Below are 1,072,454 nucleotides of genomic sequence, written 5' to 3' on the forward strand. Positions count from 1 at the left end.
ATCTAACCTTCATTAAAATGAACCATGCATGGGTTTCAAAGGATTTTGTCCCACCCTCCCCTGCTGACACATAGGTTGCCAGAAAAATTGCTCGCTTTTGTCCTCCTCTTCCGCGGACTTCTCCAATTACTCCATTTGCAGCTGCTGAATGTCCAACATCAACATATGCCATTTTTTCCACCTCCCTAACTGTGCTGCCTCCCCCGACAAGGCCGGGGTCACCGCTTGGGGCATGCACCCGTGCGAGTGCCGTTGCCCTGGACAGGTGGGTGGGCCCATGTGCCGCCCCTGAGGCTCAGTCGCCACAGAGGTACTGCACCTTCTCCTAAGGTGTAGTGCCCCACCACCTAGGTAAGTTGAGAACTCCTTTCCACACTCCAACACTCGCATCCCACACAACAGGGTAGTTCTGCACAACCACATTGCGGCTCAGTGCTTAGAGAGTAGCAGAACACCTCTGGTGGTTCCCTGCTTGGAACACTGAATGTGCTGGGAGGTGGGTGGAGTTGAGATCCATATAAAAGGTTAGGAAGGTTTACAATTACAGGTCAGTCTGACTGGAGGTCAGGCGAGAGTCTGGACAGTCAGTCAGGAGAGTCTAGGGATGGGTCCGAGAGGAAGGAGATCCCTAGAAGAGGGAGAGAAGAAGGAGTGCTGCAGCTGCCTCAGTGATCTCAGCCAGCTGGCACGGGAGAGGAACAGAAGGAGAAAGACGTAGAACTGCAACCTAAGCTTCCATAGGAAAGAGGAGTAGAGAGAACAGAGAGGAGTTGTGGGTTGGAACAGGAACCCTGCCTATAGGTTCTCAGCGCAAGGCCGGGGTCCGGTCCCCGAGGTTGTATGGACGCTTATGGTTCTGCAGCAGACACCAGTGGAGTAGTTGGCTGTAAATGCACTACTCCCATCTAAGACTTGGGGCACAACAGCAACTGAATAGAGAGCCAGGACTCCGGAGAAGGGAGTCCCCGAGAGAGGCTACAGCTGTCTGCCATACAAGTAGAGTTGTTAGGAACATCTGACAGGAGGAACTCCAGAGTACTATGGTACTGGAACTCTTCACACCTTAAAGCGCAATAGAGGAGTCGTTCAACAGAGGTACATGTTGGCGGAGTGTTGGATAGGAGAATCCTGACTTGCCCGGGAGGTTGATTGAGTCTCTGCCCCGGAGGACACGGCACGGAGGCAGGCACCAGTGTGTACCACGGACTGTGAGTAAAGCTTTGGAACTGCAAGCCCTGGTGTCTTCCATTCATTTGTGCACTCACACCGTCAGCACCGTTACATCTGGGTACCAGCATTCCTCACACCGCCTGCGCCTATTCTCATCTATTGCTATTACACTGCCCTGGGGTTACAGCTTCACCTGTGGGGAGCTACACCATCTATGCTGCAACGCACCATCAGCCCCAGAGGATCTGCACGCAGCGTTGGCTTAACATTTTGCTTGCCAAACACCACAGGTGGCGTCACGAACTATCACATAAACTATATCACGGACCACCATTGATTTGGGTGCCCAGGGCCACGGACCGGGTCACCGCCGCTGTGACACCTTTCCCCCTGTCACCGGCCCGGTACCGAGTACCCCACAGCCCTGGGAGGGCGACCCAACTTGGCGTCATGAACAGGATGACGAGACCTGATACCACCTGGTTCGGTGCGCCTGAAATTTGTGAGACTTTATACTTTTGTGCAGAAGACCTGATTTAATAGACTGTAAAATGGACATTAGAAATGGGCGCTGGCGCGGAGAAGAAGGGCGTGAAGAGATGGGAGGTCCTAGGAAAAGACCGCAAAGATTATTGGGCCTTCCCTGCCTGAATTACTATGTGACAGATACATGGCCCACCCCCCGAGGGGTTTGTATACTGGCTTGGTATGGAGGCGCTGGAAGAAGACGCCGCCCCCGGAAGGAGGGGCAGAAGAAGCCAGTGGCGGGAAAGGGGCCGAGGCAGGAAAAAGAACGCCAGAACGCCATGATAGAAGGAGCACGGAGGCCAGAAGGAAATGACGGGGGGAAGCCACCTTCCCCCAGGCAGCGCTCGTGGAGCATACCACCGCTTCGACACCCTTTACAGCGCCCGCCGCTGCCGCCAGGCCGGTACTGTCATTGGATGCGGCCTGCCAGGAGAAGATACATGAGAGTCCCAGAGATTGTGGGATGGAAGCGGAGTCCCAGCCCGAAGCCGGCGCGGCTGCGTAGGCTCCTGCCGGCCTGTCCTGGTCCTGAACCGAAATGGATACAGCTGCCGGCCGTACAACAGACGACCCGGGGGGTTGCGGCTGCCGTCATTCGCCATCCAGTACCCCCGCAGGAGCTGGAACAGCACTGGGAGGTAGCAGGTAGGATGACTGCACGTCTTGCCGCATGTATGAAATCCTTGAACAGCCGGTCGAGGGTGCATACTGCTGTGCAAGATGTGAGCACGTTGTGCATTTGGAAGCCCAGATACTGGATCTAAATGTGCAGCTGGCAACACTGAGATCCATAGACAATATGGAAAGGAGTCTTCTGCTCACTGAGCAGACGCTCAATGGGATAGATGGGGGGGATGCTAGGTTGGAGCTGCAGGACAATGAAGCAGCTAGCTGGGTGACAGTTAGAAGGCGGGGTAGAGGGAAGAGCACCAGGGAGGCTAGTCCTGATCTGGCACACCCCAATAAGTTTGCTAAGTTGGCAGATGAGGGGAGTGTCGGTGCAGGAGTAGCACTGCTGCAGCAAGGCATGTCCTCTGAAAGCCGGAGGAGTGTCTGCTCCAGTAAGGGGGGAAATAGGAGAGCAGGGCAGGCCAGACAGGTTCTGGTAGTGGGAGACTCAATTATTAGGGGAACAGATAGGGCAATCTGTCACAAAGACAGGGATCGTCGAACGGTGTGCTGCCTACCTGGCGCTCGAGTCCGACACATCGCTGATCGGGTTGACAGATTACTGGGAGGGGCTGGAGAGGATCCAGCGGTCATGGTGCACATTGGCACAAGTGATAAAGTTAGAGGTAGGTGGAAGGTCCTTAAAGATGATTTCAGGGAATTAGGCTGTAAGCTTAAAGCAAGGACCTCCAAGGTGGTATTTTCGGAAATACTTCCTGTACCACGTGCCACGCCAGAGAGGCAACGGGAGATTAGGGAGGTTAATAAGTGGCTCAGGAATTGGTGTAGGAAGGAGGGGTTTGGGTTCCTGCAGAACTGGGCCGACTTCTCAGTTGGCTACAGGTTCTACGCTAGGGACGGGCTGCACCTCAATGGGGAGGGTGCAGCTGTGCTGGGGGAGAAAATGGCTAGAAGGTTGGAGGAGTGTTTAAACTAGGGACGGGGGGAGGGTATTCCTTTTATAGGAGGGGAAGACAGTGCAGATAGAGACCTGGGCACAAATAATGACATTGGGGGTGGGGGTGGCATGGGGGTGGGGTTAGAACAGTTAATAATTTAAGAAAGAATAGAGGTACAGAGAGATACATAAAGTGCATGTATACTAATGCCAGAAGTCTCGCCAACAAAATGGAGGAATTGGAGTTAATGTTGTTGGAACATAATTATGACATGGTGGGGATATCTGAGACATGGCTGGATGAGAGCCATGACTGGGCTGTTAATTTACAGGGCTATAGTCTGTTCAGAAATGACCGTACAAATAAGCGAGGGGGAGGCGTGTGTTTATATGTAAAATCATCCTTAAAACCCATCCTTCGTGATAATATATATGAATCTAATGAAAATGTAGAGTCCCTGTGGGTAGAGATAAGGGGAGGGGGGAAAAATAATAAATTACTGATAGGGGTTTGTTATAAATCTCCAAAAATAATGGAAGCTACAGAGAATATCCTCATAAAACAAATAGATGAAGCAGCGACTCAAGGAGAAGTCATTATTATGGGGGACTTCAACTACCCCGAAATACATTGGGGAACCGAAACATGCAGTTCCAGCAAAGGTAATAGGTTTTTGACTACTATGAGAGACCATTACCTTTCACAACTGGTTCAGGACCCAACAAGAGGGGGGGCACTGCTAGACCTAATATTAACCAACAGGCCAGACCGCATATCAAATGTAAGGGTTGAGGGTCACTTGGGTAATAGTGATCACAAATTAATAAGTTTTCATGTATCCTTTAATAAGATGTGTAGTAGAGGGGTTACAAGGACACTAAACTTCAGGAAGGCAAATTTCCAATGGATGAGAGATGATCTTGGTGCAATTAACTGGGACGATATCCTGAGACATAAAAATACACAAAGAAAATGGGAGACGTTTATTAGCATCCTGAATAGGACCTGTGCACAATATATACCGTATGGGAATAAACATGCGAGAAATAGGAGGAAACCACTATGGCTAAATAGAGCTGTAAGGGGCGCAATAAGAGATAAAAATAAAGCATTTAGAGAATTAAAGCAAGTAGGTAGTGATGAGGCATTAACTAAATACAGAAGATTAAATAAATTCTGTAAAAAGCAAATCAAGACAGCAAAGATTGAGACAGAGAGACTCATTGCCAGAGAAAGTAAAAATAATCCCAAAATATTCTTTAACTACATAAATAGTAAGAAGCTAAAAAATGATAGTGTTGGTCCCCTTAAAAATAGTCTGGGTGAAATGGTGGATGAGGATGAGGAAAAAGCCAATATGCTAAATGACTTTTTTTCAACAGTATTTACACAAGAAAATCCCATGACGGATAACATGATCAGGGATAAAAATTCTCCATTAAATGTCACCTGCTTAACCCAGCAGGAAGTACGGCGGCGTCTACAAATCACTAAAATTGACAAATCCCCGGGCCCGGATGGGATACACCCCCGAGTACTGCAGGAATTAAGCACAGTCATAGATAGACCACTATTTTTAATCTTTAAAGATTCCCTAATAACAGGGTCTGTACCACAGGACTGGCTTATAGCAAATGTGGTGCCAATATTCAAAAAGGGGACAAAAACTGAACTTGGAAATTATAGGCCTGTAAGTTTAACCTCAACTGTGGGTAAAATCCTGGAGGGTTTTCTAAGAGATACTATACTGGAGTATCTGGAGAAGAATAACCTTATGACCCAATATCAACATGGGTTTACAAGAGACCGTTCCTGTCAGACTAATCTGATAAGCTTTTATGAAGAGGTAAGTTCCGGACTGGACCAAGGGAATGCAGTGGACGTGGTGTACATGGACTTTTCAAAAGCTTTTGATACGGTGCCACACAAAAGGTTGATACATAAAATGAGAACAATGGGGATAGGGGAAAATATGTGTAGGTGGGTTAAGAGCTGGCTCAGGGATAGGAAAAAAAGGGTGGTTATTAATGGAGCACAGTCGGACTGGGTCACGGTTAGCAGTGGTGTACCACAGGGGTCAGTTTTGGGCCCGCTTCTTTTTAACATATTTATTAATGACCTTGTAGGGGGCATAGAGAGTAGAATTTCAATATTTGCAGATGACACTAAACTCTGCAGGGTAATTAATACAGAGGAGGACAATTTTATATTACAGGAGGATTTATGTAAACTAGAAGCTTGGGCTGATAAATGGCAAATGAGCTTTAATGGGGATAAATGTAAGGTCATGCACTTGGGTAGAACAAACAAGTTGTATAATTATGTGCTTAATTGTAAAACACTGGGCAAAACAGTCACTGAAAAAGACCTGGGTGTATGGGTGGACGACAAACTCACATTTAGTGGCCAGAGTCAAGCAGCTGCTGCAAAGGCAAATAAAATAATGGGATGCATTAAAAGAGGCATAGATGCTCATGAGGAGAACATAATTTTACCTCTATATAAGCCACTAGTGCGACCACACTTAGAATACTGTGTACAGTTCTGGTCTCCGGTGTATAAGAAAGACATAGCTGAACTGGAGCGGGTGCAGAGAAGAGTGACCAAGGTTATTAGGGAACTAGGGGGTCTGCAATACCAAGACAGGTTATTACACTTGGGGTTATTTAGTTTGGAGAATCGAAGGCTTAGGGGTGATCTTATTACAATGTATAAATATATGTGGGGACAATACAAAGACCTTTCTAATGATATTTTTACTCTTAGACCTGTGATGGGGACAAGGGGGCATCCTCTACGTCTGGAGGAAAGAAGGTTTAAGCATACTCACAGACGTGGATTCTTTACTGTAAGAGCAGTGAGACTATGGAACTCTCTTCCATATGATGTTGTAATGAGTGATTCACTACTAAAATTTAAGAAGGGACTGGATGCCTTTCTTGAAAAGTATAATATTACAGGGTATATACACTAGTCTCCTTAATATTGCGTTGATCCAGGGAGCTAGTCTGATTGCCGTATGTGGAGTCGGGAAGGAATTTTTTTCCCCAATGTGAAGCTTACTGTTGCCACATGGGTTTTTTTTGCCTTCCTCTGGATCAACATGTTAGGGCAAGTTAGGATAGGATAGGGGTTGAACTAGATGGACTTAAAGTCTCCCTTCAACCTTAATTACTATGTTACTATGTTACTATGTATGTTACTGCCCCTACCATGACCCTAGTATTAGGAGCCGCACCCGCAGACAGAAATGGTCCAGTGATCGCGCCGACATCAGGGGGTAGCGACCAAATTGCCTTATACCTGCAGCAGCCGGCCGTAGTATCATTTGCTGTGATACCCCCTGCAGTCGCGGAACAACACCTATCGGTACCCGCTGCCGCTCTGGCCGAATCGCTAACAGCAGAAATACCAGCTGCAACCCCTGCAGAATCCCAGGAGGGGATCAGCAATAAGGATTTTCAAAATCTCGTTACCCAGGAGGGTTTGTTTGCACCAGTTGTGCCCTTTTGTTCATCATGTTTTTGTTTTTTCTGGTAGCACTTTTGTTGCCTAATTTTTGCAGTGGCAGCATTCTTTAATTTTGAACTACAGTGATCATGAACTTGGAGTGTATCACAAACTCTCTTGTAAATAGTTTGCACCTCTTTAGGTGCTCTCTCTTGGTTTTACATAAAAGACACTTTGCGAAGATGATGTTTTGCATGGACACTTTTCGAAGATGATGTCTACCTCAAAGGACATACATACAGGTGCTTCTCACAAAATTAGAATATCATCAAAAAGTTAACTTATTTCAGTTCTTAAATACAAAAAGTGAAACTCACTCATACAGTGTCTTATATAGAGTCATTACAAACAGAGTGATCTATTTCAAGTGTTTATTTCTGTTAATGTTGATTATTATGGCTTAGAGCCAATGAAAACCCAAAAGTCATTATCTCAGTCAGAGGCGTAGCTAGGGGTTCAGCTTAGGGGGGGCGAAAAATCTGAGTGAGCCCCTAACTGGTAACCCTGATTACAACTCAGGCGGCGCACTCTAGTCGTGAGTATAGGGGAATCTCAGCAGATGACTGCGCTGTAACTGAAACAAATCTCTATACAAAAAAAAATACTGATATTACCGCCATATGGTGACCTCATAGTGGTAGATGCCAGTCCTGCAGAATATACAAGAGTTTACTATACAGTTACAGATGATAACTTACAGGTGATGTTCTTTCTGATAATTGTTCACTTTTGCATCTTACTCATACTGACATGACGACTTCTCCAGCAGGACTCATCTGCAGAGAATACAACAAAGACACATCTGACTTCTCACATTTCCAGATTAGTACCCATCAATCTTCAACGTGCACAAACTACTCAACCCAATACTGAGCCCCTGCTGCCGTATGTGTCCCTACTATTGTACCTGCTGTGTGGTACTAAAGCAGAGCTCCTCTAACTGCCTCACATAATAATGCCACCATTGTGCCCTATACATAGCAGAATGTCTCTTTTGTGCCCTCACAATAGCTCCCATACTGTATATAGGCCCCCATACTGTATGATGGCCCCCACAGTAGCCTTGAAACTGTACTGTATAATGAACCCTACATTTGCTCCCATGCTGTACAATGACCCCTGCATACACTGGCCCCACATTAGCTCCTATACTCTATAATGACCCCCGCATTAGCTCATCGGCTGTGTAATGGCCCCCAAATTAGCTCTAACACTGTATAATGACCCCTGCATTAGCTCCCATACTGTATAATGACCCCTGCATTAGCTCTCATGCTGTGTATTGGCTCTCACATTCGCTCATCCATTATACAATGACCCCCGAATTAGCTCTACACTGTATAATGGCCCCCGTTGTAGCTCCCATTCCTTTGATTCTGGTCTCTGTCCGTCCCTGTCTGTGGGCTCCAACCTGCACAGCTCAGATATATAAGACAAAGAACTAAATAGAAGAAACTAGAAACAGCCAGTGGGTGCGTATAGAGGCCAGCATATTGGTATTGCTCCCTGAATGTGTCCAGATGACCCTAAAAGAAATACTCTTGTCTGGACAAGACCCCAAAGAGAGAACCGGAAAGAAATATATATGAAGTGTGCTGTCCTGCAGCCGAGGTGACTTCTATTAGGGCAGAGCATGATACTGACCTCTCATGTCAGTCGCTCTGAGCCACAGTGAGATTTATGGCAGCTGATTTGCACTGACAGAGACATCTTCTGAGCTGTATAAAAGTTCAAGCAGCCGCCACAAATCTACTGTGCCTCAGATACAAGACCACAAACACAAACAATAAACCATCCAGGACTTGTAAGGAGGGGAGCAGTGTCCTGCCCCTCATCACTGCACAGACACCTCAGGGTCCCCGAGTTCTTACTCACAGCTCTATCTAAGGCTATGTGCACACGCTGCGGTTTTTGCTGCAGATCCGCTGCGGTTTTGGCCGCTGCGGATCTGCAGCAGTTCTGCAGACAGTGTACAGTAGCATGTTATCCTATGTGATTTACATTCTGCTGTGCACACGCTGAGGATTTTTAACTGCGGAAAAGCTGCGGTTTTGAATCCGCAGAAAGAATTGACATGTCATTCTTTTCTGCGGATTCTGCAGCGGTTTACCATCTCCTCCATTGTAGAGGTGATAAACCGCAGGGGAAAACTGCAGGTCATGTTACCTGCGGTTTTACCTGCGGTTCCGCAGATACAAATCCGCAGACCAATCCGCAGCGTGTGCACATAGCCTAGTGTCTTGCTCTGTCTGTGGTGACCTCTCTCCTGCAGTCACACAGGGAGCAGTATGGGCGTGTCTGCAGTTTGTTGGAGAAAGCTTAAAGGTATAGTGTCCCTTCACTATACAGAGAAGCTTAATTACATCGGTGAGCTGAACACGCTGACATGGTTAACAGTGGCAGAAGCTCTGGGTATGGGTGGGCCCTGTCAGAGCAAGGGGCCCGGGGCGACTGCCCCCTCTGCCCCCATGCTAGCTATGCTACTGATCTCAGTAAATTAAAATACTTTATAACACCAGCTTGAAAAAAGATTGTAAAATCCAAAATATTGGCCTACTGAAATGTATGATAAGTAAATGTACTCAATATTTGGTCGGGGCTCCTTTTGCATCAATTACTGCATCAATGCGGCATGGCGTGGAGGTGATCAGCCTGTGGCACTGCTGAGGGGTTATGGAAGCCCAGGTTGCTTTGATAGCAGCCTTCAGCTCATGTGCATTGTAGGGTTTGGCAGTGTGGACAGGTGCCAAGTCCTGCTGGAGAATGAAATTTCCATCTCCAAAAAGCTTGTCGGCAGAGTGAAGCATGAAGTGTTTTAAAATCTCCTGGTAGATGGCTGCGCTGAATTTGGTCTTGATAAAACACAGTGGACCTACACCAGCAGATGACATGGTTCCGCAAACCATCAGTGATTGTGGAAATTTCACACTAGACCTCAAGCAGTTTGGACTGTGGCCTCTCCACTCTTCCTCCAGACTCTGGGACCTTGATTTCCAAATGAAATGCAAAATTTACTTTCATCTGAAAAGTAAATACTTATGACCATGTGATATTTCAGTTTTTCTTTTTTAATAAATTTGAAAAAATTTCTACATTTCTGTTTATTTTAGTCAAGATGAGGTGCAGAGTGTACATTGATGAGAACAAAAATGAACTTTTTTGAATTTACCAAATGGCTGCAATGAAACAGAGTGAAAAATTGAAAGAGGTCTGAGTACGTACCCACTGTGTGTGTGTTTGTGTGTGTGTGTGTGTATACAGTATATATATATATATATATATATATACACTGTATTTATATACGGTATATACAGTCATGGCCAAAAGTTTTGAGAATGACACAAATATTATATTTTCACATGATCTGCTGGCCTCTGGTTTTTATGTGTGTTTGTCAGATGTTTTTATCACATACAGAAATATAATTGCAATCATATTATGAGTAGCAAAAGGTTATATTGACAGTTAGAATGAGTTAATGCAGCAAGTCAATATTTGCAGTGTTGACCCTTCTTCTTCAGGACCTCAGCAATTCTCCCTGGCATGCTCTCAATCAACTTCTGGATCAAATCCTGACTGATAGCAGTCCATTCTTGCAAAATCAATGTTTTTATTTTGTCTGAATTTGAAGGTTTTTGTTTGTCCACCCGTCTCTTGATGATTGACCACAAGTTCTCAATGGGATTAAGATCTGGGGAGTTTCCAGGCCATGGTCCCAAAATCTCTATGTTTTGTTCCCTGAGTCATTTAGTTATCACCTTTGCTTTATGGCAAGGTGCTCCATCATGTTGAAAAAGGCATTGTTGATCGCCAAACTGCTCTTGGACGGTTGGGAGAAGTTGCTCTCGGAGGACATTCTGGTACCATTCTTTATTCATGGCTGTGTTTTTAGGCAAGACTGAGAGAGAGCCCATTCCCTTGGCTGAGAAGCCACCCCACACATGAATGGTTTCAGGATGCTTGACAGTTGGCATGAGACAAGACTGGTGGTAGCGCTCACCTGGTCTTCTCCGAATAAGCCGTTTTCCAGATGTCCCAAACAATCGAAAAGGGGATTCATCAGAGAAAATGACTTTACCCCAGTCCTCAGCAGTCCACTCCCTGTACCTCTTGCAGAATAGCAGTCTGTCCATGATGTTTTTCCTGGAGAGAAGTGGCTTCTTTGCTGCCCTCCTTGAGACCAGGCCTTGCTCCAAGAGTCTCCGCCTCACAGTGCGTGCAGATGCACTCACCTGCCTGCTGCCATTCCTGAGCAAGCTCTGCACTGCTGGTAGCCCGATCCCGCAGCTGAAACACTTCTAAGAGACGGTCCTGGTGCTTGCTGGTCTTTCTTGGGTGCCCTGGAGCCTTTTTGGCAACAAGGGAACCTCTCTCCTTGAAGTTCTTGATGATGCGATAGATTGTTAACTGAGGTGCAATCTTTCTAGCTGCAATACTCTTCCCTGTTAGGCCATTTTTGTGCAGTGCAATGATGACTGCACGTGTTTCTTTAGAAATAACCATGGTTAACAGAAGAGAAACAATGATGCCAAGCACCAGCCTCCTTTTAAAGTGTCCAGTGGTGTCATTCTTACTTAATCATGACAGATTGATCTCCAGCCCTGTCCTCATCAACACCCACACCTGTGTTAATGGAGCAATCACTGAAACGATGTTAGCTGGTCCTTTTAGGGCAGGGCTGCAATGATGTTGAAATGTGTTTTGGGGGATAAAGTTCATTTTCTAGGCAAATATTGACTTTGCAAGTAATTGCTGTTAAGCTGATCACTCTTTATAACATTCTGGAGTATATGCAAATTGCCATTAGAAAAAATGAAGCAGTAGACTTTGTAAAAATTAATATTTGTGTCATTCTCAAAACTTTTGGCCATGACTGTACTTTATATATTTATTTATATATATATGTATGTTTATTTATATATATATACACACAAATTTGATACACTGCTGATTTTTCAAATTTCCCACCTACAAAGAATGGAGTGATCAGGTCTGTAATTTTGTAATATTTATCATAGGTACACTTCAACTGTGAGAGACAGAATCTAAAAATAAAAAAACAGAAAATCACACCATATGATTTTTAGATAGTTAATTTGAATCTTATTGCATGAAATAAGTATTTGATACAAAAGATAAACAGAACTTAATATTTGATACAGAAACCTTTATTTTGAATTACAGACGTCAGATGTTTCATGTAGTTCTTCACCACATTTGCACCGCAGCAGGGATTTTGGCCCACTCCTACATATAGATCGTCTCCAGATCTTTCAGGTTTTGGGGCTGTCGCTGGGCAACATTGCAACATTGAGTTTTAGCTCCCTTCAAAGATTTTTCTATTGTTTTCAGGTCTGGAGATTGGCTGGGCTACTGCAGGACCTTGAAATGTTTCTTACGGAGCCACTCTTTAGTTGCTCTCACTTTGTGTTTCAAGTCATTGTCATGCTGGAAGACCCAACCACAACCAAACTACTATACTGTTACTGAAAGAAGGAGGTTGTTGGCCAAAATCTCACTATACATGACCACATTCATCCTCCCTTCAATACGGTACAGTCGTACTGTTCTCTTTGCCGAAAAGCACACCAAAATATACTGTTTCCCCCATGCATCATGGTTGGGATGGTGTTCTTGGGTTTGTACTCATCCTTCTTCTTCCTCCAAACATAGCGAGTGGAGTTGGTACCAAAAAGTTATATTTTGTCTCATCTGACCACATGACTTTCTCCCATGCCTAATCTGGATCATTCAGATGGTCATTGATGAACTTAAAATGGGCTTGGACATATGCTTGTGTGTCCTACAGAAATGTAATCCATCACAGCATAGTGTGTTACTAACGGTGATGTTTGAGAATCTGATCCCGGCTTGCTTCAGGTCATTGACCATGTCCTCCCATGTAATTCTGGGCTGATCCCTGACCTCTTAGAATCATCCTTACGCCATGAGGCGAGATCTTGCATGGAGCCCCAGACCGAGGAAGATTGTCAGTCCTCTTATGTTTCTTCCATCTTCGAATAATTGTGCCAACAGTTGTTGCCTTCTCACCAAGCTGCTTGACTATTGTCCTGTAGCATATACCAGCCTTGTGGAGGTCTACAATTTTGCCCCTGATGTCCTTAGACAGCTCTTTGGTCTTGGCCATGGTAAAGAGGTAGGTGTGTTATTGACTGTGTGGACAGGTGTCTTTAATACAGGTAATGAGTTGAAACAGATGCAATTAATACAGGCAATGAGTGCAGAGTAGGAGGGCTTCTTAAATAAAAACTAACAGGTCCGTGAGAGTCAGAATTCTTGCTGGTTGGTAGGTGATCAAATACTTATTTCATGCAATTTAATTATTTAAAAATACAATGTGATTTTCATTTTTTTATTTTTAGATCCTGTCTCTCACAGTTAAAGTGTAGCTACGATAAAAATTACAGACCTCTCCATTCTTTGTAGGTGGGAAAACTTGTAAAATAGGCAGTGTATCAAATACTTATTTTTCCCACTGTGTGTATATGTGTGCTTATGTGTGTGTGCGTATATATTAATCATTTTAATATTATAAGTATTAAATATAATTTTAATTTGTAATTTTTAAAAAAACATACTGTATTTTTACAATCTTCTTTTTTTACTTGTCTTATTTAGTCCCTCTATGGGACTTTTACGCACCAGCATTGCAGTGTTTTAGAAACTGTTAGTGCTGCACTGACGCAAGCTTGTTAAACCATGCACTGCACATAATCTAGCAAGCTTGCTATCCCTGGTGACCCGGATGTTGCCATGATGACATCTGGTCACCATGGCAATGATCGGACCCTCGCATTGACATCATGGGGGCTGCCATCTAATTTGTGCGACTGATATCCTGGCAGTGTGAGCAGGGAGTCAGCTGTCAGATTCGCTGAACACCAGAGGCGATCGCTCATGCACAGCTTCTGTGAGCGTAAAATCGCCAGGACATATCCATATGTCTAAGGTCTTGAAGCGGCTAAAGAATACATTGGATAGGTTGTAAAATCTGGATAGAGGGTAAAAATGAAATATAATAAAGCATGAGGGGTAAGTAATGTAACCACCCATTCACCAAACCGCTGCACGACCAGCTCTACCATCGCCTACTGTATCCTCACCCATCCCTTGTAGATGGCAGGGTCGTGACTTGTATTGTTTAAGATTACTGTACTTGTATGTATTATGTATATCCCTCCTCACATGTAAAGCGCCATGGAATAAATGGTGCTATAATAATAAATAATAATAATAATAATATGAGAAGCTTGGCAAGGAAAGATCCATAGGGGATCTACATACCAAATACGCCCCTCATAAACAGTGCCCATGGCCAAAAGCTACAAAACTATGAAGCTGTTTCAGAACTCTACCAAAAGCTAAAATATAATAATAGCATAACCAAATAGTGTTGGATTACCAATAATTGTCAAGTAGGAAAATATTACATGTAAGAAAGGATTCCAGGGACTCATCACACCTATGTGCATTTCGCAAAGAAATGCTTCATCCAGGGGTAATGTGATAGGCCTCACTAAAGAGGTGTGTTTTTAAAGCACACTTTAAAATGTGGATACTGGAAATTATCAGGATTGTCTGGGGTAGAGCAATCCAGAGAACTAGTGCAGCACGAGAAAAGTATTAGAGATGGGAGTGGGAGGTCTAATTATAGAGCATGCTAGTCTTAGATCATTAGCAGAATAGAGAGCACAGAAAGGGTGGTAGCCTATGAGGATTCATGTTTTATGAAAACATTCATAATTCCTATTTTGGTTTCTTTAAAGGTTGTCCAATTAACATTATTTATATTTTAGTCAAACTGGCATTCAGTTTTGAGCATATACACAACATGGATATTCTGTTACTATATCATTATCTAATAAAAACATTGACAACATTTAAAAAAAAATACATGTAACATAAAAACTTGATTTAAACAATAAGTCATTTTTGGATGATGTGTTCCCTTCAACCAAAGCAGAAAATAAACATTGTGGATTCCATATAGCTAAACACAATCTCACTACTATACATTGGAGATTTGAGAGAAAATAAAGATTAAATCCAGCTGATGAGCTCTAATATAAAAGGATCAGCTTTGTATGATTGATACAAGAAGCTACAGCATAAATCTCAATAAAATTGCCTATGGGAAGGTGCTGGGCCTATAAGCTCACTGTATAATTTAAGAGGGAAATTTACCTATTAACATTCACAGATAGGTGATTATTTAGAAATACATAACATTTTGTTGAGAATACAAAGCTTAAAACTAACGGAATACCCAAATGGCTTCTATAATGTACCCAATCAGAAAGACATTATCATTATGGACATGAAATGAGATGTACTACGTAACATTTATAGTGTAAAAACAATTATCAGAATATTAAAATTATTGCCCCTTTTGTAGCTAGAAAACAATAAACTCAGCACATTATTACAGATGCTCGATGCTGCAGGCTTGGTCTGCATGGTGTATATGATGTAATATCTGAACAACTGTTTTCATCATTCTTAACTATGGAAGATTTTGCCATAAACATTACTAAAAATCTGTCAGCCCTAAAGAGAATAGAATCAATGGCAGAAATCTTGTGGTTGACATTAAGTGACATCCACTTCCATTAATCCAGCAGCAGGTCAGCCTCCATCCCTTTTTATAATAAAATTGCATATACTTGACTACAATTCGCACACTACAGGTAGCAATAGTAATATTAAAGAGCATCACAAATGTATACTTAAATGTAGTCCGCAGTCATGTATTGCATGAGTAACTCTAACTATAAAAATATTACAGGAAAATAGTATGTAAAGTATGCTTTTATTTCTGTAATTTATTTTCACTCTGTATGAGCTATGGACTCCATTTAGGATGTGACCATTTTGGGCCTTCAGAGCAAAGCTTTTTTTCCAAATGCTGGCCCTAACCCTGATACCTCACGCATGGCCCATGGCTGACTGCTACTGTGCTATTATGAAATTTCTACTGTGGATCAATTGATGCCACTTTTCCTGGTGTCTGCCCGTCATTTTTGGAAATGTTTACACTCCAAGTTGGGTCTCCTTTATGTGTTTTGCCTGAATTTGGCAAGCCTCTTAAAGCACCAGGCCTACACCAGTCACTCATGCACCTGTTACCGATCAATGTTTAAGCTAGAAAAGCTGGCCGAAGCCATGTCCCAGGCACTGTCCCAGGCTCTGTCTCATGCATCCATGCTGCGAAATTATACTATTGGCACTCTGGGTCAATTGATGTCACATTTCCTGGTGTCTGCCCCTAATATGAACGGTTTTGGCAGCTTTTTGGCCTCCCTGAAGGTGTTGTCTATGCATTAAATTTTGCTTCCCATTGAATTCAATGTGGTTCGAGTATGTTTGACAAACTTTTCTGTGAACATATTCGGCAAACAATGGGACATTTGCCTAAGCGAAATTTGAAAGGTTCACTCATCTCTAGTCTCTAGCTGAAGTCCTTTATCTTCACTTTTCTTCTTCATCCAGCCATCCAGTGCAGACTGCCATCATTTCTTCCAGCTAGGATTCGCCTCTGCAGAAAATAACACACAGTTATCTAGAGCACTGCTTCCAAAACACATTCCCCAACTTCTACACTACGCAGCTGAATACAGACGTGCACCCACCATTAGTATATAATTAGTAATTAAGCAACCCACCATTCCAAATATAAATTCCAAATATAAATTGTAATCCACCACTGTGGCCCTGCTAACTATACATAGCCACTTTCTCCACCCAATAAATATATAAATTAATTACCACATGTACTCTTTCCCCCAATTCAATACCACTCACATTCCTGCATCCTCATCACCCCCCCACTCAGTACCTCCTGCTCCTTGATTCATTGTATTTATATGCCCACCTCCACCCCAATTCATTTTGTCTTGTCCTCTTTCTTTCAACCCCAAACTTTCTCAATTATCAACTGCTCTCACCCACACTCAATACATCATTAAAGGCCCCGTCACAAATACCGACTCACCAGCGATCCTGACAACGATATCAATGTGTCAGGATCGCTGGTGAGTCGCTACATGATTGCTGGTGAGCTGTCAAACAGACAGCTTCACCAGCGATCAGCACAGCGACGCCAAGCGCACGGCGTCGCTGTGTTCGTTAGTTACCAGCACGCTGATGCAGGGAGCTGATAACTAAGGTACACATCAGGTATCCAAGAGACATGCGTCCCTTAGATACCCAATGTGTTCGTTAGTTACCAGCTCCCTGCATCAGCGTGCTGGTAACTAACGTACACATCGGGTTTCTAAGGGACGCACGTCTCTTGGATACCTGATGTGTACTTTAGTTACCAGCTGATCGCTGGTCTCCTGCCTGTCACACACAGCGATGCGTGCTGGCCAGCGGGAGACCAGCGACCAAAGAAAAGTCCAGGGCTTTCCTACAGCGATCAGCGATACCGACAGGGGGGCCGCTCGCTGATCGCTGTCACACACAGCGTTCTCGCTGGTGAGATCGCTGTTGTGTCACATAACTTGTGACTCAGCAGCGATCTGGCTAGCGAGATCGCTATGTGTGACGGGGCCCTTACTCTCCTTCACCCTCAATTTATCATAATTTGCTGCCCTCCACCACCAATTCATCATTTACTGTCCTCCATCCCCCATTCTCAATACATCATCATTTACTCCCCCACCCTCAATTCATCATTATTTGCTCTACCTACCCCCCACTTTCAATTCATCATCTGCTGTCCTCCACCCCAATTCATCATTATTTACACTCCCCCATCGAAATGCATCATCATTCACTGTCCTCCACCCCACACCCGCAATTCATCATCATATGCTCTCCCATCACCAAGCATCACAGAAAAGGCGGAGGGAGCTGGGGATGTTTAACTGTTCAGTTTTGACGGCAATGGCGCTCAGGGGAAGCACCCTGAACAGAGATGTGCTGTGCCGCACAGTGCTTTATTATATCCTGGGGCCCGGTGACCAGGAGCCTCCTCTGTATTTCTGCTCATGGCGCCACATATAGCAGTGCACTATACAGAGTAATGAGGCCCATATATTTATCTGTTGTGAGTTCATTCTCCCCTTCACCTTTGATGTCTGATGAACTCCCTCTGCTGGTGAAGAGAGGTAGTGAAATTGATTGGGATGGGAAGAACCTGTCATCTGAACAGGCAGAGTGTGATTGGACATCTGGAATTTCTGAGTGGCTATAAGGCAGCCGACGCCCTGTAGGGCTGCTGGTGATCCTTTCTGCTCTAAGCTCTTGCATCCAGCTTAGTTCCTGTCTCCTAAAAGCTAAGTTTTTGCCCTGCAATTATTCCATGAGATTTTGTCTGGTTTCCTTAGTGTTTGTATTCAGCCAGTCCTGGTTGGGACTGGCTGAATTCCATTTTTGTCTCTGATCAGTTGATCTCTTTGCTCTGTTTTCAGAATATACCTGAGTGCTGATATAGTGATTTTGAAGTCTAGCGACTTCAGGGCCTTTTTCCCTATCAGACGGTTGGGACATTTTTGGTAGGGTTTTTTGCGGATTGCAGCCAGCATCTTTTCTGTCCTGTCCTACCTAGTTAGTTGGGCCCCATCGTTTGCTCAGCCTGTCTGTGTTTTCATCTGTTTTTCACCGACAATACATGTTGGGGGCTGTCTATTGCTTTGGGGTCTGTTCTGGGGCAGTTTAGATTTCCCCTTTCCTTCTTTAGGCTTATGTAGTTCTCCGGCTGTGACGAGGGGTCTAGGGCACCGTAGGAACCCCCCACGGCTACTGTTAGTTGTGGTGTATAGGATCAGGGGACTGCGATCCGATAGCTACCAACCTCTCCGGTTTTCTGGACTTAGCTTGTATTTTTGTATTCTCCTCCTCCGGTGACTCATTCATAACATTTATCCATACAGAATCATTGGTCCCATATAATGTTTGAAACAGTATATGATGAGCTCCATGTAATGCTACAGTATATGTTGGTCCCCATGGATGAAGCTACACTGTCTTATGGGCCCAAAAAATGCTCTATATATAATGGGCCCCATTTCTAATGCTCTAGTGTATAATGGGCCCTGTAAATGCTGCTCCAGTGTCTGATGTCCACCTTTGGAATGCTCCAGTGTATGGTGGGCCCCATATATCATTCTCCAGAGTATAGTGCTCCCCAAAAATTGCTGTCCCAACATTGAAAACAATTAAATAAGTCTCTTCAAATAAGTCTCCTCGCTAGGGAATCCCTGTACTAGTCTGGGCGTACAGACGTGATGTCATTGCGCTCTCTGATCAGAATATCACTGTCAGGAAACGCGGAAGACGTCATGGCGGTGGAGCAGGGAGAGGTAAGTATTTCAACTTTGCAAGTGCTGTGATCCTGAGCAAGCAGGGGGGCCCATTCATTGGCAACGGCACTGGCACAGGGCCCCTCATAGTACGGCGGTGTGTCTGACGGCGGGTGGGCCGAACCTGCACTTTCATCTGCACCTTCCTTTTTGTCATCATGTAAGGTGATACAGTATATGGGAAGAGTAACCTGAGTTTCATCAGGGTCAGATTCTGGCTGTGTAGAGTGCGAGGGGATTGTAGTGGTCTGGGTCAATTTACCAGCAGAATCATCTAGCAGTGGCTGGGCATCAGTGCACTTGTGGCACCCCCAGGAGTACGGTTGCCACAGTGGCGTAACCTTCCTCCTAGTGAGTGTGATGTCATGCTTGGGAGCAAGGAAGGATCTCTCTAGCAGTTAAATCAACACAACACATTTCCCACTCCAGGCCAGCAGGGAGACCTCTGAACCTGACTGCTGTGGAGCTGCTCTCTGTGGTCGGGAGGAGATAAGTTAGGGCAGTCTGTGAAGGGAAGGGGAAGTGTGTGGACGTGAGAAGGGGAGCTGGAGGATGAGCAGAGTTAAGGCTCACTCCTAGCTGGAGCGCATGGTCCAGATTCCGGTCTCCGAGTTAGTAGGGACACTGACGTTCCAGCAGCAGAAACCGGAGGAAGTAGCAGCTGTAAATGCTCTGTACCCAACTAAGGCTCGGAGGCCCCAGCAGCGACGTGTGGGAGCCAGAAGGAAAAGGCTACGGCTACCTGCCATACGAGAAAGTTCCAAGAGAGAGTCAACAGGGGGAACTTCATTGAACTCAGCACTGCGAGTACCTCAGATAAGCGCTAGAACGGAGGCCACACTACCTATCTGCAGAGAGAGAATTCCAAATTGGCTTCCAGGCTGACCAACTCCTTCTCCATCTGTACTCTGGGTCCTGGACGGCATTTACCAAGTCAAGGTAAAGGAACTGCACTACTGTGTCTGTCCTCTTTCTCCTGCGCCTGGCGCACGGCTCTGCTACATCCTGCACTGCACACCATCTACCAACTCTTTCATCTGCCCTGCGACAAAAGCCCTACCTGTGCAGGGCTTCTACATCTTACCTGCACCACAACATCCGTCCCAGAGAAGCGCCACTGCAGCGCTGGTCAATCTAATCAGAAACAGGTGGCATCACGTATCATTCACCTATAAACGTAATTCACCCCTTTGCATGGACGCCCAGGGCCACGGAATGGGTCACCACCACCGTGACACATCCCTGTGAGACATCGGCCCGGTACCGATTAACCCCACTGCCCTGGCTGGCCACCCACACTCCATGTCAGATTCATCTTGGACTGGGGAATTCACGATTTGACTTGATAACCCAGGCATGGTATGATAGAAAGAGCTACATGGACTAATGTGAAGTGTGGCCTGCTGCATCATTCACTTTGGGTGGGGGTGCAGGACACAAGGAAAGGGGTTCTTCCTGACCAGGAGCCAGCACTTGACGACTCAGTGCTTGCATTTTTTGAAACTTCAGAAGAGGAGGGCATATTTGCTGGAGTCTGTTTCGGCAATGTAAGCCAAAACCAGTTCCTCAAGCTCTGGCTTTAAAAGCGGTTAACCTACCCCCAGAAAAGGTAGCCTTCCAGGCGTTCCGGAGCCAGACCATGACGCAGGCTCAACACCTCCTGCCTTAGCTGCTATTGTGCTTTTGCCACTACCAGCAGATGCACCACCACCATCAGAACCAGCTGGCCCCCCCTCGCCCACGTCCGCAGCCACTTCCACCAAACTTCCAAATTTAACAGAAAATAGACACAAAATAACATCAGATATATGGCAATGGCACTGTATCAGAAGCGTACAGCTCTATTCAGTCAAAGGATAATTGTCAATCTCCATATATATTCCATCAGTCACACAGAGACGCTCACAGGCTCAGTATGGATTACACAAGAATATAAAAAGTAGACAAAGTGTACAGCATCAGCAGATAGCAGGTATATATAGCATAGTTTAAACATTAACAATGTACGTCTATATATCAGGAGTAGTGTTGAGCCACCCCGCTAGTGTTTTGGTTCGTCGCACAGGAGGCAAGTTTGTCGAATGTTCATCAAACCACATTGAAAACAATGGCAGGCAAACACATATAAACACATAGAAAACAATTACAAAACACCTTAAACGGTATCCCAAAGCCGACAAAATGCTCAGAAGACAAAAATAACATATGGAAAAGGGCAACTACATGTAGAAAAGAGGTGGAGGAGTAAAAGGAGGAGGTGGAGGAGACACAGATATAGGCTTGTCATGCCCTTATGAAGTCAAGAAAGGCTGGACTAAAAATGTAAAAAACAAACCAAAAAAAAAAAATGAAATCGAACACGATCATATACAGTCGGACTTCCCACCAATAAATTATGCCAACTGAGGATCGGGCGGCGTTATTCCCACGAACATCCAAACAGCGTCGATGAAGGCAAAGTTTTTGCTTTCCGGGGGCAGTATGTTTGCAAAGCTGAACCTTAAAGGAATGTCCAAAAGGGCACCACCAGGAGAGGAGCCTGCGGCTTCATTAGACTCCACCCGGGAAACCACTACCATGCCACCTCAAGAAAAGATGCACACATTGAAAGCTTTGTCGATTCTGTGTGTGGTGTGGTATGTCCGTTTGTAGTGGTGCTAGCGATTTGTCAGCTTTATTCCGTTAACGAACGAGACTCCGGTATGCCCCCGTGGTACGCATCAAGCTTACTAGAGGGATGCGCGAGGCTCTGGCACGCGAGATCGAGCAATATCAGGTCTATCATGGCCTTACATGTCCGGGGCTGCATGCGCGCTACACTGAAAGGACCAGCTTTTGTCGCTTACAAGTGCTGATAACCCGCTGAACACCGTTAGTGATGGGGATCTGTGATTCCAATTATTCCCCGCGAACGATGATTTCCCAGTAAGTGCAGGTCAACCGCAATTACGGAATTAGGCCTAACCGGCATTCCTGACAAAATGAAAAAATTACGTGTCCAAAACAAAGGTGCTGTAGCTTGCTTAACAGCTCGGCAGCCGTTCTCAGGTCCAGTATGGATACAACAAGATTCTAGAAAGTTGATAACGGGTACAGTTTCACCAGATAACACGTATATATGTAGCATTGTTTACACATTAAAAACCTATGTCTATAGATCAGGAGGCAGGCTCAGACATTCTCAGGCTCAGTATGGATTTGACCAGATTGTGCAAAGTTGAGAAAGGGTACATTATCACTGGATAGCAGGTATATATAGCATAGTTTAAACATTTAAAATCTCTGTGTTCTCAGTATGGATTAGACAACAATCTAAAAAGTCAAAAAAAGGAAATGTATTTGAAGCATAGACCAGTATACAGTTTTGGTGGTATTTTTTAATCTTGATTTATATTTCTGTCTCAGTAAGACAGTCCAGACTCTCCGCAATAGGAAATGAGATGCATACAATTACTGACATAAAGTCTAGTGATTGCAGAAATCTAGGAATTACTATTCACGGGAAAAACTTCCGTCACAATTCTCAGAGGCGATGCTGACCCTCAATTAATTAGTGTGTGGAGACAACAAAAACCTTTGTTTGTGAAGAAAGTCTTGCTGTATCGCAGTACCGTTAAACCCATCGCTGTTACTCATATCCATCCAATTTTGATCACAGGGAGAGATGTAAACATGGTGCTCACTGCCTATCATGATCTGTCACGTAACTTTGGAGTGCAAAACACAGAAGCCACAGGCCGTAGGTGATTCAATTGGATTGGCATGAGAGGGCACATTTAAAAATGTGCGCTGGAATGTCACACGTCTGTGGGTAGGAAAACTGTGAAAGCTGAGGACAAACCACCACTGCATCTCATTGCGAGTCGACGTCCAAAAGAAATGGAAGCCGTTCATCATCTGAAGCTAGATCCCGGCCAGCGGGACAGGGCATAGCTACGTCTTAACCATCATCTTCTATCAGTTCACCAAATTTGTAGTGGCAGTCCCAGTGAAGGATTTGACAGCCCAGACTACACAGCTGAGGAGCAGGGAGAGGTAAACATTGCAAACGCTGGGGCCCTGCCCAAGCAAGGGGGACACACTCGTGGGCGTCGGTACTGGCACTGGGCCCCTCATAGTACGGCGGTGTGTCTGACGGTGGGTGTGCACCCCCACCATCAGAGACACTTGATTGCACTATGAGGGACCCTGTGCCAGTGCCCGCGCCCAAGAGTCGGCCCACCCACCTGTCCAGGGCAACGGCACTCACACGGTTGCATGCACTAGGTGGTGACCCCGGCCATGAGGGGGAGGAGGCAGCCCAGTTAGGGAGGTTTACAAAATGGCATATGTTGATGTGGGACATTCACCAGCTGCTAAAGGCGAAATTGGTCAAGTCCCAGGAAGAGGAGTACCAAAGAAAGCCATTTTTCTGGCAACCTATGTGTCATCAGGGTAAGGTATGACAAAATCCTTGGAAACCCATGCATGGTTCATTTTAATGAAGGTTAGATCATCCACATTTTGGGTCGAGAGACGGGTCCTTTTTTCTGTGAGGATTGATCCAGCAGTACTGAAGACTCTTTCCGATAGCACACTTGCAGCTGGGCAAGCGAGCTCCTGTAAGGCATATTGGGCCAATTCAGGCCAGGCATCCAGTTTAGCGGCCCAATAGTCAAATGGGAATGACCTGTGAGGGAGAACATCGATATGGGACGAGAAGTAGTGTGTAACCATAGTTGACAAGTGCTGTCTCCTGTCACTTTCAATCGATGCAGTATTACCAGTCGTGTGAGCGGGACTTGAAAAATCAGTCCACAACATGGTCATGAAACCCCTGTCTCCAACGCCACTTCTGATGTGTGCACCACCAACACCTCTTCCAACTTGCCCCTGGCCCCTACGGCTCGTGTGAGAACCATCACCGCTGCTGTGTGCTGGGAATGCCTCAACCAACCGGTTTACCAGAGTTGCTTGTTTGTTAGCCAATATTAGGTCAAGGTTCTCCTGTGGCATGATGTTTTGGAATTTGCCTTTATAGTGTGGACCCAGGATGCTGGCCAACCAGTAGTCGTCATCGTTCATCATTTTGGCAATTCGGGGTCCCTTTTTAGGATCTGCAAGGCATAATCTGACATGTGGGCCAATGTTCCCGGTGTCAATGATGCACTGCGAGTGCTGGGTGGAGGAGCACTTTCTGGCAAATCCACATCTCTCCAGTCACACACAAAACCTGTACCAGACCTTGCCACGCCAACATTTTCTCTTGCCCCACGAGAAGCATCCTCCTCCCCTAAATAATCATCACCATCATCATCCTCCTCCTCCTCTTCCTCTTCTTCCTCCACCTCGTCCAGTAGAGGTCCCTGAGCAGACAATGGCTGACTGTCTTCAAGGCTTCCCTCCTCCTCTTCCTCATCATCCTCGGCTGCAGACGCCTGCTCCTTAATGTGCGTCAAGGTTTGCATGAGCAGACACATAAGTGGGATGCTCATGCTTATGATGGCGTCGTCTGCGCTTACCAGCCGTGTGCATTCCTCAAAACACTGAAGGACTTTACAGAGGTCTTTCAGCTTCGACCACTGCACACCTGACAGCTCCATGTCTGCCCTCAAAGTGCCTGCCCGTGTATCCTCCCACAAATGTATTACAGCCTGCCACTGTTTGCACAGCCGCTCCACCATGTGCAGGGTGGAGTTCCACCTTGTTGTAACGTTGAAAATTAGGGGGTGCTTGGGAAGGTGGAGCAAACGCTGCAGCTTCTGCATACGATTGGAGTCTACGGGCGACCGGCGGATGTGCGAGCACAGTCTTCGAACCTTATGGAGCAGGCCTGTTAACTCCGGATAATTATTGAGGAAGCACTGCACCACAAGGTTCAAGGTGTGAGCCAAGCAAGGTATGTGTCTGAGTTTTGAAAGGGCTATGGCTGCCACAAAATTCCGGCCGTTATCACTAACTACCTTGCATGCCTCAAGATGTAGACTGCCCAGCGATGACTCAGTTTGTCGCTGAAAGTAGTCGGCCAGTACCTCCACGGTGTGTCTGTCGCCCAAACTCATCATCTTCAACACAGCCTGCTGACGCTTTCCACTAGCTGATCGATAGGGGAACACCTTGTGTGCAACACTGGCAGCTGCGGATGGAGTGCTCGTGCGACTGCGTTCTGTGGACGAGCTTTCGCTTCTGGAGGAGGGTCGAACGCCTACAGCCAACTGTTTCCTATACCATGGGCTAGGCAGCACTGTCCCACCACCGCTGTCCCCTATGGACCCTGCATCCACCACATTAACCCAGTGCGCAGTGATGGACACGTAACGGCCCTGACCATGCCTACTGGACCATGCATCAGTTGTGAGGTGCACCTTTCCACTCACTGATTGCTTGAGTGCATGTACAATGCGGTCTTTCACATGAAGGTGGAGGGCTGGGATGGCTTTGCGAGAAAAGAAGTGGCAACTGGGTAGTTCATAGCATGGAACTGCGTAGGCCATTAGTTCGCAGAAAGCTGCGCTTTCAACTAACCAATAGGGCATCATCTCTAACGAGATTAGTTTGGCAATGTGGGCATTCAAACCCAGTGTACGCGGATGAGAGGGTGAGTACTTTCTTGTCCTACTCATAGTCTCTGGTAGGGTGAGCTGGACTTGAGAGCTGCATATGGTGGAACTAGCGGTGGACATGGCGGACTGAGAGAGGGTTGATGATGTGATGGAGTTGGTGTTCTTTCTGATGGCCTAGATTCAGTCTTTCGTTGCAATAACAGTGTGATTCCCTGACTGAATTGCCCTTGCGACGACAACTCAACATTTGCTGCTGGTGGTGTCCTAATCGGTGGGCTTACAGTGGGGGAAACAATGTAGTGTTGCTGACTACCTTCTTTGGGAGCAGTTGCACATGTGGTACGTGAGGTTTGGTAGTCCGTGCATGCTTGCAAGTGCATGGTGGTTAAATGTCTTAGCATGCAACTGGTATTCAAATTTCTCAGATTTTTCCCTTGGCTAAAGGTCTTTGCGCACTTCTTACAGATAACCTTTGCCTGATCATTAGGATATTGTTCAAAAAAGTGCCACACTGCACTCTTCCTACTATGGAAGACATTTTGAGGCCTTGCACGCTGTGCTATTTTGACCGTCTTGCCAAGCTGTCCTGCAACTCTTTTGTTTTTTGTAACCTGTTTTTGGACTGCTCCGGGCCTGCCAGATAGCTGTTGTGATGTCGATGCCCGCTGCAGATGCTCCTCCTCCTCTTCTGAGCTATTGGCAGTGGCACCCTCTTCCCCCAATGGATGCCAATCTGGCTCAACAACTGGGTCATCCATCACCTCGTCTTCAATGTCATGTGCACTTTCCTCTGTGTCACCGTGTATGGTGGCATAGTATGCGGGAAGGGGCACCTGAGTTTCATCAGGGTCAGATTCTGCCTCAGTACACTGCAAGGACAATGTAGTGCTCTGAGTGAATGTACCAGCAGAATCATCTATCAGTGGCTATGCATCAGTACACTCCATGTCAGATTCATCTTGGCCTGGGTAATTCACGATTTGACTTGATAACCCAGGCATGGTATGTGAAATCAGCTCCATGGAGTAATCTGTAGTGTGGCCTGCCACATCCTTCAATTTTGGTTGGGGTGAAGGACACAAGGAAAAGTGTGGTTCATGACCATGAGCCTCCAATGACGACTCAGTGCGTTTATTTTTTAAAACTTCAGAAGAGGAGGCGATAGAGCTGGAGGCTGAGTCAGCAATGTAAGCCAAAACTTGTTCTTGAAGCTCCGGCTTTAAAAGCGGTTTACCTACTCCCAGAGAAGGGAGCCTTTGAGGCCTTGTGGAGCCTGACCATGACGCAGGGTCGACACCTCCTGCATTAGGTGCTATTTTGCTTTTGCCACTACCAGCAGATCCACCACCAACACCAACGCCATCATTACCAGCTGCCAACCCCCGCCCACTTCCACGGACTCTTCCACCACACTTCCTCATTTTTGGGGAAAATGTACCCAAAAAACCACCAACTATATGGTACTGTAAAACAAGGTACAAGGTGTATATAGTAGTGGGGAGAATTGGAATCTCTGTAGACTTCAGGAAACAGATGGATTCTGTCAGGCCCTGTTTATATTACACCGCAATGTGACAGGCAGATTCTGGATGGTGTAAGAAAGGTGTATAGAGGACTGTGGAGAATTTGAATCTCTCTAAACTTCAGGACACAGTTGGATTCTGTCAGGCCCTGTTTATATTACACCACAATGTGACAGGCAGATTCTGGATGGTGTAAGAAAGGTGTATAGAGGACTGTGGAGAATTTGAATCTCTCTAGACTTCAGGACACAGTTGGATTCTGTCAGGCCCTGTTTATATTACACCGGTATGTGACAGGCAGATTCTGGGTGATGTAAGAAAGGTGTATAGAGGACTGTGGAGAATTTGAATCTCTCGACTTCAGGACACAGTTGGATTCTGTCAGGCCCTGTTTATATTACACCGCAATGTGACAGGCAGATTCTGGATGGTGTAAGAAAGGTGTATAGAGGACTGTGGAGAATTTGAATCTCTCTAGACTTCAGGACACAGTTGGATTCTGTCAGGCCCTGTTTATATTACACCGCAATGTGACAGGCAGATTCTGGATGGTGTAAGAAAGATGTATAGAGAACTGTGGAGAATTGGAATCTCTCTAGACTTCAGGACACAGTTGGATTCTGTCAGGCCCTGTTTATATTACACCGCAATGTAAGTCAGATTCTAGATGGTCTTAGAAAGGTTTATAGAGGACAGGTGAGAATTGGAATCTCTCTAGACTTCAGGACACTGTTGGATACTGTCAGGCCCTGTTTATATTACACCGCTATGTGACATTCAGATTCTGGATGGTCTTAGAAAGGTGTATAGAGGACAGGTGAGAATTGGAATCTCTCTAGACTTCAGGACACAGTTAGATACTGTCAGGCCCTGTTTATATTACACCGCAATGTGACAGTCAGATTCTGGATGGTCTTAGAAAGGTGTATAGAGGACTGTTGAGAATTGGAATCTCTCTAGACTTCAGGACACAGTTGGATACTGTCAAGCCCTGTTTATATTACACCGCAATGTGACAGTCAAATTCTGGATGGTCTTAGAAAGGTGTATTGTTGTGAGTTCATTTTTCCCTTCACCATTGAGGTCTGATGAACTCCCTCCTCTAGTGAAGGAAGGTAGTGAGACTGATTACCAAACACCTGGGCAGCTAGATGATGACTGGGTGGCTGGAATTGAGGACTGGATATAAGGCTGCCAACGCCCTTCTTCCTAGCTGGTGATTTTCCTGCTGGATTCTTGGAGGCCAGTCTGATTCCTGCATCTCAAAGCTAAGTTTTTCTGCTCTACTTTGTACTCTTCAGTTTTGTTTTTGTTTTGCCTTGTTTTTTGGGAGTTCTGCCATCCCCAGCCGGGGGTGAGCTGAATTCCATTTTTGTCTCTGATCTGTTGATATTTTGCTCTGTCTTCAGAATATACCTGAGTGCTGATATAGTCTTTTGAAGCCTAGCGACTTCAGGGCCTGTTTTTCCTATCAGTCGGTTGGCTCATTTTGATAGGGTTTTTGCGGATGGCAGACAGCAGCTTTCCTATCCTGTCCTATGTAGTTAGCTTGGGCCCCATCATTTGCTCAGCCTATCTTTCTATCTGTGTTAGTGTTTTCATCTTGCTTCACCGTCATTATATGTTGGGGGCTGCCTATTGCTTTGGGGTCTGCTCTGGGGCAGTTTAGTTTTTCCCCTTTCTGTCTTTAGGCTATATAGTTCTCCGGCTGTGATCGAGGGGTCTAGGGCACCATAGGAACCCCCCACGGCTACTGCTAGTTGTTGTGGATAGGTTCAGGGGTCTGCAATCCGATAGCTGCCAACCTCTCTGGTTTTTCTGGACTTAGCTGGTATTTTGTTTTTTCCTCCTTCGGTGACTCATCATAACAGAATCACCAGCCATACCGCAGATCCTAGGGTACTCAATAGCAGGAGAGAATTGTAAAAGAAAAAAAAAAAGTGTCAGAATTTTTTTTTTTTTTGTGTGCATATTTTTTCCTCTATATCTCTGAGGCCGTAGGGGGAATTTTTCTCTCAATGGAGATGAAGCAATTGTCTGATCGTGTGGAGCAGCTCGCTGCTGAAGTGCGGGGAATTTCTGCCTATCTTGCTCATTCACATGCTGCTGAACCAAAGATTCCTTCTCCTGATGTATTTTTGGGGGATCGATCTAAATTCTTGAATTTCAAGAATAATTGTAAATTATTTTTTGCCTTGAAGCCTAACTTGTCGGGGAACTCCGCGCAGCAGGTTGAAATTGTCATCTCTTTGCTGCGCGGCGATCCCCAGGATTGGGCGTTTTCTTTGAAACCTGATGATCCTATTCTGAATAATGTGAACGCATTTTTTCAAGCCTTGGGGTTGTTGTATGATGAACCTAATGCTATTGATCAGGCTGAAAAGACCCTGTTGGCATTAAGCCAGGGTCGGGATTCGGCAGAGTTGTACTGTCAAAAATTCCGAAAGTGGGCGGTCCTTACTACCTGGAATGATGGTGCCTTGGCAGCCCTCTTTTGGAAGGGTTTGTCAGAAACTGTAAAAGATACTATGGTGGGATTTCCTGTTCCCTCTGGTCTTGACGATTCTATGTCATTAGCCATTCAGGTGGATCGGCGTTTACGTGAACGCAAAACTACACGAGAGATGTTACCACTGGTTGAACAAATGTCTGAACCTATGCAATGTAATAGAGTTTTGTCTAGGGCGCAACGTCAGGAGTTCAGAAGGCGTAATAAGCTGTGTTTTTTTTGTGGAGATGCCTCGCATATTATTTCTGTCTGCCCTAAACGAGAGAAACGTTGTGCACACACGTTTTCTGTGGGTGGTGTTCAACCTAAGTTTCTTCTGGCAATTACTCTGATCTGCTCCTTGTCCACATTTTCCGCCAAGGCTTTTGTGGATTCAGGAGCAGCTCTGAACCTGATGGACTTGGATTTTGCTAAACGTTGTGGATTTCCTATGACACCTCTGCGGACGCCTATCCCTTTGAGGGGTATTGATGCTACTCCTTTGGCGAAGAATAAACCTCAGTTTTGGACCCAGGTGGTAATGCGGGTCGCCCCAGACCATCAGGAAAATTGCAGATTTTTGGTGTTGCATAATTTGCATGATACCATTGTTCTGGGGCTTCCCTGGTTGCAAATCCATAATCCAGTTCTGGATTGGAAATCTTTGTCTGTGGTGAGTTGGGGTTGTCGGTGTGCCCTTAGTGATGCTCCTGTTTTCTCCACCTCTCCCCAGTCACATGATGTTCATGACTATTTGGCTGATTTTTATGATGTATTTAGTGAGAATGAGTCTGCGTCTTTGCCTCCTCATAGGAGTTATGACTGTGCTATTGAGCTGAACCCGGGGTGTAAATTCCCCAAGGGTCGGCTTTTCAATTTATCTGTACCCGAGCACGAGGCTATGCGATCCTATATTAAGGAGGCATTGCAGAAGGGTTATATTAGACCATCCTCTTCACCCTTAGGTGCTGGGTTTTTTTTGTAGCTAAAAAGGATGGTTCATTAAGGCCTTCTATTGACTATCGTGCCCTCAACAAAATTACTGTTAAATATCAGTATCCGTTACCCCTGATTTCTGATCTATTCTCCAGAGTTAAAGGTGCTTGCTGGTTTACCAAGCTTGACCTCAGGGGGGTGTATAATCTTATTCGCATTAAGCATGGGGATGAATGGAAGACGGCGTTTAATACTACGGAGGGACATTTTGAGTACCTGGTGATGCCTTTTGGGCTCACTAATGCCCCTTCTGTCTTCCAGTGCTTCATGAATGATATATTCCGAGACTTTGTGGATAAATTTTTGATTATCTATCTGGATGATATTTTGATCTTCTCCAAGAATTGGGACTCTCATGTGGAACATGTTCGGACTGTGTTCCGGATTTTGAGGGAGAATTCCCTGTATGTCAAGGGATCGAAATGCCTTTTTGGGGTACAGAGGATTTCATTTTTGGGATTTATTTTGTCTCCGTCAACTATTGAAATGGACCCGGCCAAGGTACAGGCCATTTATGATTGGGTTCAGCCCACTTCTTTGAAGGCCCTCCAGAAGTTTTTGGGTTTTGCTAATTTTTATCGGAAATTTATAGCTAATTTTTCTGGTATTGCCAAGCCATTGACGGATTTGACTAGGAAGGGTGCTGATGTGCTGAGTTGGTCTCCGGAGGCTGTTTCTTCCTTTCAGGAGCTGAAGCGAAGATTCACTTCTGCTCCGGTTTTGCGGCAACCTGATGTCTCACTCCCGTTTCTGGTGGAGGTGGACGCTTCTGAGATTGGTGCAGGAGCGGTGTTGTCCCAAAAAGATCCTGTGACATCTAAAATGAATCCTTGTCCTTTCTTTTCCCGAAAGTTCTCCCAATCCGAACGTAACTATGATGTGGGGAATCGGGAACTGTTGGCCATGAAATGGGCATTTGAGGAGTGGAGACATTGGTTGGAGGGAGCCAAACACCAAGTCATGGTCCTTACTGACCACAAGAATTTGATTTACCTGGAGTCGGCCAAGCGCTTGAATCCGAGACAGGCTAGGTGGGCCTTGTTTTTCACACGTTTTGATTTTGTGGTCTCTTTTCTTCCGGGCACTAAGAATGTCAAGGCAGACGCCCTCTCTAGGAGTTTCCTTGCTGATTCTCCTGTTGTGACTAAGCCTGCTACCATCTTAGGCGAGGGGGTAGTTCTTTCTGCCATCTCGCCCGATTTGAGACGTGCTCTGGAAGAGTTTCAGGAGGACAAACCTGAGCGTTGTCCCAGTGGAAAGTTGTATGTTCCTGACCAGTGGAGGAAGAGAGTGATGTCTGAAGTTCATTGCTCTGCATTGGCTGGTCATCCAGGTATTTTTGGTACTAGAGATCTGGTGAGTCGATCTTTTTGGTGGCCCGCCTTGTCTCGTGATGTCAGGAATTTTGTGCAGTCCTGTGGGACTTGCTCCCGGTCTAAACCTTGTTCTCGCTCTAGTGGCTTGTTGATGCCTTTGCCGGTGCCCAGGAGACCATGGACCCATATTTCAATGGATTTTATCTCTGATATGCCTGTTTCTCAGAGAATGACTGTTATTTGGGTGATTTGTGATAGATTCTCTAAGATGGTCCATCTTGTACCACTCCTTAAGTTGCCATCTTCCTCTGAGTTGGTGCCCTTGTTTTTGCAACAGGTGGTTCGCTTGCACGGGATTCCTGAGAACATTGTATCTGACAGAGGAGTTCAGTTTGTGTCTAGATTTTGGAGGACTTTCTGTTCCAAGCTGGGAATTCAGTTGTCCTTCTCCTCTGCGTTTCACCCTCAGACCAATGGGCAGACGGAGAGAACAAACCAGACTTTGGAGTCGTATTTGAGATGTTTTATTTCTGCCGATCAGGATGATTGGGTTTCATTTTGCCTTTGGCCGAATTTGCTTTAAATAATAGAGCTAGTTCTGCCACTTTGATATCACCTTTTTTTTGTAACTTTGGTTTTCACCCTCGATTTTCTTCAGGGCAGGTGGAGCCTTCTGCCTGCCAGGTGTTGACACTGTGGTGGAGAGAATGCACCAGATCTGGGACCAAGTAGTGGATAAGTTGTCTCTCTCCCAGGAAAAGGCCCAGCGGTTTTCCAACCGGCGTAGGACCGTTGGTCCCCAGTTTAAGGTGGGTGATATGGTTTGGTTGTCATCAAAATATATCGCTATGAAGGTGGCTTCTCCTAAGTTTAAGCCTAGATTTATTGGACCTTACAAGATTTTGGAGATTATTAATCCGGTCTCTTTTCGGTTGGCTCTTCCTGTCACATTTAAAATTCATAATGTGTTTCATAAGTCCTTGTTGAAGAGGTTTGTTGAACCAGTAGTTCCTGTGGTGGCACCTCCTGACCCTATATTGGTTGAAGGTAACATGGAATATGAGGTAGAGAAAATACTGGATTCCCGTCTGGCTAGATGGAGACTCCAGTATTTGGTTAAGTGGAAGGGTTATGGTCAGGAGGATAATTCCTGGGTCTCTGCCTCTGATATTCATGCCGAAAGATTGGTGCGTGCCTTTCATCGGGCTCACCCGGATCGCCCTGGTGGCATGGATGAGGGTTCAGTGACCCCTCCTCAAGGGGGGAGGTACTGTTGTGAGTTCATTTTTCCCTTCACCATTGAGGTCTGATGAACTCCCTCCTCTAGTGAAGGAAGGTAGTGAGACTGATTACCAAACACCTGGGCAGCTAGATGATGACTGGGTGGCTGGAATTGAGGACTGGATATAAGGCTTCCAACGCCCTTCTTCCTGGCTGGTGATTTTCCTGCTGGATTCTTGGAGACCAGTCTGATTCCTGCATCTCAAAGCTAAGTTTTTCTGCTCTGCTTTGTGCTCTTCAGTTTTGTTTTTGTTTTGCCTTGTTTTTTGGTAGTTCTTCCATCCCCGGCCGGGGGTGAGCTGAATTCCATTTTTGTCTCTGATCTGTTGATATTTTGCTCTGTCTTCAGAATATACCTGAGTGCTGATATAGTCTTTTGAAGCCTAGCGACTTCAGGGCCTGTTTTTCCTATCAGTCGGTTGGCTCATTTTGATAGGGTTTTTGCGGATGGCAGACAGCAGCTTTCCTATCCTGTCCTATGTAGTTAGCTTGGGCCCCATCATTTGCTCAGCCTATCTTTCTATCTGTGTTAGTGTTTTCATCTTGCTTCACCGTCATTATATGTTGGGGGCTGCCTATTGCTTTGGGGTCTGCTCTGGGGCAGTTTAGTTTTTCCCCTTTCTGTCTTTAGGCTATATAGTTCTCCGGCTGTGATCGAGGGGTCTAGGGCTCCATAGGAACCCCCCACGGCTACTGCTAGTTGTTGTGGATAGGTTCAGGGGTCTGCAATCCGATAGCTGCCAACCTCTCTGGTTTTTCTGGACTTAGCTGGTATTTTGTTTTTTCCGCCTTCGGTGACTCATCATAACAGTGTATAGAGGACAGGTGAGAATTGGAATCTCTGTAGACTTCAGGACACAGTTGGATACTGTCAGGCCCTGTTTATATTACACCGCAATGTGACAGGCAGATTCTGGATGGTGTAAGAAAGGTGTATAGAGGACTGGTGAGAATTGGAATCTCTCTAGACTTCAGGACACAGTTGGATTCTGTCAGGCCCTGTGTATATTACACAGCAATGTGACAGGCAGAAATTGCCTAGTGTATGACAAACTACAAGGTGTATATAGAATTGGGCAGAATTGGAATCTCCCTAGAGTGTAGGTCTGTAAGAACGGACAAACTCCTCGGCTTTTTCTTACAGAGTCACACACGTATATAGCTTCAATTTGGCCATGATAACAGCCGTTACACGGTACTGAGAGAGGACCGTACACGTACACCACTGTACAGTGTATGTAAAATTGTCAAGCTCCGTATTTTTGTATACGGACTGACGCACGCTGTCTCTCTCTAGTTTTGAATGTAATCAAACAGCAAATATACTAAACTGTTTGAAAAATGGACAAAACTATAAGGTGTAGGTCTGTAAGAATGGACAAACTCCTCGACTTTTCCTTACAGAGTCACACACGTATATAGCTTCAATTTGGCCATGATAACAGCCATTACACGGTACTGTGTGAGGATCGTACACCGGTGTACGGTGTGTGAAAAAATGAACGCTCACTACCTCACCAGGACAAAACAATACAATTTGGATTGCTTTTAAAAAAGCAGTTTGAACACCAGTGTGCACACAGCATTGCAGCTAGCCATAAAAGGCAGGCTAATCACCACCAGCGCTGCTGCACAAAAGCAAAAATCTTCACCTTTCACTGCACAGTAACTACAGTGAAAAGCGCTATCAGCAGAAGCAGTTTGTTTTTTCGTTTTGCCTCCCTAACGCTCTCCCTACAGAATCAGCAGCAGCAGCAGCTCTCCCTATTCTGAGATCGGCATGAGTAACATGGCGGTCGGCGTGCATGCCCCTTTATACCCCCTGTGACGCCCCACAAAGCAAGCCAATCACTTGCATGCCCTTCTCCAAGATGGTGGTGACCGCTGCCTATGTCATCACGTTGCCCACAGTGTCCGTTCTTCCTGATTGGCTGCAAAAGGGCGCTAAAGCATCTTTTGAAACGCGACTTTGGCACTAAAGTCGCCGACCTCGTGGCCGACCTCACGCTAAGGTCGGGTTTCATTTCATGAAACCCGACTTTGGCGAAAGTCGGCGACTTTTGAATTTGTTCGACCCGTTTCGCTCAACTCTACCCATCAGCTGTGGCCACCGGCACCAGAGGGTTATCTACAGCATTCTGTAATGCTGTAGATAAGCCCCCTACGTACCCTGAAAGAGAAGAAAGGAGTTAGATTATACTCACCCAGGGGCGTTCCGGGTCTGGTTCGGGTCCGGAAGGAGTCGCAGTCCGGTCCAGCCCCTCCCATCTTGTAGCGGTGACATCCTCTTCATTCCTGGCCGACACGGCTCCGGCGCAGGTGCACTGCTCTGCTCTGCTGAGGGCAAAGCAGATTACTTCAGTGCGCAGGCGCCGGAAGAGGTGTGCAAAAACAGGTGTGCCCATTACTTAAAAAAATAAAAAAGAATAGAGAATGGGAGTGCCACCCAAAAAGAGTATTTCACAAGTAAAAAAATACGTTTTGTCGATGAAAATTTCTTTAGAGTTTGAGGAATTTTTGATTTGATAAAATATAAGAATTTTGAGCCTTGTCAGATTTTCAATAATTCTGGTTTGATAAGTAATGAGCGAAACCATGGATGTTCAGGTTTGGCCAGACTTTTTAAAACATCTGATTCGGGACCCAAACTTCAGTGCTGTAAAATGGCTGTAAAATTGTCTGAGTAAGGTCTAGGGGGCTGCAAAAGGAAGAAAAATTTGGTAAGGGTAGAACAATTGCCTTGCAAACAAATGTGGATAGGAAAATGGTTCTGTCACCATGGCAATCATGGTAAACCAGGAAGTAAATGAATAACATAAAAATTTTAACAGTACCCTCACACAGACTGAGGCTTACTTCCACCAGTACAGTTAAAAGAAGCAGCTTACAAATTTCACCCACAGAGCATTAGTCAGAGTACCCCTAGATTAGAAGCTTACAAATTTCACTCACAGAGCATGGTCCAGAGTACCCTTACATTAGTGACTTATAAGTTTCACCCACAGAGCATGGTCCAGAGTACCTCCACAGAATCTTATTACAAATTTCATCCACAGAGCATGTTTTCACATTTCCCCCAATGCGCCAAAATTTCACCTCCAGTAGCGTACAAGCAGCCACTAAGAAGAAGCTGGTAGTATGATGGTAGTATGATCCTGGATAGAGCTGGCGGTCCACTGCTAGGATTGCTACCAGCAGTCCAGTTAAAAATTTCACCCAAAGAGCCTGGGGCAGAGTCCCCCTCCAGAAGCAGCTTACAAATTTCACCCACAGAGCTAAACTTTTATCTTCAATAGTGTACAGTAGAGCAACTGCAGATAGAAAGCTCATAGTTTGATTCTGGATACAGCCAGCGGTCCATTGTGAGGTTTGCTACTGCAAATTCCAACCTCTGCCTTGGGACGCCTTCCCAATGCTGTTACTTTAGGGTCCCGGGGGCCTGAAGTGTTTCCCCTGAAAAAATGAGTGTTAAAAGCAAGGAACAACACCTGAATACTTCAGCTAGGGATAATGGAAACATCCTGAATTTCTATTTTCTTGTTTGTTTGAACAGGGGCCATGATTAAGAGGGAACCTGTTGGAACACAAAGTGAAGGAACAAGAGGCACTCTCAGCCATCCAATCGCAAACTGCCCACAGTAGGGGTTGCAGAGTACACAAGGCTAACGGAGCATCAGTGTTCTATTTCGGAATGGCAACCTGAAAAATGGGTGTCACATCCAAATAAGGCAGCAGTCAAGCAAATTAACCACTACTGGTACAGATACGGATGCAATGTACACAGAGGCTTTTGGGCACAGTACCCCCACAGAAGCTGATAAAAAAATTTCACTCACACAGCATGTTTTCACATTACCCTGAGAAAGCTGATTAAAATTTTCACACCTAGGCAATGGAGCACAGTACCCCCACAAGCAAGGTTGCAGAGTACACACAATGGCTTAAAGGCACAGTACTCTCACAGATATTTGTTAAAAAATACACACAGCTGCTTTTGTCACAGTACCCCCACAGAAGCTGATAACAAATTTCACCCACAGATCTTGGGCGGGCACAGTACCATCACATAGGCTGATAACAAATTTTATCCACAGAGCATGTTTTCATATTTCCACCACAGAAGCTGATAACAAATATTACCCACAGAGAATGTTTTTCCAACAGAAACTTATTAAAAGTTTCACGCCCAGACCATAGGGCACAGTACCCGTGCAGGCAGAGTTACAGAGTACACACCGAGGCTTAAAGGCACCATACTCCCACAGATATGGATTAAAGAATACACACACCAGCTTTTGGAAGAGTAATCCCACAAATATAGGTTAAAGAATACACACAGCAGCTATTGGCACAGTACTATTAGAGACATGGTTGCAGAAGAGTGGAAAAATATGCTTAGATGCACATCGCTTACACTAACAGTTTAGAAATTATAAAAACTTTTGGTTACACACAGTACTATCACAGACACTGGTACAGAGTAGAGATAGAGTGTTTTTTGTAAAACTGCACACATGTAAAACCTAATAATGTGCCTCACTACAGCTGCATCCTGTCCCTACATCAAGCTGAACAGAAATAAAAAATAAGAATCTTGAACCAGGAGGAACCCTGGGTTTTTCTTTTCTTCTTTTCATCTTTTTTAATTTGTTTTTTTACCCCCTTTCTGACATCTGACGTACTATCCAGTCCAGGTGACCCAGGCCCGAATGACCGTGGACAGGATAATACGTTATCGTGATCAGCTGTGCTCACGAGGGGAGCGCAGCTGATCGCAGCCGGGTGTCAGCTAATTATCACACTTTAACCCCCGGCACACTGCGATCAAACATGATCGCAGTGTTCCGGGGGCATAGAGAAGCATGGGGCAGGGAGGGGGCTCCCTGCGTGCTTCCCTGAGACCCTCAGAACAACGCGATGTGATCACGTTGTTCCAAGGGTCTTCTCCATGCAGGTCCCCGGATCCAAGATGGCCGCGGTGTCCTTCCTGATGAAATCAGGTGCTGAGAAGCCTTCTGCACTGCCTGTCAGATCACTGATCTGACACAGTGTTCTGCAAAGTGTCAGATCAGCGATCTGACACTTTATAGTGATGTTCCACCCTGGGACAAAGCAAAAAAGTATAAAAAAAATTAGCATGTGTAAAAATGATTTTTTAAAAATTCCTAAATAAAGAAAAAAAATATTCCCCAAAAAGTTCATTTCTTTATGTAAATTAAAAAAAAAAACAATAAAAGTACACATATTTAGTGTCACTGCGTCCATAACGACCCACCCTATAAAACTGTCCCACTAGTTAACCCCTTTAGTGATCTCCTTAAGAAAAAGAACAAGGCAAAAAAACAATGCTTTATCATCATACTGCCGAACAAAAAGTGGAATCACGCGATCAAAAAGATGGATATAAATAAACATGGAACCGCTGAAAACGTCATTGTGTCCAGCAAAAAACGAGCTGTCATACAGCGTCATAGCCGAAAAAATTAAAAAGTTATAGCTCGCAGAATAAAGCGATGCAAAAATAATTATTTTTTTATATAAAATTGTTTTTATTGCATAAAAGCACCAAAACATAAAAAAAAGATTTAAATGGGGTATCACTGTCATTGTACTGACCAAAAGAATAAAACCGCTTTATCAATTTTACCACATGTGGAACGGTATAAAGGCCCCCAAAAGAAATTCATGAATTGCTGGTTTTTGTTCATTATGCCTCCCAAAAATCATAATAAAAAGCGATCAAAAAATGTCATGTGCCCGAAAATGGTACCAATAGAAACGTCAACTCCTCTCCAAAAAATAAGACCTCACATGACTCTGTGGGCCAAAATATGGAAAAATTATAGGTCTCAAAATATGATGATGCAAAAACAATTTTTTGCAATAAAATGATTCTTTTAGCATGTGACATCTGCCAAACATAAAAACCCGCTATAAATAGTAAATCAAACTGCCCTTTATCACTCCCTTAGTTAGGGAAAAATAATAAAATTAAAAAAATGTATTTATTTCCCTTTTCCCATTAGGGTTAGGGTTAGGGCTAGGAGTAAGGTTGGATAAGGGTTAGGACTGGAGTTGGGGCTAGGGTTAGGGTTGGGATTAGGGTTAGGGGTGTGTTGGGGTTAGGGTTGGAGTTAGAATTGGGGGGTTTCCACTGTTTAGGCACATCAGGGGCTCTCCAAATGCGATATGCCATTTGATCTCAATTCCAGCCAATTCTGTGTTGAAAGTCAAACGGTGCTCCTTCTCTTCTAAGCTCTGCTATGCGCCATAACAGTGGTTCACCCCCATATATGGGGTATCAGCGTACTAAGGACAAATTGCACAATAACTCTTGAGATCCAATTTCTTCTGTTACCCTTTGGAAAATAAAAAATTGGGGGCGAAAATATCATTTTTGTGGAAAAAAATGATTTTTTATTTTTATGGCTCTACATTATAAACTTCTGTGAAGCACTTGGGGTTCAAAGTTCTCACCACACATCTAGATAAGTTCCTTGGGGGGGACTAGATTCCAAAATGGGGTCACTTGTGTGGGGTTTCCACTGTTTAGGCACATCAGGGGCTCTCTAAAAGCAACATGGCGTCCGATCTCAATCCAGCCAATTTTACATTGAAAAAGTCAAACAGCGCTCCTTCCCTTTCGTGCTCTGCCATGCGCCGAAACAGTGGTTCCTCCCAACATATGGGATATCAGCGTACTCAGGACAAATTGCACAATAACTTTTGAAGACCAATTTCTCCTGTTACCCATGGGAAAATAAAAAAATGGACCTGAAATAATTTTTTTTTGAAAAAAGTTAAATGCTCATTTTTTTAAACATTCAAAAAATTCCAGTTTAGCATCTGAAGGGTTAATAAACTTCTTGAATGTGGTTTTGAGCACCTTGAGGGGTGAAGTTTTTAGAATGGCATCACTTTTGGGTATTTTCTATCATATAGACCCCTCAAAGTGACTTCATATGTGATGTGGCCCCCCCAAAAAATGAGAAATCTCTGGTAAACTTTTAACCCTTATAACACTTCCTAACAAAAAAAAATTTTGGCTCCAAAATTGTGCTGATGTAAAGCAGACATGTGGGAAATGTTACTTATTAAGTATTTTGTGTGCCATATCTCTGAGATTTAAGGGCATGAAAATTCAAATTTGAAAAATTGCAACATTTTCACAATTTTCCACAAAATTTGCATTTTTTCATAAATAAACGCAAGTTATATCAAATAAATTTTACCACTATCATAAAGTACAATATATCACGAGAAAACATTGTCAGAATCACCAGGATCCATGGAAGCGTTCCAGAGTTACTACCTCATAAAGGCATAGTGGTCAGAATTGTAAAAATTGGCCCAGTCATTACCGTGCAAACCACCCTTGGGGGTAAAGGGGTTAATTTTGTTATGCAACTGACTTAACCCCTTAGTGGCCAAGCCAATTTTGACCTTAATGTAATTTTGTTAGGAAGTTATAAGGGTTAAAAGTTGATCAGCAATTTCTAATCTTTCCAACAAAATTTACAAAGCCATTTTTTAGGAACCACATCATATGACCTCAGGATACCATGGTAACCATCGAGATCCACGATTCTCATCTTGGGAGTCCATTGGTTACTAAGGGGGTCTTGTGACCCCCCATTGTAACAACTTACATACCACTGTTGTGATTGATAGCGGTATGAAAGGTGTTAATCGGTCCCGATTGGTCGCAAAACCAGTTGGGGCAGACACTGTGGGATATCAGCTGTTATGTGCCACCCGTGGGAATCACCACTGCAGGGGCAGCACTATTCCCTTATTCCCCATAGCCATTTTAAAAAGGCAACAAGAAAATAGGTACTCTTAATGACCGCCGTTTTAACGCATATCGACGGTCGCTAAGGGGTTAGAACAATCATGTCGGTTTTTTTGCAGCCCATTTTTACGGGCCCTTTTTGCGGGCCATATTGTTGTGATTTTTGTGGTTTCCCACAAAAATGGACAGCAAAAAGCCTTCTCGGATTGCCGTTTTTCACTGTTGTAATGAATTGCAGGGAAAAAACGGCGATCAGCAAATGCGGTGTACCGCAAAAAAAGCTAACGTTGTTCAAGCGGTACCATTGATTTAAATGGAGGGCGTGTCGGTGAGCCGTGAAAAATATCGAGCAAGCTCGATACTTTTTCACGACCTTATATACGGCCCTCATGGCCATACGGGACACGGCACTCCGATGTATTTTTGCTGGCCATTTTTGCCCCATAGAAATATATTGGGGCCACAAAAACAGCCCGCAAAAACAAGGCAAGTGTAAAAGCAGCCTGTCCTGTGAGATCCACACCGGGTTCATTTTAAGGAATTTTAGGTTCCCCAAGTTGGCTGTGGACAGGCTAATGTGCTTGTCGATGATCACACCCACTGCTATGTTAAACACATGTTCCAAGCTTGATACTTTTTCACGGCCGTATATAATGGCCCTCACGGCCAAACGGGACCAGGCGCTCCGATGTATTTTTGCGGGCCGTTTTTGCCCCATAGAATTATATTGGGGCCGCATAAACAGCCTGCAAAAACAAGGCAAGTGTACGTAAAAGCAGCCTGTCCTGTGAGATCCACACCTGGTTCATTTTTAGGAATTTTAGGTTCTCCAAGTTGACTGTGGACAGGCTAATATGCCTGTTGATGATCACACCCCCTGCTATGTTAAACACATGTTCCAACATGACACTTCCTGCAGGGCAGGCCAGCACCTCCAAGGCATAAAGGGCAAGCTCAGACCATGTGTCCAATTTGGAGATTTAGAAGTTAAATGGGGTAGATCCATCTGCTCGTACTTGGAGACATGTGGACATGTACTCTTTTGACCATGTTATTGTAATGCTGGCTCTTGTTAATATGGGCCCTATTACATGATGGTTCTGTATGTTGTGACATGCTCATAAAGTTTTGTCACATTTTGGCCATGCTAGTGTTACCTTCCGAGGTGCTGGCTGTACCCCAGCTGCGTTGGCGACTTCCACCTCTGTCTCTGCTTTGCTCTTCCACTGAGCCCACGCTGTCAAATGGGAAAGCCTTCAATAGCATCTTTACCAGAATGTGCGAGTATTCACGCATTTAGCGCTCCGGCACTAGTGACGGAAGTAATGATTGTAAGTTGTCCTTGATCCAGCAGGGTGGCCACCCAGTAATCTACATTGGTAACAATACTGACATCTCGGCGGTCGTTGCGCAGGCACTGCAGCATGTATTGGCTCATATGTGCAAGGCTGCGCAGAAGGAACAACAAGCTGTCCTTGCTGGGAGGTATCGCCTGGGTACTCTGTATCCCCCCAGCCTCACTCTAGTCATGCTCGTGAGCTGATCTGAGTGCCACCCTGCTCTGAACACAGCTGATCATCATCAATTATCAATCATCATTCCCAAACTGCCCATTGGCAGCTGTTGGGACAGTTATCCACCCTCCAAGCCATGTGGGGGCGACAGGCCTGATAACGGTGTCAATTAGCCCTGTTCCCCTTTCCACCAAGGTCTGAATTGCTTTTTTCCAGCAGGCATATAACTGGTATAGTAGTGCAACACGGCACACATGTCCAGCATGGAGGCCCTCTCATTGGTGGTGAAGTGGTGTTGCTCTGCACAGCGACTCATGCGTGCTGCAGCTGAAACTCCACTACTGCCTGCTGCTGCTCGCACAGTCTCTCCAGCATATGCAAGGTGCATCTCAACATGTTCTAAAATGTGTGGCAAGATTAACAACTTTTAAAGATAAAACATGATTTTGATACTGTGCCACGAGATGTATATGCGATATCTAGGTGAGGTCTCCCCCCGGTGGTTGTGATCTGAACTACATACTCTGAAGAGATTTGCTAGCATGTCACCATGTTTCATTGACTTTATTTTATGAGAAATTAGGAGTTCTTACTTCTTACCCAAATTTTATAGCAAGGTATGGATGGCTAAGGAGAGTGAACATGAAAGGGAGATTGAAAGAAAGATTAAAACGGGGGAAGATGTAAAAGGAAACAGAGATAGCGACGAAGAAAAAGAGATAAAGGGATTGAAGAGGGAGGGAAATGAATAGACAGGATGGAGAAAGATTAAAAAGAGAGATGTGACATTGATTAATTTGTCACTTAACTCTTTCTGTACAGTAATAACTCACATAAAGACAATACAGCAGGTTTACATGCTGTCATGTGGAAAACCACAGATAATCTATCATGATATAATAATGTGCTGAGCCACATGACAAATTCACCTCTGCCACTTGTATAAGTGCTTGAGCGCAACAATTGACACTTGTTTTAGCAGTTCTCTTAATAGAGTTGGTTACTAATAAAAATAATAATTCATAGAACATATATCTGTCACTTCAAGTTCTGAGGTTTTTACCTTTCTCACAGCAATAGTCATTAATCAATATAATTAAGATCTCAACATGACATGGCTTCCTCTTTCCCAGGTTAAGAATGTGTGTGTGTGTGTATATATATATATATATATATATTAGATAAACATAATATACACAATATACATACAAGCAGGATATATACAGAAGGAACAGAATAAACAATATATAAATAATAAATAAAATAAATAATATCTAAAAATAAATGAAATATATACAGAAGAAATAGAATAAACAGCAGCTAGAGAGTTTTGCTTTTGCTATAAATGTCTAAAAAAAAACAAATTTTATTAAGTAACACCCAGTTTCAATTATTTAAATGGCCATTTATTGCTTCCCTGTAAGAACCGACATGATCAGATCACACAAATCTAAAAATGTTATGCCTCACAAATCTCCGCCATGGTAATAACACATAGGCAGAATGCTTCTATTTTATTCACGGAGGGTTGATGAGTGAGAGATTATTCGTTTAAATACCATCAGCTTTTAACTATAATATAATGATAATTAAGCTTTTTTTTCTGAGCACAGTTTGGTGCTGATGCAGCTGCCTGGAGCCTTGGCATTTATTGAGTGCAAAGTAGTCATTTATTGTCCTTTGTACACTCAAAAGCCATCTTCATTATCCAGTGAATCTGAAATACCGAACAAATATATCAACCACTGAGTTGTTGTACACTCCAACAGCCTTGGAAGTCAGAGCGCCTAGGGCCTGGTATGAAAATAGACACACAAAGCTATTTTTCCCCTCTAGTAGTCTTACTACCCTATTACTATTCTATTGACTAGGTAGCTTTCATATTAATTTGCTCTTTGTCATTTCATTGACTTACAACTGGTGTACTAAAATTCTATCTGTCTTTATTGGATATTTCTGTTGATGTTCCTTGTCATATCAATTAACACGATGCAGTTATTTTAATTAAACTGAGTAGCCTTCGAAAATCCCCTGAGCATTAAGTAGAGGAGGGGGAGAGGGAAGGAAGCCCATACCGGGAAACCTTGAATCTCATAAAAGGTTTGTAAGAAGTTTGATGAGTGTGTCAATGGAAAAGAATTAACTTGGCTCAGTGCAACATAAATACGCATAAACACACATCTGATATCGTTTTAGATCTGGCATTCCGAGTGGGAACCCAACGTTCTGGTTTCCCCCAAATAATTGGCTATACGCTTTAGTCATAAACCACATTTCTACAACATTCTTATTCTATCGGGATTAGAATAACAATGGAAGGCACATTGTATCCTCGCTCTTAAGACTTCAAGGACCACTAGCATTCTAAGAAGGTGCACGTTGTGATTTATACAAGCCATGCTTCTCAGTCTTTTATCTGGATATGACTCATGTGTCTATGACAAAAAAGTGGCATGAAAATGTCATAAAATATGACACAGGAGGCAAGCCGCAGATTTATCAAACTATTGTTCCATATTTCCCTAAAATACCATCCTCCCTGGCAATCGTTCCACTTAATACGTCACGCTGCAAAGTGGCATTAAGACAAATGGAACGGACCCTCTAAGTGCAAGAAAAAGATAATTGCCTACGAAGCACTTGAGGCTTTTTGGCCTATGGCCTTAAATAAGACTTGCAAATATGACAATGTGGTTGTTTAAGTGAAAGCCGACATTTTCATGCACTTATCAGTCAACCGTGTTCAATAGCATCACAGTCAGCTTCTACCGACAGGCTGATAACTGGGAGCAATAATTTGCCCTAAATTCAACAGCACAGCCAATGTATAAAAGATCAACTTTTAGATTTAGCTTTTTTTTATCATGGAAAGTCAAATATGTTAATTTCATAAAGCATCCAAAATATGTCTAATTTTGCCACTAATCAATATTATATTGAATATTATTTCTGTTTCGGACAGGACAAACAATGATGCTGCTCATTGGACTTATAAAGCCGGTTGTATTTTCGGGCAATGTTATTTTTTAGGGCAGTCTAGATGACCTAGACTCTTTTCACACAGATCGAAAGTCGGCATGAAAAAAATTGCAGAATGTTCTCACGTCTTCTGTTTTACGGACAAGAGTCACCCATTCAAGTTTATGGGTGCACAAAAAAACACAAAAAAATCAGATCCCAAATAAATCAACCCTATTGCATCTGCCATTTTTTACGGCTACATTGCCATTCTAAGGCTACTTTCACACTTGCGTTTTTTTGCTGCACGTTTTGTTGCGCACACAAACGCATGAAAAAAATGCATCATGCGTTTGTGTGCGTTTTTTTGTGGGTTTTGGTGCATTTTTTTTAAAAAATGCATGCTTTTTTTGCACATACGTGCGCATTACAATGTGCACGTATGCGCTCCCATAGACTATAATGGGTGTTTTGCTGTAAAAAAAACGCATTGCGTGCGCATGCGGTTTTTTGGGGCAAGTCGGACGCACAAAAAATGCAACAGGAGCGCACACTACAAAAAAATGCATGCGCATACAAATGTGTACAAACGCATGTGTATGCGCACCCATGTTAAAGTATAGGAAAAAAAACGCATGCTTTTTTTGCGTTAAAAAACAGGGCAAAAAAACGCAAATGTGAAACCAGCCTAAAGCACAATAAACAAATTTTTTTCACTGCCGATGTATTAAAAGGATGGCATCCTGTATGAAAAATAGTCTTAGAGCTTGCGCATACGGCCGTATTTTCAGTCCAGGTGCGATCTGAAGAAACATCGGATCACACTTGGACCAATGTTATGAGGCTGTGCACATGTCAGATTTTTTTCCGAGTCTGTCCGAAGAAAAAAATCACAACATGCCTAAGTTTGATCCAATATTCGGACCGTACTCGGCCACGCAAATCAATGAGTCCATGAAAATCGGAGTGCAATCCAATTTCCACGGACTGACAGAATGGAGAAGTTGGAGAATTTTTTTTTCTGCCTCTCCCTAATCCGAGACACTCTGATCAAAGTGTGATTAGCACAATTGACCAGATGAGAGAATATACGCCCATGTGACCCTAGCTCTAATAGTGATGATGGTCTAGTGATATTACTAACAGGAATAGGAAAGAATAAATAGGAATCACAAGGGTTGACACTGAATATGATGATGCACATGCAATATGCAGGGATCAGTGAGCTCTAATGAATGGATCGGTTATTAACAGTGTGCGTGCTGCTCTCTCGGAATGATCGGTGATTGGTAGCACGAGTCTGGCATTGATGTTCATGTAGGAGCTGTCCATTCCAGGCGCTTGCTAGTTAAAGCTATTCCTAGTGCTGACGCTAGGCGCTGTCCGTGGTGCTGAAGGCTTCTGGAGGCGCTGAGAAATCTAGAGGCAGGCAAGCTATCGTCTCCCATCCAGCAGTGAAATGTAAGCTTCTCCTCACTACAGCTGATTGCAATTACACCAACAAACAACTGCCAGCCTCTGCCACCAGAGCCACAACAAGCTATTTCTTCCTGTTCTCTTTTATTTGGGTAATTGCTTTATTTCCCTCCCCTCTTCAACCAGCACTTCCAGCACAGGGTGCTTCTTCTTTCAATGCAGCTCGTTTCCACAGCTTGAACAGTATATGTGTCTGCTTCCAAAGTATTAGGGAAATCACACGCACACACACAGAAGGTAGAAGAGAAGAGGCTGTTTATAGAGACTGAGTAATAAGGAGATAAACCCCAAGACCATGTATGCTTTGTGCTTTATGTTAGCAGCTATGGTGCATATCCAATCTCAAGGTAAGAAGAACTCACTCATTTCATTTTCTGCTGTTGAATTATGCCTGTCAAGTAGCCATTCAATTTGTCATTGTTTGAAGACCATGCCGGTGTAGCGGTCAGTCCATTCCAGATATGTAGACCTTTTTTAGGCTTTAGAAAGTCACCGATTGTCTTCCAGTTGTCTTCGGGTTTGATTGGAAGTCAACTGAAGTTTGTTTATTCCCAGTGCCTTTAATTATTGCCATACTTCTCTAAACATGCTTGACTAATGCCTTTCTGTAGCTCTCCCTTAGATTATAAAATGAAAAATTGGATTTCAGCGGATGCCTATGTCCTTGACAGATATGTCTATTCTAAAAGTAAAGTGCCTGGGGTATCTCATAATTACTTCTTTTCGATAATCTCATTTTGTTGGAAGTGAAATGCCATTTAATCATTTGCCTTGAAATAATAGAATTTTTATGCTGCAATTCGTTTCAACAATGAACTCTGCTCCCACTCTGGTGCACAATTAATTAAGTTATTGGCAAATGATTTACCTCATTTGTGAAATATTACATCCTATTTTTTTTTAATTCTATTTTTTTGATGGGATTTCCCAAGAGATCATATGGTTCTTAAAGAAAATGAGTCGGGATGGAAGCAATTTAAAGAATCTTGTAGAAGTCAACTTGATGTCAAAGTTTTCAAAGAGTTTCAAATAAGACTAAGTTTGTGTATATATCATGAGTGTACGGGAGGGGTGCCAATACTTGTTGGCTGACTTAACCTGGACTTAAGACATTTTGTTGTTGTCCTCTTATAAGTCTATATCGATCTTGGATAAGCATGTACTTTTCTCTCAGAAGGCTTGGTACCATGACTGCTCTGCAACTTTTGTATTATGTCAACTTTCCTTTGTCTACAAATTGGGTTGTTTCATGCTTAACCACATTCCCTTCTGTTTCTCAATGTGCTTTGTTATGTATTTGGTTCTCTTATACTCTCTTGACAAAGTTTTACCTCTCACCCTTCTTGGCATATGTTTTCACATTCGCTAGAACTTACTGATGGATTTTTCAGCAGGTGAACTCAACTGAACCTTAGTAGCACCTAAAATGGGTCCAATTCATACATACAATATTTAGGAAGATTGGGTATATCTAAGCGTCCTTTACTCCTCAAGTTCTGATTTATTTCAAATTACTTATTTTTGTTACTTTATTAATAAATCATGATAACAAACCTTGGTCTCTATCCTGAGACCCTTCCAGATGTTGCATTCCTCGTAGAGTTACGTGATGTTGAACACCACTGCTATAATATATTACAATTGCGTCAGGTAATTTTGGATCATTTTAGTAACCCAGCATTTTTAATAGCAAATTAAAAAGTATCTGCACATTCAATGTTGACGTAACCTCTTAAGAAGAAGTTTTTAGCATATTCATTTTCTATAGAAGCAGGAAGCCCGATCCTATCTTCATTTAATGTGTCATTTTTTTCTAAACAAAAAGTATAAATCATCATTTGTGACCACTGCTATATTCTGCCCCGTGTGGTTAGTCTCACTTTACTGTGGATGCTTCTTCTCGCTTGTAAAAATAAGAGTTGACAGAAGACCGGCAACTTTAGCTGTTACTGGGAAAACTGTGTAATGGGATGTATTCCAGCTGCACCTTTCTGTACCAGGCCAAGTTTGGAAATACAGTTTGCTTTGAAAATATTTTGGATTTGATCCTGCCTGTTAATATTCTAGTGTGTTCTTTTTTTTCTTTCTTGAAAGTTAAATGCTTTTGCTTTTTCATGTACTGGAACACATTTAAAATCCATCCTTGTGAAATTAGTATCCTTCTAAAAATGTAATAACCCAAGAAAACAGTTGTCAGTCAGAGTATCAGTTGTACATAATTTATTAGTCTCTCTGCCAGCTCGGCTTGGAAAGCTGATTATGAACACACACTAAAACAATTTTCGGAAAGAATGCTGGGCATATTAGTTAGACCAATAAACAGGAAGCTGTTGTAATAGAATTCCCCAAAACATGATTACATTTCAGAGTCACTTTGGAAGGAATACATCTAAAATTGGGTCTGCAGCGCTCTCCCTATTGCTCAATGTACTTGGCAGAAGCGTCAGTGCAATAGATGCTCTGTTTATTGTATATTAAAATGTCCAGTGATTATATATACTGTATATATATATATATATACTGTATATACGCAAGACATTGATCAGACCTTTGCTCCTCGTATAGATTTATTGTATGCAAATGTTTCTAAAATCATCAGTACTTTGGTGACAGACCATTACTACGGCTCGTTGATTGTATTTACTTCCAATTTGACTTCCTCCAACGTAATTATCATTGTTTTGCCTCTTTATAGACGTAATGCAAGCACTCATGCTTATTAAATAGGCAACGCATTTCCCGAGCTTTATATTGCAAGCTTGAATTGGAAACTTTGATTGAAATAAAAAATGTTCTGTGACTCCATGAATGATCATGTACCTTCCTTCTTAATGACTTGTGGACCCGCTAGAAGTAGAAGTCCTCTAGAAGTAGAAGTTGATATCCAGACCTTAAAGGGGTTGTCAAAAGAATATAAATTTGAGTTGCCTAAGAAAAGTTAAGAATTAATATACACTGAATTCCACAGTTATATATCAGTCATTATGGACTTTCTGCTCCCGTTTTCTACACACTGAAAATGGCTGCTCAATCACTGGGTGCTGCGGTGACCTGCCTCTGCTGGTAATTAACTGAAGAAGTGTTTATGCCCATTTCTTAAAGGTATTCCAAAATGGTGTAATTGGGAATAACATTTCTACTGCAGCTAAATAGGTATTCATTAAAAATACCTAAATCTAAAATTGTGTAAATACAAAAGTTATTTTGTAGATCTGAAGCCTCTGTCACTTCAGTTCTATTTTTTTACCCAGAGTCGCCACCTCCTGTTGGACTGACAGCTTACATGCCATGACTTCAGTAAAGCTGAGCCATCAGTCAAGCAGGAGGAGATGTCACTGGGTGGGGAATAGAGCTGGAGTGACAGAGGCTTCAGATGTACCACAGCCATGTGCCTATCAATTCAAGTGATGATTTCTCAGTAATGGAGGGATGGACGGACCATGTAGAGATATTGCTGGACTTATCTTTGAAAGAGATACATGTGCATGTAAATAGTTGGGGGGGAGTGAACTTCTGCTGACAGATTCCATTCAAATGGTTTACACATCTGTGACAACTTTAACTGGCAAGTTAGTCATTATGTAGGTGGCCCATAACCAAGTATTTACCCAATAATTTGAACCTGTTACTGTACTATTACCATTTCTAAGTTCATGATGTGGCCCTGGGTTATACTCTGTAATATTTCACCCTCTACAACATATTAGGTGGCCCTGTTACCGCTGTTTTGTCTCTTTTAATGCCATTTGTCTCCTTCACATACTCCCCCTTTCATGCTAACCCTTTTTCTTCTATAGAATCCCAGTCTATATATCTTAGCCTTTTTTCAGCCATAGTTACATATTACATGAAATTTCCACTCATTAAAATATTTAAGAGGTGATAGCATCTTATAAATGGTTTGACCCTCTGATGGAAAATAACACAGTAAGTCTTATTTGAGGAGATGGAATAGAAAAGCTGTACAGAAACATTAATAGTTTCGTCTTTTTCGAAGAATAGAGTGAATTATTAAGTTCTCTAACAATAAAAGTTCAGCTCTGGTCCATTTATCAGAATAAGAAGAATGCTAAGAAGCTCACAGTTCATAAATGAAAGAGTTATAGAATTCTCTGCTCATTAGGAAGTAATAATAAACATGTCCTTATTCTCAATTTGTTGTACAGAAGGTCTTGCACATCCATAGTATCCATCCAAGAAGTAGGCTCTGTACACATCAAGTCTTTCCTGCTCTATTATGCTCCAGACAAGTAGCTGTAAACTCATATAATTGCATACAGTGTGTCGCACTATGCTGATGGTGTACGGCACTCATGCTATTTACCTAACGAGCAACTCACCGAAATTGAACACGTAGATTGTTCTGGGTGCTCCACTGTTGCTGTAGTTGGCTGGCTCTCATGGTGGCCCTGCTAAAACTACATTCTGCATGTTACATAGAAGTTTCAAGAGCCAAGCAAAAGTAACATTAACATGGTGAATGTTTGTCACGCCATGCTATTTGTGTAGTGCATGTTAAAGGACTTTTAACCAAGTTATTAAGTTGCCCTCTATCTATTCAATAGGGAATAAGTTATTGATCACTGAGGGTCCGAGTGCTCAGATCCACAGAGATCCCAAGTACAAAGTTCTGAAGAGCTCGGAAGTCAAGCATACGCAGCTTCACTCCACTCATTCGTTCTGTATAGGATTACTGGAGAAAGCCAAGCACATACCACCTTGGGCAATCCCATAGAGAATGAATGAAGCTAAGAGTTCGACCTTCAACGAATGTGTCAGTAGAATCAGCCCTCCTAAACCATCTATATAGGCATGCAAGTCATATGAAGTTGAATAAAATGATAGATTGATATCCGCCATCTAATGCTTTATTCCAGAGCAATCTATGTAATTATTAATATGTAATTGAGCTGTTAAGATCTATGGGCTGGATATAGATCTCCCAGAGATTATTTTATATATGAAAGGGAGTCTCACCAGTGTGAGATATGTAGAACAGGAGAACAGACTGTCAGTCATTACATGGCTCACACTGGTATACTGATGCATAAGAAAATGTAAACCGAAAGGACATTATTTTGGCATAATACAAGCCATTAGATCTTTACTGTCATTGCATGGAAGGATGATCCGCTACCATAAAAAACTTTTGAGACAATACTTAAAGAATGCACCGTCTGATTATTGGGATAGTATGGTGCTCAACTGAGGAATAAAGTTAAACAATGTCTATGAGAATTGAAAAAGTGACACTCGCCATCCCTTTAGAAAAATATTAGGCCCCTTCACATGTCCTGATATTTCCGGTACTGGAAAAACCAGTAACGGTGAGGTCCATTGTCTGTGTCCATGTGCCATCCATGCAACAGTCCGTGTGTACCATCAGTGTGACAAGTATTGTCATAGAATGAAGAATACAAATGACAGATATTTAGGTGTTAGATGTGCAAAAGATAGAGAAAGATGATAGATAGCTAGATACAGTGGCTTGCGAAAATATTCACCCCTATTGTCATTTTTCGTGTTTTTCTACCTCACAACCTGGAATTTCACAGGTTTTTTTTTGAGGGTTTGCATCAGTTCATGTAAAGATCATGCCTACAACTGTGAATAATGTGGCTTTCTTTTTATTGTGAAGCAAACAACAAATAGGACAAAATAACTGAAAAATTCAGTGTGTATAATTACTCACCCCCTAAAGTCAGTACTTTGTAGAGCCTCCTTTTCCTTCAAATACAGCTGCATAGGATATTGCTTAGGATAAATTTCTATGAGCTTTCCACATCATGCCATTGGGATTTTTGCCCATTCCTCAAAGCAAAACTGCTCCAGCTCCTTCAAGTTAGATGGTTTCCACTGGTGAACAGTAACCTTTAAGTCTGGCCACAGATTCTCAATTGGATTAAGGTCTGGGTTTTGACTAGGCCACTCCAAAACATTTAAACATTTTTCCTTAAACCACTTGAGTGCTGCTTTAGCAGTATGACTTGGGTCATTGTCTTTTTGGAAAGTGAACCTCCATCCCAATCTCAAATCTTTGACAAACTGAAACAGGTTGAAACAGGTTTTGCTCAAGAATATCCCTGCATTTCGCACCATCAATCTTCCCCTTGACTCAGACCATTTTCCCTGTTCCTCCTGCTGAAAAACATCTCCACAGCATGATGCAGCCACCACCATATTTCCCTGTGGGGATGGTGTTCTTGGGATTAATTAGCTGCTTTGGTTTGGTGCCAGACATAACACTTACATTAGTGTCCAAAAAGGTTCAATTTTTGTCTCTTCTGACTACATCACCTTCCTCCATACATTTAGGGAGTCTCCCACATGTCTTCTGTCAAACTCAAAATGAGCCTTACAATTTTTGTGAGGAAGTAAAGCTTTCTTTCTGCCCACTCTTTCATAAAGACCACCTCTATGGAGTGTATGGCTTATTGTGGTCGTATGGACAGATACTCCAGTCTTTGCTTGGGAGCTCTGCAGCTTCTTCAAGGTTACCTTTGGTCTCTGTGCTGACTCTCTGATTAATGCCCTCCTTGCCTGGACTGAGAGTGTTTGGTGGGTGGCTCTCTTGGCAATTATGTTCTTTTACCATGCTCTTTGCATTTGTTGATAATGGATTTGATGGTGCTCCGGGGATCATCAGATATTGTGATTTTTTATAACACAACCTTGACTTGTACTTCTCAACAACTTTGTCCCTGACTTCTTTGGAGATCTACTTGGTCTTCATGGTGTTGCTTGGTTTGTGGTGATTCTTGTTAATGGTGTTGCAGCTTCTACTGCCTTTTAGAAAAGGTATCTATATGCTGACAAACCATGTAACATTTAGATTGCACACAGGTTTATAATCAGTGCTTTGCCTGTGTACGTTTCTGTACTTGTATTTATCTACTAATTAAATAAATTAAAAAATGCTGTTGGGTCACCCTTATTTTTATTAACCAGCTGATGGAAAGCAGACAGCTGGGGACAGGTTTTATTCTTCTGGGAAAGAACCAATATCCGTAAAGGTTCCCAGTCTATTAATATGAGCTTGCTGTCTGTATAACCTTTACTTGTCATTAAAATGTTGGGACCAACATATGTTACAAACATAACATATCTTATGCATAACCTGTACAACCCAAATCTATAGAGTAAAGACTAAAATAAAATATGAAGTAATAAAGAAATTGACTGTGGTTAGAATAAGGTTTATTAACCCCTTTGCGACCTATGACATATAGGTACTTCATATATCACTTCCCCCTTTTTGGTGTAGGCTGATTTCATCAGCTGACATGTGCCCCTAGCAGCCGCAGGTGGAATTGTGATGTTAAATGACACCGGCATTTAACTCTCGCAAACCGTATGCGCATCATTAGCTCCGCCCTTTGGAGCCCCTTTCACTTGATCGCGGGGAGCCAATGGATAGGCATTACAATCCGTCGTCTGCAGGAGACCCCTGTGGTTGTCATTGCTGAATTACTATGAGTGCTGCTCCTTGGCCGGCGATCATAGCAGATGGCCATTTCTGCTACACATAGCAGGGCTAAAGCCCTGCTATGTGCAGCACAAACGATTGGAAAATCCCAGCTTCAAGTCTCCTAAGGAGACTATTAAAGCATGTAAAAAATCTAAAGCAAATTTAAAATTATAAATGTTCAAATCACCCTCTTTTGCCCTATTCAAAATAAAACAATAAAAAATACACATATTTGGTATCTCCGTGTTCAGAAACACATAATCTAACAAAATATAAAAAAATTAATCCTATTGATAAATGGCATAACGAGAAAAAAAAATCAAAAGACCAGAATTACGTTTTTTGGTCGCCACAACATTACAATAGCATGAAATGACGGGCGATCAAAATAATCTATCTATCTATCTATCCCAAAATAGTATCAATAAAACCACCAGCTTGATGCACAAAAGATAAGCACTCAACTGGCTCGAGATCCTGAAAAATGCAGACACTAGGGGTCTCGGGAAATGGCGCCTTTATTTTTTTTTTCACAAACTTTGGATTTTTTTTCACCACTTAAATAAAAAAGAACTTAGACACGTTTGATGTCTACAAACTTGTAATGAGCTGTAGAGTCATAACGTCAGCTCAGATTTAGTATTTATTGAACATGGTAAAAAAAAACAATTGTGGAATTGCACTTTTTTGCAATTTCACCGCATTTGGAATTTTTTTTTTTCCATTTTCCAGTCGACTATGTGGTAAAATCAATGGTGTCGCTCAAAAGTACAACTCATCCCGCAAAAAACAAGCCCTCACATGGCCAAATAAAAAAGTTATGGCTCTGGGAAGAAGGTGAGCAAAAAACGAAAATGCAAAAAAAAGGAAAAACCCAAGGTGGTGAAGGGGTTAAAACATTGTATGTTCTACTACAGAAGCCATTTTCAAACCGTAGATATGTGTTTTGTTTTTTCCCGAAAGCCCACACATGAGCTCGCATGAACTACAATATCCTGGCAGAGAAAAAAAAGAATGTGCTGTGATTGAACTGGATTCCAAGAAACAAGTGTAGGCGTTGTTTTTAAAGACTACAATTTGGCACAGCTCACACCCTTTGGACACGTGTTGTAGTTTAGTTACGGCAATTCTGATACAAAAGCATTTCTGTGGTGTCGCCGCCTCTTTTCCACAGTTATTTATTCAAGTCAAATGGGGAAAGGTAAAATTGATTTTGCTCCTAGAAAGATGCGTCTTAGATTGGACAAATCTGATTGACGTATGATTGGGTTTGTGTGGAGATTGGTGGATTATCTTGTAGTGTTACACTAATTGTATTTGATAAATGCAACATTTACCTTGTGGTCATCAATTATACTTATGTTCCTCCGAGCAGGTTTAAGACTCGGAGCGTGGATTACAAGACTGAGGACATTAATGTCTGCAAAATAATAGTGGTATTTAACTGATACATTACAATAATGGATTATATCAATTTATATCAGGAAAAACTTTTGATTGTTATCCAAGCTGATTGGCATTAAAGAGGACCTATAGTTATGTTTTAGTAAATACTTCTACTCTGGAAGGAGTTGTCCTGTTGGGAAAAAAATATCACTTTTCTTTTACATCAGTGTCTAGGTCACTTATATCCCCATTATGAGACCATTTTTTCCAGGAGTGGACACAAACAAAAGAGCCCCTGTGCAATGATGTCCTTTTGGACCCCTGTACAGCTGCACACGTAGAATGGAGCATGCTGAACAACTCGCTGCTCCAACATTCCCTATGGGGATGCTGGAGCGTTATGTCCAGCATTCTCTGTCAGCCTCATAGGGAATAAATGGAGTGGCGGTCAAGCATGTGCACTAACACTCCATAATAATGGGGATACAAGTGTCCCATTTTGGTGATTGGAGGAGTTTCTAGCATTCGGTCTACCACTGATCTAAAAGTTAAGTGGATAGGTGACATCTTGTTCCAACCGGACCTTTAATGAATAATAAACCTTAGAGCTCTGCGTTGTTCAGTCCCTCTTTTATTCCTCTTGGAAATATGTGAAGAGAGTATTAGCACAATGCAGAATTGCTTATGTAAAAAGGAATTATTTTATATGAAATGCAAGAACCGTTATGTGCTAACAGAAACTTCAGAAATAGAGATGGTCCCTCTTCAAAAAAAATTTCTGCAACATACTGTATTTCAGGCTTTAGATATGGGTTAACGCGAGAGTTGTGAAAGTACATAAAATTTGTAACTGTGAGTCAATCAACTAAATCTTTTTATCTTTAATTTTATCTCTCACATGGGTGACTAAATCACTAATCCAGATTATGAAATGAGGCTGAAAGCCATTGCTCCAAAAACAATGAAAGAGATGTGACCATGCAAACTGCAGCACTATCTGGATGTGAACAGTGCTGCACTTTTATAGGTTGTATCTAGCTCTGTTAGGTTTAACCTATGGTCGTTTTTATTATATTTAATAGTTCTACATTATTGTAGCATGTACTACCCCTGAAGCTGTGCTCAATTTTAACCCGAGGCACCGAAATCTAAAATGACTGACATATCTGAGCAGATTTAGTATAACAGCAAATACATACAGAATAAATATCAATTCTCCAAGATGTATTGGTCTTGGTTCTAATAGAAATCACGATGAATTGAAAAACAAGCGTCATGGTTACTACTACGATGAAACATTCTAAAATACTATTTAATAGATGTACATCTTCTAAAATCCTAATAAAGCGACTAGCAGCCAAGTGTGTGGAAATACTTTGTAAAAAATGGTTGAACATTTGAGGAGTCCAAAAAAAGGCTCTGATGTCTTCTATCAAAAGAGGATATTTAGGTTCTGGTATGTAGTCTAAGAAGACTGCAATAATAAAATCTTATGATTAATTAGAGCTGAAAAATACTAAATTCATGCCATGGTTTAATATCCATGGGAAGTCTAGCTTCTTCGTGTACAGAAAGGATAGATATATGATTGCTTTGCTTTTATATCTTGTGCAGCTGTGTTGGTTTAAAGGGTTGTGAATAGAGTTGAGCGAAACAGGTCGGTCAGATTCAAAAGTCACCGACTTTCGCCAAAGTCGGGTTTCATGAAATGAAACCCCACCACAGTGTGAAGTCGGCCATGCGGTCGGCGACCCAAGCGCCAAAGTCGCATTTCTCCGAATGCTTGTACGTGACTTTTTTCAGCCAATGAGAGAAGAGGAGCGGAGCGTAGAGGGAGAGAGAGAGAGAGAGAAGAGAGAGAGAGATTTTGCCGCCTCTAGGGTTTAAATTCATGCCAGGTGTGTTTACAGTCCTCCACTCATTGCCGACTTTTCTCACCATTGACTTGCATTGGGTTTCATGTTTCACGACTTTTCACAACTTTTCCCTATAGTTGGCCGATTTCGTTCGACTCGACTTTTGAGAAAGTCCGACTCGACCCTAAAAAAGGCAAAGTCGCTCATCTCTAGTTGTGAATCCTCACACCGCACATAGTGTGCTGTCAGGATTCTTCATCGCTTGTGCAGGAAGTGGACGGCCTTGTGACCACAAGAATGTGATATTATTACAACCGGCCACAATCCGACTAGACATGCGCTGCCTCGCTTGATACATGTGAATAGAACAAGGCCACGCATGTCTAGTCAGAATGTGGCTGAAAGTATGCACATTACATATCTGAGGTCACATGACCACCTGCTGCCGGCCCCAAAGAATCTTGTGCAGGATGTGAGGATTCACACTTTTGTGCCAAACCTGGACAATAGCTTCAAGTGTTTGTTGCTTTCAATCATGTTTTCCCAAGGGTAATATTTTGTGCAATGATCTCACCTTCCAACACAGGACTATTGCACCATTGAACATGTGGACTATTAACAAGGAATCTGCGATAACAAAATGACAGCTGAAACCATGCACAGACGATCGTTGCGCCCTTGTCATGGCCAAATAGTTCATTGCACCTTCCAAACCTACAGCAATTGTTGTTAGAGTCGAGCAGATCTTTTGAAATTTCAATTCCCCAAAAATTGGAGAAAAGAAATGTTTGTGAATCTCAATACTGGAAATCTTGTAATTGTTCAGAAATACATGTGTTGAGAAGTGAAAGAGAGAAGGAGAGAGGACCCGCTGACCATAGGAGTTTACACTCTACAGCAGAGAAAGACTTACTCAGTGACTCTGGAGATGGAATATTACTCTAACAAGCATATTGAGCTCCAAGGGAGGCATATGGAGCCACATGAAATATTGTTAGCTCAGTAGTGTGGGAAATAGTGCTGGGAAATTTATTTTTGCTAATCAAATCTCGAAATATTCAAAAGTCGGATCCACTCGTCTCTTCTTATTTTCCATCTATTTCCATCTTCCTGTGTCTCCTATCAGATCTGTAAATAAATAACTGTAGGGTGGAATTAGATGCAAAACAATGGTGCATCAAATGCCTGTGCTTGAGTTGAACAATCATTTTGTGGTGACCGTTAAAGGGATGTTCCAGTCCAAATCGATAAGCTTGCAGGCACTGTGTGCATCTGCAGGCTAATGAATCCTCTCAGTGCTCACACTGTGCACTACAGGAAATCGCCGGTTTCTGAGCCAGACCGGAGAGTATGTATGAGTTATACATACTCCTGCACAGTTGTATGGAGCGAGGCTGTGGCCTCTAGTTTGCCACGCTCACTGCAAGGCCACATCACTAGTCGGGGCGCAGATTTTCTCCATACAAGTGTATGGGGGCTAGACCACGCCCACTGCCCGGGAGTATGAATAACTCATACATACCTCCCGGTCCCTGCTCATAAACCGGCAAATCCCCACAGCGCACAATGCGTGCGCTGGAAAGATTTTGTTCCGGACAACCCCTTTAAACTATATTTTCACATATAATCAGTTATCTAGGAGTATAAATAATGGTGTCTACATTTTAGTGGCTAGTACAGAATAACATATTACATTTCCCTTTTACATCTGGAGAACTCTTTTAATACCAATCATTATTCACATCATAAACTATTATATGTTAATCATTAAACAGAACCTGTCTGCTCTCCTGATTAATCTGGTTCAATAAATATTTGTATTCCCCATAATATAACCATTCGGAAGCCTCTTTTCTAATTACTCGGCGTTGTACAATTCCTTTTATAATTCTTCAGAATTCTTCCTGGAAATATATAATTATAGTCTCACCCTAGTTGTCTCTGACAGTATCGGCTCGACACTGATTGGGCAGTGTCAGATGGAGACACATCCAAGTGGTAACACCCAGGTAGGAAATTTTAGGAGGAATAACTTAGGAGTGTCCCAACCAAGAAATCTAAAAAATAGCTCCTGTTTAGTTATAAACATACATCCTAAATTATTTTGGGGCAGATTTGCAAAAATTGTCCAACAGATTTGATTCTGTCAAAATTAATTCAGTCCAAATTAAACATGTCAGAAGGGGGTTAAAAAAACAACAAAATAATTTAGCAGCCTGTCGTAGGCCTGACTGTCACCCGTCCACCTGATGCAGCTCCTTGACCAACCCTCCTCTCGCTCCTCCTGGGCTCGTCTTAGTGATGGGAAGGTCTTAAATCACTTAGTAAGCTTCACATGGGCGCGTGGGATGCTACCCATATCAACACCATTTTGATGAATTTCTGCAAATCAAGCCCTAAAATTTAGCATTCTATAGTATCTGAAATTTTCATGACCGCATATAGCGAGTCCAGTTTTCTCCCTTTTCCATTATCCAATCCTACCCGACTCCCTCCGATATCCCCACTCCTAAAATAACACACGCTACAACTTGAATTCTTTGGATAATTTTTTGGCCACTGCTGCAAGTTTATTAACAAACAATAACATTTAACAATAAGCATTAATATATAATCATAATTCAAAATATGAGGGGAGGGTTCTTGGAGCTAAAAGATCTGGCTAAAACCTTTTGGCCAAAAAAACCAATGGCAAAAACTCGACCACCATGTTACCCTCAGCCGTCCATCCCCAGCTCGAGGGCACCGTAACTCCCATTCCGGGAGACTGACCACCAGAGCTCCCGAGGTAAAACCCCGTCCAGAGCCCATAACCAAAAAGCCAGATCCCCCATACCATTTGAAAACTGCCGGGAATTTCACTTTCAAATCCTTCCCCGACCAATCATCGTCAACTCCAAGAACCCCCCCCCAGCCACTGTGACGACAGAAAACAACAAACGATCCGTATAAATCCCGTCACCACATATTTTTTTGTTGTTATTTATCCCCTATCACCACCTGCCCCGTATTACAGCATAACTGGGAGGGTGGGTCTTCAGTCTTCTGTTCCCTGATGTCCCTGATGACGAATGCGGTTTTCCCTCACTTTCTCCCCCCTACCCCCTGGCCGTCCCCACCGAGAACTCCTCCCATAACCCCGTCCCAGCCATTCAGGTCACCGAGGCCCAAACAAGTTGGAAAAACGTGTCCGCCCATTGCAGTCATGGGGGGCTTCCTCTCAGGCTGTGCCCTCCCCAGCCCCCATCTGGAAATGTGCAAAAATTTACATTGACAATTTTGTTACACATTCTCTACTATCATGGAGGAATATTACAGTATTAGTGGTTTTTAAAATAGACTTTTCTGCAGAGCTGACAGCCAAATCCTCTTTTTATATGTAATTTCTATTAATTTTTACTGATTTAACTGTTTGTTGTTATATAGTTATTTTAATTGTGTTTCAACTGACTGCTTCACTCTTTTTAATGTGGAATGTCTTTATTACCCCATCCATGCTCTGCATGGTTATTTATCTTTTTAACGAGCAATGTATTGTCACAATTTATTTACCGTAACCATTTTTTAATTTTACATTTAATCAAGGAGACACATAAAATTTATCACAGAGTTTCTTATTTTTATCAGAGAAATTTCTTTCTGAATTGATCTTTCATTCTCAATTCATGGGTAAAATCTGAATTCAGTGAAGACAGATGTTCCTTTTACTGAGTTAGGAGATGACAGTTGGTGCTTTTAAAATTCTATGAACAGGGGAGGAGCTAGAGGCTGACTTTCCTGAAATGAAATTAACAGTTGTCCATTGAAGTTTATGAGCACTAACTGTTATCTCCTATCTTAGTAATACTTCACTGAATGCAGATTTTTACCCCATAAATTGAGAATCTTGTTAATTAATTGTTATTATTTTTTTCTCCACCAGGACTGATCAGTCATTTTCAAAATTGTCAATTCAGGGGTAAAATCTGTATATGATGAACACAGACTTTCTTGTTACTTAGGGTGCTTTCATATTGCATTGTGTGTCCCCGTCGAGAGATGCATCCGAAATCCCCAGCAAAATGGGGAGTCAGGGCCAATCAATGGCAACGGTGACGGCAGAGTGAACATGCGCTCTGCCATTCACTTTTTTTGGGAGTGTGTGCCTACAAAAGGCCAACACTCAGACATGGTCTACTACGTCTGATAGTTACTCCTCAATGTCTAAAATTAAACTGATCACAACAAGACAACTCATCATCAAAGTATTTAAGACTTTTCCTATTGATATTCACGTGTGCAGAGGCGTTCACGCACATCATGTCGGAGTGTGACTGAGGTGTTGAGGAATAGAGACCTCGGCATTTCAGCTTGAAGTGAAAATGTTGTGGTTTGAGAAACAGGAAATTCTCCCGGTATCAACCTGATTTTCCTAAATTCCCTGTCTGTTGTGTTACATATTGTCCATAGCAGCGTGCCTTGATGGATAGACCCATTCTTCCTAATGAGCACGGTGACAGCGTGAACTAATACAGATAGAGAAGATCAGCCACGTTATGTAGCTCAAAAAAGGAATCTAGTGTCGCGCTGACTACAAGAGCCGTTCAGCTCCCATGAGCAAAACCTCCTAATCACTCACTTAGGACGGCTGCTTTTAAAGCTTTATGCCATGGTGACTTCTTGACAGTGAGAAGAATAGAGTTGGCAAAATTTGGTTATTGATGAGATTACCGCTCCAGAAGGGATGGGGCTCTGAGAACGCTCGCGCACAGCCACCAGAGGGGAGTAGAATGGGAAAGTAAATACATTTGGCTAAAAACACTGATGGCTCGTCGTGAGCACAAAGCCTTTACATGGAGTGAATAGAATTATGGATCACCGTAAACGTAGAACGACCGTATTATTGAATATCTTCTACCTGCATTTCTCAAATACTAAAAATATACTACGGTGGAGCATTTTGCTGTCCCCATATGTCTTATATCGTGTAAATCTATATTGCTCATATCCACTGGAGTCCCTGCCATCAATGTGCTGTAGTAGGATGAATATACAGCAACAATACTACACTATTTTGTGAATTATAAACATAATATACATAAAATAGGATCCTGTACAAGAAAAACAATTAAGGCTGTGTGCCCACGATGCGATTTTTAAGCGTTTTTGCAACGATTTTCGGCGCAAAAACGCTGCAAAAACGTTTAAAAATCATGTACAGAACACCCCCCATGGATTCCTATGGCATTCCGCACATGCTGTGCTAATGCTGCGCTTTTTTCCGCGGCGGAATCGCATCGCGGAAAAAATCGCAGCATGATCATTCTTTTGTGCGGAATCGCAAAGAATTGCCGCGATTCCGCACCTATAGGAATGCATGAGAATCGCTTACTTCCCGCATGTGGCTATGCCCACCATGCGGGAAGTTAAGCGTCTCATGTGCGGTTGGTACCCATGGTGCGGAGGAGAGGAGACTGTCCTCCAGGCCCTGGGTACCATACCCCTGTAAAAAAAAGAATACAAAATCGGGGTATATTTACCTTCCGACGTCCCGCGCTGCATTCCCGGGCCACAGCGTTCCCAGTAATGCCTTGCGGCAAGGTCCTGTGATGACGTAGTCTCGCATGACTCTAGCGGTCTCACGAGATCGCTATAGTAACGCGAGACTACGTCATCACAGGTCTCGCAAGGCATTACTGGGAACGCTGAGGCCCGGGATGGCAGCGAGGGACGTCGGAAGGTAAATATACCCCGATTTTTTATTTTTTATTATTTTTAACATTCTATCTTTTACTATTGATGCCGCATAGGCGGCCTCAATAGTAAAAAGCTGCTCACACTTGTCAAACACTATGTTTGACGAGTGTGACCAACCTGTCAATCACTTTCCAAGCGATGCTTCAAATCGCTTGGAAAGTGCTTGAGAAAATCGCGGCAAAATCGCAAACAGAATCGCGGTAAAATCGCGGTGAAATCACGTGGAAAAAAACGCGCGATTTCTGGGAAGGAGTCCGGTTTTCACTGTGCATTTTAAAACGCTATGTGGGCACATAGCCTAAAGGGGTTTTCCACTTATAGAAAATTGTACTCCAAATTATTTCTGTAAAGTGAAATAACAAAGACAGATAGTACTCGCCCTTCCTGGGTCCAGTGTCAACACTGCCATCAAAGTTTTTATCCTCTTAATATATTCCAGTCATCATATTATATACTGTAGCATTTACAGTTGATCATTTTGCCTTTCTACTGAGTTAATTATTTTCTTTTCCAGTAGGTCTATGACATCACGTGATTAAAAAGTGACTAGATGAACTTTCTAAGCTCTATGTAGATACTGGAGGTCAATTTTTACTCCATGAGTCATAAGTCTCTGCAAAAGGAGGGAGCAGCTGGGTCAAGAGTTGAAGAGGGGAATGATTTATGCAGGGAAAAGAGACTTCCTGTTCTACATAGAGCAGAGAAAATAGAAGAATTAACAGGGTAGAAAGGGAAAATGAGCAATTATAAGTACTCAGTGCTATATAATATGATGACTGCAATATATTAAAAGGATGAAAACTTTGATGGGAGGAGGAGGAGGGCTTCCCTAAGTCTTGGACAATTTCTCTGTTTTGCTGAAGTGATATAGTCGCATTGACAGCTCACATCACCACTGCAGCCAGTCACTGCGCTCACTGGCTCTGCTGATGTAGATTGCACTTCTAAGCTCAATGATTGGCTGCAGCACTGCAGCCAAAACAGAGACCGACAGGAAACCGGGGCTGAATTTGGGGAGGATGAGCCCCCTATGTATTTGTTATTTTAAATTGCAAGAAATTTTAGAGATCCTGTTTCTTAAAGTAGAAACCTCCCTAAAGGCCTCATGCACATTGCTATATTTAAGCTCAGTGCGTTCTCAAAATAGTACAAATCCTTACTATAGCACTTATAGGGGTAGAAATTGTGCCCAAATTCTGAAGAGAGAATAACTGCAAATCCACGTCTATCAACTGAATGCTAGCCATGCAGATTGTGCTACGTATTGCACCTCCTTACATAAAATTAGGTGAAATCTGCTATACAAAGGCACTGATAGAACTGACATGTTGCAGATTTTAAAATCTGCACGGCATGGCAATTTCCGGAAAATGTACATCTTTTGTGTAAATGAGATTCTTAAAGCAAACTTGTTAGCAGAATTTTGCTAAGCAAACTACAGGCATTGTCGGGTTGGCAGTGTTAAACTGATTAAAATGGTACCTGGGGTGAATTAATCCATCTTGTGGTTCTTGTGTAATCAGTGTTAGAAGTTTTCAGCTAATGAGATGCACGTGCTCCGGGGTTGGACTGTAGGCAGAGTCTTATCTTCCTACTCTAAGCCAGAGAAACCAAGGAAAGACCTGCCCACAGGCCGCCCTGAAGCACAGACATGTTCTTTATCAGAGAGAAAGAAAGACTGTTTGTGCTTCGGGGCAGCCTTTGGGCAGGTCTCTCCTTGATTACTCTGGCTTAGACCAGGAAGATAAGACTCTGCCTACAGTCCAACCCTGGAGCACGTGCATCTAATTAACTGAAAACTTCTAACACTGATTACACAAGAACCACAAGATGGATTTTTTCACCCCGGTATCATTTTAATCAGTGTAACTGTGCCAACCTAACAATGTCTGTAGTTTACTTAGCAAAATCCCACTGACAGGTTCGCTTTAAAGTCTCATCTTCTCAACTGGTGCTGTATGTAATTTTACTATTCACAAGTCAATGCTGAAAATCTGGAAAAAATACCGGACGTGTCCATTAAAGATTTCTATATGGTCCTATTCTACCTCCATGTGCCTTTTATTTCAAATAGAGGCTGTTTATTAGTATTAATATAACAGAAAAAAATTATTCTAAGTTCCATTGGACGCCAAATGACAGACGTGTTCTCCATAACATGGCTCTTTGGAGCACCATATGGCAGCACACATTGTGCCTGCGGCTCTGTAGCATGACACTGCAGGGGACTCTTATAGAGACTCTGGGCACATGGCTCTGATCACGATGATTCTTCAGTTGGTTGATTGGTCATTTGGAATTCTGTAAGAACATCTTTGTTTTTCATGTTTCAGGACAAAGATTTCCTACATTCCTAGGAGTAACTTTTTTTTATCTTTCATTTTTGCATAAGACAAAAGAAGACTGTTTTTCATCAGTGCATCCAACTTTTATCAGCGCATGGCCTGTGTAAAATTTTACCATCAATGCTGCATCCATTTCTCTTTTATATACATATAATACAAAGCTACTTCTACCCATTTAACATTGAAAAAAAAAATGAATGATAAACCACATTGATGACAAAGAGACAGAATTTTTTTCATTGATTAGAATGTGCAAGTTTGATCTGTGACTTTGCTCAGAAGTGGGCTTTTATCCTTTTTCTTGAGGGGCTGGGGGGGCACTGGGTCAGAGAAAATGCCACAGACATGTGAACAGCCTCAAATACTAAAAACGAACACGTATGTTAAAAACATACAGCCGGGATTTTTCTGGTGCTCGACAAACGGTAATATTTTCATCAGTGTTTGCAATTTATTTTATTCATTGTAAAATTACTGGAAAATTGACCAAAATTTCTTCCTTTGCAGTGTTAAAACCGGAGCGCACAGGGAATGTTCAATGTGTCCTGTCTCATAGATTTGCATTGGTGAATATGATCCATGACTAGGATCAAAACTGGTCATGTGAACGTCCACCTAGACTATAATGGCTACATAAATGTCGGACATCTGAATGAGGCCTTAGGGTAAAGAAAAAAATTTTAGCGATTGTAGAAAAATAATTTATAATACAGCTCTGATAACTGCACCATATGGGCCTTTTTATACCCCTTGTGACACCTGCGCTGCATCTGTTTTTTTAACATCCATTTTTTAATCTGTTTTTAACAGATCTAACAGATTTAACATAGACCGACAAAAACAGATCAGAATAAGAGATGCAATGAGTCAAATGGAACAAGAAAAGGATCCATACAATACAGATATGTGACTAGGTCTAGTAAACTGTTATATGGGTCCATGTTTTCAAAATGAACAGCACATAAAGAAAAACTGATTTTTGAATGAGCCCTTTGTGCATGGCCATTAGGGAGCTAGAAGAGATTTTTGTACCTTGGAGGTAACCAATGAAGTTGGGGATTAAATTCTATCCAAAATGATGGAACTTTCACATTAATATATATATACCTTATTTGTTGAACTTGTAATACCCCTTTAAGGTGTCAAGGACATTGGATAATCTGTGCTTAAATGAGATGTAAATCCAGCACTTGGACTTCACCTTCATTACTCCTTTCTGGAAATATGGATCGCCCGCCAGGACAGTGGGGATACTCGGTACCAGGCTGCTTCTTAAAGGGGCAGTGTCACGGCAGCGGTGACCCAGTCCGTGGCCCTGAGCGTCCAATAAAAGGGGAATAGTGAAAAAGGGAAAAATAAAGTGTTTGTAATAGTGGTTGTGATGCCACCTGTGGAACTCGGCAATAAAGATGTTATCCGACGCTGCAGATTCAGTCCACTGGGACAGTTTTTGATGCAACAGAGTTAGTTCAGCTCTCCACAGGCAGAGCTATGTCCCAGGGCAGTTAGGATATTAAAGATAATGTTGGAGGTGAATGTGGTGCAGGGCAGGTGACGCAGGAAAGATTCAGAAGACAGAACAGAGTGCAGTTTCCTTTACCTTTTACTGAGCAGTGCAGGTACAGTCTGGGGCTCAGGTTACAGATGGTTCTGGAGTCGATCAGCCTGTAAGCAATTTGGGAATCTCCTTATTCAGGTGGGTTGTGAGGCCTCCTTTCTAGCGCTATTCTCTGAGGTACTTGTTGCTGTAAACTCTATTCAAGTTCCTCTTTCTGTCTGCTACTTAGGTAGAACTCTACGCGCATGACAGGCAACTGTAGCCTGCTTCAGGGATCGCTCCTATCTGGTGTCTCGGGCGCACACGTGCTGCTGTGTCATCGAGTGTCAGTTGGGGACAGAGGATCTGCGGTCTTCTGCCCTCTGGATTTTGCTGCTTGGGTGTAGTACTCACACAGCCTCGGGCTCCGGGGCCCGGTCTCTGGCGCTCAAGACAGGGGGTGAGCTCAGCTATAGCTCCTGTCCCCCAGCTCCTCTCCACACATCCTGTCTCAACCCTGTTCAGGCACTAACTAACTAACTTCCTCCTCCTGACCAAAGAGAGCAGCTCCCCTGAATTCGGGTTTAGAGCTCCCTCTGCTGGCCTGGAGCAGGAACTGCATTGTATTCTGGAACTACCTGGTAAGGAGATACCTTCTTTGCTTCCAGGCATGACATCACTCTCCCCTGGAGGGAGACAAGGCCACTGTGGCAACCGAACTCCTGGGGTGCCACAAATAAATGTTCTGGTATTTGATATCATAATTAGTGTGTAATAAAAGTTTTAACTAGTTTTCACCATAAATGAAGCTAAAATGAAGATTTTTGCCTTCTCAAGATTCTCCAGCATTTTAAATTGTTATATTATCAATGTAAAACATTTTTTGATGAGCATTAAAAGGTTTCTACCAAATTCTGAAGTGATCCTAAATCCAACCTTCACCCCATTCACATGAGTCTCTCTCTAGGGATTGATGGAAGTCCCAGTTCTTGACCCCCCCAGCGATCAGGAGGATATCCCCTATCCACTGTATGTAGGTATGTCCCATGGGTGGGGTGTAGCCTCAATAACACTGATTAGAAGACAACCCTCTTTGGTAAGGCTTCACTTGAATAGGACAGATAGATATTTGATAAAGCAACTATTCAGTCTCCTAAAATTACAAACATCTCCACTTCATTAATTTTTTTAATTTGGTTAACAACTCCAATTTCTTCTAAAAAAAAAGTTAGAAAGTAAGTTAAAACTTTGAAAAGTTTTAATTCTTTTCACACCCACTAGGTAACACATATTAACCCAATCGGCATAGAGTATTGAAAAATCATGTTCTTAAAGTTGTTAATCTCATGCCTTGCATCTGCGGATAGGTTGATAAAAGAACATGAACTTCTGTATAATCGTTCTTCGAGAGGTTTAGAAAATGAATACTCACCTAGCTTCTATATCGGAGATATCATAGCAGAACCATTCACCATCCAGCTCCATTCACTTAGATATCAGAAACACTTCCATCCTGTTGCTACAAGTGAGAATCTTAAAACCATATCACAGTCCTAAGAGAAGGGTATTAGGGTGGCGTATAGCTATTTAGCCTTGACATTGTATCTGTGGCACTGATATCCATGCATCGGCATATGGGACAATGTCTTTAAAGGAAAAAATATTAGTATGCATCTTGAAAGGCACATGAGAAATGGCTTCTACATTCCTTTCATCTGTTCCTAATAATTTGTTGCATATATTGTATAATCTCATTAATCTCATTCAATAAAGTCTGGTTTCTCTTTTTATTATACATTGACTATAATGTATGAGGATTATTATTATTATTTATTATTATAGCGTCATTTATTCCATGGTGCTTTCCATGTGTGGAGGGGTATACATAATAAAAAACAAGCACACTAATCCTAGTCAATACAAGTCATGACTGGTAAAGGAGGAGAGGGACCCTGCCCACGAGGGCTCACAATCTACAAGAGATGGGGGAGTATACAATAGATGAGGGCAGAGCTGGTCATGCAGCAGTTTGGTGGATCGGTGGTTACTGCAGGTTGTAGGATCTGCTCATTATCTGCTTATTGCCATAAAACTCTGCAAAACCCCAATTATTTATCACAACAATGATTGAAATGGCAATTGGCTAATCTATTATTTTTGGATATCTTTGGGTGTGTATTGATACTTGCTAGTCTTTGCATCTTGATACAGACCCCTATCTAATATTCCTAATAACATTCCATTAGGCTAGTGTGATCACAGTGTGATCTGATTTTCTTGGATAAGGAGAAGATGGAGAAATTTTAATTCTATTAGTCTGTGGAAATTGGACCGTCCTCAAATGTCATCACAATGCAGTCCAATCTTTTCCATGGACTCATTGAGTGCAATCCAAATATCAGATCAAACTATTAAATTCGGGAATACAGCGATTCCCCCCCGACCTCAGACAGACTGTGTAGACAACATTGGTCCGAGTGTGAGTCGATGATTTGTCAGATCACATTCAAACCGAAAATACACTTGTCTGCCCCTGCCCTTTAGAAAACGTCAAACCATTTTTTTTGGCAAAGCTAAAATTCATCTCAGCAATGGCATTTTTGATTGGAATTGGGTCAAACCCGCCGCCTAACCGTTACACGAAAGAAACACGTCAGCAGATGTGTGAGTACCATTATTGGTTTTCTTGGCCATATCATGATTTCAGCCATATATTTAGTGCTAGAGACGGGATCCAGTCAAGCCCTGAACTCGATATCCAATACTGTATATACGGCTCCGGCTCGGCGCTGTGATACCGTCTAAATGAAATATTTGGCTCTGCAGCATTTGCAGCACTAAAATAAAAATGTTTTGAGACTGGTAGTAGCTGCAGTGAGATTATTCATTCCCGCTAAATGTGTCTGTGTAGTTTCTGTAAAAGCACAAGATCATTTTAAAGTGGCCACGTTTAGCGCGGATCATCCCAGAGATGACATTATGCTCAGAGTGATATTAATAGAGTAACACCAACCTCTTTTTGTTTGTGGTCTTCTCATTTAGCTAATTAGTCCCCTAGTAGACATAATTCTAATCTCCTATCAGCTCAGACAGGAAAGCTTTTTCTTCGTCTCGTGTAAATGCAGAATCCTGATGGTTAAAGATTTTTTTTTACTTGTGTATGCAATAAAGAAAAGAAAACCTTCTAATGTTTCTACTATTTCCACACCATTTTTGTCATCTGAGCATAATATTAGTTTATTCTAGCATCTTTATCATTTTACATGCATTTTGCCTAAGTGACATAAAAGGGATCCTTGAGGCATCTCGCTGTTACCCTATTCGTGCCAAGCAAAGACACTTTTGTGCCTTTTTGTTCCGTACACAGATGCATTTTAATGCATTTTTTTATTTCTAGAGAAGCCTATGGGAAAGTAAATCAAAACGTCTACTGAATGGTTTATTTAGAAAAAAATAGTGACCCCTAAAAAATGCAACAAAAAGGATTTTAAAAAATGCAATGTTGAGATATATTTTATATTTTCATATTACTTAAAGCCAATAGCGATGAGCAGATCGATTACTATGTAACTAACTGAATTTGTTACAAATTTCCCCAAAAATTCAGATTTGACTTGCATAAATGCAGCAACAAAATGGCCATTTTGCTGGATTCTTTTGACTGCTGGAGAGAGATAAAAAAATAAAGAATTATATTTGCTTATACTTAGGCCCACCTCTCACGAGGCTTGCCACTGCAGTTCCCCACCCTGTCCTCTGCTCCCTCCTTCCAGACTTCTGATCAGTCATTGAATATTCCATCTAAGATTAGGCTACACAGTGTCAGATGGGGGCGCCATGCACATCATTGATGTAACCTATGCATATCATGCCCGCTAGGGGTCCTGAAGGTCTGAAGAATAGAGGGAGAGAGTAGAGGACCAGCTGTGTGAGCACAGATGAGTGGTGATACTATGACAGGTGAAAATAATCTTTTTTTTTTTTTTTTAAACCCGTTCCTGCCCTTTATTTACTATACTTTGGTGTCTGGAAAGATCTCAAATTATAAGGATGGAAGAGGATTGGAGCACAGAGCACTAACACTCGACTCACGCTCACAGCAGAGCAGGAGTCGAGTGTCATTAGCATATCACATCCAATGTCATACGCTGGTGTGACTGCGACCTTACAGTCAACGTTCTGGCCACAAAGTCTATGGCAAAAAAAAATGTGGCCAGATGTTGGCTGTTATAAATGTGAGATCTGGTGACTTCGCTCCATTACAGATAGAATACCAGCTGCCTGCTTCTTCTGTAAATAGTTCTTGCATAATTTGGAGGTGTGCTTTGGGTCATTGTCCTGTTGTAGGATGAAATTGGCTCCAATCAAGCGTTGCTCACAGGGTATCGCATGGGGTTGCAAAATGAAGTGATAGCCTTCCTTATTCAAAATCCCCTTTCCCTTGTATAAATCTCCCACTTTACCAGCACCAAAGCAACCCCAGACCATCATATTACCTCCACCATGCTTGACAGATGGCATCAGGAACTCTTCCAGCATCTTTTCCGTTGTTCTGTGTCTCACAAATGTTCTTCTGTGTGATCCAAACACCTCAAACTTTGATTCATCTGTCCATAACACTATTTTCCAATCTTCCTCTGTCCAATGTCTGTGTTCTTTTGCCCATATTAATCTTTTACTTTTATTAGTCAGTCTCAGATATGGCTTTTTTCTTTGCCACTCTGCTCTGAAGGCCAGCATCCCAGAGTCGGCTCTTCACTGTAGACGTTGACACTGGCGTTTTGCGTGTACTATTTAATGAAGATACCAGTTTGCCAGTTGAGGACCTGTGAGGCGTCAATTTCTCAAACTACAGACTCTAATGTACTTGTCTTGTTGCTCTGTTGTGCAGCGGGGCCTCCCACTTCTCTTTCTACTCTGGTTATAGCCAGTTTGTGCTCTCCTCTGAAGGGAGTAGTACACACCGTTGTAGGAAATCTTCAGTTTCTTGGCAATTTCTCGCATGGAATAGCCTTCATTTCTAAGAACAAGAATAGACTGTCGAGTTTTACATGAAAGTTCTTTTTTTCTGGACATTTTGAGAGTTTAATGGAACCAACAAATGAAATGTTCCAGATTCTCAACTAGCTCAAAGGAAGGTCAGGTTTATAGCTTCTCTAATCAGCCAAACTGTTTTCAGCTGTGCTAACATACTTGCAATAGGGTTTTCAAAGGTATTCTAAATCCATTAGCCTTCTTACACAGTTAGCAAACACAAAGTACCATAAGAACACTGGAATGATGATTGTTGGAAATGGGCCTCTATACAACTATGAAGATATTGCATTACAAAACAGACGTTTGCAGCTAGAATAGTCATTTACCACATTAACAATGTCTTGAGTGCATTTCTGAATCATTTAATGTTAGCTTCATTGGAAAAAAACTGTGCTTTTCTTTAAAAAATAAGGAAATTTCTAAGTGACCCTAAACTTTTGAGCAGTAGTATATATATATATATATATATATATATATATATATGTGTGCGTATATATGTATACAGTCTGTGTGGAAAGTATTCAGACCCCTCTAAATTTTTCACTATTTCATTGCAACCATTTGGTAAATTCAAAAAAGTTCATTTTTGTTCTCATTAATGTACACTCTGCACCCCATCTTGACAGAAAAAAACAGAAATGTAGAAATTTTTGCCAATTTATTAAAAAAAGCAAAATATCACATGGTCATAAGTATTCAGACCCTTTGCTCAGACACTCATATATAAGGTCACATGCTGTCCTTTTCCTTGTGATCCTCCTTGAGATGGCTCAACTCCTTCATTGGAGTCCAGCTGTGTTTAATTATACTGATAGGACTAAAGGCACACCCCTGTCTATATAAGCCCTCCCAGCTCACAGTGCATGTCAGACCTAATGAGAATCATGAGGTCAAAGGAACTGGCCAAGGAGCTCAGAGACAGAATTGTGGCATGGCACAGATCTGGCCAAGGTTACAAAAGAATTTCTGCAGTACTCAAGGTTCCTAAGAGCACAATGGGGTCCATAATCCTTAAATGGAAGAAATTTGGGACCACCAGAAATCTTCCTATACCTGGACGTCCAGCCAAACTGAGCAATCGTGGGTGAAGAGCGTTGGTGAGAGAGGTAAAGAAGATGGGGGTGGTGAGTCAGCTAGAGGTGAGCTGAGGGGGTTGTCATGGAAACGAGAGCAGCTGTGAGCTGTGAGAGGAAATGACAAGACAGTTAAACGTGAGGTAAAGAGATCTTTCTGGAAGATCCTGTCAGTTCAGGAAAAGTGGCTGATTTGTGAGGAGTTTGAGACAGGGAGCTGATCTATGAAGAGGGAAAGGACACGAGCAGAGACGGAGAGGCTCTGAGGAAGCTAAAAAACTGCATATAGCAGACCTAAACCCAATTGAGCATCTGTGGAGAGACCTGAAAATGGCTGTCCATCAACATTCACCATCCAATCTGATGGAACTGGAGAGGATCTGCAAGGAAGAATGGCAGAGGATCCCCAAATCCAGGTGTGAAAAACTGGACTCATGGCTGTACTAGCTCAAAAGGGCGCTTCTACTCAATACTGAGCAAAGGGTCTGAATACTTATGACCATGTGATATTTCAGTTTTTATTTTTTAATAAATTTGCAAAAATTTCTACATTTCTGTTTTTTTTGCAGTCAAGATGGGGTGCAGCGTGTACATTAATGAGAAAAAAATGAACCTTTTTGAATTTAACAAATGGCTGCAATGAAACAAAGAGTGAAACATTTAAAGGGGTCTGAATACTTTCCGTACCCACTGTATATGTAATGGAATCAGAGAAATCACTTTTACGTCTATTTTACATAGTTGAATGTGTCCAGAATATGGATCTGAGATGTTGTTGTTTTTACAAACCATAAAGCATCCATAAATTATTGGTTTTACATCTGTATTCTATCTGTAACATACAGTACGTAATACTGTTGGGGCATCATCTGTGGAAGAATAGACCCACATCAAATACCATCTTTGAAATACAGACACATGGATAGATCACTGATGACATACTGGTACAATATGGATGACATATGGATGGATCTGTATTTTGAGCTCTATCTATAGATTTTAATGGGCTACTTATAACCAGCAACTAGATAAAACAAGCACATGCTACATACACATATGTTATGGGACCATGTAAGAACCTCTCCACGGATTAACCTTGGCTCTACTATACATATATCATTATTTTATATATGTATATAGCCACATAGATACTGTTTGTTAAAGTGTGGACTGAGATATTTATTGTATTTGATTAATAACCCCTAAATTATTCTTAAACAGGGCTTTAACACAATTATTTACGTGGAATTCAATCACTTAAGAACAAATTATTGATGTATTATTTCATATATACCCCTGAGACAAGCTGTAGCATAATTGTTCTCATATTCAATACCATGTGATGTTTTATATTACATTGGGATCGCTGTACGATGAGGAGAGGCAGCAATGTGCCTGATGAATTAGACACTCAATCTTTTAGTCACATTTTAAGAGAATTTACCCTGCAGATAGATTTCCTGAAATTATGGCATCGATCATACAGAACATCCTAACGGTGCTAAGCTATTGGGAAAGATAGCCCTGTTCTTACTTTTACTTTTTTTACTTTTACTTTTTCTCTACTTACTATTCTTACTGGAGGCCCATTGAACTCCCAAAGAGGCCATGAAGGAACATCTCATCTCCGTGTGCCTTCTTTAGTTTTAAGTGACTTCTGCGCTTTTGGATATTGTGAACCATTTCCATTCTAACAATTGTAGATGTGATGATGTCAGATTAATGAAATTTCACAATGAAACTATTAATAACTATCAAAATGAGGCATATAGACAGCGTAAACTTAGTATAGGCAATCTGGGGATGTCTCTGTCTGGAAACTTTGGGGAATCTTGCTAGACAAGTTTAAAGGTTTTGCCTAACTGTATCCCACCTATCAGTTAGCTAACTTCCAGTGAACATTCACTGCAAAAATTTTGACACGATTTTTTTGGGACGAAATGTCCACTTTAAGTCAAGCCCCTCCCCTATGAGAAACAGCCACTTTCCCTTTAACACACACCTCCTTGTCATCTGATGTGAATTTATACAACGAATGTAGCACAAATCATGAAGGCCAATTTCCATATCTTAAGCGAGTGTTCTAGTAAATCTTGTTAGTTTCCCCACTGAGATGCTCACATTTTTCTTTACTGTAATGGTATAGTTCCTTTACTTTTGGGAGAAAAATCTAAATTTCCTAGCTCTACTATACCATTTGTCCCATCATAGCAAAAAGTGCTGCGGAATATGTCGGCGCTATAAAAATAAAATTTATTATTATAATCCCTGTAATATGCCATACATAGGCCGGTTTCACATTAGCGCTTTTACAGCGCGCGCACGGCCGGGGGTAGCTCCGCCCCCGATCCGGCTCTCTGCCCGGCGTGCCCGCCCCTTCCTTGTAGCGCCGCCTCCTAGCGGACAGCGGCGCCTGCGATCGGCGCACCCTATCTTTAGCATAGGGTGCGCCGATCGTGCGCAGGCCGTGCGCTAGTTGCGCTTTGACCTGCGCTGCGCACTTTTGACGGTGCGCCGTGCGCGCCAAAATCGAACTTTTCGGATTTTGGCGCGCACGGCGCACCGTCATAAGTGCACAGCGCAGGTCAAAACGCAACTAGCGCACGACCTGCGCACGATCGGCGCACCCTATGCTAAAGATAGGGTGCGCCGATCGCAGGCGCCGCTGTCCGCTAGGAGGCGGCGCTACAAGGAAGGGGCGGGCACGCCGGGCAGAGAGCCGGCTCGGGGGCGGAGCTACCCCCGGCCGTGCGCGCGTTGAAAATGCGCTAATGTGAAACCGGCCATACTTCTTCGTAATTGCCGTTTAGGCATATAGACACCATAACGGGGGTATAGTCAGAAGGCGATATAAAAAGCTTCTCTCATTGGGAGACTCCAATATTTCTACTACATCATCATTCATTGATTTTAATAGGTGGAATGTCATAGTACATCAGCTGTACAGTGTCGCTTCTGGCTGCCGGATTCCCCAGAGATCAGCTCATCGGCAGAGCAACGTTAGTAAGAAATGAGATTGTCTTGATTTACAACCCTTTTAATTTCAAAAGATAAATCAGAATTAGGTCATAAGAGAGATCAAAAATAAAGAGTAAAGTACATTAAAGTCATTTTGATGCTTCCTTAAGCAATTACTATACTGTCCTTACTGATATGATGAAACACAAGTTAACAACGCCTTATGAATTAGATGGATATGTGCCGTATGGTAAATGCAGACCTTTCCATACGCTGATTAGGAGCAAAGCAAGTTATCATGAAGTGAATGCCAAGGAGAAGCAATGCTAAAGAGGAGGAGCCCAATGTAATTTCTTACAGAATTGAAGAAATTGTAAGTCACATGGAAAGTTATTAATTGGCAGACCAGGTGACACCCCCCCTTAACAAAAGGACACCACCTAGGCTCTAACCATAAATTATGGGAATTAATTTCCCTGCTTATTTAAGTCATTACTTTGCAGCTACCGGTAGAAGCTCATGGCGCCTCATCAATAGACATTATTCAGGAAGGAGCAGGATCATTTTTTTAAGTTTGCAGAGAACGTCCCTGCCTTTCGAGATCTGAGAAAATTAATAATTATCCATTTCTGTTGACTATGAGAAATGGGACAAAAGGTTTGTGTGTGTACGTGTCAAAATGTGAAATGTAATTATTTTGCGCGGTTCAGCCAGTAGCCACTATACTGCAAGTGGTAAATGGCTGAAGTCCTTAGCACATCTTCAGGTGCCCTAACGAATGTGACATATGAGTTAAAGGTTATTGTATAATTGGTTATTATACTGCAACTATTGTTCATTAAATGTATAGTAAGAAGAGGTTTCAGGGCGGTCGGCTGACCTCGTGGTCGTCGGTTAAGTGTGCTGAGACAACCCAAAGAGAGGTTAATTTGTCCTGAATGTTGAAACACTTTTCTGCCCATAATTCCTATGACAGAATAACAAGATAACGCGTATAAAATCTAGCAATAAAAAAGAATTGTGCCATATTGTTTCCATAAAGCCTTCACCTGAACAGCTATTAAAATGACTTGTGAAGCATCCCTTTTTCTACATATGCCCTTCATTCCTGCTGTGGGTAACCTCTGCATTTAGATTCCTCTTGTGCTGCCTCATTTAGAAAGTGGTATCTAGGTGCTCACAAAATGGGCAGCATTGCTCCTTCATCTACCCATACATGGTGCTGCCCACCTGAATTATTTAAAGTGCATTCTCCATTTTCCGCAAGTCCAATGGTTCAATTGACATCTAACATCGTTGAGACATAAGAGACAAAGCATTGGCCAATTTTATGGAATACCATATTACAAAATACTTCCACAAATGTGGGCCATTGATTGCAAGCAAAATTTGATTTTGTTTGTTGTTTTTTATGTTAGTAATATCTCTAACAAATTCATTCACAACCATGTCACAAAAATGAGTGCATCCCAATGAAAGTCTTAGGAGCAAAGCTAAAGTTTAGAGACACAATGCTAATTAATAAGAAATCAACCACAGGTAAGGCTAATTTTAGTCATAAAACAGGTGTCCAGCAGACAGTTGCATTACATAACAAAGAAAACCCCTCCCCATTTCATGCAATCAGCAATGGCACCACATGGAAGAGAAATGTCACAAGATCGGAAAAGGAAAATAATTTCCATAAACAAGAAAGGAGAAGGCTATAAGAAGATCAGCAAAGCTTTACTTATCAGTCCGAATACTGCAGCAAAAGTGATGCAAAGTGTATCTCAAGTTAGTTTATTGTTTACCAAAAAAATTGCTCTACTTTTTTTGAGAAAACATTTTCCCAGTGATATATAAGGCTCATATGGGCTCGCTTGCCCTCCTGCCTGTTACCCATTATGACATATTAGAATAAAAAGCTGGATGGTCCTTATATGTGAAATCATTGCTGCTGTCATCACAGCCATATGCTAAATGGCCGCACAGCTATAAGAATGTTATGTAATTATGGTAAAAGCAGTTAGCACATTACGACAGTTTTCGTTTTCTTAATAGGTTTCTTCCGTCTCTAAGGATAATGTGTGCCCTCAATAACATTATGGGATATTAGCCAAAATCATAGATATAATTCTATTTGATTCTACAGGTAAAATATATATTGTAACATTCACAAAGAACATTACTAATTGGCCAAAATTGCTCTTTGCTCATACACTGTTAGCGCTTTAAATTCCATTTTATAATTGTGTGTTCTTCTAGATCTCAGAATCTACAATTCTTGTCACAGCTGTCTCGTAGTGTTCTGTGTTTGATTTTTATCAAGTACTTATGCTTTTATATAAAAAGTTAATTTCAGAATTTCTAATTGGCAGGAAGTTTTGAACAGACATATTAATAAAATATTTGTGGTTTTTAATGTATACAGCTCTGGCAAAAATTAAGAGACCACCACATCAAAACCCAGTCATGGGCAGCCCATTCTCCAGACCTGAACCCCGTTGAAAACCTCTTGAATGTAATCAAGAGGATGATGGATAGTCACAAGCCATCAAACAAAGAAGAACTGCTTACATTTTTGCGTCAGGACATGTGTGAAAGACTGGTGGAAAGCATGCCAAGATGCATGAAAGCTGTGATTAAAAATCATGGTTATTCCACAAAATATTGATTTCTGAACTCTTCCTGAGTTAAAACATTAGTATTGTTGTTTCTAAATAATTATGAACTTGTTTTATTTGCATTATTTGAGGTCTGATAGCACTGCTTTTTTTTTATTTTGACCATTTCTCATTAAGAAAAAAATACAAAATGTATTGCTTGGAAATTAGGAGACGTTGTCAGCAGTTTATACTGTAGACTACTAGAGGGTGGGTCTGATGCTATCGCATCGAGAGGGAAGTGTGTGTGTGTGGGGTGTGTGTCCCGTCGCTGCCTGCCCACCCACCTCTGTGTACTCACAGCCGGCAGGAAAGATGGTGGTTTGTGGCCTGTGCTGGAGATGGGGTGCGGCAGCGCCACCAGAGGGTGCCCACACCCCATCTCCAGCACAGGCCACCAGCCGCGGTCTTTCCTGCTGGCTGTGACTGAGCGGAGGTGGGTAGTCAGGTGGCGGGTCCTGGCGGTGGGGCAGGCAGCGGGTCCTGGTGATGGGTCTAGCGGCAGGTTCACGGCGGCGGGTCCAGTGGCGGCGGGGGGTCCAGCGTGGTGTCCCGGCGGTGTCTCACAGGTGGTACTGCGAAAGGGCCCGGTACCACCACCAGGTGCCATATTGGAATACCCATCATTTGGGTATTCCAATATGGCAGTCAGCGCACTTCCGGTCGGCGGGGTGAATTATGAGATTCGAGGACATCCAGATGGTAGTGGATGATGGACAATTTTAGGTAAATATATAAATAGAAAAGAACAATTTATATTTAACTCAAAAATATACCTATAAAGAGAAAAATCAAACAAACTGAACATTTGAAAGTGGTCTCAGAGCTGTATTTCTTGTCTATAATATAATCTACAATATTTGGAGAATAACAACAATTTATGTATTTCACTGGAAACTCCATGCTTTAAGTCTATTAGTGATGAGTGAACGTGCTCAGATGGCGTGTTATCTGAGTATGCTCGGGTGTTATCCGAGTAGCTTGGGTGTGCTCGAATAATATGTTCGATTACCTGTGACTGCATGTTTTCCAGCTGTTTGACGGCAGCAACACATGCAGTAATTGCCTAACAAATGGGATCCCGATGAAGCTATTTGGTAAGCGCTATAGCTATTTGGATAAGCAATTATCCGTAGCTATTCGATCAACCCTAAATGTAATGTATTATGGTGATGTACAGAATACAAGGTGATAATGCATAATGTGAGTATAGCATAATGATAAGCTTAGGACAGCATACAATAAGGAGTAGGTTTAGCATAAAACATAAGCAATGGTTAAGAACAGAATTATCCCAGTGGGTGGGCACGAGTGCAGATAAGAAGAGAGCACTTCCTGGTTAGAGAGAGCTCAGTGTCAGCTAGAGAAGTATATTGTGGAGTTCAAGTTCAGGTGGGGTGGTGGGCTGCTAGGGGGAGCATGGGCCAAACGTTCAAGGCAGTGGTAGGCCAAATGGAGATCCCTGACGGACATTCCAACAGAGTCCGGTGCCTAGGGCTCAAGCCAGGTATTAAGGAGCAGGCCTGCTCTTCTGACATTACAAGGTCAGTGGATGTGGAATTATGTGGGAGGCAGGGGGTTGGTCCCGGGTGCACTGCCGAATTGAACAACGAATCTCTGAGGCTGATAGAGACAGCGGGCTTGGGGATAATACAGGTCAAATGGGTGGCAGGACAGAAACGGAGTTTACTAAGAAAGAAGGAAGTCTGCATTGCAGTGACCTTTCCCACTTGTACCCACCTGACGAACTTAGACTGGTAAGTAAAAGTTTAACTGTTACAAGATCTTGGTGTTACATGTATTTTGCGCAGCGGCTCCTGAGGACGGAAGACTAGAGACAGAGGAGGCTTGTGGCCTACGAGTGAGTGTGATGCACCCCACACCCTGCAGCACGCTGGGACTAGGACACCCCTTATCTATAAAGTGCCATAGCACAGCTTGACAACAGCTCGGTCGCGCTCTTGGACAATTAAGGCTAATTTCACATTAGCGTTTTATTGTGCAGCGCATTGAGCGCAATAGAAACGCATGCAAAAATGCATCATGCGTTTTTGCATGTGTTTGTGTTTTTAATGCGCATTAGTTCTCTAGGGGTTAAAACCAGTGTTTACACATTTTTACGCCAAAAAATGCATAAGCATGAAAATGCAGAAGAACGCATGGCCATGCGCACGCCTGCATTCCCATAGACTGTAATGCGTTATTTTGTCGCATTCCGTGTGCAAGCGTATGCAAGCGTTTTTTTTACGCCTTTCGGCAGACCCAAAAATGCAACAGGTTGTGTCTGGCGCGCCTAGGCGCACACCTTGAAAAAATGCATGCGCACGAAAACGCATATGAATGCGTGCAAAAGCAAGACCATGCGCACGCCATATTAAACATAGGTACGCATGCGCATGGATGCGCACGATGCGCTGCGCTAAATTACGCTAATGTGAAACCAGTCTAACAGTGACACCCGACACCCCCACTGATCAGTTGTTCTTGGTGATGGCGCTGGCCAGAACTGCTCAATTAGAGATGCACCGAACAGCTTAGTCGATGGAAGAGTGGCCACAGCTGTGTATTGCACATTCATCCCGTATTGATTTGAATAAGTGTATATAGAGTACCCAGATGTGGCCACTATACAGTCAACAGCTGTCCTGTGCAGTTCCATGACCAAGGAATTCTGATCGCTGCCGACACCCGTAACAGCTGATTGGCGGAGTGCCAAGTGTCACACCCCAACTGATCAGACATTGATAGCCTTTTCTAAGGATATGCCATCAATCTTAAAGTCCCGGACGACCCCTTTAAGTTCTGTATAATACAGCAGCATAAAACCTGCAAGTCTAAAATCGGATAATGTATAGTTTATCATGTGGTTGTACTTGGTGACTGGAGATTGTATAGCAGGGAGTTCAAATTATGCCTTATGTTTCTCCAGTAAAAAAAAGTTTTGTAACTTTGTCGATTCTTTAATTAATACTTTTATATTGTGGTGCTTTATGCTTGCAGAACATGTATTTACATTTCTGACATTTGCTTTACAAATTTGTCAGTAGTTTGTCAAGAGACCATCCCTAGCAGCTCCTAGGACCATACTCCGCATTCTCAGGCTGCTTGGACTTTTAGGTGGCAGAAATCTGCGGAATTGTGAATGTTCATGTGGAAGGCGATCATTGTGTGACTGTTGCTCAGTGACATTGGAACTTATAGAAAGCAAATTATTTGTAAGTTGTTTTGAATAAGTATGTATATACATATTGTATAAAAAGTAGAATTAAAGAAAAAGATTTACATAAGATGTTGTTGCACCAGGCTTATTAATCAGAAGAGGGCATCCTAGCTATCAGTGGGTAAGAGGAGGTTCACAAAGATCTGATAAGGGTCCTGAAAATCTTTTTGCACAAATCGAATGAAAAGATTTTACCAGTTTCAAGAACAAACGCCTTATCATTGGCTTTATTAAAAGTATTATGCCTTGAACTGTTTAACCCTTGCAGGACAGGTAGGAGCCATTCTGCAGACCTTTGCTGTTAATGTCTGACGAGCAGCATGCGATTAATGGTGGCACGTTGTACGCTCTCTGAAGAGTTACGGATTTGTCATGAATTAGATGTGTATGATCCAGTGCAGACGTCAGTTCTGTTATCAGCAGGTAGTTGACTGGAGACAGTGAATCTTCTTCTGCTGTTTATTTGGGTTCTGTGTTGCCATTATTCAAACACCATATGGCAATCAGGACGGCTCAGCACAGGAGGAGAGAGCCTTAAGCCAACCATATGTCACGAGCCCTATTTTTGCTCCAAAGGTTTATTTCAGATTTCAGTTGTCATAGTCCTTCCTCTATTCCACAGACTTTGCCTGACAGAGCTCATATCCGGGAGAGCAGGAAAACTCATTTTTTGATACTCATTGAAGAAGAAATCTATAATTCACAACTTCCTCTGAATCATCTTTGCTTTCCTTTGTATTCAAGCTTCCAACATATTATTCTTCCTCTTACATTTCATGAAACCCATCCTTATTGCTGCAAGATAAAGAAATGTTTATTCTTACTACGTGGTATACAACTATATTTGTTCATAATTTTTTGAGCAGCAAAAGCAAAGCACTAGGTTAGTTACACAATGTTATATACTGTACACAACTGTATGTATATACTGTATGTGTTTAATGAAAATATACATAGAGACATATCTATATGCACATACAGATATACTCGCAGAGCACAGACATACAAAGTTATTGTTAATCTATAGGCACCCATCCCATATATACACATACATAGGCACACAGATTTACATTACAGTAGAGTTGAGCGACTTTTGGTTTTTTAGGGTCGCGTTTCGTTTCGTGAAACCCGACTTTTCCAAAAGTCGGGTCGAGCAAGATCGTCCGATTATAGGGAAAAGTCGGGGTCGTCCCGAAACACGAAACCCAATGTAAGTCAATGGGGAATAAAAGTCGGCAGTGAGAGGAGGACAGGAAACACACCTACAGTGCCCATTTGAATGCCAAAAGCATCAATTCTTCTTACTTAAGCTTGTCAACCTTAATTAACTTCATAATACAAGTTACGCACTGAAAAATGGGGGTTATTTGGCTACAGACTGCGGGGGGGGGGCTGGCTCCAGGTTTTCATGTGCCCTGGGCGAAAGAGCGCCCCTTTAACACATACCACAACTCATCATGCTCCGATACGGCAGAGAAATAGCGGTATAGTACAATGAAAAATACCTCACTTTTTACATCTCATGTCGAGGCCCATCTATTTCTCCATACAGAATCATTGGTCCCATATAATGTTTGAAACAGTATATGATGAGCTCCACATAATGCTACAGTATATGTTGGTCCCCATGGATGAAGCTCTACTGTCTTATGGGCCCAAATAATGCTCCAAACATAATGGGCCCCATTTCTAATGCTCTAGTGTATAATGGGCCCTGTAAATGCTGCTCCAGTGTCTGATGTCCACCTTTGGAATGTTCCAGTGTATGGTGGGCCCCATCTATCATTCTCAGACGGTGTTAGGCCCAGTATGGATTGCACGTGATTGCACAAAGGTTAGAAAGGGTACCGTATCCCCAGATAACATGTATGGATAGCGTACACATTCAAAATATATGTCTCAGGAGGCAGGCTCAGACGGTGTTAGGCCCAGTATGGATTGCACGTGATTGCACAAAGGTTAGAAAGGGTACCGTATCCCCGGATAACATGTATGGATAGCATACACATTCAAAATATATGTCTCAGGAGGCAGGCTCAGACGGTGTTAGGCCCAGTATGGATTGCACGTGATTGCACAAAGGTTAGAAAGGGTACCGTATCCCCAGATAACATGTATGGATAGCGTACACATTCAAAATATATGTCTCAGGAGGCAGGCTCAGACGGTGTTAGGCCCAGTATGGATTGCACGTGATTGCACAAAGGTTAGAAAGGGTACCGTATCCCCAGATAACATGTATGGATAGCGTACACATTCAAAATATATGTCTCAGGAGGCAGGCTCAGACGGTGTTAGGCCCAGTATGGATTGCACGTGATTGCACAAAGGTTAGAAAGGGTACCGTATCCCCGGATAACATGTATGGATAGCGTACACATTCAAAATATATGTCTCAGGAGGCAGGCTCAGACGGTGTTAGGCCCAGTATGGATTGCACGTGATTGCACAAAGGTTAGAAAGGGTACCATATCCCCAGATAACATGTATGGATAGCGTACACATTCAAAATATATGTCTCAGGAGGCAGGCTCAGACGGTGTTAGGCCCAGTATGGATTGCACGTGATTGCACAAAGGTTAGAAAGGGTACCGTTTCCCCGGATAACATGTATGGATAGCGTACACATTCAAAATATATGTCTCAGGAGGCAGGCTCAGACGGTGTTAGGCCCAGTATGGATTGCACGTGATTGCACAAAGGTTAGAAAGGGTACCGTATCCCCAGATAACATGTATGGATAGCGTACACATTCAAAATATATGTCTCAGGAGGCAGGCTCAGATGGTGTTAGGCCCAGTATGGATTGCACGTGATTGCACAAAGGTTAGAAAGGGTACCGTATCCCCGGATAACATGTATGGATAGCGTACACATTCAAAATATATGTCTCAGGAGGCAGGCTCAGACGGTGTTAGGCCCAGTATGGATTGCACGTGATTGCACAAAGGTTAGAAAGGGTACCATATCCCCAGATAACATGTATGGATAGCGTACACATTCAAAATATATGTCTCAGGAGGCAGGCTCAGACGGTGTTAGGCCCAGTATGGATTGCACGTGATTGCACAAAGGTTAGAAAGGGTACCGTTTCCCCGGATAACATGTATGGATAACGTACACATTCAAAATATATGTCTCAGGAGGCAGGCTCAGACGGTGTTAGGCCCAGTATGGATTGCACGTGATTGCACAAAGGTTAGAAAGGGTACCGTATCCCCAGATAACATGTATGGATAGCGTACACATTCAAAATATATGTCTCAGGAGGCAGGCTCAGACGGTGTTAGGCCCAGTATGGATTGCACGTGATTGCACAAAGGTTAGAAAGGGTACCGTATCCCCAGATAACATGTATGGATAGCGTACACATTCAAAATATATGTCTCAGGAGGCAGGCTCAGACGGTGTTAGGCCCAGTATGGATTGCACGTGATTGCACAAAGGTTAGAAAGGGTACCGTATCCCCGGATAACATGTATGGATAGCGTACACATTCAAAATATATGTCTATACATCAGGAGGCAGGCTCAGACGGTGTCAGGCACAGTATGGATTTGACGGCCCAGATTACACAGCGGAGGAGCAGGGAGAGGTAAAGATTGCAAATGCTGGGGCCCTGCCCAAGCAAGGGGGGCCCACTCGTGGGCGTCGGTACTGGCACTGGGCCCCTCATAGTACAGCGGTGTGTCTGACGACGGGTGTGCACCACCACCGTCAGAGACACTTGATTGCACTATGAGGGACCCTGTGCCAGTGCCCGCGCCCAAGAGTCGGCCTACCCACCTGTCCAGGGCAACGGCACTCGCACGGTGTCGTGATCTAGGTGGTGACCCTGGCCATGGGGGGGAGGCAGCACAGTTAGGGAGTTTTAGAAAGTGGCATATGTTGATGTTGGACATTCAGCTGATGCAAAAGGCGAAATAGGTGAAGTACCAGGAAGAGGTGGACCAAAGCAAGCCATTTTTCTGTCACCCTATGTGTCATCAGGGGAAGGTGGGACAAAATCCTTGGAAACCCATGCGTGGTTCATTTTAATGAAGGTTAGATCATCCACATTTTGGGTTGACAGACGGGTCCTTTTTTCTGTCAGGATTGATCCAGCTGCACTGAAGACTCTTTCCGATAGCACACTTGCAGCTGGGCAAGCGAGCTCCTGTAAGGCATATTGGGCCAATTCAGGCCAGGTGTCCAGTTTAGCGGCCCAATAGTCAAAGGGGAATGACCTGTGTGGGAGAACATCGATATGGGAGGAAAAGTAGTTTGTAACCATAGTTGACAACTGCTGTCTCCTGTCACTTTCCATCGATGCAGTATTACCAGTTGTGTGAGCGGTATTTGAAAAATCAGTCCACAACATTGTCATGAAACCCCTGTCTCCAACGCCACTTCTGCTGTGTGCACCACGAACACCTCTGCCAAGCTGCCCCCGGCCCGTACGGCTCGTGTGAGAACCATCACCGCTGCTGTGTGCTGGGAATGCCTCAAGCAACCGATTTACCAGAGTTGCTTGTTTATTAGCCAATATTAGGTCAAGGTTCTCCTGTGGCATGATGTTTTGTAATTTGCCTTTATAGTGTGGATCCAGGATGCTGGCCAACCAGTAGTCGTCATCGTTCATCATTTTGGCAATGCGGGGGTCCCTTTTTATTATCCGCAAGGCATAATCTGACATGTGGGCCAATGTTCCCGGTGTCAATGATGCACTGCGAGTGCTGGGTGGAGGAGCACTTTCTGGCAAATCCACATCCCTCCAGTCACGCACAAACCCTGTACCAGACCTTGCCACGCCAACATTTTCACTTGCCCCACGAGATGCATCCTCCTCCCCTAAGTAATCATCCCCATCATCATCCTCCTCCTCCTCTTCTTCCTCCACCTCGTCCAGGAGAGGTCCCTGAGCAGACAATGGCTGAATGTCATCAAGGATTCCCTCCTCCTCTTCCTCCTCATCAACATTGGCTGCAGACGCCTGCTCCTTAAGGTGCGTCAAAGTTTGCATGAGCAGACGCATAAGTGGGATGCTCATGCTTAGGATGGCGTCGTCTGCGCTTACCAGCTGTGTGCATTCCTCAAAACACTGAAGGACTTTACAAAGGTATTTCAGCTTCGACCACTGCACACCTGTCAACTCCATGTCTGCTCTCAAAGTGCCTGGCCGTGTATCCTCCCACAAATGCATTATGTCCTGCCTCTGCTCGCACAGCCGCTCCACCATGTGCAGGGTGGAGTTCCACCTTGTTGCAATGTCGATAATGAGGCGGTGGTTGGAAGGTGGAGCAATCGCTGCAGCTTCTGCATACGAACGGAGTGTACAGGCGACCGGCGGATGTGCGCGCACAGTCTTCGCACCTTCTGGAGCAGGGCTGCTAACTCCGGATAATTTTTGAGGAAGCACTGCACCACCAGGTTCAAGGTGTGAGCCAAGCAAGGTATGTGGCTGAGTTTTGAAAGGGCTATGGCTGCCACAAAATTACGGCCGTTATCACTAACTACCTTGCCTGCCTCAAGATGTACACTGCCCAGCCATGACTCAGTTTGTCGCTTCAAGTACTCGGCCAGCACCTCGGCGGTGTGTCTGTCGCCCAAACACATCATCTGCAACACAGCCTGCTGACGCTTTCCACTAGCTGCTCGATAGGGGGACACATCGTGTGCAACAGTGGCAGCTGCAGATGGAGTGCTCGTACGACTGCGCTCTGTGGACGAGCTTTCGCTTCTGGACGAGGAGGAGGAGGGTCGAACGCCTACAGCCAACTGTTTCCTATACCGTGGGCTAGGCAGCACTGTCCCACCACCGCTGTCCCCTGTGGACCCTGCATCCACCACATTAACCCAGTGCGCAGTGATGGACACGTAACGGCCCTGGCCATGCCGACTGGACCATGCATCAGTTGTGAGGTGCACCTTTCCGCTCACTGACTGCTTGAGTGCATGGACAATGCGGTCTTTCACATGATGGTGGAGGGCTGGGATGGCTTTTCGAGAGAAGTGGCGACTGGGTAGGTCATAGCGTGGTACTGCATAGGCCATGAGTTCGCGGAAAGCTGTGCTTTCCACCAACCGAAAGGGCATCATCTCAAACGAGATTAGTTTGGCAATGTGGGCGTTCAAACCCAGTGTACGCGGATGAGAGACTGAGTACTTTCTTGACCTACTCATAGTGTCTGGGAGGGTGAGCTGGACTTGAGAGCTGCATATGGTGGAAGCAGCGGTGGACAGGGCGGACTGAGAGAGGGTTGATGATGGTGATGGAGTTGGTGTTCTTTCTGATGGCCTAGAATCAGTCTTTCGTTGATATAACAGTGGGATTCCCTGACTGCTGTGGTCTTGCAACGACACCTCAACATTTGCTGCTGTGCTAACCGGTGGGCTTACAGTGGGGGAAACAATGTAGCGTTGCTGACTACCTTCGTTGTGATCAGTTGCACATGTGGCACTTGAGGTTTGGTGTTGTGTCCACGCTTGCAAGTGCATGCTGGTTAAATGTCTAAGCATGCAACTGGTATTCAAATTTTTCAGATTTTTCCCTCGGCTAAAGGTCTTTGCGCACTTCTTACAGATAACCTTGGCCTGATCATGAGGATTTTGGTCAAAAAAGTGCCACACTGCACTCTTCCTACTTTGGCAGACATTTTGCGGCCTAGCACGCTGTGATCTTTTGACCCTCTGGACAAGCTGTCCAGCAACTCTATTGATGTTTGGAACCTGTCTTTGGAGTGCTCCGGGCCTGCCAGATAACAGCTGTTGCGATGTCGATGTCTGCTGTGAATGCTCCTCATCTGAGCTATTGGAAGCAGCACCCTCTTCCCCCAATGGATGCCAATCTGGGTCAACAACTGGGTCATCCATCACGTCCTCTTCTATGTCATGTGCACCTTCCTCTGTGTCACCGTGTATGGTGGTATAGTGTGCGGGAAGGGGCACCTGAGTCTCATCAGGGTCAGAATCTGGCTCTGTACACTGCGAGGAAAATGTAGTGCTCTGAGTGAATGTACCAGCAGAATCATCCATCAGCGGCTGTGCATCAGTGCACTCCATGTCAGATTCATCTTGGCCTGGGTAATTCACCATTTCACTTGATAATCCAGGCATGGTATGTGAAAACAGCTCCATGGAGTAATCAGTAGTATGGCCTGCGTCATCCTTCAATCTTGGTTGGGGTGAAGGACACAAGGAAAGGTGTGGTTCATGAACATGAGCCTCCAATGACGACTCAGTGCTTTTACTTTTTACAACTGAAGAAGAGGAGGCGATAGAGCTGGAGGCTGAGTCAGCAATGTAAGACAAAACTTTTTCCTGATGCTCTGGCTTTAAAAGCGGTTTGCCAACTCCTAGAAAACTAAGCGTTCGAGGCCTTATGTAGCCAGACGATGACGCAGCGTCAGCACCTCCTGCATTCGGTCCTATTTTGCTCTTGCCACTACCATCAGATCCACCACCAACACCATCATTACCAGCTGCCAACCCCCGCCCAATTCCACGGCCTCTTCCACCAGCCTTCCTCATTTTTGGTAGAAATGTAGACAAAATCCAACAAAATATATAGTAATGTAAAACAAGGTACAAGGTGTCTATAGGACAGGGGAGATTTTGAATTTCTGCAGACACTTGTGGACACTGGACACTTTTGGATTGTGTGAGGCCCACTGATATCTGAGCGCTATGTGACAGGCTCGATGGCAAAGCTGTGACCAAAGTGACTAGAGGATAAGGGAGATTTTGAATCTCTGCACACACTTTTGGACACTGGACACTTTTGGATTGTGTGAGGCCCAATGAATATCTGAGCGCTATGTGACAGGCTCGATGGCACAGCTGTGACAAAAGTGACTAGAGGATAAGGGAGATTTTGAATCTCTGCACACACTTTTGGACACTGGATGGACACTTTTGGATTGTGTGAGGCCCACTGATATCTGAGCGCTATGTGACAGGCTCGATGGCACAGCTGTGACAAAAGTGACTAGAGGATAAGGGAGATTTTGAATCTCTGCAAACACCTTTGGACACTGGACACTTTTGGATTGTGTGAGGCCCAATGAATATCTGAGCGCTATGTGACAGGCTCGATGGCACAGCTGTGACAAAAGTGACTAGAGGATAAGGGAGATTTTGAATCTCTGCACACACTTTTGGACACTGGACACTTTTGGATTGTGTGAGGCCCAATGAATATCTGAGCGCTATGTGACAGGCTCGATGGCACAGCTGTGACAAAAGTGACTAGAGGATAAGGGAGATTTTGAATCTCTGCACACACTTTTGGACACTGGACACTTTTGGATTGTGTGAGGCCCAATGAATATCTGAGCGCTATGTGACAGGCTCGATGGCACAGCTGTGACAAAAGTGACTAGAGGATAAGGGAGATTTTGAATCTCTGCACACACTTTTGGACACTGGACACTTTTGGATTGTGTGAGGCCCAATGAATATCTGAGCGCTATGTGACAGGCTCGATGGCACAGCTGTGACAAAAATGACTAGAGGATAAGGGAGATTTTGAATCTCTGCACACACTTTTGGACACTGGATGGACACTTTTGGATTGTGTGAGGCCCATTGATATCTGAGCGCTATGTGACAGGCTCGATGGCACAGCTGTGACCAAAGTGACTAGAGGATAAGGGAGATTTTGAATCTCTGCACACACTTTTGGACACTGGACACTTTTGGATTGTGTGAGGCCCAATGAATATCTGAGCGCTATGTGACAGGCTCGATGGCACAGCTGTGACAAAAGTGACTAGAGGATAAGGGAGATTTTGAATCTCTGCACACACTTTTGGACACTGGACACTTTTGGATTGTGTGAGGCCCAATGAATATCTGAGCGCTATGTGACAGGCTCGATGGCACAGCTGTGACAAAAGTGACTAGAGGATAAGGGAGATTTTGAATCTCTGCACACACTTTTGGACACTGGACACTTTTGGATTGTGTGAGGCCCAATGAATATCTGAGCGCTATGTGACAGGCTCGATGGCACAGCTGTGACAAAAGTGACTAGAGGATAAGAGAGATTTTGAATCTCTGCACACACTTTTGGACACTGGATGGACACTTTTGGATTGTGTGAGGCCCACTGATATCTGAGCGCTATGTGACAGGCTCGATGGCACAGCTGTGACCAAAGTGACTAGAGGATAAGGGAGATTTTGAATCTCTGCACACACTTTTGGACACTGGACACTTTTGGATTGTGTGAGGCCCAATGAATATCTGAGCGCTATGTGACAGGCTCGATGGCACAGCTGTGACCAAAGTGACTAGAGGATAAGGGAGATTTTGAATCTCTGCACACACTTTTGGACACTGGACACTTTTGGATTGTGTGAGGCCCAATGAATATCTGAGCGCTATGTGACAGGCTCGATGGCACAGCTGTGACAAAAGTGACTAGAGGATAAGGGAGATTTTGAATCTCTGCACACACTTTTGGACACTGGACACTTTTGGATTGTGTGAGGCCCAATGAATATCTGAGCGCTATGTGACAGGCTCGATGGCACAGCTGTGACAAAAGTGACTAGAGGATAAGGGAGATTTTGAATCTCTGCACACACTTTTGGACACTGGACACTTTTGGATTGTGTGAGGCCCAATGAATATCTGAGCGCTATGTGACAGGCTCGATGGCACAGCTGTGACAAAAGTGACTAGAGGATAAGGGAGATTTTGAATCTCTGCACACACTTTTGGACACTGGATGGACACTTTTGGATTGTGTGAGGCCCACTGATATCTGAGCGCTATGTGACAGGCTCGATGGCACAGCTGTGACCAAAGTGACTAGAGGATAAGGGAGATTTTGAATCTCTGCACACACTTTTGGACACTGGACACTTTTGGATTGTGTGAGGCCCAATGAATATCTGAGCGCTATGTGACAGGCTCGATGGCACAGCTGTGACCAAAGTGACTAGAGGATAAGGGAGATTTTGAATCTCTGCACACACTTTTGGACACTGGATGGACACTTTTGGATTGTGTGAGGCCCACTGATATCTGAGCGCTATGTGACAGGCTCGATGGCACAGCTGTGACCAAAGTGACTAGAGGATAAGGGAGATCTTGAATCTCTGCACACACTTTTGGACACTGGATGGACACTTTTGGATTGTGTGAGGCCCACTGATATCTGAGCGCTATGTGACAGGCTCGATGGCACAGCTGTGACCAAAGTGACTAGAGGATAAGGGAGATTTTGAATCTCTGCACACACTTTTGGACACTGGACACTTTTGGATTGTGTGAGGCCCAATGAATATCTGAGCGCTATGTGACAGGCTCGATGGCACAGCTGTGACAAAAGTGACTAGAGGATAAGGGAGATTGGATTGCTTTTAAAAAAGCAGTTTGCGGAGCAGTGGGTAAACAGCAATGCAGGAATGTCAGGAAGCCTTAGAAGGCAGCCCAACAACCAACACCACTGATACACCACTATATAGCCTCCCCTTGCACTGCACACACAGTGACTGGTGTGTTGTGCAGGCCAAATTGCTAGCAGCAGAAGCAGTTTTTTTGTCTTCTCAGCAGAACAAAAAAAAAAAATTGGGATTGCTTTTAAAAAAGCAGTTTGCGGAGCAGTGGGTAAACAGCAATGCAGGAATGTCAGGAAGCCTTAGAAGGCAGCCCAACAACCAACACCACTGATACACCACTATATAGCCTCCCCTTGCACTGCACACACAGTGACTGGTGTGTTGTGCAGGCCAAATCGCTAGCAGCAGAAGCAGTTTTTTTGTCTTCTTCCCTGCCTAACGCTCTCCCTACAGAATCAGCAGCAACCTCTCCCTATACTAAGATCGGCAGAAGTAAGATGGCGGTCGGCGTGCACGCCCTTTTATACCCCCTGTGACGCCCACCAAAGCAAGCCAATCACTTGCATGCCCTTCTGAAAGATGGTGGTGACCCGTGCCTATGTCATCACGTTGCCCACAGTGTCCGTGGATCCTGATTGGCTGAAAAAGAGCGCAAAACAAACTTTTGAAACGCGACTTTGGCGCGTAAGTCGCCGACCTCGTGGCCGACCTCATCCTAGGGTCGGGTTTCGTTTCATGAAACCCGACTTTGCCAAAAGTCAGCGACTTTTGAATTTTTTCGACTCGTTTCGCTCAACTCTACATTACAGATATACAAACACATGTACATGCACAGATACTGTATATACGCATAGACACAGACACAAGCACATATAGAGTACATGTACATACACATGCACACACAGATATATATACATAGACACAGACATAAACATATATACAGTACACGTACATACACACGCATACACATACTTTTTTATAATTACAAGGAAAGGAAGTTTTAGCTAAAACATTTTTTATTAGGTATACATGTGCCAAAATATATTTAAGAAATAAAAACACATAAAAGACAAAAATCAGAATATTGGCAACATAACAGCATATGTATCAGTATAATACAGATGTAAATATATTGGATGGCAAATAATGGACACAGTGGTCAAAGTCTACATTGTATGTTTACAGTCATATATGTGTATATGGCAAAAATGCTCTTACCCATACACAATGCAAGGTTACCACCGAGATTTATTTCCCAACGTGCGTTTTGAGTGTTTTGATCTCGCTTCCTCAGGGGGTGTAATCATACCTATATACACAAGCACACATTTAAGAAATCTGTCACCCTCTGGGATCAGCATGATGTGGGACAGTACAACCCCATTCACACCACTGATTGCAGATTTTTATGTATACTATGAAAAAAGCGGCCTGTGGTGGGGGTAGAGTTATGCAGATATGGAGGACTACATGGCAGCAGGTTTACCAGTCCTCTAGTGGTGATAAAACAATCGTTTTATCAAAAGTAGATCAATCAGCCTAGTAAGTGATACATTGGTGGAATCGGGGTCCCTGTCTCTATATTATTCTGCTCTCAGATTACGTGGCAAAAACCAGGTGACAGATTTGGTTTAAAGAATAAATCTTTCCAGACACCAAGGGGGATTTCTAAAACATTCTGCGGCATATGCCTTATGTGCATAGTTGCCATTATGTCTTGCTACTTTATAAAAGTGGACGGAGTTAACCAGCGCTGTTGAATAAGATAGTGCCATATAAGCAATGCATAATAAATAAATGCATAAATAATAAACCAGTTCCTTTGAACTGACAGAGTAAATATTACTTATTATTACTTATAACAGAAATTGCCACATATTACAGTTCAAATCTACATTGTTAATAACAGGTGTGAATCTAAATTTCTGATGTATGGACAGACAAAAATGTGCTAAATGTAAGATGTTTGCCTCTTATTAAATGGCAAGTAGCCCCCTACCACATGGTTGTATTGTTTTATTTCTATCTAATCCTACTTTCATTGTTGGCTTGCAGTACAGTATCTTGGGGTGACCAGATGAAAAGATTCTGATGGCTCAATATTGTGGTTCTTCGAAATGCATTGAAAATAAAAAAGCAAAGACATTCTGATATCACAAAACCAGCAGCGCTGATCTCCCGCTTTCCTCCATTATTCGTATTTCACGTTGGACCTTCCAACCCATTGGTGGTGCAGCAGCTGGAACATCTCCTTTTCAAAGCTTAAACTTCCAATCAATCAATCAATCAAATTTATTATCGCCAAGTACATATTACATATATACAAGGAATTCTTTGTGGCAAAGAGGCAACATAATATATAACAACAGATACAACAAGTAACATCTAACAAGACAGATACAGTATATAGTCTACACATGACGATTTAATTGTTGAACAGAGAGTGGATAGAAGCTGTTCATATGGCAGTTGGTGCTGCATTTGGGGACTCTGAAGCGACGTCCTGAAGGGAGTAGTTGGAATGAGGAGTGTCCCGGGTGAGAGGGATCGGATGAAATTTTCAATGCGTGGGATCGAATACTCTTATCATAAAGATCCTGGATTTTAGGCAGGGGGGAACCTATAATTCTCTCTGCTGTTCTGAAAGTCCTTTGTAAGCGGAGTTTGTCATGCGCAGTGGCTCCCCCATACCAGACTATCAGAGAGGAACAAATCACAGATCTGATGACAGCATTAAAGAATAAGATCAGCAGATTCTTAGACAAACCATATCTTTTCAGCTGACGCAGGAAGAACATCCTCTGTTGTGCTTTTCTTATAACAGCATCCACGTTTTTCCCCCATTTAAGATCATGAGAGATGATAACAACAAGGAATTTGGTCTCTGTGACCCTAAGAACCACTTCGTCATGGATGTAGATTGGAAGTATCTCATGTTGATCTTTCCTAAAATCCAAACTTGTGCTGTGGGTTGAGAGTAATTATCATTTTTTTCATTATATACTGGTTTATTAGATAAGGCTAGTTTCACACTTGCTTTTTTTTGCAGCGCGTTTTTCCCGCAAAAAAACGCATTGAAAAAACGCATACAAAAGCATACAACTGCTGCGTTTTTTTCAAGCATTTTTATGAGCATGCATGAAAAAAACGCAGCGTTTTTATGCGTTTGTATGCGTTTTTAGTGCGTTTTTACCGCGTTTGCGTTTTTTTCCAACATTTTTAGGTGGCCCCTCACACTACCCAAACCATGACTTTACTAACCCTAACCCTGACCCTAACCCTAACCCTAACCCTGACCCTAACCCTAACCCTAACCCTAACCCTAACCCTTAACCAAATCATACTTAACCCTAACCCAAACCCTAAACCCTAACTAACCCTAACCCTAACCCTAACCCTGACCCTAACCCTAACCCTGACCCTAACCCTAACCCTAACCCTAACCCTGACCCTAACCCTAACCCTAACCCTGACCCTAACCCTTAACAAAACCATACTTAACCCTAACCCTGACCCTAACCCTGACCCTAACCCTTAACCAAACCATACTTAACCCTAATCCTGACCCTAACCCTGACCCTAACCCTAACCCTGACCCTAACCCTTAACAAAACCATACTTAACCCTTATCCTGACCCTAACCCTGACCCTAACCCTTAACAAAACCATACTTAACCCTAACCCTGACCCTAACCCTGACCCTAACCCTAACCCTAACCCTGACCCTAACCCTAACCCTAACCCTGACCCTAACCCTTAACCAAACCATACTTAACCCTAATCCTGACCCTAACCCTGACCCTAATCCTTAACAAAACCATACTTAACCCTAACCCTGACCCTAACCCTGACCCTAACCCTAACCCTAACCCTGACCCTAACCCTAACCCTAACCCTGACCCTAACCCTTAACAAAACCATACTTAACCCTAATCCTGACCCTAACCCTGACCCTAACCCTTAACCAAACCATACTTAACCCTAACCCTGACCCAAACCCCAACCCTAACCCTGACCCTGACCCTAACCCTAACCCTAAACCCCCTTAACTAACCCTAACTCTAACCCAAACCCCTAAATTCCATGTTTAAAAAAAAAAACGCATATGCAAAAAAACGCATACATGAGCATGCCAGTGCGCACATATGCGCATCCATAGGCTATAATGGCCATTTTTAGCGCAAAACGTGCGCATATGTGCGCATGCGCTTTTTTGCAGGGCCAAAAAATGCAACATGCTGCGTCTGGAAAATACAAACGCACACCCCAAAAAAACGCAGCGCATGAAAATCGCATACATGCGCTTACAAGCGCGCAGGTATGCGCACCCATGTTAAATATAGGGGAAAAAACGCATGCGCACATATGCGTTTTTTTCCAGCGCTAAAAAACGCAAATGTGAAACCAGCCTAAGATTAGAGATGACCGAATCTCAGCACAAAAATTTGGGGTTAGTACGAGAGACAGAGAATATATTCCAGATCAAACGTTTGGGTCCTCATTGTTTTCAATGGGGTTTGGGTTCAGGTTCTTTGGAATAAAGTTTGAGTCGGATACCAGAACCCAAACTTCCATGGGTTCGTTCATACCTAGGTAAGACCCTATTGCAGTTGAGCTGTCTTTCCAGTTTCTATCACTAATACATGAAGAGATTGACATCGGTAGAAGACATCAGGACATAGTAGATAGCATAGGACACAAATAAAAATGCAAAGTGACCTGCTTCAAGGTATTGTTATGAATATGATTGCTCCAGTACCTGTAGGAGTAATTTACACCTTCGCCGAAGGCCTTATGCTACTATTTTTTGAGTATCTTACACTATACTTTTGCAAACTCAAGTAAAATAGGTGATCACATATGAGAGAAGCTCCCCAAAGTGCGACTGGACTCACTCAGTTCTAGGGAATACATGTCCTGCTGTGAGACTTCAGAACCTCACTGTTCTGTATGTATTTTTCACCCTGCAGTTCATAGAGAAAGCATTTTCACACTAGGCCTTATCTCCTCTGGGGCAACATTGTATTCGAGTATTGATTTTTGTATCATAGTGATGTAGAAATACCTTTCTTTATGTTCCAATTGATTGCAATGGCTGAAAATTGCCCCAAGTCTGACCCTTTACTTGCCCTATTAATAAAATAAGAGACAGAGGGAATCCCAACACAATTGGGTTCCTATTCATCTTTTTTCTTATGTATTAGAGATGAGCAAATCGATTCACATGACCCTGGTCCAGTGAGTGCTGCGGACCACCTTCTACTTGTCAGCATCCGCAGCTCTTCTTTTGATTAGCCGGCCTGGTGCAACATTGTGTGTGTAACATACCACAACGATAAGACCAGGACAGGTAGGAGGTGGTCCGCAGGGCTCCTGTCTGCCAACCACGGAATGCTGATACGGCCACTGGACCAGGATACTGCCGATTTATTCATTCATCTCTATTTTGCATTTATTAGGTATATCCTTAAAATTATTCTGGGATATTTACAACATTGAATACAGCTTTTTTAACAGCATCCAGAGAATACAACAGGCAATTATATAATGTAATGTGCTATCATTTACATCATATATATATTTATATTTTAACAAGATAATGTTTTGCAAGAAGTAGCAACTCTTGTAAATGCCAATATTTTGACAATGGGGGTTGATAAAATGTAGTGCCCTCAAATCAATTGCCCCCTTTGCCCTTTCCCCTATACCAATCCATTGATTCTAACTGATTCTACTTCCTGCTTGCAGTAACCAATGGCCACATGATTCTCTAGGTACACTGTGGTATATCCTTTAAGGCTGCATTCCCACGGTGAGATTTTGGTGACTTTTTGATATTGCTGATTTTCTACACCATTTCTGCACCCATTAGGTAAGTTAGTTTATTTAAGCTTTTTCATTGCACTTTTTTTAATGCGCTTTTTTTTACATGCATTTTTGTCTCATTTTTTGATGCTGCAGTTTTTTGTCTCATGTTGTCATGTGCAGTCATGTCAGTCATGTGCAGATTACATACAATTTTAGTGTGTTGCGTTTCAGCAGTGGAAATGCACTAATAAGGCTAGTTTCACACTAGCGCTTTTGAGCGCAGCGACGGCCTGCGCATGGCCGCCGCTAAGCCCCGCCCCCTGCCGCGCCTCGCGGTAGCTCCACCTACCAGCGCATGACGCTGCTTGCATCCTGCGTCCCCTATCTTTATCACTGGGGGCGCAGGCCGTGCGCAGTATGCGTTTGGCGGCGCATGGGTCCTTTTGACGGTGCGCCGACCTGCGCCAAACGCAACCTGCTGCAGTTTGGTTGCGCTTGGCGCACCGTCAAAAAGCCGCATGCGCCACCAAACGCATACTGCGCACGGCCTGCGCCCCCAGTGACAAAGATAGGGGATGCAGGATGCATGCAGCGTCATGCGCCGGTAGGCAGAGCTACCGACGGAGGCGCGGCAGGGGGCGGGGCTTAGCGGCGGCCGTGCACAGGCCGTCGCTGCGCTCAAAAGCGCTAGTGTGAAACTAGCCTAATGCATGTGTTTTTTTACCTGCTGATTTTTTGCATCTATTGCAATTCAATGGGAAAAATCTACACAAAAAACATAGCGTACCTGCAAGAGAAATTGGCATGTTTCGGATTTCAAACGTCAAATGTAGGTCAATTTACCAAAATACTTTGCGGGCATGACATTTCTATAAGTCCCATTCACTTTTGTGAAACTGTAAGAAGCAGCATTTTTCAGGTAGTGAAAATACACAGCGTCAAACTAAGAAAAAAAAGAAAAAAACTCATTGTGTGAATACAGCCTAAAACCGTGCGGCTACTGAAAACAGCATGTGGCAGCCATAGCTTGAAAGCCAAACAATTACTAGGTTTTTAAGTCCTGCTCTAACTTTAACCTTATTATGTCTACTATCATGAGAAAATCCCAAAAGAATTGACACGGAGTTCATCATGGCTGGATTTAAACACTAACTTGCACAAAAAAAAAATCAATCATGGACTGAATGAAATGCTCAGGTATTTGCTGCACAAATGTCAATTATGAAACAGTAGCCGGGACTTGTAAGAACGATTATAAGAAATCTATAGAAGAATGTTAAAAAAATCATTTAGAGGAAGGTTCTTTACTAACAGTTGTAACCTGAGCGCATCATCTCCACATGTTCCAGGTTTCCATCTTCTCACTTTGGATGAACCTTCATAAGCTATCATGTGTTTCATGCTCATGAGTCATCATCACCCTGTCTTTTATTTCTCAAGTGTAGTTTTAAATTTACCCCAAAATGTTAAGTGAAGATTTGTTGTTGGCTTCATTTTAGATTTAATTTTCACTCCATAAAGTAATAATAGGTAGAAGGTCAGTAATGTTACAGTGCCCAAAAATATGTATGGAGAGGAGACTATAGGAATATCTTGTATAAAGAAATGTTTCTAAGGATGTTAAGGTACTAGAACAAAGATCAGAACCTTCTTACCTATAAATCATGTGTATATATTGTAGGGATTCGCTCTGGTAGGTAACGGCAGGGCTGCAGTAACGAGGCAACACACAGGCTTAAAGTCCAATTTCAGTGGTTTAATGTCACTTTGCAAACAGCAGGTTAACAGAAAATAAGGGAAAAACATAAATGTACTCCAGCTTGGAGAACCACTGGTCCCAGACTCACCTCTTGCACGGGACGGGCTTAACTAAGCGGCTGCTAGGTCCTGCGGCATCCGCCAGGTGCCATTCCCAGGGTTGTTTGGAGTCTTGATGCTATAGCTCTGCAGCACATGCAGTCCAGCAAACAGATTCAGGCTAACTCCAGCCAAGTTCCTGTATCTTCCACACACACTCACCCTGTGCCAAATACCAACCTCCAGTACATAGCCCATAACCCCTCCCACCGGTAAGGTAGACATCACATGGGCTGATCACGTGACCATGACATCATCGCAGGTCCTGTCTTTAGGGAAAAACCCGACCAAGCATTAATCTGCTGGGAGAAATGTATCTCCCATCCAGTAAAACACCTTTTACTGTACCACAATATATATATTGTATATGTATTGTATATATATATGTATATATATGTGTGTTTGATTTTTCTTCAACATTCTCTTTACTTTGTTGTCATTATTCCAATATGATATCTGAATAACTGAATGCCCTTTCTACATGTCAATGCTCAAAGCAGGCAAAGATGGATGATATATCTATAGATCCAGTGTTCTGTTTAAAGTCCACAGAGAGGAAAATAATCAATTCTTAGGAAATGTAAGTACAGTTACTGTATAGCAGAGTGAAAGCCCTGCTCCATGTCAATCAAACGGACGTGATAAGCAGTCTAAAAGCGCTTTTTCTGCACGTAAACAGCTACATGATTGGGTATAATTTATATATTTCATATGTTCTGATTGTCGCCTTTAAAGAAGGTTCGTGCTACACGAGCATGATGAATCAAGGTCTAGCTGTGGTATTGCAGCCATGTAAGTTTTACTCTAAAACGCCTTTGTATTTCAGAGAAAACATACTTTGAGAAGCCGACCAAGGACTAAGCATGTAGGATGACTAGTCCAAGGCAGGTCCCCGGTGGCTTCTCCGCACCCCCTGACTAGGAGATCTCTCCGTATATACACACACAGGGAGAAACCTGTTACTCTAGGGGAGTGGGATTGGGAGATGCCACTGTGTACCAGTCTCTTGGTCCAGTCATCTGAGATGCAAAATTTCTGGCTGACTTTTCAAACTGTTTTCTCTGAAATGTGACCACGTTTTGGAGTAAAACTTACACGAGAGCACCAGACTCCAATTAATGGTGAACATGTCTAGATACAATGTCTTTAAATCGTGTTGTGGCTTTTGCTCTTTTATGCTACGTTCCCACTATGAGCTTTTGGTGAGTTTTTGATGTTGCAGATCTTCTGCTTCATTTCTCCATCCATTAGGTAAGATCGATTACGGTTATTTTTTCAAAAATACACATAGTCAAAAACTCACCAAAAAGGAATCGTGGGAACTTAACCTTAGAAGCTAAGAAAGAACAGGTTTACATAGGTTGCTTTGCAGCTTGACATTATAGACCATTTATTGTCTGCAATACAAGTCATGTGCGACTGTGACTTGTTTGCGACATCTCTGCATTTTGGTTGTGTTGACAAATTGCACAATTTTTGGGCGATCACCCAAGTTATTTGAGACTTAGGGGTACTTCACACAAAGTGAGATTGTTAGCGAGATCGCTGAAACGTCACAGATTTTGTGACACAACAGCGACCTCGCCAGCGATCTCGCTACGTGTGACACATAGCAGCGACCAGCCCCCTGCTGCGATTTCGCTGATCGTGCTTGAATGTCCCAGGCCATTTTTTGATCATTGGTGTCTTGCTGGCCAGCATGCATTGCTGTGTTTGACACCATCACAACGACGAGCGACCTCGTTGGCAAACTCACGTTTATGGAGGTCTGAATCGTCAGAATGTGAAAAATGAGGATGAATGAACTCATGGAGATCAACATCCAACACTGCGGAGACACCATCACATGTTTCTCAACGCAGTGATTCTAGAGCAAAGCCCCCATCCCTTATGGGAAATATGTAAAAATATGCAAAACACAAGCCACGGAGACACCATTACATGTTTCTCAATCAAGCAATGACTATCCAGGTCTTTCCCCGGGAAGGAACAACCACGGGAAGGGCAGTCTCCAATGAAGGAAACCACCTTTGCCAAAACATGGTATCCATCCACAGACAGCTGTTTCGGGGTATTGCCCCTCATCAGTGTGGAGTAGGAAACTGGCAAGTAGGAGCAATGCCTAGTAGAAGACTGTGAAAAATGAGGATGAATGAACTCATGGAGATCAACATCCAACACTGCGGAGACACCATCACATGTTTATCAACGCAGTGATTCTAGAGCAAAGCCCCCATCTCTTATGGGAAATATGTAAAAATATGCAAAACACAAGCCACGGAGACACCATCAAAGGTTTCTCAATGCAAGCAATGACTCCATAGCCTAAAATTAGGACAGTATATTGTTGTGATACTATTTGAGTAATGTTAGTTGTGCAATTCTGTGTCTTGAAACGTAGGGAATCAATCTGTAAAATGATGTCCAATGGAACATGGAATTGTATTTGCCTACTAGGATTTTATAAGAAAGTTACAAGATTCCCTTTCACTCTATAAGTCTACATATAATTTCGATATTAAGGCTACATCATAATCAAGATGAGCTTTTGGGGCGTTTTTTACTCAAAAACACAGCATTTTTCAGTTCCAGCAAAGTGGATGGGATTTAAAGAAATCTGGTGCCCACTGATTTCTTTAAACTCTGCGTAAACGAACCTGCAGTTCACGTTTCAAACACACAACATGTCACTTTCTCCTGCAGAGAGAGTTTTCTGTGCAGATTTTCCCCATAAGCTTACATTAGATGCAGAAAAGCATCAAAAACGCATGTAATCCGCTCCTAAATACGTCAATAAACTTTGGTCAAAGCCAAATACCAGGAAGTAATAAAACAAAGCAGCTTAATTAATGTACGACATACCAACAAGAGACAAAAAATGTGATAAAAACTCATATTAAAAAATGCACACAAAAAAGCAATGAAAAACCAAAAGTAACCTTACTGGAATAGGTGCAGAAATTCTGCAGCGTCAAATACTCACCAAAAGTCCATCGTGGGGAACGTAGCGTAACAATAGCTCTTAATGCAATTTTCTAATATCTCGAAGTAATTTTGTTTTGAAATTTGACTTTGAGGAAAAAAAAATTGGCAAAAAAGATTAAAGCCAAAAAATATGCAAAAAAAAAAGTTTTGTTACGCCTGTAGAACAGGTAGATTTGCATATATAAAATATGCCAGGTTGCACTGCTCGGAAGGGCTTAATATATTATAAAATGTATATTTAAGTTATGATGTTATACATATTAATATGCACCAAAAGTATCAAAAGAGAAGCATATGGGATTGCGGGAGCAGAATTATATGTATGCAAATCACACACATATATAGGAGGCTTTTATGACTGACTTGTTCTTCTCTTAATCAAAGCATGGGAACCGTTCGTGATGGTATTGTACAGATGATTTGCATTAGAACTTCCTTGCAGTGGCTGTTATTTAGCATTGTAAAGCTGTCAGAGCCACCGTTGCCTGTGTGTGCACATATATCTGTCTATCAGTATATTTAGATACAGTTGAAAGGGGGTATTTATGTTTAAGATCTGCAGTAATTGGCCTGAGTCATTTGGTACTTTGGTGCTATAAAATCACTAAGGATTAATTAGGCCTTATGGTTTCCTGGAACAGAAAAAAAAAGTGAGATACAGAAACCTGACAATGATAGAGAAATTCTCCGCACTTTCATTTATCTTCAAAAAAATACAATAAAAATATGTGTTCGAGCCTCTCCCACAGGAGCGAGGAGGGGCGGCGGATGCGAGCGCAGAACATTAAACGTACCTCACATGGTACCATTATACCTTTAATTAATCATTTCTGCATTCTGTGTGTTCAGCTTAAACTTGGAGCAATGAGAAAATATGGAATTTAACTGTATGGGGATTTCTGAAATACAACAAGCAAACAAGAGTTTCCCCCATCATTAATAAAGTATCCACTCTTCATAAGCAGCCATATATAGCGTCATACCCACAACTGATAAAACTAGATTTTGAGTCAATAGATCTAATTGCATAATAATTAATTTCATTGACTCAAAATCTCTCTGTATAGCATAACTTACAGATGCAATTTTCTTAAACTGGATATCACAATGCAGCGAGTTAACTCTTAACATTTAACACAACAAAAGCAATTGAATTTGTATAGTTAGCTGTCGATTTATACTTTTCTGCATTGGGTTATCTTTCTACATGGTGATATTTTTGTCATATCCTGAATATGTACATCATGCCTTAGTTGTAATATAGAGCTCCATGATCCACATTTTAATTGCAGGACTAATTGCCGTTTTCAATGCTAATTTCAAAGAGCATCTCCAACCAAGAAATTACTCAAAAATACACTTCAATGGGACAACACTGCCATACTCAGCACAGCTGCTTTAGGTCAATGACATGAGCATCATAACTGTTTTAAATGGCCAATAGTCAGGGGTGAAAGAAGTCAGATCCCCACAGACCAAATATTGATAGGCTATCCTAAAGCCCCGTTACACACTGCGATATCGCTAGCAATATCGCTGTAAAGTCACCGATTTTGTGACGTTGCAGCGATATTGCTAGCGATATCGCTGCATGTGATACTTACCTCCGACCGGCTCCCCCGCTGGTTATCGCTGATCGCACGAGAACTCCCTGGACCATTTCTCGTCGGGCACTTCCTGCTGGGCTTCCTGTGGCGCCGACGAGCGACGCTTGGATGCAGGCGGGAGGACGTCAGGATCGCCACGTCTGACAGGTAAGTAGCGACCCCCGACCCCCGCTATGTCGCTGGTGAGATCTGCCTGTGTATCAGCTCGCTAGCGACCACTTAGCGATGTACCAGCGATCCATATCGTTGTCAGGATCGCTGGTGCATCGCTAATTGTAACGGTACCCTAAGGATAGACCATTACTATTGCGTTCACAGAAAATCCCTGGATATACAGTAGCTGAGCTAAATGTTTCATATAACTCCTTATCCACATTCTATCTTTCTATATATCTATTTAGCTATCCCATGCCTATTTATCCATTTATCTGTCTATGTATCTGTCTGTCAAAAAATTCCAAAACCTGGAGGCAGTGTAAGGGTCGGCCAGGACTATAGTCGTGGCCAGAGACACTAAAGCATCAGTGTCAGGGCCTTCCTTCACAGCAAATTGCAATCCACTGTTCGGCATACCTATGTCTCCAGGTTTGGGTGCCCCTGGGCACTTTCCAAGTGGCGATGGCCCCTCTCCGAGGCGACTCCCAGTAATTGAGACACAGTCCATGGTAACTTGAACGGTTTCTTTACTGGTAACTTAACGCAATATATTCACAGTTGGCACATCATTGGTTACACATACATCTTTATTTGCTTCCTCAGCTCTCCCTAACTTGCTGACGCTTCTTCACAGCACGTGCCCGGACCGGACCGTGCTAGACTGCTTCCTAGCTTCTTCCTGACCTAACCTGGACATGATGATAATTCCTTCTGCCTGTTTCGCCCCAGACTTGAAATCATCCACCACCCGCTTTGGTTGCCTCTGGAAAAACATCCCACCCATCTGTACTGCTCCCTGCGAAGCTTCAGCATCCTTCTGTTCCTCACTCCATCCGACTCCCGCCCTAAAATCGTCCGCCCAGGCTATGAGTCGCCACATCTTCTCTCTACTGTTCTGACCCACTGTATTGGTGTCCAATGGCCGTGGATAACTTGGACTATCTCTGCTTAACATTGCATGGCTGCTGAGCCGCCCTGGGCCTATAGCCCATGTGGACACTTCGGGCACCCTGGCGCCATCTCAACTAACTTCCACTCTCATCTAACCTTAACTCCCGGCAGCCCCTCCTACACTTAACCCTATATTACTAAGAGTCCTATATACTAGAGTGCCCCCCTCTAGTGTCCAAAGGGAGCACTACGCTTTCCCTATTCTGTACATAGCAAACCTTGAAATGCAGTAAACATGTAAACAACTATGTGCAAATAAAAGCAACAATACAATAAAACATCAAGACAAAACAATGGTAATACCCAGAAAGGAGTAGCAGCACCATTTCATATGTGTGGTAATACATGTAAACATGGAGCAGTACCATTTAGCCATAGATAATAAATACAACATTAAACATCTTACTTAACCCCTTTACAGCAGAACTACAAAGTTAGATGATGAAAAAATGGATTTTAATCAGCTCATGTGACATTTCGGTTCAAAATGGCAGAACCTTTGGACTATATGTGTGCTGAGCTTTTTTAATGAGTTTTTGGAACAAAAACGGAGCTGAAACTTAAAGGAAACATTCCAAATCCTCCTCAAAAACTCAAAACTCTGCTTTTTGCTCAGTTTCCTGTCCAAATACGCAGCAAAATTTTTCAGTGTGCACATGACCTTTGAATGGTTGAAAATAGTTTTTGTATACAATAGGCTTGCTACTTATGACTTGTGTTTTGAAACTGTTAAACTGTAAAGCGCTGCGGAATATGTCGGCGCTATATAAATAAAGATTATTATTATTATAATAGGCTTGGGATGGAAAAGAGCTGTTTTTTATCTATCTATCTAGCTATCTATCTATTGTTGGCATTTCAGTATGTCTATCTATATACTCCATGCATTTAGTACATTTTTGGATGTTTTTTGAGTGTATGATTTTTCTATCTGTACAAAGGCGAAGCAATGAGTTATGTTCAGCACACAAAGAAACACTGGTCGTTTGCCAAAATATACGATAATTCAGACAACTTCCAACATATTCTGCCTTTATTTTCTTCTTACACATGCAAAAACAAAAATCTAGCATCTGGAGATCTAGGTGTCAAAGTAATTTAGTGGAAAAGCTGAGGCATTTCTGCTATACACCTATGCATTAGCGTAATTTGCTCCAATTTTCTAGCATTAGTCCAGGCTGTAGCATGTGGTGTCAGCAGGAGCAGATAGGGAGGGATTGCATGTAGCACGCATTATAGAGAGGCAGTGCGCTGACCCGTTCTGAATGCTGCCATTTGCTGTATCTTTGCTTTAAATAATCATCTATTTTCGAAAATTGATTTTAGAGTGAGGCTGTCATAAATTCACAAGCTATTATAGCAGAGCGTTTAATTTTAGCCATATTGCATTGGACTAGATATATTCACATTTTAGTTGCGATTTCGTGACATCACTGACATTTCTCCATATTGTCTGCTGACCCAATCATTTTCTGTAAATACTCTTGTCCATTGGAAAAGTAAATGGTTTTATATTATTGAATGTATTAGTTCTAGCAGGATCTCGTGCCTTTCTATCGTTGTGTGCTATTCATTGCCAAAGCCAAAAATTAGCATTTTTTGTAAAGATGGCTAAGTGGCTGTGCTGAAGCCTCCAAGATCCTGCAGCTGCTCCCCCCAAACACAGGCATGTGCAGCTTAGCCTCGAGCACTTTCCAAAGTCAGGAGATGAGAATAAGTTTCTGCCAAACTCTTCTGGCGGTGACTTATCTCGGCTCAATTTGAGGTTGCCCAACTATTTTTACTCCAACATCAGCCATCCCTGTTGTCTCAGGACCCCACTATACACAACAGATAGCTGGCTGGGCCCACCATAATATGCAGCTTAGTTATGTATAAGTTGTGTATGGCCACCTATATCACTATCTACTACTTCATTGATTAGTCGCTATTTTTAATTACCTGGTGATGCAGCCACATTAGGAATGTCCTTGATATCTCTATTATTCAATTAATAACTGTAAAATGAAGCAGTAATTAGTAACTTAGAAAATTATTTTCTATGTGATTTTGGCCAGATTTATGTAATGATTTCAACAAACTTTTCAGAAGTCAAGCAAATATAAGAAACTTTCTAAAATATCTGATCAGACAAATGTTTTTTTTCACTTATTTTCCTCCCCTATGCTTCTTGAACTCATTTGCCTGTAAATAAAGCTAAGAAAGCTATTGCTCAAAACACACTGCCAGCTCACTGAGGGATCAGATTACAGCTGTCTCTTTAGCTCTGCAAGGAGTGGAGGGAGCGTAGGGAGGAGAAGAGTGAGCGAGAGAGAAAAAGAAAGAGAGAGATACACACAAACACACACGCTGAAGTTTTCTAGTTCTAGTAAGTGTTTTAGCTCATCGTAGTGCTGGATTCACAGCTACATTGCTCAATATTGCAGTATAATGTGTAAACCCTTCAATGTGCTGCTTCTGAACAGAAACTAAATAGAGATGGGAAAGCAGGAATCCATCATGCCTGTGAGAACTGTGGGAGCAACATATCAGCTTTTCTCCACCTACTAGATCAGAAAGAACTGAATACTCAGTGGGAAGATCGGAGGAAAAAACTGGTGAAAAATGTAGGATATAAGTCATAAATAAATAGCTTTATTTCTCATGTACACGCACATTACAGCTCATTCTAAAAAGATACCTGAAATGTCAGACATGCTTCATTGCTCATTTACATTTGCCAGAGGGAACGTTATTTATTTTTTCTTTTCAGTTGTTAGAGTCAGATACTATTAGTTTTATAAATAAAAACTAGACCCATCCACGGTAAATACTGATTCTTTACTAAGGTGAGATCATTTCTGATTTAATTATTTCTTTTTGAGCCAATATTTCAAACTAGCACAAATACTTACTAAAATTTTCAGCGAGGATTATACAAAACTGAAACATGAATAAAACGCTGCTTTATAATCATATGTAAAAAGCAGTATAAAAGGAATACAGGATATTTAATTTGTTTCTTTTATCCTTTTTAAAATTCACTTTTACTTGACTTTTAACAGTAATGACTAAAGAATTTTGTTTTTCACTGTGGTTACGAACACAAATCAAGGTTAACGGAAGCGACACGACGACGTAAAGAGAGTGCAAACACAAGTTTGTTTTGATCAGCTGTTCCATTATCTAGTTATGTCTCTGTCAAGTGTTCCCTGTATGTTATGCAAACAGTGACAAAACTCATTCCCAGGAAAGCCCCATGTTATCTTCTACTATTTATTTGTACAAACATTTGACATTAGTTGCTTCTTATCACATTTTGGTCGAATTTACCTAAAGTGTAATGGTACCGTTACACTTAGTGATGCACCAGCGATCCCGACAGCGATATGGATCGCTGGTGCATCGCTAAGTGGTCGCTAGTGAGCTGCCACACAGGCAGATCTCACCAGCGACATAGCAGTGGTCGGGGGGGTCGTTACTTACCTGTCAGACGAGGCGATCCTGACATCCTCCCGCCCGCGTCCACGCGTCGCTCATCAGCACCACAGGAAGCCCAGCAGGAAGCTGACGACGAGAAATGGTCCAGGATGTTCTCGTGCAATCAGCGATAATCAGCGGGGGAGCCGGTCGGAGGTAAGTATCACAAGTAGCGATATCGCTAGCAATATCGCTGCAACGTCACAAAATCAGTGATGTTATAGTGATATTGCTAGTGATATCGCTATGTGTAAGGGGCCCTTAAAGCAGTTTACTGGTTTTATGGAAATAAGAGTTAATAATTGTAAATTATTCTGCATCTTTCTAATGCCATAGACAGACCTGCAATTGCATCTTAGTTCTGAGTCTCTGCTGGTAATTCAGTCATTTTTACAGAAAGAATTGAGCGTCCTCGACTGAACGCTGACAACTGTTTATAACAAATAGGGTCTATCAGATTAGATTTCTCCTACAGCATATTTGGCGTAGCTTTGTGGCTTCTGCTATGTAAAGTATTACAATACAGTGCTACTCGCATAGTTTGCTATAATTATGGACAGGTAATCCTCTGTGAGCTGAACAATTGTATTTTACCTATATTATTATACATTGCAACAAAGTGTCTGAAGAGGATAAATAGTAACAAAATCTCATTGTGAATAATACAAGCTCAGTACACCTGATGAAGCTCCAAGCGAAACGTGCGTCGGGGTATGGAGAAGTATGTTTTTTTATTTTCTACTCATTATGGCCTGTATTGAAAATGGGTGCCTTTGCTTTTCTATACTTTTTTTACTAATTCTGTCATGTAGGCAGCTTCTTCTATGAATTGAGCTTTTACAATATTTGTTATGGTACTTATCTTTATAATCATGTGGTTAATATGGAAGGATGATTTTGCACTGCTTCACTTGTTGGTTGTTTCTTAAAATTGTTTTCATTTTAGTTTTTCTTGAGGATCGGTGTTATCCGGTTTTGGACACTAATACTAGCTATGCACAGATTTTCCTTTTGACTAGCAGCAAATGGGTATCTTGAAAATAAAGAGAAATTGAAACACTGAAGGCTTGAATTATGACCTGTTTCGTACGTATCAGTCTTGATGAAGATGTGTGCTGGGGTAAGATGCTCCTAATTCATTAAGAAGCACACCCTTCGTGAAAACGCAAAAGATTGAAAAAGTCAAATTGTTCTACTAAATTTTGGTGAAAAAAACTTTGATGAAACTGGAGTTTTGATTTTTTTATAAATGTACCATCATAATAATGATACATTTTATTTTAACAAAAGCTAAAAAATCCTGTTAAATTTTACATTTTAAGGTGGTCTGTGCTCGTTCATTCTGCTAAGGCCACTAGAAAATTAAAGGGGCGCTCAATATTTTTAATTCCTAAACAAATGCCTTATACTGTCCTATCAATATGTGATGATACCAGTTAATTATCCTTCGTGGAAGAAGATGTGGTGAGCAAAGGGCTGTGGCTTTCACAGTTAACAAACCTAACACTGTGTGACTTTTATCTATGGCTTACCTGAAGGGTAGAGTTTATAAAATGAATCCCCAAACATGGAACTGAAACAATAAATTGTAATTCATGTCCAAAAGATGAAATATGTAGTGCTGCAGAAGTGTTGGTCCTGAACATAAGTCGGGGGCACAACTTGTATAACCACTTCCGGTATCTCTTGTAATGTCCAGGTACTTCAATCTTCGATCATCCATTAACATGTATAAACTACACAAAGGAAACAGGGTTCTGTCTATCTTGACCCTTCCTTTAGTACAGCAGTAATTAGAACCTTCAGAGACATATTTATAGTCCTGTTCCCTTCAGTATGATATTTTGTGGCAGTTTAAGGCATGAATGTAGTGACAAGATCCATTTAGGTCATATTTGATAAATTACTTTTATAAATTCCTTCTGTGCTGATTGATAATTTATTGATGGGAACTTTGGAGAAGTCCTAGTGTCATGCCAATGCTCAGCAGCGGCACTACTAGTCAATGTGAGAATCTGTTAAGAGCGCCAAGATCAGGAAACGTGATCTGTTTGAGATGTTGGTCCTCCTAAATCAAAAAATATTTCTAAACTTGGTAAATGTTAATGATGACTGTCAAACATGTTAATTTTTGTTTTGTCTGTTTCTTTTTTGTTAGTAGTATCTTCTATACATCATCATAGATTTACAATAATCCCTCATTTCCCTCCGAGTGTCTCTTTTTTTTGGTGTAGCTGTTGCCACTAGTCTGTAGGACTAGGAGCTGAGTAAATTTTATCCTATTTATATACAGAATATATTTTTTTATTCCATACTTACTGGTTACATGTAATATGGCACTTGGCTTTAGAGATAATATGAACCCTCCACTCTCCAGCAGAGTGCCATCATATTCTGTAGCGCTTTACAGATGTTGTCATCGCTATCTCCATTGGGGTTCACATCTACATTCCCTAGCAGCATGTTTTTGGAGTGTGGGAGGAGACCAGAAAACCCAGAGGAAACCCATGCAAATGCGGGGAGAAAATACAAACTCCTTGCAGATGTTTTCCTTGGTGGGATTTGAACTCAGGACCCCACTGCTGGACGGCTGCAGTGCTAACCACTGAGCCAGCCGTTTGTCTGACTGACTATAGTTGTGGAGCCAGTCCTCATGGATTGACAGTCAACAGTGTGATGCAGCAGCAAAAAGACAAACACAGTTCTAGGATGTATTAAGAGAAGCATGAAGTCTAGATCACGTGAAGTAATTATCCCCCTCCACTCCTCTTTGGTCAGACCTCATCTGGAATACTGTGTCCAGTTCTGGGGACCACATGTTAAAAAAGACATTGAAAAACTGGAGCAAGTTCAGAGTAGAGCTACCAGGATGGTGAGCGGACTGCAAAGTATGTCCTACGAGGGATAGTTAAAAGATCTGGGAACGTTTAGCTTGCAAAAAAGAAGGCTAAGAGGAGACTTAATAGCTGTCCACAAATATCTGAAGGGCTGTCACATTGTAGAAGGATCATCCTTATTCTCATTTACACATGGAAACACAAGAAGCAATGGGATGAAACTGAAAGGGAGAAGATACAGAATAGATATTAGAAAAATTAGAAAAAACTTTTGACAGTGAGGGAGATCAATGAGTGGAACAGGCTGCCACAAAAGGTGGTGAGTTCTCCTTCAATGGAAGTCTTCAAACATGGTTTAGTGAATCCTGCATTGAGCAGGGGCTGGACACGATGACCCTGGAGGTCCCTTCCAATTCTAACATTCTATGATTCTTCTGTATCAGCCGCCTTGGAGCTCTTCCCACCGATTTGCAACTATTTTTTCACTTTCAGCTGATGCTTTCAATTCTGGCTTTTCCCCTGACTGCTCAGTATCTGTATTCAGTAGGCACACTTCTTGCTTGACATAGGGTGCCTTCTGTTAGACTAGGAAACAAGTGACTTGCTAATGTTGTTTAACAAGGATTAAAAAGTCTAATATCGCATGCCCTCTACTAAACATAGAGGGTCAGGGCCAAAGATTGGACATTTTTTGCATATGTCCTTGACATTATCTTATCACTTCTTCCTAAATATTGTTGGACCAGTAATGGCAGGGGTAGTGACATGGGATTTGTAGTACATGATAAACCTCAAGTGGTTATTTAAATAATCATATCTCAAGATGACGTCCCCAATATTCTATATTATCTGTATAGCAGAGGCATTAACAAATTCATACTTGGTCGTGAGGATGGAAACTATGTCTCGTCTGGGTTTATCAAATTTAGCTGCATGCGTGTATCTCATCTTATTAAGTTGAGGGCTGAGCTGAATGTTAACTGGTCTCGTTCCAGTATTTCTGAATTCTACATTTTACTCAAAGGGACGTTTTCGTGCCTGCGCCGCAGCATATGGGTTAAGGGTGTTTACGGATGGTTTGTTATCCCTCCTGCTGCGTAAGTTAATGATTTCTCCATCTCCCTACCCTCCTAATTTCTAAATATCAATAAAGTTAATTAAATGCCACACAGGGGGTCTTTTGAAGAGACATGCTAAAGGGATTGGCAAAGACTATTACAAAGGTGCGGCGTTACATTGCTGATAACGCACGGCACAGGCTAAGAAGAAATTAGAAAAAAACAGAAGCAATTTTCTTTTTAACCAAAAATGGCTAAATATTTTAGGCAATAAATTCTCATTTTTAAAACATTTAAATCTAACCTAATCTATTTTACAAGGTACATACAGTAACTTTCAATTGCATTCATCAAGAGTGTTCCCATTACATACACCTTACGTAAAGGAAAGCTGTCATCAGAAAATGACCTATTGCTTAAATCAGGTTTCTGTGCATGTATATACATATACATATTTATTTAACACTGAAACCTGAGATATATAGATACAAAATTATGTAGATATAGCTATATATTTGTATAATTATACAAGTGCACACACGCACACATATATTTAGAATGTAAGCCCGCAAGGGCAGGGTCCTCTCTCCCCTCTGTATCAGTCTGTCATTGTGAATTTGTTTTTACTGTAAGTGATATCTGTAATTTGTATGTAACCCCTTCTTATGTACAGCACCATGGAACCAATGGTGCTATATAAATAATAATAATAATTATATTATAAATATATATAAATTTTTCACATTGACCACTAAGACTTTTATAGACGCTAACTTCCTGTTTCAGGAAACAACGCATGTACATAGCCGCAATAGTCAAATCTCAAGCCTAACTTTTGTATTGAAGCCTCTAATGAGCGTGTGCAAAGATCATTGTGAAAGTAGGGTCATCTGTGACATTCTGTGTCATAAGCTCTGTGTAGGGGTAGGTAAAGGTGTTACCATTCATTTTAATGCTGACTCTGATAAAAAGCCTTGCTGAAAACTCTTCCTGAAAGGACAAGAAGTATGAATCTCAGTGACCAATGCTAAATTTTGCTTGTTATATAGAAATAAATACATTGGCAACATTTTTTTTTTAAAAATCACTCACATCTGCTAGCCATTAGGATTTTCCTTAATTACCTGTTTCCAAAGGAGGGGGTCAGTTGCTTAAAGGGGCCATGTAAAGGTAACTTGTTAGATTGCAAGCTCTTTTTCCTTTGTCTGGAGATGTCTGTATGGATTTTAATTTTTTCTCTATGACAGTAGGTATAAGACCTGGGTCAGGTATATTATGTTAGTAGCACCACTAAAGCACTGAAATTAAAAGCAAACAAAAAACGCTGGAGTGGTGCTTTAAGATTAACATGTAGATTTACATGTGATACAACAGAACAGCACTCACCAAAAGAAAGCTGGCTAAACATTTGGAATGGCTAGAAAGTCAGATTTAGACTGTTTTTTTGCCATTGAATTGGCATGTATGTGACCCAACAGGAGATGTGGTCACTAAGGGAATTAAGTTCTTAACGCTAAACACCACAAAAGGGTATAGACATTTCCTTTAAGAATCCAAGGTCACCTTAGAAATGGCTAGTGTGGGCTGGATTCATAGACAGTGTATGGGGTAGGTCAAGCAGTTTAAGTGGTAGATAGCAGAGGTCAGGACAGGAAACATTGCCAAAGACACAGATCATGCCTAAATAGAACAGTGACAAGCATTCCTTTGCAGACACAGGTACCAAATGGCATAGGCAATAGGGCAAAAGGGGAAGGCTCCTTAGACGGATGAGGAGATGCAGTGAACGAGTAGGATGTCAATCATGTCCAAGGGGGCTTGATTGCAGGGTATAAGGTCAGACCGCTCTCCTCCAGACCAGTCTGGTATGTTGGCATATGTAGCGAGAGGCATTAAATGGGAATCTGTCAGCAGGCTTTTGGTCACACATTAGCTGCCAATGGCCTGGAGGGGTCAATGCTGGAGAAAGCAGCTAACGAGGAAGACTGCATTGGACATCGGGAGCAGCAAGGCTGTAGAATACAATGTTTTTTATGAGCTTATTTGTCAATCAGAAAATCCCAAACTTTACCTGACTCATTTACCAGTGGATGATTTGTACTTGTACATGTCTACAGAAATACCTGTTTTACATTGCAGATCTAGATTGGATTTGGCAGAATATGCTGCTGTTGGGAATGAAACACTGAGAAATAGATTAAATTTGCAAGGTGGATTAACTCTTGAACATCTGGAAAAACTTGGGCAGTTTTATCAACTCAGCTGCTTTCCTACATGTGTTTTCCTATAACCACTTGCGTTAGACCAATAGCTGATCTTATTAAATATGTTCTATAGATGATCCTTATTTGCATTCAGGTTTAAAGTAAATCTCCTCTATATTATGCTTATTATCAGCGATGTTTTAAAAAAAATAGGTAGAGTGCTGGGATTTTGTATGTAGGAATGAGATTTGGTTCCCACTGCATTCTTTTATAGGGTCCTTTATGTTACGTCCTTAAAGGCATCCTGTCCTGTCACATTGAACTTTGTGAATGATCCACAATATGCTATAGAGGAGGAGATGAACAGACTGGAACATATATATTTGTTTAGAAAAATTCAGTAAAACTTTATGTTTTAATTTATTATTAGTATTTTGTTTACTGACTCTCATTCTAGAACTAGCAGTCAAAGGGGTGGTCCTAGTTACTGACTGACAGCTACCTATGTATGCACAAGCACACTTATAAAGGAAAGTCGGTCAATGGATCACTTTTCTCAGTTCCTCCCGCTTTATAACATGTTGCCCATAGATTGCACAGAATTTCCAGGCTGACGAGTTCCCTTTAATACTGAACACAAAGTGCAATGAAATCCACCATTTACTTGGTCCACTAAAAGCTGATATGTCCTGTGTAAATTGAAATGACATAGAAATAATGACTCCTGCTCAAAATTTCATATATATGTAGATTTATTCAGCACACCATAGGAAAAGTTAGATTTGACATGATCAGCATTTGCTAAGAGCAACCTAAAATGAAAATATTGTTAGGCTGGAGTCATACACAAGGTAGAAAAATACGGACCGTATTTTACATACATAATACGCATTGTCAGCGTCGGGATTTCTTTTCTAGTCACCAACCTCGGGTAAAGCTCACTTAGAGCTTCTCTTACCTAGGATCCTAGGAGTGGAGGAATAAAAAGAGAGACACAGGTTGCTTGTCTTTCAAGTTAATCTCCTTTATTGGGAGGGTCAGGGTAGATGTTTTATAGTAAACCAGAAAGAGGAAATGAACAAATATGGATACTTCCGTAATGTTGTGTAACAATTCAAAAATGGTGGATAGCTTGGCAAGAACAATAGTTATATAACAGAAATGTCAAAGCATATCATGTGTTATAAGATATATTTAATTGAGGGTGAAAGGAGTACGTGGGTTTTATGGCATTTCCCTTATGTCAATTTAACAATTCGTGGAACCATATCCGTCAATACTTTTTGGCCAGATAAATATTTGGCCTTGACATTCTGAGAATAAGAGGGGAATTTGTAACTGACCATTTGGCAGAATTATCTAACCACGTAGACAGATGATAACAATTAAAATAGTGTCATGTCATCCGATGTCAGGGTGTGGCCGCATATTTTTCTCATGTAAGCATCCATATGTAATCCATATGGCATCCGTATACCGTTTTTTTCTCGCAGGCTTGCAAAACGGACATATAATGGAGCCCAATGACAGGTTTTCAAATCCAAACGAAAGAATAGATATATACACATAGAATACATATATATACATATATATATACATATACATGTCATTGAGACACACATATATATATATGTATATATTTACTGTATATTCCACAGAGTTCTTCATAGCAGAATAGCTGCTAATTCAATTGCCGGCTTCTGTCAAATCATTCCCCAACCCGACATGAACTAACACATGGTTTACATACAGTAAACCATTTCATTTCATGTTTTTTTTATATGTCCCTGACTAATAATTAGATGAGGGTTTGTGTGCAAAATTTGGGGGGTGTAGGTGTTAATTTAAGGGGTTATTTCATTGTAAAAAAAATGCGTGGGCTCCCGCTGTAATTTGTCAACCAGAGAGCTAAAGCAGGTGAGGGCAGATTTTAATAGCCATGAGAGAGACCATTGTTTTTGGCCCCCCCTGGCTACAAAAATCTGCCCCCAAACACCCCAAAAATAGCGCATCTATAAGATGTGCCAATTCTGGCACTTATCCTCTCTATTCCCATTGCCCTGTAGTGGTGGCAAATGGGTTAATATAACAAAGGGTTAATGTCACCATTCGATTGTAAGGTGACATTAAGCAGATTAATAATGGAGAGGTGTCAATAAGACACCGATCCATTTTTAACCCTAAACTAAGAAAGGGTTAAAAACCACACACAGACATTAATTAAAAAGTCTTTTAATGAAATAAATACACCAAGTTTTTGACAAATTTTTATTAGGCTAATTTCACACTTGCTTTTTTTTGCAGCGCGTTTTTCCTGCAAAAAAACGCATTGAAAAAACGCATACAAACGCATATAAATGCTGCGTTTTTTTCAAGCATTTTTATGAGCATGCATGAAAAAAACGCAGCGTTTTTATGCGTTTGTATGCGTTTTTAGTGCGTTTTTACTGCGTTTGCGTTTTTTTCCAACATTAGGTGGCCCCTCACACTAACCCAAACCATGACTTTACTAACCCTAACCCTAACCCTGACCCTAACCCTAACCCTGACCCTAACCCTAACCCTGACCCTAACCCTGACCCTAACCCTAACCCTAACCCTGACCCTAACCCTGACCCTAACCCTAACCCTGACCCTAACCCTGACCCTAACCCTAACCCTGACCCTAACACTAACCCTAACCCTGACCCTAACCCTAACCCTAACCCTGACCCTAACCCTGACCCTAACCCTAACCCTAACCCTAACCCTGACCCTAACCCTAACCCTAACCCTGACCCTAACCCTAACCCTAACCCTGACCCTAACCCTAACCCTTAACCAAACCATACTAACCCTAACCCTGACCCTAACCCTAACCCTGACCCTAACCCTAACCCTTAACCAAACCATACTAACCCTAACCCTAACCCTGACCCTAACCCTAACCCTGACCCTAACCCTAACCCTTAACCAAACCATACTAACCCTAACCCTAACCCTGACCCTAACCCTTAACCAAACCATACTAACCCTAACCCTAACCCTGACTCTAAACCCTAGCTAACCCTAACCCTGACCCTAAACCCCCTTAACTAACCCTAACTCTAACCCAAACCCCTAAATTCCATTGTCCAACTAATGGTAAAAAAAAAACGCATGCGCAAAAAAACGCATACATAAGCATGCCAATGCGCACATATGCGCACCCATAGACTTATAATGGGTGTCTTGCTGTAAAAAAAACGCATTGCGCGCGCATGCGTTTTTTTGAGGCAAGTCGGACGCCCAAAAAATGCAACAGGATGCATTTTGTGCGCCCGAGCGCATACCGCAAAAAAACGCATGCGCGGAAAAACGCATACAAACGCATGTGTATGCGCACATAAGCGCATCCCATGCAAAGTATAGGGAAAAAAAATGCATGCGTTTTTTAGCGCTAAAATCCCGCGAAAAAAAACGCAAGTGTGAAACCAGCCTTAGTCTGGTAATCCAAAATAAAACCATGACCTGCAACAAAAATAACAAAAAATCATCAATATCCTTACCTCTCCGCCGTTCAGTCATGTCCACGGAGTTGGACCATACATGACAAGCACTTTCTACCTATTGTGTCCCCCCCCGGAGGCCAGAGTCACACAGTATATGGCATCTGATGCTATTGACACCTAGCTCCTGCTCTGCTCGGAGCATGATCCGAGTGTCATTGCTACTCACATGTAAGAATCACAGCACAGGTGTGGAGGAGACAGAGAAAGCAATTTCTCCATTTCCTCCATTAACGGCGTCTGCGGGAATCACATTGCACTCGGGTGATATCCAAGTGCAATGTGATATTTCACATGCACCCATTCTGCAATTGATTTCACATCGGGATGAGAAACTAATCATAGATGTGAGCCTCCCCATAGTATATATATAGTATAACACTGGGCCGAGGACAATCCGATTTTTTACCGGATTGCACTTGTCCAATTTATTTGCTCGTGTGAGCCCTAGCTGTTGGATTAAGTGTTACTCTGTAATGTCTAGGATCTGGGAGTTTATTTATTTTACTCATTTATATAGCGCCATTAATTCCACAAACATTAATGGCTCTGTCCCCGATGGGGCTCACAATCTAGATTAGATTCCCTATCAGTATGTCTTTGGAGTGTGGGAGGAAACTGGAGGAAACCCACACAAACATGGGGAGAACATACATACTCCTTGCAGATGTTGTCCTTGGTGGGATTTGAACCCAGGACCCCAGCGCTGCAAGACTGATCTATTATTTAAATCAGATTTTTGCGTTAAATTTAATTTATTTTTATTTTTACTTTTTCACATATGACAATATTTATTAACATAAAAATTACCATAATCTTGCAATTTTCACACTGGTTATTTGAGCATTTTTAGACACTAATTTTCTTTGGTCCAATAAATTCACACATACACTAGCAACAATGACCAGTCTGTAGCCAAATCTTGTTATTGAAGCATCTAATGAGCGTGTGCAAAGATCATTGTGATGGGTGATGGGAGCAGGGTCTGCTGTGATATCGCCTCTAGTAATGGGTGGTTCCTGTGTAATCAGCTGTGCATCTTACCTGTCAATGCAATCTTCCGCTGATGATATGGAAACTGGCGTAAACTCTTCCTGAAAGAACAGGACGTATGAGTCTAAAATAGCCCCAGTGGCCAATGTGAAAATTGCAAGAATGCTAAATTTTCTTTTTTTAACTAAAGATTGAAATATGAAAAAAAAAACTTGCCATAATGAAAAAAATTATTTAAATAGTAGGTAATTTTCTGATGACATGCTCCCTTTAAGTTCACAACTTTGATAAGAAATCATTATCACAGCAGAACGCATGTCATTGTGGAGCTTGATATTACCAATGGTGTCATCCATTTGGACATCTTCTTAATAATCAAAACAATAGATGAATAATTTAGGAAGCCATGGCCTTTAAATTCTCATATATGTCACAAACTGGAGAAGATCATGTAAAAATGTCAATGACATGCTATTCCCACTGGTCTCAGTTGTATTGTTAATTAAATGCAGGGATAGGAAAAAAAAACTATTATTAATACGATCAATAGTCTTCAAATAAGCATGAAGTGGTCTGGCAAGCAAATGAGATACATACGCCGAAACGCCGGTATAATGAATCACTGACACCTGTAATAGGGGCTGTAAGGTTAATGTGGTCGCCTACTGTATGTTAGCGACTGGTATGCCTCATCTGCATACTGTGACTTCTTATGAAGTTTGCTAATTGTCTAAGTAAAGTTTCTAAGTGATATATCGCAGACACATTGTAACCAGTGGCAGTACATGGCTCACCGGCTTCCTATGTTATAACTGATTTCCCACTGACAGGTTGTGTTCTGCTGAAATACAGCTGCCCGGTAGCCTCACTGCCCTATGGCAGTATTTTAATGAGATTCCCCGGAGGGACCTATGGATTTTATATGCGGTGAGTATCTGAAACCATTCTGATGGAAAAGTGCAGTGAATATCGGAGAGGCAGAATATCAGCTTGGGCTTCCTGACCAGAGATGTATGATGCTTCGGTCATCTTCGAAATGCAACTGAAACTACTTAAAGATTTATATATGAGACTTAACCCCTATAAAAATCATACCAGCAGAATATATGATATTTTATTGTTTTAGGGACAGAAAAATATACTTTTATGTTGTATTCAAATAAAGACCCTTTGGTGCCACCTCGTCGTGTCCAGTGGCTGAGTGCACTGTTGCACCCACCAATTTGCATATTGGACACTTTTCCTTGACTTTGATTGACAGGTCTTGTTTGCGAGGAGCAATCACTGCCTAAACTCAATCCACATTCTTCTGCATGCGCACTAACATGGGGAGGAGCCTTGCAGCGCTCACACGGCGTGATCTGATCCCTGAGCCCAGGATCAAAGCTCTTCTGAGCCCATACTGAGTGTGTTCCGCTGGGTTCCTCCAATATTAGTGAGCCCGAAGAAGAGTGTGGATTGAGCAACTTAGTGCTGTCAATCCATATCACAGAAAAGTGCTTGATATGCAAATTGTAGGCACAATGGGCACTAAGCACTTGGCCAAGGGTGAACAGTAGTGCCTTCATATTCATATGAAATACTAAAATGCTAAAATATATATAGCTGGTGTGATTTTTAGAGGGGCTAAGCCCCCTATATAAATGTGTATGTGGTTTAATTTGTATTTTTGGGTGATAGACTCCTTTTAAAGGGAATCTGTCACCTATTTTTTGGCCTATAAGATGCGGCCACCGCCATCAGTGGCTTATCTAAAGCATTCTGCAATGCTGTAGATAAGCCCCCGATGTAACCTGAAAGATAAGAAAAACAAGATAGATTATACTCACCGGGGAGCGCGGTCGGGGGCGGTGGGTGTCGCGGTCCGGTCCGGCGCGTCCCATCTTCATACAATGCTGTCCTCCTTCTTACTTCTCCCTCGGCTCCTGCGCAGACGTACTTTATCTGCCCTGTTGAGGGCAGTGTAAAGTACTGCAGTGCGCAGGTGGCGGGAGAGGTCAGAGTGGGCCAGCGCCTGCGCACTGCAGTACTTTACTCTGCCCTCAACAGGACAGATAAAGTACGCCTGCGCAGGAGCCGAGGGAGAAGTAAGAAGGAGGACGTCATCGCTACAAGAGGGGAGGAGTTTGACCTGACCGCGACACCCATCGGACCGGACGCCCGAGTGAGTACAATCCAACTCCTTCTTCTCTTTCAGGTTACATCGGGGGCTTATCTACAGCATTACAGAATGCTGTAGATAAGTCCCTGATGGCGGGGGCTGCATCTTAAAGGCCAACAAATAGATGACAGACTCCCTTTAATCTTTTCAATTCTTTCCTTTGAAGATTTAGTGAATGACACATATATTACTTATATCGCTTTTATTGACACCCTGCTTTATATCTGATGATTAAGGCAGGACAATTTTTTAAGCATATTCTTAATTATTTCCAAAATGTCACCAGTGTGAAGCAGTAATATCTTCAAAAGCAGTGATCACATAATAGAAATGATGTATCTATAACACCAGAACAATAAAGTTCTTAGTAATAGCACCATACAATTCCCATATAGTATCAGGACTGGTCCCATAATGTCTAAAAGAAGTTTATATGAATGAAATTAAAGAAGCCTTAAACCTGCATTGACACTCAAAACCAATAAGAAATGCCCAGTTTTGCTGCCCTTATGTCCCACCACAATAAGCTAAAACTGCTTTTGTTGCACAAACTAGTCTAATTTGTCCCAAAAGTGTCCAGTTCTTATCTTCTGTAACTTGCTCTTTATTATTTTTAAATGTCAGGTTGGTTCCTCTCCATCAGCATCTTTTGAGCACTATAGGTGCTAGAGCATACGTTCCGTTACTTCCCAACATGCATTGCACCTGCTAATGTCCAGTGGCTTGCTTGCCCTGAAATGAAAGCTTTATACCTGTATATAGACAGACATGAGAGCAAAAACAAAGAAGAAAAGATGCATCCCCACTTTCTGTAGTTTGTCTCTGTGTCTAGAGAAGGATTACACTTGGTGACAGGCCGTGGACAGCAAGTTATATGGAAAAGCATATCTGTGGAGTGGACAGAATTTGGAGTTTTTTAATATTTGTTTAATAAAGTGATTTACAGATTGTCTATAAATCACATTAGCTATCAAATGAGATGAAGTGCTCAGAAAATGTAGTGATCATTTACATTTAATTACGGGATCATTATAGTGGAATTACGCATGCTATGAAGGTCTATTGGTGTGTCACCCGTATCTCTGTGAAAAAGATCGCGTTTGGCATTTGTTAACCTGTATTAAAAATTTACATTACATTGCACCTCTATAATATCACTTGCCATCATGTCAAGTTCATATCAAATGACCCTTCTTGGTCTTTGATTATGTTAGAACTGCGCAATTTAATCTTTTTTCTCCAGTAAGAGCGAATAGCTGCCCCCCACACATTCGGTTGCAAGTGCTTACCGTTATGCAGTAATTGATATATAGGCACCCAGCAGAAATCTATGAAACTTCATTAAAGGGCCATGGAAACAGAAGAGGTGAAGTGCATGTGCTAGGCAAATATGTAACAACAAATAGCATGATCCCAATTTATCTTCTTAATAAATGCTCTGGCGACTTATTGCACCCATCACATGTATGGTGGATAGCCCATTGATACTTGTACTTCTCATTCCTGAATATATACCCAGTTTACACAATCCTCTAAGAGCTAATGACATACTTTGGAGCGACACACACCGGAAGGTAACACCCTAATTCTAAAAATTGTAATGAATGAAAAAAAATCCTAGGGTTTTCTGAGTTTTAAAAATTAATTAGGGATAAATGAGTATACTTGTTAGGATTCGGTACTCGGCGAGTAATGCGGTACTTGAATCCTAGCGACTAAATTTCACTACTCGCCTCGCAATATTCAGATCTCCCGCCCGGCATGTGTCAGCCAATCACAGTAAAGCCACCGCCTTCTTTGTTGTAGCAATGCTGTGATTGGCTGGCCGTGCAGTGTCATATGTGTGTGCGGGGGTCTGTGCAGGCTCTGCCGGGCTGATCGGGGGTCTGTGTGGGCTCTGCGGGCTGATCGGGTGTTTGTGCTGTACAGACCCCCGATCAGCCAGGCAGAGCCCACACACACAGCCCCACAGACCCCCACACATTCTCCACCAGCACACACAGTCTCCGCCCATTACTTGCATTTCCCAAAGACATACATTGGACTCGCTACTCGTTACGAGTACCCGAGTATTAGGAGCTACTCGTAACGAGTACAGCGAGTCCGAGTATTTCACTATTCAGTCATCCCTAAAATGAATCCATTAATTTGTAGCAGTACAAACAAGAGCAATATAAAAGATCCAATACAACTAATGTAACAAATGGTTTATCCAAATTCAGCACAAAATACAATATTTAATAAGTATTTCACTTTCAGAATTATTTAGCCCCTTCACAACAAGTGTCTTTAGTACTTCGTACAGCACCCTTTGGCTGTTATGACCTGCTGAAAACAAGATGCATAACGAGATGCCAGCTTCTGGCAATGCTCCTAAGGCATCTTAGCCCATACCTCATGGGCAATGGCCTTCAGTTAACTAATATTTTTGGGTTGTAAAGACAGCGGTCCAAAACATTAACAGAATTAATTTGACTTGTACAAACAAGAAAAAGGCTACAATGAGATAGCAAAGACATTGAATGTTCCCGGAAATAAAGCTTGAAGTGGAGATCCCAAGTCCTAATTTAAAGGAACCTTGGCTACATAACAGAAAGCAGAAAGAGGTTGACATCACCAGATGCCACCAGGTACCTGAAGAGGTAGGTGGTCAAAAACCCTCACGTGATGGCAAAAGGTCTGGAGTAAGATTTGGTAGCAGTAGGCACTGAGGTTTCATCCTAAATACTGAAAGTTGCCATGCCTGAAATCCAAGACCTACACATCTACTTATCCTAATGCTCAAGAAAAAATCAGCTTCATTATGACCAAGACCATATAAATAAGCCATAGAAGATTTGCGATTCTGTTCTGTGGAGCAATAAAACAATATTGGAACTTTTGGGGACTATAGATCAGCAGTATGTCTGGAGAAGAAATAAAGAAGTATATGCTGGAAAGAACACCAAACCTATAGAGAAGCATGATGGTGGATTAGTAATAATCTAGGGCTTCTTTGCTTTCTCTAGCATTGAAAACCTGCAGTGAATGGAGGGCAAGATGAGTCAGGAAATCATAGGAGAAACCACCATGTTTTCTGTGAAAGAGGTGAACCTTGGGCATCATTAGACCTTTCAACCGTACAGTGATCCCATACCATAAAGTTCACCAAGGCTTGTTTTCGTAAGAAGTTCTTTAGCATTGGAAGCCTGCAGTGAATGGAGAGTAAGATGAAGTGAGGAAATCTTAGGAGAAATCACCATGTCTTCTGTGATGGAGTTGAACCTTGGTCGTCATTGGACCTCTAGATTGTACAGTGATCCCAATTATGACTGAAGTTCACAAAGGCTTGGTTTCATAAGTAGTTGAAGAAAGCAAACTCAAAAATAAGAGTGAACTGGAGGCCATTGCCTATGAATTATCGCCCAAGATTTCTCATGATTGAGGTCAGACGTTTGTGTCTGGCTATGAATCACATTTACCAGATACCAGCCTGAAATTTCTCTACAAAGTATTGAATAGTTGGATAATTCTGCACTAGTCATTAATATTTTCATTTTTTGCTGAATTTGGATAACAAACAGTTGTTTTATTTGTTGCGTTCAGCTTTTTAAAATGTTCTTCTTGAAAGTGTGAACATTCTGAACATTGCAAACCCAATTTGCAATTAAGGTTGAATAATTTTGATTGCAATTGTCTTATATAATGGCCCATGGTTCCTGAATGCACTGTATAAAATACATTCTACATAACTACTACATGAGCCCTGGCCATTTTGGTGGCTTTGCTGTGAATCTACATGTAGCATGATACAATAAATTGAGAAAGTTAATAGTAACAATTGCACCTTAATGCATGAACAGGGAAGTTGTATTTTTTCCTTCTTCTGGGAATTGTGGTTTTACAGCCTGTAGAAATTGCACTGAAGTCTGAGATACAGTTAAAGCCAGTTTTCTGAGTGAGTCACTTCACTTCTTTTAACTAATAAAGTTATTAGATTTGGAACGTAATAGCAGATGAAATCACGGACCCAAAGCCAAAGCTGTTCGTTTTTCTTGTGGCATAGTAACGCAAAATATTTTTTTTTCCGAACCATATATAAAAAAATTAATTTCATCTGTCAAAGCAGACATTAATTTGAATTTTTTTTTTTTTATGACATGTCATTTAATTTACTTCATATTTTGCACTGGGGCCTTTAACATCGGGAAGCCCGAGGCGATTGTCTCAAGTTGCATTGTCCTTGAGCCAGTTTTTTTATAGCTTATCCTGAGGGGCAACTAATTATTTTCTTCGTTTTATTAGACTGGCTTTAGATGAATGTAGCGAGTTGGGACAAAACTGTGCATTATTAATTAGCGCTGAGATGACTGATGAGCGGGTCACACTGTTTTAATTTTTATATCAAAATGTGCTGCTCGGTCTGGCTCAAACCTAGTTACATTTAATTTCTTCAGATGGTCAGTAAAACATGGGCATACATATTCTGCAGTCCTCAAAGTAACTTCATGCAGCAATCCAGCATTTTTTTTTTTTATTTCAGTGCTGGAGTGGTGTACTAATCTAAGCACCCTGCCCCCAGTAATATACTCACCAGCCGCCATCTTCAGCTATTCCTGGCGCCACTCCAGTCCTGTGCCACCAGTCCTGTGCCGCCATCTTCTTGGACTTGCATTGAGTTTTAACATCCGGCTCACACAGAAAACACTGGAGCGATCCACCAGGTCACAACCTACTGTGACCGACCTGAGTGGTGCCGATAACAGAAGATTGCAGGTGAGTATACGACCGGGACCAAGTAACTGATTAGTAGCATCACTCAAGCCCTGCAGTAAAAAAATACTGGAGCGATTCTTTAATGCCATGACTTGGACAAATAAGGTCCCAGTTCATCAAGACCACCATTTTTTACATCGGGCTTGATGAGGGCACCTGATTCATTTGGAGACGCACGCCTCTTAATGATGCAACTGAGGGTCGAAATGACATGCACCTGGGTTTGCGCCTCGCCACAACTTTTACTCCATTCAGTGTCAAATTTGTGGCATAAGGTACGGCAGTGCTTGCCATGACTTTGAGTTGGAAGTCACCATGTCCTGTCACACCCCTCTCCCACTCTAACAATGCCTTCTTTATAGGAACTCAAAAATGGCATGGAAATGTAACATTGCATTGCTCCAAAAATTTCTCGACTTTTCAAAGCTTTTTCCACCTGCTTTCTGCAAAAGCTTTGATGAAACGGGACCTAGATATACACAAAATTACAAACAATTTCTCCCTTAAAGTGATTTTTTTTACCACTAATTAGCCATTTGCCCTTTTCTTCTAAAGGTGTATTCACATTTTGTTTATTTCGGGAGTTGTTAAAGAAGAAACTCTCCAACTCTCCAAAATAAACATGAGGAGTTCAAAAACCATGAGTTTTGATTGGAGAATTTCTGCTCCAAAAACTTTTGAAAAAAAAAAAAAACTCAGTGTGAACACTCTAACAAAGATCAGATCAGACCAGTCTTTATCTGTTAGGCTATGTACTCTATGGCTGTAGCAGGATTTCTTCCCGGCTGCCTTGTCTGCAATAGGGGGCTCACAGTTATCTCTTGTAACTCTGTTAAAATAGCAAACTTTATTACAAAATTTGCAAACAATTTAATAAATTAAAAAATATATACACCGCATCATACCTTAAAGAGATGATCACCATAGGGAAGTGCTTATCCCTAAACTGGCCTATATCTCCCTACCTAACAGCGGAGGTTGGAGCCCTAGGACTTGCGTAATTGGCCCCCCCGCTCCATGGCGGCTCTCCCTGCTCACCCTATAGGGCCCTATAGTGGCAGGGGCATGATAAGGAGTTAAGCAGGTAGGTGAGAAAGAAGAGAGGTGTATGGTTGTGTCTTCTTGGCTTGATGGCACTAAATGATTGTTTCTTTGAAATAGACAATTGTTCTTCTTATAATAACCTACAATGGGCTAGATTCACTTATCTTTCTATATGACAGACTATTATACTAGATGATCTTCTTTCTTCAAACTATCTAGTCCAAGTTCTATTTTGTGATAGATATATATGTGAAAAAGCCTCCCTGGGACCAACAAAAGTTGGGGAAGCCCTTATGATGTTCCTGCCACTATAGGTCCCTATAGGGTGATCAGGGAGAGCCGCCGTGGAGCGGGGGGGCCAATTGCGCAGGTCCTAGGGCTCCAACCTCCGCTGTTAGGTAGGGAGATATAGGCCAGTTTAGGGATAAGCACTTCCCTATGGTGATCATCTCTTTAAGGTATGATGTAGTGTATATATTTTTAGTTTATTAACCCTGCTGTTATGTTCGGTCAAAAATGACCGTTTTTGAACTTTGATATTTTTTAAAAAATTCATTATGCGGTTCTGAAACTTGTGGTTACTTCTATTTTCCTAATTTGAGGGGTTCTTTCTAAGGGTACTTGTTTGTAAATTTTGTAATAAAGTTTGATATTTTAATAGAGTTACAAGAGATAACTGTGAGCCCCCTTTGGTGAGGGTCTCTTGCCAAATATTTTTCAAGACCGTGGTACAATTTGTCTGCAATAGGTAAGGCCTGTTTCACACTTCAGTTTTTTTGTGTCAGTTAAAATCCGCCAAAATGGCGGAAAGCGGATCCGTTGCTAACTGATGTGAACGGATGCCACCGGACTGTTTATTTGACTGATCCGATGAATGAAGAATTTTAAAGGAACCGCAGAGGAGAGAGAGAGAATTTTTTTTTTCCAGTCGCCAGAACAGACTTTAGGGTTAAATTTCCGGCTGAGTGAAGTCTTTCGGGCATGCGCAGTGTGAAGTGCGGATCCTGCCGGCCGAAAAAACGTTACATGCTCCGTTCGGGCATGTCGGCGGACGGCAAAACTTTGGCGTATCCACAAAAAAAACCGGATCCAACGGATGCAACTCAATGGGAAAAAAAACGGATCCGCCAAACAAAATGGCGGATCCGTTTTTTTTGCAAAACGGCGGATCTTGACTGATGGACAAAAACTGAAGTGTGAAACAGGCCTAACTGGGCATGCTAAGCTATGCCTCTCTCCAAATATCTAATCTCGGCTGTTTCACAAAAAAAAGGTGATGAGAAGTATACTAACTAGTGATGCGTGAACGTGCTGGGATAAGGTGTTATCTGAGCATGCTCAGGTGCTAACAGAGTGTCTTGGGCATGGTCGAATATTATGTTTGAGTCCCCGCATCAGCATGTTTTGTGCCTGTTTGTTAGACAATCCCTGCATATGTTGCAGCTGTCGAACAGCCGTGAGACATGCAGCCGTGGGGGCTCAAACATATTTTTCGAGTATGCCGAAAACACTCTGTTAGCACCTGAGCATGCTCAGATAACACCTTATCCAAGCACATTTGCTCATCACTAATACTACCCCTATGTTTTGTGCAGGACTTTCACACAGCTCTTTTAGGAACATACAAAAAACCTACAAATTTCAAAACATCTGTGACTCTCCTCTTATAATTAAAGGGAGAATTGAGCCTCAGAGAAGATTCCTGCTGCCTGAACCCCGGTCAGCGTGAACCAGACACTGCCATTATTGCGGCCATTTATCTTTTACTCTGAAACACTGCGGCATTTCAGAGAAAACATACTTTTAAGTGCTGGCTGGTCACTAAACATCTCAGGTGACTAGTCCCAGGGGCTGGACCCCAGTAACTTCTCCCCATCCTGCTCCGTAGACTGACAGGTCTCCTACTGTACACACATCTATGGATCAGGCAGCATGAATCTCCCATCAGGTTCCCTTTAGTTTCAATTTATTGTTAAATTGGTCAGTATTTACAATCTCAAATTTTAAGATCTTTTCTTGCCGTCTATCAATAGAGTTTACTCCCACAGAATAAAAACGTGCCCTCGTTATGTGATGGGCACATAAGTGCTCGGATCATTTCTAGACAGAAGTCATAAAAGTTTATTAATGCAAAGAATAACTTTGAGGTTGGAGTCATCTTTTAATGCTACTTTTTATAATGTAGGTGTTCATCGAAAGGTTGTAATTAAAGCTTCAATTTAAATAATAATGAGTTCATGGAAATAAATTAATATTTTAATGATGGTCTCTGGGGCGTAGTTGATCGACCCTGCTTGCTGATTGTTTCTTCCTGTTGGGCAGTTAAAGGGAACCCAAAAAGCTATTAACTTGCGGACATGGGATCCCATATACAGTTTTAAAATAAAAATGATTTGGTTCTTGCCTAGTATTCCCTTTTTCATCTCAAAATTAAGTACAGCTTTGCATATCATTAAACATGGCTTTCATATTTTGCTTATGAAAGGGCGGCAGTCTTGTAGATGAACCCTCTTCTCCTAGCAAGAGACGTCCTTGCCCCCTATTTCTGTACAGCAGTGATTCTGGTGAGGAACTCATCCGAGACGGAACATCAAGTTGGTCAGTAGCGCGATAGCAGAATGTGTCTGAGCCTCGGTAGTTTATCATAGCAGACATCCGGTAATCACCTCTTGTCACTCACCACATGTTCCTCTACCTCTTGTTGTTCCATTATGAAAGGTATAGCGAGAAGAAGACATGGACAGCTCTAAGTGTCCTCCTCCGCGTAGAATGTTTGTCGTATGGAACAGAGTATTTTCTACAAAGGTGATCATTTCTGATGATCTGCATCATAATAAGATCAAGGTCATATATTCGGAGGAAAAATAACCAGAAGGCTCCTTGATAAGAACGCAAATATAAACCCTAAATGAAAGCGGTTCATGTATGAAATTGCGCCCTAATGAAGTCATTTATGGTGACCTTGCTCATTACGTGTCATCTCTCGAGAAGCAATGATGAATGGCACAGCTGCGTCACTAATAGGAAAGATTCATCGACCAAAGTCACAAGCCACTTCCAACAAGGATCTCTCCCAGTCACAAGAAGGTTCACATACTTATTTAACTCTTTAGGCATCGAGAGAAGCCGCTCTGTACTGCAGCAGCAATTACGCGTCTCTCTAGCAAAGGGTTGTTATTGTGTTCTTCTTAGGGGACAGTCAGCTCTGGAAATGATTGTTGCATTTGTAGGCATTGATTTAATGACACATGGCAGAGTCTCTCCATTACCGGAGACTCCGGTGCTAGAGATAGAGATGTGAAATGACCCGGCTCACATTGTCAATAGGATAAATGAAGAAGAGCTGATGTCTCTGCCTGTTCATAGGGAGAAAGGAAGCATTTTACCCACCTGTATGCACCAAAATAGCATTTGACTTGAACTTCATGAAAATGTATGCAGCGAGCAGGAGCAAAAAGGAAAAAAGAAAAATATGTAAATGGAAGTTTTATATTGTTATAGTGTCGGCAAAAGTGCAATAATGTGTATTTTTATTAATTACTTTATTTATATGGTTTAAATAACATTACAGTTATTGAATCTTTATATGGAATGATAGTGTCATTGTATGTGCAAATATGTGTATTTATACTAATTAATTTATTCATATAGATTCCAATAGTATCACAATTATGGGTGTAAATATAACCATAGATGCTATATCAGTTGATATTGGACCCTGAGGTTGAGAGGGTCCACTTACCCGAGAAGCAAACACATTGTACTCATTTTTTTAAAGGAATAACACAAAGATGAGAATGACCAATACAAGTCTATGGGACAGTGAAAAAACACATATGTATGGCATGTGCCAACTGTGAGCTGTCAGTGTTAAAAGAAGCACTACTCCCAGCAAAGTTTTTAGACTCTTAATCTATTGTAATCATCATGTTGCATAGCATTGTGTACTTCCAATTGCTCATTTTGCCTTTCTACCCAGTTAATTCTTCTCTTTTCCCTGAGGTCTATGAAATCACGTGATTAAAAACTGACTAGTTAAATCCTTCTAAGCTCTGTGTAGACACAGGAAGTCATTTTTCCCTGCATGAGTCATCATTAGAACTACAATCCTACATCAATGAAAAGTCACTGTTTAGCTCAACTCCACCTCCTCTATAACTCCTGACCAAGCTGCTCCAGCACCCTCCCCTCTTTTTTATGTCTATTCCTTGTTTCCTTTTGTCAGTGACTTAGAACTGTAGTTCTAATGATGACTCACACAGGGAAAATAGATTTTTCTGCTTCTTTATAGAGCTTAGAAGGATTCAGCTTGTCTGTTATAAGTCACGTAATGTCATAGACCTAATGGAAAACAAAAGAATTAAGTGGGTAGAAAGGTAAAATGAGCAATTGGAAGTACACAGTGGTATATAATGTGATGACTGAAATATACTGAGGATAAAAATTTGGGTTGGAATATATAAGTATTATCATTTATTTATCCATCCCTGAAAAACACTGATGGCACTGATGGTAAAAATGGACACACAAACCAAACACTGATGGCAATGATACAAAACACTGACACCGGTACCATTTTTTCACATACGGGTTTAAACATGGATGTGTGAATGAGGCCTCAATGGTTTTGGGTTCTCTGATATATGATGTTACATAGTAACATAAATTTGAAGGCTGAAGGAAGACCTTATGTCCATCTAGTTCAGCTTATTTTTAGTGCAGCTGTTCTGCATTGTTGATCCTGGGGAAGGCAAAAAACCCACAGAGTAGACGCCAATTTTCTCCATAGGGAAAAAAATTCCTTCCCCTAAGCTGGGTCAACCATGTACCTATAATATACTGTTATTCATAACCTTCTATACTGTTACTCACAAGAAAAGCATCCATTCCTTTCTTAAATTCATTCAGTGAGTTGGCCATCACCACTTCCTCAGGAAGAGAATTCCAGAGCCTCACTGCTCTTACTGTGAAGAACCCTCTTCTATGCTGGTGCAGAAATTGTCTTTCCTCCAAATGAAGAGAATGCCCCCTTGTTCTTGTCACAGTCCTTGGTACAAACAGTTCATTGGAGAGATCTCTGTATTGCCCTCTGATATACTTGTACATATATATTAAGTCTCCTCTAAGTCTTCTCTTTTCTAGAGTAAATAGACCTAATTTTGATAACCTTTCTGGGTATTGTAGTGAACCAACTCCATTTATCATTTTAGTAGCCCGCCTTTGAACCCTTTCAAGTTCAGTAATATCTTTCTTGAGCACCGGCGTCCAAAATTGCACACAATACTCCAAGTGTGGTCTGACAAGTGATTTGTACAGAGGGAGAATTATGTTTCTTCTCGTGTCCCCAGACCTCTTCTAATGCATCCCATGACCCTATTTGCTTTGGTGGCAGCTGCCTGACACTGGGCACTCCAATTTAGCTTCTTATTGACTAAAGGGCCTGTCACACTAAGCGATATCGCTAGCAATATCGCTATAACGTCACTGAGTTTTGTGACATTATAGCGATATTGCTAGCGATATCGCTATGTCTGATGCTTACCTCCGACCGCTCCCCCGCTGGTTATCGCTGATCGCGCAAGAACGTCCTGGACTGTTTCTCGTCGACAGCTTCCTGCTGGGGCTTCCTGCTGTGACGACGAGCGACGCGTGGAGACGGGCGGGAGGACGTCAGGATCGTCTCGTCTGACAGGTAAGTAGCGACCCCCGACCCCTGCGATGTCACTGGTGAGATCTGCCTGTGTGGCAGCTCACTAGCGACCACTTAGCGATGCACCAGCGATCCTGACCGCATCATATTGATGGTCGGGATCGCTGGTGCATCGCTAAGTGTGACAGTACCTTAAGATGCCTAAGTCTTTTTCCATGTCTGATTTCCCAGCAGTTTCCCATTTAGTAAGTAACTGTAGCATCTGTTTCTCCTTCCCATGTGCATAACCTTACACTTATCTGTGTTAAACCTCATTTGCCATTTTTCAGCCCAATTCTCCAATTTACTCAAATCTGTCTGTAGTTGCAAACTGTCCTCCTTTGTGTTAACTACCTTACATAGTTTTGTATCATCTGCAAATACTGATATTTTACTGTGTAAGCCATCCACTAGATCATTAATAAATATATTAAATAGTAGGGGGCCCAATACAGAACCCTGTGGTACCCCACTAGTAACCCTGGCCCAATCTGAGTATGCCCCATTAATAACCACTCTTTGTTTTCTATCACTAATGCTAGTTTCACACTTGCTTTTTTTTGCAGCGCGTTTTTCCCGCAAAAAAACGCATTGAAAAAACGCATACATAAGCATACAACTGCTGCGTTTTTTTCAAGCATTTTTATGAGCATGCATGAAAAAAACGCAGCGTTTTTAGTGCGTTTTTACCGCGTTTGCGTTTTTTTCCAACATTTTTAGGTGGCCTCTCACACTACCCAAACCATGACTTTACTAACCCTAACCCTGACCCTAACCCTAACCCTAACCCTGACCCTAACCCTTAACCAAATCATACTTAACCCTAACCCAAACCCTAAACCCTAACTAACCCTAACCCTAACCCTAACCCTGAACCTAACCCTAACCCTAACCCTGACCCTAACCCTAACCCTAACCCTGACCCTAACCCTAACCCTAACCCTGACCCTAACCCTTAACAAAACCATACTTAACCCTAACCCTGACCCTAACCCTAACCCTAACCCTAACCCTGACCCTAACCCTTAACCAAACCATACTTAACCCTAATCCTGACCCTAACCCTGACCCTAACCCTAACCCTAACCCTAACCCTGACCCTAACCCTTAACAAAACCATACTTAACCCTAATCCTGACCCTAACCCTGACCCTAATCCTTAACAAAACCATACTTAACCCTAACCCTGACCCTAACCCTAACCCTGACCCTAACCCTAACCCTAACCCTGACCCTAACCCTAACCCTAACCCTGACCCTAACCCTTAACAAAACCATACTTAACCCTAATCCTGACCCTAACCCTGACCCTAACCCTTAACAAAACCATACTTAACCCTAACCCTGACCCTAACCCTAACCCTGACCCCAACCCTAACCCTAACCCTGACCCTAACCCTAACCCTAACCCTGACCCTAACCCTTAACAAAACCATACTTAACCCTAATCCTGACCCTAACCCTGACCCTAAACCTTAACCAAACCATACTTAACCCTAACCCTGACCCAAACCCTAACCCTGACCCTGACCATAACCCTAACCCTAAACACCCTTAACTAACCCTAACTCTAACCCAAACCCCTAAATTCCATGGTTAAAAAAAAAAAATGCATATGCAAAAAAACGCATACATGAGCATGCCAGTGCGCACATATGCGCATCCATAGGCTATAATGGCCATTTTTAGTGCAAAACGTGCGCATATGTGCGCATGCGCTTTTTTGCAGGGCCAAAAAATGCAACATGCTGCGTCTGGAAAATACCAACGCACACCCCAAAAAAACGCAGCGCATGAAAATCGCATACATGCGCTTACCAGCGCGCAGGTATGCGCACCCATGTTAAATATAGGGGAAAAAACGCATGCGCGGGTATGCGTTTTTTTCCAGCGCTAAAAAACGCAAATGTGAAACCAGCCTAAGCCAGCTACCTACCCATCTACACACATTTTCCCCTAGCCCAAGCTTTCTCATCTTACTTACCAATCTTTTATGTGGGACAGTGTCAAATGCTTTAGAGAAGTCGAGATAAATGACATCCATTGATTCTCCTTGGTCCATTTGAGAGCTTACATCCTCACGGAAGCTGATCAGGTTAGTTTGACAGGAGCAATCCTTCATAAATCCATGTTGATATGGAGTTAAACATTTATTAACATTGAGATATTCCATAATGGTATCCCTTAGAAACCCTTCAAAAATTTTACCCACAACAGATGTTAAGCTTACCGGCCTATAGTTTCCAGGTTCCCTTTTACACCCCTTTTTGAATATTGGTACCACATTTGCTTGCCGCCAATCAAAAGGAACAGACCCTGCTTCTATAGAGTCTTTAAATATAAGGAATAGAGGCCTGTCTATCACATTAAGATAAGATAAGATAAGATAATCCTTTAATCGTCCCACCATGGGGAAATTCAGAGCATTACAGCAGCAAGGCAGGAACAAGTACAGATACAGATGCATAAAGGCATTACATTGACGGTAGGTACATATACGAGAAAAAAAAAAATTACTTAACTCCCTTAATACCTGAGGGTGAATGCAATCAGGGCCTGGTGATTTGTCAATTTTAATCTTACTAAGGCAGTTCTGCACTTCATCCTGGGTTAGGCAGGTAATACTTAATGGAGACTTTACATTATCACTCTGCATTTCCCCTGGCAAATGTGATTACTCATATCTTTAATTATTGCTCTTCACTTTACCATTTCAGATTTCTGTGTGTAGAGAGGTCAATATCAATTTCTTATGGATCCCTATGAAGTCTTGTTGCACTATTGATCACAATGCTCACAAAACCATGTAAATACCCAACATGCCAACAAAGCACAACAATTTAACACTTTCTAAACCAAAGTCAAAGCCATGGACACTGGGACAAGCCTCTATACAGTTTATTACATCTGTAAGATGGTCAAAAACATTGAACTATTTGGGATGTATGCAGCAGCACCATTTTATCATTTCTCCTAGCAATCAACAGCACCCCAAAAATATTTTTCCTTATGTGAACCTCTCCACTCTTCACTTTCTGAGCCACTGAGTGAAAACAAAAAAAACCCGTTTCTATTGATTTGTAGGATTGAAGATTCCTCATTGTCAGTTTAGAGGATCCTATGTTGTATTCAGGCAGTTTAGTTCCAATTAGCCTGCAAGATTATCATAAACTAGATGGAGGCCCGATGCTATCACATCGTGAGGGCGGTAATGTCCTGATGGGGGCAGGCTTTGCAGCGTTGAGAATCTCTCCCCCCCATGTGCTCACCCACCTATCCACTTTCTCTTTCCCCGTGTGCTGACTTCTCCCGTCTGTGCTCTCTTCTTTGACGTGTGTGTGGTGTGTATGGCGTATACAGTGTGTAAGTGTGTGTGTGTGTGGTGCGTACGGTGTATACTGTGTGTATGCGTGGTGAGCACAGCGTATACAGTGTGTGTGTGTGTGTGGTGCGTACGGTGTATACTGTGTGTATGCGTGGTGAGCACAAAGTATACAGTGTGTGTGTGGTGAGTACAGCATATACAGTGTGTGTGTGTGGTGCGTACGGCGTATACAGTGTGTGTGTGGTGCGTACGGCTTATACAGCGTGTGTTTGTGTATGGTGTGTACGGTGTTTACAGTGTATGTGTGTGTGTGTGTGTGTGTGGTGCATGGTGTTCCACTGGTGGTACTGCGCAAGAGGCTGGTACCACCAGCAGTTTTCGTATTGAGACACCCATCATTTGGGTGTTCCAATATGGTGGTCGGTGAACTTCCACCGCTTGGAATTCTGGGATTCGGACACAACTGGAAGGAACTGGATGTGACGACATTACAAGGTAAGTATATATTAGATGAGCTTTTTAAGGAACGCTTGGTTCTCGATATTCTTGCAGTGTAAACTGGCTGCTGATCACCCAATGAATGAGCAAAATGTTTGGCTGTAAGCTGGAACGATCTTTTGTGCTGTACAAAAGATCACTTTCGGCAGCACATCAGCTTGTGGAACCAGTACTTGTGCTGCCGAGAACAATGGCAAACTATACAAACTGAATGATTTATTAAGACTATTCAGTGTGCATTGTTGGAGCGGTCTGCCTGTGTAAGCAGTCTATTAGACCACAAATCAGTAAACAAGTGATAATTTGGTGCCGCCGGTCGGTTCGTGTGAGCCTAAGACTTAGAGGTCATGTACACTGCAAGATAATTGTGAGCGAGAGTGGTTAAAACAGTTCATTTCACAATTATCTTTCCATGTAAAGAGACTGAGGATCACCCGAGCAGTAAGCAGAATGCTCGTTCATTGGGAGAAATGATCTTTTGTGCAGCAAAGATCATTGTTCTTAGCGGTGCATCGTTATGTGTAAACAGGACTCCCGCTGCTGAGAACTAATGCAACCTACAGTCATGGCCAAAAGTTTTGAGAATGACACAAATATTAATTTTTACAAAGTCATTTTTTCTAATGGCAATTTGCATATACTCCAGAATGTTATAAAGAGTGATCAGCTTAACAGCAATTACTTGCAAAGTCAATATTTGCCTAGAAAATTAACTTTATCCCCTAAAACACATTTCAACATCATTGCAGCCCTGCCTTAAAAGGACCAGCTAACATCGTTTCAGTGATTGCTCCATTAACACAGGTGTGGGTGTTGATGAGGACAGGGCTGGAGATCAATCTGTCATGATTAAGTAAGAATGACACCACTGGACACTTTAAAAGGAGGCTGGTGCTTGGCATCATTGTTTCTCTTCTGTTAACCATGGTTATCTCTAAAGAAACACGTGCAGTCATCATTGCACTGCACAAAAATGGCCTAACAGGGAAGAGTATCGCAGCTAGAGAGATTGCACCTCAGTCAACAATCTATCGCATCATCAAGAACTTCAAGGAGAGAGGTTCCCTTGTTGCCAAAAAGGCTCCAGGGCGCCCAAGAAAGACCAGCAAGCACCAGGACCGTCTCTTAAAAGTGTTTCAGCTGCGGGATCGGGCTACCAGCAGTGCAGAGCTTGCTCAGGAATGGCAGCAGGCAGGTGTGAGTGCATCTGCACGCGCTGTGAGGCGGAGACTCTTGGAGCAAGGCCTGGTCTCAAGGAGGGCAGCAAAGAAGCCACTTCTCTCCAGGAAAAACATCATGGACAGACTGATATTCTGCAAGAGGTACAGGGTCTGGACTGCTGAGGACTGGGGTAAAGTCATTTTCTCTGATGAATCCCCTTTTCGATTGATTGGGACATCTGGAAAACGGCTTATTCGGAGAAGACCAGGTGAGCGCTACCACCAGTCTTGTCTCATGCCAACTGTCAAGCATCCTGAAACCATTCATGTGTGGGGTTGCTTCTCAGCCAAGGGAATGGGCTCTCTCTCAGTCTTGCCTAAAAACACAGCCATGAATAAAGAATGGTACCAGAATGTCCTCCAAGAGCAACTTCTCCCAACCGTCCAAGAGCAGTTTGGCGATCAACAATGCCTTTTTCAACATGATGGAGCACCTTGCCATAAAGCAAAGGTGATAACTAAATGGCTCAGGGAACAAAACATAGAGATTTTGGTACCATGGCCTGGAAACTCCCCAGATCTTAATCCCAATGAGAACTTGTGGTCAATCATCAAGAGACGGGTGGACAAACAAAAACCTTCAAATTCAGACAAAATAAAAGCATTGATTTTGCAAGAATGGACTGCTATCAGTCAGGATTTGATCCAGAAGTTGATTGAGAGCATGCCAGGGAGAATTGCTGAGGTCCTGAAGAAGAAGGGTCAACACTGCAAATATTGACTTGCTGCATTAACTCATTCTAACTGTCAATATAACCTTTTGCTACTCATAATATGATTGCAATTATATTTCTGTATGTGATAAAAACATCTGACAAACACACATAAAAACCAGAGGCCAGCAGATCATGTGAAAATATAATATTTGTGTCATTCTCAAAACTTTTGGCCATGACTGTATGCGCATAGTGCACATTGTAATTAGGTAGTAAAATGACCACTGATAGCTAAGTTTGCCAATCGGTGGTCACATCATGCATCTGGTTACTCAGTTTGCATCACTATAATGTTAACTTTTGTAAAGAATGGTCACAATTAGGGATGAGCGAGCACTAAAATGCTCGTATGCTCATTACTCAAACCAAGCAACTCCTCAAGTTTGGATGCTCTTTCGAATAAATAATGGGAGTCAATGGGAAATCCGAGCATTTATCTGGCAGATCCTACAGGGAGGTCTGGAGAGCAGTGAAAATGTTGAAAAGGATAGTAGAAGTGCAGAATGGAAGAAAAAGAGTATAGGGAAGACTCCTGGAAGCATCTCTGACTCCCAGATCACTGCTGAGAACAATAGTATCACACTTTTATTCCACTTTAAGGACTGACAATAAAACTTGCAAAAAAAGACAATATGGAGTTTACAGTAAAAAAAATGTTAAGCGACATTTTTAATGATTTTAATGTATAATGACTTGTATATAAGGCAGAATTTAAAAAGGATTTTAGAAAAAAATATTAATTTAAGTAAACCAGATGTGATTTTATTAAAAATTGGAAATTTCCATGTAATTTATGTAGGAAGCAAGAAGTGTCAAAAATTAGAGTAACTCAGATACACCATGTATTAGACATAAAGGAGGGCCTCATACATATTATGTTCACATTATCATGTAGTGGTACTCCTAGACTCATAAAGTGCAAAGCTTGCCAAAAATTACAAGCAGGGTCATCCATATATCCTTGAATGCACTAACTGTCGTGCCTCAATCAAATATTGTGAACAAAGTGTAATTGTGGTACTCCTACACTCATAAAGTGCAAAGCCTGCCAAAAATTACAAGCAGGGTCATCCATATACCCTTTAATGCACTAACTGTCACGCCTCAATCAAATATTGTAAACAAAGTGTAATTGTGGTACTCCTACACTCATAAAAGCTCTGCACACAGTGCGAAGCCTGACAAAAATTACAAGTAGTTGTACCTAGGTTAATGCAGAATGTATATAAAGCAAAAAAAAAAAACAAGATTAGCCCTTAGAAGGATGGTTAGAGTGATGGTTCAGCATCAGAAATAATATCACCACTAGAGGACTCTGATTAATAAAACTGTGCACATACAGGCCTGGACTACTACTCTCTCTCTACAATTACACCTGTCCATGATCTGTGCAGTGGTGTCAGTGTGCCGAACGTGGCGGTTCTAGTCCTTTAAAAACCTCTGATGAGGTAATGAGGACATCCAATCACAGTAATGCAACTACCAAGATGGCTATAGCCTTACGATGATTGGCAGGTAATCCCTGCATGCTTATTGGCTGTGTAACAGGCTCCAAACATGTAGGGTGTGAATTTGAGCATTCAGTCCGAGCACCAGTCAATGCTCGTCGAGTGCCGAGCATATCCAAGCACCCAGATACTTGAGTGATATCCTAGTATCACCGAGCATGTTCACTCATTCCTAGCCACAATATCTTGACCATTCTATATGACCAGAGGTTTATTAATTGATTGCAATTAGTTATATTATGTTGTTGCCTTGTATTTCATCCTCATGAGCCATTAGCTTCTCTTCTGAGGTTTAATACATTTCCTCTTGGAATAGACACGATTGTGTCAACTGTGTTTTCCTGAGGTTCTCCATGGTTTCCAAGGACACATCTTAACATTCCCATTATCTGTGTTGTTTCCCATAGACACTGCAAATGTTCTTTTTATAGGCCTCTTGAAAACTATTCAGTTTATATTTCTTGACTAAGCCCTCGTTGTGGCCATTGTGTCTTTTAGCGGTTTCCATGCATTTTTTTCAGTTGAGCTGCCCGGGGCTTAAGGCAAATTTGAAAAAAAAAAATCTAAAACGATGAAAGGAAACAGTAACACCAAAATGTATCATATCAAATACATATCTCCAGCCTTTCCTCGAACCTTTCATTACTAAATAAATTTCTGGCTGTTTGACCCCAAAATATCCTGCAGGATCACACCATGTCTTGAATCAGAGTAAACTTTATAGGGATGTAAAAGATAAAACATTCTTATGGTAGAATGGCCCTAAGAGTAAAATGTAATTTTTTTTTTTTATTTTCAAATTGGTGCTCTTTTCGAAAAAAAATAATTGCTAGGAATCCTGTCATCAGAAAGGAAAAGAAAACTGTCCAACTGTTTTTAATCAAAGAAGCTCTTTCAAGCTCTATACTTAATATAGGCATTTGGTGGCTGTAACCCCCGATTCCCTCTATATATGGACACATTACAGAGCAAGGAAAAGTGTCCACCAGACACCTGTGGCAATACTAACATCCCAGGGCTACTGATCCATAAGATTAGTTGAAGGGGTTATATTACACAATAAAACCAATTCTGCTTCTAGGCTGTAGATATGTCCAGTTTTACTAGGGAATCACAAATGGCATTTTATAGCAAGTTGCATGAAGGTAAATCACAATGAAGTTAGAGAAATACCTGTTGATTCACGGGAGAAAATGCTGCATTGTGTGTTCATGAGGAATAACCAGTTTCCCCCTCTGTAGGCTTCATTATTAATTTTCAGTTGTCTCTGAGCTACTGGGAGGAGACTAACTGATCCGATATCTTCCATACACATCCCACAGAGTCAGGTTTTCCAGCTCTCCCATACCTCTAGAGGTCCCAAACCTGCAGCTCTGGAGTCACATGTGGCTCGTGGTCCCGTGAATTGTGGCTTGTGTCTGTCTTCCAGCTTGGTGCATTAACTCCCAGTCTAGCAGACAAGTATGCACATTTCAAAATGGTGAATTTTGTGAGTAACCTTGCACAGAAGAGCAGATCTGGATGCACATATACTGGTCTTAGTGGTTTAGAGATAATTTTAGTATGCTGGAGAACGGATGATACTACCTGTCAGAGGCGGTACTTGAAGATGGATGCGGCAGTGTGTAGAGAGTACTTGATGGCAGAATACTGAATAGATGTATTGTGGGAACCCAGGGATCTCCTTATACTGCTTTGGGGTGATTTCTATGGAAAAATCTTGGGTTATCATTATACCAGTAATAGGGGCTTTGGTTGCCAATTCTGTAAGGGGGCAGGAGCTGGATGTGGCTTGAAACCCTCTCCCAGAGCTGAAAGTGGCTCTCAAAGTCAGAAAGGTTGCGGACAGCATAGGAGGCATCATAAAGCAGTACTGAGCAGTGTAGCTGTGAATCATGCTTTTGGGTGTGATATAACACTTACTAGAATTATTCTGCATTTGTGTTCGTCCATAACACACTACATAAGTCTGGAATGAAGAGAAAGGTCATTCTTCTCAACTAATGACTAATAGAGGAACATTCAGAATTGTAAAAAAAAAAGCAACTAAGTTAATATATGAATATGTGTGCACTGTACAAAAAGGTATCTCTCTGCTTTGTCTTCCATGGAGGAACATGTTAAAATAGTGCTAAATAAAGCATTACAAATTTCCCATTGAAACCGATGTAATACATTGACATGCCATGTCCTCCTACATGAAATATTTTCTTTTTAACCGCTCTGTGTTGTAGTTAAAAGATGAAATTCCTGAATTAGGCCGGGGTCTCATTTGCGAGAAACTTGCACGAGTCAAGCGCCTCAATACCCGGCACTTCCGCCGCCACTCGGGAGTGGAGTGTGTGGCTGCATGTATTACTATGCAGCTGAGCGCTCCGGTCCGATTGCCGGTGGCAGTGCCGGGTATCGAAGTGAGAGACTCACGCGAGTTTCTCGCAAGTGTGACCCTGGCCTTAGAGATCTAGTCTCTATTAATAATATTATTTATTTACATAGTGTCAACATATTTTTTTTCCAATCAGAAGTTACATGTAAAAGCAACAGAAGGACAACATCTTCAAGGATTTGTATTTTCTTCCTGTGTATGAGTTGGTTTTCCTCTGGGTTCTCCGGTTTCCTCCCACACGCCTAATGTAGACAGTGCTGATGATGTCTGTAAAGCTCTGTGGAATATGATGGTGCTATATAAGTAAAAATATCAGACATTACAGAATGACTTTATTATAACATTAATGTGGAATGATAACTCCATAAAAATCTCTAACAATACACTAATAATAATGTTCTAATTACAATGCTCTAAACTCTGAATTTCCTAAAAATATATTTGAAATTAAAAAAAAATAGAATTTTCTTACATCAGACAGTCATATTAAATATTTTTTTTTCACCAACTTCCAATTAGACTTGGAGCCAAGTCCAACTAATGTTGTGTAGTAGGTGACAATTTTACCCAAATATTTACTCTTTTATCAAACTTAGATCTTATTATTGTTATTAATATTTTTATTATTATTATTATTATTATTATTATTATTATTATTATTATTACAATTACCATCTATGACATTATGTGGGAAGTCGTGCAGGTACGGAGCCAGCCATTGTTTCTAGCACTGAAAAAAAAAATCGACAGAGGGGAATTTTTATTCTTATTTCATTATATGCTAACTTGACACTGGTGATTTACACAGGGTGAAGTATAATGGAAATGTGCAAGGGCGTAACATGGCGGTGGTAGGAAGAGGGGAAATGTGTAAGAAATGATTTCCTCCCTCCTCTTTCTTTCTCAGCTTGCTTCTCTTGTCATTTCCAGAATAATGCTAGTTGTTTACCACATACTGCTCGAAATTTTGACCGCGGGGGAAAATGATATGGCTGAGCAGAGAAACATACAGAGGGAACTGAGTCTGACAGAAGAGCCGGGGTACAGTTATTAGGTATGTCAGGATGGTGGAGAGGCATGGCAGGGGGGACGGGGGGACGTTATGGAGGAGGCGGAGTCTGTTTTTCTGTATTAGGCGATTTTTAGAAAGCAGACGCATCCCTGATGACAGCCTGAGTATCTGGCACAGCTCCGCACAGTGATGTCTGTGTAAGTATATAATGCGAGTATATGTACAGGTTATCTGTTGGCCGGCCGTAAAAATAAAGCACGAGGTACGGAGAGCGGAGTGCCCTATAGTAACGCCGGCGTCGTCTGGGCATGGTACGATGATTGAATATGAGACCTGTTATATCGGATGGAAGATAATGCTCATCAGTCTGTAACAATCTGTTATTGTTTCCCGGAGAGTCGACATTCCGCGACTGTAAAGGAGCAAGATTTCAAAAGTTGAGTTAAAGAAAGAGAGTTAAAATCAGAAGTAAAATAAACCGCCAGCTATATTTAATAAATGTTACTAATTACTAATATAATTACCACTAGGTCAATACCATTCGGAATTAAAGGGAGAAGTATTTAAGATACAGCATGTCACTTCAGCAGATGTGCCATCATGTCGTTAACTCAATGTCCGTAGGTTTCCCTTACAACCTGCAGTGTTTTCCTGTCACTGTTATGATAGCCATGCGCTGATGACAAGGAGAGGGGCTAAGAAACCTGTTCCAGTCAATTGCCGCCGGAAAAGAGGACAGCTGGCCATACGGCCCCAAGCGAGAAGGAGCCCAAGCCAATCTCAGACAATTCACATTAGCAAAGTGATCAAGGCAAAACATCAATTCCTGGTTCTAATCCCTCATTAAATACAAAGTTTATGTATTTATTATGCATTGCTTATATAGCACCATCATATTCCACAGCACTTTACAGACATTGCGTTATTAATATAGAGTGAATAGAATACTGGCTTGATATATGGCCAATGCCACCTTGATTTTATTAATATTTTTTAAAGGAATTTCTCAATTCAGGTGATGCAAAAGAAAACTATAAAAACCCTTTCCACCATCATAAAAAACATTCTCCTTAAAACCTCTCTTTTTAACTCGCTTGTTATTTTACATCTATTTTTCCAATAATTCCTAAAGCTTTGCATGAAACACGTGTTGCACTACTCACCGCGATCCAGGACGAAATAGATGAAACATCGACTCTAACATTAGCAAAACATATGGCTTTTCCTAAGCCTGTACATGCTCCACTAGGCTGTTCCATTGGATAAGCATCGCAGGTAGCATGCACAGTTTATACATGATAAGCCTGGTCTATATTTCCCTGTACATCACCATCATTAGTAAATATGGTATTACACAGAATAGTATTGCCTAAGGGATTAGCTTTGTTGCTGCAAAAACATTTTTGGGGGGTTTAAAAAGAAAATACCGTACACTGTAGAAAATAATATCCTATATAAACACCTCATTTATGTCATATATATCTTATATATCAATACAAATGTCCTAATCCAATAATGACCTTTTGATAACTGGTGTCACGGTCACGTGTGTCTGGACGCAGCGAGTACCGCAAGGCGAACCCATGTGACGCACGTGACCCTGGATACACCGCCTCCAGTGGGGCGAATTTAAATAATAAACACGTGCAGCTGGATACACCGCCTCCAACTGGCGAATTTAGACATTACACGTATATACAAGTCTGGAAACCCCACCTCCAGTAAGGCGAATTTAAACAATAAGGGAAACCTGGGAAACATTAACAATGGTGGGCCCTGCAATAGGGAATAGGGAAGGGAGACCTCCTGAGCTCCCCTGAGCCAATGTCCCTGCACTCCTAACATTCCCTATGCCGGTTCCGCACCAGGCGCGCAACAGGAACCTAAAAACCCTGACTCGCCCTGCACCTAAACCCTCACTAGGGAATTGGTTGGTGCGGAAACTAATCCCACCACTGCCCTAAACACACATGAGGAAAGATGACAAAACAGGGGAAACACCACTTAGCTTTGCTCTGTTGCGTACGCTCCTAGCAACAGAGCCCACCATCTGTGTGCATCTTCTCCTCCACCCGGATCCATCACCATAACTGGATCCTTTACCATAGTGCAGCCTTGGAGCAGAGTCCACCACCAATTGCAGAAGTCCAGTAACAGAGTCCCAAAGATGAGTTCAGCTCCTGCCCAAAAAGTCAAGCATGCTTGAGTCCAGCTCTCAGCAACCAAGTCCTGCATGCTGAGTGCAACTCTCTCCATAGTCGTCACTCCACCAAGCCATGCAAGCACTTCCTGCCAACACCATAAACTGTGACTCCACCACGCCATGCCAGCACTTCTTGCAGACCACCTAGCTGCCACTTGTCCCCTCTGGCTGGGCTGTGCAGGACTCATGTTCAGCTCCTTCTTTCACCCAGGCTTCCTTGTGAATGACTAACACACAATATCACCAACCGTGATTGAACACACCTGGCTCCCTTTTATAGAGCCTAACACCTGATTTGTAATTAAGTGCACATTAAACCAAAGAAACTAAAGTGCACAACCGCTCACCACCATCGGGGTAACTTAGAATGAACGACACCACGTGTAATAATTCTAATGGCCACCGGGGGCAATCAACCCACTTTGGCACCAAGCCAAAGGAAAAAAGTTCACTTTGTGCATTTAATCTGTCAGATCCACGCTGGATCATGACAACTGTCTAACCTTCATATATACCATATGTCCCAAGCATTGAAAACCTTGTGCCCGACTCATAATTGCATTTGCCTCTATGTTTTGTCTCGTTTTGTATGTGTTTGTTTTGAACATATCATTGTTTTAAATTACACCAATTTTGAAGTCTACCTTGGAAAAATGTTCTTGTTTTGTTTGGTTTTTTAGTTCTACTCCTTTTCAACTTTTTAAAACGATGCAAATCTTTGCGCAAATGTACTCCAGTAACGCTCCTCCACCAGAGTGATGTTTTTTATGTTCATCAGAAAGTTTTGTGTAAATCTTATCAATACATTCATTTTAAAAGATGATGTGAATTATTTATCTAAAAATAGATAAAGACAAATAAAAGAGCATCGTTCATTTTGTGCAAAATTCATCAACCCGCATGTGCCATTTTGAAGAATTTGAGTAAAAGAAATCAAAAAATATCGCAAGACAAAAATTAAAAGTCGAATCCGTAGCCTTGAGTGTATTAGCTGGTATACCATAAAAGAACATAGAAATCATGTACCGTAGTCGATCACCAATGTCTCGAAGATGCTCATGCTTGAGTTTGAGGTTGACAACTGCTGACTGGCTTAATTAGCATACGGTGTGCTGTTCATTGGATAAAATATTGTAAATGCTTATTATGAAACCATTTCAGATACTCTTTCATTATTTAAAGGGGTTTTCCCGGATCTTGGTGATAACTACCTGCTGGAACTGCCTTACGACCATCTCAGTTGGCTCAAGCAGTGATTCTCCTTCTTCCTTTGACCTCACATCAACTGAGCAGCTTCCTTCTTTCTCTCTCTGCTCTGTTGATGTGGCATTACTGCTGACAAGAAGCTGATTGACAGCCAGCTACCGTTAAATAGGCAGCGTTACCTCGGAAATGATGACCCACTGACAGAGCAGAGCGGGAGAGAAAGAGCTGCTCTGTTGATGTGAGGTCAAAGGAAGCAGGAGAATCACTGGCAAGAATTGTCTGTGATTGGTCTGAGCCAGAAGAGATCATCGCCGAACAGAAAAGGCAGATAGCTAGCAACTACCTGGCAGTAGGTTCTTAGCCCCGTAGGAATAAAACCCAAAAGTCCACCTGGATAATGCAACTTATGAAAAGGGAGATTGAAGGAATATTTCAGCTGTATTTAAAATGACAATAGTAAAATTACTACTACTACTATTAACAATAATTATATTTAAATTATTGTTAGCTTTAGGCCTCTTTCACACTTCAGTTTTTTGCATCAGTTCAAATCCGCCAAAAAGGCAGACAAGCGGATCCGTTCTCAACTGATGTGAACGGATGTCACAGGATCCATTTTCAGACAGATCCTGAAAATGAGGAAATTTAAAGGAAACGCTGGCCGGGAAGGAGAGAGAGAGAGAGAGAGAGAGAGAGAGAGAGAGAGAGAGTTATATTAGTGTCTGGAGGATCCGCCAGAAAAAAAAACCTTGCAAGCTCCGTTTTCAAATCTTTGAGTATGGTGACGGAGAGCAACTTTTGGCGGATCCGCAAAAAAAAACCGGATGCAACGGACGGCAATCCGTCACAATCTGCCATTAATGGAAGTCAATGGGGAAAAAAAACGGATCCTCAAAAGAAAATTGAGGATCCGTTTTTTCCAAAACCTGGCGAATTGTGACTGATTGTAAAAAACTGAAGTGTGAAAGAGGCCTTATTAAAAAGAATAATATTAACATTACCACTGCTACTATTAATAATACATATGAATAATAATTGCTAGCATTATTCTAATACATATATAATATATAATTATTACTATCATCAGCTGTAATAAAATAACACTAAATATTATTCATATTTATTATTAATAGTAGTATTAGTATTAATATCATTGTCATCTTTAATAGATACTAATGATTCATTTATTATTATTAGTAGTAGTAATATCATTGTCCTTTTTAATAAAGCTATTTAGTATTAATAATACCAGTGGTAGTAGCAGTAGTCATAGTAGTAGTTGTGGTAATAGTAGGAGTAGTTTCAGTAGTAGTGGTAGTACTAATAGTGGTGGTAGTGGTAGTAGTGATAGTAGTAGTAGTGTAGTAGTTGTGGTTGTAGTAGTAGTAGTAATAGTAATACTGGTAGTAGTGGTAATAGTAGTAATAGTGGAAGTAGTGGTGGTAGTAGTAGTGGTAGTAATAGTAGTAGTGGTAGTAATAGTGGTGGTGGTAGTAGTAGTAGTGGTAGAAATAGTAGTATACTTGTCATTAGTAGTACAGCTGAAAGACTCCTTCAAGTTCCCTTTAGATAAGTGGGTAATTTCCCACTATGTCTCCATTAATTAAAAAACATTTCCAGGATTTTGGGGTTTTATTCCTGTGGGGCTAAGAATTTTCTGGCAGATAGTTGCTGGCTCAGTGGGATCCGAGACAACTCTTACCGGAGATTCTCCTGCTTCCTTTGGCTTTACTTCAACAGAGCAGCTCTGTTGATATAACCTCAAGAGAAATGTGCTGTCTTCCAGGTGCAAAAATTAAAGATGTGTCTGACGTCTGACAGGATATCAGGACTCTTCAGACCTACAGATGACTACCCATTCCTGTTAATACATGTGGGGACAAATGACACAGCAAGAAACGACCTGGAAACCATCTGCAGAGACTTTGAAAACTTAGGTAAGAAAGTGAAAGAACTGGGAGCGCAGGTGGTCTTCTCTTCCATCCTCCCAGTGGATGGCCATGGAACAAGGAGATGGAATAAGATTCTGCAGGTAAACAACTGGCTATGTCGGTGGTGCCGTCAGCAAGGATTTGCATTTCTGGATCACAGAGTGAATTACCTATATGATGGACTACTTGCTAGAAATGGGGTGCACCTTATGAAGACTGGAAAACATGTATTTGGAAGTCGCCTTGCTACACTCATCAGGAGAGCTTTAAACTAGAACAACATGGGAAGGGAAGCAAAAGACCAGAAAAAGCCATACACCTGACAAATGCTATTGAGAACTCTGCTATTAGAAGTGGAAAGGAAGAACAAAGACAAAAGAATCTAATTAATAAAAATATTGGAGAAAGAGAAACCAATCACAAACTAAAATGTTTCTATACTAATGCACAAAGCATGGGCAACAAACAAGGAGAATTGGAACTACTAACGCAGGAAAAGAAATATGATGTCATTGGAATCACTGAAACTTGGTGGGACAATACACATGATTGGAATACAAGACTAGAAGGATACAACTTATTTGCTAGAAACAGACTTGATAAACGAGGAAGAGGTGTCGCATTGTATGTGAGAAACACGTATATCTGCACAGAGATTGAAGCTCCAGAGACTGTGAGTTCTGTGGAAACTGTTTGGGTAAGAATACAAGGACAGAACAATGGAAAGGACACCATTGTAGGCATTTACTACAGGCCGCCTGTGCAAGCTGAAGATATGGATGAACTCTTTATGCATCAAATGGCCAAGTTCTCCAAAAAATATGACATAGTTGTCATGGGAGATTTCATCTATCCTGATATTTGTTGGGAATCTCTCTCAGGCAAAACTAACAGGTCAAGGAAATTCTTATCCTCCTTTGCTGACAACTTTATCTTCCAAAAGGTAGGGGAGAAAACAAGGGGAACTGCTACCTTGGATCTAATTCTTATAAACAGGGAGGAAATGGTTGAGGAGGTAAAAGTGGCTGGGACCCTAGGAGGTAGCGACCATGCTATTTTAGAATTTTGGATAACTAGAGGAGGAAGACCTGTGAAGACTCAGACGTCAAGGTTAGATTTCAGAAGGGCAGATTTTAACCCCTTCCTGACATCCGACGTACTATCCCGTCCATGGGACCCGGGCCCTATGCCCATACATGGGATAGTACGTCTACCGCGATCAGCGGTGCCCACTTGGTGAGCGCCGCTGATTGCGGCCAGGTGTCAGCTGATTATCACAGCTGACACCCGGCACAATGTGTCAGGGGCGGTCACGGACCGCCCCCGACACGTTAACCCCTTGCACACCGCAATCAAACATGATCGCGGTGTACCGGGGATGAGAGGGAAGCATCGGCAGGGAGGGGGCTCACTCCGTGCTTCCCTGAGCCCCCCACGGCAGCGCAATGTGCAGCGCTGCTGCGGGGGGGCTCCTTTCCTGCAGGCCCCCGAATCCAAGATGGCGACGGGGGCCTTCAGGGCTTGCAGGAAGCTGGCATCCTCAGTGCCTGCAAAGCGCAGGCATGAGGAAGCCTTCTGCACTGCCAGTGACAGATCGCTGATCTGTCACATTGATCTGTGATGTGACAGATCAGCGATCTGTCACAGGACAGTGATGTCCCACCTGGGACTATTTAATAAAGTAAAAAAAAAAAATTAAAAAAGTGTTAAAATAATTTTAAAAAAATCGCCAAATAAACTAGAAAAAAAAAATATTCCCCCAAATAAATCCATTTTTTGGAAATAAAAAAAAACAAAAACAATAAAAGTACACATATTAGTTATCGCCGCGTCCGTAACGACCCGCCCTATAAAACTGTCCCATTAGTTAACCCTTTTAGAGAACCCCTTAAAAAATAAAAATAAAAAATGAAGCAAAAAATAATGATTTATTATCATACCGCCAAACAAAAAGTGCAATAACGCGCGATCAAAAAGACGCATATAAATATCCATGGTACCGCTGAAAACGTCATCTTGTCCCGCAAAAAACGAGCCGCCACACAGCATCATCAGCGAAAAATAAAAAAGTTATAGCTCGCAGAATAAAGCGATGCAAAAATAATTATTTTTTATATAAAATAGTTTTCATTGCATAAAACCGACAAAACATAAAAAAAGACCTAAATGAGGTATCGCTGTAACCGTACTGACCAAAAGAATAAAACCGCGTTATCAATTTTACCGCACGCGGAACGGTGTAAACGCACCCCCCCAAAAGAAATTCATGAAATGCTGGTTTTTGTTCATTCTGCGTCCCAAAAATTAGAATAAAAAGCGATCAAAAAATGTCACGTGCCCGAAAATGGTACCAATAAAAACGTCAACCCGTCCCGCAAAAAATAAGACCTCACATGACTCGGTGGGTCAAAATACGGAAAAATGATAGCTCTCAATATGTGGTGATGCAAAAACTATTTTTACAATAAAAAGCGTCTTTTAGCGTGCGACAGCTGCCAAATATAAAAACCGCCATAAATAGTAAATCAAACCCCCCGTTATCACCCCCTTAGTTAGGGAAAAATAATAAAATAAAAAAAATGTATTTACTTCCATTTTTCCATTAGGGTTAGGGCTAGGGTTAGGGTTAGGGTAGGGTTAGGGCTAGGGTTAGGGCTAGGACTAGGGTTAGGGTTAGGGCTAGGGTTAGGGTTAGGGCTGAGATTAGGGTTAGGGGTGTGTTGGGGTTCGGGTTGGAGTTAGAATTGGGGGTTTCCACTGTTTGGGCACATCAGGGGCTCTCCAAATGCAACATGGCGTCTGATCTCAATTCCAGCCAATTCTGAGTTGAAAAAGTCAAATGGTGCTCCTTCCCTTCCAAGCTCTGCCATGCGCCCAAACAGTGTTTTACCCCCACATGTAGGGTATCAGCCTACTCAGGACAAATTGCAGAACAATTTTTGGAGTCCTATGTTTCCTGTTACCCTTAGGAAAATAAAAAATTGGGGGCAAAAATATCATTTTTGTGGAAAAAAATGAATTTTTTATTTTCACGTCCGAGCGTTATAAACTTCTGTGAAGCACTTGGGGGTTCAAAGTGCTCACCACACATCTAGATAAGTTCCGAGGGGGGTCTAGTGTCCAAAATGGGGTCACTTGTGGGGAGTTTCAATAGTTTAGGTACATCAGGGGCTCTCCAAACGCACATGACACCCGCAGACCATTCCATCAAAGTCTTTATTCCAAAACGTCACTGCTTCCCTTCCGAGCTCCAACGTGTGTCCATACAGTAGTTTTCTACCACATATGGGGTGTCAGCGTACTCATGACAAATTGAACAACTTTTGGGGTCCAATTTCTCCTGTTACCCTTGGGAAAATGAAAAAATTGGGGACTAATTGATCATGTTTGTGGAAAAAATACGATATTTTTATTTTCATGCCCGGGCATTATAAACTTCTGTGAAGCCCTTGGGGGTTCAAAGTGCTCACCACACATCTAGATAAGTTCCTTAGGGGGTCTCGTTTCCAAAATGGGGTCACTTGTGGGGGGTTTCCACTGTTTAGGTACATTAGGGGCTCTCCAAAGGCAACATGACACCCGCAGAACATTCCCTCAAAGTCTGCATTCCAAAACGTCACTACTTCCCTTCCGAGCCCCGACGTGTGTCCATACAGTAGTTTTCTCCCACATATAGGGTGTCAGCGTACTCAGGACAAATTGGACAACAACTTTTGGGGTTCAATTTCTCCTGTTACCCTTGGGAAAATAAAAAAAATTGGGGACTAATTGATCATGTTTCTGGAAAAAATACGATTTTTTTATTTTCATGCCCTGGCATTATAAACTTCTGTGAAGCCCTTGGGGGTTCAAAGTGCTCACCTCACATCTAGATAAGTTCCTTAGGGGGTCTAGTTTTCAAAATGGGGTCATTTGTGGGGGGTTTCCACTGTTTAGGTACATTAGGGGCTCTCCAAAGGCAACATGACACCTGCAGACCATTCCATCAAAGTCTGCATTCCAAAACGTCACTACTTCCCTTCCGAGCCCCGACGTGTGGCCATACAGTAGTTTTCTCCCACATATTGGGTATCAGCATACTCAGGACAAATTGGACAACAACTTTTGGGGTCCAATTTCTCCTGGTACCCTTGGGAAAATAAAAAAATGGTGACTAAAAGATCATGTTTGTGGAAAAAATACGATTTTTTTATTTTCACGCCCGGGCGTTATAAACTTCTGTGAAGCACTGGGGGGGTTCAAAGTGCTCACCACACATCTAGATAAGTTCCTCGGGGGGTCTAGTTTACAAAATGGTGTCATTTGTGGGGGGTTTCTACTGTTTAGGTACATCAGGGGTTTTCCAATCGCGACATGGTGTCCGATCTCAATTCCAGCCAAAAACGTCAAATGGCGCTGCTTCCCTTCCGAGCTCTGCCATGCGCCCAAATAGTGGTTTACCCCCACATGTGGGGTATCAGCGTACTCAGGACAAATTGCACAATAACTTTTAGGGTCCTGTTACCCTTGGGAAAATAAAAATTGGGGTGAAAAGATCATTTTTGTGGAAAAAATATGATTTTTTAATTGTACGGCTGTATGTTATAAACTTCTGTGAAGCCTTTGGGGGTTCAAAGTTCTCACCACACATCTAGATAAGTTACTTAGGGGGTCTAGTTTCCAAAATGGAGTCATTTGTGGGGGGTTTCCACTGTTTTGGTACATCAGGGGTTTTCCAATCGCGACATGATGTCCGATCTCAATTCCAGCCAAAAACGTCAAATGGCGCTGCTTCCCTTCCGAGCTCTGCCATGCGCCCAAATAGTGGTTTACCCCCACATGTGGGGTATCAGCGCATTCAGGACAAATTGTACAATAACTTTTAGGGTCCTGTTACCCTTGGGAAAATAAAAATTGTGGGTGAAAAGATCATTTTTGTGGAAAAAATATGATTTTTTAATTGTACCGCTGTACGTTATAAACTTCTGTAAAGCCCTTGTGGGTTCAAAGTTCTCACCACATATCTAGATAAGTTCCTTGTGGGGTCTAGTTTCCAAAATGGGGTCACTTGTAGGGGGCTTCCACTGTTTAGGTACATCAGGGACTCTCCAAACGTGACATGGCATCCGATCTGAATTCCAGCCAATTTTGCATTGAAAAAGTCAAACGGCGCGCCTTCCATTCTGAGCTCTGCCATGCGCCGAAACAGTCGTTTCCTCCCACATATCAGGTATCAGCGTACTTAGGACAAATTACACAATAACTTTTGCAGTCCAATTTCTCCTGTTACCCTTGGTAAAATAAAAAAATTGAACCTGAAGTATTTTTTTTGTGAAAAAAAGTTAGATGTTCATTTTTTTTTAAATATTCAAAAAAATTCCTGTGACGCACCTAAAGGGTTAATAAACTTCTTGAATGTGGTTTTGAGCACCTTAAGGGGTGCAATTTTTAGAATGGTGTCACTTTTGAGTATTTTCTATCATATAGACCCCTCAAAGTGGCTTCAAATGTGATGTGGTCCTAAAAATAAAATGGTGCTGTAAAAATGAGAAATCGCTGGTCAACTTTTAACCCTTATAACTTCCTAACAAAAAAAAATTTTGGTTCCAAAATTGTGCTGATGTAAAGTAAACATGTGGGAAATGTTAGTTATCAAGCTTTTTGTGTGCTGCATCTCTGTGATTTAAGGGCATAAAAATTCAAAGTTGGAAAATTGTGAAATTTTCAAAATTTTTGCCAAATTTCCGTTTTTCTCACAAATAAATGCAAGTTATTTGAATGAAATTTGACCACTAACATGAAGTGCAATATGTCACGAGAAAACATTGTCAGAATCACCGGGATCCATAGAAGCGTTCCAGAGTTATGACCTCATAAAGGCACAGTGGTCAGAATTGTAAAAATTGGCCCGGTCATGAACGTGCAAACCACCCTTGGGGGTGAAGGGGTTAAGGGACTCAGAAAGAAAATTGGAGGGATCCAATGGCTGGATATCCTTAAGGACAAAAATGTCCAGGAAGGATGGGAAATCTTGAAAAATGAAATTCTCAAAGCACAAATGTTAACAATTCCAAAAAGAGGCAAGAATAGGAAGCATTTAAGGAAACCAGGATGGATGAACATAGATCTTAAGCACATGCTAAAAAGGAAGAAAGAAATGTTTATAAAATGGAAAGAGAGAGGCATATCTAAAGAAGAATATAATGCTGTCTGCAGAACCTGCAGGGCACGAATCAGATTATCTAAAGCTGACGATGAATTGAGGCTTGCAAGAGACGTCAAAAGCAATAATGAAGGATTTTGGGGATATGTCAAAAGCAAAAGAAAAGTCAAAGATCAATAGTATTTTTACAGGACGAAAATGATGAAATGGTAAGACAGGATGTTGAGAAGGCAGAACTTTTAAATTCCTATTTTGCATCTGTTTTCTCTCAGAAAGGAAATGTAACATCAACTGTTCTTCACTGTCCTATTAAGGGAATAGAAGAATCCAGGATATCTATAAACAGAAAGATAGTGAGGAAACACTTAGCTAAACTAAATGAATTCAAGTCTCCAGGTCCAGATGAATTACACCCCAGAGTACTGAAGGAGATAGCAGAAGAATTTTTTGAACCCCTCTCCATAATCTTTGAAAATTCTTGGAGAACAGGAGAATTCCCAGAAGACTGGAGAAGAGCAAATGCTGTTCCTAGCTTCAAAAAGGGGAAGAAGGTGGAACCAGGCCGGTGAGTCTGACTTCTATACCAGGAAAGATCTTTGAACAACATGTATGTAAGTACCTGGATACGAATGAAATGATTAAACAGAGTCAGCAGGGGTTTGTAACTAACAAGTCATGTCAGACTAACTTAATTTCCTTCTATGACAGAATCACTGATTGGGTGGATCAGGGAAATGCTGTAGATATAGTATATCTTGACTTCAGCAAAGCATTTGACAAAGTATCTCACACAATCCTTATTGAAAAAATGAGTGCTACATCTGGTCAATAAAAATGAAAAAAGCATATACAGAATGGGAGGAATAGGGCTAAGCAACAGTACATGTGAAAAAGACTTGGGTATACTAATAGATCACAGACTGAATATGAGTCAACAGTGTGATGCAGCAGCAAAAAAGGCAAATGCAATTCTAGGACGTATTAACAGAAGCATACAGTCTAGATCACATGAAGTCATTAATGCTCTATACTCCTCTTTGGTCAGACCTCATCTGGAATACTGTGTCCAGTTTTGGGTGCCACATTTTAAAAAAGACATCAACAAACTGGAGCAAGTTCAGAAAAGAGCGACCAGAATGGTGACCGGTCTGCAAACCCTGTCTTATGAGGAAAGGTTGCAGGATTTGGGAATGTTTAGCTTGCAGAAGAGAAGACAGAGAGGTGACTTAATAGCTGTCTACAAATATCTAATGGGCTGTCACATTGTAGAAGGATCATCTTTATTCTCATTTGCACAAGGAAAGACTAGAAGCAATGGGATGAAACTGAATGGGAGGAGACACAGATTAGATATTAGAAAAAACTTTTTGACAGTTAGAGTGATCAATGAGTGGAACAGGCTGCCACGAGAGGTAGTGAGTTCTCCTTCAATAGAAATCTTCAAACATAGGCTGGCCAGACATCTGTCTGGGATGATTTAGCGAATCCTGCTTTGAGCAGGGGGTTGGACCAGATGACCCAGGAGGTCCCTTCCAACTCTACCATTCTATGATTCTATGATTTTCTTCTGCTCTGTTGAGCATTAATAATAATAATAATAATATTAATAATAAACGTATTAGTAGTAGTATTATTATTATGTAAATGCTGAAATAGATCTTATGGACCTGGGAGCTAATGTAGTTTTCCTAATTTAATCACGGTGATAGGAGACTATTTTATATAGATCTTTGAACTAATAACACTATCATTTTATTTTTTTAATAATTTTACTTAATCCATAAAATGTTCACAACCAAACCCATCACAGAAGAACACATTTCTAGCCTCCATAGATCCTAGGCGTGTTTTATTGAAGTTACATTATCATGTATGGAAGAGCAGGGATTTATCCTGTGATTGAGGCGATGTGAGATGTAATGGTAATTAGCTGGGACTAGCAGCAGCAAGAGTATAATGAAACCCCTCATGATTGTATCTTTAATTAATTATGATGAGGTTCTGTGTGTTTTCAACTATGTTTTAACATAGAAGAAGGTCAGAGGAGCCCCAGGGGTTCTTTAGCCCTGAAACTCATATAAATCATTTCTCATCATTGTCTGATTCTTAATAAGATTTTGTATAATTCCTGGTGAGACTGGTATTGTATACACAGTGCTATCATTGCCTCTAATGCTCACTTTCCATATAATACCTCTTATATAGTATATCTTGCCTTGGTAATTTAGTTATTAGTTTAGCAAGAAAAGTGCATACCAAAGTTACATTCTTAAACCAAAAACTTAGCTGGGAAGAATATAACCCCGACGCGCGTCTCCTGGGATGCCGCTGTTTCCCAGCTTGGCTCTTCGCTCTGTGTTACACCAGTCCCTCTGCTAATTTAAAATGATCCTCCTTTCATAAAAATAACAATTCCTGTCTTGACATGCTTTTGCAGAAAGAACCGTCTAACTCTTCCTATTTCCTTCAATTTCTTTCCTGTCTAAGAAGTATTAGTTGTTCCCCATTGAGACAAACAGAGGTAACTTATTTATATAAATGTATATTACACCAAACACTAAGTCATTTGCACTTAAGTTTTTATATTTCCCATCTGTTCAGGTTCGCTTTTAACTATAGAAGAGCCGCCATTTCTCGTAGATATGATTTCTATAAATTCCGGATGATATTCAGATACCATTTTCTTGTCTTTTTCATTTTTTTTATTCTACTCCATGACAGCGCTACATATCTGCAAAGCCTCATATCACGTATGTAACAACTAATGAGGTGTAGTAAGAAGCAAAGCTCGCCTATAAAGCACAGACGTCTCAAAAGCAGCTTACATTATTGGTGGTTAAGTGCAACACACAAAAGGAAAAAAAGGAATATATCATCATAAACTTGGAGAGTGCCAGCTCTATGACCAACTACAGTAGGGTAATTAGTCTTTTTTGAAGGAGAATCTGTCAGCAGGTATGTAATATTAGAGCAGCATGATGTAGGGGCAGAGAGCATGATTCTAGCGATGTGTCACTGACTGGGCTGCTTGGTGCAGTTTTGGTAGAATCCTTGTTTTCTCTGCTGTAGATGTAGCAGTGGTCGGAAAGCTGATCTCTGTATAACCCCACCCATACACCTGATTGGCAGCTTGCTGACAATGTACTGTTTACAGACAGAGAGCTGCCAATCAGTGGTGGGGGCAGGGTTATACAGATTAGCTGGACGTTGATTGTATTGAAACAACAGCACACAATATAATAAGTGACAGATGCCTGGAATTAGGGTCGGTGCCACTATATTATGCTGCTGTCAGATAAAATGACAAATATAAACCATAAATGGAACCATCAATGACCAAAAGCCAAACAGACCAACAACCCTGATTGACATGTGGCTATATGACACTGACAAACACAGACAGAAGAGGCCCCTGTGCAAGAACAGTATATGAGCCCTTTGTAGTCCAATAGCTCATAATAATGCGCCATTCCAACTGCTTTAAAGATGGAAAAGGGCCCCTTTACCTCTTGGGTCCCTCTCCGGCTGCACAGGTTGCACTAATGATATGTCGGCTCCTGATGAATGGTATGCAATCACTGCAGGACAAGTTTGCAAAGACTGGACCGCCAGAACCAGAATTTGCCAAGAGAGTAATACCGTAGTTATTTGACTATTTTATCACTTTTTTTTTTTTAAATTCAGTATATCCCCTTAAAAAAGTCTCCGATTTGAGATCTCCATCAGTTAGAAGGGCAGACCGTGGTTATTCTTGATGGCGCATCTGATTTATTGATTTGAAGTGGCAAAACATCCTGCCTAAGTTTACCTGTAGTGGCGCTATATGTTACCTGTACACTTACTATCTGATCACGCAGCGATTATACCTGATTGCTCAGGGTCTTTGTAGCAGGACTTTATGTGATCAGATGTTTTTCTAACATACTGTAAGGGATTGTCAAACTTAAGTAAAAATTTTGTTTCTTTCAATAAGAAGCTTAAGTAAACTTTCACCAATCAAAGGAGAATGTTTCCTCCCATTCATTTCGCTCTTGAATGCATGCTGCTCTCAGTTAACAGTTCAATATGCAGATAAATGTCCCATTACTTGATGAAAGCGAATTGCCTGAAAAGTCTATTACAGACGATCTATGACACTCAGCGGCTTGTATTTGTTGTTGGAACTTCATCTTTATCATCTTAGCTCAGATTCGTCCTATCTTCTGCTCACTGGGGTGTAGCTAAAGCGATGGCGGAGGTACCTGTCGCGTACTGGCCCTTAGTGCCTGATGGGGGCCACGGGTCTTCAAGCCATAGTGGAAGACACCAGTACAATGTCAAACACAAGACAGATGGGAGAGCCCTGTTACAGATTTTGCCTCTGGTTTAGGGATAAAACTCATTAAAGAGAATCAGTCAACAGGTTTTTGCTACCCCTGCATGATGTAGAGGCAGTGACCCTGATTCCAGCAATGTGTCACTTACTGGGCTGCCTGCTGGCGCTTTGATAAAATTGCTCCTTTATCTGCTGCAGATCTACCAGTTTTCTGAATCCTAACCTCTGTAAAACCCCGCCCACATTACTCATTGGAAACTTTCTGCCTATGCATAGAGTAGACAGTGCTACAAATCTTTGTTTGAGGTGGATTTATACAGAGCTCGTGAATATGAAGGATTACATGACAGCAGGTTTATTATTTCTCTAGTGATAATCTCCTGCAGATACAACACTGATCAAAACTAAAGCAAGCAGCCCAGTAAGTGACACATTGCTGCAATCAGGGTCTCTGCCCCTACGTTATACAGCACTCAGATTACATATATATATATATATACACATGTGGTTTTTAATGTAATCAGAAAGTTTACATAGGGAAATAAGAAAATATTTGTCTGTTATGAGTTTTCTGAAAATTCTAATTTTCACATTTGTGAAGAAAAAAAAATACCAGTCATGCTTCCATAGATTCTTGAGACTTATTTTGACCAAAACTATTTATTGAAAATCTTTTGTTTCATCATCCAATATAATAATCCACTACTGATCCCAATGTAGCATAGTTGTACATCCATGCTTGCCCTTTTTTGCGCATAACGAAACTCTATAGACTACTAGTCATTTCTCGTCTTCGGCAGACAACATTGAACTTATTATCATGCTCAGGCGCCAAATGCATGAAGACCACCATGGGATCAGTGGGGTCCACATACGTTATAACATGAAGTGGGCAAACAATATTGGAAAAAAACACCCAGAATTTATTATTTTTCTTATAAGACAATTTTTAAAAATATTGTATGTGCATTACATATACAATATTTTTTAAAGCTCTTCAATAAATCATTGAGCTTTTTGTTCAGGCCTCTTAAACATTAGTGGTTGTATCATCTTGAACACTGAATTGTTTTAAGGTGTCAATATCAAGGTATTAAAGAAGATTCTTTTGAAAACCACATGCTGCAGGTCCATTGCACAGAAATGCATTTACGAACCGTATTTCTTCCCCTGTTTTTCAGTTCTTTGAAAATCGTTAGTGACTACATTGGCTAAATTATTTATTCTAACAGTGATCCGACCTTATTAAATATATATGTATGTATATAGTATGGTTTGCTTTAGACTGGAAGATAAATCCTCATCACCAATAATCTGAGGACCCCCTTGGGCTACTGGTGAGATTTCATAGCTCTATCTGAAGGTATTTGTGTAGAGCTGGTTAGTTGTGTTGGACTTATTTTTATACATAAATTTTTCAAAATGTAAGGAAAATCTTTAGTAGTCATGCACACAACAGAACCACATGCCATAGACATGTATGAAGACACAGGGAGTGTTCATGGCTCTGTACCGGAAAGCTATAGATACAACATATGGCATTGTATTGTAATGTGCCTCTATTTGACATAGCGTTATGGAGAGTGATAAAGAAGTACAATCATTTGGGTGCGTCATCACAACTCCATAGACTTTTGAGATTCCATTCAAGTTCCTATAGTTGGAGCAGCGCAGTGTCTCAGTATGCAGACATCATTAAAAGGATTGACAACTCCATTTAAAATGCAAACACCCTCAGCAAACAGCTGTTTTTCCCTTCAGTATTACATAAAAGAAAGAGGCCATACATGTAAAACAATAACTACTCAACTCAAGTCTCATAGATTGAGAGCCATTTTCATAAGAACCTCTTCATTCTGGTAAATAGAAGAGAGTCCACAGTGACGGACCCCCAATGACTGATAATAAAATGGTATGTACACATGGGATACCTTTAAAAGACCTCTACTTTGAATGTATAATTTTCACCGGAATGCTACTTTACATTTTGACTTCTTTGTAATCTGCATGGTGTACAAAGCATTGGTGTTAATGAACATACTAATAAACACATTGTGACTGGGGAGGGCAGACTTGTGGATGTTCAGGTCCGTGGGGTTCGACTGAAGTTTAAAAATTTTTTGGCTCTGGTACCAGAATGGTACCCCAACTTGACCTCGAACCCAGACCCCAATCAAATGAATGGGTGGCCTGAACATCATCATGCCATCATCTGTGTGAGCATCCGTATGCATGGCTCCTTTCCAGTCTGAGAATACCAGTTCCCTGCTGTCTGCTTTAGCTTGTCTGGTTATCAAAAATAGAGGGAAGCCCATGCTGCTTTTTTTAATTATTTATTTATATAATTTAAAAAAACAGCATGGGGATACCTCTATTTCAATAACCAGCCAAGATAAAGCTGACAGCTGAGGGCTGCAGCCCAGAGCTCTCACTTTCAACAGCTCTTGTTGTCAAAAATAGAGTAGTCCCCACTTTTTTTATTTATTTAAATGTTTTTAAGCCTACGGAACACTGCTATAAAATGAAGTAACAGGCAAAACATCCTATCTACCCCAAAATTAAATCACTAAAAACTTTACCTCATGGCACAAAAAATAAGTCCTCACACAGCCCCATATGCCAAAAAATGAAAACGTTACTGGGCTAGGAAAAAGGCGACAAAAGCTTAAAAAAAATGTTTTTACCACATGCATATTATTATTATTATTTATTATAGTGTCATTCATTTCATGGTGCTTTACATGTGACAAGGGGTGTACATAATAAAAAACAAGTACAATAATTATGAACAATACAAGTCACCAGCTGATATAGCAGGAGAAAGGGCCCTGCCCACAATTTTTGAGCCAGAAGCAGTGTGAAAGACTAGCGGAAAGCATGCCAAGACGCATGAGAGCTGTTATTAAAAGTCACGGTTATTCCACAAAATATTGATTTGAGAACTCTTCCTGAGTGAAAACATTAGTATTGTTGTTTCTATATGATTATGAACTTGTTTTCTTTGCATTATTTGAGGTCTGAAAGCACTGTTTCTTTTTTTTTTTAATTTTGATCATTTTTCTTTGTCAGAAACTAAAAGAGCAATTTACATTTTACTCAAAAATACCTAGAAAGAGAAAAATCAAACAAACAGGACATTTGGAAGTGGTCTCTTAATTTTTGCCAGAGCTGTATATATATATATATATATATAAATCAAAAAAAGGGCAGCACTACCAAAATTAAATAGTAGGTGCAAAACCTATTCAGCAGTGTCCAAACAGCCAAATTAACAAAGGTAAAAAAAATAGGCAGCACTCAAATTAAATGTGAAATAAAATGGATACTTTACTGATCCTCCAGTGGCAATGGAGGATCAGTAAAGTATCCACTTTTTTTCACATTTAATTTGAGTGCTGCCTATTTTTTTTACCTTTTTTTACCTTTATATATATATATATTTATATATATATACAGTATATATAACCATATATGTTTGGTATCTATGTGCTCAGACTGACCTGGGTAATCGTATTGCCTGGTCCTTTGTACCATATAGTGAACATGGTAAATAAATAAAACCAAAAGCAATTGTATAATTGCACTTTTCTTTTCAATTTCACTGCACCTGGATTTTTTTCCCACTTTCCAGTACATCACATGATAAAAAAATGATGTCAAGCAAAAGTACAACTCATCTCACAATAAACAAGCCCTAATGCGGCTATATTGATGGAAAAATAAAAAGTTATGGCTCTTGGACAAAGGGGAGTTAAAAACAAAAATGAAAAAATGGAAAATCGCCCCGGGGTGAAGCAGTTAATATGTACGGCATGCTTAAGCCTATCACACTCACATCCAGACTATCATAGGGATGCATTGAAAAAGTGACCTCCTGTCTATACGGAATTCACTGTGGGATCTGGGTAGTCACAGAACAGCTTCCGTGGTGCCATTGAGGACTAGAGTGACACTGATAGGCAACTACTCTTCAGTGAAGTGCAATTTTATAGAAAGAGTCCGAGAACGAAGGAACTTTCCAAAATGATTTAAATATAAACAGAAATGAATTAATCAAAAACCAATCACAATCTGGCACTTCCACAAACTTTCTGTAAATGCAAACACATGCAGAATATATTTGGTTGACTACAAGATAATTTAATCTCACAAATGAATAATGAAAAGGATGTGCAGCTTCTAAAATTTTAGATAGATGAATGTTTTTTTTAAAGCGGATCCAGCATTCTAGATTTTTAAGTGATAGATTCCCTTTAAGATCACTTGAAAGTAGTCACCTAATTTACTTGTAGTAAATTATTCACACATTTCTAATTATGCGCCTGCGGCAGTAACTTAGCTGCGGCTTTGTGATTGATCACCATCAGCAAGTCTAAAAGTATTGGCATAGTGAACAGACGGGCGTACAACTCAGGGATCCGAAATCCAAGCTTCTCCCTAAGCCGCATTCATACCTGTGATCAGATTACTGAGTGCAATTCAGCACCCATCGCCTGGCATGGCTGTGAATCAAAATGGCTAGGCATCACACAGCAGAAGATTCCGATCATTTATTAAAGCGGTTCTCTACTGCAACTCTTCACATGTCATTGGTGTGCTTGTGTTAAAAAAAAAAGATCAGATGGTTCTCGCCCTGTGCAGGTCAATCACTTTTCTTAACAGTTCTTCCGATGCAGAAGATAACAGAGGGAAATAAGATAAATTACTAGTGCTAAACTGAAATGTAGGAGTGCATTCAGTGTGTACTAAAGTTATCTATGCAGAGGCAACAATCACACCGGAACACTGGAGCCCGAGAGGGCCTAAATGCCCCTCTGCCATAGTAGATATGCGTCCATTATGAATTTTGCAGTTGAACCAACATCATAAATTTAAACGGGTAATACCATCTTCAAGATCCTATCACAATTTGTAGTAAGTGTAATAATAATAATAATATTAGCAAATACCTCCAATTATAAATGTAGTATAGTTCTTCTGAGTAGCTATGTTGCTTACCCCATGTACAGGACATTACAGTAGCTTAGATATCCATGTTTACGGCCGCTCACATAATATTAGTTAGTTTGTTAATGGCCATAACCATGGCTATCTAAGCTACTGTAATGCCCTATACATGGTGTAAGCAACATACCTAATCAAAATAAATATATAATACATTTCTAATTCTAGGTATTTGCTAATATTATTATTACATCTATTACATATTGGGATAGGATCTTGGAGATGGGAATACACCATGAAACTCTTTGTGTTCTAGGCTCTATAACTTCTACTAAGTCCAGTGATGCAGAGTCTGTCTTCACAGACAGTGCTAGGAGCGGAATATCCAGCCAGTCCACAGATATTGGAAACTATTATTATTTATTATTATAACGACATTTGTTCCAAGGCGCTTTACATTTGCAAAGGGGAATACATAACAGAAAACAATTACAGTAACAAACTGACTGGTACAGAAGGAGAGAGGTCCCTGCCCATGAGGGCTCACCATCTTCAAGTAATAAGCCTAAAGGGCCTGTCACACTAAGCGATATCGCTAGCAATATCGCTATAACGTCACTGGTTTGTGTGACGTTATAGTGATATCGCTATGCCTGACACTTACCTCCGACCGGCTCCCCCGCTGGTTATTGCTGATCGCGCGAGAACGTCCTGGGCCGTTTCTCATCGTCAGCTTCCTGCTGGGCTTCCTGCTGTGGAGACGAGCGTGGACGCGGGTGGGAGGACGTCAGGATCGCCTCGTCTGACAGGTAAGTAGCGACCCCCGTCCCCAGCGATGTCGCTGGTGAGATCTGCCTGTGTGGCAGCTCACTAGCGACCACTTAGCGATGTACCAGCGATCCTGACCACATCATATCGCTGGTCGGGATCGCTGGTGCATCGCTAAGTGTGACAGTACCTTAACCCTGCTCAGCTTGGCTTTAGCTTTGACTGATAAGAGTGTTACTTGACCATATGATCAGCTACTAGTTCTGGTCACTAAAGGTGTACATTACGCCCTGCGCTTAGATGTGCCAATATTGTATTGCCATACCTTCTACAAACAGCTACTTTACATGTAAGACTTGAGGCCAGACCAGCTGTGAAATATAACCCTGGGTTGACATAATGCTCACACGTAAAGTCATAATTATACACATTACTGTCTCTTTTATCCCACATTGTGCAGCGCGGCATAATAGGCTGACAACATCTAAATAAATGATGCCAGGAGAAACCATTAACATGTCTATTTACGGGTTGTGGATTGAGCTTCTTTTGATCTTATAAAATAGTCACAACCAGCTCTTAATATCGGGGTTTAGACACTGCCGTTACAGACCGCCATACTCTGCCCCCTCGTCGCATGCCTCAGATATATGACGTGTAACAGACAGACTACAGAGCACTAGGATTTATCACAGAATATAAAAATACAGGGACGGAAGAAAAAAAGGTTGAATTAATTAGGGTTTGCTAAGTATTACCTTTATGACCAAAGAAAATAGATGAAATATATGGTAAGGTCGAATTTTCTGCATTCTTTCATATTTCTCTTTAGCTGGTGAACTACAGATATCAATACGCAATTGCCACACATCCCATGAATGTTTTTAGGGAAAACCTCTGCAGATCGAGACAGTAGGGTGGCAGATGTTCAGTAATAATGATTCCTATACCTTCTTGTGGTGTGAGAATATTGAGCCTTGGACCTAACGGCAGTGATCGGGGCCTCGGTAGTGGCACATTGAGTCCCGATGGCTCCATACTAAAGATGAATGAGTAAATTCAATGAAAATTATATTAGTTTCCTACTTCTTTTTGGGCACATGGACATTCACAGCAATAGACTGGCTCAGAACCTAATGAATTGTATTGAAGTATTTATTGAGCATGCAAAGGTCATCATGAAGGCAGAGGAGATGGTGAGCTGTGACATTACCTGATGTGAATGGTGGATGCTGGGTTATTTTTTGTTTATTCATTATGCTTCGCTTATATAGCACGATCATATTCTGCAGCACTTTACATACATTATTATTGCTGTCCTCAATAGGGCTCGCAATCTAAATTCCCTATCAGTATGCCTTTGGAATGTGGGAGGAAAGCGGAGAACCCAGAGGAAACCCACGCAAACACGGGGAGAACATTATTGTCTCCAATTGTAATTCTGTCTTTGCAGATAATGAAACTGCTGAAAAGTCTTCTGTACAGAATAGGAGGTCTGACAGTAGTATAAGGCTTAGTGCGAAAATTGTTAGATTTGAATTTTTTCTTTTACTACAGCGATATGGAATGTTGGGGAAATAAATCCTACATTTATTTAATACAATTAAATCTAATTTAAGCATCAGGTGATTTTCTTATAAAACATTCCGTGTAAGTTCTACTGTGGAAAAATCCACAGTCGTATGGGCAGCAATTCGAATTTCTCTTTTAAAACAATGGCAGGTGGTTTGAAGGTGTTTTTCGTGTGGATTTTGGTGCAAATTCGGAGAACAAATAAAGCAGAAAACACAATACATACAATGCACTATGGATGTAACAAAACTAAAGGGAAAATGGTATAAGAAACTTTCTCAGCTAACAATATTGGAATTCTGAAGCTGTACAGTATCTCCAGTGTTGGCAAATGAGGAGAGCAGCTTCTGATTACAGTTCTTTGTGTTGCCCACAGACACTGCTCTGAGCACTCCACTTCACAATGTTAGCTAAACAAAAGAGACTTCAAGTTTAAAAGGTAGCTTCAACATACACAAGGATTTGGATCATCCATCTGGAAAGCGCACAATAATTACAGCACTGAGAGGGTGAAAGATAAGGATGTGTAAAAGAATGCTTTCAAAGTGTAACAAAGGTGAGAGAAACTGGAAAATCTACCTGCTCATGCTGTTTCCGTAGTTGGTACACTACGTCTTTTTCCAAGAATCAGGTTGAGGATTAGGGCTTCATGGCATCATCAGTGATGACCCCACTTATTAGTAAATTGGTAAATTGTGACAACTAGCAAATTATTAACTAAGTCTACATAAAAGGTCTCAAAACTTAGTAAATATATTGCATTAGTAATCCTAATCCTTATTTAGCTTCTCATTTCTGTATCAGAATATGTAAAAAAAAGTTGCAGACAAAAACATCTCTACTAGAGATGAGCAAATTTGCCGAAATTTGATTTGCCAAATTCACTGAACTTTTGAAATTCAAGACATCAGAGTATAATAAACGGAAGGGTTAGAAATGAAAAAATAATTATACTCACCATTTCCCCTCATCTGTCATGGAACCGTCAGGTCCTCCTCTGGCTTGCTTCCTTCCTCTTTCCAGTTCCAGTCTTCTTTACTGTCTTCAGTCTTCTTCACCCTAAGGTCACGTTCACATGTTGAGTATTTGGTCAGTATTTTACATCAGTATTTCTAAGCCAAGGCCAGGAGTGGGTGAAAAACACAGAAGTGGTGACGTGTTTCTAGTATACTTTTCCTTTCAATGTTCAGCTCCTGGTTTTACTGATGTAAAATACTTTACAAATACTGACCAGTTGAACATGGTCTTAGGCACATCTGCTTTCTAGGCCTCACCCAATGAGGCCATGATGGTAGTGGAAGTCCTGTCAGTGCTGGCGTCAATTATCAATGAAGACGGAAGAGAAGATTGCAGGGGGAAGGACAATGCGAGCCATCATAGGACTAGGTGGGAAGGTTCAGTGCTAGGAGAAGAGTAAGTTGAGATGATTATGTTTTTTGGGGGGAAGGTGGGGTTTAAACCGTTATCACACCTTTTCTAAAAAGAATCAAACTAAGTACTGGCCAGTAGAACACGGTTTTGCTTTATTCAGGCAAAGTGAATCAAAAAAATAGGTTTCAGTGAATCCAATTTTTTTTGTGAATTTGACTTGCCTTGAATTGATTCATTCAACTCTAACCAGTAGCAACATAGCCGATCTATTATATGGTGCTTTATCAGACATCTGCACACTGTTTGGTATAAAGATGACACTTCCCAGAATGCAAGCTTTATTTTGAAATTTAGCTAGCAGGGGTTGTTGGGTCATTTCAGCTCTGAAGCGTGTAGGACTGTGAATGCTGTCCTAGGCTATGATACAGACTGTAATTCAAGATCAGAAAGAGCAGAATAAGAGAAGATAAAACATTGTGTCCATGAAATGAAGGGTTTTCTTGATTAGAAGACTTGACAAATATGTCAGTTTTATTATGTAAGCTTGCAATCAGCGTTACGAGGAATGTCTTTGGATAATGGGGGTGAATCAAAATTGGAATGAATTTAATAGAAAAAAAATGTTTACATGCTAACTTCTGTAAGGATTGGCAAAAGGAAGACATTTCTGTGAGCAACTGAAACTCTAGTTCTACAATGTAGTGATGTGTGAAGAATACATCTGTGTTAGAGACCCACAGAAGAGCTTATTTTAAAAGTGTCAACCAACAGCACAATATCACCATGTCTCCAGAAGCAGCAGATTGTGACTTTTTATCAAGAAGTTCAAGTTGCTGTTTGGCCTATAGCTTCATTGTCTTGAGAGTATTTAAATTGAGTAAGTGAAGAATAGGAACTGTCATCGAAGTCATGAAAGAGCAGTTTCTTCTACTTTAGGGTAAATATGTAACTACATCTAATTACATTTTATTTTATTACCTAAATAAATGCTCATTTTATATATCATATAATATATTATCAAAAGGCAGATGTCATACAAAACATACAGTAGTTTTTAACAACCTTTGTGAAAGAGAGTTAGATTTTTTCGATCCCCAAACTGCCAGCTCTGTTTCTGCAGTCTTCAACGGTGTCCTTTGTAGCCCAATTTAATGTGTAATTTTCCTGAAAATTAAGTTTATTTCCCTCTTGCATCATATGCTAATTGGATCTATCCAGTCAAGAAGGTGGAGACTCTGCGGAATAAAGTCAAACTGTCTATGCCTTATGCATGTGGTGAAGATATGCCCTCTGCGGCTTGGCTCCCAAGACCATAAGTCATAAGCGAAAGAACAATACCACTGGTACAGATTCAACTAAGCAACATGTAGGACACATAGATGAGCTGCTGCAGGATATGGGTCCAAAGACCAAATACAAAAGTGAATCCAGATATCGTGTGTCACTTTCTGTGCTGCTGATGAAGACTGCCGACAAGATGATATTCTTGGAAATTTTATTTGAAATAGGTTTTCAAGTCAATGCATTTCGAGTTCACGCAGGACCTCTATCCTTATCGATAAGGTTTTGTCCTGAGGAAGAGGTCCTGCGTGACCTCGAAATGCGTTGACTTTCCCTTTTCTCAAATATGTCAATCATGCCATGTATAAGAAAGCTTTTTCTCTATCAGCAGTGTCATCATCTCCTTAATGATTAAATTGAACTATTTAGGACACTTTTGGAGACCTTGGGGTACTGATGATAGCTTGAATGGCAAAAAACCCTTGACTTTTGGTCCTTTTCGGAACAACCCAAATCAAAGCTGATGACCTGTTGAAGCGCAATGTAAGCGCGAAACGATCGTCGTCTGTACTTGCTCCATGGTTTTATCTGCCTGCTGTTGGTAACTTGATGCCACAATAAAGGATTATTTTGCATGGGACGGAATGTGCCTATCCACTTTCTTCTCTATGGATATACAGACTATTTTCCTTGGAAGTGGCACCCGTGTTCCCCGATGTGTGTGCAGCTTCATTAACCCGAGGTCATACAGCTGTGCCTTTGTCCTGCTTTTTCTCTTCTATGGTATGCAAATCAAAGCTACAAATCACAAAATTACTTAGTCCAATCTAAGTTGTAGAGATTCAAATAGGTATGTAGGTTCTCTGGAGGATTGATTTATGCGGCCCCATGCTTGCAAAATTGTCTTAGGATGGAAAAAAACACTCTTTCAGGCAGTGTTCCTCAACTCCAGTCCTCAAAAGCCACCAACAGATCATGTTTTTAGGATTCCTTTATATTGCACAGGTGATAGAATTATCACCTCAGCAATACTAAGGAAATCCTTAGAATATGAATGATCTCTTGCTGGCTCTTGACAACTGGAGTTGGGGGACACTGCTTTCAGGGGGAAATTTGTATCAAAGGACTAGTATAAAAATATAATGGTCATCTTTTCCCCAGGGTGCACACAATGGAACAAGAATACCACAGTTGCTCTCCAGAACCAGCTCATATTTTTGACATTTTTCAGTAAGTGGCAGGATTGCTACAGATAGATTTCAGCTGGTGTCATGACTAGAGTTGAGCGACTTTTGGTTTTTTAGGGTCGAGTTTCGTTTCGTGAAACCCGACTTTTCCAAAAGTCGGGTCGAGCAAGATCGGCCGATTACAGGGAAAAGTCGGGGTCGTCCCGAAACACGAAACCCAATGTAAGTCAATGGGGAATAAAAGTCGGCAGTGAGAGGAGGACAGGAAACACACCTACAGTGCCCATTTGAATGCCAAAAGCATCAATTCTTCTTACTTAAGCTGGTCAACCTTAATTAACTTCATAATACAAGTTACGCACTGAAAAATGGGGGTTATTTGGCTAAAGTTGTGGGGGGTAGGGATGGCTCCAGGTTTTCATGTGCCCTGGGCGAAAGAGCGCCCCTTTAACACATACCACAACTCAACATGCGATACGGCAGAGAAATAGCGGTATAGTACAATGAAAAATACTTCACTGACTTCATGACGAGGCCCATCTATTTCTCCATACAGAATCATTGGTCCCATATAATGTTTGAAACAGTATATGATGAGCTCCACATAATGCTACAGTATATGTTGGTCCCCATGGATGAAGCTCCACTGTCTTATGGGCCCAAATAATGCTCCAAACATAATGGGCCCCATTTCTAATGCTCTAGTGTATAATGGGCCCTGTAAATGCTGCTCCAGTGTCTGATGTCCACCTTTGGAATGTTCCAGTGTATGGTGGGCCCCATCTATCATTCTCCAGAGTATAGTGCTCCCCAAAAATTGCTGTCCCAACATTGAAAACAATCAAATAAGTCTCCTTGCTAGGGAATCCCTGAACTAGTCTGGACTCCTCGTCGTCCCCATCTTCCATCTCACTGCACAGTATTTCAACCTTGCAAGTGCTGTGATCCTGAGCAAGCAGGGGGGGCCCACTCGTTGGCGACGGCACTGGCACAGGGCCCCTGATAGTACAGTGGTGTGTCTGATGGCGGGTGGGCCGAACCTGCACTTTCATCTGCAGCTTCTTCTTTGTCACCGTGTAAGATGGAACTGTATATGGGAAGGGTAACCTGAGTTTCATCAGGGTCAGATTCAGGCCGTGTAGCATGCGAGGGGAATGTAGTGGTCTGGGTCAATGTACCAGCAGATTCATCGAGCAGTGGCTGGGAATAAGTGCACTTGTGTCGCCCCCAGGAGTACGGTCGCCACAGTGGCATTACCTTCCTCCTAGGGAGTGTGATGTCATGCTTGGGAGCAACGAAGGATCTCTCTAGCAGGTTAACTGATTGGGCGGCGTTATTCCCACGAGTCATGACCCTCCAAACAGCGTTCATGAAGGCAAAGTGTTTGTTTTACGTGGGCAGTATGGTTGCAAAGCTGAACCTTAAAGGAATGTCCAGAAGGGCACCACCAGGAGTGGAGCCTACGGTTAAATTCGACTCCACCTGGGAAACCTCAACCATGCCAGCTACAGAAAAGATGCACACATTGCAAGCTTAATTCCGTTAGCGAACGAGACTCCGTCATGCCCCGCGGTCCGAGTCCGGCTTACTAGAGGGACACGTGAGGCTCTGGCACATGAGATTGGCCAATAACTGGTGTGTCATGCCCTTACATGTCCGTGGCTGCATGTGCGCTACACTGAAAAGGCCAGCGTTTGTCGCTTACAGGTGCAGATAACCCGCTGAACAACGTTAGTGATGGGGATCACTGATTACAATTATTACCCGCGAACAATGATTTCCCAGTAAGTGCAGGTCAACCGCAGTTCCGGAATTAGGCCTAACCGTCATTCCTGAAAAAATGAAAAACTTACGTGTGCAAACCACAGGTGTTGTAGCTTGCTTAACAGCTCGCCAGCCGTTCTCACGCCCAGTATGGATTACACGTGATTGCACAAAGGTGAGAAAGGGTACCGTATCCCCGGATAACATGTATGGATAGCGTACACATTCAAAATATATGTCAATACATCAGGAGGCAGGCTCAGACGGTGTTAGGCCCAGTATGGCTTGCACGTGATTGCACAAAGGTGAGAAAGGGTACCGTATCCCTGGATAACATGTATGGATAGCGTACACATTCAAAATATATGTCTATACATCAGGAGGCAGGCTCAGATGGTGTTAGGCCCAGTATGGCTTGCACGTGATTGCACAAAGGTGAGAAAGGGTACCGTATCCCAGGATAACATGTATGGATAGCGTACACATTCAAAATATATGTCTATACATCAGGAGGCAGGCTCAGATGGTGTTAGGCCCAGTATGGATTGCACGTGATTGCACAAAGGTGAGAAAGGGTACCGTATCCCCGGATAACATGTATGGATAGCGTACACATTCAAAATATATGTCTATACATCAGGAGGCAGGCTCAGACAGTGTTAGGCCCAGTATGGATTGCACGTGATTGCACAAAGGTGAGAAAGGGTACCGTATCCCAGGATAACATGTATGGATAGCGTACACATTCAAAATATATGTCTATACATCAGGAGGCAGGCTCAGACGGTGTCAGGCACAGTATGGATTTGACGGCCCAGACTACACAGCGGAGGAGCAGGGAGAGGTAAAGATTGCAAATGCTGGGGCCCTGCCCAAGCAAGGAGGGTCCACTCGTGGGCGTCGGTACTGGCACTGGGCCCCTCATAGTACGGCGGTGTGTGTGACGGCGGGTGTGCACCACCACCATCAGAGACACTTGATTGCACTATGAGGGACCCTGTGCCAGTGCCCGCGCCCAAGAGTCGGCCTACCCACCTGTCCAGGGCAACGGCACTCGCACGGTGTCGTGCGCTAGGTGGTGACCCCGGCCATGGGGGGGGAGGCAGCACAGTTAGGGAGTTTTAGAAAGTGGCATATGTTGATGTTGGACATTCAGCTGATGCAAAAGGCGAAATAGGTCAAGTCCCAGGAAGAGGTGGACCAAAGCAAAGACTCTTTCTGATAGCACACTTGCAGCTGGGCAAGCGAACTCCTGTAAGGCATATTGTGCCAATTCAGGCCAGGTGTCCAGTTTAGCGGCCCAATAGTCAAAGGGGAATGACCTGTGTGGGAGAACATCGATATGGGAGGAAAAGTAGTTTGTAACCATAGTTGACAACTGCTGTCTCCTGTCACTTTCCATCGATGCAGTATTACCAGTTGTGTGAGCGGTACTTGAAAAATCAGTCCACAACATTGTCATGAAACCCCTGTCTCCAACGCCACTTCTGCTGTGTGCACCATGAACACCTCTGCCAAGCTGCCCCCGGCCCGTACGGCTCGTGTGAGAACCATCACCGCTGCTGTGTGCTGGGAATGCCTCAAGCAACCGATTTACCAGAGTTGCTTGTTTATTAGCCAATATTAGGTCAAGGTTCTCCTGTGGCATGATGTTTTGTAATTTGCCTTTATAGCGTGGATCCAGGATGCTGGCCAACCAGTAGTCGTCATCGTTCATCATTTTGGCAATGTGGGGGTCCCTTTTTAGGATCTGCAAGGCATAATCTGACATGTGGGCCAATGTTCCCGGTGTCAATGATGCACTGCGAGTGCTGGTTGGAGGAGCACTTTCTGGCAAATCCACATCCCTCCAGTCACGCACAAACCCTGTACCAGACCTTGCCACACCAACATTTTCACTTGCCCCACGAGATGCCTCCTCCTCCCCTAAGTAATCATCCCTATCATCATCCTCCTCCTCCTCTTCTTCCTCCACCTCGTCCAGGAGAGGTCCCTGAGCAGACAATGGCTGAATGTCATCAAGGATTCCCTCCTCCTCTTCCTCCTCATCAACATTGGCTGCAGACGCCTGCTCCTTAAGGTGCGTCAAAGTTTGCATGAGCAGACGCATAAGTGGGATGCTCATGCTTAGGATGGCGTCGTCTGTGCTTACCAGCCGTGTGCATTCCTCAAAACACTGAAGGACTTTACAGAGGTCTTTCAGCTTCGACCACTGCACACCTGTCAACTCCATGTCTGCTCTCAAAGTGCCTGGCCATGTATCCTCCCACAAATGCATTATGGCCTGCCTCTGCTCGCACAGCCGCTCCACCATGTGCAGGGTGGAGTTCCACCTTGTTGCAATGTCGATAATGAGGCGGTGGTTGGGAAGGTGGAGCAATCGCTGCAGCTTCTGCATACGAACGGAGTGTACAGGCGACCGGCGGATGTGCGCGCACAGTCTTCGCACCTTCTGGAGCAGGGCTGTTAACTCCGGATAATTTTTGAGGAAGCACTGCACCACCAGGTTCAAGGTGTGAGCCAAGCAAGGTATGTGGCTGAGTTTTGAAAGGGCTATGGCTGCCACAAAATTATGGCCGTTATCACTAACTACCTTGCCTGCCTCAAGATGTACACTGCCCAGCCATGACTCAGTTTGTCGCTTCAAGTACTCGGCCAGCACCTCGGCGGTGTGTCTGTCGCCCAAACACATCATCTGCAACACAGCCTGCTGACGCTTTCCACTAGCTGCTCGATAGGGGGACACCTCGTGTGCAACAGTGGCAGCTGCAGATGGAGTGCTCGTACGACTGCGCTCTGTGGATGAGCTTTCGCTTCTGGAGGAGGAGGAGGAGGAGGGTCGAACGCCTACAGCCAACTGTTTCCTATACCGTGGGCTAGGCAGCACTGTCCCACCACCGCTGTCCCCTGTGGACCCTGCATCCACCACATTAACCCAGTGCGCAGTGATGGAAACGTAACGGCCCTGGCCATGCCGACTGGACCATGCATCAGTTGTGAGGTGCACCTTTCCACTCACTGACTGCTTGAGTGCATGGACAATGCGGTCTTTTACATGATGGTGGAGGGCTGGGATGGCTTTGCGAGAGAAGACGTGACGACTGGGTAGGTCATAGTGTTGTACTGCATAGGCCATGAGTTCGCGGAAAGCTGCGCTCTCCACCAACCGATAGGGCATCATCTCAAACGAGATTAGTTTGGCAATGTGGGCGTTCAAACCCAGTGTACGCGGATGAGAGACTGAGTACTTTCTTGACCTACTCATAGTGTCTGGGAGGGTGAGCGGGACTTGAGAGCTGCATATGGTGGAAGTAGCGGTGGACAGGGCGGACTGAGAGAGGGTTGATGATGGTGATGGAGTTGGTGTTCTTTCTGATGGCCTAGATTCCGTATTTTGTTGATATAACAGTGGGATTCCCTGACTGCTGTGGCCTTGCAACGACACCTCAACATTTGCTGCTGTGCTAACCGGTGGGCTTACAGTGGGGGAAACAATGTAGCGTTGCTGACTACCTTCTTTGTGATCAGTTGCACATGTGGCACTTGAGATTTGGTGTTGTGTCCACGCTTGCAAGTGCATGGTGGTTAAATGTCTAAGCATGCAACTGGTATTCAAATTTTTCAGATTTTTCCCTCGGCTAAAGGTCTTTGCGCACTTCTTACAGATAACCTTGGCCTGATCATGAGGATTTTGTTCAAAAAAGTGCCACACTGCACTCTTCCTACTTTGGCAGACATTTTGCGGCCTAGCACGCTGTGATGTTTTGACCCTCTGGACAAGCTGTCCAGCAATTCTTTTGATTTTTGGAACCTGTCTTTGGAGTGCTCCGGGCCTGCCAGATAACAGCTGTTGCGATGTCGATGTCTGCTGTGGATGCTCCTCCTCATCTGAGCTATTGGAAGCAGCACCCTCTTCCCCCAATGGATGCCAATCTGGGTCAACAACTGGGTCATCCATCACCTCCTCTTCAATGTCATGTGCACCTTCCTCTGTGTCACCGTGTATGGTGGTATAGTGTGCGGGAAGGGGCACCTGAGTCTCATCAGGGTCAGAATCTGGCTCTGTACACTGCGAGGACAATGTAGTGCTCTGAGTGAATGTACCAGCAGAATCATCTATCAGCGGCTGTGCATCAGTGCACTCCATGTCAGATTCATCTTGGCCTGGGTAATTCACCATTTCACTTGATAATCCAGGCATGGTATGTGAAAACAGCTCCATGGAGTAATCAGTAGTATGGCCTGCGTCATCCTTCAATCTTGGTTGGGGTGAAGGACACAAGGAAAGGTGTGGTTCATGAACATGAGCCTCCAATGACGACTCAGTGCTTTTACTTTTTACAACTTCAGAAGAGGAGGCGATAGAGCTGGAGGCTGAGTCAGCAATGTAAGACAAAACTTTTACCTGATGCTCTGGCTTTAAAAGCGGTTTGCCAACTCCTAGAAAACTAAGCCTTCGAAGCCTTATGGAGCCAGACGATGACGCAGGCTCAACACCTCCTGCATTCGGTCCTATTTTGCTCTTGCCACTACCATCAGATCCACCACCAACACCATCATTACCAGCTGCCAACCCCCGCCCAATTCCACGGCCTCTTCCACCAGCCTTCCTCATTTTTTGTAGAAATGTAGACAAAATCCAACAAACTATAGAGTAATGTAAAACAAGGTACAAGGTGTCTATAGGACAGGGGAGATTTTGAATTTCTGCACACACTTGTGGACACTGGACACTTATGGATTGTGTGAGGCCCACTGAATATCACAGCGCTATGTCACAGGCTCGATGGCACAGGTGTGAAAAAAGTGACTACAGGATAAGGGAGATTTTGAATTTCTGCACACACTAGTGGACACTGGACACTTTTGGATTGTGTGAGGCCCACTGAATATCAGAGCGCTATGTCACAGGCTCGATGGCACAAATGTGAAAAAAGTGACTACAGGATCACAGAGATTTTGAATTTCTGCACACACTTGTGGACACTGGACACTTATGGATTGTGTGAGGCCCACTGAATATCACAGCGCTATGTCACAGGCTCGATGGCACAGGTGTGAAAAAAGTGACTACAGGATAAGGGAGATTTTGAATTTCTGCACACACTAGTGGACACTGGACACTTTTGGATTGTGTGAGGCCCACTGAATATCAGAGCGCTATGTCACAGGCTCGATGGCACAGGTGTGAAAAAAGTGACTACAGGATCACAGAGATTTTGAATTTCTGCACACACTAGTGGACACTGGACACTTTTGGATTGTGTGAGGCCCACTGAATATCACAGCGCTATGTCACAGGCTCGATGGCACAGGTGTGAAAAAAGTGACTACAGGATAAGGGAGATTTTGAATTTCTGCACACACTAGTGGACACTGGACACTTTTGGATTGTGTGAGGCCCACTGAATATCAGAGCGCTATGTCACAGGCAGAAATTGGCTAGTGTATCACAAACTACAAGGTGTATGTAGAATTGGGCAGAATAGGAATCTTCCTAGAGTGTAGGTCTGTAAGAACGGAACAAGTCCTCCACTTATCCTTCCACAGTGACACACAGATAGCTTCACTGTGGCCGTGATAACAGCCGTTACACGGTACTGAGAGGAGCGTGCACATACACGGCTGTCCGGTGTACGTAAAATTGTCAAGCTCCGTGTTTTTTAAGTATACGGACTGACACACGCTGTCTCTCTATAGTTTTGAATGTGATCAAACAGCAAATATATTTAACTGTTTGAAAGCTAGACAAAACTAGTAGGTGCAGGTCTGTAAGAACGGAACATGTCCTCGACTTATTCTCACAGAGTGACACACAGATAGCTTCACTGTGGCTGTGATAACAGCCGTTACACGGTACTGTGTGAGGAGCGTACACCGCTGTATGGTGTGAAAAAATGCACGCTCAGTACCTCAGCAGGACAAAAAAAAAAATTGGGATTGCTTTTAAAAATGCAGTTTGCAGAGCAGTGGGTAAACAGCAATGCAGCTGTCAGGAAGCCTTAGAAGGCAGCCTAACAACCAACACCGCTGATCCACCACAATATAGCCTCCCCTTGCACTGCACACACAGTGACTGGTGTGTTGTACGGGCAAAATCGCTAGCAGCAGAAGCAGTTTTTTTTTCTTCTTCCCTGCCTAATGCTCTCCCTACAGAATCAGCAGCAGCAACCTCTCCCTATGCTAAGATCGGCAGAAGTAAGATGGCGGTCGGCGTGCACGCCCTTTTATAACCCCTGTGACGCCCATCAAAGCAAGCCAATCACTTGCATGCCCTTCTGAAAGATGGTGGTGACCCCTGCCTATGTCATCACGTTGCCCACAGTGTCCGTGGATCCTGATTGGCTGAAAAAGAGCGCAAAACAAACTTTTGAAACGCGACTTTGGCACTTTAGTCGCCGACTTCGTGGCCGACCTCATCCTAGGGTCGGGTTTCGTTTCATGAAACCCGACTTTGCCAAAAGTCGGCGACTTTTGAAATTTTTCGACCCGTTTCGCTCAACTCTAGTCATGACTTTCCATGGCTTTTTGCATCTCTTTTGTTTCATGTGTTCAATACGTTTTGCCTGTCATTATTACATGTAACTAGAGATGAACTTTACAGTTCGGGGATCATACCGGACACCTAATGTCCAGTGCTGAACTTTGAACATTGACTTCTCCTGAAAGTCCGTTTTAGGCTATGTGCCCACGTAACGTTTTATTCCTGACACTAAAAACCGGACTCCTTCCCAGAAATCGCGCGTTTTTTTCAGCGCGATTTCACCGCGATTTTACCGCAATTATGATTGTGATTTTGCCGAGATTTTCACGTGCGATATTCAAGCACTTTCCAAGCGATTTGAAGCATCGCTTGGAAAGTGATTGACAGGTTGGTCACACTCGTCAAACATAGTGTTTGACAAGTGTGAGCAGCTTTTTACTATAGAGGCTGCCTATGCGGCATCAATAGTAAAACATAGAATGTTAAAATGCTAAAAAAATTAAAAAATCGAGGTATATTTACCTTCCGGCGTCACGCGCTGCATTCCCGGCCTCAGCATTCCCAGTAATGCCTTGCGAGACCTGTGATAACGTTGGTCTCACGTTGCTATAGCGATCTCGTGAGACAGCTAGAGTCATGCGAGACTACGTCATCACAGGACCTTGCCGCAAGGCATTACTGGGAACGCTGAGGCCCGGGAATGCAGCGCGGGACGTCGGAAGGTAAATATACCCCGATTTTTTATTTTTTATACTTTTTTTTACAGGGGTATGGTACTCAGGGCCTGGAGGACAGTCTCCTCACCTCCACACCGTGGGTACCAACCACACATGAGACGCTTAACTTTGCGCATGGAGGGCATAGCCACATGCGGGAAGTAAGCGGTTCTCAAGCATTCGTATCGGTGCGGAATCGCGGCAATTCTTTGCGATTCCACACAAAAGAATGACCATGCTGCGATTTTTTCCGCGATACGATTCCGCCGCGGAAAAAAGCGCAGCATTAGCACAGCATGTGCGGAATGCCATAGGAATGCATGGGGGGTGTTCTGTACACGATTTTTAAACGTTTTCGCAGCATTTTTGCACCAAAAATCGCAGCCAAAACGCTTAAAAATCGCTACGTGGGCACACAGCCTTACAGTACAGGGATGAGAGAGAGAATCCACTGGTTCACTCATCCCTACACATAAATTAACTTATGGACATCGATGGGTTGATTTCTTTGCCTGTATGGTTTGGATGGGTTGTTACCGACATCTGGTGAGAATTTCATATCAAGGGCACCTTTACCAATATATTTATTTAGAAAATTGGTGATGTGTAATAATTTAATCTGCTGTAGATGGAAGTTGAGAAGTTGTGCCCAAAGAGGCCAAGTCCAGTGTTATGCAGAGGCAATTGCTGAAGGTCTACCTGATGTAATAGGATGCTCTTCCTGAGCAACACTGTAATTTCATGTTACCCATTAAAACCTACACGGCAGACCTAACTTTCAGTTTGCCAACCTTTTAATAAACAGTTTCATTCTTTTGATATTGCAGGTGTTCTTAGTGGTAAAGGACTTGAACAATGGTTTTAAAACCACAGGTATAAGAAGGTATATTGACCAGCATGACTGGGAGCCGTTTAAAAAGCAAAATTCTTTTCAGGTCCGCATGCAGCTGGTGCCGAAGCTTTCGTTGCAGGATAATAGCAAGATAAGAAACATAATGAACATATTCTCAAGGATCTGAGGATTCCATTCACACAGTTGGAAATATATCCTTAACTTGAAAGTGAAAACAATGTCTAATGTTATAAGCTAGAAAACCCTTAGTTCGGAGAATTTGTTTCACGCTCACATTGTGAACTAAGAAGAGAGATTTCTCTTGGGAGAGAGTCCCCCCTCTTTAAAAAACTTTCAACTAAATTCTCAATGAGCCTTTTACATGTTCCTATTATGTAGCCATAACCTCATAGTCATGCAAGTGCCCAGAATGTGTCCTACTGATTGCATGTGCCTGGAGAAGTACATTAAAGGTTACTGCAGCGAGTATTCATGGAGGGGAGAAAGTTCAGTCTCTTTTCAAAATGCAGCAAATGATGAATTAAACAGGTCTTCCTCAGTAAAATTGGAACATTTTATTAATATTCTGTTTTTACGCTTCTAGTACTTTCCTAGTGGGTAATGCGCCGCTTTTAATTGCTGGAAATTATTTAGGTTTTTGAGATAATTTGGAGTGTTTATATTATTTTGAGAGGAGACCTATATTTTAATTTATATGTAATATTATATAATTTAATGAGCATAGGAATATTGAAGCTGGCCAGATCTAGCATCCAGACAGTTTCTGAAAAGATCTTGGAATCTCCTTGTCTAGGAAATCTACCACTATGAATAAACTGCTGGAGTGGTCGGTAACCTAGACGAAGATCAATAAATTATAGAATAAAAAATTGAAGAGAATTTTTAATAGGAGGTAATTTGCACTTTTCAGTTTTACCCATTTAACAGGAAATAACCATTTTAAAGAAGACTGTAGAAACACTATACGTCCCTTCCTGACTGTCTTTCAGAATCAGGATTTATATTATGTATAATGTATTTTCTTCCATGCAGTGCAGAAATGATAAGTAAAAAGTCGCCTAAAGTCAGTACTCGAAAGCCCTCGTTACACACTGCGATATCGCTAGCAATATCGCTGTAAAGTCACCGATTTTGTGACGTTACAGCGATATTGATAGCGATATCGCTATGTGATACTTACCTCTGACCGGCTCCCCCGCTGGTTATCGCTGATCGCGCGAGAAGCTCCTGGACCATTCCTCGTCGGTTACTTCCTGCGGCGCTTCCTGTGGCGCCGACGAGCGACGCGTGGAGCCGGGCGGGAGGACGCAGGATCGCCTTGTCTGACAGGTAAGTAGCGATCCCCGTCCCCAGCGATGTCGCTGGTGAGATCTGCCTGAGTGGCAGCTCACTAGCGACCACCTAGCGATTCACCAGCGATCCTGACTGTGTCATATCGATGGTCGGGATCGCTGGTAAGTCGCTAGGTGTAATGGTACCCGAAGACAAGCTGAAAGGCTGGCTAATCAAAAGATCCAAGGTCAGAAGCCAAGAGGATATGTCAAAGACAGAGGGCTGATACAAAAGAATAGGCAGATCACAGTCCAAGGGTCAAAAGCCAGGAGGGTAAGTCATAGACAGAGGGATGAGACAAAACAATACTTAGGTCACAATCCAGAGGTCTAATTACCAGGAAGACAGTGATGGTGAAAGCAAATGGATGGTCAGAATGAGGTCCTAGGTCAGGCAGCAGTAGATCAGAGCACAGAGCAACAAGGCAAATATACACAAGCTAGCAAGAAGCTACAACTGGCACTAGTCTGAGGCAGAGAGCTGGCGAAATAGACAGGTAATTACCTGAACAGGAGACAGGAAGCTCAAGCAGCAACCAAACTCCAATTGGAGAGCTAAACTGTCAATCAAGACACCGACAACTCAGTAAGCCCCAGCATGTGATTGGGCAACTGTGCAGTCCATCAGATTCTGACAGCTCAGCATGCCAGAGCTCTAAATTGGATGACAAATAGTAATTCACTGCATCCAGACACAGAAAGGTGGAATCATTACACTTTGGTTTCAATTGAAGTTCATTTATAGTATTGAGGCTGTAACTTATTAGTGTACACTATGTACAAATTAATTTAACATACACAAATTACAATTGCATGTAAAAGTTTGGGCACTCATGGTCTTAATTACTGTTGTGAACATTTAAGGAAGTTGAAAATAAAATAATGTCTAAAAGGGCTAAATTACATTTCCTTTGTATTTTAGGCAACAACAAAAAAATCTATTTTCATATTTTACATTTTAAAAATTGCAAAAAGGAAAATGGGCTGATGCAAAAGTTTGGGTACCCTGCATGGATAGTACCTAGTAGCACCCCCTTTTGAAGTATCACATCCTGTAAATGCTTTTGGTAGCCAGCCAAGAGTCTTTCAATTCTTGTTTGAGGGATTTTATTCAATTCTTCCTGGGAAAATGCTTCCAGCTCTGTGAGATTCCTATGTCATCTTGCATGCACTGCTCTTTTGAGGTCTAGTCACAGCTTTTCAGATCAGAGGATCAGCTTGCACTTTTTGAGGTAGTCTATTGTGGATTTTTATGTGTATTTATAGTCATTATCCATTTGTAGAAGCCATCCTCTTTTCAGTTTCAACTTTTTTTACAGATGGTGTTATGTTTGCATCAAGAATTAGTTGAACTTTCATTGAATCCATTCTTCCCTCTACCTGTGAAATGTTCTCTGCGTCATTGGCTTCAATATAACCAAAAGCATAATTGATCCACCCCATTCTTAATGGTTAGCAATGGCGAGATATACTATTCCAGAAATTCTGTGCCCTTTTTTCTCTACGCATATCTATGATCATTGTGGCCAAAGAGTTCTATTTTAATCTCATCGGTCTACAGGATGTGTTTTCAAAATGCATCAGGCTTGTTTAGATGATCCTTTGCATACTTCTGATGCTGACTTTTATGGTGAGGATGCAGGAGAGGTTTTTTTTCTATTGACTCTTACATGGAGGCCATATTTCTGCTGGTGTCTCTGAACAGTAGAACAATGTACAACAACTTTAGAGTCTGCTAAATCTTTCTGAGGGTCTTTCGCAGTCAAGTGGGGGTTTAGATTTGCCTCTCTAGCAATCCTACAAGCAGCTCTCACAGAAATTTTGCTTGGTCTCCCAGATTTTATCTTGACCACCACTGTTCCTGTAATCTAGCATTTCTTAATTACATTTCGAACTGTGAAAAGGGTAAAATGCTTTGCTCTCTTCTTATAGCCTTCTCCTTCTTTGTGGACCTCTACTATTTTCATTGCTAGTCAGCTGTTTAGAAGTATCCATGGCTGCTATTTTTTGGAAAAAGGTTAGAGGAGGCTAAGTTTTATAAAGCTGGGAAATTTGCATCACCATGGCCTTTCCTAACAATGATAGTGAATAATCCATAACCCTAACATGCTAATTAACATCTGAAACTTTGGTCAATGTTATCTCAGCACACAAATCTTCAAGTGTGCCCAAATTTTTGCATCAGCCCATTTTCCTTTTTGTATTTTTTAAAATGGAAAAAAAAACTATATATATTTTTTTGCCTAAAATACAAAGGAAATGTGTCATCTTTAACTTTAGCACTTTTAGAGATCATTTCATCTTCAACGTGCTTAACTGCTCACAATAACAGTAATTTTGACTAGAGGTGCTCATACTTTTACATGCCACTGTATATGTATTGGATACATACAAAAGACATAACTGTGATTGTATAAAACCAATACGTACATTTGGAGTATAGAATAGAGACTATAATTTGCCTTTAATGTTTATTTATTATCATACTTTATTGATGATACATTATGTTGATAGAAAAATATAATAAGTTTATGATGCAGTTAAAAGAAGATGTACTATGTGTCATTCCAATCCAGGTCTTTACAAGCCAAAGGGAAGAAGTAGTAATCTTGCAGAAGTCATACCCTCTGTATCCATTAGTCTATCACCAGACTACAAGCTTCCCATACTCTTGTTATGAAGTGTAGTGAACTGCATTTTTAAAGGCATGGTTCACTACTCGGACAACACCTTCTCAATTGCAAGATTCTCTAATGTAAAATAAAACATCCGGTGCCGGTGTCTTCCAGTGATGTCGGACGAAACTGACACATGGAAAAAATGAGAGGAAAGCCACCGATTGACTGCAGGGCTCACGCGGCATAATGTCACGCAAGCCTCAGGAGACTAGGCGCTGATATTGTTGGAATGGCACTGGCAACAGAAGTGAGTGGTGGCTTTTTTCATTTTATACAAGGGGAATATAGCAGTTAAGAAGGAGATGTCAGAGGAGTGGACAACCTATTTAATGGAAAAATCTAATTTATATATTGAGTGAAAAATAGTAGTCGCTTGGACATGCACAGGGTTTTAATATCAAAAACAAAATAAAATTTATTGTCCTTCATAAACTTTCCAACCGAAAAAGGAAACTGATTTCTTCAGCACATATGAATAACAAAAGTGTCCCTTCTTTTGGGTGAAGCAAAAATGAATCAGTCTCACCAACTTGGTGTCACAAGACCCTCTCAGAATTTAACACCAGTTATGTATTTCTCCAACCTCAGCACAACTACTCCACCCTCCTGAGCTAGTCCAGGTGCCTTTTATTAGGCCTGTAAGACCCAGAATGGAGTTTGGGAGCTATGTTTTCCACCCAGGCTCTTTTGGTGGCTTCCAAATCCTAGACCCATAACCCAGTCAAACTAAAACCATCTCAGTAACTCTCATGGGACTCACATCACCGAGGCCAGCCACCTCGGTGACATATACCTGCCATCCAGGACCATACTTCCTGCTTTTTTACACTGTATATTAGAAAATGGCTAATTTTGTCTTTCTGGATGTTTCACCCCTTTTTTTATGACATTTATTCTATTGCAATCTTCTGTTCTTGTTGTGATTATTACAAGTAGTACAGAAGTGCCTATATCATATTCCAGTCATATATTTTTCCAGTTGGGAGTGCCTATTAGCATCCACTCTGCATAAACACAAGAGGATTGAGATGGTGTGAGGGTCATTAATTGTGCATGTTTAATAAATCATAAATTATTTTTACACAATTGCAATTAAAAATGCTTTTTTCATTTTGACTTGAGTTTCTCAGGGGTTTCTATTTCCAGACTCTCTCCGATTCCCTTAACTATGTATCTTGTTCATTGCCCCAGTTACAGCTGTCAACATATTCCACCTACTGTAGGATAGCTATGAATATAAATAAGGTATACATTTTAGGGTCACTGCCTACTAATGGAGGCTCCCAAGAAATGCACACCTTTGTACTAAAGGGATTTTCTTCATTCCCTTCATGAAGCTAAAAATCTCTTAGGTGATTTTAAATAACTTCTGTAATGTATTTTGCAACTCAAATATCTCCTGAATGTTCAGTGCTCTTATTTTAAAAATTCTTAGAAATGGTGTAACTTTTATTTTAAAAATCAATAGCACCAGAAAAAAAATTAATTTTGTATTTTCAAATTATCTATGTTTACACTGTTTAAATATTATGCAGGATTAGTAAATCTACCCCAATATCTCTAGATGATACTAATAATAATATTTGTTCAAGGTATTGAACCTTGACCAAGGTAACAAATATTTTCCGTCGGCTTCGTCCCTGAGGAAGCCGACGCAAAACGCGCGTAGGGGCATGTGTTACACTCACAGCCATGAGTATGGGTAAGAACCAGCAATGACATGACTTGCTCCACCACCATTAGGATTAAATATTTGGATGGTCACTGACCTTATAAAATTGAGGGTAATACATATTTCCCCCTATGTGGTGATAGTGAGCCTGTCATTTTCTAATTACTTTTTCTATAGTTGCACTGTCACTTTATATATACATTTGATTGAACATGATGATTCTGTGTTTATTTCTCCCCGTATTAATGCCTGTGGGGTGACATCACATTTTTTGGTGCACCTTTTGACCAGATTTGAACAGCTCTGTTATTGATAAAACTATTTTTAGATGTTTTGTACTGTTTATTATGAACTATTTTGCCATTAAAAATATATCATTTTAATTATTACTTATATTTTGGTGGTTTATACGCTCCGTGTTTCTATGTTTCAATGCTAATTGGGAGCTCCATAGGGCTATAGCCTATATTAGTCCTGGTAGACAACTTAAGGACTATACCTTTATAATATGGTTTCAGTATCTGAGATTTTGTATCTTATTTGTTCAGGGTAGTTCATCAAAAGTTTGCAGTGAATCTTAAGCTTGGTCTGCCATTTCTGGAAAAAAAATGAGTGTATTTATTTCAATGCTAATCGTTTTCTTATCTCTTAGTATTGAATTTATATTTACAGGGTAGATAAGTACACCCCAACAGATTTGTCATAACAAACTTTTGTTTCCTTTCAGAATCAACATTTTGTATGGGATAAAATTTGTAATGCTCTCACAAATGTGGGGCATTGATTGCAAACAAAATTTGCTATTTTGGACACCCAAATAGTATTTTTCCTAACAAATTAATTCAAGGTGATGTTACAAAAATGAGAGAACACCACAATGAAAGTGTTAAGAGCAAAGCTAAAGTTTAGATTACAAAATTCTAATTAGCAAGAATTCAACCATAGATAAGCCTAACTGATAATTAAACAGGTGTCCAACAGAGAATTATAAAAGGGCATAACTTAACAAAGACAAATACTTCCTATTCTTATATTATGTTCTCAGCAATGGCACCACATGGAAGAGAAATGTCAGAAGACCTGAGAAACAAAATAATTTCCTTACACCAGAAAGGTGAAGGCTACAAGAAGATTAGCAAAGCTTTTCTTATCAATAAGAATACTGTAGCGAAAGGGATACAAAAATGTGACAAAGATGGAATTGCAACTGTCTCACAGAGATGTCCAGGCCATCCACAGAAGTCAAACAAATAAGGCAGCACTCTGTAGTGCTATAGCATGCAAACATGAAATATGAAAATTGAATTGCATTACTGCACTGAAAATATGAAAAATTGAGAATGCTTAGCCCATAAATTGGCCAATTCATGTGTACCTAGCAGCCACTTTAAGGTGATTCTCGTTTACCAGGACCTATTGCCAATCCTCTCTTAGATAGTCTACATTTCTTCTAGGAACCTAATGTGACTTCTTTCCTAGACTGAGATCTATATCTCAATGGAGGGGTATGATCCTGTTGCAATTAAAAATGCCTGAGGCTAAGGGCCGGAGTGCTCAGTCTGAAAGCTAATACAAATATTAAAAAACTGACCGTCACATGCAAACATAAATCAGGTGTGAAAAGGTGCTTACCTAGAGTCGCCAACTCAAATACAATCAGACAAATAATGAAGCACTCTGTAGCGCTATAGCATGCAAACATGAAATATGAAAATTGAATTGCATTACTGCACTGAAAATAAGAAAAATTGAGGACGCTTAGTGCATAAATTCTCCAATTCATGTGTGCCTGGCAGCCACTTTAAGGCGATAAGTTTTACAAAAGTCGACACCTAAAAATGATTGTCTTCTGATGATGAGAAGGATTAAAGAAAATCAGCATGCAAGTTCACCGCAGTTAGCTAAAGAAGTAGAAAGCCAAACCGGGGTGAGTGTTTCTGTGGCACAATACAGTGTACACTGCAGATGAAAGGCATGTATTGGTGTAGTCCATGAAAGAAGCCTCTCCTAAAGCCCATACAAAAAAAACCTGACAACAATTTGCAAAGGAAGATGCTGAAAAATTTAAAGATTACTAGGACTCTAGTCTGAAAAGGACACTGCCTACAGTGAAACGTGGTGGCAGTGTTCTGTATGTGAGGCTGCATAATCGCTGCTGGTATCGGGGAGCTACATTTCATTGATGGTGTCATGAATTCACAGATGTACTACTCTATATTGAAAGAGAATATGCTGCCATCAGGTTTTGGTCTTGGTACAAGTTATGTACTTTTCCAACATGACAGTGATCCAAAACACAACACACAAGCCATCCTGAAGAGGAACAGGGTGAAATTGATTCAGTCGCCAAGTATGTCTCCGGATCTGAACCCAAACCAACACCTATGATGAATTCTGAAAATACAAGTTGAGCATTACTTTCGATCCAGCATCCAGGCTCTAAAAGATATTCTTGTTCTTGAAGAATGGAAAAGGACAGATGTTGCAACATGTTGCTATTCTTAAAAATCTTGGATGTCATACAAAATACTAGATGTTTATTTTGATGTGGGGTGTACTCATTTTTTCATCAACTAATTTGAGCAAAACTGAACATTTTGTAATCAAAATTATATTAACCTAATTTAATTTATTGGGTTAAAAAATGTTCTATGAAACTCAGCCTTGTCAAAATTTTGGAAATTATTCTTGTGTTCATTGAGAGATTGATTGAGTCTAATTTTTCAAAAGGGGCATACTCATTTATGCTGAGCACTATATCAATCTGTACATGTTATATGTAAATGTATGAATGTATCATAGTAAGAACTAGTGAACAAGTAGAAGTCATTATGCTGTAGACACAAAATCATGAGAAATTTTAATTAAGACAATATATATATAGTTACTGTATATACTCGTGTGTAAGCCGAGATTTTCAGCACTTTTTTTGTGCTGAAAACGCCAATCTTGGGTTATACACGAGTTATTGCCGGTGGTGAGGTGCATTGGGGAGCAGAAGACATCATACTCACCCTCCTGGTGTCATCGCTGCATATCAGTCCCTGCATCTTTGGCGCCGCCATCTCTCTTCCTGTCTTCCTTCCTGTGCTGAGCAGTCACATGGTACCACTCATTAAGGTAATTAATATGTAAGTGTCTCCACTCCCATAGGTGTGGAGCGCATATTCATTACTTTAATGAGCGGTATCACTGACCGCTCAGCACGAGAAAGAAGACAGGAAGAGAGATGCCAGCGCCCAAGATGCAGGGACTGAGATGCAGTGCCAGGAGGGTGAGTAGCACTGGGGGAGGGAGAGCCATGTGATATTCACTTGTCCCTGTTCCACCGCCAAGCTGTGCTGTCTTCCATGCACTCTGGCTGTGACATTCAGGTCAGAGGACGTGATGACATGGTCAGTGCGCACCCTCTGCCTGAACAGTCACTGCCGAGAGACGGAAGACAAAGTGGCGTGTGGCAGTGGAACGAGGACAGGTGAATATGGCAAGTGCCAGGGGCCTGGGCGGGCTAGTGGTGACACCAGCACCTGGCCCCCATAGCGCGCCAGTGTCCCTGCCTGCTCAGGACACCGGCACCTGGCCCCCAGTGATGAAAGGTGAGTTTGTAACTTTTTTTAATCACAGCAGCAGCATTATATGGGGCATATTTTACTTTGGAACATCTTATGGGGCCATCATTAAACTTTATGCAGCATTATATGGGGCATATTTTTGTATGGAGCATCTTATAGGGCCATCAGTAACCTTTATACAGCATTATATGGGGCATATTTTAATATGAAGCATCTTATGGGGCCATCATTATCCTTTGTGCAGCATTATATGGGGCATATTATTCTATGGAGCATCTTATGGGGCCCATCATAAACTTTATGGAGCATTATATGGGGCATATTTTGTAGGGAGCATCTTATGGGGCCCATCATGAACTGTATAGAACATTATATGGGGCTCCTGAATCAAAATGGATATTCAAAAACATTTAACCTACTGATGTCTCAATTAATTTTACTTTTATTGGTATTTTTATTTTTTAAATTTACCAGTAGGCAGTAGCTGCTGCATTTCCCACCCTCGGCTTATACTTGAGTCAATAACTTTTCCTAGTTTTTTTGTGGCAAAATTAGGTGCCTCGACTTATACTCGAGTATATACGGTATTTATTTTTTCAATTTAGAAGTAGCTTATATTATAATAATAATTATAAAAATAATTTTTTTTTAGATAAATGGGAAAAATAGATATATATACAAAAAACCTGACCAGCACCTCCTGTGTGAAGCTTTTTCATAGATAGATAGATAGATAGATAGATAGATAAATAAATAGATAGATAGATAAAAAATAACTACAATAGAGCAGCATCAAAATACTAAATAGTGTAAAACTTCTTGGACATAGACCCAAATTGGACATAGTTCAGCCCAAAATACTAAGAAAAAAGAGGCATTGTGCAAAAAGTCAGACATTTTTATCAGTCCACATGGCGACATTTTGGCTCCTCCTCACATTTTGGTTTTTCCTGTTCAATAGTCTGACTGACCCATCTCCTACAGGTATACATTATCATCCATAGTGAGGGCAAGCACAAAAAAAATCTAACATCTTATTTTATTTCTAACATTGTAATTTCTATTTTACATGACATAAATTAAATATCACTTTTGCATCTTTCACTGTTCACAAAAACTAACATTAAGTAATTTTAAAGTATTAGCTTATAAAGATGGTAGAATGATTTTAATATAACAATATTATAGTTCATTGATCTGTACAGTATCTGACTTATTGTAGGTGCATCGCTCTTTGTATGGAGCACAATCCCAAAGAATCTATTCACTCAGGGTATTAACTGAGATAATTCTATATCTCTGATTGCTACTGTCTTTTCAATGACCCTATTTCCTGGGGCAAACTGACCTGACTGATCTCATTTGGTGAAGCTCTTCAAGAAAAGATGAGCCAGCGTGCTGCCACCAAAACGTAGGCACAATCCTCCTTTTGTTCTTTACTATAGACTTCTATTTTTCTAGCCAGTAGTTGGTTTTCAGTTAGCTAAGAAATATAATTCCTTTATAGTTATAGTATAATGGGTTTGTTGTTGTTTCATGTGTTTAAAGTGCAATTTTATCACAGAATTTTTTTTGTATAGAAATATTTACACGTTTGATGACTCAGTCGTTTGTCCGTATAGAGTAGATGCTGCTGACAGCTCCTTTGTAATGCTGACTAATTATGTTCCGGATGTGCCCAATGTGAGACAAGTCCGGAGATGCTCCAGCCATGGTAGCACGTTTAGGCCATGCAGGCTGCTCGCAGTAGTATGAGCAACATGCAATCTGGTGTTTTTGTGCTGAAAAATAGCTACTGGGACACTTTCTCCTTTCCTCATGAAGGTTGCTTCATGGTATTGGCCATGTTGTCTCCAGACCAATCTATCATTGCATCCAAGATGAAAGCAAAACTCACTGATAAAGAAGATAGACCTGTATGCCACCTCCATTGCCATCTTTCCCTGTGTCATAATAGCCTTTGAGAGCGGTGTTGTGAGGTTATTGTAGCCAGATGTCCATCCATTGCATCTTCTAAACTTTGAAAGAAAATGTCATCAGGGGGCAGAGATAGAAGCTGTACGTGACACCAGCACTACCTCACAGCTTTTAGCACCATCCTCAAACAAATTGTCATTAGGGGCGCCGATATAAACAGTGAGGGACGCCAATGTCTTTTTTCATAGGGAGGCGAGTGCAGTCACAGCTTCTTTTGACACTCAATTTGAAACTCCTCTCAAACGAAACGTCACAGGAAGTGCAGTAAAAAAAGCACATTTAGGAATTAGGTAGATGGTGACTTTTATTATCAAATCTAATTACAAAAAGGATTAGAGTGTAAAGATAGAAAGTTTGTTCTTAAAGGGTTGGTCCGGCACCTAAAACATCCTTTCTAAATATGTGTCTAGGAAATGAAAGACTAAAGAAGAGTAGAGAAGGGATTCGCAATAACTCAGCATGAGGAGTACCGGCGCTTCTGCAGTATAGACAAGGGCACACACACTCTTTCTGCCACTCTACAGAGTTCTCTACAAACAGAAAAACTGACCAGCACATCCAAGCTAGTGTGTATATGTGCCAGCTAAGACAATAATTCTAAGAAAAAACATAGCTGCACTCTGAAATAATAAGAATAATATATTTAGAAAATTGGACCTACATTACCGCCATAGAAAATAGGCGAGCGCTACATTATGTAAGTATTGAATATTGGAAAAATGGAACTGCAAAATTGCTGTAGAAAAATTACCGTAAAAGAAGGTACTTAGCGCATAGATTGGCCAATATATGTGAGCCCAACAGCTCTGCTAAGTACCTTCAGGCCAGGAGAGGTGACTTATCAGTTTAGGTACACCTTGACGATGGCTGTTGGGCTCACATTTATTGGCCAATCTATGCGCTAAGTAGCTTCTTTTACGGTAATTTTTCTGTAGCAATTTTGTAGTTCCATTTTTCCAATATTCAATAAATACATAATGTAGCGTTTATCTATTTTCTACGGCAGTAATGCAGTTCCAATTTTATAAATTTATTATTCCTAGTATTTCAGATTGCAGCTATATTTTTTCTTACTCCATAGACTTCTTACACGCATTATCATCATGTTCCATACATGAGACGAAGTTTTTCTGATCAATTCAAACTGCATCAAAAAAGGGATTTCCATATGAAATGATATTTTATCTAATATTTTGCTTGTATATATTATTATATAGTTTTTACCTGGATTCTAATACACACATAGTGTACATCTATTTTATTTGAATGCATCCGTGTACCATCTGACTTAGTAGAAAGGCATAAAATATGTAGCTAGCTGCAGCTTTTACATGATTACTGCTCTGTTATTGCTCACAAGTGCACTTTCGGTGATAATTGATATAAACACCATCATTAATTTATGAAAGCGTATTTATTACGTTTTATGTTGTGAAGGATTCAGATTATCGATGAAGCACTTTACTTCTCTCCGCACTAACCGCACAGTACCGGAAGGTCTATCGCCCATCTAAGCAGTTGCCGACTCAGCATTTCCTAAATAAACAACACAATGGCTTTTTTTGGTCATCCGTGCTTTCCACATCCCTGACAATTGATAGAGTTTACACTCCAGTCTCATAAAGCCAAGTGCAGATGCCGTTGCATGAATGCGCTCACCCGATTGAAACCTTTTGTGTCAGTGCCAACAGTTTTTTCATATCTCTCCTCTAGTGTGAATGACTCTTAAAGGCCATTAGAAGAGAATAGAAATTGAACATATTGTTTAACTAAAAATAAAAATAAATCCAATCTGGCATAACACAGCAAATAACCATGCTGAAAACAGTTACACTGCCAAAAAAAATTATAGGATTTGTCAACTTTTTTTTTGCTCAATAATATACTGATCGCAGATTTTCTTTCTGTTGGATCCCACAGTAATCAGTTGTAATCTGTTGGTGGGGGGCTGACAGCAAGGATTCAGTTCCCCTATAGTGCTACAGGATTGGAAATTAATAAGCAGGTCAATAGAGTTAAAGGGAACCTGTTAAAGTGATTTTATACCCCATACTCATGATATATGTGTATTATAAACCAAGGTCAACATCTGCAAAGAGAATGTATGTTCTCCCTTTGTTTGCGTGAGTTACCTCCATGTTCCCCGGTTTCCTCTCACACTATGAAGGCATACTGATAGAGAATCTAGGTTGTGAGCCTCAATAGGGACAGTGCTGCTAATGTCTGGAAAGTGCTGTGGAATATGATAGGGCTATTTAAATTAGTAAAATAAATATATATATGCAGTTGTGTGAAAAACTGTTGGCTCCTTCCAGATTTCCTATTCTTTTGCATGTTTGTCACACTTAAATGTTTCAGATCACCAAGGAAATTTAAATATTAGTCAAAGATAACACAAGTAAACACAAAATGCAGTTTTTAACTGAAGGTCTTTATTATTAAGAGAAAAAAAAATCCAAAGCTACAGGGCCCTGTGTGAAAAAGTGAGTGCCCCCTAAACCTAATAACTGTTTGGTCCACCCTCAGCAGCAACAACTGCACTCAAGCGTTTGCGATAACTGGCAATGAGTCTTTTATGACGCCCTGGAGGAATTTTGGCCCACTCATCTTTGCAGAATTGTTGTAATTCAGCCACATTGGAGGGTTTCCGAGCATGAACCTCATTTTTAAGTTTATGCCACAGCATATTAACAGGAATAAGGTCAGGACTTTGGCTACACTCCAAAGCATTAATTTTGTTTTCTTAAGCCATTCAGAGGTGGACTTGCTGGTGTGTTTTGGGTCATTGTCCTGCTGCATAACCCAAGTGCGCTTCAGCTTGAGGTCATGAACAGATGGTTGTACATTTGGAAGACAGCAGAATTCATGGTTCCATACTGTTAGTTAATACCGATATTGTCAGTATTGTTGTTGTTCATCAGCTCTGAGCTAAAACTAACTTCTTCTCTTCAAAAATGAATTGCTTGGTGACAAAAAAAATGCACACAAGTATTTATATTGCCAAGAGCTGATGTCACCTGTGGTCCTCTGTATTCCAAAACACGTTTCACCCAAGCTTTGTCGGGCCAAAGCTTGGGTGAAAAGTGTGTTGGGGTGCACAGAACCACAGGTCACATCAGCTGTTGGCAATGTAAGTGCTTGTGTGCACTTTCTCCTTTGCCACTATTGGCCAAACAATTCATTTTTGAAGCGAAGAGGTTAGTTTTAGCCCAGAGCTGACAAACAACAATGATACTGACAATATCGGTATTAACCAAAAGTAATATTATAACACTTATGTGGTCCTTTAGAGGATTACTCTATTTATGTATGTATTTATCTATTTTCTAGTAAAACATACATTTTATAAGATGATAAGCACTTGTTTGTTATTTTGTTGGTAAAGTCTAGTAGAGGTTTGCTGGAGTATATAAATGATTTGTACTATTATACTTTCTAGTGTTTAATGACTCTATAACATGTCAAGTGCAATAAGGCTATGTTCACCTAGTGTTTTACCCTACCTTATGCCCCAAAATGGGATTTGGGTGTATGAGCTGATGGGTCCATTGACAGTAATGATGCAAATGGAGTCACCTTGTGCTCTGTTGTACATCATTTTCGGCCATATGCTCCTATTGGAGGCGGACACCAAGACCTAATAAACTATGCCCTAAACTTGGAGCATATGTCTGAAAATGTTGTAGAACAGAGCACACGATGACTCCGTCTGCAACATTACTATCAATGAACCCGTCGGCGCATACACCCAACTCACGGTTTGCAGGGGTTCATACGTAAGACCCAACAAAGCCACTGATTGTAGGGTAAAACGTGATGTGAACCCTTACTCACTCCTAAGTATCCATGAGGTTACAACTTGGTAAATCAGCAGAAATCCAATTCACTACTCAGAAAGGAACACTTTATTTTATCTGTCTATATATATTTTTGCTGTGTATTTGGTCGTGTATCCCACACATGACGATTATAAAAAGATCTAAGGCATTATATGATGTGAATTATGAAGGAATATATTTAGTCGATATCTTGAATCTTGAATTTTTTTCAATCGAAACACATTCTTTTCAGAATTCTCCAAATACAGATGGAGTTGAGCATAGTAAATATATAATGGCCCGACATGTCTGAGAAGATGAGGATCAGGTGGCTTCCTGACTGTGAACTGAGGACAGGGAAATGCAACATAACCCCGGGGGAATATGGCTGACACAGCTCTGGTACACCTATGTGTGTGTCAAATCATTGCAGGCCAATATGCATGTGTGTGAGAGAGTGCAGACGAGAGAAAGAGATTGCGCTTGTCACTTCTGTTCAGCCATCACCTGGGAAATAACTATAGACATGTAATTTATCTTGGAGCGCTTGGTTTAAATGGCTGCAGGAATACATTATCTTTCTGACATCAAGAGAATTCTTGAGTATGAACACAGGAAACTTATACAAAAAATTCGAAAGCCTATGCGAAAAGATTACAAATGATATTTATAAACTAGGATTACTTCTTACGGATTAACAAAGAATAATGTAGAATTCTTGACTCAAGAATATATAAGAAAGAAAATTGAGACTAAGGCTGGTTTCACATTAGCGCATTTTCAGCGCGCGCACGGCCGGGGGTAGCTCCGCCCCCGATCCGGCTCTCTGCCCGGCATGCCCGCCCCTTCCTTGTAGCGCCGCCTCCTAGCGGACAGCGGCGCCTGCGATCGGCGCACCCTATCTTTAGCATAGGGTGCGCCGATCGTGCGCAGGCCGTGCGCTAGTTGCGCTTTGACCTGCGCTGCGCACTTTTGACGGTGCGCCGTGCGCGCCAAAATCAAACTTTTCGGATTTTGGCGCGCACGGCGCACCGTCAAAAGTGCGCAGCGCAGGTCAAAGCGCAACTAGCGCACGGCCTGCGCACGATCGGCGCACCCTATGCTAAAGATAGGGTGCGCCGATCGCAGGCGCCGCTGTCCGCTAGTAGGCGGCGCTACAAGCAAGGGGCGGGCACGCCGGGCAGAGAGCCGGCTCGGGGGCGGAGCTACCCCCGGCCGTGCGCGCGCTGAAAATGCGCTAATGTGAAACCGGCCTAAACCTTATACAACAATGTTTTAGTACATAAGGTCTTTGTGTTATATAACAGAAAGTATAACAAGAAATGAGTCTCCTATTTCCAGAAGACCATCCTAATTTTTAGCTTATGACATGCAGAGCTTTACAAACATGTAGTGGTTGACGTAACAGATATGGCCATTGTTACTAGAAATCGCGGAATCTGTAAAAAAAAAAAAATCTATTAAATAAAATTACTCTATATAAAAAGGTTTTCTTATAAAGATAATCTCTTTTTATATGCCCTAGTAAGATATAGGGACATTATATAGGTGGAGGACCCAATACAGTGACAGGGCTTGAAATATGCAAATTTTCCATATTTTTGCATAAATTTGACCTAAAATAACAGTCATGGCCAAAAGTTTTGCAACTGAAACAAATTTTAAACATTTCATCTTTTTTTAAAGTTTTATTAACAAATTTATCAAGCTTTTAAAAAGACTCAATATTTACAGTGTTGCCTCTTATTTTCCAAGACTTCTTGAATTCTCCCTGGCATGCTGGATATCAGCTTCTGGGCCAAATCCTGACTGATGACAGCCCATTCTTGTCTATTTAGTGCTGGTAGTTTATCACAATTTCTGTGTTTGTTTGTCCACCCGCTTTTTGAAGATTGACTACCGGTTCTCAATGGAATTTTCTGGCCATGGATCCAACATTTCAATTTTTGTTTCCTGAGCCACTTATTTGTCACTTTTGCCTTGTGACATGGTCTTCATCAGGCTGGAAAAAAACATTGTCCAGCAGAGTCTTTCTTTCTTTCTCATTTACAACAAGATGCTTTACATTGATCTCATCCATCTACAAAACATTGTTCCAATGGACTTTTTTAGGTGACCTTTAACAAATTGCAGATGGGAAACAATCTCTTTTTTTGGAGAGCAGTTACTTTCTCCTTGCAAGAGTAGACGGACAGTCCTAGGATAGCGATGTAATCATCGCCTGAGTAATACAGCGGTCCAATGGCCAGAGACACATGATGAAAACCTCAAAAAGAGGAAAAAAAAAAATCCTCCAAAAAATTCAGTTACAAACCAGACAGGCCCAAATGCATTTGCACTAATCCAGGGTGCAGCGGACCCAAGTAAAATGGCAGCTGCACAGGTGCATAAACACCAAATGAAACAGCCAGCCTACAATCAGGGATTGGCCGTGTGGTGCACCAGTGCAGAAAATATAATCCACATGTGGCAGTGTTCACACAGGGAATGCAGGGCCTCTGGTTCACAGCCTCTCAGTAACACCATATAGGGGGGCTGCCCAATGCCAACTAGAATGCATCCCGTGTGAACAGAGGCCACAAGTTTGCAGAACCATTTGCACCCTGAAAGAAATATAAAAAGTGCACAAAAAACATATCAATATATGTAAGGTATTGGTTGATATTAAGGCCTTAATACGGAAGCTGACAAACTGCGTCAAAGTTCCTTACACTCGTCAGTCCCTACTCTAACATGAAAACCTCAAAAAGAGGAAAAAATAGTAAGAGAGTTTGGTTTCCGCAAGGGAAATCGTAGGAACAATCCGGAGAGGAGTGGGAACAATCTGGGTAAGACAGTTCTAGGAGCTGGAAACTAGAACTAGACTGAAGGCTAGACACAATACTCAAGCAATTAGAGAATGTTCCATGAGGCTTTAAAGGAGATATCTGAGACATTGTAAAAAAAAAAAAGAATCCGACTATCAATCAGAATGACGTCGACAGTCCCGCCCTGTCAACAGAGCAGAGTGAAAAAGAAGCCACCACTCTGCCAACGTGACATCAGCAGAGGTAGCTTGAATTGCCGACAGGAGTGACCAGTGGGCACAACAGGCAGGTAGGCAGCAACTACTGAGGGAATCCCTTTTAAATACGCCCAAACAGGAAGCAAGATGGCTTCCACTTGGTCAACATCGACCATCTTACTAAAAAGCTGTTTCAGTACATAAGAGCCTCCAGTGGTAAGCAGTGGAATTGCAGAAAAATTTTGCAAAGTGAATAACAGCAACAATTAGTGAACAAAACAAAGAAGGACAATAGAAACGTGACAACTGAACCTTTTGGCCACACTAAGGGTACATCCAAACATCCAATGCCTGTGCCTGGCTTGAACAGTCATATTCCGCTGACGGAATCCTTTTAACCCCATATCCTCAAAATCAAGCACAATCATTATGCCATCTTTTCCGCCAAAAAGTGAGAAAATGTTTTAAAAGTTTATATATATTTTTTTTCTGAAATATAACTCCTTGAAGTTACAGGCTCAAAGCCTAAACCTTCACTGATGCAATATTCTGATATCAAAAACATCGTGTTCTGATTTTGTTCAAGTGATATTGTCATAGAGACTTTATGTGGATACAAATCATCAAACACAGTAATAAAAAGGCCAACAGCAGACTCGAAGCATGAAAGTGTAGGAAATCCATTATATATTTGGATCCCGGTGAAATGATGATGGCTTTTATGACATGTGGTTTTCTTGCGGGGAATTTCTACTTCTTACCTAGCTTGAATACTACTGGCAGCTTTGTATACATATGTGCGTAACATCAAGGTATGTGGGATATTTTTTTAGATTGCATCTTCAGGCTTTAAAGGTACCTCCGATTAAGAAACAGCTTTACATAAATCCATAGCACAAGCAAAGCTAAGAAACTTTGTAATATATCTTACTACAGAATGATGTGTCTTACTCCACATATCAGGCTTTAAATCTGTCTATCACTTTCTTCCTAAGCTGTGTGTTCACTTTCAGTTCACTGGTAAGAGCCATCTCCCGAGAGGAGATCAAGTAACATGCTACCCATTGAAGCCTATAGAGAGAGGACTGGGAGAAGGAAGCGGAAGGAGGGTGGGAGAGAGGCAGAGAGAAATACGTAAAAGTGGTGATACTGGCACTCCAATGCTGGACTCACAGATACACTTCTCAGTAATGCTATATAATGACATCCCTGCTCCCTTATGGTTTTTGTCCTGAAGAAGGGGTCCTGTGTGATCTTGAAACAAGTTGACTGTTAAACCTGTTCAGAATAAACGCTTTAAAGAATTACGCCGACATCCTGGATCTTTCAGCAGTGCAGGTTTGACACTCATTTTCCTTTCACTGGTTGAATCTCTTCCTCAGTCTCGGGACCCATGTTCTTCTGCAGCTGATTTTATGTTGTTACCTATGTTCCTATTTTACAACCCATCAGGTGACTTAGCACTCCATTGTTTCTCACCGTTTTTACCAGTTAAGACCCTATTGCATTTGTGTTTGCTCCCCAGTTTTCTACGCTACTACTCAGACAGGAGTGATTGACTCTGAAACGCTGTGGTATTTAGCTTCTGGGGACTGAGCTGCACAGACTAGTCAGACAAACAGGTTCTTAGCAGCTTCTCTCCCTCTGCAGCACTGGATTGTTAGTTCTCTCCCTATATATATAAGCAGGGAGAGACACATCTCTCAAGAGGAGAGGGTGGGGAAAAGTCGCAGAGGAAACACTTGTTTGAAGAATCTCCCATACAGATTGGTCTTTTAAAGTATGTTCTTCTCCGAAATGCTGCAGCATACATAGCTAAGATAATACAGCCAGTGCCTGAAACATGCTGCCTGTGATTCAGACAGCATGTTTCAACTGTGAGGGTTTCCTTAAAGGAGGTTTTTTGCCCCTCCTTTAGGTGGTAAAAATAAACTACCATGTGACCACTGCATCCAATCAGTGGTTGCAGTTATTGGCTGCAGCTGTCTACCACCGAACCACACCTGAAGAGGAGAGGACATGGCCATCGGTACAGTGGAGCGGTACAGGATTTAAAGATGAGAATTTGCTATCTTCCCTTGTACTACTGATTTACACTTTTATGTGATATCACAGCATAGTAATATTTTTTAAAACAATTTTCACATTTCTTGTTACTGTCACGCTGGGGGTGAGAGGATGCCAAGCACGCAGCGCAACATGAGGGGAACACCAGGGAAGATGTTCAAGGAAACCCTGGTGATAGGGAGAAGGGAGAGGGGTCACCTCCTAACATAACCCTGAGTCTAATTAATGCAGTCCCTATCGTTGTAGACGAGTCCTTCACCCAGGGAGTGATCATGTGCCTAAAGGGGCCTTTACACATAGCGATATCGCTAGCGATATCGCTAAAGCGTCACCGATTTTGTGACGCAGCAGCGATATCGCTAGCGATATCGCTATATGTGATACCTCCGACCGGCTCCCCCGCTGTCTGTCACTGATCGCGCGAGATCGTGCAGCTCCATTTCTCGTCGGGCGCTTCCTGCTGGCGCCCACGAGCGGCGCGTGGGCGCGGGCGGGAGGACGTCAGGATCGCCGCGTCTGAAAGGTAAGTAACGATCGCTGCTGCGTCGCTACATCGCTGTGAGATCTGCCTGTGTGGCAGCTCACTAGAGACCATTTAGCGATGTACCAGCGATCCTGACTGGGTCGTATCGTTGTCGGGATCGCTGGTGCATCGCTAAATGTAAAGGGGCCTTAAGACCTCGCTGGCCCTGAACTTACCCTGTCTAGTGCATTGGCGAAGAGAAAGGGTCAGCAACGAATTAAAGTAAATCCACTCAAATTCAAGGTAAATGACAAACGGATCCTAAAGAGGCCCTGCAATCTATTAAATGTTGAGACCTTCTGATCCCAGATCCTCCAGGAGTCACATCAGGACGTGACACACTCGTGATAATTACTCCCTTTGTATCTAGCTAGATCCTTTGTACACCATATTACAGTGGTGTTTTCATCTAAAAGGATGGATTCCAAAGGAGAATACAATGTGATGCAGAAGCCCTGCATGGCAGCACGTGGAGAGCCTACAAAAGGTGGTCGATGAGCTGCCATAAAATCTTTGTGCATAAGGCTTTGGTGTTTTCACAAGACCTAAGGCTTAAAAAGAAAAAAAAGTGAAATGTCTGTCTTTTCTTCTTTACCTTCTACCAAACTTACTGTGATCTATAAAAAAAAGTGATCAATAGAAATACAAAAATAATAATTTTTAAGAAAATGGAACAAACTGTATATACAGCGTCATGTGATAACTGAAAGGGGTTTTCAGTTATTTAAAGGGGTTGTCCAGGCTTGAGACAAAAGCCTGCATTCACCCTATACATGGTGCACCCGCTGTTATGATTCCCCAATATTCCCAGAGCAAGTCAGAAATTACATTACCAAAATAAGCTGTGGCTCTAACGAAGGTCATGTCCCTTTCATTGCTCACCAGGTACACCTTTGTACTTTTAATAGTGACTGTGCCTGGTGCTATAACTTCTTACCATTCAAAAATTGGGTCTGCAGGATCTTTTATTGATGGCCCATCCTAAGGACTCTAATTTTTTATTAGTTTTCTGCTATTGGTGTTTGTTGGCATACGTATAACAGCTGCAGACTTATGCTCAGGGGGGACAGAATTGAACAGTCAGCTTTCTGGCAAATGGTTAAAAAACAAAACTCACCTCTCCACTAACCTATCCTTCCAGCCCCGCATCCTGCTATCTGGTACTTCTATCCTCTACTTTCCCCCATTGCACACTTTATTTGACCTGATTCATTCTGGGCTGCGACTTCCAGTGCAATTGTAGCATAAAAACGAACATTCAATTTTCAGCAGAAAATTTTGATGCATGTAGAATTTCTCTGACAACTGCAAGAGATTTGCCAAATTCAATTATCTGCACATGCTTTCATCTCCATTATCCAGTGGCATAAGTAGTCCAACAGGCCGTGGTGCAAAATTTGGACCTGGGCCCCAATCTGCATGTTCAGATATTTAGGTTCTGCGTTCTAGATCCAGTGAAGACAGACATGTTAGCCCCCCATATAACAATGTCCCCCAACTTGTAATAATGTACCCGATCTTGGCCCCTTCCTGTAATAATGTCTCCCATACTTGGCCCCTAACTGGTTAAATGTCCTCCATCCTGGTATGGCTCCCTTTTCTGGTATAATGTCCTACATCCTGGACCCCTGCCTGGTATAATATCTTCCTTTAGTAGTATAATGTCTCCCATCCTGGGCCCCTTCCAGTAATATATGTCCCCCATCCTGGTATAATGTCCCCCACCCTGGGCCTCTTTCTGGTATAATGTCTCCCATCCTGGGACCCTTCCACTAATACATATCCCCCATCCTGGTATAATGACCCCCCATCCTGGGCTTCTTCCAGTATAATATGTTCCCTATCCTGGCAGAATGTCCCTCATCCTGAGTCCTGAGCTTCTTCCAGTAATAATGTCCTTTTTCTGTGACTCTTCTCTAACTCACCTTCTCCCGCCTCCATAAAGTGTGGCGTCCTCTTCGATAGCTGATGCAAAAACCAGCAGCTGACTTCAGAGTGCAAGCGCCACCAGTGGCTTGCACACCAACGTCAGCTGCCAGCATCTGATTGGCCGGCAATGAATATTGTAGTGCAGGCACCTGGTGAGTCTGTGCACATCCAGCTGAAATAGCTGCTGGCATCAGTGGGCCTCCTTCCAGCACGGGCCCGGTGTTGGTTAAACAGTATTCTCTGCTACCGCGCTCATTACACCACTGCCAGTATCTATATCTTTACATTATCCATGGAAGGGCTTCTGAATTGTAATGAAGCATTTTGTTTAGGTACGTTCTATCCAAGCTGCATAATGCTCTCTTCTTAGGGATATGGCAGAGTAACCGCTTGTTACTTACTATGCATAAGTGGTGATGATTGGAAGTATACAAATCTCATCGGTGTCATCTGTCTACCTGCTGATCAGCAGCGCTTGTGATCACTGTGGAACAGCAGACGGAGAAAGACTAGAAGTCTCGTAGATCACAAGAAAGGCCGGTTTTCAGTATTAGGGAAGCAGATTTCGGAAGGTTGCTCTCATGGCTCAGTGCATGAATGGAGATACACCATGCACCGTCTGCTTCAAACAGCACAAACATTTAATTCAATATAGTCTTTATTAAATACGGAAAACGCTTTCTGATTTTTACCATTTTGTCCGTTTAATCCTAGCAATGGTAAGCATTTTAGAAACAATCCCAGCAGTGCAAATTGGAAGGAGGAATTAGAGACAGCTTTGTCCTCTGTGTGCCGGAGATAAGTGTATGAGTGACACGGAGGTTGGGAAAAAAGCTTTGACTTTTAATGGCACCCTGCAGAACTGCAGTGTGGGATTTGCTGTAACGCTCGTATTTCAATGATTTGGGTACAGAATACCATTTATCATGAAGAAACCAAAAGGCAGAACTGTGATATGAGCAAACAGATAGGGGTGTGTACTGAATGGTCAGTTTTTTCAGCATGAAAGCAGCAATATGTAAGCGACTGTCTCATTGAATTATTTTTAGGGCAAAATCTTAAAATACTAGATTCCTAAATTTCAGAAAATTTAGATGAGTAGGATCGACTTTATGACATAAAGGCTATGCTCATTTTCCATGATCATTTTTAATTGATCCAAATAGAGTTGAGCGACTTTAGTCGGATCGGGATTCATGAAACAAAATTTGTTTCAGATGAAACTGGTCCGACTAGGGCAAAAAAAGTTGGAGTTTTGTCCGAAACCCGACCCCAATGCAAGTCAATGGGAAATAAAAATTGGCATTGAGTGGATGAATGTCATCCGCTCAATGCCGACTTTTATTTCCCATTGACTTGTATTTGGGTTGGGTTTCGGACGAAACTCCAACTTTTTTGCCCTAGTCGGACCAGTTTCATCTGAAACAAATTTTGTTTCAAGAAACCCGATCCGACTAAAGTCGCTCAACTCTAGGTCCAGTGCATCAAAAATGAACAAATCAACTAAATTAAATATTTTAGTGTGTTGTGTTTACAGCTTATATCCAGATCTATATGTTTCCATGGTAACATTCATTGGGATGAGTGAAAAGCTTTGGATAAGTGCTTATCCGAATAGCTATAGCGCTTAAAGAATAGCTGCATCGGGAACCCGAATACCTGGAGCGCTCCTGATAATCAGATGTTCGGCTCCGTAGCTGCACATGTAGCAACTGTTTCACTGTCACAACACATGTATGGAGAGCCCAACAAACAGGCTCTCCATGCATATGTTGTGACTGTCACACAGCTGCAGACTGAACAGCTGATTATCAGGAGCGCTCCAGGTATTCGGGTTCCCGATATAGCTATTCGGATAAGCACTTATCCAAAGCTATTCGCTCATTGCTAGAAACAGATTTTTCATAGCTTGCTCGTTCCATACTTTTTACTCCACTCATTGCTAACATCTGTTCACCAAAAAGGAATTGTGTTTTATCAAGACCAAAGTCAGCACAGCCGTCTACTAGGAGATTTTAGAGCACTTCATGCTTTATCCTGCATTCTCCAGCAGGACTTGGCACCTGTCCACACTGCCAAAAGTACCAATACCTGGTTTACAAACAACAGCATCACTGTGCTTGATTGGCCAGCAAACTCGCCTGACCTTATCCCCATAGAGAATCTATGGTGTATTGTCAAGATGAAGATGAGAGACACCAGACCCAACAATGCAGATGAGCTGAAGACTGCCATCAAAGCAACCTGGGCTTCCATTACACCTCAGCAGTGCTACAGGCTGATCGCCTCCATGCCACGCCACATTGATGCAAAAGGAGCCCCGACCAAGTACTGAGTGCATTTACTGAAAATACATTTCAGTAGGCCAACATTTCAGATTTTAAAATAATTTTTCACGCTGGTGTTATAAAGTATTCTAATTTACTGAGATAATGACTTTTGGGTTTTCATTGGCTGTAAGCCATAATCATCAACATTAACAGAAATAAACACTTGAAATAGATCACTCTGTTTGTAATGACTCTATAAAATATATGATTTTCACTTTTTGTATTGAAGAAGTGAAATAAATTAACTTTTTGATGACATTCTAATTTTGGGAGATGCACCTGTAGGTATGTTCAAAAATTTATTTATTTGATGAAGAAATTCCAGAAAAATGAGATGTTTTGCGCTGTGTGAGGGTCTGCAGTGTCCACTGCTAAGACAGGAAGTGCTGGATACTGCAGACCCTCACACAGCGCGCTTCCACACAGATCTCCTCTATCCAGATGACTGATGAAGGTCAGGTATTCACTGAAACGTCTCATTTTTCTGGAATTTCTTCATCCGATAAATAAGTTCTTGAACGCACCTATATGAGTGTCAAGTATTTCTATTTCACAAGATTTGTAGACTGTAATTATTTACGTTGATCCTAAAAATTGGAGATCCCCTCAAAGTAATAGAAAGGAAGTTAAAGGCAATCTGTTAGTAGGATAAACCCCCTAAGCCATCTATATAAACATATAAACAAGCAGGTCATAGAAAGTTGAATATAATAATACCTTGATATCAACAATCTGATGTCTAATTCTGGCAAAATCCAAATTTTTCTTAGTATATAAATGAGTTGCTAAGATCTATGGGCCGTATATAGATCTCCCTGAAAATCTGCCTCCAGAGATTATTTTAAATTAAAGGGGGCATTACCAGTGTGAACCATTTTTTTAGGAATTAAACTCTTCAGAGACTCTGTAGAGATACTAATAAAGGGCTTTTTCTGTGTGGTGACAGTGCTGGTACCCCATTGCCTTTGTGGTGCAGGTTGTACTCCTTTGCTCTCATTGTAGTATATGCTGGAGAAGGATGATTAGAACACTTTGTAGCTGATATAACAGAGATTTTCAGCTTAAATGTTCTTGGTAGCGTTGTGCTCTCTTTGTTCTCATTGGCGTCACAGTGGTCTTCCTGGGATTGGGATTGAGCGGTCTCCTGGTCCTCACCCTCATGTATTCATGACAGTGTCCTCTCTGGGGCACAGTCTTTGTTTTCTGATAACTTTTCCCTTGAAGCAGGCTGGAAATGAAAGGGGGAGAGGAGAGATGGGTGGAAAGGATCCTCTGGAGGTGGAATAGAATGGGTGTGAGGGAAGGAAAAGACAGGGATTGAGGGAAGATGACAGAGTGAGACATGTAGATCAGGAGAGTAGATTGTCAGTCATTACATGTCTCACACGTGTAACACCCCACTCATGTAAAATAAGCCCTGGAGGCAGATTCTCAGGGAGAACTATGTCTGTCCCAGAGATCTTTTCAGCTCATTTACATATTAAGAAAAATGTGGATTTCTCTGGAATTAGACATCAGATCACAAATATCAGGGTATCATTTTATTCAGCTTCCTAAGACCTGCATGCCCATATTGAAGGCTTAGGAGGGTTGATCCTACCGACAATTTCTCTTTAATACCCTATATCAGTGTGATATATACGAACATGTGAACTACCCACACATTCATTTATTTCCTGAAGCAATATTTCGTTAGAAATAAATCCTCAGGATTACCAGTTTTCTCTAGCAGCATTGCTCAGTGCTAAATACAATCGCCAGCCAAGGAAGTCAAGATGTCATCAATTTTTTTTCTATAGATTGATGTTTCCCATCATCAAGTCCATTAATATTGCTGATATATGTTCTTTATAGTAATAACTACGCGGATAGGCCTGCTTTAAATAAAACATCAAAATCACAAAGACAAGGTTGAAATGACCTTTCATCTGTAAGTAAACCTATGCCATACTCCCGGTCTATTAAATATACCTGGTAATGGAAATGGAAATAAGAAGAGGATACGCTAAAAACATCTTGATGTGTTTCCCACTGGGTTATAAAAAGTATAAAAAGCTCTGTTGTATTTCCTAACTAAATTACCACTAAATGTTGTGCTTAGATAATTGGTTTTATGTCTAGGATGTAATAGAGAATTTATTGTGAGTGCTGATTTATTGAAATGATTTGTGCAAATATAAAAATATTATATTCTAGAATTTATTTTTTTTTTTTTTGCTTGAAAAGCAGAAAAGGTCTGTATTTTATGCAAAATTTGTGATATTTCTCCATTTAAATGTAATTTTCTTGCCAATGCTCAGCGGTATATACAGAAGAAAGTGGCTACAGTATAGCGCCATAGGACAAAAGGGCCTGGTGGTAACTTCCCCCACCACATTCTCACCATGAACCTTGGGCAATGAAGAATCTTACGTATGTTATAAAACATTAGCCACACACAGTACAAAGAACCAACAACTACCTCAACTATCTATCAAAGGGGTCCATAGAAACATCATGGTCTGCGCATATAATTCGTCCACACTTGCCAAGTCTTAAATGAACACTACATAAAAAATAAATGTGCTGTAACAGATTTACTAATTCTGTCCAATATTGAAAAACAGACTAGACAGTGTGAAAATGTGCTAGATTTATCTGAGTAGTTCACATTGGATGAAGAGTTAAGGGCATAAACTCGTATAACTTTACACCACCTATTGGTTGATTAGTTGATTAGTTTAAGATAATATTTAAAGGTGTTTTCCCATGAACAAAATTTCATTTTAATCAATGGAACTCGAAATAATAAGAATCTCCACAATTGGATGTGTTTAAATAAAATGTTCCTGTGCTGAGATAATCTTATAAATGTGCCCCTGATGTGTGCTGTGTAATGGCTGTTTCTAACCGTACAGGGACATGGTCTGATCACACTACAGCTCCTGGGCAGGGGAGGAAGAAAAAGAGTATACGGACAGAACAGCATGGGATCATAAATAATTATTTTTTGAAGTAAAACATTGTTTAAAAACAGGCAGTGAAATGTTTAATCCCAGCTGTAATATCTGTATACTCTTTTGCTTCCTCCCCTACCTAGGAGCTGCAGTATGATCAGACCATGTTCCTGCACGGTCAGACACAGACATTACACAGTACACAGCAGGGGCACATTTATAAGATTATCTCAGCACAGGAACATTTTATTTAAACATCCAATTCAGGAATTTATTATTATACCAAGATTTTTTTTATTAAAATGAACTTTTTTTCATGGGGAAAACCCCTGTAAGTCAAAATTTTCTGTTGCAGATTTGCTTGCATAAAATCTGCTCTGTTTTGCAGCAGCACAACTGTGAAATCTTATGCTCAAGCTGTGGAGAAAATCTGCAGAGTAAATTGATCAGCAGTGGAGTTTTCAAATCCGTAAATGGTTATATTATGCTGTGGACATCACAGGGTGAAATATGCCGAAATACTGTTGAATTCTTCCAGTGGATTTTACTGGAGATTTTTGCATCTGGAGACCTGTACCAGAAAGGTCCTGTACGTACCCTAAATGTTCCTCCTCTACGTAAGGCAAAATATAAGGGAAAAACACAAGCAAAATTTCATGACGTTGGTATTGTCAAGTTGTTTACCTCAGGGGAGACTAGCATCTTGGCTTTCCCCCGTTACCCCCCCGTGACCATGAAAAACCACCACCACCTCACTGGCGCTAACTAAGACACGGACACGAGTATTTTCTTTGGAATTTTATTGGCCACAGCAGCCTTTTTTATTAAACCAACAAAAACAACAATAAACACTGTATCATAAATAACAAAAGTACAATGACTTAAACACTGAAAGGAGGAGTCCTTGAAGCCACAAGATCATGGTGAAGTAGTCCAAAATACTGTGAACAAACCCCGTCCATTTGCTCCCAGCCGTTACCCCACAGGCTCGGGAGCACCAGCACACCAATAGATATTGTCCACGAACTATTTGGAGATCCGCCTACTTCCAACGGAAACTCCCCATCCACCTTTCACCAGATCACGACCAGCATACCTTTCAATGGAGGAGACCCTACACACCGAGTCTCCAAAACCAATTTCCACCGACTTCAAGGACTCCCCCCTCCTCCAAAACGCCACAACGAGGGGGCCTTGAACACCTCAATGGCCCGAGACCCCCCAACCCGCCATGTGATGGCTTTTTCTATACCATCCTGAAGGGCAAGGGCCCAAATATTTAAATGGATCCCGTCCGCCAAACAAAAATCACCCTCGCCCATTTCCAAATCGAAATGCCGCACGGCAACTCCCCCATTTCGAACAATAAAAGCAGACACCGCTCTGTTAACTTTTATCCTGGCCCGATTAACCTTCTCCAACGATCTCATAGACCGCCAACGCCTGCGTGGCACAATCTCAGACCACACAATAGTGACCCCCCCCGGTACATCGACCACAACCTTAAGCAATCCTGCTTAATGTCCTTGACCAACTCCCAAAAAGGCCGAACTGCCAGATCGTTACCCCCAGCGTGAATAACGAGAATATCCGGTGCCCGGTCCAACCGGGTGCATTCATGGATCTCCGGCAACACCCTTCGCCACACCAGGCCCCTGAAACCGAGCCATTGCACCACCGCCACCGCCCTGGGAATCCCCAGCTGTCTGCCTTCGTTCCTGACATTGGCTCTCAATGCTCCCCAATAAACGAAGGAGTGCCCAAAAATCCAGACCAGCAGCGGCTCAGCACCTGAAACACAAAACGACACTAACAGAAAAGCATACTTGCAGCATAAATTTAATGCCAACCCACTCAAACTCCTGTTCATACCCATGTTGACGACCAACCAAACCCCCCCTACTTTTTCAAATTAAGGCCGAACATAACTGCGGTACCGATTAGACCTTCACGCACCAATGCGCTGTATTAAAGAAGGACCCAAACCGCGCACTGCCGCCTCGGTTGCCGCGCCTATCCTGAATGAGTGAGAGGTAAAGCGGGAATCATCTATCCCCAAACACCGAACAGATTTTTTAAAAACCGCGCCAAACTGATACTGGGACAAACTACCCCCGTCTGCGTGGCACAACAAGGATCCGCTCAAACTGGGACAAAGCTCCCAAAAACTCAGCAAACATTGAACAGGGCACATTAAAGAACCAGACACGCCACCCAACACCACTCGACGGACTTTTCCAGACTGGTCCGTTTTGGACCATCGCAGCCAGAATTCAACCCCTCTGTGAGATTAATACCACATCCCTGGCTAACAAGCCACCCATCGACCCTTTATTGGGAGACACAAGCTCCCCCACCCGCAAAGCCCCAAAAAATGCAAATGAGAAGGCCAGGCGAAACAACAAAACCTCATATCGATCCGAACAAACCGACTCCAGAACCCGACCCAATTCCTCCAATAGATTAAAAGATACTGGCCGTATTAAATCACCCTCGCCTCTGAAACGGCGGAAACCTTTTGCTGCCTGCTTGACCAAAAATGTTTTCGCCCAATCCCTGCTCCTGCGCAATCGAAAACCAAAAGACAGACCTGCTAATAAGCGCGTTACCTTTGCACGGGACCAACCCTGCCTCGCACCTCGCCTCAACCAGGACAACAACATACCCTCCTGATCAAGCCCGGCCCAACTGGTTTGGCTGGCCGTAAGGACCTCTTCCCACAGCCGCCACACTGCCCGGTAAGCCTCCCAAGTTTTTGGTGCCAATGACGATTCAATCAACGACTCTGCGGCCCGTAAGCCACCCTCCACAGCTCCTCCGGACAAGTTAGACCCTCGATCTCTGCTTCCGGAGCCAAAGAACGAAAGCGATCCCACTGCGAACGAGAGAGTCAGCTATCTCGTTCCTTACGCCGGGCACGTGTGCCGCGGTCACATGAGCATTCAAAGGCAAACACAATAGCACCAATTGCTGTAAAACTCGAACGACTGGAGGGGACGTCGCAGTAAGACCATTAATCACACCCACAATGCCCATGTTGTCGCAATTAAAACGAACACGCTGGTTCCTGAAATCCCGCCCCCACAAATGCACCGCCACCAGTATCTGAAAAATCTCCAACAACATGATGTTGCACACCAGACCGGCCGAAACCCATGTGTCAGGCCATTGAGCCACACACCATTGCCCTCTGAAATAAGCACCAAAACCGATCTCGCCAGCCGCATCCGTAAACAGATCCAATGCATCGGTACTTACCACCTCCGCCATTACAAAGATCGACCGTTGTACTCTTCCAGAAAGGACTCCCAGACCGCCAAATCAGCCCTAAGCTCCAACGACAACCTAACAAAATGGTGGGGAGCCCGCATCCCCTCCCCGCAGTAGCGCTAGCCAGCCTATGCGAAAAAACTCGACCCATCGGCATAACCCGACAAGCAAAGTTAAGCTTCCCCAACAATGACTGAAGATCGCGCAACGATATTCTCCTCAAACGACACGCTCGGACCACTTCCGACCTCAAATCCACCAGTTTGTCCTCAGGCAACCTGAACTCCCATTCAACTGTATCGATGACGATCCCCAGAAAACACAAACATGTGCTAGGGCCCTCTGTTTTTTCGGCTCCCAACGGGACACCGAAACGATCAGCCACCCACTCAATGGCTTTCAAAATCCTGAAACAACGCGATGAATCAGCCGGACCAACGCACAAAAAGTCATCCAAATAATGAACAACCGAGTCGAAACCGGAAACGTCGCACACTACCCACTCGAGAAAGGAACTAAACGCCTCGTAATACGCACAGGACAACGAACAACCCATAGGTAAACACCTATCCACAAAAAACCTGCCTTCCCAAAAACAGCCAGCAGCTTCATGCTTTCAGGATGAACCGGTAATAGACGAAAAGCGGATTCGACATCAGTCTTTGCCATAAGGGCACCACGACCACATTTTCGCACCCACCGAGCCGCCTCATCAAACGAAGAGTATACCACCGAATAAATCTCTGGATCAATACCATCGTTAACCGACCTCCCACGAGGGTAAGACAAATGTTGAATGAGCCGAAACTTATTCGGTTCCTTCTTCGGAACCACCCCCAATGGAGAAACCACCAAATCTGGAAAATGAGGGGAAAAGAAAGGGCCAGCCATACGGCCCAGTGCAACTTCTTTGCTAAGTTTCTCAGAAACAACTCCGGAATGCTCCAAGGCTGAGCGCAAATTTTTCAAAATTAACGGGATTTCAAACGGAGGACTCGGAATGCGAAAACCCTCCTGAAAACCTGTTTACAACAACCCCGCTCTTTCCCTGTCCGGGTTTCTATTTAGATAGGGAACCATCCTTTCCAGATTCACTGGAGTCTCCCCCTTGCGAATTTCCACCCCTGGCTCTGGACTTCCCTTTCTTGAAACACTTTGACGCTGCATGTGAGGCGCCGTTACAATTAGAGCAGAGGTGTTTAAATTTACAGTTCACCCTGAACTTACACTGGCCGTCATTAAACTGCCAGCAAACCCCTGCCTTGTGCGTCCCTGTCTGCCCCTGACCTCCGCCACCCGTAGAGCTGGAGCTGCCGCTACTCTGGCTGGTGCTTCCAGCCCCCCCATGAAAGGCGCTCCCAAACTTATTTTGCGCTATCACGCGCAATCCACAATCCAATATATTTCTGGTCCCAGCAAATAGCCAGACGCACAGCCTTCCTCTGACGGAATTGCTCATCATACCTCAGCCACGCCTGACCGCCATACACTCTGTAAGCCTCCCCTATAGCGTATAAATAACAAAACAACGCTGAACAATTTTCAGGGGCCTTTTCCCCAATAACGCTTGCCAAAATGGCAAAAGCTTGCTGCCAATTCACAAACGTCTGAGGAATCAAACGCCACCTGCGCTTTTCCTCATCCTCCTTTTTGTTATCCTCTTTCTTGCTTTTATCTAAATTAAACTTCTCAAGAGGCAGAAACGAAAATATTTCAACATACTCATCCTTCCAAATTCGGTCTTTCACCTCTTTTTTTAAGTGAGCCCCCAACGAACCTTCGAAGCATACGTACACCTCGCCATGCGCCCGATCATCTAAATGCACACGACACTCCTTCTCTTTTTCAGTTTGTACCGACACAGACGCTGGCTCGCCAGAGCAGGGACCCGACTCCAAACCACTCTGGCCAGACGACCCCCAACCTGTGACCCGACCCGCGCTGTTACCGGCGACGACCCGATAAAGCCCTGCTCCAGCCGTGACAGCAAACTACGTACATCCGCAAGCATATCACACACTCCCCCAGCCGAACCAAGACCGCTCAACCCAGCCCCCACCTCGACACCACTACCCTCCGCCAAGGGCCCCCTTTCCACCACTGATAAGACAAAAGCGGATGACAAACAGGGGACATTGACACATACTCACCGGGCTGCGAGGGGCTGTGTGCCCTCCAGCCGGAAAGCCTGGATCCCCCAAAGCCTCGAGGACATTGCGACTCCCGGTGGCGGACTCATCGCCGCGTTGCTGGCCCCCGAAGATCCCCGCAGGGAAGACCGGAGAGGGAGGCCTGAACCCCTGGAGTGATCGAGGCTGTGGTACCCCGAAAGCTGATGCCTCCTGTCGCCCCCCGCCGCGAGCTTCTGGCTGTGTGCCGTCCTGTTGCACCTGGGCGTCCTGGGCCCCCCACGACATCTGGGAGCCCGAAATCGTCCTCCTGCCTCCGAGCCTTCTTGCAGCAGGTGCCAACCCCGCCATGCTGCCTACCACTCCCGTTGCAGCCCCAGAGCTGAGGTTACTGGTGACAATGTCATTGGCAGGCGCAGCTGCGGGACCCACGCAGCGGCGCCCCCCCGCAGAAGCCGATGCCCCCACACTGCTGGGGGATGATGAAGCAGGCCCTGCCGCCCGGCAAGCCACCACTCTGCCGGCGGCCGACGTCTTCTGAGGTGGAGAGGCAGGTCGCGCGGCATGTCCGTCACCGCCGAAGGAGCAGGTGAAGTGTGATGCCCGGCGCGTGCCAGCTCCGCCCCCTTCCTGGACCGAGGCGGAGGCCGTGACGCGCTGGAAGGGGGATTAAGCGTTGCGTGACCTGGAGGGTCCCGGGAGGAGCTCCTGCGGCAACACGAGGCCCGGGGAGCAGTGTCAGGTGAGAGCCGTTCCGGAGGCCTCACCTGCCTTGATCTGTGCTCCCTCCCGTCGGCCTGCCCAGAGGTACCTGGGAGCACGCCGGCGACGTGTGCCTCCAGCCATCCTGGAGGCTGCCCCAGCGCTGCAGCCCACAGCCGATCCAGGGCTTCTTCTACTCCTGCCATCCCGGTAAGTGGATGCTACTGCTTTGGTGCTAGGAGTGGGAACAGAGGGCGGGCACACCCCCGACCCTCACCTAAATACCCCCTGGCTCCCTCTCCCTGTTAACCCCTCCTCCCCACTAAACCCTCCAACCCCCCCGTCATGATAGCCTCCGCCCACGCCTCCTATGGGGGGGCTGGGAGGCTTACTCTGGCCACTTCTATGGGTGGGGATAAAGTTATCATTTTAAAGTCAGTTTAGCTTGTGGCTGCATTGTAGGGATTGGTGCCAAATTTATCAAAGTATCACAAGATGTTTGATAAATTTGGGACGGTATCAGTATAACACTTCTGCCTACAGCTGTCCTTACACGTTTTACCCCACCACTCTACTGGAGTGAGAATGATAACGTAAATGTAAAAAGGCCACGATTCAAATATCTGGCTTGAACCTTACTTGCATCACCAACCACGACCACTTTGCATCCTTTTTTAAAAATAGGTGAGTGTGGTGAAATAGCAAAATGTTCTGTTCCTTACACAACTCTAGCAAGGGACAATTTTTGCTACTTGCTGAAAACAAAAAAAATGCCTTGATGCAATATCTCCATGAATTTTTTGCAAATTTATCATGAATATTTCAGCTTAAAAGTAGTCGGTCAACAGGTTTTTGCTATGTAATCTGAAAGCAGCATGATGTAGGGGTTGAGAACCTGATTCCAGCGATGTGTCACTTGCTGTATTGCTTAATTCAGTTTTGATACAATCCCTATTTTTTCTGCCATAGGTATAGCAGTGCTCAGAATGCTGAGCTGTGCATAAACCCGCCACACCCCTGATTGGCAACTTCCTGCTGTGTATACTGTACATTGTCAGCAAGCTGCCAATCGGTGGTGGGGGTGTGGTTTCAGAGATTGTATGGACTGGCTTTCATGTGAGACCTAGTCCTGTAGTGATAATTTCCTGTTCATAAAACAATGATTGTATTGAAACTACAGCAAACAGCCTAGTAAGTGACACATCACTGAAATCAGGCTCTCACCCCCTATATTTTGCTGTCCTCAGATTATTTAACAAAATCCTCCTTTAAATTAGATGCTTAGGTCCACACAAGAGCTATCCGGCATCAATTGAGCAGCACTGCGGTTGCGACATATGTAGGTTGTCAATTTATACTGCGTATTTTCACACTGGATTTGACCCTTTGCAATGAAGTGTGAAATGGTAAAATCGGCAGTTTTTCCATAGTGTGGTCACCACCATGTAGTGCAGGTTTTGGCACTGCGGAAATGTGTGGATGTTCCGTAAAGAAAAGTTAAAATGAAAAGATAGAAGTCGCTTTCATCATGTCCTGATTAAAAAGCGCACAAGCTTTTAATTCATCATTGCAAGAAGGAGCGGGTCTGACAACATGGAGTGAAGGTGTTGCGTGAGCAGAATTACGGGCGCTCTTTGTCAATGATGACAGCAGTAATTCCTCTTGACGAAGCTGTAAGAAGCAAGCACTTTGTGATCTGGACTCTATCAATTTGTGATTTGCAAGAAAGGTTCCAGGAAGAGGCTTCTGGCAAGTGAGAGGCCGGAGTACGAGACAAGGAGGCAGGGAGAGCATGCACAAAGAACAGTCTGAAGGGCAAAACCTTCTTTCTATTTGATAGCGTTCAAAATGTCACTTTTGCATTAATCTCTTTCCTTTCCTTTTATCAGCTCAGGTTAATTATGTGAGTAATTCTTTCCATTATATGACATGGCAATCTGTAAAATGGTAGCATGGTATCAACGTGTTCTAACCACTAAAGTGGTAACAAAATTCACACCGCCCGATTTCAGCCGCACTTTGAATGTGACGAGTGACAAGCGCTGCCCTTAGGATGAAATGTTCTTCTTCCACGTGTTACAGTCATGACAAGCAGTATTCACAAAGCCTGGCCATGAAAAATGATCGTGGTCAGATATCAGGACAAGAGCATGGAAGGTGTAAGAGAAGATTGTCAAATATAATTTTTGGGTGATTTCCAATGATCTTCAGTCCTGATGATTACTCAGGAATTACCTTATGTAAGCATCATTCTTTATTTAAAGGGGTATTTCAGTTATAACACATTTTCTCTTATCCAGAGGATAGGTACAATATCAGTGGAGATCTGACTACTTAAAGTCCTGTCACACTAAGCGATATATTGCTAGCAATATCGCTATAACGTCACTGGTTTTTGTGATGTTATAGCGATATTGCTAGCGATATCGCTATGTCTGATACCACCGACGGCTCCCCCCGCTGGTTATCGCTGATCGCGCGAGAACGTCCTGGGCCGTTTTTCGTTGTCAGCTTCCTACTGGGCTTCCTGTGGCGCCGACGAGCGGCGCGTGGACGCGGGCGGGAGGACGTCTTCATCGCCGCGTCTGACAGGTAAGTAGCGACCCCCACCCCTGCGATGTCGCTGGTGAGATCTGCCTGTGTGGCAGCTCACTAGCGACCACTTAGCGATGTACCAGCGATCCTGACCGCGTCATATCGCTGGTCGGGATCGCTGGTACATTGCTAAGTGTGACAGTACCTTTATACCCTCATTGATACCAAGAATGAGAAACGTTTGGCCATTGTTTGAAGGAAACATCAATCACACAAACACATTTTCACATCATTCATTGCAGGGGATAATTGAAGCGCCTTACGTGACTATCTCCATCAGTCCCATTAGCTATAAGTAGAGTGCCTGGTGCTTTGTTCGAATGGGGACACATGTATTCTGATCTGACAATAGGTGAGATTCTCAGCAGTTGAACTACCATCAATCTAAGGCCGGGGTCACACTGGCGAGGAATACGGACGAGTGAGAGGCGTTAAAAGCACGCATTAGACACGGACAAATGATTCTCTATGGGTTTGCTCCCAACAGCCGTATATTTCTCAGGCGTATTCTACGGTCCGTGCCAATCGCAGCATGCTGCGATTGTCAGCGTACTACACCTGTAATACGCCAATGCTAGTCTATGGGTGCGCTAAAACTACGCATTACACACGGACCAGATGTGTGACTTGCGAGAAATACGCACCCGGTGTCCTTTAGAAAAGCCGGCAATTCAGTGCGCTATACAGTAAAATCACACTGACAGGTTTTATAACACAAACGAAAGAATAGATATAAACACATAGAATACATATATATATATATATACATACATGTCATTGTGACAAACATATATATATATTTATATTTCACAGAGTTCTTCATAGCAGAATAGCCGCTAATTAAATTGCCGGCTTCTATCATATCATTCCCCAATCCGACATGAAATGACACATGGTTTACATTCAGTAAAGCATTTCATTTCATGTTTTTTTATATGTCCCTGACTAATAATTAGATGAGGGATTGTGTGCAAAATTTGGGAGTTGTAGTTGTTATTTTACGGGGTTAATTCGTTGTTAAAAAATGCATGGGCTTCCCATTGCCCTGTAGCAGTGGCGAATGGGTTAATCTAACAAAGGGTTAATGTCACCTTACAATCGAATGGTGACATTAACCCATTGTTAGATTAACCCACTCGCCACCACTATAGGGCAATGGGAAGCCCATGCATTTTTAAACAACGAATTAACCCATTAAAATAACAACTACAACTTCCAAATTTTGCACATAAACCCTCATCTAATTATTAGTCAGGGACATATAAAAAAACATGAAATGAAATGCTTTACTGAATGTAAACCATGTGTCATTTCATGTCGGGTAGGGGAATGATTTGATAGAAGCCGGCAATTTAATTAGCGGCTATTCTGCTATAAAGAGCTCTGTGAAATATAAATATATATATATATGTTTATCTCAATGACTTGTGTGTATATATTTATATATATATGCATTCTATGTGTTTATATCTATTATTTCGTTTCTGTTATAAAGCCTGTCATAGGGCTCCATTATATGTCCATTTTGCAAGGCGGCGAGAAAATCTCGCCATACGGATTGCATACGGATTACATACGGATGCAGACGTGCAAAATACGCAACCACACCTTGCTTTCGGATTACATACGGAGCACTATTTAGGGGTCATTCATCCGTATTACGCCTGTAAACTACGGACCGTATTTTGCGTCGGTTAGTGTGACCCCGGCCTAATTATTATTTCCTATTTTGTGAACAGGTAATATCTTATTATTATTATTATTATTATTATTATTATTATTATTATTATTATACATTTTTATAGCACCATTTATTCCATAGCACTTTACATCATGTGAAAGGGGCAAATATAGACAAGTACAGTAAACATGAGCAATACAAGATACACACAAGTACAGAAGGAGAGAGGACCCTGTCCGCGAGGGCTCACAGTCTACAGGGGATAACGTAACTCGCTATTGAACCTGTTCTACGCCCGGGGGCCAGCATTTTTACGGGTACATTTATACTGTGTCTTTAACCCCTTTCTGACATCAGACGTACTATCCCGTCCATGGGACCCGGCCCCTATGCCCATGGACGGGATAGTACGTCTAGCGCGATCAGCGGTGCCCACTTGGTGAGCGCCGCTAATCACGGCCGCGTGTCAGCTGATTATCACAGCTGACACCCGGCACAATGTGTCAGGGGCCTTCGGGGGCCTGTAGGGAGCTGACTTGCTCAGTGCCTGCAAAGCACAGGCATGAGGAAGTCTGCAGCAGTGCCTGTGACAGATCGCTGAGCGATCTGTCACAGGACAGTGGTGTCCCACCTGGGACTATGTAATAAAGTTAAAAAAAAGTGTTAAAATAATTTTAAAAAAATCGCCAAATAAATTAGAAAAAAAATATATTCCCCCAGTAAATCCATTTTTTGGAAATAAAAAAACAAAAAAATAATAAAAGTACACATATTAGGTATCGCCGCATCCGTAACAACCTGCCCTATAAAACTGTCCCATTAGTTAACCCCTTTAGCGAACCCTTAAAAAATAAAAATAAAAAACGAAGCAAAAAATAATGATTTATTATCATACTGCCAAACAAAAAGTGCAATAATGCGCAATCAAAAAGACGCATATAAATATCCATGCTACCGCTGAAAACGTCATCTTGTCCCGCAAAAAACGAGCCACCATACAGCATCATCAGCGAAAAAATAAAAAAGTTATAGCTCGCAGAATAAAGCGATGCAAAAATAATTATTTTTTATATAAAATTGTTTTCATTGCATAAAACCTGGAAAACAAAAAAAACGACCTAAATGAGGTATCGCTGTAACCGTACTGACCCGAAGAATAAAACCGCTTTATCAATTTTACTGCATGCGGAACGGTGTAAACGCACCCCCCCCAAAAGAAATTCATGAAACGCTGGTTTTTGTTCACTCTGTGTCCCAAAAATCGGAATAAAAAGCGATCAAAAAATGTCACATGCCCAAAAAGGGTACCAATAAAAACGTCAACTCGTTCTGCAAAAAATAAGACCTCATATGACTCGGTGGGTCAAAATAAGGAAAAATTATAGCTCTCAATATGTGGTGATGCAAAAACTATTTTTACAATAAAAAGCGTCTTTTAGCGTATGACAGCTGCCAAATATAAAAACCGCCATAAATAGTAAATCATACCCCCGTTATCACCCCCTTAGTAAGGGAAGAATAATAAAATTAAAAGAAAATGTATTTATTTCCATTTTCCCATTAGAGTTAGGGTTAGGGCTAGGGTTAGGGCCAGGGCTAGGGTTAGGGTTAGGGCTAGGGTTAGGGCTAGGGTTAGGGCTGAGATTAGGGTTAGGGGTGTGTTGGCATTAGGGTTGGAGTTAGAATTGTGGGTTTCCACTGTTTGGGCACATCAGGTGCTCTCCAAATGTAACATGGCGTCTGATCTCAATTCCAGCCAATTCTGAGTTGAAAAAGTCAAATGGTGCTCCTTCCCTTCCAAGCTCTGCCATGCGCCCAAACAGTGTTTTACCCCCACATGTAGGGTATCAGCCTACTCAGGACAAATTGCAAAACAACTTTTGGGGTCCAATTTCTCCTGTTACCCTTAGGAAAATAAAAAATTGAGGGCAAAAATATCATTTTTGTGGAAAAAAATGATTTTTTTATTTTCACGTCCGAGCGTTATAAACTTCTGTGAAGCACTTGGGGGTTCAAAGTGCTCACCACACATCTAGATAAGTTCCGTAGGGGGTCTAGTTTCCAAAATGGGGTCATTTGTGGGGGTTTCCACTGTTTAGGTACATTAGGGGCTCTCCAAAGGCAACATGACACCCGCAGACCATTCCGTCAAAGTCTGCGTTCCAAAACGTCACTACTTCCCTTCCGAGCCCCGACGTGTGTCCATACAGTAGTTTTCTCCCACATATGGGGTGTCAGCGTACTCAGGACAAATTGGACAACAACTTTTTTGGTTCCTTTTCTCCTGTTACCCTTGGGAAAATAAAAAAATTGGGGACTAATTGATCATGTTTGTGGAAAAAATAAGATTTTTTTATTTTCATGCCCGGGCATTATAAACTTCTGTGAAGCCCTTGGGGGTTCAAAGTGCTCACCACACATCTAGATAAGTTCCTTAGGGGGTCTAGTTTCCAAAATGGGGTCATTTGTGGGGGGTTTCCATTGTTTAGGTACATTAGGAGCTCTCCAAAGGCAACATGACACCAGCAGACCATTCCATCAAAGTCTGCATTCCAAAACGTCACTACTTCCCTTCCGAGCCCCGACGTGTGTCCATACAGTAGTTTTCTCCTACATATGGGGTATCAGCGTACTCAGGACAAATTGGACAACAACTTTAGGGGTCCAATTTCTCCTGGTACCCTTGGGAAAATAAAAAAAAATGGTGACTAAAAGATCACGTTTGTGTAAAAAATACGAATATTTTATTTTCATGCCCGGGCGTTATAAACTTCTGTGAAGCACTGGGGAGTTTCAAAGTTCTCACCACATATCTAGATAAGTTCCTTAGGGGGTCTAGTTTCCAAAATGGTGTCATTTGTTGGGGGTTTCCACTGTTTTGTTATATCAGGGGTTTTCCAATCGTGACATGGTGTCCGATCTCAATTCCAGCCAAAAACGTCAAATGGCGCTGCTTCCCTTCCGAGCTCTGCCATGCACCCAAATAGTGGTTTACCCCCACATCTGGGGTATCAGCATACTCAGGACAATTTGCACAATAACTTTTAGGGTCCTGTTACCCTTGGGAGAATAAAAATTGGGGTGAAAAATCATTTTTGTGGAAAAAGTATGATTTTTTAATTGTACCGCTGTACGTTATAAACTTCTGTGACGCCCTTGTGGGTTCAAAGTTCTCACCACATATCTAGATAAGTTCCTTGGGGGGTCTAGTTTCCAAAATGGGGTCACTTGGGGGGGGTTTCCACTGTTTAGGTACATCAGGGGCTCTCCAAACGTGACATGGCGTCCGATCTGAATTCCAGCCAATTTTGCATTGAAAAAGTCAAACGGCGCTCCTTCCCTTCTGAGCTCTGCCATGTGCCGAAACAGTGGTTCCCCCCCACATATCAGGTATCAGCGTACTCAGGACAAATTGCACAATAACTTTTGCAGTCCAATTTCTCCTGTTACCCTTGGTAAAATAAAAAAAATTGAACCTGAAGTATTTTTTTTGTGAAAAAAGTTAGATGTTCATTTTTTTTTTTAAATATTCAAAAAATTCCTGTGATGCACCTAAAGGGTTAATAAACTTCTTGAATGTGGTTTTGAGCACCTTAAGGGGTGCAGTTTTTAGAATGGTGTCACTTTTGGGTATTTTCTATCATATAGACCACTCAAAGTGGCTTCAAATGTGATGTGGTCCATAAAAATAAAATGGTGCTGCAAAAATGAGAAATCACTGGTCAATTTTTAACCCTTATAACTTCCTAACAAAAAAAATTTTGGTTCCAAAATTGTGCTGATGTAAAGTAAACATGTGGGAAATGTTACTTGTCAAGTTTTTGGCATGCTGTATCTCTGTGATTTAAGGGCATAAAAATTCAAATTTGGAAAATTGCGAAATTTTCAAAATTTTCGCCAAATTTCTGTTTTTTTTCACAAATAACGCAAGTTATTTGAATGAAATTTTACCACTATCATGAAGTACAATATGTCACGAGAAAACTATGCCAGAATCACGGGGATTCATGGAAGCGTTCCAGAGTTATGACCTCATAAAGGGACAGTGGTCAGAAATGTAAAAATTGGCCCGGTCATGAACGCGCAAACCACCCTTGGGGGTGAAGGGGTTAATAAGATCACGGTATGTGCTTTCGCTGACTCCAGCTCCATTTTATTCAAGTAATGTACTACAACATCAACATAGCAGTGCACACACACCGACCAAAGAGATAAGGGCGACGGTCAATGCGTGCGCACTCCTATGTTGATGTTGTAGTACAATTCTTCAATAAAATGGCACCAGAGTGCATGTGCATCCCAAGATATCCGGCGCCATCTTGTTGAAGACATTGTGACTGCGAATTCGCACACAGTGTTTTCAATAAAATGGCAACATAGTGTGATATACGCACGTGCTGACTCTGCCACCACGCTGCAAAGGCGCTGCCCTTCCCGACTTCGGGCAGAAGGACGCATCCACTATTATATATAAGATACTCCTTTAAAGTGTCACTCTCATTACAAAAAACTATAATTAGTAAATGTTTTGGATCCTCCAATGATTACTGAGCATTATAGGCTGATCCTGGGAGCTAAGTTGAGCATTGTTTGATCTCGCAGATAATCTGCGACCTGTATACCACTGACCCAACCTCTTTCATGATCAAACTCAATAAAAGTTAAAATGATAAAGCACTCAGCTTTTGTCCCTACATTTCATTGATTATGAGGGATTCAGTACTTGAACTCCCAACAAGAAAAACTTTTGATGTATTACATTCACATGTTCAAAGTCTTTGGTCAAGGAAGTGACACTTTAATTCTTTGGACTGTTCCCAAATCTATAGCATTTTGATTAGAGATAATATGCATGGATCATGCATTCTAGTAATGTCATAATGTTTCAAGCATTTATTGCATCCATTTCTTTGTTCATTCTGCTGCACTGACCCTTCTTCTCGGGTACCATTGGGCGACAGAGCAGTGGTTTTGGTTGTTATCCAGGGACTAGTGGTATCATCCAAGCAGGGAACTTGGGATTTAATTCCTAACTTGGCTCCATTCTATAAGCTCCAAACAGGGCTCCCACTATTTTATTTCCTGACTTCCCCTAGTTGCCAGTTATAGACTCAGCATATCCTACTTCACACCCTTGATATTAGCTCTTGTTTTTCTAGTGTTTTTTCTATTATTGACACCGAGCTGTATTCTAACTATACTTTCAACTGACATTTCTGCTCCTGTTCTGGAGCTCCTGGTATTACATGGCTTCCTGACAATTTCCTTTCATTTCCCTCTTCCGGCCATTAACATGTCAGTGGAAGCCCCTTAAACAACTGTGAGTCTATCACACAAAGAGCCATCGTTAAGACATTTGGTTGGTTCCCAACTTTCATTATCTGCATTTTTGATCATATCGCAAACCTGATTTTGGAATTGTAATACTTTTATAGGGCCTTAAATACTTTATCCAAGCCATGGGTAGACCCTGACAGTCAAAATAGTAAACCTAACATTATGGAAACTACTGTTCTAAACTACAAAATTATGGTTTCCCTCTGCTTTTACCTATGCTCTATTCTTTTATGTTATATTTTAGTTCATTTGCTCTCTATCACTTCTATACCTACTTGAATTCATTATAATGTCCTTTTATTTCGGTGTTGTCCTTCAACTTTTATCACACCCTCGTTCAACCCTCTCTCTGCCTATTCAGCTTCACTATCCCATCATCTCTCTAGTGATTGGACTTTTGATGTAGAAAGTTTGGGACCTGTGAGTGTTTTTTTATTCTTTTGAAAGGTGAAAATGACATTTCCCTCAGGGGAATTACAGAGAATTTCCAATCGAGTATCTGAAAATGAAAGGGAGAAAGAGGAGTGATTAAATCCAGCAATATAACTTGGCCCAAGGTGACCCCTGACTCTAGATCAAAGGCATCTATGGAGCTTGTTCTAGTTTTCAATCTCCATTGGAAATATCTGAGCGAGAACTTGTGCATCTGAGTTAGATGTAGGGACCAAATTATTCAGGAGGGGAATGTGTTGGCCTATGTTGCTTACAGCAATGTATTTTAACTATTGTATGGAGACTTTTCTTTATCTTAAATTTGTATTCCATTCGACAGCACTCATTCTGCGGATTGTAAATGCCAAACATAACAGATATCCAGATTTCCCAGCAATGAGCAATTTGTCAATCACATGTACAAGAAGAGTGAATACTTTATAGCAATTTTAATAGGTCACATGTCCTGAACAATTTTCTCAGAATAGAAATTGGTTTGTACCAGTTTCAGGAAATGAGGACTATAGCCGTCTTCTCCTGCTTCCTATTCATGGTAGATTGTTAATTAAAATGATTAGTTATTTAATTTAGATTTTTTTTTTCTAAGAGAGAAAGAAGACCTGGTGAAAAAAAAAACATTATTTTGCAGGTAGACAACATAATCTATTAGGAGACAGCTTTAATTTAACAGAAATTCTCTAATATATGCCTTTTAGCTGAATTGCTACTGCCGCAAGAAAACGGCATCTGAAGCCGGAAAAGAACAAAGTCAAATGAAAGTTATGATTGTTTCTGGAACTCATAAGCAAGTGATAAGTCAACATTTGTAGTGCAAGATATTGAGATAGTTGACACATGTCTGTTGTTCTGTCAGGCTTTCGTCTGAAGCCCTGAAAAATATAATTCAGTATCTGACGATAGAGTCATTGACTTTGACTTTAATGGAGCCAGAAGGACTCTCTGCTGTCTTTGACTTGGAACCTACCTGTAGTAATGCCGTCTAATTTTCATATAGTCAATGTTTGTACATATCTTGTTGTTTTTTTGTACATTATTAGATAGACAGAGAGACAGATACATATTGTTGATTGATAGCTAAACATTGTAGATAAATCATATATAAAAATAAAGAAATCAGGCGGCACTCAAAAAATGGAAAATTCAAAAGTCCAGTGGAATTTTTAATAAGGCATACAGTGGGAAAAAAGTATTTAGTCAGCCACCAATTGGGCAAGTTCTCCCACTTAAAAAAAGATGAGAGGGGCCAGTAATTGACATCATAGGTAGACCACAACTATGAAAGTCAAAATGAGAAAACAAATCCAGAAAATCACCTTATCTGACTTGGCAAGATTTATTTTGCAAATTATGGTGGAAAATAAGTAATTGGTCACCTAAAAACATGCAAGATTTCTGGCTCTCACAGACCTGTATCTTCTTCTTTAAGAGGCTCCTCTTTCCTCCACTCATTACCTGTAGTAATGGCACCTGTTTGAACTTGTTAACAGTATAAAAGACACCTGCCCACAACCTCAAACAGTCACACTCCAAACTCCACTATAGTGAAGACCAAAGAGCTGTCTAAGGACACCAGAAACAAAATTGAAGCCCTGCACCAGGCTGGGAATACTGAATCTGCGATAGGCAAGCAGCTTGGTGTGATGAAATCAACCATGGGAGCAACAATAATAAAAGTGAAGACATTCAAGACCGCTGATAATCTCCCTCTATCTGGGGCCCCATGCAAGATCTCACCCCATGGGGTCAAAATTATCACAAGAATGGTGAGAAAAAATCCCAGAACCACACAGGGAAACCTAGTGAATGGCCTGCATAGAGCTGGGACCACCATAACAAAGGCTACCATCAGTAACACACTACGCCGCCAGGGACTCGGATCCTGCAGTGCCAGACATGGTCCCCTGCTTAAGCAAGCTCATGTCCGGGCCCACCTGAAGTTTGCTAGAGAGAATTTGGATTATCCAGAAGAGTATTGGGAGAATGCCGTATGGTCTGATGAAACCAAAGTCGAACTGTTTAGCAGAAACAAAACTCATCATGTTTGAAGGAGACAGAATGCTGAATTGTATACAAAGAACACCATACTTACTGTGAAGCATGGGGGTGGCAACATCATTATTTGGGGCTGTTTCTCTGTAAAGGGACTAGGACGACTGATCCGTGTACATAAAAGAATGAACGGGGCCATGTATCATGAGATTTTGAGTGCAAACCTCCTTCCATCAGCAAGGGCATTGACAATGAAACATGGATTTGATTTCAGCATGATAATGATCCCAAGAACACCGCCAGGGCAATGAAGGAGTGGCTTCATAAGAAGCATATGAAGGTCCTGGAGTGGCGTAGTAAGCCTCCAGATCTCAACCCCATAGAAAACCTTTGGAGGGATTTGAAAGTCCGTGTTGCCCAGCGACAGGCCCAAAACATCACTGCTCTAGAGGAGATCTGCATGGAGGAATGGGCCAACATACCACTAACAGTGTGTGCCAACCTTGTGAAGACTTACAGAAAATGTTTGACCACTGTCATTGCCAACAAAGGATATATAACAAAATATTGATATGAACTTTTGTTAATGACCAAATACGTATTTTCCACCATAATTTGAAAAATAAATCTTGCCAAATCAGACAAAGGGATTTTCTGGATTTGTTTTCTCATTGTGACTCTCATAATTGTGGTCTACCTATGATGTCAATTACAGGCCTCTCTCATCTTTTTAAGTGGGAGAACTTGCACAATTGGTGGCTGACTAAATACTTTTTCCCGCACTGTATGTGTAACAGGCAAAGTCTTGGCTCCACAGAGCCTTTATCGAGCAATTCACTTTTTTTTTTGCTTAGATAGAAAGATAGATATTATAGATAGTAGAAAGATAACAATAGATACATAGATATTGTTGATAAATGGAGATAGATAGGTAGATCGAAAGATAGGTAGAGATATAGATAATTATAGAAAATTTGGCAGCACTACCAAAAGAAGCCAGGTGCAATAAAACCTGTTAAGTTGATGTCCAAACTTCCAAAATAGAAAATCAGAAAAAAAACAGGCAGCACTCCAAAAATAAAAGTGAAAAACTGTAGCTTTACTGGTCCATTAGGAGCAAATTAGATAGATAGATAGATAGATAGATAGATAGATAATAGAGAGATAGTGATAGATAGGTAGATAGATAGATCATTCAAATAAACAGATAATCATTAAAATGTAAACTTTCAATAAAAAAATTTATTGTTCAAAAAAAAAATTAAACAGATAATCATGAACACTTAAAGCGACCCTCCACATTGATACTGATAAATGGCTATGCGTATAATAGTCATGCATAGTCACCCTACATCTTTGTCTACTCCTCCTCTGCTGAGACCATAGTGTCCATCCAAGACGACTGCCACAGTACCATAGAAAGCAGTGGTAAGTCGGAAACATGCCTACACAGCACAGGAAAGAGATAGTTTTGACTTACCACTGCACCCCCCATACCACTGCGGAGGTAATTTTGGATGGAGAAAAACTGGAATGACTTTCTTAGTGGAATAGACTCAAGGAAGCCAATGGTAAGATGACTTATACATACAGTAACAAGTGCACTTTAACAGAGTCAGACTGGGATGTCAAGGGCCCACCAGTAACCAACTCCAGGGTCACACTTTTCAGCTACATGCAAATGTGACATTATCCTCAATCACAAATTTATGTAACAATGAGCTGGGTAGATTGTTAAATGAATAGGATGTTGCCTTTGTCTGCATAGTGATTCCATTATAATGTGCCAAGTACTGTTCATATAAGAGGGTGGTGGTTCACTTGTGCACAGCGGCCCACCGCAGGATTCTCCTGTTCTCCTGTGGGCCAGTCTAAGCCTGAGAGCATGGGTGGAGGGTCTTTTTAAGTCTTTGACAGCTTGATTTGCTTCTTTGTCTTGTCTGACTTCAATAGAGTTCTTCTTTGAAACATAAAAACAAAGAAAAGGATTGTAACAGACCGAATTGTCGGTGCCTCTGCGTATTCCGCCTTTCATAACTAATGTCTATGTTATACTGAGACAGACATCCCAACTCAGCGGCTGAATTTTCTTGCTCTACATCATCTTATGAATGAAAGACTTCTTATTCACACCTCTCGCCTCTATTTGTGATTTGACTTTTAATATAGTTTTTTCTGGATTTTCTTTTTTGTTGGCATCTGCCTACTTAGATTCATTGAGGTGAGTCCGGAGTGGTACTTTCCCCTCTGTGATGTACATATCGCCTAACAAAACAGGGGATGACTTTCATTTGTGACTGTAATTTGCATATATTATGTATATATACTGTTCTCTCCTGGTTTTCCTCCTCTCTCTCTCTCTGACGGCTCCTTTACTGTATATTTTGCTGGCTCCTCCTCCTCTCATCTTCCACTTACTGTTGGGGTTCCTCAAGGATCGGTTCTAGGCCCCCTCCTCTTCTCCTTGTACACTGCCCCATTGGTCAAACAATCAGTAGATTTGGTTTCCAGTACCATCTCTATGCTGATGACACCCAATTATACGCTTCTTCTCCCTACATCACGCCTGCCTTTTTAGAAAACACCAGCGATTGTCTAAGCACTGTGTCTAACATCATGTCCTCACTATATCTGAAACTGAACCTGTCAAAGACTGAACTCCTTGTGTTTCCTCCCTCTACTAATGTACCTATACCCGACACTGCCATTTTTGTGTGTGGTTCCACTATTACTCCCCAGCAACATGCCTGCTGTCTTGGGGTCATACTTGACTCCGAGCTTTCCTTTGCCCCCCACATCCGATCACTGGCTCACTCTTGTTATCTGCATCTCAAAAACATTTCTAGAAATTGACCTTTTCTTACTTTTTACTCCGCAAAAACTCTTACTGTTTCTCTTATTCATTCTCGTCTCGACTATTGTAACTCTCTTCTAATCGGTCTCCCTCTTACCAAACTTTCCCCCCTCCAATCTGTCTTGAATGCTGCAGCCAGGATCATATTCTTCGCCAATCGTTACACTGATGCCTCTACCTTGTGCCAGTCCTTACATTGGCTACCCATCCAGTCCAGAATCCAGTACAAACTTATTACCCTCACCCACAAAGCCCTCCATGGCTCAGCACCACCTTACATTTCCTCCCTCGTTTCAGTCTACCACCCTACCCGTGCCCTCCGTTCTGCTGATGACCTGAGGTTAGCATCCTCAATAGTCAGAACCTCCCACTCCCATCTCCAAGACTTTACACGTGCCGCGCCAATTCTTTGGAATGCACTTCCCAGGTCAATACGATTAGTCCCCAATCCCCACAATTTTGAGCGTGTCCTGAAAACACATTTATTCAGATTGGCCTACCGCCTCAACACATTAACCTAACTATCCCTGTGTGGCACAGCCAAAAGTTTTACCATAACCAGGTTCCCAGTATCATGTTCCCACATGCTTTATGCATCCATTAGCCCTCTGTGTCTGTACTGTTACACACTTAACATTATGGCTGATCCAAACAATTAGGGCAACTGTTACCACCCACCTTTCGTGTCTACCTCTTTCCTCATAGACTGTAAGCTTGCGAGCAGGGCCCTCATTTCTTTTGGTATTTGTTATGATCTATGTGATTATTGTTATGCTGTAATGTCTATTGTCTGTACAAGTCCCCTCTGAAATGTAAAGTGCTGTGGAATATGTCGGCGCTATAGAAATAAAATTTATTATTATTATATACAGATTCCTGTAGTTATTTACCTTTACATCAAGATATAAATATAATTCTGTGAATTTCTTACTGCGTGAAAAGCATAAATAAATTGTACAGTACTCCTATATTTATGGACTAAAATCTGCAGCTGCACTGGCTATTTGTTTGGCAGGTCTATTGCTAATTTGTGGCGTTTCAGAGAATAATAGTATGCTATAAAATGCAGAATGTCCCAAACATGCTATATCCTTGCATATTTGTATTCTTTAGCTAAAGACTCGGCATATTATTTCAGTATTAAAAATATACCGAATATAAGCATTGTATTTGAGAAGGCTAATGCTTTGCAAAAAAAATATTGAGTTTTGATTTTAAATATGAAGCTATATATATTCTATAAATAGTGTGTGCATCACATGTGTATTTAAAGCGGTTGTCCTGGACTTTACCATTGATGGTCTATTCTTAGGATAGGTCATCAATGTATGATTGGTGGCAGTGTGACACCCGGTACCCCTGCCATTCAGCGGCAGCAGCCGGAGCTGCTTGGTTATGGAGCAGCACAGCTCTGTTGACTGTATAGCGGGTGCAGCCCGATACCGCATATCCACCACCTATTCAAATCAAGAGGTAGCGGATATGCAGCACTTAGCTGTGGTCACTATTCTGTCAGCAGAGCTGTGCCGGACAGCTCCATAACTGAGCAGTTCTGGCCACTTACTCCTGGGAACGGATAATTTACTGCATTCAACTGAGATTTTTATTATTAGTAGTACAATTAGACTAGAGCATTGTAAGTTCATTTCACCTCTCATGATTAGTAAGCCCTGTGACATCACGTGAACATTGCACCACAATGTAATTATGTAATTGGGATTGCTAATAATAATAATAATAATTTTTATTTCTATAGCACCAACATTAACCGCAGTACTTTACATTACAGAGGGGACATGTACAGACAATAAATACATTACAGAATTGCCCATTGTCCAGCAGATAGAGAAGTGAGGGTCCTGGTCACAAGCTACAATCTGAGGAAATAAGGGGGAGACACGAAAGATTAAAGGTAAAAAGTGATTGTATTGTACGGTCAGGCCATCAGCATAAGTAGGGTCTGCACACAATGCTGCATGCACCGGTCACCAGCCGGGGTCTCTACAGTACAGACACAGAGGGCTATTAAGGCATGGAGGATGTGAACAGATATTATGAAGAAAATTTTGTATGGGCAAAATGGAGATAATTAGATTACTGAGGTGAAACAAAAGCCCAGTCTAAAGTAATGTGGTTTTAGGCCACACTTAAAACTGTGGATATTATGAATTAATTAAATGGTGCTGGGAAGTGCATTCCAGATAATTGGCGCAGTACGTGAGAAGTATTGGAGATGGGAGTTGGAGGTTTGGATTTTTCAGAATGTTAGTCTTAGGTCATCAGCAGAACGGAGGGCACGGGTAGGGTGGTAGACTGAGACGAGGGAGGAGATGTAGGGTGGTGCTGAACCATGGAGCGCTTTGTGGGTGAGAGTGATAAGTTTATATTGGACTCTGAAACAAATGGGCAACCAGTGTAACGACTGGCACAGGGTAAAGGCATCAATGTAGAGGTTGGAAAGAAATAGGATGCTAATAGGAAGTGGTACCAGGGATGCCACTGACTGTTTTGGTTTGAAGCTCACGGACTGCCGACTCAGCTGCTGAATCAGGGTATTGCAAATCTTTTTGCTCAACTCTTAGTACACGTAGTCGGCTGTGGTTCTTGGCAGCATGAATCCTGTTTCCATAGGATGGTACTCCACCAAGAATGATGATCTTTTGGGCAGCACAATAGATTGTTTCAGCTGAAGAACGAGCATTTTGCTTCCTCATTGAATGATTGGGAGCCTGCAAGATTATCGTGAAATGAGCATTTTTAAGAACATTAGTCTACAATTATCTTGCATTTAAGAGCAGCTTAAGACAATGAGAGTATTTCTGCTGGTGGAAAATCTAAGTTTTAAAGTAACTTTTTCTAGGACTTTTGAGCTTTTAAAACACAAGAGTTGACACAGGGAAATGTCTATGCCAACTTTACGTGACTTTGGTAGAGGGCATACACAGAACTAGGGTAGAGTGACTATTGGTATATACTATAACAAAGTGTCAGAATACAAAACCATACACAGACATAGATTGTACACTTATATTAAGAACCAATTCACATCTTCACATGATGTCTCTTATGAAGTACAGGGTTTAAGCTAAGTCCTATATAATCCAGGAAAAAAATATCGTTTTTTCCCCTCACTGACAAGCAATGAGCAAGAGTAGAGAAGTAACAGACAGCTCTGCTCCTTATCTGTGAGAAGAGCTGCAGGAAATTTTATCATTAGAAATGTATTTATGAGGTTTTGGCACTGTCTGTAGAACATCCGGAGGTGAGAGATGGCAAAGAATAATCTTGGGAGTTATTTGTCACTTTCCAAAGTTTAAAGAGAGCTGAAAGTGCAAGACATTACTTTATATATTCAAGTGACAGAGTAATAAGGACTGATAAGAGGAAGATGGAGACAGAGATTTTACAGCAAAATCATTTGTGTAATTGTAAGTGTCCAGCCGTTTTAAGTTCTAGCGCACATTTTAATCTTCTTGACACTATTTTGTCCAAAAACTTTATGAAAAACGTTGTACTTGTCTAGAAGCCTCTTTTTAAGCAGGGCCTATACATTTATAAGGTACATTTTGGAGTCTTAGGTTTGTTTTGCTTCTTGAGGAGAAGAAAACTACAAATGAGAAAAAGTTTGAACAAAACAGTTTAAACAACTTTTTTTGGCTTATTGAAACCTCCACTTAATGTTTAGTGCTCCGTGTACTAATAGTGTGATGTGGTTTGGCAATTTTGAACACATAACAATTGTGGAAGTGCTATTTCGTAGGTTCGGAGCCTTAGAATGATTGCTTAAAGGGGTTTAACATCTCTGGATTACAAAAAAAAATAAAAACAGCAAGCTCTAAAATAATACAAACAATAAAATAAATCTTTACTTCCTTACCAATCCCTCACCTCTCCACTGCCAGTGCTGCACAACTTCCCATACAGATAGGTTCATATACTAACCAAAGTGGTGAGGACAGAGAAAATGGCACAGTAAGGCTCTGTTCACACATTGCTTTTTTTGCTGCATTTTTTTCTGCTGCATTTTTTTCTGCAGCTAAAAATGTCAGGTTTGCGGCATTTTTGCTGCTTTTTTTACCTGCTTTTTTCTATGTTTTTGGTGCTGATTATATGTTATTTGTCTACAGTACATTTAATACAGTCAGTTTCATTCACCAAAAAAAAAAAAACAGAAAAAATGCATGGTTGCCGTTTTTGCAGAATTTTGCACTTTCTTATTGCTTTCTATAGTCAAAAAATGCTGCATAAACACTGAAACTACATGTTGTAGTTTTTTTTTAAAAAAGCAGCAGTTTTCCAATTCAGTCAGGGAAAACAACGTGTGTGCATGAGATTTCTGAAATCTCATAGCTTTTGCTGGTACTGTAAAAGCAGCTTTTAATTTGCATAAAAAATGCATAAAAAAGCGCTGAAAAAATCCAACGTGTGAACATACCTTATTGTTTTTATTGTCCCACTAGATTGTTTTTCAAACTCAGATTATATCTCGAGGAACACGGTGGCTGGAAATATCTGGGGACTTACTGCTGCTATGATTCTGAACAAGTATTATTTCCCCCTCTCCTCCGACATTGGGGAAACCAACCATGACAAAAGTAAGCAGAAAAACAAGCAAAGTGGAAAGTTTGACTGACTTAAGAGGTAGATGAGCATCAAGAAACCAAATTAGTTCTCAAACAGCTAAACACTTGTGCATAGTTTGGATTTGGCCTTTAGTTTCAGACTTGTTCACTTCAATAGTATTTAGCTGCAATACTAGTCACAAACTATGAATAAGTATGGCAATGTTAGTAGTAGTAGAGCAGTGCATGGAAAAACGGTCTTATGTCTGTAATCGCATCAGAAAAATAACACTGAAACAGAAATGGGTTCCAATCCCATTGTGGACCTTCAACTTGTAGCATCAGCAAAATAGAGGAGTATTGGCACATCTACAATATATTTATTAAAAGTAATCTTCATTAAATATTCATGATAGACTATACTGTGTAGCACTGTTACAGCACATGATGAACTCACGCGTTTCTGGCAACACTAAACCTCTAGACGTACAATTAGGGGAAAACAAACACATCCATATTCCTTCAAATATATCTTCTTTATTACATATTCAAGATAAAATGCATATTGTTAACCCACCATATGATGAACTCCCTATAGCGATACTGGCATTACTGGACCCTTAATTGGATGATAAAAGGCGTAATAACCCCAGAAATGCGTTAGTGAGTTCATCATGTGGACGACAAATATTTAAAGAGAATCTGTCAGCAGGTTTTTGCTATGTAATCTGAAGACAGGTGCTGAAACACTGAATTCATCAATGTGTTATTAATTAAGCTGTGTGCTCTTGTCTACTTACTATGAAGGTTTTATCACCTGAGATTATCACTGCTCATGCAACTACTAGTCTGACCATGCCCCCTCCAATGATAAGCAGCTCACTGTCAATTGACTATGTAAACAGACAGCAGTCGTGTGGGCAGGGTTAGCAGTGGTGTGGGTGGGGTCAGCTTTCTCAGCTCTGCTGCATTGTAAATCTAATCTTGGAATCAGGATTTCTCCTTCAATATTATGAGTTAGCAAAAACCTGGTGACAGTTTCCCTTTAATAAAGAACATTCATTATACAAAAGATGGATGTGCTATTACTTCTCTATTTTTCTGATAGTGCTAGTAGTTTTTGTAACTTTTTTTACCCATTTAAGGCTACTTTCAGCCTTACGTTATGAGACGCAGCGCAGGGCCGCCGCTAAGCTCTGCCCTCCTCCGGTCAGCTCCTCCTCTAGGCGCATGACGCTGCATGTGACCGGCGTACCCTATATTTAGCGTTGGGTACGCTGGCCTTGCGCATGCACCGAGCGCACAAAAATGCAACATGGTGCGTTTGGCGCACGTCAGCGCAGCGCCAAAAGGGCGCATGCACCGGCAAAAAACATACAAGCGCACGGCCAGCGCACCCAATGCTAAATATAGGGTACGCCGGTCACATGCAACGTCATGCACCCAGACGAGGAACTGACCGGAGGAGGAGGGGCCGGGGGCAGAGCTTAGCGATGGCCCTGCGCTGCGCCTCATAATGCAAGTCTGAAAGTAGCCTAATACTTTAATTTCACCAATACATGGTATTCTCCATCATTTTTTGCCTCTTCTGTTTCGTCACCAACTCAGCAAAAATAGATATCACTAGCCCAAACATGTGGATTCCACGTTTTAGTAATTTTCAGAAATGATGTAAAAATCTTCAAAAGTTACAGATCAGTTTGTCTAAATTCCAAAATTTGGGTACTAAAAAGCACAAATTTGAACATTTGAACAGGATCAAGTATTTTTCTTACAGCCCTTCACCTACGGGGTCTCCTTTTATCACCCCAGTAGATTGTCATTACCTTGCTAGTATAAGTGTCAGCGTGTGAGCTCCAAACAGGTAAAGTATCTTCTACGCTAATAAGTATTCACGCCATAAAGTAAACAAAACTATACGTCACGTTTGAAGCACAACTACTTGTTTCTCTCTTGTATTTCTCAATTATTGCCTTTAAATATTTTATGCTCCGAACATAAAATAAATACAATATAATTAAAAAGTAGATAAAGGAAATCACAGCTAGTAATGTTCCTAATAACTCTTAACAGGCATGGAAGGAACCTAAATTTTTTCCGGCTATCTATGCATAGCTGCTCAACCTATCATGGAGCCATGTGTTTCTTTTCTGACACATCATCTGGCTTTTTAATTCCCGTTGTATTTATAAGATATAAAAAATCTATTTTTGTTAGTGCCGTGTGTGTTGTGCTGTGCTTTGGGTGATATTCTCATTATAAAACACTATGGATGTTCGGGGGTTTTTTTGGCAAGGAAGCTGACATACTTCCTTTTCTTGGCATATGCTGCACTCATTTGAGATTGTGATATATTTTAATAGGCCAACAAGAGACTTCTTGAAGTAACTGTTTGGAAGTAGAAGGGTAGCACCAGTCTCTTCTTCATACTTAATGTATCAGCACAGATGGATAGTAGCATATGTTAGGTGGACAAAATTGTACTTAATAATTCTGTAGGCTGTGCTGTCAAACGTAAGCGCTGGGGTGGCCTATGACTATTAGATAGCTCAAGACATAAAATGCCCATTTAATATGTACATCAAGACTATAAACTGGTATAAATATTCATTATAATAATTATTATAACTTAGCAAAGTCTGGTCGGAATCATACTGATCCTGTAATCTTTTATCCCTTTCTTGGACAGAAGGAAGAAACAGCAGACAGTGATTCCAGTCTGTAGATTGTAGGCTCTTTCTTCAGGTAGAGATTAGCTCTACTTAGATGCAAGATCCTGGGCATAACTCTAGGGGTGCTGAGGATCCTGGTGCCCAACAGGGCCAAATATGGCTCACATAAATAGAACACTAATTCTTCAAGTGTAACTGTCATTTTATAAAACTTTTGACATGTAATAGTGATATGTGAAAAGTTTTGATCAGTGAGACCATGATTTTTGAGATCCCCGACCAATCGCTAAAAACAAGGATTGGAAGTGTTTAGTTAACCTTTGCACCTCTTTATTTCTTATCTAACTCAAACACAAAGCGGCAAAGCACTCGGAGAGTTGAAAGAAAGCAGAGAATAAAAAAGGGGCATTGGCGCTCATAGAACAGGAAAGAGCTGAGCAGAAAAAAAGGGAATAGAACTCAGAGAGCTGGAAAGGGTATAACAGAGCTGATCAGAAAGAAAGGGGCTCAGAGAGCCAGAAAGAGCCAAGCAGGGCTGAGCAAGATAAAGGGGCACAGGGGTCAGGGAAACAGAAAGAGCCAAGCAGAGTTCAGCAAGATAAAGAGGCACAGGGGTCAGGGAACCAGAAAGAGCCAAGCAGAGCTCAGCAAGATAAAGAGGCACAGTGGTCAGAGAGCCAGAAAGAGCCAAGCAGAGCTCTGCAAGATAAAGAGGCACAGAGGTCAGAGAGCCAGAAAGAGCCAAGCAGACCTGAGAAAAATAAAGGGGCACAAAGCTCACAGAGATAGAAAGTGCAGGCAAAAAGGAGCACAGCTCTCAGAAAGCTAGGAAGAGCTGAACAGAAAAAAAGGAGCACGGCTCTCAGAGAGCCGTAAAATGCTGAACAGAGCTGATCAGACACAAAGATGCAGAATGCTTGGACAGCTGAGGGTGTACGGACTCATAGACTTTCTAAGCTCTCATACATTGTTCACTCTACCATTCGAGTAGAGCTGAGCCATACACATATAAAGGGATAGGTCACTCAGTGGGGTGCTTCTCCTCCTTCATTCTGCAATCAGTGGGTGATTCAGCACCAAGACACCCCACCAATCAAATCTTCTGACATGTCAACAATTTTTAAACTGACAGGTCCACTTTAAGTGTGAGTTAATGGGCACATTGACAGATTTTGCATTTGGGTCCAAAAGCTTCACATCCGTTTTATAGTAGTGTAGACAGATTTCAGGCTGACTTTTATTTAGGTCAGGTATTACCGGCACTAAAGCTAAGTATATAACTGTATACTGTACCTGTTGGGAAACAGGGTATAATGTTTAGCAAAAATACACATCTAAAAAGGTTATAACATGGCACTGGGATACCATGGCACAATAAAGGTGTAAAGCAAAACCAACTTGAGTTTGGTCAATGGTTTGGGAAATGTTAAGTTATTTTAATCCCCTTAAATGAGATATCCTTCTCTGACGACTCGCTATTGATATCATACATTGTGAGTAATGATAACCTCTGCTACATCTATATGTAAAGCTTTTATAGAGAACGCAGTGAAACATAATAGTTTTCACGTTTAGAACAGGTCTTCAATAAACTATCAAAATTTAATGTTTGGCTACTTAACAGATTTTTTTCCTAAATCTTGAAAATTGAAGCTAGAAGGGAATGATTTTCATTGGCTTTTAACATTGTGTAACTAGAATTTATTTACTGAATAAAGTTACATATATAAAAAGCAACGTGGTTTATACACTCTTAGTAAACGATCTGCTTGCCCTTATGTCACACTTTGTAAAATTCTATTAAATGACATTTTATCCACCATTTTTAATTTTCTTTTCACCTTTCTTCCTTCTTTTTGTACTTTGAACTAAACTTTTTTAATTTCAGTAACTTGAAAGGGTGTATCTCTAATGTTCTAATCGTCCATTTTAATGGGGAACCTGTCAAGTTGAAGATAATATCTGATCTGCAGACAGGATGTTATAGAACAGGAGGAGCCGATCAGATTGACGTACTGGCAATGTTTCTGTAAACTTTGCATTCTCATCATTGAATTCCCTTGTGTCTGTATGCATGCGAGTCCAGTGGGCGGTCCGACCAGTGATTGACAGTCTTCCCTGTATGTACTTGCAGACACAAGTGATTTCAGTGAATAAAATACAAGTTATACTGATTTGATTTTTTTCCAACAAACAGATATATGTTACTCTGCTCAGCTTCTCCTCCTCTATACAAGTGCTGACCACAGATCGGACTGCAAGAACAAAGTGACATGCTCTCTTTAATGCTTGGAAATCTTTTAAAATCCTCCACAACCAAAGATCTGTTAGGTTCCAAATTTGGAAACAATGAAAAACAGATTTTTCTATTTTTTCTGAACTCATTTGCATAGTCTAATGGGAACCATGCATAATTAGTGTGTGTGACATTGCTTGTCCTTCTACATCAATAAATCCGTATTGATTACTATTTTGTCGGTGACCTTTCTCTCCGTCTGACTCTTCTTCTCGCAGAGCGTCTTAAGTATAGGCTGTCATTTGTCACCAATATATTTCTCTGATGCTTTGGGGAACAGATATAGATGACGTGTGACATGTGTCAGTGACTAAATGGCTGTTCTGCTGAAGGACAATCACAAGACATGCAAGGTCAAACACTTTGCTACGTCTCCTACATGAATTTTAACAGTGAATTCCACACCATGGCAGCACGAGGCCTTCAAGAGACTCCTTCTGTTCTGCTCATTCTTTTCATTTATTTGCCTTTTGTCCTTTGGGTATCCTGGGCTCCTTTCTTGACTCATTTTTAGCTTATGCTACATACTTCAATGCTTCACTACCTCTTCAAGTTAATCCACAAAGCGCAGGGTAATATTTTTAGATAGAATCATGAAAGTCTGCAGAGATTGATGTGAATAAACTTTGCATGTGGAATTTAACTGGCAAAATAATCGAAATCTTCTATATGTTTTTAAAGATACCATTAATTAATTGGGCACTTTTGGGAATGATATTAAAGGGGACACGCATAAACATAATGGAAGCTATCTCAGGACATGTCTATGACTCACGTTCATTTGTGGGGGTAATGTCTTGCTTCACAATTTTAGAAAGGTTTTTAAACATTTCTCTAAGATTGGTTGTCGGATCCTTTCTATACGCTGTATTAGGCTTTATGGAAATCTTAAAAGCACCCCCAACTGTGGCTAACCCAGTCAGTCCTTGAATTAAATTGGCAGTCATAGATTTGAGTGATGGCAACGTAATAATATTTTTTTTCCTGGACATAGCTTTCAGAAGCAGGAAATAAAGTAAGTCCCCTTTACATGTTAAACATGTTTATAACTACGGCTTAGATGAAAATGTCTGCCAGTATTTTTTTCTTAAAGGTCAAATTGGCCTAAAGTAATAACCAAGCCATAGTCATCTTAATGATCCCTACTTTTCTCCTGTTCTCGGTATTTGGCTCCACACATTTACCAGTTATTGTCTCTAGCAGTTACATGTCCAAGTCAAGACACCATCACTGGAACGGAAAGTAAAAATACTAAAAGGGGTCTGGAAAGCAACAGAACTTGAGCGACAGGGGATTAATAAGTTGAGTATGACTTTCTCTGATTTTTTTTTTTAATTCCCAAACCAGAAAACTATTTTAAAGGAACTCTCCAATTAAAACTGATACTGTGTGTTAAGCCTCCAGCATGTACAGGGACTAGAGGGAAGGTCCATGACCCAAAGACCCAAAAAACAGCAAAAATAGAAGTTGTCTACGACACCTTAGGCTTTCAACTAATCAAAGCAGCATATTAGTATTGCCTAAAGTGTCTATTTTGGAAACCATATGGCAAAGATAAAATACTATCTCTGCAATTCCTTCAATCCCAGTGAAATTGCGAAATAGGAAATGAAAAAAATTTTTCTAAAAAACAAACTGAAACATTGCCCAGACATTGCCTGAAATCGGAAGTGAGTCGCTGCTCTGGAGTGAGTGACATCACTGGATTTCCACAGAGTTGTAAGATCCAGAAAGTGTCAATCTTGATGGAAATAGTGTTTGTGGCAAAGGCAGACAGACAACGCTTGATGACACGAGTCATTAGGAGATCAGAAGAACTAGCTGTAGCTCACTTTTTACTTTTGACTCTTTAGAATACACTATGTGCTCTACTACTAGGCAATTTTTATTTTTAATAATTCATTTTATTAATGAACATCTACAGACCTGTCGGTCAATCCAAAAGGTTAATAATCTTGGAAGCTGAATAAGTTAGAAAGTAAACGTGAGGTTTTGCATTTCTTAAGAGAATATCTATGTGTGCAGAATTATTGGGCAACAATTAGTGTGCAAAATTATTATCTAACTAAATGAAAAATGAAAATGTGTCCTTCTCAGTTGTGATAATAATAACAAAACAGCGCAAAATGTGCAAAAATACATTTCCCAAAATTAAAAAATTATACATCAGTGACCAATATAGCCACCCTTCTTTTCAATAACAGCCATAAGCTCCATCCATCTAGGCCAGGGGTCCCCAACCGCCGGTCCGCGGCCCAGCACCGGGCCGCTGCAGTGCCCTTGCCGGTCCGCGGACACAAGGGGAGCCAGGGGCGGTCAGTGGCGTAGCGGGGGCTGGGGCGGCGCGCAGCAGCTCTTAGCGGCGGCCAGGGAGCGATCAAGCAGCTCCGCTGCCTGCAAGAGGGAATAGCAGGAGCGGAGCTGCAAGGACCCGTCCAGCTTCCTGTCCGCCGCCCGCGCTTCCTGTCTCTGACTGACACAGAGAGGAGAGCGCGGCCGCTGCTGTGTCAGTGCGAGGAAGCGCGGGCGGCGGACAGGTGAGAGGAGAGAGGTGGTGTCTGTGTGTATATGTATGTCTGTCTGTGTGTGTGTGTGTGTGTGTATAATGTGTGTACATGTATGTGTGTGTGTGTTGGTCTGTGTTTGTGTAGCCTGGCCCTGGAGGAGATGGGGACATGAGGAGAAGGCCATGAGGGGAGTGATGGGGTGAAGGCAATGATGGGGAGACGGCAGTGATTGGGTGAAGGCAATGATGGAGAGACGGCAGTGATGGGGTGAAGGCAATGATGGGGAGACAGCAGTGATGGGGTGAAGGCAATGATGGAGAGATGGCTGTGATGGGGTGAAGGCAATGATGGAGAGATGGCAGTGATGGGGTGAAGGCAATGATGGGGAGACAGCAGTGATGGGGTGAAGGCAATGATGGGGAGACAGCAGTGATGGGGTGAAGGCAATGATGGGGAGATGGCAGTGATTGGGTGAAGGCAATGATGGAGAGACGGCAGTGATGGGGTGAAGGCAATGATGGGGAGACAGCAGTGATGGGGTAAAGGCAATGATGGGGAGACAGCAGTGATGGGGTGAAGGCAATGATGGGGAGATGGCAGTGATGGGGTGAAGGCAATGATGGGGAGACAGCAGTGATGGGGTAAAGGCAATGATGAAGAGATGGCAGTGATGGGGTGAAGGCAATGATGGAGAGATGGCAGTGATGGGGTGAAGGCAATGATGGGGAGAGGGGAATGATGGGGTGAAGGCAATGATGGGGAGACAGCAGTGATGGGGAGAAGGCAATGATGGGGAGAAGGGAGTGATGGGGTGAAGGCAATGATGGGGAGAAGGGGGTGATGGAGCACTTATTCAAAACCTATGGTGAGTTGAGTCACATTATAAATGTTATTTAATTATAAGTATGCACTGCTACACTACAACCGTGTCCATAGCCCCGCCCCCTTATGACCAAAGCCCCGCCCCTGCCACACCTCCATCCCCGCCCTGCCGGGCCATGGAAGAATGGTTTTGCTTGAAACCGGTCCCCGGTGCAAAAAAGGTTGGGGACCACTGATCTAGGCTGTCAGTTTCTTCATCTGCTGATGATTAAACTTTTTGGGCTACACCAACCAAGGCCTCCCAGACACTGATCAGAGAGGTGACAGTTTTGCTTCACTGTAAATCTTCTATTTAAGAGGGGCTCAAAAGTTCCACGTATGCTTTAGGAAGAGCGAGGAAGGGACCGCCTCATTATTCTTTATTGTTTAAGCATTTTACTGTCAGCCAAGCAATGGAAACCTTGATACTGCGATGGAGCATTGTTCTACATAAAAATCATGGTTTTCTTGATGATGCAGACTTTTTCTTATACCACTGCTTGAAGTAAGTTTTTTCTGAAAATTGGCAGCAGATTTGGGAGTTTATTTTAAATCTATCTTCAACCCGAAAAGATCCAAGTAGCTCATCTTTAATAATACCGGCCATAGCAATGCCCACCTCCACCTTGCTGGTGTCTGAATAGAAGTAGAGGTCTGTGCCCATTTACTGATCCAACCACGAGCCCATCCATCTGGTCTATCAAGCGTCACTCTCATCTCAGTCTATAAAATCTATGTAAATTTTGTCTTCAGATATTTCAGTCTTCAGTCTTGATGTTTTCTGACGTCTCTGAGCACTGAACACATTATATTTTTGGGAACTCTAGGGAGGTTGGAGATGGAGGTGAAGCACTCCTGGGGCATATGCCATGGATGCAAGGGGTTGCTAACAAGCTATTCCATATTGCCCAGGTGATGAAAATCCTGCGTATGAGTTCATCTTTCTGTTGTGCACTCAATCCTTTGTTGTCATATTTAGAGATTTTTCTCTACTACTTCAAGGGAGTAGATGTTGTTTTGCAAAATTTTCGATATTTTTTCAAACCACCGTCAATGCTCAGCTGGTCATGCATTGCAGCTCAGGATATTTGATATACCGGCTATAATAATTTCTCAAACAGTAATCTCTCATACGGTATGACCAATAAAAAATTGTAATATATAAACCCAGGCAATGGAAAGAGTGCTGTGTATGCAACTGTTGTATAATGGATGTGAACAATGCCCACCTGCAATCTTTTATTTTTTTGCATTTTGTTAAGCACATTCTGGCTGAACTGTTCTGTTCTCCCTTTATAATGTACATTCCCTCAAAAATGCCCTGACGTGGCACAACTAATGCTTCTCAATTTTTCCAGCTCTTTCTTTTACAAGTCACTAGAACAATAAACTGTGTTCTACATCTCCTGGAGGTCTATACAATGGCAATAAAACAGCACAGAACAAGGGAGTAACACTAGGACACAACAGGTCCAATAAAGGAGCTAAGTAAAATCATAAAACACAAAATAACCAGTGGAATTTAAACAAAACATAAAATGGGATGAAAGGGAGCAAGCTGCCAAGGCATGCTGTCCAGCAGATCGGAGAATATAAAGCATAGCCAGGAGCACCATGTGCCACGCACCATTTTAAAAGTCACAGGCGCTCACTGTTTGTGTCTTGCAAATGTTTTCAGCAATTTATAAAACTATTAGCAGGGCTGCCTGAATCTACATGCTATAACAAAGGGCAGCATATGGTAGTAAAATAGTTTCTCTGAACACAAATGTAATATTAAATATTATATAAAAGTAGTGCGCCAGGTGGATTTGCATTGGTTTGCAGATCAAAATTTTCAATATCTAAAGTGGGGCAATGACAATAGTTTGAATATAAAAAAAATTATTTCTGCATATTTCTTTTATGGTTTGCCTGCAATAATTTTCAGGTTACATTGCTGGTTGACTTTTCTAAGTTTGCAGTACTACAATACACAATTGACCCATGCCTTGTCTGAAAGCACTCATAGGCATCAGATTAAAATTGACCAAACCCTAAGATTTCAATGAGACCAGCCAACTATCTAAGTACATGTGTAACATCCTTGTATGAACACGCTCTTGCCTCGCTAGTCACTTTTACTAGGCGGTACAACATTAAATCTGTGGTTGCCGCTGGGCAGTGCAAGCGTCGCTCAGCTAAAACCCAGGCTTACTAAAGGGTACTTCACACATAGCGAGATCGTTAGCGAGATCGCTGAAACATCACAGCTTTTGTGACGCAACAGCGACCTCGCCAGCGATCTCGCTACGTATGACACATAGCGGCGACCGGCCCTCTGCTGCTATACCGCTGATCATGCTTGAATGTCCTAGGCCATTTTTTGATCATTGGTGTCCCGCTGGCCAGCATGCATCGCTGTGTTTGACGCCATAACGACGAGCGACCTCGTTGGCGACTCAGAAATCAGGGACGCAGGCGTGATTTTGCTTTGTCTTTTCAACACCCCCTCAGCTCCGATTGGTGGTCTCAAATTAAGATCTTTGTAGCGTTTCCTTTTATAGGTCAGCTATCAATTATATGCAATCATAACATTTAACATGTACAGTTATAATAATCGCGTGTTCCCGTGTCGTGTCAGTGACTGTGGATCCACGAATAAATAGCGCACTAGCGACTCAGACAGGGACGCTGAAGCAAACCGCGTAGTGATAGCGCAGTAGTGGCCACCAATTGGAGCAGAGGGGCGTGGAAAAGGCAACGCTGAAGCACGCCTATCGAGGTCTGAGTCATCAGAATAGCTGCTGTGTGACAAGGTCCCAACGACTGCCGAGGTCGTTATATGGATCACCGTATCATTGCTGCGTTGTTGAGTAGATCTGCCTGTTTGACAGCTAACTAGCTACCATGTAGCGACATACCAGCGATCCTTACCAGGTTGTATCGTTGTCGGGATCGCTGGAGTGTCGCTATGTGTAACGGGACCCTAAGACTTGTGTTCTTTCTATTTTCTGTTTCATTCTTGCACTTCAGTGCTTATCTTCAATTAGTTCTCTGCTGGAGCCTTATTATTTATACCCGCAGCAGTTAGTCCACGGCTTCCAGTTATAGACTCACTTCAGGTTTTATTGTTTCTTCTGTTGTATCAGTGGATTTCCTTGTTCTCTAACCACCCTCTTGCCTGAAGATATTGCCTACATCTCTGGATTTCCTGGTCTTTGTCGCAGCTTCCTGACCTCCCCTTGCCTATCGTCCTGCTGGTCGGCAATCTGGCACAACTGCTCTTGACAATATGGCTGCCTACTGACTCTCCTCTGAGCAAGGGAGAGAAAAAGACGAAAACAAAGAGTGGTGTGCACACCTCATGTAATACAATACAAAAAAATACAGCTTTATTAGAGATCAAGGACATACAAAAGTGAAACGTTAAGCATCTAAAAACATGAATATAACATGGTAATCATCCAACACCCCTGAATAATAAAATATGTGGAGCTTCAATAATATCAAGGTAGAAAGAGAGTATTACTTATGAAAATCTAGGTTATAAGACCATACATATGTCATAAGATGACCAAACATAAATGTCGAATTATAGGAGCATCCAATGGTTAAGGGAATCTTAGTACACCAGAAACACGTCAGGTTTTGAGGTTTCTGTTTTTAAGCATTTTTTAACCTACTCAAAAAATTTTACATTATATACCTGAATGGTCTTGCTGGAAATTACCCTCTCGTCTTCCTCACAGCTAAATTGTACCCAGACTTTTTAAAAGGAAAGGGCTGGGACATTATACCTTATAGCTAATAATGTTATCTATAAATAATTTGGGTTTTTCTGTGGTAAAATACAGATGCAAAACTTGGACGATAAAGAATTAACACAAAAGAAGAATCGATGCCTTTAAAATGTAGTGCTGGAAAAGAGCAAACAAAGCAATGTTGGAATAAATCAAGCCAGGCTTGTCACTCAAAGAAAGGATCACCAAGCTACGACTTGCCTACTTTGAACACATCATACAAAGAGCGCAATAACTAGAGAAGGACATCGTGGTTGGAACAATTGAAGGAACATGGTGAAGAGGAAGACCAGCAACTCAATGGCTTGATACTATCAAGTAAGGGTGGAGAAGACCTTGGTGGACTTATCTAGGCTTGCACAAGATCAATCTTCCTATAGATTGATCAAGTCAGCATGGCTCGAAATCAAGTCGAAGGCCCATAAAAAGAAAAAAGCTAATAATGAGTGGATTTTCAACTATTATCTAAAATAGTGGCTAGGCTCTAGGCTGTAGTTCACAAGTGATCAAACTGGATTATCCAGCTAGAAAAATCGGAAAATCGGAAAACCAGGGGAAGAGTCTTGAGGAGATCATTTGCATATTCCCAGTGCCTTCTGGGATAAGTGAAGAGTCTCCGCGAGCTCAACGATCACTGGGTTTTGGCCGTTGCAGCTGAAAAGAGGAAATCGGAAAACCAGGGGAAGAGTCTTGAGGAGATCATTTGCATATTCCCAGTGCCTTCTGGGATAAGTGAAGAGTCTCCGCGAGCTCAACGATCACTGGGTTTTGGCCGTTGCAGCTGAAAAGAGGAAATCGGAAAACCAGGGGAAGAGTCTTGAGGAGATCATTTGCATATTCCCAGTGCCTTCTGGGATAAGTGAAGAGTCTCCGCGAGCTCAACGATCACTGGGTTTTGGCCGTTGCAGCTGAAAAGAGGAAATCGGAAAACCAGGGGAAGAGTCTTGAGGAGATCATTTGCATATTCCCAGTGCCTTCTGGGATAAGTGAAGAGTCTCCGCGAGCTCAACGATTACTGGGTTTTGGCCGTTGCAGCTGAAAAGAGGAAATCGGAAAAACCGCGCGCCGAATTTTGGCTCATCTTTCATCGTTTTTAAGAAATCTCAAGATGGAAGAGGCCAGGAGCCATTTGGTGAGCTGCATTTCTTGCTACATGTTCACAGATTTACCAGTGGAAAAGCCAAACTTCACATGCCACAAATGCAAGCTTGTGTCACTGTTGGAGGAAAAGTTGCAAAATCTCGAAGAAAGGTTAGCTACGTTGAAGATCATTAAGGAAGGTGAAGAGTTCTTGGACAGAGCAGAATTATCTCTTCATGTTACAGAAAGAGAAGAAATTCGAAGTGCACCTGAAGAAACAGAGGAATGGAGACATGTGACCCAGAGAAGCAGGAGGATCAGGAGGCAGTCAGCACCCATACTGCTCAGGAACCAGTACCAGGCTCTCACGCAGGAAAACGATGAAGAAATACATCAGGATAAGACTTTGCCCACAAACAGCAACCTTGTACGCCTTCAGAGTCCTTCTGGATGGAGAAAGAAAAATGTTGTGAAGAAGAAACGGAGAGTGGTGGTCATGGGGGATTCCCTGTTGAGAGGAACAGAGGCCGCTATCTGCAGACCGGATATAACTTCAAGAGAAATGTGCTGTCTTCCAGGTGCAAAAATTAAAGATGTGTCTGACAGGATACCAGGACTCTTCAGACCTACAGATGACTACCCATTCCTGCTACTACATGTGGGGACAAATGACACCGCAAGGAACGACCTGGAAACCATCTGCAGAGACTTTGAAGACTTAGGCAAGAAAGTGAAAGAACTGGGAGCGCAGGTGGTCTTCTCTTCCATCCTCTCAGTGGATGGCCATGGAACAAGGAGGTGGAATAAGATTCTGCAGGTGAACAACTGGCTACATCGATGGTGCCGTCAGCAACGATTTGGATTTCTGGATCACGGAGTGAACTACTTATACGATGGACTACTTGCTAGAGATGGGGTGCACCTTACGAAGACTGGAAAGCATGTATTTGGAAGTCGCCTTGCTACACTTGTAAGGAGAGCTTTAAACTAGAACAACATGGGAAGGGAAGCAAAAGACCAGAAAAAGCCATACACCTGACAAATGCTATTGAGAACTCTGCTATTAGAAGTGGAAAGGAAGAACAAAGACGAAAGAATCTAATTAATAAAAATATTGGAGAAAGAGAAACCAATCACAAACTAAAATGTTTCTATACTAATGCACAAAGCATGGGCAACAAACAAGGAGAATTGGAACTACTAACACAGGAAAAGAAATATGATGTCATTGGAATCACTGAAACTTGGTGGGATGATACACATGATTGGAATACAAGACTAGAAGGATACAACTTATTTGCAAGAAACAGACTTGATAAACGAGGAGGGGGTGTTGCATTGTATGTTAGAAACGCATATATCTGCACAGAGATTGAAGCTTCAGAGACTGGGAGTTCTGTGGAAACTGTTTGGGTAAGAATACAAGGACAGAACAATGGAAAGGACACCATTGTAGGCATTTACTACAGGCCGCCTGTGCAAGCTGAAGATATGGATGAACTCTTTATGCATCAAATGGCCAAGTTCTCCAAAAAATATGACATAGTTGTCATGGGAGATTTCAACTATCCAGACATTTGTTGGGAATCTCTCTCAGGCAAAACTAACAGGTCAAGTAAATTCTTATCCTCTCTTGCTGACAACTTTATCTTCCAAAAGGTAAGGGAGAAAACAAGGGGAACTGCTACCTTGGATCTAATCCTTATAAACAGGGAGGAAATGGTTGAGGAGGTAAAAGTGGCTGGGACTCTAGGAGGTAGCGACCATGCTATTTTAGAATTTTGGATAACTAGAGGCGGAAGACCTGTGAAGACTCAGACGTCAAGGTTAGATTTCAGAAAGGCAGATTTTAAGGGATTCAGAAAGAGAATTGGAGGGATCCAATGGCTTGATATCCTTAAAGACAAAAATGTCCAGGAAGGATGGGAAATCTTGAAAAATGAAATTCTCAAAGCACAGTTGTTAACAATTCCGAAAAGAGGGAAGAATAGGAAGCATTTAAGGAAACCAGGATGGATGAACACAGAACTTAAGCACATGCTAAAAAGGAAGAAAAAAATGTTTATAAAATGGAAAGAGGGAGGCATATCTAAAGAAGAATATAATGCTGTCTGCAGAACCTGCAGGGCACAAATCAGATTAGCTAAAGCTGAAAATGAATTGAGGCTTGCAAGAGATGTCAAAAGCAATAATAAAGGATTTTGGGGATATGTCAAAAGTAAAAGAAAAGTCAAAGATGCTATAGGATTTTTACAGGATGAAAATGATGAAATGGTAAGACAGGATGTTGAGAAGACTGAACTTTTAAATTCCTATTTTGCATCTGTTTTCTCTCAGAAAGGAAATGTAACATCAACTGTTATTCACTGTCCTATTAAGGGAATAGAAGAATCCAGGATATCTATAAACAGAAAGATAGTGAGGAAACACTTAGCTAACCTAAATGAATTCAAGTCTCCAGGTCCAGATGAATTACACCCCAGAGTACTGAAGGAGATAGCAGAAGAAATTTTTGAACCCCTCTCCATAATCTTTGAAAATTCTTGGAGAACAGGAGAAGTGCCAGAAGACTGGAGAAGAGCAAATGTTGTTCCTATCTTCAAAAAGGGGAAGAAGGTGGACCCAGGCAGCTATAGGCCGGTGAGTCTGACTTCTATACCAGGAAAGATCTTTGAACAAATTATTAAACAACATGTATGTCAATACCTGGATAAGAATGAAGTGATTAAACAGAGTCAGCATGGGTTTGTAACTAATAAGTCATGTCAGACTAACTTAATTTCCTTCTATGACGGTATCACTGATTGGGTGGATCAAGGAAATGCTGTAGATATAGTATATCTTGACTTCAGCAAAGCATTTGACAAAGTCTCTCATACAATCCTTATTGAAAAAATGACTAAGTATGGAATGGACAAGGCAACTGTTAGGTGGATTCATAACTGGCTTAGTGATCGGACCCAAAGAGTGGTCGTAAATGGCTGCACATCCAGTTGGAAGAATGTCTCAAGTGGGGTACCACAGGGCTCTGTCCTGGGCCCTGTATTGTTCAACATCTTTATCAACGATTTAGATGAAGGAATTGAGGGTAAACTGATTAAATTTGCTGATGACACAAAGCTAGGAGGGATAGCTAATACTAGAGAAGAGAGAGAGAGGATTCAAAAAGATTTAAATAAACTGGAGAAGTGGGCAGCAACTAACAGAATGGTTTTTAACAGGGAGAAATGCAAAGTACTACATCTGGGCAATAAAAATGAAAAAAGCATATATAGAATGGGAGGAATAGGGCTAAGTGACAGCACATGTGAAAAAAACTTGGGTATACTAATAGATCACAGACTGAATATGAGTCAACAGTGTGATACAGCAGCAAAAAAGGCAAATGCAATTCTAGGATGTATTAACAGAAGCATACAGTCTAGATCACGTGAAGTCATTATTGCCCTCTACTCCTCTTTGGTCAGACCTCATCTGGAATATTGTGTCCAGTTTTGGGCACCACATTTTAAAAAAGACATCAACAAACTGGAGCAAGTTCAGAGAAGAGCGACCAGAATGGTGACCGGTCTGCAAACCCTGTCTTATGAGGAAAGGTTGCAGGATTTGGGAATGTTTAGTTTGCAAAAGAGAAGACTGAGAGGAGACTTAATAGCTGTCTACAAATATCTAAAGGGCTGTCACATTGTAGAAGGATCAACTTTATTCTCATTTGCACAAGGAAAGACTAGAAGCAATGGGATGAAACTGAATGGGAGGAGACACAGATTAGATATTAGAAAAAACTTTTTGACAGTTAGAGTGATCAATGAGTGGAACAGGCTGCCACGAGAAGTGGTGAGTTCTCCTTCAATGGAAGTCTTCAAACAGAGGCTGGACAGACATCTGACTGGGATGATTTAGCGAATCCTGCTTTGAGCAGGGGGTTGGACCAGATGGCCCAGGAGGTCCCTTCCAACTCTACGATTCTATGATTCTATGATTCTAGAAAGGCATGTAATTGAAAGTTTGTACATGTTTTGGAATAAGAGAACAATTTCAGCTTTGTCCACTTCAGCCCAAAAGCATCAAAGACTTGTCCTGCAAGTCAATGCAGATATACTAGAAAAAGACATACCTGGCTGCAATCGATCTGTCCATGCTGCCGGGGTCTATTGATTCATAGAGCAGCGCTACTACACTTACTACATTTCTAGAAAGTTATGACTAATGCCCGACAGATCAGAACATATGGTTATTAACTGTAAACCAAGCATCAATATACAAATCGCATTGTATTCCTTTCCAGAATCATAATTTCCTCCTGTCTCGATATGCATTGCAGCTCAGCAAGAGCGGCACATGGAAACTGTGTAGATCCATTAGGATGGCAACTTGGCAGCTCAGCAATAAATTGGTAACCACTGTACTGGGAACACAGCAATAAGTGTCAGGCAGCTGTCACACTCGCTTCACCAGATCTGGAAGATACTGCAATACTTTCTGACATTAAGGTACTTTATCACCAACTTGCTTATCAATTTATCCGGTGATGCTTGAAAAATACCAAAAATGGTTTACAAATACCAACAATGAACTCATTAACCTTCCAACAGATAAGGCTGTATTTTTTTCTTTTTAATTGAAGGTTTAGACCCTAAGTGTAAAAAAATACGTCTGAGACATTCTATTTTTACTATCAGTGTGGTTTTCTTATTGGACAGTTTTCAAATAACCTAACAAATAAATAAAAAAAAGACGTTGGTCCCCCCATATTTTTTAATCAGCAAAGGTAAAGCAGAAAGCTGTGAGCTGATATTATCAGGCTGGAGAGGTCCGTGGTGATTGGACCCTTCCCAACCTAAAAATACCAGCCTGGAGTCACCCCAAAAGTGGAGCATCCCATGAGATGCTCCACTTCTGGTGCTTTACCTAGCTTTTCGCGATACCCTGGTGCTTTGACAATCGGGGTAATAGTGCTTGGGGGTGATGCCTGCTGTGAAGTGACCAAAATCACACCTGACATCAAGCCCTGGTGCTAGTAATCCAGAGGTGTCTATCAGACACTTCTAACCTAGTAATAAAAAGGAAAAATATACAAAACAATATTTTATTGAAATAAACAGTTCCCAAACACTTTCCCTGGTTCACCACTTTATTAAAAAATAAAAAAAAGTGCCAAAAAACTGCAGCATGTCACTTCTTTCAGCGGTTTTTCATCGTTTTTTTCACCCATAGAAAGCAATAAGTAAGTGCAAAATCGCAATTATTTTTGAAGCAAAGACACAGGTATCAGGTTTGGTTGCATTTTTGGTGCTGAAAACTCAGGAACAACAGTCACTAACTGTATCAGCACGAAAAATGCAGCGAAGAAGCGCAGCAAAAAATGCAGAAAAACCTGTTTTTTAAAGGAGCTTCTTTACTACCAAGAGAGCAAATTTTGCCTGCAGAAAAAAATGCAGAAAAAATGCAAAGTGTGAACATAGCCTAAGACTGTATTCACCCATCTGTTCCACTGTGTTTCTCTGATCTTAAATGCACACAGAAAACCACAGTATGACATACAATGCATGGTGAGTTCATAAAGTATTTCTCTACCAGATGTCATACTCCTAATCTAAGTTATAAGCAATAACATCCATAAAATGGAAGTAGCCTGTGTGACTTCTCCCTGGTTTTTATACATAAAGGGAATCTTTCACCAGGTTTTTGCTAACTCATCTAAGGGCAGCATAATGTAGGAAAAGCGACCCTAATTCCAATGATGTATCACTTAGTATACTGGGTTCAGCAGTTATGACACAATTAGAGGTTTTATATGTAGAATGCAGCAGAGCTGAGAAAGCTAACCCCGCCCACACCAGGCTCTCTATATACAATGGTTATTAACAGTGAGCTGCCTATCACAGAGGGAGGGGGCGGAGTCAGACTAGTGTACTCTGACAATGCTAATCACAACTGATAAAACATTCACTATAAGTAAACCACACCACACAGGAGAAATAAATGACACATAGTTCAGCTCTGTGTCTCAGCCTCTATCTCCTGCTGTCTTCAGAATACATAGCAAAAACATGCTGACAGATTCCCTTTAAGGGGATACTTTCCTATTTGGTCCTATTTACTTTGCTTTTAAGTTTTGGGAATATGAGTAAAAGATGCTACCATATTTGAAAACAGATGGGTTAAAAGTAGAAAAAAGTGCATGGAGAGGGAAACACCAAGAACATACTCGATAGCAAATGTTTAGAAACTTTGAGGGATCTAGTATATTGTATATCCAAAACATCCAGTTAGGAGATAATTAGATCTAGATTGTGTTTAGGGCATCTAAAACTGAAAATAATATATAGATATAAAGAGATGGACGGACACTTGGATATTCGGGTCTGGCCGGTTGGGCCAAACAGTTACAAAAGCTTCTGGTTCAGGGTACCAGAACAGTACCCTGCATGAAGCTGAAAGACAGGGTGAGCACAGCTGTGATCGGATGTATAAAGTTTACCTCCGGTCAGTGGTGTCAGCTGATTGGACTACTGCTCCCATCAGCCTATGCCTGTTGCCGCTAATAACAGTGAGAGCGGGCAGTGGCTGATGTAGCATGTAGTATTCATCAGTCGGCACTCACGCTGTAAATAAATAATTAAAAAATGAAACCGACGTGGGTTCCCCTATATTTTTGATAACCAGAAAGGCAAAACTCACAGCTGGTTATCAAGAATATAGGGGGGTCCCCACACTGATTTTTTAAATTATCTAAATAAATTATTTTAAAAAATGGCGTGGTATTCCCTCTATTTTTAACAACCAGCCTTGCTAAAGCAGACATCTGGGGACTGGTATTCTCAGGCTGGTATATTGCCCCCCAGCCTAAAAATAGCAGCCAGAGTTGCCAACAAAAGACACATCTATTAGATGCACCAATTCTGGCACTTTGCCAGGCTCTTCCCACTTGCCCTGTAGTGGTGGCAAGTGGGATTCATATTTGTCGGGTTGATGTCACCTTTGCATTGTCTGGTGACATCAAGCCCATGGATTACTAATGGAGAGGCGTCTATATGACATCTATCCATTACTAATCCTATAGTTATATGGTAAATAAAGACACAGCCAGAATAAAGTTCTTTATTTTAAATAAAACAAAACACACTCTTCCATTTTGGTTTAGAAATAACAAACACAAATATACTCACCTAACGCTGTTTCCACTGAATCCCTTGTCTCCTGTAATAAAACAAAAACAACAATATTTCTCACCTGTCCGTCGTTCTGTGCCACGCTGTAATCCATGTCTGGGGGATAAACAATTTTAACTATTCAAATAATTTAAAAAATAGGAGTGGAGACACCTTTATTCTTAATAAGCCAAAGCTGACAGCAGAAACACATTCAGGGATTACCTGTTTGTTATACAATCCCTGCATGTGTAGTGTCTGTCGAGCAGCCACGAGGCATGCAACTTCGGCGACTCTAGCATAATTTTTGAGCACGCCGAAAATACTTGATTAAGCATGAGCATACTGGGATAACACCTTATCCGAGCACATTTGCTCATCATTGTTGCGCAGTTGAAGTACAGATCTGCGTATAACCAATTTTTAGCAGTGCAAAGTCCCGTATTGCGCATGCGCCGGTGGAAGTGTTTCCCTCATACAGTCAAGTTCACTTTGCAAGACATTTTCAATGTTCAAGCAATTACCAATGGCTGAGTTCACACTTTACCATCAGTCCACAATGTCTCAAAATATAGAAGTGGTTTTGAATGCTTTCTGTACTGGTGCTCCAGCACTTGTAGGATAACCTGGCCATAAAATGCTACGTTTAGGCTAGATTCATACATAGCGGTAATGGTGTTGCAAAAAGTCCCACTGCTATCACACCGAAATGGGAACTGTTGCTATCTAAAATCACAGATTCAATTATGTCAGAAAGAGGAGAAATAATGCAAATAAGTTTAGTCTTTGCATAGTTTTGTGTCGGGAATTAAAAGGAGGGTTCTACAGCACCACAGTCACTTTATGCATATCCTCACGGAATATTAATGTGATTGGCATTGGATTAATTTACTCATACATCTGGACTGAATTGCAATATATTATGATGCCGCTATAGTAATTACCTGTAAGTCAGTCATTACCAGCAGCCATGGCACATGCTGTACCGTCGTGGTTTGTACTATTTCAATAAATACCCACATGATGACTACCGCTATGTACACTTTAAAGTCAAAAACTAAATCCGAGTCCACTTTCCTCTCAGATAAATAAACCTTAGTTTTTTTTGCAGAAAGGTGAAAAAAGGAACTTTGGGTTACAATTATTCTGTGTGCCTGCGCTGATAATAATAGAGGTTAGGAAACTTGTGCTGAGTAGCGCTGCCCCTTTTCAGATGAGACTATGTATTATCTTTTCATCAGGCCGTACCTACGAGCATTAAAAGTCCTGAATTATAATCTGGGAACAGCAGAGGCAATATACCGCAGCGAGCTATATTATTTAAGTAAACATCCAAACCTGGGGGAGTAAAAAAAAAAAAAAATGCAAATTTGCACTTTGCCAAAAAAATGATTTTAATAAAGTCAAAATATAACCATTACCTCCGTCTGGATCTTTTCTTAGCACATGTGCTTTCTTAATTGTGAGCCTTCACTTGCACTACATTTTTTAGCATTTTTTTTTTGTTATTTAACAATGGAAACCCCTTACCTTTAATTAACACCTTTTAAATAGAAACCATCAGCAAGCTGCTGTTGATGGAATTTTGACACTAATGTGCATCTCAATTGCATTCTTGCTCATGGTTTCCAATTATAGACAGACTGATTTCTTTATTTCTCAAACAATCTAACAAATGTAAGCAGCTAAAAGAGGTAATCTGTATTAGAAGCTAATGTGCTAGCGGTGTAACAAAGGCTCCTACACATTTCATCACATCATGTCTAAGAATAGGTTTTCTGTGAATGTAGAAGTACGCTTGTTGCTAAATATGAGCTTCTGCCTTTTCATTACAAGCACTGTTAAAGGGGATCCGTCAGCAGGTTTTTTGCTATATAATGTGAGGACAGCATGAAATAGGGGGTTAAAACACAGAATTCAACCATGTGTCACATGTCAGGCTGTGTGCTGTGGTTTACTTAGACTGAAGGTTTTATCACCTTATGATTATCATTGTCTGGACTACAGAAGCGTGTGCCTCCTTGTCTGACTCCACCCCCTCCTGTGATAAGCAGCTCACTGTCTATACACAATGTACATACAGAGCCTGGTGTGGCCGAGGTAAGCTGTAATATGGGTAAGGTTAGCTGTTATGTGGGCAGAGCTAACTGTAATGTGGGTGGAGTTAGCTATCTCAGCTTTGCTGCATTGCTAAATCTAAAAACTGAGTGTGTCAAAACGGCTGCACCCAGTAACCTAAGTGATACATCTCTAGAATCAGGGTCTTTTTCTTACATTATGCTGCTCTCAGATTATGCAGCAATAACCTGGTGACAGATTCCCTTTAAAGGGCATAACTATAGTAGGTGCAGACATCATAAAAGAAGACACGAGTATTATCAATGGTACATTGAAAATGAGGAGAGACTCAGTTACTGAAGCTCCATGTTTTGACAATAAACTCATGCTTTCTGCACTGAAGCAGAAATGTGATGGGTGTATGTTATTAATGGTTCCTTGACCTGATTCTAACCCATGTAGTACTATCTCCATTTTGTATAAAAGGTGAATTTATCTCCTCTACCTTTGTATTTTAGAGAAATGTGAAGGTTTTGCAACAATTTGGTTGAAGTATAACTGACCTTTCAAGAGAACTTTCAGCATAATGTCTAAGTCTGCCTCTAGCTCCACCAGTCTATATAGAATTGTATCCGTAGCAGCTGCCATCTCCTATCTCAGTGATGGGAAAGTCTGTCTTCACTGAATAAAGATTTTACCCCAGAATTGAGAATTTTTATAATGAATGATTAGTTCTAGCAAAGAAAGAAGCAGATATTACAAAGTTGATTATTTTCATATGTACTATTGATTTATGAAATAAAAATGAAAACAACGGTTTTCTCTTTAAGATTAAGGTCATGTTCACACTATCAATATTTGGTCAGTATTTCACATCAATACTTGTAAGTAGTGTTGAGCGATACCGTCCGATACTTAAAAGTATCGGATCGGAATGGATCGGCCGATCTAAAAAAAATATCGTGTATCGCCGATTCCGATACCGGAAGTCCCATTCAAGTCTATGGGACTTCCGGTATCGGAATAAGAAAAACCCTATTTTTGCCTTGTACAGCCTCTCTGGGGTCTGTACGGGCCTTTCGGGGGGCTGTGCCAGCCTGCCGGGGGTCTGTGCTGACTGCCCGGGGGTCTGTGCAGGCTCCGGGGGTCTGTGCCGACTGCCCGGGGGTCTGTGCGGCCTGTCGGGGGGCTGTGCCAGCCTGCCGGTGGTCTGTGCAGGCTCCGGGGGTCTGTGCCGACTGCCCGGGGGTCTGTGCCGACTGCCTGGGGGTCTGTGCCGGCCTGCCAGTGGTCTGTGCAGGCTCCGGGGGTCTGTGCAGGCATCGTCCGATGGGACTACAAGTCCCATCGGGCGATGCCTGCTACCATGACAGTGATTGACACATTAGCCAATGATGGGACAGTAGTAGTCCCATCATCCGGCTAATGTGTTGAATGTAAAAGTTGAATGTAAAAAAAAAAAAAAAAAATACATGCTACATACTACATACATGCTACATACATACTACATACATAATACATATATACTACATGCATGCAACATACATACAACATATATACTACATGCATGCAACATGCATACTACATATATACTACATGTAATATACATACTACATATATACTACATGCAACATACATGCTACATACTCCATACATGCTACATACATACTACATGCTACATACATGCAACATACATACTACATACATAATACATATACTACATGCATGCAACATACATACAACATATATACTACATGCATGCAACATACATACTACATATATACTACATATATACTACATGTAACATACATACTACATATATACTACATGCTACATACATGCAACATACATACTACATACTTGATACATACATACTACATACATGCTACATACATACTACATACAACATATATACTACATGCATGTAACATACATACTACATATATACTACATATATACTACGTGTAACATACATACTACATATATACTACATGCTACATACATGCAACATACATACTACATACTTGCTACATACATACTACATACATGCTACATACATACTACATGCATGCAACATACATACAACATATATACTACATGCATGCAACATACATATATACTACATACAATACATACATATAGACATACAGTACATATAACATAGAGTACATACTCACCGTCACTTGTCACTTTGATCCCCGAAGCCATTGTCGCCTGAGGAAAAAATATCAAAATAAAAAAACACCAATATACTTACCCCAATCCACAGAAGTCCACGAGGGTCCCACGTCGATCTTGCGTGTAGATCAGCAGCATCAGCTGATGCTACCGTTCTCTACCAGCTCCAGGAATACAATGACAGAAGGTAGGTATCCTTCCGCACTGTATTCCTCCACCACTGAAAAAAAAAGTCCCTAGTCTCACTTTATGCCATTGCTGCGTGAGAAAGTTCCCACGCAGCTTTTGCCATAAAGTGAGACTAGGGACTTTTTTTTTCAGTGGTGGAGGAATACAGTGCGGAAGGATACCTATCTTCCGTCATTGTATTCCTGGAGCTGGTAGAGAACGGTAGCATCAGCTGATGCTGCTGTTCTCCACGCAAGATCGACGTGGGACCCTCGTGGACTTCTGCGGATCGGGGTAAGTATATTGGTGTTTTTTTATTTTGATATTTATTCCTCAGGCGACAATGGCTTCGGGGATCAAAGTGACAAGTGACGGTGAGTATGTACTCTATGTTATATGTACTGTATGTCTATATGTATGTATTGTATGTAGTATATATGTATGTTGCATGCATGTAGTATATATGCAGTATATATGTAGTATGCATGTTGCATGCATGTGGTATATATGTAGTATGTATGTTGCATGCATGTAGTGTATGTATGTAGTATGTATGTAGTATGTATGTAGTATGCATGTAGTATGTAGCATGTATGTAGTATGTATGTTGCATGTATGTAGCATGTAGTGTGTATGTTGCATGCATGTAGCATGTAGTATATATGTAGTATGTATGTTACATGTAGTATATATAGTATATATGTAGTATGCATGTTGCATGCATGTAGTATATATGTTGTATGTATGTAGTATGTATGTAGCATGTATGTAGTATGTATGTAGCAAGTATGTAGTATGTATGTTGCATTTATGTAGCATGTAGTATGTATGTTACATGTAGTATATATAGTATATATGTAGTATGCATGTTGCATGCATGTAGTATATATGTTGTATGTATGTTGCATGCATGTAGTATATATGTAGTATGTATGTAGTATGTATGTAGCATGTAGTATGTATGTAGCATGTATGTAGTATGTAGCATGTATGTAGTATGCATGTAGTATGTAGCATGTATGTAGTATGTATGTTGCATGTAGTATATATATGTAGTATGTATGTTACAAGTAGTATATATGTAGTATGCATGTTGTATGTATGTAGCATGTATGTAGCATGTAAATTTTTTTTTTTTTTTACATTCAGCACATTAGCCGGATGATGGGACTACTACTGTCCCATCATTGGCTAATGTATCAATCACTGTCATGGTAGCAGGCATCGCCCGATGGGACTTGTAGTCCCATCGGACGATGCCTGCACAGACCCCCGGAGCCTGCACAGACCACCGGCAGGCCGGCACAGCCCCCCGGCAGGCCGGTACAGACCCCCGGGCAGTCGGCACAGACCCCCGGAGCCTGCACAGACCACCGGCAGGCAGGCACAGCCCCCCGGCAGGCCGGTACAGACCCACGGAGCCTGCACAGACCACCGGCAGGCCGGCGCAGCCCCCCGGCAGGCCGGTAGACCCCCGGGCCGTCGGCACAGACCCCCGGAGCCTGCACAGACCACCGGCAGGCCAGTACAGACCCCCGGACAGTCGGCACAGCCCCCCGGCAGGCCGGTACAGACCCCCGGACAGTCGGCACAGACCCCCCGAAGGCCCGAACTGACGGCACATCATGATGCGCACAGACAGCGCATCATGATGATGTCATTTCGGCAGCCAATCAGAGCCACAAAAGTGGCTCATTGCATTTTGGACTTCCGATTCCGGTATCCGATACGAAAAAAGTATCGGTACTCGGTATCGGAATTCCGATACGGCAAATATCGGCCGATACCCGATACTTGCGGTATCGGAAAGCTCAACACTACTTGTAAGCCAAAACCAGGAGTGGGTAAAAAATATAGAGAAGTAGTGACGTGTTTCTGTCAAATTTTTCCTCTGATTGTTCCACTCCTGATTTTGGCTTATAAATACTGATGTAAAACACTGACCAAATACTTAACTCATGAACGTGGCCTAAAACACATTATTCAGTATTTACATTGGAGTTCTAAGTTCTTTTTCCCGTATTGAATCATGGGATGGAGCCATACTTGGGCAGCTTTTAATTTGTGAGTGCCATGTATCCAACTATTTAGCACATAGTATTGAAAAAAGTATAGTTGACTTTGCTGGAGACACATGTGGCTTATCCATTGCTGGCACCACCCAAAATAAGCCCACCTCCCTGCCTCAAAAGCTTGGTATCCAGGTCAAATGTATGTCAAAAGGACTTTTTTTGGGGGGATTATATTTGGTTATAGGAGTTAACCAAATACAAGACAGTGAGAGGCGCTACAAACAGGACATCCATAAGTCGTTGGCCGGTTATCAGCAGGTCTTGTGTTCACCTGGTAGATATTGGACACGCGTCTTGTTCTGATTAATACGACAGATGTGCATATCTTTCATCTGTGAACAAGACCTGGCAAGCAGTCAGTGGACACCTCAGTTGCTCTTCCCCCCTTCCAATGTAGAAATGAAATGCATCGGATAACTCTTTTACTACACCGTAGGCATGTGAGCAATGTGTGTCAAGACAATTACCCGTCATTAACCCCAAATGTTAAGGTGCATAATACAGCATAATTTCTGCACAAAAACTTCCTTACAATACCTTTTTTTGGTTTCATCAAGTGAAGGATTCCTTTTTTCTTCTGCCCTGTCATTGAGAAAATTCAGATGATTCTTTGTGTCACCCAATGAAAGGTTTAGAGCAGCATTCCAGCAATTTATTTTATTGCAAAGCTGGAATAGTGCTTCTAATATAAGATCCCAGCCTCCAGTTTTATAGTTACCTGCCGCCGTCTTAACCATCTATTGACGCCACTCCTGTCAGTCTCTGGCAGATTGGGACCTGCCGAATCACTTCAGTGTTGGCTGGAGTGGGCCAGAGGTCACATTTCAATGCAAGGCTCTGAAAGCCTTGTTCTGGCGCTCATAGACTTGCATTGAGACCTTGTGGACCTTATCTCTGACTTTCGACTGGTCAGAAGGTGTTGTCATAAGATGGCACCATGGGACTGGAACGGTGCTGAAAATAGGTGAAGACAACTGCAAGTACATATATGACTAGGGTCAGGGACCTTACATTAGAAGCACCACTACAGCGCTGAAAAAAATAGCTGTAGTGGTGCTTTAAGAAAAGTTGGTCACTCCAACCACTTATATAATTATGTAGTGGGCTTAGCCTTTTTAAAAATTATTCATGTAGCATAGTTTTTAATGGTTTAGTAGGCATAAAAACACATATATATATAGTATGCAAATGAGGGGGCTTTAGTGCACACTTAGCTCAGTGCACCGCTAAATCCCCTCAATTCGTATAAGTCATATCATGAACTCTGCAGCCTCCCTCATATAGTGTTATTTCCAGCTCTCATCCCTGGCTCCTGTCTGCAGCACAATACTGAGCGGTGGCAGCAGACAGGAGCCAGAGGTGAGAGCTGGAAATGACACTATGCCTGTGTGGCTGCACTGTCTGTGCTGAGGTACACTGATTGGGTTCAGCGCTGTCAATCAAGATAAGACAGTCAGCAGATAAGACCCTGTAGCCTCATATAGTGTAATTTCCGCTCTAATCCCTGGCTCCTGTCTGCAGCCACCACGTTTGCATACAACAAACTCAATAGTTGTTATGGCACCTGAGCTCCTAAAAGCTATGCTACAGGTAAGGTTTTTATGCATATCTGTATATGTGGTGTAGCTAGCGTTTTGGGGGTGACAGACTCCCTTTAACCCCTACCCTTCTATACTATATATAAAGGTCTGTCGCTTGTTCCTATCGCATAATGTATATAGAGCCACATTACTTTTAAATTGTTCAGTATTTTTTCTGGCACATTTTATTCTTTCCGTACCAATTTTTTTGCAAGGATGGCTAAACTTTAAATATTCGAGACACCGTGCCTCATCATAGACCTGAACTACTCTCCGGATGCATGCATTTATCTAATTGCAGTGGCCGGTGACTTCAGCACTGCAGAGATGGCACGATGAGACGCTACTATACGATGCGCACCAGATAAATAGTACAGTGGTTACCATGGCAGTGCCAACTTTCTAACTTGTAACAATTGGTTTCCATGGTAGCACTGCGATTACTACGAGAGACCAGTGAAAGAATTCCTTCCAACCAGTCTGGTACTTCCATTGTGAAAAATACATAATCAATAGCATTTCAGAAAGGTGTGTCTAGGGGACAGGTATTTTCATTGCAAGGCTCTGACCTCTCCCAGCATGCACTGCTTCCCCGGGTTTCTTTCTGGGGGATTCCTTGTGTTTTATCTTTTGGTAACTTTGGGAAATTCCTGCTGGGAAAAATGCAGGCGGGTGGCTTCATTTTGGCAATGAGGAGGTTAAACCTTTCCGGCACAATTTCTTGCTTAATTAGCTCCAAGACCTTGGCAGGGCCTAACAGACAAGTGCTTCTGCCAATCAGCGCTCGTTAACCTCTGCGCTAACACTAGAGGCACACGGAAAATGAGGCAATCAGGAAAGCATCTGTTCAGGGTAGAGAGGATTGGAAGGTGAAAGAAGAGGGTGTTGGTACAGTAAAATGTCTGCACCATCATCCGATACAAGGGTCTTCCTTGCCCTTTGCTAGACCTAAAAAATTAACATATGGTAATATCTAATTAACCAAATAAAAGAATTTACAAGAAACAAATATATGAATTATGTAACAGCAAATAAAACTTAACAAATGAGTGATCAGTCCTGCAGGCTCATTTTACAGAATGCAGCAATTAGCATAAAATAAGACTAAACTATGCCAAATACCTAATGCTACTCATCATATTAATAGCAATATTCAATATGTGCAAGAATAGGCATGCACATCATATAGGCAGTTCATGCCTTTTCTATGGGATCCACGGAGTTAAAAGGAATCTGTCACCAGGTTTTTGTGATCTCATCTGAAAACAGCATGATATAGGGGCAGAGTCCCTGTTTCCAGCAATGTATCAATTACTGGGCTGCAGTTTTGATAAAATCACAGTTTTATCTGCTGAAGATCTATCAGTTCTCTGACTGCTGAGCTGTGTATAACCCCGCCCACTACACTGATTGGCAGATTTTTATGTATAAACTGTGCAATGGCAGAAAGCTGCCAATCAGCAATGTCAGTGGGATCATACAGAGCTCATCAATAGAGTTGAGCGAAACAGGTCGGTCAGATTCAAAAATTGCCGACTTTTGCCAAAATCGGGTTTCGCTGAGCGAAACCCGACCATAGCGTGAGGTCGGCCATGCGGTCGTTGACCCAAGCGCCAAAGTCGCGTTTCCTATAATGCTTGCAGGCGCCTTTCCTCAGCCAATGAGCAAGGACGCACACTGTGGGCAACGAGATGACATGGGCAGCGGCCACCACCATCTTAAAGAAGGGATGACATTCATCCACTCAATGCCGAGTTTTATTCCTCATTGACTTGCATTGGGGTCGGGTTTCGGACGAAACTCCGACTTTTTTTGCCCTAGTCGGACCAGTTTCATCAGACTCAAATTTTGTTTCATGAAACCCGATCCAACCAAAGTCGCTCAACCCTAGCACTAATACTTTTATTCTTTTTTCTGCACAGTTACCGACCGTTCATTTTTTCCCACACCCTATAGAGCTGTATGCTCCTCACATACTATCGTGTACCGGCTGGTATCACGGACAAATACATGCTGACTATCTGTGTGTGACTCCGGAAATAAATATTGAGATTTAAATTTTCCCCTACACCGTATAGAGCTGTGCGTTTCTGATACTGTCCCGTATATCTGCTGTTTGGATTACGGTTAAATCCATAGTGAGAGAGCGTCTGTGTGTGACTAAGGAAATGTATACAGAGATTTAAATTTTCCCATACACCGTATACAGCTGTACGTTTCTGATACAGTACCATATATCTGCTGTTTGGATTATGGTCAAATCTATAAAGGTAGAGCATCTGTGTGTAACTAAGGAAATATATACGGAGATTTAAATTTTCCCCTACACTGCATACAGCTGTACATTTCTGATACAGTACCGTATATCTGCTGTTTGGATTATGGTCAAATCATACTGGGAGAGCATCTGTGTGTGACTAAGGAAATATATACGGAGATTTAAATTTTCCCCTACACCATATACAGCTGTACGTTGCTGATACAGTACCGCATATCTGCTGTTTGAGTTACAGTCAAATCCATAGTGGGAGAGCGTCTGTGTGTGATTAAGGAAATATATACGGAGATTTAAATTTTCCCCTACACCGTATACAGCTGTACGTTTCTGATACAGAACTGCATATCTGCTGTTTGGAATACGGTCAAATCCATAGTGGGAGAGCGTCTGTGTGTAACTAAGGAAATATATACGGAGATTTAAGTTTTCCCCTACACTGCATACAGCTGTACATTTCTGATACAGTACCGTATATCTGCTGTTTGGATTATGGTCAAATCATACTGGGAGAGCATCTGTGTGTGACTAAGGCTGGTTTCACATTAGCGCTTTTTAAGCGCACGCACGGCCGGGGGTAGCTCCGCCCCCGAGCCGGCTCTCTGCCCGGCGTGCCTGCCCCTTGCTTGTAGCGCCGCCTCCTAGCGGACAGCGGCGCCTGCGATCGGCGCACCCTATCTTTAGCATAGGGTGCGCAGATCGTGCGCAGGCCGTGCTCTAGTTGCGCTTTGACCTGCGCTGCGCACTTCTGACGGTGCGCCGTGCGCGCCAAAATCCGAAAAGTTCGATTTTGGCGCGCACGGCGCACTGTCAAAAGTGCGCAGCGCAGGTCAAAGCGCAACTAGCGCAAGGCCTGCGCACGATCTGCGCACCCTATGCTAAAGATAGGGTGCGCCGATCGCAGGCGCCGCTGTGCGCTAGGAGGCGGCGCTACAAGCAAGGGGCGGGCACGCCGGGCAGAGAGCCGGCTCAGGGGGGAACTACCCCCGGCCGTGCGTGCGCTTAAAAAGCGCTAATGTGAAACCAGCCTAAGGAAATATATACGGAGATTTAAATTTTCCCCAACACCATATACAGCTGTACGTTGCTGATACAGTACCGCATATCTGCTGTTTGAGTTACGGTCAAATCCATAGTGGGAGAGCATCTGTGTGTGATTAAGGAAATATATACGGAGATTTAAATTTTCCCCTACACCGTATACAGCTGTACATTTCTGATACAGAACTGCATATCTGCTGTTTGGAATACGGTCAAATCCATAGTGGGAGAGCGTCTGTGTGTGACTAAGGAAATATATACGGAGATTTAAATTTTCCCCTACACCGTATACAGCTGTACATTTCTGATACAGTACCGTATATCTGCTGTTCGGATTTCGGTCAAATCCATAGTGGTAGAGCGTCTGTGTGTGACTAAGGAAATATATATGGAGATTAAATTTTTTCCCTACACGGTATACAGCTGTACGTTTCTGATACAGTACCATATATCTGCTGTTTGGATTATGGTCAAATCCATACTGGGAGAGCATCTGTGTGTGACTAAGGAAATATATACGGAGATTTAAATTTTCCCTACACCGTATACAGCTGTACATTTCTGATACAGTACCACATATATGCTGTTTGGATTATGGTCAAATCCATAGTGGGAGAGCATCTGTGTGTGACTAAGGAAATAAATGCAGAGATTTAAATTTTTCCCTACACCGTATACAGCTGTGTTATGAATGAGTCACCGAAGGAGGAAAAACAAAAATACAAGCTAAGTCCAGAAAACCGGAGAGGTTGGTAGCTATCGGATTACAGACCCCTGATCCTATCCACAACAGCTAACAGTAGCCGTGGGGGGTTCCTACGATGCCCTAGACCCCTCGATCACAGCCGGAGAACTAAATAGGCCTAAAGAAAGAAAGGGGAAATCTAAACTGCCCCAGAGCAGAACCCAAAGGAATAGGCAGCCCCCAACATATAATGACGGTGAAGCAAGATGAAAACACTCACACAGATAGAAAGATAGGTTAAGCAAACGATGGGGCCCAAGCTAACTAAAAAGGACAGGATAGAAAAGCTGCTGTCTGCAATCCGTAAAAAACCCTACCAAAAAATGACCCACCCGTCTGATAGGAAAAACAGGCCCTGAAGTCGCTAGGACTTCAAAATGACTATATCAGCACTCAGGTAAATTCTGAAGACAGAGCAAAGAGACAAACTGATCAGAGACAAAAATGGAACTCAGCACACACCCCGACCGGGGATGGCTGAACTCCAAAAAACAAGGTAAGCAAAACAAAACTAATAAGTTCAATAGCAGAGCAAAAACTTATCTTTGGGAAGCAGGAATCAGACTGGTCTCCAAGAATCCAGCAGAGAAATCACCAGCGACTCTGAAGGGCGTCGGCTGCCTTATATCCAGTCAGAAGTTCCCGTTACCCAGTCATCAGTTCCCGTTACCCAGTCATCATCTACCAGATCAGGTGTTTGGTAATCAGCCTCACTACCTTCCTTCACCAGAAGAGGGAGTTCATCAGACATCGACGGTGAAGGGGAAAATGAACTCACAACAGTACCTCCCCCTTGAGGAGGGGTCACCGAACCCTCATCCACGCCACCAGGGCGATCAGGATGGGCCCGATGAAAGGCACGAACCAATCTTTCGGCATGAATATCGGATGCAGGGACTCAAGAATTATCCTCCTGGCCATAACCCTTCCATTTAACCAAATACTGGAGTCTCCGTCTAGCCAGGCGAGAATACAGTATCTTCTCAACCTCATATTCCACATTACCTTCAACCAATACTGGGTCAGGAGGTGCCACCACAGGAACTACTGGCTCAACAAACCTCTTTAACAGAGACTTATGAAACACATTATGGATCTTAAATGTAACAGGAAGAGCCAATCGAAAAGAGACTGGATTAACAATCTCCAAAATCTTGTAAGGTCCAATAAATCTAGGTTTAAATTTTGGAGAAGCCACCTTCATAGTGATATTCTTTGATGACAACCAAACCATATCACCCACCTTAAACTGGGGACCAATGGTCCTATGCCGGTTGGAAAACCGCTGGGCCTTTTCCTGGGAGAGAGACAACTTATCCACCACTTGGTCCCAGATCTGGTGCATTCTCTCCACCACAGTGTCAACACCTGGGCAGGCAGAAGGCTCCACCTGCCCTGAAGAGGATCGAGGATGAAACCCAAAGTTACAAAAAAAAGTGACATCAAAGTGGCAGAACTAGCTCTATTATTTAAAGCAAATTCGGCCAAGGGCAAAAATGAAACCCAATCATCCTGATCAGCAGAAATAAAACATCTCAAATACGACTCCAATGTCTGGTTTGTTCTCTCCGTCTGCCCATTGGTCTGAGGGTGAAACGCAGAGGAGAAGGACAACTGAATTCCCAGCTTGGAACAGAAAGTCCTCCAAAATCTAGACACAAACTGAACTCCTCTGTCAGATACAATGTTCTCAGGAATCCCGTGCAAGCGAACCACCTGTTGCAAAAACAAGGGCACCAACTCTGAGGAAGATGGCAACTTAGGGAGTGGTACAAGATGGACCATCTTAGAGAACCTATCACAAATCACCCAAATAACAGTCATTCTCTGAGAGACAGGCATATCAGAGATAAAATCCATTGAAATATGGGTCCATGGCCTCCTGGGCATCAGCAAAGGCATCAACAACCCACTAAAGCGAGAACAAGGTTTAGACCGAGAGCAAGTCCCACAGGACTGCACAAAATTCCTGACATCACGAGACAAGGCGGGCCACCAAAAAGACCGACTCACCTAATCTCTAGTACCAAAAATACCTGGATGACCAGCCAATGCAGAGCAATGAACTTCAGACATCACTCTCTTCCTCCACTGGTCAGGAACATACAATTTTCCAATGAGACAACGCTCAGGTTTGTCCTCCTGAAACTCTTACAGAGCACGTCTCAAATTGGGCGAGATGGCAGAAAGAACTACCCCCTCACCTAAGATGGTAGCAGGCTTGGTCACAACAGGAGAATCAGCAAAGAAACTAAACTCCTAGAGAGGGCGTCTGCCTTGACATTCTTAGTGCCCGGAAGAAAAGAGACCACAAAATCAAAACGTGTGAAAAACAAGGCCCACCTAGCCTGTCTAGGATTCAAGCGTTTGGCCGACTCCAGGTAAATCAAATTCTTGTGGTCAGTAAGGACCACGACTTGATGTTTAGCTCCCTCCAACCAATGTCTCCACTCCTCAAATGCCCATTTAATGGCTAACAGTTCCCGATTCCCCACATCATAGTTACGTTCGGATGGGGAGAACTTTCGGGAAAAGAAAGCACAGGGATTCATTTTAGATGTTACAGGATCTTTTTGGGACAAAAGAGCTCCTGCACCAATCTCAGAAGCGTCCACCTCTACCTGAAACGGGAGTGAGACATCAGGTTGCCGTAAAACCGGAGCAGAAGTGAACCTTCGCTTCAGCTCCTGAAAGGAAGAAACAGCCTCCGGAGACCAATTCAGCACATCAGCACCCTTCTTAGTCAAATCAGTCAATGGTTTGGCAATACCAGAAAAATTAGCTATAAATTTACGATAAAAATTAGCAAAACCCAAAAACTTCTGGAGGGCCTTCAAAGAAGTGGGCTGAACCCAATCATAAATGGCCTGTACCTTGACCGGGTCCATTTCAATAGTTGACGGAGACAAAATAAATCCCAAAAATCAAATCCTCTGTAAACCAAAAAAGCATTTCGATCCCTTGACATACAGGGAATTCTCCCTCAAAATCCGGAACACAGTCCGAACATGTTCCACATGAGAGTCCCAATCCTTGGAAAAGATCAAAATATCATCCAGATAGATGATCAAAAATTTATCCACCAAGTCTCGGAAAATATCATTCATGAAGCACTGGAAGACAGAAGGGGCATTAGTGAGCCCAAAAGGCATCACCAGGTACTCAAAATGTCCCTCCGGAGTATTAAACGCCATCTTCCATTCATCCCCATGCTTAATGCGAATAAGATTATATGCCCCCCTGAGGTCAAGCTTTGTAAACCAGCAAGCACCTTTAACTCTGGAGAATAGATCAGAAATCAGGGGTAATGGATACTGATATTTAACAGTAATTTTGTTGAGGGAACGATAGTCAATACAAGGCCTTAATGACCCATCTTTCTTAGCCACGAAAAAAAAACTTAGCACCTAAGGGTGAAGAGGATGGTCTAATATGACCCTTCTCCAACGACTCCTTAATATAGGATCGCATAGCTTCGTGCTCGGGTACAGATAAATTGAAAAGTCGACCCTTGGGAAATTTACACCCAGGGCTCAGCTCAATTGCACAGTCATAACTCCTATGAGGAGGCAAAGACACAGACTCATTCTCACTAAATACATCATAAAAATCAGCCAAATAGTCAGGAACATCCTACGACTGGGGAGAGGTGGAGAAAACAGGAGCATCACTAAGGGCACATCGACAACCCCAACTCACCACAGACACAGATTTCCAATCCAAAACTGGATTATGGATTTGCAACCAGGGAAACCCCAGAACAATGGTATCATGCAAATTATGCAACACCAAAAATCTGCAATTCTCTTGATGGTCTGGGGCGACCCGCATTACCACCTGGGTCCAAAACTGAGGTTAATTCTCCGCCAAAGGAGTAGCATCAATATCCCTCAAAGGGATAGGTGTCCGCAGAGGTGTCATAGGAAATCCACAACGTTTAGCAAAATCCAAGTCCATCAGGTTCAGAGCTGCTCCCGAATCCACAAAAGCCTTAGCGGAAAATGTGGACAGGTAGCAGATCAGAGTAATTGCCAGAAGAAACTTAGGTTGAACACCACCCACAGCAAATGTGTGTGCAAAACGTTTCTCTCGTTTAGGGCAGACAGAAATGATATGCGATGCATCACCACAGAAGAAACACAGCTTATTACGCCTTCTGAACTCCTGACGCTGCGCCCCAGACAAAACTCTATCACATTGCATAGGTTCAGACATTTGTTCAACAGGTGGCAACACCTCTCGTGCGGTTTTGCGTTCACGCAAACGCCGATCAACCTGAATGGCTAATGACATAGAATCGTCAAGACCAGAGGGAACAGGAAATCCCACCATAGTATCTTTTATGGTTTCTGACAAACCCTTCCGAAAGAGAGCTGCCAAGGCACCATCATTCCAGGTAGTAAGGACCGCCCACTTTCGGAATTTTTGACAATACAACTCTGCAGAATCCCGACCCTGGCTCAATGCCAACAGGGCCTTTTCAGCCTGATCAATAGCATTAGGTTCATCATACAACAACCCCAAGGCTTGAAAAAATGCATTCACATTAGTAAGAATAGGATCATCAGGTTTCAAAGAAAACGCCCAATCCTGGGGATCGCCGTGCAGCAAAGAGATGACAATTTTAACCTGCTGCGCGGAGCTCCCCGACGAGTTAGGCTTCAAGGCAAAAAATAATTTACAATTATTCTTAAAATTCAAAAATTTAGACCGATCCCCAAAAAACACATCAGGAGTAGGGATCTTTGGTTCAGCAGCATGTGAATGAGCAAGATAGGTGGAAATTCCCCACACTTCAGCAGTGAGCTGCTCCACACGATCAGACAATTGCTTCATCTCCATTGAGAAAGAAAAAAAAAATTCCCCCTACGGCCTCAGAGACATAGAGGAAAAAATATACACAAAAAAAAAATATTCTGACAAACTCTTTTTGACCCTGATCCTATCCACAACAACTAACAGTAGCCGTGGGGGTTTCCTACGATGCCCTAGACCCCTCAATCACAGCCGGAGAACTAAATAGGCCTAAAGAAAGAAAGGGGAAATCTAAACTGCCCCAGAGCAGACCCCAAAGGAATAGGCAGCCCCCAACATATAATGACGGTGAAGCAAGATGAAAACACTAACACAGATAGAAAGATAGGTTGAGCAAACGATGGGGCCCAAGCTAACTAAAAAGGACAGGATAGAAAAGCTGCTGTCTGCAATCCGTAAAAAACCCTACCAAAAAATGACCCAACCGTCTGATAGGAAAAACAGGCCCTGAAGTCGCTAGGACTTCAAAATGACTATATCAGCACTCAGGTAAATTCTGAAGACAGAGCAAAGAGACAAACTGATCAGAGACAAAAATGGAACTCAGCACACCCCCCGACCGGGGATGGCTGAACTCCAAAAAACAAGGTAAGCAAAACAAAACTAATTAATTCAATAGCAGATCAAAAACTTATCTTTGGGAAGCAGGAATCAGACTGGTCTCCAAGAATCCAGCAGAGAAATCACCAGCGACTCTGAAGGGTGTCGGCTGCCTTATATCCAGTCAGAAGTTCCCATTACCCAGTCATCATCTACCAGATCAGGTGTTTGGTAATCAGCCTCACTACCTTCCTTCACCAGAAGAGGGAGTTCATCAGATATCGACGGTGAAGGGGAAAATGAACTCACAACACAGCTGTACGTTTCTGATACAGTCCGCATATATGCTGTTTGGATTACAGTCAAATCCATACTGGGAGAGCGTCTATGTCTGACTACAGAAATATAAACAGAGGTTTAAATTCTCCCCTACACCGTATACAGCTGTACGTTTCTGATACAGTACCGCATATATGCTGTTTGGATTACAGTCAAATCTATACTGGGAGAGCGTCTGTGTGTGACTACAGAAATATATACAGAGATTTAAATTTTGCCCTATACCTTATACAGCTGTATGCTCCTCATACAGTACCATATATCTTCTGGTATTTTTGGTACATTTTCCCAAACATGAGGAAGTATGGTGGAAGAGGCCGTGGACGTGGGCGGGGGGGGCAGCTGGTACTGTTGGTGGTGGTGGTGCATCTGCTGGTAGTGCCAAAAGCACAATAGCACCTAAGGCAGGAGGTGTTGAGCCTGCATCATCGTCTGGCTCAAGAAGGCCTGGAAGGCTCCCTTTTCTGGGAGTAGGTAAACCGCTTTTAATGCCGGAGCAGCAGGAACAGGTTTTTGCTTACATTGCCGAAACAGCCTCCAGCTCTATCGCCTCCTCTTCTGAAGTTTCAAAAACTGCAAGCACTGAGTGGTCAGTGCAGGCTTCTGGTCAGGAACAACACCTTTCCTTGTGTCCTTCACCCCAACCAAAAGTGAAGGATGCGGCAAGCCACACTTCAGATTACTCCTTGGAGCTCTTTTCACATACCAAGCCTGGGTTATCAAGTCAAATCGTGAATTCCCCAGTCCAAGATGAATCTGAGTGCACTGATGCACAGCCACTGCTAGATGGCACATTGACCCAGAGCACTACATTGCCCTCACAGTCTACTGAGCCAGAATGTGACCCTGATGAAACTCAGGTGCCCCTTCCAGCATACTATACCACCTAACACGGTGACACAGAGGAAGGTGCAGATGAAATTGAAGAGGTGATGGATGACCCAGTTGTTGACCTGGATTGGCATCTATTGGGGGAAGAGGGTGCTGCTGGCAATAGGTCAGAAGAGGAGAAGGATCCGCAGCAGGCATCGTCATTGCAGCAGCGGTTATCCGGCAGGCCCGTAGCTGTCCAAAAACGTGTTAATAAAAACAAAAGAGTTGCAGGACAGCTTGGCCAGATGGTCAAATTAGCACAGCGTGCAAGCACTGAAAATTTATACCATAGTAGGAAGAGTGTAGTGTGGCACTTTTTTGACCAAAATTCAATTGCTGAGGCAAAGGTTATCTGTAAGAAGTGCAGAAGGACCTTTAGCGGAGGGAAAAATCTCTGAACTTTGAATACCAGTTGCATGCTTAGACATTTAAACACCATGCACTTGCAAGCGTGGACGGACTACAAAACCTCAGGTAGCACATGTGCACCTGCTCCGACTGAAGGTAGCTAGCAACGCTCCATCGCTTCCCCCACTGTAAGCCCACCGGTAAGCACACCACCAGCAAGAAATGTTGAGGTGTCGTCGCAAGGCCAAAGCAGTCAGGGAATCACAATGTTTTTGCAACGAAAGACTGAATATAGGCCATCACCACCACCACCACCATCACCATCACCAACCCCCTTTCAGTCCATCAGGTCCACCGCTAGTTCCCCCATATGCAGCTCTCAAGTCAAGCTCACCCTACCAGACACTCTGAGTAGGACAAGAAAGTACTCATCCTCTCATCCACGTGCACTGGCTTTGAACGCCTACATTGCCAAACTGATCTCATTAGAGATGATGCCCTTCCGTTTGGTTGAAAGCGAAGCATTCCGAGAGCTCATGGCATATGCTGTCCCACGCTATGATCTACCCAGTCGGCACTTCTTTTCTAGAAAAGCCATCCCTGCCCACCACCTTCATGTGAAAGACCGCATTGTCCATGCACTCAAACAATCAGTGAGTGGAAAGGTGCACCTCACAGCAGATGCATGGGCCAGTAGGCATGGCCAGGGCCGTTATGTGTCCATCACTGCGCAATGGGTTAATGTGGATGCAGGCACCACAGGGGACGGCGGCGGTGGAACAGTGCTGCCTAGCCCATGGTATAGGAAACAGTTGGCTGTAGGCGTTCGACCCTCCTCCTCCAGAAGCGAAAGCTCGTCGACAGAGCGCAGTCGCACGAGCTCTCCATCCGCAGCTGCCAGTGTTGCACACGAGGTGTCCCACTATCGAACAGCTAGTGGTAAGCGTCAGCCAGCTATTTTAAAGAAGATGTCTTTGGGCGACAACAGACACACCGCGGAGGTACTGGCCGACTACATGCAGTGAGAAACTGAGTCATGGCTGGGCAGTCTACATCTTGAGCCAGGCAAGGTAGTCAGTGATAATGGCTGTAATTTTGTGGCGGTCATAGCCCTTGCAAAACTCACACATATACCTTGCCTGGCTCACACCTTGAACCTGGTGGTGCAGTGCTTCCTAAGTAATTATCCGGAGTTAACAGCCCTGCTCCATAAGGTGCAAAGACTGTGCTCGCACATCCGTTGCTCGCCCGTAGACTCCAGTCGTATGCAGAGGTTGCAGCGATCGCTCCACCTCCCAAAGCACCGCCTAATCATAGACGTTGTAACAAGGTGGAACTACACCATGCACATGGTTGAGAGGCTGTGCGAATAGAGGCAGGCTGTAATGCATTTGTGGGAGGATACACGGGCAGGCAGTTTGAGGGCCAACATGGAGTTGTCGGGTGTGCAGTGGTCAAAGCTGTACAACCTCTGTAAAGTCCTTCAGTGTTTTGAGGAATGCACACGGCTGGTAAGCGCAGACGACGCCATCTTAAGCATGAGCATACCACTTATGCCTCTGCTCATGCAAACTTTGACGCACATTAAGGATCAGGCATCTGCAGCGGAGGAGGAAGAGCAGGAGGAGGGAAGCCTTGATGACAGTCATCCATTGTCTGCCCAGGGAACTGTCCTGGACGAGGTGGAGGAAGAAGAGGAAGAGGAGGAGGAGGATGAGGGGGATGATTATTTTTGGGAGGAGGATGCTTCTCGGGGGCAAGAGAGAATGTTGACTTGCCAAGGTCAGGTACAGTTTTTGTGCGTGACTGGAGGGATGTGGATTTGGCAGAAAGTGCTCCTCCACCCACCACTGTCAGTGCATCATTGACACCTGGAACATTGGCCCATAGGTGTGATTATTTCTTGCGGATCCTAAAAAGGGACCCCCGCATTGTCAAAATTATGAAGGATGATGACTACTGGTTGGCCAGCATCCTCAATCCACGCTATATAGACAAATTACAGAACATCATGCCACAGGAGAACCTAGAGCTAATATTGGTGAACAATCAAGCAACTCTGGTAAACCATTTGTTAGAGGCATTCCCAGCACACAGCAATGGTGCAGGTTCTACCATGAGCCGTACTGGGCCAAATGGAAGAGGTGTTCATGGTGCACACAGCCAAACTGGCGTTGGAGACAGGGGTTTCATGACCATGTTGTGGACTGATTTCTCGAGGACCGCTCACACGACTGTTAATACTGAATCGATTTCAACAGACTGGAGACAGCAGTTGTCAACTATGGTTCAAAATTACCTCTCCTCCCCTATTGATGTTCTCCCTCACAGTTCATTCCCCTTTGACTACTGGGCCTCTAAACTGGACACCTGGCCTGAATTGGCAAAATATGCCTTACAGGAGCTTGCTTGCCCTGCTAGTATTGTGCTTTCAGAAAGAGTCTTCAGTGCTGCTGGATCAATCCTGACAGAAAGAAGGACCCGGCTGTCGATCCAAAATGTTGGTGATCTCACCTTCATTAAAATGAACCATGCCAGGGTTTCAAAGGATTTTGTACTACCTTCCCCTGATGACACATAGGCTGCCAGCAAAATGGCTCGCTTTGTCCTCCTCTTCCTCAGACTTCTGCAATTCCTCCATTTACAGCTGCTGGATGTCCAGCCTACACCTCAACATATGCCAGTTTTTCCACCTCCCTAACTGGGCTGTACCCCCCAGGGCCGGCGTCAGCACCTGGGCAAGTGCCGGGGCCCTGAGCAGGTGGGGGGACAGCACTGGCACAGGGCCCCTCACAGTACGCTGGTGTTTCTGACAGTGGGGGGCCCACTCGCCATCACAGACACCATCGTACTATGAGGGGCCCTGTGCCACTGCTGTCGCCCATGAGTGGGCCCCCCCTGCTTGCTCAGGGCACCAGCACTTGCAATACTTACCTCTCCCTGCTCCACCACTGTGACCTCTTCCGCGTTTCCTGACAGTGACATTCAGGTCAGAGAGCGCGATGACGTCACATCTGTACGCCCTCTGCCTGAACAGTCCAAGTGCAGAGAGCTTGAATATGGCGACGCTGAGGAGTCTAGAGTGGAGCAGTGCCCAGCAAGGAGACGTATTTTATTTTTTTAATGTTTGGAGCAATATATGGGGAGCATTATACACTTTAGTATTATATATGGGGCCCATCATACACTTTAGCATTATAGATAGGGCCCATTATACATTGGAGCATCATATGGGGCCCATTATATATGGAGCATTATATGGGCCCATCATACACCTGCGCATTATAAATGGGGCCCGTCATACACTGGAGCATCATCCATGGGGCCCATATCATACACCTGTGCATTATAAATGGGGCCCATCATACACTCGAGCATTATAAATGGGGGCCATCATACACTGGAGCATCATATATGGGGCCCATTATACACTGGAGCATCATCCATGGGGCCCATCATACACCTGCGCATTATAAATGGGGCCCATCATACACCTGCGCATTATAAATGGGGCCCATCATAAACTCGAGCATCATAAATGGGGCCCATCATAAACTCGAGCCTTATAAATGGGGGCCATCATACACTGGAGCATCATATACAGGGCCCATTATACACTGGAGCATTATAAATGGGGCCCATTATATATGGAGCATTACACACTGTTTGCATAATTATTATTAGGCAAGTTGTATTTGAGAGGATTCTTCTTATTATTTTACAACAAATATTTTCTCAATCAACCGAAAAGACTCATAAATATCAAAGCTTACTATTTCTGGAAGTTGGAGTGGGTTTTTTTTCGATTTGGCTATCTTAGGAGGATATCTGTTTGTGCAGGTCACTATTACTGTGCAGAATTATTAGGCAACTTAATAAAAAACAAATATATACCCATCTCATTTGTTTATTTTCACCTGGTTAACCAATATAACAACACAAAATGTAGAAATAAACATTTCTGACATTCAAAACCCAAAAAAGGGACCAACATAGCCACCTTTCTTTACAATGACACTCAAAAGCCTTCCATCCATACATTCTGTCAGTTGCTTGATCTGTTTACGATCAACATTGCGTGCAGCAGCCACCACAGCCTCCCTGACACTGTTCAGAGAAGTGTAATGTTTTCACTCCCTGTAGATCTCACATTTTATGAGGGACCACAGGTTCTCTATGGCAGGGGTCCCCAACCACCGGTCCGCGGCCCAGCACGGGGCCGTTGCAGTGCCTTGCCGGTCCGCGGACACAAGGGGAGCCGGCAGCGGAGAAGCAGCTGATACTCACCTAGCGGTCCCTGTCAGCGCGGCGGCTTCATCCAGCGCTGAGCGGTCAAGTGTACCGCTCATTTAAGATCATGAATATGGATGCCACTCATCTCCCATAGGCATGGCGTCCATATTCATAGACCTTAATGAGCGGTAGCATGTGACCGCTCCGCACAGGAGCTGAAGCGCCGCGAGATGCAGGGAGGGAAGTTAAGCGACGGGAAGGAAGTTCAGCAATGTGAGGGTAAGTATGATGGGGGAGGATGAGGGAGCCGAGTGGAGCCATATATACAAGGGAGGGAGAGTGGGAGCGGAGCCATATATACAAGGGAGGGAGAGTGGGAGCGGAGCCATAAATACATGGGAGGGAGAGTGGGAGCGGAGCCATAAATACAAGGGAGGGAGAGTGGGAGCGGAGCCATAAATACAAGGGAGGGAGAGTGGGAGCGGAGCCACATATACAAGGGAGGGAGAGTGGAAGCAGAGTCATATATATAAGGGAGGGAGGGTGGGAGTGGAGCCATGCATACAGGATGGGAGGGTGCAAGCAGAACCATGTATACAGGATGGGAGAGTGGAAGCAGAGCCATGTATACAGGATGGGAGAGTGGGAGCAGAGCCATGTATACAGGATGGGAGAGTGGAAGCAGAGCCATGTATACAGGATGGGAGAGTGGGAGCAGAGCCATGTATACAGGGTGGGAGGGTGGGAGCGGAGCCAAGTATACAAGGATGGGAGGATGGGAGCAGAGCCATGTATACATGGATGGGACAGGGGAGCCATGCATACAACAGGGGGAGCCATACAGAGCTGGACAGGACGGGGGGAACCACACATACATTTTCTGATGATTAGAAAATAATCAGCATGTACAGAACTCCAGTACAATTTTTCTTACGTGCTCAATACTCCATTTCCTTGTAGGCTCCAATCATCATTAGCAGTGACGGTCATCAGTAGAAGTAGCCCAGTGCTCCCACTGAAACAGAGAAACAAGCCAGGTGCTCCCACTCATTCAAAACCTATGGTGAGTTGAGTCACATTATAAATGTTATAATTAAATGATAAGTATGCACTGCTAAACTACAACCATGTCCATAGCACCGCCCCTTATGACCAAATCCCCACCCCTGTCATACCTCCATCCCCGCCCTGCCGGGCCATGGAAGAATGGTCTTGCTTGAAGCCGGTCCCTGGTGCAAAAAAGGTTGGGGACCACTGCTCTATGGGGTACAGATCAGGTGAACATGGGGGCCATGTCATTATTTTTTCTTCTTTTAGACCTTGACTGGGCAGACACGCTGTGGAGTATTTGGATGCATGTGATGGAGCATTGTCCTGCATGAAAATCATGTTTTTCTTGAACGATACCGACTTCTTCCTGTACCAATGCTTGAAGAAAGGCAAGCCCGGACGCCTGCCCCAAAGGGGCTACAGGGAGGGCGCACATGACTAAGGAGGGATGCTAGGCCTGAGGGTTAGTGAAGGGTAAGGTGTAGTGCTTTTGTGTTTGTGGGGAAGGTGTGGGTTGGAGCTATGGGGCTTATGGTGCAATGTGAGTTGGCAGGGAGTGGTCAGTAGTGCTTTGTGCTTGTGGGGAAGGTGTGGGTTGGAGCTATGGGGCTTATTGTGCAATGTGAGTTGGCAGGGAGTGGTCAGTAGTGGGATGGATATATAGGGCAGAACTGTGGGGGGATGGTCATTCCTTACCTTGCAGATGTCCGGAATCGTCAGCTCCTCACAACTGGGACTTCAGCTTGAATCTTTGGATCCAGAAGATGGAATACCTCGTGGCACAGATGAAGAGGATGATGGAGCAGCGCGGCCAGCAGTGGATGAAGGAACAGCTGCAGCGATGGTCTGGTGATGGCGACGGCGGAGAAGATGGGACCCCTCTGCCTCCGAAGCGGCAGCGACGATCACGGCCTCCTGAGCACCTCAGCCCGGAGTTAAGTTTGCAGCGGAGGATGAGCCCCATTAGCAGACCTGTTGCAGAAGACATTGCGGGGCTGGAGCCAGAAGTCGAGAAGCATGCAGCAAGGTAACGGGGCGGTGAGTGATGTGGCCGGCCTCCCCTCCATTTCGGATCGCGTCACACAGTGGTGACGCGCACGTCGTGGCCACGTTACCCGGCGTGGTCACCTGACCCGGCGCGGTCATCGGCATCGGTGGACGGCGGTGACGTGACGCGGCAAGGAGCCCGGTGGCGAGGTGGTGTGTGACTTCACCAGCCTCATTTCCTTTCTCGCGGCGCTGGGGGGAAGCGGGCGGTGGCTCGGTCATGTGGCCACCCTTCAGCTGCAAGGGGCCACAGGTCATGTGGTCCGGCGTCGCGTTCCCCCGGCGTTGGGTGCCAGATTCAGGAGGTGTTGCCTGCGGCTGGAGCGCCAACCTCCCCCCCCTGTTTGAGGCTCCGAGCCAGTGACTTTTTGCCATGCGTTCCCGGACGGACAGTCGGTCTGGGCGCTGGCGCTGCGGCCCAGGAGGGCTGCAGTCGGCGTAGATCCATGGAGAAGATCGCAGTTGCGGTGCTCGACGCGGAGGACACGTGACGGCTGTTCCGTGGGGTTCCGCGGAGTCAGCCTAGTAAGTAAGGCTCACTTAAACCTTTATTAATGTCTAGATTATATTGGTTGGGAAGGGTGTTGCTACGTATGGTTTCGGGTGTTTGTCTGGGGGTTCGGAAAGATGCGCGGCTGGTCCATGTGGACAGCGTTCGAATCTGTGAGGGAATGGTTGCTTTGTGGTCCAGGAGGCTGTTTTGTGCACTTCATGAGTGTTGGGAGGTATTTTTTAATTTCATGCTAGTTTGCTTTTATGATAGTGGGTATATCTATAGGTGACGACATCATTTTATTTTGGTTAGTATAATTGTGCTTGCATTCTCTGGGTGTTTGTGTATGACTGGTGGTGATTCCATGGCGGTTTGTGAGTAATTCAGGTGGTGATACGGATATTGGCAGAGCGGTGGTGGATAGCCATATCCATGCCAGTTTTATGGTTTATTGTTATAGGCATGGGGTCTTTGGGCTGGAGGATTATCGCCGCGCCAAGTATTTGATATTGGTTGGATGGCAGTTCACTGACGTGGTGATCTGTTTGGGTAGTGCATCGGGCGGCTTAATCTTTCACGTTACAGTGGGGTGTGTTCTATTGCTGGTCAGAGGTGAGGGGGTAGGTGGTCGAGTTTTCATTAGGGTGTGTTTTATTTATATGCCGGGTTCGGTTCTCCAATAGGGGCTTTGAGTGTACTAAGGGTTTTCATGTTCACTAGGGGCATTTTGGTTTGTTGCGGCAGACGTTCTGGTGAGGTCGAGATGCTTGGGACGGCAGATCTTTCGGGAACCTGCCTTTCTGGCAGCAATGGATGACATTTCCCCCGGGGGGCTTGGAGTTGACCTTTTACCGGATTTGTTTTCCTGGTTAATTTCTGGGGATACGTAGATATGGCGTGGAGCTGGGGTTATGGTTGGTCAATGTCCGGTTGTTGAGGTCCGTGGTTTGGTTTTTGTGTGGTAGTCGGGGATTATCTGGTATTAGGGATGGTGCAGTGCTTATTTTCTGTTCATGGTCCAACCTGGAGCTACTATCTGGTATTAGGGAAGGTGGTGTGCTTATTTCTGTTCATGGTCCAACCCTTGACTACTTTGGGTTTCTTCATGCTCAGGGCGTTGTTGCGGTTATCATGTGTTTGGATAAGTCAAAGTGTTTGATTCACCTGGGGCCCTATGTCTAAGTCAGGTTAGGTTAACGAGTACATCGTGTCAGGTCGGGGGTCGTTATTAGGTTCCCGTGTATATCGCGCTGCTGTTTTGGGGGGTTGATTTTGGTTATTGAATACGTGGGGCTATGATCCACTGGGGGTTTTTGCATGATCTGCAGTCATATGGCGTTCTTACGGTAATTTGCTGGTCGTGGCTGCCCTGGGGCAGTTTTAACAACTTTTGTACGTAAGGACTGGTGGGTTCTCACTGCGGTTCTTTAGGGTTGCCGATTGAGCTTTTGGCAGACTGTATCGGGTGGTATTTGTTACAGCCGTTGATTGTAACTACGTAGGAGTTTATTATACAGAGTGGATAGTTTTTCGTTACAATGGGCTAGGAGGTTTATTGTGGGTGCAGCTGGTCCTGCTTTGCCTTCTGGGTATACAGCTCTCCTTAGAGTCTTTTCTTTTTGGGTGCCCCCGGATGGGGGGGCCAGGGTGAAGTGTTGCGCAAGGAAGATGCAACATTTGAGTTGGGTAACCCAGCGTGTGCTTTACTGGTCTCGGGGGTCCTGGTTGGTGAACGGTTTGTTTATCCAGCGGGTGTTGTTCCATTTGTCAGGAATTCTGTATAGAGCATGAGGCAGGACATGTTGTTTCGATGGCCGTGTGAATGGTCTCCCGCGTGGGTGTAGCCCGTCCGGCAATACATGGCTATGTCATTTATTCCGTTATGCGCACTTGTCAGGACCGGCTGGTATTATGGGGACACGGTTGTGGTGCAGCGCTGCTGCGGGGGAGGTGTACTTTAGGTAGTGGGTTAGCAGGTTGCAGCTATAACATTACTTTCATTAATGTTGGGCTGGTGGTACGCTGTGGCAGGGGAAGCTAGTGCGATGTGCATTGACTTTTAATGATTCTAAGGACCTGGTAATCATCTGGGGCTGTGCTCCGTTTGGGGGTGCTTTTTGCGGTGCTTTAAGGCTGAGTGGTGGACAAGCATCGGGCACCGGTGAATGCAATGTTTTGACGGATGGCCCGGGTTTATGGTGTCTGGGGTTTTCGGGAGACGTGATGTGTGTCTGAGTTTTCCTGGACTTCAGGTGGTGTGGAGTCGCTTTTCTTTCTTTTGTGAGTAGTGTCGAATCCGCAGTTCAGCGGGGAATGGGTGCGGAGTACATCTCACTTTTGGTAAGAGGGTGGCAACAATAGTGTTGTGATTCTGGGTTCGAAGTGCACGGGTGATGCACACAATTAATTCGTTCCGGGTCGTGGTGATTACGGGGTGGATTGGTTTATGTTTTCTAGTTGGGTGGATATTTTAAGATAGATGCTATCACGCAGGGTTGACGGGACCAACAGCGTTTTAGTACTGCACAGCGTTTTGGTACTGCACGTGTGTGGTGGAGACTTGGTCGCTGGGGCGTCAAGGAGTTTGATCTGAGACATCGGGCCTGAATGCTCCTGCCTGGGAGCCATGCTCGTGTTGTTGTTCATGACTATATAGTGGGGCACGTTTTTCAAGAATCTGTCGGAGGTTGGGGAACCAGTGTAGGTTCTGTTGTTACGTCTATAATGGTTGGCTTTGATTATTATCAGGTGGAGTGCAATTTTCTGCCTGGGAGCCGCGCTCATGTTGGTGTCCATAGGGGCTCCTGTTTGGAATGACTACATAGTGGGTTTTTACTGGGCACATTTTCAAGAATCTATCGGAGGTTTGGGGAACCAATGTAGGTTCTTTTGTTCACGGCAATAATGGTTGGCTTTGATTAATTATTAGGTGAAGTATAATTTTCGGAGGCGCCTGCAATGTTGTGTTCTCAACGAGGCAGAGGCGGCGGCTCAGGTTGGGGACTGGTCGCACAGGCGGTGCATAGGATTGGACGATGCGGTTGGCTAGTTGCAGGTCTTGGGTGTGGCTGACCTTGTTGTACTGGTATTTTGGTGTAGGTTGGCATTGTGAGGTCTAATGGGGATCAGTTTTGATTGATTGGTCTTGGTACAGAAACATTGGTTACTCGAGCCGCAGAGTCGGCTCGGGTTGGGTTTTTGGTGGTGGTACTCGCACGTACAAGGTGTCATACGTGCTCGCGGTGGCGGAAAGGAGGGGGGTATTTGAAGTCGGTGGATTGCACAAAGAGCGGGGGGGTGAACCCAGTGCAGGAGCGGGTTACCCCTGGTGGTGCAGTGGTATACTTGGTTAAGGTGGGTCCCAGCTGTGCTGGGTCACAGCGGGACATGTTAACGTGGGACCCTGCTGTGCTCGGTCACAGCGGGGCATGTTAACGTGGGTCCCTGCTGGGCTGGGTCCCAGCAGGACATTGGTTGGGCAACACTCGGCTGGGTGTCCTCGAGCCGGTGTGGTGCGGCTGAGGGCACGTGGTGGAGCTGGTGTTGCAATCATGTACAATGGGTTTTGCAACACTCGGCTGGGTGTCCTCGAGCCGGTGTGGTGCGGCTGAGGGCACGTGGTGGAGCTGGTGTTGCAATCATGTACAATGGACTCTTCATTTACCCCCCCTCCTTTTGCTGGTGGTTATGTTTATGGAATATTTCTACGTTTATGGATAAAATGTTATTGCTTGTTTGGTGTTAATAAACGGGGCTGCTGTGGCCTTTTACATCCAATGTCACGCAGTCGTGTCTTATTTAAGTTAAGAAGGGGTAAGTGTGGGTTTTGGGAGGGGTCATTACAGTGAAGCCGTCAGTCAGACTTTCCTAAGTCAAGGCAAGCCCGGACGCCTGCCCCAAAGGGGCTACAGGGAGGGCGCACATGACTAAGGAGGGATGCTGGGCCTGAGGGTTAGTGAAGGGTAAGGTGTAGTGCTTTTGTGTTTGTGGGGAAGGTGTGGGTTGGAGCTATGGGGCTTATGGTGCAATGTGAGTTGGCAGGGAGTGGTCAGTAGTGCTTTGTGCTTGTGGGGAAGGTGTGGGTTGGAGCTATGGGGCTTATTGTGCAATGTGAGTTGGCAGGGAGTGGTCAGTAGTGGGATGGATATATAGGGCAGAACTGTGGGGGGATGGTCATTCCTTACCTTGCAGACGTCCGGAATCGTCCCGCCCTCCCGCCCTAATTTTAGGATCTTCTGGAGATCGACATGGTGAAGAGAAGAAGAGGTTTGACGTTGTCGCAGCAGTCGGCGGAAAGGAGGGGGGTATTTGAAGTCGGTGGATTGCACAAAGAGCGGGGGGGTGAACCCAGTGCAGGAGCGGGTTACCCCTGGTGGTGCAATGGTATACTTGGTTAAGGTGGGTCCCAGCTGTGCTGGGTCACAGCGGGACATGTTAACGTGGGACCCTGCTGTGCTCGGTCACAGCAGGGCATGTTAACGTGGGTCCCTGCTGGGCTGGGTCCCAGCAGGACATTGGTTGGGCAACACTTGGCTGGGTGTCCTCGAGCCGGTGTGGTGCGGCTGAGGGCACGTGGTGGAGCTGGTGTTGCAATCATGTACAATGGGTTTTGCAACACTCGGCTGGGTGTCCTCGAGCCGGTGTGGTGCGGCTGAGGGCACTTGGTGGAGCTGGTGTTGCAATCATGTACAATGGACTCTTCATTTACCCCCCCTCCTTTTGCTGGTGGTTATGTTTATGGAATATTTCTACGTTTATGGATAAAATGTTATTGCTTGTTTGGTGTTAATAAACGGGGCTGCTGTGGCCTTTTACATCCAATGTCACGCAGTCGTGTCTTATTTAAGTTAAGAAGGGGTAAGTGTGGGTTTTGGGAGGGGTCATTACAGTGAAGCCGTCAGTCAGACTTTCCTAAGTCAGGTGTCTTCCAGAAACTGGCACTAGGTCTGGGAGTTGAGCTTCACTCCATCCTCAACCCGAAAAGGTCCCACAAGTTCATCTTTGATTATACCAGCCCATACCAGTACCCCATCTCCACCTTGCTGGCATGTGAGTCAGAGTGGAGCTCTCTGGCTTTTACTGATCCAGCCTCGGGCCCATCCATCTGGCCCATCAAGAGTCACTCTCATTTCATCAGTCCATAAAACCTTACTAAAATCTGACTTAACATATCTCTTGGCCCAGTCTTGACGTTTTATCTTATGTTTCTTGTTCAAAGGTGGTTGTTTCCCAACCTTCCTTACCTTGGCCATGTTCCCGAGTATGGCACACCTTGTGCTTTTTGATACTCCAGTAATGTTGCAGCTCTGAAACATGGCAAAACTGGTGGCAAATGGCATCTTGGCAGCTTCACACTTGATTTTCCTCAATTCATGGGCAGTTATTTTGAGCCTTTTTTTATCAACACTAGAGTTGAGCGAAACGGGTCGAAAAATTTCAAAAGTCGCCGACTTTTGGCAAAGTCGGGTTTCATGAAACGAAACCCGACCCTAGGATGAGGTCGGCCACGAGGTCGGCGACTTACGCGCCAAAGTCGCGTTTCAAAAGTTTGTTTTGCGCTCTTTTTCAGCCAATCAGGATCCACGGACACTGTGGGCAACGTGATGACATAGGCAGGGGTCACCACCATCTTTCAGAAAGGCATGCAAGTGATTGGCTTGCTTTCGTGGGCGTCACAGGGGGTATAAAAGGGCGTGCACGCCGACCGCCATCTTACTTCTGCCGATCTCAGTATAGGGAGAGGTTGCTGCTGATTCTGTAGGGAGAGCGTTAGGCAGGGAAGAAGACAAAAAAACTGCTTCTGCTGCTAGCGATTTGGCCTGCACAACACACCAGTCACTGTGTGTGCAGTGCAAGGGGAGGCTATATAGTGGTGTATCAGTGGTGTTGGTTGTTGGGCTGCCTTCTAAGGCTTCCTGACATTCCTGCATTGCTGTTTACCCACTGCTCCGCAAACTGCTTTTTTAAAAGCAATCCCAATTTTTTTTTTTGTCCTGCTGAGAAGAAAAAAAAACTGCTTCTGCTGCTAGCAATTTGGCCTGCACAACACACCAGTCACTGTGTGTGCAGTGCAAGGGGAGGCTATATTGTGGTGTATCAGTGGTGTTGGTTGTTGGGCTGCCTTTTAAGGCTTCCTGACAGGCTGGCATTGCTGTTTACCCACTGCTCTGCAAACTGCTTTTTTAAAAGCAATCCAATCTCCCTTATCCTCTAGTCACTTTTGTCACAGCTGTGCCATCGAGCCTGTGACATAGCGCTCAGATATCAGTGGGCCTCACACAATCCAAAAGTGTCCAGTGTCCAAAAGTGTGTGCAGAGATTCAAAATCTCCCTTATCCTCTAGTCACTTTGGTCACAGCTGTGCCATCGAGCCTGTCACATAGCGCTCAGATATTCATTGGGCCTCACACAATCCAAAAGTGTCCAGTGTCCAAAAGTGTGTGCAGAGATTCAAAATCTCCCTTATCCTCTAGTCACTTTGGTCACAGCTGTGCCATCGAGCCTGTCACATAGCGCTCAGATATTCATTGGGCCTCACACAATCCAAAAGTGTCCAGTGTCCAAAAGTGTGTGCAGAGATTCAAAATCTCCCTTATCCTCTAGTCACTTTGGTCACAGCTGTGCCATCGAGCCTGTCACATAGCGCTCAGATATTCATTGGGCCTCACACAATCCAAAAGTGTCCAGTGTCCAAAAGTGTGTGCAGAGATTCAAAATCTCCCTTATCCTCTAGTCACTTTGGTCACAGCTGTGCCATCGAGCCTGTCACATAGCGCTCAGATATTCATTGGGCCTCACACAATCCAAAAGTGTCCAGTGTCCAAAAGTGTGTGCAGAGATTCAAAATCTCCCTTATCCTCTAGTCACTTTGGTCACAGCTGTGCCATCGAGCCTGTCACATAGCGCTCAGATATTCATTGGGCCTCACACAATCCAAAAGTGTCCAGTGTCCAAAAGTGTGTGCAGAGATTCAAAATCTCCCTTATCCTCTAGTCACTTTGGTCACAGCTGTGCCATCGAGCCTGTCACATAGCGCTCAGATATTCATTGGGCCTCACACAATCCAAAAGTGTCCAGTGTCCAAAAGTGTGTGCAGAGATTCAAAATCTCCCTTATCCTCTAGTCACTTTGGTCACAGCTGTGCCATCGAGCCTGTCACATAGCGCTCAGATATTCATTGGGCCTCACACAATCCAAAAGTGTCCAGTGTCCAAAAGTGTGTGCAGAGATTCAAAATCTCCCTTATCCTCTAGTCACTTTGGTCACAGCTGTGCCATCGAGCCTGTCACATAGCGCTCAGATATTCATTGGGCCTCACACAATCCAAAAGTGTCCAGTGTCCAAAAGTGTGTGCAGAGATTCAAAATCTCCCTTATCCTCTAGTCACTTTGGTCACAGCTGTGCCATCGAGCCTGTCACATAGCGCTCAGATATTCATTGGGCCTCACACAATCCAAAAGTGTCCAGTGTCCAAAAGTGTGTGCAGAGATTCAAAATCTCCCTTATCCTCTAGTCACTTTGGTCACAGCTGTGCCATCGAGCCTGTCACATAGCGCTCAGATATTCATTAGGCCTCACACAATCCAAAAGTGTCCAGTGTCCAAAAGTGTGTGCAGAGATTCAAAATCTCCCTTATCCTCTAGTCACTTTGGTCACAGCTGTGCCATCGAGCCTGTCACATAGCTCTCAGATATTCATTGGGCCTCACACAATCCAAAAGTGTCCAGTGTCCAAAAGTGTGTGCAGAGATTCAAAATCTCCCTTATCCTCTAGTCACTTTGGTCACAGCTGTGCCATCGAGCCTGTCACATAGCGCTCAGATATTCATTGGGCCTCACACAATCCAAAAGTGTCCAGTGTCCAAAAGTGTGTGCAGAGATTCAAAATCTCCCTTATCCTCTAGTCACTTTGGTCACAGCTGTGCCATCGAGCCTGTCACATAGCGCTCAGATATTCATTGGGCCTCACACAATCCAAAAGTGTCCAGTGTCCAAAAGTGTGTGCAGAGATTCAAAATCTCCCTTATCCTCTAGTCACTTTGGTCACAGCTGTGCCATCGAGCCTGTCACATAGCGCTCAGATATTCATTGGGCCTCACACAATCCAAAAGTGTCCAGTGTCCAAAAGTGTGTGCAGAGATTCAAAATCTCCCTTATCCTCTAGTCACTTTGGTCACAGCTGTGCCATCGAGCCTGTCACATAGCGCTCAGATATTCATTGGGCCTCACACAATCCAAAAGTGTCCAGTGTCCAAAAGTGTGTGCAGAGATTCAAAATCTCCCTTATCCTCTAGTCACTTTGGTCACAGCTGTGCCATCGAGCCTGTCACATAGCGCTCAGATATTCATTGGGCCTCACACAATCCAAAAGTGTCCAGTGTCCAAAAGTGTGTGCAGAGATTCAAAATCTCCCTTATCCTCTAGTCACTTTGGTCACAGCTGTGCCATCGAGCCTGTCACATAGCGCTCAGATATTCATTGGGCCTCACACAATCCAAAAGTGTCTAGTGTCCAAAAGTGTGTGCAGAGATTCAAAATCTCCCTTATCCTCTAGTCACTTTGGTCACAGCTGTGCCATCGAGCCTGTCACATAGCGCTCAGATATTCATTGGGCCTCACACAATCCAAAAGTGTCCAGTGTCCAAAAGTGTGTGCAGAGATTCAAAATCTCCCTTATCCTCTAGTCACTTTGGTCACAGCTGTGCCATCGAGCCTGTCACATAGCGCTCAGATATTCATTGGGCCTCACACAATCCAAAAGTGTCCAGTGTCCAAAAGTGTGTGCAGAGATTCAAAATCTCCCTTATCCTCTAGTCACTTTGGTCACAGCTGTGCCATCGAGCCTGTCACATAGCGCTCAGATATTCATTGGGCCTCACACAATCCAAAAGTGTCCAGTGTCCAAAAGTGTGTGCAGAGATTCAAAATCTCCCTTATCCTCTAGTCACTTTGGTCACAGCTGTGCCATCGAGCCTGTCACATAGCGCTCAGATATTCATTGGGCCTCACACAATCCAAAAGTGTCCAGTGTCCAAAAGTGTGTGCAGAGATTCAAAATCTCCCTTATCCTCTAGTCACTTTGGTCACAGCTGTGCCATCGAGCCTGTCACATAGCGCTCAGATATTCATTGGGCCTCACACAATCCAAAAGTGTCCAGTGTCCAAAAGTGTGTGCAGAGATTCAAAATCTCCCTTATCCTCTAGTCACTTTGGTCACAGCTGTGCCATCGAGCCTGTCACATAGCGCTCAGATATTCATTGGGCCTCACACAATCCAAAAGTGTCCAGTGTCCAAAAGTGTGTGCAGAGATTCAAAATCTCCCTTATCCTCTAGTCACTTTGGTCACAGCTGTGCCATCGAGCCTGTCACATAGCGCTCAGATATTCATTGGGCCTCACACAATCCAAAAGTGTCCAGTGTCCAAAAGTGTGTGCAGAGATTCAAAATCTCCCTTATCCTCTAGTCACTTTGGTCACAGCTGTGCCATCGAGCCTGTCACATAGCTCTCAGATATTCATTGGGCCTCACACAATCCAAAAGTGTCCAGTGTCCAAAAGTGTGTGCAGAGATTCAAAATCTCCCTTATCCTCTAGTCACTTTGGTCACAGCTGTGCCATCGAGCCTGTCACATAGCGCTCAGATATTCATTGGGCCTCACACAATCCAAAAGTGTCCAGTGTCCAAAAGTGTGTGCAGAGATTCAAAATCTCCCTTATCCTCTAGTCACTTTGGTCACAGCTGTGCCATCGAGCCTGTCACATAGCGCTCAGATATTCATTGGGCCTCACACAATCCAAAAGTGTCCAGTGTCCAAAAGTGTGTGCAGAGATTCAAAATCTCCCTTATCCTCTAGTCACTTTGGTCACAGCTGTGCCATCGAGCCTGTCACATAGCGCTCAGATATTCATTGGGCCTCACACAATCCAAAAGTGTCCAGTGTCCAAAAGTGTGTGCAGAGATTCAAAATCTCCCTTATCCTCTAGTCACTTTGGTCACAGCTGTGCCATCGAGCCTGTCACATAGCGCTCAGATATTCATTGGGCCTCACACAATCCAAAAGTGTCCAGTGTCCAAAAGTGTGTGCAGAGATTCAAAATCTCCCTTATCCTCTAGTCACTTTGGTCACAGCTGTGCCATCGAGCCTGTCACATAGCGCTCAGATATTCATTGGGCCTCACACAATCCAAAAGTGTCCAGTGTCCAAAAGTGTGTGCAGAGATTCAAATTCTCCCTTATCCTCTAGTCACTTTGGTCACAGCTGTGCCATCGAGCCTGTCACATAGCGCTCAGATATTCATTGGGCCTCACACAATCCAAAAGTGTCTAGTGTCCAAAAGTGTGTGCAGAGATTCAAAATCTCCCTTATCCTCTAGTCACTTTGGTCACAGCTGTGCCATCGAGCCTGTCACATAGCGCTCAGATATTCATTGGGCCTCACACAATCCAAAAGTGTCCAGTGTCCAAAAGTGTGTGCAGAGATTCAAAATCTCCCTTATCCTCTAGTCACTTTGGTCACAGCTGTGCCATCGAGCCTGTCACATAGCGCTCAGATATTCATTGGGCCTCACACAATCCAAAAGTGTCCAGTGTCCAAAAGTGTGTGCAGAGATTCAAAATCTCCCTTATCCTCTAGTCACTTTGGTCACAGCTGTGCCATCGAGCCTGTCACATAGCGCTCAGATATTCATTGGGCCTCACACAATCCAAAAGTGTCCAGTGTCCAAAAGTGTGTGCAGAGATTCAAAATCTCCCTTATCCTCTAGTCACTTTGGTCACAGCTGTGCCATCGAGCCTGTCACATAGCGCTCAGATATTCATTGGGCCTCACACAATCCAAAAGTGTCCAGTGTCCAAAAGTGTGTGCAGAGATTCAAAATCTCCCTTATCCTCTAGTCACTTTGGTCACAGCTGTGCCATCGAGCCTGTCACATAGCGCTCAGATATTCATTGGGCCTCACACAATCCAAAAGTGTCCAGTGTCCAAAAGTGTGTGCAGAGATTCAAAATCTCCCTTATCCTCTAGTCACTTTGGTCACAGCTGTGCCATCGAGCCTGTCACATAGCGCTCAGATATTCATTGGGCCTCACACAATCCAAAAGTGTCCAGTGTCCAAAAGTGTGTGCAGAGATTCAAAATCTCCCTTATCCTCTAGTCACTTTGGTCACAGCTGTGCCATCGAGCCTGTCACATAGCGCTCAGATATCAGTGGGCCTCACACAATCCAAAAGTGTCCAGTGTCCACAAGTGTCTGCAGAAATTCAAAATCTCCCCTGTCCTATAGACACCTTGTACCTTGTTTTACATTACTATATAGTTTGTTGGATTTTGTCTACATTTCTACCAAAAATGAGGAAGGCTGGTGGAAGAGGCCGTGGAATTGGGTGGGGGTTGGCAGCTGGTAATGATGGTGTTGGTGGTGGATCTGATGGTAGTGGCAAGAGCAAAATAGGACCGAATGCCGGAGGTGTTGAGCCTGCGTCATCGTCTGGCTACATAAGGCCTCGAACGCTTAGTTTTCTAGGAGTTGGCAAACCGCTTTTAAAGCCAGAGCATCAGGAAAAAGTTTTGTCTTACATTGCTGACTCAGCCTCCAGCTCTATCGCCTCCTCTTCTTCAGTTGTAAAAAGTAAAAGCACTGAGTCGTCATTGGAGGCTCATGTTCATGAACCACACCTTTCCTTGTGTCCTTCACCCCAACCAAGATTGAAGGATGACGCAGGCCATACTACTGATTACTCCATGGAGCTGTTTTCACATACCATGCCTGGATTATCAAGTGAAATGGTGAATTACCCAGGCCAAGATGAATCTGACATGGAGTGCACTGATGCACAGCCGCTGATGGATGATTCTGCTGGTACATTCACTCAGAGCACTACATTGTCCTCGCAGTGTACAGAGCCAGATTCTGACCCTGATGAGACTCAGGTGCCCCTTCCCGCACACTATACCACCATACACGGTGACACAGAGGAAGGTGCACATGACATAGAAGAGGAGGTGATGGATGACCCAGTTGTTGACCCAGATTGGCATCCATTGGGGGAAGAGGGTGCTGCTTCCAATAGCTCAGATGAGGAGCATCCACAGCAGACATCGACATCGCAACAGCTGTTATCTGGCAGGCCCGGAGCACTCCAAAGACAGGTTCCAAACATCAAAAGAGTTGCTGGACAGCTTGTCCAGAGGGTCAAAAGATCACAGCGTGCTAGGCCGCAAAATGTCTGCCAAAGTAGGAAGAGTGCAGTGTGGCACTTTTTTGAACAAAATCCTCATGATCAGGCCAAGGTTATCTGTAAGAAGTGCGCAAAGACCTTTAGCCGAGGGAAAAATCTGAAAAATTTGAATACCAGTTGCATGCTTAGACATTTAACCAGCATGCACTTGCAAGCGTGGACACAACACCAAACCTCAAGTGCCACATGTGCAACTGATCACAACGAAGGTAGTCAGCAACGCTACATTGTTTCCCCCACTGTAAGCCCACCGGTTAGCACAGCAGCAAATGTTGAGGTGTCGTTGCAAGGCCACAGCAGTCAGGGAATCCCACTGTTATATCAACGAAAGACTGATTCTAGGCCATCAGAAAGAACACCAACTCCATCACCATCATCAACCCTCTCTCAGTCCGCCCTTTTCACCGCTACTTCCACCATATGCAGCTCTCAAGTCCAGCTCACCCTCCCAGACACTATGAGTAGGTCAAGAAAGTACTCAGTCTCTCATCCGCGTACACTGGGTTTGAACGCCCACATTGCCAAACTAATCTCGTTTGAGATGACGCCCTTTCGGTTGGTGGAAAGCACAGCTTTCCGCGAACTCATGGCCTATGCATTACCACACTATGACCTACCCAGTCGCCACTTCTTCTCTCGCAAAGCCATCCCAGCCCTCCACCATCATGTGAAAGACCACATTGTCCATGTACTCAAGCAGTCAGTGAGCGGAAAGGTGCACCTCACAACTGATGCATGGTCCAGTCGGCATGGCCAGGGCCGTTACGTGTCCATCACTGCACACTGGGTTAATGTGGTGGATGCAGGGTCCACAGGGGACAGCGGTGGTGGGACAGTGCTGCCTAGCCCACGGTATAGGAAACAGTTGGCTGTAGGCGTTCGACCCTCCTCCTCTTCCTCCAGAAGCGAAAGCTCGTCCACAGAGCGCAGTTGTACGAGCACTCCATCTGCAGCTGCCACTGTTGCACACGATGTGTCCACCTATCGAGCAGCTAGTGGAAAGCGTCAGCAGGCTGTGTTGCAGAGGATGTGTTTGGGCAACAGACACACCGCCGAGGTGCTGGCCGAGTACTTGAAGCAACAAACTGAGTCATGGCTGGGCAGTGTACATCTTGAGGCAGGCAAGGTAGTTAGTGATAACGGCCGTAATTTTGTGGCAGCCATAGCCCTTTCAAAACTCAGCCATATACCTTGCTTGGCTCACACCTTGAACCTGGTGGTGCAGTGCTTCCTCAAAAATTATCCGGAGTTAACAGCCCTGCTCCAGAAGGTGCGAAGACTGTGCGCGCACATCCGCCGGTCGCCTGTACACTCCGTTCGTATGCAGAAGCTGCAGCGATTGCTCCACCTTCCCAACCACCGCCTCATTATCGACATTGCAACAAGGTGGAACTCCACCCTGCACATGGTGGAGCGGCTGTGCGAGCAGAGGCAGGCCATAATGCATTTGTGGGAGGATGCACGGCCAGGCACTTTGAGAGCAGACATGGAGTTGACAGGTGTGCAGTGGTCGAAGCTGAAAGACCTCTGTAAAGTCCTTCAGTGTTTTGAGGAATGCACACGGCTGGTAAGCGCAGACGACGCCATCCTAAGCATGAGCATCCCACTTATGCGTCTGCTCATGCAAACTTTGACGCACCTTAAGGAGCAGGCGTCTGCAGCCAATGTTGAAGAGGAGGAGGGAATCATTGATGACATTCAGCCATTGTCTGCTCAGGGACCTCTCCTGGACGAAGAGGAGGAGGAGGATGATGGGGATGATTACTTAGGGGAGGAGGATGCATCTCGTGGGGCAAGTGAAAATGTTGGCGTGGCAAGGTCTGGTACAGGGTTTGTGCATGACAATGTTGTGGACTGATTTTTCAAGTACCGCTCACACAACTGGTAATACTGCATCGATGGAAAGTGACAGGAGACAGCAGTTGTCAACTATGGTTACAAACTACTTTTCCTCCCATATCGATGTTCTCCCACACAGGTCATTCCCCTTTGACTATTGGGCCGCTAAACTGGACACCTGGCCTGAATTGGCCCAATATGCCTTACAGGAGCTCGCTTGCCCAGCTGCAAGTGTGCTATCGGAAAGAGTCTTCAGTGCAGCTGGATCAATCCTGACAGAAAAAAGGACCCGTCTGTCAACCCAAAATGTGGATGATCTAACCTTCATTAAAATGAACCACGCATGGGTTTCCAAGGATTTTGTCCCACCTTCCTCTGATGACACATAGGGTGACAGAAAAATGGCTTGCTTTGGTCCACCTCTTCCTGGGACTTGACCTATTTCACCTTTTGCATCAGCTGAATGTCCAACATCAACATATGCCACTTTCTAAAACTCCCTAACTGTGCTGCCTCCCCCCCCCATGGCCGGGGTCACCACCTAGCGCACGACACTGTGCGAGTGCCGTTGCCCTGGACAGGTGGGTAGGCCGACTCTTGGGCGTGGGCACTGGTACAGGGTCCTTCATAGTGCAATCAAGTGTCTCTGATGGTGGTGGTGCACACCCGCCGTCAGACACACCGCCGTACTATGAGGGGCCCAGTGCCAGTACCGACGCCCACGAGTGGGCCCCCCTTGCTTGGGCAGGGCCCCAGCATTTGCAATCTTTACCTCTCCCTGCTCCTCCGCTGTGTAGTCTGGGCCGTCAAATCCATACTGTGCCTGACACCGTCTGAGCCTGCCTCCTGATGTATAGACATATATTTTGAATGTGTACGCTATCCATACATGTTATCCGGGGAAACGGTACCCTTTCTAACCTTTGTGCAATCACGTGCAATCCATACTGGGCCTAACACCGTCTGAGCCTGCCTCCTGAGACATATATTTTGAATGTGTACGCTATCCATACATGTTATCCGGGGAAACGGTACCCTTTCTAACCTTTGTGCAATCACGTGCAATCCATACTGGGCCTAACACCGTCTGAGCCTGCCTCCTGAGACATATATTTTGAATGTGTACACTATCCATACATGTTATCCGGGGATACGGTACCCTTTCTAACCTTTGTGCAATCACGTGCAATCCATACTGGGCCTAACACCGTCTGAGCCTGCCTCCTGAGACATATATTTTGAATATGTACGCTATCCATACATGTTATCCGGGGAAACGGTACCCTTTCTAACCTTTGTGCAATCACGTGCAATCCATACTGGGCCTAACACCGTCTGAGCCTGCCTCCTGAGACATATATTTTGAATGTGTACGCTATCCATACATGTTATCCGGGGATACGGTACCCTTTCTAACCTTTGTGCAATCACGTGCAATTCATACTGGGCCTAACACCGTCTGAGCCTGCCTCCTGAGACATATATTTTGAATGTGTACGCTATCCATACATGTTATCCGGGGAAACGGTACCCTTTCTAACCTTTGTGCAATCACGTGCAATCCATACTGGGCCTAACACCGTCTGAGCCTGCCTCCTGAGACATATATTTTGAATGTGTACGCTATCCATACATGTTATCCGGGGATACGGTACCCTTTCTAACCTTTGTGCAATTATGTGCAATCCATACTGGGCCTAACACCGTCTGAGCCTGCCTCCTGAGACATATATTTTGAATGTGTACGCTATCCATACATGTTATCCGGGGATACGGTACCCTTTCTAACCTTTGTGCAATCACGTGCAATCCATACTGGGCCTAACACCGTCTGAGCCTGCCTCCTGAGACATATATTTTGAATGTGTATGCTATCCATACATGTTATCCGGGGAAACGGTACCCTTTCTAACCTTTGTGCAATCACGTGCAATCCATACTGGGCCTAACACCGTCTGAGCCTGCCTCCTGATGTATAGACATATATTTTGAATGTGTACGCTATCCATACATGTTATCTGGGGATACGGTACCCTTTCTCACCTTTGTGCAATCACGTGTAATCCATACTGGGCGTGAGAACGGCTGGTGAGCTGTTAAGCAAGCTACAGCACCTGTGGTTTGCACACGTAAGTTTTTCATTTTTTCAGGAATGACGGTTAGGCCTAATTCCGGAACTGCGGTTGACCTGCACTTACTGGGAAATCATTGTTTGCGGGTAATAATTGTAATCAGTGATCCCCATCACTAACGTTGTTCAGCGGGTTATCTGCACCTGTAAGCGACAAACGCTGGCCTTTTCAGTGTAGCGCACATGCAGCCACGGACATGTAAGGGCATGACACACCAGTTATTGGCCAATCTCATGTGCCAGAGCCTCACGTGTCCCTCTAGTAAGCCGGACTCGGACCGCGGGGCATGACGGAGTCTCGTTCGTTAACGGAATTAAGCTTGCAATGTGTGCATCTGTTCTGTAGCTGGCATGGTTGAGGTTTCCCAGGTGGAGTCGAATTTAACCGTAGGCTCCACTCCTGGTGGTGCCCTTCTGGACATTCCTTTAAGGTTCAGCTTTGCAACCATACTGCCCACGTAAAACAAACACTTTGCCTTCATGAACGCTGTTTGGAGGGTCATGACTCGTGGGAATAACGCCGCCCAATCAGTTAACCTGCTAGAGAGATCCTTCGTTGCTCCCAAGCATGACATCACACTCCCTAGGAAGAAGGTAATGCCACTGTGGCGACCGTACTCCTGGGGGCGACACAAGTGCACTGATGCCCAGCCACTGCTCGATGAATCTGCTGGTACATTGACCCAGACCACTACATTCCCCTCGCACGCTACACGACCTGAATCTGACCCTGATGAAACAGGTTACCCTTCCCATATACAGTTCCATCTTACACGGTGACAAAGAGGAAGCTGCAGATGAAAGTGCAGGTTCGGCCCACCCGCCATCAGACACACCACCGTACTATCAGGGGCCTTGTGCCAGTGCCGTCGCCAATGAGTGGGCCCCCCCTGCTTGCCCAGGATCACAGCACTTGCAAAGTTGAAATACTGTGCAGTGAGATGGAAGATGGGGACGACGAGGAATCCAGACAAGTACAGGGATTCCCTAGCGAGGAGACTTATTTGATTGTTTTCAATGTTGGGACAGCAATTTTTGGGGAGCACTATACTCTGGAGAATGATAGATGGGGCCCACCATACACTGGAACATTCCAAAGGTGGACATCAGACACTGGAGCAGCATTTACAGGGCCCATTATACACTAGAGCATTAGAAATGGGGCCCATTATGTTTGGAGCATTATTTGGGCCCATAAGACAGTGGAGCTTCATCCATGGGGACCAACATATACTGTAGCATTATGTGGAGCTCATCATATACTGTTTCATACATTATATGGAACCAATGATTCTGTATGGAGAAATAGATGGGCCTCGTCATGAGATGTAAAAAGTGAGGTATTTTTCATTGTACTATACCGCTATTTCTCTGCCGTATCGGAGCATGATGAGTTGTGGTATGTGTTAAAGGGGCGCTCTTTCGCCCAGGGCACATGAAAACCTGCAGCCTGCCCTCCCCCCCCACAACTTTAGCCAAATAACCCCCATTTTTCAGTGCGTAACTTGTATTATGAAGTTAATTAAGGTTGACAAGCTTAAGTAAGAAGAATTGATGCTTTTGGCATTCAAATGGGCACTGTAGGTGTGTTTCCTGTCCTTCTCTCACTGCCGACTTTTATTCCCCATTGACTTACATTGGGTTTCGTGTTTCGGGACAACCCTGACTGTTCCCTATAATCGGACGATCTTGCTTGACCCGACTTTTGGAAAAGTCGGGTTTCACGAAACGAAACGCGACCCTAAAAAACCAAAAGTCGCTCAACTCTAATCAACACACTTCTTGCGACCCTGTTGGCTATTTGCCATGAAACGCTTGATTGTTCAGTGATCACGCTTCAAAAGTTTGGCAATTTCAAGACTGATGCATCCCTGTGCAAGACATCTCATAATTTTTGACTTTTCAGAGTATGTCAAATCTCTCTTCTGACCCATTTTGCCAAAGGAAAGGAAGTTACCTAATAATTAGGCACACCTTATATAGGGTGTTGATGTCATTATACCACACCCCTCCTCATTACAGATATGCAAATCACCTGATTTACATAATTGGCAGTTGGCTTTCAAGCCTATACAGCTTGGAGTAGGACAACATGTATGAAAAGGATGATATGATCAAAATACTCATTTGCCTTATAGTTCTCCACACAGTATATAGGCCCATCATACACTGGAGCATCATCCATGGGGCCCATCATATACTGGAGCATCATATGGGGCCCATTATATATGGAGTATTATATAGGTCCATCATACATTGGAGCATCATCCATGGGGCCCATCATATACTGGAGCATCATATAGGGCCCATCATATACTAGAGCATCATATGGGGCCCATTATATATGGAGCATTATATAGGTCCATCATACATTGGAGCATCATCCATGGGGCCTATCATATACTGGAGCATCATCCATGGGGCCCATCATATACTGCAGCATCATATGGGGCTCATTATATATGGATCATAATATAGGCCCATCATACAATGGAGCATCATCCATGGGGCTCATCATATACTAGAGCATCATATGGGGTTCATTATTTATGGGGCATCATACAGGGTATGGAGCATTATATGGAGCACATATGGGGCCTATTCTGTATGGAGCATTATATGGAGCCCATTCTGTATGGAGCAATATATGGGGCCCATCATATACTGTATGGAGCTTTATATGCAACTCAATATACTGTATGGAGCAATATGTGGGGCTCATTCTACTCTATGGGGACCGTCCTATACTGTATGGCACATTATATGGGGACCATCATATACTGTAGCATTATGTGGAGCTCATCATATACTGTATGGAACATTATATGGGACCAATTATTCTGTATGGAGCAATATATGGGGCTCATTATTCTGTATGGCGCACTATGTGGTTGCCATAATACTGTATGGAGGAATATACTTTCCGGTTTTTGAGCTATTGTAGAACTTAAAATAGATATCAGTCATGTAATGTAAGAAGTGAAGTATTTGTCATTGCACTATACCAATATTTCTCTGCTGTATTGGAGCATCATGAATTGTGGTATGTGTTAAAGGGGCCCACTGACACTCTTTCGCCCAGGGCACACGAAAACCTGGAGCCAGCCCTACCCCCCCAACTTTAGCCAAATAACCCCCAGTTTTCAATGCGTAACTATTATTATAAAGTAAATTAAGGTTGACAAGCTTAAGTAATAAGAATTGATGTCTTTGGCATTGAAATGGGCAATGTAGGTGTGTTTACTGTCCTCCACTCCCTGCCGACTTTTCTTCCCCATTGACTTGCATTGGTTTTCGTGTTTCAGTCGGACATCCGACTTTTCACAATAGTCAGCCGATTTCGTTCGACTCGACTTTTGAGAAAGTCGGGTTTCATGAAACCCGACTCGACCCTAAAAAAGGCAAAGTCGCTCATCTCTACTCATCAATATAGAGGACTACCTGGCAACAGGTTTGCTAGGAGGAAGAAACCTTGCTCTCTGCTGCCACTTATTGGAGGTAGCTACAGTACAAGTCAATGTTTCACTCTTTAATGGTACAGTGTCATCAGGAAATTACCTATTGTTTAAAGAGCGCAATTTATGAATTTTTTCATATTGAACTGGACACCCGATGTAATACTGGTTGCAGAGCTGAATAAAATGTGTTTTTTTAATTTTCCCTCTTTCTTGCATAAGTATTACCAATCAAAGTATTGGCACCTAATGATTTAAATTTTAATGGGTGTTATCAGTTAGTTTTCTCAGGGGGTGTGCACTTCTTCTCCCTGTATGAGTTGTCCAATCATAATTAGGCAGCAACATACTAGAGCGAGAACACGCCCCCACCATAACTCAGGCTTCTCAGTGTGTGAGCTATAGGGATACAGAGCTGATCTCCTCGTCTCACCTCCTGCATGATTGATTATAAAGTGCTGGATACAGAACACTGATGACTCAAACCTTTCAAATATTGTCGAAGAGTAGCTGTATCACATTGCAAATCCTTCTATCAGCTGCATCCTGAGTTTCTTGGTTCATGTACAGAATTCCAGATATGAAATAGACTAAGACACATACACTCACTGGCCACTTTATTAGGTACACCATGCTAGTAAGGGGTTGGACCCCCTTTTGCCTTCAGAACTGCCTCAATTCTTCGTGGCAGAGATTCAACAAGGTGCTGGAAGCATTCCTCAGAGATTTTGGACCATATTGACATGATGGCATCACACAGTTGGCGCAGATTTGTCGGCTGCACATCCCTGATGCGAATCTCCCGTTCCACCACATCCCAAAGATGCTCTATTGGATTGAGATCTGGTGACTGAGGAGGCCATTTGAGTACAGTAAACTCATTGTCATGTTCAAGAAACCAATCTGAGATGATTCGAGCTTTATGACATGGCGCATTATCCTGCTGAAAGTAGCCATCAGATGTTGGGTACATTGTGGTCATAAAGGGATGGACATGGTCAGCAACAATACTCAGGTAGGCTGTGGCGTTGCAACGATGCTCAATTGGTACCAAGGGGCCCAAAGAGTGCCCAGAAAAAATTCCCCACACCATGACACCACCACCACCAGCCTGAACCGTTGATACAAGGCAGGATGGATCCATGCTTTCATGTTGTTTACGCCAAATTCTGACCCTACCATCCGAATGTCGCAGCAGAAATCGAGACTCATCAGACCAGGCAACGTTTTTCCAATCTTCTACTGTCCAATTTCGATGAGCTTGTGCAAATTGTAGCCTCAATTTCCTGTTCTTAGCTGAGAGGAGTGGTACCCAGTGTGGTCTTCTGCTGCTGTAGCCCATCTGCCTCAAAGTTCGACGCACTGTGCGTTCAGAGATGCTCTTCTGCCTACCTTGGTTGTAACGGGTGGCAATTTGAGTCACTGTTGCCTTTCTATCAGCTCGAACCAGTCTGCCCATTCTCCTCTGACCTCTGGCATCAACATGGCATTTCCGGCCACAGAACTGCCGCTCACTGGATTTTTTTTCTTTTTCGGACCATTCTCTGTAAACCCTAGAGGTGGTTGTGCGTGAAAATCCTAGTAGATCAGCAGTTTCTGAAATTCTCAGACCAGCCCTTCTGGCACCAACAATCATGCCACGTTCAAAGGCACTCAAATCACCTTTCTTCCCCATACTGATGCTCGGTTTGAACTGCAGGAGATTGTCTTGACCATGTCTACATGCCTAAATGCACTGAGTTGCCGCCATGTGATTGGCTGATTAGAAATTAAGTCTTAACACACAGTTGGACAGGTGTACCTAATAAAGTGGCCAGTGAGTGTATATTGCTATGTAAATAACAACATTTATATTTTGTTCATGGTCTATGAGTACAATTATTAATTTTATTGTGTATTATTTCATTCATAAGATTATCTGGTTGGGATCTATGGCATTGTTCATCCTGAGCTTACAAGTTGAGCATTCACCTCTGGACAGTCAGTGAGGTGGAGAGAGTCAGTCTATCAGGGCTGACAATGTTGTGAAAGGAAGAGAGCATTTTTTTTTAACAAACATGACATATTCCAGACTAATACAAGGTATATATACTCTTACACAATTGCTTTAAAAGTAAGTCAATGCCTATTATATATGTCAATATTTAGTAAGGAGTTGTTAGAATGACATATTGACAGCGTCAGTGTTTGTGACGTTGGCTATATACTTAACGATCCAATATTTCATGTCCTGCTCACAATCCATTCCAAGTAACTGAGTTTTTATTTAAAAAAAAACAGTTACTGGCATATAATGATTTCTCACGTTCGATTATTTACTGGATATCCACAAACAGCATGATCAATGTTTCTCTTAGTAAATTATCTTTCATCACTTGTCAGATTGCCAAAGACATGAATCAATTCGTAAATCCAGTCAATACAACATTAAAGAAGTCCAATAAATTCACTAATGATTCAAATTATCTAAAAACCCCAAAGGTCATTATTACAATTGATTGGAGCCAATTTCGTTGTCATTAGCTTTTCCACAATTCACATAATGAAAGTTGTCTGTAAAGTTTATTTATTGCGAACAACAACCATATATTATAATAAATGTAGGATGCAAAAAGAAATAGAAATAAAAAAACTCACCTTACTACTCACTTTACCAACGGGACCTGTGTGCCTCTCATTTTCCCATTTGGCCATCACATACTGTTCATTCTCTCCACTGTCAGCAAACCGGTTGCTGAATTGTTGCCCCGTGAGGTTGGAATTTTAATATTATTTTTAACCATTTGTTTAGCCTTCTACTGTTCAGAAAAATGGTGGCCACAGCAGTGACAAAGATATTCTATCACTACAGACAACTTGAGCGGCAGTCATACATGAGTACTACCAAACCCATAGATGCACAGAAGGGAATGATCATATTTGTGAGGTACCTCTCTCTTCTCCTGGAATTGCTCCTGTGATGTCTGCTCTTGTCACTGGGTGCCGCTGTATTATTTTTGCTAGCAATGCCGGTAACGGGGGAGAAGTTGGGACCAGATGCTCTTGGTGCACAGGCTCCCTACAGCTACTAAGACTAGGGTGCCTGGAACGTGCTGGAGTAATCATCTATCTATTTTGGCCAATACTACAGCACCACATCTCACTGCTGGAAGCTGCCAGATATAGTGTCTCTTGCCTGGTCCTGTTGTTCTTGTGCTTGTTCCTGTTAAAGACCTAGGTCCGTTCCCTGTTTACTCTTCCAGCTTCTCATTTTGTGCCTTAAATACCCTACTGGTTCTGCCAGACAGCTCCATCAGACAGTATCTAACTCTATTACCCCAACCCAGTGCCACCTTTGTATGTTCAGTCCCTGTACTGGTGTTAAAGAGTGAAGGCCAGGGAAACCTTTTTCGATCTGGTAGATGGAGGGGCTTGCACTAAGCCTGTCTTTGGTAACCATTTTTAGAAGTGGCAGGCGGCCACTAACTGACCCTCCTTGTAGTCTCCATACTCAGAGGACATGGACCCTCAGTCAATGGTCAAGTTGGGATGTCAAAAATGGCTAACATAGAAAAATTCCACATACCATAAAGATACAGCCTTCCCAAAACCTGTCTGATGACATATGCACTTTTAGCAGGATGCAGCAGGCCTCCACTAATAAAGGCAGGGGCAGCACAGGTGCAAACTACTGATAAAAACCACCTCACACCTACCAGACTATGAAGGGGTTGGCTGCCTAGTAGAAAAAAATTGCACACTAACAGGGCTTGCGTAGGACGCTAGTCACACAGGTAAGTGTGATGCAATGTGTCCAGCTTACAGCCTATTGATGACGCCCATAGTCTTATCAGCCGGGCTGCCCAGCAATATAACATATGCACCACACAGGGTTGGCTTGGTGTAGTAGGGCATCTGTCCCTGTGCCATCAGGCAGGTTTTGGGAAGGCTGTATCTCTATGGTATGTGTTTTGTTGTCAAGTTGGGATGTCACCAGATGAGACTGCTGTTCTTCATACTGGAGTCTATAACAGTTGTAGGCTTATTTTGAGAGACTGTGATGAACAGACAGCAGATAATTCTGTGATAATTGGTAAAGGGAATCTGTCAGCATTAGGCTGTGTGCTGTAGTTTCCATACAGTCAGTGTTTTATCTGCATGATATTATCACTAGAAGACAATGTCTCATGTGCAGGTTAGTCAGATTATTCTGTGTAACCCCACCCCTACCACTGATTGGCAGCTTGCTAACAATGTACAGTGTATACAAGAAGCTATCAACCAGTGGTGTGGGTGGGGTTATACACAGTCTTAGCTTTGCTACATCTGCATCAGACAAAACAGAGATTCTTTCAAAAGTACACCAAGCAGTCCAGTAAGTCAGGGTTCCCCAAATCCAGTCCTCAAGGCCCACTAACAGGTCATGTTTTCAGGATTTCCTTAGTATTGCTCAGGTGATAATTGCATCACCTGTGCAATACAAAGGAAATCTTGAAAACATGATCTGTTGGTGGGCCTTGAGGACTGGAGTTGGGGAACCCTGCAGTAAGTGATACATCACTGGAATCAGGCTCTCTGTCTTTACATTATTCGGCTATCAAAATTCATATCAAAAACCTGCTGAGAGATTCCCTTTAATTCTTAGAATTGTTTAGGCCTGTACTCTGTGATACATCTGTTCTATTTTTAGTATCTTCTATAATACTGTATTTTGTGATGATGCAATTAAAAGGAACCTGTCACCAGGTTCTTCCCATATAAACTACACCCAGCACCTATAAACCTTCTCTGCAGCATTCTAGTATGCTGTATGTATGTCCCCAGTTCACTATACAGGGGCTTTCATTATACTCACAGACGGCGGTGGCGGTCTCTGGTATTGATCTGGTATCTCCTCTCTTCTTAGGATCATCACACTCCTTTCCTGTTTCGTGTGGATTACGCATCCTACGTCATCCATACAGTGTTCCCCAGCACGCTCTTGTAGAAGTGCACTTCTGTCTGTCCTGAGCAGGGCAAACAAAATCACTGTAGTGCGCAGGCTTAACCAATTGGTCATCGGCGCTCTTTGGCCTTTTCCGGCGCATGCGCACTACAGTACTTTGCCCTGCTCTCGGCATGGCTGAGAGAAGTGCGCTTGCACAGTAGGGTGATGGTTACACTGTATAGATGACATAGGATGGGTCATCCACAAGAAGCAGGAAAGAAGGACAGCGATCATAGGAATAAAGTAGGTGCCAGATCAAGACCAGAGACGTCCACTGGACTGGACAGCTCCATCTGTGAGTATAATAAAAGCTTTTTTGTAACTTCTGTAGGTGATTGGGGACATACATACAGCTTACTGAAAAGCAGTATATGAGGGTCTACAGGTGTTGGCTGTACTTTATATGGGGGAAATCTGATGACAGGTTCCCTTTAATGGTTTCTCTATGTCCAAAGTAAAACCATTATTTCTCCCTCAATGTCTGACTGCTGAATGATTCTGCTGAAAGCTGAAATCTGCAACAATTCTTGGCTTAGTCGCTTTGACATATAGGATTGAATTTCAATTTCTACTTTTCCTCGATGGTTTTTTTTATTACCAAATATTATTTACTATAGCAGTCTATTACAGTGTTTAATTCCAGAAAATGTGACGTCTACAAGAGAAATCTTTTATGGAAATGTCAGACTGTGACTCGGCGGGTGAATCTATGCCGAAATGTTTAGAGAAAACATTAGTGCAATGCTCATCGGGCTGACACAGGAAAAGATTTCTGTCCTAGGAATTTGCTAGCAGTGTATGCATATTATCTATTAATCTCCTCCGAACTGAGCAAGAAGATTATTTGGCAGGCGGTTCTCTTTAAGCTTTTAGTTGCGCTGCACGGAGAACAATCACATTGAAATCACTAAGCTCAGTAAATGACTAGGTAGGTCTCGTCGGGTAGTGTTTTTCAGCAGACAGCTGTAGACAAAGTGTGTAACCGCTTCTATTTGTAGTGAAATCCCCGAGCTCCTTGAAGGCGGTCACATGATAGGCGGCGTTGGGTACTTGAGTCAAAGGGTCCTTGGAGGAAAAGCTAAAGACGGCTCTGCCAGGCCTGCAACGAAGCTGCATGAGGCAGATAAGCAGCCACAATCCGCAGAGAGAAGCCGGACACCAGCAGATATAAATTGCCTTAACACTTACACCCCTGAGAGAGGCTTTGGTGGCTGAATCTGCAAGTGATTTCTTCCTGAGACTTTTCTTGAAGCCTTTTCGCATGCGAGATGCGATTGTGGTGGTCGCAGCCAGTTGACCATCAAATAATCCTTTGGTGAATCGTGACTTTGACTTCCTCAGTCCTTTTCTTTCTGTATTGCTATTTCCTTCAGAAAGGCTGAAATGGCATCTCATCCCTTTCTTCTGCTGAAGTACACAATGCACAATGTGTCGTTTCATGTCTTACGTCTGCCGCGATTTGTTTTAACAATCAGACTGCGCGGATTCAAAGGCTTTCGGCTCTATTTTTTTGTTGTCAATTGTTCTTGATTACCGCAGGATGCAGGAGGACATCATAGAAAGAGATGAATCATGGAGAGCACAGCTCCCGATATATATTCTTAGGCTTTTGTTGTGCACATTTGATATAAAGAATTACATTTTCCTATTACCCAAAAATGAATTATGCATTTATTTTGTGCCCGTTGTTGCTCTGTCAGCAGCCTGTTGGCCGCCTGATAATCTGAGTAGGTGGGAGACGTCTATAAGAAGTGTCTTTGAATGGCCGAGTATGTGGTTCCCATAAAGAACCTTTACAATATATGGCAACTAATGTTTGTATTCTATTGCAAATGTCCAATATATGTTACACTTAGACTTGACAAATATTTCAGCTTTATGCAGTTTACAGCCCGAATTATTCACAAAAACTTCATGAATTCTCTATTATAAATGTTTTTTATGCATACAGATGTAGGAAAACTAATAGTGCATCAAAGAATTTCCAGGCTCTCTTCACATTGCTATTTTTTTTCTTTTTTTTAGGAATTTTTGATCCACCCCAAAATCCTCCTAAAAACTGCTTCACAAATGCTTAAAAAACTCTTCTATTCAATTCTATGGGAAATCCCCTTTAGTTTTTATATGAGGTTTTTCAGCACTTTTTGTTTTATGGATGTTTTTTGAAAATTTGCCTGTTGGAAAAAAAAGTGCTTACCTGGTGATGGAATCTGCTCCAAACTAGGCATTGTCCAATCAAAACACCAACCAAAAGAAAAATGGTGCTATTTGTATTTGTATTTGTGTGTATCTCTCACAAATACAACAACTTTATTAAATATAAAATAAAAAAAGATTTTGTTAAAAAAAAAAGAGTAGCTCAATGGATATGCTCCCGTATATATTGCAGTATATTCCCTAATTTGACATCACCCCTGACTATGCTGGGTGAAACGCGAATTGGGGCGCATTAGAGCGCAGGGCTACACACCTAATAGGACTCCACATTATTACTATGTAAGTTTACCTCCTATACTATTCTATCTGATGTATATGTTAATCATTAGGGAATGTACTGCAATTGATATCTGGGAATACTAACTATATTCTGTATATAGCCTCGGAAGATTTATTGTTGTTAGCCCTCCATTAAGCTACTATGTTTTTTTGGCAAAATCTGTTAGGCCTCTTTCACACATCAGGTTTTCGGCGTCAGGCGCGATCCGGCGCTTTTGACTAAAACCGGATCCGGCGAAATGCAATGCCGGATCCGGTTTCCCCCCCATTGACTTGCATTAGAGCCGGATCGAGCCGGATGGCCATGCGTTTCATCCGATTTTCGCCGGATCCGGCAATGTGACGCGATCCAGCGTCTGGAAAAAACGGCTACTGTAACGTTTTTTGTCTCCGGCGAAAAAGCCGGACACGCCGGATCCGGCGTGTCCGGCTTTTTCATACAATGAAAGCCTATGAGCGCCGCAATGCGCCGGATCCGGTTTCTTTGGTCTGAGCATGCTCAGTAGCTCTGCCCACAGGACATATATAAAAGCAAGACAGTGGGACCCTCAGCCACACCCAACATGCCACCCAAGCCAAGAACCAGGAGCAGGAGAAGGCAGCAGACATCTGCAGCAGCAGCACCATCAGCACCACCCCAAATGGAGCAGCATGCTGAACAACGGGAGGGGAGTCCAGCAGCAGATGAGAGACGGTAATTATCAAATCCCCCATTCCTCCAAACTAGGGCTATGGAATATCAAGATATTCATTGGCCCTTTGTTTCTCTTTATTCAACAGCCGCCCAATAGATGCAGCAGCAGCAGCAGCAATGGCAGCAGCAGAAACACCACCCACAGCCATGGAGTCTGGCCATGAGGAAGACAGCACATCTTCTGGGAGCCCTCCCTCGCATCGTCAGCGTTTGATGGTAAGTTTTTATTTCCAAAATCCATCATCTCTGTAATATATGTGTATTCATTGCCTTTTATTTCAAAACAGGAATCACAAGATGAAGAGGAGCTCCCAGAAGAAGAAGGAAGGGGTGGACAGACACCTGGAGTGGGCTCACAATTGGTAAGTTTTTTGCATCAAACGCAGAAACACAACATCACACTACACACAACACATAGAAAACAATGTTCTGCAGACCACACACAGCAAACAAATGCCTACATCCAAAGACATAACATTTTTTGTTTTCTTCTCTAGTCTTCCCAATCTGGTGCTCGGCCAAGAGGTCCTCGCAGTGCCTCCCAGGGTCGTCGGCGACAGCAACGCGGCGGTCACCAGCGTGTAAGTATAAATATTTTTGCTTTGTTTTTTTTGCACTTTTTATTTCATTTCTTTTGTGGAGGCTAATTATGTTATTTTTGTCTTTTTCTTTAACAGCCTTCACAGCGTGCTCCCGACTCTGACGGTGAGGATGGAGGGATTGATGTGGACCGCCTCATCGATCTCGTCAGAGAAAGGGAGCCGCTCTGGAATATGGCTGACCGCCGCCACGCTGACCTGATCGTTACCCGACGACTCTGGGAGGAAATCTGTTCGCTCCTTGTGGACCGCTGGGAGGACCTCGAAGCTCGGGCCCAGATTAAAGAGCGTAAGTATATACAGTACCGGTTGCTTGATTTAAACCAGTGTTTCCCGAACTCCAGTCCTCGTGGTCCCCACGGATCATGTGTTCAGGATTTCTATTTACTTTGGAAATCCTGAAAACATGACCCCTGGGGACCATGAGGACTGGAGTTTGGGAAACACTGATGTTGTATACTAACCACTTTGTCCTTTCTCGTTTCAGGGAAGAGAATTGTGAAGCGGTGGCGGTCTGTGAGGGATCGTTTCAAGAAGGAGTTCAATAAAGAGATGCGGGCCCCGAGTGGATCTGGAGGACGCAGGAGCAAGTACAAGTACGCACGAGCCCTGTCGTTCCTCCGGGAGACAATGCTCACCAGAAGGTAAATATTACACACCACATGTGACAAAAAAATGTTTAGATGTAACTTTTTTTTTTCAGCCAGGGCCATACCATGTCACTATTTTAATTGTTTTTTTTTCTCTTTATTCCACAGCACGGTGAGCAGCACTCGGGAGCCTGCACGATTGGACCCTTCTGAGGCGATCCCTGAGGAGACCGGCACCGAGGGACACTTCGACCGCCCCGGTACATCTGCACCTTCCCAGCCTTCCCACACATTCGACCCATCTGTCCCATCCACGTGGCCGCCTACATTACATGAAGCTGCTGGTGAGGAGATCGATTTCCCTTTACCCCACCCTTCTGCCACTGCCACCTCTAGTACACCTGCGGGTACTGGGCAGCAGCGGCAGAGGGGTCAGGAAAAGAGTTATGCGCCAGAGTTCTTGCATCTGGATGCATCTTTCCAGAACTGTCTAAAAGTCTTGTCAGAGCAAATCTCCGCAGGCTTTCAGCAGATCAACTCCAGCATTCTGGAGGTGAAGACACTTCTGCAAACCATGCATTCAGAAGCAAGATCTTCGCCAAACCACACCTTTTTCAGGTCTGTTGTGGAGCGCATGGCAACACTATCTCCTACCCAGCAGATGCATGTAATGCATTCGTGCCACGGTGCTCTACAGCAGGTTACCTCCCAACCTCCACCTCCCACCACTGTAGTTCCTCCACCTGCACCCCCTCCAGCCACTTTCCATCCTCCCCCTCCTATTACATCTGCACCCCCTCCAGCCACTTTCCATCCTCCCCCTCCTATTACATCTGCACCCCCTCCAGCCACTTTCCATCCTCCCCCTCCTATTACATACCAGCAACCTCACCAGTACCAGCAACCTCCCCAGTACCAGCAACCTCCCCAGTACCAGACATCTCCCCACTTCCAGCAACCTGCCCCGTACCAAACTCCTTCCCCGTACCAAACTCCTTCCCCGTACCAAACTCCTTCCCCATACAACTTTCCATCAACATCATCTGCTCCTACAGTCCCTGCCCAACCCTCCACTCCACCGCCCACCACCTCTTCTGCCTCCCACATGTCCACCCATTCTGTAGCTTTTTCCACACCATCACCTCTAACTGTTCCTTCCCCACCACGATCCCAGTCCTCTCTCCACACTCCCATTGTTGAAGTGTCCCGCAGCCCCTCCAGCAGTATTTCCACCCCACACTACACAGATTTATGATGTGTTTTGTAATAAAAATGCCCAGTTGGTTTCAAACCTTTATTAAAAAAGTTTTTTTAACTTTAAAAAACAGTTTACAAAAAAAAAATATTTTAAATAAAAGTTAAATTATTGTTTACACTGGTTGTCTGTCATTTCTTTCTGCGGCGAAATATGTTTAAAAAAAAGGTTAAATACAGGGTATTTAAAAGGTAAAAAGGTATTCAAAACCAGGTATATAACTGTGGGTAAATTTTAGCTTTTTGCCACAGTTGTGTTCCTGGTTGTGTTTGAAGCAAAGTATTTCACCTAAAAAGTTGTGTTTATTGTTGGTGATTTCCTAACAATGTACACAACTTTTGTTAAAAGGTGAAATACTTTGCATAAAACACAACCAGGTACACACCTGTGGCCTAAAGCTAAAAATAGAGACCATGACAAGATAGCCAACTTTGGTTGGCAAAGGTATATACTGTTGGTACAGAAGGTACACAAGTTTGGTTAGGGCACAAATCTTTCACACTCTGTCATCCTGCCAGTGTACTCTGCCTTGAGGTGACATAAAGTATAGTGCAAAATTGTCCCTCATTACTGAAACCGTCACAGAACTTCTAGTGGTAATGTCATGGTAATCTTGCAAGGTGGTTTCTTCAGAGGTGTCCTCAATGGAAATGGGTTCCTTGCAGATAACAAAATTGTGGAGTACCACGCAAGCTTTGATCACCTCGTCCACAGTTTCTGTCTTGAGGTTGATCACAGTCAATAGGACCCGCCATTTGGCTGTCAGAATACCAAAGGTACATTCAACCATTCTTCTTGCTCTTGTGAGGCGGTAATTAAAAATGCGTTTTGGTCTTGTCAATCCTCTGCTAGAGTACGGTTTCAAAAGGTGTTCTGAAAGCTGGAAGGCTTCATCCCCTACACAGACAAATGGCATAGGTGGACCAGATGTTTGCGGCAGCAGTCTAGGTGGTGGGAACTGGAAGGTGTTTCCATACAGTTTACGCCCCATGGCAGACAGTTTGAAAACTTGAGAGTCATTGGAGCGGCCATAGGCCCCAATATCAACCGCAATAAATTTGTATTCCGCGTCAGCGATGGCCATGAGGACAATTGAAAAATATTTCTTGTAATTGAAATATTCCGATCCCAATCCAGCTGGCTTTACAATGCGGATATGTTTCCCGTCCACAGCGCCCAAGCAGTTGGGAAACTGACATATCTGTTGAAACTTGTCAGCAATTTCAATCCACCTCTCTGTTGTGGGCTCTGGTAAAAACTCTTCAGCTAAGGAGTCCCACAGTGCACGGCATGTGTACTTCACAATTCCAGATATGGTGGAAATCCCGAGTCTGTACTGGAAATGCAGTGACGAAAGGGATTCTCCAGTTGCAAGAAATCTGTGGGGAATTAAAAAACAATAAATTAGTTTTAAATCACAGCATTACATACCAAAATTGAGCTATAACACTTGGAGATACAAACTACCACCAACAAGATTGCAGTGAAAGTGTGCTCTGATGCGATCACATCCAATAAATGTGGCTTACCTTAAAGTCACCATCAGACGCTCTGCGGGTGAAACAGAGAAGCGGCAATAGGTGTCCGCTTTTCTTATGAGGTGTGCAATGCGCTCCACCAAGTAATCAAAATTCTCCATTTTCATCCTAACATATCCAAAAAATGTATCCGGGTTTCGTCGAAGGTCCATGCAGAGTGTAGAATAGACCCCACGCGTCATTCTCTTGGCTGTGATGGGGTGGATCCACAAACGTCGTCTACGATGCCTGATGCGCTGCTGTCTCGCTCTCTCCTTCTCCAGAACAATCACCCTCAAACGATTCGCCTCCGCTATAAAATCCGCCAAATTCTTCAAAATATTTCCAATGACAACATCCATCTTCGCCAGTAACTTGCTCTTCTCTCCAACCTGCACTTTCTCCTCTACAACCTGTCAAAGAAGGGCTGTAGGAACATGCTATATATAGTTTTCCAGTAGCCAATCCCGTTCGGAAGGCCACAAGGGTCAATTTTAAAAACCGGATCCGGCGTAATCCGTCGAAAAACGGATAGAAAAATGGATGAACCGGATGAGACGGATCCGGTTTTGTCTGTCAAGAAAAAGACGGATCTGGCAGAAAACCGGATCCGTCACATCCGGTTTTACTAAACATTTGCCGGATCCGGCGTTCCGGCACGACGCCGGATCGCGCCTGACGCCGAAAACCTGATGTGTGAAAGTAGCCTTATTGAAATAATTGTGAGATATTTTGTAGCACCATTTTCTTTTGGTTTATGTTGTGGTCCTTAGGTGCATCTCTCTTATTCAGCCAGATACTTTTTGGTTATAGGAATATTGGTTGATCGTAATACTGTCCAATCGAAACGCTACAAAAAAATCATTTGAAAACTCTCCTCAGTTGCCTTAAAATTGCTCCAGGAAACAACTGAGAAGGAGAAAAACTCCTCCAAATATTCACCAAAGAATGGAGCATTTCCTTAAGGCCTGGATCACACTTCCATTTTTTAAAATCCGTCCAAATCCGTCGTTTTCCGTTAAAAAACGGATCCGCCATTTTTTTGGCGGATCCGTTTTTTTTGTCCCATAAACTTCCATTAGCAGCTACCGTGGATCCGTCAAAAAAACTGATCCATTTGCATCCGTTTGCGGCAAAACGGAAACGGATCCGTTTTTTCACACTTTGGCGGATCCAAGCGGATGCCAAAAAACAGATGTGTGAAACAGGGCTTAGACAGCTTCCATTTGAAATACTTGTCCTTTTTGAACACCTCTGAAAAGCACAGTGTAAAGATGGCCTTAGTACGCTTGTTTTACGCGTATTCCGCAATGGTAAAAAATAGTGCAGTTTACGGTACCGGCATATTAGCCTAACATTGTGAATTAATTTCTAAAAAATCTCATCCACACAAAAAAATCTGATGTGTTAATTGACCTACGCTTCGGATCCCAAATGAAATCATCATCAAGAAATGATTTGGTGCAGGTTTTGCCAGTGTGGACTTGGCTGTCCCATGTTGTACATGGAATCTGTCACTAGGTTTATGATGTTCTATCTGAGAGGAGCATAAAGTAAAGAAAAAAAATCACAATTTCAGGGCTGTGTTACTTCTTTCCCTGCTGTAATTTTCATAAAATCACTTTTTTTTAGTTTCAGAGCCTTAGAATTTATGAGCGACTGACTCCCTCTGCCCTCCTCCACCTATCGGTATATACGGGTGAAGTGAAGCTGTCAATCAACAGCGGGAATATTGAGAACTCCAGAGTGCGTGCATGTAATGGGGAGGTCGTGTGCTCTTGGCTTGTGCGTGATTTTGCAATAGAGAACTTAATTTCTGAAGTGTAGAAGACACTTAAAGAACATGTCAGCAAAGTACAATACTTTTATTTCCCCTCTGCAGATTGCAATGTAAAAAAAAAAGCCTGATATTAATAAATGCAAATCAACTTAATTACTGAACTGCATAACTTGACTACAAACATACATTTGGGAATATGGTCATGATGATTGTGAACTCCCTTTTGAGCAACTTCTCTCGCTCTCGTATTAATTACATCCAACTTATCTATTAGCATCCTTAATAAAATCTGATGTCTTGATGTTTCGAGATGTGCCCCAACCCCACTGATAGGAAGGGCACGTGTGCAATTAAGATGATGTTTCAGGCGTTTCAGCTGAACAAACCCAAGGTACGTCTGAGTCCCAACTGAAAGGGGAAAGCAGATTACATTTCCTTAGATTAAAAGTGAAGTGGTGTGAGTCCTCCCTTCCCTTGATGATGTATGAGGCTTCACATGAAAAACTTTATAGGAAAACTGTTTACAATGAGGAGTCTAGTAAAACTGAAAAAAAGGCATACTTATGCATCATTTGCTTTTAAGGACTAGACCTGGAAGGAAGTGATAGGTCAGCCTAGCGTGGGAGATGTAGGGTGCACAATACACGGTATTACGCTGAAATTGAAATAAATGCTCCAATAGAAATGAAATAGAAAACATGCATCACAGTCCATCCAACAATTCATTTTATAAATCACCTTAGCTTTAGCACATCGTCATGTCTGGACACTTCAGAGTCGACTGTACAGGAGTTTTCTAATCCACAGGTGTATTTTTCATCTTCAAAGCAAGATACATTTCGAATCCTAGTTGTAAATTTCTACTCATGGAACCAATTGGTTTCTACACATACTTATTACGGATCAGTTCCATAATTATAGGAGTTGTCCTGGATGGATTTTAAAAAGAATTGGACAAACAACATGATCAAATTAAAATAATCTATGCCCACAAGTTCATTTACCTGCTGCTCCAGGATTGTTGCTCTGAAAGTCTTGTCGGTGCCTTCAGGACTTTTCGGCATGTCATTGAAATTCACATCCCAACTGCAGCCAATGGCTAGCCATAGGGGAAGCTGCACACAACCGTCGATTCCTTCATCCAAGAGAATCAGGTCGATTAAGATAATATCACTCTGATCAAACTCTGATCAGAGTGTGAACATACCATGACCCAATTCTCATGGATAAGGAGAAGATGGAAAAAAAATCTCCATCTTCTCCATTGTGTCAGTCCGTGCAAAATGGACTTCACTCAGAAGTTATCCGAGTGAAGTCCAATGCTTTCCATGGACTCATAGACTTGCATCATATCAAACTCGGCATGCAGTGATTTTTTTCCTCTGACAGTGTCTGTTCGAGGATAAAATCAGAAGTGTGCACGACCCATAGAGTAACACTGGTCTGAGTGTGATTCGATGTTTTGTCGGCTTGCAATTAGATCAAAAATACTCTTGTGTGCACCTGCCCTAAAGGGGAACTATACTTTCACTTAACTTTCCAGAATAGGTTGTCATGTGTGTGCGTGAGCAATAACACAATTTCTGGCCATTATATGACTTCTATAATGCATTTTTAATCAATTTCCCCTTTTGCAGGCTTCATTCTAATTTGCAGTTGACTCAGAGCTGGTGGAAAGAGGCTACCCACTTTGATGTTTTCATACACTAAACACACAAAAAAAGGATCTCTACTCTTTTTCCTTTAGTAGCACACAGACAGAAGCAGCAGGTGATGGAGGAAATTGCACAGCAGTACCAGGCAGTGTAGCTGTGAAGTCAGCTCTGAGATAAGGTAGTTACTGTACAATCAGCACCATCTATTTGTCTGCCTCTCACTGTGCTCCACATTCTTTCTCACCCCTCTTCCCGCTCCATAGAGTATAACAGGAATTGCAATCTGACACATCACTCTGCTTGCACCCTGTCTTGACATGAGCAAGTTCTAAATTAATTATTTTACAGAGAGAATGGTGAGTTCAGTTGGGTAAGGAAAGTAATGGCTGAATAGTGGAGAAAGAAGCTGATTTCTCTGTTTAACATATTTTGCAAAGTTTGTTATATTCGTCTGTATTATTGATTTATGCAAAGTTTATTGGAAGTACAGTTCTCATTTAAGGCCACTAAGGCCAGTGATTGGCTGCAGGGAAATAACAAAGAGCAGTGGTGACCACAGAAGCTTCGGAGTTGGAGCTGCAGGGAATTGAAAAGGATAGTATTGGATTTTTTTTTAGCCCATTTGCCGCTGTTGCCCTTTTTTTTTAAATCCTGACCAAACCCTTTAATCTATACAAATCTATAAGTATCCAAAATCCAGCACTAACATTGTCCTATGGAGGTTTTCAGATATGTGTCTTATGCTGCCTCCTTGAGCTCTTACTTTTTATTTGCAATCCATGTGCTGGAATATTAAAAAAGTAAAGTAAGATCATTAAGTAAATGTTTCTAACAGAAGTCAATTCCCAATGTATATCTAATATATAAAGCAGAATGTGTGTGTGTGTGTATGTTTGTATGTATGTATGTGTGTATGTCCTGGATTGGCATCTGCACCGTCGCAGCTACAGCCACAAAATTTTTCAGAGTCACACGTCTTGACCCCGAGAGCGTCATAGGCTATGTTGTGAGGTGAAATTTTAACCCCGCGTGTTCCAATTCACCAAACAATTTTGCCCCTATGTACATAATGGGGAAAAAGTGTATGTATGTATGTATGTGTGTATGTCCGGGATTTGCATCTGCACCGTCGCAGCTACAGCCACAAAATTTTGCACAGTCACACGTATGGACCCCAAGAGCGTCATAGGTTATGTTGTGAGGTGAAATTTTAACCCTGCGTGTTCCAATTCACCAAACAATTTTGCCCCTATCTACATAATGGGGAAAAAGTGAAAGGAAAAGTGTTGGAGGCAAATTGACTACTGCCAGATGTGAACAAGGGGGACTTAAAGAATGAGAGCAATGGCGCCAAAGAGTATATACCGTACAGTTGCTAAGGTGGGGCCCTGACATGGGATACTCACCACACACGGGGATATGAATACACACACAAAATACGCCACACACTACCACGTGCTTCAACACATATACCACCCTCAGCACACATTTCACCACACATACACCAACCTCACCACATAAAAGTTGAAACACAAAAGTCGCCACTCAAAACTCGCCACGTGCAAAATTCGCCACATGCAAAACTAGGCTCACGCAAAACTCGCCACACGTGCAAAGCTCACCTCATGGAAAACTCGCCACACACAAAACTTGCACATGCAGAAAAATTGCCACATGCACAAAAGTTGCAACACATGCAAAAGTTGCCTCACACAAAACTTGCACATACTCAAAACGCACCACACATAAAACTCATCACGCGCAAAACTCGCCATGCGCAAAACTTTCTGCACACAACTTGCTACACTAACCTGTCACATGCAACTCGACACACAAAAAGTTGCTACACGCATGTCGCCACACAAAACTCATCTCACAAAAGTCGCTACATGCATGTTGCCACACGCAACTCAACACACACAACTTGACACATGAAACTCGCCCTAAAACACACACAAGTCTGGTATTATCCTTCAAAAATAAAAATCTGATTAATAAGCAGACAAACTACAAGAGCAACAAATGTACCATATAGGAAATACGGCAGCTGTCAGTCATATGACTTGTCTATTATGTGTATGTGTGAGCTAATATATACTGCCAGGAGGGAGGGCTTCCTGTTGGCTGGGTATTTATCAGGCTGCCAATAGCAACCAATCACAGCTCAGCTTTTATTTCTATCTATTTGTTTTGTGGTTTTTGTGTGCAGAAAAAAATTTTGTTAACACATTCTATTTTGCTAACAGCAGTTATTAACCCGGGCGAAGCCCAGGTAATACAGCTAGTCTATACAGTTGCGGCCAAAAGTATTGACACCCCTGCAATTCTGTCAGATAATACTCAGTTTCTTCCTGAAAATGATTTCAAACACAAATTCTTTGGTATTATTATCTTCATTTAATTTGTTTTAAATGAAAAAACACAAAAGAGAATGAAGCAAAAAGCAAAACATTGATCATTTCGCACAAAACTCCAAAAATGGGCCAGACAAAAGTATTAGCACCCTCAGCCTAATACTTGGTTGCACAACTTTTAGCCAAAATAACTGTGACCAACCGCTTCCGGTAACCATCAATGAGTTTCTTACAATGCTCTGCTGGAATTTTAGACCTTTCTTCTTTGGCAAACTGCTCCAGGTCCCTGATATTTGAAGGGTGCCATCTCCAAATTGCCATTTTTAGATCTTTCCACAGGTGTTCTATGGGATTCAGGTCTGGACTCATTGCTGGCCACCTTAGAAGTCTCCAGTGCTTTCTCTCAAACAATTTTCTAGTGCTTTTTGAAGTGTGTTTTGGGTCATTGTCCTGCTGGAAGACCCATGACCTCTGAGGGAGACCCAGCTTTCTCACACTGGGCCCTACATTATGCTGTAAAATTTGTTGGTAGTCTTCAGACTTCATAATGCCATGCACACGGTCAAGCAGTCCAGTGCCAGAGGCAGCAAAGCAACCCAAAAAAAGTCAGGGAACCTTCGCCATGTTTGACTGTAGGGACCGTGTTCTTTTTTTGAATGACTCTTTTTTTCTCCTGTAAACTCTATGTTGATGCCTTTACCCAAAAAGCTCTACTTTTGTTTCATTTGACCAGAGAACATTCTTCCAAAACGTTTTAGGCTTTTTCAGGTAAGTTTTGGCAAACTCCAGCCTGACTTCTTTATGTATCGGGGTAAGAAGTGGGGTCTTCCTGGGTCTCCTACCATACAGTCCCTATTCATTCAGACACCGACGGATAGTACGGGTTGACACTGTTGTACCCTCGGACTGCAGGGCAGCTTGAACTTGTTTGGATGTTAGTCGAGGTTCTTTATCCAACATCCGCACAATCTTGCATTGAAATCTCTTGTCAATTTTTCTTTTCCGTCCACATCTAGGGAGGTTAGCCACAGTGCCATGGGCTTTAAACTTCTTGATAACACTGCGCACGGTAGACACAGGAACATTCAGGTCTTTGGAGATGGACTTGTAGCCTTGAGATTGCTCATGCTTCCTCACAAGTTTGTTTCTCAAGTCCTCAGACAGTTCTTTGGTCTTCTTTCTCCATGCTCAATGTGGTACACACAAGGACACAGGACAGAGGTTGAGTCAACTTTAATCCATGTCAACTGGCTGAAAGTGTGATTTAGTTATTGCCAACACCTGTTAGGTGCCACAGGTAAGTTACAGGTGCTGTTAATTACACAAATTAGAGAAGCATCACATGATTTTTTGAACAGTGCCAATACTTTTGTCCACCCTCTTTTTTAGGTTTGGTGTGGAATTATATCCAATTTGGCTTTAGGACAATTCTTTTTGGGTTTTTTCATTTAAGACAAATTAAATAAAGATAATAATACCAAAGAATTTGTGTTTGCAATCATTTTCAGGAAGAAACTGAGTATTATCTGACAGAATTGCAGGGGTGTCAATACTTTTGGCCACAACTGTATATATAATTGCCTTAAATTGTCTGTCATCCACTTCCGTCTGGATGTCCCCGAATCCCACAATCCACTGCGCTGCACCGGAAGTATGCCGACCGCCATTTTGAAACACCTAAGTGATGCCGCTCAGATCCAGGACACAGCTGCGATCCCGAACGCTGCTGCGATTCCGAACGCCACTCTGATCCAGGATGCCGCTGCGATCCCGACCGCCGCTGGGATCCCAGCTGCCACTCGGATCCAGGTCGCCGCTGTGATCTCGAACGCCCCTGCGATCCAGGATGCTGCTGCGATCCCGACCACCGCTGGGATCCCAGCTGCCGCTCGGATCCAGGTCGCCGCTGCGATCCTGAACGCCCCTGTGATCCTGAACGCCGCTGTGATCCCGACCACCGTTGGGATTCCGGCCGCTGCTAGGATCCAGGCCGCCGCTGCGATCACGAGGTTGTGAAAGGGGTGTAACAAGGGGATATAATGAGAATGGTGTATTGAAGGGGGTATAATGAGAGGGTGTAATGAGGGGGGTGTAATGAGAGGTTGTAATGAAGGGGGAGTAATGAGAGGGATGCCGCCGCTGGACCCCCCGCCAGGACCCACCGCCTGACTACACATGCCGGATCCCGCCGCTACCTGCCCACCCACCTCCATGCAGTCACAACCGGCAGGAAAGACCGCGGCTTGAGGCCTGTACTGGAGATTGGGTGCGGCCAAGGCACAGGCCGCAAAACACCATCTTTCCTGCCGGTTGTGACTGCATGGAAGTGGGTGGGCCGCCACCCCCAGCACCACAAAGCTGCGCCCATCGTGACATTACTGCCCTCCCGATGCGATAGCATTGGGCACACATCTAGTAGATCTACATGTTACCATGGTAACTTGTGGTCATCATGATGACCTCCAAGTCAGCCAGGTACAGCAAACCTGGTAGACCATGCCAGGATCATGGTCTAAGAGGCTTCTGTTGCTGCAGCACTGACAGGTAAAATGCGTTGCAATGCTGGTGCATAGCAATGCATTATACCAGTAGTCAAAGTAATAAAAGTTAAAGTCTCATGGAAGGAATAAGTAAAATGAAAAGTAAAAAAAAAATGTAAAAATGGTATAAAATTCTGTGAGGCACATGGGGTGTGAACATGCTCACTGTACTCGTAGATGAATTCATTGGGGGTGTAGTTTGTAAAATGGGGTGACTTATGGAGAGTTTAAGCTTTTCTGGCACTTCAGAGGCTCTGCCAATGTGACAAGGCATCCTCAAACTATTCCAGCAAAATTTGAACTCCAATATGGCACTCCTTCCTTCCTGAGCTTTGCACTGTAGCTCGAAAGCAGTATTCCCCCACATGTGGGGTATCGGAGAACTCAGGAGAAATTGTGTAACAAACTGTACTGTTTATTTTCTCCTATTAACCCTTTTGAAAATTAAAAACTTGGGGCCAAAGCAACATTTTAGTGCAAAAAATTTAACATTTCCATATTTTCAAACTAATGTTTTACAATTCTGTGAATGATCTGAAAGTTTTAAATGCTCACTACTCCCCTAGATGAATTCCACGAGGGGTGTAGTTTCCAAAATGGGGTCACTTGTGGGGGTTCTGCTGTTTTGACACGTCAGGTGCTCTTGAAATGGCATCTGCAATCTATTCCAAACAAAATTGAGCTCCAGAATTCAGTTGGTGCTCCTTCCCTTCTGAGCCTTGCACCCAAACAGTTCATTTTCACCACATATGGTGTATCAATGTACTCAGGGGAAATTGTACAAGTCTATTTTCTCCTGTTACCCTTATGAAAACGCAAAATGTGTGGCTAAATCAACATTTTTGTGGAAAAAAAAGTAAAATTTTCATTTTTTCCTTCCACGTTACTTTAATTCCTGTAAAGCACCTGAAGGGCTAATAATCTTATTTCATGTGGTTTTGAGCACTTTGAGTGATACAATCTTTAGAATGGTGTCACATGTGGGTATTTTCTATCAATATAGGGCCCTCAAAGTAACTTCAACTGTCATCTGGTCCTTAAAAAAATGTAGAAATTGCAGGTCAACTTTTAACCCTTCTAACGTCCCAACAAAAAAAATATTTTTCAAAAATGGTGCTGATTTAAAGTAGACATGTGCAAAATGTTATTTAATTACTGTTTTGTGTGACATTACTCTGGTTTAAGGGCATAAGTATTAAAAGTTGAAAAACTGTGGAAATCTCCAAAAAAAATTTGGCCAAAATTCTGATATTTTCACAAATAAATGCAAAAAATATCGGCTTAAATCTATAACTAACACAAAGTGCGGTGTGTCATGAAAAAAACGGTTTCAGAATCAATGAAGCGTACCAGAGTTATGGCCACATAAAGTGACACCGGTCAGAATTGTAAGGGTGAAGGGGTAGAGAAAAGAACGATGCTATATAAGTTCCAACATATTCAGATATATCAGCCATAAACATATTCAGAACATTTATTGAATATAATTTAGGATATACAATATTTATACATTTACCGCTCATTTTAATTATTTGTGTTTTTTTTCTTCTGAGATCTTCTGATTTCTGCTGTTTCATTTATTCTGGTTCCGTTACTTAACATTTATTTCTGTATTTCTGTATGTAATGACATTTCTATAAATGACATCTTGTGAGTTGGGCTTCTTCTATTACCCTACTGTGTCTGACTGGACTTGTTCCATTGTACTGGCACAATAATTTTCGAGGAGGATAGCCGCATTCTCAGACGCCATGACATTTAAAATTTGAAAAGTCTGACATTTCTAGTACACGCACAACTGTTCTGATTATTTGATAAAGTTTCCATCTCACTTTGATTGTGACTTTGCAATCCATAAAACAATACAAAGCAAAATCCTTCCTGGGTCTAACGTTAAAATGAAAGAATGCATTAAAGAGCCTCGTAAACTTACTATAAGGCCTCATTCACACATCAGTGTTTACCACATACGTGAAAAAAATAGCACCGGTGTCATCAGGGTTTTGGATCAATGTGTCCGTTTCAGCCATCAGTGTTCGTTTTTCCCTTCAATGCATCATCAGTGTTTTTCACGGTTGGTTGGATAAATAAGTTAGAAAGCTTCTCCTATACTTTGCAATGTTAAATACATACAACACATGGATTATACACAGATACCATCTGTGTGCTGTACATGTTTTTCATGGAGCCATAGACTTGTATTGATCCTTGTCATCTGTGCTGCTGGAGAACAACAAACATTTCTCTGTGTATTTTCAACAGATACATGGTCCATGTAAAAACACGGACATGTGAACAGCACCATAGATTATAATGGTGACCCATAAAAAAAACGGATACAACATGGATGTGTGATTGAGGCCTATCCATGTGCTGTTTACATTTAAATGCAAAACCAGGAAAAATACCGGCACCAAAACCCTTGTTTGTTGTACTATCATACACCTCATCAGCCCGCATATCAACACAGGTCAACTGGAGGAGTTCAGGTGCACACCAAAAAAACAGTTGTTAAATACAAAGTCCAGAAGGAGAAAAAAAGGTGGCCCTCACCCTTCCGATAAAATATTCCGTTATTTCTTGTTGTAAAACAATTTCAGCAGGAGAATGGTGGAGAACTTCTATGGACCATGGCCGTTTCACGTTGGCTGCGCTTCAACAGGTCCTTTACTAAAGGAATATTTTATCCGGAGGGTGAATGTCACTTTTTTTCTCCTTCTTGACTCTGTATATATTTAACATTGCAAAACATAGGAGAAGCTTTTAACTCACAGTGACATCATATGCGTTTCATGCCGCAATGATGAGGTCGCGCTAGTCAGCTAGTCAAAAGAAGAGCTGCAGATGCCATCTGGTAAGAGACGGTTCTCAGGGCTTCCATCTGCAGATTACTGATGGTGGTGCTACCAGGTGGTTGTAATGGTTACATGACCGCAGACATGGTTGCAGGACAGATCACAAGGACCAGTGGGACTACTTGAGGTGTAGCACTGGACAGTGGAGGATATTCTAGTTAATATTTAGCTATTTTATTATTTTACTCACTTACAGTGCCTACAAGTAGTATTCAACCCCCTGCAGATTTAGCAGGTTTGATAAGATGCAAATAAGTTAGAGCCTTCAAACTTCACACAAGAGCAGGATTTATTAACAGATGCATAAATCTTACAAACCAAAAAGTTATGTTGCACAGTTAAATTTTAATAAATTTTAAACATAAAAGTGTGGGTCAATTATTATTCAACCCCTAGGTTTAATATTTTGTGGAATAACCCTTGTTTGCAATTACAGCTAATAATCTTCTTTTATAAGACCTGATCAGGCCGGCACAGGTCTCTGGAGTTATCTTGGCCCACTCCTCCATGCAGATCTTCTCCAAGTTATCTAGGTTCTTTGGGTGTCTCATGTGGACTTTAATCTTGAGCTCCTTCCACAAGTTTTCAATTGGGTTAAGGTCAGGAGACTGACTAGGCCACTGCAACACCTTGATTTTTTCCCTCTTGAACCAAGCCTTGGTTTTCTTGGCTGTGTGCTTTGGGTCGTTGTCTTGTTGGAAGATGAAATGACGACCCATCTTAAGATCCTTGATGGAGGAGCGGAGGTTCTTGGCCAAAATCTCCAGGTAGGCCGTGCTATCCATCTTCCCATGGATGTGGACCAGATGGCCAGGCCCCTTGGCTGAGAAACAGCCCCACAGCATGATGCTGCCACCACCATGCTTGACTGTAAGGATGGTATTCTTGGGGTCGTATGCAGTGCCATCCAGTCTCCAAACGTCACGTGTGTGGTTGGCACCAAAGATCTCGATCTTGGTCTCATTAGACCAGAGAACCTTGAACCAGTCTGTCTCAGAGTCCTCCAAGTGATCATGAGCAAACTGTAGACGAGCCTTGACATGACGCTTTGAAAGTAAAGGTACATTACGGGCTCGTCTGAAACGGAGACCATTGCGGTGGAGTACGTTACTTATGGTATTGACTGAAACCAATGTCCCCACTGCCATGAGATCTTCCCGGAGCTCCTTCCTTGTTGTCCTTGGGTTAGCCTTGACTCTTCGGACAAGCCTGGCCTCGGCACGGGAGGAAACTTTCAAAGGCTGTCCAGGCCGTGGAAGGCTAACAGTAGTTCCATAAGCCTTCCACTTCTGGATGATGCTCCCAACAGTGGAGACAGGTAGGCCCAACTCCTTGGAAAGGGTTTTGTACCCCTTGACAGCCTTGTGACCCTCCACGATCTTGTCTCTGATGGCCTTGGAATGCTCCTTTGTCTTTCCCATGTTGACCATGTATGAGTGCTGTTCACAAGTTTGGGGAGGGTCTTAAATAGTCAGAAAAGGCTGGAAAAAGAGATAATTAATCCAAACATGTGAAGCTCATTGTTCTTTGTGCCTGAAATACTTCTTAATACTTTAGGGGAACCAAACAGAATTCTGGTGGTTTGAGGGGTTGAATAATAAATGACCCTCTGAATAAACTTTTCACAATTTAAAAAAAAATTAAACAAAGAAATAACATTCTTTTTTGCTGCAGTGCATTTCACACTTCCAGGCTGATCTACAGTCCAAATGTCACAATGCCAAGTTAATTCCGAATGTGTAAACCTGCTAAATCTGCAGGGGGTTGAATACTACTTGTAGGCACTGTATATAGCACCATTAATTCCACTACACTTCATAGACATCATCATCACTGTCCCCATGGGGGCTCACAATCTGAATTCCCTCTCAGTATGTCTTTGGAGTGTGGAAGGAAGCCGGAGCAAACACAGGAAGAACATTCAGACTCCTTGCAGATGTTGTCCTTGGTGGGATTTGAACTCAGGACCCCAGCACTGAAAGGCTGCAGTGCTACTGAGTTTAGAGTCCTTCACTGTTTTGCACATTTTTAAAAAAAAGCTTGAAGAACTCCTTCAACCTGGCAAAACAGCTTCCACTTGGATTACTCTTTATTAACCTCTCATTCTCACTGTATATCATTGTACAGGGCTGGAACAGGAGCAGCTAGAGTAGACCCAAACATGACAGTGGTTTGCTAAGGGCTAACTGCTAGTTTAGCATGTATACTAGGAGGGCAGTTACAGAGAGTGGGTCAGAGGTTTTGTTACTTGGGATGGGATTGGGTCAGGATTAATAAATTTGGTTATGTGGGGGTGGAGTACTCAGGGTACACTTCCATTCAGGATCCAGGACCGGTGAGCTGGTCAGGGATGACATTAGATAATTGGGTAAGGCCGCGGTCACATTTGCAAGTGTAATGTGAGAAACTCGCACGAGTCATGTATTTCTATGCAGCTGCACACTCCGGTCCTGAGTGCCGGCAGCAGTGCCGGGTATTGATGTGAGAGACTCGTGCGAGTTTCTCGCATTGCACTCACAAGTGTGACCACGGCCTAAGAGTTACATCGAAGGTATGTTGACCCTTCATTCCTTAGTGTGGCTAGTTTTCTCTGGGATGGTTCCCGAGGAACAAGAAATTGTTGCGTGGGCAGTTTGTCAACACCAAATTGGAGTGGTGTGACAGGGGACTGTTGTGTGATCTCTTCAGGAAATTAATGGGGTTTCATTTTTGCCCATATACATGTTGTAGTTAATAATGGCTGTTGTGGTTATCGTCACTCCGTGTTACATTTTTATTCATTAATGTTGTAGACACTTTTCATTACCCTGATCATGGCAGATGCTTTATGGATACGAGCTAGCTAATTGCGCTACCATTGCAGTTAATGTTTTGCCCACTCGGAGCAGTGTGCATTACGTCTGTGGGATATTGGATCTTACTCTGGCTTTACATCCATTATACTAAAGAGAGAAATCATAGGACGTATAACAGAATTTTTGATAAAAGTGCTTAATATGACATCTGCTTGCTTCTTGGGGTCTACTATGTATTCTCAATGCCTCTGTCTATAAAACAGTAGGATTTGTTTGTTTTGTCCCAGGTAATCTTCAATACATATTAACTAGGTCACCTACTGCCCGTTTCCAGCGCCGTTGTCATCCCTGGTTATACATGCCTCATCCTGGGTAAAATTGTGTCTGTGTGACCAGGATGACAAGGATTGGGCTGTACTAGGGTTCCTTTCATTCAGTGACCAAGTTAGCCCATCCCCTCCAGGGCACGGCTACATTACATCTCTGTCTGCCAGGCTTATTGTGCACCATGTTATTCCTTTATACACAGCTCTGTATTGATTTAGGAGTTATACGTTGATTTTTTTTTTCTACTTCTTCTTATTCCTAATTTTTTTTCTCTTCCTAAGAGACTAAATTGATTTCTGAGAGTGGGCTCCCCTCCTTGCTCGCTCCCACCCCTTCCTCCACTTTCTTCATTGGAAACAGCGGTATGATGAGGATTATTTCCTAGCTTCTCTAACTTTGTAGATTTTAAGTCCTCTCCATCAGGCGGGTTTATGCAGTGGATTAGTACCTTATGCTGGTAGCTTTGTTTGTGGGAAGAAAGCTATAAAGCAAGATTGTTGAAATAAAGCCTGCTCTCATTTCAGTCTATAGGTGCCATGTTGCCCTTAATTAGTCCAAAAGACCCTGTCGTTTGGATGCTGGGAAAGCTGTTATACTTTAATCTGAGAAAAATATTACAGTGCATATGTATTTTTAAGAGGTTGAATTAGATTAAGCTTTTATAGCCTGTGTCTCTCTGTATGAACTCCAAATGCGGCTTTATTACTAAATGCATTTATCATTTTTCTTTTATTTAACCATATCATTTTTCTGGTTAACATAAGTTGTTAAAGGGAATCTGTCACCGGAAGTTGGTGGCCTATGTAAATGGCCTGTGTCCGGTCCGATGGGCGGTGTTTCTTCTTTTTTACTCTACCCCTTCCGTGGACCCCATCCACGATCTTTTCCGGAATTCCAGAACTCTAGTAGTTCTAATCCATAGTTCGTGCGTGCGCAAAGCAATCTTGCTTCGCGCACGGGCAGTATGTTTTGTCCAACTGAGGGCAAAGCAGAAAATCATTACTGCGCATGCACCGGTACACTATGTCCCGGAACACAGCGAAATATTTCCGGGACATAGTGTACCGGCGCATGCGCAGTAATGATTTTCAGCTTTGCCCGCAGGTGGGCAAAGCATACTGCGCGTGCGCGAAGCAAGATTGCTTTGCGCACGCTCGAACTATTGAGTAGAACTACTAGAATTCTGGAAAAGATCACGGACGGGGGCCACGGAAGGGGTAGAGAAAAAAAGAAGAAACACCGCCCATCAGACCGGACACAGGCCATTTACATAGGCCGCCAACTTCCGGTGACAGATTCCCTTTAAAAAAAGAATGAAATAACCCTTTAAGTAAGGCATCATTCACACATCCCTGACCTTTTTTATTTCTTTGCAAACTGTCATTTTTTTATTCCATGTGTCATTCACATTGCACCATTTTTTTCTCATCCGTTTTTTTTTCACTGAAGCAGGTAGACTGTGTGAACTTATATTTATTCATCGACTCTTAGCAATAGCTCAGTTAAAACGGATGAAATGCAGGAAGAAAATTGAAGTAAATAGTTTGCCTTCAATTTTATATTTATTTTTTTTAATGGTCCACCCATAAACTTAATGGTCGAGTCTGATCTGCAAAACTGATCAGAGTTGGACCTGCTCTGAGTCACATGGACTTGAGACACAGATCTAGTTTTAAAACTGATATATGTATAGAAGTCTATCAAGAAGGTTGAAATTGCACCTTTTTTTGGAAAGAAGAAATAAAGGGGGAAAAAAAGAATAGGGAAATGTCAGCTCACCATATGTTGAAGCACCTTGTGGGATGAAGTTTGAATTGTATAGAGCCTTCTCAGTCTTGAACGTCAGCGATGGAATAGAAAAAAGGGGGGAAACCTCCAGCGATGACTTTCAGTAGAAAATTCAAATATTTAAAAAAGTATTTTTATTAGATGCATTACAAAGACATGAACACTGGTCACCACAAAAATCCTGGGAATGCCAACCGAAGCGTTTCAATTAGGAGGAGCCTTAATCATGGTGTGTATAGTTATTAAGGCTCCTAGCTGAAACGCATTGTTTGGCATCTCCAGGATTTTTCTGGTGACAAGTGTTCATGTCTTTGTAATGCATCTAATAAAAATACTTTTTTCAATATTTGATTTTACCACTGAATTGTATCACTGGAGGTTCCCCCCATTTTTTCTATTTTTCTGGAAAACTGTCATTATTAGGATTCGCTCAGACGACCGTATTATTGGTCCGCGTGTGATCCTGCAAAAAACATCGAATTGCACAAGGACTGATGTTACTTTATGGTGCCGTTGACATGTCCAATATTTTCATTGGACTTAGCGGGACGGGGAAAAATTGCAGCACTCACGAGTTTGATCTGATATTTGGGTCGCATTCAGACATGCAAGTCAATGAGTGCGTGGGAAACATCGGACTGCACTCGGATAAAATCTGGGAGCAGTCCTATTTCCACAGACTGAGTGGAGAAGATGCAGAAATGTTTTTCTCCATCTTCTTCTCATCCGAGATTATCTTAGCACACTCTGATTAAACGCTGATCAGAGTGTGGTTAGTAGAATCGGCCCAGTTCTCTCAGATGAGAGAAAATAGGGTCAACTGCACCTGCCCTTAAAAGTATCAATTAGGAAGTTATTCGACAAACCATCTGTGAACGGTTGAACTTCTTAGACAGCAACAGAATTTGGACATTGGGACAGTTTGAGCATCTACTGAACAACTGGATTAATGACTGACAACGCTGGATCTTCATGATCAAGCAAAGACTTTACATAGAGACTGACGATGCTGGCCCTCTATGACCTCGTGAAGGCCATCAAGTACAGTACAACTTCTTTCTGGTAGACGTCTTGATGGAGACTCCTGCTGATGCACAGATAGTTCTTCTCTCTTGTATATTACAACATTACACATTCTGTGCAAAAATAACTTGTTTCTTTTGTTAAATAGGATGTATTTTTGTGAATTCACATTTTAGATCAGACAGATGTAAGACGAAGAACAAATGTTCTGCATCTGAACAATAAATAATCCGAGGCTTTGATGCAGGGAAGTAGGGTAAATTTTACATTTTGATGATTATTTTAAGCCCCAGGTGAATGTTCAGTATGTATCAGCTGGCGAAATATAAGGGCTTTTAGCATCTGTTCTTTTTTTTTTTAAACAACATTTATAGCATTCATCACGGATCAAAGCAGCAAATGGCACCGGAGAAGAGGGAGTTTGATAACTGGCACCAAGAAAATTATTGAGGTAGTTGACACATGAAAACAGTAATGGAGGCTGTCGGAAGTGTGAAAGTAGAAAATGTTATAGTTGGCCAAAATCTACAATTGCATTGACAATAATATCTATCCATGTACTGTATATATATATATATACAATGGGGGAAAAAAAGTATTTAGTCAGCCACCAATTGTGCAAGTTCTCCCACTTAAAAAGATGAGAGAGGCCTGTAATTGACATCATAGGTAGACCACAACTATGAGAGACAAAATGAGAAAACAAATCCAGAAAATCACCCTGTCTGATTTGGCAAGATTTATTTTGCAAATTATGGTGGAAAATAAGTATTTAATTTTAAACAGTGGTAGATTTTTTTACTCAAGATATTTTACGTATTGCTGTATTATTTTTTATTTAATGATTGCAGCATTAAAAATTTGTCAGCGAGGGTGTATGAAAACTAGGAAAAATCTGCTATATCAATAAATCTCTGAAACAGCTGGTCAGGATAAGAAAATATATAAATGTCTATATACAGGAAGTATATATATTTGATATTGGTATTTTGTTATGTTATCAATCATTAAATGGTTAAGATTCTGACACTCGATGAGTAGGGACTTGGCGCATGGCCAATTATTACTCGATTGTGTGGTAGTAGCATTCGCCGCTTATTGCTGTGACAGCTCCTGAAAGCACTTAACGTGAGTATAACACTATGTTCAGCGATGCTGCACTTCATGTATTGATCAGCGCTTACACAAACACAAACAACTTCACCTTATTATGATTAAACGACATGAACTCTACACCTTCCACTAATGTATTTCATAGGAGACAAAGCCTGTCCTCAGGAGAGAGAGATGAATTGTCTAATCTTGTCTTTGCTATTTTATGTCAGTGCATAACATTCTGTCTAGTGCAGATTGTATACATTGTGTAAATGTTCTCAGACAGATCCAGTGGGTATGGAAAGCATTCAGACCCCTTTAAATTTTTCACTCCTTGTCATTTGGCAAATTCAAAAAAGTTCACTTTTTTTCTCATTATGTACACTCTGCACCTCATCTTGACTGAAAAAAACAGAAATGTAGAAATTTTTGTAAATTTGTTAAAAAAGAAAAACTGAAATATCACATAGTCATAATTATTCAGACCGTTTGCTCATTATTGAGTAACAGCACCCTTTTGATGCAACAAGTTTTTCACACCTGGATTTGGGGATCCTCTGTTATTCTTCCTTGCAGATCCTCTCCAGTTCTGTCAGGTTGGATGGTGAATATTGGTGGACAGCCATTTTCAGGTCTCTCCATACATGCTCAATTGGGTTTAGGTCAGGGCTCTGGCTGGGCCAGTCATGAACGGTCACAGAGTTGTTCTGAAGCCATTCCTTTGTTATTTTAGATGTGTGCTTAGGGTAATGACATTGTCTTGTTGGAAGGTGAATCTTTGGCCAAGTCTGAGGTCCAGAGCACTCTAGAAGAGGTTTTCATCCAGGATATCTCTGTACTTGGCCACAATCATGTTTCCTTCAATGGCAACCAGTTGTCCTGTCCCTGCAGCTGAAAAACACCCCCATAGCATGATGCTACCACCACCATGTTTCACTGTTGGGAATGTATTGGGCAGGTGATGAACAGTGCCTGGTTTTCTCTACACATACTGATTAAAATTATCACCAAAAAGGTCTATCTTCATCTCATCAGACCAAAGAATCTTATTTCTCATAGTCTGGGAGTTATTCATGTGTTTTTTAGCAAACTCTATGCGAACTTTCATATGTCTAGCACTGAGGAGAAGCTTCCATCGGGCCACTCTGCAATAAAGGCCCAACTGGTGGAGGGCTGCAGTGATAGTTGACTTTGTGTAACTTTCTCCCATCTCCCTACTGCATCTGTTGAGCTCAGCCACAGTGATCTTGGGGTTCTTATTTACCTCTCTCACCAAGGCTCTTCTCCCACGATTGTTCAGTTTGGCTGGACGGCCAGATCAAGGAAGACTTCTGGTGGTCCCAAACTTCTTCCATTTAAGGATTATGGAGACCACTGTGCTCTTAGGAACCTTGAGTACTGCAAAATTTCTTTTATAACCTTGACCAGATCTGTGCCTTGCCACAGTTCTGTCTCTTATCTCCTTGGCCAGTTCCTTTGACCTCATGATTCTCATTTGGTCTGACATGCACTGTGAGCTGTGTGAGGTCTTATATAGATAAGTGTGTGCCTTTACAAATCAAGTCCTATCAGTTTAATTAAACACAGCTGGACTCCAATGAAGGAGTAGAACCATCTCAAGGAAGATCACAAGGAAATGGACAGCATGTGACTTAAATATGAGTGTCTGCGCAAAGGGTCTGAATACTTATGACTATATGATATTTCAGTTTTTCTTTTTTTAACAAATTTCTGTTTTTCTTTCAGTCAAGATTGGGTACAGAGTGTACATTAATGAGAAAAAAATGAACTTTTTTGAATTTACCAAATGGCTGCAATAAAACAAAGAGTGAAAAGTTTAAAGGGGTCTGAATAATTTCTATACCCACTGTAAGTCATAGTTGGGCAACATCATTTTTCAACATGGAAGGTACTTTAAGTTAGGTGATCTAATGGAAGACCAGGGACATATAATATGGACAATGCTGATGTCAAAAAATGTCATGCCCTTTTTGAAGTGCCCTAGCACTGCCATAATACTGATATCTGACACAGTCAAGATTGCACTTATTCCACAACCATCCTGCTTCCTACATGACCATGCTGCTTATCCAGTGTACAGATATCTGCAGATGTGTTCCTGCTTAACTTCTTGCTAGAACTGATGCATTTCCTGCATGGCATCAGGTACTTAAAGCAAAAAGTGAAAAAAAAGAGACCTTATACATCCATAAGATGCCTTGATGGTTTTATGGGTACCGCTGTCAGCCACCTGTCACCCATAAAAGTGCAGGTAATGGAGAAACAAATGGGTTAATTCTGCGCTGCCATCTAGGAGGGATGATGGATCCCAATCCGAGTATAAATGGTTTATTTGTCAACGCGTTTCGAAGAATATAAACTTCCTCCTCGGGAGTCAGACAACCAGAATAGATAGTTCTATCATTGTTGTCCTGAGGAAGACATTTATATACTGTGAAACGCATTGACAAATTAACCACTTATACTCGGATTGGGATCCTTCATCCCTCCTAGACGGCAGCGCAGAATTAACCCATTTGTTTCTCCGTTACCAGCACTTATCCTGTTGTGGGTCTGCAGCAGCCTTAAACATTACCAGTGGTTGTGTGCACACAACCCAACCAGGTGAGCACCATTATGCTAGTCTTTTAACATTGTTACCCAGATAAGACCCTATTGAGAGCTTTATGTCTTTCCAGTCTTTCTTTTCTTTGGATTATGTCACCCATAGGCTATTAAGGATTTATAAAAAAAAAAGAATAAGTTAAAATATGTTTTTCACATAATTGTTTGTGACGCACATCTTTCACCTAAAGTCTCCCATGCCAAATTATACATATATATTGTAAGAGGGCTTCAGGAAAAGTGGTTGACAGCATGTATGTGTCTCCGAGGTGGCTAGCCTCATTGATGTAAATCCTGGGATGTCTGTACCAGTAACTCTAGCTTACTGGCTAGTTTAATTTACAAATATAGTATTTAGGCCAATGTTTATATATATTTCTGAAAGAAAGTTTGTTGTTGCAAATTGCATCAGAATTCTGGGCCGTTCAGCTTGGTGGGGGTCCGGATGATTGGCAGACCAGTTACTTTTATCCCTGTTAGATTGGAGCAGCAGTGCGCATGCTTCACCTACAATAATTTTCACCTTCTGGAAAGAGCTGGCTTCATTTTTCTTCTGGCAACCCCCTAAGGAATGAATAGAGTGATGGTCAGACATCTGCTCAGCCACTCCATTTTGTAACCGGGATAAAACTGCCCTGTTGAGGATAACAATTCTCTGTTCTTCTGATTGGTGCAGGTCCTAGTGGTCGGACACCCACTCATCAATAAGTTAGCAGCACCTACTGTTTTCACTGCTAGTTATTACATAATATTTGTCATGATATCAATTCAATCCAAATACACACCAACTTGTAAAGAAAGTCCGATCTTTTCCATGGACTGATTGCATGGCCGAGTTAAATCCAATAATTGGATCAAACTAGGGCATGCTGCGATTTCTTCCTTGGACAGATTGTGTCCAAGGTAAAAATCGGATGTGTGAGCAGCCCCATATAAAAACATGGGTCCGAGTACGAACCGATGCTTTGTCGGATTGGACTCAGACAGACAATACATTGGTGTGACCGATCCCTTAGAGTATGGACACATCTGTACCTTGCTTTCTGCTAAAGGGAATATTAGCTGTGAGACCTACATCTCTGGTTCAGGCTTGTGGGTCCCTACATGATGGATTCCAGGGTCAGATCCATAGTTTTCAAGTCACATCAGAGTATTAGTGATTAAAGATTTTAGGGTCAACAACAGTATTTATTACTTCTACGCTCTGTACACACAAGAGAACAGAATTTGATAATTCTTGTTTTTCAATTACTCATTTGTAGCAACAAATATTTCTATATAGTGAAACACAACTGGCAGAGCAAAATGAGCACAATTTCCTTGTGATATGGCACAGACATAAAGCCACCTACTCCCTTTATTACATTGCTGCCCATCTTTGTAGTCACAGATCCAATTATAAACCCTTAAACTTGCTGCTGCTTGCTACATTTGAGCAAGGTTACTGTAGTTAGAAGCAATTGCTTCTATCCAATTTGCCTCTGTGCTTGTTTCTTCCTTTCCTTTCTTTAGGCTACAAAGGCACAATGTCAAAAGTGAGATCCTGAAATTAACTCTTTTGTATCCTGGCAATTCCAGATAGAACATTTTGCCCTAGTTTCCAGAAAACTTTAAAAACATTTCTGATTCATAGAATGGAAGTGTATATAATACTATTTGATACAATATTATAGAATAAATGTTCATAAATCCACAAAATAGCAAGATCAGCATGCTCAGATGATGCATCGATGAATGCCAGACATGTTTTGATTAGTGAAGGACAAACCCGTGGATGTTCAGTTTCAGCGGGTTCGGACGATCAGTTAAAAAAAGTTTGGTTCAGGTACCGGACCAGTACCCAAACTCGGATACGAACCAGGACCCCATTCATCTGAATGGGGGGTCCGAAAATCCGTTGTTTGTCACGCTTTTATCTGCATGAAAGCGTGTCAAACACAGGCTCTAATCAGCAGTAAGATCATTACCACTGGCCAGAGCCCTGCGGTTCTCACACTGTCAGATGACAGCATGTGAGCCAGCAGCTGTGACTGGTGCTAAAAAAGGTTACCGCCGATTACAGGCATCAGCTGATGAGACAGTATTGTTCTCATCAGTGTACGCTTACTGTCACTGATAGCAGTGAGAGCAGGCGAGGCTGATGAGCATGTTCATCAACTGGCACCTGTGCAATAAATAAATTTAAAAAATTATGTGGTGTCTCTTCAATTTTTGATAACCAGTGCAGGCAAAACTGACAGCTTCGGGCTGTAACAACCAGCTGTCAGCTTTATCATGGCTAGTTATCAAAAAATAGAGGGGTCCTACATCTTTTCTTTTATTATTTAAATAAATTATTTAAAAAAACAGACAACCATCCAAGCAGAAGCATATAGCGGGGGGTTGGTATTCTCAAACCGGGATGGGTACATGGATATTGGACCTCCCCAGCCTAAAAATAGCAGCCCGCAGCTGCCCCAGAAAAGGTGCTGTTAGGAATGGTGGAATGCACTAAATAAAAATAATAATAAAGTGTGTTCGCCGCTCGGGGTCCACCGTGCAGTAGGTGATATAACCACTGCTAAGTGTTGGCAGGAGCAATATGGCGGTAATGCGCACATGGTTAAACATCACCCAGGGGCGCAGAGCAATCTCTGTTAAGTCACAGAGATGCCAAATAAACACAAATACACAGACTGAGCCTGTTGAGGTCACAGTATTCAGTATAAATACACACATGGTATCAGGTCACAGGAGTAGCCCAAGACGGCGGCACTACGTCTATCTAGACCTACCAAGCTACGTCCTCATACACACAGCAGCATGTAAGTCTATATTAGCGCATGGCGGAACAGCCATGCGCGCCTTTTATAGCAGCCGGGACCTTCCGCATGATTCCAGATCTCTGAGATGGACCAATGAGATCTGGAGCGGGACCTGAGCACATGATTCACGATCTCCAATGGGAGATCGTCCCATGAGCATGCTCAGTAGGAGGACAAAAGGACTTAGCCTCAGGAGAGATTTGCTGCAAGGCAATCTCCTCTCCAGTAGATAAACAGCAGGAGACTGCAGAATGTGAGGGTCTGCATCCCTGCAGAGTAAACGCAGAAATCCGATGCCTAACATTACCTCCCATCCTAGGGCCCCCTCCTCCCTGACCCTTCTGATTCACCAACTTGTGCCCATCAGAGATATAGGCCTCAGACTCGAAGGCAAGTCTGATGTCCCGGTAGGTGACAGTGAGACCTGGGACAAGTGGAAGGCATCAGGGGTGGCAAGATCGCCAGGTTTGAGAAGGGACCCGTGGGAGACCATGGGAGCAGAAATTAAAGTGGAATGCCACCGTGTGTCGGCAGGCATCTCCACCCTTCATTTAAGGAGGCTATTCCGAGCACAAAAGGCGCAGGCTCGAATATATTTTTTAACATCCCGAGCCCTGTGCGGCCACCAGTAAGACCCTGCCAGGAGTTTTGTGGTCTGCATATAGCCACAGTGACCACCCTTCCTGGACACGTGTGCCCACGTGAGCACCTTCGGCCGAAGGCGGGGAGGAACAAGAGTCTTGCCCAGCAGCACAGAATTTGGCTGTTGCGGGGCACTGTTGTTCTGAGGCACAGCGTGTTGACAAGTATAACCGTAACTGGAGTCTTGTGCCGGACATGCCTGGAGAACAGCGCGAGACACCTCCATGGGATCTGGGGGTGGTACCTCTGGCTTGGGTAGTTCCAGAGGCTTAAAAAATTGGGAGCCGAGGTAACCTTCCATTTGGATTGAGCACGCTCCATACCGTGCTCCAAAAAATGGAGGTCAATGAGGGTGGAAATGGCAATCAGCTCTTCCAAACTTGCAGGAACCTCTCTGGAAGAGAGAGCATCTTTAACATGCTCCGGCAAACTTCTCCAAAACACAGGGATGAGGGCTTTATCGGACCACTCCAGCTCGGAAGCCAGTGTCCGAAAACAGACAGCATACTGACTAACCGAGAGAGAACCCTGAGTCAAAGCAAGAAGCTGAAGAGAGGTGTCGTACGTGACCCATGGACCCGAGGAAGACCTGCTTAATAGCTGTTAGAAAGTGAGCAGCAGTCCGAACCTCTGGGTCACCACGCTCCCATAATGGCGTAGCCCACTCCAACGCCTTGCCCGACAGAAGGGAAACAATAAACCCCACCTTGGCCTGTTCTGTAGGGAATCGCGCAACCAGTAGCTCCAGCTGAATAGAGCACTGACTGATGAAACCCCTACAGGAGGCGCCATCGCCAGAAAATTTATTGGGCAACGGGAGGCGGGTAACTGTCGGCGCGCGGGAGGACGTGGACATACGGGAAACCATGCCTGTTATTGCCTTTACAGCATCTTCAGTGGATTGTGCAGCTGAGAGAGCCCTCTCAAGAGTGGCCAACCGGCCCTCAAGCTGCAACAGTTGCTGCTGTTCTGCCATCACTAGCCAGACCCTGGCGCTAGTATAATGTTAGGATCGGCGGAACGCACTAAATAAAAATAATAATAAAGTGCGTTCGCCGCTCGGGGTCCACCGTGTAGTAGGTGATATAACCGCTGCTAAGTGGTGGCAGGAGCAATATGGCGGTAATGCGCACAGGTTTAAACGTCACCCAGGGGCGCAGAGCAATCTCTGTTAAGTCACAGAGATGCCAAATAAACACAAATAGACAAACTGAGCCTGTTGAGGTCACAGTACTCAGTATAAATACACACACGGTATCAGGTCACAGGAGTAGCCCAAGACGGCGGCACTACGTCCGTCTAGACCTACCGTGTGTGCGGCATCGCAGCTGCGGACGCTATGGAGAGCTTCTACTGCAGCGCGGCGTGGACACTGCCGCTAAACGACAAAGCTATGACTCAAGCGCAATTTCGGACGCTAGCAGCAGTGGATGTTGAAGCAGAGGAGCGCTGGCGCTGATTCTAACTCAGTCTCTAACCAAATACGTAATATCAGAGGGAAGGGGTTTTATAATGAGTCATTCACCAGAATCATACATCCGTCTTCATACACACAGCAGCAAGTAAGTCTATACTAGCGCATGGCGGAACAGCCATGCGCGCCTTTTATAGCAGCCGGGACCTTCCGCATGCTTCCAGATCTCTGAGATGGACCAATGAGATCTGGAGCGGGACCTGAGCACATGACTCCCGATCTCCAATGGGAGATCGTCCCATGAGCATGCTCAGTAGGAGGACAGAAGGACTTAGCCTCAGGAGAGATTTGCTGCAAGGCAATCTCCTCTGCCATCGCCTATGCAGTAAACAGAAGGAGACTGCAGAATGTGAGGGACTGGATCCCTGCGGAGTAAACACAGAAATCCGATGCCTAACAGGCGCATGTATTAGATGCGCCCATTCTGGCACTTTGCCCAGCTCTTCCCACTTGCACTGTTGCAGTGGCAATTGGGGTAATAGGTTTGGGGTTGATGTCATGTGTTTTATGGCCTCTGACATCAAGCCCAGGGGTCAGTAATGGAGAGGCATCTACAAGACACCCCCAATGCTAACCCCAGATTTAGATTGTAGAAAAAAACCCAGCCAGAATAAAGTCCTTTAATTGAAATAAAGGCACTGACACCTTTATTTGAAATAAACATAAAAAAGCAAAGTTATACCTTTATGCCCAATCCACTGAAGCCCATGTTCCCTGCACAAGAGAAAAAATAATAAACAACCATATTACTCACCTGTCTGACAAGAAAATCCACTAAAGCCCATGTCACCTGTAAAATACAAAAAATAACCACATTCCTCACCTGTTTGATGAGAAGATAATCCACTGATGCCCATATCACCTGAAAAAGATAAAAAGTAATAAACCATATTCCTCACCTGTCCAATGAGAAGATAATCCAGTTATCGCATGAGTCTAGCTCTGCTACATCTAGATGCCATGCTGAACGTTGGCATGATGCAAGCATTCAGCCTGGCCGCCAGCAGAGACACTAAGCTGTGCGTTATACCGCAGCATCAGTGTCTCACGGTGACATGAATAAGGTGAGCGTTCACCTTACTGACAGGCAATCCCGGCATGTGTTGTTGCTGTTTAACAGCCTCAGTGAATCGAACATATTGTTTGATCATGCCCAAGATACACGATATGCTCGCTCATCACCCTCATGAGTAGGATCACCCCCCCAAGCTGTCTATATCGATATGCAGGTCATAGGAAGTTGCGTAAAATTATACCTTGATATCTGTGATTCAATGTCTTAGTTCAGAGAAATCCTTGATTTTCTTAATATGTAGTGAGCTGTTAAGATCTCTGAGCCAGACACAGATCTCGCTGTAGGGGTGTTACCAGTGTGAGACATGTAATAACTGACAGTTTGTTCTCCTGATCTCACTACAGGGCTGAGTGTGAATATAATTAACACAGTACAGAAGAGCTGAGCTTTGTCTTATTGCAAGCACATGTGCAGTTGTGCATCTTCTCTGCTATAGAGCTGAGCCTGACTACAACTAAGACTTCTTCAGTTTCTGTCTCACAGGCTGCCGTGGGGGGGTGTAGCAGTACAGCAGAACTTTTTCTCATTAGTAGTCATTACAAATACATCTGCAGTTGTAGTTCTCCTCTCAAAGTGCTGTCAACAATGCTGTACTGCCTCTTCCTTCCAACACACACTGACTGCCTGTGAGTTGGAAGCTGAAGTGTTAGTTGTAATCATGCACTGCAAGATCACGTGTGAGTTAAATAATGACTGACAGTCTTCTCTACTCCCTGAGCTTTATTTTATTACAAACATCTCTAGCAACTCTCTTAGCTCTGTTGTACTGCCCTCACCCCACAGTGGCTGTGTGAAATGAAAACTAAAGACGTATATGTAATCACACATAGCTCTGAAATGAGATCAGGAGAGCAGATTGTAAGTTATAACATATCTCACAAGGTAACACACCCTTTCCTTTCAAACAAGGTCAGGAGGCAGATTCTTAGGGAGATCTATGTCCCGCCCATAGATTTTAACAGCTTATTTACATTTGGATTTCTCCAAAACATCAGACAGCTTTTAAATTTCTATGAGTAGGAAAGAAGAAGAGGCGGGAGAAGGAGGCAGACAAACATTCTACTGCAAGCACCATAGAACTTTATGAGCACCAACTGCCATCTCCTATCCCCGTAATGGTGATAGGAGATGGCATATGAAGATTTTACCTGTGAATTGAGAATTTTGAGAATAAAAAGATCTGTCCAGCAGGAGAATGAAGCAGATTTATGTAGTAAGATATATATTCAAAGTTTTTTTTATTTTCATGTGTACTATTGATTAATGAAAAAAATAAAAGGATGGTTACTCTTTAAGGTTAAACTATGTATACGTGCTATAGTTTATTTCTCAGAAGTTACCAAACTATCATCAATCAAGTTTGAAATAAACCAAGTATGTGACAGACATTACTGAAAGTATCTCAAACCTGACATGCTGGAAGTTATAGTTTGCACCATCTTTTCTGCGATATTTTTGGGGGGGCTCCCCACCGGCTGTATATTCTTGTGAGTCAAAAGAAGCAAACAGATAGATACTCTATTGGCGCAATGTGTTCACCTATGACTGTAGCATGGTCAGATGAATACAATAATGCTCCATTGTGCAGGACAGCATTCGTTAGCTGGTGTGTATATATATATATATATATATATATATATATATATATATATATATACATATATATACACTCCAAAGAAAGAGCTAGGGTTAAAGATTTCATTCTTCATCCGTTCCCTGGGAATTGAAGTATACAATGTTCTCAGAGCACCACAGTTACTGTAGAAAACATCTCCACCACGCACCGCAACAATGTAGCAGCCAGAACAGCGAGTAATTGATTCTATGATATCTTCTCCGCACACATGTTGCTGCTGTTCCATATACTTCAGAGAAGTAATTCACCAAGTCAGAATGTATTCAGCTCATCATTTAGAGTAATACGGCTTTGTAAGAATTAGCAGAAACTTTAGCACTGTTAGATTTCATTAATTCATCCTGGCTGCAAAATTCATTCTTTTACTGCTGGCTGCAAATGAAAATTGTTACTGCAAGAATAGTTTGGAAATATGGAATTGAAATGCAGAATGCAAAATCTAAGCTCTCGGGGAATAAACTTACGTACTATACATATGACAGATTTGGTAGCCGCCAACTTGATGGCTGACAGGTTACATTAAATGAGGCATGCTATGTTATTTGTGCAGCATAGTCATTTTCATTTGCTTTAAATGGCTTTTGCTCCTCCATTTGAGAGTTGCATGATGATCAGGGCAGAGACCCTGATTCCAGTGATGTGTCATTTAGTGAGCTGCTTGCTATAGTTTTGATATAATCACAGTTATATCTGCTTCAGATTTACCAGTTCTCTGAATGCTGAGCTGTGTATAACCCCACCCACACCACTGATTGGAAGTTTTTTATGTACACTATGCATAAGCAAAAGCTACCAATCAGTAGTGGGTGACAGCAGACAAAATAATCCTCTAGTGATAACCTCCTACTGATATAACAGTGATTTCATAAAAACTATCCTAAACAGCCCAGTAAGTGTCACATCGCCAGAATCTGGGACTCTGTCTCTACATTATGCTGTTCCTATTATACAGTGCCTTGTGAAAATATTCAGCCACCTGGAACTTTTCAACCTTTTCCCACATATCATGCCTCAAACATAAAGATACCTAATGTAAATTTTTGGTGAAGAATCAACAATAAGTGGGACACAATTGTCAAGTTGAACAAAATTTATTGGTTATTTTAAATTTTTGTGGAAAGTCAAAAACTGAAAAGTGGGGCGTGCAATATTATTCAGCCCTTTTACTTTCAGTGCAGCAAACTCACTCCAGAAGTTCATTGTGGATCTCTGAATGATCCAATGGTGTCCTAAATGACTAATGATGATAAATATAATCCTCCTGTGTGTAATCAAGTCTCCGTATAAATGCACCTGCTCTGTGATAGTCTCAGGGTTCTGTTTGAAGCACAGAGAGCAACATGAAGACCAAGGAACACAACAGGCAGGTCCGTGATACTGTTGCGTTGCCGAGAAGTTTAAAGTTGGATGTGGATACAAAATGATTTCCAAAACTTTAAACATCCGAAGGATCGCTGTGCAAGTGATCATATTGAAATGGAAGGAGTATCATACCACTGCAAATCTACCAAGACCCGGCCGTCCCTCTAAACTTTCATCTCAAACAAGGAGAAGAATGATCAGAGATGCAGCCAAGAGGCCCATGATCACTCTGGATGAACTGCAGAGATCTACAGCTGAGGTGGGACAGTCTGTCCATAGGACAACAATCAGTCGTACACTGCACAAATCTGGCCTTTATGGAAGAGTGGCAAGAAGAAAGCCATTTCTCAAAGAGATCCATAAAAAGTGTTGTTTAAAATTTGCAACAAGCCACCTGGGAGACACACCAAACATGCGGAAGAAGGTGCTCTGGTCAGATGAAACCAAAATCGAACTTAATGGCAACAATGCCAAATGATATGTTTGGCGTAAAGGCAACAACACAGCTCATCACCCTGAACACACCATCCCCACTGTCAAACATGGTGGTGGCAGCATCATGGTTTGGGCCTGCTTTTTTTTCAGCAGGGACAGGGAAGATGGTTAAAATTGATGGGAAGATGGATGGAGCCAAATACAGGACCATTCTTGTAGAAAACCTGTTGGAGTCTGCAAAAGACCTGAGACTGGGACGGAGATTTGTCTTCCAACAAGACAATGATCCCAAACATACAGCAAAATCTACAATGAAATGTTTCACAAATAAATGTATCCAGGTGTTAGAATGGCAAAGTCAAAGTCCAGACCTGAATCCAATCGAGAATCTGTGGAAAGAGCTGAAAACTGCTGTTCACAAACGATCTCCATCCAACCTCACTGAGCTCGAGCTGTTTGCCAAGGAAGAATGGGCAAGAATTTCAGTCTCTCAATGTACAAAACTGATAAGAGACATATCCCAAGCGACTTACAGCTGTAGTCGCAGCCAAAGGTGGCGCAACAAAGTATTAAGTTACAGGGGCCGAATAATATTGCACGCTCCACTTTTCAGTTTTTGAATTTCCACAAAAATTTAAAATAACCAATAAATTTCGTTCAACTTCACAATTGTGTCCCACTTGTTGTTGATTCTTCACCAAAAAATTACATTTGGTATATTTATGCTTGAAGCATTATACTGTATGTGGGAAAAGGTTGAAAAGTTCCAGTGGGCCAAATACTTTCGCAAGGCACTGTATACCAAAGAAAGCTACTATTGTAGAAGCCACAAACTACCAAGAAAGTTTAAAATACATGAACTTTATTAAAAAAAAATATTTCAAAGAATAAATGTATGTACATATAGTAATAGTCTAATAAGGAGGAAAAAGTACAGGAGGAGATTCAAAATCCCATGGTACTTAAGGGTAAGAGCGAATTACATCCAATTCATATGAGTAAAATTATGGCCATAGACCAGGAAATCCTATTATAACAATTCGGGTGCACCCATGCCCAGTGTACAGCTTAGCCATGGTGACTAGTAATGAGCGAGTATACTTGTTGCTCGGGTGCCCTCAGAGTATTTTGGCGTGCTCGGAGATTTAGTTTCTGTCGTCTCAGCAGCACAATTTGTGGCTGCTAGACAGCCTGAATACATGTGGAGATTGCCTGTTTGTTAGGGAATCCCCACGTGTATTCAGGCTGTCTAGCAGCCGCAAAACATGCATCTGTACAGAAAAAAGCAGCATCTCATCATTCACTAACCAAACTACCCAATTTATCATTAGAAAGAGGGTAATGTATTTTATATGCAATTGAAAAGTTGACCCCCAAATTTCAATGTTACTGGTGGGCCTTTGGCACCCCAGTCCGACACTGGGTTCTCTAATCTTGTGAGCAAATGCCATCACGTCTTGATTGGTGAGGCTCTGATCAGCTTAGTGTCAGACCCTTGTAGGACGTTATTCCTGCCCACCATTGTGCAGGCAACTGCCAAACTCTATTCACGTGATGTGGAAGAAGTGGAAGTTAACACTGGGCTAAGACTTCACTGCAGCTCCTACATTCTCAGAAATGGTGGAAGATCTGTAAATTGTTCTCCCACTGATCAGCAATTGACGGCGTTTCCTAGCGATGCTCCGTTACTTTATGGCTGCCACTCCAGTACATAGATTGTATGTGGCGTTGTAGCTTTGCCCCATTCACTTTACCGGAGCAGAGCAGCAATTCAGAAACCATCAGACCATTGCATCTAGTTGTGGCAATGTTTTTTTGGAAGAAATCAGACTTACTTTTCTAATCCTTTACCAACCTTTTTGTTTATATCGACTATGTGACTGTTTGACTATATTCTAGATTTTGTGTCTGTTGCGGTCTGATCGCTAGGAATACCAGCATTCGAAACCCTGTGATCAACCTTTCTAACATCTATCGAAATAGAAAAGGATTCATCCGCTCATATTTCATAAGGAACTAATTTTCTTCTCAAAAGTTCTGCTTGGATTCCACACCCTATTCAGTTTTAAAAATTTGCTGTCCACATTGATGCTTCAGAAATCCATGATTTTCTTGCTATTTTGGATTATAATAGATGTTTAGGAAATCCCTTTGGGCAGAGACACACGGGCATATTTTTTTCGTCCGAGAATCGGATCATAAAACTTGCCCTGGCCGGCACCTCTCCTGACCTGAGCTTGACAGCTGCATAGTAATCCATCACGCTGTCATACTCAGGTCAGGAGAGGTGCCGGCCAGTCTGTGCTAGGCGATGCGAATATCGCAAGAGAAATTCGGCAGTGTGACTCCAGCCTTTAAAGGGAATTTGTCAGCAGGTTTTTGCTTTGTTATCTGAAAGCACCATGATGTAGTGAAAGAGAACCTGATTACAGGGATGTGTCACTTACTGGCCTGTGTTTTTCTGTTTGAATACAATCAAGTGTTTTATCACCATGAGATTATCACATACAGGACAACTGTCCTGGTGCCTCCTAGTCCAACCACTCCCCCAGTATAGATTAGCAGCTCACTGTCACTACACAATGTACACAGAAAGCTGTGGTGTAGGCGTGTTATACACAGCTCAACAGCTGAGCTCTGCAAGATCTGAGACTCTATCACATCTAAACTAAAGGCCTAGTTACACGCTTCAATGTCCCAGCGATCCCACCAACGATCCGACATGGATGGGATCGCTGGGACATAGTTAGCTGATTGCTGGTGAGCGGTCACATAGGCAGACTCACCAGCAATCAGGACCAGCGAGCATGCTGGTATCCAGGGTAAACAGCGGGTAACTAAGCGCCGTGCGGCGTTTAGTTGCCCGCTGTTTATCCTGGATACCTGATTACCACCAGAGAGCACGATGGTAACAAAGGGAAAACAGCAGGTAACTAAGCGCCGTGCGTCGCTTAGTTACCAGCTATTTACCCTGGATACCAGCTCCCAGCGTCTGCTGTACGGCGCTGGGTGCTCGCTGATCGCTGGTCTCTCGCTGTCACACGCAGCGATGTGTGCTGCCCAGCGGGAGACCAACGATAGATTTATGGCCCAGACCATTAGGCATTGATTAATGATCAGCCAACTGATCGTTGATCGTTGCTACGTGTCACACGCAACGATGTCGTTTCGACAGCGCTGCAACGTCACCAAACTGGTGACGTTGCAACGATATTGTTCACAATATCGTTGCGTGTAACGGGGCCTTGAGTGATACATCGCTGGAATCAGGGTCTCTGCCCCCACATAATGCTGCTGTCATATTACATGGGATAATTCTGCTGATAGATTCACCCTAAATATGGCAGATGTTAAGGATTTCCAACACTAAGAATAACGGGGTTTCAAATTTGCTTATAATATATGATACTGCCTAAGCATACACGAGGGCACGGACATTAGCCGTACTACTGATATATATCATATTTGACTGTTTTATTGTCATAGATTTGGCAATGTGTGCATCAGCTTTTTTTTTCTCCGACATTCTTCTACAAAACCAGAAATTCAATAAGTAATAAGTGAAAATACAACAGAGAGACATTTTCCAGTACACTTATCTTCAGCTATTAAATTGTCAGTCTACTCAATTCCGAAATGTTATATATCATTATCATAATCACTCGGGCCCCTGTTCAATAAATCTTCCCATCGAGGAAAATACTGTTTAAGAGCCATTTATTTTAATAGGATTTCTATGTTGCAAAATGGGGAACACCACTCCAAGGCGCAATAATTAGCAGCCTGAGAAACTGAAGACATATAAAAGACGATTTCATCCATTGTATATCGCCACCTTGCCAAACATTAATATTATATTGTCCTTTGCTGCAATATTCCTATTTTGTATTTTCCCTTTAAGACTTGATTATGGATGTGACTCGGTATAGCAGTCAGATTGGATGTTTTAGTATAAAATCCTGAAATCTGCAGAACGACTGTTCTCTTCTTTTACCTGCAGTCCGTGCCGTAGTCATGTGACAGGAGCCTGTAGGCACCGATCGCTGCTCACCCTAAACTTCACGCAGGTAGACCCAATCTAAAGTCACATCTGGCTGTAAAATATTTGCTTCAGTAACATTTCTATCTTATATCTAACTTTTTCATGAGATGACAATTTTCCAAGATCACTGAGCCTACAGGCATATCTGTCCGCGCCTACAGTCCTATGAGGAAGCTTTCAATTCTTCTTCTTCTTACCAAATGTGAAGAATAACAAACGAAACTTGGACCCATTTAGTTAATATCAAGGACTGTAAGGACAGAAAACAAAATCATATTTCACTACTAATAATCATAGAACAGAGGTAATGAATAAGTTTATATACCGCTTATTGTGAATTAAATTATTAACTGTGATGCTGAAACTTAAAGTAATAACCTTGACGATCCATTATGAGTACAAAGCATTCCGCCTGAAGTGTTGTTTCATTATGGTCCCTGAACTCTCTACTATTGTATGTACTAGAGTAAAAGCTTGACTATTTTGTCATGCAACAGTAGATTATAAAGGACCCCAATAATAATAAAGTATCAAGGACCATTATCCTATCAAATAGTCAAAGTTTCAGTTTAGTAGAAATGCACGATCGTGAAACATTGGAAGACTCGTGATGTCAAGGAGAGCTACCATTATGTAAGTAAATAATTATGACACAGATTGAAATATACAGCCATAACAGATTGTGAGAACCCAAAGACACATTAAGAGGTGACTTTATGGCCCTTTAAGATGTTTCCACCCCTCACCGACAAAATACACTTGTTCCACGCGGATACTAATTCTGAACATGTATGTGTATGCTGTTTATGGGAGACAACATGGCAGCTAGTCTCTACCCACTAGCTCAGAGAAAACAGAAAATTAGGCCTTATTCACACGTCTGTGTTGCATTTCTTTTTTTTTCACAGATACAAGATGTACCCGTTATAATCTATGGTGCTGTTTACATGTCCGCATTTTTCACCGACCATGTGCCTGCGAAAATTACACAGAGACATGTCCTATTTTTTCTATCATGGATGGAAGGGCCAATACAAGTCTATGGTTCCTTGAAAAACACATACTGCACATGGATAGCATCAAGGTGACATCCGTGTGCTGTCCATGTTTAACGCTGCAAAATATAGGAGATGCTTTGTATTTTATTTATTTGTCCATCTGTGTAAGACTCTGATGACACTGTAAAACGGGAACACGGATGACACACTGATGGAAAACAATGATGATATACTGATGGAAAACACCTATGGCAGAAACGGAAGCACGGATGACACACTGGAAAAGACTGATGATACACTGATGGAAAACACTGATGACACATTGATGGTAAAAACGGACACACAGATGACACACTGATGAAAAACATTGATCATAAAAATGGAGACATGGTTGACACACTGATGGAAAACACTGATAACACACAGATGGTAAAAACGTAGACATGGTTGACACACTGATTGTAATACCAGTCACACTGACGCGCACAACACTAATGACACTGGTACAATTTTTTCACGTAAAGGTTTAAATACGAACCTGTGAATGAGGCCTTATAGCAGGGGTACCCAACCTGTAGCTCGGGAGCCACATGTGGCTCGCAGGTCCGTGATGTGTGGCTCGTGGCTGTCTGCACTATCACCAGGTGTAGCAAACAGCTGTTAAGAGCAGATCTCCAGAGGGTGACTTTTGTGTGTAGCACTGCACAGAAGAGCAGATATGAATGGGCATAATATCGGAAACCCTGAAGCTTGGCATACTGCCTTGGTGTGATTTCAGTGGAAAAGCTTTGACTGTAATTATACCGGTAATAGAGGCTCCGGTTGTCACTACTGTGAGTGGGGCGGGAGCTGGATGTGGCTCAATAGCCTCTCTCAGAGCTGAATGTGGCTTGTGACCCTCTTTCATAGATGAATGTGACTATCAAGGTCAGAATGGTTGGGGACCTTTGCCTTAAGGGCCTGTCACACTAAGCGATATCGCTAGCAATATCGCTATAACGTCACAGGTTTTGTGACGTGATAGCGATATTGCTAGCGACATCGCTATGTCTGATACTTACATCTGACCCACTGCCCCGCTGATTATTGCTGATAGCGCGAGAACGGCCTGGACCGTTTCTCGTCGTCTGCTTCCTGCTGGGCTTCCTGTGCAGAGACGAGCGACGAGCGTGGACGCGGGCGGGAGGACGTCAGGATCAACTAGTGTGACAGGTAAGTAGCGATCCCCGTCCCCAGCGATGTCGCTGGTGAGATCTGCCTGTGTGGCAGCTCACTAGCGACCACTTAGCGATGCACCAGCGATCCTGACCGCGTCATATCGCTGGTCGGGATCGCTGATACATCGCTAAGTGTGACAGTACCTTAAGAGAAAGAGATTGCAGATGTAATGGCTAGATATAGTGTTATTCCACCTGTGCAAACACATGACAGCTCATTCTGAAAGGTCACCTGAAACATCAATTTTCAAGGGGCACTGGGTAATACTATATTATTCCTGTAAAATAATGGCAGGCTCTTAATGACGCAACTCCATTAAGGGCTCCATGATAGAAAGGTCAACTTGGTGCCTATTGACTCCCCAAGTAGAGAAATTACAGGCTATTCCTTCATGCCCAAATGATGCCCAATTTCTAGGACCTGGTCTAATTTATTGGCATTTGTTGAAATAGATTTATCATGGCACTTGCCTTTTTTAATAAATCTGTTGTAATTTGCAGTACATTGCTACTAGAGATAATTGGACTGACCCTCGGAGGATCGAGTTTGAGCCAAAGTTCCTGAAATTCTCAGTTTCAAGCAAATTCAAACACTTTGAGATTCGATTTGGAGTTCACAATAAAAAAGACTTACTTGCCACCATTTGCTGAAGCATCAGAGATTGAGCTAATGTCTTTTTTGCGTTGCCACATGAACCTCCCCATAATGTCCTGCAGCCATGACATCTAGCGGATTATCATACCTTGAACAGTGGTGGTCAGTACCTGGGCCATCACAGATCAGTTGTTTCCAGCGGAGTACAGCTTGTACAGCAGAGTTGTTCTTCATCTCCAAAGTCACTGGATAAATCTTTCTCCTATAGAGTGTATGTTCATATGGTCAGTGGGGTCCTCTCTCTTTCTCCTATAGTGTGTAAGCTCTTATGGTCAGTGGGGTCCTCTCTCTTTCTCCTATAGAGTATATGTTCTTATGGTCAGTGGGGTCCTCTCTCTTTTTCCTATAGAATGTATGTTCCTATGGTCAGCAGGGTCCTCTCTCTCTCTCCTATAGAGTGTATGTTCTTATGGTCAGCAGGGTCCTCTCTCTTTCTCCTATAGAGTGTATGTTCTTATGGTCAGCAGGGTCCTCTCTCTTTCTCCTATAGAGTGTTAGAGTGTATGTTCTTATAAACAGTGTGGTCCTCTCTCTCAGTAGAGTGTAGGATCTTATGGTGGTTAGAGTTTTCTCTCTGTTTCTCCTGAAGAGTGTTAGATCTTACAGTCAGCAGGGTCCTCTCTATCCTGCAGACTGAAATCTCTTATGATCAGCAGGTTACTCTTTCTCTCTTTTCTATACAGTGTAAGCGCTTATTTTCAGCAGGTTCCTCTCTCTCCTGTAGAGTGTAAGCTCTTATGTTCAGAAGGCTCCTCTCTCTCCTGTAGAGTGTAAGCTCTTTTGACCAGCAGATTTCTCATCTCTATCTCTCCTATACAGTGCAAGCTCTTATAGTGAGTGGTGTCCTCTCTCTCTCTCTCTCTCTCTCTCTCTCTCTCATAGAGTGTAAGCTCTTATGATCAGCAGGGTCCTCTCTCTTTCTCCTATAGAGTGTTAGAGTGTATGTTCTTATAATCAGTGTGGTCCTCTCTCTCCAGTAGAGTGTAGGATCTTATGGTGGTTAGGGTTTTCTCTCTGTTTCTCCTGAAGAGTGTTAGATCTTACAGTCAGCAGGGTCCTCTCTATCCTGCAGACTGAAATCTCTTATGATCAGCAGGTTACTCTTTCTCTCTTTTCTATACACTGTAAGCTCTTATGTTCAGCAGGTTCCTTGCTCTCCTGTAGAATGTAAGCTCTTATGTTCAGCAGGTTCCTCTCTCTCCTGTAGAGTGTAAGCTCTTATGGTCAGAAGGCTCCTCTCTCTCCTGTAGAATGTAAGCTCTTATGGTCAGCGGGATCCCTCTCTCTTTCTGTCCTGTAGAGTGTAAGCTCTTATGGTCAGAAGGCTCCTCTCTCTCCTGTAGAGTGTAAGCTCTTATGGTCAGAAGGATCCTCTCTCTCCTGTAGAGTGTAAGCTCTTTTGACCAGCAGATTTCTCATCTCTATCTCTCCTATACAGTGCAAGCTCTTATAGTCAGTGGTGTCCTCTCTCTCTCTCTCTCTCTCTCATAGAGTGTAAGCTCTTATGATCAGCAGGGTCCTCTCACTTTCTCTCCTATACAGTGTATGCTTATATGGTTAGTATATAAAGAAAGGGAAGAGGGAATTGGAAAGTCAGCTCAGCGGTATATTGTGCACCTTGTAAGTGGAAATCCTCCGCACGGATCCGCCCCAGTCTCGGGCGTAGTCAAATAGCAAAGAAAGGAAAATAGTCTCCAGCGGTGAAATGGTCCACTTACGAAGTAGAATTAAAAAACTGATTTTTATTAGAACCACATAAAAGCATGCAACCAGCGTGGGTGACAGAAAATCAAAAAGGTCCAAATGTGTGAAACCATTGCGTTTCAGCAACAAGCCATAATCATGGTGCCGGAAATAAAAAAATTTGGAAGAAAATTCGGTGAAGCCGGTGAGTTTTAATTTTAATTTCGACTCATCTCTAATTAAAGCTATTAAATGGGTCTTGTGACAAGCAACATGTTTCTTTATAACACAGGGAAAGTTATAAAATAAAAAAAGGAATATTCAGCATCCGTAACATCCAGCGCTGCAGCTCAGGCCACTCTGTTGGTCTTTGCAAATACATTGAGTGATGACATCCAGTTCTTTGCTCACCTGACTAATGAGACTAGTGATTGGATGCAGTGGTCATGTGTTTGGAAAGGAAAGTAATTTGATAATATCCTGTTTCTGTCACCTGACTACTCCAGAAAATCACATACCTCTGTGGTCAGTACACTGAAAATCGGGATGTAATTCATTGCTGTGTGTGCAGTGACCACTGGACTGAACTTTGCTGGAGCTACAAAGGTTAAAGGGAATCTGTCACCTCATTTTTGGCCTATGAGATGCGGCCACCGCCATCAGGGGCTTATCTACAGCATTCTATAATGCTGTAGATAAGCCCCCGATGTAACCTGAAAGATAAGAAAAGTGAGTTAGATTATACTCACCCAGGGCTCCGGTCTGGTGCGGTGGGTGTCGCGGTCTGGCGCCTCCCATCTTCTAGCAATGACGTCCTCCTTCTTACTTCTGCCACGGCTCCTGCGCAAGTGTACTTTATCTGCCCTATTGAGGGCAGAGTAGAGTACTGCAGTGCGCAAGGCCGTGAAAGGTCAGAGAGGTCCGGCGCCTGCGCACTGCAGTACTTTACTCTGCCCTCAATAGGGCAGATAAAGTACGCCTGCGCAGGAGCGCAACAGAAGCAAGAAGGAGGATGTCATCGCTAGAAGATGGTAGGCGCCGGACCAGACCGCAACACCCACCGCACCGGATAGGCCAAAAATGAGGTGACAGATTCCCTTTAAAGTCAGTAAAAAAATCAAATTTGATCATTTTATACCATTCTCCGTATTTTGGGGATAGAAAAGATTAATTTGGACAGCCCCTTTAAATTTCACAATACATGCCAGGAATATGTGTAGGATGCATATTTTTTAAGATAACTTAAAAACAAACACAATGAGGGGTCTATTTATTTGATGTATACAGACTTGCGCTATTCCATAACTAATTTTCTTTTCAGTAATTCCACATGTACAATTTTGTAGAATTGTAATTTCACTATGTTAATTACACTTTTAATAGCCACAAGGACTAAGCTTGTACTTATGGGAAAATTTGTTGGCTTCTTTTTTTTCCTTAAATCCTCTCTATCATATATGAATTAATTAATGGAAACTTCCTAGCAACATAAAATCCTTCTGGCCAGTACAAGTTAATTGAAGCTGGAAAGCTCGGTTTCATTTTCTCTGCTCACCGGAGGTATCACTTTATTGAGAAATAGACGGCTGGTATTGTCTACCTGATGCTGAAATTCATGAAGAAGTCCCTGGAGTGGACAGGCAGCGCTTTAAATGGATTCTTACATCTTTCTTATATTTTTTAGCCTGAGTTTATATAATGGTTTTCATTTTATAAAAAATGATAACCCTTCCAACAATAATAAAAACGTTGGAAGAATGAAAACACTATAGATATAACCCATGTAATGTGTGCTCGCCATCGTCATACTTTCTAATATACTTGTACTGAAATTTGGTCCTTGACATCTGATCTTAGAGGGTTTTTTCGTAATGTATAAATTGCTTGTCTATACAGACTGCTCTGGGGATGAAAATACCCATAACCCTCAATCTGGCTATAGAAATATATCATGTATAGAGTTGAGCGAAACGGGTCGAACAATTTCAAAAGTCGCCGACTTTTGGCAAAGTCGGGTTTCATGAAACGAAACCCGACCCTAGGATGAGGTCGGCCACGAGGTCGGCGACTTACGCGCCAAAGTCGCGTTTCAAAAGTTTGTTTTCCGCTCTTTTTCAGCCAATCAGGATCCACGGACACTGTGGGCAACGTGATGACATAGGCAGGGGTCACCACCATCTTTCAGAAGGGCATGCAAGTGATTGGCTTGCTTTGGTGGGCGTCACAGGGGGTATAAAAGGGCGTGCACGCCGACCGCCATCTTACTTCTGCCGATCTCAGTATAGGGAGAGGTTGCTGATTCTGTAGGGAGAGCGTTAGGCAGGGAAGAAGACAAAAAAACTGCTTCTGCTGCTAGCGATTTGGCCTGCACAACACACCAGTCACTGTGTGTGCAGTGCAAGGGGAGGCTATATAGTGGTGTATCAGTGGTGTTGGTTGTTGGGCTGCCTTCTAAGGCTTCCTGACATTCCTGCATTGCTGTTTACCCACTGCTTCGCAAACTGCTTTTTTAAAAGCAATCCAATCTCCCTTATCCTCTAGTCACTTTTGTCACAGCTGTGCCATCGAGCCTGTGACATAGCGCTCAGATATCAGTGGGCCTCACACAATCCAAAAGTGTCCAGTGTCCAAAAGTGTGTGCAGAGATTCAAAATCTCCCTTATCCTCTAGTCACTTTGGTCACAGCTGTGCCATCGAGCCTGTCACATAGCGCTCAGATATTCATTGGGCCTCACACAATCCAAAAGTGTGTGCAGAGATTCAAAATCTCCCTTATCCTCTAGTCACTTTGGTCACAGCTGTGCCATCGAGCCTGTCACATAGCGCTCAGATATTCATTGGGCCTCACACAATCCAAAAGTGTCCAGTGTCCAAAAGTGTGTGCAGAGATTCAAAATCTCCCTTATCCTCTAGTCACTTTGGTCACAGCTGTGCCATCGAGCCTGTCACATAGCGCTCAGATATTCATTGGGCCTCACACAATCCAAAAGTGTCCAGTGTCCAAAAGTGTGTGCAGAGATTCAAAATCTCCCTTATCCTCTAGTCACTTTGGTCACAGCTGTGCCATCGAGCCTGTCACATAGCGCTCAGATATTCATTGGGCCTCACACAATCCAAAAGTGTCCAGTGTCCAAAAGTGTGTGCAGAGATTCAAAATCTCCCTTATCCTCTAGTCACTTTGGTCACAGCTGTGCCATTGAGCCTGTCACATAGCGCTCAGATATTCATTGGGCCTCACACAATCCAAAAGTGTGTGCAGAGATTCAAAATCTCCCTTATCCTTTAGTCACTTTGGTCACAGCTGTGCCATCGAGCCTGTCACATAGCGCTCAGATATTCATTGGGCCTCACACAATCCAAAAGTGTCCAGTGTCCAAAAGTGTGTGCAGAGATTCAAAATCTCCCTTATCCTCTAGTCACTTTGGTCACAGCTGTGCCATCGAGCCTGTCACATAGCGCTCAGATATTCATTGGGCCTCACACAATCCAAAAGTGTCCAGTGTCCAAAAGTGTGTGCAGAGATTCAAAATCTCCCTTATCCTCTAGTCACTTTGGTCACAGCTGTGCCATCGAGCCTGTGACATAGCGCTCAGATATTCATTGGGCCTCACACAATCCAAAAGTGTCCAGTGTCCAAAAGTGTGTGCAGAGATTCAAAATCTCCCTTATCCTCTAGTCACTTTGGTCACAGCTGTGCCATCGAGCCTGTGACATAGCGCTCAGATATCAGTGGGCCTCACACAATCCAAAAGTGTCCAGTGTCCAAAAGTGTGTGCAGAGATTCAAAATCTCCCTTATCCTCTAGTCACATTGGTCACAGCTGTGCCATCAAGCCTGTCACATAGCGCTCAGATATCAGTGGGCCTCACACAATCCAAAAGTGTCCAGTGTCCAAAAGTGTGTGCAGAGATTCAAAATCTCCCTTATCCTCTAGTCACTTTGGTCACAGCTGTGCCATCGAGCCTGTCACATAGCGCTCAGATATTCATTGGGCCTCACACAATCCAAAAGTGTGTGCAGAGATTCAAAATCTCCCTTATCCTCTAGTCACTTTGGTCACAGCTGTGCCATCGAGCCTGTCACATAGCGCTCAGATATTCATTGGGCCTCACACAATCCAAAAGTGTCCAGTGTCCAAAAGTGTGTGCAGAGATTCAAAATCTCCCTTATCCTCTAGTCACTTTGGTCACAGCTGTGCCATCGAGCCTGTGACATAGCGCTCAGATATTCATTGGGCCTCACACAATCCAAAAGTGTCCAGTATCCAAAAGTGTGTGCAGAGATTCAAAATCTCCCTTATCCTCTAGTCACTTTGGTCACAGCTGTGCCATCGAGCCTGTGACATAGCGCTCAGATATCAGTGGGCCTCACACAATCCAAAAGTTTCCAGTGTCCAAAAGTGTGTGCAGAGATTCAAAATCTCCCTTATCCTCTAGTCACTTTGGTCACAGCTGTGCCATCGAGCCTGTCACATAGCGCTCAGATATCAGTGGGCCTCACACAATCCAAAAGTTTCCAGTGTCCAAAAGTGTGTGCAGAGATTCAAAATCTCCCTTATCCTCTAGTCACTTTGGTCACAGCTGTGCCATCGAGCCTGTCACATAGCGCTCAGATATCAGTGGGCCTCACACAATCCAAAAGTGTCCAGTGTCCACAAGTGTCTGCAGAAATTCAAAATCTCCCCTGTCCTATAGACACCTTGTACCTTGTTTTACATTACTATATAGTTTGTTGGATTTTGTCTACATTTCTACCAAAAATGAGGAAGGCTGGTGGAAGAGGCCGTGGAATTGGGCGGGGGTTGGCAGCTGGTAATGATGGTGTTGGTGGTGGATCTGATGGTAGTGGCAAGAGCAAAATAGGACCGAATGCAGGAGGTGTTGAGCCTGCGTCATCGTCTGGCTACATAAGGCCTCGAACGCTTAGTTTTCTAGGAGTTGGCAAACCGCTTTTACAGCCAGAGCATCAGGAAAAAGTTTTGTCTTACATTGCTGACTCAGCCTCCAGCTCTATCGCCTCCTCTTCTTCAGTTGTAAAAAGTAAAAGCACTGAGTCGTCATTGGAGGCTCATGTTCATGAACCACACCTTTCCTTGTGTCCTTCACCCCAACCAAGATTGAAGGATGACGCAGGCCATACTACTGATTACTCCATGGAGCTGTTTTCACATACCATGCCTGGATTATCAAGTCAAATGGTGAATTACCCAGGCCAAGATGAATCTGACATGGAGTGCACTGATGCACAGCCGCTGATGGATGATTCTGCTGGTACATTCACTCAGAGCACTACATTGTCCTCGCAGTGTACAGAGCCAGATTCTGACCCTGATGAGACTCAGGTGCCCCTTCCCGCACACTATACCACCATACACGGTGACACAGAGGAAGGTGCACATGACATAGAAGAGGAGGTGATGGATGACCCAGTTGTTGACCCAGATTGGCATCCATTGGGGGAAGAGGGTGCTGCTTCCAATAGCTCAGATGAGGAGCATCCACAGCAGACATCGACATCGCAACAGCTGTTATCTGGCAGGCCCGTAGCACTCCAAAGACAGGTTCCAAACATCAAAAGAGTTGCTGGACAGCTTGTCCAGAGGGTCAAAAGATCACAGCGTGCTAGGCCGCAAAATGTCTGCCAAAGTAGGAAGAGTGCAGTGTGGCACTTTTTTGAACAAAATCCTCATGATCAGGCCTAGGTTATCTGTAAGAAGTGCGCAAAGACCTTTAGCCGAGGGAAAAATCTGAAAAATTTGAATACCAGTTGCATGCTTAGACATTTAACCAGCATGCACTTGCAAGCGTGGACACAACACCAAACCTCAAGTGCCACATGTGCAACTGATCACAACGAAGGTAGTCAGCAACGCTACATTGTTTCCCCCACTGTAAGCCCACCGGTTAGCACAGCAGCAAATGTTGAGGTGTCGTTGCAAGGCCACAGCAGTCAGGGAATCCCACTGTTATATCAACGAAAGACTGATTCTAGGCCATCAGAAAGAACACCAACTCCATCACCATCATCAACCCTCTCTCAGTCCGCCCTGTCCACCGCTACTTCCACCATATGCAGCTCTCAAGTCCAGCTCACCCTCCCAGACACTATGAGTAGGTCAAGAAAGTACTCAGTCTCTCATCCGCGTACACTGGGTTTGAACGCCCACATTGCCAAACTAATCTCGTTTGAGATGATGCCCTTTCGGTTGGTGGAAAGCACAGCTTTCCGCGAACTCATGGCCTATGCAGTACCACGCTATGACCTACCCAGTCGCCACTTCTTCTCTCGCAAAGCCATCCCAGCCCTCCACCATCATGTGAAAGACTTGTCCATGCACTCAAGCAGTCAGTGAGCGGAAAGGTGCACCTCACAACTGATGCATGGTCCAGTCGGCATGGCCAGGGCCGTTACGTGTCCATCACTGCGCACTGGGTTAATGTGGTGGATGCAGGGTCCACAGGGGACAGCGGTGGTGGGACAGTGCTGCCTAGCCCATGGTATAGGAAACAGTTGGCTGTAGGCGTTCGACCCTCCTCCTCCTCCTCCTCCTCCAGAAGCGAAAGCTCGTCCACAGAGCACAGTCGTACGAGCACTCCATCTGCAGCTGCCACTGTTGCACACGATGTGTCCCCCTATCGAGCAGCTAGTGGAAAGCGTCAGCAGGCTGTGTTGCAGATGATGTGTTTGGGCAACAGACACACCGCCGAGGTGCTGGCCGAGTACTTGAAGCGACAAACTGAGTCATGGCTGGGCAGTGTACATCTTGAGGCAGGCAAGGTAGTTAGTGATAACGGCCATAATTTTGTGGCAGCCATAGCCCTTTCAAAACTCAGCCACATACCTTGCTTGGCTCACACCTTGAACCTGGTGGTGCAGTGCTTCCTCAAAAATTATCCGGAGTTAACAGCCCTGCTCCAGAAGGTGCGAAGACTGTGCGCGCACATCCGCCGGTCGCCTGTACACTCCGTTCGTATGCAGAAGCTGCAGCGATTGCTCCACCTTCCCAACCACCGCCTCATTATCGACATTGCAACAAGGTGGAACTCCACCCTGCACATGGTGGAGCGGCTGTGCGAGCAGAGGCAGGCCATAATGCATTTGTGGGAGGATACACGGCCAGGCACTTTGAGAGCAGACATGGAGTTGACAGGTGTGCAGTGGTCGAAGCTGAAAGACCTCTGTAAAGTCCTTCAGTGTTTTGAGGAATGCACACGGCTGGTAAGCGCAGACGACGCCATCCTAAGCATGAGCATCCCACTTATGCGTCTGCTCATGCAAACTTTGACGCACCTTAAGGAGCAGGCGTCTGCAGCCAATGTTGATGAGGAGTAAGAGGAGGAGGGAATCCTTGATGACATTCAGCCATTGTCTGCTCAGGGACCTCTCCTGGAAGAGGTGGAGGAAGAAGAGGAGGAGGAGGATGATGATGGGGGCGGCACGGTGGCTCAGTGGTTAGCACTGCAGCCTTGCAGCGCTGGGGTCCTGGGTTCGGAGCCCACCAAGGACAACATCTGCAAGGAGTTTGTATGTTCTCCCCGTGTTTGCGTGGGTTTCCTCCGGGCACTCCGGTTTCCTCCCACATTCCAAAGACATACTGATAGGGAATTTAGATTGTGAGCCCCATCAGGGACAGTGATGATAATGTGTGCAAACTGTAAAGCGCTGCGGAATATGTTAGCGCTATATAAAAATAAAGATTATTATTATTATTATTATTATTATTATTATGATTACTTAGGGGAGGAGGATGCATCTCGTGGGGCAAGTGAAAATGTTGGCGTGGCAAGGTCTGGTACAGGGTTTGTGCGCGACTGGAGGGATGTGGATTTGCCAGAAAGTGCTCCTCCACCCAGCACTCGCAGTGCATCATTGACACCGGGAACATTGGCCCACATGTCAGATTATGCCTTGCAGATCCTAAAAAGGGACCCCCGCATTGCCAAAATGATGAACGATGACGACTACTGGTTGGCCAGCATCCTGGATCCACGCTATAAAGGCAAATTACAAAACATCATGCCACAGGAGAACCTTGACCTAATATTGGCTAATAAACAAGCAACTCTGGTAAATTGGTTGCTTGAGGCATTCCCAGCACACAGCAGCGGTGATGGTTCTCACACGAGCCGTACGGGCCGGGGGCAGCTTGGCAGAGGTGTTCGTGGTGCACACAGCAGAAGTGGCGTTGGAGACAGGGGTTTCATGACAATGTTGTGGACTGATTTTTCAAATACCGCTCACACAACTGGTAATACTGCATCGATGGAAAGTGACAACTATGGTTACAAACTACTTTTCCTCCCATATCGATGTTCTCCCACACAGGTCATTCCCCTTTGACTATTGGGCGGCTAAACTGGACACCTGGCCTGAATTGGCCCAATATGCCTTACAGGAGCTCGCTTGCCCAGCTGCAAGTGTGCTATCGGAAAGAGTCTTCAGTGCAGCTGGATCAATCCTGACAGAAAAAAGGACCCGTCTGTCAACCCAAAATGTGGATGATCTAACCTTCATTAAAATGAACCATGCATGGGTTTCCAAGGATTTTGTCCCACCTTCCCCTGATGACACATAGGGTGACAGAAAAATGGCTTGCTTTGGTCCACATCTTCCTGGGACTTCACCTATTTCGCCTTTTGCATCAGCGGAATGTCCAACATCAACATATGCCACTTTCTAAAACTCCCTAACTGTGCTGCCCCCCCCCATGGCCGGGGTCACCACCTAGCACACGACACCGTGCGAGTGCCGTTGCCCTGGACAGGTGGGTAGGCCGACTCTTGGGCACGGGCACTGGCACAGGGTCCCTCATAGTGCAATCAAGTGTCTCTGACGGTGGTGGTGCACACCCGCCGTCAGACACACCGCTGTACTATGAGGGGCCCAGTGCCAATACCGACGCCCACGAGTGGGCCCCCCTTGCTTGGGCAGGGCCCCAGCATTTGCAATCTTTACCTCTCCCTGCTCCTCCGCTGTGTAATCTGGGCCGTCAAATCCATACTGTGCCTGACACCGTCTGAGCCTGCCTCCTGATGTATAGACATATATTTTGAATGTGTACGCTATCCATACATGTTATCTGGGGATACGGTACCCTTTCTAACCTTTGTGCAATCACGTGCAATCCATACTGGGCCTAACACCGTCTGAGCCTGCCTCCTGAGACATATATTTTGAATGTGTACGCTATCCATACATGTTATCCGGGGATACGGTAACCTTTCTAACCTTTGTGCAATCACGTGCAATCCATACTGGGCCTAACACCGTCTGAGCCTGCCTCCTGAGACATATATTTTGAATGTGTACGCTATCCATACATGTTATCCGGGGATACGGTACCCTTTCTAACCTTTGTGCAATCACGTGCAATCCATACTGGGCCTAACACCGTCTGAGCCTGCCTCCTGATGTATAGACATATATTTTGAATGTGTACGCTATCCATGCATGTTATCCGGGGATACGGTACCCTTTCTAACCTTTGTGCAATCACGTGCAATCCATACTGGGCCTAACACCGTCTGAGCCTGCCTCCTGAGACATATATTTTGAATGTGTACGCTATCCATACATGTTATCCGGGGAAACGGTACCCTTTCTAACCTTTGTGCAATCACGTGCAATCCATACTGGGCCTAACACCGTCTTAGCCTGCCTCCTGATGTATAGACATATATTTTGAATGTGTACGCTATCCATACATGTTATCTGGGGATACGGTACCCTTTCTAACCTTTGTGCAATCACGTGCAATCCATATTGGGCCTAACACCGTCTGAGCCTGCCTCCTGAGACATATATTTTGAATGTGTACGCTATCCATACATGTTATCCGGGGATACGGTACCCTTTCTAACCTTTGTGCAATCACGTGCAATCCATACTGGGCCTAACACCGTCTGAGCCTGCCTCCTGAGACATATATTTTGAATGTGTACGCTATCCATACATGTTATCCGGGGATACGGTACCCTTTCTCACCTTTGTGCAATCACGTGTAATCCATACTGGGCGTGAGAACGGCTGGCGAGCTGTTAAGCAAGCTACAGCACCTGTGGTTTGCACACGTAAGTTTTTCATTTTTTCAGGAATGACGGTTAGGCCTAATTCCGGAACTGCGGTTGACCTGCACTTACTGGGAAATCATTGTTCGCGGGTAATAATTGTAATCAGTGATCCCCATCACTAACGTTGTTCAGCGGGTTATCTGCACCTGTAAGCGACAAACGCTGGCCTTTTCAGTGTAGCGCACATGCAGCCACGGACATGTAAGGGCATGACACACCAGTTATTGGCCAATCTCATGTGCCAGAGCCTCACTTGTCCCTCTAGTAAGTCGGACTCGGACCGCGGGGCATGACGGAGTCTCGTTCGTTAACGGAATTAAGCTTGCAATGTGTGCATCTGTTCTGTAGCTGGCATGGTTGATGTTTCCCAGGTGGAGTCGAATTTAACCGTAGGCTCCACTCCTGGTGGTGCCCTTCTGGACATTCCTTTAAGGTTCAGCTTTGCAACCATACTGCCCACGTAAAACAAACACTTTGCCTTCATGAACGCTGTTTGGAGGGTCATGACTCGTGGGAATAACGCCGCCCAATCAGTTAACCTGCTAGAGAGATCCTTCGTTGCTCCCAAGCATGACATCACACTCCCTAGGAAGAAGGTAATGCCACTGTGGCGACCGTACTCCTGGGGGCGACACAAGTGCACTGATGCCCAGCCACTGCTCGATGAATCTGCTGGTACATTGACCCAGACCACTACATTCCCCTCGCACGCTACCCGGCCTGAATCTGACCCTGATGAAACTCAGGTTACCCTTCCCATATACAGTTCCATCTTACACGGTGACAAAGAGGAAGCTGCAGATGAAAGTGCAGGTTCGGCCCACCCGCCATCAGACACACCACCGTACTATCAGGGGCCCTGTGCCAGTGCCGTCGCCAACGAGTGGGCCCCCCCTGCTTGCCCAGGATCACAGCACTTGCAAAGTTGAAATACTGTGCAGTGAGATGGAAGATGGGGACGACGAGGAGTCTAGACTAGTACAGGGATTCCCTAGCGAGGAGACTTATTTGATTGTTTTCAATGTTGGGACAGCAATTTTTGGGGAGCACTATACTCTGGAGAATGATAGATGGGGCCCACCATACACTGGAACATTCCAAAGGTGGACATCAGACACTGGAGCAGCATTTACAGGGCCCATTATACACTAGAGCATTAGAAATGGGGCCCATTATGTTTGGAGCATTATTTGGGCCCATAAGACAGTGGAGCTTCATCCATGGGGACCAACATATACTGTAGCATTATGTGGAGCTCATCATATACTGTTTCAAACATTATATGGGACCAATGATTCTGTATGGAGAAATAGATGGGCCTCGTCATGAGATGTAAAAAGTGAGGTATTTTTCATTGTACTATACCGCTATTTCTCTGCCGTATCGGAGCATGATGAGTTGTGGTATGTGTTAAAGGGGCGCTCTTTCGCCCAGGGCACATGAAAACCTGCAGCCAGCCCTCCCCCCCCACAACTTTAGCCAAATAACCCCCATTTTTCAGTGCGTAACTTGTATTATGAAGTTAATTAAGGTTGACAAGCTTAAGTAAGAAGAATTGATGCTTTTGGCATTCAAATGGGCACTGTAGGTGTGTTTCCTGTCCTCCTCTCACTGCCGACTTTTATTCCCCATTGACTTACATTGGGTTTCGTGCTTCGGGACGACCCCGACTTTTCCCTATAATCGGACGATCTTGCTCGACCCGACTTTTGGAAAAGTCGGGTTTCACGAAACGAAACGCGAGCCTAAAAAACCAAAAGTCGCTCAACTCTAATCATGCATGATGGCCAGCATAAATGAGCACATCCAGATTTGTCAGAATTTTAGAATTTTGGATAACTAGAGGAGGAAGACCTGTGAAGACTCAGACGTCAAGCTTAGATTTCAGAAAGGCAGATTTTAAGGGACTCAAAGAGAATTGGAGGGATCCAATGTCTGGATATCCTTAAAGACAAAAATGTACAGGAAGGATGGGAAATCTTGAAAAATGAAATTCTCAAAGCACAATTGTTAACAATTCCGAAAAGAGAGAAGAATAGGAAGCATTTAAGGAAACCAGGATGGATGAACACAGAACTTAAGCACATGCTAAAAAGGAAGAAAGAAATGTTTATAAAATGGAAAGAGGGAGGCATATCTAATGAAGAATATAATGCTGTCTGTAGAGCCTGCAGGGCACAAATCAGATTATCTAAAGTTGACAATGAATTGAGGCTTGCAAGAGACGTCAAAAGCAATAATAAAGGATTTTGGGGATATGTCAAAAGTAAAAGAAAAGTCAAAGATACTATAGGATTTTTACAGGATGAAAATGATGAAATGGTAAGCCAGGATGTTGAGAAGGCTGAACTTTTAAATTCCTATTTTGCATCTGTTTTCTCTCAGAAAGGAAATGTAACATCAACTGTTCTTCACTGTCCTATTAAGGGAATAGAAGAATCCAGGATATCTATAAACAGAAAGATAGTGAGGAAACACTTAGCTAACCTAAATGAATTCAAGTCTCCAGGTCCAGATGAATTACACCCCAGAGTGCTGAAGGCGATAGCAGAAGAAATTTTTGAACCCCTCTCCATAATCTTTGAAAATTCTTGGAGAACAGGAGAAGTCCCAGAAGACTGGAGAAGAGCAAATGTTGTTCCTATCTTCAAAAAGGGGAAGAAGGTGGACCCAGGCAACTATAGGCCGGTGAGTCTGACTTCTATACCAGGAAAGATCTTTGAACAAGTTATTAAACAACATGTATGTAAGTACCTAAATGAGAATGAAGTGATTAAACAGAGTCAGCATGGGTTTGTAACTAATAAGTCATGTCAGACTAACTTAATTTCCTTCTATGACGGAATCACTGATTGGGTGGATCAAGGAAATGCTGTAGATATAGTATATCTTGACTTCAGCAAAGCATTTGACAAAGTATCTCACACAATCCTTATTGAAAAAATGACTAAGTATGGAATGGACAAGGCAACTGTTAGGTGGATTCATAACTGGCTTAGTGATCGGATCCAAAGAGTGGTCGTAAATGGCTGCATATCCAGTTGGAAGAATGTCTCAAGTGGGGTACAACAGGGCTCTGTCCTGGGCCCTGTATTGTTCAACATCTTTATCAACGATTTAGATGAAGGAATTGAGAGTAAACTGATTAAATTTGCTGATGACACAAAGCTAGGAGGGATAGCTAATACTAGAGAAGAGAGAGAGGATTCAAAAAGATATAAATAAACTGGAGCAGTGGGCAGCAACTAACAGAATGGTTGGTTTTTAACAGGGAAAAATGCAAAGTACTACATCTGGGCAATAAAAATGAAAAAAGCATATACAGAAGGGGAGGAATAAGGCTAAGCAACAGCACATGTGAAAAAGACTTGGGTATACGAATAGATCACAGACTGAATATGAGTCAGCAGTGTGATGCAGCAGCAAAAAAGGCAAATGCAATTCTAGGATGTATTAACAAAAGCATACAGTCTAGATCACGTGAAGTCATTATTGCCCTCTACTCCTCTTTGGTCAGACCTCATCTGGAATACTGTTAACAGTTTTGGGTGCCACATTTTAAAAAAGACATCAACAAACTGGAGCAAGTTCAGAAAAGAGCGACCAGAATGGTGACCGGTCTGCAAACCCTGTCTTATGAGGAAAGGTTGCAGGATTTGGGAATGTTTAGCTCGCAAAAGAGAAGACTGAGAGGAGACTTAATAGCTGTCTACAAATATCTCAAGGTCTGTCACATTGTAGAAGGATCAACTTTATTCTCATTTTCACAAGGAAAGACTAGAAGCAATGGGATGAAACTGAATGGGAGGAGACAGATTAGATATTAGAAAAAACTTTTTGACAGTTAGAGTGATCAATGAGTGGAACAGACTGCCACGAGAGGTGGTGAGTTCTCCTTCAATAGAAGTCTTCAAACAGAGGCTGGACAGACATCTGTCTGGGATGATTTAGCGAATCCTGCTTTGAGCAGGGGTTGGACCAGATGGCCCAGGAGGTTCCTTCCAACTCTATGATTCTATGATTCTATGCCTCTATGAATACCTTTAGTTGAGTTTCAGTATGGGATACCATACTATAAAATACTTCCACAAAAGTGAGCCATTGATTGCCATCAGTATTCCTTATTTTGTACACCCAAAAAACTAATTTTCATAACAAATTCATTCATGACTATGTTTCAAAAATGAGTACACCTCAATAAAAGCTTAGGAGCAAAGCTAAAGTTTAGAATACAAATTTCTTATTAACAAGAATTCAACCACAGCTAAATCTAATAATTCATTACATTATTAGCAGCAGACAATTCTCTTTAAAATGACGTTACTTAACAAAGAAACACCCGTTCACATGTCATGCAGTCAGCAATGGCACCGCATGGAAGAGAAATGACACAAGGCCTGAGAAAGAAAATAACTTATTTACACAAGAAAGGTAATGTCTACATGGAGATTAGCAATGCTTTATTTATCAGTCAGAATACTGTAGCAAAAGTGATACAAAGATGTCACAAAGATGGAGCTGCAGCCATCTCACAGAGCTGTCCAGGCCGACCACAGAAGTCAACACCTAAATAGTGGAGTCTCTTGATGATACGAAGGGTTAAATAAGATTGGCATGCACGATCACTGCAGTTTATTAAAAAATATGAATCCGGGGTAAGTTTTTTCCATGACACAATATGGCTTACACTTCAGAGGAATGGCATGCATGGGTGCAATCCACAAAGGAAGATTCTCCTAAAGTCCATGCACAAAAAAAATCTGTCTACAATTTTTCAGAACCCAAGTTGAAAAATATGAAGGCTACTGGGACTCTATATTCTGGAATCATGAGACAAAGATTAATATATGTTGGAACAACTGGATGGTGCTGCACAGGTGAGGAGTACATAGGAAAATGGATGGTGCCTAGAGTGAGAAATGGTGGTGGCCTTATGTGGGGCTGCATGAGTTCTCCTGGTGTCGGGGAGCTACATTTCGTTGATGATACCATATCATGAATCCACAGATGGACTGCTCTATATTGAAAGAGAAGTTGCTACCATCATTCTGTGCAGTTTTTCAACTTGACAATGATCCAAAACACATATCCAAGGCCACTGTTGCATTTCTGAAGAAGAACTCAGATGTCATTCAGTTGGGTTCTAGTGTTTATTTTTCATGGACTCATGGACTTTGATCCAACCCCTTATATCAAAATTGGACATATATTCGATTTTTTCCATGGACCACTCAGTCCGAGGGAAAAATCAGACATGTGCACAGCCTCATAGAATATGAGTATGAGTGATCTCTGTGAAAACACAGATAGCACCTTTTCATGAAAATTGGCCTTGTGCATAAACCCTAAAGGGTGGCTCGCATAGCAGCTGCTGGGACTATGGAATATATATATATATATATATATATATATATTTCGTTTTAGTTAGCTGTTTCTTTGCTTTTGCAAATTATTATCAGTCACCAAGGAGTGTGCCATAAAAGCATCCTGGGTTCTGCTTGCGTTAGATCAGCCATACATGCATTCTAGCCATACACGTTCTCTAGCCGACAGCTATCTCTCCCCAACTTCCCCATACACATGAACATTCGACTTGGCAGTGTATTAATGTGTTTTCCTCAAAGAAAGAAGCCTTATTTCCCCTGAAAACAAAAGGATTGGATTTTGAAACTCCAAGAGTTGGGATGCACAAATACACATCAGGTGGTCGTCCCGTCCCGTCAAAAATCGCCGCGTCCATCCCACGTTCATCTATTATGTATGGGAGCCTTTATACTGGAGATCTGATAGTAATTAAATTCCTCGTCCTAGAAACAATTAGATTATTTATGAATTTGCTTGCTTTTGCTTGTATTAATTTTGACTTAATCGCAATTAATTGTTGAAGAAAAGCCATAACTAATTGTGCCCTCATCTCCTATTAATTACTTTCTCATTCATTGTCGTCTACTTCTTCTTCTCAAGTACCCCCTTTAATCTAGGGTGATTTCGGGAATAAAAACGTTTGAGATTTTCAGCTCCTCAGCTTTCGTTAATCATACCGTGCCTAACGTTCTTATTATTAGATAATTGTAAAAAAATCTCAACTTTTTTCTGCCTATTTCATCCTTAACACTAGTGGGGTTTTGATACAAGCTAGTATACAGAACTTTACTAGTGATGAGCGAGTATACTCGAGTATACTCGTTGCTCAAGATTTCCCGAGCATGCTCGGGTGGTCTCCGAGTATGTTGGCGTGCTCGGAGATTTAGTTTTCGTCGTCTCAGCTGCATGATTTGCGGCTGCTAAACAGCTTGATTACATGTGTTGAATGCCTGTTTGTTAGGGAATTCCCACATGTATTCAGCCTGTCTACAAGTCGCAAATCATGCAGCTGTGACGACGAAAACTAAATCTCCGAGCACGCCAAAATACTCGGAGATCACCTGAGCATGCTCGGGAAAACCTGAGCAATGAGTATACTCGCTCATCACTAAACTTTACTTGTTGGTCCACTCCTGCAGACATACAAAATATTGTGTATTACTCCCTGGATACAGATGAAAAATACAAAATCTGTTTTTATAGAAAATGCAACTTTATAATAATAAATTAAAATAATAAATTATAAAACTAACTAATATGTTTTTGTCATCACAAATCCCCCGATATTTAGCTATCTCCCCTAGTCCCAGGTTTGGCAACTTCACTTTTGGTCCTATTCTGAAGTTTCTAAGCCAGCCCCCTTCATGCATCCAACCCCCACTATACACAGGTTGGATACATGTTACTATTAGGATCCTATATAATCACCAGGTGCAGCCAACACCAGCAGCCAGATAGTAAAATCCAGAAATAAACATTTTATTAATCCAAAAATTATATTTTTAAAAAAACAAAAAAAATACAAATACCAAAAGAAAATTAAAATCATAAACCATTAAAAAGTAAACGGTCTGTGTGAACAGAGGTTTGCAGCATTACATGTTAAATCCAATTTCATGAATGGATAGAAGCATCCCAAAAAACTCAACCTTCCAAAATCAAAACACCTATGGACCATTAGCTATGTCTGCCAAACACTACACTGTGCAGTGTTCCAATGGGTGTTTCGCGTGCTGCTTTGTCTCCTGATGAAGCAGCTCGCGAAACATCAATGTTTATAAAGTTGCCTGTACCCATTTATGAAATTTGATTTATTATGTAATTTATATATTTATAAATGTACTGTACATTATATTTATTTGTTCAGCATTAATTAATCCTGTTTCCTTTTCCTAGATTTGTTACCTTCCATGTAGCATATTATCTCATATTGAATTGTTACACTAGTGCTAGTGTTCTGTAAATAATTGTCCCCTGTCCATTTAGTTTTTAATGGTTTATGATTTTAATTTCCTTATGGCACTTGTATTTTTTGTAATGAATTTTTTTTTTATAAAATACACTGGATGTTCATCGTTGCATTATTACTCTCTGTAGTGAACTGGAGTTTATACAGGACCCTATATTTTTATTTGTATAGGATCCTACTAGTGTTGGTTGGTACTCTTAGTTGCTTACTATAATAATGGGGCTTCTGATTTACTTTTTGGTATAATCTGATACATGTCCCCTCTGGAAACTTTTTGGTGTTAAGTTCAGGGTGAGAAGTGATAATCCTTTTAGCAGCAGCAAGTTGGTTTATGTATGGTAGGTTTGTTGTCCATAGACAACCTGTCGGAATCAATAGCAAGTACATGGGAAAAAATTCTGTAACCCCCTCAACATGTATCTACAGTCACAAAATGTAGGAAAATAAGCTATGCCAAAGTTTACAGGGATGTTTCTACATTCGTCGCAGTGGTTGAAGTTGCCTCTGGCACTAGAGTCGAGGTGGGCCCATATACAAAGACAATTCATATTAAAGACCCTCGACAGTTGGGGGACCTCTTAGAGATTTTGCATTGGGGCACACAGTCTTCAAGTTACACCTCTGGAGGTTTAAAGGTAGGTTGGGACTAACATGAGGTTTCCTCTTCTATGGTCCCGATAGCGTCTCCACCCATAGGAGTACAGTCGCCGTTGCTTGCCATACACCTGCTTAGGGTGTTGTCAAGTCTCAAATAAAGTCACTTGGGGGTTGATGGAAAAACAGTTTAGTTTTAGTCAACCCTTCTGCACCTCTTAAGTTATTAAACCTAACAGTGTTTATCCTTCCAGAAAAGACCTGGGAGGAAATAGTAAGTGGTGGTCGAACACCATGTAAGAGGACAGTAGTGTTATTCGGGCATGGGATGGATGGGAGGCCCTAAGAATATTAGGTATTGGGCCAAGGAGCTTCGAGCTACCTGTGATCAAGTATGAGAGCTGTATGCAGCACACCATGCATGCCTTTCTTCTCGTAAGTCTCCAACGTTGGAGATGGCGGTGCTATTAATAGCGAAGTGATGCCGCAGAATCTGTCTGGGCAATGGTTAATATGAGGTCACCTATCTATAGCTCATCCCTTTCCGCGCGCACAGCTGGGTGCCTGTCTGTAACCTCTTTCCCTCTCTTCTGCCTCCCCCCATCCGCCTCAGCCTCGACGGGACACAATGGGATGCGCTCATGCTGATGAGGTCGCCCGGGTCATGAAGCGAATTTATCCTGCTGTTGTATTATTAGCATTTCAATTTATTTACACATTCTGCCGCAGATTCAAACTACCCATCCGGCAGCTCCATCTCGTTACAGGAGCCCATCCTGTTAGCAGCAGGGGGAGCATTGCAGCGGGAGGGTAAAAATTCGTAGAGGAAGCAAACCACCCAAGTGAGACCAACAATCAGGCGGAGGATTTTATGTTATATTTCTGAACCAAGAGCAATGACTGGGCAGGAAGAACGAGATGCTTCCTGCAGGCACAGGATTACCTCTGTTTATTCCATAGGCAATGTGCCAACATACAAGCACAGGCTTCTATCCGCTGAGCAGACTGTATACTGAGAATTCCTAGACAGTTTCCATCATGCGTCCTCTTGTTTGTAATTATTTTTATATCCTAGTGGAGAGTTAAAATCATTTCCAATTACTCTGATTAGATTTTTACATTTTTTTTTTTTTTTTTAAATAAACCAGTTTTGAATGAAAACATTTAATGGATCCCATCCCTGTATTTTGGTCGTTTGTGTTTATTTTTCTATATGTGATTGACTAATAGATTTACTTTAATACAAATGAAATGTATCAGCAGGTTTTTGCTATGTCATATGAAAGCAGCAGGGTGTAGGGACAGAGACCCTGATTCCAGTAATGTGTCACTTACTGGTACAGTTTTGATAGAATCCCTATTTTCCATGCTGTAGATGTAGTAGTGGTCAGAATGCTGAGCTGTGTATAACCCCACCCACACCCCTGATTGGCAACTTCCTGCATACACTGTGCATTGTCAACAGGCTGCCAATCAGTGGTGGGGGCGGGGATACAAATATTAGCTGGACTGGTTTACATGTGACATCTAGTCCTGCAGTGATAATCTCCTGCTGATAAAACACTGATTGCCTTAAAACTACAGCACATAGCTAATAAGTGACAGATCCCTGGAGTCAGGCTTTCAACTGTTACACTATGCTGCTCTCAGATTAAATAGCAAACATCTGCTGACAGATTACCTTTAAAATGGTTGTCCATTACTATATTTTATTTTATGAATGGAGCAGTTGTGATCCTCAAATTAAAAAGCAAAAAACAGATACTACAGATACTTACTCCAATCATTCCTTTGAACTGCTACACATGCTGCCAACCTTATTCCTCGCTTCTTTTTTCGGCAGATGATGTCTTGCAAAATTGCTTTACAAACTGCTATTCTTCCTTTAGTATCCTATAAATAAAGCGTACTATTGGTGATATGAAGTCTCAATAACATATTGTGGCATTACTTCTCCATATATCTCTATAATCCACCTTTCAACTTATTTAGTGATTATAGCACTATTAGTGGCAATTATTGTAACTTAAAGGTAATCTGTTATTAGGATCAACCCCCCCCAAACCTCATATATGGGTATGCATTTCTTTGAACTTTAAATCTATCAACTCCTTTATATCTTCTATCTGTTGCTGCTTTTATGAGCAATTAGGATTTTAACTACTATGGAATGGAGGATTTAAATGTTTTGGGTATAACTGAACACAGAGCCTCCCTAGGTTGTTTTACTGCCAAGCACCATTCTCTGTAGGCTTGATTGATAGCCCATTGTCTGGATTTCCTTGCTAGTTGCCCAACTTCACACAGTGCGCTAGCAACAAGCTAAAGGGGCATTTGTTGGGCTGGGACACAAGCTTGAGAGGCAGAGGCTTGGTAAGTGCACTTATTGGGAACCCATCATCAGGATTTTCCCATATAAAGCATGGCCACTACTATTATGGCGTCTTTTACAGCACACTAGGATGCTGTTAAAAAGTCCTCAGACAATGCTATCCAGTCCAATGGATGTCTCCGGTGTCATTCTCCTTCCCTGCTTCAAATGGATGTCACATCCTATGTCATACACACAATGTATCTCAGTCACACTCCTGCACAGGCGCACTTCTCTGTAGTGCACTTCTCTGTAGTGCACCTACACTGGGAAAGGCCAAACAGCACCAAAGACGCAGAAGTGAAGCCGGCACATGCGTTGTACAGTGCTTTACTCTGTACTCGGCAGGGCAGAGAGAAGTGCACTTGCACAGCAGTACAATTGAGGGACACTGTATCGATGATGTAGGATGAGTCATCCACACAAAGCAGGGAGGAAGGACAGCGACTGAAGGAAGGAATCAGGCGCCGTAGCAAGACCAGAGATGCCCATCAGATCAAACTGCACAGTCTGAGAATATAAAAAAGATTTTTGGGGGATCTGAAGAGGGGATTGGGGATTTTTTTTATTACATTCTAGTATGTTATAAGAGAGGTCCTAATGGTGGAGGCCATACATTATATTGGAAAAACCCGATGAAAGGTCCTCTTTAACAACTCATTTGTATATGAATTGAAATGCAAATTACTTGCTTATGCAGCAACAGATAAAATATATAAAAGATATAGGGGTGATGGTGAATTTATTTTTCAAAGATGGGAGAGTTACTATTACTGACTGATTTCCTTTAATGGCCTTTAATAGCAATGATTCTCATCACTTTTGAGGAATTTTAGCTCTCTGCTCTTTAACTCCAAAACAGTGTTAGATTTATGTGCATAAACTGCGTATTTAATAATAATAATAATAATAAATTTTATTTCTATCGCGCCGACATATTCCGCAGCACTTTACATTTCAGAGGGGACTTGTACAGACAATAGACATTACAGCATAACAATAATCACATAGATCATAACAGATACCAAGAGGAATGAGGGCCCTGCTCGCAAGCTTACAATCAATGAGGAAAAAGGGAGACCCGAAAGGTGGGTGGTAACAGTTGCCCTGATTGTTTGGACCAGCCATAATGTTAAGTGTGTAACAGTACAGACACAGAGGGCTAATGAATGCATAAAGCATGTGGGAACATGATGCGGGGAACCTGGTTATGGTTAAACTTTTGGCTGTGCCACACAGGGATAGATTAGGTTAATGTGTTGAGGCGATAGGCCAGTTTGAATAAATGCATTTTCAGGGCACGCTTAAAATTGTGGGGATTGGGGACTAATCGTATTGACCTGGGAAGTGCATTCCAAAGAATTGCCGCAGCACGTGTATAGTCTTGGAGATGGGAGTGGGAGGTTCTGATTATTGAGGATGCTAACCTCAGGTCATCAGCAGAACGGTGGGCACGGGTAGGATGGTATACTGAAACAAGGGAGGAGATGTAGGGTGGTGCTGAGCCATGAAGAGCTTTGTGGGTGAGGGTAATAAGTTTGTACTGGATTCTGGAGTGGATGGGTAGCCAGTGTAATGACTGGCACAAGGTAGAGGCATCAGTGTAACGATTGGCGAGGAATATGATCCTGGCAGCAGCTTTCAAGACAGATTGGAGGGGGGAGAGTTTGGTAAGAGGGAGACCAATTAGAAGGGAGTTACAATAGTCGAGACGAGAATGAATAAGAGAAACAGTCAGAGTTTTTGCGGAGTCAAAAGCAAGAAAAGGTCGAATTCTAGAAATGTTTTTGATGTGCAGATAGCAAGAGCGAGCCAGTGATCGTATGTGAGGGACAAAGGAAAACTCGGAGTCAAGTATGACTCCAAGACAGCGGGCATGTTGCTGGGGAGTAATAGTGGAACCACACACTGAAATGGCAGTGTCGGGTATAGGTACATTAGTAGAGGGAGGAAACACCAGGAGTTCAGTCTTTGACAGGTTCAGTTTCAGATATAGTGAGGACATGATGTTAGACACAGCGTTTAGACAATCGCCGCTGTTTTCTAGAAAGGCTGGCGTGAGGTCAGGAGAAGAAGCGTATACTGTAATTGGGTGTCGTCAGCATAGAGATGGTACTGGAAACCAAATCTACTGATTGTTTGACCAATATTTCAGCCCTTGCCACAGTATTTCCATGTCAAACAAGAACATGGACTACCAGAATGTATATTCTATCTCCTTGTTGTATAACCTAGCGCACGTTCAGAAATAATGTTTTTATCAAGTATTTATTATAACCTTTAAAGTGGCTACAAGTTAGAGTGTCTCCTTAAGAGGTTAAAGATAAAATACAAGAAAAACTCTTAATATTTTAATATTCTAATGAAGGAAGGAAAGGAAAAGAAAATGGCTTAAACTCAGTAGAGAATTTAATAGGAACTAATTGAGCATTTAATGATCTCACAGTGAATAATGTATCTATACGTTTCTTCAAAGTAATGTTCTGCTCAAATGGGGCTTTTTAGAAATTCAAATCTAAAATCAATGAATGATTTTATATGAAATAACCAAAAACTCTGATTCATAGTTTTTGTATGTGTTCTAAAATGACAGCAACAACCACATCACTATATTACTATATTTTCTCATTTATGATGCTGCTGCTGCCAGTAAACTATAATGATTGAGCCTTCATGGTTGCATAAAGTATATATGAAATTGTATTTTACAGTCAAGGAGGCTGTGTAGACTAAGTGTCATGAAAGTACCGCATTCTACTGGGACCTGTGGTACATCTGAGAGTAGAAGATCGTGGCGTTTAGCTGAGCACAGGTCCTCTTTAAATCTACACAACCATACATGAGTTAACAGGTTTCTTGTGGCAAGGAAAGGGTTTAAAGCGCCTTGTGGTCTATTGGCTGTGCTGCTTATTGGAACCACACCCTTCTATTATACTGTGTAAACCTGTGTCTTTCTTCCCTCCATGCGAGCAATAGAATTTTCATTCTGTTCCTGACTTCATTAGAGAAGGTGTTCTGGGGTGTCGCTCTAGTCGTCTTGTGATTGTTGCTATCAGGAACACTGTGACTGATAAAGCACACTCAGTACACTTGTCCCGCTATGTCCCAGAGGAGCAGGGCTGGGCAGCATACAGAAAGCTTACCGGGACAGGGCATGACCGCTGACGTACAGGACCTGCGGCACGTGACCGCAGGGGGTGGAACCAGGGCGGAGCCAGCCGCAACGCTCCCGGGGAAGATAGCAGATAGCGGCTGAAGCCGACAGGACAGGAGTAGGTCAGGAGAGCCGAGGTCAATAGCGAGAGGACAGCGAGGTACAAGAGCGAGGTACAAAAGAGGAGTCAAATACAAGCCAAGTGTCAGAAACCGTAGAGGGCAGCAGAAGTACCAGGGGGGACAGACAAAATGGGCAGTCAGGCTGGAGCAGAAGTCAGAAACCAGGCAAACGAACGAGCAGTACCGAATCAATAGACAAAAGCCAAACGGGGAAACGAACCGGGTCAGTAACAGGATAATATACAAAGAATAGGCACAAGGCACAAACACACAAGGGTCAAACTACTCAGCCAAGGGCAGAAGTATAACTGACAAAGACTGGAGCCCAACTGAGGATATTTAAAGCCCTCTCATAGCCAATGAGAGGCCAAAAAGCCTTAACCCCTGAGGTACCAGCCAAAACTTCCAAACAAACCATGACAGTAACACCCTCTCAATGGGGGCCACTGGACCTCCAGGTTTCTCAGGGTCTCTGGCATGAAAGGCCTTAACCAGATGGTCAGCGTGTACAGAGTGGGCAGGAACCCACGACCGATCCTCTGGACCATACCCCTTCCAATGAACCAGATATTGCAAGGAGCGATGTACCAATGAGAATCCACAATGTATCCAACCTCATACTCTATATGACCCTCAACCAACACTGGAGGGAGAGCTGACCCGGGGTCCTCCTCAAACACCCCCAAGGGTTTCTGAAGAGATTTATGAAATACATTAGCAATCTTAAAAGAGGCTGGGAGACGTAACCTATATGCTACAGGATTGACCTCCTCCACAATTTCATATGGCCCAACTTGGACGACGGAAGATTAAGATTGATATTCCGTGAGGAAAGCCAAACCTTCTCCCCAACCCGAAACGCATGACCCGAAACTCTTTTTTTTTTGTCAGCAAAGAACTTATACCTCCCCTGAGCTTTGGAGATAGTACAATGGACCTCACCAACCAAAATCCAGGTGGGAAAAAATGTGGGCTAAACCCATAGTTGACCAGAAATGGGGACATACCGGTGGACCTTTTCACACGATTGTAAAAGGCGAACTCCGCCAAAGGCAATGCATCAGAACAGTCATCCTAACTGAGGCCATACACCTAAGAATCTGTTCTAGGGACTGATTGGTGCATTCCGTCTGACCATTACTCTCAGGATGGTACGCAGAAGAGAAAGACAAAGAAAAACCCAGTTTCTTACAGAATGCCCTCAAAAACTTGGCCACGAACTGCACACCTCTGTCAGACACCATATTCAAGGGTACCCATGCAAGTGAACCACATGTAACACAAGCAACTTAGACAAGGTTTCAGCTGAGGGTAGTGCAGGTAAGGGTACAAAATGGGCTTGTTTAGAAAACCTGTCAACCATCACCCATATCACAGTATTGCCCCTGTAAGGATGGAGATTGGTGATAAAGTCCATGGACAGGTGAGTCCATGGTCTGTCAGGAACTGTCAAAGGCACCATTTTTGATATCCGTACCCAGTGAGGGCCACCAAAAACTCTTGCCACTGCCTCCCGTGTGGCCGAAATGCCAGGATGAGCACTCAGCCTAGACTCGTGGAACTCCTGAAGGAGCTTAAGCCGAAATATCTCTGGAACAAACAATTTACCCCTCGGTTTGGAGGCAGGGGAAAGAGACTGAGCCCCCACAATCTACTGCTCCAACTCCGACAAGAACCCAGCCACCACCACCCCAGGCTGAAGAATGGAGGACGGCGGCTTAGGTGGGGATACAGAATCAAAATGTCGAGACAAAGCATCAGCTTTAACATTCTTGGACCCAGAACGGGAAGTAATAGAAAACTGAAACCGAGAAAAAAAAAGCGACCAGTGGGCCTGTCTGGGAGTCAATCTTTTGGCAGACTCAGTATAGGCTAAATTTTTATGATCAGTAATAACACTGATTGGATGAGCAGCCCCTTCCAAAAAGTGCCTCCATTCTTCAAATGCCAATTTGACCGCAAGAAGTTCTCTATTGCTCACATTGAAATTTCTTTTGGCTGAAGAGAACTTCCTGAAAAAGAAGGCACATGGCCTTAAGATTGGTCAAAGTGGCTGTTCCCTGGGACAACACTGCTCCCACTCAGAGGCATCCACCTCTACAATAAAAGGTTTAGACGGGTCTGGCTGCACCAAAATTGGAACTGACATGAAACATATTTTCAGAGTCAAAAAGGAATTTTTGGCAGATACAGACCAATTTTTTGACATATGCACCCTTACGTGTAAGATCAGTAAGCGGTTTGACCACTTGTAAAAACTCCTTAATAAATTCACGATAATAATTGGCGAACCCTAAGAAGCGCTGGAGTCTCTTATGATCCCAGGGTTGGACCCAGTCAGCAACAGCCTGTACCTTCTTATGATCCATACGAAACCCATCACATAGCACAATCAGGCTGTACAAAAAACAAACATTTCTCCAATTTAGCGAACAACTGATTTTCCCTGAGTCTTTGGAGAACAGTTCGTAAATGTTGCAAATGAGTATGACTGTCTGGGGAATACACCAAAGTGTCATTAAGATAGATAACAACAAAATGCCCTATAAGATCAGCAAACACAACATTAATGGAAGTCTGAAATATGGCAGGAGCATTAGTAAGACCAGACGGCATAACCAGGTTTTCAAAGAGTCCCTCAGATGTGAAGAACGCCGTTTTCCACTCGTCCCCTCCCGAACCCTTATCAGATTATAGACTCCCCGGAGATCAAGTGGAAAAGTGTACCTGAGGGTCTGGATAGTCTCCTTGACAACTACCCAGATCTAGTCGTTTCCCGACATCTTGGTCGACAAAGGACAGAAGGGACAGTCCTTCCAGTGTCCAGATTCCCCACAATACAAGCACAGCTGCGGATTATATGTATGTTCAGCATCTCGAAGATGTATCCATTCCTATGCTTTCTTTTATGGTGATCCCTTATCCTACATGTATGTTCAGCACCTTAGAGATGTCTCCATTCCTACGCTTTCTGTTAGGATGATCCCTTATCCTATATGTACTGTATGTGCAGCACCTCATAGATGTCTCCATTCCTCCGCTTTCTGTTATGATGATCCCTTACCCTACATGTATGTGCAGCACCTCGGAGATGTCTCCATTCCTAAGCTTTCTGCTATGTTGTTCCCTTACCCTACATGTATGTGCAGCACCTCGGAGATGTCTCCATTCCTACGCTTTCTGTTATGATGATCCCTTACCCTACATGTATGTGCAGCACCTCAGAGATGTCTCCATTCCTAAGCTTTCTGCTATGTTGTTCCCTTACCCTACATGTATGTGCAGCACCTCGGAGATGTCTCCATTCCTACGCATTCTGTTAGGATGATCCCTTATCCTATATGTACTGTATGTGCAGCACCTCATAGATGTCTCCATTCCTCCGCTTTCTGTTATGATGATCCCTTACCCTACATGTATGTGCAGCACCTCGGAGATGTCTCCATTCCTAAGCTTTCTGCTATGTTGTTCCCTTACCCTACATGTATGTGCAGCACCTCATAGATGTCTCCATTCCTCCGCTTTCTGTTATGATGATCCCTTACCCTACATGTATGTGCAGCACCTCGGAGATGTCTCCATTCCTACGCTTTCTGTTATGATGATCCCTTACCCTACATGTATGTGCAGCACCTCAGAGATGTCTCCATTCCTAAGCTTTCTGCTATGTTGTTCCCTTACCCTACATGTATGTGCAGCACCTCGGAGATGTCTCCATTCCTACGCATTCTGTTAGGGTGATCCCTTATCCTACATGTATTTCTGGCACCTTGGAGATATCTCCATTCCTACACATTCTGTTAGGGTGATCCCTTATCCTACATGTATGTGCAGCACCTCGGAGATGTCTCCATTCCTACGCACTAATTTCAGTCATTGAAAGCATTTGCTCTACAGTCTTATTCACATGTCAATATTTATCATGAGTGTTTGTATGCCAGAACCAGGAGTGAAACTTGGAGAATTGTTTAGCTCAAATTTCTGTGGTTTTAATTTTATATGTGATGTTGATCTGTGACTCTATGCATTTATTGTACTCTGCTACGTTTTGCTCTCAATAAAAGAATTTGGATTAAAAGAAACTTACAGAAAAATAACTATGATTGAGAGTTTGACATCGGTCCTGTGTTTTGGAGACACTCCCGGTTTTGCCATAAAATCACTGTTGAAATACTGATGTGTAAATAAAGAATAAGGCCTGGGTCACACAAATGTAGATTCTCTAATCAAAGAGAATCGGGTCGATTATGCCAATGACACACCTATCAAACTCTGATCAGAGGATAACATTGGTCCGAGTGCTATCCTATATAATCCAATAGCACCTGTCCAACTTGTATGCTGGTGTGGCCCTGGCCTAAGACTGTACAGCTATAGCTGTCAATCACAAAGTGGCACTACCTCTGAACTCATAGCTCACAATGAACAGGGCCATACTATAAATTAACAAAATACAAGGATACTGCATCTTTAAGCCACAAAACTATATATTAATCTGCCTCAATTCCTCTGCTCTATACCATATTCCCTAAACACATGTGTATAAATTTAATGTGAATGGTTCCCTTTAAAGGGAATCTATCAGAAGAAAAAGACTGTTCATACCAAGCATAGGCACTCAATATATACTTGGCTTCCACCTTCCCACTAGTATGTTTTCCATATCCGCCCTCCTCTTACATCTCTAAAGCCAAAGAAGAGGGGGACAGAGATAGATGAAAAACAAGTAGGGGGGAAGGCGCACTGTACTCTTTGCCAATGACAAGGATGCACTGAACACCTGTGTTAAGTTTGAACAGTCATTTTCTGCTGACAGATTCCTTTTAACTGCACTTTTCAATGTTCTTATATATCGCTCTATGGAAAAAAATGTTAAATATATAACTGTATCTACTATTGGTGTACAGCTGATACTTTAGATTAGACGGCGTTAATTGGTTGCACTGGATGTAAGCACTCAGCAAGAGTGAGGAATTAGAGAGAGACTTATTTTCCCCAGCTCAAAAGTTTGGGTCCCCATTATTATCGATGAGGTTCGGGTTTTGTTTTAAGTTGTGGTACAGTTCTGATACCTTGGAACCTTGGGATAAAGTTCAAATCATGTACCTGAACCCGAAATTCCACGGTTTCGTTCATCCCTAGTCCTTAGCACTATGGTGGACGACCATTTAAATGTTCAATAGCAGAAACAGTAATAATAACTTTTAACTTATTCTGTAACTTTAGTTATATTAGCTCAGTTTCACCCATGAGTTTTACTAATCCATATCCACTAAGGGGTTTTCTTGCATATGAGCATTTCCATTTTATTAGCACCAGGTTTCCTGAGTTACTGAATGGAGTAGCAAACTGTAAGGAGATCAGAGCATTTCCGTGACTCATCTTTCATCCCCTTGTACTGTGCTCATAATATAATTAACAAAATGACAAAAATGTCTGGATGCCTTCATAATGCAACTTGATTGCCTTTCAAGAATGCCATAAAGCTGCAAGCATATCTAATCAGGTGTTTGGAGATTGATTAGATCATCTACACTGATTTACGCGGGGAAGAAAATGACAATGACTTTCTGTAACTGTTCCCGCATTAGAACATTTCATGTGATCCATAATGAAACAGGGAAGGATACGTATGGCTTGTGACTGGTACCACATTATGGTTGGCACAAAGAGGTATGTGTAATGCTGTGGGTGTCACATTATGTAATATTTGCATGATTTCAGAACAGGTCATAGAATATTTGCACTACGCTATTACAGTGTTATGTGTACACTATGTTAGGACTGGCGGAACGCACCAAATTATAAAATAGTAGTAGGTGCGTTCGCAGCCCGGGGTCCACCGTGCAGAGGTGGTACACTGCTGCTAGATAATGGCAGAAGAATTAAGCGGTGTGAAAACAGTCACACGTGGGTTACGTCACCCAATGTGAACAAGAGCGAACTCTGTTTATTCACAGAGCCGCACGACCGCTGAACGTAGATGCCGGAGTCTGTTTAGCTCACAGAGCCCAGCCAAAAGAGCGCACAGTGTATGGCCACAGGACTCTACCCCAAGGACACGGGGTTAGAGTCCCTCTAGGCCCACTGAGCACGCGGCGTCACTGCTATAGACGCTGGCTAAGCAGTGTGGAGCACGTGCACTGAGGCGTGCCGAGTCACTGGTGAGGACTAATGCCTGACTCCAACTCTGACCCGACGCCTAACACACTATATGTACTGTGCTGATACTAATTTAATTAGTACTGCCACAATTGAAGTCTCGATCTTAAAGAGGAGCAATCACTAATATCTAACTTTTCTACGTTGTGCAAATGTCGCCGTTCTTCTGAACATCACATAGTTTTTCTTTTGTTCCTGCGCCTTTTCCTTCCTGAGATATGTCCCCTTCTTCTCTGTATATAAATCTAGTAATTTTAGTAAACTGTGCATAGTAGTGTAATGTTGGTGGGATGTGATGGAATGATCCCTGACACTCAAGGGTTAAATGCATTTAATGTTCCTGTATATGATAAAGGTATGAAACCCACTGGGACTGCAGTTAGCTGGGACAGGGTTAACTGTAGTGGCCAGCCCAGTTTGGGAGGGGGAAATGAGAATTGGTAGAGGTCCAGAAAGTGACAGTCAGTGTGTGGACAGCAGTGACTGAAGTAGAAGGCCTAGGAGGCTGCTACAGACAGCGTGAGCCTAATATTCGGGCAGTGGATTACATGTATGTCCAGCATCTCAGAGATGTCTCCATTCCTATATTTTCTGTTATGGTGCTCCCTTATCCTACATGTATGTGCAGCACCTCAGAGATGTCTCCATTCCTATGCTTTCTGTTAGGGTGTTCGCTTATCCTACATGTATGTCCAGTACCATGGAGATGTCTCCATTCCTACACATTCTGTTACGGTGATCCCTTATCCTACATGTATGTCCAGCACCTCGGAGATGTCTCAATTTCTACGCATTCTGTTAGGGTGATCTCTTATCCTACATGTATTTCCAGCACCTTGGAGATGTCTCCATTCTTACGCATTCTGTTAGGGTGATCCCTTATCCTACATGTATTTCCAGCACCTCGGAGATGTCTCCATTTCTACGCATTCTGTTAGGGTGATCTCTTATCCTACATGCATTTCCAGCACCTTGGAGATGTCTCCATTCTTACGCATTCTGTTAGGGTGATCTCTTATCCTACATGTATGTCCAGCACCTCGGAGATGTCTCCATTTCTACACATTCTGTTAGGGTGATCTCTTATCCTACATGTATTTCCAGCACCTTGGAGATGTCTCCATTCTTACGCATTCTGTTAGGGTGATCTCTTATCCTACATGTATTTCCAGCACCTTGGAGATGTCTCCATTCTTACGCATTCTGTTAGGGTGATCCCTTATCCTACATGTATGTCCAGCACCTCAGAGATGTCTCCATTTCTACACATTCTGTTAGGGTGATCTCTTATCCTACATGTATTTCCAGCACCTTGGAGATGTCTCCATTCTTACGCATTCTGTTAGGGTGATCCCTTATCCTACATGTATGTCCAGCACCTCGGAGATGTCTCCATTTCTACACATTCTGTTAGGGTGATCTCTTATCCTACATGTATTTCCAGCACCTTGGAGATGTCTCCATTCTTACGCATTCTGTTAGGGTGATCCCTTATCCTACATGTATGTCCAGCACCTCGGAGATGTCTCCATTTCTACACATTCTGTTAGGGTGATCTCTTATCCTACATGTATTTCCAGCACCTTGGAGATGTCTCCATTCTTACGCATTCTGTTAGGGTGATCCCTTATCCTACATGTATGTCCAGCACCTCAGAGATGTCTCCATTTCTACACATTCTGTTAGGGTGATCTCTTATCCTACATGTATTTCCAGCACCTTGGAGATGTCTCCATTCTTACGCATTCTGTTAGGGTGATCTCTTATCCTACATGTATGTCCAGCACCTCGGAGATGTCTCCATTTCTACACATTCTGTTAGGGTGATCTCTTATCCTACATGTATGTCCAGCACCTCGGAGATGTCTCCATTTCTACACATTCTGTTAGGGTGATCTCTTATCCTACATGTATTTCCAGCACCTTGGAGATGTCTCCATTCTTACGCATTCTGTTAGGGTGATCCCTTATCCTACATGTATGTCCAGCACCTCAGAGATGTCTCCATTTCTACACATTCTGTTAGGGTGATCTCTTATCCTACATGTATTTCCAGCACCTTGGAGATGTCTCCATTCTTACGCATTCTGTTAGGGTGATCCCTTATCCTACATGTATGTCCAGCACCTCGGAGATGTCTCCATTTCTACACATTCTGTTAGGGTGATCTCTTATCCTACATGTATGTCCAGCACCTCGGAGATGTCTCCATTCCTACGCATTTTGTTAGGGTGATCTCTTATCCTACATGCATTTCCAGCACCTCGGAGATGTCTCCATTCCTACGCTTTCTGTTATGGTGATCCCTTACCCTACATGTATGTGCAGCACCTCGGAGATGTCTCCATTCCTACGCTTTCTTGAATTTGGTAGAAACGCCTTCTTCTCAGAATATACCTAGACTGTAGTCATGGGTAACACCACATAGACACATATTGCATAGACATCTCCCAACATAATATCATTAAATCATGCTTTTTTTCTCAAAGCTGATCATCTCGCTCCTCACATTCTTAGAGGATGGACACATCAGTACTTAGTTCAGATTTCCATTGTTTTTCGGTTTCAGCAGTGTGCAAGATAGATGCACTTTACTCCAAACTCTCTGCATTTGTAAGCCTGATTTATACATGTAAATGGCAGATACATTGGTATTCTGCAGCATCTAAAGTGATTTTTGTGTTTCAACTCATTTTATTTTAAGATTATTGGGCTGCAAACCCCACATTGCTTTAGGGTAGGGAGATGAGAAAGTGTATCCATCTTTCATTGTGGTTGCAGACAGGGTCCCCTCCCTTCCTTCCAAGTTGTGACACAGGGGGAGGTTAATGAGGCATTGTGGAGCTCCTGAACAAGTACTAAACCCCTATTATAACATAAAAGGAGGTTTGGCATCTTTCAGTATAAACTCATTAACTTTTATGGCATAATAAATTGATCACATTAAAAAATAATTCTGCTCCTGCTGGGACCAAGTTAACCTTTCGTAACTTTCGCAACATGGCATCTTCCTCCAAACAGTTCAGTGAGTCGGGTCTGTTAGTATGGCTCTTGGCAAAATATATATTAGGATAGGTTGTTTTTGTAAGGCAATAAGCAATTAGTGACCAGAGACAAATACTGAGCGCTCCATACCTGATCGAAATTCAGACTACTGAAAAACACAGTGCCCCATAGTGATCTGATTGATGACTATCTTGTAAGACATGTAAGGATAATTCTTCATATCATACTATAATCATCACTATTGATTTTAACATATCAATTTAACATATTGATCCTATAATTGAAGTGCATTTCCACCAATTTTTAAAATGCACCCTTCTCAATCCAACCATCAAGTGTCTGTTCTGAATGCCAAAGCATATTCACACCGGTAACATACAAATCAAGGAGACAAATACCTGAATCTGACAGGTCCCTGTTCAGACTAGGAAAGGAAAAGCCCTTCACTGACCCTGGTCTATCCTTGCCTGACTGCGGAGGTTGTCACCCTAATATTACACTATGGGGTTCCCACGCGGCAGTGGTTTACCCTGAATGTCCTTAAAAGCTCCTAGAATCGCTAGAGTAGCAATATCCTAAGGAGAAAAGGAATCACATGCAAAACAACTGCAACCAACACAAACTACAGCAAAGTGAAAGAATCCAACAAAGTCTATCACCAGCAGGAAACACCAGTAGGGGAAGGTTTTCAAAGATGCACTCGAAAGGTGATAGGACAGACAAACAGAGTAAATGAAGAACGCCTGTTAACCAAAATCGACAGGAACAAAGATAACTAAAGCAACCAAAGAAAAAGTGTATCTGTTGTGGCTCAACGGAAACTGATGCCGAACACAGAATCAAAGGATAGAATCCAGAAACATGACAGTTGCACCTGATAAATGATAGCCCTAAGGGCAGAAGCTACACCATAGTGGGTGCAGAAGTAGCTGTTGTACTCAGACCCTAATCTTTAAGGGTCTGTTCACATGTCTGTTTGGACATTCCATAGTATAAGCTATGAGGATTCTCAGCTTCCAGAGGGGAATTCAGTGGTCATGTGACCGCAAGTAATTTTATATGCATACTCCCAGCCACATTTCAACTAGACATGGGGGGTGGGTGGAGGTTGGTGGGCACTTCTACCAATTCACAATTTGCATTAGTGGGATTGTCACTTCATTGCTCCGACTTGTATGCTCATTCTGCAGCATTGGAGGAGGTTAGCCAGGATCGATCGCTAAGAGTGTGCTCCAGTAATGCCGCCTAGCTTTAGTGCAGTGCTTTCAACATCTATTAGAAAGAGCTTGCAAGCACTGTACATATTTAATCACCGCTGCTATACTGCATGTGTGGTCGGTTGAAATGTTATCTTGAGAATGAAGAGAAATGTTAATAACAGGTGAATTATGATGTTGCTTCTATTATAATCACTTTTCTATATTATCCATCTAAGATGAGAATAGCACCTTTAATGGATTAATATACATAATCCAAGTCATTGTATCATTAAAAGTCCAGCGTCACCTAATATAACTTTTTGCTCAAAATTTTAATACACCTCTGTTTGTTGACAATAGATGAAGCATGATTACTGTGTATATAGCTAGAAGTTGAAAAAGTACTGATTAAAAAAAACTGTGGCAGTTATGTAAGGAAGTTTCGTATGTTTTTGTTACATTAAAATTAAGATTTATGAACAGAACACTAGGAAACTCTTTCAAATTGATTAAAGTGCTAAAAACGTATCACAAGCAAAAGTAGGAGTGTCATTGTGTCTGATGATCTCCAGGACTTCTGGAAAGATATACATACTAGTGATGAGCGAGTATATTCGTTGCTCAGGTGGCCTCCGAGTATTTTGGCATGCTCGGAGATTTAGTTTTCGGCGCCTCAGCTGCATGATTTGCAACTGCTGGACAGCCTGAATACATGTGGGGAATGCCTGTTTGTTAGGAAATTCCCACATGTATTCAGCCTGTCTACAAGTCGCAAATCATGCAGATAAGACGAGGAAAACTAAATCTCCGAGCACACCAAAATACTCGGAGGTCACCCGAGCATGCTCGGAAAAACCCGAGAAACGAGTATACTCGCTCATCACTAATACATACCCAACCCCACCTGGCACTGCGCATTCCTGACATAATCCCTTCTGATACATAGGGGAAGTTGGAGCGCAATCAGAGTCATCGCTGGGTGGTGATTAAAGCTGATTGGATCTCACATTAGTGACTGAAACTCTAATTTTCTGCTTGAAGCATGGCAAGTATTTGGACAAATGGCTGGAGCAGGCAGATCTGACCAACGCCTTACACAGGTTACCACATTTTCAGCCTGGCCTGTGCATTGCAGCTTACTGATATAAGGATATATCACAGCACTGCTGTGCTCAAGAATACGAACCATAGGAAACTTAGTCAATTACCTCTGCAAATATATAGATTTATGGATCATTTCTGGTTTGCATTAATGTATATTGCAATATGTGGCTGAAGAGGGAACATATCCAAGGCCAGAAAATATAAAGCTTCACTCCATTATTGCTGTTTTTACAGAAATGCACCTTATTTCTGTATATATTTTGTTTATTAATGTGTCACTGGGTTTTTGCTACCCTATCTCAGAGCAGCATGATATTGGTACTGAGACCCTGATTCCAGAGATGTGTCACTTACTGGGCTGCTTGCTGCAGTTTTGACAAAATCTCTGTTTTCTCTGCTGAAGATGTACCAGTACTCTGAAGCCTGTGCTCTGCATAACCCCGCCCCACCACTAATTGCCAACTTTCTGTGTACACTGTGCATAGGCAGAAAGCTGCCAATCAGTGGTGGGAGCATGTTTATGCAAAGCTCTTGGAAGACTTCCTGGCAGCAGGTTTACTAATCTTTTAGTAATAATCTCCTTCTGATAAAGCTGTGATTTTTATCAAAACTACAGCAAGCAGCCCAGTAAGTGACACATCACTGGAATAAGGATCTCTATTATGCTGCTCTCAGATTAGGTGGCATAAATCAGGTGACAGAATCACTATATATACACGCAAATTTACTAAAAAGCTAAAGTATATATCAGATTATTCCCAATGTCCATGTAGAGCTTATAATTGTAAATTACAATCAGTACTTACTTCCCAAAAGTAACTTTTGAGTTAGAAATGTTGGTGCATATTTATTATGCAAACTTGGAACTTGTAAGCCCTAAGGAATGTCTCCAAAACACCCTTGAACTCTTTCCAAATGACCAATCTTGGACATCGCTTTTCCAAGCTTTGCCCCTGGGTCACAACACTTTGTAGCACTGTCATAGCAAAATTGGGACTGTTAGCAAGTATGCAGTGCCCAGGGGCGAATGATCTCTCTCCCTCTCCTACAGCTGCCTCACCTGAAGGGTCATACAATGTAGGATATGTTTCAATGTCATTTAAAGGGAATCTGTCACCCTATTTTTCACCTATCAGCTGCGGCTACTGCCATCAGGAGCTTATCTACAGCATTCTGTAATGCTGTAGATAAGCCCCCGATGTACCCTGAAAGAGAAGAAAATATTATACTCACCTGGGGGGCGGTCCGGTCTTGGTCCGATGGGTGTTGCGGTCCGGCGCCTCCCATCTTCTAACGGTGACGTCTTCTTTGCTGCCTGTCGTGGCTCCTGCGCAGGCGCACTGCTCCGCCCTGTTGAGTACTGCAGTGCGCTGGACCTCTTCCGGCGCCTGCGCACTGCAGTAATCTGCTCTGCCCTCAACAAGCCAGAGCAGTGCGCCTGCGCCGGAGCTGCGATGAGCAGGAATGAAGAGGTCGTCATTGCTGAAGATGGGAGGCGCCGGACCGGACGGCGACTCCCTCCAGACCCGAACCGGACCCGGACCTCCCCTGGGTGAGTATAATCTAACTCATTTTTCTTCTCTTTCAAGGTACATCGGGGGCTTATCTACAGCATTACAGAATGCTGTAGATAAGCCCCTGATGGCGGTGGCACAGCTGATTGGTGAAAAATAGGTGACAGATTCCCTTTAATGGGCTTCATTAAGAAAGCATTTTTAGTATTTGTAAGTAATAAAGTTTTCATAAGTAATATTAATATTCTTGGCAATTATGGAAACTCAGTTAATCCCTATAGTCATTATTGGAAATGAGTCTCAAGTGATTGCGCAATATTATTTTTTGTGCTGGAGACATTTAACAATTCACTTCTGTATTGACATCACATCAAAATGAAACACTGACATGACACATGAATCACACCGAAGGACGGCAAGCCCCAATATTTGTCACCCTTGGATCTCCCTCCACTGATTCTACATATCCATGGCGGATGAGTTCCACAGATTGCTCTCTTTCAGGGTAGTCCATCACATTTAGGATATAAAGAGAAATTCATTATAAAGCAATATGTGCTATTCATGATTGATGCCTTTCTAAATCTATATATAGAATTTGCTTGAAGCTTCCTGGCTGGAAGAATATGACCATATGGCAGAACATCTCATCTGCTCAATCCCCTCGAAATCAATTAATATCAGGAAGAGAGAGAAAGAGAAGGAGAGTAAAAAAAGAGCGTAAGGAAAGAACTCTCCGATATATCTGTTACAGTAAATAAACGCATTGCTGATAATTTTCTTAGATGTCTGTATTGTGCATTTCCTCTGTTATTCCTCCTGTAAATTTATGAATAAATGGATTTATAGTTGTTACTTTTTGGGGATGTGTCCATGTGCACTCACACTGTCCAATCAGTGCTGTCAATGTCAAAAAGCAGAAGGACACGCCCATTTGACTATGGAAAAAGATACGCCCATACTTTATAGCGTTAAGCGGCATCAATACAAATGGATAGTTATGACCACTTGTACTCCACCTATGGATTGCAAACACAGGGGAATTTATAATGGCCTGTGTCTGCTGACAGGTCTACAGGATGCTGTAAAGGGGTTGTCTGGTCTAAAATGAAAAGTCTGCAGTTACTCTGTGTGACGTTGGCATTGGTCTGCTCCTATCATCAACATGTACCTTTCAGGTTATCTCTCAAGTACCCTCACTTGTCTTCCCTTCTTTTGAGGTCCATGCCATCAGACTCTACACCCCCTTCTCCATGCGAGTGGCGGTGTTGTATCGTCCTCCCGGCCCCTCCCATCAGTTCCTGGATCATTTTGCCACTTGGCTTCCACATTTTCTCTCCTGTGACATCCCTACCCTCATCATGGGCGATTTCAACATCCCCATTGCTCTTCCACTCTCCCCATCTGCTACTCACCTTTTATCTCTAACCTCCTCATTTGGCCTTTTGCAGCTTACTAATTCTCCAATGCATGAAGACGGAAACTCTCTCGACTTGGTCTTCTCTCGGTTTTGTGCAGTGGATGATTTGGCAAACTCCCCTCTCCCGCTCTCTGACCACAGCCTTCTTTCATTCTCTATCAAGAACTGCCAGGCTGCTCAGGTCACCCCCATTGTCCATACTTATAGAAACATACAGGCCATTAACACCAAGAAACTGACGAAGAACTTGCAGTCTTCATTGGCCCCTATCTCCTCCCTCTCATGTCCTGATTCTGCATTGAAGCATTACAATGAAACACTTCAAAGTGCCCTGGATGAATTTGCACCTCCTATACATAGAACACCACAACACAGACGGCGACAACCCTGACACACCCTGCAAACACGTTTCCTGCATCAGTGCTCCAGGTGCGCCGAACGTCTGTGGAGAAAATCCAACCTACCCGAAGATTTCATCCATTATAAGTTTATGCTTCGAACATACAACACTGCCCTTCACCTCTCCAAACAAACCTATTTCAACACCCTCATCACTTCACTGTCCAATAACCCTAAACGTCTCTGACACTTTTCATTCTCTATTCAACTCACGAGTACAGGCCCCAACCACGGAGCTTTGAGCTGACGATCTGGCCAATTACTTCAAAGAAAAAATTGACCAGATCCGACAGGAAATTATCTCCCAATCACCTCATACCATGCACTGTCCTCCCTCCCCTACTGCATCTAGCTCACTCTCTGATTTTGAACCAGTCACAGAAGAAGTAAGCAGGCTCCTTGCATCTTCTCGCCCAACCACTTGCACCAGTGACCCATTTCCATCACATCTACTCCAGCCCCTTTCCCTTGCTGTCACCCCTCACCTAACTAAAATATTTAGCCTCTCACTCTCTTCTGGTATCTTTCCCTCCTCATTTAAGCATGCCGTCATACATCCACTACTTAAAAAACCATCCCTCGACCAAAACTGTGCCGCTGACTATAGACCTCTCTCTAATCTTCCCTTCATCTCTAAACCCCTGGAACGCCTGGTCCACTCCTGTCTTATCCGCTATCTCTTTGATAACTCTCTTCTCGACCCTCTCCAATCCGGTATCCGCTCTTTACACTCTACTGAAACTGCCCTCACTAAAGTCTCTAATGATCTACTAACAGCTAAATCAAATGGTCATTAATCCATGCTAATTCTCTTGGATCTCTCTGCAGCATTCGACACTGTGGATCATCAGCTCCTCCTCACTATGCTCCGTTCCATTGGCCTCAAGGACACCGTTCTCTCCTGGTTCTCCTCCTATCTCTCTGACCGCTCCTTTACTGTATCTTTTGCTGGTTCCTCCTCCTCTCACCTTCCCCTTACTGTTGGGGTTCCTCAAGGATCAGTCCTAGGCCCCCTCCTCTTCTCTTTGTATACTGCCCCTATTGGTCAAACAATCTGTAGATTTGGTTTCTAGTACCATCTCTATGCTGACGACACCCAATTATACGCTTCTCCTGACATCACGCCAGCCTTTCTAGAAAACACCAGTGATTGTCTAAACGCTGTGTCTAACATCATGTCCTCACTATATCTGAAACTGAACCTGTCAAAGACTGAACTCCTTGTGTTTCCTCCCGCTACTAATGTACCTATACCCGACATTGCCATTTCCGTGTGTGGTTCCACTTTTACTCCCCAGCAACATGCCCGCTGTCTTGGGGTCATACTTGACTCCGAGCTTTCCTTTGCCCCCCACATTTGATCACTGGCTCGCTCTTGTTATCTGCACCTCAAAAACATTTCTAGAATTTGACCTTTTCTTCCTTTTGACTCCGCAAAAACTCTCATTGTTTCTCTTATTCATTCTCGTCTCGACTATTGTAACTCCCTTCTAATCGGTCTCCCTCTTACCAAACTCTCCCCCCTCCAATCTGTCTTAAATGCTGCTACCAGGATCATATTCCTCGCCAATCGTTACACCGATGCCTCTACCTTGTGCCAGTCATTACACTGGCTACCCATCCACTCCAGAATCCAGTACAAACTTATTACCCTCACCCACAAAGCTCTTCATGGCTCAGCACCACCCCCTACATCTCCGCCCTTGTTTCAGTATACCATCCTACCAGCGCTCTCCATTCTGCTGATGACCTGAGGTTAGCATCCTCAATAATCAGAACCTCCCACTCCCGTCTCCAAGACTATACACGTGCTGCGGCAATTCTTTGGAATGCACTTCCCAGGTCAATACGAGTTGTCCCCAATCCCCACAATTTTAAGCGTGCCCTGAAAATGCATTTATTCAGACTGGCCTATTACCTCAACACATTAACCTAATCTATCCCTGTGTGGCACAGCCAAAAGTTTTACCATAACTAGGTTCCCCGCATCATGTTCCCACATGCTTTATGCATCCATTAGCCCTCTGTGTCTGTACTGATACACACTTAACATTATGGCTGGTCCATACAATCAGAGCAACTGTTACCACCCAACTTTCGTGTCTCCCTTTTTTTCCTCATAGATTGTAAGCTTGCGAGCAGGGCCCTCATTCCTCTTGGTATTTGTTATAATCTATGTGATTATTGTTATGCTGTAATGTCTATTGTCTGTACAAGTCCCCTCTGAAATGTAAAGTGCTGCGGAATATGTCGGCGCTATAGAAATAAAATGTATTATTATTTATTATTATTGTATCCCCCCAAAGCAAGCACTGTGTGCTGCGAGGATTCATCTTTTTCTGAGTCAGGAACAGCAGTCAGGTATGCGATATGCATATTCTCAGGTGAAAGTTCTCTAGTGGGCACACCATACAAGATAGCCGCACTCACTAGATGAGTTCTGGCCAGAAGTATGCATGTCGCATACATTATTATTATTATTATTATTATTATTATTATTATTTATTGTTATAGCGCCATTTATTCCATGGCGCTTTACATGTAGGGAGGGGTATACATAAAAACAAGTACAATAATGTTGAACAATACAAGTCATAACTGGTACAGGAGGAGAGAGGACCCTGCCCGCGAAGGCTCACAATCTACAAGGCATCACCACCATTCCTGAATCAGAAACCAGTGAATCCTCACAGCACACAGTGCATGCATTGGACAGATTCAAAAGTCTGCAGTCAAAAAGAGTGAGTGCAGACTTTTCATGTTAGGCTGGACAACCCCTTTAAGGCTATGTACACCTTAGCAGAAATGTTCATTTTTTGTTCATTTTCTTTATAAATACAAAGAAAAGCAACTCTCTAATTAGTCTACTCTGCATTAAAAATTCTCTATTATTTTGCTGCCACAGATTGTAAGACATTTAAGTTTCTGAGTGCTCTACTCGCTCCGCCCTTCTCACAGTGTTAGGGATAGCAGGAGGGAGTGACACAGATCTTCAGTAGACAGGAGAGAAAGGATCTATAGCCACAGAAGGGGAAAAAAACAAGCTGTAGATAAGGAGGAAAACATATAAAGAGAAAACAAATGTAGGATAGGAGCTGTGCTCTGATACATTCGATAATAAGACCTGCAGTATACATACAAATACATAGCTAACATCCAGCCTATAATATTCTGAAGGACATAAAGTTCAAATACATTACTTAAAGGAACACTCCCACAGGAGGAAAATGTAAAACATGGAACAGAGACCTGGCTGCATATCATGGAGTATGAAAATAAATGAAAGAACAAAGGCGACCACTAACATACAATGCCTCGAAAAAGTACTCATACCCTGTGACCTTTTCTACATTTTTTCACATTACACCCACAAACTTAAATGCATTTTATTGGGGATTTTATGTGATATGCCAGCACAAAGTAACAAGTATTTAAGAAGTGTAAAGGAAATGACACATAGTTTTCAAAATATTTAAAAAATATAAATCTGAAAATGATAATCTGCATTTGTATTTAATACTTTTTTAAAACCACCTTTCTCTGCAATTGCTAATATATGTCTTTTGGGGCCTTGTATCCACCAGCTTTGCGCATCTAGAGGCTGAAATGTTTGCCCATTCTCCTTTTCAAACTAGCTCTAGCTCCGTGAGATTGGATGGAAAACGTCTGTGAACAACAATTTTTAAGTTTTGCCACAGATTCTCAATGGGATTTAGGTTTGGACTGTAACTGGGCAATTCACACACATGAATATACAGTACTTTGATTTATACCTTCCATTGTAGTTCTGACCGTAGGTTTAGTGTCGCTGTCTTGCTGGAAGATGAACCTACACCCCAGTCTCAAGTCATTTGCAGTTTTTAAGAGGTTTTCCTCCAGGATTTCCTTGTACTTCCCATCAACTCTGACCAGCTTTCTTGTCCCGCTGATGAACAGCATCCTCACAGCATGAAGCTGCCGCCATCATGTTTGATGGCGGGAATGGTATTTTCAGGGTGATGTGCCATTTTAGTTTTCCCCCACACACAGCGTTCTGCATCTAGCCCAAAAAGTCCTACTTTGTTCTGGTCAAAGAACAATTTTCCAAATACTAGCTTTGTTCCCTAGATGGCATGTGGTGACACACATGTCAAAGTTGTCCAGACAATTTAAGGAGATCACCAGAAATTCGGCCAGAAAACTCAAATGACTTTTTTTTCTCATTTGTCATCCATTTGTAATCTGTGTGTAATCCATATAAGACTAAATACTGTAAGGATTCAGATACTTTTTGCACCCATAAACTTGAATGGGTGAGTGCATGTTAAGATTATTTTCACAAACAGAATTGATGAGTGAAAAAACTTTAATCTGCACTTCCCCATTGAATAGTATTGGTCTTAGTGTTGTTTTTTGAGCTATCCATTTTTTTATAGATCGCGCTTGGACCGAAAAATATAGTGGTGTGAATTTGGCCTATAGTGAATGATTGCTATAGCAGCAGTAAGGAATTGCTATTTTTGCAATAGTAATGTTTTCAGAATGGCGCTCAAAGTATAATTTTACTATAAGACCCTGTATTCATTGACTGCATTCTCGTGACTTTAGCCCGCAGATGGTCGCTTCCTAAATGCCTTAGAGGGGGCTCCTCTGTAAATAGAGGCTTTATTCCCATTCTGTTCATGCAGCATGGCATGAAGATTGAATAGGATTTTTGTTTCGTTGTGGGCCCTTTTCTTCTGACAGCGTTAACGGGGCATTGTTTATGGGATATTTCGCTGTTTTATTGCAAGCATTTTAAAGACTTTCCATTTGCAGCCATTTAGACATCCAGCACCGGCAGCAAAGAGGCAGGAACAGATAGGGTGATAGAATTGGCTCTGGCAAATGTTTACATACTCTATGGCATTTTACTATTAAAAATGACTGCACCACTCTTCATAGTAGTTTTATGGGGCCGGTTATTAACCTAATCCATTAAATAGCATATGAAGTACAACAAGAATCCGGAGCAGTGCTCGAGATGATGGATTGTCTGTCTCTGCCACCTTAAAGTGGAGTTAATACAAACACCACTTGTCAGAAATACATTTCAATATTCAGTACGCAGCGGAGCCGGAGCCGAGAATACAATTCATCGGGACAAAAAAAATATATTTTTCAGCTGAAGGTTGATTTTTATTTTTCCTTGGCAAAGAACAATGCTATAAATTAGAGCTTTTATAAAACATCCGCTGAACCCTCAGCCGCCCGGCCTGCAAAATCCATCAGATGTGTCAGAATAAAGGGCTCAATTGCTAATGAGAAGGAAATGGGATTCATTTGCATTAGTCTTCATTAGATTAATTTGCATATTTGCATTGTGGGATATTTGTATATTTTATGCAGGGGGACACTTGTATAAAAGTTTTAACCAAGTGAATTGCTATTCATGCCAACTATCGATGATTTGTTCTATTACGGGCATGGTAACTATCTTTAGCAGTATTGAAAGGAAAGCCTGTATACATGTATACAGTTCTTAATATTTTAAAGGGGCTGTCCTTTTAACTCTTATTACTCCATAGGCTTAGAGACCGATAAAATAACTTTTACTTACCCCCTCACTGCTTCTCTTTGTTGATCAGTTGCAGCAGTGATGTCACATTGACAGCGCTGCAGCCATTCACTGGGCTCAGCAGCATTTGTCATCTACATCAGCAGAGCCACTGAGGCCAGTGATTGCCTGCAGCAAGTACGAGAATTGTAGACATGGAATCAGAGACCCATCGCTGATCCTGGGGAGGGTAAGTTCAGGGGGCTGTCCTGGACTTTAATATTGGTGGCCTAGCCTTAGAATAGGTCTTCAATGTCTGTTTGGTGGGGGTACAACATCCGGCACCCCCGACAATCAGATGTGGAGCTACACAACAAAGCTTTGTCAACTATATAGTGGCTGCAGACAGGTTCTGCACATCCGACCCCTATTAAAATCAATAGGGGGCAGATGTGTAGTACGGGGCCGTGGCCACAATACAGTGTACAGTTCTGTGCTGTTCAGCTCCACAATTGAGCAGTTCCTACCGCTGCCGACACCAATAACATCTGATTGGCGGAGTACCGTGTGTCTCACACCCAACGATCAGACATTGATGACCTATCCTAAGGATAGGACATCAATGTTAGAGTCCCGGACAATGATGATGCTCAGTTTGTTATTGTATTAGTCTCTGAGCCCATGGAATAATAAAGTCAGGTGACCCCTTTAAAAGTTGGACATTGACTTATAGGATAGCTACTGTATAGGTTGCACTGAAGAGGTACATTTTTTTTCCTCTTGGATTAGCAGATCTTTTACTGAGGGAGTCTTGATGGGTTTATAAGTCACTAGGGATGAGCAAGTAGTGAAATACTCGGACTCGCTGTACTTGTTATGAAAAAACAAAAAGCAAAAAACACAAATATCCTGAACTAAAAAGTAAAAAATATACTGCAAATAATGCATAAAGGTAATAATAATAAGGGTATTTAGTAAACATAATTTTGATCAAAATAATGTACAAGCCATCCCGCCACGTCAGGGCAACCCTTGTGGGACAGTCCCTACTCTAGTATTTAAAACCTTTTCACTTGCCAAGTGGCGTGAATGTGAATAAGGGTCGAGCGGCTGAACCACTAGTAACAGTGTAGGCCAGACTGGATGGCTTTCCCAGCTCAGAAAGAGGGCGGTCACACCCCTATATGCACTGAATGCACAATGAAATGAATAAAAAACAAATCTGAACTGAGAAAAGTAAGTTAATGTGTATGCACAATGTAAGTGCATATTAACACATGACCATTAACCAGAGAAAACAAAAAGCAAAAAACACAAATATCCTGAACTTGTTATGAGTAGCTCCTAATACTCGATACTCGTAATGAGTAGCGAGTCCAATGTAAGTCTATGGGAAATGCGAGTAATGGGCAGAAAATATGTGTGGGCGGAGACTATGTGTGTGTGGAAAATGTGTGCGGGGGTCTGTGGAGCTGTGTGTGTGTGCGGGGCTGTGTCGGGCTCTGCCGGTGCTGTGCGGGCTTTGCTGACTCTGTGCAGGGCATGTGTGGGCATCGTCCGATGGGACTACTTTTCCCATCCGGCTATGCCCTCTACAGTGACAGCATTAGCAGATGATGGGAAAGTAGTATTCCCATCATCCGGCTAATGTGGTAAATGTAAAAAAAAGAGACATACAGAACATACAACATATAACATATAGTACATACACATAACATACAACACATAAATTAGAGTACATACTCACCGCACACACCTAATTTGAAATTTACTCGCTTGGATTCAAGTACCGCAAGTACCGCATTACTCGCTGAGTACCGAATCCTAACAAGTATACTCGCTCATCCCTATAAGTCACCCTTTGCCAGATGGTCAGACTCTGTAAAGGAAAATGTTGCCCCTAGACAAAAACCTTATAAATATATTTATGTTCATGAATTAAATCAGGGATTCCTGCTATATTAGCAGATTCAAATTGATTTGAATGTGACTTTACTCAAAAACACTCCTGTATAAAATGTGGAAACTTATTTCCAAAAAGAATGTGATAAGAACACATTTAGTTATATTCGGACCCCACACTGTGGATGTTTTGTTGTAGCGTTTGTTAATCAAAAGACTAAAAAAAAAACTATGGGATAGGTGACAATGTATTTATAAATCTAGAAATGTATGGTAATGGTAATTGCAATTATTTTCTAAACTGTATCACATAGCAATATCACTCTGATAATTGGAAAATCTCACCTAACCGGGGGCATTATAAACCTACAAACTGGTCTAGTAATGCACTGTATGAGTGTTTAATAAGTTATTCACGCCAGCATGTTCTGTCAGTGTTGGAAAGATAAGCATTTCTGAACATGTTAAGACATGTTTGGACATGCAAAAAATAGCACAATAGAAGTTCAGTCTGGTGAAAGCAGTTGATGTGACAGGATGGCAAGTGCAGTACAGTGTGGCTCTACAAAGAAAGTGAGGGCTTTGGTGTTTTGTTTCATGGTTAAATTCCTTACAAAGGAAGAAAAGAAGCCTAAAGATATCCATGAAAGGATTATTGCTGTGATGATGCACCTTCCTACAACCAAGAAAAGTTTTGGGCCAAGCAATTTAAATGGGATAGGGAATCAACTGAAAATGGCTTCTGTTCAGGCGTCCTGTTGAAGCTTCTTCAAAGGAAATTTGCTGTAAAGTGGAGGCTATGATTTTAGAAGATCATTCGGTCAAAGTCAGTGTTACAGCTCCTGAATTATGAATTTCAGTTGGCAAGGTTTCCGGTATCATTTATGATGTTTTGATTATGTCAAAGGTCAATTCCAGGTGGGTGCCACGAAATTACATGTTGCTTGAGTAAATCACATGCCGCCTGAGTATATCACATGCTGTTATCGGGGAATGTGGCTTTATGGAGCTTAGCCATCCACCCTACAGTCCAGCCCTGGTTCTCAATAATTTTTTAAGATTTTAGAATCTGAAGAAGTTTCTGCATGCGCACTAATTTCCAGATGATGGAGTCAAAGAGACAGTAACAGGTTTTTATTTTCATATTCAAATAGATAAATTATTGAACACCGCTCATAGATTATAGTTTGGTTTATTAAATCTGTTGTCTAATCATAACCCAAAAAAGTCCACCAGACCTTAATATTTAACCTTTTTCTGCCATCTGACGTACTATACCATCCTTGTGACACAGCATAATCTGACCATGGACAGTATATTATGTGTCTAAGCGATCGGCCGCGCACATGGGTGGTGTGCGGCCGATCGCGGCAAGGTGTCAGCTGATTCTCACAGCTGACACCCTGCACTAAGTGCCAGGAGTGGTCACAGACCGTTCCCGGCACTTTAACCCCAGAAATGCTGTCATCAAACACAATTGCAGCATTCTGGGAGCAGGCAGAATGCTGACAGCCCCTCTGCCTTTGGATCGGAGACCCCGCGGCATGACGCGGGGTCCCCATCGCTGCCATGGTAACTCGATGTCGTCATGATGACATTGGGGTTACCACAGCTAAGAAATTTCCTGTCATACACAATGCATGATCAGGAAGTCTCTCAGGTTAGTGTGCAGTAAGTGCAGCGCTGACAGCTTCTATAGCATGCAGATGCTGCTTCATCTCCATGCTATAGAAGTGAACAGCCTGCAAAAAATGATTGTCCCATAGTGGGACACAGTGTAAAAGTTATAATAAAGTAAAAAAATATTTTACAATAATTGTAAAAATATTAAAAATAATAATAGAATAAATATTGTTTATTATTATCACTAAATAAATATTTGAATGAAAAAAATCTAAACAATAAAAGTACACATATTTGGTATAGCCGCATCTGTAAAGACCTGACGTATATAACTATCCCACTAGTTAACCCTTTAGTAAACACCATAAAAAAAACAAGGCAAAAAATAATGCGATCAAAAAGACGGATATAAATAAACATGGTACCGCTGAGAATGTCATCTTGTCCCATAAAAAACGAGCCCCGATAAAGCATCATCAATGGAAAAAAAAGTTATAGCTGTCAGAATAAAGTGATTCAAAAACAATTATTTTCTTTCTATAAAATAGTTTTTATTATATAAAAGCGCCAAAACATAAAAAAAAATATAAATGAGGTATCACTATAATCATACTGACCCGAAGAATAAAACTGCCTTATCAATTTTACCACACTGGGAATGGTCTAAACGCCCCCAGAAGAAATTCATGAATTGCTGGTTTTTGCTCATTCTGTCTCCCAAAAATTGGAATAGAAAGTGATCAAAAAATGTCTCGTGCCCGAAAATTATACCAATAAAAACATCAGCTCGACCAGCAAAAAAACAAGACCTCACATGACTCTGTGGGCCAAAATATGGAAAATTATAGCTCTCAAAATGTGATGATGCAAAAACTATTTTTTGCAATAAAAAGCATCTTTCAGTGTGTGACAGCTGCCAAACATAAAAACTCACTATAAGGCCTCTGTCACACGTCCTGATATTTCCGGTACCGGAGATGTCAGTGTCTGTGTGGGTAATACTTGCGGCACACGTCTGGCATGTGTGTGCCGCATCAGTACCACACAGACGGGGGCGAGGGCGTTACGGGCGTGATGTTGAAATAAGCGCCGGGTGTTGAACACGGCTCTCATCATTCTCCCCTGCTCTGCCGGCGATTGGCACAAGCAGGGGAGAATGATGAGAGTTACATTTAGCCCCTTAAAGACTGCCGGTACTCCTTTTAACAGTAGCAGTTAAGGGTTCTTAAACCACAGCCCCGCTTTTTAATGGTGCTGAGGTTTAAGGTTATAGTGCCCTCTAGTGTCAGAATTTCTCCGGGGTCTTGGTTGCCGGGGGTAGCCGAGACCCCAGAGAACATGATTCGGGTCATTTTTTACCGACCCCGGTGTTGCGATCGCCGTTACTAACGTTATAACGGCGACGGCAAAAAAAAGACAGATTTTCCGTTTAATTTCTCTCTCTTCTGATGTGATTGCACATCAAAGGAGAAAAGAGAGAAATAGGGTCCCCGATCACCCCCCCGGTACCTCCATTGTCCCTGCAGGCCCCCCTGAAATTCCCCGGGCCGCTGGCTTCTTCTTCCGAGAGAAAATGGCAGGTGGATGTGCAGTGCTCCCGCCGAGATCTGCCGTCCGGCTCCCGGCAACAATAGGAGATTTTCTCCTATTGGCTCATTTTGATCACTGCAATAGACCCTATGACAGTGATCAAAATAAAAAAATAGTAAATTAAACCCCCATTAATCATCCCCTTAGTTAGCAAAAAATAATAAAATTAGAAACGTGTTTATGTCTATTTTCCAATTAGGGTTAGTGTTGGGCTAAAGTGAGTTGTGTTAAAATTAGGGTTAGGGTTGGGGCTAAAGTTAGGGTTAGGGTTAGGGCTAAAGTTAGGGTTGGGGCTAAAGTTAGGGTTAGGGTTGGGGCTAGAGTTGGGGTTAGGGTTTGGATTACGGTTACAGTTGGGATTAGGGTTATGTTTTGGATTAGGGTTAGGGTCGGGATTAGGGTTAGGTGTGTGTTAGGGTTATGCTTGTGATTAGGGTTATGGTTAGGGTCGGGATTAGGATTAAGGGTGTGTTGGGGTTGGTTTGGAGTTAGAATTGGGGGGTTTCCACTGTTTAGGCACATCAGGAGCTCTCCAAACGCAGCATTGCATCCGATCTAAATTCCAGCCAATTCTGCACTGAAAAATTCAAACGGTGCTCCTTCTCTTCTGAGCTCTGCTGTGTGGTCAAACATTGATTTACCCCCACATTTGGGGTATCGGCGTACTCAGGACAAATTGGACAACTTTTGGGGTTCAATTTCTCCTGTTACCCTTGTGAAAATGAAAAATTAGGGCAAAAAGATAATTTTTGTAAAAAAAAACTATGATTTTTTATTTTTACAGCTTTACGTTATAAACTTCTGTGAAGCACTTGGGGGTTCAAAGTGCTCACCACACATCTAGATAAGTTCCTTAGGGGGTCTAGTTTCCAAAGTGGTGTCACTTGTGGGGAGTTTCCACTGTTTTGGCACATCAGGGGCTCTCCAAATGCAACATGGCGTCCAATCTCAATTCCAGCCAATTTTGCATTGAAAAGTCAGACGGCGATCCTTCCCTTCCGAGCTCTGCCATGCGCCCAAACACTGGTTTACCTGCATCTATGGGGTATCGGCGTGCTTAGGACAAATTGTAAAACTTTTGGGGTCCAATTTTTCTTGTTACCCTTGGTAAAATAAAAAAATTGGATCTGAAGTAATTTTTTTGTGAAAAAAGGTTAAATGTTCATTTTTTTTTAAAACATTCCAAAAATTCCTGTGAAGCACCTGAAGGGTTAATAAACTTCTTGAATGTGGTTTTGAGCACCGTGAGGGGTGCAGTTTTTAGAATGGTGTCACTTTTGAGTATTTTCTATCATATAGACCCCTCAAAGTGACTTCAAATGTGATGTGGTCCCTTAAAAATAATGGTGTTCTAAAAATGAGAAATCGCTGGTCAACTTTTAACCCTTATAACTTCCTAACAAAAAAAATATTGGTTCCAAAATTGTGCTGATGTAAAGTAAACATGTGGGAAATGTTACTTATTAAGTATTTTATGTGACATGTCTCTGTGATTTAAGGGCATGAAAATTCAAAGTTGGAAAATTGCGAAATTTTTAAAATTTTCACCAATGTCAGAATCACCTGGATCCACTGAAGCTTTCCAGAGTTATTACCTCATAAAGGGACAGTCATCAGAATTGTAAAAATTGGCCTTGTCATTAACATGCAAACCACACTTGGGGGTAAAAGGGTTAATTTTCCCCATGCCATACACATGTCCTGGTAACTGGATTGTTTGGAGTTTGAACTTCTTTGAACTCAATTGCATTGATCTGCTGATCAGTGCAGGTTCTGCTTCAGTCCAGAAGCTGCAGCTCGCTATATATTTCTGCTGCTAATTAATGGTTCCCAGCACTCCATGGATGAGTCAGGCAGCCAGAGATGCTCTTTGTTAGTGATTCCCTGGCTGAGGCTGAATTCAGAAATCCTTAAAAAAAAATAGACTGATTATGGACCTTGACTTCATGACCGACCGCTAGTGTTGAGCATTCCGATACCGCAAGTATCGGGTATCGGCCGATACTTGCTGTATCGGAATTCCAATACCGACATCCGATATTTTTTCAATATCGGATGTCGGTATCGGAATCGGAAGTTCAAAGTTGATTGACAGCCTGACGTCATCATGATGCGCGGTGTGTGCGCATCATGATGCGCCGTCATTTCGGGCCTTCCGGGGGTCTCTGCCGGCCTGCCGGGGGGCTGTGCAGGCTCTGGTGGTCTGTGCCGGCCTGCCGGGGGGCTGTGCCGGCCTGCCGGTGGTCTGTGCAGGCTCCGGGGGGGCTGTGCCGGCCTGCCGGGGGGCTGTGCCGGCCTGCCGGTGGTCTGTGCAGGCTTCGGGGGTCTGTGCAGGCATCGTCCGATGGGACTACAAGTCCCATCGGGCGATGCCTGCTACCATGACAGTGATTGACACATTAGCCAATGATGGGACAGTAGTAGTCCTATCATCCGGCTAATGTGTTGAATGTAAAAAAAAAAAAAAATTACATGCTACATACATACAACATGCATACTACATATATACTACATGTAACATACATACTACATATATACTACATGCAACATGCATACTACATGCATGCTACATACATGCTACATGCTACATACATGCTACATTCATACTACATATATACTACATGCATGCAACATACTACATATATACTACATGCATGCAACATGCATACTACATATATACTACATGTAACATACATACTACATATATACTACATGCATACTACATACATGCTACATACTACATGCATGCTACATGCATGCTACATGCATGCTACATACATACTACATGCATGCTACATACATACATGCATGCTACATACATACTACATGCATGCTACATACATACTACATGCATGCTACATACATACTACATGCTACATACATACTACATGCTACATACATACTACATACATACTACATATATACTACATGCATGCTACATACATACTACATACATACTACATGCATGCTACATACATACTACATGCATGCTACATACATACTGCATGCTACATACATACTACATACATACTACATATATACTACATGCATGCTACATACATACTACATGCATGCTACATACATACTACATACATACTACATGCATGCTACATACATACTACATATATACTACATACATACTACATGTATGCTACATACATACTACATGCATGCTACATACATACTACATGCTACATACATACTACATGCTACATACATACTACATATATACTACATGCATGCTACATACATACTACATATATACTACATACATACTACATGCATGCTACATACATACTACATGCATGCTACATACATACTACATGCTACATACATACTACATACATACTACATATATATTACATGCATGCTACATACATACTACATGCTACATACATACTACATATATACTACATGCATGCTACATACATACTACATGCTACATACATACTACATATATACTACATGCATGCTACATACAATACATTCATACAATACATACATAGACATACAGTACATATAACATAGAGTAACATACTTACCAATACTTGTCACATTGTTCCCCAAAGCCATTGTCATCTACGGAATAAATATTAACATAACAAACCACAAAAATACTCACCCATGATCCGAAGCAGTTCACGAGTGTGTCCCACGACGATCTTGGGTAGAGAACTGCAGCATCAGCTGATGCTGCCGCTCTCTACGGGCTGCAGGAATCCAATGACGGAAGGTAGGTAAATTCCCACGCAGCAATGGCATAAAGTGAGACTAGGGACTTTTTTTTTTAAGTGGCGGAGGAATACAGTGCGGAAGGATACCTACCTTCCGTCATTGGATTCCTGCAGCCCGTAGAGAGCGGCAGCATCAGCTGATGCTGCAGTTCTCTACCCAAGATCGTCGTGGGACACACTCGTGGACTGCTTCGGATCATGGGTGAGTATTTTTGTGGTTTGTTATGTTAATATTTATTCCGTACACGACAATGGCTTCGGGGAACAATGTGACAAGTATTGGTAAGTATGTTACTCTATGTTATATGTACTGTATGTCTATGTATGTATTGTATGAATGTATTGTATGTAGCACGCATGTAGTATATATGTAGTATGTATGTAGCATGTAGTATGTATGTAGCATGCATGTAGTATATATGTAGTATGTATGTAGCATGTAGTATGTATGTAGCATGCATGTAGTATATATGTAGTATGTATGTAGTATGTATGTAGCATGTAGTATGTATGTAGCATGCATGTAGTATGTATGTAGCATGCATGTAGTATGTATGTAGTATATATGTAGTATGTATGTAGCAAGCATGTAGTATATATGTAGTATGTATGTAGCATGTAGTATGTATGTAGCATGCATGTAGTATGTATGTAGCATACATGTAGTATGTATGTAGTATATATGTAGTATGTATGTAGCATGCATGTAGTATATATGTAGTATGTATGTAGTATGTATGTAGCATGCATGTAGTATGTATGTAGCATGCATGTAGTATATATGTAGTATGTATGTAGTATGTATGTAGCATGCAGTATGTATGTAGCATGCATGTAGTATGTATGTAGCATGCATGTAGTATGTATGTAGTATGTATGTAGCATGCATGTAGTATATATGTAGTATGTATGTAGTATGTATGTAGCATGTAGTATGTATGTAGTATGCATGTAGTATATATGTAGTATGTATGTAGCATGTAGTATGTATGTAGCATGCATGTAGTATATATGTAGTATGTATGTAGTATGTATGTAGCATGTAGTATGTATGTAGCATGCATGTAGTATGTATGTAGTATATATGTAGTATGTATGTAGCATATATGTAGCATGTAGTATGTATGTAGTATGCGTGTAGTATATATGTAGTATGTATGTAGCATGTAGTATGTATGTAGCATGCATGTAGTATATATGTAGTATGTATGTAGTATATATGTAGCATGTAGTATGTATGTAGTATGCGTGTAGTATATATGTAGTATGTATGTAGCATGTAGTATGTATGTAGCATGCATGTAGTATATATGTAGTATGTATGTAGTATGTATGTAGCATGTAGTATGTATGTAGCATGCATGTAGTATGTATGTAGCATGCATGTAGTATGTATGTAGTATATATGTAGTATGTATGTAGCATGCATGTAGTATATATGTAGTATGTATGTAGTATGTATGTAGCATGTAGTATGTATGTAGCATGCATGTAGCATGCATGTAGTATGTATGTAGCATGCATGTAGTATGTATGTAGCATGTATGTAGCATGCATGTAGTATGTAGCATGTATGTAGTATGCATGTAGTATATATGTAATATGTATGTTACATGTAGTATATATGTAGTATGTATGTTACATATAGTATATATGTAGTATGCATGTTGCATGCATGTAGTATATATGTAGTATGTATGTTGCATGCATGTAGTATATATGTAGTATGTATGTTGCATGCATGTAGTATATATGTAGTATGAATGTAGCATGTATGTAGTATGTAGCATGTATGTAGCATGCATGTAGTATGCATGTTGCATGTAGTATATACACTCACTGGCCACTTTATTAGGTACACCATGCTAGTAACGGGTTGGACCCCCTTTTGCCTTCAGAACTGCCTCAATTCTTCGTGGCAGAGATTCAACAAGGTGCTGGAAGCATTCCTCAGAGATTTTGGACCATATTGACATGATGGCATCACACAGTTGGCGCAGATTTGTCGGCTGCACATCCCTGATGCGAATCTCCCGTTCCACCACATCCCAAAGATGCTCTATTGGATTGAGATCTGGTGACTGAGGAGGCCATTTGAGTACAGTGAACTCATTGTCATGTTCAAGAAACCAATCTGAGATGATTCGAGCTTTATGACATGGCGCATTATCCTGCTGAAAGTAGCCATCAGATGTTGGGTACATTGTGGTCATAAAGGGATGGACATGGTCAGCAACAATACTCAGGTAGGCTGTGGCGTTGCAACGATGCTCAATTGGTACCAAGGGGCCCAAAGAGTGCCAAGAAAAAATTCCCCACACCATGACACCACCACCACCAGCCTGAACCGTTGATACAAGGCAGGATGGATCCATGCTTTCATGTTGTTTACGCCAAATTCTGACCCTACCATCCGAATGTCGCAGCAGAAATTGAGACTCATCAGACCAGGCAACGTTTTTCCAATCTTCTACTGTCCAATTTCGATGAGCTTGTGCAAATTGTAGCCTCAGTTTCCTGTTCTTAGCTGAGAGGAGTGGTACCCAGTGTGGTCTTCTGCTGCTGTAGCCCATCTGCCTCAAAGTTCGACGCACTGTGCGTTCAGAGATGCTCTTCTGCCTACCTTGGTTGTAACGGGTGGCAATTTGAGTCACTGTTGCCTTTCTATCAGCTCGAACCAGTCTGCCCATTCTCCTCTGACCTCTGGCATCAACAAGGCATTTCCGGCCACAGAACTGCCGCTCACTGGATTTTTTTCAGTTTTCGGACCATTCTCTGTAAACCCTAGAGATGGTTGTGCGTGAAAATCCCAGTAGATCAGCAGTTTCTGAAATACTCAGACCAGCCCTTCTGGCACCAACAATCATGCCACGTTCAAAGGCACTCAAATCACCTTTCTTCCCCATACTGATGCTCGGTTTGAACTGCAGGAGATTGTCTTGACAATGTCTACATGCCTAAATGCACTGAGTTGCCGCCATGTGATTGGCTGATTAGAAATTAAGTCTTAACACACAGTTGGACAGGTGTACCTAATAAAGTGGCCAGTGAGTGTATGTAGTATGTATGTTACATGTAGTATATATGTAGTATGCATGTTGTATGTATGTAGCATGTAATTTTTTTTTATTTTTTTTTTTTTTACATTCAACACATTAGCCGGATGATGGGACTACTACTGTCCCATCATTGGCTAATGTGTCAATCACTGTCATGGTAGCAGGCATCGCCCGATGGGACTTGTAGTCCCATCGGACGATGCCTGCACAGCCCCTCGGAGCCTGCACAGACCACCGGCAGGCCGGCACAACCCCCCGGCAGGCCGGCACAGACCACCGGAGCCTGCACAGCCCCCCCGGCAGGCCGGCACAGACCACCGGAGCCTGCACAGACCCCCTGGCAGGCCGGCACAGCCCCCCGGCAGGCCGGCACAGACCACCGGAGCCTGCACAGACCCCCTGGCAGGCCGGCACAGCCCCCCGAAAGGCCCGTACAGACCCCAGAGAGGCTGTACAAGGCAAAAATAGGGTTTTTCTTATTCCGATACCGGAAGTCCCATAGACTTGAATGGGACTTCCGGTATCGGAATCGGCGATACCGATACTTTTTTTTAAGATCGGCCGATCCATTCCGATCCGATACTTTGAAGTATCGGATGGTATCGCTCAACTCTACCGACCACAGATCTCCTTACCCAACCTCAATAGCCTCATAAATGTAAATAAGGCTGTTGAGTTCAGGTCAGGAGATTCATGATCTGTTGTGAAGTCATAGTCTGTACTCCAATGGATGTCTGAAGTCAGCTTCATAGATAGGAGTCTGGGTAGAAGGCACTGTCTAATAGACAAACCCTTTAAGATCAAAGACTGATTTTTTATTTTACCCAACAGAGCCAAGACAGAGATGGCAGGATCTCCAACTTAAGGACCATAATGAAAATCTTACCAATTCATTGTTCCCTCTCAGCTTAGTGATATGAAAATGAAAGGGTTAAAGCAGCCCAATAATGAGGTTAATGAACCGAATTACAGATATTTCTCAGAGTCTGATAATCTTTTACTCTATCACTTCTATAGCGCACAGTTTAGAGAGCACAGTTCTCACCATATGTCAGCTGTAGGGGTTAAATGCAGAGTTTTTAGATTTCTAGTAGAGTTTGGCAAAATATTGAGTGAGACTAGAAACAGCACAACTTAAAATGGTCTTCCACCCCTTTGTTAAGAGTAGTTAGAAGGGGTTATTCGATATATGTTATTCTATGCCTACTTGTGGGTTCTCTAGTTTTTAAATTTTTTTTCCGTACCTGTACAAGGTTGTTTATTCCCCACTCCCTTCCCTATCTTCCTTTCCCTACCCTGTTTATTTTTAAAAAAACAATAAAATTATTTGAAAATTAGAAGGAGGGATGGTGGGAAAAAAATGAAAAATATACTTCACTGAAACCTCGCTACTGCAGCACCACAACCTCGGTCGTCTCTCCTGAGACAGGAAGTGATGACATCTTATTAATCAGTCAGATGACCCTGCAGCCAATTATTGACCTCAGCAGGCAGGTGACCCTATAAACAGGGTGTTGACACTTTTGGACACAGAAGAGCCCACCAGAGCGATGGCATTGGAGCAAAAGAGGTTCGGAAGGGTTTCCTTCTCTCCAGCCTTTTTTAAAATACGGGATGGCATACAAGAGCATAGCCATATAAACTGACCGTGATTTCCAAATGGACCATAATGGGATAATAAAAATGTTTGTTGTCTTTTTTATTTCACTTATCTTCAAGCATTTGTCATTTCTCTTCGAGCTCATGGTGAAGTATATAGTAAACAGCAATTTTTTGCCTTTATTTTTAATTCACTGTAAATACCAGTTATTTTGTATGCTCATGTATATTAAACTACCAATCTGAGGATGAAAAGGCTTTGTAGGGATACATTAAATATTAACAAATTGGGGAGAACCCCAAATAAACCATCACTAGAAAGCCGAAAATAAAACTTTTATTATTAACCGTCTTAAAAAATAATTACTTTATTAGTGGATTTCTCCTGAATATATATTGAGTCTCGTCGGTATACTACAGTAATTAAAATTGGGTCAGATGGATTAAATACCATGCACGGCTTTTATTATAATTTGCAGCATCTGGTAGGAGGTGGTATTATAGCAATGAAGTGACAGATTGGGGCACATATTTCGCTAAGTGGTGCGCTTCCATAAGACAATTTTCATGGCAATAACATATATTATGGCTTAGCAACAACATGTAAAGTGGGTCTGATGCTTCCCAGTGCATAATCGTTCATTGTGTTCGACATCGTAAAGGCACGACACATTGGGGGACGGGTAATATGCACCACTCCAGATGTTGTAGATCCCATGCTGCTCTCATGATGGCCAGTAGCTGAAGAAGCAAAATCTGTGCATCCCATAACTTTTTATCCATAATGTTCTTTTTCTTTATATATTACACATTTTTTGCTTTATTTTTAATGTTGCTGTAAATAAATGGTGGCACTGATTAAATTCATTCAGCATAACTAGTAATGAATATTCTTGCTAAACTCTGTTTGCAACAATGGAGTGATTGCCGCAGGCTTCCCGTGTCGTCACAATGTTACGTGAGAGACCGCGCCGACACGGCTGGAACGGCGCAAAACCAGAAATAATTAGACTTGTTTTTTTGTTTTTTTTTAAAGGGAACATATGGATTGAGAAAGGGTTGTCCAAGTAGTGAACAATTCCTTTAAGTGTTAAATAAAATGAATGGTGCTGGCACCGGAGGTGAGTATAAATGTTATTTTAAAAGGGGGAAACATACAGATTGGGAAGAGGTTGTCCTAGTACTGGACAACCCCTTTAGGTTATTCTAACCACAAAATGTTTCTGCAGTATCTAGCACTAGGCCGGCACCATGAAATGATTACAGGAAGTGAAGGTGGGTCTTTGTCTATCTGTTCCTGATCTCTTATATGTCAAACTGCATATAGGCAAATCAGCGAGGCAAGCTACAGGTTGAGGGCAGGCAAGTTATTGTACAATAGCAAAAGCAATGAATTTGAATAAAAGAAGGTTCCTGCACCTGTAGTGCCGTCAGAATTCTAATGAAGAGGAGTTATCCACTCAATATGAGTGAATAACATGAGCATGAGGATTTGGATGCAAAAGGAACACCGAGTCTCATCTGCAATAAGCCCAAGTGTACCAATATTTTATATATTCATATAATCTGTGTTGTATCATAGTATAAAATCTATACCTCCTGATCTCACGGTTACGTTCTTTACATATGACCTTTATTTTCACTGTGTTGTCTTTGTACCGACTTCTCATTCCTTTGCCACATCTCACTTCACAAGCTTCTTTTTCCTCTTCACCTTCTTCATTCCTATTCTTCTCCACCACATCTTTAAAGACAGTTTAATTACACATTTTCCCCAGCCGGTAATTTTATTTTTTTGCTCTGTATCTTCTGTCATCTCTCTATACTTTTTTTCCTTGAATTCTACCATCAGCCTCCATCAAAGTACTTGCAGAATAAAAATGATTGACAGGAGATGAAGGGAGGCATCGGAGAGCTAAGGTATGCCAAGAGAGAGGAAGCAAGAATGGCATCAGGCGATATCGCACAGCTTCAAGCCAAAACCATAGATAAAGTAACAATCCTATATAATATACAAAGGGCAGTGTTAGAGATTTTCTTCCGGTTAGGCCAACCCTTTTCAAGTGCCATACTTATACTGGGGGACTCCTGTTTGAATTTTACTTTTTACCACCCTGAGTGTATTATAATTACTAATAGATACAGTATATAATTGGAAGTCAACACCAGCACTGTTTATGGCAATGCTGTATATACATAATGATCCAGAGAACATTAATCCATGAGAGCAGAGGTCAGTTTCGCTCTAATCTCGGCTCTGCTTAGTCAATGGCAAATTGATTCCTGTCTGTATATAAATGATAATTTCCCCAAATAACAATATTATGTGTATTTCTCTAGTATTTCATCACCCCCACTGAGAAAACCTAATGAGAGAGCTCTCCAACTGCAAACATGTTAGTGCTGCTAGGTCTACGGAAAACAGTAAAGGCACAAGAGGGGATAGAAGAGTGGGGAAGGTCACATGAGAGGTGCGGAACGACACACAGAGGAGACGTTACCACGGCTCATTGGGAACAGCACCAAGCCTTTTTTAATTTTGTCTAAATACTATAAATGGTTCCAAACTTGGGTTATTTGCATAGCTTAAGAGATAATAGTGTCTGAGTAATGAAGGATTGCAAATTGTGGTGAGGAGAAAGAAGCAGCAACGCAAAAGCATTAACATTTTCCATTAGAATTCCACCTCATTAGGTTGTAGGCAGATGTTAAGTACATTAACCCTCTTCTGGTCTATACTGGGAATTGCTATGCTGAAATCCATTATTGATAAAACAAGGGTGAGAGAACGGGCTACTAAACTTTTTCAGATATGCGTTGTTAGTAATTTCTGCAGGCAAATACAAGTTTACCCTGTAACCGGCCATATATGTGGTTGTCTTACAAGATGCATTTGGATTCTTCTTCTTTATTGATGTTGCACTTGAATACATCTTTGCTGCAGTTCCTTATAGTAACTACTAAACCTTAATATAAGAAATGTCCAAATTCTGTCACTATTCTTGATTTAAAAAATAAAACTAAAAGAAATTTTACTTTAAAGGGGTTGTCCAGGCTTGTGTAAAGGTCGGCCAGGGCCGTAGTCGTGGCCGAGGACACCTGGGCACCTGAGCCCTGGCCTCCCTTCACAACCATACTACATTTCTTGTGTAGTACACTTGGCTCCACATTCCTGGCACCATTGAGGTCCACCCTCCTTTTCGTGGGGTCACCTTTGGCCTTAGATGAATGATCAGAGACACAGTCAAAGTATAATTCAAAATACCAAACTTTACTCTTGAAACTTCGCAGTACATCCAGATCCAGTACTTCAGTTATAGCAGTATTCACAGTGCACATCACTTCTTCCTTTCCTTCCTCACTTACTCTGTTACATGGCTCAAGAACGGGTTGTTCCGCACTGTACGTTTCCTCGGAATTCTGCCTGTGCAGCCTGGCTTCCTTTGAGAGTTCCCAGGCTGTTTCGCCCCGGCTCTGAGGATGTTTGCCCATGCTAGGACCTGCTACATGATGAGTTAACACCATCTGTCCTGTCGTGTACTCCACTGTAGTTTCTTCACTAGAAACGTTTGTAGCTATAGCTAAGCTACTTGCACTTCAGCTGTAACTTTACTTATTCTTGCTCTGGCTGTGGTGATACTGCTCCCCACGTTCTGGATGACTGGGCTCTCACTTGTGTATAACATTGCGGGGTATCTAACTTGCCTGGGCCAGAGCCCACCTGAGCTCTATGGGCGTCCTCTCCCCCAATGATCCTAACCAGGAACCTCCCCTCCTATGTTAACTATCTACATTCCTACTATACTCTATTGTCATTTATACATCTCAGTGCCCCACCTAGTGGCCCATTAACAACATTGCATTAAATAACCTGATATACATTTACTAGACACAGCATAATAACGAAATCACGTATGTTGTGAGTTCATTTTCCCCTTCATTACTGAGGCCCGAGGAACTCCCTCTTCTGGTAAAGAAAGGTAGTGAGCCTGATTGTCAAAAACCTGAGGCTGATGATTGTGACTGGCTGAGTGGAGTTACGGACTGGATATAATGCTGCTGACGCCCTTCTGCCCTGTGGGTGATTTCTCTGTGGGATCCTTGGAGACCAGTCTGAATTCCTGCTCCTCCAAAGCTAAGTTTGCTGCTCGGCCTTTTGCTTTTGTGCTTTGACTTTGTTTTTGCTTTGTTTTTCTGGATTTCTGCCATTCCCTGCTGGGGTGTGCTGAATTCATTTAGCTCTGTCTTCTGAAAATACCTGAGTGCTGATTCAGTTTTTGAAGCCTAGCTGCTTCAGGGCCTTTTTCATATCAGCTGGTTGGCTTATGTCTTTGATAGGGTTTTGGCAGATTGCAGACAGCAGCCTTCCTTTCCTTTGCTATCTAGGTAGTTTTGGGGCCCCGTCTTTGCTCAGTCTATCTTTCTGTCTGTGTTAGTATTTTCATCTTGCTTCACCGTCATTATATGTTGGGGGCTGCCTATTGCTTTGGGGTCTGCTCTGGGGCAGTTTAGATTTCCCCTTTCTTTCTTTAGGCCTATGTATTTCTCCGGCTGTGATCGAGGGGTCTAGGGCATTGTAGGAACCCCCACGGCTACTGCTAGTTGTGTTGATAGGTTCAGGGGTCTGCAATCTGATAGTTGCCAACTTTTCTGGTTTTCTGGACTTAGCTTGTATTTCTGCTTTTGCCTCCTACGGTGACTCATTCATAACACACGTAACAACGAAATACACATGTATATATACATACATTACCAGCATAGGGAGCTTTAAGGGGTAAATCCTTCAACCCCATACACTTGGGTCACAAGTCTGCAGTCATTCTATGCGAATGCAGACTTGTGGATCCTCACAGCACACAGTGTGCGCCCTCTGGGAATCCTCTATTCTGTATGTGATTTGCATACCTACAGTCACATGCCGAATAGATGTGCACAGCTTCGTCAGTGCAATTGAATTGAGTGAGGCTGGATACGGCTAGTTGAAATGAGGCCGGAAGTATGCAAATTACATACTTGACTGCCCAATCCTGCAGCCAGCACCAGAGAATCCTCGCAGCACACATTGCATGTGCTGTGAGGATTGAGAATTCAAAAGTTGCAGTGACCTACAGTGAAAGTAAACTTGTACCATGAGCCTGGACAATCCCTTTAAAGTCATATTTCTACGCTAAGGCCGAACATTCCCTAAAAATTTCAGTAAGGGTTCATGTGGCAAATCAGATTTATTTTTAAGTGTAACTCCATTTTCACTTGATGATTAAAGCATAACAGTCTTTCATCCAAGACAAGTAAAAGCATAGTCTTGCTGCCGTAATCCTATTAATTAAAATTTGATTTTGCTGCACATACTAAACTAATGTGCAGGAACTGTGCTGTTTCCTTATCATTGCCATTCCTCCAGCACTATAAGAGCTAGAACTTCCTTTCTCTCATTTCCCCAAATGTGATATTTGTTTTCCAGCATGAATGTGCATATGACAGCTGGGGCAAGTTATAGTCTTTACTGTCAAATGTCCATAACAATCATAACAGGAAGCACATAGACTGGCTGCATACACCTTATTTTTTTGTACTGCCATGTGACTGCCACAGCCAATCATTAGCCACAGAGATAATATTTGTTTAACACTGTGGCCAATAATTTGTTGTCACATACATACATACATACATTACCCTGATAGAATACAAAACTTGGAAACAGGCGGGGAACCTGCACATCATCTGGAAAGGAGATGCAAGGCATTGTTTAAGACATCAAAAGTTGTGACTAGCCCCTTTAATCTACCAAAGTATCTTATTTTGTGAGTTATTGCACTATAAATAAATAATCTTTTAATATTAGTGTCCATATTGCCTTAATTTTCTTCTTATTTTGCTTTGATTATGGGCACTATTGTACTCAGTGGTTCATATGTGTTTGCATAGAGTTTATTTATGTGGATACATAGATTCAATGCAGAATGAAAGAAACTGTTTTGGAAGTACCAGCTAGGAGAGATAGCTCTCTTATATGTTAATGTCCAACTCTTTAACAAGCCTTTCAGCATGGCCGGAGAAAAATAACAAGCCAGAAACTTAACTTCAGAAAGCCTGTTTCAGTGTGTTTGCCCATCATCAGTGCAGTGTCTGGCTGACTGGATGATTGTGCTTCCCTTGAGTCAACATTGGGGAGGTACTGCTGCTCCTTAAATGGACTAGCTGATAATGGAGTCTTACAGACAATGGTCCATGGGATAAAAGTATACAAATCATTTCTCTCACAACTGATGAGGGGCAAACATCGTGAAACAGGCTGTCTGTAGATAGGTGTTTTGCTTGGCATTAATCCCTTGCTAGGTTGTACTGTGTTACATAGCTAAAATATCTATTCAGAAAGATTAATATCTGCCATTCTTTTATCATTTTTAAGACTTACAAAAACAATAATAAAACTCACAGTAGATGAAAGAAGATCAGCCAAAAAGTTGGATAAAGAACGGGCCTGATTGCATCTGACAGGTCAATGGCTAGAATGGCGTTGGGTTCTTTGCTTTCGGAGAGAACACTTGATGAAATTACTGTATGTTTGATAGTGACAGTGCTTTTTGATTCTATTATCTGTCTCTGGGAGTCTGCTCTTCATCTGGTCGAGGGGATGCGCTTTGAGATTTTTCTGTGGATGATGTGACAGACAAATTTTTGCCTTGCTTCCTTGCATCTGACCTTAAAGTTTTGAGGATAAAGGTAAAGTTTTTTTAACTCTCGATTGTCATTCTTGTAAATCTCCCCAGTAGGTAACATTAAAGCATCTTTTTTCCATCTTGTGTTTTGCCTCTGATTCCTTCCTAGGATCATGATTTCCATTAATGCAAATACAGGAGAGATTGAAGTAATATTTGCTCAGTGAAAGGACGTGAAGAAAAAAAAAACTCAACATTTCTTTTTCACTTTTCTAATCTTATTTCAAAGTGGCTGAATCCTGACAGTGAAATGTGACTGGAAAGAAATTCTCCATTATTAATGCTGAGAGCTCAAAGGTCGCACCTGGAGGGGAAAGATAATAGATTTAGAGATTTAATAACTGCTACAGTCAGTTGTCTTAGTGAGACCAGATATTAAAAGATGTGTACTTACAAAAATGTGTCAAACGAGCTCGGTGATTAATCCAAAAGTGACCAAGAATGCAGAACGTGCTCGGATCAGCCTCTCACCGGAGCCATTTGATCAGTGAACAATATGCCATGTTATGAGTCGGAACGAGGAAAGCGATATTTATTATTGGCAGCGCGGCTTCATACTGAATACAAGGTTTTTCTTCTCACTTTACTGTACACGCTGAGCTGGAACAAGACCTGTACATTACAGGAACCAGTTTTAATATAGGTCCTGGAAACTCATATTTGTAGAATGGTTTCTTGACCTTGGTTTCACACAGTCGTTCATTACAGACTGTAAATAATAATGTTTTTAATGTATTGGAAAAGTAACCAGGTTTCAGTTGGGCTGTTTTTCCATCATGTGACAATCATTGATGACTACTTTGGAGATACTGGATCAAGTCAACAATGTAATTGGAGCCAGGGCCAGACTGGCCATCTGGCAATTCTGGCAAATGCCAGAAGGGCCTGTCTGGTTATGGGCTGCCTTGTCTGCTATGTTGTTAACAGAATCGGTGTTCTCAAGATACCCATACTGTTAAAGAGTTATGATGGACCACAAAGTCACTGACTCCGTCACTTACCCCAGCAGGCCACAGGTATCATTAGAAATATTTGTCTTGTAGAAAATCTTTCTTTCCTCCATCCAGGGTAATATTAGTAATATATCCCATCTCGTTCATGGGGATGGGGACAACATGGGCCTGTGTGATTTCAAATGCCAGGGCTGAATTTCAGCCCCAGTCCGTACCTGATTGGAGCCACTGTCTACACCGGCTAGACATTGGTAAAAAATTGTTTGTTCTTTTTTTACTTAGAATATAGGACGGTTTCTTAAAAAAGTTGTCTAGAATTAGACAAACATGGCTACATTCTTACAGAAACAAGGCAACATCAGATTATATGCAGTTGTTAGGCATACTAAGTGAGGTTAATCCTCAAAGCCCAGGGTCCGGGTGGGCACAAGGTCAATGGACATCAGTGCAGCAGGCAGTTGAGAAACACGGAAAACAGGTAGCAGAGGTATGGGAGATTGTAGACAGGCAGGAGTCCGGGAACAGGTATGAGAGGTCCTGAAGACCGTAGACAGGTTTCAGAAATCCTAGAGTCCGCACACAGGTAGGAGAGGTCCTGGAGACTACAGACAGGTAGACAAGGTCCTGGAGACTGCAGACAGGTAGCAGAGGTCCTGGAGACCACTGACCGGTACTGAGCAAGTCATGGTGCACAGGCAAAGAGTCTTAATACCAAGACACAGGTGTGAGTCTTGACTTATATAAGCCTAGGTAGATGATCACATGTGAGCATGCCAGGCTACTTGCAAAGCCTGATGTGGACCACAAGAGATTTTAGAAAACCATGGTGAGTGGAACAATCATAGGAAAAGTATAATAGAAACACTTCACCACTTCTGCATTTCCCACCCACTACTGGTTTTGGTTTACAAATACTGATGTAAAAACTCACCAAATACTCAATGTGTGAACGTGCCCTTATACATTCTGTGCAGTTTTAGACTGAGTTGTTTAGGGTGTCTTAAACTGAAGAAAGATTAGAATATCTGCCTCATCATCTACTGCACATACCATAATTACAGCACCGTATAACCTCTTAGGCTACTTTCACACATCAGGTTTTTTCCGACAGGCAGGATCTGGCTATTTTTAGAAAAACTGGATCTGGGGTAAATTTTGGAGAACTGAAGAAATGGATCCGTTTTTCCGCCGGATCCGTCTAGCAGGTTTATATCTGTTTCCTGGGGGCTGGCCAATTGGATCTGAGCATGTGCAGACTTAAAAAACCGGATCCAGTGATCGGATCTGTCTTTTTCCGGATCCGGCGCATTCCGGCACCCATAGGCTTTCATTATAGGAAAAAATTGGCCGGATCCGGCGCTGTCTGGTCTTTTGTCGCAGACAAAAAAACATTTTTTCCAGACGCTGCAATGAAACATTTAGCCAGATCCAGCGAAAACCGGAAGAACCAGAAGGCCATGCGACACGATCCGGCGCTAATACAATTCAATGAGAGAAAACCGGATCCGGCGGTAGCTTTCGCCGGATCCGGTTTTTAACAAATAGCCGGATGTGTGAAAGTAGCCTTAGTTGTACAGAGCGGTAATAGGACCACCCATATAAGTTTTCTGGGACCTATTGTACCACCATATTTCATTTTAAAGCGTATAAAGGTATTTCTCTTTTTTAGAATCACATAAAGCACCTTACAGAAGTACATGGGGTTCCTGCAGCTCTTTTGTACATGGCCGTGGAGACTCAGTGTACCAGTGTTCTACCTTCTGTATATTGCATTGTCATGTGCATGAGACCTAAAACATTAACATTTTACACCTCTGTGTTAGCCTGTAGTTTATTTGTGCATGCAGTATACTTATGCATTATATTGTATCTATTACATTGTATATTATGTGTTGATAACTTTTTGTGGCTTTGGGTTAATAACGTTTAATCATTCTATAATTACAAAGCGATGCATCGTTCTAGCATACTTTATTTTACAATTCTTCACCATTTTCATAGTTTGCTGTGCGTGAATGAGAATCTATGTACCTGCCCTGAGATGTGAAGATGTAATTATTCCCAAACTAGGCAATGCTCTGTGAGCGAAATACATCCATAGCAACTTCCCTCATTCTGTAATGTTAGTTTGTCACAATGTCTGGGTTGGTCAGCTCACAAAGTACTGCCTAGACTGGCACAATTATATTGACTTCTTAGCTGAGTGCAGGACTTGATATGTACACGACTCTTAAGGACTTGAGCAAACAATCGTATTTTCTGTCCAAGTGCCATCTGACAAAACTTCGGATGGCATTGGGACCAATGTTCTTCTATGGGGCCGTGCACATGTCCGATGTTTTAAGTCTGAGGAAAACGATTGCTGTGTTCATTATTTGCATGTGTAAATTGGAACCCACTTGTTCTGGCAAGTCAATGGGTCCAGCAAAAAACTTGAACTGCACTCGCAAGTGTGGTCTAATTTTCACGGACTGACAGATTGGAGAAGATGGAGAATTTTTTTTTACCACCTTCTCATCCGATAAAATCTGATGGTACTATGATCACACTTTGATCAAACTCTGATCCTCGTGTGGTTAGCATGATTGGACCAGCTTCCTCGGATAATTGAAAAAACGGCTGTGTGACTCTAACCTAAAGAGGATCTGTCAGCAGGATTTCACCCCCAAATAATTTATAAACACATGTAGCTCTTGCAAAGACAAGTCCAGCCATACCTTTGCCTTGACAATCCATTCCTCCATTACCAAGAAAACTGAATTGGAATCAATATGTACATGAAGTTGAAGGGCTTTTGGCACTTGAAAAATCTTCCCAAGCCCTTGTCACTCTGACTCTATTCCCTGCCCAGCGCAGCTTTTACTTGCTTGACTGACAGCTCCTCAGCTTGAAGTCACACATCAAAGGAGCTGTAGAGTAAGCAGGAGAAAGTGGCGCTAAGCAGGGGCTACAGCTCTAGAACAAAGAGAATGGGAATATTTTCCCAGTACTGAAAGCACTCCATCCTCACTTGTATATTGAAACAAACGCTGATTTCTTGGTAATGGAGGAACGAACTGTCAAGGTAATGGTATGGCTGGACTTGGCTTTGCAAGAGCTACATGTGCATATAAATAGTTTGGGAGGTGAAAAAACACTGTCAGATTTCCTTTTATGTAACCAACAATGATCTTATTCACTGACGGCACGGTGCGGAATTGAACCAAAAAGTATATTGAGAAGTTGCAAAACTTTCATTTGTAGGTTATGTTGTGTGTCATCTCAATTCATGGGCAAGTTTGGTCTGCACTTTGCGGATGTGTCTACATACATGTGCAGCTCCATGCACCCATCCAAATCATAGACAAGCGCATTGGCCATATGTGACCTGTCCGTCATCCATGGGCACCCATGTTAAAAGGAAAAAAGTATACGTTAAAATACTGTACGTACGTTACTTCTGTCCCTGGAATGGTCTCTGTCTTTTTAGGCACTGGATTGTTTGACATTAAAGTATAATTCAGAAATTGTACAATGCAATGCTTCTGGTAATGGATAGAGTAGACATTGGACGGGTTTTGAGAACTGTTTCTCAGTATACCGCAGCATGAATAGTATGACCACAATTGGACAGCTATCCACAGTTCTTCCATTGCTTTATGAAACATCCGTAATTCCCAGCCTAAAAGCAGAAAAGTAAATCAATTCCGAGCAACTGTGAAAATTCAGATTGCTTAACAACGAAAAATATTAGACAACTAGTATTAAGATAGTGGAACAAATCCGGCTGTCAGTTGTTCTATGGTTATTGAATGTAATGAGGCAAATCTAGCTTACAGCAAAGGATACTGAACTAATTCCTTTCTTCAGCATTGCTCTAGTTTACAATTGCTTCCAAAACTTAATTTCCATACCAGCTCTGCATTTTTGTCACATTTTTCCATGCAGTTTTGTCACAAAACCTGAAAGATTTCCTATTACCAGCAAAATAAATAAGAATTCTGAAGTGTCATGCACATTTTGTTTATTTTTTCCTTGCAGATTTAGTGCAGATTTCATCTGAAGAACGTCAAATCTTGCAATGTTTTTGCTGCAGATTTCACACATGCTAATGAACATGAAAAAATCTGCACCAAAAACCCACGTTAAAAAAAGGCAACAAAAATGCACGTATTTTACGCTGCTTTTTTCCTGCCAACATATCAGGATTTTCAGCAGGATTTCCTGCTCATGTGCACATACCCTTATTAATAATAATAATTTAGAATTCTATTGATTTGTTTTTGTCTCTCTGTCAAACTGCATATATGGCGTGCCACAAAAATAGGCTTTCAGTTCAGGGCAGTTAAGGAATTCAGGGCAGTTGCATGCTGAGCAGTGAGAGAAAGGAAGTTCCAGCACCTAAAATGCTGACAAAATGCTGAAGAGGAACAGCTCACTCATCAGTAATGAATGGTAAGTAATGAGGCATAAGAATATGAACATTTCATAGATATAGTATGTTGTTAGGTGTACCAAAATAATTTTAACTGGCGGGCAGAAAAACATGCTTTTCTACAATTTTTCTGTGAATAGTTAGATGTATTTGATTAGCAAATGATAAAAAATATAAAACTCTTGACTCTGCATCAACAAGCATGAAATTATCTGGTGACCACATATCCTCTATGACACACGTTATCGCAAGGACAGATAAAGCAGCTTTATGAAATGTTCCTTGATTTGAAAACCTTGTCCAGTGATTTCATTGTTGATTTGACCATAGCTATTCTCCTATTGACTTCTGATGTCGTCATCTTGAGTGATCATTGATCCGACTAGGCTGAAGTCCTTTACCATTTCCAGTTTGTCGGCATCCATCTCAAATGTGTCCCGTTCGTACCTGGCAATAGTTACTATCTTTGTCGTCTTTGTTTTGAGTAGGAGTTCCACGTTCGAGCTTTCCATCTTGAAAATCTGTAATAAGTCCTTCATTCCATCTACGCTTGTTGCCATCAATGTTGTATCATCTACATATTTATGACTGTTGATCATTTTGATCATTCGTCCAGCAATTTTGATTCCTTCTTCTTGGCAAGTCCAGCCTTCCTGAAAATAGCTTCTGCATATAAATTGAAGTGAAATGATGACAGGATGCAGCCTTGCCTGACTCCTCGATCTACTTTGAACCATGCCGCATGATTAGAACAACATGGCTGCTTTCTTAGATGCCATTCTTGCCTATGTTTTGTGGTTGTACAGCCCAGCCCTATTCACTTGAAAGGAGCAAAGCTGCTTACCCAACCCTTGTAAAAGAGTGGTGCTATGTTTCCCGGGGGGGGGAGGTGTTGTGAATTCTCTTGATCTGACTTCTGAGTCAGGGCTCCCTCTGGTGGTTACTGCGGGTAGTGGAGCTGGCCGGGTTGACAGAAGTCTGCCACCTGACGACGATGATTGGAAATCAGGGGTTACTGGCTGGAAGGATATAAGTGAGCAGGCTTCCCTCAGTTGCTACTGGTGATTAGTTTCTTCTTGTGCATTTTGAGGTCTGCTGTCTCCTGCCTGATCCTGCATTTTTCAGTTAAGTTGTTCATTTGCTAATCCTTTGCATCTGATCTGGTTTTGCCTCTTTCTGCTTTGCTGTGAGGGTTCAGCGTGCTCACTGCTGGGGCAGTGCTGGACCCCGCTCCATATGTTACAGCTTGTGTCAGTTTGTTTAGTCCCCTGTTATATTAGTCTCTTTTGCTTTGCTGCCAGTTCACACCAGAATGTTAATATAGTGGGGGAGAGGTCGTGAGACCTCAGTGTTTTTTGTACATCAGTTGTGTTGTATTTTTTAGGGTTTTTGCGTGATTGCAGACAGTGTCTTTCCTTTCCTATCTAGACAGTTTGGGCCCCATCATTAGCTCAGTCTGTTTTCTGCCTGTGCTTGTGCCTCATCTTGTCTCACCGACAATATATGTTTGGGGGCTATCTATTTCTTTGGGGTTCTACTCCGGGGTAGTTTAGATTTCACCTTTCCTGCTTTAAGCTTAGTTAGTTCTCCGGCTGTGCCGAGGCATCTAGGGCATCGTAGGTACACCCCACGGCCAGGGGTGAACCTAGCCTCTCTGCTGCCTGAGGCGAACAGCAAAATGATGCCCCCTGCACACAAAGTATATTTTTATATGTATATGTAAAACTCTGTACAATTGTGGACATTTTGATTTAGATAAATAGAAAAAAAAGGTGTCCAAACACAAGGATGTCAGCGCCATGACATGCACAGACAAGAACAACACAGAAGTATCCAGAACAAGGGTCATTAATGGCAATGGTAGGCCTGGCACAGGGCCGGACTGCCGGATTGGGACAAAAATGCAGCTCTGCCATACAAATCCCACCAGCCTACAAACTATAACACTCATCAGCCCCAATCAGTGAATTTTTGCTATACTTTGTCGTTCCCTCATCACTCTCTTAAAGGAGTTACTTGAAGAGCCACATGTGAATGCGTATGATTGACCACAGCTCCATTTACATTGTGCTCTTCAAAGCTACGTTTCCCAGGATCATGGAGGTCCCAGCAGTCAGATCCACAGCAAACAGAAAGTCATCCCCTATCCTCACATAATGCTTCATACAGTATTATGGGCCCTATATATTACTGCTTTCAGTGTTATGGGCCCCATATAATGCTCCATACATTATATTGGGTCCTATATATTACTTCATACAGCATAATGGGCCCCATATATTACTTCAGACAGCATAGTGGGCACCATATATTACTTCATACAGCATAATGGGCCCCATATAATTCTTCTCACCATACCCCGCTGCTCTGGTCTGCTCAGTGTATTCTGATCCTCCGCACTGCTTGGCACAGGGACATCATTAACTTTACTTATATAATTGTCCACTTGGACTGATAGTAATAGTGATTTGTTTGTACCCTATTGTCTGGGGCTGGCCCACTTTATGGGGGTGCTCAGAGCATATGATTATACACCAGTAAAAAGTATGAAAGGCTCAATGTGACCAGTGCCACCTAGTTTCCTACCCCTCTTATTCTACTGGTACTGTGGGCACACTGATTGGTACTGAGGAAAAGAAAGAAAGAACAGAGAGAGAGAAAAAAGAAAACAGAGAGAAAGAAAGAAAGAATGAAAAGAAAGAAAGAAAGAAAGAGAGGGGAAAGAAAGAAAACAGAAAGAAAGAAGAAAGAAAGAAGCAGAGAGAGAAAAAAGAACAGAGAGAAAGAAAGAGAGGAATGAAAAAAAGAACAGAGAAAGAACGAAAGAGTGGACAGAAAAAAGAACAGAGAGAGAAAAAAAGAAAGAGGAGAACGAAAGGACCGAGAGGGAGAGAGAAAGAGAGGGGAAATAAATGAAAAACAGAGAAAGAAAGAAAGAAAGAAAGAAAGAAAGAAAGAGGGGAAAGAAAGAACAGAGAGAGAAAGAAATAGGGGAAAGAAAGAAAGAACAGAGAAAGAGAAAGAAAGATGGAAAAGAAAGAGAACAGAGAGAGAAAGAACAGAGAGAAAAAGAACTGAGAGAGAAAGAGAGGAAAGAAAGAAAATACAGAAAGCGAGAAAGAAAGAATGAGGGGAAAGAAAGAGAACAGAGAGAGAGAAAGGAAGAACAGAGAGAGAGAAAGAAAGAACAGAGATAGAAAAAAAAGCAGAGAGAAAAAGAAAGATTAAAGAGAGAAAGAAAGAGGGGAAAGAAAGAACAGAGAGAAAGAAAGAAGAGAGAGAAAGAAAGGGGAAAGAAAGAACAAAGAGCGAGAGAAAGAAAAAAAGAAAGATTAGAGAGAGAAAGAATGGAGAGAGAAAGAAATATTCTATAAAGATACTATAGCAGCCCAGCTCCCATTGTAGTGCCCACCTGAGCCTCCCGATGCAGGACATATCACGATCCGCTCACATGGCCAGCATCCCTGAGTCCAAGGCGATCCCGCTGTCCGCACTGTCGGAGGACACGGTGATGGATCTGAAGCATTCCCCAAAGTGCCTCCATAGTTCCATCATAATCTCCTCCCGAAATTACCTCATTTCCGGTCAGCTTCTAGCACGTCACTTCCGGTGGAGCGTCATGTGCGAATTTTAAAGTACTCCTCGGGCCTTCGCCGTGTACTCCTGTGTCCGCGGGAAAAGTAAGCACCTGGCAGGGGCAGACTCTCTCTCAAAATCGGGACTGTCCCGCTGGGAGGTATGGATGCTCCCCACCATACATCTTGTACACGTATGGCTCCGCACACCTCATACACACGGTTCCGCTTTTTATGCCTCATACACACACGGATCCGCTCTGGACACCTCGCACACACATGGCTCCACTCAGTACACACATGGCTCCACTCCGTAAACCTCGTACACATGCGGCTCTGCTCCGTACACCTTTTACACATGTGGCCACACTCTGTACACCTTGTACACACATGGCTCCACTCCGTAAACCTTGTACACATGCGGATTTGTTCCATACACCTCGTACACACGTGGCTCCACTCCATACACACATGGTTCTGCCCATACACACACGGCTCTGCTCCGCACACACACGGCTCAGCTCCGTACACTTCATACACACAGGGCTCCGCTTTTGTACGCCCCATACACACACAGCTCCACTCCGTGCAACCCCTACACACGCGGCTCTGCTCCGTACACCCGGTACACACACGGCTCCGCTCCGTACACCCCATACACACGCGGCTCCGCTCCGTACACCCCGTACACACGCGGCTCCGCTCCGTACACCCCGTACACACGCGTCTCCGCTCCGTACACCCTGTACACATGCGGCTCCGCTCCGTACACCCCGTACACACGCGGCTCCGCTCCGTACACCCCATACACACGCGGCTCCGCTCCGTACACCTAGTACACACATGGCTCCGCTCTGTACACCCCGTACACACGCGACTCTGCTCCGTACACCCAGTACACACGTGACTCCGCTCCGTACACCCAGTACACACGCGGCTCCACTCCGTACACCCAGTACACACGTGGCTCCGCTCCATAAACCCTGTACTCACACGGCTCCAGTCTGTACACCCTGTACACACGCTGCTCCACTCCGTACATCTCGTACACACGCGGCTCCACTCTGTACACCTCGCACACACACGGTTCCACTCAGTACACACATGGCTCCACTCCGTAAACCTCATACACATGTAGCTCTGCTCCGTACACCTTTTACACACGTGGCCACGCTCTGTACACCTGGTACACACACGGCTCCACTAAGTAAACCTTGTACACATGCGACTTTGCTTCATACACCTTGTACACGAGGCTCCACTCCATACACACATGGCTCCTCTCCATACAGCTCGCACAGGTGTGGCTCCTCTCCGTACACCTCGCACAGGCGTGGCTCCTCTCCGTACACCTCGCACACGCACGGCTCCGCTCCACGAAATTTGTACACACATGGGTCTGCTCCGTACACCTCGCACACACAAGGCACTGCTCCATACACCTTGCACACGTGCAGCTCCGCTCCATACACCTCGCAAACGTGCGGCTCTGCTCCACACACCTCATACACGTGGCTCCGCTCCGTACACCTCACACACACATGGCTCTGCTCCGTGCACCTCGCACACACACAGCTCTGCTCCTTACACCTTGCACACGTGCAGCTCTGCTACATCCACCCTGTAAACCCCCCCTGACCCCACACATAAAACTTCCCTTGTTCAGCACACAGCATGAGACCCCTGATCATGTGACCTCGACTCCTCCCCTCCTGTGACCTCATCACAGGTCCTTTGGCAGAGAAGAGAAGATAGCCGAGCAGTGATGGAGATGATCGATAGACCAACGGCTGATAAGCACAGGACCTGTGATGAGGTCACAGGAGGGGAGGAGTCTGGGGTCACATGATCAGGGAGCCCTGACTCCTTCCCTCCTGTGACCTCATCAATTACAAGGCTCTGCACGCTACCGCAGCACCAGCGTGAAGAGGGCAAGGCTAAATTGTAGGTGCTGGCTGCATGGCACATTATCCGACTGACTGCAGGGGGCGGCGCCGCGCTGCCGCCCCCTCTGTTCAGGGACTTGATGCCACTTGAGCCAATGGCTCAAATTGCCCCATTATAGATGCGGCCCTGCCCACGGCTACTGCTAGTTGTGTTGTTAGGATTAGGGGTCTGCAATCCGCTAAATTACCAACCTTTCTGGTTTCCTGGTGGCCTAGCCTATTCCTGCCATCCTCCTCGGTGACCTATTCATAACAGGAAGGGAAACAGTCGTGTACATATTTCTAAACTTATACACTCCTTACACACCTATCCCTGCCATTGTTTGCACATGTAGTCTACTGCACCACTAAGGCTATGTGCACATGTGGCGCCCCTGAGGCTTCAGTCGCCACAGAGGAACTGCACCTCCTCCTGAGGTGTGGTACCCCACCATCCAGGTAAGGTAGAGACTCCTGACCACACTCCAACACCTGCACCCCACACCACAAAGTAGTGTAGCAAAGCACCTTCAGCGGCTTCCTGCTTGGAGTATAGCAAAGCACCCATTGGTGGCTCCCTGCTTGGAACACGAAACGTGCTGGGAGGCGGGTGGAGTTAGTATATATTGAAAGAGCGGAAAGTTTTAGGAGCTTTTGAGTAGTCGGAGTTTGAGAGTGAGGAGTCAGCCAGCGAGCGCGGCTGAGTGGATCCCTAGAGAGAGGGATGGATGGATGGAAGTGCTGCCGCAGATCCCAGTGACCTGGGTCTGCTGGCACAGGAAAGGAAGAGTGAGAGAGCGACAAAGACTGAAAGCCTAATTCTCCATAAGAAGGAAAGATTAGTTCGGAACGTGAGGAGAAAAGAGAACAGAGGACCTGGGTTAGAGGAGAACCCTTCCTTGAAGTTCTGAGCGCAAGGCCGGGGCCCGGTCCCCGAGGTTGTATGGATACTAAGGGTCCTGCAGCAGACACCGGAGGAATAGAAGTAGTGACCGCTTTATTCCCACACAAGACTTGGGGGCACAACAGTAACTTAATAGTGAGCCAGGACATAGTAGCAAGGAGTCCCCGAAGCAGACTACAGCTGTCTGCCGTACAAGTAGAGTTCGTAGGAACATCTGACAGGAGGCACTCCAGTGTAACTCAGTACTGAGAGTACTTCATTCTTAGGCGCTATAAGAGGAGACGTTCAGAGAAGGCACATGTTGGCGGAGTGTTGGAAAGGAGCGCTTCATCGGGCCTGGAGGTTGACTGAGTCCCTAACCTGGAGGACACGGCATGGAAGCGGGCACCTGTTGCACAACAGACTGTGAGTAAAGCTTTGGAACTACAAGCCCTGGTGTCCTCCACTTATTCCTGCACCAGCACATTCAGCACGGCTACATCTCGGTGCCATCCACTACACCGTCTGCGCCTATCCCCTGTCTTTTCCATTACCACACTGCCCTGGGACTACAGCCCTGCCTGTGGAGGGCTACAACATCTTTGCTGCACCACACCATCAGTCCCAGAGGATCTGTATGCAGTGTCGTCTTAACACCTCCCTTGCCGAATACCACAGGTGGCGTCACGAATCATCAATAGACTTTATTTCCCTTTTACAATGGAGACCAGGGCAACGGGCTGGGTCACAGCTGCCGTGACATTCCCCTTTGAGATCAACGGGCCCGGTACCGAGTACCCCATTGCCCTGGTGACCGAGGGCGCTCCACACACGCTGCGGATTCACCCGCGGATTTGTATCTGCGGATCCGCAGGTAAAAACAGAGCTAAAATGACCTGCGGTTTTACCTGCGGATTGGCCAGTGGTTTTCCCCTGCGGTTTGACACCTGGACAATAGAATAGGTGGCAACCCGCAGTAGAATCCGCAGAAATAATTGACATGTCAATTCTTTCTGCGGATTCAAAACCGCAGCTTTTCCGCAGTTGAAAATCCGCAGCATGTGCACAGCGGATTGTAAATCACATAGACTTACATTGTATTGTACACTGTCTGCAGAACTGCTGTGGATCCGCAGAGGCCAAATCCGCAGCGGATCCACAGCAGAATCCGCAGCATGTGCACATAGCCTAATACTTGCAAACTGAGAGAAGAAAAGTATTTTCTGCCTATGTTAAAAACCACGTAAACAAGTATAAAACACCAAAAAAAAGCACAACCAACAGTAGAGGATACAAATATCCACAATATAAGTGCCTTGGCTCTCATCTACAAATGTTCCTGAGAATAAACACGTCTACGAGCTCAAGGTGACTAGTTACGTTTTACAGAACGTGGAGCGATGTTTTATTGTGTACGCGGTGTAACACTTTCTTGCACCTCCATCCTGAACATTTTCTCACCCGATCCTCATGACAACAGTCTTAAAAAATAAGGAAATAAAAAGATGTTGTTACCCTAAGAAACACAACTTTGTATAATCTTTTTTTTATTTTTCATCACCATAGAAAATTCCAGGCAGAGAACAGAGAGGAGTTCAAAATGCCAAAAACACAGAAGACAAAGCTGTTCACAACCGGCGAGTGTATGTCACCCGTTACCTATAGGGATTTATTCTTAGCGACATGTTTATGTTCCATATTTATAAGCACATCAGATAAATCATCATTTGGAGCAAACGCTGCCTGTACCCTGGATATGTTGTGTTACATTTCTCCAAATGAGAACATTTCACAATAGCTCCCCTCCGTTTTTCCAATTCAAGAAATAACATGTGGAAATAGTAAAAATATCAATAATGGTGCCAGAAATGGTCACAGAATATACAATGAGGAGAAAATGCATCTCACAGCATTTACAATCCCATCATCCCACTCACTGAATCACGAAATCCCCATGTGACCGAAAGATATGCAGGTATAGGATCTTTTGTGTAAAACCTGTTATTCATAATGATCTGAAAACCACAGTAACCATCCTGGGTGCTTTACTATTCAACCAACATTAGAAGCTCTGCAAAAGAAGAGGTAAAGCCAAGGTCAGTGTGGCCATGAAGCTACTTCATTTTTTTGTATGGCGTACCAAATTAAAATAACATCATGCCATGCTATGATATGGGGGGGCAGCTGTCTACTTGGGTGGTGGTCTCGCAGGAAGTCGTGGTTCCTGTTTCCTTCATTTTATTTGATCACTTGATTATCTAATGTTATGTTTTATATTTGTGTGTGTCAGTGGCAGGGAAGGTCAATATCACCTATCCTCTAATTATAGTTACTAAGTGGCAGCCGTAGTATAGCGTAGTGTACAACTGGGCATTATACATTTTGCTAGCAAGGTTATTTACCCACTCGCCACATCTTTGGGTGAGAAGTAGTGATGAGCGAGTATACTCGTTGCTCGGGTGGTCTCCGAGTATTTTGGCGTGCTCGGAGATTTAGTTTTCGGCATCTCAGCTGCATGATTTGCGACTGCTAGACAACCTGAATACATGTGTGGAATGCCTGTTTGTTAGGGAATTCCCACATATATTCAGCCTGTCTACAAGTTGCAAATCATGCAGCTGAGACGACGAAAACTAAATATTTGAGCACGCCAAAATACTCAGAGGACACCCGAGCATGCTCGGAAAAACCCGAACAACGAGTATACTCGCTCATCACTAGTGACAAGGTTTTAGGTCATACCAACACGTTGATAATGTAACATGGCCCATTCTCGAGATAAGTGCTGGTCCTAGAAGAAGGACTCTCAAATGCAATACATTTATTGCTTATCTTTTGAATATCCTATTGTTTAAGAGTATGAGATGGAAATACCACTATATGGCAGGCTAAAGCTTCTTTAAAGGGAATCTGTCAGTAGGATCAAGCCTCCTAAGATGTTTACATGGGAATGTAGGAAATAGGAAAATTAATAAAATTATACATTGGTGTCTGTAATATGATGTCTTATTCCAGAGAAATCCACGTTTTCCTTATATGTAAATGATCTATTAGGATCTACGGGCCAGACATAAATCTCTCTGAGAATCTGCCTTCAGAGCTTGTTTTAACTCAAAGGAGGCATTACCAGTGTGAGACATATAATGACTAACAGTCTGCTCCCCCGATCTACATGTCTCACATGGCTAATGCCCCTTCTCATATAAAATATGTTCTAGAAGCAGATTCTCAGGGAGATCTATGACCGGTCCATAGATCTTAACAGCTCATTTACATTTACATATTAAGAAAGGCGTGGGTTTCTCTGAAATAAGACTTCAGATCGCAGATATCTAGGTATCATTTCATTCAGCTTCCTATGACTTGCATGTTCTTATAGATGGTTTGTAGTCGATCAAGAAATCCCATACCCACTATGCATCCACAGATGCCCACGGCTCGCCCACGAACACAGACATGTGGGTGTTTCTCCAGACAACAGCACGTCTATTTCACCCATAGAATGTATTGGATGTGGTGAATCCGCAGGGCTCAGTGAACACATGCAGATTTACATGCGTTCAATAGACGGCAGCGCTTTGAATGCAGCGAACATGTGCTGCGCCCAAAGCGCTGCCACTGCCGGACCGTGTGCACCCGGCATTACTGTTCCTGGCCATTAAATGACTTTTGCATTGCATTTTTCATAGTTGATGCCATATATGAGCACTTATTCTGTTCATTAATTTGTTATAGTTATTTTTCACCTTATTTCCCTTTCTGCTCATGCCCAATGGCTGCAGACGTGAGTCAATCTGAAATGAATCGTATGCCAATGGTATTGATGTTGTGTCCTAGTTTGCAGATTTTTTTTCTGTCCATTTATTGGTTGAAGTCTGGATAATAGGCAATTCCTGGGGATGGATTGATTGCCCTCAAGACTAGTAAAGAGAAACAATTTATAACAGGAGAAATGTAATTACCCGGCACTAAGTCCTTGTGGGCTAAGCATCATTCAGTTTATATAGATAACAATAGTTTTTTGCTGAAATATATACATCCGAGGAAACGAAATAAATGTTCAAGATTGGCGAGGATAAGAAGTGTTTACTATTAAATATTCATCCCTCATTCACTACTCTCCCAGTCAAATAAAACAGAGTAAATCTGGCAGGCCTCGGGAAATGAAAGCAAACTCGCCTGCAAGTAAAAGGGAGCGCGAAGATAAGTCATAAGAAAACATTGCAATAAAACTGCAGTAAGTGCCGACTTTCTTTTAGACTTGTTCAAAAGGTAAAGTTAAACTTACCGATATATCAGCGCTATCATTGGCTCAGACATTTATATACTGGGCAATAATAAGGTATTTGGATCTTTTCCTTTTTGAGAGGATAATTGACAAAGACCTAAATCTATATTATACCCTGTTCACACTGAATTTTTGGCAGTCTGTATGGTTTCGGGTAATGTTTGCTATCAAAAATATTGCAACACTATTCCAATTATTGAAAATGCCAGAAAGCTGACGGATCCCATTACAAGTGAATAGGGTCAGTCAGGATCTGTTAATATCTGTTCAAAAATAGATCATGATATTCGGTAGCTGTCATGAAAACTATTAGACTAATGTGAACAGGGTCTAAGTTATTGAATCCAGTGTGTAGGGTTCTTGTTTTCTTCAGTTGGCAATATCAAGTGTTTCTACCCTTAAGATATACTGTGGCTTGAATGTCTATGGTCTTGGTTAAAAAAAAATAGCTGTACCTGTGCAAATCCCTGATTTATCACCCCATTTTAAAATTTAAGGGGCATTCTGAAGTTATTAAATTGCTTTAATTATTTGGCATAAAAATAAGCAAGTTTGCAATCCCCTTGTTTTTTTTTATCTACTTTCATGCTCCAGCAATTAGAGCTGTTATCTTTCATAGTGTAAAGCTGGTTTCAGTGGAGCTCAGCCACTAGTACAGCCACAGTAGCTACATTCCAGGATAGAAGTTAACTCTTAACAATCAGCTCTCTCCAGCCCATTGATTTCTATAAAACAGTTAGCTGTTCACCAGTCTCCAACTCCTTCCCAGCTCCTGACAAGCTGCTGTTATAAATCTTGCTTTTATCAAACATGTAGAATCTCAATCCTTGTCATCCATCATCATGGCTCTCATTGTCCCTCCCAGCTCCCAATAAGCCTCCCAAACCATGTGCTTGTTCAAATGCCATGTCATCTCTGTGTGTAAATACAAAGATAACAATGTAGACTCAGAGCAAAGCACTGATAGCAGAATGTATTACAGCAGAATTTGTGCTTAGCTTTATAATTCTACTAATACTAAAGCACTGCTCATCAGAACAGTCACTCAAGAAGGAGTGCACTGGCGACGCTGCCGGAAACCTAGAAGCAAGAGGACTGCATATCTCTGAGCTGCTCTAGAGACAACTTGAGAATACCCCTTTAAGTATCCATTAGTTTTAAAGGAAGATACAGTGGGGAAAAAAAGTATTTAGTCAGTCAGCAATAGTGCAAGTTCCACCACTTAAAAAGATGAGAGACGTCTGTAATTTACATCATAGGTAGACCTCAACTATGGGAGACAAACTGAGAAAAAAAAATCCAGAAAATCACATTGTCTGTTTTTTTTTTCATTTTATTTGCATATTATGGTGGAAAATAAGTATTTGGTCAGAAACAAGCAATCAAGATTTCTGGCTCTCACAGACCTGTAACTTCTTCTTTAAGAGTCTCCTCTTTCCTCCACTCATTACCTGTAGTAATGGCACCTGTTTAAACTTGTTATCAGTATAAAAAGACACCTGTGCACACCCTCAAACAGTCTGACTCCAAACTCCACTATGGTGAAGACCAAAGAGCTGTCAAAGGACACCAGAAACAAAATTGTAGCCCTGCACCAGGCTGGGAAGACTGAATCTGCAATAGCCAACCAGCTTGGAGTGAAGAAATCAACTGTGGGAGCAATAATTAGAAAATGGAAGACATACAAGACCACTGATAATCTCCCTCGATCTGGTGCTCCACGCAAAATCCCACCCCGTGGGGTCAGAATGATCACAAGAACGGTGAGCAAAAATCCCAGAACCACGCTGGGGGACCTAGTGAATGAACTGCAGAGAGCTGGGACAATGTAACAAGGCCTACCATAAGTAACACACTACGCCACCATGGACTCAGATCCTGCAGTGCCAGACGTGTCCCACTGCTTAAGCCTGTACATGTCCGGGCCCGTCTGAAGTTTGCTAGAGAGCATTTGGATGATCCAGAGGAGTTTTGGGAGAATGTCCTATGGTCTGATGAAACCAAACTGGAACTGTTTGGTAGAAACACAACTTGTCGTGTTTGGAGGAAAAAGAATACTGAGTTGCATCCATCAAACACCATACCTACTGTAAAGCATGGAAACATCATGTTTTGGGGCTGTTTCTCTGCAAAGGGGCCAGGATGACTGATCCGGGTACATGAAAGAATGAATGGGGCCATGTATCGTGAGATTTTGAGTGCAAACCTCCTTCCATCAGCAAGGGCATTGAAGATGAAACGTGGCTGGGTCTTTCAACATGACAATGATCCAAAGCACACCGCCAGGGCAACGAAGGAGTGGCTTCGTAAGAAGCATTTTAAGGTCCTGGAGTGGCCTAGCCAGTCTCCAGATCTCAACCCTATAGAAAACCTTTGGAGGGAGTTGAAAGTCCTTGTTGCCAAGCGAAAAGCCAAAAACATCACTGCTCTAGAGGAGATCTGCATGGAGGAATGGGCCAACATACCAACAACAGTGTGTGGCAACCTTGTGAAGACTTACAGAAAACGTTTGACCTCTGTCATTGCCAACAAAGGATATATCACAAAGTATTGAGATGAAATTTTGTTTCTGACCAAATACTTATTTTCCACCATAATATGCAAATAAAATGAAAAAAAAACAGACAATGTGATTTTCTGGATTTTTTTTTCTCAGTTTGTCTCCCATAGTTGAGGTCTACCTATGATGTAAATTACAGACGCCTCTCATCTTTTTAATTGGTGGAACTTGCACTATTGCTGACTGACTAAATACTTTTTTTCCCCACTGTAGGTCCTAGCATTGCATTAACATAATTGAGAAGGAAAAGCATCCAGATTACGGAGCGTAGGTATAGTTCTTTATCTATAGTTGTCAAATAAGGGGTGATCCAAACACAGTTAGTATAGTTGTCAGTGACAGGTCTTATTAACCCTTCATGCCAACAAAGTCAATTGTTAATTCAGAGGAATCATCTCGCATCTATTTATATTTAATTCTAAATTCTTAAAAAGGGAAATTTCCATATTTCCCGAAGTGTTAAAACGAAACAGATGTTTATATATGCAGAGCAAGCTGTCAGTATTATTTACCCCATAGACTTATATCCTGAACAGCTGCAGTCCTTTAATGAACCTTTTTCTTACAAATTATCTGTAAGAGGTGTCTTGCCTGAGGCAGCAACTAAAATGGTACCTTACTCATTCTTTACACATCCTGGCATTGAGTTTAGTGCTATGTGATACGCTACGGTAGACGCCTGTTATCACGATAATTACATTCTCGTAAGGTCAAGTTAGTGATAGGATGTGGAAGGAATATCATTCCATACAGATGGCTATGAAATGCGCAGAATCCGCTCTTCTCATTGTTAGAAGAGCAGTATATAGAGGAGGCACACCGGCAGCATCACTACATCATAAGGTAGAGAATGGATCAGAGAATAAAACGACAGGGTGGCTCAGTGGATAGCATTGCTACCACCAAGGGTAATGTCTGCGTGGAGTTTGTATGTTATCCTCTTCTGAGTTCTCTGTTCCACGCTCCAAAAATGTACTAATAAAGTCTATGAAGTTCCTTTGAAATTTATCCTAGTATGTGAGTCTAGAAAAGAAAGTGAAAATAGATTTTGACCCCCATTCCGGGCTGTGACTAATGTGAATGGCGACAGTGTCTGTACAGCATTATGGTTTGGGAAATTTCAGTAGTGTCATTTAGTAGCCCAAGTAGTATACTATTAAATAGGTAGTGCTGCCCTGGTAGAAATTCATTTACAATTCTTGTATACAGAGAACTTGCTAGCATGATTTGCATGTAAAGGCATGACCATAATGGCGCTGTTATACAGATTAAATTGGCATCTTTAGTGAATAAATCTGCATGGTGGTTGTTCTTCAAATCCAGATTTGAAGTTTAGGTAATAACCTGTAGGTGCGCAGGGGCAGGACTGCGAGCAGGGTCTCCAGCTCATGTCACGGCCTCTTCTCCTGCCTCTGATTTCTACATGACAAGTTGCTGCTTTGTCAGGGACCTGCATCCTGTTTGAAAGTTTGTGCTGGCGCCATCATTGCCGTAGTCAGCGCGTCCACAAGTTGATCTCTCTTCAATAAAATGGCACTGGTGGCAGCGTATTTGTTTCCAGGTCAAAAGTGTCCAGTTTATGCTAATATTTTATTCCTGCTGCTCCTCTCTGTATTTTGCTGTTTCATTTATTTGTTCTGTTTAGTTTTATTTTAGTTTGTTTAGCTTTTTTTAATCCATCATGTAGTTCCAGAGATATTGACTTTTTTATTTGGGGAACCCTATATGCAAATTGTTATAGCCCTTACCAAGGGTGTAATTATGCAAATCAGTCTACAGACATGCCCCCAGGGAGCACTGTCAGCAATGACTTCTTAGCCAAGTTCAAGAAACAATAGATAAACATAATGATAGATAGATAGATAGATAGATAGATAGATAGATAGATAGATAGATAGATCTGCTTGAGAAAGGTCCACACTTATGGACTGAAACATCGCCACATGGACTAATAACTAGCACCTGATAATTGATCTATGGCGTGCTGCTTCAACTTTTTTTGATTTAGATAGATAGATATATAGATAGATGCAAAAATATAGGTGCAGCACCAGCTGAGGCAAAAATATATAGGTGGGTTCAAAGCCAAAGGGCTTGAAAAAGTTCCACACTTGGAACGAAAGAGCAGGTCAAGCAAAAGTGCAGGTATAGGTTCCAGCCCACAGGTTCCAACTCACCAACCTATGGTATATCAAAAAGCAAACTAAAAGTGGAAAGAATGCAATAGAAAATCCCATGCAAAATACTAGTGTTTTTTTGGCCCAGGTGAACAGGTGACTATGTTTCGACTCAAGAGTAAGCTTGACGAAGGCTCACTTGCTCTTGAGCCAACTAAAACACCAGTTTTTTTGCTTTTTTTTTTTAAAAAAAATAAGATACATTTAGTTTACCTGCTATGTGCATGCTGTAATCAACATTTTATGATCTGTATCTTGTTGCCATACTTTCTACTTCCATTTTTCCTTACCGCCACTGAGTTTTATTACCACACTCCTCCTCCATTACCGGACGGGACTTCTTTCCTTCGATAGCCTTAAAGCTAACTTTCTGTACAATTATATCTGCAGACACATACTGTATATATAAATCAACGCATTTACTATGAAGCTTTCAGAAAGAGTCTCTGCGCCTAGAAACTGCCGCACGTTGGTGGGTAAATTGAGCTTATTATGATACTTTAATTTCAATTTCTCATCTAAAACGGTCTTTTAATTCCTGGTGATTTGTTTGTGACATGATTAAATGGTCAGACTTGGCAGGAGGCCGCTCTCAGCTCCGGGCAGAGGGAATCTTTACATCATTAAAGATTAAGATGTTTTGCTCACCTAAAACATATTAAATTGGCAGGCAATTACCAAAAAAGAACGGGGACTTGGAGGCTGTAAACAGCCGAGGCCTCGGCTAGGTCAGCTTAGAGTGTTCCTGTCAGCTCCTTAATTCCTCGGATCATTTCCTCCCCTCCTCCTCTTAATTATTCATTAAAATGTATGACAAGTAAGTACAGCGGGCGACAGGTGTCACTTCAGAAATATTCTGACGCGCAACCTCCAGCACTTAGCTGCGGCCAGAGGAGGGCAGAGAAGAGGACCCTGTGACATGGGACTGGCGCTACAGCATTTGTTCTTCTCTGTGAGCTCGCTGACAATGATTGTTACTGCGTTCTTACCTCGCTCCGTAAGAATCTTCTCTTTTTAGAGACAATACTTACATTTGCATAAATGCAAAATAGGCAACCTGTTCGAAATTTGTTTTTAATTGTAGAGGATTGTAAATTGCAGCAAACACTTCATGATTTAGTAATATTTTCTGTTTTCTAATTTCTAATTTTTCTTTTCCTTTCTTTTAATCTAAAAGTTGCTTTTTAGCAACAATTATATTTTTCACGCGTTCTACAAAATATTATCTAAAGTCATTGTACTGGCCGGAGCACTTAAAGGGTTTGTGCCAAGTATACGGCAGGATTGCAGCCTCACATGTGGATCACACAAACGCCGATGGACACCATTACATATACCCCTGAACGCCGAAACATTGGAATTAGATCTGTGGTTCACTTGTTGGTCATCTAAATTATTTCTTGGATTCCCCTTACAAAAGTATCTCATCTTCGGTGCCGAAAGTTATTTTTTCATTTAGGGTTGCCAACCGTCCAAAAATTCCAAGACAGGTCATAAAAATATGACACTTTTAAAAATTTAAGGCGTCCATGATTTTTTTGAGGCTGAATAAACTTATACAGATTATTTTCACTGTAATTCTCATCATTATACAGTTTACAGTGAATGTAGCTGATGTCTTCATATCTGAATTTTGGGCAGCAGATATACGTCACTTATAATCACAGTGATTTATTACTGTTTTCCAATGTGTCTGTCTGTGATTTGTTTTATATGTTGTCCAGAAAAAAGAAAAAGTCAAGTTGGTGACCCTGATCCATAGCACAGGGAATAACATTAATTGCTAGGGGCCCGATTGCTGGGATTCACATTAAACCTGAGAAAAAGGTTCCACAGAGCCCCATCAGAAAGGAGCTGCAGTTGAGTGCACAGCCCCTCATAGATTCATTTTGTAGAATTGGCAGAGACTTATTCTTGAGATTGTGGGTCTCCCAATAGTCAGGCCCAATAAGTTATCCCCCATCTTATGGAAAAGGTACCAACCCTTCGATACAAAACCTGTAGAACGTCATGGTCTTGCTGTCCACACCCCTCTTAACAAGTTAATTTTTGGGGGGTACATAAACTCAACTAATTTGCAGAAAAAAAATGTATCCTGATTTTTATGCTCTATAAGTTACCATCCAATCTTTTTCATTAGTGGTTCCCCTTCATCCACATTCTGCCAGCACTCTAGGAGCTGGAACTTCCTTATCCTCACTTCCAAGCATGCATTTTTCAATGGCTTGGCGGCACTGAACTGAAAGCCTGCCTCTCTGTTATGCCCCAATACAGTTTAACAGCCAATAGAGCTGGAGCAGAGAGCCAAAGACCCTTCACTACTTCAACTAATCTGCTTCTGTGTCTCTACTGCTGGAGACCATTCACATTTGACAATAGGCAGTGGACAGCAAGTTACTCAAAAGAGAGAGGTTTAGTTGTCAGAACTATGGAGTGATTTATTTTGTTGGAATGTAACATAATTTTTAGACAAAGCGATTTACCGATTATCTATGCATCATATTATCTTTCACATGAGATCAAGTGGTCTGAAAGTACAGTGACCATTTAAAGTGGATATTCTAAATGTTCTGTTGATAGTCCATCCTTGGGTTGTCGTCAATGTATAATGATAGGGGCTTCAACCTTGGAGGCCTCATTGATTCATAGAATGATGGGGTCTTGCATCATCCGTTATTCCAAACCTTGGTCCTACGCTGCAATTTGTTCAAAAGCAAACCGTACTATATTCACCCTCCACCCCGGATCCAGCTCTGAATTCCTGCCATGGCAGGGTTTTTTTGAAAATTGAAAAACCCATGACTGCAGTATTGTAGAGGCTTCCCTTTCTTAGAAGTTCCCCTCCATTACAAGACCCAATATTCCCAAATTCTCCCACATAAACAGATGAAACACCAATTTAGATTAAATTGGCCAAATCGGATGGTATTACAACAAACATAGCAGTAATAAATAACTTGGGATGAGGAGGTTCTTGGAGCTCAAAAAAATTATGTAGAAGCCGAAATATATATACAGTATATAACCATCCAGCCTTACCCACAGCCTCATCCACTGGCTCGGGGGCCCTGTTGAGGGCAGAGCAGAACACTGCAGTGCGCAGGTGCCCGACCTCTCTGACCTTTCCCGGCATCTGCGCACTGCAGTACTTTGCTCTGCCCTCAATAGGGCAGAGCAGTGCGCCTGCGCCGGAGCCACGACGGGAAGCAAATAAGAGGACTTCATCGCTAGAAGATGGGAGGCGCCGGACCGCGACACCCATTGGACCCAGGCCGGACCCGGACCGCCCTTGGGTGATTATAATATAACTCGTTTTTCTTCTCTTTCAGGTTACATCGGGGACTTATCTTCAGCATTACAGAATGCTGTAGATAAGCCCCTGAAGGCGGTGGCCGCATCTTATATACGAAAAAATAGGTGACAGATTCCCTTTAACTTTTCTTTTTAGCCTTGTGTGAACAAACTTGTATCTGTTTCAGTAACCAGTCATGCGATGTGTAAAATAACATTGGGTGTTTAATTTGTCTTTCCGTCTATTTTGTACCAGGACTGACACCTGAAAATGTATCTATAGCAACTAATGTGCCTATTTCTCCTTGGAAACAATGAAAGCTGCAAAGCAACTTATTTAGTAGATTTCAGTCATTATCAAATCATTGACATGAGTAGGAGAAGGAGCTGCATGTCTATTAATGATTCTTCTGTTGTGGTGTACTGCTCCAGCAAATGGCGGTCAGCGAAGCCTAGTGACCCCACTTGTTTGCTGTCCATGGTGCTGAAGCAATAATAACATTGATGTAGTATGGCTGTTGTAAATTTTCCTTTTTGTAAGATACATTTGATTTTAGACATGACTTGAAGGAGAAAATGTGATTGTGGAATCGCTCAAACTTCTGAACCAACAGATCCATCATTTTCCCAGTTCTTTTAAAAAGGCAAACAAATTTTCATAGTTTTTTCAGGTTGAATGTAGACTTACGAGTTGAACTCAATAGACTCGTAAGTCTGTTGAGTTCAACCCATAACCTAAAATGTTGATCCTGAGGAAGGCAAAAAACCTCATGGTGTAGACACTAATAGATCCATATTAGGGTGAAAATTGCTTCCCAACTCCACATACAGCAATCAGACTAGTTCCCTGGATCAACGTCCCATCACAGAAACTGGTGCCCATAACCTGTAATATTTTATCAAGAAAGGTGTCCAGACCCTCCTTGAGTTTTATCAATTGCTAAATCATATGAGCTAGACAGTTAAAGAAAAAAATCGGCCTATCATATGGGACAAGAAAAATATATCTTTGTACCAGGAGGGGACACAAACAGAAGAGGTCCCTTGTGCAAGACTAGTAATATGGGCCTTTTGCAACACCTCACCATCGTGCACAGTTCCACCTGCTTTGGAGATGGTAGTGGCCCCCTTACCTACTGGTTCCCTGTCCAAATGTCCAGGTTTTACCAAAGACATGTCCACCCTTGCATTGTACCATGTTAGCCAATAGAGAGAGAGAGAGATACCAGAACCTGAAGTTTCATGGGTCCGCTCATCCCTAGTAATGACACCTACACATTAGATGTGGCATAAGGCTGAAGCTGTAGAAATAATTTTCCCATTAATGTATTAGAATGAACTGGCCATTAAAGGTGAAAGAAAGTTATCACCTATCCACTGGATATATCCAAACTATAAGATTGCTCTTGATTAGTGTTGAGCATTCCGATACCGCAAGTATCGGGTATCGGCCGATACTTGCTGTATCGGAATTCCGATACCGACTTCCGATATTTTTTCAATATCGGAATTCGGCATCGGAATCGGAAGTTCAAAGTTGATTGACAGCCTGACGTCATCATGATGCGCGGTGTGTGCGCATCATGATGCGCCGTCATTTCGGGCCTTCCGGGGGTCTCTGCCGGCCTGCCGGGGGGCTGTGTGGACTGCCCGGGGTCTGTACCGGCCTGCCGGGGGGCTGTGCCGGCCTGCCGGTGGTCTGTGCACCCTGTGGGGGTCTGTACCGGCCTGCCGGGGGGCTGTGCCGGCCTGCCGGTGGTCTGTGCACCCTGTGGGGGTCTGTACCGGCCTGCCGGGGGGCTGTGCCGGCCTGCCGGGGGGCTGTGCTGATGTCCGGGGGTCTGTGCAAGCATCGTCCGATGGGACTACAAGTCCCATCTGGCGATGCCTGCTACCATGACAGTGATTGACACATTAGCCAATGATGGGACAGTAGTAGTCCCATCATCCGGCTAATGTGTTAAATGTTAAAAAAAAAAAAATACTACATACATACTACATGCATGCTACATACATACTACATGCTACATACATACTACATGCTACATACATACTACATATATACTACATGCATGCTACATACATACTACATGCTACATACATACTACATATATACTACATGCATGCTACATACATACTACATGCTACATACATACTACATGCTACATACATACTACATATATACTACATACATACTACATATATACTACATACATGCTACATACATACTGCATGCTACATACATACCACATACATACTACATACATACTACATACATACTACATGCTACATACATACTACATATATACTACATGCATGCTACATACATACTACATGCTACATACATACCACATACATACTACATACATGCTACATGCTACATACATACTACATATATACTACATACATACTACATACATACTACATACATACTACATGCATGCTACATACATACTACATGCATGCTACATACATACTACATACATACTACATACATACTACATGCATGCTACATGCATGCTACATACATACTACATGCTACATACATACCACATACATACTACATACATACTACATACATACTACATGCTACATACATACTACATATATACTACATGCATGCTACATACATACTACATGCTACATACATACCACATACATACTACATACATGCTACATGCTACATACATACTACATATATACTACATGCATGCTACATACATACTACATATATACTACATGCATGCTACATACATACTGCATGCTACATGCATGCTACATACATACTACATACATACTACATGCTACATACATACCACATATATACTACATACATACAATACATTCATACAATACATACATAGACATACAGTACATATAACATAGAGTAACATACTTACCAATACTTGTCACATTGTTCCCCGAAGCCATTGTCTTTTCCGGAATAAATATTAACATAACAAACCACAAAAATACTCACCCACGATCCGAAGCAGTCCACGAGTGTGTCCCACGACGATCTTGGGTAGAGAACTGCAGCATCAGATGATGCTGCCGTTCTCTACGGGCTGCAGGAATCCAATGACGGAAGGTAGGTATCCTTCCGCACTGTATTCCTCCGCCACTTAAAAAAAAAAGTCCCTAGTCTCACTTTATGCCATTGCTGCGTGGGAATTTTTCACTCATCAAAAAACACTGCAAAAAAATGCTGCATGTAAATCTAGCCAAAGAAAACAGAGAGCAAGTGCAAAAACACTGCTAAAATGTGCTGCGCTACGTTCTTGGTGAATAAAACTAACTTTATTAGACATGTAATGTTGAGAAATCACCACCAAAAACTGCAGCTAAAAAATGCATCAAACTTGGCTGCAGTCTCAGGCCGGGGTCACACTTGTGAGTGCAACATGAGAAACTCGCGAGAGACTCTCGCATCAATACCCAGCACTGCCGCCGGTGGTTCGGACCGGAGCGTTCAGCTGCATAGAAAGACATGCAGCCGCACACTCCGGTCCCGAGTGTCGGTGGCAGTGCTGGGTATTGAGGCGAGAGACTCGGGCAAGTTTCTCGCATTGCACTTGCAAGTGTGACCCCGGCCTAACACTTATCACTTATCCAGTGAGTATGTGATTACTTGTTTAGATTGCTATAACCCTTTAAGAGGCTTCATTTTCACGTAATTGTAGAAAATCAAAAACTTTTTGTGAAAAGTAGTTAAAAACACCATATACATTCAGCTCACATAATAAATCCCTGGAAAATTCAACATAACCAATTCATTTTTTCTCATTGCAAATATTTATACAGCAAATGGCCATAATAGTGGATTAGGAAGGTTAGAATCAGTGGAGAATTAGTGTACATATGTATATGCATATGTTTTTTCTATAATAAATATCCTCTTCAGAAAGAAAGAGGACTTGAATTCTAGAGTCACCTATTGCCAGTAGCAATCCTTAATGTCTATTTCGACCCTTTATGGAGCCTTGCCACATGATTTAGGATAAGGAGCCAAATCATAAGCTCCATTTGAAGACATGCGTTTGGGATGTTTACCCCTCATCAGTACAAAACAGGAGATCTTATTTGGCTGGGTGACGGGCCTCTGACAGAGGGCCTGGGGGCAACATTTCTATTTGTGGAGAGTGGCAAGCCAACATTAAGAGCCTATAGGCATTGCAATTCTCCTCTGGGAATGTAAATATGCAGATAGTTTTGTTTAGTTTTTTTAAAGTACCATTACCACATTCATCTAGCATCTGAGCCAAAGTTACAACTTTATGTATCAAGATGTTATTATACTTCCCATTAACCATGGTTTTATGGCAAAGAAACTGCTGTGTTTGAAATCATACTTTATTATTTTTTTTAATCTTAAACAAGCACTCCTCCCATCAAAGTTTTTATCCTCTGAATATATTGAAGACATCATGTTATACAGCACTGTGTACTTACAATTGCTCCTTTGGCCTTTCTACCCAGCTAATTCTTCTCTTTTCTCTGATCTAAGTAGAAACAAGATGTATCTTTTCCCTGCATGAGTCATCCCCCTGCTCAACTCTTGACCCAGCTGCTCCCTCCTCCCCATGCCAGGGACTTTTACAGTCATGACTCATGCAGGGAAAAGAGACTTCCTATTTCTACATAGAGCAGAGAAAAGAGAAAAATTTACCGGGTTGAAAAGCAAAATGAGCAATTGTAAATCCACAGTGCTATAAAGGATAAACATTTTGATGGGAGTCTTCTAAAGCTTCGGTGTTCAGACGTATGGCTGTTCAAGTGATGTTGGCACTACATAGAGAAATTAAAAATAAAAATCTAGCAAAAACTTTCCAACTGTTCATCACTCCATTTGCTTTACCGATCATGCGCTACTAAGGTGAATGTCACTGCACACCCCGCACGTTACTCTTACAGTTCTGCTGACATATCGAAAATCCATCCCGTGAATAATTTCCACTTAATGAGAAACTGATTTTAGAAAAATATCAACACCGCTCTTCATAAAAATTCAAGATCTCTTAATTCAGTCTGAAGTTTTTCAACATGTCAGTTTAGAAATTTTCCAAGAGTAACAACTCTCAGTAGCTCATATAAATATAATTGGAGGAGGATACAATAGGAGATGGATCCGATTATACAGCTGCCATATCCCTCATAAACATGTAGAATAAAAGTGAAAGATATATCAATATCACTGTACAGTAATGGCCGAACTTCTGCAACAAGATACTTCAGCTTCAGCTAAAGTGATGATAAAAGTCTCAGTGTTTGGATTCCAGAATATTCTGTTTCCGCTTTGGTAGAAGCTGCTGAAGTTAATGTATGTCAGTGGCCAAGATTTATCGAAGGGGCAGAGGATTTACAGTAACACTCAGTATCATGTACTTATGCTAGTGGCAGGTGAGTGCATCTGTAAATCTCCCCTCTGCTCCATAAATCCTCGCCAATTTGTCTTAAAGTGAGGTTGCCGGATCTCTTGGGATTGCGATGGGAAGAGGCACCGCTATTTATTCTTTAAAATGTATCAGCAGTACTTCATTCACTACATCACCCGCACTGGTGTAAATTGACCTCTCTCTTATACAGAGTAATTCTAGTAAGTTTTAGAAGTCTGTCCCTATATAACCTCACAGCATTTACCTGATATGTGAGCGGATCATGGACCTAAACCGTTGGGTCAGTTAAAAGAGTTATCAATGAGTAATCATGGGAATCCCGTAGAATTTTCCATTTTGACCATTAAAGGAAGATAAGCCATTGTAAGAGATATGCATGCTCGTTTCTGTGGCTTGGATCATTTCATCTGTCTTCTGCAATTTCATATTTTTATTTTGTGTGACTTTTTGCGTATTAGTACCGTCTATTATTTCATCTTGATAAATATGTACTTCTTATATGTACAGTGTCATCAACCAAAATAAGAATACAATTTTTTATAGTCAAATATGATCTTATTTTTAAGTAGACAAATCTTGGAATTTATCAATTGTGGCCCATTAATAAATTGCTATCTATTTACTGCCATAATCCAATCTATTTTCTAATATACTTTGAATAAAATTCCCTATCCTTCCCTACCTACACTGTCTAACTGCTTTTCTTTTTGTTTTTACATCTTGATTTTTGATGACACTTTGCAAACCCTGCACCCTCCCTTAAATGCAGCATCATACAGTTACCTAAATTTTAGGGGCAGGGCTTGTCCCTGCTCTGTCACTGCTCAATGTGCACAATGACAGCACTGTACACTGTCAGTGTGCATTGTAAGACAAAATACCCAGCTTGCAGAGACCAGAACCGCCACCACAAGTGAGGCCACTTGCGGGGGTGGCATTGGTCTCTGTAAGCCACGTATTCTTACGATGCACAATAGCAGTGCACTATGTTGTCGACTCATTAATACTGATATGAGCTGGCAGAAGAGCGCACTGTCATTGTGCACAACACACAGTGAGAGAGCAGGGCTAATCTCCTGGGACACATAAAAAATATTTCTTCATAGTAGCAGACAAAATAGAATCACAGAGGAACAGGAAAAATGAGATACTGCCTGAATTGTTTTTTACTATTTTGCAGCTTACTATTCCAAGTGTTCCTTTAATTTTGCAATGCTACATTGAGGGATTTACAGCAATGCATCATTGGGTGCTAATATATTTCCAAGAGTAATCTTACTATCCCTAAAATTCAGTCTACTGCAGGACCTTAGCATATTAAACAATATAGTTTTGTGGTAGACAGGGTGTACATAAAATCATGGGACCCCATATCAAAAGGTTTCAACAAATGGATAACAATCCTAAACACATGTACAAATCCACAAAAGACTTCCTCAAAAGCCTCAAGCTGACGGTTTTGCAGTGGCCCTCACAGTCCACTGACATCATTGAAAATCTGTGGCTAAACATCAAAATAGCAGAGAATGAAAGACGACCCAGTAATCTCACAGAACTGGAAGAATTATCCAAGGAAGAATGGATGAAAAGCCCTCAAACAAGAACTGAAAGACTCTTGTCAGGCTACAAAAAGCGTTTACAAGCTGTGATACTTTCAAAATGGGGTGCTACTAGGTACTAACTATGCAGGGTGCCCAAACTTTTGCAAAGACAAATTTTCTTTTTTCTAATTTTTAAAATGTAAATTATAGAGAAAAAAAAAATATATATATACTGTATGTACATATATATATATATATATATATATATACTTTTCCTAAAATGTAAGTGAAATGTGTCAACTTTAGGCCTTTAAGACATCATTTCATCTTCTACTTGCCTAACTGTTCACAATAACAGTAATTTTGACCACGGGTGCCCAAACTTTTACATGCCACTGTATCTATGTCAATAATGGATACATGTTATTGCTTGTTAAAAAGCATGTCAGCACTTTGTTAAATAAAATCCAGAATATCTCAGGTTTGGTCTCTCTCCAGTAATAGGGAAATAAAGGAAAAATAGAAGATTTTTTTTCCCTGTTTTGTGTACAAGGTTTAATGATGTATAAGCAGCATATAGTTATTTTTGGCAATATACAGATTGCAATGTGTATATTAATTCAGAGTATTGTAGTAGGAGTGTATATACACTATTTCCAGAGGAATGACTGTAACAGCAGTGTGTCCACGGGGTGTGTAGCATGGAGCGGGGAGTTTGATAGATGGCTGCAGAGCAGCATGGTGCCCAGGAGGAGAGGGGGAGCAACATTTTGGGCTCACAGAACCATGAAATGCTTCTAATGATTTCATTTTAGCAAAGAAAATGTAGTGTCATGTACTGCATCATACATTATGTGAACTGGATCTGGATATTACTTCTTCCAGAATATCCCCAAGCCATGAACTGTACCTCGGAAATGAGAAATTCCCATGATTCTTCTTTGCATTTAAATAGTAACATCAGAATGAACCATCGAGTGTTTGCTAAGCAGAAAAAGAACGTAGATCTTCCAGGACAGTAGACATTCTGAGAGATTGTACCCCGCAGGCTCCGCGCCTTTCGCCATAATCATACATCATTATCGTATTTTATTTTCAAAGTTTTTGCTGCTGGAAAAAAAATCAAACAAATTAAATCTTTGTAAAATGTGTTTCATACAGTAGATAGACTCTAATAACTCTACCTGGACATTGCAGTGATATGCACTTAAAGGGTTATTCCCATTTTAAAAGTAGGCAACAATTGAAAATTGCTTATCAAACAAGGAACTTTCCAATTTACCTTTCATTAATAGTGTGCAGTTTTCTAGGTAATAGCATTTTTTCTCTATTGTTTACTGCTCATTGCCTAGGTTACTGACCACTGCTGCAGTCTAGCAGTGGTGGCCGTTTATGTGCAGTGCTTACAAATTCTTTTTTGTTGAGCATGTAAGCACTGTTCTGTTAGCTCCAGATCCTGGCCAGCTTTAGTGATGCATCTCTACGCCGATGGTGCAGGGGCAAACCTGCTTCACATAACAACATTGAAGAATGTACAGTTCAGGACAAAAGTGCAATGATACCGCTCATAGAAAATCTGTAAGTAAAGCAGGAGCGCACCTTCCCCCAGCAAGCAGGAAGCCAGGGGGCTGGGGAGCGGTGTTCTCTTGCCAAACATTATGGAGTGACCCTTGTAATACTATACAAACACTACTGTGGTTAGCATTTTGTATCATGTAGGTCTTACTGCTGCCATCACTGTGGTTCAAACACTTAAAGGTATGTCTGTCATTTCATGTGATTTTTCATAATAAGCTGTCATGTGTGAACACATCAAGGCTAATGGAGTGGTCCAGACTTAAGGGCCTGTCACACTAAGCGATATCGCTAGCAATATCGTTATAACGTCACTGGTTTTTGTGACGTTATAGAGATATTGCTAGCGATATCACTATGTCTGATACTTACCTCCGACCGCTCCTCCGCTGGTTATCGCTGATCGCGCAAGAACGTCCTGGACCGTTTCTCGTTGTCAGCTTCTTGCTGGGCTTCCTGCTGTGGAGACAAGTGACGCGTGGACGCGGGCGGGAGGACGTCAGGATCACCTCGTCTGACAAGTAAGTAGCGACCCCCGACCGCTGCGATGTCGCTGGTGAGATCTGCCTGTGTGGCAGCTCACTTGCGACCACTTACCGATGCACCAGCGATCCTGACCGCGTCATATCGCTGGTCGGGATCGCTGGTGCATCGCTAAGTGTGACAGTACCTTTAGGGTAGAAGTCTGCTGTCCCTCTGTGAGACTGCAGACTTGTGAATCTTCTCATTGCACCCATAGGATTCTCTGCACCAGGAGTAGGTGGGCATGTGACCGTAAGTATGTGATTTGCATACATGTAGTCACATGCCGACTAGACATGCGTGGCCTCGCTCAATGCAAGTGTATTAAGTGAGTCTAGACACATCTAGTCAGAATGTGGCCAGAAGTATGCTCGGTTCCGCTGCCAGCACAGGAGAATCTTCCCAGTGCTCAGTGTGTGTGCTGTGAGAATTCACAAGTCTGCAGTCATGTAAAGTGACTGCAGACTTGTAGCCTAAAGGTACTGTCACACTAAGCAATATCGCTAGCAATATCGCTATAACTTGTGACGTTATAGCGATATTGCTAGCGATATCGCTGTGTCTGATACTGACCTATAACCCGCTCCCCCCGCTGGTTATCGCTGATCGCGCGAGAACGTTCAGGACCACTTCTCGTCGTCAGCTTCCTGCGGCGCTTCCTGTGGAGAGACGAGTGACGAGCGTGGACGCGGGCGGGAGGACGCAGGATCGCCTAGTGTGACAGGTAAGTAGCGACCCCCGTCCCCAGCGATGTCGCTGGTGAGATCTGCCTGTGTGGCAGCTCACTAGCGACCACTTAGTGATGTACCAGCGATCCTGACCGCGTCGTATCGCTGGTCGGGATCATTGGTACATCGCTAAGTGTGACAGTACCTTAAGACCGGACAGATAATTAAATGACCGGACAGATAATTAAATAACATGTTTCTTCCATATGTCCCTGGCTTTCCTCTCTGCAGGATCTATCTCTAATCTGAAACTAGCAACTATGATGTCTCTACACAAAGATATGATGGCTTCTTTATCTCTCTCCTTTACCCCTCCAATCTCCATACTCTTTAATCTGTAGCTGTAATCTGATCTGTCAGTGAGATGGCAGTGAGATTGGGCGGCCTGTGGGCAGGTCTTTCCCTGGTTTCTCTTGGTTTAGAGGAGGAAGATAAGACTTTGCCTACAGTCCAACCCTGGAGCACGGGCATATCATTAACTGAAAACTTCTAACACTGATTACACAAGAACCACAAGATGAATTTCTTCATCCCAGGTATTCTTTTAATCAGTATACCGGTGCCAACCTGACAATGTCTGTAGGTTACTTAGCAAAATCCTGCTGATAAGTATGCTTTAAGTACTGGATCTGGGATCATTTGGAGAACTGTGCTAGCTGTACCAATATGGAGATATATGAGGAGAAGGTTTCTTAATGGCGGTTAGCACTGTATAGACGTTCTGTGGCATTCACCTAGTCATATGTTCCGCAGAACTTTCTCAAATGGACACGTTACACATAAATACAGAACAGTGTGCTTTTAGCCCAAGGGACTAAAAGGGAAGTTGTATAATTCTTCTTTACATTAAGTTTTAAAACTGTTCAAGTATTCAAGTCTGGATTACAAGTCCCAGTTCACAAGTTTGCTTGATATAAGTGATTTTCCTAGATTCCAAGCACTCCTCATAGACCAGTATAATACAGATGGTCTAGGATTTAGCTTCTGTGCATTATTTTAACAGAGTCTTTCCTGAAAGGAAATTATTTCCAACCCTATGTTTCATCAGTGACACCAATTTATATATAGTATCAACCCTTATATTCTAACCTATAACATAGATCTACCTGCATTTCTACCCTGTCTAATCCACATGTGTTAAATGTTGTTTTTTACAATATATAGAATGCAGTCTCAAAGCCTTCTCTATTACTGTTGGAAAATCCAATATTCAAACACAAAAATAGTTAATATTAGCAAGAAAAAAGTGTAACCTTTAAATTTAAGAAATTAAAGGGCAGGAGTGTAGCGTTTCCAGCCACAGAGGGTGCAACTGCGGCTGGGCCCGAAAAGCCAGGGGGCCCACTGATGCCAGCAACGCTTTCTGCCAAATGTGTATCTAGTTTTGCTAAAATGTATTGCGGTGAAGAGAACCACTGGTACTCCGCAATCGATATGCACACCGCTGGTGAATCAGAGGCCGGCAGCTGACGTCGGCATGCATGTTGCGGGCGTTACGTGACGACAGTACCTTGTACTGCCCACCCCATGCATCGGCTATAGAGTGTGAAGGAGTTTTGGAGAAGAGCTAGACAGATATAATTCTGGGATGGGAACATTATTACAGGATGACAATATTATTAAAGAATAAGGGACATAAATACAAGATGAGACCATTATTATAGAATACAGGCAAGGATGAAGGACATTCCTATAGAATGAGGATATTATAATAGGATGGAGGCCAGGACATGGCAAATTATTACTGGATGAAGTACATTATTGTAGAACGCGTCCCAGGATGGAGGACATTATTACAGGAAGGGGCCAGGATTTGGGACATTATTACAGGATAGGTATCAGAGCAGATGATATAATTACAGGGGAACCGTAATAACCATAGACCGTTAGATATGAAACTATTAATGGGGCATTCTCATCTTGAACACTTGTTATATTAACAGGCCCATCTTCAAAATGGGCCCCATCTTGTGCCGCCCGAAATGAATGTTCAGAAAATTTACAAGCATGTGGTGAGATCTACTGTATGTATATTAGACACTTATGCCATATCCTGAAGATATGCTATAAAAGTCAGAGATGAAAATACCCTTTCAACAAACTCACTGCGTAGATTTGTAAAAAGGATGGTCATATTTTGTAGGTAGCAACTAAATGGGTTACAAAAAATAAACGTGGTTCTAGAATATCTATTGGAGATTTCAGAGCCTTATTCCCATCATTAAAGTTGTCTCCTATCTATCAGTATACAGTAGAAATACATGATGTAAAGCTCAAGTCAGGAGAGCACACGGCCAGATCGAGGATTGGAATGCGATCCTCAGGTGAGTAACTCAGCAGTTTGACTGTATCCAATCAGTGACACCGGCTGGAAGGCATGGGCAGGATTATGGCTGTGAATATTCATGTGGCATTTACATATGCTTGTCTTGCCAGCTCACATATAGAGGAGAAGTGACTATTCATCTTTTCCCCTTCCCATAATCCCGCCCACCCCTCTGTGTCGGCATCACTGATTCAGTCTGACAGCTGAGTTACTCGCTCGAGGATCGCATCACAATCCTCAGACTAGCCATCAGCTCTCCTGAAATGAACATGACAGCATATATTTCAACACAGCATTCACTCTCAGGTCAGGAGAGCAGACAGCCAGTGTGAAGATTGCAATGCGATCCTCGGGCATATGGCAGTCAGACTGAATCATGATGCCAGAACAGAGGGGTGGGCGGGATTATGGGTGGGGAAAGGGGTGAATATTCATTTGTCATTTACATATGCTTGACTTTCTGGTGTGAGACACTAATTTTGTCCAGGGCTTACAGCAACACCAGGGGACCAAGTGGAGAAATAAAAATTACATATCCTGAAAGGCTTCCCAAGCCCTATTCCAGGATACTATTAGGATAGTACACATAAATGACCTGACAGATTCCCTTTAACCTCTTTAGGACCTTGGACGTATAGGTACGTCCAAGGCCGACTCCCCCTGTTTGATGTGCTCTCCGGCGATGAGCTCACAACTTTTCCAGCATATGTCACTTGATTTCATCATGTTAAATGCCGCTGTCAATCGGCACCGACCCCTGTGGTTGTCATCACTGAACTGCTATGAGCACCGCCCAGTGACAAGCGCTCATAGGAGATGAGCATTTTAGCTACTAACAGCAGGGCTGAAGTCCCACTCTGTGTAGCACAAGCGATCAGAAGATCGCAGCTTCTAGTCTCCCATGGAGACTATTGAAGCTAGTAAAATTTTTAAAAAAATGTTTTTAAAAATATTTTAAAAAATGTAAAAGTTTAAATTACCCCCCATTCAAAATAAAACAATTAACAAAAAATAAAAAATACACATATTTGGTATTGACGAGTTCAGAATTGCCCAGTCTATCAATATATAAAATGAATGAATCCGATCAGTAAATGGCATAATGAGAAAAAAAGTTAAAATGCCAGAATGTTTTTTTGGTCGCCTCAACATTGCATTAAAATGCAATAATGGGCGATCAAAATATCTATCGTATCTACACTAAAATGGTATCAATGAAAACATCAGCTCGGCACACCAAAAATAAGCCCTCACCCGGTCTCAGAACCCGAAAAATGGAGATTCTGCGGTTCTTGGAAAATGGCCAAATTTTTTTTTACAAACTTTAGAACTTTTTTTCACCACTTACGGTAAATAAAAAGACCCTATACATGTTCAGAATCTACAAACTCGTAATGACCTGCAGAATCATAACAGCAGGTTATTTTTAGCATTTAGTAAACATGGTAAAAAAGAAAACCATTGTGAAGGTGATTTCTTTTTGCACTTTCACCGCACTTTGAATTTTTATCCCATTTTCCAGTACACGACATGGTAAAACCAATAGTGTTGTTCAAAAATAAAACTTGTCCCGAAAAAAACAAGCCCTCACATGGGAATATTGACAAAAAAAAAAGTTATAGCTCTGGGAAGAAGGAAAGCAAAAAAACACAAACCTCAAAAACGGAAAAACCCATGGTGGTGAAGGGGTTAAAAGTCTATACTTACTGTATAATTAATACAGATACAGTAACAGACGAGTTACCGGTCCTCAATATTGTAGTACAGATCTGAAGTCACAAGTCTACTGGTTCTGAGTTGAAATGTCTCACTACTAACCATCAGAGGCACCTAGCCGGCAGCGAGGACTTGTTTTATGAATAGTATGATCTTACGGCAGTCACTCACTATAAAGTGATCTTTGATGTCTGTAATGACAAGTACGCTGATTGCTTCCAATAATGAACAGTTGACAGAAGGCGGACAGGCTTTGAAAGCAGTGTTAGGTTGGCGACATTGAGCACACATCACATACATTGGAAACTCACAGCTTTCGCACGTCCTATTATCAAAAAGAACTAATAGCGCATTTATTTCACAATGAGTGATACATTCTAGAAGCACCTACAATTGAGTTTTAATCTGAAAGTTATGTTGTCTATGTTGAGATTTCTAAGTCATGTTAGGGTTGTGCCCTGTTATTCGCTCAGGACCTGGACTACCCAATGGTTCCTCTGCCCTTCTGAGGGCCAGTCTGCTTGATAAATTATAGACTTAAAGGGAATTTAAAGTATCACTTGTAATGTATAACAGTTTCTTATCTGTTCTCATTGTTATGTATTGTAGGGATTCACATTCTTAGGTCGGTATTAGGTAATATTGAGACAGGTAATGTGGTTTGGTCCAAACATATTGCTTTGATAAAACTCCAAGGGATTCAAAAGCAAAAACAGCCTCTTCTGGGCACAAAGGTATCACAGTAAATAATCAGTTAATTTAGCAGACACATACATGTCAGTTCGGGATGATTCTCCTTGAGAAAATTTCATACACAGAAGAGGCACAATCCCACCATTCTCAGTATCCCCTTCACCCCCAGCTACATCAGCTTCCAGCGCAAAACAGAAGTGTTCAACTCTGCGCACAGTTCATACTGAACAGGCTGTAGCTTCCACCTTGGCCCTCTGCAGCTCCAATGCACAGACTGCTCAGCTTTCCCAGCTGACCTGCTCAGTCTCCATTCAGAGAGAACCTCAGCATGTCTCTCTCAGCTACAGTTCACATTTTGGCTGGTCACTCACCAACAGCACACTTTACTCAACATCCAGCAGACTGATGAACCTAGTGAACACACAAGCCCTGGTTCTTAGTCATAGCTAGTCAGGTGCATCAAATCAAGACCTGCATTGCTAGGATTTAACCCAGTCCTGGCTGGTTTTGCTACAGACGATTCAATTTTTTGTACATGATTATGAAGATATCCTTCCTCAGGTTTGAGGCATTTTCTAAAAAAAAAAACAGAAATAAACTGGCACTTATTGTTGATGGATTGTGGTAATGTTAATGCTCTTCACCACTAAGCTTTCAGGGAGGGGCAGTGGTGAGCCTGTAAAAGAAATGAGTTTGATGCCAATGTGGAGAGTGTGAAAAATTTGCATGTGGAGGTAGACTTAAGTGCTATGGCTCTGTGCAAATAATAGTCTGCACCTTGTCACCAGTAGAGTAGGTTTTAATCCTCCATTGAAGTAGGAGAGACTGGTGGATGAAAATACATATAGGGTGAACTGGTGCCTGTGCATGGACGTCGATTGCCTGTAAAGTGGGTGTAAGCTTTTGAGAGGGAAGTGGTTTGACCAATTTGGTAAGTAAAGCGATAAAAGGCATAACTCACATCATCACTACAAGACAGCATAGGAAAGTGATAGTAGTACTGTGAATAGTTCATTCTTCTGAGATATACTGTAGGTGGAAGACGTTACTTTACAAAAGATTGGTGAAAAATAAAAAATAAAAATTTTAATGGAGTATTTCCTTTAAAACAAAGATTCATTTTGGAGCCTATGTATGTTATTACACTCCGACTATGGAAAGAATACAATCAGAAGAAATGCAATTTGCTGCCTGAGACTTTGCTTTCTCCGCTTTCTCTTCATCCCCTCTTTCCCCCTCCTTTTGGTTCCCGTTGACGCGGTTAATTTATTAGCTTTACAGAAACTGTCTCGCTGGTATTACTTAACATAATTCTTTCTTATTAAGCGAGGAGAGTACATTTGTTAGCTCGGCCCAGACGATGGTGTTTTGCCTTTTACATCATCAGCCGTGAAATTCACTTCTTGATCCTTTCCCCGCTGCTGGACCTCATATCTCTGACCCTTGGGGCAAGAAGCTGAGAAACGGAGCTTGCAATGAGCGATACCCTGCTAGAGAGATAGGGAAAGGAGAGAGAGACAAGGAAAAAGAATAAGACATACAATATACGACATATACGGAGCTGTAAGCACAACGGTAGGCAGGCTCATCTGCATCAATGTGTGCTATACACTTTATTACTGCATGACTCCATCCTGCTAATAACAGGGCAATAAAACGCTTTAAAGGAGAATTACGTATTTTCTTTGCCATTATTTTTACGCACATACAGTTCGAAGCATAAGCTCACAGTCCATATATTTAAAGCCCTAGGCAGGCTTTACACGTAATAATATTGCACCAGATAAGATAACCCTTGCTGCAATTCCTTATTAGAAGAATAAAACATCTCTATTGCAGATTTGTCGAAAAGTATTTTGCTATATTGGGAACGAGTGTTATGAAAAAGCACTCCATCATTTGAAAAATGGAAATCATAGACTAAAAATGGAAATCATAGACTAAAAAAGGAAATCATAGACTAAATGAGGCCTTGTTCACATCTTCACTATAGCTTATATTCATAATGGAAGCCCATAGCTGCCTGTCACATCAAAAAAACACACGAAATGAACACCGATGACTTATGATGGAGTACAATGGGCTCCATCACTTTTGTTGCTGTCAAAAGTGACCAAAAATCCCAAAACGAAGCATTACTCTGCTACACTGGTGTGAAAAGTGCCATTGTAGAGGATACCGATGATACAAGAACACTGGGTAGAGAGCATTTCCTGGGAAATTAAATGACTTCAAATATACTTGCAGATATTTTAAGAGTGTAAAGCCTCATTAGAGACCCAGACTTTATCAAAGCCAATACTCAAGATGGAGACCAGGATTCGGCTCTGTCTTTGGTGCCACATTGTATCAGGTAAAAGAATCCTTCAGATTGCTTCAATATATATTTATTTTTTCTCAATAAAACCTTTAAAATAGATTGCTCACACAACGTGTTTCAGATGGCATCAGCCTTTGGCAGTAACCAGCCGAAACGCGTAGTGTAAACAAACTATTTTAAAGGATTTATTGGTATAAATAAATATATATTGAAGCAATCTGAAGGATTCTTTTACCTGATACAATGTGGCACCAAAGACAGAGCCGAATCCTGGTCTCCATCTTAGCTTCTACACTGTGGGAAACTCCCGGAAGCATTTTCCCCTATTTCCCCAGGAACGGCTGCAGTCTATTGCATCCAAATTCAAGCTAAAACGGGAGTTGTGCTTCAAATTGCACAACCGCATCAGGTGAGCAAGTTTCCTATACTACTCACCACTCACGATTTGATTCAAACTTACTACGCTTAGATAATGCCATGTCTTTTCTCTTTTAGGATCTTCCATTATTTTGGCTCATAACCAATACTGTTATTAGTCCATATTAAATGTACAGTAAGTGTGTCATTTAAGTACTAAGGGCCCAATTTTGCAAGAAGACTTGTGTTACAAAAGTTTTGGGCCTTATGTGATTGCATAAAAATGTAGCACCTTTTAGCATTTTTAGAACATCTCTGCCAACTTTTTGAAAAGTGGATAAAAGTAAGCTGGGTGGGGCATAGTTTACCACAGCCAGATAAACTCATGATAATTTACACCACATGGTGTAATTTATATTCAAAATGTATTGCTGTGCAAGATAGGAGTACATTTCTGATTAATTTGGTTTTTCTCATGGAATTTGCTGCATCTTTCTCCAGTGGACTCTGCATCAAAATTGGCTATTTTTTATTCAGATGATTTTACTTTTGTACTGGACAGACTCCAACTTCCACACAGTTCACTGCAGCTCCAGCTTACAGACTGCTCATCTTTCCTAGCTGATCTTTGCAAGTCTCCATTCAGAGAGAAACCCCAACACGTCTCTCTCTCACCTATAACTCACATTTTGGCTGGTCACCCACCAGCAGCACACTCAACTCTGCTCAACAGCCAGCAAACTAACACACCAAGTGAACACATGCCTGGTTCTTAGTCAAGATTAGTCAGGGTAATGTAATCAAGACCTGCAGTGCTAGGATTTAACCCAGTCCTACCTGGTATTGCTACAGTTTGTAGACTTTTTTATTCAAATTTTTTTACATAATTATCTGGATTCTTACATCTATAACAAATATATATATATATATATATATATATATATATATATATATGTTTACATACCCCGGCAGAATTTTTTGCTCTCTTGGCCTTTTGTCAGAGAGTATGAACAATAACACCAAAACTTTTTCTCCACTTATGGTTAGTGGTTATGTGAAGCCATTTATTGTCAATCTACTGTGTTTTCTGTGTTTTCTCTTTTTACATCATAAAGACAACCCAAAACATCTAAATGACCCTGATCAAAAGTTTACATACCCTGGTGATTTTGGCCTGATAACATGCACAGAAGTTGACACAAATGGGTTGGAATGGCTACTAAAGGTAACATCCTCACCTGTGACCTGTTTGCTTGTAATCAGTGTGTGTGCATAAAAGGTGAGAGAGTTTCTGGGATCCAGACAGACTTGTCAACGGATCTACGTGAAAAGGTGGTTGAACCATATAAATCAGGTAAGGGATACAAAAAGATGCAAGGAATTGATAATGCCAGTCAGCAGCGTTCAAACTGTGATTAACAAATGGAAAATCAGGTAGGCCAACAACTGCCAGGAAAATTGTTCGGGATGCAAAGAAAAACCCACAAACAACATCAACTGAAATACAGGACTCTCTGAAAATGAGCAGTGTGGCTGTTTCAAGATGCACAATAAGGAGGCACTTGAAGAAAAATCGGTTGCATGGTCGAGTTGCCTGAAGAAAACCATTACTGCGCAAATGCCACAAAGTATCTCACCTACAATATACACAAAACAGCACAGAGACAAGCCTGAAAACTTCCGGAACAAGGTAATTTGGAGTGATGAGGCCAAAATTGAACTTTTTGGCCACAACCATAAACGTTACATTTGGAGAGAGGTCAACAATGCCTGTGATGAAAGGAACACCATTCCTACTGTAAAGCATGGAGGTGGATTGCTGATGTTTTGGGGATGTGTTAGCTACAAAGGCACAGGAAACTTGGTCAAAGTTGAAGGAAAGATGAATGCAGCACGTTATCAGCAAATACTGGAGGCAAATTTGCACTCATCAGCCCGGAAGCTGGGCATGGGACGTACTTGGACGTTCCAACATGACAACGATCCAAAACACAAGGCCAAGTCGACCTGTCATTGTCTACAGCAGAACAAAGTGAAGGTTCTGGAGTGGCCATCTCAGTCTCCTGACCTAAATATCATTGAGTCACTCTGGTAAGATCTTAAGCGCACAGTTCATGCTAGACAGCCCAGGAATTTTCAGGAACTGGAAATGTTTTGCCAATAAGAGTGAGCAGAACCTCATTCACAAGTACCACAAAAGACTTCAAGCTGTCATTGATGTTAGAGGGGGCAATACACGGTATTAAGAAATGGGGTATGTAAACTTTTGATCAGGGTCAGTTGGATGTTTTGGGCTGTTATTATGATTTAAAAAGTGAAAACACAGTAATGACAATAAATGGCTTCTCCCAACCAATAACCATGAGTGGAGAAAAGTTTTCATGTTATCATTCATATTCTCTGAAAATAGACCAAGAAAGCAAATATTCTGCTGGGGTATGTAAACTTTTGAGCACAACTGTATATACCCATAAGTATCAACAGTATATTAGAGTCAAGTGTGTTGCAAAACAAATGGTGCTAACATTGTGCGTTTGCATATTATGCTAGAAAAGGTATAATGGATGTGAATAATGAGATGCAGCTTTCACCTTGAAGAGTTGTGCATGTCGTTGTTACAATTCCACTTTGAACCTAGTGAATATTCGAGTCTCAAGCCACTGTTGTCAGCCAAAGGATGGAAACGCCCAATGGGGTCTTAAGTTTATTCATTCAAATAGTATGGACAACTCCTCGATGGCGACGCTCCGTAGGTTATAGTGATAAAATCTGGAACTACATATATTCCAAAGTTGTAATCCACAACACAATCATATATATACAGTATATATAATAAATGTCATTATGGGTTTCAACATTGAAAAATTTGCTGTTCCAGATTCTATTACAATATCCTATGGAGCGATGCGAACGAGAAGTGGTCCGTGCTATGTATGTTGCCTCTGACTTCAGACTCATATATACTGTATATGGAGCCTCTGACTTCAGACTCATTCAGACATCAATGATTTTTCACATGCAGATTTTCTTCAGTGTTTTGGATCACATTTTCGTCAGTGTGAAAATTTTTACCATCCGAAATTCATCTTTTTTTACATAAGATATTTCTCAATCTTTTCCTTCAGTGTGGTGTCCAATGTTTCCACAGACACGCAGGCTTCCATTCAAAAGCTTTATTCGCAACTAGGATCGAAAACAGACAAGTCTTCTAGTGGACTGCATGTTCTGCAAAAAAAAATCTCAGCCATGTGAATAACCACATAGACTATAATGGGTACAAGAAATATCAGTGAAAATCACCGATAGAACTCGTATGTGAAAAACGGATGTGTGAATGAGCCCTTAGATTAGAGTCTATCAGATAGTCCAGTAGGAGTTTCATCAATTTTGGCCAAAAATGTTAACAAAAATTACTTAAATCTCAGCAAAATCAATGACTTAGGCTAGTTTCACACTAGCGTTTTTTGCCAGCAGCGCACGTCGCCGCTAAGCCCCGCCCCCTGCCCACCCCTCCGGTCATCTCCGCCTAGTATCGCACACGGCTGCATGCGATCTGCACACCCTATCTTTAGCATAGGGTGCGCGACCTTGCGCTAGTAGAATTTAGCGTGCGCTGCGCCCTTTTGACAGTGCTCCGAGCGCGCCAAAATGCAACATGGTGCAGGGGCAGGCAGGGGGGGAGGGGGCGGGGCTTAGCGGTGGTGTGCGCTGCTGGCAAAAAATGCTAGTGTGAAACTAGCCTTAGGCAGTCTATATTTGCATTGGATGCTCAATGCATCGTGCACAGAATCATATCTTACTTTGCAAAAAAAAGCCATGTCCCCATTGGGAGCATAGCCTGACTTTACATGTAGAAACAGTTATAGGAATCACTAAGCATCACTGATATACTGTGTATGATATATGCACACTATGCCTACAGTGACATTTGCAATGGGTTGGGTTTTTTTTTCTCTAATGGCGCCACTCTTGTCTCCTGTTTATAAGTTATGTTTGGTGTGGAACTGCCCCATAACTGAGTTATGCTGCAATACCAGATTCAACCAATAAACAAAAGAGGCGATGTATTTAAAAAAAAGGTTTTCATACGTTCCCTATATACTGTTTTCACATTTTTTGAGATCATGTGCAACTAAAATTATGAGTTCATGCAATCCAAAAGTATCTAAGCACCCCATTTCAAAGATATACTCTATTATGTTTCTAACATATCTAGATAAAGGATAACAAAATTGGAAGATTCTCTTAAAGGGAATCTGTAAGTAGGTTTTTGCTACCTCACCTGAGCGTAGCATGGTGTAGGAAAAGAGACCCTGAATTCAGCGATGTATCACTTAGTTTACTGGGTGCAGTAGTTGTGACATAATCAGAGTTCTTAGATTTAGCAATGCAGCAGAGCTGAGACAGCTAATCCTGCCCTATCACAATTAACCCTGCCCCCACCAGGCACAGTATGTACATAATCTATTGAAAGTGAGTTTCTTAACACAGGAGTTGGGGGAGTCGAGCCATGACTCATGTGGTAGCTAGTCACAGCAATTATAATGTCTTAGTGATAAAACCTTCATTGTAAGTAAAGAACAGCACACAGCCTGATAAGTAGCACATCATTGAAATCTGTGATTTAACCCCTACCTCATGCTGTCCTCTGATTACATAGCAAAAGCCTGCTGACAGATTCCCTTTAAGACGTTTTCACCTTCCATAGAAGGAATAGAGGGCAAATAAGAGAAGCTGTGAGCTGGGAAAACACACCTAAAGAAAGCCTTATAGATCAAGTGTTAGCCAAGAGAAGGGAGGCCTATCCTGTGATTGGGATGAGATATATCACAAGGCAAAGTGATACTGACATTATAACAGAAGGAGTCTCTTAGGAGAGATAGGTGAGAAAAAAAAATACAGACAAAGCGCATTAATCTGAGAAAAGGAGTCGATCAGACTTTTCTTCAAGGACTGATAATCAGGCTAATAGCCCAGGAAAGACACTCATGGAAAAGCCAAATGTAAAAAACGCACAGAAAACAAACAGGATGTAAGCCAGGGAGCCGTGCTACAGGCAGGGGAGGAATCAGCCATGACCATGAAACCTTATTGAGGATTAATCCGCTGTGTCCAGGCATTAGTCTCCTTCTTTCTATGTGCTTAGTGAATGTGTTAATGTGTCAGAGGAAAAGAGCTTGATTTAGGAAGGAAGAAGGATTTAAGAAGGAACGGCCAGGCAATATAAATTTCACGCTAATCAAGAATTTTATAGTAGACGTGAAAAGTCCTAACAAGCGCATAATACATTGTCCTCTCCCAACTGTATAAATCTATTAGATTTTATCCATGTTGGACTGGCCAAGAAAATCACCAGGGGTTGCACTTGTGACCCCTTAAGTCTGACACAATAATGAGCACCTATAATAACAATGCCCCAAAGGTCACACAATAGATTATAAGGCTTGAAGAACCTCACTAGATGTCATGGAACATTTTTAATGGATTTAATGACAAAGGTATTAAACTTTATATTTGCAGGTGTATTTCTCCTTATCTTTGCTCCTGGCTCAACAAGATAAGTGATGCAAGATGACCTGCTTTGAAAAACAGAGAACATGATTTTGGGATACCCTATCACAAGAGGTGTATACCACGTGTGTTGTGGTAGATCAGCTCAGCCACATGTACGCGGAGGTAGACACTGGAACACTGTCTCTTTAAAATTTCCACTGGTTTATTACAAATGCAGCTGGAGCGGAAAAAAGGTGGACAACCTCTCAACACCTCTATGGTTGTCCACAAAAAGCCAACCCTTAAAATGGCTTATTAATCCCTTTCAACACATGGTGTGCTGGAGCAAACTTCTGGGTTTCAAATCACTGAAGCTAATAGCCTCAGTGAAACGAAACTCCCCTCCAGCACATTGCCAGTGACTTTGTCACAGTGTCTATATCTGGCCACCCAGTGGTTGTGATGTGAATTGGAGTACTTAGCCAAATTTCAGTAAAGGTGGATGCATCTGTATATGACCAGTGTACAGACAATGTATAAAACGCAATTAAAGATGGATATGCATGCTGAAGCTTATACTACAAAGGAAAATTGACCAGAAAAAACATACTTGCTTTACTATATCTGAAATACCTAGATGGCACAGAGGGTGCTTGGTTATTCTCCAGAATCAAGCAGTCCATTACCATTGCACTTTAGCAAGTGTACGATTCCATAGGCATCCACTGTGCACTTCTACACAGAGTAATTTCCGATCTGCAATAGCATGATCATGAGCTTTAAAGAGGCTGACCCGTTTCTAGGCCCACTGCTAATTCTCTTCCAGTGCTTCCAGTGTCAGTTATTGTCTGCAGTACTGATGAGTGAACGCGCTCGGATAAGGTGTTATGTGAGCATGTCTTCTGAGTGCTCGAAAAATATGTTCAAGTTCCCGTGGCTTCATGTCTCGCGGCTGTTAGACAGCTGCAACACATTCAGGGTTGCTGTTTGTTAGCAGCAACACATGCAAGGATTGCCTAACAGCCGCGAGACATGCAGCTTCGGGGACTTGAACATATTTTTCAAGCACGCTGAAGATACTTGGTTAGCACATGAGCACCTGTTCGCTCATCACTAGTCTGCAGCTCTGACTTCACGTTGACAATGCAGCAGCCAACACTGAGTTTAGCTGCTCTGCCCAAGTAGACGGAACACCTCACTCAGAGCCGATGAGCTCATTGATTGGCTACAGAGCTGTTGAGAAAAGTCTACCTTAATTACCTACATGAACACCATCAGCACTTACCTCCTAAAGAACATTTACATCAATTCTTAGCCTTATGTAGTCTGATTTGCAGCTAAAGAAGGGGATGTCCTACAAAGTACATTTTAATCAATAGATCTTATAATAATAATAATACTTCACACAATTGGATGTGTTAAAAAAAAAATGTTCCTGTGCTGAGATAATCTTATAAATGAGCCCCTGCTGTGTACTGAGTAATGGCCGTGTCTGACCGTGCAGGGACAAAGTCTGATCATACAATTCCTGGCCATGGGAGCGAAAGAGAGTATACAGACAGGACAAAACAGGATCACAGCGGATTCTCTCTGAGAGACAAAACATTTCACTGGCTGTTTTTAAACAATGTTTTAGCTCACAGTACACTGCATCAGAGCCCTAGGTTAGGAATATAAACCAAAAAAAGCTCTAAGTTTATATGATAAACTTATTTTTAGGGCTCTGACATATATATATATATATATATATATACTGTATATATATGAAAAGAATTTTCCTACACAACCAACAAAAACAATGTGCCAGAAAATGTATTACTGGCAGAACACTAGAACAACAATGTACGACAAGCTAGAGCAACTATTTGGCAATGTTTTTCTTTTTTCGTATCACGATCTTTACTAAGAACGAAAAAAATGATTTTTTAAAATTTTCACACTGGGGATTTTTTTAGTCTCTAACTTCCTGTTATTTCAGGAAATCTACATGGACTTTAGCAACAACGAAGAGACCTAATGAGCCTGATGTGAAGCGATGGGGCACAGGAGGAGCTGTAACATCACCTATTGTGATTGGTGGATACTGTGTTATCAGCTGTGCATAGAGATGTTTCATGTCATTGTAAGTCTGCCTCTGATGATAAGGAGTCTGCTGAAAATTTTTCCTAGAAGGACAGAAATATGAGTCTAAAATATCCAAAGTGGCCAGTGTAAAAATTTCGAGATGATTCATTTACCGTAGTTTTTTAATGAAGACCATGGTACGAAAAAAAACATAAAAAAAAATACAAATATACACATAAACCTCATTGAAACAATTGGTCATTTTTTAATTACACTTTCTCATTAAAGAAAATAATAAATTAGAGATATTTTATGTGCTTGGTTCTGTAAAATGGCATATACTTTATTGCTTTGACCTCAAACACACTTGTAATCCTAGAAACGCAGATAGGTGATGTGAAAAATGTGTTATTCATGCTGCAAGATGTATATTATTACAGGATGATGGCTGATACTGAACGTATTATGGGAGTGACTCTTACTATTGTCCAAGCAGAAATGTAAAGATTGCGCTTTTAGACAAATAAAGTAGAGAGGTATAGTCAGGAGGAGGTGACCAGTGCATGTCCCCCGAGGTACTTGGACTCAGGGGTGGGACCAACAATTTTTGACCAGGTTATGTGGAATCAGAGAGAGGGGAGAAATATAAATCTTTGCTGAGTAAGTAACCACAGATCACATCTGGTTTCTTTAACTCTTGACCATCAGCTGGTATCAGGGCCGGACTAGCCAACTGGCAATTCTGGCACATGTCAGAAGGGCCTGTGTGGTCATGTGCTGCTTTGTCTGCTATGTTGTTAGCAGAAAAGGTGTTCTCAAGACACCCATACTGATAAGAGTTGTGAAGGAGCACAAAGTCGCTGACTCCGTTACTTACCCCAGCAGGCCACAGGTATCATTAGAAACATTGGTCTTGTAGCAAATATTCCTTTCCTCCATCCAGGTTAATCTAATATATAAAGCTCAAGTGTGTGCATGTATGTATGCATGTGTGTGTATGTCCGGGATTGGCATCCGCACTGTCGCAGCTACAGCCACAAAATTTGGCACAGTCACACGTCTGGATCCCGAGAGCGTCATAGGCTATGTTGTGAGGCGAAATTTTATCCCCGCATGTTCCAATTCACCAGACAATTTTGCCCCTATCTACATAATGGGGAAAAAGTGTGTGTGTGTCAAGCCCCGCCCCTCATTATGATGTCATATTGGTTGCCATGGCGACGCTGTTGTCATCATAGGTTGCAAGCCCCGCCGCTCATTATGATGTCATAATGGTTGACTATGGGAAGGAGGATGTGTGATGGGTATATGGGCACTGGACTATGGGATGGAGGATATGCATGATGGGTATATGGGCACGGGACTATGGGATGGCGGATATGTATGATGGGTATATGGGCACTGGACTATGGGATGGAGGATATGTATGATGGGTATATGGGCACTGGACTATGGGATGGAGGATATGTATGATGGGTATATGGGCATGGGACTATGGGATGAAGGATGTGTGATGGGTATATAGGCATGGGACTATGAGATGTAGTATGTGTGATGGGTATATGGGCACTCGACTATGGGATGGCGAATATGTATGATGGGTATATGGGCATGGGACTATGGGATGGAGGATGTGTGATGGGTATATGGGCATGGGACTATGGGATGGAGGATGTGTGATGGGTATATTGGCACTCGACTATGGGATGGAGGATATGTATGATGGATGGGTATATGGGCATGGGCCTATGGGATCGTGGACATGTATGATGGGTATATGGGCACGGGACTATGGGATGGAGGATAATTATAATTTGCTATAACTAACCACAGTTAGTTACTATGCCCGGCCAGCGCCGGGCTCTTCAGCTAGTATTAGTAATATATCCCATCTGGTGCTTGGGGATGGGGACTGGGCCTGTGTGATTTCAAATGCCAGGGCTGAATTTCAGCCCCAGTCCGTACCTGGTTGGTAAAATTCAGGGAAGCTGCGTTTGGCTACAGATTTTATGCCAACCATTAAAATGAATGGCTCACCATGAAATCCCTATTCTGTGACATCCCTATGGTTGAATAAGGCATATGGAAAGTGCTCTTGTTGTGAGATGACTACTTTGAGATAAACCAGATTGTGGTTTGAATACAGAGAGGTGCAATGTGACAGGATTACATTTCGGCACTTCTTCCCCATCGAGTGCATCTCTTCTGAAATGGCATTGCTTTTAAGTCAGCATCCACACATTTGGCAAATAATACAATAACACAGGAAACCAATGTCTGCTCACAGAGTTCCTTAACAGGAGGCTGTGATTGTTTAGACAGCGAGTGTTGAATTTTCTAAGAGAACCTCTATTATTGATACGGTTCTGAGCTGGGAAATGATAAGTGCAGGATAGATCTTCAAGCTTTCTACCTTATTTGCCATTCTGTGAAAAATAGGTAGTTTGAAAGGAAAAGGAAATATCAAACACAGAGTTAAGAAAAAACACTCAATAATAAATGAGTGGCAAAGGGTTTAAAATGCACCTGTAGGTGGTGGCAGGGCCAATATTAATACAAATGACAAAGCAAAGGAAACCATAGTAAGAAGTAAGGTATTTGTCAGGTGATGTGGTGTACCACATTAAATATTATGGATACACTGGTCCTCATTGGACAGGAAGAGTTTGCCATTTAGAGATGGCAAATGTAATGCAAATGGACATTTGTAACAGTTCAAACGGACTTTACTCACCCTGTGGGCAACAAGCTTGATAGTTACAAGATCTTTCTAGAGGTAGATGGTTGGTATAGAGCAATGTGCTGACATACTGGCAACACTTTGCTCACTCTTGTGACATTCTGCTGACAAACACCTCAGCAGCACTTTCTTTACAAAGACACAATCTTCCTTTAGAATGGAGGGCAACATACATGTAAAGTGCTGATCGAGGTCACTTCTTTTGGAAGCAGTACCCTGCATTAGTCTTTACAGCCTACTCTCTTAGTTACCACATCTCAGTTCCTCACATACAGTCACTTATCTCTGGCTGTATTAGATGTGGTACTTCTTTTCACACCCAGGTCTCATCACACAATCCTTACAATCAGAAATAAGCCTCTATGCTCCTCTCTGATGTACATTATCTAATCTTATGATGGCCAAACCTCATCATGTTGGAGGATATCTTTACTTGCAGAAATAAGACTTTATGGTGGCATTCCTTGTCTTCTTTCTGTAATGGTGGCAGTCTCATCCAGGAGAGCTATTATCCTCCTCCTGGAGTGGACTATTTTAACTGCAATGTACCCTGAAGATTCTTACAAGCTCCTTTTTGGCCTTAAATAAGCAATCACATTTACTGTACATATATATATATATTTATAAAATGTGTGAATATTTGCATGTGATAATAGTGTGATAATATACTCACCTACTGCTGCTCTTTGCTGCCCAGTGCCGTTCTGCTTCGCTTCTGAGTGACGTCACCACAATTGTGACTAGACTGCTCACTCTATGCTCTATGCATGAGCTAAAGGTCTCTTTTACAATGAAAGCCTATGGTGCCTCGTTTTGATGCTCCATAGGCTTACATTGTAAAAGCCACTTCTGGGTCAGCAGGGCGCAACATCGTTCCGCCAGTCTGCAGAACAGTGTTGTCACTGAAAAAAGTAGCAAAACTGTGCTGCACAACAGACAGAGGAGCGGTAGGTATATTAATACTCTCACATTACAATACATGCACATACATTCATATAGACATGTTCAATAAAAATATATATGCATGGGATGTTGCTTTAAATAGCTTATGGGTGGCATAGCAATTGAAAAGTGTTATTCACCTTCTTAACTGGTATCTCTCTATCTCGGCTGTCTTGCATCTGACTTCAGTTTGTCTGAAAATCCTTAGTAGTGCTAACAATACAGGAGAATTCACTTTCTGCCATGCTAATGGTAACTCCATACTCCCCAAGTCAGCATTTTACAAATACAAAGCAGCATGGTGTGTTAACTTTTTATGCTCTGCATCCATCACTTCAAACATCAATTCTGCCATTCAGTGGCCTGCTGTCTGGACATGTTAGACCAGGACACATCTGCTACAAAAAATATGATACACAAAATTACTTACAGTACACGTGTGGCACTTCACTGGATTTGTTGCATTGTTGTCTCAGGCAACATATAAACAGATGGCCTAGGATATAACATTGCTTTACATATAACCACATATCATAACATTAACATGGCATTCGCACAGTCAAAGACAATTCAATATATAGCAACAGGGATTCTCACAGCCAAATTCTGTTATTTGTAATATACAAGTAGGCTGAAAAACCCATTTTCAGCCCACTTGCAAACATGTTCATATTCATTTTGCCCCACTCCTCCATACAGATCTCCAGATCTTTTAGGTTCCAGGACATCATTGGGCCACATTGAGTTTCAGCTCCCTCCAAAGATCCAAAGATTTTCTATTGAGTTCAGAACTGGAGAATGGCTAGGCCACTCCAAGACCTTGAAATGCTTCTTAAGGGTGTGTGCACATGTTACAGATTCTGCTGTGGATCCGCAGCAGAATTGGCCCCGCGGATCCGCAGCAGTTTCTGCTGTGCTGTACAGTACCCTTCTAGTCTATAGGAAATGAAATCCGCAGTGCACATGGTGCAGAATTTTCCGCACGGATTTGCTGCGGTTTCAAATCCGCAGCATGTCAGTTCTTTGTGCAGATTCCACTGCGGTTTGGCACCTGCTCCATGGCAGGTGTCAAACTGCAGGGGAAACCCGCAGACTAAACCGCAGAAAATCTGAAGATAAACCCATCCATCCTCCGTTCAATATGGTCCAGTCATATTGTCCCCTTTGCAGAAAAGCATCCCAAAAGTGTGATATTTTCCCCACCATGCTTCAAAGTTGAGACGGTGTTCTTGGGGTTGTACCCATCCTTTTTCTTCATTCAAACATTGTAAGTGGAGTTGATACCAAAAAGATCTATTTCGGCCTCACCTGACCACAAGATCTTCTCCCATGCCTCCTCTTTATCATCCAGATGGTCATTGGTGAACTTCAAACAAGCCTGGTTCTGTGGTGGCGTGAGTAGGGGGACCTTGCGTGCGCTGCAGAATTTTAGTCCATGGGGGTGTAGTGTGTTACTAATGGTAATGTATGAGACTGTGGTCCCAGCTCTCTTCAGGTCATTAACCATGTCCTCCCATGTAGCTCTGGGCTGATTCCTGACCTTTCTCAGAATCATCCTTACTTTACAAGAAGATCTTGTATGGAGCCCCAGATGGAAAAATATTGACAGATATTTTGTGTTTGTTCCATTTTCTAATAGTTGGGCCAACAATTGTTGCCTTCTCACCAATCTGTTTGCCTATTGTCCTTTAGCCTATCCCAGACTTGTGCAGGTCTACATTTTTGTCCCTGTTGTCCTTAGACAGTTCTTTCAGTCTTGCACATGGTTGAAGGGTCGAAGTGTGATTGAGTGTGAGGACAGGTGTCCTTTATACAGATAATGAGTTCAAACAGGTGAAATTAATACAGATAAGGGGTGAAGAGTAGAAGGTCTTGTTAAAGAACTAGCAGGTCTGTGAAAGCCAGAATTCTTGCTGGTTGGTAGGTGATCAAATACTTATTTCATGCAATAAAATGCAATTTAATTATTTAAAAATCATACAATGTGATTTTCTGTTTTTTTTTAATTCTATCACAGTTTACTTACAATAAAAATTACAGACCTCTCCATTCTTTGTAGGTAGGAAAACTGGCAAAATCGGCAGTTTATCAAATACTTATTTCCCCCACTGTATATTTGGCTACTTAAATTCAAGTGACTCACAAAACACTGTATCCAGAATAAGCCCCAGTCCCCACTCGTAAATACAGTGAATATATAATCTATGCATTACATATTCAGGGTGGGGAATACAATATCAAAAAGCTGTGCATCTGTACACTGGCAATGAAGCAAATGGACACGACACTAATTTAAAAATTAATAGTGCTCCATCCTGTCTATTAGATAACATGTAGCTATGACTCAAATGCATTTCTTGGGGTGATAAGCGGGGTGCAAAGACCACAGCCATTTCACGCTGTGTCTAGTGCTTCAAGGGGTTTCACCTTTATTGATCCGTTGAAGCACAAGATGCAACTCGTAACGGCCATCGTCATTGCGCCAGGCTCATCCCCCCAAGCATTGCACTTTTACCGATGTTGTGCAATAAAGTTTTTTTGATGGTTAAGTGCCACTGAATCTATATTTTTTGGGCCTCTATTTTTTCTGCACTCCTTGAGCAGTGGGGATACTTTGCCATACGAGATGGTCTTATATTAGTCCCATGTACTGTTCCTGCAGATGGGCTTTCTCGTGATGGTCTTACCTTGACATATTGCTTGTACTTTTTCAAGGCTTGAACATTAAAACATCAAAATATGCAGTGGTCATAAAATGAGTAACTCCATTTAAGGGTTATTCCCATCTATCTCCAGAATATTCGCAGTTGGAAATGGAGAGATGGTTGGGCACCTATGTACCTCTGCATTTACTTTTATAGGAGGCCAAATATCATTGGAAATAGCTATTCTAATATTTTCAGAACTCTCATAGAACTTAATATAAAAGGGAGTCACTCTGAACAACGACAGTTGTGTGAAATAGCGCACTATTAATGAGATAGTTGGAGATGCAAGGGGTGGATATGCCATAATTGTCTGAGATGGAAATACCACTTTAAATATTAATGTCATTATGATAGAGGAGCCCACATGTGATTCATCATTTGTTTTACACTGCTATGGCAATTCCGATGATGGTGGTTGTTCTTTAGATGCAGAGAGTCACAGGTTGGCTTATCTTATCCTTGAAGGCTTTCGTCTACTGCTAGAAACACTTTTACATTCCGACTCATTTAGCAAGAACTTATAATGAGAAAAATAATAAGGCACACTTTTTTTATCCGACACTCCCTTGTAGTGAAGCAGATGAGCAGGTTTGTGGGAGGAAGAGATAATAAGGGAGAAATAGGATGAAATGTTGATAAACACCGGCGAACAAGTGAAAATGATTAGGGAAGATTCAGTGGATTTGGAAGAAAGGTCAGAGCGGATGATGAATACATTTATTAATTACTGTGCTAGTACAGGAGAACAGTGTTCGTCAGGAGAATGCGTTTCTGAATTTGCAGAGGTGAATCATTCATTAAAGCAATGCTTGTAGAGCAATTTTCTTATGTACTGCAAGTTCTGTACATCATCTATAATAGATAATAGAAAGTATTTCTTGGCACAAGTGTTAATTTGAGTTCTATCTATGACCAGGCAGTAGTAGACTAAATGGATATTAGATAAAAGTTGGCTGAATCCACCAATTTCAGAAGTTCCTCTGACCTTCTGCTATGTATGGGGGCCTCCAACTCTTCCCTGACAGATTATGTCAGGGGGTGAGAAGGATCTGGTCTGTTGAATTTCAAGGGCTTTTTTCAATTTGGAGAGAGAAGTCTATGTCTGGCAGTGGATTTCTCATAGAGAGCATAGGAACCAACCCAAGCGTTCCAGTGTATGGGGTTAGGGAGAGATAACTTTCGACCAAGCTATATAAAATAAAATAAACTGACCAACACCTCTGAACAGAATAAAGCAAATGTGAACAGGTGAAAGCTGCTAAGACTACATAATAAACAAATATAAGAGTACAGCAGCCTATGTAAGCACTAAGACATATGCAAATATTTAATATGTGAAATTTGGACTGCAATACTGCTATAAACAATATACTTGAAGGTACCTAGAGAATAAACTGGTGATTTCATGAGAGCACATCAGCCACGACAAGGCGTACCAGTCTTTGATGGGACCCTAGCCTAATATATAAAACATAAAAAACCTAAAGAGATGAATTGGGATATAAATTGGTGTACATGCAGCGTGTAAGCGCATGTTTCCACTGGCCACTAAACAGACAAAACCTAAGTTAAAAACATCATAAGCAAATTAAGCAAATACCCTCGAGTAAATAAATAAACATCAATAGTGCATGAAAGTAATATAGGGCGCATAGTTAACATAATTTTTTATAAAAATGTAAAAGCCATCCCACCACATCATGGTGACCTGATTCGGGACGGTCCTAACCTCTAATATTAAAACCTTACCATTTGTCAAGTGACGTGCATTTGGATAAGGGCTGAGAAGGACAGAGCTGGCTAGTGGACACACAGCTATGGGGAACTACATAAATGTAATGTCCAGCTCAAAGAAAAAGGAGGCCAATTCTTTATATACACAGGGTGCAAACAAACTGAAACAAAAGAGAGACGAACTGGAATATGAGTTGGTGTGCATGCCTTCCCTGGGCTAAAAACCTACAAATTTTGGCCAAGCCATCAATTGTACTTGGTCAGTTTAAAGGGGGGGGGGCATTACTGGACAACTCAAGCTTAAATCAAGACCCTAATTAAAATATAAGCAGTGTATACTCCTCTCCTGCAGCGGCATCAGTCCAGCAATGTCAACGCCGCTGTTTCATGTGACTTGTTGCATCATGTGCAGGCTGCAGCCATTGACCTGTTGCTCTTTGGATGCAGCTCATCAACATTTCTTCAGGGCTTCATTAGGACAGCCTAATATGATTTTAACCCTATCTACCTGCAGATTAACCGACAGCTTCCCTTTAAGAAATTATAAGATTTTACTAAACTATGTAAAACTTATCCACAGAATATTATAGAATATTAAACTTAAGACATTATGCTATTTTGGTAATAACAATAATACAATGTCTCATCATGGCAGTATTCTGTCTCGCCACTAAGCCATGCATTGCTTTTGGACATGTCTATGACATTGGAGGTCAATGTCAGATGGATATTACGTGAGAGGTCTCATATATACCCATAGACTGGGAGATGAGAGAAGTCTGATCCATTTTCCACTGACATTTTACCTACCAGCTACATTGATCCCTTCAGTTTTTGTCTAAGTTGCAGCCACTGGAAATAGATTTTTCTCTTTTGCCTTGATTGGGGTCAAGTCTAAATGAACTTTCTTTTCATCCTTCAGGCGCAGCAGGCGAAAGTAAAAGAATAGTCATTTTATTTTTAAGAAATCTGCCCTGGAACAAGTTGAATATAGTTTTTCTGTTCAGTGTTGGATTCCATCTTGTGTCTAAGGTCATTGATTACTACGGCTTATTTTAGGTCAAAGAAAGAAGTATAGCAGCTTTAGCCTAAACTCGGAAATGTTGCTTCTGTAAAGTTTCTCTTTTTTTTTCATAATCCATTCGTCATGATACTGTGCTTGGAAGGTATACACAAACTCTTAGAGCTCTTTCACATATTTATCATATGAATGTGTCCTTTTTTCTTTTTTTACAGATTGATTCACTAAAAACTAAAAGCCCCTAGCAATATGTCCTAATTTGATCTCTATTGTGGATACAAAAAAATCGATAGCAATTGGGTGTCGTCTGTTTATGGAGTAGCAAAAGCTAAGAATTGTATTTTTCTCTTTTTTCAAAGGTGAAAAAGTTTTGCAATAAGGATCATAAAAATGACACTTAGACCAACAATGGGTACAGAAAGAAACACAGATTGGTTTTCACGTAGTAGAAAAAAAAGTTCATGTGTGAAACCGCTCTAACATGTATTTTGAACTTGACCCATCGAGAATAAACCAAGCCTCCATATGGTTATTTAGTTTGTGTAGCAGATCCAATTTTTCATTTGAATTCTGAGTTCTCTTAAATACTTTCGTCACTAATTCCTCTTGTCTTTTTTTAACTAGGTTTGATTTCTGCAACAAGAAATGAAATCAGCAATAAGCCAACTGGAAGATCGGATCCAAAGCAAGATGCAACTTCCACCACGCTGGTAGAGGATCTAGAAGGAGAGGTGCCTTTCTTCACAACAGCACCTAGTATGACATTGTTGAACCACCACCCATTTTTAGAGGGGATTCTTCACGAGAGTATTATGAAAAAAGACTTCCGCCATCTACCATCTTACTTTTCAAGAACCAAACAGGAAGATAGTGATGTGAAAGACAGATTGACTGCGCTAAAAACGAAAGTTAATCTGGCACATTCAGACCATTTACCAACATCTCTTGATGATTCTTCTACACCTACGATTCCTCTAATCCCATCTACAATGATAATGGATACCACTTCTATTGTCACTGAAAATGGAAGAGAAATTCAGGGAACTGTATCATCAGCCCCAGTGCTGGATTCACTTCCAACTTTGGATTCTCATATCACAGTCCAAACAGAGAAGGGTAATGTCTATCATGCACCCCAGCAAGGCTCAAGTCACACTAAAACTTTATCAATTTCTCGTTCTTCCTTTACTGATACCACACAAGATAGTTCTGGCACATATGGGGCACAAGAAAGAACGAACACCAGAACTACAGCAGAGATAAAGAATACAAGAAAGATTATATTCAACATATCCACGCCTTCAGTTAGACTGACCGAAGAAGAAGAAGAGACCACCACCAGCACCATTATTACCACAACTATCACCGTTACTGTGCCAGTGCCAGGTAATTATGGAAATGTAACTACAATTAGGTACCGTATTCTTTTCCCCAGTCTATAAAATGTTTGGTATGTATTAGGTAAAATAAACATACAAAATCTACATGCACACAAAAATAGTTTGGGGGAGGGTGAAATTCTGCTGACATATTCCATTTAATCAGTCTGGCGCATTTTATCAGTAAATATGGAAGGTGAAAATCTTCTTACGTGAAATCATATTTGCTACTTAAGTAAGACCCTACGTCTCTTCATTGCCCTATACCCATCTTCTATCCTTTTAAGCAAGCAGACATTTTTTATTTTTGCTATTTTCTTTTTTCCTTTATTTTTTCTAAGAGCCATAACTTTTACAATTGTTTTGTTGTCCTAGATGGAGGAGGACTTATTATTTGCAAATTGAATTTTAGTTTTGCATTAAAACAATCACCATTCACACATTAAACCATTCAAGAAATATTGGGAAAAAATGCAAATTCACCATTTTTTTATATTGTTTTTACGGCTTTCATTATGCACTGAAAATTAACTTGTGTATAATTTTGTTTTTTTTTTCTAGAATTTTAGCGATTTTATAACAATTTTTTTTTGCATCGACATTTTCCAAACGCCTTAACTTTTTTTTAACAGATGTGGCAGTACTAAATATGCAATTTTTGTCACTTTTTTTAAAAAAAAATGTTGAAAATGGGTTATCAGTATTCAAATTTTATATTTTTATATTTTTTTAATTTTTTAATAACTTTTCTTTTACAGTTCACTGAATTTTTTAGTCCCCATACAGACTTGAACCTGTGATTGCTTAATCATTTGTATGATATGCTGCAATACGTCTGCTTCTCTTATGGAACTCAGGCTATGGCTGTCAGAAAGTGGTTAAACAGCAGCGGTTGAAGCTAGCCTCTGATCAGTGCTGCTATGCCATAACACAGCCAGGACCTGATTCATCTTTTAAGTCCATTCCATATTTCCACACCAGTTTCATGATGTAATGGTATGTCATAGTGCGGAAAGTGGTTAAAAAGATTGTATAGTTTAGAATAAAACATTTTCAAATACCATCTTATGCTTTTGAGTTGGGGTGGGTTTTCTGTTTAAGACCATCATTAGAGATGAGCGGATCAATTCTGAGGGATTGAGTTCTAGATGAATTTCCTGAAACTCACGGTCTCACACAAATTTGAACATTTTGAACAAATTTGAGCATTTTGAGATTTGATTTGCTGTTCACAAAAGAAAACTTGCTCTGCACCATTTCCCACACTGCTGAAACAACAAAGAGCAGGCCAATGTCTTTTTGCATTTGCATGCAAGCCTCCCCTTAATTCCCTGCAGCTATGACAACTAGTGGATTATCATACCATGTACAGTGGTGGTCAGTACTTGGACCATCACAGATCAGCGGTTTCCACCAACGCACAGTTTGTACAGTAGTCGTTTTCCATCTCCAGATGCACTAGGTAAGTCTCTCTCTTCTGTAGAGTGTGATCTTATATGGTCAGCGGGGGTCTTTTCTCTCCTGTAGAGTGTAAACTTTTATGGTCAGCAGGGTCCTCTTCCAACTGTAAATTTTAAGCTGTTAAAGGGGTTTTCCACAGCAAGTAGAATCCATTATTGATCAAAATATTTGGACCCGATAAAATAATAAAGCCTATGCTCACCTCTCGTGCTGGCACCATTCCACTCTTGTCGGCACTCGCAGTCCCGGAGCTTCGTGTGGTGTTGTGACACGTGACGCCGGGGCCCAATCAGCACTGGCATCACTGTCTCAGCCTTAGGACAAATCAAACATGAAGAGGAAGTCTGGGCTACAGATGTTCCCTAACTTCCTCCTCATGCACAACTTGTACGAAGGCGGGGACAGTGACACCAGTGCTGATTGGTCGCCGGCGTCATATGTCACAACACTGCACGAAAGCCAAAGGGAGAGCAATTGCCAACACCGCAAGAATGGCAAAGGCACTGGATGTGAGTATAAGCTTTATTATTTTGTGGGGGCCAAGCGAGGTTTATGAAAAGAAGTTGTCCAAGTAGTGGACAACTTTTTTAAGGTCAGCAAGATTGTCTCTCCTCTTTTACAAGCAATTACAAGGTTTCCCGTATTGAAATCCATACAAATTTATTCAACAAGGATTGAGTTTTTGGGGAAAAATCGCAAAGTCAGCAGATTCAAATTGTAAGGGTGTGTGCACACGCTGCGGATTCTGCGGCATTATAACCTATAGAAAACGAAAACCGCAGTGCAGACGGTGCGGATTTTTCCGCCCGGTTTTGCTGCGGTTTTCAATCCGCAGAAAGAAACGACATGTCAATTCTTTCTGCGGATTCCGCTGCGGTTTGCTATCTGCTCCATTGTAGAGATGATAAACCGCAGGGCAAAACCGCAGGGTAATCTGCAGATAAACTGCAGGTCTTCTGACCTGCGGATTTACCTGCGGATTTTACTAAATCCGCACCGACAAATCCGCAGAGCATTCCGCAGCGTGTGCACACACCCTAAAAGATCCACTCGTCTCTAGTCATCATCTATTGGGGAGATGCTCATCTCTTACATAATGCTTGATTTGCACCAAGTTTTCTCTCATATCACAGATGATCACTAGGGCTTGTAACATGGGTGATTGTTCAAAATGGACAACCTCTCTATTGAAAAGTGGGCTTTAATGTCCTTAATTTCCCTCATATGGTATACTATCAAAACTGGACAACCACCAAGATCTATATCTGAGTGACTTTTGTTTAAACAAAACAGAAAAAACAAAAATAATTGCTAGGTTTTTCCACACAGAAATTCTAAAATTACCTTGCAAACTAGACACTTGTCAATTGCCACAACATAGCTTAACTGCTTGCAAACTTAAAATGTTTGGCTGCTCCACATATTAATCTGGAATTACATTTTATAACATCACTGCAGAGTCAAAAACTGCAGAGATCATGCACATACAGAAGTGGGCACCAGCTGTCAGAGATGGATGTACTAGCCATAAAGAACTTTACAGTCATTGTTGCCTTGATGATCTGTGTATATAGTACAGGAAATGCTATGATCGCTTCCTCCTCCTCTTCCAGAAGTCATAGGATTGTCATGTGCCAGGAAGGTACAGGAGCAACTGTATCTTAGCACACCTAGATAAACTCTGCAGTGGACTCAGGAGGCTGAATTTACCCTGTAACTTGGGCTAAAATACCAGCCCTACTTACAGGGAAAAACAGCAATAAAAAACGCATTTAAATGTCTACATTCTTTTTTGAAATGGATGAGAAACATAAAATAAATTAAAAGTCTGCCAATCTAAGCCTCACCCCATCTAAGAAAAAAAACATGTGCTCAACACACACAAATAATTAGTGTGGAAAGGGAACACAATGTAAAATGTATTTTAGTCCTTAGTGGTTGCAAAAAAATGTTTTTTTCTTTATATTTTGCCCCAATATCAACAAGAGAAGAAAATAAAGATTATATAAAAATTAGGCCCTATGTACATAGAGAGAAAGAGGCAAAAAATTATTTTATGATGTGTTCAATTCAAATTTTTAGAGCTCTTAAAACTGAATATATAAAAAGTACAAAATGTGCCTGGTCATCAAGGAGTTAAGTGCTTAGGCTTAGAACTGATAAATTAGCACTAATGCTTCTGGGACGACGTTGTTTTTTGGTTACATGACATGATCACGAATGCTCCTTTTTTAGTGATAGTATTACTAGGTCATCAATAGAAATGTTTTATTTTTAATAGTTTAAGATTATGTTTCAGGTTTTACAGTAGTCTAAGGAAAATCACATGTGAGTTATGACAAATTACATATTCTATGTTGCTAATTCTATATGTGACTATATCTAACTACCGTAAAAAAGATATCACAAACGATGAGACACGAGACTGTATGCTACTCTCTTTATTTCCTTACAGAAACCTGCAGTAAAAATTTTACATCTCCTGAGGGCGTTCTCCTATCTCCGGTTTATAGAAGCGCTCCATATAACACCGGCGTTGACTGCAGTTATACAATCTATGTGTATTCCGGTTATGGAGTTGAAATTAAGGTAAGTACTATGTAAGATAATGACAGGGAGTGAAAAATCTGACAAGTAAATGAAATAACTTACGAACACCATAGAACCGTTCTTTCTATGGAAATTCCTCTGCCTGAGTCTCAATAAAATATATGTGTATTAAACTTATCACATAAATGATAACATTTATAAAAAGGGAAGTGACCAAATTGCTGCAATTCCAGCTGCTCCGAGCTGACCTTTCAATGTGCAATATGGAAAAAAAAGTTTATGCCCCATACACAAAGCCATATAAGCAGGCGCAAGTGACAAAAACGGAATTACCAGTTGTTATTTCTTGGTAAAGACTGTACATTTTTAATATGATGCTCCCGGATTACTTCCACGTAACAGTCTATCGTAAATGTCCACCTTTTCAACCAATTTTAACCGGTATCTCAAAAAATTTGGTGTAAAATGTCTGTGACATCATGGTCACACACTATACAACTCATATACTCTGATTATATATCGTTTCATCTGTCCTTTACTTTTAGCTGATAAATATTCATTAGTTTGTAGAAGGGAAGGGGAAGATAGGAGTGAAATAAATTTAAATTCTGGAGGTTTGTTTTTTTTTATATTTTCCAGCCATACAGATAAATTTGTCAGCACATGAGCTGTGTACTACAAAAAAAAATTCTATATTTTTAGTAAAAAAAACTAATTGGAAAAAGTTGCTTTATTGTAATTATATTTTTCATTTTGCTGCGAAAGTGATTAAAAAATAGATGTAGTGTTGAAAATTTGAAGTTGCATTTCTACCGTAGCAAAAAGAGCAATAAGACCGCTATGTACAAAATGCTAATTGCTTAAACCACAATTTAGTGAAACTTATAACTTATTAGGCTTTGTGCTGTTGTTTCTATACAATGGAGGCTTTATCACCAGGAGATTATCACCTCCTGGACCACAGTGCACATGAGCCCTGTACTGAACATGCTCTCTCCTCTGATAAGCAGCTCACTGTCAATAGACAATGTACACAGAAAGCTGTGATGTGAGCTTTCTGAGCTTTGCTGCATCTAAGAATTCTGATTGTATCACAACTGCTGCACCCAATATATCAAGTGATGCATTGCTGGAATCAGGGTCTGCACCTACATTATGCTGCTCTCAGAGAAGGTAGCAAAAATCTGGATACAGATTTCCATTAAAATACAATGGGGAAAATAAGTATTGGATCCCTTGCTGGTTTTGTAAGTTTGCCCACTGACAAAGACATGAACAGTCTATAATTTTAAGGGTAGGTTAATTTTAACATTGAGAGGGAGAATATTAAAAATAAAATTCCGAAAATCACATTGTGTAAATTAGATAAATTTATTTGCATTTTGCAGTGAGAAATAAGTATTTGATCCACTACCAACCATAAAGTGTTCTGGCTCCTACAGACCAGTTAGATGCTCCTAATCAACTTGTTACCCGAATTAAAGACAGCTGTCTTACATAGTCAACTTTATAAAAGACTATTGTCCACACACTCAATTAATCAGTCAGACTCTAACCCCTACAACATGGGCAAGACCAAAGAGCTTTATAAGGATGTCAGGGACAAGATCATAGACCTGCACAAAGCAGGAATGGGCTACAAAACCATAAGGAAGACGCTGGGTGAGAAAGAGACAACTGTTGGTGCAATAATAAGAAAATGGAAGAAATACAAAATGACTGTCAATCGACATCGATCTGGGGCACCATCCAGAATTTTATCTCGTGGGTTATCCTTGATCATAAGGAAGGTGAGAGATCAGCCTAAAATTACATGTGGGGAACTTGTTAATGATATCAAAGCAGCTCGGATTACAGTCATCAGTAAAACCATTGGTAACACATAGCGCCATAAAGCTTTAAATTCCTGCAGTGCCAGCAAGGTTCCCCCTGCTCAAGAAGGTATACGTGCAGGCCCATCTGAAGTTTGCCAATGAACACCTGGATGATTCTGTGAGTGATTGGAAAAAGGTGATGTGGTCAGATGAGACAAAGATTGAGCTCTTTGGCATTAACTCAACGTGCCGTGCTTGGAGGAAGAGAAATGCTGCCTATGACCAAAAGAACACCGTCCCCACTGTCAAGCATGAAGGTGGAAACATTATGTTTGGGGGGTGTTTCTCTGCTAAGGGCACAGGACTACTTCACCACATCAATAAGAGAATGGATGGAGCCATGTACCGTAAAATCCTGAGTGACAGCCTCCTTCCCTCCGCCAGGACATTAACAATGGGTTGTGGCTGGGTCTTCCAGCAAGACAATGACCCAAAACATACAGCCAAGGTAACAAAGGAGTGGCTCAAAAAGAAGCACATTAAGGTCATTGAGTGGCCTAGCCAGTCTCCAGACCTTAATCCCATAGAAAACATATGGAGGGAGTTGAAGCTCCGAGTTGCCAAGCGACAGCCTCAAAATCTTAATGATTTAGAGATGATCTGCAAAGAGGATTGGACCAAAATTCCTCCTGACATCTGCGCAAACCTCATCATCAGCTACAAAACATGTCTGACTGCTGTGCTTGCCAACAAGGGTGTTGCCACCAAGTATTAAGTCTTGTTTGCCAGAGGGATCAAATAATTATTTCACTGCAGAATGCAAGTAAATTTATATAATTTGTACAATGTGGTTTTTTGGATTTTATTTATTTTTCTATCTCTCAATGTTAAAACTAACCAACTCTTAAAATTGTAGACTGTTCGTGTCTTTGTCAGTGGGCAAACTTACAAAATCAGCAAGGGATCAAATATTTATTTCTCCTACTGTATATACACTTTTTAATTTTTTTTATTGGACATCCCCTTTAAGTTATCTTCTCGTAGCTAAAAATATAGGTTTATAAGCTATATAACAATTTTCAGGGCAAAAAAAATCTGATTTACAGGGAAGCATTAGCCAAAGAAGAGTCAAGTCTAAGCGATAACATACAGTACCTTTGTGGTAAATCTCAGCCAACTTTAATCTGATACAATCTATGGAATGATAATGGGGTTAGCATCGTCGATTGTAATATTTTCCAGTAGAGATGAGTGACTTTCCCTTTTTTAGGGTCGAGTCGGGTGTCATGAAACCCGACTTTCTCAAAAGTCGAGTCGAACGAAATCGGCCGACTATCGGGAAAAGTCGGAGGTCCGACTGAAACACGAAACCCAATGCAAGTCAATGGGGAAGCAAAGTCGGCAGGGAGTGGAGGACACCTACATGCCAGACCGCGTTTTTAAAGTACGCGAAATCAATTTCCCTCTCTCCGGAAGCTGCACATGTCATCTCATTGCCCACAGTGTAGGTCCTAGCTCATTGGCTGAAAAAAAAAGTCACATGCTGAATAAAAAAGTAAGGTGCAAGCATTCTATGAAATCCGACTATCCGACTTTGGCGCTTAGGTCGACGACCGCATGGCCGACCTCACGCTATGGTCAGGTTTCACTCGGCGAAACCCGACTTTGGCGAAAGTCGGCGACTTTTGAATCTGACCCACCTGTTTCGCTGAACTCTATTTTCCAGTTCTCGTTATCCCTATATTCTGATTTAGAGGTGAACATATTATATGTGCAACCTCTGCCGACACACAGGGAACTAGTTGCCAAGAGGGCAATCCCACCATAAAAAAGGAGAAAGAAAGCAACTGTCTACCGTCTATTAGATTGAATCTACTGAAGTGTTACAGAAATTTAAGTCAATGCTGAGCTATTCTAGCACACAAGGCCCATTTACTATTCTAGTACAGGGTCGTCGACTGTCTGTCTGATTGGGGTAGGTTCACAAGACCATATAAAAAAATTGTCAGACTTTCATCCATAACTTCAGTGGGTAAGTCTCATCTGATTTACAGAGGAAGGTCGTGCAGGCTGCAAATTTTTTCACACGCCGATTCAGCCAGTGGAAAAAAATCTTTCATCTACACTGCCCCATAGAATAACATTGGTCCCAGTGAGATACGTATTATTAACAGACGTCACTCTGACCGAAAATAGGATCCTGTGAACAAGCCCTTATTTTGAGATCAATTGGGTTCTGCTCTAGATTTCTTATTTCCATGTAACGTATGTGGCTACTATAAAAAAAAAACACTGAACTATATTTTGAAATGCATGTACGTAAAAGGTTATCATTAATTAATGTTTCCACATATTACTGAATATATGGGATTTGGGAGCAGTTTCAATGGGAAGATTATAATTAAGGGCTTATGTTCGCATGTCGACATTCTGTCAGTTCAGTAATAAAAAAACCGCTCTGGATCACCAAGTGAAAAAATTCGGTAGGCATTTCTAACACGCCGTCCCACTTCCATACAACTGGTGTTCGCAGCCTGCCGATTAATTAGAGCTTGGCAATTGCAAAACAGACAGCCTGGCATTTTGCAAACAGATTGGCACATATTGTATTATAGCAATTAGAACTTGTTACTTCAAGGTCAAAATTACCCTACATGCTATTACAGTCACTTCAATCTATTTCCATTAACATATGGAAAACTAAGGATGTATTGTATTTACAGTGTAAAAAAATAATATTGTCTAAGTGATGTAATAGTAGGAAAGCACCAATAACCGTATACCATTGTTAGGTTCTCTATATTCAGAAGTGGTAAATAACGAACACCTACTTGTATATTCACTGCAAAGCAAAACTGCGAGATGACAAAAAAACAAATCTAAATGTTTCCTCTGTGGTCTCAAAGTGGAAAATGAAATGTTCTGCGCTATGAAAATACTAAAGATTTGTATAGCGAAGAAATATTAGTTAGTAGTACAAGCCAAAAAGAAAAAATGCTGTGAAAACCATCAAAGTGCCGTAACGGAGTTTTCAGGTCTCAAACTATACGTATGAGCGTGGAACCATGCCATACTGTGGCCACAGTGCAGGAATTGTGCGGAGATCCATCCCTCACGAATGGGATACTAGAAGATCCAATTCCATAGATCATTGGCACTTTTTATGAACACACTATTTATGCTGCATGTATTCTAATTGGGCACATGTTGTAATCTTTACTTAAAGATGGGTATATTTAATATATAATTACCATTATTTCTCTGTTTTATAATTTTTTCTATATCCACTGCCCTCCATTCCTCGCCCAGTGTTGCCGACCACATCATATCTGGGTTAACTGTCACTGTTCTGCTTTTATCTCCACTTTTTACCCATTATCTATGTACTTAGTTTTTGTGTATTTTTTTCTAATAAAATGTCTGGCTTTTACTCTATAGCATTGACTCAGCGTTCTCTCTTAAATCCCAATTTGTATTGATACAGTCTAGTTGGAATGTGGCCAGAAGTATGCAAATAACTTTTTTATCCCTACTAATTCTGTGCTTAGGAGTCCAGTGGGTAGTCCAACTCAGTGATTAACAGCTTTTGCACATTGGTGTGTATATAGAAATAGCTGTCACTAAGACCGCCCACTGGACTCTTAAGTATGAAAGAGCAGAGATTCAATTGAATAAAATATAAGTTACTCTCAACCATTTCATCAAAGACAATGTATTAATTTGCTTAACTCTATAAAATTCTGCTGGCAATTCAGACACTACGTCTCACAGGACAGACAAAAAATGTAATTAAATTATATCTATTATAATTTCTGATGATATATCTTAACTATACTCCACACAGCATCAGACTGGAGCACCTTGGGCCCACCAGAGAAAATCATTCTTGTAGCCCACTATGTAGCTACATAGAAAAAAATACAAGACCACCAATTGTGTGGTAAAACATGCTAATATCAGGGTATAATATTAGGTAGTACACGCCTTAATTATGTAGCAGGGGTTGGGGTAGCCCCCTCATAGAATATAAAGTAGCTCCCTCATAGAATATAATGCAGTCTCCCTCATAGATAATAATGTAGCCCCCTCTTAGAATATAATGTAGCCCCCCTCATAGAATATAATGCAGCCCCCTCATAGGGTATGATGCAGCCCCCTCCAAGTATAATGCAACCCCCCATAAGGTATAATGCAGCCCCCTCATAGTGCATAAGGCAGCCCCCTCATAGTGCATAAGGCAGCCTCCTCAGAATATAATGTAGCCCCCTGAGAGAATAAAGCAGCCCCAACACAGGATATAATGCAACCCCTCACAGAATATAATGTAGCTCCCTCATAAAGTTTAATGCAGCCCACTCATATAAGGTAATTCAGCCCACCTCATAGGCTGTAATGCTGCTCCCTCATAGGGTATAATGCTGCCCCGCTGATAGGGTATAATGCAGCCCCCCTCATAGGGTATAATGCAGCCCCCTTATATAGTATAATGCAGCCCCCATCATAGGGTATAATGCAGCCCCCCTCCACCTCCATCACTGTTCTCCCCTTCCACCCCATCATTGTCCTCATCACCTCCTCCATCACTGCCTTCTCACCCACCACCCCATCATTGCCCATTCCACCACCTCCATCATTGTCTCCTCCCCCAAAACCACCATCATTGTCCTTTCCACCACTACCATCATTGCCTTCTCCCCAACCACTCCCTTCATTGCCCTCTCCATCTCCTCCATCATTGCCTTCTCCCCCACCACCCCCATCATTGCCCATTCCAACAACTCCATCATTTCCTCCCCTCACCACACCCATCATTGCTCATACCACCACTTCCATCATTGCCTCCTCCCCACCACTCCATCATCTTTTCCACCACCACTAACATTGCCTTCTCCCCCACCATCCCATCACTACTCTCTCCATCACCCACATTATTACTCTCTCCAATACACACACACGCAGCACCACTTTCAAATACACAGCACCACACACACAGCACTGCACCACCCTCACACACTCTCACACACACAGCACTGCACCACATACATATGCACACATGCAGACTGAGAGACACACAGCACCAATCACCTGTCCGCACGATCCCCCCAGCCACAGCACATCTTGGCAGCATCTTCATCACCGGCAGCTTTCTCTCTGAAACAGCTGTATGCTGAATGATGATGTCATCCAACTGTGTCAGACAGGAAGCGCCGGGTAGGAAGCAGAAAGGCATTGGAACCCTGCATCTCTGCTGCACTGCCATTTTCTCCTGTAGGCAGCGTAGCTGCAGGGATCACTCCCTGCCCACCAATTGCCCTCAGTGTTAGCAGCCCTGCAGGGGCCCACCTCCGGAGCCCTGATGCAGCAGCATCAGCTTTACATGCGGTATGTCCACCCCTGCAAGCCGTATTAGCCTCAGCAGCTAACACTGTTCGCTATTAAAGTGAAATGAATATTCACTTCTCTCCTTGCCCATGGGGGAGTGGTGAAGCATGAATATTCATTTCTTTTTAGCAGCGGGGACAGGCTCCTGTCTCCAGCTGCTGCTCCGCAAGCACCGGGCAGGCCCTCCTGACTCACAGGCCCCACAGCAGCTCGATATGCCGCTATTAGCGACTTGCCACTTCCTGGTGGCTCCGGGAGCAGCAGGGGCTCTAGGCCGCTGCTGGCCCTGTATGCCGGCCCTGTATGCCACCGGTTCCCCGGTGGGTCAGTCTGACCATGACTCCACATAATGCCTACTACAGCACACATCTCCTAGGGAGTTTGAATACTTTATCTTTAATTTTTCAAAAAGTGATGGAAATATTACATAAACTCACTACTGATATTACATGATATTACACAATTTGTACCAATCACTTGACTTGTATGATGCCTCCTCTTTGTTTAGTGCAATCTTTCTCAATGATTGTGTGACTTTCTAGTCCCAAGATGGCTACTTATAGAGGGGAATGTGAACAGCCCCGACCATTAGTGGCCTCTATTGAATGACACTGGGCATGGCACTGTGGTGTGGTATAGTGTATATATATGCACACTATGATTTGGTATATGGCAATACAGTATGTGTTATTCACAGTGCAATTCAATGGAGGCCACGGCGAGATATACTTAATTAGCAGCTTCACAATTTAAAGTTACCCGGATAATTCATTACAAGATTCACACTGCCTAAAGATGGAGACACATTTTTGACAGGACCAGTCACCACTCTTGTTTTAGTAAAACCTTGCAATTTTCATAAAATAGCAGTACTGAAGCATTGCCTCTCATAACTCTGCATTGTGCCGTTCTTCCGTTAATTTGACAATGGGGTGTTACCATGCCCTATCATAAAGAGGGCATGTCGTTACAGTGTCTGAAACTGGCAAAACTGACTGGACAATGTTAGACTGTGCAGGGACACGCCCCCAACTGGTAACAGTCATTCATGAATTTAGTCAAAAATTTCTGGAAGGAATGTCAGAGGAATGTGAAATGTAAGGTTATATTAAAATGGCCATGTCAGGAGAACAGACAGGTCCTCTTTAAGTGTCAAATGTCTCAGACTGCTATGCAACTTCTTTTAAAGGGAACCTGTCAGGTCTGCTATTAACCTCCAAATATAGAGTTAATCTGACGGTTATAGCATTAGGAAGGTACGCAGCCACTGTGCTAAAAGTGTAGGAATGAACATTATTTCTCCTGGGAGTCACTGGCTTTCAGTCATTCAGTCACCACTCAAAGCACTAAGAGCGGCGGCTGTAATCATGCCTTGGCACTGGCTCACAGTTGGCTCTCCAGTGCATCAGTTATTCAACCTGACACGTTCCCTTTAAGTTTTAAAGGGAACCTGTAATGTGAAAAAATGCTATTAACCTGGGGAATATGGGCTTAATCTGAACCAGCTCAGCGCCCGCACTTAAACCCTTTTGTTGGGAGGAAATAAACTTTATTTCTCCTGGCAGCTTTTGGCTCCCAGTCATAGGAGCGCTGCTGGTGCAGTTTCAGTCATCGCCTTGTGTATAGGCAGCCGTGGCTGTAACCTCACTCCCAGAACTCACTGACAGCCGGCCCCAATGATGAGTGAGAAGTCAGTCAGTGCCGGGGATGCGGTTACAGCCATCGCTCTCTATATACAGAGCGGTGACTGAAACAGCACCGGTGCCACCCCTGGGAGCAGATCGTTGCCTGGAGGAATATAGTTAATTTCTTCCCAGCAGCTGGGTCTAAGTGCAGACGCCAGGCAGGGTCAGATCACTAGTATCCTGCAGATTGACCCCATATCTGCAGGCTAATAGTGTTTTTTCATGTTACAGGTTCCCTTTAAATTAGCGGTACATTCGCTTGCTTTATTACAGCATTTATTTGTCACATGTTTGTATCACTGAGCTTATAGCTCACAGCAGATGTTTTTATTTTTGCATATTTTTATGAATAACAAGGCAACCTGCCTGGTATATTGTAGACTGCCTCTCGGTTTTCTGCTTGGCTCACACGTGTGGGAAATGATGATATTTAGGAGTACACCTTCACTGCTCTTTCTGCATATTGCTGTATTTAAAATGCTGCTATGGAGACCACTCATCCCTTTTAGCAGAGAGGATAGAAATTGGTAGAGACGTGAGGAGGTTATTAAGAAGCATGCAGTGTTCTTTTGTATTGTCCTATTACAGAGTATGGCAGTGGGCAAAATGTACTTTCTGAGTAAATGTTACCTTATCACACTGAACTGTAGTGCACAATAGAATGAAAAAAAAATCCATTTTAAATTTCCGCATCTTTGTTCATAGAAATCGAAAATATACCAATGATTTGCAAAAATAAACATACATTTACATAATACTTCTCGCTATTTTTTTTTTGCTGCGACTGCTGAACTTTGAGCCAGAAGAATTTAGATGTACTGACTGTTCATTAAATTGCTAGACATACACTATTATTCATAGGACGGTCGGAGAATAATTTACCCTGACTGACCCGACCTTGCCAAACATGACTCCTGACTAATTGTGTCCGCCGCTGTCTTCCCTCGACATCCACATAATACATGGTCTTTAACATATTTGAAGAATTCTGATTTACAAGGAAATTTGAAAACTTGAGGCTGACAAAGAAATGTCAAATCTATTGTATATAAAAATTAGTTTCCTACGGGTCAGCGAGCTCGAAGACGTAAGAAAAGTCCTTATTTATACATCACCAGACTAGCTTGAAGTAAAACACGGGGGAAAATATCAGGGTCTTGTCAAATTATTCAGGAGGTAAATATGAACTTGTATTACATACAATGAATGGGGTTGACCAAACTGACAATACAACGAACCAGCAGAAATGGGGTCTTGGGATCATTTCATCTTGATTAAATTAAACAAAATAGAAAATCTTTGGTTTTTGAAATTCTAGCTTGTTCGAGAGTAACTTTTTATTTTCTATCCTATTATGTAAAATATTTATGTAATATGCTTTATTATCCACATCAACACAAATCCAATCTTCTTATTGGGGTGTGGCCAAAGTTGAATTCAAACTTTTAGTGCATCCTAATGGGGTATTCTCAAGTTGTCTCTTGAGCAACTCATAGCCCTGCAGTTTCCTTACTTCCTGGTTTCTGGCAGAGTGTGTTCTCCTTGTTGAGTGACAGTTTTATAAGTAGCAGAACTACAGGCTGGGGCATTGTGATTTCATAGAACCGATAAGAGCAGCTAGTCGGGAGCTGAGAGGGAAGAGATGTGTGCTGATAATTGCTGTATTGAAATCAATGAGCTGGAGAGAGGTGACTTGGATGTTAGGAGTTAATACTTCTCCTGGACGGGCAGTGGTGGCTAAGGTCCAAGGAAACCAGCTGTGCACTATGAAAGATAAAAGATCTCATTGCAGGAGAATAACAGCAGATAGAAAAAGCAAGTCGATTGTAAACTTGCTTATGTTCATGTTGTATAACTAATTAGAACAATTTAATAACTTGGGAATATCCCTTTAAGCTAGAAGAGTTTCCTCCCTAAATGCTTTTTAAAGTAAATGAACAGTTTTCTTTTTGAGAATGATTTCTTTAAAAGTTGGTAAACTACTTTCATATTTCTTCAATACCAGATCAGTGGGGGGCCAACACTTGACACCCCTACCAATGGGCTGTACTATGTGCCAGTGGCAGCCGGATGTTATCAGTTGTGAAACTGAACAGCACAGCTCCATCCACTGTGTAGTGGCGGCGCCAGGGAACTGCACATCCACCCTATTCAAATGAATAGGCATGGATCTGCAGCACCCAGCTGCCACAGCTGCTCAGAGAACAGCTGATCAGTGTGGGTGCCGAGTGTTGGCCCCCTATGATCTGTAATCAATGACCAATCCTCATGATAGGTCATTAATATAAACGGTGTGGAGTAACTCTCTAATTATTGAAAGCGTAATAAAATGTAGTGCAAATTAAATTTAACTACATTATTTGGAAAATGTATATTATGACTAAGAACTCAGGAACAAGAATTTGAAATGCATATCAATTCCAAACGTTTCTTTTTTGCATTGTTAGATGGAATAAACGAATAAACAATACTGTTTTTAATATTTTTTGGGATGAGTGTCAGACTGAACCTATTTCTTACCAACATGGACAATCTAGTATAAGAGTAAATAGAATTTCATTCAATTTTACTACAATTTACTATAAATGTTACTGTTACTTATTATTGAACTTTATCATTAAGTTGTTTGATCAATATCATTATACAGTGCCGGTGATTTAAAAGATGTCTGGCAGAACTCACATTATAATGGTACTCGGTCGCAGGTACAGCACATGTCATTACAATCGGACAAAGCAAGGTACATGAACCATGGTTGTATGGGACAAAATAGATATAAGGAGGAAGGAAGGCTGGCAACATTGTGGTTTACTGATTGGGAACTTTCAATTAACACATTTATATTGTTCTCAGGTTAGTAACACAGAGCATTAACTTTTATTAAGTTGCTTTGTCTCAATTTCTCCCTTCAAAGGAGAAGCAATTACTGCCCCCACCCCTATGTCTAACCATGTAGACAGCAATTGTCTTCTTGGGCATTAGACGTGACAAAAACAGTTTTATGAATTAACGGAAATATGTCCTTAAATGGGTTGAGAGAGAATAGATCATCAATTTTAGATCGGTGGGGGTCTAGCACCTGGAAGCCCCACTGATCCGCTGACCCCACCAATCCACCGTTATCTGCTGCAGCTCAAATGAATGGGAGATGAACTTTTTTATTTTACAAATACATTTAATATCAAATGAGTTATATATATTTTTAGATATTAATATATAAATATATATACATATATATATATATATATATATATATATATACACACACACAGTATATCCATGTTCATCTCTATGGTAACAGACTACACTTCTGTAGTCTGATCTTGCAGTCATTCTCTCTTTCATCTGTCTCTTATTTGTAGCTAATACCAAATGTTAGGAAGAAGTAGAGGGTAGAAGGAAGGCAGTATGGCTCTACAAAAGGTCTATTTGTAGTTAGTAGCCATGAAGACATATAGGTCTGCACAGGAGCGGTAAGAACAAAATGTTAGGACATTTTTAAAAAACGGTATTTACAAAATTTTCATTTTTCAAACTAAAGATATTAAAATAATTTAACAAATTGTAAATGTGTACGTAGCCTTTGAAGTCATTTTTGAGCATATTACCATTTCTGTAAAACCACAATATTTATGTATTATTATTTTTAGTTTTTCAACTAGAAAACTGCGGAAACTCTCAAATATTATAGCAATTAGGTTGCATCAACATGAGCACTTTGCAGAATTGTAATTGCAGTTGTTTAGTGAAGGCTTTCTCGGTTCTGCCGGTGCTACTCCTTTTTTTTCATACTGCTCACAGCGTACAGGTGCACAATTTTTAAGGATTTACAACATTCTCTAAGCTATTGCTTGGTCAGCTTTAGCAACAGATTTTACTTTAGCATTTGCTGATTTTGTGGTATAAATCTGAATAATCCTTCACTGGTGCCAGGTTTTCGAAAAGTCTAACACTAGCAAAAGCAGAGACAGAATTGATTTTCTAGTATCGCATCAACTGGAATTACAATTGTGTTTTATTAACACATATTTTTAGATGGATTCTAAAAAGAATAGTATTGTTTTTATGCATTCTGAAGTTTTTATAAAAGGGTTGGTCAAGTCTTGCCAATCTCGCCAAGATTTTGCGGTCTTTCTCCTGAAATGGCTTTGCTGGTGGTTTGGCGGTGACTCCATCTCCGATGTTTTTTCTCTAAACTTTCAATTGTAGAGAGCGAACACAAATTCCGATCCCTCATCGCACCACCATAGGTGAAACATAACAATACACAGTACCCATTCTCATCAATAGCCTGTGTAATGGAGGTCACTCACGACGCCCCCGATACAATGAGGGAACCTCGGTAGCTGCTCTTCTATTTTGACAGCATGGTAAAGAGAAGGAGAAGCTGAGCAGAATGATGTATCTATCGACTTGTTGGAAAAGATTCAGTATAAATTGTAATTTATTCATTGAAATACCTGGCGTCTGTATCAGGGCTGTGGAGTCGGAGTCGTGGAGTCGGAGTCAGAGTTAGTTTTGGTTGGAGTCGGAGTCGGAGTCGGTAGAAATGTACCGACTCCGACTCCAGCTTTAAAAAAAATGTATTAATATTTCATAATTGAACTTTCATATGAATTTTATAAATGTTACTCAAATATATATGTTCTATCAAACTATGAACAACAGTGATAAGCAGTTCTGCTGGAGATAGAGACATTTCTTACTTCTTGTGTGTCACTGTTCTCCACTGCCCTTATCTAATCTTATACTTGGTTAACCTCATGCTGCCCCAACCCCCCTACTTACAATGTATGAAACTGAAAGTGAAAATGTGTTGCAAATTCTTAGTAGTAAAGCTCCTCCTCTAGACTAGATCATACTAGGTGTGCGTCTTCCAAGCATCTCACAGCTGCCTGCTACTCAAAAGAGGAAGACTGTAAGAAGTATTATCCTTTCAACAAACTTTGCATCAGTTAACTGTGAGTACATGAGGAATAATAACAGTATTACTGACCACTATATCAGTTGTACGACCTGGCAATAATTTTGTACAATTGTTTTTAGGAAAAACAATTGTCATTTGGATTGTGAATGCAGAATTAAAAACCTGAGAATGTCAAAGAAGCATCACATTAAATCAGCTGTACTTGAACATTTCACCATCACTCAAGATAGAAAACATTATGTCTGTCAGTGTATGACAAATGATCCAGACGAAAACAAATGCTGTGAAGCCAAGATGAGTGCATATTCAGGCAAAGATAAAAATGCTCCTACCAGAGCTTCTAATCTAAAGAGACATTTACAGCGCTTTCATCCAGAAGTACTGAAAGCAGTGAATGAGAAAGACTGCATCCAAACCAATGAACCAGTGCCCAGCTCTTCCAGCCAAACAAAGGAGCAGAGAACTTTGCAGCCATCAGTTGCAAGATATTTTGTCAGTGACAAAGTTACTGTGACAATGACAGTAGATACATTTAAAAAACAGATCATAGAGCTTGTTGTAAAGGATAGTGTGCCTATTTCATTATTTTCATGACCAGCTTTTATGTGTCTGAATGGGGAAAATGGCCCGCAAGCTTGGTGTTTCTCTGGAGAGAGAGTATTAGAAAATTAGTAATCGAAGAAGCTTTTAAACAAAAGGAAGAACTTAAAAAAACTCTCAAGGGACGCTTTCTGTTTCTTAAAATGGATGCCTGCACACGTCACAGAGTGAACTATTTTGCCATCAATGTCCGATTTGTTTGTGACAAAAATGAAATAGTTACCAAGACATTGGCAGTAAAAGACACCAAAGCTCATCACACCAGTGAGTTTCTCCAGGTCTTGGTGGAAAAGGTTCTGCAAGACTATGAACTTAAAAAAGAGCAAGTTCTTTCTGTCGTAACTGACAATGCTTCAAATATGATAAGTACTATTAAGCTAATGAATGAGAGTAATGATGGTGACCAGCAGCTAGAAGAACATTCTGGGTGCACAGACACAGAAATGTTTGAAATAGAGGAACACAGTATTGTAACTGAGGAGCAAACTGAAGTTGCTTCAGATGAACAGCAACATGATAGTTTAGATGATCTTGTTGAAACTGTGTCAATATGTTCTTTCATTCATCACATGCGCTGTGTTGTGCATACGCTACAGCTGGCTATAAGAGACAGTCTGCAAGAAGGACATGCTGCTGCACTGATTGGCAAGGTGAGAAAATTGGCTACTGTTGCCAGAACCCCTAAAGTTGACTCAATTTTGAAGAGACGTGCTGGAAAAGTGGCAATTATTGATCAAGCCACACGATGGGGCAGTACTTACTTAATGATTCAGCGCTTGGTTGAACTGAAAACCTTTCTTGTAGACATGGCTAACCCTCAACTGACGCTAAATGAAAGTCAGTGGAATCAGGTGACTGAGCTGGAAAAATTGCTAGAGCACCCATTTACAGTGACTAAAAAATTACAAGCAGAGGACTTAACTCCAGGTATTTTCTTAAAGGAGTGGAAGAACCTGATGTTTCGCCTGTCCCAAAGAGGAGGGTTAATTGTAAGGATGAAAGGGTTGCAGAACAGTCAGGAGGAACAAGAAGAATTTGGTCGTCCTGCCACATCTTCACCCTCATCATCAACTGATGAAGAATTTAATTTCGAAAAATATTTGGATCACAAGGACCGTGCAAAGCGTTCCCGCATAGAAGAAGAGTCATCCCCATCAAGGAACACAGCCAGTACATTTCAGCAGAATTTTTCATGTGCACTAAAAGAAATTGAGAAATTTGACCGTTCATCAAAAATAACAGTGCAACAAGCGATTCCTCTGTATCCTGACATTGTCAGAGATGTTGCCCGAGTGGTTACTGCTTTGCCACCAACACAAGTTAGTGTAGAGAGGTTGTTCTCTGCTCTCAAAATAATTAGATCAGATTTGAGGGCATCCATGAAGGAGGATCTGACAGAGGCAATACTTTTTCTGAGGACAAATTTATAGATTTCTTCTTATTAACTGCATAAAAGTGTTTATTGCATATTTACTTACAGTTTAGAAAAGTTTATAAAAGTTATTTGCTATATTCTAATTGTATTCTAATAAATGTAGTTTTTGCTCTAAGTGGTCTGATTACTTATATGATGGTGAGAAACTGAATAAGCACGATGTTTAATATTTTATAACAGTAAATTTGTTGTTATGAATTGGCCATTTATGAAGGAGTCGGAGCCGGAGTCGGAGTCGGAGCCGGAGTTGGAGTCGGAGCCTGATAAAATCCAGGAGTCGGAGTCGCAACTGTGGCTTACCGACTCCACAGCCCTGGTCTGTATGTAAAGGAGTCCAATGGGCGTTCCTACTCGGTGACTGACAGCTGTCTTTGCATGCATAGTCATAGAGAGAAGACTGAGTAGGACCATCCACTGACAAGTAGCAGAGATTTCTAGACATAAAATGAAAGTTAGACTGTATCTTTCCCATCAAAACATTTATGACTTTGATCATCACCTCTTGCTCCAGAACATGCAGATCAAAAACAATTCTCCAAAAAAACAGGTTTCCTTTTTAAGGGCTTGGTCATGAAAACGGCCTTTCCAGATTGAAGATGGACTAACGATCAGCTGATTTCCATGGGTACAAGTCCGGTGATAAGCTGTTATCATTAAAGAAAGCTTCAGCCAGAAATATGGGATTTTTTGGCCTCTGTCTTGGTGCAATATGTCGGCATGCAGCAGAAATAAGTATAGACCTTACCATACCACTGTCAAATTGGTACTATAGGTTCTATGGAACTCGGTAGCATGGGTCAGAGAAGACAGACACAGTATATGTTCAAAGGTTCAGTATTGTATTGTAGCAACAGGTCACAGTACTATGCAAAGATAGTTCAGGGGTATTGCAGGAAGCAGGCTTCAGTATTACACGGTAAGCAGATATAAGTTCTGGCAACAGGTAGAGTCTGTACGAACCAACTGGCGAGAGTCTGAGGTCCGGGAGCACACAGTCCTAAAGTCCTGAGCCTGGACCAGGCTTCAAGCGGAGAGCAGGCCGCAGAGATGAATGAAGCAGAGCAGATCCGGACAGGAGAGGCGGTCAGGCAGGATGGCAGGTAAGTAACAAACGGGGAATCCCGAGGTATAGAAGAAGCAGGCACAATGCGAGTTCTCCAAGCTTGGCAGCAGGTGAAGATCCAGATACACAAGCACAGGTATAATGTGCTGAGTCCCTTTTGTACACAGCAGGCAGGAAACAGGAAGAGTCAAACAGGAACAAGATGGCCCCTTGTGAAGCTACTTACTCCATCTTTGATAAGGGCAAAAGTAAGGGCAAAGTCAAACAGAACAGGAACATGGCTCAGAGCCTCACAACCACTGAGTTCCAGTAAAACATTTTTTATTTTTTTAATAAAGTAGGTTACGGGTAATAGATGCCGTTGTATGGCATCAGATACAGGCATCCATTAAATGCATTCATCATGAGCGTTCTATGATGTGTCCACTAAACAGATGCCATAATAACCAACGTGTGATATACTGTATGTCTATGAGGAATGCTATGTAGCGGTATCCATCACCCATAGGCTATGACCATTCTATCATGAACAGTTCATAAACAGGCCATACTGTGTCCATTATACAGATGCAATCATAGTCTATGGGTCGTCAGATGCCGCATTTGGATATCTGTGACAAACCATGTTTAAAGTATATGGTGAAGCTTTTTAGCAATGTAGATGATAAATCTAGCTTTCAAAAAGAAATATATGTGAACGGAGCCTAATTTTCACTAACAGTCATACAGTCATATTTACAGGTCTGTAGTCATATTTTAGCTCATATTACATTTGAGAGGATAAAACCGTATTTTAAGGCAATCTGTCGCCAGGATTGTTGTAATATGAGAGGAGCATGATGTAGAGGCAGAGATCCTGATTCCAGCAGTATAACACTTATCAGTTTGCATGCTGTCATTTTGATAACAATCAGTTTTCTCTGCTGCAGATCTAGCAGTTCTCTGAATCCTTAGTTCTGTATAACCACGCCCACACCCCTGATTGGCAACTTTCTGTGTGCAATGTGCATAGTGGGGGCAGAGCTACACAGAGCAAGAGGACTACATGGCATAAGACACCTAGTCCTTTAGTGATAATCTCCTGCTGATAAAACACTGATTTTATTAAAATTACAACACACAGCCCAATAAGTGACAAATCGCTGGAATCAGGCTCTCGAATCCTATCAAGGTGATCTCAGATTACATAGCAAAAACCTGCCGACAGGTTCCATTTAAGCATTTTGTTGTATTATATGTATGTAATAAGACTCTTTAATAGTAATTGTGGCCATAGAAAATTTTCACCAATTCACTAATTTATAAGGTGGAGAAACTAGCGGTTGGATCACATAATTTTGGTGCTAATAACCAGTGATCTAAATTGTGGACATTAGTAATCTTATAATTTATGTGTCATGGTAAATGATATTAAAAAAGCTGATTGATTTAATAATGAAAATGAACATACCAGAATAAATCCTACATAGCTCCAATGGTTGCTATTAGTGATCATATTTCTATATGGGATTATCTGTACGTAGCTTACTACATCCTGTGAGCTGTCATTTGTATCTGAATTTTTTTCTGTGAAAGCTGCGGGATACATTATAGAAGCAGTTTGTAATTCCCACCTGTGGTCTACTACAGTATTGTACTTCATCATTATCGATTGTGCATCGGCTGTTCATCGGCTGTGGAATACAGCAATGTCCCCCAAAGAAATCTTCTCTCTTCATCCAATGACTAGATTTACATAGCAGATCATTGATTTTCAAAATTACACGATGCAAAACTAAAATTGTTTGTTTGGAGTGGTTTCACTCTGCCTCAATTTTAAACAGAGTATTCCCATTGCACTTAAGTGATTATATTAAAACAAGAGCAGTAATATTCTGTATGGCTGTTAGATACGGAAGACTGAAGTAATGGAATAGGAAATACAGGCTGAAGAAAGAGTCCCCATGGCAGGGTTCTGCTTATACTGCAACAAGTCCCCTGGGTGGAAGGCATATAAGGTGAATACAGTATACAGCAGATCACTCCAGAGACTAAGTCCCTCTGTTCTCCTACTGGACATGCTCACGAGACGATCTCCCATTGGGGATCGGGAGTCATGTGCCCAGGTCCTGCTCCAGATCTCATTAGTGCATCTCGGAGATCTGGTAGCTTCCGGAAGGTCCCGGCTATAAAAAGCGTGCATGACCATTCGGCCATGCGCTAGTATAGTCTCTAGTTGCTACTGTGTGAATGATGATGAATGTATGAACCTGCGAATGACTCATTAAGATCCCCTCCCTCTGATATTACGAATGTGTACAGGGACTTAGATTAGATTCAGCGCCAGCGCGTGGCAAGCCTCAAGCCACTACACCATCACCCACAGTGCTAGTGTCCGACATTGTACCTGCTTCCTTGCTTTGTCGACTAGCGGCAGTGTCCTTCGCCGCGCTGCAGTTGCAGCCCTCTTTGGCGTCCGCAGTAGTGACGCCACACGCACGGTAGGTCTAGACGGACGCAGCTCCTCTGCCTTGAGTCTTGCTCCTGTGACCAGATACCGTGTGTGCATTTACCTGAGGCCTGTGACACTAACAGGCTCAGCTTTTTGTATGTTTATGTTACAGCGCTTCTGTGAGTTAACAGAGTCCACTTTGCGCACTTCGGGTGAAGTTGAACCCGTGCGCATTATACCGCCATATAGCACGTCTGCCATTACTTAGCAGCAGTTATAACACCTTCTGCACGGTGGACCCCGAGCGGCGAACGCACTTTATTATTTATATATTTAGTGCGTTCCGCCGTTCCTAACATTATATAGCACTGTGTACTTACAATTGCTCATTTTGCCTTTGTATGCATGCACTGTGCCCTGCGGAGATTCCCTTGTCTCTGAGTCGGTACTCGAGGGTATGTATGGAACGAGGCCGTGCCTTCTAGACAAGCTCTGGCCAGAAGTATGCATACTAGATACATACCCTCCGCTCCAGGCTCATAAACCGGTGAATCCCTGCAGCGTACAGTGCATGTGCTGGGGGGATCCATAAGTCTGTAGTCACACAGAATGACCACAGACTTATCGACTTGGATTGGACAACCACTTTAAAACTTATAAATTGGACCAAGACCGGACGGCAAGTATTATAACTGCTTAGAAATATAGGAGTCTTCCAAACTTGGGTTTGGGAGAGCCGCCGACCAGTCTTAGCATTGCGGTCTGATCTCGGTCCGATTTATACAGCCATCTACCTGCACGCGAAGGTTCCCGTACACCTCTGATAGCTGTTGACTGAATCCCCATACACATAATTTATAGTTATAAGGTTGAATGTAGACTTAAGTCCAACCTATAGCCTAACATGTTGATCTAGAGGAAGGCAAAAATCGCATGGGCAGACATTAATAGCTTCATATTAGGGGCAAAAAAATCCTTCCCAAGTCCACATACTGCAATCAGACAAGTTCCCTGGATCAAAGTCCCATCACAGAATCTAATGCCCATAGCTAGAGTTGAGCAAATACAGTATGTTCGGGATCGGTTGCTGAATCTGAACTTGCCATATCAGTACGCTATTTTTTCCTAATTTATATTTGATGATCAGTTCCAAACATATTCGTTCATTTCTACTCTCATTGACTCCAATGACATTCGCCAAAACAATATTCGCCAATCGCCACCGATCATAATTGGAACTGAATTTTGAAAAATTTGTTCAACTCTACCCATAACCTGTAATATTATATTTATCAAGAAAGGCATCCAGCCCCTCCTTGAATTTTACTAGTGAATCAACCATTACAGAAACATGTGGCAGAAAGTTTCATAGTCTCATTACTCATAAATGAACCTTTCTTTTCTTGACTGGATACATCTCTTCAGGGTGCAGGAAATTTTGATCAGACCCCAGATATTTCAGATTTTGTGTGTGGCTAGATGGTGGCACCTACAATGTGATGAGCTGTGGAGAGAAGCCAGTAGAAAAGGACAACATGGCCCGGCCATAGCTGAATTTCTTAGCTGTGTGAATCATTTATCAAGGCACAGTAAATTTTTTAGTTTCTATAAACTCTATTCCTCTAATGTCATTTACGATTCTGGTCGATGGCTGCAGTGCACACATAACATTTATTCTCTATTATGTCCATCTGGAGCTCTACCCTCCAGGCTCCAAACACATTACCATAAAACAATATTGTTATTGCAACCTACTGCAGTAGGTCAACTGTATTTCTACTTAAGATGTTTTATATGTAAAGGCGAGATAGAAAGAGATAATATATACCAGATGTTTTCACGTACAACCAAATCCCCGTAGACTCAGTAAGAATAAGTGACTTGGCCTTCAGCTAGTTTATGCCAAGCAATCAGTAAAGGAATATTTGACCTCCACCGAAATAACATCTGAGTTTTCTACATACAAGGCCGGGGTGATGTTGTTTCATCCTGTGTACAAGAATCCAATGAAAACCTTGCCTATTAACTTGCAGCTTCTCATAGAAAGAAGAATCCAATGTTTGCGGCCTTATATGATCTTACAAGGTGCTAATGATTGGTGACAATATTGTCTTGATAGACACGAGTGCTTTGTATCTGGGGCTACAGTTGGCAGCCCAAGAAATTGTTTGATGTATAATGAGAGACAGTCAGGCATGAGGCTGGATGTGGGTGAGCTGTCATGTGTTGTTCTAATCAACAAAGCACCTCTCTCTCTGCTCGTTTTTCCGTATCATTCTTGACAGTGCATCTTTGTGGAAAGCAGAACAATTGCGTTAGGCTTGGAGATAGGTTCTTCAATTCGGTAACACGCCAAACACAGAAAAATAAATAATGGAAAAAAAACACACATTATTTCTAGCTATTTTGTGAGGGCGTGGAATAAATTATGGAATGGGAGAATCTGAACTAAGGGTGAAATTAGGAAATTCTTTCATTCCAACATGAGTAATGGTGTAGAACTGTTCCAGCTCTTTGAATTTAATAATCCAACGTTTATAAGGGAAAGAATGACACTACAATCCGAAATCTCCTACGCCAAACAATTCATACCAATTAGAGTTTGAGCAAAAAAGATCTGTAAGACCCTGGTCCAGCAGACACACATGTAGTCTGTGGATCAGAGCCCCGCAAACCTCCATCTAACCGTCGACATCACTGGCACCTCTTCTGATTAGTCAGCCCAGCGTGACGTCATGTGCTCATCAAGCCATAGCGATGATGTCGCACTGGGCTGACAAATCAGAAGAGGTGCCAGCAGGGACTACGATCTTTTTTGCTCAACTCTAATACCAAAGTACACATAATAAAAAAATCTTACAGGCTGGGTAAAGCCTTAAGTCGGCCATTCACATTAGATGTCTGTCAGACAAATGATGGTTTGGACAATTATGCAGTCAACAGTCATCTCTGCCATCTCTTATTCGGCATCTGTGTTCTTTATGTCTTTATGAGAAAGTCACCAACAGACATTGCTCCTGACTTATCTCTGGAGGAACAAATCAATCAGTAGTCCAAAATCAGACATGTGAGATTGACATCTTCCCCATCGATCAGTTGGCTGGCACCTCCATGTAGTTTAGAATGTCATCTAAACCTGTCAATATCTGCGGGTTTAGTTGAAATTAGTCTAATATATATAGAGGCCTTCAGAACTACAAAGAAACAATGCAATGGATTGCAGCATTTTAAGATTCGGCATTCAGTAATTTACCATATTTTTCGGACTATAAGACGCACAGGACCATAAGACACACCTAGGGTTTAGAAGAGGAAATTAGGAAAAAAAATTGAAGCAAAAAATGTGGTCAATTCTGTACTTAATATCCCCTATCCTGGTATATATGGTCCCCTCATCCCCACCCTGATACACATGGCCCCTCATCCTTACCCTGGTATGCATGGCCCCCTCATTCCTATCCTGGTATGCATGAACCCTCATCCCTATCCTGGCAGGAATGATCACCCTCATCCCTATACTAGTATTCATGGCCCCATCCCTATCCTGGTATGCATGGCCCCATCCACATCCTGGTATGCAGGGCTCCCATCTTATCCTAGTATGCATGGCTTCATCCCTATCCTGGTATGCAGGGCCCCCATCTTATCCTAGTATGCATGATCTCATCCCTATCCTTGTTTGCAGGGCCCCCATCTTGTCCTAGTATGCATGGTCCCCATCCTTATCCTGGTATGCAGGGCCCCTATCTCGTCCTGCTATGCATGGCCCCATCACTATTCTGGTATTCATGGCCCCATCCTGGTATACATGGCCTCATCCTGATATGCATGGCCTCATCAGAAAATGTTAATAAAAACCCAAACCATTACACTCACCTTCATGCGCTCCCTCGCAGCATCCTGCTCTGGTGCCAGCAACTGCTTTATGCTTGTAAGCAGCGCATGGCAGGGACATCATGCGCTGCTCACAAGCAGAGCACAGCTTCCGGAATACTCGCCGAGACTGTGAATGCAGAGAGCAGTGAGTATTCATTGCTCTTCAGTAGTGCGCAGTGTCAGCCACCGCCTTCCTGCTGCTGTCAGCGGTCACGTGTGCCGCTACTTAAGAGAAATGAATATGGAATGCAGTGAATATTCATTTCTCTTTAGCATCGGGAACAGGAGTTAGCCACAACCGCCGGCTCCAGCCTCCTGTGACCCATTGCTCTGCCAATGCCACTTCCCCAATTCCCCACCATAGCCAACTATAAAACGCACCCCCCCATTTTCCTCCTTATTTTTGAAGGAAAAAAGTGCGTCTTATAGTCCGAAAAATACGGTAACCTAAACGTAACTGAGATAGTTTGAACTTCTTCAAGACCTTACTCAAGAGAAAGGTTTATTTTTTTTTTACACCTGGGGTGTAAAGCTATCAATTCAACCTCTCAAAGTGACAGGATCATCAGGTAAGTTTTCATTTAGAGACCATGTCCATGATCTGGGGTAAGGATAGTTAGGTAAAGGACATTGACAACACTTGATCAGAGATGATTAGCACATTTATATAAGAGGAACTAGCTATACATAGGCAATCTATTCTATGATAAGGGTTGTGCACTTGAGAATAGAATGAATAATCGCTCATTGTTGGGTTACGAAGGGGCCATAAATCAAGTAGATGTTATTGTATCAGACAAGATATTATTCTTGTGAGCGTGGTACACTGGACTGAAGTCGAAGTCACCACTAACTATTATCAAGCCTTTTACAAAGTTGCAAAATACCTCTAGTGTCCAAATGATCCTTGAATATTTGTTTTTGATTTGGGGCCTATAAATTGGAATTATATAAAAGGGAACCTGCTAAAGTAACTTTAACAATAATAAACCCTTCAGCATGAGTGATTCTATGTGTACAATATATATATACAGTATATATAGTATCCTGCAGACAGGTGTACTGCAAGGGTTCAGAATCTACGGCAACCAGATGCAAATGATTTCTAGTGGCTTGTTTAAAGCAGGGGTACTGTACTGGGTACTGTGAACCTTGCCCAATCATCAGCTGCTCTTCCTGGTCTCTGCCTATAGCTTCATATATTGATTATTGCTTACCTCAGCTTCTTGTGTTGCCTGTTGGTTTGCCCCCTGGATTTTGTCCTCCTTTCCGGTTTGAACTTTTGATTTTCACTCTTTTACATCTTGCAAATATGTCAGCCCTAGTTTACATTCTTGCTTAGTGATGAGCGAGTATACTCGTTGCTCGGGTGATCTCCAAGTATTTGGATGTGCTCAGAGATTTAGTGTTTGTCGCGCAGCTGCATGATTTGTGGCTGCTAGACAGGCTGAATACATGTGAGGAATGCCTTTTTGCTAGGAATTCCACACATGTGTTCAGCCTGTCTAGCAGCCAGCAAATCATGCACCTCTATCGACAAACACTAAAACTCCGAGCACGCCAAAATGCTCAGAGCTCACCCGAGCAACGAGTATACTCGCTCATCACTATTCTTGTTCTGATCCATTACTTTATCTGACTGCTCTCTGGTATCCACATCTTGGCAAAATTCTGTGCTAATCAATGACTTCTCTGAGGAGTGTGACCTGGAGATCTTGCTTGTCATGCAAAAACTACCTTGTGTACCTGTATAAGAACCAGGATGAACCATGAGGCTCTACCTCTTCATTTAGTAAGTCCAATGTTTTAATCAATCAAAAAATGCTAGAAATTAAGGTAGAATGGGAACAACAGACTTTGAAACTAGAATCACTATTGATGAGTGTTGATAATAAACCAGCTAAGGGTGCACATGAGGATACAATGGGTAGAATTAATTGCATAAATATCAGTATATTGAAGTGATATTCCATTTTCAGGAAAGTGGACCCCAAATGCTGTAAAATACCTAAAATAAATAGATACTTGTCCCTTCAATGTAACCTGCACAACCAAAAACACTGTGTGAAGAAAAAAAATAGAAACCAAATGTTAGAAGTTATAACTTATCCAAGGCTCTTATAGGAAATGCGTCACCTGGAAATCACATACAGTTTAAATCAGGTTTTTTGTGTTAAATGTATTTTTGTGTAACTTTTCACAATGTTTCTTTTTTTCATATAACAAACTTTCTTAAAAATTTAAATTAGAAACCTTGCAATTTTCAGCTTTTTTATATTTTACCTTCCTGCTTCAGGAAATCGATATATACATCAGTCACAATGAACACTCTGACCATTTTTTTTGTAGTGAAGCATCTAATGAGTGTATGTGAAGGTCAGAGTAGAGAGGGAACAGGGTCACGTGTGAAATCACATATTGCGATTGGTGGATCCTGTGTTGTCAACTGTGTATAGAGGAGTTACATGTTGATGTAAACCTGCCTCTGATGATAAGGTGATTGCTGTAAACTTTTCCTGAAAGGACACAAGTATAAATCTAAAAAAAAAGACCCAGTGGTCACTGTGAAAATTGCAAGATTAAAACTTTGCATTTATTTTTACTTTTTTTATTCTGATATGAAAAAACCATGTTGCTACATTTAAAAAAATAAGTTATTTTTGTTAAAACACATTCCCTTTATTTAGAAAAAAAAAGTAGAGAACAATCCTAAACTACAACATGTAAATCACAATCCCAAAGATTATAAAGCAACGATGGTAAACTATGAAGCATTAAACAGGTGCTTCTCACAAAATTAGAATATTAGCAAAAAGTTAATTTATTTCAGTTCTTCAATACAAAAAGTAAAACTCATATATTATATAGAGTCATCACAGAGTGATCTATGTCAAGTGTTTATTTCTGTTAATGTTGATGATTATGGCTTACAGCCAATGAAAACCCAAAAGTCATTATCTCAGTAAATTAGAATACTTAATAAAAAAACACCTGCAAAGGCTTCCTAAGTGTTTAAAAAGGTCCCTCCCTTAGTCTGTTTCAGTAGCTCCACAATCATGGGGAAGATTTCTGACTTGACAGATGTCCAGAAGGCAGTCATTGACACACTCCACAAAGAAAGTAAATTTTGCATTTCATTTGGAAATCAAGGTCCCAGAGTCTGGAGGAAGAGTGAAGAGGCCAAAATCCAAGCTGCTTGAGGTCTAGTGTGAAGTTTCCACAATCAGTGATGGTTTGGGAGCCATGTCATCTGCTGGTGTAGGTCCACTGTGTTTTATCAAGACCAAAGTCAGTGCCGCCGTCTACCAGGAAATTTTAGGGCACTTCATGCTTCCCTATGCCAACAAGCTTTTTGGAGATGGAAATGTCATTCTCCATCAGGACTTGGCACCTGTCCACACTGCCAAAAGTACCAATACCTGGTTTATAAACAACAGTATCACTGCACTTGATTGGCCAGCAAACTCGCCTGATCTTAACGCCATAGAGAATCTATGGGATATTGTCAAGCGGAAGATGAGACACCAGAGCCAACAATGCAGACGAGGTGAAGGCTGCTATCAAAGAAACCTGGGCTTCCATAACCCCTCAGCAGTGCCACAGGCTGATCGCCTCCATGCCACACCGCATTGATGCAGTAATTGATGCAAAAGGAGCCCCGACCAAGTATTGAGTGCATTTACTGAACATACATTTCAGTAGGCCAACATTTTGGATTTTAAAATCATTTTTCAAGCTGGTGTTATAATGTATTCTAAATTTACTGGGATAATGACTATTGGGTTTTCATTGGCTGTAAGCCATAACCATCAACATTAACAGAAATAAACATGTGAAAATAGATCACTCTGTAATGACTCTATATAATATATGACTTTTAATTTTTGTACTGAAGAAGTGAAAAATATTAACTTTTTGATGATATTCTAATTTTATGAGAAGCACCTGTGTATACAGAGTTACAGTTCACCATTTTGACACATATTTTATGTTGTCAATGGATATAGATCTTTTGTATTATTATTTGACCCCTGCAAGTATACACATTGGAGAACATAGTATATCCGGTTTCATATGCCAACCTTAAGCTATAATCCTGCTGAAATAAGATGTGCCAAATTTCCAAATTTCTTAAGATATGATTGATATTCATATTACTGAGATAGTAAATAACAGTTGGCTCTGTAAAGGTCTCCATAGAACATTTTGAGCACCAACTGTAATTCCCTATCTCAGTAATGAGAAAATCTGTATGCACTCAAGACAGATTTTACCCTTCAGTTGAGAATTTTGGAAAACAATGATCAGTTCTGGTGGAGACAGAAGTGAACTTCACAAATAAGATATTTTACAAAGTTCACATGTACTACTGATCCATGAAATAAAAATTAAAATAAGTTACTCTTTAATGATTTTTTAGTCTACATGATATGTTTTTATATCGGCAGACTTGTAAGTGAAGTGTCATAATTTTATTTGTGTTTATTTTTCTGATTAAAAGAGATTTTGAAAAAAAAAAGGTTGATTAAAGAATGATAAATGCATGAAAAGTTAAGGATGGTTAATTTAAAGAATGTAAAATATAAGATGGTAGTACTGCATACATTTATAACACTCCATAGCTATTTGGGACTGTTTCTGTATTTCGCATTTTTATACATAAATGCATAATGTTTATAAATACAATATTACATCAAGTAAAACTCAGTATAAAAATATAGTAAAACAAACAAGTTTTTCTAGTTTTATAAACCGTCAGCATATGAAAATGATATTTTGCTCCATTCTCTTACTCATTTTCTCCAGGAACGACCACAGCCGGCTCATATTTCTGGATGCATTCTATAGTATAATCTATAATATGCAGTAATTGGCACAGTTTACAGTAAAACTTACCTTGCCTGATATAATTGAGCTTTGTCAGTCTCCCCAGTCAGCATTTATGCCACTTCCTAGGTGCAGAATTTTTCATTAAAACTTTTGCCTGTCTCACCAGCTGTCGCACCAGACTGAATGATTTCTGGTAAATATGTTTGTGTTGATTTATGTCGTGATTTCAGAGAATAAAGAGATTGTCTCTCTTTCAGAAACACTTTCAGCAGAGCTGTATATTTTACTAAAGTGAATAAATACACCGATTGACCAAGTAATTTATCACTCAGCTGAAAAACAGGATTTGGATCATTCCTGTAGAGAATTAAAAAAAAAACAATAATCCTTACTTGTTTTTAGCTGTCATTGCAGTATATCCAAATTTCATGGCTTCGCAGAAGAAAATCATTGTTGGAAGGTGACAGAGCTAAATATCACTTTTAACTTACACTTTATCACTCTTGGTTCTCATTGATATTTTTTTTTTACCTTTGAACCCATCTGACAATAAAATCGTCAAATATAACTTGTTTTATGGCTTTCTTTACCCTTTTCTTCCATTCACCTACAACTCATTTCTCTATGGCCTCACACACTAATTCCTTCATCCCCAAACTCAGTGCCGGCTCCAGGTTTTCGTGGGCACCAGGCAAAAGAATCTCAGTGGACCTCTTTAACACATACCACAATTCATGATGCACAGATAAGGCAGAGAAATATAGGTATAGTACAATGCCAAAGATTTCACTTCTTACATTACATGAGTGTTATCTATTGTAAATTCTACAATAGTTCAGAAACCACGCAGTATAATACTCCATACAGTATAATGGGCACCACATAGTCCTCCATACAGTATAATGGGCCCCATATATTCCTCCATACAGAATAATGAGCCCCATATATTGCGCCATACAGTATAATGAGCCCTATATTTTGCTCCATACAGTATAATGAGAACCATATATTGCTCCATAGAGTATATAATAGGCCCCATATAATTGCTCCAAACAGAATATTGAGCCCCATATAATGCTCCATACAGTATAATGAGCCCCATATAATGCTCCATATCTAATGGGCCTCATAAGATGGTCCATATATAATGGGCCCCATATGATGCTCCTTATATAATGGGTCCTATATGATGCTCCATATATAATGGGTCCCATATAATGCTCCAAATATAATGAGCCCCATGTGATGCTCCATACATCATGGGCCACATATGATGTTCCATTATATAATGGAACCAATATATGATGCTTCATTATATAATGGAACCAATATATGATGCTCCAGTGTATGATGGGCCCCATATAATTGTCTACATATAAAGGGCCCCATATATGATGCACCAGTGTATGATGGTCCCCATATAATGCTCCATACATTAAAAAAGTGAAATACTCACCTGTCCCCGCTGGCCGCTGCTCTGCTCCGAAATTCTTAGCGTCACCGTCTTCCAATTCTTTGCATTGTGACTGCTCAGGCAGAGGGCGCACAGACATGACATCATGGTGTCCTTTGACCTGAAATATCACAGTCAGGAGACACGGAAGACACCGTGGCAGTGGAACAGGGAGCGCAAGTGCCTTGAGCATGCGGGCAAGGGGCCCCTGGCTCTTGCCCAGGTGCACCGGATGCTGACACCTGCCTTACCCAATCTCACAGCTGCTCTTAGTCCCCTCTTATCACTTTAATTTATTTATTTTCTCTTTTACATAGCTTCTTCCCACTTCCCTTTTTTTAACCCCCCCCCTCGTTTTTTGCACTTTTCTTGGCTTCCTTAATTCCTTGTCAACTCTTCCGCAAGTTTTTACTTCCTAGTTGTGATCTGTTTTTTGCTATATCTTCCCACAGCCCCCCTTTTTTTCTCTTTATTGACTATCCAATTAATTTCATTTTGTCCTTTTCCCATTCCTCTCACTTGGTCCTATTTGCGATCCCTTCTAGGGGCGTTTCTTCAATTATTTTAGACTATTTAAAGCTCACTGGCAGGGTGTCTTGCACATATATTTTATTACCTTTGAAAAACATGTCATTAAGGCCCTGAAACGCTTTAGTGTAATAAAAACCTTTATTTTATACCATCAAGGATTTTTCATTTCCACCAGCACAGCCCAGGTACGGTTATCTCTCCACTAAAGTAAATATTACTTTAAAGTTCTAAACGTATTTGTCTCTTCTTTCCCGTAGGCTCATTAACAAGCCAGTCCATGATCTTAATGGTGATGTTTGTGTGCATGGCACATGAGAATTGAGGCCAGTAACTAGTTGCAATAGTCACATTAATGTAGGGCAACATCCCTTGCTGTGCAGGAGCACAGGAGAATTGAAAAGATACGTTTTTTTTTTAGAACATTCTCTACTTTCCCTACTTCTGAAAAATCTATGAAAACCCTTTAAGCCAGACTCCTCTTATTTGTGAAGTAGGTGACTCTAGTACACACCAAAACAAAAACTTGGTGAAAATCCACTTAAATTGGAGGAATAAGGAACAGCACAACTTTGGAGCATGAGTTAATTTTGATATACCTATAGAATATAATGAAGTATATCCTCAGAAGATTTTCATGTGTTGTACCTTTGTAAAGTCATTCCCTGAACAACAAGACATTTGTACTGCAGGACTTTAAAATTAATAAAGGAAAGTTGTGTTTATTGTCTTCTACGTTACAGATAAAGTGGAGCTGCCACTCGAGCCAAGTCGTTCTGTCTTCAAGTCTACTTGGTCAGAATATTCTTTTCCCTTCTTCCCTCTCACATAGTAAAGATGAACAGCATATTTCATTCAAGGCCAATGCTGCTATAATCACAAGACTTAGATAGCAAGTTCTCTCAATAGACACACACACAGACAGTTGTAATTCTCTATTTTGATAAAATGTCCAAATTATGTCACAATTCTCATCATTGAAATTGCAGCATCTAGAAGGAAAATAAATGGTAATAACTTGAAAATTATGAAAAAATGGAAATTAGATCAATGGGAGACAAGTCCGGAGATACTGCAGGCCATGGTAGCACATTTAGACCACAGGCTTCTCACAGAGGCACGAGCAGCATGAGGACTGGCTCCTCATGACTCCTAGACACTTTTGAAATGGCCACATCACTGGTTTCACTACCAAATCATTATAACAACGAGCTGTTAGTGTACCTGGATTGAATACTAGAGGATTCCACTACCGTACATAATGCTACACCACACTGTAATCCGAAGAGTAGGTTCAATGTGATTTTTTCTCGTAAAGACCTAGTAAATGGCGATGCCCACGTGGTCTCCAGACCAATCTTTGACTATCATTTTGTTCAATAGAAAAGCAGGACTTATTCCTGAAAAGGGTAGACCTCTATTGAAGCCTCTATTGCTCATTCTACCATTGTTCACCTTCTAGAGACCACGTGGACAATGCCATAAAGAGACCTTCATGAGGGAACATCACACTCCTGGGATTATGGTGTGGGGTGGCATAATATACTGTATCCAAATCCCTCTATGCTTTATTTTAGGAACATTAACAGCTTGGTGTTATATTGATTTGGTGATGGAATGAGTAATACGGCCAATTCTCCAAAGTGCCCCACGAGACGTTTTTCAACTCAACAATGCCAGGACTCGTGTTGTTTTTTAAAACAATGTAAGACTGCATGTTGCATGTGTATCACGCACATCTGGGACGTCATTGTTTGGCAATCACAAAGTGAGCTGCCAGCAACAGATCTTGATGATTTGGCAGATATTCATCAGACAGCCATTATTTATAACCTTATTGATAGCATTCCAAGTTGTATAAGTATGCTTATTTCTGCACAAGGCGTTCATAATCGATGCTGAATAAATCAAGATATTTTAAAACAATTTGTTTCCATTTTTCCATATCGTTAACATATCTATATATACATTTTATTGGTGCAACTGGGCATTTCCACCACCAAAACATGTGGAATTGTACATTACGATGAGCTAATAGACTGCAAAGGGCCCGTTTTCTGTCTGTGTCCGCCAGCGTATCCTGCGATTTCCATAACTCCATGACTTTTCCTTCTTGCTGTTGCAATTTCAATGTTGAGGAGTATAGCTATATATTTGTGTTTCTCTTCTTCTCAGTTGGCATGGCTGAACTTATTCCGATATTCCTTGAAATAAAACAAATGGAGCATGCAGCCGGCAAATGAGTGAAGATACAATTAACATCTGGAGCTTATTTTTAAAACTTTATATTAAAAAAAATTTACATTTAAACACTGAGATCCTAAGGGTTTTTAGGTGGACCCAATATATGAGCAGCTTGAGAAAGCAACTTTAATAACCTTAAAGTTCTGGTTCCCCAGTATCAGTCTGCAGACGGCAGGCTGGGATAAAACAGTTTGTAGTCTGCTGTCGAATTGACAAGAAAACCATTGAGAAATTGTATTGCCCTGATTTCCCCGCAGCGTTAGACAAATACCTGCCTATATAGATAATGATACCGTGAATAGCAATATATTATAAAATGCAATAAGGAGGACCTACTCTAATCTGTTATTACAGCTTCACAATTTCAGCTCGTAAACCCCTATAGATGTTGCTAGTAAACGTCATTATTATGATATAATCTGTTCCGTCACACGTCACTGTTCTGCGACTCATGCTAGCTCCTCCAATAGCGACAGTCAAAGATGTTCTTTTGCATGAAGCTTTAAGAATTCAACATCTTAAAAAGATAAAAAAAAGGTTTCAGCCTCCACCAGTTCCATGTACAACATAATGGGAACTTGAATTGAATGAAGGAGAGAGAGACAGGCAGCATTTTCCCTCGGGGCAAGCAGCGAGAGAAACGAGGAGGCCTCATTCGGTATTCATGGCACCTCTATTGAGGTGAGAAGGAACATCTCTGAATATGAGGATGCACAGAACACATCCTGACAGTCTGAGACAACTGCCGGGTGGGAGGATAGAAGGGAGGACAGAGAATGGGTGAGGAAGAGAGGTACAAATTAAAGGCAGCGCGCAGAGTGCCAAGAAAAGATAGAGGGCAAAAAAACAAAAAAAAAGAAAATACAGACAAAGAAAGCTGAGTGGGTGTGATGAGCATAATGAAGAAAGGGATATTCAGCATGTAGGAGTAGACAGGCGAGCAGACAAAGCAAATGGAGAAGAATGAAAAACGTGGAGGCTACAGACAAAAGAGATCAAAATCATGTATCAAATCAGCTTATTAAGCTCTTACTTTCTTTGGAAATTTCTCCAAGAAGAAAGACTCAAACCCTCGTAGGACTCAACATTTCGTGAGCATTAATACTGTCAATATGCACAAATATGAACAGATACATTATCTCAGGCTCTAAGGCCCACAGACCACTGTACTCATCCAGAAGTCTGCTTGACACTATCCCATTCTCTTGACACCGAGCACCTGCCGAGCAGCCTTAAAATATGCAAAAAGTCAAGATGTTAGCAGATTATTTACTCGTCCTTTCTGGTTGTCTGGTTCCTGAGCTTGCCTTCTGATGTGCAGGAAGGGAGCTGCAGCTAGTTACAGATGACATGAGTGATGTTCCTTGATTTACTCTGATCTATTTAATTGCATCCTGAGACGACTGGCTGATTCTGCACATGCTGTATGGAGCTATAATATGGCGCTGTCATTTCAGCACTGAATTCCATAGTGGAAAGATAGTTGTTTGACTATTACACAAGTTTAAGAAGGGCCAAGAGCTAGAATAGAATTGTTCAAGTAGAAGAAATTTTTCTCGGGTGGGATGATCACAGAGGCAATTAAAAGCCGAAACAAGATAAATGGTGTTGTGATATCAGCGGACTGTGGACAAGTGCGCTGTACTGTAAGTGACAGCTATACAACAGTCTATGATTAAAACGAAAATATTTTATACACAGCTGTTCCAGAATATTTTATTGCATATTACTGGATGAAGAAAACTCAAAATACAACACTGGAGCATTTTTATATATACATAACTAGCGCCCATGCATTTTGAATGCAGAGGAAATGGGCATGATTGGACTCTATACCATTTATTGTCAATAGAACTGCAGGAAATAACATAGCAAAGTCCTCGGCTTTCCCCGATAATTGGAGCGGAGTTCGAGAATGTGCACCTCCTTGATATTCAAGAAGGGTCATAGAATCTATATGCAGGATTCATTAATCTATCTCAGACAGATGTCTGACCAGCTTCTGTTTGTATATAAATATTTTTATAAACGTTTTTATAAAACTGGGAGGTGGATATTGAGGGGAACAAGAAAAAGGGAGGGGGAAAGGGTAAATGTACATAGGAAAGGTAAGGGTCATAAAAAATAGAGAACCCTTGTAACAAAGCATAGATTAATAGGTATACAAAATACTAATGTTAATAAGAGGCCTGTTTGAAGACTTCCATTGAAGGAGAACTCACCACGGTAGGCCAGTCTGAATAAATGCGTTTTCAGGGCACGCTTAAAATTGTGGGGATTGGGGACTAATCGTATTGACCTGGGAAGTGCATTCCAAAGAATTGGCACAGCACGTGTATAGTCTTGGAGACGGGAGAGGGAGGTTCTGATTATTGAGGATGCTAACCTTAGGTCATCAGCAGAATGGAGGGCACGGGTAGGGTGGTATACTGAAACAAGGGAGGAGACGTAGGGTGGTGCTGAGCCATGGAGAGCTTTGTGGTGAGGGTAATAAGTTTGTACTGGATTCTGGAGTGGATGGGTAGCCAGTGTAATGACTTGCACAAGGTTGAGGCGTCGGTGTAACGATTGGCGAGGAATATGACTGCAGCATTCAAGACAGATTGGAGGGAGGAGAGTTTGGTAAGAGGGAGACCGATTAGAAGAGAGTTACAATATTCGAGACGAGAATGAATAAGAGAAAAAGTAAGAGTTTTTGCGGAGTCAAAAGTAAGAAAAGGTCGAATTCTAGAAATGTTTTTGAGGTGCAGATAACAAGAGCGAGCCAGTGATCATATGTGGGGAAAGCTCGGAGTCAAGTATGACCCCAAGACAGCGGGCATGTTGCTGGGGAGTAATAGTGGAACCACACACGGAAATGGCAATGTCGGGTATAGGTACATTAGTAGCTGGAGGAAACACAAGGAGTTCAGTCTTTGACAGGTTCAGTTTCAGATATAGTGAGGACATGATGTTAGACACAGCGTTTAGACAATCGCTGGTGTTATCTAGAAAGGCAGGCGTGATATCAGGAGAAGGAGCATATAATTGGGTGTCATCAGCATAGAGGTACTGGAAACCAAATCTACTGATTGTTTGACCAATAGGGGCAGTGTACAAAGAGAAGAGGAGGGGGCCTAGGACTGATCCTTGAGGAACCCCAACAGTAAGGGGAAGATGAGAGGAGGAGGAACCAGCAAAAGATACAGTAAAGGAGCGGTCAGAGAGATAGGAGGAGAACCAGGAGAGAACGGTGTCCTTGAGGCCAACGGAACGGAGCATAGTGAGGAGGAGCTGATGATCCACAGTGTCGAATGCTGCAGAGAGATCCAAGAGAATTAGCATGGAGTAGTGACCATTAGATTTAGCTGTTAGTAGATCATTAGAGACTTTAGTGAGGGCAGTTTCAGTAGAGTGTAAAGAGCGGAATCCAGATTGGAGAGGGTCGAAAAGAGTTATCTGAGAGATAGCGGATAAGACGGGAGTGGACCAGGCGTTCCAGGAGTTTAGAGATGAAGGGAAGATTAGTGACAGGTCTATAGTTAGCGGCACAGTTTTGGTCAAGGGATGGTTTTTTAAATAGTGGATGTATGATGGCAAGCTTAAATGAGGAGGGAAAGATACCAGAAGAGAGAGAGGTTAAATATTTTAGTTAGGTGAGCGGTGACAGCAGGGGAAAGGGACTGGAGTAGATGTGACGGAAATGGGTCACTGGTGCAAGTGGTTGGGCGAGAAGATGCAAGGAGCCTGCTTAAGGCCCCGTCACACTAAGCGATATCGCTAGCAATATCGCTATAACGTCACTGGTTTTGTGACGCAGCAGCGATATCGCTAGCAATATCGCTATGTGTGATACTTACCTCCGACCGGCTCCCCCGCTGATTATCGCTGATGGCGTAAGAACGTCCTGGGCCGTTTCTCGTAGTCAGCTTCCTGCTGGGCTTCCTCCTGTGGAGACGAGCGACACGTGAACGCGGGCGGGAGGACGTCTTCATCGCCTCGTCTGACAGGTAAGTAGCGACCGCCGACCGCTGCTATGTCGCTGGTGAGATCTTCCTGTTTGGCAGCTCACTAGCAACCACTTAGCGATGCACCAGCGATCCTGACCGGGTCATATCAGTGTCGGGATCGCTGGTGCATCGCCAAGTGTGACAGTACCTTTACTTCTTCTTCTGTGACTGGTTCAAAATCAGAGAGTGAGCTAGATGCAGTGGGGGAGGGAGGACAGTGCATGGTATGAGGTGATTGGGAGATAATTTCCTGTCGGATCTGGTCAATTTTTTCTTTGAAGTAATTCGCCAGATCGTCAGCTCGAAGCTCCGTGGTTGGGGCCTGTACTATTGGGTTGAGTAGAGAATGAAAAGTGTCAAAGAGATGTTTAGAGTTATTGGACAGTGAGGTGATGAGGGTGTTGAAATAGGTTTGTTTTGAGAGGTGAAGGGCAGTGTTGTATGTTCGAAGCATAAACTTATAATGGATGAAATCTTCGTGTAGATTGGATTTTCTCCACAGACGTTCGGCGCACCTGGAGCACCGCTGCAGGAAACGTGTTTTCAGGGTGTGCCAGGGTTGTCGCTGTCTGTGTTGTGGTGTTCTATGTATAGGAGGTTCAAATTCATCCAGGGCACTTTGAAGTGTTTCATTGTAATGCTTCATTGTAGAATCAGGACATGAGAGGGAGGAGATAGGGGCCAATGAAGACTGAAAGTTCTTCATAAGTTTCTGGGTGTTAATGGCCTGTATGTTTCTATAAGTATGGACAGTGGGGGTGACCTGAGCGGCCTGGCAGTTATTGATAGAGAATGAAAGAAGGTTGTGGTCAGAGAGCGGGAGAGGAGAGTTTGCAAAATCATCCACTGCACAAAGCCGAGAGAAGACCAAGTCGAGGGAGTTTCCATCTTCATGCATTGGAGAATTAGTAAGCTGCCAAAGGCCAAACGAGGAGGTTAGAGATAAAAGGTGAGTAGCAGATGGGGAGAGGGGAAGAGCAATAAGGATGTTGAAATCTCCCATGATGAGGGTAGGGATGTCACAGGAGATAAAATGTGGAAGCCAAGTGGCAAAATTATCCAGGAACTGATGGGAGGGGCCGGAAGGACGATATACCACTGCCACTCGCATGGAGAAGGGGGTGTAGAGTCTGACGGAATGGACCTCAAAAGAAGGGAAGACAAGTGAGGGTACTTGAGAGGTAACTTGAAAGGTACATTTTGGTGATAGGAGCACACCAACGCCTCCACCTGCTCTATTGTCTGATCTTGGGGTATGATAGAAGTGTAGTCCACCATATGAAAGAGCAGCAGCGGTAGTGTCTGACTGCTGGATCCAGGTTTCAGTAAGAACCAGAAGGTTAAGAGAATTAGAAAGGAAGAAGTCATGAATGAAGGAGAGTTTGTTACACACTGAGCGAGAATTCCAAAGGGCACAATTAAGAGAGAAAGATGGCATGCAGGGAACGTTAATAAGATTAGAGGGGTTTCTGAGTGTAGCAGTTGGGGGTTTGACTTTCTATAACATGAGGGACCAGGGTTGGGAGCAATGTCTCCTGCGACTAGGAGAAGGAGGATAGAAAGAGTGAGTAGATGGTTAAGTGATTTGTGAGAGCGTCTCTGATGTTAAATGATGGGACTCAATGGATCTGTGCAATTTAGCAATGTGAAAAGAGCATGAGTGCTATACATAGGAGAGGAAAGGAGTGAGGGGCCGATATGGATGGAGGGTAGAGAGTTAATGCCATGGCGGTGGATGTGTGTGAATGCAGCTGCCAGGATATAAATTACACAAATGCCTATGGTATATATTTGTTGTAATCCAAATGTACAGGGAGTAGATGTATATAACTGTCTTACCTGTCTCCTGCCCTGTCTAACTGCCATGTTATAACTGCCTCATACTTTGATCAAATGTACTTCGATTAAATGTGCCTAAATGCCTTCCCCAAGCTATGTCTGAATATATAGGAGGCTAAGGCTTAGATCTCCTTTTTTTTTTTGCTCTCTCTCTTCTCGCTAATCAATCAAACTAAATTGAGACAGCAGGACCCAATAAATGTTGTGGTTAGATAAACAAATGTCCAGCACTACATGGATCATAAAGCACTTTGAAAAGTTTTCTGACCTCACTACATAAGGGGACAAGCAGAGTAAGTAGAAATAACTATATACCAGATATAAGCTTGCATAGTTGAAAACACATATGTAGCATTCAGGATTAACTTCTTGCTGACATTGAATGGAGTGGAGACACACGTGAGTTGATTCAGAGCAGAGATTGAAAAAGCTGGTTACCAGATATAAGCTTGCATAGTTGAAAACATATATGTAGCATTCAGGATTAACTGCTTGCTGACATTGAATGGAGTGGAGACACATGAGTTGATTCAGAGCAGAGATTGAAAAAGCTGGTTACCTGTATGAAGAGAATAGAGATGCGTGTCACATTCATCCATGTTATAACTGCCTCATACTTTAATCAAATGTACTTCAATTAAATGTGCATAAATGCCCCCTACTGTTGCTTAGTTCTATTCCCCCCATTCTGTAGATATAATTTTCATTTTTCTGGCCCAGATGTTGAATCTTGCATTTCTCCTTGTTAAATACCATTCTATTAGTCGCTGCCCATTGTTCAAGCTTATCTAGATCCTTCTGAATCCTTTCTGTCTTCTCTAGTGTTAGCTATCCCTACTAACCTTGTCTACTGAAAATTCCTATTCTTGGTGTTCCAGAATACAGATCTCTGGATCCCAAGGGGTTACAGCAGGTGGACCCCCAGCAATTACCAAGTTATGTTCCATCCCAAAGATAAAGGATAACTTTATTTTTATGGGGAATAACCCTTTATGTTCTATCAAGCCATATCTGCAAACATCAGCCAATGTTCATTCTTACTCTGACAGCCATTAGTTTTGCTACTGATTTGGTATCTACCTTTTCTTAACCCAGGTACATATTTAGTTTGATTCCTTAGGACTATATCTAAGTATTGTGAACAAGGTAGAATGATTTATTGGCTCCTGGGCACACTGTACCCAAAGCACATGAATCACCAGCCATCCCTTCCAGATAGGCATCATTTAGCACCTCAAGTCCCATGACAGTGTAAATTAAGGCCAAAGGATCTTTTGCACAGGGAAGTAATTGTTTCTAAGGACAATTAATGGCTCAAGTAAATATTGTCAGGCGCTCGTGGAACGGTTAGTGCTATCTTTATGTCATCAAAAAATTATTATTGGCAGCACATCTAACTATGTAAATTGGGGTTATGCTTCTGACTATATAACCAAGATGTATAGACAACAAACAACTGTATTAATGATAGTTCATCAGCCTAGAGTTTATATTTACCATGTAAGTGGCCTTCAATCCTTTTCTGACAGGCTATTTTCCATTTTGTTTTTTGTCGTTTCCTCCCATCTTCTAAGAGCCATAACTTTTTAATTTTTCCGACCACATAGCCGTATGGGGTCTTGTGTTTTGTGGGACAAGTTGTACTTTAGAAAGACACCATAAATTTTATTAAGTGATGCCCTGGAAAATGGGAAAAAAGAGTGTTGAAATTGCAAAAAAAGTACAATTCCACAAGTGTTTTTTGTATTTATCAAGTTCACTATATGGTAAAACTGACCTAACAATATGATTCTCCAGGTCAGTACTATTACGCAGATACCAAACATTTATTGTTTTTTTTTTTATTTAAGTGGTGTAGATAAAATTTGGAACTTTAAATAAAAATGATTGCTTTTGGGCTATTCCCTGAGCCCCATAACGTTTTCCATTTTTGGCATTTGGGGCTGGGTTGCTTATTTTTCGCCCTGAGCTGATGTCTTTATTGATATCATTTAGGGGTAGATACAATGTTTTGATCGCCTCTTGTTGTTTTTTACTGCAATGTTGTGGTGACCAAAAAAACGTAATTTTTGCATTTGCATTTTTTTCCTCGTCACATTGTTTACCTATCAGATTAATTTATTTTGAACTTTTATAGATCAAACTTTTACAAATGCAGTGATACCAAATAGAGTATGTGTATTTTTTAGGGTTTTTTTCAATTGTTTTATTTTTAATGGGGCAAAATGAGAGTGATTTAAACCTTTGTGTTTTTATTATTTTTTTATATATGCTTGAAAACTTTTTTTTACTATTTGTTACATTTAATAGTCCCCTTGGAGGACTTGAATCTGGGATCGTCTGACCACTCATACTATACACAGCAGAGCATGAGCATTGCTATGTAGAGTGAAAATAATGATCTCCTATGAATGCCAGCTAGACGCTGGCTTTCACAGGAGTTTCATATTGACAGACACGGGGGTCTTCAGCAGATCCCAGGTTGTCATAGCGACTCGTCGGCTCCCCGTGATCATGTCATTGGCGTGTCAATGGGTGTGTGGAATGACCCGCCTCCCTGAAGGTGCATCTTAAATGCCACTGTCAGAAATTGACAGCAGCATTTAACAGGATAACAGCCCCGGACAGCGCTCTGCTCCACCCGCGACTGTTAGAGGCAGATGATGGCTGAATAATTCAGCAATCATCTGCCAGGAAAGATGCAGACTTGGCTTGGAAGCCCACATTAAAGTCAAGGAGCAGTCATATGACATACTAGTATGTCCTACAGTATATCGGAATGTGGTTAATAGACCTTCGACTGGCTTAAATTAAATATTTGTGCTTATTCAGACAGGAAATCTGATTTGCTCTTGTAAATCTGCCATAACATTATATTTGTAATCTGTTTGTCATTGCAAAAAGTTGACTTTCAAGGGCATTTACACTGCAAGATAATCGTGAAAGATCATTTTTAAAAACAATTGTTTCATTATAGTCTGTAAAGAGACCGTACAGCTCAAAACATAAATCGTTCATTGTAGACAGGACTCGCACGGTCAAGAACTATGGCAGCCTACGAGCACTGAGCGATCTCATATAGATCATTTACTCTAGCCTGCTGTGTAAACTATGCCGTCTGTCATCGTGTCGTCACTTGGTCCATATAAACAGACCTTAGCTCAGAGGTGTCCAAATGATTAATTGTAATATAATTCTAGAACTTGCATTAGAAAATTGCAAAACTCAGTTTTAGGTCAACCAGGTCTCTGTGTAGATTTTTAATTTGTTCACTAGCAAACCCCTAACATTTATTTCTACATTTGTTGTACAATTTAAATTTTATTTCTACCCCTTTCAAGAATACCCAAAATGCATAAAGAAAATGCCACTTTGAGACACAATGACATAAATTACAATGGGTCTTAAACAACAAGGCAGTGTTGGCGCAAAACCCGAGCAAAGATCGGATGGGGCAGGGACGAAAAAGAGAGAAGAAAGCAAGGCTTCCTTTACCCTGAGCTGCCACAGTAATCATATTCCTGGTCTGGAAACCTACAAATGTAAAAAATGTTTCTTAAAAAATGTTTTTACTCTGAGAAGCTGCTGGCGGTTTTTATCACTCGATAGCTGAAAGCTTGTCGATGAAACTACCTTTAATTACAGTGGTGTGTGGATCGTTCTGTCATCACAGCGCTTTGTTTTACACGAGCTTTGTACATAGCTGGCTTCACATTGTGTTAATCTCTTTACAACATGCTGGAGAACCATGTCTAACACCTTCCTCTTGGATTCCTCCCTTATCAGAGATGTGGTGTGTTAGTGTCCCCTTGTGTGGGGATGAAGCACTAGGACATAATACAATAATAGCAAACAATTCACAGGACAGCACGGCAGAGCTAAGAAACAGGAGCCATGTCCTGATGGCGGGATTACATAGGATTGAAGTGGCTTCAGATAAATAAAATGGGTCATGCTGACCGCAAGCCACCATCACAGCAGCTGCTATGAAGGTCCCTAAAATGCTTAAAGGGAATCAGTCAGTAGAATTGACCCTCCAACAACATCTACATGAGCATGCAGGTTATAGACAGTTGATCAACATGATACCTTGATATATGCTATCCAATATCTTATTCCAGAGAAATCCATGTTTTTCTTATATGTAAATTAGCTGTTAAGATCTATGGGCTGGACATAGATCTCCCTGAGAATCTGCCTCCTGAGCTTGTTTCAAATGAAAGGGGAAGTTACCAGTGTGAGACATGTAAGGACTGACAGTCTGCTCTCCTGATCTACATGTCTCACACTGGTAACTCCCCTTTCATTTAAAATAATTTCTGAAGGCGGATTCTCATGTGGTCCTGTGTCCGGCCCAGACATCTTAAGAGCTAATTTGCATATAAGAAAAATTTTAATTTATCTGAAATAAGACTTTGAATCTCAGAAGGGTTGAAAGATTCCTTATAATGGTAGTCTGTCAACAGGTTTTTGTTATGCAGTCTGACAACAGCATGAGGTAGGGATTAAAACACAGATTTCAGCGATGTGTCACTTATCAAGCTGTGTGCTGTTGTTTACTTGCAGTAAAGGGTTTATCACCAGGACATTAGCATTGCTGTGACTAGCTGCCTCCTGCCAATCAGTCCATGCCCTCTCCCATAATAAGTAGCTTATTGTCGATAGACTAAGTATTTACAGATTATCACAAAGTCCAAACAATGAGGTTAATGGCACTTCACTCAATATATCAACAACATGCTGGGGCTAAAGGTAACCAACCTGAGTAAGGAAGCGAACCATTGTACTAAAGTCAATAAATATTTATTAGAGAAAACATATAAAAACACATAAAAAATGAATAGTGACCTGTATGGGGACACCACTGTATCCTGACTAGTAGATGGAAAAACTACTAAAGGGCCTGTCACACTAAGGCCTCTTTCACACTTCAGTTTTTTGCATCAGTCAAAATCCGCCAAAAGGACGGATGGCGGATCCGTTTTAGTACTGATGACAACGGATGGCACCCGTCCGTTTTTTTGACGGATCCGACAAATGAAGAATTTTAAAGGAATCGCAGCCTGGAAAAGGAGAGAGAGAGAGAGAGAGACGTTTTTGTGACGTTATAGCGATATTGCTAGCGATATCGCTATGCCTGATACTTACCTCCGACCGCTCCCCCGCTGGTTATCGCTGATCGCGCGAGAATGGCCTGGACCGTTTCTCGTCGTCAGCTTCCTGCGGCGCTTCCTGCTGTGGAGACAAGCGACGCATGGACGCGGGCGGGAGGACGTCAGGATCACCTCGTCTGACAGGTAAGTAACGACCCCCGACCCCTGCTATGTCGCTGGTGAGATCTGCCTGTGTGGCAGCTCACTAGCGACCACTTAGCGATGTACCAGCGATCCTGACCGCGTCATATCGCTGGTCGGGATCGCTGGTGCATCGCTAAGTGTGACAGTACCTTAACACTACAAGGGATGTGATAAACAAGTTATGGGATACTTTATAGCTAGAATCAAGTGACTCCTCATATGGTATATTAAACCACATAAAGTAGCAGGATTGTATATCCACAAATATATGTTTCAAAGCAGCAATGGATAAAAAATAACTTTTAATCAAAAATTAGATTAAAAAATGACAAGCATCACCCTTGTGAAGAAATCACACAGAAAAACCACAAAAACGTAAAGACATACAGATAAAAATACTCGCAGGATCTTCCTGCTTGATGAATTGAGTATGTGGCCTCTTTGTCAATAATGAAACGTATTTTTGAATGGTTGTCAGATGGGTCAAACAAATGCCTTGATGCGACAAGCTCTCACTAGAGCAAATTGTTACTGTCACACTTGTAAAGTTAGACCACCAGGACTATAACAACCACCCCTAATTAGAGTTGAGCGATACCGTCCGATACTTCAAAGTATCGGATCGGAATGGATCGGCCGATCTTAAAAAAAGTATCGGTATCGCCGATTCCGATACCGGAAGTCCCATTCAAGTCTATGGGACTTCCGGTATCGGAATAAGAAAAATCCTGTTTTTCCCTTGTACAGCCTCTCTGGGGTCTGTACGGGCCTTTCGGGGGGCTGTGCCGGCCTGCCAGGGGGTCTGTGCAGGCTCCGGTGGTCTGTGCCGGCCTGCCGGGGGGCTGTGCCGGCCTGCCGGGGGGCTGTGCAGGCTCCGGGGGGCTGTGCCGGCCTGCCGGGGGGCTGTGCCGGCCTGCCAGGGGGCTGTGCAGGCTTCGGGGGTCTGTGCAGGCATCGTCCGATGGGACTACAAGTCCCATCGGGCGATGCCTGCTACCATGACAGTGATTGACACATTAGCCAATGATGGGACAGTAGTAGTCCCATCATCCGGCTAATGTGTTGAATGTAAAAAAAAAAAAATTACATGCTACATACATGCTACATACATACAACATGCATACTACATACATGCTACATTCATACTACATACTACATACATGCTACATTCATACTACATATATACTACATGCAACATACATACTTCATATATACTACATGCATGCAACATGCATACTACATATATACTACATGCAACATACATACTACATATATACTACATGCATGCAACATGCATACTATATATATATACTACATGCAACATACATACTACATATATACTACATGCATGCAACATGCATACTACATATATACTACATGCAACATACATACTACATATATACTACATGCATGCAACATGCATACTACATATATACTACATGCTACATACATACTACATATATACTACATACATACTGCATACTACATACATACTACATGCTACATACATACCACATACATACTACATACATACTACATGCTACATATATACTACATATATACTACATGCTACATACATACTACATATATGCTACATACATACTACATACAGTACATACTACATGCTACATACATACTACATATATACTACATACATACTACATACATACTACATGCATGCTACATACATACTACATGCTACATACATACCACATACATACTACATACATACTACATGCTACATACATACTACATATATACTACATGCATGCTACATACATACTGCATGCTACATGCATGCTACATACATACTACATACATACTACATGCTACATACATACTACATATATACTACATGCATGCTACATACATACTGCATGCTACATGCATGCTACATACATACTACATACATACTACATGCTACATACATACTACATATATACTACATGCATGCTACATACATACTGCATGCTACATGCATGCTACATACATACTACATACATACTACATGCTACATACATACCACATATATACTACATACATACTACATACAATACATTCATACAATACATACATAGACATACAGTACATATAACATAGAGTAACATACTTACAATACTTGTCACATTGTTCCCCGAAGCCATTGTCTTTTACGGAATAAATATTAACATAACAAACCACAAAAATACTCACCCACGATCCAAAGCAGTCCACGAGTGTGTCCCACGACGATCTTGGGTAGAGAACTGCAGCATCAGCTGTTGCTGCCGTTCTCTACGGGCTGCAGGAATCCAATGACGGAAGGTAGGTATCCTTCCGCACTGTATTCCTCCGCCACTTAAAAAAAAAAAAAAGTCCCTAGTCTCACTTTATGCCATTGCTGTGTGGGAATTTCCCACGCAGCAATGGCATAAAGTGAGACTAGGGACTTTTTTTTTAAGTGGCGGAGGAATACAGTGCGGAAGGATACCTACCTTCCGTCATTGGATTCCTGCAGCCCGTAGAGAACGGCAGCAACAGCTTATGCTGCAGTTCTCTACCCAAGATCGTCGTGGGACACACTTGTGGACTGCTTCGGATCGTGGGTGAGTATTTTTGTGGTTTGTTATGTTAATATTTATTCCGTAAAAGACAATGGCTTCGGGGAACAATGTGACAAGTATTGGTAAGTATGTTACTCTATGTTATATGTACTGTATGTCTATGTATGTATTGTATGAATGTATTGTATGTAGTATGTATGTAGTATATATGTGGTATGTATGTAGCATGTAGTATGTATGTAGTATGTATGTAGCATGCATGTAGCATGCAGTATGTATGTAGCATGCATGTAGTATATATGTAGTATGTATGTAGCATGTAGTATGTATGTTGTATGTATGTGGTATGTATGTAGCATGTAGTATGTATGTAGCATGCATGTAGTATGTATGTAGCATGCATGTAGTATGTATGTAGTATGTATGTAGTATATATGTAGTATGTATGTAGCATGTAGTATGTATGTAGCATGCATGTAGTATATATGTAGTATGTATGTAGCATGTAGTATGTATGTAGCATGCATGTAGTATATATGTAGTATGTATGTAGCATGTAGTATGTATGTAGCATGCATGTAGTATATATGTAGTATGTATGTAGCATGTAGTATGTATGTAGCATGCATGTAGTATGTATGTAGTATGTATGTAGTATGTATGTGGTATGTATGTAGCATGTAGTATGTATGTAGCATGCATGTAGTATGTATGTAGTATGCATGTAGTATATATGTAGTATGTATGTAGCATGTAGTATGTATGTAGCATGCATGTAGTATATATGTAGTATGTATGTAGCATGTAGTATGTATGTAGCATGCATGTAGTATATATGTAGTATGTATGTAGCATGTAGTATGTATGTAGCATGCATGTAGTATGTATGTGGTATGTATGTAGCATGTAGTATGTATGTAGCATGCATATAGTATGTATGTAGTATGCATGTAGTATATATGTAGTATGTATGTAGCATGTAGTATGTATGTAGCATGCATGTAGTATATATGTAGTATGTATGTATGTAGTATGCATGTAGTATATATGTAGTATGTATGTAGCATGTAGTATGTATGTAGCATGCATGTAGTATGTATGTAGTATGTATGTATGTAGTATGTATGTAGTATATATGTAGCATGTAGTATGTATGTAGCATGCATGTAGTATATATGTGTTATGTATGTAGTATGTATGTATATATGTGGTATGTATGTAGTATGTATGTAGTATGTATGTAGTATGTATGTGGTATGTATGTAGTATGTATGTAGCATGTAGTATGTATGTAGCATGCATGTAGTATATATGTAGTATGTATGTAGCATGTAGTATGTATGTAGCATGCATGTAGTATATATGTAGTATGTATGTAGCATGTAGTATGTATGTAGCATGCATGTAGTATGTATGTAGTATGTATGTAGTATGTATGTGGTATGTATGTAGCATGTAGCATGTAGTATGTATGCTATTTTAGAATTTTGGATAACTAGAGGCGGAAGACCTGTGAAGACTCAGACGTCAAGGTTAGATTTCAGAAAGGCAGATTTCAAGGGATTCAGAAAGAGAATTGGAGGGATCCAATGGCTGGATATCCTTAAAGACAAAAATGTCCAGGAAGGATGGGAAATCTTGAAAAATGAAATTCTCAAAGCACAGTTGTTAACAATTCCGAAAAGAGGGAAGAATAGGAAGCAGTTAAGGAAACCAGGATGGATGAACACAGAACTTAAGCACATGCTAAAAAGGAAGAAAAAAATGTTTATAAAATGGAAAGAGGGAGGCATATCTAAAGAAGAATATAATGCTGTCTGCAGAACCTGCAGGTCACAAATCAGATTATCTAAAGCTGAAAATGAATTGAGGCTTGCAAGAGATGTCAAAAGCAATAATAAAGGATTTTGGGGATATGTCAAAAGTAAAAGAAAAGTCAAAGATGCTATAGGATTTTTACAGGATGAAAATGATGAAATGGTAAGACAGGATGTTGAGAAGGCTGAACTTTTAAATTCCTATTTTGCATCTGTTTTCTCTCAGAAAGGAAATGTAACATCAACTGTTATTCACTGTCCTATTAAGGGAATAGAAGAATCCAGGATATCTATAAACAGAAAGATAGTGAGGAAACACTTAGCTAGCCTAAATGAATTCAAGTCTCCAGGTCCAGATGAATTACACCCCAGACTACTGAAGGAGATAGCAGAAGAAATTTTTGAACCCCTCTCTATAATCTTTGAAAATTCTTGGAGAACAGGAGAAGTGCCAGAAGACTGGAGAAGAGCAAATGTTGTTCCTATCTTCAAAAAGGGGAAGAAGGTGGACCCAGGTAACTATAGGCCGGTGAGTCTGACTTCTATACCAGGAAAGATCTTTGAGCAAATTATTAAACAACATGTATGTCAATACCTGGATAAGAATGAAGTGATTAAACAGAGTCAGCATGGGTTTGTAACTAATAAGTCATGTCAGACTAACTTAATTTCCTTCTATGACGGTATCACTGATTGGGTGGATCAAGGAAATGCTGTAGATATAGTATATCTTGACTTCAGCAAAGCATTTGACAAAGTCTCTCATACAATCCTTATTGAAAAAATGATTAAGTATGGAATGGACAAGGCAACTGTTAGGTGGATTCATAACTGGCTTAGTGATCGGACCCAAAGAGTGGTCGTAAATGGCTGCACATCCAGTTGGAAGAATGTCTCAAGTGGGGTACCACAGGGCTCTGTCCTGGGCCCTGTATTGTTCAACATCTTTATCAACGATTTAGATGAAGGAATTGAGGGTAAACTGATTAAATTTGCTGATGACACAAAGCTAGGAGGGATAGCTAATACTAGAGAAGAGAGAGAGAGGATTCAAAAAGATTTAAATAAACTGGAGAAGTGGGCAGCAACTAACAGAATGGTTTTTAACAGGGAGAAATGCAAAGTACTACATCTGGGCAATAAAAATGGAAAAAGCATATATAGAATGGGAGGAATAGGGCTAAGTGACAGCACATGTGAAAAAGACTTGGGTATACTAATAGATCACAGACTGAATATGAGTCAACAGTGTGATGCAGCAGCAAAAAAGGCAAATGCAATTCTAGGATGTATTAACAGAAGCATACAGTCTAGATCACGTGAAGTCATTATTTCCCTCTACTCCTCTTTGGTCAGACCTCATCTGGAATATTGTGTCCAGTTTTGGGCACCACATTTTAAAAAAGACATCAACAAACTGGAGCAAGTTCAGAAAAGAGCGACCAGAATGGTGACCGGTCTGCAAACCCTGTCTTATGAGGAAAGGTTGCTGGATTTGGGAATGTTTAGTTTGCAAAAGAGAAGACTGAGAGGAGACTTAATAGCTGTCTTCAAATATCTAAAGGGCTGTCACATTGTAGAAGGATCAACTTTATTCTCATTTGCACAAGGAAAGACTAGAAGCAATGGGATGAAACTGAATGGGAGGAGACACAGATTAGATATTAGAAAAAACTTTTTGACAGTTAGAGTGATCAATGAGTGGAACGGGCTGCCACGAGAAGTGGTGAGTTCTCCTTCAATGGAAGTCTTCAAACAGAGGCTGGACAGACATCTGACTGGGATGATTTAGCGAATCCTGCTTTGAGCAGGGGGTTGGACCAGATGGCCCAGGAGGTCCCTTCCAACTCTACGATTCTATGATTCTATGATTCTATGATTCTATGATTCTATGTAGCATGCATGTAGTATGTATGTAGTATGCATGTAGTATATATGTAGTATGTATGTAGCATGTAGTATGTATGTAGCATGCATGTAGTATATATGTAGTATGTATGTAGCATGTAGTATGTATGTAGCATGCATGTAGTATATATGTAGTATGTATGTAGCATGTAGTATGTATGTAGCATGCATGTAGTATGTATGTAGTATGTATGTAGTATGTATGTGGTATGTATGTAGCATGTAGTATGTATGTAGCATGCATGTAGTATGTATGTAGCATGCATGTAGTATATATGTAGTATGTATGTATGTAGTATGCATGTAGTATATATGTAGTATGTATGTAGCATGTAGTATGTATGTAGCATGCATGTAGTATATATGTAGTATGTATGTATGTAGTATGTATGTAGTATATATGTAGCATGTAGTATGTATGTAGCATGCATGTTGTATATATGTGTTATGTATGTAGTATGTATGTATATATGTGGTATGTATGTAGTATGTATGTAGTATGTATGTGGTATGTATGTAGTATGTATGTAGCATGTAGTATGTATGTAGCATGCATGTAGTATGTATGTAGTATTTTTTTTTTTTTTTTTAACATTTAACACATTAGCCGGATGATGGGACTACTACTGTCCCATCATTGGCTAATGTGTCAATCACTGTCATGGTAGCAGGCATCGCCAGATGGGACTTGTAGTCCCATCGGACGATGCTTGCACAGACCCCCGGACATCAGCACAGCCCCCCGGCAGGCCGGCACAGCCCCCCGGCAGGCCGGTACAGACCCCCACAGGGTGCACAGACCACCAGCAGGCCGGCACAGCCCCCCGGCAGGCCGGTACAGACCCCCACAGGGTGCACAGACCACCGGCAGGCCGGCACAGCCCCCCAGCAGGCCGGTACAGACCCCGGGCAGTCCACACAGCCCCCCGGCAGGCCGGCAGAGACCCCCGGAAGGCCCGAAATGACGGCGCATCATGATGCGCACACACCGCGCATCATGATGACGTCAGGCTGTCAATCAACTTTGAACTTCCGATTCCGATGCCGACTTCCGATATTGAAAAAATATCGGAAGTCGGTATCGGAATTCCGATACAGCAAGTATCGGCCGATACCCGATACTTGCGGTATCGGAATGCTCAACACTACCCCTAATAGATATGGTTACAAAACATTATCATACATTCTCCTGAAAAGTGCTCTGTGCATACCATTAAGTTTTTTTATATCCTCCAGATGGAGAGATTAAGCTCTATAATGCATTTAGTGGATCGTCATAAACCATTTCCACATACGTGGTTCATGCATAGATAAACCATTTCCACATGAGCGCTTAATGCATATATAAAATGACAAACTTAGCTGAGAACATGAGGCCTTGTGCAAGACATGCAGCTTATGGAGGGAGGCAAAAAAAAAAGAGAAAAGGGGAGATCATTACATCTTAGTCACAGTATAAGAACCATACTGCCTCACTGAATCAGTGAGCATTCCAAGTGACCATTTGAAGTATCAATATTAATAATGCCGTATTAATACATGCTATTGCGGCTTTTTATATTATCAGATCTCACCCAAAATGGAGGAATCCAGTCTCTCCAGTATTCTTTACCATGGCCGTGAGCCCATGCTGTACTGGTCATGCGATATTGCCTGCCTTGGGTGTTGCGTCTCCTGATGCGTTTCATTATAATATACTCATCAGGGGAGTCTTAGCAAAACGCCTGGCTACCTTACCATAGTCCCCCGCTCTTGTGGTTCAAATAGCTGTGACTGGGAGCCGCGTCACTCGAAGACCACGCCCCCAGAGTGTGACGCGCTTCCGGTGGGCAGACACTGTTACTTACATCACGTCTGGCCGGCCTATGGAGCGCTCCTGTCGCTATGGTGATCAATGGAGCTTAAAAGAAAAAAACTCCATATTAAGACCCATTATATTGCAGCGTTCAATAACATTGCGCCATCCACCTTACTTAACCTTTTACAGTTAGAAGTCACCATAAAAGAATAGTCGGACTCCAAAAATGCAAACCATAGTGAACTATGCTCAAAATAAGTAATAATCGTTCACATGTCTGTCCATACCCCCCAAGTGTATGATTTCCATTAGATACTGGGGGAAAGAAATCCAAAGTGGCATGATTCAAGATATCCCACAACACGGTATAACAACAACCATGTGCACCATGTCCAAGGAAGTGTGGTGTATATGTTACATAAAACAGATGTAGATTTTTTTACAGACATATCATCTTCTGAAGCGGAAGCCTCAGACTGTGATACCTGCCTTAATAACTCCAGAGGTAGGGGTAGAGGGAGAGGAACCAATAGGGGACGGGACAATAGCAGGAGACCCCCCCAAGAAAGTGTTTTTTTAGATTTAAACTATCCCCTCAGAAATCGCACTAAATTGGCACTGTTCGAAAAATCATGTGATGCTTCTCTAATTTGTGTAATTAACAGCACCTGTAACTTACCTGTGGCACCTAACAGGTGTTGGCAATAACTAAATCACACTTGCAGCCAGTTGACATGGATTAAAGTTGACTCAACCTCTGTCCTATGTCCTTGTGTGTACCACATTGAGCATGGAGAAAAGAAAGAAGACCAAAGAACTGTCTGAGGACTTGAGAAACCAAATTGTGAGGAAGCATGAGCAATCTCAAGGCTACAAGTCCATCTCCAAAGACCTGAATATTCCTGTGTCTACCGTGTGCAGTGTCATCAAGAAGTTTAAAGCCCATGGCACTGTGGCTAACCTCCCTAGATATGGACAGAAAAGAAAAATTGACAAGAGATTTCAACGCAAGATTGTGCGGATGTTGGATAAAGAACCTCGACTAACATCCAAACAAGTTCATGCTGCCCTGTAGTCCGAGGGTACAACAGTGTCAACCCGTACTATCCGTCGGCGTCTGAATGAAAAGGGACTGTATGGTAGGAGACCCAGGAAGACCCCACTTCTTACCCCGAGACATAAAAAAGCCAGGCTGGAGTTTGCCAAAACTTACCTGAAAAAGCCTAAAACATTTTGGAAGAATGTTCTCTGGTCAGATGAGACAAAAGTAGAGCTTTTTGGGCAAAGGCATCAACATAGAGTTTACAGGACAAAAAAAGAGGCATTCAAAGAAAAGAACATGGTCCCTACAGTCAAACATGGCGGAGGTTCCCTGATGTTTTGGGGTTGCTTTGCTGCCTATGGCATTGGACTGCTTGATCGTATGCATGGCATTATGAAGTCAAAAGACTACCAACAAATTTTGCAGCACAATGTAGGGCCCAGTGTGAGAAAGCTGGGTCTCCCTCAGAGGTCATGGGTCTTCCAGCAGGACAATGACCCAAAACACACTTCAAAAAGCACTAAAAAATGGTTTGAGAGAAAGCACTGGAGACTTCTAAGGTGGCCAGCAATGAGTCCAGACCTGAATCCCATAGAACACCTGTGGAGAAATCTAAAAATGGCAGTTTGGAGAAGGCACCCTTCAAATATCAGGGACCTGGAGCAGTTTGCCAAAGAAGAATGGTCTAAAATTCCAGCAGAGCATTGTAAGAAACTCATTGATGGTTACCGGAAGCGGTTGGTCGCAGTTATTTTGGCTAAAGGTTGTGCAACCAAGTATTAGGCTGAGGGTGCCAATACTTTTGTCTGGCCCATTTTTGGAGTTTTGTGTGAAATGATCAATGTTTTGCTTTTTGCTTCATTCTCTTTTGTGTTTTTTCATTTAAGACAAATTAAATGAAGACAATAATACCAAAGAATTTGTGTTTGCAATCATTTTCAGGAAGAAGCTGAGTATTATCTGACAGAATTGCAGGGGTGTCAATACTTTTGGCCACAACTGTATATGTAACACCTGCACAGGGAACTGTCAGAGCATCTATCGGCTTACTGGAGCTTACAGACACTAAGAAGAGTTTTGCAGCGGCTGTTAAACAGGGACCTACAGACATTACTCATTTTTCCCCTGAGTGGCAGTGGACTACAATTCCCAGGGACCCTTGTTTCAGTCAGATGATAGAAGGAGAGAGAGGGGATCGGAGGAGGGACTTGGGGCAGGGAGCTGGGCAGAAAGTGAAAGTAAATGTGGAGAGAAGAAGTGTGGCAGCTTGCTGTGAGAAACAGAGCAGTGGGGATCTGCATTCCTCTACGCTGCAGAGTGTGGCGGCCCCCGCTGAGAGACCCGCGCTGCTGGAGAGAGCAAAGTTCCGGCGAGTTCTGCTGGCACTCCCACTGCATAAAGGCCTAAATCCTGCCGCCACCAGCTGGTGTCCAGAGAATCCTCTGACCGTTTGAGACACACAGTGAGTGCCCTTCTGAGACTTGTGGTTCTACCAGCGCTATTTACAGTGAGTACACTACAACCCAGACTATTGACAGTAATATTCATCTAAGTGCACCCACGGTTCTACTTTGCGTGCCAACATCCGCGGCAACTGGGCCCCAACGTTTGGACTGAGTTAATACAAAAGAGGGGGAACCTGCTAAGTTATATTTGCAGGGTCGGAGTAGAAATAGACTGTGATGTGTATATGACTTTTATAGAGCACTGTTAATTGTATTGTTTGTTATTCCTTTAAACCCACATCAATTCTGCTGCATAGCAATAAATCTGTTAAACGGTTTTACTCCTGTTCCCTGAGTGTGTGTACTGAGCTGTGGCAGGGGTTTCCCGAATCAGCCCCTGGCAGAAGATAACTGTCCTTCTGCAGCCCCAGAGAGAGAGCTCCAATCAAGATTCGGTTGGAGGCACAGCGCCCTAGAGAGGTGAGACCCCCCATAACACCCAGTGTACTGTGGTAGCCCTAAAGGGGTGTTACATATATATATATCTGCAAGTGTATTTACATGTCTGTATACATTGCTTTCTACTTTATACCATGGTGCATTCATTTACTGGTGGCCTCAAATTTGATCCAGAATGGTACCGTAGATAGGATTTAGGAGTCAGTTTACATTGCTTGAATTGGATTCCCTCAGATATATCTTAGTGATTACATCAGTTAATAATTCTATAATTATTTTGGGAATTATTGTGGTTTAATCTACCACATGGGGAGTCACTTGACTCTAGATATAAAGTATCCCATATCTAGAGTATCACATCCTCTTTAGTGTTAGCAGTTTTTCCATCTACTGGTCAGGATACAGTGGCATCCCCCATACAGGGCACTATGCATTTTTTATGCGTTTTTATGTTTTCTCTAATAAAGGTTTTTTTGATTTTAGTACATACAGAGCCTGGTGTGGGCGGTGTTTGCTTTTTGAGCTCTGCTACATGCTGGGTCTAAGATTTTGTTACAACTGCTGCACCCAGTAAACTAAATGATACATCGTTGGAATCAGGACCTCCTTTCCTACATCATGCCGCTCTCAGATGAGCTAGCAAAAATCTGTTGACAAATTTCCTTTAGCTTCATAAAAAATGAATTAATTTTAATGTTATTCTAATAGAGGAAACATCACACCTCTAGCTGTAGATTCCTTTTTTTTCACAGAAAATGTTCAATCTAAGTAAAAATTTCATAATGTTAAGAAATAAACATATTGGGTACATAGGTCTTCTACAATCACTTTATTATTGCTTTAGCTGTATTCAGTTACTCAGCGGCAATGACAAGACACTGATCGGCTGCAGCGGTAAAAAGTTGTAGTGACATCTCACAGCTACTGTTACATCAACAAGTACACATATTGTTATGTGCTTGTTATTGTGCTTTTACAGGTGTTAGTGATGTTTCTTCTATTCATTCTATATAAGGCAAGGTTCACACTAGGTGTTTTTGCTGTTTTTTTATGTGTTTTTATAATGCTAATTTTCAGTTGCGTTTTACAGTACCAGCAAAGCCTATGAGATTTCAGAAATCTTAGCACACACATTGTTCTTTTTCTCATGAGTATTTTGTGCTTTACATGGTTCTTTGGACATAGATCATGTCACTTCTTTCAGCAGTTTTTCTGTGCTTTTCACCCATTGACTTGAATAGGTTGTGAAAATACACTTAAAAAACACCAAAAACACAGGTATCATGTTTTGCAGCATTTTTTATTCCAAAACCTGATTCTATAGAATAGGACTTTTTTTTCCACCCTAAATTTTATCAGCATGCACATACAAATCTAGCATGCCAAAACGGCTGCAAAAATGCACAAAAAACATAAAAAACAGCAAAAAAAAGCATGGAAATTATGCTGTTTCCTGCCATGAGATCATGTTTTTGTTGCAGAAAAAAACGCTGAAAAAACACCTAGTATGAACTTACCCTTAAACATATGTGCTTTGGGTCATTTTTTTAAGTCGCCAAGAGAAGAAATGACAAAAAAAAGCCAAACTAAAAAGTGGTAGGAAAATGATGTTAATTTTCTGAAAATGCGTGAAACACTGCGTGACCACAGTACAGTTTTCCAGCAGAAACCATTTCAGGTGTGTATGTTGGATATCAAAGGTTAATGCAATCTCGCTTTCAGAGAACCAGGGAAAGAATTGGGAATTTACTCCAACTTGAAGAATGTGAACCTATTAACCTATTACACCACTAGCGGTCTGTGCTGTAACTCATGTGTCTTGGCTCTATCCCATCATTTCAGTGGCAAAGCCGCTCTCTTGGGTTCTAAACGCTATTGTAAATGATGTAAAAACAAAGCTGCTTCTTTATAAAAAATTCATGATTAAACAATAACAATAGCAAAAAAAAATAGAGAACCTACACATGAAATAAAATCCATTCAAATCAAATGTCCCCCAGTAAAACAGCATTTCTTATATTTGTTGTTTCTTTACTGTATACATGGTATATATAGTGGTTTTATCCTCCATAAAGTCACTGTGTTCTCCTACTAGATGATATCTTAACTACATATTTCTTACCATGCAAATAAATTTGTCAAACTCGGGTCTCTTCCGCATAATTTCTAAATCTTCATGCAGAGGCGTTAATTAGTAGGTTACTAATACCGCTTGAAACAAAGACTTGGTGTCCATCGAGTTCAACGTTTCTTCTCTATCGCTAGATTATTCATATCCCACAATGTTATTTGTTGCGAGAAAATCGTTCAGACCTTTCTATAAAAGCTGTTATAGTGTCGGCCATTACTACCACTTGTGGTCGTCCATTCTACATCCTGACTGCTCATACCGTAAAGAAACCTTTCCTGTTTAGTTCTTGAAGTTGCCTTTTCTCCACCTGTTCTGAACACCTCCTGGTCTTTTGTAAAGTCTTTGGAAGGAATAAGTAATATTCCAGTCTATTGACCACACAATATAAATGAGATCTCCTCTGAGGTGTCTTGTTTCTAAGCTAAACAAGTCCAACTTTTCCAACCTCTCCTCATATGAGAGGCCTTCCATCCCTTGCAAACAATCTAGTTTCCGCCTTTGAACTAACTCTATTTTCTTGATATCCTTTTTAAAATGTGGAGCCCAAAACTGGATCCTATATTCCAGATTTGGCCTCACAAGTGATTTATAAAGGGGTAACAATACGTTGGGATCTCAGGATTTTATACCTTTTTTTATACATCCTAAAATCTTGCTTGCTTTTGAGGCTGCTGCCTGACATTGAGTACTGCTGCTCAGCTTATTTGTAATCAGAATACCCAAGTCCTTCTCCCCTTCTGTAGTCCCAAGTACACTTCCATTTGCTGTATATGGAGTGTGAGGCAGTGAAGGAGATCATGTGCGAGGGTCGATATGTTTAAGAAAACCTGGTATGGGTTTTTATTTTTGGAGCAAACTACTGGATGGTAGTGGGGCAATTGACTCCCTCCAGACTGAGCCTTACAAGTGGTTGGTTAGAAACAACTTTAATTTGCTCAGATGCAACCAAACTTTTTCTTGTCTTAAATGAATTATATTTGGTGGTGAATTTTAACTTGCGTCACTTACTAGGCTACATGCTGTAGTTTTAATAAAATCACTGATTTATCTGCTGCAGATCTAGCAGTGCTCTGAATCCTGAGCTCCGTATCACCATGCCCACACCGCTGATGGTGGCAGGGTTACACAGAGCAGGAGGACTACATTAGTGATAATGTCCTGCTGATAAAACACTGATTGCAGGAGCCAGGGTTTCTGTCCCTGCATTATACTACTCTCATATTACATAGCAAAACCCTGCAGCAAATTCCATTTAATCTTCTAAAGAGTCACAGTTTTTAGATAGTTTGATGTTTTGCACAAGTTTTTGTAGAAGGCTGACAGCTCAAGACACAATCTATTAGCTGCAAAAATCCCAAATGTTTTTGTAGGATAGTTGTAGACTGTTAACCAAGATAGTTAAAAAAGTAATAGCCATATTGAGACTACTCCCGTGCAATTGTGCCCACTTTCATAATATGAGAAAATCATGGATTTCATTATGTCTTTACTTAGGTCATCAGTACCAAAGGACAGGTGAAGACTTTTGGCAAATAGACCATGATCAAGGGCTGTCAAGTACCGCAATGCTTCAGACCCTCAAATGCCCCATGCAGATGCCAGAAATGTACCTCTGAGAGAATGAAGGAGATTGGCGTCTAATATATTAATAATTTTCCATTGCCAAAATGTTGACATCACCGCCCCGAGACCTGTCAGTCCATTGCCTATTTACAGATAGAAACATATGCTAAGAGTTTTTAAATTGTTAACTTTACAAGATATATACCTCCTTTTAATGGTTGGTCAATTTGTAGAATTTGGCACAGTCTCATCGAGAAATGGATTCGAAATTGTTAAACTGCTTACTCAGTGTTCTATTATTTATGTTTAATTATTATAGCCCTATATACATATATCACCCTCATTTGGCCCCAGTGCGTTAGTAAGGGCAGAATTAGTCTTGAAGCTTTATATGTGTTCCTTTTTTTTTGGCTGCTTTACGCAGCAGAACGCAGTGTGCAGTATTGGTGTTTAACCCTCCTTTCTCTCCTTGTCAGCAACTATTAGTGCTGGGTCAGCTTTGTCTGAGTGCGGAGAAATGGATTATAATACTCAGCATTACTAAGCGACAGCCAGGAGCAGAAAACTTGAGCAAGTGAAACATATTTGAAATGGTAAAGATGGTACAGGGCACCTGATGAAATTCTGGAGCTCTACGACTTGTTTTTGAACGACACAAGGCTATGTATGATGGTGAATATCTTAAGTCAAGGGTCAATCACATGTTGAGTGCATCCAATGAACAGTGAAACTTATGTTGTGTCCATGTTGTTTTTGCATTGTTCTTTTTTTTACTTTTTTTTCAACTTGCAGTTCAAAGTTTTGGCTAAATTTGGAAAAATAATATGCAGTGAAATCAAAAGCTCTTGCTGCTTGATCTCTTCATTATTTAAGAAGAATTTTACACAGGCTGAAAATTACGTATCAAAGGTTATGGAAAAGTACAATATATTAAAATATTAGAATGCTGTTAATCTTCATAGTTCTGAAAAAAGAACTTATCCACATTTACGTAATTATTCTCCATCGCTTTTCTCCTCCACTATTAAAGACTATTTTCAACTTCAATACAAGACAATCACCCATAATTATAACTCATAACGTACTCGTCTTCTTCAACTTAAAAAAAAAAATTAGTTCAACCTTTTCACAGTCGTTTCTCAAAATTAGCAAAGGAAATGGAAGCAAATGTAGAGCTCAGTGGGCTTTTTGTCATCTACTCTTTTCAGGTTCTCATGCATCGATACATTGTTAGCCTATTTATGATGCACTCCGATCAAAGCTTTTATCTGCTGAATATATTGGAGTCATCAAATTATATAGCACTCTGTACTTACAATTGCTCATTTTGCCTTTCTACCCAGCTAATTATTCTCTTTTTTTCTGCTCTATGTAGAAACAGGAAGTCTCTTTTCCCTGCATTTATCATTCACCTCTTCAACTCCTGACCCAGCTGCTCCTCCCCCTGCCAAGGACTTTTGCAGTGACTTATGACTCCTACAGGGAAAATTGACCTTCTTTTTCTGCATGGAACTTAAAAGGATTCAACTAGTCTGCTTTTCATCAAGTGATGTCATACACCTAATGGAAAAGAGAAGAATTAACTGGGTAGAAAATCAAAATGAGCAATTGTAAGTACACTGTGCTATATAGTATGATGATTGCAATAAATTAAGAGGATAGAAATTTTTATGGGAGGAGGAGGAGGGCGTCTAAGTATAATAACAAATAGGTGATAACTGTCAGAGACACCGCACTGCACTTGCTCATAGAGCCAGTGCGCGTGTCCTGAGTACAGAAGCAGTGCTAAAAGATACCTGTAGAGACGGGCAGCAGAGGTGACCATGCGTGCTTCAGGCTAATAGTGTCAGGGTCCAGTGAGCGCTGGAAAGTAAAGAGGCACAGGACCTGCGGACACTGAAAATGAATAATCTGCACGGGACCTATGGTCATGTGACTGCAAGGGGGCGGGGCTTAGCGTCCTGTATTCAGATAGGACAGGACACCATACAAACAACTCAGAGTCAGGCAAAACAGAGGTCACAGCAGTACGGGCAAACGAGGTACAGGAGGGACAAACAGACGGGTAGTCAGACAGAGCCAAAGGTCATACACAAGAGGGCAACGTGGTACCAAGGGGACAAGCAGAGAGAAGTCGGGTCACAAGCAGAGAGTCATACATGAGAGGTAGCGCAGTACAAGAGGGTCAGGCAGAACTCGTAACAGGGACAGAACCAGATCACAACCGAACAAGCAAGCAAGATATCAGGCACAAGGCACACGTACGCACAAGGTCACTTAACTCAGCCGAGGGCAGGAGTATAACTGACACCGGACCCAGGTCCAGTGAGCACTAAATAGCCTCCTGCTGCCAGAGAGAGGCAGCACAATTAACCCATAGTCTAACCAGGACGGGTCAAAGCGAAATCCCGTCCTGGATCATGACAGTACCCTCCTCTCAATGGGGGGCCACCGGACCCCCAGGTCTCTCAGGGTACTTGGCGTGAAAGGCTCGGATCAACCGATCCGCATGAACTGATCGAGCAGGAACCCACGAGCGTTCCTCAGGACCGTAGCCCTTCCAATGTATCAGATACTGGAGGGCGCGACGGACCAACCTGGAGTCGACAATTCGTTCCACCTCGTACTCAGCCTGCCCATCTACCAGAACCGGTGTCGGGGAAGATGATGATCCCTCCCCACTGGACCTCACAGGTTTCAAAAGGGCCTTATGGAAAACATTAGGGATCCTTAGAGATGGCGGAAGACTCAACCGAAAAGCCACCGGGTTAACTGCTTCGGTAATTACATAGGGACCTATAAACTTGGGTCCAAGCTTCGCAGAGGGGACCTTGAGCCTTATATTTTTGGTGGATAACCATACCTTATCTCCGACCTGAAACACTGGACCCACGGATCGTTTTTTGTCCGCAAAAAATTTAAATTTGTCCTGGGCCTTCGTAATGTTATTCTGGACCTCCCGCCATACCTCCCCCGACCGCTGGATCGTCTCGTCCGCCCCAGGACACCCAGAATTCAAGCGGGAAAATTCTCCAAAATGAGGATGAAACCCATAATTGCAAAAAAAAGGAGATGTACCCGTAGACTGGTTAGTGCGGTTGTTAAATGCAAACTCAGCCAATGGTAACACAGAACACCAATCATCCTGTCGGGCTGAGGTCAAACAACGCAGAATTTGCTCCAGAGACTGATTGGTCCGCTCAGTCTGCCCATTAGTCTCTGGATGGTAGGCGGATGAAAAGGACAGACCAATACCCAACCTCCTACAAAAAGCTCTCCAAAATCTGGACACAAATTGCACTCCCCTATCAGACACCACATTCAGGGGTACCCCATGCAACCGCACCACATGCTCCACAAACAATCTGGACAATGTTTCCGCATTAGGTAGAGCTGCCAAAGGTACAAAATGTGCCTGCTTACTAAACCTGTCCACTACGACCCAGACCACGGTATTACCCTTGGAAGGGGGAAGGTTGGTGATGAAATCCATGGACAGATGAGTCCATGGTCTCTCAGGAATTGGCAGTGGTACCAATTCCCCAGCCGGCCGGTTATGGGGAGTTTTCGCACGGGCACAAACCTCAAACACAGACACATACTCCCCAACATCAGAGGCTAAAGAAGACCACCAGAATATTCTAGCAATGGCCTTCCGGGTCGCTGAGATCCCTGGATGTCCACCCATAACTGAGTCATGGAACTCCTGGAGGACCTTGAGACGAAACTGAGCTGGCACAAAAAGTTTATCCACCGGCTTAGCTGGAGGTGCAAGAGCCTGGGCTTCTCGAATCTCCCATTCCAACACATTAGAAACCTCTGCCACCACCACCCCAGGCTGAAGAATGGAGGATGGAGGTTCCGGGGGGGACACCGGATCAAGACTGCGTGACAATGCATCCGCTCTGATATTCTTGGACCCTGGTCGAAAAGTGATCGAGAAGTTGAATGGGGAAAAAAAAAGTGACCATCTAGCCTGTCTGGGAGTCAACCTTTTAGCTGACTCAATGTAAGCTAGGTTTTTGTGGTCCGTGATTACCGTTATAGGATGAACAGCCCCCTCCAAAAAATGCCTCCATTCTGCAAAAGCCAATTTTACGGCCAGAAGTTCCCGATTCCCCACATAATAGTTTCTCTCTGCAGGGGAGAACTTCTTTGAGAAAAAGGCGCAAGGTCTTAAATTGGTCAAAGTGGCGGGTCCCTGGGACAATACCGCCCCCACCCCCACCTCTGAGGTGTCTACCTCAACAATAAATGGTTCAGAGGGGTCCGGTTGGATAAGAACCGGGGCCGACATGAAACATTTTTTCAAAAACTGAAATGCCGCTACCGCTGCGGTTGACCAATTCTTGATATCGGCCCCCTTTTGAGTCATGTCTGTGAGGGGTTTAACCACCTGTGAGAACCCCCTTATAAATTTCCGATAATAATTAGCGAACCCTAGGAAACGTTGCAGACCCTTCAAATCACACGGTTGAACCCACTCGAGAATGGCCTGCACCTTATTAGGATCCATGCGATACCCTTCAGCAGACACGATGAACCCCAGAAAGGACAGTTCCTGAACAAAAAATAAACATTTTTCAAGTTTAGCAAACAGGCAGTTCTCCCTGAGCCTTTGGAGAACTGCCCGAACATGACCAATGTGAGTCTGTTTATCAGGCGAGTAGATTAAAATGTCATCCAAATACACCACCATAAAACGTCCAATCAAATCGGAGAACACATGATTTATGAAATTTTGGAAGACCGCTGGAGCGTTGGTCAGGCCGAAGGGCATGACCAAATTTTCAAACAACCCTTCAGTAGTGAGAAAAGCGGTCTTCCATTCATCTCCGTCCTGGACTCGGATAAGGTTATACGCTCCACGTAGATCTAATTTCGAAAACCACTTAGCTCCGGACAACTGATTGTATAAATCAGGAATAAGTGGAAGGGGATAAGTATTCCTCACAGTTATTTTATTTAACTCACGAAAATCGAGGCATGGGCGCAAACCACCGTCTTTTTTTTTTACAAAAAAGAACCCTGCCGCCACAGGAGAAACAGAAGGACGAATATGTCCCTTACGGAGGCTCTCGGAAATATATTCCTTCATCGCAGCCCGTTCTGGACCCGAGAGGTTATACAGGCGGGCTTTGGGCAATTTAACACCTGGAACCAGGTCAATGGCACAATCAAATGGGCGGTGTGGTGGTAAAACCTCAGCCTCTTTTTCGGAGAAAACGTCAGTATAATCTATCAGGCACTCCGGAATGCCTTCTAGACCCACGGACGACACAGACACAGAAACAAGACATTTCTCAGAGCAATAGGGACCCCATTTAACAATATCCCGAGATTCCCAATTAATCACAGGATTATGCAGCTGTAACCAGGGGAACCCCAACACCAGTCCCGCAGGCAGGTTGTTCATTACAAAACATGAAATACGTTCCTGGTGTAAGGAACTCACTTTAAGGAGAAACTCTTCAGTACAAAACACAATGTCATTCTTAACCAGTGGTGTTTTGTCAATAGCAACAAGGTGAATCAGAGTCTCCAACCTAACTGTCCCTAACTTACACCTGGCCACCAAGTCAGGGTCAATAAAGTTCAATGATGAACCGCAATCCACGAAGGCAGAAGTGGATGTGGAGACACCCCCACAACAAAGTTCCACTTGAAATGACATTTTAGAAAATGTAGAAAAGGGTACCTGAGAGCCTGGGTGACCTCCACGATAATCGCCCGGGCTCAGTCGCTTGTTGGTTAGTGGCCGGGAGGGGCAATCCTTTTTCCCATGTCCAGACTCGCCACTGTGAACACAGCATTTTCTCACGTGCCGTTGTCTCCTTTCTTCCTCCTTAAGGTTGATGGTTCCCATCTCCGTGATTTTCAATGAAGAACTGGCTCCCCTTCCTTGGGAGAATAACGGTGTCTTAATTTGCATCACTCCCCTCGCCCGTAACCTGCGATCCATTCGGACGGCCTGTGTCATAGCTTCCTCCAGGGCATCAGGTGGGGGGTGGAGAGCCAAGGCGTCTTTCAGATGCTCAGACAAGCCTCTACGGAACAACCCCTGGAGAGCGGCGGCGTTCCAGCAGACCTCAGCAGCCCAGCGTCTGAACTCTGAGCAAAACCACTCGGCTGAGTGTTTCCCCTGGCAAACATTCATCAGCCTGTCCTCAGCTATACGCACCCGATCAGGCTCATCATAAATATGCCCCAGGGCCTCAAAAAATGTATCCACAGTCATACGCTCAGGGGCCGTGGTAGGAAGGGAGAAAGCCCAAGCTTGGGGGGCTCCCCTTAACAGAGACATAATGACCCCCACTCTCTGACTTTCATCCCCAGAAGAGTGTGGTCTTAAGGAAAAAAAAAAAGCTTACAGCCCTCCTTGAAAACTCTGAAGTCATTTTTATCTCCAGAAAAGGTATCTGGTAACTTCACTGGAGACTCAGGGGAAATTAATGTAACATCCCGAGCCCCCAATGAAAGAACCCCCTGCACAGTGTCAGCGATCAGCTGCTGAGACTGAGCCAGGACTCTTTGTTCTCCAAAGAGTTTCTGAGACATCTGCGTCAGATGCTTAACGTGTTCAGAAAGAGTGTGCAAAGGATCCATCACACACACAGGTGAATGGGAGCAGAGAAAAAAAAATGGTATGGGTCAGTTATAATGTCAGAGACACCGCACTGCACTTGCTCATAGAGCCAGTGCGCGTGTCCTGAGTACAGAAGCAGTGCTAAAAGATACCTGTAGAGACGGGCAGCAGAGGTGAGCATGCGTGCTTCAGGCTAATAGTGTCAGGGTCCAGTCAGCGCTGGAAAGTAAAGAGGCACAGGACCTGCGGACACTGAAAATGAATAATCTGCACGGGACCTATGGTCATGTGACTGCAAGGGGGCGGGGCTTAGCGTCCTGTATTCAGATAGGACAGGACACCATACAAACAACTCAGAGTCAGGCAAAACAGAGGTCACAGCAGTACGGGCAAACGAGGTACAGGAGGGACAAACAGACGGGTAGTCAGACAGAGCCAAAGGTCATACACAAGAGGGCAACGTGGTACCAAGGGGACAAGCAGAGAGAAGTCGGGTCACAAGCAGAGAGTCATACACGAGAGGTAGCGCAGTACAAGAGGGTCAGGCAGAACTCGTAACAGGGACAGAACCAGATCACAACCGAACATGCAAGCAAGATATCAGGCACAAGGCACACGTACGCACAAGGTCACTTAACTCAGCCGAGGGCAGGAGTATAACTGACACCGGACCCAGGTCCAGTGAGCACTAAATAGCCTCCTGCTGCCAGAGAGAGGCAGCACAATTAACCCATAGTCTAACCAGGACGGGTCAAAGCGAAATCCCGTCCTGGATCATGACAATAACTTCCCAAAAAACTGCAAAGTTGTCACATTTTGGTTCACACTGTGTTCTGCCATTACAAAAACTATATACACTTAGAAAATCTCCCAAATTATATATATTTCATACATTGGTTTTGCTGTAGAGAACAATAAGTACCCTAAAATATGTTAGAATCAATTGATTTTAATTTCAAACATGTTTTGCATAGACAGGGACAAAGTAATCAACCAGTATTCCTTGGGAAAAAAACATGGTTTTCAAGAAACAGATAATATACTTTTTTTTTCCAATAGGTTTAAAGAAATTTGAAACTGTGTTGCATACATTTGTATATTTGTACATATTGGTGCTATATGATCTGCATTCTCTGCCAGCATGTTAAGTCCAAATGGTATCTAAGCCTAGAAATATTCTTTCTTAGTAAACTGTATATTATGTAGACAACATCAGCAAGCAGTTTGTATGTTCTCCTTGTGTTTGCGTGGGTTTCCTTCAAGTACTTTGTTTTTTTCCCACACTTCAAATACATAGTGACAAGGAATTTAGATTGTGATCCCCAATGTGGACAGTGATTACCATATCTGTAAAGTGGTGGAGAAAATTTTTGCACTATATAAGTAAATAAATAATAATGTAAGATAGTATTATTAATTAAGTCAATATTTTAATTTTATATATTAGCACCAAAATTGATAAAAGGGTTGTCCAGCCTTAAGCTACAAATCTGCAGTCAGTCTAGATCACTGTGGATTTGTGAGTCCTCACATAACACACACTGCGTGCAGTGAGGATTCACCGACACCGGGAGTGGGCGGTCATGTGACTGTAAGTATGAGATTTGCCTACTTCCGGCTCAAATGTGCAGTTGTGGTTTTCCAGTTTCAAACAATCCGTTTTCTAGACGAAAACAACTTTAGTTCTCTCAATTTGGCATGGGGTAGAATCTTTTAAACCAAATCTAGAGTCTAATAAGAATCTGGTTGTTTTTTTTTTCGGGAGGGATAAATATTTTGTAAATTGTTTCCTAGTGATTATATAATATTGGCTCCATAGAGGAATATCGATGGGCAACAAAGCGTGACGTTGGCACTAGAGTTGAGCGATACCAGCCGATACTTGAAAATATCGGATCGGAATGGATCGGCCGATCTTTAAAAAAAGTATCGGTATCGCCGATTCCGATACCGGGAACCAATGCAAGTCAATGGGGCCAAAATATCGGAATTAAAAAAAACCCTTTCTTTCCTTGTAGGTTAATTCTACATGAAGAAAAACAACTAAGAATAATGTAGAATGTATTGTGGGAGGTGGAGGAGACATTAAAGCCATAGAGGTTTACCCCAATCAAATGGAATAGCAGGAATTAAACTTTTTTTTTAAAGATGTTAGGAGTTACAAAGATATTGACTATGTTAGCCTCATTTATATTTTGCCAGACATGTATGTCTTCTTCTTCTACTTCCTTTTTTTACATTCTTCTTCTTCTTCTTCTACTTCCTTTTTTTACATTCTTCTTCTTCTTCTTCTACTTCCTTTTTTTACATTCTTCTTCTTCTTCTTCTACTTCCTTTTTTTACATTCTTCTTCTTATTCCTTTTTTTACATTCTTCTTCTTCTTCTACTTCCTTTTTTTACATTCTTCTTCTTCTTCTTCTTCTTCTTCTTCCTTTTCTTACATTCTTCATATTCTTCTTATTCAACAATTATTATTCTACATATTCAGCTTCTTCATCTTCTTCCTATTCTTCTTCATCATATTCTTGTTTGTGTCAGGCATTCCTGTAGTTGTTATCTAGAAAAGTTAGAAGTTTACACCTTCCGTTCTGCCTGTCACAAAAGATTTACAACAGGATTTGTCCGCGTTCAGTTTGGCCTGCAGCAGCAGGCCTTTTCCAGGGGCACCACGAGGAGGAACGGACTCACCCCCATACACTGCTTAGTCTTCTTCTGCTTATAAATAAGATAATATCATTTGCTCAGAGTATTAGTCTTATGCTTAATGTTCTTCTGCTTTGTTTTTTTTATGCTTCTTTGTCTTCTCTCTCTTGTTGTTCTGCATCTTGGTGGTTGTCTTCCTGTTCTTTGTCCTCTTGAACCAGCTGACGGTACTGGCACCCGGAGGGGCAGCAGAAGGAACAAGAGCCAATGGCACTACCGAGGACCAGCTGACGGTGCTGGAACCCGGTTACTAAGCAGGAGGTACCTGTGCTACAAAGCACTACCAAGGACCAGCAGACGTTGCCGGAACTCGGATACTGAGATGGAGGCACCTAGGCCAAAGGCTCTGACGAGAACCAGCTGACGGTGCTGGAACCCGGAGGGGTAGCATAAGCTGCAAGAGCAAATGGAAATAGCGAGGACCAGCTGACAGTGCTGGCACCCGGAGGGGCAGCAGAAGGAATAAGAGCCAATGGCACAACCGAGGACCAGCTGACGGTGCTGGAACCCGGTTACTAAGCAGGAGGTACCTGTGCTACAAAGCACTACCAAGGACCAGCAGACGTTGCCGGAACTCGGATACCGAGATGGAGGCACCTAGGCCAAAGGCTCTGACGAGAACCAGCTGACGGTGCTGGAACCCGGAGGGGTAGCATAAGCTGCAAGAGCAAATGGAAATAGCGAGGACCAGCTGACAGTGCTGGCACCCGGAGGGGCAGCAGAAGGAATAAGAGCCAATGGCACAACCGAGGACCAGCTGACGGTGCTGGAACCTGGTTACTAAGCAGGAGGTACCTGTGCTACAAAGCACTACCAAGGACCAGCAGACGTTGCCGAAACACGGATAACGAGATGGAGGCACCTAGGACAAAGGCTCTGACGAGAACCAGCTGACGGTGCTGGAACCCGGAGGGGTAGCATAAGCTGCAAGAGCAAATGGAAATAGCGAGGACCAGCTGACAGTGCTGGCACCCGGAGGGGCAGCAGAAGGAATAAGAGCCAATGGCACAACCAAGGACCAGCTGACGGTGCTGGAACCCGGTTACTAAGCAGGAGGTACCTGTGCTACAAAGCACTACCAAGGACCAGCAGACGTTGCCGGAACTCGGATACCGAGATGGAGGCACCTAGGCCAAAGGCTCTGATGAGAACCAGCTGACGGTGCTGGAACCCAGAGGGGTATCAGAAGTTACCCCTGAAAAGCAAAGTTGGCATGCCGCAAGCTGGCCGCAGTTACCGAATCACACAGTCCTACAGGGGGTGCTTGTCCTACTGGCACTATGGAACAAACCTTTCTTACCAGAACCCGCAGTCCACATAGGAAGCACCTAAACTGCTGGCACCCTAGCCTCGGCTAACCCAACCGCAACACGACATGGCAACTTGGGGTGGCAAACTGACATTGACACTTCCCGGAAACAGCAGGCAGGGCTGGAACCAAGCTGGGCAGGAGGGAGTACCCGTGCCAAAGTCAGTTATGAGCAGCAACTGGCGATGTTGGAGCCCAGGACAAGCACTTAGCAGGCTGAGGCCTGATGTGCTGTCAATTGGGAGGCAGCAGGACAGATTGCCATCAAAACAGCAGGGGAACAGCTGACGTTACTGAACCCCACAAACACAGGAGCTAGTGTTTTACTCTGTGAAGACGGCACTTCCGAGCAACAACTGGCTGTGTTGAAGCCCAGGGACAAGCACGGAGCAGGCTTAGGCTTCATTGAAGAAATTTTAAGATCGGTTGTAGACTACTAATTTGAACCAAGCTCCACTTAGGCGGAATGTGGACAGAGCAGGCGACATTGCCGGACACACATCAGGGGATTAACTGACCGGACTGAACACCTGTAACACAGGAACAAGTGTGGATTGTGCAGACGCCACTTCGGAGCTGTAACTGGCAGGGTTGGAGGACAGGGGAAATACGAGAGACAGTGGAGCCACAGGCCTAATTGGAGCACGGTTAAAAATCAGTAGTGGTACGACTGTGTAGGCAGCAGGAGACTTTGCCATCCACACAGCAGGGGATCAGCTGACATTACTGAACCCCACTGAGACACGGGAGCAAGTATCTCTTTCCGTGTGGACGGCACTTCCGAACTACAACTGGCTGTGTTGAAGCCCAGGAAATAGGAGGGTGTAGGCAGAGGCCTACTGTATTTTGAATGAGGTGACAGCAGGAGAGACTACCATCCACACAGCAGGGGATCAGCTGACGTTACTGAACCCCACTGAGACACGGGAGCAAGTATCTCTTTCCGTGTGGACGGCACTTCCGAACTACAACTGGCTGTGTTGAAGCCCAGGAAATAGGAGGGTGTAGGCAGAGGCCTACTGTATTTTGAATGAGTTTACAGCAGGAGAGACTGCCATCCACACAGCAGGGGATCAGCTGACGTTACTGAACCCCACTGAGACACGGGAGCAAGTATCTCTTTCCGTGTGGACGGCACTTCCGAACTACAACTGGCTGTGTTGAAGCCCAGGAAATAGGAGGGTGTAGGCAGAGACCTACTGTATTTTGAATGAGGTGACAGCAGGAGAGACTGCCATCCACACAGCAGGGGATCAGCTGACGTTACTGAATCCCACTGAGACACGGGAGCAAGTATCTCTTTCCGTGTGGACGGCACTTCCGAACTACAACTGGCTGTGTTGAAGCCCAGGAAATAGGAGGGTGTAGGCAGAGGCCTACTGTATTTTGAATGAGGTGACAGCAGGAGAGACTGCCATCCACACAGCAGGGGATCAGCTGACATTACTGAACCCCACTGAGACACGGGAGCAAGTATCTCTTTCCGTGTGGACGGCACTTCCGAACTACAACTGGCTGTGTTGAAGCCCAGGAAATAGGAGGGTGTAGGCAGAGGCCTACTGTATTTTGAATGAGGTGACAGCAGGAGAGACTGCCATCCACACAGCAGGGGATCAGCTGACGTTACTGAACCCCACTGAGACACGGGAGCAAGTATCTCTTTCCGTGTGGACGGCACTTCCGAACTACAACTGGCTGTGTTGAAGCCCAGGAAATAGGAGGGTGTAGGCAGAGGCCTACTGTATTTTGAATGAGGTGACAGCAGGAGAGACTGCCATCCACACAGCAGGGGATCAGCTGACGTTACTGAACCCCACTGAGACACGGGAGCAAGTATCTCTTTCCGTGTGGACGGCACTTCCGAACTACAACTGGCTGTGTTGAAGCCCAGGAAATAGGAGGGTGTAGGCAGAGGCCTACTGTATTTTGAATGAGGTGACAGCAGGAGAGACTGCCATCCACACAGCAGGGGATCAGCTGACATTACTGAACCCCACTGAGACACGGGAGCAAGTATCTCTTTCCGTGTGGACGGCACTTCCGAACTACAACTGGCTGTGTTGAAGCCCAGGAAATAGGAGGGTGTAGGCAGAGGCCTACTGTATTTTGAATGAGGTGACAGCAGGAGAGACTGACATCCACACAGCAGGGGATCAGCTGACATTACTGAACCCCACTGAGACACGGGAGCAAGTATCTCTTTCCGTGTGGACGGCACTTCCGAACTACAACTGGCTGTGTTGAAGCCCAGGAAATAGGAGGGTGTAGGCAGAGGCCTACTGTATTTTGAATGAGGTGACAGCAGGAGAGACTGCCATCCACACAGCAGGGGATCAGCTGACGTTACTGAACCCCACTGAGACACGGGAGCAAGTATCTCTTTCCGTGTGGACGGCACTTCCGAACTACAACTGGCTGTGTTGAAGCCCAGGAAATAGGAGGGTGTAGGCAGAGGCCTACTGTATTTTGAATGAGGTGACAGCAGGAGAGACTGCCATCCACACAGCAGGGGATCAGCTGACATTACTGAACCCCACTGAGACACGGGAGCAAGTATCTCTTTCCGTGTGGACGGCACTTCCGAACTACAACTGGCTGTGTTGAAGCCCAGGAAATAGGAGGGTGTAGGCAGAGGCCTACTGTATTTTGAATGAGGTGACAGCAGGAGAGACTGCCATCCACACAGCAGGGGATCAGCTGACGGTACTGAACCCCACTGAGACACGGGAGCAAGTATCTCTTTCCGTGTGGACGGCACTTCCGAACTACAACTGGCTGTGTTGAAGCCCAGGAAATAGGAGGGTGTAGGCAGAGGCCTACTGTCTTTGTAATGCGGAGACAGCAGGAGAGACTGCCATCTCCACAGCAGGGGAACAGCTGGCAGTGCTGAACCCCACTAACACTCTAACGAATGTGTTTGGCTCTGTGGAGACGACACTTCTGAACACCAACTGACGCTGTTGGAGCCCAGGATTAGGCGAGGAGCAGGCTGGGGCCTACTGGATTTTGGCAGGTGAAGGCAGCAGGAGACTTGCCATCTCCACAGCAGGGGAACAGCTGGCAGTGCTGAACCCCACTAACACTCTAACGAAGGTGTTTGGCTCTGTGGAGACGACACTTCTGAACACCAACTGACGCTGTTGGAGCCCAGGATTAGGCGAGGAGCAGGCTGGGGCCTACTGGATTTTGGCAGGTGAAGGCAGCAGGAGACTTGCCATCTCCACAGCAGGGGAACAGCTGGCAGTGCTGAACCCCACTAACACTCTAACGAAGGTGTTTGGCTCTGTGGAGACGACACTTCTGAACACCAACTGACGCTGTTGGATCCCAGGATTAGGCGAGGAGCAGGCTGGGGCCTACTGGATTTTGGCAGGTGAAGGCAGCAGGAGACTTGCCATCTCCACAGCAGGGGAACAGCTGGCAGTGCTGAACCCCACTAACACTCTAACGAATGTGTTTGGCTCTGTGGAGACGACACTTCTGAACACCAACTGAAGCTGTTGGAGCCCAGGATTACGCATGCCGCATGCAGAGGCCAATGGGCAGCGGTTTTTATGGAGGTTGTGGACTACTACTGATTCTAACCATGCTCCACTTAGGCCTCTGGCTCCACTGTCTCTACTATTTACCCTGGCCTCCAACCCTGCCAGCTACATCTCTGAAGTGGCGTCAGCACAATCTACACTTGTTCCTGTGTTACTGGTGCTCAGTCCCGTCAGTTGATCCCCTGATGTTTGTCCGGCAAGTTCGCCAGCTCTGTCCTCATTCCCACTACTGGTTATGGGAATGTGGACAGAGCAGGAGACCTTGCCGGACACACATCAGGGGATAAACTGATGGGACTGAGCCACAGGAACACAGGAACAAGTGTAGATTGTGCTGACGCCACTTCAGAGATGTAGATGGCGGGGTTGGAGGTCAGGGGAAATAGTAGAGACAGTGGAGCCAGAGACCTAAGTTGGGCACGGTTAAAAATCAGTAGTGGTTTGAATGTTGATGGAGCTGGTGACTTTGCCGTCCACACAGCAGGGGATCAGCTGGCATTACTGAACCCCACTAACACAGGAGCTAGTGTGTTTCTCTGTGCAGACGACACATCTGAGCGACAACTGGCTGTGTTGAAGCAAAGGGATTATAGTTCAGGTGGTAGAAAAATGAACACACCAGCAGACCTGGATACAGTTGCCAACCACTAATTTAGTCTGTAAGAGGAATGGCAAAGTCTTTGGAGATCCAGGCCTTGTTCATTTTCAGAAAAGTCAGCCGGTCAACATTATCGGAAGATAGTCGCGTGCGACGGTCTGTTAGTACACCACCTGCGGCACTAAAGACACGTTCCGATAATACACTGGCAGCAGGGCAAGCCAGCACCTCCAATGCATACTGGCTAAGCTCTGGCCATGTATCCAGCTTAGAGACCCAAAACTTGAAGGGGGAAGAGCCATCTGGGAGTACAGCGACAGGGCAAGACATGTAGTCTGACACCATCTGACGGAAGCGTTGCCTCCTGCTGACTCGAGGCGTCGCTGATGGTGTAGACAATTGTGGTGGACACACAAAACTTTGCCACATTTGGGCCATAGTGGTCTTGCCTTGTGCTGCGGCGCTGCCTCTGCTCCCTCTTTGTGCAGAGTTTCCTCCACTGCCTCGACGCACAGAGCTGCTTTGTAAAGCACTAGCAACAATGCTGTCGGGTGGAATGGAAAACATTATGGACTGCACCAGTGACTCTTCGTACTCCCGCATTTTACGCTCCCGGTTCAACGTTGGTATGAGCCTTTGTACGCTGTCCCGGTAGCGAGGATCTAGGAGGGTGTACACCCAATAATCAGCCGAGACGAGAATGTGGGCGATGCGGCGGTCGTTTCTCAGGCACTGCAGCATGAAATCAACCATGTGCTGCAGACTCCCAACTGCCAAAGAACCGCTGTCCCCTGTTTGAGGCGTGACCTCGGCCTGCTCTGCATCACCCCACCCTCACTGTACATACTGAGTAGAGGTTTGTGTACCTCCCTCCTCTGGAGAGATGTCTTCCTCCTCCATCGACTCCTCCTCATCCTCCTCACAAAGTGTCCCCTGCCTAGGCCTTTGTGAGGAAACACGTAGCGCAGACTGTCCAGAAGCAGATGGCATTTGGGACTCCTCATCCTCCACCTCTTCTGAAACCTCATCCCTTAGTGCTTGCAGTGTTTGTTGAAGCAGGCAGATAAGGGGGACAGTCATGCTGACTAGTGCATCATCTGCACTCGCCATCCGCGTGGATTCATCGAAGGCACGCAAAACGAGGCAGATGTCCTTCATAGAGGCCCACTCAATGGTGCTGAAGTGTGAACGGCGCACAGTGCGACTTGTTTGCGCCTGATGCAGCTGGTACTCCATGACTGCTGCCTGCTGCTCACACAACCGCTCCAACATATGTAACGTTGAATTCCACCGGGTGGGTAGGTCACATATGATGCGATGTTCCGGAAGGCCAAATCGTCGCTGCAGAGCAGCGAGGCGCGATCTTGCCGTGCTGGAACGTCGCAAGTGAGCGCACTCTATGCGGACCTTGTGCAACAGTGCAGCAAGATCCGGATAGTCCCTCAGAAAGCTCTGCACGACCAAGTTAAGAACATGTGCCAGACATGGGATGTGTGTGAGGTTGCCTAGGCCAAGAGCTGCCACCAGATTTCGGCCATTGTCACACACTACCAAGCCCGGCTGGAGATTCGCTGGCCCAAACCACACATCGCTCTCCAGCTTGATAGCATTCCAGAGCTCCTGCGCTGTGTGGCTTCGATTCCCCAAAGAAATTAATTTGAGTACAGCCTGTTGACGTTTGGCCACGGCTGTGCTCATATCGGTCGTAACAGGCTCCTGCTCTGCTGTTTCTGAGGAACTTGAGTAGGAGGAGGAGTCTATGTGTACAGACTGGAGTCCTGCAATCCGTGGCGTTGGAAGAACACGTACAGCTCCACTCTCCAGATCCGTACCCGGCTCCACAACATTGACCCAGTGGGCAGTGAGGGAAAGGTATCGTCCCTGTCCATGGTTACTGGTCCACGCATCGGTGGTCAGGTGGACCTTGCTACTAACGGCGTTTAGTAGCGCATGTTTTATTTTGCCCTCAACATGTTTCTGCAGGGCAGGGACGGCTCGCCTGCTGAAATAAAAGCGGCTGGGCACGTTGTATTGGGGGACTGCCAATGCCATTAAGTCCCGGAAGGTGTCAGTGTCCACCAGCCTGAATGACAGCATTTCAACTGCCAGAAGTTTGGCAATGCCAGCATTCAGAGACTGTGCTCGGGGATGGTTTGCCGAGTAAGGGCGCCTTTTATCCCATGCCTGTGCTACCGATGGCTGTGATGGATGGGAACGTGCTGCTATGGGTGTAATCTGACAGGGTCTCCGGACAACAGTGGCAGAGGTTCTTCCTTGGCGATCCTGTGAGGAAGCCGAACCAGCAGTGTGTGAGCTGGAGGAAGAGGGCCCAACACGAACTGAAGAGGTGGTAGGTGGTGCTGTACGTTGGCCTACGTCTTCAGGGTGTCTCTGCAACTCCAACTCGTGCTTGGTGCGCACATGTTTCCACATATTTGTGGTATTGAGGTTGCTGACATTTCTCCCTCTTTTGACTCTCTGATGACACAGCTTGCATTTGACAAAGCAAATGTCATCTGCAACTGTGTCAAAAAAGGACCACGCACTGCAACTCTTGTGAGCGCCCGGTTTGCCTTTGGAAGGAGGAATGCTCCTAACGGGTGCCGAAGTGGAGGGTACAGGCAACCAAGTCTTCCCCCTCCCTCTGCCTCCTGTTTTGGCCGGTAGGGGAATCTCTTCCTCCGAGCTGCTCCCACCACCTTCCTGTTGCTCACGCCATGATGGGTCAAGGACCTCATCATCTTCCCTCCCCTCTTCAAACAGCTGCTTCTCCGGGGTTGTCTCGCCAGCACCGTACGCACCAGAAAGTGGCAACTGAGTCTCGTCATCATCTGATGCGTACTGAGGTGTGCTGACCATAGGCACTGGCCCACTCGCCTCTTCAGATTCAGAGGGACAAAGAAGTTGCGCATCACTGCATACTCCCTCTTCTTCACATTCAGGAATGCTGCTTGGCTGGCCCCCTCTTTCCAAGCCAACAGATTCCGAGAACAGAAGTAGAGACTGTGATGGCTCCTGTCCATGTCTCTCTGACTGCCTGGGCACTTTGGCAGGTGGTGAAGAGACAGATGGTTGCTCTTCGGTGCTCTGACCCTGAGAGGATGCGGAAGTAATTGAAGTTGATGCGTTAGCTGCCATCCATCCGACAACGGCTTCAATTTGTTCCTCCCGCAGCAGTGGGGTACGTTGAGGTCCTACAAAGCTGCGCATAAAGGACTGTTGCCTGCTAAAACTGGGGGATGCTGATCCACTGGTGCCCGCAGCAGGCCCAGAATCCCCACGTCCTCTACCTGTAGAATCCCCACGTCCTCTACCTGTAGAATCCCCACGTCCTCTCCCTGCAGAATCCCCACGTCCTCTCCCTGCTGAAACTCCACGCCCACGCCCACGCCCCCGCGCCTTACTCCCTGCCTTCTTCATCTTGCAAGACTGCTTAAGATAGGCAAAAAAGTACAAAGGGGGGCCTTAGTGTGCTTATTCCTGAACAGCTGGTTACAGGTACAAGAAACACTAATTTTATGAAGTGTGTGTGTGTGTGGACTAGACTTTAATAGGAGCTGATGTGGCCTACACAAGTTCAAAATGTAGTGTTTGGTGAACTTTTTTTGTGGTTTCTTTGTTGGAAACAAACTCAAAGTATGTGAACAAAGAATTGAAACTGATAGTATCACCAACTTTTTGGAGCTATTACAATGCAGGCAGGTAACCTACAATGCAAAAGATGAGGCTCCAAAAAAATTGGGTAATACTAATCTGGCTGCGCCGGCAGGGCACAAGCCAGAAAAAAAGGCTCCTCTATCTACTCCTATAAAGTGTTTGCAACCAACCAATGTTGATGGATACGGATGGATGCACACTAATAGGAGAAGAAAAAATGAGCTGCACTCAAAGACAAATATGTGTGAGGCAGTGACGCACGTTGAGCGTCCTACAACCAGACGTAGCTGCAGGACACTCTACTCAGCGTGAGCTGCACTCACACACAGTCAGAGGCCTCTCAGACAGCCGTCAACAGTGCAGCTAAGTGGGCACTGGCACTGACAGGCTGCAGAAAGGCTCCGCTGTGTACTCCTTTATAGTGTTTGCAACCACCGTAGATGGAGACGGATGGATGCACACTAATAGAAGAAAAAATGAGCTGCACTCAAATAAAAATATGTGTGAGGCACTGACGCACGCTGAGCGTCCTACAGCCAGACGTAGCTGCAGGACACACTACTCAGCGTGAGCTGCACTCACACACAGTCAGAGACCTCTCAGACAGCCGTGAACAGTGCAGCAAAGTGGACACTAGCACTGAAAGGCTGCAGAAAGGCTCCGCTGTCTACTACTAGTGTTTGCAACCAACGTATATGGATACGGATGGAAGCACACTAGATTGAAATTATGTAAAAAATGCAGCTCAAAAAATAAAAGATGTATGAGGCAGCAGTGATCACACTGGGTGGCCTACAGCCTGACGTGGCTGCAGGACCCACTCCACAGCGTGAGCTGCACTCACACAGCCCTTGCAGACAGCTGTGAACACTGCTGCTAGGGCAAAGAATGCTACAGTGGTGGTTTATGTAGCCTGGGTAAAGCACTAGATGTTTGGTAGAATCGCTATTTCTAACTGTCCCTCACAGTCTTCTACAGAAGCCTGTCCCTAACTGAATTCACAGCAGAGTGACCAGAAATGGCGGCTGCGGTGGCTTTTATAGTGCATCATGACATCATTTCGGCAGCCAATCACAGCCATGCCAATAGTTAACATGCCTACATGCCTAACAGGATGTGCCCACACTTCGGAGGATTCCCATTGGCTTAATCAAAGCAAGCAGGCTCATAGCATGATGGGAACTTCCTATTCCGATTCCGATTCCGGAATCCGATATGACAAAAGTATCGGAATTAAGTATCGGAATTCCGATACCGCTAATATCGGCCGATACCCGATACTTGCGGTATCGGAATGCTCAACACTAGTTGGCACATGTAGCAATTCTGAGTTCCCCTATTGCATCTAAAGCAGTCAGCATTCTTTACAAATCTACTGTATCTCTTTGAAGATTTCTTCAGAATGAAATACATAGTGAAAGATATTCAAGTGAAAAAAGTTATACACTTGATTTTTAATAGTTTTCAGCACATCACCTGGGGCAAGAAAACATTGGTATGCCTTTGTCTAATCTCTTCATATCACAAAATAGATGTGCATTTTGCATTTTTTTAAAGGTTTATATCAAGAAATAGGTCCTGAATTCCTTACTGATATGTTCATTATGGGAAGTTTTGTTTATTGTATTCTCAATTAAAATACTGTAAAGAAAGTTCAAAGGCAACCTTAAAAAACTCAGAAAACGCTGATACGTCATTACCGATAGTGAACTATAATTTTATTTTGCATGTATTTTATATGAATGATGTCTGTCTATATAATATATTATGATAGTACTATAGGTCATATATATGGTTATAGTTACATATTTATGTTGACTTCACGTTAGGATTTGGACTATTGTCTGTTAAACTCCCTCCATACCTATTGGACCCTCTTTAAGAAATTGTACTGGACACAATTTTTTAAAATATATGTTTGTGTGCTCCTTCAAATTAATGTTACTGAGAGTCATCAGAATTGGTTTTAACCCCTTCACGACCAATGACGCCACGTAGGCATCATGAAAACTGGTGCAAATCTGACCAGTGACGCCTATGTGGCGTCATGACTTTAAAGCCCCCCTGCTGGTCGGGTGACCTAGGTCACTGAAAGGTCACCCGACCCGCAGACACAGGGGGCTTTGTTCTTCAGCATAGGGGGTGTGGCTTCGCCCCCACGTGACTACGATCGCTCTGATTGGCTGTTAAAAGTGAAACAGCCAATCAGAGCGATAGTAATATTTCATCAATGAAAATTGATGAAATATTACAATCCAGCCATGTCCGATGCTGCTGTAGCATCGGACATGGCTGGTGACAGCGATCCAACCCTCCCACCCGTTAACGGGGGCGATCTGCCCCCCGCCACTGAATGACAGCGGCGATGTGCCGCCGCTGTCATCATCTCCCCCCGCCTTCCCTCAGCTCCCCCCGGCTTCCGATTGCCCCACCTCCCGGTACTCACCGAGTGCCGTTATGGCTCCCGGTGTCCCGCGGTCCCGGACCATGAGCGCCGCCATATTGGAAAATGGCGGGCGCATGCGCAGTGCGCCCGCCAGCTCCAATTTCCATTCATTCATTTTGATCACTTTCACAGTGATCAAAATAGAATGAAATGTAAATAAACCCCCCTTTTATCACCCCTATAGGCAGGATCAACTGATAAAATAAAGAAATTATTTTTATTTTTATTTTTCCATTAGGGTTAGGGGTGGAAAGCGGGTTAGGGTTGGAAAGAGGGTTAGGGTTAGGGTTGGAAAGAGGGTTAGGGTTGGAAAGAGGGTTAGGGTTAGGGTTGGAAAGAGGGTTAGGGTTGGAATTAGGGTTAGGGTTGGAATTAGGGTTAGAATTAGGGTTAGGGTTGGAATTAGGGTTAGGGTTGGAATTAGGGTTAGGCTTGTGGTTAGGGTTATGGTTAGGGTTAGGATTAGGGTTAGGGGTGTGTTGGAGTTAGGGTTATGGTTAGGGTTGGGATTAGGGTTAGGGATGTGTTGGGGTTAGCGCTGTGGTTAGGGTTGGGATTAGGGTTAGGGGTGTGTTGGGTTTAGGGTTAAAGTTAGAATTGTGGGGTTTCCACTGTTTAGGCACATCAGGGGGTCTCCAAACGCGACATGGTGCAACCATTGATTCCAGCCAATTTTGCGTTCAAAAAGTTAAATGGTGCTCCCTCCCTTCCAAGCCCTGACGTGTGCCCAAACAGTGGTTTACCCCAACATATGGGGTATCAGTGTACTCAGGAAAAATTGCACATCAACTTTGGGGGTCTAATTTCTCCTGGTACCCTTGGGAAAATAAAAAATTGGGGGCTAAAAAAATATTTTTGTGGAAATTTTTTTTTTTTTATTTTCACGTCTCTGCGTTATAAACTTCTGTGAAGCACTAGGGGGTTCAAAGTGCTCACCAGACATCTAGATAAGTTCCTTGGGAGGTCTAGTTTCCAAAATGGGGTCACTTGTGGGGGTTTCTATTGTTTAGGCACATCAGGGGCTCTGCAAACGTAACGATGACCGCAGACCATTCCATCAAAGTCTGCATTTCAAAACGTCACTACTTCCATTCCGAGCCCTTACGTGTGCCCAAACAATGGTTCCCCCATATATGGGGCACCAGCGTACTCAGGACAAACTGTACAACAACTTTTGGGGTCCAATATATCCTGCTACCCCTGTGAAAATAAAAAATTGCTGGCTGAAAATCTTTTTTTTGAGGAAAAAAAAAATATTTTTTATTTTCACGGCTCTGCGTTATAAACTTCTGTGACGCGCTTGGGGGTTCAAGGTGCTCACTACACATCTAGATAAGTTCATTGGGGGGTCTAGTTTCCAAAATGGGGTCACTTGTGGGGGGGTTCCACAGTTTAGGTACATCAGGGGCTCTGCAAATGTTACATGGTGCCCGCAGACAATTCCATCAAAGTCAGCATTTCATAATGTCACTACTTCCCTTCCGAGCCCCGACGTGTACACAAACAGTGGTTCCCCCCACATATGGGGTACCAGCGTACTCAGGACAAACTGGACAACAACTTTTGTGGTCCAATTTCTCCTGTTAGCCTTGTGAAAATTAAAAATAGTGTGCTAAAAATAATTTTTGAGGAAAAAAAATATTTTTTATTTTCACTGCTCTGTGTTATAAACTTTTGTGAAGCACTTGGGGGTTCAAAGTGCTCACTACACATCTAGATAAGTTCCTTAGGGGGTCTAGTTTCCAAAATGGGGTCACTTGTGGGGGAGCTCCAATGTTTAGATACACAGCGGCTCTCCAAACACGACATGGTGTCCGATAACGATTGGAGCTAATTTTCCATTCAAAAAGTCAAATGGTGCTCCTTTCCTTCCGGACCCTGCCGTGCGCTCAGACAGTGGTTTATGACCACATATGAGGTATCGGTGTACTCAGGAGAAATTTTTTAACAAATTTTAGGATCCATTTTATCCTGTTGCCCATGTGAAAATGAAAAAACTGAGGCTAAAAGAAAATTTTTGTGAAAAAAAAAGTACTTTTTTTTACAGATCAATTTGTGAAGTACCTGGGGGTTCAAAGTGATCACTATGCATCTAGATAAGTTCCTTGGGGGGTCTAGTTTCCAAAATGGGGTCACTTGTGGAGGAGCTCCAATGTTTATGCACACAGGGGCTCTCCAAACGTGACATGGCAACCGCTAAATATTCCAGCATGTTTTCAATTCAAAAAGTCAAATGGTGCTCCTTCCCTTCTGAGCCCTGCCGTGTGCCCAAACAGTGGTTTATGATCACATATGAGGTATCGGTGTACTCAGGAGAAATTGCCCAACAATTTTTAGGATCCATTTTATTCTGTTGCCCATGTGAAAATGAAAAAATTGATGCTAAATGAAAATTTTTGTTGGAAAAATTAAAATGTCCATTTTTTCTTTCCATGTTGCTTTAGTTCCTGTGAAACACCTGAAGGGTTAAAAATCTTCTTGAATGTAGTTTTGAGTAGCTTGAGGGGTGCAGTTTTTAGAATGGTGTCACTTTTGGGTATTTTCTGCCATGTAGACCCCTCAAAGTGACTTCAAATGTGAGGTGGTCCCTAAAAAAAATGGTTTTGTAAATTTTATTGTAAAAATGAGAAATCGCTGGTCAACTTTTAACCCTTATAACTTCCTAACAAAAAAATATTTTGTTTCCAAAGTTGTGCTGATGTAAAGTAAACATGTGGGAAATGTTATTTAGTAACTATTTTGTGTCACATAACTCTCTGGTTTAACAGAAAAAAAATTCAAAATTTGAAAATTGCGAAATTTTCTAAATTTTCACCAAATTTCTGATTTTTTCACAAATAAACGCAAAAATTATTGACCTAAATTTACCACTAACATGAAGCCCAATATGTCAGGAAAAAACAATCTCAGAATCGCTAGGATCCGTTGAAGCGTTCCTGAGTTATTACCTCATAAATGGACACTGGTCAGAATTGCAAAAAATGGCCAGGTCATTAAGGTCAAAATAGGCTTGGTCATGAAGGGGTTAAATAATGAATATTCATAATGAAATACGTAGCCAATGCTGAAAGTCCTCGGAGACTTAAGTGTTCCAGTTCTGTGACCAACTTTGTGTGACGACTAAGCGATTTGCACAGATGAAGTTTTCCAACCAGGGCTTCAAGCAGTGTGCTTACCTAAAGCATGACTAATTTAATACCTTGCAAGATCTCAAAGATGGCGGGGGGCAATGACTCCTTGGTATGATTCTTAACTCTGATTTAGATTTAGTAGATTGTTGAAACCTCAAGTGCCGAAACTGGGTATCATGTTTCTGATATTACACAATGCCTCCTTAACCCAGGCCATTCCAGAATGTTAATATTATGTAACCAGGTTACAAGTAAAGGGAATCTGTCATGTGAAAAAACGCTATGGAGTTAATCTGCAGGTTAAAAACATTCTGAAATTGCCCGGTGACCACACTTTGAGGCATACAGAGGGAAGTAAATGAACTTTATTTTCCCCCAGCAGCATTCCGTGTTCAGTCAAAAGGGTGGCGCTGGCGCAGGTTCAGTCACCACTCAGTTTATAGTAACCACACCCTCGGCACTGACTGTCAGACAGGCCTAATGCTGAGCGAGCAGTCAGTCAGTGCCACTGGTGCTGTTACAGCCGCCACTCTCTATACACAGAGCGATGACTGAACTAGCGCCGGCGCCACTTCTGTGACTAAAACCCAAATCCTGCCGTTCAGTTCCTCCCGGCAGCAAGGTCAAAGTGTCTGCTCCGGGCAGGTTCAAAACGCTATTAAACTGCAGGTTAACCCTATTTGTGCAGGTTAATATCATTTCTTCAATTGGCAAGTTCCCTTTAACAAGTTGCGTGAGTGATGCAGCAAGTGATGGTCATTGAGATTGAGCTATTGGTCTCATTAAAAAAATATTGATCCACTTTTATGGATAATATGAAAATTTAATGATGTTGGGTGAAAGCTTAAATAAATGCAGTAATGGTTAAAATATTTAGCTAGCTAATTTTCCTCAGGCTCCCTTTGTCTAATATAATATATTTTTTTAAAGAACAGCTTGAGAAATTGGGAATAATAGGGGCTGGAACCTTAAACCCCTGGATTACTGAGCACAATACATAAAAGAATACTCACTAAAGCGCCAATGCTGTCACAATCATTCAATTTAATATTCTTTATAAAAAGATTTATCCGTCAAAAATTTATTACACAATATAATTTATCTTTACACCTTCTCAAGTCTGGAAGGACCCCCTTTGGAATAAAGGCTAGAGTGTGATTTCTCATGCAGCACTCTCTACAACTACAATACTGGCTTGAAATTCATGATGGAACTAAAAATATTCCTAATTGGCCGTCCCATATTATCTTCTAATTTACATGCTAGACTAATGTATAAGAGGATGAATAATGTGCATGTGTAATAATGAAAGTAAATGGCTGCTTTCTTCTTTCATCCCTTTAGCTGCTCCTTTCCCTCTGCATTCTCTCTCGTCTTTCATTCTGTCTTGTGCCCTGACCTTTCGAAAGCTGTTCCGATTAGAGTTAAGGATTTATCTCCTCTCTGCAAGGATGTGAGCTCTGACCAGCTGTACTGTACTGTACATGAATTGCTGACTATATTTAGGCCTGTTTACTCTCAAGAAATTCATTGTTAGGCAAAGTCTTGCAGTTTGTGCCTTGTAGAAAGGACCAATGTAAGGAATTCAGTGGTTCTGACCCACCTGACTTAGCTTGAGTATTGGGCAGCTACCTTAAAAAATAAACGATTCATTCCTTGCAACCTACAAGAACCCAACAATATCCTGCGCATAATGCCAGCTTATCAGATATTTTTTATTTTTTTTCATATAAGTTAATATTATATATTCCACATGAAAAGAGATTGTCTCATCTTCTATCTTCAGGTGCACACAACTCCCCAGCCTCCAAGATTCCTGGTGGATAGAAGCCAGTGCACTCCCAAAGATTCACAGTTCAGATCAGCAACATGCTTTGCAAACTTTCATGCTGCGAGCAAAGGCAGCTTTTCCTCAGCAGCATCAGAGAAGTGCTGGATCCAGTGATCATTGATTCTGAACAGTGATTGCAAGTAGAGATGGGAGAACCCGAACAGTAAAGTTCGGTGTCCGCACCAAACAGCTACTGTTCATGAGTGGACACCGATCATGGACTTCACCAGTAAGTTTGTGTTACTGTTCGTGTTAGGCCCCCGATCACCGGATACTTGTGCTGTCATGTGCACAGTGCATCAAACACTGCTTCTGATTGGCGGTAATTATTAATTATTACCGCCAACCAGACAGCCACGGTTCCTGCGACAGCGTGAGCCAACAGCTGTGATCATTGGTATAAAGTTTACCTCCAGCCACTGGCATGGGCTGATGGGATTACTGCTCCCATCAGTCTACGCCTGCTGCTGCTAATAACAGCAAGAGCAGGAGCAGCTGATGGGCGCCTGCTTTCTAACTAAATAATTTTTTTTAAAAAACGGCGTGGATTCCCCTGTATTTTTGATAACCAGCCAGGCAAAACTGATAGCTGGGGGCTGCAACCCTCAGCATCAGCGTTAGTAAGGTTGGTTATCAAGAATAGAGGTGTCCCCATGCTGTTTTTTTTAATCATTTGGGGTTGGTATTCTTAGGCTAGTAAGGGGCATTGATATTGCCTCCCAGCCTAAAAACAGTAGCCCGCAGCCACCCAAAAAAGATGCATCGACGCCAATTATGGCACTTTTCACGTCTCTTCCCACTTGTCCTGTAGCGGTGGCAAGTGAGGTTCATATATGTGGGGTTGATGTCACCTTTGTATTGCCCGGTGACATCAAGCCCACAGCTTAGTAATGGAGAGGCATCTATAAAACACTGGATGTTTGGGTCCCCCATTCAAGTGAATGGGATCCAGGTACTGTTCTGGTACCTGAAGCCAAAGTTTTTTAACTGTTTTGCCAGACCCAAACATCCAGGGGTCTGCCTATCTCTAATTGCAAGCTCTAAAGCATTGAGTATGTTCGTGTACATTACCTTCCGGGAAATTCATCACATCTGATAGACTCTAGAGGTGGCCAGTAACCTAGGCACAAGGTGTAAATTAAAGAATAAAAATTCACATTATTCTTGAGAATGGAGAGATTTTTCAAATGGAGGTAAATTCAGGGGCATACATAAAAGTTATAAGACCCCAAAGCAGAAGTCCTTATTGGGCTCCCCACAAAAAATAATATTTTACAGAAGAACATGTCTAACAACTGTGCAGCCCTTACGAAGTAACTATACTCCTTTTGAAGCCCCTTTGTGTTCCTACACATAAAGATATCTCTTTCTTGGCCCCCTTAAAGTATTATGCCAACAAAAGTGCCCCCTAAATACAGTATGAAACCCCCACAGTGAATTCCTACACAGTACCCTTCACATGCACAATTTAATTACCCTATTTTACGCATCACCCTGCAAAGTATAATACCCTCACATTGACCCCAAAACAGTATGAATGCCCTGACACAGGCCTCTATACAGTGTAAGGGCCCTCCATACGATATAACGGCCCTTACATCCCTCCACAAAGTATGATGGCCCCTACACAACTCTACACACAATATAATGGCCCAAACACTACCCTCCACTTTTTATAGTAGAGTGCACACAGCTGTCTAAGCAGTACAATTGCCCCAACAACAGCCTCCAAATAGTATAATGGCCCCCACATAGCCCTCCAAATAGTATAATTGTCCCACTACACAGCCCTCCAAACTGTATAATGGTCCTCTCATAGCCCTGCAAAATGTATAATGGCCCCCCAAATAGCCTTGCACACTGCATAATGGCCCCAAATAGTCCTGTAAACTATATAATGCCCCCCAGATAGCCTTCCTAATAATACAGTTGCCCCCACACTGCCTTACATATAGTACTGTATAATGGCTCCCACATATCCCTCCAAATAGTGTAATGGCCCCCCTATAGCCATGCAAACCATATTATGGTCCCCCCAAATAGCACTGCAAACGGTACAATAGCCCCCATTGATTTAATAAAAATAAATAAAAATCTCTCTTCTCGCTCCAGTCTCTACAGCAGAGCGGGCATGATGTAGTGATGTCATCGCACTCTCTGTTTGTTAGGCAATCCATGCATGTGTTGTGGCTGTTGAACAGCTGTGAGACAAGCAGCCTCGGGGACTAGAACATAGCATTCGAGCACACTGAAGATACTATATTAACGCACAAGCATGCTCAGCTAACACTTTAACTGAGCACGCTCGCTCATCACTACTCGCTTTATATCTTTACTAGTAAATAAAGACTAGCTAGCTACAATTCCATGAACGGCAGCACATATTGTATATTGATCTGCCAGGATCAATATTGAAGAAGTCTTAAGAATAGGTCATTAATGTGCTTTCCTGAAAAAAAAAACACCTTTTTTTAAAGATATCCTTAAAAGACAATGTTATAAATATGAAGAAGATAAAGAGTAAGGTTATTCTAATGAGATGAGAGGACGACAAGTATGCATTTTTAGAGGAATTAATTGGTTTCCAGATGGCCGCATAAATATTCAATCTTCATAACGTGACTTTTTTAAATCTTTACTTATGTGAAGATGGTTTGGTTATATTCAGCCGGCAATATTAAAAAAATGAGTGCACTAACAGCATTCTTGGTATGATTTGACCCTTATAATTAATCTAAGCCACAATTTAGGTTTCGTCATGCAACATAATTTGTGAAAAGCAAATTCCATTTGCATTTTTGCTTAAAGCACCACTCATGCGTTTTTTTTTATATTCCACCACTGGAGTAGTGCTTTAAGTTTAATTCCACTTCCCCCTGTCTCATACTCACCCGCCATCGCTTTAATCTTTTTCCAGCATCGCTCCTGTCGATCTCCGGCAAAAAGTAACCGGCAGCTCCACTATTTCATGGAGAGGCATGTAGGCGACTTTTCAATATAAGTCCATGAGAACCTCGTTCTGGCTCTCATAGACTGGCACTGAGAGCTTGTGATGTATCCTCTGACTTCTGGCCAGTCGGAATATCCACTCACAAGATGGCGCCGCGGGACCAGAACGGTGCCGAAAAACTATGAAGATGCCGGAGACTAAATATATGACCAGGTGCATGGGCTTACATGTAAAGCGCCACTCCTGTGCTGAAAAAAATTGCTGGAGTGGTGCTTTAATATATCTGACCAACAAAAAGTCTAAGGCCGGCACTTGCTTTGTAAGATTCATTTTGTCTTTTTGTTAATTGTGACTTAAGTGCCTCCTATGCACCATACCTCATACCATACAATGTTGATGTTTCCCGTTCAATATGGACTGACAAAATAAAAGTTGAGCTTATAAAAGGCTGTCATAACAGTGCAAAGGTGAAAGATGCAATATAAATTAATCTTTTATCATTTGTCGGTGACTGAGAAATACTCCGTCTTTCCTGTTGATGATATATTAACAAATGGACTTAGTTTTCTTGAAGCAGCTTGCAGGAAGAGGCTCAGATGCTAGAAGTCATTATTTACATTCATTTCAGGGGAAATTAAGGCTGAGCTGGCAGTATAAGCTACTTTTCTGGTAATCTACAATGTTCTGTGCTTTGAAAAGCCATTTGTGTAACATGTAAGTGTACCATCATTCCAATTTATTTAAAGTACCAACATTTGGAACATAAAAAAACCTATTGATAATCATAAAACAACCAGTGAGCAGAAAGCCCAGCATATGATATTAAAGATGAATTGATAGAAGGAGACAATACTGAGGTCATTTCATCAAAGTCATGAAATGATGGAAGAAAATTCTTCCATGTGTTTTTACTGTCTTGGCCTGGAAAATGTGAATATTCACGGAAATGAAATCGGATGAGTATAAATGCGGAATGAATTTCTAATTTCTGTTATAAAATAATTCGAGCAGATTTATATGCTGCAAAGTTCACATTTTTCTGTAATCTAATTTTTAAGATTGCTGATGCTGTGCTGCAGATATTAAGAACTGTCCTCTATTTTCTAAAGATTACAGTATGTTCACATAGCTCTCACTGTTGGAAACTGCATGTAAAAAGTAAGTCTCCCAAGTCCTCCCATGAGGGTTTCTCTAGTAATAGACAATAGATAAAATAAATGTCATTACAACTAAATTCTTAAATGCTTTTAGTTAGCCCAACACACTCATTTTGTCTAGATAGGTAATTAGCATAGTACATTAAAATGGACTTCGTCTTCTTACATTAACAGAGACCGATCCTAGAATTTTAATAGGACAGGACACACAGGAGCCTTTGAGTATAGTATGTGCAGTAGTAACCTCCATTGCCGTGACCTGAAGAAAACCATACACTGTCAGGCTAAATTCAGGTCACAGCAGCCACTCGACATCCAGATAAAAGTGGGTAAACAGCAGTGTGAGCAGCATCCTCTTACTTCTGCATCACCTGGTCGTTTCAATATTATATAAGAAAGACATCATGGACAGCACTGTGATCGGCCTATTTTTATCTCTGCTTTTCTGGAATATGCAATGTTGAATCAGAAAGATAGAGCGGACAGTAGTGTAAGCAGTTTTTTTTGTCTTAGCACTCCTGGTGTATCCAGTATTATATAAAAAATACAGAGTGAGTAGGAGTGTGAGCAGCCTCTTTTTACTTCAGCACACCTAGTATTTCTACTATTAGATCAGAAAGATACTGTGGACAGTAGTACAAGCAGCCTCATGTTATCATTAGCCCCTCTGGTAACTTTAGTATTAGATCAGATATACAGGATGGACAGCAGTGTGAGCAGCCTCTTCTTACCTCAACAACACTGGTACTGGTATCTCCATTATTAGACAAGAAAGACAAGGCAGACAGTAGCATAAATAGCGACTTCTTACCTCATCACTCCTGGTATCTCCACATTAGGACAGATTGACATGGTGGACAGCAGGGTGAGCAGCCACTTCTTACCTCAGTACCCCTAGTATCTCCAGTATTGGATCAGAAAGACATAGTGGACAGCAGTGTGAGCAACCTTTTCTTACTTAACCACTCCTGACATCTCCAGTATTAGATCAGATAAAAAGGGTGCACAGCAGCCTGAGCGGGTTCTTTTTACCTAAACCCTCCTGGTATCTCTAGTATTAGATAAGATTGATAGAGCAGAGAGCATTGTAAGCGGCTTCTTCTTACCTTAGCACCCCTGGCCTCTACAGTGTTAAATCAGATAGACAGGGTGGAGAGCAGTGTGTGTAGTCTCTTCTGTATCACAGATTTTAAACAGAAGTTCCTTATTTGAAATCACTAGAAAAACTTGGCACTCAACACATATCTTATGCATAATCTTTATTCTGCAGTCCGTAAAAGAAACGTTTCGGTCCCACATGGACCTTCTTCGGTCTGACTGCTTGAAGTAGAATAAGTGAAGACATGAACGAAGATAGAGAAACAAACTGGTGGAAAATATTCTATTTCCTGATATAATCTGATATAATATAGGCAGGCAACTGTATATGTTCAAGGATTACTAGCATGTGCTTAGGGGTTAATAGTCCACTGTGATTAACAGAATTACCTCTATCTTAGCTGTAGATAAATAATGTCGAATAAGATTAGAGGTTACATTAAATTCATGTTTAACCTTGTAGATACTGCAGTATGAGTGTGGCAGTGGTGGTCAGTGAGTGTCCCCAGTGTATAACGTGGTGTCCGCTGTTTGTTATACACTGGGAACCTCTAATCTTACTTGGTCACAGGTGAGGATGTTACCTTAAGGCTGAGTGCAGACGGACTTTTTAGCCCTGCGGATTTTCCCGCGCAGAATGGAAGAAATCCGCAGGTCAAATGACCTGCATTTTTCCTGCGGATTTCTTCCATTTTTCCTGCGGTTTTATTGCAGTTTTTGTGCGGTTTTCCACTGCGGTTTACCCCCTGCGGATTTGGTGACAGGGGAGATGGAAAACCGCACAAAAGAAGTAACATGCTGCGGATTTTGTACCGCAGGAAAACCGCGCGGAAAAATCTGCAGCGTCTGCACAGCGTTTTTTTTTTTCATTGTTTTTAAGGCTACTGTACATCACAATGCGGATATGCAACGTTTCTGCGCAGTAAAATCCACTGCGGATCCGCTGCAAATCTGCATCGTGTGCACATGGCCTTAGTAGCCATTCAAACCCATTTGTGTCAATTTCTGTGCATGTTATCAGGCCAAAATCACCAAGGTATGTGAATTTTGATCAGGGTCATTTGGATGTTTTGGGTTGTCATTAAGATTTAAAAAGAGTAAACACAGTAGTGACAATAAATGGCTTCACCCAACCACTGACCATGAGTGGAGAAAAAGTTTTGGTGTTATCATTCATTTTCTCTGAAAAAAGGCCAAGAAAGCAAAAATTCTGTTAGGCCGGTTTCACATTAGCGCTTTTTAAGCGCACGCACGGCCGGGGGTAGCTCCGCCCCCGAGCCGGCTCTCTGCCCGGCGTGCCCGCCCCTCGCTTGTAGCGCCGCCTACTAGCGGACAGCGGCGCCTGCGATCGGCGCACCCTATCTTTAGCATAGGGTGCGCAGATCGTGCGCAGGCCGTGCGCTAGTTGCGCTTTGACCTGCGCTGCGCACTTTTGACGGTGCGCCGTGCGCGCCAAAATCAAACTTTTCGGATTTTGGCGCGCACGGCGCACCATCAAAAGTGCGCAGCGCAGGTCAAAGCGCAACTAGCGCACGGCCTGCGCACGATCTGCGCACCCTATGCTAAAGATAGGGTGCGCCGATCGCAGGCGGCGCTGTCCGCTATTAGGCGGCGCTACAAGCGAGGGGCGGGCACGCCGGGCAGAGAGCCGGCTCGGGGGCGGAGCTACCCCCGGCCGTGCGTGCGCTTAAAAAGCGCTAATGTGAAACTGGCCTTAGGGTATGTAAACTTTTGAGCACAACTGTAACTTCTACACAGACCTAACTTTGTTCAAAAAAGCCCATAAACAAGATTAAGCATCGAAAAATACCAGTTACTGTATTTTAAGTTAAGGACAAAAATCTGTGATTTTTGCGAAAAGTTGGGACTTATGCCAAAGTGACGGATAGCTGTCTTACATTTTCGTCAGAAACACTAGGATGGTGTTTCTAGCTCATTGCATCCATTTGCTATAGATGTAGTATTGCATAGCACTGAATATTAAAATAAGGTAAATCCACACAGGTAATGCAAAAGGGTCGAAGCACAGTACCAGAGACTCAGCTCAAATTTGGACAGAGTGTCATTTACATAATCAGCCCCGATTCGCTCACATGAGAAAACATATGCTCCTGTGACCCTGGCCTAAAAGTGTAAAAGGACCTCTGCTGACATCATGGTCATGTGACAAAGGTCCTTCACTCTACAGAAGTATGGAGGAACTGAAGATGAGGTGAGAGACAGGTGAGTCCTCTACACTCTCCTCGTTTGTGTGTGTGTTTGTAGCTTGGAGTGTGCATATGTGTGTATTATACAGTGTTGTGTCTGGCATGGAGGGTATTTTCCAGTATGCACCTTACAGCCTGAACATGTGTGCAGGTGTGTAACAATCTATCACTGTGTGTAACTAGAGTTGAGCGAAACGGGTCGAAAAAATTCAAAAGTCGCCGACTTTTGGCAAAGTCGGGTTTCATGAAACGAAACCCGACCCTAGGATGAGGTCGGCCACGAGGTCGGCGACTTACGCGCCAAAGTCGCGTTTCAAAAGTTTGTTTTGCGCTCTTTTTCAGCCAATCAGGATCCACGGACACTGTGGGCAACGTGATGACATCGGCACGGGTCACCACCATCTTTCAGAAGGGCATGCAAGTGATTGGCTTGCTTTGGTGGGCGTCACAGGGGGTATAAAAGGGCGTGCACGCCGACCGCCATCTTACTTCTGCCGATCTTAGTATAGGGAGAGGTTGCTGCTGATTCTGTAGGGAGAGCGTTAGGCAGGGAAGAAGACAAAAAAACTGCTTCTGCTGCTAGCGATTTGGCCTGCACAACACACAAGTCACTGTGTGTGCAGTGCAAGGGGAGGCTATATAGTGGTGTATCAGTGGTGTTGGTTGTTGGGCTGCCTTCTAAGGCTTCCTGACACGCTGGCATTGCTGTTTACCCACTGCTCCGCAAACTGCTTTTTTAAAAGCAATCCAATCTCCCTTATCCTCTCGTCACTTTGGTCACAGGCAGCTGTGCCATCGAGCGTGTCACATAGCGCTCAGATATCAGTGGGCCGCACACAATCCACAAGTGTCCAGTGTCCAAAAGTGTACGCAGAGATTCAAAATCTCCATTATCCTCTCGTCACTTTGGTCACAGGCAGCTGTGCCATCGAGCGTGTCACATAGCGCTCAGATATCAGTGGGCCGCACACAATCCACAAGTGTCCACTGTCCAAAAGTGTACGCAGAGATTCAAAATCTCCATTATCCTCTCGTCACTTTGGTCACAGGCAGCTGTGCCATCGAGCGTGTCACATAGCACTCAGATATCAGTGTGCCGCACACAATCCACAAGTGTCCACTGTCCACAAGTGTACGCAGAGATTCAAAATCTCCATTATCCTCTCGTCACTTTGGTCACAGGCAGCTGTGCCATCGAGCGTGTCACATAGCGCTCAGATATCAGTGGGCCGCACACAATCCACAAGTGTCCAGTGTCCAAAAGTGTACGCAGAGATTCAAAATCTCCATTATCCTCTCGTCACTTTGGTCACAGGCAGCTGTGCCATCGAGCGTGTCACATAGCGCTCAGATATCAGTGGGCCGCACACAATCCACAAGTGTCCACTGTCCACAAGTGTACGCAGAGATTCAAAATCTCCATTATCCTCTCGTCACTTTGGTCACAGGCAGCTGTGCCATCGAGCGTGTCACATAGCGCTCAGATATCAGTGGGCCGCACACAATCCACAAGTGTCCAGTGTCCAAAAGTGTACGCAGAGATTCAAAATCTCCATTATCCTCTCGTCACTTTGGACACAGGCAGCTGTGCCATCGAGCGTGTCACATAGCGCTCAGATATCAGTGGGCCTAACACAATCCACAAGTGTCCAGTGTCCAAAAGTGTACGCAGAGATTCAAAATCTCCATTATCCTCTCGTCACTTTGGTCACAGGCAGCTGTGCCATCGAGCGTGTCACATAGCGCTCAGATATCAGTGGGCCACACACAATCCACAAGTGTCCAGTGTCCAAAAGTGTACGCAGAGATTCAAAATCTCCATTATCCTATCGTCACTTTGGTCACAGGCAGCTGTGCCATCGAGCGTGTCACATAGCGCTCAGATATCAGTGGGCCGCACACAATCCACAAGTGTCCACTGTCCACAAGTGTACACAGAGATTCAAAATCTCCATTATCCTCTCGTCACTTTGGTCACAGGCAGCTGTGCCATCGAGCGTGTCACATAGCGCTCAGATATCAGTGGGCCGCACACAATCCACAAGTGTCCAGTGTCCAAAAGTGTACGCAGAGATTCAAAATCTCCATTATCCTCTCGTCACTTTGGTCACAGGCAGCTGTGCCATCGAGCGTGTCACATAGCGCTCAGATATCAGTGGGCCGCACACAATCCACAAGTGTCCAGTGTCCAAAAGTGTACGCAGAGATTCAAAATCTCCATTATCCTCTCGTCACTTTGGTCACAGGCAGCTGTGCCATCGAGCGTGTCACATAGCGCTCAGATATCAGTGGGCCGCACACAATCCACAAGTGTCCAGTGTCCAAAAGTGTACGCAGAGATTCAAAATCTCCATTATCCTCTCGTCACTTTGGTCACAGGCAGCTGTGCCATCGAGCGTGTCACATAGCGCTCAGATATCAGTGGGCCACACACAATCCACAAGTGTCCAGTGTCCAAAAGTGTACGCAGAGATTCAAAATCTCCATTATCCTCTCGTCACTTTGGTCACAGGCAGCTGTGCCATCGAGCGTGTCACATAGCGCTCAGATATCAGTGGGCCGCACACAATCCACAAGTGTCCACTGTCCACAAGTGTACGCAGAGATTCAAAATCTCCATTATCCTCTCGTCACTTTGGTCACAGGCAGCTGTGCCATCGAGCGTGTCACATAGCGCTCAGATATCAGTGGGCCGCACACAATCCACAAGTGTCCAGTGTCCAAAAGTGTACGCAGAGATTCAAAATCTCCATTATCCTCTCGTCACTTTGGTCACAGGCAGCTGTGCCATCGAGCGTGTCACATAGCGCTCAGATATCAGTGGGCCGCACACAATCCACAAGTGTCCAGTGTCCAAAAGTGTACGCAGAGATTCAAAATCTCCATTATCCTCTCGTCACTTTGGTCACAGGCAGCTGTGCCATCGAGCGTGTCACATAGCGCTCAGATATCAGTGGGCCGCACACAATCCACAAGTGTCCAGTGTCCAAAAGTGTACGCAGAGATTCAAAATCTCCATTATCCTCTCGTCACTTTGGTCACAGGCAGCTGTGCCATCGAGCGTGTCACATAGCGCTCAGATATCAGTGGGCCGCACACAATCCACAAGTGTCCAGTGTCCAAAAGTGTACGCAGAGATTCAAAATCTCCATTATCCTCTCGTCACTTTGGTCACAGGCAGCTGTGCCATCGAGCGTGTCACATAGCGCTCAGATATCAGTGGGCCGCACACAATCCACAAGTGTCCACTGTCCACAAGTGTACGCAGAGATTCAAAATCTCCATTATCCTCTCGTCACTTTGGTCACAGGCAGCTGTGCCATCGAGCGTGTCACATAGCGCTCAGATATCAGTGGGCCGCACACAATCCACAAGTGTCCACTGTCCACAAGTGTACGCAGAGATTCAAAATCTCCATTATCCTCTCGTCACTTTGGTCACAGGCAGCTGTGCCATCGAGCGTGTCACATAGCGCTCAGATATCAGTGGGCCGCACACAATCCACAAGTGTCCACTGTCCACAAGTGTATGCAGAGATTCAAAATCTCCATTATCCTCTCGTCACTTTGGTCACAGGCAGCTGTGCCATCGAGCGTGTCACATAGCGCTCAGATATCAGTGGGCCGCACACAATCCACAAGTGTCCAGTGTCCAAAAGTGTACGCAGAGATTCAAAATCTCCATTATCCTCTCGTCACTTTGGTCACAGGCAGCTGTGCCATCGAGCGTGTCACATAGCGCTCAGATATCAGTGGGCCGCACACAATCCACAAGTGTCCAGTGTCCAAAAGTGTACGCAGAGATTCAAAATCTCCATTATCCTCTCGTCACTTTGGTCACAGGCAGCTGTGCCATCGAGCGTGTCACATAGCGCTCAGATATCAGTGGGCCGCACACAATCCACAAGTGTCCACTGTCCACAAGTGTACGCAGAGATTCAAAATCTCCATTATCCGCTCGTCACTTTGGTCACAGGCAGCTGTGCCATTGAGCGTGTCACATAGCGCTCAGATATCAGTGGGCCGCACACAATCCACAAGTGTCCAGTGTCCAAAAGTGTACGCAGAGATTCAAAATCTCCATTATCCTCTCGTCACTTTGGTCACAGGCAGCTGTGCCATCGAGCGTGTCACATAGCGCTCAGATATCAGTGGGCCGCACACAATCCACAAGTATCCAGTGTCCAAAAGTGTACGCAGAGATTCAAAATCTCCATTATCCTCTTGTCACTTTGGTCACAGGCAGCTGTGCCATCGAGCGTGTCACATAGCGCTCAGATATCAGTGGGCCGCACACAATCCACAAGTGTCCAGTGTCCAAAAGTGTACGCAGAGATTCAAAATCTCCATTATCCTCTCATCACTTTGGTCACAGGCAGCTGTGCCATCAAGCGTGTCACATAGCGCTCAGATATCAGTGGGCCGCACACAATCCACAAGTGTCCAGTGTCCAAAAGTGTACGCAGAGATTCAAAATCTCCATTATCCTCTCGTCACTTTGGTCACAGGCAGCTGTGCCATCGAGCGTGTCACATAGCGCTCAGATATCAGTGGGCCGCACACAATCCACAAGTGTCCACTGTCCACAAGTGTACGCAGAGATTCAAAATCTCCATTATCCTCTCGTCACTTTGGTCACAGGCAGCTGTGCCATCGAGCGTGTCACATAGCGCTCAGATATCAGTGGGCCGCACACAATCCACAAGTGTCCAGTGTCCAAAAGTGTACGCAGAGATTCAAAATCTCCATTATCCTCTCGTCACTTTGGTCACAGGCAGCTGTGCCATCGAGCGTGTCACATAGCGCTCAGATATCAGTGGGCCGCACACAATCCACAAGTGTCCAGTGTCCAAAAGTGTACGCAGAGATTCAAAATCTCCATTATCCTCTCGTCACTTTGGTCACAGGCAGCTGTGCCATCGAGTGTGTCACATAGCGCTCAGATATCAGTGGGCCACACACAATCCACAAGTGTCCAGTGTCCAAAAGTGTACGCAGAGATTCAAAATCTCCATTATCCTCTCGTCACTTTGGTCACAGGCAGCTGTGCCATCGAGCGTGTCACATAGCGCTCAGATATCAGTGGGCCGCACACAATCCACAAGTGTCCACTCTCCACAAGTGTACGCAGAGATTCAAAATCTCCATTATCCTCTCGTCACTTTGGTCACAGGCAGCTGTGCCATCGAGCGTGTCACATAGCGCTCAGATATCAGTGGGCCGCACACAATCCACAAGTGTCCAGTGTCCAAAAGTGTACGCAGAGATTCAAAATCTCCATTATCCTCTCGTCACTTTGGTCACAGGCAGCTGTGCCATCGAGCGTGTCACATAGCGCTCAGATATCAGTGGGCCGCACACAATCCACAAGTGTCCAGTGTCCAAAAGTGTATGCAGAGATTCAAAATCTCCATTATCCTCTCGTCACTTTGGTCACAGGCAGCTGTGCCATCGAGCGTGTCACATAGCGCTCAGATATCAGTGGACCGCACACAATCCACAATTGTCCACTGTCCACAAGTGTACGCAGAGATTCAAAATCTCCATTATCCTCTCGTCACTTTGGTCACAGGCAGCTGTGCCATCGAGCGTGTCACATAGCGCTCAGATATCAGTGGGCCGCACACAATCCACAAGTGTCCAGTGTCCAAAAGTGTACGCAGAGATTCAAAATCTCCATTATCCTCTCGTCACTTTGGTCACAGGCAGCTGTGCCATCGAGCGTGTCACATAGCGCTCAGATATCAGTGGGCCGCACACAATCCACAAGTGTCCAGTGTCCAAAAGTGTACGCAGAGATTCAAAATCTCCATTATCCTCTCGTCACTTTGGTCACAGGCAGCTGTGCCATCGAGCGTGTCACATAGCGCTCAGATATCAGTGGGCCACACACAATCCACAAGTGTCCAGTGTCCAAAAGTGTACGCAGAGATTCAAAATCTCCATTATCCTCTCGTCACTTTGGTCACAGGCAGCTGTGCCATCGAGCGTGTCACATAGCGCTCAGATATCAGTGGGCCGCACACAATCCACAAGTGTCCGCTGTCCACAAGTGTACGCAGAGATTCAAAATCTCCATTATCCTCTCGTCACTTTGGTCACATTCAGCTGTGCCATCGAGCGTGTCACATAGCGCTCAGATATCAGTGGGCCGCACACAATCCACAAGTGTCCACTGTCCACAAGTGTACGCAGAGATTCAAAATCTCCATTATCCTCTCGTCACTTTGGTCACAGGCAGCTGTGCCATCGAGCGTGTCACATAGCGCTCAGATATCAGTGGGCCGCACACAATCCACAAGTGTCCAGTGTCCAAAAGTGTACGCAGAGATTCAAAATCTCCATTATCCTCTCGTCACTTTGGTCACAGGCAACTGTGCCATCGAGCGTGTCACATAGCGCTCAGATATCAGTGGGCCGCACACAATCCACAAGTGTCCACTGTCCACAAGTGTACGCAGAGATTCAAAATCTCCATTATCCTCTCGTCACTTTGGTCACAGGCAGCTGTGCCATCGAGCGTGTCACATAGCGCTCAGATATCAGTGGGCCGCACACAATCCACAAGTGTCCACTGTCCACAAGTGTGTGCAGAAATTCTAAAACTCCCCTGTCCTATAGACACCTTGTACCTTGTTTTACATTACTATATAGTTTGTTGGATTTTGTCTACATTTCTACCAAAAATGAGGAAGGCTGGTGGAAGAGGCCGTGGAATTGGGCGGGGGTTGGCAGCTGGTAATGATGGTGTTGGTGGTGGATCTGATGGTAGTGGCAAGAGCAAAATAGGACCAAATGCAGGAGGTGCTGACCCTGCGTCATCGTCTGTCTACATAAGGCCTCGAACGCTTAGTTTTCTAGGAGTTGGCAAACCGCTTTTAAAGGCAGAGCATCAGGAAAAAGTTTTGTCTTACATTGCTGACTCAGCCTCCAGCTCTATCGCCTCCTCTTCTTCAGTTGTAAAAAGTAAAAGCACTGAGTCGTCATTGGAGGCTCATGTTCATGAACCACACCTTTCCTTGTGTCCTTCACCCCAACCAAGATTGAAGGATGACGCAGGCCATACTACTGATTACTCCATGGAGCTGTTTTCACATACCATGCCTAGATTATCAAGTCAAATGGTGAATTACCCAGGCCAAGATGAATCTGACATGGAGTGCACTGATGCACAGCCGCTGATGGATGATTCTGCTGGTACATTCACTCAGAGCACTACATTGTCCTCGCAGTGTACAGAGCCAGATTTTGACCCTGATGAGACTCAGGTGCCCCTTCCCGCACACTATACCACCATACACGGTGACACAGAGAAAGGTGCACATGACATAGAAGAGGAGGTGATGGATGACCCAGTTGTTGACCCAGATTGGCATCCATTGGGGGAAGAGGGTGCTGCTTCCAATAGCTCAGATGAGGAGCATCCACAGCAGACATCGACATCGCAACAGCTGTTATCTGGCAGGCCCGGAGCACTCCAAAGACAGGTTCCAAACATCAAAAGAGTTGCTGGACAGCTTGTCCAGAGGGTCAAAAGATCACAGCGTGCTAGGCCGCAAAATGTCTGCCAAAGTAGGAAGAGTGCAGTGTGGCAGTTTTTTGAACAAAATCCTCATGATCAGGCCAAGGTTATCTGTAAGAAGTGCGCAAAGACCTTTAGCCGAGGGAAAAATCTGAAAAATTTGAATACCAGTTGCATGCTTAGACATTTAACCAGCATGCACTTGCAAGCGTGGACACAACACCAAACCTCAAGTGCCACATGTGCAACTGATCACAACGAAGGTAGTCAGCAATGCTACATTGTTTCCCCCACTGTAAGCACACCGGTTAGCACAGCAGCAAATGTTGAGGTGTCGTTGCAAGGCCACAGCAGTCAGGGAATCCCACTGTTATATCAACGAAAGACTGATTCTAGGCCATCAGAAAGAACACCAACTCCATCACCATCATCAACCCTCTCTCAGTCCGCCCTGTCCACCGCTACTTCCACCATATGCAGCTCTCAAGTCCAGCTCACCCTCCCAGACACTATGAGTAGGTCAAGAAAGTACTCAGTCTCTCATCCGCGTACACTGGGTTTGAACGCCCACATTGCCAAACTAATCTCGTTTGAGATGATGCCCTTTCGGTTGGTGGAAAGCACAGCTTTCCGCGAACTCATGGCCTATGCAGTACCACGCTATGACCTACCCAGTCGCCACTTCTTCTCTCGCAAAGCCATCCCAGCCCTCCACCATCATGTGAAAGACCGCATTGTCCATGCACTCAAGCAGTCAGTGAGCGGAAAGGTGCACCTCACAACTGATGCATGGTCCAGTCGGCATGGCCAGGGCCGTTACGTGTCCATCACTGCGCACTGGGTTAATGTGGTGGATGCAGGGTCCACAGGGGACAGCGGTGGTGGGACAGTGCTGCCTAGCCCACGGTCTAGGAAACAGTTGGCTGTAGGCGTTCGACCCTCCTCCTCCTCCTCCTCCTCCAGAAGCGACAGCTCGTCCACAGAGCGCAGTCGTACGAGCACTCCATCTGCAGCTGCCACTGTTGCACACGATGTGTCCCCCTATCGAGCAGCTAGTGGAAAGCGTCAGCAGGCTGTGTTGCAGATGATGTGTTTGGGCGACAGACACACCGCCGAGGTGCTGGCCGAGTACTTGAAGCGACAAACTGAGTCATGGCTGGGCAGTGTACATCTTGAGGCAGGCAAGGTAGTTAGTGATAACGGCCGTAATTTTGTGGCAGCCATAGCCCTTTCAAAACTCAGCCACATACCTTGCTTGGCTCACACCTTGAACCTGGTGGTGCAGTGCTTCCTCAAAAATTATCCGGAGTTAACAGCCCTGCTCCAGAAGGTGCGAAGACTGTGCGCGCACATCCGCCGGTCGCCTGTACACTCCGTTCGTATGCAGAAGCTGCAGCGATTGCTCCACCTTCCCAACCACCGCCTCATTATCGACATTGCAACAAGGTGGAACTCCACCCTGCACATGGTGGAGCGGCTGTGCGAGCAGAGGCAGGCCATAATGCATTTGTGGGAGGATACACGGCCAGGCACTTTGAGAGCAGACATGGAGTTGACAGGCGTGCAGTGGTCGAAGCTGAAAGACCTTTGTAAAGTCCTTCAGTGTTTTGAGGAATGCACACGGCTGGTAAGCGCAGACGACGCCATCCTAAGCATGAGCATCCCACTTTTGCGTCTGCTCATGCAAACTTTGACGCACCTTAAGGAGCAGGCGTCTGCAGCCAATGTTGAGGAGGAGGGAATCCTTGATGACATTCAGCCATTGTCTGCTCAGGGACCTCTCCTGGACGAGGTGGAGGAAGAAGAGGAGGAGGAGGAGGAGGATGATGGGGATGATTACTTAGGGGAGGAGGATGCATCTCGTGGGGAAAGTGAAAATGTTGGCGTGGCAAGGTCTGGTACAGGGTTTGTGCGTGATTGGAGGGATGTGGATTTGCCAGAAAGTGCTCCTCCACCCATCACTCGCAGTGCATCATTGACACCGGGAACATTGGCCCACATGTCAGATTATGCCTTGCGGATCCTAAAAAGGGACCCCCGCATTGCCAAAATGATGAACGATGACGACTACTGGTTGGCCAGCATCCTGGATCCACGCTATAAAGGCAAATTACAAAACATCATGCCACAGGAGAACCTTGACCTAATATTGGCTAATAAACAAGCAACTCTGGTAAATCGGTTGCTTGAGGCATTCCCAGCACACAGCAGCGGTGATGGTTCTCACACGAGCCGTACGGGCCGGGGGCAGCTTGGCAGAGGTGTTCGTGGTGCACACAGCAGAAGTGGCGTTGGAGACAGGGGTTTCATGACAATGTTGTGGACTGATTTTTCAAATACCGCTCACACAACTGGTAATACTGCATCGATGGAAAGTGACAGGAGACAGCAGTTGTCAACTATGGTTACAAACTACTTTTCCTCCCATATCGATGTTCTCCCACACAGGTCATTCCCCTTTGACTATTGGGCCGCTAAACTGGACACCTGGCCTGAATTGGCCCAATATGCCTTACAGGAGCTCGCTTGCCCAGCTGCAAGTGTGCTATCGGAAAGAGTCTTCAGTGCAGCTGGATCAATCCTGACAGAAAAAAGGACCCGTCTGTCTACCCAAAATGTGGATGATCTAACCTTCATTAAAATGAACCACGCATGGGTTTCCAAGGATTTTGTCCCACCTTCCCCTGATGACACATAGGGTGACAGAAAAATGGCTTGCTTTGGTTCACCTCTTCCTGGTACTTCACCTATTTCACCTTTTGCATCAGTTGAATGTCCAACATCAACATATGCCACTTTCTAAAACTCCCTAACTGTGCTGCCTCCCCCCCATGGCCGGGGTCACCACCTAGCGCACGACACCGTGCGAGTGCCGTTGCCCTGGACAGGTGGGTAGGCCGACTCTTGGGCGCGGGCACTGGCACAGGGTCCCTCATAGTGCAATCAAGTGTCTCTGATGGTGGTGGTGCACACCCGCCGTCAGACACACCGCTGTACTATGAGGGGCCCAGTGCCAGTACCGACGCCCACGAGTGTGCCCCCCTTGCTTGGCCAGGGCCCCAGCATTTGCAATCTTTACCTCTCCCTGCTCCTCCGCTGTATAATCTGGGCCGTCAAATCCATACAGTGCCTGACACCGTCTGAGCCTGCCTCCTGATGTATAGACATATATTTTGAATGTGTACGCTATCCATACATGTTATCCGGGGATACGGTACCCCTTCTAACCTTTCTGCAATGACGTGCAATCCATACTTAACCCCTGCTACCGTCTGAGCCTGCCTCATGCTGTATAGACATATATTTTGTTTGTGCAATGACGTGCAATCCATACTGGGCCTAACACCGTCTGAGCCTGCCTCATGCTCCCGGCCCCTGCTACTCTATAGACATATATTTTGAATGTGTACGCTATCCATACATGTTATCCGGGGATACGGTACCCCTTCTAACCTTTGTGCAATGACGTGCAATCCATACTGGGCCTAACACCGTCTGAGCCTGCCTCATGCTGTATAGACATATATTTTGAATGTGTACGCTATCCATACATGTTATCCAGGGATACGGTACCCTTTCTAACCTTTGTGCAATGACGTGCAATCCATACTGGGCCTAACACCGTCTGAGCCTGCCTCATGCTGTATAGACATATATTTTGAATGTGTACGCTATCCATACATGTTATCCGGAGATACGGTACCCTTTCTAACCTTTGTGCAATGACGTGCAATCCATACTGGGCCTAACACCGTCTGAGCCTGCCTCATGCTGTATAGACATATATTTTGAATGTGTACGCTATCCATACATGTTATCCAGGGATACGGTACCCTTTCTAACCTTTGTGCAATGACGTGCAATCCATACTGGGCCTAACACCGTCTGAGCCTGCCTCATGCTGTATAGACATATATTTTGAATGTGTACGCTATCCATACATGTTATCCGGGGATACGGTACCCCTTCTAACCTTTGTGCAATGACGTGCAATCCATACTGGGCCTAACACCGTCTGAGCCTGCCTCATGCTGTATAGACATATATTTTGAATGTGTACGCTATCCATACATGTTATCCAGGGATACGGTACCCCTTCTAACCTTTGTGCAATGACGTGCAATCCATACTGGGCCTAACACCGTCTGAGCCTGCCTCATGCTGTATAGACATATATTTTGAATGTGTACGCTATCCATACATGTTATCCAGGGATACGGTACCCCTTCTAACCTTTGTGCAATGACGTGCAATCCATACTGGGCCTAACACCGTCTGAGCCTGCCTCATGCTGTATAGACATATATTTTGAATGTGTACGCTATCCATACATGTTATCCGGGGATACGGTACCCCTTCTAACCTTTGTGCAATGACGTGCAATCCATACTGGGCCTAACACCGTCTGAGCCTGCCTCATGCTGTATAGACATATATTTTGAATGTGTACGCTATCCATACATGTTATCCAGGGATACGGTACCCTTTCTAACCTTTGTGCAATGACGTGCAATCCATACTGGGCCTAACACCGTCTGAGCCTGCCTCATGCTGTATAGACATATATTTTGAATGTGTACGCTATCCATACATGTTATCCAGGGATACGGTACCCTTTCTAACCTTTGTGCAATGACGTGCAATCCATACTGGGCCTAACACCGTCTGAGCCTGCCTCATGCTGTATAGACATATATTTTGAATGTGTACGCTATCCATACATGTTATCCAGGGATACGGTACCCTTTCTAACCTTTGTGCAATGACGTGCAATCCATACTGGGCCTAACACCGTCTGAGCCTGCCTCATGCTGTATAGACATATATTTTGAATGTGTACGCTATCCATACATGTTATCCGGGGATACGGTACCCTTTCTAACCTTTGTGCAATGACGTGCAATCCATACTGGGCCTAACACCGTCTGAGCCTGCCTCATGCTGTATAGACATATATTTTGAATGTGTACGCTATCCATACATGTTATCCAGGGATACGGTACCCCTTCTAACCTTTGTGCAATGACGTGCAATCCATACTGGGCCTAACACCGTCTGAGCCTGCCTCATGCTGTATAGACATATATTTTGAATGTGTACGCTATCCATACATGTTATCCAGGGATACGGTACCCCTTTCTAACCTTTGTGCAATGACGTGCAATCCATACTGGGCCTAACACCGTCTGAGCCTGCCTCATGCTGTATAGACATATATTTTGAATGTGTACGCTATCCATACATGTTATCCGGGGATACGGTACCCTTTCTAACCTTTGTGCAATGACGTGCAATCCATACTGGGCCTAACACCGTCTGAGCCTGCCTCATGCTGTATAGACATATATTTTGAATGTGTACGCTATCCATACATGTTATCCGGGGATACGGTACCCCTTTCTAACCTTTGTGCAATGACGTGCAATCCATACTGGGCCTAACACCGTCTGAGCCTGCCTCATGCTGTATAGACATATATTTTGAATGTGTACGCTATCCATACATGTTATCCGGGGATACGGTACCCCTTCTAACCTTTCTGCAATGACGTGCAATCCATACTGGGCCTAACACCGTCTGAGCCTGCCTCATGCTGTATAGACATATATTTTGAATGTGTACGCTATCCATACATGTTATCCGGGGATACGGTACCCCTTCTAACCTTTGTGCAATGACGTGCAATCCATACTGGGCCTAACACCGTCTGAGCCTGCCTCATGCTGTATAGACATATATTTTGAATGTGTACGCTATCCATACATGTTATCCAGGGATACGGTACCCTTTCTAACCTTTGTGCAATGACGTGCAATCCATACTGGGCCTAACACCGTCTGAGCCTGCCTCATGCTGTATAGACATATATTTTGAATGTGTACGCTATCCATACATGTTATCCGGGGATACGGTACCCCTTCTAACCTTTGTGCAATGACGTGCAATCCATACTGGGCCTAACACCGTCTGAGCCTGCCTCATGCTGTATAGACATATATTTTGAATGTGTACGCTATCCATACATGTTATCCGGGGATACGGTACCCTTTCTAACCTTTGTGCAATGACGTGCAATCCATACTGGGCCTAACACCGTCTGAGCCTGCCTCATGCTGTATAGACATATATTTTGAATGTGTACGCTATCCATACATGTTATCCAGGGATACGGTACCCTTTCTAACCTTTGTGCAATGACGTGCAATCCATACTGGGCCTAACACCGTCTGAGCCTGCCTCATGCTGTATAGACATATATTTTGAATGTGTACGCTATCCATACATGTTATCCAGGGATACGGTACCCCTTCTAACCTTTGTGCAATGACGTGCAATCCATACTGGGCCTAACACCGTCTGAGCCTGCCTCATGCTGTATAGACATATATTTTGAATGTGTACGCTATCCATACATGTTATCCGGGGATACGGTACCCCTTCTAACCTTTGTGCAATGACGTGCAATCCATACTGGGCCTAACACCGTCTGAGCCTGCCTCATGCTGTATAGACATATATTTTGAATGTGTACGCTATCCATACATGTTATCCGGGGATACGGTACCCCTTCTAACCTTTGTGCAATGACGTGCAATCCATACTGGGCCTAACACCGTCTGAGCCTGCCTCATGCTGTATAGACATATATTTTGAATGTGTACGCTATCCATACATGTTATCCAGGGATACGGTACCCTTTCTAACCTTTGTGCAATGACGTGCAATCCATATTGGGCCTAACACCGTCTGAGCCTGCCTCATGCTGTATAGACATATATTTTGAATGTGTATGCTATCCATACATGTTATCCGGGGATACGGTACCCCTTCTAACCTTTGTGCAATGACGTGCAATCCATACTGGGCCTAACACCGTCTGAGCCTGCCTCATGCTGTATAGACATATATTTTTTATGTGTACGCTATCCATACATGTTATCCGGGGATACGGTACCCTTTCTAACCTTTGTGCAATGACGTGCAATCCATACTGGGCCTAACACCGTCTGAGCCTGCCTCATGCTGTATAGACATATATTTTGAATGTGTACGCTATCCATACATGTTATCCGGGGATACGGTACCCCTTCTAACCTTTGTGCAATGACGTGCAATCCATACTGGGCCTAACACCGTCTGAGCCTGCCTCATGCTGTATAGACATATATTTTGAATGTGTACGCTATCCATACATGTTATCCGGGGATACGGTACCCTTTCTAACCTTTGTGCAATGACGTGCAATCCATACTGGGCCTAACACCGTCTGAGCCTGCCTCATGCTGTATAGACATATATTTTGAATGTGTACGCTATCCATACATGTTATCCAGGGATACGGTACCCTTTCTAACCTTTGTGCAATGACGTGCAATCCATACTGGGCCTAACACCGTCTGAGCCTGCCTCATGCTGTATAGACATATATTTTGAATGTGTACGCTATCCATACATGTTATCCAGGGATACGGTACCCCTTCTAACCTTTGTGCAATGACGTGCAATCCATACTGGGCCTAACACCGTCTGAGCCTGCCTCATGCTGTATAGACATATATTTTGAATGTGTACGCTATCCATACATGTTATCCGGGGATACGGTACCCCTTCTAACCTTTGTGCAATGACGTGCAATCCATACTGGGCCTAACACCGTCTGAGCCTGCCTCATGCTGTATAGACATATATTTTGAATGTGTACGCTATCCATACATGTTATCCGGGGATACGGTACCCCTTCTAACCTTTGTGCAATGACGTGCAATCCATACTGGGCCTAACACCGTCTGAGCCTGCCTCATGCTGTATAGACATATATTTTGAATGTGTACGCTATCCATACATGTTATCCAGGGATACGGTACCCTTTCTAACCTTTGTGCAATGACGTGCAATCCATACTGGGCCTAACACCGTCTGAGCCTGCCTCATGCTGTATAGACATATATTTTGAATGTGTATGCTATCCATACATGTTATCCGGGGATACGGTACCCCTTCTAACCTTTGTGCAATGACGTGCAATCCATACTGGGCCTAACACCGTCTGAGCCTGCCTCATGCTGTATAGACATATATTTTGAATGTGTACGCTATCCATACATGTTATCCGGGGATACGGTACCCTTTCTAACCTTTGTGCAATGACGTGCAATCCATACTGGGCCTAACACCATCTGAGCCTGCCTCATGCTGTATAGACATATATTTTGAATGTGTACGCTATCCATACATGTTATCCATTGATACGGTACCCTTTCTAACCTTTGTGCAATGACGTGCAATCCATACTGGGCCTAACACCGTCTGAGCCTGCCTCATGCTGTATAGACATATATTTTGAATGTGTACGCTATCCATACATGTTATCCGGGGATACGGTACCCCTTCTAACCTTTGTGCAATGACGTGCAATCCATACTGGGCCTAACACCGTCTGAGCCTGCCTCATGCTGTATAGACATATATTTTGAATGTGTACGCTATCCATACATGTTATCCGGGGATACGGTACCCCTTCTCACCTTTGTGCAATGACGTGCAATCCATACTGGGCCTAACACCGTCTGAGCCTGCCTCATGCTGTATAGACATATATTTTGAATGTGTACGCTATCCATACATGTTATCCGGGGATACGGTACCCCTTCTAACCTTTGTGCAATGACGTGCAATCCATACTGGGCCTAACACCGTCTGAGCCTGCCTCATGCTGTATAGACATATATTTTGAATGTGTACGCTATCCATACATGTTATCCAGGGATACGGTACCCTTTCTAACCTTTGTGCAATGACGTGCAATCCATACTGGGCCTAACACCGTCTGAGCCTGCCTCATGCTGTATAGACATATATTTTGAATGTGTACGCTATCCATACATGTTATCCGGGGATACGGTACCCTTTCTAACCTTTGTGCAATGACGTGCAATCCATACTGGGCCTAACACCGTCTGAGCCTGCCTCATGCTGTATAGACATATATTTTGAATGTGTACGCTATCCATACATGTTATCCGGGGATACGGTACCCATTCTAACCTTTGTGCAATGACGTGCAATCCATACTGGGCCTAACACCGTCTGAGCCTGCCTCATGCTGTATAGACATATATTTTGAATGTGTACGCTATCCATACATGTTATCCGGGGATACGGTACCCCTTCTAACCTTTGTGCAATGACGTGCAATCCATACTGGGCCTAACACCGTCTGAGCCTGCCTCATGCTGTATAGACATATATTTTGAATGTGTACGCTATCCATACATGTTATACGGGGATACGGTACCCTTTCTAACCTTTGTGCAATGACGTGCAATCCATACTGGGCCTAACACCGTCTGAGCCTGCCTCATGCTGTATAGACATATATTTTGAATGTGTACGCTATCCATACATGTTATCCAGGGATACGGTACCCTTTCTAACCTTTGTGCATTGACGTGCAATCCATACTGGGCCTAACACCGTCTGAGCCTGCCTCATGCTGTATAGACATATATTTTGAATGTGTACGCTATCCATACATGTTATCCGGGGATACGGTACCCCTTCTAACCTTTGTGCAATGACGTGCAATCCATACTGGGCCTAACACCGTCTGAGCCTGCCTCATGCTGTATAGACATATATTTTGAATGTGTACGCTATCCATACATGTTATCCGGGGATACGGTACCCTTTCTAACCTTTGTGCAATGACGTGCAATCCATACTGGGCCTAACACCGTCTGAGCCTGCCTCATGCTGTATAGACATATATTTTGAATGTGTACGCTATCCATACATGTTATCCGGGGATACGGTACCCTTTCTAACCTTTGTGCAATGACGTGCAATCCATACTGGGCCTAACACCGTCTGAGCCTGCCTCATGCTGTATAGACATATATTTTGAATGTGTACGCTATCCATACATGTTATCCGGGGATACGGTACCCCTTCTAACCTTTGTGCAATGACGTGCAATCCATACTGGGCCTAACACCGTCTGAGCCTGCCTCATGCTGTATAGACATATATTTTGAATGTGTACGCTATCCATACATGTTATCCGGGGATACGGTACCCTTTCTAACCTTTGTGCAATGACGTGCAATCCATACTGGGCCTAACACCGTCTGAGCCTGCCTCATGCTGTATAGACATATATTTTGAATGTGTACGCTATCCATACATGTTATCCGGGGATACGGTACCCCTTCTAACCTTTGTGCAATGACGTGCAATCCATACTGGGCCTAACACCGTCTGAGCCTGCCTCATGCTGTATAGACATATATTTTGAATGTGTACGCTATCCATACATGTTATCCAGGGATACGGTACCCTTTCTAACCTTTGTGCAATGACGTGCAATCCATACTGGGCCTAACACCGTCTGAGCCTGCCTCATGCTGTATAGACATATATTTTGAATGTGTACGCTATCCATACATGTTATCCGGGGATACGGTACCCTTTCTAACCTTTGTGCAGTGACGTGCAATCCATACTGGGCCTAACACCGTCTGAGCCTGCCTCATGCTGTATAGACATATATTTTGAATGTGTACGCTATCCATACATGTTATCCGGGTATACGGTACCCCTTCTAACCTTTGTGCAATGACGTGCAATCCATACTGGGCCTAACACCGTCTGAGCCTGCCTCATGCTGTATAGACATATATTTTGAATGTGTACGCTATCCATACATGTTATCCAGGGATACGGTACCCTTTCTAACCTTTGTGCAATCACGTGCAATCCATACTGGGCGTGAGAACGGCTGGCGAGCTGTTAAGCAAGCTACAGCACCTGTCCAGACAAGTACAGGGATTCCCTAGCGAGGAGACTTATTTGATTGTTTTCTATGTTGGGACAGCAATTTTTGGGGAGCACTATACTCTGGAGAATGATAGATGGGGCCCACCATACACTGGAACATTCCAAAGGTGGACATCAGACACTGGAGCAGCATTTACAGGGCCCATTATACACTAGAGCATTAGAAATGGGGCCCATTATGTTTGGAGCATTATTTGGGCCCATAAGACAGTGGAGCTTCATCCATGGGGACCAACATATACTGTAGCATTATGTGGAGCTAATCATATACTGTTTCAAACATTATATGGGACCAATGATTTTGTATGGAGAAATAGATGGGCCTCGTCATGAGATGTAAAAAGTGAGGTATTTTTCATTGTACTATACCGCTATTTCTCTGCCGTATCGGAGCATGATGAGTTGTGGTATGTGTTAAAGGGGCGCTCTTTCACCCAGGGCACATGAAAACCTGCAGCCAGCCCTCACCCCCCACAAATTTAGCCAAATAACCCCCATTTTTCAGTGCGTAACTTGTATTATGAAGTTAATTAAGGTTGACAAGCTTAAGTAAGAAGAATTGATGCTTTTGGCATTCAAATGGGCACTGTAGGTGTGTTTCCTGTCCTCCTCTCACTGCCGACTTTTATTCCCCATTGACTTACATTGGGTTTCGTGTTTCGGGACGACCCCGACTTTTCCCTATAATCGGACGATCTTGCTCGACCCGACTTTTGGAAAAGTCGGGTTTCACGAAACGAAACGCGACCCTAAAAAAGCAAAAGTCGCTCAACTCTATGTGTAACATTTAGTGTTTGTGCGTAACATGCAGTGTGTATACCATGCAGTGTGTGTGTAACATGTATTGTGTGTGTGTAACATGCAGTGTTTGTGTGCAACTTATGATGCGTGTGTAGCATGGAGTGTGAGGTTGTGTGTAAAATACAGTGTGTGTTTTTGTGTAGCATGGAGTGTGTGACGCACAGTATGTGTTTAGCAACCAACCACATTAAAGAATACCAACAGCACAGATGAGCAATAGTAGATATAAACATGTCAGCAATCACCCAACAAGTGAGTAAAATGCTAATTCATCCGGTAATCGGATCATTTAAATAGAGACACAAAAAATTGTTCTCAGCAACACATTCCGCCGTGTAAACAGGAGATTTGCTGCTTTATAACATGATATAGTATGGGGAAAGAATGATTGTATTAGCAATCATTCTGCCTCCATCAATTTTCATCAGCCTGTATGAGTCTGTGTGTTCCTCAATGAATTTTTGGTCAGTTTTTACCCTGCATATTTTCACTTTCAATTTCACCAAAGTGAATGGGATTTATAGAAATCTCATGTCCATTGTGCTTTTATTTAAACTCAAAGTAAACTGACCTGCGATGGGTGTTTCAGATCCGCAACGTGTCGATTTCTGACTTTTCTGTGTGGAATTTCCACAGAGACTTGAATTAGATACTGAAAATCCACAGGTACCAAATGCACATGCCTTTTTAATTAGTTTCCTTACAGGGAACACATAAAAACACATGTAATGTGTGCATGAAATCAATAAAGTTTTCTCAAAGCCAAACACCATGAAGTATCGAATACAAAGCAGCGTCATTTAAAACATGACATCACAAAAAAAGAGAAAAAAACTGCAGCATAAAAACCACAATAAAAAAATGTAAAAAAATACATGCAAAACACAATGAAAAAAAACACAAGTAACCTAATGTACTTAAAGGGGTTGTCCCATGAACAAAGTACATTTTAATTAATAGATCTTGGAATAATCATAATTTCCACAATTGGATGTGTTTAAATAAAATGTTCCTGTGCTGAGATAATCTTATAAATGTGCCCCTGCTGTGTGCTGTGTAATGGCCGTGTCTGACCGTACAGGAACATGGTCTGATCTTACCACAGCTTCTGGGTAGGGGAGGAAGCAAAAGACAGTATACAGACAGGACAGGACAGCATGGGATCACAGCTGATTCTTTCTGTGAGATAAAGCATTGCTTAAAAACAGGCAGGAAAATGTTTTACCTCACAAAAATAATCAGCTGTCATCCCATGCTGTCCTGTCTGTATACTCTTTTTTCCTCCCCTGCCCAGGAGCTGTGGTATGATCAGACCATGTTCCTGTACAGTCAGACACAGCCATTACACAGTACACAGCAGGGACACATTTATAAGATTATCTCAGAACAGTAACATTTTTTTAAAACACATCCAATTTTGTAAATTATTATTATTCCAAGATGTATTGATTAAAATGTTGATTAAAATTAATTTTGCTCATGGGAGAACCCCTTTAATAGGTGAAGAAAAGCTGCAACATCAAAAGCTCATTGTGGGAAGACAGCCTAAAGAGGTTTGTAAAACAGTCAAGTTGAAAGTAGTCCATCGGCGCTCGTTTACCAGTCTGAAATCAGCTAATATAAATGCAGACCAAATATTTCTGTGATGGTATAATATGTAAGCATTTGGGGCCACACTTTTAATTTTGCCTAAGGGTACCGTTACACCTAGCGACTCACCAGCGATCCCGACCAGCGATATGACGCGGTCAGGATCGCTGGTACATCGCTGGGTGGTCGCTAGTGAGCTGCCACTCAGGCAGATCTCACCAGCGACATCACAGGGGACGGGGATCGCTACTTACCTGTCAGACGCGGCGATCCTGCGTCCTCCCGCCCGGCTCCACGCGTCGCTCGTCGTCACAGCAGGAAGCGCCACAGGAAGCTGACGACGAGGAATGGTCCAGCAGCTTCTCGCGCGATCAGCGATAGCCAGCGGGGGAGCTGGTCGGAGGTAAGTATCACATGCAGCGATATCGCTAGTAATATCGCTGTAACGTCACTAAATCGGTGACTTTGCAGCGATATTGCTAGCGATATCGCAGTGTGTAACGGGGGCTTAAGACCCAATTTGTCTAAATCTGGCCCTGCAGGGAGGAAAATTATGCACAATTGGGAAAAACTTAAGGCCCTTTTACATTTAGCGATGCACCAGCGATCCAACCAGCGATCCGACCCGGTCAGGATCGCTGGTGCATCGCTAAATGATCGCTAGTGAGCTTTCATACAGAAAGATCTCACAGCGATGCAGCAGCGACGCAGCGCACGATACTTACCATTCACACACAGCGATCCTGGCGTCCTCCCGCCCGCATCCAGCGTCGCTCGTCGTCACAGCAGGAAGCCCAGCAGGAAGCGCCCGACGAGAAATGGAGCCGGACATTCTCGCGCGATCAGCGATGAGCAGCGGGGGAGCCGGTCGCTGGTAAGTATCAAACATAGCGATATCGCTAGCAATATCGCTATAACGTCACAAAACCAGTGACGTTTTAGCGATATTGCTAGCGATATTGCTTAGTGTAAAACCCCCTTTAATTTTTTTAATCCTGTTAGTTCTAACTTCAAAAACTGGTAAAACTCTTAGGCCTTCTTCAAACATTCAGTAATTGGTCAGTATTTTACCTCAGTATTTGTAAGCCAAAACCAGGAGTGGGTGATAAATACAGAAGTGGTGACGGGTTTCTATTATACTTTTCCTCTGATTGTTCCACTCCTGATTTCAGCTGACAAATACTGATGGAAAATTCTGACCAAATACTGAATGTTTGAACGTGGCCTTAACAGAAGCTCCGACAAAATGTCTACCCTATAATTATATACAGAAAATAAAAAATGTATCTACTGTCAGAAAATTAAAACACAAATCAGAAAAAAGAATATGTATACATATCACAAAATATTTTAACAATGTATTATCACACAAAGATAAAGGAGAGTCATTTATTCCCTTTAAGAAGGTGACAGTGTTTTTTTCAATGATATAATTGAACCCAATTAACTAAACAAAAAAAGAAACAGCCTTATCAATACCAGGTCAGATTACCAATGCACTAGCAGGATGCAGTAGACCCCCATGATAAAGGTGTGGGGCAGCACAGGTGCAAAATACTGATGGAACAACCACTCACAAATATACCAATTCATGGAGGGGGTGTGGTTGCCTAGTATTAAAAATACATAGAGATGAGGGTTGTGTCCCGCTTTCAGCCAATTGGTGATGCCCATACTAATAGAGGACTGTCCAGCACTATATAAGTACACCCCACAAGGACAGACATTGCAATTCACCCAATCAACAATAAACGTCCTGTCTGCATACTTTTTTAATCTATTTCCTTCTGTGAGCTGTTTATGAATTTAATGTAGGGACTCGCAAGTATGAGGACCCTTGACGTGGGTTGCGAGCTTGCGTATTGTGGCCAAAATATCGACCAATACCTCATAAACAATATACATCATTTTTCATCTTTTTATTGCAAATGTTTCAAATTTCATCCGGATGCAGCCAGCACCTTTATTGTTGGTTGGGTGAATTAGAGTGTTTGTCTTTGTAGGGTGCACTGATATAGCGTTGCATAGCCTGCCTGATCTAATAGTATGGCATCATCAATAGGCTTTAAGCCAGACACTGTGCATATGTGTGACTGGCGCTCTATGCAAGCCTCATCTGTGTGTAGATAACCACCCCCTCCATGAATTAGTAGGTGTGAGTGGTTTCTTCATCAGGATTTTGCACCTTTGTTGTCTCTGTCTTTATCTTGGAGGACTTCTGCATCTTGCTAGTGCATGGGTAATCTGACCTGGTGTTGGTGAGGTTGTTTCTATTTCTGTAGTGTTTTTGAATCTACAGTATGTCCTTTTGTGAGGCAATTAACTAAACAGCAGCATAAATTAGATCTGGAATCCTAGGTATCAGTCATCGCTCAGCAATGTCGCCCAAAGGTGCAGACAGCAAGCAGTTGCTCCATATAAGTCTCAGCGGTTTTCTGCCACATCATTAGAAATTGTTTTTGTTAATCGTTGCAAAGCAATAAGCAGGCAATTTATAATTACTTTGTAATTATAAAATTAATTATAATTACTTTCTAAATGATAAAGTAGAAAACCACTAGAACTTTTATAAACCAAGTGCTTGTCAGCCAGACTTTTGTAGCGTAATGCCACACATCGAGTGGGATCCCGGCCTTAAAATGCACCAAAACCACACCAGTGAGGCCACATGCAGACTTCGTATTTGGTGAGTTTTTTACTTCAGTATTTGTAATCCAAAACCAAGAGTGGGTGATAATACAGAAGTGGTGGTGACGGGTTTCTATTATACTTTTCCTCTTATTGTTCCACTACTGGTTTTGGTTTACAAACACTGAGGTAAAATACTGACCAAATACTGAACGTGTGCACATGACTTCATGAAAGTAGCCCCAGAAAACAATTAACTGCACAGCTGCCTCCTTTATTCAGTTGGTTTCTTGTGTGATTCATTCGCAGCTTTAGTTCTCCTATGTTACCTTGGTTATTTTGTTCTTTGTCCACGACTCGGCATGGTTCTGGAAAATGGTTTATTTCTTCCCTTAGTCTCTAATTGTTCTCGAAGGTATGTAGTGCTAGTTTTAATAACATCAATTGAATTATTTCTCTCAAATTGCTCTTTTTCTCTGTGGTATAAGTCCAATTGTCCAGTGAAACTAGGGGTTGATTTAAATTATCTGACTGCAAAAAAAAGGAACGTTATTGTAATAAGTGTGGCACATAATGTAGTAACGGTGCGTTCACATTCTTTGGATTTCATTATTTCATTCACAACAGGACCTTGAAATAACACTGAGTAACCATGTGTAGGTGTATTGCCAAGTTATAATGCTACGATGTACAGTAGTGTTCAAAAGTTATAGGCCGGTATAAAAACAATGCTGCAAAGTAAGAATGATCAAATAGCAAAATGCAAAGTGAATTTACAAAAGAAAAATTTAAATCAAATCAATATTTAGTGTGACCCCGTCTTCCTCCCATTGTTTTCAAAACCACATTATTTCTTTTAGGTACCCTTCCAGAAATAACGGAAGGATTTTGTAGCAGTGTTGCTAGGTGTATGATTAAGCAATACTACTAAATAGGTGATAATGATCATCATTTTCATATCTAGATTGAAACCCAAACAAAAATAGCTATGTATGAGGTTTAAAACTGCATAAGGAACCAGTCAAACTTTGAGGTGAGGTTGTGGAAGCCCGAGCACAGTAATAAGATGCAAGGTAGTTATACTGCATCGGTCAGGTCAATCCTAGACAAAGGTTTCAAAGCAAACTTGAATTTCAAGATTTACTGTTCATACTTATTTGAAGATTTCACAATGAGCACCAAAGACACAGTGGTTGGCCAAGGAAATTGAAACATACATCATGCTTACTGTCCTTTGAAAATGGAAGATGTCCAGCAGTGCCATCAGTTCAGAACTGGAGGCAACCAGTGGGACACCCTCCAACTGTTTGCAGAAGTGTGGCCAGAACTGGTATTTATGGAAGAATTAAGGCAAAAGAGCCACATAGAAACAATACTAAATGACTCAACTATTTATGAAATCAAAGGAACTCGGGTCCAGAAAAATGACAGCATGTGCTATGGATTAATGAGTCAAAATGTTATATATCTGCCTGTAGCAGAGGGCAGTTTGTTGGCAGAAGAACTGGGTATCAGAAAGCCCCCACAGAGCCCTTATATCAACAACATTAAGTCTAACTGAGGTCACAGAAAGGAAAGTTTTTTTCACATCAGGGTAGGTTTATACAACCGATTTATCCACAAACATGAAAAAGGGATCTATTATTCTGATTAGACTTTGATCAGAGTGGCATCAATTTTTCTGGTACATGGAGAGAAAAAAGGTCTCCACGTTTTCCTGTCTCTCAATCCGTGAAAAAATGGTCCATACTCGGATGTCATAGGATCTCCCACACAGTTCAAGGAAAATTTGGACATGTACATAGCCTTAAAGAATATCATAGATACGAGTGCTCGCTAAGAAAACCATGAATAGCATTCGAACAAGAATATCAGTTGTGTGCACAAGCCCTTATGCAGTACATCGTATGGGAAAATCGATGTTGTCATTCAAAATAACTACACTACAACTCACCCTGCAAAAAAACAAGCCCTCATAGGACTATGTTGATGCAAAAATAAAAAAGATATGGCTCCTGGAAGAAGGGGAGTAAAAAACGAAAGTGCAAAAATGGAAAATTGCTCAGCCAAGAAATTATTAAAAGAGGTCAAAAAAAGAAAATTTCACAAAAGAGGAAAATACAATAGCAAAGTCAGGAGAGATCAAAGGGATCAAAAATGACTGGTATCAGAACAGAAGTTAGGTGGGGGATCAGACGATCAAGACATGAGAAACTAAGTGAAGGTACAGAGTCAGGTGGGCAATCCAATAGATGTGATCGGGAGCAAGTTGGATCGAGTAATCGGGATATCAGCAAATAGCAACAAGGTTCACCTTGTAACTGAGGCATGACTATAATATCGACCCTTGTCCTTTGATTGACCAGGCTGCTGAGCGCTCTGATTGCCTGGTCAGCCTGGAGCATGTTCTGGCCCCACAATTTCTGCCAAGAACCCTTTTGCAGCCGCTGGCAAATCAAGACAATCCTGAAATATGGCAGTGTGAGAGCATTACACAGACACAGGATAAAAGGAAGATGAGACATTTTTTCTTAATATATTTTCCAGTTTGTACAGCAATAGAAGGTAGAATAGGATCAAAGGATAAAAGGAATATAAGCAAAGAATCGCTGGGATTGTTTTTCTCTTTTGTGTATTTTGTATCTCTAGTGTTTCTTCAACGTTATGGCAGACAAATGAAATAAGTCCTAGTTTAACAAGCGGAAGAGGCTCATCTTGCTGCACATGAAATCTTATATTCTATTAAATCTGGAAATTTATTTGCAGGATCGGCCAACATGTATAAACTTGTATCATTAATGTTATTTTACCTGAAGATGACAACAGCCTATCAATTCAGATTTACATCTCCCAAGTGAATCTTCTCTTCGTGAAAAATCTCCTTGACAGCATGGGAGGTTATGTGATCCATGCAAAGGTCAGCTGTGCACACGGCAATATTCCTGAATGCGACTTCAGATTAAAAGATTCACCCAATTGATGAACATTCATCCTTCAGTTTAACAGGGTGATTTTGGACAGATGGTATGTTAGTAACATAGTGATATTGTAACAATGAGGATTCTGGTTGGAAAATTGTCACTATGGTAAAACTATTTTTGCTTATTATTTAATTCAAAAACAAAGAAAATTTGGTATCAGAAAATTTTAAGTTCTTGTTTTTACAAGTAAATGCATTAAAGATGTTTTTAGTCCTTGGGCATTTTCTCATATTCAGTATTTGGTCAGTATTTTGCATCAGTATTTGTAAGCCAAAACCTGGAGTGGGTAAAAAATGCAGAAGTGGTGAGTGACGTGTTTCTATTATACACTGCTCAAAAAAATAAAGGGAACACTAAAATACCACATCCTAGATATCACTGAATGAAATATTCAAGTTGCAAATCATTCATTACATAGTGGAATGCGCTGAGAACAATAAATCATAAAAATGATCAATGTAAATCAAAAATAATATTCCATGGATGTCTGGATTTGGAATGATACTCAAAATCAAATTACAGGCTGATCCAACTTCAATGGAAATGTCTCAAGACAAGGAAATGATGCTCAGTAGTGTGTGGTGGTCTCCACGTGCCAGTATGACCTTCCTACAATGCCTGGGCTTGCTCCTGATGAGGCTGCAGATGTTCTCCTGATGGATCTCCTCTCAATCCTAGATTAAAGCATCATTCAACTCCTGGACAGTTTTATTGGATTCAAGTCTAGGGAACGGGCAGGCCAGTCCATAGCATCAATGCCTTAATCACGCAGGAACTGCTGACATACTTCAGCCACAGGAGGCTTAGCATTGTCATGCATCAGAAGAAACCCAGGGCCCACTGCACCTGTATATGGTCTCACAATGGGTCTGAGGATCTCATCCCTTTACCTAATGGCAGTTCTGGATGAGCTGCACTACCTGAGCAACGTTTGTGGGTTGTAGATATCGCCTCATACTACTGTACAGTACCTACAGGGATGAGAGCAATGACAAAATTCAAAAGTGACCAAAACAACAACCAAAAAGGATGAGAACAGAGAAATGATCTGTGGTCACCCACTGCAGAACCACTCCTTTATAGGCGTTACTTTCTAACTGCCTGTCATTTCTACCTGTTGTCTCTTCCATTTGCACAACAGGATAAATTGATTCACAATCAGTGTTGTTTCATAACTGCACAAGTTGATTTCACAGAAGTATGATTGACTTGGAGTTACATTGTGTTGTTTAAGTGCTCCCTTTGTTTTTTTCAGCAGTGTACTTTTCCTCAGATTGTTCTATTGCCTTCAACAGCAGGAAATAGAGGCTTGAAACCAGCCTTCTTTTCTACGCTTCTCGTTAGAGGTTGCCCACTTTGGACAATGTTTTTGTTAGGCCAGTATCACACGTCATTTTTTTCTCATACTGTTTTTGTCCAGTTTGCGGGATCCGTATTTGCTCTGTAAGTATTTAGAGTCAGTGTTTCATCTGTTTTTATCTGATGAAAGAAAAAAAAGCTTTGTGAAAAACAGACATTTTATGGATAGCACATGGATGGCATCTGGGTGCTCTTTTTCTCATAGATTCATGCAATTAAATGGTTGACTGTGGTATGTAACACAGATCAAAATAGGACATGTCACCTTTTTGGTCTTGTAGTCAATTGTTCCTCAAAAAAAGGGGCATATAAAAGGTACATTGAATGTAATAGATCTCTGAGATAAATATCAGTTAAAGGGCTTGTCTAGGACTTTAACATTAATAGCCTATCATTAGAATAGGTCATCAATGCCTGATTGGTGGAGGTGCGACACTTGGCATCTCCGCTGATCAGCCATTCCCGGTGCCATCTGCATCCAAACCTACTCAGTTGCAGAGCTGCACAGCATAGCTCCATCAACTGTATAGTGGCAACAGCTGGGTACCTCACCCTAATTGAATCAATAGGAGGTGGATGTCAAGTACCTGGCCGGACCACTATACAGTTGACGGTACTGTGCCCCTGACATTGGGAACAGCTGATCGGCAAGGTGCCCAGTGTCACACCCACATCGATCAGACATTGATGATCTTTTTAAGGATAGACAATCAGTGCTAAAGTCCTAGACAACTAGACAACCCTTTTAAATATAAAGATAGCACAAATACCAAAAACACTGATGTGTGACAGAGCCATTAGATGAGTCCTCCAACAACTAGCAGATCACAATTTCCATAAAGCTGAGATGCTGTTGGATACCGTAGAGAAACCATCAGCAAGTGTTCAATTTTCGTGCAAGAGGGAGAGAACTGAAACAGCCAAATAGTTGTAAAAGGGTAGTAAGATTTGACTGATCCTTCTCAGCAAATTTCTGCTGGACATGCGTTCCCAACGGGCACCCTGCATTCATCAATAATATAAGGGATATGACAGTGGACCTTATCTTTAAATGTGGTTTATATGCTTTATTATGTATTAATGCACAGTCATGAGGATCTCCAGAAACATGGCTTCTTCCTCATCACGGAATTACAGCCTATAGGGACAGTATTTGATGTATTGTTGCTCTTTTTTAGCACCTGTTAAACATTTCATTCTGATGAGTGTTGTCTGTAAAACAAGGAAAAATATATTTCCCATTGTAATACTTATAAATATTAATGGAAAATTCCCTGGTATTCTAGAAAATATATGCTCAGATTTAGGTCTATACAGATTTTAAACCTCTGGATTTAGACAAAAATTTTAACATTTCTATTTTTTTCAGAATTTTTTAAACTAGAAGCTTAAGGTCATCTCTACAGAATAAGTGGCAGTTGTGCAAGAAAGACAAATGACTTTGTTGTTATGACTCAATGAAAATATGCAAGACTTGGCAAGATTAGACAACAAACAGCAATTTCCAAAGCCCCATCTAATCCTGTGTATCAGAAGTGTACAGTCATTGCTCTTTAGGCTGTCGCAGTAATAATTCATGAGCACATTGATCATTACGGAAAGCGCTATCTACAGATTGGAGAAGTCATCCAACAGCTACTAAAACAAGTCACATTCTCAAATGTATATGATGTCTTCTGAACTGAGCAGAACTTTCAATAGTAATTGAGATAAATTGGACAATTCCTCTAATGTAACCATGTTTCCCAACTTTGCTGTCAATCAACCAACCATCTCATCCTGCAACACTCTCCTTACTTATACACAAGCCAAGGGCAAACCAGCTATGCAGAAGTCAAGTCCCACAATTCCTCATCTCAGTTTATGCTAACATTCAGATTTTTCTAAAATTATATAAATATATATTCTGAGTGTCATAAGTCTAAAATATCTGGCATGGGGTGGACATTGACAGAAGAAACCACCTGTGTTGTGAAAACTTTTAACCTGGCTTCTGAGTTTGGGCTCCCTCTGGTGGTTGCCGCTGGTAATGGAGATGTTCTACCTGACAGAAGTCAATCACCTGAGCAGGATGATTGGAGGTCAGTTGTTACAGACTGGGGAGATTTAAGTGAACAACCTTCCCTCAGCTCTTGCCGGTGATTTAGTTTGCTTCCTGAGCATATTTTGAAGTCTGCTTGTCTCCTGCTCCATCCTGCATCTTTCAGATAAGTTTTTTGTCTTCTTGAATTTTTTTTTGCATTGGATCCATTTTTGCTTGTCTCTGATTTTTGCTTAGCTGGTGTGAGTCAGCCTGGTTCCCTGATGGGACCTGCGCTGGACTCTGTTCCATATGCTACAGCATATGTTAGTCTTTTTAGTAACCAGTTCACACCATAGTTCTGATTTAGTGGGGGAGAGGTCACGCGGCCTCAGTATTTTTGCATATCACACGTGTTGGATTTTTTCTTATGGTTTTTGCGTGATTGCAGACAGTATCCTTTCCTGTCCTGTTCTATCTAGACAGTTTGGGCCCCATCATTTGCTTACTCTATTCTCTGCCTGTGTTTTGTGCTTCATCTTGTCTCACAGGCAATATATGTTTGGGGGCTATCTATTCCTTTGGGGGTCTACTCCGGGGCAGTTTGCTTTCCCATTTCTCTCTTTAGGCTTAGTTAACTCTTTGGCTGTGCCGAGGCATCTAGGGCATCGTAGGTACGTCCCACGGCTAATTCTAGTTGTGTTGTCAGTTTAGGGGTCTGCAATCCGCTAAGCTGCCAACCTCTCTGGATATCTGGTTTCCTAGTCTTTTTCCCCGATATCCTCGTCGGTTACCTAATCATAACAGACCTGTGCAAGAACTATAAATAGGTCCTTTACAGTCCAATACCTTACTATGCAGTCCTTTATGCCTGTGATAGTAGCTGTTTTGAAGGTGGGAGTGGACCCATGTACCTATTAGGCCCTTGTATGGCTGCACAGGTTGCGCTAACAGCATGTCCACCTCTGCAACTGAGCATACTTTTCTGTGTCCTTAAAAGCATCTACCTTATTACCTTGTATTTTTAAATTTAAAAATAAACACTTTTTTATTTTTATTTTAGACTTTTTTTAACGCTGGAACAGCGTTATAGCTGCATGCCTGGAAACTCTTTACTTCAGATCCATTGTGAAAGATTCTGGTTAATGGTCACTCTGAGTGAAATCACTTCAAGATTCCAAAGAACTCATGTTACTTTGCCATGCCTCGATATACTGAGTGGCAGACATACAACATATTACCTGTGTAGGTCATTGTAATCCTGGGATCATAATTAGATAGGTATTAAAAAGTGATCTGCACAAACCAGGATGTGTCAATCCATTGTGAACATGTACATATACTGAGCCAGCACAGTAGGGATTAATGAAGACATGAACTCCAATATTGCAGGTATGTCACTCTCCACAAGGAGAAACCTTACCCCTTAGACCTCAGTCCAGAACCTCTCACCTAGCCAAATCAGTTCTCATACTTTGCACTGACGAGGGCCAATAGCCCGAAACACTGTGTCTGCAAATTGAGATTCTAATTTGGCTTTTATCATATTGCAAGACTCGTTAAAGGGTCGATTGTGACTTGTAGGATCGCTACTATCAACAGGTGGCGCTATAGAGTTCAAGTCCTTTTCCTGTCTCTGAAGAGGCAATTTGCATACAATATTACTGTACAAATTAAAAACGTAAGTTATATTTTTTTATCAAAAAGTGCAAAAGCCATTGAATTGAGCCACCGATCACTAATGTCTCACCTCTCTAATGTCTCACCTCTGTATAAGTTAGGCCTCATCTGAACTGGGCCTGACTTATGGAGTCATTGGTACAATTTGGGGCCGAAGAGTTAAGGGGGCTCATTTCCACCTCCAATTGTGCATTATGATGAGTTATTGGATTGCAAAAAGCCCTTATACCGTTGTTGCACAGGGGCCTCTTCAGTCTGTGTCCGCCAGTGGATGGACGGACAGACAGAGAGATAGATAGATAGAGATAGATAGATAGATAGATAGATAGATAGATAGATAGATAGATAGATAGATAGATGTTATTTGTTGAAATTTCCAGCTCTGGCAAAAATTAAGAGATCACTTCAAAAGTTCAGTTTGTCTGATTTTTCTCTTTATAGGTATGTTTTTGAGTAAAATGTAAATTATTCTTTTAGTCTACAAACTTCTGACAACATGTCTCCGAATTTCCAAGAAATACATTTTTTTGTTTTTTTTCTGAATAGGAGAAATGATCAAAATAAAAAAAAAAAACAGTGCCTTCAGACCTCAAATAATGCACAGAGAACAAGTTCATAATCATTTAGAAACAACAATACTAATGTTTTAACTCAGGAAGAGTTCAGAAATCAATATTTTGTGGAATAACCATGATTTTTAAAAACAGCTTTCATGCGTCTTGGCATGCTTTCCACCAGTCTTTCACACTGCTTCTGGCGAAAAAATCTAAGCAGTTCTTCTTTGTTTGATGGCTTTTGACTTTCCATCATCCTCTTGATTACATTCCAGAGGTTTTCAATGGGGTTCAGGTCTGAAGAATGGGCCGCCCATGACAGGGTTTTGATGTGGTGGTCTCTTAATTTTTGCCAGAGCTATAAATGTTATTTAAAAGAAAAAAAGGGAAAAATAACCAGAATATAAACCCTTATAAATGTCTTCTGCCAGCAGCGCACCTTGGGTATAAGACTAGAGAACTATGCCTGAGCTCGCTATTTCTGTGGTTCTTAAGGGAACACTCTCCTTGCAAATAATTTATTACAGGCACATTTTTCTTTCTTTCTTTTCCTCACTATTCTTACCATTGGTCAAGACCACACGATTTAAAGTAGAACTGCTCAAGTGTATAAAAAGAAGCAAGCTGCATCTCCTTCAAGCAGCCTGGGAGATTTATGGATAAACTAAATGGGTGTGAAAGCTCTGAGTTCACTGCCTCTGCCCCTTTCGTTTAAGGCTTCAAAAAGCATTATGGACTTCAAGGGAAGATTTTCCAATCTAAAGCTATGAAATAGAAATTTCAAGAGGGTGAGCAAGGCAGCTAGTTGCCCCCCCGTAATTTCAACCATCCATTTGGTTCCATAGGGAGATGCAATGATTCCTTTCAGTGATGATGATTTTATATGAGGGGAAGACACAAAGAATGCTTTACATTATGACAATTGGTATTTCTATAACATGATTTCCAATGTTCAGAAATCGGATTCACAGGCTGATGATTCTAGAGAACCTTATTACCATGTAAGTGATGTAAAGCAAAGTGACAATGTGTCAACAATCCTCAAAAAAAAATCATTTGCCAGAAAATAATGGAGGATTCACATGAATGTTTGGAAATTATTCTTGCTCATATTGCAACACACAGCGTTAGTGCAAGTCTCAAAATATATATTCCAGATACAGCAGAGGGTTTTTTGCAATTTAGGCATTTTTGTGAATTATGTTGACTTTATAGGTTTGATGCAGTACTATGGAAAATCACATCAAAAGAGAACACATCAGATGTTAAATTTATTTTTTATACGTTATAGAGTGGAAAAGCAATGGATACTGGGAAAGTATGGATAGGGTTAAAGATAAGAGGAAAGTGGTTTTTAGATTTAGAAATGATAGATTATATAACATATGAGATAACGCAGTCAGAAAAAACAAATTCTGCCTTCACTTGTCAAATGACAGCTGTTCTGCTCTTGTATTTCTTATCCAATCTTTAGTGGGTTCTAGCTCTCAGTAGAGTTGAGTGAATCACTTTGACGTGAAATGAATTCGCCACAAGTTTCACAAAAAAGTTCAGATTTGCCAAAATCAATTTTTTTTTTTCGATTTGCTTAAATTCAGCAAAATAGCAAGGAAGGGGTTAAAAAAATTAAAATGAATTCTCGCCCCTTATTTTGTCTCCTCATTTGGTCCTTCAAGTTTTCTCTTACAGGCCAGGTCTTCTTCACACCACAGGTCCCCAGCATCAATCTAGGCCCCTCACAATGTCCTCCTGACATGCATCAGGTCATGACGTTATCACATTGCAGGCCTGGGCTTAAAAAAAAGTGAGGCAAATATTCAACAGCAACTATGGCATGAAGAAGACCAGCAGCCTGTGAATGAAGATCAGCACGACCTAGCAGGGAGCTGTGTGGGCAAAGTGAGGGTCGGGGAAAAGTGGGTATTCTTATATTTAAAAAATAAATTCATCCATCAAACACTATGATCTGGCATCTCCTGAGACAGTAGAGCATAATAAGAAAATATGTAATTTGTATTTAATAAATTTGATGCAAATTGAATTTCCTGTCCACATTTGAGCAAAGTGCGGAATTTGAATTTCAGTAAATTCCATCATCATTGGATCTTCTACTTTTATTCCCTTTTGAGGCCAGCCAATTCACATACTTTTTCACAGAATGCTGCCTGTAGCTAAGGTTCCATACACCAGCTCAATTTCTTTAAAGAGACCTCGCCCATGAATTGTACCAAATACATCTCATTCAGCCATCTCGCACCCTGTTTGCTACTGCCATATGACAGGATCCCTACAACAAGTGTCTACAGATGGGTGTAAGGTTTGACTAATGGGACAACATTTTCTTCCTGATGGAGGAGAATTAATTTGCCAATGTCTGTCTATTCTTTGAGATGCATGAATGCCAGATAGGAAAAGAATCGGAAAAGAGTGAACTAGGCAATTTAGTAAGAAATGGCAGAAGCACTAGATCAAAACCTAGGTTGAATCATAGCATGAGAATCTTTCACCCACAGTTATTATTTCCTAGCTAAAGAGGTGGTCTGATTTACAAAAAAAATAATTCAATAGGTAGGGAATGTTATAAAATGACAAAAGAAAGTACATTCATAAACTCTAATCCTTGTGGCTCCAGTGCAACTCGTTGCGATGTTCTTTCCTGGGACAGGGAGTGATGATTTCCCATTCTTCAGCTATATGACCACTGGATCATGTGATTGGCTGCAGATCAGATGTGCATCTGATGATGACCACTGCAGTCATTCAGAGGTCTCAGTGGTCAGGTGATGTCATCACTTCCTCTCCCAAAAGAGACCATTGGAACAAAATGCAAGAAAAAGCAAAATGAGCATATACTCTGCAGTAAGTGAACAAGTAAATAGTAATGGTACATGTGTATAACAAAGGGTACTTGGTTAACACTGTTTTGCTTTAAAAAAAATGTAAAAGCCATCCCACCACGACGCAATCAGGATGGTCCTATTTCTAGTATTAAAACTCTACCTTGTGTCAGCCGACCTCACTATAGAAAAGGAAAGAGCAGCTCCCAGACATAACTGTTCAGACCTGTGCCCATGGGAAACCATATAGAATAAATGCTTACTTTAAAAAGGGGGAGCCACGTCACTGTTTGTACAAAGTACAAGAAACTACAGAAAAACAAATGAGCTGGAGCACAAATTTTGGCTTTTTTGGGGGTTTGTATACCAACCTATGTTCCGGCTCATTTCTTTGACATTGAAACAGCCTACGCTAGAGTCAGTGGTTGTAGCTGGTAAGTATACCTTCTTTTAATAGTAAAAAGTGAAAAAATGGCACCAATCTGTTGACTGTAGTCTGAATCAGTCCTCCTTAGTATGAAACATAACACCTGATAATGAGCTAGGTGGAGCATGAAAAATGTGTTGAAGACCAAGTGCATTCAATATTGAAAAAAGAAACAGCACTCACCATTACTTCTGAAAAAAGATTAATGTCCTTTACTCCATGTGGTGGACAATCCTTTAACATGCAAGGGGAGCGGGGAGGTAAAGGAGGACAACAGCCGTTTTGCACCTATCCCATCGCTTTTGCGGGTCCAAAATGCAGATTGTCCCAACACATGGAATAGAGGACATTAACCTTTTTTTAAGAAGCAATCGTGAATGCTGTTTCTTTTTTCAATATTGAATACCTTCTTTCAGGTACGGACTGGGCTGAAATTCAGCCCTGGCATTTGAAATCACACAGGCCCATTTTGTCCCCATTCCCAAAAACCAGATGGGATATATTACTAATATTACCCTGGATGGAGGAAAGCAAGATTTTCTACAAGACCAATATTTCCAACGATACCTGTGGCCTGGTGAAGTAGGGGACGGAGTCAGCAACTTTGTGATCCATCAAAACTCTTAACAGTATGGGTGTCTTGAGAACACAGTTTCTGTTAACAACGCAGCAGACAAGCGGCCCACGACCAGACAGGCCCTTCTGGCATTTGACAGAATTGCCAGATGGCCAGTCCGGCCTTGCGTTCTTTTAATATTTTATAACTTTCCATGCAATTTGGGAAAGGCAGACAATCTCTCTTAACATTGACGCTGAGTTATGTGAGTTATATTGGCAGAGGATGAGAATTGTATTTAGTTTTTGGGTTTTTTTAGGATCCAGGAAGCATGCTCAAAGAAGACGTAATAGAGATGCATGTTTGCATTTCTCATCACTTTGAATTTTTCTATAAACAAATAGGACTGCCTTTTAACTATATGATCAGAAAATTAAAACATAAAATATATATAAAAAGATATATATATCCCATTGCTTAATTAAAAAACAACAACTGTTGCTCCTTTAAATAGTTGGAGCAATTCTGTATATGAGTATCTTAAGGGCCTGTCACACTAAGCGATATCGCTAGCAATATTGCTATAACGTCACTGGTTTTTGTGACATTATAGCGATATTGCTAGCGATATCGCTGTGTCTGATACTTACCTCCGACCGCACCCCCGCTGGTTATCGCTGATCGCGCGAGAACGTCCTGGACCGTTTCTCGTCGGCAGCTTCCTGCTGGGCTTCCTGCTGTGGAGACGAGCGACGCGTAGACGCGGGTGGAGGACGTCAGGATCTCCTCGTCTGACAGGTAAGTAGCGACCCCCGTCCCCAGCGATGTCGCTGGTGAGATCTGCCTGTGTGGCAGCTCACTAGCGACCACTTAGCGATGCACCATCGATCCTGACCGGGTCATATCGCTGGTCGGGATCGCTGGTGCATCGCTAAGTGTGACAGTACCTTTACTGTATGATGTAGACCTCTGTGGGGGTATCACTGACGCCTACATATGAGCTACATGTTCGGTGTTACACTATCACAACCTGATACACCACTATGTTTACACTGACACTCCATGGAAGCGCGCTTCGCTCATCTGTTCATTTAGTAGCTTCTGAATTAAGAAGATCTGTTGCGAGGCTGCAGGGACAGAAAGTAAAATTAATGTTCAAAGGAATAACAGAAAGGTGTCGGAGCTGATGTGTTCTTTGTTTTTTTTTTGTCAGAGCTGAGCTCTCCCACGGCTTGTGATTAAAGGTTAAGCTGCCGCTTTCTTCTGTCGCAGCAGTGCCACTTACGCAAACAATCCTGTTATTTTATTCTTCAGCACTGATGCTTTAAAAAAAAAAATTCTGGCTTCATTCTGTTTATTGCTCTGATTCACCATGTGCAGCTCCACGGAGTAGCACTATAACTTACCGAAACTCCATAATATCATCGTATTTTTGCATATGGCGGTTTGTTTCTGTTGCATTGTGTATGGCAAACAGGATAATGGCTTGTGTAGACCGTAGTTCTGATCCTAGGGCGCTCCAACAAAACATCGGATTGAACGGATTTCTGCCTCTGCCTCCAGTCTGTTCCGCGGCCGAAAGGGACCACCCTCCAGTCGGCACACGTACCTACACATACACGATGCGTCAGCACGCGGCGACTAATGAATACATGAACTCCAATATTGCTGCAAATGATAAAAACGTAAAGGTATTTAGCGTTTTTTGATCAAGGAGCACAAAAGCCATCCAACCACATCTGAGTGCAGTCTGATTTTCAGACTGACAGAATGGAGAAGATGGAGAATTTTTTGTTTCTCTTTTCTCCTCATCTGAGAAAAATGGATCACACTTCGATCAAACTCTGATCAGAGTGTGATCAGCATAATTACCCCAATTCTCTCGGATGAGAGAAAATAGTCGTGTAACCCTACCCTAATTCTTAGCAATATCAACATTAAATCAGTGGGGGGCTGACACCTCAAGTGATCAACTGTTTGAGGGGGTACACCAAAAGTGGCACAACTCCATACATTATGTAGCAACCATTCATTGCAACTACACAATGTATCAACCTGAGTCCCAGTGCACCACTGCCCCTTAATCAGCTGATTAGTGGAGGTGCCGGGTGTCACACCCCCACCAATCTGATATTGATATCCTATTTTAATCATAGAACATCAATATTAACATCTTGAAAATTATTTTAGGCCAAAAAAGTGTTCTGTATAAAACACAAGATGCATTAATACCAGAAAAAAATATAAGAAACCATCAGGTTCTTCTATTAGCATTTCTTCACTATGTGGAATTCATACATAAGTCCTATGAATGTTATGCATGCTTAAAGTAAAAATGTAAAATAAAGCAGCAGGATAGGACAGCAATGAATTTTTCATAAGTAGTGACTTTCAATAATATGTGAATGGAGGTTAATTAAAGAGACAGTAGCAAGAGTAAAGGAATAGGACCCAGTGATGATGCCGTGGTTTATCTACTTGGCATAGCAAGCTGACATTTTCATATGAGTCTACAATGTGCGCTAGTCCCCATCATTCAAGCACAATAGTGGTAAAGTGCTTGACTTGTCTACGTACCAGTAAGAACTGAGAGGATGACACATATAGTGGCGGAACAAGGGGTAGGCAAAGTAGGAGGTCAACTAGGGCATTGTGAAAAGGAGCATAATGCATGAATAAATATAGAAAAAAGCAACAACAAATATTTAAAATAAAAAACTTTAAAAAAAATTGGGATTGGGTGTGAACCATATATTGAGTCATGTGTTTTGTGCAACTTGTTCAACTGAAGTTACTTACAGTAATAAGAGTTTTCTCTAAGAGAAAAAGATTTATATCTGCAGACAGCCGTTCCTGGGTTGTTACCCCTCTTCAGTGCATAGGATACTGGTTGGTGAGGTCAGAGGCCTTTGATAGAGGCTGTTGTAGGGTATGGCAATGTGGCGGTGCACTAGCCAGTTAAAGCATAAAGTGCAATATTCAGTTAGTAATATTTCCTTTATTGAAGTCTTCAAGCTGACAGATCACAAACCGGTTTACATTAAACAGCTTGACGAAGGCTCCTGTCTGTAGCTGAAAACCGATTTGTGATCTCTCAATTTGTGGACTTCAATAAAGAAAATATTAGTCTCTGAATATTGCACCTTATACTTTAACTGGGCAGCGCAGCGCCACCTTGCCATTTCCTACATCTATTGTTAATCCAATCACTGCCTGAGCACGTTCTCTCCTGATGTCGACTCCCAACTTTTAAGTGAATCTAGCCAACCATTCCCTACTGTGCCAACTCAGCACCACCAAAATCGCACCTTTCCGTGCTGGTGTAGGGGAGGCTTAGAGGCCCAGTAATGCTCACTGACCAGGGGCAAGATCTTTGAAACAGTTTTTTGGGGATAGATGTATTTTCATTTTGGAGAAGATGAATTTAGCTAAATATCATGTGGCAGCGTGTGGTGAAGAGTCATAAGTGGACGTTGCCTCCAATAACTGGCACTGAAGAGTCAGCTTCTTCCTCTAGGATGAAGGCCAGTTTGCATGCCCTTTACCCAGAAAGCATATAAAAAATATGACTTATTTTACTGTTGGAAATCCGGGTTCAGACGAATTTATGCAAAATTGTCCGATTTCACCCAGAAAAAAAAAACTACCAAGTTGATTTGCATTTTTCAGCATGCTATTTACATGCTACCTGTTTTGCACACGGACATTTAATAGACTCATCTGAATGAGATCTTACACTGTAGGAAAAAATGATATTCAGAATCAACTGGAAACCGCCATTATATTTACGAAAAAAATAATTGACGGAAAAGAATTATAACTTAGTAATAAAGTGGACCTGTCATCCACACGTTAAGCATGCATTATCATAAGAAACCTGCAAACAAACGTAGCTTTCATTTAGAGCTTGCTGAGCTGTAAAGCTTCCCTTATATCAGCTGTTGTGTGCCTTCATTAATCTCAGTCATAAGAGCCGTATTTGCAGCAGGTATAAATATTCATAAGTGTTAATGAGAGTCTGGATATCCTATGTACAAACAGCAGTGTGACAGAGGAATTTACTGTTCCTTTCCAAAAACTATTTTGGAATTTTATAGATAACATGGTTACTTTTTCCAAGTTATGTACATTTCCTTTCTATAATGGTCCAAAATTAGTAATATCCTATGGCAACCATAAAAAAAAATTGTCAGTCTTAGAAATCTCGAGATTATACTTTTAGGCCATGTTGTAGAGGAGGTTTTTTGCGGAGTTCAATGACAACTTGGTTTTCAAGTAGATGCCACTTCAGAAAAAGTTCCTTTTTTGGGGGAGTTTTTGGAGATTTTCTGTTCCTATAGGACTTTTCAATAGTTTTTGAAGTGTTTTGGAACAGTTTTTTTCCTTAAACATTTTTTGCAGCCTTTTGATTTGACCTTGTCTAGTTAGATATGTAAGCGACATACACTTTCTTTTTCCACCAGGCATTTTTCCCAACCTAAACTAGAAAAAAAGCTCAGAAAACTCTACATGTGACATGAATAGGAAGAGTTTTTCAATAGCTTTTTAGTCAATTTTTGTAGTGTTTTAGGGAACGGACCTGCTCTTAAAAGCTCCTCAAAATATTGTAATCTGCGCATAGCATTTAAAAATTTTCATCCTTATTCCCCAAACATTACTTAAATTGATTTGATTTTGTTGTATATTTAGGTTTCCTAAAGATGTTCTCAAAGACATGACCAGAGATTTACAGGAAAGGAACAGTTAATTCCATCAATTTGCTCTTCCCCATAGCGTATGCAAATTCGATCAACTTTTATAGCCACTAGAATACATGAACTACCTTGCACAAGTCATGCTTGATACTTCAAGCTTGTTGAGCCTAAGAACATGCGCAAGATGAAGCTAAGGTTGGAAATTGGACAATGTATGTGTCATGTCGGACACTGTTCACACCACAGCGTCCGGCAGGCAGAGGTAGTTCCACCTCCAGCCACTATAGCCTCAGTGGCGCCGGCTTGATCTTCAGGCTCTCGGGGGTTAATCCTGCTGGAGACCAGGTTGGAAGGTTAGTCACGCCCATGGTCTTTAAATAGTCATACTGGCATATGGGCGTCGCCGATTATAGCTTGTGTTTTCATACCAAGTGGTTCCGGTCTGGAGTGGAGGTGTTGCAGAGAGAGAGATTCGTATCTGGTGTCGTATGATCCGTCGTTATCCTTTCTCCTTCCCATATTTGTGTTTAGTTGTGCCCTGTTCACATTACTGTATATTCCTGTGTGTGTGCGGCGCAGTGCAGTTTAAGTTCTCCCTGTCTGTCTTATTTGTGTGGGAGCTTTGGTGGTGTGTCTCCTCACTGGGTGGAGGGTGGAGGGTTAAGTGCAGGGCTGAGCAGGAGATAAGGAAAGGGTGGAGGCTCAGGCATTTGCACCTTCAGCAAAAACCCTGGGTTGAGGGTCAGACAGGGTTTCCCCTAGTGAAAGGGACACCACAGGGGCCCCGGGTATTTCTGCCTTAGTTGTCCTAAGCCCCGCGTGACATTATAATCGGCCCACATTTTTTCAGGAGTCCATGGATCCCATGGATTCCATAACCCGCCAGTTGGCGGCGCTGTCCTTACAGGTCTCCGAGTTGAAAGGGGCAGTTCAGCAGCAGGGCCTGGTAGTAGCTAAGGTGCAAACGGCATCTGCAGGTATCGGTGCAGAGCCGAAGTTTCCGCTGCCAGAACGATTTTCAGGCGATCGCAGCAAATTTGTCGTATTTCGGGAGGCCTGCAAATTATACTTCCGCATGCGGCCAATCTCCTCAGGTAATGAGGCCCAGCGAGTAGGGCTGGTGTTGTCATTACTGAGTGGTGACCCCCAAGCATGGGCATTTTCCTTACCAGCTGACTCTGCTACATTTCATTCGGTCTTTAATGTTTTTTCTGCCCTCGGGCTCATTTACGATGACCCTGACCGACTGGCTCTAGCGGAATCTAAAATCTGCGCCCTCCGCCAAGGGGAGCGCTTGGCAGAGGACTATTGTTCGGAATTTCGCCGCTGGGCTGTAGACACACAGTGGAATGACCCAGCACTGTGGAGCCAGTTTATTCATGGGGTATCAGGGAGGGTGAAACAAGCCCTCCTGATGTATGAGACTCCGGCATCATTGGAGTCTGCCATGAGTTTGGTGATACGTATTGATCGCCGTTTTCGTCAGGGGGCACAGGAGACGCTACCTCTGGGGGAAAGCAGAGGTGCAGGTGTGGTTGAAGTAGATGAGTCCCCTGAACCTATGCTGCTGGCGTGGCACAGGTTCAGCCTCGCGCTCCGGGATTCCGGAAGCCCGGAGCATGTTTCTACTGTGGTAAAAGAGGTCATTATGTTAACGTTTGCCCGGTACTACCTAAGAGGGTCACATCGGCGGAAAACTGTTAAGCTCAGAGGGTATGGAGGAGACCCAACTGAGCGTATGCATATCCTCCATGATGGTATCGCAATGTATGCTCCCTGCCAAGGTTATTATCGCCGGCAGAGAGCTACCTATATCAGTGTTTGTGGATAGCGGTTCCGCTACCAATCTCATAGATGAGGAGTTTGCACACACCGCCGGGTTTAAGATCGAAAAACTTCCTCACCCCATACAGGTGGTGACCATTAATGCTGTTCCCCTCCCTCAAGGGGAGATTACTGAGTTTGTGGCAGAGGTAAAACTCCACATTGGGGTCCTACATTCTGAGTCGGTTACATGTAGGGTCCTCCGTAATCTCCCAGCTCAAATGGTCCTGGGTTTTCCATGGCTGTCCAGGCACAACCCGGTAATTGATTGGAAGACTCAGGACATAGTGCAATGGAGTGGTTTCTGCCAAGACAATTGCTTGGCCACATGTGTGTCCGCCGTGACGCCCAGCCTGCCGGAGGCTTTGCAGGATTTCGCGGATGTTTTCTCTGAGAAGGGTTGCTCAGAACTGCCTCCACATAGAGCCTATGACTGTGCGATTAGGTTAAAACCCGGGGCCAAATTACCTAAGGCCAGGATGTTTAATATTTCTGGTCCTGAGAGGCAAGCTCTGAAAGACTACATCGCGGAGAGTCTGAGCAAAGGACACATCCGGCCTTCGTCCTCGCCTGTAGCCGCGGGGTTTTTCTTCATTAAGAAGAAAGATGGGGGGTTACGCCCGTGTCTGGATTTCCGAGAGTTAAACCAGATTACTATCCATGATCCCTACCCAATGCCGTTGATCCCGGATTTGTTCAACCAGGTAGCGGGGGCGAAATGGTTTTCCAAGCTGGACCTCAGGGGGGCGTATAACCTCATAAGGGTCCGTCAGGGGGATGAGTGGAAGACGGCGTTTAACACTCCTGAGGGTCATTTTGAGAGTCTGGTTATGCCGTTTGGGTTGACCACCGCGCCTGCCGTTTTCCAACATTTTATTAATGATGTATTTGCTCATGTCCTGGGGAGATTTGTGATTGTATACCTGGATGATATCCTCATTTATTCTAGCGATCGGGACACTCATTTGGAGCATGTTAGGCAGGTGTTACAGTTGCTCCGGGAGAACCAGTTCTATGCTAAGCTGGAGAACTGTTTATTTTTTGTCCAGGAGTTGCCCTTTTTGGGATCTATTGTGTCCGCAGCCGGTTTTAAAATGGACACCGCTAAGGTGCAAGCGGTGCTGCAATGGGAGAGGCCGGAGAGTCTGAAAGCACTCCAGCGGTTCCTTGGGTTTGAGAATTATTATAGGAAATTTATAAAACACTTTTCGACTGTCGCCAAACCGCTCACGGACATGACAAAAAAGGGTGCCGATCTGGCGAACTGGCCTGAGGTGGCTATACGTGCATTTGAGCGTCTGAAGAATAGTTTTGCTTCAGCCCCCATTCTGGTGCAACCAGACGTGTCTAAACCTTTTGTGGTAGAGGTTGATGCGTCGGAGGTGGGAGTGGGGGCAGTACTGTCTCAAGGCTCGTCCTTGAGCGAGATGCATCCATGCGCCTACTTCTCCAAGAAGCTGTCGCCGGCCGAACGGAATTATGATATCGGCAACAGGGAGTTGTTGGCCATCAAACTGGCTTTTGAGGAATGGCGACACTTCTTGGAGGGGGCGGCTCACCAGGTCACAGTTATCACCGACCGTAAGAATCTGCTCTATCTGGAGTCGGCCAAGCGTCTGTCTCCTAGGCAGGCTCGCTGGGCATTGTTTTTTACTCGTTTCAATTTTCTTGTGACGTACCGTCCCGGGGCTAAAAACACCAAGGCGGATGCTTTGTCTAGGTGTTTTCCGGGGGGAGAACCTCGGGAAGAGCCGGTACCCATCCTCCAGAAAGGGGCAGTGGTCTCGGCGCTCACGACGGAGGTAGAGGCGGAGATTGCCGAGGCCCAAGAGGAGGTACCCCCAGGACTTCCCGCCAACAAATCATTTGTACCCCTGCATCTTCGGGTTAAGGTGTTGAAGGAACACCACGATTCGGTACTGGCTGGTCATCCAGGGGTGAAGGGCACCTTAGAGCTGGTATTGCGTCGTTTCTGGTGGCCCAAAATCCGGCAGGACGTGGTCTCGTACGTGGCAGCTTGCATCACGTGCGCTAGGGCTAAGTCACCCCGAACCCGTCCTGCTGGCACGCTACAGCCTCTGGGGGTACCCAATAGGCCATGGACAGAAATCTCCATGGATTTTATCACTGACTTGCCAGCCTCGGCAGGGAACACGGTCATCCTGGTGGTGGTTGACTGTTTTTCAAAGATGGCGCATTTTGTGGCGTTGTCTTCTTTGCCCAATGCTAAGACGTTGGCTCAGGTATTTGTGAAGGAGGTGGTCAGACTCCACAGAGTACCATCTGACATAGTATCTGATAGGGGTACGCAATTTGTGGCGAGGTTTTGGAAAGCTTTTTGCTCAAGGTTGGGGATCAAGTTGTCACATTCATCGGCGTTTCATCCACAGTCTAATGGACAAACTGAGCGCATGAACCAAAATCTAGAACAGTATTTACGATGTTTTGTGTCCGACAACCAGGAGGAGTGGTCTACTTTCCTTCCTCTGGCCGAATTCGCGGTAAATAATCACCGCCAAGAGTCATCAGGAGAGTCTCCATTCTTTTGTGTGTACGGTCAACATCCTCAGTTTTGTACCTTACGTCAGGGTGACTCCGGGGGTGTCCCGGAGGAGGATCAGCTAGGAGCCCAATTGTCATCAGTCTGGAGGCGGGTGAGACAGCGTTTGTTGAGCATGAGTGCCAGGTACAAACGGGTGGCTGACAGTAGACGCGTGCCAGGTCCGGACCTGTGTGTGGGTGAATGGGTGTGGTTAGCTACGAAGAACATAAAACTCAAAATTCCATCTTTAAAACTGGGTCCAAGATTTATTGGGCCTTTTAGGATTTCTGCCATCATTAACCCAGTGGCTTATCGGTTGGAACTTCCTGCGGTGTACAAAATACATAACGTTTTTCACAGGGCTTTATTGAAAAAGGTGGTAGGCTTGGTGGACACGACGCCGATGCCACCTCCAGTCATGGTGGATGGCGATTTAGAGTTCGAGGTCGCCAAGGTAGTGGACTCTCGAGTAGTATGCCGTACTCTTCAGTATTTGGTGCACTGGCGGGGGTATGGTCCGGAGGAGAGGTCTTGGGTTCCAGCCTCAGACATACATGCGGATCGGCTGGTCAGTTCTTTTCACCGTCGTCATCCGGACAAGCCGGGTCCTATGAGTCTTGAGGGCCCTGGGGTCCCTCGTAGAAGACGGGGTACTGTCATGTCGGACGCTGTTCACACCACAGCGTCCGGCAGGCAGAGGTAGTTCCACCTCCAGCCACTATAGCCTCAGTGGCGCCGGCTTGATCTTCAGGTTCTCGGGGGTTAATCCTGCTGGAGACCAGGTTGGAAGGTTAGTCACACCCACGGTCTTTAAATAGTCATACTGGCATATGGGCGTCGCCGATTATAGCTTGTGTTTTCATACCAAGTGGTTCCGGTCTGGAGTGGAGGTGTTGCAGAGAGAGAGATTCGTATCTGGTGTCGTATGATCCGTCGTTATCCTTTCTCCTTCCCATATTTGTGTTTAGTTGTGCCCTGTTCACATTACTGTATATTCCTGTGTGTGTGCGGCGCAGTGCAGTTTAAGTTCTCCCTGTCTGTCTTATTTGTGTGGGAGCTTTGGTGGTGTGTCTCCTCACTGGGTGGAGGGTGGAGGGTTAAGTGCAGGGCTGAGCAGGAGATAAGGAAAGGGTGGAGGCTCAGGCATTTGCACCTTCAGCAAAAACCCTGGGTTGAGGGTCAGACAGGGTTTCCCCTAGTGAAAGGGACACCACAGGGGCCCCGGGTATTTCTGCCTTAGTTGTCCTAAGCCCCGCGTGACAGTATGGGAAGATATCAAGAAGGAAGGACCAAAAATGAGTATTCTTAAACCAACAATTTTTGCATCATGAAAATAATCGTCTTTCCTATCTCCACCTCATTTCCTCTCCATCTCCATCTCCTCCACCTCAACTTTCTAGCTCCAAAATTTCTTTTCCCATATACAATGGGAAACCCCACCTGCGGCACGGTGGCTCAGTGGTTAGCGCTGCAGCCTTGCAGCGCTGGGGTCATGGGTTGTTCCCACCAAGGACAACATCTGCAAGGAGTTTGTATGTTCTCCCCGTGTTTGCGTGGGTTTCCTCCCACACTCTAAAGACATACTAATAGGGAATTTAGATTGTGAGCCCCATCGGGGACAGTGATGATAATGTGTTGTGTGCAAATTGTAAAGCGCTGCGGAATATGTTAGCGCTATATAAAAATAAAGATTTTTATTTATTTATTATTTACAATGACAAACGATAAAAATTATTAGTTGAAATTTAACAAGAAACTATCATTTGTGCTAAACAATAAAACACTGTGATTGTCTAAAAAGAAGTTGACTGTGTTGATATTTTTATACTCTACATTAGCCATTGTTTGGTTAAAGCTAACAACCATTTCTCACCCAGTATAATCTAAAGGCCCCCATACACCCAAGATCAATCAATCAATCAATCAATCAATCTTGTACATTGACCTGAAGAAGAGGTCATGGAATGGACCTCGAAACGCGTTGTCTTTGTATGTACTATGAAATAAAGCATTGATATTGGAACCTACTCCTAGAATCTACTGGATTTCCTCCATTTGAGGGTTGAAGTATAGCAGCGCGGGAACCAGGTGTTTTTTTGTTTTTTTTTCCCTTTTGGGATCTCCTCTTTGACTAATGGAAGCAGACGCTGTCTGTCTACACCCTCCTGCTGCAGCTACATTATATGGGATTGAGCGTATTTAGTAGTTGTGGCGTTACACAACCTCTGAGGGTGAGTACCCTGAACAATTCAATTTTTACTTATTATATCTGGTAAAGCCCTATGGGCGCGCTTTTGTGGTTTCTTTTATCTTCATACACCCAAGATGAAACTGGTCCAATTTTGACAGAGCTGACCACCATCAGATGTGTATGGGGGCCTCTTGATTCTCCCCTGACAATTGATGTCGGACAAGACTTAAAAGGACCCATACATGCTGGATGTTTGGCCAATTTGGTTTCAGATGACTTTCATCTAATGTGTACGAGGACTTTTAGGTGACAATGAATGAGTAATGGCTGTTATGGTTCACTTAATAATTGTTAATTTATAATATAAAAATTAGAATTCCAAAAGCTTTTTGGTTTCAGGGAATGGATATCTGATAGCAGTTTTCTCCTCTCTCAATGAAAAACCCATAACTGCTCTGATGAGCCAAGCACTCATTTGTTTTAAGAGCCAGAAGTGATAGCTTTCTGCGAAATAAATGTTCATCTGGCAGCTATTTAAAATGTACGGCCAACTTAATATGTATGGACACTTTGAACAACTGTAACGACCAATATAAACTGCTTACGTATACATCAATACATCAATGGAATAATGATTCAACCAACACTTGTTCCACCATCAACCTCCTTCTGTCTATTGTGTATGGTCACCATTAGAGGACAGAAGACAAGAACTTGGCCCAACATTCTTCATTGTTAAAAACAACAAGGCATCTTCACTTTTATGACTGACTTAACCTGTGAAACCTCCTACTGGACAATGTTCTGCTCAGGATCCTCGTCTCTTCACCGAAGGGGGAAAAATAGCTACAACAAGAGTCTAGGTGTGGAGGACTTCCTACATTACACAAACAACCTATCTACTTAAATGGGCTCTGTGTAATGATTAGTTTGGAAAGATATTACTGGGTTTCCAAACAGATTACTGTTGTTTGCCAAGTGTCCCAGCAGGTAGACATTTTGTGATCAGTTTGTTGTCAAGGGACCCTTCTAAAAAGGAGGACCTGTACAAAGCAGAGAACCTCTTTAATATATTATGAAAACATAGCATACTTGTTTATAGGTGGAATCCCTTATTTCACAAGTCACAGCTGATAATTTAATCCTTGCTCTAAACTGTTCTACTGGTTAGGGCTAAACTGAATATATATTTTACAAACATGATTAAATCTTGTATTGGGACTGATCTTTGACTAAATGACTCCTTGTGTCCCTATTATTCATTACAATGATGTCCTTTATGGATAACAGTTAGATCCAAATCTTGACAGTAGGGCGATTGTTCCGTTAATGAGACTTTGATCTCATTAACAGAGTGATTAATTGCCATGTATTCTGTGTTTTGGACTTTAATTATTTCCCAGCCCTGTGTTTTCTTTGTGATTCCTTGTTGGAAGTCCTGCTCTACAGATCACCACTCCACAAGTATCAAAGCTGTACATCATCTCTTATTGTGACTTTGTCATTTACAAAACTGTGAAAACTTTTGATCTAATGTCTTCTCTTCTTTGCTGAGCTGTTCTTGTCTTCTCATCTTGGCTCAATTTTTCCTACACAGATGAAAGGAAGACAAAAATAACTGACATGGCAGCAGAAGCCGCTGTAATCCTATTAGAGTGAAATTGTCACCTGGCACCTCAGCTTGTTAATCCCAAAACTAGTGTCTCAATGGCAAATCTGTAATGACTGTGGGACACAGGGGTGATGATTAGGACAGTGCAAGAAACTATGGACTTCATGACGGCATCAGTCAATCGATATTGAACTCTATACTTAATAGAGCTACATGAAATCTTGGGTATAATCACATTTCATGATTAGTCCTTACAAGCCTCTGTTCACATCTGCCTTGGGGCTTCTATTTATATACAAAATCACAATGTAGTGTTAGATATGTAAGGAGTTTTTTGCTCCACAAGAAGTTTAAAACACACAAGTTTTAATTGGAGTGTAGGGTATGTGCACACTACATATTTTTCAGGCTGATTCTGTAAGAGGGAAGAATGGTCTTAACCCCCATTTAGTGATTATATTGTGTTATGTGATGCATTCCTCAATGGTTGCATTGATTTAATAACTGTACTGTGTAAAACAGTGGCGGACACTGACAGCTTGGGGCCCCTGTGCAAGAAATTTGTCTGGGCCCCCTTCCTTTTACGGCGACAATGCTACATATATATATATATATACAGTGGGGCAAAAAAGTATTTAGTCAGTCAGCAATAGTGCGAGTTCCACCACTTAAAAAGATGAGAGGCGTCTGTAATTTACATCATAGGTAGACCTCAACTATGGGAGACAAACTGAGAAAAAAAAATCCAGAAAATCACATTGTCTGTTTTTTTTTCATTTTATTTGCATATTATGGTGGAAAATAAGTATTTGGTCAGAAACAAAATTTCATCTCAATACTTTGTGATATATCCTTTGTTGGCAATGACAGAGGTCAAACGTTTTCTGTAAGTCTTCACAAGGTTGCCACACACTGTTGTTGGTATGTTGGCCCATTCCTCCATGCAGATCTCCTCTAGAGCAGTGATGTTTTTGGCTTTTCGCTTGGCAACACGGACTTTCAACTCCCTCCAAAGGTTTTCTATAGGGTTGAGATCTGGAGACTGGCTAGGCCACTCCAGGACCTTGAAATGCTTCTTACGAAGCCACTCCTTCGTTGCCCTGGCGGTGTGCTTTGGATCATTGTCATGTTGAAAGACCCAGCCACGTTTCATCTTCAATGCCCTTGCTGATGGAAGGAGGTTTGCACTCAAAATCTCACGATTCATGGCCCCATTCATTCTTTCATGTACCCGGATCAGTCGTCCTGGCCCCTTTGCAGAGAAACAGCCCCAAAGCATGATGTTTCCACCACCATGCTTTACAGTAGGTATGGTGTTTGATGGATGCAACTCAGTATTCTTTTTCCTCCAAACACGACAAGTTGTGTTTCTACCAAACAGTTCCAGTTTGGTTTCATCAGACCATAGGACATTCTCCCAAAACTCCTCTGGATTATCCAAATGCTCTCTAGCAAACTTCAGACGGGCCCGGACATGTACAGGCTTAAGCAGTGGGACACGTCTGGCACTGCAGGATCTGAGTCCATGGTGGCGTAGTGTGTTACTTATGGTAGGCCTTGTTACATTGGTCCCAGCTCTCTGCAGTTCATTCACTAGGTCCCCCCGCGTGGTTCTGGGATTTTTGCTCACCATTCTTGTGATCATTCTGACCCCACGGGGTGGGATTTTGCGTGGAGCACCAGATCGAGGGAGATTATCAGTGGTCTTGTATGTCTTCCATTTTCTAATTATTGCTCCCACAGTTGATTTCTTCACTCCAAGCTGGTTGGCTATTGCAGATTCAGTCTTCCCAGCCTGGTGCAGGGCTACAATTTTGTTTCTGGTGTCCTTTGACAGCTCTTTGGTCTTCACCATAGTGGAGTTTGGAGTCAGACTGTTTGAGGGTGTGCACAGGTGTCTTTTTATACTGATAACAAGTTTAAACAGGTGCCATTACTACAGGTAATGAGTGGAGGAAAGAGGAGACTCTTAAAGAAGAAGTTACAGGTCTGTGAGAGCCAGAAATCTTGATTGCTTGTTTCTGACCAAATACTTATTTTCCACCATAATATGCAAATAAAATGAAAAAAAACAGACAATGTGATTTTCTGGATTTTTTTTTCTCAGTTTGTCTCCCATAGTTGAGGTCTACCTATGATGTAAATTACAGACGCCTCTCATCTTTTTAAGTGGTGGAACTTGCACTATTGCTGACTGACTAAATACTTTTTTGCCCCACTGTATATATATATATATATATATATATATATTGTGGTGCAGTGACAGCTAGGGGGCGCTGTATGGGTCATGCACACAGGCATATCCATTGTGGTATTGCAAATAGGATGAACGGCAGGATGGTAAATGACCTTTGTGTATCACAGGGTGGGTGGCCCTGGGATGGAAGCTTGAATGTGCGTTAATCAGCAGAGGTACTGCTGAGGTTTTTGGTACAGTGTATCAGGGAAGGCTTCCAGGTGGCTGGTGAGACGGGTGGGACCAGTCACCTACAAACCCGCCCGGAGGCGTTTTTCTGAAGTAAAGCCTATGTGTGTGGTTGTGAATCTGAAGGACCTGCAATGAGGTCATAGCCATGTGATGCTGTGGGTGTGGCTACGGACCATATAAGGTGACCAGGGTAGGTCACATGAGTGTGTGCCTGGATCTGATTGGTCCGTGTGGAAGGGCTCGGAAGGCTGACATGCTGGAAGGCGTGCTGCCTTCCTGAAGCGCACATGTGGACGCCGCTGATCATGTGTGGCCTGTGTGTGTAATAGCCTGTGAGCACTGAACAGTCCCCAGGAGGGGAGGGACGTCAGGACTGAGAAGCAGCTAAGAGGTAACCCTGGACAGGGGGAATTAACTGAGACTGTAAACCCTGATTGCTGGACAAAGCATAGCCTGTGTGACCACAGGGCTAAGGGAGCGGTGCTCCATTATGAACACCCGTTTGGTCTGCTGTAAGACTGCTATCATTTTCTTCATGCTGCTATGATTTATGCCGTGTACAATAAACCGTATGACTGTGTTATGTGAAAAGCCTGTGCCGGACCTGGTTTATCTGCTGCCAAGTGAGTTTTCCCCAACATGAACCAAAGGAGCAAACTTACAATATAGTATATATAGCCACACACACATACATGTATATATATTACATAGTCTCCTTTATTATGTATATTGCTGTCCCTTTTACAGTGCCCTCTCTTGTTATGTACAGTATTGTCCCTTACATATTGGATTATGTAGAGCCCTGTTTTTTAGCTGTATAATGCAATGATGGCTGATGGTACATGGGAAAGCTTCCTTTCTAATGCAGGAGCGGATGGACTGGTAGTCTGGTCACCGGCTCCTCGATTAGCAGTCATTTTATATCTAAAAAGAGAGGGGACTATGTAATAAAAGAGGGCGCTGTGAATAGCAAAATTAACAAGAATACACTATGTAAGAGACAGCACTATACATAACAGCAGAGGAAGCTATATAATAAGGGACAGCACCATATATAATTAGAGAGGGTGGTACGTAAAAAGGGACGGTGTTATGCATAATAAAAGAGGAAACTATGTAACTATGGATGATGTTATACAGAATTAGTGAGTACACTATATGTTAAGGGACTTTGTTATGCATAATAAGTACATATTCTATATGCTAAGGGACTGTGTTATACATAATAAGTATGTACACTATATACTAAGAGACTGTGTTAGACATAGTAAGTGAGTACACTATACACTAGGGGACTGTGTTAGATATAGTCAGGGAGTACACTATATACTAAGGGACTGTTAGACATAATAAGTGAGTACACCATATACTAAGGGACTGTGTTAGACATAAGCAATAATGTCTTCCTCCACCTCCCCCTGTTCCTAAGGCCATTATAAGTTCCCCTTCCTCCCATCAAAATCCCTCACACCCCTCATTGTCCTCCTCCCTCCTCATTCCATTATTGTCCTCTCCCCACCCCATCATTGCCCTCTTCACCACCTCCATCATTGCCTTCTCCCCACCACTATCTTTGCTTTCTCGCACACCACTCCCATCATTGCCCATTCCACCACCTCCATCATTTCCTCCTCCCCCACAACCCCCGTTATTGCCCTTTCCACCAACATCATTGCATTCTCCCCCACCACCCCATCATCATTTCTTTTCCCCCACCACCACATCATTGCCCTTTCCACCACCTCCATCATTGCCTTCTCTACCACCCCATCATTGCCCTCTCTATCATCCCCATCATTGCCCTCTCCATCACCCCCATCATTGCCTTCTCCCCATCACCCCCATCCATCATTGCCTTCTCCCCATCACTGCCTTCTCCCCATCACTCCCATCATTGCCTTCTCTCCATCACTCCCATCATTGCCTTCTCCCCATCACCCCCATCATTACCTTCTACCCATCATTCCCATCATTGCCTTCTCCATCACCCCATCATTGCCTTCTCCATCACCCACATCATTGCCTTCTCCCCATCACCCCATCTTTACCTTTTCTCCATCACTCCCATCATTACCTTCTCCCCATCACTCCCATCATTGCCTTCTCCATCACCCCATCATTGCTTTCTCCCCATCACTCCCATCATTACCTTCTCCCCATCACTCCCATCATTGCCTTCTCCATCTCTCCCATCATTGCCTTCTCCCCATCACTGCCTTTCCCCATCACTCCCATCATTGCCTTCTCCATCACCTCATCATTACCTTCTCCCCATAACTCCCATCATTGCCTTCTCCCCATCACCCTCATCAATGCCTTCTCTCCATCACCCCCATCATTGCCTTCTCCCCATCACCCCCATTATTGTCTTCTCCCCATCACCCCATCATTGCCTTCTCCCCATAACTCCCATCATTGCCTTCTCCCATCACCCCATCATTGCCTTCTCCCCATCACCCCATCATTACCTTCTCCCCATCACCCCATCATCCCCCTCTCCCCATCACCCCCATCATTGCCTTCTCCCCATCACCCCCATCATTGCCTTCTCCCCATCACCCCCATCATTCCCCTCTCCTCCACCTACACACACACACAGACACACACACACACAACATTGTTGACCTCTCTGCATAATTCCCCCACAGCGCTATGCATGCAAGCACGCACACACACCACCACTCATCTCTCCACACACATGCATACATACATACAAAACACACACACAGCACCTTTCACCTGTCCGCAGCATCACCGGCGCCTCGCTCTGGCACAGCCGGCCGCTGAATGATGACGTGTCAGAGACAGGAAGCGTGGGCGCCGGGCAGGAAGCAATGCGGATCCTTGCAGCTCCCCTCCTGCTATTCTCTCTTGCAGGCAGCGGAGCTGCTGGGATCGCTCCCTGCCCACCGGATATGAGAGCAATCTGAATTGAAAAGAGAACCACTGGATTTGGGGGGATTTCAAGCCCCCCCCAAATCCAGTGGTTCTCTTTTCAATTTAGCATCCGGATGGTCTGCCATCCAATTTCCCAAGGGGTGGTATACCAGTAATTTCATAATTAATTTTATATATATTGGTCTTACATATACCATTAAGGGATCTCGCCTCTCCTTGTTTAACTTATGAGAGCAATCTGGCCAGGGGTCCCCAGGAGCCTCGGGCCCAGAGAAACCGGCCAGATTGCTCTCATTATCAGCCGCCATGCAGGGGTCCCCTGGAGCCTCTGGGCCCCGGTGTAGCGGCATCGGTTGAACCGGCGGTATGTCCACCCATGGTGTAAACTATTGCTAGCTGCAGGAGTTTTGGTAAGGAATGGGATATCAAGTAATAGGAAAGTCAGTGAGGCTCTATATAGGGGCTGTTGAGGTCTAGTTCATCAGAGTGCCTGTAGTTACAACACAAGTGAACATTAGCCAGACAGAAAGCAAATTCTACCAAGCAGGTATCCAGAAGGAAAGGGGCAGAAACATTATCCTAGAAGTGAGTACACCTTAGTAGGAAACTGGGAGAGGCCAAAAAGGGACCATAAGTGGGAACCATGGTGATTCAGAGCTATTAGGAGTCCTGAGACTGCTGTGGGTTAGACAAGGTCATCTGTATACATACGGTGGTGGACTTACAAGTTCCAACCTAGTGTGGAAAATTTAGACAAGGAATTCTATTTCTTGCCTCATGGGAGCATCTGCAAAAGTAGCTGTGAAGTAAGTAGTAAAGATAGACTTTGTTAAAATGGATTCCAAACCATTGCCTAACAAATAGGCAATCCCTGCATGGGGTGCGGCTGTTGAACAGCCGCGAGACATGCAGCCACGGGGACTCGAACGTATTTTTCGAGTATTTTACTCCTGTCAATCTAGGATCTGTTCTGCTGGAAGCAGTACTGCTTACGTTAGGAAATCCTAATGACAGGAGACAAATCAAGCACAGTCGATAGCCGAGGGCTCCATGAAAATGGCAGAAAAACACTCCCACTTCTGTGAATTGTGAAGCCCACAGAGGCATGCCCAGTTCCCAGCAGTGACAGTACCATTACAATAGATAGGGTTGGCTTCCATCTGTTATCTCCTATGACCATGGGGTGCCGTATTATGACACTGAGAGTGTCGTGCTGCTACTGTGAAAGCAATTAATGTCAGACAACCCAGCTGCATAATTGGTATTATAGGGTGGATGCACAGAAAAAACCACCCAAACACCTGTTACCTACTCCCAATACAATTGAAAATACCAGAGAACAAGAGAAAGCTGCGTGTTAGGTCAGCGAAACGCGCGTCGGGGCTACATTTGGCGTAGGGGTTCCCTCTCTTAACCCTAAAACACTTGGTAAGCTCTTCCTGCCCTTGTTTGTTTACCTTAACGCACTTTTTTATGCATACTTTGAACTATGGGCATCACATCGAGCGTCATTACCTGGTACTGCACCATGTGTTATGGAAGCCCTTATATATGGTGTTTAAAATTCTGGCGTTAGGAATCCATAAACATGAGCTGTTTAGGTACATTTGTCTGAGGTTGATACCCCCGTACTTTGGGACGTTCCTGGAAACATGTATCATGTCTTTGTAATATCCGTGTGCATCTATAATGTATTGTGTCCTTAATAAATATTTTTCAGTAAATTTTTTACTGCAAACTCCTTGTTCTCTGGTATTTTCTACTGTGAAAGCAAGATGTCAGCCCCCAGTGCCTCCTTTAAACTCCTATAACACACGAAATATGCTTCAAATGCAATCAAAACTTGGTTATAACAGCATGTTATGCTACATTACATTGATTTATTAATGATCTACAAACACGGTACCTTCCCTTTACAGACACTGTATGCACATATCTTTGGAAAGTTTTTGATTTGAAAACTCAGGAAAAAAAACTTAGTGGGAACATACCTTAATGGATTTCAGATGAGATATCAGCACTAGATGGACCTTATTTATTGATAACTTGCAGATGAGCCCGGCGTTGCCTGGGCATAGTAACCAATTGTGGTTAGTTATAACAAATTATAATGATTATATTGCACATAAAAGCATTTCACATCATATATTCAACACTACAGATTTGCAACACAAATTAGCTAAACTATTGCCCAAGTATTGATAGTATTTTATTTTCAACTCATTCAAGAGCCTTTTGATAAACAACATGTTTGGTTTTTCCTTTTGGTGCAAAGATGAACAGATTTTTGGCAATTCCAACTCTTGAACAGATCACGTAAAGATGACCATTAGAAAAGCATGGAGATTGTAAATCGATACCTACTACTTAAATCAATCCCTACTACTTTCAAGGACTGTCCCTGAGCATTGTTAATGGACATTGCAAATAGCAGATGAACTGGAAACTGGAGGCGTTTAAAATCATAAAACAAATCAGATGGAATGAGTGGAGTTCTTGGAATGAAAATGTCCTCTCCTTTGGCACATCCTGTTTCTGAGCTGTGTATCTAACCCTATTCTGTATGATAATGTCTGCTGAGCTGTGTACCTATTCCTCACCTTTGTGATACTTTCTGCTGAGCTGTGTATCTAATCCTATCATGTGTTACTGACTGCTCAGCCGTGTATCTAATCTTATCCTGTGTGATACTGACTGCTGAGCAGTGTATGTAATCCTATCCTGTGTGATACCGTCTGCTGAGCCATGTATCTAACCCTATCCTGTGTGATACTGACTGCTGAGCCGTGTACCTAATCCTATCATGTGTGTTACTGACTGCTCAGCCGTGTATCTAATCCTATCCTGTGTGATACTGACTGCTGAGTCATGTGTCTAATCCTCTCCTGTGTGATACTGACTGCTAAGCCGTGCATCTAATCCTATCCTGTGTGATGCTGGGCTCCCCCTGCAGTCTGTGTCAGAGTGTGGTCTGTGTTGGCACGGTAATAAATTGTGTTATGTCCAGCTTTACAGAAGGACGATAACACCATAGAAATGCTAAGAATAATAGGCCTCAGTTACCACAACTGTCTACAAAGAAAACTGTTGCTGATAGCAACCAATCACAGCTCATTTTTCATTTTTAAACAGCTCTGGGACAGCGTGGCAAGTTTTAAGCGGCGACTTTTGTGTTTCGACTTTTATGTGGCGAGGTTGGTGTATGTGTGGTGAAATGTGTGCTGAGGGTGGTATATGTGTTGAAGCATGTGGTAGTGTGTGGCACATTTTATGTGTGTGTTCATATCCCCGTGTGTGGTGAGTATCCCATGTCAGGGCCCCATCTTAGCAACTGTACGGTATAAACTTTTTGGCGCCATCACTCTCATTCTATAAGTCCCCCTTGTTCACATCTGGCAGCTGTCAATTTGCCTCCAACACATTTCCTTTCACTTTTCCCCCATTATGTAGATAGGGGCAAAATTGGTGAATTGGAAAGCGCAGGGTTAAAATTTTGCCTCACAACATAGCCTATTACGCTCTCGGGGTCCAGACGTGTGACTGTGCAAAATTTTGTGGCTGTAGCTACGACGGTGCAGATGCCAATCCCGGACATATACACATACATACAGTACATATACTTTTTCCACATTATGTACCTAGGGGAAAAATTGTTTGGTGAATTGGAATGCACAGGGTTAAAATTTCATCTCACAACATAGCCTATGACGCTCTCAGGGTCCAGACGAGTGACTGTGCAAAATTTTGTGGCTGTAGCTGCAATGGTGCAGATGCCTATCCCGGACATATATACACATATACATACACACACACACATATTCAGCTTTATATATTAGATGAGGTCTATCATGGTTCTGTCATGTTGTCCATATTTTTGAAGATGCATGCAGCACTATTATTTCTATCAAATATGGTTGAATTTGGAAGAAAAGCTCAGGACAAACTCAGAATGTACTTCTATATAGTTTTCGTTGGGACCTTTCCATGCACCAGATTTTTTGTAGAGATACCTAAAAAAAAAAAATCTACTGAAGGAAGGAAATTCTTAAATACCACATCCTTCAAATAAATCATTCTACCCACCCATTTATTTTGGATTCCCAGAAGTGACAAGCACTAATGGCAGTCATTACAGTGCTCAGAGTTTTGTTCTGGGAGACAAACTGCTACCAAAAGCATCAAGCAGCTACTTAACCCCTCTCACATTAAAAACACACTCCACCAAGCATGCATGTGTAATGCAAGTGGTTGGATGCAACATGCAGAGGAACGCAAGGTGGGAACAATCAATGAGCTATTTATTTCCTCAGATATGGCGAGAAATTGCAATAGTTATAACAACAGTTAGCAAGATGCAACATGGATATCACAGGTGAACTATACAATACAGAGCATATAATGAGCGATAAAGTTCACTTTAAACATTAGGGAAGCTTCTACCCATCTAACAGGAGTGAAATACCTGCTCATGTGGGAGCTACTATGCAGACTACTCCTTTAACAATGGCCCTAATTCTTTTTTAATTCTTTTTGAAAGGCTGCAAGTCCTCCTGACAAAGTCTACCAAAGCATGTTGGGACAGAGACAGTTTTCTGTCAGGATGGTAGATAGAAACCAGCATGCAACAGAAGCAGACCTTTGATCTGACTAGTCAGCACAGTCACCTGATGTGGGTGTACTTTGCATGAGTGGAGACCGAAGCAGTGGATAGCAAGATCTGGAGTACTGTAGACAAAGGAAAAGGCCCAGAAGGACAGAGTGATGTATCAAAGATGGGTCTTGGGACAGAACGCCTAAAAGTACAGCCTGAATTTACAACTCAGAGAGGTAATGGGCCAGGAGGGAATAGGGAATGTGACATGAAGAGAGTGCCCCAGGCGGTAGTTCCAAGGCGTCAGCAAGCAGTGCAGTTAAGTAATGTCCATAGTGGCAAACTAGTTCCCTTAAGGGAAAGGAGGTCGCAAACCCATGGCTTGAGGACAGGACTCTCACTTTCTCAACAGTAGACCTGTGCTGGGTTGTGATGAAGGCACTTGAGGGCAGAAACAAGTAAGCCTGGAAGAAGTAGAGAGACCGTGTGTGAAGATGCCCCATGATGTAAAGGAAACATTCGTGAAGTTATGCACCCTCTATCTATTATAAACACCATCTCCTTACATGAACAGGGAATACAGAGGCAAAATTGAAATAAAAAGCAATTTTATTCATATTATTAAAACCGTAAATTCATCAAACAAGTAATCCACCTCAGGGAATAAAAGGCGAGGATGTCGGAGCCGATCACATAATATGAGGTATAGTAACCGTCAAAAATCCAATGTGCAGACTCAACATCAAAAACGTCCTCATAAATCAGCTGCTACATTGAATTTAGGCCCATTAGGTATAGAATTATATGAAACTATTTTATGAAACTAATGTTTTTTTCATATATAATTGCACATGATATAATATGATTAGCATACAATTTATGAGGATATTTTTGATGTTGAGTCTGCACATTGCACTTTAAGGATTTTTGATGGTTACTATACCTCATATTATGTGATCTTTTTATATTAGTGTTACATTACATTATATTATCATCGTCTCTGAAATCCCGCCTTTTATTCCCTGAGGTGGATTACTTGTTTGATGAATTTATGGTTTTAATAATATGAATAAAATAGCTTTTTATTTCAATTTTGCCTCTGTATCCCTCTGTGTTTATCACTTTAAACGGACGTTAGTTAGTCATACCCTCTATCTATTGTACATAATCTGATTCCCCACCAATTTCATGTTCAGTAAAAGACTGTTTATGTTTGGTTGGTGGTCTCTCTCATTGATCTTTTCACCATCTGGTCCGGTCAGCTGAAGTCACCGGCATCATGCGGCCTGCATGGGTGCAGCATCCGAGTAGACAAGGCCCACACACCCAGCCAGACTAGTACGAGTACCTCTTCTTGTCAAACAATATGTCCCTACACAGTATGATACTGTGAGCATTATCTGGACAATGTTATACTATGTAGGGCCACACCTCTGACTGGTAACACCCAGTTGTCAATGTATGTATTAATTTCTAGAAGGAATAGTAGAAGAGAAATGCTATGTCGTTATAGAAAAACAATTCCACCAGTCTTATAAAAGAATTACTAAAAAATAACCACAGGTCTTCTTTAAGTTCATATTGACCTGGACATTGTTCTTCACACTAATGCAGATTCCTAGGAGTTCTAGCAATTATAACATGAATTATATAGCTATTAAACAGTCTTTACTCCATGTGCTACCCACCCTGTCTCTTAAATCTCTACTTAATTCATTCTGTCTTCTCGCTGAATTGCTGTACCTCCTCTCTCCTGTCTCCGGACACCCTTTGTATGAACAGATGTTACCAGTGCTACATAATTTATTTTGTTCCAACTTAATTACACCCTTTAATTAGCAGTCAAAACTCCATCTCCCAGTAAAACACCATTCCCTGTACACTCCTTTTAAGTCAGTGACCCATTTAATTACAGATCGTTGTTTATGTCTTGCCTCATAGACAGATACAGGATTTTGGCTTCGTGTAAGAGAGCAAAAGGTAAATGGGAAAGAGATAAATTTAATTTGTAAGTTTTTGTAAGAATCACTGAAGTTAAGCTCAGGTCATACAGCAATTTATTAGTACTTGGCATGAACTATGGGGTGTTTTTTCCTCTTCACATAAGGTGTTCTGTGCAATGCAATTGTCAACTATATAAAGAGAAGCTATAGTTGGGTTGTCGTACAATGTGGCAGCATACTTCTTGCTCACCCATGGCTTCCTGGTCTACTTTCATACCTGGCTAATATGGATAGTTAGCGATAGAGCACAGTTCAGGTCAAGGAAATTGATCAGTCTCATCACGACCTTATGTTGCAATAGGAGACACAAGAATAGACGCAAGGATTGTAAAGTTTTTTGCACAGAAGCCTAGGAGCTTCCAGATACACCCCTGAATGACTATCTTACTCAATGGAAACTATTTTTTCATGCAGCCAAATAATAGCATTAATTTTATGGTGGCATGGAGTCTATATGGCATATGGTAAAGTATTGTATAAGTAAACTAGCAAGTATAATATACAACATATACTGTATGGCATATAGTAAAGTAGCATATACTGTATGGCATATAGTGAAGTACTCTTCTGTGCAAGAATAGCATTCTGCATCATGATATCTTTGTAATTTTAAGAGTGGCCAAATCTTTATGTACTGTAAGTAATGTAGAAAGTATAATATTTAGCATATTGTAAAGTACTTCATTAAGTAGTAAGTATAGTAAGTATAATATACAGCATATAGCAAATTATAACAGTAAGTATAGTTGTGAGTATAGTATATGATATAAATACGTACATCTTTTCTTACCACAGCAGTTTACTATATGTGGTATATTATACAGTATATTATACTTAATTATAATTTTATGAAAACTTTTCCTACAAGGAACGGTTAAAGGAACTGGGAATGTTTAGCTTGCAAAAAGGAAGGCTAAGAGGCAGAGTTGTAGCTAGGACTTTGGTTCAGGGAGGGCAAAACATCTGAGTGTGTCCTTAACCAGGTATCCCTGATTACAATTATGGTGGCGCACCCTAATAGTGGATGTGTCACAAAGGTGTTGGCACTTTGGGTGCTAACCAGGTCAATAGAACTAGAGGTGCCCTGGTCTATAACTGTCCCCCTAATCACTCCTGAAGGTACAGACACCGGGTTCTCGTGCCTTCCTTTGCTCCTATATCTACCCTGGTCTGTCCCCTCCCATTACCCCACCCAGGGTAGTGGGAAGATGACATGTATAGGAACACAATAACCAGACAAACAAGGGACGAGAGACAGGGATAAATAAAAATCCCAACCATACAAAATACTCACGCCAAACGACAGAGTTAGAAACAGGGAAGTTAAAGTAGGGAGAAACCAAATAGGAAAGGATGAGGATGTGCACACAGACAAAACTCCAAGCAATAATGTTCTGAACAATCTCTAAACACTAACTTCAACAACAAACTACACCTCCAACTCCAGAATCAAGGAGTACAAACTAAAGGGGGTTTTACACATAGCGATATTGCTAGCAATATGGCTAAAGCGTCACCAATTTTGTGACGCAGCAGCGATATTGCTAGCGATATTGCTACATGTGATGCTTACCTCCGACTGGCTCCTCCGCTGGCTATCGCTGATTGCGCGAGATCGTTCACGTCCATTTCTCGTCGGCTGCTTCCTGCTGGGCTTCCTGCTGGCGCCGACGAACGATGCGTGGACACGGGCGGGAGGATGTCATCATCGCCGCATCTGAAAGGTAAGTAACGACAACTGCTGCGTCGCTGCTTCGCTGTGAGATCTGCCTGTTTGGCAGCTCACTAGCGACCATTTAGCGATGCACCAGAGATCCTGACCAGGTCGTATCGTGGTCGGGATCGCTGGTGTGTAGGTAACAGCAGTTTCGCAGGATGCAGTGACGAGACGCGAGACTGGTTGAACTTTGAAAAGCAAACTTTTTATAATTTAAAGCCGCTAGGGCTATACTAAGCAACCAAAAAGGATAACAACAGTTGTTCTCGCAGGGACTCAGTACAACCAAAGACTATTTAGAAAGATTACAACAAACACGGCCGAGGTCGGTTACTATGGGGCCACAGTATGGCCCTCTACGGGTCCTTATACTCTATAATTGTCATGATCCAGGTTGGATCAGACAGATAAATGTAGAAGTAACCTTTTTTTTCCCTTAAGCTGTGTGCTTAAGGTTGGTTTTTGCTCCCGGTGGCCGTTATGGTCATTGCACTGGTGTTTTTATTTCTAGTTTGCCCCCGGTGGTGGTTAGTGTTGTTGCACAGGAATCACTAACTGGTGTGATTGCTCAATAAAGGTGTGTCAGTTGTGCTCACTCATGGTTGGTGATATTATTGGTCTTTTCCCTACTATCCTTGGGGAAGGATTGAGCTGGAGGAGAGTCCCAAGCAGCTCAGTCAGAGTCCTGGAGTGGCAGCTTGGTGTCAGTGAGGAGGTCTTGCATAGATTGGTGGAGTGGCAGCTATGGTGTCAGTGAGGAGTTTCTGCAAAGCTTGGTGGAGTGGCAGCTATGGTGTAGAGCTGCACTCAGGTGCTGGACTCTGTTGCTTGACAGTTGCACTTAGGTGCTGGACTCTGTTGCTAGACAGCTGCACTCAGGTGCTGGACTCTGTTGCTCCAAGGCGGCACTCAGGTGCTGGACGCTGTTGCTGTAAAGCTGCACTCAGGTGTTGGACATGATCAGAGGGAGATGCACTCAGGTGTTGGACTCTGTTGCTGGGAGCATTAGCAACAGAGCAAAGCTAAGTGGTGTTCCCTGTTTGTCACTTTCCCTTATGTGTGTTTCAGTGCAGTGGTGGGATTAGTGTCTGCAATGTCCACTTCACTAGAAAGGGCTAGGTGCAGGGTGAGCTAGGGATATTAGGTATCCTGGTCAGCGCTCGGTGCGGAACCGGCCTAGGGATCATTAGAAGTGTAGAGACACTTACTCAGGGGAGTGCAGGAGGTCTCCACATCCCCTTTCCCTATCGCAGGGTCACCATTGTAATTGGTTCCCTGGTTTTCCCCTTTATTCTGAAATTCGCCCTCCTGGAGGTGGTGTATCCAGACTTACGTGTACTACTGAAATTTGCCTGCTGGAGGCGGTGTATCCGGCTACACGTGTTATTATTTAAATTCGCCCTGCTGGAGGCGGTGTATCCAGGGTCATGCGTGTCATATAAATTCGCCCTGCTGGAGGCGGTGTGTTCAGTCGCGCGTGATCATGACATTATCACCAACCATATGATTTCTCTGGTGAGCCTTTGGCCATGTTCAGACAGGTGAGCAATTGCTGCTGGGCCTCACTTGGGTGAGTGAGGAGCTGCATGGTGTGTTGAAGCAGTTCCAGCAGCAGTTATCAGGGTCTCGGGCCTTCGATCTGGCTCAACCAGAAAATCAAATAGCGGCTCCGGCAATGAAGCCCCCTAGAGTCCCTGCTGGGGAGCGGGACTTGCTCATACAGGCGGACATACCCAGGCAGGTTGGTGGAGTTGGTTTCCCCATGGTGCTGTCTGGGGTTCCCCTAGGTGAAGGGATGCATCCCTGTAGTGAGCAGACTGGTGATATGGTCCACGGGGCTCATGCCAAATCTTCCATACCACCGAAGAAGCCGCCCTTCAGGTCGTGTGGAGGAAGGCGACCAGGGAGTGTATTTTTCCTCCATATCCCAGGCCCCTTCCTCTCCAGTGTGAGCAGCAGGTGTGCTGCGGGGGAGTAGGGGCAAGTCTCAACCCTCGCCATTAGCCAACCCTGGGAGGCGCAGACCTCGTGGTGGAAAGGGTTCGGGGGTGGTGTACCCCTTGGTGGAGTGCGGTGGTGTGAGTGTGGTGACACAGGGGGACGCCTCTGTTGTCAATCCCAGAAAGAGTTCACTGAATATTGACAAATGAATGTGTGGCAATAAACGTTCAGGTCCGGACCTGTGTGTGAACGAGCCTGTAAGGGTGACCACCAAAAACCATCCAGTGGAAGTGTGTTGTGGAGTCTTACCAGCTCATACCAAACATACACATATATAACTTGTTCCCCAGGTCGGCGCTTTGGAGATGTGTGGTGCCTCCAGAACATACATTGCCAATACCAGGGGTGCGTTTGTCATTAACCTGAAATGCAGGTAGTTGCAGGAGTGAACTCTGGATCTGGGCGTCCTCTCTGTAGGTGGTTCCCTGATGAGGAGCGGTCTTGAGGGTCCAGAGGCCCCTCATTGAGGGAGGGTACTGTCATGATCCAGGTTGGGTCTGACAGATAAATGTAGAAGTAACCTTTTTTTTCCCTTAAGCTATGTGCTTAAGGTTGGTTTTTGCTCCCGGTGGCCGTTATGGTCATTGCACTGGTGTTTTTATTTCTAGTTTGCCCCCGGTGGTGGTTAGTGTTATTGCACGGGAATCACTAACAGGTGTGATTGCTCAATAAAGGTGTGTCAGTTGTGCTCACTCACGGTTGGTGACATTATTGGTCTTTTCCTACCATCCTTGGGGAAGGAGGGAGCTGGAGGAGAATCCCGGGCAGCTCAGTCAGAGTCCTGGAGTGGCAGCTATGGTGTCAATGAGGAGGTCTTGCGTAGCTTGGTGGAGGGGCAGCTATGGTGTCAGTGAGGAGTTCCTGCAAAGCTTGGTGGAGTGGTAGCTATGGTGTAGAGCTGCACTCAGTTGCTGGACTCTGTTGCTGGAAAGCTGCACTCAGGTGCTTGACTCTGTTGCTGGACAGTTGCACTCAGGTGCTGCACTCTGTTGCTGGACAGCTGCACTCAGGTGCTGGACTCTGTTGCTCCAAGGCGGCACTCGGGTGTTGGACGCTGTTGCTGTAAAGCTGCACTCAGGTGTTGGACACGGTCGGAGGAAGATGCACTCAGGAGTTGGACTCTGTTGCTGGGAGCATTAGCAACAGAGCAAAGCTAAGTGGTGTTCCCTGTTTGTCACGTTCCCTTATGTGTGTTTCAGTGCAGTGGTGGGATTAGTGTCTGTGCCGTCCACTTCACTAGAAAGGTCTAGGTGCAGGGCAAGCTAGGGATATTAGGTATCCTGATCGGCGCCCGGTGCGGAACCGGCCTAGGGATTGTTAGGAGTGTAGACACTGACTCAGGGGAGTGCAGGAGGTCTCCACGTCCCCGTTCCCTATCGCAGGGCCACCATTGTAATTGGTTCCCTTGTTTTCCCCTTTATTCTGAAATTCGCCCTCCTGGAGGCAGTGTATCCAGACTTATGTGGACTACTGAAATTCGCCTGCTGGATGCGGTGTATCCGGCTGCACGTGTTATTATTTAAATTCACCCTGCTGGAGGCGGTGTATCCAGGGTCACGCGTGTCATATAAATTCGCCCTGCTGGAGGCGGTGTGTCCAGTCGCGCGTGATCATGACAATAATGTCACTTTTCCATCCTGACGTCCCTCGGCATCTCTGTGGCGTCTTTAATGAGGCTGCTCTGGCGTCTTTGATGAGGCTGCTGTGGTGTCTTTGATGAGGCTGCCTTGGCGTCGCAGACGCTGGACCCAGCTGCTGAAGATTTGGAGTAGTCTTCAGGCGCCCCAGCGCCCAGGAGGAGTTGGGGCACAACAGGCCCTGATGGAGTCCTGAGATGAAGTAACCCCCTGTTGTACCAGCAGGGTTGTGCTTGTTAGCGAGTTCAATGGGACTCCTGTCCCCAAGCAGGGTTGGGTCGCAGTGCTCAAGAGTGGCGGTTTACTGGCCACGCGCACAGCCTGGGGCTGTGTGCAGAGTGTCTCTGTTGACGAGGAACAGGCCCCAACTGCCAACTGCAGCGGGGTGAAGGCGGCTGTGAGCGATTATAGACAGGCCGCAACCACGGGCTGATGTGAAATGGCAGCATCCGCGGGTGGCAGCGGGCAGGCTGCAACCACGGGCTGAAGGGGGATGGCAGCAGCCAGGAGAGGGAGCGGACAGGCCACGGAGGGCTCGAGCTCAGCGGTAACGGCCGAGGATGACCGGGGGCAGATCGTAACCTGGGATTGGGGTGAAGAGACAGTCCCCTGTCGGTAAGCTTGGCGCCTCTTTCCTGAGGGCCACTGCATATCTACCCTCTGCTGCTGGTCTCTTTTCTGAACTGTCAGTGTGCTTCCCGCTCTCTCACACCCCTTCCGTCTCCTGCTCCGTGTCTGACGTATCACCAACTGACTCCTCTGTGCGCTCCCTGCCCCTTTTATACTCGCCCCTCCCCTTGCTGTTCTGTCACTCTCAACAGTCCACTCTCCTCCTCTTTTCCCCGGGTACTGTTTCCTTAGGAACTCAGATGGCGGTCCCCTTGGTTCCGGCCCGGACACTCTGTGGGGGTCCTCCTCCCTACAGGTGCATTGCTAAATGTAATGGGGGCTTAACTCTTGCAATCCCTAAGTGCCAGAGGTGAGCAAATATAGAAAAGGGGAGTGGCCAACACTGAGAATCTTCAGTATCTTCAACTGAACAGATTAACCCTTGCATTGCAAGCAAGGAAAAAAACTGCTCTGTTTAATACAATGGTGAAGTACTTTTAAATTTCCTTATCCTGCTGATACACCAATACTGAGCCACTGCTGCCATACGTGTCCCTATTACTACACCTACTGTGCGGTACTATGTGCCCTCTAGATGCTAAAACAAACCTCTACTACATAATAATGCCCTGTGCAAGTCCCGTAGAAAACAGTGCCCATATTTTGCCACCTAGAAAGTAATAACGCCCTTTGACAGTCACAATAAGCAGAGTGCCCCTATAAAAATGAGTGCCCATTAAACATTTAATAATGTCCCGAGTCTCCCCCTGTACAGCTCCCCTATACACAGTATAATGCTCTTTTATACATATTGTAATGCCTTCTCACTGTATAGTACCCCCCAAAAAAGTATACTGACCCCTTAGTAGCCACCAAACTGTTTGATGGCTCCAACAATGTATGATGGCCTCACATTGTACAAAGGTCCCACATTAGCTCCCACACTGTATGATGGCTCCCACACTGTATGATGACCCCTTCATTGTATGATGTCCCCCTCACTGTATGATGGCCCCTTAAATAGCCTCCATATAGTATAATGTACTCCATATGCCTTTATATAGTTTAATGCACGCCTCATAAGCCTCTTATTAGTATACTGCACTCCTTATAGGCCTCTATATAGTATAATGCACTCCCCATAGGCCTCTATATATAGCATAATGCACTCCCTATATGCTTCTATATAGTATAATGCACTCCCTATATGCCTCAATATAGTATATCGCACTCCCCATAGACCTCTATACAGTATAATGCAGTACCCATAGGCTTTTATATAATATAATGCATTCCCAGTAGGCCTCCATACAGCGTAATGCACTCCCCATAGGTCTCTACATAGTATAATGCACTTCCCATAGGCCTTTTTTATAGTATACTGCACTCCCCACAGGCCTCTATGTAGTATAATGTACTCCCCATTTGCCTCTATACACTGTAGTATAATGCCTTCCCATAGGCCTCCATACAGTAAAATGCATTCCCATAAAAAATACAATACTCACCTGTCTTAATCATTCCCCGGTGCTCCAAGCACCACAGTAGGCGCCATGTAGTCACATGTTCGTGCCCACTGTCAGTGTCTGTGTCAATGCTTTGAGCATTGCTTTCAACTGAATCTGCATCAAGTCTGACCACAGATTCTTAATTGGAATAAGTGTTGTGCTTTGACGAGGCTACTTCAAACATTTGCACATTTCCCCTTATGTTAAGGATATGGACATAAATGAAGATATACAAAATGGACTCTTATATGAACATATATGAATCAAGATGGTGATTATGTCCCAAGTCATACCTGTTGTTGCATTAGAACACTTATATGACAGTGTGTCCACTTTTTGCTAATAAAATATGAAGTAATGCTTAGGTAACCAAAGAATCATAAAAGCTAATGAAAATTGATTAAGCCCCTCATGAGGGAGGAGAAATTAGAGGTTGTACCAATGATCAATATGATAAGTGATAATCTATATAAGGATGTGCTTTTTCCTGAATAAACCAGATTTCTGCTTATGATTGATATATACAGTGGGGAAAAAAAGTATTTAGTCAGTCAGCAATAGTGCAAGTTCCACCACTTAAAAAGATGAGAGGCGTCTGTAATTTACATCATAGGTAGACCTCAACTATGGGAGACAAACTGAGAAAAAAAAATCCAGAAAATTACATTGTCTGTTTTTTTTTCATTTTATTTGCATATTATGGTGGAAAATAAGTATTTGGTCAGAAACAAGCAATCAAGATTTCTGGCTCTCACAGACCTGTAACTTCTTCTTTAAGAGTCTCCTCTTTCCTCCACTCATTACCTGTAGTAATGGCACCTGTTTAAACTTGTTATCAGTATAAAAAGACACCTGTGCACACCCTCAAACAGTCTGACTCCAAACTCCACTATGGTGAAGACCAAAGAGCTGTCAAAGGACACCAGAAACAAAATTGTAGCCCTGCACCAGGCTGGGAAGACTGAATCTGCAATAGCCAACCAGCTTGGAGTGAAGAAATCAACTGTGGGAGCAATAATTAGAAAATGGAAGACATACAAGACCACTGATAATCTCCCTCGATCTGGTGCTCCATGCAAAATCCCACCCCGTGGGGTCAGAATGATCACAAGAACGGTGAACAAAAATCCCAGAACCACGCGGGGGGACCTAGTGAATGAACTGCAGAGAGCTGGGACCAATGTAACAAGGCCTACCATAAGTAACACACTACGCCACCATGGACTCAGATCCTGCAGTGCCAGACGTGTCCCACTGCTTAAGCCTGTACATGTCCGGGCCCGTCTGAAGTTTGCTAGAGAGCATTTGGATGATCCAGAGGAGTTTTGGGAGAATGTCCTATGGTCTGATGAAACCAAACTGGAACTGTTTGGTAGAAACACAACTTGTCGTGTTTGGAGGAAAAAGAATACTGAGTTGCATCCATCAAACACCATACCTACTGTAAAGCATGGTGGTGGAAACATCATGCTTTGGGGCTGTTTCACTGCAAAGGGGCCAGGACGACTGATCCGGGTACATGAAAGAATGAATGGGGCCATGTATCGTGAGATTTTGAGTGCAAACCTCCTTCCATCAGCAAGGGCATTGAAGATGAAACGTGGCTGGGTCTTTCAACATGACAATGATCCAAAGCACACCGCCAGGGCAACGAAGGAGTGGCTTCGTAAGAAGCATTTCAAGGTCCTGGAGTGGCCTAGCCAGTCTCCAGATCTCAACCCTATAGAAAACCTTTGGAGGGAGTTGAAAGTCCGTGTTGCCAAGCGAAAAGCCAAAAACATCACTGCTCTAGAGGAGATCTGCATGGAGGAATGGGCCAACATACCAACCACAGTGTGTGGCAACCTTGTGAAGACTTACAGAAAACGTTTGACCTCTGTCATTGCCAACAAAGGATATATCACAAAGTATTGAGATGAAATTTTGTTTCTGACCAAATACTTATTTTCCACCATAATATGCAAATAAAATGAAAAAAAAACAGACAATGTGATTTTCTGGATTTTTTTTTCTCAGTTTGTCTCCCATAGTTGAGGTCTACCTATGATGTAAATTACAGACGCCTCTCATCTTTTTACGTGGTGGAACTTGCACTATTGCTGACTGACTAAATACTTTTTTTCCCCACTGTAATTTGGTAGCAGACAATTAAGATGATCACACACCTTCAGTGTGACCCTAACACTTAAATCATTTAAGTGTTGCTTTAGCAGAATGCTTTGGGCCATTGTCTCGGAAGGAGAACCTCCGTTCCAGTCTCAAATCATTGAGAGACTGAAAAAGGTTTTGATCAAGAATATCCCTGTATTTCTCACCATCCATCTTCCCCTTGACTCGGACCATTTTCCCTGTCCCTGCTGCTGAAAAACATCCCCACAGCATGATGCTGCAGCCATCATGTTTCATTGTGGGGATGGTGTTCTTGGGATTAATGACCTCCTTACCCAGGCTGAGAGTTTTTGTGGGTGGCGGGTGGCCCTCTCTTGGCAGGTTTGTTGTAGTACCATGTTCTTTCTATTTGATGATAATGAATTTGATAGTGTTCCGGGGGATCATCAGAGATCGGGAATTTTTTTAGAACCCAACCCTGACTTGTACTTCTCAACAACTTTGTCCCTGGCTTGTTTGGAGATCTTCTTGGTCTTCATGGTGGTGCCTCTTGCTTAATGGTGTTGCAACCTCTGTGGTCTTTCAGAAAAGGTGTGTATATACTGACAGACCATGTGACGCTTAGATTGCACACAGGTGCATTTCCTTTCACTAAGCATGTGACTTATGAAGGTAATCGTTTGCACCAGAATTTTTTAGGAGCTTCATAGCAAAAGGGGAATACATATGCACATGCCAATTTTTAGTTGTTTGAGCCCAGAAATTTAATTTATATTTTTCTCACTTCACTTCACCAACTTAGACTATTTAGTGCTGATGTATCACACACAAATCAGATTGCAAAATATTTAAAAACAGATTGGATGTAACAAAATAGGTAAAAAGCCAAGGGGGTAAATAAGTTGGCAAGCCACTGTATAAAGACCTACAAGTTATATAGTAAATGTTATTATGCTGCAAAAAGGATTTTAGCTTTGTTATTGTTCACTTCAGAATTGAAATGTCAATTTATAATGAATACCTCGTATTAGGAGATAGTGTAGCTGTATATTATCATGATTTATTTTGCAAACAAATATCATTCTTTCATATGACAACATATTATCATTATTTGTTCTGTTAATTTATTTAATATGTTTTTTATCAATTTATTTGACAGATTTATAGTATGGCTAATTTATAGTGACATATTTTCTGTTTTTAATTAAGAAATTGTCATAAAATGCTTCGCTCTACTGCTTATAAAACAGGTTTTTTTTTACTAAATAAGTTTCTAAACCAAGAGATTGTTACTGTTTGCATTTAGATAATTTTTACTGCTAGACCAAAAGTGGCTTGCAAAAAGCACAATAAAATATAACCTAGACTTAAGTTTTAGGAGGTAATGCAATCTAGGTAGAGATATTTACCCAACAGAAAAATTAAAGGGATATTTGATCTAATGCTGCATATACCAGGGGTGAAGTAAGAAGAGGCTGCTTACACTGCTGTTCACCCTGTCTGACTGATCTGATGCTGTAAAACAAGAGTGGTGTTGAGGTAAGAAGAGGCTGCTCACATTGTTGCCCACCCTGTCCATCAGACCTAATCCTGGACATACCAGGGGAGCTGAGGTAAGATGAGGCTCCTCACACTACTATCCACCTTGTTTTTCTGATCTAATACTGGAGATAACAAAGTGCTGTGGTAGGAGGAGGCTCCTCACACTCCTTTCCATCATGTCTATATGATCTAATACTGGACATACGAGGAGTGCAAATGTAAGAAGAGACTGCTCAACGACCAAATACTTATTTTCCACCATAATTTGCTAAATAAATCTTGCCAAATCAGACAAGGTGATTTTCTGGATTTGTTTTCTCATTTTGACTCTCATAGTTGTGGTCTACCTATGATGTCAATTACAGGCCTCTCTCATCTTTTTAAGTGGGAGAACTTGCACAATTGGTGGCTGCATAAATACTTTTTTTCCCCACTGTATGCTATAATAACCAATTCACATGATAAGTATAACCACAAAAGATAGAAACTCTTAATCGAAAAATATATAAATCTTTATTACTATAAGGTTAAAAATACAAATGAGTACACGCAAGGGGCGACACACAGACAGCAGAAGGAGAAGTAGAATAAAGTCAGTAGACATACAGGTGCTTCTCACAAAATTAGAATATCATCAAAAAGTTAATTTATTTCAGTTCTTCAATACAAAAAGTGAAACTCATTATATAGAGTCATTACAAACTCAGTGATCTATTTCAAATGTTTATTTCTTTTAATATTGATGATTATGGCTTACAGCCAATGAAAACCCAAAAGTCAGTATCTCAGTAAATTAGAATACTTTATAACACCAGCTTGAAAAATGATTTTAAAATCTGAAATGTTGGTCTACTGAAATGTATGTTCAGTAAATGCACTCAATACTTGGTCGGGGCTCCTTTTGCATCAATTACTGCATCAATGTGGTGTGCGTTTCACTTTTTTATTGAAGAACTGAAATAAATTAACTTTTTGATGATATTCTAATCTTGTGAGAAGCGCCTGTGTATTCGAAAGCTAATCCAATATAAAGTGCATTGTGCAACTAATAGATAATATAGTAGTTAATATATAAGAATATCGAATAAAATAATATAAATATTTACATCCAATAACCCTATTAACCAATAAATAAGATAACATATTTCATATATACAGGAGTAGCAGCTTGACTATAGCACGGCTATATGTGCATCCATATGTCTTACAATGTAATCAGACAACATAACAATAGAGTGGTAAATACCAAATGTAACCTGAATTCATCTCCTCCTGCAGGAATGGTGGCAGGTCCCGACGCACGTTTCGCTGTCAGCCTTCATCACGGGCCCCTCTCCTAATATGGCCACGCCGTTTATTGCCTATTTGGTAGGCTTAAATCATTACCTTATCATATATATGGTCAAATTCTTTATATATTTGGTTACTTTATGCGAATCGATTGCCTTTGGTAGCTCACACAACACATGTGGGTCCAGCTCTTCCCTCTACTATGAAATGTTCCTTTCTCGGTAACGCGTAGTGAGCGCCGAACTGTTTTTTTGGGATATAGAGATGTTGAATCTCTGAAATTAAATCTTCTTGTGTTAAGAGAAGACATCTTAGCGACATGTTAAATACAGGACAATATCTTGTTCTGTCCATCTCTTTCCTTCTGTAATAACCTTCTGCAGATATAATTACATGTGCTGATTCCTGTTACTGGGGAAAGTAGAATTTTACCACTATTGCTTGAGAATTACATACAATTATAACTATTACAACAATGATATTTCAGCAAAATGACAGCAAACATTCTGGATATATCATGCACACATTTATATCCTGTGTGTAGCACCGGTCACAGTTATGTCTAGTGCACATTTTATCATTCTTGTTCCTAATGTGTAACGCAGCCTTTGCTACTTTTTTTAGCCATTAATGTTAAACAGATTATGATTCATTTATCAAAACTATCTAACAATAATATTATCTTTGTTGCTCATAATATCCAATCAGAGCTCATGTTTTATTTTTCATGGGCGGTGTAAGAAATGAAAGCTGAGCTCTGATTGGTTGCAACAGGCAAAACAGACAAGATACTAATAGGTTTGATAAACGAGGACTGTTGACTTATGAAGTCTAGTGATCAGCTGATCGCCACAGGTCAGGCTTAAAAACAATGGTATTTAGCTATAATAGCCAGGGGATCCTGTGGTCATACATTTCTTCATATTCTAACAAAAAAATGTAACACCTCATGTGAGTCATTTTAGAATGTGTGCCCACGTAAGCGTTTTTTTTTGCTTTTTTTTAAGAGTTTTTACCAGCAAAAACGCTTAAAAAGAAGCCTCCCATTCATTTTAATGCATTTTGCACTTTTTGTGCATATTCCGCGAAAAAAAACGCTTTGCGGTAAAAAACGCAGCATGCTCATTAATTTTGAGGAAAAGTCTGCTTTTTTAGCTATTTTCTATTAGACTGGAGACACGCAGAAAAAATGCATCAAAAACGCACTTTTTTGCACAAAAAAGGGGCGGAAAACACGCGGAAAAAAACACGCGTTTTCTGGGAAGGAGTCCGGTTTTCATGCAGAAATTTTCTGCATACGTGGGCACATAGCCTTAATGTATGACCCATTATAAAATCTAGCCTTATAATAATGTAGTTTTCCTCCAAGATTAAGGATCCATTTACACAAACCAACCAGCAGCTAAATGACCCCCAATTGGTTACTTTTGATTGGTGGCAAGCAAATGTGGTACCAATATTCAAAAAGGGGTGTAAAAGGGAACCTGGAAACTATAGGCTGGTAAGCTTAACATCTGTTGTGGGTAAAAGTTATGAAGGGTTTCTAAGGGATACCATTATGGAATATCTCAATGTTAATAAATGTTTAACTCCATATCAACATGGATTTATGAAGCATCGCTCCTGTCAAACTAACCTGATCAGCTTCTATGAGGATGTAAGCTCTCAAATGGACCAAGGAGAATCATTGGATGTCATTTATCTCGACTTCTCTAAAGCATTTGACACTGTCCCACATAAAAGATTGGTAAGTAAGATGAGAAAGTTTGGGCTAGGGGAAAATGTGTGTAGATGGGTAGGTAGCTGGCTTAGTGATAGAAAACAAAGAGTGATTATTAATGGGGCATACTCAGATTGGGCCAGGGTTACTAGTGGGGGACCACTGGGTTCTGTATTGGGCCCCCTACTATTTAATATATTTATTAATGATCTAGTGGATGGATTACACAGTAAAATATCAGTATTTGCAGATGATACAAAACTATGTAAGGTAGTTAACACAAAGGAGGACAGTTTGCAACTACAGACAGATTTGAGTAAATTGGAGAATTGGGCTGAAAAATGGCAAATGAGGTTTAACACAGATAAGTGTAAGGTTATGCACATGGGAAGGAGAAACAGATGCTACAATTACTTACTAAATGGGAAACTGCTGGGGAAATCAGACATGGAAAAAGACTTAGGCATCTTAGTCAATAAGAAGCTAAATTGGAGTGCCCAGTGTCAGGCAGCTGCCACCAAAGCAAATAGGGTCATGGGATGCATTAGAAGAGGTCTGGGGACACGAGATGAAAACATAATTCTCCCTCTGTACAAATCACTCGTCAGACCACACTTGGAGTATTGTGTGCAATTTTGGACGCCGTTGCTCAAGAAAGACATTACTGAACTTGAAAGGGTTCAAAGGCAGGCTACTAAAATGATAAATGGAGTTGGTTCACTACAATACCCAGAAAGGTTATCAAAATTAGGTCTATTTACTCTAGAAAAGAGAAGACTTAGGGGAGACTTAATATATATGTACAAGTATATCAGAGGGCAATACAAAGATCTCTCCAATGAACTGTTTGTACCAAGCACTGTGACAAGAACAAGGGGGCATTCTCTTCGTTTAGAGGAAAGACAATTTCTGCACCAGCATAGAAGAGGGTTCTTCACGGTAAGAGCAGTGAGGCTCTGGAATTCTCTTCCTGAGGAAGTGGTGATGGCCAACTCACTGAGTGAATTTAAGAAAGGAATGGATGCTTTTCTTGTGAGTAACAGTATAGAAGGTTACGAATAACAGAATATTATAGGTAGATGGCTGACCCAGCTTAGGGGAAGGAATTTTTTTCCCTATGGAGAAAATTGGCTTCTACTCTGTGGGTTTTTTGCCTTCCCGAGGATCAACAATGCAGAACAGCTGCACTAAAAATAGGCTGAACTAGATGGACATAAGGTCTTCCTTCAGCCTTCAAAACTATGTTACTATGTTACTAAAAGGGTCGCAGTACTTCCAGAAGCAATCGTGGGCTGAAGTGGAGCAACTGGCGGGGCTGGCCCCTGTGTTTGTCCGGCACCCAGCTTTCTCCCACACGTGTGCGGTACTCACGGTCATGGAGTGGACGGCACCGCACTCTCCTACAGTCAGTGGGTGCACGGAGCCTCTCTCTCCAACGTCCCCGCTGACAAGCACGAATGGTCACAGAGCCGGTGCTTAGGGGACAGAGCAACCTGCTCACCCTGCTGCACGCTGCTGGTTCGCTCCCAACTCCCCACCGCCGCACGCGCTTTTTCTTTTATCTGGCCCATCCTAGCCGGGTCATGAGGTTGGTTCGGTCCCTCATTTTTTCCCCCCAGGCAACATGGGAGGCAACCTCAACCGTTCCTGACCCGGCTCGGTACAGGTACCCGCAACCTGGTCCACCTCCTTACTCAACCACCACACCACCACTACTACTGCTATATTGAATGAGAATCCCAAGGCCCCCTGTGAAAATAGAGCAGTAGTGAGCATGTGCACCACCCCACCAACACTACTACTGCAATAGAGAACGAAAATCCCAAGGTCCCCTGTGAAAATAGAGCAGTAGTGAACATGTGTGACCACCAAACCACCACTACTACTGCTGTAGAGAACAAGAATCCCAAGGTCCCCTGTGAAAATAGAGCAGTAGTGAGCATGTGTGACTACAACACCTCTAGACAGTGAATGGAGCAGAGATCACCCATGCTCACTATGGCTCACATTTCACAGGCAACTCAGGAATCCCTGTCAGGGATTACATCATTCACACCTCCAATGGTCATGAATTTATCACATATTCTGTGGATACCGGTAAGTGAAATACAAATGCTGATGATGGGACAACCCCTTTAAGCCTTATTTTATTTTGTGTAATGCACATTAACATCATTGCTGCATTTTAGTTAAAACACATAGCAAACTATGTACAAAATGTAAGATTCACACTTCATAAGCGGACACATTCAGAGTTATTTAACTCTTTCAAGTACTGCATGGGAGAATTTATTCTCAGGTATATCTGCTAATGCTCAACCTGGGGTTATCTCCTGGGGGGAATGAAGCTGCTGTGAAAAGCAAATTGAAGGAATGTATACCCATTAAAAGGAAGACCTTTATCTGACTTCAATATCCGAGGAATGCCATGAGCTGAAAAAATATGTTTTCCAAAGCTAGTATATTCCTGGCAGGAGAAGTGGATAGAATAAGTGCAATATCAGGATATCTTGAGTACCTATCTATGATGACAAGGATATATTGGCCATTGGCTAGCGAGCCATAAATATCAACTGCTATTTCACGCCAGGCAGTTGTAGGTAATGGAGACATTTGCAAAGGTTCGGGCTTTGAAGTAGTGGTAACAAGCTGACATACTGAGAAATGCAGTTATTATGTTTCCTTTTTTTTTTTACAAAACAAATCTTTTTCAAGAGAAGCTTTTGATGCAATGGCAAATTCAGAGCATCCTTTTGGACAATGTTTATCATTAGTAGTCGCAAGAAATTCAGGCCCGCTGTTTCAAAGAATGGTGGTAATTGTCAAAATAGTGTGCAGTAATTATTCGTCTGTTAATGCTATGTAACAATGGGACATATAAAGGAGAAAAAAAAATAATTTTATTTTGTTTGGGTTGTGTTTTACTTCTGATCTTCACTTTCGGTGAATTTAAAAGAAAATATGATTATTTACCTGCAATCAGGTGAGCTGTAAAAAAGGAAAAACAACAGTAGCTACAGATTTTTTTTTTGTTACAGTATGTCGCCTACATGTTTGTATACCTGTATAACAAATGCTTTGATATTATTCCTGCAACAATCTAAAATCTTCAACTATTGATTGTCTACACCTTTTATTCAAAGCTGTGTCTCTGTGGTTATAAACAATTCACAATAATTATAGTCAACTCAGGGAATCCAAACCTATCACATAAACTCTAAATGATCACATTTTTATTATATATTTCTTAAAAACAGAACATATATCAACCCGAGTTAAAGACAATTAGTCACACCCCTATTGATAAATGCATAACCAAACTGCCAGGCAGATCCTAACAAACATCAAAGGCAGGACATGCATGGGTAATGTTCCCTATAAATGTACTCACCCTGAAAATGCCCTATCCTGAAACTGCCTGTCAGCGTAGGTTGGCACCCTAATTCCCTAATTCCTGATGACCATGTGCCATTCCTAAATAATTGAAGGACACCCCTTTGGATACTACCTGGATTGATATAGACTGTCTAACCTTAGGTCCATAGCCATATCATTTAAGGGACCTGTAGGGTCACTGAGGGAGCAGAGGGTACCAGGGTCATCATGAATTAGGGTGCCAACCTCCACTGACAGGCAGTTTCAGGATAGGGCATTTACAGATTGAGTACATTATGGTGAACACATTACCCATGCATGTCCTGCCTTTGATGTTTGTTAGTATCTGCCTAGCAGTTTGGTTATATATTTATTAATAGGGGTGTTATTATGTTGTGTTGATATATGTTCTGTATTTAAGAAATATATATTAAAAATGTGATATTTTAGGGTTTAGGTCATGTGATACTTTTCTGTGGTTATAGAAGGCAAACAGTTGACCACCCTTGGTAAATCAGGATTTCTAATGCTGACTTCAGACGAACATAGGTAGTAAAATTATTTTTTTGCATCCCACTGGCAAATAAAATAATGGGATGCATTAAAAGAGTTATAGATGCTCATGAGGAGAACATAATTTTACCTCTATACAAGTCACTAGTGCGACCACACTTAGAATACTGTGTACAGTTCTGGTCTCCGGTGTATAAGAAAGACATAGCTGAACTGGAGCGGGTGCAGAGAAGAGCGACCAAGGTTATTAGGGAACTGGGGGGTCTGCAATACCAAGACAGGTTATTACACTTGGGGTTATTTAGTTTGGAGAATCGAAGGCTTAGGGGTGATTGTTATGATGAGTCACCGAAGGAGGAAAAAACAAAATACCAGCTAAAGTCCAGAAAAACCAGAGAGGTTGGCAGCTATCGGATTGCAGACCCCTGAACCTATCCACAACAACTAGCAGTAGCCGTGGGGGGTTCCTACGGTGCCCTAGACCCCTCGATCACAGCCGGAGAACTACATAGCCTAAGGACAGAAAGGGGAAAAACTAAACTGCCCCAGAGCAGACCCCAAAGCAATAGGCAGCCCCCAACATATAATGACGGTGAAGCAAGATGAAAACACTAACACAGATAGAAAGATAGGTTGAGCAAATGATGGGGCCCAAGCTAACTAAATAGGACAGGATAGGAAAGCTGCTGTCTGCCATACGCAAAAACCCTATCAAAATGAGCCAACCGACTGATAGGAAAAACAGGCCCTGAAGTCGCTAGGCTTCAAAAGACTATATCAGCACTCAGGTATATTCTGAAGACAGAGCAAAAGAACAACAGATCAGAGACAAAAATGGAATTCAGCTCACCCCCGGCCGGGGATGGCAGAACTCCCAAAAAACAAGGCAAAACAAAAACAAAACTGAAGAGTACAAAGCAGAGCAGAAAAACTTAGCTTTGAGATGCAGGAATCAGACTGGTCTCCAAGAATCCAGCAGGAAAATCACCAGCCAGGAAGAAGGGCGTCGGCAGCCTTATATCCAGTCCTCAATTCCATCCACCCAGTCATCATCTAGCTGCCCAGGTGTTTGGTAATCAGTCTCACTACCTTCCTTCACTAGAGGAGGGAGTTCATCAGACCTCAATGGTGAAGGGAAAAATGAACTCACAACAGTACCTCCCCCTTGAGGAGGGGTCACCGAACCCTCATCCATGCCACCAGGGCGATCCGGGTGAGCCCGATGAAAGGCACGCACCAATCTTTCGGCATGAATATCAGAGGCAGAGACCCAGGAATTATCCTCCTGACCATAACCCTTCCACTTAACCAAATACTGGAGCCTCCATCTAGCCAGACGGGAATCCAGTATCTTCTCTACCTCATATTCCATGTTACCTTCAACCAATATAGGGTCAGGAGGTGCCACCACAGGAACAAACCTCTTCAACAAGGACTTATTAAACACATTATGAATTTTAAATGTGACAGGAAGAGCCAACCGAAAAGAGACTGGATTAATAATCTCCAAAATCTTGTAAGGTCCAATAAATCTAGGCTTAAACTTAGGAGAAGCCACCTTCATAGCAATATTTTTTGATGACAACCAAACCATATCACCCACCTTAAACTGGGGACCAACGGTCCTACGCCGGTTGGAAAACCGCTGGGCCTTTTCCTGGGAGAGAGACAACTTATCCACTACTTGGTCCTAGATCTGGTGCATTCTCTCCACCACAGTGTCAACACCTGGGCAGGCAGAAGGCTCCACCTGCCCTGAAGAAAATCGAGGGTGAAAACCAAAGTTACAAAAAAAAGGTGACATCAAAGTGGCAGAACTAGCTCTATTATTTAAAGCAAATTCGGCCAAGGGCAAAAATGAAACCCAATCATCCTGATCGGCAGAAATAAAACATCTCAAATACGACTCCAAAGTCTGGTTTGTTCTCTCCGTCTGCCCATTGGTCTGAGGGTGAAACGCAGAGGAGAAGGACAACTGAATTCCCAGCTTGGTACAGAAAGTCCTCCAAAATCTAGACACAAACTGAACTCCTCTGTCAGATACAATGTTCTCAGGAATCCCGTGCAAGCGAACCACCTGTTGCAAAAACAAGGGCACCAACTCAGAGGAAGATGGCAACTTAGGGAGTGGTACAAGATAGACCATCTTAGAGAATCTATCACAAATCACCCAAATGACAGTCATTCTCTGAGAGACAGGCATATCAGAGATAAAATCCATTGAAATATGGGTCCATGGCCTCCTGGGCACCGGCAAAGGCATCAACAAGCCACTAGAGCGAGAACAAGGTTTAGACCGGGAGCAAGTCCCACAGGACTGCACAAAATTCCTGACATCACGAGACAAGGCGGGCCACCAAAAAGACCGACTCACCAGATCTCTAGTACCAAAAATACCTGGATGACCAGCCAATGCAGAGCAATGAACTTCAGACATCACTCTCTTCCTCCACTGGTCAGGAACATACAACTTTCCACTAGGACAACGCTCAGGTTTGTCCTCCTGAAACTCTTCCAGAGCACGTCTCAAATCGGGCGAGATGGCAGAAAGAACTACCCCCTCACCTAAGATGGTAGCAGGCTTAGTCACAACAGGAGAATCGGCAAGGAAACTCCTAGAGAGGGCGTCTGCCTTGACATTCTTAGTGCCCTGAAGAAAAGAAACCACAAAATCAAAACGTGTGAAAAACAAGGCCCACCTAGCCTGTTTAGGATTCAAGCGCTTGGCCGACTCCAAGTAAATCAAATTCTTGTGGTCAGTAAGGACCACGACTTGGTGTTTGGCTCCCTCCAACCAATGTCTCCACTCCTCAAATGCCCATTTCATGGCCAACAGTTCCCGATTCCCCACATCATAGTTACGTTCGGATGGGGAGAACTTTCGTTAAAAGAAAGCACAAGGATTCATTTTAGATGTCACAGGATCTTTTTGGGACAACACCGCTCCTGCACCAATCTCAGAAGCGTCCACCTCCACCTGAAACAGGAGTGAGACATCAGGTTGCCGCAAAACGGAGCAGAAGTGAATCTTCGCTTTAGCTCCTGAAAGGAAGAAACAGCCTCCGGAGACCAATTCAGCACATCAGCACCCTTCCTAGTCAAATCCGTCAATGGCTTGGCAATACCAGAAAAATTAGCTATAAATTTCCGATAAAAATTAGCAAAACCCAAAAACTTCTGGAGGGCCTTCAAAGAAGTGGGCTGAACCCAATCATAAATGGCCTGTACCTTGGCCGGGTCCATTTCAATAGTTGACGGAGACAAAATTAAATCCCAAAAATAAAATCCTCTGTACCCCAAAAAGGCATTTCGATCCCTTGACATACAGGGAATTCTCCCTCAAAATCCGGAACACAGTCCGAACATGTTCCACATGAGAGTCCCAATTCTTGGAGAAGATCAAAATATCATCCAGATAGATAATCAAAAATTTATCCACAAAGTCTCGGAATATATCGTTCATGAAGCATTGGAAGACAGAAGGGGCATTAGTGAGCCCAAAAGGCATCACCAGGTACTCAAAATGTCCCTCCGGAGTATTAGACGCCGTCTTCCATTCATCCCCATGCTTAATGCGAATAAGATTATACGCCTCCCTGAGGTCAAGCTTGGTAAACCAGCAAGCACCTTTAACTCTGGAAAATAGATCAGAAATCAGGGGTAACGGATACTGATATTTAACAGTAATTTTGTTGAGGGCACGATTGTCAATACAAGGCCTTAATGAACCATCCTTTTTAGCCACAAAAAAAAACAGCACCTAAGGGTGAAGAGGATGGTCTAATATGACCCTTCTCCAATTCCTCCTTAATATAGGATCGCATAGCCTCGTGCTCGGGTACAGATAAATTGAAAAGCCGACCCTTGGGGAATTTACACCCCGGGTTCAGCTCAATTGCACAGTCATAACTCCTATGAGGAGGCAAAGACGCAGACTCATTCTCACTAAATACATCATAAAAGTCAGCCAAATAGTCAGGAACATCATGTGACTGGGGAGAGGTGGAGAAAACAGGAGCATCACTAAGGGCACACCGACAACCCCAACTCACCACAGACAAAGATTTCCAATCCAGAACTGGATTATGGATTTGTAACCAGGGAAACCCCAGAACAATGGTATCATGCAAATTATGCAACACCAAAAATCTTCAATTTTCTTGATGGTCTGGGGCGACCCGCATTACCACCTGGGTCCAAAACTGAGGTTTATTCTTCGTCAAAGGAGTAGCATCAATACCCCTCAAAGGGATAGGTGTCCGTAGAGGTGTCATAGGAAATCCACAACGTTTAGCAAAATCCAAGTCCATCAGGTTGAGAGCTGCTCCTGAATCCACAAAAGCCTTGGCGGAAAATGTGGACAGGGAGCAGATCAGAGTAATTGCCAGAAGAAACTTAGGTTGAACACCACCCACAGAAAACGTGTGTGCACAACGCTTGTCTCGTTTAGGGCAGACAGAAATAGTATGCGAGGCATCTCCACAAAAAAAACACAGCTTATTAAGCCTTCTGAACTCCTGACATTGTGCCCTAGACAAAACTCTATCACATTGCATAGGTTCAGACATTTGTTCAACAGGTGGCAACATCTCTCATGTAGTTTTGCGTTCACGTAAACGCCGATCCACCTGAATGGCTAATGACATAGAATCGTCAAGACCAGAGGGAACAGGAAATCCCACCATAGTATCTTTTACAGTTTCTGACAAACCCTTCCGAAAGAGGGCTGCCAAGGCACCATCATTCCAGGTAGTAAGGACCGCCCACTTTTGGAATTTTTGACAGTACAACTCTGCCGAATCCCGACCCTGGCTTAATGCCAACAGTGTCTTTTCAGCCTGATCAATAGCATTAGGTTCATCATACAACAACCCCAAGGCTTGAAAAAATGCATTCACATTATTCAGAATAGGATCATCAGGTTTCAAAGAAAACGCCCAATCCTGGGGATCGCCGCGCAGCAAAGAGATGACAATTTTAACCTGCTGCGTGGAGTTCCCCGACGAGTTAGGCTTCAAGGCAAAAAATAATTTACAATTATTCTTGAAATTCAAGAATTTAGACCGATCCCCAAAAAACACATCAGGAGTAGGAATCTTTGGTTCAGCAGCATGTGAATGAGCAAGATAGGCGGAAATTCCCCACACTTCAGCAGCGAGCTGCTCCACACGATCAGACAATTGCTTCATCTCCATTGAGAGAAAAATTCCCCCTACGGCCTCAGAGATATAGGGGAAAAAATATGCACACAAAAAAAAATATTCTGACACTTTTTTTTTTTTTTTCCTTTTTTTTTTTTTTTACAATTCTCTCCTGCTATTGAGTACCCTAGGTTCTGCGGTATGGCTGGTGATTCTGTTATGATGAGTCACCGAAGGAGGAAAAAACAAAATACCAGCTAAGTCCAGAAAAACCAGAGAGGTTGGCAGCTTATATCCAGTCCTCAATTCCAGCCACCCAGTCATCATCTAGCTGCCCAGGGGTTTGGTAATCAGTCTCACTACCTTCCTTCACTAGAGGAGGGAGTTCATCAGACCTCAATGGTGAAGGGAAAAATGAACTCACAACAGGTGATCTTATTACAATGTATAAATATATGCGGGGACAGTACAAAGACCTTTCTAATGATCGTTTTACTCTTAGACCTGTGACGGGGACAAGGGGGCATCCTCTATGTCTGGAGGAAAGAAGGTTTAAGCATACTCACAGACGCGGATTCTTTACTGTAAGAGCAGTGAGACTATGGAACTCTCTGCCATATGATGTTGTAATGAGTGATTCCCTAATAAAATTTAAGAAGGGACTGGATGCCTTTCTTGAAAAGTATAATATTACAGGGTATATACACTAGTTTCCTTAATTTTGCGTTGATCCAGGGAGCTAGTCTGATTGCCGTATGTGGAGTCGGGAAGGAATTTTTTCCCCAATGTGAAGCCTACTGTTTGCCACATGGGGTTTTTTTGCCTTCCTCTGGATCAACATGTTAGGGCAAGTTAGGATAGGATATGGGTTGAACTAGATGGACTTAAAGTCTTCCTTCAACCTTAATAACTATGTTACTATGTTACTACTATTATCCATATGCCAACTGTGTTTCATCCGTATATTCATTTTTCATGTTTCTGATGTAAATGTGATATCAGTTTTTTGCTTTGTTTTGGGCTTTTTTAGTGGCCTTTGACTTGATCCTGAGTTGTGGTGAATTGATGGATGAATGATCTGTAGGAAAATCAATCTTGTCCAAGCCTAGATAGGTCCAACAGGGTCTAATCGGCCATTATCTTGATAGTATCAAGCCATCAGGTTGCTGCTTCCTCCTTTTCATCTTGTTCCTTTTATTCTTCCGGCCATGATGTCTTTCTCCAGTGATTGCTCTCTTTGTATGATGTGTTCAAAATAGGCAAGTTGTAGCTTGGTAATTCTTGCTTCAAGTGACATGTCCGGCTTAATTGGTTCCATAATTGAATTCTTTGTTCTTCTTGCCATCCGTGGTATTGATAACATTCTTCTCCAGCACCCCATTTCGAAGACGTCAATTCTTATTTTGCCATGTTTCTTTATTGTACTGGTTTTTCATTCAAATGGTACCACAGAAAAGACCAAATTATATACAGTTAATCTGAATAAGCCCGGCTTATATAGGCAACACTTCCAACGATTAGTAAAAACCAAGAAAAACGTAAGTGCCAGCGACTGTAAATCTAAATTAATATATCTTTATTAAATGTATACAAAATTATAAATTCATAAAAAATATACACAGGGAAGTGACAAAGAGACCCCACACATCAAGGTTGACAGAACAAATATAAATATTTAGAAGAAATCCTATGCACAATAGGTTGGTAAAAGCAAATAAATAGTTAATATAAAAAGTATATGTAAAGTGTAAGATATTCTCATGTGGGATATTAACATAAGAGTACAGCTAGCAGATACCAAACCTTTATAAATAGAAAAACTTTTACTCTTAGGCCTCTTTCACACTTCAGTTTTTTACAATCAGTCACAATCCGCCAGGTTTTGAAAAAAAACGGATCCTCAATTTTTTTTTGAGGATCCGTTTTTTTCCCCATCGACTTGCATTAATGGCGGATTGTGACGGATTGCTGTCCGTTGCATCCGTTTTTTTTGAGGATCCGCCAAAAGTTGCTGTCCGTCACCATCCTCAAAGATTTCAAAACGGAGCTTGTAACGTTTTTTCCTCTGGCGGATCCTCCAGACACTCATTTAACCCGAAATTCTTTCTGGGTGCCGGACAAAATCTCTCTCTCTCTCTCTCTCTCTCCCCCCCCCCCCCCCCGGCCGGCAGTTCCATTATATTTCCTCATTTTCAGGATCCGATCCGTTCGCATCAGTTGAGAACGGATCCGCTTGTCTGACTTTTTGGCGGATTTGAACTGATGCTAAAAAACTGAAGTGTGAAAGGGGCCTTAGTGGTCAGAAATGTGTATTTCTCCCTAATTCCCATACCCCACCCCATCAAGGTTGTATAGATGAGTGTATATTTTTTATTAGTAATTTTTAATTTTGCATACATTCAAGAAGGATATATTCATTTATATTTATAGCCGTCAAAACTATATACGAGTTTTATATCAGTTTTATATATCAAGAATTAAAACAAAAAAATTAAAGTCTAAATACAGTTTTCCATGTTAAAGGGGGTTTTACACTTTAAGAAAAGTGGACCTAAAAAACTTTAAAAAACGTAACGTATCAAACAGAGCAAGTACTTATCCTCCCAGGGTTCAGCGCTTTGCCGCTGCTCTACTCGGTGTTTTATTTATTATACTTTGCTTATATAGCGCTATCTTATTCTGCAGCGCTTTACATACTTTATCATCACTCACGGGGCTCTCACAATCTGCATTCCCTATCAGTATGCCTTTGGAGTGTGGGAGGAAACCGGAGAAAGCCCACACAAACACGGGGAGAACATACAAATTCCTTGCAGATGTTGTCCATGGTGGGATTTGAACCCAGGACCCCAGGCTGCAATGCTAACCACTGAGCCACCGTGCTGCCCAGTCACTGCAGGAGTGAGATGCCGTTGAGCTTGATGGGCAAGACTGATATGAAAAATAGGGTAGAATAGCGCACGCTGCAATATTTTTACATGTAAACCAGTGGTCCATGCGTAAAAATGGTCATGTGAACTAAACCATTGACTTGCACTGATCCATGTGCTGTCCCTATGCTAGCCATTTTGCATAGGGAGGTAAAATATACTTCTCTGAACAAGTTCTAACACCTTGCACTATCGATGATCCTTCAGGAACTGCACAAACATTCCAGTGGTGACTCTGATGTGTTCACCCATCAGAGAAAGGGACAACCTTACCTACATGTTCATAGTTTACAGCTCTGGTGACATTTGGGGCCTGTTGGGTGCTATAGACAAAAATTATTTTAGATGTAGACAAAGGAGATTTATATATTAGTTGAACTGGAGCAAAAACTCCTGCACAGTTGAACAAACACTTTAAATACTACAAATGTTTGCTGCTTTAGAATAACAACGTAATTAATGATCTAAGGCCACATTTGAGCTGTTTAGTGTATGACAGAGATACATATTGCGCCGATGTAGTTCATGATTTAAGACAAGCTGACTTGACAATTTAGGTGATAGCTGCAAAGAAAATCTTATTGTTCCTTTTAAAAATATATCCTCTTTTTTGGAGCATGATCAAGACTTAAGACTTTTTTTTATGTCAGGTGATGTGCAGGATTAAATGAGCGTTGATTGGCCACATAGAAGCCGATCAGCAGTCATTTCATAGCCTGTTCAGACAGGCCAATCGTGCTTATAATGAGCACAGAAAGATCAGTCAGATTGTTCAGTGCACATAGGCTGTCATAGTTCTCGGCAACAACAAGCCACTCCTTTGTTGCCTTGGCTGCAGTGGCGTAACTACAAAGTTATGGGCCCCCCCAAGCCAAAATACACTCACATCTCCGCTCCGCACACCTCGTACACACACGGCTCCGCTCCGTACACCTCTTACACACATGGTTCTGCTCCATACACCTCGTACGCATGTGGCTCCACTCCATACACCTCGTACACATACGGCTCTGCTCCATGCACCTCGTACACACACGGCTCCGCTCCGTACACCTCGTACACACACGGCTCCGCTCCGTCCACCTCGTACACACACGGCTCTGCGCCGTACACCTTGTACACACACAGCTCTGCACACCTCGTACACACACGACTCCGCTCCATACACCTCGTACACATGCGGCTCTGCTCCGCACACCTCGTACACACGCGGCTCCACTCCGTCCACATGCGGCTCCGCTCAGTATGCCTCGTACACACACGGCTCTGCTCCCTACACTTCGTACACACGGCTCCGTACACCTCGTACACACACGGCTCCCCTCCGTACACCCTGTACACACATGGCTCCACTCCGTACACCCTGTACACACACGGCTCCGTTCCATTCAAAATTGTACACACACATCTCCGCTCCGTACACCTACACACACGGCTCCGCTCTGTCCAAAATTGTGCACACAGAGCTCTCCTACATCCACACTGTAAACCCCTCCTGACCCCACACACAAACTTTACCTCATCCAACACCATGACAACCAGCACAGCAGAGTCCTGCAGACACCGAGGCCCCTGATCATGTGATCCCTGACTCCTCCCCTCCTGTGGCCTCATCACAGGTCCAATGCGCACATTAGAGAAAACAGCCTAGCGACGTCATTGCAGGCTGTGAGGGGCTGCTGTCAGTGCGGTGGATCTCTGCGGGAGGGCAAAGATGGGGTGCATGGGGGGTCATGGCTGCTCAGTGCAGTGCGAGAACAATAGACTCCCGGGCGGGACGCAGGTGGGGGGGGTCAAAAACGCGACTGTCCCTTGAGAATCGGGACAGTTGGGAGATATGCCTGCTGGGCCCCTGACTCCCCCCAGGCCCGGTTGCAGTGGCGACTGATGTAACCGTAGTAGTTACGCCCCTGCTTGGCTGTATGTTTTGGTTCATTGTCTTGCTGGAAGACCTAACCACGACCCATTTTTAATGTCCTGGCGGAGGGAAGGAGGTTGTCACTCAGGATTCTACGGTACATGGCTCCATCCATTCTCCCATTGATGTGGTGAAGTAATCCTGTGCCCTTAGCAGAGAAACACCCCTAAATCATAATGTTTCCACCTCCATGTTTGACAGTGGGGATGGTGTTCTTTGGGTTATAGGCAGCATTTCTCTTCCTCCAAGCACAGCTAATTGAGTTAATGTCAAAGAGCTCAATTTTTGTCTCATCTGACCATAGCACCTTCTCCCAATCACTCACAGAATCATCCAGGTGTTCATTGGCAAACTTCAAACGGGCCTGCCCATGTGCCTTCTTGAGCAGGGGACCTTGCGGGCACTGCAGGATTTTAAACCTTTACGGCGTAATGTGTTACCAATGGTTTTCTTGGTAACTGTGGTCCCAGCTGCCTTGAGATCATTAACTAGTTACCTCCTGTGTAGCTTTAGGCTGATCTCTCACCTTCCTCATGATCAAGGATACCCCACGAGGTGAGATTTTGCATGGTGCCCAAGATTGATGTCCATTGACAGTCATTTTGTATTTCTTCCATTTTCTTACTATTGCACCAACAGTTGGCTCTTTCTCACCCAGCGTCTTACCATAAGGTTTTAGCGCCCATTCCAGCCCATTCCAGCTCTATGATCTTGTCCCTGACATTCTTATAAAGCTCTTTGGTCTTGCCCATGTAGTAGAGTTTAGTCAGACTGATTAATTGAGTCTGTGGACAGGAGTCTTTTATAAAGGTGACTATGTAAGACAGCTGTCTTTAATGCAAGTAACGAGTAGATTAGGAGCATCTAACTGGTCCGTAGGAGCCAGAACTCTCAAAGGTTGGTAGGGGATCAAATACTTATTTCTCACTGCAAAATGCAAATAAATTTATATAATTTAAACAATGTGATTTTCTGGATTTTATTTATGATATTCTATCTCTCAATGTTAAAATTAACCTACCCTTAAAATTTTAGACTGTTCATGTATTTGTCAGTGGGCAAACTTACAAAAACTGCAAGGGATCAAATAATTATTTCCTTCACTGTATCCTGATTTGCTTGTTCATGAGATGATCGGCCTCTTAGTCTTGACCTTGCATGATTACCTGGAAACGAACCTTCTTAGGATTTAAGAATGTTCGTTACTGATTGAACAGAGTTATTGCACAGGAAGGGAAGCTGTTTTTGAAACAGAATATAAAATATAATCCTTCAGTTTAAAGAGTACAATGCCTTATAAAACAAAGCCGTAGACGTTTATTCGATAAGGTGCAGCTGTAGATGTGCATTAGGTTTAATGCAGTCATAAATTAGTGTACACTGCATATTGCAGGATTTTTACTTTACATGTGGGTGTGTGTATCCAGGAGGCAGCAAGCTAAATAGAAGAAATAGCTTACAAGTGGAGTAAGAAGCACATTCTTATGTTTGAATATATTTCCTTAACTTGTCATTCACTCTGAAATACTGCTAAAATCTGTCTTGCTAAGCAAAACAGGCTGCCAGAAAGAAGCTAAGAGACACAGAGAGTGCTGCTGCATTCTAGCAGGTATTTTATCTAATCCAGGACTGGATTCACAGCTATACTGTTAAGTACTGCTGCATTTTGTCCTCCATGCTGCTCCTGCTTTTGAATATGTGCTGCATAGACAAAGAAGAGCTAGAATTCCTCATGTCACTGGGTGGTGTGTATATGAGATATCATAATTTCTAGTTTTCTCCCACTATTTGAGAAACAATTCAAAATTACAGATAGAGCCTGAAAGGGAGAACTAGTGAAATATACATAATACAAGTCAATTAATGGCCAAAAATAGTGTTACTACTAATGTGCAAACATACTAGCTTATTTAGAAAATTCACCTGAAACTACAGGAATACTGAGCGTGTCCAAAGTCAATCTGACATGTCCCCTTGGCTCTCCTCCTCTGCTCTCATGCATACTGAGGGAGAGGAACTGCAGCTGTACCTCCTCATCCTCATTACAATGTGTTTCATAGAAGTTTGAGTTTTTTAAAAAGGTATTTAGGAGCTTTCTGTACTTTTATAGAGAGACAGCAAAAATGTAAATGGGCACACAGCTGAAAGGTCACTGTGTCTCATTTTTCTTAGTTTTAGGCACTAAACAGTTATCATAGACAGTAACAAAAAAATGGAAATTTTCTATGTAATAATTTCTGGTTGAAAAGTACCTGTAGTATAGTTTGTAAGAAAGTCTCATATTCTATGTAATACCAATATAATCATGTTTGGATTCTGTCTTGTGCAGGGCAATGTATGTAATTCCAATCTCCAGGAATCCTTCTTCTTTGAGCCATGACCTTTTGATTGGTAACTCGGAACTCGGACTGTTCCTCATATCCTTCTGCCCTGTCCTCTAGTACCTTTGCATTAGTGAGCCGCATTTGCTGTTTGCTACACTGCACTGCCTTAGTCCATTTTTCAGTTCTGTACTGCACTGACACTCTGTTAATGGCTCCTGCTTGTCTATGGTTTAGTCCCACTCATTAGATCTTTTATATGGTGTAAATATCACTGTTGGCAGCAGATCTCCCCATGTAGACGGGAGATGTGCTGCTGGTAGAGTTGGTGCAAATTTTTCACAGGACCGTTCCATCGGATGTATCAGTAATCTATGTTTGCTGGATGGAAGTCCTAAAAACTGTTTCCTACATCTCAGAATTTTCATTATATGGCCTGGCATGGAGACACATGTGGTGCAATGATGACGTCCACCATGCCAGATAATCCACACCAGAGCCGAGGGTGTCATCAGATATAAGGTGGTACCCTTGACTCCCATCCAGGTCACTGATGAGGCTGATGCACTGGGTTTTCCATATTGAATCACTTCAATTCTAGCTGCCGACAATATGCAAAGGGTATGGGGACCAAAGTGTCGTATCATGATCATTTAAACCCCATTGTGATGGGTTGACTCGCTTGGCTGCTTGCAAAGGTAGACTCAGGAGCGCTTCTTGTGTAAGTCACCTGGTGATTTATTATAGCACAGCATAAACCGCAGCAGGGTTGACCAAAGTAATCATGGCCTTGCTGGCAAAACAAAAGATAAAGGATAGCAAAGTTCTTATGTTGGCAGTTTTCGCCCGCAGAGGACACCACAAGTCTTCAGTTCCACCTAGAGCCACTGTCTGGAGACCTTCCTCTCCAAACACACAACACAGGCAAAAAAAAACCAGTGGCTAGACATTAAACTCCCCAGCCACACCCTTGAGGTGGAGATATGGTGAGTAGGCGTCCCGCCCATCTCTCACCTACTCACCAAAAACCCAGTCCCTTATCATGGCTGGTTAACCCCTTCAGCACATATCATGCTGGAGAAAACCTTATGGGTTTTAGAAAGAAGGCAATCTTCATGACACATATCTCCCCTCACATACAGCACCAGTGACCCTGTCACACCCTATAGTTTGCATTGACCAGTGTATACGTGCACCAGTCTATTTGATATATCATTAATTAGTTGTCATTACAATAAGATATCTGGCCATGTAAACCAATATTTACATAAGTATTATGAGAATTTTATTTGCCCGTCTTTATACGATTTCCTCAGTCACCATCCCACCCCACTTCCTAACTTCCTCCTCCAGAACCCTTTCATCGCATTATAGAACTGAGTGGAAGAGTACAATGAGGTTACATTTGTTACGCTAGCAGAATGAAGGTCAGGATTTTTCTCATACATAAAAATAGATCCTTATACTATATTTCGTATCCTGCTCATTTCTGAAAAAAAAAAAGCAAGAAGAATGTTACAAAGATAGAGATTAAGAATGATACAGACATAGGCGAAAGAAAATGAGATTGAGAAAACCTTGTGACAGATCCGGCATTAGGGGATGAACAACCCGTACAATGTGGACTGACAAGCAGATCGAAGCACAGATAAAATATAAAAGTGGCTAATGTACAAAGATAAAACTGCAGACCTAAAGCACTGTGACAGAAAGCTCATAGATGAAGACAGATGAGGGAACAGCGACTCGCTATGTATGATTTATTCTCTTTTTATTTTATTGTACAAAACTCTGACGCTGCCAATCTGTGTAAAAAATAAAAGGATGGATCAGTTAACCCCTAACCTTCCACTTTATAAGGTCAATAACATAAACAATTACATTTTTCTATACCCGTGTCTTTTATCTGAGCAGCTTAATCCTTTTCACTAAATGTCACTAATACATCTGATGTATCCTTTTAGATTGCTCTAATTTCTCTTGTGATGAATTTTTGTGACTCCAGGAAAATATTTTATATCTTCATATATAGCACCTGCGGGCTTGGAATGGCCCACAGGAGAGCAGGAGAATATTCCAGTGGGCCACCACCCTCTTATATGAACAGTAGAGAAAGGCAACATCTTATTAATTTAACAATCTACTCAGTTTATTGTTCTATAAATTAATGATTGAGGATAATGTCATATTTGCATGTACCTGAAAAGTTGGGCCCTGGAGTTGGTTACTGGTGGGCCCCTGGCACCCCAGTCCAACACAGAGTACCAGTATTGATGGTGTAAGAAGATGAGCCGAGACAGAGTCAGCAGTTTCCGGTGCCCTTTAGGGCCGGAATTATCGGGGCTGTCACCACTGTTGCCGGGGCAGTTTCTTCTGGGAGGGAAGGGCCTTCATGCTGGACAGCAGGGGGTGCGGGGAATACAAGGAGGACTGAGCATGGGAACGGGTCAGGCTTGGCAGAAAGCGACAGGAGAAGGTTGACTCCCTCTCCGCTGCTCCGGCTGACAACTCCACGCCACTCATCCCTCAGAGTGCTGACCCTAAGATTGACTTTGACGCTATCAAGTTATCTTTTGACCCTGTTCTTTTGGACAGCCCAGTCCTGCCTGTTGTAACAGATAAGCTGACTTGCTCCATTCCTAGAGACTACTCCAGAGGACTGCCCACTGCTGCGGTCTGTGAGCGTGCATACGGCTCGTGTTCGGCGCCATCCCTGAGGAATCTACACAAAGGACCGTTTCTACATTCCAGCGCACTCAAGCCAAACAGGACCGGATCCATCAGCATCGTCGGGAGACAGTGCTTTTCGTTCCTCCATAATAGAGCCACAAACTATGTCCATGATTTACGACACCGTCGGGAGATTTTCCAGCATTTCCCCTGCTAGAACTGCAAGCGATAAGTTATCCTTCTCTTGTGCATTGTTTGTTCTCAATTTCCGTAGTTGCTGCTATTAGTCTCGCCTCCCATCTACCTTGTGCAATAGAACCAGTCTGGGTTGTTATTAAAAGACAAATTATGAAATTATTACAAAATGTTTCCGTTACTTTTCTAAATCTTAGACTAAACTTCACAAGTTTGTTCACCCGCTGCATTTTTTCTGCCTTTTTTTGCAGCGGAAAATATGCAATACCTTACAGTACCAGCAAAGTAATTATGAATTTGAACCATCAATGCGCTCTTTCAAATCTGCAACATGTCAATTATTTCATCATTGTTTCAGTATTTTACCAATTCAAATGAATAAAAAAAAGTGCAAGTAAAAACAGTAGAACACATCAAAACTGCACGCAAAAATGCATAAAAAAAGCATCAAAATCGTACGTATTTTATGCTATATTTTGACTGCGTACATTGGAAGGGAAAAAAAATCTGCTTCATATACTCAATGTGTGTCCATACCCTAAAGATAATAGTATATTATGCTGATATTGAAATAGGAAGATTTATCTACATATGGTTTTAGGACAACTTGTCATACCAAGAACAATACTGTTGTTAACAACTACCATCCTTCACACTCTACTGTGTCGTATGACACCAAAAAAAAATCTTTTTCCTGCATTTCCACACCAAGCCATATCACCAGGCTCAAGCGGGCCCTCAGTGGAACAGGTGAATCCCCCGGTAGGCCCCTGTGCATGAGTGAGCCCTCCACCTTCCTCTAGAAGAAGAACTTAGCACAACATACTTGATTCCCTTGATGCGTGCAGCATCTCATCATTTAACAAACGATCCAGTGTCTTATTTTGTAAATTTGTGACAGAGGGTAATATGATACTTGCATGTAGCTGGACAGTGGGCCTTCAGAGTTGATGTTACTGGTTTGCCCCTTGGCAGCTCCAATCTGATGCTGTGTGACTTCATATTAATTCACTGCCACAGCCCCTTTCTCCTACATGAAATGAAGCATCATCAGTGACACTCATTTCAGGGGCTAGACTAGTCCCTGTGCGACATGACATCGCACAGTGTTGTTGGTTCAGATCAACAGTATTGTGTCGACAACAGAGCAGTGTCACAATACAGAGTGTGCAGAGACTAGTGATGTCACTTGCGGGAGAGGTGTTGGACTCTGCACGTCGGGAATTGTGATACTTTTCTGCTGCTGGCTTGTTAATGCTGATCTGCGTCGGCAACAGAGAGCATTCTGTCATTGTGCATATGACACAGTGCACAGCGTGAAGGGACTAGCCCAGGCTCTGTAATGAGCGTGACTGATGAAACGTAGTTTCAGCGAAGGGACAGGCACTGCGGCAGTGACCACGGCCTCTGTCCTCTGATGACGTGTATCCCAGCATGACCTTGGTTTCTAAAATGAAGCGTCATCACACAGGAAGTAGGGTAAAAAAGGAAAGCAGTTAGTGTATGAATGAATGCACATATATTAAAGAATGGTTTAGATTATAGTATTAAATAGATAGGGATTTAGGAAGAAAATTATTTTACCTTTTGACCACCTCTTTAACCAACGTGGCAAGTAAAGTTATAGGTGACTTGGAGAAATAGCTGGAACTGAGGTTATTCAAGGCTCTGTTCTGGCTATTCAAAGCCAGATAGACGTCCCTAACAAAATGGAGCCTTTGATAAAGCCATTAGCAAATAAATTGCAAACATCTGACTAGTTATTCTAATTCTCCATCGGTTTTCCTGAATGTCCTCAAAACTCAGTTACAGGTTCACCTCCTGAAAGCACCACGTTCTTCCATTCATTGCCAATTTCTAAAGGCAAAAAGTGTGATAATTTAGCGAATTAGGCCACATTCAGATTCCAATTGTTGTCATGACGACAGTGCATTGAAAGCATTGTTTTAGCTATGTTACTTACTGCATGAGCTGTCAGGAATTGCTGAAAGCAAAGTGACAATGTGTTGAACAAGTCATCTTTAATATGGGCCATTTAAATGTACTCAGAACCTACCAAAGCATAGGGAAAAATGGAAAGAAAAGAAGGGAAAGCCTGACAAAAGAATTCTGGGGACTTCATGTTTATTTCCTTTGGTTAATTGCTTTGTTTAGATCGATTTCCTGACATTTATAAATCGGGTGAGTTTCAACACTAATTTTTTTTTTCCAGATATAAATAGTGAGAAACAAAATCATATCTACAGATAAAGCCCCAGCCACATATTCACATTTATTATGTAAGATCAGAGGTGAACCTCTTCATCGTCATAGTGCAATCATGCGTCCAATTCCACCCGAAGTACTAAAGAAAGTGATTTCTACAGCTCCCATCAACATATTCCACAGAAATGTACTAGAAAGTGGATGGATTTCTTATCCGCTTCATTATATGTAATAAAATAACTTCTTATGTCAGTCCCGAATCAGTAATATCAGAATAAAATGTAATGAATGTATGAAATCACATGGAAAAAAACATAAGAGTTGGATGAATAATGAAAAAATAGTCAATATTAACCTCTTCCTTCAAATGGGCGCAGATGCCTGTCCAGATTGTAAGTGATTTCCCGTAATTGGGCGAAGAGTTACTTCTCTGGGATGGCACACGCGTACAAGTCGTGCCCATGCCATCCACAACAGGTACTGAGACCAGACGTATCTCCGATCCCAGGAATTCAATAGTGACAGCAGTATGTGAGGAGTTTGACAGAGGGAGATCGCTCTTTTTGTGAGCCCATGGGCACCCATATAGCACAATGACAGGGTTTGGAAGCTTAAAAATGGCCTCCGCACTAGCCTATAAGCTCCCACTGAACATGAGGCCTGACAGTGTAACTCACAAAATAAAAACATTCAAGGACATTGATGATTCAGTTGTGAAATAGTTTTTCTTTATTTCAAAGCCATATCATAATTTATCTCCATGGCAAACAGATACAGAGATACATACCCAATAGAAAGTCCGTGAATAACATATGATTCGCATTTTAGGAGGGTGAAACCTGATAATCTAACGATCTGTCAAATATTGACAGGTTAGATAATGCACTGTAGTGCGTAAGTAGTGCAGTGTATTATCAGAACTATCAAAGGATCTCAGTTTCAAGTCCCCTTGCTGGATGAATAAGAATTGTATAAAAAAAAGTTTTTAAGTTAAAAAAAATTAAAAATAAAAAAAATAAAAATCACAGTTTTTAGAATAAAAACTGATCCATTTGTGAAAAAAATCTAGTCCAAAAACAACATATATTTGGTATCATCATGTTTGTAGCAACTCACACTACAAAACTATGTATAGTATCCCCAGTATGGTTCCGGTAAGGATTACAGCTCGGTATGCAAAAAAAAAAAAAATGCCCTGATATAGTTCTATCAACTAAATAATGAAAAAGTGAGGGCACGTAGAATAAGGCTAGTTTCACACTAGCGTTTATGAGCGCAGCGACGGCCTGCGCACGGCCGCCGCTAAGCCCCGCCCCCTGCCGCGCCTCCACCGGTAGCTCCGCCTACCGGCGCATGACGCTGCATGCGCCCTGCGTCCCCTATCTTTATCACTGGGGGCGCAGGCCGTGCGCAGTATGCGTTTGGCGGCGCATGCGCCTTTTTGACGGTGCGCCGGCGCAACCAAACTGCAGCAGGTTGCGTTTGGCGCAGGTCGGCGCACCGTCAAAAAGGCGCATGCGCCACCAAATGCATACTGCGCACGGCCTGTGCCCCCAGTGATAAAGATAGGGGACGCAGGGCGCATGCAGCGTCATGCGCCGGTAGGCGGAGCTACCGGCGGAGGGGCGGCAGGGGCGGGGGCTTAGCGGCGGCTGTGCGCAGGCCGTCGCTGCGCTCATAAACGCTAGTGTGAAACTAGCCAACAGACCTAAAAAAAAGCGTTTGTTTTTTTATTTTAACAAAGTGATTTTCTTGTGAAAAAGTAGTACAAAATTATTAGCTTGCTATTTTCAAGGCGACATCATCCTCTTTCCTACCAAATTAGCTAGTTTGCTTGGGATCTCTAATGAAAAACAGAATTTCATTAAAAAAAAAAAAAATCTTTTACCAGTGATTGCGAAGTTGTGTCATTGCTCCTACGTAACTTTCATTAAAAAAAAGCTACTTTCCATACAAGGTAATCTTAAAATAGATTAGATTTTACATTACAAACTGCATTAATAGATGTCAAAGACCTGATGAGTAGAGCTGAGAAGATCGATTCCCTGGATTCCGATGCAGAATCCAGGTCAGTGGCATCTGGCGGCTAGACAGGACTGCAAATCTTTTACCTCCCAGGGCTGGCTTGACGTCATTTGTGCGTTAAGTCGCACAGATGACATCACACCAACCCTGGACATTCAAAAGTCACGCCAGGAATACCGGAAAGCAAGAGATGCCACCGATCTGAATACTGTTTTGGAGTCCCACAAAGTGATCTGCTCAGCTCTACTGATGAAGCTGATATAATTACATTAAAAATCCAATTCACAATAGTTGTATATTAAGATAAGAATTTTTTTAGACCAGTTCTAGCATGAAATAGCTCCAAGTATATTCAGTCTCAGCCCTCCTAGTCTTACTGACAGCTGCAGCTTGTACTGAGCAGTGTTAGACCTCAGCAGCAATAGGGAGAACTGTCAATCAGTCTAGGTGGGCAGAGACTGAGGTTAAATTTTCATAAAGGTTTATACAGCCTTCTGACATGGATAATAAAAGTTAGTTCAGTATCAATATCACCTCTAAGAGATCTATGTAGTAACGTATGCAATATGTATTGTGAAATCCAGTGATAGATCTGCTTTACGATGCCCGTACACAATGCACTAACGATGACAGTAGATGGTGTCAGCCATAACGAATGTTGATTGATGACCTTCATCATTTGGAAAAAGATGATGTAATATGTAACTTAATGGTTACATATTACTAATAAATCTGGTCATGCAGCAATGTGTATCTCTTCTCCTTCCACTCCTGCAGACAGTATAGGAGAGAACAGATGAAAGGATGTAACAGATGACTGCAGGATCAGACCACCATCACTATTTATTTGTAGTCTGTAGCCAAGCAGATACATAATTCTGCAATAGGGCTGCAGACACAATCTCAAGATTATTTGCAAAGTTCCTATTTATATCCTGGATGTATTGCAGCTTTTTGTTTCAATAGTATAGCAATTAAGAACATATAACGACTGTATTTATAAATGCTAATAGTAGACTATCGCCTACTTACTTTAGATTTAGAGTGATATTAAGCTCATTAGGTGAGACAATAAATGCATTTTTGGATATACAAAAATGTATATTGCCCGAGCTAATGTTTGACTGAATCTACAGTATTATTTTAACTTTGTAATATTTTTTGCATTTCAAGTCACTGCTGAACAATGGGACCACATCTGAGATCTGGTACAGTCATGGTCAAAAGTGTTGGCACCCTTGAAATTGTTCCACACATAATTTAAACCCAAAGCCCCAAAAATGGGCCAAAAAATTGTTTGCACCTTTCCAAAATTGTGGGTAAAAAGCTTTGTTTCAAGCATGCAATGCTCATTGAAACTCAGGTGTGGGCAATATGAAAATCACACCTCAAACCAGATAAAAAGGGGATAACTTGACTCAGTCTTTGCATTCTGTGTCTGTGTGTGTTACACTAAACATGGAGAACAGAAAGAGGAGGACTTGAGCAGCCAAAACTGTAGAAAGATCAACAATGTCAAGAATACAAGTCCATCTCCAGAGATCTTGATGTTCCACGGTGCGCAACGTAATCAAGAAGTTTACAACCCATGGCACTGCAGCTAATCTTCCTGGATGTGGACAGCAGAGAAAAATTGATGAAAGGTTGCAAAACAGGTTAGTTCGATTGGTGGTTAAGCAGCCCTAATCAAGGTCAAAATAAATTTAGGCAGTTCTACAGGATCAGGGTGCATCAGTGTCAGCACAAACTATCCGTCCATATTTGATTGAAATTTCATGCTATGGCAGGAGACCCAGGAGGACAGGACACCACTGCTTGCACAGAGACATAACAAAGCTAGACTGCAGTTTGCCAAAAAATATGTGAGTAAGTCAAAATCCTTCTGCAAAAGTGTCTTGTGGACAGATGAGACCAAGATAGAGCTTTTTAGCAAAACACATCATTCTACTTTTTAACAGAAATGGAATGAGGCATACATAGAAAAGTGTTAAGCGTCGAGTTTTCCCCACTGCACAGGGGGAATCTCGAGCCATGCTCTCTGCAGTCTCCCATTCATCTGCAACCTCAGAGGTTCCTGCTCAGCAGGGTCAGCGCTCCAGGCATCTTGCCCAGGCTGATGCTAGGCGTCTGGTTGCGCTTTCTGGCTCTGCTATGGCTCCATGCCTGAGTCAGCAGCAAGTAGACGCTTTTGGGACTAAGTCCTATCTTTTCAGTACTGAGCATGCCCGTGGGACGACCTCTCATTGGAGGTCAGAGGTCACATGCGCAGGTCCTGCTCGGATTGGTCCACTACAGGGAAGGTCCCGGAAGGATGTCACTATAAAAGAGTCACATGGCCGCTCGGCCATGCGCTAGTATAGACCATTAGGCTAAGTGCACACGTACCGGAACTCTCGCGGAAATTACCACGAGAATTCCAGAATTCCATTCCGCGGGAAAATCGCATTTTAAATTCCCGCGATTTTCCCGCGGAAAAACTAGCATTTTGCAAGCGTATTTAGCTTGCAAAATGCTAGTGTTTTCCAAGCGATCTGTAGCATCGCTTGGAGAACTGATTGACAGGTTGGTCACACTGGTCAAACATAGTGTTTGACGAGTGTGACCAACTTTTTACTACTGAGGCCGCCTATGCGGCCTCAGTAGTAAAAGATAGAATGTAAAAAAAAAATTAAAAATGGTGTTATTCTTACCTTCCGACGTCCCACGCATCCGTTCCCAGTAATCCTTTGCGAAAATGCCCGCGATAACGTCCGTTCTCGCGGGATCGCGATGTTTCGCGGTCATTCGCGATGACGTCGCGCAAATGACCGCAAGACTTCGCGATCCCGCGAGAACGGACGCCATCGCGAGCATTTTCGCAAAGGCTTACTGGGAACAGGAGCGTGGAGAGAGGCGGGAATGCTGCGCGGGACGCCGGAAGGTGAGAATAACAATATTTTTTATTTTAAATTCTATTTTTTACAGGGATATGGTACCCAAAGCCCGGAGGACAGTCTCCTCTCCTCCGGACCGTGGGTACCATCCGCAATTGTTCTGCTTACTTTCCGCATGGTGGGCACAGCCACATGCGGGAAGTAAGCGGAACAATGCATTCCTATGGGTGCGGGATCACCGCGATTCCGCAAATTAATGAGCATGCTGCGTTTTTTACCGCAAAGCGATTCCGCTGCGGTAAAAACCGCAGCATTAGCACAGCATTGCGGAATCCCATAGGAATGCATGGGATGCTTATTTTTTGCGTTTTTGCGGCAAAATCGCACGGTTAAAACCGTCGCGGAAACGCTTGCAAAATGCTAGTAATTTCCGCGAGAGTTCCGGTACGTGTGCACTTAGCCTGAGAGTCAGCACCAATGGGTGGCTATGCTCAAGCCACTGTGCTCCCAGTAGTCTACGCACACTAGCGTCCGACTGTGCCTCCCTGCTACGGGCACTGTTGTACCGCACCAGTTAGCTCTGACCGCTGTGCGACCTGTGCGCACCTCTAGCGCTTTCCTCCCCATCCTGGGTAGTTAGTGGCGTCCGCCGAAGCGGCACTGTGTGCACTTGATGAGATTAAATATATTATTACCTTTTGCTGGCAGCGCAACCGTGGCGCCGAGCACTGATGGTCTAGAGGAGCTCTAGTCCGGTGTCTCTAGGACAGGGCTCTGTGACCCCTAATTAGCGCTCACTCAACCGAGCTCTGTAAGTTCAACAGGCTCCAGCGTTTCTTTCAGCGGCTCTGTGGAGTAACAGAGTTAGCCTCTATTCACACTGGGTGAAGTTAACCCATGTGTAAGCAAGCGTTTAGCCACCATCTTGTTCCGCCATTACCCAGAAGCAGGTTCCATCTCTGCATGGTGGACTGCGGGCTGCGAATGCACCTCATATCTCCTTTCATATTATTTGGTGCGTTCCGAAGTCCCTAACAGAAAAGAACACAGTACCTACAGTCAAATATGGTGGAAATTCAAAGATGTTTTGAGGTTGTTTTTCTGCCTCTGGCATTGGTTGCTTTGACTGTGCATGAGGCATTATGAAATCTGAAGATTACCAAAGAATTTTGGGTTGCAATGTAGTGCCCAGACTCAGAAAGCTGGGTTTGTGTCCTAGGACACAAGTCTTCCAGCAGGACAATTGCCCCAAACATACTTCATGAAGCACCCAGAAATGGATGGAAACAAAGCATTGGACAGTCCTGAAGGGGCCAGCAATGAGACTGGATCTAAATCCCATTGAATACATGTGGAGAGATCCTAAAATTGCTGTGGGGAGAAGTTGCCTTTAAATATAAGAGACCTGAAGCAGTTTGCAAAAGAAGAGTGGTCCAAAATTCCAGTTGAGAGGGATAAGAAGCTTGGTGATGGTAATTGGAAGCAATTGATTGCATTTATTTATTCCAAAGGGTTTGCAACCAAATATTAAATTGAGGGTGACAACAATTTTTTCTGGCCCGTTTTGAGGGTTTTGTGTGAAATTATGTCCAATTTGCCTATATTTCTCATTTTTATGTTATTTTAATACACACAAAGAAAATAAACATGTGTATAACAAAACATATGAAATTGCAATTATTTTCTGGGAGAAGCACATCATTTTCTGGAACGATATCAAGGGTGCCAATACTTTTGGCCATGACTGTATGTGCATCAGTATTGCATTCCAGAAATCTATTATAAATGTTCTTTAAAGAAATATAAAGTGTTATTTTGTAAAATCTGGCTCTACTGAAAATAATCAAGTATGGTTGACTGCTTACTCGACTGCTTATCTGGCGTATAATGGTTGCATCATGTGGTCAGAAAACCTTGGCTTTGTCTTTTTTGCAGCTATGATCGTACAGCCAGATGTCCCTTTAGCGAGGACCTCCTGCTCCCTGCATCTGCTGGTTGTCTTCCAGCTTCTTGGATATCAATGTGTGTTTCCAGTTCAATTTCAGAATCACCAGACTACATTCATTTTCCTTAAAACATTGTATATTTGGAATCTGAATGTACGGTAGATATTTTATCCTATTTTAAAAATCTTATATTAGTGAAGCTTCCAACACGTATTAATAATCAGATAAATAGGTTGTTTGATTAAGAAAAATAAAATTAAAGGGGTTGTCTGGTCTTAAAGGTAATCTGTCACCAGGCTTTTGCTTCCTCATCTGAGAGAAGCATGATGTTGACAAAGAGACACCAATTTCATGAAATGCATAATTTAGTTTCCTGGGTGCAGCAGCTGTGACACTATCAGATTTCTTAGATGCAGCAGAGCTCAGAAAGCTGTCCCCGCCCACACCAGGCTTTGTTTACATTGCATATTGGCAGTGAGCTGCTTATCAGAGGAGGGGCGGAGTCAGACCAATGCTCACATTTCTGTAGCTGCTGTAGTCCAGGCAATGATAATCACCAGAAGATAAAACATTCATTGTAAAGAAACAGCACACAGCCTGACATGTAACAAATCATTAAAATCTGTGCTTTAACCACTACCTCATGCTGGCCTCTGATTACATAGCAAAAAACTTCTGACATATTCCCTTTAAGCTGAAAGTCTGAAGTCACTCAATGTGACGGCAAACTTGTGAATCGTCACATTGAGCACACTGTGCACTGTGAGGATTCTCCGATGCTGGCGCCACGAGGAGGCGGTCATGTGACCACAAATATGCAATTTCCACTAAATTGTATCCGGCCTCGCTCAATACACTTGCATTGAGAAAGCCCGCACCTATCTAGTCGTCACGTTACCAGTGACACTTTGTGTTGCAGACCTGACACATGCAGCAGACCTGTTCACTTTAATTGGATGTTTTTCCTATTTTATCCTACTGCTTCCCACAACTGAAGTGTTTGTTCCTAAGGTGAAAAAAAAATGTTGTAGGTTGGAGTGACAGAGAGCATTGCTGAAAAAAAAAAAAATGATTGTGTTTAGCAAATAAAAGTGACAGCAAACGAAAAAGGCCAAATCCCTATTGTCAAGGAAATCTTCATTTTCTTCTTTCTAGAAAAATGAATAAACTTCAAATGCATGTAGTGTAAGTGCTAAGTTTAATATAAATACAACTCCGTAACCCCAGGGGGATCGCCGTGTGATCAAAAAAATAAAAGCACAGCGCTTAGATAAATATTTGACTATCCCAGGAAGGATATACTTTAAAAAAAAAGTGACAAGAAAAGTGACGACTGCCTGGTATGATGCGCAATTGTTTGTATAAGGGTTACAGGCAATGTCTTAAGGTAAGAAAAATGGCGACATCATTCCTAAGATGCATCAAGTGTTAGAATTAGTAATAGTAACTTGTAGAAGCAGATATGCACTGTCGGGGAGGATGGTTAGGGGTAGGCGGTATTAAACTCAAAGAGTAACCATAGGTTTAACTTTATTGCATAAATCAATGGTACACGTGAAAGTAAGCAAATTTGTAATATCAGGGAAATCTACTTCTGTCTCTGTCAGAATTGATCAATCATCATCAAAATTCTCAATTCTGAGGTCAAGTCAGCTTTAGAGCAGTGTTGGTTTATGGATACCTACAGTTCCAGACTGAGGTGCCAAGGACACACCAGCAACCAACTCCGGGGCCCCACTTTTTAGCTACATGCAAATGTGACTTTATACTCAATCACAAATTTATATAAAAATTAACTGGGTAGATACTTAAATGAATAAGATGCTGCATTTGTCTGTACATAGTGATTCAAATGTACTGCTCATATAAGAGGGTTGTGTCCCACTCTCCTTTCCTCCTGTGGGCCAGTCCAAGCCCATACACATGTCACCAATACAGATAATATACAGCAAATACTCAAGCTATATCTACTTACCACAGTGTTATCATAAGTTTACCAATTTTCTGCAAATTGCAGCAAAACTACTTTGTGTGAATACTAGGCCTTAAAGAGGTTGTCCAGAACTTTGACATTGATTACTTATCCTTAGGATAGGTAATTAATGTCTTATCGGTGGCGGTGATCAGCTATTCCCGGGGTTGGCAGTGGCCAGAACTGCTCAGGTACAGCTGGGTAATGCACATCCACCGCATATTGATCTGAATAGGTGCACGGCCACTATATAGCTAATGGAGCTGCACAGCTCCAGCCACTGCTGACACAGCTGATCGCTGATGTCACACCCCAGTGACCAGACATTGATGAACTATCCTAAGGATGAGCCATCAATGTTAAAGTCCCGAACATCTCCTTTAACACAGATTTTTATTGTTTCCATCACTCCTATATTTAAACAGGTTTTCCACAAATTATTTTTTTTTTCTAATTCATAGGCTACCAGGGAGTGAAAGTAAGAAATGGAGCTTTACTTACCCTCCCCTGCTCCACCGCCAACTCTTCCCTACAGGTTCCAGTTTTTGTTGACAGATTGGCGGCGGAGACATCACATCATCAGCGCTGCAGCCCTTAGTTTCTTGTGTTCATTAGCAGATATGTTCCCATCTATTAGGACACTGCTGAGTAATAATGCTACATATTTTATATTACATCCCTTACTGCTATAACAATTGTGATTTGAAACTTGTTTGACATTTCACATCTTTGTCCTTGATGATTAATAGATACATATACATTAAAGATACAAATCAATTGGTTTATTATGGCCCATCTCATTCACTCATTCACTAATATGAATCCAATAGATGATCTGCTTCATAATCTATCATTATAAAATTATATTCATGCTCTGTATATTCCATATCTCTATAGCTAAAGGCTATATTGACAATTGCAAGCAGAAAACAGGCAAGCCGTACTAATATAAGAGAGAAGTGGCAGGGGTGTGCATTAAGGCAAGAACCCTCCAAAGCAAAGATTAAAATTGGGACACCTGATAAATGGCAGCACACCCTTAATCACCAAGGAATGGAGATTCTGGTGATTATTTACCTATCCTATATTTTTCCAAATTCCTGCAACGGTTCTTATCACCAAGTAAAATTAGGAATGCAGCCAACTGAGCGGGGCTCCTCTCGGGTGGAGAGGCATAGCAGCTACACTGCCTCTATGATGAGCCCTGGGAAAGTAGCACAGGTGCAGGATACAGATGGACATCCCCTCCACTCATCTACCTACCACGCACTTGTTCATACATACATTAGACGGCGTCCATAAAATGCAAGTCATGAATCCCACCCTTTGAACTACTATAATGCGGAGATTGATGAAGAGACACAGATTACAAAAATTTAATTTTTACGTCAAAACTCACTTTCCCTCCATTACAGTAATCCAGAAAATGACCCATGCTCTACATTATAATGCATCTTACCCAGACCCCTAGGATTGAAAACACAGCAAAGCAGACTCTTAGATGCTTCATTGACTTCCAGAGAATGGACCATTTGTAGGATTATTGCTGAGGAGGGAAAGATTTTTCAGAGATCAGAATGATTAATAATCTAATTTATTAATTAACGGCGATCAGCTGTTCTTGGTGTCAGCGACAGGGGCAGCCGGCCGGAACTGCCCAATTGCGGAGCTGCTCCATCTTCTGATAGTGGCCGGGGCAGGGTATTGCACATCCGATTCCCATTCAAATATATTTTTATTTTTTAATATATATTGTTACATGAAAAAAATTCCAAAAATAATTGAAAAAAATACATTTAATACAAAAACCTGATTTAAACAATTGGTAATTTTCTGAGGATAGCTTCATCTTAAATTAGGCAACCTGCCCAACATAACTTATAAAGCGTTCATCAATGAGCTTGGATGTGTTTCTGATGTTACAGATTTTCTGCATCATTTCCACCCATTAAGTAAAATAAGTTAATTGCATTTTTTCAAAACTACACAACATAAAAACTCACCATGGGAATGTGGTCTTAAGTAAATTAAGTTATTTGCGTTTTTTCAGCGCATTTTTTACATTCTTTCTTTACAAGCGTTTTTATCTCATTTTTTACTGCATTTTTTGCCTCTTTTTGATGTGTCATCTAATATATAAAGCTCAAAGTGTGTATGTATGTGTGTATGTATGTGTGTATGTATGTGTGCGTGTGTGTGTATGTCCGGGATTGGCATCCGCACCGTCGCAGCTACAGCCACAAAATTTGGCACAGTCACACGTCTCGACCCCGAGAGCATCCTAGGCTATGTTGTGAGGCGAAATTTTAAACCCACGTGTTCCAATTCATCAAACAATTTTGCCCCTGTCTGCATAATGGGGAAAAAGTGTGTGCGTGTCAAGCCCCGCCCCTCATTATGATGTCATAATGCCCCTATCTACATAATGGGGGAACAGTGTGTGCATATCAAGCCCCGCCCCTCATTATGTCATAATGGTTGCCATGGCGACACTGATGTCATCATAGGTTGCAAGCCCTAGATGTGTGATGGCTGGGTATATGGGCACTCGACTATGGGATGGCGAATATGTATGATGGTATATGGGCATGGGACTATGAGATGAAGGATGTGTGATGGGTATATGGGCATGGGACTATGGGATGGCGGATATGTATGGGCATGGGACTATGGGATGGCGGATATGTATGATGGGTATATGGGCACTCGACTATGGGATGGCGAATATGTATGATGGGTATATGGGCTTGGGACTATGGGATGAAGGATGTGTGATGGGTATATGGGCATGGGACTATGGGATGGAGGATGTGTGATGGGTATATGGGCACTCGATTATGGGATGGAGGATATGTATGATGGGTATATGGGCACGGGCCTATGGGATCGTGGATATGTATGATGGGTATATGGGCACGGGACTATGGGATGGAGGATAATTATAATTTGCTATAACTAACCACAGTTATTTACTATGCCCGGGCAGCGCCGGGTTCTTCAGCTAGTTCTTTATATAAGGCTACTGTTATGCGGGGCTTAGGTCAAAGGAGGCTGAAATACCCGGGGCCCCTGCGGAGTCCCTCCAACTAGGGAAAACCCTGTCTGACCCTCAACCCAGGGTTTTTGCTAATGGTGCAAATGCCTGAGCCTCCAACCTTTCCTTATCTCCTGCTCAGCCCTAAGCTGAACCCTCCACCCTCCACCCAGTGAGTTGTCAAACCACCAAAGCCCACACAGTAATGACAGACAGGGAGAACTTAAACCACACCGCGCCGCAAACACACAGGACGATACTGTAATGTGTATATATAAACTTGGCACACACCGCAAGATTCTGATGCAGAAAGGTGATTTAATAGATAACAGTACATACATACACAGACGTTTCGGTCTAGGACCTTCATCAATGTACTGTAAAATATAAATAACAAAAGAAAATAATAAAATTGGAAATAAAGTATATACGGTATATACAACACTATATGGGTATTTCACTTAAACAGTTGAAAGGAATGCTGAGACATCGGTCACATTATAGCACATGATGAATACTGGCATAAGAAATAGTCAATCATGAAGAGAAAAAAGGGGATGGAAAAACACATACCGATATATTGTACTGTGAGGTTCTCAGTGACTGGGCTTTGTGAGATAAACCTAAAGGAGAATATAGGTACTATAATAGCCAGGAAAACTTTGTGAGTGATAAGATAACTATGTCATCTTAGTTACATACCAATCCTATGAGGAGGTACATGTGACCGTCCCACTACTGAAAACAGAAAACAGTGCTGAGATGAAGAAAAGTGATGTGCAGTCACTAATCTGTCTGTGTGAAGCATCTAGGTCTTACCGTGGTTATATGTGGAGTATGGACGCGGTATCCGCCGCGAATCCAAGGCGCTATGGTGTGAGAGAGTGACAGGGTTATATAGCCCTGTAAATCTTAAACCCTGGATGGGAGCGCGCCACCGGAAGTCGGTGGGCGTGTACTGAACACGTCATCAAGCGCTGTGAGAAACAGGGAGGAGGCGTGTCGGCAACGAACCCGGGGAGTATACCAGACACGTCATCATGTGCTCAGGCGCTGTGATAAACAGGGAGGAGGTGTGTCGATAATGAGCCCGGGGAATGTGCCCCAGTCTATCAGGCTGGCTAACAGGGCAGTGCGGTGAAAAGGGGTATATTACCCTGGGGGCTACTGCGGCGCCGGTGTCACAGGTGCCAATGGTGAGGATAGTGGCTATTCAGTGCTTTTTGAGGTGATGATTCAAAAAATCACAGTTGTGGGTTCTGTAAATGAGACAAAGTACAATTAGTATCGATGGCATACAATATTACAGCAGTATACAAAAAGGAATATTATAGCTGTGTACAAAAAAGATAAAAGAAAAAGGATAAAAGAAACGAGGTCATTATTTATGATATTGTTACACTAGTGACAATGTTCAGGTACCGGAAGATGTGAGAAATTATGATTGTAAGAAGGCCTGTGTATCATAGTCTTTATTTAACCCCTTAGGTGTCAGGGTATTGAGCTCATGGATCCAATAGGCCTCTCTCCTTTTTAATATATTGATACGGTTGCTTCCTCTGCGTGATGGATGGATTTGCTCGATAACTTGAAATTTCAATTGAGCAATGGTATGACCAGCAGTAATGAAGTGATATGGGATGGGGAGAAGCATATTCTTGCACCTGATCGTAGATTTATGCTTGGATATACGATCCCTAATATGTTGTGTGGTTTCCCCCACATAGAGTAGGCCACACGGACATTTATTGATGTATACTACAAACGAGCTGTCGCAGGTGTAGTATTCACGAATATTACATTTTTTGCCGGTGTATGGATGGAAAAAGGAGTTACCTTTCTGTACATTGTTGCACTGTGTGCATTGCAGGCAAGGGAAAGTGCCGAATTTAGGATTTGATAAGAAACGTTGTTGTTTTAAAGGGGCAGGGGAGCCAATATCTGCTTTAATTAGAGTGTCACGAACATTCCGTGGTCTCCTAAAACAAGGTAGAAAGGGTTCTCTAAATGCCTCAACATGTGGGTGAGCCATGGAGAGGAGATGCCAATGACGTCTGATACTGGAATGGATACGATAGGCAAAGGGGTGGTAGTCGTGGACGAAAGAAATGCGGTTGGTGACCTTAGATTTCATAGGGGGGGAAGTATCTACATTGTTTAATACATATGTTGGATATCCCCTCTCAAGGAATTTAGAGCGCATTTCGTACATGAGTGTTTCTAGGATCTCAGTGTTCGACACTATCCTCTGAACCCTTTTGAACTGTGACTTAGGTATCGCATTTTTCATTTTGGTGGGATGAAAGCTATCGTAATGTAGCAAGCTGTTGCGGTCAGTGGGTTTCCTGTACAGGTCAGTGGAAAGGTGTCCCGAATCATCCTTCATGACTAGTGTGTCCAAGAAGTTGATCTGTTGAAGGTGATAAGTCATGGTGAAACTCAGTCCCGGCCAGGCTGTTTGTAGCATAGAAAAGAAGGATTGTAGTGTATCTATTGATCCCCCCCAAATACAGAAGATATCGTCGATGTATCTCTTCCACACTAGCGCGTGAGTGCGGAAGAGACAATCACGATAGATGATAGAATCCTCAAAGTGGGCTACGTAACAATTTGCATAGGGGGGTGCGGTGCTCGAGCCCATCGCAGTCCTCCTGGTCTGCAAATAGTACGTATCTTCAAAAAGAAAAAAATTCCTGGTTAATATGATGGACAATAATTCACAACACAAGTTGGTTTGTTCTGGGTAAAAATTAGACAGTTCAAGAAGCCTTCGCACTGACTGGATACCCTGCATGTGGGGAATGGATGTATATAAATCTTTTACATCAAATGTAACAAGGATGGCATCTCTAGGGACGTGGTTCAAGGTACGGATCACGTCTAGAAAGGCCCCTGTGTCAAGTAGGAAGGAAGATGTCTGTTTGATAAGAGGTGTAAGGATTTTCTCAAGGTATTTGGAAATAGGAGAAAAAATAGACTCTGTAGAGGCCACGATGGGTCTTCCTGGTGGATTGTCTAGGTTTTTGTGCACTTTAGGAAGTATGTAGAAGACTGGTGTGATGGGGACTCTTTTAGTTAAGAAATCACATGTTTTATTGTCTAGGACTCCGCTCAATTTGTATTTCGTTAAAGTAGTTTGGATCATTAGTTTTACTTCGTTGGTGGGATCCCTCTCAAGTGGTAAGTAGACCGAGGTATCACTCAATTGGCGATGAACTTCGCCCAAATACATTGTTTTGTCAAGAACAACTATGGCCCCCCCCTTGTCTGCTGGTTTAATGATTATGTCTTTATCGTCCTGTAGGGTTTTAAGGGCTTGTTGATCAAGTGCAGTAAGATTAGATGGGAAATGCATTCGCCCTTTGTGAATGTCGTCTCGCAGATTTTGGAAAGTGTTGTCAATGAAAGAAATGAATGTTTCCAAGGCATGTGAGCCCGTGGGTGGTCTAAAATTGCTTTTGTTCCTAAGTCCTAAGCTATCCGAGGATAGCAGGAGAGGATGTGGAAGTATAGTACTATTGTTGGTAACAGTAACATTGGAAAAATGTAGTTTTAATCTTAGCGATCTATAGAACCTCTGCAGGTCCATGTCAAGATTAAAGGTATTGTACCTATAACTTGGGCAGAAGGAAAGGCCCTTTTGTAATACGCGATATTCTGCAATGCCTAGGCTTTTGGAGGAGATGTTGATTACCAACGGGTCATTACCTGCGAGCGGGTGATACGACCGGAGTCCATATTTCTGTGTGGGTCTCTTCCCCCTGCGGGTCCTCTTCTTTTCGTGGATCTGCGTCTCTGTCCTAAAAAACGACTGGATGAAGTCTGTCTGTCGTGATCCGATCCTGAAGATGAAATGTCCGTAGTGGATCTGTAATTGGAATAGGGATTGAAATTGCCGGAGTTGTAAGACTCTCGCCATTTGTAAACTCTATTTTGTTCGTAATCTTCTGTATCACAGGCAAACTTATTTCTTTTCCTTGTCTCAATGTCTCGTCGATGCTGTTCAATGACTCCGTTGATCTTGGTCTTCAGATTGTTGAAATCTTCAGTACTGATGGAAGATGAGAGCTGGGTTTCTATGTTAGTGATTTCCTCTTTACACTTGGCGATTCCAAGATGCAGATGCTCTAACGTGAGAGTTATAAGGACAAAAGAACATTTATTAATAATTTGTTCAAAACGGGAACAAAAATCACTTGAATCGCTGAAGAGGGTGGGACGTAGGGGAACACGTAGTCCCCTTGGTATCCTCTGAACTTTGAGGTATTCAGTAAGAGTAACACAGTGTAACTCTAGATTAGTGCACCGCCTGAGTGTCCTCTCCAAGTCACGACCCTTGGTCTCCTTGGGAGGAATTCTAAGGAAATCGCTAGGAAGAGTGGATTGTGCTATAATGTTCGATGTCTCTTCTGCATTATACGAGAAGGTAAGAGATGTCATTGCCCAAAACGGGTGTGCACAGCGTAAAGGATAATGATATAGGAACAAAACCGTTGGCACAACCCTGGAGGTCAGAGGTGGTGCCCAAGTAGGATCCCAATCCGTGAACTTAATATATATAAACTTGGCACACACCGCAAGATTCTGATGCAGAAAGGTGATTTAATAGATAACAGTACATACATACACAGACGTTTCGGTCTAGGACCTTCATCAATGTACTGTAAAATATAAATAACAAAAGAAAATAATAAAATTGGAAATAAAGTATATACAGTATATACAACACTATATGGGTATTTCACTTAAACAGTTGAAAGGAATGCTGAGACATCGGTCACATTATAGCACATGATGAATACTGGCATAAGAAATAGTCAATCATGAAGAGAAAAAAAGGGGCTGGATTTGGGGGGGATCACTAGGGCAAAACAAAGCACAAATATAGGAAGGCGAAAAGGTAACAACGGATCATACGCCACCAGATATGAATTTCTCTCTCCAACACCTCCTCTCCAGACCGGAACCACTTGGCATAAAATAGAAGCTATAATCGGCGACGCCCACAGGCCAGCACGACTATTTAAAGACCGTGGGCATGACCAAATATCCCACCGGATTTCCAGCTAGATTAACCCCCGATAACCTGAGTAAAATCCAGCCGGCGCCACTGAGGCTATAGTGGACGGAGATGGAACTACCGCTGCCTGCCGGACGCTGTGGTGTGAATAGCGTCCGACATGACAGTACCCCATCTTCTACGAGGGACCCCAGGGCCTTCAAGACTCATAGGACCCGGCTTGTCCGGATGACGGCGGTGAAACGAACTGACCAGCCGATCCGCATGTATGTCCGAGGCTGGTACCCAAGGCCTCTCCTCCGGACCATACCCCCGCCAGTGTACCAAATACTGAAGAGAACGGCGCAGTACTCGAGAGTCCACCACCTTGGAGACTTCAAACTCTAAATCGCCATCCACCATGACTGGAGGTGGCATCGGCGTCGTGTCCACAGAGCCTACCACCTTTTTCAATAAAGCCCTGTGAAACACGTTGTGTATCTTGTATACCGCAGGAAGTTCCAACCGATAAGCAACCGGGTTAATGATGGCAGCAATCTTAAAAGGGCCAATAAACCTTGGACCCAATTTCAATGATGGAATTTTGAGTTTTATGTTTTTAGTAGCTAACGACACCCAATCGCCCACACACAGGTCCGGACCTGGCACGCGTCTAGCGTCAGCCACACGTTTGTACCTTGCACTCATGCTCAGCAATCGCTGTTTCACACTCCTCCAGACCGATGATAGTTGAACTCCTAACCGGTCCTCCTCTGGGACGCCCCCAGAGCCCCCCTGACGCAAGGTACAAAATTGAGGATGGTGCCCATAAACACAAAAGAACGGAGACTCTCCCAATGATTCTTGGCGGTGATTATTTAATGCGAACTCAAAGCTTTCCAAAACCTTGCCACAAACTGGGTCCCCCATTAAACACTATGTCCGACGGAACTCTGTGTAGTCTGACCACCTCCTGCACAAAGACCTGAGCCAACGTCTTCACGTTGGGCAAGGAAGGCATCGACACAAAATGCGCCATCTTCGAAAATCGATCAACCACCACCAGGATGACAGTGTTCCCCGCCGAGGCAGGCAAGTCCGTGATAAAGTCCATGGAGATTTCTGTCCATGGCCTACTAGGTACCCCCAGAGGCTGTAGAGTGCCAGCAAGGCGGGTTCTGGGCGACTTGGCCCTGGCGCACGTGATGCAAGCTGTCACGTACGAGACCACGTCCTGCCGGATTTTTGGCCACCAGAAGCGGCGCGATACCAGCTCCAAGGTGCCCCTAACCCCTGGATGACCAGCCAGGACAGAGTCGTGGTGTTCCCCCACCACTTTAAGACGAAGATGAAGGGGTACGAATGACTTATTTGCGGGAAGTCCTGGCGGTACCTCCTCCTGGGCCTCGGCAATCTCCGCCTCTACCTCAGTCGTGAGAGCCGAAACCACTACACCTTCTTGGAGGATGGGTACCGGATCTTCCCGAGGTTCTCCCCCCGGAAAACACCTGGACAAGGCATCCGCCTTGGTGTTTTTAGCCCCAGGACGGTAAGTCACCAGAAAGTTAAAACATGTAAAAAACAATGCCCAGCGAGCCTGCCTGGGAGACAGACGCTTTGCCGACTCCAGATAGAGCAGGTTTTTATGGTCGGTGATGACTGTGACCTGGTGGGCCGCCCCCTCCAGGAAGTGTCGCCATTCCTCAAAAGCCAATTTGATGGCCAACAACTCCCTGTTGCCGATGTCGTAATTTCATTCGGCAGGCGACAGCTTCTTGGAGAAGTAGGCGCATGGACGTATATTGCTCAAGGACGAGCCCTGTGACAGTACTGCCCCCACTCCCACCTCAGACGCATCGACCTCCACCGTAAAAGGTTTAGATACGTCCGGTTGCACCAGAATGGGGGCTGAAGCAAAACGGTTTTTCAGAAGCTCAAATGCACGCACCGCATCCTCAGACCAGATAGCGAGATTGGTATCTTTTTTCGTCATGTCCGTGAGCGGTTTGGCTATAGTAGAAAAATTCTTAATAAACTTCCTATAATAGTTGGCAAACCCAAGGAACCGCTGGAGCGCTTTTAGATTATCAGGCCGTTCCCATCGCAGCACCGCTTGCACCTTCGCAGCGTCCATTTTAAACCCACAATATATCCCAAAAAAGGCAACTCCTGAACAAAAAATACACATTTTTCAAGCTTAGCATAGAGCTTATTATCACGGAGCAACTGTAACACCTGCCTGACATGCTCTAAATGAGTGTCCTGGTCGCTCGAATAAATGAGGATATCATCCATGTACACAATCATAAATTTCCCCAGCACATGAGCGAATACATCATTTATGAAATGTTGGAAAACAGCAGGCGCAGTTGTCAACCCAAATGGCATAACTAGGCTTTCAAAATGACCCTCAGGGGTATTAAACTCCATCTTCCACTCATCCCCCTGACGGACCCTTATGAGGTTATATGCCCCCCTGAGGTCAAGTTTGGAAAACCACTTCGCACCAGCCACCTGGTTGAACAAATCAGGGATCAGAGGCATCGGGTAGGGATCACGGACCGTAATCTGGTTTAACTCCCGGAAATCCAGACATGGGCGTAACCCCCATCTTTTTTCTTAATGAAGAAAAACCCCGCTGCTACAGGTGAGGATGAAGGCCGGATGTGCCCTTTACTTAAACTCTCCGCGATGTAGTCTTTAAGAGCTTGTCTCTCCGGACCAGAAATACTAAACATCCTCGCCTTTGGCAATTTAGCCCCGGGTTTTAACCTAATCTCACAGTCATAGGCTCGATGTGGAGGTAGTTCTGAGCAACCCCTCTCAGAGAATACATCCGCAAAATCCAGCAATGCCTCCAGAAGGCTGGACTTCACGGCGGACACACATGTGGCCAAGCAATTTTCCTGGCAGAAACCACTCCACTGGACTATGTCCTGGGTTCTCCAGTCAATCATCGGGTTGTGCTTGGACAACCATGGGAAACCCAGGACCATTTGTGCTGGGAGATTATTGAGTACCCTACATGTAACCCACTCAGAATGTAGGACCCCAATGTGGGGTTTAACCTCAGCTACAAACTCAGTAGTCTCCCCCTGTGGGAGGGAGCGGCATTAATGGTAACCACGCGAATAGGATGAGGGAGTTTTTCGATCTTAAAACCTGCCGTGCGTGCAAACTCCTCATCCATGAGATTGGTGGTGGAACCGCTATCCACAAACACTGATATGGGTAGCTCTCTGCCCGCAATAATAACCCTGGCAGGGAGCATACATTGAGATACTATCATGGAGGATATGCATACGCTCAGTTGGGCCTCCTCCATACCCTCTGAGCGTATCAGTTTTCCGCCGGTGCGACTTTCTTTGGTAGCACAGGACAAGCATTTACATAATGATCTCTTTTACCACAGTAAAAACATGCTCCAGGCTTCCTGAAGCCAGGAACGCGACGCTGCACATGTGATACCCGGGGCCCCTGCGGAGTCCCTCCAACTAGGGAAAACCCTGTCTGACCCTCAACCCAGGGTTTTTGCTAATGGTGCAAATGCCTGAGCCTCCAACCTTTCCTTATCTCCTGCTCAGCCCTAAGCTGAACCCTCCACCCTCCACCCAGTGAGTTGTCAAACCACCAAAGCCCACACAGTAATGACAGACAGGGAGAACTTAAACCGCACCGCGCCGCATACACACAGGACGATACTGTAATGTGAACAGGGCAAAACAAAGCACAAATATAGGAAGGCGAAAAGGTAACAACGGATCATACGCCACCAGATATGAATTTCTCTCTCCAACACCTCCTCTCCAGACCGGAACCACTTGGCATAAAACACATGCTATAATCGGCGATGCCCACAGGCCAGCACGACTATTTAAAGACCGTGGGCGTGACCAAACATCCCACCTGATTTCCAGCTAGATTAACCCCCGATAACCTGAGTAAAATCAAGCCGGCGCCACTGAGGCTATAGTGGACGGAGGAGGAACTACCGCTGCCTGCCGGACGCTGTGGTGTGAATAGCGTCCGACATGACAGCTACTTTGCTTTTGATACTTCAAGGTATTTGGCTTTGTCAAGACTTTTTTGATATTGTAATGTGTAGATTACATGCGTTTTGTATGCCTTTCTGCTGTAAAAATGCCCTAAAAATGAATGTGCATTTTTTACCTGTGAAATTTCCAAATGGAATGCAAATCTATAGGAAAAATCTGTTCAGAAAACAGCGCATCTGCAAGAGAAATTGACATATTGACCGCAGGTCAGTTTACGCTGCATAAAAAAATCACGGTGGGCAGGAGAGTTCAATAAATCCCATCCACTTTGCTGGAGCTGTAAGACATTGGGTTTTAAACGCAGTGAAAATACACAGCACCAAAAACTCATCGTGGGCACAAAGGCTCAGAAATACGGTAGTTTTCTCATGGGTTTGGGGGCTTCCTGAATTTATTACCCTGTATCTCCCTTACGACTGCTGTTTAGCCAGTCTTTCATTTCTTGTTATTGCTAAAGCAAATAGTTTTTTTTCTTCTTTCATCTGAAAACAAAACTGTGCAGCATGGAGAGTCAGTAAACTGTATAGCAAATCGGACATACTGTACATTACGTGAGCTTCCTTGCAGATAACAAGTAGATAGATTCGGGATTGAAATCTTCTTCATTTTCTAGGTTTATTTTCCTAGATCCCAGCACCTGATTGCTCACAATTAGCAGGATTGCTATGTTTGTTACACTACATTTGTCGGAATGAATGGTTGTCATGGACCGAGCAGATTTTCTATGCAGAATCTATTTTCTTTGTGCTGATTGGGTATTGGCAGAACAAAGATTCTGATTTATGATTGAATGTAGCATGACTGTAGTTTATTATTAATGGTTTTTAATTTCATTGCCGCATGTAAATAGCAGATTGATATTTCTCTTATTTTCTTCAAGATGGAATCAAAGCTATTTCATATTAAAGGACGATGTTCAGATATAATTAGAATTTGCAACCCAGTGATTTTAATTTCTGTATAATGCACATTTGTCTGTATATTACTTCATATAATGCAAATATATCTTTAGAATGGATTTTGAAGCGGAGATGGAAAAATACCAGTATGCACTAAAATAATGGGAATCATTTACCCCCCACTGTACAAAATCAGACTCTATTTCTGTGACCACATGAGAGCAGTTAGAAATAGGTGATTTCTAATATAGCTTTGTTTCACAGCAAATGGGTATACTATTTTTGTAGATTGTACTTTTGAAATAATGTCATTTGCTTCTAACTGGATATTTTACATCTCTCGATTAAAACATATAGGTAAAAACTTGGCCCATATTCTTCATCTACCAGTTGTTTATAAAAGAAGTAATTATAGTAGTGAGCTACTAAATACCTGAAATAAGCTTTCCATTATCGGCTATAAAATTAGCAGCCAATTTTGTGTATGCGGTGCATTGGATGATGGTATTGGTTTTTTGCACCCTCGTGTTACGTCTCTGTGAGCACCGCAGTAATCACTTCAGGGGCACGCTGATTGACAGCCTTCTCCGCAGTATGTGTCTATAGTTGGACCGGTCAAGTTCTGCCATTGTTCACACTGAGGTCATTTTTGACACACGGTCATGGTGGGATGGCTCTTATGCTTTTTTTTTAACCAAAAACAGTGTTTACTAAGAACCCTATGTTATTTATATGTACTATTCTTTTTAATTAATTACAGAAGGGTATATGCTCAATTTCGAGGCTCATTATTTTGAGCTATTGGACTGACAGTAGCCCATATACACTGGTGAGCAAATGTATAGCAACAAATGGTTTGAACTTGTGACTTTCAGGCTCCATATCTCACCATCCAATATTGCTTTGAACATAAGGCTACCATCATTTTATAGACAATCATCTTGGCTACCTCATAAATAAATCTGACTTGCAACTATTTAGCATATGATTAGCTATACAGATCCTTGTCATGGCACTGCATTGTTACTGTTTTGCCCCTAAAGATTTAATTTTTATTATTTCATCAGTGTTTTGAAAATAAACTTTTGGCTTTCACACATTCAAGCATGTCTTGGCCGAAATCTGATTCCTGTCATGATCCAGGATGGGGTTTGTCTTTGGCCCGTCCTGGTCAGACAGGGGTTAATTGTTTCTTCCTCTCTCTAGCAGAGAGCGGCTATTTAATGGTCACTTGACCTAGGTCCGGTGTCAGTTATACTCCTGCCCTCGGCTGAGTTAGTTGACCTCGTGCGTACGTGTGCCTTGTGCCTGATAACTTGCTTGCTTGTTTGGTTTTGATTCGGTTCTGTCCCTGCTACGAGTTCTGCCTGTCTGTTAGGGACACGCTAGGCAAGGTGGAAATCCCGGAGTGGACCCTCTGGACCTTGGCACCGAGGGGCCCCGGACGAGCAACCTGATGGAACCGACCCCTATACAGGGATCTTGGGTCCAGGGGTTCGAATGCCACGGCAGCCGGAACCAAGAGGGGCGGCTCAGAGTGAACTACAGGAACAGACACATTTAGGCAGGACTGGAGCAGGAGCAGGCATGTTTAGGCAAAGCTGGAGTAGGACTGCAGGACCGGAGCGGGAACAGACACGGTTGGCAGGACTGGAGTAGGAATGCAGGAACAGACACGGGTAGGCAGGTTCGGAGGCAGGAACAGACACGGTTAGGCAGGACTGGAGTAGGAATGCAGGAACAGACACGGGTAGGCAGGTTCAGAGGCAGGAACAGACACGGTTAGGCAGGACTGGAGTAGGACTGCAAGGAAGCACAAGGCAGAGTGAGAATGGAAGCCGTATACAGGGCAAACCACAGGGACCCAGAGTGCTGGTATAACATCAACGATCAGGCGCCTCCACTAAGGGAGGGCAGCCTGATATAGGCGAGGATCTGCCCCCATTGGTCCGGCGGTGCTACCGGGTTAGGGCACCGCCAGAGTATAAGATCCAGCAGGGAGAGCCGGCCGCAGCCTATAGCGCATGCGCAGGAGTCGCAGTGACATCACAGGCCGCGGGCCAGTCAGAGGACGCCGACGCTGGAGTGAGAGGGGCTGCGGTGCTGGCAGGTAAGTATGAGAGCGTGCGGCAGGGTGCACGGCGGGGGTTGTGGCATGGCGTGCGGTAGGGACCGTGGCATGGTGTGTGGTGGGGGCCGTGGCATGGTGCGCGGTGGGGGCCGTGGCATGGCACGCGGGGGAGGCTGTGACAGTACCCTCCCCCTTAAGCTGCCCCCTACTGCGATTGGCAAAGAATCTCCTGAGAATGCGGGGAGCATTGATGTTCTCCCGGGGCTCCCAGGATCTCTCCTCAGGACAAAAACCCCTCCAGTCAATAAGGAAAAAGATCCTTCCTCTAACTTTTCTCATGGCGAGAATATCTCTTACCTCGAAGGTGTTGTCAGAACCCAACGGCCGAGGAGCAGGACATGGTGAGGGATGGAACTGATTTAGCACCACAGGTTTCAGGAGAGAGACGTGGAAGGTGTTCGGGATACGGAGCGAAGCAGGCAACCTCAGCTTGTAGGCGACTTCATTGACACGTTCCAAAATCTCAAAAGGACCGATGTACCGGGGACCCAGCTTGTAAGAGGGTAATTTTAACCGGATATACCTGGATAAGAGCCAGACCTTGTCCATGATGTGAAATGGTGGGGGATCTAACCTCCTCTTGTCTCCGTGTCTCTTCATCCGCTCACTGGCCCTTTTGAGGGCCGTGTTGGTCTCGGACCAGATTTCAGAAAATTCTTGGGACAAGAAGTTGGCTGCAGGTACCTTGGAAACTGGGACTACTGGAAGAGGCATGCTAGGATGTTTGCCAAACACCACGAAGAACAGCAACTTGGTTGAGGATTCGCCGGCATGATTGTTGTAGGCGAACTCCGCCCAGGGAAACAGGTCCACCCAGTCATTCTGAAATGCAATCACCGTCTGGTTAGTTCGCTCTACTTGCCCATTGGTCTGCGGATAGTAAGCAGGAGAGAAGTCCAGGGATATATCCAGGAGCCTGCACAGCGCTCTCCAAAATTTGGACGTAAACTGGCCTCCGCGGTCAGACACAATACAATGGGGTAGGCCGTGAAGCCTAAAAATTTGATGGATGAAGATATTGGCTAATTCGGGTGCAGAGGGGAGGCTGCTCAGAGGAATAAAATGTGCCATTTTGGAAAAGCGGTCCACTACCACTAGAATCACCGTACAGCCGGAAGAGCAGGGAAAATCGGTGATAAAGTCCATGGCGATACTTTCCCAAGGAGACGTAGGCGCCGGCAAAGGAAGCAGCAGACCAAACGGAGGCCGACGTGGTATTTTATTCCTAGCACAGGAGGAACAGGATGCAACGAAGTCTGCTACATCTTGGCAGAGAGTTGGCCACCAATAATGCTGGGATATGAGAGCAAGGGTCTTCTGTATTCCGGCATGGCCAGCCAATTTGGAGGAATGCCCCCACATCAGAACTCTTCTTTTGGCACTCTCTGGCACGAGAGTCTTGCCCGGCGGTGGAGAAAGCAAACTCAACGGAGCCACGGTGATCATCTTCGTGGGCTCGATGATGTGAGACGGTTCCTCCCTAGCATCTGACGGTTGAAAGGCTCGGGACAGGGCATCGGCTTTGGTGTTTATGTCTCCAGGGCGAAAATGGAGCTCAAAGTCAAAGCGAACGAAGAACAAAGACCACCTGGCCTGTCGGGGATTAAGTCTCTGAGCGGTCTGCAGGTAAGCCAGGTTCTTGTGGTCCGAGTAAATAACAAATGGGTGGACAGCTCCCTCCAGAAGATGACGCCACTCCTCCAATGCCAACTTGATGGCCAAGAGCTCACGGTCGCCAATCGAGTAATTGCACTCAGATGCGGAGAAGGCTTTGGAAAAGAATCCACAAGGGCGTAGGCAACCAGAAGGGGTTTTTTGGGACAAAACAGCCCTGGCACCTGTCGAAGATGCGTCCACTTCCAACACGAAGGGTTTGCTGCTCTCAGGACGAGACAACACTGGAGCCGTGGAAAAAGCCTGTTTTAGTGACTGGAAGGCCTCCTCAGCCTCTGGTGGCCAGGAGTTAGAACTGACCCCCTTACGGGTAAGGGCATAGATCGGCTTGGAGAGTGACGAGAAGTGCGGAATAAAGTGCCTATAATAGTTGGCGAATCTGAGGAATCGCTGGATAGCCTTTATACAGACGGGGCGGGGCCATTTAAGAATGGCGGACAGTTTCTCGGGATCCATCTGCAGCCCGGTGTCGGAGACAATGTAGCCCAGAAATGGTAATGAGGTCTGCTCGAACAGGCATTTCTCCATCTTGGCATACAAACGATTCTCCCGGAGACGCTGAAGAACCAGGCGGACAGTCCTCCTATGAGACGGAAGATCTGAGGAGAAGACAAGGCTGTCATCCAAGTACACCACGACACTGGAGTGCAAAAGGTCCCAGAAGATCTCATTAACGAATTCCTGAAACACAGCCGGAGCACTGCACAGACCAAAGGGCATAACCAGGTACTCATAGTGACCGTCACGGGTGTTAAAGGTGGTCTTCCATTCATCGACGGCCCGGATGCGGATAAGATTGTAAGCTCCCCTGAGATCCAACTTGGAGAAGATCCGTGCCCCTCTGAGGCGGTCAAACAGCTCCGGGATGAGTGGAAGGGGGTGCCGATTTTTGATAGTGATGTTGTTTAAGCCCCTGTAGTCGATGCATGGGCACAGCGAACCGTCCTTCTGCTTATCAATGAAAAAACCGGCTACTGCCGGAGAGGAAGACTTCTGAATAAAACCTTTGGCGAGATTCTCCTGGACGTACTCGGACATAGCTGCGGTCTCTGCGGGAGACAGTGGGTAAATCCTACCCCTAGGAGGGGTGGAACCAGGGATTAACTCGATTGGACAATCGAAAGACCGGTGCGGTGGAAGGATCTCCGCCTCCTTTTTGTCAAAGACATCCGCATAGGACCAATAGGCCGAAGGAAGCCCCGAGAGTTCTAGAGGTGGGTGTGCGGAGACAACAGGATGAATAGAGCTCAGACACCGGCCTTGACACGGGTCACCCCAGCGCAAAACCTCCCCAGACGTTAATGGTCCTGACATTAGAGTCCTGACAATTCCAGGTTTTTTCTACACTTTTCCAAATTTGGTGCATACTGGTCGACTCACTTTTGTACGTATACAGTTTTATCTTCAACTTTGCCAACAAGTGATCGATTGGGCTGAGTCCTTGGGACTGTGGGGGCCAATCCAGCACCTCTAATTCATTATCATTGAACCATTCATGCCCCGCATCTCACCATCCACTACTGCTTCAAACGTGAGACTACCGTCATTTTAAAGACAATCATCTTGGATATCTCTTACATAAATGACTGTGCAGGAACATGGTCTGATCATACCACATCTCCTGGGCAGAGGAGGAAGAAAAAGTGAGTATACAGACAGGACAGCAGGGGATCACAGCTGATTATTTCTGTGAGATAAAACATTGCTTGAAAACAGGCAGGGAAATGTTTAACCTCACTAAAAGAATGAGCTGTGATCCCAAGCTGTTTTGTCTGTATACTCTTTTGCTTCCTCCCCTGCCGAGGAGCTGTAGTATGATCAGACCATGTTCCTGCACCATAAGACACAGCCATTACACAGTACAGAGCAGGGGCACATTTATAAGATTATCTCAGCACAGGGACATTTTATTTTAACACATCCAATTGTAAAACTTATTTTTATTCCAAGATCTATTAAATAAAGTGTACTTTGCTTGTGGGAAAACCTCTTTAATTGAAAAGGAGCAACTTCTTTAAGCTTTACAAGGTCATTTATTTTACCACTGTTAATCACTTCTTCACTGCTAAAATTTTTATCAAAATTCTTTTCCGTTTCCCCACAAGGTATACTGTATAGAAGTATGTTCTTGTTTGTTCAGCAAGTCAAATAAATCACTCCAAACCCTTTAATGTATACCCAGATGTCAGTTTAACAAAAAAGAACGCCATGCCATTTACTCCCAGCAGCTTACTCCGACTTCACAATGTGAGTTTTTCTTAAGCAGCTTCCAGGCTGAGCTGCTTCTGCCTTGGCTACAAATATATGTAATGCATAGCATGGTGCAGACATTGTATGTCCATCAGCTGATGAATGTGCAGGGCCGCACCAGCATCGTCCCGGTATGTTTTATGGAAGGCTACGAGGATCGATCATGAGCATTTCACCTCCTGACATTGAGGGCCTGCAGAGGTAGAAATATCAGATAAATTATGATAGCAGCAGCTGTGATTCACATAGTAATAACTCGCCTTAAGAGGACCGGTGACATCATAAAACACAGATGCGTCCCAAGGGCAGTGGATCCGTCAGTGTCACTGGATCCTTGGTGCTGAGAACAAGCTCCTCCAAACACAATGTTTTATACACCGAGGAACCGAATACAGAAATCAGACCATCTGTATTCCTCTCCTGGTTACACGGCAGATTGCAAACCTTGCATCATTTGTAAAAGCGGACAAACGTCCAACGCCATAAACCTGGAATGGTTACAGAGTGTGTACACTGTGTTCCCTAGCCAGAGAGTGGCACAAATAGATAAAAAAGGAATAGCAGAAAAGTGAATGGATTTCCAAATCCAACCTCTATCATGCGATCAGTTAAAAGAACTTTGCTAGTTTCACACAGCCCCTGTACAAAATATGTGGGATGTAAACTGCTCTGCTGAGTTCTGAGCCATGAACTTGGTAAAATAGTAAAGTAATTCATTACTAGGATGCAGGGAGCTATTCACACTGCCAAAATGGTAGCACCTTTTAGCTATACATAAAACGTGGATTATGTGGTATTTAAGAACTGTAGTTAAGAGTGAAAATCACCTATTTTATGATCTGAGGTACAGTCATTACTCCTTAGCTGAAGGAAATTCTCATCTTTCCCGATAAATATGTAAGGAGATAGACCGGCCCTCGGGTACCTGCATGCCTGGTGCGTAACTAGAAATGCTGCATTCTCTGCTCCCGGGGGGAAGCCTGAACGGGGCGGACCTTCCCCTGCTGCCTGGGGGAAGCCCGAGAGAGACAGAGCTTCCTACTGACAGGAGGGGACGGGGAGAGCCAGAAAAGGGCGCGCAGCAGCCGGCAGATAAAAAGGGTAAGCGCGCAAAACAAAGGAGTTTGGCGCCAGGGCAGAGCAGCGCGCAGAATGGTGAGTGGCACACTCTGCTTCCTTTGTCCCCTGCACGGAGAACTGATGCTGCGAGGAGTCACATAGAAAGGGCCTGCAGAGTCAAGCGTGTACCGTAGCATGCCGGAGAGAGAGACTGCTGCGGAGCTGTGCAAAGCAAAGCAGATCAGGTCTGTATACCCAGGGCTGTTATGATTGAGTCACCGTAGGAGGCAAAAATAGAAATGCTAGCTAAGTCCAGAAAGCCAGAGAAGTTGGCAGCTATCGGATTGCAGACCCCTGAACCTATCAACACAACTAGCAGTAGCCGTGGGGGGCTCCTACGATGCCCTAGGCCCCTCGATCACAGCCGGAGGACTACATAGCCTAAAGACAGAAAGAGAAATCTAAACTGCCCCAGAGCAGACCCCAAAGCAAAAGGCAGCCCCCCACATATAATGACGGTGAAGCAAGAAGAAAGAACAAAACACAGACAGAAAGATAGACTGAGCAAAGATGGGGCCCAAGCTAGCTTAGATAGGAAAGGACAGGAAGGCTGCTGTCTGCAATCCGTGAAAAAACCCTATGAAAATAAGAGCCAACAAACTGACAGTAAAAAAGGCCCTGAAGACGCTAGGCTTCAAAAAAGGCTATGTCAGTACTCAGGAATATTCTGAAGACAGAGCAACAGGCAAAAGGAGATTCAGCTCACCCCAGCAGGGAATGGCAGAATCCAGAAAAGCAAGGAAAACAAAACACTAATGCAAAAAGGCAAAGCAAAAATCTTAGCTTTAGATGAGCAGGAATCAGACTGGTTTCCTAGAAGTCCACAGAGAAATCACCCGCAGGCCAGAAGGGCGTCGGCAGCCTTATATCCAGTCATTAACTCCACTCAGCCAGTCATCATCATCAGCCCCAGGTGTTTGACAATCAGGCTCACTACTTTTCTTCACCAGAAGAGGGAGTTCCTCGGGCCTCAGTAGTGAAGGGGAAAATGAACTCACAACACAGGGCAGAACCAAGCCATGTACATAGAGCAGGGACGTGCACACTGAGTAGAGCTGAGCCAGCCTTGCATCCGCCAGAGGGAGAAGCGCCATGTCCTGAGAAAACCAGCAGCGTGCGAGCTAGTGCCGGTCATCGCCCCCCGCCAACAGCAGGGACCAGAGAGAAAGGGACGTACAGTGTGGGTTCGGTGACTGTCATAAAGCAAGGCACAGAATGCTCCGTGTCCGTGAGTATAACACACGTCCCCCATACGAGTGACTGAGACAGGACAGACCCTTGTACCCCGACCATGCCATTAAACAACTTATGAGCCACGTGGGGCCCGTACCAGATCATGACCCCTTTTACTGTCAGCCACTTTGGGCTCACTTGACCGAGACTGTGAGGAGAGTTGTGCAGGAATCTCGTTGAGCTTAGACAGTAGTCGTGACCCTTACCTTTGTAGGAAACTACAGTATATGGACTAGGGGCAGTGGTAGGTTATGGAGAACGACCACTGTCACCAGAAGACGGGGATATTGTTGTCTGCTTGACCCCATTAATGAGGACACTACGTCAGCCGTTGCCGGCACCACTGAGTTTGCAGCAGGAGCTGCAGTATTAGGTCTTCCTTATAAGTTTGCTAATATTTGAAACGTTGTATTGTACTGTGCCTTTAATACTGTTTAACTCTTTACCTCCCTGCGTGGAGTATTTCCCTGTAAATAAACCTGTTAACCCTTGCTCTGTCTGCATCCCTTCACTGCATTCCTGCTTGCTACCTTTACAAATACATTATCACCTCTCCACTTTTGATAAATGTATTATCAGTGGAATTTTGACCACCGGGGCAATTGGGTAACCAGTACATTATGTGCCCACTAGCGTGTGAACTGTTAGCATTCCCTGACTCGTTTGCACAAGTCCAAAATTGAGCCCCTTATTACACAAGAACATGTATTCTAATTTAAAAGGGAATTCCCATCTCCATGATCGTATCCCAATATGTAGTAGGTGTAATAATAATAATATTAGCAAATACCTTCAATTTCAAATGTAGTGCAGTTCTTCTGATTCGCTATATCTCTTTCCTCCTGTGCAGGCATTGTAGGTCTCGACCACTAGCAACTAGCTAACTGTCAATATATCAGTGGCTGTAACCATGGATACTAAAGGTTCTGTAATGCCTGCACATGAGGAAAGAAACATAGCGAATCAGAAAAACTATACTACATTTCTAATTGGAGGTATTTGTTAATATTGTTACTATTACACCTACTACATATTGGGATAGGATCTTGGAGATGGGAACATCACTTTAAGGAAAATGCTGATATAATAATAGTTCCCCCTTGAACTTCTAATTTTTTTTTTGTGTTTTTTATTAAAACAAAGAAATTTAAAAAACAGAAAGTTATAAATCTTTTTTTTACTTCTTATTTTTGTATTACTCTTTTTTATGTGACTAATATATTATTCTAGCCTAGCCCTAACAATAATTCCTAACTCTATATCCCTAATCTTAACTCCAGCCCTAACCCTTCTTAACCCTAACCCTGTCTTTAAAAGTTCACATGAACGTATAAAAAAATTGTTTCATCTAGAAAAACTGAACAGTTTTATTCTCACTTCTCATCCGTATGCAATATGTTTTTTCCAGCAACAGCTACTAATCATTTACACAACCATTTACAATATCCTATGCTACAAAATTGCAATGTATCCACAAAAAAATCACTGTGTCTCTGTTTGACATGAATTTTGTTTTGCTCCCCCATAGACTTGACTGAATGAGTCTCAATCAATTTGCGGGAAAAAAAGCTAGATTTGCTTCACACACAGATTCGGTCAGTGAATAAAATCGCTCATCTGCATTACCACATTGGTCCGAGTATTTTTCATAGACAGAACTCAGACCGAAAATATGGTCATGTGAACAAGCCCCAAATGTAGCTCTAAGCCTAACCCTAGTCCTAAGCCTAACAAAAACCCTAACCCTAATTAGGGTTAGAAAAAGTGTAAACATGTAAAGGTAGCTCTTACTGATGAATGAAGGGGGTGATAAAATTTGTGCAATATTTAATACTGTGTTCAGTCACTAGTTGCTCAGCTTCTGCAGATGCAGCAGTCGGGGTGGGGTTTTTTTATGACCTGCATGCCGATAAGACAAAACTCACTTCATTAGACTTTGTCATCTCAAATGCAAAGCACAGAGCAAACTCATCACAACTGCTGCACTCTGCATAAGCAATGCCAAGAGGGCACTCACTCCAAGACTTGAAATAGGGAGAGGGGGTGGGTGAAATTTTGCACCCCCATAGACTTTTGAGCTCAGGGCACCAGTCCCTGTGCCAAAAAAAACACCCTCCCTACGCTACTCCACTAAATGTAATCAACTCCGATCCCAAGAATGAGGCTCCTAAAGTCCTGTGTGTGATTGAAGCAGTATGGCAGCGCGGTGGCTCAGTGGTTAGCACTGCAGCCTTGCAGTGGTGGGATCTTGGGGTCAAATCCCACCTAGGACTGATGTTCTGCAAGGAGTTTGTATGTTCTCCCAGTGTTTGCATGGGTTTCCTCTGGGTTCTCCGGTTTCCTCCCTTGCTCCAAAGACATACTGATAGGGAATCTAGATTGTGAGCCCCAATTGGGGACAGTGTCGATAATGTCTGTAGAGTGCTGTGGAATTAATGGTGCTATATAAACACAGCATAATAAATAAGTGTCTCTACCACTTCCATAGAATTAAATATAGCAGGGGTCAAGTATGCTTGTTACCACTCCATTTACACACAGGACTTTGGGTCCCCTGTTCCTCAGATAGGTTGGGGTCCCTAGACAATTTGTAGGATTGATTTCTTAAGTATCAGCCTTTTATCTCCTGTGTTACACAGGATTCCGATAAACAGCCAGAATGTGACTTGCAAGCTACAGACCCGCAAAACTGTGTTTTTTTGTTGCTTGAAAAGAAAACGTGCAGCTAAGATTCGATGACCGATACAAAATGATAAAATGACATTATCTTTACCGGTGCATCTTATATCAAGACGAAAGGTTATGATTCAATAGTGTAATAGGTAATGAAAATAATTGAAGTTTCTTTGATGTAACAGGAAAAACGGAATGAAAGAACGGCATGCAGGGGTTTCTTTGTAATGAACGTTTTTGTATTTGGTTAAAATAGAAGCCAAGAGCTGTGGCAATGTACAAAATTCAGAATATCAATCCTCCATGATGAACAATGAGTATAAAGCAGAAGTTCTCTTATCTTATACAAACAATAGGGATGGTACATTGCTGCATGCGCTATTATCAAGCAGGAGAACACTGAGCTTAGTGATATCTCTGGAGAAAAGGAAGTCTTTGATGTGATTAATATAAAGAGCAATACATTTGTTTCTTTTGGCTTTAAATACTTTCTTCAAAAGAGTATGTTCACAATTCCATTCTGATGCCAACATATGATTTCCATTCTCTATTGGGCCCACTGGCGTTGGGGTATATTCAGATGAAAAAAATGTCCTTTTTGTGGTTAAAAATTCCTGCAATGACTCCCACCATATTTGTTAAAAGGAATCTGTCAGCAGGTTTTTGTATGTAACCTGAGAGCAGCATGATGTATGCTTTGAGACCATTATTCCAGTGATGTTTCACTGACGAGGCTGTGAGTTCATGTTTCAATAAAATCAAATTTTTTATCAGCAGGAGATTATTACTACAGGACCAGGTGTCTCAGGCCTCCTAGTCAACTGCTCTGTGTAACACAATCAGTGTTGTGGGCGGGGTTATACAGAACTACGGAGCTCAGCATTCTGAGCAATGCTGGATGGGCAACATAGAAAACAGCGATTGTATCAAAATGTCAACATGCAGACCATTAAGTAACACATATCTGGAATCAGGGTCTCTGCTCTGACATCATGCTGTTTCAGTTTACATAGCAAAAATTTGGTGATAGATTCCCTTAACCCCTTCCTGACATCAGACGTACTATCCCGTCTATGGGACACGGGCCCCTATGCCCTTGGACGGGATAGTACGTCTACCGCGATCAGCGGCGCCCACGTGATCGCGGCCGGGTGTCAGCTGATTATCACAGCTGACACCCAGCACAATGTGTCAGGGGCAGTCACGGACCGCCCCCGACATGTTAACCCCTTGCACACCGCGATCAAACATGATCGCGGTGTACCGGGGGTTAAAGGGAAGCATCGGCAGGGAGGGGGCTCCCTCCGTGCTTCCCTGAGCCCCCCACGGCAGCGCAATGTGCAGCGCTGCTGCTGGGGACTCCTTTCCTGCAGGCCCCCGAATCCAAGATGGTGACGGGGGCCTTCGGGGGCCTGCAGGAAGCTGACTTCCTCAGTGCCTGCAAAGCGCAGGCATGAGGAAGCCTTCTGCACTGCCCGTGACAGATCGCTGATCTGTCACAGTGATCTGTGATGTGACAGATCAGCGATCTGTCACAGGACAGTGATGTCCCACCTGGGACTATTTAATAAAGTAAAAAAAAAAAAAAAAAGTGTTAAAATAAATTTAAAAAAATCGCCAAATAAATTAGAAAAAAAAAAAAAATATTCCCCCAAATAAATCCATTTTTTGAAAATAAAAAAAACCAATAAAAGTACACATATTAGGTATCGCCGCGTCCATAATGGCCCGCCCTATAAAACTGTCCCATTAGTTAACCCCTTTAGCGAACCCCTTAAAAAATAAAAATAAAAAACAAAGCAAAAAATAATGATTTATTATCATACCGCCAAACAAAAAGTGTAATAACGCGCGATCAAAAAGACGCATATAAATATCCATGGTACCGCTGAAAACGTCATCTTGTCCCGCAAAAAACGGGCCACCACACAGCATCATCAGTGAAAAAGTAAAAAAGTTATAGCTCGCAGAATAAAGCGATGCAAAAATAATTATTTTTTATATAAAATAGTTTTCATTGCATAAAACCGACAAAACATAAAAAAACGACCTAAATGAGGTATCGCTGTAACCGTACTGACCCGAAGAATAAAACCGCTTTATCAATTTTATCGCACGCGGAACGGTGTAAACGCACCCCCCCCAAAAGAAATTCATGAAACGCTGGTTTTTGTTCATTCTGCGTCCCAAAAATCGGAATAAAAAGCGATCAAAAAATGTCATGTGCCCGAAAATGGTACCAATAAAAACGTCAACTTGTCCTGCAAAAAATAAGACTTCACATGACTCGGTGGGTCAAAATACGGAAAAATTATAGCTCTCAATATGTGGTGATGCAAAAACTATTTTTACAATAAAAAGCGTCTTTTAGCGTGCGACAGCTGCCAAATGTAAAAACCGCCATAAATAGTAAATCAAACCCCCCGTTATCACCCCCTTAGTTAGGGAAAAATAATAAAATAAAAAAATGTATTTATTTCCATTTTTCCATTAGGGTTAGGGTTAGGGCTAGGGTTAGGGTTAGGGCTAGGGTTAGGGTAGGGTTAGGGCTAGGGTTAGGGTTAGGGCTAGGGTTAGGGCTAGGGTTAGGGTTAGGGTTAGGGCTAGGGTTAGGGCTAGGGTTAGGGCTGAGATTAGGGTTAGGGGTGTGTTGGGGTTCGGGTTGGAGTTAGAATTGGGGGTTTCCACTGTTTGGGCACATCAGGGGCTCTCCAAATGCCACATGGCGTCTGATCTCAATTCCAGCCAATTCTGAGTTGAAAAAGTCAAATGGTGCTCCTTCCCTTCCAAGCTCTGCCATGCGCCCAAACAGTGTTTTACCCCCACATGTAGGGTATCAGCCTACTCAGGACAAATTGCAAAACAATTTTTGGGGTCCAATTTCTCCTGTTACCCTTAGGAAAATAAAAAATTGGGGGCAAAAATATGATTTTTGTGGAAAAAAATGTTTTTTTTATTTTCACGTCCGAGCGTTATAAACTTCTATGAAGCACTTGGGGGTTCAAAGTGCTCACAACACATCTAGATAAGTTCCATGGGGGGTCTAGTGTCCAAAATGGGGTCACTTGTGGGGAGTTCCAATAGTTTAGGTACATCAGGGGCTCTCCAAACGCACATGACACCCGCAGACCATTCCATCAAAGTCTGCATTCCAAAACGTCACTGCTTCCCTTCCGAGCCCTGACGTGTGTCCATACAGTAGTTTTCTCCCACATATGGGGTGTCAGCATACTCATGACAAATTGGACAACAACTTTTGGGGTCCAATTTCTCCTGTTACCCTTGGGAAAATGAAAAAATTGGGGACTAATTGATCATGTTTGTGGAAAAAATACGATTTTTTTATTTTCATGCCCGGGCATTATAAACTTCTGTGAAGCCCTTGGGGGTTCAAAGTGCTCACCACACATCTAGATAAGTTCCTTAGGGGGTCTTGTTTCCAAAATGGGGTCATTTGTGGGGGTTTCCACTGTTTAGGTACATTAGGGGCTCTCCAAAGGCAACATGACACCCGCAGACCATTCCATCAAAGTCTGCATTCCAAAACGTCACTACTTCCCTTTCGAGCCCCGACGTGTGCCCATACAGTAGTTTTCTCCCACATATGGGGTATCAGCATACTCAGGACAAATTGGACAACAACTTTTGGGGTCCAATTTCTCCTGGTACCCTTGGGAAAATAAAAAAATGGTGACTAAAAGATCATGTTTGTGGAAAAAATACGAATTTTTTATTTTCACGCCCGGGCGTTATAAACTTCTGTGAAGCACTGGGGGGCTCAAAGTGCTCACCACACATCTAGATAAGTTCCTTGGGGGGTCTAGTTTACAAAATGGTGTCATTTGTGGGGGGTTTCCACTGTTTAGGTACATCAGGGGTTTTCCAATCGCGACATGGTGTCCGATCTCAATTCCAGCCAAAAACGTCAAATGGCGCTGCTTCCCTTCCGAGCTCTGCCATGCGCCCAAATAGTGGTTTACCCCCACATGTGGGGTATCAGCGTACTCAGGACAAATTGCACAATAACTTTTAGGGTCCTGTTACCCTTGGAAAAATAAGAATTGAGGGTGAAAAGATCATTTTTGTGGAAAAAATGTGATTTTTTAATTGTACGGCTTTATGTTATAAACTTCTGTGAAGCCCTTGGGGGTTCAAAGTTCTCACCACACATCTAGGTAAGTTCCTTAGGGGGTCTAGTTTCCAAAATGGTGTCATTTGTGGGGGGTTTCCACTGTTTTGGTACATCAGGGGTTTTCCAATCGCGACATGGTGTCCGATCTCAATTCCAGCCAAAAACGTCAAATGGCGCTGCTTCCCTTCCGAGCTCTGCCATGCGCCCAAATAGTGGTTTACCCCCACATGTGGGGTATCAGCGTACTCAGGACAAGTTGCCCAATAACTTTTAGGGTCCTGTTACCCTTGGGAAAATAAGAATTGAGGGTGAAAAGATCATTTTTGTGGAAAAAATATGATTTTTTAATTGTACCGCTGTACGTTATAAACTTCTGTAAAGCCCTTGTGGGTTCAAAGTTCTCACCACATATCTAGATAAGTTCCTTGGGGGGTCTAGTTTCCAAAATGGGGTCACTTGTAGGGGGTTTCCACTGTTTAGGTACATCAGGGACTCTCCAAACGTGACATGGCGTCCGATCTGAATTCCAGCCAATTTTGCATTGAAAAAGTCAAACGGCGCTCCTTCCATTCTGAGCTCTGCCATGTGCCGAAACAGTCGTTTCCCCCCCACATATCAGGTATCAGCGTACTCAGGACAAATTGCACAATAACTTTTGCAGTCCAATTTCTCCTGTTGCCCTTGGTAAAATAAAAAAAATTGAACCTGAATTATTTTTTTTGTGAAAAAAAGTTAGATGTTCATTTTTTTTTTAAATATTCAAAAAAATTCCTGTGACGCACCTAAAGGGTTAATAAACTTATTGAATGTGGTTTTGAGCACCTTAAAGGGTGCAGTTTTTAGAATGGTGTCACTTTTGGGTATTTTCTATCATATAGACCCCTCAAAGTGGCTTCAAATGTGATGTGGTCCTAAAAATAAAATGGTGTTGTAAAAATGAGAAATCGCTGGTCAACTTTTAACCCTTATAACTTCCTAACAAAAAAAAATTTTGGTTCCAAAATTGTGCTGATGTAAAGTAAACATGTGGGAAATGTTAGTTATCAAGTTTTTTGTGTGCAGTATCTCTGTGATTTAAGGGCATAAAAATTCAAAGTTGGAAAATTGCGAAATTTTCAAAATTTTTGCCAAATTTCCGTTTTTCTCACAAATAAACGCAAGTTATTTGAGTGAAATTTTACCACTAACATGAAGTACAATATGTCACGAGAAAACAATGTCAGAATCACCAGGATCCATGGAAGCGTTCCAGAGTTATGACCTCATAAAGGGACAGTGGTCAGAATTGTAAAAATTGGTCCGGTCATGAGCGTGCAAACCACCCTTGGGGGTGAAGGGGGTTAAAATGTGTCCAATAGTTTAAATCACCCAAAGAAGATCAGAACAGTGTTCTTCAGGCCTATATCAAATTGAATCAGTCTATAAACCTTTTTTAACCCAGTATAAAACAGTGTAGTCTGTGCAAAATTTGGGAGATCTAGGTGTTAAATAAAGGGGTTAATTCGTTGTAAAAAAAATGCATGGGCTCCCGCGGTAAAATTTCACACAGAGAGGTAAAGCAGGTGAGCGAGGGCAGATTTTAATAGCCTTGAGAGAGACCATTGTTTATGGCCCCCCCCCGGCTACAAAAATCTGCCACCAGACACCCCAGAAAAGGCGCATCTCTAAGATGAGCGTGGGAAAAAAGTCAGAAACTTTCCCACGGTAATTAGTTCATCTCCAGGCAGCCAGTGACGCTGCGCAGAGCTGAATTAATTCATTCTGTAGTAGATTACAGTGGGGCTGGTCACATTAGCACCGGTCCTCATTGTAAACTATTTAACCTCTTGTGAAGGATTACAGCATGGGACATGACTGAACTATACTGTTGCTTTTTTATGTTTTATTTTTTGCAGATCATGGTTTAATTTTGGATTAGCAGAGAAAAAAAATTAGTCAAAAACTTGTCTTTATTTCATTAAAAGACTTTTTAATTAATGTCTGTGTGTGTTTTTTAACCATTTCATAGTCTAGGGTTAACAATGGATCAGTGTCTTATTGACACCTCTCCATTATTAATCAGCTTAATGTCACTTCCAATCGCAAGGTGATATTAACCCTTTGTTATATTAACCCATTAGTCACCGCTACAGGGCAATGGGAATAAAGAGGATAAGTGCCAGAAAAGGCACATTTAATAGATGTGCATTTTCTGGGGTGTCTGGGGGCAGATTTTTGTAGCCGGGGGGGGGGTCCAAAAACAATGGTTCCTCTCAAGGCTATTAAAATCTGCCCTCACGCACCTGCTTTACCTGTCTGGTTGACAAGTTTCCGCGGGAGCCAACGCAATTTTTTTACAACGAATTAACCCCTTAAATTAACACCTACACCTCCCAAATTTTGCACACAAACCCTCATCTAATTACTAGTGAAAGACATATAAAAAAAAAATGAAATTAAATGGTTTACTGTATGTAAACCATGTGTCATTTCATGTCAGGTGGGGGAATGATTTTACAAAAGCCGGCAAATGTTTCAGCGGCTATTCGGCTATGAAGAACTGTATGAATTATAAATATATATATATATATATATGTGTGTGTGTGTCTCAATATCGTGTATAAATATATATATTCTACAGTTGTGGCCAAAAGTATTAACACCCCTGCAATTTTGTCAGATAATACTCAGTTTCTTCCTGAAAATGATTGCAATCACAAATTCTTTGGTATTATTATCTTCATTTAATTTGTCTTAAATGAAAAAACACAAAAGAGAATGAAGCAAAAAGCAAAACATTGATCATTTCACACAAAACTCCAAAAATGGGCCAGACAAAAGTATTGGCACCCTCGGCCTAATACTTGGTTGCGCAACCTTTAGCCAAAATAACTGCGACCAACCGCTTCCGGTAACCATCAATGAGTTTCTTACAATGCTCTGCTGGAATTTTAGACCAAACTGCTCCAGGTCCCTGATATTAGAAGGGTGCCTTCTCCAAACTTCCATTTTTAGATCTCTCCACAGGTGTTCTATGGGATTCAGGTCTGGACTCATTGCTGGCCACCTTAGAAGTCTCCAGTACTTTCTCTCAAACCATTTTCTAGTGCTTTTTGAAGTGTGTTTTGGGTCATTGTCCTGCTGGAAGACCCTTGACCTGAGGGAGACCCAGCTTTCTCACACTGGGCCCTACATTATGCTGCAAAATTTGTTGGTAGTCTTCAGACTTCATAATGCCATGCACACGGTCAAGCAGTCCAGTGCCAGAGGCAGCAAAGCAACCCCAAAACATCAGGGAACCTCCGCCATGTTTGTCTGTAGAGACTGTGTTCTTTTCTTTGAATGCCTCTTTTTTCTCCTGTAAACTCTATGTTGATGCCTTTGCCCAAAAAGCTCTACTTTTGTCTCATCTGACCAGAGAACATTGTTTCAAAGCGTTTTAGGCTTTTCCAGGTAAGTTTTGGCAAACTCCAGCCAGGCTTTTTTATGTCTCGGGGTAAGAAGTGGGGTCTTCCTGGGTCTCCTACCACACAGCCCTTTTCATTCAGACGCCGACAGATAGTACGGGTTGACACTGTTGTACCCTCGGACTGCAGGGCAGCTTGAACTTGTTTGGATGTTAGTCGAGGTTCTTTATCCAACAACCACACAATCTTGCGTTGAAATCTCTTGTCAATTTTTCTTTTCCGTCCATATCTAGGGAAGTTAGCCACAGTGCCATGGGCTTTAAACTTCTTGATGACACTGCGCACGGTAGACACAGGAACATTCAGGTCTTTGGAGATGGACTTGTAGCCTTGAGATTGCTCATGCTACCTCACAATTTGGTTTCTCAAGTCCTCAGACAGTTCTTTGGTCTTCTTTCTTTTCTCCATGCTCAATGTGGTACACACAAGGACACAGGACAGAGGGTGAGTCAACTTTAATCCATGTCAACTGGCTGCAAGTGTGATTTAGTTATTGCCAACACCTGTTAGGTGCCACAGGTAACTTACAGGTGCTGTTAATTACACAAATTAGAGAAGCATCACATGATTTTTCGAACAGTGCCAATACTTTTGTCCACCCTCTTTTTTATGTTTGGTGTGGAATTATATCCAATTTGGCTTTAGGACAATTCTTTTTGTGTTTTTGAAGATAATAATACCAAAGAATTTGTGTTTGCAATCATTTTCAGGAAGAAACTGAGTATTATCTGACAAAATTGCAGGGGTGTTAATACTTTTGGCACAACTGTATGTGTCTATATCTTTTCTTTCGTTTCTTTATTAAACCTGTCAGTGTGATTTTACTGTATTGCAAAATGAATTGCCGGCTTTTGTTAAAGGACACCGGGTGCGATTTTATCGCAAGTCACAGTTTTGGTCCGTTTGTAATCCGATTTTTAATCGCACTCATAGACTTGCATTGGCGAGTCCAATCTCAAAATCGGAGACAATCACAGCATGCTGCGATTGTCTCAGTCTGAGGAAAAGATCCGAAAAAAAATCGGTTGATGGGAGCTACACCATAGAATAACATTGGGACGATTGCAATGCAATTTTTTATCGCATTGCATTTGTCCGATATTTTCGCTAGTGTGACTCCGGTCTAATACAATAAAAAGAAAAAAACAAGAATTCGAATAATAAAAATTAACATATTTGGCTTGGCCAAGTCCATAAAAGTCTGATATGTCAAAATATAAAATGAATTAACCCATTTGATAAACAATGTTGACAGTAAGAAATAAAAAACGACAAATTGATTTATTTTTTTTGGGGGGGGAACGTCTCGCCACAGTGCTGAAAATAAAATACAGTAAGATGCAATCAAAATGTAATATGTATCCCAAAAAGCTATCAATTAAAATGTTGTCATTCCCCGCAAAAATTAAGCCATCAAACAGCTCCATTGACTGAAAAATAAAAACCTTACAGGTCTTGGAAAATGTGAACACAATGACAAAAAAAATAAAAATTTCCATTTTCTTTCAGCACTAAAATAATTTTAAAAAATAGACATAATAATCGTACTGACCCGGTCAATGATGATGCTGGGTCATTTTTGACACACAATGTACGGCATTAGAACAGTTTCCAAAAAGCTATGTCAGAATTTCCACACTCTTGGAACTTTTTTCTTTTTTACGGCTGTGAAATAATGGATTTACTAAAAAGTACAACTCGTCTCGGAAAAAACAAATTCTCATACATCTATATAGACAGAAAAATAAAAAATGGCTCTTAGAAGAAGGGTAGAAAAAAGAAAATGTACACACTGAAATGGAAATTGTCGAGAAGGGCTTAACAGGCTACACCGCAGCCAATTTTCATTTTTGCACCATTTTCCAGTAGAAACAATGTCTTGATCACATTTTAGTGCATTATTTGGACAGAGTTGCTGACAGTAATTCTTGTCTTTCTATTTTTATTTTCTGCCATTCAATGCGTGGATTAAAAGATTTTATATTTTGGTAGATAAAATTTTTGTTGACGTAACTTTACCAAATGTTTTTGCATTTTTTAGCCCTCCCTCCACAGGAGACTTGAACCTGTGATCGTTTCATCGCTTGTACTTTATACTGCAATACCTTTTAGAGCCACAGGTTGGGCTTTATAGGAGTGCAGAGATGGCAGCAACAGAGGCCTTCAGTAGGCCTTTTGGCTGCAATGACAACCCATAGCCACCCCACGACTGTGACACATGGGGGAATAATGGCAGCCTGAACTGACACACCAACAGGATTGCTCCACTTAAATACCACAACCAGAGTCTGACAGCACCTGCTGCAGTGAGCACCCGTTGTGTATTGTGCAGGCTCAGCTCCTGAGCTCGTTCCATAAATCGGCAGATGACGTGTGCCAAACATGCATGACGGATGACATGAAGGCGTTAAATTACCAAAGTAATATTTAACCTTCTAAGTAAAGCAGTGAAGAACTGACCTACCTGAGCTTCAGACAATCCCCAAATGGGTCCTAGCTCTGCAACATAATGGTCCCCAAATGTCCAGTAGAAAGCAACACAAATGGAGCTGACTTTGGACCCAGTCACTTGCCACCAGCTTATATTTCTAAGTCGATGGGCAAACAATGATAATAGACCTTTTTGATTCAATCTCCTTATATAACAATAGCAAAAAACAGAACGCATGGCGGCTCCCGGCTCCTGGGTTCAAATCCCACCAAGTAGAACATCTGTAAGGAGTTTGTATGTTTGTCTGGTTTCCTCCCACACTCCAGAGACATACTTATAGGGGAGTTATATTGTGAGCCCCAATGGGGACAGCGATGATGATTTATGTAAAGTGCTGCGGAATTAATGGCGTTATATAAGTGAGTTAAATAAAACAAAAAATATGATAAAGAAATTCTAGAAATAAAAGTGGGAAGCAAATGTTCTATATAGATGGAGAGTAAGAATATTGGGACTGGCGGAGCCACAATCTAATACTAAAGCGATAATAATATGAGCTTATCTTCTGCGTATGTCAATAACCTTAGTTACAAGTACCTGGTATGGTGCCTTTATGATAACTCTGTAATTACTGACGATTCCTTTCAAATTACTGCCATTACAACTAGTGAAGGCAGTAAATAGCATTTGTGTACAAACCTTTCAGAAATGATTTATGATATCTCTGATTTGTCTTCTTTAATTGGTTTTCTGCTTGTCTTCATTAATAACACTTACTTCAATGTGCCTTGAAGTCTAAAGGATGTGTCATATGTTTGAAAACCCATCTGGAGAGAACCATCGATGTGATGTCTTACAGGCGCCCATTATTACAAGTGACATCTTCAAATAGGCCTAAAACGAGTCCAGTATCTCTTCAATCTCACATGTCGGCTGCAGATTAAACACTACATCTAATGTGACCCGTTGTGGTTGCATGTTCTGTGATGCAGGCTGTTATATTCACTATTAGCACAAGGAATTATCTCAAATGTATATGATGAAAATCAGAATTCTTTGACATGGCTTCTTGTTGAATGGTGATCTTGGGCTTTCTAAATTGAAATTATTTGATAAAGAATATTGAAAATTGGTTTCTATCTAAAAAGTGACTCGGACATTTTACAATAGCAGATCTATGTTATTAGGAAAGTTCAGTAAGGCATTATATATTACATTTGCATTACTGATTTTGTTTTGCCTATAATGCATGCCCAATACTTCACTCATCATCTGAGAACAGGCGAAAAAAGGGAGAAATGTTGGGTTTTTACATAACATGTTCCTCAGCAGATACAGTAAGTAGCTATGTAAGTATATGGCAGCCACTAATCTCATACACATAATGATGGATGGACTGTAAATCAGAACTTGTATGTTTATGGAACAAGCAAATGAAGTTGCACTCTGCAGTGCTACAACATGTAAATACGTAATGCATGAAATATGAACAGCATTACTGCTCTAGATAAGAAGAAAAAATGGAGATACTTAGCACATAATTTGGCCACTACATGTATGCCCAGCAGCCAACGTCAAGGTGGTCTCCGTTTGCTTGGAAGCTACGTCTCTAGTGTGAATACCTCTCTTATTGGTAGGTAGGATTCTGTGGCAAGGAAAGCCACCACAGGCTGGAGGGCGGCGTGCTCGGTCAGAGAGCTAATATACAAATGACAAACAGCTGATTGGCACTTCCAAATCAGAAAACTGGCGAGCTGGGCAACGGGAGACCAGCGATCGAAAAATGGCAGGGGGGGGGCGGTTGCTGATCCCCGTCACACACAGCGATCTCGCTGGCGAGATCGCTGATGTGTCACAAAATCAGCGATCTCGCTAGTGAGATCGCTGTGTGTGACGGGACCCTAAGATTACAATGCCTTTAAACAATTCTGTACTGCCCATATGATGATGTCAGGTTCTTGGAAGCTTCTGATAGGTTTCCGGCAACATCTGAGATAATTAGAGACACACCTGTGGATGTATTTTAATGCACACCTGAACCACACTGCTTCTTTGTGTAGCATCATGGGAAAGTCTAAATAAAACAGCCAAGATATCAGGAAGAGAATTGTGGACTTGCACAAGTCTGGCTCATCCTTAGGTACAATTTCAAGATGCCTGAAGGTGCCTCGTTCATCTGTACAAACAATTATATGCAAGTACAAGCAAGATGGGAATGTCTAGCCATCATACCGCTCAGGGAGGAGACTGGTTCTGTGTCCCAAAGATGAACGTGCTTTGGTCCAACTTGTGCATATCAACCCAAGGATGAAAGCAAAAGACCTTGTGAAGATTATGGCAGGAGCTGGTAAGATTGTGTCAATATCCACAGTGAAACGAGTACTGTATTAACATGGGCTGAAAGGCCACTCTGCCAGGAAGAAGCCATTACTCCAAAACAAACATAAAAAGCCAGATTAATGATTGTAAATGCACATGAGAACAAAAACCTTATTTTTTGGAGACATGTTCTGTAGTCTGATGAAACTAAAATTGAATTTTTGGGGTATAATGCCCATCGATACATTTGGAGGAAAAAGGGAGAAGCTTGGAAGCCTAAGAACACCATCCCAACTGTGAAACACAGGGGTGGCAGCATCATATTGTGGGTTTGTTTTGATGAACTTCATAAAATAGGTGGCATCATGAGAAATGAAGATTATGTGGCAATACTGAAGCAGCGTCTTTAGACATTAGCCAGGAAGTTAAAGCTTGGGTGGTAATGGGTCTTCCAAATGGACAATGACCCGAAGCATACTGCCAAAATGGTAACAAAGTGGCTTAAGGATAACAAAGTCAATGTTTTGGAGTGACCACCACAAAGCCCTGATCTCAATCCTATTGAAAATTTATAGGCAAAGCTGAAAATGCCGGTGCGAGCAAGACGACCTACAAACCTCCATCAGTTACACCAGTTTTGTCAGGAGGAATGGGCCCAAATTCCGACCAACTATTGTGAGACACTTGTGGAAGGATATCCCAAAAGTTTGGCCTAAGTTATTCAGTTTAAGGGCAATGGTACCAAATACTAATTAAATGTATGTAAACATTTGAATTTGCAGTAAGTAATAAAAATGTCTTAAAACATTTTCTCTCTCTCTCTCATTATTTTGGCATTTGGCAAATATTAATAATTAGGGTAATTATGCTAATTGACCTAAAAGTGAAAATTTTATTCTGATTTTATGTCAGATATTGAGAAAAACATGCAGATTTGTCTTTTTATATAGTGTATGGAAACACTGTAAATCCAATAACGGTAATTGTATTGTATTGATTTTTGTGTTGCCTTTGTCCTCAATAAACTTTATATTGATGTTTATTCATGGGTGTGCACGTTTCTTCCTCTACAACAGGGGTGGGGAACTGCTCTCGATGACCTTTTCTCCGGCCCCCGGGTAGATTCCCAAGGATCACAGTACTTGGGCCACCAGTCCATTAATTTTTTCTTGCTCTGTGAGCTCGTTAATGTAATGTTCACTACTGAACACTGAGGCGCGTGCAATGAAAGATTCCTGACACCAGTGTTTGCATCAGGACATACTTTGTGGACAGAGTTAGGACATGATTTGTGCGGCCCCCGAAGGATGGGAAATCTATCCAAATGGCACTTGGCAGAAACAAGGTTCCTCACCCCTGCCTTACAACTTTTCGTTACCTCTTTATATTACCAGGTTGTGTAAGCTTGGTGTAGCACCCCTCTGTTCAATCTGCTGTGCCCACTTCTTCCAATTATATCAGCAAGGTAGTTAAAAAGTAAAACAGCGGTTGCTCTGTCTTTATATCATAAATCAACAGCAAACCTGAAAATTTGAAATTGGCATTTTTCTCCTCCTGGACTCATCTTTCACTTTCAATAAATAGATAAAATCTATGAAATGTGTCTTCAGTGAAATCAGATTTTCGCATTACCGAGATATAAGATGAGAGTTGGTGCTAATAAAGTTCTATGGAGGCAAACACAGACATTCATTCAGCTTCAAGTTCTCCTGAAATGACAATTACCGTTCTCCATAGAACTCTATGAACACCAACTGTCATCTCCTAACAGTCTGAGTTTGCTGAATATAGATTTTAGCAGAGAATTGAGGATTTTGAGAGTAATCAGTCCTGGCAGTCTCTGATCTATTAAAAAGCTTCTTATTTTCATTCATACTATAGATTTATGAAATAAAAATGTAAACAGTCACTCTATAACATTTTGGATGTAAAGTTCTGCTCATGACTGCTTCATTATTTTTTTTCCATGAGATCACGTAATGGAATTTGCACATAGTATTACAAATTATATTGGCCATAAATCATATATTAATGCCTATATGAAGAGTATAACGTCACTTTAAGTAACTGACCATTAGTGAATTTTTCCTGACACTAAGCCAAAATGTTCTTAAAAAAAAAGAATCTGTTTATCTGTGCGCATTGTGCTTCCTTCTAAGCCTTCAGTCTGTCATTATTGAATGTAGATTATCCTTTCCATGGAAATACAGCTGGCAACCTTTATTTCTCTCCTCCAGTCAGGAGATGCTTCAGCTTTGGCTTGTTGGAGGTCTGCAGGAGACATGGGATGTTTTACAGAACCCAGGTGGGAATGTGCCCTTTAAAGGTTGTGTGCTATTGATCCACCCGAAGGGTCTAGAAAGCTGGGGGCCCTTATTGATTGTAGTCAGCCAAGCGTTCATCATACAGACTGTACAACATACAACTGTCAAAGCATAAAAAGTCATTGCTATCATCCTTAAAGAGAAAGGTTGGGAGAAGGTCTGGCCGTGAGGTTGACTTTGTTTTCAGATACCTCCTCCCGGCGCATTCAACGTTTTTTTGCCGAATTTGGGTGATCTACGTTGAGAAAAGCAGCTTGTTCCATGATCACAGTGAGAATAGAAGCAGCAATGCATCATATTGGTGTAAGGTTTATGACATGAGTAATTATGCATGCAAGACCACCAAGAGGTTGTGGCTACAAAGGGCGCCTTCAGCATATTAATCTCACATTAACTGGCATTCTCAGTCCTCTGGGAGCCATTTCTATTAAGTAATTACTTAAAATAACTGGCTGTACTTCTGTCAATAAGAATTCTCAGAGCTGTCTTTTCGCAGTGATATAAGGGCTTCGGGATTTCTTGCAAGGCGCAACATGATTATATTTACATCTATTGATGGTCAGATCATATAATTTTTATTGGAGAGCTTTTGTGGCAGAAGGGTGAAGGTTTTTCTCAAAATGACATTTATCACCTATGTTCAGGAGTGAATATACATGTCTGATCTCTAGGAACCCAACTGTCAAACCCAACTAATTACAAGAATGGGGTTCCTAAGCTCCCTTCATCACTGCACTGTAATGCTGTAGATAAGCCCCCGATGAAACCTGAAAAATAAGAAAAACACGTTAGATTATACTCACAGGGGGGCGGGGGTGGGTGCGGTGGGTGTCGCGGTAAGGTCCTTGCTTCTCCCTCGGCTCCTGCACACGGGTACTTTATCTGCCCTGTTGAGGGCAGAGTAAAGTACTGCAGTGCGCAGGCACCGGGAAAGGTCAGAGAGGTCCGGCGCCTGCGCACTGCAGTACTCTGCTCTGCCCTCAACAGGGCCGATTAAGTACGCGTGCGCAGGAGCCGAGGGAGAAGCAAGGAGGAGAACGTCATCGTATGAAGATGGGTGGTGCCGGACGGGACGGCGACACCCATCGGATCGGACCGAACGCCGGGGTGAGTATAATCTAACTCTTTTTTCTTATCTTTCAGGTTTCATCGGGGGCTTATCTGCATTACAGAATGCTATAGATAAGCCCCTAAAAGCGGTGGGTGGCGTGCGTCGTTTGAATTCCGTGCCAATTCACGGTCGAACTGTCGCTGATTGGTCGCGGCCGGTCAGGCTCGACCAATCAGCGACGTGGGACTTCCGTTACAGATAGACAGACGGACAGAATTAGACGATTATATAGTAGATATGTCAACAGTCCGCTGAGACTATCTAATTTTTTTGGAAACCACTCTGGCAAATCCACAATGTCCTTTTGGGCCAAAAAGTGTGTTGGTTTGTATAATTCCTGTCGATTGATCACAATGTGATACGATTTTCTCAGATGTGGAGAAGATGGGAAAAAAATATTCTCCATTATGTCAGTCAGCGAAAATCGTACCACACTGGGATGTCATAAAAGTGCTGTTCTATGTTTTCCATGCACTCATTGACTTGCATAGTCGAGTGTGTCCGAATATTGGATCCAACTTGGGCATGCTATGATTTTTTTTTCAGACAGACTCTGAATAACATTGGTCCAAGTGCGATCCAGTGTTTTGTTGCATTGCACTTGGACCGAAAATACAGTCGTTTGTCCTCAGTGTGCATTACCAGACAGGACTAGGGTGGGATTAAAGCGTCACTAATTTTGCCAACGCTGGTGTTGGTAACTCTGTAAAATATGTATGTATGTTGCTTGATTATATTGGTGTTTTGCAAGATGCCATAAAGAACTTTCATTCATGTCATCTTTTTCTTTTATGAGGGTATTATACTATAGCATTGATCTTCAACTACAACTTTCATCACACTCGGATTGAAAATACGGTCATGTGAATGAGATAATATTCTGGCTTCTCTGACAACCCCCTACCCTCCTTAACCAGCTTTTATCAACAGGGAATTCAATTTTCTTATACACCTTGTTAAAGTTCTTACTCTTTTCAAGATTTCTGTTTGCTGTCAATGAACAGAAGTATGTATTCTGGGAATGCAAACCTTCGCCTTACCGTCTCCTACATGTTCAGCTCCTGGGTTTATGGCTTCTCAGTGTGAATGAGAGTTTTAGTCTTTGGAGGTCACACAGGATTGTGTTTGGCCGGCTGTGTTTGGGCACATTCGCACATTGAGTATATGGTCACTGGTCAGTATTTTACCTCAGTATTTGTAAGGCAAAACCAGGAGTGGGTGATACATACAGAAGTTGTGACGTGCTTCTATTATACTTTTCTTCCTATTGTTCTACTCCAGGTTTTGGCTTACAAATACTGAGGTAAAATACTGACCAAATACTGAACGGGTGAACGTGGCTTTTAGCTCAGAGTGGCATGCATGGGGCTCCTTTACACGACAGTTTTTCAGTCTTTGAGCTACCTATTTGCACAAGGACTGCTTACTGACAGCACATGGGTCCTAAAGCAATCGATTCCACACTCCAAGCCAGTGATTTTACACAAAGATGGCAGGTGTGTATGGAAAAATAACAACATGCACCATTACACTCCATCACACAGACAAAAGTAAGATGGATTGGATTGTGCCAAATGACACAGAAAACATGCATGGAACGCCACACAAACTGCAGCCATTGCCATGACCACTCCCTCCGAATGTCAGTGGTCCACATCCAATCCTCGCGATGGTTATGTGAATAAACCTTTTGACAGAACCACAAACCCCATCCAGTAAAAACATGAATTTTTAAGTCATTATAATGTTTGTTTAAAATGATGAAGAAAAAAAAAATATTTCCCTCAGGTTATTTTACTAATTATTATTATAAGTCACTAAAATGTTTGATTAAAATTATGAAGAAAAATGGAAAATGTTTCCCTGAAAACAGTGGGGCAGATTTATTAAAACTGTTCTAAAGTCAATCAGGATAAAAACAAGTAAAGAAGGTAGAAACTGAAGCAAATTAATCACATTGATGAACACAGCAGGATGGATTTGGTGCAGCTCATGGAGATGAGCGAATTTGTTCGGATTCGGTTCCGAATACAATCGGAATCGAATATTGTTTTTGCAATATTTGTCGAACACAACCGAACGTCATTAGAGTCAATGGGAATAGAAATTACCGAACATGTTTGGAACCCGTAGTGGCAGCAGAAGGAACAATAGCCAATGGCACTACTGAGGAACAGCTGACAGTGCTGGACCCCGGTTACTATGCAGGAGGTACCTGTGCTAGAAACCAGTACCAAGGACCAGCTGACGGTGCTGGACCTCGGATACCGAGATGGAGGCACCTAGGCCAAAGGCTGTGGCGAGAACCAGCAGACAGTGCTGGCACCCGGATGGGTAGCAGAAGGAACAAGAGCCAATGGCACTACCGAGGATCAACTGACGGTGCTGGACCACGGTTACTAAGCAGAAGGTACCTGTGCTAAAAAAGCACTACCAAGGACCAGCTGACGGTGCTGGACCTCGGATACCGAGATGGAGGCACCTAGGCCAAAGGCTGTGGCGAGAACCAGCAGACAGTGCTGGCACCCGGATGGGTAGCAGAAGGAACAAGAGCCAATGGCACTACCGAGGACCAACTGACGGTGCTGGACCACGGTTACTAAGCAGAAGGTACCTGTGCTAAAAAGCACTACCAAGGACCAGCTGACAGTGCTGGACCTCGGATACCGAGATGGAGGCACCTAGGCCAAAGGCTGTGGCGAGAACCAGCAGACAGTGCTGGCATCCGGATGGGCAGCAGAAGGAACAAGAGCCAATGGCACTACCGAGGACCAACTGACGGTGCTGGACCACGGTTACTAAGCAGAAGGTACCTGTGCTAAAAAGCACTACCAAGGACCAGCTGACGGTGCTGGACCTCGGATACCGAGATGGAGGCACCTAGGCCAAAGGCTGTGGCGAGAACCAGCAGACAGTGCTGGCACCCGGATGGGTAGCAGAAGGAACAAGAGCCAATGGCACTACCGAGGACCAACTGACGGTGCTGGACCACGGTTACTAAGCAGAAGGTACCTGTGCTAAAAAGCACTACCAAGGACCAGCTGACGGTGCTGGACCTCGGATACCGAGATGGAGGCACCTAGGCCAAAGGCTGTGGCGAGAACCAGCAGACAGTGCTGGCACCCGGATGGGTAGCAGAAGGAACAAGAGCCAATGGCACTACCGAGGACCAACTGACGGTGCTGGACCACGGTTACTAAGCAGAAGGTACCTGTGCTAAAAAGCACTACCAAGGACCAGCTGACGGTGCTGGACCTCGGATACCGAGATGGAGGCACCTAGACCAAAGGCTGTGGCGAGAACCAGCAGACAGTGCTTGCACCCAGATGGGTAGCAGAAGGAACAAGAGCCAATGGCACTACCGAGGACCAACTGACGGTGCTGGACCACGGTTACTAAGCAGAAGGTACCTGTGCTAAAAAGCACTACCAAGGACCAGCTGACGGTGCTGGACCTCAGATACTGAGATGGAGGCACCTAGGCCATAGGCTGTGGCGAGAACCAGCAGACAGTGCTGGCACCCGGATGGGTAGCAGAAGGAACAAGAGCCAATGGCACTACCGAGGACCAACTGACGGTGCTGGACCACGGTTACTAAGCAGAAGGTACCTGTGCTAAGAAGCACTACCAAGGACCAGCTGACGGTGCTGGACCTCGGATACCGAGATGGAGGCACCTAGACCAAAGGCTGTGGCGAGAACCAGCAGACAGTGCTGGCACCCAGATGGGTAGCAGAAGGAACAAGAGCCAATGGCACTACCGAGGACCAACTGACGGTGCTGGACCACGGTTACTAAGCAGAAGGTACCTGTGCTAAAAAGCACTACCAAGGACCAGCTGACGGTGCTGGACCTCAGATACTGAGATGGAGGCACCTAGGCCATAGGCTGTGGCGAGAACCAGCAGACAGTGCTGGCACCCGGATGGGTAGCAGAAGGAACAAGAGCCAATGGCACTACCGAGGACCAACTGACGGTGCTGGACCACGGTTACTAAGCAGAAGGTACCTGTGCTAAGAAGCACTACCAAGGACCAGCTGACGGTGCTGGACCTCGGATACCGAGATGGAGGCACCTAGGCCAATGGCTGTGGCGAGAACCAGCAGACAGTGCTGGCACCCGGATGGGTAGCAGAAGGAACAAGAGCCAATGGCACTGCCGAGGACCAACTGACGGTGCTGGACCACGGTTACTAAGCAGAAGGTGCCTGTGCTAAAAAGCACTACCAAGGACCAGCTGACGGTGCTGGACCTCGGATATCGAGATGGAGGCACCTAGGCCAAAGGCTGTGGCGAGAACCAGCAGACAGTGCTGGCACCCGGATGGGTAGCAGAAGGAACAAGAGCCAATGGCACTACCGAGGACCAACTGACGGTGCTGGACCACGGTTACTAAGCAGAAGGTACCTGTGCTAAAAAGCACTACCAAGGACCAGCTGACGGTGATGGACCTCGGATACCGAGATGGAGGCACCTAGGCCAAAGGCTGTGGCGAGAACCAGCAGACAGTGCTGGCACAAGATGGGTAGCAGAAGGAACAAGAGCCAATGGCACTACCGAGGACCAACTGACGGTGCTGGACCACGGTTACTAAGCAGAAGGTACCTGCGCTAAAAAGCACTACCAAGGACCAGCTGACGGTGCTGGACCTCGGATACCGAGATGGAGGCACCTAGGCCAAAGGCTGTGGCGAGAACCAGCAGACAGTGCTGGCACCCGGATGGGTAGCAGAAGGAACAAGAGCCAATGGCACTACCGAGGACCAACTGACGGTGCTGGACCACGGTTACTAAGCAGAAGGTACCTGTGCTAAAAAGCACTACCAAGGACCAGCTGACGGTGCTGGACCTCAGATACTGAGATGGAGGCACCTAGGCCATAGGCTGTGGCGAGAACCAGCAGACAGTGCTGGCACCCGGATGGGTAGCAGAAGGAACAAGAGCCAATGGCACTACCGAGGACCAACTGACGGTGCTGGACCACGGTTACTAAGCAGAAGGTACCTGTGCTAAGAAGCACTACCAAGGACCAGCTGACGGTGCTGGACCTCGGATACCGAGATGGAGGCACCTAGGCCAAAGGCTGTGGCGAGAACCAGCAGACAGTGCTGGCACCCGGATGGGTAGCAGAAGGAACAAGAGCCAATGGCACTACCGAGGACCAACTGACGGTGCTGGACCACGGTTACTAAGCAGAAGGTACCTGTGCTAAAAAGCACTACCAAGGACCAGCTGACGGTGCTGGACCTCGGATACCGAGATGGAGGCACCTAGACCAAAGGCTGTGGCGAGAACCAGCAGACAGTGCTGGCACCCAGATGGGTAGCAGAAGGAACAAGAGCCAATGGCACTACCGAGGACCAACTGACGGTGCTGGACCACGGTTACTAAGCAGAAGGTACCTGTGCTAAAAAGCACTACCAAGGACCAGCTGACGGTGCTGGACCTCAGATACTGAGATGGAGGCACCTAGGCCATAGGCTGTGGCGAGAACCAGCAGACAGTGCTGGCACCCGGATGGGTAGCAGAAGGAACAAGAGCCAATGGCACTACCGAGGACCAACTGACGGTGCTGGACCACGGTTACTAAGCAGAAGGTACCTGTGCTAAGAAGCACTACCAAGGACCAGCTGACGGTGCTGGACCTCGGATACCGAGATGGAGGCACCTAGACCAAAGGCTGTGGCGAGAACCAGCAGACAGTGCTGGCACCCAGATGGGTAGCAGAAGGAACAAGAGCCAATGGCACTACCGAGGACCAACTGACGGTGCTGGACCACGGTTACTAAGCAGAAGGTACCTGTGCTAAAAAGCACTACCAAGGACCAGCTGACGGTGCTGGACCTCAGATACTGAGATGGAGGCACCTAGGCCATAGGCTGTGGCGAGAACCAGCAGACAGTGCTGGCACCCGGATGGGTAGCAGAAGGAACAAGAGCCAATGGCACTACCGAGGACCAACTGACGGTGCTGGACCACGGTTACTAAGCAGAAGGTACCTGTGCTAAGAAGCACTACCAAGGACCAGCTGACGGTGCTGGACCTCGGATACCGAGATGGAGGCACCTAGGCCAATGGCTGTGGCGAGAACCAGCAGACAGTGCTGGCACCCGGATGGGTAGCAGAAGGAACAAGAGCCAATGGCACTGCCGAGGACCAACTGACGGTGCTGGACCACGGTTACTAAGCAGAAGGTGCCTGTGCTAAAAAGCACTACCAAGGACCAGCTGACGGTGCTGGACCTCGGATATCGAGATGGAGGCACCTAGGCCATAGGCTGTGGCGAGAACCAGCAGACAGTGCTGGCACCCGGATGGGTAGCAGAAGGAACAAGAGCCAATGGCACTACCGAGGACCAACTGACGGTGCTGGACCACGGTTACTAAGCAGAAGGTACCTGTGCTAAAAAGCACTACCAAGGACCAGCTGACGGTGATGGACCTCGGATACCGAGATGGAGGCACCTAGGCCAAAGGCTGTGGCGAGAACCAGCAGACAGTGCTGGCACCCGGATGGGTAGCAGAAGGAACAAGAGCCAATGGCACTACCGAGGACCAACTGACGGTGCTGGACCACGGTTACTAAGCAGAAGGTACCTGCGCTAAAAAGCACTACCAAGGACCAGCTGACGGTGCTGGACCTCGGATACCGAGATGGAGGCACCTAGGCCAAAGGCTGTGGCGAGAACCAGCAGACAGTGCTGGCACCCGGATGGGTAGCAGAAGGAACAAGAGCCAATGGCACTACCGAGGACCAACTGACGGTGCTGGACCACGGTTACTAAGCAGAAGGTACCTGTGCTAAAATGCACTACCAAGGACCAGCTGACGGTGCTGGACCTCAGATACTGAGATGGAGGCACCTAGGCCATAGGCTGTGGCGAGAACCAGCAGACAGTGCTGGCACCCGGATGGGTAGCAGAAGGAACAAGAGCCAATGGCACTACCGAGGACCAACTGACGGTGCTGGACCACGGTTACTAAGCAGAAGGTACCTGTGCTAAGAAGCACTACCAAGGACCAGCTGACGGTGCTGGACCTCGGATACCGAGATGGAGGCACCTAGGCCAAAGGCTGTGGCGAGAACCAGCAGACAGTGCTGGCACCCGGATGGGTAGCAGAAGGAACAAGAGCCAATGGCACTACCGAGGACCAACTGACGGTGCTGGACCACGGTTACTAAGCAGAAGGTACCTGTGCTAAGAAGCACTACCAAGGACCAGCTGACGGTGCTGGACCTCGGATACCGAGATGGAGGCACCTAGGCCAAAGGCTGTGGCGAGAACCAGCAGACAGTGCTGGCACCCGGATGGGTAGCAGAAGGAACAAGAGCCAATGGCACTACCGAGGACCAACTGACGGTGCTGGACCACGGTTACTAAGCAGAAGGTACCTGTGCTAAAAAGCACTACCAAGGACCAGCTGACGGTGCTGGACCTCAGATACTGAGATGGAGGCACCTAGGCCATAGGCTGTGGCGAGAACCAGCAGACAGTGCTGGCACCCGGATGGGTAGCAGAAGGAACAAGAGCCAATGGCACTACCGAGGACCAACTGACGGTGCTGGACCACGGTTACTAAGCAGAAGGTACCTGTGCTAAGAAGCACTACCAAGGACCAGCTGACGGTGCTGGACCTCGGATACCGAGATGGAGGCACCTAGGCCAAAGGCTGTGGCGAGAACCAGCAGACAGTGCTGGCACCCGGATGGGTAGCAGAAGGAACAAGAGCCAATGGCACTACCGAGGACCAACTGACGGTGCTGGACCACGGTTACTAAGCAGAAGGTACCTGTGCTAAAAAGCACTACCAAGGACCAGCTGACGGTGCTGGACCTCGGATACCGAGATGGAGGCACCTAGGCCAAAGGCTGTGGCGAGAACCAGCAGACAGTGCTGGCACCCGGATGGGTAGCAGAAGGAACAAGAGCCAATGGCACTACCGAGGACCAACTGACGGTGCTGGACCACGGTTACTAAGCAGAAGGTACCTGTGCTAAAAAGCACTACCAAGGACCAGCTGACGGTGATGGACCTCGGATACCGAGATGGAGGCACCTAGGCCAAAGGCTGTGGCGAGAACCAGCAGACAGTGCTGGCACCCGGATGGGTAGCAGAAGGAACAAGAGCCAATGGCACTACCGAGGACCAACTGATGGGGCTGGACCACGGTTACTAAGCAGAAGGTACCTGTGCTAAAAAGCACTACCAAGGACCAGCTGACGGTGCTGGACCTCGGATACCGAGATGGAGGCACCTAGGCCAAAGGCTGTGGCGAGAACCAGCAGACAGTGCTGGCACCCGGATGGGTAGCAGAAGGAACAAGAGCCAATGGCACTACCGAGGACCAACTGACGGTGCTGGACCACGGTTACTAAGCAGAAGGTACCTGTGCTAAAAAGCACTACCAAGGACCAGCTGACGGTGCTGGACCTCGGATACCGAGATGGAGGCACCTAGGCCAAAGGCTGTGGCGAGAACCAGCAGACAGTGCTGGCACCCGGATGGGTAGCAGAAGGAACAAGAGCCAATGGCACTACCGAGGACCAACTGACGGTGCTGGACCACGGTTACTAAGCAGAAGGTACCTGTGCTAAAAAGCACTACCAAGGACCAGCTGACGGTGCTGGACCTCGGATACCGAGATGGAGGCACCTAGGCCAAAGGCTGTGGCGAGAACCAGCAGACAGTGTTGGCACCCGGATGGGTAGCAGAAGGAACAAGAGCCAATGGCACTACCGAGGACCAACTGACGGTGCTGGACAACGGTTACTAAGCAGAAGGTACCTGTGACCTGTGCTAAAAAGCACTACCAAGGACCAGCTGACGGTGCTGGACCTCAGATACTGAGATGGAGGCACCTAGGCCATAGGCTGTGGCGAGAACCAGCAGACAGTGCTGGCACCCAGATGGGTAGCAGAAGGAGCAAGAGCCAATGGCACTACCGAGGACCAACTGACGGTGCTGGACCACGGTTACTAAGCAGAAGGTACCTGTGCTAAGAAGCACTACCAAGGACCAGCTGACGGTGCTGGACCTCGGATACCGAGATGGAGGCACCTAGGCCAAAGGCTGTGGCGAGAACCAGCAGACAGTGCTGGCACCCGGATGGGTAGCAGAAGGAACAAGAGCCAATGGCACTACCGAGGACCAACTGACGGTGCTGGACCACGGTTACTAAGCAGAAGGTACCTGTGCTAAAAAGCACTACCAAGGACCAGCTGACGGTGCTGGACCTCGGATACCGAGATGGAGGCACCTAGGCCAAAGGCTGTGGCGAGAACCAGCAGACAGTGCTGGCACCCGGATAGGTAGCAGAAGGAACAAGAGCCAATGGCACTACCGAGGACCAACTGACGGTGCTGGACCACGGTTACTAAGCAGAAGGTACCTGTGCTAAAAAGCACTACCAAGGACCAGCTGACGGTGCTGGACCTCGGATACCGAGATGGAGGCACCTAGGCCAAAGGCTGTGGCGAGAACCAGCAGACAGTGCTGGCACCCGGATGGGTAGCAGAAGGAACAAGAGCCAATGGCACTACCGAGGACCAACTGACGGTGCTGGACCACGGTTACTAAGCAGAAGGTACCTGTGCTAAAAAGCACTACCAAGGACCAGCTGACGGTGCTGGACCTCGGATACCGAGATGGAGGCACCTAGGCCAAAGGCTCTGGCGAGAACCAGCAGACAGTGCTGGAACCCGGGTGGGTAGCAGAAGGTACCCATTGAAAGCAAAGTAGCCAGGCCGCAAGCCGGCCGCAGTTACCGAAACCCACAGTCCTACAGGGGGTCCATGTCCCATTGGCACTACGGATCCAGCCTTCAGTGCCAGTTCCCGCAGCCCACATAGGAGTCACCTAAACTGCAGGCACCATAGAGTCGGCTAACCCGGCCGCAAGACGACATGACAACGGATTGGTGGCATAGTGACCTTGACACTACCTGGAAACAGCAGGCGTGCTGGAACCAGGCTTGGCAACAGGGAGTCCCCGTGCCAAAGACACTGCCGAGAACCAGCTGACGGTGCTGGAACCCAGATGGGTATCAAAAGCTACAAGAGCCAATGGCACTACCGAGGAACAGCTGACGGTGCTGGACCACGGTTACTAGGCAGGAGGTACCTGTGCTAGAAAGCACTAACAAGGACCAGCTGACGGTGCTGGACCTCGGATACCGAGATGGAGGCACCTAGGCCAAAGGCTCTGGCGAGAACCAGCAGACAGTGCTGGAACCCGGGTGGGTAGCAGAAGGTACCCATTGAAAGCAAAGTAGCCAGGCCGCAAGCCGGCCGCAGTTACCGAAACCCACAGTCCTACAGGGTCCATGTCCCATTGGCACTACGGATCCAGCCTTCAGTGCCAGTTCCCGCAGCCCACATAGGAGTCACCTAAACTGCAGGCACCGTAGAGTCGGCTAACCCGGCCGCAAGACGACAGGACAACGGATTGGTGGCATAGTGACCTTGACACTACCCGGAAACAGCAGACGTGCTGGAACCAGGCTGGGCAACAGGGAGTCCCCGTGCCAAAGACACTGCTGAGAACCAGCTGACGGTGCTGGAACCCAGATGGGTATCAAAAGCTACAAGAGCCAATGGCACTACCGAGGAACAGCTGACGGTGCTGGACCACGGTTACTAGGCAGGAGGTACCTGTGCTAGAAAGCACTACCAAGGACCAGCTGACGGTGCTGGACCTCGGATACCGAGATGGAGGCACCTAGGCCAAAGGCTCTGGCGAGAACCAGCAGACAGTGCTGGAACCCGGGTGGGTAGCAGAAGGTACCCATTGAAAGCAAAGTAGCCAGGCCGCAAGCCGGCCGCAGTTACCGAAACCCACAGTCCTACAGGGGGTCCATGTCCCATTGGCACTACGGATCCAGCCTTCAGTGCCAGTTCCCGCAGCCCACATAGGAGTCACCTAAACTGCAGGCACCGTAGAGTCGGCCGCAAGACGACAGGACAACGGATTGGTGGCATAGTGACCTTGACACTACCCGGAAACAGCAGGCGTGCTGGAACCAGGCTGGGCAACAGGGAGTCCCCGTGCCAAAGACACTGCCGAGAACCAGCTGACGGTGCTGGAACCCAGATGGGTATCAAAAGCTACAAGAGCCAATGGCACTACCGAGGAACAGCTGACGGTGCTGGACCACGGTTACTAGGCAGGAGGTACCTGTGCCAGAAAGCACTACCAAGGACCAGGTGACGGTGCTGGACCTCGGATACCGAGATGGAGGCACCTAGGCCAAAGGCTCTGGCGAGAACCAGCAGACAGTGCTGGATCCCGGGTGGGTAGCAGAAGGTACCCATTGAAAGCAAAGTAGCAAGGCCGCAAGCCGGCCGCAGTTACCGAAACCCACAGTCCTACAGGGGGTCCATGTCCCATTGGCACTACGGATCCAGCCTTCAGTGCCAGTTCCCGCAGCCCACATAGGAGTCACCTAAACTGCAGGCACCGTAGAGTCGGCTAACCCGGCCGCAAGACGACAGGACAACGGATTGGTGGCATAGTGACCTTGACACTACCCGGAAACAGCAGGCGTGCTGGAACCAGGCTGGGCAACAGGGAGTCCCCGTGCCAAAGACACTGCTGAGAACCAGCTGACGGTGCTGGAACCCAGATGGGTATCAAAAGCTACAAGAGCCAATGGCACTACCGAGGAACAGCTGACGGTGCTGGACCACGGTTACTAGGCAGGAGGTACCTGTGCTAGAAAGCACTAACAAGGACCAGCTCACGGTGCTGGACCTCGGATACCGAGATGGAGGCACCTAGGCCAAAGGCTCTGGCGAGAACCAGCAGACAGTGCTGGATCCCGGGTGGGTAGCAGAAGGTACCCATTGAAAGCAAAGTAGCCAGGCCGCAAGCCGGCCGCAGTTACCGAAACCCACAGTCCTACAGGGGGTCCATGTCCCATTGGCACTACGGATCCAGCCTTCAGTGCCAGTTCCCGCAGCCCACATAGGAGTCACCTAAACTGCAGGCACCGTAGAGTCGGCTAACCCGGCCGCAAGACAACAGGACAACGGATTGGTGGCATAGTGACCTTGACACTACCCGGAAACAGCAGGCGTGCTGGAACCAGGCTGGGCAACAGGGAGTCCCCGTGCCAAAGACAATGCCGAGCACCAACTGGCGTTGTTTGAGCCCAGGGACAATCATGGTGTAGGCCGAAGCCTACTTGGTGGTAGTTTTAGATTGTTTGTAGGCTACAACAGACTGTCAACGTGCTCCAATTAGGCATCTGTCTCCACTCTGTTTCCAGGATTTCACGTGACCACCAACACCGCCAGTTTATGCGTACAGTAGCCGTCTGCCCAATCCACACGTGTTGCTGTGTTACTGGGATTCTGTAATGTCAGCAGATCCCCTGATGTGTGTCTGCCACTGCCTCCTGCTCTGTCCACCTTCCCACCGCTTGCAGTGGGAAGGTGGACAGCGCAGGAGACAGTGGCGGACACATATTGGGGGATCTGCTGATGTTACAGAACCCCAGTAACACAGGAACACGTGTGGAATGCGTGGACGGCTACTGTGAGCAGGAACTGGCGGTGTTGGAGGTCAGGGGAAATACTAGAGACAGAGTGGAGACAGAGGCCAAATCAGAGAATGTTTAAATCTGAAGTAGTTACAATTTGGAGGCAGCAGCAGTTTGCCCTCCACACAGCAGGGGAGCAGCTGACGTTACTGACCCCCACTTTCACATGAACGAGTGTGTTTTTCTGTGTGGACAGCACTTCCGAGCACCAACTAGCATTGTTGGAACCCAGGGACAATCATGGTGCAGGCCGAGGCCTACTAGGAGCGAGGTGTAAAGCAGAGGTATTTTGACTTTGGAGGGAGCAGGACACTTTGCCCTCCACACAGCAGGGGATCAGCTGACGTTACTGACCCCCACTTTCACATGAACGAGTGTGTTTTTCTGTGTGGACAGCACTTCCGAGCACCAACTAGCGTTGTTGGAGCCCAGGGAGAACCAGGGTGCAGGCCGAGGCCTACTAGGAGCCAGGTGTAAAGCTGAGGTATTTTGACTTTGGAGGGAGCAGGACACTTTGCCCTCCACACAGCAGGGGATCAGCTGACGTTACTGACCCCCACTTTCACATGACCGAGTGTGTTTTTCTGTGTGGACAGCACTTCTGAGCACCAACTAGCGTTGTTGGAGCCCAGGGAGAACCAGGGTGCAGGCCGAGGCCTACTTGGTGGCAGTTTTACAGTGTTTGTAGGCTACAACAGACTGTCAACGTGCTCCAATTAGGCATCTGTCTCCACTCTGTTTCCAGGATTTCACGTGACTACCAACACCGCCAGTTTATGCGTACAGTAGCCGTCTGCCCAATCCACACGTGTTCCTGTGTTACTGGTGTTCTGTAATGTCAGCAGATCCCCTGATGTTTGTCTGCCAATGTCTCCTGCTCTGTCCACATTCCCACCACTTGCAGTGGGAAGGTGGACAGCGCAGGAGACAGTGGCGGACACACATTGGGGGATCTGCTGACGTAACAGAACCCCAGTAACACAGGAACACGTGTGGAATGCGTGGACGGCAACTGTGAGCAGGAACTGGCGGTGTTGGAGGTCAGGGGAAATACTAGAGACAGAGTGGAGACAGAGGCCAAATCAGAGAATGTTTAACTCTGAAGTAGTTACAATTTGGAGGCAGCAGCAGTTTGCCCTCCACACAGCAGGGGAGCAGCTGACGTTACTGAACCCCACTTTCACATGAACGAGTGTGTTTTTCTGTATGGACAGCACTTCCGAGCAACAACTGACGATGTTGGAGCCCAGGGATAGTCATTTTGTAGGCTGAGGCCTACTTGGAGGCAGTTTAAGATAAGACGTTGTTTGAATTTGGAGGCAGTAGCAGTTTGCCCTCCACACAGCAGGGGATCAGCTGACGTTACTGAACCCCACTTTCACATGAACGAGTGTGTTTTTCTGTGTGGACAGCACTTCCGAGCACCAACTAGCGTTGCTGGAGCCCAGGGAGAACCAGGGTGCAGGCCGAGGCCTACTAGGAGCCAGGTGTAAAGCAGAGGTATTTTGACTTTGGAGGGAGCAGGACACTTTGCCCTCCACACAGCAGGGGATCAGCTGACGTTACTGACCCCCACTTTCACATGACCGAGTGTGTTTTTCTGTGTGGACAGCACTTCTGAGCACCAACTAGCGTTGTTGGAGCCCAGGGAGAACCAGGGTGCAGGCCGAGGCCTACTTGGTGGCAGTTTAACAGTGTTTGTAGGCTACAACAGACTGTCAACGTGCTCCAATTAGGCATCTGTCTCCACTCTGTTTCCAGGATTTCACGTGACTACCAACACCGCCAGTTTATGCGTACAGTAGCCGTCTGCCCAATCCACACGTGTTGCTGTGTTACTGGGATTCTGTAATGTCAGCAGATCCCCCAATATGTGTCCGCCACTGTCTCCTGCGCTGTCCACTTTCCCACCGCTTGCAGTGGGAAGGTGGACAGCGCAGGAGACAGTGGCGGACACATATTGGGGGATCTGCTGATGTTACAGAACCCCAGTAACACAGGAACACGTGTGGAATGCGTGGACGGCTACTGTGAGCAGGAACTGGCAGTGTTGGAGGTCAGGGGAAATACTAGAGACAGAGTGGAGACAGAGGCCAAATCAGAGAATATTTAAATCTGAAGTAGTTACAATTTGGAGGCAGCAGCAGTTTGCCCTCCACACAGCAGGGGAGCAGCTGACGTTACTGAACCCCACTTTCACATGAACGAGTGTGTTTTTCTGTGTGGACAGCACTTCCGAGCACCAACTAGCGTTGTTGGAGCCCAGGGAGAACCAGGGTGCAGGCCGAGGCCTACTAGGAGCCAGGTGTAAAGCTGAGGTATTTTGACTTTGGAGGGAGCAGGACACTTTGCCCTCCACACAGCAGGGGATCAGCTGACGTTACTGACCCCCACTTTCACATGACCGAGTGTGTTTTTCTGTGTGGACAGCACTTCTGAGCACCAACTAGCGTTGTTGGAGCCCAGGGAGAACCAGGGTGCAGGCCGAGGCCTACTTGGTGGCAGTTTTACAGTGTTTGTAGGCTACAACAGACTGTCAACGTGCTCCAATTAGGCATCTGTCTCCACTCTGTTTCCAGGATTTCACGTGACTACCAACACCGCCAGTTTATGCGTACAGTAGCCGTCTGCCCAATCCACACGTGTTGCTGTGTTACTGGGATTCTGTAATGTCAGCAGATCCCCTGATGTGTGTCTGCCACTGTCTCCTGCTCTGTCCACTTTCCCACCGCTTGCAGTGGGAAGGTGGACAGCGCAGGAGACAGTGGCGGACACATATTGGGGGATCTGCTGATGTAACAGAACCCCAGTAACACAGGAACACGTGTGGAATGCGTGGACGGCAACTGTGAGCAGGAACTGGCGGTGTTGGAGGTCAGGGGAAATACTAGAGACAGAGTGGAGACAGAGGCCAAATCAGAGAATGTTTAAATCTGAAGTAGTTACAATTTGGAGGCAGCAGCAGTTTGCCCTCCACACAGCAGGGGAGCAGCTGACATTACTGACCCCCACTTTCACATGAACGAGTGTGTTTTTCTGTGTGGACAGCACTTCCGAGCACCAACTAGCATTGTTGGAACCCAGGGACAATCATGGTGCAGGCCGAGGCCTACTAGGAGCGAGGTGTAAAGCAGAGGTATTTTGACTTTGGAGGGAGCAGGACACTTTGCCCTCCACACAGCAGGGGATCAGCTGACGTTACTGACCCCCACTTTCACATGACCGAGTGTGTTTTTCTTTGTGGACAGCACTTCTGAGCACCAACTAGCGTTGTTGGAGCCCAGGGAGAACCAGGGTGCAGGCCGAGGCCTACTTGGTGGCAGTTTAACAGTGTTTTTAGGCTACAACAGACTGTCAACGTGCTCCAATTAGGCATCTGTCTCCACTCTGTTTCCAGGATTTCACGTGACTACCAACACCGCCAGTTTATGCGTACAGTAGCCGTCTGCCCAATCCACACGTGTTGCTGTGTTACTGAGATTCTGTAATGTCAGCAGATCCCCTGATTTGTGTCTGCCACTGTCTCCTGCTCTGTCCACCTTCCCACCGCTTGCAGTGGGAAGGTGGACAGCGCAGGAGACAGTGGCGGACACATATTGGGGGATCTGCTGATGTTACAGAACCCCAGTAACACAGGAACACGTGTGGAATGCGTGGATGGCGACTGTGAGCAGGAACTGGCGGTGTTGGAGGTCAGGGGAAATACTAGAGACAGAGTGGAGACAGAGGCCAAATCAGAGAATGTTTAAATCTGAAGTAGTTACAATTTGGAGGCAGCAGCAGTTTGCCCTCCACACAGCAGGGGAGCAGCTGACGTTACTGACCCCCACTTTCACATGAACGAGTGTGTTTTTCTGTGTGGACAGCACTTCCGAGCACCAACTAGCGTTGTTGGAGCCCAGGGAGAACCAGGGTGCAGGCCGAGGCCTACTAGGAGCCAGGTGTAAAGCTGAGGTATTTTGACTTTGGAGGGAGCAGGACACTTTGCCCTCCACACAGCAGGGGATCAGCTGACGTTACCGAACCCCACTTACACATGAGCGAGTGTTTTGTCTGTGCGGACAGCACTTCCGAGCACCAACTGGCGTTGTCGGAGCCCAGGGAAAATGAGGTAGTAGGCCGAGGCCTACTACGAGCCAGGTGTAAATCTGAGGTTGTTTGACTGTGGAGGGAGCAGGACACTTTGCCATACACACAGCAGGGGATCAGCTGACGTTACCGAACCTCACTTACACATGAGCGAGTGTTTTGTCTGTGCGGACAGCACTTCTGAGCACCAACTGGCGGTGTCGGAGCCCAGGGAAAATCAGGTAGTAGGCCGAGGCCTACTTGGTGGCAGTTTGCGATTGTTTCTAGACTACTACTAACTGTCAACGTACTCCAATTAGGCCTCTGTCTTCACTCTGTTTCGAGTATTTCCGCTGGCTTCCAACCACGCCAGTTGCTGCTCTGAAATGCCGTCTGCACATCCCACACTTGTTCCTGTGTTACTGGGGTTCTGTAACAGCAGCTTCTCCCTAGAGGTGAGTCAGGCAATGTCTCCTGCTCTGTCCACATTTCCACTACAAGTAGTGGGAATGTAGACAAAGCAGGAGACATTGCCGTGCTCAACTCTGGAGATGAGCAGATGTTACAGGACCCAGGTACCACAGGATCAAGTGTGGATTGTGCAGACGGCACTTGAGAGCAGAAACAGGCGGTGTTGTAGGCCGGAGGAAATACTCAAAACAGAGTGGAGACAGAGGGCAAATCAGAGAACATATTAAATCAGAGGTAGTCAGAAGTTGTAGGCAGCAGGAGAGTTTGCCGTACACACAGCAGGGGATCAGCTGACGTTACCGAACCCCACTTACACATGAGCGAGTGTTTTGTCTGTGCGGACAGCACTTCCGAGCACCAACTGGCGGTGTCGGAGCCCAGGGAAAATGAGGTAGTAGGCCGAGGCCTACTTGGTGGCAGTTTGCGATTGTTTCTAGACTACTACTAACTGTCAACGTAATCCAATTAGGCCTCTGTCTCCACTCTGTTTCGAGTATTTCCGCTGGCTTCCAACCACGCCAGTTGCTGCTCTGAAATGCCGTCTGCACAGCCCACACTTGTTCCTGTGTTACTGGGGTTCTGTAACAGCAGCTTCTCCCTAGAGGTAAGTCAGGCAATGTCTCCTGCTCTGTCCACATTTCCACTACAAGTAGTGGGAATGTAGACAAAGCAGGAGACATTGCCGTGCTCAACTCTGGAGATGAGCAGATGTTACAGGACCCAGGTACCACAGGATCAAGTGTGGATTGTGCAGACGGCACTTGAGAGCAGAAACAGGCGGTGTTGTAGGCCGGAGGAAATACTCAAAACAGAGTGGAGACAGAGGGCAAATCAGAGAACATATTAAATCAGAGGTAGTCAGAAGTTGTAGGCAGCAGGAGAGTTTGCCGTACACACAGCAGGGGATCAGCTGACGTTACCGAACCCCACTTACACATGAGCGAGTGATTTGTCTGTGCGGACAGCACTTCTGAGCAACAACGGGCGTTGCTGTAGCCCAGGAAATAAAGTTCAGGTCATAGAAACATGAACACAACAGGAGACCTGGATCCTGTTGCCAGCCAATTATTTATTCTGGAAGAGGACTGGCAAATTCAGGTGAGATCCAGGCCTTGTTCATTTTCACAAAAGTAAGCCGGTCAACATTATCGGCGGATAGTCGCGTGCGACGGTCTGTTACCACACCACCTGCAGCACTAAAGGCACGTTCCGATAATACACTGGCAGCAGGGCAAGCCAGCACCTCCAATGCATACTGGCTAAGCTCTGGCCATGTATCCAGCTTAGAGACCCAATTCTTGAACGGGGAAGAGCCGTCTGGGAGAACACTAACAGGGCACGACAAGTAGTCTGTCACCATCTGACGGAAACGTTGCCTCCTGCTGACTGGAGCCGTCTGTGATGGTGTTGCCGTTTGTGGCGGTCCCACAAAACTTTTCCACATTTGGGCCATACTGGCCTTGCCTTGTCCTGCGGCACTGCCTCTGCTACCTCTTTGTGCAGAGCTTCCTCCACTGCCTCTACCCACATGGCTGCTTTGAAAAGCACTACCAGCAACACTTGTGGGGGGAATGGAGAACATGATGGCCTGCACAAGTGTTTCTTGGTACTCCCGCATTTTTCGCTCCCGGTTCAACTGCGGTATGAGGCTTTGTAAGTTGTCCCGGTAGCGAGAATCTAGGAGGGTGTACACCCAATAATCAGCCGTGTGGAGAATGTTGGCGATGCGGCGGTCATTTAACAAGCACTGCAGCATGAAATCAACCATGTGCTGCAGACTGCCAACTGGACCGGAAACGCTGTCCCCAGCTTGAGGCAGCATCTCTGCCTGCTCAGCATCACCCCACCCTCGCTGTACACACTGACTACTAGAGCCTTGTGTACCTCCCTCCTCTGGAGAGATGTGTTCCTCCTCCTCCATTGACTCCTCGTCATCCTCCTCACTAAGTGTCCCCTGCCTGGGCCTTTGTGTGGAAGCACGTTGCGCAGACTTGCCAGAAACAGATGGCATTTCTGACTGCTCATCCTCGACCTCTTCAAAAACCTCCTCACTTAGTGCTTGTAAGGTTTTTTGAAGCAGACAGATGAGGGGGACAGTCATGCTGGTTAGTGCATCATCTGCACTGGCCATCCGCGTGGAGTCATCGAAGGCACACAAAACTTGGCAGATGTCCCTCATAGTGGCCCACTCAGTGGTGGTGAAGTGTGTCCGGCGCACAGTGCGACTTGTTTGCGCCTGATGCAGCTGGTACTCCATTACTGCTGCCTGCTGCTCACACAACCGCTCCAACATATGTAACGTTGAATTCCACCTGGTGGGGAGGTCACATATGATGCGATGTTCTGGCAGGCGGAATCGGCATTGCAGAGATGCAATGCGCGATCTTGCCATGCTGGAACGCCGCAAGTGAGCACACTCTAGGCGAACCTTGTGCAGCAGTGCATCAAGATCCGGATAGTCCCTCAGAAAGCTCTGCACGACCAAATTGAGCACGTGTGCCAGACATGGTATGTGAGTGAGGTTGCCTAGGCCCAGAGCTGCCACTAGATTTCGGCCATTGTCACTCACTACCAAACCTGGCTGGAGATTCGCTGGCACAAACCACACATCGCTCTCCTGCTTGATGGCATTCCAGAGCTCCTGTGCTGTGTGGCTCCGATTCCCCAAAGAAATTAATTTAAGGACGGCCTGTTGACGTTTGGCCACACCTGTGCTCATATCTGGCCTAACAGGCTCACACAGTGCTGATTCCGAGGAACTAGAGTAGGAGGAGGACTCAATATGTACAGACTGCATTCCTGCAATCCTTGGAGTTGGCAGAATACGTACAGAGCCACTCTCCAGATCTGTACACGGCTCCACAACATTGACCCAATGGGCAGTGAGGGAAAGGTATCGTCCCTGTCCATGGCTACTGGTCCACGCATCGGTGGTCAGGTGGACCTTGCTACTGACGGCATTTAGTAGCGCATTTTTAATTTTTCCCTCCACATGCTTTTGCAGGGCAGGGACAGCTTGCCTGCTGAAATAAAAGCGGCTGGGCACATTGTATTGTGGAACTGCCAATGACATAAAGTTCCGGAATGTGTCAGTCTCCACCAGCCTGAATGACAGCATCTCAAGGGCCAGTAGTTTGGCAATGCCGGCATTCAGAGCCAGTGCTCGGGGATGGTTTGCCGAGTATGGCGGCTTTTTCTCCCATGCCTGTGCTACCGATTGCTGGTGAGTGGCCTGGGAGGGTGCTGATGACTGCGAACGTGGTTCAGTGCGTGGAATTTCACTGGGTCTCTGGACAACAGTGGCAGTGGTTCTTCCATGGCGTTCCAGTGAGGAAGCCGAACCAGCTGTGTGTGAGCTGGAGGAAGAGGCCCCAACACGAGCTGAAGAGGTGGTAGGTGCTGCTGAAGGTTGGCCTACATCTTCAGTGTGTCTGTGTAACTCCACCTCGTGCTTGGTACGCACATGTTTCCACATATTTGTGGTATTGAGGTTGGTCACATTTTTGCCTCGTTTCACTTTCTGATGACACAGCTTGCATTTGACAAAGCAAATGTCATCTGCAACTGTGTCAAAAAAAGACCACGCACTGCAAGTCCTGGGAGCGCCCGTTTTGTGTTTTGGAAGAGGATTGCTCCTCACGGGTGCCAAAGTGGAGGCTACAGGCAACCAAGTCTGCCCCCGCCCTCTCCCTCCTCTTTTGGCCGTTCGGGGAATCTCTTCCTCAGAGCTGCTCCCACCACCTACCTGTGGCTGACGCCATGATGGGTCAAGGACCTCATCATCTCCACTCCCCTCTTCAAGCACCGGCTGGTCCTGGGTTGTCTCGCCAGCACCATACGCACCAGAAATTGGCAACTGAGTCTCATCATCATCTGATGCATACTGTGGTGTGCTGACCATAGGCACTGGCCCACCCGCCTCTTCAGATTCAGAGGGACAAAGCAGTTGCGCATCACTGCATACTCCCTCTTCTTCACGCTCTAGAATGCTGCTTGGCTGGCCACCTCTTTCCAAGCCAACAGATTCTGAGAACAGAAGTAAAGATTGAGATGGCTCCTGTCCAGGGCTCTCAGACTGCCTGGGTAATTTGGCAGGTGGTGAAGAGACAGATGGTTGCTCTTCAGTGCTCTGGCCTTGGGAGGATGCAGAAGTCATTGAAGTGGATGCGTTAGCTGCCATCCATCCGACAACGGCTTCAATTTGTTCGTCACGCAGCAGTGGGGTACGGCGAGGTCCTACAAAGCTGCGCATGAAGGACTGTTGCCTGGTAAAAGTGGGGGATGCCGGGTCACTGGTGGCCACAGCAGATACCGAATCCCCACGTCCTCTCCCTGCTGAATCCCCCCGTCCTCTCCCTGCTGAAACTCCACGGCCACGACCACGTGCCTTACTCCCTGCCTTCTTCATCTTGGTAGACTGATAAAGATAGGCAGAAAAGTAAAAAAGGGGTGGCTTAGTGTTCTTATTCCTGAACACCTGCTAACCAGTATAAGAAACACTAATTTGGCTAAGAGTGTGTGTACTACACTTTAATATGATCTAATGTGGCCTAGACAACTGTAAAGTGGAGTGTTTGGTGAACTTTATTTCCTTTTTTTTTTGGGTGGGGGGAAAGGAAAGGAAAGGATGTGACCAAAGTTTGAAAGCTATAGTATCACAAACTTTTTGGAGTGATTACAATGCAGGAAGCTAACCTACAATGCAATTGATGAGGCTCCAAAAAATAGGGTGATACTAGCCTGGCTGGCCCTGAAGGGCACAAGCCAGCAAAAAGGCTCCTCTATCTAATCCTATATAGTGTTTGCAACCAACCAATGACAATGGATGCGGTTGGAAGCACACTAATATAGGAGCAAAAATCTGGCTAAATTTGTTGCAAAAAAAGGACTATGTATGAGGCAGTGACGCACGCTGAGCGGACTACAGCTAGCGGTGGCTGTAGAACACACTGCAACGTGAGCTGCACTCACACACAGAGAGACCTATCAGACAGCCAAAAACAGTGCAGAGAAATGGGCTATAGCACTGAAAGGCTGCTGAAAGGCTCCGCTGTCCACTCCTTTAGTGTTTGCAACCAACGTATATGGATACGTATGGAAGCACACTATACAGAAGAAAAAAAAAGCAGCAATAAAAGAAAAATGTGTATGACGCAGAGACACACGCTGGCCGGCCTACAAGCAGACGTGCCTGCAGGACACACTACACAGCGTGGGTCTGCACTCACACAGCCCTTGCAGACAGCTGTGAAAACAGCGCTGCTAGGGAAAAGCAAGCTACAGTGGTGGTTTATGTAGCCTGGATAAAGCACAATATTGTTTTTAGAAACGCTATTTCTAACTGTCCCTCACAGTCTTCAACAGCAGCCTGTCCCTAACTGAATTCACAGCAGAGTGACCAGAAATGGCGGCTGCAGCGCTTTTTATAGTGCATCATGACATCATTTCAGCAGCCAATCACAGCCATGCCAGTAGTTAACATGCCTACATGCCTAACAGGATATGCCCACACTTCTGAGGATCCCCATTGGCTGAATCAAATCGAGCGGGCTCCTAGCATTATGGGAACTTCCGATTCCGGTATTCGATATGAAAAAAGTATCGAAACTAAGTATCGGAATTCCGATACAGCTAATATCGGACGATACCCAATACTTGCGGTATCGGAATGCTCAACACTAATTATAAGACATACATTCAGTACAAATAGTGTCCGAATATGGCCCGAATATGTCAAAATCAGATTTAGGGCCAAAATCTGAACAAATTCGCTCATCTCTATTTAAGACACCTTTCTTTTCCTGATCTGACATTTTAGACTTGGATAATTAACATTGACACTTTAGGCAAAAAAAGTACACCCCATTAAGCATATTTTGCCACTTTAGTTATTATTTTCTTCAAGACAGTGTTTAATACCATAAGATAGGCGTAAAAAGTAATAATACCATGACATTGGAGTTGGCGATGTGCAGCTGAGTTGCCTCTTCCAACCACTGATCCCAAGTCCGCTCCCCACCCACCTGAGCCCCAAATAACACCAGGAAACCAGAATGGAATATAGCGGCCACAGCAGCATTTTATTTAAGTAACGTACAACATTTGTAAATATAAACGCAACCTTGGGAGGGTCCTTGAAGCTCTCAAATCTGGTGACCAAAACGTAAAGAATACTTTTTTGTGGACAAACACATACCATAAATTACTCCCAGCCGTTACCCCACTGGCTCGGAAGCACCAAAACCCCATCGGGGTTGCACTGTCCACTTAATCCCTGGGGATCCGACCAACCACTGCCGGAAGTCCCCCCAAATCACCAGACCCAAACCACGGATAATAACATTGAGGAATCCATATTACCACAGATCCCCCAAAACCAATTTAGCACCAACTTCAAGGACCCCCTCCCCCCAAACACCAACCGGCCACCATGACCCGTGACATTGAAAAACATACCCCCCGGACACCAATCCTGCACAAAAATTAGGGCGGGTGGGCGGGACAATCCCTCTTGGCTCCAGCGCAGGAACTAAAAGTAACCGCCCCTTAAGCCTCCTAATATACCCCCCTTTATCCACCTCCTCCACCCCCTGGGATCATTAACCCCTTCCCTCCAACCCACTGTCATGAAGGGCCTCCACTTAGCCGCTGTGGGGGGGTTGTGCGGCTCGCTCCGGCCCCTGCCTTTAGTGCAAGACATACTTCACCTTTTTTGGAGAAATTTGCGCCTGAATTTGTAAAGATGTTTTCTTAGTAAATCTCCCCTATTGACTGAATCCACTTGAATGCTGTATCCATGTATCTAGCACGGATCAAGATATGATGAATTAGAGGATTAAATGACAGCAACAGCCTGAATATTCAGCATGAACAGCAGCGGTGTGCACGGCTCACTAAGGTTACCAGTTCACTTCATTTTCTTACAGAATCAATTCCCGCTGGTTTTGCTCATCCTAAATTCAAACAATTGCACATAATGTTTCAAGCCAAAAAAAAAAAAGAAAAAGAGTCAAAAGATTTATCTTCAGCCAAAACATATTTCCATTTGCATTCAGGAAATTTAGTAGCTGCGTACCTGTAACTGCAAAATCCTGATCTGAAAATTAAGAACGCCAGCGAGCGCGGTGATTAAATTTCTTCTGCTTCTACAAATATAAGCAGACGATTATTACATTTAATTTATGTTATGGGTTAGGGATACAATTAATATTACAGACCGGCAGTTTGATGATATCAGAGTCTCATGCTTGTTGCATCGCTATCGTCCCTAATTGCGAGTAAATTGTGTTCTGCATTCTTATGAGTGTTGGATCAGCCCACGTAATATTGGGATTCACTCTGCGGGAATTTGGAGCAGGATAGCGGCTTATATTCACTGCACGTCTAAACTTAGATATTAGAAAAAACTTTTTGACAGTGAGGGTGATCAATGAGTGGAACAGGCTGCCACGAGAGGTGGTGAGTGCTCCTTCAATAGAAGTCTTCAAACAGAGGCTGGACAGACATCTGTCTGGGATGATTTAGCGAATCCTGCTTTGAGCAGGGGGTTGGACCAGATGGCCCAGGAGGTCCCTTCCAACTCTACGATCCTATGATTCTACTTATTTCTCGGTTATAAAAAAAAAACACCTGTAATAACAAGTCCATGATGTACACGTTTCTATGACATCTTACATTTACTCCTGTTAGTGTGAACATGAGCTATCAGTATTCGGTCAGTATTTTACAGCAGTATTTGTAAGCCAAAACCAGGAGTGGGTGATAAATACAGAAGTGGTGACGGGTTTCTATTATACTTTTCCTCTTCTTGTTCCCCTCCTGATTTTGGCTTATAAATACTGATGTAAAATACTACTGACCAAATACTGAGCATGTGAACTACTAAGGTAACTATGGTTCTGCTTGGCAAACAGTGCCAGGCTGGGCTATGTTGAAAGGAATCTGTCACTAGATTTTTTCTACCTTATGTGAAAGCATTATGATGTACGGGCAGCGACCCTGACTCCAGTGATGTGTCACTTCCTAGGCTGTTTGCTGCAGTGTTGATAAAATTACTGTTTTATCTGCTGCAGATCTACCAGTTCTCTAAATGCTGAATACTGTATAACCCCGCCCACACCACTGATTGGCTGATTTCGGTGTACACAGTGCGTAGGCAGAAAGCTGCCCACCAGTGGTGGGAGTGGAGTTATACAGAACTCATTAATATTGAGGACTACATGGCAGCAAGTTTACTAGACCTCTAGTGATAATCTGCTGATAAAACAATGATTATTTTATCTAAAGGCCCCGTCTCACTAAGCAATCTCGGTAGCGAGATCGCTGCTGAGTCACAACTTTTGTGACGTAACAGCGATCTCACCAGCGAGATTGCTGTGTGTGACAGCGATCAGCGAGCGACCCCCCTGCCGGTATCGCTGATCGCTGCAAGAAATCTCTGGACATTTCTTTGGTCGCTGGTCTCCCGCTGGCCAGCACGCATCGCTGTGTGTGACAGCGGGAGACCAGCGATCAGGTGTAAAAAAATAATAAAAAAAATAATAAATATAGTTATTCTCACCTTCCGAAGTCCCGCGCAGGCATCCTGCCTCTCTCCACGCTCCGGTCCCAGTGCTCCTTTGCACGAATGACCGCGAGACTTTGTCATCCCGCGAGACCGTGACATCTCGCGGTCATTCGTGCAAAGGATCACTGGGACCGGAGCGTGGAGAGAGGCAGGATGCCTGCGCGGGACTTCGGAAGGTGAGAATAACTATATTTTTTATTTTGATTCTATTTTTTACAGGATGGCCAGCGATGCCGGGCGCTCGGCATCGCTGTGCTGATCGCTGGTGAAGCTGTCTGTGTGACATCTCACCAGCGATCACATAGCGACTTACTAGCGATCCTGACACCTTCATATCGGTGTCGGGATCGCTGGTATGTCGCTTAGTGAGACGGGGCCTTAAAGTACAGCAAGCAGCTCATTAATTTCTACTTCAATGGAATCAAGGTTTCTGCCCTTACATCATGCTGACCTCAGATGGGATAGCAAAAACCTGGTAACAGATTCACTTGAAGCCCAGTAGAAGAAATGGTTGTAACAATCTCCATCTATACTGAGTATTAACATAAATACATTTTAATGTTACATTAAAACTGTTATTTTACACATCGACTTATTAACAATCAATGGATTATTGGGTTATTTCTGAATTAAGCCATAAGAAATAGACTCTTGCGGCAAGTAGATGGCTTCAAACTCCGTGTTAAAGGGAACTGGTCACATTAAAAATATAGCCAAATTTGCGAGCAGTGGGTTAAAGAGTAAATGAAGATAATGAGTATGATATACAAATGAATGATCATACTTAGTGATTGACAGCCTTACAAATCACAGGGTAGGATCACCTACTGGACTCCAAGGCTAACAATAAGCAAAAATAATTTATTAATAAACTACTAGTTTTATTGAATATATTCCCATAAAAATATCTCTGTCTGCTTAGTACATTTTGCCTAGTGTCTGCAGATGGATTTTCAGCCCATGTTTATCTTTAAAGGGAACATGTCATGTAAAATAATGTTATTAACCTGCAGATATGGGGTTATTATGCAGGTCAATATCGTTCTGACACCGCATTGTGACGTCACTGAGAGCCCCGCTGACGGAAGGAAATTAACTCTATTCTCCCTGGCAGCATTCAGCTTCCAGTCATGGGGGTGGTGCTGTCGCGGGTTTAGTCACGGTGGCGCCAGTGCGGGATCAGTCACTGCTCTGTGTATAGAGAGTGATGGCTGTAACTGCGATTCCCACACCGACTGTCAGACGCCCTCAGAGGTGACAGAAACCGTACTGGCACTGCCCCTATGACTGGAAGCCGAACACTGCCAGGAGGAATAAAGTTCATTTCCTCCCGGCAGCGGGGCTCTCAGTGCCGCCAGCGGACAGGTTCAGAACCCTATTAACCTGCAGATTAACCCCATATCTGCAGGTTAATGGCGTTATTTTACATGAAAGGTTTCCATTAAATGGAGTTGTCTTGCAGAAACTTCGTATATGAAAAATATGGCTAATTTTTAATTTTGTTGTTTTATTTATTTTTATGGAGTGCGGTAATTTACTAGGAAATATTATGTAGTGCTAATCCTAAACAGTGTTCTTCTCAACAAGCACAGTGCTCTTTGGAATACACTTCTCTTACTATAAACTCAAGAACAAGTTGGAAACGGAATATCTTTACCAGTCGTCTTATGTTTGATGTATTTTATTTTTTATGTACACATTGTGCCAGATGTGGTACACCTCTCTAACCAAAGAGGATTGACTGAAGTTTTTCATCCAATGTCAATGATATTTTCTTTGCTCTTTCTTAGCTTGATAATGGTGCAATGATATTTATTTTTTGGTTTTTTTAGTATCAAAAGACCATTCCTGTACAAGACACCTGAAAGCAGTTTTTAATACACAGATGGTTATAATATGAACTTTTCTTACAGGTGCAAAACATCAGTCTGTTGGAAGGTGAGTCCGTAACAGTGGAGAGCCTAGAAGGTGTGGAGCCTGTCATCCTGGCCAATGAATCTTTTCTAATGAGGGGTCAAGTGATCCGAAGTCCAACCAACCAAGTCATGGTGCGTTTTCAGAGCTTACAGCCATCAAGCTTGGGTACCTTCCGCTTCTATTATCAAGGTAAGGAGTTTGCTGTTTTGTATTATGGCTAACAATAACTTCTGTGTGAACAGTGCCTATAACAAATCATTTTGCCATACATTCCTCATAATAGCTAATAACTAGACATACATGGTCCAGGATTGAAGTTTGGAGGCCATCTTGCTCCTTTGATGGCTCTTAGCGAAAAATATTGATTGTTGTTTCAGTAAAAAAAAAGTGACAACTTTAAATTTTCTCAAAATTGTGGAGAAGTCACCGGTCACGGCCGTTGTTGCTAATCACTTTTGTATGACTGTGCAGCAATCTCATCAAGCCAAAAAATTATTTATTAGCAACTGTGAAGAACAATTTTATTGGACCAGCCATTTTTAAAGCTGTAACATTTGAGCACAAAAATAACTGCAAGGTAATCCAGTTAGTTTAAACCCCTGTAGACATTAGATTGATATTTCTGGATCTTTACATTTTTAAATGGGGTCTGTCAGCACAGAATGACTATCCAAACCAAATACAGGCAGGCGCTCGGAGCTTCATAGCGGGGCCTATCATTTATATACCTTCCCACCTGCTTCATTTCCAACTATCTCTGTCCTTCTCTGGCTCTATGAAATCAGAGCTGTCAATCAAATAAGGGAGAGGTAGAGATAGAGGGAAAGCAAGCAGGTGGGAAGGTGGATTTATCCCCCTATGAAGCACTGAGTGTCGGCACTTATTCATTTGGTGGTGCTGGCAGAATCCCTTTAAGTGCAACTTCCCATCTACTTGTTTTACCCCATCGCTTATTTGATTGACAGCTCTGGCTTTATAGATCCAGAAAAGGGTGGAGATAAATGGAAACCAAGAAAGTGGGAAGGTGCACTTAAATGTTTGGCTACACGAAGAGTGGACCATCCAACCTACTTATTTCCATCAATCTTCTGCCCGTTTCTGGCTCTATGAAACCAGAGCTGTCAATCCAAGAAGAGGCAGGACTGGAGATGGATAGAAAACAAGCAGGTGGGAATGTGCACTTAAATGTTTAGCCTGTTATGAATGGGTCACCGAGGAGAAAAAAGCAAAACAAGCTAAGCCCCAGAAAACCAGAGAGGTTGGTAACTATGCAGATTGCAGAACCCTGATTTTACCACACAACTAGCAGTAGCCGTGGAGCATGCCTATGATGTTCCTAGACGCCTCGTCACGGCCAGAGAACTACATGAGCCTAAAGCAAGAAAAGAGAAAACTAACTGCCCCAGAGCAGATCCCAAAGGAATAGATAGCCCCCACACATGTATTGATGGTGAAACAAGATGAAGGTACAAACACAGGCAGGAAAATAGGCTGAGCAAATTATGGGGCCCAAACTAACTAGACTGGAAAGGAAAGGAAAGGAAAGATACTGTCTGCAACCTGCAAAAAACCTTACAAAAATAATGTCCAACACTTCTGATAGCAAAATTAACCCTGAAGTCACTAGACTTCTCCCACTATATCAGCACTCTGAAATATTCTGAGACAGAGCAAAAAGAGACCGAACTGGTAAGGGACAAAAAGCCAATTGGCAAAATACTGATAAATAAGAGTGGAAATTCAGCTCAGCCCCCAGTAGGGGCTGGCTGACCACACCAAAAAACTGAATAGACCAACAAAATCAAGTGTGAACATTAGCAGAAAAACTTAGCTTTAGATGACTGGAACAGAGCTGAAAACCAAGAGCTGACAAGCCAGAAGGAATCACCAGCAACTGAATAGGGCGTCGGCTGTCTTAAATCCAATCTGAGAATCCCGAGATCCAATCATCATCCCCATCCTCAGGTGGCAGATCTCCACCGATCAAACCAGCCGCACCACCCCCGACACCACCAGAGGGAGTTCAGAAGGGGAACCAGAGAATGAACTCACAACATTAGCCCCTGCAAAGGGTGTAGTGAGCGCCTGTACTTGGTTTTAACAGTCATTCTGTGCTGACAATCTTACTTTATCCCTTTAGTGACAAAGCCAATTTTGTACTTATTGACCAAGCCAACTTTTACAATTCTGACCACTGTCAGTTTATGTGGTAATAACTTTGGAACGCTTCAACAGATTCCACTGATTATGACAATGTTTATTCGTGACATATTGTACTTCATGTTAGTGGTAAAATTTCTTTGCTATGATGCATTTATTTATGAAAAAGATGAAAATTTGGCAAAAATGTTGAAAATTTTGCAATTTTCAAAATTTTGATTTCTATGCCCTTAAATCCAGAGAGTTATATTGCACAAAATAGTTAATAAATAACATTTTCCACATGTCTACTTTAAATCAGAACAATTTTGGAAACAAAATTTTTTTTTGGTTAGGACGTTATAAGGGGTAAAAGTTGACCAGCGATTTCTCATTTTTCCAACAAAATTTACAAAACCATTCTTTTTAAATCAACGGCTTTAACTTATAAAGTGCTTGTGCATATATTAAAAAGGCTATAACAATGTATGTATGGCTTTTTAATATATGCACATGCACTTTACAATTTAAAGCCGTTGATTTACTTGTCTTTGTATCCTGAAGTGTGGAGTGCCAGGCTTAGATTTCTTGGGTCACTCTATTATACATTTTCAGCCCATGATGATGACTCTAAACAAGATATACTCATCATGCCATTAAGAGTAACGTGTCACTTTTTGTTCTATCTGCTTGGATTTTTATATTACAATTTTTTTGATAATATGAATTAAAAATTTATTGGTTTTAAAAATACTTTCTGCAAAGGATCCTCTTGTTGTCCCTAAACAATTGTATATTTAGGGTTGTGTTGTTATTACGTACATTGTTTTTTTAGAGGAAATTCTTGCCTCAAAAAGTTGTTTAAGACTGTGTTTCAAAACTTTCCAAAAATGCTGTTAAATTGCTGTATTTTTTACCATTTTTCATAAAATCGCAGCAAAAAATGCATCTCAGTTGCCTTATAGACCATTACAGTTACAGGATAAGTATCCCACAATTTGTTTTCTTAGCTCGCAATATTGCACTTTTGTTGTTGATTGTCTTGTGTACAATGCTGACCAACTGTTTGTTTCCATCGGTGTCTGTGAGTATGTGAATATCTGAGGGAAGCAAGGCTGTGAGCCCGTCTGGTGCGAATTTCAGTCCTTCAGAACATGTGGACCTGAGAAACATGACAAAAAATTAACACCCAGGGAAAATATTTGCAAACAAAGATAAACATACTTTTTCTTGAAGCCATCTGCTTAGAGAGATGATAAAGAAAGTATATTTGTGTTTTTGTGTATAATTATGTATCAGGCGGTACATCACACCAGAAGCATTCTACTATTATAGGATTTACTCTCTTAAAATTCAGGACAAGTGACAGAACTATCTCCAGCCTTCGTAGATTAGTCCCATTGAGCCTAAAGAAAGCCAATATTCAGAAAGGGTCAGATTTTGTGTTTCTTCAGAAACGGCTTGTAAAGAAAAATCTTTTGTCGTTTGTAAACTTCAAATTTCTGCTGAATTTAGGACACATAGTGGTTAAAAAAATTATTTATAGCAAAACCGAAAATTGATGTACAGTAAATAATGAGCAGTATTCATCTCCATTTAGCACTTAAAATGAATGGCAACCATACACGTTAGGGCAAAGTTGGCCAAAAGCACTGAATACAATGAAAATTTCCAACTATCATACAGGTGCTTCTCATGAAATTAGGACATCATGTAAAAGTTAAGCATTTCAGTTCTTCAATACAAAAAGTGAAACTCATATATTACATAGAGTCATTACAGAGTGATCTATTTCAAATGTTTATTTCTGTTAATGTTTATGATAATGGACTACAGTCAATGAAAACCCAAAAGACGTTATCTCAGTAAATTAGAATACTTTATAACACCAGCTTGAAAAATTATTTTAAAATCCGAAATTGCATCCGATCTCAATTCCAGCCAATTTTGCGTTAAAAAAGTCATACGGCGCTCCTTCCCTTCCGTGCTCTGCCATGCTCCGAAACAATTTTTCCCCCCACATATGGGGTATCAGCGTATTCAGGACAAATTGCACAATATCTTTTGGGGTCCAATTTCTCTTGTTACCCTTTGTAAAATAAAAAATGGACTTGTATTAATTTTTTTGTGAAAAAAGGTTAAATGTTCAGTTTTTTTAAACATTCAAAAAATTCCTGTTAAGCATCTGGAGGGTTAATAAACTTCTTGAATGTGGTTTTGAGTACCGTCAGGGGTACAGTTTTTAGAATGGTGTCACTTTTGGGTATTTTCTATCATATAGACCCCTCAAAGTGACTTCAAATGTGATGTGGTCCCCAAAATTCTGCTGATGTAAAGTAAACATGTGGGAAATGTTACTTATTAAGTATTTTGTGTGCCGTATCTCTGTGATTTAAGGGCATAAAAATTCAAAGTTGAAAAATTGCAAAATTTTCAAAATTTTTGCCAAATTTCCATTTTTTTCACAAATAAATGCAAGATATATCAAAGAAATTTTACCACTAACATGAAGTACAATATGTTATGAGAAAATAATGTCAGAATCACTGGGATCCATGGAAGCATTCCAGAGTTATGACCTCATAAAGGGACAGTGGTCAGAATTGTAAAAATTGGCCCGGTCATTAACGTGCAAACCTCCTTTGGGGGTTAAGGGGTTAAGGAAATCTCAGACAAGTTAATCAAGACTTTAATTCTTAAAAAAAGTCAGTAAATGTAGAGACATCATAAAAAAAGCAATATGTTTGAACACAAAAAAGACCAATTTGTTAATTTCATGATTCTTCCAAGAGCAGTTGTTACGTGGGGTCTGGCATAAGCAATTGCTTTATACATATAGAACATACTAGAATTGTCAGGGTTTCTGAACAGTTATCCAATGTCTATGAGGAGATTTAGGATTTATTTTTTATTTTAACGGCATTCAGCTTGATCTCGAGCCTTGGCGACTTGCTGGATGAACGATCTGTACGAAGATTGATCGATAGGTCCACCAGGATCTTCTCCGCCACTTATCTTGATAGTATCAAGTCATAGAGTTGCTGGTCTTCCTTTTCGCCTTGCGCCTTCTATTCTTCTGACCATAATGTCCTTCTCCTGTGATTGCTGTCTTCGTGTGATGTGATGTGTCCAAAGTAGACAAGTCGTATACCTCAGATTAGCTATAGTAACTATCTGTCTATGGATAAGGACTCATAGGCCATTGCATGAAAATGCATCCTAGCAGTATGCTGCAACGTTAATATTGTCGACCTGACACTTCAATATCAAGAAAATTCATTTACAGAGTTTCCCATTCCCTTTAAGAGATGAAGTGATCCTAAACCAGAGCAGGATGGGCAATTCCTTCCCATCACTAACCTACAAATCCAACAGTGGAATAAAATTTATATCAAATAGCAGATTTTAGAAAATCCTCTGGACTTCTTGGACCAAGAGGCTGAAATGAATTCTACTCAATATTAATATTAACAAATTATAATTATTTTATATTAATATTAATTGTATCACATAATATTGAGCAGAATTAAGTATGCTGACATCCCCTATATACAGTATGAGCTCACACACAGCCTCCCTAAATACCATATGAGCCCACACACAGCACCCTACATACAGTATGAACCTTCTCATAGCCTCCTATGTACAGTATGAGCCCACACACAGCCTCCGCACACACCACTTGTCAGATGCTCCAGATTCATGAAGAGGCATGCACATCCTCATGAATAAGGAGCATCTGACTCCACCATGCCCCACCAGTGCCTATGTTTTCTCAGAAACACCAGAAAATTTCAGAGTAAAACATACCTGCCTGCAATTGTGCAGTCAGGCTGTGATTCATGCTGCCTATGATTTCGGTAGCATGAATCGACAGACAGGTTTCCTTTAACATTGGAAGTCATGTGGTACAACCCATCTTGCAGAGGTAGTGTTGCTAATGTGCCTTATCTATGGCTTGAACAGTCCATAAGAGCTGTAATTACCCAGCCTCTGCTTACCCTGTCTCAGTCTATCCATATCCAGCAGCTATGTCATAATGGACTGCTCCTAATCTGTGTCCCCTGATGAGCCCTGATATCTGGAGGGGGTGAAATGCGTAGGGACGATGCTAATGGGACTGGATTAAGATAAGTAACCGATTATGGTCTGAGTTGGGCATGCGTTTTCTTTTATGCTAATTGTGGACTTTCAAATTATGATATAGTATCCCCACTTTTAATGGGGACTATGAGCCATTGAGCATCTATAATAATAAATGCCCTAAGCAGCTTCCGGTTGTAACAACTTCCGTCCAGTTGTAACCGGTGACGTCACCGCACACCTCTTTCCATGTTAACCCTCAACACACCACTCCTCCTCAACACACACTCCTCTCACCTTTCACCATCTCCACTCACGTCCACTCACTCTTTCACTCCACATACGACCCTTTCTCTCACTCCGTCTCTCATACTCACGCTGTCATCGCCGCTGATCCACGATCCCCAACATCTTCTTCCGCCGGCGCCATCCTGGATCCAGACGTCCTCCACGCCACAAGATGGCGTCGCCGCAAGAACATGTCGCCAGCGTGGAGGACGTCGGGATCCAAAATGGTGTCGGCGAAATCTCGCGAGATTTAGCCGACGCCATTTTGGATCCCGACGGCATTCCACGCCGGCGTCATATTCTTGCGGCGATGCTATTTTGGATCAGCGAAATCCCGCGATACTCAAGATGGCGTCGCCGCAAGAACATGTTGCCGGCGAGGATGACATCAGGATCTAAAATGGCGTCAGCGAAAACTTGCGAGATTTCGCCGATGCCATTTTGGATCCCGATGTCGTCCACGCCGGCGACATGTTCTTCCGGCGACGCCATCTTGAGTATCGCGGGATTTCATGATACTCAAGATGGTGTCGCCGCAAGAACATGTCATCCAGGATGGCGCCGGCGGAAGATGTCGGGGATCGTGGAGCAGCGGCGATGACGGCATAGGTATGAGAGACGGAGTGAGAGAAGGGGTCGTATGTGGAGTGAAAGAGTGAGCGGAGATGGTGAAAGGTGAGTGGAGTGTGTGTGTTGAGGGTTAACATGGCAGGAGGTGTGATGCTATCGCATCCTCCCGATGCGATAGCATCGGGCCATAATCTAGTGCTTAGATATTTATTGACTGAGTGGCTTTATACTTTGAGTTTATTTATTTCATGTGCAGTTTATTGCAAAAGCCCATTATTTTGAGGGAAAGCTTTAGACTAGCAATCTTTCCAGGTAGTGGAACTCTTGGCCAATTAGTATTTTATATGGCCCAGTTTACGGGATAACTACTTGGCGAAGCATACCTCTGATTGAGGGTCAGTCTTTATGGGCATGTTTAAAATTGATATGTGCAATAAATAAGTGAGCCATTTTTTGAACTCAAAGTGTCCTATTTTTGGTAATAGCATTGTCTTTTTCAAAAAACCCACACTGTCCACTTAGTCTTACTCTTTTTTGTTTGGGTAGTGATAGGCTTTGTAAATTTTGTTTTGATCTCATTTCAACAGGATTTTTATATGATGAAATAAAATTACTGTTTTTAATGGAGAGGGTACATTGTACTAAACTTTCCTGTTGGGTTAGTATATATTGCTTTTTCGACCTATCTTAGGTGGTGTTAGTTAAATATTTGGTTATATATACATTCAGTTTATTAAGGCCGTGGAATTTTTAAAAAAGAATAAAATTTCATGGGTTTTCGTTATGGTGAAGCAACCCCTGTCTCAGTCTACACAGCAAAGCAGATAAGTGCAGAAGATACAAGTTGTCAATGTTTTGCGACTGCTTTGATGGCAGGGAGAAAAGCTGAAAACTATCATTCTTTTAACTTTTGAAAAATAAGTCTAGTATCTGCACAATTATTTTATGACAAATAACATAAATAGCTACCAGTATAATCTTTCATGGTGGCTTTAGAAACGATGTCCTCTCATGCGGGATCCTATATAGTAATGATTATTATTACAGTATATTTAATTGAGACTTCCAGACCTTCAAAGCTTAAGTCACTTCAATTATAGTACTTGGTGTCTAGAGATTTGTTGATGATGGTAATAGTTTTTAATGGACACACATAAAGATGCTTCATAGATTAAGCCATGTTCCTTGCAGAATCCCATGGGTCGCCAATAGCAATGTTCTCGAGTGCCAGGACAAATGGTATTTAACCGTTCTAAACGACGTCATGAGTCATCTTTTCTGAAAAAACACAGAGTTGTCACTTGCCCATATCCTAAGTGTCTTGTCGATCTTCCTGTCATAAGGAATTTGGGATTCTTCTCACAAAAATATATGAAGTAAAGTTGTGAAGCTCTCCAATTGAGATTTCTAATTTTAACAAAAATATATATAAGAAGAGTTCATCAGATTTGGTGAAGAATAGGAAATAAAATGTTCTAAGGCAGCGTTCACATGTTCAGTATTTGGTCAGCATTGTATATCAGTATTTGCAAGCAAAAACCAGGAGTGGGTGAAAAAGGCAGAAGTGGTGCACAATCCACTTTGCTAGTGGTTGCAAGAAAGAGACACTTGGCTCTTCTGTTCTTTGTGGCAAAACCTGGCACCATAGAAAGGACCCATCTTGATTTTTGCCATGGTGCCCCCACATTATATATGCTACTGGGGGAGGCTAATGAACTTGATGAGCTTTTTATGTCTCATTGTGCGGGAGTTTCTATTTTCTCTCATCTCATTAAATTACTTTGGTAAATTGAATGTGCTAAAGTACGTAGGAGACATAATGTAATAAGTTGTGATAACCCACTAATAGATTACAAATTATATATATAATATTGGAAATTATTTGAGAGAAAATATTAAATTATATATGAACGAACACTGACACATATTAAAAGGGCTGTCATTTGGCAGCTCAATCTCCCAAGACCTTAAGCAAACAGTTGTTTTTGCCAGAGGACATACTGTAGTACTGTTCAATGAATACAATGTAAAAAGCAATTTGAATATGGTTATCCAGGGAATATAAATTATTTCTTCAATGCTTCATACTGCTAAAAAAAATAAAACAAGAGATACCGTCAATGATCCTCTGCAGCTCCCATTCCGTTGCTTTATTGGTTGTTGCTGGTCTGTGTTTCCAGGTTGTGACTCAACACCAGAAATGGCTAGAAATGCCCACTTGGGCAATCACTGGGTGAGGTTGGTCAGTGCTGCAGCCAGTGATTAGATTGACAGGCATTTCCTGCTCTGTCAATGGTCAAGATGATCAAACAACACAAGAATTGATCCACAGCAGACATCAGTTGTTTATTAGATCACAGCGACCACATGTGGTTAAACAGAGGAATAGGCATTTTGTAAAGAGATCGCTGCGTGCTGACGTCCTCATCTTAGCCTGAAGCCTGATAAAGGTCCTTAATCCTGTCATCTTTGTTCACCTATTTGCAGTGAATTTTGTAAATATACATATCCAAAAGAAGTAGCTAAGAGATGGCACTTTGCGACCAGGTGGGTCTCTTGAAGTGTAAGAAGAACGCAAAATAGCCGTCATCCACAAATGAATCGGATCACCCGCATCCATGTTTTTAATCTTTATGAAATAAATAAGATTTTTTACAGGATCAGAGTGCCATCTCTTCACTACTTCTTTTGGATTCTTCATGACACTGCCCGTCTGAGATGCCGCATCTCCATCTGGGAAGCAATGTGCCGCCTGCCTTCTGTGGACTCACTAAGGTATGCTTGCTGGGTTTAGTGCCATTACTTTGCACTGTATATATATATATACTGCTCAAAGAAATAAAGGGAACTCAAACAGCCTGTTGCAAATGGAACAGTGTTCCCTTTATTTTTTGAGCAGTATATACAGTATATGTGCCAAAAATTGCAGTTCTTGCCTCCAAAACAGCTGAATAGCTCTCAAAAAACTGCATATACCTCAAAATAGTACCAATAAAAACATCTGCTCTTCTACATGATGGAGGTTATTTTAAAACCTTTTTAATAAGATTAAAGGTTTAATACCTGGATATCTTAGTAAGATGAACTGACATAACCCTTTAAAGGGGGTTATTCCCTTACAGAAAAATTTGACCTAGAAGCTGCAGTGGTTACACGGACACCAGCTGAGTATTACATGTCCTTCGGGTGCAATGCCAGCTCTTCTGCCCCTTGTTTTTTTTTTTACTGCAGCACCGACGTCACGTCGACAACTGAGATAGTGGCAGGCCTGGGGAGAGTGAGTAACAACGGGTTTGGTTTGTCACAGTTACAACAGCTTATAGCCTGGGATATTGTGAATTGATTTAATAATTGAATGTTCAGGTTTTACCTACGTGATGGACCAGTATAATCCTCAAGTAATGTGTGCTGTGTGCTACCCAGGTAAATTATTATTTTCCCCAGCCCACCTATTACCTGTCAGTTTAGTGCAGTCATTTTCACCGCACAGTTTCATTGTAAATCTCTGACGGATTACTTCATTCCTTCGCATTCTCCCTTGTTGTGTGATGGACTCTCGAGGGCCAAAGGCGACACTACATAAGCCATATTCATTCACTTCCAATCGCTATTACGTAACCGGCATTGACAGTTACTAATTGTTCTGTAGTGTAATCGTCTTCAGTGTTCAGCAGATTACAAACCTTGTATGATGTCTGGCCATTCAGCATCCTTCTCAGAAGACAACTTACAGATCACTCATCCAGGACACATTAAATCAAACTGGACAGACTGTCCACTAATATAGAGCAACGAATGAGCGAGGATTTTAATTTGCGTAATTGCTCTCATGGGCCTGAGGTTGCCCGTGTACACTTAGCAGGAATATGGCCCATGAGCTTACCGCAAACAGCCATGTTTTTGCAATGTAATTTTTTGCTCGCAGGCCATGATTTGTGACTTGCAAAACTAAATTGTAAAATGGTGGCAAGTGACAGCAAAACTGCGTTTGGTGTTTCCACCCAGTCCATAGACGCATGCCACACTATTGCTTCTGATCCGGGCACCCTGAAATCTCAAACTTAGCAAAAGCCCATAAGACTTAAGGATCGGACTATATGTTGACTTTAGTCTCGACACAAGTCATGCGGCTAAAGACTGATGTATGCCATGGCATAAAGAAAGTACCTACAGGTACCGTGACAGCAACAAACAAATAGAAGAAGATCCCTAAATGGTTCAGAATTTTTGCAAACTGATTGTCGTGAGACCTTGCAGGTTGCAATGAGATCCCGTTCACTTCCATGATGTTGCAATGTATCAGTGGCATACAGAGAACTTTGGCCACATGATGTGTTGAATCCAAAACTAGAGATGAGCGAATTTGTTCGGATTCAGTTCCGAATACGATCGGACTCGAATATTATTTTTGCAAAATTCGTCTAAAACAGCCGAACGTCATTAGAGTCAATGGGAGTAAAAATTACCGAATATTACCGAACATACATTTGGTACGAATAGTGTCCGAATATGGCCCGAATATGTCAAAATTCGGGGCCAAAATCAAAACAAATTCACTCATCTCTATCCAAAACCACCATGTAGCCCCAGCCTCTCAGTCTGCCTGTCATAGTTACCTGTATTTCTTATGAAATGCAAGAGTTCTAGGACAACTTTTCCTAGGAAACTGCTTTGTGTTGTTTCTCTGTTATTCCTTCTGGAAATATATTACTCTCCTTGTACGAAGAATGCAAGAATTCATTAAAACAGACATGTCAGAAAAGATGACTGGATTTCATTAGTTATACCCATTAGATATATTGCTGCCAAAAGTTTGTCCCTTCTGGATAAGAATTTCTTAGAAAGCCACGCATTTCTTTAACCATCTGTGATCAGCCATTAGAACTCATGATGACAAATATGATGTTTTGATTGAATGTGCTAAAATCAGTGAGGGGTCCAAGCACTGGGTCACTTAATTAACCTGAAAAACTCCTCTTGACTGCCATTCTCAGCAGATGACTAAAGGCCCTTTTACATTTAGCGATGCACCAGCGATCCGACCAGCGATACGACCCGGTCAGGATCGCTGGTGCATCGCTAAATGATCGCTAGTGAGCTTTCATACAGAAAGATCTCACAGCGATGCAGCAGCGACGCAGCGCACGATACTTACCATTCACACACAGCGATCCTGACGTCCTCCCGCCCGCGTCCAGCGTTGCTCGTCTCACACAGCAGGAAGCCCAGCAGGAAGCGCCCGACGAGAAATGGAGCCGGTCATTCTCGCGCGATCAGCGATGGACAGCGGGGGAGCCGGTCGGAGGCAAGTATCACACATAGCGATATCGCTAGCAATATCGCTATAACGTCACAAAACCAGTGACGTTTTAGCGATATTGCTAGCGATATCGCTTAGTGTAAAACCCCCTTTAGTGTTCAGTTTCAATTAGCGTAAATTGGAGTTATACAAAACCAATGGCTAAAGCCAACAAAAATCCCCACCAATCAGATATACATGACATATCCAATCAATTTAAAACAAACCTGTCAGCAGGGTCTTATCTTCCTGCTCTAAGCCAGAGAAACCAAGGAAAGACCTGCCCACAGGCCATCACGAAGCACAAAGAGTCTGTCTCTCTCTCTGTCCCTATGATGAGGAACATATTTGTGCTCCGGGGCGGTCTGTGGGCAGGTCTTTTCACTTATCACTCCTACACACAAAGCTCTTCACGGTTCTGCACCACCCTACATCTCTTCCCTCATCTCAGTCTACCACCTTACCTGTGCTCTCCATTCCACTCATGAGCTAAGACTAACATCTCCAAGACTTCTCACGTGCTGTGCAAGTTCTCTGGAATGCACTACGCCAGTTTAAACCGTGGTCTAAAAGCGCATTTCTTTAGACTGGCCTATCACTTCACTTATCTAGCTATTCCCGTTTTGCCCTTCTAAACTTTACTCAGAATCTATCAATTCCATCATCTGTTCACACCCCTCCCATGCACTGATAGCCCTCTGTGTCTGTACTGTAGAGATCCCGGCTGATGACCGGTGCATGCAGCGTTATGTGCAGACCCTACTTATACTGATGGCCGGATCATACAATACAATCACCTTTTACCTTTTACCTTTCGTGTCTCTGTGCTGCTAGCAGGTATGCGGGATGCAGTGATGAGACGCGAGACAGTGTTTTTGGTAATAACTTTTATAGGTTTATAGGTAACTATCCGCAGGGGTAGTCTAAGCAACCGAACAAATAACAGGAATTGTCCTCGCAGGGACTCAATACACGCAAACAAGGAAATATAAGAACACGACTACGTCCGGCAAAAGCCGGTCACTATAGGGCCGCGGTATGGCCGACTACGGGTCCTTAGATATATAGTGTCACTATAGTGTCCTGACGTTCCTCGGCATCCTGGACGATGGTTCTTCGGCGTAGCAGCCGCTGGGCCCAGCCACTGAAGATCTGTCGTAGTCTTCGAGCGTTCTGATGCTCCAGTGAGGCAGGGGCACAACGGGCCCCCGAGGAGTTTTTGGACAGATGGGCCGCAGCCCCCAGATAGGGGCAAGCAGCGGCGATGCGGGGTGGCGGTTGGAAAGCCACCTGCACAGCCAGCGGCTGCAACGGAGGTTCCGCGGCGAGCAACGGCCCTTGCCGCGGACTGGAGCAGGACAGTGGTGATCACCGACGGCACTGAACTAGCCACGCCCATGGGTGGAAGCCGGGCGGCTGCAGGCTGCGGGAGACAGTCTGCAGCCGCGGGACTCACAGGCAGGCCGCAGTCGCGGGCAGGTGCGAGGCGGCAACAGCCGTGAGTGACCGCGGGCAGGCCGCAGCCACGGGACAGAGTGAGGCAGCAATGGCCGCTGGTGACCGTGGGCAGGCCGCAGCCGCGGGCTGGAGTAAGGCGGCAGCGGCCGCTGGGCGACGTGGAGCAGCGGTTCTCGAACAGTCGTCTCGACGCCGTCCCACTGATGTCCAGGGTGAGTGTCTCCCCTGCCTCTGTCCTCCTTTCTGGCTCCGGTAAGTTGCTTTGGCTCTCAGTCGCTCCCACGGTCTCCTGCTCCTTCTGTCCCGTTCTGCTGACTCACTGTGACTCTCATTCCCCGCCCCTTTTATACCGGCTCCTCCCCCAGCCCATCTGTCAGTCTTATCGGTCCATCCCTGAACTCTGTCCCCCGGAAACAGTTTCCCCCAGAACCTAGGTGGCGGTCCCCTTGGTTCCGACCTGGACACTCGGCGGGGACCCTCTCTCCCACATCTCCCTCTATTTCCTCATAGACTGTAGCTTGTGACCAGGACACTCACTTCTCTCGGTATCTGTTGGACTATGTGTAATTTTATAATGTCTTTATTGTCTGTACATCTCCCTTCTGTAATGTAAAGCGCTGTGGAATATGTTGGCGCTATAGAAATAAAAAATGTTATTACCAATAAATGGAATTGCACTGCAAAACCATAGACTGCCAAGGGAAAAAAATTATGCTGTGTTTCTGGAAGAAGATCTCTTAAACCTGATGAGGCTGGCGTACTTTCTTACATGTCTTCTTACAAGAATTTATTTTCAAAGTAATCACACTAGCCTCATCAGATCTTAGAGATCTAGATTCAGCTTGCAATGTTAAATCTCATGACAGATTCTCTTTAGTGACATAATACCAGATATATTTTGTAGCCATTTCTGTCTATTTTATTATAATGTTGATTTTACTTATTGTGCACAAATCTGTTATTTTCTGAACACCTTTATGATTTAGACAAGCTTATGTCTAAATTCCCAGATATTAACCGCTAAAATATAGTGTACGGAGCTGTGCTGATCCAGTTCCATCCACTGTGAACTTCCAAAGATCATTGGGGTTGCCGAATGTCGTACAACTTCTTTTTTTAAATTGATGACCTAGGGATAGGTCATCAGAATTTTACTCCCAGACAGAACGTTATGATGTAAGTGCTGAACAGATTTTAAGTCCTTACTCCAACTAATTTTACCCTGGAACAAGCAGACATCAGCAGGGTGTCCATTTAGTCTGATCTGAACCATCTGTAGTCACTTACAAGCATTCACCTGGCGTTTAAATGTAAGCTGTCAGCAAAACCAAAGAAATGAGATGGACTATAAGCTGGTATACACGTAAAATGTAAGAGTATGTTCACTCTGTGGCCATTACACAGACAAAACCCAAGAAAAAAGCAAAATGAACATATACCCTACAGCAAGTAAATAGTAATAGTACATATAAATAACATAGGGTACTTATTTAATGTTATTTTGATCAATAAAGCATAAAAGCCATGCCACCACGACAAGGTGTTCCCATCGGAATGGTCCTAATTTAATTTAGTATTAAAATCTTACCTTGTGTCAAGTCACTTCAATGTGAAAAAGGGCCGAGCCGGACAGGGCCAGACTGAAAAACCCATCCATGGGAAGCTATACAGATGGAATACTTAGCTCAGATGGGTGACCACGTCCCCAAAGAACAAACGATAACAGCAAAACCAAACAAATGAGCCGCACTGCTAAGTTGATTTTACATATCTTACGAAACCTGTTATTTTCTGAACACTTTTATGATGTTGACACGTTTCTGCATAAATTTCCACATATTCACCTCTACAATATAGTGTACGGAGCCATGGGGATGCAGTTCCACGTACTGTGAACTTCCAACGATCGTGACTCAGCATCATATTAACATTAGGGATGCTGAATGCCAGACCCCAATCTATCTGAAATTGATGACCTAGAGAGAGGTCATCAATATCTTACTCCCAGGCAGAACCTTATGATATACCGCATATACTTGTGTATAAGCCAAGATTTTCAGCCCATTTTTGGTATATCCAATATTCACCTGTCCGGGTCCATCGCTGCTCACTGCTGTCTGCTGCGTCCTGTGTCAATGACGTTTAGGCAGCAGGGGGCGCGGTGACGTGATTAGTGCACGCCGCGCCCTCTGCTGGCTGAACAGCCACTGACACAGGAAGCAGCAGACAGCGGTGAGCAGTGATGGACCCCAAACAGGTGAATATCTCAGGTGCCGGGTCCTGAGCAGGAGAGGTGAGTATGGCATTTTTTTTGCAGCAGCAGCATATGGGGGCATAATATATGGAGCATATTATGGGGGCAGCATATGGAGGCATATTCTATGGGGCAGTATATGGGGCATATGCTATGGGGCAGCATATGGGGGCATATTCTATGGAGCAGCATATGGGGCATATTCTATGGAGCAGCAGATGGGGGCATATTCTATGTGGCAGCATATGGGGACAAAGTCTATGGAGCAGCATATGGTGGCAGCATATGGGGGCATATTCTATGGAGCAGCATAAGGGGGCATATTCTATGGAGCAGCATATGGGAACATATTCTATGGAGCAGCATATGGGGGCATATTCTATGGAGCAGCATATGGGGGCATATTCTATGGAGCAGCATATTGGGGCATATTCTATGGGGCAGCACATGGGGGCATAGTCTATATAGAAGCATATGGGGCATAGTCTATGGAGCAGCATATGGGGGCATATTCTATGGGGCAGCATATGAGGGCAAAGTCTATGGAGCAGCATATGGGGGGTATATTCTATGGGGCAGCATATGGGGCAAAGTCTATGGAGCAGCATATGGTGGCAGCATATGGGGGCATATTCTATGGAGCAGCATAAGGGGGCATATTCTATGGAGCAGCATATGGGAACATATTCTATGGAGCAGCATATGGGGGCATATTCTATGGAGCAGCATATTGGGGCATATTCTATGGGGCAGCACATGGGGGCATAGTCTATATAGAAGCATATGGGGCATAGTCTATGGAGCAGCATATGGGGGCATATTCTATGGGGCAGCATATGAGGGCAAAGTCTATGGAGCAGCATATGGGGGGTATAATCTATGGAGCATCTTATGGGGAATAATCTATGGAGCATCTTTTGGGGCATATTCTATGGAGCATCTTATGGGGCCATAACCTTTATAGAGCATTATATGGGGCATATTATTCTATGGAGCATCTTATGGGGCATTATTAACCTTTGTGCAGCATTATATGGGGTGTATTTTGTATTGAGCATCTTATGGGGCCATCATGAACTGTATGGAGCATTATATGGGGCTCCTGATTCAATATGGATATTCAAAAACATTTAACCTACTGATGTCTCAATTAATTTTACTTTTATTGGTATCTATTTTTATTTTTGAAATTTACCAGTAGCTGCTGCATTTTCCACCCTAGGCTTATACGCGAGTCAATAAGTTTTCCCAGTTTTTTGTGGCAGAATTAGGGGGGTCGGCTTATACTCGGGTCGGCTTATACACAAGTATATACGGTAAGTGCTAAACAGATTTTAAGTCCTTGTTCCAATTTGTTTTACCCTGGAACAAGCAAATATCAGCAGGGTGTCCATTTAGTCTGATCTTAACCATCTGCATTCACTTTCAAGCCTTTACCTGGCATTTAAATGTAAGATGTGCTGAGGGAAATCATTTGGAGAAATTCAGTACAATATACAAAACCCTGGTGATTTAACCCCTTCAGTGCAGAGACAATTACAGCACCCCACAGCCAGGTGGGAACAGTAGCGTACATCTGCATTACCCAAGGGACGTCGGAGATCTTTTCTCCCAGCTGCAATTTCAGGCTGCAAACCTGCAAAGATTAAGGGGCAATTAAATAATTTAAAGCAATGTAATCCTGCTAAAGTTAATATCTGGCGTCTCAGGTTAAATGCGCACCCGCTACACACAGACACTAATGGAAATATAATTGGTGTGAGCAATTAGGTGATAATTTACCATAATTGCCTACAAAGTTGAGAAGTTTTTCATTGAAGCCTAGCACCAAGTCACATTCTATGTGCGGATAGTAAGAGGGGGAGAAAGCGTTTTTTGTGCATCTGTCATGTTGGCAATATATCTTTGAGTTACTTGCCGGCCTCTGCCCTAAAATAGTCCATTCACATCTGTTACTTGTCCAGAACACTGAGTTTAATGGATGGAAACTACATCAACTGCATTGCTTTCTTCTGAGTGCCAACAAGTTTATTTCTGTTGCAAACTGTAAGGTGCCGACACGTATAGCAGCCTGCTGGCACGCCAGATATTTTACTGCTTTCATTTGGAATCAGTTCATGTGTCAGGTAAGTGCACCTCTGATTTAGAGGTAGTTTTCATATAATATTAGACATTACATAAACAGTAATTAGCTAATAGATTGGGCAAAAAAAATAGAAAAGGGCAAACGGGAGATTATTCAATTCTCCAGAGATTTTATCAACGACATGTACAGAGTACAGACTATCCTTAAAACAGCTGGCAGGGAAATCATATAGGATTTATTCTTTTTACTGTTTGGATCACCATTATTTTTTCCCAAGAAAACGAAAAAAGAAATATGATTAGAATTGGCCTACAGAAATACGGTAAAATTAATGGATTCATAAACAACCATAGGGACAATGATCATTTATGACGGCTATCTATTACAGTGATCAAAAAAGTCCTTGTCCCTTACTAATTTTCTATGAATAACAGAGAAATGTACCAACATCTACCAGGGAATAAAGTGCTACTTGTCAGTCTGTCAATTAGCCCTGCCTCCAAAGGCATAACTAGCTAACATGGCTCCAGGATGGTCGTGTTGAGTTCTGGAGCTGTGTATGGACAACTAGGTCAAGTTTATAACCTTTTGATTAGAGTTGAGCGAAACGGGTCGAAAAAATTCAAAAGTCGCCGACTTTTGGCAAAGTCGGGTTTCATGAAACGAAACCCGACCCTAGGATGAGGTCGGCCACGAGGTCGGCGACTTACGCGCCAAAGTCGCGTTTCAAAAGTTTGTTTTGCGCTCTTTTTCAGCCAATCAGGATCCACGGACACTGTGGGCAATGTGATGACATAGGCACGGGTCACCACCATCTTTCAGAAGGGCATGCAAGTGATTGGCTTGCTTTGGTGGGCGTCACAGGGGGTATAAAAGGGCGTGCACGCCGACCGCCATCTTACTTCTGCCGATCTTAGTATAGGGAGAGGTTGCTGCTGATTCTGTAGGGAGAGCGTTAGGCAGGGAAGAAGACCAAAAAACTGCTTCTGCTGCTAGCGATTTGGCCTGCACAACACACCAGTCACTGTGTGTGCAGTGCAAGGGGAGGCTATATAGTGGTGTATCAGTGGTGTTGGTTGTTGGGCTGCCTTCTAAGGCTTCCTGACAGGCTGGCATTGCTGTTTACCCACTGCTCCGCAAACTGCTTTTTTAAAAGCAATCCAATCTCCCTTATCCTCTAGTCACTTTGGTCACAGCTGTGCCATCGAGCCTGTCACATAGAGCTCAGATATTCATTGGGCCTCAAACTGCTTTTTTAAAAGCAATCCCAATTTTTTTTTTTTGACCTGCTGAGAAGAAAAAAAAACTGCTTCTGCTGCTGATAGCAATTTGGCCTGCACAACACACCAGTCACTGTGTGTGCAGTGCAAGGGGAGGCTATATTGTGGTGTATCAGTGGTGTTGGTTGTTGGGCTGCCTTTTAAGGCTTCCTGACAGGCTGGCATTGCTGTTTACCCACTGCTCCGCAAACTGCTTTTTTAAAAGCAATCCAATCTCCCTTATCCTCTAGTCACTTAGGTCACAGCTGTGCCATCGAGCCTGTCACATAGCGCTCAGATATCAGTGGGCCTCACACAATCCAAAAGTGTCCAGTGTCCAAAAGTGTGTGCAGAGATTCAAAATCTCACTTATCCTCTAGTCACTTAGGTCACAGCTGTGCCATCGAGCCTGTCACATAGCGCTCAGATATTCATTGGGCCTCACACAATCCAAAAGTGTCCAGTGTCCAAAAGTGTGTGCAGAGATTCAAAATCTCCCTTATCCTCTACTCACTTAGGTCACAGCTGTGCCATCGAGCCTGTCACATAGCGCTCTGATATTCATTGGGCATCACACAATCCAAAAGTGTCCAGTGTCCAAAAGTGTGTGCAGAAATTCAAAATCTCCCCTGTCCTATAGACACCTTGTACCTTGTTTTACATACTATATAGTTTGTTGGATTTTGTCTACATTTCTACCAAAAATGAGGAAGGCTGGTGGAAGAGGCCGTGGAATTGGGCGGGGGTTGGCAGCTGGTAATGATGATGTTGGTGGTGGATCTGATGGTAGTGGCAAGAGCAAAATAGGACCGAATGCAGGAGGTGTTGAGCCTGCGTCATCGTCTGGCTACATAAGGCCTCGAACGCTTAGTTTTCTAGGAGTTGGCAAACCGCTTTTAAAGCCAGAGCATCAGGAAAAAGTTTTGTCTTACATTGCTGACTCAGCCTCCAGCTCTATCGCCTCCTCTTCTTCAGTTGTAAAAAGTAAAAGCACTGAGTCGTCATTGGAGGCTCATGTTCATGAACCACACCTTTCCTTGTGTCCTTCACCCCAACCAAGATTGAAGGATGACGCAGACCATACTACTGATTACTCCATGGAGCTGTTTTCACATACCATGCCTGGATTATCAAGTCAAATGGTGAATTACCCAGGCCAAGATGAATCTGACATGGAGTGCACTGATGCACAGCCGCTGATGGATGATTCTGCTGGTACATTCACTCAGAGCACTACATTGTCCTCGCAGTGTACAGAGCCAGATTCTGACCCTGATGAGACTCAGGTGCCCCTTCCCGCACACTATACCACCATACACGGTGACACAGAGGAAGGTGCACATGACATAGAAGAGGAGGTGATGGATGACCCAGTTGTTGACCCAGATTGGCATCCATTGGGGGAAGAGGGTGCTGCTTCCAATAGCTCAGATGAGGAGCATCCACAGCAGACATCGACATCGCAACAGCTGTTATCTGGCAGGCCCGGAGCACTCCAAAGACAGGTTCCAAACATCAAAAGAGTTGCTGGACAGCTTGTCCAGAGGGTCAAAAGATCACAGCGTGCTAGGCCGCAAAATGTCTGCCAAAGTAGGAAGAGTGCAGTGTGGCACTTTTTTGATCAAAATCCTCATGATCAGGCCAAGGTTATCTGTAAGAAGTGTGCAAAGACCTTTAGCCGAGGGAAAAATCTGAAAAATTTGAATACCAGTTGCATGCTTAGACATTTAACCAGCATGCACTTGCAAGCGTGGACACAACACCAAACCTCAAGTGCCACATGTGCAACTGATCACAACGAAGGTAGTCATCAACGCTACATTGTTTCCCCCACTGTAAGCCCACCGGTTAGCACAGCAGCAAATGTTGAGGTGTCATTGCAAGGCCACAGCAGTCAGGGAATCCCACTGTTATATCAACGAAAGACTGATTCTAGGCCATCAGAAAGAACACCAACTCCATCACCATCATCAACCCTCTCTCAGTCCGCCCTGTCCACCGCTACTTCCACCATATGCAGCTCTCAAGTCCAGCTCACCCTCCCAGACACTATGAGTAGGTCAAGAAAGTACTCAGTCTCTCATCCGCGTACACTGGGTTTGAACGCCCACATTGCCAAACTAATCTCGTTTGAGATGATGCCCTTTCGGTTGGTGGAAAGCACAGCTTTCCGCGAACTCATGGCCTATGCAGTACCACGCTATGACCTACCCAGTCGCCACTTCTTCTCTCGCAAAGCCATCCCAGCCCTCCACCATCATGTTAAAGACCGCATTGTCCATGCACTCAAGCAGTCAGTGAGCGGAAAGGTGCACCTCACAACTGATGCATGGTCCAGTCGGCATGGCCAGGGCCGTTACGTGTCCATCACTGCGCACTGGGTTAATGTGGTGGATGCAGGGTCCACAGGGGACAGCGGTGGTGGGACAGTGCTGCCTAGCCCACGGTATAGGAAACAGTTGGCTGTAGGCGTTCCACCCTCCTCCTCCAGAAGCGAAAGCTCGTCCACAGAGCGCAGTCGTACGAGCACTCCATCTGCAGCTGCCACTGTTGCACACGATGTGTCCCCCTATCGAGCAGCTAGTGGAAAGCGTCAGCAGGCTGTGTTGCAGATGATGTGTTTGGGCGACAGACATACCGCTGAGGTGCTGGCCGAGTACTTGAAGCGACAAATTGAGTCATGGCTGGGCAGTGTACATCTTGAGGCAGGCAAGGTAGTTAGTGATAACGGCCATAATTTTGTGGCAGCCATAGCCCTTTCAAAACTCAGCCACATACCTTGCTTGGCTCACACCTTGAACCTGGCGGTGCAGTGGTTCCTCAAAAATTATCCGGAGTTAACAGCCCTGCTCCAGAAGGTGCGAAGACTGTGCGCGCACATCCGCTGGTCGCCTGTACACTCCGTTCGTATGCAGAAGCTGCAGCGATTGCTCCACCTTCCCAACCACCGCCTCATTATCGACATTGCAACAAGGTGGAACTCCACCCTGCACATGGTGGAGCGGCTGTGCGAGCAGAGGCAGGCCATAATGCATTTGTGGGAGGATACACGGCCAGGCACTTTGAGAGCAGACATGGAGTTGACAGGTGTGCAGTGGTCGAAGCTGAAAGACCTCTGTAAAGTCCTTCAGTGTTTTGAGGAATGCACACGGCTGGTAAGCGCAGACGACGCCATCCTAAGCATGAGCATCCCACTTATGCGTCTGCTCATGCAAACTTTGACGCACCTTAAGGAGCAGGCGTCTGCAGCCAATGTTGATGAGGAGGAAGAGGAGGAGGGAATCCTTGATGACATTCAGCCATTGTCTGCTCAGGGACCTCTCCTGGACGAGGTGGAGGAAGAAGAGGAGGAGGAGGAGGAGGAGGATGATGGGGATGATTACTTAGGGGAGGAGGATGCATCTCGTGGGGAAAGTGAAAATGTTGGCGTGGCAAGGTCTGGTACAGGGTTTGTGCGTGACTGGAGGGATGTGGATTTGCCAGAAAGTGCTCCTCCAACCAGCACTCGCAGTGCATCATTGACACCGGGAACATTGGCCCACATGTCAGATTATGCCTTGCGGATCCTAAAAAGGGACCCCCGCATTGCCAAAATGATGAACGATGATGACTACTGGTTGGCCAGCATCCTGGATCCACGCTATAAAGGCAAATTACAAAACATCATGCCACAGGAGAACCTTGACCTAATATTGGCTAATAAACAAGCAACTCTGGTAAATCGGTTGCTTGAGGCATTCCCAGCACACAGCAGCGGTGATGGTTCTCACACAAGCCGTACGGGCCGGGGGCAGCTTGGCAGAGGTGTTTGTGGTGCACACAGCAGAAGTGGCGTTGGAGACAGGGGTTTCATGACAATGTTGTGGACTGATTTTTCAAATACCGCTCACACAACTGGTAATACTGCATCGATGGAAAGTGACAGGAGACAGCAGTTGTCAACCATGGTTACAAACTACTTTTCCTCCCATATCGATGTTCTCCCACACAGGTCATTCCCCTTTGACTATTGGGCCGCTAAACTGGACACCTGGCCTGAATTGGCACAATATGCCTTACAGGAGCTCGCTTGCCCAGCTGCAAGTGTGCTATCGGAAAGAGTCTTCAGTGCAGCTGGATCAATCCTGACAGAAAAAAGGACCCGTCTGTCAACCCAAAATGTGGATGATCTAACCTTCATTAAAATGAACCATGCATGGGTTTCCAAGGATTTTGTCCCACCTTCCCCTGATGACACATAGGGTGACAGAAAAATGGCTTGCTTTGGTCCACCTCTTCCTGGGACTTGACCTATTTCGCCTTTTGCATCAGCTGAATGTCCAACATCAACATATGCCACTTTATAAAACTCCCTAACTGTGCTGTCTCCCCCCCCATGGCCGGGGTCACCACCTAGCGCACGACACCGTGCGAGTGCCGTTGCCCTGGACAGGTGGGTAGGCCGACTCTTGGGCGCGGGCACTGGCACAGGGTCCCTCATAGTAGTCCCTGCACTTTCATCTGCAGCTTCCTCTTTGTCACCGTGTAAGATGGAACTGTATATGTTTTCAATGTTGGGACAGCAATTTTTGGGGAGCACGTTACTCTGGAGAATGATAGATGGGGCCCACCATACACTGGAACATTCCAAAGGTGGACATCAGACACTGGAGCAGCATTTACAGGGCCCATTATACACTAGAGCATTAGAAATGGGGCCCATTATGTTTGTTGCATTATTTGGGCCCATAAGACAGTGGAGCTTCATCCATGGGGACCAACATATACTGTAGCATTATGTGGAGCTAATCATATACTGTTTCAAACATTATATGGGACCAATGATTCTGTATGGAGAAATAGATGGGCCTCGTCATGAGATGTAAAAAGTGAAGTATTTTTCATTGTACTATACCGCTATTTCTCTGCCGTATCGGAGCATGATGAGTTGTGGTATGTGTTAAAGGGGCGCTCTTTCGCCCAGGGCACATGAAAACCTGGAGCCAGCCCTCCCCCCCCACAACTTTAGCCAAATAACCCCCATTTTTCAGTGCGTAACTTGTATTATGAAGTTAATTAAGGTTGACAAGCTTAAGTAAGAAGAACTGATGCTTTTGGCATTCAAATGGGCACTGTAGGTGTGTTTCCTGTCCTCCTCTCACTGCCGACTTTTATTCCCCATTGACTTACATTGGGTTTCGTGTTTCGGGACGACCCCGACTTTTCCCCATAATCGGACGATCTTGCTCGACCCGACTTTTGGAAAAGTCGGGTTTCACGAAACGAAACGCGACCCTAAAAAACCAAAAGTCGCTCAACTCTACTTTTGATACAAACAAAAATGGTTTTATTTCCTCACACCAATCTTTTTTTTTTTTTTAATGACCTTCAGCTCAGTCCCGAGCAATGTCAACTTGATGTATAAATGATCTGTAGGGGGATCGATCTTCTGCAAGGCAAGATAGGTCCAACAGGGTCTTCACCATTATTTTGATTGAATTAAGCCAATGAGTTGCTGGTCTTCCTCTTCACCTTGTTCCTTCTATTCTTCCGACCATGATGTCCTTCTCCAGTGATTGCTCTCTTCCAACATAGGCATGGTGATTCTTACTTCGAGTGACACGCCTGGCTTCATTTGTTCCAAAATTGGTTTGCTTGCTCTTCTTGCCATCCATGGTATTGATAGTATCCTTCGTCAGCGCCACATTTCGAAGACACCGATTCTTCTTCTGTCTATAGCTCCTGAAAATGGTGAGGAATTGACTAAAAAGTGTAGCACAGAGATCACTACTTTTTATTATACAATAATTTAAGGGGTTGTTCTGAGTTTTTCTTTTTCTATGCTATGTTAGGGTGTTTGTGTTGAGATGCTCTCTATGAGCTATCTATGAGCTGGGGTGGAGAGCTCCTGTAGGGAGCAGATGTGATATGCTCAACACAACCATGTATAATATGGTTACGTAATCGTTGGATGCCATAATAAACTACATATCCCCTGCAGTGGTTAAAAAGGGTAGAAATGGTACACCAAGTAAGTGGCTACCTTAACAAAAAACATTTGCTTGATTGTGATAGGGTTACCAATTAGTGTTCCTCAAATATAATAATAATGATTGTTGGGCACATATGCACAGGGATCATAAAATGAATGATTGTTGCTTTGCTTGTGCTAATCATCACGGATTGAGGGAGGTGGTCACATTCTTAAACCACCATTATAGGCACTAAGATCTTCTCAAAGTAAGGGCAGCAATCACAAGGAGACAGAATTTTGCATAAAACTGGAAAGCCCCTTTAACACTAAACACATTTGGCCTACCAGTACATTGACAGTTTCTGCTCAATTTGCAGTAAAATCTGACCAATGACACAAGGCCCACCTTAAATTAGTTGACCTCTTACGGTGCTTCTGACTTGTCTTGAGTGAAATTGTGAATTAGGTCACCCTTAGACCCCCTAGTATACAACCATTAAACCCTGTGAGTGTATTATGACTTCACCAAAGAGTTTCATAGCACACAAGTAGATGGTAAAAGACAGGATTCAGCACTGAAATGATGCAAATAGAATACATACTTTATTTAGGAATCACAATCCAATACATTATCGTATTGTAACGCCTTCCTGCTGCAGCCAGCGGTCACATGTGCCGATACTTAAGAGAAATGAACATTCTGAATATTCATTTCTCTTAAGTAGCGGCACACATGACCACCGGCAGCAGCAGGAAGCTGGTGGCTGACACTGCGCGCTACTGAAGAGCAATTAATAATCACTGCTGTCTGCGATGAACAGTCCTGGTGAGTATTCCAGCAGCGGTGCTCTGCTTGTGAGCAGCACATGACGTCCCTGCCATATGCTGCTTACAAGCATTAATCAGTTGCTGGCAATGGAGCAGGACGCTGCGAGTGAGCGGAGGAAGATTAGTGTAATGGTTTGGGTTTTTTAATCTTTTCTGATGGGACCATGCATACCAGGATGGGGGTGGGGCCAATTATACCAGAATAAGGATGGGACCATGCATACCAGGACCAGGATGGGGCCAATCATACCAGGATAAGGATGGGACCATGCATACCAGGATGGGGGTGGGGCCAATTATACCAGAAAAAGGATGGGACCATGCATACCAGGACTGGGATGGGGGCCAATCATACCAGGTTAAGGATAGGGCCCTGCATACCAGGATAGGGATGGGGCCATGCATACTTGGACAAGATGGGGACCCTGCATACCAGTATAGGGAAGAGGGCGATCATTCCTACCAGGATAAGGATGAGGGGGACCATTCCTACCAGGTTAGGAATGAGGGGGCCATGCATACCAGACTAGGGATAAGGAGCCATGCATACCAGGCTAGGGATGAGGGCCATGCATACCAGGGTAGGGATGAAGGAGCCATGTCTATCAGGATGGAGATGAGGGCCATGCATATCAGGATATGGATAAGGGGGCCATGCATACCAGGATAGGGATGAGGGAGCCATGCATACCAGGATAGGGATGAGGGAGCCATGCATACCAGGATAGGGATGAGGGAGCCATGCATACCAGGATAGGGATGAGGGGACCATATTTAACAAGATAGGGGATATTAAGTACAGAATTGACTACATTTTTTGCTTCATTTTTTTCCCTCTAATTTCCCCCTCTAAAACCAAGGTGTGTTATGGTCCAGTGCGCTTTATAGTCAAAAAAATACGGTACCTCGTTATTTACACATAAAAATAGATCATTTCATGAGCTACTCTTTTACAAAGCTGTAAGAACACAAAGAGTTAAACATCTTACTGGTAACAAAATCTGTTTAAGAAAAACATTTAATTTATTAATGAATCACCCGTGGCAATAAATTAAATATTTACAGAAGAAATAGCGGTAAAGAAAAGATTGTAGAAATAAATCAGATGTAATATTTTCCTGACGACAGAAGTTTATAGAATATTTTACCACGTGTGTGCGTTCAGCATCCGCTGCCTTAAAAGAATTAAAGATTGTCAATTTTGCTGTCAAATTGTAAATGAGGATAAACAAAATTGACATCAAAATATGCTGAGAATGATTTCTATCTAAGTTCTGAGCTGAGGGGGCTAACACGTAGCTCGCGCGGAGTCTCCGTCCTCAGGCTAGGAGTGTCATTTCTGAATCAGTGTGCAGCCGCATCACGCTGAGCACTTTACCAATAACCAGCAGTGATTGTACAGAGGGACAGCCAGAGCTAACAACAGCCCAGCGCCAGCGTACACGGTCGCCCAAGAGACGGAAGGTCCTGTTTAACAAGTAGTTAAGGACGAAGCAAATTTACCACTAATAATATCAGTGAAGGATTCCTAGTAACACAGCACAAATTTCTAACACGTGATCGCCATAAACTAATGTGATGAAGTTGCAATTCTGTTTAAGATAGTGGGTCAGACTTCAGATCAGCTGAAAATGTCATCATTAGGTGGAGCTTTACATATAAGCATAATGGTGGGAATCAATCAGTAGGATCAACCCTGCTGAGCATACCGGTCATTGGAAGCTGAATAAAATAATACCCAGATATCTGCGATCTGATTTCTTATGCCAGTGAAACCAATGTTTTTCTTATATGTAAATGAGCTGCTAAGATCTATGGGCTGAACATAGATCTCACTGAGACTCTGCCTCCAGAGATTATTGTAAATGAAAGGAGGTGTAGCATGGAGCCAGAAGCACTTGCGCAGTGTTGAGTGTGGAACCGCGCTTGCGCAGTGTGTAGCATGGAGCCGTCCGTACTTGCGCAGTGTTGAGAAGGGAACCATGCGTCATGGCGCAAGCACAGCTCATCCGCTGGACACAACACAAGTGTGGCCAGCTCAGTGCTACACACTGCGCAATCAAGGCTGCCCACTCAACACTGCGAAAGCGCAGCTCCAAGCGGCACGCTGCGCAAGGGCAGGATTCCAGTAGTGTTGGCGCAACCAAGGGACTCAATCAAATTGCGTGGGCAGCGACTCCATGACTGAACAGATAATGATGCACACACTAAAAGAGCAGGTACTATATAACTAGGAACAGTTTCAATGCTCGAAATTACATGACAGTTTCCCTTTAAAAGCATTGTCATGGAACACCTTTGACATGGAAGAAAAAGGATGTATTTATTTTATTATTTTATTTAATTAATGGTTACCCTTAGCAAATAAAATGGTACTCAGTCTGCAGTCGTCATTCCTTCGTTCATTTTAGACATCCTAGTATCCATTTTGCTGCTTGAACCATTTTTCAGGTTTTTCATTATGTGAACCTGTCTCTACCAAAAACATATGCTGGATGTGACGTCTGCAAGTATCCAGAGTGCTAAGATTCTCAGTCGCTAGAAGACAAAATAGGAGCGCTCCCTGGTGAAGTCCTTTCGATAAGAAATGGAAGAGTAGATGGAATTTGATCACCTGGTAGAATATTGCAAGTCGGGACAACTCTGATGAGAGTAGAAGTGAAGTGGTATTCCTTGCATAGACAGCTGCTCCACCCATTGAAGCCGATCGGACAGCTCATTAAAACAATTGCGAGTGGTGGGCGCTGTCCACAGAAAATCATGGGGACAAGTCCTATTTTGACTAGAGGGTCGGATCAGAATCGGCAATGCAAGTCAACTGGTCTGTGAAAAAATCGGACGTCATCCAAGAGCAGTCCGATTTTCACAGACTATTGGAAAGGAAAAGGTGGAGAAACTTTTTTTTCTAGATTTTTTCACGTACAAGAAAAAGAGACAACACGTGGACCACACTCTGATCATATTCTAAACAAGCTTTCATCAAAACGATTGGTCCGTTTTTCTCTTACGTGAGAAAAACGGGCATCTAAATGAGGCCTGAAACTGGGAGAAGGGAAGTCGAGAGCGGTCAGAAACAGGAGCTCTGATGGAAATGTTATATTTTTGCAAGAGCAGCTAGATAATTGACTTACTCTGCACTCTGCAGCAGCAAAATGGTATAACATTTTTAATGAAGACTATTTAGAAAGTGTGTCTAAACCAGTTTTCCCCAAACTCTAGGCCCACCCAACACATCAAGTTTTCAGAATTTCCTTAGTATTGCATCAGAAAATGACACAAGTTTTTTCACCTGTGCAATCCTAATGAAATCCTGAAAACATGATGTGTTGTGGGGTCGTGATGGCTGGAGTTCTGGAAACCGGTCTAAATCATTCACGGACAGTGTCAGCTTTATATAACAGCTGAAACGCTGCTACAATGGCCAGAAATGAAGAACACAGATCTGAAATGTTTTTGAGATACAGCGGTTATTAGCGACTGTGGCAACTAAGACGTTAGACAGAGCGAGATGCTGCTGCATGAAAGCCAAGGGTCTAAAATAAATAGTTTTACACCAACAAACTTAATACACTATACAAGATATATACGGTAAGCAATATGCACATATACAGCAAACAATTGCAATAAAAGATGTATGCATTAACTAGTCTTTTAATGGGACTTAAAAATATAAATTGAAAAGTTAAATTCACTGTTTAGTAACATCAAAAAGACTTCCATTAAAAAAAAATACATTATTATGGGAAAAAATAAAAGGGACAGTCCCTTTGTTGAATTATAATAAAACAGTGAAAGAAAGTACAACTCACCTTTCAAACCAACCTATTTTCCACCATGCCATTTGGTCCTAAAACTGCCATTGACAATCAGTAGTTGTGGAGTTCCCGTGATGATTAAAGGGGTTGTCCACTACTAGGACAACCCCTCCTTAAAGTAAATGTTCGGCCTCGATAAAATAATAAAGCCTATACACACCTCCTGTACTGGCTCCGTTCCAGCGGTATCGGCACTCGCGGTCCCGGGGCTGTGGTTCGGTGGATTGACACATGATTCCCGACACCCAATCAGCGCTGGCATCACTGTCCCCGCCTTTGTACGAACTGAACATGAAGAGGAAGTCCGGGCTGCAGCTGATCTCTGACTTCCCCTTCATGTTCATACCCACAAGAGGCGGGGAGAGTGACACCTTCGCTGATTGGGTGCCGGGCACCACATGTCCATTCCACTCCATCACAGCCACGGGACCACCAGTGCGGACACCGCTCGAATGGTAATGCCAGTGGTCATGTGCAGGCATCTCTAATCAAAGGCCAGAAATTTTTTTAAAAAAGCAATAAAATAACAAAAAAAATTTTTTGCACTCAGAGCACAAAATAGCTGTGTCCTTAAGGTTATGGAAGAGTCATACAATAGTTGGGATACAAGTCATGAAAATATTTCCACTATTGACAAGCGTTCCAACAAGGAGATATAACAGATAAATGTTTTTCCTTTCCACACCGAGTATATTCAACTCACGTCTACAAATCTCAGCTTCTCCCAAAATATCTCTCATATTTAACATAAAAGTAGAATTGTACTTTTAAAGTACTTTTAACAAGCGAGGTGATATAATAAAGGAGAACATAATTTCCATTTTAACATAAATATAACATAAATATATCAATGTTTTTTATTTTACGTAAATGAACCTTGTGATCGATGCTCTTTATTATTACAGGATGTGAATTTGGCCCCTACCCATGTATTTGTATTTTACAGCTGGCATCTTTTTGACTGCATAGGTGTTAGGAGTCTATAGATCTTTGTCCTTGTGTCATTTCCTTTTGCAGATTGCATTCTCCTGTCATTGCGCTGGCTGCCGCAGCTCTCAGGATCTTGTGATACTGCCAAGTCAAACCTATCACAGCCATCCATCTGGCTGATAAGGAGAGAGCTGAATCAGCTGCCTCGCAACGTCAGTGTCCGCACTGTCTGCATGATGGTGGTGATGAGGCAGAGATGTCTCATCAAGACTATGCATTGGAAGCAGTTCAACCTCAGGTCTTGCCTAGATTGAGCCAGTTGAGATGTAATCATCTAGTAGTTCATTTATTTGTAGCAGAGGTAAGCACATTGTTGCATAGTTTTCCAATGCTCAATATTGGGGTACTTCAAACTTTTATACATATTTTTAAAGGGAACCTGTCAGCAGGAATGTGCTCAGTAACTTACAGACAGTGTCAGGATGGCGCCGCTATACTGATTACAAAGATACCTGAGTGAGGAAATCCGTCTTGTGGTTGTATTTTTAATCTGTATTTGCAGTTTCGCTGTAGCATGATACAATGGATAATATTCATATATTAATTTATTATTTAATCATATACTATTGTAGGGGGGAAAAAATATTTTTCAATTACCTCGGCGCCATTTTGCTAGAAGAAGAAAAAAATGTGGCTCCATCAAAATGGCACCGAGGCATGCGCAGTAGTATCTATCGGCGATGAATAATGAAGAAATAAAAAATGCTTTTAAAAATATATAAAATGTGTATATTGTATAAATTGGCTGCAGAGGGAAATGTGGAACATTTTTTCAAAGTGTTCAAGTTATATAAATCTAATCATTACACTGAACCTAAGGATCATCAATGGTTTACTGCAGTTTTCCCCTACTCCAGTTCTTGATCAGATTATGCTTTCAGGATTTCATTAGTATTGCACAGGTGATGAAATAATAAACTGTGCAATACTAAGGTGATTGTGAAAAGATGATTTGTTGGTGGGCCTAGAGGACTGGAGTTGAGGAACACTGGTTTACTGCCATTTAATATATTCTTCACAGACTGGGATGCTAGTAATGGAAGTAGTATATTATCTGTTCAGTGATAAAATTGGCTTTCACCATTGTTATTTAACGAAGATCAACATTGGTTTCCTAAAACCTAAATAAGGGTACCGTTACACATAGCGATGCACCAGCGATCCCGACAACGATATGGATCGCTGGTACATCGCTAAGTGGTCGCTAGTGAGCTGCCACACAGGCAGATCTCACCAGCGACATCACAGGGGTCAGGGGTCGCTACTTACCTGTCAGACGCGGCGATCCTGACGTCCTCCCGCCCGCGTCCACGCGTCGCTCGTCGTCACAGCAGGAAGCGCCGCAGGAAGCTGACTCCGAGAAATGGTCCAGGACCTTCTCGCGCGACCAGCGATAACCAGCGGGGGAGCCGGTCGGAGGTAAGTATCACATGTAGCGATATCACTAGCAATATTGCTGCTATGTCACAAAATCGGTGACTTTACAGCGATATTGCTAGCGATATCGCAGTGTGTAATGGGGGCTTAAGAGGTGTCAGCCATTATGGCTACACTTTCTGTAAACACTCAAAGAAAAATGGTAGTCACAAAAACATGGAAATGACAGTGCCACTTTAGCGTGTCCTCTTTTCTGGAATATAATAGTCACACATTTTTTGTGCAACTTGTAGATATAACATTTCGTGACTTTTTTTGCTGTTTTTAAGCCAGCCCTAACATTTAAAAAAATGGATGGGGCTTAGCAACTACGACCAGATAGATGAATTTTATGTCCTATCACAAATTCCTATAAAATTATAGCGTAAATCTATTTCAATTTACAGATTTCGTCTATTGGTGCATGATCAGTCCAATGACATGTCGAATTTGTTAAAAGGCATGCCCCTTTTAATTAATTTTGTGCATGTTACTCCGGTTAACTTGTCTTTGAGAATGGTGTAACAAATGCCAATATTAATGAACAGTTTGATGCGCGGCAGCGAGGGGAGTAGTGCTAAGAGGAGCGCTGAGATCTGTCTGCACGTTGGTATCTATTGAGGTTAAAATACATACCTGGTATGTCAGCAACAAAGAAAATAAAATACTTGCTTAAAGTAGAGTGGTGAAGTTCAGATCCAGCATGCCCAATAATAGTGAAAGGTTGCTAAACAGCACACTTTGCCTAAGGCAAGATCTCCAACCAGGGTAATTGACATCTTCTTTTCTCCTTCCCCTCCCCTGCACTGACATTAACTACATACTGGCTTCTTAAAGATTTATTAGACGAGAAATACATAGCAGCTGTAATGAAACACGCTTGGTAAGGAAAGAGAATAGAAAAGGAATCAAGATGTGCCCTTTACACAGGTGACTCTTCTAAAGAAAGGATGCAGGTGCAGAATCTGAAAATAAATACTCTTATTCATTATATAGAAAACATCAAGGGCCAAAAGTGAAGGAAATCTCAAGAGAGAATCAAATTTTTAATTCACAATTTAAGAAAAAAAAAATCTAAAATCAGCTATGCAACGTTGAAGAATCAGAACAGTTGCATTATAATTAACACATTCATTGTACCTGCTGATTTTCATGGTCTGAGCCAGGGGATTTCAGCTGCTGTCTGAGAGCTTAAACATAGAACAGACTAAGCAGCTTGCAGTGCATGTAAGCGCATGCAAGCTGCAGAAGATGCAAACAAGTTTTATTTCTTTAAATATATATATTTTATACATCTATCATCTATCTACAGGTTCTTATCACAACATTAATGACTTTTGGGTTTCCATTGGCTGTAAGCAATAATCATCAATATTATCAGAAATAAACTTTTGAAATAGATCACTCTGTTTGTAATGACTCTATATAATATGAGTTTCACCTTTTTGTATTGAAGAACTGAAAATAAATTAAATTTTTGATGATATTCTAATTTTGTGAGAAGCACCTATCTATTTATTGCAAGGAGGCTGTTGGACACCTAGTGGTTAGGAGATAAATTTGAAGTAATGCTTTAGTACATAAAGGACAAAAAGCGATTAATCGGCCTTGACAGATTGATTGTGAACAGCTGATGAGCTGAGAGAGACTGCTGCTAACCATGTCGCCACCCCGGGTGTGGTTCATTTTGTAAATTGAGAGCTGTTTGTTTCCCACATGCCCATGTGTATAGAGGTGTGCAGATCTCCTGGATTGAATACATTTGCTAAAGGACTAAGAAGCTATCCATCACTATTGTATGGACTTTATGCTTTTTGTTGTAGTTTGAGCCTGACATGGGATGAATTTGAGTTTTCTGTGATGTGGTTTCTGAGAACTGTATTAAACCAGCCGGACATTAAATAGGAACGGTTCCTGTAATACCACAGATCGCTCCCAAGTGATTAGCATTGCTATAAAATATATATATATATATTGGTAAAGTCCTGGATGGGAAATATGTATTACCGAGGATGTTGGTGATATGAACCTAGGGAAAATGCTCCATCACACTAAGTGTTGAGAGGGGTTAATCGGCCATTTTAAGAGCTAGTTTTTTTGTGAACAGTTGAAGAGTGGGTGAGAGACTCTTCACCATATCTCCATCTCAGGGTGGAATTTAGATGGTAAATAGTCAGCCGTCTGAATTATTCAGTGTTCGTTGTGCCTGGAGATGAGAGTTCCAGAACTTTGTTTATGCTAAACTGAACTGAACTTGTTGTTTCTAAGTGGGTGGAAACTCGCAACCACATGGACTGTGCTATACATTATCTTTTGTTTTCCAGTTATGCCAGAAAAGACATGTTTATTTTGATGAACTTTGCACTGGTTTATGCCGCATTTTAATAAACCAGCAAAAGATTCAAGCAAGAAATGTTCCTGTGTCTACCTCCGTGAGCGGCTGAGTGTACGAGTCGACCACAATATACACTGCTCAAAAAAATAAAGGGAACACAAAAATACCACATCCTAGGTATCACTGAATGAAATATTCCAGTTGAAAATCTTTATTCATTACAAAGTGGAATGTGTTGAGAACAATAAAACATAAAAATGATCAATGTAAATCAAAATTAATAACCCGTAGAGGTCTGAATTTAGAATGATACTCAAAAATGAAATTACAGGCTGATCCAACTTCAGTCGATATGCCTCAAGACAAGGAAATGATGCTCAGTATTGTGTGTGGCCTCCACGTGCCTGTATGATCTCCCTACAACACCTGGGCAAGCTCCTGATGAGGCAGCGGTGATTGTTCTCCTGAGGGATCTCCTCCCAGACCTGGATTAAAGCATCAGTTAACTCCTGAACAGTCTTTGATGCGATGTGGCGTTGGTGGATGGAACGAGACGATGTCCCAGATGTGCTCGATTGGATTTAAGTCTGGTGAGCAGGCAGTGCAGTCCATAGCATCAATGCTTCATCATGCAGGAACTGCTGACACACTTCATCCACATGAGGCCTAGCATTGTCATACATAAGAAGAAACCCAAGGCCTAGTGCAGCTGCATATGGTATAAAAATGGGTGTGAGGATCTCATCCTGATACATAATGTCAGTCAGGTTACCATTGGCTAGCACATAGAGGGCTGTGAGACCATCCAAAGAACAGCCTTCCTACACAATTACTGACCCAATGCCAAACCGGTCATGCTGGAGGATGTTGCAGGTGGCAGAATGTTCTCCATGGCTTCTCCAGACTCTGTGTTACATCTGTCACATTTGCTCATTGTGAACAAGCTCTCATCCATGAAGAGCACAGGACCCCAATGTCGAATATGCAAATCTTGGTGTTCTCTGCAAATGCCAATCGCCCTGTACAGTGTTGGGTTGTAAGCACAACACCTACTTGTGAACGTCGGGCCCTCACACCACCTTATGGAGTATGCTTCTGACAGTTTGAGCAGACACATGGATGTTAGTGGCCTGATGGAGGTCATTTTGCATGGCTCTGGCACTGCTCCTCCTGTTCCTCCTTGCACAAAGGAGGAAGTAGTGGTCCTGCTGCTGGGTTGTTGCTTTCCTATGGCTCCCTCCACATCTCCTGGTGTACTGTCCTGTCTCCTGCTCTGGCTACTGTGCTGACAGACGCAGCTACCCTTCTTGCCACAGCTCGCATTGATATGCCATTCTGGATTAGCTGCACTACCTGAGCAACTTCTGTGGGTTGTAGAGTCCGTCTCATGCTACTGTACAGTAGCTCTAGGGATGAGAGCAATGACAAAATGCAAAAGTGACCAAAACAACAGCTAAAAAGGATGAGAACATAGAAATGGTCTGTGGTCACTACCTGTAGACCACTCCTTTATAGGGGATGTCTTGTTAGTTGCCTATTATTTCTACCTGTTGTCTGTTCCATTTGCACAACAGCAGGAGAAATTGATTCACAATTGTGTTTCTTCATAACTAGATAGGTTGATTTCACAGAAGTGTGAGTGACTTAGAGTTCCATTTTGTTGTTTAAGTGTTAACTTTTTTTGAGCAGTGTATATACAGCAGGTGAAATAAGTATTGAACATGTCACCAATTTTCTGAGTAAATATATTTCTAAAGTTGCTATTGACATGAATTTCTCACGAGATGTCTGTAACAACCCATCCAATCCACACAGGCAAAGAAATCACCATAAATGTCCATAAATTAAGTTATGTGTAATAATTAGAAATTACACAGGGAAAAAATTTTGAGCTCATGAAGAAAGGGAGGTGCAAAAGCAGGAGAAAGCCATGATACTAGCTGAAGTAATAAGAAAGCCATCCTGTCACTTAGTGAAAAATAATATCAGCTGGTTCAACTGATGGCCAATAGAAAGATGTCTCATTACAAAGGTGCCACACAAGAAACCAGTGAGCGGTCGCGAGACCTTCGCAACTTTATTGTTGCAAAACATACTGATGTCATTGGTTACAGAAGAATTTCTAAAATACTGAAGGTTCTAGTGAGCACTGTTGGGGCCATAACCCTGAAGTGGAAATAGCATTATTTCAACATAAACCGGTCACAGCAAGGTGCTCCCCACAAGATTTTAGAAAGAGGAGTGAAATTGTATCAGAAAGTTTTCCAACAGCCAAGGACCACATGTGAAGATTCTAGGGATTTGCTCTGGTAGGTAATGGCAGGGCTGCAATAACGAGGCAACACACAGGCTTAAAGTCCAATTTCAGTGGTTTAATGTCACATTGCAAACAGCAGAGTAACAGAAAGTAAGGAAAAACATAAATATACTCCAGCTTGGAGAACCACTGGTCCCAGACTTACCCCTTGCACGGGACGGGCTTAACTAAGCGGCTTCCAGGTCTGCAGCATCCGCCAGGTGCCATTCCCAGGGTGGTTGAGAGTCTTGCTGCTATAGTCCTGCAGCATGGGGATCCTGTATACAAGTTCAGGCTAAGTCCAGCCAAGTTTCTGTAACTTCCAGACACACTCACCATGTGACAAACACCAACCTCCATTACATAGCCCATAACCCCTCCTACAAGTGAGCTAAACATCACATGGGCTGATCACGTGACCATGACATCATCGCAGGTCCTGTCTTTAGGGAAAAATCTGGCCAAATATTAACCTGCTGGGAGAAATGTATCTCCCATCCAGTAAAACACCCTTTACTGTACCACAAGAGCTACAGAAACACTTGGAATCAGCAGGTACCACTGTTTCAAAGAAAACAATAAATAATGCACTCAGTCTCCATGGCCTGTATGCGCATTAACCACACAAGACTCCATTACATAACAAAAAGCTTTTTGAAGCTTGTTTAAAGTTTGAAATAACGTGCATAAAAAATGTACAAAAAGTGATTATAAATACCAATTAGTAGAGGTCAATAGCTCCCCAAAACTCCAACTCCAACATACGTTTCTCCAGAAGTTGGAGTTAACTCCTTGAGAAAGCCACGTTGGCAAAACGTACGTTGGAGTTGGAGTTTTGGGGAGCTATTGACGTCTGCTAATTGGTATTTATAATCCCTTTTATACATTCTTCATGCACTTTATTTCAGACTCTGTATTTAGTCTGTTTATTTACTCTTTGCACTTTATGAAGATTATTTAGGGATTATATATGATTATGTTCCTTGGTCAGAGCTCCTAACTATGAAATGTATTTATCTTCTCCTTGTACTATGGTATTTTTATGTCAATTTTGTCAGTTTCCCCTTGTTTTTAATATTGTGATTAATAAAATTGTTTTAAAGTTTCCAAATTTTGGACTTTTCTTGATATATTCACTTTTTGAGCAGGTCTTGTATAATTATCAATGAATATTCTCTACTTTAAAAGTTATATAAATTGTAGGGGGCGTTAGTAACTATAAGAGAGGAAGGGATCACTTGCTGCAAAACAGGAACACACACCACCAATGTGAATAATAACTAAATATAAATCAATAAAGAGTTTGCACTTAAAAGTGAACCACCTAGTCTGATACTGAAATAAAGATAGACTGAATGATTCCCAAGTGTGTGATTGTTACCTTAGGTTGTTTTCTAGGTTGATATCTGAACTCCTATAGATCCATTAGCGATGAGCGTCACAGATCTGTTTGATGTCAACACTCATCAGCACCTTTAGAAATATATTTACTTAGAAAACCGGTGACGTTTTCAAACATAGGGAAGGAGGGTGAGCCAAAAAGGGAGAAGCGCCCCACAAAGACTAGGAAGGCACCAAAATTAATGGCTATATGAAAATGGTGTGTTCGTATTTAAGTGTATCAAGTGTATCACAAATTTAATGTGTAAAGAAATAAATTAGTTCAATAATGTGGTATACATGAATATTGCACAGTAAATAAGTGAAGGAAATTGTTAATCCAAGAATAAGAAAGATGTCATGGTACAAATTAAAGTACCAACAATAATAAACTCCCATAAATTATATCAAACCAGGAGTTGGTGAAAAATGCAGAAGTGGTGACGTGTTTCTATTACGATTTTCCTTTGATTGTTCCACTCCTGGTTTTGGCTTACAAATACAGAGGTAAAATACTGACCAAATACTGAATGCGTGAACGTGGCCCAAAGAGAACTTGTCATGTACAATAACGTTATTAGGCCAAGATCACACGTTCAGTATTTCGTCAGGATTTTACAACAATATTTGTAAGCCAAAATAATTAGTGGAACAATCAGAAGAAAAGTAACACATCACCACTTCTGTATTTATCACCCACTCCTGGTTTTGTCTTACAAATACTGATGTTAAATACTGACCAAATTCTGAACATGTGAACTTGGCCTTAACTTGCAGATATGGGGTTAATCTGCAGGTTAATAGAGTTCTGACATGGCGGCGCCCCCACTTAGAGCTCAGTTGCCGGAGGAAAATTAACTTTATTCCTCCCAGCAGCATTTAGCTTCCAGTCATAGGGGTGGCGCCTACATGGTTTCATTCACTGTTCTGTGTATAGAGAATGGTGGCTGTAACCGCGCCCCTGGCATTGACTAACAGCCGGATCATCATTGGGACCGGCTGTTAGTCGTGCGGGAGGTGCGGTTACAGCAGACTCTATCGATACCCAGAGCGATGACTGAAGCCACGCCGGTGCAGCCCCTATAACTGGAAGCTGGTTGCTGCCGGGAGGAATAAAGTTATTTTTTTTCTGGCAACAGGGCTCTAAGTGTCAATGTTGCACAGTGCCAGAACGCCCTGCAAATTAACCCCTTATCTGCAGGTTAATAGCATCATTTTACATGATCCGCTCTCCTATTACACCAAATAGCTTCCAAATGAAAATGCCATTTGAATAATAAGTGTGAGCAAAAAGTACAGAGAACTGTTTTACTGTGTCCTCTGTATTCCTGAGTCTTTCCATGCATCACCCACCTCCTCCTAACCTTGATGGCAATGATTGATGGGTTATGTGTTTATACTCAGCACCTTGTCAATCACCACTGAGACGGGCAGGGTGCACAGAAAGTAAATTTATACAGTTACATACTGAAACTTTAATATTGGCACACTTACCTTGATATGAAATCTTAATTGTTTGTCAATTCCTCATTATGCCAAAGAGTTGTGCATTTATATTATTTCATTATTATCTTGTATGGAGTAACAGTGAGTATTTTGCTCCAGAGCTGCATTTAGTTTTCTACTAGTCACTACTGGTTCCAGGTGACAGTTCCTATAATGAAATGTCATCTGTTATACTCTCTTCTGGGTAAGTTGTCTTTTTTATTTTATATCTTAGTTTTATATTATTATTATTATTATTATTGCAGACACTGAACAAGCAGGGGGTGTTGGCCTCAGGAGCCTGTAGTGATGGGGCTGTACCTGAAACAAAAATGGGCAACAACTCTGGCTGAAATGTAGGATTAATATAAAATAAGTACAATAAAATGGCATTAGTAAGAGCTGAGCAAAAAGATTTTCAGGGCCCTGGTCCAGAACACAAGTCAGTAATCTGTGGCCACCGGACCTGAATCCTAAGAACCTCCTACTACCTGCCAGCATCTCTAGGGCCTCTTCTGATTAGTATATCTGGCGCAATGTCCTGCATGCATTTCTCCACAAAGATGACGTCCCGCCCATGGATCAGAAGAGGCGTCAGGGATGGTGGAACGTAGGAGGAGGTTCATTGGTAGCTTGTGGTCGCTGGACCAGGATCTTGTATTTTTTTTTGCTCAGCTCTGCTGAACATTTTTATGCATTGCTGTGTAGCATGAGCAGGGTTAAAGAAAACTAGTGCTCATAAGGCATATAAAACCTGACAAACAGGATAAGTAAACTGAATGTGTCTATCTGTGACAGGTACAATTTAAGGCACCTCCATCCAGGCATGTAAAAGTGATAATCTATAGTGATTTACATCAGTTCTGTAGCTATTGTCGTGCCAAGATTATAGTGGGGGATTTTTACAACCATTATAGAACAAAACCAATTTTCATTCCCCTGGGAGATGATACTAGAGACTTTCAGACTTTGTTCCACTTTATTTTATACAGTCTGATTAGTTTTAATGAAAGGCATTTTATCCCTTTAACTTTAGTAATTAAAATATATCGTAAAATATTTATATTTTTCCTTATTTGATTTTATCTTCTGATTGTAGATTTTCTTTTTTCCTCACAATTTTGAGTTTAGCAGTCTTGACTGATGATCAGAACTATAAACAGTAGATCAATAATTTACTTTCAAGGTAACACAGAGCTAAAGCTTAGATGTCAGATCTTGGTGCAGAGGAGAAGAGAAGTGAACGTCACCCATCACCTATACTTGTTATGCAGGAGCACCTTAAATGTGGAATCTTGGGGGCTGCATACTGTCTGGCACAGACAAAATTGAGATGTGGAGTCTAAGAGTTCCTCCAGTTTTTATTACCAGGGAACACAGTAAAGCAGGGGTTCCCAAACTGTAGGTCGAGAGCCACATTTGAGTCGCGGGCCCATGATGTGTGGCTCGTGGCTGTCTGCCAGCTTGGTGCATTAGTACCAGGTGTAGCAAACAGCTTTTAAGAGCAGATCTCAAGATGGTTACTTTTGTGTGTAGCCCCACACAGAAGAGCACATCTAAGTGGGGGTAAGATAGGAAACCCTGGATCTTGGCATACTTCCTTGGTAAGATTTCAGTGGAAAAGTTTTGGCTGTCATTATACCGGTAATGGAGGCTCTGGTTTTCACTACTGGGAGTGGGGCAGGAGCTGGATGTGGCTCACGACCCTCTCTCGGAGCTGTATGTGGCTCACGACCCTCTCTCGGAGCTGGATGTGGCTCATGGCCCTCACTCGGGGCTGGATGTGGCTTATGACCTTCTCTCGGAGCTGGTTGCGGCTCGCGACCCTCTTTCATAGCGAAATGTGGCTCTAAACCATAGAGAAGGTTGGGGACCACTGCTGTAAAGAAATGGGTACTTCATTATTCTGATCTCTAGACTGACATTCTCAGAGTGGTTACTAGATGGAAGCTGAACAGAGCAGTGGTGAGGGGAGAGTAATCAGACAGACCCCTAGGTCCGAACAAGAACAACACCCATCAGCACCAAATGCAAAGAGCGAAACTGGAGACAGTGTCATAGGGCACAATACATCAAAGCTTTCATGCCAAAACTCTGAAAAGTTAAACATTTTAAGAATTTTGGAGTTCTCACACCAGTTTCTCTCCTACCTTAGACACGATGGGTGGACCTGGGATGGGACAGGGACATGGCAATTGAGTAGGATTTGTGGTGAGGTGCACACAGAGGTGCACGCTACTCATTCGGCATTCTTGATTCATGAAATTAATCATTCTGAATTACGTTCCCCAGAAATACGTTTCAGTTCTCCATAGAACTTTACAGTTGTGGCCAAAAGTATTGACACCCCTGCAATTCTGTCAGATAATACTCAGTTTTTTCCTGAAAATGATTGCAAACACAAATTCATTGGTATTATTATCTTCATTTAATTTGTCTTAAATGAAAAAAACACAAAAAGAATTGTCCTAAAGCCAAATTGGATATAATTCCACACCAAACATAAAAAAGAGGGTGGACAAAAGTATTGGCACTGTTCAAAAAATCATGTGATGCTTCTCTAATTTGTGTAATTAACAGCACCTGTAACTTACCTGTGGCACCTAACAGGTGTTGGCAATAACTAAATCACACTTGCAGCCAGTTGACATGGATTAAAGTTGACTCAACCTCTGTCCTGTGTCCTTGTGTGTACCACATTGAGCATGGAGAAAAGAAAGAAGACCAAAGAACTGTCTGAGGACTTGAGAAACCAAATTGTGAGGAAGCATGAGCAATCTCAAGGCGAAAAGTCCATCTCCAAAGACCTGAATGTTCCTGTGTCTACCGTGCGCAGTGTCATCAAGAAGTTTAAAGCCCATGGCACTATGGCTAACCTCCCAAGATGTGGACAGAACAGAAAAATTGACAAGAGATTTCAACGCAAGATTGTGCAGATGTTGGATAAAGAACCTCGACTAACATCCAAACAAGTTCAAGCTGCCCTGCAGTCCGAGGGTACAACAGTGTCAACCCGTACTATCCGTCGGCGTCTGAATGAAAAGGGACTGTATGGTAGGAGACCCAAGAAGACCCCACTTCTTACTCCGAGACATAAAAAAGTCAGGCTGGAGTTTGCCAAAACTTACCTGAAAAAGCCTAAAACATTTTGGAAGAATGACCTCTGGTCAGATGAGACAAAAGTTAAGCTTTTTGGGCAAAGGCATCAACATAGAGTTTACAGGAGAAAAAAAGAGGCATTCAAAGAAAAGAACACAGTCCCTACAGTCAAACATGGTGGAGGTTCCCTGATGTTTTGGGGTTGCTTTGCTGCCTCTGGCACTGGACTGCTTGACCGTGTGCATGGCATTATGAAGTCTGAAGACTACCAACAAATTTTGCAGCATAATGTAGGGCCCAGTGTGAGAAAGCTGGGTCTCCCTCAGAGGTCATGGGTCTTCCAGCAGGACAATGACCAAAACACACTTCACAAAGCACTAGAAAATGGTTTGAGAGAAAGCACTGGAGACTTCTAAGGTGGCCAGCAATGAGTCCAGACCTGAATCCCATAGAACACCTGTGGAGAGATCTAAAAATGGCAGTTTGGAGAAGGCACCCTTCAAATATCAGGGACCTGGAGCAGTTTGCCAAAGAAGAATGGTCTAAAATTCCAGCAAAGCATTGTAAGAAACTCATTGATGGTTACCGGAAGCGGTTGGTCGCAGTTATTTTGGCTAAAGGTTGTGCAACCAAGTATTAGGCTGAGGGTGCCAATACTTTTGTCTGGCCCATTTTTGGAGTTTTGTGTGAAATGATCAATGTTTTGCTTTTTGCTTCATTCTCTTTTGTGTTTTTTCATTAAAGGCAAATTAAATGAAGATAATAATACCAAAGAATTTGTGTTTGCAATCATTTTCAGGAAGAAACTGATTATTATCTGACAGAATTGCAGGGGTGTCAATACTTTTGGCCACAACTGTATATGCACCATCTGTCGTCTCTCTGTCGTGAAATGAGAATTATGAGAATGAATGATAAATCCAGGAGGAGAAAGAAGCGGATTTCTCTAATAAGAAGTCAGGTCATCCATTGCAAGAATCAAATGCTCACCGGTCCCTCGTGTACACTGATGCCCACCATTGTAATCTTAATGTTGCCCTAAGTAACGTGTATATATACCCAATAAGCTATTGCACTGCAGAATGTTTGTACCCTATTACCCAAAAACATTGCGTTCATAGCAGGAGTGGGCCTGTGCAGCAGAGGTGTGTGATAGAAAAATGATATGATAGTATAGTCAGTCTGGAATTCATTATATCTCATTTTGACACAATAAATTTGCTTCTAGCAAGAGATTATACATAGTGTTTCTACATACCACAATCCATGTACCAACACAACATCAGATATTATAAAAAAATGATATTTCATAGTCTTCTCTGGGAGCTTCGCTTCCACATTTGCTCCTGTCAAAGTGAAGAAGAGTGACAACCCTAATGGGAAACCAAAACGGCTGCTATAGAAGTCGTACGTTTTTAATCTCTAGGTCTGGGACCCAGGGGGATAAGTACGGTAGTGAAGATGCTGCTTGTGGTGCAAATTGTACAGAACAAAGGAGCACTACCATAGGGATTTCTTCTTAAAGAGTATCTTTTCTGATTCGTTAGAATGGTGCGTTTCCATATTATTATATGTGTAGGTGTGCGCATATATATGTGTATATAGATACATGTTAATCATGTATTACTATGGCAATAAATATGTATCTTTGATTGTGTATGTATATTTATATTACTTTGAATCTGATTTATACCTGACACAGGTATACTATTGACTATAGAAAGACAGTGTTTATTTTGATATCCGCACTGTTTTTTCTCATTTTCTTGCCTCTGTTTTGCATCCGTGTTGCATCCATTCTTTTCTCGCCCATTTTTAAAACTGATTCAGGTAGACTTTCTGAACTTTATTGATCCATTGACTCCTATCAATGGATCAATGACAGATAAAACCCTCAGAAGTACAACGGACGTCTTCCGTCTTTCATCCATGTTTAACAGATCTTCGTAAACTTTAATGGCCGAGTCTGATCCACAAAACGGATGAGATTAGGACACGGTCTGAGTCTCATGTAGGAGACAAACAGATTAGTTTTTAAGATAGATCTATGTATGGATAAATTATACTTTATAAATCCGTCTGCTGTCTATGTAAGAAATGAACTACATACAGATGTGTACCATGGATGTGTGAATGTAGCCTAAAACCTAGTAGCAAGGAGTGTAGAAACACCAAAAGTATACAATGAATAGCCAGCAAGCCTAAAAAACAATACACAAAGGTAAATACAAGGCATAAGATGCAGCACAACCCCGACATACGTTTCGCCTACAGCTTCCTCATGGGGGTTGCTACATTCCCTGCTTCTTGTTGGATTTACTCCATGCTGCCCTTCTATACATGCAGGCTCGGACTGGCCCATAGGGGAACAGGGGAAGCCCCCGGTGGGTCCCTGTGCAGATCTGGGCCTCCAACCTTATTGTATGGACAGTACTTGTCATAATTCATTTGATTCACTCTGTACCGAAAAAAGCAGCATCTCATCATTCATTAACCAAACTACCCAGCTTATTATTATATAGAGATATAGGTAAATTTGTGAACCAGGCTCCTGTAATATTTGTATGCAGGTGAAAAGTGGGCCCCCAAAGTCAATGTTACTGGTGGGCCCTTGGCACCCCAGTCTGACACTGTATACATGCATCAATGTAGATTAACCATTTATTTAGTGTTTATTTCTACTTATCCATGTAGTTTGCAGCTCATGTTTCTGTGTGCATCTACCCTATGTATTATCCTATTTTTATATTTTTTCATTATAGTATAGTCTCTATTTTTTATTTATTTATTTATTTATTCTGTGCAATATATGTAACACTTTAATAAATGGGTTAGAGGTAACACATTCTCAATATGCAGCATTTCCACGATGTGTATTAAAATGATGTGTTATGACTTTAGGGAAGGTGCTAACATGGAAAGTGTCAGCAGCAGGTAGGAAGCGTACGCTGTCACACTGAGGGCTGCTTATACACCAGACCTTCAAGGTAAAACACATATCAGTTCCACAAGGAGACGTCCATCACAAATAAGAGGACAAGCTGACATATCGTCATAGCCGGCTGAATTTACGCAAACTCCATAACCGTATACATTTATTATCGGACATTAATTTACATGGATTATTTTTCTTTAAAAAAAAAAAGCAGCCGCATGCTCGGGTAGACGCTAAGTGCCAGATTTTTTCTTAAGTTCTTTTTTTTCTAAATCCACCATTTTTTTGGAGTGTAAAATTTTACAAATGTAAATTGAAAGAATACTTTCAAAACAATGTAGGGTATCTTTACCACTAATCTCTATTCTATGATATTTGGGGTTCATACCTTCCTCCTCCACGTACTGTTGTTTGCTAAAGTTGTAAAGCTCTCAAACTTAAAGGGGTTGCTTAAAGGTCTTGAGACAGCGAGGTAAAAGCTGCTCCCAGCATGATGGAAAGAAGCAAATCGATCCAATGAGTGTAGATAAAGCAAAAGTTATATAAAAATTATAAACTCTTTTTATTTAAAAAAAACACTACGTGTTTCGTCCGTATCCAGCCGTCCTCAGGTGTACAGGGAATGATCACATAGTAAGCTCTTATATACCTCTCACATAGAATGGGTGGAGATATAACTGTTTATAACTCCGCCCATTCTATGTGAGGAGTATATACTAGGTGATCATTTCCTATACACCTGAGGAAGGCTGGATGCAGCCGAAACACGATTTTTTTTTTAAAATACTGTAAAAAGAGTTTATAATTTTTATATAACTTTTGCTTTATCTGCACTCATTGGATCGATTTGCTTCTTTCCATCACGCTGGGAGCGTCCTTTATCTGTTTTTTATTTTGTTTGGGGTTTTTTTCACTTCATATGTTCTTATTTGAAAATGTAGGAACCTCCAAATGTTGAAAAATATTAAAAAATTCTCCTTATGCTGATTGTAAAGAATGGGGAATATATGGTGCACAGGGTTCAGCAGCTGTGGTGCCATTAAAGTTTTTGTTAATAACATACGTAGAATAAAATCCCAAGATGGCTATAATTAAACATTTCGGAACCCAGTAAAAATGCATTTACTGCAAGGAAAGCGCTTATTGTAATAACTGTCTCCCCTCCGAGATCAAAAAAGTTGAGAAGTAAATGATCCGCCGGGATCTCTATGAACTTATGGACATATGTATATTGATTTAATGGGTAATATTCTCTGGATTCTGCTGTCACTCAATGCTCATTGTACCTGAAGTCCTGCCATATGCATCCTGTCCCTGTATTTTTCCTCCAGGGATCGACTAAATTCCTGTGGTTACTTTTCCTAATGGCATTTATTGAGCTGCTGGCTGCTACCAATGGAGTGTTTAACCTGGCTGGATAAATATCAATATATCACAATGACAGCGGACGATATACAGACTCTTAGCTTATGTCTTCCTATAAAGAAGGTGAAAGAGATGTACTGATGGGCTTAATTGGTGCTTGCCTGGGTATAATGGCTGGTCAGTGTGAGATAACTTCCTCTTATAGAAGAAATATAATTAACACCTCTAATAATAATATGAAATACTAGATTGTGGCCCGATTCTAATGCGTCGGGTATTCTAGAATATATATGTAGTTTATTTATGAAGTTTTAATAATAATGCACCCCCCAATCCTGATATGCATGGTCCTCTCACTCCCCATTCCTGATATGCATGGTACCCCTCCCCCCTATCCTGGTATGCATTGTCCCCTCACCCCCCAATCCTGATATTCATGGTCCCCTCACCCTCCAATCCTGGTAAGCATGGTCCCCTCACCCTCCAATCCTGGAATGCATGGTCCTCTCACCCTACAATCCTGGTAAGCATGGTCCCCTCACCCTCCAATCCTGGAATGCATGGTCCTCTCACCCTCCAATACTGGTAAGCATTGTCCCCTCACCCCTCTTTCCTGGTGTGCATGGTCCCCCCCTTACCTGGTATGCATGGTCCCCTCACCTCCCTTTCCTGGTATGCATGGTCCCCTCACCCCCCTTTCCTGGCATGCATGGTCCCCTTCACCCCCCTTTCCTGGTATGCATGGTCCCGTCATCCCCCTTTCCTGGTATGCATGGTCCCCTCACCTCCCTTTCCTGGTAAGCATGGTCCCCTCACCCCCTTTCCTGGTATGCATGGTCCCCCTCACCCCCCTTTCCTGGTATGTATGGTTCCATCACCCCCCTTTCCTGGTATGCATGGTCCCCCTCATGTTCCTTTCCTGGTATGCATGGTCACCCTCACCCCCCCTTTCCAGGTATGCATGGTCCCCCTCACCCCCTTTTCCTGGTATGCATGTTCCCGTCACCCCTCTTTCCTGGAATGCATGGTCCCCCTCACCTCCCTTTCCTGGTATGCATGGTCCCCTCACCCCCTTTACCCTCACCCCCCTATCCTGGTATGCATGGTCCCATCACCCCCCTATCCTGGTATGCATGATCCCCTCACCCCCCTATCCTGGTTTGCATGGTCCCCCTCACCCCCCTTTCCTGGTATGCATGGTCCCATCACCCCCCTTTCCTGGTATGCATGGTCCCCCTCACCTCCCTTTCCTGGTATGTATGGTCCCCTCACCCCCCTATCCTGGTATGCATAGTCCTCTCACCCCCTATCCTAGTGCACATGGTCCCCTCACCCCCCTATCCTGGTATGCATGGTCCTCTCCCCCCCATTGTTGGTATGTATGGTCCTCTCCCCCCATCCTGGTATGCATGGTCCCCTCACCCCCATTGCTGGTACGTGTGGTCCTCTCCCCCCCTATCCTGGTATGCATGGTCCCCTCACCACCCCATTGCTGGTATGTATGGTCTTCTCCCCACCCTATCCTGGTATGCATGGTCACCCTCACCCCCCTTTGCTGGTATGCATGGTCCTCCCCCATTGCTGGTATGTATGGTCCTCTCCCCCCCAATCCTGGTATGTATGGTCCCCTCACCCCCCAATCCTGGTATGCATGGTCCCCTCACCCCCCTATCCTGGTATGCATGGTCCTCTCACCCCCCCCTATCCTGGTACGCACGGTCCCCTCACCCCCTTATCCTGGTATACATGGTCCCCCTCACCCCCCTTTACAGGTATGCATGGTCCTCTCCCCCCCATTGCTGGTATGCATGGTCACCCTCACTCCCCTTTCCTGGTATGCATGGTCCTCTCCCCCCCATTGCTGGTATGCATGGTCCTCTCCCACCCAATGCTGGTATGTATGGTCCCCCTCACCCCCCTTTCCTAGTATGCATGGTCCCTTCACCCCCCAATCCTGATATGCATGGTCCCCTCACCCCCAATCCTGATATGCATGGTCCCCTCACCCCCCCAATCCTGGTAAGCATGGTCCTCTCACCCTCCAATCCTGGAATGCATGGTCCTCTCACCCCTCTTTCCTGGTAAGCATGGTCCCATCACTCCCTTTCCTGGTATGCATGGTCCCCCTCACCCCCCTTTGCTGGAATGCATGGTCCCCCCCATTGCTGGTATGTATGGTCCTCTCCCCCCCGATCCTGGTATGTATGGTCCCCTCACCCCCCTATCCTGGTATGCATGGTCCTCTCACCCCCTTATCCTGGTACGTACGGTCCCCTCAACCCCCTATACTGGTATGCATGGTCACCCTCACCCCCCTTTCCTGGTATGCATGGTCCTCTCCCCCCCATTGTTGGTATGCATGGTCACCCTCACCCCCCTTTCCTGGTATGCATGGTCCTCTCCCCACTATTGCTGGTATTCATGGTCCTCTCCCCCCCTTTGCTGGTATGTATGGTCCCCCTCACCCCCCTTTCCTGGTATGCATGGTCCCTTCACCCCCTTTCCTGGTATGCATGGTCTCTGTTAAAATAAAAAATAGTTATATATTCACCTTCCGACGGCCCGCGATCTCCACTCCACGCGCCCGGCCTCGCGGTCCCAGTAATGCTTTGCGTGAAACACCGCTGATGACATCGCGCTCTTGCGAGAGTGACGTCATCTCCGGTCTAATGTGCAAGGCATTACTGGGACTGCGAGGCCAGGTGCGTGGAAAGGAGATCGGACGCTGTCAGAAGGTGAGTATAACCTTTTTTATTTTATTTCTATTTTTTACAGATGCGCTGCACCCGATTGAGCGCTGCGCTCGGCTGCGCCTGCCGCTGATTGGTCACAGCCTGGAGGCCGCGACCAATCAGTGCCGCAGGATTTCGGTTACAGACAGACAGACAGATATAAGACGATTATATATAGATTATGTTTTTCAGGGATTATAATTTACATGATAATTCTAGCTGTCCAGTGTCAAGCCTGAAATGCAAAAGCCTTATCATGTTCTGCCACTGAATCAGATACTGTTTGGATCTCGCAACTATTATATCACCAAGGTCACAATATTAAGGCTGGTTTCACACTTGCGTTTTTTTGCGCTGCTTTTTAGCGCAAAAAACGCATGCATTTTTTCCCCTGTACTTTAACATGGGTGCACATATGTGCGCATACATTTGCGCACGTACGCCTTTGCATGCGCATGCGGTTCTTTGCAGTGTGCGCTCGGGCGCACAAAATGCATCCTGTTACATTTTTTGTGCGTCAGACTTGCCCCAAAAAAACCCATGCGCACGCAATGAGGTTTTTTTTTACAGCAAAACACCCATTAAAGTCTATGGGTGCGCATACGTGCGCATTGTAATGCGCACGTATGCGCAAAAAAAGCATGCGTTTTTTTAAAAAATGCACCAAAACCCGCAAAAAAATGCACACAAACGCATGATGCGCTTTTTTCATGCGTTTGCACAAAAAACGCGCACCAAAAAAACGCAAGTGTGAAAGTAGCCTAAGGGTGTGTGCACATGCTGCAGATTCTGCTGCGGTGTACAGTACCATAATATCCTATGGGAAATGGAAACCGCAGTGCAGACGGTGCTGATTTTTCCGCGCAGATTTGCTGCGGTTTCTTTTCCGCAGAAAGAATTGACATGTCAATTCTTTCTGTGGATTCCGTTGCAGTTTACCATCTCCTCCATTGTAGAGGTGATAAACCGCAGGCAAATCCGCAGATAAACCGCAGGTCTTTTGACCTGCGGATTTACCTGCAGATTTTGCAAAATCCGCGTGGATCCATCCGCAGCAGAATCCGCAGCGTGTGCACACACCCTAATAAGATGAATATCAACCAAACCTACCAATTTTACCAGGATCATCCAAGCATCTAATGTATGGGAGCATCATGACTCTCCCCAGCCACAAATGTGGGGCTAAGAAAGGTTGGGCATATTGAATTTGAACATGCCTTACTTTTATTACTTTAGACACATATGTACACTTTTTAATTTTGTATGCTCAATCTGTTGTAAAATTCAGTAGTAATAGCTATAACTACTGCTGTTATCAGTGTCCTCAGCATTGACGTACATGACACAGTGGCACCACAGCTCAAAATACTATTTAAAGGGAATCTGTCAGTAGGATTTTGCTATGTAATATGAGGACAGCATGAGGTAAGGGTTAAAACACAGATTTCAACGATGTACCACATGTCAGGCTGTGTGCTGTTGTTTACTTACACTGAAGGTTTTCTCACCAGGATATTATCGTTGCTGTGATTATTTGGCGTGTGTTTGGCACTCATCTGACTCCGCCCCATCCTGTGATAAGCAGCTCACTGTCAATAGATATTGTACTTATTTATAGAGCCTGGTGTGAGCGGGAACAGCTTTCTCAGCTCTGCTGCATTGCTAACTCTAAAAACTCTGATTGTGTTAGAACAGCTGAACCCAGTAATCTAAGTGATACATTGTTAGATTCAGGGTATCTTTGCCTACATTATGCTGTCCTCAGATATGATAGTAAAAACCTGCTGACAGATTCCCTTTAAGCCCCACACACACATTAGACTAAGATAGGCCGAACCCACTAATATTGACAGGATCGAACAACAGTCTAATATGTGTGGAAGATTCGGACAGGTGATTGTTGGGGAAGTTAAGGATGTGCAATTTCTGACTGCCAGTTTTTTGGGTCTCGCCGAGTTGTGCCGCCAGCAGAGATGTTTGACAGCGGCTCTCTCATAGAGGACACAGGAACACTTGGCTGAGCAAGCTTTCCCATGCATGGGTGAGATGCTGCCGGCCAGACGATCAGCCGGACCATTGTTTAGCCGACAGCTTTCTATTGTGTCTGAGAGCTTTAGGCTGTGCTTGTTCTGACCTGTTCTGCCAATACAGAAGCCTTTTCTGCCTGATGATTATGGCCGAATGTTAAAAAAAAAATGACTGTATACAAGACTGAGGAAATCTTGTGGCACCTAGAAGCCATCCTGTCCCTGACTGTAGATTAGGGCACACAATAGAAAAGATCATGGTTCACACAGGGACAAATTAGCCGACAGTTTCAGTCACTGGGGATCCTCCGAGAAACATCTCGGTGAGAGAATGTGACATAATGAGCGTTTCAGTATTATGAGAGGAGACAGCGCGTGTCGCCCGCTGCACATCGCCATGCCAGGGTTGTCCCTGTAATGTGTGCGGAGGGGAATGGGTTACTAGAAACACAGATCCGCACAGACATTTCCATCGCTTCACATTGCGCTGTCTTATATCTGTATCAGCAATATTCAGCCACTGGTGGATTACCAACAGATCTATATATTCTGGGGAAAGATTCATGGAAATCCTCCCTTGCTTTGGTTGAACTTAATGGATGTAATTTTTTTTTCATCCAACTATATAAATAGCTATGGCATAAAAAAAACAATTCTACAATTTGTTAGTGTGCATTTTATTAAATGTGATGTCAAGATCACAGCTGATCATCAGTGAATCCTTTCTGAAACGGACACGTCTCAGCAGACAGGCTGTCACAGCTATATCTGCTCTATGGTCTTTTTCGTATGAGCATAATAGTAAAAGTCCATAATATGGATTTGCAATACTGACATAATAAATATAATCTCCACATGTCAATAGTATATATCATGATCTGATCAGCAACATTGACCATTTTCAAGGCAGAAAATTAAACTGCTGGTTTATGGATAGAATCGTAATGTATGCAATATGGATTACATGCGGATCACATGCAGATCATATACGGATCACATACAGATCATATATGGATCACATACAGATCACATACAGATCACATACGGATCACATACAGATCACATATGGATCACATGCAGATAACATACGGATCACATGCAGATCATGTATAGAACACATGCGGATCACATACAGATCACATATGGATCACATACAGATCACATACGAATCACATATGGATCACATGCATATCACATACAGATCACATGCAGATCGTATACGAACCACATACGGATCACATACAGATCACATATGGATCACATACGGACAGGGGTGAACCTAGCCTATCTGCTGCCTGAGGCGAACAGCAAAATGAGGGCCCCCCCCCCCCCCCCCCCCCCCCCCGCACACAAAGTAAATTTTCATATCTATCCTGTAAAACTGAGTACAATAGTGGACATTTTGATTTAGGTAAACAGAAAAGAAAGGTGTCCAAACACAAGGATGTCAGCGCCATCACACGCACATACAAGAACAACACGTAAGTATCCAGAACAAGGGTCATTAATGGCAATGGTAGGCCTGGCACAGGGCCGGACTGGGACAAAAATGCAGCCCTGCCACACAAATCCCACCAGCCCACAAACTATAGCACTCATCACCCCGATCAGTGATTTTTTGCTATATTTTGTCGTCCCCTCATCACTCTCTTTAAGGAGTTATTTGAAGAGCCACATGTGAATGGCATCACAGTGCGTATGACTGACCACAGCTCCATTTACATGGTGCTCTTCAAAGCTACGTTTCCCAGGATCATGGGGGTCCCAGTGGTCTGATCCACATCAAACAGAATGTCATCCCCTTCATACAGCATAATAGGCACCATATATTACTTAATACAGTATAATGGGCCCCATATGTGACTTCATACAGTATAATGGGCCCAATATATTACTTCAATTACTTCATACAGCATAATAGGCACCATATATTACTTAATACAGTATACTGGGCGGCACAGTGGCTCAGTGGTTAGCGTTGCAGCGCTGGGGTCCTGGGTTCGAATCCCACCAAGGACAACATCTGCATGGAGTTTGTATGTTCTCCCCGTGTTTGCGTGGGTTTCCTCCGGGTACTCTGGTTTCCTCCCACATTCTAAAGACATACTGATAGGGAGTTTAGATTGTGAGCCCCATCGGAGACAGTGATGATAATGTGTGCAAACTGTAAAGCGCTGCGGAATATGTTAGCGCTATATAAAAATAAAGATTATTATTATTAATGGGCCCCATATATGACTTCATACAGTATAATGGGCCCCATATATTACTTCATCCAGCATAATGGGCCCCATATATTACTTCATACAGCATAATAGGCACCATATATTACTTCATACAGTATAATGGGCCCCACATATTACTGCATACAGCATAATGGGCCCCATATATTACTTCATCCAGCATAATGGGCCCCATATATTACTTCATACAGCATAATAGGCACCATATATTATTTCATACAGCATAATAGGCACCATATATTACTTCATACAGTATAATGGGCCCCATATATGACTTCATACAGTATAATGGGCCCAATATATTACTTCATCCAGTGTAATGGGCCGATATATTACTTCATACAGCATAATAGGCACCATATATTACTTAATACAGTATAATGAGCCCCATAAATGACTTCATACAGTATAATGGGCCCCATATATTACTTCATCCAGCATAATGGGCCCCATATATTACTTCATACAGCATAATGGGCACCATATATTACTTTGTACGGCATAATGGGCACCATATATTACTGCATACAATATAATGGGCACCATATATTACTTCATACAGTATAATGGGCACCATATATTACTTCATACAGCATAATGGGCACCATATATTACTGCATACAGTGTAATGGGCCCCATATAATTCTTCTACCCAAACCCCGCTGTTCTGGTCACCTCAGTGTATTCTGATCCTCCGCAGTGCTTGGCACAGGAACATCATTAACTTTACCTATATAATTGTCCACTTGGACTGATAGTAATAGTGATTTGTTTGTACCCTGTTGTCTGGCGCTGGCCCACTTTATGGGGGTGCTCAGTGCATATGATTATACACCAGTAAAAAGTATGAGAGGCTCAATGTGACCAGTGCCACCTAGTTTCCAACCCCTCTTATTCGACTGGTACTGTGGGCACACTGATTGGTACTGAGGAAAAGAAAGAAAGAACAGAGAGAAAAAGAAAACAGAGAGAGAAAGAAAGAACAGAGAGAGAAAGAAAGAGGGGAAAGAAAAAAGAGAGAGAGAAAGAAAGAGGGGAAAGAAAGAAATAACAGTGAAAGAAAGAAAGAAGAAGGAAAGAAACAGAGAGAGAAAGAAAGATTCTATAAAGATACTATAGCAGCCCGGCTCCCACTGTAGTGCCCACCTGAACCTCCCGATGCAGGACATATCATGATCCGCTCACATGGCCGGTATCCCGAGTCCACGTCGATCCTGCTGTCCGCGCTGTTGGGGGAGAATACGGTGATGGATCTGAAGCATTCCCTGAAGTGCCTCCATGGTTCCGTCACAATCTCCTCCCGAAATTACCTCATTTCCAGTCAGCTTCTAGCACGTCACTTCCGGTGGAATGTCATGTGCGAATTTAAAAGTGCTCCTCGGGGCTCCGCCGTGTACTCCTGCATCCGTGGGAAAAGTAAGCTCCCAGCCGGGGCAGTGGGGCAGAATCTCTCTCAAAATCGGGACTGTCCCACTGGGATGTATGAATGCTCCCCGCCTTACACCTTGTACACATATGGCTCCACATACATCATACACACATGGCTCCGCTTTTTATGCCTCATACACACGGCTCCGTTCTGTACACCTCGCACACACACGGCTCCACTCAGTACACACATGGCTCCACTCAGTAAACCTCGTATACATGCGGCGCTGCTCCGTACACCTTGTACACACGTGGCCATGCTCTGTAAACCTTGTGCACAAATGGCTTCACTCCATAAACCTTGTACACATGCGGCTTTGCTCCATACACCTCGTACACACGCGGTTCCGCTCCATACACCTCACACACACGCGACTCTGCTCCGTACACCTCGTACACGTGCAGCTCTGCTCCGTACACATGCGGCTCCACTCTGTACACCTCGCACATGCGCTGCTGTGCTCTGTACACCTCGCACATGCACTGCTCCGCTCCGTACACCTCGCACACGCGCTGCTCCGCTCCGTACACTGTTATGAGCTCATTTTCTGCTCCACCATCTGGGAGTTCTCCTTCCGTTCTCCCTCTGGTAGTGACAGGAGGTAGTGAGGTTAGTTTAATTGGTAATGGTCTGCCACCTGACGAGGAGGATAGTGATTGGATCTCTGGAGTATCAGACTGGATATAAGACAGCCAACGCCCTATCCTGTTGCTGGTAATTCAGTCTGTTTCTCAGGTCTTAGACTTCAGCTCTGCTCCAGTCATCTCAAGTTAAGTTTGTTTTTTGCTAATGTTCACACTTGCTTTTGTTGGTCAACTGAGTTTTCGTGTGGTCAGCCAGCCCGGCTGGGCTGTGCTGAATTTCCACTCTTATTTATCTGTATTTGCCAATTTGCCTTTTTGTCCTTTATTAGACTGGCCTCTTTTTGCTCTGTCTCAGAATATTCCAGAGTGCTGATATAGTGGGAGAAGTCTAGTGACTTCAGGGTTAATTTTGTTATCAGAAGCGTTGGACATTATTTTTGGTAGGGTTTTTTGGCAGATTGCAGACAGTATCTTTCCTTTCCTGTCCTTTCAAGTTAGTTTGGCCCCATCGTTTGCTCAGCCTATTTTTCTGCCTTTGTTTGTGTTTTCATCTTGCTTCACCGTCAATACATGTGGGGGCTGTCTTTCCTTTGGGGTCTGCTCCGGGGAGTTAGTCTTCCTCTTTTCTTACTTTAGGCTTATTTAGCTCTCCGGTTGTGACGAGGCATCCAGGACCACCGTAGGCACGCTCCACAACTGCTTCTAGTTGTGTGTTAAGTTCAGGGCTCTGCAGTCTGCATAGTTACCAACCTCTCTGGTTTTCTGAGACTTAGCGTGTGTTGCTTTTTTCCTCCTCGATGACCCATTCATAACAGTACACCTCGCACACGCGCTGCTCCGCTCCGTACACCTCGCACACGCGCTGCTCCGCTCCGTACACCTCGCATACGCGTTGCTCCACTCCGTACACATGGCTCCACTCTGTGTACACACACGGCTCCGCTCCGTACACACACACGGTTCAGCTCCGTACACATGCGGCTCTGCTCCTTACACCTCGCACACACGTGGCTCCGCTCCGTACACCTCGCACACACACACAGCTCTGCACACCCCACACACTCGCGGCTCTGCTCCATACACCTCATACACACACACGGCTCCGCTCCGTGTATACACACAGCTCCACTCCGTACACATCTCTGCTCCGTACACCTCATACACACACAGCTCCGCTCCGTACACACACACAGCTCCACTCTGTACACATCTCTACAACGTACACCTCGTACACATGCGGCGTTGCTCCGTACACCTTGTACACACATGGCCACGCTCTGTAAACCTTGTACACAAATGGCTTCACTCCATAAACCTTGTACACATGCGGCTTTGCTCCATACACCTCGTACACACGCGGTTCCGCTCCATACACCTCACACACACGCGACTCTGCTCCGTACACCTCGTACACGTGGGGCTCTGCTCCGTACACATGCGGCTCCACTCTGTACACCTCGCACATGCGCTGCTGTGCTCTGTACACCTTGCACATGCACTGCTCTGCTCCATACACCTCGCACACGTGCTGCTCCGCTCCGTACACCTCGCTCACGCGCTGCTCCGCTCCATACACTGTTATGAGCTCATTTTCTGCTCCACCAGCTGGGAGTTCTCCTTCCGTTCTCCCTCTGGTAGTGACAGGAGGTAGTGAGGTTAGTTTAATTGGTAATGGTCTGCCATCTGACGAGGAGGATAGTGATTGGATCTCTGGAGTATCAGACTGGATATAAGACAGCCAACGCCCTATCCTGTTGCTGGTGATTCAGTCTGTTTCTCAGGTCTTGGACTTCAGCTCTGCTCCAGTCATCTCAAGTTAAGTTTGTTTTTTGCTAATGTTCACACTTGCTTTTGTTGGTCAACTGAGTTTTTGTGTGGTCAGCCAGCCCGGCTGGGCTGTGCTGAATTTCCACTCTTATTTATCTGTATTTGCCAATTTGCCTTTTTGTCCTTTATTAGATTGGACTCTTTTTGCTCTGTCTCAGCATATTCCAGAGTGCTGATATAGTGGGAGAAGTCTAGTGACTTCAGGGTTAATTTTGTTATCAGAAGCGTTGGACATTATTTTTGGTAGGGTTTTTTGGCAGATTGCAGACAGTATCTTTCCTTTCCTGTCCTTTCAAGTTAGTTTGGCCCCATCATTGGCTCAGCCTATTTTTCTGCCTTTGTTTGTGTTTTCATCTTGCTTCACCGTCAATACATGTGGGGGCTGTCTTTCCTCTGGGGTCTGCTCTGGGGAGTTAGTTTTCCTCTTTTCTTACTTTAGGCTTATTTAGCTCTCCGGCTGTGACGAGGCGTTCAGGACCACCGTAGGCACGCTCCACGACTGCTTCTAGTTGTGTGTTAAGTTCAGGGCTCTGCAGTCTGCATAGTTACCAACCTCTCTGGTTTTCTGAGACTTAGCGTGTGTTGCTTTTTTCCTCCTCAATGACCCATTCATAACAGTACACCTCGCACATGCGCTGCTCCGCTCTGTACACCTCGCATACGCGCTGCTCCGCTCCGTACACCTCGCATACGCGCTGCTCCGCTCCGTACACATGGCTCCACTCTGTGTACACACACGGCTCCGCTCCGTACACACACGGCTCTGCTCCGTACACATCTCTGCTCCGTACACATGCGGCTCTGCTCCATACACCTCATACACACACACGGCTCCGCTCCGTGTACACATCTCTGCTCCGTACACCTCATACACACAGCTCCGCTCCGTACACACACACAGCTCCACTCTGTACACATCTCTACAACGTACACCTTGTACACGTGCAGCTCTGCTCCCTGCACCTCCCACACGCGTGGCTCCGCTCCGTACACCTTGTACACACACACGGCTCCGTTCCGTACACCTCGTTCACACGCGGCTCTGCTCCTTACACCTCGTACACACGCGGCTCCGCTCCTTACACCTCGTACACACGCGGCTACGCTCCTTACACCTCTTACACATGGCTCCGATCCGTACACCTCGTACACACGCGGCTCCGCTCCGTACACCTCGTACACACGCAGCTCCGTTCCTTACACCTCGTACACACGCAGCTCTGCTCCTTACACCTCGTACACATGCGGCTCTGCTCCTTACACCTCTTACACATGCGGCTCCGCTCCGTACACCCCGTACACACGCGGCTCCGCTCCTTACACCTCATACACACGCGGCTCCGCTCCTTACACCTCTTACACATGCGGCTCCGCTCCGTACACCCCGTACACACGCGGCTCCGCTCCTTACACCTCGTACACATGCGGCTCCGCTCCTTACATCTCTTACACATGCGGCTCCGCTCCGTAAACCTCGTACACACGCGGCTCCGCTCCGTACACCTCCTACACACGCGGCTCCGCTCCTTACACCTCGTACACACGCGGCTCCACTCCGTACACCTCTTACACACGCGGCTCCGCTCCGTACACCTCGTACACACGCGGCTCCGCTCCGTACACCTCGTACACAGGCAGCTCCGCTCCGTACACCTCGTACACAGGCGGCTACGCTCCGTACACCTCGTACACTTGAGGCTACGCTCCGTACACCTCACACACTCGAGGCTCTGCTCCGTACACCTCGAACACACACGGCTCCACTCCGCACACCTCGTACACGTGCGGCTCTGCTCTGTACACCTCATACACGTGCAGCTCTGCTCCGTGCACCTCGGTCCTCGTACACACGCGGCTCTACTCCTTACACCTCGTACACACGTGGCTCTGCTCCTTATGCCTCATACACACGCGGCTCTGCTCCTTATACCTCGTACACACGCGGCTCTGCTCCTTACACCTCGCACACACGCGGCTCTGCTCCTTACACCTCGCACACACACAGCTCCACTCCGTACACCTCGCACACTCGTGGCTCTACTCCGTACACCTCATACACACACGGCTCCACTCCATGTACACACACAGCTCCACTCCATACACATCTCTGCTCCGTACACCTCGTACACTTGCAGCTCTGCTCCGTACACCTCACACACTCGCGGCTCTGCTACATACACCCTGTAAACCCCCCTGACCCCACAAATAAACTTCCCTCATCCAGGACGATGACAGCCAGCACAGACAGCAGAGTCCTGCATAAGACGAGGGCTGATGCGCACAGGACCTGTGATGAGGTCAAAGAAGGGGAGGAGTCAGGGTGACATGATATCCAGATTGAAGACGCTACAGATGAGGAGAGGAGCAACTACAGGACCTGTGATGAGGTCACAGGAGGGGAGGAGTCAGGGGTCACATGATCAGGGGGCCCTGACTCCTTCCCTCCTGTGATCTCATCAATTACAGTCTCTTGCACGACCGCAGCACCAGCGTGCAGAGGCTAAATTGTAGGTGCTGCGGGTAGAGGAGCGCATAATGCTGTCCCCTGCTGCCTGCCGCTTCAGCACCTGGCTCAACTTGCCTCACTTGCCCTGCATACGGATCACATACAGATCACATACGAATCACATGCAGATCACATATGGATCATTATCAGATCACATATGGATCACATCCAGATCATATACAGACCACATTCAGATCACATACAGATCACATGTAGATTATGTACAGTCACATACTAAAATTTTTTTAAAGGGAATCTGTTACTAGGTTTTCGCCATCTAATCTGAGGGCAGCGTATCATAGTGACACAAACCTTGATTACAGCAATATGTCACATACTGGGCTACATGCTGTAGTTTTGATAAAATCACAGATTTATTAGCAGGTTATTATCACTGGATGACTAATTAACCTACTGCCATGTACTCCTCCATATTCATGAGCTCTTGTGTAACCCCCGCACTCACCACAGATTGTCAGCTATCTGCCTATGCACAGCGTATGCATAAAGCTGCCAATCAGTGGTGTGTGGAGGGTTATACAGAGCTCAGCATTAAGAAAACTGGAAGATCTGCAGAAGAGAAAACAGTGATTTTATCAAATTGACAGCAAGCCCTGTAAGTGACACATCACTGGGTTTAGTGTCTCTTCCCCTACGTTATGCTGCTCTCAAATGGGGAGAGCAAAAACCTGGTGAAAGATTCTCTTTAAATGCTTACTATAGGCTTCAAAGTTCCAATTCACAAACAGCAAGCAGAAATCTTGAAAATAATGAGGAACTGAACAGAAAACATCCCAAAACCCTTTTTATGTTTAATATGTGTAAAAAGTCACATACAGTACACTGCTCAGTCTCTTTGAGGCCTGTTATAAAAAATAAAATATCATACCATATAGTAAAGACATAGTGTCCTATTGATGTCAGATATTCAGGCATATACTGAGCTAAATAATGAGAAGCCCATATCATAAAAGGCTGCTCAAGTCATACCGTGATAGAACAATATGTAATACATAGCAGCACCAAATAATACTAAGTAGTATGAGTATAGTCTCCATTAAAGGCATAATACGTATACATAAGAAAGACCCGACACAATAGAACAATATATAAAGGTAACACTACCAGCAGTAATTGATTCCTACGCTGCTGGTAACGTTGCCTTTATATATTGCTCTATTGTGTTGTTTTCTATTGCTCTATTACATTCAGATCATTACCTTTTCCAGGTTAATTCGACAATTGTCTGAATTTCTCTTTATTTAATTGTGTTTTATATGTATTTTCCATGCTTTAAACGTACATTTTATGATTGTAAAGTCATTTACCGTATGTTTTTTATGCCCAACTTTTGTAATTGTGGTCATTTATCTTGTTTTTCACTATAATGAGGCAAATATCCCATTTATCAATCGTATTACTATCCCATTAAGGACTGACCTCGATAAATCTGATTGTTATCCAGATTATTATATGCCTGATAAAGGAGGACTGTCGGCTCACAAACGCGTTGTGTAAATAAACTTCCTTTTTCTGTAGATAGGGATTTTGCCGTCGTTGGCAGCGCTCCTTTGTTTTTCTCTTCCTTCCCTTCCTACTTGGGTCCTTGTACGGCTGCACAGGTTGCCCCGTTGCTATGTCTGTCCCCGGTCAGTCTCTTAGGTGGACACAACCACTAATTCTGTTCATCTCAGTTTTCCTGGTTTGTGAATGGATGCCAAAATTCCAATGTAGCCAGCCATTTACAGAGTCAGACCAGTACCAGCGAGGGAGGGGAGGACAGGAGAGGACCATAATTCTGCATAATGATACGGATTGATATACCATTAGTTCTGAGAAAGGGGAGCGATCGTTACACTATGAAATCCAGCATTCGTGTGGGATGATGAGGGAGTTTAGAAATAGCTGCGCAAAATATAAAAATGTTTCACAAAAAAGGACAACTCAAAGACATGAATCCACACGCTGCCACGGGAAATGGTGAGTTCTCCTTCAATGGAAGTCTTCAAACAGAGGCTGGACAGACATCTGTCTGGGATGATTTAGTGAATCCTGCATTGAGCAGGGGGTTGGACCAGATGACCCAGGAGGTCCCTTCCAACTCTACCATTCTATGATTCTATGATTTTAATGTGACAGTCCCTTATACACACAAGGATGCTACAGGTCCATGTGGGCACTATCATTTATGCAAGCATGCAATATGTTTTGTTATTTTTTTTCATCTTTATAACCATAGGGGACACAGAGGGATCAGGACTTTGACCTCGGTGCTTGAAGGGTTCCATGACCTAAGTCCTCTCTCCTCTACATAACAAGACACCAGTATTATAAATGGCATATAGAAGTTAAGGGTCCAGCGAGATATTTGGCATTAGGGTCCAGGAGCTTCCAGTTGTGCCTTTGCTGTCATAGTAAACTAGTAACACAGTCTTCTAGGCACAGTGTGAAGATTCACAGCGGCGTGGAGAATTGACGCTGTACTGTGACTGGAAACAAATTGGGATTTTGTCTTGCTCAGAGAAGCAGAACCATACAATGCTAAATCTCATACAGGTAACAGGACAGGGGAGGGCTAAGTCCCAAAATGGATCAGTCTTAGGAATAATGAAGATGGCCTAGCAGGTGAGTTGATAAAAAGTTTTGCAGGACCTGAGGATGGCCAGACCAGAGCATTGCGAACCTCCCACTCGGGTCCTCTTCTAATTAATAGACCACCATGACTTCATGCATCCGTTGCCACACAAATGTAATCATGTCACAGTTATTACTACAGTAATGAGAAGAGGTGTAGGGAATGTCGCAAGTCGTAGCAAGTTTGCAGTGGTTTGGTGGCTAAGGACATGGAAGCTGGGAAGCTTTTTTGCTCAGCTCTCCCTAGCATGTTTTATAGTTTTAATGTGCAAATTGTCTCTTCATAGAGGAAGAAGTATTGAACTCTAGTGCCACCTATTGGAAGCAGCAACTCTAAAAGTCAGTATTGACCCTTATAAGAGCCTTGCCATAAGACTAAGGATATAAACCAAACTGGAATCTTAATTTGCAGACACGTGTTTCAGGGTGTTGCCCCTCCTAAGTGCATAGCAAGAGATCTGATTTGGCTGTATGAGAGGCCTCTGACTGGAGTCTAAGGGGTAATGTTTCTCCTTGTGGAGAGTAACATGCCTGAAATGCCAGTGCCAGTGCAAGGAGGCTTATAAGCCAAGCAATGATCCTCGGTGAAGTTAAATATGCAAATTGTTTCTTCAGAGAGGAAGAGGACTAGAACTCTAGTTCTACCTATGGGTAGTAGCAATTCTAAAAGTCAATATCAACCCTTTATACAGCCTTGCCACATGACTTGGGATATAAACCAAACTGGAAACTTAATTTGCAGACACGTGTTTCAGGCTGTTGCCTGTCCTCAGGGCAAACCAAGCAATCTGATTTGGTTGCATGAGGATTTTGTGACTGGAGATCTAAGGGGTAACATTTCTCCTTGTGTAGAGTGACATGCTTGACATGCCAGGGTAAGGAGACTTAGAGGCCATGCAATGCTTCTCTGGGAAATTAATTATGCAAATTGTCTCTTCAGAGAGGAGGAGGACTTGTTTACAATTAGACCATCACATAGCTTTTGGTGAAGACATACAAAACAGACTTTAAGGCTAGAAGAGTTATAATAGAAGAGTTAGGCACAAAGGAAAAACAGATGAAAAACACCAAAAATTAGACAAAAAAAGCATAAGAATGCAATAATATATCCAGCCCTACACTCCACATTCTGGGGATTTGGGGCAATTTATCAGAACTGATTGTAACGTAGACAGAGCTAGGCCGGGGTCACACTTGCGAGTATGATGCGAGAAACTCGCACAAGTCTCTCGCATCAGTACCCGGCACTGCCGCCGACACTCGGTACCGGAGTATGTATTTCTATGCAGCTGAACGCTCCAGTCCACCGGGTATTGATGCGAGAGACTCGGGCGAGTTTCTTGCATTGTATTCGCAAGTCTGACCCCTGCTTTAGGCCGGGGTCAGACATGCGAGAAACTCACACAAGTCTCGCATGTCAATACACGGCACTCGGGACCGGAGTGTGCGACTGCATAGAAATACATGCAGCCGCATGCTCCTGTACGAGTGCAGTGCCGGGTATTGACATGCGAGACTTGTGTGAGTTTCTCGCATGTCTGACCCCGGCCTTTATGGTGTATTTGCTAATCAAACTCACCTATCCAAAAAAGTCATAGTGCATCTTTTTTCTTCCATCGGTTATTTAGTTGTTTGTTTTTTTTGCTTTCAAAATAAACAGATGAAACATTAAGGGTATGTGCACATGTTGCAGTTTTGTCGCAATTTGTTTTCCTGCTCAGATTTGTGATAAAACCTGAGGGATTTCCTAGTCACAGCAAAGTAAATGAGATCCTGATGTCTTAGGCACATGCTGCTTATTTTTTCTTTGCAGATTAGTAGAATATTTAAATCTGCAACATGCCAACTCTTGCTGCAGATTTCACCCATAATAACGAGTGGGGAAAAATCTGCACCAAAAACTCCCGTGAAAAAAACTAATCAAAAACGTGCGGATTTTACCCAGCATTATTTCCTGCCAACACATCAGGATTTGCAGAAGAATTTCCTGCAAATAACCTGATGGTAAAAATGGACAAATTGACTAAAAGCAGATGAAAAATCCATCCAATACACATGCTCTGTCTTTTGCAGAAGTAAAAAAAAAATATGGATGTGTGAATAAGGCCCTATATAAAACTGTGTATTCCTGGAAAATCAAAATGTGATTAAACTAAAATTATTCCGATGGATTTGACGACTTTACTCCATAAACATTGTGTGCACATTGTTAACTAATTGATACAACAATGGTCTGCACCTCAGAGGGTTAACTCCTCAAAAATACAGATGTCGTGATCTTTGGTCTTCCAGCTATTATTGATTGCATTACATAACTTTATGAAAAAAATAATTAGTTAAATAGTTATTAGTACTAAGAAATGTTTAGTCTGATCCTCAGGTCAAGTGGTTCCGCTAGACAAATGATCACAAGAACGTCCTACTAGCGCACTAACTGTGGACCATTGTCCTCTACTGCCATCTATTGGCCAAATAAGGTCCAACAGGTACCTAAGTTACTAAATTGCAGTCATATAAGGAAGAAGAGCTCCCCAAGCTTTCTAGGCCGGGGAGTCACATATAAATATCACAGATGCTGAAGTGTAATTTATTAAATATTTACTACTTATTATCAAAAAATAAATTACAGAGAATATAAAAAAAAAATACAGAAAATTTCAGGACAAATCAATGGATTAACAAATAAAATGTCTCATAAAGTCAAGGCGTATTGGTGGAATAAGCCAATACTTTAATTTCAGGATTGGTAAAGATCCCAATTATAAAGTGCTTGGCTCTGAATCCTCTTTTGCCACCCTCGGCCACTCAGATGTGTAGGGAACTGCAGAACAGTCTGGATCAGTTCCCAGCACAGCAAGTGGTCAGGCAGCAGCTGAGCAAGGGAAAAGCCATGAAAGGGAGACAGAGGAAAACTAGCACTGTCATCTTCATTGTCAGGATCTGTCGGCAGGGCTGGACTGCCTGTCTGACAATTATGGCAAATGCCAGATGGGCCTGTCCAACAATGGGCTGCTTGGGTGCACCTTACCCGTGTCCTCAGAGCAAGGATACTACCACTCACTCTGGCGGGCTATGAACTCTGCAGGAGGTTTGGGATCAAGTAGGGAATGTCATTATTGCCAGATTACTATATAGAGGCACAGAAGGGGGCACTGTTACTATGAAGAGGTACAAAGAGGCACTATTACTATATGGTGGCATAGCGGTGGGACTATTATTATATGGAAGCACAGAAGTGGCAGTATTATAATATGAAAAGTACTTTTACCACATAGCGGGCACAATTGCTATATTGAGGCACAGACAGGGCACTACTACTATGTTGAGGCACAGAGGGGGCACTATTACTATATGGTGGTATAGAGGGGGCACTATTGCTATATGGAGATGTGGAGGGGACACTATTACTATATGGCAGTATAGAGGTGGCACTATTGCTATATGGAGACACAGAGGGGATACTTTACTATGTGTGGGTACAGAGGGGGACACTATTACTATATGGTGGTATAGAGGGGGCACTATTGCTATATGGAGATGCGGAGGGGACACTATTACTATTTGGCAGTATAGAGGGGGCACTATTGCTATATAGCGGTATAGAGGGGGTCGCTCTTGCTATATTGAGGAGCAGAGAGGGCACTATTACTATGTGGAGGCACAGAGGTGGCGTATTAATACTGCATAAAGGTATAGGTGAGACACTTTTATTACACAGAGGCACGGAGGGGACATTATTAGTACAGTGGGGGAAAAAAGTATTTAGTCAGCCACCAATTGTGCAAGTTCTCTCACTTAAAAAGATGAGAGAGGCCTGTAATTGACATCGTAGGTAGACCACAACTGTGAGAGACAAAATGAGAAAACAAATCCAGAAAATCACCTTGTCTGATTTGGCAAGATTTATTTTGCAAATTATGGTGGAAAATAAGTATTTGGTCATTAACAAAAGTTCATCTCAATATTTTGTTATATATCCTTTGTTGACAATGACAGAGGTCAAAAGATTTCTGTAAGTCTTCACAAAGTTGGCACACACTGATGGTGGTATGTTGGACCATTCCTCCATGCAGATCTCCTTTAGAGCAGTGATGTTTTGGGCCTGTCGCTGGGCTACACGGATTTTCAAATCCCTCCAAAGGTTTTCTATGGGGTTGAGAGCTGGAGACTGGCTAGGCCACTCCAGGACCTTCATATGCTTCTTACGAAGCCACTCCTTTATTGCCCTAGTGGTGTGCTTGGGATCATTATCATGCTGAAAAAACCATCCACGTTTCATCTGCAATGCCCGTGCTGATGGAAGGAGGGTTGCACTCAAAATATCATGATACATGGCCCCAGTCATTCTTTCATGTACACGGATCAGTCGTCCTGGTCCCTTTGAAGAGAAACAGCCCCAAAGCATGATGTTGCCTTCCCCATGCTTCACAGTAGGTATGGTGTTCTTTGGATGCAACTCAGCATTCTGTCTCCTCCAAACATGACGAGTTTTGTTTCTACCAAACAGTTCTACTTTGGTTTAATCAGACCATATGACAGTCTCTCAATACTCTTCTAGATAATCCAAATGCTCTCTAGAAAACTTCAGACGGGCCCAGACATGTACTGGCTGAAGCAGGGGGACTCGTCTGGTACTGCAGGATTTGAGTCCCTGGTGACGTAGTGTGCTACTGATGGTAGCCTTTGTTACGGTGGTCCCAGCTCTATGTAGGTCATTCACTAGGTCCCCCAGTGTGGTTCTTGGATTTTTGCTCACCGTTCTTGTAATCATTTTGACCCCACGGGGTGAGATCTTGCGGGGAGCCCCAGATCGATGGAGATTATCAGTGGTCTTGTATGTCTTCCATTTTCTTATTATTGCTTCCACAGTTGATTTCATCACACCAAGATGCTGGCCTATTGCAGATTCAGTCTTCCCAACCTTGTGCAGGGCTACAATTTTGTTTCTCTTGTCCTTCGACAACTCTTTGGTCTTCACCATAGTGGAGTTTGGAGTGTGACTGTTTGAGGTTGTGGACAGGTGTCTTTTATACTGATAACAAGTTCAAAAAGGTGCCTTTACTACAGGTAATGAGTGGAGGACAGAGGAGCCTCTTACAGAAGAAGTTACAGGTCTGTGAGAGCCAGAAATCTTGCATGTTTTTAGGTGACTAAATACTTATTTTCCAACATAATTTGCTAAATAAGTCTTCCCAAATCAGACAAGGTGATTTTCTGGATTTGTTTTCTTATTTTGACTCTCATAGTTGTGGTCTACCTGTGATGTCAATTACAGGCCTCTCTCATCTTTTTAAGTGGGAGAACTTGCACAATTGGTTGCTGACTAAATATTTTTCCCCACTGTATGTGGAGGCACAGAGAAGGGAGATCCTATCAAAATGACAACACTTTATAAAACAGTGAAAAAAATTCAATTTTATTTTACCTTGGTGTCACCTGCCAATGATTTGGTTCGACTGGTACCAAATTTCAATATTGCTTTAACATCCTAGGATAGTGCAGTGTAGTGAATCATATAATATTTAATAATTCTACCTAATATTACTTAAAAATAATCACTTTTATTCTTACTCACGCTTTCAAATATGATCATGATGATTAATATTTATTATTCCAATCCTCCCCATTCTCCCCTCTGTGACCTATGTTACATAAGCAGTCACAAATTCGAGATTGCTAGAAAATTTAATTACATTCGATATGCAATCACAAGTTTTGCATATTACGCTATTGGCAATGATCATAATTGTGATCACAGGTCACCCCTTGTATAATTGAAACAGATGTTCACAATTGTTCACATGTATAATTTATAGATAATCTACATAAAAAATTAGGTAGCGAAACTGCACTACTTATAGTACCTGGTTGTGTGCAGTGATTGCCTGAAACAATATTTAATTTATGAGATTCACATTGTGTTTGATCCAAGGAAAATATTTACTTTTATGTATACAGAGTGCTCAGCTAAACTGAGTACACCCCCTTTGAAGGTAAGATGTTAATCAATATCCCACTGAACACAGAACAATTTCCACAATTTTGGCGAGATTGAGTTCCATGGAACATTTTTAGGGTATGTGCACGCGTTGCAGATTCGTGTGCGGATTTTTCCGCTCGGAATCTGCAGAATCCGCAGGTAAAATGACCTGCGTTTTACTGCGGAATTACTGCGGATTTTGTGTGAATTTCGCCTGCGTTTTTACACCTGCGGATTCCTATAAAGGAATGGGTTTAAAAATGCAGAAGAATCCGCACAAAGAATTGACATGCTGCGGAAAATAAACTGCTGCATCTCCGCGCGGAATTTTCCGCAGCATGTACACAGCGTTTTTTTTTTCCATTGGTTAACATTGTGCTGTAGTCTCTGGCGAATCCGCAGTGGATCTACAGGGCCAAATCCACTGCGGATCCGCACAGGAATCCGCAACGTGTGCACATACCCTTATAACCCATAACATGAAAGTAAAGTTAATGATATAACCTTAATTACAAAATCTTCAGTTTTACTCAAATTAGGTAATGCAAAAATGAGTACACCCCACATCAAAAACTACTACATCTAGTATTTTCTATGACCTTCATGATTTTTAAGGACAGCAACAAGTCTTCTAGGCATGGAATAAAGAGGTTGGAGACATTTTGCAACATCTATCTTGATCCATTCTTTAAAAGCAACCTCTTTTAGAGCCTGGATGATGGATGGACAGTGATGCTCAACTTGTCTCATCAGTATTACGCAAAGGTGTTTGATTGGGTTCAGATCAGGAGACACTTGGCCACTAATTTACCTTCTTCAGAAATGCAACAGTGTCCTTGGATATATGTTTTGGATCATTGTCATGTTGGAAAAGCCCACGTCTACCAAGGGCATGGAGTGATGGTGGCATCTGAGTGAGTGATGGCAGCATCTTCTTTATCAATATAAAGCAGTACATCTGTGAATTCATGATGCAATCAATGAAATGTAGCTGTCCGACACCAGCAGCACTCATGCAGTCCCACATAAGTACACTACCACCACCAAGTTTCACTGTAGGCACCATACATTTTCCCTTGTACGCCTCATCATTGTGGCGCCATACACATTTGAGGCCATCAGTTCCAAAAACATTTATCTTGGTCTCATCACTCCAGAGTATATAGTCTCCGTACTCTTGATATTTTTCACCATGTAAAAATGATACGGCAGTATGATTCTTCGTGTTAGTACCATCACAACAATTTCTACATTTTTCACATATTAATCACTAAAAAAAAATCTGAACTTTGTTTAAAAATCCTTGGCTTGTGTCACCCTTTTCAGAATTCCATAAATTTTTTACTTTTCCATCGATGGACCTAAATGGGGATTTAATCTTTGTGTGGTGAGCTAATGTTTTTTATAAATACCATTTTGAGGTAACTACGATGTTTTGATCACATTTTATTGTATTTTTATGGGGCCTGTTGCTTTTTTCCTCTTTAAGGAAATTTGTTAGTTAATTTTACATTTTCAAAAATGGGATGCAGGCATACCATATAGGATTAGTTTTTTTATTATTTATTTTTTTTATTTTTGAACTAGGAAAGGTTGAGGTGTGATTTAAACATATATTTTTTCATATTATTTTAAAACATTTTTAATTCCTTTTTACTTTATTTTTGAACTGTCAATGAACAATGGAAAGAATTGACAGTGCCATTTATGGTAAATTGTCAATCAGCAGCGATCGGAGCTAGCTCTTGTCACTGTTGTTAGAGATCAGAAGGTAAAAGGAGTTAGTGGACAAATTCCACACTGCAGACAGAATTGAGACATATACCCCAGTGTAGTAGAGTAAGGTGGTGGTTTATTTCAATGCTTTTAGAAGTATATAGTTACTTATTGTTAGGGAAAAAACACATGTATCAAACCATATGGAACTGTAGTTAGAGAGAGATACCAGCAATATAACACAGCCGGCACCTGCTTTGTGTGAAGCATGCTCAGGTCCAGAGCCCGCACCAACTTAGGACATCTCGACAGGGGAATAACAAACTTTTCCATATGGCTTAAGATATGTAGCCAAACCAGGAATTCCTACCACTTGCCAATGGAGGGCAGGATACTGGCTTCATGGGTAAAAAATGCCATTGATGGTGGTCTTGGGGGTACTTGAACTCCTATGTCAAGCGCATTCCCATCAGGTCCAGCTCCTGCATCATGCACTCTCCCATCAGGTCCAACACTGAACACAATGTAGCAGTTTTCCTAGAGTGTTATAACGAATAGACAAGAATAGAATCATAGAATCGTAGAGTTGGAAGGGACCTCCTGGGCCATCTGGTCCAACCCCCTGCTCAAAGCAGGATTCGCTAAATCATCCCAGTCAGATGTCTGTCCATAGAATCATAGAATCGTAGAGTTGGAAGGGACCATCTGGGCCATACAATGGCAGTGCAGTAATATAACATGGCAGAATGCTTGCTATGTTTGGCTTTTTATGAGCTTAGCAGCAGCTATTCCTCGTAACTTAGTTTCCTCTGAAGTGCAGGGAAGACCCAGAAATATATCCTTGTATAATAAATTTATTGCCTCTTCCTCTAGAAGTGTAAGTAAAAAATTCATCAGTCTGGTTCTCATTATAGGTACATGTGTTGTCTCAGAGTTGCATTCTTGCTTTGTTTAGCACACGCCGCAGATATAATAAAGAGAAATATATCACTGGGAGGCAATTAGTGAGTGAATTACGCTCCACATTTACTCTGCGTTACTCGCCAATCCCTGCGTGACATCTCTTCCCTTTTGGTATCTGTTGTGCTTTGTGCCACGGACACAGAGGAAATATTTTATGGGTCCCATTAGGAAAGCAGCACGGCTAATTTATCAAGCTGGGAGTTAATGAGTGGTGCCAAGCACCCAGGCCAGCAAATCCATCGTAAGATGGAGATGGGGCATTATAACTTTATTTCAGCTAATCCATCACTCGAGCAGGAGAACCTTTGAGCTACACAATCGATGTGATCTTCAGCGCTGTTTGTGATACATAGATGATTTTGGATTAGCCCAAAATAATCCCATATGGACAAGTAAAGTGCAGGGATTCTTTCTGACATTTATTGTTACCAAACATTTGTAGGTAGAGATATTTCTGATGAACAAATATAATCGGAAACTCTTGTATTAGAAGTAATGTGATATGCTATATATTACTGCTAGCATTCCTTCTGGATTATTTGTATTAAGACTCTAGCATTTGATATAATCTCAGAATTTAAAGGGGCCATCATACAATATAAACTTGGATTTCCAAACAGTGAATACACTTTTCGAGGTTTTTTCTAACTGAGTTATGTCTGTCTCTTTGCAGCCTATGTCCTCAGCTGTGGATTCCCTCGAAGACCTGCCTATGGCGATGTATCCGTCACCAGCTTGCACCCAGGAGGAGAAGCATATTTCTACTGTAACACAGGCTACCAATTACATGGTCCACATGTCTTAACCTGTCTCAATGCAACACGGCCATTCTGGAGTAGTCGTGCTCCTCAATGTATAGGTAAGAAATGTCAAAGATAAAGTGTATGTAGTGCTAAAAAGTATGTACCCCTAGTCATTTATCATAACTCCATATAATTACAATGGATATAAATGGTCTACATACCCCTGTTAAACTGCTTGGCAATTGTTACCATCATTTCAGAAGAATCTTTTCCACCTTTAATACCAACCATAATCTGTACAATTCAATTAAAAAAACTAACTGAAATCTTTTCAGATGGAAAACTTAACCCGTTCCCCTTTCACCTTCATAACCACACCAAATTGTACAATTCTGACCAAAGTCATTTAATAAGGTAATAACTCTTTAACGATTCAAGGAATTCTGAAATTGTTTTTTTCATGACATTTTGTATTTCATGATACTGGTAAAATTTGTTCAATGTTACTTGTGTTTATTTGTGAAAAAATCGAAAATTTGGGGAAAATTTGTAAAATTTCGCAATTTTCAAATTTTTATGCCCTTAAATCAGAGAGTTATGTCACACAAAATAGTTAATACATAACATTTCACTCATCTCTAATTTACATCAACCCACTTTTTGAAACATTTTTTATTTTTTAGGAAGTTGGAACAGTTAAAAGTTGACCAGCAATTTCTCATTTTTCCAACAAAATTTACAAAACTATTTTTTTTTTAGAAACCACATCACATTTGAAGTGACTTTGAGGGTTTATAAGACAGAAAATAACCAAAAGTGACACCATTCTAAAAACCACACCCCTCAATATTATTATTTTCACAAGGGTAACAGGAGAAAATGAACCCCAAAATTTGTTATGCAATTTCTCCTGAGAACGCTGATACTCCTTATCTGGGGGAAAACTTGTTTGGACTCCCGGTAGAGCTAGAAAGGAAAGCAGCCCCACTTGACTTTTTGAACACAAAACTGTCTGGAATTGGGAGCGGACGCCATGTTGTGTTTGGAGAGCCACTGTTGTACGTAAACAGTAGAAACACCCCACAAGTGACCCCATTTTGGAAACTCGATCCCTCAAGGAACTTATCTAAATGTGTGGTAAGCACCTTGAAACCCCCAGGTGCTTCACAGAAATGTATAGAGTTGAGCAGTGAAAACAAAAAAATCCAATTTTTTTTGCACCAAAATGTTCTTTTAGCCCCATTTTTTTTGTTTTCATAAGGGTATCAGGAGAAAATGGGCGCCAAAAATTATTGTGTGATTTCTCTTGAGTATGCCGATACCCCATGTTTGGAGGAAAACTACTGTTTTGTGCACGGAGGGCTCGAAAAGGAAGGAGCACCATTTGACTTTTTTAACTTAAAATTTGCTGGAATCATTAGTTTATGCCATGACGCGTTTGGAGAGCCCCTGATGTGCTTAAACAGTAAAACCCATCCCCACACACACATACACAAGTGACCTCATTTTGGAAACTAGACCCCTCCAGGAAAGTATGTAGATGAATGGTGAGCACCTTGACCCCTCAGGTGCTTCACAGAAGTTTCTAACGTTGAGCTATTAAAATAAAAAATTACATTTTTCCCACAAAGATATTCTTTTAGCACCAAATTTTTATTTTCACAAGGATAGCAAGAGAAATTGCAACGTACAATTTGTTGTGCAATTTGTCCTGAGCATACGAATCTCCCATATGTGGTCAAAAATTACTTTGAGGCACAGTGCAAAGCTCAGAAGGGAAGAAGTGACATATTGGAGTTGGAGTTCAGATTTTGCTGGAATGGTTTGAGGATGCCATGTCACATTGGCAGAGTCCCTGAAGTACCAGAACAGAAAAAACCCTCCATAAGTGATGTCATTTTGCAAACTTTACTCTCAATGAATTCATCTAGGGGTGCAGTGAGCATGTTGACACCACATATGCCTCACAGAAATTTATACCATTGGGCGGTGAAGAAAGAATATTTACATTTTTACAGCTAAAATATTGTTTTAGCCCTAAATTTGCAATGTTTTAAGTTCTAATAGGAAAAAATGGACCTCTCAGTTTGTTGTGCATTTTCTACTGAGTACGCCAATACCCTATGTTGTGAACTCTCTCGATTTGACTTCTGAGTTGGGGCTCCCTCTGGTGGTTACTGTGGGTAGTGGAGCTGGCCGAAGTCTGCCATCTGATGATTATTGGAAATCAGGGGTTAATGACTGGAGTATTTAAGTGAGCAGGCTTCCTTCAGTGGCTGCTGGTGATTAGTTTCTTCCTGTGTATTCTGAGGTCTGCTGTCTCCTGCCTGATCCTGCATTTTTCAGTTAAGTTGTTGATTTGCTAATCCTTTGCATCTGATCTGGTTTTGCCTCTTTCTGCTTTGCTGTGAGGGTTCAGCATGCTCCCTGCTGGGGCAGTGCTGGACCCCGCTCCATATGTTACAGCTTGTGTCAGTTTGTTTAGTCCCCTGTTATAGTAGTCTCTTTTGCTTTGCTGCCAGTTCATACCAGAATGCTGATATAGTGGGGGAGTAGTCGTGAGACCTCAGTGTTTTTTTTGTACATCAGACATGTTGGATTTTTAGGGTTTTTGCGTGATTGCAGATAGTGTCTTTCCTTTCCTATCCTATCTAGTCAGTTTGGGCCACATACTGTAATTTGCTCAGTCTATTTTCTGCCTGCGTTTGTGTCTCATCTTGTCTCACCGACAATATATGTTGGGGGCTATCTATTCCTTTGGGGTTCTACTCCGGGGCAGTTTAGATTTCACCTTTCTTGCTTTAGGCTTAGTTAGCTCTCCAGCTGTGCCGAGGCGTCTAAGGCAACGTAGGTATGCCCCACGGCTACTGCTAGTTGTGTTGTTAGGATTAGGGGTCTGCAATCCGCTAAGTTACCAATCTTTCTGGTTTCCTGGTGGCCTAGCCTAATCCTGCCATCCTCCTCGGTCACCAGTTCATAACAACCTTACACGTAATTCAGGAACTAATTTTGAGGCACACTACAAAACTCAGAAGGGAATTGATGCCATAATTTAGTGCAGACTTTACTGCTATGGTTTCCAGGTGTCATGACCAAGTGGGAGAGCCCTTGAGGTGCCAAAACAGCATAACCCCCTATAAGTGACCCTATTTTACAAATTACACCTCTCCATGAATTCACTGTGCAGTGATCATATTGACACAATAGGTGTGCCACAGAATTATATTCCATTGGGGAGTGAAGTAAAAATAATTAAATTTTTACAGCCAGGGATCGATATAGTTCTATTTGTATACAGCAGTAACTTTACATTGATTTAAAGTCAGCATGTAAGTTCTCACTGCAGTTCTGGCCCTAGCAGGGGACACTGGGTTTTCCCACTAGACCACATGTCTCTTTTAGACATAGTTCGTCCTCTCACGCAGCAACCGCTCCTCTTCCAAACCTGTTGTTCTAATCCCAGCTGACCCCGATACCGTAGGTTATAGCCGGAAGTGATGGCACTCCTCACTCGCGTTGTTCCTCTGCAATTGCAGGTGTCTCTCCCATCTTAGTCTCATGGATCTTCTCGGCTTGACAATCAGCTGAAGTCTCTTTGGCTTGGGGCAGAGAGGACTAGGCCTCGGCTTTTGACAGACAACTCCGGGGACTTGACCAGCGCAGGGTGCGGATCTTGGTCCTGACCAGCGTAGGCAGAACTTGGAGTTCTCCTGAAGGGAATCCAGACCTTGCCAGGTGATGACTGGCACTTTGGTTGCATAGACTTCCCTCTGAGGCCTGTCACGCTGGTCTCAGCGGCGTCTCTGGAGCACGTCTGCTCTGATTTCTTCACTAGCGTCAAATCTGACTGCGGTTTGGTGCCCAGGCTTTTTATGTGAAGGAAGTCCTTCCTGTGGATCACCTGATCTGGTCCAGCACATGAAGTCACCCACCCTGCAAATCTACTAGCACAATTTGGTTCCACTTAATTTTTCCTGGCTCTCCTCATTAAAGGTACATCCTGCAAGGGCTCTTCAGGGATTTCACTGCTCCTTATTACACTTGGATGTTTTTCTTTGTAAGAAAAGACTTCTGTCTTGCCACCCTACCCCACAGACTAAACATTTGAAGAATATGAGAGATTGTGAGAGATTGGTGTCATATGTACACAAACAGTACCTGCTAAAACTCCTGCAGCTCCTTTAATGTTGCTGTAGGTCTTTTGGAAGCTTCTTGGACCAATTTTCTTGTCTTTTCATCATTTTTGAGCATCGTTCAGTTCTAGGTAATATCACTGTTGTAAACATAACAGAAAATGTTTACTATTGTGCCAAATTTAAGCCACTTTTTTATAATAGTCTCCACAGTGTTCCATGATATTGCTAGTGCCTTGGAAAACTTTATGTATCTTTTTCCTGATAGCTTTCAACTAGGAGATCCCTTTGCTGTGTTAGCTGCTCACGGCTTTTTGCTGCAAAATTAAACAAAGAAAATGTCAGGAAAATCCTACTAGAACAGCTAACATTTATATTGGGTTAATCAGAATCACTGTAAATGATTACAGCAGTGTACTGACTACTACACAACATGAGTTTAAATGTGATTGACTGTGTCTAAACACAAGTACATCCCTCATTATAAGAGTTTCCTCTTATACAACCACATTATTATTTTTGCTATTTTTACTTCTCCCCTCAAAATGATTTCAGTTTGTTTCTCAATGGATTTGTACAGATTATGGGTAACATTAAAGGTGGAAAGAGTTCTGAAATGATTCTTCTTGGTATGATTTTTTACATGTTTAACAGGGGTGTGCAGAGTCTATATATCCACTGTATATAATGAAAATTAATCTATTCTGACATACTTCTATGATTGCTAAAATATTGCCGCACCCTCTAGTCTTCCACACAATGGTTGACTGGTAAACAGACAGTCTATGCCTTCTGCAGTCTCAATAGTCTAGAGAGAGCCATCTGATCCTACTGCCAATTGCTATTTCTGCATGGTGCATTCCAATTAAGAGTTTTCACTGTGGTTTAGATATGTTATAGTAAATTTAATTACATACAGTTAATTAAGTTTCCTCTATGTGCATCTTTATGTTTGCAGAAATAATATTTAAAATTCCATGCATTATCTCCACAATTTATGTTGTAGTAAAAAGAAAGCTCTTCAATACTATAGAAACCAGAGTCAACTGACAGTGCTCGTTGAACCATTGAAAATGTGTCGATCAGTGTAATAATTTCTGAGCTCTTACGGCATCATCAATATCAGTGGATATTCACACTTTACAATATTTTTAATACACCTGAGAACAACTTTTAAAATATTCTGCTGCAGCCATTGCAGGGGAAATTTAGTATTACATGGCAGATAGAAAGTGGATGTTGATATTGGATTTCCATTTACAGAGAGACTACACCTAATATGTATTGGCTGACCGATTTTTAAGGTTTTGGATATAAATTCTGTTAGTATGTGGATTTTATTTAATATGTTGCGAAAGTTGCATTAAGACACAAAAAGTCTGATTGCAAGACTACAAATTACCCAAAGGGCTTTGCTTTCTTCTGGGCACACTGCACACATATAACACGTGTTACTTTTTAGGATTGAGCTCTACTAGATTCATAACTACTTGTTTGTCGACTGACTTTGACTCTGCCATTTCTGGGAGTAGTCTACTTTTACTACAGCGATATAAATTTCAGTGTGCTGATACCTACTTTTTATAGACCTGTACATTACACCACCCCAAGACAAAATATTGACTCAATTACAGACCATGGCAAATCTGCATCAAGAAATACTGTGTTTAGGAAAACTTTTCACGGCAATGTTTCTTCATCGAATAGTCTAAAGGGAACCTGTCTAGTCCAAAAACTCTATTAACCTGCAGATATAGGGTTAATCTATAGGTTAATAACATTCCAAAAACGTCTGAATGCCTTACTGAAGGCACAGCTACCAAGAGGTTTCAGCCATAGAAGTAGCTACAGTCGCTGCTCACTATACAGTGAGTCGCAGCTGTAAACACGCCCCAACACTTTGATTGACAGCTCCCTCTGGAGTGTAACTGTGCGGAGCGAGCTGTAAATTAAAGTGCGGATGTGCTTACAGCCACTGCTCACAATGCTGTAATCATCAGTGACTGAAGCCGCTCCGTGCACACCTCAATGACTGAAAGTCGGCAGCTCTTTGGGGAAATAAAGTTCATTTCCTTCCGATAGCCACGCATTAAGTAAGGGCTAATGCAGACGTCTATGCAAATTGATCCAGGCACGGATCTCTAATGCACAGCTGGCCGTGGGTCTCCCGACCCAAGTTTGATAGGCTCAGAGAAATATATAACTCACTGACGCTTGGGTCGGGAGACCCGCAGCCAGTCTGTGCATTGCAGTCCAAGATCGGACCGATTTGCATGGACGTCTGAATGAGCCCTTAGGCAGCTGGACAACATTGGAACGCTATTAAAGGGGTTGTAAATAGCGCCAGGTAAAATGTACAGTGATATAATTCACTGAATGGTTTTAGTTCATGCAAGATAAAATCTCGTGTTTGCTTTATGTACGTCTAAACTTTGTAGCCATTGTGAAAATTCCAAAGAAGACAAGACATTAGGAAGCCACACAGTTCTGTTCTGTGGTTCAGTGTTCCTCTGCACTGTCCTAAGATTAAAGAGACAATGGTTATGTGATCAATCACTGTCTGTCATTTGTAATTAGTTTGGATTTTTGTTGTTTGTTTGATATTACGGATGAGTTTCTATTGATCAGTGGTAAGAGCACTTAAATTACTCCATTAAGAGCGCATCATGCTAGGAAGCCAACGTGAAAAATGGAAAAGGTATTCCTGAATTACACAAGAGACATGATTGGTGGTAAATTTTCTGATTCATATAACTGTTTATTAACAGGAGTATAGCTGGCGAGCATTGCACCCTGCCTGTAATGCAGCATGATGTAGAGTGCCCGTAATACAGCCTGGTGTAGCAGGCCCATAATACAGCCTGGTGTAGCGTGCCTGTAATACAGCCTGGTGTAGCGTGCCCATAAGACAGCCTGGTGTAGCGTGCCCGTAATACAGCCTGGTGTAGTGTGCCCGTAATACAGTCTGGTGCATAGTGCCTAACAGCTTGGTGCAGGGTGCCCTAATGCAGCCTTTTCTCTACTGGGATTTTTTTTAGGGAGAAAAACATGAGGAGAGCATCAAATAAAGGCATGGTCATGGCGCTGCTGGTAGTGATGGTGTAGCTGCTGCAGGGGAGGGCATGGTTGATCTGTGCCTGTTACATGTCCAAGTCCATCATCCTCCTCAGGTGCACGTAGGTTACAGGACGTTCTGCGTCATTTCGTAGGCCTGAGTACCGCTGACTGAATGGTGAGGCCAGAACATGTTGAGCCAGTATTAGATTGAATGAATGAGAGCTCCTCCAGTTCCTTTGCATTGTCTTCCACCCAGTCCCCCTGCAGAAAGCGCAGAGTTGGCACCTCAGGGCCATGGGCATTTTTTTTTCCAGCTCACACCCTTGCAAATCAGTCATGCAGTCTGAGCCCAAAGTCAAGCAGCAGTCTCATCTGCCTTTTGATAACTTCGCTGGCTGGGATTCCATGGCCCATCCACCTGGCCCTGCCACAGCAGTGGAAGAGACTGAGTGCACTAATTCCCAACCACTTGTTTTGTTGGAGGATGAGTACGTGAGAGGGCTAGTGCACAAGGTAATTGGACCACTCTAGCAAATCTCAGAGGATGGCAAAACACAAGTGCCAACTGCTTCGTCTTTCTGCAGTGTGTCGACCGGCAAAGAGGGCAAGCATGAGGAGTGGGTGATAGGTGATGTATGGGATGATGAGGTCCTAGACTCCACATGGAGTGAATGCCATTCTAATGATCGGTGCAGTTCGGAGGAAGAGGAGGTGGCCACGCTGCCCCAGCATCACAGCAAAAGAGGGAGCAGGGTGCAATACCACAGCTGGTGGCCCCTAGCCAGTATGTCGACTTCTACTGCCCACCACACCACTGAAATCAGCACACCAAAGTCAACTCAAAAGAGCACCCTGTCGTGATATTTCTTCAGGGAGTGTACTGACGACAAGTGATGTGTGGTGTGCATGCTGTGCTGTCAGAGCCTGAGGCACGGCATAAATTTTCTAGACCTGAGCACTATTGCATGACAAGGCATCTGAATACCAAGCACAAATTGCAGTGGCGTACACACCTGAAAAAGCATAACAGGTCTGAGCCTCCTCCTGCTCTCTCTTCTGCTGCGGTTTTGGCTTCTTCCTCCTTCTCACGATCAACAGGGCCACCTGCCTCCCAACAAAGAGAGGATGTGACAGCACCACCAACACTACCAGCAGTGTCACGGAGCATCTCCACACCGTTCCATTGAAGTGTTCAGCTCTCAATCCCCAAAACCCACGAGAGAAAGTGGAAATATCCCCATACCCACCCACAAGCCATGATCCTGAATGACAACATTTTCAAATGACTTGCCTTTGAAATGCTGCTGTTCCAGCTGGTGAAGATGGGCAGTTTTAAAAAACTGATGGTTGTGGCTGTCCTACAGAACGTTGTTCCCAGCCCCCACTACTTTGCCAATTGGTCCTTCCCTGTGCTGCACACATATGTGGACCAAATCAGGTGTGCACTGCTCAATGCCATCAGTGGCAAGGTCCACATAACCACTGATACGTGAATCACTAAGTGGACGTGGACGTTATATCTCCCTTACTGCCCACTGGGTAAATGTTGTGGTGGCTGGGACAGAGGCAGAAGGCATTCTAGTGCATGTTCTACCACCACTGAGGATTGCTAGACATTTCTCTGTCCGTGTTGCCTCCTCCTCCTACTCCGCTTCCTCTATTGCCTCCTCATCTGGTCACAGTAAGACCTGCACCACCAACTTCAGCACAGCCAGGTTGTTCTGAAACTCATCTGTTTGGGAGGCAAATTCCACACCGCGCAGGAGATGTGGACAGGCATCAAACAGCAGACAGATGAGTGGTTGGTGCTGGTGAACCTCAAGTCCAGCCTGGTGGTGTGCGATAATGGGCAAAATCTCGTAACAGCTCTGGGCCTAGCCAGTTTGACACACATTTCTAGCTTGGTGCATGTACTGAATTTGGTGGTGCAGAGCTTCCTTAAAAAGTACTTACATGTGTCAGTGCTTCTGCTGAAATTGTTGGCAGTGTGTGCACGCTTTCAGAGTTCTCACCCTGCTGCTCATCTGTCTCCGTTGCAGCATCACCACCTCATATGCTACATACCAACAAGGTAGAACAAGGTGGTCCGGGATAAAGTTCTGGTACTTGAATCAAACTTTGGACTAAAGTTCGGCCGAACCCGAACATCCACAGGTCCGTTCATCCCTAATGTAATGTAACATCTGTAATATATTGTCCTTGAATAAATCTAAAGCCCCCATACACAATAGCTAGCTGTTGGCCAAATGCGATTATTCGGCTGACAGCTATCTCTCTCGAGACCCACTACATAGGAACACTCAGTTCGGTCATACATTCCTGTTTTCTCTATGACAGAACCGCTGACAGATTTCTCTGGCTGAAGTTTATATCCCAGAGAACCGCAGAATCGGCCGTCGCAAATGCTACTGTCCCGCTTAATTGACCTCGTTACTAGTTACTGACAGACACTATGCAAAGCTCAGGAAAGGAACATAGCAACAGTAATGAACATACAAAAGCACACACTATTATTAAAAGTTATATTTTGTAACATGATCTATGGAGTTTTGAATAATGCTCTTGGGACAACCACTATATGGAAAAGTGATTATTTGTAGCAGCATCATGCGAAACTTTGTACAGTCATTTATTATCCATCATGACATGATGCATTTTACGATGTTTGCTAAATAGCTTGGCAATAACATTGGTAATTCATTCCATTAAATAGATTTTATAATATATGCATTTATAGCTCTACAACTAGTCTCTACCATCAGAAACATATGGTTAAACCCACTCAACATGACCTACACCACTATATTTATTGTTTACTACCGCAACTTCACCTTCCTACCTTGAAGACATCACGCAGCTGTTCTCATGTAGCTCTTGTATAATCCATTTAGTTGCTAATTAGTAGTCTGCAACACACTGTAATGAAATAGAAAAAAATAAAACACTTTTCTGCCGCTTGCTTAGTACAAGTTTCTAAACAGGATACAGTAGCGTAACTAGAGTGATGTTAACCTTTTTTCTTTATAGCAATTTTGGTTTTTGCAACAGCTATTTCAGTTTCATATATCTAATAACTGATGGACTCAGTTATATTTCTGGATTCAAATGAGGTTTATTGTACTAACAGAAAATGTGCAATCTGCATTTAAACAAAATTTGACCAGTGCAAAAGTATGGGCACCCTTATCATTTTCTTGATTTGAACACTCCTAACTACTTTTTACTGACTTCCTGAAGCACTAAATTGGTTTTGTAACCTCATTGAGCTTTGAACTTCATAGCCAGGTGTATCAAATCATGAGAAAAGGTATTTAAGGTGGCCACTTGCAAGTAGTTCTCCTATTTGATTCTCCTATGAAGAGTCGCATCATGGGCTCCTCAAAACAACTCTCAAATGATCTGAAAACAAAGATTATTCAACATAGCTTTTCAGGGGAAGGATACAAAAAGTTGTCTCAGAGATTTAGCCTGTCAGTTTCCACTGTGAGGAACATAGGAAATGGATGAACACATGTACAGTTCTTGTTAAGCCCAGAAGTGGCAGGCCAAGAAAAATATCAGAAAGGCAGAGAAGAAGAATGGTGAGAACAGTCAAGGACAATCCACAGACCACCTCCAAAGACCTGCAGCATCATCTTGCTGCAGATGGTGTCACTGTGCATCGGTCAACAATACAGCGCACTTTGCACAAGGAGAAGCTGTATGGGAGAGTGATGTGAAAGAAGCCGTTTCTGCAAGCACGCCACAAACAGAGTCGCCAGAGGTATGCAAAAGCACATTTGGACAAGCCAGTTACATTTTGGAAGAAGGTCCTGTGGACTGATGATACAAAGATTGAGTTGTTTGGCCATACAAAAAGGCGTTATGCATGGAGGCTAAAAAGCACAGCATTCCAAGAACAACACTTGCTACCCATAGTAAAATTTGGTGGAGGTTCCATCATGCTTTGGGGCTGTGTGGCCAATGCCGGCACCGGGAATCTTGTTAAAGTTGAGGGTCGCATGGATTCAACTCAGTATCAGCAGATTCTTGACAATAATGTGCAAGAACCAGTGACGAAGTTGAAGTTACGCAGGGGATGGATATTTCAGCAAGACAATGATCCAAAACACCGCTCCAAGTCTACTCAGGCATTCATGCAGAGGAACAATTACAATGTTCTGGAATGGCCATCCCAGTCCCCAGACCAGAATATCATTGAACATCTGTGGGATGATTTGAAGCGGGCTGTCCATGCTCGGCGACCATCAAACTTAACTGAACTGGAATTGTTTTGTAAACAGGAATGGTCACAAATACCTTCATCCAGGATCCAGGAACTCATTAATAGCTACAGGAAACGACTAGAAGCTGTTATTTTTGCAAAAGGAGGATCTACGAAATATTTATGTCACTTTTATGTTGAGGTGCCCATACTTTTGCACCGGTCAAATTTTGTTTAAATGCAGATTGCACATTTTCTGTTAGTACAATAAACCTCATTTGAATCCAGAAATATAACTGAGTCCATCAGTTATTAGATATATGAAACTGAATTAGCTGTTGCAAAAACCAAAATTGTTATAAAGAAAAAAGGTTAACATTAATAGGGGTGCCCAAACTTTAACATATGACTGTATATATAAAGCTGAGTGTACAGCCCCGCCCACTCCGCATAGCCACATTTACTATAATATCCCACGTCATCCCTTCAGCCAGAGCCACCGAACTACTACCCCTAATATCCCACATCATCCTTTCACAGCCGCCGGGCTACTACCCCTAATATCCCACATCATCCCTTCACAGCCACCGGACTACTACTCCTAATATCCCACATCATCCCGTCAGAGCCACCGGACTACTACCCCTAATATCCCACATCATCCTTTCACAGCCGCCGGGCTACTACCCCTAATATCCCACATCATCCCTTCACAGCCACCGGACTACTACTCCTAATATCCCACATCATCCCGTCAGAGCCACCGGACTACTACCCCTAATATCCCACATCATCCTTTCACAGCCGCCGGGCTACTACCCCTAATATCCCACATCATCCCTTCACAGCCACCGGACTACTACTCCTAATATCCCACATCATCCCGTCAGCCAGAGCCACCGGACTACTCCCCCTAATATCCCACATCATCCCGTCAGCCAGAGCCATCAGACTACTACCCCTAATATCCAACATCATCCCTTCAGCCAGAGCCACAGGACTAATGCCACTAATATCCAACATCAACCCTTCAGTCAGAGCCACCGGACTACTACCCCTAATATCCCACATCATCCGAACAGAGCCACGGGACTACTACCCCTAATATCCCACATCATCCTGTCACAGCCGCCGGACTACTACCCCTAATATCCCACACCATCCCTTCACAGCCACCGGACTACTACCCCTAATATCCCACATCATCCCATCAGAGCTACTGGACTACTACCCCTAATATTCCACATCATCCGGTCACAGCTGCTGGACTACTCCCCCTAATATCCCACATCATCCCGTCAGCCAGAGCCATCGGACTACTACCTCTAATATCCAACATCATCCCTTCAGCCAGAGCCACAGGACTACTACCACTAATATCCCACATCATCTTGTCAGAGCCACTGGACTACTACCCCTAATATCCCACATCATCCCATCAGCCAGAGCCACCGTACTACTACCACCTAATATCCCACTTCATCCCGTCAGCCAGAGCCATCGGACTGCTTCCCCTAATATCCCAAATCATCCCGTCAGCCAGAGCCATCGGACTACTACCCCTAATATCCCACATCATCCCATCAGAGCCACTGAACTACTACCCCTAATATCCCACATCATCCCATCAGACAGAGCCATCGGACTACTACCCCTAATATCCCACATCATAACTTCCATACCTGGGATTCCTTTAAGAGAGGCCTGGGGTCAAAACGAAAGCGCTGGATGGATTTGCCCTAACTTCCATACCGGAGATCCCTTTAAGAGGGAAGATGTGCCTATGGGATGGAGGATGTGTGATGGTATATGGGCAGGGAGGGGGGGATTCATTTCTGTCCTATGCTCTCTGCTCCTTTCTGGGGGCAGACAATGGCTGGGAGCTTATGTTTCCGGGGATGCTAGATTTCTCCCACCATGGCAATGTCTGCTGAGGTGTTGTCGTGGGGTGAGAAAACTATTTCTCACAGCAACCAATCACAGCTCAGCTTCTTTGCTTAGTGATTGGTTGCAAGGAAAACTGTTGCTCATAGCAACCAATCACAGCTCAGCTTCTTTTAAACAGCTCTGGTGAAATGAAAGATGCTTCGTGATTGGTTGGTGATACACACACACATATATACATTCACTTTTATATATAGAGATATTTAAAAAAAAATCTAAGTATTTCCTGAAACCATCAACGGTTCCTGCCGTGACCAGCCCCTACAGTAGTCTATGCCACAGATTGGTAGTTCTCATGATGAAGAAGCCTTGTCTCCTCTGGAGATTGAACATTCTTTTCTCTAAACAGAAGAGGAAATGCCCTTTTGCTTTCTAAGGTTTTTTTTCATAAAACAAATTTTCAGCGTATTTTTAAGTTAATATTTTATCCTTTACATGTTACTTCTCAGGACAAATTATAAAATGAACCTGTTAGGTGATTTATGCCACATAAACCACAGGCATATTTGCAGTCAAGTACCAGTATATTTTTCTCTAAAATGGGGTCTTCTGCGGTTTCTGGGAAAGTATACTTTCAAGAGCCAGCTGGGGACCATGCCCAGAGCAGTCTCATCTATGGCTATCGTCCCCAGCTGACTCTTCTCAGATCTGCTACAGGTGATTGAAGAGTCTCTCCCTATGTGCACACAAGGGAGAAACCTACTAATCATCTGTAGTGGCACTGCAAAGAGGAGGGAGCAACGCCAGACTAATCTAGTCTATGGTTATGGTGGTCCCCTGTCAGATCTTCAAAGTACACTTTATTTGAAACACCAGAGCATTAATATATACCTGGCTGCAGTCATGCTAGGATTAAGGCTGTGTGCCCACGTTGTGTTTTTTAAGCTTTTCCGCAGCGGTAATGCCGTCGCGGAAACGCTTAAAAAATGCTAGTTAAAATGCATCCCATGCAATCCTATAGGATTCCACAGTTGCTCTGCCAATGCTGCGGATTTTTCCACTGCAGAATTGCATTGCAGAAAAATCCGCAGCATGTCCCATAATTTTGCGAAATCGCAGCAATCCCGCCGCCATAGGATTGCATTGAAACACTCACTTTACACATGTGACTATGCGTAAAGTGAGCGTTTCATTTGTGGATGGTACCCAGGGTCTGGAGGAGAGGAGACTCTCCCCCATGCTCTGGGCACCATATTCCTGTTAAAAATAGAATTAAAATAAAAAAATAGGTATATACTCACCCTCTATCAGCCCCTGGAGTTCTCCCGGTCTTCAGCGCTGCTTCCCAAGCGTGCTTTGCGACAAAATGACCTTTGATAATGTAGCGGTTGCATGACCGCTACGTCATCATACAGTTGTGGCCAAAAGTATTGACACCCCTGCAATTTTGTCAGATAATACTCAGTTTCTTCCTGAAAATTATTGCAAACACAAATTCTTTGGTATTATTATCTTCATTTAATTTGTCTTAAATGAAAAAACACAAAAAGAATTGTCCTAAAGCCAAATTGGATATAATTCCACACCAAACATAAAAAAGAGGGTGGACAAAAGTATTGGCACTGTTCGAAAAATCATGTGATGCTTCTCTAATTTGTGTAATTAACAGCACCTGTAAGTTACCTGTGGCACCTAACAGGTGTTGGCAATAACTAAATCACACTTGCAGCCAGTTGACATGGATTAAAGTTGACTCAACCTCTGTCCTGTGTCCTTGTGTGTACCACATTGAGCATGGAGAAAAGAAAGAAGACCAAAGAACTGTCTGAGGACTTGAGAAACCAAATTGTGAGGAAGCATGAGCAATCTCAAGGTTACAAGTCCATCTCCAAAGACCTGAATGTTCCTGTGTCTACCGTGAGCAGTGTCATCAAGAAGTTTAAAGCCCATGGCACTGTGGCTAACCTCCCTAGATGTGGACGGAAAAGAAAAATTGACGAGATTTCAACGCAAGATTGTGCGGATGTTGGATAAAGAACCTTGACTAACATCCAAACAAGTTCAAGCTGCCCTGCAGTCCGAGGGTACGACATTGTCAACCCGTACTATCCGTCGGCATCTGAATGAAAAGGAACTGTATGGTAGGAGACCAGGAAGATCCCACTTCTTACCCCGAGACATAAAAAAGCCAGGCTGGAGTTTGCCAAAACTTACCTGAAAAAGCCTAAAACATTTTGGAAGAATGTTCTCTGGTCAGATGAGACAAAAGTAGAGCTTTTTGGGCAAAGGCATCAACATAGAGTTTACAGGAGAAAAAAAAGTGGCATTCAAAGAAAAGAACACGATCCCTACAGTCAAACATGGCGAAGGTTCCCTGATGTTTTGGGGTTGCTCTGCTGCCTCTGGCACTGGACTGCTTGACCGTGTGCATGGCATTATGAAATCTGAAGACTACCAACAAATTTTGCAGCATAATGTAGGGCCCAGTGTGAGAAAGCTGGGTCTCCCTCAGAGGTCATGGGTCTTCCAGCAGGACAATGACCAAAACACACTTCAAAAAGCACTAGAAAATGGTTTGAGAGAAAGCACTGGAGATTTCTAAGGTGGCCAGCAATGAGTCCAGACCTGAATCCCATAGAAAACCTGTGGAGAGATCTAAAAATGGCAGTTTGGAGAAGGCACCCTTCAAATATCAGGGACTTGGAGCAGTTTGCCAAAGAAGAATGGTCTAAAATTCCAGCAGAGCATTGTAAGAAACTCATTGATTTACCGGAAGCGGTTGGTCGCAGTTATTTTGGCTAAAGGTTGTGCAACCAAGTATTAGGCTGAGGGTGCCAATACTTTTGTCTGGCCCATTTTAGAGTTTTGTGTGAAATGATCAATGTTTTGCTTTTTTCTTCATTCTCGTTTGTGTTTTTTCATTTAAGACAAATTAAATGAAGATAATAATACCAAAGAATATGTGTTTGCAATCATTTTCAGGAAGAAACTGAGTATTATCTGACAGAATTGCAGGGGTGTCAATACTTTTGGCCACAACTGTAGGTCATTCTTGCAAAGCACTCCTGGGAACGGAACTTGCCGGCAGCGCCGCTAAGGACTGGGAGCTCCGCTGAGGAGATTGGGGGCCGACAGAAGGTGAGTAGATCCATATTTATTATTTTTTTTATTATTTTTAACATTCTATCTTTTACTATTGATGCTGCATAGGCAGCATCAATAGTAAACAGTTTGTCACTGTTGTCAAGTACTATGCTTGACAAATGTGACCAACCTGTCAATCACTTTTCCAAGCGATGCTTCAAATCGCTTGGAAAAGCGCTTTAATTCCGCAATCTAAAAACTCTTGCATAACGCATGTATTTTGTGGGAAAACGCATGCGAATTCCGCAGCATTTCTGCAACGTGGGCACATAGCCTTATGCTGTCCATGGTTTGGGAAGCATGAATCATCATAAAGGTTCCCTAATTATTTTAATCTCTCCACATATCTTTGGATGCTACATGCCCCTTATCAGATTTGTGTGTCTTATTTGTACTTTTTCTAACTCCAGGATAGTTCTATGATTTGGTGCACAGAACTAAACTGCATATTACAGATGAAGGCACACTACCACTTTGTATAGTGGTAGTAATAATAATAATCTTTATTTTTATATAGCGCTAACATATTCCGCAGAACTTTACAGTTTGCACACATTATCATCGCTGTCCCCAATGGGGCTCACAATCTAGATTCCCTATCAGTATGTCTTTGGAATAGTAGAATAACAGTGGCTTGCCAAAATATTCACCTACCATCCCCTTTGGCATTTTTAGTGTTTTGCTGCCTCACAAACTACAATTTCAATTTTTTTTTAGTGTTTATGTCAGTTCATGTAAAAAACATGCCTACAACTGTGAACAATTGGTCTGCTATTTTTTTGTGAAGCACACAGCAAATAGGACAAAATAACTGAAAACTTCTGTATGCTGAACTATTCACCCCCCTAAATTCAGTACCTTGTACAGCCTCTTTACTGCAATTACAGCTGCAAGTCGCTTTGGATAAGTCTCTATGAGATTTCCACATCTTGCCACTGGGATTTTTGCCCATTCCTCAAGGCAAAACTGCTCCAGCTTCATCAAGTTAGATCACGGTTCCCCAACTCTAGTCCTCAAGGCCCACCAACAGATCATGTTTTCAGGATTTCCTTAGTATTGCTCAGGTGATAATTGCTTCACCTGTGCAATACAAAGGAAATCCTGAAAACATGGTCTGTTGATGGGCCTTGAGGACTGGAGCTGGGGAACCCTGAGTTAGATGGTTTCCTCTGGTGAACAGCATCCTTTAAGTCTGACCACAGATTTCCAATTGGATTAAGGTCTGGGCATTGACTAGGCCACGTCAAAATATTTACATGTTTCCCCTTAAACCATTTAAGGGTTGCTTTAGCAGTATGATTTGGGTCATTGTCTTGTTGATAGGTGAACCTCCATGCCAGTCTCAAATTACTGACAGAGTGAAACAGTTTTTGAATATTCCTGTATTTCGTACCATTTTCCCTGTCACTTCTGCTGAAAAACATCCCCACAGCATGATACCGCCACCATCATGTTTTACTGTGAGGATGGTGTTCTTGGAGTGATGAGCTGTGTTGTTTTGTCGCCAGACATAGCATTTACCTTGGTGGACAAAAAGTTAAATTTTGGTCTCATCTGACCGCAGCACCTTCCTCCATACATAAGTTTTGTCTTTTGAAAAATTCTAAACTAGCCTTATAATTTTTGTGTGGAAGTAAAGGCTTTTTCTGCCTTCTCCTCCATAAACGCCACTTCTATGGGGTGCACGGCTTAGTGTGGTTTATTGGACATATACTCCAGTGCCTGCTTGAGAACTATGCAGCTCCTTCATGGTTACCTTTGTTCACTGTGCTGCTTATCTGATTAATGCCCTCCTTTCCCAGACTGAGAGTTTTGGTGGACGGCTTTCTCTTTGCAGGTCTGTTGTGGTACCATGTTCTCTCCATGTGGTGATAATTGATTTGATATTTTTTATAACCCAACCCTGACTTGTACTTGGCAATGACTTTGTCCCTGACTTGTTTGGAGAGCTCCTTGGTCTTCATGGTGTTGTTTGGTTAGTGGTGTCTCTTGCTTAGTGGTGTTGCTGCCTCTCTGGCCTTTCAGGAAAGGTGTGTATATACTGACAGACCATGTGACACTTAGATTGCATACAGGGTGACTTCAGTTCACTAAGCATGTATTTCATGACGGAAATTGTTGCACCAGAAATTTTTAGGGTCTTCATTGCAAAAAGGGTGAATGCATGTGCACATGCCAATTTTTAGTTATTTGATCCCATAAATTTAATTTATGCCTATATTTTTCTCACTTCTCTTCACCAACTTAGATTATTTAGTGCTGATGCATCACACAAAAATCAAGTTACATAAATATTTAAATGCAGGTAGGAATGTGACAATATAGGTAAAAACCCATGTGGGGTGATTACACAGTACATCCATGTCCCATGAGTCCATGCCTCTTTAATATATGGAAATATCCTGCTGGCCTGTGAATATGCTATACATTTCTACAATAAGAATTCCCCATCAAATGTCATACAGCCATGCATTATGTCTTAGTGGCCGAAGCTCTGTGTGTTGATTGAAATTTCCCAGTCTTGACAAGAGCCACTCTAGCTACCTCTATGCATGATCACATGGTGGCAACTAGGTAAACACAAGTGAATAGCGTGTCATGAATAGTAGAGGCTCTACCATGCACATTTTTTATTTCTCAACCTTTAAATCTTCTGTCTAGCTGCCTGTGGAGGTCTCATAAGAAATATCACTACTGGACGTCTGGTGTCACCCAATTTCCCAGGAAACTACAGTAATAACCTGACCTGCCATTGGGTCCTAGAGGCTCCTTCTGCACAACGCCTTCACCTGCACTTTGAGAAAGTCTCCCTAGCGGAGGATGATGACAGGTAAACTTATAGTTACCAACAATGTTTTATCCATCCACATTTCCTAGATGTTACTTATTGGGGAAAACAAATAGTTCTAATTTAATTCGAAGAACATCCCAAACATATTATTAACAATTATTGACCAATGATCCCGGTGAGTATAACACTTACAATCTTAGCTCAGATGTATTAGCAGTAAATTGTCTGCAACTTCTATCTGGAAATTGTATGTGAAAGTTGGTGGTAGCTATGGCACACAGGCTCATCAGATGCAATTTATTTCAACTGTAAAGAAATATATACCAATTGTGTAAGTGTTTGCCCGTACCTCAATACCCAACAGAAGATCGAATTGAGATTACTTTACAAGAAAACGAGACAGAGCTCAAAATCAATATTTTTAAAACACAGTAGTCTGGACATACATCTCAGAAAAATCCAGACTGCTGCCCACAAGAGGGTTGGATCAATAGTTTGAACACCGTTATCCTACATGAAATAATGTTCTAATTGGCAAAAAGTTAGAATTAAAGTTACATTTCTTCTTTACTTCATTCTTGTACAGTGTGTGATGTTTCCTCGTGTTTGACTTGACAATACAGATAGATAGTTTGACAATACTTCTCATTTTCTCTGCAGGCTCATCATCCGCGATGGAAATACCATTGACTCCCCACCAGTGTATGACTCCTACGAGGTGGAATATCTCCCGATTGAAGGTTTGCTCAGTACGGCCCAGCACTTTTTTATAGAGCTAACAACTGATAGCAGTGGCAGCTCTACTGGTGTGGCACTTCGCTATCAAGGTAATGCTACTTAGTATTGGTGTCCAGGGACTTGTTCCCTCAGACTTTTTGGTTCTACTTGTAATTTCAGTTTCCAGAGAGTAGTGCTACAAATAACTGAAAGTGTGTTATGCATATTGACCAAATACTTTATCTCTGTTACAAATCCACATGTCATCCAGACAACTCATCCAAAGCTATCTGCAAATAAGCACATACATAATTAGTATTAAAGGATATGGTACCTTTTTTTACCAAAAGAAGAACTCCTATCAACATGTCTATCCATGGATCCTATGGCACTGTGTACTTACAATTGCTCATTTTGCTTTTCTACTCAGTTAATTCTTCTCTTTTCCATTAGGTCTATGACATTGCATCATTAAAAACAGACTAGCTGAGTCCTTATAAGTTTTTTTGTAGAAACAGGAGGTCAATTTTCCCTGTATGAATCATGAGTCACTAAAAAACTCCCTGGTGGGTGGAGGAGGAAACAGCTGGGTCAGCTGCTGAAGAGGAGAATGATAAATGCAGGGACAAGAGACATTCTGTTTCTATATAAAATAGAGAAAAGAGAAGAATTAGCTGGGTAGAAATGCAAAATGAGCAATTGTAAGTACACAGTGCTATATAATATGATGATTGCAATATATTAAGAGGATAAAAACTTTTAATGGGAGTGCTTCTTAAAATGCATGCATTTTGGTCTGCATTGTTTGCCTTTTATAACTTTTGTATTGTGCTGTCTACAGCATGAGTTTTCTGAGAATCTGACAGTGTGTTTGTTCTGATGGGGAATTTGTAATTCTTTTAGCTAACTTTTTCTGAGCTTTTCTCGGTATACGTATTTATGACTACAGACCACATCAGTGTTGAGCTGAACTTGATGTGGACATAAATCAGCTGAAAGGAGCTCAGAAAAAAAAACAGATCAAAACGTTACCGAACAAGTTTATTTATAAGTTCACAGTTAACTCATTCTAGCCAACAATGCACACGGATACAAAAAGGTATGTAAAAGCTAAATGGTACACTTTTGTCAATGACGCCAAGTTGCAAAAACTATTTTTAGCTAAAAATACATGCATTTAAGCTACAACAAACAATCGCCAAAGGTGTCCATACCTTTTATGTCTAGAAGAGTATATATTTCATGAGAAAATAAGTCGCCCATGTTCCCCCTATAAGACTTGTATATTGTTGCAATGTGTTAAGATGTTTGGATGATTAGTAATCTGTTCTGATAGTGATTGTCAGGACTCCAATGTCAGGACCCTGTCAGCGTTGGCAAACTGCCATGCAGAGCAGGGTGACTTACCCACACTATGGGAGAGCACGGGGTCCAACACTGTAGTGATGGTTCAAGCAGACAGGACCTGCGGCACTGAAAGTAGTAAGGAGTCCCAGAACCTACGATAATGTGACTACAGGGGGCGGGGCTTAGCGTCCTACTGCTGCAGATGATGTAATGTACCTACTGCAGGACAACTGTTGTAGAGGAGAGGAAAACGAAGGTCAGACAAGCGAGGGTCGTACACAGAGAGGGCTGTGCGTTACCAGAGGGACGAGCAGAGAATAGTCAGGTCACAGGCAGAGGGTCATACACAGAGAGATAGCGCAGTACAAGAGGGAAAGGCAGAACTCGTAACAGGGACAGAACCGGATCAAAACCAAACAAGCAACAAGTTATCAGGCACAAGGCACACGTACGCACAAGGTCAACTAACTCAGCCGAGGGCAGGAGCATAACTGACACCGGACCTAGGTTGAGTGAGCATTAAATAGCCGCCCTCTGCCAGAGAGAGGCAGAAACAATTAACCCCTGTCTGACCAGGACAGGCCAAAGACAAACCCCATCCTGGATCATGACAGTGATAAGTTGTGTTTAGCCCAGGCACAGATAGTTCATAGGGACAGATAAAGATAATAGCTTGGACTAGCCCAGACTGGGAGGGGATAAAGTGAAGGGACAGAGAAAGTTTCCTGTTAGGAAGTCAGATAGGCCTTAGCTTGCAACTAGAGCAGACCTTTGGTCTGATTAGTCAGCAGAGTCATATAAATTGGGTGTCACTAAAGTGAGCAGAGACCGAGGCAACAGATAGCGTGATCCATAGTGGAGACAAGGAAAAGTTTTAGTAGGAGTGATTGATTCTCTGGAGACAAGGCCTGGAGCAGGAAACCTAGCTGCACAGTGCAGAGTTATCTGACAGTAAAATGATGGAGCAGCGGTAGTTTCAAAGCGTCGGCAAGCAGAGAAGTTAATTAACGACTAAAGCAGCAAAAGGTAGCTTCCCTAAGGGAAAAAGGACATGGAACCATGGGTTGAACAATAGGACTCTTTCTTACAGGTTAGTGGTGCTGTTATTGGAGGCTAAGGAACCTCATGAAGTGCTGTGCTGGGTGGTGGTGTAGCTAGAGAGAGAGGATAACGGACAGAGAGAGAGGAGAGAGCTCAAGACTGAACGGAATGTGTATGAAAATGTCATATGTTCTAAGAGAAACATCCACAAAGTTTTCCACCCGCTATCCAATGTACATACTTCTCCCTACATTATTGATCAGTAAAAGACTGTTTAATTCTGAGTAGTGGTCTCCCTCATTGAACTCTATAACAACTAGTCCTGGTCAGCCAAAATCACCGGCATCATGCAATCTGCAAGGGCGTAGCACCCCTATAGCTAAAGTCCACACACCCAGCCAGTACTCCAGTCTTCATGTAACGTGCCTGGGTGTAGAAGATGACCAGCGCCACGTTGCACTTTACACATACCGGGTCAGAGATAGAGCTAGAAGTAGACTTAGCAGGGACTGTGTCACAAATGATGGATAGCAGATGGCTTCAAGAAGTAATTCTACTTTGGCCAGATATAGTATTATGGAAGCAAACTGAGTATTTGCACAGGGTGACGTAAAACCAAGTTACACCTCTGCCTTCGGTGCTTTACCAAACCTTCCAAAATGAAGGTGATGTTATATTATATGTTTTCTTCTCTTACGGGTTGGGTTGGGGGCATATATACAGCATTATAGAGTGCTGTATATCAGCCCTGAAAGGTGGTGGCATTACTTCATATTGGCCAAAACTGGTGACAGGTTCCCTTTAAATAAAAGTTTAAGAGTAACTTGTAATCCAGTTGTAAATGAAAAAGCGTTCACTGAGTTGTATTCAGACATATATAGCTATATTGTAAACACTGTAATTGTTCCATATAGAAATATATAAAGATAAAACAATGAAATTCATTTTTTTTTTATCACCTCTGCAGCCTACGAGCAAGGGCACTGTTATGAACCTTTTGTAAAATATGGCAACTTCACAAGTAGTGATCCTACCTTTGCTGTTGGCACTGTGGTGGAGTTCACCTGTGATCCTGGATATACGCTCGAGCAAGGATCAACTATCATTGAGTGCCAAGATTCTGGAGATCCTCAGTGGAATGAGACAGAACCAGCTTGCAGAGGTAACAACTACATTAAGATGTAGACGATACTTTCACTAGAATGTAAAAATTATTTAAAAGCAATTATGGATGTTATAGTTTTTAGTTGTCATACAAAAAAATAATATATGGTACTGCAATCATCAATGGTATGTAGTATCTCATCACATTGGGTACTGACCATCATATCAGAGGACAGAGGTAGATATCTGATTCTTTAATTTATTATATTAGCTGTCTGCAGTGGGGAGATCACAGACTCAGCTGGAGTGGTTCTGTCACCAAACTGGCCGGAAGCTTATGGCAAAGGACAGGATTGTATCTGGGGTATCCACGTCGAGGAAGAGAAGAGAATCCTTCTGGACATTCAAGTGTAAGTATTCCTGTGTTCTTTCTCCTAACCAAGACAAAATGACTTTTCTTTACAGTTTTACTTTTGTGCTGTGGCCTGCTTGACATAAGACTTTCTTTTGTTTCCCGTGGTAGACTTGCTCTAACAGAATTGTTCAACTATTAGGCTGGGTTCACACGTAGCGGAACTCTCGCGGAAATTACCGCGAGAATTCCGGAATTCCATTCCGTGGGAAAATCGCATTTTAAATTCTCGCGATTTTCCTGCGGAAAAACTAGCATTTTGCAAGCGTAATTAGCTTGCAGAATTCTTAGCGTTTTCCAAGCGATCTGTAGCATCGCTCAGAGAAATGATTGACAGGTTGGTCACACTTCTCAAACATAGTGTTTGACGAGTATGACCAACTTTTTACTATTGAGGCCGCCTATGCAGCATCAATAGTAAAAGATAGAATGTAAATAATAATAATAAAAAAAAATATTGTTATTCTCACCTTCCGACGTCCCGCGCAGCCTTCCAGCCTCTCTCCACGCTCCTGGTCCCTGTAATCCTTTGCGACAATTACCGCGATGACGTCCGTTCTCGTGGGATCGCGACGTCTCGCGGTCATTTGCAATGACGTCGCGCGAATGACCGCGAGACTTTGTGATCCCACGAGAACGGACGTCATCGCTCGCAAAGGCTTACTGGGACCGGGAGCGTGGAGAGAGGCGGGAAGGCTGCGTGGGATGTCAGAAGGTGAGAATAACAATATTTTTTATTTTAAATTCTATTTTTTACAGGGATATGGTACTCAAAGCCCGGAGGACAGTCTCCTCTCCTCCGGACCATGGGTACCATCCGCAAATGTTCTGCTTACTTTTCGCATGGTGTGCACAGCCACATGCGGAAAGTAAGCAGAACAATGCATTCCTATGGGTGCGGGATCGCTGCGATTCCGCGAAATTAATGAGCATGCTGCGTTTTTTACCGTGAAGCAATTCCGCCGCGGTAAAAAACGCAGCATTAGCACAGCATTGTGGAATCCCATAGGAATGCATGGGATGCTTATTTTTCGCTGCAAAGTCACGCGGTAAAAACCGCCGCGGAAACGCGAAAAAAACGCCACGTGTGAACTCAGCCTTTATGTGGATCTTTTAGGAGAATGAGTACACCCAGAATTATCTTTGATTTTATTGCTTTAATGTATCTAAAATGAAAAAATGAAGCACACACCTAGTTCTTGATAACATATGTACTGTCAGAAAGAAAGGTTTAATAATAGCGGAAAGTATAACAACATGATCAGACTACATAGAGTTTGTAGTCTGTAACCATCCAGACACATATATATTTGCAATGGTGCTACAGACACAAAATGATGGGCTATTATAATCAGCACCATTTTATCAACAGTTTACTTTTTAATCCTGGTTCATTGAAGCAAAAATAAAAATCAACCACCTGATTGTGCATAAATACATAACTATTAAAGAAGGGTACTAGTGACTGATTATATTTTTTTATCAAATAACAGAAATCTGACGGCACATCAAGAACTAGTCTGAACAAGTGCATACCAAAAAACAGCTTACATATCAAAGTGAGGAAATGGTTGCACTCAATTGCATTAAGGCATGTCAATGTGAAATATATGAAGTGTGAATAGTGTAATGGCTTTTGAAATTTAGGAAAGACACATGAGGCGCTTAGCACAAAATTTGGCTAAATATTTTTTTATCAGCCACCTTATGTTTATTCTATAGTCTTGGCCAAAAGTTTGCATGTTGACACAAAGTTTGGTTTCCACAAAGTTTGCTGTATTAGTGTTTTTATATCTTTATGGCAGATGATTACTGAAGTACAATTATAAACATTTCAGAAGTTTTTAAACTATTGATAAATACATCAAGTTTATGCAAAGACTCAATATTTCCTTTGTTGCATATGAGAAGACAAAAATAATGGCACTCACTGGTCCTATAAAATCCTATGTCTTTATTCAGAAAAACATGTTTAAAACTGGTTGCAGTGAGGGACGGAGCACATGTGCAGGACGACGATTGTGTTGCTCTCTGCTGCACTTCTACAGGTCCTGGAATTTACTTCATTGTCCCTTTAGCAAAAGTTCTGCCCTTCGCCCTGACAGCTGGATATCAGTTTCTGATCACAGTCCATTCTTGTCTTATAAATGCTTGGAGGTTATCATAATGTCTGTGTTTGTTTGTCCACCCACAGGTTCTAAATGGGATATAGATCTGCAGAGTTTCTTGGCCATGAACCCAAAATGTCAATGTTTTGTTCATCGAGATACTTAGCTATCACTTTTGCCTTGTGAAAGGGTCTCCAATATGCTGCGAAAAAATCCTTGTTCATCTCCAAATTGCTCCTGGATTATTGGGAGAAACTGCTCTTGGATGATGATTATATCCTGCTCTTTATTTATGGCAGTTGTGAGATATGGGAAAATGATATCTAAATGATATCATTTTGATTTCTGATGGATTTCCCCATCAAGATACAGTTTGGCCCCAAAATACTTGCCACTCAACCCCCCTTCCTTGGCATTTATTTCCCAGGATCAATGTTTTTCTTTAATTAACTCCAAGGACAAGCCCTTTGAAGCTCTGGTCCCCACCAATTATCACAAGGGTGTGAACTCTCCTGCAGCTACAGGCAGCTGGCTTCCTTTGTCTAGCTCACACACCACAGGTCACAGCAAAGCTCTGAGGTATTGAATCACATTATTGAAACCTGCATTCCTTCCCCCACACGCCTGTGCCTGGCATCCACCTGTAGACCCCTGTGTTATGGAATTATGAAGCATAGATGCCAGGAGTTAAATACAGTTGCCGTATTTGGTTTTCCTGCACAGATAAAATCCAGCAGAACCCAGTGGAGCTACAGGCGGAAAGTTATGGGCTATCCACAGTTCTGCCTGGAAAACCATACTCTCAGAGTTGGGAGGAGAGAGACTGCACAAGCCATGGGGTGGGCACAGAGTGTGGGAGGGAACAGCCTAGGAGATAAGAGACAGCTCCTCATTTTTTAGCTTAGTTCTTCTACTGGCAGGAGGTCCATTACCTGACGCAGCCAAGGGAACCACATAACTAAGTTTTGGACCTGTGAGCCATCAGCGCCTCCCTGTGCTACATAACACAGTAATTGCAACCTATCTATACCCTATCCTTGTACTACACTCTTGACTGTATACTTGTATATTGTTATGTAAATATATGCCTGTATATTTCTAGTGCACCTTTCGGCGATTAAATATAAAATTAATCTTGGGCTGCTCTTTTATCTCGATGCACGAATCCTCACGTCCGCACGTTGGTTATGATACGCTACCCTGGTTGGTTTCTGCTGATGGATGGGACTTATTTCGAACAAGGAACTGTTGGCAGCAAAACGTTCGGTTTTAGTGAGGAACTCTGGCAGTGATGGCCGGGACTGGTGCTATATATCCCAACTCACTGTGAGCGCCTCATTAACTCATACCTATAAGGGAATCCTTTCCGGCAACTATTTGCCCTTGATGCAGTTCCCTGACTGACCTGGGGCAAGTGGTGGTGCCAGAAAGCCGATCCCTGCTGGGTCCTTCTCTCCCCTCCCCCAAGGTGAGCGAAGTCGACATCCCCTTCCCCTGTGCGATTCGTCACAGTGAGCCCTTCCATGAATGAAAAGCAAAATAACACATGAATGGACTCAGGATGCTTTACGGTTAGCATGACACAGGACAAAAGACTCATGGTAATGTGGTGAACCAAAAGGGAGGAGCCAAATGTTGCAGAGGCAGCAGATTTTAATGTCACGGTAGCTGAAATGGGTCACTTGAGCCCTAAACACTTCCCTCGTGTCTACAACAATTGTCAATCACAGGAGGTGCCACTTATGGAGATGGACCAAAGATAGACCAAGCAATGCAAGTCTTTGTTGCCCGACCACCACATCCCCTTTGTATACCAGACCAATGCCCTAAACCCATAACTTCCCTCTCCAAAATAACTGAAGGAGAGCTTGCTCATCTTCTCTCCAAATCAAACCTCACCACTTGTGCGTGTGACCCCATCCCATCCCACCTCTTCCCCAACCTCACCACCACACTAATCCCATCCCTAAGCCATCTCTTCAACCTATCACTAACTTCTGGTCCCTTCCCCTCTGCTTTCAAACATGCCACAATCACACCTATCCTCAAAAAGCCATCCCTTGACCCGAGCGCTATGTCCAGATATCACCCCATATCTTTGCTCTCATTTGCTTCCAAACTCCTTGAGCAGCACATCCACGCTGCACTTTCCTATCACTTTGCATCTAACTCGCTCTTCAACAACCTACAATCTGGCTTCTGTCCCCACCATTCCACTGAGACTCCCCTGACCAAACTTACTAGCGAGCTACTTACAGCCATAGCTAACAGACAATTCTCCATACTCCTCCTTCTTGACCTGTCCTTTGCCTTCGACACAGTTGATCACTGCCTCCTACTACAGATCCTTTCTTCCTTTAGTGTCAAAGACCTTGCCCTATCCTGTATCTCCTCATACCTTACCAACTGCACATTTAGCATTTCCTACTCTCACTCTACCTCCTCATCTCGCCTTCTCACTGTTGGTGTCCCTCAAGGCTCTGTTCTAGGACCCCTTCTCTTCTCAATCTATACCCTTGACCTGGGACAACTCATAAAGTCCTATGGCTTCCAGTACCCTCTATATGCTGATGACACTCAGATCCACCTCTCTGGCCCAGATGTCACCTCTCTGATGTCCAGAATCCCAGAGTGTCTATCTGCTATATCAAGAAAAAAGAAAAATTTTAGTCAGCTCACCGTCCTCATCTCACTCTAAGAGTCCATCCATCAGCCAGGATCGTGGCTCGGCAACAACAGCAACAAAATCCAAGAAAATGGATATGACCCATCACCCGGCGATGAAGAATCCGCTGCACCTTCAGAGGTCTTGTACATAAAACTTCAGTTTTATTGGAAATATTTAAAAGTTATAAAAGAGCACAATTATATGCAGTCAGATCCACCAGTGGACATCTAGAACCAGATGTCCACTGGTTGATCTGACTGCATATAACTGTGCTCTTTTATATATTTTAAATATTTCCAATAAAACTGAAGTTTTATATACAAAACCTCTGAATGTGCAGTGGATTCTTCATCGCCAGGTTATATACATTATCTGCTACAGTATATCCTCCTTCTCCTCTCGCTTCCTCAAGCTCAATGTGGACAAATCTGAACTAATTATCTTTCCTCCATCTGGCATATCTGCCATACCTGAGATATGACAATAAATGAAAACACACTTTCCCCTGTCCCGGAAATCAGCTGCCTTGGAGTAACCCTTGACTCTGCCCTGTCCTTCAAACTGCACATCCAAGCTCTTGCTACCTCCTGTCGCCTCCAGCTCAAAATTATTTCAAGGATCCGTCCTTTCCACAACCCTCACTCTACCAAAATGCTTGTGCATGCCTTAATCATCTCCTGCCTCGACTACTGCAACATCCTCCTCTGTGGCCTACCTTCTAACACTCTCACATCCCTCCAGTCCATCCTTAACTCTGCTGCCCAACTAATTACTCTCTCTCCTCGCAACACTCCTGCTTCCCCTCTTTGCAAATCCCTTCACTGGCTCCAAATTTCCCAGGGTATCCAGTTTAAACTACTAACACTGACCTACAAAACCATCCATAACCTTTCTCCTCTGTATATTTCCGAACTAATCTCCCAATATCTTCTTTCATTTAATCTCCGGTCCTCCCAAGACCTCCTTCTCTCCTCCATGCTTATTCGCTCCTCATCCAATCGCCTCAAAGATTTCTCCTGAATATCCCCCATCCTCTGGAATTTTGTGCCCCAAAACGTCAGGTTATCCACCACATTTGGATCCTTCAGACGGAACCTGAAAACCCATCTCTTCAAAAAAGCTTACAACCTGCAATGACCGCTCGTCTAACTCAACACCATCGGAGCTGCTGTAACTCCCGACCTACTGTCTACTTCCCCATAATCCTGTAGAATGTAAGCCCGCAAGGGCAGGGTCCCCACCCCTCTGTACCAGTGTGTCATTGTTTGTTTACTGTAAGTGATATTTGTATTTTGATGTAACCCCTTCTCATGTGCAGCACCATGGAATTAATGGTGCTATATAAATAAACAAATAAATAATAATAATAATAATAACAATGGTATAAGACCCCCCGTGGCAATCCGGTAGAGATGGTGTCTTGTTGCAGGTGTTTGAGAGCCTGTGATGTTTGTGCAATTTCAAGCTGCCAAGCTATGAACTTGCAAATGTAACATTTTACTGAAGGAGAAAACAAGGCACAGTCTGTCTCTTAAATGCAAACTGGCAGTATGAAAGAAGGCATCTTCCCCTTATGAAGCAAGCAAGTTTAGGGCCTCTCAGGGTGGCTGGAGCACAGTTCTTTTCACATGCTATTGGAGGAAATATTTTGCACAGTCCAGGTAATGCTATACTCTGGTTTTTGTAGGCCCTGGGCAAAAGAGTCTCAGCGGGCCCCTTTAACACATAAAGCGATTCATGATGTACAGTTAAGAAATATAGGTATAGTACAATGCCAATGATTTCACTTACTTCTTACATTACATGAGTGATATCTGTTGTAAATTTTACATTAGCTCAGAAACTGGCGAATCGAATTGAATGCCCATGCTCATAGTGGACAAGTCTGTAGGACAGTGTTCACACCATCAAAAGGCTGAAACACAGAAAAATACAATAATGTGTGTAAAAATACTCTGTTGTAAAAAAGTAACAATAAACAGCAAGTGCTAGTAAAAAGATGATAAAAAACAGGCTATTTGTTTAATATGTTTTTTGCAAAAAATGTATACTAAGCTGCTCTACCAAACGTCAAGGTAACCCGTGTCAGAGCAGTCCCTAACTGATGTATTTAAAAACCTGATCATGTGTATAATAGTACCTATTTGAGCAGGATTCAAACAGGTGATGTCCGATGTGGACACGCTGCAGAGAACGGCAGAAATGTGCATGGCCCACAAGGAATGGGTGGAAACCTCCCTAATCTTGTAAAAACAAGAAACCAATTAAATGCAAACACATGGGCCATGCACACAGTGAACAAGTCTGTAGGACAGTGTTCACACCACCAAAAGAGTGAAACACAGAAAAACACAATTAAACGTGTAAAAATACTCTGTTGTAAAAAAAAAAGTAACAATAAACAGCAAGTGCTAGTAAAAAGATGATACCAAACAGGGTATTTGGTTGATACGTTTTTTACAAAAAATATATACTAAGCCGCTCTACCAAATGTCAAGGTAACCCGTGTTAGAATAGTCCCCAACTGATGTATTTAAAAACCTGATCATGTGTACAGTATAGTACCTGTATGAGCAGGATTCAGACTGGTGATGTCCGATGTGGACACGATGCAGAGAACGGCTTGAATCCTGCTCATATAGGTACTATACACATGATCAGGTGTGCTCCTTAAATGCCATGAGCACTTATGAGACAAGAATGAGTTATCATCATTCAGGATTGGCCAAGAAGCTGATATCCAGCAGCCAGAAGTCTTTTAAAATAAGGGTCAACACTGTAAATACTGAGTTTTTGCATTTTTAATAAAAGTTTAAAAACTTATGAAATGCATCAAACTTTGTGAAAAACAAAATTTGTGTCAGTCTCGAAACTTTTGGCCACGACTGAAGGTTCTAAGTGGAGTACATTATGGATTTCAGGATGAGATCAAACACAAGTGGCCATATTGCTAAATGCCAGTAGCTCAGTATGTTCAGTCAGGAAAATTAATCATCACTGCTGGAATACATAAGTTTGTGACCGTAGAGGATGGTATTTTATGAACACTGTCTGGTGATTAATCTGAATGTTCCTTGCCCATATTCCTTGGCCCTTTATGCCCATTTTCTTCTAGAGAATGGATGTTGAGGAAGAAAATGGTTTCTGCGAGATTATTAATATACTTTCTTGCTCAGTTGGTTAATTAATATTCTCTCATTTGCATATCTCTCTTTTTCTCTGTCGTGCCTGGAGTTGTCATTTCTAAACATATGATCGTAATAAACGATCCCGCTCTGTTTTTCCACCAGTGGCTGTCAGCAAAATTAATCTCCTGCTCCACACTCAGAAACCAATGTACCCTCTACCATATCACAGCTTTTACAGAAAGCTCAGATCCCAGCTTGTGACGTGCTTGATGTGGCGTGCCAATTTTCACTCACTAGATAGCAGGTTTTTACATCATACAGGAATGTAAGAACTAGGAAGGTTACGGCAAAATAGGTTTAATTACATTCCATCCTATTTTCTATATAGTAATTCTGGTGTAATGTAGCTTTTTTTCTACGCTTCCCTTGACTTGCAAAACTCATAAAGCAAAGAGAATGAAATAATTGTGGTATTGTTAAATTATTATAATATTTTGGCTGTGTAGCAGTCTGGTAAATGCTGGTTTTTACATTTAGCACTGCATTATATTTTAAAGGCACGTCCACGTTTGGACAGCATGCCTACAGTACAGTACCTGAGGGAACAGTATGAGAGGGTTCACAGTATGGAGAGGAACAGCATGGGGGAACTGTGGTGATAGGGACAGCATGAGGGGGAATAGCGTAAAAGACATTGTAAAAAGGGGAACAGTATGGAGAGTGGGCAACATGGGGGGAGTAAAGTGTAAGGCGATAGTATAGAGAAGTGGCAGCATTTGGAATAAAGTGTGAGGGCACAGAGAGAAGAGGAGGCAGCATTTTGGAGATGGGAGCAGCGTGAGAAAAAACTGTGGAGAGGGTGGCATGAAGTGTGGACTGTCATGCCCGCCATGTCCGTTATGCCTGTCATGTCCGTTATGCCTGTCATGCCCGCCATGTCTGTTATGCTGCATGACTCCTGGAGCGGTGTGCACGTGCACTGAATTCTCATGCCGGCTATGTCTCATGCTGCAAGATGCCTGGAGCGGTGTGCACGCGCGCCTTACCTCAGGACTGCACGCCGTTGCTAGGTAACCATCCGTCCCTGCTCTGATTCTGCAATCCTCTGTATTCCTGGAGCCCCTGATCATGTGACCTTTCCTATGTTCCAGCACTGTCTGATTCTGCAATCCTCTATGTATTCCTGGAGCCCCTGATCATGTGACCTTCTCTATGGTTCAGCCCAGTCTGATCTAGCAACGCTCTCTATGATCCTGGAGGATCTGAACCGGAAGTCCTTCCCTGATCCTCACCCGGAAGTGCAGGTGCTATGGTGCTATATCAGACCGCCCCTTCCTATGGTCAGGGCCTGAGTATCGTGTTGCTTCCCTGCATGGCTGCTTGGTCTGCTTGGTCGCTCCCTGTATTCTGTGCCCCTGCACTCGGCCCTGTAGTGCTTCTCTGCACACGCTCTGTGCTTGTATTCTGCCTCTTGTCTCGTGCCCTGTCATGTGTTGTCTTTTGTGCCATGTTTTGTCTCTGCTATCCTTGGACTTGTAGTACTTCCTATGTTCTCTGCCTTTGCCTGTTTTTGCCATGTCTTGTCCTTGCTATGCTTTGCCTTGTAGTACTTCCTTTGTTCTCTGCCTTGCCTGTTTCGTCATGTCTGGCCTTTGTTATTCTGAGCCTTGTAGTACTTCCACGTTCTCTGTCTCTGCCTGGTTTTCCGTACTCGGTCTTATGGTGCTGTCTTGCACATTCCATGTCTAGTCTCAAGGTTCTGCCTTGACCCGACTCTGGGCTTCAGCCTACACTCCGCTGCTAGACTCTGTCCTATCGTGCTCTCTAGCACATTTCATGGCTAGTCTCAAGGTTCTCCCTTGACCCAGCTCTGGGCTTCGGCCTACGCTCCGCTGCTAGCTCTGTTCTCGCTCTGACCTGACTCTGTGTTTCTGCCTACGTTCCGCTCCTGGTTCCATACCCTGTCTAGCCTTGCCTTGTTTCTTGCTTTACCTTGCCTTGCTTCTTCGTGTGCCCTTTGCATGCGCCTGGCCTTCCTAGCCACCTGCTTGTGCCTCAGCTGTGCTCGTCGGTCAGTGACAGCTGTGTCGCCTGCTATGCCCCAGCCTGGTTCACTGGAGTCTTGCCCGCCTGTTTGTGCTGCAGCCCGACCAGCTAGCCAGTGCCCCAGCCGTGCTCTCTGTGCTTCCTTGCACCCATGCAGTCTCTGCACTGTGCTTTGCGTGCTCCTCTCTTAGCACGCACAGGCCCTCGCCTGCCCCGTGGCATACCTCCCCGTGCTTCTGTAAAAGTACGCGCAGGCCTTGCCATGTACCCTGTCATGCCCTCTCGCACGCACAGGTCCTAGCCTGTACTCTGTCCCTGGCGTGCCCTCTGCATGCGCAGGATTCTGCTTTTAACCCTGACCCTGGCATGCCCCTCTGCACACGCAGGACTCTGCCTTGAACCCTGACCCTGGCGTGCCCTCTGCACTCGCAGGACTCTGCCTTGAACCCTGACCCTGGCGTGTCTCTCTACACGCGCAGGACTCTGCCTTGAACCCTGACCCTGGCGTGCCCTCTGCACGCGCAGGACTCTGCCTTGAACCCTGACCCTGGCGTGCCCTCTGCACTCGCAGGACTCTGCCTTGAACCCTGACCCTGGCGTGTCTCTCTACACGCGCAGGACTCTGCCTTGAACCCTGACCCTGGCGTGCCCTCTGCACTCGCAGGACTCTGCCTTGAACCCTGACCCTGGCGTGTCTCTCTACATGCGCAGGACTCTGCCTTGAACCCTGACCCTGGTGTGCCCCTCTGCATGCTCATGACTCTGCCTTGTACCCGGACCCTGGCGTGCCCCTCTGCACGAGCAGGACTCTGCCTTGAACTATGATCCTGGCGTGCCCTCCACGCGCATTACTCTGTCTTGTCCCTTGTGCCTTGGCGTGTCTCTACACACGCATCCTGTCTTGTATGTTGCACTTTGAACCCTGTCGTGTCCCCTACACACGCACCATGTCTTGTAGTTTGAACCTGGCGTGTCCCCTACACACACACCTTGCCTTGCACCTTGCCCTGGACCCTGATGTGCCCCTAGCACGCACCCTGTCTGGAACCTTGCCTTGGACCTTGGCGTGTTCCCTAACACGCACCATGCCTGGAGACCTGTCGTGCCTCCTTGCTTGTACCCTGGTTTACCTGCTGGATTTCCGGAACCTGCCATCCCTGCCAGAGATTGTAAGCATGAAGTCTACAGCCTGACACCCTGATCCCTGTCAGCTGTCCGGAGTCCGATGCCATCTTGTCCTTGCCGGTAACCGGGCTTGCCTTCTAGCACGTACCATGCCATGGACCTTGGCGTGCCATGCACGTACCTTGCTGTGTTTTGCCTGTTATCACGTTTTGCACCTAGTGTTATCCTGAATTTGTCTTAATGAAGATACCTTGAACTTACGTCTTGTCTTGTCTTGTTTCCTGCTCGTCCCTGGTCGTCAGACACTCACATTGTGTCTTCCTTGAGCCGGCCGTCTGGTGCCAGCAGTCGTGGTGGCTCACCCCCTTGGTCTTGCCCCTGACACTCCCTGTATAGGAGGTGGTTCCTCACAAGGTCAGCTCGCCCTAGGTGGGTGGGTGCCACGACCCAGAGGGTCCACTCTAAAGAAATCGACTCAGCGTAAGCTGACCTCGTCACATGGACAGTGTGGCGTCCATGGTTTATAAGAACAAAAATTATGGTGGTTATAGTTTATAAGAGAGGACAGCGTGGCAGTTGTATTCATAAGGGATGACAGCTTGGTAGTTTTAGTTCATAAAGGTGGAAAGTGTTTAAGGACTATTGGAGGGGACAGTGTGTAAGCAGTACTACAGTTGTGCTCAAAAGTTTACGAAGCCCGGCAGAATTTTTGCTTTTTTGGCCTTTTTTCAGAGAATATGAATGATAACACCAAAACGTTTTCTCCACCCATAGTTAGTGGTTGGGTGAAGGCATTTATTGTCAAATTACTGTGTTTTCTCTTTTGAAATCATAATGACAACCCAAAACATCCAAAAGACCCTGATCAAAAGTTTACATGCCCTGGTGATTTTGGCCTGATAACAAGCACAGAAGTTGACACAAATGGGTTTGAATGGCTACTAAAGGTAACATACTCACCTGTGACCTGTTTGCTTGTAATCAGTGTGTGTGCATAAAAGCTGAGTGAGTTTCTGGGATCCAGACAGACTCTGGCATCTTTCATCCAGCCACTGATGTTTTTGGATTGTGAGTCATGTATAGAGCAAAATAATTGTCAACAGATCAACAGGAAAAGGTAGTTGAACTGTATAAAATAGGAAAGGGATGCAAAAAGATATCCAAGGAATTGATAATGCCAGTCAGCAGCATTGAAACTGTGATTAACAAATGGAAAATCAAGGGCGCTGTAAAAACAAAACCACCGTCAGGTAGACCAACAAAAATTTATTTCGCAACAGCCAGGTAAATTGTTCAGGATGCAAAGAAAAACCCACAGATAACATGAGCAGAAATACTGGACTCTCTGAAAACTAGTGTTGTGGCTGTTTCAAGATGCACAATAAGGAGGCACTTGAAGAAAAATGGGCTGCATGGTCGAGTCGCCAGAAGAAAGCCATTACTCCACAAATGCCACAAAGTATCTCACCTGCAATATGCAAAAGAGCACTGAGACAAGGCTCAAAACTTCTAGAACAAGGTAATTTGGAGCGATGAGACCAAAATTGAACTTTTTGGCCACAATCATAAACATTACATTTGGAGAGAGGTCAGCAATGCCTATGATGAAAGGAGCACCATTCCTACTGTAAAGCATGGAGGTGGATCACTGATGTTTTGGGGATATGTGAGCTACAAGGGCCCAAGAATCTTGGCCGAAGTTTGTAGGAAAGATGAATGCAGCACGTTATCAGTAAATACTGGAGGCAAATTTGCAATCATTAGCCTGGAAGCTGTGCCTGGGACATACTTGGACGTTCCAACATGACAATGATCCAAAGTACAAGGCTAAGTCGACCTGTCATTGGCTACAGCAGAACAAAATGGAGGTTCTGGAGTGGCCATCTCAGTCTCCTGACCTCAATATCATTGAGCCACTCTGGGGAGATCTCAAGCACGCAGTTCATGCCAGACATCCCAGGAATTTACAGGAACTGGAGGTTTTTTGCCAAGAAGAGTGGGCAGCTTTACCATCTGAGAAAATAAAGAACCTCATCCACAACTACTGTAAAAGACTTCAATCTGTCTTTGATGTTAGAGGGGGCAATACACAGTATTAAGAAATGGGGTATGTAATCTTTTGATGAGGATCATTTGGATGTTTTGGGTTGTCATTATGATTTAAAAAGAGAAAACACAGTAGTTTGACAATAAATGGCTTCACCCAACCACTAACCATGGGTGGAGAAAACGTTTTGGTGTTATCATTCATATTCTCTGAAAAAAGGCCAAGAAAGCAAAAATTCTGCCGGGCTTCGTAAACTTTTGAGCACAACTGTATATTTCATACCAGGAAAATGTGGAGGCAATGTACCGTAAGTGTGAGAGACATATTGTGTGCAGTGAGCACAGTGAATGGCAATTATTTATTCAGGGGCACAGTATAGACAGATTTTTTTGTGCAGGGGCCATCATAATAATACTGATTAAGGAGCGAATGTTGAGATGTGCTGAAAAAGACCAAAGAAGAGAAAGGTTTGCAGAGACAAGCTGTGGGTGTGAAAAATCATCTTGGCTTCTGGACAAGATGAAATGAGTTGAAAGTGATAAGTATGACTCCAGTCAGAGTAGACGCCCCCATGAGGTACCTGGGTGTAAATGTTTATTTGTGATACCTAATCTCTAATCAGTACTCTGTGCACTGTATTGCCTGCAGTCTGATGATAACAACTCCCAGCATTTCCTTACCATTGTTAAGGACATACTGGGAGTTAAAGGTTCAAATGTATATGGCTTGGTGTAGTATTCCTGTACTGATGGTGGTTCTGGTGCCATACTCATGTTCTGATGGTAGTTTTGTTGCTGTAATCATTTACTGATGGAGGTTCTGGTGATTCAATCATTCATGCTGGTTCAGTGGCTGCATTCATGTACTGATGGTTATTCTACTGCTGTTCGCATGTACAAATGGTGGTTCTGGTGTTCTGTTCCTCTATTGACAGTGGTTCTAGTACTGCATTCATGAACTAATAATAGTTTTAGAGCCGAGTTCATAAATTGACGGTGTTTCTGATTATGTATTCATGTGCTGATTGTCCTTTTATGTTTCATATACTGATGGTGGTTGTGATGCTGTATTTTTGTACTGATGGTGGTTCTAGTGCTGTTTTCATGTTTTCTTCTCTACCAGACAATGAATACTGTAACAGGAAACCCCCCAAAAATAATGACAGAATTGAGTTTAATTACTGCAGGTTTATATTGCACTGCTGAGAGGGACACGATTTACATTTTTGCCTCATGCATCAAGAAAGCAAGAATCGGCTCAGGTATTATGGATGCGTAAAACAGCACCCCAAACCTGTCATGCGCTCATATTGTTACTTCCCAATCTTATTCAAGGAACACAGAGGTTTTTGTCACAAATTCTGCATGAGAAAAGATGTGTCTTGCTCCAGCATTTGCTGTATTATGGAAATATTCTTAGCTAGAGGAGAATAAAGTGCATCACGGAAGCACCATATGGTGTCATTCTGAATGCTAATGGCTTTGTAATAAGAAACTATAGGGGCCTAAGCATAGAGTCTGTGCAGATGACTTTGACATATTCATGGATTCCTGACTGCATGTAGCGAAATTACAAAGTTTGCAACTTAATCATTAAATTGTTTTATTTTTCACCAACACTAAATATACCAAATTGGTATTCAGTTTAGATAAGCCCAGATTAGTTTCAATTAGTCACCCAGTTCTTTAAAAAAATATTTAGAATTGAGAGTCCTCAGTAGTTGCTACCTTTTAATGGCTAGCTGAAAAGATGGTAACAAAGATATATATATTTCCTGTATCACCCAGTTCTTATCACTGTTATCTTGCTTTTCATTTGTTTGTCCTAATATGATCTAATCTATGAGAATGACTGCAATGAACAAAGCACTGGTGGAAAAGTTTGCAGAAATTATCAGTTGATTTTGACTTTTTGACTTTTATGAATATAATTGGCTTTTATACAAATATACCTAGTTACCTATGCACATTTTAGAAAAGGATTCGTTCCTTCTCTGACCCTGATGACCAACTCTGTAGACAGCTGTTCTATAAAATCGATATAGATGCTCCTTTAAGTACACTGAAACCTGTTTGTGGTAATCATCATCAACTGTAGAAAAATTTGTCCTTTGGAAGAGTGGTCCTCTTAAAGAAGACTATCAGTATGCATAGCTTAAAACAGGGTTAAAAATTTGCCACAAAAAAAACATCTAGCCTAGATCACTATTATTACCCAACTGATTAAAATCTAGTGGATAAGTGATTACTTGTTTTGGTTTGAATACTTTTGTATCTCTGCTAATCAAACTGTATAATTGCAGAGGTTTTCCATTTTTGGAAAATTCCCATCATCAAGGAGTTTGTTTAATATAAAAACATTTCTTTACTCACCCTCCCCAGGTCCAGTGCTGAGTCTCCGCCATTGCTACCGGTGTCTGTTATTGTTTACAGCACCCATGTCACATCGACACAGCCCTGCAGCCAATCACTGAGCTCAGCGTTCATGCCAATAGCTCGGGTTGCTGCTAAGCTCACTTATTGACCGCAATGTTGTCAATGTGTCATTAGCACTCCAGACAATAACAAACACTGAGAGTAAAGGTCAAGACTCAGCACAGGACCTGGTAAGGAGGATTAAGGCAAACTTTTTTTTTTAAGAAACTGTGCCTAGGGACATGGGTTTTCTTAATCCAGAAAACACATTTAAGGTGCTCATATAACATTTATTTAGCCCTTTGAAATGCCACTAGTAGTATCTTTACTGTAGAGAAAAACTTTGCGAATATTTACTCTACCCAGTAAAGTTAATAATAAAATTCCCAAATTCCCATGTTGCACTGATATATTCATTAAATGTTGTTCTTTTGTATTAATTATTGATTATCTAGATTTTTTTCCCCCATAGGTTGAATGTTGGAAAGAGTGACATCCTCACTTTTTATGATGGTGATGACTTGACAGCTCGTGTTCTAGGTCGATACACAGGAACACACAATCGCTTCAAAATCTATACATCAATGGCAGATGTCATCATCCAGTTCCAGACAGATCCTGGCAGTAATGTGTTTGGCTATCAGCAAGGTTTCATCATTAATTTTTTTGGTGAGTTGTTGCTTTCCCATCTACAAAGAATGGAGAGGTCTGCCATTTGTATCGTAGGTACACTTCAACTGTGGGAGACAGAATCTTAAAAAAAAATCCAGAAAAATCACATTGTATGATTTTTATATAGTTAAATTGCATTTTATTGTATCAGCTACTTATTTTCTCCACTGTATGTTAAAAAGCTAAATTTAATTGCCAACAAAAATACATTTATGAATAGGTAGAACTTGATCTTGTTCTATTTGTAGAGGTACCAAGGAATGATACGTGTCCGGAATTGCCCGAAATTCCCAATGGTTGGAAGACTACTTCTCAGTCTGAGCTTGTCCATGGCACCGTCGTAACCTACCAGTGTTATCCAGGGTATGAGATTGCAGGAGCTGAGCTTCTCATGTGTCAGTGGGACCTTACATGGAGTGGAGACCTTCCATCATGTGAAAGGGGTAAGAGGTAACACTAATATACTGAACTGTGGCTGACAATGCGTCTGCATTGCATATTTATCTGTTCTTGAGATAACCGATCCTGCATCATGTCATTAATAATACAGTGACAAGCAAAAGGGTAAGGGTACCGTTACACCTAGCGATGCACCAGCGATCCCGACTAGCGATATGACGCGGTCAGGATCGCTGGTGCATCGCTAGGTGGTCGCTAGTGAGCTGCCACACAGGCAGATCTCACCAGCAACATCGCTGGGGACGGGGGTTGCTACTTACCTGTCACACCAGGCGATCCTGCGTCCTCCCGCCCGCGTCCACGCGTCGCTCGTCGTCATAGCAGGAAGCGCCGCAGAAAGTGGCCGACGAGGAATGGTCCAGGAGCTTCTCGCGTAATCAGCGATAACCAGCGGGGGAGCCGGTCGGAGGTAAGTATCACATGCAGCGATATCGCTAGCAATATCGCTGCAACGTCACAAAATCGGTGACTTTACAGCGATATTGCTAGCGATATCGCAGTGTGTAACAGGGGCTTTACAATGGTTTGAGCTTTTGACTTTCAAGCTCCATATCTCACCATCCACTAAAGCTTTGAACATAAGACTACCATCATTTTAGAGACAGTCATCTTGGCTATCTCATACATAAATTTAACTTGCAACTATTTTGCATATGATTAGTTATGCAGATTCTTGTCATGCCACTACATAAAAGACAAATTTTTAATGCTTATTATTTTGTTGGGATTTTGCAAACTCACCTTTAACTTTCAACACTGCTTGAATCCTTCTGGGCATGCTCTCGATCAAATTCAAGCATGTCTCAACCAAAATCTAATCCCAGGTCTCTCCTACATATTCCCAAAATTAGGGCATACTGGTTGACTCACTTGGGTATGTATACAGCTTTCCTCTTGGTTGAGATCTGGGGACTGTGGGGGTCAATCCAGCAACTCTACTTCATTGTCATCGAACCATTTATTCTCCAATCTCGATGTATGCTTCGGGTTGTTGTCCTGCTGGAGCACTATGTTGTCCTCTTCATGCCCACAGTACTCGAGTGTACGAAATAACTCGTCTTGTATGATATTCACCTATAGCTCAGCATTGAGACCACCATCAATCCTGGTCAAGTATCCAACACCTTTGGCGGTAAAGCAACCCCATATCATCATCAGTTCCTCCACCGAACCTGACAGTTCCTTCAATTTCTCTATCCGTTAGACCCATTTGCACTCAACACAGCCTAGTCTATTGACTTTTATCTCATCAATCCAAATCACCTGTTCAAATCACCTGTTTCCAATCTTCTACCGTCCACTTTTCACCTTTTTTTGGGCCACCATTCCAGACTTTTGTAAGGAACAGTGCTTGCATGGACTTCTGTGATCTCACTGTTATGAATCAACATGAGCCACCTCCACTGCTGTTTGTCGCACCAGAACTGCTAGACTTTGTAATGAGCCGACTTGGACGTCCACCTCTTGGCTTTTGAATGGATGGACTTAATTTTGTATTCTTCCAACTGTAATGGCACTCACATGATGCAACTTGAACTAGAGACCACTGTTGATGAGCTGGATGATGCTGTTTCTCTTTCCTTGGGAAATCTTCATAGCTGCTCCTCGATTTGAACCAGTGACCTTTCACTTGAGAATCAACCTAATAACACACTGAGTTATTAGGGAATGTGAGAACAGGTTGTAATTTGTAGTATACAGGAAGAAAAAGATTTTTCCACCACAAGAGCAAAACAGTAACAATGGAGTAACTTGACAAGAATCTTCATAATTAATCATATGCAAAATAAAAGTAAGCAAACAAGCTTGATTGAGAAAAATTGGAGAAATTGGAGAAATGGAAAAGAGAGAAGGAAAAAAAAGGGGGAGAGTGACTAACACACCGCATACCAACCTGGAGGGATGACCAAGCATAGGCAAGGGGGTATTATTGAGCAAGCATAGATTTTTAGGCTATGTGCACACGCTGCGGTTTTTTCTGCGGTTCCGCTGCGGTTTTGGCCGCAGCAGAACTGCAGCAGTTCTGCAGACAGTGTACAGTAGCATGTTATCCTATGGGATTTACATTCTGCTGTGCACATGCTGCAGATTTTTAATTGCGGAAAAGCTGCGGTTTTGAATTCGCAGAAAGAATTGACATGTCAATTGTTTCTGCGGATTCTGCTGCGGTTTGCCACCTATTCCATTGTCCAGGTGGCAAACCGCAGTGCAAAAGCGCAGGCCACTCCGCAGGTAAAACCGCAGGTCATTTTACCTGCGGTTCCGCAGATAAGAATCCGCAGACCAATCCGCAGTGTGTGCACATAGCCTTATTCTTTAGAATTCTGATATATCACCGTGAAGGACTAGGGGCATAAAAAGATATCCTGGTTGTTATTAAAGGAGATGTGCACTACTAAACAAGTTCATTTTAAGAGGCTCAGGATGGTGTAAAAAAAAAAAAACCTATACCGACCTCCAGACTGCAGCTTCTTCTCCATACTCTATACTGTGTCCTGTGTTGGTCTCCTGGCATGAACATTCAGTGGAGGACAGCATATCATCACTGCAGACAATCAGCGGTCGCAGATCGGTTGCAGCCTTCACATTATGTCTGAACAGTTTCTTCCTATATGGAAACAGGTGATTTGAACAGGTGATTTGGATTGATGAGATAAAAGTCAATAGACTAGGCTGTGTTGAGTGCAAATGGGTCTAACGGATAGAGAAATTGAAGGAACTGTCAGGTTCGGTGGAGGAACTGATGATGATATGGGGTTGCTTTACCGCCAAAGGTGTTGGATACTTGACCAGGATTGATGGTGGTCTCAATGCTGAGCTATAGGTGAATATCATACAAGACGAGTTATTTCGTACACTCGAGTACTGTGGGCATGAAGAGGACAACATAGTGCTCCAGCAGGACAACAACCCGAAGCATACATCGAGATTGGAGAATAAATGGTTCGATGACAATGAAGTAGAGTTGCTGGATTGACCCCCACAGTCCCCAGATCTCAACCAAGAGGAAAGCTGTATACATACCCAAGTGAGTCAACCAGTATGCCCTAATTTTGGGAATATGTAGGAGAGACCTGGGATTAGATTTTGGTTGAGACATGGACCTAATGAGAAAACTACAGCCGATGTTGGATGTAAATACCAGTACACCGAATACTGATTGTAGGAGACCGGCAGGGGACACATTACAGATTTAGGAGGAGCATAGAGTTTGGAGTGCGGAGCAGCGGCACTAGTCTGGCAGGTGAGAATAGTTTTTTTTCCTTACACTGCCCTCAGACTGTTAAGATTAGCATGCTGTATCGTGGAGAAGACATTTAATTTGAGACATGGAAGCTTCCGTGCCAGGTATGTTTTCTACCTTGCACAACCACAATTTATGAGAGGAAGGTTCAGATCATCTCCAAAGAGCAGGTATACAGTGGGTATGAAGGTATTCAGACCTCTTTAAATTTTTCACTCTTTGTTTCATTGCAGCAATTTATTTGGTAAATTCAAAAAAGTTCATTTTTTCTCATTAATGTACACTCTGCACCCCATCTTGACTGAAAAAAACAGAAATGAAAACATTTCTGCAAATTTATGAAAAAAGAAAAACTGAAATCACATGGTCATAAGTATTCTGATTCTTTGCTCAGTATTGAGTAGAAGCACCCATTTGAGATAGTACAGCCCTAGTACATTCTAGGGAATGTTGCAACAAGTTTTTCACACCTGGATTTAGGGATCCTCTGCCATTCTTCCTCGTAGATCCTCTCCAGTTCCGTCAGGTTGGATGGTGAACGTTGGTGGACAGCCATTTTCAGGTCTTTCCAGAAATGCTCAATTGGGTTTAGGTCAGGGCTCTGGCTGGGCCAGTCAAGAATGGTCACAGAGTTGTTCTGAAGCCACTCCTTTGTTATTTTAGCTGTGTGCTTAGGGCCATTGTCTTGTTGGAAGGTGAACCTTCGGCCAAGTCTGAGGTCCAGAGCACTCTGGAAGAGGTTTTCATCCAGGATATCTCTGTACTTAGCTGCATTCATGTTTCCTTCAATTGCAACCAGTCGTCCTGTCCCTGCAGCTGAAAAACACCCCAATAGCATGATGCTGCCACCACCATGTTTCACTGTTGGGATTGTATTGGGCAGGTGATGAGCAGTGCCTGGTTTTCTCCACACATACCACTTAGAATTGTCACCAAAAAGTTCTATCTTTGTCTCATCAGACTAGAGAATCTTATTTCTTATAGTCTGGGAGTCCTTCATGTGTTTTTAGCAAACTCTATGTGGACTTTCATATGTCTGGCACTGAGGAAAGGCTTCTGTTGAGCCCCTCTGCCATAAAGGCACGACTGGTGGAGGGCTGCAGTGATATTTGACTTTGTGGAACTTTTTTCCATCTCCCTACTGCATCTGTGGAGCTCAGCCACAGTGATCTTGGGATTCTTCTTTACCTCTCTCACCAAGGCTCTTCTCCCACGAGTGCTCAGTTTGGCTGGACGGCAAGGTCTAGGAAAACTTCTAGTGGTACAAACTTCTTCCATTTAAGGATTATGGAGGCCACTGTGCTCTTAGGAACCATGAGTACTGCAGAAATTCTTTTGTAACCTTGGCCAGATCTGTGCCTTGCCATAACTCTGTTTCCTTGGCCAGTTCCTTTGACCTCATGATTCTCATTTGGTCTGACATGCACTGTGAGCTGAGAGGTCTTATATAGACAGGTGTGTGCCTTAACAAATCAAGTCCTATCAGTTTAATTAAACACAGCTGGACTCCAATGAAGGAGTAGAACCATCTCAAGGAGGATCACAAGGAAATGGACAGCATGTGACTTAAATATGAGTGTCTGAGCAAAGGGTCTGAATACTTATGACCATGTGATATTTCAGTTTTTCTTTTTTAATCAATTTGCAAAAATTTCTACATTTCTGTCTTTCTTTCAGTCAAGATGAGGTGCAGAGTGTACATTAATGAGAAAAAAATTAACTTTTTAGAATTTACCAAATGGCTGCAATGAAACAAAGAGTGAAAAATTTAAAGGGGTCTGAATACTTTCCGTACCCACTGTACATGCTTGAGCTGAAATAAAGATGTCTCTTAAGGTACTTTTCCTTTATGACTGTATAGAAATATTGCTGTGATGAAGCAGGAGGAAAGGTGGTCAGGATGGGATGTAGAAGATTGTGAAGGTGGATGTAAACTTTCAGATTCCACTTAAGAAATGTTGCATTGAAGGATATTCCCATAATATGTAGAGGAAGATGCAAATAGTGGTTTGGTAGCATCAGCACTGTGGAGGCCTAGGTGACATAACGGTAAATAATTTGATAGGAACCGAATGCTGTCGAAAAATATTTTGTAGACTGTTTCCTTAAAGTTAGGATAATGGATCATATACTGCTTGCAGACAGGTTATTTGAAGCATAGGTGCACAATGACAATATTCAACTTTTCGACCTTTCCCAGGTTCTTTACCGAAAGTTGGTGAGTAGATTTCGCTCCACCTTGCACTGGGGCTGGAAACTTTAACATGCAGGGGACAATAACATGGCATATATTTGGGACAAAGTCTCATGGGACCTTTGTTGTTGCAAAGTACCTCTAGTGATATCTGGAAATGGGTAAATGTTAAATGAAAAGGGAAAGAGATCAGGAAATGGTAGAATTATTGACTCTTCGAAAGGTAAGAGGGCATAGTCCTAGATGGATTATTCAGAGACTGCAGAGGAGGCCAGGAATCCTTTAGAGAAAATTAACAATTGCGTGAAGACCCAGATAGAAGGCATTGCCTAGGCAAAGGTAGGGTTTTTATAACCAGAAACAAACAAGAATTGACTTGGCATGAGGTGGCTTTTAGAGAAAGCCATTTAAAAAAGTGGTAGCAGTACACAATTAACTTCAACAAGATGGACCAATCATTTAATGAAATTGACATTTTTGGCTGAGGTTCACTCATCCTGTGCCAGGAGAAAAAAATACATTAGATCTATTGCCTTTCAACATGGCCAATCCTTTTTTTTCTCAGGAGAAATAAGACACCGCCACAGGAGTCTGGCAGCGGCTTACTCCACTTGCACCATTCCGACACATGCATATTTAACTGAACCAATCATTCATGCATATGGGTAGATTGTTAGATTAGATGTTGGCCAAATATCCGCTGAAACTATTAATATTAGTTGGCTTTAACTGTGCCTTGTTCTCTTTTTAATGCTTGTCCCATCTGTTATTCTGAGTTTTACACGGATCTGTTTATGCATGCTATGTATGTATTAGAAGGAGTGATGGATTGATATCTCAGCCGGTATGATTCATTTCCTCCTGTCACAGCACCTGACACAGGCAATTATACAGCTATGAATTGATACTGATTGAAAACATATTTTGATTTAAATCCAGTTTAAAATGATTACTAAGAAGAATCCGCCCAGAGAACGAACACAATGACCCATGTCAGGCACACGACGCAATAGTAGAAAATACTATGTAACACTCTGATATGAAAGAAACTACTAGTTTATCTGAAGGAAAAGGCGAAGGAAAAGAGGTAAAATCACTTTAAATGAACACATCTGCGAATTAAAAAAAATAAGAAGACCTGAATGAAGTTAGGATGAAAGAGAAATCTACCGGCTAATTAGGCTGCCTGAGAGCTTTAATTGGTCTCATCTAACTGAAAATATGCTTTCCACCCACCTAACCCACCGCTTCATCCCTGCTACTCCTCTATGCTAAAACTACTCTGCTTTCCTGTAGCAGAAAATTGCATCAAAGCTGCGCTGCCCTGGTCTAGTGGAGCTACAATTACTCGGAGTTTCTCATTTCAAAGGCACTTAAGGAGTTTAGATTAATATCGGTGGCACACGTTTTGCACATCATATTATACTTGTTATGTATACAGTTGTGGCCAAAAGTATTGACACCCCTGCAATTCTGTCAGATAATACTCAGTTTCTTCCTGAAAATGATTGCAAACACAAATTCTTTTGTATTATTATCTTCATTTAATTTGTTTTAAATGAAAAAACACAAAAAGAATTGTCCTTGCCACTACATAAAAGACAAATTTTTAATGCTTATTATTTTGTTGGGATTTTGTAAACTCACCTTTAACTTTCAACACTGCTTGAATCCTTCTGGGCATGCTCTCTATCAAATTCAAGCATGTCTCAACCAAAATCTAATCCCAGGTCTCTTCTACATATTCCCAAAATTGGGGCATACTGGTTGACAAACTTGTGTATGTATACAGCTTTCCTCTTGGTTGAGATCTGGGGACTGTGGGGGTCAATCCAGCAACTCTACTTCATTGTCATTGAACCATTTCTTCGCCAATCTCGATGTATGCTTCGGGTTGTTGTCCTGCTGGAGCACTATGTTGTCCTCTTCATGCCCACAGTACTCAAGTGTACGAAATAACTCGTCTTGTATGATATTCACCTATAGCTCAGCATTGAGACCACCATCAATCCTGGTCAAGTATCCAACACCTTTGGCGGTGAAATAACCCCATATCATCATCAGTTCCTCCACCGAACTTGACAGTTCCTTCAATTTCTCTATCCGTTAGACCCATTTGCACCCAACACAGCCTAGTGTATTGACTTTTATCTCATCAATCCAAATCACCTGTTCAAATCACCTGTTTCCAATCTTCTACCCACCTAACCCACCGCTTCATCCCTGCTACTCCTCTATGCTAAAACTACTCTGCTTTCCTGTAGCAGAAAATTGCATCAAAGCCACGCTGTCCTGGTCTAGTGGAGCTACAATTACTCGGAGTTTCTCATTTCAAAGGCACTTAAGGAGTTTAGACTAATAACGGTGGCACACATTTTTCACATCATATTATACTTGTTAACTATACAGTTGTGGCCAAAAGTATTGACACCCCTGCAATTCTGTCAGATAATACTCAGTTTCTTCCTCAAAATTATTGCAAACACAAATTCTTTGGTATTATTATCTTCATTTAATTTGTCTTAAATGAAAAAACACAAAAAAAATTGTCCTAAAGCCAAATTGGATATAATTCCACACCAAACATAAAAAAGAGGGTGGACAAAAGTATTGGCACTGTTCGAAAAATCATGTGATGCTTCTCTAATTTTTGTAATTAACAACACCTGTAACTTACCTGTGGCACCTAACAGGAGTTGACAATAACTAAATCACTCTTGCAGCCAGTTGACATGGATTAAAGTTGACTCAACCTCTGTCCTGTGTCCTTGTGTGTACCACATTGAGCATGGAGAAAAGAAAGAAGACCAAAGAACTGTCTGAGGACTTGAGAAACCAAATTGTGAGGAAGCATGAGCAATCTCAAGGCTACAAGTCCATCTCCAAAGACCTGAATGTTCCTGTGTCTACCGTGCGCAGTGTCATCAAGAAGTTTAAAGCCCATGGCACTGTGGCTAACCTCCCTAGATATGGACGGAAAAGAAAAATTTACGCAAGATTGTGCGGATGTTGGATAAAGAATCTCGACTAACATCCAAACAAGTTCAAGCTGCCCTGCAGTCCGAGGGTACAACAGTGTCAACCCGTACTATCCGTCGGCGTCTGAATGAAAAGGGACTGTATGGTAGGAGACCCAGGAAGACCCCACTTCTTACCCCGAGACATAAAAAAGCCAGGCTGGAGTTTGCCAAAACTTACCTGAAAAAGCCTAAAATGTTTTGGAAGAATGTTCTCTGGTCAGATGAGACAAAAGTAGAGCTTTTTGGGCAAAGGCATCAACGTAAAGTTTACAGGAGAAAAAAAGAGGCATTCAAAGAAAAGAACACGGTCCCTACAGTCAAACATGGCGGAGGTTCCCTGATGTTTTGGGGTTGCTTTGCTGCCTCTGGCACTGGACTGCTTGACCGTGTGCATGGCATTATGAAGTCTGAAGACTACCAACAAATTTTGCAGCATAATGTAGGGCCCAGTGTGAGAAAGCTGGGTCTCCCTCAGAGGTCATGGGTCTTCCAGCAGGACAATGACCCAAAACACACTTCAAAAAGCACTGGAAAATGGTTTGAGAGAAAGCACTGGAGACTTCTAAGGTGGCCAGCAATGAGTCCAGACATGAATCCCATAGAACACCTGTGTAGAGATCTAAAAAATGGCAGTTTGGAGAAGGCACCCTTCAAATATCAGGGACCTGGAGCAGTTTGCCAAAGAAGAATGGTCTAAAATTCCAGCAGAGCATTGTAAGAAACTCATTGATGGTTACCGGAAGCGGTTGGTCGCAGTTATTTTGGCGAAAGGTTGTGCAACCAAGTAATAGGCTGAGGGTGCCAATAATTTTGTCTGGCCAATTTTTGGAGTTTTGTGTGAAATGATCAATGTTTTGCTTTTTGCTTCATTCTCTTTTGTGTTTTTTCATTTAAGACAAATTAAATGAAGATAATAATACCAAAGAATTTGTGTTTGCAATCATTTTGAGGAAGAAACTGAGTATTATCTGACAGAATTGCAGGGGTGTCAATACTTTTGGCCACAACTGTGTATATATATATATATATATATGTACATATATATAATGCTCAGTATAAATGAGTGCACCCCTTTAAAAAGTTAGATGTTAATCAATATCTCACTGAATACAAGAACAATTTCCAAAATTTTCACAGCAATTGTCAGAGACACCGCACTACACTTACTCATAGAGCCAGTGCGTGTGTCCTGAGTACAAAAGCAGTGCTAAGAGTTACCTGGGGAGAAGGGCAGCAGAGGTAACCAGGCGTGCTTCAACTAATAGTGTCAGGGTCCAGAGAACTCAGATTATGGCAAAGCAGAAGTCATGCACAGTACAGACCAGCGAGGTACAGGAGGGATAAACAGACGGGAGGTCAGACAAAGCCAAAGGTCATACACAGGGTCACAGTACAGTACCAGGGAGGAGACAGAGCAGATAATCAGGGCCAAGCAGAGATCAAAACCAAACAGACATATAAGGTACCAGGCAGAATCCAAAGCGATATCCAGGGAACAGACCGAGTCATACACAGAGAATCAAGTAACCAGAACACAGCACTAACACACTCAGGGGTCACCACACAATGCCAATGCGAAAGTATAACTGACAGGGATGGGAGCATCCTGAGGCTATAAGAAGCCTCCCCCAGAACCAGGGAGAGGCCACAATCATAGCCCCAGGTGTGCCGGTAAGCCTGTACTGGGATCACAACCTTTAACCCCAGAAATGCCAGTCATCAGCACTGGTTCCAGACATTAACCCCACATGTGCGAGTCAAACCCGCACTGAGATCATGACAGTACCCCCCTCTCAACGGGGGGCCTCTGGACCCCCAGGCTTGCCCGGGTACTTAGCATGGAAAGCCCGCACCAAGCGATCAGCATGCATCAACCGGGCCGGTACCCAGGACCTGTCCTCCGGTCCATACCCCTTCCAATGAACCAGGTACTGTACCGACCGCCGTACCAACCTGGAATCTACGATATGACCAACCTCATACTCCACCTGCCCCTCGACCAAAACCGGAGGAGCAGCAGACTCGGAGTCTCCCCGTACTGCTTCAAAAGGTTTCAGTAGAGATTTGTGGAAGACGTTAGGGATCTTGAAAGAGGGTGGAAGGCACAGCCTATATGCCACTGGATTGATTTTTTCCACAATCTTGTACGGGCCAATGAATTTGGGTCCCAACTTGGCTGACGGAATCTTTAACTTAATGTTTCGCATGGAGAGCCAAACTTTCTCTCCCACCCGAAACATGGGACCAGGTGTTCGTTTCCTGTCCGCAAAAAACTTATACCTGCCTTGAGACCTAGATATACGCCGCTGGACTTCTGCCCATGTATCTTTTAACCGCTGAACAGAGTCCTCAGCCCCGGGACACCCCGAATCCAGACGAGAAAACTCACCAAAATGAGGACTGAACCCATAGTTAATCAAGAAAGGGGACCTACCAGTGGATTGACTCACCCGACTATTGAAGGCATATTCAGCCAACGGCAGTGCATCGCACCAGTCATTCTGTCTAGCAGAGGTTAGACACCTGAGGATCTGTTCCAGGGACTGGTTAGTGTGCTCCGTCTGCCCATTGCTCTCAGGATGGTATGCAGACGAAAAGGACAGAGACATACCTAATTTTTTGCAGAAAGCACGCCAAAACTTAGCCACAAACTGCACACCACGATCAGACACCACATTCAGGGGTACCCCATGCAACCGGATCACATGCTGCACAAACAACCTGGACAACGTCTCAGCTGACGGTAGTGCGGACAGGGGTACGAAATGAGCCTGCTTAGAAAACCTGTCCACCACTACCCATACCACTGTATTACCCTTAGATGGAGGGAGATTGGTAACAAAATCCATGGATAAGTGAGTCCATGGCCTTTCGGGCACTGCCAAGGGTATCAGCTCCCCTGCCGGCCGGCTATGAGAGCTTTTAGAACGAGCGCAGACCCCACAACCAGCAATGAATTTTTTTATGTCCGAACCAAGGGTAGGCCACCAAAAGATCCTAGCCACCGCCAGACGTGTGGCTGAAATACCAGGGTGAGCACTCAGCTTGGATTCATGGAACTCCTGCAAGAGTTTCAGGCGAAGTTGCTCTGGGACAAACAACTTCCCCTCCGGCTTGGCCGCCGAGGCCTGCGACTGGGCCCCCAGAATCTCCCGTTCCAATTCAGATGAGACCTCTGCTATCACAACCCCAGGGTGAAGAATGGAGGACGGTGGCTCAGGGGGCGACACCGGCTGAAAACTGCGTGATAAGGCGTCAGCCTTGACATTCTTAGATCCTGGACGAAATGTAATCGTAAACTGAAAACGGGAAAAAAAAAGTGACCAACGGGCCTGTCTGGTGGTTAGTCTTTTAGCAGACTCAATGTACAACAAATTTTTGTGATCCGTGATCACCGTAACCGGGTGACTGGCCCCCTCCAAAAAGTGCCTCCATTCTTCAAACGCCAATTTGACCGCAAGAAGCTCTCTATTGCCTACGTTGTAATTTCTTTCAGCAGCAGAGAACTTCTTGGAAAAGAAAGCACATGGCCTGAGGTTGGTTAGAGTGGCAGGCCCTTGGGACAACACCGCCCCCACCCCCACCTCAGAGGCGTCCACTTCCACGACGAATGGTTTGGACGGATCTGGCTGCACTAACACAGGAGCAGACATAAAACATTTTTTCAGCGTTGCAAAGGCCTCTTTTGCGAGCGAGGACCAATTTCTCACATCCGCACCTTTGCATGTTAGATCCGTGAGAGGTTTGACCACTTGCGAAAACCCCCGGATAAATTTGCGGTAATAATTGGCGAACCCCAAGAAGCGCTGAAGACCCTTAAGATCTCGGGGTTGCACCCAATCCGCAATGGCCTGCACCTTCTTGGGGTCCATGCGAAAACCCTCACCGGATACAATTAACCCCAAAAAGGACAACTGTTGTACACAGAATACACATTTCTCCAATTTGGCATACAAATGATTTTCTCTAAGCCTTTGGAGCACAGTTCGTACATGTTCCAAATGAGAATACTTGTCGGGGGAATATATCAAAATATCATCTAAGTAGATAACGACAAAACGACCAATGAGATCCGAGAATACCACGTTGATGAAATTCTGAAATATGGCAGGGGCGTTGATAAGACCAAACGGCATGACTAAATTTTCAAATAGTCCCTCGGTCGTGAGGAACGCGGTTTTCCATTCATCCCCCTCCCGGATCCTTATCAAATTATATGCCCCCCGAAAGTCCAGTTTAGAAAACCACTTTGCCCCTGATAGTTGGTTACATAAATCGGGAATCAACGGAAGGGGGTACGTATTCCGTACAGTAATTTGATTAAGCTCCCGGAAGTCGAGACAGGGACGTAACCCGCCATCTTTTTTCTTTACAAAAAAGAAACCTGCCGCCACAGGTGAGACTGAAGGACGTATGTGTCCTTTGCGCAGACTTTCAGTAATGTACTCCTTCATAGCCAAGCGCTCAGGACCAGACAAATTAAACAGACGGGCTTTGGGTAATTTAGCCCCCGGAACCAGCTCAATAGCGCAGTCAAAGGGTCTATGTGGCGGTAACATCTCGGCCTCGCTTTCGGAGAATACATCTTCGAAGTCCTTCAGGCATTCCGGAATACCTTCCAGCTCGACAGATGATACAGACACAGATTTAACTGGTTCAACCAGCAGTGCGGATTTATCACATAACTCAAAATCATTAAACCCCCATTGAACAATCTCCCCCGTTTTCCAGTTAATAACTGGGTTATGGCGTTGTAACCAGGGCATGCCCAACACCAACCCTGCAGGTAGATTGTCCAGCACAAAACAACTTATGTTTTCCACATGAATAGCGCCCACTCTGAGTGAAAACACATCAGACATAAAGCGAATTCCCTCCTTAGTGAGGGGGGATGAGTCAATGGCCATCACCTTGATCGGAACCTTGAGCCTAACTGTCCCTATCTTGCAGTGTGTGACCAATTGGGAGTCAATGAGGTTAATAGATGATCCGCAGTCCACGAAGGCTGTAGAGGAAAAAGAACTACCGTCCACAAATAGTTCCACAGGCAGTAATACTTTAGAAAACGAGGAAGATGGTACCTGAGGGTCTGAGCAGCCTCCCCGTCGACTACCCAGACCTAGTCGTTTCCCACCGACCGGGTTTGAAGACGGACAATTCGGGCACTCCCTTTTCCAATGTCCCGTTTTACCGCAGTAAAAGCATAACTGCTTGTCCTTCCGGCGTTTCCTCTCCGTATCCTTCAGGGAGAGGGCGCCTACATCCATGGGCTCAGGGGCAGTCTCTTTTCCACTGGGGAATAATGGAGTATCCACCTGCATCACCCCTCTGGCCCGCAGCCTGCGGTCCATCCGGACGGCCTGGGTCATGGCGTCCTCGAGAGAGTTAGGTGGGGAATGTAACGCCAAGGCATCCTGCAGCCGCTCGGACAAGCCTGTGCGAAAGAGTCCTCGGAGTGCGGCGTCGCTCCAAGAGACCTCTGCCGCCCAGCGGCGGAACTCAGAACAAAACCACTCAGCTGAGTGTTTCCCCTGACAGACACTCATCAACATATCCTCTGCCAATCGCACTCGGTCAGGTTCATCATAAATGTGCCCGAGGGCCTCAAAGAATGCGTTCACTGACATACGTTCAGGAGCAGAGGAAGACAGAGAGAAAGCCCATGCTTGCGGAGCCCCCCGAAGTAGGGAAATAATGACCCCCACCCTCTGGAACTCATCCCCGGAGGAGCGGGGCCTTAGAGAAAAAAAAAGCTTGCATCCTTCTCTGAAAGACCTGAACTCCTTTTTGTCCCCTGAGAAAAGGTCTGGCAATTTGACCGGAGATTCGGGGAACGCTAATGACACATCCCTACCCCCAGAACTAGAAGCCCCTGCATCGACAGCCTCCTGCACAGTAACCACCAACTGTTGCTGGGTCTGGGCCATCGTGCGTTGTTCCACATTGAGCTTATGGAACATTTGGGTCAGGTGCTTGACCTGATCAGACAAGGCTTGTATGCGATCCATGAGGATAACACACACACCTTTTTTTTTTTTTTCTTCAGAAAAAAAAAAACTGAAATGGTCAGTTATAATGTCAGAGACACCGCACTACACTTGCTCATAGAGCCAGTGCGTGTGTCCTGAGTACAAAAGCAGTGCTAAGAGTTACCTGGGGAGCAGGGCAGCAGAGGTGACCAGGCGTGCTTCAACTAATAGTGTCAGGGTCCAGAGAACTCAGATTATGGCAAAGCAGAAGTCATGCACAGTACAGACCAGCGAGGTACAGGAGGGATAAACAGACGGGAGGTCAGACAAAGCCAAAGGTCATACACAGGATCACAGTACAGTACCAGGGAGGAGACAGAGTGGATAATCAGGGCCAAGCAGAGATCAAAACCAAACAGACATATAAGGTACCAGGCAGAATCCAAAGCGACATCCAGGGAACAGACCGAGTCATACACAGAGAATCAAGTAACCAGAACACAGCACTAACACACTCAGGGGTCACCACACAATGCCAAGGGCGAAAGTATAACTGACAGGGATGGGAGCGTCCTGAGGCTATAAGAAGCCTCCCCCAGAACCAGGGAGAGGCCACAATCATAGCCCCAGGTGTGCAGGTAAGCCTGCACTGGGATCACAACCTTTAACCCCAGAAATGCCAGTCATCAGCACTGGTTCCAGACATTAACCCCACGTGTGCGAGTCAAACCCGCACTGAGATCATGACAGCAATAAGTTTCATAGAACATTGTTTAACTCGTAACATGATAGTAAAGTTAATAATAGAGTTGAGCGAAATGGGTCGGTCAAGTTCAAAAATCGCCGACTTTAGCTAAAGTCGGGTTTCGTCGATCGAAACCCGACCATAGCGTGAGGTCGGCCATGAGGTCGCCGAGCGCCAAAGTCGCGTTTCAAATAAAGGCTTCCAGCGCCTTTTCTCAGCCAATGATGGACGCACACTGTGGGCAACGCGATGACATGGGCAGCGGCCACCACCATCTTAGAGAAGGGCATTGAAGAGATTGGCTGGCTTTGTGTGGCGTCACAGTGGCTATAAAAGGCCGTGACCGCCGACCGCCATCTTACTTCTGCCGATCTTCGAATTGGGAGAGGTGCTGCTGATGATTCTGAATAAGGGAGAGCGTTAGGCAGGGAAGAAGAAAAAAAAATTGCTTCTGCTGATAGCGCTTTTCACTGTACAGTTAGTGTGCAGTGAAAGGGGAGGATTTTTGTTGTGTGCAGCAGCGCTGGTGGTGATTAGGCTGCCTTTTAAGGCTACCTGATAGCTGCATTGCTGTGTGCACACTGCTGTTAAAACTTCTTTTTTCAAAGCACTCCAACTTTTATTATTTTGTTCTGGTGAGTTACCGAGCGTTCATTTTTTCACACACCGTATAGCTGTGTACGCTCCTCACATACTACCGTGTACTGGCTGGTATCATGGACAAATACAAGCTATCTGTGTGTGACGCTGGAAAAAGAAGCCAAGGAGATTTTCCATTTTTCCAGACCTACACCTTATAGAGCTGCCGCTTTTCAAACAGTTTCATATATCTGCTGTTTGAATACGGTCAAAACTATACAGAGACAGCGTGTGTCACTCCGTAAAGAAATAGGCGGAGATTGACAATTTTCTATACAGACACCGTATAGAGCTGTCCAATTCTCAAACAGTATTGTATATCTGCCACTCACATTACAGTCACATCTATACAGAGTCAGCGTGTGTGTGACACTCCGTAAATACATATACGGAGATTGTTAGTTACACAAAAAACATATACAGCTTTACACTTCTGATACAGTTCCGTATATCTGCTTGTTGGATTATGGTCAAATACATACTGGGAGAACGTCATTGACTAACAAAATATATGCGTAGATTTAATTTTTTTAATACACCTTACACAGCTGGACGCTCCTCATACAGTAACATCTCTCTGCTGGTATTTTGGTACATTTTCCCAAACATGAGGAAGTATGATGGAAGAGGCCACGGACGTGGGCAGGGGGGCGCAGCTGGTAATGATGGTGGTGGTGCATCGGCTGGTTCTAGCAAAAGCACAATAGCAGCTAAGGCAGGAGGTGTTGAGCCTGCATCACCATCTGGCCCAAGAAGGCCTGTAAGGTTCCCTTTTCTTGGAGTAGGAAAACCGCTTTCAAAGCCGGAGCATCAGGAACAGGTTTTGGCGTACATTGCCGAAACAGCCACCAGCTCTATTGCCTCCTCTTGAACATTTGAAACCTGCAAGCACAGAGTCGTCAGTGCAGGGTTCTGGTCAGGAGAAACCCCTTTCCTTGTGTCCTTCACCCACACCAAAAGTGAAGGATGTGGCAGCACATGCTTCAAATTACTCCATGGAGCTCTTTTCACATACCATGCCCATTAAAAATGGGGCCCATCATATACTGGAGCATTCCAAATGGGGGACAGCAGCCCATTATACACTGGAGCATTAGAAATGATGCCCATTATATATGGAGCATTATTAGCACCCATCATACACTAGAGCATCATCCATGAGACCCATCATATACTGGAGCATTCCAAATGGGGGACATCAGACACTGGAGCAGCATTTACGGGGCCCATTATACACTGGAGCATTAGAAATGGAGCCCATTATATATGGAGCATTATTTGGGCCCATAAGACACTGGAGCATCATCCATGGGGCCCATCATATACTGGAGCATTCTAAATGGGGCAGATCAGACACTGGAGCAGCATCTATGGGGCACATTATACACTGGAGCATTAGAAATGGGGCCCATTATATATGGAGCATTATTTGGGCCCATAACACTCTGGAACATCGTCCATGGGGACCATCATATACTGTAGCATTATGTGGAGTTCATCATATACTGTATGGAACATTATATGTGACCAATTATTCTGTATGGAGAATTATATGGGGCTCATTATTCTGTATGGTGCACAATGTGGTGGCCATAATACTGTATGGAGTAGTATACTGTCCTTTTTTGAGCTATTGTACAATTTAAAATAGATCAGTCATGTCATGTAAGCAGTGAAGTATTTGTCATTGTACTATACCTATATTTCTGTGCCATATCGGAGCATCATGAGTTGTGGTATCTGTTAAAGGGGCGCACTGACACTCTTTGGCCCAGGGCACACGAAAACCTGGAGCCAGCCCTACCCCCTCACAACTTTAGCCAAATAACCCCCAGTTTTCACTGCGTAACTATTATTCTGAAGTAAATTAAGGTTGACAATCTTCAGTAATAAGAATTGATGTTTTTGGCATTGAAATGGGCACTGTAAGTGTGTTTACTGTCCTCCACTCCCTGCCGACTTTGCTTCCCCATTGACTTGCATTGGGTTTCGTGTTTCAGTCGGCCTCCAACTTTCCCTATAGTCGGCCGATTTCGTTCGACCCGACTTTTGCGAAAGTTGGGTTTCATGAAATCCGACTCGACCCTAAAAAAGGCAAAGTCGCTCATCTTTGTTAAAAGTATAACTTATTATCATAAAAATCTTCAGTTTTGCCCCAATAGTTGATGTAAAAATGAGTACACCCCACATCAAAAACTACTACATCCAGTATTTTGTATGACAGCCATGATTTTTAAGGACAGCACCAAGTCTTCTATGCATGGAGTGCTCAAGTTGGAGATGTATTGCACCAACTGTCTAAGTACGAGCTCTTTTAGAACCTGGATGATGGATGGAGAGTGATGCTCAACTTGTCTAGAATTCCCCATAGATGTTCTTATGGGTTCAGATCAGAGACACTTGGCCATTGTTGACTTTCACCCCTTTTCTTCTTCAGTGGCCTTAAATATGTGTTTTGGATCATTGTCATGTTGGGAAAGTTTACGTCCACAAGGGGCACAGAGTGATGGCAGCATCTTCTCTCTCAATATACAGCAGTACCTCTGTGAATTCATGGTACCATCACTGAAATGTAACTCCCAAACTACAGGAGCACTCATATATCCCTATAAGGAAAAAAATGTTTTAGGCTGAACTGCAAACCACGAATGCACCGCTATCTTCACTTCTTAATCGGGTGGGAATCTTTGCCCTTGTAGGGCTTCTTTCAGAAGAACTACTATTCTGTTATTCATTTATCCAACAGAATCAGTTTACATGCATTCCCAATGTTATCATCAGTCGTGGACATGGAAGGGCGTCCAGTTTCTTCTTGATAGCTGACACATGTGACCTTCCTTGGACTTCTCTATCCATTCATACGTCCTTCTTTGAGACAATTTCTTTACAGTGCACAAAGTCTTCTATAAATATTGGCACCAGACACGCCAACTATCCCTGCACGCTGCCCTTCTTTTGTGCAAATCATAAGTGGGGGGTAGACATTGTTTCTCGCTCACAAATGAACTTACATCATACATTCAGGCGTGATCGGCCGACATTAGTCGACTGTGTATGGGGACCTTAATACTATTTCTCCTCCAGCAGCTGCTACATTCTACTGTATATACCTGGAAAAATCAGCTGCCTATTGGGGCACACAGTTGAGGTGGAACCAGAATATATGCTAAAAATGATGTCTTATTTGTAATAAACATGCAAATATAATTTAAGGAGCAAGAGCTGTGAATCCGATTATTATTATTTTTATTATTATTATAGTTCCAAAAACCAAATAGTTCTATCCAGATAGTATGTATAGAAAACCATGTAAGAATGCATGCAGAACACAACAATCATCTAAAAAAAAATCTGCATTTTATCATAACATATTCTGCATCTGCCGGTGGGCAAAAAATAATTAACCAAAAAGAAAAACTTTACATTCCCATTCCTTTTTAACTGCACTTTGTGAAAATCATTATCTTATTAGATAATTATTGTCAGTTCCAACTCTTTGACTAATGACAACATCGTAATTAGTTTGTAAAGAGAACAAAGGAGAGAAGATAGGGAAAGAGAGTGATAATTAGCGCCTGCACAGAAATGACATTGCTGACAATCTTTCAAAGCATTTGGAAACTATAGCAACGAGTTGGGGGTGTCCTTGGTGAAACATCTAGTGGATGTCAAGTACGTAAATACGCTGCTAAAACAGTTAAAGCATAATCGTCATTTTAACCGTTATTTAATAAATGAATAGTACACATGAAAATAAACAACTGTGTAACATGTCTTATCAGCGAAATCTGCTTCCTTTGCTTCGTGGAGTGATCTTTCACGCTCAATTTCTGGTCAAAATCTGTGTTCCGTAAAGGCAGATTTTCTCACTACAGAGATAGGAGATGGCAATTGGTGCTTTTAGATTTCTATGGAGAAAGGGGAGGAGCTAGAGGCATTCTGCTGCAAGTTCTCCTGAAATGACAGTTAGACTATGTTCCTACTTTGTTTTTTTGCTGCTTTTTTTTAAATGCAAATTCAAATCTGTTTTTTACAGTACCAGTAAAAGTTCTGAGATTTCAGAAATCTCATGCCCATGTTTTTTTTCCTGACTGAATTGGAAAACTGCTGCGTTTTATAAAACTGCAGCATATCAATTCTATCAATTTTTGCAGCGTCAGTCCAGATTAAACTTGTCTTTAAGGGAGACGGTCCCCCTCCCTTTGTGGATAGCACATACTCATGCTGTCAATGTGGGCTGCCTGGTAAATAAACACAGTCTGTTGCTGCAGCAGCGTTTGGTCCCATAGTCCGTGGACCGTAGTTTCACATAAGTCCTGCCACTGAGCAGGAAGGCGCAACAAAATATATATATATATATATACAAACTCAACTGACGTGTCCTTTATGACCCAATCCGGTTACGCCACCTCCATTCCTGGGATGGTCAGGGCTCCTTTGCCCGCTGGAATGCAGAACAGTCCCGTATTTACTTATGTAGTTCAGGTGCAACAAGCACAACTTTACATAGCTATTGTTTCAAACACACACAGATCAATGGCCCATGTCCCGTGCCACCTTTTCAACCAGATTCCATGCCCACGTACAGGTCAAACCGTGGGTCGCCAGGTTGCTAGAGTGGCAGTATAAGCAGTGGGAGAGAAACACGGGGTTCAGTTAGCTCATTCTTTGGGCCATGTATGGCTCGCTGTGCATAGGAAGAGCTTGACACTGAAACTGTTCCTGGCGTGGGCCTAATCTCCCGTTCCTGCTAGTTACGGGATAAATCAAGGGGCTCACGGTTTATGACAGAGGGCCAAGGAGCAGACTTATCTGGCAGGGTAGAGGGCCGCGTAAAGGACCAGCCCTCCAGTGTCAGGGGTCAAGGTTCACTCACCGCTGCTGAAGACCTCGTACATCCGGCCACGCCCATCCCACGTTCGACAGATTCTTCCGCGGACGCTGTTGTAAGTTCCGGCTCCCGATGACGAAGTTCTGAATTGGCCTTTACTTCCGGTACAGGCTTCTCTGGGGTTGTTGATGATTTCGGTCCCTGCTGGATTGAAGAAACGAGCTCCGGACAACAAGGTTCCGCTTCCCAATGCCGCAGTACCTGCTGACAATGTTCTTGCTCGAGGTCCTGTGACTCCAGTATGGCACTTTCGTTCAGCGGATTTTCCTTCGGGGCGGTTGCTGTCTCTGGTCCCTGGCATTGGCGTTCTAGGCTACGTTGACGTGATGGCACAGATTCTGGCAGTTCGAACACCCCTGCCTTAACTTACTCTACCTAGGAAGTTCCCCTCTATTCCTATACAGCTAACCCCTCCTATTATTAACCCCTATATCTCCATCTAAAATGTAACAAACTCTATGCCCCCATCTAGTGACCATAACACTAATTACACTGTCCCTAGTATATAGATAGGTTAAACAACAACATGAAATATACACGTTATATAGCAACAATATATACTGTATATACACATTGGGAGCATGAGGAACTTAAAGGGATAGAGGTTTTCCTCATATCACTACAAAAGCAAAGCTGAACTTTGGGAGCCTGAAAAACAGAAAAAATGCAGCAAGAAAAGCAACAAAAAAGTCAACAAAACTTGCGTTTTGGCTGCAACTGTTTTACTGCCAAAAAAGACAGGTTACCTGCAGAAAAGGCGCAACAAAAAAGGAAAGTGTGAACATAGCCTTACAGTTCTCCATAGAACTTTATGAGCAGCTTATTACACATTGGATGTTAAGGTTTCTTAACACCTTCACTACCAAGGGTGGTTTGCACGTTAACTCCCGGGCCAATTTTTACAATTCTGACCACTGTACCTTTATGAGGTCATAACTCTTGAACGCTTCCATGGATCCTGGTGATTCTGACATTGTTTTCTCGTAACAAATTGTACTTCATGTTAGTGTTAAAATTGCATTCAAATAACTTGCGTTTATTTGTGAAAAAACGGAAATTTGGCGAAAATTTTGAAAATTTCGCAATTTTCCAACTTTGAATTTTTATGCCCTTAAATCACAGCGATACGGCACACAAAAAACTTAATACATAACATTTCCCACATGCTTACTTTACATCAGCACAATTTTGGAACCAAAATTTTTTTTTGTTAGGAAGTTATAAGGGTTAAAAATTGACCAGCGATTTCTCATTTTTGCAACACCATTTTATTTTTAGGGACCACTTCACATTTGAAGCCACTTTGAGGGGTCTATATGATAGAAAATACCCAAAAGTGACACCATTCTAAAAACTGCACCCCTTAAGATGCTTAAAACCACATTCAAGAAGTTTATTAACCCTTTAGGTGCGTCACAGGAATTTTTTGAATATTAAAAAAAAAATGAACATTTAACTTTTTTTCACACAAAAAATACTTCAGGTTCAATTTTCTTTATTTTACCAAGGGTAACAGGAGAAATTGGACTGCAAAAGTTATTGTGCAATTTGTCCTGAGTACGCTGATACCTGATATGTGGGGGGAACCACTGTTTCGGCGCATGGCAGACCTCAGTAGGGAAGGAGCGCCGTTTGACTTTTTCAATGCAAAATTGGCTGGAATTCAGATCGGACGCCATGTCGCGTTTGGAAAGCCCCTGATGTACCTAAACAGTGGAAACCCCCCAAGTGTCCCCATTTTGGAAACTAGACCCCCCAAGGAACTTATCTAGATATGTGGTGAGAACTTTGAACCCACAAGGGCTTCACAGAAGTTTATAACGTACAGCGGTACAATTAAAAAATCATATTTTTTCAACAAAAATGATCTTTTCACCCCCAATTTTTATTTTTCCAAGGGTAACAGGACCCTAAAAGTTATTGTGCAATTTGTCCTGAGTACGCTGATACCCCATATGTGGGTGTAAATGACTATTTGGGCACATAACAGAGCTCGGAAGGGAAGCAGCGCCATTTGACGTTTTTGGCTAGATTTGAGATCGGACACCATGTCGCGATTGGAAAACCCCTGATGTACCAAAACAGTGGAAACCCCCCACAAATGACACCATTTTGGAATCTAGACCCCCCAAGGAACTTATCTAGATGTGTGGTGAGAACTTTGAACCCCCAAGGGCTTCACAGAAGTTTATAACGTACAGCAGTACAATTAAAAAATCATATTTTTTCCACAAAAATGATCTTTTCACCCTCAATTCTTATTTTTCCAAAAGTAACAGGACCCTAAAAGATATTGTGCAATTTATCCTGAGTACGCTGATACCCCACATGTGGGTGTAAACCTCTATTTGGGCGCATGGCAGAGCTCGGAAGGGAAGCAGCGCCATTTGACGTTTTTGGCTGGAATTGAGATCGGACACCATGTCGCGTTAGGAAAGCCCCTGATGTACCAAAACAGTAGAAACCCCCCACAAATGACACCATTTTGGAAACTAGACCCCCCAAGGAACTTATCTAGTTGTGTGGTGAGCACTTTGAATCCCCCAGTGCTTCACTGAAGTTTATAACGTCCGGGCGTGAAAATAAAAAAATCGTATTTTTTCCACAAACATCATCTTTTAGTCCCCATTTTTTTATTTTCCCAAGGGTAACAGGAGAAATTGGACCCCAAAAGTTGTTGTCCAATTTGTCCTGAGTACGCTGACACCCCATATGTGGGAGAAAACTACTGTATGGGGACACGTCGGGGCTCGGAAGGGAAGTAGTGACGTTTTGGAATGCAGACTTTGATGGAATGGTCTGTGGGTGTCATGTTGCCTTTGGAGAGCCCCTAATGTACCTAAACAGTGGAAACCCCCCACAAATGATCCCATTTTGGAAACTAGACCCCCTGAGGAACTTATCTAGATGTGTGGTGAGCACTTTGAACCCCCAAGGGCTTCACAGAAGTTTATAATGCCCAGGCATGAAAATAAAAAAATCGTATTTTTTCCACAAACATGATCAATTAGTCCCCAATTTTTTTATTTTCCCAAGGGTAACAGGAGAAATTGGACCCCAAAAGTTGTTGTCCAATTTGTCCTGAGTACGCTGATACCTCATATGTGGGAGAAAACTACTGTATGGGCACACATCAGGGCTCGGAAGGGAAGTAGTGACGTTTTGGAATGCAGACTTTGATGGCATGGTCTGCGGGTGTCATGTTGCTTTTGGAGAGCCCCTGATGTACCTAAACAGTGGAAACCCCCCACAAGTGACCCCATTTTTGAAACTAGATCCCCTAATGAACTTATCTAGATGTGTGGTGAGCACTTTGAACCCCCCCAGTGCTTCACAGAAGTTTATAACGACCGGGCGTGAAAATAAAAATATCGTATTTTTTCAACAAACATCATCTTTTAGTCCCCATTTTTTTTATTTTCCCAAGGGTAACAGGAGAAATTGGACCCCAAAAGTTGTTGTCCAATTTGTCCTGAGTACGCTGATACCTCATATGTGGGAGAAAACTACTGTATGGGCACACGTCGGGGCTCGGAAGGGAAGTAGTGACGTTTTGGAATGCAGACTTTGATGGATTGGTCTGCGGGTGTCATGTGCGTTTGGAGAGCCCCTGATGTACCTAAACTATTGAAACTCCCCACAAGTGACCCCATTTTGGAAACTAGACCCCCCACGGAGCTTATCTAGATGTGTGGAGAGCACTTTGAACCCCCAAGTGCTTCACAGAAGTTTATAACGCCTGGGCGTGAAAATAAAAAAAACATTTTTTTCCGCAAAATGATATTTTTGCCCCCAATTTTTTATTTTCCTAAGGGTAACAGGAGAAATTGGACCCCAAAAGTTGTTTTGTAATTTGTCCTGAGTAGGCTGATACCCTACATGTGGGGGTAAAACACTGTTTGGGCGCATGGCAGAGCTTGGAAGGGAAGGAGCACCATTTGACTTTTTCAACGCAGAATTGGCTGGAATTGAGATCAGACGCCATGTTGCCTTTGGAGAGCACCTGATGTGCCCAAACAGTGGAAACCCCCCAATTATAACTCCAACCCTAACCTCAACACACCCCTAGCCCTAACCCTAGCCCTAGCCCTAACCCTAGCCCTAGCCCTAACCCTAGCCCTAACCCTAACCCTAGCCCTAACCCTAACCCTAGCCCTAACCCTAACCCTAGCCCTAACCCTAACCCTACCCTAACCCTAGCGGGAAAATGGAAATAAATACATTTTCTTTTAGTTTTATTATTTTTCCCTAACTAAGGGGGTGATAACGGGGGGTTTGATTTACGATTTATGGCGGTTTTTATGTTTGGCAGCTGTCGCACGCTAAAAGACGCTTTTTATTGTAAAAATAGTTTTTGCATCACCACATATTGAGAGCTATAATTTTTCCGTATTTTGACCCACCAAGTCATGTGAGGTCTTATTTTTTGAGGGACGAGTTGACGTTTTTATTGGTACCATTTTCGGGCACGTGACATTTTTTGATCGCTTTTTATTTCGATTTTTGGGACGCAGAATGAACAAAAACCAGCGTTTCATGAATTTCTTTTGGGGGGGTGCGTTTACACAGTTCCGCGTGCAGTAAAATTGATAAAGCAGTTTTATTCTTCGGGTCAGTACAGTTACAGCGATACCTCATTTAGGTTTTTTTTATGTTTTGTCGGTTTTTTGCAATTAAAACAATTTTATATAAAAAATAATTATTTTTGTATCGCTTTATTCTGCGAGCTATAACTTTTTTATTTTTTTGCGGATGATGCTGTATGGCAGCTCGTTTTTTGCGGGACAAGATGATGTTTTCAGCGGTACCATGGATATTTATATGCGTCTTTTTTATCGCGCGTTATTGCACTTTTTGTTCGGTGGTATGATAATAAATCATTATTTTTTGCTTTGTTTTTTATTTTTATTTTTTAAGGGGTTCGCTAAAGGGGTTAACTAATGGGACAGTTTTATAGGGCAGGTCATTACGGACGCGGCGATACCAAATATGTGTACTTTTATTGTTTTTGTTTTTTTTATTTTGAAAAAATGGATTTATTGGGGAATATTTTTTTTTTTTTTTACTAATTTATTTAGCGATTTTTTTTTTAATTATTTTTAACACTTCTTTTTTTTCTTTTTTTTTTTACTTTATTACCTTGTCCCAGGTGGGACATCACTGTCCTGTGACAGATCGCTGATCTGTCACATCACAGATCACTGTGACAGATCAGCGATCTGTCACAGGCACTGCTGCAGACTTCCTCATGCCTGCGCTTTGCAGGCACTGAGGAAGCCAGCTTCCTCAGGCCCCCGAAGGCCCCCGTCGCCATCTTGGATTCGGGGGCCTGGAGGAAAGGAGCCCCCCGCAGCAGCGCTGCACATTGCCCTGCCGTGGGGGGCTCAGGGAAGCACGGAGGGAGCCCCCTCCCTGCCGATGCTTCCCTTTAACACTAGGACTACTGGACTCGTGACCCCGCCTAGAACTACTGAAAGGAGTCATTTTGACTCCTTGCTTGTTTTCGTTTATTTTTAGAGTTTCATTTGTGGTTATTTATTAATAATTATATTTTTTGTAATGTATTATTATTGTGAGATCCAACAGTAATGCTTTTGATTGTTTTTTTTCTGCTTTTCTTATTTTTCTACAGAAAATAACAATAATTATAATAGACGTTTTTCAAACTTTTTTTTATTCAAGTGCACACATATAAACAACAACTGAAGAACAAAAAGCAGAGAAAATGTAGGTGGAGGAGCATAAAAATGAAATTATGGCGCAGAATTCACCTTCTAAACATTTGGTGTTTCGCATTTTAGGCATTGCCTTTGATTTATGGCAGTACATTGCCCACATAAAGACTTACCACAAGTCTTACAATTGCCGACAGATCTATTTTTCTTGCACTTTTCTTTGATCTGGCAAAATTTTGTTTGAACCATCACTTCTGAGCATGTAGAAACTTGGGACGTGGAACCCTTTTCCCTATCTGTGACATAAGGACCACTCAACTCTCTCACAAGCGTTTGCAAAAATGCCTTGCGTGACATTTTTTGGTGGGTAATCTCCTTGAATATTATCCATGCATTTATACCCGCAAAGTCTAAGGCATTTTCAAATGCATGAACAGGCCATCTCCTTGTGCATGTTCGTGTGGTATATTTTCGTGCCATCTGATCCACTACATCTACTCCATATTTTGTTTCATTGTAAAACTTTACCGTTTCTGGAGTTTTTTTAGCGGAATCAAACGCAACAACAACATCTGGATGGACGGAACTCAAAATGACAACATTTTTGTTGGGCTTTCCTTGATATACTGTAAGTGTAAAATTGTCTTCATTTCTAAACACTTTAGTGTTGTACAATTCCTCTTTCATGGATTTTATTTCTTTAGGCACTTCTCGCCTTATCTTGTTCAGTGTTCCCACGATGGTTGTTCCTTTGCTTTTTAGCTGTTTAGCTAATTTTACTGAAGTAAAATAATTATCGGTTGTAACATTGCGACCTTTTTTTAAAAACGGGTCCAATAACTTCATTACCACATGGTCAGCTAAACGGTCCTCAGCACGGCGTGTGTCATCTTTTGCCTAGATAAGGGAAGCCATTTGCCAGATATTTGCTCTCCTTATCAACAGCTAGCCAATATTTGTGGCCATATTTATCTGGTTTGGAAGGCATGTACTGCGTGAATGGACACCTAGTTTTGCTTGGGAAAAGTTGCTCATCCACCGTTATGTATGGGCCAGGTTTGTAACACGCAATACAATTTTCAATAAACCTGTCCCACACAGTAGAAAATAGAGCAAACTTGTCCGTTTGCAGTCTCTCCGATCGAGTAGATTTCTCATCAAATCTGATAAAATAAGAGCCTAGAGTAAACAAGCTATTTTGTTCAGTATTACACAGTAATACAAGCAGGTAAAACACAAGGAAAATGTGAAAAGTTGACATGTAAATTGAACTACATCTATATGAACATCAGGGTAAATAAGACAGAGTGAAAAAATTATGCACAAAACTTTATAGCAACATTTAGTGACAAAAGGACCTCAAAATATAGTAAGGAGTCAAAATGACTCCCTTCAGTAGTTCTTGGTAAATTTTGAAAAAAACGCGCAAATTTTTCACCAAAATAATTTATTCTCACAAAATCTTTTTTCACATCATATTTGAGGAAAAGTCACCGAGTTTCAAGCCGGAATTCTGAAAAATGTAGTCACAGAAGAGAAATAAAAAACGAAAGGAGTCAAAATGACTCCATCAGTAGTTCTAGTGTTAACCCCCAGTACACCGCGATCGCGTCTGATCGCGGTGTGCAAGGGGCTAACGTGTCGGGGGCGGTCCGTGACCGCCCCTGACACATTGTGCCGGGTGTCAGCTATGATAATTAGCTGACACCCGGCCGCGATCAGCGTCGCTCACCACGTGGGCGCCGCTGATCGCTGGGACGTAATATTCCGTCCATGGTAGTTAGGTCCAGGGTCACATGGACGGAATATTACGTCCTTTGTAGGTAAGGGGTTAATGGAAAGATTGTACTGGCACATTTATTGTGATCACAATTACTTTATTCATGTGATGAAAATATATTTTTTTCTGCAAAATTGTGGTATTGTCTCTGACCTTCCTGAGGTTCTCTGGCTACAATGTTTTACAAAATGTTTAGAATGGGTTAAAATAAGCAAAGATAGAAAAACTCGCCTCAGTTATCTCCCTTTACTCGAGTTTCACCGCTGCCTGGTACTCTATTGGTCTCTACTTCTGGCTACACAGATGATGTTCCTTCATGTAACCGCTGCAGCCAATCACTGATACAACAGGAAGTAGACAAGGGTGGAGATATAAAGCGAGATCAGACCAAAATGGGAATGTTGTCATCTCTATATATAAAAATCAATGTGTGTGTGTGTCACCAACCAATCACGAAGCATCTTTCATTTCACCAGAGTTGTTCAAAAGAAGCTAAGCTGTGATTGGTTGCTATGACCAACAGTTTTCCTTGCAACCAATCACTAAGCATCTCTCATTTCACCAGAGCTGGTTAAAAGTAGCTGAGCTGTGATTGGTTGCTCTGCGCAAGTTTTCCCACTTGACAACACCTCAGCAGACACTGACATGGTGGGAGAAATCTAGCATCCCCAGGAACATAAGCTCAAGCCATCGTCTGTTCCCCAGAAAGGAGCAGTGAGTACATGACAGAAATGAATCCCCCCTCCTGTGTGGTATCATTAAGTGACACACATGAATGTAGGAAAGTGCACATATTAAATGTTATGTGGATTTAATATTTTCTCACAGACACTTTTATGCATTATTGATGTGTTACTGTGCTCTGATGCTGTGAGTTTTCTTAAAGTGCTACTTTCCCCATAATTCACCTGAATATACCCATATAACACATAATGCTTTTCCCATAACAACCCATTAAATATGATACTATACTGCATACAGATGCTGTACATCCATGAGCAACTCAGCCGGACAAATTACAAGTTGACCTGGGATCTTAGTGAACCATGTTTCTGTGCAATTTCACTATTCTACTTTTACTGGCTTTGATGGGATGATGTGGGATATTAGGGATAGTAGTCCGGTAGCAATGGCTGACGGGATAATGTGGGATATTATAGTGAATGTGGCTATGCGTAGTGGGCGGGGCTCTACACTCAGCTTTATATATATAACGATGTGGGATATTACGGGTAGTAGTCCAGCGGCTGTGACGGGATGATGTGGGATATTAGGGGTAGTTGTCCGGTGGCTATGGCTGACGGGATGGTGTGGGATATAATAGTGAATGTGGCTATGTGGCGTGGGCGGGGCTATACACTCAGCTTTGCACACTAACTAACCGTAACCGTAGTTACTATTTTTAACGGACTTCTGAGAATTTTACAAAAAAAATGATACCTGTTAGATTACCTTATTAAAGTTTATTAACAATTTACCATGAAGATAGGCTAGAATCAGAAAATCCTAAGGACTAGTTAAAATCCAATTGGGGAGCTATTTTATTTCCATGCAGTGCCTCCATTGGAGAAATAAAGCCTTAGATTATGTGCAGAGTCTTGAAGTGTGAGCTCAAATACTAAATGGGAATGTGATAGCTTCTCCAGGCCCTCCAAACAGCTGCTATGTGTTTATTGGTACCCTTATACCCTCATTAACAAGCCCTTTTTGCAGCCTTATTAATGCTTATGGCAAAAATCAATTTGATATCTGTGGTGGCGATACTAACCTCCAGATATGGGGATATTCTGAAGGTTAATAGCGTTAGGCCGTTGGGAGAAAATTAACTTTATTCTTCCAGATAGCCGCCAGCTTTCAGTCATACAGGGTTGCAGATGTGACTACAATCACTGCTATCACTATACGGTGAGCGGTGGCTATAGGCACGCCCTGGCACTTTGACTGACAGCCAGCTCTGCATTACATCAGTCAAAGTGCCAGGACGTGCTTACATGCCGTTGCTAACAGTACTGTGACCGGCGACTTTAGCTGTGCCGGTATGACTGAAAACCAGCGGCTTCCATGAATAAAGATCATTTTCTCTTAATAGCCGCACTTTTAATAATGCGTCCCAGCACTTTCCTAATAATATTGATGTGGAGATTACCTTATATCTGGAGGTTAATAACGACATCCAACCTGCAGGTTCTCTTTACTAGTCCCCATGTGGCCTGGCTTTTCTGAGTGAACAAGGAATAAGCGAATGTATAATGAAATCTTTAATGACATTAGAGCTAGATTGACTGATAGATCTGCAAGGAGCCTCTATGTGATAACACTGAAAACAATACAGCTTCAGAAGTAAATTAAGTGAAGAGGAGAAAAGAAAGGGATTAATTATATAATTAATTGCAAGCATATTTTGCTTTGTAATGAGTCAAAATATTCATGCCCAACATGCTTCTTGTTGAAGAAAGAAAAATTGTGGGGCTCATACACATGTGGAGGTCACACGTGGCCACCGGTTGCTCCCTATATGACGGTATTGTCTATGTGCTCCAAGTTCTAATGAAGCATCTTTGTAGGCAGTGCTTCAGCAGTAAGAGCTTCTAGTTGCTGTCACCTTCTCATTATGTTGAGGTGAAATCAGCACCATATTGTGTAACCGCTCCCGTGCATGCTGAGACTCGCACCCCTACTCAGGCTTATTTATAGAAATCTAGAGACGTTGATTGATCCAAATCAGTGCTATCTGCTGATGTTAAATGAGAGCTTAATTATCCTCTATGTAGACTCACATCCTTTCTCTTCACCTGCTTGTACCTTTTCATCACTTCTTCCATGCGTTGCTTTCATCTTGCTGCAGTGTCTGTGTGATATCCCTCCGGTGATCAGTCCCTCTCCGCGTCCCTTCAGGATGTGTTCCCTCTAATTGGGAATCAGTAGGTGTCTTGTCTAAATATGTTCTTTATATGAGATACACAGCAAAGACATAAGCCTAGGAGGAAGATAAGAAAGGATCCGAGCAGGGCCAGGGTTAGAATCAAAGAAGCTCAGGAGCAAATAGGGCTTTCCCATCCTCCCCATCACTTACCTTGATTTTCATAACACTCAAAAACACAGTATTAACATCAAATAAAAAAAGAATCAGAACAAACAAACATAAAGCATAAAAAATGACAAATAACAGACCCAACATCACATAAAGGATGCATTCAGTTATCATCCAGATCATTGTGCTTTTTATCATAAGTTATATGATTTTCATAGCATTTTGTAAGCTTTTTAGCTGGTGTTTCTTAGTTTTTATCCCTTTTTTACCTGCTTTTTTAATTTATTTTTTAAATCCTTTAGAAAAGCCTATGTAAATATGCCTGAGAAAGCATTGTGCCAGAGCATGCAAAAAATGAAAAGTAAGCTACTGATCCCGAAACCACAACAAAAATGCTACAACCTAAAGCAATGTTCATATACACCACGTTCCAAACTATTATGCAAATGCTATTTTTCTCAGTGTAAAGTTCAAATCACATTTTATTGGACAAAGCTCCCAATGATAACATTATTTATTTCAAAACTAAAATAACTAACAATGCACCGTTCCAATCAAAAACATCTTAACAGGCCAAGTTACATGTTAACATAGGAACCCTTCTTTGATATTGCTTTCACAATTCTTGCATCCATTGAACTTCTGTGTTTTTGAATAGTTTCTGCTTCAATTCTTTCCAGGATGTCAGAACAGCCTCCCCGGGCTGCTATTTTGCTGTGAACCCCCCCACACACACTCATAGATCTGTTGCTTCAGGATACTCCAAAGGTTGTCAATTTGGATGAGGTTAGGGGAGGATGGTGACCTCTCCTTGAATATTTCAATTTTAACTAGAATATTAATTATGTAAATTAATATTGTAGTAAAGTATAGCAAAACTTTACTCCAGGTCAGGCGTGGACACTGACAGCTTGGGGCCCCTGTGCAAGAAATGTGTCTGGGCCCCCTTCCTTTTATGGAAACAAAGCTATATATATATATATATATATATATATATATATATATATAGCCACACATACATTTATATATATATTACATAGTCTCCTTTACTATGTATATTGCTGTCCCTTACACAGTGCCCTCTCTTGTCATGTACAGTACCGTCCCTTACATATTGGATTATATAGAGCCATATTTTTTATTACATACCGTCCTGTATTGTTAGCTGTGTAATGCAATGATGGCTGATGGAGCATGGGAAAGCTAACTTTCTAATGGAGGAGCAGATGGACTGGTAGTCTGGTCACCGGCTCCTCCATCAGCAGTCATTTTATATATAAAAAGACAGGGGACTATGTAATAAAAGAAGGCGCTGTGAATAACAAAATTAACAAGAATACAGTATGTTAGAGACAGCACTATACATAACAGCAGAGGAAGCTATATAATAAGGGACGGTGTTAGACATAGTAAGTGAGTACACTATATACTAAGGGACTGTGTTAGACATACTACTAAGCAATAATGTCTTCCTCCACCTCCCCCTGTTCCTAAGACATAAGTCCCCCTTCCTCCCATCCCAATCCCCCACACCCCTCATTGTCCTCCTCCCCCCGCATCCCATTATTGTCCTCTCCCCCACCCCATCATTGCCCTCTTCACCACCTCCATCATTTTCTTCTCCCCCACCACTATCTTTGCTTTCTCCCCCACCACTCCCATCATTGCCCATTCCACCACCTCCATCATTTCTTTTCCCCCCACCACCCCATCATTGCCCTTTTCCACCACCTCCATCATTGCCTTCACCCCTACCACCCCATCATGGCCTTCTCCCCATCACCCCAACCCCATCATGGCCTTCTCCCCATCACCCCCATCATGGCCTTCTCCCCATCACCCCCATCATGGCCTTCTCCCCATCACCCCATCATGGCCTTCTCCCCATCATACCATCATGGCCTTCTCCCCATCATACCATCATGGCCTTCTCCCCATCTTCCCATTATGGCCTTCTCCCCATCACTCCATCATGGCCTTCTCCCCATCATTGCCTTCTCCTCCACCTACACACACACACATACACACATACATACACATACACACATACACACACACATACATATATATACACACACACAGCACCTCTCACCTGTCCACAGCATCACTGTCGCATGCGCTTTCTCGCTCTGGCACAGCGGCTAGCTGGCCGCTGAATGATGACATCATCCAGTGGCGCTGCTCTCTGTGTCAGAGACAGGAAGCGCTGGCACTGCCACACCCCGACCACACCCATTTCACAACTAGTCACGCCCATATCCACGCACCGACCACACCCATTTAGCACTGCTGATCACACTGACTGGTACTGAGGGCACAGTGGCTGGCATTATGGGCACAGTGGCTGGTACTGAGGAAAATAAAGAAAGAACAGAGAGAGAAAAAAGAAAACAGAGAGAGAAAGAAAGGAGAGAGAAAGAAAGAACAGAGAGAGAAAGAGAGAGAAAGAAAGAGGGGAAAGAAAGAACAGAGATAAAGAAAGAAAGAAAGAAAGAACATAAAAAAGAACAGAGAGAGAGAAGAAAGAAGGGAAAGAAAGAACAGAGAGGGAGAGAGAAAGACAAAGGGGAAAGAAAGAACAGAGCAAAAAAAACAACAGAGAGAGAGAAAGGATGAGGGGAAAGAAAGAACAGAGAGAAAGAAGGAAAGAAGAGAGAAAGAAAGTGAGGAAAGAAAGAACAGAGAGAGAGAAATAAACAGAGAGAGAAAGAAAGATTGTATAAAATAATATAGCAGCCCGCCTCCCACTGTAATGCTCACCTGAGCCTCCCAATGCAGGACATATCATGATCTGCTCACATGGTCAACATCCCCGAGTCTAAGGCGACCGCGCTCTCCGCGCTGTCAGAGGAGGACATGGCGATGGATCTGAAGCATTCCCTGAAGTGCCTCCATGGTTCTGTCACAATCTCCTCCCGAAATTACCTTATTTCCGGTCAGCTTCTAGCAGGGGCGGACAAAGACTGAAGTGGGTCCCTGTGCAAGAAATTTTTTGGGCCCCCCCTCCGCCCTTCATAGGGCAACAAAGTTATTTGTTATTTGCTGTTATCTAATATTGAGGCTATGCAGGGCTGGATATAATATCTGTAGGGTGTTGCTGGGCTGTATTAATTATTTGCCAGTTGCAGCCTCCAAATTATATATACAGGCCAGCACAGCAGCCAAATAAAGTATATAGCCCACTAGCCCAGCATTGCCTCTAGTTGTTAATATATACAGCCCAGCACCTCCTCCAAATAAAATATGGTATACAGCCCAGTATAGCCTTCAGTTAATATATACTGCCCAGCACAGCATCCAAATAACATATACAGCCCAGCATAGCCTCCAGTTAATATATACAGTCCAGCAACAGCCTTCAGGTAATATATACAGCACCCAGCACAGACTCAAGGTAATATATACAGCCCAGCACAGCCTCCAGTTAATATATACTGCCCAGCACAGCCTTCAGGTGATATATACAGCCAACCACAGCCTCCAGGGGATATATATAGCCCATCATAAACTCCACTCCAGGTAATATATACAGTCTGCATAGCCTCTAAATAACATATATAGCCCAAAACAGCCTCCAGGTAATATATAAGCACCCCCCATTTCCCTTTGTTTCATAATGCTCTCACCCATATGCGGTCTACTTTTGGCATAGTGCTTCTCGCCCTATGTGGCCCCCCCAGTTTATGGCTGCTTCTCCCCCCATGTGGGCCACCCGATTCATGTTTCTTCTCCCCCCATGAGCCACTCCATTCATGAGCATTCATGAGCAGCCAAGCATCTCCCACAGGGGGCCCCCTCATTCATGAGCAGCCATGCTTCTCCCCAGGGGCCCCCCCTTTCATGAGCAGCCAAGGCTATGCTTCTCCCCAGGCCAGGGGCCCCCCCATTCATGAGCAGCTAGGCCATGCTTCTCTCCAGACCAGGGCCCCACGATGCTTCACATGGTAAATTTGAATAGGTAAATAATTAGCCATACCTCCCAACTTTTAAAGAAGGGAAAGAGGGACAAAGGCTGCAGTGCGCCGCCGCAAATTTTAGGCCACGCCCCTGACCACACTCATTTTGTGACTAGTCACACCCATGTCCACGCCCAACCGCACCCATTTAGCACTGCTGATCACACTGGCTGGTGCTGGGGCATAGTGGCTGGCATTATGGGCACAGTGGCTGGTACTGTGGGCACACTGACTGGTACTAAGGAAAAGAAAGAAAACAGAGAGAGAAAGAAGAAAATAGAGAGAGAGAAAGAAAGAACAGAGAGAAAGAACAGAGAGAGAAAGAAAAAAGAACAGAGAGAGAGAAAGGGGAAGAAAGAACAGAGAGCGAAAGAAAGAACAGAGAGAAAAAGAAAGGGAAAGAAAGAGAAAGAAAGAAAGAAAGAAAGAAAGAAAGAAAGAAAGAAAGAAAGAAAGGAAAGAGGGGAAATAAAGAAAGAACAGAGAAAAAGAAAGAACACAGAGAAAGAAAGCGGGGACTGAAAAAAAGAACAGAGAGAGAGAAAGAAAGAGGGGAAGAAAAAAAGAACAGAGAGAGAGAAAGAAGGGAAAGAAAAAAAGAACAGAGAGAAAGAAAGAGGGGAAAGAAAGAACACAGAGAAAGAAAGCGGGGACAGAAAAAAAGAACAGAGAGAGAAAGAAAGAGGGGAACGAAAGAACAGAGAGAGAACAGATAGAAAGAACAGAATGAGACAAAAAAGGCGAAAGAAAGAGGGGAAAGAAAAAAAGAAAGAGCAGAGAGAAAGAAAGAACAGAGAGAGAAAGAGGGGAAAGAAAGAACAGAGAGAGAAATAAAGAGGGGACAGAAAAAAGAACAGAGGGAAAGTGAAAGAAAGAAAGAAAGAGGGGAAAGAAAGAAAGCAAGAAAGAATAGAGAGAGAGAAAGAAAGAGGAAAAAGAAAGAAAGAAAGAGGGGAAGAAAGAACAGAGAGAGAGAAAGAAAGAGAAAAAAATGAAAGAAAGAAAGAACTGAGAGCAAGAGGGGAAAGAAAGAAAGAACAGAGAGATAGAGAGAAAGAAATATGGGAAAGAAAGAACAGAGAGATAGAAAAAGAACAGAGAGAGAAAGAAAGAATGAAAGAAAGAAAGAAAGAAAGAAATAAAGAAAGAGAGGGGAAAGAATGAACAGAGAAAGAAAGATCAGAGAGATTAGAGAGAGAAAGAAAGAGCAGAGAGAGAGAAAGAAAAAGAGAGGGAAAGACAGAACAGAGACTGAGAAAGAAGCAGAGAGAAAGAAAGAAAGAAACAGAGAGAGAGAAAGAAAGAAAGAAAGAAAGAAAGAAAGAAAGAAAGAAAGAAAGAAAGAAAGAAAGATTCTATAAAGATACCATAGCAGCCCGGCTCCCATTGTAATGCCCACCTGAGCCTCCCGGTGCAGGACATATCATGATCCGCACACATGGCCAGCATCCCTGATTCCAAGGCGATCCTGCTGTCCGCGCTGTCGGAGGAGGACATGGTGATGGATCTGAAGCATTACTGGTTCCGTCACAATCGCCTCATGAAATTACCTCATTTCAGGTCAGCTTCCAGCACATCACTTCCGGTGGAACGTCATGTGCAAGTTTTAAAGTGCTCCTCGGGGCTCCGACTTGTACTCCTGTGTCCGTCAGAAAAGCCCACTTTGTATGCCTCGTACACACTTGGCTCCACTCCGTACATCCAGTGCACATATGGCTCCACTCCGTACACACGGCTCTGCATACCCCATACACATGCGGCTCCGCTCCGTACACTAAGTACACACACGACTCGCTCCGTACACACGCAGCTGCACTCCCCACACCTTGTACACACGCGATTCCGCTCCGTACACCTCATACACACGCGGCTCCGCTTCATACACCTCGTACACACGCGGCTCCTCTCCGTACACCTCGTACATACGCGGCTCTGCTCCGTACAACACGTACACACGCGACTCCACTCCCCACATCTCGTACACACGTGGCTCCGCTCCGTACACCTCGTACACACACGGCTCCGCTCCTACACCTCGTACACACGCGACTCCGCTCCGTACAGCTCAGAGACACGCGGCTCCGCTCCGTACACCTCGTACACACGTGGCTCTGCTCCGTACACCTCATACACACACAGCTCCGCTCTGTCCACCTCGTACATGCATTTCTCCACTTCGTACACCTCAAACACACACAGCTCTGCTACATCCACACTGTAAAACCTTCCTGACCCCACACAGAAACTTTACCTCATCCAGACCAGCACCATGACAACCAGTGCAGCAGAGTCCTGCAGAGTACAGACAGACACGGAACCTCAGGCCCCTGATCATGTGACCCCTGACTCCTCCCCTCTCACAGGTCCTGTGCGCACAGAACACATAGCCCAGCTACATAGACACGGAGGCTCCTGATCATGTGACCCCTGAGTCCTCCCCTCTCACAGGTCCTGTGCGGAGAAAATACACAGCCCAGCCACATCATTGCAGGGCAGGCTGCAATGGTCTATCGGCTCAGTGCAGTGCTGGAAAAATAGCATCCGGGCGGGACACGGGAGGGGGGTGTCAAGGAGGGGGGTGTCAAAAATGGGACTGTCCCGTAGGAATCGGGAGGTTGGGTAACATGAATTAACCATGCGGTGCTGGAGGCTGAAGGGGCCCCCTCTCCCCCGGGGTCCCCGTTCAATGAACGGGCTGCACGGGCCTATCCGCCCCTGGCTTCTATCATGTCACTTCCGGTGGAACGTCACGTGCAAATTTTAAAGTGCTCCTCGGGGCTCCGCCGTGTACTCCTATGTCCACGGGAAAAGTAAGCTCCCAGCCGGGGCAGGGGGAAGACTCTCTCTCAAATTCGGAACTGTCAGAGTCCTGCATACACTGAGGCCCCTGATCATGTGACCCCCTGTCTCCTCCCCTCCTGTGACCACATCACAGGTCCTGTGCCCAGCGATGTCATTTCTGGAATTTATCAGTGAGGGGCTGCAGTGGCCGGTGGGTCTGTCTGGGAGGGTGAGGATGGGGTCGGTGCATGGGGGGCATGCGGCTCAGTTCAATGCGGCAAAAATAAGCTCCTGCCCGCGACGGTTGGGAGGTATGCATTAGCCGGCCTGCAGGGGCCCCCTGGAGCCTCTGGGCCCCGGTGCAGATGCACCGGTTGAACCGGCGGTATGTCCGCTCATGCTCCAGGTCCTTGTACATGTACAGTCTGAAATATGCACCTCCTAATAATTTGTACACATCTTACACCAGCAGACTTTCGTCAAAGCCAGTCTTGTATATTAAGCCCTCAATTTAAGAGGTATGTGCGACATAACCTCAAAGGCTGTGGACAAGTTTGATATAGTAAAAGTGTTTTTTTTTTTAAATGTATTGGGCTGGCTGTTACCTTAAAGGGGTATTCCCATCTACAAGATCCTATCCCAATATGTAGTAGGCGTAGTAATAATAATAATAATAATAATAGTAAATATCTCCAATTAGAAATGTAGTATAGTTCTTCTGATTCACTATTTGCTTACCCCATATGCAGTGCATTGCAGTAGCTAAGGTATCCATGGTTACAGCCACTCGTATAGTGACAGTTAGATATTAGTGGTTGTAAACATGGATATCTAAGCTACTGCAATGTCCTGCATATGGGGTAAGTGACAGAGCAAATCAGAAGAACTATATACATTTGTAACTGGAGGTATTTACTAATATATTATTATTATTACACCTACAACATATTGGGATAGGACCTTGGAGAAGCGAATACCCTGTTAGGGTAATACAATTACAATCTTGCAGTCTCCAATCATCATCCATTCATTTTTATAGACGCCTCAGTTGCAGGCTGCAACCTGATCCAAAATTCTAATTTTTCTCTTGTGAAAGTGCTCCTTCCCCCAGTAATAGACTGGATGCGTGCTCTTTGTGTGTATACGGGGTTCTGTTGTCTTCATTAGCTCATCTATCAGCACAGCTCCTGTTCTGCACTTATTTTCTCGACATGTCTTTTCCTTCTTATCTACAGCCTACTCTTACTGCCATCCCTGAGACTTTAAATACTTTCTTTTCACACTTGAGAATTCTTTACAACTCCCTCCTCTTCCTTGCTGCTAACTCTAACACTAAGGGTCCCGTTACATTTAGCGATGCACCAGCGATCCCGACAACGATACGACCCGGTCAGGATCGCTGGTGCATCGATAAATGGTCGCTAGTGAGCTGCCAAACAGGCAGATCTCAGCAGCGACGCAGCAGCGGTCGTTACTTACCTGTCAGATGCGGCGATGATGACGTCCTCCACCAGCGTCCACGCGTCGCTCGTCGGCGCCAGCAGGAAGCCGACGACGAGAAACGGCCCAGGACGTTCTCGTGCGATCAGCGATAACCAGCGGGGGAGCCGGTCGGAGGTAAGTGTCACATGTAGCGATATCACTAGCAATATTGCTAGCGATATCGCTATGTGTAAAGCCCCCTTAAGAGAAGGGAGGGAAGAGAAGAGATTGCCATCAGAAGCAAGAGCAGCAGCTGTCACCGATTTTTAAAACTTTGCAGAACACTCCTCTAGATAGAGACATTACAGTCACTGCAGCAGAAAGACTGTAAAAAAATGATTGAAGACTATTTTAAAAGTTGCTTAATGTTGCATTTAGGAAGCAAATGAAGAAAAAATTCTTTGCAAAGGTGTACATTTTATACAGTCTTTAAATGCGTTGTCACATGAACAAAGTACATTCTAATTAATAGATCTTGGAATAATAATCATTTCCATAATTGGATGTGTTTAAATAAAATGTTCCTGTGCTGAGATAATCTTATAAATGTGTCCCTGCTGTGTACTGTGTAATGGCCGTGTCTGACCGCACAGGAACATTGTCTGATCTTACCACAGCTCCTGGGCAGGTTAGGAAGCAAAAGCGAGTACACAGACATTACAGCAGGGGATCTTGATTCTTTGTGACGTATAACCTTTTTTTCTATGAGATAAAACTGTTGTTAAACAGGCAGGAGTGTCTCGGAGGCCACATTGGCTATCACCTATTTGTCTCAGAAGTAGATGCCCTAGATAATAACTATAAAACTACAAAAAAAAAAAAAAAAAGCAACTTCACAATTTGATAAAAAGAAAATTATAAACTCGTTTTATATGAGAGAAACTTTTTCGGCAGGAGATTGGCAATTAAAATTTGGAATGTAACAATGATAAAAAAACAGGCTTGGACCCGATGCCAGTCCCTACATAGTGTTACATGTAACATGCCAATCAGCTACGTGTTGTTCTAAAATTCATTAGCACAAAATATTGTAATTATCTTCTTTCCAAAACACAATTAAATCCAACGCCTACATCCGTAGCTTCCCCTGCTCTGTATTGCAGCCTAATATTATCAGCCCACACTCATGTCATCGCCAGCCATGGTAAACTGTGGAAAAGTTATTTCAAGTGACCTCTCCCTCCACCCCCCACTCACCCCACTGCCATGAATGATGCATGCACTAGATAGATTCTGCCCTTTAAACAAGGATTACCAGTGGTCTGCAGCAACGCAATGGAGGAAGATAAATCTGTATACTTTAGCGCTTTTCTACCTGCACAGCTGCAGCGAGGTGACTCCGTGCCAAATAAAACCTAATTTTCAGCCTTATAAAACAACAGAGTACAGAGCACACTGGAGACAAGTACAGTAAAATATTATTGATCCTGTAGCCTGGATGTATCAATCTTTTAGCTTTTAGCGTCAGCGGAGAAGACACAGTGTGGTACTTCGCACTGAATCGCTTCACATTTCGGACTCATTCTTACCGTCTACGTTTATTCCGGTCATTTTTTACGTGTGTACTTTAATTGGATTGACCATTTCTGTGCTATTTCTATAATACATTTCTAGCCGTTTGTACCTAAAAACATTTAAATTGTAAAAAGCAAAAAAAGAACTAAACTATGGTGAAATGTGCATCACAATGCAAATATGTACACTACCGTTCCAAATTTTGGGGTCACCCAGACAATTTTGTGTTTTCCATGAAAACTCATACTTTTATTAATCAAATGAGTTGCCAAATGAATTTAAAATCTAGTCCAGACATTGACAAGGTTCGAAAAAAGATTTTTATTTGAAATAATAATTTTCTCCTTCAAACTTTGCTTTCATCAAAGAATGCTCCCTTTGCAGCAATTACAGCATTGCAGACCTTTGGCATTCTAGCAGCTTATTTGCTGAGGTAATCTGCAGAAATTTCACCCCATGCTTCCAGAACCCCCTCCCACAAGTTGGTTTGGCTTGATGGGCACTTTTTGCGTACCAAACGGTCAAGCTGCTCCCACAACAGCTCAATGGGGTTGAGATCTGGTGACTGCGTTGGCCACTCCATTACAGATAGACTACCAGCTGCCTGCTTCTTCCCTAAATAGTTCTTGCATAATTTGGAGGTGTGCTTTGGGTCATTGTGCTGTTGTAGGATGAAATTGGCTCCAATCAAGCGCTGTCCACAGGGTATGGCATGGCGTTGCAAAATGGAGTGACAGCCTTCCTTATTCAAAATCCCTTTTACCTTGTACAAATCTCCCACTTTACCAGCACCAAAGCAACCCCAGACCATTACATTACCTCCACCATGCTTGACAGATGGCGTCAGGCACTCTTCCAGCATCTTTTCAGTTGTTCTGCGTCTCACAAATGTTCTTCTGTGTGATCTAAACACCTCAAACTTGGATTTGTCTATCCCTAACACTTTTTTCCAATCTTCCTCTGTCCAATGTCTGTGTTCTTTTGCTCATATTAATCTTTTCCTTTTATTATCCAGTCTCAGATATGGCTTTTTCTTTGCCACTCTGCTCTGAAGGCCAGCATCCCAGAGTCGGCTCTTCACTGTAGACGTTGACACTGGCGTTTTGCGTGTACTATTTAATGAAGCTGCCAGTTGAGGACCTGTGAGGCGTCAATTTCTCAAACGACAGACTCTAATGTACTTGTCTTGATGCTCAGTTGTGCATCGGGGCCTCCCACTTCTCTTTCTTCTCTGGTTAGAGCCTGTTTGTGCTCTCCTCTGAAGGGAGTAGTACACACCGTTGTAGGAAATCTTCAGCTTCTTGGCAATTTCTCGCATGGAATAGCCTTCATTTCTAAGAACAAGAATAGACTGTCAAGTTTCACATGAAAGTTCTTTTTTTCTGGCCATTTTGAGAGATTAATGGAACCAACAAATGTAATGCTCCAGATTCTCAACTAGCACAAAGGAAGGTCAGGTTTATAGCTTCTCTAATCAGCCAAACTGTTTTTAGCTGTGCTAACATACTTGCACAAGGGTTTTCAAGGGTATTCTAACCATCCATTAGCCTTCTTACACAGTTAGCAAGCACAATGTGCCATAAGAACACTGGAGTGATGGTTGTTGGAAATGTGCCTCTATACATCTACGAAGATATTGCATTACAAACCAGATGTGTGCAGCTAGAATAGTTATTTACCACATTAACAATGTATAGAGTGTATTTCTGAATCATTTAATGTTAGCTTCATTGGAAAAAACTGTGCTTTTCTTTCAAAAATAAGGAAATTTCTAAGTGACCCTAAACTTTTACACGGTAGTGTAGATGTAGTTCATTTTGGCCCCAATGCAAGCTAGACTTGGGTCCCTCTTCCCTTCCACCAGAGCCATTGTGACTTTAGCCTTTCTGACGTGTCTATGTCCGCAAATAACTGTATTCTACATGAAACATTAACTCAGGGACATCTTTTCTTAGCACTTTGCATTGTGCTTTCCCTCTGTTATTCCTTCAGGAAATGTATGAATACAATAACAATGTTACCATTGCTTTGTCATGGAGTGTTGGTTCCATTGCAGACAAGCACTGTTAGTAATAGGTGGACCAGATCAGACTGACAGGAGGAACTATCAAGATTAACTTTTTATACATTCTTAGGAATGTTAACAGAGTCACAGCAAATTTAAAAGGACTCTGACAACACAAAATGACTGATCAAACCAAGCACAGGCGCTTGATGCACTATTGGCATGACCAAACAGTTGAGTGCACCTTCCTACTTACTTGTTATCTATCTATCTATCTATCTATCTATCTATCTATCTATCTATCTAATCTATCGCCACCTTCTCTTTGCCTGTGCTTGGTTTGAACAGTTATTTTTGCTAAAGGAGACCTTTTAAGAGTTGTAAGAAAATAATTCTTACTTGTACGGCACTGTTGGGATCTGCGCAATGACAGACCAGGCACAGAGTAGTGGCCTTAAGGTTCCCTATAACCGGTTCAAAAATGTTTGAAAAACTATTCCTATTCATTTCTACAGGGAATCCACTTTTTTGTTCATGTGAGAAGTTTCTTGGGGCGTTATTTTTTTCTTGAAGAGTTTTTCATTAAACATCAAATGGTGAATAAAAAGTTCAGGTGACTTCTTTGAAGAGAATCCTGATAGAATCTGCTCCAAAGCAGGCACTGTCCAATCAAAAGGACTGAAAAGAAAATTTCATAAGCTGTTCGGAAAAAACTTCAGAAAATAAAAATCGCCTTCAAAACCTCCTCAAAAAGGGGAATTTCCTGAAGTGATTTATGTTTGAAGAACCTGCTGTGTCAATTCGTAGTACCAGCACAATGCAGATCTGTAGGCACTATAGCACACAGAGGCACCCTACTGAACCATACTATAGGCAGAGAGTACCTCCATTATAAGATATAAGAAGGGATATGATGCTATTTTCCTTCTAAGCACCCTTTTCTCTGTATGAGCAAAGTGTGAATGAGTGAAGAACTTCCAGATTAGTTTCATAAAGATTAAGCGTACATTCAGATGAGAAGAGAATATAATCAGCCCCTGTGACTATGCTGGCAATCACCTGACAAACAAGCAAAACAATCAATTATTATGTGACAAGATTGTGTATGATCGGGGAAAAATCATTGTTATCGGCAGCACATTGGCGCAAGTAAGCAGGGGCTGATTACATGGTACTGTCTGGGACCAGAAGCACCATTCAATCTGTTCCTATCAGTTTTTGTCGGGCCGTGAAAAGAAGCCGGTAAACAAAAGCAAGCCCCCTTATACACATTATCGTAGATGGTTGTTGGACAAACTATGATTCAGCTTTACTTTTGGCCGGCAGCTATCACTCCCAGCATTTTCATACACAGAAGTACTCCCTTGACGAGTGGTCCCGTGTTCTCTATGAGAGAGCTGCTTAAGTCAGAAGGAACAAAAGGATTGTCAGTCCAAAATCGGACATGCCAGATCCTTAACTCCCTCCTGACATTAATCTCTCCATGACCAACATACACATTAGATTGTCAGATCAACCCATCGTTATCAGGGGATTTGGCCAACATTTGCTTACCGACCTTCTGATCTTGGACTTCAATACACGGACTGGCTGCGGCTCACCCTACCCGAGTGGGACAACTTCATATATTTCTATGAGGCTGTCATGCTCAGGTCAGAAGACCTGCACCCAGTCCGTGGTCCGTGCTTGGACTGGTTTGCAGGGACATCTGCATGAGCCCTAATATGTATAGGGGGCTTTATAAAATGCCCACTGGCGCTCAACAACCCGCAGAAATCTGCCTATCTACAGTAAATGCACCATACAACATAGGTAGGCCATGTAGGAAGTTCTGTAGTAAGTAAAGTGGGCAACAAAATGGTTAATACTAGTAGTTGTGTACAGGATCGGGTAGACCAAGATGAGATGAGCTTTTTTGATTTTTATTTATGCAATATTTATTTTATTAAAGGAACAGGTGATAACAAATCCATCACCCATTTCCTTTCAGTTCCCTTGGCGTACACATCACTGCCAGGGATCAGTCTATATCAGTTCTGTCTGGGTCCTGCAGAAACCCAGATCCGTCATGATACATTTTCTTTACTTTTGTTTTGTTTTTTTAATTAAGGGTTATATTATACTCAGCCAGGGGCAGTCCAGGTTCGATGGGTGTCGCGGTCCAGTCCGGTGCCTCCCATCTTCTAGGGATGACGTCCTCTTCTTTGCTTCCCATCGCAGCTCTGGCGCAGAGGCACTGCTCTGCCCTGTTGAGGGAAGGGCAGAGTACTGCAGTGCGCAGGAAAGGTCAGAGAAGTCCGGTGCCTGCGCACTGCAGTACTCTGCTCTGCCCTCAACAGGGCAGAGCAGTGCGCCTGCGCTGAAGCCACGACGAGAAGCAAAGAAGAGGACGCCATCCCTAGAAGATGGGAGGCGCCGGACCGGACTAGACCCGGACCTCCCCTGGGTGAGTATAATATAACTTGTTTTTCTTCTCTTTCAGGTTACATCGGGGGCTTATCTACAGCATTACAGAATGCTGTAGATAAGCCCCTGATGGCGGTGGCCGCAGCTTATAGTCGAAAAAATAGGTGACAGATTCCCTTTAAATAAAAGAGTAAAAGATTGAATTTTTTGTATAACATGGAATCAGTTTCCATCAACTTTTCACTATACTATTATATTAGTTCCTATTCACCAGAATGCAGAAAACATCATCACGAGAGATCTATTTTTCTCCCCATAATAAGACATGAAGACAAATGTGTATTATAGATCAGACATCGAGATCTTTTATTTCTGGACTTACCTGTCATTTGAGCACCATGGGAACATTTCATATCTCTATTACCATCTGGCAGTTGTGCTGAGATCCGTCATGGCTCAGACAGCGATTATTATGCAGGTAAATACATTTCTACTTTGAAATCAAAACATATAAAAGTTCTAAAAATGGGAACGCCGGTATTTTTTATTATGATAGAAAAAAAGGAATGACATCACTGTAATTACCATATTAATAATTAGATGAAAATGTAGAACAAAATGATATATTAAAATACTCTTTAAAAATAACCCGATCAAAAGGTGCTCAGCTATTGTGAAGCAAAGGGATTTGTCTTATTCCATTCTGTGACCACAGCTCCCCCTACTGGGGTCTCATTTAACTAGCAAGCAAACAAAAGATTTAACAAGTTTAACAATAGATCAATCAATAAATTATTATTTAAAAATTAAACTAAATTTCATAAACTTGTTAAGCAGCGTATCTCCAGGGTCCAGAAGAAGCTATTCAATTTCATCGAGCTAAATTGATTGATTAAAACATTGGTTTTATTAACAGTAGCTGTTAGTAAATTATCATATATGATATTTCTCATATAATAATGCTTAAACACAGCAAATTATTAATTAAGCATATATAAAACCTGCATATTATAACCTGGATGATAAAGAAATGAGACAAAAGAAGAATCGACGCCTTCGAAATGTGGATCTAAAGAAGGATGTTGTTATCAATACCTTGGATGGCAAGAAGAACAAACAAATCAATTTTGGAACCAGTCAAACCAGACGTGTCACTTGAAGTAAGGATCACCAAGCTGCGACTTGCCTACTTTGGACATATCGTATAAAGAGAGCAATCACTGGAGAAGGACATCATGGTCGGAAGAATAGAAGGAACACGGCGATGAGGAAGACCGGCAAGCCAATGGCTTGATATTATCAAGATAACGGCCGGAGAAGACCCTGGTGGACCTATCTTGTACAATATCAATCTTCCTACATATTGTTCATCCATCAAGTCAACATGGCTCGAGATAAAGCCGAAAGCGGGTAAAAAAAAAAAAAATTATATATATATTATAATTGTTGTATTAATAGACCTGTTATAACATAAAAGAAAGATGATCAACTAATAAAGTCATCATACCATCAAGCATCAGACTTTTAATGACATGCTAAAATATTTTATCCTCTAACACTCGATGTCAGGAGCGAATGCAATGTTTAGTGATAACTCACGTTTTTGTCTATGATGTCAGGTTAGGAAGTTAGATGGGATGTGATTTAAATAGCAGAGCAGCACTTGTTTCCCAGAGAGCTATGAATCAGGAGATGCAATTTCCGAAATGAGCCAGATGAAAATGAATGAAGGAATGAAGATTGCAGCATGAAATAACAAATAGTTTTGTCAAATTCAAAGACACCACTAGGCTTTAAAGCTTTTTTTTCCGTTCATGGAATATTGAGATTTTAAATTCACAGTATTTCTACATGTCTGTATTCTCTCTAGTGACTTCATGTTCAGACCCGGGAGATGTAACTCACAGTCGTAGGATTCTTTCAAATGCCAAGTTCCCTGTGGGCAGCACAGTGCGGTATGTGTGTGACAAAGGCTACGTTCTCACAGGAAGTACTACTATAACCTGCTACAACCGCCAAGCCGGAATACCCAAATGGAGCGACCGTGCCCCAAAATGCGTCCGTAAGTCGCAGAGCTTTAGACTCCCAGCACATCACTAGTATTTGCTTAAATGATCTAATTTCATAACTAACTGCTAGCTGATTGTTTTAAGGGAATCTACCACCATGAGAATGTAATCTTCGGGCCCCATGTTATAGAGCAGGGGGACCTGAGCAGATTGATATATAGTTTTGTGAGAAAAGATTCAGTATATCCCATGTGTTAATCATATAAACATCTGGTCTTCTGGGATTTTTGGTCCAGGAGGCGGTCCTATCAGTTATTGACAGAAACTCTGTATACATACTTATACAAAGAAAGCTGTCAATCATAAATCATTATGTATAAATACTTTGACAATCTAATGCTGAAATGGCCGTTTTTGACATGCACAGCAAAGAGAGGTGCACAATCCTTGGCTTCATCTGCATTCTGCACAATGTGCATGCTCATGCTGTCGAAAGGATTCATCACCTGGTTAACATATAAGTCTTTTAGCTACCTATTAATGAAACTGCAGGTTTTGACATGGGTATATGTATCAGCACTGATCCACAATTATATAACAACATGCCAGTGGTTCTGTGGCACCAAATCTAGTGACACGTCCCCTTTATATATATTTTAGTAATGTTTCAGAGCACCAAGCTGCGTGTGTTAGCGCATGCCATGAATTCTTCTATATGCCAAGTGACATAGGATTAACAACTGCACTCATGCTCCCGGGCAAGAGGGAGGCCAAAAGCCTCTCAGGCCACACAACATGACAACAAAATGGTAAACGGTGTCAAGATATTCATGAACATGAGACAAATATGGACCGACGATCCGTTGCTCATTGGCGAGAAAAAAAACATCTCACACTTCATCGGTCGTGTTGGATTTTTCCGGCTGATGATACAGTTAGTGTTTATGATTGGCTGAAAAAAATCCAACATGCCCGCTCGGTCTTTTGAACGATATTGTATTTTCGTCAGTTGTCCATCAGATGATCACGTTCATTATGTTCAATATTTTGCTATTTCAGGCAACTTTTAGTTGATGTGTATGAAGGCCTTTAGCCCGTTATCCATTTTGCTTTGGGATCCATGAATTGTATGACACGCATTTATATAAAATGTTGTTAGATTTATTTGATAAAGGAACTAACTTTTAAATAATATCTGTCTGACATATAAAAGGCTGATTATTTTATTATTTTTAGCTGAAAAATATGAGCCATGTGTAAACCCAGGGAAACCAGAACATGGTCACCAGGAACCTGAGAGAAGGGCGTACCAACCAGGTGATGCCTTGAGATTTTCCTGTAATTCTGGCTACACATTGATGGGAGAACACAGTATAAAGTGCATTCCTGGACACCCGTCACAATGGAGCAATTCTCCACCAATCTGCAAAGGTAATAATGAAGGTAAATGCAAGATATAAGGTAACCAAGTAACATGTGTCACCAGAGATTTGTCACTGGGGGCATGTACTTTTTCCCCTGTGTGATGCTGACCAATCATAAGCAGGCAGAAACACACAGGAGAAAAAGAACACGCCCCACCATAGCTTAGAAAAGGCCACGCCAGTGTTGCACATGTAATGACAGTCTGCTCTCATTGCAGAGCTGTGTGTGATGACAGACATAAATCATAATAAATTATACCTAGAGCTGGGCGGACCTCTTGATGCTCAGGTCCAGCCAAACAATTGAATCGGGGCCCCGAACATCGAGTGTGTGCCATGCTGTCATGTGCATGACAGCACTGCAAACACTGCTTTTGATCGGCGGTAAAATCATTAGAGCCTGTCAGACAACCGCGGTTCTCAAATGACAGCGAGAGCCCGTAGCTGTAATAGAAGGAATAAAGTTTACCTCCGGTCACTGTTTTGGGCTGATGGGACTACTGCTCTCATCAGCTAATGCCTGCTGCCTCTAATAACAGCGAGAGCAGGAGCGGCTGATGAGAGTATTCATTAGCCGGTGCCTGTGCTCTAAATAAATAATAAAAAAAATGCCCTGAGTTCCCTGCATTTTTGATAATCAACCAGGCAAAACTGACAGTTGGGGGCTGCAACCCTCAGCTGTCAGCATTAGCAAGGTTAATAATCAAGAATAGAGGAGTCCCCATGCTTTTTTTTAATTATTTAAATAAATAATTTAAAAAAAACAACATGGGGGCCCCCATTTTTGACAATTTTTCACTGCAGTGAAATTCTCCTAGTGAACTGTGGTAAACTCGCCTCTGCACTGTGAGACTTTTTCTCACTGTGCTAACAGTGATCTCACAGGAGTAAAATCACCGCAGTTCATTGGCTCGGCTGGGAAAGCAGCCTCAGTGACCAGCAGTAACCTCAATGATGTTACCGCTATTCACTGATGCTGCGCTCGCAACAGCTCAATCATCAGTGGTTCTCAGCCTGGACGGTCACATCTTGGCACCGTCCAGGTTGAAAACTGTTTATTCCCCAGACATGGATCACGGCATGAGACAGAACGATGGACAGGTGAGGGATATTGTTTTTTTTATTTTTGTTTTATTACAGGAGACAAGGGATACAGTGGAATTAGGCATAAGGTGAGTAAAAGAAAAGTGTTGATTGTTTTTATTTCAAATAAAAGATTTTATACTTGCTGTGTGTTCATTTACAATATAACTATAGGATTAGTAATAGATAAGCATTTTATAGATGCCTCTCCATTACTAAGCCGTTGGCTTGATGTCACCAGACAAAGGTGACATCAACCCCAAAAATATGAACCCCACTTGCCACCGTTATGGGGCAGGTGGGAAGACCCGGGCAAAGCGCCAGAGTTGGCGCATCTAATAGATGTGACTTTTCTGGGCGGCTGTGGGCTGCTATTTTTAGGCGGGGGAACAATATCCATGGCCCGTTACCGCCCTGGGAGTACAAGCCCCCAGCTGTCTGCTTTAGCAAGGCTGGTTGTCAAAAATGACAGCTCAGGGTTGCAGCCCTCAGTTGTGAGTTTTGCCTGGCTGGTTATCAAAAATGCAGTGGAACCCACGCAGTTTTTTTTTTTTTAATTATTTATTTAGAGCACAGGCACCGGCTGATGGATATTCCCATGCTGTTATTAGAGGCAGCAGGCTTTAGCTGATGGGAGCAGTAGTCCCATCAGCCGACGCCAGTGAGTGGAGATAAACTTTTTACCTCCGATCACAGCTGCGGGCTTACGCTGTCATTTGACAGTTTGGAAACCGTGGCTGTCAGACCGGCGGTAATGATTTTACTGGCAAGTAGAAGCAGTGTTCACCGCGCTGTCATGCACATGACAGCACAACAAACACCCGGTGTTCGGGGGCTGAACCCGAACAGTATCACGGACTTCCTGGTGAACAGTAGGTGTTCAGTTCGGACACCGAACTTTACTGTTCGGGTTCACCCATCTCTAATTATAGCTTAAAATTTACAAGCTAATATCTCCGCAATGGAGAGCAGAAAGCAAACCAATCAACACTCTGTTTTATTCAGCTGTGCAGCCACTGTTGTATGATGTAACTAGTTAAAGGGAACCTGTCACCAGTTTTGTGACATAGCAGGTAAAAATATCGCCTTATTCAGCATCTGCTATGCATTCCTTACATCCTCATAGAACCCCCTGACTCCCTTTGTATACTCACGAAAACATTTTTTAATGTCTCCCTCGCTGTATGGTAATCTTCTTAGCCTGGTCCAATGGGCGTGGTTTTGGGCCTCTACATCACTCCCATCGCCTGTTGCTCGCCATCCTACTTTATGGATAACGCCTCTTGTGCCATGTGACATCTCGCGCCTGCTCAGAAATATTGCGTTTCACACCTGCGCAGTATGCTTTGCCCAACTGCGGGCAAAGCCGAAAAACAAAAAAAAAGCCGAAAAAGTTTCGGTGTACTCAGAAAATTACACAACAAATTATGTGGTTCATATTCTCCTGATACCATTGTGAAAATAAAAAGTTTGGTTCCCAAGTAAATTTTTTGTGAAAAAAGTTAAATGTTCATTTTTTTCCTTCCACATCGCTTTAGTTCTCATAAAGCACCTGAAGGGTTAATAAACTTTTTAGTATGGTTTTGAGGACCTTCAGGGGTGCAGATTTTATAATGAGTATTTTCTGTCATATTGACCACCCAAGCTCACTTCAAACATGAGGTCGTCCCTAAAAAAATGGTTTTGTAAATTTTGTTGGAAAAATGAGAAATCGCTGGTCAACTTTTAACCCTTATAACGTCCTAACACAAAAAAATTATGTTCCAAAATTTTGCTGATGTGAAGTAGACATGTGGGAAATGTTATTTATTAACTATTTCGTCCGATGACTTTTTGATTTAAGGGCACAAAGATTAAAAGTTTGAAAATTGCAAAATTTTCACATTTCCATTTATTTCATAAATAAATGCAAGTCATATTGAACAAATTTTACCACTAATATGAAGTACAATATGTCATGAAAAAACAGAATCAGTGGGATCCGTTGAAGCATTCCAGAGCTATAACCTCATAAAGTGACAGTGGTCAGAATTGTAAAAATTGGCTTGGTCATTAAGTACCAAATTGGCTCTGTCACTAAGGTTAATAGGTTAACCTATTAGACATTACATACTAAGCGTAAGATCTCAGTGTCTACAAAAACCATAACAAGGCATTTGCATGACAGTGGGCTACGATCTAGATGTCCAGCTATAGTTATTCCACTGACCTCACACACCATTCTCAAAGTCTATCATTGTGCAGAGAAAAAGAGGCAAGGGAGGCTGGAATGGGAGTCTGTCCTTTTCAGCAATGAGTTCCACTTTTGTCTTGATGCAATGATAGCCAGAGACTGGTCTGGAGATCTAGTGCGGAATGCCATAAGGAGATGTTCACAAGGGAATGTCACACATCCTATTCCTGGAATTATGATCTGGGGAGGCATAATTCATGGCAGCCAGACCACTCTTCTAGTCTTTATGCCAGGTGCAGTAACAGCTCAATGTTACATTGATTTGGTTGTGGAACCACTGGTATGGCCATTTTTCCAAAGTGTCCCAGGAGCAGTTTTTTAGCAAGACGATGTCAACTTCCATGTTGCTCGTATTACTATGAGCAGTCTGCCTGATCTAAATGGGCTCCCATGGCTGGAAGCATCTCCCGACTTGTTTCCCATCAAATACATCTGTATCGTCATTGGTTGACAATTGCTGTGGATCTTGATGATTTACGTGCCCAAGTGTATACTGTTGTGAATACTGTTGTGAATTCGCTTTCTGGCCTACCTCTGGTTACTAGTGAAGGTAGTGGAGCTGGATGTATTGACAGAGGGGTCACGAGTTCTCTTCCTGGGCTCCCTCTGGTGGTTACTGGAAGTAATGGAGCTGATCTGATTAACTTGCCACCTGATAATGAGGAGGACGATTGGAGACCTGGAGTTTCTGACTGGATTTAAGACAGCCGACTCCCTCTATCCCTGCTGGTGATTTTTTCTTGCCTCCTGAGGTCTTAGTTTCCAGCTCAGTCCCTGCATGCTCAGCTAAGTGTTCTTTTGCTATTGTTCACATTTGTTCTGATTTTGTCTATTTCAGTTTTGTGTGGTCAGCCAGCTCCGGCTGAGGCTGTGCTGAATCTCCATCCATACTACTGCTTGTGTCAGTTTGTTTTTGTCCCTTATTAGATTGGCCTCTTTTTGCTCTGGTTTCAGAATATACCAGAGTGCTGATATAGTGGGCGAAGTCATGCGACTTCAGTATTTTTCTATCAGACGTGTTGGACATTTTTTGCAGGGTTTTTTGCGTGATTGCAGACAGTGTCTTTCCTTTCCTGTCCTGTCTAGTTAGTGTGGGCCTCATTGTTTGCTCAGTCTATTTTCCTACCTGCGTTTGTGTTTTCATCTTGTCTCACCGACAATATATGTTTGGGGGCTATCTATTCCTTTGGGGTCTGCTCTGGGGAAGTTTAGATTTCCCCTTTCTTGCTTTAGGCTTATTTACCGCTCCGGCTGTGTCAAGGCATCTAGGATCATCGTAAGTACGCTCCACGGCTACTGCTAGTTGTGTGGATAGGATCAGGGGTCTGCAATCCACTTAGTTACCAACCTCTCTGGTTTTCTGTGGCTTAGCTTGGTCTTGCTCTCCTCCTCGGTGACCCAATCATAACAGTATACAGTGTCGCAGAACATTCTTCAGACAACCATTAATAACTTCACTGATAGCAGCCAAGGCTATAAGTGAGGGGATTTCTGTACATGCCGCTCATACTCAATACTGAATAAATCGAGATGTTTTGAAAATGTGGTTTCCATTTTTTCATCATTTGTATAACCCTAACATTTCTACAAGGATAATAGAAAAAATTGGAGTCTGGCTCAACAGGACTGGATTTTCCTTTTCTTTTTATTTTTTAAAACAAATTATAGTGCGTACAAAAGAAAAATGTACTTGGTAGATATGACCAAAGTCGACGCGTTTCGACTGCACGAAGCAGTCTTACTCAATGAGCCCCAGGTGGATGAACATGGAGCAACTGGATGATCTGGAATTAATATTTCCTAACATTTCTACCCTTCCTGTGATTTCAATAATTCCATGACTTATCCTTTTTGATGTTGCAATTTCAATGCTGAAAAGTGTATATTAGCTAGTAAAACAGAGGTGTCAGTTGGCCAAATGGTTCACAATACACTAGCCATTAAGACTCATGAGGTGAAACAATTTGCCAGGTTTTATTCTCCCTTTTGACACTTCTCTAACCATTTTTCATGCTGCATTCTGGAGTTAAGAATTTGTGCACTGTTTGCTGATTCAGTGAAATTCTAATCTTTATATATTATTATAGTATTCTCAGGTTGTCACCAAAGTTCTCCTATAAGATGGAAGTGAACTGAACTATTCTCTGTTCTTCCACAGCTTCATATAAAGAATTTTACAGTAAACAGGGAGTAGAAGGTGAGTGCAATCTAAACTTAATGTAATGTTTATAGCTTAGAGTTACAGCTTGTAATGAACTTAAAGGGAATCTGTCAGTGGGATTTAACCCCCAAAACTATTAATATATGCATTTAACTATTTCAAAGACAAGTCCAGAAATACCTTTACACTGACGGTCTGTTCCTCCCATCACTGAGAAATCAGTGCTTCAATTGATTTGCAAACTAGGCTGAAGAGCTATGGTAGGTCTGAAGCCTCTGTCACTCCAGCTCTATTCCCCACCCAGCACTGCCTCCTGCTTGACTGACAGCCTCTGCGCTGTGTGACTTCAGGCAAAGAAGCCATCAGTCAACCAGGAGGAGGCGGTGCTGGGCAAGAAATGCAGCCGGAGTGACAGAGGCTTCAGACCTGTCACAAAACTGTCCTTTATTCATCTACCCCAGGTCCAGCTCTAAGTCTCTGCTATTGCTCCCATTGTATGTTATTTTCTGCAGTGCTGATGTCACATTGAGAACACTACAGCCAATCAGTGAGCTCAGCAGCTCTTGTCTTCAGTTTGGGTAAGGCAGCTCAGCTCTGTTACTGGCTGCACAGCTGTTAACTTGTGCTCAGCACTGCAGACAATAACAGACACAGGGCAACAGGGAGCACCCATCACAGGACCCGAGGAGGGTGAGTAAAAATCAGGTTGGTTTTTTTTTAAAAACAAATTGCAGGTGGGGGGCGAGAAGTTTTTCAAAACTGGAAAATACTAAAGTGCTTCAGATAAAATAAAAAAACAGATACCCACCTCTTAGACTGCCACCGTGGCAGCTATGCCTTCACTATGTCTCCCAACAATTACATGGCATTATTATGGCACATGACTACTGTAGCCAATTGGCTGCCACAGACTGGCTGCAGCATTTTAGTACTCAATCAGATAAATAGGATAAATGGAGAAAGACGAATGTTCACACTTATAATATTATAATATAATGTTTAGGACGCTTTACAAGGTTTAGTATTGTCATTTATACTAATGATTTATGGGGGGAAAAAAGTGTAGCTACCAAATATATATAAATACTCAAGAAAGACAGCGCTCTGTAGCGTTTTCCATTCTTGGCATAATGTAATGTAATTGTAGTGTTTAATCATTGTATCATAATGCAACAGTCTAATAATCCTTGAATTACTACAGTGGCATGTAAACGTTTGGGCACCTCTGGTCAAAATTACTGTTAGTGTGAACAGTTAAGCAAGCTGAAGATGAAATGATCTCTAAAAGGCTTAAAGTTAAAGATGACACATTTCATTTGGATTTTAGGCAAAAATACATACTGCATATACTCGTGTATAAGCCGAGATTTTTGAGCACATTTTTTTGTGCTGAAAATGCCCCCTCAGCTTATACACGAGTCATTGTGAAGAAATCCAGCAGGGGAGGGGGAGCAGCGGCAGGAGTCAGTGGCTAGGACATCATACTCACCCTCCTGTGGCATCACTGAACGTCCCCTGCATCCTCCGTTGTTCCAGAGCTGACAGATTCTTCCTGTGATGAGCGGTCACATGGTACAGCTCATTAAGGTCATGAATATGGAGGCGACTCCACGCCTATGAGCGTAGAGACATATTCATGACCTTAATGAGCGGTACCATGTGACCGCTCAACACAGGAAGAAGCTGTCAGCCCTGGGACAACAGAAGATGCAGGTACGTTCAGCGACGGCACAGGAAGGTGAGTATGATGGAGGAGGACGGTGGAGCACGGAGCAGGACTGGGGGAGGTTGGGGGAGCACAGAAAAGTACGGAGGAGGACTGGGGGAGGATGGGGGAGCACAAAAGAGCAAGGAGGAGGACTGGGGAGGACCGGGGAGCACAGAAGAGCATGGTGCAGGACGGGGGAAGCACAGAGGAGGAAGAGGAGCACGGAGGAGGACTGGGGGAGCACAGAAGAGCACCGAACAGGACAGGGGAGCACAGAAGAGCACGTAGCAGGACAGGGGAAGCATAGAGGAGGACGGGGAGCACGGAGGAGGACGGGGGAGCATGGGGGGAGGACAGGGAGCTGAGCCATACATAGAAAGATGGGACAGGGGAGACGAGCCATGCGTACTGGGAGGGAGGAAAGCCACACAGGGCAGGACAGAGATGAGGGGACAATGCATACCCGGCTTATACTCGAGTCAATAAGCTTACCCAGTTTTCCGTGGCAAAATTAGGGGCCTCGGCTTATACTCAGGTCGGCTTATACTCGAGTATATATGGTACATTTTAAATATTACAAAAAGGAAAATGGGCCGATGCAAAAGTTTGGGCACTCTGTATGGTTAGTAGGGATCAACTACACTGAATCACCAGTAAGTACATCTGCTTATCTTTTATTTTTAATGCTCTCTTGTGCCTGTATTGATTAACTCTAGGAGTAGCTCATGCAGCACCCTGTTACTGATTATTGAGGCACATGTTCATTGGGAATTTGAGCACTATGTGTAGCATTACTATGTTTTGATCCATGCACCATTGTCAAACAGCCACTGTGTTTTATAATCAAACTAGCTGAAGAGCCTGGCGCTGCCCTGGCATAGTAACTAACTGTGGTTAGTTATAGCAAATTATAATTATCCTCCATCCCATAGTCCCGTGCCCATATACCCATCATACATATCCACGATCCCATAGGCCCGTGCCCATATACCCATCATACATATCCTCCATCCCATAGTCGAGTGCCCATATACCCATCACACATCCTCCATCCCATAGTCCCATGCCCATATACCCATCACACATCCTCCATCCCATAGTCCCATGCCCATATACCCATCATACATATTTGCCATCCCATAGTCGAGTGCCCATATACCCATCACACATCCTTCATCTCATAGTCCCATGCCCATATACCCATCATACATATCCTCCATCCCATAGTCCCATGCCCATATACCCATCATACATATCCACCATCCCATAGTCCCATGCCCATATACCCATCACACATCCTCCATCCCATAGTCCCATGCCCATATACCCATCATACATATTTGCCATCCCATAGTCGAGTGCCCATATACCCATCACACATCCTTCATCTCATAGTCCCATGCCCATATACCCATCATACATATCCTCCATCCCATAGTCCCATGCCCATATACCCATCATACATATCCACCATCCCATAGTCCCATGCCCATATACCCATCATACATATCCTCCATCCCATAGTCCAGTGCCCATATACCCATCACACATCCTCCATCCAATAGTCCCGTGCCCATATACTCGTCATACATATCCTCCATCCCATAGTCCAGTGCCCATATACCCATCACACATCCTCCATCCCATAGTCAACCATTATGACATCATGAGGGGCGGGGCTTGATACACACACACTTTTTCCCCATTATGTAGATAGGGGCAAAATTGTTTGGTGAATTGGAATGCGCGGGGTTAAAATTTCGCCTCACAACATAGCCTAGGACACTCTCGGGGTCCAGACGTGTGACTGCGCCAAATTTTGTGGCTGCAGCTGCGACGGTGCTGATGCCAATCCCAGACATACATACATACATACTGTACATACATACACACATTGAGCTTTATATATTAGATGTAATGTATATTTAATCCAAACATGTAATAAAGATATGTTTTAATGACTAATATACTCGTTGGGTGTTTTTACCCTCTTTTTGATACAAAATGGTTAGTACCTAGGAGCATCCCCTTTTTGAAAGTATCACAGCTTATAAATGCTTTTTGTAGCCAGGCAAGAGTCTTTCAGTTCTTGTTAGAGAGATTTTCATCCATTCTTCCTTGGAAAATTCTTCTAGTACAGAGATTCCTGGGTTGTCTTGCATGTAGTGCTAATTTGAGGTCTAGCCACAGATTTACAATGATGTTCACATCATGAGACTGTGAGGGCCATTGTAAAACCTCCAGCTTGTGCCTTTTGAGATAGTCTGTTGTGGATTTTGACTTGCATTTAGGATTACCATTTATTTGTTGAAGCCATCCTCTCTTCAGCTTCAGCTTTTTTTTTACAGATGGTGTTATGTTTACATCAAGAATTAGTTGAAATTTCATTGAATCCATTCTTCCCTCTACCCGTGAAATGTTCCCGGTGCCATTGGCTGCAAAACAACCCCAAAGCATGATTGATCCACCCTCCATGCTTAATGGTTGGATAGATGTTCTTTTCCTGCAATTCTGTGCCCTTTTATCTCCACACATACTTTGATCCTTGTGGTCAAAGAGTTCTATTTTAACTTCATCGGTCCACAGGACTTGTTTCCAAAATGCATCAGGCTTTTTTAGACGTTGTTTTGCTTACTTCTGATGCTGAATTTTATGGTGAGGACACAGGAGAGGATTTTTTTATGACTCTTCCATGAAGGCCATAATTGTGAAGGTGTCTCTGAACCGTAAAACAATGTACCACAACTCCAGAGTCTGCAAAATCTTTCTGAAGGTCTTTTGCAATCAAGCGGGGGTTCTGATTTGACGCTCTAGCAATCCTGACATTTTGCTTGGTCTTCCAGACCTTATCTTGATCTCCACTGTTCCTGTTAAAAACGCTTTCCTATCTTCTTATAGCCTTCTCCTACTTTGTGGGCCTTGGCCATTTTCATTTTCAGACTGCTAGGCAGCTTCTTAGAAAAAACCATGACTGCTGTTTTTTTGGCACAAGGTTAGAAGAGGCTGGGTTTTTCTAAAGATGGGAATTTTTCATCACCTGACCTTTCCTGAAAATGATAGTGAACAAGCCATAACCCTAACAGGCTAATTAAAGTCTCAAAGCTTGGTCAAAAGGAAGTCAATAACTGTTTTACACCCACCTGGAAAAGGTAGATACTGCCAAAAATCAGGTGAGACACAGCACAAAGTGCATTGAATTCAATGGCAGATGTACCTGATTTCAGATTTTCAGGACTAAACACGGAAGCCCCAATGGAGCCACTGACGTGGGGCAAAAACATGATGTGAACCTGGCCTAAATCTGACTGACATTTTTAGGTGAAAAATTGACAACCGTAACTGGGTGCTGGGGAAGTCAGTGTAATGTTTCTATAGGGCTTATATAGTATAAAAATGTCCTTCAGTATGATATATGTCAAAATATGTTCACACGTATCGTTTTTGATTCATTTTCTTCTGCATGAAAAACGCACACTTTGGCCAGGAAAAGCTCTTTCAATGCATTTTTGGTGTATTCATTGATGCATTTTTTTGCTGCTAAGGCTACATCAGTGTATTTCACAGATGGATAAAGAAATAGTAAATTACAAAGCTTCTCCTGTACGAGAAAAAAAGCTACTGGTGTTATCAGTGTTTTCCATTTTTACCATCGGTGTTTTCCATCAGTGTGTCATCCGCGTTTCCATTTTTACCATCAGTGTTTTCCATCAGTGTGTCATCCGCGTTTCCATTTTTACCATCAGTGTTTTCCATCAGTGTGTCATCCGCGTTTCCATTTTTACCATCAGTGTTTTCCATCAGTGTGTCATCCGCGTTTCCATTTTTACCATCAGTGTTTTCCATCAGTGTGTCATCCGCGTTTCCATTTTTACCATCAGTGTTTTCCATCAGTGTGTCATCCGCGTTTCCATTTTTACCATCAGTGTTTTCCATCAGTGTGTCATCCGCGTTTCCATTTTTACCATCAGTGTTTTCCATCAGTGTGTCATCCGCGTTTCCATTTTTACCATCAGTGTTTTCCATCAGTGTGTCATCCGCGTTTCCATTTTTACCATCAGTGTGTCAGCAGTTTTTCTGGTATGGATAAAGAAACAATAAAATTAAAAAAGTTTCTCTTATACTTTGCAAAGTTAAACCAGTGCAGCACAGGAATGACACACGGATGGCACGCTGATGCCATCCGTGTGCTGTACGTATTTTCACAGACCCATAGACTTGTATTGGCCCTTGTCATCGGTGCTGCCAGAACATACAGAAGTATAGGTTATAACAGCTACTGTATATGTTGTATCCATGAAAATAATGGATACCACACTTACTGGAAACACGTTTGAATGAGGCCTAAAGCTGAGTTTCCAAATTGAGAAAACAAAGCAAATTTTCCGCTGTTTAAGCATTTTAAGAAATTTCATGCATATATTGCGAAATATATCCTAAGCGTAAAATGACAGGAGTTGCAGATCTGCGATATTATGCTGTGGATGTGTGCGTGAGTTTCAGATATTGATCGACAAAAGGTGAAATGTGCGGCTCCCCTGCAATTTTTTTGTAATCATATCTGTTGTAGGTATCGATGTGAGACCGCCACTGCCTGGTGGTCCGCAGTGAATACGTTCAGTGGGAACGTAGACTTAGGCTCTTTAATCTAAATGGGGAAACACTACATTAAAAACGCAGAAAGAATTGGCGTACTGCGTACAAGGAAATAAATGTACCGTGTGGATGAGATTTTAGTAATGTTATCCTTTTGCTAATTGTCTCTTCAGAGAGGAAGAGGACTAGAACTCTAGTGCCACCTATTGGAAGTAGCAATCCTAAAAGTCAATGTCGACCCTTTAACGAGCCTTGTTACATGACTTAGGATAAAAGCCAAGCCTAAGTCATGTAACAAGGCTCGTTAAAGGGTCGACATTGACTTTTAGGATTGCTACTTCCAATAGGTGGCACTAGAGTTCTAGTCCTCTTCCTTTCTGAAGAGACAATCTGCATAATTAGCATATTTCCCAGAGGAGCATTGCGGCTTTAAGTCTCCTCATCTCGACATGCTTAGCATGTCATTCTCCGCAAGGAGAAATGATACTTCTTTGCTAGTAATGTAAGACACTGCTTTTTTTTTCCAGCCAAAAAATGGAAAGAAAAAAAGCACATTAAAAATGTGTAAAGAGACCTTATGACTATGGTTTGAAGCCATGTACAAAGACAGGCAGCTGAAGGACATAGGGCAGAGTTCTGCAGATGGCAGAGTTTTATTATATGGGATATTTATTAATATCTTTCACGGGAAATGACTGCAGCTAGTGAATACAGGTTATGTGAACTTATGTTTTTATTCTTATCCATCCAGCCGTGGAGAAGGCAGCAGCTTCAGGCCTCCCGGTAGAAGGCACACACATCCTGCTGGCGGTCTTTGTTCCTGTAATCATGGTGGCACTTGTGATCGCCGCGATCTACCTATATTTCTCCAAGTAAGCGAATACAAACATGGCGCTTCTCCAGGGCAACAAGCAGAAAGTGCCATTTATCCGAGTCTCTCTGCTTTCTATTCTTTGTGTACAGGCTACAAGGAAAAGCTCTTCTACGCCTGCCTCTTTCTGCATCGCCTCCATATGATCAAGTGACCGTGGAGTCTGCTTTTGACAATCCTACATTTGAGACAACAGTGAGTAGATCGGCCCACACTCAGCACCCGAGAAGTGAATAACTAACCTGCTCCTAAAGAAAGTGTGTCAGCAGAAAGTGACTGTTCAAACCTATCACAGGCGTCTGTGCTCTTTGACTTGGATTGCACCATCCCTCCATCTTGTTTTCCCATCTATAATCAGCCGTCTATTTCCATGATTGACAGCTCTGGTTTTATAGGAGCCAAAGGAAAGCAGAAAATGATGAAAAAGAAGCAGGTGGGAAGGTACACTGAAAAGTTTGGCCACTTCAGGGGTGAACTGGACGCCCCTGTCATTTTGTGCTGACAGACTCCCTTTTAATTGTACAATTAGTGCAGTATGGATAAATAAAGATTTAGGCCGGGATCACACTTGCGATTTAAACTGCCGAGTCTCGCATGGTAATACACGGCGCTGCCGCCGGGACTCAGGAGCGGGGCGTGCAGCTCCATGTATTGCTATGCGGCCGCACGCCCCGCTCCTGAGTCCCGGCGACAGCGCCGTGTATTACCATGCGAGACTCGGCCATTTAAATCGCAAGTGTGATCCCGGCCTTACATTTGTATTGTCTAGCAGCTCTGACTGCATTAAAATATATTGTGACACACATGGTGCCATCATACCAGAGATACCAGCTGTGACACACAGAGGGATGTCTTTCTGACACAAATATAGTAAAAAAAATTATTTTTTTTATAAATTTCTCAATTTTTTAAATTTTTTTTTGCCGCCACATCATTGCAAGAAAATGCAAAGAGAGGCGATAAAAATATCTACCCCAAAACGGTATCACTAAAAACATCAGCTCAAGTCGCAAAAAATAAGCCCTCACACAATCTAATATCCTGAAAATTGAAAGCATTACTGGTCTCAGAAAATTACAACACAAGCAAATTTTTGTACTTTTTTTTATTATTTTTTACAAATTTCCACAAAAACTATGTTTGGTATTTGCGTAATAGTACTGACAAGAAGAATTATACTGCTTGGTCAGTTTTACCCTATTTGGTTAAAAAAAAAAAACAATTAGAAAAAACAATTGTGAAAAAATATATACTTTTTTTTCTGCAAATTCAGTGCATTTTTCCCGATTTCTAGTGAATCACATGATAAAATAAATGGTGTTAAAAGCACACGTTGTCCCTCATAAAAACAATCCATTTTATGGTTATCTGCATAGAAAAATAAGTGTTATGGCTCTTCGAAGAAGTGGAGGAAAAAACAAAAACGGAAAATAGTCCAGTTGTGAAAGGGTTGAGCAAAAACTAATTTAGCTCATAACTGTTCGACCCAACTCTATCTTGACAAAAATGTTTATTTTAAAAGGCAAATGGAAATAAGAAGCTGCCAGCGCTTATCTCCGAAGGACAAAAGGGGACGGGCATGTTGAAATGAAACATGCCCAATCATTCTTTCCCCTGACATCGGCCATTAGGGGAGAGTCAGGAGAGCTATACAAACATAAAAAGCGTTGTCCGGCTAGATAAAAAGTTGTTTTAGGCTGCGTGTCCACAATCAGGAACAATAGCGTTCTGAATGCAGCGTATTTTAGTCTATTTTAATTCTCTCTCTCCTTCCTTTCCCCTGAAAATATTGGGTTCATTCATTCCATCTGATGTGTAAAGGCCCCTGAAGCAATTCATTTTTTATGATCTGTCAGTGCTCGGGGAAGCAACAACTACCAATCCTAAATGGAGCAAAGATGCATGACTACGTAATATAGAATTAGCATCCCATGACAGCGTAAACTAAACTGTAGCAGAAATCTACCCCAGGTGTAAGCTGGAATAAATTTCAGATTCTGGCACACAAGCAGCTGAAAACAAGTGGTAAGCTCATCACTAAAAGCCATGCACCTCATACTGAATTTGGCGCATCTCACATCGGCGGATTTTTTAATAAGATTGGTGTAAGAAACGCCCGTCGTGAAGAATCAGCCCATTTGTCAGCATTGACCAGGGGTGCAATGGAGGAGGAGCGGGATGAGACAAGTGTGGACAAGCGCCTATTCAGTTGTAATACAGTCAAGTGGCAGCAAATGTGGGAAGTACTACAAGTACTGCTGGGAATATTATTTCATGACAAAAAGCAAAATTTGTTTGTAGGCAATCAATTAAAAATTAAATAGTTTTCCTATTTTTTATTTCCTTTTTTAATATAACACAGAACACAAAGGAAAAAGAATAAGTCTCAGTTTCATATCTCACTAGAGATGCTCTTTGCAGGGTAGGTGATAAATATATATTCTGTAAAGATCCAACCATTGGGAGCCCACTGATCACGAGAACAGAGCTCACATGCTCCCTATGGGAATAGTGCAGTGATGTGTATGTGCGACCACTGCTGTATTTTCTGTCTACGGGAACGGAGGTTACATATTTACATTATGACTCCCATAGGATTAAAGGGAACCTGTCACCATGAAAATGGCATCCAATTTGAAGGCCCCATGTTATAGAGCAGGGGGAGCTGAAAAGACTGATATATAGTTTTGTGAGAAAAGATCCAGTACAAGGGCTCGCTCACACGAGCTAATAAATCGGACCGGTGCAATCCGATAAAAAAAAAATCGGATTGCACTCTGCCCAGTATAACTCTATGTATTAGATCACCTCTACCATTATTTTCTTATGCCAATTCGACATGCGACAATACAAGTCTATGGGTGCGTTTGAAACATCGGACTGCACCCGTATGTAATCCAAGTGCAGTGCTATTCCTGTGGATGTTGGCAATGGAAATTACTTTCGCAAGTGTGACCCCAGCCGTAGTGTAACCTCCGGCCTAACCTCCCTGAAATGGGAGGTAGTAAACATTTTATCTGCCTTTTGATCTTGAACTGTTCTGTGCTGATTTACAGATCAAAGTTCAGCTAATCTTTGATATGGTTATAAATCAGCACAAAGGAGTCCAGAAAAAGACAGGTAAAGCCGTTACAAAGTCCCATCTCAGAACCAGCTCACTGACAGACATCCTGAAATGTGCAGGAAAACAACCTGTAAGAGCCAAAGATGGCAAAATTTGTAATGAAACCCAATTGCAAAGATAATTTTTAGCCCAAAATACATGCACTTAAGTGAAAAAAACAAGTCCCTATCATTTAACATTGAGTAAGGCTTTGTGATATGATAAAAATAGAGTGCTAAAATAGCCGGCTCAATCAGCTGTTACCCTAAATCCCTAGTCTAATAATAGGCCTCAAATGTGTTGCAGCTCTCCTTACATTGTAGATTGCTTCTGTGTCTAATTGCTGGTAAAGTTATACCAAGGTATAGTCTACGTCAAGGCTGCATTCACTCATCCATTACCATCTCAGAGTAAGGCCGGGGTCACATTAACGACGCAAAATACGGTCCGTAGTTTACAAGCGTAATACGGATGAATGACCCCTAAATAGTGCTCCGTATGTCATCCGTAAGCAAGGTGTGGTTGCATATTTTGCGCATGTCAGCATCTGTATGTAATCCGTATGGCATCCGTATGCAATCCGTATGGCGAGATTTTCTCGCCGCCTTGCAAAATGGACATATAATGGAGCCCTATGACAGGGTTTCTAACAGAAACGAAATAATACATATAGACACATAGAATGCATATATATATATATATATATATATATATATATATATATACAAGTCATTGAGATAAACATATATATATATATATTTCACAGAGTTCTTCATAGCAGAATAGCCGCTAATTAAATTGCCGGCTTCTATCAAATAATTCCCCAACCCGACATGAAATGTTAATTCATTGTTAAAAAAAAGCGTGGGCTTCCCATTGCCCTGTAGCGGTGGCAAATGGGTTAATCTAACAAAGGGTTAATGTCACCTTACAATCGAATGGTGACATTAACCATTTGTTAGATTAACCCACTCGCCACCAATATAGGGCAATGGGAAGCCCCTGCATTTTTTAACAAAGAATTAACCCCTTAAAATAACACCTACACCTCCCAAATTTTGCACACAATCCCTCATCTAATTATTAGTCAAGGACATATAACAAAACATGAAATGAAATGCTTTACTGAATGTAAACCATGTGTCATTTCTTGTCGGGTTGGGGAATGATTTGATAGAAGCCGGCAATTTAATTAGCGGCTATTCTGCTATGAAGAACTCTGTGAAATATAAATATATATATATATATATGTTTGTCACAATGACATGTATATGTATATATATATATATGTATTCTATGTGTATATATCTATTCTTTCTTTCTTTATTAAACCTGTCAGTGTGATTTTACTGTATCGCGCACTGAATTGCCGGCTTTTCTAAAAGACAGCGGGTGCGTATTTCTCGCAAGTCACATGTGTGGTCCGTGTGTAATCCGTATTTTTTGCGCACCCATAGACTTGCATTGGCGTATTACGGGCGTAGTACGCTGACAATCGCAGCATGCTGCGATTGGCACGGACCGTAGAATACGCCCGAGAAATATACGGCTGTTGGGAACTGCCCCATAGAGAATCATTTGTCCATGTGTAATGCGGGCTTTTAACGCCTCTCACTCGTCCGTATTCCTCGCCAGTGTGACCCCGGCCTAAGGGTGAGTACACACAGTGCGGATTTAATTGCGGATTATTCCGCGTGGATTTGCTGGTAAAACCGCAGGTAAAGTGACCTGCGGTTTTCCTGTGGATTTGCCTGCGTTTTCTCCTGCGGTTTGACACCTGGACAATGGAACAGGTGTCAAACCGCTGCGGAATCCGCACGGAAAAATCCGCAGCATGTGCACAACGGTTTCTAAAACCCATTGATTAACATTATACTGTACATTGCTTGCGGTTCTGCAGCGGATTTGCACAGGCCAATCCGCTGCGGATCCGCAGCACAATCTGCAGCGTGTGCACATACCCTAACAAACAGAATTTTGTCATCTTAGTTGCTTCCGTTTTCTGGTCTTCCGGGTTTCTTTTTTCATGTAGACGTGATCTTGCTTCCAAGACAATCATAAAAAACCCTGGAAGGGCAGACGTTTTTATTCATATGTATCACTAAACATCAGATCCGCGAGACATGGAAGCAAAACGGAAAATGATTCGGAAGGCTTGTGATTTGCACCCATGTCTCACGGATCCCCTTCAATGTTCTTTGAAGCGCCATAGCATTTCATAGTTAAACCTATCTGGCTGGAATCCACTGCAGCCACAGTCTCATATATGCTGCCCGCGGATCGGGCAGCATGTTTCAGCTGTCATGTTCATTTTAAGTCCGACCTTTAGGATATGTTCACACAACCATATTTTCAGTCCAAGTGCTGACCTCACATGGACCAAATTTATTCAATTAGGCAGGTCAGATAATTGAATGTCCCTGTGAAAAAAAAATCTCAGCCTGCACTATTTTCTTCCATTTTTTGCATAACACTCTATTGTTCAAGTGAATGGATGCACAAAATAAAATTTAGATCCCAGATGAATCACCCATACAGCATCTATTTTTTACAGATCCTTTGCCATTATTAACATAGGAAACCTTATTTGGTCTATTGTGAATTTTATTCACTGCTGAGATATAAAAGCGACGGCCATATGGATTAAAAATCATCCATTTTTGGTGGGGATAAAATTCCGACTATACTTTACACTCGTGTGAACGTAGTCTTATATGTATATCTAGTTAATAAATTCAGCCCAACATCTGCCTACACATGATAGGTTTCATGACCCATGATGTTATGATGCATGCAAGTAAAACAAGTGTAATGGACAACAGATAATGCAAGATATCTGCAGGCAGTCAGGGGTCTCGCAGACCACTCTGATCTAGGAGACATCTGCTAACTTGCGGGTAGGTTTGAATTAATTGTATTTTCTCTACATTACAATGATGGTGACAGTATATTAATATCCACATTGCAGGACACAAGAGAATACGAAGTATCCATATAGACATACAAGCAACATCAGTCCTGGTGGGAGAGACCTAGAAGAAAATAGCATCTTGTCACAGTCAAATCTGAGAATGTTCCTGACTTTTTTGCTTCTTCAGTGAAAGAACTGAGTATTTTACGCCAAAATGGGAGCAATTTACAGCGATGGTTCAACGTCAACCTCCACAGCAAGCCACAACTTACGTGACATTCCCAAATCCTGTCCTTCTGTTTGGTTCCTGCTACTGTTCTTATTGCCCTTGCCTGTATGATCCTATATCAGATCCACACCTGGATCCTTCCTCCATTGGTCTAGAGGAGATTTATCTAGGTGCAGCGATCTGGTGATCTTCCTAACTGCAGTTCTAAAAATGAATGGGTTCCGCCGAATATGTCATGGTAGAGAAAGTGCAAATTGATTAAGTAGAAATAATTGCATGAACACTAATAATACACAGAACGATCAAACACATGTAACAAGGCAGGAACATACAGATACATTAAGAACATAGATGTAGGCAGATAGAAAAGGTTATGGGGACTTTAACAATAGCCTGTGTGATTGTCTATACAGTATAAGAACATGCCCAGCAATTATTGTAGAAAGTTTAGGAAGTCACATAGTTGAGTCCCTGGCCCAGGACAGTAAGTTTAGTTACATATGTAAATAGGAATTTATATATTTCTTTATACAAGGTTCAGTGGGGGATTTCATAGAAAAATAACTCATTGTCACCAAGTCTCAGTGACCTCATTAAATCTTCCATTGATCATACAGATCGTGTGATCGCCAGAGCAGAGACCAGGTTTTCTGCTTTTGTACAGTGAAGCTATTGGTACCCATCTGACTTTATGCACTAAAGATCATGATACAGTAGTGCTTCGCTTGTGGTCTCCCAGTGACCAGAGATAGGAATCCTTATGAGAACAGGCAGGTAAGTGTGAACTGACTTCAGTCTATTGCCATTTCAAAAAGGAAAAAAAAAATGTAACCGAATAATTCTTGTGATTCTTTTTTATTTTCGCTCTTTTACCCAAGGAGCAGGCATTTATATGAACCACACACTACAACAGCTTCCAATAGTGAAAACGTGTGACTAGGTTTTTGCTACTTCACCTGAGAGCATCAAACTGTAGGGAAAGAGACCGTGATTCCAGCAATGTATCACTTACTGGGCTGCTTGTTGTATTTTTTTCGCAAAACCTCTGTTTTCTCTCCTGCAGATTTTCCAGCTCTCTGAATTATGAGCTCTATATAACCCCACCCACACCACTGATTGTCAACATACAGTGTACACAGAAAGCTGCCAATCGGTGGTGGGGCGGGGTTATACAGAGCCAATGAATATGGAGGACTACCTGGAAGCAGGCTTACTAGTCCTCTGGTGATAATCTCCTGCTGATAAAACTCTGATTGTATCAAAACTAAAGCAAGTAGCTCAGAAAATGAGACATCACTGAAATCAGTGTCTCTGTCCATAAAATATGCTGATCTCAGATTAGGTGGCAAAAACTCGGTACCAGATTCCATTTAACATGCAGCGTTTACCAATCTGTAAAATGTTCTAGATGCTCCAGAAGCGGCCTTCTAGAATTTCTGCAGAGAATATAAGTGGTAAAGAAGCAATTCTGGGAATGTTTTTACATTCTGGTCCAACAAAAATTAACATCCAATAAATAGTAGTGCCTTAAATTTTCTTTCTGGATGCTTTATTCCTAATTCCTGAGCCTCTGTTCCAGTCCTTAGCCATGTGATATGTCATGTAGTCTGAATACCCAAATCGCCTAACGTCTTCTTTGTTGGCCAGATGTCAGTCCCTCTATGCATTTTTATAAAGACCCCCATACACATTAGTTGAAAGGCGGCCGAATCTGCAACAGGTTTTAAAAGATGGTTGAGGAGAGAAGGATCGGGCATTTGTAATTTCAACGTTGATTTCTATATTGGATTTATTCTCTTCCCGCGTTGAAAAACCCATGAACCTTCAGATGGTTCATATTTATGGAGAGTCAGGAGAGATAGACAAACCTTCAACAGACAACTATCTAAAGTGGATGGCCAACTTAAGGGGAATCTGTCAACAGGTTTTTGCTATGTAATTTGAAAACAGCAGGAGATAAAGTCTGAAACACAGAATTCAGGGATGTGTCACTTGTCAAAGTGCGTGCTGTTGTGCCTCACTGTCTATGGATTTTGTACATTGATAGCCGGGTGTGGGCGGGGTTAGCTTCCTCAGCTCTGCTTCATGCTAAATCTAAAAGATCTGATTGTGTGAGAACGGCTGCACCCCGTAGTCTAAGTGATACATCGCTGGATTCAGCTTCTCTTTGCCTATATCATGCTGCTGTCACATGAAATAACAAAATCCTGCTGACAGATTTAATTTAAGGGGAAGTGCAGACAATGTCTTTTTCAGGTGGATTCTGCGTGAAAACCGCCTGAAAAAGAGCTCAATAAACATTAGAAACAATGAACATATGCACTGCAATGTCAAAAGTACTCATTGTACATATGTTCTATCTTCTTTAATCCCTTTAGGCTTCGAAAGTGGTGAAGCTGCTAAAATAAAGGGCCTGACCATTCTTCAGATGGCTTCTCTAGGAAGCTGCCATTATTTTATATATAAAATATTTAATACAAAAAAATACACCATAGGAAAAGCAAGAAAGATTTAAAAAAGTGACAAAGACGATTCAGGAAACAAACGCCATCATTTTCCATGTGTACATGCTCCAAGACTCACATCAAATCTCTCCCATGAATCTATAGAGTGATGGGATCAGAAGACGCTGTGTGATTCAGGTAGTCACAGACGGGGTCGCATAGTGTAATCACGGAGCGATATGCAAACTGGGAGATATAGAATAAAGCACCCAGTAAGTAATTAAAGGAAATACTATTTGCAAAAGCTGACTACTATCGGACTTCTTCACCTGCCTTCTGAGAAGCATATATAAGAATTTTTTATTTATAGGATAGAATAGGATCAAAGTGTATTTCTATGGTCAGTGCCCCCTTAATGCAAATCACAGATTCACTCTTGTTTTTAGGGTTCATGAAAATAAATATGTTCCAACTTCAATTTGTGTCCTGCAAAAATTAATGTAACATAATTGTTAAACCTAAAGGATCAGGCTCACCAGAGGATCAGGATGAAAGAGGTACATAGGATAAAAAAAAATAATTTATTCTGTAGACTGCCTTATCCACATCCTTCAATGCAAACCTGAATATTAATTCCTTTTAAGCTGAATCTGCAAGACTAGCATCATTTTCCAGAAGTCTATTCTTCTGTATTGCAGCGGCGTATCAGCATGTTACATGAAGAAAATAGTTATTCGTGATGAGCATACATGCTCGGATAAGGTGTTATCTGAGCATGCTCGAGTGCTAATTGAGTGTTTTCTGCATGCTCGAATATTATGTTTGAGTCCCTGTGGCTGCATGTCTCGGGACTGTTTGACAGCCACAACACATGCAATGGTTGACTATTTGTCCGGCAATCACTGCATGTGTTGCACTCAGTACCGGCGTGTGCAGCTGCATGTCTTTCTATGCAGCTGAACTCTCCGGTCCAAGTGCCGGCGGCAGTGCCGGGTATTGATGCCAGAGGCTCGCACAAGTTTCTCGCATTGCACACGCAAGTGTGACTCCGGCCTTAGAGTATTTTTCACCTGACTGCAGATGTTCTCATGGAAAGTTAATAAAGAATATCTGTAAACAATCTGCAAGAGAATTGACGTTGCAAACTTTACATGCACACCGCAGCTCGAATCCTGCATAGATTTTTGTGAACTCTTATCCACGTGCGCTGTTCTGTATTCCACTGCCGATTTTACCTGCGCAAATCTGTAAATCTGCAGTTATTCCATCCCATGTGAATTCACTGTAATAACTACCTGAAACTTTTTAGTCCAGTAATAAAGGGAGCCTTCAATTCAACACAATAGGTGGTATTTATCATCTGTTTTGGGCCATTTTTTTTTTATATTTTGTGTCATTTTAACTTTGTTATGTGCATTTTTCAACCATTTCGTGCCAAGTCTGTCTCCGTCATTTTTATTTAATGAGGCAGGTCTCCAACATTTATGTATGACTTACAGCTTATTTCCCTCTAAAAAAAAAAGTAATATTTCTACACAGAAGTGTAAAAACGTAAGAAAGATGTACAAAATTTCATCGCAAATTCTGATAAATTTGCCAAAAATAATGGCAACACAGTCATAAGGAAAAATTCCTCCCAATATTTTTTTATGTTTTTTCATTGCAACTTGTACAATAACCAATTGTATACATTGTCTTTACAATTTTATTATAGGCCACACATAACGAATATATCAGTCTCTGTACGATTACAGCAATATTACAATTTACTACAGTGATAGTTTAGATGTAACTTAGCAGCTACATAAATGCTCCTATATGGAAAAAGCTCTGCTTTAAGGCCATATTCACACATTCAGTATTTGGTCAGTATTTTACATCAGTATTTGTAAGCCAAAACCAGGAGAGGGTGATAATACAGAAGTGGTGACGTGTTTCTATTAGAGTAAGGGCACACGTTGTGGATTCGTGCGCGGATCCGCTGCAGATTCGCTAGTGATGTACGGTACTATGTTATTCTATGGAAAAAAAAAACGCTGTGCACATGCTGCGGAAAAATCCACGCGGAAACGCAGCTGTTTATTTTCCGCAGCATGTCAATTCTTTGTGCGGAATCCGCAGCGTTTTTACACCCATTTCATTATAAAAATCCGCAAGTGTAAAAACACATGCCAAATCCACACAAAATCCACAGGAAATCCGCAGTAAAAACGTAGGTATTTTGACCTGCGGATTCTGCATATTCCGTGCGGAAAACTCCGCACACAAATCCGCAACGTGTGCACATACCCTAAGGCCGGGGTCACACTAACCAATGCAAAATATGGTCCGTAGTTTACATGCGTAATACGGATGAATGACCCCTAAACAGTGCTCCGTATGTCATCCGTAATCAAGGTGTGGTCGCGTATTATGCGCATGTCAGCATCCGTATGTAATCCGTATGGCATCCGTATGCCGAGATTTTCTCGCCGGCTTGCAAAATGGACATATAATGGAGCCCAATGACAGGGTTTCTAACACAGAAACGAAAGAATAGATATAGACACATAGAATGCATATATACTATATATATATATATATATATTTATATATATACACATGTCATTGAGACAAACATATATATGTATATATTTATATTTCATAGAGTTCTTCATAGCAGAATAGCCGCTAATTCAATTGCCGGCTTCTGTCAAATCATTCCCCAACCCGACATGAAATGACACATGGTTTACATACAGTAAACCATTTAATTTCATGTTTTTTTATATGTCCCTGACTAATAATTAGATGAGGGGTTTTGTGCAAAATTTGGGACGTGTAGGTGTTATTTTAAGGGGTTAATTCGTTGTAAAAAAAATGCGTGGGCTTCCGCTGTAATTTGTCAACCAGTGAGGGCAGATTTTAATAGCCATGAGAGGGACCATTGTTTTTGGCCCCCCCGGCTACAAAAATCTGCCCCCAGACACCCCAGAAATGGCGCATCTATAAGATGTGCCAATTCTGGCACTTATCCTCTCTATTCCCATTGCCCTGTAGCGGTGGCAAATGGGTTAATATAACAAAGGGTTAATGTCACCATTCGATTGTAAAGTGACATTAAGCCGATTAATAATGGAGAGGTGTCAATAAGACACCGATCCATTATTAACCCTATACTAAGAAAGGGTTAAAAACTACACACAGACATTAATTAAAAAGTCATTTAATGAAATAAATACACCAAGTTTTTGACAATTAATCTGGTAATCCCAAAACTTATACTAATACTTATTTTCCACCATAATTTGCAAAATAAATCTTGCCAAATCAGACAAGGTGATTTTCTGGATTTGTTTTCTCATTTTGACTCTCATAGTTGTGGTCTACCTATGATGTCAATTACAGGCCTCTCTCATCTTTTTAAATGGAAGAACTTGCACAATTGGTGGCTGACTAAATACTTTTTTCCCCCACTGTATATCTAAGTCCACGTGCACACTATCACTATTTGGTCTTTTTTTTTTACCTCAGTATGTGTAAGCCAAAACCAGGAATAGAACAATCAGAGGAAAAGTATAAGGCTAAGTGCACACGTACCGGAACTCTCGCGGAAATTACCGCGAGAATTCCGGAATTCCATTCAGCGGGAAAATCGCATTTTAAATTCCCGTGATTTTCCCGCGGAAAAACTAGCATTTTGCAAGCGTATTTAGCTTGCAAAATGCTAGCGTTTTCCAAGCAATCTGTAGCATCGCTTGGAGAACTGATTGACAGGTTGGTCACACTCGTCAAACATAGTGTTTGACAAGTGTGACCAACTTTTTACTACTGAGGCCGCCTATGCAGCATCAGTAGTAAAAGATAGAATGTAAAAAAAAATAAAAAATGGTGTTATTCTTACCTTCCGACGTCCCGCGCATCCGTTCCCAGTAATCCTTTGCGAAAATGCCCGCGATGACGTCCGTTCTCGCGGGATCGCGATGTCTCGCGGTAATTCGCGATGACGTCGCGCGAATGACCGCGAGACTTCGCGATTCCGCGAGAACGGACGCCATCGCGGGCATTTTCGCAAAGGCTTACTGGGATCGGGAGCGTGGAGAGAGGCGGGAATGCTGCGCGGGACGCCGGAAGGTGAGAATAACAATATTTTTTATTTTAAAATCTATTTTTTACAGGGATATGGTACCCAAAGCCCGGAGGACAGTCTCCTCTCCTCCGGACCGTGGGTACCATCCGCAATTGTTCTGCTTACTTTTCGCATGGTGTGCACAGCCACATGCGGGAAGTAAGCGGAACAATGCATTCCTATGGGTGCGAGATCGCTGCGATTCCACAAATTAATGAGCATGCTGCGTTTTTTCCTGCGAAGCGATTCCGCCGCGGTAAAAAAGGCAGCATTAGCACAGCATTGCGGAATCCCATAGGAATGCATGGGATGCTTATTTTTCGCGTTTTCGCGGCAAAATCGCGCGGTTAAAACCGCCACGGAAACGAAAAAAAACGCCACGTGTGAACTCAGCCTAATAGAAACTCGTTACCACTTCTGCATATTTTACCCGCTCCTGATTTTGGCTTACAAATAAGAAGATAAAAAACTAACCAAATGCTCAATATCTGCATGTGGCCCTGTCCCATCCATCCATGCTGTGCCATTATAGCATTTGATGCCACTTTTCCTGGAGTCTGCCGCCAATTTTTGCAAATGTTTTGACTCCAAGGTGGGTCTCCTTCATGTGTGTTGCCTGAATTTGGCAGGGCTCCCAGCACAGCAGGTCTACACCGGTCCCTCACACCACCTCTTAATTACAACTTAATTTCAAAGCTGTAAATGCTGGCTCGGACCCTGCCTCATGCATAGCTTATGCTTGACTGCTGCACCATTATATAATTTCTACTGTGGGTCAATTGATAACATTTTTCTTGGTGTCTGCCCCTAAAATTTTTGGAGTCGAATTTGGGTCTCCTTCATGTGTGTTTTGCATGAATTTTGCAGGGCTCTCAAAGCACCCGGCCTACACCCGTCACTCATCCACCTTTTACTGATTAATTTTTCAGCTAGAAATGGTGGTCCAAGTCCTGTCCCAAGTTGCGTCCCATGCACCCATGCTGCGCAATTATACTATTTGTACTCCGGGTCAATTGAAGCCACTTTTCCTGGTGTCTGCCACTAATTTGCGCTGTATTGGCAGGCTTTTTGGCCCCCCTGAAGGTGTTGTCTATATGTTTGGTTTTGCCTCCCATTGAATTCAATGGGGTTCGTATAAATTTGGCAAACTGTTCGGCGAACATCAGGAAGTTCGCCAAACCGAATCTTAAAAGGTTCGCTCCTCCCTAATGTCCACATGGGATGTAAATTAAGCGGAACAAAATCTGCAGCAGATCTTTCTGTGAATCTGCACCAAAATTGGCAAAATGCAGATGCACATTTTTCATGGATTTTGCTGCAGATTTTACACTGTGCATTGAAAAGGTTACAATCACTGCAGGTCAATTCATACTGGGATTTTTTTACATAGCAAGAGGATGAGATTTGGTAAAATCTTGTCCCCCCCTCCTTGCTGTTACTGTAATAGGCTTCAGCAGCAAATGCCCCATGATTCCTCCATTTCAGTATAAACATTGTGCATGTAAACTTCAATACACTTTATTTGTACAAACCACAGATCCCAATGGAATTTCACATGCCATTTTTAATGCATGTTTTCTTTTGTTATTTTTTTTTTTTTTTTCAGCCAAACAGTTGAATATAAAAGAGAGAAGTATCAATCAATCTTTATACATTTTCATCTTTTGGATCCAAAACTTTTGATGCAGTTTTTTTTTTAGCCAGAGTTGGATACATCAAGAAGAAGAAGTATGAGTCCCTCTTTTATATATTCCACTTGCTTTGAATCCACTCTTGGCTTTGGCACAAAAACATCAAAAACTGCATGTGTGATTTTTGCCTTAAATAGAAAATCTGGTGCAGTATTAAGATGATCCATCCATCCATACAGAAGCCATATTTTACACTCTGCCTTGTGGCAACTTATCCCAGCCTGACTGCGAGGCTCCAGGTATAAACTAACAGTTTCTTAAATGTCTATGAGACTGATACAGGAGCTTCTCACAAAATTAGAATATCATCAAAAAGTTAATTTATTTCAGTTCTTCAATACAAAAAGTGAAACTCATATATTATATAGAGTCATTACAAACAGTGATCTATTTCACGGGTTTATTTCTGTTAATGTTGATGATTATGGCTTACAGCCAATGAAAACCCAAAAGTCATTATCTCAGTAAATTAGAATACTTTATAACACCAGCTTGAAAAATGATAGTAAAATCCAAAATGTTGGCCTACTGAAAAGTATGTTCAGTAAATGCACTCAATACTTGGTCGGGGCTCCTTTTGCATCAATTACTGCATCAATGCGGCGTGGCATGGAGGTGATCAGCCTGTGGCACTGCTGAGGTGTTATGGAAGCCCAGGTTGCTTTGATAGCAGCCTTCAGCTCATGTGCATGGTTGGTTCTGGTGTCTCTCACCTTCTTCCTGATATTTCCACATAGATTCTCTCTGTGGTTAAGGTCAGATGAGTTTGCTGGCCAATCAAGCACAGTGATACTGTATTGAAGAACAGAAATAAATTAACTTTTTGATGATATTCTAATTTTGTGAGAAGCACCAGTAGTTCAGGTTCAGGGGATCCACAGCTGGGACAGGAATTTTCGCTTTAACATGGTGTGTAAAATATGGCCACTATACAGTCGTGTGAAGCCTTTTATGTGCATTTATTCACTTATACATCTTTTTCCTTTTAGATAAGTCAACGAGTTGTCTCATAATAAAGAAACCTGAAGAGCAAATGTATAGAATATGCGATTGCAGACTTGTGAATCCTCCAGTGTCGGGAGCGGGTGGACATGTGACTCCAAGTATGTGATTTGCATACTCCTGGCCACATTCCAACTAGACGTGTTCTGCCTCACTCAATGCAGTTGCACCTCTACTCGGCATGCATGCAAATCACATAATTGCGGCCACGAGTCCACCTCTCCCGGAGCTGGCGATGCGCTGTGTGTGGTCTCAAAGTCTACAGTCACATATACGGTACTTTACTGCAGACTTGCACCCAAAAGCTGGACAACCCTTTAAAAAAGCCACAATATAAAAAGTGTAGATAGCAAAGTGTGGAAAGATTTATATGTTTAACATCATCTCTCTCTATGCCTCCATATGCTCCCTAGAGCAGTAGAGCATGATTGTGTACCGTACGGGGAGAGGAAGGAACGCTTCTACCAAACTCGTCAGGCTGCAGTTTATCTCCAGGAAGATTAAAAGCATCGGTCATGTAATTTTAAGGCAGTGTTTATACATAGCGTAAATTTTTGCGTCTGCTTTTTAGCTACGTGTTTTTTGCAGATGTCCACACTATCATTCACAAATGTTTTTTCATTTTGAATTTTTGCTAAATTTTCCCCTTTATTTGCTGCGTTTTTGGTGCAGATTTGAAGCAATGTTTTTTAATTTTTTTTTTCTAGTATAGACAACCTTTGATTCTGCACTTAGAAACATAACTTTGATAGGCCTTTTTTCAGGCTCCCCATAGAAGCTTATAGATAAGAAATGCACTAAAAATGCAAAAGCGTCTTTAGACACACAGGGAACATGATTTTTCATGAAATCGTATCCACTTCACACAGACAATTAAACACAGCAGATTTTCCGGACACAAAAGAAAAAAGACAGCGTTTATGCCACGAAGGAAAACCGCCTAAAGCGCCCCCTTCTCTGTCTCTCCATAGCATGTTAGGGAGCATCCAGAAGCCCCCACACACGTTACATGGCTTTGGATAACTTGGAATAAGGGGGTCATATCGCCTGTAAATTCATGCTGTGAACAATCATGGGCACATGAAGTCTACAAACCATTAGGTTAAGTTCCCATTATTAATTTTTAGTGAGTTTTGACGCTGTGTATTTTCTCTGTGCAAAAAAAAGTAGCGTCTTATGGATCTAGCAAAGTGAATAGGATTTATATACAGTAACTCTTATGCCTTCTGTGCTATTTTTTTATGCTCCAAAAACTGACCTGCGGTGCTGTTTAAAATCTGCAACATGTCAATTTCTCTTGCGAGTCCGCTGAGTTTTATGTGCGGATTTTCCCCATAGAGCTGCATGAGGTGTAGAAAATCTGAAGGTGAAATAAAATTGCATGCAATACAAACACGACTGTATCAATAAAGTTCTTCTCCATTCTGTCAGTCCATGAAAATCGGACTGCGCTCAGATGTCATCCGAGTGCAGTCCGTGTATTCATTAACTTGCATGGCCGTGTGTCCAAATATCGGATGCAAATCTTGCACGTTTCGATTTTTTTCCTCAACAGGAAAGTGACACGGCCTCATACACTAACAATGGTTCGAGTGAGATCTGATGTTTTCTTGGATGGCACTCAGACCAAAAATACGGTCGTCTGCAGGAGCCATGTGATTACAAGTGCGGATACACTACAGGTTTTGCATTGGCAGGCAAAAAAGTTTGCATTAAATTATAATTTTTACTGTGAGTTTTACCTTTTGCAACATACAACTTAAAATCAAGGGCAAATCCTCAACAAATTCGCATTGGAATTCTGTTGCAGATTTGATTGCGACAAGTCTGCAATGGAAAATCCACGGTCGAACATTTGCCTCATTTTGCATCATGTGTACGCTATGGGAATATGGAAGTAGTCTTGCGCTTGCAGAATGCTAGTTTTTCGCGGGAATTCCGCATTCGTATTTCCTGCGGCAGGGAGTTGCGGGATTGCCGCGGAAATTTCTGCAGCAATTCCGCACGTGTGCACATAGCCTGATACTTCTAATAGGAAGACTTACTATTCATTCATGCTTCATTTTCACAATAGGAAGAAAAAAATATTGCCGTCCTTTTCCTTCGTATGGCAGCCGTAGGGCAAGCAATGATGTATGTTACCAATAGGGAAGCGGGCTAGTGAAGACAATCTTACTACATGTATAAATCTGTTGTATATAATCTCAGTGTTTTAGGCTTTGTATATAGGAGTGTGGGTACAGTTACACAGGTAGTGTTTGTCCTGCCATATTTATGGGCTGATTTATCCCTGTAGTAAGCGTATCCTGTATGTGTATTATTATAGCAGCAAGGAGATACGACATAACTGCATCCAACGTGACCGGCAAGCGTTGACTGACAGCCGTAGTTACATTACCTCTCCCATCGATCCCAATCAGCTTATACCCAGTGGGTGCAGACGAAGTGTCGCCCTCATCATGGCTGAACATCCCAGAGAGGTAATAGCATTTAAAGAAAATGATCAGCAGTTACACCAACACTGGGACACGCATCGCAGACACCATCTGATCGCTCATTTAACCACTGGATTGCTTCCAAGAAACGATTACACACTGATAGAAGCACACACAAAAAGGACAACTCGTGTTCCCCCCAAGTAATGCAAGATATAATTCTACCGAAACAAGGCAAACCCTCTTGTATAAATGGATTTTGTGACGGCTCGCCATTGAATAAATTATTTTTGTTGATTATGTCTTGTCTTTAGTTATTTCACATAGATACGGCTGGAAATCTTTTTTTAAAAAAAAGTGACTTTATACATATTATGCTCACACATCAAGGGGTGCTATGGATTGCAGATAAACAAAATCCACTACTACTAATCCACAGGACAGATGACAAATGTAGGATCAATGGAGGTTCGCCTGCCAAGAGCCCCACTGATCGTGAGAGATGGGGGCTTCCAAAGTTTCCTTTGTGAATATAGCAGTAGTGAGCATGTGCTCATGAATGAATGAATGAATGAGATGGTTGAACCCCCATTTTTTTGATCAACAGGGGTTCCAAAATATGCTCACATGTCAGGGTGTACAGATAGATTACAGACAAAAAAAAAATCTATTACTACTAATCCACAAGACAGATGACAAATGTAGAATCGATGGAAATTTGCCTGCTAAGACCCCTGCTGTTCGAGAAAGTTGGGGGGGGGGGGTTCATAAATTTCCTTTGTGAATACAGCAGTAGTGAGCATGGGCTCATGAATGAATGGGATGGTTGAACCCCCATTTTTCTGATCAACAGGGGTTCCAAAATTCAGACCACCCGTAATCATTTTTCACTGTGCATACGTGATATAGGTTGTTTATGTTACAACATTTTATATAAGAAGTCTATATATTTTACTTGCTTATATAGCATCCATAATTTCCACAGCGCTTTACAGACATCATCATCACTGTCCCCAATGAGGCTCATAATCTAAATTCCCTTTCTAGTATGTCTTTGGAGTGTGGGAGGAAACCGAAGACCCCAGAGGAAATTGAGACAAATATAAGGAGAACATACAAATTCTTTGCAGATATTGGGTCTGGCCTGTGTACCTGTGTCATCAGCTGTAGGAACATAACTGAAGTGCCAATACTTAAAAGGGCATTCAAGTGGTTGGACAGATGGAGTTAGTTCCCTCTAGTAGCCCATAGGCCACCAACGACCAAAATAAATGGGGTGCTGATGTAGTGTCATGGCAATGGGGGAGCTGACAGACATGGCACACTGCAATACAGAAGTAGATGACCAATCAAGCTTATTTAAGTTCAGTCTTATTTCGTGAATGTCATGTAAAAAAATGGCAGAATAACTTTTCTATTCATCTGTCTAGCAAAAAATAATAAAACCATCAAAAATTCCAATGAAAATGTAAACTCATCCTGCTAAAGCAAACCGTCATGCAGTGCTATTGACAGAAAAATTAGTTCTAACTCTTATAACATGGCAAGTGATTTAAAACAAAAAAAATTTGGTATCACCATAATTGAACTTGGGTAAGAATAAAGTTAATCTGAGATTTGCCTTGCAGCTTCAAAACCCCAGATGAAGCCGCAAGGTGAAACACTAAGTAATGCAGATAACTTCACTATAAGTGTTTATAAGTTTTTAACTTTAGAATATAGTACAATTATTCTGCGATAATAAGGTCCCACAGAGCGTCAATATTGGGATTCGGGTCCCTGTTCTCGCTTGTTGTAGGCTGAGTGTCTAGCACAATGTGGCAATAGAAGACATAACGCTAGAGATGGCAGTCTAATGGGAGTAGGAATAAGACCTACAGTATCTACTGAGCTCTCTTTTCGGGAAGAAAAGATTGAAGATTTTGTCCTTAACTTGCACACATTGCTATGAATAAATGATTTTTGCAGCCCGACCTGCTTTGCTTGTTGTTGCACGAGGGACTTGATTGAGTTTTGTATGAATCAGTTTTTGATCAGAATGTTATGTATATTTATTCACTCTTCACTCATTTTCTATTTGGTACAGGTGATGGGAAAATAGCTGTATCCTTTCTGTCAAAAACAATAGACTTTCCTATTATAGCCTTATGCCAGCCTCCACTTGGTGAATGCTATAGCAGCATCTGTTTGAAATCGTATTTTCTTGACCCCGTGCTTCTCTATTACCCAATCATTCTCACTTGAAATTTGACAATAATATTAATGAAGCATTCTCGCCATTAAAGCAAACTATTGTAACATCTGTGTCGCTTTCTCCTTTGACTGCTAGGCGATGGCGCCATGTCTTTGTTACTGGTGATACTTGACAGCATCTATGCTGTTTGATTTCTGAGACTTGTGGCCCAGCCATTCCAGAAGCTACGGGGTTAATCCTATTTGGGTTTCTTCCTGTAGTCCGCACTGGGTGAGGCTGTTCACTATATAAATCCCTGACAGCCAGTTTCCACTGCCAGTCAATGTTTGTGCTACCTGGTAGTGATGAGCCAACGTGCTCAGATATTGTCTTATCCGAGCATCTGGGAGTGCTCATATATTATGTTCGAGTCTCTACGGTTACATGATTTGCGGCTGTTAGACAGCCTCAACACATGCGGGGATTCCCTGACAAACAGGCAATCCCCACGAGTTAAGGGCGTCTTAAGCCCCCGTTACACACGGCGAGATCACTAGCGATATCGCTGAAGAGACAACGATTTTGTGACGCAACAGCGACATCGCTAGCGATCTCGCTAAGTGTGACACGCGGAAACGACCGGCTCCCTGCTGCGATGTCGCTGATCGTGTGCGAATGTTCAGGATCATTTTTTGATCGCTGGCGTCACGCTGACCAGCATGCATCGCTGTGTTTGACGCCCCTTATCAACGACGAGCGACCTCGTTGGCGACTACGAACTCATATAGATAGCGCTGAAGGGCGCCTATTCAAAGTCTGAATCGCTATCAGTGTGTGACACGGTACCAACGATCGCCGTGGTCGTTAGTGACATCGCTGATGTGTCGTTATGAAGATCAGCCTGTATGACTGCTTACTAGCGATGCACAAACGATCTTAGCCAGATCGTACCGTTGTCGGAATCGTTGGTGCGTCGCTACGTGTAACGGTACCCTTAGCCACAAATCATGTAACCGCAGGGAATCAATCATAATTTAGGAGCACTCCTAGATGCTCAGATAACATTCGAGCGTGCTTGGATAAGATGTTATCCTAGCACATTCGCTCATCACAACTACCTGGCTTTACGTGTGTTCTGTGCATCTGGTTGTTCATCTTGATTTATTCTGTTCCCTATCCTTGGCTAGTTTCTTTACATTTCTAATGCTTGACAATTTTGTACCTCCTAATGTGACCTGGCTACCTGACTCTGTGGCACTAGCCCAGGGACCCCTGTATAAGTCAAGATCCATGTACAGGGGTTAAAGGGTGAAGACCAGAACCCCTGCGTTCTGGAAAAAGAAGTAACTTGTGCCAAGTCTGTTTGTGGTAGCCATTTTGCAGTGCCTACTTGACATCTACAGTGGGTCAAATAACAACAAATTAACAAGTTTTTATTGAGAAATTGGTCAAAATCAATAAACAAGGAATATAAAAGGAAGAGGTGAGCAGAGACTCCTGTGCAGAAACAGTCACCACATATATATCAAACGCTATTCACAAAGAATGGATGTTGAGAACAATAGATGTAATTGAGGAAAAAAAGTGCAAATGCAACAAAAATTAGGATGGTGGGTAAATGTGTACCATAGGTAATATATACACAGAACATATGTATAAGGGTATAATATGTATATGTATAAGGTTAAAATACCTGAGTGGAATTGGCAAAGCATGGGACAGGAATCCTGAAGCGCGTTTTCCTATGGCTTCTTCCTGGGGGGCGTGTAAGAAGAAGTCATAGCGAAACGCACGTTCCTGTCCCCTGCTTTGCCAGTCCCACTCAGGTATATTTACTCTTACTGAGTTCTCCTTTGGTCATGGAGTACATTACTCTGTTTGTTTATTGCACTTGCACTTTATTATTTTTTTCATTTTGCTAATTATAGCATCAATTTTTGTTTGCAGCTTAGAGCATCTACCTCATGTGTTTTAATGCACACACTACCTATGGCACACATACACCCAGAGCATTTACTCATTCTCTAATCATGCATTTATTTTGACCACAAGGTATTTCTATTACTTTACTTTGATTATTATACTTTAGAGTTGCACTTTACATCATCTGTCTCATGTGTTCTAATATGCACTATACTTACATGACTTAGAAAAACTATTCGACCACTAGGTCTCATTATTAAGTTTTTTCTCTAATTACTGTTCCAACATAGTAATTTTTGTTGCAGCATTTGCACTTTTTTTTCTCAGTGCTTCTACTGTTATCGACATCCATTCTTTGTGAATAGCATTTGATATTATGTGGTGACTAGTGTTGAGCGATACCATCCGATATCGTGAAGTATCATATCGGATTGGATCGGACCGATACCCAAAAAGTATACCGGAAACCCATGCAAGTCAATGGGGCACAAATATCGGAATGAAAATAAACCCTTTCTTTACTTGCACATCCAGTTCGGGAGGGGGAAGAGTGTGGGCGTTGCGTGAGCAGACACTGTGCGTGTCTGTGTGTTTGGGAGGGGTCTGTGCGGGCCTGCCGGGGGTCTGTGCGGGCTGCCGGGGGTCTGTGCGGGCCTGCCGGGGGTCTGTGTGGGCCTGCCGGGGGTCTGTGCGGGCCTGCTGGGGGTCTGTGCTGGCTGCCGGGGGGTCTGTGCGGGCCTGCTGAGGGTCTGTGCGGGCCTGCCGGGGGTCTGTGCGGGCCTGTCGGGGGTTGTGCATGTGTGCAGGCATCGTCCGATGGGACTACAAGTCCCATCGGGCTATGCCTGCTACAATGACAGTGATTGACACATTAGCCAATGATGGGACAGTAGTAGTCCCATCATCCGGCTAATGTGTTGAATGTAAAAAAAATAAAAATAAAACATACATACTACATACATACTACATATATACTACATTCATACAACATACATTCATACAACATAATACATACATACTACATATATACTACATTCATACAACATACATACATACTACATACATACTTCATATATTCTACATTCATACAACACACATACATGCTACATACATACTACATTCATACAACATATTACATACATACTACATATATACTACATTCATACAACATACATACATTCTACATTCATACAACATACATACATACTACATGCATACTAAATATATACTACATTCATACAACATACATACATACTACATATATACGACATTCATACAACATACATACATACTACATACATACTACATATATACCACATTCATACAACATACATACTACATACTACATACATAATACATACATACTACATATATACTACTTTCATACAACATACATACATACATACTACATACATACAACATACATACATACATAGTGCATACTACATACATACTACAGACATACAACATACTACAGACATACTACAGACATACAACATACATATTACATACATACTACATACTACATACAATACATTCATACATTCATACAATACATACATATAGACATGCAGTACATATAACATAGAGTACATACTCACCATCACTTGTCACTTTGATCCCCGAAGCCAGTGTCATCTGTAAAAAATATTAAAATAACAAACAAGCAATATACTCCCTGATCCGCAGAAATCCACGAGTGTCCCACGACAATCTCTCGTGGAGAATAGCAGCATCAGCTGATGCGACCGCTCTCTAGGGGGCACCTGGAATACAATGACGAGAGGTAGGTATCCTTCCGCACTGTATTCCTCCTCCACTGTAAAAAAAATAGTCCCTAGTCTCACTTTTGGCATTGCTGTGTGAGAAAGTTCCCACGCAGCTTTTGCCATAAAGTGAGACCAGTGAACTATAGTAACCTCTCAGTGATGCACTGCTGGAGATCGTCGTGGGAAACTCGTGGATTTCTTCGGATCAGGGAGTATATTGCTTGTTTGATATTTTAATATTTTTTAATGTGAGATGACACTGGCTTCGAGGATCAAAGTGACAAGTGATGGGGAGTATGCACTCTATGTTATATGTACTGTATGTCTATATGTATGTATTGTATGAATGTATTGTATGTAGTATGTATGTTCTATGTATGTAGCATGTTGTATGTATGTTGTATGTATGTAGTAAGTATGTAGTATGTATGTATGTTGTATGAATGTAGTACAGTTGTGGCCAAAAGTATTGATACCGCTGTAATTCTGTCAGATAATACTCAGTTTCTTCCTGAAAATTATTGCAAACACAAATTCTTTGGTATTATTATCTTCATTTAATTTGTCTTAAATGAAAAAACACAAAAGAGAATGAAGCAAAAAGCAAAACATTGATCATTTCACACAAAACTCCAAAAATGGCCAAGACAAAAGTATTGGCACCCTCAGCCTAATACTTGGTTGCACAACCTTTAGCCAAAATAACTGCGACCAACTGCTTCCGGTAGCCATCAATGTGTTTCTTACAATGCTCTGCTGGAATTTTAGACCATTCTTCTTTGGCAAACTGCGCCAGGTTCCTGATATTAGAAGGGTGCCTTCTCCAAACTGCCATTTTTAGATCTCTCCACAGGTGTTCTATGGGATTCAGGTCTGGACTCATTGCTGGCCACTTAGAAGTCTCCAGTGCTTTCTCTCAAACCATTTTCTAGTGCTTTTTGAAGTGTGTTTTGGGTCATTGTCCTGCTGGAAGACCCATGACCTCTGAGGGAGACCCAGGTTTCTCACACTGGGCCCTACATTATGCTGCAAAATTTGTTGGTAGTCTTCAGACTTCATAATGCCATGCACACGGTCAAGCAGTCCAGTGCCAGAGGCAGCAAAGCAACCCCAAAACATCAGGGAACCTCCGCCATGTTTGACTGTAGGGACCGTGTTTTTTTTCTTTGAATGCCTCTTTTTTTCTCCTGTAAACTCTATGTTGATGCCTTTGCCCAAAAAGCTCTACTTTTGTCTCATCTGACCAGAGAACATTCTTCCAAAACATTTTAGGCTTTTTCAGGTAAGTTTTGCCAAACTCCAGCCTGGCTTTTTTATGTCTCGGGGTAAGAAGTGGGGTCTTCCTGGGTCTCCTACCATACAGTCCCTTTTCATTTAGACACCGACGGATAGTACGGGTTGACACTGTTTTACCCTCGGACTGCAGGGCAGCTTGAACTTGTTTGGATGTTAGTCGAGGTTCTTTATCCAACATCCGCACAATCTTGCGTTGAAATCTCTTGTCAATTTTTCTTTTCCATCCACATCTAGGGAGGTTAGCTACAGTGCCATGGGCTTTAAACTTCTTGATGACACTGCGCACGGTAGACACAGGAACATTCAGGTCTTTGGAGATGGACTTGTAGCCTTGAGATTGCTCATGCTTCCTCACTATTTGGTTTCTCAAGTCCTCAGACAGTTCTTTGGTCTTCTTTCTTTTCTCCATGCTCAATGTGGTACACACAAGGACACAGGACAGAGGTTGAGTCAACTTTAATCCATGTCAACTGGCTGCAAGTGTGATTTAGTTATTGCCAACACCTGTTAGGTGCCACAGGTAAGTTACAGGTGCTGTTAATTACACAAATTAGAGAAGCATCACATGATTTTTTTGAACAGTGCCAATACTTTTGTCCACCCTCTTTTTTATGTTTGGTGTGGAATTATATCCAATTTAGCTTTGGGACAATTCTTTTTGTGTTTTTTCATTTAAGACAAATTAAATGAAGATAATAATAACAAAGAATTTGTGTTTGCAATAATTTACAGGAAGAAACTGAGTATTATCTGACAAAATTGCAGGGGTGTCAATACTTTTGGCCACAACTGTATATATGTAGTTGGTATGTTGCATGAATGTAGTATATATGTAGTATGTATGTATTATGTAGTATGTATACTGTATGAATGTTGTATATATATAGTACGTATGTAGTATGTATGTATGTATGTATGTTGTATGAATGTAGTATATATGTAGTATGTATGTATGTATTATGTAGTATGTATGTATGCTGTATGAGTGTTGTATATATGTAGTATGTATGTAGTATGTATGTATGTTGTATATATGTAGTATGTATGTAGTATGTATGTTGTATAAATGTAGTATATATGAAGTATGTATGTAGTATGTATGTATGTTGTATGAATGTAGCATATATGTAGTATGTATGTAGTATGTATGTTGTATGAATGTAGTATATATGAAGTATGTATGTAGTATGTATGTATGCTGTATGAATGTAGTATATATGTAGTATGTATGTTGTATGAATGTAGTATATATGAAGTATGTATGTAGTATGTATGTTGTATGAATGTAGTATATATGAAGTATGTATGTAGTATGTATGTATGTTGTATGAATGTAGTATATATGTAGTATGTATGTAGAATGTATGTATGTATGCTTTTTTTTTGTTTTGTTTTTTTACATTCAACACATTGTCCCATCATTGGCTAATGTGTCAATCACTGTCATTGTAGGAGGCATAGCCCGATGGGACTTGCAGTCCCATCGGACGATCCCTGCACACACACACAACCCCCAGCAGGCCCGCACAGACCCCCGGTAGGCCCGTACAGACCCCCGGCAGGCCCGCACAGACCCCCGGCAGGCCCACACAGACCCCCGTCAGCCCCACACAGACCCCCGTCAGCCCGCACAGACCCCCGGCAGGCCCGCACAGACCCCCGGCAGGCCCGCACAGACCCCCGGCAGGCCCGCACAGACCCCCGGCAGGCCCGCACAGACCCCCGGCAGGCCCGCACAGACCCCCGGCAGGCCCGCACAGACCCACGGCAGGCCCGCACAGACCGCGCATCATGATGACATCATTTCAGCAGCCAATCACAGCCATGCCATTAGTTAACATGGCTAACATAACTGGCTGATAGCATTATGGGAACTTCCGATTCCGGTATTCGATATTGTAAAAATATCGGTACTCGGTATCGGAATTCCGATACCGCGAATATCGGCCGATACCCGATATTTGCGGTATCGGAATGCTCAACACTAGTGGTGACTGCTTCTGCACAGGCGTCTCAGCTTATCTCTCCCTTGCTAATTCCGTGTTTATTGATTTTAACTACTTTCTCAATAAAGACTTGTTATTTTTTTACTATTTGGGTGTAAGTTGCACCACTTATCTTGGGTTTTATATATATATATATATATATATATACACACACACACACACAGGTGCTTCCAAAAAATTAGATTATCCTCAAAATCAAAAAGTTAATTTATTTCAGTTCTTCAATACAAAAAGTGAAATTAATATATTATATGGAGTCATTAAACAGAGTGATCTATTTCAAGTGTTTATTTCTGTTAATGTTGATGATTATGACTTACAGCCAATGAAAACCCAAAACTCATTATCTCAGTAAATTAGAATAATTAACAAAAAAACACCTGCAAAGGCTTCCTAAGTGTTTAAAAGGTCCCATAGTCTGTTTCAGTAGGCTCCACAATCCAGGGCCGGTTTTAGACAAAGTGGGGCCTTAGGCAAAAGTTTAAAGTGGGGCACCAAATACTAACATTGTAAAATCATACATTTAGGTTACATTACATGAGCAGGATGTAGATACAGGTGGCAGAGGGGCCTGTGCTGGCACTGTAGCCCCCATATTCAGGGGCCTTATATCAGCCAACGGGTCTGCCACTATTAGAATTACACAGGAGCAATGCTAGGGTCAGAAAAGATTGGGGGGCCCAAGACAAAGAGTCGTCCCCCAAACCCCCTCTAAAAAAAAAATTAACACTGCAGATAACACAGCAGGGCTCCCAACTGTCCTGGATCCAGCGGGACAGTCCCGATTTTGACACTCCCACCCGCTATCCCGGCCGGGATTGTAGTTTTCCCACACTGCGAATCAGCCACCACACCCACCTGTCATTTCATAAGGGGCTGTGTACCGATCGCCATACAATTCCCTCTATGCACAGCACACTCCAGAACAGAAGCCCTCCCGACTCACGTGACCAGTCACATGACTGTGACCTTATCCTATGTAACACCAGAGATAGCAGTAATAACTCTCGGAGAACAGATAATGTAGTAGGTGTCACCTGCAGTCCTATGTAACACCACAGATAGTCTTACTCTGAAACGCTATGGCTCTGTTCACATGCATTTTTTTCAGTAGCCAAAACCTGTTGTATTGGTAGTAAAAATGTTGCGTTCAAAACACCTGTTTTTCAGCTTGTTTCTGGTGTTCTTTACACTTTTTTCAGCTTTTTTTCAAGTGCGGATGTTTGCTTTGTCTACAGTATGTATAATGCCACATTCACACGTTGAGTATTCGGTCAGTATTTCACATCAGTATGTGCAAGTCAAAACCAGGAGGGTGAGAAATCCAGAAGGGGTGCCGTGTTTCTACTATACTTTTCCTCTGATTGTTCCACTGCTGTTTCTGCATTACAAATGCTGATGTGAAATACTGACCAAATAGTGAACGTGTGAATGAGACTTAGTAGTTTAATTCACCAAAACCACTTAAAAAATTGCAGCGAAAATTGCCGTTGCAATATCTGCAGCTTTCTTTCTTATATTCTTCCATTGCTTTCTACAGGTGAAAACACACTGAATGAAGTGACACGCTACAGATTTAAAAAGCGCTACAGTTCAGAAATTCAGTCAGAAAAAAAACAAGCGCATGCAGGAGATTTCGGAAATGTCATATGTTTTGCTGGCACTTTAAAAAGCAGCTTTTGGCCACGTTCATATGCAGAATTTTTGCATCTTTTTCTTCTGTAAACAAGAAGTTTACAGCATTTTACAGCACAAGCAAAGACTGAGATTTTCAGAGATCTCCTGCACACCCTTTTATTTTCTCCTGACTGAAATTCACAACTGCAGTGTTTTTAAACCCGCAGCTGCGGTGTCACTTTTTTCAGCAATTTTTTTCACCCGTAGAAAGCAATGAAAAAGTTTTAGAAAAGCTGCAAATGTCGCAACGTTTTTTTTCGCTGTTTTTGGTGAATAAAACAAACTTTATTAAACATGTACTGTAGACAAAATGCATATTGTAAAAAAAACAAACAGCAAAAGCTCTAAGTGTATGTGTCCACAATCAGTATACTCTGGATGCTGCGTACATCCACAGCGTCCATCCCGCAGCGGCCAGATGTTACAGCTCAGTGGATGGGATTTCTAGAAATTCCATGTCCACTATGCGTGCACATACGCCCGCACTTCACCTGCAGAGACGCACATGCAGCACAACTCTCCAGACCGCAGCATGTCAACTTATCTTGCGTAGATGAGAGTCTCCTCAAGAGAAATCTCACCCCTACGATGTATTGGGTGCGGTGATTCCGCACGGTTCAGTGACCTGCATTCAACAGACGGAGCACATGTCTGCTGCGTCCAAAGTGCTGCCATTTCCGGATCGTCTGCACATACCCTAAAAAATGGGTGTTTTGAAAGCAGTGTTTTTACTGCCAAGAGAGCAGGCTTTGGCTGCAAAAAAATGCACCAAAAACGCTGATTCCTATGCACATGTGGCACTAGCAGGTACGCAGAATGCAGTGACGAGACGCGAGACGGTCTTGTGTTTTTGGTAACAACTTTTATAGGTAGCTATCCGCAGGGATAGTCTAATCAACCAAACAAAATAACAGGAATTGTCCTTGCAGGGACTCAATACAAGCAAACACGGAAATATAAGAACACGGCTACATCCGGCAAAGCCGGTCACTATAGGGCCGCGGTATGGCCAACTACGGGTCCATAACTATATAGTGTCACTTAACCAGATTGACGTCCCTCGGCGTCCCGGACGATGGTTCTTCGGCGTAGCAGCCGCTGGGCCCAGCCGCTGAAGATCTGTCGCAGACTTCGAGCATTCCGACGCTCCGGTGAAGCAGGGGCACGACAGGCCCTGAAGGAGTCCTTGGACAGATGGGCCGCAGCTCCTGGATCGGGGCAAACAGCGGCTATGATGGGTGGCGGCTGGCAGGCCACCTGCGCAGCCAGCGACTGCAACGGAGGACACGCCGCGAGCAACGGCCTGGCCCTTGCCACGGACTGGAGCGGGACAGTGGTGGCTGCCGACGGCACTGAACTAGCCACAGCCACGGGTAGAAGCCTGGCCTCCTTCCTGGCTCCGGTGAGTAGCTCTGGCTTTCAGTTGCTCCCACGATCTCCTGCTCCTTCTGTCCCGTTCTGCTGACTCACTCTGACTCTCATTCCCCACCCCTTTTATACCAGCTCCTCCCCCAGCCCGTCTGTCAGTCTTACCAGTCCGTCCCTGAACTCTGTCCCCCGGAAACAGTTTCCCCTGGAACCTAGGTGACGGTACCCTTCGTTCCGACCCAGACACTCGGCGGGGACCCTGTCTCCCACACTCCCCCACCCTGTATGCTTGCCAGTCCTTGGGCGAGGGCTTTAGTAGACTCGAGTTAGTCTTTTGAGATGACAGTTCTTGTCGCCATATGAACTGGTCCTGTTCGTAGCGTTCAGGGGGTTTGTCAGCTGTTGACTGCTCGGAGCGTCTAAGGCTGGTTTCACACTTGCGTTTTTTTTTCCTATACTTTACATGGGTGCGCATACACATGCATTTGTACGCGTTTGTATGTGCATGCGTTTTTTGTAGTGTGCGCTCGGGCGCACAAAATGCATCCTATTGCATTTTTTTGTGCGTCCGACTTGCCCCAAAAAACGCATGCGCACGCAATGCATTTTTTTCACCCAAACACCCATTATAGTCTATGGGTGCGCATACGTGCACATGGTAATGCGCACGTATGCGCAAAAAAAAATGCGTTTTTTAAAAAAACGCACCCAAACCCGCAAAAAAATGCACACAAACGCATGATACACTTTTTTGTGCGTTTACACTGCGCACGGTGCGCAGCGCAAAAAAACGCAAGTGTGAAAGTAGCCTAAGTTCAGTTGTGGTGGAGTTTTCTGGGGTGCTGGATGGTGGTAGGTTGGTTGACTCTGGTGGGGTGGCTGGATCCACTGCGATATCACTACTTGGATGGCCCGCGGACGCGGCTGGGGAGTCCTCCTCATCATCCAGGTCCCAGACCGCTGATGGGGGGTCGGGGACCTGAGGGGTTGACTCTGATCGCAGGGGATCAGTGGACACACAGGGTCGTAGCATGTTACGGTGTACAACACGAGTGACAGGCGCGACGTTTTCTTCGGATTGTATTTCATATACAGGCCCATCGGGGCTTATTCGGCGCAACACTCGGTATGGGTTTTCCTCCCACCGTGGCTCTAACTTGTTTTGGGGGCGTTGATCTAGCACGAGCACCCGATCCCCAGTTTGAAAGTCAATAGGTGGTGGTATTGCTCCCCCCTGGTGTTCTAGGTCCTGGAGCTTGGTATGGACGATTCGATGGAGGGTTTGTAGTCGGTGCTGGTGGCTCCGGACCCAAGAGGATACCCCAGTCCAGGGTTGAGGTTCCTCCGGGTGTAACTCCACTTCTGTGATCCCTTTGCCTTCTCGTCCAAACAGCAGCGAATACGGGGTATAACCGGTCACCCGGTGCACTCGGTTGTTGTAAACCCACACCAGTTCAGGGACATACTCAGGCCAGCTGGCCTTTCGGTCGCTTTCCAGGGTATGCAGCATTTGTATTAGTGTCCGATTAAATCGGTCGCAGGCTCCGTTCCCCTGCGGGTGATATGGTTTAGTCCTGGGTCAAAGTCTGTCTCTGCGAACCAGTGGGCAATTTTCCGGTGGCCACCCATCGGCGCAGGAGTCCAATTTCTCCATCTTCCTGCTGCTGCTGGATCCACCTGTCGTGTGGCTGTTCCAGCATCCCCCCGAGGGGGTCCCGGATGGGGCGCTCCCTGCACGGCAGCTGTAAGCGCGGCGGTGGTGAGGGCGAACGGCATCTCATCTCCTTCCAATTCGTCGTCTCGATTTTTCCCTGGGGTGGTGTGTCGGATCCTGGAGAGGGCGTCAGTGTGCACATTTTCAGCCCCTCTCTTATAGATGATCTTATAGTTGAACTTAGCCATCCAAGCCACCCACTGCTGCTCCAGAGCCCCCAGTTTGGCATTCTCCAAATGGGCTAGCGGGTTGTTGTCAGTCCGCACCACTACTTCGGAGCCTGCCAGATACTCTGCGAATCGCTCCGTCATTGCCCACGCTACCGCGAGGAGCTCGAGCTTAAAGGAGCTGTAATTGTCAGGGTTGCGTTTGGAGTCATGCAGCGACCGGTTACCATAGGCGATCACTTTTTCTCGGCCGTCCTGAACCTGTGACAACACAGCCCCTAATCCCTGGAGACTCCGGTCGGTATGCAGTATGAACGGTTGCAAGAAATCCGCATACGCCAACATCGGGACTTCCGAAAGTGCAGCCTTAAGATCTTGGAACGTGTCCTCTTGCGGTTGCTGCCACTGGATCTTCCGCCCATTCACCCGGCGGGAGCCCCCTTTAGCAGGTCCTGTAGGGCTCGGCATGCAAAATTCTTCACGAACCGACGGTAGTAGCCGGCCAACCCCAGGAAAGCTCGCACGTCCTTCACCGTCTCAGGGGTAGGCCACGCCTGGATGGCGGCAACATTTTCCAGGGATGGTCTAACACCCTTTGCCGAGACGACATGCCCCAGATATTCGATCTGGTTGCGGAACAGGTGGCATTTCTGGGGCTTTACCTTCATCCCGTACTTTTGCAGCCAGCCGAGCACCTGCCCCAACCACCGCAGGTGGTCCTCGAACATGGCAGAATAGATGATGATATCATCCAGGTATATCAGCGTGGCTTTGAAGTTGAGATCTCCTAGACACCGCTCCATCAACCGTTGGAAGGTTCCTGGGGCGTTGGCCAGCCCGAACGGCATACGATTGAACTCAAACAGCCCCATGGGAAGAATAAATGCTGTCTTGGCTCTGTCTTCTTCCGACATCAGCACCTGCCAGTACCCACTGGCCAGGTCTAGAGTTGAGAAGTATGTTGCATTTCCTAAGGCGGACAGAGACTCTTCTATGCGGGGCAGTGGATACGAATCCTTGATGGTGCAGGCGTTCAACTTCCGATAGTCCACACAAAAACGCTGGGTGCCGTCTTTTTTGCGTACCAACACAATGGGGGCCACTCAGGGGCTCTGGCTTTCTCGTATGACCCCCTTCTGGAGCATTTGGGCTAGTAGGGTTTTCACCTCTTGGTATAGCTGTGGAGGTATTTGCTGATATCGTTCCCGGATGGGGGCCGCTCCTGCCGTGGGGATTCCATGCGTGATGACTGTGGTGCATCCAAAGTCATCCTCGTGGCTAGCGAAGACACTGTAATACTGTCCGAGAAGTGTCTCTACCTGGAGAAGTTGGGCTGGCGTTAGGCCGGAGAGCTCGACCCGCATTCTCTCCAGGATGGTTCGACCTTTCTCCTGGGTCGAGGACTCGGCAGTCTGCAGGGTCCATATAGTTACTGCCCAAGGATCCTCGGGCTGCACCTTCAACTGGACCGTGGGGGCTGGCAGCACCTCCTCCAAAGGCCTTACTAGTTTGGCCATTTCGACTCGGGGCTTCAAGACGATATCTTGGTCTTCCAGGTTGACACAACGCACCAGGATTGTCCCATCCCGCACCGTGGCCAGGGAGCGAGCTACCAGTATGCCAGGGTGCAGGCACTCCGAGTAGCATACCTCCACCTGCATCTCCACGCCCTCCAATGGCATTGGGGCGCGGATCGGCAGAGCCACCACCGTCTGCCCTGGGGAAAGCATGAGCAGGGGAGCCGCTGGCGCGATGACTTTGCCCAGTGCCTCGCCCACCTGGCTATCCTGGAGAACTCGCACTTCCCACACCAACTGCTGGAAGACCTGCCCTTGGGCCGTGGGGGAACCCCACTGGCTCAGGGTCTCCTGCGTGGGGTCGTTGAGGAGTATATTGCCAAACTCCCGTAATATGTTCATACCCAAGATAACTGGATGGCGGTCTTTAGTTTCTCCTTGGGTCAGGACCACTCCCTGGCGGCCGAGGGGTTTACCACACAGCGTCATTTGGAGCCATACCACTCCGGTGACAGGAACCGGCAGTTGGTTTGCGGCTACCAGCTTTATCATGGACCCCCACTGGGGCCTTGCTGCCTCCGAGAAATGCTGCCGAAAGTAGATTGCAGACATGGTCCTTACTTGCGACCCTGTGTCCACTAGGCACCGTACAGCACGGCCGCCGACTTCTGCCCATACTACTTGTCACTTGGCGACCAGATCTTCGGGACTTCCACCACCCCTTGTTGTGGCTTCTGGCTCCGAGCGGCGTCCTCCCTGCCCGGAGCCCTCTAGTTTAATGTCCGTCGGGGTGGGTATCTACCACACCGCGGACACTTTCGTGCGAAGTGGCCCAATTCTCCGCCCCGGGCATTGAAGCCAGGCCACCCAGGCGTGGGCTCAGTTCTCTTCTTTACTTCGGCCAGCTCACCTCGGATACTCTTCAGCTCCTGTCTCACTTCCTCAATCCACTGGGGCTCTCCGGCAGCGTTCACGGATGCCTCCATGCCCCGGGCCTTCCCCACGGGGACCGTCATCCCCTGCTCTCGTACCCGGGCCTGACTCCCTACCTCAGAGAAAGCTATACGTGGGTTCACTCAGATCTGCTCCCGCAATGCCTGTTTTATTAACGGGTCCCAGAGTCCAGTCACTAACAGGTCACATAGGGTAATGTCAATAGGTCCTACCCCTACACCTCCTTCCGCTCGATGTCCTGGAGGACATTGATATACAGGGTGATGATCTCCCCCTCTCCCTGCATTCGACTGAACAACGGGGTCCTCAACTCTCCCACGTTTGTTGGATCCCCATGAGTTTCTTCCAGAATCAGCAAGACCCTAGCAAAGGTGTTGCGGTGTCCCGGGGGTCTCAACATTACTGAATTCTGGGCTTCCCCATCTAACACCATGAGAGCTACCTCCGCTTCTAAATCAGGGGTCATTGGATGCATGCAGAAGAGCCCCCGCATGCTCTCTGTCCAGCTCCACAACAGGGTATTGGAGCTGGAAAACCGTGGCAGGTTGCTTAGCATAGCAGAAAGGAATGTCCAGCTCCACGATGTAGTGAATACATAAATCCTTAAAAGGCCAGCATAGAAAAACAAGGCTTGCATTCTCAACGTGTTTCTGGTGACTTTACACCCTTAAAGTCATGAACAACGCAAGCCTTGTTTTTCTATGCTGGCCTTTTAACCTCACCTTTGAAGTGACTTAGGCTACTTTCACACTTGCGTTTTTTTTGCTGCGAGTTTTTTGCGCACACAAATGCATGAAAAAACGCATAATGCGTTTGTGTGCGTTTTTTTTGCGGGTTTTGGTGCGTTTTTTTAAAAAACGCATTCGTTTTTTTGCGCATACGTGCGCATGCGTTTTTTGGGGGCAAGTCGGACGCACAAAAAATGCAACAGGATGCACTTTGTGTGCCCGAGCGCACACTACAAAAAAACGCATGCGCGTACAAACGCATGTGTATGCGCACCCATGTTAAAGTATAAGGGAAAAAATGCATGAAAACGTGGGAAACCAGCCTTAAGTGAATAAAAGGATCTATGTATTCACTACATCGTGGAGCTGGATATTCCTTTCTTCATTGTTTTAAATCAAGCGCTTTGACATAGCGGTCTCGTGCTCCGATGTCAGGATGCTGTCTCTGGTGAGCTGGATCTTTTCATTGTGCTTAGCATAACCCAAAAAAAATGCTGGACAGGGAGCCCCCATTATCGGCGGCGCCTGCGGGGCCACTTTGGTCGGGAGTACCGCTGTCTGCGCTCGGAGACTACAGTGGGGAAAAAAAGTATTTAGTCAGTCAGCAATAGTGCAAGTTCCACCACTTAAAAAGATGAGAGGCGTCTGTAATTTACATCATAGGTAGACCTCAACTATGGGAGACAAACTGAGAAAAAAAAATCCAGAAAATCACATTGTCTGTTTTTTTTCATTTTATTTGCATATTATGGTGGAAAATAAGTATTTGGTCAGAAACAAAATTTCATCTCAATACTTTGTGATATATTTGGCAATGACAATACTTTGTTGGCAATGACAGAGGTCAAACGTTTTCTGTAAGTCTTCACAAGGTTGCCACACACTGTTGTTGGTATGTTGGCCCATTCCTCCATGCAGATCTCCTCTAGAGCAGTGATGTTTTTGGCTTTTCGCTTGGCAACACGGACTTTCAACTCCCTCCAAAGGTTTTCTATAGGGTTGAGATCTGGAGACTGGCTAGGCCACTCCAGGACCTTGAAATGCTTCTTACGAAGCCACTCCTTCGTTGCCCTGGCGGTGTGCTTTGGATCATTGTCATGTTGAAAGACCCAGCCACATTTCATCTTCAATGCCCTTGCTGATGGAAGGAGGTTTGCACTCAAAATCTCACGATACATGGCCCCATTCATTCTTTCATGTACCCGGATCAGTCGTCCTGGCCCCTTTGCAGAGAAACAGCCCCAAAGCATGATGTTTCCACCACCATGCTTTACAGTAGGTATGGTGTTTGATGGATGCAACTCAGTATTCTTTTTCCTCCAAACACGACAAGTTGTGTTTCTACCAAACAGTTCCAGTTTGGTTTCATCAGACCATAGGACATTCTCCCAAAACTCCTCTGGATCATCCAAATGCTCTCTAGCAAACTTCAGACGGGCCCGGACATGTACAGGCTTAAGCAGTGGGACACGTCTGGCACTGCAGGATCTGAGTCCATGGTGGCGTAGTGTGTTACTTATGGTAGGCCTTGTTACATTGGTCCCAGCTCTCTGCAGTTCATTCACTAGGTCCCCCCGCGTGGTTCTGGGATTTTTGCTCACCGTTCTTGTGATCATGCTGACCCCACGGGGTGGGATTTTGCGTGGAGCACCAGATCGAGGGAGATTATCAGTGGTCTTGTATGTCTTCCATTTTCTAATTATTGCTCCCACAGTTGATTTCTTCACTCCAAGCTAGTTGGCTATTGCAGATTCAGTCTTCCCAGCCTGGTGCAGGGCTACAATTTTGTTTCTGGTGTCCTTTGACAGCTCTTTGGTCTTCACCATAGTAGAGTTTGGAGTCAGACTGTTTGAGGGTGTGCACAGGTGTCTTTTTATACTGATAACAAGTTTAAACAGGTGCCATTACTACAGGTAACGAGTGGAGGAAAGAGGAGACTCTTAAAGAAGAAGTTACAGGTCTGTGAGAGCCAGAAATCTTGATTGTTTGTTTCTGACCAAATACTTATTTTCCACCATAATATGCAAATAAAATGAAAAAAAAACAGACAATGTGATTTTCTGGATTTTTTTTTCTCAGTTTGTCTCCCATAGTTGAGGTCTACCTATGATGTAAATTACAGACGCCTCTCATCTTTTTAAGTGGTGGAACTTGCACTATTGCTGACTGACTAAATACTTTTTTTCCCCACTGTACATCCTGCCAACTACGCCAAATGTGGTACTAGCAGGTACGCCGGATGCAGTGACGAGACGCGAAACGGTCTTGAGCTTTTGGTAACAACTTTTATAGGTTTATAGGTAACTATCCGCAGGGATAGTCTAAGCAACCGAACAAAATAACAGGAATTGTCCTCGCAGGGACTCAATACAAGCAAACACGGAAATATAAGAACACGGCTACGTCCGGCAAAGCCGGTCACAATAGGGCCGCGGTATGGCCGACTACGGGTCCTTAACTATATAGTGTTACTTAACCGGATCGACGTCCCGTACATTGGTTCTTCGGGTAGCAGCCGCTGGGCCCAGTCGCTGAAGATCTGTCGCAGACTTCGAGCTTTCCGACGCTCCGGTGAAGCAGGGGCACGACAGGCCCCGAAGGAGTCCTTGGACAGATGGGCCGCAGCTCCCGGATCGGAGCAAACAGCGGTGATGAGGGGTGGCAGCTGGCAAGCCACCTGCACAGCCAGCGACTGCAACGGAGGACCCGCGGCGAGCAACGGCCCGGCCCTTGCCGTGGACTGGAGCAGGACAGTGGTGGCTGCCGACAGCACTGAACTAGCCGCGGCCACGGGTAGAAACGGGGCGGCTGCGGGCGGCAGGAGACAGGCCGCAACCATGGGCTGACGTGAGGTGGCAACGGCCGCTGGTGTCCGCGGGCAGGCCGCAGCCGCGGGCAGGAGCAAGGCGACAATGGCCGCGAGTGACCGTGGGCAGGCCGCAGTCGCGGGCTGGAAGAAGGTGGCGGCGGCTGCTGGTGACCTCGGGCAGGCCGCAGCTGCGGGCTGGAGTGAGGCGGCAGCGGCCGCTGGTGTCCACGGGCAGGCCACAGCCTCGGGCAGGAGCGAGGCGGCAACGGCCGCGAGTGACCGCAGGCAGGCCGCAGCCGCGGGCTGGAGTGAGGTGGCAGCGGCTGCTGGTGACCGTGGGCAGGCCGCAGCCGCGGGCTGGAGTAAGGCGGCAGCGGCCGCTGGTCGATGTGGGGCAGCGGTTCTCGGACGGTCATCTCGGCGCCGTCCCACTGATGTCCAGGGGGAGTGTCTCTCCTGCCTCTGGCCTCCTTCCTGGCTCCGGTGAGTAGCTCTGGCTTTCAGTCGCTCCCAAGATCTACTGCTCCTTCTGTCACGTTCTGCTGACTCACTCTGACTCTCATTCCCCGCCCCTTTTGTACCGGCTCCTCCCCCAGCCCGTCTGTCAGTCTTACCAGTCTGTCCCTGAACTCTGTCCCCTGGAAAGTTTTCCCCGGAACCTAGGTGACGGTCCCCTTGGTTCCGACCCGGACACTCGGCGGGAACCCTCTCTCCCACACACACCTGTACTGTATATGTGTATGATTTACCCCTATTATTTCACATGGGAATTCATTTATTTCTATATCATAAATCCCCTGATTCAGCAGGCAATATCCCTGTCTTGTGTCATCCAGACAGTAGTGACAGGAGTTCGCCCTATCACATTACAAGCAGTGATTAGTGACTGTGGTCAGAGCTGATGCTGATCACTGCTGTATGTGGCTGGGAAGCCTGAGCCTACGGCAATCAGCACAGAGCTCTGGACCACAGTGAGTAAATCACTGCACTCTGACCTGTTACTGCTGCTCTTACCAGGTTCTGCAGCTTCACTTAGGCATATCCATTCTCAGGACAGTGCTAGGAGCAACCATGATCAGGACTCAGGAGGAGACATACAGAGCTTCAGGCATCTTCCTTCCTGGCTGTCACTGTGCTATTTGGCCCCTCCCCCTCACTCTCAACTTTTAACCTAACTGCAGGGAGAAAGAGACAGGGGGGCTCAAGGTTGTCATGATCCAAGGTGGATCTGACAAGTAAATGGACAAAGTGAATTTTTTTTTTCCTTTGGCTTGGTGCCAAAGTGGGTTGATTGCCCCCGGTGGCCATTGGAATTATTACACGTGCTGTCGTTTGTTCTAAGTTGCCCCGGTGGTGGTGAGTGGTATTACACTTTAGTTTTAATGTGCACGTAATTACAAATCAGGTGTGAGGCTCTATAAAAGAGTTCAGGTGTGTTTGATGAGCGTTGGTCATATTGATAGTTCATCATTTGGGAAGCAAGCTGGCTGATGAAGGAGCTGAATGAGAGTCCTGGGCAGCCCAGCCAGAGGGGTTGAGTCAGCTATGGAGTCTACAGGGAGTGCTGGCATGGATTAGTGGAGTCCAATGATGTGGTCTGCAAGAAGGGCTGGCATGGCGTGGTGGAGTCGCAGTTTATGGTGTCAGCAGGAAGTGCTTGCATGGCTTGGTGGAGTGGCGACTATGGTGAGAGTTGCACTCAGCATGCTGGACTTGGTTGCTGAAAATTGGACTCAAGCATGCTGGACTTATTGGCAGAAAAGTTGGACTCAAGCATGCTGGACTTTTTGGCAGAAGCTGGACTCATCTTTGGGACTCTGTTTACTGGGCAGCTGCAACTGGTGGTGGACTCTGCTCCAAGACAGCACTTTGGTGATGGATCCGGTTATGGTGATGGATCCGGGTGGAGGAGAAGATGCACGCAGGTGGTGGGCTCTGTTGCTAGGAGCGCACGCAACAGAGCAAAGCTAAGTGGTGTTTCCCCTGTTTGGTCATCTTTCCTCATGTGTGTTTAGTGCAGTGGTGGGATTAGTTTCCGCACCGACCAATTCCCTAGGGAGGGTTTAGGTGCAGGGCGAGCTAGGGTTTTTAGGTTCCTGTGCGTCGCCCGGTGCGGAACCGGCATAGGGAACGTTAGGAGTGCAGGGACACTGGCTCAGGGGAGTACAGGAGGTTTCCACGTCCCTATTCCCTATCGCAGGGCCCACCATTGTTGTTACCCAGGTTTCCCCTTTATTATTTAAATTCGCCTTACTGGAGGCGGGGTTTCAAGACTACTGTGTAACTATAACGCGTATTACCTAAATTCGCCAGTTGGAGGAGGTGTATCCAGCTGCACGTTTTATTATTTAAATTCGCCCTACTGGAGGCGGTGTATCCAGGGTCACGCCTGTCATGGGTTCACCTTGCGGTACTCGCTGCGTCCAGACACACGTGACCGTGACATTATCACCAACCTTACTTTTTTTTTTCTGGTCAGCCTTGGCCATGTGGAGACCTGTGAGTACTTGCTGCTGGACCTCACTGAGGTGTGAGAAGCTGCATGGTGTGAAGCAGTTCCAGCAGCAATATTCAGGGTCTGGGGCCTTTCCTTGGGCTCAACCAGAAAATCATATGGCGGCTGCGGTCTGGCAAAAAGCCCCTAGAGTCGCTGCTGGGGAGCGGGACTTGCTCAGGCATGCGGAGGTACCCAGGCAGGTGGGAAGAGTTGGTGCCCCCCGGAGCTGCCTGGTATTCCCCAAGGTGAAGGGGTACATCCCTGTGGTGAGCAGACTGGTGTATAGTCTGCGGGGCTCACGCCAAAACTTCCATACCATTGAAGAAGCCGTCCCCTCCTGGTCGTGTGTAGGCAACCAGAGAGTGTATTTTTCCTCCATATTCCTGCGGCTCTGGCAAAGTGCCCCCTAGAGTCGCTGCTGGGGAGCGGGACTTGTTCATACAGGCAGACATACCCAGACAGGTGAGTGGAGTTGGTGATCCCCATGGTGCTGTCTGGGGTTCCCTGAGGTGAAGGGGTACGTCCCTGAAGTGAGCAGACTGGTGTTATAGTCCGCGGGGCTGAAGCCAAATCTTCTATACCACCGAAGAGGCCGCCCCCTCCTGGTCGTTTGGAGGAAGGCGACCAGCGAGTGTATATTTCCTCCATATTCTTGTCCCCTTCTCCTCCAGGTGTGAGCAGCAGGTGCGCTGCAGGGGAGTAGGGACAAATCTCAACCCTCGCCATTAACCAACCCTGGGAGGCGCAGACCTCATGGTGAAAGGGTTGGAGGGTGGTGTCCCTTGGTGAATAGCGGGGGTGTGAGTGTGGTGACACAGGGGGGCGCCTCTGTTGTCGAGTCCAGAATGAGTTCACCAAAATATGACAAACGAATGTGTGGCAATAAACGTTCAGGTCCGGACCTGCGTGTGAACGAGCATGTATGGGTGGCCACCAAAAAACATCTTGTGGAAGTGTGTTGTGGAGTCTGATCAGCTCATAAGAAGCATACACATACATAAACTCGTTCCCCAGGTCGGCGCTTTGGAGATGAGTGGTGCCTCCAGAACATATTTTGCCAATACCAGCGGTGCGTTTGTCATTAACCTGAAGTGTCAGGTAGTGGTGGGGTGAACTCAGGATCTGGGCGTCCCTGCTGTAGGTGTTTCCCTAATGAGGAGTGGTCTTGAGGGTCCTGAGGCCCCTCATTAAGGAGGGGGTACTGTCATGATCCAAGGTGGATCTGACAAGTAAATGGACAAAGTGAACTTTTTTTCCTTTGGCTTGGTGCCAAAGTGGGTTGATTGCCCCCGGTGGCCATTAGAATTATTACACGTGGTGTCGTTTGTTCTAAGTTGCCCCGGTGGTGGTTAGTGGTATTACACTTTAGTTTTAATGTGCACATAATTACAAATCAGGTGTGAGGCTCTATAAAAGAGTTTCAGGTGTGTTTGATGAGCGTTGGTGATATTGATAGTTTGTCATTTGGGAAGCAAGCTGGGTGATGAAGGAGCTGAATGAGAGTCCTGGGCAGCCCAGCCAGAGGGGTTGAGTCAGCTATGGAGTCTGCAGGGAGTGCTGGCATGGATTAGTGGAGTCCAATAATGTGGTCTGCAAGAAGGGCTGGCATGGCGTGGTGGAGTCGCAGTGTATGGTGTCAGCAGGAAGTGCTTGCATGGCTTGGTGGAGTGGCGACTATGGTGAGAGTTGCACTCAGCATGCTGGACTTGGTTGCTGAAAACTGGACTCAAGCATGCTGGACTTATTGGTAGAAAAGTTGGACTCAAGCATGCTGGACTTTTTGGCCGAAGCTGGACTCATCTTTGGGACTCTGTTTACTGGGCAGCTGCAACTGGTGGTGGACTCTGCTCCAAGGCTGCACTATGGTGATGGATCCGGGTGGAGAAGATGCACGCAGGTGGTGGGCTCTGATGCTAGGAGCGTACGCAACAGAGCAAAGCTAAGTGGTGTTTCCCCTGTATTGTCATTTTCCCTCATGTGTTTAGTGCAGTGGTGGGATTAGTTTCCGCACCGACCAATTCCCTAGGGAGGGTTTAGGTGCAGGGCGAGCTAGGGGTTTTAGGTTCCTGGGGTGCGTCGCCCGGTGCGGAACCGGCATAGGGAACGTTAGGAGTGCAGGGACACTGGCTCAGGGGAGTACAGGAGGTTTCCACATCCCTATTCCCTATCGCAGGGCCCACTATTGTTATTGTTACCCAGGTTTCCCCTTTATTATTTAAATTCGCCTTACTGGAGGCGGGGTTTCCAGATCACTGTGTATATATAACGCGTATTACCTAAATTCGCCAGTTGGAGGAGGTGTGTCCAGCTGCACGTTTTATTATTTAAATTCGCCCTACTGGAGGCGGTGTATCCAGGGTCACGTGTGTCATGGGTTCACCTTGCGGTACTCGCTGCGTCCAGACACATGTGACCGTGACAAAGGGGCTTTGCAAGACACAGATGCTCCGGACTACAGAGCAATGCACAGCATTATTCACTGCTGTACACCCTCTGGGCACTTGATAAATGGACTGCAGATGCAGGGGGCCCCCTTTGTAGGTGAGGGCCCCAGGCATCTGCCTGGTCTGCCTGGTCCAAACGCGGGCCCTGCCACAATCATTGGGAAGACTGCTGACTTGACAGATGTCCAGAAGGCAGTCATTGACACACTCCACAAGGACAGTAAGCCACAAAAGGTCATTGCTAAAGAAGCTGGCTGTTCACAGAGTGCTGTATCCAAGCAGATTATTATTATACATTTTTATAGCGCCATTTATTCCATGGCGCTTTACATGTGAAAAGGGCAAATATAGACAAGTACAATAAGCATGAGCAAAACAAGGCACACACAAGTACAGAAGGAGAGAGGACCCTTCCCGCGAGGGCTTACAGTCTACAGGGGATGGGTGACGATACACTAGGAGATGGTAGAGCTGGTCGTACAGCGGTTCAGTAGACTGAGGTTCACTGTAGGTTGTAGGCTTGTCGGAAGAGGTGAGTCTTCAGGTTCTTTCATATTAATGGAAAGTTGAGTGGAAGGAAAAAGTGAATCCTTGAAAGGATTGTTAAGGAAAGGCCATTCAAAAATTTGGGGGAGATTCACAAGGAGTGGACTGCTGCAGGAGTCATTGCTTCAAGAGCCCCACACACAGACGTATCCAGGACATGGGCTACAAGTGTCGCATTCCTTGTGTCAAGCCATTCATGACCAATAGACAACTCCAGAAGCTTCTTACCTGAGCCAAGGAGAAAAAGAACTGGACTGTGGCTCAGTGGTCCAAGGTGTTGTTTTCAGATGAAAGTAAATTTTGCATTTCATTCATTCAAATCAAGGTCCCAGAGTCTGGAGGAAGAGTGGAGAGGCCACAGTCCAAGCTGCTTGAGGTCTAGTGTGAAATTTCCACAATCAGTGTTTTGGGGAGCCATGTCATCTGGTGTAGGTCCAACGTGTTTTATCAAGACCAAAGTCAGCACAGCTGTCTACCAGGAAATTTTAAAGCACTTCATGCTTCCCTCTGCAGACAAGCTTTTAGGAGATGGAAATTTCATTCTACAGCTGGAATGGGCATCTGTCCACACTGCCAAAAGGACCAATAACTGGTTTAAAAGCTACAGTATCACTGTGCTTGATTGGCCAGCAAACTTGCCTGACCTTAACCCCATAGAGAATATATGGGGTATTGTCAAAAGGAAGATAAGAGACACCAAATCCAACAATGCAGACGAGCTGAAGGTTGCTATCAAAGCAACCTGGGCTTCTATAACCCCTCAGCAATGGGTTTTAATTGGCTGTAAGCCATAATCATCAACATTAACAGAAATAAACACTTGAAATAGATCAGCCAGTTTGTAATGACTCTATATAATACAGCTCTGGCAAAAATTAAGAGACCACCACATCAAAACCCTGTCATGGGCAGCCCATTCTCCAGACCTGAACCCCATTGAAAACCTCTGGAATGTAACCAAGAGGATGATGGAAAGTCACAAGCCATCAAACAAATAACTGCTTAAATTTTTGCGCCAGAAGCAGTGTGAAAGATTGGTGGCAAGCATGCCAAAATGCATGAAAGCTGTGATTAAAAATTGTGGTTATTCCACAAAATATTGATTTCTGAACTCTTCCTGAGTTAAAACATTAGTATTGTTGTTTCTAAACAATTATGAACTTGTTTTCTTTGCATTATTTGAGGTCTGAATGCACTGTTTTGTTTTGTTTTTAATTTTGACCATTTTTCTTTGTCAGAAAAAAATACAAAATTTATTGCTTGGAAATTCAGAGACATGTTGTCAGAAGTTTGTAGACTAAAAGAACAATTTAGATTTTACTCAAAAATATACCTATAAAGAGAAAAATCAGACAAACTGAACATTTGAGAGTGGTCTCTTAATTTTTGCCAGAGCTGTATACAGTATGAGTTTCATTTTTTATATTGAAGAAATTAAATAAATTAACTTTTTGATGATATCTATAAAAGGCTCCTAGCGGTTGAAATAAGCATTGAACACATCATCAATTTTTTAAATATATTTATAAAGGTGCTATTGACATGACATTCTCACAGGATGTCAGTAACAACTCATCCAATCCACACAGACAAAGAAATCAAACCATAGATTTCCATAAATTGTCCGCTGGCTCGAGACTGCATTGACCAGAGATAATCCCACTGAACACCCGCTCTCCTTTTACCGTGGGCATACTACTACTCAGACAACACAGGGTGAGGGAAAACAATGTGGCAAAATTTATTGAACCACAAAACAGGCAAATAACACATAGAATAGTCCCAGCAAAATACCCAAGATGGTGCAAATTATAGTCTGAACCATCCGCTGATTCACCGGAATTAGAGCCGCTTCCAGGGTTGACTTCCCCCATCAGTGGCACCTTACTTTTGGCGGGTCCCCATTTTGGTGGGTCCCCACAGAGAGGAGGTAAAGACATGCTTAGGCAGCTAACCGAGAGCAGTGAGGTATGAGGTCAGGTGACCTGATTGTTTCTACCTGGATTCTTCAAGACGTCTCTGAGAGCTCAGCGATGATCAATGGAGAAAATTTGTGTTCTAACAGCTGGGGCCATGGTCCCCTAAGCTGGCATTCTGTAGAGTCACTTGGAACAAAGACAAAGTTCGTACCTATTATAGCCTATGGGGCTATTCACATGTCTGACAACCATATCCTCTTTTTTCACTGACTGATAATGAGAATGTTGAAAAACCTCAAATTTTTTTCTACCAAGAAAAACTGATGGAACTCAATAAATAAATAAACTTCATGAAACTCAGACTGTTTTTGTGTATGAGACAAATCACTGACGTGTGTATGAGCCCTTACAGACATGTCTAGAGAGCTGACAGCTCCTGTCTAATGTTAGACAATCCTTAGATACTGTACATTTGCAATATTCACTATTAGCCATTAGATGTCACTTTAGAATTATATGACTTGTGCTCTTCCAATGCATTAACCTTTTGTTTCTTGCAAATGCATTTTGCAGCCAGTGCATATTTTGTATTTTCATCTATTAAGTCTTACATGTTTTCAGTAATTTTAATATCCAATCATTGTTTCTTGAGAAGAATGGGTATAGTATGGTGCTTGCTAAAAGGTTACGCCGTAACTTGGATAGTATTCTACCGAAGTCTCGTAGGAAATATTGGCATTTCACACCACACCTATAAATATTACACAGACACATCTGTTCACAGCCGGAGCTCTCCGGATACAATTCATAATGAATTAAAAATGCTTAAAGGGACAGAAGGGGTCATAGGAGCTCCATTTGTATCTTGTGACTCCTCTAGCGGTTTTATGTGCAGTGGAGCGTAATTACGACTATTACGTGTCCTGGCGTGCCCCAGATACTCCTGGAAATTTATAATTGGGAAATCTCTTTTCACGAAAATTCAGATTTTCTCTTGGCACAAGAATATAAGAACTGGTAGGACGACAATTTCATATTATTTCGCTGAGCCTAATGTCCTAGCAAATGAAGGTCTCATTTACACGCTCGTGTATGTTGCATCCGTTTTTATTCCATGGATACAACATATACCCAATATAATCTATGGGGCTGTTCACATCTCTGTGTTTTTTAATAGACCGTGCATTTGCGCAAAACTCACAGAAACGTTCATCTTTTTCCCGGCTTCTCATTTTTTTTACGTGTTTAACCCCTTCCTGCCATCCGAAGTACTATCCCGTCCATGGGACCTGGGCCCCTATGCCCATGGATGGGATAGTACGTCTACTGCGATCAGCGGCGCCCACGTGGTGAGCGCCGCTGATCGCGGCCGGGTGTCAGCTGATTATCACAGCTGACACCCGGCACAATGTGTCAGGGGCGGTCACGGACCGCCCCCGACACGTTAACCCCTTGCACACCGCGATCAAACATGATCGCGGTGTACCGGGGTTTAAAGGGAAGCATCGGCAGGGAGGGGGCTCCCTCCGTGCTTCCCTGAGCCCCCCACGGCAGCGCAATGTGCAGCGCTGCTGCGGGGGCTCCTTTCCTGCAGGCCCCCGAATCCAAGATGGCGACGGGGGCCTTCGGGGGCCTGCAGGAAGCTGGCTTCCTCAGTGCCTGCAAAGCGCAGGCATGAGGAAGCCTTCTGCACTGCCTGTGACAGATCGCTGATCTGTCACAGTGATCTGTGATGTGACAGATCAGCGATCTGTCACAGGACAGTGATGTCCCACCTGGGACTATTTAATAAAGTTAAAAAAAAATAAAAAAAGTGTTAAAATAAATTTAAAAAAATCGCCAAATAAATTAGAAAAAAAATTAAAAATATTCCCCCAATAAATCCATTTTTTGGAAATAAAAAAAAAAAAACAATAAAAGTACACATATTAGGTATCGCCGCGTCCGTAACGACCCGTCCTATAAAATTGTCCCATTAGTTAACCCCTTTAGCGAACCCCTTAAAAAATAAAAATAAAAAACGAAGCAAAAAATAATGATTTATTATCATACCGCCAAACAAAAAGTGTAATAACGCGCGATCAGAAAGACGCATATAAATATCCATGGTACCGCTGAAAACGTCATCTTGTCCCGCAAAAAACGAGCTGCCACGCAGCATCATCAGCAAAAAAATAAAAAAGTTATAGCTCGCAGAATAAAGCGATGCAAAAATAATTATTTTTTATATAAAATAGTTTTCATTGCATAAAACCGACAAAACATAAAAAAAGACCTAAATGAGGTATCGCTGTAACCGTATTGACCCGAAGAATAAAACCGCTTTATCGATTTTACCGCACGCGGAACGGTGTAAACGCACCCCCCCAAAAAAAATTCATGAAACGCTGGTTTTTGTTCATTCTGCGTCCCAAAAATCGGAATAAAAAGCGATCAAAAAATGTCACATGCCCGAAAATGGTACCAATAAAAACGTCAATTCGTCCCGCAAAAAATAAGACCTCACATGACTCGGTGGGTCAAAATACGGAAAAATTATAGCTCTCAATATGTGGTGATTCAAAAACTATTTTTACAATAAAAAGCGTCTTTTAGCGTGCGACAGCTGCCAAACTTAAAAACCGCGATAAATAGTAAATCAAACCCCCCGTTATCACCCCCTTAGTTAGGGAAAAATAATAAAATAAAAAAAATGTATTTATTTCCATTTTTCCATTAGGGTTAGGGTTAGGGCTAGGGTTAGGGCTAGGGTTAGGGTTAGGGCTAGGGTTAGGGTTAGGGTTAGGGCTGAGATTAGGGTTAGGGGTGTGTTGGGGTTCGGGTTGGAGTTAGAATTGGGGGTTTCCACTGTTTGGGCACATCAGGGGCTCTCCAAATGCAACATGGCGTCTGATCTCAGTCTGATCTCAATTCCAGCCAATTCTGAGTTGAAAAAGTCAAATGGTGCTCCTTCCCTTCCAAGCTCTGCCATGCGCTCAAACAGTGTTTTACCCCCACATGCAGGGTATCAGCCTACTCAGGACATATTGCAAAACACTTTTTGGGGTCCAATTTCTCCTGTTACCCTTAAGAAAATAAAAAATTGGGGGCAAAAATATCATTTTTGTGGAAAAAAATGATTTTTTTATTTTCACGTCCGAGTGTTATAAACTTCTGTGAAGCACTTGGGGGTTCAAAGTGCTCACCACACATCTAGATAAGTTCCGTGGGGGGTCTAGTGTCCAAAATGGGGTCACTTGTAGGGAGTTTCAATAGTTTAGGTACATCAGGGGCTCTCCAAATGCACATGACACCCGCAGACCATTCCATCAAAGTCTGCATTCCAAAACGTCACTGCTTCCCTTCCGAGCCCCGACGTGTGTCCATACAGTAGTTTTCTCCCACATATGGGGTGTCAGCGTACTCAGGACAAATTGGACAACAACTTTTGGGGTCCAATTTCTCCTGTTACCCTTGGGAAAATGAAAAAATTGGGGACTAATTGATCATGTTTGTGGAAAAAATACGATTTTTTTATTTTCATGCCCGGGCATTATAAACTTCTGTGAAGCCCTTGGGGGTTCAAAGTGCTCACCACACATCTAGATCAGTTCCTTAGGGGGTCTCGTTTCCAAAATGGGGTCATTTGTGGGGGTTTCCACTGTTTAGGTACATTAGGGGCTCTCCAAAGGCAACATGACACCCACAGACCATTCCATCAAAGTCTGCATTCCAAAACGTCACTGCTTCCCTTCCGAGCCCTGACGTGTGTCCATACAGTAGTTTTCTCCCACATATGGGGTGTCAGCGTACTCAGGACAAATTGGACAACAACTTTTGGGGTTCAATTTCTCCTGTTACCGTTGGGAAAATAAAAAAATTGGGGACTAATTGATCATGTTTGTGGAAAAAATACGATTTTTTTATTTTCATGCCCGGGCATTATAAACTTCTGTGAAGCCCTTGGGGGTTCAAAGTGCTCACCACACATCTAGATAAGTTCCTTAGGGGGTCTCGTTTCCAAAATGGGGTCATTTGTGGGGGTTTCCACTGTTTAGGTACATTAGGGGCTCTCCAAAGGCAACATGACACCCGCAGACCATTCCATCAAAGTCTGCATTCCAAAACGTCACTACTTCCCTTCCGAGCCCTGACGTGTGTCCATACAGTAGTTTTATCCCACATATGGGGTGTCAGCGTACTCAGGACAAATTGGACAACAACTTTTGGGGTTCAATTTCTCCTGTTACCCTTGGGAAAATAAAAAAATTGGGGACTAATTGATCATGTTTGTGGAAAAAATACGATTTTTTTTATTTCATGCCCTGGCATTATAAACTTCTGTGAAGCCCTTGGGGGTTCAAAGTGCTCAACTCACATCTAGATAAGTTCCTTAGGGGGTCTAGTTTTCAAAATGGGGTCATTTGTGGGGGGTTTCCACTGTTTAGGTACATTAGGGGCTCTCCAAAGGCATCATGACACCCGCAGACCATTCCATCAAAGTCTGCATTCCAAAACGTCACTACTTCCCTTCCGAGCCCCGACGTGTGCCCATACAGAAGTTTTCTCCCACATATGGGGTATCAGCGTACTCAGGACAAATTGGACAACAACTTTTGGGGTTCAATTTCTCCTGTGACCCTTGGGAAAATAAAAAAATGGTGACTAAAAGATCATGTTTGTGGAAAAAATACGAATTTTTTATTTTCACGCCCGGGTGTTATAAACTTCTGTGAAGCACTGGGGGGTTCAAAGTGCTCACCACACATCTAGATAAGTTCCTTGGGGGGTCTAGTTTACAAAATGGTGTCATTTGTGGGGGGGGTTCCACTGTTTAGGTACATCAGGAGGTTTTCCATTCGCGACATGGTGTCCGATCTCAATTCCAGCCAAAAACGTCAAATGGCGCTGCTTCCCTTCTGAGCTCTGCCATGCGCCCAAATAGTGGTTTACCCCCACATGTCGGGTATCAGCGTACTCAGGAGAAATTGCACAATAACTTTTAGGGTCCTGTTACCCTTGGAAAGATAAGAATTGAGGGTGAAAAGATAATTTTTATGGAAAAAAATATGATTTTTTAATTGTATGGCTTTATGTTATAAACATCTGTGAATCCCATGTGGGTTCAAAGTTCTCACCACACATCTAGATAAGTTCCTTAGGGGGTCTAGTTTCCAAAATGGTGTCATTTGTGGGGGGTTTCCACTGTTTTGGTACATCAGGGGTTTTCCAATCGCGACATGATGTCCGATCTCAATTCCAGCCAAAAACGTCAAATGGCGCTGCTTCCCTTCCGAGCTCTGCCATGCGCCCAAATTGTGGTTTACCCCCACATGTGGGGTATCAGCGTACTCAGGACAAATTGCACAATAACTTTTAGGGTCCTGTTACCCTTGGGAAAATAAAAATTGGGGTGAAAAGATCATTTTTGTGGAAAAAATATGATTTTTTAATTGTACCACTGTACGTTATAAACTTCTGTAAAGCCCTTGTGGGTTCAAAGATCTCACCACATATCTAGATAAGTTCCTTGGGGGGTCTAGTTTCCAAAATGGTGTCATTTGTGGGGGGTTTCCACTGATTAGGTACATCAGGGACTCTCCAAACGTGACATGGCGTCCAATCTGAATTCCAGCCAATTTTGCATTGAAAAAGTCAAACGGCGCTCCTTCCATTCTGAGCTCTGCCATGCGCCGAAACAGTCGTTCCCCCCCACATATCAGGTATCAGCGTACTCAGGACAAATTGCACAATAACTTTTGCAGTCCAATTTCTCCTGTTACCCTTGGTAAAATAAAAAAAATTGAACCTGAAGTATTTTTTTTATGAAAAAAAGTTAGATGTTCATTTTTTTTTAAATATTCAAAAAAATTCCTGTGACGCACCTAAAGGGTTAATAAACTTCTTGAATGTGGTTTTGAGCACCTTAAGGGGTGCAGTTTTTAGAATGGTGTCACTTTTGGGTATTTTCTATCATATAGACCCCTCAAAGTGGCTTCAAATGTGATGTGGTCCTAAAAATAAAATGGTGTTGTAAAAATGAGAAATCGCTGGTCTACTTTTAACCCTTATAACTTCCTAACAAAAAAAAATGTTGGTTCCAAAATTGTGCTGATGTAAAGTAAACATGTGGGAAATGTTAGTTACCAAGTTTTTTGTGTGCCGTATCGCTGTGATTTAAGGGCATAAAAATTCAAAGTTGGAAAATTGCGAAATTTTCAAAAATTTACCCAAATTTCCGTTTTTCTCACAAATAAACGCGTTATTTGAATGAAATTTTACCACTAACATGAAGTACAATATGTCACGAGAAAACAATGTCAGAATCACCGAGATCCATGGAAGCGTTCCAGAGTTATGACCTCATAAAGGTACAGTGGTCAGAATTGTAAAAATTGGCCCGGTCATGAACGTGCAAACCACCCTTGGGGGTGAAGGGGTTAAACACGGTTCCCCTTAGGATCCTCTAACTAAATTCACTGTAAAAAAAAACAGAACATTTCCATGAAGAATATACCCAATGGCAGTCATGTATCCAGGCTCTGATTCTTGCTGTCTACAGTCTGTTGTAGATGAATCAGATGATAGGTTCCCTTTAATGAGATTATCAGATGACCATTTCCCTTTTGGTGGATGAAAAAAATACAGAGTTGCTACAAACAGTGCGCTATCTGTGCACCATCAATTTTTAATTTTTCCCCCAGGAAGAAGCAAACGTGAAACGCGCGTTGGGGCTTTGGACTGCATTGCAGGTCATGAATCAACACACTTTTGCTTTTCTTATCTGTTATTTGTAACTATTTTAGCCTGTAGTCTTCACTCTAGCCCATGTCTCAATACACCATGCTGCTATAAACACTCATGCACTTTACTAGCAGTCTGTACTAACAGAGACTGCAGTGTATACTGGTGGACTTTAGAACCTAATATGCACTATACAACATATATTTAATCATGCACTAATCACTTTTTAGGAATATCAGCTAATTAAGTTACCTTTTTATGTGTTTTTATGCACTGGGTATTCATGCAGCATTGTATATGAAAAAAATCAATTGAATGAAAGCCTGTCACTTGGAAAAGACATACTCCTTACTGGTCTGTCTGAGTATCATAGTATAAAAGATATTTATCATGTGATTAATCTTTTATTTACTTATCTAAACACTATGATACTTTGATTTATTGATACAAGGACTTCATGCAATAGGGTAATATTGATCTGTAATAAGCAACATATTTTGCACCTGTACCTCTGTTAACCATTATTTTAATCAATAAAGATATATTTTTTCAATACTTGGCAAATACTTCCCATTATATGTAGGATTATATTGTAGTTAGGAAATGCCACAAATAGGCCTGTGTTTTTTTTTTGTTTGTTCTATATGTTGCTTGGTTCACAATAAACAGAAAACCAAATGTTCACAGTAGTAGGCAGGTTCTTTACATGAACTGAAGCAAACCCTTAAAGAAAACTGTGAAATTCCAGGTTGCTAGGTAGCAAAAACATGAAAAATGCCCAGGGGGGAAGGGAGGGGTAGGGGTGAATGCTTTCACAAGACCCAGTAAGTCAGGCGCCCCAATCCTCTTGTAAATGCTCCCATCCTGCCAGCTTCACTTCCCACTTTGTGCTGGACATAGGACCAGTGATGTTTGCAATGTGAGCGGATTGACAACCGCAGTGACATACCACTAATAGCAGCAGACCACGCAGCCTCCATGGGGCCAAACAGCATTGCCCCCCTACACCTGTGCCTCAATTTCATCAGTATCTGCATCCTTTTCATCTAAGCCTTAGCGCAGTAGGCGCGATTTCATGATTAGATCACCTAGATTGTGCTTGCTGTGTGGAGCCTCGGCAGAATGAGGCAAGGTGAGCAGGTGTGGGGCCTCCTAATGTGGGAGGACAGAAGCTGAAGGGCATCATACCCTGTAGTTGGGGATGTAGAAGCATTACTGTGTCAAGGGCGGTGGGCTGTGTGGGCTATCATACTATGTGAGGGGTTGTGTGCGCCATTATAACATGCGGGATGTCATAAGGGGGCATCATACTATGTGAAGGGAGATTGGGGCCATTACACTGTGTAGGGGGCTGTAAGGGGCATCATACTGTGTTGAGGGCTTTGGAGTCCATCATATTGTCTGAGAACTGTGGGGGCATCATAATATGTTGGATGGCTATGGAGGTCATCACTCTGTGTGGATAGCTGTGGGGCCATCATACTGTTTGGGGAGGATTTGGGGCTTTCATAATTTGTGGGGGGCTGGCAGGACCATTCAATTGTGTGAGGGGGAACCGTGGGAGGTATACTGCCTGGGGGATCTGTGGGAGCCATCATACTGTATGGGGGGACAATAGGTAATATAATACTGTATGGGGGCTATTATACAATGTGAGGTGTTGTGGTGGCAACATACTGTGTGTGGGAACCGAGAGTGCATCATACTGTGTGTGGAGCCCATAATACTATGTGGAATGCTGTGGAGGTCATCATTCTTTGTGAGGTACCTCTGGGGGCATCATATTGTGTGGGGTGGCCGTCCAGCAATCATACTGAGTGGGAGGCTGTGGAGGTTATTATTTTGTGTGGGGAACTGTGGGGTTGATCATAATATGTGGGGAACCATCATACTGTGTGGGGGACATCATAATGAACGAGGGGCTATGGAACTATCATACTGTGTGAGGGGGTCTGTGGGGATCATGATACTATTTGTGAGGGGGGACCATGAGAGCCATATGATACTATTTGTGTGAGGGGACCATGGGAGCCATCATACTGTGTCGTGAGCTCTGGGGGGGCCACCAAACCATGTGCGCGACCATCATAATGTGGGGGACTGTGTAGGTTATTATTCTGTGTGGGAGGCTGTGGGAGCATCCTGTTATATGGAGGGCGGAAGGAACTATCATACAGTGTAGAGCAATCACACTGTGTTGAGCATCACTGCGGGGGGCTTCATAATTTATGTTGAGGAACGTCAAGGGCATTATATTTTGGTGGGGACATTGTGGAGTCATCTTGTTGCGAGTGTGGGAGATGCAGGGGAATTCACTGTTGGAGGCATTTTTTGTAGACATCATACTCTATGTGGGCCATGAAAGTGAAAATGTAGTAAGTGAGAGTACTAAGGGGCTTCAGTAGGCGCAAAATTATTGTATATAAAAGTGAAAAGTCGAATCCTTATGCACTGTGACCCAGCCATACCCCACTGAGTATTTTTTTTGGGGGGAGGAGAGGGGGGAAGGAAGAAATGTCAAATTGGAACTGTTGCTATGGCTATGGAACCCCATGATTTCAATTTATTCTACTTTTCTACGAAATTCTGTGTTTAATTTATATGTCTTGATATATTAATGGATAACATTCTACCTAAAGAATACAGAAATTCTCAGGAAACTGATTTATAAAGTATGCTAATGGGTCGTTAAAGTGCTGTCCAGTCCATGTTTGTGAATAGGATAAGTCTAGTATTGTAGATCATTCCCTTCTCGCCTGATTGCATGTATTTAATGTTATTGAAATGAGAAAGTAGCGCTGTGACAGTAGGAAGTCAACATCATTTTAATTAAATACGATCACGATTGTAAAGAAGTTGCCAGAATTTATACCCTGACACGTTGGTAAGGTTTGATAGTAGGCCCCATTTCCTTTACTGCTGGATACATAGATAACTGTATAGGTGCAATGTTAGGGATCCAGGTTGTACGATTGTCGGTTATATGTTCCCAAATCATGTTGAAGCAAAGTGACATTTAGAATCAAACACCAAGAAAGCACACTGGATTATTCAGGCAAGAAATGTCACTGAGCTGCAAATGTTCATAGATGGGTCCTGCCAGAAAGAAAATTAGTGTAATTCTCAGGGCATCATGTCACAGGTCTGCTCTCCAGCCTTTACCCCTAATCCCAACATATGTCTAAAAAAAGACATGTGGTACATCAATATTCATCCCATATATAGACCCGGACTGGCCATCGGTGAACCGGTGAATTACCTGGTAGGCCCCTGTGAAGAAATGGGTTTCTTACCTCCCTATATTAGAAGTATTTGGCACAATACCCTTAATTCACTATGTCCAGTCATCTCATCATTCACTTACCCAACTACCCAATATATTATTATATAGAAGCATAAGTAAATTTGTGAATGAGGGTAAAATAATATTTGTATGTAGCTTAGCAGTGGCCCCCAGAGTCGATGCTATTGATGCTCCTTTGGCACCTCAGGCCAACTGTATTTGCTGAATGTTACAGTTAAAAAAAACAATATTACTAAAGATCCGTGCTAGTTGGAGCTCGAGTTGGGGATTTTGCATTGGGGGCCACAACGTTCACCATTGTTCATGTTAATATGGCCCGCAATGATTATCATTGTAAGTCCCCACTCATTGTGCACAATTTATAAACTTGGTGTCCTTTTATGTGGCACAATGGTCTCTGGGTCTCCAGGGTCTGGGTGCTTCTGCCACCGGTGCGCCCCCTACAACTACGGCTCTTGTTCTACACAATGATGAGTGACGCATACAGTACATCACTCCTCTTGTGCCTTGAATATCCATCAGATCGTGGCTGTCTTACAGGGCACTTCTATATAACTGTCCATTTTCTCTATTATAATTAGCTATGTGCTACTGACTAATCCTGGTAGATACTCAACTAACCAGGCAGAAGCATAATATATCATGTAATGTACAGAGATAATACAGCAATAATTGTACAGCAACTGCAGGCTTAACATAGCAAGAGGCTGCAAGGACATATTCTCTGCCGCAGACCTAAGGAATGTTATTTTATATTAGAAGAAATTAATGATCATGTGGTTTACAATGTAATACTTTAATATTACTCTGAAAATATGCAGCAGATTGACCACGTCTCCAATATAACCAGCAATACCAGTGCTTACCATTAGGTGGCTCTTTACTCAATGTATTGAACATCCAAAGCTAATATCTATGCAAATCAGCATTCACAACTGTTAGCTGGTCGTACATGACGCAGAGGACATTCCCAGCACACATTATCCATAGGGATCATTTTGTTAATTATCTGGTATATTCAGAGGCGTAGCTGTGAGTCCAGCCCGGGATATGGGTTAAACACCTCTGAGTAATCGCCTATCAGGGTAACAGTAGTGTACAATTGTAGGAGCGCACTTTTATTATGGTGATCACCTCCAGCGGATAACTATGCATCTCCAAATGAGTAACAGTACATGCTGCTATGGCATCACTAAATCACCGAATGGGGTTTTCATCTTCTTCGCCAAGAGCCTTGCCTTCTGACCTCTGACTTGCAGGAGTAGGGGAGCAGTCTTGGCTCCTGCTTCATTGATATTTCGGACCAGTGACATTGTTGTGAGCAGTGGATTTTCTATAAGCAAATACACAGCAAAAAATTCACTGCATTTCCACTATGTGGGAACATTGTCTTGGATGCAAATCCATTTCCTAAGTGTAAAAACTCTGTGTGAACTTAGGCCACAACCATGTTATCCAGATGCGTGTTTTGCTGTGATTTTCGCAAAAAAAATATCGATGCGGTTCTTGCCAACTACAGGGTAAAAATATGCAATAAGCCCACAATGTGTGAAGTCAACTTTATAGAGTTCACTCTCATGTCATCTAAACCAAAGACTATGAAAAGTTTCATCAGTCAAATCATCCCCGGCTGCTGCACTCTGCACAGTTATGGAGCTTGGGTTTGCCAGTTCAGTTTCTGCCTCTACAGAGCACAGCCAACACGCTGACTTAGTAACTTGGCCACTGCACTCTGTACATTGAAGTTGATTTTGCACAGCACAGCAGCTGATGATAAAAACAGCTTGACCTCTGCCAGAGGAACTGACAAAGCCTAGCTCAAAAATTGCTCAGAAATGTATTTTCCAAAATGGGGTCAGTTGTCGGGTTTTTCTGCTGTTATGGCACCTCTGTGTCCAGTGTCGTAACAGGGTGCCAAGGGCCCACCAGTAACCAAATCTAGGGCCCCACATTTCATCGACATGTAAATGTGACATTATCCTCAATCACAAATTTATATACAATGAACTGAGTGGATTGATAAATGAATAAGACGCCGCCTTTGTCTGTACATATTGATTCAAGTATATTGTGCCAAGTGCTGCTCATATATGAGGGTAGTGGTCCAATCTTGCACAGGAGCCCACCAGAGTATTTTTGTGTTCTCCTGTGAGCGAGTCTAAGCCTGTCTGTGACTCCTCCAATGTGACACGTGTCCATAGTCTTCCTCCCTGAGAATCTGCCTCCAGAGCTTATTTTAAATGAAAGGGGATGTTACCAGTGTGAGACATGTAATTACAGTCTTCACCCTTGATCTATATGTCTCACACTGGTATCGCCCCATTTAAAATACTCTCTGGAGGCAGATTCTCATGCCGATCAGTGTCCAGCCCATAGATCTTAACAGCTCATTTACATGTTAAGAAAAACGTGCATTACCCTGGAATAAGACATCGGATCGCAGATATCAAGGTGTCATTTTAATCAGCTTAGTATGACCTGCATCATGCCTATATAGAAGGCTTAGGAAGGGTGGCTCCTACTGACAGATTCCCTTTACCTGTTGAAACAAACCATTACTGATGACCTTCTAACAAGGTAACTACCGTACTGTCCAGTGTGGAGCACAAACCAGATTGTATAAATAGTTTTTGAAATGGACAAAATTCTCTTTTCTTTTGTTGGTTTATTAGGGGGCGCGAGACAGACAAAGAACACAATACGGCCTCCCTCACACATCTCTTATAAAGTTCTCAAACCATTCTCCTTATGATCGGTAGCTTTGTATCCTTACACATTGTGGCTTCAACTTGATGATACAAGATGAAGTCTTTGTCATCTCGCAAAGTCTTAAGTCAACTATAAACACTGCCTTTACCAAGTAAAAAAAAAACCATGGATTTTACTTTTATTCTACCTATCCACACCCCCACCCCATACACATTCTTGTGTTTTTCATGGGGAGAGAGGAGCCAGCTACTTACAGACCCTCCTGCCAGCGTCTTATCTCCTGCAACAATAAAAGAGTGATGACATTTAACATGCCAATCCTCCCCCCATGCCCACCAACATATCTGTCATCAGTCAGTGCTGGAGAAAGGCTCCATTGAGCACAGCTGAAATGTCAGAGATGGGTGAATAAAGATGCACTTTTTTTCCACTATTCTTGGAAGTGCGGTCTCTTTTTTTATTTGCTGCTTTTGTTTTTCAATACAAAGTACATACATTGTAATTTAGATTATTTTAGACCTGATAAGGCCGATGTAGTTACTCTGAAAGGCCATGTCATAATGGATGTATAATCCTTTCTGAAACCTCTCCCTCAAAAGATAACATGCTCATTTTAACATCCGGATTATACTACCATTTTGAAATATATTTTTAAAGTAGATACACCAGCCTCATCAGGTCTAAGAAATATATTTAATGTTGTATTCAGTTTGATTTGTGAAATCTGGTGACTGATCCGCTTTTATGTATGTGGGCACTTTTAGCCTTATAGAACGTGGCTCTCTACAGCATAATCCATGTGTTACATTTGGATTGTGCTGCAGATTTCAGACAGAGTTACTAATTGGGGTTAAAATCTATCACATAATTAAAGCAAACCTATCAGTAAGAAAATACTTAGGAAATACTACAGTATAGGGCACGGTAACACATTTCTAAGGAGACCTATTCTCTTGTCACCTGGTGCTCTGAAATTTGTTTTATTCAAGAGCAAATTTACACTTGCTGTCCTCAGCTCTTCTTTGCTTCTCCTCGCCAGCACCGCCTTCCACTTCTTGACGTACATGCAATAGATGAGCCCCGTGCACCACTCTGCTGTCCGTGCACACTTAGTGCAACCCTCCACAAACCTGTAGCAAGCCACAGAAATCCAGAAAAATGACAACATTTCGGTCCACGCAGGACGTTCATCAAGCCATAAATAAACATAGCCCTCTTTTTCTGTGGCTTGATAAAGGTCCAGGCAGCCGAAACATTGTGATTTTTCTGTACAAAAGCTACCAAAAGGAGGACGTCAGGATCCTGAATTTCTCTTCTGCTCTCCACTGTCGATTAAGAAGCGGGGGGGCAGGTTGGGGGGCTTGTCACAGGCAGGGAGAAGTGAAAAGCAGCTGAGGACTACAAGCGGAAATGTCACCCCATCCTGCGATATCTGTTTCCTAGGAAATTCTTACTCACAGGTGCCCTTTAACATTTGAATATCCACAGCACGCTTGATTTCCTATGTGGATTTTTTTTTTCTGCTACATGCGTATTACATTCTCAAAGCCCCCGTAAGCTGCAGATCTTGTGCACATCTGAATTCATCCTGAGGATAATTATAACTACTGAGGATAGCGAATCTTGATGCGTATTATTTTACAAATAATCTACAGCAGAAATCCAAATTACGGATGTGCCGAACGATCCGCACAAGGATTAGCCCAACTGGGGCTTTTCCATGCTTAATCAGTAAGGGAATATTGCCCAGCATACATGAATAGAGTATAAAAAAAAAAACAATTTACTCACACTGGATGTGGAACGTTACAGATCAGATCTGGATTATGTGCCTAAATTCTCTCTGAATTCTTACTGTGATGGCCTCTGGCTTCATGGGTGATGCCTCCCTGCTTTGTTCTCTCCTAGGCCTTTATATAAATTATTGTCTGAGAGCACATCGCCTGGTCACTGAGATAAGAACTGATGTCATTTGATCGACAGATGCAGACAGGAGGACGTAATTTGGAGCAGGAGAGATCGCACTGGAAAATCACTGCAATCATGTCACATGGAGTGTTACAGTCTTATGTTCTTTTGTCTCCGTTGTATTTCTGCTTGCTTTGCTACGTTCATGTTCTCCCATTGGTTACCAATACACATGAAGAATTGGACATTTTCCTATTTTTATCTTACTAAATGTAGCAACATCTTGCATCACGTCTGGTACGTTACCTTTATTTCCACTTCTGCAGCTTGTTTGTCCACATTCTACAGGTCACAATGACAAACTGTGCAAAATAGATTTCATTCATTCATCTGTCTCTTCTCATTCATTGGCAAAACTAAAATATAAAGACCCAGTATGGGCAATTTATCTGTCCATAAGACCTGAATGTTAGGGTTCGCTACATTTAGGTTGAACGCTCAGCACCTACATGCTTAAATCACTCACAATTTTTATAGCCATATACTAAAAATGTAAGAAAAAGTATACGCTATTTTCAATGAGTGTCGTGTCTTAGTATGTAAATGAGCTGTTAAGATCTATGAGCCGGAAACAGATCTGAAGAATCTGCCTCTAGAGCTTATTTTAAGTGAAAGGAGACATTACCAGTGTAGATAAGGAGAGGAGATAGTCAGTCATTACATGTCTCTGTCTCACACTGGTAATGTCCTCTTTCATTTACAATAAGCTCTGGAGGCAGTTTCTCAATGAGATCTATGTCCGGCCCATAGAGTTTAACAGCTTATTTACATATTATGAAAGACATGAATTTATCTGAATAAAAGATATTAGATTGCAACTATCAAGGTATCATTTTAGCCAATTTTCTATTACCATATTGCCCATTTAGATGACTTGGGGGGGGGGGTGATCCTCCGGCAGATTCTTGTTACGGTGAAGAGGAAAAATAAAGATGCACCTGAAAGTGGACCCTCTGGGTCACGACTCCAGAGCCCCCGAAGGCGAGTGCCCAGGTGAGGACTACCCCCTATACAGGGAGTGTTAGGGACAGACCTCCAGGGGATAGAGCCGCAACTGCCGGAACCAAAGGGACGACTGAGGCAATAGCCAGAAAGCACAGACGTGGACGATAGGCGGAGCACCGGGCAAGGTAGGGGCCCAGTGGGGTACAGGACCGGAGGACCAGGGAAGCACAGGACTGGAGGCTGAAAAGGCAGAGAAGCTCAACAATGAACAAGGAGTAAGACGGCAGACAACCGAGACGGAGAGGGGCGAGCAGGAAGCAGCACAAAAGGGGGAAAGCCCTAGGGAGACTGGGAGGGCAGAGTACAGGAGAGGCAGACTGAGAACAAGCAGGCAGCGGACTAGGGAGAACCAAGACACTAACACAGCACAGACAGAGAACGAGAGGGGCCTGAGGATACAGTGAGCACCGCAGCAGACAGCGTCACCGCATGAGATAATCAGGCGCCTTACCAGAGCAGACGCCGGCCATATGTAGCGGTGGGTGCCGCCATATTGGGGGCGGGGCTAGCGCGTCACATTACCCAGGAGGCCGCACGCTGTGTGCTCGCACCCGACGTCGAGGGAGCCGGAGGCCGGGCGCGGGGGCACGCTGAGCAGGAGCGCGCCGGGCAGAGCGTGCCGAGGGGTAAGCAGGAGCAGGAGCCAGTGCCGTGACAATTCTCTTTAAAAAAAAGTAAGAATTGTAGTGGAAACCTGTATGGAAAATTTTAGGAGAAACTCAATAATAATAAAAGCAAAGTATAAACACTTACCATAACAGAACTTATGTATTATTATATATCTTTTAATTTTGTATTTTTATTTCTTTCCTGTGAACCTCTTAATATTAGGTATAAGACTTTATAGTAGCTTATAAGGCCCCAGGAAAGAATAAAGCATACCATGGTGCCACATTTGTTTTCTCCCATGCATCCACATGACATCAGAACAGTGCAGAGATATAATATAGCCCTTTACACTTTTATTGGTGCAGTACAGCGGTAATAGCCGTTAGCACTACTTATATGCAATATTAAGTGCTGTATGAAAAAGACCTGATCCCCAAATCGTTCTTTGTTACCAAGATCAGACTGTGTCCACATCTCTATCAATATTTCTATCTTCAGAGGTGCAGGAAACCAAAAATCGTAAATTGTTAAATCAAATACTTGCAAACAATTCCAGCAACCTGAACCTAATAGTTCAGAGTCTATGCAAACAACTCCCAAAAGTGGATATTTGTGCATGGTGTGGAGAGGCGATTCAGTGCCATGATTTTGGTTATTGCTATAGTGGCATGTATGGTTGAATCCATCACAAAGGGAATTAATTTCACAGCACTTTTCAGACATCATCAGGACTGTGCTCATTGGGGCTCATAATCTAAATATGCATAAAATAAATTAAATTATAAAGTACTATTTCTTTGATTTTTACAATTTAGAAAATATTAAAAAAAATATATAATTAATAATATTTTTTTCCCTCATATTTACCACTTTTTGCCACTTGAGGGAGCAGGTGCTCATATCTGCCTAGAAAAGCAATCGTTGCATTACTATTGCTGAGAAGGTGGGCAGGAACTGCTCCCTCTAGTGTGACGTCTCGCCTCTCCTCCCTTTCTGCCTGTGTGAAAAAGGAGGGGGAGAAAATTGCTTGGAATCACAGAGGATTGCCATTTTGCTGGTGACTGCACAGTAATACACAACTGTGGCCAGGATCTCCTTGGCGTTGTTGGATAGTGGCACCGCTCACAGGAGCTTATGAGCAGCCTTCCATTAAGGAGGATGTTACAATTATCGGACTTATATACTCATATATGCCGAACTGAAGAGACCCAGAATAATTAAAAAACAACGTTTTTATTGAATATATTAAAAGTATTTAAAAAAGCAAAACAACCCAGTAGGAGGAATTATACATCCAAGACGCTAGAAATAATGTCAAAGGTAATCATATAAATATTACTATCTCAGGTCAATAAATCAAAATTAGCAACCATGGTACAAACACCATATTAGTTATATGCAAATTGCAAATACACAATTGATGCCAACATAGTAATGGCTGTATTGCTAATTAAATATACATCTAAACCTAAATACCCATCTTATAAACTAACATCATCATGGATTGAAAATCCTAAGTAAGATGAGAAATACAAATAAACAATTACCTCATATAAGCCGGCGTCTGTGACAGTGCATGGCGTGACCTCCCCAACCCCAACGCGCGTTTCGCAGTCACTTCTTCCGGGGGCTCCCGGAAGAAGCGACTGCGAAACGCGCGTTGGGGTTGGGGAGGTCACGCCATGCACTGTCACAGATGCCGGCTTATATGAGGTAATTGTTTATTTGTATTTCTCATCTTACTTAGGATTTTCAATCCATGATGATGTTAGTTTATAAGATGGGTATTTAGGTTTAGATGTATATTTAATTAGCAATACAGCCATTACTATGTTGGCATCAATTGTGTATTTGCAATTTGCATATAACTAATATGGTGTTTGGACCATGGTTGCTAATTTTGATTTATTGACCTGAGATAGTAATATTTATATGATTACCTTTGACATTATTTCTAGCGTCTTGGATGTATAATTCCTCCTACTGGGTTATTTTGCTTTTTTAAATACTTTTAATATATTCAATAAAAACGTTGTTTTTTAATTATTCTGGGTCTCTTCAGTTCGGCATATATGAGTATATAAGTCCGATAATTGTAGTATTCTTATGGTTATGAAGTGCCAGTATATTTGGTATTAGGACTAATTTTGATTAATTAAGGAGGATGTGCCTGGTGTCAAAATTAGAAGGTAAAGAAGCGTACAAATACTGAGGGGAATAAGCAGCGCTTACAAGCTTTATAGGAAAGAGTCAAAATCAAATTGGAAGCAAAAAGGCCCACATAAAATGAGTAAACTTTATTAATATTCAAAATGAGACATCTAGCCATGGACAAAAGTGTTAGCACCCTTGAAATTGTTCCAGGAATTGAAGTATTTCTCCCAGAAAATTATTGCAATTACACATTTCGTTATACACATATTTATTTCCTTTGCGTGTATTGGGACAATACAGAAAAAAGGCAAATTGGACAGACATTATTTCACACAAAACCCCAAAAATGGGCCAGACAAAATTGTTGACACCCTCAAAATTAATATTTGCTGCACACCCTTTGGAATAAATAACTGCAATCAATCGCTTCCAAGAGCTGTCAACAAGCTTCTTACACTTCTAAATTGGAATTTTGGACCACTCTTCTTTTCCAAACTGCTTCAGGTCTCTCATATTTGAAGGGCGCCTTCTCCCAACAGCAATATTAAGATCTTTTCACAGGTGTTCAATGGGATTTAGATCCAGACTCATTGCTGGACACTTCAGAACTCTCCAGCGCTTTGTTTCCATCCATTTCTGAGTGAAACTTGAAGTATGTTTGGGGTCATTGTCCTTTTGGAGACCCATGACCTAGGATGCAAACCCAGCTTCCTGACACTGGGCACTACATTGAGACCCAAATCCTTTGGTAATCTTCAGATTTAATGATGCCTTGCACACAATCAAGGCACCCAGTGCCAGAGGCTGCAAAACCACTCCATAACATCTTTGAACCTCCACAATATTTGACTGTAGGTACTGTGTTCTTTTCTTTTTAGGCCTCATTGCATTTTTGGTAATCAGTATAATGATCTGCTTTGGACAAAGAAACATCAAGATCACTGGAGATGGACTTGTAACCTTGAGATTGTTGATATTTTTCAACAAATTTGGTTCTTAGGTCCTCAGACAGTTCTCTTCTATTTCTGTTCTCCATGCTTAGTGTGGCACACACAGACACACAATGTAAAGATTAAGCCAACTTCTCCCATTTTGATCTGGTTTCAGGTGGGATTTTCATATTGCCCACATCTCTTGAACGAGCATCATATGCTTGAAACAAAGTGGATTACCCAAAATTTTGGAAAGATGCCAACAATTTTGTCTTACCCATTTGGGGATTTTGTGTGAAATGATGTCCAATTTGCTTTTTTTCCTCTTTTATTGTGTTGTTCCAATACACACAAAGGAAATAAACATGTATAACAAAATGTGTAACTGCAAGAAATTTCTGGGAGACATACTTTATTTCCTGGAACAATTTCAAGGGTGCCAACACTTTTGGCCCTGACTATACATATTAATATAATTTATAAAAGAGAGTGAATCCTGACACGCGTTTCACAGACACAGAACTCCAGGGCAGTCCAAGACACAATAGAATTAAATAGCTAATAGCTGACAGTCATAAATGTAATATAAATGAACAGTGCTATAGAGAGCTTAATGGCATTTATGGCATGAACACAGACAGAAGTCATCATTTAATAATACTGTAGGTAAGCCTTATTAATATGTAGGTTGTCAGAGAAATGCAAGAAAATATATAATGGTCATATCATGTATAGTCATGCAAGTGCAAAAAGAGGTAACATGGTGCAGCCTGAAACAGCACCCCGACGCGCGTTTCATGCTAGCTTCTTCCTGGGGGTGTCTAAGAATGAGCTTGTAAGTACTGGGCATGCTCAGACAGCAAGCTGCAAGCAATTAAATTCCCTCCAGTCTCCAATAAATTGCAAAGTTGCTCATTTTTATGTGCCAACACATTGTGAACACAGCCTAAAATGTCTGCGGCAGAAAGAAGCGCCAGTACTCCTCAGGTGAGGCTTTGTAGCCAATCACCATGCTCCAATGCTCATCACGTGATGCTTTACAGCCAATCAGCAAGCCGATACTCATCACATGATGCTTTGCAGCCAATCAGCAAGCTCCAATACTCATCACGTGACACTTTGTAACCAATCAACAAGCTCCAATGCTCATCACATGATGCTTTGCAGCCAATCAGCAAGCGCCAATACTCATCACATGCTTTGCAGCCAATCAGTAAGCGCCAATACTCATCACATGATGCTTTACAGCCAATCAGCAAGTTCCAATTCTCATCACATGATGCTTTGAAGCCAATCAGCAAACACCAATACTCATCACATAATGCTTTGCAGCCAATCAGCAAACTCCAATACCCATCACATGACGTGTTACAGCCAATCAACAAGATCCAATACTTATCACGTGAGGCTTTGTGGGCAATCAGCATGCTCCAATACTCGTCACGTGACGCTTTGCAACCAATCAGCAATGTGCTCTCAGCTGTTCCTCCACATTGTCAGGATGTATACCACTTGGCCGCCTTTGACTGGCTAATTCTCCGCCATTGCTATGTATTACAATGTCCGGCACGCAATGGCAGCCCTGAAGCTTATGGTGCATTGTGTAAGGTCACAGCCCACAAGTCTCTCCCATTGTACGTACACCCCCAGTGCGGCCATATTTGATGCCATCTACTTGGGAGGAGACACTACAAAGAGCTGATTGTCCCGGACACAGGACGTCATCGTTCCGTACATGCCAGCACCAACATGGCCGCCCTCTATTTACATACATATGATGCGCATGCGCAGACAAACCCAAAACATAAACAAAAAGACTCCATGTCTGCGGGAAGGTGAGGCAGAGCGCACGGCGTGTGACGTCCTCACACTCCCCTTCACGGTGTATACAGCGGCTGTACTCGACGCTTCTCTATCTCTGCGCATGCGTACCATTATTGACGCCGCGCCCCCTGCTGTGTCCCGGTTGTGTATGTGCGCCTTGTAACGCACGGCGCATGCGCAGCTCAGTGATGTCACAGGGTATCCCGCCCCTCTCATGGCTGTTCCAAGCGCCTTGCTCTTTTTCCCTAGGCGCATGCGCGAGGTTGGTGACGTAGACGTTGTCTGCCGTCTCACAACCTGTCTATAGCACACCGCGCGTGCGTGAACAACGTGACGTCCGTTGCTCCTATCCTCGCTCTGTAGCGACTCGACGCTCCCCCCTTCTTTTCTCTGTTCCACGCATGCGCATAGGATTGTCTCCCGCGCAGTCACTTTGCGCCAAGTGCGCGGCCGCTGCTGGGGGAGGGGAGACGCACGTAAGCGACCGCGGAAGGAGAGGAGCGCAACAGCTAGCCCGTCACGGAACGGTGTGCCGTCTACGAGCCCCGCCGCCTGCCCTTCTCCCCTGTGAAAAGACGGGGCCAACATGGCCGGAGCCCTGATGCTTCCTGCAGACCGCAGCCAGCGCAGGAGGAGGGACCGGCGAGCAGTCGGCTAGGCCCTGGGTAGGCCTCGTCACATCCCCGGAGCAGGGAGCGCCCCCTCCTCGGACTGTTTCTCCCGAGCCGCCTGCACCTGCAGTGTGCCCGGCCGCCGCCTCCAGGAGCTCCGTTACCTCAGGATCTGATCCCGGGGGAGGCCTCGGTGTCCTCTCCTGCCGGAGCGCTCGTTCTGCAGGCGCCAGGCTGTGCAGTCTCCGGCCATGGAGGCCAAAACCATTGTGTACGACCTGGACACGTCCGGGGGGCTGATGGAGGTAAGCGGCGCCGGTACAGGAGGGAGGGGCGGGCGCCCGGTGCAGGCTCGGCAGCAGCTCGGCCTCCGCCATGATCGCGGGACATGCGCAATGCTGTGTGGCGGTGCTGCCGGCTAGTGCTCGCTGGTGTCAGCCTGCAGTGAGCTGTGCGGCCACCTCTGCCTTCTGCAGGCCTCACCTCCCCGAAGGTGACTTATCCCAGCCAGTGTAAGTGGGCAGACACACAACAACCAATCAGACTGCTGCTCGTATTCTCCCTGGAGCTTCAAATAAATGAAAGCTTCAATCTGATTGGTCAGTTTAGGCATTCCTTCTCTCTTTGTTTTCATAGGTCTGTCCCTGGTGAGCAGCAAAGGCCTTAAAGGGGTTTTCCACTATGTAGGCAACCCCTTCTTAAATACTATAATCCTCATTGTAAAATAAAACCACCGTGTCCTCCTGCACCCAGGCTTACAGGACATTGTTATGCCATGCAGCCAATCGGCTGTCATTAATGGGCTGCAGTGTTCACACCTCCCCCGGATATCGCATCGTTTGTCCAAAGGAAGTGAGAGCACAGCAGCTCAATAAGGGACCGCTGATTGACTCCAGGACTCGTGTGGCATGACAATGTCTAGTAAGCCTCACTAGACCCTCTATGGGGCATTAGAATGGGGGTAATTTAATAAGTTTTTTCCACGTGGTAATATAGTATTGAAGAAAAGGTTTGGCTAGCAGTGGACAACCCCTTTAAGATTGCCATATCCATCACATGAATGTCAGCACAACCTGCCAGGTCTTACTTTTACTGGGGGGGGTGTAGCTGAAAGATCAGTCTGCTCGGTTTCAACATGTCCAATCTCTTTGTTCTGAAGTGTGGTGATCAGCCGCTGCCAGAGTTCTCTGCGAGTGGCTTAATTTTCCTTTTTTTTTCCATTGAGAATACATTAAAGGCCAAGCCTGCTAGTGTATGTAGGGAGGTGCCAGGAATAGCTGGCGTTCATCTGACGGGATATGGCCATACACATTAGAGAGGTCACACAAGCCTGCCTATTTTTGTAGGAGCAGCAGACCAACTAAAGTGTATGGCGGTCTCCTTGGCTGTCGCGTGACAGATTGTCTGGGGGGGTATGAGGATCAGGAGGTCGGGATTCCGTCGTCCGATCCTTTTCCTCTCCCTGGAGATAAGTCTGCTGTACAATGATCCTGGCAGCGGCTCTCATAGAGAACTCAGGAGCACTCGGCCAAGCCCAGAGCTTCTCTGTGGGGGGGGTCGATAGTTTGGCTGACAAATAGCTAATGTGTATGGCCTGCCTAATGCGCCCTTCACATCTGCATAAAGTCTTCTGTTTCCTATAGATGTTTGGAAATGATTGAAATAAAGGACTAACAAATAATGTAACCACATCTGTCGGGTCACGCTGTTCTGCACAGAAAGCAATGGGCTCTGAGATTACAGATAAGGGACTGGGACTTGGCTTTAATATCAGACACCGGCCATGGGGGTGAATGGAGCGGTTAGGGTTTTTGTTTTTTTTTTTTTCCCATTTTGCAGACTGAATCCTTTGCATATACATCTGAATTGTGTTTCAGCAGCATATGAGTATGGGTTTTCTAACAAACTATTCAGATGAAATAGCTGCAGAAACTTCTGTTAACAAATCTGCCACGTTAGAGAATGCGACATCTGATACAACCGCCAACGTGGCTACGGCAAAAGCATACCAACGGAATCGTTGTCCAAAACGTATCAGTAGTAGTAAGGATATGAATGGAAGTGGAGGGGTCCCACTGATTATTGTGGGGTGTGTCTGGTTTAGAATAGAAAATCTGCACGATCTAAGAACTGTCACATAATGGACCTCCTAATGAATGGACACGTCCAGCTCGTCAGATGCCTCATATCACAATGATCCTCCTGATACACGATGTAAAATAGGTCAGAAAATATGTGCTGTTATTAATGCTTTCCACCTTCTCCTGTGCCTACACCAGCAAATCCAAGCTCTGCTGGCACCACCCAAGAGTGAAGAAGGGGAGAAGAAAAGCAGGAGGCCAGAAAAAGAGCCCAGAAGAAGTGGAAGGGCTACAAACCACGACAGCTGCGATAGCTGCAAGGAAGGAGGGGACCTGCTGTGCTGTGACCACTGTCCGGCCGCCTTCCACCTTCAGTGCTGGTAAGAGGCAATAGACTCCCCCCCCCATCATGTGTCTGGTTTTGTAGAGGGTTCCTGATTGCATGTGACATTGCTTTCTGATACAGTGTCGGTGTGGATTGTCATTATTTGGCCTTCCTGCCAGTGTGCTGTCTCCTTGCTGCTGTGATACAGGGTTGCTCAGGTTATTTTGTTTGGTTGCTTTAATGTTATCATTGTATGTACTGTCTTTGCAATAGATGATGGGTATTGGGAGTTATATATCGCTTGTGATTTGCTCATTTTTCTCATGCGATTCTATGTATGAAATGTATTTCCATTGACTGCTTCTGTAGAAACAATACACAGTGCTCTTCCTGCAGTCTCCCACAGGTGGCACTGTTGCTGATTTCCAGTCCCAGTAATGTAAGGCTTTCCTGAGCCTATTGCAGTGAATTTCTGATGAGCCCGGTGTCGTGGCATTGGTATGGTTTTGTAACAGGGCACCGCTGGTAGCTGCTTCTCTTGTTATGTCACTGCCTGGAGAATGATGTTTTGAGCCTTTAGCATAAGTGGAAGTTTCCCAGCCCAGAGTTTACAATGTTTTTAGCTGGTGACACATCACTGTTTTCGTTGCCCTGGGAGAACGTATAATTAGGCCTGTATGAATCTCCTGGTAAAACAAGTGGAGTAGTGCCGGGAAGGATGCCAGCTTTGTCATTCAAGGACGACCTGTATTGTATATGGACGGCCACCCTTTCACGGGGAAATGCTGCCCGGACCCCTTCTTTGCTCTTTGTTATAAGACCGCCATGTTAAATCCTTGTCTCAGGCAGGAAGGAACTTGTACAGGTTTACATGACAAGACGCTGTACACAGTGTCGTATGGGAAGCGTCTGTGTTTTGCCTTCCTGTATGGTAGATGGATGAATAATGTGTTGTGCAATTGTGTAAAATCCCTGAGAACGCAGAGTATAGTGTCATGTTCTGCAACTCTGTAAGGCTCTGTTCACTTTAGGACGGTATGTATTCTGTGACATGCCTATCTTTGCGTCCTGTTTATGCAGCGTTATATAAGGGTATGTTATTGGACTGTGGGAGGAAACCTATAAGGCACATTAGTCTACTATGGTTTACTTGGCTCCATGTAATCCCATGGCCCCGCTTCTTTTTAAGGTTATGTACAAATCATGTACGCTGGGAAAAGTGTCCATAGGGCTACGGTAGCCTGGCAGAAGTAATCGTGTCCATTTAGCCTCCTTTGGACCTATATGAGTTGGCATGTTAGAAAGCTATGGCTCGGTGCAGCAGACAACGCTACAGTAAGGCAGTGCTATACTACGGCAGTGTACTGCACGATAGATTTTTACACTGGGCCCCTGTGTCACTGCATGCCTGAGCCGTGTATTTGCCAGCATTTGCCAGCTGTATGTCAGGGGGTAATAGTATGATGTGGCAATGGGGTAAATGTGCTATTAAATTGGCATTCTGCCGATGTCAGTGATTTGCTACAGTTGTCACTTGTCGCCGTGACATCATCGCTGCAGTATAGTAAACTAATGACGGCACGAGATTTACCGGTAAGTAATGCCTGCTGTTTTCCTACGGTGACCCTGGCCCTTTTTTTTTTTTTTTTTTTTTTTTAATTTTTTTTTTTTTTAATCTATGTATAGATGCACGACTCGTGTTGCTCCACACTACCCCTTCCCAACATGCACGCGGTGTGCAATGTGTTATGAATGTGAGAAGGGGGTAGAGCCACCGCCAGACACTTCTGGGGTTCGTTGTTCCTTTGAGAACAAATGGATCAAGCATGTTGAAATGCTGCTGCCTAATCCTCTCATCCAACATCCTCTTTTTGAGGAAACTTGGGAGTTCACTGTATCCATTAGTCAGTTGACCAGACCCACCAAAATTCATCAGCCTAATGCTAGCCACTGAGAATTTACAGCTTTCAGGAAATGAAGTGTGCATGTTGCGATTTTTTTTTTTTTTTTTTTTTTTTTTTTTTTTTTTTTTTTCTCTCCTTCTTCTCTTCCCTATTGCATGCTTTTACATGTTGGATGAATGCACATTTTTACTTGCACATGCAGGACCACAAACACAAAGGATAATTTTCCAGGACGGTTTCTTTAAGGTAACTGCAGCAAAAATAAAGGACCTCTTCTGGCCGTGTGAGTCTGTACAGACCTCATGCTGCTCCCAGCTAAAGGCTTACTACATCTGTCCCCAGCCTGTGGTTTGCTACAGTGCTTCAGGGGAGGCAATATGTATCGCTGTGTAGTCTGCGCTGCGATTTCTTGGACTTGCCGGCTACCAGCAGGACAAGACCTGTACAAGTTTCCAGCCTGTTTCTATGAGCACAGATGTGATCATAGACTTAATGCAAACAATGATAAGAAATAGTAACACCCTGGTTATTAGAAAGTCGCTGAACTTATTTTTATGCAATGATGAGCAGATCTGACCCCCTATACTTCTACATCTGTTACTAACTGATCCATTCCAGTCGCTGCATAATGATTTTCCTGCCCCTTAGTGTTAATGGGTGAAATATCACCGAATAAAGATTTGTAAAGAATCAGCCAGACTTGTGTGATTGCAGCATATACGGTGTACACAGGTAGCCATTATTTCATTGCCACATTTACTCGGCCTTATCAGCGAGCAGCATGAAGTAGTGACACTGATGTGCTGATTTCAAGGGCCTGTTATCTCTGAGGTTATGGTGGTTCTATAGAAGTTACAGTTTAATCATTGCTGCGTCCTGCCAGCACTGAGAGTCAGGAGTCTGATGTATTACCAAAAGGCGACTACATTCAGGTCCTGTTTGGGCTCATGGGAGCTACGTATGTCATGGCAATGTGAAGCATAGTATATAGCATCGTGCTTACCCTTGCATGTCTCCATCAATAGAAGGTAGTCATCTGCTCTCAGAACCCCTGTGCGTAATTTGGCATATACTTTGCATATTAATTTGGCATATGCGTAATTTTCCATATACATGTATAGAAATGATACAGCCATTTGGGCTAGGAGGATATTGTTACTTGCCTTATGAGCCCTGGGACTAGCTGGTGTTGCTGGGGAAGGCCTTGGCCGGCCTTGTCCTCTGCAGCGCGCTGTTTGCCTTTCATGTATTCCATGTTCTTTGTGCGCCAGGTGGTGTTATATGCCCCATAAATGTCACTCGGCAGCTGTCAATATAGTTGGAGATTAGACCGCAGAGGATCGGCAATGACAGTATTCATATAACACTGATAATGTGGCTTCTGTTGGCCACCTGCACTATTACTACTACTACATCAACTTTTTTATGACATTTGTACTACACTAGCTGAAGATTACGGCGCTGCCCAGGCATAGTAACTAACTGTGGTTAGTTATAGCAAATTATAATTATCCTCCATCCCGTAGTCCCATGCCCATATACCCATCATACATATCCACGATCCCATAGGTCCGTGCCCATATACCCATCATACATATCCTCCATCCCATAGTCGAGTGCCCATATACCCATCACACAGCCTCCATCCCATAGTCCCATGCCCATATACCCATCATACATATTCGCCATCCCATAGTCGAGTGCCCATATACCCATCATACATATCCGCCATCCCATAGTCCCGTGCCCATATACCCATCATACATATCCGCCATCCCATAGTCCCGTGCCCATATACCCATCACACATCCTCCATCCCATAGTCTCGTGCCCATATACCCATCACACATCCTCCATCCCATAGTCTCGTGCCCATATACCCATCACACATCCTCCATCCCATAGTCCCGTGCCCATATACCATCATACATATCCTCCATCCCATAGTCCCGTGCCCATATACCCATCACACATCCTCCATCCCATAGTCCCGTGCCCATATACACATCATACATATCTGCCATCCCATAGTCCCGTGCCCATATACCCATCACACATCCTCCATCTCATAGTCCCGTACCCATATACCTGTCATACATATCCGCCATCCCATAGTCCCTTGCCCATATACCCGTCATACATATCCTCCATCCCATAGTCCAGTGCCCATATACCCATCACACATCCTCCATCCCATAGTCAACCATTATGACATCAGGGGCTTGCTATGATGACATCAGCGTCGCCATGGCAACCATTATGACATCATAATGAGGGGCGGGGCTTGATACGCACACACTGTTTCCCCATTATGCAAATAGGGGCATTATGATAATGAGGGGCGGGGCTTGACACGCACACTTTTTCCCCAGTATGTAGATGGGGGCAAAATTGTTTGGTAAATTGGAATGTGCGGGGTTAAAATTTCGCCTCACAACATAGCTTAGGACGCTCTCGGGGTCCAGACGTGTGACTGTGCCAAATTTTGTGGCTGTAGCTGCGACGGTGCTGATGCCTATCCCGGACATACACACACACACACATACACACTTTGAACTTTATATATTAGATTAGTAATGTTAGCCCGGAAGACCATTCCCCTTTTCACCCAGTATTAGAGAAAATGGGACCTTTTATATCAAATTTCTTTTGGCTATGACTGCCTGTCACCTGAGCATTGTCCAGCCGTGGCAGAGACAGTATGTGGCACATTGATTATGAATGCCACATCGCTGGTGTTTTTCATTGTAGAGAGTTTGGTAAAAATCTGAGTTGTAGGAATTCATAAGAACTGGAGTCCGCAATCTGCGGCACCCCAACTCCTGTGAAACCACAACTGCCAGCATGCCCTGCAGTCAGGACGCGGCTGTGACAAAATGTACACATTAAAGCTAAGTTCAGACAAGTGCCAACTATGGATGTGGCTGGCTCCATGCACTGGCATACAGGCTAATATTGGTCCATGTGCGACTTATTGTGCACCAGGGCTGTGGAGTCCGTAAGCCAAACCTCCGACTACTTAATTTCCCTGACTCCACAACCCGACCTCACTACTGAGTATGTGCATAAAGTGCAGCACAGATTCATCTCCGCTAAAAGCCCAGATCCTGAGATCAGGAACAGAACAGACATTTATAGGATATTTCATAACTTTCCCAAATTATTAGGAAAACATTTACAGCACATTATGCATTGCACTACTGAACCCAATTTATTTGGGAAAGTTGTGAAATAAACTTTCAGTTGAGATGAATCTGTGCTGCACTTTATGTATGTGCTCAGTAATGAGGCAGGGCTTTAGAGTCGGAGGTTTTTCTTACTGACTCCACAAACCCTGACATTAACGACATGTTCTGTTTGTGAAAGACAAAAAGCATACTTGGAAAAATCAGTCATGTGAATGAGGCCTTATACTGAAGGTCTCGCGAGCACCAAGCTTCAAGGGCCTCTCGTGTAGAGATCTGTTGCCCATAAAGAATATAAGGCTATGTGCCCACGTAGCGTTTTATTCCGGACACTAAAAACCGGACTCCTTCCCAGAAATCGAGCGGTTTTTTCCGCGCGATTTCACCGCGATTATGTTCGCGATTTTGCCGCGATTTTCGCGTGCGATATTCAAGCACTTTCCAAGAGATTTGAATCATCGCTTGGAAAGTGATTGACAGGTTGGTCACACTCGTCAAACATAGTATTTGACAAGTGTGACCAGGTTTTTACTATTGAGGCCGCCTATGCGGCATCAATAGTAAAAGATAGAATGTTAAAATGCTAAAAAAAAAAAATAAAAAAAATCGGGGTATATTTACCTTCCGGCGTCCCGCGCTACCATCCCGGGCCACAGCGTTCCCAGTAATGCCTTGCGAGACCTGTGATGACGTTGGTCTTGCGTTGCTATAGCGATCTCGCGAGACCATGTCATCACAGGACCTTGCCGCAAGGCATTACTGGGAATGCAGCGCGTGACGCCGGAAGGTAAATATACCCCGATTTTTTTTCTTCTTTTTTTTTACAGGGGTATGGTACCCAGGGTACCAACCGCACATGAGACGCTTAACTTCGCGCATGGTGGGCATAGCCACATGCGGGAAGTAAGCGATTCTCATGCATTCCTATGGGTGCGGAATCGCGGCAATTCTTTGTGATTCCGCACAAAAGAATGACAATGCTGCGATTTTTTTCCACGATGCGATTCCGCCACGGAAAAAAGCGCAGCATTAGCACAGCATGTGCGGCATGCCTTAGGAATGCATGGGGGGCGTTCTGTACACGATTTTTAACCGTTTTTGCGCCGAAAATCGCGGCAAAAACGCTTAAAAATCGCTACGTGGGCACACAGCCTAATGGTTATATATGTTCTTAATAAGTATAAAGGAACCGCAGCTTATTACATCAAACTTCGGAAGAAAAAAAAAAAGCAGCGCGATATTTTGACTTGCATCTGAGAGTATGTATGTATATACACACACTAAGCAATTGCAGGGGTTTTCAGGTAAGTGAAAATGTTTAAATCTGAAAAAATGTAATCATCCACTAGTTACCCAACCCCCACTACTATTATTCTGCTGCTTCCTTGTCCCCTGCAGCCAGTGATTGCCTGCAGTGGTCACACGTCTGTGCCAAGACGTCATTGCTAGAGCAGGAAGTGTAGAGACCAGGTGGGGAGCAGGGGACTAGTGAAGTGAGTATACTATATATTCTTTTTTTTTTTTTTTTTATTTACCATTCTAAGCCATTTTCCAAACAAATGCAACTACTTCCTGTATTTAAAACTTAGATTTTGATAATGGATATAGCACAGCGTCTGAAGAGAGATGGAACTACATGGCACAGAGGTGCGAAGAGAATCTGTGTGTCATAATGTCCCCATTAAAGAAGTTATTCACTACATTATCATTGATTTCCTTGGGATAGGTCATCAATGTCTGATCGGACCAAGTCCGACACCTAGCACCCCCTGACGATCAGCTGTTCTCGGTGTCGGCTGCCAGCCGGAATTGCTAAATTGCGGAGCTGCCCCATCTTCTGATGGTGGCAGGGTCGTGCACGTCCGTCTCCTATTCAAATCAATGTGTTATTGGTGCTAGGTACAATCGCCGCTGTTTAACAATTTACAGTAGTTGTTGCAGTCAATCACTAGTGGTGGCATTTAGAGGAACCTGTCACTCAATTCATGCTGACCAAACTGCGTGTTGCATGAATCACTCTGGCTGTGTGATTGCAGGCAAGTATATATTTTTTCCTTTGAAGTGCTCCAGATTTCCAAATTTTCTCTGAAAGTTTGAGTAAATCAAGCGAGGTGCAGTCATACAGCCCGACCCTTTTTCATGCTGCATCGAGTGACCAGTTACGGTACCTTTTAAGTAGTTGGACTTGAGGGGCAGTGTGTTTATTCACCCATCACATCTTGTCCCTATAAAAGTCAGATCTTTCAAAATAAAAAAAAATTAGTTATCCCACACAGCAACATTTAAACAATTGCATTTTATGGTCACGCTTTTCAAAAGCAGGGAAAGAAAAGCTCTCAAAAATTCTCACACCTTAAAAAAACAAGACCCAACACAGTTCCATCGATGGGGAGGAAAAATTAAAAAGGCAATGCAAACCAAATTTATTTCTTCTGTTTTTATACAAATTTGTGAATGTTTTTAATCAATTTACCAGCGCTATGAAAAAAAAACAATAAACAATGGAGAAGTTTTTTGTTTTTGTTTTTTTCATGTTAAAAATATCAATACAATGGCTTGCAAAAATATTCAAGCTCTCCCTTAGCATTTTACCTATTTTGTTACATTACAACGTGTTTAAATATTTTCACAATCCGGTTTGTGTGTGATGCATCAGCAACTAAAAAGTTGATGTGAAAAAATATAGGCAGAAATGTAATTTATGGGATCAAATAATTGAACATTTGACATGTTTATATGTATTCACCCCTTTTGCTATGAAGCCCATAAAAATTTCTGGTGCAAGCGATTACCTTCATAAGTCACATGCTCAGGGTTGGGTTGTGAAAAACAAAAAAAAACAAAAATAAAATATCCCAATCTGTTCACGATCCCCCTAAGCAGCATCAAATCTATTATCAAATGGGAAGAACATGGCATCACAACAAACCTGTCAAGAGAGGGCAGCCCACCAAAAATGATAGCCCGGGCAAGGAGGGCATTAATCAGAGAGGCAGCACAGAGACAACAGCGCTGCTGAGTTCCCAAGCTGAGACTGGAGTATCTGTTCATATGATACGACCACAATAAGCCATACACTCCAAAGCCTTTACTTACACACACACACACACACACACACACACACACACACACACACATTGTTAGGCTCATTTTGAGTTTCCAAAAGATGTGGGAGACTCTCCAAATTTATAAAGGAGGGTGCTGTAGTCAGATGAGACCAAAATTGAACTCTATATTTCTGGCACCAAACCAAGACAGCTCATCACCCCAAGAACACCATATCCACAGAGAAACAAGGTGGTGGCAGCAGGGAGAGGAAACATGGTCTGAGTTGAGGGGGAGGAATGGATAGTGCAAAATGCAGGGATATTTGTGATAAAAACCTGTTTGTCATTGATTTGAGACTGGGATGGAGGTTCACCTTCCAACAAGACAATGCCCCAAAGCATACTGGTAAAACAACACTCGAGTGGTTTAAGGGAATTGTGTATATGTTTTACAATCTAACTTAAAGGGAATCTGTTACCTTTTTTTGGCCTATGAGCTGCCGGCATCGACATAAGGAGTTTATCTACAGCATTCTGTAATTCTGGAGGCGGGAGTGGGAGGTTCTGATTATTGAGGATGCTAACCTCAGGTCATCAGCAGAATGGAGGGCGCGGGTAGGGTGGTATACTAAAACAAGGGAGGAGATGTAGGGTGGTGCTGAGCCATGGAGGGCTTTGTGGGTGAGGGTAATAAGTTTATACTGAATTCTGGAGTGGATGGGTAGCCATTGTAATGACTGACACAAGGTAGAGGCATCGGTGTAACGATTGGTGAGGAATATGATCCTGGCTGCAGCATTCAAGACAGATTCGAGAGGGGAGAGTTTGGTAAGAGGGAGACCAATTAGAAGAGAGTTACAATAGTCGAGATGAGAATGATTAAGAGAAACAGTAAGAGTTTTTGCAGAGTCAAAAGTAAGAAAAGGTCGAATTCTAGAAATGTTTTTGAGGTGCAGATGACAAGAGCGAGCCAGTGATCGAATGTGGGGGACAAAGGAAAGCTCAGTCAAGTATGACCCCAAGACCGCGGGCATGTTGCTGGGGAGTAATAGTGGAACCACACACAGAAATGGCAGTGTCGGGTATAGGTACATTAGTAGAGGGAGGAAACACAAGGAGTTCAGTCTTTGACAGGTTCAGTTTCAGATATAGTGAGGACATGATGTTAGACACAGCGTTTAGACAATCGCCGGTGTTTTCTAGAAAGGCAGGCGTGAGGTCAGGAGAGGAAGCGTATAATTGGGTGTCATCAGCATAGAGATGGTACTGGAAACCAAATCTACTGATTGTTTGACCAGTAGGGGCAGTGTACAAGGAGAAGAGGAGGGGGCCTATGACTGATCCTTGAGGAACCCCAACAGTAAGGGTAAGGTGAGAGGAGGAACCGGCAAAAGATACAGTAAAGGAGCGGTCAGAGAGATAGGAGGAGAACCAGGAGAGAACGGTGTCCTTGAGGCCAATGGAACGGAGCATAGTGAGGAGGAGCTTGTGATCCACAGTGTTGAATGCTACAGAGAGATCCAAGAGAATTAGCATGGAGTAATGACCATTTGATTTAGCTGTTAGTAGATCATTAGAGACTTTAGTGAGGGCAGTTTCAGTAGAGTGTAAAGAGCGGAAACCGGATTGGAGAGGGTCGAGAAGAGAGTTATCAGAGAGATAGCGGATCAGACGGGAGTGGACCAGGCGTTCCAGGAGTTTAGAGATGAAGGGAAGATTAGAGACAGGTCTATAGTTAGCGGCACAGTTTTGGTCGAGGGATGGTTTTTTAATTAGTGGATGTATGATGGCATGCTTAAATGAGGAGGGAAAGATACCAGAAGAGATAGAGGTTAAATATTTTAGTTAGGTGAGGGGTGACAGCAGGGGAAAGGGACTGGAGGAGATGTGAATGAAATTGGTCACTGATGCAAAAATGCTAAGGGGGTGAATACTTTCACAAGCCACTGTATATGGTGAAGTGAAGGATGTGTTAACAACAACTCTTCCCACAAATGAAAACAAGCTTTCATACAGCTATGTGGATGGAAAAAGAATGTAAAAGAAAGTAATGACTCTCAGAGAAGCAAAACAACAACTTAACCCCATCCTTGACGGGACAATTTAATCGAAAACTACCCAAAAATGTAGGTACCAATAGTAAATTTCTAGGCACATCCTTGGTAGGAATCATCCAGCCCTGTTTTGGGCTTTATAGTAATGGTTTTACCCATGTGAGAAATCTTTCTGACTCAGTGGACTGTGCATGCCGGATTAATAATTCATTATTCTGTCCACCCGAGTCTTGAAAGGGCACATGGCAAACACTGGCTCTTCTTTTTTGGGTAGGAATTTCTGAAAGGCCACATTGAGAAGAGTGGAGCCCATGTTCCCCTGCGCTCGGCAGAGCTTGAAGCATTTGTATGTAAAGTGTTAATGCAGTTTCCTTGTCTACAAACCACAGGGAGTGGACTCGGCAGACAAACGCATTCCTCGGGGATACAATGCTTATATAATGAAGGTTTATAGGAGACCAGATACTTCCTGTCCTCAGGGCAACTTTATTAACCATAGGTGAGAGAGCCTGGTGACCAACCGTGAAATAAGAGATATTGGGCTGAATTAGGATTACAGGTTATTGCACACTCCTTTCTATAAGGACCCGTTGTGTAGACGTGATGGATTCCGGTATAGGTTTACACTACCTGATCGCAGTAGTCAGATGGCTGCAAGTCTAGTGCTTGCAAACCGATCAGCGGTCCTAGATTAGCCTGGTGTAGTGTAGACAGGCGGACCGCGCTTCATATGTGTACAAAGCAATCCGTAATAGATCATTGTTTGGGCTTAGCCTGTTTGCACTGGACAATGTGCTGATGAGAACAATGATTTTTACGTAAACATATTTTTTTTTTTAAATAAGCACTGGTCTGGGGATGCCCTTTACAAAAAGAGTGGGCAGCCCCATACACAAGATTTTTCTAAACATCATCTATTATCAAAAGTTATCGTAAGTAATTTGTTCCCCACCCCGCCGAAAAAGCCCAGTTTTCTAGACCAAGTTTCTGGTTTATGGCATGCAGAGCGGATCTCACAGAATTCCACAATTACTTTCACAGTGAAAGAGCCAAGATGTCGCTCTCTGCCCTAACCCAGCGGTAGCATCATTAGTTGCCATTCAGTAAGTGCTCAGTAAAGTATGCAGCGCTGCTGGGTTAGCGCAGAGAGCGAGATTTTGCTCTTTCATAGCAATTGTGCAAGGTTGTGGGATCCCACTTTTTGCAAGTTCAACCTTGACTTTTCCTAGAAAGTTGGGCCCTTTTTTAGGATTACTCTTGGACACTCTTGTTAATAGGTGGTATTTAGAAAAATCAGCAGTCAGGGGAAGCCCTTAGGAATTCTTTAAAGTTCATTTTGCCCAATGAATGAGCATTTTGCGTGTTCGTCAGGTGATCGGTTGCCGCCTTACACTTACCAATTGGAAACTATTATTCCTAAAGTATCTCATGCACTATAGTTGGACAGTGTAAGTGCTCTCTTAAGGTACTGTCACACTAAGCGATATCGCTAGCAATATCGCTATAACTTGTGACGTTATAGCGATAATGCTAGCGATATAGCTGTGTCTGATACTTGCCTCCGACCGCTCCCCCGCTGGTTATCACTGATCGCGCGAGAACGTTCAGGACCGCTTCTCGTCGTCAGCTTCCTGCGGCGCTTCCTGTGGAGAGACAAGCGTGGACGCGGGCGGGAGGACGCAGGATCGCCTCGTCTGACAGGTAAGTAGCGACCCCCGTCCCCAGCGATGTCGCTGGTGAGATCTGCCTGTGTGGCAGCTCACTAGCGACCACTTAGCGATGTACCAGCGATCCTGACAGCGACATATCGCTGGTCGGGATCGCTGGTACATCGCTAAGTGTGACAGTACCTTTAGGGTATGTAATCTTTATGAAATTGGTGGGGGTCTTTCTTTCTAAATTTCCATCACCGTGTGCTCTTTTATTTTAGGTACCATTGTTTATTTTGTGGTCGCTGTGTTCAGTGTTGCAGCTCGGTCCCAGTCACTTGAATAGGACTGAGCTGTAGAAAGCCGTAATACCCTAAATTGACAGTAGATGAAAAAGGCTCATCGGTGAGGATGACCAGCGTCGTGTTCTCACCCTGAAGAATAGGCCATCAATATTAACAGTCTTCAGGTACACATGATATTATCTTGTTGGTGAATGCTGGGGCAGTGGACCCTCGCTGATTTCCAGAATGAAGACTCCATAGAGCTCAGACTCCTTGGGGATTTCTGCTTTGGTCATCTGACAACATTGTAGACAACCTGTCATTCAGATCAATAGCTGTTTGTTGTCAGATTTTAAGTCACAGAAAGCTATAAGCAAAACAAAGACTTCAGACTGTATAGGGCCCTTTGTTCTGAGATAGACTCCATCAATATGCTCTTCTGATTAATCATAGAAACACGTCATAGATTTCCCCTGTAGAGTTTCAGGCCATGTAATTTTGTGGTTTTGTTGTTTTTATATTTTTCAGTATCTTTCACACTGTACATGAGGATGTTTTCCTGATGTACACCTCCAATGGATGGTATGGTATCGGCATATGCTCCTGTTGTTCAGAAACTCAAAATTGTGGGAATATTTTGTAGGATGCCTCTACTTGGAATACTACCAGAGGAAAAAAAGTATCCTAGTCTGACATAGGGCAACCGTTGGATGAATGTGGGCCAATTGATAGTTTGACGTGTTCGCCTGGATCTGACTGGTGCATATGGCAAGCAGATACAACAATATGCAATATAGTCCATAGTTACTAGACCTCCTCCATTCACAAGACCATCAGATTCATATGTCCCGTTACTCGCGACGTTGCCACCTCTCAGGACATTGTGCTGTCATCAGTAAGACTCTGGAAACCAGACCTTCTGAGAGGTTATGAGTGGAGCTGTGCTCTGGTGGGCTTGTCTCAGGCATGCAAGGTCTATATCTAATATATAAAGCTCAATGTGGGCGTGTATATGTATGTATGTGTGTATGTCCGGGATTGGCATCCGCACCGTCGCAGCTACTGCCACAAAATTTGGCACAGTCACATGTCTGGACCCCGAGAGTGTCCTAAGCTATGTTGTGAGGCGAAATTTTAACCCCGCACGTTCCAATTCACCAAACAATTTTGCCCCTATCTACATAATGGGGAAAAAGTGTGTATCAAGCCCCGCCCCTCATTATGATGTCAAAATGGTTGCCATGGCGACGCTGATGTCATCATAGGTTGCAAGCCCCGCCGCTCATTATGATGTCATAATGGTTGACTATGGGATGCAGGATATGTGATGGGTATATGGGCACTGGACTATGGGATGGAGGGTATGTATGACAGGTATATGGGCACGGGACTATGGGATGGAGGATGGGTATATGGGCATGGGACTATGGGATTGAGGATGTGTGATGGGTATATGGGCACTCGACTATGGGGTGGAGGATATGTATGATGGGTATATGAGCACGGGCCTATGGGATGGAGGATATGTATGACTAGATTATGGCCCGATGCTATCGCATCGGGAGGATGCGATAGCATCACACCTCTTGCCATGTTAACCCTCAACACACACACTCCTCAACACACACTCCTCTCACCTTTCACCATCTCCACTCACTCTTTCACTCCACATACGACCCCTTCTCTCACTCCGTCTCTCATACTCACGCCGTCATCGCCGCTGCTCCACGATCCCCGACATCATCTTCCGCCGGCGCCATCCTGGATCCAGACGTTGTCCACGCCGGCGACATGTTCTTGCGGCGACGCCATCTTGAGTATCGTGAAATCCTGCGATAGTCAAGATAGCGTCGCCGGAAGAACATGTCGCCGGCGTGGACGACGCCGGGATCCAAAATGGCGTTGGCGAAATCTCGCGAGTTTTCGCCGACGCCATTTTGGATCCCGACATCCTCGCCGGCGACATGTTCTTGCGGTGACGCCATCTTGACTATCGCGGGATTTCGCCGATCCAAAATGGCGTCGCCGCAAGAACATGTCGCCGGCGTGGACGACATCGGGATCCAAAATGGCGTCGGCGTAATCTCGCGAGATTTCGCCGACGCCATCTTTTTGGATCCCGAGTCGTCCACGCCAGCGACATGTTCTTGCGGCGACGCCATCTTGAATCTCGCGGGATTTCACGAAATCCAAGATGGCGTCGCCGCAAGAACATGTCGGCGGCCTGGAGAACGTCTGGATCCAGGATCGCGGCGGCAGAGGAAGATGTCGGGGCAGCGACGATGACGGTGTGAGTATGAGAAACGGAGTGAGAGAAAGGAACGTATGTGGAGTGAAAGTGAGTGGAGGTGAAAGGTGAGAGGAGTGTGTGTTGAGGCGGTGTGGTGTGTTGAGGGTTAACATGTGCGTGTGTGTGGTGACGTCACCGGTTACAACTGGACGGAAGTTGTTACAACCGGAAGCTGCTTAGGGCATTTATTATTATAGATGATGAGGAAGAAGCCGTCTGTTGTTGGCGGTGATGGCGTGTAGAGGCTTCTTCAGCCAATGTAATAGATTTAGAGTTAGGGGATTCGTGTGTGAGACGACGGCGTTTATAAGCCTTAATCTTGTCAAGTCGATGCTGTTTTTCCTCAGGAGTCTCATTAGCACGGCGTTGTTTTTGTCGTAGTGCTAAAGCTGCTTTCCTTTCACTGGCATTGGCATACTGTGCATCGGTATTGAATGGTGGTATTGATAGGGCAGAAACAGATTGCTGATTAGTTATGTCAGTGAACGGCATATGGGATGAAGTGTAGCAGTAAATTGTTCCACATGCTGATGTGGAAGCATCCTGTTGTGAGTCTAATAATAATGATGAGGAAGAGGCCGTCTGTTGTCGGCGGTGACGGCGTGCAGAGGCTTCTTCAGCCAATCTTATAGATTTAGAGTTAGGGGATTCGTGTGTGAGGCGACGGCGTTTATAAGCCTTAATCTTCTCAAGGCGATGGTGTTTTTCCTCAGGAGTCTCATTAGCACGGCGTTGTTTTTGTCGTAGTGCTAAAGCTGCTTTCCTTTCACTGGCATTGGCATACTTTTTGTTATGACTCATGTTGGCACAGGTAAAGGAGTCTATTTGGCAGTTATCTGGCAGTGAAGAAGGCGTCCTGGAGTATTGTAGAGTAAACAGATACTAATTGACCCTGTAATTGCCCAGCAGTAGTTATGAAGTGGTAGTGGCAAATTGGCCCTGCAGTTAGACACCGGCAGAGGAGCAAGGCAGCAGTAGTTATGGCGGTAGAGGCAAATTGGCCCTGTAATTAGACACCGGCAGAGGAGCAAGGCAGCAGTAGTTATGGCGGTAGAGGCAAATTGGCCCTGTAATTAGACACCGGCAGAGGAGCAAGGCAGCAATAGTTATGGCGGTAGAGGCAAATTGGCCCTGTAATTAGACACAGGCAGTGAACAGTCAGAGGAGCAAGGCAGCAGTACTTATGGCGGTAGAGGCAAATTGGCCCTGTAATTAGACACCGGCAGAGGAGCAAGGCAGCAGTAGTTATGGCGGTATAGGCAAATTGGCCCTGTAATTAGACACCAGCAGAGGAGCAATGCAGCTGTAGTTATGGCGGTAGAGGCAAATTGATCCTGTAATTAGACACCGGCAGAGGAGCAAGGCAGCAGTAGTTATGGCGGTAGAGGCAAATTGTTCCTGTAATTAGACACCGGCAGAGGAGCAAGGCAGCAGTAGTTATGGCGGTAGAGGCAAATTGATCCTGTAATTAGACACCAGCAGAGGAGCAATGCAGCAGTAGTTATGGCGGTAGAGGCAAATTGTTCCTGTAATTAGACACCGGCAGAGGAGCAAGGCAGCAGTAGTTATGGCGGTAGAGGCAAATTAGCCCTGTAATTAGACACCGGCAGAGGAGCAAGGCAGCAGTAGTTATGGCGGTAGAGGCAAATTGTTCCTGTAATTAGACACCGGCAGAGGAGCAATGCAGCTGTAGTTATGGCGGTAGAGGCAAATTGATCCTGTAATTAGACACCAGCAGAGGAGCAATGCAGCAGTAGTTATGGTGGTAGAGGCAAATTGTTCCTGTAATTAGACACCGGCAGAGGAGCAAGGCAGCAGTAGTTATGGCGGTAGAGGCAAATTAGCCCTGTAATTAGACACCGGCAGAGGAGCAATGCAGCAGTAGTTATGGCGGTAGAGGCAAATTAGCCCTGTAATTAAACACCGGCAGAGGAGCAAGGCAGCAGTAGTTATGGCGGTATAGGCAAATTGGCCCTGTAATTAGACACCAGCAGAGGAGCAAGGCAGCAGTAGTTATGGCGGTAGAGGCAAATTGATCCTGTAATTAGACACCGGCAGAGGAGCAATGCAGCAGTAGTTATGGCGGTAGAGGCAAATTAGCCCTGTAATTAGACACCGGCAGAGGAGCAATGCAGCAGTAGTTATGGCGGTAGAGGCAAATTGTTCCTGTAATTAGACACCGGCAGAGGAGCAAGGCAGCAGTAGTTATGGCGGTAGAGGCAAATTAGCCCTGTAATTAGACACCAGCAGAGGAGCAAGGCAGCAGTAGTTATGGCGGTAGAGGCAAATTGATCCTGTAATTAGACACCGGCAGAGGAGCAATGCAGCAGTAGTTATGGCGGTAGAGGCAAATTAGCCCTGTAATTAAACACCGGCAGAGGAGCAAGGCAGCAGTAGTTATGGCGGTATAGGCAAATTGGCCCTGTAATTAGACACCAGCAGAGGAGCAAGGCAGCAGTAGTTATGGCGGTAGAGGCAAATTGTTCCTGTAATTAGACACCGGCAGAGGAGCAATGCAGCTGTAGTTATGGCGGTAGAGGCAAATTGATCCTGTAATTAGACACCAGCAGAGGAGCAATGCAGCAGTAGTTATGGCGGTAGAGGCAAATTGTTCCTGTAATTAGACACCGGCAGAGGAGCAAGGCAGCAGTAGTTATGGCGGTAGAGGCAAATTAGCCCTGTAATTAGACACCAGCAGAGGAGCAAGGCAGCAGTAGTTATGGCGGTAGAGGCAAATTGATCCTGTAATTAGACACCGGCAGAGGAGCAATGCAGCAGTAGTTATGGCGGTAGAGGCAAATTAGCCCTGTAATTAGACACCGGCAGAGGAGCAATGCAGCAGTAGTTATGGCGGTAGAGGCAAATTAGCCCTGTAATTAGACACCGGCAGAGTAGCAAGGTAGCAATAGTTATGGCAGTAGAGGCAAATTGGCCCTGTAATTAGACACCGGCAGAGGAGCAAGGCAGCAGTAGTTATGGCGGTATAGGCAAATTGGCCCTGTAATTAGACACCAGCAGAGGAGCAATGCAGCTGTAGTTATGGCGGTAGAGGCAAATTGATCCTGTAATTAGACACCGGCAGAGGAGCAAGGCAGCAGTAGTTATGGCGGTAGAGGCAAATTGTTCCTGTAATTAGACACCGGCAGAGGAGCAAGGCAGCAGTAGTTATGGCGGTAGAGGCAAATTGATCCTGTAATTAGACACCAGCAGAGGAGCAATGCAGCAGTAGTTATGGCGGTAGAGGCAAATTGTTCCTGTAATTAGACACCGGCAGAGGAGCAAGGCAGCAGTAGTTATGGCGGTATAGGCAAATTAGCCCTGTAATTAAACACCGGCAGAGGAGCAAGGCAGCAGTAGTTATGGCGGTATAGGCAAATTGGCCCTGTAATTAGACACCAGCAGAGGAGCAAGGCAGCAGTAGTTATGGCGGTAGAGGCAAATTAGCCCTGTAATTAGACACCGGCAGAGGAGCAATGCAGCAGTAGTTATGGCGGTAGAGGCAAATTGTTCCTGTAATTAGACACCGGCAGAGGAGCAAGGCAGCAGTAGTTATGGCGGTATAGGCAAATTAGCCCTGTAATTAAACACCGGCAGAGGAGCAAGGCAGCAGTAGTTATGGCGGTATAGGCAAATTGGCCCTGTAATTAGACACCAGCAGAGGAGCAATGCAGCAGTAGTTATGGCGGTAGAGGCAAATTAGCCCTGTAATTAGACACCAGCAGAGGAGCAAGGCAGCAGTAGTTATGGCGGTAGAGGCAAATTAGCCCTGTAATTAGACACCAGCAGAGGAGCAATGCAGCAGTAGTTATGGCGGTAGAGGCAAATTGTTCCTGTAATTAGACACCGGCAGAGGAGCAAGGCAGCAGTAGTTATGGCGGTATAGGCAAATTAGCCCTGTAATTAAACACCGGCAGAGGAGCAAGGCAGCAGTAGTTATGGCGGTATAGGCAAATTGGCCCTGTAATTAGACACCAGCAGAGGAGCAATGCAGCAGTAGTTATGGCGGTAGAGGCAAATTAGCCCTGTAATTAGACACCGGCAGAGGAGCAATGCAGCAGTAGTTATGGCGGTAGAGGCAAATTAGCCCTGTAATTAAACACCGGCAGAGGAGCAAGGCAGCAGTAGTTATGGCGGTATAGGCAAATTGGCCCTGTAATTAGACACCAGCAGAGGAGCAAGGCAGCAGTAGTTATGGCGGTAGAGGCAAATTGATCCTGTAATTAGACACCGGCAGAGGAGCAATGCAGCAGTAGTTATGGCGGTAGAGGCAAATTAGCCCTGTAATTAGACACCGGCAGAGGAGCAATGCAGCAGTAGTTATGGCGGTAGAGGCAAATTGTTCCTGTAATTAGACACCGGCAGAGGAGCAAGGCAGCAGTAGTTATGGCGGTAGAGGCAAATTAGCCCTGTAATTAGACACCAGCAGAGGAGCAAGGCAGCAGTAGTTATGGCGGTAGAGGCAAATTGATCCTGTAATTAGACACCGGCAGAGGAGCAATGCAGCAGTAGTTATGGCGGTAGAGGCAAATTAGCCCTGTAATTAAACACCGGCAGAGGAGCAAGGCAGCAGTAGTTATGGCGGTATAGGCAAATTGGCCCTGTAATTAGACACCAGCAGAGGAGCAAGGCAGCAGTAGTTATGGCGGTAGAGGCAAATTGTTCCTGTAATTAGACACCGGCAGAGGAGCAATGCAGCTGTAGTTATGGCGGTAGAGGCAAATTGATCCTGTAATTAGACACCAGCAGAGGAGCAATGCAGCAGTAGTTATGGCGGTAGAGGCAAATTGTTCCTGTAATTAGACACCGGCAGAGGAGCAAGGCAGCAGTAGTTATGGCGGTAGAGGCAAATTAGCCCTGTAATTAGACACCAGCAGAGGAGCAAGGCAGCAGTAGTTATGGCGGTAGAGGCAAATTGATCCTGTAATTAGACACCGGCAGAGGAGCAATGCAGCAGTAGTTATGGCGGTAGAGGCAAATTAGCCCTGTAATTAGACACCGGCAGAGGAGCAATGCAGCAGTAGTTATGGCGGTAGAGGCAAATTAGCCCTGTAATTAGACACCGGCAGAGTAGCAAGGTAGCAATAGTTATGGCAGTAGAGGCAAATTGGCCCTGTAATTAGACACCGGCAGAGGAGCAAGGCAGCAGTAGTTATGGCGGTATAGGCAAATTGGCCCTGTAATTAGACACCAGCAGAGGAGCAATGCAGCTGTAGTTATGGCGGTAGAGGCAAATTGATCCTGTAATTAGACACCGGCAGAGGAGCAAGGCAGCAGTAGTTATGGCGGTAGAGGCAAATTGTTCCTGTAATTAGACACCGGCAGAGGAGCAAGGCAGCAGTAGTTATGGCGGTAGAGGCAAATTGATCCTGTAATTAGACACCAGCAGAGGAGCAATGCAGCAGTAGTTATGGCGGTAGAGGCAAATTGTTCCTGTAATTAGACACCGGCAGAGGAGCAAGGCAGCAGTAGTTATGGCGGTAGAGGCAAATTAGCCCTGTAATTAGACACCAGCAGAGGAGCAAGGCAGCAGTAGTTATGGCGGTAGAGGCAAATTGTTCCTGTAATTAGACACCGGCAGAGGAGCAATGCAGCTGTAGTTATGGCGGTAGAGGCAAATTGATCCTGTAATTAGACACCAGCAGAGGAGCAATGCAGCAGTAGTTATGGCGGTAGAGGCAAATTGTTCCTGTAATTAGACACCGGCAGAGGAGCAAGGCAGCAGTAGTTATGGCAGTAGAGGCAAATTAGCCCTGTAATTAGACACCAGCAGAGGAGCAAGGCAGCAGTAGTTATGGCGGTAGAGGCAAATTGATCCTGTAATTAGACACCGGCAGAGGAGCAATGCAGCAGTAGTTATGGAGGTATAGGCAAATTGGCCCTGTAATTAGACACCGGCAGAGGAGCAATGCAGCAGTAGTTATGGCGGTAGAGGCAAATTAGCCCTGTAATTAGACACCGGCAGAGGAGCAAGGCAGCAGTAGTTATGGCAGTAGAGGCAAATTAGCCCTGTAATTAGACACCGGCAGAGGAGCAAGGCAGCAGTAATTATGGCGGTAGAGGCAAATTAGCCCTGTAATTAGACACCGGCAGAGGAGCAAGGCAGCAGTAGTTATGGCGGTAGAGGCAAATTAGCCCTGTAATTAGACACCGGCAGAGTAGCAAGGTAGCAATAGTTATGGCAGTAGAGGCAAATTGGCCCTGTAATTAGACACCGGCAGTAAACAGGCATAGGACCAAGGCAGCAGTAGTTATGGTGGTACAGGCAATGCCAAGCGTCCGCACAGCAAGTCGGCGTGAGGTAAATGACGCAATTTCACGAATGCAAGATTGCGTCGGCGAAATCTCTCGAGATTTCGCCGACGTCGTTAAGGCTGTGTGCACACGCTGCGGATTAGGTGCGGATTCATCCGCGCGGATTTTGTAAAATCCGCAGGTGAAACCGCAGGTCAAAAGACCTGCGGATTGCTCTGTGGTTTTGCCCTGCGGTTTTTCATCTCCTCAATAGAGGAGATGGCAAACCGCAGGAGAATCCGCAGAAAGAATTGACATGTCAATTCTTTCTGCGGATTGAAAACCGCAGATAATCCGCGCGGAAAATTCCGCACCGTCTGCACTGCGGTTTTTGATTCCCATAGGGAATCATGGTACTGTACACCGCAGCAAAAACTGCTGCGGGTCCGCAGCGGCCAAAACCGCTGCGGAACCGCAGCAAAATCCGCAGCGCGTGCACACAGCCTCACACCTCTTGCCATGTTAACCCTCAACACACCACACCGCCTCAACACACACTCCTCTCACCTTTCACCTCCACTCATGTCCACTCACTCTTTCACTCCACATACGTTCCTTTCTCTCACTCCGTTTCTCATACTCACACCGTCATCGTCGCTGCCCCGACATCTTCCTCCGCCGCCGCGATCCAGGATCCAGACGTTCTCCAGGCCGCCGACACGTTCTTGCGGGACGCCATCTTGGATTTCGTGAAGTCCCGCGATATTCAAGATGGCGTCGCCGCAACAACATGTCGCTGGCATGGGCGACATCGGGATCCAAAATGGCGTCTGCGTAATCTCGCGAGATTTCGCCGACGCCATCTTTTTGGATCCCGATGTCGGCGGCCTGGAGAACGTCTGGATCCTGGATCGCGGCGGCGGAGGAAGATGTCGGGGCAGCGACGATGACGGTGTGAGTATGAGAAACGGAGTGAGAGAAAGGAACGTATGTGGAGTGAAAGAGTGAGTGGAGGTGAAAGGTGAGAGGAGTGTGTGTTGAGGCGGTGTGGTGTGTTGAGGGTTAACGTGCGTGTGTGTGTGGTGACGTCACCGGTTACAACTGGACGGAAGTTGTTACAACCGGAAGCTGGTTAGGGCATTTATTATTATAGATGGGTATATGGGCACGGGACTATGGGATGGCGGATATGTATAATGGGTATATGGGCACGGGACTATGGGATGGAGGATATGTATGATGGGTATATGGGCATGGGACTATGAGATGAAGGATGTGTGATGGATATATGGGCATGGGACTATGGGATTGAGGATGTGTGATGGGTATATGGGCACTCGACTATGGGGTGGAGGATATGTATGATTGGTATATGAGCACGGGACTATGGGATGGAGGATAATTATAATTTGCTATAACTAACCACAGTTAGTTACTATTCCCAGGCAGCGCTGAGCTCTCCAGCTAGTGCCTTATAAATGGATATTCCCTCCATAGAGGGGGTTGAGCTGGGGCAAATAAAGAGCAGCTTCATGGGTAGCATGTAATGTCTTCCCCTGGAGCTCTAGGAAGAATGACTGATTTTATGCTTGCACCATAACCATGGGAAATGTTTATAAGCTGGTAATATTTTCCATATTGCGGTTTCTAAGAAACCTGCAGAAGATTAAACCAGGAAAAAATGTTAATCTTAGTACGGTTGTGAAGCTGATCTCGTAAGCACATTGGAATTACAGGCGAGAACACCTTTCCGGGTGTTGCCATTCCTCTCCAGTGTTTGGGCATAATGGCAGCGAGCGACAGGAAACCTTTGTCAAATCTCCGGATATTCCTGGTGATTTTCTGCAGAGTACTGCACAGTCTATTACGCCCGCATACGTGCCACATGGTGTGCAGGCTTTGCCTCCCGGGAGAGGCACACGTCGTGTTCATACGACGATCTGCAGATACCACCCGTTGTGTAAACTGTGGGACCTTTCCTTATCACCATTTTTCACTGCCGTTGGACATAACTACTGATAACACACATTTCCGATGTGTTTAGGGGGATGTACTTACGATTGCCCTTCATTACATAAAACTTGGGACGTTGGCATCTATGTAGTCAGGCTATGACGGTGCAGGGTGTTTGTATGGGCAAGTATTGTGGGGATGGTATGTGCTCGGACTCTTGAGATGATGGTTCCGTTGTTTTGGTCTCGCTCTCTTGGAATGAAGTGAGGTATGCGGGCTTTGTGCTCCTGTCTACAGACATGTTCCAGACTTCTCCTTTCTTTGTCTCCAGCTCCTCGTCATCGCTACAGCCTTCTAGACTGGGTAATGCTCCTCCTTTCTAAAGAGAGTCTGTATAAATGTTTAGGAAAGCTATTACTTATTTGTAGAGAAAATAAGAGGAAAGTCTCTTATACTACGTTCCTTGTGGCTGATTCCTCTGACTTGCGTTTCTGGCAGAGACTCCCACAGGCACGTTCATTCAGATCTTTACTCTAGTGTTTGCTTGGCACAGCCACAGTAATACATTAACTCTGCTGACAATGTAAAGTGTGTGGGAGTGTCTGACTTCGGCCCACCTTTTCATGTGTATAGGGGTGTCCTAACGTCCCCGATGGTACACAAGACTTGGATTTCAACATACAATTTTTTTTTTCCACTGGAGATAAGCTGCCACAAGCCACGCTGAGACCTAATCCTTTCTGTTGAATGAGCACACATGCACGCCTGGTCAAGCTGAGGGTGCATGTCTATGGGACGGTTGAAAGACTACTGAACAGCTAGTTAAGGATCATGGCAAACTTGGGTTTGTCTGCAGTTGAATTTTCAGAAGCGCTTGCCATCTTCCTGCTTTCCGGGGTCGTGAAAATTGACAGTTAGGACCAACAGCATGGCGGCACTCCTGGGACAGACTTTGCTGTTTCCCATGCACTGAGGCTGGATGGATCCAACCGTAATGCCGGCTTCAGAGCAACACTTACAAGTTCTATAGCAAAGAGCTTGTAAGTGCTGCGCTAATTGTTTGAGACCAACAACTGCTGATTGACTGCAGCGGTGGCCAGTCACCTAGGAATCAATCACTTAACTGCAACTGTAAAAAAAAAACTCTCTCCATTCTAGAGGTTGTAGAGGATTTTTAATAACCAGTAAACCGCAAAGTTGCTTGGTCTTAGTAGCCTTATGTTATTTTATTTTGCGTGTGTATGTACTCAGATTACAAAATATACGCTTTAAGAACACGTGCGCGTGTGTGTTATTCTCATGTTCTTTAATATTTACTCAGGATTCCACACTTTCCTATATACTTCTGCGGAAAACATAACCTGAACCTTCAGTTCACATGTGATATCAGTGTGAATATATGTTAAATGTTCTTATAGGTGGGAAATTAATACCGTATATACTCAAGTATAAGCCAAGGCACCTAATTTTACCACAAAAAAAACTGGGAAAACTTATTGACTTGAGTATAAGCCTATGGTGGGAAATGCAGGTAAGACTGTAAAGGCTACATCATTAGTCACAGCCCAGGAGACGTAGAGCAACAGAAGAAGAGCGGCCGCATGCGACATTCATCTGACAAGGTTGCGGTGCGCCCCAAGGAAACCAGCACACAGAAGCGGGCAGGCTCTTGCCCAGTAAGGCACAGACAACACAGAGGCTGCCGACGTGCAGGAGAAAAGAAGAGCGGTGATATCAGCAGTCATCGGACCACCCACAGAGACTGCAGGCGCCCACAGATGAGCTGGAGAGACCGGAGAACACCTGAACTGCATCGGAGAACAGGTAAGTGGGACCCTCACTCGAGTATAAAGGGGGTTTTACACATAGCGATATCGCTAAAGCATCACCAATTTTGTGACGCAGCAGCGATATCGCTATGTGTGATACTTACGTCCGACCGGCTCCAACGCTGTCTGTCGCTGATTGCGCAAGATCGGCCGGGTCCATTTCTCGTCGGGCGCTTCCTGCTGGGCTTCCTGCTGGCGCTGATGAGTGATGCATGGACGCGGGCGGGAGGATGTCGGCATCGCTGCGTGTGAAATGTAAGTAACGACCGTTGCTGCGTCGCTACATCGCTAGTGAGATCTGCCTGTTTGGCAGCTCACTAGCGACCATTTAGCGATGCACCAGCGATCCTGACCGGGTCATATCGTGGTCGGGATCGCTGGTGCATCGCTAAATGTAAAGGGGCCTTAAGCCGAGGGGGGATTTTTCAGCATAAAAAATGTGCCGAAAAACACTGCTTATACACTAGTATATATGGTACTCAGTTACCCATCTAGAAGAACCTTCAGTGTATAAGTGTATATTCACACTGGACATATTTTCTGTGCAATCTCATTGCAAAGTGTGAAATTCTCTGAATATATCCGTAGTATAAATTGGCCTACTTCAAATGTCAACTACTACGAACATCATTTTTAGTTGCAATTTCAATGTCATCAGAGTTTAACCTTACATTGTGTGAAGCAATTCAACGTGATGAGAGTGTGTGATGTTCCCATTATTGCTAAGTGTCTCCAATGAAAAATCTCACGTTGTACTAATAAAGGCGTAAAAGATCAAAAATACCGAAATCATCATATTCTTCTACATTAGATTGATACAAGCTGCCATGTAGTGTGTCCATCTGTAGACAGTCTCCTATTTTTCTGATTGTTTCCTGCCCAAGAATAATTGTCATGCCATTGTAGTGTGATATTATACCCATGTTCACACTTGTTCTTCATTTCTTGTTGTTTGCAGTCATTAGAGTGGATCAGTGAAAATGTGTAGGTGCAGAATTCCTGACATACAGGGTACACACGGCCATGCTAACACACCATTAACTCTGAGGTCTGGTGGGTGACCGTCATGGGGCCTGGCATTTTACGTGCAGAATGCCAGGATCTGTGACGGTGGCTCCTGATGCAGATGTGAACATAGCCTCAATCCGTCCTCTCGCCTGAAGTGTGGTGGTCTGTGGAATTACCGTGCAGTAATCTGGCTTTATGCCTGTACTGTAAACAATAGTGGGGTGGAAGCTGTAGAATGACAGCTGGAAATCTAGTTAGGGTGAAACCAAACAGGGCAGCTGTCACTGTCTTGGTAGAAACCGTGAGCAGTTTTTGCATGCACAAACCTGGTCATTGTCGGTGCTTTCTACAGTTGCATGTTAGCAGGGTCGGGAACTGGTGTTTAAAAATGACTTAATTTGGGCGACTCTGTCGTAAAAAAGCACATTTGTGAATACAACTTTGATAGCAGCGTCACAACTGCACCATTTGGCTGAACTCTCAGGATATGTTCACACACAGGATTTGGATGAGAATTTTGAAGGAAAATAACAAGTAAAAAGCTGGAGCTTGCTGCACAACAGGAGTGTGTTACTATTGAAAGCAATAGGACACTTATTCAAAGGATATTTTGATTTTTGGAAGCACGATCCACTTCCAGCTCATCACAAAAAATTCTATGTGAACCTACCCCAAAGCTAATTCTTGGCATAGTAAGATAAAAAATGTATCGAGAATCATCTGTTATGTGCCAGCCTCAAACACCTGCAGCTTCTGTCTGTAGTGTTTTGCTGTTGTGTCCCTCTTAGAGAGCAGATATACATGTATTTATAGGTGAAGGTGTAGCCGCTGGTGTGCAGATAAGGGATTTCCAGTGTAGTCATTTTACATTAGAATTGCAGCTGGAAATAATCTTTAACCTCTTAAGAACCAGACAATTTAATTTTTTTTTTTTCTATTTTTCCATTTATCCCTTTAACAACCGCCGAGACACCTTTTACTGGCAGCAGTTAAGGTACTTATGCCTCAGCGCCGCTTTTTAACGGCGCTGAGAATTAAGTTGACACCCCAGAGAACATGAATTGGGTCGGTTTTTACCGACCCCAGTGTTGCAGTCGCCGCTATTAACCTCCGTTATTGTACCTCCGGAGTCCCTGCAACCCCCCTCCGGGAAGAAGATGGCGGGCGCATGTGCAGTGCAACCCCCGAGATCTGTCGGCTGTCATCCTATTGGTTAATTTTCATCACTGTGATATGGTTGGGGCTGTGGCTGAAGTTAGTGTTAGTGGTGTGTTGTGGTTAGGGTTGGAGTGAGAATTGGGGGTTTCCACTGTTTGGGTACATCAAGGGGTCTCCAAACGCAACATCACACCACTGTTGATTCCAGCCAATTTTGCTTTCTAAAAGTCAAACGGTGCTCCCTTCCTTCTGAGTCCTGCCATGCGCCCAAACAGTGGCTTTACCCCCAGATATGGGGTATCGGTGTACTCAGGAGAAATTTTGTGGTCTATTTTCTCCTGATACCCTTGTTAAAATAAAGGTTCGAAAGTAAATTTTTTGTGAAAAAAGTAAAATGTTCATTTTTTTTTCCTTCCACATTGCTTTAGTTCTCGTGAAGCACCTGAAGGGTTAATACACTTGAATGTGATTTTGAGCACCTTGAGGGGTGCAGTTTTTAGAATGGTGTCACTTTGGGGTATTTTCTGTAATATTGAGCCTCCAAACTCACTTCAAATGTGGGGTGGTCCCTAAGGAAAAAAAAATGGTTTTGTAAATTTTGTTGGAAAAATGGAAATTGCTGGTCAACTTTTAACCCTTATACCGTCCTAACTAAAAAAAATTGTTTCCAAAATTGTGCTGATGTAAAGTAGACATGTGGTAAATGTTATTTATTAACTATTTTGTGTGATATGACTCTCTGATTTAAGGGTACAAAAATTAAAAGTTTGAAAACTGCTAAATTTTCAAAAAAAATTTCCTTAAATAAACACAAGTCATATTGAAAACATTTTACCAGTAACATGAAGTACAATGTGTCACAAAAAAGTCTCAGAATCAGTGGGATCCGTTGAAACGTTCCAAAGCTATAACCTCATAAAGTGACAGTGGTCAGAATTGTAAATTGCTTGTTTTTGCAGGACGAGTTGTACTTTTGAATAACGCCATCCATTTTAACATGCTATGTACAGGAAAACGAAAAATTTTAAAAAAATCCAAGTACTGTGAAATTGTGGGGGGAATGCACAATTCTGATATTCTTATTTTGGGGAAGGGTAGTTTTCTTGTTATGGCTTTGTTATACAGGATAAAATGACATGACGGTATGATTCTGCAGGTCTTCTTTTGTGAAGCAAACCAATGTTTTTATTCATATCATTTTGGTATAGATTTGTATTGATCGTTTTCTATTGCAATTGTATTATTTTTTGGCAACTCCGGGAGGGGAATAGTGATTTTGCCATTTCAATCCCATTTTCTTTTTACACTTTTTAAAAATCTGCTTAATTTACATTTCGAAAGATCTGCTACCAAATATGTTTTTGTGTTATTAATGGGCGGTTTTTAATGATCACATAATTTCTTTCAGTTCACATGGATGATGCAAATAATCAGTGATCTGTAGGAATAGATGGTGCACCCTCTTTGATGTTAATTTTTTTTTCCCCTTTATCTTTTAGCAACCCTCCCCTGAGCGAGGAAATGCTGCCCCCTGGAGAGTGGATGTGTCATCGCTGCACCATACGTAGGAAGGTATTGTGTTATAGGCTTTATGTATTTATGGGCATGCAGCAGGTGGGTCTTGGGCATTGAGATTTCCTTCCTCTTTTGGATAGGACATGGACAAAGGGGGTCTCAGAGAGTGGCTGTGTCGTGCAGTGGCGGGCATTGGCTGCATGCCCAAATTTAGTCTAACAAATACCAGACTGTTTTCCTTCTACATGTCTTCAGATAAAACCCCTCTTCCTGCACAATGTATAATGTGGCTGCAAAACCTAGTGTTCTCTGGAAAGAAATCGTACTTGTCCATATACAGTTGTGGCCAAAAGTATTGACACCCCTGCAATTTTGTCAGATAATACTCAGTTTCTTCCTGAAAATGATTCCAAACACAAATTATTTGGTGGTATTATCTTCATTTAATTTGTCTTAAATGAAAAAACACAAAAAGAATTGTCCTAAAGCCAAATTGGATATAATTCCACACCAAACATAAAAAAGAGGGTGGACAAAAGTATTGGCACTGTTCGAAAAATCATGTGATGATTCTCTAATTTGTGTAATTAACAGCACCTGTAACTTACCTGTGGCACCTAACAGGTGTGGCAATAACTAAATCACGAAGAGAGAAGGAAGATCCGGCACTGGAGACTTGATAAAATCCATGTCTCTGAGGAAGAACCTGGTGTAAGGTTCGAAACGCGTCAGGCGTGGGGGGGTCTGTTTTCCCCTTTATGGTTTTATCATGAAATTATGTGAATAAAACTTATCGTGGATTTTATCAAGTCTCCAGTGCCGGATCTTCCTTCTCTCTTCATGTTTGCAACACATGGTGGTCAGCCATTTGATCCCTAGGCACGACCGGCTTACAGGACTATTTTGGTGAGCACAAATTTCCCTTTCCCCTTCCTAATTTTCTAAATAACTAAATCACACTTGCAGCCAGTTGACATGGATTAAAGTTGTCTCAACCTCTGTCCTGTGTCCTTGTGTGTACCACATTGAGCATGGAGAAAAGAAAGAAGACCAAAGAACTGTCTGAGGACTTGAGAAACCAAATAGTGAGGAAGCATGAGCAATCTCAAGGCTACAAGTCCATCTCCAAAGACCTGAATGTTCCTGTGTCTACCGTGCGCAGTGCCATCAAGAAGTTTAAAGCCCATGGCACTGTGGCTAACCTCCCTAGATGTGGACGGAAAAGAAAAATTGACAAGAGATTTCAACGCAAGATTGTGCGGATGTTGGATAAAGAACCTCGACTAACATCCAAACAAGTTCAAGCTGCCCTGCAGTCCGAGGGTACAACAGTGTCCGTCAGCGTCTGAATGAAAAGTGACTGTATGGTAGGAGACCCAGGAAGACCCCACTTCTTACCCCGAGACATAAAAAAGCCAGGCTGGAGTTTGCCAAAACTTACCTGAAAAAGCCTAAAACGTTTTGGAAGAATGTTCTCTGGTCAGATGAGACAAAAGTAGAGCTTTTTGGGCAAAGGCATCAACACAGAATTTACAGGAGAAAAAAAGAGACATTCAAAGAAAAAAAACACGGTCCCTACAGTCAAACATGGCGGAGGTTCCCTGATGTTTTGGGGTTGCTTTGCTGCCTCTGGCACTGGACTGCTTGACCGTGTGCATGGCATTATGAAGTCTGAAGACTACCAACAAATTTTGCAGCATAATGTAGGGCCCAGTGTGAGAAAGCTGGGTCTCCCTCAGAGGTCATGGGTCTTCCAGCAGGACAATGACCCAAAACACACTTCAAAAAGCACTAGAAAGTGGTTTGAGAGAAAGCACTGGAGACTTCTAAGGTGGCCAGCAATGAGTCCAGACCTGAATCCCATAGAACACCTGTGTAGAGATCTAAAAATGGCAGTTTGGAGAAGGCACGCTTCAAATATCAGGGACCTGGAGCAGTTTCCCAAAGAAGAATGGTCTAAAATTCCAGCAGAGCATTTTAAGAAACTCACTGATGGTTACCGGAAGCGGTTGGTCGCAGTTATTTTTAGCTAAAGGTCGTGCAACCAAGTATTAGGCTGAGGGTGCCAATACTTTTGTCTGGCCCATTTTTGGAGTTTTGTGTGAAGTGATCAATGTTTTGCTTCATTCTCTTTTGTGTTTTTTTTTTCATTTAAGACAAATAATTCCAAAGGATTTGTGTTTTCAATCATTTTCAGGAAGAAACTGAGTATTATCTGACAGAATTGCAGGGGTGTCAATACTTTTGGCCACAACTGTAGGACTGGAGCGCCAGCTTATATATTGGGTCTTAAATGTAACTGATTTCTGTATATATGTGCCAGTTCTCAATCTAGATGTGAGGAAGCAATCTGCATGGTATATTGCAACATGCAACGCTCAGTAACGGGCTTTCTGTCTCTGCAGAAACGTGAGCGTAAGAAGGAGCTTGGGCAAGTGAATGGCTTGTTCGACAGATATGGGAGAAGGACAGTGTCACCGACCAGTGACATGGACTTTTCTGAAAGAGCTGCTGGCAGCTTTCGAGCCCTTGCCCAAGCGCGGATGTTAGAGAGAAGAGTAAGCCGCCCGGGCACACCGACCTCTAGTGCCAGCACCGATACGCCCAACTCTGAGCAAAATGACATGGATGAGGACATGATAGATGTCGATGAGGAGCCTCCTGTCGATTCCGAGTACAGTCATTCTCAACTCAAGAGACCATTTCAGTTGCTTATTGCTGCAGCCATGGAACGAAACCCGACCCAATTTCAGCTGCCTAATGAACTTACCTGCACCACCGCACTTCCAGGTCAGCACTCATTGCCATTCACAAGTGCGGCATGTACCATAATCTCCAGTCTTTCTTGTGTTTGTTTACTTCTTGCATTTCTTCTTGCTATGAAGTTGCTTGCACAGTTTTTGGTCACATATTGTGCTACCAATTGTTCTGCAGGCACCAGCAAGCGTCGTAGGAAAGAAGAAATGACAGGAAAGAATGTGAAGAAAGCACAGCATGAATTGGATCACAACGGCTTGGTGCCTTTACCAGTTAAAGTCTGCTTCACTTGTAGCAGGTATGAATTGTAACAAGCGATCTTAGATCTTATGATGCGTTTACGAGGAAAGAACGCACACTCAGCCTCTCCCTTAAAGTTCCAGAGTCATTTTCATCCTAAATCCTTTTCTATTTAGTGCCATAATCTAAACTATTTTCTAATACACTTGAATTAAAAATTCCTTAACTACACTATCTAACTGCTTACTTCCTTTTTGATCATGCTTAGTTTGAGGATCCCAGCAAGTGCAGTCCCTGCCACAGCCTTTTTCCTTTTTGAAATGAAGCATCATCAGTGACACTCGTTTCAGTGGCTGGGCTAGTCCCTGAATGATATACGATGCGCACAATGACAGTGCACTCTGTTATGGGATCAGATCTGCAGTGACGAGCTGGCAAGAGAGGGCATTGTAAGAATAGCCAGCGTACAGACACTAGTGACTCCATCTGCGTCTTGATGCTTTGTTTCAGGGACTGGGCTAGTCCCTGCATGCTGTGTGATATGCACAATGACAGTGCACGCTCTGTTGTGGGGTCAGATTGACAGTAACGAGCCGGCAGAAGAGCGCCTTGGCAGAATGTCATTTGTGTCATGACTCTTATTTTCAGGGAGGGGGCAGAAACTGCTTCAGAGAGCACAGCCTCTGCCCCTGATGATGCTTCATTTGAGTATACCAGCATGCACTGGGATTCTCAAGCAGCTTAAACAAAAAAAGTAAGATAAATAGGGATTTTGATTGAAAATTACTTTGGACTTAGGACCACCCCTTTAAGGTGTATGGTTAAAGCACAGACATAATCTGAACTCCTATTCTCCAAAGCAAAATTTGTAACTGGCTGCACACTTACCAAGTGATCTGCATACTACGGTACTTGTATGGGAAAGCGGACTTGAGCCCCCTCAGACACCACTGCCCAGGTGTGACAGACATCGCTGTACCCCCTGTAGTTACACCTCCACGTAAAGTAATTCATCAAGGGGACTCTCCATCCATAATACATATGTCATGGAAGGAGTCAACCCTTTAACTCTCATTAGTTAACAGACTGGTCTTTGGTACTGAAGAGACAGATATGGTCAAGCTCATCCTTGTGATTGGCTATTGTCATATCTCCAAGGCCGGGTTCACATTAGCGTATGTGTGCGCAGCGTATACCTGCGTACCAATCCGTGTGCGTCTTGCGTACATATCTTTAACATTGCGTACGCAGGGACATGTGTAGTTTTGCGGTGAACGCAACATGTTTGATTTTTTGAGGCGTCTATTTCGTGCTGACATATGCATGCAGATGAGTGCGTCAAAACAACGCATTACTGTCTATTGGTACGCAAGGACTTGCGTACGCATGCGTTCGATACGCATGCGTCGTTCACACTAATCATATCCAGGAAATTATTTCACCACCTGCAAAATCCCTGCTCCATACAACGGGGTCTGGAGAGAGGAATTCTGGAACAGCATTTGCCGCATTACAAAATTCATTGAAATTTCTAACGCATGCGCTGAAAAAAAAGCAAACACATGCAAAAACGCATACAAAGGCATGCACACGCAGCGTTTTTTTTGGCGTCATGCGTAAGCTGATGAGGATAAAAATGCAGCGCAACCATGCGTTCGAATGCATTTTGGCATGCGTTTGCGCATGCAGATAATACGCTGTGCACAGAGACGCTAATGTGAACATAGCCTAACACCATAGATTTAGAGGGAGCAGCGGGGTTTACTCTCAACCTGTTGCTTCATTCAGCTCAGTGTGAATTATGGCTGAGAAAGAATGAACAGCAAAGCGGGAACACAAGTCCGCCGTTCTGTGGATTAGTAGGATCTACTCTGATCCAGCAATTGTTTTTCTGCAATATTATTGAAATATTTGTGATCTTTAAATATATGTACACTAGACGCTGATTCCCATGTCTGATTCCTGCTGTCATTTACCTGCTAGGAGCTGTCGTGTGGCACCATTAATTCAGTGTGATTACTGCCCGCTCTTATTCCATATGGACTGCTTAGACCCCCCTCTTACTGCCATGCCGACCGGCCGCTGGATGTGTCCCAACCATATTGAGCACATCGTGGTGAGTGATTCTGTCTGCTGGACACAGGTGATGATGTATTCCATATAGAAAGATTGTATAAAGTATTTACCCCAATAGCGCCTTTCATGCTGGATAACTACGAAACTAAGGTTTGTTAGGTAAATGGATCATGTCATGGTCTTTGTACTTCAAGTTCTTTATACAAATTGCCTTCAAAATTGCTTCTAGATAGATAGATAGATATTATGTGTGTTGTGGTGTTTTTTTTTTGTTTTTTTTTTTGTTTTTCTAATGAAGCATTTTAGTCTGTAGTATAATGTCATTGTGTGTATTCCAGCTAAACCAGAAGAGTATGACCCTGAGTAATCGATGCCAGGTGTTTGACCGCTTCCAGGATGGCATTTCACAGCACGCGGTAAAGCTGAACTTTCTGAGCCGCATCCATAAAATATATCCCCCAAACCGGAGGCTGCTGCCAGCCGCCAGGAAAAACACAGTCAAGGTGCGAACAACTAAAACCCTTTTCCAAAGATAAAGAGTTTAACGGGAAATATTTTCTGTGGATTATTGTGCAGCAAATTGTGGCATAACGAATAAATGATTTTTTTACACTATTCAAGTGTTCCAGGCTCTTGCTGGTTTTAAAATGGTTTACAAAGCAATTTCTGGTTCTAATTCTCTTTATTTTTTTGTCATCAGGTTCCTGAAGCGATCAAGGCCCAGTATCAATCACCTCCAGAGTTACTGCCCCCTGCAGGGATACGTGATGGGGAGCTAATCTGCAATGGTGTACCGGATGAATCTCAAAAGCACCTCTTGCACTCTGAGCACTTAGCGAACCAAACAGAGCAACAAGAGGTTAGTAGACCACCACCCCCAGCACTTCCCTACCCATCACAAGGTCAAAAATGGCAAAAAGGGATGTTTTACGTTACTTTGGTCATCTTGAATATGGATTGCATATTGGGAGCATTTCTTTTATAATTAATTGTTCCGGACTTGTTTTATTTTTAATTGTCACTGCGGTGTAATTGTCCACATATAGGTAGATGCTACCACTCTATATGATGCATTAAATGTTTATTGCCAGAACACTTAGTGCCACAAATGGCTTCATCTTCCATTATGCATGTAATCTTGTACCCCGAGGTATCGGGTGGAAGATGTATTCCTAGTTTTAATCCACGTTTCTTTGGGTTTTGTTTTGAATCCTCAGTGGCTCCGTAGTGTGATTGCACTTCAGTGCAGCATATTGAAATACTTATCTGCTAAGCAGATGCCAACCTGGGGATCAGAGGACGGCGACTCGTTGGATGTGAAACCAGTCATATCGCCTGATGATTCCTTGTCCAACTCTCACCAGCACGCTGATGGCAAGCCTCAGTTTTCTCCATCTTTAGGACTGTGTCCGAGCAGTCAGTCTACAGTGTTGGAAGGTGATGCTGCTTTTGTGGCGAAACCACATCCCTCAGCCAGCAGTGGAACTTCCAATGGACCTGCTGTATTGGAGTCCAAATCTAATGGGCCCCATGCTTATAATAGCCCAAGCCCCACGGAACAGTTACATGACCATCAAAGGCTGTCTGCAACTAGCCCTGGTATTTCTGTACTTTCTCAGAGACAAGCAAGGCCTCGGTCGGGCACTCCTCCCACAACAGTTGCTCTCCCAAATCACGTAATGAAGAGTGAAGGAACGACGGGACCTGCGCACTGCAACCAGAGGCTTCCAGGTCCTGCTCTTACCCCTCCTAATTCTTGCACCAGTCCTGAGCTTACTAGCACTTTGTCATGGAAACCTACCCAAACGCAACCTGCTCCTCCACTCAGTCAGCACGATTCCAGACCTGTTGGGTCACCACTCTCTGGCACCCGGGCACTTACACCTCCACAGGCAGCTGGCGGTGATCTTGCTTCTGCGGCCTCCGGTGCGCCCAGGCTTTGTGTAGCAGCTCCACCCACAGGTAGGTCATTTTGTTGCCGCACTTACATTGGGGTCTCTTATGTGCTTGTAATGACTTACAAGGTTTTGTACATAGTTGGAAAATTTCAAAATGGTGTTACGATTATAGCAAGTTCTTGGTCACATAATCATGGCGCTCCTTAGGGGCCGTTGGCCTGACCGAGAGTTCCCCATCTTTGTCAGATCACGTGGAGGCATCTAGGTGGGTAATCTCTAATTGCAGTCTACTTATCTTGTTGATGAATGTATATTACAGCGGGCATAGGCTACTGCGCCAGAGCCATCCACATATGACACTGCTGTACATGTGCACCTGCAATACAGCTTAAGGCCTCTTTCACACTTCCGTTTTTTACAATCAGTCACAATCCGCCAGGTTTTGAAAAAAAACGGATCCTCAATTTTTTTTGAGGATCCGTTTTTTTCCCCATTGACTTGCATTAATGGCGGATTGTGACGGATTGCTGTCCGTTGCATCCGTTTTTTTTGAGGATCCGCCAAAAGTTGCTGTCCGTCACCATCCTCAAAGATTTCAAAACGGAGCTTGTAACGTTTTTTTCTGTGGCGGATCCTCCAGACACTGATTTAACCCGAAATTCTTTCTGGGGGCCGGACAAAAAAAAAAAAAATTCTCTTTCTCTTTCTCTTTCTCTTTCTCTTTCTCTTTCTCTTTCTCTTTCTCTTTCTCTTTCTCTTTCTCTCTCTCTTTCTCTTTCTCTTTCTCTTTCTCTTTCTCTTTCTCTCTCTCTCTCTCTCTCTCTCTCTCTCTCTCTCTCTCTCTCTCTCTCTCTCTCTCTCTCTCTCTCTCTCTCTCTCTCTCTCTCTCTCTCTCTCTGCGATTCCTTTAAATTTCGTCATTTTCAGGATCCGTCTCAAAACGGATCCTGTGCCATCCGTTCACATCAGTTGACAATGGATCCGCTTGTCCGCCTTTTTGGCGGATTATAACTGATGCAAAAAACTGAAGTGTGAAAGAGGCCTAAGCTGAAGACTTGCCAGACTTCTGGAAAGGGTTGCCCAGGACTACTTTTCTTGAACAGTTGGCACTTCTTTTTTTTTTTTTTTTTGTATGTAAGAGACAAGCAGAAGGCCTGCCATATTGTCATTGGCACTAGTACCAACCTCTCTGCCAACTCCATTCTCAGTGTTCAATTGCCTTGATATTACTAGAATAGTTTCTGCTATAAAAGACAACATTTGTGATAGAGGTTTTCTTAAAATTCCCTAACACTCAGATACGGTTTAAAAGGGCTTATCCACCCTCTGAGTGAATTGTATGCATGCACTGCAGCTTAGCTGGGAAATTGCATACTTGTAGCCACAAATCTGCTTGTCGGTTCCAGCGGTCCTTGATTCCTAATGGCGTCTACATTTCATGCCGCTAGAAGTTGGCGAGCTGCAGGGCTTGCGGAAAATGCGATCAGTTTTCCAATCCCTTGAACTAGAGTTGAGCAAAACGAGGCAGTGGGTCAGAGTACTACGAACTTTATCTGCCAGCCTCCTTAGCACCTTTCTTATTCGTAGGCCCCATGATGTCATTGGACTTAGGCTCGTTTCACACTAGCATTCAGGAGGACTTCGGATGGCAGCCTACTTCCTCCTTTCTTCCTCCGTGAAGCTCCACCTACTGCCGCATGCGTCCTGCGTCTCCCTGCATACCTATCTTTAACATTGGGTACGCAGGGACATGCGTTGTATGCAGATGCGTCCCCATGCGGCGATTTGACGTGTGCGGCGACCGCATGGAAACGCAATATTTTGTGTTTCCGTGCAGTCGACGCATGCGAACGCATCGGCATTCATCACATGTCCCTGCGTACCCAATGTTAAAGATAGGTACGCAGGATGCATGTGGCAGTGGGCGGAGCTTCTTGGAGGAAGTAGGCTGCCATCCGCAGCCCTCCTGAACGCTATTGTGAAACTAGCCTTACTAATGAAGAGCGGCACAAATAATGACAAATTTGCAGAGCTCTATTCCAGCAGCCGCGGAGAACAGACACGGCCACTGAGTGATGCTAATAATTTTGCTCAAAACTCGTTTTAACAAAAGCATTGCTGATTTGTGTAAAAATTACATTCCACACAGTGCTCCGTCATATTTTGTTTGGAGAATAATCATGGTACTGCGGCGTTGTGGGAACTGCAGCTTCAAGATAAAGGTCAGGGGTCTCGTGTGCAACGTGTCAAAGGTTTCCAGAGTTGTGATACCTCCATGGGGAAAAAGTGGACATGATTTGGAAGCGCTCTCCCTTAGAGCTTTTACTTATGTAGTCGGCAAATATAAACTCCAATTGCTTTGTAGAACAGCCTTATGTATTTTTATTTCTATGTAGTTTTTTTATTCTGTACACTTTAGAACAGTGGTCCCCAACCTTTTTTGCACCAGGGACCGGTTTCAAGCAAGACCATTCTTCCATGGCCCGGCAGGGCGGGGATGGAGGTGTGGCAGGGGCGGGGCTGTGGTCATAAGGGGGCGGGGCTATGGACACGGTTGTAGTGTAGCAGTGCATACTTATAATTAAATAACATTTATAATGTGACTCAACTCACCATAGGTTTTGAATAAGTGCTCCATCACCCCCTTCTCCCCATCATTGCCTTCACCCCATCACTCCCTTCTCCCCATCATTGCCTTCACCCCATCACTCCCTTCTCCCCATCATTGCCTTGACCCCATCACTCCCTTCTCCCCATCATTGCCTTCACCCCATCACTCCCTTCTCCCCATCATTGCCTTCACCCCATCACTCCCTTCTCCCCATCATTGCCTTCACCCCATCACTCCCTTCTCCCCATCATTGCCTTGACCCCATCACTCCCTTCTCCCCATCATTGCCTTCACCCCATCACTCCCTTCTCCCCATCATTGCCTTCACCCCATCACTCCCTTCTCCCCATCATTGCCTTCACCCCATCACTGCCATCTCTCCATCATTGCCTTCATCCCATCACTCCCTTCTCCCCATCATTGCCTTCACCCCATCACTCCCTTCTCCCCATCATTGCCTTGACCCCATCACTCCCTTCTCCCCATCATTGCCTTCACCCCATCACTGCCATCTCTCCATCATTGCCTTCACCCCATCACTCCCTTCTCCCCATCATTGCCTTCACCCCATCACTCCCTTCTCCCCATCATTGCCTTCACCCCATCACTCCCTTCTCCCCATCATTGCCTTCACCCCATCACTGCCATCTCTCCATCATTGCCTTCACCCCCTTCTCCCCATCATTGCCTTCACCCCATCACTCCCTTCTCCCCATCATTGCCTTCACCCCATCACTGCCATCTCTCCATCACTCCCTTCTCCCCATCATTGCCTTCACCCCATCACTCCCCTCTCCCCATCATTGCCTTCACCCCATCACTCCCTTCTCCCCATCATTGCCTTCACCCCATCACTCCCCTCTCCCCATCATTGCCTTCACCCCATCACTGCCATCTCTCCATCATTGCCCTCACCCCATCACTCCCTTCTCCCCATCATTGCCTTCACCCCATCACTCCCTTCACCCCATCACTCCCTTCTCCCCATCATTGCCTTCACCCCATCACTCCCTTCTCCCCATCATTGCCTTCACCCCATCACTGCCATCTCTCCATCATTGCCTTCACCCCATCACTCCCTTCTCCCCATCATTGCCTTCACCCCATCACTCCCCTCTCCCCATCATTGCCTTCACCCCATCACTCCCTTCTCCCCATCATTGCCTTCACCCCATCACTCCTCTCTCCCCATCATTGCCTTCACCCCATCACTCCCTTCTCCCCATCATTGCCTTCACCCCATCACTGCCATCTCTCCATCATTGCCTTCATCCCATCACTCCCTTCTCCCCATCATTGCCTTCACCCCATCACTCCCTTCTCCCCATCATTGCCTTGACCCCATCACTCCCTTCTCCCCATCATTGCCTTCACCCCATCACTGCCATCTCTCCATCATTGCCTTCACCCCATCACTCCCTTCTCCCCATCATTGCCTTCACCCCATCACTCCCTTCTCCCCATCATTGCCTTCACCCCATCACTCCCTTCTCCCCATCATTGCCTTCACCCCATCACTGCCATCTCTCCATCATTGCCTTCACCCCCTTCTCCCCATCATTGCCTTCACCCCATCACTCCCTTCTCCCCATCATTGCCTTCACCCCATCACTGCCATCTCTCCATCACTCCCTTCTCCCCATCATTGCCTTCACCCCATCACTCCCCTCTCCCCATCATTGCCTTCACCCCATCACTCCCCTCTCCCCATCATTGCCTTCACCCCATCACTGCCATCTCTCCATCATTGCCCTCACCCCATCACTCCCTTCTCCCCATCATTGCCTTCACCCCATCACTCCCTTCACCCCATCACTCCCTTCTCCCCATCATTGCCTTCACCCCATCACTCCCTTCTCCCCATCATTGCCTTCACCCCATCACTGCCATCTCTCCATCATTGCCTTCACCCCATCACTCCCTTCTCCCCATCATTGCCTTCACCCCATCACTCCCCTCTCCCCATCATTGCCTTCACCCCATCACTCCCTTCTCCCCATCATTGCCTTCACCCCATCACTCCTCTCTCCCCATCATTGCCTTCACCCCATCACTCCCTTCTCCCCATCATTGCCTTCACCCCATCACTCCCCTCTCCCCATCATTGCCTTCACCCCATCACTGCCATCTCTCCATCATTGCCTTCACCCCATCACTCCCCTCTCCCCATCACTGCCGTCTCTCCATCACTCCCCTCATGGCCTTCTCCTCATGTCCCCATCTCCTCCAGGGCCAGGCTACACAAACACAGACCAACACACACATACATACACACACACACAGACAGACATACACAACACACACACACACATTATACATACACACAGACACCACCTCTCTCCTCTCACCTGCCCGCCGCCCGCGCTACCTTGCTCTGACTGACACAGCGGCCGCGCTCCTCTCTGTGTCAGTCAGAGACAGGAAGCGCGGGCGGCGGGCAGGAAGCTGGACGCAGTGGACGGGTCCTTGCAGCTCCGCTCCTGCTATTACCTCTTGCAGGCAGCGGAGCTGCTTGGATCGCTCCCTGGCCGCCGCTAGAACTGCTGCGCGCCGCCCCAGCCCCCGCTACGCCACTGACCGCCCCTGGCTCCCCTTGTGTCCGCGGACCGGCAAGGGCACTGCAGCGGCCCGGTGCTGGGCCGCGGACCGGCGGTTGGGGACCCCTGCTTTAGAAGACTGATTGTTATGACTTTCAATCTCATTATGGCTTGTATTAACTGTTTCCAGACCACCTTTAGACTATAAACATATGGGCAGTCCACTCTTTACTCTGCACTGATGTTGTAAAACGTCAGTGCAATGTAAGCAGCTGACATAAGTTTGTGGGTGAAGGGGAAGGCTTCTGTCAGACACAGCCAGACTTCTCCAAGAGACAATAAACATGTTTGACTTCTCCATTGTCCTCACATACAGCTCTGAACCAGCGCATGTGTATACCAGCAGTCATGTGTGTAGGGAGTGGGCAACAGCTGCTGGGTACTGGGAGTAACCAGTCAGCTTGGTTATGGAGCCAGGAGCCTGACATTTTTCTGTATCTGGGGCTAATATACCATCCCCCAGTTACAGGGGAAATCATTAATTAAACTAAATATATTAATATGTTAAAATATCCCTAAAGGTCTTTTTGTGGGGCACAGTGTGTAAAATAAAGTAAAAAACAGAAATAAAATTGAAAAGAAATATTGAAAAAGAAAAGAGACACTGCCAGTCTGAATTACTATTTCTAGCCCCACCCCATCGGAAAAAAAATGTCCAATATATAATTTCTACAAACGAGAGCTCCGTTTTTAAAATGTGTTTAGAGGGCCTTTTGGGGTCAGAAAAAATATTAAAGAAAAAAGAAAATCTAATATGACGACATAAAAATGAAGTCCCATATATCCTGAAAAAAAAAATAATCTGACTATTGGAATGTTTTGGGTTTTTTTAGGTGTTTAACCCCTTTCCGATATCGGGGGTAATAGTACGCTGATGTCATGTCTCCCCCTTTGATGTTGACTCTCGTCGTGAGCCCACATCTTTCCTGGGACATGGCCGCTGTTTTGAAGAGCTGACATGTGCCTGCAATAGCTGACAGCGGCATTTAACAAGCGCTGCTGGAAATCCGCCCACCTGTGACCCGTGTCACGTGATTGTGGGTCAGCATGTGTCGGCATGACAACCGGATGTCTCCTGGAGACCTCTATGGTTGTCAGTGGCGGCTTGCTGTGGGCGCCACCCAGTGGTCGGCGCTCATAGCAAGTTAGTAATTCTGCTACATAGAGGCGAACTGATCATTGCCTGTATGTAGCAGAGCCGATCAGGTTGTGGTAGCTTCTAGTCTCCCATGGAGACTATTGAAGCATGCCAAAAGTTAAAAAAAAAAATAAAATGTTTTTACAGATATAATAATATATAAAAGTTTAAATCACCCCGCTTTTGCCTTATTCAAAATAAAACAATAAAAAGCCAAACATACACATTTGGAATTGCCGTGTTCAGAGTCGCCCTATCTATCAATAAAAAACATGATTAACCTGACCGCCAAACGGCGTAGCAAGAAAAAAAGTCAAAACGCCAGAATTAAGTTTTTTGGGTCGCTGCGACTGCATTAAAATGCAATAAAGGGCGATCAAAAGAACGTATCTGCACCAAAATGGTATAATTAAAAATGCCAGCTCGGCGCGCAAAAAGTATGCCCTCACCCAACCCGAGATGATGATGAATGGAGACGCTACGGGTATCGGGAAATGGCACAATTTTTTATTTATTTTTTTAACAAAGTTTGGACTTTATTTTTCACCACTTAGATAAAAAGAGTCTATACGTGTTTTGGTGTCTCTGAACTATAATGGCAGGTCAGTTTTAGCATTTAGTGAACCTAGTAAAAAAGCCAAACAACAAACAAGTGTGGGATTGCACTTTTTTTTGCAATTTCATTTTCACCGCACTTGTTTTCCTGTTTTCTAGTACACAACATGGTAAAACCAATGATGTCGTTCAAAAGTCTGTCCAGATGTCACCATATCCCAGAATTCCAAGCGGAGGAAGTTCACCAATCGCCATATTGGGACTTTATACGCCATACGCACTCACACTCATGCACTCACACTCAGGCAGCCTCTTGCGCGGTACCACCAGCGGAACACCATCGCACTGTGCCTGTGCGAATTCTGCACAGGCGCAGTGAATCATTCAAATGATCCCGGCGGCAGATGCATGATGTGTCTACAGGCAGAGGAAGCCGGTCACATTAAAGGGGTTTTCCCACGAACGAAAGTTCATTTTAAAAATAGTCTGTGTCTGACTGACTGTGTACGAAGCATACCACATCTCCTGGGCATGGGAGGAAGCAAAAGACAAAACTGACATTACAGCAGGGGATCACAGAGGATTCATTTTGTGAGGTAAAATATTTCACTGACTGTTTCTAAACAATATTTTACAGGGATGACGGTCATCAGAAAGATCGTTCAGCCAACTGCTCTCTAATGTGCATGACGGTCTCAACAGCCATGAGCGTTCAATAAGTCAGAAGCAGCGACTGTAATCTCCGTGGGGCTGTCCTGTTTCTCCCTCAACGTCAGATGTGGGGTGGAATTAATAGTGAAAGATAATGGATTTCAACATGCACGACCCTTTTTCTTCTCCCCTGCAAAAGCCTCCAGTGGAGCTTAGCATGCATGTGTACAGTGAGGGGTGTTCTCAAGTTTGAAAGTGATCAACTGCCCAAGGGAGGGGGGACAACTTTCCAATCGCAGGGGTCTGACTGCTGTGACCCCCTCCACGATCCTGATATGTAGGTCTCTGAAGAATCCCAGCTGAATGGAGCACGTGCACTGCTGCTTCTTTCATTCCATTAGGAGCGCTGCAATATCCGGTGCTTCCTTTGAGAATGAATGGAGAGGCAGTGCGCATGATTAACCTCCGCTCAATTCGACCAGATCTTTTCAGAGCCCCGATTCTCGGGATCGGTGGCGCCACAGTGTTTGGACCACCAGTTATCGGAAAGTTATCTCCTATCCTTGGATAGAAGTTTACTTTTACACTTGAGGACAACCCTTTAAGGTGTATAGCAAGAGATTATATCTTTATTCCCCACTGACATTTAATTTCTAATAAAATTACGCCAATTTCTATTTTTGATTGAACAGCGACTAGTGATGAGCGAGTATACTCGTTACTCAAGATTTCCCGAGCGTGCTCGGGTAATATTCGAGTATTTTGGCGTGCTCGGAGATTTAGTTTCTGTTGCCGCAGCTGCATGATTTGCGGCTACAAGACAGCCTGAATACATGTGGGGGTTGCCTGTTTGTTAGGAAATCCACACATGTACTCAGGCTGTCTAGCAGCCGCAAATCATGCAGCTGCGGCGACGGAAACTAAATCTCCGAGCACATCCAAATACTCGGAGATTACCCTAGCATGCTCGGGAAATCTTGAGTAACGAGTATACTCGCTCATCACTTACAGCGAATTCTGCTGATGTCTATGCCCAACGTCTGTACTGCACTGAGGAGCCAGGAGGGCCAAGGTAATGTTTTCGGCTGTGGTTGCCCGTTGTCTTGTTGATGCCTTTCACCCTCAGCATCTGTCATTGTTTGCTGACACAAATACATTTTGGCTTGACGGCAGATTTGGATTCTAACTGTTGTCAAAAACTCAGCACTTAAAAGGGTTTTCCCATGAACAAAGTTCATTTTAATCAAAAGATCTTGGAATAATAATAATTTCCAAAATTGGATGTGTTTAACCCCTTCCCGACCTGTGACACAGCGTATGCGTCATGAAAGTCGGTGCCAATCCGACCCATGACGCATACCCTGTGTCAAGACTTCAAAGCCCCCCTGTGGGTCGGGTGACCGGGGTCAATGAAAGGTCACCTGACCCGCAGATACAGGGGGCTTTGTAAGTCACCACAGGGGGCGTGACTACGATCGCTCTGACTGGCTGTTAAAAGTGAAACAGTGACACCGATCCGGACCCCCCCCACCGGCGATCTGCCGCCGCTGTCATCATCTGCCCCCCCTCCCATTCCCTCCTCTCCCCACCAGCTTCCGATCCCCCCCCCTCACCCCCCCCCAGTACCTACTAAGTCCCCCTGTCGCTCCCGGTGTCCCGCGGGTCCGGATCGTGGGCGCCGCCATCTTGGAAAATGCGCCCGCCCAAATCTGCCGGCTGCAGATTCCATTCTTTCATTTTGATCACTCTCACAGTAATCAAAATGAAATAAAAAGTAAATAACCCCCCCGATTATCACCCCCATAGGTAGGCACAACTAATAAAATAAAGAAAATTATTTTTATTTTTCCATTAGGGTTGGAAATAGGGTTAGGCTTGGAATTAGGGTTAGAATTAGGTTTAGGGTTGGAATTACGGTTAGACTTGTGGTTAGGGTTATGGTTAGGGTTGGGATTAGGGTTAGGGGTGTGTTGGTGTTAGGGTTGGGATTAGGGATGTGTTGGGGTTAGGGCTGTGGTTAGGGGTGTGTTGGGGTTAGGGTTGAAGTTAGAATTGAGGGGTTTCCACTGTTTAGGCACATCACGGGGGTCTCCAAACGCGACATGGTGCAACCATTGATTCCAGCCAATTTTGCGTTCAAAAAGTCAAACGGTGCTCCCTCCCTTCCAAGCCCCGACGTGTGCCCAAACAGTGGTTTACCCCAACATATGGGGTATCAGCGTACTCAGGAAAAATTGCACAACAACTTTTGGGGACTAATTTCTCCTGTTACCCTTGGGAAAATAAAAAATTTGGGGCTAAAAAATTATTTTTGAGGGAAAAAAAATTATTTTTTATTTTCACGGCTCTGCGTTATAAACTTCTGTGAAGCACTTGGGGGTTCAAGGTGCTCACCACACATCTAGATAAGTTCCTTGGGGGGTCTAGTTTCCAAAATGAGGTCACATGTGGGGGGTTTCTACTATTTAGGCACACAGAGGCTCTGCAAATGTAACATGATGCCCGCAGACCATTCCATCAAAGTGAGCATTTCAAAATGTTACTACTTCCCTGCTGAGCCCCGACGTGTGCCCAAACAGTGGTCCCCCCCCCCCCCCCCCACATATGGGGTACCAGCGTACTCAGGACAAACTGTACAACAACTTTTGGGGTCCAATTTCTCCTGTTACCCTTGTGAAAAATTTTTTTATTTTCACGGCTCAGCGTTATAAACTTCTGTGAAGCACCTGGGGGTTCAAAGTGCTCACTATGCATCTAGATAAGTTCCTTAAGGGGTCTAGTTTCCAAAATGGGGTCATTTGTAGGGGAGCTCCAATGTTTAGGCACACAGGGGCTCTCCAAACACGACATGGTGTCCGCTAACGATTGGAGCTAATTTTCATTTCAAAAAGTCAAATGGCGCTCCTTCCCTTCTGAGCCCTGCCGTGCGCCCAAACAGTGGGTTCCCCCTCACATATGGGGTACCAGCGTACTCAGGACAAACTGCACAACAACTTTTGTGGTCCAATTTCTCCTGTTACCCTTGTAAAAATAAAAAATAGCGTGCTAAAAAATCATTTTTAATGAAAAAAAAATGATTTTTTATTTTCACTGCTCTACGTTATAAACTTTTGTGAAGAACTTGGGAGTTCAAATTTCTCACTACACATCTAGATAAGTTCCTTAAGGGGTCTAGTTTCCAAAATGGGGTCACTTGTGGGGGAGCTCCAATGTTTAGGCACACAGGGGCTCTCCAAACGCGACATGGTGTCCGATAACGATTGGAGCTAATTTTCCATTCAAAAAGTCAAATGGTGCTCCTTCCCTTCCGGGCCCTGCCATGCGCCCAAACAGTGGTTTATGACCACATATGAGGTATCGGTGTACTCAGGAGAAATTGCCCAACACATTTCAGGATCCATTTTATCCTGCTACCCATGTGAAAATGAAAAAACTGAGGCTAAAAGATAATTTTTGTGAAAAAAAAGTACTTTTTTTTTTTTTTTTTACGGATCAATTTGTTGAAGCATCTGGGGGTTCAAAGTGATCACTATGCATCTAGATAAGTTCCTTGGGGGGGTCTAGTTTCCAAAATGGGATCACTTGTGGGGGAGATCCAATGTTTAGGCACACAGCGACTCTCCAAACACGACATGGCAACCGCTAAATATTCCAGCATATTTTCCATTCAAAAAGTCAAATGTGCGCCTGCCGTGCGCCCAAACAGTGGTTTATGACCACATATGAGGTATCGGTGTACTCAGGAGAAATTGCACAACAAATTTTAGGATCCATTTTATCCTGTTGCCCATGTGAAAATGAAAAAAATGATGCCTAAAGAAAATGTGTTGGAAAAATTAAAATGTCCATTTTTTCCATCCACGTTGCTTTAGTTCCTGTGAAGCACCTGAAGGGTTAATAATCTTCTTGAATGTAGTTTTGAGTAGCTTGAGGGGTGCAGTTTTTAGAATGGTGTCACTTTTGAGTATTTTTTGCCATATAGACCCCTCAAAGTGACTTCAAATGTGAGGTGGTCCCTAAAAAAAAAAAATGGTTTTGTAAATTTTGTTGTAAAAATGAGAAATCGCTGGTCAACTTTTAACCCTTATAACTTCCTAACAAAAAAACAATTTGTTTCCAAAATTGTGCTGATGTAAGGTAGACATGTGGGAAATCTTATTTAGTAACTATTTTGTGTCACATAACTCTCTGGTTTAACAGAATAACAATTCAAAATTCGAAAATTGCGAAATTTTCGCCAAATTTCTGATTTTTTTCACAAACACAAAAATGATCGACCTAAATTTACCACTAACATGAAGCCCAATATGTCACAAAAAACAATCTCAGAATCGCTGAAATGCGTTGAAGCGTTCCAGAGTTATTACCTCATAAAGGGACACTGGTCAGAATTGCAAAAAATGGCCAGGTCATTAAGGTCAAAATAGGCTGGGTCATGAAGGGGTTAAAGAAAAAAATAAAAATGTTCCTGTGCTGAGATAATCTTATAAATGTGCCCCTACTGTGTACTGTGTAATGACTGTGTCTGACCTGCAGGAACATGGTCTGATCATACCACAGCTCCTGGGCAGGGAAGGAAGCAAAAGAGTATTCAGACAGGACAGCAGGGGATGACAGCTGATTCTTTCTTTGAAGTAAAACATTGTTTGAAAACAGGCAGGAGATGTTCCTGCACGGTCAGACACCGCTATTACACAGTACACAGCAGGGGCACATTTATAAGATTATCTCAGCACAGGAACATTTTATTTGAACACATCCAATTATGGAAATTATTTTTCCAAGATCTGTTGATAAAAATGTACTTTTGTTTGTGGGAAAATCCCTTTTAAAGTTGTTCTGAAATCTGTGTTTCACAGGTTTCCCTAAAAGAGGTTGTCCACTACTTTGATATTTATGGCCTATCATTAGGACCCCTGCTGAGCTAATAATTACATTATGAGCCGGATTGAATAATAAGTCCAAGAGACTGATAATAATTGGGCACCAGCTGTAAAGCTCAAACTTTAGGCCAGGTTCAGATAAGTATATGAAAATATCATTTGATATTCATCCAGAAATAAGAGACAATAGTAATGTGTCTGTTTTTTAAAAAATCTATATAACATCCTTAGGCTAAGTTCACACGTACCGGAATTCTCGCGGAAATTACCGCGAGAATTCCGGAATTCCATTCCGCTGGAAAATCGCATTTTAAATTCCCGCGATTTTCCCGCGGAAAAGCTAGCATTTTGCAAGCGTAATTAGCTTGCAGAATTGCTAGCGTTTTCCAAGCGATCTGGAACATCGCTTGGAGAACTGATTGACAGGTTAGTCACACTCGTCAAACATATTGTTTGACGAGTGTGACCAACTTTTTACTATTGAGGCCGCCTATGCGGCTTCAATAGTAAAAGATAGCATGTAAAAAATAATAATAAAAAAAATATATTGTTGTTCTCACCTTCCGACGTCCCGTGCAGCCTTCCCGCCTCTCTCCACGCTCCCGGTCCCAGTAATCCTTTGCGCGAATTACCGTGATGACGTCTCGCGGTCATTCGCGATGACGTCGCGCGAATGACCACGAGACTTCGCGATCCCGCGAGAACGAACGTCATCGCTCACAAAGGCTTACTGGGACCCGGAGCGTGGAGAGAGGCGGGAAGGCTGCGCGGGACATCGGAAGGTGAGAATAACAATATTTTTTATTTTAAATTCTATTTTTTACATGGATATGGTACCCAAAGCCCGGAGGACAGTCTCCTCTCCTCCGGACCGTGGGTACCATCCGCAAATGTTCTGCTTACTTTTCACATGGTGTGCACAGCCACATGCGGAAACTAAGCATAAAAATGCATTCCAATGGGTGCGGGATCGCCGTGATTCCGCGAAATTAATGAGCATGCTGCGTTTTTTACCGCGAAGCAATTCCGCCGTGGTAAAAACCGCAGCATTAGCACAGCATTGCGGAATCCCATAGGAATGCATGGGATGCTTATTTTTCGCGGCAAAATCGCGCAGTTAAAACCGCCGCGGAAACGCGAAAAAACTGCAACGTGTGAACTCAGCCTTACACTTGCCTCCTGTGCTGGCGCCATCCCAGCGGTTGCTACACTCACAGTCCCAGGGCTCGCGTGTGGTTATGACACCAGCGCCCTGCACCCAGTCAGCGCTGGCGTCACTGTCCGCGCCTCTGGACGTATGTGTATGTAGGACGCTCAGTTCCTCTTGATTACTAATGCGTTAAAAGGCGGGGGCCTGAGGTTGGAAGAACCTGTGAGTGTGAAGGAGGTGGAATGTGCAATACTGTCTATGCCCAATAACAAATCACCGGGAGCTGATGGTCTACCTGGGGAGGTGTACAGGGAGTTAGTGGAACTGCTGGCTCCGAAATTGAAATCTGTGCTTGATGAGGCTTTAGTGATGGGGGCACTGCCGAGATCAATGGAGGAAGCGGTGATAGTAGTTCTGCCGAAGGAGGGAAAAGATCCCATGGATGCGGAGTCGTACAGGCCCATTTCGTTGTTGACAACGGATGTCAAAATACTCGCTAAGATCCTGGCCACCCGGCTCACCGGGGTTGCGCATACCATTATACACGAGGACCAGTCGGGCTTTATGCCTAACCGCTCCACGGCTGTTAACTTAAGAAGATTATTTCTTAATATGCAACTGCCTGCTGATAATGGTGGCAGGAGAATAGTGATGTCATTGGACGCTAGGAAAGCATTTGATAGCGTGGAATGGCAATACTTATGGAAAATCATGGAACTGATGGGATTCGGCCCCGCGTTCATGGCCTGGGTGAAGTTATTGAACTCATCCCCAAAGGCGGTAGTTAAGGTGAATGGAGAACAGTCCGGGATGTTTGACTTGCATAGGGGCACAAGGCGGGGGTGTCCGCTGTCCCCGCTATTGTTCGCGGTGGCAGTGGAGCCCCTGGCGGCCAAGATTAGAGCTGAGAGGGGAGTGGTCGGATTTAAATTTGGGAAGCTGGAAGAAAAAATATCATTGTATGCCGACGACATCCTGTTGTTTTTGGAAAGTGCAGGAGAGACACTGGGGTGCGCGATGGATGTAATTAAACAATTTGGGAGCATTTCGGGACTGGAGATAAATTGGCACAAGTCTTATGTCATGGCTGTGGATAGAGCAATAGAAGCGGAGGAGATAGATGAGAGGGGGAAACAACTCCAGCTAGTTTCACAGTTTAAATACCTAGGGATATGGGTAGCTCTTCCACTGTCCCGATTCACGGATCTGAATTTGGTTCCTCTGCTAGAGAAATTTAAAGGGAAAATAGGTGCATGGTGCAAATTGGCTTTAACGGTAACGGGTAGAACTAACCTGATTAAGATGGTCCTTATGCCACAACTAATGTACGTTTTGCACAATTCGCCGATATGGCTACCAAAAAAACGGTTTCGGGGCATTGATTCTATCTTCAGATCCTTGATATGGGGCAAGAAGCAGGCACGGATTAAATTTGGAACTCTGCAAAAAGGAAAGGAAGAGGGAGGACTAGCCGCACCAAATCCATGGGTCTATTTCTTGGCAGTACAGGGCCAGCATGTCAGGGGATGGAGAGAGCTCGATTGTGGAGAAGCAGCTCACCGGGTGCTGGTACATGTGACGGGGAGACGCCCACTTATCCAGGGTCTAGAGGATGGTACCTTTAAAAAACTGGGAGCACCATATCCTACCATAGGCATGATTCAGAAGGTATGGGACACCATTAAAAGGATCAGAGGGGTGGATGAGCTGACTAGGTACTCACCGGTGTGGGACAATGAGCATCTGCCGGAACTTAATAAGCTGCGTCAAATGGGCAATTGGAAGGCGAAAGGAGTAAGATATGTGTGCCAGCTGCAGAGTGGAACGGACCTGAAGACCTTTGAGACATTGAGAGAGGAATTTGATTTGCCTTCGCTATGGGGGTTTCAATACTATATGCTTCGACATGCTTGGAGGGCACAGTGTAGATTGGGAGCCATGACGGTTCAGGGCGACATTGTACTAGAATTTGTGTGTATGAAAGGAGGGACGAGGGGAGTTATATCGAGCATATATCATGATCTACTACACTCCTACCTGGGGGACAATCACCTCACTGCAAAGAGTAAATGGGAGAGGGAGGTGGGTACCCTCACAACAGAACAATGGGAGACTATTCTTGAATATGTCCCGAAGATCTCTCTAAGCGAGCAGGCACGGCTCTCCCAATTATATGTAATACATAGAACATACAAAACACCGCTGGTCCTATTCAAGGCGGGCTTGAGGGGAGACTCTAGCTGCCCTAGATGTGGCACAGACCAGGCCGGACTGTTACATATGTTATGGTCGTGTCCACGGCTGGTGGCATACTGGCTGGTCGTTATCAACAAAATTGAGAGAGCTTATGCATGTACGCTCGACAGGAATCCAGTGCTGTGTGTTTTGGGGGAGGTGGATGGGATACCTGTCTCAGAACATTACAAAGTGGCAATAGCGAGGTTGCTGTATGTGGCACGCAAACTAATAGCACGAAAATGGAAGGATTCGGAACCCCCCACTAGGAGGGAATTTATTGCTCAGACACGTACGGTAATGCATTTAGAGGAAAGCATTTACAGGCGAAGGCATGGTGAAAGCACTTTCGAAAAAATATGGTCCGCCTGGATGGCGGTGATATGATTGCTAAGACTCTCAAGTATACCCGGCATAAGGAGTATTGGGGGAGGGGGGAGGGGGGGATGGCTTTGATTGTATTACTACAAGATATGTGAATTGTTACATGTATATTGATATCCACTGTTTATTGTTTAAAATCTTTTGAAACCTAAATAAAAATAACTGGTTTAAAAAAAAAAAGGCGGGGGCCAGTGCTGATTGGGCTCATGTGATGATCCATATGGGATCTGATTTTTTTTTTTTTTCTTGAGCATCCATAGACTCTGTAATTGACGAGTCTCCTCTAGAATACGGAGGGTTAGTGCATGCTGAAATTTTCCCTTCCCGGGCAGACATTTGGTCCAAGTGAAAAAACTGTCCTCTGAACTCCCCTATTGATTAACTTTGGTCAGTGGCTTATGTGATTTTAACACACAGCACACATACATGTAATCAACTTGGCTGATCAAGCCCCTACATAAGACTGGCCATGTACAGTAGTTACAGAACTGCTGTCTCCCAACCCATGACCTGTACTCTTAGCCAGCGCAGCTTGGGGCTAATGGAACAATGTACGGTGGTGCACTAAGCTTGGAAGCATTTATTTTCTTCACCGTCCAGGTTTTATCCCGGTGATATTGGCCAGCGTTCCCGTAGATGAGAGGTTGGCAGCTTGTGATGCTCCGGCTGTGATGAGGCACCAGCATGTTGTGGTGTCAGACATGCTAGGAGTTGTTTCACAGGTGGAGAGCTTCCGTTTGCAGACCCCAGCCATAGGTGACAACTTCTATGCAAAGCACGGAAGTATTTTGGACAGACTGCTGCATGAACATGTTTTTTGGCCTACTTTACACAGTGATCCTAAACATTTTTTTTTAAAGTTTCCGATTGATCTTAATCTGGTTGTTCAGGCTTACCGTATTAACGACCTTTTCTAAAGTCCAGTCTAAATGACAAATTTGGCCCCATTTTAACTGGAAAAAGTCTAATGGTGAAAACGATCACCAGTATTAGTAAATGTTTCAATATATGTGCCGCTAATGGGGACGTATATTCGGCGTACCCAGGGAAGCCTATTTCTGTGATTCCTACAGAAGTGAACTGCGAGAGCTGCAGACTTGTGCGGTCACACTCTTCGGCTGGATGTGGCACCCGTGACTAACTCCCCACTAATGTTGTGGGGTCCCAAAGAGGAGACCCACATCTATAAAACATTTAAATAAAGACACCTCCCTTGCTGGTAGTTGCCATTTATCCTTCGCCAATGCATCTTGTCAGCTTGAAAATATTTGGAGAGATTAACAGGTTTTAGGGGCTTACACCCCTGATGAAGTGCTAAGTCTACGATCGCTCATACATGGTGCAGCACATCTGAGGGTTCAGCATTAGGACATAAATAACGCCCCCTAAAGACGAGACTGCCAGCCCGTTGGGTGCACGTCACACAGGCTGCTGACCTGTTCTTGTGATTTCGAACAGTTTAGCCATCACACTTGTTAAATGATGGCTGGGTGCTAAATTGAATGTAAAAGGTGTTGAACCCTTTTATAAAATCCCGATTTCCCCAATGCAGTCTGTCATTTAAAAAGTAAAGAAAACTGCACCCTCCCCGGGTACAGATGAAGTCACAACTCTAATGACATGTCCCACAGCGAGGCGGCCGATAACTGAGCTCTGATCAGGGCGATCCATCTACACGGGCTGGGCTGGTGAGCAAAGCATGACAGGAGCGCAGCAGTGGAGACACGACGATGGACCTGGAAAGGGCGAGGGGCTGGGATTTTTTGAAAGGGGACAACTTCTATAAACATTTCATCCCTGGTTCTGACAAATAGATTGTCAGGTCCTTTGTCTTATAGAGGCAGAACTCCTACAGCCAGAGTAAAATTACTATAGAGGTGGGGGGATATACCGTATGGGCGCACCTTTCTAATTTTATTTGTGTTTTTAACTTGTACAGCACAAACCTACGTTGCATTTGTGTGCAGAGGTTATCATCTCCCACTGGCGCTCACTATTTTCCAATTTGCCATATTTTGGAATAAATTTTGGACGATCGTGAGGTTCGTTAAAAATAGAAATGTTAAGGTTTTTTATTTTTTTATTTATTTTGTATTGGCAGCTATGGGTATGTACACATGAGCAATAGATGTATATAACATGATGTGCACCTCTAGCTTCAGAAAGCCAGACATAATGACAGGTCAGAAGTTTTGATTGTTGAAGGTCAATTTAACCCCTTAATGACAGCCAATACGTCTTTTTACTGAAGTTGAGATATAAGAGAATATCATCCACATACAGGTGACAATCCAGCAGATGTCGGCTGTGCACTATAGCTGACAACTTGCTGTATCACAAATGATCGGTGTTGGCACCGTCTATATCTGTTTAACCCCTTAGTTGCTGCTGTCAAAAGTGACTACATCGGAAAAATGGTTAAAAGATTGTGGGGGCTTCCACTTTAATCTAATTGACACACCAAAATCATGATTGTGTGGTCCTGATGTTTGCCATAGCAGTTCATAGCCAATTAGCGGCCTTAGAGTCTCCCGACTCTAGCGGTCAGTTCAGAAGTCAGCGACATTTAGGTGGTAAACAAACACTTTTTCATTCTTGCTATACCACTTTGCATTAATTCCTGAAAATAACCTGAAGGGTTAATAAACCACCTGACAGCAGTTTTCAATATATCATGGGGGTGCTGTTTTCAAAATGGTATTACTTTTTGGGGTTTTTCAATATACCGTATAACACCCCCAAAGTCACTCCAAACCTGGATAGGTCCGTCAAAAAATAAATTTTGTAACTTTCCTTGAAAAAATGAAAAATTACTGCTACATTTTTAAACCTCATGATGCTGATGTAAGGCAGACATGTGGGAAATGTTATTTATTAATGTTTTTGTGTGGTGTGACTATCTGGATTAAACGGATAATCATTAAAAGTTTGAAAATTGCAATTTTTTTACATTTTTGTCAAGTTTCTGATACTTTTTTATAAATAAACGCAAAACATATCAACCTAAATTTACCATTATCATAAATTATAATGTGCCACGAAAAAACATTCTCAAAATCAATGGGATTTGTTGAACCATTCCAGAGTTATCACCACATAAAGTGATATAGGTCAGAATTTTAAAAATTGGCTCCGTCATTAAGGGGATAAAGCCAAAGGGGCACAGCTGAGCTCTTATGGCGATGGGTGGGGGTCTTGCCATTTAAAACATATTAAATACATATCGGAAGTTTTCTAAAACTACAGGCACCGTTACACATGGACCATAAACATTTGTATTCTAGTGACCAGATTGTTTTGTTACAGATGGAAAAGTCCAACCCAGTACGCTAATAATCGATGGGGCCTCAACTGGTTCCGCCCCGTGTACAGTAAACTCCTCGGCGATGACAGAGCTAACAAACTCTCTAAAATCGTTGATGGATGGAGATGGAGGTAAATGACAGTATTAAGGGGTTTGTTTTTTTTTTTCATTTTTGTGGTGTTAAATTCTCCTCTTATAACCGGATGCTTCTTATAACTCATTAATATGGAATTACACTTTTGTAATATTGCAGAGATCCAGATAAACTTGCTGGATGAGAAGCTGGTAAAGTTTTTGGCCATGCAAAGAATCCAAGAGATCTTCTCTTCCAAAGACCATCCTGTAGCAAGTGCCACCCGTCCTCCGCCAACGCCTTCGCTTGGACATCACGTGGAAGGTGGGTTTTGTTCTGCCTTGAAGATTGTTTTCTATTTGCTTGTCTTGTCCAGTCATAATGACTTGTACAGAACAAGCACAAACCAGTAAGAGTTAAAGGGGAACGATCACCAGACTTCATAATACAGACTGTTTATATTCTTAAAGCGGTTGTCTCGCGTCATTTAATGCATAGACTCTCCATTTACTGTTATGGGATTAAAGGATACAGACAAGTACTCTGTTTGACTGGTCATTTGTCAGGCAGACCCCCATTCTAGAGGGAGGTGTCAGTCCCAGAGATGGCTGAAAAGCACTTTTGGTTGTGCCATAAATGTCTGTTATGAGAGGACTCCTTTAACCCCTCATCGCAACTTCACGTACATGTAAATGATCACAAGACTGATCGCATGTATAGAGGGCTCGGGAGCTGAGCTCCCTCCACACTCTGCAGAAATAGCCGGCATCTGACTCTAACAATTTAGAAACCGAAGTCCGTCTCTGATAGCGGCATGTAAATAGCAGGTGCTCCAATTCTCCCGCATGCTTATTCCCGTCTGAGCTCTGTGACATGAATGCAGGGTGTGAATGCGTTATTGTGACAGCCGGGGGCCTGCTGACTGCCCTGGTCAGAGCCATCTCGGTCCTCTATATATGCTACGCTACAAAGGAGACCGTGACTTTAATATTTTTATTGCATTGTAAAATATAGTGACAGTATTTATACAGTATAAGCGATCGGACAATCACAGGCTCATGTCCTCTAAGGCAGTGGTCCCCAACCTTTTTTGCACCAGGGACCGGTTTAAAGCAAGACCATTCTTCCATGGCCCGGCAGGGATGGAGGTGTGGCAGGGGCGGGGCTTTGGTCATAAGGGGGCGGGGCTATGGACGCGGTTGTAGTGTAGCAGTGCATACTTATAATTAAATAACATTTATAATGTGACTCAACTCACCATAGGTTTTGAATGAGTGCTCCATCACCCCCTTCTCCCCATCATTGCCTTCACCCCATCACTCCCTTCTCCCCATCATTGCCTTCACCCCATCACTCCCTTCTCCCCATCATTGCCTTCACCCCATCACTGCTGTCTCTCCATCATTGCCTTCACCCCATCACTGCTGTCTCTCCATCATTGCCTTCACCCCATCACTCCCTTCTCCCCATCATTGCCTTCACCCCATCACTGCTGTCTCTCCATCATTGCCTTCACCCCATCACTGCTGTCTCTACATCATTGCCTTCACCCCATCACTGCTGTCTCTACATCATTGCCTTCACCCCATCACTGCTGTCTCTCCATCATTGCCTTCACCCCATCACTCCCTTCTCCCACCCCATCACTGCTGTCTCTCCATCATTGCCATCACTCCATCATTGCTGTCTCTCCATCATTGCCTTCACCCCATCACTGCTGTCTCTCCATCATTGCCTTCACCCCATCACTGCTGTCTCCATCATTGCCATCCCCCCATCACTCCCTTCTCCCCATCATTGCCTTCTCCCCATCACTCCCTTCTCCCCATCATTGCCTACACCCCATCACTGCTGTCTCTCCATCATTGCCTTCACCCCATCACTGCTGTCTCTCCATCATTGCCTTCACCCCATCACTGCTGTCTCTCCATCATTGCCTTCACCCCATCACTGCTGTCTCTCCATCATTGCCTTCACCCCATCACTGCCGTCTCTCCATCACTCCCATCATGGCCTTCTCCAATTACCCCCTCATGGTCTTCTCTCCCCATCACGGTCTTCTCATGTCCCCATCTCCTCCAGGGCCAGGCTCCACCTACACAAACACAGACAAACACACACACACAGACAGACATACATACACACACACACACATTATGCATACAGTGGGGCAAAAAAGTATTTAGTCAGTCAGCAATAGTGCAAGTTCCACCACTTAAAAAGATGAGAGGCGTCTGTAATTTACATCATAGGTAGACCTCAACTATGGGAGACAAACTGAGAAAAAAAAATCCAGAAAATCACATTGTCTGTTTTTTTTTCATTTTATTTGCATATTATGGTGGAAAATAAGTATTTGGTCAGAAACAAAATTTCATCTCAATACTTTGTGATATATCCTTTGTTGGCAATGACAGAGGTCAAACGTTTTCTGTAAGTCTTCACAAGGTTGCCACACACTGTTGTTGGTATGTTGGCCCATTCCTCCATGCAGATCTCCTCTAGAGCAGTGATGTTTTTGGCTTTTCGCTTGGCAACACGGACTTTCAACTCCCTCCAAAGGTTTTCTATAGGGTTGAGATCTGGAGACTGGCTAGGCCACTCCAGGACCTTGAAATGCTTCTTACGAAGCCACTCCTTCGTTGCCCTGGCGGTGTGCTTTGGATCATTGTCATGTTGAAAGACCCAGCCACGTTTCATATTCAATGCCCTTGCTGATGGAAGGAGGTTTGCACTCAAAATCTCACGATACATGGCCCCATTCATTCTTTCATGTACCCGGATCAGCCGTCCTGGCCCCTTTGCAGAGAAACAGCCCCAAAGCATGATGTTTCCACCACCATGCTTTACAGTAGGTATGGTGTTTGATGGATGCAACTCAGTATTCTTTTTCCTCCAAACACGACAAGTTGTGTTTCTACCAAACAGTTCCAGTTTGGTTTCATCAGACCATAGGTCATTCTCCCAAAACTCCTCTGGATCATCCAAATGCTCTCTAGCAAACTTCAGACGGGCCCGGACATGTACAGGCTTAAGCAGTGGGACACGTCTGGCACTGCAGGATCTGAGTCCATGGTGGCGTAGTGTGTTACTTATGGTAGGCCTTGTTACATTGGTCCCAGCTCTCTGCAGTTCATTCACTAGGTCCCCCCGCGTGGTTCTGGGATTTTTGCTCACCGTTCTTGTGATCATTCTGACCCCACGGGGTGGGATTTTGCGTGGAGCACCAGATCGAGGGAGATTATCAGTGGTCTTGTATGTCTTCCATTTTCTAATTATTGCTCCCACAGTTGATTTCTTCACTCCAAGCTGGTTGGTTATTGCAGATTCAGTCTTCCCAGCCTGGTGCAGGGCTACAATTTTGTTTCTGGTGTCCTTTGACAGCTCTTTGGTCTTCACCATAGTGGAGTTTGGAGTCAGACTGTTTGAGGGTGTGCACAGGTGTCTTTTTATACTGATAACAAGTTTAAACAGGTGCCATTACTACAGGTAATGAGTGGAGGAAAGAGGAGACTCTTAAAGAAGAAATTACAGGTCTGTGAGAGCCAGAAATCTTGATTGCTTGTTTCTGACCAAATACTTATTTTCCACCATAATATGCAAATAAAATGAAAAAAAACAGACAATGTGATTTTCTGTATTTTTTTTACTCAGTTTGTCTCCCATAGTTGAGGTCTACCTATGATGTAAATTACAGACGCCTCTCATCTTTTTAAGTGGTGGAACTTGCACTATTGCTGACTGACTAAATACTTTTTTGCCCCACTGTACACACAGACACCACCTCTCTCCTCTCACCTGTCCGCAGCATCGCCCGCGCTTCCTCGCTCTGACACAGCAGCCGCCGCGCTCCTCTGTGTCAGTCAGAGACAGGAAGCGCGGGCGGCGGGCAGGAAGCTGGACGGGTCATTGCAGTATTCCCTCTTGCAGGCAGCGGAGCTGCTTGGATCGCTCCCTGGCCGCCGCTACACATGAGGGCTGTCTAAGAATTGCTGAACGCCGCCCCTGGCTCCCCTTGTGTCCGCGGACCGGCAAGGGCACTGCACCGGCCTGGTGCTGGGCCGCGGACCGGCGGTCGGGGACCCCTGCTCTAAGGGAACTGTAAAATAAAGTAAATAAAGATAGGTTTAAAAAAAAAATCTACCAAAAAAAATTAAAATATAACTTTGAACTGCCCCCCACCCATCTCCTTCACCCCCCTCCTTACCACCACCTTGTTAAAATAAAGAGACGATGGCGTATCTGCTATTTCTGCATTCAAGAAAAAAGCCCCTATAGAGTATAAAATAAATGAATCTGATCGGTAAATGCCGCAATGAGAAGTATAATCATAACGGCTGAATTGCCTATTTTTGGTCGTCAATCATTAAAAAAGAACAAATGTAATAAAAACCGATCAAAATGTCTTATAGCCCAAATGTCTATCAATAATATTGTCATGCACAAAAACAAGGCGACTTCCTGCTCAATCGATGGAAAAAACAAGTGTTGCGGGTCTCGGAAAATGGTGACACAAAACCACTTATGTAAAAGAAAGACTGAAGTTTATCTCCGTGATTGCCCTGACCTGGAGAATTGTGAGTCAGTTTTACCAGAGTGTACGCCATAAAAGTGAAACCCAAATAAACATTGCAATTTTATTTCACAATTTCACTGTACTTGATAAATAATACTGGGATATCGCCCCCCCCCGTTTCCCATTTCAGTGATTGATAAAATGAATGTGGTCAAAAAATGTGCCCTTGTACGAAGAACGACTGTCGATGGCGAAAAATGTAAAGCTAGTGCTGCTCTTAGGGCTCGCTCACACAAGCGTATAACTTGGAAGAATGCGATCCGATATTTTATTGGATAGCACTCGGACCAATGTTGTATAATGTGGCTGTGCAGATCTGAGGTTTTTTTTTGTTTTTTTCACAGACTGAATCTGTGGGGAAAATTGTAGCATGCTGCGCAAATCGGATGACCCGCACCCATTCAAGTCTATTGTTGCTTGTAAAATATCGGATTGCACTCCGATATCATCGGAGTGCAGTCCAACATCTGCAGACTCGGACAATGAAGAAATGAAGTTCTCCGTCTTGTCCGCACCGCTGCGACAATTCTCTCATCCAAGAGAATCGGATCAGTGAGCTGACATTCTGATCAGCGTTTGAGCCGAGTGTCATTGGCATAAGAGAATTGAGCGCTTGTGTGACTCCAGCCTTAGAAGAAGGGGAGGAAAAAACTACAAAATGGCTGCAGAGGGAAGGCGTTAAACAGATCTTTTAGACCTGTCGTGACTGGTGTACTTACTTTGTAAATCCTGTTCATAAGGCTGTATGCTTTTTGTAAGTTCTCTGTCTCACATTAAAATTAGCATTTTATGTAGGAGAAACCAAGACACTCGAAATACAAATCTTTCCAATGTGATATCTTTATTTAGGACACACTTCTAATTTTGGGTGGAAATACTAATGGGTAATACTGCGCAGGACACTGGCGTGTGAATAGACCTTTCCATTTTCTGTAGATGTGATAACTGTGTCTCTTATCGGTTTGCCTTGATACAGCCCAGAGAAGAGATGTGCAGGCCAGGGCCGTGTTTTACCCCCTGATGATGGGTACAGGGGCTCCCGTCAATATGTGTTACCGGACTCTATATATTGGCACAGGTTAGTTTACAACATTGCTTCAATCCGACTCCACACTGTTTTTGGAAGTAACTGAACCCTTCCAATCTTCTCAGACGTTTTCTTCGGTAACATAAAAGTGACAAGCGTTTGCAGCGTTAAAACAATATGTGACAGGTCAGACCGTGGAGATGGTTATATCACAGCGCTGCATGCCTGCGACACAATGCTTTTCCTTTCTTCTTTTTTTTTTTTGCTTTTTCATTGACTTCAATTATGGTGATAAAGGTTGTTTTTTTTTTGTTTTGTTTTTTTTTCTCTTTTGTTTTCTATTGTAAAGGCTGATCCTACATTATAGCTCTACTTGCATATGTTAACTTGTGATCTGGGCTATTAGTTCCCGTGCCGTCAGCATGTTCCTCATATGTCACCACTGTCATTGCAGGAGCAGACATGGACGTGTGCCTTACAAATTATGGGCATTGCAACTATGTTTCTGGGAAGCATGCCTGCATATTTTACGATGAGGTGAGTATGTGCATGATTATTCAGGAATTTTGGGGGTGGGGTTTTGGCCATGAGGCTACACAATTAGTGGCAGGCAGGTCCTAACTACCTGCTTGTGCTGCATGGTGCCGATCTGTCCCGGCTCAAATCAGTCACTTATCTCTCCCGAGGGCAAGTCTGCCTCCGATGTCACATCAATCCTCATTCACTGTGCTCTGTCAATGGGTCGTCACTGCCCATGTCCTGCTGATTGACAGCTGGCTCTTCACTGCCCATCTGCAGGGTGCTGGCTGTCAGCAAGATGTGGCAGTGATTAACAGAACAGAGTGGAAGTGAAAGCTGCTCGGTTGATGAGAGGTCAAATGGAGCCGCATAAGCCGGAACACATTGCCACAGAACAGGCAGGTAATTAGCAACTACCTGCCGCTAATTTCTTAGCCCCTTAACAACTCCCAGATAACCCCTTTAATGTGCATACACTTGCATCAGTAGTTGCCAAATATTCATCTAATGCCTGTACCTTTTGCCTTTGATGTAACCCAGTCTTGGCTCCCCTAGATCATCTGCTCTGTGACTACTGTATAGTTACCCCAGTCACAATGAAATATCCATTTTGCAGGAAAAAAGTGGTTGGTCATCTCCTTAATTTGTATAGTCATTAGTTCCACCTATACACTGTGTGCAGACAAGTCATTCTGGTCTCTGCATCAGGAAATCAGACGTTTGGTAGTCATTTGCTTGTGAAGATTCCCGTTCATCCCATCCATAGCACAGCTATCCTCGCCTTGTTTCACCACTAGTTTTTCCTGATTGGACCAAATACTAGAAAAAGTCCGACTCCTCCTGCAATGGCGGATCTGCTTTGTAAAGCTTATCATTCAGCGAGTTTTCCAGATACTGCGGTTCTCAGCTTCTAATCATCCCAGGAGAACATCTGCTCGAAGTTTGTATATTCTCCCTGTATTTATGTGGGATTCTTGTTTCCTCCCGCACTCCACATACAATGCTTTGGCCATGAACCTTACTCTGCTAATATTGCTGCTCTTGATAATGAAGAAATTGAAATGTCTCCTCTGCTCTCCCCCATACAGAACACCAAGCATTACGAGCTGCTGAACTACAGCGAACACGGGACGACTGTTGATAATGTCTTGTACTCGTGCGACTTTTCTGAGAAGATCCTCCCAACCCCTCCTAGTAGTATTGTTGCCAAAGTGCAGAACGTTATAAGTAAGTGGGTGTGGGGTTGTGTGTTGTTCCCCTGTCTCAATTTCAGCAAGATGGTAGAAAAGATGTTCCTATTTCAGTAAATTTTGTGCAAACATAGCGGACGTCCATCGATGAATGATTATAAGGTGGTAAAAATCAGTTTATCTTGTATGATGGGATGTCCCCATTGTCTGTAGGATTCATGGTATACCTCCGATTTGTAGACTTCCTAATCACTTGTTAAAGGGTCTCATATTCAAAAAGAAAAATGGACAACCCAAAACCTACCTATTACATGGGCTTTCCCCACAAATAGAATATATTAGGCCTGTTTCACACTTCCGTTTTTGTGTCCGCCAAACGGATCCGTTTCCGTTTTTTTGACGGAAACTGATGCAAACGGATCCGTTTTTACAAAAACGGATCCGTTTTTTTGACGGATCCACGGTAACCACTAATGGAAGTCTATGGGACAAAAAAACGGATCCTGCAAAAAAATGGCGGATCCGTTTTTTTACGGAAACCAACGGATTTTGACGGTTTTGAAAAAACGGAAGTGTGAAACAGGCCTTATCTGTCTACACAATAGGTCATAAACGCAATATTGCTGGGGATCATCAATCTCAGAAAACGGAGACCAAAGTCTCAGGGTTGCCCAGTGTCTGAGCACTGTGCCCTTCTGAATGCTACTCCTTTGATACTCCTTCACACTGCATGAGGGGACTTGGCAGACCCCACTATGTTAGTTATCACTGCGGGGCCCAGCGGTGGGGACCCCAGCAATAGTAGATATGTGAGAAAACCCCTTTTGAATGGAAAGTACTGGATTAGTAAAACTTAACTCCCTTCTTCAATGAATACCGCCACCCTTGCCCACAACACTATCAGATGTAGCAGTACATGAAAGAAAGTAGCCCTGTTTTTCTAATCCCACAAACCCTTTTAATTTTTTGTCTGAATGGGGTTTTCACCTACTGAAAATTAAACTTAATCTGTTCATGGAAGTGGAATTGAAAAACAAAAAATTATAATATCACCTCCAAGCCCTGCGCTCTGTACCACATCTGGTGGGAGACTTCACGTTACCGCTGTTCAGCTGCAGCTTTCACATTTTGTCCGAACAGGACAAGAGACGTTTCTTCCTGTTCTTCTGGAATGTAAAGTCTGCAGTCGATCAGTGGTCATGTGAGCACCCCTGCTTGGTGATGCCAGGAGATTGGTGGGAACCCATGTAATATCTGCATAGTTAGCGGCTTCTTTCTACAGTGTGTGAATGGGATTTGGTAAAATCTTATCCACTTTGGTGCAAGTATTTGCCGTGGATTTTCCATCCACAAGTATAGTGGTAAAATCCTCTGTGTATCGAACACATTTTACCATGTCCTTCTACTACTTGTTCACATGATATCGCACTCTGAGAAGAAGATGACTAAAGTTTTTCATTTAATACAATTGTTTATTTTTTTTTTCCTCCTAGAGTGCCGCAAGAGCCAAAACCCAGAGCCAGAGCCTGTAAAGGAAGAGGCGGTCATGAACTCGCATGCACAAGGTCCCCACGTACAGCCGTGTAACTGCAAAGCCAGCAGCTCCAGTCTCATCGGAGGAAGCGGAGCCGGCTGGGAAGGCACCGCTCTCTTACACCATGGAAGCTACATTAAGTTGGGCTGTATTCAATTTCTGTTCTCCATAACAGAGTTTGCAACAAGGCAGCCGAAGGGCGAGAGTGAAGCCCTAGCACAAGACCTGGACTTGGAAGACAAGATATCTCTGAAGTCGCCCCACCAGGTGCCCGTTTTACGATCCAACTCTGTCCCTTAGGAGCCAAACACTAGAACTCTTAAAAGACAATGAACTCTTCCTGAAATTCAACCTATTCGGCAGAGCAAACATGTCCAGCGGCCTCTCGGAAACTGTTTTGGCCAGAACGAGTTTGCACATTTGCATGATATGAAGAAGCTTCACCTTTTTTTATTTGTTTGTTTTTTTTGTTTGTTTTTTTTCCCTCTGCTCATTTTAGGGGCATTTGCACATATATTTCTAGCATACATTTCATATATTATAAATATATATAAATATCTATTTTTTTTTATTCTAAGACTCAGAAAGCCCTTCTCCCTGTAGCGAGTTTACCCCAGGACAAGATTGCAACATTTGGAGTCCCGAAAAACTGAATTTAGGATTTTTTTTTTTTTCTTTTCATGCCATTGTAAATGAATAAATGACACCACAAGCTCATACCTGTTTTTGTGCCAGTGACACTTTTATAGAGCATTTCAGGTTAATACAGGATTAATTTTGTTACATGTAACTGCTTACAAGCGTCCGCCCTCAGTCTCACCACCGATCTAATAAAGCCTCTTCATTGCGACAGCGAGTACAGCATTCAGCGTTTTGTACATATACAACAGATGGCTGCCCTTTTTGCCCCGGATTTTTTTTTATATATATATATTTTTTTTTTAATGTATACAGTGCTGCGTGTGATATGCCTTTCGGCTCCTGTCTGTTGTAACAAACGTTTTTGTTGTATACTTGTTTGTCCTCTTTTTTTTTTTTTTTTTTATTTTTTTTTTTTTTTAATGTAATACTGCCACTTCTCTTTGAGGAGATTGGATGAGCTAGATTCAATGTAAATATAATTGTATCGTTTTAGATTTTACAAACCTTTTTTCCTGTATTCTGTATATATAAAAAGTTGATTCTTTCTGAGCTTGAGTGTAAAATCTTTTCATAAGTTCCGATCGTTGGGAGTGATAACTGGAACATGGGCTTCTCTTTACTAGGCAGAAACCGCCCCGGATCCGGGTGACCATCACTTCTTCACTGTGAATGGAGGAATAGGGATCCCCCGCACCGCCAATGGCTGTGATGAGAAAGAAATGGGACTGGTTAAAAAAAAAAAAGGATACTCCTTCCCTCTGAGCAATTCCCCACATGTCCCGCACTGCTTCTTCCTTCCTAAACACACTGAAATGGCTGGAAATGACCACTTAGTCAATCACCGGCTCAGGCAGGTCACTGCTGTGGCCACCGGTGATTGGCAAAGCGCGCATTGCTGTCCATTTCAGTGTAGCTAGGATAGGACAAGGAAGCTCAGACCATCAGGAACCATTGAAGCTGTGGGTGATCTGTGCAGGGGGAGTATCATTAGTTATATTTTTAACCAGTGTCTGCCTGTATTAAGAATTGCTTTAATTAACTGAAAGCCCACCTTTAGGCTAAGCTCCCACCATGAGCACTTATAAGGTTCGTCTAGTAGTCGGACCACCCCTTTTGAATCCCTCTGTTTTCCCCATGTAAAATAATAACACCTAGAGCTCGCTCGCACGATACTATAAATTGGACAAGTGGAATGCAAGAAAGCATCACATTGCACTCTGACCAATGTTATTCAACGAGTCAGTGCTCATCTGCGGGTTTTTCCTCAGCTGTAATAGGACTGAGGGAAAAAAAATTGATTGGATGTGACAATCGCATCGCACTCGCCAATGCAAGTCAGAGTGCGAGAAAAAAATCATACGGCACACTGACCGTCAGTATGTTGTCCGATTTTTACACCTCTCGAAAGGAAACCTGAAATTTCATGAGCCAACTACAGTAAATTCACAGGCAGAACTGTCATGATAGAGAGCTAGAAAGCTAGATGGCTGTCCTGTAGATATATCATTTCACAAGCCCCCTATGTACAGTATTATTAGACTTGTCCCCTTTATTGCCTTTCATTTGAGCCTTATTTCACCCCTATTAAATAATTTAAAATTAAAATAAAAAATGTGGGGTCTCTCAACTATCTCTATATCTTTCTGTATGTAATATTGCTTTATTAGTTTTGTAAATTACATCGAGAATTACAGTATGTAAAAGATGGTGATTAGAGTTGAGCGACTTTGGTCGGATCGGGTTTCGTGAAACCCGAATGAAACAAAATAAGTTTCAGATGAAACTCGTCCGACTAGAGCAAAACAAAGTCGGAGTTTCGTCCGAAACCCGACCCCAATGCAAGTCAATGGGAAATAAAAGTCGGACGAAACTCCGACTTTTTTTGCTCTAGTCGGACGAGTTTCATCTGAAACTTATTTTGTTTCATTCGGGTTTCACGAAACCCGATCCGACCAAAGTCGCTCAACTCTAATGGTGATAATTCATTGCATACAGATGCTAGGTGAGACAGATCACATCGTATGCACTTTGCACTCGTCTTACTTTTCTGGATCAATATCAGTGGGTTTTTTTTTTCCTGAAACGATTTTTATTAGGTTTCACACAATTTAACAAACAGTCACACAGATGCTAACATTCTTCAGATAGATATCAAAACAGTACACCAAATTGCTATAATCTCCACTAACATCTTTTGTCCCCCACCCTCCCCTACAGCAGAGTGAATTATTTTGAATTTTTTTTTTTTTACATATTATACATGCTTCTGTGACTCCAGCCTAAAGCTGGAGTCACATAGCGACTCACCAGCGATCCCGACAACGATATCAACGTGTCAGGATCGCTGGTGAGTCGCTACATGATTGCTGGTGAGCTGTCACACAGACAGCTTCACCAGCGATGAGCACAGCGATGCCGAGCGCGTGGCGTCGTTGTGTTCTTTAGTTACCAGCGCGCTGATGTAGGGAGCTGGTAACTAACGTACACATCGGGTATCTAAGGGACGCACATCCCTTGGATACCCAATGTGTACGTTAGTTACCAGCAGATCGCTGGTCTCCCGCCTGTCACACGCAGTGATGCGTGCTGGCCAGCGGGAGACCAGCGACAAAAGAAATGTCCAGTGGTTTCCCAGAGCGATCAGCGATACCGGCAGGGGGGCTGATCGCTGGCACACACAGCGATTTCACTGGTGAGATCGCTGTTGTGTCACAAAACTTGTGACTCAGCAGCGATCTCGCTAGCGAGATCGCTATGTGTGACGGGGCCCTTATACTCCCCTCCGGCGTCAGCACTGGCTCCTCCTGGAAATTGTGCTATTGTCGCACTATCCCTGGGGCTAATCGGCGCTGCCTTCACTCTTAGGGATGTAATTGACTTCCGGAGGAAACAATTGCTGTTGCTGTTCTCTCTCACTTCCTCCAGATGTCTTTGAAGGAGAGGAGAGTGAAGCCAGCGCTGCTGATTGGCCGCAAAAATCGCTTGACATAGCAATGTCACGTGAGCCCTGGGAGAGCCAGTGCTGGCACGGCTTTAACAACACCAGAGGTGAGTATACGTGATATTATTTTATTGGGAGAAGAAGGGATAAGCACAACATTCAGAGGAGGAGACAGGCGCTGACTAGTGATGAGCGCACGCTCGTGTCCTAATTGAGTATTTTTGGAGTGCTCGGAAAAAAAAAGTGTTTGACTCCGTGTGGCTGCATGGTCTCGTGGCTGTTCAACATCCACAACACATGCAGGGATTTGCCTGTTAGCCACGACGACTTGAGCATTTTTTTCAAGCACGCTGAAAATACTCTATTAGGACTTGAGCACACTCAGAAAATACCTTATCCCAACACTCGCTCATCACTAGGTGAATGGTCACTGCCATCATGTGTACTCCAAATGACTACATTCTGACATCAATGCAGCTGAAGGCTGGGAAATAGACTGAGGAATTGTGGAAGTTTCAATGCAAAAGAAAAAATTACTTTTACAGGAATTAAGATAAATCCCCTAATAGCGATTTGCAAAGTTTCTTAATTGTGGCCAAAATGCTAAACAAAAAAATAAATGTTTGTGTACTAAGTCCTACCAGGACCCCCAACACTCCCATTCCTACTGTCCATATTTTATACAAACTCTAGAAATCCTGCCTGGCGATCATCTGTGTATGAAACGCTGGCCAATGTTCATATGTGTATGACTATCATTAAGGCCCTTATGAGGCATGATTGCCCCCATCACCCTCTTTTTATAACCATTACTACCCGATTGACCAGTGCAAAACCTGGAAACAATAAAGTTATTTTTATTAATGTGGTCTAAGGTAATGTTTCTCCTTGTGCAGAGTGACAAGCCAGGCCTGGCATGAGTGAGGAGACTTATAAGCCATGCATGCTCCTCTGTGAAATTAAATATGCAAATTGTCTTTTTCCCGTCTCCCATGACGGCACACATGAGAGAGGGGATCCGCCCAGTCAGGACAGGAACCCTACTGAAGATAAAAGGGCGGTACCTCTCCCTCGCTTCAGTTGGGTTTCCTGTCGGGGACCTGTGTGCTGAAGACGGCGTGTCAAGATGTACGTGCCCACCCCCGTGCCAGCGTGGAAGATGTGCGTTGGGCTTCGGGGGTGGAAGCGCCGTCCGCGGGTCCCCAGGGGGCTCAGCGTCTGAGCGAGCGTCAGCGCAGCACGGTCGGGTCCAGGGGCTCTTCCGTGCCTGCCGCGCCGCCCTCCTCTGCCGGCATCCAGTTCATCCAGGAGGGGCGGCCGCTTCCGGGTCGTGCCCCTCTGACATCACACGCAAGGCACGCTGGGAATGGGTGTGTCCACGTTAAGATGGCGGCGCCCATGAAAAACGCCAGCCGGCAGAAAATCACCCCGGCGGCGTGGCGGAGGAGGCGGAGAGTGCAGTGGATCCCACTTAAAAAGGGGGATGACCACAGAAGACGCACTCATGCCCATAACTTCACAGATGGAAGTGGGGCAAGAAGAGCAGGAGCTCTCGCCAGACGCCTTGCTGAGCCACCAGCATACCAGGAGTAGCCACTCGAGTGGTGGGAGCGGCAGTCAAAGACACGACCTGCATGACTACGACGGGTGAATGATCTACGTGAATGTCACCCTTATGGTAACGGGGTTAACGGGGAAAGTCTTGGGACTATTGCAAAATCGAGTCCTACAGGAAGTCCCAGTTCAAGAAGAAGGAAGGGGGTTTTACTCCCCCCTCTTTTTATTACAAAAACCAGACGGCTCTTGGAGGACCATAGTCAACCTGAGGAGACTCAATCAGTGGATAGACAATTGCTCCTTCGAAATGGAGTCAATCAATACGGCCACAAAAATCCTGTTCCAGCACTGCCTCATGGCAGAGATAGGCTTAAGGCTATGTGCCCACGTAGCGTTTTAAAACGCACAATGAAAACCGGACTCCTTCCCAGAAATCGCACGTTTTTTTCCGCGCGATTTCACCGCGATTTTCTCAAGCACTTTCCAAGCGATTTGAAGCATCGCTTGGAAAGTGATTGACAGGTTGGTCACACTCGTCAAACATAGTGTTTGACAAGTGTGACCAGCTTTTTACTATTGAGGCCGCCTATGCGGCCTCAATAGTAAAAGATAAAATGTTAAAAATGATAAAAAAAATAAAAAATCGGGGTATATTTACCTTCCGCCGTCCCGCGCTGCCATCCCGGGCCTCAGCGTTCCCAGCGATGCCTTGCGAGACCTGTGATGACGTAGTCTCGCGTTACTATAGCGATCTCGCGAGACCACGTCATTACAGGACCTTGCTGCTGGGAACGCTGAGGCCGGGAATGCAGCGCGGGACGTCGGAAGGTAAATATACCCCAATTTTTTATTTTGTATTCTTTTTTTTACAGGGGTATGGTACCCAGGGCCTGGAGGACAGTCTCCTCTCCTCCACACCGTGGGTACCAACCGCACATGAGACGCTTAACTTCCCGCATGGTGGGCATAGCCACATGCGGGAAGTAAGCGATTCTCATGCATTCCTATGGGTGCGGAATCACGGCAATTCTTTGTGATTCCGCACAAAAGAATGATCATGCTGCGATTTTTTCCGCGATGCGATTCCGCCACAGAAAAAAGCGCAGCATTAGCACAGCATGTGCGGGATGCCATAGGAATGCATGGGGTGCGTCATGTACAAGATTTTTAAACGTTTTCGCAGCGTTTTCACGCCGAAAATCGCAGTAAAAACGCTTAAAAATGGCATCGCGGGCACACAGCCTTAAAGATGCCTACTATCATATCCCAATCCATCGGGAGTATCAAAAGTACTTGAGAGTAGCGCTCTATGTCCAAGGTCAGGTCAAACACTACCAATACGCAGCCCTTCCGTTTGGCCTGAGTTTTCACCAAGGTGATGGCCGAAGTAATGTCATTTCTTCGTTCCCGGGACATAGTGATTGTCCCATACCTGGACGACTTCCTTGTCGTAGGGAGGTCGGAGACTCATTGCACACACCAAGTGAAGGAAATGATATCAACTTTAATAGCGCTAGGATGGATAGTAAACATCCCCAAGTCAAGATTAACACCAGTAAAAGTGCAATCCTTCCTAGGGTTAATACTGGACTCAGGGCTGCCTCCTACCAGAGAACAAAGTGACCAAGATAAGGGGCCTAGCTTGCACAGCAATACAAAGGCCGGCTATGACACTGAGGAATGCAATGTCCCTTTTAGGCTCATTGACATCATGCAAACCCACGGTAGCAGGGGCACAGTACCACTTAAGACAACCACAGTGGGAAGTTCTGTCAGCACAGAAAAAATTGAAAGGGCATTTATAGGGCGAACTATGTCTCTCCATGGCTGTAAGAGATTCCCTACTCTGGTGGACTGTCGAAGGGCATCTAACAGCCAGCGTCCCGTGGCAGAAACCAGTCGACGACATCATTACAACCGACGCGAATGCCACAGGGTGGGGAGCACACCTGAGATCCCACTCAATACAGGGAACCTAGTCCTCGCTAGAAAAGGATAGCGGTTCAAATGTAATAGAACTATGGGCAGTGGAAAAAGCCGTGAAACATTTTCTCCCCTTGCTTCGGGGCCGCCACACTCGAGTCATGACGGACAATTGTGCAGTGGTAGCCTACATCAACCACCAGGGGGAATGAGATCTCGGGGCCTCATGGAAATATCAAATCTACTTTTCCATTTAGCAGAACAACATCTGTTATCCATCACGGCACTGCATATAAGGGGTGTCGAAAACACACAAGAAGACTTCCTGAGTTGCAGGCACCTAAGACAGGGGGAATGGTCCCTAAACCCCCAAGTTTTCCAACAAATAGTTCAAGCTTGGGGCAAACCGGAAATAGACCTGTTCACCACCTCACGCATCAGGAGGGTCAGGAAGTTCTGCTCACTGAATCCAAAAGAAAATCCCTTTGCAGTAGATGCCCTACAAATACCCTGGAAGTTCTCCCTGGCCTACGCGTTCCCCTCGATAACAATGATCCCCGTAGTAGTCCGGAAAATCAGGGAGGATCGAGCAAGAATAATTCTTATATCTCCGTTTTGGCCGAGGAGGCCTTGGTTCTCTCTTCTGAGACTCATGTCAGTGACAGATCCATGGATCTTACCGGAGGTTCCAGACCTGCTTTCCCAGGGACCAGTGGTCCACTCTCAGGTGAAGGGCTTCCATCTGGCAGCCTGGAATTTGAGAGCGCGCTACTGAGTCGCCAGGGATTCTCAGCAGGGTTAGTCTCCACCCTGTTAAAGAGTAGGAAACCTATAACATCCCAAATCTACGGTAGAACATGGAAAAAGTTCCTAGACTTCCTGGGGGAACCTGTCACGATCCAGGTTGGATCTGACATATTAAATGCACAAAGTAACCTTTTTTTTTCCTTTGGTTGTGTGCCAAAGGTGGTTTTGCCCCCGGTGGCCATTGGGGTCATTGCACTGTGGTGATTTCAGTTGTAGTATTCCCCCCGGTGGCCATTAGGGTCATTGCACTCTGGTTACCTTAGTTTGTGCACGTGATATGTAACAGGTGTAATTGCTCTATAAAAGAGTGTCAGGTGTGTCAATCACGGTTGGTGATAAGTTTCTCATTTGCAAGCAAGCCTGGGTAAAGAATGGAGCTGAAGGAGAGTCATTGGCAGCCCAGTCAGAGTGCCGGAGTAGCAGCTATGGTGTCTGCAAGGAGGGCTGGCATGGATTGGTGGAGTGTCAGCTATGGTGTCTGCAAGGAGGGCTGGCATTGCTTGGTGGAGTGGCAGCTATGGTGTAGAGCTGCACTCAGGATGTTGGACTCGGTTGCGGAAGGCTGGACTCAAAATGTTGGACTCTTTGGCAGAAAAGCTGGACTCATTTGCTGGACTCTGTTCCTGGAAAGCTGCATGCAGGTGTGGAGTCTATTTACTCCAAGGCTGCACTATGGTGCTGAAAATAGTCCAGGACAACTCAGTCAGAGTCCTGGAGTGGCAGCTATGGTGTCAGCGAGGAGTTCGTGGAAAGCTTGGTGGAGTGGCAGCTATGGTGTAGAGCTGCACTCAGTTTCTGGACTCTTTTGTTGAAGCTGCACTCAGGTGCTGAACCCCGTTGCTAGACAGTGCACCCAGATGTTGGACTCGGTGGCGGAAAAGATGCACGCAGGTGGTGGGCTCTGTTGCTGGGAGCGTAAGCAACAGAGCAAAGCTAAGTGGTGTTCCCCTGTTTTGTCATTTTTCCTTATGTGTGTTTAGTGCAGTGGTGGGATTATTTTCCGCACCGACCAATTCCCTAGTGAGGGTTTAGGTGCAGGGCGAGCTAGGGATATCAGGTATCCAGATCGGCGCCCGGTGCAGAACCGGCCTAGGGAACGTTAGGAGTGTAGAGACACTGACTCAGGGGAGTGCAGGAGGTCTCCACTTCCCCGTTTCCCTATCGCAGGGCCACCATTGTTATTGTTACCCAGGTTTTCCCTATTCCCTTGTCTTATTGTATTAGTTACCGGCCTGCGGGCCGCGTCACATACAACAGGACGCGGCACGTGTAATTGTCCTATCAGTTACCGGCCTGCTGGCCATGTCACTCAGGACGGGGCACATGACAGAACCTTTAGGAGATGTAGCTCCAGTGGGACCTATCCTAGAATTCCTACAGTCGGGGCTGCAACTCGGGTTAGCCACTAACACCCTCAAAGTCCAAGTCTCAGCTCTGGGGGGCCTATATAACTGCAACCTAGCATCCAATAGGTGGGTGTCCCGGTTCATAAAATCCTGTAGTAGGTCGAGGCCGGTCATCATCCCAAAGATACCACCCTGGGATCTGAATCTAGTCTTGGAGACTTTAACCAAAGATCCCTTTGAACCATTACAAGAGCTATCACCAAAACTACTCTCACTTAAAACTGTATTACTGGTAGCCTTAACATCGGCCCATAGGGTGAGCAACCTACAAGCTCTATCTATATGCCCTCCATATACGCAGGTTTTGGATGACTGAGTGGTTCTAAGACCTGACCCGACCTACCTCCCCAAGGTGGTCTTCAAGTTTCATAGAACTCAGGAGATCTCCTTACCATCATTTTGTAATAGTGTTGAGCATTCCGTTACTGCAAATATCGGGTATCGGCCGATATTCACTGTATCGGAATTCCGATACCGAGTACCGATATTTTTACAATATCGAATACCGGAATCGGAAGTTCCCATAATGCAATGAGCCAGTGTTGTGGCTGTGATTGGCTGCTGAAATGATGTCTTCATTATGCGCGGTCTGTGCGAATCATGATGCGCGGTCTGTGCGGGCCTGCCGGGGGTCTGTGCGGGCCTGCCGGGGGTCTGTACGGGCCTGCCGGGGGGTCTGTGCGGGCCTGCCCGGGGGGTCTGTACGGGCCTGCCGGGAGTTGTGTGTGTGTGCAGGCATCATCCGATGGGACTACAAGTCCCATCGGGCTATGCCTGCTACAATGACAGTGATTGACACATTAGCCAATGATGGGACAGTAGTAGTCCTATCATCCGGCTAATGTGTTGAATGTAAAAAAAAAAAAACATACATACTACATATATACAACATTCATGCAACATACATACATACTACATACATACTTCATATATACTACATTCATACAACATACATAGTACATACATACATACTACATTCATACAACATACATACTACATATATAATACTTAGGAGATGTTCCAGCAACTTCGACCAAAGGATGGTTAAAATCAAAAGACTTTATTCCAAAAAAATGATTAAAAACAGAATAGATGCATAAAAAACATATGGTTCACCAATGTGGCAGACGCTTACGCGTTTCGGACTAGAGGGTCCTTACTCATAGCTTGGTGAGCTGACAAAAAATTTTTTCCTTTGTATACTACATATATACTACATTCATACAACATACATACATACTACATATATACTACATTCATGCAACATACTGTGATAAAACACAGTATGCATACATACATACTACATACATACTACATATATACTACATTCATACAACATACATACTACATACATACTACATATATACTACATTCATACAACATACATACTACATACATACTACATACAATACATTCATACATTCATACAATACATATATATAGACATACAGTACATATAACAGAGTACATACTCACCATCACTTGTCACTTTGATCCCCGAAGCCAGTGTCATCTCACTGTAAAAAATATTAAAATAACAAACAACCGATATACTCCCTGATCCGCAGAAATCCACGAGCGTCCCACGACGATCTCCTGCAGTGCATCACTGAGAGGTTACTATAGTTCACTGGTCTCACTTTATGGCAAAAGCTGCGTGGGAACTTTCTCATACAGCAATGCCAAAAGTGAGACTAGGGACTATTTTTTTACAGTGGCGGAGGAATACAGTGCGGAAGGATACCTACCTCCCGTCATTGTATTCCTGGGGCCCCTAGAGAGCGGTCGCATCAGCTGATGCTGCTGTTCATGGGAGATCGTCGTGGGACACTCGTGGAATTCTGCGGATCAGGGAGTATATCAGTTGTTTGTTATTTTAATATTTTTTACAGATGACACTGGCTTCGGGATCAAAGTGACAAGTGATGGTGAGTATGTACTCTATGTTATATGTACTGTATGTCTATATGTATGTATTGTATGAATGTATTGTATGTAGTATGTATGTAGTATGTATGTGGTATGTCTGTAGCATGTTTTATGTATGTATGTAGTATGTACTATGTATGTATGTATGTTGTATTAATGTAGTATATACAGTTTTGGCCAAAAGTATTGACACCCCTGCAATTCTGTCAGATAATACTCAGTTTCTTCCTGAAAATGATTGCAAACACAAATTCTTTGGATTTATTATCTTCATTTAATTTGTCTTAAATGAAAAAACACAAAAGAGAATGAAGCAAAACATTGATCATTTCACACAAAACTCCAAAAATGTGCCAGACAAAAGTATTGGAACCCTCAGCCTAATACTTGGTTGCACAACCTTTAGCCAAAATAACTGCGACCAACCACTTCCGGTAACCATCAATGAGTTTCTTACAATGCTCTGCTGGAATTTTAGACCATTCTTCTTTGGCAAACTGATCCAGGTCCCTGATATTTGAAGGGTGCCTTCTCCAAACTGCCATTTTTAGATCTCTCCACAGGTGTTCTATGGGATTCAGGTCTGGACTCATTGCTGGCCACCTTAGAAGTCTCCAGTGCTTTCTCTCAAACCATTTTCTAGTGCTTTTTGAAGTGTGTTTTGGGTCATTGTCCTGCTGGAAGACCCATGACCTCTGAGGGAGACCCAGCTTTCTCACACTGGGCCCTACATTATGCTGCAAAATTTGTTGGTAGCCTTTAGACTTCATAATGCCATGCACACGGTCAAGGAGTCCAGGAGCAGAGACAGCAAAGCAACCCCAAAACATCAGGGAACCTCCACCATGTTTGACTGTAGGGACCGTGTTCTTTTCTTTGAATGCCTCTTTTTTTCTCCTGTAAATTCTATGTTGATGCCTTTGCCCAAAAAGCTCTACTTTTGTCTCATCTGACCAGAGAACATTCTTCCAAAACGTTTAGGCTTTTTCAGGTAAGTTTTGGCAAACTCCAGCCTGGCTTTTTTATGTCTCGGGGTAAGAAGTGGGGTCTTCCTGGGTCTCCTACCATACAGTCCCTTTTCATTCAGACGCCGACGGATAGTACAGGTTGACACTGTTGTACCCTCGGACTGCACGGCAGCTTGAACTTGTTTGGATGTTAGTCGAGGTTCTTTATCCAACATCCGCACAATCTTGCGTTGAAATCTCTTGTCAATTTTTCTTTTCCGTCCACATCTAGGGAGGCTAGCCACAGTGCCATGGGCTTTAAACTTCTTGATGACACTGCGCACGGTAGACACAGGAACATTCAGGTCTTTGGAGATGGACTTGTAGCCTTGAGATTGCTCATGCTTCCTCACAATTTGGTTTCTCAAGTCCTCAGACAGTTCTTTGGTCTTCTTTCTTTTCTCCATGCTCAATGTGGTACACACAAGGACACAGGACAGAGGTTGAGTCAACTTTAATCCATGTCAACTGGCTGCAAGTGTGATTTAGTTATTGCCAACACCTGTTAGGTGCCACAGGTAAGTTACAGGTGCTGTTAATTACACAAATTAGAGAAGCATCACATGATTTTTCGAACAGTGCCAATACTTTTGTCCACCCTCTTTTTTATGTATGGTGTGGAATTATATCCAATTTGGCTTTAGGACAATTCTTTTTGTGTTTTTTCATTTAAGACAAATTAAATGAAGATAATAATACCAAAGAATTTGTGTTTGCAATCATTTTCAGGAAGAAACTGAGTATTATCTGACAAAATTGCAGGGGTGTCAATACTTTTGGCCACAACTGTATGTAGTATGTATGTATGTTGTATGAATGTAGTATATATGTAGTATGTACTATGTATGTACTACTACTGTCCCATCATTGGCTAATGTGTCAATCACTGTCATTGTAGCAGGCATAGCCCGATGGGACTTGTAGTCCCATCGGACGATGCCTGCACACACACAACCCCCGGCAGGCCCGCACAGACCCCCGGCAGGCCCGCACAGGCACCCAAGAGGCCCGTACAGACCCCACCCGCACACACAGACATGCTCAGTTTCCACCCACGCACTGCCCACACTCTTCCCCCCTCCCGAACTGGATGTGCAAGTACAGAAAGGTTTTTTTTTAATTCCGATATTTCTGTCTCATTAACTTGCATGGGTTTCCGGTATCGGAATCGGCGATACCCGATACTTTTTGGGTATCGGTCCGATCCAATCCGATCCGATATTTCCCAATATCGGAAAGTATCACTCAACACAAGTAATAATCCTAGAAATCATGGGGAGCAAAAGTTCCATACATTAGATGTAAGAAGAGCCATATTACAGTATATATCAATAACTAGTCAGTGGAGGAAAGATCAGTCCCTTTTTGTAGCCTTTCAGGGTAGTAGAAAAGGGTACGGGGTAGCTAAGAGTACCATTGCCAGATGGATCAGGGAGGCCATTATGTTATCCTACCCTGCAAGTGACGCTTCAGTTCCAGAAGGCATCAAGGCTCACTCCACCAGTGCCGTGGCTACCTCCTGGGCAGAGAAGGCTGAGGTATCGATCGAGCAGATTTGTAAAGCCGCTACTTGGTCCTCACCTTCAACCTTTTTTAAACACTACCGACTTGATCTATCTTCCTCTACTGACCTAACCTTTGGTAGAAGGGTGCTACAAGCGGTGGTCCCTCCCTAAGGTGTCTTATTCTACAAAAGTCTCTCATGTGTGCTGTCATGGGAGACGGGAAGACACCAAGGTTACTTACCGGTAGCCGGTTTTTCCGGAGCCCATGACGGCACCTGTATATTCCCCCTCCTTTTTTCACTCCTTCAGTGTGCACTATAGTTTGGGTGAATTTTTTAGTTAGATATAATGTGGTGATAGTTTTACCATGTGTACTAACCCGGGGCGCCTCTCATGCTCTGTAAACCAACTGAAGCGAGGGAGAGGTACCGCCCTTTTATCTTCAGTAGGGTTCCTGTCCTGACTGGGCGGATCCCCTCTCTCTTGTGTGCCGTCATGGGCTCCGGAAAAACCGGCTACCGGTAAGTAACCTTGGTGTTTCAGAGCAGAAGAGGACTAGAACTCTAGCGCCCCCTTTATATTCTTCAGGTCAGATCTGCTTAAACATTACGACCATCATTGTATGGCTTATTAAGTGGCCATCATATTCTAACTTTTATTTTCTAAAAATGTTATATTTAAACCTTCTAAAAAGAAATAATTAAGGATCAGATTGTTTGGGAGCAGCTGCTGTGACATACGTTTCCCAGATCACAATACATTTCAGAGTGCGATAATCTCTTCCCATTTTTGAGTCGGTTTTCATTAATTTCTAGTGATTTGGTTTTTTTATATGATTGACCGCTCTCTGGTTTTAATGGGAATAATTTCCTACAATTTCTCTTATGTCTGGATATCTGTACTATGGCTCCATTTTCGTACCTACAAAGAAAAAAGCGCACATTAGAAGATTGCACCCTTGTACCAGTCACTCTTATCAGCCTACCAGACTTGAATGGCTCATTGTTTCCTTTTAAAATAAAAAAAAAATTGAGGCTAGTTCCATTAAATGTGTCAATTTTCAGTCGTGTGAATATGTCCTTACGGTGCCACATTGTGTCCGTGGGTCACTTCTCAGTGTTCTTCATCTGTCATCTGACTTGCACTTCATGCAAACACCAGCAGAGGGCGCTGTAACGTAACAGTAATTAAATATTTTTTAATTCAATTTAAAGAATGTTTTTATTTTATTATCTGGCAGAGAAATAGAATATTTAAAGGAACTTGTAAAATTAAAGTCATGTTTGTGGTCCGCATGTAATAGAACAGGAGCTGAGTAGAATGATATGTGAATTAGTGGGAAAGACTAATTATAAGGGCTCGTTCAGGTGAGCATATTATTAATGTCCGTGTGCTGTCTGTATGCAGAACTGATACCCTGGTCAGTGCGCTATCAATATGGCGGATCATGTGGACGTCTTTACACTTGATCTGATGGTCTGCATATAAAAAATAGCAGCATGCACAATCAATCAGTATTCTGGATCAATCTTCCTGTATAAGTCAATGGGTGCACACACAAAAAAAAAAATCACACATAAGGATGGTTATCTATGTCATGTGTTTTTCACTGATCCTTTACATTTATTGATATAGGAAACTATTTGGCCTTTATATCGAAACATTGCTCATGGATGACAATATGGATGAAAAATCGTCTTTTTTTTTGTGGATGAGCAACCTGTACCACATTCCCACATTCCCGATAAACTGGATTTAATTCTTATGTACATGAGGCATTAAGTGCTATGGGTCTGACAGAGCACTTAAAGTGCTACTGCTTCTTGATCTTTGTTCTCCAGCCAGCACCATCCTCTTTGACTTGATTGATGGCTCCCGAAGCTAAAGAGGATGGTGCTGGGTGAGCAATTTGCGAACATAAATTACCCAAGTTTTACTGCAGCAGTCTGAAGCTAGCCTTAAGAGGCATTTACACTGCAAGACAATCGTAAGGAAACATTGTTAAAAAAAAAAAAAAAAGCTCGTTTTCTAATTATCTTGCCGTGTAAACAGGGTGCCGATCACCTGATGAACTAGCGCAGTAAAATATGCAGCACAAAAGATCACCTTTCTCGGCGGTGCCTCATCCTGTGTAAATAGCACTTGTGCTGCCGAGAACTGTGGCAGCCTCCAGTGCGTCATGGCGGGGCCAATCATTTATATACACCTTCCCACCTGCTTATTTTCCCTCTATCCCCACCTCGACTGACAGCTCTGCCTTCATAGAGCAGAGAAGGGTGAAGATAGATGGAAACCAAGCAAGGGGAATGTGCACACGGTACGGATTCTGCTGCGGATCCGCAGCGTTTCTGCAGCTGCGGGTCCGCAGCAGATTTAGGTGCGTTGTACAGTACCATTGTTTTCAATGGTAAACTGGAAAATGCTGTGCACATGCTGCGGATTTTTTTGCGCGGTTTTGCTGCGGTTTACAATCCGCAACATGTCAATTCTTTTGTGCAGAAACACTGCGGTTTCACACCTCATCCATTATGAGGTGTAAAACCGCAGATAAACTGCAGGACTTAATTCTGCAGGACTAATCTGCGGTTTTCACTACAAAATACACAGAGGCAAAAAACTCCGTGTGCACATAGCCTTAAAGGTTTGGCCCTGCCATGAAGTACCAAGTGCCTTTATTTGGTTTCAACAGTCATTCTGTGCTGACAAAGTCCCTTTAAAACTGTGTGAGGAACAGCCAAACTCTGCTACAAAGGTGAGGTTGTGAAAAACTGTTTCTTGTCACAGGTAATGACATCACTGCAAGACTAAACACAGCAACACAAAACAAGGTAGTTATACTGTATCAGCAAGGTCTCCCCATGCTACAGTTTCAAAACAGACTGGGGTTTTAATATGCGATGTTCCAACTTTATTAAAGAAGCACCAAGAAATTGGCAACAGTGAGGACCACAGAAACAGTGGGTGGCCAAGGAAACTTAGTGCAGTAGATGACAGACACAGTATGCTTCTCTTTGAAAGGTGAAGATGTTCAGCAGTGCCATCAGCTTAGAATTGCAGCAACCAGTAGGACCCAGCTATATCCATCTACTGTTTGGAGAAATCTGGCCAGAAGTGAACTTCATGGAAGAATTGTGGCCATAAACTATATCTTCGACATGGAAACAAGGTAAAGTGACCCAACTGTGCATGAAAACATTGAAACTGGGGTGCAGAAAAATGGCAGCATGTGCTCTGCACCGATGAAGCAAAATGTGACATATTTGGCTGTAACAGAAGGCAGTTTGCTCTCCAAAAGGATGGAAAGCCGCAAAATAATGAGTGTCTGTAGGCAACAGTGAAGCATGGTGGAGGGTTCTTGTAAGTTTGCAGCTGCATTTCAGCAAATGCAGTGTTGGATTTGGTAAGGATTAATGGTTTCCTCAATGTTGAGAAATACATGCAGATACTTATCCATCATGAAATACCATCATGGAGGCGTCTGGCTCCAATTGATTGTGCAGCAGGACAATGTCAATAAGAACTATCTTCAGTATAAAGAACAAGGAGCCCTGGAAGTGATGCTATGGCCTCACAAAACCCGGATCTCAACATCATCCAGTCTGTGTGGAATGAAGAAACGGAAGGATTTGCACCAGCCTACATCCGCAGACCTGTGGTTAGTTCTCCAAAATGTTTGCTTATTCCATTCACATGACTGGAGTGAGCCACTGTTCCTATCTAAACAATGAAAAGTACAGGCCGCGTGCAGCAGGGATGAGGTCCCATTGGCCATTCAGGCAACTTCAGAACAGCACTTGCAAGATGGACAGCAACCAGCATGCACTTCATGTCTAGGTAATGGACCACCTCTAAGGTGCCAATAACCTGAGAAGCAAGCTGTAAACTATAGAATAAAAAATCTTTCTTGTTGATATGAAAGAGGATTGTTTTTTATAGGAGGTCGATTGCAAAGATCCAAGATAAAAGGAGACAACTCCTTTAAATTCTATAGTCAGCAATCTATCTAGTCATTGGGAATGACGGACGGCAAATCAGATGGAATCTACAGGGTGAGCGCGTACCTGGCCCTGGAATAATCGAGTGGGTGTCTGATCCCAGATTTCAGAATCAGCACCAGACCCAAAGGCCGCGTTCACACATATTGGATATGCCATAACATTTTACAACCAATCTGCAGGCTGAATTCTAAATGAACGGATCAGCACATGGACTCGCCCCGTGGTGGTTGGAAGCGGATCGGCTCCAAAATCCCCATCAGAAACCTCTCCAAATACTCTGTGAAGGACTCCCCCTATTCACAGCTATTAATATGGTGGGGGTTTTAATGTTGGAAAACAAAAAGTGACACTTTACTTATGTGAAACGGATCCTGATGGGAATCTTCTCCAAAGCAGTCTGTACTATCAAAGGACTGCAAAAAAAGGGGGGGGGGGGAAGGTTCCAGCCAAGGTCGGAGTCACCACTGGCCCAGCTAGGAACTAATCGTCCTCTATACGGAATTATGAGGAGCAACCTCTGCCATAGTGATCAGATCATAAGAGCACGGTGGCTCAGTGGTTAGCGCTGCAGCCTTGCAGCGCTGGGGTCCTGGGTTCGAATCCCACCAAGGACAACATCTGCAAGGAGTTTGTATGTTCTCCCCGTGTTTGCGTGGGTTTCCTCCGGGTACTCCGGTTTCCTCCCACACTCCAAAGACATACTGATAGGGAATATAGATTGTGAGCCTCATCGGGGACAGTGATGATAATGTGTGCAAAACTGTAAAGCGCTGCGGAATATGTTAGCGCTATATAAAAATAAAGATTTATTTAAAGATTTAAGAGAGCAGTAATGTTCATCCAGGATCCCAGCGGGCGCCTAGACACACAGCGGGGTCACTGCTGACGGGGGTCACTGAGTGCTGACGGGGGTCACAGATTCACAGCGGGGTCACCGAGTGCTGACGGGGGTCACACACAGACGCCGAGTGCTGACGGGGGTCACAGACACACAGCGTGGTCACTGAGTTACCGCCGGGTTCACAGACACACAGCGTGGTCACCGAGTGGTGACGGGGGTCACAGACACACAGCGTGGTCACTGAGTGCTGACGGGGGTTCACAGACACACAGCGGGGTCACTGACACAGAGCGGGGTCACTGAGTGCTGACGGGGGTCACAGACACAGAGCGGGGTCACTGAGTGCTGACGGGGGTCACAGACACACAGCGGGGTCACTGAGTGCTGACGGGGGTCACAGACACACAGCGGGGTCACTGAGTTACCGCCGGGTTCACAGACACACAGCGTGGTCACCGAGTGGTGACGGGGGTCACAGACACACAGCGGGGTCACTGAGTTACCGCCGGGTTCACAGACACACAGCGTGGTCACCGAGTGCTGACGGGGGTCACAGACACACAGCGGGGTCACTGAGTGCTGACGGGGGTCACAGACACACAGCGGGGTCACTGAGTTACCGCCGGGTTCACAGACACACAGCGTGGTCACCGAGTGGTGACGGGGGTCACAGACACACAGCGTGGTCACTGAGTGCTGACGGGGTTCACAGACACACAGCGGGGTCACTGAGTTACCGCCGGGTTCACAGACACACAGCGTGGTCACCGAGTGGTGACGGGGGTCACAGACACACAGCGGGGTCACTGAGTGCTGACGGGGTTCACAGACACACAGCGGGGTCACTGACACACAGCGGGGTCACTGAGTGCTGACGGGGGTCACAGACACAGAGCGGGGTCACTGAGTGCTGACGGGGGTCACAGACACACAGCGAGGTCACTGAGTTACCGCCGGGTTCACAGACACACAGCAGTGTTAATGAGTGCTGACGGGGTTCACAGACACACAGCGGGGTCACTGAGTTACCGCCGGGTTCACAGACACACAGCGTGGTCACCGAGTGGTGACGGGGGTCACAGACACACAGCGTGGTCACTGAGTGCTGACGGGGGTCACAGACACACAGCGTGGTCACCGAGTGCTGACGGGGGTCACAGACACACAGCGGGGTCACTGAGTGCTGACGGGGGTCACAGACACACAGCGGGGTCACTGAGTTACCGCCGGGTTCACAGACACACAGCGTGGTCACCGAGTGGTGACGGGGGTCACAGACACACAGCGTGGTCACTGAGTGCTGACGGGGTTCACAGACACACAGCGGGGTCACTGAGTGCTGACAGGGGTCACAGACACACAGCATGGTCACTGAGTTACCGCCGGGTTCACAGACACACAGCGTGGTCACCGAGTGGTGACGGGGGTCACAGACACACAGCGGGGTCACTGAGTGCTGACGGGGGTCACAGACACACAGCGGGGTCACTGACACACAGCGGGGTCACTGACACACAGCGGGGTCACTGAGTGCTGACGGGGGTCACAGACACAGAGCGGGGTCACTGAGTGCTGACGGGGGTCACAGACACACAGCGAGGTCACTGAGTGCTGACGGGGGTCACAGACACACAGCAGTGTTAATGAGTGCTGACGGGGGTCACAGACACACAGCAGGGTCACTGAGTGCTGACGGGGGTCACAGACACACAGCGGGGTCACTGAGTTACCGCCGGGTTCACAGACACACAGCGTGGTCACCGAGTGCTGACGGGGGTCACAGACACACAGCGTGGTCACCGAGTGCTGACGGGGGTCACAGACACACAGCGTGGTCACAGAGTGCTGACGGGGGTCACAGACACACAGCGGGGTCACTGAGTGCTGATGGGGGTCACAGACACACAGCGGGGTCACTGAGTGCTGACGGGGGTCACAGACACACAGCGGGGTCACTGAGTGCTGATGGGGGGTCACAGACACACTGCGAGGTCACTGAGTGCTGACGGGGGTCACAGACACACAGCGGGGTCACTGAGTGCTGACGGGGGTCACAGACACACAGCGGGGTCACAGACACAGTGTGGTCACTGAGTGCTGATGGGGTTCACAGACACACAGCGTGGTCACTGAGTGCTGACGGGGGTCACAGACACACAGCGGGGTCACTGAGTGCTAACGGGGGTCACAGACACACAGCGTGGTCACTGAGTTACCGCCGGGTTCACAGACACACAGCGTGGTCACCGAGTGCTGACGGGGGTCACAGACACACAGGGTGGTCACCGAGTGCTGACGGGGGTCACAGACACAGCGTGGTCACCGAGTGCTGACGGGGGTCACAGACACACAGCGTGGTCACCGAGTGCTGACGGGGGTCACAGACACACAGCGTGGTCACTGAGTGCTGACCGGGGTCACAGACACACAGCGGGGTCACTGAGTGCTGACGGGGGTCACACACAGCAGGGTCACTGAGTGCTGACGGGGGTCACACACAGCAGGGTCACTGAGTGCTGACGGGGGTCACACACAGCGGGGTCACTGAGTGCTGACGGGGGTCACAGACACACAGCGGGGTCACTGAGTGCTGACGGGGGTCACAGACACACAGCAGTGTTACTGAGTGCTGACGGGGGTCACAGACACACAGCAGGGTCACTGATTGCTGACGGGGGTCACAGACACACAGCGGGGTCACTGAGTGCTGACGGGGGTCACAGACACACAGCGGGGTCACTGAGTGCTGACGGGGGTCACAGACACACAGCGTGGTCACTGAGTTACCGCCGGGTTCACAGACACACAGCGTGGTCACCGAGTGGTGACGGGGGTCACAGACACACAGCGTGGTCACCGAGTGCTGATGGGGGTCACAGACACACAGCGTGGTCACCGAGTGCTGACGGGGGTCACAGACACACAGCGTGGTCACCGAGTGCTGACGGGGGTCACAGACACACAGCGTGGTCACTGAGTGCTGACGGGGGTCACAGACACACAGCAGGGTCACTGAGTGCTGACGGGGGTCACAGACACACAGCAGGGTCACTGAGTGCTGACGGGGGTCACAGACACACAGCGTGGTCACTGAGTTACCGCCGGGTTCACAGACACACAGCGTGGTCACAGAGTGCTGACGGGGGTCACAGACACACAGTGTGGTCACCGAGTGCTGACGGGGGTCACAGACACACAGCGTGGTCACAGAGTGCTGACGGGGGTCACAGACACACAGCGTGGTCACCGAGTGCTGACGGGGGTCACAGACACACAGCGTGGTCACCGAGTGCTGACGGGGGTCACAGACACACAGCGTGGTCACTGAGTGCTGACGGGGGTCACAGACACACAGCGTGGTCACTGAGTGCTGACGGGGGTCACAGACACACAGCGTGGTCACTGAGTGCTGACGGGGGTCACAGACACACAGCGGGTCACTGAGTGCTGACAGGGGTCACAGACACACAGCGTGGTCACTGAGTTACCGCCGGGTTCACAGACACACAGCGTGGTCACCGAGTGCTGACGGGGGTCACAGACACACAGTGTGGTCACCGAGTGCTGACGGGGGTCACAGACACACAGCGTGGTCACCGAGTGCTGACGGGGGTCACAGACACACAGCGTGGTCACTGAGTGCTGACGGGGGTCACAGACACACAGCAGTGTTACTGAGTGCTGACGGGGGTCACAGACACACAGCAGGGTCACTGAGTGCTGACGGGGGTCACAGACACACA

The 1,072,454-nt window shown here is 43.3% G+C and overlaps 2 protein-coding genes across 3 annotated transcripts; both read left to right on the forward strand.

Moving 5' to 3' along the window:
- Positions 1-46,888: 46,888 nt before the first annotated feature.
- SEZ6 (seizure related 6 homolog) lies at positions 46,889-926,140 on the forward strand. Of its 2 annotated transcripts, none has more exons than XM_073565484.1 (17): positions 46,889-47,335; positions 474,081-474,842; positions 478,752-478,885; positions 742,339-742,531; positions 814,990-815,175; positions 834,143-834,311; positions 834,933-835,099; positions 838,345-838,539; positions 838,753-838,891; positions 854,902-855,098; positions 855,350-855,544; positions 902,764-902,955; positions 904,139-904,345; positions 909,801-909,839; positions 916,856-916,976; positions 917,068-917,170; positions 923,047-926,140. In XM_073565484.1, exons 1-17 carry the CDS (start codon positions 47,284-47,286, stop codon positions 923,074-923,076), a joined length of 3,081 nt encoding a protein of 1,026 aa, XP_073421585.1. In that variant the 5' UTR covers positions 46,889-47,283; the 3' UTR covers positions 923,077-926,140. The 2 variants fall into 2 exon arrangements, with proteins under 2 accessions (XP_073421585.1, XP_073421586.1); XM_073565485.1 differs by having other exon boundaries at positions 46,890-47,335; positions 904,139-904,333.
- A 57,745-nt stretch (positions 926,141-983,885) lies between these two features.
- PHF12 (PHD finger protein 12) lies at positions 983,886-1,051,347 on the forward strand. The gene is made up of 15 exons (XM_073565486.1): positions 983,886-984,549; positions 986,524-986,705; positions 1,014,742-1,014,814; positions 1,017,163-1,017,547; positions 1,017,692-1,017,812; positions 1,019,738-1,019,870; positions 1,020,169-1,020,333; positions 1,020,531-1,020,689; positions 1,021,048-1,021,792; positions 1,041,239-1,041,367; positions 1,041,490-1,041,633; positions 1,046,862-1,046,963; positions 1,047,367-1,047,449; positions 1,048,520-1,048,658; positions 1,050,115-1,051,347. Exons 1-15 carry the CDS (start codon positions 984,496-984,498, stop codon positions 1,050,453-1,050,455), a joined length of 2,955 nt encoding a protein of 984 aa, XP_073421587.1. The 5' UTR covers positions 983,886-984,495; the 3' UTR covers positions 1,050,456-1,051,347.
- The last annotated feature ends 21,107 nt before the right edge of the window (positions 1,051,348-1,072,454 follow it).

Source organism: Dendrobates tinctorius, unplaced genomic scaffold (genome assembly GCF_039654945.1).
Source record: "Dendrobates tinctorius isolate UK_male_01 unplaced genomic scaffold, ASM3965494v1 ptg000016l, whole genome shotgun sequence".
Taxonomy (NCBI): Eukaryota; Metazoa; Chordata; class Amphibia; order Anura; family Dendrobatidae; genus Dendrobates; species Dendrobates tinctorius.

Bases quoted from the DNA above. Each gene is read 5' to 3' on its own strand.
- SEZ6 (XM_073565484.1), top strand. From the start codon at position 47,284: ATGTATGCTTTGTGCTTTATGTTAGCAGCTATGGTGCATATCCAATCT. The intron at 815,176-834,142 runs GTAAGAAATGTC...TCTTCTGTCTAG, and splicing joins TCGTGCTCCTCAATGTATAG to CTGCCTGTGGAGGTCTCATA. The intron at 904,346-909,800 runs GTAAATGCAAGA...GTTCTTCCACAG, and splicing joins CTGCAAAGGTAATAATGAAG to CTTCATATAAAGAATTTTAC.
- PHF12 (XM_073565486.1), top strand. From the start codon at position 984,496: ATGGAGGCCAAAACCATTGTGTACGACCTGGACACGTCCGGGGGGCTG. The intron at 984,550-986,523 runs GTAAGCGGCGCC...TGCCTACACCAG, and splicing joins CGTCCGGGGGGCTGATGGAG to CAAATCCAAGCTCTGCTGGC. The intron at 1,046,964-1,047,366 runs GTTAGTTTACAA...CTGTCATTGCAG, and splicing joins GACTCTATATATTGGCACAG to GAGCAGACATGGACGTGTGC.